At 40.0% G+C, this 810908-nt stretch overlaps 68 protein-coding genes and 13 long non-coding RNA genes across 174 annotated transcripts; 45 read left to right on the forward strand and 36 right to left on the reverse strand.

Annotated features, from left to right (window-relative positions):
* Window positions 1–440: 440 nt before the first annotated feature.
* LOC143148395 (uncharacterized) lies at window positions 441–43525 on the reverse strand. The gene is made up of 4 exons (XM_076314697.1): window positions 43393–43525; window positions 43283–43332; window positions 2734–2837; window positions 441–2351 (listed from the first exon to the last, which is right to left on the reverse strand). Exons 1-4 carry the CDS (start codon window positions 43523–43525, stop codon window positions 734–736), a joined length of 1905 nt encoding a protein of 634 aa, XP_076170812.1. The 3' UTR covers window positions 441–733.
* On the reverse strand, window positions 25450–33332 carry LOC143148658 (uncharacterized). The gene is made up of 3 exons (XM_076315207.1): window positions 32786–33332; window positions 29036–29097; window positions 25450–28511 (listed from the first exon to the last, which is right to left on the reverse strand). Exons 1-3 carry the CDS (start codon window positions 32798–32800, stop codon window positions 27050–27052), a joined length of 1539 nt encoding a protein of 512 aa, XP_076171322.1. The 5' UTR covers window positions 32801–33332; the 3' UTR covers window positions 25450–27049.
* On the forward strand, window positions 41281–55842 carry LOC143148661 (retinoid-inducible serine carboxypeptidase). 9 transcript variants are annotated; one of them, XM_076315218.1, is made up of 21 exons: window positions 41281–41437; window positions 43051–43274; window positions 43374–43587; window positions 43652–44023; window positions 45028–45085; window positions 45284–45668; window positions 45760–45932; window positions 46351–46621; window positions 49098–49302; window positions 49377–49765; window positions 50068–50181; window positions 50888–51118; window positions 51707–51775; window positions 53129–53358; window positions 53531–53761; window positions 53833–53943; window positions 54026–54260; window positions 54563–54715; window positions 54799–54876; window positions 55090–55244; window positions 55662–55842. In XM_076315218.1, the coding sequence occupies exons 12-21, from the start codon at window positions 51022–51024 to the stop codon at window positions 55716–55718; spliced, it is 1416 nt and encodes a 471-aa protein (XP_076171333.1). In that variant the 5' UTR covers window positions 41281–41437; window positions 43051–43274; window positions 43374–43587; window positions 43652–44023; window positions 45028–45085; window positions 45284–45668; window positions 45760–45932; window positions 46351–46621; window positions 49098–49302; window positions 49377–49765; window positions 50068–50181; window positions 50888–51021; the 3' UTR covers window positions 55719–55842. The 9 variants fall into 9 exon arrangements, with proteins under 9 accessions (XP_076171333.1, XP_076171328.1, XP_076171331.1 ...); XM_076315214.1 differs by lacking the exon at window positions 41281–41437 and adding exons at window positions 41988–42249; window positions 42343–42666 and having other exon boundaries at window positions 43374–44023; XM_076315213.1 differs by having other exon boundaries at window positions 43374–44023.
* Window positions 55843–60572: 4730 nt separating this feature from the next.
* LOC143148134 (fork head domain-containing protein L1) lies at window positions 60573–63933 on the forward strand. Of its 2 annotated transcripts, XM_076314085.1 has the most exons (3): window positions 60573–61377; window positions 61439–61961; window positions 63577–63933. In XM_076314085.1, the coding sequence occupies exons 1-3, from the start codon at window positions 61346–61348 to the stop codon at window positions 63778–63780; spliced, it is 759 nt and encodes a 252-aa protein (XP_076170200.1). In that variant the 5' UTR covers window positions 60573–61345; the 3' UTR covers window positions 63781–63933. The 2 variants fall into 2 exon arrangements, with proteins under 2 accessions (XP_076170200.1, XP_076170199.1); XM_076314084.1 differs by having other exon boundaries at window positions 60573–61961.
* Window positions 63934–64256: 323 nt separating this feature from the next.
* On the reverse strand, window positions 64257–67346 carry Gmd (GDP-mannose 4,6 dehydratase). 2 transcript variants are annotated; one of them, XM_076314291.1, is made up of 7 exons: window positions 66332–67346; window positions 65888–66130; window positions 65615–65807; window positions 65303–65535; window positions 65004–65198; window positions 64850–64918; window positions 64257–64763 (listed from the first exon to the last, which is right to left on the reverse strand). In XM_076314291.1, exons 1-7 carry the CDS (start codon window positions 66383–66385, stop codon window positions 64701–64703), a joined length of 1050 nt encoding a protein of 349 aa, XP_076170406.1. In that variant the 5' UTR covers window positions 66386–67346; the 3' UTR covers window positions 64257–64700. The 2 variants fall into 2 exon arrangements, with proteins under 2 accessions (XP_076170406.1, XP_076170404.1); XM_076314289.1 differs by having other exon boundaries at window positions 65004–65219; window positions 66332–67333.
* Window positions 66887–68125, forward strand: Prosbeta6 (proteasome beta6 subunit). The gene is made up of 4 exons (XM_076314292.1): window positions 66887–67087; window positions 67252–67441; window positions 67574–67810; window positions 67873–68125. Exons 1-4 carry the CDS (start codon window positions 66990–66992, stop codon window positions 68056–68058), a joined length of 711 nt encoding a protein of 236 aa, XP_076170407.1. The 5' UTR covers window positions 66887–66989; the 3' UTR covers window positions 68059–68125.
* Window positions 68126–68398: 273 nt separating this feature from the next.
* Window positions 68399–69865, reverse strand: Mbf1 (multiprotein bridging factor 1). The gene is made up of 4 exons (XM_076314293.1): window positions 69523–69865; window positions 69387–69438; window positions 68984–69144; window positions 68399–68907 (listed from the first exon to the last, which is right to left on the reverse strand). Exons 1-4 carry the CDS (start codon window positions 69595–69597, stop codon window positions 68752–68754), a joined length of 444 nt encoding a protein of 147 aa, XP_076170408.1. The 5' UTR covers window positions 69598–69865; the 3' UTR covers window positions 68399–68751.
* A 567-nt stretch (window positions 69866–70432) lies between these two features.
* On the forward strand, window positions 70433–73646 carry LOC143147815 (phosphatidylserine lipase ABHD16A). 2 transcript variants are annotated; one of them, XR_012992355.1, is made up of 12 exons: window positions 70433–70633; window positions 70712–70765; window positions 70997–71307; window positions 71383–71564; window positions 71634–71748; window positions 71830–71965; window positions 72202–72366; window positions 72466–72593; window positions 72664–72860; window positions 72941–73092; window positions 73171–73336; window positions 73419–73646. XR_012992355.1 is itself a non-coding variant. In XM_076313428.1 (11 exons), exons 1-11 carry the CDS (start codon window positions 70544–70546, stop codon window positions 73273–73275), a joined length of 1635 nt encoding a protein of 544 aa, XP_076169543.1. In that variant the 5' UTR covers window positions 70433–70543; the 3' UTR covers window positions 73276–73646. The 2 variants fall into 2 exon arrangements, 1 of the variants encoding a protein (XP_076169543.1); XM_076313428.1 differs by having other exon boundaries at window positions 73171–73646.
* Window positions 72590–76305, reverse strand: Rangap (Ran GTPase activating protein). 2 transcript variants are annotated; one of them, XM_076313427.1, is made up of 6 exons: window positions 76000–76304; window positions 75464–75883; window positions 74514–75385; window positions 74340–74444; window positions 74217–74278; window positions 73900–74135 (listed from the first exon to the last, which is right to left on the reverse strand). In XM_076313427.1, exons 1-5 carry the CDS (start codon window positions 76112–76114, stop codon window positions 74237–74239), a joined length of 1554 nt encoding a protein of 517 aa, XP_076169542.1. In that variant the 5' UTR covers window positions 76115–76304; the 3' UTR covers window positions 73900–74135; window positions 74217–74236. The 2 variants fall into 2 exon arrangements, with proteins under 2 accessions (XP_076169541.1, XP_076169542.1); XM_076313426.1 differs by having other exon boundaries at window positions 72590–74135; window positions 74217–74444; window positions 76000–76305.
* Window positions 76306–77151: 846 nt separating this feature from the next.
* On the forward strand, window positions 77152–77505 carry LOC143148396 (histone-lysine N-methyltransferase SETMAR-like). The gene has a single exon (XM_076314698.1). It carries the CDS (start codon window positions 77152–77154, stop codon window positions 77503–77505), a length of 354 nt encoding a protein of 117 aa, XP_076170813.1.
* Window positions 77506–77824: 319 nt separating this feature from the next.
* Window positions 77825–90408, forward strand: LOC143147811 (uncharacterized). Of its 3 annotated transcripts, XR_012992354.1 has the most exons (11): window positions 77825–78673; window positions 79944–80032; window positions 80226–80390; window positions 80476–80592; window positions 80682–81014; window positions 81090–81655; window positions 81751–81896; window positions 81984–83362; window positions 83470–85777; window positions 85999–87907; window positions 87987–90408. XR_012992354.1 is itself a non-coding variant. In XM_076313424.1 (10 exons), the coding sequence occupies exons 1-10, from the start codon at window positions 78646–78648 to the stop codon at window positions 87651–87653; spliced, it is 6786 nt and encodes a 2261-aa protein (XP_076169539.1). In that variant the 5' UTR covers window positions 77825–78645; the 3' UTR covers window positions 87654–90408. The 3 variants fall into 3 exon arrangements, 2 of the variants coding, with proteins under 2 accessions (XP_076169539.1, XP_076169540.1); XM_076313424.1 differs by having other exon boundaries at window positions 85999–90408; XM_076313425.1 differs by lacking the exon at window positions 79944–80032 and having other exon boundaries at window positions 85999–90408.
* Window positions 90409–90641: 233 nt separating this feature from the next.
* Sugb (Sugar baby transporter) lies at window positions 90642–95855 on the forward strand. Of its 4 annotated transcripts, none has more exons than XM_076314051.1 (10): window positions 90642–90777; window positions 92481–92592; window positions 92650–93005; window positions 93114–93245; window positions 93321–93600; window positions 93659–93852; window positions 93980–94302; window positions 94371–94546; window positions 95256–95423; window positions 95524–95854. In XM_076314051.1, exons 1-10 carry the CDS (start codon window positions 90775–90777, stop codon window positions 95592–95594), a joined length of 1815 nt encoding a protein of 604 aa, XP_076170166.1. In that variant the 5' UTR covers window positions 90642–90774; the 3' UTR covers window positions 95595–95854. The 4 variants fall into 4 exon arrangements, with proteins under 4 accessions (XP_076170166.1, XP_076170169.1, XP_076170168.1 ...); XM_076314053.1 differs by lacking the exon at window positions 90642–90777 and adding an exon at window positions 91984–92020 and having other exon boundaries at window positions 95524–95855; XM_076314052.1 differs by lacking the exon at window positions 90642–90777 and adding an exon at window positions 92034–92342.
* A 152-nt stretch (window positions 95856–96007) lies between these two features.
* Window positions 96008–101096, reverse strand: Tsc1 (tuberous sclerosis 1 protein hamartin). The gene is made up of 15 exons (XM_076314049.1): window positions 100967–101096; window positions 100303–100571; window positions 99969–100234; window positions 99665–99892; window positions 99409–99602; window positions 99216–99328; window positions 98913–99151; window positions 98519–98854; window positions 98251–98436; window positions 97868–98156; window positions 97564–97787; window positions 97359–97484; window positions 97048–97284; window positions 96879–96975; window positions 96008–96792 (listed from the first exon to the last, which is right to left on the reverse strand). Exons 2-15 carry the CDS (start codon window positions 100409–100411, stop codon window positions 96311–96313), a joined length of 3126 nt encoding a protein of 1041 aa, XP_076170164.1. The 5' UTR covers window positions 100412–100571; window positions 100967–101096; the 3' UTR covers window positions 96008–96310.
* Window positions 101097–102413: 1317 nt separating this feature from the next.
* Window positions 102414–116284, forward strand: LOC143148587 (negative elongation factor E-like). Of its 9 annotated transcripts, none has more exons than XR_012992525.1 (20): window positions 102414–102467; window positions 104085–104172; window positions 105197–105394; window positions 105481–105724; window positions 105798–105839; window positions 105915–106093; window positions 106181–106355; window positions 106418–106539; window positions 106612–106805; window positions 106878–107092; window positions 107166–107386; window positions 107500–107670; window positions 107735–108227; window positions 108296–108664; window positions 108760–109197; window positions 109275–109528; window positions 109623–109985; window positions 110067–110233; window positions 110323–110560; window positions 114105–114305. XR_012992525.1 is itself a non-coding variant. In XM_076315059.1 (20 exons), the coding sequence occupies exons 3-19, from the start codon at window positions 105200–105202 to the stop codon at window positions 110462–110464; spliced, it is 3984 nt and encodes a 1327-aa protein (XP_076171174.1). In that variant the 5' UTR covers window positions 102414–102467; window positions 104085–104172; window positions 105197–105199; the 3' UTR covers window positions 110465–110499; window positions 114105–114305. The 9 variants fall into 9 exon arrangements, 8 of the variants coding, with proteins under 8 accessions (XP_076171174.1, XP_076171175.1, XP_076171169.1 ...); XM_076315059.1 differs by having other exon boundaries at window positions 110323–110499; XM_076315054.1 differs by lacking the exons at window positions 102414–102467; window positions 114105–114305 and adding exons at window positions 102684–102823; window positions 103598–104007 and having other exon boundaries at window positions 110323–111773.
* On the reverse strand, window positions 115803–129520 carry LOC143148586 (uncharacterized). 2 transcript variants are annotated; one of them, XM_076315053.1, is made up of 4 exons: window positions 128816–129520; window positions 125021–125372; window positions 117269–120634; window positions 116990–117150 (listed from the first exon to the last, which is right to left on the reverse strand). In XM_076315053.1, exons 1-4 carry the CDS (start codon window positions 128992–128994, stop codon window positions 117133–117135), a joined length of 3915 nt encoding a protein of 1304 aa, XP_076171168.1. In that variant the 5' UTR covers window positions 128995–129520; the 3' UTR covers window positions 116990–117132. The 2 variants fall into 2 exon arrangements, with proteins under 2 accessions (XP_076171167.1, XP_076171168.1); XM_076315052.1 differs by having other exon boundaries at window positions 115803–120634; window positions 128816–129513.
* Window positions 129521–138400: 8880 nt separating this feature from the next.
* On the reverse strand, window positions 138401–157402 carry LOC143148135 (protein SCAI). The gene is made up of 4 exons (XM_076314086.1): window positions 156553–157402; window positions 152727–153577; window positions 142515–142928; window positions 138401–140091 (listed from the first exon to the last, which is right to left on the reverse strand). The coding sequence occupies exons 1-4, from the start codon at window positions 156909–156911 to the stop codon at window positions 139847–139849; spliced, it is 1869 nt and encodes a 622-aa protein (XP_076170201.1). The 5' UTR covers window positions 156912–157402; the 3' UTR covers window positions 138401–139846.
* Window positions 157403–177470: 20068 nt separating this feature from the next.
* On the forward strand, window positions 177471–256632 carry Ets65a (DNA-binding protein D-ETS-3). Of its 2 annotated transcripts, XM_076315336.1 has the most exons (6): window positions 177471–178352; window positions 181924–182219; window positions 228813–228872; window positions 249072–249131; window positions 253767–254004; window positions 256296–256632. In XM_076315336.1, the coding sequence occupies exons 1-6, from the start codon at window positions 178288–178290 to the stop codon at window positions 256630–256632; spliced, it is 1056 nt and encodes a 351-aa protein (XP_076171451.1). In that variant the 5' UTR covers window positions 177471–178287. The 2 variants fall into 2 exon arrangements, with proteins under 2 accessions (XP_076171451.1, XP_076171452.1); XM_076315337.1 differs by lacking the exon at window positions 228813–228872.
* Window positions 182903–260242, reverse strand: LOC143148721 (uncharacterized). Of its 7 annotated transcripts, none has more exons than XR_012992578.1 (4): window positions 260123–260238; window positions 258580–258818; window positions 184249–184477; window positions 182903–183090 (listed from the first exon to the last, which is right to left on the reverse strand). XR_012992578.1 is itself a non-coding variant. In XM_076315342.1 (3 exons), exons 2-3 carry the CDS (start codon window positions 258754–258756, stop codon window positions 184424–184426), a joined length of 231 nt encoding a protein of 76 aa, XP_076171457.1. In that variant the 5' UTR covers window positions 258757–258818; window positions 260123–260238; the 3' UTR covers window positions 183804–184423. The 7 variants fall into 7 exon arrangements, 4 of the variants coding, with proteins under 4 accessions (XP_076171457.1, XP_076171456.1, XP_076171455.1 ...); XR_012992580.1 differs by lacking the exon at window positions 182903–183090 and adding an exon at window positions 183224–183543; XR_012992579.1 differs by lacking the exon at window positions 182903–183090 and adding an exon at window positions 183804–184166.
* A 4076-nt stretch (window positions 260243–264318) lies between these two features.
* On the forward strand, window positions 264319–265975 carry LOC143148720 (pyrimidodiazepine synthase). The gene is made up of 5 exons (XM_076315338.1): window positions 264319–264492; window positions 264557–264662; window positions 264923–265166; window positions 265237–265458; window positions 265558–265975. The coding sequence occupies exons 1-5, from the start codon at window positions 264468–264470 to the stop codon at window positions 265684–265686; spliced, it is 726 nt and encodes a 241-aa protein (XP_076171453.1). The 5' UTR covers window positions 264319–264467; the 3' UTR covers window positions 265687–265975.
* On the reverse strand, window positions 265961–266963 carry LOC143148722 (uncharacterized). The gene is made up of 2 exons (XM_076315344.1): window positions 266700–266963; window positions 265961–266594 (listed from the first exon to the last, which is right to left on the reverse strand). The coding sequence occupies exons 1-2, from the start codon at window positions 266727–266729 to the stop codon at window positions 266328–266330; spliced, it is 297 nt and encodes a 98-aa protein (XP_076171459.1). The 5' UTR covers window positions 266730–266963; the 3' UTR covers window positions 265961–266327.
* Window positions 266964–267445: 482 nt separating this feature from the next.
* Window positions 267446–271742, reverse strand: Cpsf5 (cleavage and polyadenylation specificity factor subunit 5). Its single transcript, XM_076313716.1, has 6 exons — window positions 271520–271742; window positions 269122–269322; window positions 268970–269033; window positions 267933–268098; window positions 267720–267834; window positions 267446–267633 (listed from the first exon to the last, which is right to left on the reverse strand). Exons 1-6 carry the CDS (start codon window positions 271636–271638, stop codon window positions 267612–267614), a joined length of 687 nt encoding a protein of 228 aa, XP_076169831.1. The 5' UTR covers window positions 271639–271742; the 3' UTR covers window positions 267446–267611.
* A 1560-nt stretch (window positions 271743–273302) lies between these two features.
* LOC143148048 (uncharacterized) lies at window positions 273303–294010 on the forward strand. 3 transcript variants are annotated; one of them, XM_076313915.1, is made up of 4 exons: window positions 273303–273539; window positions 274277–274513; window positions 287707–287871; window positions 289925–294010. In XM_076313915.1, exons 3-4 carry the CDS (start codon window positions 287729–287731, stop codon window positions 292446–292448), a joined length of 2667 nt encoding a protein of 888 aa, XP_076170030.1. In that variant the 5' UTR covers window positions 273303–273539; window positions 274277–274513; window positions 287707–287728; the 3' UTR covers window positions 292449–294010. The 3 variants fall into 3 exon arrangements, with proteins under 3 accessions (XP_076170030.1, XP_076170028.1, XP_076170029.1); XM_076313913.1 differs by having other exon boundaries at window positions 273303–273457; XM_076313914.1 differs by having other exon boundaries at window positions 273303–273448.
* Window positions 294011–317992: 23982 nt separating this feature from the next.
* On the forward strand, window positions 317993–338723 carry Pxn (Peroxidasin). 2 transcript variants are annotated; one of them, XM_076315283.1, is made up of 6 exons: window positions 317993–318351; window positions 319639–319959; window positions 330860–331377; window positions 332836–333604; window positions 334322–334676; window positions 334924–338723. In XM_076315283.1, the coding sequence occupies exons 2-6, from the start codon at window positions 319781–319783 to the stop codon at window positions 336976–336978; spliced, it is 3876 nt and encodes a 1291-aa protein (XP_076171398.1). In that variant the 5' UTR covers window positions 317993–318351; window positions 319639–319780; the 3' UTR covers window positions 336979–338723. The 2 variants fall into 2 exon arrangements, with proteins under 2 accessions (XP_076171398.1, XP_076171397.1); XM_076315282.1 differs by having other exon boundaries at window positions 317993–318411; window positions 334924–338722.
* On the reverse strand, window positions 323672–324136 carry LOC143148513 (uncharacterized). Its single transcript, XR_012992498.1, has 2 exons — window positions 324045–324136; window positions 323672–323953 (listed from the first exon to the last, which is right to left on the reverse strand). It is a non-coding gene; the product is annotated as an uncharacterized LOC143148513 (long non-coding RNA).
* On the reverse strand, window positions 337861–338870 carry LOC143148700 (acyl-coenzyme A thioesterase 13). Its single transcript, XM_076315298.1, has 3 exons — window positions 338574–338870; window positions 338243–338427; window positions 337861–338163 (listed from the first exon to the last, which is right to left on the reverse strand). Exons 1-3 carry the CDS (start codon window positions 338652–338654, stop codon window positions 338007–338009), a joined length of 423 nt encoding a protein of 140 aa, XP_076171413.1. The 5' UTR covers window positions 338655–338870; the 3' UTR covers window positions 337861–338006.
* A 362-nt stretch (window positions 338871–339232) lies between these two features.
* Window positions 339233–341608, reverse strand: Mvd (mevalonate diphosphate decarboxylase). The gene is made up of 9 exons (XM_076315296.1): window positions 341431–341608; window positions 340909–340979; window positions 340766–340833; window positions 340655–340701; window positions 340434–340585; window positions 340177–340344; window positions 339811–340104; window positions 339563–339724; window positions 339233–339484 (listed from the first exon to the last, which is right to left on the reverse strand). Exons 1-9 carry the CDS (start codon window positions 341480–341482, stop codon window positions 339335–339337), a joined length of 1164 nt encoding a protein of 387 aa, XP_076171411.1. The 5' UTR covers window positions 341483–341608; the 3' UTR covers window positions 339233–339334.
* A 112-nt stretch (window positions 341609–341720) lies between these two features.
* Window positions 341721–343114, reverse strand: LOC143148701 (uncharacterized). 2 transcript variants are annotated; one of them, XM_076315300.1, is made up of 2 exons: window positions 341938–343114; window positions 341721–341768 (listed from the first exon to the last, which is right to left on the reverse strand). In XM_076315300.1, exons 1-2 carry the CDS (start codon window positions 342289–342291, stop codon window positions 341721–341723), a joined length of 402 nt encoding a protein of 133 aa, XP_076171415.1. In that variant the 5' UTR covers window positions 342292–343114. The 2 variants fall into 2 exon arrangements, with proteins under 2 accessions (XP_076171415.1, XP_076171416.1); XM_076315301.1 differs by having other exon boundaries at window positions 341722–341768.
* LOC143148695 (carboxyl-terminal PDZ ligand of neuronal nitric oxide synthase protein) lies at window positions 342838–392281 on the forward strand. Of its 6 annotated transcripts, XM_076315284.1 has the most exons (12): window positions 342838–342976; window positions 352634–352781; window positions 360893–360964; window positions 361053–361142; window positions 362806–362867; window positions 365341–365449; window positions 385096–385294; window positions 385720–385844; window positions 386705–386890; window positions 387972–388154; window positions 389712–389984; window positions 390327–392281. In XM_076315284.1, the coding sequence occupies exons 2-12, from the start codon at window positions 352674–352676 to the stop codon at window positions 390810–390812; spliced, it is 1893 nt and encodes a 630-aa protein (XP_076171399.1). In that variant the 5' UTR covers window positions 342838–342976; window positions 352634–352673; the 3' UTR covers window positions 390813–392281. The 6 variants fall into 6 exon arrangements, with proteins under 6 accessions (XP_076171399.1, XP_076171404.1, XP_076171401.1 ...); XM_076315286.1 differs by lacking the exons at window positions 342838–342976; window positions 352634–352781; window positions 360893–360964; ... (1 more) ...; window positions 362806–362867; window positions 365341–365449 and adding exons at window positions 374152–374344; window positions 374528–374995; window positions 382736–383435 and having other exon boundaries at window positions 390327–392280; XM_076315289.1 differs by lacking the exons at window positions 342838–342976; window positions 352634–352781; window positions 360893–360964; ... (1 more) ...; window positions 362806–362867; window positions 365341–365449 and adding exons at window positions 368649–368774; window positions 382736–383435 and having other exon boundaries at window positions 390327–392280.
* On the reverse strand, window positions 346422–348799 carry LOC143148253 (uncharacterized). Its single transcript, XM_076314423.1, has 2 exons — window positions 348092–348799; window positions 346422–347888 (listed from the first exon to the last, which is right to left on the reverse strand). Exons 1-2 carry the CDS (start codon window positions 348150–348152, stop codon window positions 347635–347637), a joined length of 315 nt encoding a protein of 104 aa, XP_076170538.1. The 5' UTR covers window positions 348153–348799; the 3' UTR covers window positions 346422–347634.
* On the reverse strand, window positions 349051–396811 carry LOC143148703 (uncharacterized). 5 transcript variants are annotated; one of them, XM_076315307.1, is made up of 8 exons: window positions 396732–396811; window positions 396011–396393; window positions 395816–395936; window positions 394975–395723; window positions 393678–394332; window positions 393433–393586; window positions 350262–350501; window positions 349051–349311 (listed from the first exon to the last, which is right to left on the reverse strand). In XM_076315307.1, coding segments are annotated over exons 6-8 (342 nt in total). In that variant the 5' UTR covers window positions 393534–393586; window positions 393678–394332; window positions 394975–395723; window positions 395816–395936; window positions 396011–396393; window positions 396732–396811; the 3' UTR covers window positions 349051–349310. The 5 variants fall into 5 exon arrangements, with proteins under 5 accessions (XP_076171422.1, XP_076171420.1, XP_076171421.1 ...); XM_076315305.1 differs by lacking the exon at window positions 349051–349311 and having other exon boundaries at window positions 349350–350501; window positions 393678–393699; window positions 394179–394332; XM_076315306.1 differs by lacking the exon at window positions 349051–349311 and having other exon boundaries at window positions 349350–350501; window positions 393433–393583.
* LOC143148706 (uncharacterized) lies at window positions 364686–368427 on the reverse strand. Its single transcript, XR_012992571.1, has 3 exons — window positions 365637–368427; window positions 365416–365558; window positions 364686–365305 (listed from the first exon to the last, which is right to left on the reverse strand). It is a non-coding gene; the product is annotated as an uncharacterized LOC143148706 (long non-coding RNA).
* LOC143148397 (uncharacterized) lies at window positions 395022–396527 on the forward strand. The gene is made up of 5 exons (XR_012992470.1): window positions 395022–395239; window positions 395491–395647; window positions 396134–396305; window positions 396400–396455; window positions 396505–396527. It is a non-coding gene; the product is annotated as an uncharacterized LOC143148397 (long non-coding RNA).
* On the forward strand, window positions 396535–404546 carry LOC143148398 (transmembrane channel-like protein). Its single transcript, XM_076314699.1, has 16 exons — window positions 396535–396550; window positions 396623–396966; window positions 397550–397738; window positions 397942–398177; window positions 398243–398434; window positions 398926–399174; window positions 399250–399319; window positions 399394–399559; window positions 400334–401011; window positions 401516–401622; window positions 401719–402014; window positions 402635–402814; window positions 402887–403007; window positions 403218–403368; window positions 403435–403612; window positions 404266–404546. The coding sequence occupies exons 1-16, from the start codon at window positions 396535–396537 to the stop codon at window positions 404414–404416; spliced, it is 3324 nt and encodes a 1107-aa protein (XP_076170814.1). The 3' UTR covers window positions 404417–404546.
* Window positions 404240–431874, reverse strand: LOC143148697 (uncharacterized). Of its 2 annotated transcripts, none has more exons than XM_076315294.1 (8): window positions 430941–431874; window positions 425516–425863; window positions 424578–424735; window positions 423500–423680; window positions 421245–421445; window positions 407691–407857; window positions 407522–407617; window positions 404240–406295 (listed from the first exon to the last, which is right to left on the reverse strand). In XM_076315294.1, the coding sequence occupies exons 3-8, from the start codon at window positions 424701–424703 to the stop codon at window positions 405888–405890; spliced, it is 1179 nt and encodes a 392-aa protein (XP_076171409.1). In that variant the 5' UTR covers window positions 424704–424735; window positions 425516–425863; window positions 430941–431874; the 3' UTR covers window positions 404240–405887. The 2 variants fall into 2 exon arrangements, with proteins under 2 accessions (XP_076171409.1, XP_076171410.1); XM_076315295.1 differs by lacking the exon at window positions 430941–431874 and adding an exon at window positions 428424–430917.
* Window positions 415321–423268, forward strand: LOC143148705 (uncharacterized). 2 transcript variants are annotated; one of them, XR_012992569.1, is made up of 3 exons: window positions 415321–415531; window positions 421767–421983; window positions 422065–423268. It is a non-coding gene; the product is annotated as an uncharacterized LOC143148705 (long non-coding RNA). The 2 variants fall into 2 exon arrangements; XR_012992570.1 differs by lacking the exon at window positions 422065–423268 and having other exon boundaries at window positions 421767–422000.
* LOC143148704 (uncharacterized) lies at window positions 431003–434276 on the forward strand. Its single transcript, XM_076315310.1, has 4 exons — window positions 431003–431827; window positions 431911–432089; window positions 432182–432300; window positions 432532–434276. Exons 2-4 carry the CDS (start codon window positions 432030–432032, stop codon window positions 432656–432658), a joined length of 306 nt encoding a protein of 101 aa, XP_076171425.1. The 5' UTR covers window positions 431003–431827; window positions 431911–432029; the 3' UTR covers window positions 432659–434276.
* Window positions 434277–440406: 6130 nt separating this feature from the next.
* On the forward strand, window positions 440407–442584 carry LOC143148699 (abasic site processing protein HMCES-like). The gene is made up of 6 exons (XM_076315297.1): window positions 440407–440667; window positions 440758–440980; window positions 441223–441534; window positions 441603–441710; window positions 441821–441975; window positions 442087–442584. Exons 1-6 carry the CDS (start codon window positions 440648–440650, stop codon window positions 442244–442246), a joined length of 978 nt encoding a protein of 325 aa, XP_076171412.1. The 5' UTR covers window positions 440407–440647; the 3' UTR covers window positions 442247–442584.
* A 305-nt stretch (window positions 442585–442889) lies between these two features.
* Window positions 442890–453901, forward strand: LOC143148696 (tyrosine-protein phosphatase non-receptor type 2-like). Of its 3 annotated transcripts, XM_076315293.1 has the most exons (9): window positions 442890–443375; window positions 444296–444457; window positions 444533–444795; window positions 444887–445112; window positions 445185–445337; window positions 445548–445713; window positions 445787–445994; window positions 446072–446182; window positions 453599–453901. In XM_076315293.1, exons 1-9 carry the CDS (start codon window positions 443280–443282, stop codon window positions 453660–453662), a joined length of 1449 nt encoding a protein of 482 aa, XP_076171408.1. In that variant the 5' UTR covers window positions 442890–443279; the 3' UTR covers window positions 453663–453901. The 3 variants fall into 3 exon arrangements, with proteins under 3 accessions (XP_076171408.1, XP_076171406.1, XP_076171407.1); XM_076315291.1 differs by lacking the exon at window positions 453599–453901 and having other exon boundaries at window positions 446072–452825; XM_076315292.1 differs by lacking the exon at window positions 453599–453901 and having other exon boundaries at window positions 445185–445334; window positions 446072–452825.
* A 2796-nt stretch (window positions 453902–456697) lies between these two features.
* On the forward strand, window positions 456698–457917 carry LOC143148702 (uncharacterized). Its single transcript, XM_076315302.1, has 2 exons — window positions 456698–456830; window positions 457558–457917. Exons 1-2 carry the CDS (start codon window positions 456828–456830, stop codon window positions 457915–457917), a joined length of 363 nt encoding a protein of 120 aa, XP_076171417.1. The 5' UTR covers window positions 456698–456827.
* A 3910-nt stretch (window positions 457918–461827) lies between these two features.
* On the forward strand, window positions 461828–468123 carry LOC143148471 (uncharacterized). 2 transcript variants are annotated; one of them, XM_076314831.1, is made up of 5 exons: window positions 461828–462237; window positions 463113–463367; window positions 464013–464177; window positions 464812–465222; window positions 465860–468122. In XM_076314831.1, the coding sequence occupies exons 1-5, from the start codon at window positions 462223–462225 to the stop codon at window positions 466178–466180; spliced, it is 1167 nt and encodes a 388-aa protein (XP_076170946.1). In that variant the 5' UTR covers window positions 461828–462222; the 3' UTR covers window positions 466181–468122. The 2 variants fall into 2 exon arrangements, with proteins under 2 accessions (XP_076170946.1, XP_076170947.1); XM_076314832.1 differs by having other exon boundaries at window positions 461829–462237; window positions 464812–465042; window positions 465860–468123.
* Window positions 468124–470727: 2604 nt separating this feature from the next.
* On the forward strand, window positions 470728–475464 carry LOC143147873 (uncharacterized). Its single transcript, XM_076313558.1, has 3 exons — window positions 470728–470887; window positions 472273–472620; window positions 474163–475464. The coding sequence occupies exons 1-3, from the start codon at window positions 470858–470860 to the stop codon at window positions 474487–474489; spliced, it is 705 nt and encodes a 234-aa protein (XP_076169673.1). The 5' UTR covers window positions 470728–470857; the 3' UTR covers window positions 474490–475464.
* A 136-nt stretch (window positions 475465–475600) lies between these two features.
* Window positions 475601–476720, forward strand: LOC143147877 (uncharacterized). The gene is made up of 2 exons (XM_076313565.1): window positions 475601–476372; window positions 476461–476720. Exons 1-2 carry the CDS (start codon window positions 476139–476141, stop codon window positions 476710–476712), a joined length of 486 nt encoding a protein of 161 aa, XP_076169680.1. The 5' UTR covers window positions 475601–476138; the 3' UTR covers window positions 476713–476720.
* Window positions 476721–477814: 1094 nt separating this feature from the next.
* LOC143147876 (uncharacterized) lies at window positions 477815–479513 on the forward strand. The gene is made up of 2 exons (XM_076313563.1): window positions 477815–477947; window positions 478436–479513. The coding sequence occupies exons 1-2, from the start codon at window positions 477918–477920 to the stop codon at window positions 478880–478882; spliced, it is 477 nt and encodes a 158-aa protein (XP_076169678.1). The 5' UTR covers window positions 477815–477917; the 3' UTR covers window positions 478883–479513.
* Window positions 479514–479642: 129 nt separating this feature from the next.
* On the forward strand, window positions 479643–481863 carry LOC143147874 (uncharacterized). Of its 4 annotated transcripts, none has more exons than XM_076313559.1 (3): window positions 479643–479800; window positions 480850–481161; window positions 481475–481863. In XM_076313559.1, exons 1-3 carry the CDS (start codon window positions 479765–479767, stop codon window positions 481721–481723), a joined length of 597 nt encoding a protein of 198 aa, XP_076169674.1. In that variant the 5' UTR covers window positions 479643–479764; the 3' UTR covers window positions 481724–481863. The 4 variants fall into 4 exon arrangements, with proteins under 4 accessions (XP_076169674.1, XP_076169675.1, XP_076169677.1 ...); XM_076313560.1 differs by having other exon boundaries at window positions 479781–479921; XM_076313562.1 differs by lacking the exon at window positions 479643–479800 and adding an exon at window positions 480508–480731.
* A 1961-nt stretch (window positions 481864–483824) lies between these two features.
* Arpc1 (Actin-related protein 2/3 complex, subunit 1A) lies at window positions 483825–486229 on the forward strand. The gene is made up of 6 exons (XM_076313744.1): window positions 483825–484703; window positions 484771–485031; window positions 485110–485397; window positions 485475–485653; window positions 485729–485998; window positions 486092–486229. Exons 1-6 carry the CDS (start codon window positions 484637–484639, stop codon window positions 486128–486130), a joined length of 1104 nt encoding a protein of 367 aa, XP_076169859.1. The 5' UTR covers window positions 483825–484636; the 3' UTR covers window positions 486131–486229.
* A 279-nt stretch (window positions 486230–486508) lies between these two features.
* Window positions 486509–500002, forward strand: LOC143148024 (uncharacterized). The gene is made up of 7 exons (XM_076313866.1): window positions 486509–487692; window positions 492052–492407; window positions 493135–493428; window positions 495110–495401; window positions 496386–496581; window positions 497201–497349; window positions 498359–500002. The coding sequence occupies exons 1-7, from the start codon at window positions 487596–487598 to the stop codon at window positions 498505–498507; spliced, it is 1533 nt and encodes a 510-aa protein (XP_076169981.1). The 5' UTR covers window positions 486509–487595; the 3' UTR covers window positions 498508–500002.
* On the reverse strand, window positions 499973–501223 carry Polr3h (RNA polymerase III subunit H). Its single transcript, XM_076313868.1, has 5 exons — window positions 500879–501223; window positions 500610–500793; window positions 500390–500530; window positions 500169–500293; window positions 499973–500071 (listed from the first exon to the last, which is right to left on the reverse strand). The coding sequence occupies exons 1-5, from the start codon at window positions 500987–500989 to the stop codon at window positions 500018–500020; spliced, it is 615 nt and encodes a 204-aa protein (XP_076169983.1). The 5' UTR covers window positions 500990–501223; the 3' UTR covers window positions 499973–500017.
* On the forward strand, window positions 501183–502855 carry LOC143148026 (ribosome biogenesis regulatory protein homolog). The gene is made up of 5 exons (XM_076313867.1): window positions 501183–501552; window positions 501613–501871; window positions 501943–502244; window positions 502324–502497; window positions 502571–502855. Exons 1-5 carry the CDS (start codon window positions 501404–501406, stop codon window positions 502698–502700), a joined length of 1014 nt encoding a protein of 337 aa, XP_076169982.1. The 5' UTR covers window positions 501183–501403; the 3' UTR covers window positions 502701–502855.
* A 2677-nt stretch (window positions 502856–505532) lies between these two features.
* LOC143147870 (uncharacterized) lies at window positions 505533–511317 on the forward strand. 2 transcript variants are annotated; one of them, XM_076313553.1, is made up of 4 exons: window positions 505533–505671; window positions 507870–508420; window positions 510274–510423; window positions 510639–511317. In XM_076313553.1, the coding sequence occupies exons 2-4, from the start codon at window positions 507977–507979 to the stop codon at window positions 511140–511142; spliced, it is 1098 nt and encodes a 365-aa protein (XP_076169668.1). In that variant the 5' UTR covers window positions 505533–505671; window positions 507870–507976; the 3' UTR covers window positions 511143–511317. The 2 variants fall into 2 exon arrangements, with proteins under 2 accessions (XP_076169668.1, XP_076169669.1); XM_076313554.1 differs by lacking the exon at window positions 505533–505671 and having other exon boundaries at window positions 507342–508420.
* Window positions 511318–511372: 55 nt separating this feature from the next.
* Nf-yb (nuclear factor Y-box B) lies at window positions 511373–513018 on the reverse strand. Its single transcript, XM_076313556.1, has 2 exons — window positions 512672–513018; window positions 511373–512195 (listed from the first exon to the last, which is right to left on the reverse strand). Exons 1-2 carry the CDS (start codon window positions 512784–512786, stop codon window positions 511648–511650), a joined length of 663 nt encoding a protein of 220 aa, XP_076169671.1. The 5' UTR covers window positions 512787–513018; the 3' UTR covers window positions 511373–511647.
* A 147-nt stretch (window positions 513019–513165) lies between these two features.
* Coq9 (ubiquinone biosynthesis protein COQ9, mitochondrial) lies at window positions 513166–518100 on the forward strand. Of its 2 annotated transcripts, XM_076313550.1 has the most exons (5): window positions 513171–513315; window positions 515808–515999; window positions 516200–516540; window positions 516629–516856; window positions 516927–518100. In XM_076313550.1, exons 1-5 carry the CDS (start codon window positions 513267–513269, stop codon window positions 516960–516962), a joined length of 846 nt encoding a protein of 281 aa, XP_076169665.1. In that variant the 5' UTR covers window positions 513171–513266; the 3' UTR covers window positions 516963–518100. The 2 variants fall into 2 exon arrangements, with proteins under 2 accessions (XP_076169664.1, XP_076169665.1); XM_076313549.1 differs by lacking the exons at window positions 515808–515999; window positions 516200–516540; window positions 516629–516856; window positions 516927–518100 and adding an exon at window positions 513669–515712 and having other exon boundaries at window positions 513166–513315.
* LOC143147869 (uncharacterized) lies at window positions 517134–520074 on the reverse strand. Its single transcript, XM_076313552.1, has 3 exons — window positions 519507–520074; window positions 518861–519453; window positions 517134–518780 (listed from the first exon to the last, which is right to left on the reverse strand). Exons 1-3 carry the CDS (start codon window positions 519807–519809, stop codon window positions 518417–518419), a joined length of 1260 nt encoding a protein of 419 aa, XP_076169667.1. The 5' UTR covers window positions 519810–520074; the 3' UTR covers window positions 517134–518416.
* Window positions 520075–520714: 640 nt separating this feature from the next.
* Window positions 520715–525355, forward strand: LOC143148743 (G patch domain-containing protein 1). Its single transcript, XM_076315388.1, has 4 exons — window positions 520715–521142; window positions 521224–521602; window positions 521692–521916; window positions 522009–525355. Exons 1-4 carry the CDS (start codon window positions 521079–521081, stop codon window positions 524212–524214), a joined length of 2874 nt encoding a protein of 957 aa, XP_076171503.1. The 5' UTR covers window positions 520715–521078; the 3' UTR covers window positions 524215–525355.
* Window positions 524264–538327, reverse strand: LOC143148741 (uncharacterized). Of its 7 annotated transcripts, none has more exons than XM_076315386.1 (29): window positions 537878–538327; window positions 534503–534601; window positions 534344–534433; window positions 534108–534268; window positions 533892–533980; window positions 533504–533584; window positions 532960–533125; window positions 532611–532836; window positions 530085–530238; window positions 529868–529997; window positions 529348–529569; window positions 529104–529277; window positions 528876–529036; window positions 528523–528805; window positions 528333–528447; window positions 528038–528152; window positions 527830–527952; window positions 527404–527751; window positions 527174–527344; window positions 526951–527106; window positions 526634–526741; window positions 526283–526558; window positions 526139–526193; window positions 525937–526078; window positions 525750–525861; window positions 525563–525672; window positions 525068–525212; window positions 524893–524990; window positions 524264–524658 (listed from the first exon to the last, which is right to left on the reverse strand). In XM_076315386.1, exons 2-29 carry the CDS (start codon window positions 534598–534600, stop codon window positions 524586–524588), a joined length of 4182 nt encoding a protein of 1393 aa, XP_076171501.1. In that variant the 5' UTR covers window position 534601; window positions 537878–538327; the 3' UTR covers window positions 524264–524585. The 7 variants fall into 7 exon arrangements, with proteins under 7 accessions (XP_076171501.1, XP_076171499.1, XP_076171498.1 ...); XM_076315384.1 differs by having other exon boundaries at window positions 528333–528462; XM_076315383.1 differs by having other exon boundaries at window positions 525937–526193.
* Window positions 538328–538459: 132 nt separating this feature from the next.
* Window positions 538460–542929, reverse strand: Scpx (Sterol carrier protein X-related thiolase). Its single transcript, XM_076315389.1, has 3 exons — window positions 542279–542929; window positions 541785–542160; window positions 538460–541698 (listed from the first exon to the last, which is right to left on the reverse strand). Exons 1-3 carry the CDS (start codon window positions 542706–542708, stop codon window positions 540873–540875), a joined length of 1632 nt encoding a protein of 543 aa, XP_076171504.1. The 5' UTR covers window positions 542709–542929; the 3' UTR covers window positions 538460–540872.
* Window positions 542930–543660: 731 nt separating this feature from the next.
* LOC143148540 (uncharacterized) lies at window positions 543661–572933 on the forward strand. 3 transcript variants are annotated; one of them, XR_012992509.1, is made up of 10 exons: window positions 543661–544303; window positions 544706–545298; window positions 545390–545719; window positions 545797–545865; window positions 545939–546494; window positions 546564–546843; window positions 546932–547117; window positions 547210–549431; window positions 555873–555998; window positions 572798–572933. XR_012992509.1 is itself a non-coding variant. In XM_076314954.1 (8 exons), the coding sequence occupies exons 1-8, from the start codon at window positions 544147–544149 to the stop codon at window positions 548861–548863; spliced, it is 3825 nt and encodes a 1274-aa protein (XP_076171069.1). In that variant the 5' UTR covers window positions 543661–544146; the 3' UTR covers window positions 548864–549921. The 3 variants fall into 3 exon arrangements, 2 of the variants coding, with proteins under 2 accessions (XP_076171069.1, XP_076171070.1); XM_076314954.1 differs by lacking the exons at window positions 555873–555998; window positions 572798–572933 and having other exon boundaries at window positions 547210–549921; XM_076314955.1 differs by lacking the exons at window positions 555873–555998; window positions 572798–572933 and having other exon boundaries at window positions 546585–546843; window positions 547210–549921.
* On the forward strand, window positions 571459–572779 carry LOC143148543 (uncharacterized). The gene is made up of 2 exons (XR_012992510.1): window positions 571459–572371; window positions 572620–572779. It is a non-coding gene; the product is annotated as an uncharacterized LOC143148543 (long non-coding RNA).
* Window positions 572934–572967: 34 nt separating the features above from the next.
* On the forward strand, window positions 572968–607303 carry Mctp (multiple C2 domain and transmembrane region protein). 12 transcript variants are annotated; one of them, XM_076314964.1, is made up of 13 exons: window positions 572968–573160; window positions 580801–581190; window positions 583474–583749; window positions 584647–584789; window positions 585714–585905; window positions 596525–596673; window positions 597064–597469; window positions 597801–597943; window positions 598111–598470; window positions 598825–598954; window positions 599662–599826; window positions 600328–600653; window positions 602351–607303. In XM_076314964.1, exons 1-13 carry the CDS (start codon window positions 573103–573105, stop codon window positions 602460–602462), a joined length of 2850 nt encoding a protein of 949 aa, XP_076171079.1. In that variant the 5' UTR covers window positions 572968–573102; the 3' UTR covers window positions 602463–607303. The 12 variants fall into 12 exon arrangements, with proteins under 12 accessions (XP_076171079.1, XP_076171080.1, XP_076171081.1 ...); XM_076314965.1 differs by having other exon boundaries at window positions 599707–599826; XM_076314967.1 differs by lacking the exons at window positions 572968–573160; window positions 580801–581190 and adding exons at window positions 582060–582095; window positions 582171–582282.
* Window positions 600134–608073, reverse strand: LOC143148544 (uncharacterized). Its single transcript, XR_012992511.1, has 2 exons — window positions 607944–608073; window positions 600134–604084 (listed from the first exon to the last, which is right to left on the reverse strand). It is a non-coding gene; the product is annotated as an uncharacterized LOC143148544 (long non-coding RNA).
* A 3441-nt stretch (window positions 608074–611514) lies between these two features.
* LOC143147834 (uncharacterized) lies at window positions 611515–612697 on the forward strand. Its single transcript, XR_012992359.1, has 3 exons — window positions 611515–611641; window positions 611853–612073; window positions 612456–612697. It is a non-coding gene; the product is annotated as an uncharacterized LOC143147834 (long non-coding RNA).
* A 62-nt stretch (window positions 612698–612759) lies between these two features.
* On the reverse strand, window positions 612760–686995 carry LOC143147833 (uncharacterized). Of its 3 annotated transcripts, XR_012992357.1 has the most exons (4): window positions 686398–686451; window positions 685202–685267; window positions 684575–684831; window positions 682481–683022 (listed from the first exon to the last, which is right to left on the reverse strand). XR_012992357.1 is itself a non-coding variant. In XM_076313482.1 (3 exons), the coding sequence occupies exons 1-3, from the start codon at window positions 686474–686476 to the stop codon at window positions 613152–613154; spliced, it is 423 nt and encodes a 140-aa protein (XP_076169597.1). In that variant the 5' UTR covers window positions 686477–686995; the 3' UTR covers window positions 612760–613151. The 3 variants fall into 3 exon arrangements, 1 of the variants encoding a protein (XP_076169597.1); XM_076313482.1 differs by lacking the exons at window positions 682481–683022; window positions 684575–684831; window positions 685202–685267 and adding exons at window positions 612760–613214; window positions 676190–676470 and having other exon boundaries at window positions 686398–686995; XR_012992358.1 differs by lacking the exon at window positions 682481–683022 and having other exon boundaries at window positions 684695–685798; window positions 686398–686441.
* LOC143148268 (uncharacterized) lies at window positions 619224–622199 on the forward strand. Its single transcript, XR_012992444.1, has 3 exons — window positions 619224–619520; window positions 619611–619673; window positions 619832–622199. It is a non-coding gene; the product is annotated as an uncharacterized LOC143148268 (long non-coding RNA).
* LOC143148492 (uncharacterized) lies at window positions 634524–669788 on the forward strand. The gene is made up of 10 exons (XM_076314879.1): window positions 634524–634641; window positions 656434–656781; window positions 657118–657543; window positions 657913–660005; window positions 660140–660398; window positions 660836–661573; window positions 661791–662237; window positions 663264–663764; window positions 666197–666856; window positions 667368–669788. Exons 1-10 carry the CDS (start codon window positions 634639–634641, stop codon window positions 668823–668825), a joined length of 6933 nt encoding a protein of 2310 aa, XP_076170994.1. The 5' UTR covers window positions 634524–634638; the 3' UTR covers window positions 668826–669788.
* On the forward strand, window positions 671801–672968 carry LOC143148429 (uncharacterized). The gene is made up of 2 exons (XR_012992471.1): window positions 671801–671923; window positions 672148–672968. It is a non-coding gene; the product is annotated as an uncharacterized LOC143148429 (long non-coding RNA).
* Window positions 673602–713672, forward strand: Wwk (anoctamin 8 white walker). 6 transcript variants are annotated; one of them, XM_076313475.1, is made up of 17 exons: window positions 673602–673896; window positions 686938–687023; window positions 700783–700943; window positions 701579–701855; window positions 702125–702313; window positions 702947–703132; window positions 703406–703558; window positions 704653–704788; window positions 705403–705458; window positions 706254–706328; window positions 707201–707512; window positions 708133–708147; window positions 708968–709165; window positions 709391–709682; window positions 710085–710399; window positions 710650–710920; window positions 711065–713672. In XM_076313475.1, the coding sequence occupies exons 1-17, from the start codon at window positions 673695–673697 to the stop codon at window positions 711546–711548; spliced, it is 3408 nt and encodes a 1135-aa protein (XP_076169590.1). In that variant the 5' UTR covers window positions 673602–673694; the 3' UTR covers window positions 711549–713672. The 6 variants fall into 6 exon arrangements, with proteins under 6 accessions (XP_076169590.1, XP_076169596.1, XP_076169593.1 ...); XM_076313481.1 differs by having other exon boundaries at window positions 710085–710312; XM_076313478.1 differs by having other exon boundaries at window positions 710106–710399.
* Window positions 713673–714008: 336 nt separating this feature from the next.
* Window positions 714009–715381, forward strand: LOC143148654 (NADH-quinone oxidoreductase subunit B 2). Its single transcript, XM_076315203.1, has 3 exons — window positions 714009–714110; window positions 714592–715113; window positions 715184–715381. The coding sequence occupies exons 1-3, from the start codon at window positions 714086–714088 to the stop codon at window positions 715279–715281; spliced, it is 645 nt and encodes a 214-aa protein (XP_076171318.1). The 5' UTR covers window positions 714009–714085; the 3' UTR covers window positions 715282–715381.
* Window positions 715382–715519: 138 nt separating this feature from the next.
* Mau2 (Mau2 sister chromatid cohesion factor) lies at window positions 715520–719737 on the reverse strand. The gene is made up of 8 exons (XM_076315202.1): window positions 719338–719737; window positions 718882–719061; window positions 718530–718808; window positions 718187–718433; window positions 717865–718112; window positions 717586–717791; window positions 717311–717513; window positions 715520–717251 (listed from the first exon to the last, which is right to left on the reverse strand). Exons 1-8 carry the CDS (start codon window positions 719560–719562, stop codon window positions 717055–717057), a joined length of 1785 nt encoding a protein of 594 aa, XP_076171317.1. The 5' UTR covers window positions 719563–719737; the 3' UTR covers window positions 715520–717054.
* A 55-nt stretch (window positions 719738–719792) lies between these two features.
* LOC143148656 (uncharacterized) lies at window positions 719793–723461 on the reverse strand. Of its 2 annotated transcripts, none has more exons than XR_012992560.1 (3): window positions 723050–723461; window positions 721847–722005; window positions 719793–719944 (listed from the first exon to the last, which is right to left on the reverse strand). It is a non-coding gene; the product is annotated as an uncharacterized LOC143148656 (long non-coding RNA). The 2 variants fall into 2 exon arrangements; XR_012992559.1 differs by lacking the exon at window positions 723050–723461 and adding an exon at window positions 722788–723034.
* Window positions 721775–731297, forward strand: LOC143148655 (uncharacterized). The gene is made up of 3 exons (XM_076315204.1): window positions 721775–722022; window positions 723056–723173; window positions 726336–731297. The coding sequence occupies exons 1-3, from the start codon at window positions 721876–721878 to the stop codon at window positions 726524–726526; spliced, it is 456 nt and encodes a 151-aa protein (XP_076171319.1). The 5' UTR covers window positions 721775–721875; the 3' UTR covers window positions 726527–731297.
* On the reverse strand, window positions 728093–737755 carry Simj (transcriptional repressor p66-beta simjang). 6 transcript variants are annotated; one of them, XM_076315197.1, is made up of 9 exons: window positions 737408–737755; window positions 734811–734879; window positions 734140–734423; window positions 733771–733996; window positions 733413–733698; window positions 733183–733248; window positions 732500–732933; window positions 732088–732392; window positions 728093–732007 (listed from the first exon to the last, which is right to left on the reverse strand). In XM_076315197.1, exons 2-9 carry the CDS (start codon window positions 734858–734860, stop codon window positions 731751–731753), a joined length of 1908 nt encoding a protein of 635 aa, XP_076171312.1. In that variant the 5' UTR covers window positions 734861–734879; window positions 737408–737755; the 3' UTR covers window positions 728093–731750. The 6 variants fall into 6 exon arrangements, with proteins under 6 accessions (XP_076171312.1, XP_076171311.1, XP_076171315.1 ...); XM_076315196.1 differs by having other exon boundaries at window positions 737152–737755; XM_076315200.1 differs by having other exon boundaries at window positions 733422–733698; window positions 737152–737754.
* A 13174-nt stretch (window positions 737756–750929) lies between these two features.
* LOC143147904 (F-box only protein 33) lies at window positions 750930–753714 on the reverse strand. 2 transcript variants are annotated; one of them, XR_012992369.1, is made up of 7 exons: window positions 753125–753709; window positions 752752–752846; window positions 752083–752673; window positions 751735–751983; window positions 751463–751658; window positions 751149–751366; window positions 750930–751015 (listed from the first exon to the last, which is right to left on the reverse strand). XR_012992369.1 is itself a non-coding variant. In XM_076313628.1 (7 exons), exons 2-7 carry the CDS (start codon window positions 753392–753394, stop codon window positions 751235–751237), a joined length of 1533 nt encoding a protein of 510 aa, XP_076169743.1. In that variant the 5' UTR covers window positions 753395–753483; window positions 753566–753714; the 3' UTR covers window positions 751222–751234. The 2 variants fall into 2 exon arrangements, 1 of the variants encoding a protein (XP_076169743.1); XM_076313628.1 differs by lacking the exon at window positions 750930–751015 and having other exon boundaries at window positions 751222–751366; window positions 753125–753483; window positions 753566–753714.
* A 313-nt stretch (window positions 753715–754027) lies between these two features.
* Window positions 754028–755800, forward strand: LOC143147908 (uncharacterized). Its single transcript, XM_076313633.1, has 3 exons — window positions 754028–754751; window positions 754918–755033; window positions 755160–755800. The coding sequence occupies exons 1-3, from the start codon at window positions 754446–754448 to the stop codon at window positions 755323–755325; spliced, it is 588 nt and encodes a 195-aa protein (XP_076169748.1). The 5' UTR covers window positions 754028–754445; the 3' UTR covers window positions 755326–755800.
* On the reverse strand, window positions 755746–759568 carry LOC143147905 (uncharacterized). 2 transcript variants are annotated; one of them, XM_076313629.1, is made up of 6 exons: window positions 758618–759568; window positions 758069–758219; window positions 757156–757478; window positions 756757–757080; window positions 756259–756672; window positions 755746–756172 (listed from the first exon to the last, which is right to left on the reverse strand). In XM_076313629.1, the coding sequence occupies exons 2-6, from the start codon at window positions 758079–758081 to the stop codon at window positions 755954–755956; spliced, it is 1293 nt and encodes a 430-aa protein (XP_076169744.1). In that variant the 5' UTR covers window positions 758082–758219; window positions 758618–759568; the 3' UTR covers window positions 755746–755953. The 2 variants fall into 2 exon arrangements, with proteins under 2 accessions (XP_076169744.1, XP_076169745.1); XM_076313630.1 differs by lacking the exon at window positions 758069–758219 and having other exon boundaries at window positions 758618–759567.
* Window positions 759019–777847, forward strand: Bsg (immunoglobulin domain-containing protein Bsg). 2 transcript variants are annotated; one of them, XM_076313631.1, is made up of 5 exons: window positions 759022–759674; window positions 769074–769337; window positions 773370–773618; window positions 774203–774647; window positions 776174–777847. In XM_076313631.1, the coding sequence occupies exons 1-5, from the start codon at window positions 759602–759604 to the stop codon at window positions 776217–776219; spliced, it is 1077 nt and encodes a 358-aa protein (XP_076169746.1). In that variant the 5' UTR covers window positions 759022–759601; the 3' UTR covers window positions 776220–777847. The 2 variants fall into 2 exon arrangements, with proteins under 2 accessions (XP_076169747.1, XP_076169746.1); XM_076313632.1 differs by lacking the exon at window positions 769074–769337 and having other exon boundaries at window positions 759019–759674.
* On the reverse strand, window positions 768015–772339 carry LOC143147910 (uncharacterized). 2 transcript variants are annotated; one of them, XM_076313637.1, is made up of 3 exons: window positions 771330–772339; window positions 770520–770606; window positions 768015–770440 (listed from the first exon to the last, which is right to left on the reverse strand). In XM_076313637.1, the coding sequence occupies exon 1, from the start codon at window positions 771726–771728 to the stop codon at window positions 771384–771386; it is 345 nt and encodes a 114-aa protein (XP_076169752.1). In that variant the 5' UTR covers window positions 771729–772339; the 3' UTR covers window positions 768015–770440; window positions 770520–770606; window positions 771330–771383. The 2 variants fall into 2 exon arrangements, with proteins under 2 accessions (XP_076169752.1, XP_076169751.1); XM_076313636.1 differs by having other exon boundaries at window positions 770520–772339.
* LOC143147909 (uncharacterized) lies at window positions 774699–777102 on the reverse strand. Its single transcript, XM_076313634.1, has 2 exons — window positions 776115–777102; window positions 774699–775203 (listed from the first exon to the last, which is right to left on the reverse strand). Exons 1-2 carry the CDS (start codon window positions 776387–776389, stop codon window positions 775059–775061), a joined length of 420 nt encoding a protein of 139 aa, XP_076169749.1. The 5' UTR covers window positions 776390–777102; the 3' UTR covers window positions 774699–775058.
* An 891-nt stretch (window positions 777848–778738) lies between the features above and the next one.
* Nahoda (DOMON-like domain-containing protein nahoda) lies at window positions 778739–803116 on the reverse strand. The gene is made up of 17 exons (XM_076313627.1): window positions 802644–803116; window positions 796895–797262; window positions 793547–793617; window positions 789598–789695; window positions 789389–789512; window positions 788839–789070; window positions 787777–788229; window positions 787272–787316; window positions 786503–787063; window positions 784352–784795; window positions 783689–783834; window positions 783531–783608; window positions 783029–783371; window positions 782680–782884; window positions 782415–782605; window positions 781635–781807; window positions 778739–779697 (listed from the first exon to the last, which is right to left on the reverse strand). The coding sequence occupies exons 2-17, from the start codon at window positions 797064–797066 to the stop codon at window positions 779263–779265; spliced, it is 3771 nt and encodes a 1256-aa protein (XP_076169742.1). The 5' UTR covers window positions 797067–797262; window positions 802644–803116; the 3' UTR covers window positions 778739–779262.
* Window positions 784903–785293, reverse strand: LOC143147913 (uncharacterized). Its single transcript, XR_012992372.1, has 2 exons — window positions 785154–785293; window positions 784903–785040 (listed from the first exon to the last, which is right to left on the reverse strand). It is a non-coding gene; the product is annotated as an uncharacterized LOC143147913 (long non-coding RNA).
* LOC143147912 (uncharacterized) lies at window positions 787369–791990 on the forward strand. The gene is made up of 2 exons (XR_012992371.1): window positions 787369–790535; window positions 791107–791990. It is a non-coding gene; the product is annotated as an uncharacterized LOC143147912 (long non-coding RNA).
* Window positions 801947–804155, forward strand: LOC143147911 (uncharacterized). The gene is made up of 3 exons (XR_012992370.1): window positions 801947–803457; window positions 803590–803787; window positions 803869–804155. It is a non-coding gene; the product is annotated as an uncharacterized LOC143147911 (long non-coding RNA).
* Window positions 804156–805596: 1441 nt separating this feature from the next.
* LOC143148234 (uncharacterized) lies at window positions 805597–808405 on the reverse strand. 2 transcript variants are annotated; one of them, XM_076314363.1, is made up of 4 exons: window positions 808092–808405; window positions 807897–808007; window positions 806912–807812; window positions 805597–806788 (listed from the first exon to the last, which is right to left on the reverse strand). In XM_076314363.1, the coding sequence occupies exons 3-4, from the start codon at window positions 807202–807204 to the stop codon at window positions 806758–806760; spliced, it is 324 nt and encodes a 107-aa protein (XP_076170478.1). In that variant the 5' UTR covers window positions 807205–807812; window positions 807897–808007; window positions 808092–808405; the 3' UTR covers window positions 805597–806757. The 2 variants fall into 2 exon arrangements, with proteins under 2 accessions (XP_076170478.1, XP_076170477.1); XM_076314362.1 differs by lacking the exon at window positions 805597–806788 and having other exon boundaries at window positions 807200–807812.
* Between the last annotated feature and the right edge of the window lie 2503 nt (window positions 808406–810908).

An 810908-nucleotide genomic window follows, 5' to 3' on the forward strand; every position in this document is an offset into this window, starting at 1 on the left:
GCACGACGATGACGAAGCGAAATAATAATGCGGAGGTGTTAACGAATTATTAACCAGCTCTATTCGTAACACCGGGGGGATTAGCCGAGCGTCACGCTAACGCGTGTAACCGAAACTCGATGCAGGGGACGAAGATGTCGTTGCAACGAGAAAAAAGAAAGTCCTGCAACGATAATTTAAGATTCGACGTGATTTCTAGAAAAGCTCGTACGTGACAATGATTAAACCGTTGGTCGTACGTGTCTTTCGGTCTGATGGACTTTTAAGTGCGGTCCACTTTGTGGGATTGGTAATATCTGTCGATACTCTGAATACAAATACGTAGATACGTACGAAGGAAAGGAGAAATCTTGTAACTATTATTAATCGTAAGATGAAACTATGTCGGATAAGGGACCCCTGTTGAGACGATGGTAACATAGACGAAGCCGATTTAACAAAATATTAATCAACTTTATTTGTAACGGCAGTGGTTAACAAAGAAAGGTAACAACAACATTGTATAAAAAAGAAATATACATAAAGGACGGAATACGTTAGTGTTGTACAGGGGAGGGCACCTTGATGAAGGAAAATGAAAAAGGAGCCAGTGTCAGTCGATTAATCCTTGGGATACCTTAACTCTGTAGAACTTAGCGTACGGCCTAAGGTAATATATACAGCGGCTTATTTTACAATACTCTTTCTCTCTCTTTCAGAATGATCTTTGTACAAGGATCTTACGGAATGACGATCACTGATTGGGGAACGAGAAGTTGGCTGTTTGGGTGCTCTGATTGGCCAATGGCGGGGGCACCAGGTCCTGGCTGATCGTCTGAGCTTTCGCCTCGGACGATCTGTCCCACCTGACCTTGTTTTCGTCCATCTGAGGTTGTTGCTGTTGGCTCTGGGGGTACAGCTTCGTGACCGCACCTGGTCTGTAGGATGCTACCTCGGAACCTTTGGCCTGGCTATCTTTACGATCCTCCCATCCGTGATGATGATGATGATCCTCCGAGGGGAACCATTCCGATATCCAGACTGGTTTCCAGATCTTCTTCCAGGCTGGCACCCAGATCTCCTTCCATGCTGGTACCGAGATCTGCTTCCACGCCTCCTTCCACGCCAGCTTCTTGTCCGGTATCCAAGCAAGCTTCTTGTCGGTTTTCCAGATCTGTTTCCAGGCTTCCTTCCACTCGAGCTTCTTGTCCGGCACCCAGACCAGCTTCTTGCTCGGTTTCCAGATCTGCTTCCATTCCTCCTTCCATATCAGCTTCTTGTCGTCCACCCAGATCTGCTTCTTCGCCGGTTTCCAGATCTGCTTCCACGCGGCCACCCACTCCAGTTTCTTATCAGGCACCCAGACCTGCTTCTTGGCCGGTTTCCAGTACTTCTTCCAGAGCGGTTTCCAGATCAGTTTCTTCTTCCAGAGATCGTGGCTGGTGTACTGCCAGCCGTGGTGATCCGTACCGTGGAAATGCTCACCGGGTATCCCGATCTTCACCCATTCGGGTACCCAGAGCTTCTTCCAGGCAGGTACTTGAATCTCTTTCCATACCGGCACCTGGATCTCCTTCCAGACCGGTTTCCAGATCTTCTTCCAAGCTGGCACCTGTATCTCCTTCCAAGCTGGTACCTTGATCGGCTTCCAGATCGGTTTCCATATCTTCTTCCACGCTGGTACCTGGATATCCTTCCACACCGGGACCTGGATCTCCTTCCACACCGGTTTCCAGATCTTCTTCCACGCTGGCACCTGGATCTCCTTCCACACCGCTTTCTGCGTCGGCACCCAGATCGGTTTCCAGATCTTCTTCCACGCGGGCTTCCAGATCTGTTTCTTCGCCGGTTTCCAGATCTTCTTCCAGCCTGGTTTCCAGATCAGCTTCTTCTTCCAGTAGCCCTTGTCGTGGTGATCGTCGTGGTGTTCATCGATCGCCGCGCCGCCGCCCGATTGGCCGTAACCGCCGCCAATGTCACTGCCCCCCGAATGACCGAAACCGCCGCCAATGTCGCCACCGCTGCCCCCCGAGTGACCGAAACCGCCGCCAATGTCACCACCGCCGCCGCCGGAGTGACCGAGGGCAGCACCGACGTCACCACCGCCGCCAGAGTGACCGTAACCTCCGCCGATGTCGCCACCACCGCCGCCAGAGTGACCGTAACCTCCGCCGATGTCACCACCGCCGCCTCCAGAATGACCGTAACCTCCAGCGATGCCACCACCGCCGGAGTGACCGAAACCACCGCTCAGATCACCACCGTGACCGCCCAATCCACCGCCGAGGTCACCACCACCGTAGCCACCGATATCACCACCATGGCCACCACCCAAATCACCACCCCATCTTTTCTGTGCTTCCGTTCCATACCTGCGTAAAATATTTTCAGAACCGATTTACGGTTTATCGAAACGTTCGATTTAGCGGATGGAATTTTTTTTCTTAAAATTTACTAATTGTTTTAGCAAAGGGAACCTCAAGACCTCGCCGATCTTGACAAAATTTTTTTTGGATAAAACACACTTATCAAAGGACAAACGAAAATTGGATTTAATTATAGTCAACGATAACGGTTTCGTGCGATTTGTTGCTCATATTTTTCATTCTCCGTTTAACTGATCGTATAAAATAAAAGAAAGAGACTTTCATTGTTATTTTCACGTCTAAGCGATAGTTTGTCAAGCGTTCTGTAACCTTCGAACTGGTCTTGAATTTCATGTAGATAAAATTGATCAATGAAAAATGAACGTACGGAATTTGCTGTTGAGGTTGTTGCTGAGTCTGCTGCTGCAACTGATTCTGATTCAACGCTTTGCTCGCCACTAGTGCGGCATGCAGTAGCACCGCTAGCACAGCCTGTGAACAATTACACGAACATTACAGGAGAGTACAAATGGGGTATCTTCTTCGATCAAATTATTTCGAAACCCCGGGTGTACAATTTCTGGAACATCGACAAAAGTTGAACTACACGACCGTATATAAATAAACAGTTCCTCTTTATGGCTGTGTAAAATACGCGACCAGTAACGACTTTCGAAACTCGCGATCGATCGATAATTAGGTGACACGTTTGTTGACAAATACAACGTTGAACGTGTTCGCGGTTTCCGGTTTCTCGGCGACTTTTTCATTTCAACGCGACCGACGATTCCAAACCAATGTCGAACGATCTCGATAAAAAAAAAGGAGAATGAAACTTTAAATTCACGGTGGCCCCGCGGAGACTTTCGTGGTATAGTTCGTGAGCGAAATACGGTAGCCATCCTCATCATCTCGACCGTGGTTTCACTGATTCGTATTAATATATTTCCAGTCACGATTCGTCGACAACGACTCTGCCAAATCGAATATCAACGAAGATCATACTTCCTGAAACAATCTCAACGGTTTATTAAAATCAACATCTATTGCCAAGTGAATCTCTTATCGTGGTGGTTAACGAAGTACCTGGGAGCAGCAGGTGCGATCGAGTAGCGGTGATCTACGTGGTTTGTTGATCTACTATTCGTTTACGGATAATGGTACCGAGAATCGGTCGCACGGTTTGCCACCGTAAGATCACTGTTTCGTCGATCGTGGACACTCGCTACTTACTCCGGATACAGCGTGCTCGAAGCTCCGATCGTTCGTTTTCAAGTTTGCCTAACCTTCGGCCGGTAGCGTCGAATCGCTCGAGAAACAACCCACGGTGCTTCCTCCCACCCTACACCCTCCCCCGCGAACAATGAACAACGATGAGTGATATCAATGCAAACTGACCGCGCATCCCGGGCGAATCCTCATATTTCTCGCAATGCCGCCCGTTGGGCTCGGGCCGCGTACTCTTGTCCCCTAAGTGCAGGAAAACGAAACTTACTTCGTCCAATCAGCGGAACGCCGTAGTTATATAGGCGCGTATTCTCCCCCAGCGGGAAGAAGGTGCCTCGTGGTGCGCTCACGGGGCCCGAAGGTGGGTCGTAGGTGGTGGTAAAATCGTTCTGGTGGTGGTGGCAGTCCCCAGCCTGGAGGAAACGGAGATGGTGGTGGGTTTCTACGGACGGTGCGTTACGGAAAGCTCGTAGCGATGGATTGGATTAGTAACCCTTACGTTCAACTGGAGATTTCGCAGAAATTTAGGGTAGAGAGAATTCGACCGAGTAGTGTCAATTCGTAAGAATGTTCGGCCGGTTGCGTCGTTGGAAAATTTAATTGGGTACGTTCGTCGCGAGTTTTCGAGGTTAACTCGGAAATATAGTAACTAATTCACGAATCAGTTATTCGGAATACGTGAGTCATAACTTATGGGTAGGTGATCAATTTGCAAATTGAAATAAGTAACGTTGAGATTGATCTGTGGAGTAATTACGTTACAAACTGAAATAAGTAGTATGTAATTGATCCAGAGAGTGATTGAGTTACAAGTTGAAATATGTAACTTACAGTTTTCTAAAATAACTAATTTACAAATTGAAATAAGTAACGTTCAAGTTATCTCTAAAATAACCAATTTACAAATTAAAATAAGTAACGTTCAAGTTATCTCTAAACTAACCAATTTACAAATTAAAATAAGTAACGTTCAAGTTATCTCTAAACTAACTAATTTACAGATTAGAATAAATAACGTACGACTTATCTCTAGAATAATTAATGTTTTTAAACTAAATCAATGTCACGTGTATCTATTGTCATTTTCTTTATCGTATCATCATTTATCACTATAGTTCTTTTTTCGAAGTTAAAGAATGTATTTAACGTTAAACTCTGCACACGATATGAAAGGTAGACAATTTTTGTTTCAAATATTGAATATTTTTGTACCTTGTTAAGCTACCCTAAGAATAATTGTGAACTTTTCAAGTTTTCTTAATTTTGGATTTACCCTTAACAATCGTTACCTCTTTATAAGAACTCTCCTTCTAACCTATAATCTTTCAACTCGAACAAAGTAGTTACCTTTCGCAAAATTGCGATTGGAACGTAATTTGAAAAACAATTTCTTAACGAGACAAATTGACTCTTTCAGTGTTAACGGTCAAGCCGTGTTCTTGATCGCGAGCGAGTCGAACCCATCGCTGGCGCCGCTCTCCTTCGTCCTCGCTCGTATCCACCTCCCACGAACCTGGTGATCTTTCTTTGCACCACGGTGGGCCATCGTTCCGGAGAAAGTGATCGGGAACGGTGATCCGGTCGAGCGAGTCAAAGCGGTTTCGTTCTCTCTGTATTTACGCGGACTCTGTCCAGCGAAGGCGAAGTTCACGGGACCGCAAGGTTATGCATCAAGGTTATACCCGGTGCTCCAGATCGCCCGACGACCGTAGAGTGGTGGAAAGAAATCGAGCGTGGTCCCCTCTCGCGCACCCCACCCCAACCCCCGACCCCCACCCCTACTCTCCTCCCTCGATATTCGGTGGATTCTTTTTTTTATTCCACAGACGGTTCGATCGATTTTCGAGGCGGCGTCGATGCTCGTTCGCGACGGTTTCTCTTCCGGAAGGCCCCGGGGCTGGACCATCGCCGCTTTTCCTTTCACGCACCCTGGCCCCCGAACCGGGGGCCCTAAACGCTGTCGGGCCCCGGGTACGCGATCGAATCGAAAACGATTCGAATTCTTTCGTACGACGGACGACGGAATTCCACGCGAGTAATTATTGCGTATACTTCATTTTATCTTTTATTTATTGTGCCACGTGAAGTATCGAAGGGAAGAGAGAGAAGAGAAAATTAAAATGAGAAAGGAGAATGAAAAGTAGAGGAGAATATTGTGGAATGAAGAATGAAAAGTAGAATAGAATAATTTGGAATGAAGAATGAAAAGTAGAATAGAATAATTTGGAATGAAGAATGAAAAGTAGAATAGAATAATTTGGAATGAAGAATGAAAAGTAGAATAGAATAATTTGGAATGAAGAATGAAAAGTAGAATAGAATAATTTGAAATGAAGAATGAAAAGTTGAAGAGAATAATATAAAATAAAGAATAAAAAATGGAATAGAATAATATGGAGAAAATAACGAAAAGTAGAATAGAATAATACAGAATAAAGAAAAAAGAAAAGAATGAAAAGTAGAGGAGAATAATATGGAATAGAGAAAAACTAGAAAATAAAAAGTAGAATAGAATAATATGGAATTGAAAAAAAAAAGAAAAAATAATTGAAAGTAGAATATAATAACATGGAATAAAGGAAAAAGAAAAGAATGAAAAGTAGAATAGAGTAATATGGAATCGAGAAAAAAGAAAAGGATGAAAAATACGATATAATGAGAAAAGAAACAATAATACAAGATTGATATACCGTCTACGAGGTTTAACGATCTACTGTCTTAAACAATTGGAACGTTTTGTAGAAGAATACTAGACGTTCGATGCTATGTTCGCGGTACCTCGATAAAAGTAAACGAACTCATCGGGTGCCCTCCGTGAGACACGATTAACGAAAAATTGTATTTCTTTTTTCGTTCGAGTGTGAGATGCAAGTTTCTGTACGCGATTGAACTTTACAGACGATTTTACACCGTTAAAACGAAAGTATTCGCGATAAATCGAACCGTGGAAAATCACGGAAGTAATTGTCGCTGCGAATCACAGTCATTCGGTCTCGCAACGCGCGAAGCTCCGCCTTTTAATGGGGAAATGAATACTTCCTCCGTTCGTATGATTTCTAACGCCACCCCTCCCCTTTCATTAATTAAGCATTCAGACGACCGTGGAGTTCGTTAACATCCGAATAAAATTTGCGCGCGACTCGGTTCGTAGAATTTTATCGCTCGTTAAGTAATGTCTACAATTTTTACGCGACAAAAACGCAATCGCTTGCGCAACGTTCGTTTCAAGGTCGTTGGAGGTCACCAGAATACGCGAAAGAAAAAGAATCTTTCGAAGCGAAAACGTTTCGAACCGGAGAACCGCGCGAACGTACCGCGTCCGATTCTCGAAACTTTCGCGAGATTTAATCGTCTTAAACGTACCGACACGGAGGTTATGGTCGCGTTGGCTTGTACTTGATAAGCTCGTAAATCGGAGACGCCTCTCTACAGCGAAAGCACAGACCGAGATCGGTGAAATAAATGCAGAAATCACTTTCGTTGTAAAATCGTCGAATCAATTTTGAAATTACTTATATACAGACGAAAACTCTTCGGAGAATTTGTGCTTTTTTGGTGCACGCAATCCCGACTAAAATTCATCTCCACGAAAACGAGCAATTTCTAAAAATAAATTAAATAAAGACGTAATACTTCACTGAAAAAAAAATCTAGTTCAATTATGCAACGAGTAAGATTTCATTTAATCTCTTCTCTGTTAATACTAAAATTACTAAAGTATTACTATTCGTATCAGACCACATGTGTATTTTTGAAGCTGGATGGGGGAAAAAAGATTAATTTACGAGTACCATTGGTTGCCTATTTTGATAATTATTGAATAATTTTAAAAAACAGTTTGAAACAAGTCAAATCGACCCTTTTGGTAATTCTAGTGACAAGGAAAGTAAAGAAAAAGTTTGTTTAACTTTTTTGTGCAGAACATTTTCCAAAATTTGTACAAACAACGAGCATATAGTATATACATATATAAAAAAAAAATTATCGTTACCCATAGATTGATCGTACCTTGAATCTAATCGAGTTTTCAAAGAAATCTATCTGTGCACATAGATGCATAAAAAGAAATTTTGTTTTTTCAATAGCATTAAAATTATTTTTCCGTAAGAAAATTTGTCTCGATCACTTTCCTTCCTTGCGTTCGAGAAAGCGATAGACGAAGGAAGTGAAACCGTTTGACAGTATGTTTATGAAGTAATCAACTGTTTTGTCTAAAGGAGCTTGAGTTTTCTTGCGTTGTTTAATTTAGCCGATGGTAGCGATAATCGGTTAAATTTCTGCGTGAGACAGACGTACGCGTGTGCTCGGATGAAAGTGAATTCTTTGCTTTACGCTAGAGAGTCGAACGACGTCCGAGAGTTCACGAAACCGACGATTCCCGCCATTCCGGTTCTTAAATCGTTCGGCGACACCGCGTGCTCCAGATTTTCGAATCCAGACGCGGGTGCGATTCAAAAGACCGTGAACGTTTCACCTTTCATCGGATCCGGGATATTTCCGCTTGACATAACCGTCTCCAGCGGTGTTTAATAAAAAAAAAAAAAAAATACGAACGGAGGCCCGCTGCGCTCTGGACCTGAAAGCGACGATTCTTGGAATTCCATCGCCGTGCCCCTTATCGGCTTTCTGTTTCGCATAGTTCTATAATTGTACACCATAAATTAAACGTAGCTTCGGAACGACTGTCGTTTGGTCACGGACGATTCGAGATCGAACACCTCTTGTAATTAACTGTACTATATTTTCTTCGAGGAGTAAATATAGAAAAGAAGAATAAGAAGAGAAAGAATTTTGGAGTCCATTTCGTCGAATTATTTCCTCATTCAACTGGGTAAAGAAACCAAAAATTCCTTTGTTTGAAAGAACATTTCTTGTAGTTAACTGTACTATATTTTCTTTAAGGAGTAAATATAGAAAAGAAGAAAAAGAAGAGAAAGAATTTTGGAGTCCATTTCGTCGAATTATTTCCTCATTCAACTGGGTAAAGAAACCAAAAATTCCTTTGTTTGAAAGAACATTTCTTGTAGTTAACTGTACTATATTTTCTTTAAGGAGTAAATATAGAAAAGAAGAAAAAGAAGAGAAAGAATTTTGGAGTCCATTTCGTCGAATTATTTCTTCATTCAACTGGGTAAAGAAACCAAAAATTTCTTTGTTTGAAACAAATACAAGATATAGGAAGAAAAATGGTTGAATACTTTTTATTGAATTATTTCTGCAGTTAATCACTTAGAGCGAGCATTATACTTATTTACTAGACGATGGGGTTAAAATAATTACTTTAATGACCTCATAGCTTTCGATCATGATATTTTCGTTCTCTTCGGTGGCAGTAGATAACAGTAATGCCTAATAAGGAAAATAGGTCGAAAACGCGCGAAAAATCGACCAGAGGCGCGTTGGTAACGATTAAATATATGTAATTATATAATGAAATTTGGTCACCAATTTCCGCGATGAATATAATCTATTAATTTCCATACAATTTAAGTAAGCTGGTATCGTCGAAGAAAAATATAACGCAAGGTCGTTCTTCAATTTTTCTTCGACAATAAGCGTGGAATTTTTTAAACACAAGTCGCTCTTTAAAAAATTCCACGCTCGCGTAATATTGTCTCCAATTATAAAAATAGGTTGTAATTATAAATTCTGCCTTCTTGAGTAAGTTTAACGTATAATGTATATCACACTAGTATATTAAAACTGAATATTCGCAATGTTATACATACAGGGTGTCTCAGAAAAACCAAAGATACCAAAGATATGTTCATAAAGAAACTATTTCACACAGAAGAAGACTTAACGCAATACAAAATAATTTTTCCATCCCCTTCTATACCGAACAGAAGTAACTCGTGAGAAAATATTTTTCACACCATTAATTGCTCCACGAAATATTCCACGTTGTATAGAAATAAAAATTCGAATTCGATTATGAAATTTTCGAGCCACCTTTCGATCGATTCCATCGTTGAAACTTACGATAGAATAGATACCTGTTTGACGCACGGTGACAATTTTATAAATTTCTCACGACAACGTTTCCATTTGTCAAAGTAAAGAGAAAGAAACGTAAAACGTGTGACGTGTACCGTTTGCTAAACGCGTGGGCCGAAATTGAAGTGTAACGTTTGAAATATTCCAAAGGCGGGACGGTAAACAATAGATGGTGTATTTTAGAAATTCTTGTTTCCACTCCGGATATTTCGACTGGTGAACCCTTGTGTACGTACACGAGTTCATAATTCGCTTTCTAAACGTTTCGTTTCCTCGAGACAATCCACGATTCCTCTTTTTCACGATTTTTTGGCTCGTGTATCGGGTGGGGAAAAAAACGCGGGAAAATTCAAACAGTTCGCGACACGTTCCCGGAAACGTGAGTGTCGTTGATCGTCGTCGATCCGGAGATAAAACGCAATCAATACGAGGAAAAATCGTTTCGTTCCCTGGTATTTGAATTTTACTCGTTCCTCGAGGCAACGGTTTTCCCGATAGATTTCTTTTTTCTTTTCTTTTCTTTTTTTTTTTTCTTTTTCTTTCGCGAGAACCACGTTTCACGCAGACACTTCACCGACGTCGCGCGCGATCAATTTAAATCTTTATACGAATTTCACTTCGTAGAGTGATTTCATCTCTTACATATGCCCCTATCTCGTACGAGACGACGATAATCTACCGAGGGAACGAGCCAAGCGGGTGCACGGAAGAAAGTTCCATCTTCTCTATTTTACGCACGATACATATCTCTCTCGGGGCCTACGGTTCTCTCTTGTTTCGCGAACGATCCCAGCATTTTGCTTTCTACTCATAAAAAAAGAGCAGTACACGAGATCGCCGAAAAATCGCCAACGAATCGGTGTTGCCGATCTCGAACCGATTTTCCAATGAAATCGGTTCTCTTGCAACCGATAGGTCAATTTTTTTGGGCAGACGATTTTTTTTGTGCAAAATCCGATCGGTAAAAAAACGATTTTCCAAAAAATCGGTTCTTTTACAAGGATAGATCAATTGTTCGGTCGACCGATTTTTTCAATGAAGAATTTCATCGGTACAAAAAAACATTTTCCAAAAAATCGGTTCTTTTTCAATGTTAGATCAATTTCTTCGATCGATATTTTACTGTGAACTGATTTTTTTGGAAAAAAATCGATAGATCAATTTCTTGGTCGACCGATTTTATCGCGAACCGATTTTTACAATGTAAAATCTGACGGTTAAAAAAGAAAACAAAATTTCTCTTTTTAAATGAAAAAGACTTTTTTTTAAATTTTCGCTTTCACGTAAGAAACTTTAATCGTATATTTACACAAGATGGCCGAAGAATGTCGATCTCGAACCGATTTTCCAAGAGATAGATTCTTCGTATCGATTTATCCAGTGAACTTTCTATCTTTCGATTAGAAAAAAATCGACATCTCTACAGGATACTAAAAAACGTGCAATCGTGGATTGAACTCGTTATTCGAACGATAAATCGAGCGAACTCCTAACTGAAAAGTTACATCTCTCTTGACAATACGAATCGAAGTGAAACGAGGAAACAATGACACGAACGAGTCTGGAAATTGCCTCGTTAAAAGTGTTCGGCTCGATAAGTGGCCACCGGTGGATAAAACACCATAGTTAGACGAAACGATGCTTTTCAATAACGTTACCATACGTGGCCCGTGCTTTTTTTTCAACGGTTCAACTTAACGACCGTTGTGGCACCGGTATTAATCACCGGTGAGTCGTTATATCTTTTTTATCTTGGCGAGCAGCTGCTTGTTTTAGGTATTTTTTTTTCTTTCTTTTTTTTTTCGTGCCCGCGTAATGTCGCGCGAGTGAAAGGCGCCCAAAGTGATTTCCATCCAAGCCATGGCGTCCAAGTCTCGTACGCGCGCCTACTCACGTTCGCGTGTCCATATAAACAAACATTATCGCGTTACCTAATCGTTACTACGGCCCGTCCATTGACAATTAACACCTTGGCACGGGTTTTCGCCAATTATAGCCGACGCGGATCGGTTCTCGGACGAGATACGCTATCTCGAACACACGTATCGGGAATGAAATTATACGCGGTACGAATATTTCGTAATCCGTACAGTTTCGAACTACATGCGACCGTTTCGATACGTAGCCGGGTCTCTACGAAAGGAGACACTCGAGCAGAACTTCGTTCCTCCCCCCCGAGCTTTTATTTCAACTTCCGCGAAAGTGTCTGCTGGATTTATAAACACGTTTCCTACGTAATTATTGTGCCATACAGTATCCCGCGATGGCCACTCATTGAACGAGGGACGCGTGTTGACCGCAGTGTCCCTCTCGGCAACGAGCAAACGGGGCATTCGGACCCAGCGGACCCAGCGGACCCCGCGTAAAGGGCCCCTTCATTTATTCTTTACTTCTTCACTTTCAAATTTTTTTTTTTTGGAAAATAAGCGAACGCAACAGTACCAAGGCATTCGAATTTTTGAAAATTACTTTTAGAATTTTATTGATTTTGCGGGAAATTTGAATTATGAGAAACTGATTGAATTAATCGAGTAAATGAAATTTAGTTCTTTGAAAAATATAGGTCTTCGAAGCACCGATATCTGAAAACTTGAAGCGAATTGTATTTTAAGAGAAATCGTGGGCCCCTAGTTAAGGCCCCTAATTGAGGCCCCTTATTGATAGCTCCACTTCCACATTTTATAAAAAATAACCCCAAATGAAATTGTACTGGCCAAGGTATTCGAATTTTTGTAAATTATTTTTAGAATTTTATCGTTTTTTTGCGGAAAATTTAAATTATGAGAAACTAACTAAATTAAACTTAGTTTTTTGAAAAATATAGGTTTTCAAATCATCAACATTGGAAAGCTTTTGAATTATATTTTAAGAAAAATCGTGGGCCCCTTATTGTCAATTCCACTTCCACGTTTCGTTAAAAAATAGACGATTTGAATTTTACTAGCCAAGACACTCAAATTTCTTAAGATCTGGAATTATTCTGATCGACGTTTGAAATTATTACCACAAAATATAGTTTTCAGAAAAATGTACGTTCGAAAAATTGTTTAATTATTAATTTCGAATCTAGAATACAGGTACTGTAAATATATTACACCACGGATACTAATATATTACACTATGGACACCACAATACATCACAACAGTAACAGTGGGCTCCTCAATCTCTAGGGTCGTTATTGGTTACCACAAAATACAGTTTTCAGAAAAATGTAAGTTCGAAATATTTTTTAATTATAATTTTAATTATAATTAAATTTTCAATCATTTAATTATGGTTTAGAATCTAGAATACAGGTACTGTCAATATATATTACACTACGGACACCACAATACGTTAGAATAGGAACAGTGGGCTCCTCAATCTCTAGGGTCGTTATTGGTCACCCGAGCCAAGAGCTGTTTAGCGTGCAATTAGCGCGTCCTGTGTGTGTTTTCGTTCGTTATACCGAATTCGTCTCGGCGCACGGCCACGTTGGCTCGCATGCGAGAGCAGCGAATACCGTATTAGTATATTCGCGTCTGATACTCGGAACATCCGCTTGTTCCAGTCCGGCAGAAGCCCGGTGAAAGTAACGAGGATACGAAGGGGCAATTGATGTAACAGCCTCGCTCTGGACTTTGGTCCGTCTCGTCATTTCATTACGGATCGTAACGCCTTTTGAAACTGGAATGGATGGCCAGCTATCGACCAACAGGCGTGTTCTGGATTAGATTAATTAACGCAGGTGAAAGGTATTGTTCGTAAGTACTTGGTATTGAAAAATGGTAATTAATACGAGATAGGGTGCACTGTTCGATGCAGTTCGAGATTGGGTACAATGGAACTGTTTTAGAAATCATGGTGTCACGTTTATTAATCGTTGGAGAGTAGATGAGTCGGCTAGTTCGTTAATGGAGAAACGTTTGTTCGTGATTATTGAGAATTATATTGCTGGATTGATTTGATATTTTTCGATTTATCGATACCTATTTGGAATATAGAATACGTGTAAATATATTATACTACGGATATTAGGGATGCTATGATACACCACGAGTACGATAGATACCCTGGTGTATTGTGGTTAGGGTAAGTATCGCGATATAGAGAAAAATAGATACCCAATTACCTTTACTGTGGTACCAGTGGTGTATCTGTGGTGTTTATACTGGTATTTACACTGTGTTATGGTATAGTATGAATACTATGGATTAGTGCAAATATCACACATTCGTTACTGGTCGTCATTGGTAGAGTAGCACCATAGATGTCTTCTTATTACTGTCAGTAATACTACCATTATTATAGATAACAGATCACCATAGATGTCTTACTATTACTGTCAGTAATACTACCATTATTATAGATAACAGAACAACCATGGTCTATATTATTATTGCAACGATCATCGTAAAGATCGTGACACAGCTTGGATACTATAAACACTCGTGTGACACAAGTGTCACGATACACCGCGAACATTATACCCATTCTCACACTATAGACACACCATGGACACCACAAACGTCCTATTATCGAGTTATCATATTTTGTACAAGCCCGTACCGAACACGATCCCATTCACTAGGAAGTGTTAATTGTTAAACATTTTTTATCACATCCTCGCTGGAAAGCGAATTGCATAACTCTCCTCGAGTACCCGGTACCAGGTTGCAATTTCCTGGCACGCTGTTGCATAGATTCCGTGCACACGTCTATCTTCGCGGAATATAAATAAAAAAAACCGGATGCACCGAGTTCTGTGGAAGGATTACGACGATTTGGGAGAATTTTTTTTTCTTTTTGTTTTTTTTTCTTTACCGCGGTGAGATCGCGAGTGACACCGAAACAAGGGTGAACAAAGAAACACCGACGCGTCTGGCGTGAAACATAATTATCAAGGTTCGCGCCCGAAGAGCGTCAGAATGCGCTAATCGTCTAGCAGGCGGGTTGCCATTAACTTTCTCACATTCTAACAGCCGGAATGTTCTCAGCGAGCAGGAAGTGTTATTCAAATCGCGAGTATTGTTGAATAAAGTTTAATCGGTCGGACCTTTTTGGTAGAATGATACGTACGATTGATGACTGTCTACTTAACGTTTCGAGGACTTCGATTCGAGTAGTATGTATTTTCTGTGCTTGTATCTGGTACATATTGGTTTCTTTTTAAAATTGAGCAAAATTAAATATACCAGTTGCAGAATGAGAAAAAGGAGAATTTTATGTAATTAAAAAAAGAAAAAATATTATTTGGAAATTTTGAAGAATCCCAGTGGAGTATATATATTATGTATTTTTTAAATTAAAAGAATTAAATACACTAGTTAGACGATTGGGAGAAGAAAAATATTTATAATTTAAAAACGAAACATAGGAATTAAGAATTTTGAAAATTCCCACGCTTAATGGAAGCACAAAAATATTAAGTCAAATATTAAATATTAAATTGGATTTCTTATTTCTCGGAAAAGTTTGTGAAATTTTTTCCATCGGAGTCAAATTAACTTTACCTTATTGTAACAATTACTCCATTCTATCTGTCGAGGTTCAAGTCTTGGAATTTCATCGGTTTATTTTTTCTTGCAGTTTGTGGACAATAGTTCACATATCGTTACATACCAAGTATTTACAAGAGCATGCATTATTACAAAGAACTTTCACAGAATGTGATTCAATTCCAGCGTAACACGGGTGTCCTTCTATTAATCGAGAAAAAAAATTATTCAAGGTGGAGTCGAGTCTGTAGGTATTTATTATACCGAAGAACATTTTACGAGCAATGTAACTTACCAATGGACATAAATTTTCCAGATCGTGATCGGTGAATTTCTACGCTGAACCTTGACATTTGGTACACCATATATGAAGCTGAATGGGGAAAACGATGACCATCGGTGACTTCTCTTAAAGTACTGGCCGGTTTCATCGAGACTCTAAATAAGGCATGACCAATTAAATATTAAAAAAAAAAACGTTACTTTCTTACAAGATTTTTTTATTTATATTAATTTATTAAAAAGTTTACAGTAGTGACAGCAACTATTCGACGAACGTTGAATATTTTTATCGAATCGATAGATAACGAAATATTTCATGCATAGGTGAAAAGTATGAGGGAAATTTTCCAAGATCTTTAACTCGTAATATTCGTTACAGTGCTGTTGATTGTTTTAATTAAAAAAAAATCAGATTTTCACGCTTCAGTGAATTTTAAGAGGCGACGCCATTGGATATGTGGAACAGCCGAATCGAAAGGAAATTTCTGGCGGCGCGTCTAAGAGGTCATCAAGGTCAGATGAATGTCTTTTCCCATGTGAATCGGTCTTTTCTTTCCTGGTTCCCGAGACGTGTGTCGCGGCGACGCTTCCACAGCGGGAAAGTCACGATCGTGAAATGTGTACAACATCCTCGACCGAGGTACCTACTCCTGAGGTAGTATAACGAGAAGGAAACCGATGCGCACGAGCCATGGGTTTCCGACTTCTAAACGAGCGAGCGCGTGCACATGTTTCCGCTATAACGAATAGCTAGAGAGCTGGAAGATGCATCGAAGACGAACCTTTTGGGTCGAGAGTGAAACTTTACTTTTCGATACACCGACATGATCGAGCCAATTAAGTATCACCTTACGGATCACGGATATTCTTCGGGTAGATGTACCGTGGTTCCGTGAGAGACCCGCCAGACTTCCTAATAATGTTTTTCCAGAGATAAAATGGAGTCGTTTGCAGAGGCTCTAATAACATTTTTCTAGAGTAGAAATGGAGTCATGCATAGAGGCTCTAATAACATTTTTTTAGAATAGAAATGGAGTCATGCATAGAGGCTCTAATAACATTTTTCTAGAGTAGAAATTGAGTCATTCGTAGAGGCTCTAATAACGTTTTTCTAGAGTAGAAATTGAGTTATGTATAGAGGCTCTAATAATATTTTTCTAGAGTAGAAATGGAGTCATGTATAGAGGCTCTAATAACATTTTTCTAGAGTAGAAATGGAGTCATGTATAGAGGGTCTAATAACATTTTTCTAGAGTAGAAATTGAGTCATTCGTAGAGGCTCTAATAACATTTTTCTAGAGTAGAAATGGAGTCATGTATAGAGGCTCTAATAACATTTTCCTAGAGTAGAAATGGAGTCATTCGTAGAGGCTCTAATAACATTTTTCTAGAGTAGAAATGGAGTCATTCGTAGAGGCTCTAATAACATTTTTCTAGAGTAGAAATAGAGTCATGCATAGAGGCTGTAATAACGTTTTTCTAGAGTAGAAATGGAGTCATGTATAGAGGCTCTAATAACATTTTTCTAGAGTAGAAATGGAGTCATGCATAGAGGCTCTAATAACGTTTTTCTAGAGTAGAAATGGAGTCATGCATAGAGGCTCTAATAACGTTTTTCTAGAGTAGAAATAAAGTCACGTGTAGAGACTCTAATATTTTTTTTAGAGTAAGTCTATTACAGGTAAACTGTTCGTTTGTACTATTTATAAGAAAAAAATAATTTTTCCAGAAGCACACGATAACTTGTTACGTTAACCTAAATATAATTAAATCTAACTATTTTCTTCTCTTTCAATTTTGAAATTACGATCGTCGTGCAATGAACCCCAATTGACGGAGAAAAAAAAACACACACACACATTCGAAGGAGACAAAAGATCGCTTTCCCTGAAAGAAGCTCATTAATAATGCATAACCGCGCGTTATTTGTATGTAAGCGTACATAGGTATTTTCTCATGTTTGTGCAGATTATAAATCCGCGGATTATGTACTTATATAACCACGTGTAATTTCGTCGTGTATGCAGCCAGAAGTTCTTCCTGAGTTTCTGTGAATTTTCCCGACGATCTTTTTACAATGTCCATCTCGGGCCAATTTTCAAGTCGGTAGGGAAATCGTGAACTTCCGGGATATTCACGGATATAGTTAGAGAGTTATGGTCGCATCGTCTATGGATTCGATGCATTCGAGAAGAGCCTAACGCGAAAGTGAAACCGACACTGCAATCAATGATGCACCCTCTCTAGGTGAAATCTCGACGCTTAATCAACTGTTCCATCGGATGTCACGAAACATCCAGTGATTAATGATTCTGGCCTGGAAATTCTGTTCCCATTTCGAAATTGGGTCATGTGTCTAAGTACACTACACTTAAGATGATTTCACACGAATTTCTAATACCAAATTTTTATTTTATCCTTAAGTTGGACGTACTCGTACTTGTGCCACAATTGATTTCCTTTCTTCTTTTAATTATAAATAAGTACCATTTTTTCCCAACCTTTGTCACTTAAATATTCCACATAGTTTCTTTATATGCATATTCCTGATCGTGGGCAACTTGTGTCATGGCAAACCAAAGGAACTTTTTTTTTGTTTAATTTTTTTAATTCAATGGAAAAATAAACGATCTGTAGTCGATGAAGGGTCTTTGTTACATCCTCTCCTAAACGATAGAAATAAATCACAGAAGTTAATCGTTCGAGATAACTTGACTTTCAATGGGGCGCAAATGCAAATGGAACTCGTCGAATTAATCGAATATGAAAAATCTGTTACGCAAAGGTATTAATTATTCGTGGTCGATCTTACACATGATGACACACCTCGTGCTTAGAATAATCGAAATAGGAAGATATGACGTCGTACCAACCTTTCTTTACCACGATGTTAGAAAACAAACAAATTGTGAAACAGACTACGTGCCATAGAACTTTCACTCAATATTCATAATTTCTAACGCAAGTTCAATGCCTCGAGTGTCGATGGAAGAAGATCGTCGAGTACGTAGTTGACATTTTCGAATGCACGGATATCGAAGTTGAGAACGATACGTGTGCACAGTGTGAAAAGAATCCTTAAAGTTCTTTTAACGATGCGTTTACGTCGAGATGCGTACGATACAAATTCGAAAGTGAAATTTGTTTCGATCCGCGGTCAGCGATGCGCGTTATCTAGGTGAAATTACGTTTCTAATAGGCGGTGCCATAATCTATCATTATCCGACACATTGACCTGCATGTTTCAGTCACGTTACAGATGATTCCATGTTACGTTACGAGTAAAAGCAAATAAATCGTTATTCGCTCGATTGCTCGCGTAACTGTTCCATCGATATTCCTCGGGTAGATGCCGCAATATATTACACTAATTGCAGTGGTTGTTTATCGAACTGAACTGCATTCGAGGAAGACTTAATATTTTTGATAAATACGATGAATTTTCACGAACGAGATATCTAAGTGACATCTTTTATCGAAACGGTTTTATCGAAACTGGAGCTTGTGCTCGTTTCGGAGGAAAATTTTCGAATTACAAAATGGTGGAATGGTCGAGTGTTCGCGTGGTTGGAATCTCGAGTTTTGGAACTCTAAATTTTCGGTACCTCTGGAATTACAGAACGTTGGAATTCTGACATTTTTTGAAAGCTTGGATCTCGAGAATTATGAAACTTTGGAATTTTTAAATTCGGAAAATCGGAATTTTAAATTGGAAAATTCTAAATCGAGAACTCTAAAACTCTGGAAATATGGAATTCTGAAAATTGGGAACTTCGAAGAGCTCTGGAACTCCGAAACGTTGGAATTTTGGATATCGAACATTTTGAAACTCAAGAACTCTAGAACTCTGAAACTTTGGAATTCTGGAAATCGAAAATTTAAAAGCTCTAGAACTCCGAAACTTTGGAATTCTGGAAATTGAAAATTTGAAAGCTGTAGAACTCTAGAAATCTGAAACTTTGGAATTCTCGAAATCGAAAATTTAAAAGCTCTAGAATTCTAGAACTCTAGAACTCTGAAACTTTGGAATTCTGGAAATTGAAAACTTAAGAACTCTAGAACTCAAAAACTTTGGAATTCTGGCAATCGAACATTTGGTAACTTAAGAACTCTAGAACTCCAAAACTTTGGAGCTCTAGATTTCTGAAAATCAAAAACTTGAGACCTTTGGAGCTTTGGAATACTGGAATACTGAAAATCGGAAACTCTAGAGTTCTAAAACTACGGAGCATTGGAATTCCAGAATTCCAGAACTTTGGAACTCGAGGATTCCAGAACTTTGGAACTCGAGAATTCCAGAACTTTGGAACTCGAGAATCGCAGTGACTTCAATATTAGAGTTTGTACTATAGAACTTTGTCCCGGTGCACAGATATGATACTTAACCAGATTATGTTTCGCTGTAGGAATAAATAAGTGTAAAGGAAAAGATATAAATAAATACTCCAAACGAAAGAGAGATCTACGGCAGGACAAAAAACAGATTGACAGAGGAAGAGTGTACACGTGCTCGTCTTCATCGTGGCAAGTCATGTGAAAGTGGCCTTGCCGAGTTAACGCAGATCATGACGCAGAACTTTTTGCCTCTTCGCATTCTGCATGGCTTACGAAAATTGACCAATGATTTACAACAAAAAAAAAAAAAAAAAAAAAAAAAAACAGACAAGAAACGACATTCAACTTTCGAAAGAAATATTCAAATAATTTCTAGTCCCGTCTCGCCGGCAGCATAACAAAGAGTCATCTGGCAAAGAGACGCGGGAATATTATAGTTAATAATTATTATTCTACGAATCAACTAGGTCGAAGCAATTACATCGTTAATTATAATAGAAAGCTTAGGTTGCCTCTGATCGCGTTCCTCGAAGAAATTGCGACGTCGATAGAATAAAAAACAGTATTTTATGTAACAACAATCTCTGGCGAAAAATTGTAAAACAAATGTAAATCGTGCGTCGAGTGAAATAAACGATGATCTACAATTCGTAAAACGAATAAATAAACGTTAATGATTCGTGTTGTATCGAAATCGTATATTCTGAAACGATACGCGACGCTCTATAGACTGGTACATGATTCAGTTAATGAAGATGTTCGTGAACTGAAAACTGCCGCAAATCCACAATATGAACGATTCACTTTCTATTGGGTAATACATGTGATCGTATATGTCCTAGCGGCACGCCATACATAAAGCATGAACAACTTTCGATGCTTCGATTCACTACGAATGGACTGAGAGTGCAAGGACATGCTAGTCACTGCAACAAATCTTTCAGAAGGAGACGTTTACGGTCGTTCAGAACTAATCTATGAATAAAATTTTACCAAATTTAAAAAATTCATCGTCCAATGTAACCATTTCTCTCACTCTCTTCTTTGTTACGCATTATTGTGCGAATTTATAATTTCTCTCTTAGAGAAGGATCGAAACATTGTTGGTGAAAATGGGTTCCAGAACTTTGGAATTCTGGAACCTCGAGAGTGTTTAAATTACGACACTTGGGGACTCTGAAACACTAGAACTTGGGAATTCCATAATTGTGAAACTCTACAGTTATAAAACTTTGGAATTCCATAATCTTGGGACTCTAGAGTTACAGAACTTTGGAATTCCATACTCTTGGGATTCTAGAGTTACAGAACTTTGGAATTCCATAATTGTGGAACTCTCAAGTTACAGAACTTGAGAATTCCATAATTGTGAAACTCTAGAGTTATAAAACTTTGGAATTCCATAATCTTGGGACTATAGAGTTACAGAACTTTGGAATTCTATAATTGTGGAACTCTAGAGTTACAGAACTTTGGAATTCCATAATCTTGGGACTCTAGAGTCATAAAACTTTGGAATTCCATAATCTTGGGACTATAGAGTTACAGAACTTTGGAATTCCATAATTGTGGAACTCTAGATTTACAGAACTTAGGAATTCCATAATTGTGGAACTCTAGAGTTACAGAACTTTGGAATTCCATAATCTTGGGATTCTAGAGTTACAGAACTTTGGAATTCCATAATTGTGGAACTCTAGATTTACGGAACTTTGGAATTCCATAATTGTGGAACTCTAGAGTTACAGAACTTTGGAATTCTGAAACTACGGAACGCTGGAATTTCGTAATATATTTTAGAGTTCCAAAGTATCAGAGCAGTGAAATTACAGAACTTTGGAATTCGGAAACCGCGAAACTCCAAAGTTTAGGAATTCTACAACATTGGAGACATCGGTAACAGTAGAATTCTGTCCACGTGCCTGTTGTTCCTGGACACGAAAATATATAGAGCAGTTCGAAGTGCAATACTGTGGTTTTGTGTATGAATTTAGATGGACTAATAAACATAATACGTGTAGAAAGTCACGTAGGAGGGAAGATTTGTTTCGTAGTGGAACCGACAGTTGCACCAATGAGATCGCATCATAAAAGGGGGGACATCCTTTTAAACACGAACACAAATCTGACTGATGTTCATTTTTCCACGAGTTCTGCCTGAAAGTTGACACGTTTCAACGATTGCTATAATATTTCTAGAGTTCTTACTGCATCCATTTCATTCTCTCAGAAATAAATCAAGAGCACATACACGCATTTTTAATAACTTAAAAATTGTGGTCTCATACGTTACAATGGATCGTTTAATGTATTCGAGAAATTGACGTATCATTCACGAGGAAAAATATGCGATCGTCTTCCGGATTATGAATAAAAAATCTGAAAAATTCCAAACTCCGAAATTTTCCACGTACATGAAACCTATGTGCCTCGACCATATTTCGTCTTCCACCGTCACAAAATTTAAATATCTAAGCGATAAGATGGACATTTTACGATCATGTAACTACAAGATTATCGTCTACATTTATTCGTAAATATCCTTTTCCATCGTGGTGGTCGAAATGGTCCTCGTGGTTTAGACATGCGACACCTAAAAGAGTGTCACTTATATCAATATTACACGATTGTTATACAACGAATCGTCTTTCGTTTATAAATATATAAATATTTATATAGAAAAAGATTCAAACTCGACGTTCAAATATTTATAAATAATAATATCACTTGTAGCGTTTACTTTTGTACTTGATTCGGTCTTCGAACTTGCAAGCACCGACATTAATTTATTTATTTTTAAAATTGATAATTATCCAATATAAATGTAATATAAATGTAATGTAAACGTAGCATATACTTCGAAACATGTGTCAGTCAATTTTCGTTAAAAAATGATAACGAATATAGAAACTATAAACGCCCATGTCTCGCGCTACCCGCATATAGTATCCTAATCTCATGGCGGGTTAGGTATTTTTGGTTCTAAATGATCAGGACGGAATAAAATAAGATTTTTGTAGAAACTGGATCGTTACACGTATTTTTTCTTTTTTTTAAATATTGTGCAAACATTTTCGTTAATATTTCAAAATTTTTTAGGACAATTATAAGTTTTAAGGAAGTAAGGAAGTAATAAGAAGTTTTAAGGTGTCTCCTTAATTCTTAAAGGCGGGAAATAAAAGCGATAAGAGCGAGCCAGCTCGCGTCACGTCGAAATTTTCAACTATGAATTCTTTTATTCCGTGAATACTCGAACGCGCCGGTAAAAGCATCGCGTCTCTTCTGGCCCTCGTGGTGCACGCACCGGGGATATATACGCGCAGAACTTTCACCGAGATGTTCGCGACACGTTAATCGGAGCTTTTCCATAAGCTCGTTTCGCGTCATTATACGCCAAAGGCATTTACCACGGGTCGATCGGTTCGAGTCGCTGCCTCCACCTGTAGGCAGACGTTCGAAAGCGGCATTTCTTATCTCACAAGTAAATTAAAGTTACCGTGAGATCGCCACGAAGAAAGTAGGGGGATCGATGTTCGTTATTAAGGTCGAGGTAATGAGGAAGACAGAAGCGCCCGCGTGCATCTTTACGACCGACTTCCGTTTACTCGAATCGTTCATCTTTCGGTAATATTCACCGTGAAATATCTTTTATGGTCTCTTTATATAATTCCCGGCCCTAAAAACTACATTCTTCGAATTTCTTCAAAGAAAACTTCTACTTCAAATTTTTTACACGTATATCGGACAAATGTCCGTGGACGAAGAATATTTTGTAACTTTTTTTGATACTATATTTCGATTGAAATCTTCCTGGATATTTTGTTTATTCACAATTCCCTCCTCTGTGTAGAATTTTATCGATTCGGATCCGGTGAAATAATAAGTCGAAGTATTATCAAAATTTTATTACTTTTTCAAATATTACAATTATTATCTTTTTTACAGACTTTTTTAATTGCTAAATTTTTTTTACAATCTCTTTACAGATTTTTTGAAATTGTTCACAGACTCTGCGTCGATGGAGGAAGAGAAATCGTTGGAAAATTGCTAATCGTTTCGAATTATTCGAGCGATTAATTCGTCTTCGGTAATGGACTACTTAAAGCTAATTCCCGCAAAAACTTTCTTCTCATTATGTGTTCTCCTCCGAACGATGCTTTAAGGATTAATATTTCACGAACACCGTGTTACGCGGAACTACTTCTTCCTCGATCGATCTTCTTCTACGCGTCTCCGAACGTCCCGATCGATTAATCAACCTCACCGGTTCCCGGCCACGAAACTTTCTTCCTCGTTGTTTTCGGTTACACGTGATTCGTCGAATTTTACGAACAGTGCTGCCCTTAGTATCGAGCAAACGGGCTACTTGCCCTCGGACCTTGCACTTACAAGGTCTTACGTTCATTGTTTAGTCACTTTCACACTTTATATTATTATACAATATATGTCCAATATATGTTGGACGCTATAGCGTACAGTATACTATGAAAACGTATATATGTTTTCTCAATTCCGTTGGGATAGTTGCTAACCTAAATTTACTACAACAGTAATACAGTACCAAAAGTACATTAAACAGAAATTATATATATGTATATATATAATTATATATAAAATTGTATATATGTTTATATATATTATAATGTATATATTAAAATACAAATAAATATAATTGTATTTTTGATATTGTATTACTCTTGTAGTAAATTTAGATTAGAAACCATCCTAATGGAATTGAGAAAATGTGCATACGTTTTCATAGTACACTGTACGCTGTAGCATCGAACTTCAGGAAATTTTTTAATTAGAATAGGAGAAACGTCTCCCAGTTGCCCCAGGGTCCGCGATCTCTAGGGGCGGCACTGTTTCGAAGAGCGATTGGCTCGCTGTGCCACATCCGGTGTCTCGTTTTCTTCCTAATGTCCTCGTCTTTGTCGCGCTCGCTTCTCATCCCACACGGTGTTGTCGTGCACGTGAACGAGTGAAAGTAAAGGTCGTGAGTGCGAATTGCGACCCTGGGGACCCTGGGACATACTCTTTCCCTTGAATCTCATCTTATCCCTAGAAAGCATCTTCCGTCTCTTCCCCTCGCGCTTGGAAACCACGCTTTCATCTAGCGTAAGAATTAATACATAGACGACGTGAATCTTCCCATTTACAGAGCCCAGTGTCTTCGTGGGAATCGAGACAATGGCTTTTCACACCTCCCGTTGGTGTCGCCACGTCTCGACCGGTCTCGCTCTAATTCTAATCCCGATGCGATTTCAACGAATTGCACGTAGACGGTGCGATCGAAGTGAAATTAATTTTATTATAATTCCGGGCATATTTATAGCGTCTCGTCGAGGGAAAATAGAAAGTGACTACCGAGGGGGCGTATCGAATGTACGGTATCTATTTTTAACGAAAGATAAGGACGGTTGTCAGAAGAGTCACCGTAAGTGGAACGAGGAGTTATGGGTTCTGTTTCGTTAAACCAGCTGGGAAGAATTTGCTTTCATCTTGCGTGAATCTTTACGCCTTCCACCGAGAAAGATAATCATCGGTTAGAAAATACTTTACGTTGCGTGGTTTTCAGTATGCTACATAGTACTCTGCGATTGGGAAAACCCGTTGCGCTGTTATAGCTGACGAAATGACGATCGAAGTCGAAAATGGAATATTTCTTTTTGCACGGTATTCGGTGCACACTTTTGCAACGTAATTTTGAATACGTATAATCGAGGATATCGAAGAAATTGAGCGGAATGGACATAAATAAAAAAAAGGTATTTTATTACGATAACATGCATATATATAAACATTGTACAAAAATATCGATATGCGCGTACCTTTGTAAACTGTTATTTACAAAATGAAAACTAATTACATTCAACGTTTCGCGAACGGAATTGTCCACGGTGTGATCGAATAGCGCGCGATGAATAACGATTGTCTACCTCGTGAAACAATACTGGGAAATTAGTATACATTTCGATCGAATACATTCCTAGCCAGGATAGAATTGAGGCTGCAATTTCGCGATCGAGGTGTGCAGGAATCGCTGCAAAAATTTTGTAGAGTAAATTTCACCGAGGCAAAAAATTTGTGAAAACAAATGGACAAGATGCGACCGAATGTTCGCTTCTGTCTCATCGGTCGCATTTCTAAACTACCACGATTTGCTTTCAAGCGTACCGACTCTCTCCTCCTTCGTGGTACGTTCGTACAAACGTTGACATCATTCGATGACTTTTCCCGCGGATTCGTGAAACTCGGGCTCCATTACTGTAATCGGGGCCAGCGAAGATCGAGGCCTCGTTCGCGCACCTTTTGGTCTCCGCAACGACTACACCAGCGGAAGCTTAACAGGTTCACTGCGGCACAGGACGTACGCGGAATGATTCCAGAGTGCGGAGTTTTTTATCAGGTATCATTCCTCGCGTAAAAGCAAATCGATAAGTCTTTTACCGTTTCGAAGTACAAGGCTTCGTTACGGAGATACGATCGTTTAAAGTTTAGCCACGTGACTCCTGGCGCACACCCCGGTTAACTGATCACGCTGCGCGCGCAGAAACTTTGACCACTCGTATCTCGATAAAGAAGGCTCGTATCGCGAAACGGTAAAGGACTTTTCGATTCGTATTTGCACGTAGAATCGACCCCGAGGTTCACCATCCTTTCGTCGATACTCTATCTAACTATTATCGTATTTCTATTCGAGCCACGTTTCACCCTTTCTTGCGTACCACCTTCCCGCAATTGTTCTACTATTTTTATCGAAATTTACGAAGTACAATTATAGCGTTCTTATGTTCCCCGTGCCCGGATCGGAAGACATTCAATTCTCCTTGTTCCTTCGTTCTCCGTTCTCGTGATCGTAAACTTTCGTTTGTCTTATTAGCGATAATAGACACGTGTCCGAGCTGAGAACCATATTCGCGTCCTCACGAGTCGTTGAAACCACCCTCTGTTAAGGTAGCTGTCGTTTCCGAGAAAATTGACAATTTCACCGGACATACAGTAAGCCTTCCAATCTGGTCTGCTCTTCTCGACATCATCTGGCACAGTTTCTCTTCGTTCTCTACGCGGAGCTGAGAAGTTGACCTCCGAAAGTTTTGGTCGGTCTTGAGCAAAAATTGCTCGACCCTGTCCCCCTGCACACGCTACCACGTTCGGTGCTACGTTCTCCTCGATCCAGGTGTCATCTTTCCAGCTCCCGTAGTACGTTCCCTCTGATCCAGGTGTCGTCTTTTCAGCTGCTAGCTATACCAGGAGGGTGACCGACCCGCGTCGTCGTGTACGTACATCCGGGAAAAAGACCATCAGGCAACGAACGCATTAAACAATGTCGACGACTCTTCGTCCAGACGTGGATGATCGAGGACGATCCCACCGGAACACCTTTACTTGTAACCGTGGTGATCGTCGTGGTGGTGCTCCGCCACCCAAACCTTCTCCCAGACCGGCTTCCAGACCTTCTTCCACACAGGCACCTGCACGTCCTTCCACACGGGTACCCATTTGCTCTTCCACTCGTCCTTCCACACCTGCTTCTTCTGCGTGACCCAGATCTGCTTCTTCTCAGGTACCCAGACCTGCACCGACTCCTCCTTCCACACCAGCTTCTTGTCCGCCACCCAGACCTGCTTCTTCTCCGTTTTCCAGATCTGTTTCCACTCCGCCTTCCATTCCAGTTTCTTGTCGGTCGCCCAGGCCTGTTTCTTCTCAGTCCGCCAGATCTTCTTCCACACCGGTTTCCAGATCAGCTTCTTCTTCCAGAGATCGTGACTGGTGTACTGCCAACCGTGTTGGTCCTTGCCAACGTACTGCTCGCCAGGTATCCCGACCTTGATCCACTCCGGCACCCAGATCTTCTTCCAGTCCGGCACCTGGACTTCCTTCCACACCGGCACCTGGATCTCCTTCCACACCGGTTTCCAGACCTTCTTCCAAGCCGGGACCTGGACCTCCTTCCACGCGGGCACCTGGATCTCCTTCCACACAGGTTTCTGGACCTTCTTCCAGACCGGTACCTTGATCTCCTTCCAGGCAGGTACCTGGATCTCCTTCCACACAGGGACTTGAATCTTCTTCCATTCCTGCTTCCAGGCTAGCTTTTGCTCCGTCTTCCAGATCTGCTTCCATTCCGCTTTCCAGGTCAGCTTCTTCTCGAATCGTCCCTGAGGCTGAGCCGGAGGCCCATAGGATTGAGAAGGTGGACCGTAGGATTGCACCGGGGCACCATAAGAATTCGATAGTCCACCTCCTTCACCACCTCCACCGCCACCTCCTCCTCCACCGTGATGATCTCCACCGAAGGATCCATGATCACCGCCGAAGGATCCTTGATCGCCTCCGAAGGATCCGTGGTCACCACCGCCGCCACCACCGTGTCCTCCGTGACCACCATGATCACCGCCGAACGATCCACCGCTGCTGTATCCTTGATCACCGCCGAACGAACCGTGGCCCGATGGTGCACCATAGGACGACAACGGTGCCCCGTACGAGGAGGAGGGTAACGACGGCGCACCGTAAGATGAGGAGGGACTCGAGGGTGCTCCGTAAGAAGAGGAGGGTGCTGACGGTGCACCGTAAGAGGACAACGGGGCCGATGGTGCACCGTAAGACGAAGACGGGGACGAGGGTGCGCCGTAGGAAGAGGATGGGGCACCGTAAGAGGAGGACGGTCCCGATGGTGCACCGTAGGAACCGGAAGGAGCAGCTGGCCCACCGTACGACGAAGCTGGCGGTGGTGGGGCACCATAATTATCGGATGGCACGTTGTAAGAACCTCCTATGCTTGGGACACCGTAAGAGGTTGCCGGTGGACCATATTGGCTCGAGGGTGGGCTCAACGGAGCTCTACAATTTACGATGTTTCTCGACTTAGTGCCTAGTATTATATATACACAGGGTGTCTCTGTAATATAGTTCGAAACCTTCCAGGCTTGTCGTACAATACGAGTAAAACGAACAGAGTGTAACTATTGGGTTGTTCGGAAAGTCGTTTCGTTTTCCAAAATGGGGAATACGTAATTTAATAAAATGTTTGTACGCTCTAAAAAAATTCATTTTCACCAAAAAAAAAAAAAAGCGAAATGACTTTCCGAACGATCCAATGTATATTTAGAACTTTTCGATCCTGTATCTTCTGGGTCTCTCGAAGAGTAAACATAGCAAGGAATGAAACTTCGATCTAAAACAACGATGAGAAGAAATGAAGAAATATTGTTAAAGATCGATGAAAATATGTTTAGTGTGATAAAATGTACCGCACTAAACATTGTGCATTGTGTAACAGTAGTATCTACCGAGTCTGCAACGTTTCGAACTACACCGTGTATCTGTTTATGTAACGTGTTAATTTTTAGGTTATGTTCACTTACTCTTTCTTCGTCCTAATCGGATCCGCTAGAGCGGAGACGAGAAGGAAACAACCCAACAGTAGCTGCAAAAAGAATCCTGATTATCGTTTCTGTGATAGGACTCGTGAAAAACTATTGCGTTAATATCGAAACAACAATTGGAAATCGAAGATCGGTCCAACGATAGTTGCCGGAAGAAAGCACATCGATCAACCCGGCGAGAAATGCAAACGAGGCAATCATGGCGTGTTGGTCATGTAGGTGACGCCTGTTACGGCTGGGTAATTACCCAGTAACACGGTACTAAGCTAAAAGTTCCGTGAACGCTGATACAATCTCTTGTACCACGAGTGGAACAGCGCATCATACACGAGCATTATACCAATAATTAAAACCCGATATCCATCTATATTCCACTTGGCCTTCGGGCGTTATCTTTCTTTCCAGTGGCTGCGAACTTGCGCGTTGAAACCTTCGCGGTTACCTCGTTCCCCATTATTTGCAGATCCCCCCGATTTCCATAAAATTCAATAATAATGTTTATGTAAATACACGCGTATCTTTTTTTCCCTAGAGACGGAAAGAAATTTCGCGCCGGAGTCCTTCGTGTTCTCCGTTCCACTCTCGAGGATCCCACTTACGCCGAACGCGATACAATATTGACCGCTGGCTAACAAAAAAAAAAAAAAAAAAATCCTCGTTCCTCCAACCACGGTAAGTAGGCTTTATTTAAATTTTACCACCGCGTAATTTTAAATTCTAATTTCTCTTCTACGCCCGTGTGTACTTTCTACGAACTATTCCTCGTTCTTTTGTTCCCTCGCGCGATCGCGTATCTTCTTCCTTTCCTTCCCTTTGTCGTAAAACGAAATTACGTTGCTTCCAACAATCATCGAAAAAGGCCCGAACTGGACTAGATTCTCAAATATACGCTCTTATTAAAAAATCACGGGACACTTATTAAAATGTCAAAAAGATCTGAACAAAAGAAGTGGAAACTTTTTCTTGTATTTTATACCATTATGTCTGCAATTAAAAATATATTACTTTGCTCAAAATCAACCTAATATAGTTAATAATAATTAGATCCTTTTTTAGTCTAGTAGGTTGTTCAATACGTTTTATCGAACGACGAAACTTATCGAGCAACCTAGTACTATACTGCTTAATCAGTTTTCTCGAACGATAAAATTGATTGAGCAACCTACTATTATACTAGTACTATACAACCTATGAAAATCTATGAGAAACGGTACCTATGAAAATCTAAAAAAGATCTGAACAAAAAGAATGGAAACTTTTTCTTGTATTTTATACCATTATGTCTGCAATTAAAAATATTAGTATAGTACTAGTACTATACAACTTGGTGTATATCCTCCTCCCAATTAATTTGTAATTCCATGAGAAATGAAATTGATGGAAATATCGCGAAAATCGATGAAATATTAAGTCGACCTCGTGTATTCAAATGCAAGAGACAAAGAGGACGCCGCAAGAACCGAGCTACTTTTTCCCTGGGGCATCTTTCGAGGCTGGAATTCTGTATCCCGCGTGTTTCGTTCGGTTTACGAGCCGGTCTCTCAAAAATGAAAGTGTCCGCGTGCGAACCACCGAATGGACGTAAACAACTTCGTGAATTGGGTCGAGAGCGGCCCCCTTTTTCTTTCATGGCCCCGAAGGAGAGACGTCGAAACGATCGTGAAACTCGAAGCGTTCATTAAACGCTGGACCACGCGAAAGTGGGCCCCTCAATTTCGTTCCTCGTTCCACCGTCGTTCTCTTTTCATCAACGGTTCGTACAAATGCTTGTACGCAAAAATAGTTGGACGTATCGTTGATCGATTACAGCCACGTTCTTATCGTGCTCTTCAACGTTCGGCCATTTTGGTCCCCGACGGTGGAATTCGACCACGCAAATTTCTTTCGTTCTACGCGAAAGAAGAATTCGATAAAATACTCACAAGTTCGTGTAACGTTTTCAATTTTCTCTCTCGAGCGCTCTTAATTAATTTTCACTCGCTTTCGTATCCCCGCGAAACACTTTTTCCAGCTTATATCATCTCCGGTAAGCGTGCACAATATTTTCCTCGGTTTCGTTCCTAAACGTGTGCAATGGCTATCGAAGCTCATCGATACGATACTTTCAACTGTTTGAAGATTAAGAGAAAATTATTTTAAGACTACTTTTTACCTCGATATTTACCTCGTTTCGTTATGTGTTTGTTGTACTTGAAATACAATTGTACGTGACAATTTTCTCGATGTATATTATATTTATATTTGAGAAATTTTTAACGTTTCTTGGGAAGTATTACTCTCGATTTCCGCCCGATAGGGACCAAAATATGGTCTCTGAACACGTCCAATTATTCTTGTTTCTTCTTTTGCTTCGCTCTTTGGACAATTCGGTGAACAGGTTTCGTTTTCGTCGCGTCGATCGTTACGAGTCGTCAATGTCAAGATCAAGGACCGTACGACAGGTTTAATAACATGGGATTATCCGATGCTCGTTATACTCTCGTTACGTTTTTATCGTCGTCGATCAGACGTTCTCGAGCGCGCGATCGAGCCTCTTGAACCTCGGGCGATCGAGGTGCACGAAAGATCCATCGAAAGATCCATCGATAGAAAGTGGCCCCAGAGAACATTATATCGACGGTACAAAATGAAAAATTTTGACGCGACGAGACTTTCGATCGGCTTCGTTACTTTTATACCAATTACATACTTTGTTAATACATCGAAATCTCGCAAAAATATTTACAATTCTCGCAGGAGAGTGAATTTTTTCCATTTCCAGTATTCTAAACCCATTTTCAAAATTTTAAAATATTTTGAATCCATTAAAAAAATTCTAAGCTATTTTGAATTCATTAAAAAAATTCTAAGTTATTTTCAGTCCATTCAAAAAATTCTAAGCTATTTTGAGTATATTAAAAAAAATTCCAAGCTATTTTGAATCACGTTTACTGGAACGTTGGTAAATTTCTACCCGGGCAACGACTTCGCGGGTGTAAATTATCCTCGGTACAATTACACGAGAGATGATCATTCGAGGCACGAGCACGCTGCTCGACTTTCCATTCCGCGCCAGCCGAGAAGCGACAAGAATACCTACTTAGGATAGCTCTTAGAAAATCTGCGCGACCGATATTTCGTTTACGGATGAATAATTAATACGTTGACTTCGCACGACCCGCGCGCGACAATTTCGCTCGAAGTAATCCACACCCCGAGACCAACGGACCCGTTCCCGAAAAATTCGCGATTCCGATTCAAGCGGAAGAAAAACAAAGCGCGCGGCGAAACGATAGTGACCACGCCTATGCATCCCCGTAGGACACTGCGCGCGACTCGGTGATTCCCCGATATACGAGCGCGATCGGAGCGCACGTGCCACCAGTACACGGGAATTACTACATCGTCGTATCGTCGATTTTTCCGTAGCCGACGGATCCCCCGCGGTCGTTCGCGAGAACACGAGAGGCGAGAACACGAGAGACGAGAACACCGATAACCCGCGTTACCGATCTAGGATTACGAACGAATTCCAATCGAGACGAGGTTCACCAACGGGCCCATCGGTCCCCCATTTGTCTTTTTCGATCACTGCTCCACGTGTAACGAATTTCACAGTTCACAGGTGCACTATGCGCGCCGCAATCGTAGAACGAGGGAGACCGACGATTATCGTATCGTTTTCTATTATAATTTTCTTTTTTCTTTTCTTTCTTTTTTTTTTTTTTTTTCTTTCTCGAGTGCACTGACCAGGTTAGACCGCATCTTCTGCAGCAATGGGGGGGTGTGTCGTACACCGCGGGAGACGAGAAAACGGCAAAGGCTGCCGCCTTTTTTTTTCACGGTTCGTCACTTCTCTGACGAATTCCTCGTGGCTACGGAGCCTTTTATAGCGAACGTTCCTCCGTCTAAGCGACCGGTGTTGCCCTAAGCATAGAAACGTCCCGAGGAGGGGTACCATGAAGCGCCTTCTCGACGCTATATGGGGGTTCCGACTACATCCTGAATTCAACTTTGGAGGGGATTCTCATCGTGTCGCCGACGATGCTGAAAAGGGGCATTTAAGCTTTGTTCGGCCAAGTGGCCGTGGAAACGTGGATTTTTCTACTTTGTTTTCTTCTTCTTTTTATTTTTCTTTTTCTTTCTTTCTCTGCGACAGTGTTTCAACGCTTTTCGTCCTCCCCACGCCAGTGCACGTGATGTCATTGGATGATTAGACTTCTGACGAGTGGATCGTCGCTTTCCCTTTCGTTCAGAGAAGGGTTTACGTAATTCGATAGGGGGAGTATGGGGCAGATTTTAGGGTGTTTCGTGGACGTTGCATCGAGAAGAGGAAACAACACTTTTGGATATCAATATCTAGGACAGAGAGAAATAATTTTCATAAGAATACTTACGAAAAAAATTCTTCTCGTGTTGGAAGTTGCAGTTTGCGTAGAATTTGTAAAAAATAAAAATTCTTGAACAATGGAAGAATATTGCAGGCATTACCGATTGTAATATTTACAATTTTTCTAACCGGTAAAAAAGTTTCTTATATTGTAAGAAATTTGTTCGCAGTAATACCAAAGGAACGAAATTTTTAACCGAATTTAAACAAATTAAAGACAACCGCGTCTCTTTTCAACCTTGCTTACATCTATTGGTATATTTTCCAATCATCCTCTTGTTCTCCAAAGCTATACAACGACTCGAAACCATCTTAAAGTCAACTTACAAGTTGAATCGCGCGCGAAGTGTCACGTATCTACTATATTTGAATGAAAGTTTGTAGGTAGATAGAAACTCGAAAATTATTAGAGAAAAGTACGGACACCTCTCGAGAATGGACCCTGGTGGCGTCATAAGTTAAGGGGAATGCTTCTGGGATCCATCCGTGAGTTACGTAGTAAAATGTCTGATCAACGGTCCGACCGATTCTTCCGCGTAGATACGTACCGCCAGCCGTAGCTTCGATCGCTTTCGATCGCTTGTGTAAACGTCCAAAAGTACTTCAAAGCATCAACGGACGAAGTATAATATTTATGATCGAGTATCCCGTAAATTATCGAGTGTCCGAACCCGGGTCTAATATTATGCAGTTCTTCGTCTAGCCACGAAGTTCTTGTAATTCCCCTTGTCGATGAAACGGCGAACGAAAGAAATTATTACCGTTAAAATATTTACGGTGTATCCCCCTTGCAACGATACAACACACGGAACCGGGAGACCGTTATTTTTAAATACCTAACCTCAACATTTAACTCTCTATTAACCGTCATTGCATAAGATGACCGACCGAGACCGGAAGAAAAAAAGTTCTCTTTAAATCTAAGCTAAGTTCGCCGGGGATACGTTACGAGATTCGTGCATTATGTTATCTCACAGGGTGAGGTCAGGTTTAAAAATAACGCGCGACTGCACCTTGTCTCCCGCGCACACTGCACCGCGCTTCTTTTCACTTTTCACACGTTTTGCATTCACAATGTTGCAAACTGACCACGCGACAAAGACATAAAGAAAGAATAAATAAATAAATAAAAATAAATAAACAAATAAAAAATTAATAAATAAATAATAAATAAATAAACAAACACTAAATAAAAAAAATTAATTAATTAATTAATTAATAATAAATATAAATAAATAAATTAATTAATTAATAATAAATATAAATAAATAAAACGCGAATAGCCAAAAAATAATAGTTTCGCTTGAAAATTGTTCAAAGTAAAACGAAATGCGCGTTGGGGTAAAGGCGGGTTTTTAACGTCTCGTTGGGTTGCTCCGTAGATAAGGTACGCTTGCTTTTTCCCTGTTCGCAAATGCTGGTATTCAGCCATCAACAAACGTCGTTATACGGTGCAGTTGTTTACTTTCACCGGTTAAAGCATTTTATGCAATCGTCGCTGGAGCCCGGTGGATCTTCGATTTGCATGTAATTCCAGGAAAGCGTATAAAGTGCCCGACGTTACAAAATGACGACTCGTTGCTTGCTAGCTATCACACTACATCAAACATTAAATAATGTTTCACGTTGTCGATTTCGTTCGCGCTATCGATCGAGAACGACTCAATTCCGTTGATTAAAACGTGCCCAAGATTCCATTATCGTGCGGTCGTATTCGATTTCGTGCGACACGAACCCACCGTTTGAATAACACCGTTCTTGACAATAGGGCGTCGCATCGCGTGGTACTGGTCCACGGAGATTGTAGGGCCCGGGGCAACTGAAGATCGCGGGGCCCAATATTCCTGTTTCGATACAGTTAAAAAAGTTCTCAACTGCGTTGAACGCTACAGCGTACTTTAGAATAATATAATAATATAATTCTAAAAGTACTACAACAAAATTTGCCTCGAGTGGTACCATTGCATTCGTTTATTTTTTAAATAACGTGGAAGTAACTGACAATAAGTGAGAAGCCAACTATTTCCATTCGAATACAATTCAGAAGTTTCCAGATGTTGGAAACTTATGCTTTCCAGAAAATTAAATTTTACGTCGCAACTCGGTGTAGTTTCTAACCTAAATGTACTACAAGATCGATACGATCCTAAAAGTGTGTTAACAAAATTTTGACTATCTCGACTAGTGCAATTGTATTCGTTTATTTTTTCTAAAATATGTAATTAACAACAAGCGCGGAGTCCAAGCGAAACGATACGGTGCACGGTGATAATTGTCATCGAGCGACTTTGAATCATCCGTCCCCCTCCTCCTCGGGGATAGAAGGGAGAAATGAATTTCGCGTAGATCCACGTGGCATCGACGAACAACAGATGTCGTACGTTGCCCAATTGGATCGCCCAGGGCGCGGGCCCCACGCGGATTACGCAATCGGGGGCCCGAGGAGATTAGATGCAATGTGAGAGTCGTCGCGAACGAGGAATGAGAACGAAATCATCGGGGCCCGTGCCCCGTATAAAATATTAATGATCTCACGGACCATCGCAAAATTTTGCTTGCGAAATCACCGAATTTTCGAAACACTGTTGTTGAGTTTCCCGTTTTCGAAAACGGAATCTCTAAGCGGAAAATGAAATCAAGTTGGACGATAGTGAATTTCAAAAATAGGGAGCTACCGACAAAAAATTTTATTTCGCATCGAAACTCAATAAACTGCGCGTATACATTCACGGATAAAAAATATCTACACACCTTCCTTGTCGGATTTTCGAAATGTTTATACGCGATAATGGAAGACACGTAGTTTCTCGTTAAGATCTGTTAATTTTGCTTAAAACGGTGAATTTTCCCAGGAAGACAATTGACAGGTGGTTTGGTATACTACATTAAAGATTCACTCTATATTGAGTACTATGTACGCTCTCTTCAAGTTCGGAAATAAATCGTGAGAATGAAAGAGAACGTGAGAGACCGACAAGCCAAATGTGCATAGACTAAGATTATTATTATTGAACGAGAAATTCGTGTTGCGTTTGAATCGGGTTCCATTCACTTGTTACGTCGTAAATACACTATTTCTAATTGTCCTCTCCAATCAGTTTCCCGATTACCTCGATAATACCGAGTGTTAGTAATTGATAGAGACTTGCGAAGTGAAAGATCGGTATTATGTAAGAAGAGTCTGCGACAGTCGCGCCAACCGGTTCCGTTGACTGGATTAGAAGCTTGAAATTTCTAAGTGTCGATTAAATTGGACGACGATTATTGAAATTTATGGAAATCGCACGACATAACCGTTTGTACGTGATTGACGATCGTTCTGATCGAGATTGATTCGTGAATTCGATCCAACAATTAGTAGGGACGGTTCGACTTCAATAAAAGTAATTTGATAATTTATGCGATTATCCGAAATTTTATGAGTTGACCTACTGTACGAAACGACAGACGGCGGGTTCTTTTCTCTTCGTAGAGCATAGAAGTTCTTTCGCAATCTCTTTCTCGGGATTAGAAAATACGTAGCCGAGAAAACCGGTAAACGTTCCGTTTCATGGTCACTGGGATTCCATTTTATTAATTAACTGCATAAATTAATTACAGAGTAGCCATTAACGATTTAAAGATTCGTATAGATATCAGTCGACTTGCCCCAAAAATTCTTTCACTTTTGGCAACGGAACGTGCATATCTGCATTAATTGATCCTCGAGTGTTTTCGATGGAATGAAACGTGTCAGTTCATAGAGAGTGTAAATACGAGAAACTTATGCAAAATGTATGCAGAATAATATGTAGCGTTTATGAAAAATTAAATATTAATATCATTGTTTTAATTTATGGAGGAACATTTATCTATGTACATTTTGCATACGTCTTCTACTTTTATGTACATAAATGCATAAAATCTGGTGTTTAGTTGTAACGTTAAATGAACACTCTAATAAATATTGAAACAACAAGGTAGCCAGTAAAACATAAACGAATATGATTCTACCAGGTAAGGCATTTAAATTTTGTTAACATTAGAACTATATTATTCTTTTAACGAATTTAAATTAGAAACAATATCGATAGAATTAGGACGTGCTGTAAAATAGTTTAGTTGTACACAATAACCCAAAAACGTTTTAATTACAAATCTCTAGTTGCCTCGGGCTCTGGTTGCTCTAGGCACGGTACTGTATATGTTTTTACAGTGTTAGCAGCGTAGAGAAAATTATAGTTATTGTTCCTCGTTCGATCGAAGAAACACGGTTACTTCTTTCTGTGATAAATATTCTACGAGAAATTGGGGCATTGGTGGCGTCGTCGAAGAGGAGATACAATTACATTCAACCAGAAAGACGTATATTGGAACCACCAACCTGGAAGTGCATTTAGCAAGCCTAGAATGTGGGTAAAAGCCGCGAAGGAGTGTCGACGATGCGCATCGAAGCGGTGAAATGCATCGCGACGCGCGACGAGAAGAAGCCCACGAACGCGCACGCTCACACGATCGTCACTTTGTCGTTACCGCGTAGCAAGAGAGTCACTTTGACTTTCTTTCGATGCCAGTCGGGGCTTCCTTCGTCTGATGTATCGATTCGATACCTTTCACCGTGCCATCTTTCGCTTCCGCGGTTGTAAGCATAGCACCGGAAGTAACGTGGTGACCTCCCCCATCGAATACAGATTATCGCATCAATGAAGAATCGCCGATCGTAAGACCGGCAGAAACGAACGATTGCAGCGCGAGAAAAACGAACGTCGCGTTTCGTATTTACGTTACGAATTTTTCTCTAACCGACGAAAGGGCGCAGCACGTGCCACTTAAAGAATTTGAGTGAATCCTGGAATAACCTTAAAAAAAGTTGAAATAAAAATACGATGTTTACGAACGCGATCGTCGTGGCTCGTATCTTCGTCCTCTTTTTCTAGAAGTGTCAACTACTGGCACACAAGCAACTATTGGCACTTTTATCTTACAAGTGGCATGTTTGCTGAAAGCTGTACGGTACACACGTGTTAGGTTGGTTAGGAAAGCCCGTAAGATTCGTCGTTTCGCAAAGAAAATTTCAAGTACGCGATGCGTAATGTTGCATTACTGCACTTTATCGAATCGAGAGATGCAATTTGTCAATTTTAAAGTTTTACTTCACACGTCTCCTGTTTGAAACATTTTAGGTAAATATTCTTGGGACCGAAATCGTCGGTGAACATCTAGGCCGAAGAGAGTGGTAACTTCAAAATTGTTGATGATCTAATATGCGCGACCTATTAGAAGAAAGAAAACTGAGTCCTTTTGACCTTTCTAGGTACACAAGATTTTGGTTGTAGAAAGTATCGTCCTAAGAGAATGTTCTTCGCTGTCAGTGCAAGAATAATTTTTCATTATGAAACTGTTAGAGTTATGTTATTGACCTGCAGGTCTCATACACCGCGACGCATTGGTAGAGAAAACAGCGCAAATAATGACGCGAGTTTCTCGCTTCCAATACAGTACCGTTGACCCTGCAATCATCTTCATGTAAAGAAATGAAAACCGTGGGATACTCGCTCACACTTTATATTTTCGAGTGAAAGGCCGAGTGAGCTGCAAGAAATAAAATGTCTCGTCTAATCTTGGAACATTAATAGTTTTATTAATTCTTTAAGTATATAGTTCAGTATTAATTATAGTAATATAATTTGTAAGTATCGTGTAAATGTATGTCGACATACATATATTTCTAGACATATATTTCAATAAATAATTATCTACGCTACGGCATCAATATTGATCGATCTTATTTACATATGTATAGGTATACCAATATTAATGTAATTGGTGTTCTGATTTGATTGATTAATCAGCATATTCATACATGCTTACATAGTGTTAGAGTGTCTTTATACTGTTTGTTCAAGTGCCTCGTATTTTTCCAGCATATTACGTAAAAATACTGACTTTGTAGCACATTGTATACACTCTGTAAAATATAGGTTATCTTGTCTGAATTCCTATCATTAATTCCTTTAGACAGTGTGCTTTGATAAATGCTGCTGATTAATTTGTAAACGATGATTTTTGTTACTATATATTGTAGTGTAGTGATTGTTTTTATTGCAATAACAGTATAAAAAATTACATTTTGTTGTAAATGTGGTATGTTGGCAGCATTTATAATAGAATCTTACTAATGGAAATGTTTGCAGCAAGCACGCATGTAAAAGATATTGATTTGCACTGCAAGATATCATTACGTTCATGGTTCGGTCAGTTTGACTTTCTTTCGATTTAGGGTTGCAGCTGCTCCTCCGTATTTTATATTCCAAAGGATAATGGTGCTAGTGACTTTCACTGTGCCTCGAGCGCGTACGATTGACAGTGGTGTTTGAATCATTTTACGAAATAAATGAGAAATCACCGTTCGCTGTAATTTAAGAGGTCATCTCGTTTAAAATAAAAAAAAATAGTTGTCCAGTTTTTTCTGTGTGCGTACATTAAACATCATTTCGCAATGTGTGATTAAACACAGCGTTGTTAATGTGTACAGCTGTACAGATAGATAGCTCGATCAAAATTGACATAACGATTATGAAACGTATAATAACCAATAGGCAGAAAGATTTTAGTATAATTTTTACTTTCGAGTGATTTTTTGTGGAATCGAATATTAAAACTATGAAACCTTTTAAGATTCAAGTGTGCAGAAAACGTTATAAAATAAATTTCACTTTTTTATTAAACTGAGAAGTACTTTACAAATTATTATGAGATAACTTCATCCTGAATTCGATGTTTTCACGCGCTTTTTTTCGTTTATAACTTTAATGACATGCAGATCCAATGAATCGAACGACTCATTTATTACCAATGACACGACCAATTAAAAAGAGTTTCTTGAGCCATTTAAATGCATATAGGAAGTTCAAAATAATTAGTGCAGTCATAAATTATGTCCCTAAATTTATTCCCTGAGTAATGTGCATTCTATGGAAATTTGAACCCCATTCGCTTCTATTACATAGACTGAATCATTGCTTTCCATGTCCCACTTAAAATCATTCTTCGATTGACGGAAAAATATTTACTCATCTTCTGTGGAATATACTTCTCGTAAAAAAATAATAAAAATAAAAATAATCGTAACAAAACAAAGCAGAAAATTTATGAATGAAATTATTATTCAATATTGAAAGTTAGGTATACAAACTATTTAATTTGTGAATATACGAGATTCTGTCGTGTATGATTTTTGCAATTTTCGTTTATCTTGTCTCATAAAATATGAAATGAATTTCTAATAAAGAAGCATAATCGCTTTAAAAGAGAGAATGATAGGTTTCCCTCAAGTTCGATGCGCAAACGTATTACAAAGGCATAATGTCGCTTATGATCGACCAAGAGTCTTTAAGCGCCATCAAACACCACTAGAAGCTGCAAATAACTGGAGAAAGTGACTTTTAGCTAATCCTATTTTTAATGACTACGTAACGTCATTTAACGGTAAAAATGGTTTGCGTAGTGTCGGAAATCTTTCTCTTCAACATCCCTTTTCGCTAAAATACACGAAGAAAGGAATCTATACTTTCTATGAACAAATATTTCTACAAACAAGTAGTCAATGTAAATTGTACCGCTTTGCAATTCGATATTCTTCCACCGAATTCCTCAGAATAAGCACCAAGTTTATATATCTTTTTTTTATCGAAAATTTACACCACATTTATTAATTTACAGAGAAAAAACTGAATGTTTATCGTGCATTTTAAATATATTTTACACTCTATTACCATCTCCTCTTGATTGCAACAAAGTTTTTACGTTGGTTGTAGTGAAAGAAAATATCGTTGGTAGATTTCCTTAGCATATGTATAGATCTATTTATTCTTCGTGCACGTTCGCAGTTGCACTTGTAATATCAGCACTTAATGTCACGAGGGAAGATCTCTAGTACCGTTGTCATTATAGAGTGTACACTTTCCTTCCGCCTTCGTGAACATAGCAACAATCAAGTCGAGTGTTCACACGATGAAAAACAGTTTAATTTGGTGAGTATTTACAAGCATGCTTTTCACAGCTAATCGTAAATTAGGTTAGAACAACTCGTAGGATTCGGTTTTATTAAATATGCCTTAGAGAAGTGTTTTGTATAGAATCCGAAAGAATAATGTAGGAAAAAATGTCGTAGGTATAGAAGTTCCTGATCTGAGTAGGAAGTTGGAACGGAAAAATTAAAACGATCGCCCGGTTTCGATTTCCTATGCATTAGCAGTTTCTGCGGGCGATTCTGCTGGCATGTTGTGCAATCAATCGACCTGTTCATTGCATACACGTGTGATTCATTGTATTTGTAGAACCGTATAATATACGAGTCACTGTACGGGATCTACGCTGACATGACTTCTACGGCCCGCTTTCTGACTTGACCCCGTGACAGGATACCTTGTATTTTCAATACATCTCAAAACTTCATAGATTGTAAACTAGTTTCATCATTTTGTACGCGATGAAACCGAACACGCGCCGCCTATAGGCATTCACTGCACATACTGCATTAATTTAACGTCGATCAGCGCTCGTAACGTGCAACGTGTTAAAGTATCGGTATGTTAAATACATCGAGCGTCTGCACAAATTTTTATTAGTTTTTCTGTTTATTGGTTACACTGGCTAGACACCAGAAGTCTAGGTAACATTGAGCTTGTTTCGGCAGTGACTTAACCTAATTTCGATGAAAAAATATCTGAGAAAAAAATTTCTAATTTTTAATGACAAAAAAGATAAAACTCGAAAACTAAAAGACATGAGACAGCTAAGAAAGAGAGAATTCGTCGGTAATTTCGGATTAATTTGTAAACGTGTGAGTAGCGATATCAAACCGCATGTGAATGAACGTCTCTGTGAACGTCTTAATTAAGCACGTTTACATGGAAGTGTAATTGTCTTTCTGCAGAGCGGACGCATCAAGCTGAGCTGTGTTTCACGATTTCTAGGATGATAATGTGAACTACCAGTAGTCAAGCCGGTAATTTTAACTAGACCCTTAAGTGGTCATTAGTAGAAAAATATTTATGGTGACACCTCTTCCGCTATGGCACTTCCGACTCGGCAAATGTTACGCCTTTTCACCGATTCATTGTAGCGACGGAAAGATCTATCTAGTGCCTAATCACCGTGTACCTAACTAATTAGTGTCGTAACTACCGTGTAAAGGAACTTTACTGCCTCTTGAAGTAATTGACAAAATGCCTCATACCGCGCTTTATGTTAACCTCAGGTCTGTTTTACCGACATTACACACGGGATTCAAAAAAATATGTATCTATATATTATTTATCTCATGAAATTAACAATGAAATATTAAGATAAATTAAGACAAAATTAAATAAACTGAAATAAAAAACAACATGGAAATGCATTTATGGCAGAAATCAATGTTTACAAAGTATAAAATAATTATCAGATTATTTTTTTCCTTGTTTCATAGCGCAAGTGACTCGTTTATTAATACGAATTGTATTTATGTTTAATATCGTTTATCTAAATCTTTTTTTTTCTTTTACCATATATAAAAAGATAGGATTAGAATAGTAACTATTAACACGCATGGCCGGATTTAACAGTATAAGCTACGTAGTCCAAGCTTTTGTTTCTTTGGTAGGCGTGTCTGTGGAAATATACGATACCAATCTGTTTCGTGCCATTCGTCTGCGAGAATAAACTAACAAGTCATTAAATTTCACCAAAAATACACGACCGATGCTGTTCCGTATTTTCGGGAATTAAATCGAACTATTGATAGAACTGCTGTACAAGTTCGATAAAAACTGATATGACTTCATGCTTTCATAGTGTTTCTAGTGCAATGGGAATACAACCATAAAGGTACTTACATTATGTAGAGACCTTGATCGATGTTCTATGTTCGTTACGAATTTATAACCTATCACAAGAAACTTGAGTATTTGTCAATTGTATTTTCAGGATGTTATATAATTATTACAAATCTTTACGAATCCAACGTGCAAAAATGTATTAGAAACTCCCTCGGCACTGTTTTGCACGCAACAACGACACAACAACGATGTATATGTAACGCGTACTGTGATTTTAGATTTCGTCGAATACACAAGCATTCACGTGAGCAGCAAGACGATGGAACTGAAGTTGCAACATTTTCACCTTCCTTTGCCTTGAAGTATCGATTCAATATTTTAGACTAAGCGTTTCGAGAAAGTCTCGCATATGTCTCGAATTTTCAGGCTGCCGCTAATAAGAATTTCGCTCGTAATTGTACCGAACCTATTTTCGAAAAGAGAATATCACTAGAATATTTCTAATCGAACGAACGTTTTCGTATTTCTAAAGAACGTGATACAACTGTAGAATGAGTGGTATCGTTTAAGTGCGAAGAAGATGTTTTAAGAACCGGTACACTTCGGATTAGATGCAGGAAAAGAAGAGAAGTCATTTGAATGGCATTATTATGGAGAATGAAAGAAAAGGATCCTTCTCTAAACATTACGTAAAGCGTGCAAATAAAATACTTTTCGAAAGTGCATAACGAGAAATCCATGTACGAATTGCACACACGAAAGAATGTGAAGGGTTACTGAAGTTTAAGACGAACGATCGTAAGTTAAATTGTTTCCTCTCAATTAGAGCAAATATTATTCAATTTTAAATACATTATAGAGCTAAATCGAAATATATTAAAATCGGAAGCATTGTTTGATCACGAATGGTACAGATGGCATACTCGGCTTACGATATTTGAACGAATAGCATTTCGGACGAATACTTTGTTACGATTGAATGGAATATTTAACAGAAATGTTAAAATGAATCTAAATTATTCTTATCGTCGATATTATATAATATCAAATACAGATGCTATTTAGAAACATTTCGATGACAAAGTAATATTTGTATCCAAGTTCATCAATACGCTAACCGTTCGTTTCTACACCTCGAGTTCATTAACATATTTATATTATAGACGATGCGTGCTAAAAATAGGAGACAATTGAATTGTACGTTCAAGACGAGAAATCTACAGTAATCGACATTGCGATAGAAGCGTTAGTCTTTTCATAACTTTAATTCGCTTCGTACCGTGCGACCACTATTTATTCCCGTCTGCATATGCATACAATATCACTGCTCGCCCTTGCTCTCACCCTTAATTCGATTCTGAAAGAATCGACATTTACGCTCGGCGGCCGTGTTCAGGAAGACGCAGAATTCTACCAAGCGATCGTCGATCGCCTCGTCTCTCATTATCACCAGTCCCTCATTATCTCGATCGTCGCATCCTGTCGGCTATTATTCCCATTATCTTTATTAGTTGGACTCGTCCGAACGGAACGTCCACGCTTTGATCGATCTTTCTAATTACACGTCGCCGTCGATATTTAATTGCTCTTGCCAATGATTCCGTGTTATCGCGTTACGGCCATTATGCCCTTGAAGATTTTCGCGGAAGCTTTCTTATAAGTTTACTCGGAAGCTTGCTCCGCAAAATCGGAGATAGACGATATTCTTATCGAACAAGGGATTATAAATAAAAATTAAATTTGATTGGCGATTCATTTCATAATTTAAATTCTAATTTTTTCTTTTCTATTTAATCTTTCAGGTCACATCTACACACCAGAGTCATTAGCTACCCCACCGGTGAAGATTGTATATTTAAAGTGGGTAACAAGGATTGATATTTTTTAATTCAACGAATAACAAATGAAACTTTCATCTTTTATTCATTATGAGAAACTATTTTATGTAGATAAAAGTTTTTTCCATCTCTGCGAGAAAGTTGTTTCTTTTTTTTTTTGAACATTGTCTCTTTGTAGATTATCGTAAGATGAAACATATATTTTTGTGTTTGTCCGTAGAACTTTCACGGTGCATGTAAACGATGGCTGTTACGTGAATCGTCGATTTTTCGTTCACCGCTGACACGAAGCTAAGAAGAAATTGTCTACTTCTTCCTGAAAAGAATTCGAAGAGAGCCTTACATAATAATAATTGCCTGGAATACCAATTTGGAAGTATAGTCGCTTACTTGCGTAACTGTATATCTGGAGGCCCTATTCGTCGAGAGTCGTTAACTTTTACACCAGTGGGTAATCTTACAAGTGTTCGATGATATTAATTGCCTGTAATTGTTAACACTTACGGACAATCGTAATATTTTTCAACATTAATCATTTGGCATTGATAACGTGTTAGAGATTGGAAAGCGTTTAGATACTTTTAAGAGGATCTCGCATTTGAAAGGTGAGTAATGGCCTTTCCACAGTATGTTGTACAATGTACGTTTCAATCCTACAATATTTTCTTTAAAATGCATTGCAATTTCTGCTTACAGGAATTCTAAATCGTTTCGTAGAATTCTACGGAAAGCGCAGATGGAACTAGTAGCTAAGAAACGTTCTACAAATCGTGGAAACTAGATAAGGATTGAATACAATAGTCGTGTATGAATGCAGGAGAAGTCCATTCAAATTCATGTTGCCGTGAATGAAAATACAGGAGCACAAAGTACCGATTAAATCCATTGCGAACATAATCGTACAGTACTAAACATAGTCAAAGAGATGTATTGTTAACCAGATTACGCTACAAATAGCTGACACCGTCAGAGAAAATTTGACACTTGTGTTTACGATGTTCCTTTGCTTCCTTTTATACGATTATAAATTCCTAATATGATAAACATATACGTCGCGGTTTAACGATTTATTTGATCGTTTCTGGTTTACAATATACTATCAAGATTTAAAAGATTCACCTCTATTAAGGTGTTTTTTTAAGAAATAATTTTTAACGCTGATAATACAGCTAGATCGTAGAATACTTTTTTAGATTAACAGAGTAGATGGAATAACTTCTTTAATTGTTGGTATAGATAAAGAAAAATATATTTTCCTGAACTAACGTTTGTTCTTCTATTTTGCAGATTACGTGTAACGTACAGCTGATAGAAATACCCTGTAACAACTACGCGATGAAGCATCAAACGTTTACATGTCGCGCGCATACCAATTACAAGAATAACGTAATCTACAATTGTTAATGCGTGAAAGCGCGTCGAGCCTGATCGATCGATATATCTTAGAAAACGCCAACGGCAAAACATCAAGTCGCATATAAAGAAGAAATAAATTCTTTGGTCTCTTTATTACGACGTGTTGCTTCATTTTTTCTTCTGTGATGTCTTCGTCAGTGTGGTACAATTTTCCCACGAATTTTCGTACGAAAATTTTTGTTGTCGAACAACAACTCGTTCCGTCGATCCGTATGAAATGATTGTTAAATCTCTATTATATTTGTCGATGAATGGAAACATTCATGTGTTAAACGTGCCAATGGTAAAGTCAATTGAATGGAAATCGAGTTACGTTTAGGTGATGAGGATACGATGAAGGAGGAAACGGAGTGCTGCGTGTTATTTACTTTATTATATTATTTTATTCTCCGTGTAACGTCCATTGAGAAACACTTTTTTTCGTCGTGCCTCAACGACGAATACTCAACCGATGACGCTGTCACTTTCTCCTTCGTAACTATTTTTCACTTTCAATGTACCTTGTACGTACGCGTTCAAATGGACGATAGAGAGCATTTCTCCGCCGTTATATATCAATTTATTCGACCTTCGTTCGACGTGATTCGAGCTACGAATCTCGATTATTGCTAGGGCTCCACTCAAAATGAAAATTACCATGCGGCCTTATCATTCGAGACGGATTAACAAATCGCTTGAACTTCTAATATGTAGTGTTGTTAACAGTCGGTGAAATTATCGTCGAGATAATCGATTTCTGAGAACGAGGAAAATTTCATCGAGTTTATTCGTATTTTTAGACGGTTCGAAGATCATTGCAAGCACAAGGAACTACGTTGAGCCGATCACATTTTAGAATATAGCAAACGAACAACTATAGTTACCATTTATCTGTATTCACCGATTAAAAGCAATTTACCCAATCAAATATGGTTGCGCGATTACATTCTTTATTTTTGCTTCTGTCGAGTAAAATTGTGCGACAGAATTTTACGTGCGTGTAACACGTCGATCAAAATATTTTTAAAGAAGAGCAAGAACTTCTGAATTTCCGATACAATTGAAAATTTAATAGACCGAAGTATCGTCACAAAGATCCAATGACGGCGACTTCGACGAGTGGTCGAGCCACTGTTGTTAAAATCTTTATGAAAACATGGTCATTGTGGGGACAGTCGCACTTATTTAAAAATTTCAATACCACGTATCGCAAGTATCCAAATAATGTTAATAGGAGGAGTTCCTATCGGTTGAAGCTACCGATGGTCGAATACAAATACTGAAAAGAATAATTTGTACGTCATCTTCGTTTCGAAAGACGAATGAAATTTATCCGAAAACGATCAACTTCGGAATGATATTTAAATAGGGTGCTCCGCAAGATCATAAATAATCGTAAAAGTGTCGATTATCGTCTTTCTAACGGGTGATCTTAGATACCCAAAACGTAACAATTTCTCTTTTGAATTCCAACTCGGTGGATTTCAAATCTCGTGTGTCCCGTCTTCGCTTATCATCCGTGGAACGATGATCTTCGCGGGTGAACGCTCCAGATCCTGTAAAAGCGTACAAGCGTCGAATACTCGAATCACCGGAGAGGATTTCACGATATTACCACACTCGAAATAGGAAGGAAGATTACATTCCGTGGCCTACGCGACAAAGGATGTTCGTGACCGGGATTCCTACGACCCGTGCTCCGTGCCTCATTTCTTACGACTTCGTAACACGCGGTTGTGTAACCTGTTACCTAGATACACGCATCGTCTATATTGTAAACGAGCTGACAAACGTCGAGCCGCAACACGAGCCCTGCGCGCCAAGCGGAAGCTTGCAGCTACCGCGAAGTAAACATTAAAAATTCGTATTGCATTCGATGATCGGAAGAACGTGCAAAGTGTTTTACAACACGCGTCGTCGACGGACCCTCCGTTTTCAAGGACGATGGAAATTTTGCGAAATTTCACGAAAACTCTGCAATTTCGCCGTACACTGACCGCGATTTCACTTTTTAAGGAGGATCGGGAATAACGAGACTCAATTTGAGATAATAACAGCAAGTTTATTTAATTGTCGATTGTGTACGTTTAAAGTGGTACACCGACGTACAGTATACATTGTGTTCGTCTCGTTTCTTCATTCCCTGTTCTCGTAATCGCGAACACGTTTTAGTCTTATTAGCGGTAATAGACCACCTGTGTCCGAGGAGAGAACCGTATATTATGTCTTCACGAGTCGTTGAAACCGCCCTCCCCCTGGCCAGTTCGTTTCTGGGGAAAATTTAGATTTCACCAGACACACGATCAAGCCCTTCGATTCATCCACGTCTTCTTAGATATTTGTTATTCTTTTTATCTATTTTTGTACCCACTCTAAAGCCGTGGCTGAGAATTCGCCCCCTGGAGGTAATTGTAGATTATCATCCAACACCGCAAATTACGTATACACAATTGTAATGTTTACCAGAGAACTTTAACGTTCTCCAGGAGTCATCTTTCATTGCTCTCGCGTGTTGACTATTTCGGCTGTTCTTTGCACACCTTTTCTACTTCTACACGGATCGATACGGAAAGATAATTATTTGTTCGGCGAATGCACGACCCTTTTGTCAACGCGCAATGATTATCGCCTCGTTGCAGGGTCCCCGGTTGCAGTTCTCTCGGACACCAGTCGACGAAACGAAGTCTACATCTCGATGGCCAGATTCTCGACAAACATTCCAGGGTATCGTGGAATAAATCAATAAATCTTGACGTCATTTTTATCGTTATTTACATACGATGCGTACGACGATGACCGACTTCCAGCCGAATTGTCCACGTCGCTTTATGCAAATGCAAGCAGGTAGGGAAAAGTATTTTGGGAATAATTGCGAAAGGCTGCGTTTTCACTTGATTATTATCTCGACGATCTTTCAGGAACCGTCGAAACTTCACAAGACACCAGGCTAACGCGAAAGTGAACGGGACAAGCGCACCAATTAACACGTTCATCTCGACGCCCGGTGAAATTTCATTTCCTTACTCGTCGCTTCGGAACGAAACGTTTCCCAATCGAAGGGGCCCAAAATGGAGTGCACCGGGGCGCGTGGTGAAGAAAAAAGAAGAAGAGAAGGGATCGATTAATTTTCTATCGAAAGAAACGTTCCCCAAAATTCTGATAATCTTAACGAGGCTTGGGACTAGTTTTAAAAAGTGACTCCGAGTCTTTCGAACGTTAACCATTTCGATGCTACGAACGTGTACACGTGTCTGATAATTGTTACGCGTATGTGCCACGGACGTGTACAATAAAAATATTCGAAACGGTAATACTAGGTGCATTCGAGTACATCGTACAATGTAATTGGATCGTATAATTTGCATACAATTTACATTTTAATTTATTTACATACACGTAACGTACTACTCGAATTGTTCGATTTGTTTTGAGCTACTCGTTTTCTTTCGAATTACTCGCTCGCTTTTTTTTCAATTTTTCCGAGTTCTCGGAGTTAACTACGTTTCGCGGATTGTTCTTAAATGACACTAGAAATATAACTGTAAATGACACTATAAACTGTACCGAGCTTTTGTTTCCTTTACCAATTTTCTTTTGTTTTCTTTTAAGGTTGAACTTCGAAGAATCGAGTTTCACACATCGCCGGACTCGAGCTATCCAGTGTATTTCAATTGGACGCGGCGATGGGAGAACACAGGACGTTGTTTGTTATTTCGTTCGGCGGTAATTAAAATGTGCTTAACGGGGCTCTAAAATTGTCATCGTTCTCCCGTGACAAAGGCATCGCGGACATCGGAATCCGCGTCCTAAACAGATCTGAAGAGCGATCGAAAGCGATGGTCGTTACGTTGCCGATGGAAAGTTTATTTAAAAAGTTTCCAAGATAGAGAATGTCCTCCGTGATTTGTCCGATAATGAATTTTTATTGGAATACTGAAACGTTATTAGTTCTTTATCGCTACTCGTCTTGTTTTTACTGATCTGTATCCGAGGGAATTATCGCGGAGTAACTATCGATAAGCGCGAGTCTAGAATGATGTTTGTCATCTTTGATTCTAAATTCACGATAATCAATCGGTACAACGAAAATCACCGACTGGACAAGTGCCAGATAGAAATGTTACAAAGTGTAATTGTGAGAGAGATGTTATCGTCAACGAAGTTGTAGCAACATTTCAAACGATCCACGATCAAAAGTACAAGCTACGACAGAACATTAACAAAGTGTTATTTCGATACATGGATCAATTAATAATAATAATGATAGATATTAGTGTATTATTGTTACTACTACCCCTTGCTATTATTTACTTATCTCTTTGAAGAAACAATAATACACGATATCGCTATATTATTGTTATTACAATATTTTACGATCTTTCCAGCTTCTCGTAGCACGTTTCCCTTAATCCAGAATTCATCTTTTCAGGTCCCAGCTGTACACGAAGTAAGCTTGATCGCCACTTTCATCGAATGCTGTGAAAACTTCGAGCAACCGAGAAATGGGATAATTATTCCCCTTAAGAAGACCTTGGATAGGTCCCTCGTGTCGATTATTCGAAAATGTGTGCCCGGCGAGAAATTCCGTGCAGCATTCGACGTCCACATTCCAGTACACTGACACAGAAACGAAGCGTTTCCTGTTCCGTACATCACCGAGGTACCACGATTACATCAACTTCGATCACCGAAGTCGTGAAAGAGGCGACATTCTTCGCAAACTTGACCTTCCCGCGGTAAACTCGATTTCTCGAGCATCTACATATGTTCGATTTGCCAATCGTGACGGTCGATCATTGCCACGTGATCGAAGAAACGGTTAAAATTTTGTTTCGGGTAAAGGGGCGACGAGCACAACGACCGTGAACAATTTTCAATTCGTTGTGAAATATTTTTCTCACCCAAACGAAAAATTTCGATTCAACGAGAGTAACGGATAAATTTGATCTTCCCGCGCACCGGCTGTCGTCGTGTGTCTATATTCTAATTTCGATTCAACCTGTAACATTTATCGTACCGGGTTGAATCGTTCGTGTTATCGAACAGCGTTAAGATTTTTCATCAATTCGTTCGATGAAAATCACCACCGTCCCAACGTGCGTGTGAAAGTCGCCATTTTCTCCTTCGATGTTTAACACACAGTTTTTAAGCATTTTCGAAAGCGAAGTCACGAAATGACGACGCGGTCGACGATATCGCAACGGGACTCAAATTATGTTTTTTTTCTTCTTTTATTTTTTTCTTTTAGAGCCCCTCGAGTGGAAAGAGATTAACGAAGATGAGGATTCGATCGAAGTGATCCGGACGACGACAAAAGGTACATCGAGGAATTGAGAAATCTCGGCGAATGAATCGATCGTTCTACGTGTATCTAATCGTTCGGGTCGCTAATAGTAGATAAGACACTGTCCATAGAATGACACCCCGAACTGTCTCGAGGTAGAGTTCAGTCTTCGAGTGTCAGTTAGTCTGTCAACAATGAGGAGTCTTCCGTTGCTTCTTCTCGCGGCGCTATGTTTTGCCTGTGGGGCGCTCGGTAAGCACGACTTGTAAATATTGCTCGAGGTGTTGTACAACAACGACGATTTCCAGACACGAGGGAATCGTAAAATTTCACGATAATACCGAAATAACGGGACACCGAATCGATTGCGAACCGAACGCGAAAAGGCAGAAACGAACAATGTCCATTGTTAGTGAATTTTCGTTTCACGGGACATTTCGTACGCGACCACCGTAGAACCATGGAACTATTGAATCGTGACAATTGTTTAAAAAAATCTCCGTAAGACAGTCCGAAAGTTAATCGTAAGATTGAAATCAATACGATGAAGGTTTGTCGTTTGGAAAATTTATTTCGTAAATGAAATTTATACCATAATGTCCGATCTGTACCGAAGTGAAATGTATTCCGTTTAATTCGACGAGCATACGAAAATTTGTGTACGTTTTTCCGTGCTATGGAAATTCAGGTAGCGAAGACATCGCATGGTGTATTTGCTTTTTTTCTTTAACAAGAAACGCAAGAATAGTTGCCACGCGGAAGAGTTTCTCGATTCTCGTTTACTCTGCTTGATCTTCGAACCTCGCAAATACACCTACCCAAGCGACAAAGTTGAACGAGCATCGTTCAAACTACCTGTCTTCTCGCCGTTAACTTTCGAAACTCGATGTCCGTTTACTCCCCTCCGCGTTCTCGAAATTGCACGAATTCGTAATTAAGCGTATTGAACCATCAGGGTGAATTTCCACTTCTAAATTACACCCCTCTGTACAATTATTAAGTCCGAACTATTGAGGCGAACGAACCAAACAAGCGTTAGAAACAGGAGAGACAATTGTGCGCTTCGTACGACGATAATTATTACAAAAATTCATTTGTTCGTTACATTTATTCGCCGACGGGTAAACTCGTACGAGTGAACAATATTCTATCATTTTATCGTACCGTTCGTCATTTCCGAGGAGACCTGTATCGACGGTACAAGTGAGCGATGAGAAAGTCTCTCCGGGTCCGAAAAGACCCAGATGTACCACAAAGGTGAAATCGACAGAGATCTGAATTTCGTCCGGTGATTATCTCTCGTGGATAGTTGTAAATTGTTAACAGTAATTGTAGTTAATAGTAATTGTTAATACACTGATTATACATATCGGTTTTACTTGACAGGGAGGAAAGGATTTGGTCCTGGGGAGCAAGAATGGGGATACGTGACAGTACGGCCGAACGCAAACATGTTCTGGTGGCTTTACTACACCACTGCCAAAGTTCCCACATACTATGAAAAGCCACTGATCATCTGGCTGCAAGGCGGACCGGGTGCATCGTCCACCTCGTATGGAAACTTCGAGGAACTTGGACCCCTTGATGTCGACCTGAGACCGAGGAATTACACATGGGTAGGAAATAGTGGTGCACGATCTACGCGCAGTAACTATCTTTCTGTATCTGCTCTCGACCTGATTACACACTTATTTTATCAGAATTTTTTGTCAAACAAATCTTCACGCGATTACCGACAAAAGAAAATCAAGATGGGCTTGTAAAATTAACAACAACGGATCTTTGCAGGTCAAGGACTACAATGTCCTCTTCATCGACAACCCAATTGGAGCGGGCTACAGCTACACCACATCGACATCCGGATACGCGACGAACAACGCTCAGATAGCGAATGATCTCTTACAGTGCATAAAAGGCTTCTTGAGGGCACTGCCACAATTCGCCAACGTACCCACATACATCACAACCGAGTCCTATGGTGGAAAAATGGGCGCAGAGTTTGCGTTACTTTGGTACAAGGTACGAAGCTCAAAATTCGACTACTTGATCGAGTATAAAATATTAATTATATTTTTGTATTATTTTTACAGGCACAAAAAGAAGGCACCGTCAAAAGTAACTTGAAAGGAGTCGCTCTCGGTGATGCTTGGATCTCTCCCATCGATTCTGTGATGACTTGGGCACCGTTTTTACTCTCCGCGGTAGGACTTTAAAATTCGAAACACCTGTGGTTATATTTTTACACCGGAAAACTGTTGCTGTATCGTGAACAAATTCTTTTAGGGCATGGTCGACACCGCCGGTTACAATACAATCAGCAAGGCAGCACAGAAGACGAAAGAAGCCGTATTATCCGGTAAATGGTATACAGCGACCTACCTGTGGAATTACACGGAGAACATTATTTTAAAAATCACCAATAATATCGATTTCTATAACATCTTGACGAAAATGTTCCGCACGAAGAGTCAGTATTCTGGTATTGATATGCTCTGGTCGAATCCCACACTCAGAAAAGGTAACCTAAGAGGTTCAAAGATACTCGAATTACCAGTACCGCCCTTAGAGATTGCGAGGTTTACTTCTCCTACTCTAATATAATTAGACTGTCGATATAGTTTCTAAATTAAATTTACCACAAGAATAATGTAATCCTGAAAGTATGTTAAAAAAAGTAGAACCCCTTGGCTGGTATGATTACATTGGTTTATTTTTGATAAAACGTACAATAACTAACAGTAAGGATGGTACTGCGAATTACCGAGCAATTAAAATGGTCAATAATTTATTTGACTCGTAACGTTTGTTTAAACATTCCAGGAAACACGGTCAATACCCAGACAAATTCTCTGCAAGATCTGATGAACGGTCCGGTGAAACAAACTCTGAACCTGCCAGTCAAAAATGGTGAAACATCCAGTACTGTGTTCCGCCTGTTGCAGGAAGATTTCATGAAGCCTGTTGTCGATAAAGGTACTCTTCAGGGCAATATTCCTTGTTCTCGTCGATGGAATTCGAGAAATCATTTCGATTAACTTATAAATATTTATCACCAGTGGAGCTGTTACTGAATACAACCAGCCTGAAAGTGATGGTGCTCACAGGCCAGCTGGATCTTATCGTGGACACTCCAGGTAAAGTACAGAGCTCATCGAGAATGGACTCGAGGAATATTCTGGGTTTATTCTCGTGAAATCCAAACGGTGTGTGCAATGGACTTTTTCTTTAAACTTGTACATTTCTTTGCCCGCTACTTAGATCCACGTGTTCCTCTCTTGTTTCTCTATCCTTCTCGATAAAAGATGCACTTCCTCCTCCTATCATTTTTTAACTGTACAATATTTTAGGGACTCTGAACTGGGCCGAGAAGATGCGATGGAAGGGCGCCGAATCCTGGCTAGCAGCAGACAGACTTCCGTTGGTCTCTGACAATGTGATCGAGGGCTATACGAAGTCTTATAATAATTTCACGATGTACTGGGTCAACAGAGCTGGACACATGGTAAACGATGCACGCTTTCTCGACGTGTTTACGGTGAAAACTAAATCGTCGAGAGAGCCTCGAGATTCAAAAACGAAAACTCGAGAGACGTCACCGATTCGAATATTCAGCGCGTATGATAAGTTTGATCGACAGAATTGTCGGTTTTCTTCGTTGCCAAGATTTTTGCCCGAAAAATAATTTCGTATACCGATTCTGTCGATCATACCCAGGGAGTATCTTACAAGACACAATTTTTATTCAGTTTCAATGTTAAATGTTCGCGATCGTCTCTCGTAGATCTAAAAATGACTAACGAGTCTTTTAGACAGGTGTAACGATACTGTAATTATCACTCTCGATCTAAAGCACGCAACAGTCAAGATCTCGTCTCGTTTGTCTTCGTCGTTCATTAACAATGTCCGTTTCTCTGCGCAGGTGCCGAAGGACAATCCCGCCGCAATGGCGCAGATCCTGAAGAATCTGACAGCTTAACGTCAAAAATTTGGAAAGTCGGCGGATTGAAGACAAAATATGTATTTGGGAACAGTTTTTGCGGCGCACGAAAACGCACGTTCGAATAATCGAATAAATTAAAATTCTTCACGTTTTTCATCAATTTCGCTGGTGTTCGCATTTGCATGTCCGAGGGACACGCAGGAGTGCAGAGGATTCTCTAATCCGTTTATTCCGCAACGACTTTCTCCTTAATCTCGTCGTCTCCTGTCTTTTGTTGCAATTGTTGCCAATTACTCTCTCGTCGACTCGTTAACGATAACGAAAGTGATCCTCTGAAACGTCATTTCTGTAAAGTTCAAAGCGGACACGCGTTCAAGTGAATGGAGTTCACCATGGAAGCAGATAAAAAACTATCTAATTACCCTTGCGAAGAGAAACGCGAGCCACATTGTCAATTATACTCGTTGATTCTAGAAACTAGCACGAGTAAAGGACACTTACAATCGGTTACACCGATGATTCACGGAATCAACGTGTATTTGGCGGTCCTCTTTGGCGAAACGTTTCGTTTGTTGTATAAAATATTGTTAAAAGAAAATAATACCGGAACACTCGTCGGTCGATAAATTAGAATTAGATACCACAAATCAGAGAAATTACTCTGGACGCTGAAACACGGTATTTGAATTCTAAACTTATTTCGAAATCCGTGTCTCCGGTTTAATACCTATCATTGTTTTGTACAATTTTTACACTCGGTAGCAACGACGTAAAGTAGATATTTTATCTCTTTCGCTGGTATAACTCCCGTTATGCAAACTCTATAAGTTATTATACTGGAAAAAAATTTCGAATAGCGTTCCGTTCGCGATACACCTTCGCGTTGTAAGTTACGGTTGGTCTCGACGCACTGTATGCGAACGCGTTGAGCCTTCCGTTGCAAACAAAACACGAATTAGCGAGACGTTCGAGGACTTTTTCAAACATAATTCTCCGCACGCTCGTTTACACGCGTCCAGTTCGCGCGTCTCGTTGTGTTCCGAGAAATATTCAACTTTACGAGGGCGGTCGGTTTATTTTGCGCGATCTAGCCCCCTGATCCAGGACGCCGGTGTTGCGGCGGTACGGTTTACCCGTGGCGCGGATCCGCGGCGATCTGTGCGAGCGCTGTGAATTTTCCCACACTCGTAAAACGTCGCAGAAGCAACAATCCGAGGGCCGGGGCCCGCAGACGCCCGGCGATTTTGTCAATAAGGAGCGATTGTTTAGATTCGGGCGGATACGAGGCAGTAAAACGAAACGATCCGCAAACAAGACCGCCTGCGTTCATTTCACCGACGAAGAGGGAAAAGACTTCTGCGGTTTTGCCCCGTGACTCGTAAATGGACCACGAAAAACTTTCTTTCGAGTGACCGCAAGGACTTGTACACGAGTTTTTTTCTTTACAGACCCTCGAAACGTTCGATCTAACCTAGACCTAACCTAGACCTAACCCAGACTTAACCTAGACTTTACCCAGATTTAACCCAGACTCTCTAAATGTTCGAAACTCGACGATTTAATTCAGATGTCCAGAAGGAGGGTGTGTGTGTGACTTAACCCAGACCTAACCTAACTTAACCCAGAAGAAGGGTGTGCGCGCACGTGTGTGTGATATTTTTCGAAACGAGTTTCACCATTTACATTCGTAGCCAATTTTGTATTTGCGTTGAAATGGATCTGTGTCGCTATCGCTATAACGATTGAAAAAACAGCCGGAATAAAATAACGTTTTCTTCCATTTTGGAAAATAAATAACAATAATACGACAACGGAGAAATAGTTTATCAACCGCGATATCGGGAATAAGTATAATTGTTAGCGAAGCTCATTTCGATAAATTTGCGACACGCGCCATTTTTCTTTACGCTTATTTCATCGTACAAGGTTTTACGGTAGTTTGAACGTCGTTTTGTTCGCAAAATGTCACTCTGAGAACAATTGTTGAAGTGTTTCGAATATACAATCGAACGATAGATCGCTTTAAGGATCCTTTTGGTTTCAAGAGGTCCCGAAGGTGACCATTTTTTAACAGCCTCCCTTTACAAAGGAGAAGGAAGAGAATTTTATTTCCTGGAACGATCAACGAAGAGAATTTATTAAAATAACACGCTCCCGCCCCTAAGTATCCAACGATATTCGGGTGCATCGAGACCGCTGAAACACGAGTAACTTTCTTTCGCGGGAAAATTATTTTTACCATCTGTTCGGCCTTCTGTAAATGTTGTTCTTAGTTATACCCGCCCCGAATGATTTAGGGAACGCAAAACAGGAGAGCGGGGATCAACGCGTTGAAGTCAATTTCGGTTGTTTTCCATGTACATTCCGTGGATGTTCCAACGCCACCTAAGTACCATCGTCCAAATACGTGGACGGGGACTAATCCGTCGGTTCCTTCCACTGTCGTATCCGTGGTGATTTGTTTCTTAGTATTTCAAGCCGACACGAACCACGAAGGACAGGACCAGAAACGGTGAGCAAACAAACAACCACGCGCGTCTTTCCTCTTCGTTTTTCTCCTATTCCGCTTCTAACATCAAAAGCTTTCAGCTTCGTGTCTCTGGAGATTGTGGACAACCGAAACATGGCGTCTCGGATTTCTCGGTTACAAGCTGACTTCATTTTTCGACGCGTCAAGAATCATTTTCAGGTATTCAATCGTATCTTTGGATAGAATTGGGCTTGTATATGAAACTTAAATACTACTGGTTGATTACAATACAGTTGGTATTAATTCAATGCCACAATTTTTCAGAAATTGATGAAGTACAACATAAGGGACACTAGAAGATACATATGAAACATGAATACTATTGATTGACTGCATTACAGTTGGTATTGTTAGTTCAATATCACAATTCTTCAAAAGTTCATGGACTACAACATAAAGGACATTTAAGGTACTTAATGAAACCTAAATACTACTGGCTGACTACAATACAGTTGGTATTAATTTAATGCCACAATTTTTCAGAAATTGATGAAGTACAACATAAGGGGCACTAGAAGATACATATGAAACATAAATACTATTGGTTGACTGCATTACAGTTGGTATTGTTAGTTCAATACCACAGTTCTTCAGAAGTTGATGAACTGCAGCTTAAGAAACACTCAAAGGTACACATGAAACCTAAATACTACCGATTGATTAAAACACGGTCGACTATAGTAACATTTCTCTAAAGTGTCAAATAATACGCATGGAATTAATTTTTTTTTTTTTTATTACTAACACGGTGTTGCAGAAATATAATTCCGAATACGAAGCTACTACGAACTCGCGCGAATACGGATAAACGTAACAAACAGCGCGCAGCGTATGATCTTGATATGTGTTTATTTTACGTAATAACAAGATTGCGATGACGCAGCACACGGTTCGTGAAAGTATTAAACGAGATATAGCCGTTTTACTTTGAATCGTTTAAACAAAAATAATAAAAACGAACGGTCGATTCGACAATATTTTCCTTCGACTAGTCTAGCAACCAAACATCAGGAATAGCCTTTCATCTTCAACACCGATGCAGTCTTGTTTCAAAACACCTTGCATATCTACACCACGGTAGGCCTCTGCCAAAAATATTACGCGTCTATGTTAATCCTTCGCTGAATAATTCTTTTTTCTAGCATAAACTTATAAACTTAAAAGTTCGTTCGGTGTAAAGTAATGGAAAAATTATTTCAAATTTTTCTCAAGTCGTTTTACCAACAATTATTACTCGCAATGTTTACGAGTAATAATATGTTTGAAAAATAAAATTAAAGTAACGGCCATATTTGATGCTACGGGGTTCACACGCACGGAATCTTTTTTACACCTGATAGTTATCGCTCCCGAATCGTTAAGGAAAGCGACCCACTGTAAAATAAAAATTTGTAAAATAAAAATATATTTTTCCCTCTTTAATTAAAACAACTTTTTTTTTAACAGTGTTTGCCTTTACACCGAAGCACATGTGTGAATGTCTGATTTATCTTTTATACTAATATTCAGTAAAAACTTTTCATTTAACTGAATTTCAATTTCGAGGGAGTGTTGACGTTGTTGGTCAATTTCGGAATTTGACATTTAAGATGTTTAAAGAAGTTGACCCAGGGGGTGGTCCAGTTACGATGCAAGCAATCTTGAAATAACCTTCGAGAAATAAAAATAAAGATTTTCGATCTATCTAGTCGGAAAAATGGGACAAATTGCCACCGGGGAGTTCGTCCCGTAAAATCGGTAGCTTCGAACGGGGTTAATTACATTTTTGGACACCCTGTATACCCACGTAACCTCAAATTTTCCATCGTCCATGTACGAACTTTTTTATTCGTGTCACCCAATCAAATATTAAATTTGCAACGCTTCTCGAAGCCCTTTGTACTTAAAAAAGAATTTAGCAATAAAGAACGATTCTCCATTCCCTCGTACAATACGAATAGGTCAATAGAAAAAAAAGGAAGGGGGACGGGAGGAATCGAACGAAGCAGCGTGGTTATTTTTCCAAAAGTCAAAGTCACGAGGGCTACCAGAGGGGGAGAGAGAACAGCCCGAAGAGGAGGGGGAGGGGGACAAGAGCGGTTTCCAAGAAGCCGTACGGTTTCGGTATAATTACCGCAACTTTGTTTACGTATCGGCTCGTTTACTGCCGGCGTGGGTGTTGGGACAGCATATGTGTAAACAGCAATAAAACACGCGCCGCCGGTCCCGTGATAGGTAACCGCCTCCCTCGCGGTGAAAACGCGCGAACGGGAGTTCCCCGGAGTACCACGATGGGCGGAGCTGGACCATCCTACGGATCAACAGTGTGTCAAATTGTACACCCTTCGTTAGAGAATTGGTCCGACCGACTGCAAATCGCACCCAGTCCGCGACGCGCCGTAACACGGACCAGTTCGAGGGTGTTCGACTCGATCCGCGTGTCGGTTCGTCGTTACACGAAACAGAGATCACGAAGATTCACGAGGATCTACGATGCGAAAAAAGTGCCCCGACGGTTGAACCGTGTCGACGACTCTCTGTACCGAGACGCGCAGAAACTTGGAGCGAACTCTCTCTCGGGGTTGGAACTCGAGGGCCCTTTTGGAGGCCCAGTGATCCTCAAAACGGGGGGAATCTCGTAGATAGGAACACGTAGGTTCTCGACAGTGGTGAAAATCGTACGAACGATTCGCATTTCGCGACTGACAACAGGGACGAAGGATTCCCCGCGTCCCCCAATTTCGATCGTATTCGCGACCCAAGTAACTAGAAACCGATCACTCGGGGCAGTTACCAGTCGTGTCGCTGTCAAGTTGCATCGAGATCGTGTTGAATCGAACACGAGGATCCAGAACACCTTGAAATCGCGGCGAACGTTTCTCGATTGGAACTCGAGGAACGTTTGGAGTCTCTTATCCTCGAGAAGGGGGATCACAAAGGTTCTCGATGACGGTGGAAAATGTACCGACGAGTTGACTGATCAACTGACAGAGTCGGAGGATTCATCGCGATATCGATTTCGATTTCGAAATTCGAAATCGAGGTGCTCGGGGTAGTTACCAGACACTCGAGACATCCCAAGTTGGGACAGGGTATCGTTCGGGACGATCACCACGGCGCGTTCACGCGGCACGAGGACCGAGACGGCGACCAGATGCTCGGATCAGCTCCTGATGGAGCCCAACGGTAACTACCAGGACCCAGGTCCCTGTGGCGTGACAAAGGCTTACGGATGCGACCTACGCAGGAGTTACGAGCTCTGGAACCCGGAGGAGATCTTCCCGACCATGTGCCCGCTACCGAGCTACTACAGCCTGGTGCCCGATCTCCTCGGCTCGAGGAGTCTACCACTCGCTTGGGGGGTTCCCCAGATCAGATACAAACCCCAACCACGCTACGAGAAACCACCGTATTCTTACATCGCTCTGATAGCGATGGCGATCAACTCCTCGCCGAAGCAGAGGCTCACGCTCTCCGGTATCTATAGATTCATCATGGACAGGTTCCCGTATTACAGGGAGAACCGTCAGGGATGGCAGAACAGCATCAGACACAATCTCAGCTTGAACGATTGCTTCGTGAAGATACCGCGCGACAAGGTGGTTGGCGACGATAACGAGGAGGATCAGGCCGGCAAGGGAAGCTACTGGACGCTGGATCCATCCGCAAGCGAGATGTTCGAGCACGGGAATTACAGGAGACGGAGGATGAGGAAGCAGAGAGGTTACACGCAGGACAACAGGCGGGAACAGGACCGCGGGATCGTCTCGGTGAGGAAGATGGCCACGAGGAGGCAGTACCGACCCTAGAGATTAAAACACTCGGGGTATTTAGAGATAGGCCTTGTCGTTCCTATTCAGTTGTGATTAAACGATTTTTGGCCATTGATTGCTATAATGTAGTTTGAAAAGCTTCGTTTTTTCGCAGACCCCACAGTTTATCCTCGGTTTTGTCGATGTAGTTTTTAAATTAAATTTACCGCGTGAATAATGTAGTTCTACAAGTATGTTAACAAAAATTCGATGTCTTGGCTGGTAAAATTGTATTTGTTTGTTTTTTTATCTAATGTCAAAGTAACTAACGTTAAGTGAGGGGCCCCTTAGACACGGGGCCTAAAAGGGGGCCCGGTGCTAAGGCCAGTACTGCGCGTGGGAGGGGTGTGTATTTGGCGTACTCGGTAACAAAGAAGAGCAAAATTTTTCTTCAACCAAAAGGTGACGAATGAAAGCTTCGTAAATATTTATTTACAATATTCATTCGATCGATAGTTATTCGAACAAGCGTTTTATTCGTTTGTCGGGAAATATAATTTGATCGTGTAATACAGATCGTAATTTTCAACGAACGCATAATAGCGTCAAACGTTGTTCACCTTCTATTCGTTGTTCGTTGTATCTTTTTTTAGCCATCTTCGAAAGAAAAATATATATAATCGACCGATAACATCTATCTTTCTGTTACTTTAATTTTTCTTTTTACATTTAACCGTCAACTCAGCGCCAATTTGTCCACCAGCTCGAAAACTATTGGATGTAGGGAAAAAAATAAATACGAAATTCTTTTCGTATAACTAACTACGGACATATTATTGGAAAATGCAACAATTATAACTGTTACATTTGAAGCGATCATTTCATTTCGATAAACAATACGTTATACACTGTATGGTATCTTCGTCGTTATGTTTATATAACTTTGCATTATCTAAGTCGTTCAACGTTATAAAATAATAAATATATTTAGCAGAAACAATCTTAAAAACATAATTTAAATTTAAAAATTCAAGGATCGAAACATTGAGAAAAAGAGATTGATTAAGACCAAGTAAATTGTCATTGTGTTTCTATCGCGAATTGCATGACTCACCCTGTATAGCAAGGTCGCAGAAAACAGCAAGGGGTGTAGACCGTAGCGCGATTATGATTATGATCTCAAGGACATTGCGTATACTTTCTATCACGCTGCGAGCCCATGTGACCTTATAATATGAAAAACAAATTTAAAGATTTGTACCTTTAAAGTTATTTTTTTACGTACACACTAGCTGAGCGTATTTCAAAAACCTCTCTCCATAATTTTCTCACCGAGTATCTTTTTTAAATAGTATTATTTAAGCTGCAGAGACAGGTACTGCGACTGAAGAGAAACAGTTTAAGTCCTTAAAACAAATAATTATTCAAGTTAAACTTGAATCAGCAATGATTATTCATTTTTTATATTCTGTGCTGTTTTCTACGATAAGAGTTTAAAAAATATTGTTCAACTACACTAACGAAACTTACTTATATGAATATTGTTATCGCTTTTATCTGACTGTTTCGAGTTGCACGGTGGTATAGACTTCATTAATAATTTATCTTTGTTAATAAAAAATCGTGATTCTAGGTGTCGTCGGAACTCTTGTCCAACTTGACGAAATGTGAAGAAAAAAATGAACAAGAACGTGAAATAGTCGAGACGAAAAATGTCGAAGAAAAAGCAGAGAACAGGAAAGTGAAATACACAGAAGCTCAAGGACACTGCGTAAAATCAATGATGTTCACGATCGAGAATATCTTACGGAAGTCCACGGATGAGTCTGCTACATAGTTATTTGCATTCGATGAACATTACTACCAATGTATACTTCTACTGAGATCGTTTCAGAAAAATGTATAATTTACTCGTATTGCTCACTAAATGTACGAAATACATACATATAAATATTTTGATTGCATAACAAATTAAAATACAGTCGCTTTCGTTAACGATAAACAGGAATTATTTGTGTGAGTTCACTCTATTTGTACAAAAATGTTTTTATTTTTGTTTACACATTGGACATCGTGTATAAAGATTGAAATACTACTTAAAGATTATTCTAAATTATAATACAGTATGTACAAAATTAAAAATTAACTAATCCATATACGGAAGACATTTTGTATATAAGCATTATTCTAGTAATCTTGTGTCATTTAAAAAATTAAAAAATGTCGAATGTAGATTAATTTGTCTTAAGTGAAACCTTTAAAATATTAACTTTTTATAACAATATTCGATTAATAATATGGAAGAAACAACAATAGGCAAAAAATTGTTATTTTACTTCTATTACTATGCATATATACATACATACGTACATATACATGCATACATACATATATACATATGTGCGTGTGTGTTGTATACATATAGTATTGTATGTAAATCAGTATCTATAATGGAATAGATTAAATTTAATATTTACTATCAACGGGTTTTTACATACGATATTATTACGTTTTATATATATACATATTTCAGATCAGACGCTGAACAAAGCTATTTTCCCTTAGCACCTAATAGTATCAATTCTCTTATTTAAAAAAACTTGTCTACATCTGACCTAAAAATATGTAATCTTACAAAATAATATTCAGATTTGTTTTAATACAGTATGTGTATCTTAATTAAATATCATTGTCTTGTAAAGACAAAGAATGTATTTTGCAAAATGTATTGAATTTCTTTATAAATAAGAAATAACATTAAGCAGTTGGATTTTTCTTCATTAAATCTAAATCGAAATCCATCATATCTTTTACTAGACTCTGAAATAATACCAATTGTTATAAACCTGACAATAGATAATATATATATATATGTGTATAAGATACAATAATTAATAGTAACTTACCTCAAAAGAAATTGTAGGCTTCCAACCTATTTTTTCCTTTGCTTTAGTAGCATCACCCAAAAGTATATCCTACACGAATGAAAAAAGTAAATGCTTAATGCATTATAAATTGTAATATATAATGTAGTTACCATTACACAAACTTGATACATACAACTTCTGTTGGACGGAAATATTTTGGATTCACTTTGACTAATACTTGTCCAGTTTGTGCATCCTGTCCTGTCTCATTTACACCTTCACCTACCCATTTAATTGTACGACCTACATAGTGAAAAGCTGCTTCTACAAATTCTCTAACACTATGTGTTTCTCCTGTTGCTATCACATAATCATCTGGTGTTGGTTGCTGCAACATCAACCACATTGCCTACAAAACATGAAATATGCAAAAGCTTTTTAATCAAAACTTTTAATACCATGAGTACTTAATACCATATGTATACTTCTTACCTTAACATAATCTTTTGCATGTCCCCAATCCCGCTTAGCATCTAAATTTCCTAATTCAAGAACATCTAATAAACCTAATTGTATTTTTGCTATCGACCTAGTCACCTTTCTTGTAACAAAATTTTCTCCTCTACGAGGACTTTCATGATTAAATAATATACCATTACATGCAAACATGTTATATGCTTCCCTGTAGTTTACCACAATCCAAAAGCTGTACAGTTTTGCACATGCTGAAAATGCAAAGAAGTTAATTGTATAATTAAAAATGTACAAAGTTACATATGAAAAAATATTTAATTAAGTAATTACCATATGGAGAACGAGGATAAAATGGAGTCTTTTCGTTTTGAGGCACTTCCTGCACTCTGCCATAAAGTTCAGAAGTCGATGCATGATAAAATTTCACTGTTTTTTCTAAACCACAGGTACGTACTGCATCTAATAATCTAACTGTTCCTACTGCATCTACTTCAGCAGTGTATTCACTTACATCGAAACTTACCTAAAAAAAAAAGAGTATAATATAATATTGTGAGAATACTTTTAAACAATGAATATAAGACTGCAAGAAATGATACGTACCATAACATGACTTTGAGCAGCAAGATTATAAATTTCTGTTGGTTGCACAAAGCTAATTACTTTAACTAAACTACTAGAATCTGTCATATCACCATAATGCAACTTCATTTTATCCTGGCGATGACATTTTGGATCTGCATAAAGATGATAAATGCGAGCAGTATTAAAAGAACTAGCTCGCCTAATTATACCATGAACTTCATACCCTTTCTCCAATAAAAATTCTGCTAAATAGGAACCATCCTATACAAATTTATAATATTAATAAAATGTTTATTCTATATTTAATAAATACAAGTGATTAAATTTTATTTAAATTCCACTAAATTGATTCTAATCTTACTAATCTACATATAGAAATAATAATCTGTATATGCGCATGGAAAGTTAAAGCTCTAAAATATAAATTACATATATCAATAAAATATGAACTGTCAATCTTACTTGTCCGGTAATACCCGTGATTAGTGCAACACGTCTCCCATCACCGGATGCCATCTCGAACCTTATTATACCAATTTGTCTCTTTTCTATTCCTTCGAATATTAACAATTCGTCCAAATGTATTCGCAATTGATAAGAATATAAGATAATATTTTTTCCAGTTCACTTGTTTATCGCACATTCGACCGCCAACTCGGAAAATTTATATACACGTCTTCTTAATGAATTACAAAATACTAATAGAAAATTAAAAATTTTCTTTAAAATTATTAATTCGCGAAAGGAGATAAACTAAAAATATTATTCGATTCAACTAATCAATTTTAAATTGACAACTTCATTAACTAATTATTATTTGTTATTTGTTTATTTTAATATTCAAATTATGTCGGCAACGCTACATTTTCATTCGTAGCAAATATGTGTACTTGTACAGCTTATCTGATTTGTTACAAAAGTATAACATTTAAATATGAACCTATTACTATTTTTATTTTCCCACAGAACCAAGTATAAACTGGCCAATCACCTGTACGAGAAGCACGTCACGTTTATGTGTGAAAGTGTTTTTGCATTGCCATCTTCGCCGCAAAGTGTAGTGTCATTCACTGTAGGAAGTCTTTGAAATTTGTTATTTATTGAGAAAACTTTGATAAAAATGGCTCTTTTAAGTCAAAATCCCGGTCGATCCTTACCTGATTATGAAAAAGAAGCTGTAAAAATGAAGCGTTTCATCCCATATGCCGATAACGGAGGGTAAACTTCAAATCTAACCTAAACATTTCCAACAATAACATATAGAAATAATTTATCTTGTTTTCGAAAGCACGTTTTCTCTTATTTAATCATATAGATGTTATTTCCTTAATATTATACATTTTCAAACTTGTATAAATCTATTTTTTCTATTACGATTATAGGAGTGTCATAGCTCTTGCAGGAGATGATTTCTGTGTGATAGCAGCAGACACACGTCTCAGTTCAGGCTTTTCCATTTATACCCGTGATCAACAAAAATTGTTCACTTTATCAAACACAACTATTTTAGGATGTTCTGGCTGTTGGTGTGACACACTCACATTAACTAGGCTTCTATCTACTCGAATACAAGTAAAGAATTTAAAAGAAACTTGTGAACTATATAAACCGTAATATGTTATCAAACATGATAAAAATTTTGTTTAATATTTACATTTCATCTGTAGTATAATTACTTATTAATATACTTTTTTTATATGATAGATGTATCAATATGAACACCAGAAAGAAATGACAACACCAGCAGTAGCGCAAATGTTATCAATAATGTTATATTATAAACGTTTTTTCCCTTATTATGTTAGTAATATTATTGGTGGAATAGATGATGAAGGTAAGGGATGTGTATACAGTTATGATTCAATTGGACATTTCCAATTGACAAAATATAGGGCAAGTGGTTCTGCTGGTGCACTTTTACAACCTCTTCTTGATAATCAGGTATTGAAAAAATGTTTGATTAAACACATCACGATATATTATTTCTAACATATATCTTTCAGATTGGATATAAGAATCAGGAAGGTGTTGAACATGCTCCTCTGACCCAAGAAAGAGCCATTGCAATAATAAAAGATGTTTTCATTTCGGCAGCAGAAAGAGACATTTATACAGGTGATTCTATAAGCATTAAAGTTGTAACAAAAGATGGTATACAGGATTCAAGTTTTGCATTGAGAAAAGATTAATAAAATGAAATGAATATAATGTATTACCAATTTTCTGTACGAATAAAGTTAACTTTGACCAGTATAATTAATGTTTATTCAGTAATTTCTTACTTTTATATACAACTACTGTGGTGTATGTTGAAATATTATTACATTATAAATTAATACTTCAATCGCTATGCAAATATTTTGACATATAATATTTATGAATGGATGTGTATAAAAATTCTATTTATAGCAATGAAGAAATTAAAATACTGTCGAATCACTGATTCATATACATACACGTATCGACAACCTTATATCTCTATTTGCATTAATACTATTTTGTTTATCCTACATTAATCAAATTTCAGAAAAACTGAAAAATAAATATATTTCATAATAGAATCAAGCACATTTAAAAATGTAACAAAATAATATAATTGAACATTTTTGTCTGCAGTTTTTGAATTAAATTGCTTGTAAATTTCTTTAAATTGAATAATAATGAACTTTTCATTTCATACACAAAGGCATATTATAATAATCTATTTTACAATACACGATAATATATTTAATAAAATAATATTTTATTTAAAGTATATAATAAAGTAACCAAAGATGAACAGGGCAGGAATAGTAATTGCTGTCAATTCTACAATTTTTCTTGCAGTTCTGTTTAGGGAACAATATGTGAGGGTAAAAAGTTGAGATATTTTCCCCCGAGATTCACTTTTTCGTCCCGGGGGTCGTTAACTGTTTACCACGATCTTTTCCACGCAATTTTATTCCCAATACTCGCTCAATTTTACCAATCACCATTTGATTTGGAATACCACGGCCTGCTTCATAGTCATTTATAACCTGTGCCTTTTCATTTACTTTCTATAAAAGAGGGAAAAATCATGTATAAAATGTGAATAGATAAATGTTTAGGTTATGTAAATAAATAATAATATACCGTTGCAAGATCTTTCTGAGATAACCCTTTATTTTGCCGTCCTTGTTGAATTAATTTACCAAGGTCAAGTGGAACTTTATCATGTTTAAGCTCTTCGGTCTCTCTGTCTAACTTTGCAGTATTTTTAGTTGTTACATGTTGCTTATTTGCTCCACCACCCCCTAATCAAGAATAATTTTGTATTATTTTTACAAAACAAGACACTGTCCTTTAAACTTTATATTATTATATGTTGCATCATACTATTCACAATCTCAATATAAGCAATGTCGCACTGATTGTTATTACTATCTAACACTTAATACACAAATAAGACTTTTGCAGAATGGATATTATTTCATAGATGAAACTTTCTAAAAATTTGTAAAAAAGTTAACGTTCCTTACGATTATATTCTACTTACATTTTGCTTGTGTTTCAATTACAAAACCTTGGCGACGTGCAGCATTCACCGCCTGTAAATAAACACAATTACACAACCATGCATGCAACGATCACTTCAGACAAAATGCCTCAAAATATCTGTCGAGTAGCGTTACCTGTTCCGATTTAAGTACGGAGGCCTTTGGAGGACGTTTTCGCAGAGTAATAGGAGCGGTATCCCAGTCTGACATTTTGAAAAAATCTGATATATCGACAAGATTTGGAATCGTATTATCGATGTCGCACGTAATATGTAACTACTGTGCGTTATTGTAGTACTTGCTTCCAATCTTCCAGCAAGTTCTTTCTACGTTCCAAAATAGATCTAACGTACGGTTCTAGAATCGACCCGCGCCGAAATTGTCCAATTTCACGCGGACCCCCCAAATATGTCATTCGAAAGTACTATTCAATTTTGTTTCCTTAAACACGTTTTCTACGATTCTGTTACACATCAGTTTCCGTAACGTTTTTTGTTTTTTTTTTTTTATGTAAAACAACATACTATACGTGGGTATGATTGAGTTTCAATTTTACCAATCGTGTGTAAATCGAATGACCGCGATGTTTAAATTTCTATAAACATGTTTGAAATTACGTCATAGTAATTAAATGAATAATTAAATATTCCTTGACAAATTGATTTTCAGATTTACTTTATAGAAAAAAATATTCATCATAAACATAATGTATGTAATAAAAAATATATAATAACTTAAAATACAAAATTGATCAACAATTACAATATTAAACTACATTAATTTTACTTTGAATTGTAATAAAAACATAGTGAACACTTATTAAAACTATTTTTATGAGTACATAACATATTTTTGTTCAGTTTATAATTTGTTTTGTTCGATAAATTCGGTATTGACTCTGCAATGTTTTTTTCATATATTTACATAGAGTTACCACTAGCCGAAAAAAAAAAACTCTAATCAATCAGTAATCTAGCCTTCTTTTTTCATTCCTTCACTTGATGGTCTACATAGTATTTACTATGTATATGCATCGCAAATCGTAATAGCTTGTTTTCTTATGTCATGTGCGTGACCTGCAAGTTGCTCTTATATCGTATTTTGCATTGGAAATTTTAAACACAGATTTGTTTGAAGTATTTAAAATATTTGCGAAATGTCGTTAATTAGTACACTTTGGAAATGTACATTTAGTCCTCGGCTTTTTAAAGTTTACAAGATAACATGGATTGGTCGTTTAGTAGACGTATGTACGAACAATTACCTGCAAATCGAGTTTATGAAAAGCAGCATATTTTAGGTTATGTTTTTATATATGTTTCAGAAATCATACGAGCCTAAAAACTTAGAACGATGGGGCGATCAAATTGTAATTTGCGTAAGTGTTTTAAAGTAATCAAAAACTGAAAACGAACATTTATTTAAAGCATTAATTTAATCATTAGAAATTGACAATTGTAATATATTATAAATTTAATTTATTTTCAACTTGTATTTAATAATACAAATACATTTATAGAATAAAATGTTTCAATGATTAAATATTAACATAGATAAATTAGAAATAATAATTACAAATACTTATATTAATAAATTTACTTATTTTCAGTTTGCAGCAATGTGGTCAATAAGCTTATATATAATACCATTAGTTGCTACTTTTTTCTATGAACGCAGTAGTTCCTTAATAGATAATTTGTATCTTTTGAGTAAATTAGCAGCTGGTGCCAGTGTAATTTTAACAGCATCTTTGGTTGCACGTAGTTGCTCCAGAGCGAACAATCCAGTATATTTGAAGTTTTTAAAGATGTTAAATGAAGCAAACATGCATTACAATCCAGAAACAAAACAAGAACTTCATAAATATGAGTTTGAATTTTGGGCATGGCCTATAGATTTTAAGATCTCTGATGTAGAAAGGTATGTCAATGTTATTATAACATTCTTTTACATTTCAATTTTCACTTGTGTTTTAAATTAATTTTTTATTTATAGAAATAAATCTCGACAGAAATTGACATTAGAAAATATTACAGCTAGTGGCCGTATGAAACGGCAAATTAGTAAAGAATTTATATTTACATTGCCTTGTAAATTATTATCATACATTGTAGCTCATACATTTGCTATTAAAATGATATATCCTGGAAGTGTATCAGTTATTAATTGGGCATTTCGTAAGTTACATAATTTATTATAATTTATATTATATTATTGTTTTGTGACATAATATATTGTTTCTGTAGGTTCTACATTATTAAAAGGAAGGATAGATTTAATAAAGCAAGGTGGAGAAAGATACAAACTGTTGACTACAGATAATAATGAAATTGATACTATATTCATTGACCGACGTAACAAGTAATGTAAACATTAATAACTTTTTCCATGACATCAATTTAAAAAAATTATATTTATGTCATTTCTGTCTTGTTTCTATAGAACTGCAAATGGGAATATATTAGTTATTACATGTGAAGGAAACTGTGGTTTTTATGAAACTGGTATTATATCAACTCCATTGAATAAGACATATTCTGTATTAGGTTGGAATCATCCAGGTTTTGGTAGCAGTACTGTAAGTATTACTTTTGTAAATTAACTATTTACAGTACATTTATGGTAACATTCCGATGAGAAGAATTGCTGTTACTCTTATACACCTTGTGTTGCAAAGATGAAATTTTGGCAATGTTGCAGTTAATATCAGTCATGTATCTATGTTAAATATAATTGGAGTAATGGCAAGACTTCTTCTTCGGTCAAGCTATGATTATAAAATGATAACAGTAAGACATGAAAATGACTACAAAGGGTGCCCCGTATCCTCTCCAAGAAGAGAATGCTATCGATTGTGTAATGCGTTTTGCAATCGATCACTTAAGGTTTTCTGAGGAACAAATAATTCTTTATGGATGGAGTATTGGTGGATATACTGCTACTTGGGCTGCTATGAACTACCCTTCTATTCAAAGTCTAGTAAGATTTTCTTAATTTAATCATAAATGTTTTACACATTTTAAAAATTTATTTACATCAAAACAGAATTGTTTAAAATTAAAGCAATGTATTTTCTAGGTATTAGATGCTACGTTTGATGATGTACTTCCGTTAGCTATTATGACAATGTCCTCATGGTTAAAAGGTTTGGTACAAAACATTATCAGAGATTATTTCAATTTAAATATTGCAGAACAATTAATCAGGTACAATATAATGTTTTATTCAAACTTTATACATGAAACTAAATGTTTGATCATTTGTTTCTTTTTACAGGTATAATGGTCCTATATTACTTATACGAAGAACAGAAGATGAAGTAGTATGTATACCTAGCAACACTTTAGCAGGAAATCGTGGCAATGCTTTGCTTATAAAACTTTTGATAAGACGTTATCCACATCTTTTTTCGGAAACTTCAGATTGTGGTGTACTTTTAACAAAATTTTTGTCTGCTGATGGTTCTTCTAGAAGTAAGAGAATATTAACATATATACAATTCAAGTTAATCTTTTAATTTTATAATGCAACAATATATTTATATTCCTTTCAGAATCAATAATTGATACACTAAGGGTTGATAAGCAGAAATGTTTAGAATTAGTCGCAAAGGATATAGAAAAGAATGATGGTATTGTAAACTATCCCTCAACTCTCGGACAAGACTGTGACTCTAAAACGAAACAACAGCTTATTCTGTTTCTTGTATGTATACGTTTGTATTTAAAAAAATTTTTATTTTTGTCAATATTTTTGTTTATTTATACATTTCTGTTACTTCAGGCAACAATGTACATGAAAGATCAGCCATCAACACACTGTACACCATTAGCAGTAGATTTATTTCAACCAGGTTGGGATCCAGCACTTGCTATGCTCGTAAAATAAGTTTCATGATATTGTAATTGATTAATTACTACGAGCTTTATTCGAAATTTTTACTTTTACTGTAAGAATAGTTTTCAAGAGTCATAATAATTTTCAATGCATTTGATATCATGTTTTATACGTAAGCATTATTTATTCTATAGAAATTTCGATCTATTTTTCGTATTCCAAATTGATAAAAGTACGGAACTTTAACGTGATTCATTATTAACGCTTTAATCTAGAGCAATCTTGAAATACATGGTTTGGAAATTTACGTATTTTCAACAACAAAAAGAAGTACAGAATGTGCTGCAATATATAATCATACGTTTATGGTAAAAAAAAGACTTTTAGAAAACGCGATAGAATAAATGTGGCATTCAACAGTATCTCAATAAAATATTTTTATTTTTCAAACATTTGTAATTAATTTAAATCTATTAATTAAAAAATTTTTGTGAAAATTGTTATAAAGTACAAAATTCGCGCTAAATGCTTAACAATTAATAATCTGTATACATTGCATGCTACATAATCTTTCTTCTTTATAAGGTTGTATAAAATTACACACGATTACATGCAGAATATTTAAAAATAAATAGATGTATCTTATATCAATGTTCTGTAAATCAATTATAGACATGTATCTTAAGAATTTATTATGTACTTTGTATACGATTAAGAACAGCTCTAAGAGAATCTTTTGAATCCTGACACGAATCCGCTTTTGTTCTGCTATTTTTTACTGGTTTTTCTAAGAAGATTTTTAACGTAGTTCGTGTTTCGTTTAAAAAGTAATCTTTTTGAATAATTGGTTCTAATGCTTTAAAACACCCTTCTAAATTCCAAATAATTTTTCCATTATTTTTATCTTCACTCTGAAATACAATAGTATATTAGTATTGTTTGCTGTGCTCAGAGTGTATTCAGATATAGACTAATTAGTCAAAGATACTTACTTTTATTAAACCTAGGTTGACTAGTAAAGCATTATTCCAAATCGAAATTTGATCATTTTCCACTGCAAAAGAACATAACTTCGAATATAAAGCATCTGTGAGATTTTTAGCTTTTTTGCTTACATCAAAATAAACACTCGTACAATTTGCTGACACTTTCATAATTATTTTTGTGAATTCTTCAATGAATTTCAACTCTGGAGATGTGTCACTATTTTTTGATAAATCCTAGAATACAAAAAGAATTTTAAATAACATAAAATAGTATTACAAACTTGAAATATTATATTTACCCACTTTGGCATAATCTATACAATCTTGTACAATGTCACCTTGTAACAATAATAACATCTTGCCTGTAGGTGATTTTAAAAACTGTGCAACAGTTACTTCTGGTAGTGCAATATTGTCTGGGGTTTTGTTACCATTATTTTCAATTACTACTTCATTTTCTTTACTTTCATTTTCACATTCACTATCCTCTACCTTGTCTTCTTCCTCATCTTCTGCATCATGATCTTCACTTTCGTCCACTTCACATTCACTATCCTCTACCTTATCTTCCTCCTCATCTTCTGCATCATGATCTTCTTCACTTTCATCCTCACTGTAATTGTCGCTTAATGTACTTAATGAATCAATTCTGTTAGATTCTGTAAGCACTTTGCGCAAAATGTCACGACCTTCACTTCCAAAAGCATTACCATCTAATTGTAGAGTTATTAGTTCTACTTTATCAGCCATTGCATTTGCTATGGGATTAGCACCCTTTGCATGGATTTCATTGTAACTTAAATTGACTTCTGCGAGTAAAGGATGGTTACCTTTGATTACTAATGCATCTGCCAAAATAACACTGCCTTTTGTTTTAAGAAGACAATCACCAAGATTAAGTTGTTCTAAATTTCTGAAATTTGGTAATACTTTAGCAAGAGCTTGAGCTCCTTTAGGTCCAACTGTATTATCATTAAGATTTAAAACTCTTAATTTACGATTAGCCGACAACCCATTGGCAAGTGCTGTTATGCCTGCATAATATATACTATTTTGAGGCATAACAACTTCTTCCAAACTAGTTAATTTTTGAAAAACAGATGCTAATGCTTTTGCACCCTCATTTTCTAATCTGTTTCTTCCCGCAACAAATACTTTCAATGCTAAACATGATCCTGTGAAAGAAAAAAATAAATTTGTAAGAACTTTTAAATTCATTTAAAAAAATAATAAAACTATTATTATAATTTTACCTGCTTTAGAACTATTATCATAACAATCTAACAATGCTTTTGCCAATATCTTGCCACCTGATATTCCAAGTCCATTGTTATTCAATTTTAATTCACGGAGAGTATAACAAGAACTAGAGGTTAAGAAATTAGCTAATCCTTTAATACCAATTGGACCAAAAGCATTATCACTTAAATCTAGTTCAATCAGGTGAGTACCAGCAGAGCATAAAGCTGTGCCAAGATATTCAATTGCTTTTGGTATTTCTGTTTTTAAACGACCAGTAAACATATCTTTCCAAAGAGCACGTTTTAATGAAGAACCTTTTTCTTCCAATGCTTCAGCCACAGCTTTGGCAGCATGTGGTCCTAAAGTATTTCCTTCTAAATCCAAGTACTCTAAATTGGCACATTCATGTATCGCTTTAACTACTTCCAATGCTATTAAAATAAGAAAGAATGTAGTGTTTATTTTAAATAACCTCTAAATTGTTAGTAATCCTATTGCATAATTTAATGAAAGAGTTAGCAAGCGCAATATTAACTCCATAACTTACCATCTTCTTCAGAATCGAGTTTAAGTGATTTTTTCGAGAAAGACACACCAGCATTAGAAGAATTCTGGACTTCTGTTAACTGATCTTTCAGTCCGCTTAAATTAAATGAAGTCATAGCTTGCTCTGCTTACACTTCACGACACGTTGAAACGATAAATTTTTCTTTAGTATTTTTGATTGCTTACAATTTTAGACAATCAACCCTGTAAATACTGATTTTTTCAATAATAGATAGCAACTAATGTCGAAACTTATTCATACCGTTGATATGATGCGGCCGCGTCACGCACACGATACTGGCGCGGGAAAAATCTACCAACTGTTGAAAAAAAATATCAATTTGATTATACTATGTGAAATGAACACACAAAAATTGTATCCGTATACAAAATACTATCGCATTCATTAAGTTTTCATTGTACGAAAAACTCTTGGAACCACTTAATTGTCATTATTCGATAATCGTAACTACATTAACCATATACCTGGTTTATAATACCGTTAATATCTATAAATAATAATGTAACTAGATAACACGAATTATGCCACATAAGGGGAAATCATGGAGTCCCAAATATATATATATTTAGTAATAGTAATAGACTTCTGTTTAAAAGCTGTAACATTTACAATAATTTGTTAATAGTAACCTTACTATCGATAGTTTAATCATTTGTTGAGTTTCATTATATTTTAACTCGCTACTGTTAGATTCACGATACATTTCTGGTCAAAACATAGTTGTCCAATGAAACTCTGTCGCAGTCATGTGGTTTTGTCTAGCTCATTATACTAAATGAAGTATAGTTGTACACGGCTGAAACGTTAAATGACGTTAGCAAGCTTTATAATTAAAGTCACTTGATACATGTAGCTAGTGACTTTATTTACAATAGGTTATCAGTCTAATTGTAATAGATTATTATTTATTAAATACATATTTCATTTTAATAAATTTGTGTAGATTATATTAGGTCATCCCATAAGTAATGTCGTCTCTTATCGTACTTTAAATAAACACTTGAATTGCATCTCGGCGATGTGTTTATAGAAACTTCTTTCTATGTAGCTTAAAGAGTGCTTTCTCGACAGTCTATCGGTTGCGTTTGATGCAGTTTGATCGACATTTTTCACTTAAAAAAAAATTTAAAAATGAGCGTGTGCGAACTTCATTTGCGTCATTGTATGCTATATGAATTTAAAAAAGGTAGTACAACTACGGATACGGTTAAAAACATTTGTGAAGTGTACAGTGAACATGCTTTGAATTTGAGAAAGTGTCAAAGATGGTTTTCCAAATTTCGAAAAGGTGATTTTGACCTTTCTGACGAACCGAGATTCGGTCGACCAACAGCATTCAATCCTGAGGCATTGAAAGCTTTAATCGAGTTAGAACCACAATTAACTACCAATGAAATTGCTGAGAGATTAGGCAGTAGCAGCAGTACTGTCCATAGACATTTAATACAATTGGGAAACAGGGAAAACGGGTCAACAATTAAATGAACAATTTCTATGAAACACGTATTAGAACACTTTGAAAATAAATTTTATTACGTATAATCAATATTTAACATAATTAATTTAAATGTCATATATACGAATGTATTAAAATGAAATAATATGTTTGTAATAAAAAATAATTTACTAATTACATACACTAATAATCTATGTTAAAGTTTAAATAACGTCATCTAGCGTTTCAACTGCACGACGACTAAAAACATACGTGTAGGAGAAGGGGTAGCCAGTCGGTGATTTTTTCCTTGCACGGTACGAATTCGTGTTGCCGCTTGACTGTCCGTTGAGGCTCAGTAAAATATTTGGATTTCTGATTCTAAAACACCAGTGTTAAACCATGAAAAGGTTCGAACGAGTTTCGCGCCAAATGCACCATCAATGCATATCTCTGTAACGTGTATTCATAGGTGTACGCCCGCAGTTGCAGTCCGCTGCTGCACAGTCCGCACCCGTACGGTCGCGTAGTGCGTCTCGGAAAACTGTCCTTATCGGAACATCGACGTATATACACACACGTACACGCGTACGCGAAATCGAATTTCAAAAGCTGGGAAAGAACGTCCTGCTGCGGTGAACGGCGTTTCGTTGACGACAAACATTCGGCGTTGATTCCGCGTTAATGTGGCCTACGTGTGAAACGACGGTGCGGTTTATCGGTAACAAAGCTGGTGGTTGTTTTGAGCCTGGAGTGTTACCCGATTAGAATGGTTGCAAGTGTCGCGCGCATCGCTGGCAACCCGTAGTGTTGTGCCAAAATAAATCAGCATTAGCTGTTCCTCGCTGGGAACTGCCAGTGGACGAATGTGCCTCACCGTTCGGATTCGTTTAGAAACGGCGGGACGAGCTATGCGGAATCGCGATTACCCGCTCTTTTGTCTCGAGGACTATGGGTGTCATAGCCGCCCGCTGATGTGCATCCCGGTATTTTAAAAGCGATCGGCTTCGCTGAGCGGAAGTGTTTTTCGTTTGGCTATCATCGTTACCTACCTCCGTGGATTTTGATCTCCTGACCCGCCTGAATTACACACCTGAAACGGGGCTGCGGCACGCAATTCTCCTTCGTGTTTTCAACAACCTTATCCGCCCTGACGTGATTCGCCCGGTTTGCCCGCCACAGGACGGGTTATGTTTCCCACTTTCATCGGGATCCTAGGTGAGTTTTGTGTTTCCTTTAGCCGTGAAACAATTACGGACGAGATCCGATGGATTTTTTTGTTCACCTTAATCGTATCGCACTGATTATCTCTCGCGGAAGATCGATGCCCACAATCGAGAGTCCTTGTCAATGACCCCAAGTTTAGCAACACAATCATTTTCATTGTTTTTTTCCTCTCTCTTACTTTTTCTTTGTTTTATCATTGCGTTATATTCTACGCAGAGTATCGACGCACGGCCGCATTATAATCGTATTTGTGATTGATATTATTATTGGAGGTGTTTTGCTTGATTACTTTGAAATGTAGCTCCTTATGTGAACATTAACTTTCTTGTTGTTTAATGGAGGTAGCTTTATTACTTGGTAGTGAATGATCATGGAATTGTTTTGATTGAAAGTAGACACCAGTAATTAGCATTGTTGAATAAACAGTGAAGTTATTGGGAAATTATTGAATCAATTAGCTATTGTGTACTTTCATGTATTGTTTTGAGTACATTTTGAGTACAGTTGCAATGGAAAACTAGACTCATTAAATACCTTGATATTCCTGGCATTTCTGGTAAAAAGTTATGAGTCTTAATATCAATCTCGAATTTGCCATTCTAAGAAGTCTTCTAACAACTTGATGTTTGTTTTCTTAATTAGCAAATTTTTGTATTACTATGAGCTAAATTTTTATGAATGTCTGATTGTAAACACGAATACTATAAACTATGAAGAAATAACAGTGATTCATCAAACAGAATACTTCCTGTTTGATGATAACAGTTTGAGAAAGGAATTGATATATTATGAGAATATAAATTGTAGAAGTCATATTTAATAAATATATTTTTAAATAAAGATGCAAAATTATGTGAAATATTTGTTTTTAGAAATAATTGTTTCTAATAATGTGATGTATTATATCAAAATCGATTAGAAAATGATACGCTTCACAAATAATGTTATGTTCTATTCTCACGTACATTATGAGTAATGTTATATTGTACTCTTAGTATAATATATTTTATTAAAGTAAAAAACATAGTATCTAATACAAACGCAATATATTTCTGCGTTTCTCAAAATTATTGATAGATTATTATTACATAGTGATGTGCTATTGGTTAGTCACATATATAGTCGTACATATTCTTTCGACAACAAAGTTTCCAAGTTGATGCTACTCCTGCACTAGTCTTATTACACGCAAAAAGAGACATTCCAGAGATCAAAGAAATATAACATCAAGGAACTCTCAATTGTTCCTTTATTTTTTTAGACATTCAATCGTGGTGGGAGGTGCCAAGTATAGCACACTTCTGCTCATTATTTAGGGCTGCCTTCAATCTTCTGGACTTTGATATTGAGGTACTTACCTAAATGCTAACTCGTATGAGTAGGCATTGCATATGAGACTTGTTAGTACCGCTTCAGCTTCCAGGAAATTAAATAGACCATGCTTCGGCTTTATTATGTTATTAAAGGCTTATGCATTATTCTTTTGTTGCTGCATTGATTACTTTTTGAGTTGTATTTACATATTAACTGTATATTATTTTAGGACTTAGAAGAAGCTTTATTAACGGACGGAGGAACAGAAGGACGTTTAGTACAGGAGCTGATAGTCAGGTTACTTGAAGGTTGTTTACCTAATGACACTCGCAATGACATCTCGACTTTTAACTACCAGATGTTTCTCCGTAGACTGTTTCGTAAGAAATGTCAGGTAAAGTAATTGTTCAATGTATCAATACTTAAGATGTATCTGTGTATTGCTATTAAAACTAACTGGTACATTATTTTATTTTCAGGAATACAAATGTGAGAATCCTTTTAATACAGATGTAGATTTTGAGTTATTGCCTCTTCGTCAGAAAGTAGAAATACTACGAGCTCTCTGCGACTTCAGGCTTGACGCTGAAGACGTGGTAAGCATTTAAGAACAAGCCTAAATTATCAATATACAATTATTAATATTTATTATTAAGATTTTTGTGCTTCCAATATATGTTTGTAGGAGCAATCATTAAGTAATTTGGACTCGGATAGTCTGCGAGTCGAACCTTTAGGACATGATCGTAAGAATTCTGCCTATTGGTACTTTTACGGCACTCGATTATATAGGGAGGACTACATTGATACTTCTAACAGCATCTCACATAAACAGAAAAGTAAACCTAGGGATAAAAAGCGCAAAAGACGACGAAGCAGAGTGGCGAAGGAGGAAGAGGAAGAGGAGGAGAAGAAGGAAGACAGTTTAATACACGAGGAAGGAAAGGAAAGTGTTTGGCAAGTTGTTTGCTTCACACAGCAGGATTGGAGTCGTTTAGTTGAAAAATTTCGTGACTCGGTAATTGTTTCTTTAAACGTGTGTTAATTTCTCTATCCTTTACTTCACTTCTAATAATGTTATTGTATTACTTAGGAGTACGATACCGAACGTAAACTCTACCGTACGCTATCCGAGGATTTCATGCCAGAAATACCGAAGCTTTTTGATTTGAAAGAGAAGCAACAGAGGCGCAAGTTATTACAACGTAACAGTTCACGAGTTCTTCGAAGTCACGAGCCTGCAACACAGATGGAAACAGTCATGGTTAGATCGAAGATCAAAACCAAAACAAATAAAGGGAGTAAAAAGGGGACTCAGAACTCGAAAAATGTTTACGTTAAAGAGGAAACACCTCCGCCCTTGTCTTCGCCGCCTGTTCAGAAGAAAGGACGGCAAACTAATAATTCATTAGCTTCTGCTGTTGGTCAGATTGTGATTCATACTAGAGACGAAGTCGAAGGGTTAGAAAAAAAGAAAGGTGTAGGAAGTAATAGTGATGGGAATTATGTGTCTTCTAATTATGGATATAAATTCGGATATTCGTTTGGCATCGAGGAAGAAGAACGTCGTGTTGGAATGCATAAGGTTCTTGAGAGTCTCAAGGATCACGTGGATGCGTGGCCATTCGTTGATCCTGTGGATGAAGAATATGCACCAAGGTATATTATATTTATATCTATGAGTAGTACATATTTATACCTAAGTAACACATTTTTAAACTATGAAAATACTAAACTAGTATTCTTTAATATAGATACTATAGCGTAGTACGGAAACCAATGGATCTCAGTACAATGGAGGAAAAACTCGAGGGTGGTTTATATAAGAATTTAAATGATTTTAAACGAGATTTTTGTCTTATAGTGGATAACTGTAGACAATACAATGGTTCTGATAATGGTTAGTATTTGTGTTATGTAAAACGATGTATTATTGCTTAACACTGGTATTATTCTCTAATGCGGATACTACTAAACTTTCTCATAGAGTACACAGAAATGGCAGTCAATCTTAAGGAAGCATTTGATAAAGCTGTAAATCGCTATTTGGAATCGGAAACATCCAGCGACGAAGATGCTTCGTCGCCAAAATCATTCCCCGCTACACCTGCGTCTCCATCATGCCCATCCCGAGTTTCATCTCCCCATCAAAATCGTAAGCGTTCAAAAAAGTCCACTAAAAAGTCTAAATCGTACAAATCCGAGAGTAAAGCAAAGTCTAAAGCAAACGATAAAAACGATGAGGAGGAGAAACGGGGGAAGAATTATAAACTTCCAAAGAAGAAGAGGGGCAAGAAAAAGAGTAAAAGAGCGAAAGATGAGGAATCTGTGAACGAGGAGGAACAGGAAGAACAAGAAAGCGAGGACGCTATGTCTGAATCGAGTATTGTAACGTCAAAAAGAAGGAAACATATTGACGTGAACAATTTATTGTTGAAAACCAAAAAGCTGTCATCCAAAGAATCAGAGGAGCTGAAAAAGATAAATAAAAAGATTAGTAAGGAACGTCATCAGCAAAAAAAGGAGGTGGAAAGCGTACGGCCAATAAAAGAATCAAAAGAGAATAAAAAGCGGAAAGAGGACTTTGAGGAAGATTACGAACCCCTAGTCATCGCGAAAAGTAAAAGTAGGAAGATCGAGAAGAAAGAACTCGAAGAGACCGAGATATTTACGAACAACGCCAAGAAGAGTAAAGCAAAAAAGATCGAATCTCACGAGGACGAGGCAGCGCTAGAGAACACAGACAAGACTCAGCATATCAAAGTTAAGAAAAGTCGGAAAAAGGAAAGGGGGGGTTTAAAAGCCTTAAAGCCTGACGAGAAGTATGAGAAAAGCCGAGTAAAGGACAAAGAGAAAAAATCAAAACAGAAAAACGATGAACCCAAAAACGGGGAGATATCGAGCGAAATAGATTCCAAAGACTTAGATCTAGAAAGCGATTTAGATTCAAAAGGAACACATACATCTAAGAAAATTGTCGCATTTATAGGTGATAAGGATATAGAATCCTTGGACGGTTTAAAAGATAAGATAAGTGAGAGGCGACGAGAGGAGAAGTTGAAGAGTGAAAAAGAGAAACAGAAGAAACCAGCGAAAGGCGATCTTCACAATGTGTATTCAAAAAAAGTGCCTTCAAACGGTAGTACCTTTCACGACAGCGAGAAAGCCAGCGCAAGACGACCAAAGTTAAAAAAAGGAATGAAAGAAGAAAAAGTTCCTACCACGGAGGATGCGGTGAAAAACCAAGACCAAGAAGCGAACGAAACAAAGAAAGTAAAAGTGGCTCAGACCAAGCATACCAAAGGATTTGGAAAAGAAGAAAGCTCGATACAAGCATTAAATCAAGCAACGGAGCAAACACTCCATGTAAGGATATTTTATATTTCACGTTAAATACATATATTTTAAATATAATAATATTGCGACATAACACACATTTCACTGTTCCTTTTTTTGTTTCTACCTCTCAATAGGACATCAACAAATGGCTAGATGACGCACCAAAGCTTTCTGAATTTTCTTCCGGGAGCGATTCTCCGATATTTCATTCTTCCGTTGAATCTGGTCGGTCAGGACCAAAGGTAGAAGCGCCAAGAAAACGACCAAGTTCTATTAAGATCTTTGGCCCTCACGGACCCACTAGACCAAAAAAGATACAACGTACTATAGATCGTTTGCAACCTGGAAAAAGTAAGGGAAACTTGCTTTTGAAGAAGCCACTTAACCTACCAAGTGTTAACGCCAACGAAACAACTGTTTATCAGTTGACTAGTGACAATGATCAGGCAAACAAGAACGCTGACGAGGAACCAAAACTTAGCTTAGGGACTGTTTTAAAAAATGTGGATTCTATTCAATTGATTTGTAAGAGCATAGTCTCCTCGCCAAATCCTAATTTTTCGAACGACGACGAGGAAGAGGACCACAACGCTCTTCCCACGGCCCCGGTACCCAGTCTGAAGGAGGAAAAATCATCGACCGGGAAAACGACGATCCAAACACCAACAGTGGCGGAGGAATCTAAAGACAGTCAATCTAGTGCGAAGGAAACTCAAAAACCGAAAGCCGCGACGCCAAACTTGAGTGCCTGGTTCAAGGCGTTCGGTGCGCCGAAATCGAAAAAGAAGGACGAGGAGTCTGAGGACGGCGCGACGAAGAAAGACGGCGAAGTGCAGGAAGTGTTCTGTGGTAGACAGAGAAGAGTGAGTACAGGTGGTAGCAGTGTGAGTGAATCCGTATCCAGTTTTTCTCAAGAGTCACCGCCTGGACGCGCTGGTCGATCACCGCAGGGCCAGCCCGTAATGGCTTCTGTCGAGCCGCAGATAAGAGGTGCTGGATTCTATCAGGATGCCTTATCGACGGGAAGTAGTCCTTACAATAGCCCTTATTACGCTACACCCCCGAGATACAGTGCTCAATTGCCACCCACTCCGTCACCACAAAATCATCCACTATCCCCGGCGTATCCGTCGTCGTCTTACGAACAGGCGCCCCTTTACTCTCAGATACCGGCTCAGCAGTCCCATCCGACGTTTCAGAAGTCTCCCCAGGAAAATTCTGGCGAAACGTATCACCAATTGTCGCCCACGTTTCCGCAGCGTTCACCGCAGGCCAACTTCCCCCAGAATTCGACACCGACCGAGACCTACAATCAGCAATTGCAGCCGACCAATCAGAATCCATCGCCGGTTTATTCGCAACACTCTCCGCAACCGATCCAACAAGTGTATCCTCAGTCTTCGCCTCAGCCGCCGCCGTCGAATTACTCCCAACCATCGCCGCAGCAACCGCCCACCCCGAAATACTCGCAGCTCTCTCCGCAACAGAACGCTGCCAATTACTCTCAGCCTTCCCCTCAAGCTTCTAACTACTCTCAAGCATCGCCACAGCAACCACACTCACCGTATTCTCAGCCGTCACCTCAAGCACCGCCCAGTTACTCTCAACCGTCTCCGCAGCAACAACACTCGCCTTACGCCCAGTCTCCCCAGCAGTCGTCCAGTTATTCTCAGCTGTCCCCCCAGCCGCCGTCTACCTACTCTCAACCGTCGCCACAGCCGCCACCAGTTTTCCCGCAGCAGTCGCAACCGTCGAACTTCTCTCATCCGTCACCTCAGACACATTCAGCCGGCTATTCGCAGTCGTCGCCGCAACCTCTGACGGTGTATTCCCAACCATCGCCACAGCCGCGAAATTATTCCCAGCCGTCTCCACAGCAAATTCAACCCTTCCCCCAGCATTCGCCACAGGCACCGTCCACGTACTCTCAACCATCGCCACAGAACGCCTCCTACTCCCAACCGTCGCCACAGCCGCCGGTGAAATATTCTCAGCCGTCCCCACAGCAGTCGGCGAATTACTCCCATTCGATACACTCGCCCCAAACGCCTCAGAACTACTCGCAGCTGTCTCCGCAGCAAGCGCCATCGAGCAACTACTCGCAGCCGTCGCCGTCGCCTCAGCAGTCGCGGAATTATCCGCAGCCTTCGCCGTCGCCTCAGCAGTCCCGTAGCTACTCGCAGCCGTCGCCGTCGCCGCAGCAGTCGCGCAACTACTCTCAGCCTTCGCCGTCACCGCAGCAGTCTCGCAGTTATTCTCAACCGTCGCCGCAACAGAAGACCGTTTGCACGTCTCAACCGTCGCAACAAGCACCTAGCTACTCGCAGCCATCCCCTCAACAGAGTACAAACTACACACAGCAACCGCAGCCGTCTAAGAGCTCGGAGGATTGCCCGCAGAGCGCGGCCACAACCGCGCCAGCGGCTTCGAGTTACACCCAAGGTTGGTAATGCGATTTGCCCGTTTAAACATTGACAGAGCAATGTACTGTTGACTGTACAAGAAGAAGAAGATCAATTGTTGAGTATCCGAAATGTATGCGGTGTGTATCATTTACAGTCGTAATCGTAAAATATCTTTTTCGCGTGTTTTTTCTTTTTTTTTTTTATATGGTTTTGAATTGTGAACGTACAATAATCTTTATTTATTTGTCACACCCGAAGGTTTCAAGCAGAATCATTCGTACATTCAGTCCCCGGCGCCGGCGTCTATCAGCGAGACGGAGCATCGAACGGAGTATCTCAAGTCGACTGGCAGCGCCGAGAAGACAACAAGCGGTGGTGGTGATCAGCAACGGAACTTCACCGTGCCCACAGAGGCATCGTTGAACCTGAACGCGAATCATCAGATCTACCAGTCGCCGAATCAATATCCGCCGGCGTTTGGGAACAATTACCCGAACATCGATCTTCAGCGGTCAGTTTCGCGACAGGAGCAACCGCAACAGCAACAACAAGCATCTCAGGAGCAACGTTCCAGCTTCACCGATCTCACCGAGTCGCTAAACGCGCAGAAGTACGTACAGCAGCGCTCGTTCCTCGGCAAAACGTCGTCGACCGCCGGCGAGCAACTGTCGACGCAGGATCAGTCGCAGATATTAGCATTCCAGCAGAACCTGACAACGCACGAGCAACTCTACCCGAGTGGTTTCCAGACGTCCGGTTACCCGATGTCGAACTCCAGACCGGTCTATCCCAGTCCGCATTATTTTGACGCCAGCTCGAAGACTGCCACCAGTGGGCCTGTAAATAGCACGGCCAGCAACCTGCCGCCCGTGAAGAAACGTATATACAATGAATCGTCCACCGACGCGTCGCGCGGTTTGACGCAGGAGACCGCTGCCAGGAGCGGGCAGGAGCAACAGTTTGGCTTCGACCCGATAATGGCGCTTCCACAACCGGACGCGGTATCGGCCAGCCAATTCGACGCGGCATTCGTTGGCAACCTAGCCGATCCCGTGGCCACGAACACCGCGTACGCGCGCCTCGGTCTGGGTTTGGTGGGTCGCACCAGCAAGGAGCAACAACAACTGTTGACGATCCCACGACCGCCGCCGACGAAACCCGAGCATCTGGCGTACGCGCGGAGTCCAGCCTCGGGGGCTGCGGAGCTGGATCTGAATCTCCTGCAAAGTTTGCAAACGGCAGCCGCGAAGAACACGCAAGGCATATTGTCCATGTCGCGTAGAAGCGGGGAAACCCTGACCGCGTCGGCGCCGGTGAAAACGCGGAAAAGTAGAAAGAGCAAACAGCAGCAACAACAGGAGCAACAGAACGTCGCGAACGTTTCGACCGCGGTAAGCACCGAGCCCCAATCAGCCACTGGTATACCTGGTTTCCCGCAGTACACCGGTACGTCCGCGGACTCTATCAGTCTGAAGAACACCGGTATGGTCCCGCCAGCTGGAAGTGCCTTCAATTTCGCCGCATCGACCAGCACGACCACCAGTTCAGCCTTCTACGATAAGGACGCGACCGCCGCAGCGTTTGCTTTTTTGGACGAGTTTCGCAATCCGAACCGATATTACAGCATGGCGCTGAGGCAGCAGCAACAGCAGCAGCAGCCGCAGCACACGCCGGTAACGGACGCCACGCAGCAAGCCTGCAACAAGCTCAGCAATCAACCACCGAGGAACTATCCACCTCATCCCTTTCTTCATTCCGCTCAGAGGTCGACGGCATACGGACCACCGGTTTCGGCATACGTCACGCCACACGGCCCAAATTTAACGATGGACCCAACCGCGTACCAGCAGTACATTCATTCCCTCTATGCTCTTCAACCGCCGCCGCATCATCATCGACCGTCCTGGCTTTAGCCGTTAAAATCTTTGTAACGGGCGTCTTAACGTTTGTACGACATTTCGATGGGTTTGTCTCCCACTTCCCACGACAAACTGGACGAAATAGCGTTTAAAACCGGGGACAGAGGAGGTTATAGGACGTTCGCCGTCCGAGGGTATATTCACTTCGTTGTATCCAACTTCGTCGCGGCACGTTCACCTTATTTTGGGACACATATGGATTATACGGAACGTTCCAAAGGAAATGTGAGAAAAATAACAAACGCGTGGTAAGTCCTCGATAAAAGTCGCAGAATCGGCACCGTTCGGAGACTTTTAACGAGTTTGGTTTGGGCAATTTTATTTCAGGAATCGAAACTTAACTTTTTACCTCAATCCGAGGGTGAGCAACGCCTGTACCGCCAAAAGAGGAGAGTGAATTGGATCTACCGAGAGTGAACGAGATAAAGCAACAGAGAACGAGTGCAAATTTAATCGTTATATTTTTCATTGTATCTTCGTGAGAGTCGTAGACGATGGATTGACGCGAGTTTTACAACGAAAATGAAACCGAACACAACCTCGACCCAATTATTTTTAATTATACGTAATTTAAATTATTTCTGAAAAACTTCCAATTTTGTATAGATAAAAATAGTGCAAATGGGGGGCATGTTGTGACTTATTTGCGTTGGAAAAATCTCGCCAATATATTGTTAATACACCCCGTACTGAAGACACATGACAAATATAAAAGTTTTAATTTTTATTAGTGGATAAAACTCGGTCACTCGCGCTGGAGAAACACAAACAGCGGTAGGGATGATTCTGAAACTTGTATCGAGTTAAAAATTCAAACTTTTCACAAGGAATTACTGTGTATCCTAATACGAAGAAAAGAGTCCTAATAAATGCGAATTCACTGTAAACCCTTTGTTTCGAAGATACAGTCACTTTAGATTTTACTGTGAACATGTAAAGCATTTAACGATGTGATGTATGAACATTTTTTGCATGGCAATAGAAGCCAAACTAAATTTTAAAGCGTGTTTTAGAGACAAAGGATTTACGAATCTACGTTTATTAAGACCTTTTTCGTAACTTTCAAATGTAGAATACGTCTGTTACTTTTCTGATATTGTTTCGGAACAACCTGTATAACTCGAGTACAAGATTAATTTAGATAAAACTGTGTTTACTAGTGTTTATGAGTACATTTGATAATTTTCACCTTCTTCTTGTCAATCATAGTTGCAATTTTACGGAAATAAGTGATTTTGTTATAAATGTTTCACTTGAATATGGGCAGTGACCGACGTAAACATTTCCGATTGTAAACACTGTTTCATCTAACCATGCTTGTCTGCAACAATAATCAGAATTTTTTTCTTTCGAAAGTGATCGGTACCGATTTTGTTCTCTCGTTTAATCATTTGACTGGAGACCTTTGTAATACATTAGCAACTTCATCATCTCTTTAATTTTTTAGTATAATCAATTTATTTATTTCATTGATCGATATGTGATCGTTTTCCAAATACCTTTTATTTTATTTTTATTAACGAATTTTATGATTTTCCGAAGAGGAATCCTAGTACTGACGTAAGAAGACAGAGAAAAATTCTGATTACAATATTCCTCGAGATCATCGAAAAAAGCGCCGTAAACTCGTGAACGTCAAGCAGTAAAGGAGCGTGTAAAGTTGATTGTTTAAATTTTTTTTTTTTTTTTATAATATTTTTACTGATTGACTGGCGAAGAAACGGATTTTTAAAGCTCTCTCTTTCTCTCCCCCCTCTCCCCTGGAATTAGGGTGCCAGCCATTGCACCGGGTTGTCTTCATCCCTACTTCGCATTTGTTTCTTTTTTTACCAAGACGATACGAATCTTTGACATTTTTACACGATTTATCAGAAGAAAAAAAAAACAGAAAAGAAGAGATGTTTAGCTTTTATTCGGTAATCTACTATGTAGTCATATGTACATAAAGGATAAGCCTACATTGCGTAGGAATTTTTGATAGTTTTTCTAATGGCTAGTCGACAACTTAGACGTTAAGTTCAGTCGCTAGTGACCGGAAGTAACCTTCTATCAAAAGTTCCTCTGTCTACTAAGCTCTTACAGCGCCTGTATCTATTTCTCGATGTATCGAGATGTTGATTATGCAATATTTGATTTTTTAGCGAAGAGACGATTATAATCCGCTCGTAACAGTGCTCGTAATTTTCAGCCTGTCGTGAATGTTGTTTTCCCTTTTTATGTTTAAAAAACAAAAAAACAAAAAAAGGAACAGCTAGACAAAATGTAGGGTTATACGTGATTTCTAAATTTGAAGGATTTCTGTATAATATCGAGCGCACTGTTGCTGGTGTATCTTATGTAGAGTATATAGATTCTATAGTACGTAAGCTAGATTTCGTTTCTTTGTATATAAAATACATATCCTTCATAGACAATGTGCTCGATGTAAAGAAAGATCTGCAAAGTCGAAGACCTTGTAGAATCGTCCGTGGTAGGTTGCAAACGGGATAATGTAGGGAACTAGACGAATGTACGCGCACGCGTGCGTATACGTATGTATGTATGTATGTATGCGTGGCTGGTGTGTGTATGATATCTCGCGAATGATGAAAAATAAAATATAATACGCCGCAATCATACATTAACCCACCTTATTGCTAAAAGAAACGGATGGAAGCGGTATATTAAAACTTATAAATATATACATATATATTGTAAATGTATATTGTAAATGTATCGATGACAGATTAAAGCACAGTTTGTTACAAAACCGTTTTCAGCTTTATTTAATTTTATTTACTGCTATTAGAAGTAGTTCTGAACAAAATAAAGTAATATAAATTTGAAGCTTGCATGAATATTACACTCGATTTATATTTGTTAAAATACGTTTCTTACGTATCAGATACTTATTACAAATTTATGTAATCTCAAACAATAAAAAGTATTAAATATCCTTCGATAAACAAGAATAGTTACGTATGAAATCACGTGACGAATCACTTCTTTTATTGGTTATATTAACAAACCTAAATTGGTTGATTGATCGATTTAATTAATCGTGCTGAAATTCTTCAAGTATTATTGTCATAAAAAGTGCCAAAATTGATAGAAACGGATGGTGTCGATCGAATAAATGGTAAATACACGAAATTGTGCAAAGTTGCAATCAATTATTATATTTATAGTTAAAGCCGTCCACGAAGTGTTGCTTCATAGACGCGACATCGCTTATTGTACGTTTTCTTGCAGCGGATAATATAAAATAATAGAAAACTGTCTACGATATGACAGCAACACGTTTTTGTCACAATTTGCATTTGTCATATTTTTCATAGACATAATAGAAAAATATCCGTGTTCATATGATTATACATTACCACATTAGTCAAAAAAAGATACTAGAGAAAAAATTTGGAATGAAGTATTAAAGGAAATAAAATGATCTAATAAAAATTATTATTTTATTTGTTATAGATACAATAGTTCCACAATCATGGTAAAGCCACTTATAGTTTTAAGAAGTAGTAGACTAAATAGTCATGTAAAATTAGCAGATAATACGCTTTAGAAATGTTATTATTTTTTATGCATTAATTCTGTATGAGATTCCATCATATTTTTATATGTAGTTATGAAATATGCAATTACATTTAATTATGGAAATTATATTTGCACATCGTGTACAACATCAAATTAGTGTTAAAAACAATTGAAATTTTTGTTAATATATCAAATATGCATTTAATATTTTTTTTACACCCATTTAATCTATAATCTCATTAGATTTCTACTATCCTTTCACAATTACATTTAGTAGTTCATACACCTATTTCTATGCATTATAAAATAAATACATATTATACAAACAATTAAATTAATAAACAAATTAATAAATAATTTGTTCAATTTTATGTCTTATTTGTTACTTTGTCCATAGTTTACTATACATATATTTTAATTATATTTTTTTACCTTAATGTTATCAAAATCCTTTCTGCATCACACATTTTTCTACACTTAATTCTACTATTTCTACACGATTTTTATACGTACATATCTTTACACATTCTATACTCGTTTAAAACCAATTATCATTTTCTGCCAATTCTCTTGCAGCAACAAATATTTTTTAATTAATATTCTTTTAAATATATAAGTGTAACCATAATTTTCTTCATTTTCTTTTGCATCAAATATAATTGTAAATAATTAGCACATTTCTATCATTATTAAACATTTTAGTAACTGATAAAATGTTTGTTTTACGCTTCGTGGACGAAAACTGAAGTGTATGCGTCTTGTTTCTTTAATACGCTACGCACACACGTTTATGAAATAACACTTTGTGGACAGCGACCATAGAATCTATAAAATGAACAGTAAGACATTTAATGAAAATATGAAAAATTTACAATTGTGCTAACAAAAAATTTAGCCGTGATAAGAATGTACAGATAATAGAATGAACATAATAGTATGTGAATGTAGAATGTGAATATGATATCTACGTTCTGCTTCCTTCTCGAGTTTCATGCTTTACATAATGAAAAGTGCAGATACAGCAACTAGAATTTATAATTATAATAGCAGACAGTGGTAAAGTCTTTCTCGGCTAAGTACAAGTGACAAAAAAAACTATAAAGCATTTGCAAAGTATGTTTATTACAAACGTATTAGGGAGTTTTTAATTTTACTGTCGGTGTACGTATAATTGTGTTCAAAATTGCATTTCTAAATGTATATAATAATTAAAATTGGTGTGCAATTCAAATTTTAGAATATCGTATTTCTTAATTTATTTAGTCAAAACAATTATTTGGGTATGCATTTCATTCACAGATAACACTTTGTGACCTTAATCTACAGTATAATATAACAATTTTAAAAATGTTCAACAATATAAATAAGGAATTACTACCAATAAAAGCACATTATTTTTTATTCAATGCCGGTAAGTAGAATTGAATGCTGTAGATTATCATTTGTAATTACATTTCCTATTTTTCAGCTACTGGACCAATAGTAACATTTTTACCAACAATTGCAAAACAATTAGGTTTTTCTGGATTTTTAGTGGGCACTATATACACAATACTACCAATTGTAGGTTTCATATCAAAACCTTTGTTTGGTGGTCTCGCTGACAAATTTAAAATTCACAAAATATTGTTTTTAATATTTCAAGTAATAATTGCTATATCTATGTTTGCAATACATTTTATACCAGCAGTAGACAATAAACCCAATATTGCTCTTATTTGTAATGGTGATGCATTTGTAGAAGTATGTTCCAAAAATGTATTTCCTAGTGAAATTATACATAATGTGATAACCGAGACCTTACATTTAAATGTATCATGTCAGGTATAATATTTATTATGTTAAATTTATGAAACAAAGTATCCTATATCATTAATGTATTAGATGCAATCTAATTTAATTTAAGTATATTTCATCTTTTCATTTCTCTAGGTGTCTTGCAAAGCCACAAAAGAAATTTATACAGAAATGTGTTTAAAGTGGAAAGCATCTGAATTTTGTAATTTGGCAAATTCAGATACATTTGATTTCACTTTAGGATTTGATGTGTTCCACGATGACTATGTAAAATATTTTGTATATAATTTTCTATATTTATTGAGGTATAATAGAGAAAACTTGAAGTATTTTATTTTACAGTTGAGCAAGTGCATATATATTCGTATTCTTACGGCCAAATTTAAAGATAATATTATACATAAACCAGCTTGTGAAAATTATGTTAAGACAACCTGCAAAGCGACATGTAACGATAATCCACCTTTTCATCAGCTATTGAAAGAAGTTGAAAATTCTCAGACAAATACTACACAAAGTTCGATGTATCAATTTCAATTATTTTTGTGTATAACTATAATAAGCTGGATTGGCATGACAGTTGTAGTCACTATAGCAGATGCTATATGTTTTACTCTCCTTGGTTAGTACCATGTTGGTTATTAAGTATTTTGTACTATTGTAACATTTATGCATTCTAGGAAATGAAAGAAAAAAAGATTATGGAAAACAGAGAATGTGGAGCAGCATTAGTTTTGGTATTTTTGGATTAAGTGCAGGATATTTAGTGGATACTCTTAGTGAAGGAAAATTTGAAAAAGATTATACTTGTATATTTTATATTATGTTGGTTGCTATGATACTGGATATTGCAGTATCAGCAACTTTAAAGAAGGTACATCTTTTCTTTAAATACACCCTGTTACAATTAAATGTAAAATTGGGAAGTGTACAAAAGTCTGATATTTTTTCTCAAAAGAATACAAAATTGCCAGATAATGGGGAAATCAGTATCATTACAGAAAAATCCAGAATGTTTAGAGATCGAGCCACCAATACTATGGGAACTACTTACCATGTGTAAAGAGGGTAATGTGTTGGCCTTTGGATGGTGGTGTATAGGTGCTGGAATGTGTACTGGAGTAGTATGGAATTTCCTATTTTGGTACACCGAAGACTTAGCAACTAGTTCTCAAATAACATGGCTCAAAACTTTACAAGGCCTTTTGACTGCTGTACAATGTTTTTTAGGAGAACTACCGTTTAATTTCATCTCAGGAACAGTATTACGAAAATTGGGCCATGTGAATGTTATGAGTTTGATTTTATTGGTCTATGCAATTAGGCAAGTAATTTATATGTTATTGCAAAAATGTGATAATTTTATAATAATACATGGCCAATGTTTTACAGATTTATGGCATATAGTACTATATCAAATCCATGGTGGTTTTTAATCATTGAAATACTTCATGGACCATCATTGGGCCTTTGCTGGCCCACTATGGTATTGTATGGTGATAAAATAACACCACCTGGTACTAATGCTACTATACAAGGACTTATTGGTGCTATATTTGAAGGAGTTGGTTAGAAATAATAAATTAATAGTACAAGTTTGAGTTTGATAAATAATTTTTTTTCATATACAGAATATCTCATACAACTGGAAACTTTTCAAGAGATATAAAAATGGCATTAACTGGATCAGTTAAAACTATGGGGTTCTATTTAAGAAAAAAGTGCAATTGCATTATCCAGCTTTAAACTTTTTAAAGATACAGCTTGTTCTAGTTGCGTGAGACACTTTGTATATATACAGGTGTGGTATGTCAGGACAAAAAAGTATTCTTTAAAAAAGGTCAACTTTACAAATTGCAGTATTAAAAATTTAGAACAAATTTCTTTTTTGATAAAAGTCAAGGGTACTTTGATTTTTTTTAAATTAACGTTTTTCCTTTTATATATATTATCTTGCATTTATACGTTGAAGATCATTTCAAGGTAATAGTATAGCCAGTAGAATGTACTTGATATCATCTACAACATTTTACTATTTATCGAACAAAATTTGTTCTAAATGTTTAATATTATAATTTGGAGTCGATTGGAAACTAATTAATTTTTGTTCCATCGTCGAAAGTACCTGAAAAATCGTGATGACAGTTATGTGCCACATCTTGTATATATCTATAATATATTTTATTTTTTAATTTGTTATATATGTGACATGATTATATCAACAATTGTATAACAAATCAAAAAATTTCATTTCTCACAATTGATAATTAATTTTAGGAGTATCAAGTGGCAGCCTAATATGTGGATGGTTAATGGACACGTACGGTGGTGTTATAGCATTCAGAGTATTTGCAGTAGGGGCAATGATGTGGTTAACTTGCTTTTGGCTTATTCAAGCATTACTGCGAATACTTACAACATCGCCGATACGTATGGGTCATAATCGTGAGTAATGATTGTGTGAATGTATAAATAACAAAATAATTTTGGGTATTTCAACTTTTTTTGAAAAGGAAAATATCTTCTCACTGGTTATCTATTCCAGATTTGGCAAATTACGCTAATCCAGATGATGCAATTCTTATGACAATGAGTCGTGAATTGCAAACCTATTGATAAAAAACAATAAATTTATAAAAAATTTTACACATTTACAGATTATTTACTTAGCAGTGGCTGTTTTAATATAACATAGCAATGATTATTGATAGTTCAATTTTTCACACATTCGTAATTCATTTTTATGGCATCTTATACAATGTCGCTTTGTAAACAAAATACTGTTCAGTATTATGTATGAATAGCAAAGTTTGATTATCATATTTGATAATATATTCATCTATTTTACAATGAGAAATAATTGTTTTTCTTTCGATTCCATTAACACATAATAAAATTCTATTAATCCTGGTAATTAGAGTGTAATCGTATTGATATATGTAAGTCAAGGGTATGTATACACATACAAATATCCAGAGAGATAGCAAAGGAAAATTATGTGAGGATGTGTTCATTCGAGACTTAAAAAATTGCTCACAAAATATCTCAACCATTTATTCATTGTGAATTAATTTTTTAAGAGGGAAATCATATCATGCTAGTAATTTTATTAATTACCAGTGTATTTTCAATTATTTATCGAAATCACGCGATAGTAATATTTTTATGAATTCCGCATAATATGTCGATAAAAAGCTACAAATAACTTTCTTCTGATTTAATACCACGGCACTGAATAACAGATGCTCGCGTGCAAAACAGGATAGCTGTATGCGAAAAGACTCGATGGCCGTTTTTGCGTAGCGTTAGTCTCGTTTAGGATTTTGCTTCTGCTAACTTTGACGAGATGGTGAAATTGCCTGATTTGGTACAGGCTCAACGATGGCTTGTAGATTAGAAATTTCGCCTGCGGTATCACAACAGTCATTCATCATAATTCCAGTACCTGAATGAATAAAGGCAAGACTTCCCTCACTAGAAGAAGCTAGACTTGCAGACAGTGGAGGCGACCTTTCTTTAGGTGATGCTGAAGAAGCGAGATTGCTCATAGTAGTGGTACTGCTAGTTGCTTGTTCTAATGTACCATGAAGTTCAAGTATACGACTTTCAAGAAGAAGGTTGATCTCGGCTTGCGCTTTATATTTCGATTCAACAGCTTTCAACTCGGATTCATGTTGATCTTTTGTTTCTTGTAAAAGTCGTTGCTGGTCTACAAGTTGTGCTTCCTTTCGTGCATCTTTACTTTCTAGTTCATTCAGACGCACTTTTAAGGCTTCCACAAGAGATGTTCGTGATTCCAGTTGTCGTCGTAAATCTAAAAATATCAAGCGTGCAACATCAATCTAATTTGATTTTGTTTTGCTTATTAATATTATTAATAAATAACTCAATCATACGTACTAGTTAATTCTTCTGTATATGATCTTTGTATCTGCGTTGCTTCTTGTTTATTCATTGGTGAAAGACCACCTGTACTTTCTTGCAGTTTTGCTTGTGCCTATGTATAAAATTTGACACATTAAAAATAAACACATCGAATAAAAGGATAAATAATTTATTAAAATACTACCTCTCCCAGTAGAAGAAATTTTTTTTGTACGGTATCGAGAGTACGTTCTAATTCTTTACTACGATCTGCAGCTTTTAATGCTACTCTTAGTCGATGCCCCGCATCGAAAAGGGAAGCCTCCGTGGAACGAATTTGTTGTTCATATTCCACTATTTTCTTTTGTTCATTCTTCAATTCAACTTCAATGGATTCGAGAAGATCCTTCAGCATCTGATTCTGTCGTTCTTCTTCTACACACTATACATTGTTAATCACATTACTATACGGATTTTTATTAACGATTCAATAAACAGAATCATTATTTAGGTTACCTTAGTTTGCCAGTGATGCAATGTCTCCGTATATTGTTGTTCAGCTTGACAAGCTTCTTTTCTGTTACGTTCTAACTCAGCCTTCAAGGCCTCTACTTCTTTTTCCATCATTTTCAATCGATCAGTCTGTAATAAGGACTTCATGCTTAATGATGGTTAACAAAATTTAGATAAATTTTACTTTATGTAAATGATATGAACTGACCAATGCATAATTGTGTTCTTCCAACGCGCGTGAATCCCTTAGTTTACCAAGAAGTCTTCGATTACGTTCAGCGTGAACTTCTCTACGCTGTCGTTCAAATTGTAATTGAATTTGCATCAATTGTAACAATTGACTTGCACATGCAGCGTCTAAAGCATCTTCCTCCCCCATTTCATCTTCGCCGTCATTTTCTTTCCTTTGCTTCTGTTTGATTGGATTAGTTCCTTTAAAAAAATTATTGTATTAAAATTTCTATTAATTACTATAATATAATTATAGTTACTAAATTTGATTCTATACTAACTCATTTTATCACCAGAAACATTACTGGCTCGCGTGCAAGCTTCGACATATCGATCAAGCATTGCAGTTGGTGACAATCTAAATTCAGCATTTTGCTGGACATATTTTTGTACATTCATTTGATTCTTTTGATCCAAAATGCCCACCAACAAATATTCATATGGAAGCAAATCAGATGTTTGGGTTCCAATCTCTTCTAATTTTTTTCTTCCAATCACTTTCAGCTGATCTGTTTTACAATTAATTTTTTTTTGGATGTCCATATCTGGACAAGATTTACTTTTTCGAACCTACAAATATAAATAGAATTTTTTGTAAGTAGTTAAATTCCTTTTTTTTTCATTAAAAACATTTTTACGTACAATATTACTCAAAATATTTTACCTTGCAAAGAGAACTAAAAGTCGAATGTTGTGCTGAAATTTGATACTGAGAATACAAACGCAGTTGATAAACTCTTCCAGGCAAATCTCCTAAAGCATTTTGCATTTTCTCATTATGGTGTTGTCTTTCAGTATACTTCAAGCATTCATGTTTTCCAGCAGCTTGAGAGCTTACAATTTCTAAAACCTGCACAATATATGCAGATATGTCTACCAATTTTCATTAATATGTAAACCTTTTAGATACAAAAATATATAAAATACAAAACCTCTTGATCTTCTTGCCAAGAATCGTTTTTTCCATTTTGATTCGTATCCACTTCTGAAAATCTTCCATTTTCGTCAACGTTGATGGACGACTTCTGTTGACTAATACCTTGCCTATCCGCAATGATTTTACTTATCTTGTGCGAAAGGAATCCATGTGCATTGCTTCCATCTCCACTTCCAATTGTAGAACCAGTCACTGCAGAGATTGGTGGGTTTAAGGGAATGGGTGTTGATGGTCGAGAACTTGATCCTACAGTACCATTACCAAATGCAGTAAGAGCACGGACTGCAGCAGATCCCACAGGTACTTGCCTCGCCGACAATTTCCGTAAATCCTATATAAAAAAATTCAAAATATAAATTTGATTACACTTTTATCGTTTATAAACATACCTTAACAGGAGTTGTTTCAGGTGTGGCTTCAACCGCTGCTTCTGGTGGAGATGTGCCACTTCTGTTATTATTGGGTGTTGAAGGAGCAGATCGTTGTTCATGAGATGTAGCTGGAAATGGAGGACTAAGTGGTGGCACTGACATACTTGGAGACCAAAAAATATCATCTTCGCCATTGCTAGTTTCCAATGGTGCTACTCCTCCACTAGTGTTTATTGAAGTACACATAGAAGAATGATCTAGAAAATGTATCTAGCATAATTACATTCATAGCTACATTTGGTCTGAATAAGATTTACATACCTAAGGGTGGTGTAGAGCGTGAATTTACAGTGTTAAATACTTCCTCTCGACATTTATCTAATGTGAAGCGACCACATTCTGCCATAACATCATGGTGTTCCATCTTTTTCCACCTAAAATATAACAAAACAAGAAATAAATGTATTATAAATGATTTTGTATAAAATATTATTTTTTACAATAGAAAGTATACCTAGCAGCAGAAATCTCAGAATCTTTGGATGCAGTAACAAGTAATGGATGCATACGCACTGAATCCAACATTGGTCTAATTGTATGAGTAAAAGTAGCCAATTGATCTCGTTGAATGTATTGTTGTTTCAAATATGAAATGAAGTTGCAAGGATACATGGCATATAGTCTGTGGAATAAACTGTACAGTCCCACCTGTAATGAGTCAAAAAACATTAATTATCTATTTGTATTGTTTAATAAATAACAATACTCACTTGCAGATGTAATAAATATAAATGATTTTTATCAATAGTTCCTGCTGTTGTGGGAGTAAGATGCATAGGAGCAGAAAACAAAGATGACTGATGGTGGTAATAAGAAGCCAATCGGCCAAATACTTCAAAAATTTCTGAGAGATATGGCCCTAAAGCAGCTGGTAACATTGGTAATAACATTACCAAGAGCAGAAGGGCGCTCATAAGGGATAATGTATCTGCTTCCATCTAAAAACAGATTAGTCATATATCTATATTTATTTAACAATACGTTTATATTTATTTTAATAAAACTTATACCTACTTTAAGTAACTTAAGCAAATCCCGAAATAAAGCATGACTGGCAAGTTTGTATAGCCAAGTCGGTTGACGACGTGCAATATGACCTAGCAAAGTGAGGGTTTGAATTCTTTGGCTGCTGCTTCCAGGTTTAGAAAGAGCTTCGGATAAACGATCTAATAGATGCTTGTCATGTGGATCTCGAACACTGGCTAATACCTCAACAGCCCTCAAAGAATTTGTAGACAGATAATAGTCAAAAAGGCCATTCACCAACCAATTGTCTTTTGCTGGAAAATATTTGAAATCATTAGAGTGAACTCAAGATTTATATCTGCAAATTCATAATCTCACTTACTGCATAGAAAAAGTTCATGGAATACTTTTTTTATTTCTTCTACCTCTCCAAGCTTATTAGATTCTAATAGATTAAAAAGATCAGCAATGCCTACTGAATTAATGTTCATCTTGGTGATAATAACTACTTCAGCATAGACAAATGATACTTATCCTGATCATCCGATCATATAATGGAAGTAGAAGTGAATTTGTAACGCTTGGTTTCATCCATCTGTCATTTATTATGTGAGACAGTCTTCATAAGAAGCAAAAGAAATTTTAGAATACCTAGAACAAAATAATACGGAACTGAAAAAAAGTAATTTGCTAAAATTAGAAGAAACAAGATTTTTTGTAACTTCATATTCTACGAACTGTCAATTTCTATGAATCGGCATATGAATTTTAGTATTGCAATTCTGTAAGAAAACACTGTTTATTGATATGATTTTAAGATTATCTGAATGAGAATTTTGTACAAGATATTTCTAAATTGTCAGTGGATATTTCATTCTGAATGTGTAAAAAAAATTGTCGGTTCAGTTCTGTGATATCCGTAAAAAGGTCATTCGGTACAATGTCCGCAAAAGATTTTTAATGAACATGACTTTGGTTTCTAAATAGAACGTCAAACACTAGGTTCAACTATGAATACATCGATAAAAATTAACAAATTAACTTACCCGAAGCTCATCGAGTACTTCGATAAATTTTTGCGAGTTCTATGGCGATCGCTACACCATCGCAAATATACCGAAGACGGGTGTGCATTGATGTCGCCACAATAGAAGTAGCGCCACTGTCGCACAACGATTTTATTTACGTTCCTAAAACTATAGAATCGATACCCTTAGTTTTCGTTTTCAATTACGTTATAACATGTGTTCCAACTAAAATCTTTATTTCTGTATCAATAAATAACGTTATTACTGTTGCATAGCTTTCTGTAAGCAACAAGAATTTTAGAATTAGGTAAGTGTTCTTGGAGCGGTAAACCTCTTAGCTCGTTGGTGGACAAAATTCCGAAGTAAAGATTATTTTTTACCTTTTGTATAGTTCAAATGCTTTTCAAAATCGAAATGCACTTAACATTGAAAATCTTGTTTAAATATAAGTTGGTAATTTATCAATGTTTGTAAACACTACAGCGCCGTGTTGTCTTTATGATTGTGTAACCTGTACAATTGATCAAGGCGTGCTGCCGTCAAGGGGCACGGAAGGCGCAAACATTCAGTTTACTATTAAAAATGTTTTAAATAAGTGAATAAATATTTAAAAAATTGACGATTCAAAATTTGATAACTAAAATTTAAATTTTAATAAATTAATTAAAACCTTTATTTGTAATGAAGCAAGTAAAATTAATATTTTAGAATAATTTATATTCAATTTATGTTTTTTATATTTTTATATATATATTTTTAATTTTTTGTAAATATATGTATACTAAAATTTTAATAAATATATATTCATAAAATTTGTATTTTAAAATTATTTTTTTAAATTAAAATACTTTATATAACGGAGTGCATTGTGCATTTACATTACTCACAGATACATCGAAAAATGATAAACTATACTATGTTTCTTGAATAATTAACATCCTTTCGAACTTTAAGCTAAGGATAGAAATATTTACAATTAAATGAATTAAATTTGATCTATCCTTTTGTTTCAATTGGAAATTCTGTCGTTTTTTTCTTTGAACTCTGGAAAATTCAACATTTAATGTAAAATCATTTTCTAAACATAGTGAAATATGTTTTATACTTGGTACTAACTTATGATAATGACAATTATTATTAGAGTTACGTTTGCTAAAGAACGGGAAAATATGAATTGCGGAGCTATGTCACTTATTATATTATACTAAGTAGCGATTGGAAATGGTGTTGACCCTAGAAATGAAAAAGTAAAAAGAAACTTCTCTCGTGTGTCATTGTGACTTTTGTTAAATTAAAATTCGCCGAAAGAAAAGAATTAACTTACTACTAGAACTTTCTTTGAATATAGAACCGTTTAGGTAATGAAGGTTTCTACTATTTGAGGTGTTTAATACTATTAAAGAACTTGCGAGAATTGATTGATTTCTTCAGCCCTCTAGTGACAAATCTGAGAAGTGTTATCACAGTTGCTTAGGAAATATGGCGTAAAGTGAATGTTGCAGATGTGTCAGTGATTTCGGTAAGAGGTCAAATCTTATGTTGAATTCTTTTTTATCGACACACAGAAAGGCATGTTTGTTCGTTTTTATATAATGAAGAAACATAAAGTAACGAATGAATTTTCGAGCAAATCAGTCAGGTCTAAATAATTAAGACGTGAGCTTGGACACAGCGAGTATTTGGTCAGCCATTTCATTAGACCTTCAGATACGTTTATTCTTGTTAGTGTTGGGTTAACAAACTGATGCGGCATCAATTTGATATTTCCGTTTCCATTAAGCCGCTAAATATCATCGAAGAACCGTGTGTTTCTCAGGACAACGTTTCGTTGATCGACACAATACAAAAAGGATCGCTCTTAACTCGCTTCTACTGGCACGAGAACACATTCCGATCTTCTGAGTGTTATATGCGCAGTTTTCGTTTGTCTAGCCTTATTACGTTTTCATCGCATAAACATTTTGAAACGCGGTTACACGTTCTTCGTTTTCGGTCCTTCGACAATAACCGATAAAAACTGTGAAAATAAACTTGTGCTCATGTTTCGTGGATGCTTCGTTTTATGACGTTTATTGTTGTGTTGTTTTTAGTAAACCTATATTAGAAGCAGTTCTTAACGTATTTTATTTGTGCAAAGTAGTAGCCGCATTTGATTTGTAAATTTGCAATTCATCGTTTAGAAATATTTTGTTCGTTTAACCCCTTAACGCTCGGGTTTTTTAAACATTACCGGCAAAAAATGATCAAGCTTGTTTTTTACATTATATTGTAGTCAAGGGTTCTTGTAACAAGGATTTTTCGTTTTTAGTTGTGCTTGAAGTATGTTTACTGTATTAGTGCAAAGTAGTGCATGCAAAATTACTATTTTTATGAATTCAATGGACATTAACATTTATCAGTAAAAAATAACCAAAAATTGAATTGCGTACGATCTATTTTAAAGCAAAGAACAATACATAATTCATCATTATCTGTGCAGAAACATCTATTAAACTATGTATTGCCTATATGCTTACAAAGGACGATATGTTTTATTCTTCATATCATATTATTATAGATTACATGATATATTAATATAACAATAATAAAAATATCTAATACCTTAATATGAAAATAATAAAAGTAATAATTATATTACAACATGAACAGAATAAATCTTGGATCTTCAAAAAGAAGAAAACTGCTACAATTCTGTTTGATCAAAGATTGAAGTATCTGATTAGACATGCTAGCACAAAAGCCAACAATCGAAGAAAAATGTGTTAAGCATACAATCTATACATCATAAAATGAAACATATAAATCAACATGTAAAATAAAGAAATCACCAACAATGAATGTATCAAGTGTTGCTTGTGACTGCCATAGGCATATAGAAATTGGTTGGTCAATCGTGCCTTAAGGGGTTAAATGGATTAAATCACTCTTTGTTTTCAATTTGATACATATTTAAAAAAGACGTGATGTCCATTGTTGATTTCAAAGATTATAGTAACGTTCAATTAAGCATGGTGTTGGTGAAATACAATTTTTCATATAATACCATTATAAGTTAAAATGTTAGCTTTGTAACTTATAATAATTTTCAGTTTTGTAGATTTGCTATAATAATTTTGCGTTACTTTGAATCTTTTAGATCAAAAACAAGCAGTAGGTATACGTGGAGTGGATTCTATAGTATATACTGGCAGAAAGTATATCCTCCATAAAAACAGGACTGTTAGGTAAGTTTCAAGAATAAATGAATAAGTATATAATACAATATTTGTAAAAATATATTTTAATTTGTATAAAATATTTTTTATACACATTTTGGATTTTTGAATGTACATTAATTTTAATTTTACATTATATTGATTACTTTTTAAGTATAGAATTGTTAAAACAATACTTAATAATGTTTTTTAAAGCAATGTTTATTAATAACTTGTTCAAACATAAATATGCCTTCTATATATGTTAGTTTAATGTTATATATTTTCTGTTTCATAACAGAAGTATTGTATTATGATTTAATTAAAGTAATTTCATTATTATTTGCTACTAAAAGTAAAATACAGATTTCAGTTAAATTTTTGAACTTAATTTAACATAGATTTTCATTTATTTGGCAGTTGTGCAAAAAATGTAGAATAGGAAAGAGGCAACAGAGTGAGAAAGAAAAGGGGAAAGAGGGGAGAATTCTGATCTCGGAGAAGAGAGCCATTTTCCAAGTCTTCGTTTAGACATTCTAAATATAACTGGAGGCTCTATAGGCTTTCCTTACTGTGTCATACTGTGCAGAGTAGTATCTTACTGTGTTGCGTAGATTTCACTCATTTTCCACCTTTAGTATGGCATGATGCCAATTTTGTGTGTCTGAAAATTACTGATCAGTTTGCAATACTTATTTCTAAATATTATATCTGTTAATTAAAAGTGATTTTCATTTCAATTTTTGATAATAATTAGGGTAATATTTATTAGTGCAGTAGTTTATCCCATTGATTATTTTATGAAATGATATTAAAATATAATCAATTTATTAATATTTTAAAGATATATTATTTAAGAACAATTAATTTCTCTTTTTGTATAAAAAACACAGAGTAATCAATGCTGTGTAAGACAAAAAAGTATTAAGTAATTCAACTTTGTTGAAATGTATTTAACATGTTAAATTGTTTTATTATCAATACTTAGAAAACTTTAATTATAATCAATACACTTATTCAATTATTTAATCTTTCATTTAATATCTTATTACAGACCATGGTTTGTAGAGCTGGTCAAACATGTCTGATTCAGTTCAATCTATTGTATGGATCTCAAAACAAGACTTTGACTCCTGACAGATATCCATTATGTGAATCTACCCGTGGTAAAGATCTTTATGATTATATCGAAGAGCATTGTCAGATACAAGCAAACAGGTTTAAGTTGTATCTATCGTCAGCAGGAAAACTGGTTAGTAATTATATTTTTTTTCATTTTAGTTTATTACTTATTATTTTATTTGTGTATAAATTAATCATGTTTCAATTGATCATTAGATTGACTTATCTGGAATGAAAGATAAAACTATGTTAGAAGTTGGTGTGGATTTTTCCTTTGATCGAGATTCAACTGAACACAAACACACACTTTTAGTTGTGGGTCGTCATGTCAATGTCTCACAAAGACATATCAAGTATGGTCTGCCTATGTGTAATCCAGCACTAGCATCTTCTCATCTGACATCAATATGGGAAGAAGATAATAATGCTGAGATTAAAAGTTTCATTACATCTGAAACATGTACGTAATAAATACTCTTTCTAACTTTATTGTATTACAAGTATACATTTCATATCAGATTGTGTATGTCTAGATAAGAATGCTGATTTTAAAAGTTTTATTAAATCTGAAACATGTACGTAATAAATACTCTTTCTAATTTTACTGTATAACAAGTATACATTTCATATCGAATTGTGTATTCTTTAAGGTTACGTTGGTTTAGTAAATCAGGCAATGACATGTTACTTAAATAGTTTACTTCAAGCATTATACATGACACCTGAATTTCGAAATGCATTGTATAATTGGGAATATGTAAATGGATCAGAATTAGATGAAGATAACAGTATTCCGTACCAATTGCAAAAGTTATTCTTAAATTTGCAGGTATGGACTGTATTTGTAATTATTCATGTAAATTATGATATGATTTAATTTTAATAAGATTCTTAACAAAGACTTTCACGTTTGTAGACATCATCAAAACCAGCTGTAGAGACTACAGCACTAACAAAAAGTTTTGGTTGGGATTCTACAGAAGCTTGGCAACAACATGATATTCAAGAACTTTGTAGAGTTATGTTTGATGCATTAGAACAGAAATTTAAAAATACAGAGCAAGCTGATTTAATTAATAGGCTTTATGAAGGTATAATTTGAATCATTTATATATTTAAAAAAGAGTTTGTAATTCAATATTTATGTTAATAGGAATGATGACTGATTATGTCAAATGTCTTGAATGTGGCACTGAGAAATCTAGAGAAGACGCTTTTCTTGATATCCCATTACCAGTTAGACCATTTGGTAGTAATGTAGCATATGACAGCGTGGTAAGCTCATATAATACATTTGAATAAAAACACTAATTTGAATTGAGTGTAAATAAAAATTCTTTTTAATAGGAAGAAGCCTTAAAAGCATTTGTTCAGTACGAAACTTTGGAAGGAAGTAATCAGTATTATTGTGAAAAATGTAATAAAAAATGCAATGCACATAAAGGATTAAAATTTACAAAATTCCCATATCTTTTGACATTTCATCTTAAACGATTTGATTTTGACTTTAAAACTTTCCACAGAGTTAAACTTAATGATAAGTAAGTTTATTTGAATTGATACTTTTATGTGACACATTTTATAACTATTATACTTTGATAACATATTTGTAGGGTTACTTTTCCGGATATATTAAATTTAAATTCCTTCATATCATCTACAAGAAATCAAGAATCTCCAGGTAGCGATGAAAATATTGGTTTAGTGAAATGTGATGATGGCTCAACAACAGATAGTGGTACTTTAGACGATGATTATCCTCCCTGTGAAAACAGTCTTCCTAATAGTAATCGTTCAAGAAATCATGATCAAGATGATGATGATGAAGGTATTCAGTATAATTTATTTTGTAAGCCATATACATTCTAAGATTATCAGTTACTTGAATTATTTATTTTTAGGTATAGAAATAAGTAAGTGTCCATCAACATCAAATTGCACTGTGCATAATCATGAAAATGAAAAAAATCATAGTAGCAATGAGGCAAAAGGGCCTTACAATTATGAATTATTTTCAATTATGATTCACAGTGGTAGTGCCAGTGGTGGTCATTACTATGTTGATATAAAAGACTTCAGGACACAAGAATGGCTGTGTTTTAATGATCAAAGTGTAACTCAGGTACACAAGAGCATTGAATTTATATTATTGACTACTGTTAACTGAGAATATATAGACTCAACTTCAAATTTATGCTAATAATACGATTAAAATTGTGACGGTTTTAATTACAGATTACTCATGATGATATACAAAAAACGTATGGTGGTGGTCCAACTAGGCCATACTATAGTGGAAGTACCGTATGCTGTAGCACCAATGCATATATGCTCATGTACAGACAAATAGATCCTGCTCGTAATGCTTTACCAATGCAAGTTCAGGATTTTCCAAAACATATACAGGTAATATATGAAGTTTTAGAAATCTTATTGTATTTATTTTATACTAAACGTTATTAAATTTCAGGAACTATTGAAAAAGATGAAAGAAGACGAGGATAATGATAGAAAGAGTCGCGAGAAAGATTCGTTTCACCGCCAACATAAACTTATATCCTGTAACAAAGACAAATTTTATGACTTTGAAAGAGAAATAAGTCATAATTATAATCTGGGACTGTGTAAACCTTCTCAGATAGGAACGTCTACAGTTAATATAAAAGTATTCTGTCACTATTCTTTAGGAAGTAGGAAAGCAGTCCATAAACTTTCCTTACCGTCTGATGTAACTTTGGCAGATGCCACATTACAGTCTTATCTCTGCTTTAATTTGGAAGGAGTAGCGAGATTAAATCAGTGTCGTTTAGTTCTTTATGATCCTACCAATGACTTAATCGTGTGTACTTACGAAGGGAGAGAACAAGAAACATTTGACAGCATTTGTAAAGTTGGGAAGTGTTACTACTTTTTATTAGAAGTACGCACTGAGGATCCAGAGCCCCAACATTGTGAAATAGGCGGTATGTACATAAATATTTAAATGTAATAAATTTAAAAAAAGTAATTTATTTTTCTTGTTAATATGTAGGTCTTGCAACAAAAGTGTACATTGTTGATTTACTCAGAAAAAAGCTCATAGATGGACCGAGAGATATACTAGGATGGGGTTCGCAAACTGTCAAAGACTATAAACAAATGGTAGGGAAAATGCTTAAGATGGATCTCAATGATAATACAAATATAGTTTTACGAAAACACGAATTAAAGACGATACTTGTAACGGATGACAACCTTAAACTTCGGGCGGCAGGGTTCAGTAATTTGATAAATGTGTATATATCAACTGCTTCCGATACCGAATTTAAATCTTTTCATACCTCGGCAATATGTGAAATTATAGATAATTATGAAAATTTCAAAATAACGTTATGCGTAAAATTACCCGAGATGTGTAAAGGTAAGCGATACTAATTCTAATATAATATTTTCTCAATGAAAATGATGCATTACTTTATAGAATTATAATATATTATGTTTTGTTGAAATGTTTAGAAATTTTGGAAGAGTTCAATATTCTATTCGATGAGAAATGTACGGGTAAAGAGAAACCTATTGCTAACAGTCCATCCAAAGTAAATGTTAACGATTCGAATCGTGACGTTAGTCCTAAATGTAATGAAGTTCCAAAAAGTGAAAAGAGTAACGAAGATGCGCCTGTAAGAAATGCGAGTCCTCAATTAGGAGAAAGTGAAGAATGGAATACTCCTGAACAAAGTAATAGCGAAGATAGTAGCCTTAGTGATAGTGATAAAACATTGGTTGGAGACGTCCCAGAAGATGAAGTTTTTCACGTACCATACCTTCCATTAAATACAAGAAATCGTGCCACTAGCATGTTAAATCAGATTGGACTTGAGAATTGGGATACAGTTATTGATGATGAAGATTATTATTTCTCAGCTACACCCTACACAACTAATAATCAAAAAAGTATGCATTTTAATTTCGTTTTGTGAAATATCAAAAATATATCTGAAAATATTTGATAATGATTATTTTAATTGCAGTTCTGAAAGTACATTTAGACAAGAGAATGACATTTGGCACTTTTAAAAAAAATTTAGAGCCATATGTTGGTGTATCATCTGAATATTTTAAAATGTATCATTTTCATAATATTTATGGACTTGAGTGGTGTAATTTGAAAAAACCACTTGTTTCTTGTGAAAACGGTCAGACATTTTGTATAGAGTTTGGACGTGCTTTACATAGTGACGAATTTAAAGTAATAGTATATCAGTTTCATATTGATTCAGCCGAGGTATGTATACATAAATTACAAAGAATCCTTCTATAAGTTTTCAATACTTCTTTTGTCCAATATAATAACATTTTACCTTATATTATGTTTGTAGCCTTATACATTTTTGGCCGAGTGGATCTTGTCAAAGGATATGACTGTTGGGCAAGCAAAAAAAGAAATCTTGGCGGAAATTAAGAGAAAACATAATATAGATATACCTTATGAAAGATGTCGATTAAGAGAAAAGTGTCTTGGGTTAGCATCTACAGTATATTTAGACTTTCAGAAATTTGAAGATTTTCCATTTCGTTCACTATCTGAAATAATCCTACAAGAGTTACCTGATGAGGAGCCAGTTGTTGACAGCGATCAAGTTGTATTATTTGTTAAGAGATGGTCCCCTACACACATACAACTTGGACCATCCGAAGAAATTGTTATGAATGGAAATTCTGTAAGGGAATTGAAAAAGAAAGTGAGTATTACACTATCATATTGTTCATCTCTTATTACATCAGATATGAGCAATTAACAACTGTGTTAAATTTCTATTTAGTTGTCTGCGATATCGGATATTCCTACGGAATACATAGAAGTAGCCAGAACAAAAAACTATTTTCCAACTAATTTGTCTATCCTTCAAATTCCGAATGAACTAGAGTGGAGTTCACACATGCTTGATATTCAGCTTGATTTTGATAATGGTTCTATGTTCTTATATAAGTACGTATCAATAACAAATTAATGTTTTCTCAGGTGGTCATTTACAAAATATAAAAACAATACCAATTTATAATTTTTACATTTAATAGGGATAGTAGGGAAGTACCACAAAATTTGACTCGGGAAGAGATTAATGATATTGCAGTTCAAGAACTAAGTCGTTTTTTACCGCTTTCTTCACGTCGTACGCGAAAAGAGAAGGGACTTAGAATACATTTGGGCACCGAATGATCGTCCATTGAACATACAACTTCTAAAAAACAACTGTTAAGTAGACATGTGTGGAAACATGAAATGGTTGCGTACAAAATGATTACATCGTGTCAGGTATTTGTGAAGTCAAATATTCAACAATCACCAAATATTCTGTGCTTCAGTAAATTTTCGGTATTTCAAAATATCCGCGCGCTTAAAATCACTTGGCTTTTTGAATCATTTGGATTTGTAAAATTCTTTAAATTTGTGAAATATTACATGTTACCAAGAGATTTCAGGTCACGATTGTCGCATTTCATTGCGAAATTTTTTGAAATCATAAAAATTATAAAACTCCCAATAATCTATGAATTACTTTATTTTTCCATCTACCGAATCAATTTTAAGGCACAAATACTAATAAAGGTATATAAAGGTATATAAAGGTATATAAGGAGTATAATAAGAGTATATGGGAGGGAAAATAGAATTGCTTGGTGATAATCCGAATTTAAACTATGGATTTCTTACAATTTACATGTATGTAACTGATAACATTTGGAGTTCCTGCATCTACATTTTCACAAAATCCTTGATACCTTTCGTAACCCTAAGAATTTTGATACCTTCGCACATCTGTATCAAAACATTTTAGGCAATTGTCTCGTTTGAAAAGCTATAAATATTTTTTATGTCCGAACACAGCACAGAGTATATCTATTTGTTGAAGGACATTTATCTGACACAACAATAGTTAACCCTTTTAATGCCAGTATAGGTTAAATTGCAGTCTTACAACATAATTATCAATCATAAGCTTCGAGTTTATTTAATCTGGCAGTAGTAGCGCTTAGATGTGTTATAAAATTGATTATAATTTTTTATTTCGAGTTGTCCTTTTCATTATTTGAAATACATTAATTATACACTCTATATATTCGCGTTTATTGATAATTAAGAATGTCTACGTGGATAATAAGGTTCTAAGACTTTAGTATTTTTAGTTAATGTTTGTTGCTTAATGTTAGACTTGGCGCCACTACTATCATATTAGATAGAGATTCTTCCATATGTCTGTTAAGATTCATCCTGGCCAGGCATGTATCCTGCAGTCTGTTTTAATTTATTTAATTATATATGTTTATCATTCATTATATTATCGGTACAAAGGAACCCGTACCGCTTGGAAAACCAAAAAGTACATTTAGCCATGGCATTGTTGTTATTTCCTACAAATCGAATTTTCAATATGATGAAAAAGATCCTCCAAGGAAGTCCACCAAATTTACATTTGTATGATAGATCAATTGCTTGTAAATAATAAAACTTGTGAATTGAATGCCAATATCTTTCTTTGTATCAATATCACCATACTTCGTGAACAGAATATAAAGCTATGTTTTGTATGTTATATTGTACAATAATGCACTTCATGCATGTAGGACACCATCTTTTTGCATTTATCAGCAGTTTAGCTTGGCATTTTTTTTGCTAATTCCACTGTTAAAAATTTTGGTGCTGAAAGGGTTAAATACAAAGTTGTTGTTAATCCTTGATATTATTAGAACTTTCTGATAAAATGTCTATAAATTGTTTATTATGTTTTTGCAATTGTTTCATGTTCGAAACTAATGCATTGGATAATAATCAACAATGAATAGAGATATAGGAAATTGATTAAACAAAAAGAAATTGTATGGCGATTTACATTGTTCTCACAATTTTTATTATAGCTGTAATTTATATTTATTGTATATTTGTTACATGAATGCCTAGTTTGGATAGTTCATGATCTATCAACAATATACTAAAGACATGACAATGTAAATGTTTATATTCAAACAAAAAATAAAATGAGTCACAACTTTGGTTGAGAGAATCTCTTACTGGAGTGTATCATTATATAGTTGAAAAGAATTTTGTAACGCATTTTCATCAATTTTATTTAATTTATACAATTTAACTAAATTTTAATCATAAATATTAATTCAGAACCAAATACATGACATCCACATTAACAATTTAATTGTCCATAATGAATTGTAATGATAGATGAAAAATTATATTTCTTATGTTATAGAAATTTTATATGAAATTATGAAAATTAATTGCATCTGTAAATACACAAAAGTAATACTTCTGTGGTTTCATATTTAATGGTTAAGTATTTGTTCGTGATTATCATCATCATTGATACAATTTCAAAAATAAATAATATTCATTGCATTTTTTTTATTTTTATTTTCTGATTTCATATTCATCCTTATTAATCATTTTTGGAGCTGGGCCTTAAATATTGTTCGATGATTGTTTTTATAAATACCAAACAGAGTGACTATTTGAATTATGTCTGTTAAGTAACAGTAGGTATGTGCGAATAATAACCAAAAAATGTTGCTTTCTGTAGTATCAAATTAATATTTTTATATCTAGTTTTCAAATTTATTATAGTTTTTGAGATTGTGAACACTATCAAATATTTCTTAAACTTTTTTTTCAAGAAGAAATAAGTTCCTTCATCATTATAGAATGTATAAGCTGTTTGATATTCTACTAATTTTTTAAATACTTGTGTGTGCCTACTATTGTAAGTCTTTAGATATTCAAATTTTGTTATGTATAATTGCTTTGTCTTTTGATACCTCTTTGAAACACAAAAGTATTTGCACATATCTACATTAGTGTTGAATGTAAACAATGCTACAAATTGTACTTTATCCTTTTTGTGGATGAATTAATGCAGGAATTGTAATGCACGATGATCAGTTGTTATGAATACAACCTATATCCAATACTTTTTTGATCACCAACTATCAAACATTCTTTGTATCATATGCTATAGTTTGAAACAAATTATATTTATAATTATTAATAAGTGATAATCAAAATGACTGAAACCATTGTTTAGATACACTTGTTCCTTTACATTTATTCTCTAGATTTTCATCATTTAAAACTTCAATTCTGCAATTATCGACGTATTAAGTTTTCTTTCTGTATTTGCGAAATTATTTCTTCCGTGATAAATCATAGTAATTGAAAATGATTATATAAATGTTAACCTAACTATTTTGTAAACTCAAATGGTTGTTTATCCTTTTCATTTATGAACACATCGATGATAATTATTTAAACGATTTTTCATTCATTCAAAAACGGTGGGTTATAAATTAATATATGTAATTAATACTTTACGGAAGAGAATAACAAAGATTGATGATTTTCAAGATAGATTTACAAGAGACGAAGATTGTGCTTTTCGTAAGTATCGCGTAAATATTAATCATTTATATTTGATAATCAATCTTTATTTTTGTCATTGTAAAAACTAAACTTCTTACTCATCCATAAAGTATTAAAAAAAAAGTAATTATTACTGAAACTACAACTTATAATGTTACAATTACCGAACAGTTGTTCTTATATTTTGGGGTTTGCGATCTATGTCATGTCATGACTATAAATGGAGTATTTTGATTAGTTTAATATTTGTTCGTAGATAAAAAATATTTGGACATCTAAAGATGATTTGAAAGCAATACGTAAAAATGATTAAATTGCATGTTTAAAAATTGTTGAATATACATAAAAAATTAATTTCATTGTTTTAATTGTACGTAAGTATGTTCGACGCTTATGATCTTCCGTTCAATTTTACTTTCATGTTTACCAACAGACATCGCACAAATTTTGACACATCGTACCGAGTAAAACGTAAACATTGCTTCCGAATGTTTCCGTAAACTATTTGTGAAGGAAGCGGGATATTTGTATTTGGTTTCATTACATGCAAAACATGGTGTACTTGCATTTTCCATCGAATTTAACGGAAGAAGAATTAATGCTACAGGCAAAATACAACAAACTTAAAAGAAAGGTATATAAAAGGTTATGTTTACGTTGTAGCAATTCGATAACACTTTAATTAAAAAGAATTGATTATTAATTGTTTCTAAGGTTTTCTAAAAAAAAAACACTTGGATATATTGTTGGGATTTTTAAATGAAAGCATTTAAGTAGATAAAATTATGTATAGTGTTCATTACTATTTCTTAGATGACTTAATTTTTTTATTTGTGTTTTTTATTTTAAGAAAAAAGCATTGCAAGATTTAAAATCACCAAAACAAGAAGCCGAACGTGTACCACAAGCACCAAAACGACCGACAGAAGCAAGAGATGCTAGAGAAGTTGCTAAAAAACTAATAAAGTCTGGAGTGATCACAGCTCCAAAAACTCCTAAGAGACCAGAGCAATCATTTAAAAGACCACGTGGATTAGTGAGAAAGTTAAATAGTACAGAAAAAACAATAAGCTCTTATCAGCCATTCTCAGCTACACAGATGGAAGAAGACGAGACAGAAACAGTGCGACCTAGAGTAAAAGATTTGTATGATAGTTTTGTGAGTGCTCAAGACACAGAGGATCGCACTAGTGGTGATACACAGTCACCATTGAAACAAGATACAAAACCACGTGCTGGGAACACAATATTTGTATGCGGTTACAAGATATCGGAGGATTTTTTAAAAAAACATTTTCAAACATTTGGAAATATTATCAATATTTCAATGGAGGCAGAAAAAAAGTAAACATAATTACCTTCAGAAGTTTTGCTGGTTATATTAAATATATTAATCATAACTTTGTTTTCCAGTCGAGGATTTGTAACGTTTGATAAGTCGGAAGCAGCTGAAAGAGCAATAAGCGAAATGGATGGTAGTATGGTATCTTCGATACAGTTAAAAGTATCATTAGCACGAAGGCAGCCTATAATAGAACCTATGAACGACGTCACGTCTAGCTCTATGTGGTCACCAATTGCAGCAAACTATTCTCAGAAAAGTGCGCACAAAGATAGGAGAGAGTTGGTAGTGTACGAGGAAGATATTTTTATGTGAATACAATATTTTTAATTCCTCTACATTTTAAAGTACGTTATTGTTATGCAGCTACAATATTGAAATTCTTAATTCAAAATAAAACTGTACAGAGTCCTTAATACGTTCACTGTCGGGGTCTCGAGCGATGATTCTACTCGTACATTCAATATAATTTACAAAGATGTGATCCGTATATGGGGCATGGGATGTTCATATTAAAGCTATTATGACCCATATAGAGGTCATAGACAATGAACGTGTTAATATTCTTAAGGTATAAAAAATATTTTTTTCAATTTATACTCCTTAATGTTTACAATACCGCATTAGTATTATAAATGTATGTCTAGTCAAACAGTCGGGCGATACAAAGCGTGTTATTTTGAATTTTCTCATATCCTTTAGCAATCATTGGCTTCCTAATGGCATTTCAAATTTGATTTTTGCTACAAAAGATTTATATTGATAAAAACAAAAATTGTTCACGTGAGATTGGTTTCGGTAATAGATATTTGTAATTAACATATACTGTTTTTTATACATATTCAGCACTTAATCGTTAAGTATAAGTATTCTCGTAACAAATTATGTGCAAGTATCATTTTCTCACAAGTATCAGTCATTCATCATCGTATATAGCATCGTTAAGAATTTTCAAGTAATGCAATTCGTCGTTATTTAATTTGATATAATTTGTACCTTCTTCGTTTATACGTGATATTCAACAATTGACAGTATTCATTAATTAGAGGACAGATCCAAGTATCGAACTTTTGATCGATGGAAGTTCTTACAATTCCTGTACGTTTTTATTCATAACCATTTTACGCTATCCCGATGTCTTGGATCTATCTTCCCCCACGTTGACGATCGGCAGGTTTGTAATTTCCGCTATGAAAAATCTCGATATATAAAATTGATTTATAAGAATAATAAATTTAAATAAATATATAGCATCGAGCTATTTACGGGTCTCTCTGATGTGTACGAGTTGTGCGTTATTTGGGCGGATTAAAGTAATCCCAGTGATGATGATGCGTTACCGTCCGTGTACTACCAAAGAAAAATATCAACAATCCCGCGATTAAAAGAAGTAGGGCGCATAAAGTTAACTCCACTTCTCTGATTTTTTCCCTCGTCTCGTCGCCCCTTGTAATTGTTGACATGTAACTTACAAAATGCCTCATGGCTTTTATGCCGGTCAATCGCAAAACCCTCATCAATTGTCTTGTACTGTCTGTGATACTTGGATCGGTATCAATATGTTGACCCGCCTGCGCAGCTAGGGAAAGAAATTGTGCCGGGACCTGAGATGCTGGGAACGCGATTAGATGGGTCCCGCCAATGGGAAAGGAGGGTAACGGTGATTGGGAAGATTCCCTTTGGCTTTCCCGATCGGATTGCTCCGTATACGGAGTGTACGAGATAACGGCACGTTGCGGTTGCATCTCGCTAGCGGTACCGTGGCTCGAGACATTGTCCGGTGTGTCTGGCGTCACGGAGATTGCCGGCGGCAATGATCTTACCGGTGATGCGGTCTGCCGTGTACGTGGCATGCTTATTGGCGATGGTGACCTGGACCGCGATTTTCGCGACTTTTGTTCCACGATCTCGTCATACGAGCCCTCCTTGTCCCGGTGTACCGTCGTCAACGTTGAGAATTCGGCCGGCGGAGTTGCGTCATCGCTTGCCTCGCGTGGCTCGCTGATTGGCTTGTGTTCCGTGACCAGTCTCGACTTTGTGGTCTCTGCGGTCGTTGTTACGGACGAGGGAGGGGACGCGCGTGATTCCTCCACCGTAAGCTCCTCAACGGTACCCGGGCTCAAAGAAGGGGGGAATTCTGAATCAAAAATGTGCAACGGCTTATCTCCAATGCTTTCGATCGCAATGAGTGAATGTGTGGGAGGTATGTCTCTGTCGTCATATGCTACCCGAGAGACCGACAGTGTATGCGTTACCGGCGTTTCCTCGATCCCTACTATCGCTAGTGTGTGTGTTACGGGTTCTTCGAGCTTCGTTTCGATTACTTCTTTTTTAACAACCTTTTTTTTCTCCTCGATCGACATCGTTTTCTCGTCTTCCGCAGGACTCTGCCGGCACACGGTCGTGGTCTCCTGGTCTCGTGGCGTCTGTTCAACCGTACCGCTCTCCGTAACGGGAATGTCTGTCTTCCTTTCCCCCTCGATCGCTCCCCTCTCCATTTGCGCTTGGCTCTCGCGCGCCCTCGAGGCGGCCACGGTTTCTAAATGGCTTCTGATCGCTATCAGTTCCTTGATTATCGACGGTGAGAAACCCTCCTCGAGCATAGCGCCGCTGTTTTTTAATTCGGACGCGGTGATTAGTAACGCGTCCACTTCGGACGCCACGATCTTCCCCGCCTCTATCTGTGACACGCTCAATCGGTCCACTCGTAGGTCCCCCACCTCGAGATTCCCGATCCGCACAGGTTCGTCCGACAACAGAGCGGACCGCAGGGCGCGCGCATGCGCGTCCTCGTCCCGATCGGGTTCCACGCGTGTTTCTCCCAAATGCGGCGCGGAGAGGTGTCGATTCTCCAGCGATTCGCGCTCGCGGCCGGTCGCTGGGCCCGTCAGAGACACCGTGTCGTACGGGGGGCCCGTTCGCTCGTCCGCACGCGCACGTTGCTGAGACAACGGTAAGGGCGGGACAGGTGGCGTGACGGTGTTCGACGGACTGGGTATTCGCTCCGTGGACACCATGATTTGGGAACCGGATCGGGCCGGGGTGACTACCATCTTGGCCTGTGTGACCTCCTCCTCGATGACTACGTCGTCGGGCAACGGGTCCGTTTGCGTGGCGGTGGTCGTCTCCTCGGTGAACTCCGGCTCTATCGGGCCCGATCGTTCCAGGGACCGATCCTTTCTCGGTCTCGGGGGTCGCGGTGGGGCTGGTAGCGGACGTCCCTGAATCTTGCTGAGCACTTCGTCGCTCCTTAGATCCTTTTGCTCCCCATCGTCCGAGTCCACCTCCACATAAGGCGTCGATTCTTCGGGCTCTAGGGCCCCGTATGTCTCGATGTCCCTATCTTTGACCGGGCCCAGGGTACTGTAGGCCCGTTGCGGTCGTTTCGGTGCCACCGGTCGACTCGTCGTTGCGAATCTCTCCCTCTTGCGTCGTGGCGGCGGCGGTCGCGGTGGTTTGTCTCGTTTGTCGATGATGGCGTAACCCGACAGATCTGGCGCGAAATCCAGCTCATCCTGGGGTATGTCCTCCTCCGCGTAACCAATCTCGGGCAACGATTCTGCCCCGTGCGAGGTGCGATCCTCATCCTGGGCCACCGAGGTTGCCCTGGATCGTGATCGCCTTTTCGGTGGTATCGGTGCTGGCTCCACGTACTCCTCGTCCCGCAGACGGGTAACCAACTTGCGTATCTCCTCCTCGCTGTCGTCCGCCATCATGATACCGGCCACGTCGTTCAGAATCGTCGGTGGCAGCGGTAGGGGTTTCTCCGGTGCGGACTCGGTCGTTATCCACCCGGTGTGATGACCGTTGCAGACCGGGGTCGCATTGCCGTTTCTGCGCTCCTGGGCTATCTCTTTGCGCATACGTTTTCGACGAGTGGGGACCACCGGTGGTGGCGACGGTGGTCGTGGGGCTTCCATCGCCAGCTGGGACTGACTGCGTTGAGAGGATCTCGATTTCCTGCGCAACGGTTTCACCACTACGATATCGTCCAACGGTTCCGGGGTCCCTGTCTCCGGGTTACCCTCCATCTGATAGACTACACGGTGTCTGGAGTCGCTTCTGGTACGCTCGCGGAACTGATCGTCCGCCGATTCGCTGCGACGGGCCCTGTTGGGGTCTCTTTTGGGTCTGACCGGTGGCATCGTCGCGTCGTAGGACTCGATCGAGTCCTGTTTTCGAGCTCGTCGCGCTGGCCGTTGCGGCGGTACAGGGACCATGTGGTCGTCCGCGAGAGCATTGCCCATATTCGCTCGTAGGGCGTCGCGAATCTCGTGACTCAGATACTTCCCAAGGTTCGCGTCGCCCTGGCTGAGACCTCCCTCGCGCAGAAAGAACTCATCGGAGTCGATCTCCTCGATGACACCGCGGCGTCTACGGTCGCAGGAGCTCCCGCTCGAGTGTTGTTGCTCCCTGTCCGATTGCGCGGACGACGGTTCGTGTTCCTCGTCTTCGTCCATGTCCTCGTCGTACTCCTCCTCCTCCGAGGGGGTTTTGTGGACCCCGTATCTCCTCGGATCGACCATAGGGAAATCCCCGCTGTATCGGTCCTTGTCTCTCGCGTGCAGCACCTCTTCTAGGGATCTGGATCGCTGAACCGGCCTGAAGTCCTCCAGGGTCGTTAGTTTCTCCCTGGACCAATCTTGGTCGTTGATCTCGGGCGTGTCCCCTTCCTTCGCACCTGGATCACCGTACAGTCTCGGTTCCAGGTTCATCGGCTCCCGTTCCGACTCCTCCTCTTCTGTCCTGGAAGCCTCCGATCGCGGCCGTGTTTGACCATCCGGTGTCTCGATGGACTCCTGCTCGTAATCGGCGTACCGTAGCTGCTCCAGGCGACGCTTCTCCTCCCAGGGCATCGTGGCCAGTGTCGCGTCCGTCATCCCGATGGACAGCCTCGGTACTTCCAACGAGGGATGGCGCCACGGTCGCGCCCTCTCAGCCGCGGTCTCCGCATCCGAACGATCCTCGTCGATGTAGGCAGTGGTCTCCTCGAATCTCTGGACCCATCTCTCGCTCACTGGTCGATCCTTTCGACCCCTGGGGAACGTCGAGCTCTCCGCTGACTGGTCCCGCGAATCCTTCGGGGTAGAGGTGGTGTACTCGTCAGTGGTTTTGGACTTTTTGTCGAATATACGGGGGTAGGTGGAGAAGTCGAAGATGTTGCGACGCGAGCCAACCGTGGACACGGTGGAACGTTGCTCGTGGTCAGGTTGGGGCTTTTTGGTGCGGGTCAGGGCATTTGGTAGACGTATGTTCGGCTTCTTAAGGTTGAACCGCGGCCTCTCCGGTAGATTGAACTTGGGTCTCTCCGGCAGATGGAACTTGGATCGATCCGGTAGCGAGAATCGGGGCCGATTCGGCAGACTGAATCGTGGCCGTTCGGAGAACGACGATCTGATGCGATCCATGCGGCTTGGTCTCTTCTCGGGCCTGGATCTATCGGATCTGCCGCTGCTCGTCGATCGTGTCTTCTCGGCTTTCTGGCGATCCGCGAACGCGAACGTCGGACGTTGGATGTTTCTCAAACGGGAACGCAGTTTGCCCGCTTGGGTTTTCAATCGTTGGGGCAGACCGCGGGCACCGCGACGCAGCGGCAGCTCCTCCAATGCCAACGAGTCTACCTGTAATAAAAAATTTGGCAGCGTTGACTCATCGATCGGAAGGAACGCGACACTTGTAGCGCAATAACCGGCGTTGAAAATGGCAATCGCATATCTGCACTAAATGCCGCGTGGGGCTATCGCGGTGGTCCGATCATTATTACTGGCCACGGATGATGGTATGAGGATGTGCGTTGGGCAGGTTGCACCACTGTTGATGGACTAAGAGGTGAAACGGACGTTGGACAGAGCAGGCTGGTGAACGGTTCGAGTTTGCAAGTTGTACCTTCTCGAGTTGCATCCTCATCGTAGCAAGTGACCTTTTCGTTTCACACTCGGCCGGTCAGATGATCGAGCATCGGAACAATCCAGGGACTACTGTACTACGGGTAACTGGCAAAATTCTATGGCACGTGGCAACCAGAAATTGCAGGGTCTGATATTTCTTTTCCATTAGGTTGTTCGGAAAGTTATTTCGTTTTTTTTTTTTTTGTGAAAATGAAACACGATTTTTTCAGAGTGTATAAACATTTTATTAAATTATATATTCTTCGTTTCAGAAAACGAGACGACTTTCCGAACAACCCAATAATACAATTTAAAAGTTCTCAGGCATGGTGTACAACGTATCTTAAAAATCGAAATTTGTCTACAGTTTTGGATATGTCCACGGTGCTTGTGGTACAGTTCTAAATGTACGTTATAAAAAGATTGGATCCCTCGGTTAGCACACGTTCATTTATTTTGTACGAGATATAGTTACGATATTATACGTTCGGGAAATAATAAACCGTTCGAAAATACAATTTCCAATTTAGCCATATTTCGTACGCGACGTTGGTCTCTCGCGAGATTTGTCACGTTAGAAATATGTGATGCGCGGTAGCGAACGCGTCGTGCTATTTCAGGTTGTGAATAAGATAATCCTGGACGCTTACTCGCGTAAATAGTAAGAGTTATAACGGCGAGTTATACCGTGTCGTAGTTTGAAGCCGTGCGACCGTAGAAAGCGCGTGCTGTAACCTCGCGCGGAAAGTCGACAGACGAGGGGTGGGGGTAACCAACCAGTGTGGTGGGGGCAGGCCATCGGTGGCCTTGAAAGGTCGCTCGATCTCGCGTCGACTTTAACCGCGTTAAGACTCCCGTGGACCGTGATGCAGGGTTTCTACGTACCTTATTCGAGCGATAAAGTTATTTTGGACTCCGATCAAGCAGAAAACTCGCTTCTCTATTCTCGAACAATAAACATCGCGATCCGATCTCGCGTGTTGCGTCATCCACGGATCAAATTCGTACGTCTTGCGTAATAATCGACGAATTATTAGGGACCACCGGGTAGATTTCGATCTAACGACCGCTCGCGAATCCCACGAGCACGATTCTACATCGTTGGGATTGCTACGAGCTATTACCGACTCTCGACGTCATCTATCTCGACTAAGACGAACGCGATCCCGACGACGAGATTCTCTTTTTCCGCGCCGGGGAAGTACCCGGGTCGAAGAAACGTTTTTTAAACGAAAAAAGAAAGAAAAAAAAAGGACAAGGGTACTCGGAGACGAATGTCTGGCCCAGAAATAGCACCGTCGCGCGCGCGCGAAAACAGGAAAGAGTGCGAATAAAAAGAAAAAAAACGCTCGGAGCTATCGATGGCGCAACGGTTGCGAGTTCTTTGACTATAAACAGAGTCTTCGAAGTTCCAAGCTGCCTCGAAGGTAGTTTTAAAGGTCGTAGAAACTCTTTATCTAGGTGTCGGTGCACCCTGGAGGATTTCGGAGGGAATTCTGAAATATTAGAATTTCAATCGAAACGAACGTTCGTTCAATTTAATTAGCGCGGGAAAGAATAATACGATAATCAACGGTGTAATAATAAAATAACGGTACAAATTTTCTGACACAATTTAGTCGTAAAAGTGTACACAGTGTTTGACGTTTGAAGTTATTGAAAGTTGACAAAGTATCTACCGATATGCAGTACCTATCGACAGTAATGAGTAAACCGTGGACGCTAATGGCTAAATAACGAGAATCAATGTTCGAGTGATGAAATACGAAAGAAAATCGAGTGGAACTGTACTTAACGCGATGTAGAAACAATCGGTGTAAATTTTATTCAATACACAAACGTTCACTCGAGTTGCCACGATTTGCAACGACTCCGATCGGTTGAGTGCAGTTCGTTGCCTCGTTAACTGTCGCGGTTACTGCCTCGTTAATTGTCGCGCAGTTGTCCCCGCCACTCGATCGTGTCTCTTTCGCTCCCATTGGACGATTCTAGAGACAGACAACGTTCCCTAACTGTTCCATTATCGTTTATCCCTTATTATCGAAAGAAAAACATCGTTTCACTTTTTTACGCGACCAATTAATTTTCATACCGAAACAATCGATCGTAGGACCAACGTCGATTGGACGTGTTTTGTTCCACGCGACAAGTACTACGAGCCGTTCGAATCTCTCTACCTTTTTCAACGTCCCTGTGTAATATACCCCCGTTTTCGACGTCTGAAAGACAAAAAAGAGTAGGGGCATCGAGAAAAGAGAGAAAAAAAAAATGGAATAACATTTTCTGGATCCAGGTACGGGGCACGGTAAGGTGTTAAATTGGATATCGTAAACCATAAATTGGCGCGAGTATTTTACGAAAATTTCTCCGCGTGTATCGCGAGTAGCCTAACTTTAATGGGCCAGAGAAACACACTTCTACGCTTCGTCGAACTCGCTGAAAGCGTCGTGGCCAGAAATAGACGGGCATCGCTGTCCATCGACTATGCCTGTATTATTTTTCTGCGAGTTGTATACCCGAAGAGGGGAGTTGGTTAGTGAGTGGGGGGGGGGGGGGGGGTAGAAGGAGGAGGGAGCTTTGATTTCTTACGCAACGAAAGCGGCAGGTTCGACAGAACGGATTCGACGATGATGAATTTACGGTCGAACGAGCGATCGTCGTTTTGACAGAAATTAGATATTTTCGGGGCGGTGGGGAAGGGATGGGCGGGCAGAGTGGGGGAATTGTGCAATCGACGGGAAAGCCCCGAGCTTTCTGGAACGCTGCGACTCGATTGCACAATGCCTCGGACAGTGACACGTTGGCTCTAATGCTTTTTATAAGCGTGTTTCGCTAAATATAGGCCCCGGTGGGCAACAAACGGTGAACACGCGCGCGCAAGCCAACGAACATTCTTCGAGCCCTATTCGCGGTGTTCGTTTTGTCACCCAATGGTTCTCCCTCGAACGATCGGGTTACTTCTTTGATCGTCGTTCGAGATTGCGTTGTTTTTTATTTTTTATTTTTCTATTTCGTGTATCGGGTTGCACAACAGGTCCGTTGGTGTTTCTTTGCGAGAATATTAAACATCGTTGATTTTACCACAGAACTTGTCCGATTTGGGTAAATTTAATCGATTTAAATACATATGTGCTATGCTCATTCTAAGATCTGATATCATTTTTATCGAGTTTCTCTCGAATGTAATGCTCAGTCCGAAATGTGTCACATGTTGGGAATCGTTCTTGTTGTGTGTCACGAATAGACTTGTTCGATCAAGTTTGCTGTTTCGTCCACGTTAATCGGAAAAGGAGGAAACAAATTAAAATTTTGTCGCATCTGGAACGCGGTTTGTGGGAGCGACGAAAAATATCTGTTCAGGACGTTACGACGGAGTATTGAAATTGTTTGGGCCGGCATAAGGAATTTTATGTTGCGGAGATTCCTAATATGTTAATACACGGGTAATTAGATACACGTGAAATTGAATACACGTGAAGCAATACATGTGAAACTTAGGACACGTGAAACTTAGTACACGTGAAACTTAGTACACGTGAAACTTAGTACACGTGAAACTTAGTACACGTGAAACTTAGTACACGTGAAATTAAGTATACGTGAAATTAAGTATACGTGAAATTAAATACACTTGAAGTAATACACGTGAAACTTAGTACACGTGAAATTAAATACATGTGAGATTTAGAACACGTGAAATTTAGTACTCGTGAAATTAAATACACGTGAAACTTAGTACACGTGAAATTAAATACACTCGAAGTAATAGACGTGAAACTTAGTACACGTGAAATTAAACACACGTAAAACTAAATACACGTGAAGTAATATACGTGAAGCTAAGTATCCGTGAGATTGAATACAGATGAAACCGAATACACGTGAAACTAAATGCACGTGAAATCAAGTGCACACGATGTGGTGTACGTGGAACTGAATACACGTGAAACGAAATACACGTGAAACGATACACGCGAACAGATGTTTACAACACGGTTGTTCGCCGTGTTTTCGTAACGAATATCGAAAACCACGATCTCCAACCAGTATCTACCTTCGCGTTGATTGAAAATTCGTACCGTTGTTTCGGAACGAATAAATAATTTAACAACGACTCACCTGGCTAGTGTTAACCTCGCCATCGGTTCTGGACTCGGCACTTGGTGTCGGTGCGCTGAGAAAACGTTCCTCGAGCCGCTCCTGGAGTTGCTGCGGGGTCTCCTGTTCCTCGGAGGTGTCGCCAGTTTCCCCCAATTCGCGGCTCTCCATCGCGTTGTCCTCGATCTTCCCGTCCAACGGCAGGACGACATCTCCGGCTCTGGTTAACTCCGGTGGCAATCGTGCACGGTCGTCGATGCTGTCGTCGCTGTCAGCGACGGCCACCACGTCCGTTTCAGTGATTCGCACCACCGGTGGTATCACCGGTTTCGGCGATGGCGACGGAGCCGCGATCGGTTCGTACTCGTGCTCGCTGTTGTAAAATGTCACCCGTTTCTTTCTGGTTCTCACCGGCATCTTTCAGCCGGGTTGGTTAGTACGTTTAGCAACGTGCAATTTTCAGCGGTTACGGGCCAACGTTCACAAGGGTGACGATCAAATATTTCTCTCGAGAGGGTTGGCAGAACCTTCGATTCGAATCTTGGAAGATTCTCTAGGAGAATACCGTTAGCTCCAGGTATTGTTATTCGTGTTAATTCGATCGAGTTACTCAACGTGGATGTTGAATATTTCTCTCGAGAGGGTTGGTAGAACCTTCGACTCGAAGCTTGGATACAGTTAGTTCCAGGTATTGTTATTCACGTTAATTCGATCGAGTTACTCAACGTAGATGTTGAATATTTCTCTCGAGAGGGTTGGTAGAACCTTTGACTCGAATCTTGGAAGATTCTCTAGGGGAATACCGTTAGCTCCAGGTATTGTTATTCGTGTTAATTCGATCGAGTTACTCAACGTGGATGTTGAATATTTCTCTCGAGAGGGTTGGTAGAACCTTTGACTTGAATCTTGGATATAGTTAGTTCCAGGTATTGTTATTCACGTTAATTTGATCGAGTTACTCAACGTAGATGTTGAATATTTCTCTCGAGAGGGTTGGTACGATGCTCGATAGAAATTTGGTAAAAATTGGTCGAAAAATATTGTTAGTTCAAGGTCAGCTTAGTCATTAGCATTGATCTTTTCAAGATCAGCGATCGTATCGTTACATGTTTGCTTCGAGAGGGTTGGTAGAACCTTGGATTCGAATGTACAATTCGGTAAGGTAATTCTGTCAGTTGTTAAGGGTCAGTCTTGTTATTTACACCAGTCTTATCGAGCTACTCGATGTCGAGATGCTATCGGTGTGAAATATTTTGTCCCCGGTATGTTGGTACAATATGTACCCGGAATCTTGTACTCGTAGATCGGTTATCGCACCGAGGTTAAATATTTGTCTTTCGAGGGTTGGTAAAACGTGTATTGGAATTTTGTACAATTCAATCTATGAATACCGTTAGTTCTACGGTCTGTCTCTGTTATTCCCCTTGATCAGTTTCAAGGTACTCGATATTAATGATAACGTTGTTAGATGTTTGATCGCAATTTTGTACCATTCGATCGAGGTATAATGTTAGTTTCAGGTTCAGTCTTGTTATTTACATCGATTATGTGTTCGAACGGGCGGAATGTTGAACGAGCGGTCTGCTCGATTTGCGCTCGTTTCACTGGAATCCAGTTCCAGTGGAGAAAGGAAGCATTTATCGGGCATGGGATTTTCCAGCAGTCTCCGGGGCAGTGATGTAAGCTGGTTAATCGTTCGCAACTGTTGGACGTTGTGTTAAATTCGCAGACGACGCGCTAGAAGGGCAGTGTTCAAAGAAGACACGAGTCGAGCTTGTTTGTCGTCTACTTTGTTGAAGTACGCCTTTCTTGAAACCTGGCCTGGGTACTGTTACAGTGGTAAAAACCGATTAATCTCCGACCCTCTGTTACATTACTTACTCTCGAACATTGTAAAGAGAAATTATGTATTGGGTCGTTCGTGCGTTCACGAATTAATCGATACCAGTGTCGAGTAACCGGTCGATGCGATTCGAACGCGATAAATATGTTCCCCGTTGGAAAAGTGAAAAGAAAAAGTCATCTCCCGAAAAATTTGGTAACGAACGAAACGGAAAAAAAAACCAGAGAAATGTCAACCCCGCGGTTAACTCGGTTTTACAACGTCATTGTTTCGAGACTACCGCGACGAATTCGAAATTTTTTCTATGGGCGAAGACAACATTGAAAAAGAATTTCAAAAAAATTTACAATATTTCCTCCACGGAGGGAAAGTTGCACTCGACGATTCGTCGCACTCGTGCAACGCAGAGATTCAAACCCGACGAGCTTTCTACCAAACAAGTGACAATCAGTCCAAGCACCGAACGACAGCGCCCTTTGAGAGAAGAGAACCACCCCCTCCCCCCCCCCCTCCTCGTCCCACGATTGTCCACAAAACGTGACGTATTGTAACAAACCGACAAGACATCGTCCTCCACCGCGGCTGTTACCCTCGAACTCGTCTTCGAGAATCCTCGAGTCTCGTGGACCCCTACCAGCCCCCCTCCCCCTTTTACCCACGATTCCACGGGGATGGTCGAGCGTTATCGCGACTTTCTCGCTCGATCATCGATACCAGGGTGTTCCTGTTATCGCGATACAATAACCCGATACCCACTTAATCGCGTCGCGTCTATTCATCCCTCCATCCCCGGCCCGCCCCCTCCACCATCTCTGTTCTCGAGGAACGCGGCGAGTTGTTGGGGTCAGCGTGCGAACGAGCGCCACAGTCGTCAATCCAGCCCCCTCCAACCCTCTCCGTTGCACGTTCACTCTCTCTTTCTCTTTCTCTCGGTTCGTACTCTCTCTTTTCTAGTAACATCTCTCCCTCTTTCCTCGTACTCTCTCTTTTCTCACACTCTCTGTCTCTGTCTGTCCGTATGTCTGCCTGTATGTCTGTCTGTCTGTCGCTCTCTTTTTCACTGACTCACTTACTCATTTATACACACTCTCTCTCACTCACTTATACACACATACACAATCTCTCTCTCTCTCTCTCTCTCTCTTCTCACTTTCTTCTCGCACGATCTCTGATTTTCTCTTCTCTCACCAATACACACACACACGCACACTTTCTCGCTCATTCTCTGTCACACAAACGTTCACGCACACACCGAGCGCAGACTCGTGGACGCGCGCACGTACATACACCCAACAAGCGCATACACACGGTTTGCGACAGTCTGGACGCGGAACCGAGCTGATCGAGGATTCTATCTATAGCCAGCCGGGCGAACCTTAAATAGCACGCGGCGGTACGCGCCACGGCATAGTCGGGACACGTAACCTATACCCATTCCGTGGATGGTTCGTGTCGTCGGCGAGCCACCAGGGGAGGATTCTCACGGGGAAGGAGGGGATAGTGGTTGAAAGGGTTACTCTCTAAAAAGAGCGAATAGAAATCCCCCAAAAATCAGCTCGGTTCACCCACCGGGTAGGTGGGGGGGTTTGGCGTTCACCCGTTCACGGAGCCACGCGGTTCTCTTCTCCAACCTCTCACCCTTCACCACCCCTTGTCTGAGAGGGTGGAGGACAACGGATCGAGGATTCGGGGTCGAGAGGCGCTCGTCGAAGCGTGTGGAGACACCCTCTCCCTCTACGGACGCGACGGTTACTCTGTCTGTCTGTCTGTGTGTGTGTTTGTGTGTGCGAGGTTTCACGTTACGAGCGTCCCGATCGAGGGACGCCTCAAGAGGGATGGACGTCTCGTGGTTTCTCTTGTTTTTTTTTCTATCCGAGGCGTCCTTCGAGCGCGTTGCGTGTGATGTTTATGGGAGTCCTCGAAGGAGGACAAGCGTGTAAGAGAGCGTGAGCGTGACAGAGATCTTTACTGACCTGCAGCGGACCACCGCGGGCGGCTGCTGCATCGTCCTGGACGGCGGTCTACCGAGGAGAGCGCGTCGTTCCGGCAGAAGCGAGTCGCTCTGGTAGTACTGACAGCCGCAACGGACCTCGCGGCCGAGGCTCGACGTAGACGAGGCTCGCGAGGCGCGTCCTCGTTGCTCCGGCTCCATCCCCACCCCCCCCGTTAGATTCCACTTGTCCACCACCTCCAGTCCACTCACGCGTTCTCTCCTACCCGACGCGGTGGCCGAAACGGACGACTACTCGACGGTGGTGGCGGCGGCTGGCTGTGCTACTGACGCGCGTGACGCGCTCTTTCCTCCTCCAGTTGTGCGTCGATTCCACGTCGCGGTACGTCGCGTCGTCGTGGTCGTTGTCGTTACGCGAGAGGAACGCTTGACCCGCGACGAACGTCGCAACGACCTCTGGTGAAAAGGAAAGGGGAGAAAGAAAGAGCGAGAAAGAGAGCTTGTGTATTTGTGCGAGTGAGAAAGAGAGAGAGAGAGAGAGAATGAAAAGAAAAGAGGGAGAGAGAGAGAGAGAGAGAGAAAGAGAGGGAAAGAGATCGCGCGTTCACGGAGCAGCCCGCTGCAGCGGCTTCTAGGCGACTCCGTACCCTCGCGGTGCGAACCGAGCCGACCGGACATTCGAATTTATTTATAGAAAACGTTTTGCGCCCGCGGCTCGACGATCGGGACCGCAACAATTTCCGTCTCACCTGCGCGCGTGCCGAGCCCGCGAGATCCTCGTACCACCTGGCGGCTCGATGACTGAAACGGGGGCGAAGTGGTGGGGGAACGAGTGGGAGTCGAGGCGGGAATTTCGTTTCAACTGCACGGGGATTCGAACCGGGCGAAATCGGTGCTGCGTCTCGAGGGAAAAGAACGTTAATTGGTGCAACGACAACGGTTGGTTATTTTTGTAATTTTTGGTCATCGAATCGGAGAAGAGCAAGAGGAACGCGTCGACGAGGGATTTTTACTTTTTTTGGTACACGGGTTTGTTCGATGAGAATAAGTTAGCCACAGTGTGGCGTTACGCGTACCAACACCGGCTATTTCTGTCGTAATTTCGTATGGGGAAGGAAGAGTGCTCTATTACTGGTCGATGACGCGATCGTTGTAATTTCTTTCCTCGAAGTATGCCGGTTTACTCCTCTTGTGTATCGAGGGAGTGTATCGACAGGAAAAAAATGATGCGAGAAGCGACGAGAAAGTTTCGATAGGAAAATGATGACTGGTTATTCGAAAAAATGATTCTAGGGTCCAGATTTTTCGCTGTTACATCTATGTTCGGTTTATCGCGCATGCGTTATCGTTTTCGACCAATCGGAATTTTTTCCTTGCACAGTTAACCCCTCGGTAAATATTCTCTCTTTCGATGCAATATTTTATCATAAACGTACACGAAGGTGTACGTTTTATCGTAATCCAATGCACTGACAATTGTGGACGGAAAGATGTGGTCGAAAGTCGTTGGTAACCTAACCTAAAATTTTATCGAAATTGTAAGAATAGAATGTACACCTAACGCAGATTGGTTCCACGACTGTTTTATCATTGCGCCGGTAGTGATTGAAAATGGCGTACCAACCTTAAGAAATAATCCCATGAAAGGAGAACACACGGTTGCTAGGGTAGTTTAATTCCACTTCTCCTGTGAAAAGAGCTTCATAATCGACACGAGTGAGGATTCAATCATTGAGAAAACAACGCGAATTCGAAAGGGGTGGTTAAAACGACCCTGGTTACAATTACGACGAATCAAAAAATAGGATATTCTCGACCACCTTGTATATAGTTAATAACCAACCGGTACAATACTAATCGACAATACTTTCGTCGCCAATCTCGCGAAAAACGATAACTCGAATTAGATTGAATCAGATACGAAGACGAGAACGTTGCAACTGACGGCAATTAAATTTACACACGTTTGTAACTTGTAACTTGTATCTTTTTCCAAACTGTTTCATTCGCCACGGTTCGTACGAAACTAATTAAAACAAAAAAAAAAAAATATATATATATATCAACCGACGAAACCCGCTCGAAAAGTACCGCGACTAAAATCTAAGTTCCAAAGGGTTGGGCTGTGCAAATAAATTCCGATTAGATAAAAATAATGTTTCTTATTTCTTTACAATAGCCCAATACTTGTAACAGAACATTATACTCGTGACAGAACTTACGACAGGACTAAGTGAACAGAACGTGAACAGTATCGAGTAATGTTTGTATAGTTCGCGGATCCTTAGACGACGGATCCAGACGTCTGACCAAAGACGATCAGCAGCTCCTTCCGGAGGTCAACTTCCCGGTTGCGTGCAGTAGCAGCGTCGGTTGTCCGTGTCGCTTCTCGTTGGGTTCGTTGAGCTTGGTTTTAACACTTAACGCAATATTAAAGGGGATTCAATAATAGAATTCGGCGAGAATTCGAATCTTCTCAACGACGAGGGTCGACGGTTTAGAAGGTCAGTTGTATAACGTGTTCTTCTTTGCTTTGTTTTTTTTTCTTTCTTTTCTTTTAATTTTCTTCCCTAGATTCGTGGAAGACGATAAATAACGAGTATCGGGAGCGTCTGGGTCTCGAATACAACGGAGTTCGAACAATTTTCGTCTTCTTACTCCATTCGCGGATATCGAACGCTGTATTTGGGGTATCGAGGAATACCGAGATCTTCGAAATTCCTTATCAAATTTTTTCCAACCGAATGGTACGTTCGACGCAACCTACTGGACGCTGGTATTGGAGAAAAAATACCAAGATCCTCGAAATGTCAATTGTTTCTCGATCGAATTGTTCGCCTAAATCGAATGTTTGCTCCTCGAAGGAGGGTAGCGGGGGATATCGGGGGATTATTTTCTTCTTTCTCCGATTCGTTTTTTTTTTTTTCGAAAATCAGACATCGTAATTCAATGCGTAATTTACAGGAACTCGATTCTTTCATTGTACAAAGTGTCGATCGTACGGAGAGAAGAGGCGCGAATATTTTTCGCTATTACTCGTTTTCTCGTTCACCACGTTCGAACGTTGCACCTCGGTGTTGACCTAATTGTACCCTAAGAAGTTCCGTCGGTTACTCCTCCAGTCGGAATTCTTCGCACTTGTTTGTGCAGTGCTTAACTAGTACACTTTAGAACGAATCCAAGGCGGTGGATGCGTTCCAAATGGTTGAACGCGATACTTCGAACGTTCTCGCAATTTCTGCCGATGACGAGAGCATGTTCGCTTCGGCACGATACGCGTATAACACGAGCATGAATCCGTCTACAGTCGGTCGGCGCAAGTCTACGCACGTTTATACGGTTGGTATACAATAAGCGAAAAAAGAAAAGAAAAAAAAAAAAGGGAAAGAAAAATCGAAAGCAAGGTAAAAATCGTACAACAAGGCTCGGGATTCCTCACGCACACGGTGTGACAATAAATCAGTACAACGACAGGAACAAGTTTTGTAAACTTTAATATACCTGTGATATTTTGTATGTACATTTCTCGTGACATGGTATTTCGTAATTCATTGACGTTTTCTTTCTTTCTTTCTTTTTTTTTTTTTTATTTTTTTGTCTTTTTCACTTTCTCTCTTTTCTTTCTTGTAAACGAGTTAATACAGTAAAATATTTCTAATTTCAACCGACAAACAATGTTATACCTATAGGATTATCAAAACTCTCGTATTTGTTAAAATATTGCAGATTTATAAGGTGTACGTAGACTTTCGCGACTGACCGTAAATTCACGATTCGTGGGTTCCTCGCGCGGACCCACGCGACCCCGTGCGACCATCGAACACGCGCGAGCGTTTTCCGAAACCGAGAATATATGTTGAAAGAGAGAGAGAAAAGGAAAGAAAAATTGAAAAAAAAAATACACACGCCGACTCGGGAGGCTTCTTTTTCTGTTCGCAAAGAAACGTAAAGAAAAAAAAAAAAAAAAACACGATTAGTCACCATCACTGTGGTGGGGGGGATAATAGTACGAAGCGAAAAGTAGGTAACGAGCGAAACGCATTCGTCGCGAACGCGATCGGAAAAAAAGTTCTTCCGTGTTCGTGTTCGACGTCGATGGAAAACAGCGAGCCGAGAATACCCGGGGGGGTGGGGGGTCGGAGCGTGTATACGTGTGTGTGTATGTAAGGGGGAATTCGTCGACAAGTAAATGCAACTCGAACGTGAAAATTAACAAATTTCGGATGTTACATGCTCGTCGATCCGCAGGATCGCTCGATCGATGGATTATAATTTTTTGCCGGGTGAAGCAACATTACAGGCGAGGCGTTGAACGAGTTCGCGCGCGGTAATTCGACCGGGCTGGCTGAGGAGGGGGCCGAGAGAGAGAGAGAGAGTGTCTCTCTTCGCGAAAGAATCGAAAATATTTTTTTCCTCTTTCGAGTATCGTCTCTCGAAAAATTTACTTCGGAATGGACAAAAATTCTCCCCTTTTTGAAAGGAAAAAGAAAAAAAGAAGAATTTATATCCCCCCGTACCACTCCCACCTCGCTCCTTCGGTTCGAAATTACCGGTCGAGTTACCGTTTTGCGCGGGAACCGTGAACGCGAGCGGACTCACCCAATGGGAATAGAAAGGTGGCTCGCCGCGTGATTGGTTCGTCGCGGATCGATCGGTTACATAAAGGCGGGAAAGCGTCGATCGAGCGGGAACGAAGCGGATAATTCGCCCGACGGCGGATGACGGTTTCGTCGATTGCGTTGCGTCTTGGCGCTCGATCGCGCGTAACGAACGCGTCGCGACGCCGGGCGACTGACTGGCGGTAGTTTCCTCCGCCGGTTCGCGTCCTTTCCGTCGATGGGCGAAATCGAGCCGCGGCGATTGAGGTTATCGAGGCGTTCCGCGGCCGCTGTTTATGTCGACGACGGTCCAGGCTTCCGGGTATAGGTCGCGTCCATTTTTAAAATTCGGTTTCACGGATATCCGCTGACGTCGCCGGCCCTGGTTTCGTCGAGGTTCGAAGTAGGGCTGACGATTATTTGGATACTCGAGTACGGTAATACTTAAGTATTCGGATAATCGAGGTTAAGAAATATTTGAGAATTCGGATATTCGAGTACGGTAATACTTAAGTATTCGGATAATCGAGGTTAAGAAATATTTGAGAATTCGGATATTCGAGTACGGTAATACTTAAGTATTCGGATAATCGAGGTTAAGAAATATTTGAGAATTCGGATATTCGAGTACGGTAATACTTAAGTATTCGGATAATCGAGGTTAAGAAATATTTGAGAATTCGGATATTCGAGTACGGTAATACTTAAGTATTCGGATAATTGAAGTTAAGAAATATTTGAGAATTCGGATATTCGAGAGTAGAACTATTTGAGTATTCGGGTATTCGAGTATAAAAATACTTGAGTACTCGGATATTCGATTATTCGAGTATAGAGATATTTGAGTATTCAAATATATGGGTATTCGAATATTTGGGTATAGAAATACTTGAGTATCCAAATATTCGAGTGTAGAAATATTTGGGTATTCAAGTGTTCGAGTATTCGAGTGTAGACACATTTGAGTATCCAAGTATTCGAGTATTTGAATATTTGAGTATTCAGATAATCGAGTTTACTAATCGTTGGAATATATAATTTATTCGAATATTCGAGTACACGAATATTTGAGTATTCGGAGTAGAAGAATATTTGAGTATCGGAATATTTCACTATACCGATATTTGAATATTCGAATATCATTGTTCAAACGTACAATATTTTAAACGTAAAGTTTAAATGAGAACGACGAGCTTAAAGAACTCGACGTATAATCTTAATTGCGTTATTTAAATAATACTCAATCGGTGCATAAAATATTCAAATACTCAAGTATCGTAATAGTTAAGTATACGAATAGTATTGTATTCACTGAATGTTTGAATTCCCGAATTGCTCAAGTATTCGAATACAGAAAAATCCAACAAATCCCAGCCATCGTTCGATGATCTTCGACATAATGTTATCGTCGATATAGTACTTCATAGTGCCCTTGGGACATATTTCACCACTTTTACGGCAGGTTTAGAGACATGGCTTAGACGACACTGTGTAGTATTCCCGGTAGAAGAGACATAGTGAATTTCTTGAGGCACATTCAAGTAGTATACAGGGTATTCACATTATCAATACCCAGTACGTTTCTTGTAAATGGATGATGCGAGATAAAAATTGAAGAAGAAAATATTTCGGGTACGTTCTATGAGAAATACGTTGGAATCGATCAATTTTCAAAATTTTCAATAAATTTCGAATTACGAAGCTGGCCTTAATCTATATTGTTATAAATTGTGTGCAAAAGTCGCACGAGGTCTGGAATTAAACGAGTAAAGAAAATCTTGTGCATCGAGCAACACCTAGGACTTTTATTTCTCACCAGGTGTCACTTCAAATATTAATGAATCACGTGGCGGTAGATTTCTTTCAATACCCACTTTCACACGACGTGAGCGAACTGAATCATATTCGATAAAAAATGACAGTTGCCTTTACCTTTGTAATTCGAAATTGATTGCACAATTTGGAAATCGACATTAGCCATCCTGTTTCTTATAAAAAGTAACGAAGCGTTTTTCTCTTCAATTTTCGTTTCACGCCGTTCACTTACAAACAAATATTGACCATTGATAACGTAGAAAGAGATAATCGTTTGCGTAAGTGGTCAAATGTCTCGCCACTCGTTACAAGCACAGTCTCCTCGCGCACAAGACTTTAACGTGCTGAGTCGGAACGCGTAATCAATTGGCTGTTCAAGGTCAGCGAGGCGCTACTCCTACTACAGCGTTTGGCTAATCCAATCGCTCTAACCGCGATTCATAGCGAGGGAAGAGACCTTGAACAACCAGTTAATTGTCCATCGATCGATGGACTTCACCGTAGAGGTTCCAAATTGAGACCGAAATTTTTAAATATACATATACATTATCATCGTCTATACTTGCATCGACCGTATGCACCTATTGATATTCAATACGACGAGCAAACTTTTTCACGAATAATTCAGTTACTTTTGTTCCGACTATAGTCTCGAGAAAATAGACAGCACAGCCTGTGTACTTGGGTTCTGACACGCAAGCTCGCTACAGTCTTTACACGCTTTATTGCTTTTACGAGTTCACTGTATCACTTCTACTCGTAACACTATTTATAAATCAGTGATTCCGAAATGTATATAGTACAGTACCGGCAGGGTACTACCACTATTGTCGCCGCTGTCAACAAGAACTGTACGGTACCCGCGTACCGGTAACAATAGTACGAAGATAGTGATACGAAGTAAACCGTGAAACGGAACAATAGTAGTATGCACACAGTAGTAAGCCGGTATTGCGATCGAATCGGGCTCAATCGGTCGCTCCGAGGTCGCTTCGTCGATAGAGGTTAAACAAACGATGTGGTGGGGAGAGCTTCTCGGTGACCTTGAGCGGCCAATTGATCCCGGGGCGACCCTCTAATACGGATCCCCGCAGCCAGTACACGGGCTCGCGATCGTCAGCGAAACGAACGAACGTTTCGCAAACAGAGACGTCCGGTGCGTCCGGAAACCGGAAGACTGGACCAACGACGATCGTCACGCGCGATACCCCGATAATTTCGCTTGGACATTGTTAAACAGTAAATATAGAATCTTCTCTCGTCGTCGCGATGTTAGGTCTCACGCACAGCGTATTATACGATATCGCGTAGATTTCGAGCATTAGTGACTTTATAAAACATAGAGAATGTACAGAGGTTCTTTTGGTTATAATACACTGTGCCGCGCAATGTGTGTTACTCTCTCGAAATCAACGACGCTCCGCGAACGTTTTTTTTTCATCCGTAGATCAGAGTACTGTTTGCCCTGCTCTCTCGCGTCGTTATCCCTCCTCTCTTTCCGTTTCGTTTCCAGTTTTTCCGTTTTCTTTTTTTTTTTGTTTTTTTTTTGCTTTTTTTTCTCTTTCTTTTTTTTTGTTACAAAGACTAGGTATTACATAACGTATTGTATATACACACGAACACAGTCGAATTCATTTTCATTTTTTTTTTCCGATTTTTTTTTCCTCTTTTTCTTTCTTCCTTCCTTTCTTTCTTTCTTTCTTTCTTTGTCGTGTCTCTTTCCTGCTCGCTAAATCGTCCCGCGGCGACGCGCGCCCACGGTGGCAGCTCTCGTTCAATTCGGCGAATCGTCGTCCGTGATCTCGGACTCAATGAGAGAGATGCTCCACTTTTTCTTTATAAATAAACGGAGCTTCGGTTGGGGCCTCTCCGACGTTTTGACCGCTAAGGGGAGGAGAGGACGGGACGACGACTGTGGGAACGAGATAATCGTGGGGTGGGGGGATAGGAAGACGGTCAGAGCGAGTGGGGAGCATGAGAGACAGAGAGAGAGAGAGAGAGAGAGCGGCGAAGAAACCAGGGATAGAGTGGAGGGGATGAGGGAGCGAGAAACGAACGAGTAGAAGAACCAAGGGGACGAGTGGGGTGGGGGGGACTGGTATCGCGCGCGTGGGTGACGTTTCGGCCGATCACGAGCGAGAACGATCGGAGAGAGCGAAGGAGCTGGAGAGTCTTGCGCGTCGGTCGCGCGGACGTCAACGAAAATAGAATCGCGTGAATCCGACTGACGCGTGCCTACAACAAAGCATCATGTCCCGCGGAAAGTTCTTGCGTTCGCATCGAGATGGGAATAAAACGACAGCGCGATATTTGCCCACCAAAAGGGGGAAGAAAGTGTATTGTAATCGCGAAAAAATTTTCACGCGCGTTCTACGTACACATGGTACTGTGCGCGAACGAGAAGATTGCCGGCGCGGTTCTCGACGCGATCGCGTCCAAACGGCCCGACGGATTTCAACGAAACTTTGTATCACGGCTTTGTGTCCTCGTTCCAAGACCCGATTAGATTTTGAGCGAAATCGGTCCACGGACAACGACGGTTACCCTCTTGCGGTTCTCGTAGACGTATATTTGTAGAAAAATGTTAGAAAATCGTTTTCGAACGGAATCTTAAGGAGAGTTGAATTTCACGTATAACGGGTGATTAAACTTGTTCTTCGTCTTTTTCTTTTTCATTATTGATGGCGATCCAGGGCAATGATCGTTGAACTTCGCGGGTTTTGAGGGGAAAAGAAGAAGAAGAAGAAGAAGAAGAAGAAGAAGAAGAGAAGAGAAAAAACGACGGAACTTTCTGCGGGATGCTGATACGATCGAAACTCGCCCGTTCGCGCGTCCAACGCTCCGTGGTCGCGTTGCACGCCGAACTAATTGTAAGGTCAATTGGAATCGGAGCAATCGGCGCGAACGGAACGGGGGAAGGGGTCGCGAGGCGTGCCCACGGCGGCCTGGATCCGAACCGAACCGAACCGACACGCTAAAGCTTAAATCGTACAAAGCACCAGTGCGTACAAATCACTCATCATCGTCCACATGCAGCATCACAATATCTTTTTTTCTTTCACACGTTATAATTTACCATCGACGCAGTGACAGAATATATTATATATATATGTATATGTATATATATATATATATATATATATATATATGTATATATATGTATATATATATATTTTTTTTTATATGTACGTATACATGCGTATATATATATACACACACAGACACACACACACACGTTCATGTATATATGTATATATATATATACGTGTATAGATTTTTTTTTTTTCTTCATTTTGTGTTTCATTACTAGTCCGTAGCAAAAAACTGGCAGCGGTGTGTCGCGGTTACATAGAACGGTTAGAGAAACTCCCAATTCCCTGCGTTCTTCCTCTCACCTGTGTTCGCGCGGTGAACGCGTTTCCCGGCGTCGCGAATATCCGACGCCCCCGACGCCGGGTTACCCTGAGACGGCGTCGATACATACAGGCTGGAACCACGCGGCTTGTCCGCCATTGTTATATTTCTTTTCTTCTTTTTTTTTTTTTCTCTCTCACGCCGTTAGATCGATCGAAATTCTTCGACACGGTCCCTTCGAGTGTCTCTTCGAGGCGATAACGATCTTTCGTTTCTCGTTGTGCAATTTTCAAGGTCACCTGTAAATTTTATTTTTCTTTCTTTTTTTTTTCTTACCCACAATTTAGCCCAGGTTTCTTCTCGAGTATCGAGCACTCGAAGAGGGAGGATCGAGACCGATTCGTGACTCGATTTCGTCGACCTTCGAACGACCTTGAACACAAAAGTTAACCTCAACGAAACGTTCTTTTACACATTAACGCGCGTCTGCGGTTCCTCGTTGATATTCTTTTGTTTTTTTTTTCTTCAAATTCGATAACTACGAAGTGTTCGTTTCGTGTATCTACTTTTGTCACTTTTAACGCGATCTTCGCACGACCTTCGCTGTCAAAATTCATTGCAAGGAGAAAGAAAGTCCCTTCTTGTTGAGAATCGGGTAAGACGTTTCGCTCGACCTTTGTCACCTCGAGAATTATTCGACATATTCGACACGGTACATCATGGTCTGCACGAGAAACATTTGCAAAATGTGCTATTTCTTTCGTAAAGTAACATTAACGTTCTCGAACTTCAAGGTCGTTTCAAGGTCGCTTCAAGGTCACACAGGTTACAGTTTCCCGATTTCGTGCGAATGTCCCCCTCTCTGAACGACCAGCGAGAATCTCAAGGTCGCGTGAGCAAAAAGGTGACCTTGAAAATTTACAAAAACCAAAAAAAAAAAAAAGAAAAAAAAGAAAACAACCCGTCCCGTGGCGAAGGAACGTCGATCGGCCATGGCGCAACGATGTGCGAACGATACGAGCGGACGAGCCGTGCGGTTCGCGCGCACCTGTGCACGTGTATTATCTCACTGACGTCGCGCACGCGCGCCCGCGCACGCCCGCGCAATTTAAACTCGGAATGCCGCGACGGTGCACGCGATTACTTCTCGAAGACGCGGTTTAATGAGGTCTCAGTGTAACGATTTTATTTTTGCAATTGTAGTTACAGTAATCGTAATCGTAGTCGTGGCTGTACGGTGGCAACAATGACGTCGACTCGGTGGCCGGGCAGGGAAGATGCCTGGGTCAGGCGAGCTCGTTGCTGTCCGGGAAGTGGTCGCGGCAGTCCAGACAGGCGGCCAGGTCGAGCACCAGGTGATGAAGCGTCGGATGCTCGAGCACCTCGGCGTCCGGCAACGGTGGATGGCAACGGGGCCTCTGCTGTCGACCCCTGAACGACCGGTGCAGATTCAACACCACGTCGCAGAACACGTAGCGCACCAGCAACAGTCGTAGGAAATCGTCGCCGAAGAATTGCAACACGCTGGTCTCTGCGTGTACCGTAAAACGCTCGTCAGTCGACGTGTTCGTCTTTTTCGTTTCTCTTTTCTTTTCTTTTTTTTTTCTTTTTTTTTTTTCTTTTCATTAGGTACGTATATATATATATATATATATATATATATATATATATATATATATATATATATATATATGTATATATGTATGTATATATATATATTTTTTTTTTGGTAAAAATATTTATTTATTTTATTTACTTTATTTACTTTCTCTCAGTTTCAGCAATTTTTTTTTTTTTTTTTTGACATGTTCGAGCGATTTGTGGCGGGTTTGCGTCGACCGCAATTGAGGACGTCAGTGTTCTCGAGGATCGTCGTATAGTCGCGACTTCCCCCTCCAGGTGGGTCACGAGATGGAGGGGGGATCGTTGGTACATCCGCGTCGAGGTTCGCTCGATTTTCGGAGAACCGAAGGGTCGAGGAACCGTCTCGCGGAGTGCTACGCGTTCTTCGCGCGCCAATGGAAGGCGGTGGGAGGTTCGGGCCCGTCACGCCCCCTCCCGTAAGACGTACTGACGTTCCCAATTGCCGTCGAGAACACTCCGATCCAGAGATAGATATGGCGGACAAATTTGCATATTACTGTTGCTGCTGTTGTTGTCTGTGCTCAGACCTGTTGTTGCAAACTTTCAGGCGTATTATCTTGGGACAGTTCGGAGTGGGGATGGCGCGGTGGGTGGGAAGTGGGCGGTGACGGCGTCGAGTGGTAGGGGTGGGGGATTGGCTGGTCGATCGATTCGGCGAAACTTTCTCCGGCGGGCGAATCAAACGTATCGCGAGTAGCGTTACTTACGACGCGGCTTACGCCTATCAGACACTCGACAAAGGAAGCCCACTCGTATGTTCGAAACTCGTACGACGTATCGCTGTCGCGAGAGGAACAATGGGGGAGAGCCCCTTTGTGGTCGACCCTAGATCACGCGGCTGGGAGCCACGAGATCGCCGGTTCAGCGATAAACACGGGGCTGGATCTAGGCCAGGTCTGTTTATCGTTGTAACGCAATCGTAAATCCCTTTTCGGCGCATCCTGTTGTCGGAGGAACGAACCGAGACGATTCCTCGCCGGGACGGTGGAGACGTTTTTTCTCCTTTTATCCTCGAACGAGAAAGACCGTCTTTCGGGGTGGAACTTTGACGGGAAATTGAACGCGTTCCACGCGACTATTGGTTAACAAGTGAACAATAATAAATGAACTTTTTTTCTTTTGTCTCTTACGGTTTTCACGGTTTCAAGATCACCCTTTGAACGGTGATCGATCTTTGTCCTTCGGAGGGAAGAAAAATAGACAACATTGAAACTAATTCAACGACGAGTGCGTAAAGTGACCTTCGGACGACCTTCGAGTTCGTTTCACAGCGATTCGAACACCGACGGAGGGGGCTTCCCTGAAACCGACGTTAACTCTGACCTATACTCGGCCGCGAAAGTTTACCCACGCTCTGCGAGTTGTAACAATACGAACGACACGCGGGACAATCTTGCAGAAATTGAATTGTACGTCGGTCGGAGCGAATGTCAACGTGAAAAATATACAAAACACGTGGGCACACGATTGCCCGTTGCCATTGTCCATCGGTGATATTTCACCGAAGAGACGCGTTAAATAAACAATTGATCCTCTCGAGAAAGTTACTTCCAATCGTATCGAGTCCCTCGTTGGCGAACGCAAAATTTATTCCCGCTTCTAATCTTCTGTCACCGGTTGAAAAAAAAAGAGAAAAAAAAATAGTACCTCGAAGGAAAGAAACCGCGGGAACATGTACACGGTGTACAAAAATCGTTCTCGACGTCCCGCGCGTTAATACTTTCTCGGTCTTCTATTTTAAACGCGGAACGATCTATAACCAGCTTCTCGAGCCACATCGTACGTAGGTGTGCATCCAGACTACCGTGACCGACTGCGCGTATTTTTTTTTTTCTTTTTTTCCTCTCTCTCTCTCTCTCTCTCTCTCTCTCTCTCTCTCTCTCTCTCTCTCTCTCTCTACCACCTACGCCAACGACTCAATCGGGTGACCTTCGTAGCCACCAGAGACAAACCATCAGAGACAAAAGAGTAATATCGGACGATTGCATATCACGGCGTCCTTTGAATCTCTCGGTGTTCCGGCCAGGATCAATACGTGTACGGAGTCGAAAAAAAAGTGGTTCCAATTGCGCGGACCGGCCCTTGAAATCAGCATACCGGAGCCAAGAAAGTTTCACCGACACAGATTCGTCCCACTCTCTCTCTCTCTCTCTCTCTTGTACGCGCGCGCATGTACACTCTCTCTCTCTCTCTCTCTTTCTCTCTTTCAGGCTCTTACGTTCTCTCATCCTCTCTCTTGCCTGATCCAATTAGAAAGCACAGATCCCCCCGTGTGTGCAGATGACAAAAACAAACGTCCTGAATCCTTACCGCATCTGGAGCGCGTGACGAGCTGACAGGCCTCGATGAGGAATCGCTCGATGTAACGCTGGCACCGCTCCCAGTGGTGCACGGCCAGGCTACCGATGTTGCATATAAGGCAAAACGCGGCGAGGGGGGCGTGGAGGAACAGGGTGAACAGGCTGCCACCGTGTCGCACGTCGCGGAGGGTTGGCGGCGTGTCCTGGGGCGACATCAGCACCATCAACGGTTGACCGAAGTAGCGAGGGATCTGTTGGAACACGAAGCTGTTGTCCGAGTCTACCACCACGAACAACGGTTTCCTAGTGAACGGGTAGAGGTCACCCGGGTAAAGGCAATGGGGCTCCTTGCCACCTGTCGGCCTCTTCCCGTGCTCCGGGTCCCTCTTGCTGCACGTCGATACGCCGCCCAGGTCGTATCCCACTGCAAGATCGTAAAATTTATCAACATCGTGCAATTCAGATTTCACCGATCGGTCGAATGTCAGGGGACAACCTTTGGGTACCCCCGAAGGGGTACCCCCTTGGCTTCGTCGTGACACGCGACTCGAAAATTTGTTTCGTTTTCACAGGGTGTGCGTGTATCGTGGGCAGTTTGTGATTCATTTGGAAGTTGATTCGTTGTAAGGACGACCTTATAACGAATTGTTTTCGTAGTACGGACCGGGTGTATCCTAACCTTCTTGTTCTAGGTTTTTTTCTACAAGGTGATTACAGGGTGATACGGGGTGATTTTTGTTTTAGAATCGAGCGAAGACCGGGTTAAAATGACTTTATAACGAATTATTTTTGCAGCTTAGACGAAGTGTACCCTAACGTTTTTTATCTAGGTTTTTTCTTACAGAGTGATTTTTATTTTGGAAATGAACAAACATGGGGTTGTTTCTTTAGTGAGATATTCGAAGAGAAGTTCTAGCTTAAGGTGACTTATAACGAATTATTTTTATAATTTAGACGAGGTGTATTCTAACGTTTTTATTCTACATTTTCTCTCTCAGAGTAATTTTTATTTTGAGACTAAATGAAGACAGGTTTGTTTCTCTGGTGAGATATTCGAAGAGAAGTTCAAGTTTAAGATGACTTTATAACGAATTATTTTTGTAGCTTGGACGAAATGTACCCTAACGTTTTTTATCTAGCTTTTTTCTTACAGAGTGACTTTTATTTTGGAAATGAACAAACATGGGGTTGTTTCTTTGGTGAGATATTCGAAGAGAAGTTCAAGCATAAGATGACTTTATAACGAATTATTTATGTAGTCCGAACCAGGTGTATTCTAACCTTCTTATTCTAGCTTTTTGCTTATAGAGTGATTTTTATTTTGGAACTGAACAAACATGGAGTTGTTTTTTCTTTCTTTGAGGATAAATTCAAGATAATGAGTTCATAACGAATGGTCGTTACACTTGGAGCAAGGTTTCTTTCAACGTTTTCGACCCTAGGTTTCCCCTAACGATACATAGGGTGATTTTACTTTGAGACTAAACGAAGATAGAATTGTTCCCTGTTTTAGTGTCTTTATTTAAATATTCGAGGCCCCTAAATTTTCCTTATGATATAGACTGTGTCAACAATAACACCTACCTAAAATAATCCCGTTGTTTATCAATTCGATAAAAGAATCTTTCACGTTCCTTTTTAATTTCTAATATCCTCTTTGATGCATTTTTTCAGATACGTCGAAGTGACCTTGGATTGTTTAATCAACGCTGTATATTTTTTTCAATATTAATTTTCAGCCTACAAAAAGTGCTACAATTTTGTACTCCCGATTACGAGTTTACCGTTACAATACTAATATCAACTACCGTGTGGTCAAAACGGAAAACAGAGATCACGTTTTTTTTTTATACACTCATTTTCAAAAGTTCATTTTTATAATGCACATTTTTGTAATATTCTCCACGAGATGTTCTACGATTTGTAATACATTTTTAACCGGATTACCGTGGTTTAAAGTTGCAAATCTGGATCTCGGAAAACAAATTGTCACGTTGTCCCAATTATTGTTCCACGCGACTACCATTAGGTATCGTACACGGGATCCGTTCGTGGCACCGATTATGAATTGATATTGTGTACGCGGGGGAAGAATCTGTATACTGTCGACCGTTTTCGCACTCGACATTCCCACAAATAGCGGCGATTGGTCGCATCGGCTTTATGCTCGGACGAGTCGAAAGCTGGGCTTCATTTCGCCAGAACAATGAGAAGCTCGCCGAAGCGTGTCGGGTTTCGAGGCGGTGCTACCCGCTCGAAATTGGGGAGCCCATCAAAATCATTCGCGGCATCCTTGGAAGATTTATTTGTCCACGGATTGAATTACGCGCGATAATAATATTTCGTTCTGCAAAATCAATGGATAATACAGACTACACTCCAAATTTTTAGAGTAATTTGTAATAACGTAACATTTGACACGGATTTTTTTTTCTTCTGATTTTAAGAGCAATTACACGTGCAACAATTAACAAAAATTTCGGGAACAATATTGACTCTTTTTAGATTTTGAAAGAACACGTGTAAAAATTGATACAGGTATCTGGAAATAATATAGACTTTTTTCTGATTTTAGAAATAATGTAAAATAATTTTAGTATATAATTTTAAACGTTCTGTGAAAATTCTTCGGTATCGAGGGGAACGATGTACGATGTTGTAAATAATTTCACCCTTCTTTGCAACAAATAACATTCGCGAGAATATTTCACGAGACTGTGTCGAGATAAAATAGACACCCTGTACGTATTCCTAGAAGTTCATATTAAACGTTGGGTGTGTCATACGTTGCTCTTAAAAATGAGAAACATATCTATAGTATCTTCAAAAGTCTACATTAAACCGGTATATATATATATATATATTGCTCTGCAAATGAAAAAAGAAGTTTACACGATTCTCAAATTAATGATCTGAAATATTCGAGGGAAGAGGAAAAAGTGTATTCTAATTTGTATTCGAATATCGAACGAGTCGTCGATTTTGAACTCGTTGTTCTTCCATCTCTGTCTCGCGTCTGACCATCGTCATCCTCCTCTACTGAGTCGTTCGATCAGTACGTTGGAGCATCCACGACAGACTTTGTCGCTTCTTTCCCCCTTTACGAGTCCCGTAGTTACGCGGTTATGCCTCCACTTATGTTCTTCTACGTATTTTACATCGTGGGGTGGAAGAAAGAACATTCTCGGTTTAAGGGGAATGTACTACGTGCAAGTAGAATGTGCGGACAACGTCGAGCCATTCTGGCGTAAGAAAGACCGACCATAACGTCTGACCCAACACGGTCGGAATTTCCTTTTCCTTCGCGGAATATATTCATCGGACAAAAGTTTTTTTTTTTTTTCAAAATTTTCTTTCCATCAACTCTTTTCTTCAGACGAAAGAGTGCCTACCAGAAACTTGTTCAACGCAAATTAACATTCGAAACTAAAATCACGTACCAAATGTATTCCATGGAGAAGGAAAAAATCATTTCTCGACAATAATCGTTACCCGTATCGCATCGAACGTTATAGTCCGGCTTTGAAAGCCCTAAAAATTATTCGATACCGTTCACAATCTACCACATTCCTTTTAATTCAATGACTCTCGAAGGATTTCTTCCTTCTCCCTACAATATCCTTTCAGAAGGTTACCATATTCTTATATCAACACTACTATATTTATTCCTCAAATTTTCCTTCTTTCGACTTCTCTTTAGATAAAAGAACACATATGAATTTATTTAACGCAAGTCGGACAGAAGTTTTTCTTTTTTTTCAAATTTTCTTCCTGTCAACTTTCTTCTTCGGACGACAGAGTGCCTATTACAAACTTGTTTAACGCGAGTTAACATTCGGAACTAATATAATGTATTCTACGGAGAAAGAAAAATTAATTCTCGATAAAATTCGTTCGATACCGTTTTTTTTTTTTTCACACGTGGAACCAGATTTTTCTTAATTTCATCGATTCCTCTATCTCCCTACGATGTCTCTTCGGAATGTCCGAATCGTTAGAAAACCGTCTGCGTTTCCCCTTATCGACGGTACCGCGTCACTTTTAACCCGTGATCTTTCCTTCTCTCCGCAATGGGTCGTATTTATACAACACGGCGTACACGCGCGTGTTCGTTTCACGCGGAAAACTCCCGAACGAATTAACCGCCGTAAGCCGTGGACTTATCGGCCCCGTTTGAAAACGCCCCGCGACCGTAACGAGGCTAAACGCTCGTTTGAAAACGCGAACGCGCCACCACCTGGTCTCCCTTCGATATCGACGGCGCGCCTCGTATTTCGATATTGATTGCGAACGTAGAATCCAGCCGGCACGTCGGAATCTCTATCGCGGGATGACCTTGACACGGATGCGCTACTCTACTTTCGTTGAAAGACCGTTTTCGCTGTTCGCGGCCGGGTTGTAACCTTAGCGCTCTGAATAGCGGTCGGAGCGCACCTTTGGTGGTCACCCGGTGAATTTTTCAGCGCCTCCGCGCGGCCTTCAATCTCGGTCGAAATTTTTTTTCTTTCGGGGGGGGGGGGGGGGGAGAACTCTGCGACGTAAGTACCGGTACGTAACACTTTGCGGAAATGAGTGCCCCGATGTACGAGAAAACGTCGCCCCGAGGACACCGAGAGGATCGCGGAAACGTGGGAACGGTGAAGAATAGAGGAAACCCGCGATTGTGGATATTTTCGAAACGAGAGCCAAGTGTGTGGAAACTATTATCGAGGGACAATAAAGATCGTGTCTCGCGTTGGTGTGATGACACGATGATTTCGAAGCGGGGGGTATTATTAAAAATGGCGATGGATTTAGAAATAAAAATCGCGGAATTGTGTTCGTTGGTACTATTATCGAGGGATGGGGAGGGATAACGATTACGGGACTCGTGTTGGTATAATGACACGATAGTTTCGAAGTGTTGAGTGTCATTAAAATGGCGAGAAATTTATAAATAAAATTTGCAAACTTGAATGACTAGGAACTATTATCGAGGTACAATAAAGATTGTGTCTCGCGTTGGTATGATAACACGATAATTTCGAAGCGTTCAGTGTCATTAAAACGGCGAGAAATTTAGAAATAAAATTTGCAAACTTGTACTTCTAGGAACTATTATCGAGGTGCAGGGAGGAATAATGATTATGGGACTCGTGTTGATTTAATAACACGATAGTTTCGAGGCGGCGTAGAGTACATTATTAAAACGGCGACAAGTTTAGAAATAAAGAGGTTTGTGGACTCGAGTGTGCAGGAACTATTATCGAGGTACAGGGAAGAATAATGATTATGGGCCTTATATTAGTATAATAACATGGTAATTTTGAATCAAAGTAAAGTACGCGATTAAAATACTGGTGAATTTATAAGTGAGAAGGTTTGCAAACTCGAGTACTCTTATCGAGGGACAGGAGGGAATAATGATCACGGGCCTGGTATTACTATAATAACATGATGATTTTGAATCAGAGCAAAGCACACGATTAAAATACTGGTAAATTTATAAATAAAAAGGTTTGCAAACTCGAGTGTATCGGTACTCTTATCGAGGGACAGATAGGAATAATGAGAATTTACGGGCCTTGTGTCGGTACAATGCGTGGTAATTTTGAATCAAAGTAAAATACAGTGTTAAAACATCAATAAACCTGATTACTGGGAAATAATGCAATAATTAATAGCGAGTTCCAAGAATAAAAAGATTTGCAAACTCGAGTTTATTGGAGGTTATCTTCTTGGCTTTGGAATACGGAATATGGTTGTCTAATTTTGGGACAACCCGTACGATTAAAACGCATACAGAGTATCGGTAATTTTGCAAATATTCGAACAAAATGGTGGACGTGTTTCGCGTACCGAAAGAAGGAGATAGTCGTCGGGGATTAGCTGGAAGATAGCGATCGTGGTGGTCGGGCGTCAAGACACGTGGAATATTAGGAAACCATCTAAACGACCTGGATTTTCTATTTAGTTAATTCAGCGGCCACCGCGATAAGGGGTCATGGTCGCGCCTGCATGCATCTCGCGAGGTCACCCTCGAGATGTCTTCTCCCGATCCGCCTGAAAGTTTCACGAGGATGGGCACTAATTAAAGACGAGATGAAAAAAAAGAAGAAAAAAAAAAGAAACACACCGTATTCCTTGTTTCCACTTGCATCAGACTCTGGCACTGATCTTTTCGCGGGATCCAATTAAAGAGCAGGTGTTCGCTCCAACGAGAAATCTTGTCGTTGGACTGTTGTCGCGAGCCAGGTTCAACAGATTTATTTTTAACGCGCGATTTAACCGTTTTTTTTTTTTTTATTCCCCCCTCGCGCGACAAAAATTGTTTTTCGCTTCGTGTAACACGACGATTACTTCATTCGCGTTGACAACAGTCGAAACCCTATTATTTGCCCAATTTATTAATAACAGAGTTCAATACTTTTTTTTCTGTTACGATTTTCGATGTTATTAATAATGTATATATAGTACTAAGCAATCTGACTACAGTTCTTACCGATCAAGCATAAAACACGAACTTTCTAATCGAGATACTAGAAAGATAGTTAACACTCGATACTGCGTTTAATTCGTTTCTAATTCTAACTTTTACCTCCTCTATCGTAAGCAGTAGCCGTCTCTTCACTGCGCAAGGTGCCAGAAAAGCATCAAGCTCTTTAATAACAATGTGTCTCAAAGTTTCTAAGATCTGTCTAGTAACGAAATTTTTAACGCCGGGAGCCTCGTGATCGTTATTTACCGTGGCTCCAATGATAAGAAATGTCCCAAATGAGAAGTGGCTTAAGCAAAGAATACCCGAATTGTGGAATATACTATGTAAGTCAAGTATTCTAAATCTGACCCAGATCTAACCCAAATCTAATCCTCGAGAAGACGTACACCAAGATTCTTCTACGTCCGTACTGTTGGTGATATATTTAGATTCAGACTTTGGGTGCTCTTTTCGCGAACTCATTGTCCTCAAGTTCTGACACTGTCCATCTTCCCCTTAACTCGAGCCTGCTCTTTCTTTCTCCCTGCACCACTACGTACTGTGATTCTCGCTTTCGGCCAACAATTCGGTCGAAAGCTTAGGTCGACTTACGTAACAGTAAACACTGAGTGGGACGATTGCATGACTTAAATCCCGGGTGAAAATTGTTGCTCGAGAGCGGGAGTTCCCGTTCCATCCTCTAATTCTTATTCAACGTCTCACGTGTCCCACAAGGTCTACCGAAACAATGTGGAACACACTTCAGCGATGGATCGTGTAGAAAGTTCGCAGGAACACGTGTCCTATTTGACCTTGGTCGTAACCACAAACCGAGGCCGTCTATATAGAATGTTCGAAAAGTTATCTCTCGTTAACTGTTCCGTTCTATAAATTACCCAAAGTTTGCTATAACCAGCGATCAAATCCCAATTTTCTAGCACTTCCCGTCAAGTTAAACAACTGCTCACAACTCAATATTCATAAGGTCAAGTGGGGCACACTTTTATACACCTCCTTTCATTTCTTTGGGGCATACCAATTTTCCACCAAAGTAGGTTACCTTGCACATTATAGTATCTTACACATTACAGATACTCCTCTAGTAGGCTTTTCTCAAGGGGGGGGGGGGGGGGGCTCAATTTTCTACTAAAGTGCCCTCCCTTCCCACTTTGTGGATCATAGATACTCTTCTTGTAAATTTCTCTGTTCTCCTTTTTCCTACCAAAATGGTCCCCCCTTTTTCCTCTACCAAAGAAGGCTTCTCTTTTTCTACTAAAGTGGGGCCCCCTCTTTTTTTTCTACCAAAATGAATCTTCTATTTTTTACTAATATGAACTTTCCCCTTTCTTTCAATCAAAGTGGGCCCTCCCTTTCTCCTACCAAAGTGGAGACCCCTTTTTTCTGTCAAAGGGGGCCCCCTTTTTCCTCTACTAAAGTGTGTTTCTCTTATTTTTCCATCAAAGTAACCCCCATTTTTCTTTCTACCAAATGGTCCCCCACAATTTTTCTACCCAACCCCCCTTTTTTCTACCAAAGGGGCCCTCCTCTTTCCTCCACCAAAGTGTGACTCTCTTATTTTTCTATCAAAGTGACCCCCATTTTTCTTTCTACCAAATTGAACCCCCACATTTTTCTACCAAACCCCCCTTTTCTCTGCCAAAGGGGGACCTTCTGTTTCCTCTACTAAAGTGTGTTTCTCTTACTTTTCTATCAAACTGACCTCTATTTTTCTTTCTACCAAATTGGACCCCCATATTTTTCTAACAACCCCCCCTTTTTTCTACCAAAGGGGGCCCCCCTCTTTCCTCCACCAAAGTGTGCCTCCCTTATTTTTCTACCAAGTGAAAAGTTCTATCAACCCCCATTTTTCTTTCTACCAAAATACACAACCCCACTTTTTTCTACCGAACCGGGCCCCTCTTTCCATCCTACCAAACTGAGCCCCCCATACACCTTGCACGCTACAAGAAACTTCTCCGATGCTCGAAAGATCAAGATCCTCCCCAAAACTCCTTCCTATCGAGAAGAGAGGAAAAAGAAAAGATCGGCGCTAAAATCTCACTGACAAGGCAAAACGCTTGCCTGATCAAACCGAGAAACACTTGTCGGTTTTCCGCAGAGTTTACATAATCGTGCCCGCAGGGGTGTACAGCCTGGGGCGACGAGTAGTCTTCGCTCTTGGCTGACGGCGCTCGCGCGCGAAGCCCTTGGGCGGGAATACGAGAAAGGCGATACTCTCCGTCCCTCTGATCCAATTAGCGGACGAGATCCTGGCCCCCCTCTTGGTACCGCGTTCACGGAACGCGTGTCCGTGCCCGTGTCGCGGCCACGCGTAACACCGCTGCGACACGGCTTATCCGGTGACGGCTGTTCCGATCCAGGGGACACGGAAAACCCGTTCCCAGATCGACGGCCAAAGCGACGGATTACCCGCCCCAGGAGGAAACTGACCGAAAACATCGACACGCGTTCACCTTCGGCTCCGTCGAGCGAGTGATTCGCTTTAACCGTGCATCAGTGGCCGGGCCTCTATCGCGATAAGTAATTTTCGGCCGATCAGCGTCCCCCGGACCCCCTCTACCAATTGGTTCCCCGTTACTCGAGTGTATTTTTGTAGCGTTACCGAACTATTTTCCATCGGTGCAGAACCAGAGCTTTGACGATCGTTCGCGGACGTTCCAGAAGGCTTTGATCCTATGTACGTCCAACGATTGGTGCCTCGTGTGGGGGTAGTGGACGATTTCCAGCCGGTGAGTGTTTTTAGGGGCGCGAGATTTCCGAAGATCTGACGGTGCAGACGATCTGGACGTAGGTGATTGAACCTGCGGTGCAGGAGGTACTCTCAGGTAACGGAAAGAACGCTTCTGAGGGGATATCATGGACCAAGGTGGACCCATCGGGAGGAATACAGGATCACGAGTAACTAGTATAGAGATGGAGTCGAAGTTTTGCAGTGTGAGGATAACGCAAGATGGATCTTCGATCGAAGCAAATACGAAGCTACGAGTGAATAGAATGTGGATCGGATGATCTAGATCTTAAGATGAGGCCTGTAGCGAACAGAGTACGTTACATGTACTGTTGGGAGTTGAAAACAATGCTCTCGAGGATCACTATGAGACGAGGATGTTTCTCAATTCCGTCTGAGGATTGCACTTCCCTAGGATTGGGTAGTTCCTAGGAAAGGAGTTCAAGGTGATCCACTCTGTGTTATAAAAGGTACACTAGATCTACCATTGAGAAACAAAAAGAACATTCCCAAGGGTCACCAAGAGGCACGGTGGACACTTCCCTATTCTATTCGCGGATTGTATTTCCTCACGATCTGGTAGTTCCGCGTTACAAAAGGAGCCTAATCGTAGCACTCGTTGCATCCTGGGGAGAAAGAAAGACAGACAAGATTTCCCGGCAAATGGGATCCACATTCCTATCCAGATCATTTCTTTGCTCTGTACCCTCTGTTAGCAAACCCTAGCTAACTGGAGATTCCTCTACCCTGATCGTTTCCTCTTCCATTTCCTCTCGTACCAACCCCTCACGAAACCATATTCCGCAACGACATAGACCTCACGAAAGAAAAACTGTCCCGACGCCTCTCACCGATACCCTCCACCCGGACATTGTTCAACGCAATAGCAACAACGCGGGCGCAGAAGCTCACACCTGTGTGTTGTTTACTTGTGTATTTCGAGCGTCGCAGCAACGGCTCAGCCAAGGCTCTAAAGAATACGGCAAGCGTCTGCTAATCGACTGAGAAACACTCACTTTCTTCCGGATGCTTGACAGTGGAGAAACAGCCGTCCGCGGACAAGTAGAGCAACAACGCCCCGTTCGCGGGCAGCTCTTTGAAGCCACTTGCGAGGAACACCTGCACCTGACTGTAGGTGGGCTTGTACAGCAGGTACTTGTGTGGATTGTCGCGTCTGGGTGCACCGTTCTCGGCTCCGGGGTAGGGTCCTGGCCTGAACGGCATCCTCCCCGCCGGTGAGGCGTCGTGAAGGTGGTTCGGGTCGTCCCTGGGCTCCCTCTCGAGCGTCTGGAGCATCCTGAACATGTCCATCGAGAACTCGCTGAACTTGACCTGGTCGGCGCAGTTGCCGACGATCAGGATCTCCTGCAGCGATAGGCACATGGGTGGCGTACGTTCGACTGGCGGCGAGGTCTGTGGTCCGACCCTGTGGGTGAGTATCACCGGGTTCGAGTCCGTGTGGACCACCCCGACCGCCGACTCGGCCTTGACGAACGCCTTGATCTCGTCCAGCACCAGGTTCCACTCGAGCTGATCGTCTGGCTCGTAGGTGCTGGTGTAGTCGGCGATCTGGGCGTCCAGCTCTTGGACCAGCTCCCGGACCAGCTTCATACGGTTGAGGAGTAGGCAGACGACGATGAAGCGGGCGTAGTACCTGAGCTTCTTCACCATCAGGTCGCTCCTGTCCTCTTTGGCCGCGCGGCTGTAGTACGCGCGGCCCCGTATCGCCGCGTAGAACGAATAGGCCTCGTGCAGGTAGCTGATCTCGCTGGTGCGAAGGTAGTAGTGGTAGTAGAGCTGACCGATCTTGCTGGCGATCTCGCCGATCTGCCACCTCTTCAGGCCGTACTTTGTGTCCAGTATCGTCCTGAAATTAGGGAACAACGACGGGTCAATCCGTTCGATGAATTTTCTCGCTCGGGACAGGGAAGGAAAGCTCAGGAGGGACTGTGAACGAGGCTGTTCAAGATGAGATGCGAGAGCTAGTCCTCGTTCTCGGGGAACAATATACGGGAGGGTCGGTGGCGCTTGAATGCGGGGCAGTGATTTTTATCTCGAGGCCAATTAGAACAAACAAGAACAGTTGGCCGATGATTCTGGATCTTGAACCCGGGGTATAAACTGGGTCTTGAAAGCGGGGCAGCGATATTTATCACGATGCCAATACGAAGAAATAGGAACAGTCGCGGGTGATTCTGGACCTCGAGCACCCGGGGGATATAAATTGGGTCTTGAAAGCGGGAATTATCGTATCGATCGGTTTCGTCGGTTTTAAGACAGGCTGTGATTACAGTCAGGTATGGGTTTCGTTTAACGTAACGGATCTACAGGCCAGTCCTCAAAGACACAGACGGATGAAAATTTACTCTTCGAGGACGTGGCGTGTCTTTCTTTCGTTGGATCGGAGGAACTTTTAAGCGGGGAGGAAACTTTTGTACTACTTGAACGCGGGGCATCGTTGATGGAAGTTTACGGTCACGAGCATGGAATTTATGTAAATGAACGTGATTGCGACATTTATGGAAAAATGCAGATTGTCAACGTATTACCAACACTTTAATACCTTGTTTATATACATATAATTCGACACATTTTTATTTGTATAATTTTAATTCGATCGTATAATTTGAACTCGATCGAACGGTTCATTATTTTTGGGATAAATACTCTCGGACAGACAAAATTGTTACGAATTATCGAGACACTATTTTTAGCTATTAATTATCGCTATATTTCGAAGACGATTGCGCGAATTTTTCAAAAATTCAAATGTTTCGTTCACGCGGAGACGATATCGATATCCCGTGGCTCGAATACGAGGATTCGTGTATATTTAAAAAAAAAAGTATCGGGACGACCGTAAGAATGACAATGGTTAAAAAAAAAAGAGAAAAAACCGATAATCCCTATTCGGTGCGAATCATTCGTCTCTGGAACCTCAACAGAGCCGCGTCGCGATCGTCGCGTCGTCCGCAAGAAATCGCAACGGGTAGACAAAAGCCGCGGCACGTTTCTCTGCAAGGACGACAATACAATAAAAGAGGGAGACCGCGATCCCTGAGTCGCGATACTTTTCAAACCGCGCGCGCGCGCGCGCGGCCGCGCACGAAAAACTTTCTCCATTGTTTTGACGCGCGGAGCCGATCCTGAAAGAGCGTCCCCGATATTTATTAACAGTCCGATGCACGGACCGCTCGTGTGTGCGTGTTCGCGCCTCTGTCGCGGCTATACAGGGTGTTTTAAAAAAACACCCACCCGGAAGTAACTTTTTCCAAAGAAAGTATAAATCGCCAAGAGACTTCACTGTCGAAAGCTTTGCAAAATTTAAAAAATCCATGCACGAGTCGATTGAAAATATTCCAGACCAAAGACTAAATTTTTTTTTTTCAAAATTTTGTTCCCCCTTATGTCGACAAATTTTCGGAATCTCCGAGAATCCTCCACTCAGTGGGAAAGGAATTTTTTGATCCTCTGTGAGGATACAGAACGTCACGTGGTTGGTATTGGATTAACATTTTTTTTTCCAAAAAATTTCGCCATTTTGGAATTTTTCCAATATACGGATTTCTTCTAGAAGTCTCGAGACTCTGTCACCGAATCCCGGACGAAAGAATGTTCGATCTTCCGCGGGAGATTCGGTTGGTCACGTGGTTGACTTCGTATCGTAAACAAGTTCCGTTACTCCCACTCCTCGGTCAGCGATCGCACGAAGCGAGGCGTCCCAGTGAGAGGCTCTCCGAGGGCCCGGCACGCGCGCGCGTGAGACTGTTTCTTTTTTTTTGAAGCACCCTGTAGCGGGGTAGGAGTCGACCGCGCGAACGCGCGCCGTGTGAATAGCTGGATAGACAATTGCCTCTTTGTTGAGTTACACCGGTGCCCCCGATGGCACTTTACGATCAAAGGAAAGGGACAAAGGGCTGAAGATTAGCGACGGAATCGAAAAGGGTAAATAAAGATGCGCCGCGACCGACGTGGAAGTGGCCCCAAACGAAGTAACAGGGAAAAGTAAACGTTAAACGGGGCGGTGGGGAGGCGCAGGCGGGGCGGGGAGGGGAGGGGGACGGGTAGCGTGGAACACGATTCAAGTGGCCCGCGATACGTGCGGTCACGGAGGAGGGAGGACCGGGTGTTCCGCAATTCACCGTGGAAATTACCACGGCGACGTTTTTTTCCGGCCCCCCGGGGGGGCACGATTGTGCCCTCAATGCCCGTGGCGATACACGAGGGCTACTCCAGTCACGTGGTCAGTAGCACGGGGTATTCACCGCGATCCGTGGGCCACGATTCGTCCCTGAAACCGTGCTGACCACCGCGAGGGCGTGTTTGGACGAACGCGTGAAACGGTGAACAAATAAACAAAATAAAAAATTCAAAAAAAAAAAAAATCGATGAACTTCCGCGTACCAGCTCGTGTGCAGTAACCTCGGATCGAGAGATTCACCAAAAATATCCGCGCGGTGGTAGCCAACCGGTCGAAAAACGTACGCGTGTGTCACGATGGTTCGCACTCGCGCGCGCATCACAGTGTGTCCCGTTCCACTCGTCACATGGTGTCCCCGGTCCAAGGACGAGATCCTCGTTTTCCCCCATGAGCGTAGCGACGCATCGTGGTGTGCTCCTGGTCCACGTTTCTCCCCGCCCCGTGTACACGCACGCCGTGTGTACGAAAATTCACTACCGGTAGGTTCCACGAGCAACTGACGTACCGTGGCCGATCGAACAGGCGATCAGTTGCACCTCGTGGCGGATCGCGATCGATCTCCCGTACGTGGGAATCTAACGGGGCCGACCGTGGACTGGTATATGAGTCATCCTCGCGTAAACCACGGTGCCTCCACTCACCTGTGCTGCTGCTGGAACTTCCAGAGCTTCGTGTAGATGTCAAAGGTGCGCCCGAAGTAGCCCTGCCACTGCTTGTGCCCGTACTGTGGCAGATCCCGTAGCCCGTTGAACAGCTGCTTGCTCTTCTCGAGCAGGTGGCAGAACTCGAGGACGACTTTACGATCGTGGTCGTCCATGCCAGCCATCATGACCATCTTTTCGGTGTATCGAGATCGCGGCCACTGGCTGGAGGACGGCCCTTCAGACGACGGTCGCGGCGGCCCCGCGTGATGGCGCCTGCCGATTCCGCCACCCTTTTGCACTCTGACTACGACGCCGACCAACGCGCCGACCCCAATCAATACTTGCCCACCCCGCATCAGGGGGCGCAGCGTGCGTGCCTTGCCGTAGACGCCACCAACCGACGCCGACACGCCGCCAGCGTCACGGTCGCGTCGCAACGTCGCCGTGGGACATCTGTCCGCTCAGCCGGTAGGCTGGTAACCCGGCGTACGCGCGACGATCGATGGATCCGTGCCTCGGGGTAACCGTGGACTCGGTGTCGACGCGGTGCGCTATTGCAACGGGTATGGCGGGTTATCGGGGGTTGTTTCACGCATTTTGTTCAGGGATGGTTCGTGGTAAGTGGACTAGATGCGACCGTGATGTCGCCACTGGTGTTTACCGCTCGGAGAGTATCTTTTTTGGTGGCACGTGGAGTGATATGGGTATTTGAGATTGGGTGTTTTTTTTTTTGTAGTAGAGGGTAGAGAGTTTTTTTTTTTGAGGAGGTTTGAAGCTTTTATTTTGTAATATTACAATTTTGAAAGATTATTATAGAAATTGTGGAATATCCGTGATATGGGTATTTGAGATTGGGTGTTTTTTTTTTTTGATAGAGGGGAGAGAGTTTTTTTTTTCAGGAGGTTTGAAACTTTTATTGTGTAATATTAAAATTTTGAAAGATTACTATAAACATAGTGGAATACTCGTGATATGGGTATCTGAGATTTGGTGTTTTTTTTTGGTAGAGGATAGAGATTTTTTTTTCAAAGGTGTGAAGCTTTTATTTTGTAACAAAATTTCAAAATAAAATCGAAACAAAATTTTTCTGACGATAAGAGCGATAGAATGAACATTTTTAAGGGTTGTGAATTTTTAATTTTGTACTATCCAGGTTTCGTCGTTATCGAAATATAATATATTTCTTTGAGAATTTTTATCTGAGAATCATTCTAACGACACCACCATTTCCACCGAATCGTTACTAATATTATTACGACTATTTAAAGGATACACTTTTAACCATTAATTGACCCAAATTGTTCTTTCTTCAGAATTTCGGTGTACACAGGATCCAATGGCTAAAATTTTAATGGAATACGGATAAAAAATTAATTTAAGATTCAACAACCTCCAAGGGTGCTCGTTACCCAATCGATATAATACAGTATAAATTCCTTACGAAATGAAGAACTTTGAAATTCCATAACTTTACAAAAAATAATCGTAGAACGATTCAGAAGAAGCCATTCCGAAGTCTCAGCGCGTGCTCCCGAGAATCCATCGCATCTGGCACCTTCGTCGTTATTATACTCTGTTCAAGTATAAACAGTTCCCTGCTCCAAAAAAAAAAAAAAAAAAAAAAAAAAAAATTCTCCACCCTCCTTCCTTCTCAATCGCTATCCTTCCAACGAACCCCATCGCGTTTCTTTTTCGGTAATTAAAATTTCGTAGTTAAAGGGGTTCAAGGAGGTGGATATGGGGTGGTAGTTGCGAATCTGGGGTGAACGGAGGAGGAGGGAGGTGCTCGACACTTTCGTTGTCGCGGCTCGTTACGGCTGCAGAAACGGTGGGAGTTTTGCCGCCCTGCTAGTCGGCTGCCGCCGTCGGCGGAGATTAATTAACTAGATAACGGTCGGCGGCTGCGAGGGAACGTTGGAAGAGGAGGGCCAACGGTCGCGAGAAGGAGAGAGGGCCACCACCGTGAGGGTTGGAACGGTGTAGGAGAACGAGCCGTGCACCCATCCTACGAAACCCCATGACTAGCGATGGGCTTAAGATGCTTCGTCCGACAGAAGTTTCAGAACCGTACTCGAACTTGGGTTTGCGACCGTTTGAATAGATTTGTTGGCAGATTCTGGAATTGTTGATCTCGATAATTCACGGTAAATCACCGGTAACTTGTTTCGTAGATAAAGTTGAGTTATGTTATAATGAAGTTCTGTTGGAAGAAGTTGAGTTGTGTTGAATGGAAGTTCTGTTGGAAGAAGTTGAGTTGTGTTGAATGGAAGTTCTGTTGGAAGAAATGGAGTTACGTTGAATGGAAGATCTGTTTGACGAAATTGAGTTATGTTGAATGGAAGATTTCTTGGAAGTTGAGTCACGTTGAATGGAAGTTCTGTTGGTAGAAGTTGAGTTGTGATGAATGGAAGTTTTGTTGGAAGAAGTTGAATTATGTTGAATAGAAATTCTGTCGAAATAAGTTGAGTTACATCGAATGAAAGTTTTGTTGGAAAAAGTTGAGTTACGTTGAATGGAAGTTCTCTTGGAAGTTGAGTAGTGTTGAGTGGAATTCAATTTTTCGAACTTCATCCAATATGATTCTAATATAGATTATAACTTCTTCGAACATTCTGTTGGAAGAAGTTGAGTTATGTTGAATGGAAATTCTCTTGGAAGAATTTGAGTTATGTTGAATAGGAATTCTGTCGAAATAAGTTGAGTAATATCGAATGAAAGTTCTGTGGTAAGAAGCAGAGTTACGTTAAATGGAAGTTTGGTTGGAAGAAGTTGAGTTATGTTGAACGGAACTTCTGTTGGAAGAAAGTGTGTTATGTTGAATAGAAATTCTGTTGAAAGTTGATTTATGTTGAATGAAAGTTCACCTAGAAATTGAGTTACGTTGAATGGAAGTTCTCTTGGAAGTTGAGTTACGTTGAATGGAAGTTCTGTTGGAAGTTGATTTATGTTTAATGGAAGTTCTGTCGGAAGTTGAGTTATGATAAACGTTCAATGGAAATTTTCTTGGAAGAAGTTTGAGAACCGTATTGAACGTGAATTATGTTGAGGGTAGTAAGTGGTTCGATAAATTTTGTGGATCTTGAAATGTTGATTCGACAAGTTACTGCAAATTGTTGCGTACAAAGCACGAAACTTAATTAGTTTCATCGTTGTCGTAAGATGTTACGAATACAACGATACATTTTCTTAAAAATCAAAATATCCATTTTTCACTAACATTTCTATCAGTATAATGTTATAACGAATATAAGAATATATTTTTCAAAAACTAAAGTATCATTGTCAATTCTATTTTCAACCAAATTTTTTTCTTCAAAGCAAGATATATTTTCAATTCTATTTTCAACCAAAATTTTTTCTTCAAAGCAAAATATATTTTCAATTCTATTTTCAACCAAATTTTTTCTTCAAACCAAAATATCGTTTTCAATTCTATTCTTACCAGTATTTTCTTACAAACCAAAGAATCCTTCTCAATTCTATTCTCGATCAATTTTTTCTCAATATTTTCTTAAAAAGCAAAATATCGTTTTCAACCTAATTCTCGACCAAGCTTCGAACAACCAAACGGTATCGAAATGTTTCTAACGATTCGATCACCCATTGTACTTGGTTTTCGAATATGACAAGAGCGATACACGAGTACGTACAAGAGCAAGGGAGAATTGAACGGCCATCGCCAGCCATGACGGGGGTTCCAGGAGTCGGACGGGCCGACTCCAGGCGTATATCGACTGTGTCGCCTCATCTACAAGTCAATCAGGCTCGCGTGCCAGCGACTCGTGAAGGCGGCCGGTACACGTAAGTAAGTAGCCGGCCTGCTGGCCGGCCAGCCACCGTCCATATACCTGTGCCTGTACCTAATACGACCGCCGACACGGCCACCTTTATGCCGGGTATGCAAGTATAATGCGCCGCTGCATATATGAATGCTTATGGTAATCCGCGGGCGGCAGCCTCGTTTCGACGTTGGCCCGGATGCTTGCTAGATAGACCGCGGCCCCCGCCGCCTATTGTTATCGGGTACGTGTGCCCGACGGCGCTTTTCCTATCGGCCACGGGGCTACACACGATCACCGGCTCGTTCCTAATTTTTCTGTCTCGCACGAATTCGGACCAGGGGGATCAACCGTGAAAAACGATACAGCGAAAGGGTACGGGACGATACGCGAACTATCGAGTGCCAATTCAGGTACTGGATTGTTCGATAAGTTTTGTCGGTTTTTGCATTGTAAAAAAATACCACGACGCTTCAACTTTGGACAATTGTAAATGTATGAGTCGGGAGATCTGTACGAAACTTTACATATGTTCATCGAACAGTAGTACTTATCTTTAGAAAAATAATACGTTTCTTATCGTACGATGAAATTTATTGAATAATCTATTACTCGATGCGTGGTATAAGTTAGAGAAATATTTTTATAAGGAACAAATTGATGAAAAACTTGAGGTATCGATAGGAGTAGTTTTGTAATTCAATATGATTCTAATATAGATTATAGTGCTACGTACGAACGAACAATCGAAATTTAACAAACCACCCGATGAATATACAAGACTAGAAGAAAATGTTTCCCTTCGAGTCAATTTTGAGTAAAGTAATTTTCCATAGAGACTGAAAATGACCAAAGTGATCAAGTCGACGAGATTCTGCAATAAGAAAGTATATAATTCGACGTTGTCTCAAAATTACTATTTACTCCAAAAAAAAAAAAAATTAAATAAATTTTCCAATTCTACGAACCGCGAACTTTGCCAGTGATCGTGGCAGTGCACACGCAGCCACGCAATATTCACGAGATACCCGATTACGAGCTCACGAGTGCAAGATCGAGTACGCGATTGCATCTTCTACTTTATACTAAACGGGGTCCCCACCCCGGCCCCCACGATCTGCGCGCACACGGTAGGCCCCGGTAGTAGAACCCGTGGCGCTTAATTGGAAACAACGCCCGATAAAGACGGATTAAAGCGTTGAAAAGGCGTGCACAATCGCGGCACGCTTCTGCCGCGCGTAGATCTCGCCCGAGGGAATCGTCGATATCGCGTGATTTAATTTGTTACAATTAGGGCAAGGGTCCCTTAGGTGGGACAGGCCGATGGAGGCCGTAACCGAGTGGAAGGGAGAGAGAGCTACGAGCGTTCACCGCGCCCTGCTATTAATATCAGTTAACGACCCGATATGATCGCTCATCTATACACGGACAGGCCGGCTGCCAGCTGGTGGCTTCGAGTCATGAGCTTCGAGCCCATGTGCCACCGTGAACTGTGGCATTCGGAACTGTGAACTTCTTCGACCCATTCACAGTTGTTTCAGTGAATGAAAATAAAAAAATATGAAGTCAACGAATCATATAAGTCATAGATTCGAAACTGTGAACTTCGTTGACCGATTCACAGTGTTGTTAATAGAGAATCGGAACTGTGAACTCCTTCGACCCATTCACAGTTGTTTCAGTGAATGAAAATAAAAAAATATGAAGTCAACGAATCATATAAGTCATAGATTCGAAACTGTGAACTTCGTTGACCGATTCACAGTGTTGTTAATAGAGAATCGGAACTGTGAACTCCTTCGACCCATTCACAGTTGTTTCAGTGAATGAAAATAAAAAAATATGAAGTCTATGAATCACATAAGTCATAGATTCGAAACTGTGAACTTCGTTGACCGATTCACAGTGTTACTGATAGAGATTCGGAACTGTGAACTCCTTCGACCCATTCACAGTTCTTCCAATGAATGAAAATAAAAAAGTATGAAGTCTACGAATCATATAAGTCATAGATTCGAAACTGTGAACTTCGTTGACCGATTCACAGTGTTGCTAATAGAGATTCGGAACTGTGAACCTTTTCGACCCGTTCACAGTTGTTCCAATGAATGAAAATAAAAAAATATGAAGTCTATGAATCACATAAGTCATAGATTCGAAACTGTGAACTTCGTTGACCGATTCACAGTGTTACTGATAGAGATTCGGAACTGTGAACTCCTTCGACCCATTCACAGTTCTTCCAATGAATGAAAATAAAAAAGTATGAAGTCTACGAATCATATAAGTCATAGATTCGAAACTGTGAACTTCGTTGACCGATTCACAGTGTTGCTAATAGAGATTCGGAACTGTGAACCTTTTCGACCCGTTCACAGTTGTTCCAATGAATGAAAATAAAAAAATCTGAAGTGTATGAGTTACACAAATCATGGATTCGTAATTGTGAACTTCGTCGACCGATTCACAGTGTTACCAATAGAAATGTAGAACTGTAAACATTTTCGACCCGTTCACAGTTGTTCCAGCGAATAAAAATAAAAAATTCTGAAGTCTATGAATCACAATCGTTCTCACCATGATGGGACACGTTTCCACACCTACGGAGACTAACCTAACCTCCTTTACATTAAAAAACAGTAACATCGATAGTCGATCGTGACGAATATTTCGAAAATCGAATCCAGATGAAAACCTTCATCGGGCTAAATAAAAAATTGGAACTAATCCTGGTGCACTCCTCGGGTCTTTTTTGACCCATCGCGTGCTTGCCACACGTATTATTTTTTTTTGTAATTAAAGCAATTACAACGGAAAGTTAAAATAAATTTTGTACATTTGGTTCCTTTTGGCCCCGAAACATTGAATGTACGGTCGAACGGAAAAGCGTTTTGAGGTTAAGTAAGCATTAGTAACATTTTCCGGGCCATCATGGTGGGATTGACTTCGTAATTGCTCAGAAATCGGAATACAATATTTGTAAATCGCAATCGTCGAATCGTATAAAATGTACCCCGTTTATCACAGTCGGAACGACGACCCCTTTGTTTGTTTTTGAATATGCAACAAACACCGCGAATATTTTTTTGCCCCGCTGGGAGAAACTTTTTGGTAGAACGTCGCAGCGATTTATAAGCATGCGAATAAACTCTTTTTAATATGCAGCTCTAACCTGTTGAATGCATTGTGTTCGTGACAAGCAGTGATTACATTTGTTCTCCCGAGTTAGATACATTTTTTATCATTTCAACGATCGTGTTACCGATGATAACCGTGTTAACCGCTGCTCGGGATCGTTGTAGATCAAGGCCGCTCTAATATATTACATTCTGGTCCCGCAGGTAACTCCACGAAACAACCACGAAAAGAATAACAAAAGGGTGACCCGGACACTCGTAACGGCAATCGGATAATCCGTCACCATTGCCATTCTGTTTTTCATCCAGTGCGTCGAATAAATCAACAAAAAGAAAACGAACCAAAATGACGCACACTGTAAAAAAAAAAAGGAAACAAAACAATACCACGCTCGTTGTAACGAGTTGTATTTCTACTCCATTCGAGCGCCAATTACTCGAGATACAAAGAAACCTAAAATTCACAATTTTGATAATTAAACTTCCCAATCCTCGAGAATTCTAATTTCGAAATTAGAATAAACTCGTATCCCTTTCTTCTTTCTTTTCCTCAAGTAAAACGTACTCGAGGAAAATAAGTACGACGACTTGATAGCAGATAATCAACATAATCGATAGTTTAAAGTTTCTCGTTTACAATGTCTAAATACACTAATCTGAGGGTTTTTCGTTACTCAAAAATCGAAATTGAAAGAAAGATACATTTTTCCGGAGGGAAACTCATTCAAAGCGTTACGAAACGATCCAATGGTGTCTACAGTGTGGTAAATAAATTTACACGCTAACTAGGTTCGAGGTTGTATACTTTTTCACTGTTCAAGGATCTCGTGTCTAATATCCAAGAAGAAGAACTGGCGAGAAAGAAAGAAAGTCGAGCCGCGAGGAGTTCGGGTAGCCGCGGGTGTCCAAGGTGGGCGGGGGTTGGGGAGCGAAAATAGAAGAAAAAGGGGGAGGGGAAGGTGGAGTGGGGGAGAAAAACTAAAAAGTACGGTAGCAGGAGACGACTTTTGATATTTCCTGCCCTTACCATTAGCCAAGCACGGGACTTGAGCCGGCGAGGGTGGTTCGGTGGATGCGAGGAAAGCCTCAGGAAGCTCTAACTCACCGGCGAAGGGGGGACGGGTGGGGTGGGGGGGGGGGGGGGGGGGGGGCGGTGGGGGCGACCCACCCCGTTCAACCGAGTCAGCCTCTGCCATTAACATTAACCGAGCACATACAGGGTGTTTGCAATGGCATTATCGATCGCCACGGTGAAAAAAGACCAGCGAATCGAGCACTTTGTAGGATACGTGCAGGAAACGCCTAGTTTACATTCACGAAACCCGGCTAAATGCCGATAGACTCGTTTTCGGGTTAGCGTACACTCGGACGCCGCACGTTCCTGATGCCGTTTAATGTGGAAGACCATGATCTCGAGCTGGAACATTTTTTATCTGACCGATTACGTTCGAAATGTACCTCGAGGAGGAAGACTTTGTTCTTCGATGTTGGGTAACTTTGATCCTGAAAGGGAATCTTTGATCACAGAGAGTAGGAGTAGTCTTAGAAAGTAGTTTTAAGACTACTGTACCCTATCTAAGTCTTGGACCCCTTGTTTAATGGCCCCCCTCCTTGTAATAAAATTGTGCTACAGTGAAACTTTGTTCTTTGATATTGTACAACTTTGATCCTGAAAGAGAGTGTTTGATCAGAGGGAGTAGAAGTGTAGAGAAATGGGTTTTCCAAAATGGGGGGCTTTATGGGGGGCTATGAACAAAATTTGTGGATAATTCTTTGTTTGTTAATCTCAATTTTTGTGCTTTAGTTAATGGTAGATCTACTATAACGAAAGTAGTTTTAAGATTATTGTATTGTAAGAAATGATTTTCCAGAATGGGGGGCTATGAACAAAATTTTTGGATAAGTCTTTGTTCGTTAATCTTAATTTTTCTGCTTTAGTTAATGGTAGATCTACTATAACGAAAGTAGTTTTAAGATTATTGTATTGTAAGAAATGATTTTCCAGAATGGGGGGCTATGAACAAAATTTTTGGATAAGTCTTTGTTCGTTAATCTTAATTTTTCTGCTTTAGTTAATGGTAGATCTACTATAACGAAAGTAGTTTTAAGATTATTGTATTGTAAGAAATGATTTTCCAAAATGGGGGGCTTTATGGGGGGCTATGAACAAAATTTGAGGATAGTCTTTGTTCGTTAATCTCAATTTTTCCGCTTTAGTTAATGGTAGATCTACTATGACGAAAGTAGTTTCAAGACTACTGTACTCCACCTAAGTCCTGGACCCCTTGTTTAAGGGCCCCCCTCTTTATAATAAAATTGTGCTACAGTGAAACTTTGTCCTTCGATGTTGAGTAACTTTGATCCTGAAAGAGAGTGTTTGATCACAGAGAGTAGAAATGTAAAGAAATGATTTTTCCAAAATGGGGGGTTTTATGAGGGGGCCATGAACAAAATTTGTGTACAACTCTCTGTCCATTAACCTCAATCTTTCAACCTTAGTAATCGGTAGATTAATTTAATCGTTGAGGATAGTTCAACGAGTGTTGTACCCCACCTAAATTCTGGACCCCTTGATTAATGCCCCCCCCCCATACTTATAATAAAATTATGCTACAGTGTAGTACAATTATGCTTTCTCCTTCAATGTTGTACAACTTTGATCCTGAAAGAGAGTGTTTGATTAGAAGTGTAGAGAAATGGTTTTCCAAAGTGGGGGGCCTTAGAGGGGGGGGGGGCATGAATAAAAATTGTGGCTAACTCTGTGTTCGTTAATCTCGATTTTTCAGTCTTGGTCAATAGTGGATCAACTCGGACGAAAGTAGTTCAAAACCTACTGTACCCCTTCTACGTTCTGGACCCCCTGTTTAACACCCCCTATAATAAAACGACGCTACACTGTAACGTTATTTCTCAATGTGGTGTAACTTTGATCCAATAGAGAGTATTTGATCCCAGAGAGCAGAACCGTAAAGCATTACTTTTTAAAGGGGTCCGGGCCCCCTCTTCCGTACAATTCACGTTGCACTTGAAACGTGGCACGAATGAAAATTGTGAACAATCTAAATATACCTCTTCCTACCTCATTTTCGGTCTCCAAAACCCACGTTCGAATAATCGAACGAAATCTTTTCGAAAAAGAAAGAGAAACACAAAATGGCGGACACTCCATTCTCAGTGTAGATTTCAATGCAGTCAATATGTCCAAAAAATTTTTTACATCGTTACCATCAATCACAAAGCGTCCATTGTGCCCCGCACAATTGTCCGAGGCATTTTCGCTGTTATACGTGGCCCCTTTGTTATTTCTTAATTACTCTTTCGATTGCCCTAGAAAAGACTCCCACCCGTCGAACTGGTCCACCGTGAACAATCGATTGATCAGGTTTAAGAACGGGACTGGATACTTTTCGTTGTTCCGTCTACTATCCTCTGCCCCCCCCCCCACCCCTCGTTCCCCTTCTTCATCTCTCCACTGGTCAGTGCACGTTTCCTGTGGAAATCATGAGCCATGTCTACCCCGTGACTCTTCGTTCATGCGTGAAGCTTCCGTTCAAGGGGGGAGGGGGCAAGGAGCGGTGTCAATCGTGCGAGAAACATCGAACCTTTTGTGTCCTGACGGCGAGTGCATTCTCGTGTCTGAATTCGGTGGATCCTCGCTACTTCCGGTCGCAGCGATCGTGAATCGTTCCACGGTGCCCAGAACACTCTTGGTATACCATTTCTTTCTTCCTGTTCTAATTGCGTTTTAATTATTGGAAGACGAAAATACAGGCGAGAAATAACGTGTACCCCCATTTGGTCCCCTGTGAACAAAAATAGAAAGTATTCTTATCGAAAGAATTCAAGACAAGTGCATTCTCGTGTCCATGATTCGATGGGGTTCGAATTCGATCGTTATTTTTGATTTTGACGATCGTGAACCGATCCATGGTGCTCGAAACACTCGTGGAGTAGTCTTCATCTTGTATGTTTGTTCCAAGTTCGAGTTTTGATCGAGGGGTGAAGGTAAATACACCCTCGTTGTGAAAATAAAAAATGTTTGATTCTCGTAGAGGAGAAGTCGACGTGAATTTTTGTATCGGGCACAGTACTATATGTTGTACCATAGAATTGTAACTAATTTGAAATTTTTCAAGCAATTTGAAGCTTTTTAACGTATGCAACTCACGTATTTATTACAACAGATCGAGAGTCGTGGAGGAGTACAGAAGCATCGAGTTGCAACGATTACGACATCATTCAGAATACAAAAATAATGTATTCTTGGAATTCTGAGAAAACACTTTCACTCTCTGGTTCTCGCCATTTTGTACGATTGTTGCTTTCAAAAAAATTGTAACACGAAGCAGAAACTCATATATACATTCCCCGAGAAAGACTACAATTTTTCAATTAATAACCACTGAGAAAAAAAATTCCCAAAATTTACCCATTTTTTTGACGACTCAGAGTGGTGTCCCCCACAATTATCCATTAAAAAGATTAAAATGCACAAACTGCACTGTTGGTATCCCACGCGAAAATTAAATATATACATATTCTCCACTCTTTGTAACGTTTTACCTTACCAAGAACCCTACTTACAAAATATATTATAATAGAACCGCGTTGCAAAAATTTGCAAATATATCGGATAATGATATTCCCAGGACTGCTCGTATATTCGATTAATATATCAATGGTATCGTCGCGATCTTTATGCAAGGTCACGGTGCATGTGCGCACGTACGGTACACCGGGTATCTGGTACTACGAAAATTTATCTGATCCACGGCGTGCGGTAACAACGGGGGCGCGACACGTCGGACACGTGGCCGGGGGGCACGATTTTCAAAGGGTAGCGGCCGGTCGGTGGTGTATATTCGTACGCGTCGCCCGATAACAATATATCGTTATCGTCGTATTCGTTAACCGAACTGATCGACGTGAACTCGCGATGTCATCGATACACCGGGGACACGGGACACACCGTGTTCCATCGACGTGATCGCGTTACCCTTGCACACTGGACGAAGTCACACCTCCGGGGTTCGATTGTTTCGTTCACCGTGGGTCGAAAGATAACGAAGAGAAATAATTATAGGGTAACGACCAGCTGAAAAATGTTCAAATTTTACCAGTTTTTCTTTTCTTATATACTGCTTCGTTTTTTCTTTTCTTATACACTGGTTCGTTTTTTCTTTTCTTATATACTGGTTCGTTTTTTTATTTCTTATATACTGGTTCGTTTTTTCTTTCTTATATACTGGTTCGTTTTTTCTTTTCTTATATACTGGTTAGTTTTTTGTTTTTCGTCTACACTGGTTGGTTTTTTTTTAATTTTGTTTATACTGGTGTGTAATTACATCGAACCTTAAATTACAAATCTGGTAAGTTACAAATTTTTAAAAATTTATAATCTCGACAGAAGTGATGTGTTTCTTGCTTTCGGACAAAATTCTTGCTTTTATTATTTACCCAAATATCATTTTTCTAATCAAATTCAACAGATACATAAATTAACGTATGTACTTTTTATTTCGTTCAATTATACATGTACTGGGTGGTCTATGAAATTGTTCGAGGTCGTAACTTCGTTATTAATATATTGTTATCTAAAGGTAGGTATCACTCAATGATTCGTCTTAGTCATCTGATGATCATTCCTAAAAAAGGATTACAATATTTCTAATTTTACTACCACGATTAGATCAGGTCAGAGTCTTCATCCTCTTTCTTCAACATCAGTCCAATACACCCAATGCCTCACCCCAGTCATCCAATAATTATTAAATTGTAATCATTCCTCAAAAAGGATTACAATACTCCTAATTTTATTACCATGATAAGATAAGGTCAGAGTCTTCATCCTCTTTCTTCAACATCTCTCCAACACACCCAATTCCTCACCCCAGTCACCCAATAATCATTCCTCAAAAAGGATTACAATACTCCTAATTTTACCACCACAATTAGATCAGATCAGAGTCTTCATTCTCTTTCTTCAAAATCTCTCCAACACACCCAATTCCTCACCCCAGTCACCCAATAATCATTCCTCAAAAAGGACTACAATACTCCTAATTTTATTACCATGATTAGATCAGGTCAGAGTCTTCGTCCTCTTTCTTCAACATCTCTCCAATACACCCAATTCCTCACCCCAGTCACCCGATAATTGCTCCCCGAAAAAGATCACAATACTCCTACTTTTCCTGCCACGATTGGACCAGGTCACATAGCCTCAGTCCTCTTCGTTCCTCATCGGTCGCAAAAACGTGAAACTTCCAGGACACCCACGCTCGAGCCCGATCCAACGTCCGGGAGCATCGATCGGAGCGCGCGAAGCCACAAGTTCGAACGATAAAGAAAAATGTGCAAAGATCTCAACAAAGCGATCCACGGACCTAAACAGCGATCAGAGACTTAATCCGGGCGGTCTTGATTCGTTGCCAACGTAACGCGAAACAGTTCCCGCGAGCGTGCAGCTTCCAAGCTTAGGTCTCCGTTGGAAAAGCTTCTTTCCCGGTCGGTCGATCTCGAGGAAAAAAGAGGAGGAAAAAAAGGAGGGGGAGGGGGGCAAACCGTAACGAGAACCAAGAACCCTACCAAGAAAGCGTTCGAAACGCACCAGAGAAGGAGTATCTGAGTCTCAGGCCGACAATTTAGCGGTCCCGGTCGGTAGAGATGCCCTCCCCCCTGGAAAGGAGCCCCCCTCCCCCCAGTTTGGTAATTTCTATATCCCACGTCATCAATAATACCGAAAACACACAACGGAACACCACCGCGACGTTCCCGAGCGGAAAGCTTTCTGCCGGTTCCCACCTACACAAAGGGCCCCCGTCGAAATGCAACCCTGGAGGGCGGGGGGTGACGGAGGGGGGTACGTATCTCGGAGAGAGAACGAGAACCAACCGAGAGACGGAAACAACGACTCGAACAGATCCCGGACTCGACGTTACTCCTTGAAAAAAGAAGGATCCGCGAGGAAGTTGTGAGCGAAGAGGGGGGGCCCAGCCCCCCCTACCAACGGGGGTACAGAGATCTCCGATTCTCGCGCGAGAAGTCTAAAAGGAGAGACGTCTCAACGTTCACGTATCTCTTTCTCGTTCTCGTTCTTGCACCCCCACCTCCGTGACCCCCCTTGTGAACGGGGGGGGGCGGCAGGGGGAGTCCCCGAAGAAAGTTGAGAAACACGCGCGCGAAACAGGGGAGAAAAAGAGGAGTGGGGTGAGACGAATAGACGGTGAATCGCGTAGAGACGTGGAAACTCCGAAGCTCTGGAGGGGTGGGGGGCAGAGGGGCGGGGGGTGGTGGAACGGAGAGAGGGGTAGGACACGGAACGGGGGAGAGGAAAGATCCACCCTGGGGGATGATCCCGCCTCTAAGGAGCCGGAGCCACTGGATGGGGGTTAGCAACCAACCCTCCTACCTCCTCCGCCGCCATCTCCACCCTCTCTCCCGCGGCGTCCCCCCGGCGCAGGCTCCGATACAGCCAATCGTCGGACCGCGACTGATAACGACGCTGCCAAATGTGCGTCCGTCGCATCGCGGCCGAGTTCGCCACGGCGGTGGTCCACGCGTCGACAGACTCGTTTGTTACCCCGCTATAATCCAGCGGATAACCCGCGTAACCGTGCCCCCGGTTCGTCGTACCGACGCCTCGTACGCGGTACGAGTTTTCACGGTCAACGGGGGGTTAACCGTGTACCCCGGTTAAGGTAACTTTGGGTGTTTGCGAACGCTCGTGGTTCGGGCGTACGGGTTCGATTCGTAAGTTCCGCGCGGAAGTTCCGAGGGGGATTTCTTTCCGTCCGCGGGGTGACGTGAGAATCGAGGAGCAACGTGAACGATACACGGGAGGGGGGCCCCCCTCGAACGCCACGATTGCCGCGCAGTGAGGGACGCTGGAGAGGCGGTGACGTCGCGGGAGAGGACACGCTCGTGTCGCGACTCGAGGAATCCGACGATCGACGAAACTGGATCTGACAGTGCTGGATAAGGCTACACGAGGGCCCCCGCATTGACGGTGAGTTTTTACACGCGATTCTTTGTAACTACGTCGGATGGGAGGGGGCGTACGGGACCCCTTCTCGGGGACGGGGGAACCGGTAACCGTCACGGTCGTTGATGTGGACAAATTCGAGGAGATTGCTGTTTCTTTGGTATTTAGTAGAATTTGTAGTGGTCTGTGTAGCTGTGGGTGGTTCTTTGTTTTCATGAAGGGGGGTCTATTTGCCCCCCTTTTTTGGAAAGGGATGGTAACCGTGACGATCGTTAATGTGGACAAATTTGAAGGGTTTGCTGTTTCTTTGGTATTTAGTAGCGTTTGTAGTGGTCTGTGTAGCTGTGGGTAGTTCTTTGTTTTCATGGAGGGGGGTCAATTTGCCCCCCTTTTTTGGAAAGAGATGGTAACCGTGACGATCGTTAATGTAGACAAATTTGAAGAGATTGCTGTTTCTTTGGTATTTAGTAGAGTTTGTAGTGTTCTGTGGAACTGTAGATGATTCTTTGTTTTCATGGAGGGGGGTCAACTTGCCCCCCTTTTTTGGAAAGGGATGGTAACCGTGAAGATTGTAAATGTCGATAAATTTGAACAATTCGCAGTTTCTTCGGTCCTTAGTAGCATTTGTAGTGTTCTGTGTTACTGTAGGTGATTCTTTGTTTTCATAGAGGGGGGTGTCAACTTGCCCCCCTTTTTTGAAAAGGGATGGTAACCGTGACGATCGCTAATGTGGATAAATTCGAGGAATTTGCAGTTTCTTCGACACTTAGTAGTACTTGTAGTGTTCTGTCTAGCTGTAGATGATTCTTTGTTTTCATGGAGGGGGGTGTCAACTTGCCCCCCTTTATTAAAAAGGGATGATAACCGTGACGATTGTAAATGTGGATAAATTCGAAGAATCGATACTTTTTGCCGTGAATGGGAACGTTTGTAACGTTCTGTGTATTTGCACAGAATTTTTTGCAAAATGGGATGTCGACTGGCCCCCCCTTTGGAGAAGGGGGCACCTCTAATGATTTTAAATGTCGATAAACTCCGAGAATTCACGGTACTGATAGTATTTAGTATCGTTTGTAGCATTTGTAGCGTTCAGTTCACGATTTTTTGTACACGGGGGGGCTTAACTGTCCCCTTGTTGAGAAGGGGGCACCTGTAACGATTGTAAATGTTGGTAAATTTGAAGAGTTCGCAGTTCCAACGATGCTCGAATAAGTTTGTAGCGTTCTGTGTTCTCTAAAGAATTTTTTGTATTCATGGAGGGGGACATCTAGCGCCCTTTCTAAAAAAGGGGGCACCTGTGACGATCGTGAATGACGAATTCGAAGAATTAAATGTTTCAACAGTGCTTGGTACCGTTTACACTGCGTTTACAGATACAGTGTATCTATATACAATTTTAGGGGGTTACGTACTCGATTGTTAGGGTGCTTGTCCACAACTATGGATATACTGGAGAACGAGCAAAATTTGATAAATTCATTTTACAATATTCGTTCATTTTTGCGAACATTGTCGGATTTTACAGTGATTTTTGGTCCGAATCTGTTCAAACAATCGTCGATTATTTTTCTATCGAGAGCAACTGAAAAGTGTTTAAATGTAAGAAGTCTTGAGAGCTAAGGGTAGATGAATGTAGTCATCATGACTATTCGTGATAAACTTGTCAATATTTTTAAAAACGTTATACACATCTAAACTTTGTAAATTTAAAACGTCAGATGTTGATCACACGAACACAACCCCTGCAACAAGTCTTGCAAAAAAAAAAGCGAGAAATGGCTGAAAATATTCACGACGAATCATCGTGTTTGGAGTGCAACGATCACACACATTATTGAATTGTTACGACAAACCATTGGAAACTTTATCAAATACTTCGTTCAACGTATAATTAGTTCCTATTTATCTGCATAAAATTTATTCAACCCTTTTGTTCCCCTATATCTTCTTTCTCCAATGAACGAAGTTACAGTTCTTGGAACATCATTTATTTTCTTTTATTATTTTCCTAAAAATCACTCTCCCCTCGGAGAAGTCCTTAATTACACTTTCAATATTTTTAATTAAAGATCCATCCTCCTCCAATCGTGAAATAAAATCTCACCTTCCTGGCTCTCAAACGATCATTTTTAGAGTACCATTTGAATCCTTCCACACAGAACACTTCATTGGTAACTCTTCCAAGAATGTTAAATAATTTATGGCACGAGTTGCACAGGTGATACACAGTTCCAATCAACTAGAAATTCAACGTTTCCACCGTGAAGTCAAGTCACTCTGGACCAACACACACACACACACACACACACATACGTGCGTTAACTATAGCGATCACCAGCGCAACAACTTGATGAACCATTGCCAAGATCGTGAACGCTCCCGATAATTTAATTCCCCTCTAAAGACGTTGTCGAAGTTGCAACAATATCCATCTGTATCCGCGATCAAGATCAACGAGCGACCATCGACAAACACCCCGGTATAGTGATTTAAACGGGGTTAGGGGAGGGGCCAAACTATCCCGCGGGTTTATCGCTCGTTGACCAACTTTCCAATAACCGCGAAATAAAAACGTGCTCGGTTACCATTGTTCTTTCCCCGACCACGCGCCATTTTACTGGCCTGCATCTATGTTACAACCATATATACACCTCCACCCCTCCTACCCACCCCCTCACCTGTCCACACGCACGTTTCGCGAATTAACCACAGCGGCGCGTATCTTCAACGCTAAATTACCGCCCGCGTTCACAATTTTTCCCGCCGTCTCTTTTATCGTCCTCGTTATTCATTTGTTGTTGTTTTTTTTCCCCTCTTTTCTTTCCCTCTTCCTTTTCAACGGTCCCCCTTGTAAATTTCACGGACCTCGACGCCCGTCGCGGACAGCTCGTTCGTTTCTCAGCGTTGAAACTTCCTTCGGGTCTTCGTTGACCCATCGAGGTCACCTCGCGAATTTCCGAGAAGGGACGAAACGAGGAACGTTCGAAGACAGTTTTTTTGTCGAGAGAATTGAAAAATATTTCGGCTCGGAGAAAATAGAAAAATAGGAAAGTAAGGTTATACTTAATCAGAAAGTAAGGTTAGGTGAACCGTGAAAGTTCGTAGAGTGAAGTGTACGAATCAATTAAATATTGTGGAAAGAATGATCGGTGAAAGAGTCATTGCAATTTATGACGAATCGTGGCAGATAGTTAGAATGAAATTAATAAATTTCCATCTGTATTGTTAATGTACACGCTCACGGAAGGGTATATACGCTTTAAGGTTGAATACGCGTCCATCTTGTTTTTCTCGTTGAAAGCACGAAGAAAGAGAAGTTTCAGGATTTTGCAACGTGTCTCATTAATATTCTTACTTCGTGTTCTACGACTCGGGATCTCCTAGCTACCTTGTACGCGCATTTTTGTCATTAAAATATTCCTGTTTTCAGAGGAAGAACGCCTCGTTTAGTTAATATCGGTGATCACTTCGGTTCTCTTCTTTTCCTCGCTCCGATGAACGTTTGTCGATCATCGAGGATGCGTTGCGATTGTGTTCGTGAAAAGTGTGCTTTTCCTTTTCTTCTGTGCACTTCTATTCCGGTTTGAAAACAGGTTGAAATTATTGGTGTATTTTTCCGCGAAGATTGAAATCGAATTTGGAATCTTTTTACGTGCTTCGAAACTTCGACAATAATATTTTAAATTTGACTGTTCAAAATTGTTCGATTTGATTTATTAAACAAACAACTACGCGAAGATATATACCACGATATGTATTGTAATGGAAAATATATATTACAATAGAAATTTTTATGCAGAAGATTCCTCGTAGTTGCAATCTACGAAAAAGAATTAAAAGTTAAGTAACTACTTGTTAGGAGTCACATTTTGCAGTTCACTGTTCTTTGATCGTTTGCACGATTATGTAAAAAGGAAGTAAAACTTTTAACTTTATTCGTTTCTTAAAAGTTTTTTGGCAAGCTGCTGGCACGGTAAAAGGAAAATTATCGTCTTCGCTCGATCTTCGATCTTTATTTACTTTGTTGTTAAATACGGGAACGTAACTTTTAAAAATTCTTTTCTTCGGGTGCATATTGTGAATCACTGATGACTTACAATGGTCATAGTATTTCGTAATGTGAAGTAGGATACTAAAGATAATATTTTATGCAGAAGAAGAGATAACTTCACCTATGTTCTTTGAATATCGAAGAAACATAACCTGACAATTGTTGTACTTTGAGAATATTGAAGAATACAACGTTCTATCTATTCTCTAAAAGAATTTAAAAAGCTATTGCTTTTAGAAAAACAATTCATCGATAACTAATGTACAGAAGGAACATCACTGAACTGTACCTATACTATAAAAGCACTTCACAGAGGAATGATAGAACATTCTCTTCATTCTTCCAGAGAACTTTGAAAACCTACTGTCTCCAGAACACTTCATTGATAGATAATGTACAAAATAATCATCGAGTAGTAGCTACATCATAAGAGCACTTCACAGAGGAATAACAAAAGAATTTACTCAACTTTTCCATAGAAATTTGCAAACCCATTACTTTCAGAAAAATTACTTGCTGTTAGTCAATATACAAAAGAAACATCATCGAAGTGTACCTACATCATAAGAGCACTTCACAGAGGAATAACAGAACATTCTACTCAATTTTTCCATAGAAATTTGCAAACCCATTGCTTTCAGAAAAATTACTTCCTGTTAGTCAATATACAAAAGAAACATCATCGAAGTGTACCTACACCATAAGAGCACTTCACAGAGGAATAACAAAACATTCTACTCAATTTTTCTAGAAAAGTTTGCAAACCCATTGCTTTCAGAAAAATGACTTGCTATTAGTCAATATACAAGAGAAACATCATCGAAGTGTACCTACACTATAAGAGCACTTTACAGAGGAATAACAGAACATTCTACTCAATTTTTTCATAGAAGTTTGAAAACCCATTGCGTTCAGAAAAATTACTTGCTGTTAATCAATATACAAAAGAAACATTATCGAAGTGTACCTACACCATAAGAGCACTTCACAGAGGAATAACAAAACATTCTACTCAATTTTTCTAGAAAAGTTTGCAAACCCATTGCGTTCAGAAAAATTACTTGCTGTTAATCAATATACAAGAGAAACATCATCGAAGTGTACCTACACTATAAGAGCACTTCACAGAAGAATAACAGAACATTCTACTCAATTTTTCCATAGAAGTTTGCAAACCCATTGCTTTCAGAAAAATGACTTGCTGTTAATCAATATACAAGAGAAACATCATCGAAGTGTACCTACACTATAAGAGCACTTCACAGAAGAATAACAGAACATTCTACTCAATTTTTCCATAGAAGTTTGCAAACCCATTGCTTTCAGAAAAATGACTTGCTATTATCCAATCTACGAAAGAAACCTCACTGAACTGAACCTCTACCATAAGAGCACTTCACACATCACTAACGAAACGTTCACCTCCCATTGTTCAAAAAATCTCCCACTTCCACGAAACGTACCACCTCCTCGATAACAGATACCTCGAGTCCCTCCCGAAGTTGCTCAAGAACACTGTACCCGGATCTCGAGGGACAAGTTTCTCCGACTTCCTCGGTGAAAAAAAAAAAGAAAAAAAAAACTCCGTTTCGTTTCCCGAGAACACGGGTCGCCGATGACCCCACCTCCTCCCTTCACCCGTCCACCGGTAACCGTCTCCTGAACGGACCCACCGAGAAACCCGTGAACCCGTCGCTCTCGTTCCCGACCCGAGCGAAAAATTCACCAAGACTACATATACACGTAGCGTTTTCTCCCTCTTTCGCACGGGACCGCGCGGCCACGTCGTCCGCGACAGTGCATTTAAACAGTGTGTGTAGGTACATGCGAGAGAGTTTAGACGAGGTAGGCAAGAGGGGTTTCCGGCGAGCGTTAACAGAGTAACAGAGTGATGTAATGAGGCCCGGAAGCAGGCAATTTGCTGGCCGCGGCGGCCGCAGTTGCGCGAGACAACCTGCCCGGAGTACCTTCTTCTTGATATCGGGTCCAGCCTCCTCCGGATCGGATATCTGACGATCCCGTGTCGTCTTCCAGGCCCTCGGTGTTCTCTATCGCGGATCGTTCGACGTACCTTCGTGACACCGGTACCTCTGCACAGGGTGGTACCCATCTTTGGGTCACCGGGTCGACGTCGACGTTCCGAGGATTCGTTCTCGAGAATCTCATCGTACGGACCGCACACGTAGACGAGGTTAGAGTCCAGGTCCAGGCACGTCCGGACGAACGATTCGTGGAACGGTTAGATAAAGGCTAGACGAACGACTTCGATGAGGGAATATGATCGTTCGGAGTGTCCAGGTGGGCGGTTCCAGCGTCTTGCGACGCGTCAGGGATACATGCACACAATCGGGTATTGACGTCGTCGAAACGAGTTCAATGTCGTCGCACCTGATCGCGGTACGGGTAGCCAGGTCGTGAGAAACCATCGGGAAGAAGTTTCGATTCTTCGTAGTTGCTTCACGGGGTTGTAGAGGGGCCAAGGTGATACAAGTCGGGAGAGGACACGTCGTGTCTCTCTGGTCGACGGGACGCGGAAACCGTACACTCGCGACCCGGCCGGAGGTGCACCGTGATTATGCGACAGTTTTGTGAACGTGATTAAATTGACCTCGATACATTGTGGACATCCGCGCGTATCTAGCAGTGCGTTATTCACGGCGAGTGTTTTGCACGGTTTTCGTGGAACGAGCGAACGATGAATGAAACGGGACCCACCGTGTCCTGAACAGGTTCCTGGTTGTCGTCAGCACGGGTAACGTGGGTTTCATCCAGGGACGATCGATGATCGGCGTGGTCGGTTTGCAGTACGCGTTTTATCGTGGAAATCGTCGCAGCGACAGCACCAGGTAACGCGCGTTCTTCGTCTGGCCGCGTAAAGTAATTTATGTAACAGGAAGCGGGAGATTTTAGCCTGGCGAGGCGAACCGACACGACTGGACTCGAAACCGACCAGTCTCGCGGATTGTGTCCGCGAGGGAGACCCCGCACGGTTATTTATTTATTTATTATCGAGTCGGTGGTGTCGGTGAGCAACGTACATAGTCGAAATAACTCATTGGATGATAATGCAGTGGAAGGGGAAAAGGACACTGTTCAGCTTCGATTTGAACGAGACTTTGCAGGACGATTGAGGATAGGTCCTTGTCGCAGTGGGTAGTATATTGAACGTAGATACTCGATCGTTGTCAAGATATAAATAATGTACGATGATTTTGGTATTGTGTGTTAAAAGGACCTGTTTCTCAACGATTGCTAGGGATGACGCTGTTCCAACGTGCAAAACATTGAACGTGGACACTCGTCGTTTCTGAAGACATTCGAATATCTACGTTTAATGTTTCCCGCGTCCCAACAGAGACTCGTTACTCGACCATCCTGCGAAAGCACATTAAAATCGGAGGGAGACAGGTCGGACCCCTCCCTTGTTAGTGCTCCACGTCTGGCAGAATTTTATAGGGTCAGACGTGTCGGATTGTATAAGGTCGATACGATGGTGTTCTGTATACTGTCGGTTGGGAACATTGTTATTCGATACACGATGGTAGTGTACTGTGTTGAGACGTGTGACTTTTCATGGTCCAAAAGTGACCAACTGTTGGACACTTGAACAGGGTATCGCAGATTTCTTCATTCAGGTGCAATCTTCTCAGCTCGCACCATAGCTGAGGCAACGTTCCAGCCTGTTGCTATAAATTTTTCCATTCTTCGACATTCTCGATTCGTGGAAATTTTCATCACGCTATCGCTTTCGGAGCTCCCCGATGGGCGAGAGATAACTTCGAGGCCACGTCGATAAAATGTAGATCGGCCGGCAGATGCACGACGGACACCTAAATTACGGACAGATCGATTACAAGTTCCCGGTTGTTACGTGCACGTAATCTGCTTCCAGTTAGTCGTTAATTCACCGATACCTCCTCGGGCTCTTCCTCCACGCGACGATCGGGATTCTGGCCAGCCCGAGGAGCCTCGAGTCACCAGAGTCATTTGGAAATAGCGTGTAGTTTAAAAAAGGTCCATTGGGCACGTCGAAGGAATCGAGTCTTTTTTTTTTATTGGATCTTCTTGATGCTGTGTATCCTTGAAAATAGTCAGTGAATAGTCGTGCGTGGAAAATTCGACCGGTTGTACTAAGTCACTTATGGGAATCCCCCTTTAGGGGATAGAAGAAGCAGTTTTTTGGTAATTTTTTCCGAAGAAACCATAGGACATTCTCGGGCAGAGGATTTGCCAGGCAGTGGTACATGGTTTAGAGAGTGCTTGGAATTTTTTTTTGATGAAAAATAATAACAATTGCAAAAGTTATAAAAATGTATGTGGAAGGTGTGTTTGGAAGATACGTCTGGTATGTCTTTCGTAACGCCTTGTACATGTGTCCTGCTAACTTTTGCAATTGTTATTATTTATTGTCGAAAAAAATTTCGTGCAGTTTCGAAACCATGTATCAGTGTCTGGCGAAACTTCTACCTGAAAAAGTATTACGGTTTCTTTGGAAAAAATTATTAAAAAGAGTGCTTCTTTTCTTCCCTAGAATATAGAGGATTCGAAGATTGAAAAATTGCGCGAAAGTAGACATTTTTTTTTGAATGAATTATCGAACTTACAAATTTCAAACTTTTTAAATACATTTACGTACATTTTGCCAAACTGTACGAATTTTTTCAAGCGTTTTCAATGATCCCATTCAAGTAGTATATTTAATTTAAAAAACTAACTTTTACCCTTGACACCGAAATGAAGTTCGCCTCTTGTAATTTTTTTAACGCGACTCTTGAATCGATCCCTATTAACGGTTTCGTTTAATTCGTCGTTAAATTGTTGTTAACTACGTATCGCGTACAAGAAGTCTGTAATGTATTCACCGTCTCATTCGTAAGCAAGGAACTTTCTTGCGCACACGCTCATTCGATTTAATTCGATCGTGACTTTACCGGATGCTTCAAGGGTCCTTTAATGATCCTTAACGACACTGCCTACTGTACGCAAGTGCTGTCGAGAGTTTAAAGTAACTCACACTTAGTCTGTTAACGCCGTTCATTGTCTACAGATTGTGTTTTTCGCTTTGTGATCCACCGCCGTGCAGAAAACGCAACGACACGTCTGAAGCGATTCGTCGATCGTAAATTGTGGAATTCCATTGTTCGTTTTTCAATTTCTCTCTTGCTTTCGCATTTTATCGTCGAACGTGCGACTTCTACACGTTCCGACGCAAATAATTGCGACCATAACACGAACACGTGAACGTGTAAGCATACTGAGAACCAAATCGATTGTACAGCGCGTCTCGATCGTCGAGAAGGTACAACAAAACAAAAAAAAAAAAATACTAAATATTGAAAGTGTAATATCACGTAACTGTCGTTATTTGTTAAGTACAAATTGATTAGCTTTTGTATACGTAACGATGGCACAGTTCTGTGAAATAGTTTTACACAGGGGATTGTCTAAAAGAACAATTACGTCAAAAGAAAATTTCTCTTCCTTTGTTTTTCTTTTATGTTCCAGCTAATATGCGATTAGATAATGTTTCTTCAAGCTTGAGCTCAGTAAGACACAAATTAAAATTTTTGGATAAAATTTACCAGATTTTTAGTTCGGTGTATGTACTTTTAATATATAAACATTGGATAAAATTACATAGCAGTCTTCACATCTGTAAATTTAATTTCTTCTTCAAAATCTGTACCTAAAATACATTTACCATAAGATGGAATCTTACTTAAAATTCTGAGGTGATAATTTGTAAGGTTACTTCAAACCACTCCAAACCTACCCAAAGGTATTTTATTAGGTACTTTATACTTAAAGTACGAGTTACTTACACTATGGTTAGAATCTGTGGTTGTTTCGTGGGAAGAATAATCTGAATCTTTTCATATATAAAGTCTAAGTTAATAATTTGTTAGATTACTTCAAACCGCTCCAAACCTACCCAAAGGTATTTCATTAGATATTTTATACCTAAAGTACGAGTTACTTACACTATGGTTAGAATCTGTGGTTGTTTCGTGGGAAGAATAATCTGAATCTTTTCATATATAAAGTCTAAGTTAATAATTTGTTAGATTACTTCAAACCGCTCCAAATCTACCCAAAGGTATTTTATTAGGTACTTTCTACCTAAAGTACGAGTGACTTGCAATATGATTACAATCTGTGGTTGTTTCGTGGGAAGAATAATCGTTGTCCAAAACTTACCTGAAGGTATTTTATTAGGTATTTTCTACCTAAAGTACGAGTTACTTGCAATATGATTACAATCGATGGTTGTTTCGTGGGAAAAATAATAGGTATCCAAAACTTACCTGAAGGTATTTTATTAGGTAATTTTCTACCTAAGTACGTGTTACTTGCAATATGGTTGCAATCGGTGGTTGTTTCGTGGGAAGAATAATCGTTGTCACGGTTGATTTTCAGGGGCACTTTGGTGATGTACGACAGCGCTAGCTGTTCGTACGCAGGTGCGCTCGAATTAAAGGGAGCCTCCGGAGCCGGAGCCGCGGCCGCGGCCGCAGGTGTAACCGCGGCCGGCGTCAAGCAGGAGAATTGGCCGTATCGCGGCCTGACCTGCGGTAGCACCTTCCAAAGGCTCAAGGAGAGCGTCGACAAGGCTAAGCAGGCGCTTGCCGACCGTGGTGGCTACTTGTCCGGAGCATTCTCACCGCCGCCACGTGCCAACCCGTCCGCCATTTCGCCAACCGCCTCCATCACCGGTGAGTACACGAAAATATGCGTCCTGTTGCTTCCAGACAAACACCTGGCGGTTCTACCAGCATCCTTCAAATCTTAATAGCTTCACAGACTGGTGGAAATTTCAATCTTCGAATTCTGTTGCTTTTAGTGAATCACCTGGTGGTTCTACCAACATTCTTTAAATGTTAGACACTTTGGTATAGTAGCTTCACAGACTGGTGGAAATTTAAATCTAGACCCTTTGGTATAGTAGCTTCACAGACTTGTGGAAATTTTAATCTAGACCCTTTGGTATAGTAGCTACATAAACTGGTGGAAATTTGAATCTTGGGGCAGAGTTCAGTCTTGTTGCTTTCAGTGAATCACCTGGTGATTCTACCAATATCTTTTAAGATGTTAGACCCTTTGGTATAGTAGCTTCACGGACTGGTGGAAATTTGAATCTTCAACTCCTGTTGCTTTTAGTGAATCATCTAGTGGTTCTACAAACATTCTTTAAATGTTAGATTCTTTGGTATAGTAGCTTCACAAACTGGTGGAAATTTGAATCTTTGAATCCTGTTGCTTCCAGTGTATCATCTACTGGTTCTACCAACATTCTTTAAGACATTAGACCCTTTGGTATAGTAGCTTCATAAACTGGTAGAAATTTGAATTTTGGGACAGAGTCAAGTCCTGTTGCTTCCAGTGAATCACCTGGTGGTTCTACCAACATTCTTCAACACATTAGACCTTTTGGTATAGAAACTTTACAGACTGGTGGAGATTTGAATCTTGAGACAAAGTCAAGAACAAGGCCTTTGGAATGTTTTCAACACTTATGTAGAATGGTTTGGATACCTGAGACTTCTATCGACCCTTTTTAGATCTTATATAGTTCCTTCGGTAGACCTACAGAGTGGTTGAAATTACAATTTTGTGGCAGAGTGATGTCGATTATAAAATACCCACTCTGTAAATTATTTTCTCAAAAGAGGACCCTTCGAAGAATCGTGGTACATTTTTTTGAAATTTTTGGCCGTGGAGTAACGTAGACATGTTTAACGAAACATTTATACAATGTTTGACTAGTAAGAGGTACATCTCTGTAGAAACTTATATCGCGACGGGAGCTAGTAGGGTTTCGAATGTGCCTTGAAAGTTGTTCTCACGGAATATTTACTACACAATATCGTCCCTTCAAAAACTTCGAAACACCTGGCTCGTACAAACGTTCGAATTCGCTTAATATTCAAAATTTGAATTTCGAAAATTCTAGAAATCCGGGGAACCCTCGATAAGTGTTAATCTCTTGCAACGAACGCGGCTTGAAGTGTCACAAAGGGTACGTGCAACTAATTTACCCTGTAAATGAAATACAATTACCCAGCGAAGACCAAGGAGAAAAATTTTCAAAGAGTGTTAATAACCTTCGGTTCCGAGTAATATTGAAAGCAGTCGAGAACTCTTATCGCGAACTGGGAACAACTCGGAACGTCTTGTACCGTCGTTACACCGATCGCCCAGGTAGAAATTAAAAAAAAAAAAAAAGGAAAGAAAAGTGGAGAGAAACGATATCCTAAAACAAGTTTTCACTCGATCAGGAGATAATCCAATCGCGATCATCCTGTCAGCGTGTCGTCGAGATTACAGCGATCGGACTCTGAAATAATAATCCGCGAATCGTGTGTCGTCACGCGAACCATTTCCCTGCAAACCCCCCTCACGATGTACCATTCGAAACTAGGTAGCATCGAGCACGGAAGAACGATTTCTTCTTTTTTTTTTCTCTCTCTCTCTCTCTGGTCGCGAGGCGAGCTGGCGTTAGACACGCATCGAACTTGGACAAGTTACTTGGCGGAACGATGTTTCCGATGTTAACCGCGGGTCACGCGAGTACGCGTGGAAAAGCACACGCAACTCGATTACGTGCAAGCTCGTGTCGGAGCAAGTGGTACAGAGCAGAGGCGGCGGTTATGGAGATAAACCTCCATTCAAATGATTATTCAAATGATTATTCAAATGATTATTCAAATGAAACTTTTATCTGATTTAGTATGTAGTTCTTACCTCTTGCATTTTTTCTTGTCGGTATTAGTACCGATCCTAATACACGATTAGCCTTATAACTGCTTTTAGCGGGAACCTGTTTCTTCGCGGCGACTTCGGCCAATAATAATCAACCGCAATATTTTCTTGTCCCATTTATCGACGTACTTTAGTATTTTTTCTTTTCCATCGGATGCTATTTTTGTTGTTGTTGTTGTTGTTGTTGTTGCAACGTGGCCAATCTGGAGAACTACAGGCTTTGAATTAATATAGCATCATCATTTTTTATAACGTGAGATGATTATTTTTTGTAATGTGAGGTGATTATTTTTTACAATGTAGTATGATTATTTTTTATAACGTGAGACGATTACTTTTTTCTATTTTGTAGTATGATTATCTTTTACAATGTGAGATGATTATTTTTTGTACCATGAGATGATTATTTTTTACAATGTGAGATGATTATTTTTTACAATGTAGTATGATTATTTTTTCTAACATGAGATGATTACTTTTTTCTATTTTGTAGTATGATTATCTTTTATAATGTGAGATGATTATTTTTTGTAACATGAGATAATTATTTTTTACAATGTAGCATGATTATTTTTTGTAACATGAGATGATTATTTTTTACAATGTAGTATGATTATTTTTTGTAATGTGAAATGATCACTTTTTTTATTTTCTAGTATGATTATATTTCATAATGTGAGATGATTATTTTTTATAATTTCTTACACTTATTCTTCACAACGTGATACGATTGTTTCTTGTAATACAATATTTTTCCAAATTCGATGCTGGAATACGATTTTGTATCGAGTTTTTACGTTTGAAATTCATCGACGAATTATTTAAATTTTGGAGTTAAAGTTCATTGACCTCGGTATCTTACGTTTGTTCGCTCGAAAAAGGAAGATTGTACCGGCGGGAGATTTTGAACGTAGATAGAAATAACGATTTGTTTTTCTATGCTTACTCGTTTAGGATTCTCGGTTGGTTTTTCTCTTGTGTCGCGTTCACCGAACAACGAACGCTGGTACGAGTGCCAGAAATCGACCGCAATCGAAAGGTTAACGTCATTGGCCAGCACAATTACACTGAGTCACTCCTTTTCTCACGGCTTTAACAAATTCAGGGATCTAATCGAACGTTTCGATCTTGACGTTTCTCGTGATCGCTCACGTACGTAGTAATTCTAGCACTTTTCTCACGTTGTTCCTAGCCGGTAGTTAATGTCCGCTCGCTCGTGTCACGGCAAGCAGAACAGGTGCTAAGAAATATCACAGAATCGTTGACAACGTTACATTCGCGATATGTATTTCGTCGCGAACAATTTTATTTAGTCATCGAAATATTAAAAATCGGGAACAGTTGGGTCGATATCTCGATTAGTATACATTCTACGAATAATTTATATAAAATAAAAAAGTTTCCAAATTTAATTTACAATAACTTTTGTTTAATACACTTTTGTCCTACAGGCAATAGTAAGCGAGATATCATCGACTTTATGGTTGGCGTCCGTCACAACGTTTCAAACCTTTTATCGCTAGGTGAGCGCCAATTGTGTTGGCCGCTCAAGATCGTTCTGCGTTCGTAATCGACAAGAAATCATAAGCTATATATCTTACCACAAACCGACTTTCACCCTTTCGTCTGGATTAATATCAATTATGCCAGAAATTTATATACGACAAAAAAGTTTCAAAATTTAATTTACCATAACTTTTGTCCAATACACTTTTATTCTACAGACAATACTAAGCGAGATATCATCGACTTTATGATTAACGTCACAACGCTACAAACCTATTATTACTAGGTGAACGCCAATTTTATTGGCCGCTCAAGGCCGTTCTACGTCCGTAATCGACAACATTCCCTTACAATATTACAATTTCCACACTTGAGAAACAAGAACCACCCGTTTCCCACAAACAGGCAAGAGACAAATCTGCAGAGAATCTAGACCCCTGCAATAGGAACGATTTACCCATAAATGGGGTAAATCCTCCTTGAGCGATCAAAACATCTGGCGCTCACCTGTTACCTCCATCTCCACGCGCCACGTCCCCACTTTTGTCTCTCGCCAATCGACATCGTCCAAATTAACAAAAAGGAAATATATATTTATACAAATAAATTCGTTCGAATCGATCTAACGGAAAAAGTAAAATAAAAAAAATTCCAATCACCGACGATTCACACAATTTTCAATCGGTTCCCCGTGCGTTTAATTCCAAGATGCGTGGCATCGACCTCCCTCCCCGATAAAGCGAAAAAGAAAAAGGAGAGCGGGGGGGATGGAAAAAAGTAGAAAAATCTCGGGTACGATAATTTGTCAGTTCGGTGCCGGTCGCGATACCGGGCACGGCTTGACTGTTGCTCTTCGTTGTCGCCGATTTCCGATTGTTTTTTTAAAGCGCCGGTCGCCGAGGACATTAATTACCCGGCCAGTGTAAATCACGTTATCTACCGCCCACGCCCCCGGCGCGAGTGGGGCGACCGGGTGGGGGGTGTGGATGGGTGGGTGGGGGCTAGAGCGAGCCACGGTGCAACCGACTGGGCGCGTTGCACGAGGGTTGCAACACCGCCAACTGAGCAAAACGGTCGTCGACTGCTCTCCACGACCACACCAATATCCTGCTCGTTCCTCGGAAATTTATCGGCCGCTGGCTGAAAACTTTGCGCGCCACGCTCGAGCGTTTTCCATCTTTCTGCCAACCCGCCCCGCTTTTCAACGTTCGAAGAGGGCAGATGTCGTTCGAGATTAATTTTTACGACGTTTCTTTTAAAACTGGAACCGTGACTTTTCCGTACTCCGAGAAACCTTGGAAGGGGTGAGGTCCCAGTGAGCTCGATGTTAACGACAGTGTGCACTTTCCTCGCTTTTCAACCACTTTTTGTCCATTTTGGACCGTGCTCGGGAAAAGTTAAGATTGGTTTTTAACGTTTGGGAGATTCTCGCGCGAGTCGGGTGGGTTGCTATTCAAACGCAGCAAAAATTGAATTTGAAAATGGCGCCCTAACGATTCACACCGATTTTAAAATTTTACGATGCGTTATTAAATCTCTACGAGTAACGAATATTTGAGTTCGATGGAAATATTCTATACTTAATTATTCGTCACTTGTGCGGTACACGTGGTTGATTAAACTTTGTTGAAATTGAGAGGTTAGGTTCGAGGGTTGCTGGACCTCGTTAAAGAGGATGGAAACTCTTGGAATGTACATTATTTTTCAAGGAGAAATTTTTCATAAAAATATCACTCCGAAATGAACCATCGAATAGACGTTCTAAAGTAAATTACATCGAATAAATTATTTTTCACTGAGAAATTTTTCATAGAAATATTACTCCGAAATGGACCATCGAATAGACGTTCTAGAGTAAATTAATTACATTGAATAAATTATTTTTCAACGGGAAATTTCTCATAAAAATATTACTCGAATAGTGGTCTTAAAATTTAATAAATACACTCTATACTCCCTTCGAGAAATTTACGAGAAATTCTCATACCTTCTTGAATATTCTGCAAAATTAAATGCCAACGCCTCGATTGTGTTCACTGTTGAAAAAAAAAATGTAGGCGACAGTTAAGCCCCGCTCCCTTGTTCGAAAAAAAAAAAAGAAAGGAAAATGTTTATCGATCCACGAGTTGTCATCGTCGCTCTAGGACAACGCGAGAGCGTCTCGGATGGCCCAAAAGTTTTCATCCGAGATCGTCGGCTCCTCGTGCAAGATGGTGGGTCGATGATGGCGGCGTAGTCGCGAAAATGTGGATGACAAGGGAGGAGGAGCGGTTAGGGGTTAGCCGGGAACGTATCCATGACGACCGACCGCCCCGTGAATCGCCACCCTCGGAGATCCCGGATGCACCCCTCGGCATCCCAGCATCCCTCCGGTTCTCAACCCTCTGCAACCCTCTCTGGCTTGAGGTTGACTCTATCTGGCCGTATCCGCGGCTCTCCGCGGTGTACAGTGCCTCAGCTACTTAGATTTTAAGTCGGACCATTTCGTGCCATGGATCTATACGCGTGGTGGTACCTGGCCATAATTCTACCCGAGTTTCGGAGCATCCTGACAATGGGGGAATTCCCAGAGTTCGGTTTAACCTCTCGGTGAAAATTCAAAGAGGGATGAAAAGGAGAACCAAGAATTGAATTTTATGTATATTTCTTACCCTCTCCATCGTACACCGAGTGCTGCCACGATTTTTATTTTACTAAGTATTAATTTTGTAAGAAATTTAAATATTGATCAATTTTAGTTTTATTAACCTCTCGATGAAAATTCAAAGAGGGATAAAAAGGAGAACCAAGAATTGAATTTTATGTATATTTCTTACCCTCTCCATCGTACACCGAGTGCTGCGACGATTTTCATTTTACAAATTATTAATTTTGTAAGAAATTTAAATATTGATCAATTTTAGTTTTATTAACCTCTTGATGAAAATTCAAAGAGGGATGAAAAGGAGAACCAAAGGATGAAAAGGAGAATTGAATTTTATGTGTATTTCTTACCCACTCCATCGTACATCGAGTGCTGCGACGATTTCTATTTTACAAAGTATTCATTTTGTAATAAGTTTTAAATATTGATCGATTTTGGTTTTATTGAGCGAAACAAATCTTTTTAGCAGTCAACTTTGGTAGCAACTTTGAGTACAATTAATACTTTTTCAATTAATCCTCTTTTCAGGTTATGGAATGTACATAACCTATAAAATTAAATTGTAATTCTGAATTATATCGTTTATTTCTTTAACCGGTTAGAATTCACGTTGCAACCCTTCGGTTGGAAGATTTTTCAGGTTACGAACGACACGAATTGTTCAATTTTCAATTTTGCGAGCTACTTTTCAAATCCTTCTTTGACCTCGTTGGTTATTCCTCAAATTTCTTATCCATTGGAAAAGACTTCGTTACGTGCTCGATCGGTCCATTACATATCGGATATTGTGTCACGCGTGTCCGAGGACGGTGCATGTATTTAATGTTTCCCGGTCGAGCACCATCCCGCCTTGTTTGCGCTGGTAATTGATGTTTGACAAAATGAGGTGACGCGCATGCCGACAACGTGTTGTTTGCTGGGGCATACGGTGGTTAGCCCTTTTAAGGTTCGCAGGGCTTACGCCACGTTCGATCGTGCACGCTCGACTGAACTAGGTCTGAAGCCACGGGACACTTATACGGGGTGTGTTTGAATTAAGGGGCCATTTAATTCCAACTCGTACGAACGTACAGAAATTATTGATAGTATTGTTGCATTTTGCTGTGTTTTCAGACTGGACGAATGTTTATCATGAAATTATTAATCGAAACGATTGATAGATATCGTACAGAAAATCATTCGTGTTATCGAAACATGTTAGACCGGTGGCGTGGATAAAATGTGCAATTTGGGGGTAAAATTACCGAATTTGTGGTTTTTGATCGGAGTGCAGCCCGTTAACCAGGGAGCGGTAATTTCTGTGATTTTCGGTGTCAGAACGATCAACATACCCGGCAGCTGCCACTCACGTGATCGAAATCACAGTGCTGCCCCCTGGATCGAATCGCTTTGAATTGCTCCCTTTGTTCAACTCGAATTAACTTTACAACGCGAAACGATTTTCTTCTCGCACTATTTTGTGAAGTTCAGGATAAAATATCTGTTTTTTATATTTTCAACATCGGTTTTGGGGAACTAAATATCACGTGACTGCGTCGAGTAAGTCCATGGTATCTTCCTCTACGTTAAAAGCATCTTTGGGGTGCAGAGGGTTTTTACAAAGGAACTCCGGTCTTAGAGAACTAAAAATCTTCTGACTGTCAGATAAACCTATGGTATCTTTCTCTACGATAAGAGCACTTTCGAGTATCGATAATTTTGTTCGGGGTGCAGAAGTCTTCTATAAAAGCAATTTCGAAGAACTAAAAATCACATAATCGTGCCAAAGAAGGCCATGGTATCTCTCTCTACGATAAGAGCACTTTTGAATACCAATAATTTTGCTTCTGGGTGCAGAAGTCTTTTATAAGAGTGATCTCGGAGAACTAAAGATCACACAACCGTGCCAAATAAATTTATGATATCTCCCTCTACGGTAAGAGCATTTTCGGTACCAATAATTTTACTTCAGGGTGCAGAAATGTTCCATAAGAGCGACCATAGCCATTTTTCATCGATCGTTTAGTGTTGCGCGCAGATCGGAGCAGCGGCCTGTCACGGAATAGGAAAGATAAGTCATCCAAGCGTATAGAACCGGGCAATTAAAGCTGTGGAAAGTATCGCCATCGACACTTTTTGTACCCTCGGCCGGAAAACGTCAGAACGCCTACACTTTATGTGACCGAGGGTAATGTTACCTCTCATCTGTCTAATTGCATGGAACGGGGTACCTCACGAGACAAACGATGCAACATAAAAGAGCTCGCCTCGCACCCCTTACACCAATTTCACGTGCGCGGCGTGGGCTGAAAGACAGGATGCAACGCGTCGCATTGTGCGCGCTAAAAGTGGAACAGTCTCGCATAGAATATTAACAACGCAAAATTCATTACTACATTTTCGAAAGGGATCCGTACGAATTGTAGCGACGAAAACATTTTTCAACAGCTTCGAATGAAATAGATCGACCCACGGAGCACTTTTATTAATAATCTCCCAACACTTCAATTTGAAAAGCTTGTGCTCTTTTCGAAGAAAAGTATTTTAAACTGCGTACTGTGATTAACTTCTCCAGAAAAAATTATTCAAAGGGATGGAAGTATTTGAAGAATTTATTACACGAACTCGAAGACAAGATTCGATACGGTGAGTCTCGCTTTCGTGCAACAGGAGCTTGAAAGCGGGGTAGGTATATTTATCTCGAAACCCTCTCATGCACGATCCCTAAACATTTTAATCTACTCGTGAACAATGTTGGGGACGATTCTCGGAACTTTTTACTCAAATCCGGGGTGAAAATCGTTACTTGAAAGCGAGATTCGCACTCTAGGCACAAGTAGTACTATCAGAAGACGTATTAAATTCTTCTAAAGAGTATTCGCAAGGTATAAGTTTCCACTCTATATAATTATTCAAAGCTATACCAACCCTCTACACAAGTAGTCACCTTTCTAAGACTTCGTGAAGGTCCTGAAACGCACTCGCGTAATTACCTTTCCAATTTCAAAGTCGACGACCCACACCTGCTGCACGCCGCATTGTGCAACGAGTTAACAATAATCTCGTGCTTCCATCGTCAAGAATTCCTATCGTTACTTCTACCTAACCACCTATCGTTAACCCCTCCTCCCGCACTTAGTTTCGCGAGTCTCGCGTGTGCCGCGCAAAATGGGCTACGAAATAAGCCCGGGGTGGCTGTCAACGGGGCGAAGTTGACGGGCCAAGGGTTAATGTTTCCTGACACGAGGAACGAGTCACTGAAAGCCACGAGTTCGATCAATTAATCGCGCCGGATTTGCGAAGACTCACCCTATATGCGCCTCTTCCTCGAGAAGGGAGGATCACGGTGACCAAGACGCGTTGATAATTGCCGGTATCGGTTAACCCGTGGGGGCTGGGGGCTGGGAGGGTGGTTATGGGGTCTCGAGCAGCCCTCCGCCGCCCGAGGTTCGAGCCAGCCCCCACGGTGTGATCCCTTTTGCCCTTCATCCGGGAACCTTTGCGCGCCCCTTCGCTTCCGCCACCGGCAACTACCACTGGTAGCCGTAGTCACCCTCGTTCCCAGCCTCAAGGGGTGACTAAGGTTCAGAGGATCGTAACTGTCTTGCCTCTAAAAAATGGAAAGAATACATTAAAGAAATTCGGGGACGCCGCTCGGATGACCCCGGATATCCGTCTGCGGACCCTCCAGGAGGGAATCCAGGACCTCAAGTGCGAATTCTTGTCGGGATTATCGGATTTGTTGGCAGTGGAACCGATCCTGGCTTCTCGTGCTCGAGATTCCGTTGGTCGACGACGTTCGGATAGGTGTGCTCGAATATCAATCGAGTGACAGCGATCGCTGAGAAGGGATGACTTCTAAAAAAAATCATGAAAGACGAGTACCAGAAATGTGACTCCTAGGCGACTACCTGGGGTACCGTAACTGGTGGGCACTTGGAAGTTTAACCGATTTGGCCTAAACGAGTCAGACTGGTAGCGAACAATCGGAACCAAAGGACTCGTATTTGTCAATCTCGGTTCAGTGTTCGATTGTAGTTTCTATTTGTAGTTGAATTTAGAGTTTAGAACGCAGAAGCAAGATGTTGTCAAAGATTACCTACTCGATGAGACTAAAGACCGAATGGATCAAACCTGATACTCAAGGTACTTCAGTATCTATCTCTACTGATAGTCTGGGACATGAGTCGATGTCACCTATTCCAAACCTTTGTCCACAGCGGTTAAACATCCACTGGAGTATACCCACATCGTCTGTCCACGATGGTAAGAAACCAATCCCTCCTATGTCCTTCCTCTGAGACACCGAGTCTTTCCGACCAATATCACTATCGTCCTGTGTCCCGACTCTGACACGATTAATCATACCACCGAGAACGAATGATACCAGCGTGACGACAACACCTTGAACCGGCCCAATTTCTCAACCACCTCTCCCCTAGAGTACACATCTTCCTCCTGTCACCGAGTATTGCTACCCCGACTCCGGACGATCGATCAAGACTCTAAGAAAGAACTCCAGCGTTGTAAACACTGAGCAAAACCTCACGAACTTGGTCAAATATCCTACCCTGCCCTCCACTCCTGGGAAGGGGGAGATAGTTTTCCCACTGCAGCGCTGCATCCCGTCGCTGCCCCAAAACCGACAAAAACTCCAGCAATTAAGAAGAATACCGTGGAAAGGGACTCCCCGAATAGAACTCGAATAGCAATGATCGATTGTTGGCTCTCTCCGTGGCGCGTTCAGGTCGATCGCGCTCGAGCGAATTCCGGGTACCAAGAGGGTAGGTGGGGCGATGGAAGGGGGTGGTTGTGTCTTTCTGTTCTCCTACGGCTCGTTGCAGGCCCCGTGACTAATCATGATAGTTCCGCCCGGGAACGCCGGGGACACACGACTCTCGGTTCCGTTTCCGGCGCGTGCTGCCGTCCCCCCCTCCCTGACCCCCACCCAAGCCCCGACCCGACTTCTCTCCAGGCCGTAGTCCCCCCTGCGGCTCGCAGGCCACCCTCCCGCGCAATTATTGCGCTTTGCAACAAAGACCGTGGGCGCGGGATCGAAGGGCTGCGTCGCTGGTGCCCGTTACCGCCTTATCTTCCTGATACATCTTCCTCCTCGTCCGTTTCTCGTCCTCGTTCCTTTTCCCTCGGCTTCTTTCTTCGCCTGTCACCGACCGCCCGTGCAATACTACCCCCCATTACCGCTATCTTCGGCGTTTCCTATTCCAGTCCCTCTCACAGGGTTCCGTTGGTGGTTTTCTTCTTTTCTTTCTTTTTTTTTCTTTTCTTTTTTTTTTTCGTGACCTACCGGGTATCATCGATGCTGTTTTCCCGGGCGGATTTTTTTTTCAGTGGATAGTAGACCTTCTTTCTTTTTTTTTATGTAGAGCAACGCAGGTTCCCTTGGTTACTGGAATTTTTTTTTGAGCCGAGTATCATCGAGTGGAATTTTTTTTTTTTTAATAAGGTAATAGACCTTCAATTTTTTAATGTAGATCAACGCAGGTTCTCTTGGTCCATGGAATTTTTTTTTTTGACCCATCGAATATCATCGAGCGGAATTTTTTTTTATATATAAGGTAGTAGACTTAAAATTTTTTAATGTAGATCAATGCAGGTTTCTTTGGTCCCTGGAATTTTTTTTAACCCACCGAGTATCATTGAGTGGAATTTTTTTTTTTTTAATAAGGTAGTAGATCTTTTTTTTAAATGTAGATCAATGCAAGTTACCTTGTTCCCTGGAATTTTTTTTGTTTTTTTTTTTTTGAACGGGTAGTAGACCTTTTTTTTGAATGTAGATTAACGTCCAACGTCACGGTAATATATACAAGTAGATGTTTCGTAATTTATTATAAAAGACTTTATAATAAATAACTTTTGTTCGAATTTTATATATTATTCGATCGATTTCTGTATATTTTTGTATCGATGATCTTCGTTTCTTCGATACGAATTTTGAGCAGCTCACGAATCATATCATAACTCATCGTTCTCGACGTAAGCTCTTATCGTGTAGGTGTTATTTCGCATTCATCTCGAAGCACGTTGCACTTCGGACAATTTAAAATACACAAAGCGATCCGTTGAAGTTAATACACAACATACTTCGCAAATTGTTGGTGATTCTTCACTCGGTAACCGCGTAATTTAAAAAATAAAAAAGCACATAACGAACAACTTTGCAAATGCATACACATAAAAGTTCCCAATCTCGGTTAGATATCTCCTGAAAATTCCAAACAACAATCTAAGAAACATTTAAAAATTCTCTGCAAAGTCGAACATACTTTCAAAAATCTAGGTTAGGTCACCTATTTCTGTCCCAAAATTCGACATCCTTAAACCTAACAATAACAAATTCCCAACGATAAACAACCTCGAACGCACCCCGTCAAAATACACCCCAACCCCCACTGACCGATCGAAATACCACGGACTCCCCTCAAAATTCACCGACCGTCTCCTAAATTTCCTCGAATCATATATCTCCGTACGTTATCCAATGGAGATCCCGGGAGTTTTACACGTGTCCACGTAACTCCAGCTTATGCAACGATCGTACGTGTTCGCGGACATGGCAAGAGCGGTGCCCCCGGTTTGCCTGGCAGCACCGTTGGAATCATTATTCATCCTCGCGCGACCTATGGCCCACCCAGTCGACGTCGTGAAATAACCTCGTTAAGCCGCTAACTCGCCACGGCTACGTGTGAGAGACTGCGAAGGTGGAACGGGCGCGCGGTGCTGGTCGAGGAACGAGGGAAAAAAAAAAAAAAAGGGAAAAAAGAGCAAAGGGTGTGGGGAAGAAAAGGGCGAGAAAAAGAAGAGAGACCGGGCTCTGGCCGTCCACGTGACTCGACGGAAGCTCGAGTGAGAACGGCTCGCCTGTTTCGTTCGTTCCCCGGCCCGCCATTATAGTAAATCTTGTATTTTATCGGCGTAGGGGGGTTGCTGGTGGCTCGAACCGCTTTCGTGTCGGAGGTTTCAGGGTCGAATTACGCTGACGGTGCACGGTGAGCGGAATACGGTAACACCAACGCCGATGAATATTACCCGATGTATTAAAGAAAAAGGTAGGAATATTTTTTTTTTTTTTTACTTAACCACCGTACGGTCAGGGGAACGAACGATCCTGGTGCGGGGATTCGAGGAGGTTCTCGATGACTCGAGGGAATTATTTTAGACGCTTCGAGGGGGCAGCAGTGGAAATACCCAGGTGATCCTGGGATTCGACGAGTTGGGATTAACGAAGTGTTACGTTTTTTTTTCTTTTTTTTTTGGGGAGGGGAAGTCTCAATTTACTCAAATTTATATCTCTGTGTTGGGTCTTTCTTCAGCGAATATTTCCAATTGTTAGACAATTCTTGCGCAGCGAAGAACGTGAGTATTATTGTATTATTGAAATAATACTGATTTCATTCGAAGGAGTGTCCAAGGTGGATTTTTCCAAAAGATACATCGTAATTGGTGATTAGGTGTGTCGTGAGTCTACTAAATTTTACGTAGAGAAAGTGTGATATGTAGTAGATTCTGGTATAATTATATTTTATAATCCTCATTAATCCTGGACAACTTGAGTAAGATCGTACAATTTTGAATTTCATTTCAAGAATCAAAATTTCTGTACCAAGTTGTGTCAAGTTGGAAGGCACTTTACTGTGTTATCTTGACAGAGTAATAAAGGAGACTGTTAACGATGATCGGTTAAGAAGATCACAGGGAAGCTACCCTTGGTACCAATGTCCTTTGTGCGCTGGCATTTCCCTGCAAGGGGTTCGGATCAATACCGAAACCGACGACCAGCGACTAACTACCCTTAAATTCGGAGAATCTTCGCATAGATGGCAGTGTCTTCCGAAATCATCCCTTATTTTAGTGACACCGTGCCACGACAGATGTCTCAGCGTTCGTACCTCTCACGGTTCAGTGAGACACAGGCTGGTTTATACTCGATGTTCAACTAACCCTTTTCAACCCTTGAATTCTGAATATTTTAATATTTTCAATATTTTTTAAGCATTATACTTCTCGCGTTGATCTCCACTTCGTCGAGTCCTTCTGGGTAATCTGTATATTCATTACGTATGAAATAATACATATGCAATGTATATTCATTAATAACAATTTGCAAAATACCATCATATTTAATTTGAAATTGAAACACAGTGAGTACTAATTGTTTTCCTTTCGAAAAATCAGAAATGAAGGAAAACTTGTGATAGAATGTTTGTAATAATGGATCTATCTACCCAAATAATTATTCAAAGAGGGGAATAAACAATCTGAAAGTATTGTTGCCTCAAAATTTACCAAGAAAAATCAAATCGATTCATCGACGTTCAATTTGAACAATTATTCGTTCTCCAAGAATTCCCTATCTTGCAATAAATATTCTATGTCCTACAACTAAAAAATTATTATTAACCTTAAATACAAATCTTCAAAAACGATACTGCAATCCTCCTATCCTTCGTTTCTCAAGATCAGTCTAGTACTCTACACAACCAGAATCTACATACTCTAAAATAACTAAGAGTGAAAATATTCCTCAAAGGACGATACAGTCTCCAAAAGGACGTAAAAACGAATATTTGTCGCTGACAAATTATTCAACCGATTAACGACGAAGAACGTCCGTCACTTATCGGGAAAATAGCTCCAACGACCTAGGGTGCATTCCACCCCGGCGATGATTCTGCAAAAGCAGTCGATCCACCCCGTGGACGGATCAGCGGGAGAGCGCCACGGAGAAAGTCATTAGCCAGTTAATCATGCGTTATCGTGTGTGCTTAATGTTCCGTCAATGAAGGAGTGACGGGGGGAGTGAGCGCCAGGGAAAAGGGAGGCCCGACAGCCCCTTTTTTCGGCCTTTTTCTTGGCTCCCAGTCAATATTGTCGGCGTGCAACGCACCGTGAGCAACAGATCACACTGCGTGGCCTTCCAACCCTCACCTTTCGACACGTCAGAACAAGATCCCTCGTATTCTCGATGGAACAGAGGCGATAGCGTCACTTCACCCCGTAACAAAAAGGGACGAACAGGTCCGAAACGGTGTCGCGACTGTGGTCTCACTGTGATCCTCGAATTCTTGAAAATATGTTTCTTGGGTGTTGGAACGTCTCGACTAAGGATTTACTAGGGTTATTTGGGTATTGGGAAGTTCCTTCTTAGGATTTGGGTACTTGGAATACTGCAACTATGGCTTCACTGGGATCCTTGAGGTCTTGGAGAACTATTTCTCAAGATTTGGGCACTTGGGACATCTCAACAAGACTTCACTCGGATTCTTGAGGTCTTGAAGAACTATTCCTCAAGACTTGGGCACTTGGGACACCTCAACCAAGACTTTACTAGGGTCCTTAGAGTCTTGGGAAATTGTTCCTCAGGATTTGGGTACTTGGAACACTGAAACTATGGCTTCACTATGATGTTTAAAATCTTGGAGAACTATTCCTCAGGATTTGGGCACTTGGGACACCTCAACAAGTCTTCATTAGGATCCTTGATGTCTTGGAGAACTATTCCTCAAGATTTGGGCACTTGGGACACCTCAACCAAGGCTTCACTAGGGTCCTCGAGTTCTTGAAAAATTGTTTCTCAGGATTTGATCACTTGGTACACCTCAACCAAAGCTTCACTGGGTTGCTCCAAGTCTTGGATAATCACTTCCTCAGGATTTGATCACTTGGGACACCTCAACCAAGGCTTCACTAGGGTCCTTAAAGTCCTGAAGATTGTTCCTCAGGATTTGAGTATTTAAAACACTACAACTATGACTTCACTATGGTCCTCGGATCTTGGAGAACTAATCCACAAGATTTGAGCACTTGGGGCACTTCAACCAAGGCTTCAACTAGGGTTCTTGAGGTGCTAGGAAATTGTTCCTCGGGATTTGGGCACTTGGGACACTTTAACCAAGTCTTCGCTACGATCCTCGAGATGTTGGAAAAATGTTTCTCAGGATTTGGATACTTGAAACGTTTCTCTAGGATTCTTAAGTTCTTCAGAAACCGTTTCCACTAGTCCTGGCAAGTATTTTTAACGCGAACAGCCTATTCGAATCTACTCTACATTTAACCCAATCCAGATCTAATTCACTCTTGCACACGAACCTAACGCCTCGGAATGCACTTATCGTCACTGAGATATTAGGATCGAGCACTCGTCCTGGACGTTACTTAGGCTCGACTGCGGTAACATTTGGACGCGATCAAGCCCCGATTTCCAAGATGGTAACCACTCGAATATAAAATCGTGAGGTTGGTCAAAGAAAAGGGCATCGGAATTGATGTAATGGCACTACGTTTCCCCTCGTCCGTGCACCGATTCACGGAACACGTATTCGAGCACGTAAATACTCTGAAGTAGCCGTTCCGAACTACACGAAATCTTGCCTCTTAAGTGCCTCTGTCACGAACGGAAGCGAACGATCTTCCGCGCCAAATGATAGCGGCGAAGAAACTTTGGCTCGCAGCGATGCCTCTGACCGTAACAACATTCACGATTCGGAAGGAGGGGACCATTTTTTTTTTTTTTTTTTTTTTTTTTTTTTTTTTTTTTTTTCGAAAATATACAAAAGTTCAGTAACGAACGTTCGTATTTTGGAGCATTACTGGGGAATGTAAATATTCTTCCAAGCTCTTCGAGCTTGTTTTAAGTATTCTGAATTATCTAATAGTCAGTCTCACCGGTACAATGATGAGACTGACTATTAGATAATCGGTTCAATTCAACCTCGTGACAACGTCCCGTTTGGAAAAATCGATAGGACAAGGGTGAACGTTTTCTTTCAGAATGTGTTCTCACTCCCCCGCAAGGTTACTTTATTTTTGCGGAAAATGGCCCCGGAATTAATGTTTTCTTTTACAAAGTGTTCTCACCTCCTTGAAATGTTATTTCATCACTGACGAAAATAACCTTGGAATTACTGCGTAACAAGTTACGAGACTAAGATAGGATTTCTCGCTCCACTCGGGACCATTTTTTTTTTTTTTTTGAAAATATTCTATTAAATTATAAAACACACATGGGTAAACAAACGAGACAAGAGTGAACACTTCTCCCTTTTCTTTCGTTAAGATTTTCACCTACCTGGAATATTTAGCTCTTTACCAAAATGGTCCCATAATTAACACGGGACCAGCTACGATACTTTCTACTAAGAAAGGGCCATTTTTTCGAAAATATCGTACGGAAACCGTGGAATGAAATTTCCTCGCACAACGTCTATGGAAAAACAGGTGGAACGAGAACGAATGCTTCACCTTTTTCGTTCACGAAGTGTTCTCACCTCGTTGGAACGTTGTTTCGTTGCTTTCACACGGTCCTCGCGAAAATGGTCCCGGAATTAACGCGTAACGAACTACGAAACTCCCTACTCACGGCGTGGATAAAGAACCGCGACTTTGCGGAGTCTCTCGGCCACGAGTGATTAATTTTTCACCGAGGGTGCAACTAATTATCGCGCATTTTATCGCCGACTGGGAAAGTAAGTCTTCCTGGAACACTCGATAAGGAGCGACGAAATTACTAGCGAAAAGGAAACCTCGGAAAATTGCTGCCCTCGCGAGTTTTGATAATACTTTCCGTTTTACGAACTCTGTGTACCACTAGGTAAGTATAAATTATTTTGTACGCGAGAAGATACAGTCTTGTTAAATTTTGCGAACTTAGAGGACTGCACGTGTGTCTGCGACAAATATTAATCAAGCCACAGGTAACTCCAATCGACCAAAGATCGGAACGAGATTATGCAATTTTTGGTCCCAGCCTCTGTACCGTGAAAAAAGTTAATTATTTTTTATTATTTGTAATCAAATCGATGGATAAAATAATAAAGAAAAGAATTCTGGTGTTTTGGAGCATTACTGGGGAATGTAAATATTCTTCCAAGCTCTTCGAGCTTGTTTTAAGTATTCTAAATTATCTAATAGTCAGTCTCGTCGGTACAATGATGAGACTGACTATTAGATAATCGATTCAATTCGAAATTCTTTAAAATTATTTTGTTGAAAATAATAACTGAGATCTTTATCGTGAATTTCCAAAAGTGTTCGCAAGAATATGTATAAAAAGAAAATTTAATCGGAATGTTGTGCATGTATGAGATAAGGTTGTGCTGAAAACGCTGCTATAGAATTCTAACCTCAAAATGACGTCCAGGTTCTTGACCTTTCGAAAATTTCGCGGTACGGTGAACAACGAGTACCGTTCCGTGTGGTAAAAAACCATTTCACCGAAAAGCACAATATCGTTCTTTGAAGTCCGTCCGCTCAAAGGAACCAGACTTTCATCGTTTCTTAAAAAATCCTTTCCAACTCGGCCGCTAAAACTGGAGCGGTTACAATTGCTAAGAACGAACGCGGGCTAACGAGGCCTGCACCGTCGAATTTTCCTCGCAGTGAAAAAATGCGCCTAAAATATAATTATGCGACGACTGCGACGCGAAAAGTCGGTCGATTTTATCGAAAGCGTTCTTCTCGACAAACAAAGTGAATTTTTATCATCAGGTATGATTTTAAGCCGAGTGGTTTAAGCATTATATACATAGTCCTTCAGGTTGTCACCTAGTTATCCCCATCAGTCGTTAAAAGTATGTAAACTGTCGTCTATAACATATTCTTAGTAAGATGGTGATAAATAAAAGTATTCGTTTCTCGAAGAACGCCTACCTGTCCTTCGAGTTGTCGCAGCCTGGGTCCGTATCTCTGAAAAAGGGGAGAAGTGCAAACAAAGAACAGTAACAATATCGATCTACAAAGTAGATACAAATGCTCTGTGAAATGTCAAAAGTGTACAATTCTAAAAAGTTATTCAAAATAGACTAATAAATATCTTAGGTTGAAATTTTGCATGTATATTTATATAGACCACTGTCACATCGTGAGTTTTGATATCAAGGCACGATAGTGACGAACACGGCTCGTTAAATGATTCGAAAGGGTTACGCAGGATCGAGATTCAAGAAGGTTAGAACAATTCATCCAAAGCTTCAGAACTCGGAGCAGTGACCATAAACGTCTAAAGGACGGCTACAAACCGCAAACTAATTACAGCTGAACACCGCAACAAAGGGTCGGACGACCACAACAGAGGAGCTAACCTGGACCAACGACTATCGAGACTGATAGAACCTAAACATTGATCTGGCAAAAGCACGCAGACTAACACGTATACTTGGACAGAGATCATGCTATCGACCATGTTAATTGTGAAAAGTTAGGACTTAACCCAAACCTAACGACCACAACAGAGGACCTAACCTGGACCAAGGACTATCAAGACTAATAGAACGTAAACGTTGATCTGACAAAAGCAAGTAAACTGCCATGCACACTTGGACAGAGATCATGCTATCGACCATGTTAATTGTGAAAAGTTAGGACCTAACCCTAACGACTACAGCAGAGACCTAACCTAGACCAACAACTATCGAGACTGATGGACCAAATGATACTCGGTAAGAAATACTCTATTAAGTAGATGTTTACAATTTTAGTCCATGTGCTACCTCGAACTCCCAAATCTCTGTTAGTTGAACCTAAACGTTGATCTGACAAAAGCACGTAGACTGGCATGCACACTTGGACAGAGATTATGGTGTAAACCATGTTAACAACGTTGAAAAGTTAGGCTAGGAAACCCCTACCGACAGCTCCGACCAGAACAACAGGAACCGGGAAATGAGGACTGATCGGGTGCATCCCGCGCGCATCTAATTCCCGGAGCGCCAGGATGCACCGACCGACAGACAGGTCACCGATGCTGCTGCCTCTCTCTACCTCAGCCTCTACCGCTGCATCGAGCGATCTGGAAAGCCACAGATGCGTCGTGATCGCACGGGAGGTGGGAGAGGGAGCGGAACGACGACTATAACTACTAAGAGGAGGAGAACGATGACGACGACGACGACGACGTCGACGACGACGACGACGACGACGACCGGTGTTTGTGGCGTCCGCCTCCGCCCCGGCTGCCGACAAAAAGGCGAGAGAATTTCCTGAAATCCTTTCTGAGGGTCTGATTGCCATCATTATCGTGGAGTGGGTAGGAGTAGCACGGCACCGTGGAGGATAGGGTGCCACGGGGTGGGTTTCGGGTGGAGTGGAGTGGAGGATGAGGGTGGTTACGAGTGGAGAGCCGAGGTTCGAGCTCTACCCGACGGAGGATGAAGGGATAGGGGGCGAGCACGCGGGAAAGGGACAGAGGGGGCGACAGAGCGAGAAAGCAGAGGACAATCAGCGGTATTCAGTCCGAGCTCAGAACTGGAAGGCCAGGGAACACGCGGGGTTGGGACGTTGACGACGACGACGACGACGACGACGACGACGACGACGACGACAACGACGACGACGACGACGACGGTTGCTCCTCCAGGCCGTTGGAGGATCGATCGACCACCGGCAGCCGCTTCGACGTAACACCCGTTCCGGCTGCCCACCGGAAGCTGGCTGAACTGTGGCAGTCGAACGGACCCGGTACACCTTTTCTTTCAGAGACCCAGATCGTGTTTTCCGGGAGTCAGGTGTTCTACTCGACTCGACACGTCGGAACTTGGTCATCATCTGACCGTCCTTGTTCACCCGAGGACGTGCTTACGTTCGAAGACAAACAGGATGAGAGGATCGGGATGGATGTTTTATTTCGTGGCGTACCCTTCGGTGATATTATCCGACGGGAATTAATATCAGAGATTGCCGCTGGATCTTCGAGACACTTGTCAGCCTTCTTTTTATAATTGTATACTTTTTTATAATATCGCGTCACGTTGGACATGGCGCGACGTTATCGGATATGGAGCCGAGGAACAGTTTACCAACGTCTGTCCAATTACTCTTGCCTTGAGCTGTCTCGTGCGAAACAGTCGAACGAAACTTGCGAAATTGTGCGCGAGAGGGACTAACCATTGCAAGGGCAATTGACGGGACGATGAGATTGATTTATTTTGGGGGATTTGGGTAAAATGGTAAGATGTTTAACAGCAGTGTGAAAGTATAGTTTTCTTGTTAGGGAAAGGGGACGAGAAGACGATAGAAAGAGAGCTATAATTGTGACAGGTGCGAAAGATAGAGAAAGATAGATCCGTGAACACTTTTGTCGAATTTGCGAATCTGTAAATAATAGTAGAGGTTTCAAAAGTCGAGGACACCCTAGTTTCTACTTATCGAATAACAGTAAGGATACCTACACGAACTGTCATCTCCAACTCCTTATTATTTCACTATGAACTTGCCAAATGACACTGGGTAAGGAATACTCCATTAAATAGATATTTACAATTTTAACCCATGTGCTACCTTGAACTCCCAAATCTCTGTTAGTTGAATAGACATAGGTGACACTCAGATAGGCTACCGGTTTGCCCTATGCCTATAACCACTCTCACCAAGTGAGCAACAGTCCACCTAATCCACAACCACAGACTCTCTAATCCTTCTTCATCGAACTTATCAAATGACACTCAGTAAGGAATACTCCATTAAATAGATATTTACAAAAACCTTACAATTTTAGCCCATGTGCTACCACGAACTCCCAAATCTCTGTTAGTTGAATAGTCATAGGTAACACTCAGATAGACTACCCGTTTGCCCTATGCCTACAACCACTCTCACCAAGTGAGCAACAGTCCACCTAATCCACAACCACAGACTCTCTAATCCTTCTTCATCGAACTTATCAAATGACACTCAGTAAGGAATACTCCATCAAGTAGATATTTACAAAAACCTTACAATTTTAGTCCCAAGTCTCTGTTAGTTGAACAGACAGGTAACACTGAGACAGACTACCGGTTTGCCCTATGCCCAGAACCACTTTCTCCAACAGTCCACCCGGTCCGCAACCACAGACTCTCTGATCCCTCCTCGTCGAACAAACACACTCAGAACGATGCAGTTTGCACACGCTCTGCTACCCAAGTTTGCAATTTTGTTCGTGGAACGATCGATATCGTCCACGACCTTTATCCACTCTCTGCTGATCGAACGGACAAGTAACACGTAGATCGGAAACCCTCCCTAGCGTTCAGCCCCGATCTTCAATCTCTCGTACCGGCGTTCGCGACTCGACCGTTTCAACAAGTCCCATCAATCTTGATTCCCACGCCCCCGCACGATTATTGCCAACACCTTCTCCGTCCGACGATCGAAAGGCAATTCGATTGCTGGAATATCGGTTCCCGTATCTGCTACCGGGTACCCGCCAAGGACTGGATAGGGGCCACGGGTGAGGGAAGATTCAATGCGGCCATTCTTTCAATCGCAAATCGCGGGGTTCTCGGTGTTTCTCGGGGCCAAAAGCGAGGAAGTAATCGCGGCGGCTGTTACCGGTGACACGGTGTAATGTCGCGAGGAAATGAACGTCCCCGGTGCACGCAGCTCTCATTGAGCGGCTCCCCGAACCGGGAACCCTGACCTCGGCCAGGCCAACAACGATTTCTTCGGACCTCACCTCTATGGTCCGCGCGAGCTTCCGGCTTGATCGACCGGACGCCAGCCCCGGTGTGGATTACAGAAGTTGCCTGCTTCTCGAGAATTAACGCGTCCACCACTCCTCCGCCCTTGTGTTCATCCGATTGGAAACGCGCCCGTAGACGTGACCGAATTAAATGCGTTCGTACCGAGAAAAATCGCGTCGATTCACCTCGGGGAAAATGTATTGCGATAATTGATCTTTTTCACGGTTTTAATTAGGTACTCTGTGTGGGCAGGTGGGTGCTTTTTATATTCGAGGATGTATTTTTGATATTTTCTTGTGGTAACATTTTTGGCTGGCTCTTCCAGTTTGGAAAGCTCCTCGAAGTTTATTTGTTTCCATGTGTTTTGAAGAAATGGAAGTACACCAATTTTGAATTTTTGAATTCATTCTGGAGTGTCCTTTTTCATCGAGGTTTCTAGGATGATGTACTAGGTTGTTTAGTAAGTTTTGTCGTTTTTTTCATTGTAAAAAAGATGCTACGACACTTCAACTTTGAACAACTGTAAATACACGAACGAGTCGACGGATCTACGTGGAACTTCACACATGTTCGTCGAACAGTAGTACCATCTTTAGAAAAATAAAACGACGAACCTAGTAGCTCCGTTTCTCATCAGAAATCAACTATTTCTTTAACAAATTAGTATCTGCTTGTGAAAAAAAAGTATATACGTTTCCTCGAGATATATACAGACAATGAGAAAGCTATTGCGACAGTTGTGCAGATTTGCGAAGAAAAGCCACTTTCCAGTGTTCCACGATACAAGATCCCCCCCCTCGAAGAAGGACATTCAGTGTATTTGCAATAAATTCGTATTCTTCGAAATATCCGACTTACTTCGTAAACGCAACCGTCCAAGCCCTTAGAATTTCAAAAAACTCGTGAAAAGAAAAGAAAAATAACAAACTCAATCTTTACCATCCCACATTACGCACTCAAATGGTATCTCCAATTCCTCGAACACCGATTCACCGTTTAAAGATGTGTACTAACCCCTACGGTTGAAGAGAAGTGAAAAAAAAAGAAAAAGATAAAGAAAGCAAGAAACAAAAAACAATCGATTTTTTCGCCCGAGAAAGGGAACCCCCTTAAGGAGGTCTGCTCGGAGCGCACAATGCGGCGCGATGCGCTCCCCGTGTCCAGGGTGGTCGGTGTGCGTGCACCGTGTCCCCGTGCGCGCGAGCGAGCGAACGAGCGAGCGAGCGCGAGCTCGTCGGTGTGATGCACGTGTGTATCCAGCGATGCGGCGGCCGGCAGTGTGTGATGTGGCCTCGGCTCGACTCGATTCGCGTGGCGGTGGCTGATCGATGCGTCGCCATGACGACGCTTCCGCCGCCAGTCATCCAGCTACCTCCAACCCCCAACCCCTGCCTCTGCCCCACTCATCGTCGTTTGTTACCATCACCAGGCTGGTAGTCACCTATGGTTCTCCGCTAGCGAGAACCGCGAGATCGCTGACGACGTGTCCGCAATGGTTCTGGACCGTCCACGTTGTCCGACCAAGGGACACCGTAACCACTTACGACGATTTTTCCCCACTCGCCCCGGATTCAAGCGATCGTCTCCGTCCCCTGTTTGCGTTCGCGTAACTCGATCGTCTCGGTAGTTACCGGTCTCGGTCGACCAGGGAACTCGCCACCCCGCTTTCAAGCGAATCGAAAGTCCCTGGAAAGTATTCCTGGGGGGGGGGGGGTTGCAACGAACGGGGGAGTGAGTTCATCGGGTGGGGAGACGGAAGAGGCTCCAAACCGGGGAAAAGAGTTCGGATTCCGTTGATTCGGAGAATCGAATCGTATTTAAATTGTTCGGATGGAAGAAAGACAGATCGGATACCGTGGGAGGATACTTGGTCTCGTATTGGGTATAGACACTTCAGTCACGCAACCGACATTACTCGATTTTTAATGTTGAACGTTACTGGACACTTTGTGGCTTTGTATCCGGGGTGAGTTGGGAACGAAACACTTGGTTGGTTAAACGTACAGAAGAATAAGGAAGATAGATACATGTCTCGTATTGGGTATAGATACTTCAGTCACACAACCGACATTACTCGATTTTTAATGTTTGAACGTTACTGGACACTTTGTGCTTTGTATCCGGGGTAAGTTGGGAACGAAACACTTGGTTGGTTAAACGTATGGAAGAATAAAGAAGATAGGTACATATGTTGGGACGAAATTTGATTTTCGTCGAGCAACTGTCTGAATGAAAACTTGAGCAGATTGTAGGTGGCGCCACTGTGGGTAATTAGTCCACGTTTGAAGTATCTACTACCCTTTCTCTCAAAAGAAATACCGTTTGTTTCGTACAATATTTTTTATTTCATTTTTTATCAACCCTATAGACGTATCTTCTCACACACACGAATCACCACATTTAATACTTCCACATCGTCGATCGCCATGACAAAAATTTTAGATTTCGGTGTCCTCCAGATTTATTGCACCTCGTTGCTTAATTTTTTCACGTCCCTCGCAAAATCCTCGCTGGGAAAAAATGTCAATATAACCCTAATGTACCTCCTATCCTTCTCGTCAAGAGCAACCAAATTGAAATCTTCAGCAAATTGTAGATGGCGCCACTGTAGGCAATTAGTTTGCGTTTGAAGTGTTTCCCAAAAGAAATATATTTTATTTATTTCGTACAATATTTTTTATTTCATTCCTCATCAACCCTACACACGTACCCTATACCATCTTCCGACACACGACTCACGCGTCACATTGAAAACTACCACATCGTTGGTCGTCATGTAAAAAATGTTTAATTTCAGTGTCCTTCGGATTTATTGCTGAATTTTTTCCTAGCAAAATCCTCGTTGGAAAAATTGTTAATATCACCCTAATGTACCGTCCATCCTTCTCGTCTAGAGGAACCTTTAAAATGCAATAAAACAACGCGATAAAGTAACGGCCGTGTTACAGTGCCGGCGGTGTACACGAGCTATGAAATTCGATACGGTCGGGAAAGTGGCTCGTACATCTGATCGATGCATTCCTCGTCAAGTTCGGCTCGTCGCTCATTTTACGGGTCAGAGATAACGAGTATTCGAGCGGCACGAGTTACCTCCAAATGGAGATTGAATGTAAAATCTGCGAATATGTCATTTAGATTATGGAGCAGATACGAAACGCTGATCGGCATATGCACCGATGTATAGCGGGATCGATAGTAGTAATTTCTACGTAGTCACCCACCACCCGGTGACTGGCAAAGGGTTCCGCTATTATTTTCATCGCGCGATGAATAACGGGGTACGGGCTGGGTTTATTAGAAAATTACTTCCTATTATAAGAATGACCGTCGTATATTAAATGACCCGAGGCTGTAATTATCATTTTATTTTATCAACGAATCGCTGCCACTACCAACAACGAGGGGTAAAATTCGTTGGTCCCCGAGCCGTGTACGAAAATAACCGATTTCGCAACGCTCGATTATCGGTTCCCTCGTTTAAAGTTCACGAGGTTTCGTTCGTTCGGCAGCGCGTGGGTCTTTTGTGACCCGTTGGGAGTTTCACATCGTTAGGTCGTGTCCTCGGTACAGTGGACGTTGAGGATGGATTTTTTTGTATATCGAGGAGTTATTGTACAATAATTGAATCTTTTTCGAAATGTTTTTGCAAGGTCAAATTACGGGACACGGTGTAAGCGGTGTGTTTAATCCTCTTTAATTTGGTCGAAAAATAGCATGCTCGTATCGGACAGCGGTACATAATTTACTACGGAGAGGGTCCGCCAGACCCCCGCGGGTCTACTTGGGGACTCAAACCCATTGGCAATTATTCTTTCAATTTAAATCACGATCGTGGACCGTATCCTCCGAATTGTTCCCGAAGGCCATCGATCGTGCACAATCGATAGAGAAAAAGAAAAATCGTGAACTTTAACCTCGAATCAACCCCCTCTCACCCCCCCCCCCCCCCCGCCCCCATGGTTAAGTTAGCAGAATTAAGTGTCTCGTAATAGACAATACACCTCGAACTCGAAGCCTCGAGTTGCTTGATAGTCTTTTTCGATTTAACACCCAATCTGAATGGAGTGAAAAATTGTGAGCAATTATTGAGTTGTTCGGAAAGTCATTTCGTTTTCCAAAATGGAGAATATATAATTTAATGAAATGTTTATACACTCTAAAAACATTGTGTTTTGTTTTCATCAAAAGAAACGAAATTATTTTCCGAACAATCTAATATTTGGAAGAAATTTCAAACGATCGTGAAAAATATTGCTTTAAAAATACTGTGAGTATAATAATAGTGTAGAGATTAAAACTGATCGTCCAAAGAAGGGGGTCCACTCCCCCCTTCCCCTTCTCAAAGTATGTGTCGAAAAAATACCCTCCAGGTGTGCAACGTTTGACCGAATTCCGAGGGGAGAGCCACTCTCGACGTTCCCTCGTTAATTGACCCCCCTCACGATCAAAATGTTTGGAAAAATAAGCCAATCTGAATGGAACGAAAAATTGTGGAGCAAATTTCAAACAATCACTAAAACTACTACTTTAAAAACACTCTAAGCATACAAAATAGTGAAATTAACAGAAGGGGGCCAAACCAACAACCCCCCCCTCCAAGTGTCTTCCAATAGTCTCCAAAAAAAAAATACCCTCCAGGTGTACAAAGTTTGACCGAATTCCGAGAGGATTCTTCTTCGAGCTATTCTCGACGTTCCCTCGTTAATTGGCCCCCTCACCCCCCACCCCTCGCGGTCGAAACGTTTCCAAAAACCGGGCAATCTGGATGGAATAAAAAAAAGGAAAAATTAACCAAATGAACTCATCAACCCTTGGCTCGTTGAAGAGAAAAAACTCCACGGTGAATTCTTACATCGAGTCCGACCCCTACCCCCACCCCCCGTTTCCCTTGGCGCTTGCTACCTCCAGCCGGTCACCCCGGGTGCATTTATCAGCAGCGCCGGGAAGTCCCCGTTATCAGCCACGCATTCGTTATTCCTCGTAGAAGCGAAATATGCTCGACGGGCGCGCGTACGCGTACGCGTGGAAACCCGCGTGCCCGTAGGCCCCCGGTCCGCGGGCACACGATGTAAATAATCGTTTATTGATTAACTGTTTGACTGCGCAAGTCGAGTTAACTATGGCTAATCTCTGATTTGTAACGCCTCCCGCCGGCAAACCGGTTCTCTCTCTCTCTCTATCTATCTATCTATCTATCTATCTCTCTCTTTCTCCTGTTCCTCAACCAACCCCCCTGTGGGGGGTTGCGCCCGGAATCGCAAGGGGTGGCAGGCTGTGGAGGTTGATGCGACGACCAGGGAGAAGGGGGTGTTGGCGGTGGCAGCGAGGTTGGCGGCAGAGGAGGATGAGAGATGCTGGAGGGCTGGCCACCCCCTCGGCACGTAGTTTTCGCCCCTGCAACCCTCCTAGCGCTAACACGGAATTAATATCTCGCGAGTTAGCGCCCCCTTTTCATCCCCCTCGACGGCTCTGAAACGGAAATGAGCGCGCGGATGCCTCTGCTCTCTCGGTTCTCCGCTCTCCTATCGTCTTTTCGCCCACCCACCCACTCCCTACCGCCCTACCGCCCCCCTCTACCCGCCCCTCCCCCCGCTCGCTCGCTATCCAACGCTGTCGTTTCCCTCTTCGTTTCCACCTCTGTCTCGTCCTTCCCGATGGTCGTTTCTCTCGCCCGCGTTTCGCCTCTCCGTCTTTCGCGGAACGTCCTTCTCCGTTTCACCCCCACTCCCACTGCTGCTCTCCTGCTCGCTCGGGTTCTTCCGGTCGCTCTCGGCCCGGCTGATGCGACGCGTCGGTGCGCGTAAAGCCTCCACGCCGCGGTGTCGGCGTTGGTCGTTTCGTGTCTCCTCGACACACGCGCGACACCCGCGGGGGACGATTATTTTTCGGGCCGGCGGTAGCGGCAACGGTGCCACCGACCGCGATATTTCGCGGCCACGTTGCTCCTCGCGCGACGCTCGTGGCCGCGACCGTACGGAGGGGTGGGGAGCGGCGTGTAATCGCCCGACGCTACGGGGATTCGTTCGAAACGAGATCGAGGCGGTTCGGGGCGAGTGAAACGCCACCGTCGCGAACAACGGAGGAGCGACTATTATGGTTACAAACGGGGGACTCCTTCGCCACGGGAACGCAATAAATTGAGAAACTCAAGGTGCGTCCCAGAACGGTGAACAAGCCAGTTCTGAAGGTTTGGTGACGCAGGAAACACATTTGAATCTCGCGTTATACGTGTATGTCTATTTAATATATGTATACGAAATAAATATGCATACGAATTTGTAAAGATATGTATACAAAAAATAAGTATGTGTACGAGTATATATAACATACGTATACAGAAATAAGTATGTATACGAGTATATACTAGATATGTATACGAATATGTACACGTATACGAAATTAAGTTAACGATTTCTAGGCGACAAGATTCTACCCCCGATAAAAGTCATTGTCATTTAATACATTTGTGAAAGTATAGTAAACATTGAAGGATAGCGAAATTGTGAGAAACAATTATCAAATTTCAAACAATGGGAAAAACGTTGCTTTGGAAAAACTAAAAGTATAAAAAATAGTGTAGAAATAAAAATTCACCCAGAGAGGACAAAGGGGGAGGGGGTTGGAACCAACCTGTTTCGAGCCCTCACACCTGGGTAATATTCCCAGAATAGGTGTACCTTCCAATTGTGTCCCAAAAATACCCTCCAGGTGTACAAAGTTTGACCGAATTCCGAGGGGGGAGCCACTCTCGAGGTTCCCTCGTTAATTGTAACCCCCGTCGACCGATCCCATTCCCCGCACTACTCACCGGTGTAACCTCTCCTCGGTTACAGGGCGACAAAAAAAGATTCGTTTCGAGCATAACGGGGCAGGTTGCACATTTTTTGGCACAGACCCGCGACGAGCCCCGACATCGACACTGGATACCGTGTTCGCGATTCCTCGAGTTCCTCCCTCGGTTCTCGGTTCGAAGTAACAGCGTCGCGCTGGCGGGGAGGGGGTTAAAAATGAAAAGAAAAAGAAAGAAAAAAAAAAAAGAAGAAGAAGAAACGGGTGAAAAAAGAAACTCGAATTGTTCCAGTTTCGCGTTCGGTTCCAACGGTTTAAACGAACAACCTTATTCAGTTCGAAAACAATGCGCCCGCGAAAGCAACCGCGTTTCCCGTCCCCGTTATTCACTTATCCGCGCTTCATTGAACGCTCCCGCGGCGCTGCTGTTCCTTATTTTCGTTTCGAGACCCCGCCCCCCTCCACGCACCCACCTGGCCCCCCACGACCCCCTACCATCGTCGATCCGCCTATTTAACGCAAAATAAGAGATCCAGACGGGTTGGTTACACGAGTTTTTTCCTTTTCTTTTTTCTTTTTTTGCTTTCCTTTATTTTTATTATTGTATCTCTCGCATCGGCGGGCGTACGCGCGGGCGCGCGCACCGTTATCGGGAATGATCTCTTAGCGACCGCTTCCGAGGGCAACAACGAAACGGATGGGGGGAACGGATGTCCTGTTGGCAGGGACAAAAGCTCGAAGTTGTTCGGTCCAGCGCGACTGGAGATATGCAAATCCGACATAATTAGGCTCTGGATATATGAAGCGTGCACGAACGACGCGTTCGTATTGGTAACTTCGAGAGTGGGCCGGCGCGCCGGGAGGGAGTTGGGGAGGGGGGGAGAGATGTAAGCGGGGCCCTTTGTTTGAGCCAACGTCTGCGTTCTTCCGTGACGTAATTAATGGCCTTTCGGTCCTGCAACTCTGCTACCCCCACCCCTTCCCCCACCGCGCGCGCACAACTAGCTCTTACGGAACTTCCTTCTCGCGTCTCCATTGATCCAGCCTCGATCGCCGAATTCTGACGATCACGGGGGTGCTCGTTCCCGCGAACATCCCTCCTTCCGGTGAATATTGCACGGTGTCTTTTTTTGAGTCGGTATAGTAATTTCTCTAGCGTTATTTCGATTAGAACGATTGCGCGTTCGCTATCGTGGTATATCTTTTGAAGTTTTTACCAACGAACGGGGATAGTGTATTGTTTGTATTTTTTTGAAGACGATGTGAGAACGATCAAGGACGCGTGATTTTTGTAATTATTTTATTATTGAAGGGTTCGATTGATATTGTATTGCCACGTGGGGAAACTGATGGAACTGATGGACTAAAAGTTTCGAAGTTGAGCTCTATGAAAGTTTGAAATACGAGAGAAACATTGACGTTGAAATTTTAAAGTAACAAAATATGTTAGTGTAAATTTCCAAAGGTAAGAAACTTTGTATTTACGAACATGAAAATTTTTTAAGTGAAACACTGAAAATTTCTTCAGTTTCAGAATTTGTTTTTATTTAATACTTTTTGTTTAATTTAATACTGTTTTCGATACTATTATTTATTTTTATTTAATGATATTTTATTTAAATTTCCGAGTTTCTTACCAGCAGAAGTTTCAAAGTAAGTTGCCATTTAAAAAGAGTTTGCATTGCACTTTCGAACGAGAATGGGCTCGTGCGTGTTCCTGGTCTAATTTAAAGTAAGAAGGGTGTATTGGTAACCGTCATTATCTCGTTCGAATTGCACGGGATTGAATCGAAACAGGGGTTTCGGTAAACGTAAACGTTCGGCTTTGTGCCAATGCCGGGTGCAGGTCCAGTAAACATGCCACAGGAGCTCCGCTTACGGATGCTTCGGACTTTAAAATGCTATGCAAAGATACTCGATAAAAGGTTTCATAAATTCCAACGCGTGCATTGACATTGCATTCTGAGGCTGACAAACGGTCCACGAAAATCTCGGTAGGAATATTCAACGACGAAATAACGGTGAAATTTTTATTCGTCCAATTCGTGTTTAATAACAATCGTTTGAAACTGTCTGAAAAGATCGTACTTCGATAAAACGAAGATGACGATTTCTATGAACGATTTTAAATATCCGGTGACGATTTTTAGGAAGAAATCATTTTGAATCAGTTTTAAAAACTCGATTGTGATACCTAACCTTGAAATTTTCTAGACGATGGAATATAATCGTCTGTACGATCGATTCTTGATAAGGACTCCATAGTAATTATTTTCAGGAAATTACTCGAATATTATTTGGTTCTCGTTTAATACTAATAATCGAGTAATAATAACTGAGGTTAGATTTAGTAGCACCCGCGCGAACGCAAAGGGTTGCGATCGTCCCTATTTTCGTCCCTCGACGTCCACAGCCATAAACGGGAGCATCTATAGTCCAGAGTTAGGGGGATTCTGCGGTCTTTTGTTAATTACGTATTATCCTCGTGTACAATTGATTTAAGATAATTTTTCGAATCATTGTCAGTTCGCGTGATACGAAATCTCAATCGTCAGTGATGAAGTAAGATTTTCCAAAAATTCTCCTCACCGAATCTCTATTGTAACCAAGTGCATATTTTCCACCTTCCTACTATATAATACATACGTAATTATTTCTAAAAATTCTGCTCTCTAAATCCAAATTCCATACAAGTGCATTCTTTCCACCTTCCTACTATATAATACGTATGTAATTTCTTTTCTAAATTCTGCTTTCTAAATCCGAATTTCATCCAAGTGCATTCTTTCCATCTTCCTACTATATAGTGCGGTACATTTTACCAAAAATTCTGTTCTCCAAATCCAAATCCAATCCAAGTGCAATCTTTCCACCTTCTTACTATATTATACGTACGTCATTTTTTCCAAAAATTCTGTTCTCCAAATCCAAATTCCATACAAGTGCATTCTTTCCACCTTCCTACTATATAATACATACATAATTTTTTTTTAAATTCTGCTTTCTAAATCCGAATTCCATCCAAGTGAATTCTTTCCACCTTCCTACTATATAATGCGGTACATTTGACCAAAAATTCTCTTCTCCAAATCCAAATCCAATCCAAGTGCAATCTTTCCACCTTCCCACTACACAATGCACACGTAACATTTTTTAAAAATCCTTCCCTCTAAATTCCATTCGAGTGCATTCTTTCCACTTTCCTGCAGTACACCACGCAAATCGCAACTCTCGAAGAATCCTAGCCAGCATATTTTCAATGCCGGTGATCCCCTCCTCCCGGTGAAAAAACGGAAGGAACAGGTACCCCCCCGGGGCGGCAGTGAAACGAAAGCTATTTCCGCGGTTCCCTTATCTAGGAGGGGGGAACGAGCTCGATCCGATGGCCCGGAGCAGCGCGCGTCTCTCACTCGGGGCGTGCCGCGTATCTGACATCGGATTCGGCATATTGTACAAATTGAATGCGAAGAATTATCTGGCTCTGCACCGGGGGATTTTCGGCGGGTTGGAGGGGGGGAGTGTATCTATCATCGTGCACTTAGGCGATCCCCCACCCAGCCTCCAGCCACGGTAACGAACTGACACGCTTCTTATCGTGTTATGGGCCCAGAGGAACGACACCCCGTTAAAGGGAGAGAGAGAGGGGGGGAAAGAGAGAAGGGCGCAGAGCCGCTAGAGGTAGTAGGTAGCTCGACGGAAGCGGGGCTGGGGTAACTGGCTCCCTCGTCGTTCCGTTCCCCTGCCTCGTAGCCTACGCGTCTCCCTGTACAATGGCCCGGGCCTGTCATGTTTCATGCCGTACAATGATACTCGTCGCCCCAGCCACCGATACCGGCAGACCAGGGCCGAGAAGTACCACGGCGGTAATGCCGCCTCGGTATCTCAAGATAATGCAACCGGGGGTGGAATCGCGGCACGCGGTGGCGGTCCCCTCCCTGCAACCCCCCACGTTCCCTCCAGCCCCTCTACGGGCTGCCAAGGGGTTCGCGAAGTGACCCCGAAGGAGTCCCTGTGATCGTGTCCCACGATGACACTCGTACGGTTGGACCACTCTCCAGTTCCGATGCGTCCCGATCGAGGACTGCTCGGTTCGAAAGAGTTGTCACGGATAGATGCTCCGTGAACGGAGTTTATTGTCCAGGTGCAACCGTGGGTGACTATTGGTTGGGATTTTGAAACGTTTCCTGGTGGTGAGAGCTGGACAGGTGGATCCAGATGGGGAAGAAGGTGAGAGTTCAGTTTTGGGGTATGTGGTAGAGTGTGGTGGAGGATCAGCGAGCAGCAGGTGGTGTAGAATCTTTGATTCTTTGTTTGGGATACTTAATGGAGTGTACTGGCTGGCAGTGTCTAGATGAAGGGATGTTGAAGGGAAGTGGTAGGGGAAGCTTTCGGTAAGGTATTATTTTTGGAGGATGTAGCAGAATGTTAGAGGTTGAGAGGACGGTAAAATATAGGTGGGTGGTTTTCGATTTTGTCGAGGGTGAGAATCTTAAGGGAGTCTATCGCCTGACAGTTCTAGGTGCATCTATGTTTGTACGACCTTCGTTGACCTTCCGCCGTAAGACAAACCGAATTACCGAGACTTTGAAATGTCCGATATCGCTCCCATCTAGACAGCGTCCCCGATCGATTCGACGACTCCCCGTTAGCGAAACACGTGAAACTTGTCCGGTTAGTTTGTCATAAGTGACTCAGCCTGTATCCGCCATAACTTTGCCTCTCAAGGATTTGTATCAAAATCGGACGACAGCCTGAAACGTGCTAATATATTCATTATTCAAATGCCCTGTAATAGCAGAGTATGGGGTGGTCAATAGAGGCAATGCACGCCATCGTATGCCGGCTCGCTCCTTCTCCCTCGATCCCATCGTCTCTCGATCTACGATCTCGGCAACAATGTATTGTTGCAACTATAAGGGGTAAGAATCGTTGCAATAAAGTAACCGTAATCGGCAGCTATTTTTAAAAGGCCCACCCAACCGAGAGTTAACGATCTGGGTAACCGATTAAAGACCAAGTATAGTAATCCCCGGTTTCAAGCGACGTGATCGGGTACACCGGTTCGCTTGAAACCGGGGTGGCTTGCGCGATGGATCAATAATCACATCGACGCAACTCCTCTCCGCTGAAGAAGGCCAGCAGCTCGACGAGAACCGTCAATTGAATACCGAATCTAAACCATTCGACATCAAATGTTTCCTTCGTTGCACCAAAGCGACTAGATTCCTCCACCTGTACACACCTGAGCCACTTCCATCGTTACACTCTACCAATCTACCCTCACCCATAGAAGAATCATCCAACACCTCCACCTAATCCCTCTCCACACACCCCTATAATCCTCCCTCTTCCTTGCAGTTCCATAAATTCGCTTGAAAGCGGGGTAGGTCGCGAAACAGGCCACCAATTACAACCACGACTTTGTATTCCGAGAAAAAGCAATCTCAGCAGGGAATACATCGTACAAACTATTTATTCTGTCACAAATCTTTGCATACTGCTCAAATTTCTTCAGATTCTTCCACCTTTACGCGAGAACCCTTCCCCATGGAACATACCCATAACAACTTACACGTACCGCGGTAGAAGAGTCACCCACGAGAGATTCACCACCATCTCCCCCTGAAGCTCTCCATCCCAGTGATGATCCCCCCGCGAAATAAATCTCTTACCCCGTCAGCCCTAAAATCGACTCCCAAGATCGGGTGCATCCTCGTCGACGTTCGGCTCCCGTGGACCGAGACGAAGGTACCACGACGTGTGCGATCGTCGTGAGCCGAGTGGGGGCGGGGGAACGGTGCAAGGCAGGGGTGACTGTCGTGGAGAGGCACCACCCCCCTCTGAGTGCACTTTAACCCCTCCCCCCTACACGCGGACACTCGAGAGCGATCGCGCGTTAAATCCGCCTGGCGGCCGTACGCGGTCGCGTGTCGAGCGCGTGCCTTCCGATCGGTGGGGTAGGGGGTTGTTGCCTATTGGAAAGAGGATGCCCGAGGTGACCTACGAAATATGGCGGGCAGCGCGTGTCTGCGTGCACGTGGAGAGAGTCCTGTCGGGACCAACGCCACTTCGAAAACGACCGTAGACCTTTACTTACCTAGCTCCGCGTTCCGGGGTGTCCCGGTAGCGTGAATCACGGGTATAAACGTTTAATGTTGGGGGAGGGGGGGAGGTAAACCGTGCGGGTTCGCTGGCCACTTTTCAGCTTTCGACGTCCGTCGATCAGGGCCGAAGGAGTCGGGGGCATTAAATCGGGTTGGATTTATTGCTGTGATTTTTTTTTTCTTTCTTTTTTTTTTTCAAACGATAGAACGGTGGAGGATTTTGAGAGCGTGGGTGGATCGCGAGCGACGTTGATCTTTGTGGATTTCGTAACGCGAAAGTTACTATTATTTAACTTTTACGTACCCATTATTGGGGTTGTTCCCCATTATATTGGGAGAATATGTAATTTAGTAAAATGTTTATACGCTTAGAAAAATCGTGTTTCGTTTACAGCAAAAAAAAAAAACAAGCTAATACATTTGTAATTTTCAAACGTGGAGAATGGAAATGTTAACCCTGTGATCGATGCATGTCACGGTGTTGTTCGATTTCTATTTGGCTATTTTAAATGAAATAATTCGTTGCATGGGGGGTTATTTGTTCTTAATTTTATTTACTCTAGGGAAAGATATTTATCCTTGAATTTATCCTTGAATAAATAATTATATCTCGGTGGAATTTTTCGAGTATTTGATTTTTTGATGGATCATTATTATTTCTGAGAGAGTATCACGAGTGTGTATTAATTTTGTATAATCGAGTAACTCTTGTTTAAAATATTTTTCGATTCGACTGATCGGTTCAGATTTCATTCTAGAAGTAAATTCAGACAGAAATTAAATAATACAAAGTATTATCTTATATACATATTTGCTCCGATTGCCTACAAACCTTCTACCAGTTTGAATAAAAAAACAAATTATACAGGTCCACGACTACGAGGTATGTAAACGGGTTGTGAATCCCTCCACGGGATTCGTTTCGTGGAAATTTGTTTAAAATTGTAAATTATTGGTCGAAGATCGTTCCATTATCCTGGTGGAATCGAGGTCTCGAAGAACAATGAATTTCACGTCTCTGAGACTTTAGATTTTTATCTAAGCGAGTGGTTCAGAACGTGAGTAATGGAAACGGCGATTAGGAACATTGACGAAGATTAATTTCAGAAAATTGACGTCCACGGCTTGTAATAAAAACCCCATTTTGGAATCTCAAAGTAACATAATTTCAGTACGCGATAACGGAGCTTGCAAATTTCATTTAACGTCTCCTCCCCCCTCTAGCAATACCCCGATGTTACCGAGAAACCCCGAGATCGGTGAACTGGAGATTCTAGGAATTTTTCAACCGTGACCGAGCGGGTAAATAATAAGGAAGGGATAAATATCGGCCGTGGATACGCTTCCAAATGTAATTTAAATTTCGTTTAAATTTTACGAGGTATACTACCTTGATCAAAAAGTTCTAGGACTGTCCCCCGTGTGTCGCTGTCAATCACCCGATTGTTTCTTTTTTTTTTTGTTAGGTTACCATATCTGTCATTAACACTTCCTTCCAATTTCAGCATCATAGCTTGATATTTGTAAAAGTTACGTTGTACTGAGCACATCTCCTTTGTTCGTGTCTTCGATTTTGAAAATGGCATCATTTGAGCATCAACGAGTTTGCATTCCAAGGCCGAATCCGACCTAACATTTATTAAACGTATCATCACTGGAGATGAGACGTGGATTTATGAGTATGACACACAATCCAGACATCAAGCGAGTGAATGGCGTGCACCGAAAGAGCCGAGACCGAAAAAACCACGTCGTTTTCAGTCAAGAAAGAAGGCGATGCTCACGGTTTTCATGGATTACAATGGTGTTGTGCATCAAGAATTCTTGCCAGAAAAACAGACAGTCAACAAAGAATATTATTTGGGCGTTTTGAGACGTTTGCGCGAAGCAATTCGTCAAAAAAGGCCAGATTTGTGGGCAAACAACTCGTGGATTTTGCACCACGATAACGCACCGGCGCACAATGCGATCCTTATCCGCGAGTTTTTGACGAAAAACAACACGAACACTATCCAGCAGCCTTCAAATTCACCAGATCTGGCTCCCTGCGACTTTTTTCTGTTCAACCGAATTAAAAAACCGCTTCGCGGAACGCGTTACAGTACCCGAGAGGAGGTCATGACAAAATCGAAGACGGCTCTGATGGACATACCGAAAATTGAGTACCAGCGGTGTTTCGAGGATTGGATCAAGCGCTGGCGCAAGTGCATTGCAGTCAATGGGGACTACTTTGAAGGGGACCATATCGATTTGGACGAATAAATTTATATTTTTGATTTTATGAATAAAGTCCTAAAACTTTTTGATCAAGGTAGTATTCTTAATATCTTGCGGTTACGCTCGACGAACGTTCCCTATTGCGGTGCACCGGGAGCAAGAAAAAGAATCTTGGAACGTTCGATAGATCAAGAGACTTGAAAATTTTTGGATGTTCGCCCGAAAAGTTTGCTACGGAGAGATGCGATAACGCTTATCATAACATTGAACGCGGTACGTAAAAGTTAGATCGAAAACGCTGACGTGATAAATGTCACCGATACGAAACTTCGCCGCGTAGTGGCGCTCCGCGTTTTTTGGATGCCGGGATTTTTATTTCGGACCCTTCGTCTAGAAAATATTTATCACGATTCCGGCGAGGGTGTCCTGATAGCGTGAATCACGGTTATAAACCCTTTAATGGGTGCCGTCGATGTGGGTGTACTAGCCACTTTCAGCCTTCGACGTTCGTCGATTGCGTCAGCTTAAGGGGGCCACTGTAAACATTCTACACGAAACTCTAACAGGAAAAATTCCATAAAATATTAAGGAACATAAACTGTATTTTTTAACTAAGGTTCCAACTGCTCCTACGTTCCAGAAATCTAAATTGTTGACCAGTTTTGGCAAATGGAACATTGGTTCGTTCCTGAATTTATCTTTAATGCGAACGGGTAGTGAAAAGTGTTCGAAAAGTTTCTTGAATCCGGGGTCTATACGAGATGAGTTGAAATATTTGCGTATATTATATATCTGATGTCGATTGCGTCAGTTTAAGAGGCTATTGTAAACATTCTACACGAAACTCTAATAAGAAAAATTCGATAAAATATTAAGGAACATAAACTGTATTTTTTTAACTAAGGTTCCAACTGCTCCTACGTTCCAGAAATCTAAATTGTTGACCAGTTTTGGCAAATGGAACATTGGTTCGTTCCTGAATTTATCTTTAATGCGAACGGGTAGTGAAAAGTGTTCGAAAAGTTTCTTGAATCCGGGGTCTATACGAGATGAGTTGAAATATTTGCGTATATTATATATCTGATGTCGATTGCGTCAGTTTAAGAGGCTATTGTAAACATTCTACACGAAACTCTAATAAGAAAAATTCGATAAAATATTAAGGAACATAAACTGTATTTTTTTAACTAAGGTTCCAACTGCTCCTACGTTCCAGAAATCTAAATTGTTGACCAGTTTTGGCAAATGGAACATTGGTTCGTTCCTGAATTTATCTTTAATGCGAACGGGTAGTGAAAAGTGTTCGAAAAGTTTCTTGAATCCGGGGTCTATACGAAATGCGTTAAAATATCTACATACCTTGCATATCTGTCGTCAGTTTAAGAGACTACTGTAAACTTCTACACGAAACTCTAACAAGAAAAATTCGATAAAATATTAAGGCATAAACTGTATCTTTTAACTAAGATTCCAACTGCTCCTGCGTTCCAGAAATCTAAATTGTTGACAAATTTTGACAAATGGTACACTACTTCGTTCCTGAATTTATCTTTAATGCGAACAGGTAGTGAAAAGTGTTCGAAAAGTTTCTTGAATCCGGGGTCTATACGAGGTGGGTCCAGGTATCTACATATACCTTGCAATTTAAAAGTGAGTAACTTTAACAAACGTTAGAAAATTATAAATCTCGTAAAATGACTCTTCGTTGCACGAAAAATTCAGTTTCGTATCTTTGAAAAAATTGTTGCAAAATTCTCACGTATTTTTTCGTAAAAAATTTACCATCCTCTGGACTGTAGCACGTACTTTGAGAAACACTGTACAGTTTCCAAGTGGCAAGTATAGTAACTTCGTTCAAATGGACCGTAGTTACCGTTCGTTGCAACTTCGGCCAATTTTATTATCTAGACTCGCCCTCGTTATTGCGCGTCGTACATTTTGAGAGGGGCTGTAGAGGCTCTCGTTGTAAATTTCCATGTTTTAATTCGCTCCGAGCGAACCATACGTGCACTCGGTTGCACCGGACGAGGATTTCTTGCATTCGACTCGTCTAGTCCCCTCGCGACTCGCTAGCGCTCGCGTTCAAGTAAATTTCCAGCGGTGGACACCGATCGTTTCACCGGTTCTCATCCACAAATTCGTTCGTCTCGCGTATAAAGAGATCGGACTGAATGAGGATAACGTTATAGAAGAACAGCGATGAATCGAGCGAGTTAGATTGACGTAACAAGCACGGTCGCGACTGATATTCTTACCCAGCTCCGGTTGTACGGGATATCCTGGTAGCGTGAATCACGGACATAAACGGCAAACGAGAGCTATCGATGTAGCCACTCCATACACAGTGGTCACTTTCAACTTCATCGTTTTGTGTTTTTCAGTGGTTAGGAGAATATTCGAGAGATCAGAGATACCTTCTGATTCTTCGAGGTGAGATAACATTCGAAGAAAAATTTACGTTTGGTGTAAAAAATTCATCAAAAAATAAAATCTCTTTTGGTATATTTTTCTACGTCTCGATGGATTTATTTTAGTCCTTTTTAGAAAGAATAATTTAGACTAAAGGATGAAAATAAATTTATCGAAACGTCGAAAAAAATACTTGGGAAGACTTTAGGGGGTTGTTAAACAAATTCTAGGGTTTTACCATATTTTAAAGTGCATATTATACGGTGCAATTTGGATTATTCGATTATGGTGGAAATTTTGTGTTTTGATCATGAATTTCAAAGATTGTAATATTGACTTTTGAGGAGAATTGTGTTAAAAGACACTGACAAACGTTAACAGTGAAAATTATATTTGGTGAATCATTATTTCACAGCAGAATAGTACACGATAATAAAACCGTGAAATCAAACTTTGAAAACATATACAAATACATAGATGTATAATTATAAATTCACACAGGTGCCGTAGATGATTAATTCAAAAAATTCGTGCATCTTATGACACGAAGTAGGTGTCGATATCCAATTTACCAAAAAATTGACCGCACTTTTCATTCCTGAAAATTGGCAATCTCGTGAAACGGTTATTACGAATCGAAAGTGAAAAAGTTCCGCGATCATCGATAAAATTAAAAGTGTTGAAAATTCGTAACGGTGAACGTCCCATAAAAATTTCATAATTATCGACAAAATATCCGTGTTCGTGTACGGAGAGCAACATTTCGCTTATAAAACACCGCGAGAGCAGCCCGTTACAGGCGCATCGTAAACTTTCTTTGTCAGGATTATAATTGCGGTAAATAATCAATTAATTAAGACAGCCTCATGTTTTCACGGAATAAAGCAGATTTTATGGAAATAACCGGCGGACATTATACCAGAGGCCAGAGACAACCGAGTAATTGCAACGAAATGCAAATCGCGTTAATAACGGGGTCATCGCGTAATTCTCCGAAACGCGGGCGCAGTCGTTGCACGCGCGTGTAATTATTATAATTTGGCAGTGAAAATACCGGGCCGTTAAATGATATTCATTGACAGGGGAAATCTGCAGCAGTTCGTTGATCGGTGGCCACTGTGGCAAATTAAAACGTGAATACCACGTCGGTTAAATATCATCGTTCCTCTTTCCGATATCGCGATTCCGTTGGAAATTTCAAACGTTTTTCCATCCACGAGTATTCACCGTGAACACTCGCCGTGTCTATTAACGACCCATTACTCATTATTAATACAATTTAATTAATCGAGCTAACCGTACATTTAAATCTCGGTTAATGTTACGGTAGGGACGATTGGTCCTCGTCAGTACCGCCATTACGAGACTCGAAACCGTGAAAACAATTATATAAATAAATTTAAAAAAAAAACAAACAAAAAAATTTGCGATGAGAAAGTTACTCGCACCGGAATTTCTCGGGACAAGAAATTAATCGTTTCGATCCTCCGCGAGAGAACACAACCATGCCAAAACTCTCCGCGCGAAAGCAGCCCCCCTCCAAACGAATCAGCATAACGAACCTCGGCCATCAACTCGCGCTCGCGTTTCCACCGAGCCCTTTTTCAAGCCCGAGTCTCGTCGAACCGAAAAACCCGTGAAACAAAGAAAACGAAAGAGGCGTGAGTGGGTAAAAAGGAAAGAAAAATAAAGGAAAAAAAAGAAAAAGGAAAAAAAGCCGCTCTTAGCGCGGAGGGAGACTCCTTAAACCTACGAAAACTCGAGGAGAGGGAGGGGGACCGAAGAATAATGGAAAACACCTTGGCCCATTACTGCCAAAATTCCCTGACCATTCTCTCTAAACGGGCGCCGTTACCACAGAGGGTTTGTTCCGGAAGGGAACCGGTGGCACGTCGTTACCGGGGCAAACTACGTCGTCGACAACGCCGGTCGGTAAGTGCAGGAGGTCCGGTAGGTTCGCGGCCAGCCACCTAGCAACCTGGTGCGTCGCTCGGGCGTCCGCGACGGGGGGTAACCAACCCTCTCTCGCAGCCCCCACGAACCGGAGTCGTCTCATCGAGCTGCGTCGCTGTCCACCGCACGGTGCGCGCGGCGCACGCGCGGTGCCCGCCCCCACGCGCGAAGGGTGTGAGCAGCCCCGCGCGCAAGCCCCGCCCACTGCGCGACCGCGATCGAACCAACCCCGGGCGGAGAGAGAGCCACCGTGGGCGACGACACCGCGTCGCGAGCGGGGCGGGACCCCCCGTGGTGGGGGTAAGGGGGGCGCGGATCCCGGTGTCGGCCCCCGCACGGAACGGCCAGTGTCACTCAGAGCGGGTCGCCAAGATGATCATCGGCGGCCTTATCGCGCAGCCAGCCACGTATCGTACTGTAACCGAGGTCGCGGTCCAACGTGTCGAGATCGTCGTCGTTATCGAGGTACTACGCGCAACCGTCGCGTTCGTACGCGGTTAAAGGGCATCGTCGTCGTCGTTGTCATCGTCGTCGTCGTCGTCATCGTCTCCAGGGGGGGCTGATATGACCGAGCTAGCCATCGTGCACACGGCAGCCACCGATCCGTGCGTCGACAGTGCCAGTCGACTGTAGGACCCCTGGTCCAGGATTGTAGAGAGAGAGACGAATACACTGACCCGTGTAGGCCGCCGTAACGAACGGCCGCTGGCTCACGGGACCGAGCGCGAGATGCTGGACCTCAAGAGCAGCGGGACCACCGCCGCGGAATTGCCACGCACCACGGCGTTCACCAATCTCTCGATGCTGTTCGCCGGTACGTCCCCCGTGAGGTTTCGCGTTATCGAAACGGTTAGGGCACCACTTTCCCGTCGCTACGTGCCGTCGACGACCACGTGGTGGTGGCCGGTGTACTGCGGGGAGACGCAAAGATTGCACCTCGAGTGACGTTCACGGAAATGATTTTTCCTTTTATAAAATTCCATGATAGTATTTAGTCGTTACTGAGGTTTTCCAAGCTGTATGTAGGTTCCGCCGTTGAGAATATTGCGCGGTGCACTGCGAGGAGATGCAAAGAACGAATCCAAGTGCTTTTGGTCTTATAAATTTCCAAGATTGTAACTAGTTATTTAATCGGAGCTTCTTGTCTAGGTTGCCTTGTTGAGAATATACGTACGTATCTACAGATTTTGTAAAGCTTTTAAAAAGGGTCGCGAGTGGAAAAAGTTCGAGATGTCTTGACCAGTGGTGGAACCTTTGTACTTCCACGATAGTAGTTGCAACGAATTTCAAGAAACTTTGATACTAGATTTTTATCGTTTCTGAAATGTTGGAATATTTTAGACGTTGAAGCTCGAAAAGTAATGTTACGCTACATAGACTGGCTATATTCATAGTATCCATAGATTTTACAGAATCTGCATAAGGGGTCGCGAGTGAAAAAAGTTTGGAAGAGTGATAGGAACAGTCTTTAATAGGAGCAAGTTTAATAGGAGCTCTGAGATAGTGATTTGAGGGTGGATAAGTGACTGGCTGGGATCGGATCAGATGAAAATTAACTGTTATCTAGCTCAGTAAGCCCAGCAGGTGATATCTGGTACTGTTTAAAAGAAGGAAGACCATGAGAAAACGATTCGCTTACATTGTTTAGCTACACCTTTAGTTTTGAGGGTCTGTTGACGACGGATGGAAGGTTAGAGAGTACTTGCAAGTGGTATGTAAAGTGCTTTCTAGGTGTGACCAAGACGTGTTTCTCAGTATGTCCAAGTCTTTAACAGTGACAACTTGTAGACAGATCTGACTATTCCTGGATCGAGTTGGTCCTTATTATGAACTGATCGACGTAAGATTTAAACCTTCCCTAGGGATTCATAAATCGATAAGACAATTCTGGAGAACCTTGGATCACTGATATCTATTGTTTTAAACGCGTGAATTCTTTCCGTCGCTGAGAAGTTAACGGACCAATAGTGTCCCAGATCTGAGCTCTTTCCTCTTTCGTTCACTTCACAAGTTATTCCCTCTCTCTCTCTTGTGTTGTCTCTGTATCCTTTAAGAAACTCTTAGTACTTTTCCACTTAAAAATGAGGTTCAGTTTCTCAATTCCAGGACTTCTTTCGTACTTTTAATCTTGGAGAATTTAAGAAAAAGCAAAGAATAATTCGAATATCTTGTTACCCCATTCAACCCTAATTGTGTCTACTTGAATCTCTCCAGTACTACACTCTTTCTCAGCTGAAGTTGTACTTCCACCTCCGTGTTACCAAAAAATTGAACACAACATTGTTATCGACGTTTCTTTGTTCAATCTTGAGAGAATCAGAGCAGAAGGCCGATATCTCGCGCCTTGGATCGAGATATTAGTGTCAGGGGTCCCTTCCACGTTTCAGGAACGTGAAACTCGAGGCTCCATTAATGGACACTGGCCTCTAGATCAAATGAAGGGGGCAAAGACGATAGATCGGGTCATTCCGTACACCAGAGTCGTTGTTTGCACAGAAAGACGGAGTTTCTGCAGCAGCATGACGTACTGCCGTGCGTATGTACACACCGGGGCCACCCTCGTGCCAATAACTGCCAAATGAAAATATATCTGTCTGCAAACACACCGGCGGCGGCGGAGACAGCGCCAGGAATCGGGTGAACCTCGTCGAACGCGACGCTCCTGAAAGCAATACCGTGCGGTGTACGCGTTCGAGATTACGACGAGGAAAATTCCAACATAGTATTTTCATAAACCACCCTAAAAATAACACGAGGAACCATGGTTCGTTGAAACGGTTAGGCAGGGAAAGGAAACTTCTGATATTTCAATCTTCTTCAAAGTTAAGTGCGACTCGACGAGTCTGGTCGCTATGAAGCAATTTATTTATCGTAATTAATTCTCTTGGGTAAAATATTACTACAGACTATTGGAGCATACCAGATAGTAGATACTACGTCGCTCTAACCCTCATGGTACGTTGAAGCGGTTAGACACTCTGCTCTACGAGTAGGGAAACTTCTGATATTTCAATCCTCTTCAAAGTTAAGTGCGACTCGTCCAGTCTAGTCGCTATGAAGCAATTTATTTATCATAATTAATTCTCTTGGGTAAAATATTACCAAAGACTGTTGGAACATGCCAGATAGTAGACACTACGTCGCTCTAACCCTCTACAGCGCTGTTTAGCTGATGCGAAGGGACGTGATAGAAATAAATATTTAATTTCTCAGTCGTTTCTCTAAAATGTTACTCGACTAAAAACTGAAGTCAACGCATAACAGGCACCATGTTGCTCTGATCGTAACAATGTTATAAAAAATCATTGTTCACTTTTCACTCTTTCCTCGAAGTCGTGGAATACTTTTAAGCGATACAGTATCCGCGATGTAAGGTTACTAGTGTGGACCCCAGTCGGTGCAAATGTACAGTACGCGCGTGAGAAGATTGCATCTGGACTTATGGCAACTTCTATTCGTTCATAGGTCTGGTGCGAGATAAATGCACACTCGTCCTTTTCGCGCTCGACGAGATTGCTCCTGAGCGTACACAACCACATGCTAATCCAATGTCACTACATGACACCACATGCAATCTTCTCGCGCGCGTACTGTACATCGTTGCGCACAGTAGAGCCAATTAAACCCATTCAACGCGATTCACACTGCTCGGTCCACCTTCGTATCAAGAATTGTATCCATCCTCGGAAAAATTCGGCTTTGTTCGTTTCATCTGCAATCTTCCAAGAAGTCACCTATATCGAATCGGGTCCAGGGACCACGAAAATGGTCCCGATGTTGCTATCGATGAAAAATCACCGTTTGAAACGAACCAAGCCTCCGAAATTGGTTCGCGAGCCCGTATATTTCGTTCGATTTCCAGATCGCTCCGAATCTCGACGATCGGGAACCGAAATTGCACGAGAGGGCGCGGAACGATTATTTCTCCCAGGAAAAGGGTTTTGTTAATCAGCGTCGGCTCGTTCTCTAAATCATATTTCGAAGCCACGTCACGCAGAGCCGGTGTCATTAAGGCGTCGTAAAGATTTTCCCGGAGGATTGTTTTTTCTCTGCACACACACCCCCTCCTCCTCCTCCTCCACCCCTCTTCTTTCCTCAACGTGATCGCGGAGCGAAAGGGGGGACCACGAGAGAGACTACTTGAAAACCGGCGATCAGATATATTTTACGAGCCCGCGCGGGTGGCGATTCCCAGAACTGATTAACTTGCAATTGCAGACGGTATACGTCTTCTAATAACGTGACCTAAAAAAGAGCATAATCTTTGCTCGCGGATCGCGAGGTGTAGGCCGACGGTAGCACGTGCGCCGCCGCTCTCGTTCGTAAAGAGGGGGGCACGGATCGATGAGCGGAACCTCAACTTCGGCGTTGCCCCCGAGAAACTACAATACCACGGCCACCAGAAATGATCGCGAAGATCGTCGCGAAACGTGAACAAATCGCGTCGAGATTCGATTCGTGTTGAAACGATCACCTCTTTTCTATTTTCAGATGCCAGCAGCTCGTACAAGGGGGGCTGGAGCCACGCCACGTCGCCGGCTCCTGGACAGGGTGAGTTTCCACGATCTTGAACTTTTAACGAGGGGGGCACGATCCTCTAATCGAGGATTCGATCTCTTTCGTAGAATTTCATTCGAAATTTTACCTTCCAACGTATCCAGGATGGGAAGGGAGGGGGAAATGTATATTTTTTCGACGCGAGTCGAGAGGTTCTCCACGATGAGAGGGGGTGGGAGGGGGGCGCCACTCGACCTTTGCGGCTACGAGGTAATTGCCGCGCAATTTTTATTTAAAATCCTACCTTTGATCCTACCGTGGAAAAAATACACATTTGTTCTTTCGCGCGAGTCGAGAGCTTCTCCAAAGTGGAGGGGGCGCCACTCAACCTTCGCGGCTTGGGCTTAATTGCTCCGCAATTTTTATTTTAAATTCTATCTCCGATTGTACGGGGCAAAAATTATACATTTATTTCTTCGCGCATGTTGAGAGCTTCTCCAGAATGGGGGACGAGGGGGCCCGAGTTTACAGGCAGGGTTCACCAAGGTGGGGGCGCCACTCGATCTTTGTCACTTCGAACCGATAGAGTGCACAATTTTTATTTTAAATTCTGAAGAAGGTAGAATACACATTTATTTTTTATATTAAAGATTTTTATATTAAGATGGGGGGGATTTTAACTTCAAATATTAATTGAACAAAGTGTGTTTTTTATCTACTTTTGCATTCAATTTAAAAAAAAATTTTCATATTAAATTCTCACCACCATATAGGATCTCTGTAAGCATCTTTTTCTCAATTGTTCGATCTTAATTGAACAATTTTTTAGAAAATTCTAATTAACTATTACGATGGTTTCCTTCCGTGCAAAAGTTGTCGTCTTTGTCGTTATTTCAACCCCTAGGATCTACACGGACGGAAATACGGAAAAATGAAACAGAAAATGGTAAAAGTCAATTTACCTCGGCGGTAAAGGTGTTAAGGACTCGGCTCTTGTTGGGTCGCGAGTTCGAATACATATAGAAAAAAATAAACCACCACTCGCGGAACACTCGAAACGCTAGACGCGTTCACAGTTTCTAGAATTTTCCGTGTCCATTTCCTGACAACCCCCCACCCCCCAACGATTTCACAACCCCGTCGACTTTCTCTCACTTCGTACACCGAGCCTAAAACAGTCACGCTCTAACCTTCGAAACAGAACCACTACACTTCTGACAGTTACGTACGAACCAGTTTGCTACATACATCACCAAATGTTGGCTATCATTTTTCAATTAACCACAGTACCATCGTAACGACGTTTGAAAGCGCAATTTCAACGTGTCTCGTTTACGTTAATTTCCGATAAAGATGGTGTATCCACGTCGTCACACAGGGCGCCACAAATTGTTGAAAGGCTTTGCAATTGTTCGAACAATTTTCTAAACTAGAACATCGAGCATCATCGAGAAGTGTACCTTCGTAACGTAATAACGTAACTTCGTAAACGTAAATAAATAACCCTTGGTGTCGAGTAACGAAGGAGCGAGTATTTTGCGTCTGGAATGGGGTCTAAATGGACCCGAGAACTCAATGTCCGAGAGTTAATCGACCGAGAACACCGTACCTGGAAAAAGACGCTTCCAATCGAAAATTCGATCGGCCCCTGTGACCCAATCCGTGAAGACTGTCATCCAACTTCTCGATTAGACACAGTTCCCTCCTAGATTCGCGCAAGATATTATCTGAGAACCTCATCCACAAAGGATTGATCCTCGCCACTGACTGTTTCTCGATAGAGGATACCAAACTTGGAAAACACATCCTCCCCGAATTTAATTGATCCTCACGACCCAATTCCCGAGGACTATGCCACCTATCTTCTCGATTGAAGTTTCTCTCTAAAGTCCTGAAAACGGATCGATCCTCTTCACCGAGTATTAACCAACCGAGGATACCGAACTTGGAAAAAGTACTTTCCCAAAATTCCCAAATTGTGAGGAGAGTGTCACCTAAGATTGGCTACAGTTTCCCTCCAAAAGTCCTAAAAAACACTATGGACATCTCTTGGTCCTCGTCACTGAGTGTTACCTGATCGAGAATACCAAACGTAGAAAACACACCTCTTCCCAAAAAATCCACCTGTCCTCACGACCACATCCTCTCGTACCATTCGCGAGGACTGTGTCACCCAACTCCTAGATAGACCACTACCAACTCCTCGACTCAAGTTTCCCTCCAAACTCCCTAAAAACACTATCGACAAACTTTGTCACCCAAGAACCCCGAACTTGGAAAAACCACATCTTCCCAAAAATTCCATCACTCCTCACAACCACATCCTCGAGGACCATTTGCGAGGACTGTGTCACCTAACTCCTAGAGAGACCACTACCAACTCCTCGACTCAAGTTTCCCTCCAAACTCCCTAAAAACACTATCGACGAACCTTGTCACCCGAGAACCCCGAACTTGGAAAAAAAACCACTTCTTCCCAAAAATTCCATCAGTCCTCGCAACCACGTATCCACGAGGACCACGTCACCCGATCCCTCGATCGGAGAACACAGTTTCTCACCAGAGTCCCGCAAAACACCGTTGTCGGAGAAGCTCGTCTACGACGGATCGATCCTCGTCGCCGTCTTATCGGGCACCGTGCTAGGATTCGAACCCGCTTCTTCTGCGTCCCACCCTGCCCCCCTCTTCGCCCCCCGTCGTTCTGGTCGTTGGAATTTTCCTTCTCCGCGTCGTTCGTCGATTCGCTACACACACACACACACACACAAACAAGCGCACACAGAACGAAAGGGGTGGTCGTGGGTGGTTTGAGGGGGGTTGGCGGGGAGGGCGCCGTCGGGTGCAAGTTCACGCGTCGCGACACCCCGGCTCGCTCGAACGGGGAAACAGGCTTTGTGTGCGCGCGTCTGTGCGCCGGGGGTGCGCGGGTGTGGGCGTCCCGGCGCTTTGTGGCGCGTTGAACCGCGGCCCCTTTGTCGTCGAGAGAGAGCAAGCCCCGGGGGCTGTGTAGAGACGCTTGGCCGCGCGGCAACACCGAAGAGCAGCAGCCGTGGCCCCACCCTGCGAACGCCAACCGACGCCTGGCACAATCATCTCGCGGAGATCAGAGAGCCGCTGCCCCGCGGGCAGGTTGTTATAAACGGCTTCTGGCCCCGATGCCTGGCCAGGTTACAACCACGCCGCCATGGATCGGCTGGCAAAGAGCGAATTAACCGCTTTGATTCGTCAGCCTGGGACCAGGATCCCGCGGCTGGCGGATGAAGGATGTCGCTGGGTCGCGTCTTCTCGACGACCATCGCACATCGACCCGAACAGGATTAATCTTTGAATGCACACTGCTCGCAGAAGATACTGGAGTACCACACACTGGAACGTACTTAGTTTTCGTTCGAGCAGGTGCTACTGGGCGACAGGGACGTGTTTCTTTCTCTCGAGTTGCACTCTTGCGGCAGATTGTTGTCAGACTTGATCCATTTCTTAGTCAAAGTTGCATAGTTGCTACATGGGTGCTCCTGGGTGGTAAAGTTGTGTTCCTTGCTTACAAGTTGCACTTTTGCGATAGTTTTTTATCAATTTTGATTAATTTCTTAGTTAATGTGACGTAGGTGCAGTATCTACTTTTTGTAAGGGGTAAAATCTAAATTTTTGTTTTAATTGTATTAGCAACTTTCGAAAGGAACTATGCATTTAAAGGTGAACCATTGCGACTTCACAAGAGGATCATTCCTGTGGTGGTAACGGAACTTGCATTATAGTATTTGATAAATTTTAGTGTGCATTGTCATCCTCAGGAGCTGTTAGCATTATCTAAATATTAGACAGAAACTCAACGTCAAAAAATGTTACGAAACGAAAAGTATAGAAATGACAAGTTAGTCTCGACACAGCTTTGGATCAGTTGTCATTACAATTTCACTCCAAGTGTTAACAATTAATCGAGTCCCGTGGCAACGTTTATTAAACGTCGCTGCTAATGCATCTAAAGATGGCTGCGCCGTCGCTAAGGTTAACGCGCAGTGACACAATCGTTTCGCAGAGATCAGAGATCAGAGCCCCTACCCTGGGGGCGGCTTCGTGTAAACGGTTTGCGGTCGCGAAGCCTCGTTAGATTACAATCACCATGGATCGACTATCAAAGAGGGAATTGGTGGTCTAGTTCGCACGTGTGCATTGTGTCTACCTCATCAGTGTTTTCGAATGGAAATTGCTAGACGTGGAACAGTTCAAAAGGTTTCTTCGGTAACGAAGTCATCTTCTCAACGTTCTCGATTCTCACAAATTCCATTCTTCACTTTAGACACTATATCGAAGAAAAGTATAAAACTTTTTACAGAAATTTTATTATCCAAAGCAAAAACGTATCGCTCCTCGTAAAATTGTAAACTTACGACCTAGTGATAATTAGGACTCGTAATATTAACTAAACGTAGCTATCAATTTTATTTATTCTTACTGTCGAAGAATCGAACATTCATTGTTCGAACATTCCACGTTGGCTAATAGTGTTGAAAGAATATTTCAACTCAAGAGGGAAGGATCCCAAGTGATCAACTTCAACTCAAGTGATCAAGACACTAATGTGCCCGTTCAGGATGATAGCGTATAGATCTTTAATGAAACGAATAAAATATATTTTTGTAAAGTCCGTAAACATGCTCAGAAATTATCCTCCCGAAATTATTCGGCCCTGAAATTGTACCTCCGATAGTAGCCAGCGCTTTCGACTTAGTTTACACTTTGCAGAATAATACAATGGGGGGTGGTCCGCATCACGAAGTCCGCGAAATTACGTGGCGACGCGTGTTGGCCCCCGGGGGCACTTTGCGGCTCTCCCGCGCCGTGAAATTGAAATTACAAGCTGCTCTCGAGCGACTACAGTGACGCCGAATTAATTCCCTTGTACCTGCACACACACCGAGTTGCACGATTTTCGGGACATCGGGGAACCTCTGTTTCTTCGAAACGAGCTGAATCAACGGTTCCAATGTACAACACCTAGCAAATGAATCTTCAGGTACACATAATTATACAACTGCAACGATAGTGACATTAAACTAACATTCTTTTTTCAAAATTAGCGAAAATATTGTCCAATATGTGCACTTTTCATACAGGTACCGTACATGTGTACCAGAAATTTTGTAACGTCGGAAATAATTTTTAAATATCAGCAGTTTTTTAGAGATGGTTTTCTCTACTTTAACCTTTTGATGCGTATGGTTGCAGAAGTGTAACGTTTAAATAATAAAATTTAAGTAATGTTTTTGTCAATTTTAATTTATTTCTCGGTCAATGTCCACTTGAAACGAGTAAAATTATTTAATGCGAGAGAGAAAGAGAGCGATCGTTCTCAGCGTTGTTGCAACAACGAAGACAATGACAAACTATCGTTCGTCCCTGCTATGAATTAACACGTTCGAGGTATATCTGGCCGGTGTAATTCGAGCGCGGCCATTAATGTTGCTCGCGTGCTCGTTGCTTCGAAACGCGGGCCGAGTTTCGAAGAAAATCATGCTCGTGTAACCCTCGCTTCCACTGTATCCCTGAAACATGCCATCGAACTCTTTGTTGTCGCGTATGTTCGCACGATCCAGTGGAAAATTGTCGCGAGTTTACTGTAAAATTCGAATGGTAGGTTTCCAAGATGGCGTCGGAAGATTTCGGTCTTTGCGGTTCTATCGTTCAGCTGATCTCAATATTATTTCGTTCGAGCTTGAATTACACTCGACAAGAAAATTTCTAAGAAGTTGTTAAATGTATCGGTGATTCCTAGAATCTTTTCTCTATTACAGGAATTGTATAATTATACATAGAGTGTCTTCTAACTTGTGAGATACACTTCTGAATTTGATTGTATTATTCCTTTTTCCAATTCTATCGGAATTTATACTTTCTCTCTTAAAGTTTACACTTGACTCATTTATCTTTTTTTTTTTAGATATTTATATGGCTCCAATCGTTACAAAACCTACCCCAATTGATACCAATAGCAAAGATTGGTCCACTACTGTGAACAACATTGCTCCAATTTTTATTCCAGGGACCAAAGAAAAGAAATATCTTCTTTTTCCAATTCTCTTGGAATTAATATAATATCTTATTTTTTACACATTTACATTCGACTCCAATCGTTACAAAACTCACCCCTAATAAAACTAATAATAAAGATCGGTCCACTACTATTACCAACATTACTTCAATTTTTATTCCAGGGACCAAAGAAAACAAATACCTCCTTTTATCAATTTTCTTGGAATTAATATAGTATCTTATTTTTTACACATTTACATTCGACTCTAATCGTTACAAAACTCACCCCTAATGATACCAATACCAAAAATCGGTCCACTACTATTACCAACAAATATCTTCTTTCAGTTCCCTTTGAATTAATATTCTACTTTTTACATATTTACATTCGACTCCAATTGTTTCAAAACTCACCCCTAATGATACCAATACCAAAAATCAGTCCACTACTATTACCAACAAATATCTTCTTTCAGTTCCCTTTGAATTAATATTCTACTTTTTACATATTTACATTCGACTCCAATTGTTTCAAAACTCACCCCTAATGAAACTAATACCAAAAATCAGTCCAATACTATTACCAACAAATACCTTCTGTCAATTCCCTTGGAATTAATATTCTATTTTTCACACATTTACATTCGACTCCAATTGTTTCAAAACCCACCCCTAATGAAACTATACCAAAAATCGATCTACTACTATTACCAACAAATACCTTCTGTCAATTCCCTTGGAATTAATATTCTATTTTTCACACATTTACATTCGACTCCAATCGTTACAAAATCCACCCCTAATAGAACTTTATCAAAGATTGGTCCACTACTATTACTAACAAATACTCCTTTTCAATCCCCTTGGAATAAATATTCTATCTTGAAAAAAAATAAGCGAAATAAAAATATTAAAGGTATTCGATATTCCATTTTTTGACTATTCTGTTTAAATTCGACCCTCGTTACAAAATCCACCCTTACGCGGTACGATCGTCGACATTCGCATAAAAATCGCGGGGAAAGCGATCGGGGAAAGCTAATCGCGGGAACACGCGAAACGTCGTGAGTTACGCGAAAGAAACAGCCCCGGTCTACAAGGGTGAGTTCCGTTCGTAAAAGCTCGGTAGCCATCCGAGGAGGGATATCGACCAACCGTTTTCAACGGGTCTGCCCAGTGGCCAGGAAAAGCCCGACTCTAAGACAACTGGTAGAACAATAAAAGTAACTCCTCCACCCTCTTTTCACGTCCGCCGCGGGTCCGCCTCGCGTGACTTCCTGACCCGACCCTCTCGACCTCCTGCGCCCGTGTGTCTGAGGGCGACCCTAACTTCCCTATGATAATTACGTGCTCCGGCACGGCGCGTGCCTTGGCAGTTCGCTCACGCGTCCGATCACGTATGCCGTGACTATCATACACACCTCGAAAACGTGGGTAACGATCGTGCCACCGACCGTCGCTTTTCGTCCCTACGGAGGACCAGGGGTAATGCAAGCTTTCGCGAAGTGAAAAAGAAAAAAAAGAAATGAAATGAAATAGAGCCCCGGTTACCCCGTGCACTCGAAAACGAAAGCTTTAGCGAAGAGAGAGAAAAAAATAGTGCACCGGTTACCTCGTGACTCGACCAATGAATGATAATTGGACACGGTTTCGAACATGTGTACGTTCTCCAATTTTTGAGAAGCTGGGAACACCAGGTGTGGGACAGTGATCGATGGTGGTGTTTAGGATTTTTTTTTTCTTTTTTTTTTTGGTTTGTTAAGGATAACGAAATGCGAAAGATGACATTGGTGTTCGATGGTTTATCGATTTTATCGAGAGTTAGTTGGAGAAAATTGTTCGAATTTCGTCGAGTGGTTCACAGGGTACAGTTTACGCAGGTACAGGGATTGTTCACGAGTTATGGAGTAATAAAGATCGTGAGCTGGGTTCGTTGAGTATCTGTTTTTAGTGTATAATGGTCGGCTCGATATTTGGAGAATGTTTCTTTGAGCAATAATACGATTTTACAGTTGTGAAGGATCGTTGAGAGAATAATAGTTTTTTTTGCAGATTAAAATAGAATACAGTAAGGTCTGACGTGAGGAAGGTGTAGTATAGAGGTTGCAATCCAGCCTCGATGAATTATGAAGCATCTTAAATCTAAGTTTTCTAATGTTGCATCCTCGATGATTCGCAATTCTTTGAACAATTGACGCAGCTTGGAGTTTTTGTCCACAAGAATTATCTTCTAGTTTTAAGGAAAATAAAATCGACGTAAATTTGAATTTTTATTCATCGCAATTACTCTTCAATTTTCGTAAAAATAAAATTAATGTAAATTAAAATTTGTATCCATCGAAATTTTCTAATTTTGATCAAAATAAAATCGATGTAAATTTGAATATTTATTCATCGTAATTACCCTCCAATTTTAGTGAAAATAAAATAAATGTAAATTAAAATTTGTATCCATCGAAATTTTCTAATTTTGATAAAAATAAAATCGATGTAAATTTGAATTTTTATCCATTGAAATTACCCTTTAATTTTCATAAAAATAAAATCGACGTAAATTAGAATACTTATCCATCAAAATTTTCTAATTTTGATAAAAATAAAGTCGATGTAAATTTGAATTCTTTTCCATTGAAATTACTCTCCAATTTTAGTGAAAATAAAATCAACGTTAATTAAAATACTTATCCATCGAAATTACCCTTCAATTTGAATCAAATTAAATTCCAGGTAAATTAAAATTTTTATCCATCGAAATTACCCTCCAATTTTAATCGAATTAAATTCCAGATAAATTACAATTTTTATCAATCGAAATTACCCTCCAATTTTCGTAAAAATAAAATCAACCAAAATTAGAATATTTATCCATCGAATTTACCCTCCAATTTTCGTAAAAATAAAATCAACCAAAATTAGAATATTTATCCATCGAAATTACCCTCGAATTTTACCGAAAATAAAGTAGACCTAAATTAGAATCTTCATCGATCGATTTTAACGAAAATAAATTCGGTGTAAATTTGAATCTCTCATCCATCGAAATTACTCGCCAATTTTTCATCCCGTGGGGATAAATTTGGTCAGTTAGATACCTCGATGAATATTTAAATTCTAAACGAAACGGTGGCCTGGAATCGTGTGTGCATGAAGGATAAAAGCGAAGCGCAATTAATCGGCCGTATCGGCTTACACTCCAATTGCTAACGTCGTTCGTCCGGCAGGGCAGCTTTTAACGTTTCGTTCTGTGCACTGTTAACCATTTTCTTTCGTACATCACACGGTTCGTGCACGAGGCAATATGTTTTTGTTCATCAGATAGGGCACGGTTGTAGCAAATCCCGTTTGCAACGACGCGTTACGCGGGGCAGAATTAATCGTTTCCTAATTATCGCATAGCGTGAATGCGACACACCGAACGAACTCTCGTGGAAAAAGGATTCTTGTCTCGGTCGAGAATCTTAACGCGCGGAGGATTTCCCTTTTGCACGAAATCGCGGCTTCGATACCAGTGCAATGCTTATCGAGGAAAGTTCAATTAATACCAACACGGAACGCTGTTCCACGTTCACCGCGGTTAATAATTTCACTACAAATAACATCCTCCTTTGTAAAACACGTAAACCGTTCCTTTCGTCGCCGTCGAGAGTGGAAAAAAGAAGGGAAAATAAAAACGTGAAATTTCATGCGACCTGCGCGGACTCTACCGGGAACGACGTCGTTGTTTCGAAACTTTTAAATGGCGTCGTCCACGGAACAGAAACACGAGTATTCTCGCCCCTATCTTCAATCTTTAATCTTCGTTTTCAAAATTAAGTCGCGGCCTTCTTTGCGACCAATTTCATTTCCCGATACCACGAGTTCCGAGAAATTTATAATACGACAATCTCCAAGGGTTTGACGTGCCAATCTGAACAGTAAATTAGAATTTTTATAAATTTCTCTTCGATTGTAGTGAAAATAAATTCCACGTTAATTGGAATTCTTTGCAATCGAAATTGTTCTCTGATTTTCATTAGAATGAAATCGAAGTGAATTGGAATCTTTTTCCATCGAAATTATTTTCTGACTTTTAATAGAAATAAAGTCAAAGAAAATTGGAATTTTTTTCCATCGAAATTACTCTCCAATTTTAGCGAAGAGAAAATGGAGGACGTAAATTAGAATTTTTATCCATCGAAATTACTTTCCAATTTTAGTAACAATAAATTCCATGTTAATTAGAATTTTTTCCATCGAAATTATTTTCTGATTTCAATCAAAATGAAGTCAACGTAAATTAGAATTTTTATCCATCGAAATTACTTTCCAATTTCAGTAACAATAAATTCTATGTTAATTAGAATTTTTTCCATCGAAATTATTTTCTGATTTCAATAAAAATGAAGTCAACGTAAATTAGAATTTTTATCCATCAAAATTACTTTTAAATTTTAGTAAAAATGAAATCAATGGAAATTTAATTTTTTATCCATTGAAATTACTTTCCAATTTTAGTAAAAATAAATTCCACGTAAATTATAATTTTTATCCATCGAAATAGTCTAACTTTAATCAAAATAAATTCCACGTAAATTATAATTGTTATCCATCGAAATAGTCTAATTTTAATCAAAATAAATTCCACGTAAACTATAATTTTTATCTATCAAAAAATAGTCTAATTTTAATCAAAATAAATTTCACGTAAATTATAATTTTTATCCGTTTCGGAGCATTTGAATATTCCCTCCCTCTCCATTTGGGAGCGTTCAAACGTTTTTTTTTTTGCAAAATTAAAAAAAGAAAAAAAGACATCGAATATTAATCCCCGAAAATAAAGAAAGCCATTGACGAGTTTATGAAACGTTCGGTCCAGTCGGATTAAGTAGCGTGCAGCCCGTGTACCATTGATAGACGTTCAACGACGCACGGTTAAAGTGGAAACGCAATCCGTGCACACCCCAACAAGGAATCAGGGATGAATACGAGCCGATACGGGGGAGAGTGGAAACGCAGGCAGCGATGCGTGAACGTGTCACGCATAGGCACGTGGCCGTGTATGTACTGCCGAAAAGACATAATACGAACTGCGACAGCGACTTCGACGTGTCCCGCGGACCCCTCCAATATGCTGCCGACGTTTCTTTCACGGCACCGTTCTACCCGGCGCTTGTATCGGTCAGAAGAATAATATTGCGGGGAAGATAGGCCCCCCCTCCTACACGTGAATCCAGCTACTTTTGGAATCAACCCTTCTCGGGAAAAATTGATCGACCCTCGCACGTTCCTGTGAAATATCCGTACGAATGAAATTGTTACACTAGTTTTCGCGTTAATTTGCATAATGTTTCTAAACTGTATATTTTTCACAATTTTAAATCGATCTTAAAAATGCCTTTTATCTTGAGACAGACTGTAAAATATTGGTTTATAATCTTGAAAAAATAATTGTTAAATAATGTGTGTATATATTAGACTGTAATTGTAATTTTTGTATTCTGGATTAGTATTTTATTATTTGTACTAGGAAAAGTATAATGTGGTGCTTGAGTCTAAGTGTGAGTCTGATTTTTATTTTCAAATACGAATTATTTAATGCTTTTTACTGTAGTGTAAGTGAAGGGTTAACGTTGGTTTTTGTTGAACTTACGTTTTAAGAACGTAATTTTATCTCAGTAACGGTAACTCTTAGAGAAAAAGTGCACATATCGAAAGTTGTTGAAAATTGAATTTCGAAATCTTTTTCTACTATAAAAATTTTCGACAGAATCGCTGGTAACCGAGATATAAATCCGACTCTTCCTGCCTTTAATAGCTCAGGAGGGTGAGCAGCAGCGGAGGAGCACGGTTTATGATAATCGTCGTCTGGGGGTGTTCGCTATGAAGTTAACTTCACAGACGACTGAATACAACCGGACTAAATATTAACAGTGACGTTCGATTAATACCGATATGAAATATGATCGATGTCGTTACCTCGATAAAGGTCATATTTTTGAAAATGTATTGCACGTACATTGATCATGTGACCAACAAATCAACGACCAACTGCTGGTCAATCGACGGAATCCAACCGTGGACCAATATTTCAAATTCATATTTAATTCGTGTCGCATAAATAATTGTTCACACATATAATTTATAGGAATGATCCTCCGATTACTCCGAGCAGTGTTGCAATTGTATCGGACTTACTGTTATCGGCAATGTTGCGTCAAACGTGGAACAATAATTCACGCAGAATGTACCACTTCGAATAATCGAAAAACTCCACAACTGAAAAACAAATCCAGAAATGAAAAATTTCAAGCACGATATTTTTATACACTCAATTTTCTATAATTTCAGTGACCGAACATTAATTCTAACTTTAGCTCTATTCTATCCAATATTCAAATTGAATAATTCAAAAATAGTAAGTAACGAAAAAGTAACGAAAATGTATCGTGAGCGAAATTTCGAACGAAAATACAGCCCCCTGTGCCCGTATTCTAAACATCTGTTAGCGGCGCTCGTCCTCTAATCCTTTTAAGCGATTCGATTGCTCTCGAGGTGGGGCGAATCGCTCGAGAAAACAACTTGTTCCGAAACGAACAATAATCGTTCGTCGCGGGATCGTGATTCTCGCCCGGTGTGTATCGATCCCAACGACGAACGACCGGCCGTCGAACAATGGTCTTGCTTAAGAAAATCGTTGCATCGAAAATCGAAGGAGGCCGTAATTCTATCAACGGGCATTGTTTACCACCCGAGAGAGAAGAATTCGCCCGTTCCGAGCGCACCCCATTTTTATTGTCGTAAATCTGCACGGTGAATACGGCGGTCACGCGCCGTTTCCCGGTGACTTGTTGCCCACGATCCATGTCCCCCGGGTTTTCGTGGCCGTCGGCCACGAGCCTGCGAACGAAACCCCTGCCAGCAACTGCGACCGGATCCACTCGGTTCTCCGTGCTTCCTGGCCGCGATTCCGACTGCCCTACGCGCCAGCCAAAAAGTCGCGACTCGTGACATTGTGACCGCACATTGGCGGAGAAGTGGAGTGGGAGAAAAGGGGGCGGGGAATCGCGGGGATTTCGCGAAGAATCCAGCGTCGAATCGGTGGTTCTCCGTGAAATTGAGCGATCGTCGTTCTCGGACGACGAAGAGTCGTCCCGATGAAAAATTGGGATTGTGATATTTTTCAGCTCGGATTCTTACGAGAGTGGTACCATCGTATCGGCGGGTTCCTCCCGAGTAAAACGAGTACAAACACGGCCTACTTTGGAGCACTTGAATTTTGTTCAATATTTACGCCTATGCGTGACCAAAAGTAGTTTAAACATGGTCGTGTTGGTACTCGTTTTACTCGGGACGTTCTCGCCGATCGATCGGTAATACTCTCGCGAAGATACGAGGAAAAAATTTTCGATTTTTGTTAACGCGTGATTCCAAAGTATAAGGAACGTTGAGGCGACTTGTGAATGCGAATAAGGCGATTCTTGCTTTCAAATTGGGACAGTTGGCTCGAAAGCGGGGTAGGTGGCGATTTTTGTCTCGAGGAGAGACCGAGCGGATCGATTGATCCGGCTGTGGATGAATGGTGAGTAGGAGGGGTGGGATGATTCCGGTTACTCGAATCCGGTGTGGAAGTTCTCGCTCGAAAGCGGGGAATTATCCGTAATGTCCCAACTTGGACGATTTGCCCGGGCGCAACGAATATCACTTTCGTCGATACCGCAGACGAAAATCGTACACTTTCGCGCCGCCTATGTTGCGCGGTGGGATATCAAAGGGGCCACTTGAACGCCCGTTAAGTCGGGTTTTTTACGCGGCAAAGAATTCCGTGAGTACTGGTCGCTCTCAGGATCAAGTAGGGACACGCAGCAAGCACGCTAATCCCTTCTACCTTGCGAGGCACTCGTTTCACCGGCTACGCTTAAAGGGTCGCGTGCTACGCTCGCTTGCTCATTATTACGCACCGCACGGCCCACTGCCGCGCGGCACAGTGATTTATGTCCGAAATAGGCACGGCTGTCTGGCCGGGTGTATGTATGAGTCAGTGATACCACTTAAGGCCGAATCGCGGAGTGATGAATTGACTTATTGTCGGACGTAAATAAGACCGGCGGGTGCCGGTGTTTTAACCTCGTTCAGAGCCGATTAGACCGATCGCTTTGGCCCGTGTTGTCTCTAGATTAAATTATCCCATTGGTCGATCGTCGCGCCACTCCCGAGTGTTCGCGTGATTTTGGTGTTAGCTCGGAACGGCTCTTCGTGTCCCCGAGTTTCGAGTTACGCGTTACGCGGAAAATCGAACCGGTACCTCGGTCATTCGTTGCGCGAGCGTCACGAACATCGAACTACGTTATTTTGAGGTTAGGTTACGCCGACGACTTACGCCGATTTCCATGAAACTTCGCGGAAACGTTCTTCGAACCGACCTAAGAACTATACCCCATTTCCGTTATTGTTACTTCAACGGGTAAATTATTACCAACCGTTTTTTTGTTTTATTTGTGCAACTCTTAAATTGTAATAGATATTGAAAAATAATTCCAGCGAAAATTATACTGTTTTAAACGGTGTGTGACTCGGCGGGAGAAAACGTCGGATAAAAGAAAAATGATTAGGCGTAATTGCATAACGGATATCGCAATTTCTTGTCGATCGTCGCACGCACGGTGAACCTTCTTTTTAATTATTTTCACGCGTGTCACGCTCGATTTTCCGTAGAAGGGGAGGAGCTGGAAAGATCCCGCCCCTGACGGCACGGAGCTGCAATCGCAGCTAATTATGATTAATCGCAGTTTTACTAGGAAAAGATCGCGCCGTGACGCGTGAGGCGATTACGCGACTTGCTCCGATCGTGCGAATCTAAAGAGCGTGTTGCGTGCTGCACTGGTTTACCCGCTTTCTAGCACCGTATCGGCCATGGTCTCCGGACAGCCACGATTTCCTCGATCGCGTTCACAGATCTTCACCGCGATAACGACGAAGACGATCGAAGCAAATAATTTGATCGCCGCGATTAAAATTATCGCGTGACTTATCGAGTCTCTTATTTTTTTCAAATTCATGCGTGACGCAAATACTTTGCCACTCCGATTTCGATCTCTTCGAAGATCTGGTCTCAACCTTCGTTCGTCTTCAATTTCTCGTTCAGATTCCAATCTTCGTTCCTCCTGTTTCTTATCCATTACAGATTTAATCTTCTTATATTGCTTCGGTATCTCATCCGAACGTAACCGCCATCTTACCACGAGTTGCAATCTGGATTTAACTTGTCTTTATCCGATTGGAAGTTTTATCGAACAAAACTTTGGAATCTAAAATTGTCCATGAGATACAAAGTTCTGGATTGAAAAGAATAAATTGCCACGAGTGAGGAGAATATGCCAGTACGACAGTGTCGATTAATCTCTTCAATTCTCAATTCCTTCCTGGTGTGATTTTTCTTTCTCCAATGAATAGGTTTGAAGTATGTTTTACAAGGAGAAATGAAAACTGGTTCTGGACTGAAAAAAATGAGTTACCATCAACAGTGTCGAGTGATCTTTTCGATACAACTCTTGATTTCCTCCTGGTTTGATCTCTCTATTTCCCATGAATACATTTGGAACATCTATTGTAGGAAGAAACAAAGATCAATTTCGACTCGAGGAAAATGGATTACCACAGCTAAGAAGAACATAAACAGTGTCGAGTGATCTTCTCGATACAACTTTCAATTCCTTCCTGGTGTGATTTTTCTTTCTCCAATGAATAGATATACGTTTGGACGATGTATTACGAGGAGAAATAAAAACTGATTCTGGACTAAGAAGAGTGAGTTACCATAAACAGTGTCGAATGATCTTTTCGATACAACTTTCGACTTTCTCTTGTTCTGATCTCTCTATCTTCCATGAATACATTTAAAGCATCTATTGTAGGAAGAAAGTTTCGACTCAAGGAAAATGGATTACCAAAGCTAAGAAGAACATAAACATTGTCGAATGATCTTTTCGACACAACTCTCGACTTTCTCCTGATCTGATCTCTCAATCTCCCATGAATACATTTAGAGCATCTATTGTAGAAAGAAAGATCAGTTTCGACTCGAGGAAAATGTATTAGCAAAGCTAAGTAGAATGTGAATAGCGCCGACTAATTTTTTCGAGTAAGACACTATTCCTTCCTGGCCTCGTCCTTCTATCTTCCATCAATAGGTACGCGTTTGGAAGTCGCCCAAAGTTTCTCCAAGTCGTCGAACAACGAGGTCCGCCCCCTGTGCGTCCCTGCCGAGTAGCATTGTACGCGGCTGAAACAGCCAAAGAGTGCAGCAGCTCGGAATAGCGGGTCCTTTGATCCTCCCCCGAGGAAGCTGCACGCCGTCTAACGGGATTACCCCGCCCCAAGTAATTGCTCGTGAATGCGCAGATAGACGCGCGACAATGGGACCACGTCTATTCGAGGTGACGTGACGTCTGACGTATGTATGCATGCGTGCATGCATGCATCCCATCGCGAACGCAATCGTCGATCCCCGCGCAACTGACCTTCGAACCATCGCCACTTGGACGACGAAACGGTGATACGTTGTCCACTAAATCGCTCCTTGTCCACGTGGATGACTGGCTCGAGCCACCGAGAACAGAGATCCTCGAGAGAACGATCTAGAAAGATTGTACCGTGTTCTTGAGAGGTGCTCGTACGGACATTACCGAGCCAGACAGGTACCCGAGTTGTTTTTCTCGGAGCGGTTGACGTGCACGGCTGGAGCAGCTGGGAAACAATGCAAATGAGACTTCAGCAGGTGAGAGGTTGCCTTCAGTGCGGTAGACCGTGACACAGGGGGTTGCTGAGTGTCATTTAGTACGGATCCTACGGTACCTATCCGCTCGGTAGGTCTGTGTAATATCATCGAATCGGTCGGTGATGGTCCTCGAGTACGTGGTTCGGAGATACGGTGAGCTAGGTCTTGGGACATCGGGATTGAAGACGTGACTTCTCGATCGGATTAATTGATACCAATGCACCTATACATACCAGGTGCCCCCGTTTCGGTACACTGGTCATCGCAGACCCACGTCCTCGTTAATAGCCAGAACGTCCACAGCTAAAGCAACAAGCTTATCTCGACAACGGACAGAGATAGACCTACAGTGTGTGTAACATTTTTAGTTCAGAACGACCCGACGGAGCCACTGTTAAAGCCTCTTCGTTACTTTGCCGATTCTATTGTACACTTTTGTACGAACAGCTTTGTACCGGGAACGGTTGAAGAAGTATTGCGGATCGCCAAGTCACGCGCATACGAGGGACGAAGTTTAGATTCAGGCACATCGGGATTCGGTGTTATCACGGTTGCCTTCTGACGCGGACAAAGGACGCTGCGTCGTAGCCCCGCGGCGGCACTGATTGCGGCGGACCCCACGACCCGGACGCCAGGCGTCGCCTCGCCCTCGGCCAAGGCTGTCCCGCGTCCCAATCAGAGACGAAATCAAATTGTTTAACACAGCGGACACCAACTGCTATTTAGAGGTGGCATCTGCCCCTCCTCACCTCTCACCCTGTACGCTCTGACTGCAGAATTCCAGAGATGCACGGAGACAACTGAAGAAGAAGAACAGAATTCGTTCGCTCGGGACTCGGTGTGGCACGTCAGTGTGCTTCCATCAGTATGCAGAGAGCGAGTATGGCAATTCCATCGTTGCATCGACTGTGCAACGTTTTCGATTTGCGAGCATCGAGTTCCAATCGTGGAGAGTGTTTTCTCAGGTCGAGGAGAGGATCATTTCTGATCGATTCTGAATTTTAGGAAATTGTAATTTATAAATCCTTGGAAGTATATACGTATACGTGTATGTATGTATATACAAGTGCCAAGTATCTATGAGAATTATCGTTTTATTTATATTTTGTGGTATTTACATAAATTTTCTTCTAAGGAAGAAAACATTATTCTTCTGAGGAAGAATAAGAGTAGATAAGAGTACCTAAAATGTTGATCGAGCTGAAAGGAGTCTTCGATCCCAAAGAAAATGAACTCTCGAGGTTCTGGTTGATTTCAAACTACATACAGTGGCGTAACTTGTCGCAGAGATTTCTATAGAAACCCGTGACGATACTTTTTCAGTGTGTACGAAGAACCTTCTCTAAGCTCCACTTAATTTAGAACCTCAATAGGAACGATGTTACCTACACTCCATAGATTTCTACAAAAACGTGAAACTACAACTTTGATAACCTTCCCTTGGATCTAATTTAGATTCCAGCTGAAATACTAGTCCCCTTTCAACGTCGGTCAATTTAAAACCTCTAACCGTACCAGCTAACATTTCCATAAAAACGTGAAACTATAGTTACACTCCTACTCGTGATGTAAATTGTCTTCTCTCAGCTCTGCCTGACTCCAGCTACCGGTAACGATACCATCGCTACGTGAATTCCCACGAAACGCCCGGGACTACCGGTTTTAATCGCTGAAAGGTAAAAAAGGATCGTTCCGATTTCGAGGAGGAATTTTTTTCGAAAAATTGCACCAATCGCGGAACGATTACCGGTCCCGTCGGCCACGTTGGAGGGCAAAAGATCAAACCGATAGCGCGACACCGGACGACAGAAGGGATTTCCCGTAACGAGAGCATATAACGAGGCGAAATTAAGGGGCATTGTGCCTTAAACAGATTGCACACTCGTGCGAACGTGACCGTTGGGCTACGGTTACCCGTAGCCGGCTCACACGTACACGCGAAGAGGAGCCAGGGCTGATAAGGCGGAGGAAAGCAACGAAATGTCGATGGAACGGGAACCGGGGAGAAACGTATACGGAGCACTCAGACCCCCGTGTTTGCCTACACGAAAATCCTCTCTAACGGATTCTAACGCCCGACCGAGCTTGTACTTTTTCATCTACGACGGACCGGCGATTTTCCATGGGAATACTGGCTGTTCGCCGATCGGTGGCCGTACCGCGTACCTTGAATTCGCGTTGGCGGGAATTAAACCTGGAAATTTCCAGCTCGGAATAATTAGAACGGGCCGCCTTCGAGCGAGCGGGCACGGTGTTTGTCACACGGTAATGGATTCTAAATGGTGTTTGATCGTGCAAATTAATGTTTGAGGTGGGCTCTCGGTACCGATACGCGATCGAACATTAAACCGGGGGGCCTCTCTGTGACGTGGGATTCCGCGAGATTGAATTTTCCCGGGTGAACAGGGAAATTGTCACGGTGGATGAGGAAGATATTAACTGGTCATTTTTAGGGTTGATCTGGAGACGATGTTTCTGACGATTATTGGGTTTGGAGCGATGTTTGACCGTGTGTATTAATGTTTGGGGTCGATACAAGGAATTTTACGAAATTGAAGTTTGTTGGAAGGGGAAACTAGTGGAGATCGCGAGGAGGATTTTAGCTTATTTTGAGGAGTTGGAGCGATGTTTGACGGTGTGTATTAATGTTTGAGGGGGGCTTATGATACTGGTGCGTTAATACGGAGAATTTTACGAAATTATATTTTGTTAGGAGGGGAAACTAGTGTAGTTTGCGAGGAAGATGTTATTTTATTTTAAGGGTTACTTCGAAGTCGATGTTTGATGGTGTGTATTGATGTTCGAGGTGGGTTTATGATACTGGTGCGTTAATACAGAGAATTTTACGAAATTATATTTTGTTAGAAGGGGAAACTACTGTAGTTCACGAGGAAGATGTTAGCTTATCTTAAGGGTTAATTCAGAGTCGATGTTTGGAACAGTGATTGGGTTTGGAGCGATGTTTAATGGTGTATATTAATGTTTGAGGGGGGCTTATGATATTGGTGCGTTAATACAGAGAATTTTACGAAATTATATTTTGTTAGAAGGGGAAACTACTATAGTTCACGAGAAAGATGTTACCTTATTTTAAGAGTTAATTCGGAGTCGATGTTTGAAACAGTGATTGGGTTTGAAGTGATGTTTGATGGTGTGTATTAATGTTTGAGGTGGGCTTATGGTACTGGTACGTTAACGGAGACTCTCTGTAACGGGAATTATGCAAAATTAAATTTTATAATCAATAACGGAGACATTACTTCATTTTAAGGGTCGATGGAAATTCGATATTTGTAACACAAATGTTGGGTTCTGGGTAGTGTTTGATCTTAGAGGGAAATAATTCTAGGAATGATACAGTAACGCAAAGCGCCGATTGACAGTTAAATGTAGTGACGTTTAAACGATATTTACAAAAGAACGTGACGCAAAACGATGCAACGCATAATTTTGTATCTATTCTTTTCTAGGTTACGGAAGCAGCCTATCCAAGTCAGCATTGGACACGCACACCCACCTCAGGCAGCCTGGTATGTAGTAGGTAGATATTTTTGAGAAGTTAAAGCACTACACCTTTTTTAACACTTTACTGGCCTTATAATAAGAACAAACTACAGAGTATAGCCTCTCGATTGTCAATATATTTGTGAAAGTGAAAAATGAAGTAACGATAAAGTGAAAAATAATTCACCATTGAAATCGACGCGTAAAATTAATTAATTCTAAATTTATAAATTACGGCCACAATAACGTAAATGGCCACTATAGTGTTAATCTATGTTGGAGACAGGGTTAAACTTCTAAATAAATATTTTCGCCGTACGCCCAGTGATGATAGATTATAAATAAAATAAAAAGAGTCTTTAATGAATATTCCGCAGAAATTGGATCCACGAGAATAAAAAATTGAATATTCAACACCTATGAGAATAATGCGTTGATTATCACGCTATTAGGAAGATAATGAAGGGTGTCCGCAGGTTTAAAAAATTATCACACGCTATAGAGAAGTAGGCGCTCGTGCGTGACACAATCGACAGCAATTTTGCCAAAGCAATTGCACGGAATGACCTTCACGATTATTACGTTCGTCACTAATCACGCAAACCCCCTCGTTTCAAGCTCGACTTTTTACCGCCACGCCCAAAAATTACTCCTTGCGACTGATCAATAGCTTTAAATAAGTGCTCCGAGAAATGGCCTCCACGCTTTCGTCCCTACCATTATGTGTATTAAAAATTTGAGCGCAAAATCCGACGATTAGTTCAATCGATTCGAAATTACTACTTATGGATAAAATATGTCGTAGAAAATCGAATCAAACGAGTAACATATTTCACGCAAGAGAAAAATATGCAACTTTCACGCTGTTGTTACAACCTAACCTCAATTACACACCAATCGTACAACGATCTTTCATATTGTCGAGAAAATAGAAATTTCTAATAAGTTACTCTCTGCTTCGCAAAATCTTTGACGATAACGTAAATTAAATTTATAAAAAATAAAATATATTACAGATGATTGAAACCTAACCTCAATTACACACAAATCGTACAACAATCTCTCATATTGTCGAGAAAGTGGAAATTTCTAATAAGTTACTCTCTGCTTCGCGAAATCTTTCACGATAACGTAAATTAAATTTGTAAAAGATAAAATATATTATAGATAATTAAAACCTAACCTCAATTACACACCAATCGTACAACAATCTCTCATATTGTCGACAAAGTGGAAATTTCTAATAAGTTACTCTCTGCTTTGCAAAATCTTTCACAATGACTGAACCAAAATTTGCAAAAAAAATACAATGCATACGAAAAACCAGAAAATTTTCAACCGAGTCCAAGAGAAGGCGGAGTGGTGGGGGAGGGGGGGTACGCTCCATTTTTCACCCGCTATATCGTTATCGGATCACGATCGAAAATTTACCATCGGTCAGCTTGGACATTTGCATAAAATAAAGGGTGAATAACAAAGTTCACGGAGGCCACGATCCCATGCAAATTCGAGTAAATTTTCATCGCGATCGTATAATCGTGCGCGTAGGAGGGGAGGGGGAGGGACGTTAGGTTGGACTCTCAGAGGAGGTAAATTGTAAAAGTCGGAACAGGGTCAGTGGTATCCATCGAGTTTTCCCATTTTCTTTCGACAGAAGTTTCGAACCGGAGGAACTCGGTGGCGTTTCAGTATTTCTGTCTGCGATTCCGGTTCCCTCGTTCGACAGATAAATGGGTGTACCGCGCCCCTTCCCATTATTAACTTGTAAGTGAATTACTGTTCGATCGAAAGGCGATCACTGCGCCACGCATTTCGGGGGATTCATCGGGCGAAACGACCTTTGAGGTCCGAACAATTCACCCGGTCATCCCCCTCCGTAGTATATACGTCCCCCCCCCCCTGAAACCCCCTCGATAATCGACAAAATGTATTTTTATGGGAGACGTCTTGAGCCAGTCGAGGTTGAAATTTCCCTCGGATCTTTTACTTCTTCCGTTTCCGCTATTGTTCTTCGTTCTCGAAGTTACCAGCTGCTTCCTTCTTGGGAGGGGGGGGGGGGGGGGGGAGAGTAGGTTACAGAAAGAAGAATTTCGGTTGAAACGAGTCAAGCCGAACCGAGTCGTCGACCAAATCCCATTGAACAAGATGTGGAATCGTTTCCGCGTTTCTCCCAACTCGTGACGAGCTCCGTGTACTGTGAGCAGTTTCAAAGAATGCATTCGATCGATATTCATCGTAAGAGGAATAGTTTCAAACGTGAAATACGCGATAGCAATTCTGTTAGGTTTCTAGAAGAATTCCGATTGTTAAATTCGAGTTTCGACCGAGTGCATTCTTTTCGAGTTTCGACTATACAGTTCCAAAGAATGCTTTCGACCGATGTTCATCGTAAGAGGAATAGTTTCGAACGTGAAATACGCGATAGCACTTCTATTGGGTTTCTCCAAGAGTTCTGATTGTTAAATTCGAGTTTCGACCGAGTGCATTCTTTTCGGGTTTTGACTATACAGTTCCAAAGTATGCATTCGATTGATATTCATTATGCAAGGAAAAGTTTCGAACGTAAAATACGTTTTCCCGACAGCAATACTGTTGAGTTTCTAGAAGAATTCCGATTGTTAAATTCGAGTTTCCACCGAGTGCATTCTTTTCGAGTTTCGACTATACAATTCCAAAAACTGCATTCGACTGATGTTCACCGCACAAGGAAAAGTTTAGAACGTGAAATACACAATAGCAATTCTGTTGGGTTTCTCCAAGAGTTCTGACTGTCAAATTCGAGTTTCCACCGAGTGCATTCTTCTCGAGTTTCGACAATACATATATTCAACGAGAGTAGATTCTACGAGAAACGTCAGTGTACAGATACTTCGAATCAACAATTTAACGACAAAATCTCTTTCCCCTGTAAAAATTTCCCTTTTTCGCAATTTTCTTTTTACTTTCCTTTTCCAATAACAGTTGAACAATTCCCGGTTACTCTCGTTGTTCGTTTAGCATTATTCCGAGTAAAAATGATTTCAATTCTAAAGAAAGATTATCCATCGTATTCCCATTACTCGAGCACCAACCGTAATTGTACGCTATCAAAATTGATACAACTTTAAAAAAATAATACAAAACTCGATTATCCATTTACAAAAATTCTCTTCCATTATTCTACGTATTCTAACACTCGTTCCAATTTCAACCTCGTAACCACCGACTGGTACTTTCGTACTCGAATGAAAATAAATCGTAAAAATGATTTCGCAACCGAATCCACGTGAAAACTTGGCCCCGGAATGGTTCGCGGACGCTAAACGAACAATAATAACCGCTCAGGGTCCACAGGAAGGAGTGGATTCGTCTCTGTGTAGAATTGTTCACGGCATCTGTCGCACGGCGGGCATATTTTTACAAATCTGGCGCACGCCCGGATAAAAAACGCGATGCTCAGTTTCGCAGTGGCTCGCTCTCTCGGAAGACATTCCGTGCACGCCCTTTGAACCACTCCGTCGCTCGTTCCTTCAATTGAAATTATTATGATCCAAACGAACTTCCATTCTATTGTAGGGTTGCGATTATATCCTTTTGTACGGTTGTAGGGCACTCCAGGTCTGAGCAGTAGCGAACGACGGTGATGACGCATTGTAAGGCTTTTAAAGGGCGATACAGGGAACGCTGGGGAAACAACCGTGTAATGGATAGGTATATGTTCGAGAAGGGGAAACGCGAAGGAAAAAAAAATGAAGAAAAAAAGGCGATGGAAAAAAAAGAAGAAGAAAATGAGAGATTACGCATTCGATTTTCCGCGTTTCCGGGAACGTGTAACACGCGAGAACAAACCTCGTCGGTTGATTCCAACGTTTTCGTGCCCTCCCCCCGAAATCGTTTAATCTCGAAGCGACGGCGATCCTCGTCAGGGAAATAAGAACTTAGAGAAACATAAATTGCATAGAAAAAAAAGGGGGAAAAAAATTATCACTCGACACGGATACAAAAATCGCACGGTGATTGCTGTTTGTAAATTAGATTGGTTTGCTCGTCTCTGGAACGGTTTATCGATCGTTGAAGTTGTCGTTGCGCCGGATAAATTCCTCGCTGGGGGTTGGGGGGTGGGGGTGGGTGGTGAAAGAGGGACGATTCTGATCACCTGAGCGAGAAATTTTGAGCAAATTGCACGTTTTTTCGGTGTTTTTTTTTTTACGTTGAACAAGAATTCTCAGTTTGTACTGGTACCGATGAGAATGCATCGATTTAGGCGAACTCTCGAAACTGAAATGGATTACACAGGGTGGAGTACCCCCGAAGAGTGTATTTGTAATTTATTTGGTAATCCTCGAATTAATTTTCTAATTAATTTACCGTTCCTTTCGCCTCTTTTGCAATGAAGAATCACCAAAAGTCGTTCAAGACTAGATTGTAACCGATAGGTATACTTATATAATAGTTAAGTACATTAAAAGTGAAAAATAATATAATTTGTACTCGAGTTAACTTTTCTTTTGCTTCTTTTGTAAGGAAACCTCGCCTGAACTCGTTTTTAGAATGCATCGACTGCATCGAGTGCATCGAGTGCATCGAGTGCATCGAGTGCATCGAGTTTAGAAAATTGAAACGTCAATGAAGAACGTTCGAGGCGTGATTAATACACGCTGATTTGCACGCTGATTTTTCAGATCCGTACCAAATGTTCGGAGCGACGAGCAGTCGTCTCGCGAGCTCCGGTTCCGGTCAGATTCAACTATGGCAATTCTTGCTCGAGCTACTGTCGGACTCGAGTAACGCTGCGTGCATTACGTGGGAAGGAACCAATGGCGAATTTAAGTTGACTGACCCCGACGAGGTGGCGAGACGCTGGGGCGAAAGGAAGTCCAAGCCTAACATGAATTATGACAAATTGTCGAGGGCTTTGAGGTAAGTGACGCTCCGTATCCTTTAGTCGTCGATTGGGAACGCGACCACCATGAAAAGTGCATTTCGTTCGATCGTGAGCGTTCGTTTGAAAAGAAAATATATAACAATACATGTTATACATTCCCTCCACCGAAACGATTATTCGAAATAGTATGACGAAAAATGTGTACCTCGAAACGGTAGAAAGTAAAATTGTTAGTTTGCACAGTTCCATCGAAAGATCGAGGAATATTCAATTGAAAAATTCTCTGATGATAAAAAAGAAAAAAGAGAAACTTTACCTAACTCTTCGAGATTCGTTCGAGACATTTTTAAAAAATCGTACGAACAATACGCGTATCGTAAAAACCAAAAAATAGTCAAGAGACAAGGGTGGTTGTCCGTGGGTCGATTTTGCCGAAAATCGAACCAAATATCGAGCCGAACGTACGAAACCCGAATACAAAGTTTCGTCCAAATCCGTTCGACCGTTCGGCCGCAATCGCGGAAAGAATCCGTCGGCATTCTTCTCGACCGCGAACTGTACATATATCGCGACTGGAAAAAACGTACGCGATTCACCGCGAGCACGGTGCTCCCCCTCTTCGCTGTTCGCGAAAGTGATAAAGAAAATCGAGAGAAAGGAGCAGAAAAATCCATCAAACGTCCAACATTTAATGGGTAAACGTCCGTATCGAAGATCCGGAGAGAAAGTAAATTCGTTCGTCGCGCGGGAGCGAACGTTGAGCGGTGAAGCGGGGACCGAAGGAAGGGAGGTGGGGGGAGAGAGAGAAATTTCAATCACCGACAGTCAGACCGACGGCAGACGCGGCTATTATTTTTCGATCAGATCGACTGATTATATTACGCGACTGCTCGCTCCTCGGTCCCTCCCCCTCCATCCGTTCGTTCTTCTGCAACCGACGACGACGACGCCGCCGCCACCGCGGAGAAGTTCGAACGTCGCGACGAGGGCGCGCTCGCAACCGTAACTCGATGAAAAAAGCCACGTTTCCGCCGCCGCGGAAGCGGCCCGTCGTTATCGGCGCTGAGCGAATCGAATTTATTAAATAAGACTCCCGGCGCACCGGAGCCAACTCACCGGAGCGCGGGTGCGCATGCGCGCGCACGCTTTTTACGGCCGCGGCCATTTCGCGAGCTACCGCTGCGCTCCCGGCTTCGTAAATCGCGAGTTTACTGCTGAAACGGAGCCCGCGTGGTCTGGCCCGATCGTATCTTACCGCGCGCGAAACCGCGGAGAAACGAAACGGTGGGAAAAAATGTAGAAAGAAACTGGAAACGGCCGGGGGAGAGGTTTGGGGTTCACCTCCGTTCGGCCGCAAATAAAACGAAAGCTTCGTAGCCGCGATGTTTATATTATGCCGCGATTTACCGGGCTTTGGAACTTTTTACCGAGTTTCGAAACGTACGGGCGGCGATACACGTTAAACGAACTCTTGTTGGCGCGTCGACAACCTTTGTCGCGGGTGTGTATCGGTTTGGCCGATGGTGCCAATTTTTTTTTTTTTTTTTTCTTTTTTTCAGAGTAACTTAAAGATGGAACTGTTACGCGATTTTTACGTATCGCTTTTCTCCTTTTTGGACGGTATCGATTCGGACGGAGGAGTCGCGTCGAAGTGGAGAAAGATTTCTTTGAATTTGAGCCACTACTCCAACGAACGCTGTCCTATTTACAGGGGGATGCACGAAGATATCGAAATTTATTCGAATAACCGCTGATTTTCAATACGGAAACTTGAGCGAAACGCGGTGTAATTTAACCGAAAATATATTCAGTCCGGAAATCATTATTCCGTGAATAATATTTTTTTATTATACATCCACGAGAGTATTGTTAATACGTTGGCGAAGTTCTCCCGATGAAAATGAGTACAAACACGACCATACTCGGATTATTTTCAACCATACCCAATACGAATCTTTTTTAAAAAAAAAAACCTTACGAATGTACATGAAATTAAAAATTTCCCGAAGAATATCGTATCTGTACCCATTCTTCTCGCGAAAGTCTCACCGGGTCCATTACCGATACTCTCGCTTGGATACAAAAGGACAAACGTAAAAACATAAATTTTCGTTCGTAAATTAAATTCGTTCTCTCCTGTGCGCGCTATCGATGCTCTCGAGCCAACGCTCGAACGCGTCGTGAAAACGTGACCGGTGATCTCGAAACTTTTATCGAGGTGGAGGTCCGAATTTTTAACGAGGAGTCGCTCCGCGTTCGAGCTCCGCGGGGAGCTCGCGCGATCGTGTCACCGCTGTGCAACCAGCAGCTTTTCCTCTGCTTGCAGGTACTATTACGACAAGAACATCATGACGAAGGTCCACGGGAAGAGGTATGCGTACAAGTTCGACTTCCAGGGCCTGGCCGCGGCGACGCAGCCCGCGGCGGCGGACCCGGCCGCGTACAAATACCAAAGCGAGCTGTTCATGTCTGGCTACGGGCACGCCAAGCTGAACCTCATGCCGCCGCCGGCCGCCTCGGTGTCGGTCTCCGTTCCGGGTGGCCTCTTCCAATCAGCGTCCAGCTACTGGTCCACGAGTCCGGGTGCTAACCTGTACGCGGGTCACCACACGGCCTCCGGCCATGTGCCGCCTCATCTGGGCACCTATCCGCACTACGCATGACCCACCGCCGAGCACTGGGGCGCGCTGGGTACGCCACGTTAACGAGTTTCTACCGAGAGAATTAAGAGACCGCCGTCAACCGCGGTCAACGTGTGCCGTCGGACTGGCCAGCTTTCGAATCGTCCGCCGTTCGCGATTGGTCGCACGTCAGCGAGTTGCTTGCGGTGTCGTTGATCCGTCCGCTCGCGTTCCGCGTCGACGAGATGGTAAAATCAGTCGTAAAAAGTGACCCGCGGTCCGAGCGAGATCGACGGGTTGCTCAAGGCCACCGAGCATGGGCTACCCCCACCCGTAACTCTACCGTATTAATATCTACTTGGTTCGTCGAATTTTCCTTCGGTCGATTCGTTCTGGAAATGGTAATTTCCAAATGGATGATCGTTTTCTATCGCTATTCTTTCCATTCACTCTATGAAACAATGCAGGGACGGGGAACTTCTCTGTCAGTTGCTCGCGTTGCACGCATTTGTCTTTCTTTTTCCGCTACCTTCTATTTTATCGTTCGATGACGCGAGACAATGAACCACCATCAAAAACCGTGCTTCACCCTCTCGGTTCTGCACGGTAGGCACGGAGGTGACGGTTGAACGTTCGAGCGAAGTAAGAAAGTAGGAATCGGGCCGGTTCCGTCGGTTATCTTTCTCCGAAATAACGTATCCACGGTAATCGCAGCAAGATCAATTGGCCGCTTAAGGCCAGCGAGACCTGCCCCCACCACTTGACTTCCCGCGGACGCACGCACTCTGTTGGACAAAGGGAGGGGAGGTGTTCGATGGCACTTACGGTGGAGGGATGATCTTAAACGGTCAGTTGATCTTGCTATGATTAGATACAATTGCATTTTTCTACAGAGTAAACGGAAAGGACAGAGACGGACAATTGTCGATTTGAATACTCGAGATTACTACTTTCAAGGGGAGTAAACGTAGTCGAGAAAAGAATGAGAAAATAAATGAGCAAGTTTTCTCGAAACATTTGCGAAAAATGAATTTTATCCAGTAAAGAAACTATTCGAGAAACTTAATCTTCCGATTTCCTGAAGGCTCGAAGAATTTTTCTACAGATACAATCTAATATCGTTTTATATTTTCGATTCTATATCAGTCTCGCATTGAAGTTCTGTCGAAGCTAAACGAGCACGTACAGAAACGCGGACGGACAGATTTAACGATGGAATCAACGCCACGTCTCTCGCATCACATATTGCGACGATCGTTTCATCCACTCCCTTGACAGTAAACAACGACCGACGTGGATCGCTGACGCAAAACGATGATCACGTGCGAGAACTGTTCCAAAAGCTCTCGTTCACGGCCGACGGTGCGCTCGAATTATTGTAAGAACATTGTACATACAATATAATGGATTACGTAAGTACAGGGTTGCACGTTCGCAAGACGATTCTTGTCAGTCGATTTATCCGGTAACGTGGGCGATACGTGAAGTAAGGTAATTTGAATCTCGAATTCTTCAAAATGAACGATATCGACATCGTTCGAAAGGAAACGAAAATCATAATTTTTCTATCGACTTAGAAAACTCGAAAGATTGCTTCGATTTGAATCGTACGAGAGGTCGAAAAGACACGTGGTGTAGTTCTGTATAGAAAATTAAATTAAAAACTCTTGCTATCGTGTTCGCGTTCGATAAGTATCGTGCCGTAATTCGATGACGAATGAGGCTGCGATCGTTCAAATATTTTATACGTGTTCGTATGCCACGAATAAACTTCGAATATTTGAATGTTCTCATATCGAATGAAAGTAATGGTTGAAAAAGAACGACGAACTTAAGAAACATAATTTATAGCCCATGACACACTATTTAAATATTACGAAGATATTTGATCGGTGCACAAAATATTCGAATTATTTTCTGTTCTGTATCCCTCATTCTTCTCGACCTCTCGTAACGATTATTTTATTTGAAAATCCCCCCAAGTCGTACCTCATTCGCTTGTATCTCTGTCCGCTTGTAACTGCCGCGATAAACCGCATGTCGAGAATCATCCTGTCCAAAAGAACGTCGCCTTGCACGGAGAATAACAAGCTGGCGTACTTCCGTAGAGAAACGCCGGCATTTCCGACTGGATAGAATCGAACATGCACATTTTAAAGAGGGCATCCCTTCACGAAACAAACGACAACACGGTTTTCGCGTCGTTCATCAAGCTGTCGTCGAAGAAACTGGAATGAAATCGAAGACATCAATTCTTAATTGAGACGCGAAACACGAAGAGTTTAACGTGTTAACCGACGCCCGACGAATTGATTCGTAGCTAACGATTTGTCACCGAACGCCACCTACGAGTTGACTCGTAGGTGACAATTTCTCACTGGACGCCACCTACCAATTAATTCGTATCTGATAATGTCTCACCAGACGCCACCTACAAGTATAATAAATAACGAATAGATACTGAGCGTTTGGAAGAAGAATAAGTCAATGTGCATAACATTAAAGAACCGAATGATTCGTTCATAAAGAATAAAGAAAGTGACAAGTTAATCTCGTAGCTGGCGTCTGGAGAAGAATTGCGTCGAGAATTATCTCGTTCAAAAATACTGTGACGGTCAACGTGTCAAATGATGACGAGTTAGAGACGAGGTTAGACGTCGCGTCGCCGTGGAACGTTTATCAATGACAAAACTCTCAGGAATGTGAGCCATGTTCGATTCGGGCCAAGTGTAATGCGTGTACTATAAACTCTTTTAACTTATTTGTTACATAACGAAGTATAGATAGAGAAACCGCATATCATCGTTCGTAAAAATCATCGCGAAGCGTGCTTCTCAAGGTTGGCACGCGTTCAAGGGACGCACGCTCGCATTCGACTGACTAATCCGTATCCGAGCGAGAAACGCTTTCTTTTACCGTCTTTGTAACATTCTGGTCACATGCGGCGATATAATTTCACAACGAATGCGACGCGCGATTCAGCTGCGAACGACCAACGAAATTTACACAAGAACGACGAATTTAAAGTTCAACCGTGTGATTACAATAAAAGACTTCGGGGTTACTTTTCGATTTAGAAATGTAGATCGATTCGCGAATAATCACGGTGAAGTCTCAATAATCCAAGGTGAGTGACACCGTGTAGGATAGATCTAATGAGTTTAGTTCGAACGAAATAAGAAACATCGAAAATTTGTTCGCTACAGTCTTTCATTAATTGCCTCATTTCGTCATTTGAAGGATACGTTACTTCTACGAAAGATACGAAAAAGTTCTAAGTTTAAAATTTATCGGTTATAAAGTTTATCGAACATGTTACCAGTTTCATTCCCCTTTACTATCGCAAAATAGATTTAAAGCTGCTTTTTCGACAAAATATTGTGTAATCTAAAAATTTTTAGGTTAAATAATAAATCGAGAAACCGTTGCCAGTAGGATGATAAACAAAAATTATAGTCTGGTATAGCGTTTATCGAATACATAAAATTCTTTACAGTCTCTGGATGTTTTCTAAAATCCATAAAATTCTTACCTTGTGTAAACAAGAAATCGATTAACCGTGCACACGAACGTCAAATTTGTCTCCATTGAAATAATGTATAACCTAGAATAACAAAACTCGGATTACTTTGACTTCGTTGCAGAAACTTTTCCCACATATGGTAATTGGTAAAGTAGTTTACCTCTTTTGACTGACTTCTAAGCACTCTTTTCTTTGTTCGATAGTTCAAGTACTTGTATCCCAATTGACTCGATAGATGGAGCGGCAAGAACGAATTACTTCGAAAATCTTTTCTTTCGATATCCGTGCAAAAGGAGAGCAGAAAAACGTGCAAGAAACGCTTGATAAGACCGATCAGGAAATCGACAAACCCCGAGTCAATTCAGTATACTCACCAGTCCGACAAAAGCTCGAGTCGCAATTATCGAGACTGAAAAGTACAACGTCGAGTCATATCAAAACCGAGCGTAAAAATCCCGAGCCGCATTCACCGTCGTTTTTCACCAATAAGACGCGAGAGATGCGGTCACTCTATCTATGTACGAACGATGGGGTAGGTCTCCAGGATTCGAGGAAATAGCTTGTGAAGTAACAAGCAACCTGCCGGCGATCTACTCCGCCGTGAAAGGTGTACCTCTGTCGAAGAAGCGTAACTCCTTAAGTCGTATACTGTATCATACCATTCGTAAGACATAAGCATCCCTAGAATTACTTTGACGATTAGCGTACCGACCCGTCGAGCGCTCCGTGGAATCAACCACCGACGGTCGTTCTCCAGGACGGGTGGACGTGACAACAGACGTTCGAATCACTGTTATAAAACGTTGTTCGGAGCGAGAAGTTCTTGAAAATCTCGAACAACTTTAAATGTCTCGCACATTTGAAAACTTTTCGGAAACGCACAAACGAATATGGAAAACAGAACGCAACATAAAATGTTGAACAGACAGATGTACACTGGGAGGAAGACAGAGGTAGGGAATATAATATTTTTAAACGCGTAAAATACAATTGGTACGCAATGAGATATCTTTGACGAGTGAAAAGTAACCTATTTTACCATTTCAAAAATAATATTCTCGTAAGAAGGTACGATCGGTAACCGTGGGCTGTCGAAATGTTCGACTTCGATACTTTCAAGTCTTTCAAACCGTTCGAGACTCTCGAGATCGTTTAGGACCTTCGAGAACATTCGATTTCGAAATGATTCGAGAACTTTCGATTTTGAAATGATTCGAGACATGGCGTCTGCACGAGCAATTCGACGTGCTTCGGACCATCGCCGGACGAACGCGACCCCGTCCGAACCTCATTTTCCAAACTGATTCCATGGAATGTCGACGGGCTCTAATGTAGATAGGGTGTTTTCATGTGTAGCGTAGGCGTGTAGAAGACATAGTTTAGCGCGAGAATGTATTTCCGTGTGCGCCGTGTGTGAAAGGAAGCGAGAGACTGAGGTGTCGAATGTGAGACAGAGAACGAGACACGAGTGTGTGTAGTAAGCGTGCCTGGCGGATAGCAGGCGTGATTCTCGAACTGGAAGAGAGTTGATAATAATAATAACGGTGACGATTGATGACGATGGTGGATGAGAGAGAGCGGACGACGGGGTGTCTGGCACTAGCATAGACCGCGTTAGGCTAGTTAGATAAGCGACCCCTTCGAACTGCGGTAAGGAGAATGCGAGTTTTGTCGGAGGTCAGAAGACGCGGGCCTGCGAGATACACCGCCGCTAGAAGATGCCGGGAAAAGGAACGGAGGAGGGAAGAACGCGTGGCGCGGACGGTGAAGAGACGCAACAGAACTGGGCGTGTGGGGGTGGGGGAAGGGGCGCTGTTGTTGTTCTTGTTGTCGTGCGCTTGTATTAAAGTCGCCATGTTCTAATTAAACGTGCCGACGGGGTTGTATCAGTCGTCGGCAAAATCAATGTGCCTCTTTCGTATCTGTGCACACGTACGCGGGGCGGAGATTGCGTAACGAGGTATGTGCGCGAGCTTTGTGTCCGAAGTTAGGTGGACGAGAAAGAGGTGGAAGGCACGTAATACCGTTTCGCCTGTTCTCGTCTCTGTTTCTCTGTTTCTCTCTCTCTCTCTCCCTCTCTCAACGTAAACGAAACCCAGAAAAATAGAAAGGAGACAAAGGGAAAGGAGCAGACACAAAGGATAGCAACGGAATGACGAACGAGGGGATGGAGTGAGAGACTCCTAGAGGGGTTGGATGGAAATAAAAAGGAAAAAACGGAAGAAAAATAAGCAACACACGGTAGGTCAGCCTTGGTTGTCGGCGGTTGGCGAATTGGTCGGGTTGCCATGGAGAACGCCGAGGTATTCCCTGGATTCGGGCCCGCCCCAACGGGAAACCCCCATTCGGGAAATTCGTGGCGTCGCCGAAGCTGCCGCGGTGCCGGAGGTTTAGCTCGGCTCGGCTAATCGATTCTGCTACCAATCAGCGCCCGCGCCGTTTCACCCCCACCCCTCGTCGCGCTCGACCCGAGATTCTACCCCTCTGAACCTTTTTCCCGCTATCCGCCACCCTGACGTCTCCACCTACGCGTGTCCTTCACGCTACCACTTACCTAGCCTGAACGTCTGATCCTCTGTGTACGGTTATTACGACCGGATAGAAGTTGGGTCTTGACAGAGGCACCGAGCTGAGTACCGGCCAATCGACGCTTTAACCCCCTTTTCGATCTTTTCCTTGTTTAGGGTGGAAATCGTAACGCGGAGTACGATTTGATAAAAGTTAGAAGTAATTAAACAAGATTGGTTCACCGTTTCTGATCTTTCTTTGCTTTCGCACGAAATATCTTCGGAGATAATGCTTCAATTATTTACTGAGAAGGGCTAAAATTTGTATAAACAAATTTTCGAATATTGGACGTCATTTTGTAAAGTTTTGAAGTCGTTAATTCGACTTGATTCTTTTTTTAGATTGTAAATTTTGATAAATTAAGTAACATAGTTGGAATTAATAGCTTAGGCGAAAACTTAGTGTTAGACGCGGAGATAACTCCACTGTCTTTATCGCGTGAAAAAAGAAAAGTCACATATTTCGAAAAATGCGGTTAGAAAACTATACTGTTGAAAGTATGTAGATAGTAGGTATTTTAATAATTCGATGTCTTGATAATTCAGCTCAGTCATATAATGTTCAAAACATATCTAAACTTGCGTTTCCTAATAAGATAAAACGGAAGTCTGTGCCAGCATTTTCGTATCATGTAGAAACTTCTTTTATTTTGAATATTAAATTTTCTTTGCAAAACAAGAAACTGGTGTCGCAAAAAGTTAGCGGAGAAGCAGAGTAATCATCAATTTGTGCATATTTTGTCTGTAACCTTTATTTTTGTGCAAAAGCAATATATACATTTATGCACTAAATCTTCTTAAACGAACTTCTTTGTATTACTTTGTATCTTAATCCAAAATGAGTTCTTTTCACTCTTATGTAGTTGTTTTAACGTAGACATATTTAATTATGCACCAAGATTGAACAAAAATAGGAAACTAAATAAATATATGTAAATATATCATACTTCCCAGATTCATCATTGTAACTCAATATAATTATTTTAATTTGAGTCAATGGACACATCTTCTAGTATATGCAGTAATGTTACTAGCTGTAGCTGAACAAAAATTTTTAAATAATTAACAATATTAATATAGGTATGAGTAACATAATAATTAACGGTAAAAGTGTTTTCCAATTCTTAAATCAATTGGAAAATAACATTTTTAATGTTTTCACACACAATTTCAAGTTTGAGTAAAAATCGTATTTTTATTTACTATCTTTAACCATTTAAGCAGCGCAAAATGAATTATGTTTTTTTACAAATCTCTAACATTTATAAATTGCACTCCACATAACTGCTTCAAATGTGTAAAAATGCCATGGTAGAGCTAATGTTCCATCTTCGGAAGACAACTCATAAACACCAAACATTCCTAGTTATACGAAAATCTAGAATTTTCTTCCCTATACAACTAGAATCTTTATCCATGAAAGTTATTAGCCATGAACCAAATATACACTTTCAAATTTTTGACAATTACAATTTTTCACTGTCTGAAGAAGCGGAGAAAAAGGAGTTATCGTATGAGTATAATTTATTCCAAGTAACGTATCAAGATGACTTTAGGAACACTTTGTTATAATTATAAAGATAAAAATACCTGTGCATGTAAACACAGGAGGGGGCTTGTACCGGATTGAATTAACTAGAAGTAACCTACACCTAGAAACCTTGAACTATCATCGATATTTAGATTGATTGGGCTGCAAGGAAATGTGAAACATTGTTGAGTAAAAGAGGAATTGTATGATTGGACATAGAAATTTTTAAAAGTTTCCAAACAGCATATCAACTAGAATGAGTTCCAAACATCTGGCTGCTGGTAAGATCGTATAATACGGAATTAATGTCATTGCAAAATACATTTTAATGCTACCATTATTCAGGATCTGTTGCCCCGCCTATGGTACCTGGAAAAATACGTTTATACAGTATGCGATTTTGTCCGTACGCGCAAAGAATTCATTTAGTACTAGATGCAAAACATATACCGTGAGTAAATTGTTTTTTCAAAATTGTATTTTAATTAATTTTTCATTATTTTCTATTATTTTATTTTATGGCCATTTTTCGTAGTACTGATCTTAAACAGAATAATTGCTCAATACATACCTCCAATTCATTATAATGTTTATATTTCTTATTTCTATTTATAATTTCAGTAACTATTCCACTTCTTTGTCTTTTTAGAGTTTCAAGTTCTTATAAATAAATATATTGATTTCTAATTGTACAATGTTCTATAATTGTAGGTACGATGTTGTGTACGTAAATTTGACCCACAAACCTGAATGGTTATTGGAGAAAAGTCCTTTGGGTAAAGTTCCTTGCATAGAGATGGAAGGAGGAGAAACATTATATGAGAGTCTTGTCATTGCTGAATATCTAGATGATGCATATCCACAAAACAAACTTTATCCAAGTAATCCTTTAGCCAAAGCTAAGGATAAATTATTGATTGATAGATTCAATTTTGTTATAAGTATTATGTATAAGGTAGATCTGCTTTTAATATATAGTTTTTATAATAAAACTTACAATTACAACAAAGGTACCTTTATTTTAGTTGTACATTGCTACATCTATACATCGCGATGTATTTGATGATGCACTAGCAGGTCTAGAACTTTTTGAAAAAGAACTTGCAAAAAGAGGAACACCTTTCTTTAATGGTAATTCTCCTGGAATGTTAGATTTCATGATATGGCCATGGTGGGAAAGATCAGATATAATTAGAGTTTTACGTGGAGATCAATTTGTCATACCTCGTGATCGTTTCAAAAGATTGGTAAGTTAAGACTATTTGAATAATTTAATATAAATTTATCATTCCCTAAAGACTAGATTGTATAAATAATAATTATAAATTTACTATTTATAATTTCAGTTAGAATGGAGATCTGCCATGAAAGAAAACTCTGCAGTTCGAAGCAGTTACTTGGAAACTGAAGTACATGCTAAATACATGCAAAGTCGCCTTGCTGGGATTCCACAATATGATTTGGTTACTGCTTAAATTAACATGTTTTAACTTTGTTTATAAAATTAATATAGTATATTGCACCGTTAACATTTTCTATGATGTTGCCAGTGGTCCAACAGATAACATTCTTTGAATGAACAGGAATGTTTGTTATAAAGCTGATATAAAAAAAGCATTTCTTTTTTTATTGTTTGTACAATAATAGTGATAATTACAATTTATATTATAAATAATATTATACATATGTAATGGCTAAAAAAATCAGATATTATTTTCATTGTAAGTTGAATATTAAACAGAATTTTATTGTCGTTTGTATGTAGCACCGTGTCACTTAATTAACTATAAATTTAATTTTGTGCAATGTTATTCCATTAAACTTAAACATATGATGAAACAATTTTTTAATAAACATTTGTAAAAAACAATTACTAAATGTGCCATATTTAACTTTAGTTTCATTCCATAATAGATCTTAAAACTATAATAAAGCTACCTGTTATTTCATACATTTGTAATATGATTTGATCCAATACTTATAAATATATAGCATATAGTAACATATAAAAAGGCATGATTTAAAAAAAAAATCATATGATAAAGGCCAAGTTCGACTTGAAGGCAGTCAATGAGCATAGAATCAGTATTACATACTTACAATGCAAACTGTTAAATCATATTTTACCATAAAGCATTAAATACAATCCATAGAGCAGAAAACATGCAAAAACCATACTCGCTGCTACCATGAATGATCTTGTGTTCTGTTTTCTTAAGCCTTGTAATTTTTCTTCATTCCTTTTAAGTGCCTCCTTAACTTCTTCTAATTCTGTTTCTAATCGTTCGCGAGTTTCCATTGTTAACAGTTGCGTTTTCAATTTTTTTTCAAGTACATGAACACTATATAAAGAATCTTTCAAAGTATCCTCCACTTTTTGCATCTGTAATATACAAAATTGACATAAAAAAATTCATAAGAACAGGTTAAGATATGATACTTTATACCTCGAATTAAAATTACACAGAATTATTATTTTTGCGTATACCTTTGTCATAATTGTCTCTTCTTGTGTCATTTTTCCTGTAAATATGAATACTTTTCTGTTATATTAAATAAAAGTTTTTGATAACATTTCAATTCACTGACGTTTTTCAATGTCAGATACACGTGTTCGAAGTTGGAACGCCTTACCAAACACAAAATGGCGGTACGAATAATATACAATATACATAATGACAAGATACTGGAAATTTTTAGCAGTATCTTATCACTTATACCTCATAATTTTTATAAATATTACAATATTATTTATTAACAATTCTTAACAGACTCAATAATGTTAGATTAGAGCTACACAAATGTATTTCTTAATATTCATTCGATATTAACATCTTTAATTTCTATTTACTTAATTTGTCAATAAACGTCGAAAGGATGTAATATAATTATTTCTATTATAAAACTATATAAAATTGAAGGAAAATGTTTAATAATTAATGTCAACTTTTTCTGATATCAAATTTACTTTTCATAAGATTAAAGTTTGTGAATTTTATTGCAGTTTTACAAAATTATATTTGTCATAAAATTATATGTATATTAAATTTAATACCTTTTACGGCAGAATTTATAACATAAAACTAAAACGCTTCACAATTATACATATGAACGATAAAGTTTAACAATATATGTACATCTTAGAGTATATGTTGATATAATGGTCGCTATCGTTAAGCATAAAGTGGAGAAATGACGAAAATACAAGGATTAGAGATTAAAATTGCGAATGAGTTGTATAAGTACTACTTAAAAAATGATTTAATTTTTAGTGCACGTCATATTATACATAGAACAAAAGTCTTTTTGCCGTTTCACTCGTCATCTCATACATACATACATGTATTTATAGTAGTTTTTGTTAACTTAAATAAAATTACTCCACTTTCTCACTTTTTTTTCACATGTAGATGAAATTAAATCTGAAATATAAAATTAAATAAGATTCAGAAAATAATTAACACACTAGATTAGCAACATTTGCCTACATTTGGCACATTGTAAATACCTGCAAAGTGATTGTGGCAAAGAAGAAATAATGGGTCCATATCCTTGCGAATTATCATACAACTCAAATAAAGGTGCTGCAACTAGTTTATAATTTTTTGGTACTGCAAATAGAGCTGAAAGTATAAACATTTGTTATATTATTAATCAATAAACTTAGATTAATTAATTTCGAAATAAAACAAATTACTCTTAAAAGAAAACAGTATTTTACCTTTCTCTTGCAGTTGAACAAGAAACAACCTTTTGTGTTCTTTCGGTTTGGTAATGTGTGGTGGAACATAAGGATATTGTGGTGGTTCAAAATTGGGTCTCCACCAGTTTCCAATGGTATCTTCTATCACCCATTCCTGTTTGACTCCATCTTGACGTCCAAATGTCTAAAAGTTATTTTAATATTGTACTGCTTCTTATTCTAATTATCCTACACTTCGTGTATGTTTGATGTGTAGGTATAAAATACATTCTTCTTCGTTCAGTCCACTAAGAACATGGTTACACAACTTTTGTTACATATTTAAAATAGCTGTAATTAGTTTTGTTAACAATTGACCTTTTCAATGATTCCCTAATATGTTCCTGTAACTTCTATACAATCAGTAATACAGGCCAGAAGTATTTGCTAAAATACTTTCAGCTTTCTTCACTTACAGATACCTAATTAAATGAAACAGCTGTTGTACACATACGCGTCAATTTAAATAGAAACTTGACAAATGCGTAAGATAAAATCTGAAAATTGCCTATTGACCACATGAGGAAAAATCATAGTCCTGCATATTTTAAACAGTTACTTCCTACTGAGAATTTTTAGAACTACACATTTAATACAATTTTTCCTTTCGTTTTTTATCACGAATCACAACAAAAAATTAACAATGACATGTACAATACAATCTTCTTATAATGTTACAATCTTCGTGGTTTGCCTCTTTCATGTTTGAACTAATACATATAACGAGCGAAATAAGAACAATGTTCTTAGCTAACCATGGTACTTATAATGTAACAAGTTATAATTTTATTACTACGAACATTGAAGTGTCCGGGCATGCAGCACACTAAAAGTGTAAGTCCTAATATAATAAATGAAAAAACCCCTATTTTGAGCTACAGGCCCGGTTACATAAGTTCTACAAATATCTTTAGGATTGGTACAATAGGTTCATAGACAGTGTTACAATCTAACATATCAAAGTGCCACTCCTAGCTACCTCGGAAGGTAGCATAAGGCGTCGTGCTAACTGTTACCTCTGTAAGGAGCCGTTTTAGGCCCTCTACCTCGTCTTCTCCTGCATTTAGTTCTCCTCCAGGCCTATGAAAAGAAATAAAAAGAAAAAGTGTTTACATATTTTGTTAACTCTCAATAAACCTTTCATAATTAAAACAGAATTTATATTTACAATTTAAAGAATGTTGTTCCCAATTGTAGAAGGAGAACATGTGGCAATCCATGTTCGTGTACCAATAAAACCCCTTCTACGCTGCGTCGCATTCCAATTTTGTCAAATTCATCTCTCATACGCTGAAACCTTGCTGGTACCGATGGATCTTTCTCGAAGAGTGGCTCTTTTGTTCCGAATGTATAGTTTGTCAAAGGATATCTATGATAAATGAGTTGTATTTTTGTGTTAGGTTCTCATATGTTTAATATAATCCTTCAGTAACTAAATCCAGTCTCTTCAACACTATTTCCACAAACAATATTACAGTATATAACCATAATGATTATACAGGTACTCACAACTGCACTGGATATTTTGAGCATGTAACTTTTGTCTCCAGTAACCTTACATTAACTTCCACATGTGATACAAAACAGAAAATATAATTTTTCATGCAAGCAAGAAGAATAACATACAGATTTATAATGTAAAAATAATTACTTTATGTTTGACAATTCTCATGTTTAAAAATGTATATACATTAAAGAAATAAACATGTATAATGGAATTATTAGTATGTGGCAATCAATAAAATTTATACCTGTAAGATTTACAAAGCTTGTACATAAATACAATGTTCAAAGCCAGTTCAACAAAGTATCATATAACAAGTTAAATAATACTTCCTTTCGTATAATTGCAAGTTTCTATATAGAAACCACATACATTGTGGTTACTTAATTATAAAGTACAAAGTGCCAACTACAATTGATATGTATATATATGTACAACATATTTATATATATGTATATATATATACACACACATATATATACATATTAGTGTATCACTTATAATATTACATTCCATAGTAGCCATGAACTGCTTTTATCAAATGTAATTATATCATTTGTTTAAAAATACATAATACTTATATTTATACTCTGTTATAGTTTTATATTTCTTTATCACATGTGTATTGTGATAATAAAACAGAATACATTTTCAGTATCATATACTAACTAGACTTTAACAACTTTTTAGCATAAGTTTCATTTTCCAATTCTTTCTGATATTTGTAAAGACTACGTAATCATTAATATTTGCATGCCAAAATGTAAATAATTTGTTAAAATACTTATATCTATGTAATTGATTCATTACATTATATAAATTAAGAATATTGTTCACTTATAAATGTCAAATGATGCTTTGTAATGTATTCGTAGATATATAGTACATTTATTACATTCTTCAATGTCCTGTTGCAGATGTGCAACATTACAGATGTCGCTTCAATAAAAAATATAGATTCCAAAATGTAATATATGATATTTTATACGAATTCTTCCTATTAACTTTAAAACAATCAGTTCATCGTTTCATGAAGAATTACTCAGAATGTTCATAACATCTATGAACATTATATAGTTTCTTAGATTAACAATTAGATATAATTATTAACTATTCGACACAAAATAAATACATTCGTAACAATGTAAGTACAAAATCATTTTATACTGTAAGTTTTATTTTACATAAAATATGAGAGGCCAATTTACGAATAAAAAAAAATACAGATATTTTTAGTTTTAAAAATTACAATTTTTATAACTCTTAGAGTATAACAATTTGACTTGTGTAATTATTTTGTACATTTTTCATTTTATACAAGGCATCAAAGTAATTCATATTGTACAAGTAAAAGCAATGAACACTGACAATACAATTATTTTCAAGTATATACGCATTACAAATTAACAGTCACATTATCAAGGTGACTGTGAGAAATAACAAAAATGTATTTTGTACGCAAATATACATTCAATGTATAAAAGAGGCCAACGTACTTTGTATACAATGGCTACAGCTTTTATAAATTTATCAGTAATGATACGTACAAATATAATGTTGTAATAAAAATCAAATTTTCTTCACTTTCTTAATCAGGACTTAGTATAACTCAAATGTAATATACCTTGTGCAAATGGAGCACAGAGGGTATTATTTTAATCTATACCTGGAAATTTTAAGCAAACAATCGCATTTTCAATTCAATAACTGAAATATACTATAGAGAATCGTGGAAAGTCCTTAATCACGTTGAAAATTTCAAGGTTCATTAAAATAGTTGGTTATGTCGTACTATAGCGCATACAGATGAATAATTACTATATTATCGAACTGTCGCCATACTAATACAATTAGGGTATTGCTTAAAATTTCCGTAATTACTTAACAAAAAGGTGAACAGCCGTCTCATGGTTGTACCATGTAAGATGCATTGAAAGGTGTTAGGAACATAATTTTAATTGCTAGCGTCTCTTAACCGGCCATAGTTGTTCTACAGGAAAGGCAGTCAAAACATTAACTCTAAAAAATAATGTAATTAAGTCACATATTGATTATCACTTACAAATTAACTGTCCTGTTGATAGTTACAGATTGATTCTGTACCACTTTTCCTTCAAATGAACTGTTACTTGCTCTCCTTGGCCACCCACTTCCCTTAACTTGAGTTGTTGCCATCGCCATTTTTCTCAATGTTACGCTCCCCGAACTCTACGAACCAGCGTCTACCCGCGCAACCGAACCACTTCGTACTTCTTCGATGCTCGAGCTCGACACAGAATCGCGGGACACACAGTGTTGCCGGATATGAAGTGACGCTCACGCCACGTAGTGGCAACTGACTCCACCAAGAAACAACCAAAAGACATCTAGGGGAAATAAGAAACTTTTACACATAAATAAATTTCAAGGACAATAAAAATCAAACAAATGAGACAATGGAAAATTTTAATAAAACTATAGAGTAGCCACAAATTTAAACATAGTCTTAACTTCATGTTGCTAAAATGTTTGACGTTTCATCTGTTAAAATGAATATAATTTATTGTTAGAATATTTTCTGTGACAGATAATTTTTATAGAATCACAATATACACGAATGAGTTTTCTGCAATTATTAATTTTACCGATTTCTTGACACGATTTCTTATCGACTGAGATTTAATCGAATATAGTTCTTAGAATCACAATTCTTAAACGAAGAGGTCGCTCCATAGCTACTAATATAATTCGAGGTCGGTATTTAAGATCGTGTTAGACTAAGTAAGTCCTGCAAGATGAAACATTTTCTCTATATTTTATCTGTATTGTTAGCAGATCTACGATATTTTAATTGTGTCATGGTTTATCAATCCAATGAATATTTTGTGAAATATGTATTATAGCTGTTTGAGAATGAATTCTAATATATATATTCATATAAAACCATTATTTTACATACTTTATTCAAGCCACATGTACTTAAATATTTTCAAATCAAATGACACACGTTTAATAAATAATAATTTCTTCATTGAATTGGTAACTCAATTTGTAGGTTAAAATAGTGTTATCTAGCACTTCAGCTGCGTCAACTAAAAGCTTATCGAAAAAAGGTAGGTGGAATTACTTGACCATTATCTACAGACAATACTGTATGCTCTCTTTTCACGAAAATGTTTTTACAAAGTATCTAACCCGTATTTCTATTCAACGGCAAATAAATTGTGTTAAGTATATTATTAATTATTATAATCTAAAATATAGCAACATTTTATCGAGCTTCTTAGATTTAGTTCAGAAATTTGCCGCTATGAGGTGTTAGTCATGTTAGTTGATTAATGCCAAATACTAAAATCACTAGTCATCGCAATTATTAAATAGTAAAATAACTATCATTAGTATGCCATGGTAAATAACTATTAATATTGTTGTACTTAAAACATTTCAGTAATATTATGGCATCATATGTATATTTTGTTTTTTAGTTTTTTTTACAAATAATAATATATAATAATTATTTGTCAAGAATTAAAGAATTTACGTTAAAAAATTATTTTTCAAAAAGTTATGCGGATGTATTTTCATTAAGTAAATGTTAATAACCAAAATTAACAAAGATTTTATTTAATTGGAATATTTTTGCAAAAGCGTAAATAATGATTGCAATGCTAAAATACATTTCAGCATGTTACAATATGTATATTTATATGTGTGTGTATGTGTGTTTATCAATTATAGTGACAAAAATGTATTGAACATTTAAAATTAATTTAGAATACAATCTTATAAAATATTTCTACAAAATTTCTGATTTTGTATATTGGCAACAATGAATAACACATCTGCGGGGTTTGCATAACCGATCGCACGGACGACAGCCATTCCGGGATACGCTAAGAAGAGGAGGCGCTTGGCGTTCATTGGGAAAGAAAATTCCTTTGTTGTCGCGTTATAATTTGTTTACGGCGTCTGTAATCAACATTCTCCTTATGAGATACGTCGTTTTTGCATAGTAAGTTCGGTGAGTCAAATATTCTGGTGTGCTTCTCAAATATTTCAACCAACATTTCTATGTCTCGAAAATGGCGAATTGGGTAATGAATGTAAGAGTTCTTTCTCTTCCGTTAGAAGTTAGTCGCTAGTTTCGAAGCGTAGTTTACATCGTGCATGAGATATTTTAGTTCGTCTACTTTTTTGGAATTCTTTAACAGCATTTTTTTTTTGGTAATATTATTTTTTTTTCGGACTTCTTTTGTGCTATAAAAGTAATGTGGTGTCGAAGCTTCGTTTCTTTGTATTAAATACGACGCTTTCATGAATTACTCGTGTTGTGTGTATTAATCAACAAGGTATCGAGCGCACTGAAAGTAATTATGAACAGTTATACGTATTTGATAAAACTAAATATATTTTCGCGTATCGATTGATTAAAAATTAAATACAAAAAATATATGCTGTATACGTTTTGTTCAATACTATTTAATACATTTAACTTTTACGTATAACAAAAGTTAGGCCATATAGATGTAAATTGTATTAATTGTGTTACCTTCAATAACACAAATGTATAAATCTCAAAAAATTTTAAATTTGATTCGATAAAAACGAACAAGATTTTAATACTTCCAAAACGTGAAAAATATAAGAAAATTGTCAGAAAACAACACACAGAGAAAAATTAAGAAGCAACACATTTTACATGAATGGTTTATTATGGTTTAAAATATATTGTATTTAATTAAGTTTTAATAAAGTTGGCGCTAAATGTTTTTATAGTTTCAGTTTATGATTGTTATAAGAGGTTATAGGTACAGTATGGAAAAAATGGTGTGTGTTGCAGGATCTTAGGCAACTCAGTGTGTGTTAGGTGTCAAGATCAGGTATCAGCATCATCAGTGGACTTTTGTACAATGACATGGTGCAGTTAACTCCTTTTCTGCTTCTCCATTTTATTGTCCTTCGCTGATGGACTGTTCGCTGCTTGGTCGTCTTTATTCTCATCGACTTCTTATCTTTCATCGTACGTTTTAACTGAGGGTGAAGAAGGAAGAAATTTCTCAAGTATCTAAAGCCGAAGGTAATGCCTCATAAGTAATGTAATAAAACTTAGCTCATAATTCTGGAGGGAAGTGTTGTGATTTTACTACAGGCTCATTTAGTTCTTCGTTATCTTGGAATGTTCCGAGATAGTTGTTGAGATTTAAGCACCGTTTCATATTTATATTTCATGCGAAATATTTTTGTTTTCATTATACATTCGCACTTTCTAACGAGGAACGGTAAGTAATTAATGAAATTGCGACAACAGAAATAATAAAGAAACTGAAAACAAGATATTACATAGAAATGGAGAACATTCTTTGTATTTGCATGATGGTCTCGTATGTTCTTCATTTTCTAAGAATATTAATTATCAAATGCACCCTGACATCATAAACTTACCTTAATTCAACCGAAAGACTAATAATTTTTTACATGGTATGCATATCGTGAAGTTCGATCGTATTAAATGTACGAATACAATTTTTAAAAAGTTGCAACTACTCTTGAAATGTAACATTCCTCGCGTAAACATTTGGATTATTAATAATAGTTTTTACAATTCATACATTTCAGTTAAAAATTTTAAGTTAACATAGAAGATCGTAATCATGGATTCTGCTTATAATTGCATAACATTAAACTTTAAATATATATGCGATATCTTTAAAACATACCATAAACAAATTTTTGTTAAACCTTTGTTTTATGGTACGCGAGTTAATGTGTCAATATATCCTGAAATATTTTAGAATGCAGCAACTATGATTATTTGATCCATTTATTATACACAAAAAGAAGGTAAGTTTATTCATGGTTGAGAAAACTTTGCATAAATAACTAACTAAATATTTTGCAAAGTTCAAAATAAACATATTTTTCATTGCAATGAGCTTCCATATCTATCTACTTTTTTATCTTATAAGTAGTTACATATTGCTTTGAGCAAAATGGAATATTTACTAGGTAATTAATGCAGTTTTAATTTTAATCATAGGAAATTATTAAATCTTAACAACAATTTCTTTTCAATACATAAGCTAGATCTTACTTTAACTGATTATAAAAAGAAAATACTTTCGATATTGAAAGTTCACGTACTATATACTTTTAAGATATAAAACAAAAGAAACAAGGAAAGATTGTGTAGGTGTAGTTTCTGAGTTTTACATAGCATTTGGATAAATGAATTAAGAGGAGCAGAAAAAAAGCAGAAGTGGGATATCTGCCGCATTTCAATCTCACTACTCTCCTTTGCTGTGAAGTGCTTTTTATCTTACAAGGTCCTTGAGAGCTGGAAGTCATCGCCTTCTCATTCAAGTGCATTTCTGTTGCATGTTCTACGTGGACACAGTGGTCATCGAATTACTCTACAAAGTTTTCCGTACGCTCTTTTTTTCCTGTTGAATAGGATGCACTGATGTACCATGTGCAGTATTTTTTCTTACAGTTTGCTTACAATAAGGGTAGCGATACCAAAGCATACGAACGTCGAACTAGAACTGCATTGTAAATGCATTTCTACAAGGAAGTTATTTTATTTAGCTCAGTGGCTTTATTAAGTTCCATAAAATTAATGCGCGTTTTTAAAACATTTAAACCATACGCTAATCATAAAACAACATAAAACAGAATTTTATAAAATGGATTCTCTAAATATCAACCGTAAAACACGCGTAATACTAAACATTTTTTTGGGCTCACGTTTCGTGGTTTGTTTGCACTGCATTTAAAGGCGTTTACGTATTATTTTATTATCATTAATATAACCGTTTCGTTACGTCGCAAGAAGTGGTTAACACTGGTGCTGAGCGACGTGGAAACGGATGGATTGAACGTACACATGGACAACCGGCAAATCTAATCAATTACCTACTGCCTACACGGTACACCCTGTTACGTGTTCCTATTGTCGCGCACACATCTGTGCGGTTTCAGCAACGTATATCAGACAGATCGTGCGCGTAACACGGAACCTTATCGCTGTTGCTATATCTTGTCCTAGATATAACACATATCCATTCATCTTTTAGCTACGACTATACTTAATCGATACTTCAACAGCAACGTACTTTCGTTGTCTGGTAAACTGTTCTAAAATGGCTTCGTTACTAGGGTTGCCACGGTTTCGCGTTACAAAACTCGAGACAGGGTTGGATCGGAGCAGGATTAATTGGCTGCTCAAGGTCACCGAGGAACGGCTACCCCCCACCATACCATATATCTGCCCCACCGATATATTTATTGCTTTTTTCGCGCAATAAGCGAAGTGGCCTTGGACTGCCAGTTGATTTCGGGTCGACTATAGTGACAGATGATCACGAACGCGAGAAGTAAATTCGTAAACTATTGAGATTCGAAACTGAGGGGAAGAAAAAAAAAAGATATTGACATGTATTTGATAATTAACGCGCAATAAAATCGGTCGAATTATCGTTGACGTGGCAACCTCGCTCGTTACGCGGAATTTCAGGTTTCAGAACCGCTTTCAGGTTGTTCGATATGTCTTTTACTTCACTGGTCCATGTGACGGTCGAAATTGCGTTTTAACTCTAAGAATCCTCGACAAGTTTATTATGGTCAACGACTGCCGCGCAGAGAGCACCGGTTCGCGTCCGATCACAGAAGTTAATCTGCGCTGGACACGATCAGTGCCTGGATGAACTTTCGCACACACAATATAGCATACTGTTTGATAAATCTCCGGCGCTTGGTTTTCCCACCCCAAAACTTGTTTGAAACTCCGCCAAGTTGTTTCCGGTTAACATGATTAATACTGGTCGATATTTTACCGCTTTAAGAGAACAGACATAGAATTTATTACGAATCGACGACACGTTCGCAGTCCGCACCTGTTGTAAGCATGCAATACGAGAAAAATTAACCAATTGTAAACCATTTCTGGATGGTGCACCATCGTCCCTACATTCTTTAGTTTTAGTAGAACTTTCAGATCAACCACACGGGCCGATAATCGCGTGGGTCAGCGGACTGTGAACGTGTTGAAAGAGAGAGAGAGAGAAAAAAAAAGGTGAGTGCGGAAAAAGAAGTGTTTTGAACGCGGGTTCTATGTGTGTATCGTCGGCTCGCGCTAGGGGAGGACAGCTACGGAAATTAAAATAAATTGGAGAGAGAGAGAGAGAGACGAGTGTGCGCGATGGGTCCTTGGTTGCCGTGTGAATGCTTGTAAGTTGACGCAGCTACAGGTTCAGATTGGCCGCATAAAAGCCTGGTGATTGGAACACAACCACCGAGTCTCGTCGTCTTTCGGCCGACGCGTGTCGTTCGTGTATATACATATACATACATATATATGTATATCGTTCTCGGACCTTTCTTTTGTGCTCGAGCTGAACGTGCAGCCAGCCTCGAATTACGGCGATCTTGGGACTGACGCATCGACCACCATCCACTTCCATCTTCCCCTCTCCTGTCTCAGTTTTTTTTTCTTTCTTTTTCTTTTTTTTTTATTTTTATTTTTACAAACAAAACAGAAAAACGTCGCTTGGGAAACCTTCGTGGAAAAGTGGACGGTGAACGAAATTTTGCTGGGAAATTCGCAGTTAGCGAGGTAATTCCACAGCAACCGATATCTTTAACGAAAAATGTAATTTTTGCAACGAACTGTTCGAAGGGCGAAGGGAAAAGAATTTGACGAAGTTCAAATTCGCCTCCAGGAAGAAGTTTCTCAATTTTTCTTTTTTTTTCTTTTCTCCTCTCCGAGTAAACAAATGTTTGTCGCGATTTTCGCGCGGAACGAATTCACGTGAACAAGTTTTGAAAAACCCCCCACCACCCTTTGTGACTCGAACTACCCCTAACTCGATGGAGAAAGTAACTGCGCAATTCGATCCTAACTCAATATTTGCACATCGCGTGCAATCATTTCGAAAACATACGGTGGACAGTAATTACGCGTTCTTTGTCGATTAGAACCTAAATTTGTTTAAATAAACCTGAAATCGATATGCTCGACAACAATTTCAATGAGAGTGATGAAGTACGGTCGAGGAAATGTTATTATGTTGGAAATTAGTAGCGATTGTGACAATTCGACCGTAATTCGTCTTGCACCGTCTCTTATGACTTTTTTTTATATTATTATCTAATTTTTAATAAGTATTTTTTGCATGTCGCGTGAAACGGTATCGATCCCTATTGCCGTGACGCACCAAACTGTTAACGAGTGAAGTATCATATTATTTTTTTTTTCAGAATTGATACGCACTCGGTAAAATTACGCGATATTCTAATAAATTTTAATTCCTGAACCGCATTTTTGGTTCAGATAATTTGATAAATTGAGGTTAGGTTTAGTAACAGTATTTCTAGTTGCATCTTGCCTCTTACGCGCTTCTATATTTTAGGTGTATTTTATTTACATATATATGTACACACGAATATACTTTATGTATGCGTAATTAAGACGTTTAGTAATTATTATTATAATAATAATAATGTGTGGGATACTGATTTGCGTAATGCACAATTTCTCGCGTGTATAATAATGGTATGAACAAAATACTGATTCTTGAGAAAAGATTTAATTATTTCAGTCAGTTTCTCGCAATTTAAATTATATCTGTGCGAATGCGAACAATTTTGAAAAATTTTATCTGCGCAATTGTCGCAATTTTGTTCAGTAGTCGGTGAAAAAAATGTCACATTTTTTATTTCACTTTTTAGATATTCAAAGACAGTTAGAAAAATATATCTAAAGATTTCTACTTTAAATTTTATATTCTTCGTTTCATACCCTTTTACATTTTGAATATTTACAAAAAAGATGATTGTATAAAGATCCAGCACCGTTCAGAACACGTTAAAGAAGCGGTAAACTTTCGATTACGTTTAATTTCTATCGATTCAAGACCAAGTTAATTTTATCAACTTCAATCGACTGAGATTTTCACTCACCGAATATAAAAAATGAAGAAAAAAAAAAAAAAAAAAAAAACAAACCTCTAATCTCTAATTAACAACATTTATCACGCTTCGTATGTTACAAATAATATGATACAGAACAAAAGATTGTTACCATTTTTGTTGCACTCGAATCTTGCGAAGGGGGCATTTATTATAACGAGTTTATTATAACAAATATTACGTTTAGAATAATGCAAGAGAAACGTACTGCCGTATATCGATAGAAAGAAATGCTTTCAGTTATCTATATATTTTTTTTTCTTTTTTTTTTTTTTTTTTTATAAATATTCCCGTCTGTCCTCCGTTTGGATTACAAAGACCACCCGTAGTGGTCGCTTTGTAAAAAAACACCGCATTAAAGAGACACTTTCGCAAGCGTGGATCCAACCGCCGGCGACCTTTTTGTTTCTTTCGTGGTAACGAAGTTCGTAATTTGCTTGCGCAAGGGACGAAGCGTAACGCAATTCTTTGAATCTGGCTCGGGTACAGTTCCGTTCAATATCGTACGATCGATCGAACTCGTCGACAGTTTTAGCGAATGCCTGTGTGTGATTCTCGATTCAACAGCCTGTCTCCGCAGTTCAAGAGAGGACATTAGATATCACGAACTACCCTCGTCGAAATTCCAACGTTCCTGACGGAGCCTCGCCCTTAGATTCTCTCGATCGACGCGTCCTTCGAACCCCCCCCCCTCCCCTCCCCCCACTTTGGAGTCATTCGTTTTGTCCCAACTACGTCGTGGATACATCGCTGATGGAACCCGAGGATAAACGGACTCAGTCGCTCTGGCAATACGTCGTCGTTCGAACGCAATTTAAACTCGGAAAATTAAACCGAATTCACGCTCACGTTCGCGTGGTAGAATTCTTGGAGATCCTTAGAAACGGTCGTATTCGATGAATTTCCGGAAATCTGATCGCACCGATTCATATCCGCAGTGATACATTCACGTTCGAACTCGAGGGTTTACTCCGAGGCGAGCAAACATTTTTTTCTTACGAAGTAACAGTATCGTAGAGTCATCCCGGCTGGAAGTAAATATTTCGAGTTTAATGCATAAAAAGCGAACGTATGAAAAAATTTTGAAACGAGTCTATCGTACACAGTATAATTTGTAATTTTCTAAATGTGACAAATTGTCGCCCGGATAGACAATACGTTCGAAGAATAATATCGTTTCAGTTTGAATTTTCAAATATCGTTGGAGAAGCTAATTTTGTTTGTTCGAAACGCGCGTAAAAATTTTCTTTCGAAGCTTATCGTATGCATTATTCACGAGTAAAAGATTCGTTACGATCGGGCGTGTAATATTGCTACAAAAAATTGGTCGTCAAGGTGGCGTAACTCCTTTAACTTTAGAAAGATTAAGTAGTAGGGATAGGGGGAGGGGGGTCTAAAGAGGGAATGGAAGTTTAATTAAAGACCAGTGAAAGGAACGAACTATAAGGGGGAGAGCGATCGCTTTCAAGAACAGCTCGATTCTTAAATCGTGGATTCGAAGAAATTTGATTCGCTCTTTAAAAAGTATTAACGATTTTATCTTACTCGAGAGATACGTTTACAAAAATTCCAAACCAGTTAGTTTATTTCGCCCGAGAGGTACGTTTTTAAACATTCCAAAATGATTTCATCCTACCGGAGAATTGCGTTTACAAAAATTCCAAACCAGTTGATTTCTTTCATCCGAGAGGTGCGTCTTTAAAAATTCCAAACCATTGCTCGATGTGTAGACACTTTCCGTTCGCGAGAGCAAAAATTACAGGATGTATATTCTCGATTCGTTTCTAATTCGCACGCTTCGTGTTTTGCACGCAACGGTCCGTGTTCGCGGGTTATAAAAGCTTTTATTCCCGACGCTGCTGTTCCTTGCTTTTTACGATCGGAACGTAAAGCCCACGGTGCGCCTCGTCACTGTGCGATTTGCGTAACGAGTTCCGTGTCACGTGAGTAAGCAGCGATTCCCCACGGTGTTCGTAATAAGTAAAACGGTTTATCGAATTATAATTCACGGTCCGGACGAAGGAAAGAGAACGGAGGACGAAAATGCGAAGAATTCGAGGCGATTGCTATTCTTCTCTATCGTCGAGCGTGTTTTTTTTTTTTTTTTTTTTTTTTTTGGACATATCGATCGGTCTTTAAGGTTCTATCGTAAATAGGGGGAACTTGCAGACTGTCTCGATCGCGCGCAGACACGCAGGGTCCGCTGACCTCTCCAGCATCTGTTCGATGCAGCGACTATACACAATGCTTTTTGTTCGAAGCATTCCTGGATACGCGAATACTTTACCGGATTATCGGTGGAACGTTTCAGGAATTATACCACCGGTCTGCGTGTTTGTTTATCGCACGTGTTCACGGATTTGTGGCCGTTGGATTCAATCGTTGGACGATCGGCGTGTTGGGTATTTCGCTGGAATAATAAATGTCCCTGATCCACGTGCTGGAGACTCGCGATGCGCTTCAAGCGTGGACGTAAGGAATTTTATTTACACTATGTAAACAGCAACTCGCGCCGCAAAACCGGAAATACCTACGTCAAATAGAATTAATAATTAATTACACTCGGGGCTTTCAACCGTATGTTCAAAAATCGAACGGCAAGGAATTTTATTTACACTTCGTAGACAGTGAGTCGGGATGCTCGCGAAACCGAAAATAGCTCTGTTAAACGGAATTAATAATTACACTCCCGGCTTTTAACGGATACTCAAATATCGAGCTGTAAGAAATTTTATTCACGTTTAATTTATTATCTCGTTTTACACTCGAGGCTTTTAACGGATATTCAAATATCGAACTGTAAGAAATTTTATTTACATTCAATTTATTATCTCGTTTTACACTCGAGGCATTTAACAGATATTCAAATATCAAACTGTAAGAAATTTTATTTACGTTCAATTTATTATCTCGGTATTTGATTCTTCGATCATAAAATCTTTTATCGAATATTAATTATCGATGATTTTGCGGTGTGAATATACGGAATAAAACATCACGGTTTTGTAGTTGTATTAAATCTTGAGATTAATTAAATGCAACGAAGGAAAAAATCAAACGTCATTTTCTTCGTTTAAACCTAAGTTCTATACTGTTAACTGTGTAGGTTTTATTGGTATATAATGTAGATTTAGAAAGAGAATTTAGAATAGTGTAAAATTGTAATTGAATTTGTTTAGAAGATCCCTTTAGTGATAGTTCCTCTGGTTAATATTTTCCTCACAATATTTATAGCAGTAAGTAAATTTTACCCACTAGAAATCACTTTCCTTCCAAGTTGAACGAGAGAACCTTTATTGAATTTTTACAATAACGTAATGGTATTACTCTCACGAATATAAAGCGTTCCACCATCTATAAATAAATAAAAAAAATCCCTGCGAATAATATATTTAAATAATTAAGATAATCTACATTCCCATCGATAACAATCTGTAATTCTACGGTAGTAGAACCGGTCGAAAAAGTTCTAGTTACAAGGACAGGAGGAAGAAGAAACGTTTTCAACGATATAATCAGAATTCTACGAGTCAAGTGTATTTTCGTCTCGAGTCTATTACTTGGACTCGTCGGTTGATAAATATTTATCGGTTTTGAATAATATCTCTTAAAAATGTAAAATGATATCAGTGTAAACAGTGATGGCAACGACGCAAGAATAATGTAAAATAATCTTAAAAAAAAAATATATATATATATAAAAAGATGAACACTAATATCGAATATAATAAAAATAGTGATACCAATAAAATATACGTAATAACAGTTGCAGTAATGTAAACATACGAAGAAAAATTTCTTAATAATCGTATAAGTTAACTTATTTCAGAACGAATTTTTCATACCGTATAAAATAAACTAGTTCACATTTAAACGACACACGAGTCCGTAAGGATTATCCGGTGGATCGAGTATCATCGCGATTAGAAATCGAATTTTTTTTTTCTAAAGGACGTAACGCGGCACGTCACGGCCAATTAACGTCATCGTCAACCGATTGCCTTGTCCTTCGTTGCTATTCCCGCTATAATCGATCCGCGGGAGAAAGTCCCACGGGACATCGTTACATCGCTCATCGTGGACAATGGGATACGAAACAATGTACTGGAAGCGGCTGCAAAGAATGCTCTCGAGTGACGCAGCATGTATGAATTACGTTCTCGCGATAATTATTACATTTATGTTCGTTCACGTACAAAGACCAACATTTTTCCAAAAATTCTGATCACTGAATACATCAATTGCGTTTTCATAATAATTATTATATTTAATTTACCAATCGTTTATTTATACTTCAATAATGGTTCTGACTGATAGAGAAGTAATATTTTCAGAAAATTCTTATCGATAAATATATAAATTGCGTTTTCATAATAATTATTATATTTCACTTACTAATCGTTTGTTTATACTTCAGTGATGGTTCTGACCGATAGAGAAGTAATATTTTCAAAAAAATTCTTATCGATAAATATATAAATTACGTTTTCATAATAATTATTATATTTAATTTACCAATCGTTTATTTATACTTCAATAATGGTTCTGACTGATAGAGAAGTAATATTTTCAGAAAATTCTTATCGATAAATATATAAATTGCGTTTTCATAATAATTATTATATTTCACTTACTAATCGTTTGTTTATACTTCAGTGATGGTTCTGACCGATAGAGAAGTAATATTTTGAAAAAAATTCTTATCGATAAATATATAAATTGCGTTTTCATAATAATTATTATATTTCACTTACTAATCGTTTGTTTATACTTTAGCGATAGTTCTGACCAATATAGAAGCAATATTTCCAAAAAATTTCTAAACAGGATAAATTACATTTTCGCGTTAATTATTGCATTTATATTTACACTTATATTAATCAAAATTCTATCCAGAACAGAGATCGGCAAAATGTTATCTATTCGTGACAATTCCATCGGACGTTTAAACGTTTACTCGGCCATTGTGAAACGTTTCGTTTTCTAATTTAAATTCCGACTATTATCTATTCGTTATGAAATGCGTTTCGTTCCATAATTCGAATTCCAACTTGTATATATTCGTTGTGAAATCGTTCTTTGATTCGAATTCCGACTGGTGTCCGTTGAGAAATATTTCGTTCCACGATTTAAATTCTAATTTTTATTCAACGAGTAATGGATAAAAAGTTGTTGTTCGTGTTACGATTCGTCGCTCGAAACATTTATCCGGACGAAAATTTTACCCATCTCTGTCCAGGGGCATTCTCACCGGTTCTCCAGTGTACCTGGAACGATCTTACTATCGAGGTCGCGGTTACCACGATTTACACGCGTCGGCAATGAACGACGTTAGATCGTGCCTCGGTTTCCGGAATGAATTACTTGGAACTGGGACGGCGAACGCGAGCGACACGTAAGGCCTAAAAATAAACGAAGTAATAAAAAATCACGGATGCACGATACGCGGTGTAAAACACCTCGTTGATCACACAGCAAGGATTCGAATTGGAAAGGAGCTAATTCGTAAAATTAAGAAACAATCTGAACGTTCCCATACTCGAGCACGTGGTGCTTCTAGCACCTTGCCTGGTGATTCGGGAAGGATTATCGATGGAAAGAAGCTTGATTGAAAAATTACCAGAAATTGTCCAGAAATACCGAAACTCGAGAATTAGAAAGGATCGAAATCTTTCGGAGGAATTTAGGAAGGAATTAACGGGAAAAATCATCTAGTTTGAAAGTTACCAGAAACGATCTAAGAAATTGTACACACTCGGGCACGTGGTTTACCTTGCTGGTAAGTTAGGAAGAATTTAAACGGACTCGAAAAATCACTAGAGGCGATCTAAAAAATTTTTCTACTTATTAACCGAGCGCGTAATTAATACGTCAGCGGTGATAGGAGAGAATTTAGTTGGAAAGAAACTTGGTGAAAAATTACCAGAAATCTGAACATTTTTCTACTCGTGCACGTGACTTTGCTGGTAACTTGAGAAAAATTAAACGAGGTGGTCGTTCGATTATGGGAGATATTTGAAAAATTTCACCTCCGAAGGACGCGTGTGTATAATAGTCGGCGTTATGTTTGCTCTTGAGAAGAAGAAAAAAAAGAATTCAGACCTCTTGATACTTTGACTGCCACGTCACTCGTGCCTCGTGTTTACGTTAGCGGAGCGATATCAATGTTTGACGTTTGATTCGAACGTGTATATAAACCGTGAGCGTTTATTTTTTTTTTTATTTTTTGCATATTCAAATCGAGGGAACGAAAATTAACGACGATTGAAATTCGTGTTTTTCAGTAGCTGTGAATTTCAGTCCAGCGTTTCTCGAGGTCGAAATGTGTCGTAAATTATCAGGCAATCTGGAGTGACCTTCGCGGATATTTTTAAATAAATACAGCTAATATGCGAACGTCTATACATATATTTTTTTTTTTTTATATAATATATATACACCTGATGTCGAGGCAAGGAACTTACAAATGGACGATAAATCTTCGATTACGATAATGATCTCTGCAATGGCTGCAAATTTATTCTCCTGTAACGAATTGCAAATTTTTTGTTCCACCACAGGATCCGATAAATTGTTAAAATGAAACCCTCTTTTGCAATACTCGTAATATTGGCCTTCTTTTGTAATACTTTTCCCCATAAGGTTACCGGTTAAACGTATTCTTTTGTAATACTTTTTCCGTATAAAGTTACTGTTTAAAAATAATCTTTTGCAATATTTTTCCATAAGGTTACTATTTAAAAATATTCTTTTGTATTATTCTTTTCATAAGGTTGCTATTTAAAAGTATTCTTTTGTAATATTTCTTCCATAAGGTTACTGGTTAAAAATATTCTTTTTTTTAATACTTTTCCCATAAAGATACTATTTAAAAATATTCTTTTGCAACATTCTTTCCATAAGGTTACTACTTAAAAATATTCTTTTGCAACATTCTTTCCATAAGGTTACTACATAAAAATATTCTTTTGTAATATTCTTTCCATAAGGTTACTAGTTAAAAGTATTATTCTCTAATATTTTTTTCATAAGGTTATTATTTAATATTACCTTTGTAATATTCATTCCATTAAGTTACCATTTAAAAATACTCTTTCTAATATCTTTTCCATAAGCTTACTACTTAAAAATAATCTTTTGCAATATTCTTCCCACAAGGTTACTACTTAAAAATATTCTTCTCTATTTTTCCACAATATTACCGATCGGAGGTACTTTGAAAAAGTTACCTAATTTTTTCCGTTAAATGCAACCAGGATCCACGTTTTGGACCATTTATTTTTTTTTTTATCAGTTTACACCAAAACCGGGTGGAAGAATTGTGGGAGAACGGTTGTCGCTTTACTGTCACGAACGAAATCTAGACCCCCCCTCCCCCCCTCTTCCCTACATCGTTGAATTTAAATTCGATCGAGACGAATAGGAATAAGATTCACACCCTGGGACGAAATTTCGTTCGAGATTCGTCGTCTTTCGTCGACGTTGTGCAGGAGTGGGTGCGATCGATGAAGCCTTCAAGCAGCCCCGATAACTCAGGAATGCTGACGTCGCTGCTTCCTCGCATGTTGAACCAAACGCGTTTCGCGCATTTATTATCGCATCGCGTGTTCCCGGAAATGAAATTTGCCTTTGAGATTTTCGCGGTGATGGACACAGCTAGCATTTTTCTGAAAAATATACCGAGCTTCCGTACTCGCGTGAAATACATAACAAGCGATGGTGGGGATGGATCTACCTCGCGGTACACGTGTCCCGCGTTGACACTCGCGAACAAAAATTTCACGCGCGCGTGAAAATCGACCTTAAGATCTCGAATCGATAATAAAGTCAAAGTCAGCGATAAAATCGATCTCGATACGAAGATAAAAAAATTTGAAAGAAATCCACCGGGTAGATACTGCTCTAAATTTATTATTATCTTCTCTGTTTTTTTTTTTTTTTTTTTTTTTTTTGAGTTACAAATACGTGTTTTTCAAAAATTTAATTTTCGAATTCCTCGCTTCGGTGTTGCGAAGAGAGCCTTGCGTGACCACTCGAGGATTGAGTACGATTACCGGTGTACTGCAAGTACTATACATGTACAAAACTTGTGTGTATATTAAAAGCAACAATAAAGGTATTGAAAAATTGGAAAATCTCGAATTTTATTCCCCGAACGTCCTCCCTGTGCAACTGTCCCGTTTCCTCGAGCTACTGTCCGCCAAAAATCAGTGCGCGCGTGTTACTCGCTCCATCATCGTCACACCTACACCGGGGACACGTGTTCCATCCTCGTTTAATTGGAATCCTTCGGCTCGGTTGCAGATCCCTCGCATAACGGTCGAAAATGAGCGTCATAATCAGACTACAGAACTTGGCGTGGTCCGCCAACGCTTTGGACATTCGCCAATTTTTCAGAGGCCTGAGCATACCGGAAGGAGGAGTCCACATTGTCGGCGGTGAGCTGGGCGACGCGTTCATAGCCTTCAGGTAAATAAAACGATACCTACTAATCGAGGAAAAAGCTCTACGGGTTGTTGTCATCCACGTGGGCAACCTTCGCGCCTATTTTCTTTTCTCCTGGTGACGACCGAGACGCGACGAGGAATTCTCAGCGATAAACTCACGATCGTTAAACTTACAAAGGGAGAGAGGCAGAGAGAGAAAAATGAGCGATAGAGTGTGTATGATAGGATGAGAGAAAGGGGAAGTATAGGTGCATGAATGTATGGAGAGAGAAAGAGAAAAAATAGTGTATGAGAGAGAAAGAGAAAAAATAGTGTATGAGAGAGAAAGAGGGAAATAGTGTATGAGAGAGAAAGAGAGAATAATGTATGAGAGAGGAAGATAGAAATAGTGTATGAGAGAGGAAGATAGAAATAGTGTATGAGAGAGAAAGAGAGAAATAGTGTATGAGAGAGAAAGAGAGAAATAGTGTATGAGAGAGAAAGAGAGAAATAATGTATGAGAAAGAGAGAAATAGTGTATGAGAGAGAAAGAGAGAAATAATGTATGAGAAAGAGAGAAATAGTGTATGAGAGAGAAAGAGAGAAATAATGTATGAGAAAGAGAGAAATAGTGTATGAGAGAGAAAGAGAGAAATAATGTATGAGAGAGAAAGATAGAAATAGTGTATGAGAAAGAGAGAAATAATGTATGAGAGAGAAAGATAGAAATAGTGTATGAGAAAGAGAGAAATAATGTATGAGAGAGAAAGATAGAAATAGTGTATGTGTATGAGTGAGAAGGAGAGAGTGTACGTATAAGATAGAGAGAGAAAAAGAGACAGATAGATAGATAGAGTGTGTGTGTGTTTGTATGTGTGAGAGAAAGAGTGAGAACTTGTGAGAGAAGGGAGAGAGAAAGAGAGTGTATGAACTTGTTAGAGAAGAGAGAGAGAGAAAGAGAGTGTATGAACTTGTAAGAGAAGAGAAAGAGAAAGAGAGTGTATGAACTTGTAAGAAAAGAGAGAGAGTGTATGAACTTGTAAGAGAAGAGAAAGAGAAAGAGAGTGTATGAACTTGTAAGAAAAGAGAGAGAGTGTATGAACTTGTGAGAGGAGAGAGAGAGAGAGAGAGAGAGAGAGAGAGAGAGAGAGAGAGAGAGAGAGAGAGAGAGAGAGAGAGAGAGAGAGAGAGAGAGAGAGAGAGATGTTTAGATGTTCTTTTTGCGGTTCATTGCTCTGCACTCCAGCAACAAGTGGTTGTCCGCTGAGTTTTCGTATTTATAGCCCCGACACAAAGTGATCCGCAGTTCTCCACCGTGTACACGTGTTCACCGTGGTGTCGTCTGTTTCGCCATTGTCCCGCATTCGAGACGCCTCTCCCTGTGTCGGCGCACTTAGCTTCCTGAATGTCGCGGTGTTCCACCGTTTATCCTAGATCCGATGATTTCCTTTGATGTGGTGGCGCGCGAGTATCCGTAACCGAAGAGGCGGTTCCAGACGTTGCGATCGGGTGAAAAAAAAAAAAAGGAACGTTGTCGTCGTTCGTCTCCCTTCGTATCGGTGGTTTTTTGCACGTGTTCGCGATAAAATATCAGGTTGTCCGGAAAGTCATTTCGTTTTCCAAAACGGAGAATACATAATTTAGTAGAACGTTTGTACAGTCTAAAAAAATAGTGTTTCGTTTTCACTACAAAAAATAAAATGACTTTCCGAACAACCCAATATAAGAGTCAGTTAGTGGAAAAGAACGGGTACTTATTCAAAATTAACTGCTTTCGAAGTTACACGTGACATATACAAAAACCACGGATCGACTAGAAGCTGTTCCTTCAAATATCGGAATAATCCTCCAATTTGTGTATTCGAGTACAACCTGGACGAACAATCGCCAATAAAAAATTTAAAGTTCCGATAATATTTACCCTTCCGCGAATCGACTTCTAAATCGCTTCTTCCGGCACCCGATCGTACACTCGAGTACACTCGTCGCCGCCATGTTGCAAAATTTCCGAAAAGAAACTTAAATATCCCTTCGCTGGCCAGAGACTCTCTCGCTGACCCTTATATCTGAACGAATCCCCGTTGGAACGTTTTCAGCACCGACGAGGACGCCCGGCAGGCGATGATGCACGATGGCGGCAAGATCAAGGAGATGAAGATCAAGCTGCTGCTGAGCTCACGCACGGAGATGCAGAAAGTGATCGAGGCAGCCAGGCAACAGACCCTGAGCCTGCAGTCGTTCATGCAGACGGCGCCAGTCGCGGTCCCTGCGGTGGTGCAGAAGCCTGGATCCCCCGGTGACAGGAGGGACAAGGAGAAGGACAACGACAGCGAGTCGAGCAAGGACCGAAAGGACCGTCGCGACAGATCGCGGTCGAGAGACCGTTCGAGGTCGCGGGATCGCGATCGGGATCGGGACAGACGGGACAGGGACAGGGGACGGGACCGTAGACGCCGTGACAGGAGCAGATCGCGCGAGAGGGAACGGGACAGACGCGACAGACGTCGCCGCCGCGATCGGTCCAGGTCGCGCGATCGCACGCGGTCCAGGGATCGTGACACCAAGCGCAACTCCACCGGTGAGCGTCGAAAGGACGCCGCAGACGACGACAACAACGACGTGGTCTGTGTGGGACAGTTCCACAAGGACAAACCGGTGACCAGCGCGAAGAAACCGCTGGAAAACGGTATATGGGAGGTTCCGCCGCAAACGCAAATGCAGGCGGCGATGCTGGCACCGGGGATACTCGGTGCGGGTGTCGCCGCGCTGTCCCAAGACGGCGAGCAACGTCCCATGACGTTCGGTAGCTCGGTGATCGGTCAGCAATCGATGCTGCAACAGAACCAGTTCTCCGTGAACGGGATCAACGGTGTCAGTAGCCTGATGCAGTCCCACGTGCAGACCCTTAGCCACACCGTGGGCATGAACACCATCTCCCAAAGCATAGGCACCACCAACCTGCCCAGTTTGACCAGTGGGGTAGCTCTGACCCGGCCGAAAGAGTCTTGGAGTCAGAACGAACCGGGCAGGGTGGATCAGGTGAGGTTCCCGGGGAGAACCGGTCAGTTCAACACGGACATGTACGCGGCGAACGGTTCGATGAACTACCGGCCAGCCATACGACCCAACAATCCTTTCATGAGCAAGGTCCAGGAGCTGGAGGGTCGTCGCAATCCGCACGCCTTTCAAGCGAACAGCTCCCAGTACGGTTTCGACGGCGAAAGGCCGGCGAATCGCGGCGCCGCCAACAGCTCCTCGAGATTCTCCAACGAGAACAAAACCGGGAACAACGGGGGGGTCGGTCACTGCGTGGAGGTGCGCAACATGCCGTTGAGCGCCACCTACAACGACGTGCGCCACGCGTTCCAGGGGATCTACATACGAAAGGACGGGTTGAAACTGATCAACGATAATCACGGGAACCGTGTCGGGATCGCTTACGTGAAGTTCAGCAAAGGCGAGGGCAAGGAGCTCGCGCTCAGCACGATGAGATACGTGCGCGGTTCGGAGGTCGAGGTGTTGCACCTGGACGAAAGCCTGTTCGACAAAGCGGTGGACTCTTACTCGCCTGAGAAGGAACGCGATCGTACCGATGACGGGATCGAGGATGTTCGATCATCCGCGTGTATCCTCCTCACCGATCTGCCGTCGTTCACCAAGGAGATGGACATCGCCAAACTGTTCCACGATTGGAAAATCAACGATCTGTTCATCACCAGCGCGAAGGAATCGGTCGGTGTGCAGTGCATGGCATACGTTCAGTTCGCCAGGATAGAGGACGCGAAGGCGTCGGTGAACGCCGCGTTGAAGATCGGGAACAAACCGGTGACCGCTACCGCGATCACCGAGGAGAAATTCGCCCAGGCAAAACGCGACCACGAGCAGAACAGCATGAACCAAACAGCCACCTCGGACTGCGTCATCATGCGCGGTCTACCATTCCAGACCATCGACCGCGACATCCTCGACTTCTTCTCGGATATCGGGATCGTTCCACATCGGATACACATGTTGCTCAATCAGAATGGGAAACCGGCCGGTGAATGCTTCTGCGAGTTCGACACCACGGACGAGGCGCTCAGAGCCACCGCGAAGAACGGTTTACCCTTTGGGAAGAACGTGCCGACCATAGAGCTGGTACCGCGCGCGAAGATGTTGGAAACACTGGGCATGGTCGATCCACAGATCATGGAGACCCAACAGCAACACTTCCCCCCGCTCCAGGAGCAACGACCACGTTTCTCCGGGCCCATGAGCCACCTGCCACGGTTCGGTAATTCAGGATTCGGGCCCAGGTGTCCACCGGGGCTCATGGGTATACCCAGACACCTCCTAGGCAGACATCCGGGCTCCATGGACTACGTGGAGGGGTTCGGGAAGCCTGGTTGCGTTCTGTCGTTGGAGAACGTGCCGTTCAAGGCGGACATCAACGAGATCATCGAGTTCTTCGGTGATTTCGACGTGAAGAGGGAGAACGTCATACGACGTTATAACGAGAGGGGTATGCCCACAGGTGACGCTAGGGTCGCGTTTGCCTCGCCCAGCGAGGCACAGAGGGCGCTCAGGGAGCTGAAGCACTGCAAGATGAGGGACCGCACCATATACATGAAGCTCGCATGAACGACGTGCACACGAGTCCACGAGGAACAACATCAAGGAGACGGCGGGTTCGAGGCCCAGTCCGTGTGGCTGACGAGGTAACGGAGACGCGGTCGAAGGACCCGATGTGCCGCATCCCACCGATTAGCGTAGCTCGTCAAGCCTGCCAGTCAGGGGATCGGAGTACGCACTTGCTTGGACGAGGGGACTGGTGTATTATATTTGTTTAACGAGATGTTCGGCATCGATTCGCTCGGTCTTTGTTCTTCTTCTTTACTTTTTTTTTTTTTTTTTCTTTTCTTTTCTCTTCTCTTCACAATTTGTACATAGAAGACACGGCTTTTTAGCAAACCTTCGCGTCGCTCCAACATGAGCCAACACGAGGCATTGATGGTCGTTAGCATCGGTTAACGCCACTCCGTGAGAAGTTTGCCTTTCGGTGGCAGAGACACGAGTGTTCATCGAAGGCGAATCGGAGTCGACTCGAGGCTTGGGACACATTAGCAAGCGACAGTGGTGTCGTTCTGTTCTGCAGTTCTTTTTTTTTTTTTTTTTCTTTTCTTTCAAGAGCGCTCAAAATTCTCTTTTTTTAGTTTTACTCTCTCTTATGTTTCGCTACGAACTTCGTCGATCGTGTTTCTTCTTTTTCCATTGAGATCCGGGATAATTTTAAGTTTTATCCCCCATCGATCGTGAACCACGCTGTAATATTCCCATGTCCATTAATCTGCGCGTTAAGGCTTGTATATATAATGTAAATCATCTCGAACTTCGACCTTAGTACGTAACCGCGTTGTTTCCTACGAGAGATCAAATTTTTACGTACACGTTCGCCCGCTACGGTTCGGTTTCGTTGGTCCGAGTGTTCCGAAGAGATCGAACGATAGAGGGAACGACGAGAATAAGGCTTCTTTGGTATTGATTTCAAGAGCAATATACACGTTCGTCGAGTCGAGTCGATCGGTGAACAGAGAAAACAACGTCGACGATCGCGGGAATCCATGTGCTCACCACTCGTAATCTACACGATAAACTTTCATACTTCTACATCATCCGGTTGTACGCGATTTTTAATCATATCACGACAATGTACGACGTTCCCGCGTGGACGGGACGTCGCTTCAAGAACAATAATAACACGCGTAAATGTAAGCAGAAACAGGCGCATACAAAAAGTACAAAGTTCGAGCATCAAACAAGCATTTTACTCTGCACTCGACTTTACGATCGTTTCGAAACCGCTCGTTAAAGATACAAAGTCGAATGCGGTGGAAATTAGGGGAACAATTGGCGCACCGTATTTTTTACCGGCTATTATATATGTACATTACATATATCATGTTACATCGGTTTGTATATAGATAATATATATATATATATAGACAAGAAAGAGCGGGAGAGAGGAAGAGAATTATACATATAGGTAATAAATAAACACAGTACGCTCCGCATAAATGTAAAATAATATTTATACGGCGAGTGAATCCGATGAAATCTAGGTGTACTTAATTGTTCATTTTACCTTATGTTTCTCTTCAGTATAAGCACTTGAAGACTTCAATAAATTTGTATTTACATCGACAGCGATGCCACGTTCAATCCCCTTTATTGCCTTTGACCGATCGAAATTAATAACGATAAATTAATTACGAAATTAATTACGATCAAAAACGCTCAAAAATCCGCTTATCTAGGAATTTAGTATATATTGTTCGGAAGGTTATTTCGTTTTCCAAAATGGAGAATATATAATTTAATAAAATGTTTGTACATTCTAAAAAAATCTTGTTTCATTTTCACCAAAAAAAAAAAAAAAAAACGAAATGACTTTCCGAACAAACTAATGTTATCAATATATACGATATTAAAATAGTGAGATCCGATACGATCGTTTCTAAGTGCGTAGGAGGCACCCGAAATAGACTGCGGGCCCATGGGGCCCAATATGGAGGCCTCTGAATTCATGGAATCTGATACAAACGATCTTCAAACCACGGAACTTCGTACAGATAATTCTCTGGGATCCGGAGGTAGGCGACTCCGCACACGTGAGGCCCATTACAAACGATTCTCGGGCCTTGGGGCCCCGAGTAAACGGCCCCCAGCTAGCGAGACCAATATCTTGAATCAGCGTGACCACAAATATCACGAGACCCAATACAGACGACTCTTGATTTATGGGCCTCAATACGGACAACTCTCGATACCCGAGACTCGATACAAACGACTCTGTGTATCAATGAGGCCCAATGCAGGCGATTCTCTCAATCCATAGAATTTAATACAGGTGATTCGATTCACGAGACTCGATACGGACGATCGTTGATCTATAGTATCCAATAGAAGCAACTCTCGATCAATGGGACTCAATGCAGACGACTATCGATCCGTGGGACCTAAAGCAGATAACTTTCTCGATCTAACACATTCATCGTTGTTTTTATTGGATCTCAGAAGGATCGTTTACGGATCCAGTTTGTATTCAGTCCCACAGCTTTGAGATCAACGGTATCGGGTTGTCAATATGGGCCTTACAAATTCGGAATCACCCGATCCTCAAAAATCCAACATTGTCTGTATTGTTTTTCTCGCTGATCTATTAAAAGAAAAATATCGTCCTTAAAGAATCTTTAATTTTAATATCTCTTTCGTTACATCTACTTAATTTACTGTAATCTTGATATATTCGATGTTTTCAATTTACTGTATCATTCGTTTTAAGTTTACGCAATTGTAGATTAAAAAAGATCACTCTGTAATCAATTTTGTAATCTGTTGTACACAAAAGACAAGTTCCATAAAATAGTAGAAATTGTGCCACGAGATAAATTACCGCGATTCTAGTGCAACGTAATTACATAACTGATACCAGGCTGTCAAAATTAAGTCAAAATTATGCAAACAAGTCTCGACATTCTCTGACATAGTTATTACTGTCGCGTAACCTGTCGAGCAAGTCCTGTCGATTATTATGCGAGCTAGATTGATCGTGGTTTTATTACTGTGTCTGAATTTGCATACAATAAATCATCCGAAGGAATTTAATCGAACCGCGACGGATTCGATGGGAACAGATGTACGAATAAATTTGGTTAGTCGTAATCCTAAATTGCTGTTTTCCGGCGGCAACTTCCTGACTCGTAAACGAGAAACGTTTGAATTGAACTGCTGGACCAAATTGCAATGGAAACGTTGGGTTTTTCAAGGAAGCCAATATTTTAACGTCGAAGACGTTTCATAATTTCTTTAAACGTCAACCTCTTGAAATATCCTATCATATATGTACATATGTATGTGCACGTTCCGTTTGAGGTTACTTTAAATATTTCACACGTCGCTGTTCAAATTGTGAGAAAATATTTAGATTAAAATTTTTAAGCAATGTGATAATGTCGTTACTAAATTGACAAAAGTTCATATCAGTTTAGATTTTTATTTGTTTCAAGCAAGACTATTCGTCCTTGGAAGAGATTAGTTTAAACATAAACGGATTACGTTTCTCCTCGAGATTGAAAGTTTCTAAACGATTCAAGCATTCTCTTCGCAGCATTAAGGACCACCAACAGTAAAATCTAACGAGGATAGATAATGTATGCCATTCTCTTAACAAGTGTTCGACTAATAAAGTAGCATTACGTATCGTAAATACACTACGCACATGTCACGTGTAACATACTCGAAACAATCGGTTGTAAACTAATGATACGACACGTGACAGCGCTGTTTGTACTAGACACGCTCAGTGGATAAAGCGAATTGAGTTCAAAATAACCACGCGCGTTTTATCGTGCTTCGTCGGTAACGACCGAAAATCGAGGAAATACCGAACCTGATTGGCAACGAAAATCTGGCGAAGTGCCTTCTAACATCCATCATCGGCGTGCAAATATGCATTCCCTGGTACACGAGGCAGATTTTGGAACGAGATCATTTCGTACGATCAGTCAGTTTCCAAATTATAGTAAACGAGGTTGGATATTGATGTTCGATGCCAAACAGACTTCATCGTTAAATCTTCCCTAAATATTTCACATTCTAAGCTACGATTTGTTTTCTCTACTTATTTTTGATCGTTCTCTTTCATATATCTTTCAATCGTGCCTTGCCCTCGTCAATTCAACGATCTTGTTTAGAGGGCAGCGCCCTATGCGAGCTGACGTCTTTGTTGAAAACTTGTCCCAATTTGAACGTTACCACGGTTCGATATCCAGCAATAGAATTACATTTCTAATTAGAAATATTCATGTTAAACAAAAATTATATAAAATTTTATTAATTTATTTACAAACGAGCGATTAAATATGGAGCATTCATTTTAGGAAAAGATGGTATGAAGTTTTTTTTTCGTTAATGTTATTAACGTTAATAAAATCGTACCGATATCTTTGATATTGAGAACCTCAAAATTTTGATCTTTAACCTCGTGTATCTCGAAAATGAGTCACCGGTTAAATATTAGGTATTTATTGTAGACAAGAACGGTGTAAGACTTTTTCGTTCTTTTTACCGACATCTATAGGTATTAATGCTTGCGATAGTGAAAGCCTCGAAATTTTGACCATTAACCTCACTTATCTGGAAGACTTCGCAAAGGAAGTGATACTATGTTCGTCTACAATTTGAAGCATGAGTCATCGTGAAAACGCATTTCTATTTCTGTTCGTTTCCGCGACTCTTTCACTTTCGTCCCACATTATGAATATCCTTTTTTCCATCTAAGTCGGTGTCGTCCAGTACCACACGATCATCGATTTTCGATCATGAGAAGTGGGTACGATCCCACGCACGGCAGTTCGTGCTAAATCCGCTGTGGCAAATCAGTGCTGCCTAAATATTGAGTCACAGGCTATTTCTGTAACCGTTCTCCGCTCCTAGGCTCGTAACGCGAGGTAACGCGCTCGCGTGCGTTCAGCTCGAGAGATTTCGCGCACGGGTACGTGCACGCTTGACGCGATTCGCGGGCGTAAAGAACGGCGACAAGCCGCTAACGAATCAGACAACGCGTGGCCGCGATGAAAGAATAGGGCGCGTAACGAAGACAGAGGCCGGACCGGCTTTAAGCGCCTTTGCTCGATTGATATCTTCGATCTCGTTTCTTCAATCGTCTTACAGCGGGACAGGGGGAAATGTTTGACCTTTTAAAGTGATTTTTTATAATGTTGGTTCTTATGAAATTATTGTCTACGGCCAATATGTATGGTAATACCCACGTGTCCACTATCACTCTTCAGAAGCACATTAACCTCACAAGAGACAATTATTTTCTTTTAAATAATCAACAATTTGAACCGATGTTTATTGCACGTTGAGAAATTTAACATTTAATCGCAATTTTAAAAAAACGTTACAATATTTCTGACGATCTTGAAAACTAAATGTAGTATCTGTGAAGAGGTTAGGGGCATCTATGGACTGACAATTTTCTCTTTAAGTGATAGAACGGCTCAAAGGTTCGACGTACAGGCAGTTGTCGAACGAGCATGGAGAGTGGAACAGCATAAACATTACACATGAAAGAGACTCTTAACTGACAATTATCCAATCACGTTACGCTCGCACTGTGTAGGTGGGATAGCAGCTTAAGGCTTCTACGCATAGGAGATTATCGACTGACAATTTTCCAGATCGCGTCACGGTCATGCCAATTGAGTGGGAGGGGTAGGAGGAGGATAACATTCCACGTGTGAGAGACTGTCAACCGGCAATTTTTTCCAATCACGTCGCGCCCGTTTAAGTGTGAGAACGGCTTTAGCGACCATTGCAGCGTGTCGGGTGTGTAGCAGGATATTTACTGCACGCGTGTCGCGGGCTCGTCCTGCGTACGGCCACGCGCAACACTATAAGTGTCGATTACGTAACGTTGATTCGACGTCGATCATTATTTTGCGGCGCCGCGTTCAACGATGCCTAGTATATTGTTGCCGCGACGTTATCGTATTAGCCAGTTGCAGAGGCCACGGAAGCATCTCGAACTACGCACAAGACGCGCCACAAGGACGTTTAATGTCAGCGTGAGCCGAATCGTCCGGGATTTATGGGTTTGCGCAAGGAGGAACGCAGCGATCTTTGACTCGAACCTTTGCGGTTCATCGAGGCGTTTATCGATCCGTTAATGATTGTTTATGGAGCCCCGGTTCTCGGTAAAGAAGAAATTTTAGTTGCGCGGAACCATCACCGGTATGAATTTATGCTCATTGTTCGACAATTTGTTCGTGAAACGCGTTCGGGAGCAACGGTGAAGCGTCGTGTCTAAAGTAATCAACCCCTTTTCAGTTTTGTTTCCCATCCAACGGAGTGAACTGAACTCGAGCGTATAATTTAGGCAAGCTTTTTTTAGAACCGATACAAAGTAACACTGTTTGATTCTAATTTGAATAAATAATAACCAACTTAATCGATTGCTTCGAGTATAAACACGATTCTATATTATAATGTTACTTGGGTATCTGATAAATGATGCTCGTAAACCAGTTTCGTGAATATTATTATTTCTTTTTAAATGTTTCTCAATTGAACCGACCTACAATTCGTACCTACGGTACGTACGTACATTTTTGCACGTACTTTCTTTCGAAACATCGGCTTACAAAGTGGACATACATGTTTCTGCTTTTGAGGTTATGAAAAAATTATTAAACGAGTTCATAGAGAATTAACATGTGTTAATACGCACGAGCGACTAGATCCAGGCTTCGACAGCAGATTAATATTAGAATCGAAGCAGTCCTTGGACCAATGGGATGGGAGGGGAATCTGTTCGGATATTTAAACCGAACAAAGGGGCCGACGAAGCAGTTCCAGACGCAACTACGGGACGTTCCAATCTATTTGCATTCGATCTACCCTTTTCCGCTAAGCGCCAAGACGTCGATCAGGGTCCCTCAAACGTCACCAACGACAATGACAGAACGCATGTCGTTCTATTCCCAACACCGTGTCCGTCATAATTGCGCGTTCGACGAAGGAAGCCAACCATTAACCTTGTTCGATTTACCTTCCGTGCGGAACGCCTAAAATTAGCATTTTCGAAACGGGCTTTGAAACGATTCCGATTGTTCGACTCGTGTTTACGTTTCGCTGACAAATTGGAGCGACATCGATCGCTCGAGTCGCGAATCGATGCAAAACCGCCATTAGCAACGAGATTAACAAGCTTATCGATACTATCAACACTAGATAATCGAGTACTTCGCGTCGAATTGTTTTGGTAGCGACTCGAAAGTTTCAATACATATCGATCATCTACACCAGCGAGAATACTGAATCGATACAGGTAATTGTACGTATACATCGAAGAGACATCGATAATGACTGGACTAATGCACTAATTAAAGTACATATGTACCTAATAGAGAATATTGAAATGTTATCTACATACGATGTTTGTTACTGTAGAGAATATATTAGGATAAATTATATCCGATTGGTTGTATTTCGGTTTCGATGTACAATCTGTACTCACCCTGCAAACAATTATATAAGGTAAAGATTTGCAATTGTTTACTTTGTACAGATTAAACTTTTCGTTTTATTTTTAGCACGCTTGATAGCAATTTTATTATCTATGATTTCGATATCATTTATTAACCTCTTCAGAGATTAATTATTTTGTTCGTTTTTTCGAACTGAATAAAGGTTCAAATCTATTTTGAATTATTACACGTACAGATTTTGTGACGATTTAGACGTATTATGAGTAAGGTTAAATTTCGAAATGAGCATTTTTACACAATTTTGTTTTAATTTATATATTCGCGTAACTGTACCTTTATACATGCTTAATAAGAACATTCAATAATATGTTATCTTTATATAAATCTCTCCTCTTCTTTATGAACCGATATAATATTTACCGAATATATTGAATTTAGCATTATAAATAATAATTATTTCTACGAATTCCTCTGTTCGAAGCGTTTCGTCGCGTCACTACTCCGTGTTAAAGTATTACAAATACTTTGACGTTAAACTGCTAGAATATCGTCGTATCGTTAGTACGTTATCGTAATTGGAGAGCGTGGTCGTCTTTCGTTTGCAGAAAATATTACAGAGCTTCTTTGTCATCACGCCAGGTGCCGTGCGACTCGAAACGAGATTTTTTACATTAGAGTATCAAGGTACACTTACGTTGACCACTTCGTTTCTATTTTCTTCGCCCAAGTATTTCTTTTCTTCTTTTTTACCTTTCTCTATCGACGAATTTTCGTTACTCGACTAGAGGAAACAAACGTAATTTCGGTGGAAATATTCCGTGGAATTTCGGTGATACCGTCGGTGTCCAAGGGAACCGAAAGGGTCTTCCTTTGTGACCGAAACGACTGGAAACAGGCGACGAACAAAGAACGGAAGTCTCACAGCCGTGACGAACGAGAATACGTTCCAGCGGCCTAAAAACGGACCTTTAATACGAGACGGGAACTTTTTAAGAGCGTAATTGCTGTTCACGGTGACAGCGTTGCCTCGGTACAGAGATAGGCAAAATTTTATCAACAGAAGATGATAAATATAACTAAATAAAAAATACAACATTTTTATTTTTACTCGACGAATACCGAATAAAAAAATTTTTATTCTTATTCGACGAATACTGAATAAAAAAATTGTAATTTTTATTCGACGAATACTGAATAAAAAAATTGTAATTTTTATTCGACGAATACTGAATAAAAAAATTGTAATTTTTATTCGACGAATACTGAATAAAAAAATTGTAATTTTTATTCGACGAATATTGAATAACAAAATTTTTATTTTTATTCGACGAATACTGAATAAAAAAATTGTAATTTTTATTCGACGAATATTGAATAAAAAATTGTAATTATTATTCGACAAGTAGCGAATGAAAAATTGTCCATATTTTATTTGTTACTTGAAACTTTGATCTGGATTTTCCGAATCTTCTTTCGCGAACAAGCGAACCGCGATAATCTCGTTTCTTTATATCAACGTGACTTCATTCGAACACTCACACCTTTCTGATTCATTGGACAGCAGTCACAAGATTAAATAATCATGGCTGGATTGTTATTCTTAATGTTCGTTGTAACTACAAACTGACGGATGACTAAACGAGCTTAATTCGTATTGTGCGCTCGTTCCACTTATGTAAAAAAAACTGCGTTCTTTACTGATTTTACTTTTTAGATATTTCGGTGTTGCTTGAATTGCAATTCGTAGGTTGTAAAAAAATTGTCACTTTTAATATCGGTAAAAAGTATCGAATACTATGGACGTATTCGTTGCACATTGCTAAAAAGAAATTTACTGAAAACGAACGATAAAAAACTATGTCGATTTTTCTTCCAATATTGTTAACAGGTCAACAGGTTCATTTTATTTTTATTCCAAACGTTCAATTAAATTCCACATTGTCAAATTTTTTACAAATTTACCCAACATGTTCTGATGGAAATTTTATACTCTCCTCTAAAAATTACTTTTTATATGAATAACAAAGTTATTCAGTCCAGTCACTCATAAGAGTATTATTAACGAGGTAGATAAAATTTTATGCAATTGGCGTAAGAATTCCACCGGTCGATCTTAGAATCGTATACGCGGTGAGAACGAAAGAAACGAATTTTTTCATCCAATCGACATAATTTATCAACCTCGTGCGATTGCTATTTACGGCCAGACTATTGTCGTGGCTTGCGCAAGAACGTGTTCGCACCGCATGAACGAGAAATCGATTTGTATTTACCTTTCACGTCGATTCACCGACCTGTTTCGTTTCTCGGTGAACAAGTGGTTAAAAAGTGTTTCAATTTGGTGCCATTTTTATTATTTCACGCATGACACCCACGCGATACCCCGAATCGAGTATCCTTGGTCCCGTGACGAAGAGCGTCGTTCGCTCGAGGCAAAAAAGAAGCCGCTCGTCTCATCTCGCCGAAAAGAGTCGGATTTTTTCTTATCTCCCCCAAAAAAGAGTTTCGTCTGGTTCGACGAAGGTCGAGGATGAAAGATCGTATGCCGACTCGAAATTTGCGCACATGTTATCGAGAGACACAGATGCTTGTTACGATGTACGAAAAAATATGGTTTCTGTGAAACCGAAATTTTTCTTTATTTATCCTCCTGAACGATCCATTCGAAGCTAAATATTTCATGCTTCTGGATATCGGTACAAACACTTGCCAAAAATAAATGAAATAAATATAACGTAAATGGAATGTAGAACAGACCGTTGATATATCATTTAACAATTATACGAGAAGAATAATTGAACGAAAACAACACGGAGAGATTCTTCGAAAGTGTACGTTGAATAGAACGGCAGTGGATAGTGTGAATACGGCAGAACCTCGATAGTTGCACGGAAACAGGGCGAGAACGTTGCAAGTATCAAGGCCCGTGGCGACCAATCCGACATCGAGCCCCGCCCACCGGCAGCTCGTTGCCAAGCGACCGCCCCTTTCACTTTTCAACGCGACGCGACCTACGAGGTTCCCGCGCTATCGTCGAGGATAACATTTATCGAGGGCTCTGTGAACACTCATCGAGTAACGTCTCGACGATTGGCTGACGTGCAGTGTGAATCCTCCTTAATTTCTTAAGGCATCGGCTGACATCGCCAGTGTAAACACGATCAAAGGTCGTGGTTTTTGCGTTTGTTGACTCTGGCATTGAGACTACTTAGAAAAGAGCCTCGACGAGTGTGAAAATAATTAGCGAATGCGGTATTCGCGTTTTGATGGCTCTTACGTCGGGACCGTTTACAGGAAAAGAGGCTCGACGAGTATTTAAAGTAATCGGCGGATGTAAATTAAGTAATTTTACGTTTGTCGAACGAGACTGTAATCTTTGCGTTCGAGGACTCTCGCATCGGGACCATTTACAGGAAACGAGGCACTGTAGGTGTAATGGTAACCGAAGGATGTATTGTGTTGTTCGGAATGTAATTTCGTTTTCCAAAATGGAGAATATGTAATTTAATAAAATGTTTGTACACTCTAAAAAAATCGTGTTTCATTTCCACCAAAAAAAAAAACAAAATCGTTTTCCAAAATGGAGAATATGTAATTTAATAAAACGTTTGTACACTCTAAAAAATCGTGTTTTTTTTTCACCAAAAAAAAAAAAACGAAATGACTTTCCGAACAACCCAATACATTTACAAAAGAGAAAACTGAGAAAGTAATCGAAGGACGTAATTTTTTCACTGGATAACACCTCGTGTCGGGACCGATTTACAGAAGAAGTGCTTCGCGTAATGTTCGAAACGATCGCGGACGTAACCGCTGCGTTTGTTAACTCTCGCACCGGGACCATTTACAGAAGAGCCTCGACGAGTGCGCAGCATCTCCATGTGCGTTCCATACACGTCTCGAGGATAAAAAGGGGCCTCAGATGTAGGATGAAGGTCGGCGCCGGATCACGCGTGTACAAAATTTATCATCCGAGCGGAAAAGGGTGGGGAGGGGAAGGGGAGAAAAAAAAATATCATCGATACCTTGGGAACGGTATCTTTAGAAGCTGAGCAAAGTTGTCGTCGAATGTGACAATCGTGTAATAACAATGATTATTCTCTCGGGCACGTGCGCAAATCGAAAATGGCGCAAGAACCGACACAGTGGAAAACTCACGGACTTTAAAACGATGAAATGGTATTTTAAGCGATGATGGAGAGAAGATCGGTCACGTAAAGGAATCGATCGATTCATTTTCTTTTTTTTTTTTTTCTCTTTCTTAAACGTCGATCGCGGATTCGAGGCAACCGATTAAACCTCAATCTCGTTTAATTATTCGAGAACAGCGAATTAGATCTAATTCGAACGCCTCGAGCAGGGTCAGTGAATGTTCCGTTGATCCGTACAAGAATGTACGATTCACTCCTGCCACGCGTGTATCTGCGATCACGATTTAATCCGTGAAACCGGCGCTATTAATAGAACCCCAAGAGATCCAGACATCACGAGCACGGAGTATCCCATTAATCCTCGAAGAATACCTCTAAGCCTTGTTTTAGACGAAGAGGAAATAGGATTATTGCCAAAACTAGATAAACCCGGTTGCTACGAAAATATTTAATTGTTACGATTCGAATCGTACACGGAACACCGACCGAGCTGGAATCGACGTACGAATTAAAACAACAAAGAAGAGAATCGTAAATCCTCGCGAGGCGATCCCCATTCGTTCGGATCACACGGTGATATTTCAAGCGAGTGGCTTTAATAAATGTACGCGAGGAATAATAAAAAGATAATAAGCTATTCGAGATCAACGCGACGATGGAAATGATAAAATTTACTTTTTATTTGTACGTTAAGATACGCGAGAGATTCTGCGTGTGTAATTGTCGTGTTAAAGGACACGGGTCTTTCGGAGGTAAAAAAAAAAAAAAAATATTTTTAACGCGGGAATCTCGAGTGAAAAAAGATAAGAGACTCGGTAGTATTTTCCGCCTCGGTGTAACGATTCCGGAGATACGAGTGGATTTTACGAGGACTTTTACTACTTACGTTTCCGCTACCATTCGCACTCAATTTGCGTCGAATCTCCCACCCACGAGTATTCTTAATTTACATACGTACGATTCATTTTTCCCCTCTTATCGAGTTCAGGCATAAAAGAATCTCTTTTCCATCCGGAAGATTACACCGTTCGTTGTTTTATACGCTGACACACGAATAACTGATCAACGTCTGAAATATCGCTCGACACACTTCTTATTACCTCAGCAATGCTGGAACCGCGGAGAGGGGGGAGAGATGGCATAGCAAACGAATTTGGAACTAAAACAAATGACCTATCAAGCCACAAGAAACCAATTTCAACGCAAAACGGTACGCAATAAATTTGAAAGCAAATCCAATTCCACGGGAAAATACTGTACAGGGTGTTTCGTTTATCTTGACTACCGTAACGTCTGCGTTGCTACTACGAATACAACAAAATGTACAAGGAAATATTTCTTAAGGAACAAATATTACGTTCGACGACGCTTTCTAAGAACCGTGCTCGAGGAGTGTTTTTTTCCAAAAAAATGTATAAATTTTCGATCGTTCGAAATCGTCGAAATTTTAAATACACGTTACTATTTTTTTTAACGATTTATGTGCAACGTTTTTAGACATATTTTCACCGCGAAATCTTCTCAAATTTATTAATAACGTTCTCGTGGAATCAGGTGGCAAGTACAACGAGGCATGTAGTGCGAGTCTCACTCTCTGTTACTCCATCTCACTCTCGATGTGGATAACTTTTCGCGTTGTATAAGAATACTTTATAACTTAGTTATAAAATACTTATATCGGTTACAAAATAAAAAAGAACAGAAATTGTTGAATATATTCCCGCTTCTGCCGCTTAATATTTAAAAAACGTCGTATAAATCGACTATTTATCGATAAAAGACTCGTAGTTGACGCCCACATCGGTTGTAAACGAGCAGTATCGGGACACTGTGGCAATCCACATTGCTCGGGTGATGACGATAAACGAAACACCCTGTATAACCGTATGGAAAATCTCTTTCACTCGTTTCTCGTTTAAGAACGCGCGTAAATTAATCAATTTATTCCCCTCCCTGGACACCCCGTCGTGAAAGTACACACGATCAGATCCACGGAGACGCTGCACGAAGATTCTCGGAAGTGGAAACGAACTATCGAAAGCGATAGGTTTCGAAACGATCGAGTCTAGCGAGAAACGAGCCGTGAACAAAAGAAAAAGAAAAAAAAGAAAAAAAGAAGCAACAACGATTCCATTGGTTGATTACAGTGTCACGGGTGATCGTCTCATGTAGGTCAGTGTTTCCCAAGGTGGGGAAGGGGGCGTGACCCCTAGTGGGACGTCCGACAAGAGGAAGGGGATGACTCGCGTTTATCCATTGTTTTCGTTGGTTCTAGCGATTGTTTCGTTTTCGATACCGTCCGCGGATATTAATATTCTATCTTCCATTTTTCTTTTCCTCAAATTTACATACAATAATTTTGTTTTCGAGTTACGCTTGTCGATCGATGGTAATTCTCCGTACTTTGATCCATTGTTATTACGAAACTCGAGGCTCGAGAAAAGTTCAATAAAAAACCTTTTTTTTAAATTCTCTCACACAGTCTACCAATGGGAAAAAAAATGTACCTATACAATACTTTCGAAATTAACAAACTGTAATTGTACTCGTAAATTTTTCTCGTACCGTTTCTCAAACCCTTTACTTATCTCTCGGGTACGGAGACTTTCTTTTCTTTTTTTCGAGAGGTGAAGAGTAGGGGGGAAATGAGATGGAGGGGAGCCTCCCAAATGTAGTTTGGAAACCACTGATGTAGGTCAGCGAGTCGGTTATCGTTGCATCGTCAGCTGCGAGGAGGAATCTTGCGATGGATGCGCGTGGATCGCGGAAAGAGGGCGGGGAACAAGGACGGGACGACCAATCACGACGCGTCGGAGAGAGAAGCTAGACATCGGGACTACAAGGGGCACGGGAGTCGAGAGAGAAAGGCCTCGGTTTCGCGTTTGCCGCGTCGCCGAACGAACAAAGATAGTGAAATGGCCTCGCATAATTGATTACGCATCGATGCACACACGATACACTCCCCCCCTGCCCTGCCCCCCGACAATAGAATCGGCCGTATACATTTCCAGAACCCACGTTCGCGCGTAATGGTTCCATCGGAACGTTTAGATCGAGTTTTTGGACCTCCGGGCGAACCACCTCGATTATTGGTCGATGATGTCATGTAAAGGATCAAAATGGTTATGAATATTACGAACACGCCCCAAAATGATTGCGAAGGATATCACGAACACTTCGTTTACGAATACAGAGATATTTTGGGAAGATTGCGTCGAAGAAATTGAGTAAAAAAAAATTTTTTTAAATTAAAAAAAATTAAACCAACTTTTGGATGTACGCATCAATCAAGTTGATATTAAAATAAAGTTGCACTGGAGAAAACGATTTCGGCAGTTACGTCTACATTGTTTCATAATCGATGCTTTCTTTGGGGTTAGGTCCCACTGACAGCACTTTAACCGCACTGTTAACCTCTTGCATATTTATACATTTATTGTTTCACTTGTTCTCGAATCGTGAATTATGCATTATGTATATGAAATGAAAAGTTGATGGTTATCGTTCGAAGAAAATCTCTTTTTTTCTGCGCGCCATATTCAGATCGGATATTGTGACGTAATACAATGCGTAGGAGGCTGCGAATCCAGAATAATTCTCCACTTTATAAACAAAACCATGTTCCTGGTAAAGAAGATCTTGTGTATTGTTTTTAACACGCGTTACGAGTTGCTAGAACCCTACCGAACAATCAGTACAGAAGACTATTGTGCTTTACAGAAGAACTTCTTTCATTGGGACTTGGTGAGACCAAGTGCAAAGAAAATGAACATTGTAGAAACTGAAGTAATTCCACTAAAACTTGTTCAGTTTTCTTCTTGGATATTTTACCAAAAGACCGCTGTATTTTCAGGAAATATTATCGATGCCAATGAAAATAAATATTTTCCAAAAATATTCTCCATAAGCACACCCTAACCTATAACCAGAGTGTCTGCTACAACTGCGATAACTTCTTTTTTAAATCTATTTAAATATTAAACAAACTATCTCTACAAAAATTTATAAATTCCGTTCAATCATAGTTCATCAATTTCTCAAATCTTTTTACACATTCTCCACAAATTACAGCCCGTAACGAAAAAAGTACCCGTTCGATAAAATAAAGTAAAGAAATCGGAGACAATCCGTTCCGATTGAGTGAAAAGAAATTTTACAAATTGGAGATCGATGCGTTGGTAGACAGGTAAGAAAGTATCGCGAAAAAAAAAAATGAAATATCGATCGACGATTGTACGTGTGGGCGAACCGTGAAAGAAATCTTGCATTATTTGCGAATTAGGCGGACAGATGGCATCACGTGACGTCCCAAATGACAAATGACTGCGCGCAGTGAGAAATGGTGCGATCTTTTCCACGATTATTGAAGAAAAGTGTGACTACGACATAGTGTGGCATGGATGCAACCCAGATCTCCGCGTGATATCTTAATTCCTGAAAATTGAGCGTCGCGCGACGTAAACGTGACAAAGAGATGACCGTCTCAGATTAAAGTTTACGCGACGCACTGACGAAGAAAACCCCATTGACCTTATTGCTACAACGACAGCCGTGCTCGTATTGCGTGCAATCAAAGAATCCGACGAATTGACGGTGTTTAAGATACGCTGGCACGTGTGCTGGTAAAAAAATGCGCGGCGCCGGCTGCTCATTAGATTATCAATTACGTTCCCTGCGGCGGTCTAGCTACGACCGATATTCATAGAAACAGAAACGTCCGAGTAATTGTTACTCGAGCACGAGAATCTTCCATACCACGAACGAGGGGACAGAAATTGAACATTTTCGAGCGTGCAATCGATTCTGGAATATATACTTCGTCAAGGGAATGTCGAAATATAGTTTGCAAGAGTGAAAAAATTAATCGATAGAAAATATTGTTCCCTCGATGAAACGTGATTGCGTTTTACGGGAAACAAAAGAATTCCGGTGTAAAAATAAAAAATTGTAAAAATACTGTAGAGTAAAAAAGATTCTACCGTAAATAAAATTTTCCGAGAAATATTGTTTTCATTTTGTTGGCGAAGAAAATTAAATTTCAAACGCTCGTGGAAAAAGTCGTACACGCTGGGTGCTTCGAAAAAATTGCAACGCTTTGAAAAAAGAAAAAAGAAAAAAAGAACATTTTCAGAAAAATCGAGGCGATAACACGCTTCGCTATCATTGTCGATACATTTTTGCAATCTTCGATTCTCGAATAACAAACGGTCCGGGTAAATTGAATTATCTGTTTGTTAACACAACGAAGGACAAAGGTTTGTTTGCCTTTTACATTGTTATTGGAATCGTTATCTATAATATGGAAAGAAAACTATTGCATGAAAATTGAATGTTGTAAATAACTATTTACGTATAGGAAAAAATTCATTAGAATTTAAAAATTAAACTTTTTTCCTCGGTTTAATTATCTTTATGTATAGGGCAGAAGTTATCGAGTAATAATTAAATTTCTTGGAATCGCTATCTATCTATGGGACAAAAATTGCATAAAAGTTCAACTTCTCGTTAGCCATAGATAAAGATAGAGGGCTTCTCTGTGTGTTCTATTGTTCGTCGTTCTTCGTCCAGTTTGTTCCATCGTGGACGGGTCGACGTTTGGCGATCAGTTTCAATGAAAACGATACCGAGCGATTTAAAAAGCTCTGGTCACGGTCGTTACATCGAAAAACGACGTAACAATGATTAATCTCAGCGTCAACTGTGCCAGCTGTGTCTGGTCTCGTCAACTATCAGTTCCAATGTGCGTCGATGAAATCGTCGCTGGGAACCCGGATGAATTCACCTCGGTGTACACCACTGTCGCGTTAATATCAATTTTTCAATGGACAGATTATTCACGGCCGACGGTGGCGTCGCGTCGTTGGTTCCACGTCTTCGATCTTCGCTGACACTTTCGTCGGAGATCAATCCGATTACACCAATAACTGGAATAGCCTCTCTACGGGGGTGTCCTTGTGTATCAGCGGCTCCCAAACCGGGGAGTACTGTCTCTGGACATGGAACACTGGAAAGTGAAAGGGGTTTCTGGAAAGGATGCACAGCAATGACACCGTTTATGTGTAGAAAACCTTGTCGTAATTAGGTTATATTAATTAAGTATTCATTGTTCCATTTATCTGTCGAAGAAAGGTCAATTGGAATCGTGGACAGAGACAGATGGCGCCCTAGGTAGTAGTGGATATATTTTTTTTTTAATTTTTTAAAAATTTTTGTTGAGTAAATGAAACAATTGGACAATTTTATCAAAATTTTTCGAAAACTTCACTTTTTGATAAAGTGGAATATTTTTTAACGGTAAACGATACTTTTACAGTTCGTGGTTGTAATTTTGTTTGAACTTTTCTTCTAACAGGGTGGAAAATTGTTGATTTTTTGGATAATTATCTTCGAGGAAGGTTTGATCGAATTTTTAAAAAATGAAAGTAATAGAAAAATATACGAGGCTTTGTTTTGAAGAAATTTGATTTCGTGTAGTGAAAATTAGAAGAAATGTGTAATTGAATTTAAAACGGTAACGTAAAATTACATTTTCGTGGTTGCACATGTGGAAAAAGCGAGGCTGTGGGAAAGTGGACCACTTAATTTCTTCCTTTACAATTCTTTTCCTGTCTTCAACGAGTCATTGTTACGGCTCGTCCTAATTGTGTGGCGCACCCTATATATTGAGATAATGCTCGGGTGAGAACTTGCATAACTGCATATGATGCAAATTGCGCAATTTGCAAACATAAATTATTGTACGCGCAACAGGACACCATGATTCTAGGAATTCAATTGATCGGATCATTCTCTTGTTCTCCATTATTTACAACAATAATATTTCTTCTTCAATTCAGTTACACCTTTTATGAATAATTCCAACAGATCGTCACGATCTCGGTAAACGACAATATACAAAATAAGTTATGCACATCATTCCTATAACATTAACTATACAATATATTACCTATAAGAGTCAAAAACTAGAGCGAGTGGAACAAGGTTCAAGTGGTGGGAGTAACTGCGCGCAGCTATCGAGGTAGAAGCCGCGACAGTTATCGAGGCAAGACTTCACCCACTGGTTACGATCTATTCCCACCAGTATTATAACACATTTAGTCGACAAACGTGTACAAAGAATGTAAACCCGTATATTCCACAAATAATAACAACTAAGAGAAACATGAATACTTACATCTTCAAGTATTGAAGATATTATTAATAAATCACTGATCAATGATATGAAATAGTAATCCTCAAAAATAAAACAAACGACAATATTAATCAAATCGTTAATAATAGAAAATAATCTTCAAATATTAAAGACGCTATTAATAAATAACTAGTCAACAACACAAAATAATAACATTGATAATTCCTTTCTCCAATATCGTTCGTTGATCTCGTTCAATATTACAAAATCGTACTTCGAACACTAAAGACACTATCAATAAATAACTAGTTAACAACACAAAATATTAACATTGATAATTCCTTTTACTTAACTCCTAACTCCTTAACTCCAATATCGTTCGTTAATCTTGTTCAGTATTACAAAATCGTACTTCGAATACTAAAGACACTTTTAATAAATAACTAGTCAACAACACAAAATAATAACATTGATAATTCCTTTCTCCAATATCGTTCGTTGATCTCGTTCAATATTACAAAATCGTACTTCAAATATTCAAGACACTATTAATAAATAACTAATCAACAACACAAAATAATAACATTGATAATTCCATTTTCCAATCTCGTTCAATATTACAAAATCGGTACTTTCATCGTCTCGTTTCTCGCGTAGCTTTCCTCCATGTCGCGAATTATTTTTACAGACCGGAGCGAATCTTCGGCGATTTCCTCGCGATCGAGGATTGCGCAAGGAATTGTGCCATCGATGAAAATCTCACGAGTCTCTCTTTCTCTCTCTCTCTCTCCCCCGCTGCGTTATCTCCGCGGTGTGGTAACGCCGGTGATTATACAAGCGCGTGTTCCTTTTCTACGCCATTAAAAACCAGTAAATCGTGGCGTTCCGTTCCTCTTTCGTTTCTGCATACACGCACGGTCTCGCGATTAATTTTATCGCTCGCGCTATTAATCCCACTGACGGACAAATTTGTATTCCGAGACGATAAGGGGAGAGATCTACCACATTTCGAATTAACCGCCCTATCGGTGGATGGAATTATGTAACAACGTCTCTGCCTATTGCAAATAATGGAAACAACAGATAACGAGTTCACCGACGCGACGATAAGCGTAAGGTTTCCTTTCCTCGTCGATTTTTGCCATTTTCGTTCGCGAGAACATTTCTCTCCGCAACATCGACTCGAGGTGATTGTAAACAATTTATATTGGTAACACTTCGTTTTTAATTCGTGTAATCAACCAGCTGCCCTGACTCCGTTGTTTTTGTAAGCATCTATCGTGTAATAAATGAATTTTGAAAAAAAAAATACAAAAGGAAAAATTCTTTCAAAAATTGGGGAAAAAATTGTTCTTTCAACCCTTGAAAATGTTTTGATTGGTTTTAAGTATTTTGTGATTTTTAAACGAAGAGTCTGAATAAAGTTGGAGACAATGTGAGAAGAAAGAATGTCAGTCAGATTTTGATAATTGAATAGAAAATAGAATAGGAAAGAAATTGTTCTTTCCACCCTTTGAAAGCATCCACTTCAATGTCTTCAACGAGTGATTGTTACGGCTTGTCCTGATTGTGTGGCGCACCCTATATATAGAGATAATACTCGGGTGAGAACTTGCATAACTGCATATGATGCAAATTGCGCAATTTGCAAACATAAATTATTGTACACGTAACAGAACACCATGGTTTTAGGAATCCAATTGATCGGATCATTTCCTTGTTCTTCATTATTTACCATAATAACAGTTCTTCTTTAATTCAGTTACACTTTTTATGAATAATTCCATAAGTTGCGCACATCATTACTATAACGTTAACTATATAATATATTAACTATATAAGTCAGAAATTAGAGCAGGAAAGAGAAAGTAATGATCTTGAAAATTGTGAAAAAAAATGATTCTTTTTACCCCTTAAAAATGTTTTGATTAGTATGTTTCGTTAAAATATGTCTGGAAAAAAGACTCTGAATAAAGTTGGAAAAAATTAACTACCTAAGATCTGTTGAAATAAGTCTGAAATAAAAATTAAATCAAGTTGAAGAAAATGCAAGAGAAATATCAGGGATCTTGAAAATTGAGAAGAGATTACTATAGAAGGAAACTTTTTCTTTTATTAGAAAATGAAAAGAAGAGAAACTTTTTTTTTTATTAGAAAAAGAAAAACTTTTTCATTTGGTAAAAAAAGGAAAAAAAAAGAAGAAAATTTCTTTCGAAATCGAGGTAGGATTTTTCCATGCAACAGTGACGATAATTGGCCCCCAGATATATTAACAAGTGATGTTCTGGTTCGAACAAACCATCATCTGTCAAACACTGGGGCATCCATATTTTAATCGAGTATGCGTTTACTAACCGGTGACCCAGTATGCTAATACTTTCTCTTTCGTTAAGTATTCTTTTGTTCTGCTGCACCAGTGCACCTGTATTGTTCCCTGAGGACGCAGCTGTTCCGTGACAATACGATAACAGGTCACGAAGGTAATGGCACCGTTTTTTCCCCCATCTTACGCTCTCTTTGAGTTCAATGAATAGAACCAGGTGTCCACGAAACATTTTTCCAAGAGGTTCCAGTAGCGCGTTCTTCACCGACGAGTTCTTCCTTCTCGTGGATAAACACTGAACGATCGGGGGGTCATCGACATCGGGCTCTGGAAATGAAAACAACGTCCTGATTCTAACAATATTTCAAAGTTAAAATAAACGGAATATATCGTTTTCTTATTGTAACTCGAGGGATGAAATTAACCCCCTTTGGTGGTACAGAGCTACTTTGAGAACCACTGGAGAGAGAAGTTTTTTGAAAAAATATTTCATAGCTTCTAACAAAAAAATAATATCGTTTTCTTGTTGTAACTTGAGGGATGAAATTACCCCCTTTGGTGTTATAGAGCTACTTTGAGAACCACTGGAGAGAGAAGTTTTTCGAAAAAATATTTCATAGCTTCTAACAAAAAATACCACAGTCGTTGATGAACTGAAAAGAAAATATTTCCAACAAAATAATTTCCAACCCCATAATTTTCAAATTTTCGCAAACGACGAAGTAAATTATCCCAAGCTTATATAATCATGAATTAAATGTCTTTCCAAATATTGAATTTCTACATCTGTATTAATAAACGTACAAACTAAAGAATAATATTTCCCTAAAAAAGTATTCACAATTTCGTTGCTTTTGCGACTCGAGTTCGTTAATTTTATTTCCCAGCCGATACTATTTCTACGTTCCAACCAATCAGAATTCGAGGAACTTAACCTATACAACGATCTAATAATATCGTTACATTTTGGCAACCGCGTAGCGGTAGTTAACAAATTCGATGACGGTATTGTTTTTCACCGTATTCGTACACTGATCGGTCGCTCTCGTAGCTTGTTAACTTTTAAACATCCTATAATGTCATAATTCATACGTGCACGTGCGATCCCTCGCGCAACGTCAACATTCATTATAACATCTGATCGATTACCGGGTGAACACGATCTTCGATTATGTCCACATGCTTCTGCGCCGGATTACAGTGTCATCGAAGGGTGGGGAGGGGGTGAGGTGGAGGGGGAAGTGCTCGCAGTCGACAAGCCTTTGATTACAGATAGGTTAGGTACTGTTAGGTTCGCGTAGATTGGCGCCGGTGTCTGACGCTCATTGAACTTGCACGTCTGCGCGTGCATGCACGTTCACGTCCGCAGATGCAACCAGCATCTAGATAATGCATATGCAAACGCGTCCGTGCACCGAGCATTCCACTTAACCGCCTGCGGATTTCATACTCAATGTTAACGAAGAATGTGGCCGAGGTACCGGCGGACATCGAATATCGAATATCGATTTTATCGAGCTAGTTCTTCGTAATCGAAATCTCGATGCTAATCGCGAATAATAATTGCAAATTGATTGGTTAAAAAGTATTTGAAACGCACTTATACGTTCACTTGTAGCGAAAAATGAAAATTTTAACCGAGTGACCTCGGTTACAAGAAACTATTCTTGATCTCGAACAATAATTGTCAACTGACCGGTGAAAGAATTTGAAACGTACTTGTACGTTCGCTTGTAGCGAAAAATGAAAATTTTAACCGAGTGACCTCGGTTACAAGAAACTATTCTTGATTTCGAACAATAATTGCCAACTGACCGGTAAAAAAATTTGAAATGTACTTATATATTCACTTGTACCGAAAAATGAAAACTTTGATTCTTGTAACCGAATGACCTCGGTTACAAGAAACTATTCTAACTATTCTTGTTCTTGAACGATAATGCAAATTTACCAGTGAACCAATTTGAAACACACCTATACTAATTTTTAATTTTTGTAACCGAGGTCACTCTACCTATAGATTTACTTATACCGAAAAATGAAAATATTGATTCTTGTAACCGAGGTTACTCGGTTACGAGAAACTATTCTAACTCATGATCTTGAACAATAATTGTAAATTAACCGGTATAAATGTTTGTAACGTTTTATATTTACCCGTACAAAAACTGAAAACTTTGATATTTGTATCAATTTTAATTTAGACGGCAATTATTAAAATTTTCTTCGTTTCGGCGGTAAGTTCGACGCGACGACTACACAAGTAGGAGACTGTTTAAACGGTCGGGTATAAGGCTGGAGCTGCTTGAAAAGCCTTATTGAAGAGTCCACCCGGGCAGATCCGGGACGAAAGGCAGTAATCTGCTCTCCGGTACCAAAGAACTTCTTGTGTACTAACCTTTAAGATTCACGAGAGCAACGAAATGAAACTTTTATGAATTTTAAACGTACGTTGTAAAACGAAGATCCGAAGCGTGTAATTTTAGAACTTAGGCAACTCTGAACTCTCTAACACGAAAATTTATTAAATTTAGCTCTTCCGATTTAAAAATTAAGATAATTTGCAAAATTGCAAACATTTAAAAAATCTCAATTTGTGACTTCCATCAGTGTCTATTCATTTTTTTATCAACGTAGACTCTTTTGGTAACCAATTTTCTACACAATTACCCAAAAAAAAAAATCTAAACGTTAGATTTCCATATCGACTGCAAGATACGAAATCGAAGTAACTAAAAAATATTTTCATCTCTCAGGTCCGTTAACCATTTCAATGGAAGAACCTAACCTATTAAAAATCCTCCGTAAAGATTAATTAAATTCAAAACACGTTTCCAGAAGCATCACGTACCTCTGACCACTAATTCTCACGATATGTCCGCACTTCGATCTGCCTCGTCTCAGCAGAAGCCAATCTTGGGTAGGTGCGGGCAGATTCCCGCGTAACAAGCGCCAAATCCCCTCGCCCCCCCTCTCGTGTCAAAATTTGAAGGGCTTCGGAGTCACCACCGCCACGGTTCAGTAGCATACAGGCATGAACGTCGACTACACGGATTTCAACTGCACGAAGCAAGGGAAGCAGGATGTAGTACCAGCCGCGACGTGTACCATGTTGCCACGCGGGGCACATAGTGTCCTGTAGAGACGCGTCGCGACGACGACCATGAGCAAAAACGCTAAAATGGACAGATACAAAGCGGCCAATTGTACGCCGTCGGTTTCCTTGAAATTGCAAGCTTCAGAAAAACGTTCACCTCGGAGACCCCTGAGAAAGCATCCGCGACTGTAAAAACACACCCAATGGCGTCTCACGCGGCAAAACTTTGTCTATGAGCGGTTTCTGTCGCGTTCACCGGTCGTGCATTGTTTTCCGGCCGATTTAAACGCAAACGAGTACACACAATGTACGTAAAAAATTTCGCGCCCCCTTTTGGGGACGTAAAGTGCTCCTTCGGGAGTACGAGCAGCGCCCTCTGGGCGAAACAGCGCCCCCTAGTTTGTTAAATATTTCTTTCTCGTCGAAACGACGAGATCGTACCTCGATTTTGAGGTTAGATGGAAAGAACAGTGTCATTTTCATGATTCTTCGGTTGGTCATCCTATAATAGATAGAATATTACATTTGTGTAATGTGCATAAAAATATCCGGAATCTAATAATTAACAAATGCTCGAACATTCTTCCCCAATATTTCGACAAGTTTGTACCATTCTTTAAGTTCTGTTTCAGAAATTAAATAGGAAATAATGAATTATTGATAAATTACATTAAAAATACAACCCCCTCTGAGTTCATCATCCTCCAATAAATAATATTTATATATTAGAGTTGTTCGGAAAGTTATTTCGATTTTTTTGGTGAAAATGAAACACGATTTTTTAGAGTGAACAAACATTTTATTAAATTACATAATCTCCATTTTGGAAAACGAAATGACTTTCCGAACAACGCAATATATATTTATTTCCATTTTCCCTCCGTTTCGGAGAACCCTGTCGAGAAAACATAACCAAAGTGGTGTAGGTTCCCGTTGTTAAAAATATTCCGATATTCGTGAATAAAAAGTATAATCGTCGAGTCCCTGGGACAATTCCGATGGAATCGTTCCGCTGACCACACTCTGGTAATCCAACACACTCGCGAGAGGAATTAACAACGATCGGCAAAAATTGTTGCATTCTTCCGTTTCCAGTCCGTGAAGGAGGTGGTCTGTTCGCGCGTTTTGATGAATAAATAAAAATCGTCCGCGACGAACACGGCGAAGAGAGGGGGCGGAATGGTGAGCCGCGTTACGAACCGGAGCTACGGGGGGGCCCGGTACAGCGAAGGGAGGCAGAGAGGAGCGAGAGAGAGGGAGTGAGAGCGAAAGAGAGAGAGATAGAGAGAGTGAGGCGGGAGAGAGGGAGTAGTAGGAGCCTCGCGAGGAAAAGCTTTCGTGCTCCCGGACGACGCGCGTACGCCTCGGTCTGCGGGGTACACGGCGCGCGGAGCGGAGCGGCGCGGAGGAGCTCCAGTAGTAGCCGAGCCGCCGCGACGAGACGAGACGAGACGAGAACGCAGCGGCGGCGTCGTCGTCGTCCCCCAGCGTCCCTTACTTCTGTCGTCGTCGTTGTAACGCCGCAGTGACTCGCAGACGATACTCGTCCTCCCGAACGTGAACGAGGATCCACGCGAGCAGAGTGATCCGGGGATAGGTGCACCGACTGGACGAACATCGAACAACCAACCAAACCGTACCCGCTGGGGGTCCGGTGTACGAACCCCCGACCGAAGACGACGACGAATCCGGGAAATAATAATTTCACGCCGGATGGATCCCACGGACCGGAGATAGCGATCTACCGGCGGAGATACGCTTGGAATTCCACGCGGGTCAGAGGACAAGGTCGGTCGATTCGTAACCCACCTTCTGCTGAGAGGATCTCGGATTCTGGAGTATTTCGAAGTATGTTCCGAAGGGTACCGAAACATTCGGAAGAGTTCCGAAGGATTCCGATGGATTCAAGGGGATCTCGAAGAATTCTGTAGGATTCTGAGGGATCGTGAAGGATTCTGAAGAATTCCGACGGATTTCAGGAGATCCTGAAGAATTCACGGATTCTAAGGGATCGTGAAGGATTCTGAAGAATTACGGAGGATTCGGAAGAGTTTCAGTGGATTCGGAAGAATCGCCGAGGATTCTGAAGGATTGCGGAGGAATCTGAAGGATTGTGAAAGATTGTGAAGGATTCTGAGGTATTCTGAAAGAGTCTGAAGGATTTTAAGAAGAGTCTAACGGATTCTGAACGATTCTGAAGAATTCTGAAAGATTCTGATCGATTCTGAACGATTCTGATCGATTCTGAACGAGTCTGAAAGATTCTGAAAGATTCTGAAAGATTCTGAAAGATTCTGAAAGATTCTGAAAGATTCTGAAAGATTCTGAAGGATTCTGAAAGATCCTGAAGAATTCTGAAAGATTCTGAAGAATTCTGAAAGATTCTGAAGAATTCTGAAAGATTCTGAAGAATTCTGAACGATTCTAAAAGATTCTGAAATATTCTGAAATATTCTGAAATATTCTGAAATATTCTGAAATATTCTGAAATATTCTGAAGAATTCTGAATGATTCTGATCGATTCTGAAGGATTCTGTGGGATTCTGAAAGATTCTGAAGGATTTTGGAAAATTCTAAAGAAGTCTAAAGGATTCTAAAAAATTCTGAAAGATTCTGAAAGATTCTGAACGTTTCTGAAGGATTCTGATCGATTCTGATCGATTCTGAAAGGTTCTGAAAGATTCTGAAAGATTTTGGAAGATTCTGACAGATTCTGAAATATCCTGAAGAATTTTGAAAGATTCTGAAGGATTCTGAAAAATTCTAAAGAAGTCTAAAGGATTCTGAACAATTCTAAAGAAGTTTAAAGGATTCTGAAAAGTTCTGAAAGAATCTGAAAGATTCAGAAAAATTCTTCAGAATTTTGAAGCTTCTGAAGGGTTCTGAAAGCTTCTGAAGAATTCTGGGGGATTCTGAAGGATCGTGTGGCGATTCCGTTGGATCCCGAGGAACTCTGAAAGATTGTAGACCCGGTCGTGGGGTCAACGATCCAGGCGTTCATCTCCGAAAGAGACTACCCGACCGAGGGCCGTGTGTCAGGACACTTGAAGGGAGCAGAGTTGGTTTATTCGCAGAACTCCCCGGGACGATAGAGGTGAAAGTAACCGCCGTCCGACAGGCTGCCCGCTGACGGTACGCCTCGATGTCGAGCACGTGCCACCGTACAGCGTGAAACTGTTTCGATGTGAGAGAGAACCGTCGCGCGAACAAACGACCATGAGGCTGGTACTCGCCGTTTGCTGGACCCTGGTGATCCTGCAGGTTACGGGGACGGAGCACCGATCAAATGGGAGAACGGACTGCCCCCACAAGTGCATGTGCTTCGTGAAGACGGTGCGGTGCATGTTTCAGAAGCTGAGCCGGGTACCACGGGTACCGGCCAACACGACGGTCCTGTAAGTGGCCACTTCAGGTTCTCTCTACTTCTCTTCTTTTACCTACGTGGTCCTCCGCCAGTTCCTTATCCGATCGCCGCGCTTAGAACGTCGAATCGACTCGTGTTGGCCCCCCATTTGATCCCCCATCGTATTCCTTCATCCGTGCAGGGATCGAGCCGATGGATCCAAGAGGTCCATCGCGGCGTAGAGAATTGGGTGTAATCGAGCAATTTACGGTGTAGGCTGCGGGTATTTCCAGTACGGAATGCACGTGGGAAGCGCGGAATCGTATCGATGAGCACACCGTGCTGAATAAACGCGGGGACGCCCGGTCTTGTACCTCGCGCGTCTTGTGTACGAGTACCTCGAGTGGCGAAACTGTTTCGAATGTTTCGCGGGTGTCGGAATACGACGAGTAAACCAAGAGTACTCGGCGTGTTCGAATCTTTGAGTACTCAGATCGCTAAGTACTTGAATTGTTGAGTCCTCGAATCTTTGGGTATTCGAATCGTTGAGTATTTGAATGATTGACTACTTGAATGGTTGAGTCTTTGAATCTTTGAATCTTTGAGTATTTGAATGATAGAATAGTCGAATGGTCGAGCCTTCGAATTTTTGAGTATTAGAATCGTTGAGTATTTGAATCGTTGAATCTTTGGTCGAATGGTCGAGTTCCTGAATCTGAGTATTCGAATCATTGACTACTCGAATGTTTGACTCTTTAAATCTTTGAGTATTAAATCTTGAATGATTGACTAGTCCAATGGTCTTAGTCTTTGGATCTTTGAGTATTCGAATCTTTATGTATTAGAATATTTGAGTATTTAAATCGTTGACTACTCGAATGGTCGAGTCTTCGAATCTTTGAATATTCAAATTATTGAGTATTCGAATCTTTGAATATTCGAATGGTTGAGTCTTCGAATTTTTGAGTATTAGAACCCTTGAGTATTTTAATCATTGACTACTCGAATGGTTGAGTTCCTGAATCTGAGTATCTGAATAATTGACTACTCGAATGGTTGACTATTTAAATCTTTGAGTATTTGAATGATTGACTAGTCCAATGGTCTTAGACTTTGAATCTTTGAGTATTTGAATCTTTATGTATTAGAATCTTTGAGTATTTAAATCGTTGACTACTCGAATGGTCGAGTCTTCGAATCTTTGAATATTCGAATTATTGAGTACTCGAATCTTTAAATATTCGAATGGTTGAGTCTTCAAATATTAGAGTATTCAAATGGTTCAATATCCGAATCATTGAGTACTCGAATACTATAATATTCCCAGTCGTATCGTTGAGCAAAATTTGTCTCGACTTCGAAACATCTTTTGCATCGTGTAACTCGTAACACGGATCGGCGTGTCTTGTTTGGAGAATAGAGCTCACAATTTATAGCACACTTACGTCTTCAGCTTCTTGTTTTCCCAGCTCGTCGTATGAATAATTTTTCGGACCTAAAGTGGATATATCCTGTGGAGAAAATCTCGACAGGAAGATCATCAAGTTGCATTAGAAGGTGTAGGTTATGATTTGTGACGGGTGCAGGGTATCCCAGAATATTTAACGAAGCCCAAACAGGGATGGTAGTGTCTTAAAAAAATAAATAGAGAATGTGAAATAACGTTCCTTGTACAAGGTTTCTTTTTCGAGAGAATTAATTGAAAAAATCGATCAACGTGCGTGTATCTTCAACATAAATCAATAGTTCCCATTGCATATATTTTTATTCGATACTTTATTTCTCTCTTTTCCATTTAACAACTTTATAATGAACGAGAAAAGAAAGTAGTGAAAGGACCAATAAAAATTATTTTCGAGCTTTCATAGAATTGCAAAAACTAAATTTAAATATGATTCAAATTCAGAAAGAACTTTTGATCGGTCGAGTAAAAGTATACTTGACTGAAATTTATGTCGTGAGCCTTTCTGTACAATTGCATGGGAGCAATCGCTTCCGATCCGAACTATACACTGTGCGAAATAATTATGGTATCGTGTTACTCGGTAATGCAGGAAGATGCATCGAATAACAGGAATGAAACCAATACCATATATTTAACATGGTAATATTTTCACCCAATATCTAATTTATACAAGGTGTTTCACAAAATCTGAGCACAACTTCGAACAAAAATTCTGTATATATCGTACAAGCAACAAAAATAATTCCCACAAACGCTTATCTAATCACGATTCCAAATTGGTAATTTGAACGTCTTGTGAACGATTTTTCTATTTACACTCTCATAATATCCTTTGCAAATTTTATTTTGCACTCAATATTTTACTTCACGCGAAAAATAATAAGTTAACAACGAAGTTATATAGAACGAACATTTATACGAACATAATTCACAATTTTTGTATTTTATAATTTCAAACTGTTCACAATTTTTGTATTTTATATTTTCAAACTGTTCACAATTTTTCTATTTTATAATTTCAAACTGTTCACAATTTTTCTATTTTATAATTTCAAACTGTTCACACATTTTGTATTTTATAATTTTAAACTGTTCACAATTTTTGTATTTTATAATTTCAAACTGGTCACAATTTTTCTATTTTATAATTTCAAATTGTTCACGATTTTTGTATTTTATAATTTATTTCCACGTTTGACGAAATCCCTGGCGCATCACGTCGAAGCTTGTGAAGTACCGAATGCCTCAATGACCGACAAAGTCGTTCGAGTAATCCTCCAATTATTTCGAGCAGTGTATAATTTTCCTAAAAGAAACACCGAGGACCTTTCGTAATTGCAAGCAAAGCTTCTACCACCCGTTCAAAGAACGTGCACACAGATCCACGTTATTCAACAACGTTTGTATATCCACGGTCTTACAGAATTTCCAACGACTCCTAAATTAACGAAACTGGGAAAAAGACTCGAGTTACATTCTCAGACTGCACCACCTAATGGCCTTGTACGCTTTGTATACACATTTAAACGATCCGCACTATCTTCCCTCGAATCGAGATCGAAATACATGATTTTGATTAGCGATGGAACCGAGACGCTTTAAGATGCTCTCGAAACGTTCGTGATCTTAATCGATACGCAATGCGATTACACAAAATATGATAGCTTTTTAATTAAAATTTGAAGAAATTTTACTTAAATTCGATATTTAAAATATTTGAAATACAATATTTAAAGTACTTGAAATACAAGATTTGAAGCATTTGAAATACAATATTTAAAATACTTGAAATTCAATATTCAAAACTTTTGAAATACAATATTTAAAATATTTGAAATTCAGTTTTCTTGTGTATCAGACGTACAGGAAAAAGGTCAAAGTAATTAATAAGGATAAGAAAAAGAAATAAATGTAACAAATACAAAGATAATTGCATTGGAACTATGATTAAAAATAATTGAATAAATTACTGAATAATAATTTGATGAATTTTTGCAAAGTAATTTAATAAATTATTAAAAAGTGATTTAATATTTTAAATATATTAATCCTTAGTTTCCTTCTAAATTCCATTTTTAACTTTCTGGTAATTCCGGAAAACACATTACTTTTTATAATTATACTAGTTCAAAGATCAAGAATTGGAATAATTAAAAATATTCGTTCAAACAATGCATAACTCTGACACTGTAGTGTGCATGTAGACTTCAATCTTCTTGTTGAGCTTTGAATAGTCGATGGTCGAATCGATATTATAAAAAAATATTAACTGGAAGGAAATATATTAATACTAATGGAGACTCGTTTCAGTACCTGTTTAAGGTCTCGTAAATACTCGTAACGATTGGATATTGATACGAATCTATATTAATGAGGATTAAATTGTTCCCATCGCTGGTTCTATTTATTTTCTCTAGTGGAATCATCCTGTTCTCGGTCGTGCCGCTATTTGTAGCCTGTCAGCGTGAACGTCGGAACAAATTTCTCTTCTTCTGTTGTGTTTTCGGATTCGGTTAAAATAGGAATGACTCTGCGTGGCTCGCACTGTGTATAAAATACGCCCGATGTGGCTAGAATGAATCTTCGGTGGGAACAACAAAAGAGGATCGCGTGAACGCTAATTCTCGGATGCACGCGGTGCATTCTTGGATGCACCTATACTAGGTACTTACTTGCATCGTCGATTCTGCGCGAAAGCGTTTGCCCGTGGCGACTCTCCCATTAAATCTATTTCGAATATTCAACGCGCCATGAAGTACACGGACAAAGAAAACCTCGAACCTAGCTTTGCGCCAAAATATTTAACATACAATAATTAAAATATTTGAAATACAATAATTAAAATATTTGAAATACAATAATTAAAATATTTGAAATACAATAATTAAAATATTTGAAATACAATAATTAAAATATTTGAAATACAATATTTGAAATATTTGAAATACAATATTTGAAATATTTGAAATATTTGAAATTCAATATTCAAAATATTTGAAATTCAATATTTAAAGTATTTAACATACAATATTTGAAATATCTGAAATTCAATATTTAAAATATTTAACATACAATATTTCAAATATTTTAAATACAATTTTTGAAATACAGTATTTGAAATATTTGAAATATTATAAATACAATTTTTGAAATACAATATTTTAAATACAATTTTTGAAATACAATATTTTAAATACAATTTTTGAAATACAATATTTTAAATACAATTTTTGAAATACAATATTTTAAATACAATTTTTGAAATACAATATTTGAAACATTTGAAATATTTGAAATACAATATTTGAAATATTTAACATACAATATTTGAAATACTTGAAATACAATATTTGAAATATTTGAAATACAATATTTGACATATTTGAAATACAATATTAGAAATACAATATTTGAAATATATGAAATATTTGAAATACAATATTTGAAATTTTTGAAATATTTGAAATACAATATTCGAAATATTTGAAATTCAATATTTCAAATATTTGAAATTCAGTACTCAAAATATTAGAAATTAAATATTTAAAAAATTCAAGACAAAGCTTGTCGATGTAATTACTAGAGGATTGACAATTTGCTCGATCTTGGACTCTTGACTCTTGTATACATTCAATGCATTAAAAATTGTAAATTCAGAAATGAAAAATTATGTACATTACACCTATGATCTTCCTTTATTCACGATCGTTGAAATTTTCTTCATTTTGACGTTATATTTTCAAGTTACTCAACGACTTGGTGTACATTTAAAGAATTCTTATTAACGAGGTCATCGTGTATTGTTATAGCTATACGACGAAATTTATTACGCTTGTCCGCCATCGGTATTTTTAGTTCGGTCTACAAGACTAGTTCTCGATCTTAACGACATTTTGAGAACGTGACATCGCACGTACACCCCGTTGAAACGAATATATACCGTGTATATATTCCGTAACTGTTTTTTTTTTGTTGTTTTCGCTCGGTACAAATGGTATTCGATTTTTCAAACGACAAGTGGACATTCTCGTTCTACGGGTGGAAAAACACGATAAGACGGTATCTACAGACATATTTACACGTCCGAACATTTTATCGTTTCTGACACCCCCAATCGGGTTAAAAACTTCGTTTAAATATTTGTCCCCGATCGTTCTGTACGCTGTACGTGGAAACGTAGAAATCAACGATAAGTATTAACAATTCTGTCCTCGTGTGCGAAAAAGAAAAATTTCGTTACATATAACGATGAAAAAAAAAAGAAATATTTCTTACATATTTTCAATTCGCATAGATTCGAAGAAAAATAAAATTCTCGTTTAACGACCAATTGTTCAGTACGGATGAGATTTGAATAACTTATTTCGAAATTAAACTTTCTTCTATCCCCGTTTGAAATTTTGCTGAATAATAGGTGACTAATCAGACAGCTCAGCGTTAATTGCCAGAGCATCGGGTACTGAATGACAATTAAATCTCGTTTAGAGAAAGAAGGATCAACTGTTTGCATTAAGAGATGACTCAGTAACGAGTGCGCACTTTGGTGCGCATAGTCATTCGGATAGGTAATTAAAAGAAATCGCGATCAATTAAGCTAGTACTTTTCAATTATTCTAAACAACCCTCGGACGTTGTTTTATTTAAATTGTTCAGGCCCCAAATCGAGAAATAAATTACACTTCCTCCTCTATATATGTAAATATAAAGAAAAAGTATCTTTTCCTATTGTATTTTAGGTTATATTTTTATTTATCACCCGTAGGGGTTAAAATTCTGCGCCAGACAGCTTTATAAGTAACAATGTGCGTGTTTCGACCGATAAAATGTTTAATTTTGTTCGTCTTAACGAGCAATTACTCGAACCGTTTCCACAGAAGCGCGTAAAAGACGAGTTGAAACGATCTTACTAAAACCTAACCTCTTCGGGGTACGATAATTTTTGCGTTCTACACGCGACCTCGACGCTGGTGCAGATCAAGGTCGCGTTTTAATTAAGGATTAAATTCCCGAGTTTGTTTCTCGGGCGATAAATTTCCTCCGTTGACAAGTCATCGCGCGAAACGCGTGAAATGACCAACGTTCTCACCATCGTCGGATCATTCTTATCTCTCGATCGACTTTTTTTTTCGAACGGTAAATATTATCCAACATTGCGACGAGCGACTTTTTTTCAACGATGAATATTATACAACATTTCTACCGGTGTGGAAATGTCAATAATAATATAGAACTATTGGAACGAGGGAGGGGGGAAACGCTTGAAATAATAGCAAAAATATTCTTACAACGTGAATAAACATTTGCAAAAATTAAACGATACGATAAAAATTAAAAAACAGATCGACTAGATATTTAATTACGAGGTGAGAAAATTAATTTTTCCACCGTGTTTTAACTTGTATCGTTGGATTATTTTTTAAATAAAATTAACAATTTGACGAGAATTGAAAAGTATTACAAATTTTCAAAAATGTTTGTTTACACATACTGGTTACGTAAATTGTATCGTAATTTTTTCCACACTCCAGGTGTTTATCGAGAACACTAAAAATATAATTTTTGTGTTTAGTAAAAATATTTTGAAAAACATTTGTTTACACAAACTGCTTACGTAAATTGTATAGTAACTTTTTTCAATCTCCAGGTGTTTATCGAGAACACTAAAAATATAATTTTTGTGTTTAGTAATAATATTTTGAAAAATATTTATCTACACAAACTGCTTACGTAAATTGTATCGTAATTTTTTCCACACTCCAGGTGTTTATCGAGAACAATAAAAATATAATTTTTGTGTTTAGTAAACATATAATTATATCGTTTAATAAGGATATATAATAAATTGAATCGTTCAACTCGCCTCCTGGAAGACGGTAGCGATCGATCGATCGTCGTGTCTAATTTTTGATTTTAATAATAACCATCGTCGAGACGCGTGTTCGAGTCTTCCGGTTTCGGGAGCGATTAGATTTCGCTCGGGGTGGCGATAAATCGTTTATATTAAGGAATGGGTCGTGGAAGGCCAACGGCGCTGTTAAAAACAATTTTTCGCGTCTCGAAAGCAGCGATAAACCCACTCTCGTAGTTTACATTCTACCGGTTTCTATTTTCGCGCGGTTTCGCCGGTCTTCTTCTAGCTCCGTGGCCGTAGACGCTGCATCGTGTTCTTTGTTTATACCTGGCACAGACAAAGGGTGCTTGTGGCCTCCTCGTAAAAATCGGAGCAAAGGAACGAAGCCGGCTCTCGACCGACCGCCTCGGGCAGTTTCAATGGCAGATACCGCTCAAGGGGTCTGTAAACCGGAACATGAATAAAATTACTGTTCGTTACGGTGCTGAATGTTTTCATTACCCACCAGCGGCTCGAATTACACTCGGATAGGTCGCGTATCGCTAGTACCTTCGGTGTAATGTCCTTTTTTACGATACGATCGCACAATATCTACCGTTTGTTGTCTTTTTAGTAGAACAAACCATTTACGTGTTCCCCTCGCGTGTGACTTCTAACCGTCGAAAACTTCCGACGATGAACATTCATTTCCAAAGTATATTTTCAAAAGTTAGCAATAAATATTGAGAAACTATTATCTTCTAGAGATAAATTATTAAACAATAACGTATTACGAACGAGGAATAACTTTCGAAACGATATTTTTACGTTCGAGTCAAACGATCGAAATTGACGTTGATGGCATTGGTGTTTTAAAAAATTCAAAATAGAATGTATAATATTTTTTCGATAATTTACACAATTCTGGGCTTTTTTTTACATAATTCTATCTATAATTAGTCTATCTGATACAAACGTAAAGAATTTATTCAAAAAAGAGAAACGAAGAAACATAACCTCAAATCGATATCGTTACTCTATTCACATTTTTGAATTATTATACACTCCCATCATGCTTCGAGAAAATAACAAAAACATTTTTTCCATGAATTTTTTTTTAACATTCTTTTTTACAAAAAACAATAGCAACACGAAATTATTGAACAAATTAATATTAATTAAATTTCGAAAGGGAGGACAAAATTGGTCGTTTTTTAATATTATTTTTTTATCGTGAAACGATAGTGGCATGAAATTACTGGACAATCTAATATTAAACTGCTCGAAGGGGAGGGGGGTGAAAATCAAAACCGGAATTGCAACTGGTCCGCGGAAATATTGCAAATCGACGAACAAACGTCAATCGTGTTGCGCTGTTTCGATGTTAAACGAATCGCCGCAAATAGTTACGGACATCTACGAGTAGGTACCCAAGGCGAATTACTGAAGCGGCGCGACGCGGATACCACGTGTCATTAATACTGGCTTGTCAAAACACATGATCGCTGGCACCGGGTGAAAGGGAGTTTCTTCTCCGTCTCTCGTGTTTTCCCGTTAATTTTTTCACGAAAATTTTACACGTAATTCACCCATGCACGACCGTGCAACGACTGAATGATTCAGATACACATCTGTACCTCGAACGCTTAGAAATCATGGGACTGCGCACGCGATCGTAAATCTCCTGTTTTCTCTCTGTACACTTCTTTTCCCGGACCGGTGTTTTTCATTGTACACAGAGGGGGGTGAAAGGGAGGGAAAGAAAATTTTCCATCCAGAAAGACGCGAATAACCATCGATCAAAGGAGTTTAACGACCGTGAGAACCTATTTTGCTTGTATCCGGGGCCAGGACCTAAGCAACCGGGCAAATGTGAACAATAGGGGCGCTCGAAGTTACACGAATCGTGAAAATTAGTTTTTATGAGACGTGGTTTCTTATTCGATAATGATGAGAATTTTTTTTTTTATACGGAAAGTGGTAATATTTTTACAGTTACTTGTGTCGCCTTGAACCTTTGGTCAGAATCTTATAGAAACTAACGAATATTAATTTGTTCACCCTGTTTATTTAAATCTCTGTCCCTCCATTGTAATATACTTTGTAATTCAAATTTTCGTTCAACGAGCAACGAATTGTTTATTTTTAAAACTTCCATCCGAGTGCAAGTTTCACTCGTCCTTGCACCAAAGCTACCACGTATCTCGTAGAAACTTATTTTTTCCTCTTAAGGGGCCACGCGTTTCAAATCGATTGAGAACCACTGCTTTACGAAAAGATCGTACGAAAAGGAGTACACTTTTACGATTCTCGTTCGAAGGAGAATGTTCGAACACATTGGGTCGATTAAAAAAGAATCTCTGATACTTGCAGATTAGCGATCTCCTGGTGTACGCCATTTTGAAAAACACGTGACCAGAGATCGAAGAGAGAAAAATGGCGCGGAAATCAATTCGGGCAAAAAATACGGTTTCGGGCTTCCTTTTCGAGGGAAGAAATACTGTTCGTCGTAAAAGTGGTTCCGTTATTACGTGAAAAGCGCGAAAACCGAGTTGCCCCTCCCCCTACCCCCTCCTTTTTTCGTTCTCATCGAGCTCGACGAAACGAGCCACTGGAAGATCCGCCGTGGCGATAAAGAGGTTAAAATACCGGCGCGTCGAACCGAGAACTCACCCGGCAATTTAGAGGGAGGGGCGTGGAGGGGAACGAGGAGGGGGTGGGGGAAGTGAAACGGTAATGTGCAACGAGTCGAATAAAATCGTTAATTAAGAGCTTCGCGCTTTATGACTCCGGAGATCTTTGCAACGGCGAAGCGTGCAACGTGCTGCATCAGCTGCATCATTGTCTCTCGACGCTCTATTAAAAAAAATCTATACATCGTTATCGAGGCTCGCGGAGCCAATCACTGACCTTGTGCGTAAAATAGGAATCGAATTCGATCGTCTCGATGCACAACGAGTACACCCACGACGAGTCCCAAGAGTGGAACTACCGACGATGAATCTATTTGTACAGCCACGTGCATACTTTTGAGGTTAAGAAGGGGAAACGATAAATTAAGACACGAATATAATTAGTCCTCTGTTTCAATAATTGGGACAATCGAATATTTCGGTGAATAATCGAGCTATTTTTAAAAAGATGTTCGAAGCAAGCCAAATTGAACTGGGTAGTTCCAGTGACTCTATCTCTTCGAATTAACAAATGGGAATGTTGCTCGCGAAATAATCGATTTTTCGTGGTAGAATTCGTCGGAGCTATTCATTTCGAGAGTAAAAGTACTAAGGTGCACATGGCCTAACATTAACGGTAACCGAGATACCGATGAGTTAAAGGGGAAACCCACGCATCGCATTAGAGCCCCCAATTACGTTCGTGTCTGCATACCTCTTAAATTACAAGAGATATCGAAAAATATTTCGTGCAAAAGTTATCTAGTTTTTGATGGACTGTAAATCGGTGGCGAAAAATTTTCAAAAAAAAAAAAAATAATTTTCTTTTTTTTCAACGTTGATCGAAAACCAGGAACGATACAAGTCCTTTGTGTCTTGACTGAAACTTGCACAGTTTGGTGTCCCTTAAACAAAATTTTGTAAAATGAATTTAAATTCACGAACTTTAATATTATCTATTCACTAACTCGTTGGAAATTTTCAGTGACCTGCGGTTCAACAACATAGCTACAATATGGCCCGGTTCGTTCCACGATCTCCCCGAACTGCACACCCTGCTGTTGAACGACAACCACATCAGACACCTCATGCCGCGGACCTTCGAGGGCGCCACGAACCTGAAGATCCTTTATCTTTACAAGAACCGTCTGGAGCGTATATCTCCTGGAGCATTCGCTGGTCTACCCCATCTGGAGCAGCTGTACCTGCAATACAATCATTTGCGTGAGATCGAGAGGGGCACATTCAATGACCTACCTGCCCTGGAACGGTTGTTCCTGCACAGCAATATGCTCCATCGGTTGCCCGCTGACGCGTTCCACAACGTGGGCCCGATGACGCGGCTCAGACTGGACAGCAACGCGCTGGTCTGCGACTGTGACATGGTCTGGTTATTGCAACGTCTGCAGAACAAACCCGCGGAGATGGCGGCTGTGTGCCAGTCACCTACGGAGATGAAGGGACGCTCGCTGACGGCGATGTCGCCTGATGACTTTCATTGCAGTTGAGTAACCGATCTTCGTTAATTCCCATTGATCGTGAAGATAGTAGTCTAACGTAGGGGCCCTGCAGGCGCTGCTTCCCCCTCCAACAGCTTCTCCCACGCACAGTATTGGTGTCTAGCGTAGCCGCCCCTCACGTGAGTACTTCCCCCTCCAATAGCTCCTCCCACATACGGCATTAGTACCCAGCGTAGCGGCCTTTCACGCGTCTACTTCCCCCTCCAATAGCTCCTCCCACATACGACATTGGTGCTCAGCGTAGCGGCCCCACATATACTTCCCCTTCCAACAATTCTTTCTCCGAACGTTATTGGTATCCAACGTAAAAGTCCCTTAGGCGTATCTGTTTCCGCTTCCTAAACGTTCCTTCCATTCACAGTATATGTACTATTCAAAACTGGAAAGAAGACAAGCGGGACAGTACGGGAGTAAAAGACTCCAGAATTTATTCATAAATTGAACTTAATCGCGACATAATTATCTATCGTTCGTTTTCACTCAATTTTAAACTTAACTACAGGAGAAGCAATTGATACTATCTATTTCATAGCTTACTACCGTATTAGTTTCACCCTTAGCAAACAAATCGAAACAATTGCAAGTCGTTGATTTTCCTTCGAACAAGGTGACTGATCGATAGCGAACGCAAACAGACTCCGCAATTATCTTTAGTTGCTAGACTACATCGTTGACCGCAAATAAAAACTGTAGGGAGAGAGAGAGATCCCGGTAATCGACAAAAGTAGAGAAAAACGTTGAGAAAATGAAAAAAAGAATTTTAATTTACAATAGAATTTCGTTTATCCGAGCGAATTTGTCTTAATTCCCAATCTACGGCGTTTGCCGCTTTATCTCATTTTCTGAACTGTTGCCAAGTGCTATTCCAATCGAACAATTCGATGAGTAAATACGATTGCCACGTTTAAGCGATAGCTCGTAAACTCTCGAACTTGTATACCCCGCCTAAACACATTAATTTCTTGGCTAATACAATAATCTCAAGAACATTTGAAGAAAGAACGTAGTCGAGTCGAAGGCATTGAAACTCTCATTTTTAAAAACATTTTTCGATACTATTTCACAATTCCTTGATACTTACCTACAGAATGCTGATATTATATAATATTTCTCCTTCAGTAAGAAGACCATTATCTTTATCTCTCCTTATTCTTAATTCGACAAATGTTTAAAAATTTTCCTTAACTATGGTCTCTCGCATTCTTACCTTTTGCCCCATGTCTCGACAACTCACAAGACCTCTCATAACACTGGGAAATGTTGATCCAGATTCAACACAACAATCCGACACTTTACTTTTTTGGAAATTACCACCCCCCAAGCAATTGAACTAATATTACTCTGGAATACGATACTCAGAAACCTGAGTACTCGGAGTACCTTACTTTAATCGCCCTTCACCGCGAGACAAGGAGTACTCACGGATATGCCCTTCCTACAGCCAAGCCGCGCATCATGAACGGACCCCAGGACGTGGAGGTCAGACTGGGCGGGACGATGAGCTTCACGTGCGAAGTGATTGGCGACCCTGCGCCAGAGATCATGTGGATGCGCGATTCGAACGAAGTGTCAGCGGACGGTAGCCGCTACGTGATCCAGGATGACGGTACCCTGGTGATATCGGACGCGACCGAGCAAGACACAGGGGAGTACGAGTGCGTGGCAAGGAGCGAGATGGGGTCCACCAAGTCGCGAAAGGCGAGGGCTGTGATCAACGTGTCTCCGTCGTTGAGGTTCGTCAGGTTGCCAGAGTCCCAAACGGTGCAGGTAGGCACGGACGTGTCCTTCGCCTGTCAGGTGGAGGGTCATCCATCACCGAGGGTCCACTGGTGGCGGGACAACGAACCACTGGGCCTGGGGGGCCGTTTCGTGATCAAGGAGAACGGCAACGTGCTGCGTATCCTAGCTGTGAAGGAGTCGGACGCGGCCAGGTACGTTTGCAGGGCCCAGAACTCCAACGGTTACGCGGAGACCAGCGCCGACCTCAAGGTAGTCGACACCATCAACGGTCCGCCCAAGATGACCTACGAACCACGGGACTTGGAGGCGGAACCAGGTGCCATTATCGAGGTGCCGTGCCGCGTAGAGGGTGTCCCGAAACCGATGATACAATGGAAGAAGGATGGTACAGCAGTCGAGGGGGATAGAGCCCGGATATCACGCGGGGGGAGTTTGTACCTCTACAATGTTACCTCCGCGGATGCTGGCAGGTGAAATTTATTCGTTATTGCTTTTGAAAAATGTTGCATTTGTTTGAAAGAAGAGAAAAAAGAAAGAACCTCCTTGAGATGTTTAGAAAAAGAAAAGTTTGAATCGCAATCGCGTGAATCGTTCGAAAAGATTCTGAATCGAAATTCTCTCTTAAATCGTAAGGCACCCCGCTTAGAAGTCACTCTCCTTCGAAAAACATTGACTTAGAAAAAACTTATAGCGGGCTAGATGTTTGTATTGAAGTATGGTGTAAGCGACAATACCGGAACGGTCGATTTTCTTGAAAGCGGGGTAAGTGGCGATTATCGTTCGAAACTGGAACTATTGGAATATTTGATTTTCGAATACTGTGAACGAGCTTCTTTCGTAACCAAGATCATTGCGATGCATACTTGTGACCTTTAACGACCTTGAGCCGTTACGATACCATCTTGAACAGCAGTGTTGACATTGAGCCTCCGCCTTCACTTGACGATCCTTTCGCATACGTTCTCTACTACATGCTCGTGTAAGTGTCGCACCGGATAAGTGTGTGTATTTCCTGTTATCATTTTTCTAATTGGTATCGTTCGGAACAATACGGCGATAAATCGTAGCGAGACGGATACAACGCGATCGTATTTTAACAGGGTAGGTCACCGTGTGTATCGAATTGACGGATATTGACGCATCATCGTGAGTCCGATTTTAATGAAATAAAATCATTTTCTACGCAGATACGAATGCTCGGCCGTAAACGAATATGGTCGCGCGACCGCACAGGCTCTGGTTCGCGTTCGTCAGCCCGAAGCGACAGATGTTTTGGTGATAAGAGCCTTCAAAGATGCCCGGGAGGAGATTGATCGGGCCATTAACAACACACTGACGAACCTCTTCAGCGGTGATAGAACCACACAGAGAGTGAACCCATTCAGGTTAGCACGGTTTCCAGATGCTGTCGGCCGGGCAGCGGCAAGACCGGCGGAAATATTCGAGAGAACGCTCGTCAACATCAGACGCATGGTGAACGCTGGTATCGCTGCAAACACCACTAACGAGTTCCGATACGAGGAAGTTCTGACCCCGGAGCAGGTATATTTCTGGTCACGTAAAACGTCTGACCCAATTTGCAGTCCCTTCAAAACTATCACAACCTTTAATTTCTACTATTTGAGTAACCAGATTGAGAGTTCAAGTAGAATTAAAATCACTTAATGGCAACTCACGTGCCCTGAAATATTCAGACACGTTATTAGCAACTCACGTATCTTAAACTGTTCAGACGTGTCATTAGCAACTCGTGTGCCCTAGTATATTCAGACACGTATGGTTGTTCCAGGTGAAGGAGATCGAGAAACTGTCCGGGTGCACTGGTCACAGACAGCGTCAGAACTGCACAAACATGTGCTTTCACAACAAGTACCGCAGTATAGACGGTAGCTGCAACAACCTGCTTCATCCCACTTGGGGTTCATCCTACACCGGTTTCCATAGAGTCTTGCAACCGATCTACGAGAACGGATTCTCGTCACCGGTTGGCTGGGAACGTGGACGTCGTTATTACGGCTACCCGAAGCCGGCCGCACGACTGATCTCGACCACGCTGGTGTCCACGCACAACGTCACTCCGGACGTGCGAATCACCCACATGGTGATGCAGTGGGGCCAGTTCTTGGACCACGATCTGGACCACTCGTTACCCGCGGTGTCCAGCGAATCGTGGGATGGCATAGACTGCAAGAAATCCTGCGACAACGCAGCCCCTTGCTTCCCTATGGAGGTACCACCTGGTGATCCCCGTATAGACAACCGAAGATGTATTGACTTTATCAGAACCAGCGCGGTTTGTGGCTCGGGGATGACCAGCGTGCTCTGGGGTAGCTTCACACCGCGCGAGCAACTGAACCAACTCACCAGCTACCTGGACGCTTCCCAGGTGTATGGTTACGACGACGATTTGGCTAGGGATTTGCGCGACTTCTCCACGGATCACGGTCTGTTACGCGAAGGTCCCACCATCCCTGGACATAAGCCGTTGCTGCCGTACGCCAGCGGTCAATTCGTCGATTGTAGACGCAATCAGCTTGAGAGCTCCATCAACTGTTTCGTGGCGGGTGACATCCGTGCCAACGAGCAAGTAGGTTTGCTGGCGATGCACGCGATATGGTTGCGGGAGCACAACCGCATAGCGCGTGAGCTGCGGGAAATAAACCCTCACTGGAACGGGGAGAAGCTTTACCAAGAGGCGAGGAAAATCGTGGGTGCGGAGATGCAATTCATTACCTACCAGCAATGGATGCCCCACGTCTTCGACGGCACGGTTGAGGAAATCTTGGGCCCGTATCGGGGCTACAATCCGAATCTGGACGCCAGCGTGTCGAACGTCTTTGCCACCGCGGCTCTGAGATTCGGTCACACCCTGATCCAACCTCGACTGGAGCGTCTCAACGAATCCTTCCAATCGATACCTCAAGGTCCCCTTCTTCTACGAGACGCGTTCTTCGCGCCGTGGAGGCTGGTCGAAGAAGGTGGCGTGGATCCCTTGATAAGGGGGATGTTCGCCACCCCTGCCAAGTTGAAGTTACCGGAACAGAACCTGAATTCAGAACTCACGGAGCAACTGTTCCGCACAGCTCACGCGGTGGCGCTTGACCTGGCTGCGATGAACATCCAACGCGGCAGGGATCACGCTCTGCCCGGGTACCTGGAATGGCGACGATTCTGCAATATGTCCCGCGTGGAGACCTTCGAGGACCTGGCCAGCGACATACGCAGCGCCAAGGTCAGACAGAAGCTACGTGAACTGTACGGTCATCCTGGGAACATGGACGTTTGGGTCGGTAGCGTTCTGGAGGATCAGTTGCCGAACGCTAAAGTAGGACCACTGTTCAAGTGTCTCTTGTTGGAGCAATTTAGACGCACTAGGGACGGCGATAGGTTCTGGTACGAGAGTCCCACTGTCTTCAAGCCCGAACAACTCGCGCAGATCAAACAGACTACCTTGGCTCGCGTGTTGTGCGACAACGGTGACAACATCCGTCGAATACAACCGAACGTGTTCCTGTTGTCGGAGGATGACAACAAATACGTCGACTGCGACGAGATACCACGCGTGGATCTGAGAATCTGGTCCGATTGCTGCGATGGCTGCGAGGATCACAGCAACACGATCTCACGTTCACGGCGCAGCGCGGCCAAGTACATGCCGCAAGAACATAACCTAGTTGCAGCGGAACTGGCTAAGCGAGGTCCCAACGAAAGAATCGAGTATTTGGAGAGATCGGTCGACGAGGTCGAGCAAGAGTCTAGAAAAGTTAGAGATATAGCCGAGTCTTTGTCTCGTAGAGTAAAAGAATTAAGGTCGCTACTAGAGGACATGAAAAAACTAAAATAGAAAAGATGAACGTTTACTTGTCCATTTCTCTTCACTTAGACTTGCTTCCATTTCAGAGATTTATTAATTTTGCGCATTTATTATTGTACATACACTGTGAGTCGTAGAAGCTGCACGATAGAGCGCGAAGATTGATTCTTTGTTGTCCTCCACTGTGTTGACTCGATTCGTCATTAGAAATGTCACATCTCTAGTCCCGTATTTGATATTTTAAAGATGCTCTAAAAGAATGTAAGATGGTATTTGTATTAGCAGAATAGAGTCTATTTCTTTGTTATTACTTTTATAGTTAAACTAATACTTGTTCAGACGATGAGACGAATCACTCTTGGACTACAAAGAATTGCGTGTTGCTTTAGTAGGATAATGTAGGCACATTTCGGTATTGATTTAGGTAAAATTATTTATACAATTGATTCTATTATAACACGAATCTATAGCTTGCAGTTTAAATTCGGCATTGTAGAAACAGAGAAACGAGAATGTAGTTTTTTTTACTTCTAACAATTTTTTAATCCTTTTCTATGTAATAATATTATGTTTCCCTTCTGACTTGCATCCTCTTTTATATAAATGTATCAATGTATAAGTTAATGCTTTTCGTACATTGGTTGCAGATACTGCAAAAAATTTGTTTCTTAACAAAGTATGTACCAAGCAACAATGACATTTTTTTCATTCAAAAGAAATAATTAATACACATATTACTTAATGTATACAATTTTCACATCGTTGCTATTTCACCAGTAATTGCATTTTTCATAATCTTGTGCCATTAAACATAGCATGTATTATAATCATTTATAATATATATTTTTAATAGTAAAGAAATGTTTTAGTCGCAATGTGTTCATTTTATATTATGTACAAGAGAGCACAATACAACTTTTAACAAATAAATTGTATTTGTTTAAATAACTATATACATATTAGATATGCATTAAACAATGATCTGAATATTCAGGTATTATAGTACATTATATGATCTAAAACTCTCTATACACTGACTGCTAGCAGTACGTAGTATTTCATTTTGCAATAAATTTTGTATGTCTCCCATGAGCAATCATATCTTTTCCATTGTTCTTCGTAATATCCACTGCAAGGAAAGCTAATGTCTTTCCAGCACGTACAGTGGTAGCATCAATTGTCACCAGATCCCCAGGGAAGGCAGCTTTCATAAATCTATATATCAATTACTATTACTATTGTGTATAATTACTCTTGTAGAAATATAAAACATTATATAATAAAATATTCATACGAAACGTTTAAATCCACTGAAACTCCTGGCACACCATTCCCCTGGGTCATTACAGCATATGTAGAAACACAATCGACCAATGTACTTATAAAACCACCATGCATTGAACCACCTAAGTTCAAATGTTCATCAGAAACAACAAGTTCTGCTTTACAATTTCCATTTCCTGCCGAAACTATTTGGAGCTGTTCAAAAAGAAATAAGGAATATCTAAAATTAATTTAATAATATAAATGGACTCTGAGTGGAACATAATTAATGTATGATTTAATTAATCACATTGCAATTAATAATATATGTAATGTATGTAATGTAATTGCGACAAACTTACATTCTTTAAGCATTGTCCGTAATTGGGTTTTTTAAGAACATTATCCAAAACGGCTTTAATAAGTTCTGTACCGCGTGTCATGATTTCGCCGGTGTATATTTTGAATTTTTCACTTTGAAATATTTAATTCTTACAACTTAAATTGATGCACTTTTAGCATGTACTACTATAACATAATATTATCTTTCAATTGCAGGTTATAAACCACTAATTTTTATTTGCTTATTATCATTTTGCTATTTATCATCGACGTAACCTATGATATAAACTGGAACTAGGAAATTTTCACTACCAATTCATAAGTTGGAAAAAAAGGACAAGTAATGATCTTGAGAAGTTTACTATAAAATAATTATAATCATGTAATACATAGCGACAAATAAAATTTAAAATATAAATTCATAATACTCTATAACACATCATTATCTTGTATCAGCATTATCATTTTAATTTTAAATGCAAATATTATCATTCAATGACAAGAGATAAGTTGATTACAGTAATTCCCCCTTTAAAGATAAAAGACTGAGATTGTCAGTTATCTTTAATTGATGATCAGTAGAGAATTTTTCCTTAGAAATAGACGAACTCGAATGGGCAGTCGTGCTAAAATTTCATCTTTAAGCAAGGAATTACTGTTAACAAAAAAAGTATCAAGAAACAACAATACAGACAACCCTTTATTTTCCATTGTATAATAAATAAAAATACCAGTATTCCACTTCAAAATAAATTATAAACGTTTCTCATAATATGAAACATTAGACACGTTTAATTGGCCATCCTTGATTATCTAAAAGATGATCTTTAGAATCTAGAAGATACTTGGGACCATCTCCAACTCGAGTATAAATCGTATATTTGAAACACCCTGGAGCATGTTTTTGTACGTTTATTTTACTTAAGAGGTCCTAAAAAAGATTAAGTAGTTATCTGTATTAATATATTCTACATAAAATAAAACTTTATATAGACAGAATAATATTTACTTGTGAAGGCTTAATCACTTCAATAGGTAATCCTTTTCTATATTCTACTAAATTATCTTGTAATGGTGGGAAAAAGTAATCCAGTATCCCCATAATCTCTGGCACATTATTTTCTAAAAGATACAAAGTCGTGTTTGGTCCTGCATCATATGTATATGCAACCTAAAAAAACAACTCCAGATTTATTAGAATTTTAACATCTATCAATTCTGAAACTTAAGGACACAAGATGTTAGTATTTTTAATACCTTAGTATCGTTAACTGCATTATTATAGGAATGAATAAGATCAACAACTGCATGTGAAATGTCATTCATGTAGGTACACGGTGGATATGTATCTAAAACTACTGCATGCATTTGATTAGAATCCTTCATTGTTAATTCAGCAAATGTTTTAAAATCTCTTTTAATTATTGCTTCCTGCATTTTATTTGTCATTTCAGGAACAATATGTTTTACTCTATGTTTCAATAACTCAGATGTTTTCATACTTCTTCTCATTCCAATTGCACTAGAAACTTTTTTTTTCAAGTCATTTACCTATAGAAAAATGCATTGTTGTAAGACTATTTACTGTAATTGATGTAAAAGCAGTTAACAAACAATACATACAACTAATATTAAAATTCTCATTTCTGGCCAATAAGAAGCAGGAACTATTTGCTTTGCTATACTATCGATCCCATTGGGTTCAGAACCCATGTGCCACCTTACAAAGCCTCCCAGGACACTACGACATGCTGATCCAGATCCAATACGAGCAATTGAACTAATATCACCCTAGAATATAATAATAGATGGTTGAAGACAGAAATAAAGAGTGTACTTAATATTATGCTCTATGTAATAAGAAATTCTGTTAAAAATACCTCTACTTCATATAGCTTAGCAAGAGCTACTACAAGACAAGCGTAACCTGCTGCACTAGAAGCTAATCCAGCTGCAGTTGGAAAATTGTTCTCTGAGCAAATGTGAATTTTCCATTGTCTTGAAAGATCAGAACGTGCTGCTCGTTTTCTAACTAAAATAGTATACTACATTATTTATGTAACTTTTCGAAAATTCTGTACTTCTGCATATAATTACATACTTTCTGCCAAACAATTTTGCAATCTAGGGCTTCTGATATCTTCTTTACTGAAAAATTATATTGCATTTGATTGTAACTTATCTCTGACATACATAAACTCTTAGAACTTACTTTCCATTTAACCACATACAATCTTCTTTGAAGTGTGGACTAATCATGACAGTGGTCTTTGCACATAACTAAAAATTAAAACATTTTCAAGTAAAGTGTATAATATTTGCTTATAATTTTATTAAACACAATTATATATTTACCTGATCAGTATCTAAGGTGGCACTGATAGAATCATTTGCTGGTAATATTAATGTTTCATCTCTTTTACCCCCTGTAAATAAATCGCGAATATCTATTTGAATTCAAATTATTATGTAAGGTCAAATGTCCAAAGATACTTATAATACTTTTAAATGTATTTTTTTTCAAATGCAAATTACTTGGTAGACATCCTCGCTTCTCGACAAAGTTTCAAAACGAACGAAACACTCGTTAACGAACAAAAATGTAACATTTATTCGAAAATATAATTTGAAATACCAAAATGGCGCGCATTTAAATAATAAGGAATTGAAAGTACAATTTTTATTGCAGTATCTAATTTCTTCGGATTGAATAAATATTCTCACACAAATTATAATTTATTATGTTAATTTTATAGGTGACATTAATTACATTTTGAACCAAATTGAATATCGTGTAACAATTTGTTTAATAAAAATTACAATAATTATCACAATCGAATTATAATAATTAAAAAAATATAAAAAAAAGATACGTACAATATTTGATAACGGCGATATTCACAGGTGCTATGCAGGTAACGGTATTCATATCTTAAACTTTCAATCATCGACCACTCTGAGAGATAAGCGCTAAGTAACACAGTTTTAACTCGCGCGTTGTTTTTATATTCGGTGCAGCATGAACTATTCGTGAGCTAGACTGGAACTTGCATACCGTAGTGCTTGTTTCGATTCATTTTTATATTTTACTAGTTTCGTTCCTATAGGATCGATTGCTTCAACATCGATAGAAATCTTTTGATTTATCGAAAGTTTTATTAATCGTTTCAAAATTCGTCAGGATTTATCGATTCACTAAAAATCCTATTGTTCACCTGAAAATGACCAGGGGTTTAGCAATTCGTTTAAAATATTAGTGGTTTAAAAATTAACGAAAACCTGAACAACAGGTCCGGTTAATAGCTCAGAAATGAACATGAACGTTAATCGAGAAATTATTTTGAAATTCAGGTTGAGTACCCCCGAAAAACGATTCGCTCGTACCGATGATTTCGACGACACACCTGTCCATTGTTCCGATAGATGTCGGTTCATCAGCGACACATTCCCGCTTCGTGCTCGAAGGATACACACATACCAGCCGGTTTTCAGTATGATGCCGGTTCTGTCGACGGTGGGGGTGATTTGCACGGGACCCCGGAGGGCTGTACGTACCACGATCGTGCACGGCGTGCACGGTGCTTCTCTGAAGCGCGCGCTCCTTCCTCGCGATCGCACGGCCGGAACAACGGAGAACGAAACGGACGAAAAAACGATGTAAGCGTCGCGCAGCAGCCTTCGAGCCTCCGAAATCGTAGAATAGAGAAAAAAAGATCCATAGGACGGTCGGAGGAGCATGGTGTGCTCGTGGTGTCGCGGTCGTTCGACGTTATTAAAAGACGGTACGAAGGTAGTGGTGCGATTCGAACGCTAGTGGCCGCATCCCTTCCTCGTTATCTCGCGCGTGCTTGCGTCGCGGACCCGTGCACTGCGTTCCCTTTCTCCCAGTTAATACACGCTGGTGTGTCGCTCGACGAGACCTGCGTGTTCTCCTCGTGTTCGCGCGTGAAAAGAACAGACGCGCGAACGGGCGAATTAGCGCGAATAGAAAGAGGAGTTAAGACAAAAACGAAAGAGGCCGATAAGGCCGGTGGCACGTATACGTACGATGATCAAGTGGTCGCGTTGCGTCGAGTAAGTTCGCGACGTAAAGGTGTCTCCCGTGGGACGTCTGGTGGGTTACGGTGACCGAGTCACTCTGTCATCTGTTTCCAAGAAGAGAGAGAGGTCGGACGGTCTGTGTGTTGGAGAGTGTATATAATCCGCGCCATGGGGCGTCAGTGTGGTTGGTCCTTCACCAACGGCGGAACCTGAATGTGTGCATATTTCTCCTGGCTGACTGGCCTGCCTACCACCGTTAAGCTGCATTCACAAAGGGAGCCGATTTTCGGGCAAGGACCGTGTCTCGGTCGTTCTTGTCAGGAACACGAATCGAACCGGTTAATGAGGACCGTCCAGGTTCGATCGTCCAATCGGCTAGCAGGTAAGACCACTCTCTACAAAGTATCGAGATTTGATATTCGCCAGACGTTAAACACCCGATCGTCGAACTTTATACGTCTTCTCGAAATGTATAGTGCAACCCGCGGTGATGGATTTTCTGCCAAGAAAATAAATTAATAGCGCGGAATGGGATTTTACGCACGAACTTTCGTTCTCGAGAAAATTTAATTTCGAAGTATATTTTTTTTCACAGAGAAAATAACGTCAACCTTTTATAATTAAAAGAACAACTTGTTCGAGCATTCGAAGAATTATCGCCTCACAACCTACGTAAAAGACGTTAACTTGTAGCTTTGTATACTATGCATATAAACACGATAGACTCGCAGAGTTCCGTGCAGTCCAGATTCAATCGAGCGCACGATATACATCTTCAAACTTGATTTCCGTCAAAATGTAGTCACGTGTAGGCAAACTTTATTTTACATTTTCGATTTATTTTCACGCAAGGATTGTTCCACTTGATATTACACTACCTATTCTAAGATGTTCTGTAATTTAAATTTCGTTTTGTTTCCCACGCAACTCGTTAACTGCCGTCTTCTTTTTTTTTGCAAACTCACGAGTACTACTTTTGCCAGGAATAGTTTCCTGCCTGATCAATTGTTCATTGTTGCAGCATCCTTCGTTTCCTTCGCGCTAGTTTTAATAGGCAAACTGTTTTCAAACGCTATGATCGTTTTCGCTGAATAATTTAGACCGGCACGAGAGAGTCTCCACTTTTACATTTCATAGGTGGCGAAACACTTGAATTTCGTGTATAAATATTTCCCGCTCATTCTTCCGTACGCGACTGTTCTCGGTCGTTTTGTTTTCGGCTTTCGTTTCTACGGTTCGCTGCCGTAAGGGGCGCGCTGTAAATCGTGAAAAACCAATGGATTTTGCACTGAAATTAACGACTCGCGCGAAAGTAGCGGGATATATGCTCACGGCCCGTAAAACGCACGTTCGATAGCACGTGGGGTGCTAAATGAGGTCCTTCACTTTGACTCAGTTTCCGACGAGTCTCCTTCGCGTCGTCCAGCCATATTTATAAACAGCGAACTAACTTGGCTCGCGTGAAATATTTATAAAATTCTTGAATTCTTTGGAAAAATAATTCTCCGTTTCGTATTTGCAACATTCTTCGTACATTGACCGATAAATTTAAAGTCACCGTATCTTCGTCAAGTCGAAGCAAATTTTCGGTGGCGCTGTCGTCGAAAATTAAAATGTTCTTAATCTTCGTCTAATCCCCTAATATCTATAGTTTCCATGGTTACGATTACCTATTCAATTGTCATTTTAAATTTACACAGCGTTGCATTTGAATTCTTCGGTTATTCCGCAGTATTATTTAATCGTCACTTGTTGCATCATAACACTTTCCAAAGTTAGAAACAAAACTTTGCTCAGGCATGAAACTACAACCGTTGAATAACAAATTGAACTCCAGGCTCACGGTATGATACAAACCAATAGTATTTATTCAAAACTCGTCGAAATATACATCTGTGTTAAAAATGAAATTTAAAATAACATCGTACGCGAGTAAAAGGGTTGAGTAAGGATTAAAATTTTAAAAGCAATCGGAGGTTATGTTCGAACCTGTAAACGTTTGTGGATTTACGTTGCGTTCGGATCCACGGTACAGTGTACAACATTTTTACGGTATCTGCGCAACAAATTCTCCGTTGATAACGAGACGCGTGGAATTAATGCAAACTCAACGCCGGTAATGCGGTCTCGCGCGAAGAGTCGCGGCCATTTTGAAAATCTAATCCTAAACATGGTGAATCTGATTGTCCACGTAAGAAAAAGGTCGGGATTATACGGGAGATCGTGTTAAAGCACGTTTCCTTCACGGATTCTATTCACGATGGACGATGCATTACAAACGGATCAGACGGACGTACAAATGAGTATGCGGCGCGCGTTTACCGTTCTATACTTATTGCTGCGATAGCTAGACGCGGTTGTAGGTACAAGAACGCCTCTCTTTGTTCGATCCACGGACGGCCGTGTGAATGCCACTTAATTCAGGTGTGCCCGCACAAAGATGCAACCTCCGGCGGTACTTGAACTCTCGCGTCCCGACGCGGCCGCGCGTGCGTCCCTTTAACAATTAACTTTTTTCAAGATCTTTCGCGTATAATTTCTAACGCGAACGCATTTTTTTTTTCTATCTATCTATCGCGGGAGCGTATCGAACTTGCACATTTAACCGTGCGGTTCGCGTTAACCTTTTCATGGCCAACGTGTCCGATTAATCGCGCACAAAATACAATTAAAAATAAATCGATTTATTTTTCCTTACACATTGTACATGTATTTATTGACAAATATTTTTCCAACAATATACGGCAATTTCTGGTTCGGTGAAACTCCTGTAAATTTGATCAATTTTATAAATTTTGGGTACGATTTAATACTTTTCGCGATTGTTAATATTCCATTGTTATCGTTGTTTTTCTTTACAGATTGTATATATTTATCGACAAATATTTTTCTAACAGTATACGGTAATTTTTAGTTCGGTGAAACTCTTGTAAATTTGATCAATTTTATAAATTTTGAGTACGAATTAATACTTTTCATGATTGTTAACATTCCATTGTTATCGTTATTGTTATCGTGTCCGTATTTGACCCGGTGCACGGGGTTACATTAAATCTTGTATTATTTTTATATTACGTTTCGTATTAATGTAAATCACTGATAATAAATATTTCAAGACGATTCGACGCGCAATTATCAATGTTTTATTGCCGCGCACACGACTCTTTGATTATTAACTGTTCAAGAAATTTCACTTTATAATTTTGAACATTTAATACCGTGCCCCCGTGATTATATACCGAGCCTTTTTTTTCCCATGATCGCTTTTCTCCCGCATAAAATAGTATCTGATTAACAATAAACCGAGCGGCAATAACAATGTTTTATGCTGAACGTGGAGTTTCCTAACAATTATTTACGAGCGATAAAAAATATTTTACGGCATTAGAGGCTTGTTACGATGCCGTGGAACAGTGCGGGTATTCAATGTAAATTATATTTTCTTCTCAAATTAATTCAGACTGCTTGACGTGGAATAGGAAGGGCAAATGAAACGAGCCAGGCGGTTTATGCGTGTAAACGTAGTCAGTGCATCGATAACCATCCAGTAGTTCCTTTTAGGAAATAGCTCGGTCATATTTTTCCACGAAATATGACTTTCTATTCGCAGATAGTGCCAGAAACTGTTACGAACCTTTTTCTTCGTATTTGTAATTTCGCGGAGATCGCGTACCGTTAAAACGGATGTAATAAAACTGCTTCCTATTCCGTCAGCGTTTATCTTTCCACGTTACCTGTAATTGACAAAGCGGTGTCATTTACCTTTTTTTTTTTTTTCGTGGAACAGCGGTAAACTCGTTGGAAAAGTAGGATCGACGAAAGTTTGACAGTAAATGATTCATCCAGTTCGACAAAAAAATCCGTTACACAGAATTCATTTAAATGTGTTAATTAAAATAAAATTCTATCGAAACTACCCGTAACGATGAGTGGTCGTTTCGGTTGAATATTTTCTCTCGTATTACTCTATTAGATTCCACTGATTCTTGGTTCTTCGAAAAATGTCTACGTTAATTAGAAAAATAAACCGTTACACCCAATGGTGTACGAAATCGAAATTGCCATTGAAAAGACAACGGTTTGTATTTCACTTTTGCCGCGGATCATCCTCGAGTATTATAATCACACTGTTATTACCTATATTACTATTATTATAGAATCGAGGCACCACGCTGGGCGTAGTAACGGGCAATTTTCCAATTACTCGCGAAACAGTAGGAATCACAAATTGAAAGATTTCTAATAAAATCTTCTTTAACTTTAGCGTCGCCAAAATTAATTACCAAAGTATTTTCGTCCATCAAGTGGTATTAAGATATCCTCTGTGTAATTATTTAATTACGTGAACGAGAAGAGATTGAATTCCGTGTAAGAGCAAAAATATCGCGAGCCTGAAATCTGTCATAAAAGCAAAAATATAGAGTAGTTCCGTGTGTATTACTCGTTAGAGTGCGAGGCCCACCGGCCGAGAATTAAAAGATTATCTCCATACTTCAGCGTTCCCACCATTTACGACCAACGACTTGTATTAATGTAATAAAACGGTGTCATCAATTAGCCCTTTCACGGGACGCGAATTCAGCTCTCCGGTAATAATAAACGTAAATCCTGATCCCGCGTTCGGCAATGGTCACGGAAAGATACAGAGATAAGGTGGCAGCTGCCGCGTGTAACGAAATCGCTTTCATGGCTTTAAGGTGGGTCCAGAGTGGTACACGGAACGCAACGCTTGCTTCGCTCGACGAAGACTACTGTAAAACCTAAAGCCACGTTCCTGCGCGTGTCATGCGCAGAACGCGCTCGAACGTTTACTTACGGAAGGTTCTCATAGGCACGTTACGCCCAATAGGCGACACGAGCGTAACGCTAAACGCAACAAACGTTCGACGTTTGTGAATCGGCCTTTATTCGATGCGACGTGGGTGTTTCGCCGGCGTATCGAAAAAATGACACGGTTTTCGATCCGACCGGAGCCACAGGGTTTCGATAACGCGAGCCCGTTAAAAGTTACAAGTGTAAATATGATCGAGATGCTGAGAATCATCTTGCTACACGCGTGGAGTCTCCTTTAAGCGGTCCATGAATTCGTTTACAAACAGACGCAGTCAACCGAACGGCGTGAATTCCAGTTCGAAGAATAAATCCATGCGCGGCCGTCTCGAGCGATATAAGGTTGCTAGCTATTCCTATCCTTACTTTACCTTTTCCTTTACGACTTTCCTTGTCCTCTTCGTACATCGAATGTGAATAAAAAAAATATCTATTCGAGCTTCGGTCGAAATTCATACGGACAACTGGAACATAAAGATGACTAACCTTGAAGCAGTAACAAATGAAAGTGCGTTCTTTTTTTGTATTACCTATTGACCTTAAAGTAATATTTATATATCACGGTACGTTCTCTATATTTACGTCAAAAGAAAAAAACAAAGACACTTTTCTGTATATAATATGTGTATATTGTTTTTTAATAAAAGAGAAATAAAGTGGTACATACGATGAGCCAAAAGGGATTTAGTTAACCTCCAAGTGTCCTTAACGTTATCACCTGCTGCCATTTTTCTCGCTGAAATTTTAATTTACTCCATCGTGGAATTTCTTTAACCCTTTTACACCCGATTTTGTTCGATTCGATGTACTTGTAAGTGGACATTTTTTTGGTATTATTTTCTTTTCTTAGCACTTTTATTTTCACAATATATTATTCCCACGCCGGTCCAACTGGTCATTGGTCGAGGCACGAAAATGAAACGTGATTTCGTTTCGCGTGGGGTAGTGAAATTATCGTCAGGATAGAATCTTCGCGATGACTGTACGACTAATACGTAAGACTTCTTTTCTCTTTCGTTCACCCCATGTCGTTTCTCCCCTACGGTCTTTTGTTTTCTGACTCGGCCTTTTTCTACGCCCGAGGATATCATCAGCCTATCCCCGTATACTCTATAACATAGCTCCTCGGTACCTTTGATGTTCCCCATATTTGTATTTTTTTCCCCAAGCTTGATTTTACGCCCTTAAAATGTGCACGCAACTGTAACTCCATTAGGGCAGAAGTATAAATACTGTATTACTTACTAGGAGGTATTCCATTTTACTCGAAATTCTATTTGTCTATATTTTCATCAACGACAAAGAGATTTTTCAAATTCAAATGCCATTTGTCATTTATTATTATCGTTATTTCGCCATATCATTCCCGTCACGATACTTATTTTTTTTTTTGTTCAAATACAAATATTGGAAGATCGGTTGTTCGTTATTTTTATATATTTTATTTTTTGATTTGTAGTGTTCGGAGACAAATGTTTGAATAATTCACGTTCCCTGTATCCGGGTGTTCCTCGACGGAATTTTTATTCGATTTAAATTTATTGAAAGTAATTCAGGTGTTAACAAATGCACCGAAATGAAATAAAATTCTTTTAAAAAAAGAACCTGGTAACCACAATCCGGGGCAAGATAAAAAACGGATTTGTGATTTCAGAGCGTAAAAAAAAAAAAAGATGAGATAAGTAAGCTTAGAGCATAAGTAAAATCGTTAATTTGCGAGTATTTATAGCTTCGGTAAGAACAAACTCGACGAAGATACCGACGAGCAAAAAGTCGAGGCAGATGGTGCTGGCGGTGGTTTTAAAGTTTTGTACCCGCCACCCGGTACTTCTTGCCGAATGGGGGGAGAACCTGTCGATCCGAGGTAGGGTCGCCAACCGCGTAGATCTAACAAAAGAAGATTGTGTTCTTGAATTCAGTGCGTTTTTCTTCTTTTTGAGGCTACGAGAAAGGAACGGGAGATTAATCTCGTGGCGTTTTGTTGCGCGTTGGGGGAAGCTTGTGCCACCAAAAAAGAGGAGAACAAGGGGAGGACGTAATGTATAGTTTCATAAATAGGTCAGTCATGGAAAATTTATGCATACCCAATTTTCAGCGGCGATGTAAAAAAAAAAGTTGTTCAACCTTCCGTAGAAGAATATCGAAGATAAAAAGATAAGAATATTTTAAACAACGGTTACATTTTCACGATTCTGACATTGAAATTATTATCGAAATTGCACAATGTACAGCGTGTCCCTACTGAAACGAGTTATTTAATTGTCTTACGTAATTTCAAACAGCGAACACACCGCAAGGAAAATTTTTGTTCAGAGATTTCAAGGTCACTCTATTTTTCACACATTACCATACGTTGATATTCGATCAATAACTTACTAATATTACACCGATCTTCGTAATAATAATAAAGAAACTATTATTATTGTAACCTACCATCGTGTGCAACAGGCAACGGTAACTTCACCCCGCTTTCTAGTAAACCGAATTTTTTGCATTGCTTGAAAGCGGGGTAGAAGTTACCTACCTCATTCGGGTAACAACAAACGTGTCTCGCGTTACATAATTTCGTGAAACTTCGTCACTTCGAATCTACCGTGACTAGAAAGCGGGGAATCACTCCCAATCAAGATTCGAACTGAATCTGCGCCGAGTTGATTTCACGATTTACTTTTCTACTGTACTCGTAAATGTATGTTCGATTTAAAATTGAAATAAAGAAGTGAAAACAAGTATCTCTGTATCCGGTGTTGTCCTTAATCCGAGCATCCAGAATAGTATTGTCATCTTTCGAGTGGAGTGTAGTCGAGTTAAAAGGTTAAGTCCGTCATCGATGTTACCAATGACCGTATACAGGGCAGCTGCATTCCGTCGTCGAAGAATACACGTCGTCGACTGAGGGACCCCAGGCCACCTGGCGGTTCATTCCCATGAATGAGAGCCGTCCAATCAGGGGTAGAGTGAGACAGTGAGACCGTGCATCGGACGACCACAGGAAATCGGTACTTATTCTCGGCCTCGATGCTATCTTCGGCCTCTCCCTGCCTTTTTGTTCACCCGTGTGCACCTTCGGACTCGATCTGAAACGTCAGACGTGCGTCAGCTACGGGCCGTATAGGTCTCTCGCGGCTGACCTTGAACGCGGGTACCACTTGCAACACGTGCTCGGTGGCACGCTGCTTCCCCCCGGTCTGGTCGGTTTGATGCAATTTTTTTATCGAAACCGCTGGCCAGATACGGCTAATATAATTTAAGCTCGGGTTTCGTTCGCATGGTGTTCGTCCGGATCGTAAACTCACCCTGTCAGTCTTCGTTGAACTTAAATAGCGATCGTACTATTCTCAAAGAGCAAAACATCGCGACGAGCTGAAACGAGGGTCGGTCGCGAATATAGTTCGGTCTTCGTTGGACTTAAATAGCGATCGTACTATTCTCAGAGAGCAAAACACCGCGACGAGCTGAAACGAGGGTCGGTCGTGAATAGATAGTGGACAGTGGCCGGTGTTGGTCGGTCGAATTTTCTCGTGAAAATTAAGATCAACGCGCGTGATTCGCTCGGGGTAGGTGTACACGTTTCATCCAGGAGGCATCGATTCTCTGTTCAAGGGCGATTGCGTTTACCTTGGGCGAGTTAGTCATCGGGGTAGAAATCAGTGTGACGCAGTGGCCGCGAGTCTCGCGCGTCCCTTCCGCTTCGGTGGATCGTATAGGGTGACTCGGCTGAATCACCCGGCGTCCAACCGGATAGAAACTATTATTCGAATGCAAACATTTTTTTTCAGTGAATGTACAGTTGGAATCGATGAAGGAGAAACGAGGGAGCCAGGGGAGCGTTTCTTTGCGTTTTCGTTCGTTCCTGCGAAGGAATAATTCGATCGGGATTGAAAATCAGTGGATGTATATCTTGTGCGAGATTGATTATTTCTTCGAAATAATTCTTCATTGTTTATCTTTATTAAAACACATATTAAGATATTCCTCGATTTCTGGTGAATTTTTCGCTCCGGGCACACTTACGAACCTTTCCCCTTTAATTTCAAAGTTTTATAATCGATGAGGTTGTTAACACGGTGAATAATCACTATAAATACAACAATTCTATTCGTGGAGAAGCGCCCGAAGTTGAAATAAAATTAACTGGCTGCTCAAGGCCACCGGGAGACTACCCCCGTCGCGTCGCTCGAGCGAGCGAGTGAGTTTACGTTTCGTGTGATTCACGAGCCGTGAGGTGACCTTGAACGGACAATTGATTCCGTTCCGACTATAGTCTCTGGTTCGAAGCCCCACGATTGGTTCTATCACGGTGAAAGGGTTAAAGAACTCTCCTACATCTGTCATTAAGCGCACATCCTAATATTAATTAAAATTACTGCGCATCGTCGGAGCGTTAGCGAACAAAGGATCGTTAACCTTTTAACTGCCGCGAGGGTACTCCACCGTCGGTAATAATATTGTTCTACGTGCTCGCGTTTAAGATAACACCGGGTATATACCTTTCTTTTTATTGTTTCGAACAATGCTGTATAATCGTTTACTTCGTTATTTAATTTTATATATATATATATATAATTTTATATATATATGTATATACACAAATACAAATACAACCATTAAACAATACACACACAAATACAAATACAACCATTAAACAATACACACACAAATACAAATACAACCATTAAACAATACACCCACACAAATACAACCATTAAACAATAAATTATGAAATCGATTCAACGAAGAGAGTTTCCTCGTCGCTGATTAATTCCATTTAGCTCCGCCCGCTTTCAAGTCACAATTCGTTACACCGGGTTCAAGTAGCGAAATTATTCTTATTCCTCGTCGCTGATTAATTCAGCAGGGGAAGGGTTAAAGAGGTGGAAACAAAGGAAGCCCCGTAATGGTTACCGCCGTGAGCAACCGTATCTCAAAATTACCTTTATTTTTTTTTTTGTTTTTTAAACGTTCCAACCGTCGGCTACGAGACGTGGGAACAACGAAACAACGCGCTAAAGCGATGTGCCGCGATCCGCTTAATTTTAGCCGTTAAACGTAGACGCCGGACGGGGTAGAGTGGGAGGGCGAGGGTGTGGGGGGAGGGGAAGGATCGAACGATCTGTGCACGGGGCTAGGAGTACGTTTGTTTTCGTTGAAAGTTTTACGAGAGACGAAACGATAACATCGAGCGCTAATACCCCGTCTAATGTTTCAGCGAGACTGGACGAGCATAATCGGATGAAGTTGGGCCAAGCATGCCCTCTAAGAAGCAATACAATCTCGTACATAATGACGAGTACGACACGAGGATTCCGCTGCACAGCGAGGAGGCGTTTCACCGTGGAATTGTCTTCCACGCCAAGGTAATCTCCACCAGACGCTTTACGATTTTCTGCACGCCAGGATCGCCCGGGTGGGGTTCTCAAGAGACCTGGAAGGAGGTCCGATCGCTTTTCCAGGTCTCATGCATGGTCAATGTTCTTCACACGTTGCGTGTCCAGCCTAGCGAGTTTGCATTTTTAATGAAATTATATTGGAGCGCGGAATTCGAAAAAAAAAGGAAAAAAAAATTTGTATCGACCTTTGGTCGATGAGATGACATTTCGACCACCTATTTTTTATCATGGGGTCATTCGTAACTCATTGCACGAACAGGGCTGTGGTGTAGGGCCTGATGCGGACTACATCAGACTCGTGAGGCCCAAAAAGGAAATAATGAATTTTTAAGATCCGATACAGAGTGCACAGGACTCGTAGGGCCCAATATAGGAAGCAGTGAATTTTTAAGATCCGGTACAGAGTATACAGGACTCGTAGGGTCTGATATAGGAAAGAATGAATTTTTAAGATGCGATACAGAGTACACCGGACTCGTAAGGCCCAATATAGGAAGCAGTGAATTTTTAAGATCAAATACAGAGTACATTGGACTCGTAGGGCCCGATAGGATCACACGGGACCCAGTATAAAACACATTACACTTTTGGGCCCTGTAAGACTACATCAAACTCGTAAGTCCCAGTATAAATGACACAGGACTCGCAGAACTCGACGTAGACAGCACTGGACACGTGGGACTCGCTACAGATGAGCCCGAATTCGAGAAATACGAGTTAGGGGATTTCTTATATTGGGCCTTGTACCTCTAAGGCCCGTGAAGTTCGTTGTTAGGCACAGCTGGTCCCACGTGTTCGTAGCTCTCCCCACGAGTCCACGAATCTTTTGTATTGAGTCATACGTGTTCGAGGGTTTCGTATATTGGGTCCGATGAGTCCCATACTTGAACAGCAGCGTTGAAACCTGCGTCGTTCTTCGATAATTCTTTGTCCATAATCTTTTCAATAACAACGTCCATTCGAGCTTCGTGAATCACCCTCTCATTCTCTTACGAAGCAATTGGACACATCCATGAGTCCCTCGAACCATCTTTGTGAGTCCCAACGAGTCGATAAATTAACCGTCTACGTGTATCGAACATGGAAGTATTCATTTTCTTATTTCTCTGATTGAAACCCCACGATTGCTCGTGAAATCTGTAATCAGTGGTCTGTGAGAAAAACAATCAAGACCATATTTCGATTATGCCTTTGTTAGTCACTAAAGAGAATCGTGGCTTCGTTAAGGGAACAAAGAATGGACCAGTCACGCGCCAATCATTTCTCCATTTTAAGTCACTTCCGGGAAAATGCATTACAAAGGTTGAGAGTACCGTATCGGAACAACACAATATCTGGAATATGGCGTGTTTGACTTTTGTAAACACCAGGGTTGTTACAGTACCGACGTTGGATAGATATTTCACGAGAGTCGAATGTTAAGCGTTCAAAATACGAACTTCGCGTTGCAAAGAGAATGGAAACCATAACATCGCTGACTAGCAGATACCTCTGGTTTACGTTGAGAGACTATGGGTGTACAAAACAATGGAAATCGGACGTCCAGTGTTTGGTTATTCATCAAACGTTGCTCAGCATTCAAGCGTTGCTGCCAAGGTTAAAATGGTTAATTATTCAGATGAGTTAGCATACTCTCGTTACAAGTTCAGGTAACAAGTGTTTTTTCAATAGGTTGCAAATTAATTCACTAATTACCAAATTATTGGTTTTACAAAATGGGTATTGATTCACTGCACGCTTCATGCAAAAATACCTCATTAAACGTGAGAAACTATATCTTCTATTTGCTCCATATAACATACTTTATGTTCATAATATATTATAAAAAAAGTTACAAAAAGATTACACTAATAATTGAAGGACAATGGACTAAATTGTAATACCAGTAAAAAAACATTTTTTTAATTTTTTTTTCCAAGCAAAATATTGATGCGCAATAGTTCCAAATGTTTAAAATAAGTTCCTGGATTTGAAAAATACTGATCGACTTTTTTTCGTTACTTCTTTAACATTTCATGAATATTCATCACGTGTGAAAGTTTATTCTGCGAGGATTGTTTTTTAAGCGTACACTTCCCTTGTATACAGTGTAAAATAATTTACGAGCTCGCGTAGGAACATTAATAATATATTTATAATTTCATCATCCCTTGTAAGTATTCACAGGTGTTCAATGTTTTGCCATTCAGTTATTTCTCGTTGCGTTACAGTCATACGGATCCTGTTTGTCTGAAATATTTGACGAACGACCACGTACAATTTACTGCATAATTCGAGCCGTTCGAATAGCCACATAAAACCGCAAGTGTTTCTGGGAAACTAAAAAGTATATCATTGCGTTGCAGAAGTAGGTTGAACTGTTTATTGAAAGTGTACGTATGTTGTTACAGGACGGTTCACGCGACTGGAACTTAGCAAATTGAAAATACACGATCTTTGCTACAATAAACGACGAAAGAACTTAATAAAAGCAACTACATAATAGATTGTTTTGATTTATAACCACTTTGTAGTCTGCATAAATGAAAATAAAATTTTCTTCGTCGCAACAAGACATGCAGGCATCATTCAGACGAATTGTATATTTTATAATTATATATAATTTAACTATGATTGTAAACCAGGATGAAGATTACTATAGCTTTGAATTGCAATTAACAAGTAGGTTGGGGTCTATGCGGGTACATTCTTTAGGTGACGTTCAATAGGAGAATTTTATGGATGTAGATTTATGTACATTTTTGTTCCAACATTTTATCTTTCCTTGCGTTGGAAAAAGCATAAAAAGTGAGCGCAATGGCGAATAACACATATGGAATATGCTTACCAGAGGGAAGTTATCGTTGGAACGCTACAGTGATTCATAATTAACAGGTGGCTGGATCTTTCAAGAGTCTATATTAGTCTCGATGTTACTTATATTCTTTATTCTAGAAAAGGCAAGCTTCTGAAGATTAAATTGTTGAACAAAATCAAGAGGTTTAAAGTTTTCTCAGAGAGCAAGATAATGTTAGCGCGAATATACGATTCGAATCTCAAGTCAATCGGGACGAGCAGTTTCAACGCGACGTTACGAAAGGGGGCCGATTGGAATAAAATGAGTCCATGGTTCGAGCATTTTAATATTTAATGTGTAAAATTTCAGCTCGGTAGTGTGGGGTAGTGTTCTCGAAATATTCAACTTCGAGAGAATGCGTAGAAAAATATCGAGTTCGTGGAACCGGGAAGGTGGTGTTCCCCTTTAAAGAAATGGTCTCGGACGCCTGAACCGCACTGTACATCGTCCAAGGTATCGAGAAAGAAGCGCGACGGAGCGAGATGCTCGATCGATGGACGCGTGGCAATGCAACAATCGCGACGACAGGCGAGATATTTTCGGTCGATGCCGGCACGGAGAGCCGTGTGACGTCACCGTGCACGTGTTTATTTCAGCGGTGTCCGTTTCTCGGAAAGGTTAAAGCTTTAGCGCGGACAGCGTCTAAGCTCGTAAAGCGGTCACTTTGCGAGCGAACGAACGAACGATTCGCCTATTCCGAACTTGACGCGTGTGTTTCTCGCTGATGTTTGAGCTCTCTTACGTGCTTCGGGGGATTACTCGCTCGTCACCGTTTCCGACCACTCGTGACGGTCATTAATCCTCGTTTCCTTCGGGCTTAGGTTTATCCAAACGTCGATCCTACGCCGAGGTTCGGACAACCGAGCAAGCAACGTCGCGCGAATCGTTTCCATTCATACCACGAGTGGTCGGAGCGACGGTGGCGCCAGTATTTTTTCCATATTCCGCAGAATCGAATGCTTTTCCCTGTCGAGCGATCGTGCACGCGATCGAACCGATATCCGACTTGAAACACGCGTGAAAACACGGTGGTTTCCAGCCGATCGATGAAACAAGAATGTTTCGCGGGGTATTTGTACGTCGTTTCGCGATTTCTTTGGATTCGAATCGTTCTCGTCGAGGATCTCGAAATATTTCGAAATACGGTGTGTACGATCGAAGCGTGACCAAGTTACTCGGACACCTGAACCGCTCGAAAGAAAACCAACGTCTACGTTGTCTCTGCCAAGAGGATCATCCGTGGCTAAAATTATTGTGACTTTACTAGGGCGAAAAATTCCTTCCGCGAAGTGGAACGCACGGAAAATGTATTTTGATTCGCCGAGCAATTTATATTGTTTACCCTCCCGAGGGACGAATTATTTGTGCGCGAGGTAAACAAAAACATGACATCCATCAATCTTGTCGCCGCGTTGTATCACGGAGACACATTCGATCGTGTGAATTTGTTCATAATTTTAACTGTTATTTCCACGTCGCAATATTACGAACAACTTACGAGGTTAATAACTTAAATGTCCGCGTACGTGCCAGTATCCTTCACGAGGTTAAATTATGAAATATATTAGAGTGCGTTCACCTCCTCGGTTGTGTCACTTTCGCGCGGATAACTTCTTCCCACTGCGGTACTATTTGTTATTTATTAATATCGATTATTTACTATTTCGTTTATACAATTGTACTATTTACTATTAATTTATAGCAACGTTCGGTAGAATCTTTTCAATCAGGACCGTCCGTTCGCTTGGAAACAGTGGAGCGGTTTTTATTTTGAGTCGAGGCCTCGCCACGTGTGTACTGTCCGACTCGAGTGAATGGGATACAACGAGAGCGAGCGAGACAGAGCGACAGCGAGCGAGCCTCGCACTACATATGCTCGGTGGTCGAAACTGATGTTACAACGATTCGAATAACGATGGAATAACCGTGTTTGGACTCGTTGTCACTGGGAGAATCTCATCGATGCATTGACGAGACTTTCGCGAAGATGCGATGAAAAATATCCAAATTTTATTTCGTATTAATGAACTGATAAGTCGAATAAGTCCCGTCCAATTATTCTGATCGATAAAAAGTTATAACCTCGGTCTCGTTTTTCTTTTTTTACACCGTACCCCGTACTTGTACCCTCCTTAAAAGCAAAATAAAAGACTCCGCAAAGTCGACGGCTGGTCGTAAATATTTTATAACCCTCAAAGGGTAAGTCGAACTGGAAAGTGACTCGCAAATACTTTTTCACGGGCTATAAGCGATAACGTTGGGATACACTTCGTTCGCAATGCGTGTAACGTGGTTTTAGTACAGTGCAGTCGCACCGCGAACTCTTTCACGTCGATTCGTGTTCTGTTTAAAGTGGCGTACGTCCGTTATCGATCCGTGGATTGCTCGGGAAATTCGATCGCATCGCACCTTTGTCGGTCCTCGGCCCGGTATCGCGTCTATGCGTTTACGCGTGGGAGATTACCACGTGTGCAACGAGTTGGTCGAACACGTGGCCAGGTCATCGTTTCAATGGGGAAATTCTAAATACGTCTCGTAGCGGTGCTCAATGTTCGCGTACGATCAATTTATTTTCGTTACCGGTTGCATATCAACCCGCTTCCTCGACGGTGATTATTTATCTCCGTTTTTCCTTTCAGTTCGTCGACTATCGTACGTTTTTCGGAGTCTTTAATCTTTTCACTTGAAAGGGGAGGAGAGTGTATGCTCAGTCGGTCTATTCCAAGTGTGAATGATTTGGTAGAACCTCGATACTTGCGCGCGACCTTGCGCAACGCATTAGCTTGGTAAGAGGAGGGGATAGTCACCACGAATACTATTCAAATACCGCGAATAATCTCAAGTACTTGAATAGTACCCACTCGGTCGATTTTTCGAATAGTAGTATTCGAACTATAGGATTGGAATAGTCGATTATTCGTGCGGTGATCGAATTTTTATTACACCGATCAATTATTCGAATTCGAATAGTCAGTACATCGAACTGTGAATTATTCGAATAGAAAATTCGTCTGACTGTGAATTATTCGAATAAAAAATTCGTTTGACTGTGAATTATTTTGAATAGAAAATTCGTTTGACTGTGAATTATTCGAATAGTATTATGGTATTCGAATAACTAAGTATTCGAATAGTATTCCAGTATTCTAATAGTCAACTATTTGAATAGTACAGTGGTATTCGAATAGTCAATTGTTCGAATAATACAGTGGTATTCGAATATTACTATGGTATTCGTATAGTCAATGATTTGAACAGTATCGTGATATTCGAATGGTAAATCATTCGAAGAGGGCTTCGGTATTCGAATTTCCACGGTCACCGATCGCCAAGGCATTCGAATACACGAGTACGGAAAAATTCGACAAATAGCCCCAGTGGTATTCCCGAACGGTACGATCTCTTCATAAATCACTTGTCGAAATGATGCGCGTCGTTGCATTAGCGAGCCTATTTCCGGTTATCCGTTCTCGATCTCTCGCAACGCGGGCAACTTCGACCGACCAGTCAAGATCTGTTTTGGCATCTGTAAGAGCGAGAGGAGGGGGGGAGAGGAGGAGGAGCTCGGTAGGGCGGTTGGGTCGGTTCTGCGGAGTCTTGCGCTCGTATAATCGGTTTTACGCCCGAGAATGTTTCATTCCGCGCGCCGAACGATCGCGAATCGGAAACGGTGCACACCTGCGGGTTCAGAATAGACGCACGGCCGAGAACCGCACGCCCCGGCTGTTTCCTATTTAATTCGCGACAAGCGTTCCCCAGATTTGCGAGTTTGTTTTCGAAACTCAACACTCGTAAATTCACTGTTGCCCCGAGTCCATTCGTTCCCGCACCGGTTTCGGTCCACGATATTCTGCAATTAGAACGCAATGGTCGCTTTTCACCCATTTTCTTTCGCCTCGACGGAACGATGTTAACCGTAGTATACCGTCCGTGTATAATACCTCACGACGAGTAAATACTGTTCGGGACTTTCCGGCGCAGGCTGTGCAATTTCAGAATAAATTAACATCGGTATCAGGATGTCCTTAGATCCCCGACCAGTTTTCTAAGGAGGCACACCGCGTTGGAAAAGAGGCTCGATCCCAGTGGCTGCGACAGTATCGATCGAAAGAAAGACACGAGGTGTCTTCGAGAGCTTATTTCATCTACCGGGTGTCTCGGTATGAAACGAGTAACATCCGTCGTATCGATTTTAGAGAAAAATGATACAGAAACGATCGTTTCTATTTTTCAACGCAAACTTCAACACGATACGAGTGATACTTTTATTTCGAAATGTTATCGCACGTACAGGGTGTCTCGTGATAAAATACCGATCCGAGTGACATCTGTCGTATCGATGTTAGAAGATAACACTGGAACAATTGTTTCTATTTTTTAACACAAATTTTAACTCGATAAAAATGATACTTTTATTTTCGCCCTTTGAAGGTTACTTCAAGGTCAACTCGATTCTCTAAATAGTTTCTCAGTCGAGATTTTAGTTGGAACTGTAAATGATTGTATCGATTTATTATTTGACAATGTTCAAGGTCATTCTAGAAAATTTCTACGATCGTTCAAACTTTCCATGTACACCAGTCTAGATAGTGACACTGGAACTATTGTTCCTATTTTTTAACACAAATTTTGACCTGACAAAAATGATACTTTTATTTTCGTCCTTTGAAAATTACTTCAAGGTCAACTCGATTCTCCAAATCGTTTCTCAGTAGAGATTTTAGTTGGAACTGTAAATGATTCCATCGGTTCATTATTTGACAATGTTCAAGGTCAAGCAAGGTCATTCTAGAAAATTTCAACGATCGTTCATACTTCCCGTGTACACACTTCATCGTCGACCGTGATACGATACGAACGAGATTCGGTAATAACATTAATTGCGTTATCTGGATGTTCCAACGAAATCGTGTTCACGTCGACGAAACGACCTTGGACTTCGGTGCATTTCCTTTTGAAAAGCAACCCGATCTAAATTTAGCGCGGTTTCTTTTAAGGAAACCCAGGTTGAAACCTGTTTTCCTAGCATTCAGTCATCCTGTGTCCCCAGACGAGCTGCGCTCCAATAGAATTTCACGATGATCAACATCATCCGCCTTGCATTCCCGCGAATCAGAGTAATAAACCGCTAAGGCAATTAAGAAAATTACTTTGCAACCGGCAATATGGGAATGACTCACGGTCTGGATGCCGCCTATGCAAACGAAGCTCGCAGACCCTTTAATTCTCTTTTTCCCCGTAGTTCATCGGCTCTATGGAGGTTCCTCGACCGACCAGCCGAGTGGAGATCGTGGCGGCGATGCGAAGAATCCGCGTGAGTTCGCATAATTTCTAATTAACCACGGGTAGTGCTGCCCTTCGGGCAGTTAATGTCGTTAACGTCAGTCTTATTTTGTCCCCAGTACGAGTTCAAGGCCAAAGGGATCAAAAAGAAGAAAGTGACGCTAGAGGTATCGGTGGACGGCCTGAAAGTCACTCTTCGTAAGAAGAAGGTAATTGTGCGTTTAGTTGCCCACGGTGGTTTATCTGGAACTCGTGAGACGCGACCATAATTACCGTGGAATTTGTTCCCTGTTCGCTATCGTTCGCGATGCACTCGTTGCGGTGGATATAGGTGTGGCGTAAAATTTACCAGTGCGGTGGTATCTCGAAACGGTAAATCGTTGTTTGGTAACTCGCGGGAATCGGGAACAGAATGTTGGAGAGGAGCGAGGCTGAACTTTGAATCGAGTACCGAAAGTGGGGTCTGGAATACCGGTATCCTATAGTATGTCTAGAGTACCGAGAATCGAATATCGTATTATAGATATTGAATATCGTATTTCGAGTAACGAGTACCGCGTTATGAATTTCGAATACCGAATACCGCGATCGAAATTTTGAGTACCGAGTACCGCGTTCTAAATTTCGGGTACAGAATACCGAGTATCGAACGATAAGTATCAAATATCGTATTTCGAATACCGAATACCGCGATCGAAATTTTGAGTACCGAGTACCGCGTTCTAAATTTCGAGTACCGAATACCGAGTATCGAGTATCGAACGATAAGTATCAAATATCGTATTTCGAGTAGCGAGTACCGCGTTATGAATTTCGAATACCGAGTACCGCGATCGAAATTTCGAGTACCGAATACTGCGTTCTAAATTTCGAATACCGAATGCTGAGTATCGAATTTCGTACCAAGTAGCGTGTACAAAATTTCGAGTACGGAATACCGAGTATTTCGTATCGAATGCCGAATATTGCGTATCGAGTACCGAGTACCGCATCCTGAATTTTGTTTACCGAGCAACTACTAAAGAATATCGAGTATTAAGTATTAAGTACCGAGTACCGAATGTTCAATATTGAATACCGTGCACTAAGATACCAAATACCGAGTACTTATCCGTGAAAGTCAAAGAGTACGATCGGCGTTACGAGAACCAAATAATTACGAAAGTATTTAGCCTCGAGTACCAATAAACTCTTGGTAGAATGATATTTCAGGTTGTCACTTTGAGCATATAGACGATAAGACATATCTGTCCGAAATCTAATAGGTCGTAAAGTATCGTTAACTAAGTGTTAAAAGTATATTCTACATTTCAATGTTAACACGCCGGTTACTTGGTACAGTACCACATGATTTATCGCAATGTGGTTTTTGGCTCGTTGCACCGCTGCGCAGTACACGTACGCGTGTCAACCGTATTTATTCGATGTTAGATTCGTTATTCAATGAAAGTATCGCGATAGAAAAATCGGACGTCGTTACGGGGAAAAAAGGTTTGCAACGTTGATTCTAACAACGTGCGTCTAACCCAAGCGCTACGAAACCGTAATACGAAACGATAAACGTTCTGTCGTGTATATCATATCGATACGAGAACAATAATATACTATTTCCCGCGATTCACACGGTATTCGTGAAATTATCCGACTATGCTGCCCGTCAAATAAACCAGCCACGATTCTTTGAAGTTTCGAACGAACTGGTCGGTTGGAAATAATAGAACTCGCTCGAGCCACTTTCATTCTATTTTGAATAAATATTTTAGAGCCTTACCGCACTTAGAACACGCTATTGCACGCGACCGTTCCATCGCGCGAAACCAGCCCCCATGTATCATGGATTAATGAGTCGTTATTTGTCCTCTGTTCTCGCAGAAGAAGCAGCAACAGTGGATGGACGAGAATAAGATATACCTGATGCACCATCCCATATACAGGTAGGATGATCAAACCTGTGCTCTTCGCTCAGGGGGGAACGATCTTCTTCGAGGTTTTTGCTGGAACTAGTTACCACTACCGCTCCTTCCATCGCGGCACTTTCAATCATTCTCATATCTAATACTCCGCGGAGTCTAATTAAGGAAATATTAACTGGTGGGAATTTCAATATTGCAAATGGAATGTTTAATAATCTCCACGCGGGATTGTCTCTAGTTAAGAAAAGCGAAAGGTGTAGACGATTGTTACGTTCTCGTTTCACGTGCTCTCTCCTCGAACGTTTTCTCTAAAATTCATATTACACGGCACACACCTGGCGCTCGTGTCTACACGCGAATAAACAATTTCAACGTGTTCCATTGTATCTCCACGAGTGTGTTAGAAACGAATCGGCGAGATTTCCCCGGTGAATATGAGTACAAACACGGCCACATTCGGAGTACTTTTATTTTTACGCGATCAAAAATTTTCCAAAAAAATAATTCAAAAATAATTAAAAGTGGTCCGAATGTGGTCGTGTTTGTACTCATTTTCATCGGGAGAACTTCGCCAATCGATCGACGATACTCCCGCGAAGATACCACGACAATATACACAAATTTCATTAGTGAAAATAATTTCGTATCGATTATTCGCGTATCACCGCACTCTGTTCATCGTTTTCAGTTCCTACTTTGAAATAATCGACTCCAGGACACTCTCCCCCTGACAATTTAAAATTTACAATTTTCTAAACACCCTAACCGTACCTAATATTCGAAAAATTTTTACGTTCGAACCGTTCGAGAGGGACACGTTGTAAATGTCTCCGTTGGATATCCGAATAATGATTTCACGACACGGGAAGATTGTAAATAATCCGCGTGGAATGTCCCGTTGAGACATTCGAACTTCGCGAACGTAGAGTCCTGTCACTCTTATCGCGAGCCAGCTGTTCGATCGTAAACGCGATTCTGTAAAAGTGTGCACCTCGTTGGGCAATAATTTAACGACTTTCTTCCATCGGGGGATCGTCGCGCGGCTCGAGGATAAAATCGAAGCCCCCTAACAGTCGGCGTCAAAGCGTCCGCGAACGGAAATATTCTTTTTCTTCCGCGGATGCGGAATGCGCGGTGTCGCGGGGCACACGAAGCGCGTGCGGGATCGTAAATTACGAACGTGGTGGCGGATGAAACTGGCACAACGGATTATACGTTCTGCTGATTGTGACAAATGCGAGAAGCTATTGGAACGGGCGATGAATAACGACGTTAAGCTTAAACGATATCGTTGACATTCTGCTTACACCGGGATTGAGTTACTTGAGAACTTAATTGCGGCGTTGACATTTCGTACCGAGTCCTTTTTCGTATCTTCAACGGAGAACGGAATAATTCAAGCAATCGACCGGATGTGACTACGATCCTCCGGCTAGTGAATTTTCTTTGCTTAACTACAGGGTTGTTCGGGAAGTCGTTTCGTTTTTCAAAATGGAGAGTATATAATTTAATAAAATATTTATACATTCTAAAAAAATCGTGTTTCATTTTCATGAAAAAAAAAAAAAAAAAAAAACGAAATGATTTTCCGAACAACCCAATAGAAAAGATCATTGAAACTTAGAACAGGGTTGGTGAAGTTTTCAGTGGTTTCGATTTTGGAAAATTTAATTTATACGCGAAAATTGAATCGAGATTTATTTTGGTTAATTAACGTTTTACAGCAGGGAGCGGGAAGGATTGAAATTCCAAACGAGATTTTTTCTATGTTCAGTATTTTCAACTGTAGAAAATTTAATTTATGTACTGGATCCATTCTGGCTAATTAATGTTTTACAGTAACGAGCAGGAAGGATTGAAATTCCAAACGAGATTCTTTCTATGTTCAGTATTTTCAACTGTAGAAAATTTAATTTATGTACTGGATTAATTCTGGCTAGTTAATGTTTTACAGTAACGAGCAAGAAGGATTGAAATTCCAAACGAGATTTTTCGTACGTTCGGTATTTCTGATTTTAGAATATTTAATTTATGCACGACATTAATTCTTTGGATAATGAATGCTTCGTAGCGACGAGCAAGAAGGATTGAAATTCCAAACGAGATTTTTTTTTACATCTACAGTATTTCCAATTTTAGAAAATTTAATTTACGCGCGAAATTAATTCTCCTTGGCTAATGAAGTTTTTGCGGTAACGAGAAAGGTGAATTGAAATTCCAAACACGGTTGTTGAAACTTTCAGCATTTCCAATTTCAGGAGATTTAATCCACGTACGAGGTTAATTCGTTGAACAATGAATCGTTGCGGTAACGAGAAAGGAGTATTGAAATTCCAAACAAGTGTGTTTCCCACATTTTCCGGATTTCCAATATTACAAATTTTCATTCCAAAGCACGATTAACTCCTTGTCGAGATTCTTCGAAAAATTTTCGAAATTACAATTCTCGTACAGTTCTCCTGTAAATAGTAAATAAATTTGTTTATTGTTCCAGGATATTTTACGTCTCCCACGATAGCCACGATTTGAAAATTTTTAGCTACATTGCCCGCGATGGGAGCAGCAATACCTTCAAGTGTAACGTCTTCAAATCTAGCAAAAAGGTAAGTCTTCGATACTCCCGTATTCACTTAAATTCAATTACCAGCGATACAATCAAATTTCAAGTATCAGTATTCAACGCTATCGTAACGTATACGTATATTAATGTTACTGCAAAAAGAAAAATTATCCGTTCAAAAATTTCGTTCGACGAAACCCTCGTCAACAGCTTAAAAGAGAGAAAAGAACCTTAATGCATATTGCAGTCGAATGCATTAACCTTTCAACCGCACGGGGTATCGCAAATGGTGCGTATACCAGTTTCTTTTATTCGGTTGTACAATCTCCGTCGATTGGCGAGAAAAATTTCTTTTACTTCGGCTCGGCGCAAAAATTCACGCGCTTAAGGGGGTTAATCTCTTTCGGTCGCGGTTATGCGTTGCGTGCACGGTCATCAGGCCGTAATATTATGTCGTGCACGTGCGTACACCCGCAATAATTCACGTAGCCCGGTCTGTCGCCTGGCGTTTTATCAACTCGCGTTATTGTAACCCTATAAATAACCCGCGCGCTGATCTCCGCCCCGTCGCTCATCTCTCGTGCACGTACCACCACACTTTTGCTCTCTTCCGCGCGTAACTTTTCTCCTGTTCCCTTTGCGCACGCGTCTCCCACCGTCTGTCCTTCTCGCGTTCCTTCTCATTTTTCTCGTGTTCTTACGCACATTCCCTAGTACACTATCGGGACGCCTTTCTCCACTCTGTTCGCCTCGTTCGCTGCTCCTCGCCGCCTCGTCTATGCGGTGAGAATTACCCGAGTCTCTTTCTTCGAAGAACCGTGATGGCGATTCGATTCCCCTTCTGAGTAAACTTTCGATTCGAATAGCTGAGCAAACTTTCGACTCGAATAGCAAAAAAGGTTGGCGACAAATCTTTTCGCGAAGATATTTTCATGGATTTGAGTTTAACATTAATTCAGCGTCGAATTACCAATCGCGAAGCATACCGATGTCGTTCAACATTGCGAAAAATGCGACAGAATTAGCAAATTATCCGATTCAGAAATTATCTGATTCTACGGAGCTGAAGAAATTAAACTCCGAAGCGAGATATCAAAGGAAACAAGCCTGGGTGGAATTTGTGAATTTCGACGAAGTTGAAAGAACACTGTAACAAATGTTATGTAGTTTTCGATTGTTTAAGGAAGAATTCTGGCCTTGTTGGAAGTTTCGCGGGTATTGGTCTAGCACTCGATAAGTATAATTCGAAATGATATTCGTTCGTCACTGGACTCTATTTCCCTCGTTACGAATTACGCCAAGGACTGTCAGTCTCTGAGTCGCGCGGAATGGCGAGAGATAGAGTGGTGGGGGTAGCCCTTCGTTGACCTTGTACGACCAATCAGTGTTGCGCTAACTGAGCAATACAAGAATTCTTTAAATGCATTGAAATCGGTATGGAAATATTAAAATTGTTTATGTTGAATCTCGTTCCGAATAAAGAATTATATTCATATTTAAGAGGTCGATGTAACTTGTACAAACGATCGAAATCTAAGCTTTCACGATTCTAAGAAATCATAAGATTAATTATTTCGCCGACAGTTCTTCGATATTCTCACTGCCTTGGCTCTTTTTAGTCTCCATAGAGTTATCGATTAATTCATCGACAGCTTTTCAATACTGTCAGTGCTTGCGAAACTTTCTAGATATTCGAGATTCATTAATTATTTCATAGACAGGTCTCCGATATTCTCGATCCTATCGAGACTTTCTACTTTTCCAGAATTTATGATTTTAATTATCTGAAAGTCTACGAAATTGTTCGTACTCTTTATTACAACAGACACTTTGTACGTTCTTTAAGATCTCTCTTACAGGATAATTCTCAACATTTTTTATAATTTCGATATATTTAACACTTTCAAGAGTTGTATTCTCAAGATTTATCGGTTGTTCGTAAACAATTTCTTTCGATGACTCTCAATTTCAAACGACGTCTTGAGCCCATCGCTAGGTTTGTCAGGAGAGAAATGAGGAGGGAAGGGGGGGGGGCCACGTTGCATGCCTGCCAAAGACCAGAATGCACCTTCCACTTCTCTCGGTCGAGATCATGGGCGCCGGCTCTGCACACAGGAGATCGTGTGACGATAAGATTGCGAGTATAATGCTCTATCCACACTGACTCGTTGATTATGGCCGCGGTAGGTATTATCGGTGTATCATAATAGACGACTGTTCTGGCTCGTATAATTTTACGTTCGCCAGAATATACGTTCGCAAGAATGTTGCGTGATATTATTATGTCGTAAAATTACACAGGCTGGTGGCTCGTCAGGTTGCAATCCCCTTCCATTTTTCAACACCCTGTCTAGAAGCAATCCGTGAACCGAAAACTCCGTAACTCTCGAGAAATTGGATTCGATCGCCAACTTCTCTGCAACAATGTATCCCGAATATTTTCAATCGCCTTTAAATTTCAATATCCCTGCATCGAATTACACGATTAAATTAATTCTCGAGTCAATTATCGCGTTCCACTCTGAACATCACTATCGTTCGATCGAATTTTTATTACATATTGAACAAATGGTTCGAATACGCAAAATTACGTACGTAGTTCGTAAAAAGAACTTTTTAAAATCTTAACCGATAAATTGTTTTCACTGTTCGATTTACCAGCAACAAAAATGCGCACTTTTCGATACCCAATTTCGTATGTGTTTCTAACCTTATTTCGGTTCGTGAGAAAATCGAAGTATCAACGGTTCCACAAGTCGAGCCGGCGCTACAGACTCGGTCGTTTCGACCAGAGAATCACTTTCGCGCGAGTTTGTATGTTTTGAAACAAAATACCGTGTCCTCTGCCCGATTGCCTCGCCGTGCACACAAATTGTGACGCGATGCGAGAAGCTCTAAGCTTAGACGCGACTTTCGCGCAGAACGAGCCGCCGCGCATCGACGTGGACACACGAAAAGTTTTTTTTTTTTCTTCCCTCGTGTCGCGTTGAACGCGTCGGGAGCTCTACAGTGCGTGCTATTTTAACAACCTCTTGCCGGTAACGCGGCATGGCCGCCACTGGGAACACGCGACAAGACGAGACACGCATCCTCCCTCGCCCCCTTCGCATCTCACCCTGCACCATCAACGCGACACGAACGACGCCAGTGATACGTTTCTCGAGACGAAGAATTTCTGCATTGTCTTCGACAGTTTCGTTGCCGCGTAGGTTGCGACCGTGTCGCGTCACGCAGTGTTTCGAAAGGGGGTGGGAGCAGTGTGGTATTTTGGGCCGAAAAACCCAACGAAGGTGTCTTCATCGTTGTATTTTTTCCAACGAAGGAACAATTCAATCGGAACTGGAAATCCAGCAGGCACCTTATGTAATGTAATTAAATGAAACATGAAATTTATTCTTTCGAAACAATTTTTTGTTGTTTTTTTCTCGACGAGAAAAAGGAGGGGGTGATTATTAAGAGGAATTTTTCAGGTATAGCGCAATTTATTGCGATTGTGGAATATGTAAAAATGATAGGGTTATGAAAGACGTCAGTATGCCATTTTAGGTTCAGTCTGGATTGGTTTATTCATCGGGAAAAATTTCGAAAATTTTTTACTTTATATATATCACTTTTCTATCGAATCGGTTGATATGGTCATGTACTATCATTTTGTAGAAACGGTAGTGTACACGTTATTACTATAAGAAGGGGTATACTAGACCAGTATGTATATATATAGCGTGCTCGATTCTCTTGCCTGCAAACTACTGCTTTCGAGAAACGATTCGTCTTTCACAGGCCCGCGACAGTCAACCTTTCATTTCCCAGCGAAATTCAGTTCAACGTTAGTCGCGGGCGTCAAATTTTCTTCCAACTCGGCAATTTGTCAAACGAGATTTATGCACCGAAAGATAACACGTATGCGCCGCCACGGTGTCCCTTGGTTGGAAATTTATCCGCGAGTCGATGAGCTAATGGGCGGTGATTTTTCATTCTTCGGTTTCTCGATGCTAAGAATTCCACTTTCGCGAAACTGATGGCGGCGCGCAACGATAAAACGAGAACGCGACATTACGAATTTATGTTCCGGAACGCTCGGCCACTTTATCGTCCCCGTCATTTTCAAGCAGAGGGCTCTCTCGCGAGAACAAGCGACTCGTACGGGACTCTGGTGAACTCTGCCTCAATGGACCCTCTTTTTGTCGTTACACGCGTCACAACAAAGGGACACCGAAAAATAACAATTCAACGTGCGTCGAATCTGTAACTTTTTTATGTCCCTTCGCAATTCACGGAAATTTCAATTACGTTTTTGTTTTTGGAGATACTCGTCGAGAATTCGACAATGTCTCCTCTGATTTCTCTCTGTTGCTTCTCCGATAGACGAACAGCGTATGCACGATTTGTGCGGAGAGCCACGAGATATATGGTGGGGGTAGTCTCTCACTGACCTTGAGTGACCAATCGATTTTGTCCAAACAAGAATTTATAGATCATATTATCTGTGATTATGAAACTACGCCGATATTTTTTAATAATTGTTCCTTCTAATTATTACAATGTAAAAACACAAGGTAAATGGTGAAATTATTTCTCTTTATTTTTATACCATGATAATATTCGTGAAAAAATTGTTCACTTCACTTAAAAAAAGGATTTTTCAAAAATTGAATTAATTCACAATTTTAAAAAGTGAGAGTTTCCAGTTTCGGTGATTGTTTTTGTTGAACAAGATAGTGTTAGTTTCTAAAACAGTATGCACAAAGTATTGGAATTGTTATTATGGAGATTTTACACATTTTCCTTTTCATTTTCGGGTCTCTGAAACGATGTTGCACGCGTGTGGATTGAGTCGTTTAAATTTGACACGCGGTATCATATCCCTCGTAACGGACCACATTGCTCCGACGATCTGACGCGGTCGCGCGTCATACGTTGTCGAGCCGTTAATTTTAACTTAAGCAGTCGGTTTACAGGCGAACGGTAACGAGCAGCTTTTAAAAATATTCACCGTGGTGACAATTCTCGTTCGGTACGTCGATCCTCGACGTGTAGATTATCCTCTTGAAACGTTTCGAGTACCTGTTTTGAAATTGGCGAAGGAGAGTTATCGCGTCTGGAGATTTCGACGCTCGCGCGTGATAGGTGGCGCTGATGTTTTCCATCGTTTTTTTTATCGACGATACGCATATGTACACTTTGATTAACGTTTTCATCGACGTTTAACGTTAGAAATATTTCGTGTTCAAGAATTGAGAGGTTCACGGCCGTCGAAATACTTTTCAATTTTGTGCCACTATTGTTTTTTTTCTTTTTTTTATTTGTAATTTTTTCTCGACTTCGCAAAACATGGATATAAATTTTCAACGTCTCGAAAGCTTCGAACACGCTCCGCTAGAAATAAAACGGTCCATCTACGATCTCAGGGAAATATTCGTGTACAGTGAGCCGATGTTTAATGTTTCCCGCCATTAACACAACTTGTTCCTTTTATCGTAACTCATTTCCAAAATTTTCGCGCGGTTAGAGTGGACACGATTTTCGTGTCGAATTCATCGTAAGAATTTTTTCAATTTTTTTTGTTTTTCTTTCTTTAAACCCTCTTTACGATCTCGTGCCGCTGTCGCGTTACCCTTTTCTTGTCATTCAGAGTTTCGGGATGTATTTTCGAATTTTGTCGGACATCGTTTGTCATCGATGTCGAAAAAATCTACAGGGCGTTTTATAAAACGTGGATCGATAACTTCGATCGTGAATTCTTTGGTGAAAAATAATTAGCTCAAGAACTCAACAAAGTGTGAGTAGTTGAGGAAAGTGATAGAATATTTATACGTATAGGTATATATATTTTTCTCTTCTCGATTTCCTTTCTTGTTTAAAAATTATCCTTTAATATTTCGTGTCGTATTTTTCATTTATCGTCGAAGAATACTAAAATACTGTGGCCAAAGTCTACAGTAAAGGCATGCCTGTCGGTACGAACGAAGAGTTTAAAATTAAAAATCAAATTTTTCAAAATTATTATTTCTACGCATTCTACGCGACGCGAGGATAAACATTTCAGAAGGAACCGTGTGTCGCGAACGAGTCATTTTCACGCAAAAAGCTCGTCAAAGTCTCGACCAATCACGTGCCCCGAAAACGTCCCGTTACTCCGCTGGATACTTACGCACCGGAGGTGCGCATTCGCGGAACTTCGCGGCGCAGAATTTGTCGCTCGGCAAACAAACATCGATGACGCTTCGAAACCTCAAAGTGATTTGTGCGCTTCGCGTTGAAACGCGGTTAAGGCTAAAAATAAACAATTCCGGGAATGAATTAAGTTCCGTATACGTAGGTTTTACCTCGTTGAAAGACTTTTCTCTTGCGTTCCGAGAGTATGGTTTCCAACCATCTGCAGAGTCTGCCGTACAGTACGGAACGATTATTTATCTTCGAAGTAACGGGTTGTTTGAAGTCGGAGAAAATGACCCTGGGAACTTTTACGAGTCTCGCGAAGAAATGGGATTTAAAAAAAAAAAAAGTACGTAAAAACAGTCGGCGCACGTAGAGCGATGATTAATTCATAAAGCTGTACGCGAGATTGAAAATAGAATTGGAACGCGATATTTAAACATCGTGGCAAGAAAAGGAGTCCATTTTCGCGAATGAATTTCCTTTTTTTTTTTTTTAATTTTCACGTTTCGTTCCAATTTTTCGCCTTGTATCTATGATTTATTGTATCGTACCCTGATTGAATCTACTGAGTACTAAATCTATAATTATTACACAAGTCCCCGGTTAAATGAAAAAATCGCGTTCCCGCGATTTCCTATAACCGGGGGACCATTGGATACTACGTTCCAGAAGAGGAGAACAGAGAGACTTTTTCTTCCAGAACATTTTATAATGTTCTCCTTAAAGAGGAGAGAAATCACGGGAAATTCGGTTATCACGTGGCGTTATCGATACGAGCGAAACGAGCAAAACATGGAAGAATTCCTCGACCGAATTACCGCTCCTCGTCTCGGTGAAGGATGCTTGAAACGAGAGGAGAGCGGAACGCGAGGAGCGAATTTCGAGCGTTGCTTTTCGCGTTCTGAAAACTCGACTGCGCCGGGGCACTTTAAGCTCTCGTCTGCTCTTGTTCCGACTCGAAACGAGCCACTGGATCCGCGGAGTGGGGAGAGGGGGCGGGGCGGTGCCTGCACGTTGTAACAAAATGCGCGATGCTCTCTCCCCTCCCCCGTTCCACGCCCCCACTCGGTCGACCGCGACGAAAGACAGAGAGAAGCGCACGGTGGGGGAAGAAAGACCAACAAACGTAGACGGGAGACAACCCAGAGAAACTAAACGATTTGCACGGTGACTTTTAATTGACGTAACAAGAAACGAAACCATGGGGGAATTAGAAATGGGTAGGGGGGAAGGAGGGATGGGTGGATACACCGCGCATGACCACGTGGAAGAAAAACGCGGAGCTCCGTACGAAGAAGCGAAAGATAAATGGACGTCGGTGAACCGGAATGGGGTGTATTTACCGACAGAGGAGCAGAAACAGGCGCCGAGATGATAGAGACGCGTGCGATGCTCGGAGATGGCCGTGTTTCTACGGGTTGTCGGGAATTTAGAAAATCTTTGAAACGTTGAACCGTATCGCGTTCTTCGAAGAAGGTGCACGAAGTGGTAGATACTAGAAACGAGTCTAGAACTTGTGGACTCTGGAGAGAGAGAGAGAGAGAGGATTCTGATCACCTGATACTCTGTTTTGCAGATATTTCAAAAGCGCGTTCTTGTATGGTAAAATAGTAATTTATTAGATTTTATCGCGCATTAAAAATTTTAGAGAAAATGTGTTATGTATCGTAGAAAGACTATACTGAATTCCAGTCTTTGCTTAAGGAACATTAATGAATTTTTACAAAGAGAAAATATTGTATCGAATGCTTCTTTATATTAAAACACCTAGACAGATAGATTATTTACAAACATTAATCGTTGACCTACAATCATACTATTTCTGTAAGTCCACGGACCGAAATTCGTTGAATTTTTTCCGTTAACTCTCGTTCATTTTCACGATGCCCAATACGTATAAAGTCGCGCGAATCTCTCCACAGTTACCGCCAACGAGAACGAAACTTTTTAATAATTTCCATTATATCCTCGCGAGACACTTGCCAACGAATCGGCGAGGTTCTCCCGGTGAAAACGAGCCCAAACACGACCCTGTTCGGAGTACTTACAATTTCACCTAGTGTACGATTTTTAAAAGATGACTCGCGCAAAGTATAATTAAAAGTGGTCCGAACGAGGTCGTGTTTGGACTCGTTCTCACCGGGAGAATCTCGCCAATCCGTTGAAAGTGTCCTCAGGAATGTAGAACGAGAAGAAGAAAATTTTTTTTAATTTTCATTAGCGGACGAAACTAGGTCTCGTCGCTCTCTTGCGGATTGTTCGCCTCTGAATACGAACAGGGGGGGATGATTTCGATCCGGAAGAGTCGTTGCGTTTTTCCATTTTCCAGGAAATACTGCTCGTACTTTAAGAACGAGATTCGGGGCGATCGGTTCGCAGTCGGTGCCACGGAAATGCCATTGAGCGGCTCGAGAGCGAGAATATTAATGCGCTTATAAATAAACCGGAGGAAAAATCCAGTCACGAAGCGGGTACGAGCGGGTGGCGTGTTCTGGTTCTGCCTCGACCTCTCCGCCGGCGCTCTGCTATCGCTCGAAAAGCGTCCACGGGAACCGCGCGCCGCTTAGTTCAGCTCTACCTGCCCGCCGCGTCGAAATACTCGACGTTTTCGTGTATTTCGAGAACACGCGGTCCACCTCCGCGTTCACCGTGACGACGGACCACCGTATGCCCGTGCTTCGATCGTTGTTCTCGCGGCGTCCAGTATTTGCCCTTGCTGCGTTCAACGAACAGGGATTCCGAAAACTTCGCGCGCGCGCGCACGCGAACGAAGTCGAAGGTACTGCGAGGAACCGCGAAGAATGCACTCGAGTGATCGTCGCGCGACAGATATCTTCTCGCGTCGTTGAAATTGTGTTTTCCACGGTAACGGAGATCTTTATGGAAATTCTCACCCACTGAAAGTTTTTTTTTTTTATTTATTTTTTTTTTAAATTTTTGTTTCCGCGAGAATTTCTTCCAGATGCAATCTTTCCAAGTCTGCGCAGTAGCACGAAATGGAAACTCGGATCACGTCACGGCAAGTTGAGTTCCGGGGGGAGGTTGCGCGCCCTGTGAATAAATTGTTGAAGTTTCGAACGAGTGATTGAGCCTGAGGAGAAGAAAAGTCGTGGAAGTTCGTCGGGGCGAGTCCCTGGAACTAGATTGGAAGAAAGTTTGGGCGGAGAACGCGTCGAAGTTTGAGAGGAAGTGGGGAACGAAAGACGAAGAAAGTTTAACGGACGAGATTGGTTATAATTTGAAGATGGAGATTGGACGAGTTTGAAGTGAAAAGCGAGAAGTTTCCGGGCCGAGGAGTGAGAGGGATCGAGAGTACCGTATTGGGAGAAGTTCGAGGGGGAAGAGCTCGAACAAGCGGAGTGGAAGATCGAAGGAAATTCGAGATGTTTTGTTTCGCGTAACGCTTGGAGGACGGAAGTGTGAATTTTATGTACGGGATTTGTACCACGAAGTATAGAAAATTTCGAAATTAAAAGTATCGAGATTATTTTCAAATAATCTGCGATAAGATTTTAAATGAATTTGAGAAGAAATTTGAATCGATTTTGAGAAGAAATTTGAGTTAAGTTTGAGAAGAAATTCGAATGGAGTTTGAGAAGAAAATCGAATCGAGTTTGAGAAAAAATTTGAATCAAGTTTGAGAAAAAATTCAAATTGAATTTGAGAAGAAATTCGAATTAAATTTGAGAAGAAATTTGAATCGATTTTGAGGTGAAATTTGAATCGAATTTGAGAAGAAATTTGAATCGAATTTGATTCGAATTTGAGAACAAATGTTTCACACAAATTTCAATCGAATTCGAGGGCAAATATTTCACACGAATTTCATTCGAATTCGAGGGCAAATTTTAAACGAACTCGACAAAGGTTTTTAAGCAAATTTTAAATATATTTGAAAAGAAAAAGGGTAAAAGGGACTTAGAAGCGTCGAAACTGGTTTGAAATAATTGGTATAAATTCGAGAGAAAAATTGAGAAGATAGTGAACGTGGTTCCTCGTACAAGTGATCGACCTCAGTGTCTTCGGCCGTTTCAGTGTAACACAAAGAACTTCGTTCGGGCTAGTTTCTCGCACGATCTGCAGGTGTTGTTTCGCGCGGGAAATAATGAATTATTAATCCCGGTCATCCGTTTTCGAGGTTTTTTACGTGGAAACGTGCACGTAAAAATGACGAACGATCGGTCCCCGATTTCGAGTGATCGATGAGACACGATCTCAACGTTGAATAATATCCGGTCGGTGTCTCGTTGGTCGTTGAACCCTGTGTTCGCATTTCGCTCTCTTTCCGCTCTTATCTCGGGTCTGGCTGGGAGTGCTTGGTCGTTTTTTTTTTTTCTAAAAGTTCCCTGCCATCTTTCGAAAAGGTCTCCAAACACTCCCTCGTGGAAAGGTACACGTGGATTCCAGGAATTCATCGCGATATTACGTACAAAGAATGTGTACCGCGGCGGACCGAGCTTCGAGAAACTTGTACAGTAATTGAAAACGGCCGCGATCGTTTCATAAATCTGGCGAATATTTGCCGGAAGCTTTCGGGGAATGAAATTTCAAGGAAAACCGTTTAATATCCACCGTGAAATCCGTTTTCGTTAGTACTGGCTGAAATAATACGCCGCTCAAAATACGTGAATGATCACCGTCTCCGGTGACGTAACCATTATTTTCATAGCAACTAACATCGACCGAACGAAACTATCGATGGATGATGCCACACGTGCGAGACAGAAGGTGCATCAGTTCGCGCGACGAATTGATCATCATGGTCGGATACTCGGCCAAAAATCACGAAAGAGTGAAAAGATCGTTATTCGAGGGTGTTCCAGTGTTGAGAAATGTCGATTCTCTTCTATTTCCATGTATCCGGGGTGGGTAGTGTTTCTTCCCGGGGGAACGATATTTTCTGTTTCGCTTTGAGCCCTGTGTGTTCACTGGCTTCGTAAAAACCTGTCCATGTAGCTATAAATGTGTGCAGAAGCTGCCACTTCCGGTTGTTGAAGCGCGGTTGGATACGTAAGCTGATTGGCGATGACTCGAGCACATTTTCACATAGTAGTAGTGACAAGTTCATTTTACCCCGGTGTACCGTGCGACCGAGGGCGATCGTTACCGCGCGCGGACTGAGTCGATCATCGTCGAATATTGTAAAATTGTTTATTCTCATTTTGTTTACGTAAAACTATCACCGTCGGATTGGCGAGATTCTCCCGATTAAAACGAGTCCAAACACGACCATGTTCGGACCATTTTTAGTTACACGTAATTTCAAGTATTTTGCAAGTATGTCGAATATCGCGTAATTAAAAGTGGTCCGAAGTGGGTCGTGTTTGTACTCGTTTTAACCGGGAAAACCTCGCCAATTCGTTGATGATATTTTTGTCGTCTCTTAATAACAAGTATACAAAATTATAATTTTCGTTAGCGATGAACGAAGACGGGAAATGGTTCCGGTTTCGTCTGTGCGGTTGCTTTCGGCATTTTTGCTGCTTGTTCGAAGTAACGATCAATAATTGACCGAAATGATAAAAATACTTCGCAGTGATTATACAGGGTGGTTCGTTAGTGACGTTTTCGAGTTTGTCTAATTTGAATCGTTCTGTAGAAAACGAGCTATAGGTAAAACAAACCGGTGAAACGAACTGAATAAAAAAGGGGATATCAACGCTTCAGATTCTCGGTTGGATCGCGAGACGAACACGTGCGTGCATGGAAAGCGTCTCCGAACAGGATCGCGTGCACTCGAACGAGAAGAACGTCCGTTATCACGCCGGTGCTTAATCACCAACGAGCGTGTTCACTCGTGTTACGCACGCTTGTCTAATCAAAGCAACGTACTATTCCCGTCGTTATCACTAATGATGGTCGTCTTGGGTCAAGTTCAAGATTTATTATGAATGATGCGCTCGAGGATTCACCGGCACGAGAGCAGAGTCATTGATGTGCATACGTTGATGCAAGGCTGCTTTTTAGCCGGAATTACTTCGGGGGGTACTCTAAAGTGCCCTTTTTGTTCTAGTGGGGATTTTTTTTTAAACGTTCTTCCTCCTTGATATTCAAATTTAACTACTTTTCAGTCCTCGAGCCTTTTCACTGTAAATGTGAGATTAGTTTTAGATACCTTTGATCTCTCGGACCTACTTTTCGATTTCTTTTTTTTTTCAAACCTTTTGAACTCTTTTATCACAATTTTGAATACTTTTCAACTTCTTAAAATTTCAATATCAATTTCGTATTTATTCCTGGGATACCAAGGACTGATTTAGGATCGATCAAACACTGTTTTTGAATACTTCTCAACTAATCAAAATTTCAATATCAATATCATATTTATTCCTGGGATATCCAGGACTGATTTATGGTGTCACTTCGACTATCGTTCAGATTCGAAAATCTTAGGTGTGTTTATTTTAACTCTTACACTTGTAATTATTTGTTTCGATAACATTTAGATTTACGAACTTGTAAACATTAGTTTCCTACTGATTCCGATCACTTATTAATGTTCGAGATTACGAATATTAATTTCGTATTAATTTCAGATGGTATTTTTCGACGATCGATTTTGGACATCATTTTATTCGACCGTTTCAAATTTCGTTAATTTGTTATTCGTTCAAAAATTTTCTCAGCGAACGCGTGACAAAAACTACGCAGTTCCCGGGAACAAAAGAATGGCGATTCGAGGCCAAAGATCGAAAGAAAAAAGCACAGTCGTCGCGCTCGAATTTATCGAATTGTAGCAATCTATTCGCTGAACAAACGAACTCCGCTTTGTTTGGAACTGATTGTTCCCCGGCGGGACTTATGCACGCGCGATTCGAATTTCTTTTTCGCGCGAATCTCGCGTTGCACTTTGTCCCTACTTCGCGTAAAAATTCACAGCTGGCGACGAAGAAACGCGTTTATAATGCGAGATTTACGACGTTAGGTCAGTAACGCCGTGATTACATTCCCCGACCAATGGTATTTCTTACATTTACAAACGTATTCCTGCAACTCGGATCGGAATTTTTTATCCGGCGTACAAAGCGATTCTGGAAACTGGGGCAAGTTGCAAATAATTCTCCGATTGAAAACAAAAAGAGAAAAAAAAAAAAATAAGAAGAAAGAGTCAACGTAAGAAAAATTTGAATCTCTTAACGATGAACTATTTTTTATCATTTCTTTCGTATGTTTTTTTCTCGATAAAATACTTCGCGAGATTATTCATATTTTACTATAGAAAATTTCTTCGTTCTTTACATTCCTTTTTTTTAATTTCTTTATTTCATTTCTGTATTTCATTTCTTTATTTCATTTCTTTATTTTTTACATTTTTTATCATATTTTTAGTAGTATACGACACTATATTTTAAGTTTCACATTGCTAATACTAATGATTGGTTTCACATTGCTGTTACTAAAGATTGGTTTCGCATTGCTGATACTAAAGATTGGTTTCACATTGCTGATACTAAAGATTGGTTTCACATTGCTGATACTAAAGATTGGTTTCACATTGCTGATACTAAAGATTTGTTTCACATTGCTGATACTAAAGATTGGTTTCACATTGCTGATACTAAAGATTTGTTTCACATTGCTGATACTAAAGACTGGTTTCACATCACTGATACTAAAGATTGGTTTCACACTGCTGATACTAAAGATTGATTTCACATCACTGATACTAAAGACTGGTTTCACATTGCTGATACTAAAAATTGGTTTCACATTGCTGCTAGTAAAGACTGGTTTCACATTACTGATATTAAAGATTTCACATTGCTAATACTAAAAATTGCTTTCACATTGCTGATACTAAAGACTGGTTTCACATCACTGATACTAAAGATTGATTTCACACTGCTGATACTACAGCTAGGTTTCACACTGCCAATACTAAAGATTGGTTTCACATTGCTGATACTAAAGACTGGCTCAACAATTGGAACTTTTTCTCCAAAATCACCATTTTTTGGTATTCGAGGTCGTTGATATTTTTCCACGCGAGAATATATATTTATTTCTCTTGCCACTCAAGCAGACTCGTGTATTCAGCCGTGTACACCGTATTGTTATCCGAAATTGACTTTGAGTCTATCTTGGGCGGGTAGGTATCATTTTTATTAATTTTCCGCCGGCCGAGAATAGAAATAACATTTCGACAAACGTTGTTACCGGCCTAAATATACACCGGGATGGGGGAAGGGGGGAGATGTTACCGTATTTTTTTTCTCTCATCATTTTTCTTCTCTCTTTCACGAAATCGTAAACTAAAATTTAGGAGCACCTTGATATCGCGCGCGGTGTTCTTCCACCTTCGCGTCGAGATTTTCGAGAAATACTCGAAGATCTATATAAATCCCGGAGATCTTGCAAATGCGTTGCTCCTCTTGGGAGTGATTTGTTGAGCGTTGGTTTCGCGTATTGTTTATTCTCTTAGGTGTGCGCAGTTCGCCTTTTTCCATAAATATTAACACCGTCGAGTAACACCGGGGTATATTTTCAACTGTCCATTACACTGCGCGCGTCCGATTATTTATAAACAATCAGCGAGCGCTCGCGAATTCAAAAATCTCCCGTGCATCTGAATTCAAAGGGTCGCGCACACTTTTCTTTCTTTCTTTTTTTTTTGTACTCTCTCTTTTCAAAAACTTGTTCACAATAATAAAAAAAAAAAACTCCCCGATACTCCGTCGATGCTATTTACATTCACTAAAGAGAGGAGGAGGAGGGGGAGGGGGGGAAACATATTTTCTAATTTAAACTCTGAACTCATACGGCAACGGTAACAACAGAAATGCTTCTCGTAAACCTATTTACATTCGCGGTCTATTTTGCGACCTTCGTGCAAAGATTTGCGAATATTTCTCGAAAAATACCGGTCGATCCGACGCGTGGACCTTTCTTTCTTTCTTTTCTTCTTCTTCTTCTTACACGGTGTTGTTGCGAAATTTACAAAAAAAAAAAAAAAAAAAGAAAAAAAAAAGACCGAGCGAATAAATCGAAGAACGTTGAAACGCGGGTAGTGGAAATTCGTCGGACGTTGATAGAGCGAAACGGGTCTAATGGTTGTAGATCCGCGTGATTTACGCGTTCGGGGGATTAATTCCACGTCGGCGTGGAAAGACGTTGTTGCAAACACCGCTTCGACGGATCTCCGCGAGCGCTTCGGAGCAAATAAACGTTTCACGCCGGTTGCGATGCTCGTCGTAAACGACGCGGACCCGTAGTAGTTTCTAAACCGAGCAAGATTTATCGGGTAGTTTGCCAGTTCGGGTCCACCGGCGGCCGATTTATAATTGGCATCGACCGGGAAGCCCGCGACGCGAACGAATATCGATTCTTTGAAAGCGCGGATCGCGGGGGACGGACTCTCTCCCCCCCTTTCACTCCGCGTGCGCGGCTGACCCACATGGGGGTGTGTTTATCGCGCGGTACCGAAATACAATTCGCGGACACTCGGACCGAACGAACAGTGCTGTAGAAATTATTTCGCGGGACGGGCTTTGCGAAGTAACGACACACGAGCCCGTGCGAGTTCTAGCGGAAAAAGAACATTATTTCACGCGCACGTACCAACGAAACGACCGAGGTCGATCCTCGAGGCTTCGGGCGACATTTTTACGGAATTTACTAGCGACGAAAATTATTGAAAAATTTTTGATTTTTGAAAGGAATTGTTACGAATTTAGGATTTTTGGAAGGAATTATTATGAATTTTGAATTTTTGAAAGGAATAATTAGAAATTTAGAATTTTTGAAGGAATTATTAGAAATTTTGAATTTTTGAAGGAATTAATATAAATTTAGAATTTTTGACAGAAATTATTACAAACGTATAATTTTTGAAAGAAAATATTACAAATGTATAATTTTTGAAACATTAAAAATTTAGAATTTTTAAAAGGAATTATTACAAATGTATAATTTTTGAAAGATCACAAATTTAGAATTTTTGAAAGATTACAAATGTGTAATTTTTGAAAGATCACAAATGTGTAATTTTTGAAAAAAATTATGAAAATTTATATAATCTTTGAAAGATTACAAATTTATAATTTTTGAACGAAATTATTATAAGTTTATTCCTAATGAAAAGTGTTGAAAAATTGATTCTTATTTTACGCAAGTTATTTGTTTAAATTTCTTCCGAAGAATAACGATCGAAAAATGTATTCTTAGTTTAAATACTTCATCGTCTTATTTTCAATCGATACACTGAAAATTGATATCAAGAATTTTAAGAAAATAGCTCGAGGTACGAGTGAATTTACGACTTTCCACGACTGTGGAATATATATTGGTAATCTTTCTTTTATTTTTACTTCCACAAAAAATTGATTATCACTTTAGGTGATCTTTTCTTTTTCAATTTAAAAGGGACCCAGACCTTAAGCATCTGGAAGCTTTTAACGTTTCGTTAAGATTAAATTTTATGTCTACTACACTAATCATCGGCGCGATAATTGGTGTCAAACTGTGAAGATATACCGTAGACGTCGATATACCAAATACCATTAATTTCGAAATTATAAGACACTTTCAATAATGATATGTGACTTACCTCTTTTCATACTAGTCTACAGCATCTGTTCGACACGACTTCCTAAAGCGACTGTTACTGTTACGGAATGACATCGGTACAGTGACGTAGCACACACGCGTATCGTGTTTACTTTGTTCGACCCAACGACTCGCTCGATAAGTTACAGATAGACACGCGGTAGTTTCGTACGTCGTTAAAAGCTCGTAATGCAAAACATTTTACAATCGCTTTCACCCACGTGTATTGAAACTTTTCTGCTCGTTTCGACAAGTACCAAATGCCCCCCAAGATTGCCACCGATTTACAGAAACACCCTGTATGACTCACATTACAACAAAAAAAAAATTAACAAACATCAGTTTTCAGAATACCCTGTATGACTCTTAAAGTACAAAAAAATGGACAAATTTTAATTTTCAGAACACCCTGTATAGCTTTTAAAGTACAAAAAAGAATTGACAGATGTTAACTTTTAGAACACCCTGTACAATTCTTAAAGTACAAAAAAAATTGACAAATCTCAATTTTTAGAACACCCAGTAAAACTTTTAGAGTACAAAAAAGATGGACAAATTTTAACTTGTAGAACACTCTGTGTAACTTTCAGAGTGCAAAAAAAAATAGACAAATCTCATATTTCAGAACACCCTATACGATATAATCGCGAAGGTCATCCGCAGGAAGAGTAAACAACGAAACAAAGATCGCGCAGGAGTCATAGCCGGTGACCTTGAGCGGTCAATATTTTTCGCCCCGACTTGTATCGCGAGCACCCTTTTCCCTGTAATCGAACGAATTTACGGGAAGCGTAATTCCCGTGCACGGAATTAGTCGATCGGGCATGCGGTGCTCGAAAGAGAGAGCAATTTCGTAACTCGAGTACGTGTAGAGTTACACGTAATCAGCGGCTGCAGCTTGCCGTGGCGAGATAAGAGCGCGTGCCATGCGTGTCGGACACGGTGAACTCCGAAATGCCATCGGTATGACGCGTGTGCACGGCATTCCGTGAGGAAGTGGCTTTAATAAATCTCAATCGCGAGAACAACGCGGCTGCCGCCCAGCCATGCTGAAGAATTCGACGAAGCAGGCCAACGCGGGTTCAGAGGTTCCCGCCTCGACGAATACCGGGCCAGGAAGTCCTTGCGGCGTGGAGACCACCCCGAAGCCGCGCAAGAAGCTCTCGTTCAAGGAGCCCGAGATACTGAACTATTTGAGATCGAAGAAACCGTTCGGGAAATCGAAACCGCCCCCCCTCCAACAGACCCGCGGGACGCCCAGCGTCGATTTCAGCTTCGATGAGAACCCCTTCGAGGAGGAGAACGATGACCTCGAGGAGCTCGAGGTAAAGCCCCGCGCGCTATGTCGGGAATAACGCCGTTTATGGGGTAAGGTGTCTCCCGTCGGCGAGCGCCGCGAAAAACCCGTGTGCCGCGCGGATCGTGAAATAAGACCGGAAACGCGCCGCGGTGTTCGATCGGTATAAATTACAGGATTGCGATAGGGCCGGGAGCGTGTTATTATTTTCCAGCGTGCGCGCACGCATCGAGAGGGAAAGTTCGGGGGATCTCGTCGTCGATGATGTCTCTTTGCGATTCCCAGGAATCGGTAGCGATGGGATTGAGCGAGACCTGCGACTCGGGTATGGCAACGGGGGTATCCGATACCTTGTCGGGAGGATGGATACTACGGTGATTCGATATCGAGTGTTTTGTAATTCGTACTCGGTATTCGTGACTCTAAGGTGTATTCGATGTTTGACGACGGACGCTCGGGATTCGATGTCGAGTACTTTGTATTTTGTGCTCGGTATACGGAATCTTATATTTTGGTATTCGGAATTTTGTTTTTGGTATTCGGTATTCGAAATCGTATATTTTGGAACTCGGTATTCGGAATTTTCTTTTCGGTATTCAGAATCTTATATTTTGATAATCGGTATTCGGAATTTTCTTTTCGGTATTCAGAATCTTATATTTTGGTATTCGGTATTCGAAATCGTATATTGCGGTACTTGGTACTCGGTATTCGGTATTCGAAATTTTATATTTTATATTCGGTATTCAGTATTCGGAATTTTATATTTTGGTATTCGGTATTCAAAATTTTACATTCTGTTATTCGGTATTCAATATTCCATACTCAGTATTCAAAATAAAATACCGGGTATTCCGAATTTAATAGACACACAGATATTCGAGATTCAAGATTTGGTATTCATTATTTAATTCGAGATACTAGGTATTCGATATTCGGTATTCTGTACTCGGTATTCAGTATTCAGTATTAGATACTTGGTATTCCGTATCAAATATTTCTATACTGATTATTTGGTATTCAATATTCGGTACTCGGTACTCACAAAATGACACCGTGAACTTTCACACACAGAGTTTAATTAAACATCGTGAATACTTAGGGAATCGAAAAATGGACTCCTCTCTATCGAAACATTTTACTCCTCCCTGTTGTAAGGCATATCTTACATAAAAACATTTGACGCTAAAAATACAGTAACCCGAGAAAGCACCCCGATAATTATACCGCTCCCCGAAATACAATTGTATCGCAGTGTATAAGTACCCAGGATCCCGCGTTGTATTTATTTATCGTCAAAAGTGTAGTTTACGCGCACGAATGTTCGCTCTTGCAATATTTGACTACCACTGATTTCGATCGTTTGAAATCCGAAACGTTTGAGAACGCCGCGAAACTACGGGGCGTTTAAATATTTGTTGTTCGTGCGTCGAAACATTTGAAACGCGAAACCTTTCAAAATTCGAAATGTTTGGAACCTTGAACTATCAGATAGACGACAATCTAAACACACTCTCGAACGCAACAAATTGCGAAACTCGCGAAACGCCTTTCAGTTGCACCGATGGATACTGATACTTGTCTCGAGTACATTTCCCTGGTGTCTGGCCGCGTAGTATCATTGTATCGCGTACGATTTTTAAATATACTTATTAGTACGTTCGATTGAAAAAGTTGGATTTCGTTAGAGTCAAGCGATGAGGGTGGTCAGGACGGTAGGACAAGCTTTCGAGGTGTGCCATAAATTAAGTATAAACAACGCCACGGAAGACCGAGACCGAGGGGAGAAGGAGAGGGACCACGGGGAGAACCACCGTGACGTTTACGAGGACCAAGACGAAATACCGAACGAGCAGTCACAGCCATCGCCGTCTTCTGTGCACAAAGGTTTAATATCCGCCAACTTCTGTTCAACTATAAAGAAAGTCGTTTTCTCCCGCCCGTTAACCCCACGAAACCTTACGAGAGTTTATTTCGAGCCGTACAATACATTCCAACGCGTTTGCTTTAATTCTCTCACACACCAACCGAACGATAAATTCGCCCGTGGAATATTACGATTTTTCGTATCGTGTCGGACGACAAAGTAAACACGGATTCAAAGAAACCGACTCTTCTTCGCCATATCCATTCCGAATCGTTATCTGTTTCACGATAACGGCGTGCATCGCGTTACACGGACCTCGTGGTCGGAGAATTGCAAATTACTACACGTGCAGCGAATATTTTCTGTATAATTTCACAACGTTACGTTTCGATGAATATTTTTTTTTAATTATTTCGGAGAGGTAAAATTCCACACTGTGCTTCAGATATATCGCTCTTGGGTGACCCGGAGGACTCTGTACCCGAAAAGACTGTTGTTCCATGTCTTCTCAGGTCGCACGAGGTCCCAGCGACCACAGCGTCTACCTCGCCGATCAGACAGTCGCCGTCGGTAAGTACTATAATCACTGGTGGGTATCTATTCGTTGAAAGATGACCAAAATTTCGCATAACGAATAGAAACCATCTCTTTTCGTACATTACAATCTTTTTCACTGTGCAATTAACGAATTATTTTTTACGTTCGAAACTTGTTATTATTATAAGTTATACTATTATAATATTTAATATTAATATAAATAATAATATTTAATACTTTTAATTATAAGCGAAAAGAAACCGATAAGTCGTTAATGATCTCGATGCAATATTACTCTATATAAAAAAAAGAATTCATATAATTGTTCGAGTAAACGTTACGAATAAATAATTGTACACATTGGGTTGTTCGGAAAGACATTTCGTATTCGAAAATGGAGAATATATAATTTGATAAAATGTTTATACGCTCAAAAAAAATCGTAATCTAATAGTTTCTATTCGTTTATTGTTTGCCTGTCTTTGGTTCAGAGGAAAAGAATTGGGTCCGGTACGTGCTTTATAAAGTAGAGGAGTCACGGTTTTCGAGATCTCGTTGCGCGTCGAAAGAGTGAGGTAGATGGAATGAGAGCGAAAGTGAACGAGGAACGGTAAGAGACGAACGAAACGGTGTGCAAAGGATGGAATATCAGGCTCTAGAAAGATAGAGGGAGACGAAATATCGATGCTCGTCCGTCACGTTTCTCGCTCGTTCGTTTCCAGTCGGTCTCGTTCCGTCCTGCTCGCACCTTTGCGGGGCAATGAATCGATAGTGGTGGGGAGGGCTCAGTTCTTCGCGCGTAGACTAAGCTCCGCTCTCAACGAAGAAATACCACCGTAATCCTATCGCCTGAAATGGTTTGAGAATTTTATAAACTTAATTTGTCCGCGCAGGGCACTGTAACCTCCGATTGCGGAGGATTACTGGTAGGGGGCGAATTGACTGCTCTCAAGCACGAGATTCAACTGTTGCGCGAACGATTAGAGCAACAGAGTCAACAAACCAGAGCCGCCGTTGCCCATGCGCGACTCCTACAGGATCAACTTGCGGCTGAAACGGCAGCTCGCGTCGAAGCTCAAGTAAGCGACACACGACACTTTTGTAATGGTTTTTCGATATCACCTGTATGACATCACTGTGTAGGAGTTCGAAAAAAAAAATATGCACGATCAAATATTGTCTTCTGACTGCAGGTCGAGATGTGAAAGTTTTTCTTTTCTAGTATTTTTCAAGCTACAAGTATATAGAATTTGGAACTGTTTAAATTGGGAAAATACTAGTGGATAGTACTAATACTGGGGTGCAGAATATTGCTAAAGTAGTGGCAAAGCTCACCTACAAGTATATAAAATTTGGAACTACTTAAATTGAGAAAATACTAGTGGATAGTAATAATATTGGTGTGTAAAATACTGCTAAAGTAATGTTAGCTAGTATTGAATAGTATTGTTAACTAGTAGCTGCATGTTAGTAGATACTAATAAATATTAGTATCGTGTTGATAGTGCGGTAGATATTAGAAGTTATCAATGAGTACTAGTAGTATTGATAAATTATAGATAGAATTGGATACTAACGGGTACCACTAGATAGGACTACGTGGTAACATATACGCTAGTAGATACTAGTATGAATTGATAAATAGTTATACACATCACCAAATTCTATCAGCCACTTGCATTCGCGATAATGCAACACTAGATACTACCAATAAAATACTACATTCTCACAGACATTGTTAGACGAATACTAGATATCCATATTTAGTATATGTTAAATAGAATTTTCCATATACTAGTGTGTTAATTACTAGACAGTAGTCAAATACTAGACGCCGTCGATCACTACTAGTCGAATACCAAGTATTGTCAAGTCATTAGTAGATAAACACTGGACGATCTCAAATACTAGTGGCTAAATACTAGACACCGTCGATCACTAGTAGTCGAATACCAAGTATTACCAAGTCATTAATAGATAAACACTAGGTGCTCTCAGATACTAGTAGATATCTAATAGTATATCCCAGTGGATACTATCAGGTGTTCTCGAATATCAGCACCATACTGGTAAATACCAGTCGGTCGTCATAAGTGTTGGCAGACACTGAGTCGAATACTAATACTAACCGACTGATTCGTTTCGTTCTGTTCCCATTAGGCCAGAACACATCAGTTACTGGTGCAAAACAAAGAGCTGCTGGAACACATAGGCGCACTGGTCGGTCACCTTCGAGAGCAAGAACGCATCTCGAGTGGTCACGTAACCTCGCAGTCGCAGATGCCTGGTTCAGCAACGATACAGCAAACGACCACCATTCCTGACTTGTCGAACCTCGGCCAGGTAACGCTCTACCGTATACCCTGACACGAGTGTTCAACAGCCAGCAAGCCGTATGCCTGCGAACGTTGCATTTCGATTAACGTTTAACACTGTATTTTATACTTTCCTTTCTTTTTTTTTTTTTCTTTTTATACCGTTAACGCCTTTTGTACCGACGCCTTTTTTTTTAAACTTCTTAATAAACCGATTTACATACACTCATTTTTTTTTTCTTTCGTTTTGCACCCATCACCAATCAATCCATTCGGACACGACGAAAAAACTGTTCTCGTAAGAGGAATATAAATAAAAGACCGATGGTCATGCGAGTGCTTTACCATACGATGATACGTTTGACAATTTGGAATGTTCTCTTCTTTTCTTTTTCTCTTTTTTTTTGTCTTTTTTTTTTGTCTTCGTTTTCTTTTTAGTTTTACAATCGTGTTGTCGAGTTGTGCTTTTTTTTTTTTCGTCTATACGAGTTGATTGCGTTGCATTGTTCTTTTTCAGGTAAGACCTGACTGAATGTACGTTGAAAAATGTTTGCTAATCCGAATGAAGTTCCAGTTTCTTTGCACGTCGATAGACTGACACAAACGGTTATGTTGCTTGGAACATTTTGCATTTCCGAAGGTGACGATGAAGAAACATTACTCGCTAAGTTTTACTTTGTTATCGCTCGTGGTACAGAAGTTGAGCAAGTTCGAGTGGAACGATCGGGTCGTCCGGATGCGAGTGTGTATCGATTTGGAAACTGACGATAGCGGCAACAGCTAGGTGTTACTTTCCAAATGTATACCAAAGCTTACGTTCAGACCTCAACTTCAATCAATGTAAAAAAGATTTGCCTCGACCTTATTAACCGGGATGTCGATCAGTCGAAATTTGAATAGTAATCGGGTCACAAATGTTTTATAACAATGTTTCGTTGCAAGTTTTTAAAATCAAAGTCTTTTTTTCTCTCAATCTAATTTCTCTCTTCGGAAGAGGAGCAATCTTTGACCTAATTGAGAAATCTGTACAAATGCTCAGCCTTTGAAATGCGAGAAAACACTGCCGCTTATGCGCGACACGTTTCGCCCTAAGTTGGTCGACAGGAAGATAGCAATTTAATGCTGGCATTACGGCTAAATCGCTAATCCAATAATCGTGCTAAGCGCCGGTGTGACGATGTTATGTAACAGGTCTTCGCACGGGACTTTGGACTTTGTGCTACCAACAAATGCTAGGTAATATTATCAACTATGAATCTTTACCGTGTACCTCCTATTGAAAACTGGAAAAAGTCAACTCCAACAAATCAGGGGGAAATGAGGATACTAAGAAACTTAAGAGCCGAATGAAAATTTTTTGAACCATTGCACAACTTAAATATTAGTGTCATCGATCCTTTGCACTTCTATCTCACCTCTCTTGCTTGATACTACAATCATTTTATATTCTCAGAACACTGATAATGAAAAGATTATTAGACAATGAGTTCGTTATACTTCTGATCGATGCTTGTAGTGACAAAGGATTAAGACACACGCCTGTAATCTTCAGAATAATGTTCTAATATTAGTATTCTACGAACAGTGCCAACGGACAGGAGGGCAGAGTTCACCGTGGGAACTGGATCCACCCTCTCCTTATTGCTCTTACCCACCGGACTCTCTGTACCCCGGAGGCCTGAGCACAATAGGAATTCAAGGAAACAATAGCTCAACGGATCAGTTGCAGTTTCAAACGCAGTTATTAGAAAGGCTGCACAACATAAGTCCGTATCAACCTCAAAGATCACCCTACAATACACCGTCCCCATATGCGATGGGTCCCAGTCTCCTTCTGCCTCCCAGCAGTAGACCATCTGTGAGTAAATTCACAACTTGTATGTCACTGTACAGAAATACAGTGTTTCACAATATATCTTTCTTTCGGATGCAGACAGAAACAAAATGATGAAAGATTTCAAAGGGTCTAACCTCCACTTTCTTATGTTAGACTTCTCTAAACTATTCTACTTCTTCCTCTATGTACTTCTTCCTATTTATAACTAAAGGGGAATCAGTTAACCTCCAACTCCTTAGACTTCTTAAAATCGTTAACTTCAGTGTCTATCATCTTTTTTCTATCTATACATAAAATGAAAACATTGTTCTAATTGCCTGCCTCGTTCTGATAAGTTACCTAATCGATGTTTCAAATTTGCAGAATTCGGCTCAACTGTCTCCAAGTTCCATGTCGCTACGAGTCTCCCAACCAAACAGCTTCTCGTCGTCGCCGATAATGACTCACAAGTTGGAGAACTATGGAGGGAATTTGGAGGTTACGGATTCGAAGACAACATTCATCAGACCCTTGCCGTGTTCCAGCGAAAGAAACGCCGTTCACTTGGCCCAGGAGATATTGGGCAAGCAGGATCGAATCAATTTGCACGATGAAATACCGCCAATCGTGTTGGATCCACCTCCTCAGGGTAAACGTTCTGAAGCTAAGACTAAACAGGTGTCGGTTAAAGAGAATTCGAACAGTCAAGTAACGAACAACAAGAGCCCACAAAGTCAGAAGAACCTGGCAACTATCCTGAGGACACCTGGACCGCCACCATCTCGCACCACTAGCGCACGTTTGCCATCCAGAAGTGATCTGTTGTCCGAAGTGCAAAGGACTACTTGGGCGCGTCACACGACCAAATGAAGAATTCCTTTTCAACGTAGCCTTTAAACGATCGACGAAACATCCTTAACATATCATCTCTCGGGTAGAACTGTTTTTGAAGAATTTCTCTGGAAATTTGTACAGACTTTTAGAAATTAATTTTCCTCTGGATTAATATACCTTTTCTTGAGCGATTGGAACAGTTATACAATGTTACTAACAGGGTAATTTCATATCAGACATTGTCAATATTTTCTATCACTTGAATGAGATTGTTCATTTGTCGGTGATGCTGATTATATTATTATAGTGGCAGTTTGTATCATCTCACTTGACTGCATAGTTGTTTACACTCTGTCCAATTTCTGATGGATTTGTTAAATCATAAACATCAAACTGTTGTTGATCATGTAGAGGTTCTACCTGAATAGTCGTATTATGAAAATTTATGACTGGGTAATGCGCATACATGCGATTTCTTTCTCGCTAATCAGCGCAATAGTGTTCGTTTAGGTACTGGAATGTTAGTTTTTGATGTAGCAAGAGGATACATTAGTTTCAAATTTTCATTTACAATTTTCCCCTTGCAAAGACATTGTAGCGTTACTGTAGCTTTCATTACTACACGTGATACTTTGATTTATGTTGTGCAGCGTTCACAATACATTTGTAGTCTCTGTAAGATTGTAGTCAGTTTGTTTTTAAATCACTAGAAAATTAAACCTAGCGATAAGACCTCGTGTAAGATTGGAAAACGGAGATCGACGATAGTAGAACGATGAAGATTCATGTACGATACTAATTTAGTTTTCTCTTTAGACTGTCAAATTCGTGCCAAATAGTAGAGCTCTGAGAAGAGTTTATTTTCAATAAATCTCTAAGCGAGTAAAAATGTTTGTGATCAGCGCGTGGTAAATGAGTGTACATAAAATGGCATTCTTGTACATACTACTAAACTACAATCATTTTACATGACGATTCTGTGTTGTAAAACTCAAAGATGCAGATTTAGGCCGATAAAATTCCTGTAAGCTTTATAAAGAACATCATGAATACATAGAAAGGCAGTGAAACAATTATACTTTTTTATTGTATGTAATTTCATTATAGCACTTATAGATTGAAACAGTAAAGTCATTTCCAGAGAATATTGTTTTCAAAAGAAAAAGACAAATTGCATTTTGAACTCATTTGTATCGAATCTCTTGATGCTCTCCATTTAAAGCATTGATGAGCATAAGTTTCTCTTGTGGTGCTAACAATATGTTAAATTACAATTAAGAAATGTAAATGAAATTCTAAAATGGGACAAGATGAATGATTAGTTTGTAAGCAAAGGAAAGTGGATTATACTAAGAATATTAAGGGTTTGAAGAAGGTGTGAAAGTTAATTGAGAAATTAATTGGATACGTGAACGTCCATTTAATGATCACAATGGCCAATGAATAAACTGCTCTCTAAAGACCCATGTGTTTAATTGAGTTGTGCAATCAACATCTACTCGCAATTCCCATAAATAATTATACGGTAATCATGTTACGAGTTTCATTATTCTGAAAGTGTGCTTGTAGTTTTCTACCTTTTCTACCTTCGAGGCAACCAGTGCACCGCCAGAGCGTGAAACGACCAGAACAACCTCGTTTTTAAACTATACGCGGGTAAATATTACTCGATCTTTTCGTAGAAATTTTGCTCGTGACTCGACTACCAAACTGGTAAATTTAACTTCTTGTCTCCCAATTTTTTATTATAAATTTTTATCTACGAAAATAGGGTTATCTTTTCGCAGTGAGGAAACAAGTGTCAAAAAGTAGTATTTTTTTCAATAAATGGACACTTTTACGAATAAAATTATTCGGTAATGAAGTCGATCGATTGCATGAAGATTGGAAACTCCAGAGGTTGGAAAAAAGTAATTTCCCTGCAATTTCCGGAATTCGTGACTAGCTTCCGGTAGAGAAACTCGCGGACTGAAAATTGTTCCAGCACTCGTAGCAATTAAATGTAAAGCGGTTGGCATGGAAAGTAATTAATTGCAAAACGTGATCAAAAAAACATGGAGAGAGAAAATGGAAATACTTCTCTAAAGGTAGGTCACGAATCGGTAGAAAACTTCTGTATAATAATGGAATTTGTTGAATTTTTTAATAATTTACTAGAAGTTACTTTCCACAATTTTTTTTTCACGTTTACGATATTATTTTCGTATTCATCCATCATTTTTTCAAAATTATTCGAAAACATATTTTCTTTGTGTTTCATAAAACAAATTGTTATTTTTGATATTGTTTTTCTTTTGCTGTATACGAAAAATTAGTGAGTCGCAAAAACTCTGTTTCGAAATGGTAACAAAATTAACCGATGCAATGGACGTAACAAAATTAAAAAATACAAATTTATCGAAGTGATTGCAAGTAATTATAAATAATTTTTTAGAGTCAAAATTAATCGTGACAAAAATTAATGTTCCTATAACATTTTCCCGTTTTTAAAGAATTGCAACATCTATCCGAGTTGCTTTCCATTTGTATGTTTTTGTTTTAATCAGCAAATGAATCGACTACAAAAGCCGGCATCGCGTGCAAAGTAAAAACCGTAAACGAATTTAATATGTTCTGAGATACATAGTTTATTAATGAATGATAATATTACGCTCACTTAGTATTAGTCTGCCAATTATGCCGAAATAAAGTCCTCGAGCACATTTTGATGGTAAATATCACTTTGACCGCTGAGCCAAGTAACAACTGCTTTCGCATTACCGATTTCGAGAGGGACTACGCTGGTCAAATGCGGGAGACCACTAGACCTACTGCAAGCATCAAAATAAAAATAATAAAGTAAAATTAATACAAATGCGTAAAATATATATAGAGAAAAATAAAATACAATAAAATACTTACAATTTTCAAGAGGATTAAAAATCTGAAATCGATAATTTAAAATTAAGAAACATATGTGGAACGCATACAAGGTAATTTATCACCGCGAAGATTTAATTCGAGAAACCGGAAATCGAACTTCGTTTTGAAATTTTCGTAACATCGGAATAATGGAAACGCGACTAAAGATTAGTTATAAAGTGTAAAAAAGATTATCGATCTACGTAACAAATAAAGATGACAAATTAAATGACAATTTCCAAAGAGACCATTAACCTATAACTTTACATACCTTGCAAAATGATCAGATAGGCTTGATTAAAAGTGTTACCTGTCAGATCTTTTTAAAGGTGTGCCATAAAAATGATTTACACGCGATAAGCATTGCGTTTCGTGACATTTCACTAATTACGTTGCGCGCTTTCAGATTGTGAGAAAAGAAAGGAGCGGGGGGGTGAGACAATTTTCGTGAGTTTCCAGAACTCGCGTGTTAACGCGTCGCGGGAAGAGTAAAATGATTACGTAGGAAAAAAAGGGTGGGGTCGCATGAAGAATGCGAACTGTCCGTGAACACGATGGCTCGTTCGCCATGGCACCCTCTAGGGTGCGGCACGTCGCATGTGACCTCGTACTTCTGCATCATCTACTCCCTGCATAGATCATTGCTCCGTGGACTCTGAAATTACAAATTCGATCGTGATAAATTCCAGACCTACCTCACCCATCGAACGTAAAAATTATTTTCATTGTATCAACGAAAATCACGTGACATTGAAATTAACCTTTAATAAAAAATCCGAATATCCTATAAATAAAAACACCGACCAATAATAAATCGAATGAACGTTCCCTGAATTTTAGGTTAGGATCGACGACAAATACTCTGTACGTGCACCTTCTTCGCAATGTAACGCGCGTAACATTGCTTATTATCGCACAAAACCGTAGAAACTTATTCGAAAATATCAGAGTGTAGAAATAAAAGAATTTCTAAGATAAAATATCCACGAAAGTGGATCCCGATATTTTTTCACAGCTTGTACTTTCACAGCTTGTACTTTGATCAATAGTAATAGACTTAGATATAGGTACGAAATAGTAAAAATAAATTTCCAATTTCCGCGAAACATCTGTGCGCGATTCCACTCCGAGGTAATCGATTCGGATCGGTTCTCGAGTATAACCTGTACGTAATAAATTACACTCATCGGGCCAACCGTTCACGAAGTTAATTAGAACGTCGTTACGAGTCCCGTTTGTCGTGCCAGGTGGTCGACGTCGATGTAATCGGGTCGTGGAGCGAGGTAACTCTATTTACCGGTGATAAACGAGCGCGTGATTTCGAGGACTTGCGGTGTCGGGGCGATTGCATTAAGGTCGACTTATAGTCTTCGATACAGGCGCGGTTCCAGCATGGGATGACCACCGACAGGTTGTCTCCGATCCACGCGATGGCAGTTCCTTCGAATCCATCGACGCTGATTCGTCCGTGATTGCTCTGCCTCGTGTTCTCTCAACGTGGAAAAATTCTTCTCGAAGAATCGTAATACTTCTCGTACCTGCACCGAAAGTGTTTCTCTAAGGTACTTTCTTCACTATCGTGTTCGAGGTATCGCATCCTCGACATTGCATAGACAGTTTTCTTTAAGAGTTTCCTCGAGACGTGTTACGTATTCGAACGATTGGTATTACACTTTCGAAATTCAGTTCGATCGTACAGTACGAAATCCAATCGCGAATAGCAACTTCTGCGCGAGCCTACGTTAGCGTGACAATGGATGATCTACGAGCGAAATTCATGCAACTAATTGCCGGGCTTTGCCTCCGGGTGTAGGTGGAGGCTTCCTCCCCGCAGTCATCGGTCGACCGACTGTCGGTTACGTTTGCCATCACCCGAGACGACGACTACGTTCGAAGGAACGCTACCAGCCCGGTGCAACAAGAACGAAACACCGTAGACATTTGCGAGATGCAGAGGATATCCATAACTGGTTCGTATCTGCACGCTTAACGTCGACGAACGATTTTCTCGAGCATCTTTTCCGGACTAACAGGGACACGTTTCAGCTGAAAGCAATATAGTAACTTTTGTATTCGTTCTACCTTGTTTTACGATTAAAAAATTAATAAGAACAATCGATAGTCTCTATTTTCCAAACCTCTGCGAAGCGTTGTTCGATTTTCGCTCGGAACGTCCGTCAATATCTTCTTTGTAATTGGAGTGTTGCACATGGTGACCTTGAAATTAGGCGCCAAACTTTGGGAGCAGGTAGTACTTGTCTAAATAAACAAAAAAGTCTCAATGAACATGGGTCCGAATGTCGTTAATTTCCGAGTTACGGGATGTTTTTTACCGCGAGCTCTTAACGTGTAGGTCGTTAAAAGCGGATATTCTTTTTCCTAACGACTCCAGCTTGCTTTTGGAAGGTTTGTGCAAACTTTTCGCGAACTAATCCCAAGATTCTGACGGATTCCAGAGGAAGAGGGCGACGAGGACGAGTACTCCGCGTCGGCGTGCGCCATCATGCAGCGACGCAGTTCCAGTAGACGTCAGAGCAGACGCAAACGACGCCCGTCGTCGCCTTTCGGCACCGAGGCTGAAGCTACGCTTCGTCGACGATCGTCCGTTTACACTATCAGTTCTGGAGAGTCAGTGTTTTGCGATAAATATCAGTGCCGCACTTAGAGGTCCTTGTTCCTGTTCCAATGTAACTGAACAATTTTCAAATGTTGGCCACTATAGTGGTACAATGTATCGTACTTTAAAAATCTACGTAATTCAGGAAATCACATTTTACGGTGCATCTTTTTTCCGTCGATATAGTTTACAATTTAAATTTATTTGAAGAAAACTTAAAGAAAGATACTTAAATTTTAGATGATAGTACAATTGCGTTCTAATTACAAAAAATAGATAGTAATTTATTATTGAAATAAAATAGTCGTTTATGTTTCATAAAATATAGAAGTGACTAATAATAACGGGCAAGTGACAGTGCTGAGGGCGGCACTGATAATTAATATATCGTTTATGATCGAGATTGTGTGTAATCCTCGCGAAAACCTGTACAGAACTGCGATTTCGATAGAGGAAAGCGGGTGCCAGGAGCAGATATTCGAGAAACTGGAACTGCACAAGAAGGTGCTGAGCGGTGTGAAGCAACAGCCCTGGCCACTTCAGAGGAAAATCAGGCTCGTTCGTCAAGCGAAGTCCTACGTCAGGAGGCACGAAGGAGTCCTTCAGGAGAGGCTGGCTCACACGCGGAGCACCAAGGACGCCATTGCACGTATCTCACTGTTCACTACGAAGGTAATTTTGGAAAAATTGTTTCTCGCGATCTCTGAGCTTGCAGAGAGGTATAATAGTGAACGTAACTACGTTTACGATGCGGACGAACAGAAGACGTAGCCAGTACAGTCTGCGTAAACATAATGTGTACAGTGCGCAGATGAGAAGATTGCATCCGAGGTTACGAAAGGTCCATAATATGTACTGTGCGCAGATGAGAAGATTGCATCTGCTGTTACGAAAGATCTATAATATGTACAGTGCGAAAATGAGAAAATTGCATCTGGTGTTACGAAAGGTTCATAATATGTACAGTGAACAGATGAGAAGATTGCATCTGGGGTTAGGTCCATAATATGTACAGTGCGCAGATGATAAAATTGCATCTGGTGTTACGAAAGGTCCATAATACGTACAGTGCGCAGATGAGAAAATTGCATCTGGGGTTAGGTCCATAATACGTACAGTGCGCGGATGAGAAGATTGCATCTGGAAAGAGTCCCACTCGACTCGATTCCGATAGTTGTGACAATCGTGAACCATTCGTGAATGCATTCGTGAACCGGACACCTAGTTAAGTCACTCGTTCGTTGTTCAATTACAGAAATGGCAATATTGCAGAAGAGAACTGGTCAACCTCCAGACCTGGTTGATCCCCTGGGAGCTTCGAATCAAGGAAATCGAGTCTCATTTTGGATCCGCCGTGGCCTCCTACTTCACCTTCCTGCGATGGCTGTTCTCGATCAATCTCGTCATGTCGGCGATCATAACTGCTTTCGTGGCCATTCCAGAGGTACGTCGAGCGACACGATCTAACGGAAAATTTAATTAGGAATATTTATTCACGATTTTATTAGATTCCCCCGCGGTAGGGTGTTTGAAATAACGTAAAGCACGAACGTGCACACGTGTACCGGTATACCTAACGAGGTTAAGTGCCTCACCTTGGATACACGAGGATACTCGCCATCTTTCTTTTTCGTTCACGACCGGTAGGTGCTCACAGCGGACCCGAGCGCGGCTGGGGAGCGAAAGATCATGCTCAGAGAGGAGAAGATCAAATCTAAGCACTTACTGACACTGTGGGAGTTCGAAGGAATATTGAAGTATTCTCCGTTCTTTTACGGTTGGTACACCAATCAAGACTCCGAGAGCGGTTACCGGTTACCTTTGGCCTATTTCGTCACAAACCTGGTCCTCTACATCTACAGCTTCGTGGCTATATTACGCAAGTAAACAACAATGACCAATAACTGTCTGCTTCTTGGCAAATCGACGAGGCATGATATTTTTTCAGAATGGCGGAGAACTCTCGGCTGAGCAAACTCACCGAGAAGGAGGACGAGTGCGCGTTTTCGTGGAAGTTGTTCACAGGATGGGACTTCATGATAGGCAATCCGGAAACCGCTCACAATCGAATGGCCAGCATTGTTCTCGGGTTCAAGGAGGCTCTGCTCGAGGAGGCAGAAAAAGAGAAAGACGAAAGGAAGTAAGATTATCTTCTGGAATCGATACATCGTTCTTCACGATCACTGTACAATTTCGAAATACAAATCGAATTTATATACCGATCGCTTTTTCGTAATTATTGGATCGGCCACAGTGGCGCCATCTATGATCGATAAAAAGCTTTCCGTATTCAGCATTCTTTGTACTCAATTGACTTCCATCAATTGCCGAATTGCTTAAATAAATAGATATTTTATCTATCGAAGCGATTGGAAGGTGGTTTTCACTCTTTAATATTAATTGATAAACAAAACAGGAGTATAATTTTTTTACAATTCGATGGATGTTCCGTGACTAATGTGACCTTTCTTCCTGAGACACCGGTGGACTTAGTAACTACAACTTCGTTAACTTCGTTTACTTGATTGACTTTCTTATTCGCGAGTTTCGTCGCTTTTAAGTTACCTTGTAACTGTCTGCTCGCAATTTTTGTACCTTTCCACGCGTGTTTAACTATTCGTTGTTTTTCAGTTGGAAAATCATACTGATGAGGATATTCGTGAACGTATCGGTGATATTGTTGTTGGCATTGTCGGCGTACGCTGTGATAAAAATGGTCGCCCGAAGCGCCGAGGAGTTCGAACAGAACGATTGGTGGAGGCAGAACGAGATCACGGTGGTGATGTCCCTGATCTCGTACCTGTTCCCAATGTTTTTCGAGATATTGGGCCTAATGGAGAACTACCATCCCCGGAAGCAACTTCGTTTGCAGCTGGCACGGTGAGTTCGAGATTGTAACGTGTCGCCCGATCTATCCAGGAGAATGATTGTCAAAATGCGCACAATTCGTTGCAGAATAATGGTTTTGAATTTATTGAATCTCTACTCTTTGATATTCGCATTGTTCGGCAAAATAAATTCAATGGTAGGTGAAATAACGTATAAATTCAATTTTACTTCTGAACTTGAGATGTTCGTTCGTAATGTTTTCTATTGTAGAAACAAGACCTGTGGGACCTCCGACCGACGATTATGAATTGCACCTACAAACATATCGAGTGCAACAGCAATATGAACAAGTCGCGACTTCCTTTTACGACACTCGTGTCTCTAAGTTTAGTTCTGGCGGGAAATGTTACCGATCCGCAGTATAAAAATGAAACAAGTAAGTCTTCGTTGTGTTCTCGGTTGAGTTTCGAAAAATCGACTCGATTGTACTAGACTTGAATTCGATTCGATTGAACTTGATCTAAATCGAAGAAGCTGAATTTAATTCGAGCCTACTCAATACGATTGCTTTGAGTTTGAGTCAACTCGTTTGAATAATTTCGTCTCGAAATTACTGTACTCAATTCGACTCGATTAGACTGAACTTGACACTACTCTACTCAATTCGACTCGACTAGATTGAACTTGACACGACTCTACTCTACTCTATTCTACTCTACTCTACTCTACTCTACTCTACTCTACTCTACTCTACTCTACTTCACTCTACTCTACTCTACTCTACTCTACTCTACTCTACTCTACTCTACTCTATTCTACTCTACTCTACTCAATCTGACTTGACTGGCCTAAACTCGACATGACTCTACTCTACTCAATTTGACATAAGTGAACTCGACATGACTCGATTCTACTCAAACAACCTATTTGAATTCGACTCAGCCTTACTCGATACAATTGAGCTGGATTCGATTCAACCCTGCCCAATAAAACTGACCTAAGTCGACTCGATTGAACCCAATTCGAGTAGACCGAATTTGACTCGACTCAACTCAACTCTACTCGACTCTATTCAACCCAATTTGATACACGTTAATTTAACGAACATTTTTACTATCATGTGAATAAAGACACGGTTTGCTAAATTCACTATTTCTTGTTCTTTTTGTGTACTAGAATTTTATTAAGAATATAAATTTATTCTACGCAGCTGTTAAGCCAGTACTACCATCGCACTCGATGATGCCTACAAATTTCTTCTTGAATCCGATATTGGATGACAAATCACTGGAAGAGATATACAATGTCGGTGATTATTCACCCTTGGATTACCTATACGAGAATTACGATGTGGATGACATTAAAGCCAATGAAACCGTCTCGTTTTCGACCGAGAACATACTCGAAGAAGATAATTTTACGTCACAAATGCTCGAGAGGAATGATACTTTCGATACGACCACAATCTATTCTATGGACGATAACTTCACAAAGACTTTTTTCACCGAACTGAACGAAGAAACCAGCGATACGTCGTTGTCCAGTACGAACTTCAACGAGACGACAATTTATGACGTAATAGAAAACGAGGGAAAAACCAGCAGCAAAGATCCTGTCGATACTTCTACCATCTTGGACCCATCATCGTCTTCAACGACGGCTGAAACGATCGATGATTATTCAAAAATCACCACAGTACTGACGAGTACCGAATCACCAATAGTCACCACCGTATTTACCAACGAATTCAGCGAAGAAACAACCGATAAAATGTCTACCTTGGACAGTTCTTCGACGTCGTTGAACGAACGAGTAATTCCACTCGAGAAGAAAGAATACGTCGTCAAATGCTTTGAACAAGTTTGCACGAAGACGATGCAAAATACAAGTATGAACAAAGTTCGATATTTCCGTTCGAATATTATATACTTGGGAGCTAAAAAGAATGCATCTGGATGGAACGCAACTGTGAAGATTTGAATTTTTAAAAAATAGTTGCTCTACTGTTGGTCGAAATTTCGTAATATATTACTAATAAACTAATATATTTTCGTGGAAACGCGAAGAAGCATTCTTTGTAGCTGCCAACAGTACATTTTTTTAATTTATTGCACATTCGTTTCCACAGCTGCTTCGTTGAACTCGCTGGATTTAATTTTATGGCACAGTACATATTTCAATCTCTGCATTTTCACTCACAGGCATTCTTTGAAACTCCCAACAGTACATTTTTCTAATTTCTGCATATTCGTTTCCACAGCTGCCTCGTTGAACTTGCTGGATTTAATTTTACAGCATAGTACATACTTCAATTTCTGCATTTTCACTCACAGGCATTCTTTGAAACTCCCAACAGTACATTTTTCTAATTTCTGCATATTCGGTTCCACAGCTGCTTCGTCGAAGGTATTGGATCTAAAAACTCGCAAAAAGCTTCGTCGTTTGTGTTGGGAGACGATGTTTGGACAGGAGCTCGCCAAACTGACCGTCATGGACATGGTAAATTAAAATTGCAACGATTATTCGACGATCTTCTTCAACTGCTCCATTCCTGTAGCTATTTATGGGCACATTCTGAACGTGTGACATTTCCAGGTACTGGTCATAGTATTCACGCTCAGCATAGACTTCTTCCGCGCTCTCTTCGTTCGTTTCATGAACGGTTGCTGGTGCTGGGACCTGGAAAAGCAATTTCCTCAGTACGGTGACTTCAAGATCGCGGAGAACATACTTCACTTGGTCAACAATCAAGGGATGATTTGGATGGGGATGTTCTTCAGCCCCGGTTTAACTGCGTTGAACCTCCTCAAGCTCGGTATCCTCATGTACCTGCGTTCCTGGGCAGTTCTCACCTGCAACGTGCCCCACGAAGTAATCTTTCGTGCCTCCAGGTAACTAAAATTACTATCATATTATTTTTTATTCGTAATTATTGAAAATCACCGGTCAACAAAGACGTTGACTGATTATAATAGTAGTTCTCGACATCGAACATTGTAATTTCTTTTGTTTACAAATTAGTGCCAGTAACACATCTCTAGCCGCAAGAGCAAAGCACACATAACCTTGTTTGAGCTTCGAAACGTTTACATTGAATAAATTATACTCGTTTCGACCATACATGCGAAATTTCGACAATTCGTTGGAACAGTGGCGTAACCAGAAATTCCAAACATAGAAGAAGGCAAAATTTGTTCGATTCTAAAGAGAAAGACTTTTGTTCAATTTTTGTAAATTGTTTAAGAAAATAGACAATTTTTCAAATCTTTTCACAGAAAGAGGAACATTTACCCCCTTTAGTTACGCCACTGTGGTAGACGATAAACTATTAGGTTGTTCGGAAAGTCATTTCGTTTTTTTTTTTGGTGAAAATGAAACACAATTTTTCAGAGTATATAAACATTTTATTAAATTATATATTCTCCATTTTGGAAAACGAAATGACTTTTCGAATAATCCAATACGATCCTGAATTTTAATAGTCAAGATAAAATTCGCGTAATTTTTTCAGGTCGAACAATTTCTACTTCGCTTTGTTGCTAACGATGTTGTTGCTGTGCGTGTTGCCTGTCGGTTATGCGATCGTTTGGGTGGAGCCTTCGTGGCACTGTGGCCCGTTCTCTGGATACAAGAAAATTTATCATCTGGCCACGAAACAGCTCACGGATTCGCTCCCAGAACCGATACAAAGGTTTCGCGACTCTTTTGATCAACGTTCCCATACGAACTATAAATTTGCAACATCGGAATGTTTAATTCTCAGATGTCTGGATTACATTGCTTCACCGGGTATCGTGATCCCCCTGATCGTTCTGATGACCCTAATCATTTACTACATGGTGTCTCTAACTGGCTCGTTGAGAGAGGCTAACAACGATTTAAAGGTGACAAAGCGAACGATTAATATTCTAATCGCGAAAATAATAATATTACTCGACCTTACCGATCGTGTACAGGGTGTGTCAAAAAAAGTGTTGCAAGCTGTTCCTCCAGATTCTAACAAAGATGTTTCTAGACACAGTAGGCTAATCTTTCGATGTTGAAGAGATTACATTGTGGTACTATTTTTGCACGAAGTTTGATCGTTCTTTCAGATCCAATTACGTCATGAGCGTACAGAAGAGCGACGTAAATTATTCAGAATAGTGAAGAGAAGGGAAGAAGTGGTCAACACCTCGTTCGTGAAATGGAAGAAAATGTTACCAGCTTTGTCCAAAAGATCCACTAAGCCCAGATCGTCCAGAGGTAATCGTGAACCACGTGATTCGAGTTGGTAAATGGATGGCTAGAAGGTTAGGTGACAATTTGTAGGTGAACCGGAAGTTGCAACGGGGGAGAATTCGTTCGAAATGCACGGAAGGAATCGCTCCACTTTGGAAACGACGGAATTAACAGACGTGGAAGAGGACTCGTTTTCACCTGACCAAACTCTATGTAATGACTTCGAAAGTCATTACAAAGACAAAGGACCAATTAGTGGACATACCAGGTGACTAACTGTTAACTTACAGCGAGTAACAAAAAGATCACGGCCACAATTTCGTACAATATTCGATAAACTTACTTTTAAATTTGAGGTTAGGAAATTGTGTTCGCCCACCAGATGGCACTGATATCGATATATAAATTTTTAGATCTGACAATTGTCCACACAGTTGGTACAACTTGGGATACTGTAAACATCGGTTAAAATTATTCTTATTATTATTAAATATTGTATTGGATGCTTCACAACGAAATCTATTGTTGTAGCGAGTTGTTTATCGTACGTGGTCATCAAGGTGCAGTTCCCCCCACCACTTCAGTCACGCCTACTCTCGTGCAGTTCCCCCCACCACTTCAGCCACGCCTACTTTCGTGCAGTTCCCCTCACTACTTTAACCACGCCTCCTCTCAGCGTTCAAAGTTACTCGAAGAGTACATTTATGCACATATTCAATTTCTATTTTTTAGATAGTGTAATAATATCTTCTATGTGTAATAATGTCTTAATAATATCTTCCACGTTCCGTACAATTAATTTATTTCGCGTGAAGGCTATTTTAACGAGAGTCGGTAATTGGTGGTGGGGGTAGGCAAGTGGTGGGGGAAGACAATAACCTCGAAGACACTGATATATAATTTACAATGTATTGCAAACAGAATGACGAGGGTTCTACGTGATTCGTGGGAGTCACAGTCCAGCGACTGCGCCGTGATACCAGAGATTCGCATAAACGAGGAGGAGGGGAAATCGGAGAGCCAACTTCGTACAATTTCCACGGAGAATCACGAACCGAATCAAATAAAATAAAATGAAGCGATCGAGGATGCTCTCTCTCTCTCTCTCTCTCTTACTTCTTCGCCATCATAATACTGAAATGTTTTTATTCTTTCGTTTACATCGAGTCCCGATAAAAATTCATAATCCGCCCGATCGTTCGTGTCGCGTGTATAATTTATTCGTTGAAAAAAAAAGGGCCTTAAGACTAATTTCTTACGCGTTACTCGCGATGAGGTATAAAATCGAAGACGTTATTTTCGACTACGCGGATTAAAAAGATAAAAAGCTTTCACTCGTCGTTACAGTTTCTCGTTTACGCTACTAGCACGTATACCGGGGACAGTCGAAGAGAAATGCTTCCGAACGGTGTTCGGATTCAACGATCGAAAATTTTTTCTTTTTTAATAAAGATTCTACGTTCTGGTATTGCTCCGTATGTCGTAATAATAACAAACGACGTTACGGTAAAAAAATATTTTACGAGCATCTCGAACACGACACTCGGAAGCATTCTTTCTACGTCCATACTATACATGCTACCGGACACACACTCGCGAGGCGTTCGCTTATCAATTATACCTAAAATACTGACGATCCGCGTGGAAAACGAATCGCACGCGGAGTGACCCGTTATCCGTTAAATTATTATCGTCGTTCGTACCTTACGGAACGTTTCACAATTTTCTCGATTCCACGCCAACTTTCGCTTCCATGCGTTTCCACGCGTTCACTTAACATAAATACATATCCCGTAGCTCTCCCCCTTATCTTTCTACGCGTTTCCTTAATAATAAATATTTCACGACGATATCAAAAAAAAAAAAAAAAAAAAATTTTCTCTCCTGTTAAATACAATTTAATGATATGTAGCCGGGTTCTTGCAATTCCATTCTCCGATCGGACGAAACATCGACTTATACAAGAATCGTGGTATCGTTAAATGCAGTCCCGTTCGATCGTCGCCTAGAGAGATTCGAAAATTGCTACCTTAACTTAGCGACGCGACGATGTTCACGATACAATAAATATTACGAACACATTACGACGATCAATGTAAACGGGTGTGCGACTTCGTTTCGTTTGCTGAGAATCTGCTCGTCGATCGGTACACGATTATATCGGTAAATTAACGTTTTTGGTCTCGTTCTGATCACCTAACACGCGAGACAGAGTTCTTCGTCGACGAGGAATACGTTGGAATCGTTATTGTTACAATAAATTCTAACGGATCGTACCCTTTCGATCCATAGTTCTCGCATCGTTTCGTCGTCGTGGACCGTTCGAAGATGTACACCCAAATCGAAGGACTAGCATTATTCCTTTACGAATGTTCGTTGGACTCGTTATCGTCGTTCGAGTGAATCTGTCGTTTAACGCAGCCGTTTCGTTGAGATATGTTCGTCGTCGTTCGAGGCTCGTCGAGCTAAAGCACTCCGTCGTCCATCGTTAACGATGAGTAACGAAGATACGAGCTATCCTCGTCAGTCCCTTGGGTAAATTGTCATCGTTCGTTCAGATTCGGATTGTAGATCGGTCTGCCGCTGAGGAAACTGTTCCCCGCGTTGAGTCCGGTTCTAACTTGCATGTACTTGGGCCTCTTGTTCCTGGTGCTCCAATGGAGGTAGGTGTACCAGCCGGACACCACAGCGCCAAGAGCGTTACAGGTGCTGGAGAAGATCAGGAGGATGGTCAGGATGCTCTCCACCTCTGGACAGTTAAGGTCCATGTATCTAACAGCCGTCACCGTTGAATTCGACGCGTCCTCTCTGGGCCTGCAGACGCAGGTGGCGTTCAACACCCGCGCAGGGTTGCACTCCAGTCCCATCAGACGCACCAGATGCATCATCGAGAATACGCACGCGATGGAACACGTAACAGTCGCCAGAGTCGCGAGGAACACGCTGAGGACCTGTTCGACACAAAAATAACAAGTTGAGTTTCCAGAAGTGGACACATTGGCATAACCATTCGGACTAATCCGAGTTTGAATATCTGTAACACGTTGCCTGACACGTCAGTTTTCTTTGTTTAGAGGTGTCTTTGAGGTTTGATTAATTTGTAGCGTGAAAAGTAGAAATAGTTTGTGGATACAGTTGGTATTGTACAAGTGATGGTGTTAACGTTGGTTGAAAGTTGACAATTTTAAAGACGATTACAAAATGGAATACGAAACTGCCTTGAAAGGTTTTATCCTTGGACTATTTCTCAAAATTCTTAAAATATTCGTCACCTAGGTTGCGTTTCAGCTTGCACCGTTCGAGACTTTCGAACATTAATTGCCTCGTCTTGGAGAAGCTTTTTGGTGCTTTGCCAGACTTCATCGAAGCTTTGGGATAGGTCTGATGTTAATACGGTAGGCTAACTATACTGATCCGATGACGTAAGATTCTTTCACAAGGATAAGTTATCAGATGTCTGTCTCCGATTGCTTCGACTCTCGAGTATATTGCAGAGGCTGATGCAATTCAACCGAAGATCGTTTCTCGAAAATTGAATACCCAGACGATGACGATTCTGGAAGCGTCCACTGAAGTGGACGTCTAACCTACTTGCAAACGTTGCTTCGTAGACGGTCCTCGGACCTACTGACATTAACAAAACCGACAGACTGCAACGATCCGACGACACCAGTACACAGACAAAGTCTAGATACACGAGCGGTCGAAGTATGCGCTAACAACGACGGAACGGACACCTAGCCTCTCGAAGAATTCGAAAGTGCGCAGGTATTAAATCAGATTCTAGTTTCACAATGGATCTTGGAACATTATTATCATCAGAAGTAAACCTCCGGGCCTTTCAAAGACTATCCTACCACTCGGTAGGTATTGAATCGGATCCTACTTTCACAATGGTTCTCGGAACGTTATTATCTCCCTAAGTAGACCTCTAACACATCCACAGATCACTCTCTACCACCGAAGGTGTGCAGATATTAAACAAAACTACACCCCTAACTGTACCAACGATAATGCGAGATTCTGACTCTCTACAGTCTACAAACACGTTAACAACAACGTAACAAACAGCCCATAGTTGTACGAAATCCGGAATCCGTTGCCTTGTTCATCCTCCAAGCATTCTTCAGTCAGAAATCTTCCAATGGAATCTTTTACGCAACTGGAGCTCAATTACCTTCGTCGACGAGAGGCAGAATCCTGGACTCATCCCCGGGTACTCTTTCTTGAAGCAGCACAGCAAGCAAATGCCGAAGCTACCCGAGAGCAACAACTGCAAAACAATGGGACAGAAATGAACGATTCGTTGGTCGATTTTCCAGGGAAGATCGGGACAGATTACTCACCGGCATACCGCTCCAGTACGGATTGTCCGCGATCGGTAGATGAGGCGCCCAGAGCAGTAACCATAACGACAGCGATGTCACCGCGACACCGAGGATCGTTTGCAACGCGGCCAAGCATCGTCCGAGTCGACGATGATAGACCAACGGTGGCAAGAATTTCTGCGGTCCTGTCGAAGAGAAGAAAATCGTTTAAAAAAAAATATATATAGATTCTTTGGAATCTTCACTCGGGAGCAACAATGCCTCGTGATCGTTCGTTCCGGGCGAAACGCATTCGTCGTGAAGCGGTTCTCCTTCGATGTCTCGCGAATTTCTCGAAGAGCCGAAACGAGAGAAATTACGCGAGGGTAATTTATAACACGCGATGGTATCGTAACGCGATCTACAACGATCTATATACTCGCGCATGAGAATTCCGTCACGCGAAACAGCCCAGCGCTAACTGGCGCGATAGAATCTCCTCCTAGTTTGGATCTGGTGGATAGATTGGTGAAACATTGAGAGAATTGAACGAAAGTTCAGACGTTGTCTGGCTTCCATCGGTGATGGAATTAAAAACGAGTTCTCGGTTAAACCCATCGGATGAAACGAGATGAAAATTTGTATGAGAGAAGGAAAGAAAGAAGAAAAGGAAAATTGAAACGCTTGTTGATTCGTGGCTGATCGGTAGCGATTGAGAACGATACGCCTCGGAGTGGAAAATTATTCGGATTTGTTTTTCCAGTTAGACGAAGACAGCTTCTTCGAAGTGGGCAAGGTTGTATAATGAATTCCACCATTGAATTGAATTGTTTGTTGATGGTTATCGAACGGTGTGTGGACTGATGATATAAAATAAGTTACTGGTGTGCATTGTTGAGGACAGAAAATAGAAATAGAGGTCTATGGAGTTTGAGGAGTATAGTACTTGTATATTATAAGAGTACCATTTTGGTAAAATTTCACTGATGACCATTTCTACTACCTGTGTATAATTGTTAGTACTTATATATATAAGTATATTCTATTCCTAAGTATATTTTATATTCTACTACCTGTATAGTACTTATATATTACAAGAGTACCATTTTGGTAAAATTTCATTGATGACCATTTCTACTACCTGTATAATTTTTGACACACTTGCCAAAAATAAAGGAAAATTGACAACTTTCGAACTGCTATAACTCCGTTGGAAATGATCGTAGGATAATGATTTTTATTTCAAATTAAAGCTCGAACTCTCCACTTTACGACACCGTGCTTCGATCTTCGGTTTAATGGATCCTCACCACTACAGCGTGTTAGAAACGAGGGTACGTTGAGAGTTTCACGGTACCGAAAAATTGCAAAGTTCAATGCCCTCTATGGAATGGAACGAATTTTTTCCCAGCACGTCGTTAACGTTATCTTAAATCTCGCTTCTTCTTCTTTAATTTGCTAAAAGAATCGAGTCGCTGCAATTTTTTTCCGAGCAGTTACAACACTTTGAAGTAACACCTGCGTATTTTGGCACGTACCACTGCCATTACCGTCACCAATGGCGTAGGAAGATCAAATTGCTGCTGAAGTTTCGTAACTTCAACTTCGTGCTAAACCTCTTCTCTCAATCTCTCCTCTCTTTCTCTTCCTTCTCTCTTCCTAAACGCTCACAAATCATCTTCCTTCTTCAGCTTCTTCATACTGTTACAAACAAAGAGCCTACCAATTCCCCAGTTACGCAACACACATTAAATGTTATCCACACCGGATAAATTAAATCATAGTTTATACATTCATCTCACCAAGTGTTCCTTTACGTCGTCCCAATAAATATTACAATACGTTAAATTTCGCAAAACTCTTATTTACAGATTTTCATCTCGCATCTCCCGCACCGTGAACTTACGAGCCAAGCGTGGGTCACCGATGACCCACGCTACGCTGAACGCGTTAAAAGCGAAAGAATCGTACCGTTTGGAAATTAATCGCTCAAATATTCACACGAGGAGACTGTCCAACTTGAAAAAAATAAAAAAATAAAAAAAAAAGAAACTTAGAAGCGATTCGCGTCGGTTGGTATCGCGAACCGCTCGTCAAGGGTACAAGAAATCATCATCGGGGTACACCGAGAATACCGCAACGCGATTTTCTCCGGATCCGGCCACGCCACTTTTTGCAGCCACGTCGCGTATGAAGCTATCGCTCTATGTATCTGGCCGTTTGCGACACACATTTTCCCATAGCGAAGCAAACGATTAACGGGTCGATACCGCGACGGATTCCGAGAAACGAATGTAGGGCCGAAAGAAAGGAGAGTTTCCGAACGAAACGGCCTCGCTGTCCCTCCTTACAAGGTATCTTAACCGGACGATCGAACGTCGTGCCGTCCTTGCCATATCGAACTGTCAGGAAACTCGCCCACTAGGGTCGTTTGCACAAGATTTGCCACGACTGTTCCTTGGAACTTTGAAAAAAAAAATAAAAAGATAATAAAAAATAAATGGAGAAGGAAGAGAGAGAGAGAGAGAGAGAAAAAAAACAAATTGAAAAGAAAGAAAAGGTAACGCTTCTCGCCCACACCGACGACTAACGGATGAAACTGATGTGGATCGGATTTCGTTAGATATCTCGCGAGATCGGTGAGAGGAATAATCGAGGATACACGTAAGAATTTATGACGCCTCGACCGTGTTGTGGCGGTTGTATTAATCTAGTTGAGATGTACGATCTTCGATGGGGAAACGTAGGTAGTTTTATAGGGGGGATTTATAGTTGTAGTTGTCTTTGGATCGATGTGACAGCGATTTCTGGAATCGGTGTATTAGGGAGAGTTTACGAGAAGATGAAAGGATGGTTCATAAATAGGTATGATCGGAAACGAGGGCAGGTAGAGGAATTTGTTGTGTATTTTGTACTTTGATCCGAGCGTATAGGTCTTCTTCGGTAGTTGGTGCTATAATGAATGGAGATTAATGTTTGCGTGAAACTAAAATAGATTCGTACCGTTCCCTCGATACCTGTCCCCGAGGGTTCAGAGGGCGTTTCAGTCCTACGTGGGAGTCCTTTTCGAAGGCGGATAATTGTATATGATTGGTAGGGTGATGGATCGGCCTTGGCGAGTATACCAAGAGCCTAGGTGGAAAGGACTCCTTTTACCGGGGAATCATTTACACCTACTGATCATACTTCTATTCCAATTTTTATGAAAAGAGGAACATACTGAAGATGAAAATTCTACCGAGGAACGCCTCGGTGAAGGTATGCCTCGTTAAAAGTACGTACTTTTAATTTTTATGAAAGAAAGTATGTACCAAGGACAAAAATTCTTCTACCATAGAACCATCTACTTGAAAACACTTATTTTTATAAGATAAGGAACATACCAAAGATAACAATTCTATCTAGGAACCATATGCCTCGTTAAAAGTACCTTCTTCTAATTTTCCTATAAAAAGGAACGCACTAAAGATAAAAATTCTTCTAGCAAAGAACCATCTATTCGAAAATACTAATTTTTATAAAAGAAGAAGTACACCAAAGATAAAAATTCTACCTAGGAACCATATACCTCGTTAAAAATACCTTCTTCTAATTTTCGTAAAAGAAGAAACGCACTAAAGACAAAAATTCTTCTACCAAAGAACCATCTACTTGAAAATATTAATTTTTATCAAAGAAGGAACATACCAAAGATAAAAATTCTACCGAAAAACCATATACCTCGTTAAAAGTACTTTCTTCTAATTCTCATAAAAAAAGGAACGCACTAAAGACAAAAATTCTTCTACCAAAGAACCATCTATTCGAAAATACTAATTTTTATAAAAGAAAAAGTTCACCAAAGATAAAAATTCTACCTAGGAATCATATGCCTCGTTAAAAGTATCTTCTTCTAATTCTCGTAAAAGAAGTAACGCACCAAGGGCAAAAATTCTTCCACCAAGGCACCACCTGCTCCAATTGAAAATACCAATTTTGATAAAAGAAGAAACCCACCGAAGATGATCATTTTTCTATCTAGGAACCACGTGCCTCGTTAAAAGTACGTACGGTCAATTCTCGCAAAAGAAGGAACGCGCGGAGAATGAAATCTCTCCTATCCCGTTAAAGACGCTTCTCCGATGCGCGCGAAAGAAGAAAAACGCGCGAACACCGGCTCGTCACGGACCTTTCGTTCCACTCGTATCGTCGTAAATCTATTTCTTCTGCATTCCCTCCGCTTTCACTGTTAACGCATTCAAAACTCGCATCGATTGAAACCAATTCTCCGAAGGTCGGGCGAAGGGGGAGAGGGAAATAATCCTCGGAAATAATTCCTCGTGGCTTAAGGCCGTGAAGGAAGTTGGCAGAGGTCCATGCCTCCTCGGAGAGAATAATGATCACGATGATTTCCAACGGCGGAGAATAGCGAACCGCCGTAAATCCTTCGTTCACTGGCCAACGGATAATGACAGAGCGAAACCGAGATAACCCACGATGAAGGAGGAGGGTTCTGAATGGATGGAAGAAGGGGAGGGATGGCTTTCCGTGTACGCCACCTTTAATATCGTTGGGACCAGTTGGAGACTTTAATGAAAGCACAAACAGGATTTCTTCCAGCCTCGTGACGACTGTGTTAACTACCCACGAGGATACTCGCGAGAACATTGGAACCAAAAGGGTTTCCATCGCTCTGGATGAATTTCACGGTCTTTTCCGTTTTGTTATCATTTGTGATACTATCACTAAAGCAACGCGCGTCGTTTATCGTACGAAATTTGAAATTACAATGGCGTCGTGTACTGCAAATCGCGAAATTGGAATAATCTTCTGTACGCGTGTACGATGGTTTCTTTGGAAGAAGGTTTTTCTTTTCTTTGTTTTTTTTTTTTTACTTCCAGTTGCGCAGGATATTATTCATTGTGGACACATTAACCGACAGCGAGTTCAATGAAAGCACAAGTAGTATTTCGTTCCAACGACGCCGCGTCCATGTTAACTACAGAAGGATACACGAACGCGATAGAACGTCGCAAAAGGATTTGCATCGCTTTAGGTATCCACCGAGGTGGGTATTGTCTCCTTTGTCGGTTTGTAATATTAATGCAACGGCAAATATCGTCACCACGGGAGGAATGTGAAATTATAATGGTCACATTGTACGGTCAATGGCGGGCATAAGTTTCGAATGGCCTTCTGCGGTTATAATTAGACCGCGGATTTTATGCAATTACGCTTCGTATGCTAATAGAGGGGACACGTGCAAAACGTACTCGGGATATACTATAATTTCGCGACTCGGTATAAAAATATTTAACGTATCGTTTCGCGCCAGTGGCGTTTCTATTCTGCGTTGAGGTTCAAGCATACGTGTTTATATCCGTATAAGCCATAAAGGCGTAAAATCTGCAGCTCATAATGCTTCCTTTGGAATTATTTATGGGATATTATCCGGTGTGGAGAACGTATCGATCAAGAGGAGACCTCGATGAAAGCACGAACAGGATTCCTTACGATTTTCTTTTTCAATTTTTGCGTTAATTTCAGTAAGAAGATATTTAAAATATAAAAGAATCACTATTGGAGGATATTATGATATTTCAATTATATTTTTATTATTTTTTAATACCTCCTTTAGAATTATTTTACTTTCATGGTACTCGATTCGATGTAAAGGATCAATAGAGACCTCGATAAAAGTACGAACAGGATTCCATACATATTTTTCAATTTTTATGTTAATTACGGTAAGAAGATATTTAAAATATAAAAGAATCACTATTGGGGGATATTATGGTATTTTAGTTATTTTTTTATAATTTTGTAATACCTCCTTTGGAATTATTTTACTTTCATAATACACGATTCGATGCGAAGGACATAGATCAATGGAGATTTCAATGGAAGCATAAAAAGAATTCCTTACAATTTTTGCCATTTTGGTGTTAATTTCGTTAACGAGAGAATGAAAAAGAAAAGAAAAGAATCACTATCGAGAAATATCTATAAAATAGTACTATGTTTATTTTTCAATCGTTTCGTAATACGATGACCTATAGTCATCCTCCGTTTTAGGTAGAATTTAAAATTATAATGGTTGCATTGTATCTCGACGAAAGGCTCGTGTTTGGCAGTCGTAACCTTCCAGATTGCACTTAACAGGGTGCATAATGCTTCCTTTGGAAGGAAATTCTTTCACCTTCGCAGGATATTACCCGACGCGGACGGCATATTAACGCGCGAAGATCGTCGACCGAGCGAACGCGTCGTGGTGAGAAGGAAATATGAAGTTTACGACGAGGAAAAAGACGAGACTGCATTCTCGTTCGCTCGTACCGCAATCGATACGGGTCTCTTTTGCGCGAGGGTAGCATACAAAACGAGTCCTAACTGTATAGAATCTAGACGGAAGAATGGGGGATGGAGAAGAATTGACCCCCCTCGATCCCCGCCACTCCGGATGATACGGATCTACGATCAGGTTTGCGTACGCAAATATTTACCAGGTGCGAATTCAAGACCAACGTTATTTCTCCTCGAAACGAAATCAATTAATGGTACTTCTGTTACTCGCGCGGCGCAATTGTTTCTTTCTAAAATGAAAATGTCGAGATCACTCGATTCTGAAAACTCGGAGGATATATATCGATCGAGAGTCACGTCCGCTTCGTTTCGGTCCCTAATCGACAAATATTACTGTGCTTCCCTCTGCTGTGGTGAAAAACAATATTAAAATGATAAATTATGATGCGAGAGTTACACGGGTAACCTTCATAACCTTCACAATTGCGAACAAAAACTTCTCACACAGATTTTCTGATCTTTCTTCAGTTTGATTATTAACAAACGAGTGTACATTTCATTAATAATAAGGGTTCCTGAATAGAACAATGTAAAAATTGTTCGTTCGTTACTCTCCCTTTTGGATATTTACAACGTACAAACTTGATGAGGTACACTGACTGTATAACCTGACATTTCTATTTTTGTCCGTTTAATGTACTACGATCTACACACTAGATTATTGTTAGTTATCTTATTTTGTTATCTTAAGAATGCATAAGTAGCACACTGAGAACATGTCGGTGCAAAGTAACCTACAAAAGATACTCGTTCGAATTTGACCGCAAGGCTCGCACGCAGCAGATAAGAAACGTTCGAACTTTGCTCGAAATTTTTCGTAAAACGTAATGTGTGCCGGATACGAGCGAGCTATCGCTTTTTCATTCGCGGAACGATTCGCACGATGTAAGAATGCGGGACGTGAATGCGTGTCGTTCCCATTGTGCCTTGTGTTCTGTGTGTATGCGTGTGCTCATTACAAGCGAAGAGAATGCCGCCGCAGCCAGGACACTGTCTGCGAAGGGTCAGGTAAAAATCATGACCAACTTGCTGTAACGAAAGACCTCTGTTGTATCTAGGAACGATCGGAATCTTTCCACTTCCCTCAAATCTCTACGAATCTCGCCTCAAACGTTCTTACGTTATTTTGCAATCGTGCGATCGAAGAAATTTCATACGCGAATATCGCGTCGACACTTGCAACAATCCTGTGGCGAGACATCTGCATAGAAACGGTGTACTACGTATACCAACAATAATGCAATGCAGACGTAACAGATAGCGCTACGTAATCCGTCGATAATTCGCGAAACTCCCTGAATAGGGAAATTCTAAACGTGAATACAAAACAAAAAAAAAAAGTTACTATTGTCTATCGAGAACTTTCATGTTTTCCTTTCAACGATTGCACAAGTTTTTACTTTCTTACGTAAAGCATGTACTGCTCGCTACATTCGATGAACAAAGATGCGTGTAACATATGCAAACATAGGATTACAATAAACGTTCCGACCATAGAGTCAGGTACTCTTTGGTGTTTCAACACGAACGATAAGAAGGTACGATATTTTATCTTTTATGAATAATGAACATATTTTTGCATGTTTTCTGTTGTACGTTGGAGTTCGTTTCGAAACGAAAGTGTCACTTAAGTGACCATAACCAAAAAGAACACCGTACCACCTTATACGCATCGAATTAAGCATTCTGAATCAGATGTACCTACTGATGAGATATTAGATATCCATAAAGGAGTGCCTTATCGAGTCGGCGTTCGCTTCAACAGTTCGTCACCGTCGGCGAATTCGTCGTAAACTCGGCTTAATCGCGTAAACTGAATGTGGAAACGTACTGGATGGTACGTTTTCATTATCCGTTGGCCTCGATACATGAATAATGATTGCGTAAGAAGAAACACGACAGTTGTGTAACCACATTATAGAGAATTCCTGTCGCCCACTATACTTCCGATCTCTTGAAAATCCTTAACCTCCTCGAGTTGTCAGTGCACACGATCGCGTACATTAACCCTTCGCTTACGACAGATTCAATAACCTTTCGTGCAATAAACATCGAAGTAGAGATTTATTCATGAGGAAAATTCTAAACGTGTAACGCAATACGAACGGTAATTGCAAGCTTGACGTAAAAGTATTACATACTTTTCGGTAGCATTAAACTAAGGAGAAAGTTACACTAGCGAGCATGCATATGTGAATACGTATTCGATTCGTAGGTTAGGTCTTCGGTCGTTTTTAAAGTGCTTGAATATTTTATAATTTACAAAAGGAATCGAAGATTACCAATACCTTATAATTGTTTTGCGATAATTCCCAAACAGGTCCCTTTAATTTAATTCATCGATCGTACATGATTTTTTCTTCGGCGCAGTGATTTGGGTCGTGAAAGGTTAGATTTTAATCGAACACGCCGAAGTCAACATGGGAAACAATGCAGAGAACGAGGCACGTTGATAGTGTAACTAATCGATGATTGTGTGACGAAAGTTGTTGTGCAAAATTACAGTTGACAACAAAGAACATGTATATCGAACACGTGGTATCGTATTACCGGTGGCATGTAGGACAACGGTTAGATAAACCTTTCCGTCGTTTTTCCTGACTCATTTCGTTCTTTATCAGTACAACGAAGAACCGATATAATACACGGCAACACACAAAATAATTTATAAATGTAATGAGGAATTTTTTATCGTTGCAAGATCACATTTCGACTCTTTACGAATTCTCGGATGATTTAACGCGAGTTTACTTTTTCTTGTCTTTATTAAATCGTTCAATGAAGCCCTATAACGTGTAAAAATAACCTTTACCACCCCGCTGTACATTCGTAACTGTTTTTTGTGGCAGAATTTTATCGATGTCTGTGCCTCTAGTTTCGTTTATTTTTCGTGCACGCGGTCGTACGTCTATTCGAAAAGTTTGTCTCGAAATAGAATCTGACGAACGGGGGATGAGACGAAACCAGCATTTACCACGTGGAAGAAAAACGGACTTAATGCTCATATCTCGTTCGTTCAGACCCTTCGTAACACGCACGTGCCATTCACGTGGCACTTCAAAGGGAAAAAACGCGTCTTGTCGAAGACAAGCACTTCGTGTTGTCAATATAATTAACTCCTTGAGGACCGAAGTCGCGGAACGAAAATTGTACTACGCGGCCCGAAATAAATAATTTTTTACCACACCTGCTTTCGTATTTGGATTCAAAATTAAGTTTTTTCTTCGTTGCAACATACCGAAGGGAAATCGTTGAAGTCAGACACTCGATTTTTTTTTCTTTTCTTTTTCTTTTTGAACGTGGCAAGCAATACGTACCATTTGTTGTTTCTTTTTTTTTCTACCGAGTAACGAGAAACTTTTCGCGAAACAAGCATGACGGTGCAATGCTGCAACCGTACTCTTGAAAGCGAATATGACTCCAGTAATAACTAGTTACATAAACTGGACTTGGCTAATTGAAATTGAGCAAGGAGTGTGATATCTCTCTCGGAATTTTCGTTGCACAGCGCGAACTGCGCAAAATGAAATTCCTTTTGCGAAAATATGAACACGAGTCGGTTGTTGTTGCCAAACGGAAAACGGAATCAAAGCTGCGATTAAAATCGGGCCCAAAGTTCGTAACGACCGCGCCACGACGAGTACGAGTGCACTCTAAAAAAGATCACATGATACGTTTCCGGCTTGCTACTTCCGCTATTCAGAGAGAACCATGTGTAACCACTTTAAAACGAGCATAGTGACCAGCGGACCAAGAAGCGTCCGCCGCTCGAAGCTACCTGTCTCCCATGAGACGTTTTTACTAAAACAATGAATTCTATCTGTTTCTATTTTCAACCACTGATCTCCCCCACCCTATAATAATGCAAACAATGTTTCTATTATTACGAAATCGGCATAACATAAATAATTTTTCGTGAGATAAGAAATTAAAATACAACAAATACATCTTTTTTCCACGAACTCGTATAAAATAAAATATTCTTCAAAATATTGTTAGATTCTCGTAAATTAATAAAAACGTGATAAATTATCCTAATTCCATTCAAGAACAATCGTGACACATCGATCTACAATAAAAAATTAAAAAAAAAAAATATATCACCCTGCTCTTCACCTTTATTTTAGAAAACGTGTTTTTTTGTAACTATCATAATTTTACCCGAACAATGTTTAAAACGAAAGATACACGAACACCGGAAATTTCCAATTAGGACACGATTCTCAAATTTTTATTATAGAATTGAAAATATTTGAAATACGCTAAGCGTACCTGCTAAAATTGTTTGTGAATGAATATTCATTAATGAAAACGCGAAATCGAGAAATGCCACGGGGTCGTTACACGTTCGAATTTGTGTTCTTTTTTCAAACGAAACTATTCGTCCTTCCGAAGGTTAAGGTTTACCGGCTCGTCAAGGTAAACAAGCTCGTCGAATGAAAAATCCTAACTCGTCCAGCTGCATATTATGTTTTAAGAGGCCTAACTACCTCGCTATAATGAAATAACGAGTTTTGCACGCTTTCGCTTATTCGAGAGCTTTTATGTATAATCTTTCCAACTACCTTGCAACGACCTCGACGCCACTGTTTCGCCGTGACGGCGTCAAGCTCGTTGCCATGAGTGCACCGCGAAATTGCAAGTGCACATCACACCGTTGCAAGGTAATGGCGGCGAGATCACTGAAAAGAACTCGTGAAAAATTGACCCGTTCTGGACCGGTGGCATTCCGGCGAACGCTGATTACCCTGCCAGACACCTGCCACGGTTGCTCTTTCAATCTGTCCTTCGAGAGAAATCGACGAATTCCCTAATCGATCTCGTCGTTCGACTCGGCCGTTTCATTAATATCATCGATCGAAGTACACCAAGCTGAAATAAATTGCTCCACCTCCGAATATCGTTTCGTAACGTCACTTTTGTCTCGAGTTACATTTTTTTATTTCAACAATTTTTTAATCTTAAGACACAATTTTTTGTTTTATGCCAGTTTCGAGATATAACATTTCACTACGTTAATCTACCCTTTCGAGGTACCATTTATCATCGTACAATTTTTTTATTCGTGGCAAAATTTTTTATTACACTTAACGTTCAGTTTTAAGGTGACATTTTTGATTATACTTAACGTTCACTTTTAAGGCAAAATTTTTGATTATACTTAACGTTCAGTTCTAAGGAAAAATTATTGATTATACTTAATATTCAGTTCCAAAGAAAAATTGTTGATTATACTTAACTTTCAGTTCTAAGGAAAAATTGTTGATTATTCTTAACATTCAGTTTCAAGGAAAAATGTTTGATTACACTTAACGTTGTTTTAAGGCAAAATTTTCAATTATATCGATTTGCAGGTTTCAAGATACATTTTTTTATTCCATACACTCGATAGTTTCGAGGCAAAATTTTCCATTACATTTACAATTTCGAGGCACGATCTTTCATTGCACCAATTTTCGGTTTCAAGTCACAGTCGAAACGATACGTTCCTTAGAAAATTCTGTCACCGAGTAAAAATTTTTTCGCGCAACAATTCCATGAAATTTTACACGGATTGCACAGTCCCCCGTTGAAAAACCATAAATCAGATTACCGCCAACGTGTGTAACCAATTTCGTAAACACGAGACTATCCGAAGAGATCTAGGAGACACGATACACGCAATCGAGCTCGAAGGAAATTGGATTTCGAAACGAACGTTCCCCGAATCTAAATTTTTAATGCAACGATGCTGAATTTCATAAAGCCACGAAAGAAAGAAAAAAAAAAAAAAGAAAAAAAGAATAAAGAATACGGAGAAACTATCACAGCGGTTTTGTTACGCGTCGAATGCGACATAAATTATTAATGATTTACAGAAACATTGTTACTTTCCTGCTGCCAAGAATGTTTATCGCACCGTGAAAGGCCGCTCGGTGACATTCGAGCTTCGATGACGTATTTCGTTCCGATCTCTGATTTCGTTAATCAACAAGCATTGCGTCCGTATTACTCAATGCGAAGCAAAAAAAAAAAAATCTACCGATCGTGTCGCGATCAGTACGTTCAACGATCGACAATTTCTTTTTTACCATTTCACGATGAAAATAACCATCGATTGAATTTAAAAATCACTGTTAAGAACAGAAATAATAAAAGAAAAAGGGATTCTAGGAAAAGAGGAAATCTACTTCGATAAAGGTGGGAGAATTTTCTCGGTACGAGAGTCACGAACAGGTTCCGAGAAACTATTATTCGGACCTCCGTTTCGAAGTACCTAATCCAATTCTAATACCCTCGATAAAGGTTTCCATAGATCCGACGCGAGATATCCTACACCCTGATAGACATTCCACGACGGTAAATCCGAGGTCTTTCGTAAAATTAGTCAACTTCGAATTTCGTGTCGAAATAAAGCTCGAGTATATCGGGTCGGTTTGTAAGTTCGCGCTGCCTTTAACGTAATTTAAATTTCCCGCGTAATAAGTATCTAACGATTATATTTCGTACGCGTAACGATCCACGACAATCGTCTCGGGAAGTTGTTAATAATAACGAGGAATACATTGCAAATTTGTAATAAATATTCAAAAACGACAACTCGTGTGTTTCACTTTCGACGAAACCATACTTGTAGAGTAACCCAGTAGATTACGTACATTATTTTATATTTTCGTGGGGAGAAAATATAAGAATATATTACGTGAATATTTTATATTTTTGTGGGATGAAAATATAAAAATATGAAAATATATTACACGAATATTTTATATTTTCGTGGAATTAGAATATAAAAATATGTTACACGAATATTTTATACTTTCGTGGAATAAAAATATATTACACGAATATTTTATATTTTTGTGGAATACAAATATAAAAATATATTACACAAATATTCTATATTTTCATGGGGCGAAAATATAAGAATATATTACATGAATATTTTTTATTTTCGTGGAATAAAAATATAAAAATATATTACACGAATATTCTATATTTTCGTGGGGCAAAAATATAAGAATATATTACACGAGAGTAACTAGAAAATGGATTCGAGAAAATAAAGTAATGAATATAGTTGAAATAAAATTACCAATAAAAAAAAAAATCCCTCTCCAGTACGTGACCCAAAAAGGGCTGGAATTCTCTGTCGTTGGAATAATTATGCGTGGTACTGTACCCGACCGTCCTCACAGAAACACCCAGAACGGCCGGGAAAATTAACGAGGTGGGATTTACGAGTCAGGTAAGGAAAGTGGTTCTACTTACGATGGCCGCTGCGATGCAGCACGATCATTCTGCTATGCCTGAGGGAATTCCTCGTGGGTGTGTGCCGGCCTGCAATTTGCGAGGCTGCCAGATTAACGGGAACCGTCGTTGACAAACAATTGGCCATCGATGGTGCTCGCCCAAGTTCCTTGTCTTTCTCGGGCCGATAGATTCTACCGATGTGCCCCGTGGACACTGCACCTGTTGACGTTAAACAACGCAATTGCTGAGTGCCAGTAACAAACTCGTCGTCCGTAAAAAAAAATCATAGATAGAACTGTCTCGAACGAGTCTCGTTCGTAAACATCGCAAATTTAATTTTAATTTCGCAGTGTTACAAATTTAATTTAAAAATCATTTCAAAATTAATTTCTAAATTAATTTTGAAGTGTTACAAATAACGAGCTTGCGTTTAAGAGATCTGATTTTTGCTTAATATCACAGTTCGATTTAATGTCGAGGATGTACAATTTGAGGAAAATCGTTTCTATTCGACGTTGTTGAATGTTTCTGCATTTCAAGGTCGTCCCAAGGTCGTTCTACGTTTCTCTAGACGTTAATATTTCCGTGCGATGGGAATACACCGATAGGAGGAGACAAATTCAACCGACTCGATCGAGAAAGTCACCTTGGAACGAGTCAAGGTTACAGGAGAGCAGGTGCGACTGAAACATAAGAGGACCAAGATGTTTACTACTGATCGTTTCACAACAGATTGCGACTGGGTTCGGAAACCGAGGTTACAATTTCTTTGTGGCGTTCCGAAACCGTGATACACGAACGTGACTAATTTCGCGTTCATTTATTTATTCGTTTTTAGGACAACGATGAAATTTTCGTTGCCACGAGACCGAGTGTAAGTGCAATTTAACAAAGAAGAACGTAATGACAAGGAATTGAACGATTTCAAAGACCAGATAGGTCCTGGAGACAAATTTATCTTTGAAAATATAATTTTCGAAGTTACCAATGTAATTGTATCAAATTATGTATACATATATTTCTTTTTAAACACGAACGAAAATAACCCTACACGAGGACCCTTTTTACTATTATTATTTATAAAAGAAACTTTGGAAACCGGAAGTCGAGAAGACTCGTCGACCAAAACCACTTTCTATTGACGTTTTCAGAGGCTATCGTTACACCCGACATTGGCTTGAATAAGTTCCGGAACGATGTTAAAAAAATTTATGTAAACCGGTGGGAATGACGTTCGGATTCGTGCGCGATGGAATGGTTAGAAAGCGCGTAGAATTTTCTGCACGGCTCTGTTTTACCACGATGTTCGCGCGAATTGACCATCGCACGAACAAAATGAAATTCGAGAAAGCCTGCTCGTGTAACGGGCGCACAGTATAGAGACGACCGAATTTCACCCGCCACCGTTCTATTTTCAGACGAACAACTTTCCTAGGATAGTTCAGCGGCTCGTCCAATTTTGTCTTGCGGCACAACGATCGCCCGTGTCCCTGATTAACGAAACAAACTAGACAAAAGAAGAAGAATTAAAAGGATCGTCGGTATGCAAACGATGGAAAGTGAACCACGGCTATTACCGTGCTCGGCTAGCCACAAAAGTAAAACAAAATGATATCGGACAACCTGTTCGAACCTCGAACAACTTGTTATTCTCTATAAATGTTCCAACGCTTCCAACCTGTGTCATTGAGATATTATTATAGACTTGGAGGTCGATGAAATTTTAAAAAATCTAATTCTTAATAGGGCGAGCTCGAACGTTGCACTTTTGAAAAATATACACGATTAGTTATAAATCTTTGTATTTGAAAAATTTATTTTTTCAAACAACGAAGAAACTGACCGATTTATTTTCGTAGTTTGTGCTCGATTTAATCAAATATATATATGTATAGCATACTCGTTTGATTGAGGTCATACTGACACCCTATTCTACCAATTACGTAACAAGTATTTCACCTCACCTATTAATCTTCCTGGAATTATTAATCCCTAATTAATGATTAATCTTCCTGGAATTATCAATCCCTATTTAATTATTAATCTTCCTGGAATTATAAATCCCTAATTAATGATTAATCTTCCTGGAATTATTAATCCCTATTTAATTATTAATCTTCCTGGAATTATAAATCCCTAATGAATGATTAATCTTCCTGGAATTATAAATCCCTAATTAATTATTAATCTTCCTGGAATTATTAATCCCTAATATTGTATCTTTCTGGAAATTAATCCAAGCAAAATTTCGATTATATTTGCGTTCGACTTACCCGTAACCTTGGCGCTATGGATCTTCGACACGTTACCAGCGCTGACCGCGTTGCTGACTCTATTGTTGTTGTTATTGTTATTGGCCGCGGCCATCGACGTGCTGATACTGTTGTCGCGAACCTGACTCAAATTGTCGGCGCTTAAGGCGGATGTCACGCAAGGTGTCACCATGGGCACGTCCTGACGGAGCGGGACAAAAAAAAAGAGTGCGGAGATCACTATAAGTGGATCACGGTCTAGGCTTAACGGTTCGAGATAACGGATATCGATGATGAGTTCAACAACAGTTAGAAAACGATACTTCGTAACGTTGATTTTCCATCGAGGAGAAAAACGATTTTTATCGGTACGCGCATAGATTTCTAACTCGAAATATTTTTAAGAGGCATTTGACCCAAAAGAATATTTTAAGAGGCATATTGACGGTTCAGGAATGGAAATTATCCCGTTTATATACGGTTTTTACTCACGTGAGTACGAGTCGCGATAATTCCGATACACTAACCGACTACCGCGGTCTCACTCTCGTTTTTCACTCGACTAAATTCGTGGTCGAACTACCAATAAACCATTCGAGTTAATTGTGCGCACTTGATCGGTGAACGATCTACTTTCATATATTATCTTACAGGAACCGTCGATAAATACCACAATATACGTCTAGCGTGCAGTGACGGTTAAACCTGTTATTAGACAATTATCTTCCAACGTGTTGAACAAAATGTAGAATAGGTATCTGATAAAGAACTCGAGTCGAAATTTTAGTAATCACAATCTTACAGTGGAAGTACTGAATAATAGTATTATACTTATTTTATATTATATATTTATTTATATTTTTTTGTATTATATACTCGTCTACTAATTCTGGCACTCGACCTCATTGGTACTTCCCCTCGACGATTCACCGAGTGATGGAAAGTATGGGAATAAATTTGAAAATTTTTGAAAATCGTCTGCTCGACAGTGGATACTTCGTACGTGTTTCTAAACCGCTTGACACGCGTTCAGTTAACACTGTTTCAGTGACAAGTCGCGAATGTAAACAACGACACGTGACACGGAACCACCGCTCACCTTAAAATTGTCGTAAAAGCTGACAGGACGGCTCCTTGGCGCGTACTGAATCTCCTCGTCCGGTTGCATCGTGCTACCGTCGTACGTCGTCGTGCCTAAGGGCTGCGCGCGCACCTCCCGCGGCATCCTGCGCTTCTTCCTTTTTCCACTTCCGGCGGCTGCGAAGTTACGACGAATCGTGAAAAATTCTTTCCGCGTTGAGTCAAGGATACCCCCCACTCTTGCAATGTCGATACTCTTTCGTTTAAAACGGAATACGTACAATATTGCTAACAATTGCAATAAATGATTGCTTGTAACAAATTGTAGTCTTAGATAAACAGGAATTTTATAAAAATTTTTTTAACCAAGATTTAGCAAATTAATGTACGGTAAAAAAAATGTAAGGAATTACAGGAGGAATATAAAAACAATATACAATTTTTTGTATATATATAAAAATACGTGAAACGTCATCGGTAAATTTTGCAATGTGAAAACGATCCTCCATTGGTTTATTTGTTTGACAATATTTGTTTAATTTATTTATTTCGGATTGTTAATTCTATTTTGCGGAAATTTGTTAGATTTTCATAGAAACGGGAATTAAAGATGAGGAGTGTAATCATCTTGTATCTCCTTTTATATTTCTTAATTACGTTTGTAAATAAAATAAATTTTCATTTTCTTTTGTTCACATACATAATTTATGTTATTACCGACAAAGGAAACTTTCCATTTTATTTTACCGATGCGTAATAGACACGCAAGACGTTCCGTTTCGAAGTTCTTATTTTTATAGAAACAAAAATATTTGTATTTTTACGTTCCTCGTATAATTCTTTAAATTATGTGCAAAAAAATATTGAAACATAATTAACTTTCACCTCGGCGAGGTAGCCCGACGAAACCCGCAATGCTTCGTTTAAATTTCTACCGATGTAACCTAACATTCGTACCTGAATCCCCCGTGTCAGCTCATATCGAGATTTCGTTTCACGACCAGAGAAACTACGCCGCGTACGCTACTCTCTGTTCTTCAACCGCAAATCTTCAACTTCCCGGAAGCACACCTGCGCCTTGTACGATCCTTGCTGCGTATGAGTCACGGGTCGATTCGCAGGCAACTATCACGGGGAAATTTCTCTTAATCTCCCCCGACGTGTCGTAAGTCACGTGCTGGATTGTCGTTGTCCTAAGAGGAGAGAAACACCCGGAGGATTGCCGTGATCGGCATTCGTCGATTCTCTGATGCACCGTCCACGTGGCCGGCCACGTGCTCCCGCTATCCGGCACCCTGTAAAGGTCTGAAAAATAGAGTGAAATCGTCAGCCGGGGAATATACGTATCGGTTTCTGATGGAGACAATTTGTATCAATTACTCGGGAGATGCATTACAAACGGGAGCGTCTCGATCGGTAATGTATCACTTGTTTCGCGCATCATTGAGAGTGCACTGAATACGCGGGGTATCGAAGTGTAACGAAACAGTTTGGCCAACTTAATTTCGTGCAGATCGAAAAATTCGAAGTGCGATCGGACATGACGAATTTTGTACGCGCCTCAACTCAATTTTTGACAATAAAAGTTTTAGAATAAAGGAAAGTACGTTTGATAAAAAAGATTCCTTTTTAATCTCTCGAGGCTTTGTTGTGATACATTATTTTATCGTAAAAAATAATACTAGATGGCTCTTTACACGTGTTTCCAAACATATATATCTGTCGACAAAATTTTCACAGTTGCATACAAAGTGCACTAAGCTTAATAATTCGTGTTCGTTAAAAGTTTTCCTTACGTCAAGTAATTAAGGAGTTTAAAATAATATAAGGGCATACGACGGAGACTATAATTGAGAGACGACGAATAATTTATATATTTAGTTTCACCTAATTACAGCGAAACGAGCAGCCCTTGTAAAGTTATGATTCATTTGAAATTACAATAGTGTGATTTGTCACACCTCGTTGCGCAGGAAATGTTACCATGGGAGGAATCCGGTAGACCCTCCGATCTGGCTTAAGAAAACATGACTTTTTTTTCCCGTGGGAATTCTACGTACAATTTGCTGCGAGCATCGCTCGGTTGATTCGATCGCTTTGACCTCGTGAGGCAAGGAGCTTAGTCAATTAAATACCCATTTCGAGGCCCTTATACGTCACAAACGCGAGTCGACGCACTGGATACAAATATCTGGTGTTGCGTAGTTACGTTTCGTAATACCTCGGGCAGTTGAAATGAACGTATCGCGTACGAAGAAAGTTATGCAGAAAATCGGGTTCGCACCATATCGTAGAAAGTATTGTCATTACGGCCACGTTCTTCATTCAATAGTACGCCACCGCGAAAGCAGTTTAGAATACACAGGCACAGGCAGACAGACAGACGGAAGTAACGACTCTATCGTGGTATGTTAATTTATCCGGTAACGCGGTAACTCTTTTATCAACAGGATGCTCGGATAACCACTCTCCGCGAGGTTTCATACAGCCCCGTATATCATTCTACCGTGTATGCTAATACAAGAAAATATAATTTCAATCACCTTGATGAATTGTTAATAAAAAACGTCAACAAACTCGTAAGAACACATTCCAATCGTTTCGGCGTGTATTATGTAGCGTCGAGCGGGAAACCTGTTTGGTCCTGTTATCTAACATCTCTAAGAAATTATCTGAATTATCGATACCTATCGATTCAAGCAGCGCTGCAAGCGTGGTCGAAATCCTCGTAAGGTTAAATACATCGAACGACGCATCGATGTGTTCGAGACGGCTGGGTACGTCGCGTAATTTTTCTATTGATCATCGATGCGTGACTGCGTGCCTCTATGTTTTTTATCCTCATTGGACATTCGACGATTGTGAACAGAGCTTTACTTTCACGATGCTAGATCCGAAGTTAATACCGACCGGTATTGCGCAACACGGTACGCAACGCAATGAAACCGTGGCGCGTTGGGGCTCTAACACAATGATGTGACCTACCTATGCCCGGGCCGGTGTTCGGGTTACGGCTGGAAATAAGTCATTTCTCCATTAAGCCCCTTTATGCGGCGCTCACAGTCATGTCACCGTGACCGGGAGTTTACTGAACTCGAGAACGTTTACAAGTGTCTGGAAAATTGTGATTGTCTCGTTCTCTTACCTTTCCTTTCAGTCTTATTAACATTTTTATCTACAACGCACTTACTACCGTGTGCTGCATTATTCTATTCATTTACTTTCTTTATTTAATGACTGTATCCCGCGCAACGAAGATATAAAACATACAAATTCAAGTAGATGAAAAACATGATATATGTATAGTGGTGAAGAAAACAAGGTGAACGGGCGAAGTCCAGCGAATTGCTATTTTGCAACTTAACCTCACACATGTATGCGACGCGCCAATTCTTGCGAGGAATCGACATCGTATTGTATAACAGCGATAATATTGTATTTTATGTTCGTATAAATAAATCAAGTGTGAATTACAAACGAATGTCAAATTATATGTGATCTTTTGGTTCATAGAAAAATATTTTAAACAGTTTGTACATAGTTAAAAGTATGCACTGCACTGAATAAAATTATTATAAACTGTTTACAGACTGAATGATGGTAGCGAACGTGTTAAACGTCGTTTTTATGCACGAGCATACAACAAACATCGACTTTTCCTAACTCCTAAAACGAAAACGCTTCACAGAGATATTTGTGAAATATCGAAAAACAAAAGTATTTAATTATTCTAGACTCGTCCTGTACTAATTGAAAGAAATTGGACTAAATCTTAAATCAGCGTAAGATAATTCACGAGCAATCTTCGTATTAAACAAAATTAGAATCTTAGAAAACATAAGTGTGAGATCCATTAACAACTAACCTAGAAACAATAGAATTCGTAACAAGACTAGAGCGAAGCCAATATCGTTTGTTTCCAGTTATTATTTCTGTTTATGTATTTGGGCACAATATAATCTTTTTCTAGCACGTCACGTAAACGTAAATATTAGTAACAAATTCGTCTTCAGTGTTTTATAAAAATGACATGGCTCGATCGTTCGCACAGTAAATTAGAGAAAACGAAATGAACGTATTGCGATCTATTTGTGCGTTACACGGCACCTGTAAACGTGCTGCCAAAACGAAGTGTTGCCAACTATAAAGAGAATAAGGAATTCATAAAATTACGTAATGACAAATCAGAAATAATTAATGTCTGTCATTGAAATCATACTGCAATCGTGGTATACTATACAAATAAATATTTAATTACCGTTCGAATGAATCAATTATTATTTAATGTATCAGAAACATGATTCTTCAAATGCGAAATGAACACATGTTACTTTTGACGTGGGAAAGCGTCAGGTAGAAAACAAATCATCGCATCCGTAAATATTAATAGAGCACACGAAGCATCGCAGTGATCCAGTGTTATAGTCGTTGCACGAGCATTGATTAAAATATACCGGGACGGAATATTGTTTACGACTTTACACTATCGTGCTGCGTCAAATGTTAAATGATCATATTTATGCACACGCGAAAGCACGGCAGCGGAAAGCACAATTGATTCAGGCAAGCATAATTGAGAAATATCTAAATCGCGATCGTACGCAATGTTACATTAAACAAGTGGGGCAACCTGTTAGTCCCTGTAATATAATTACATTAACATACCCGGTGGGGAGGCTACGTTGCGCCAGTTTAGCGAACCATTTTATTAGTTTGATTTGTACGGAAAAAAATCTACTCGCGTTTTACATTCATTCTACTGCAAACGCAATGTCCGTTTATTGTTTTCTTCTTTTTCTTAAAACTTAGAATTCTTTCACAATAGAAATTAATCGAGGCTGTTTTTTTTTAGTTCCAGAACACCCGCATGTCTAAGACACTTGAAATTCCACGTACGTTATTCAAAGTAAAGATTCGTTATAGCGCCACGAGCCCGATTGAAGAAAATTCTATCGCGTACGATCCTCCGAATTGGTCTCGATGATCGTGCTCATTAAAATTCAATAGATCGCGAATATAATTGCTACATCTACGTAACACTTCATGATTAGAATAGAGTAACCAGTGATCAATGAATAGAATAGTACTCGTGTTTCCATCTTCGAACGGTCGACGGAGAGGACTCGAGATTGTAAATAAATTTCAGTTCTTCTTTAATTTCGTAACTTCGTATCCAAGCGCGTGTCAGGAAATATCGTACGGCAACTCGAGAAATGTGAGAAGCAAATATTTGCCGACTACGGTGAAATTTCGTCGAAAGTAACGATCACTACGAGATCTCGCGTAGAAAAAAAAAAAAAGAATTCAGCCGCTCGCGAATAATTCGAAGCATTCCAGACACTTCTGTAGCAGCAGTTCTCATTGTCCGCGCGAGAAACGTTCGGCACGTGCGACCTGCGGTTGTTCTAATTAAATTCTCCGGTTACAAACCGTTCCCAGGGTTCATGAACGTGCGAGTCTTATCGGGGTTCAAAGAGTTATTATACGATTCGCCAAATTCATTGACGGCTTTCATTCGAAACGAGTCTCGAAAGGGGCAATATCGTCGGAGAACTCTGTCCTCAGTCTTTGAACGCTCGCAACGAGAACTCAAAGAAGTATTTTGTTCCTTTACGGCGGGTCGACTTCTCGTTTTACTCCGCACTACTCGTCGAATTTCTAAGTACCTTTTAATACATCATTTTTTCTTTTTTAATACAAAAAAAAAAAAAATGTAAACTTAACAAAGATTACAAAGATTCTTCGTCTTATTAAAATCGCTAAAAATCTATTAAAATAAATTTTAAATATATAAATTGTCGGCAACTCGTACAATTTTTTATCAGATACTGTTCGACTAGTTTTTTTACTCGTTCATTACTCGTGTCATCAAAGATGACACCGAGTAACTTTGAAGAAGTAACATAAAGACTAGAATGAAAACTTATTTATTATCGTACGCACGCTTTGTTCGTTGATTAATTTCTCCTTGAACATTTTTTACGCAAGCGTTGATATTTCACCGATACGTGGTCTCCGTAGTAGGGAATCTACGAAAGTACTTTCTTTGGAAAGTAATCAAATAAGTGACATGAATTTCCCTCCACGGCGGCGAGGAACGTTTCGCGCTCCGAAACGGAACGTCTGCCGCTCGTTTTTACAATTGTGGACTTAACTCGGGAGATTATTGTGCCACCGTTATCGCGCAAGCCAAATGTTTTTTTGATGACATTGTGCAGATGTTGGCTCAACGTGTGCGAGGCAAACATTCGTACGATTCTGCTCCAATAAATTCACGGCGACACGCTCGCAACAAGACTGTATATACACAGTCGCCTACGCGTTTCGTACCGTTTCTAATCGCAGACGAATTAAAATAGGAGAAATCGTGATATATAAATACCTAATGAGCGTCTTCCACCAAATTTCGTCGAGGCTCGGCTATTCTACCGATTCCCGCGAAGATTTACTCATTCGGGTCACGCGAATGGTCAAAGATACCATGCGAGTATAATACGAATTCACCAAGCGGCCAGTTACATAATTGTAGAATTGTAGGCGAGTTTTTCCCAGGTCCTTGGTCACCACTTTTCCCTAACGATCCTCTCAAGAAAAGAAAAAAAAAAGGAAGAAAAAACGACTCCCCTGGACTACTTCTCCGTCGCGGAGCAATTTTACTGATTTTCCGCGATCAATTTTTCCTGGTCATCGTCCAAATATAAACCTCGAGACCTTCTGGTAAATCGTATACAGTTGGAAATAACACCAAGCACGTGGAACGGAGCACACGCTGCACCGGATACGACGAAAATCGATCGACGTGCGCGTCGTTGCTCCAGAGGACCCTTTTCCCGTTGGAACCGGTAACCAGGTGGTGGGGAACGTGAGGAGACCAACGACGAATTCCTCGCGAATAGACAAACGACGTTGCTCGGTTAGTCTCGCGATCACAACTGACGTCTCCTATTTCGCGCGTCTAGACGAGTCTCCGTGGTACCCCACCGTGGCGTTCACCAAAATCGTTGTAACACGGACAGAACTGTCCGGTTTCGACGGTGACCGAGGGGACCAATAACGAGACCCTAGCCGGAATGGTAAACAACGCAACGTTGCTCCGCTGGTGTCGCGGTGACAACTGAAGTCTCCGGTTTCGCGCGTCCCGACGAGGCTCCCAAGACCCCACCAAAGTGTTGTGTTCACCAAAGTCGGGGCACCAGGTGTCAGCGGGCCTCAAACCGAACGGATCCACGGCGCAGGTGACGGCGTCTGCGAGGAATGCTTCCACGAAACGTTCGAACGAAATATTTTACTTTTATTTTTACCCGAGAGCTCGTCGGTTACTCCAGCCACGAATGTTAATATCGTCTTTGTAGAAACGAAAAAAGTTTTCGGTCGTCTTTGGTCATCTTGATAATATGTCCGTTAACCTGAAAAACAATGTGTACGTTGTAACGTAAGTTGAATAATAAAAGAAGAAAGAAACTAGGTAAATATGGAATATGAGAAAAGTGGAAACGGACGAAAGATACTTTTAATCGTTGACAATAATACGGTCAGTGTTTGCGATGGAAATTTACAATTTAAATTTCCTAAGTTACCTAATGGAAGAAAATTTCATTTCTACGGTATAATTGTTTCTCGTAGATGAGAGTAGAAATAAAAAGAAACTGGACGAAAGACGATGAAAATAATGATTTTGATCTGGACTTGAATCAAATTGTCCACGGCGATTATGTGCTAATTGTAACCTGCGAACAAAAACGGTAATTCGACTGAAATTATTAGAGTATGCGATAGAACGGGGGTAATTTGATTTTAATGCGTTCTCGTAACTCTTCGATCGAAAGTAAAAATCAAATGTTCGAGCAACTCGGGTAACGTAATCTTGTGGTAAAACAATCGAAAAAAGTGGAAATGATACTTGATTATTACGAACTTTTTGTTTCGAGAACCGACTGCTACGATGGTCAAGATCGCGTGAACGTTTTTTTCAGATCTGAGCACCACTGCCCCCTCACTTTCACGTCGTCCGGTGTATCAGAAGGAGACTCGATGAAGGAAGTTGTCATAGCGAGAAAAAGGGTGAAAGAAGAAGGGGAATCGGTCATGCCTACCGGTTGACGTTTACCTTGAGCGATTTCTTGCCGGCTTATTATATCCTTTTTTTCTCCATTTTTTGTTTCCTGTTGTACAACGATCACGGTCCCCCTAGTCTTTAAAGGATCATCTCAGTTTATTGCACAAAAAACACAATTATCGGACATTTTAAAATTGCAGAAAAATTTAACCGAAGGAGGTTGTTACAGTCGAATTGGAGGTTAGGTATTTAATAACCGTATTCATCCAACACAATAGAGAACACTGTTCGATAAGCTTAAGCCCTTTGATCTACGTTAAAAGAATCTTTTAACTTTAGAGAACAAATTATATTCATATATGAATATATTCATTTTCACGTTTCGATCGCACGTACATATGGGCCTTTACGGGAAAATAATTAAACAACCTGTAATAAAAGATACGAACATATAACCTTACGGAACAACAGTTATTTATGTAAATGTAACCACTTAACAGTCGCGTCCGTCTTAACGTGGGCAGTTGCCAGATATACGAGTGAAAACGTGCCTAGTGATTAAAATAAAAGTAGAAATGTAAAATTTAGAGTGGAAACTTTTTTCTACATTTTCGTAATTGCCTTTAAATATGTAGAAAGTGAAATATGAAAACATAGCATTTGTTAGATTGATCGTTGAAAAGAACTAGACAGGGAAGTAGTTAAATAATATGAACGGGAAAGACTTTAGTAAATTATAATATCATAAATAAGTATGAAAGAGAATCGTTATATATTAAGAGTAAAAAACATCAAAATACTTTCCACGGATATCCAAAATACAGTCGCAAACAAATATGATACCTGGCCGCAAAATATAGTAACTCTCGGAAGCCGTTTCAAGTATTTAAGCTCTTGAATATTGTTATCCGATCATTGAAGCGTTTGAATATTTAAATACAGAAACATTTGACAAATACTCTCGGCTACTCGACTCTAGTTGACACGCGTGGTCACGTGTCTTCGCCGATCCGTAATACCAACCGGACGCAAATATTAAAATTACTATTCTGTCTAATCATCGAGCCGGATTCGACGCAAGAACTTTTTACCGATTCGAGAACGTGGAACGCTTCACTTTCGCCTCCTACCGTTCTTCGTGCCAATCGCAGCCACCCACTTGCGACTGCTCATTCATCCACGATCATTTCCTCTGCCGTAATGAGACGCACAACCTACAACGCGACGGGTTCAATACACAGTAGAACCTGGATATGCATAACCTCGATGCTTACGTACCAATCTCGTTCTCTGAATTCCGTTGATAAATGGAAGGGATATGGTTTGTTCAGCAATAAGTGAAATTGGAAGTGGAAGTCTTTTGAGACGAAAGCAGATTGTTGGCAAGAGACCGACGATTACGTGAGAGGTTAAGTATGGGCGATACATACATAGGTAAAGGAAATACAATCGAATACGGTTACACGACATTCATGCAGTAAGATCGCGGATCCAATGAGCAAAAAGCCATAATGATTTTCATATTAGCTGTATTATAATTTATACAAGCATAATACAAATAATTATTTGTTAAATAATCGCGTTACTTTTTTTTCTCTAATATTCCTTTCGTTAATTTATCGTGTACCTTTATTAAATTAAGAATTATTCAAAATAGGAGACATATTTAACTCGTGACATAATGATAACTAGAACGAAAAAATTTTGTCGATCCTCCGCTGCTCGTTATAACCTAATTTGGTTCTACATCGTGTAAACAGGACGGCTCCTTGTAGGATTGATTAACTCGATAATTGCACGAATCTCAATACTTGAATTCTCTACCCTGTGTACCTGCAAATATCGAGATTCTATTCTGTGGATCACATTTCTTTCGTTCGAAGAATGCGTGTGTTCTCTGTCCAGCTTGGAATCTAGTCTCATCCGTGTTGTCAGTGTTGATTCTAGGGGGGGGGGGGGGGGGAAGCGCCGCCAGGTTCGCGAATACCGAAGGATGAAACCGGTCTCTCGAAATCGTCTAAGTCGAGGGTACAAAAGAACCACGGCGGTCGAGAGCAAATTATTTCATTTTAAGCGAAAACAGTGTGCCCCAAAGCATCGGTTAGACGCCACGCTTTTAGGTGTTCCTACGCTTGCGTCATTAATCATTCGTCGACACCTATTCAACCATTGGCTCGTTACCGAGATCCTTGTAGAATACCTTCCGTGCAATAATATTTTATTGCTGCTTTTATTCTCTTGTTAGCGAACGTTTATATTGTTCGCGTGTTAAACGCTTTTTTGTCGATTGTATTCTATAACACAAATTAAGTGTTTAAGTACCTACTACTTTATTTACATCACGAACGGTTTGAAAATTAATCCATGTTACTCGCTGTATTTTTTTCCCACAGATCACCATTTATTTAGACATACGGACAACTTTCTCGAAAGAAAAGCGACTGATTAATCAAGAAAGTCTAGAAAATTCACTAAGTGAGTTTGTTAAATCCAAAAAACCGATATTTTATCGAGACATAGATTGAAAAACGTATTATTCATCGGTGAAAGTATATGGTAATAGATTTTGATCAATAAGAAAGTTTGTTTAATTATTAAACGTTGTGTTCTTGCTTTATAGGAAATGATGATTAATTTATCCATTAAATTGAGAAAAAAATCAAGAAAAATCGGAGTCTTTTTAAAAACGCGTATCACGAACACCACAGAATTTTGAAATGCATAGTAAGTTGTGGGAGATTCACAATGATGTAAATACAATTCCATTTTTATCGATGATAGTCAGTCCTTCGTCACGCTGTTTTTTATAGAGTCAAGGGAAAGGGGAAATAGTCTCGTCACTGTATCCCAAAGATTTATCGTTATATTTCCTTGAACGGTACGCCACTTGAGATCTATAATTTTATTAACCTCGTTGCGCGCCTTTTTTTCGCGACGTTTCGTTGCTTCATTTAAATTTTTAATTCCTCGCCAGTTACTCTGATGTTCAATCCTTGAATAACGATCGCAAGTGTAGTGAATCACTGATGAACATTCCATCTTGATTAACATTTTAGTTTAACGCCAACGGGGAATAGCAGTTCTTAATTAACACTTCCTTGAAGATTTCTCTGAAAATACCTCTGAACTTCTACATTATTCTACCATTTGTAAGCTGCAAGGAAATACATATACACTCGGTATACTGTACTTCACGATTTGTGGTTAGGTTTGTATTAAACTATAAATCAACAGTTACCGAAGCTTGTTCATTCACTCTGCCACGAAGAATATTTTATTTTTATTTAATAAGTTCAGGAATTCCTGTATTCCTCTTATGATGTTTTTCTGACTTTTCTATTTTATTAGTTAACCGAGAGCTAAAGTCCTTTATCGAGTGCGATTGTATGCTGGTCATAGGCGAAATTTATGCGTGTATACTCTGCTTTTCGAATTCAAAGTGATGCGGAATCAATGCGCGGACACGCCTTGCTCCCAGCGTGACATCAACATTACAATGAGCCGCGATGAGTTAACATTCAGGAATTCGGTGGAGATAAAACAGGACTTTACAGAACGGAGGAGGGTCGAAGAGCATCCCCCGAGCCTTTCGTGCTTTATCTACGAATGTCCTGGAATGTTAATGATTCACGTTCGACTCGTTGAGAAACGAAGAATCGAAACACTTAACGGGCATATAAACTCCCAGCACGAATAAAAAGAAAAATCGAAGCAACCCGAAGCTGAACGATTAAAAATGGCCCGTACTTTCATTTTGAAACGATTCGAACCATCCAAAGAAGGAAACAGTATAAATATATAATTACTATCCAGTCACATAAAATATGTAATTACTTTCTAGTTACAATTGTAAATCAGTCCGAAACTATTAAGTCCAGGCATTGAAAAAATACTGACAAGCATTACCTACTTAGACCTCGTAATAAATTGATTACTCGATTGAAAGATAAAAAAAAATAGAAGAAAAACTAGTAGTTAAATAGAGAGAGAGAGGAAGATCGTTTATTACATGCTCTGGGACAAGATCCCCTAAGAGCATTTAGCCATCAGTATCGTAACAGTGCAGTGAAGATAGAGTAATGTATAAAGTAAGGATATGAATAAATGTGAAAATAGATATAAAACCGTACGTATAAAAGTGTAAAAAGAATGAAGTACAAGCGCAACAAAAAGTAGAGATAAAGTTAATAATGAATAGAAAAACATAACCGAGCATTTAAGAGTAGATACTGAAGCAAAAGAAGAAATGGGAAAAGAAAAAAAGAACGGAGATATGCGGATAAAGAATGTAACAGGAGGTTACCATTATCGCACAACGTCCCTATTCACTTAAAATGTTTTTATTCTTTGGGAATGAGGAAACTACGAAGTCCTCGCGAAGAATCGAATCGGTACAAAATGCAGACGAATCGAACCGCGCCCAAGGGACGAACAATGAGCAAACGTGCGGAGGGGAAGGGTACGCATTCCTTCTATACGCGCACAGACGCATCGTGAATGCCCGCCGAACGCACTTCGGTTCGTTCCACCTCTGGAATACTGCCACGGAACGCTCGTTGAACCGCAGACACTAATTTGCCGCGCTAATGAACCCCGCGAGAAAAGCGTAGGTTTCTTTTCACGATGCCTCCTAGTGAATGCTGTACGTCAGATGTGCGCGAATAGCACAAAAATCGATCGAGAGCATTATTATATGCATTTGGGAAATTGCACGTACGAAAAACCACCGGAACGTATGATCGCGACCGTAATGCGTTGCGTGAGACATATGAAGCTGGATGTAAACAGTTTGTCACGTGATGAAAATTCATTGGTCCGCTATGTCGACACGATGCGCTAACCAGGATGTGTCGTAAATTCAACGCAATTTCGTTGTACAGGGTGTTCCAAAAAATGTTAACATTTGTATGGAAAATTAATGCACGTATTTATATATTTAAGAAAGATAAGTGAACAAAGATTATTCGTTATTCGCATTTGTTGATTAAATAAAAACATGCCCGACACAATATGGATATTTTACTGTGTACCCTTTGAGCCACGCGATGTGCAAGATATACGACAGAAAACTGTAAATGCAACTGCAATAATATCAAAAGAAAGACATACATCTCACGGCTTTAGAAACTACATGGAAAAGATTTCAAGAATACATCGGCAATGATGATAAGCAAGCGGAGAGTCTTTAAAAACAAAATACATTTATCAACATGATATATTGTCTTATCAGCTTTGATTTGCTAAGAAAGTTCCATATAAATATTAACACATTTTGAAGCATCCTGTAGTTGTATTGCATTCGGAGAATAGCCTCTTGTCAACAAAACCCTGCTGCAGTCACGTGGTTTTGTTTGGATCCCCTCATCGCCTTATGAAACGTACTATGCATTTAAATTGACCTGAATCACATTACGCGAGAAACTAAATAATATTAGGATATCGGTGCTGTCGTCGATATATTGCAAAAACGTAATCGCAAAAATAAAATCTAAAAACTATGAGTCCTACCAATAAGTCATAATGGTGGGAAAATATGAAACAATGTATATTTTTGACAAGGTTATGTCAAACCTTATATATCATGTGATCCATCCAGTCCAAGTTTGTAATTCTCAGAGACTTGCTATATTTCAATGCCGTGATACCTTCGTGCGCGAGGATAATTAACACTACAGGTTGCAGGTTCAGTTGTTACCTCCTTCGATATGCGCTAACCACGAAACCACGAGAATCTGTGGAGGAGGGAACAATGTGCCCGCCTGAATCATGTTTCCCACATTAGAATAGTGACAGACGTATCGCAACGAGTTAATGTGCAAGTTGAATACAAACATGATGCTTGGAACGTGACATTATAAAAGCAAGTATACTTATGTATAAACATATGTACGAATGTAATTGTATATGTATATGGTTGCTTAAAGAATTACGCGTTCAGAATTTGTTGGCTAATTGAAACTGTCGAAAAAAAATGTTACCATACAAAGATCTTAGACTTAGACTTTGACTAAAAAGAATAATATAATTCTTAATACGTCACTTATCAATGTAAGTATGCACCTAAAGTAAAATCTTCCCAGAATTTTAAATTTTGCAAACGCGATGAAACATCATCGACTTCAAAGAATTATTTCGTTTGTTGTCATTTTCCAAGAACGCGGAGCAAGAATTCCAGGAAATAGTTTTGCAACATTTCATTCTCCGTTCTTGTTTCGTGGAATTTGTCGACTCGGTAAATCTATCCGCGTAGGAAACGTATTTGTATGCAACTATAGCTCTAAGATAAAGAATTAGTTACTATATTTTTATCAAATAAACAAAACACTGATGGTTTAATATTGACTGAGAAAACTTTGAAACGATGGTCTTCAAGGACAACTGTCTACCTCTATCGGATATCTGATAACTAAATAATCATCGCTCGATATCAATAAGTTTTTTCGTCATAAAATAAAACAATTCAATTTTTTTCCAAAAAAAAGATACAAAGTAAAAATGTTTTTTATCTTTTTTCAATGCAAACATAGAATAATCTAATTATGTGGGCCTTTTTACTTCGACGATTTGTAATATTGTTACAAAATATAGGTAATCAAAATTGTACAATTAAAGTGATTAAAAACTGTGTTAAATCTGTAATTACATATGGATGGCATTTATTAATATTTTTATTTTGTGACATTTTAAATATTCCTTAAGTATTATGGTATGAAGGTCGATATTATTGTTTTGACTACAGTAAGTACATAGTCATTAATGTCACGCGAAGAAGAAAACGTACCCTTGTTTGATTGTTCTTTTCTCTTCCGGTTTGTTCTGTCCACTTAAGAGTTAAGTGTGTACTTCTGTACTCCTCATTCACTTTATTCCACTATTTCTCTCATCAACTACACTTCTAAATTCCCGCAGAATGTAAAGTCGTCAAGTCTTGTTGCCTCTTTTCGAAAGCGGCACGCTACTAAACAGTTGTCGCGCAAATGAAACGTTAAATGGTGTTATTTAAACTTTATAATAGATTATCAATCTAATAAACAGATTACTATTTTATTATTTCGCAACATTCGCTGTTTTTAGATTACACGTACCAGAATTCGTACTAAAAACGAAATGAAATATATTTAATAAATAATAGTTTTATTCTTGGATTGATAATTGATTTATTATCAGCTAACGGTGAAAGGATTGAGTTAATCTTAAAGCTATTTTATAGTATAACTAGCCCTCCCAACGGCAAAACGCTCAAACTTGTAGAGAAATAGTTCTTCTTCTTGCCGCTAAATGACGCCACTAAATTCTGTAAATAGTAGACAAGGTATAGAGTTCTATATAGATCTGTAATACAATAGACATTCCAGACAATTTTTTTTATGTCACCGGAGCAGAAACTCACAAGCACAAAGAGGATACAAAATTGTTGCAATTTGTAATATACGTACGCGTTCTCTTACCATTACAATGTCATGTCCAACAGTATTGATTCAGAATAGAATAAGATTACAACGCTATAAGCATTAAGAATTAAAACCAAGTAAGCCGTTATTCGAAAATAATCAAAATGAAAAATATCATCAATAGAAAATCATTAAATTGTATTTCAACGTGAAACTTGAACAATATAAAAACCAATCAAGTTTTTAATAATATATAATTAATATAGATACACTATTATCAACATTATCATCACTGTTACTTTTAATTCCTACATCTAATAATGATGAAATTTGATTTCAATTCGAATCGATAATGTTGGAAGTGACACAGAAATGGTAAACTTGATCCGTCTATAACAAAAATGTATTATCTACAAATGTACTGTCTACCTTATATTTCGCTGTGTTGATTATCTTGTTTATGATTTCGTTGGTAATCTATTATAAAGTTGAAATAGCACCATCTAGCGTTTCATTCATGTGATAGCTAGAAAGGTACAGCGATGTGGAAAGGGTAAAGAAATGGTGACTTTCCCTTCTTGCGGTATTACTCCGTGCGAACGGTTAAATTTACGCTAACGTCGTCAGAGTGACGTGAGAAATATGTGCGGTCGAGCAGCTTGGTGAGCAATCCCGTCACGTAATTTCAGTAATTAATTCATGACACGCAAACCTCATGAATACTAGAGAAAATGCGTAAATCAATTTTGCAGTTCTCTGAACCCGGATGCTGTATGCCACGCTTGTGACTACAAGGATGCGACCGGCAAACGACGTACAACATCGTGGACTGATAGCGAAGTTGAATACATTCCGTCATTCAATATCAAACCCAAGGACGTCCTTCCATGCATCGTTGCTGGTTCGCATTTCGGGAAAAAAGACGACAGAGTTCTTTGCGCTATGATGTGGAGCATGATTCCACCATGGCACGAGGTTAGTGTTTACAAACAAGGTTAGGTAGCATGACGTTTCAGAGGTGGGGGTACGCTCACGTGGTCGTAAACGAATCGTCAACAAATTCATTGACGTAAAAGGCGTTCGCGAGATGAAAACACAATGAACACTAATCGTATTACATTATGCGATAAGAAACATTATTATATTTTGCCTTTAATTATCTTTTGTAAATATACAAATGAAAAAAATGTTTTAATCGTTGTAATCAAATTTGTTAGGGTGATTATAAGAAACATAATATGTCAACACACAATGCCCGCCTAGAAAATCTTAAAACTTCCACGTTGTATGGTCCACCACTTCGCAGAGGACAAAGATGCATTGTGGTTTGTGAAGGGTACTATGAATGGAAAGCTGGGAAAACTAAGAAAGATATTAAGCAACCTTATTACATTTATGCTGCTCAAGAGAAAGGTGTAAAGGCGGATGATCCTACAACATGGAAAGATGAATGGTCAGAAGAATATGGTTGGAATGGATTTAAGGTTTTAAAAATGGCAGGAATATTTAATAAATTTAAAACTGAAGAGGTAAAGGCAATACATTTATTCATTTATAATACATAAATTGAATGGAGTATTGCAAAATTATATTTTAGGGTAAAACAATATATAGTTGTACCATAATTACAACAGATTCAAATAATGTCCTCTCTTGGATGCACAATCGTGTACCTTTATTTTTGAAAACAGAAAAAGATTCACAGGTAAACAAATGAATATGTATAATATAAAATTAATTTATAAAATCTATTTTATTTTAAAGTATTCTTTTGTAATACGGTTTTTAAAATGTTTATATGTTTAATGCTACTAGATTTGGCTAAATGAGGAGCTATCAGTAGCTCAAGTTGTTGACAAATTAAACAAATTAACGTTATCAGACGGTGATTTAAGTTGGCACACAGTTTCAACTAGTGTAAACAATATATATTGTAAAAGTGAAGTTTGTAGAAAGGAGACAAAGGCTATGTATGCATATATGTATTATACCATGCAATTAGATGTTTCATTGCAAGAATTATAAAGTTTTAATCTCATGAAGTGACGTGCCAGACTATTGATTTACTAATTCTATTACAGAGAAGAGAAAAAAAGCAACCCTAGCAGTTTCATGGCTTCTTGGCTGAAGAGAGGGACTGCAGAGTCAGCTAAGAGAAAAAGTACAAATACCGATGATAACCATAACGGCGAAAATGAAAAGAGCGACAAAACTTCTCCAAAAGTTGCAAAGAAAGAGTAACTTTCTTTAAGTAATACAAAAATGGAGTACTGTCGCTGAAGTATAAGCTACTATATATTTATACCTTCTACCTCAACCTTTATATATCTATTTATTTAATTTATGTCTTTTTTTTAAATTTTGTAATATAATACGTACAAAAGCAGTATAATTTACGTTACGTATAATATTTTTATATATGCTTTTATACTTCAAGAAACATTTCTTTGTTTTTAGAAATAGATCTCTTTAATTTATAGTATTGTATAGTATTCGAATTGTAATCTAATAAGACTAAGATATATTCTTTTGTAAACCTCAGTATTACCTCAATACTATAATAAAAAGATATGCGTTTATTATCTTCTATATGAATTAATCTTTGATCTATATAGTCCTATGTATCAAAAATCTACTATTAGAAAAAAAATACTGATTCAAGAATAATTCTTTGTGGGTTTAAATTCGCCATGTATAATGTACGATTAGTTCTCAAGTGTGTGAAGTTTTTCCTGTTACTCTACCAACGATAATCGTTGAACAATTATATCGAACGAAATTCCATTTGGCGCTTACAGCCGCGCACGCGCGACGGGCGCGACCACCGTTGTAATATGGCGGCGAGCATCGGTCAGTCTCATTCTGTAACGAGAGAGACGAAGATGGAGTAAGAAGGGAGGAAATGAAACTCTGGTTACCCGAAGATGTCAGCACGTTGACTCGTGTTTCGCGACGACAGCGACGGCGGCGACGGTGAACGCGATCGGTGGTGGTTCGTTCGGTCTGCGAGTGAGTGCAGTGTATACGGTAGAGAACGAAGGTATATACGTACAGAGAGCTGTGGTGGTTGCGCGTTTTCATCTCTCGTGCCGCGGGGGTTGCCCTTCGCGAGAATCCGCGTCACGCATGGCACCGCTTCGTGCCTGAGACGCCTTTTTCCCGGAGACAGAGAGAGCGAGATTGCGCGCGACCGGGGCCCAGCCTCTTCGCGTGCCTCGTCTCGTTTTGCCGTTTTCGAGCGCCGAAGGAACCGAGTCGCAAACGAGCCGACAGAATGACCAGTCAGGAGACGCGCGACCAGGGGATCAGCAACGTAGAGACCGAGTACCTCGAAATCAACTCGAAAGAAGCCTGGGCGATCCTCTATCAGGTAAAGAGATCGTTGTCGTCTCTTCCTCTTCTTCCGCTTTTTGCGTCTTTCCTTCCGGTTACCGCGAGAAAGGAACTGACCGTTTCTGTCGTGAATGTGTCAGCCCGTTTCACGTGAACACGCGAACATCGAATTGTTTTTCGCTGACACGACTTCCCAGTCAGTGCAATGCGATAATGAAATTCCTCTTACTCTGTTCCTTCGACCCTGGTCACCGAATGGAATTCGTAACGTGGCTACTTGCATCTACATTATCGTCTATCGCAAGACTTCGTAAGTTTTCGACGATTTCCTCGATTAAATGCGAAACGCGTGCAGCGTGTATGTCATATGTCTGTTTATCGCTTACCGAATTATTTATGGTGCGAGCTGTTTTCAGTCGGTCGACTCACGTCGCAAGTCTCGACCGGTAACGTATTCGATTAATTTATGCTCTGCAAATGGTTTTAATTCACTGTATGACGATGCGATTCGATGCAACAACCAGACACAATTCGGTAGCCGTGTTTGCTCTTTATCTTGTTCACGCGCTACGTTTCTTAGACGTACATATTTATTACAATACACGGACTGTTTTAAATCGTGGGTATCGTTTCGCTTTCTCGGAAAGCGGTTTTCACAGGAAAATGTTAAATACAACATAGACTGTGCATTGTGATCTCATTGTCAAGGTCAAGTGTTGTGGTTCAAAATACATATACGTACCAATACATACATATATTTAATAGCTTATTTCCTATTAATGAGTAGGTGTGCAATGTATGATTACTGAATACTAAGTAAAAGTTTCCGCTTAGTCTCTCAGAACAATGACAATTGTTGTAATTTTTAGAAGTCCCCCTTTGCATTGAAAATAATATGGAAACAATGAAAGAGAAGGTTTTTGAAACATCTATAAAAACATAAGTTTATTTTTGCAGCATATACGTAACGAATGCAGTAATTTTACATATACATGCAATGAATCAAAGAAACCACAGAATAAAAATTTGAACCGCTATAGAGATGTTGCACCATATGATCACAGTAGAATTGTCCTTAAAAGAGGACCATGCGATTACATCAATGCCAACCTCATACAGGTAAATATTGCAAGCATATTTAATTATTTAATTCTAATTCAAGAAAACATGATAATCAATTTATTTTTACTATAGGTAGATCGCGCCCACAGACAATATATCCTTACTCAAGGACCATTGGAAAATACTGCTGGTCATTTTTGGCTAATGGTATGGGAGCAAAATTCTAAAGCTGTGTTAATGTTAAATAAAATAATTGAAAAGAATCAAGTTAAGTGTTATCAGTATTGGCCTCTTGGTGATTCGTTGAGTTATACTATGACGTATCCAGATGTTGGTATACAAGTAGAATATGTCAGCAAACCAGAATCATCGGATTATACAACTAGAATATTAAAGTATGAAAGAAGAACATGAAAATGACAATATAATAAAGTATACACGAGACAATAGAAAAAGAATTTAATTTAATTTTTTAATTTCGCACAGATTAACTGATTTGGAAACAAAGGAAAGTAGAGAAATATTACACTTTCACTACACTACTTGGCCAGATTTTGGAGTACCACAAAGTCCAACAGCTTTTCTGCATTTTTTGGCAGATGTTAGGCAGTCGGGAGCATTAGATCAAAATGTTGGACCACCTGTTGTTCATTGCTCTGCTGGCATTGGAAGGTCTGGAACATTTTGTTTAGTCGATACATGTCTTGTTTTGGTAAGTATTACTCTTATTGAAGAACGAAACTAAAATTAAAAAAAAAAGAAATTGCTCCTCATTTGATTGCAGATTGAAGAAAGTGGATTAAATTCTGTGAATGTTAGAGATGTTTTGACTGAAATGAGAAGATTCAGAATGGGTTTAATTCAAACACCAGACCAACTAAGATTTTCATATGCTGCTATCATTGAAGGAGCAAAACAATTGCCATCTAACAACGTGGTAACTAATACCAATTCGCAGTGGTACAGTGTTATTGGTCGCTATGGAATTCTTGAATTATGTTAAGAAGTAAATCTTTTCCATTAATGTATATCGCGTGCACATTATTTGGTAAAGTTTTTATCTTTGACATAAATTAATTCTAATAACGCTGTACTACTGTGGTTTGTAGCAGTCTGTGACTTTCATTAATTTTTATATAATTTACAGAACATCGATAATGAGATAGTATCAAATCATTGTGATGTGGTAAATAATATTAGTCATTCTTCGATTGAAGAAGAAGATGAACCACCTCCTCTACCTCCTCCAAGAGGTGAATCTTTAGCACGTAGTATGATGGCAGATTTAACTTCGAATGTAACAACAAAGAATGGTAAGGATGATTAATTGATTAACATGAAGTTTTAAATATTCAAGATGTAACTTTTGTCCATATTTAATGCTAGATGAATTAGGTGGACCACCTGATAAACCATTGCCCAGAGAACCATCAGTTCACACAGAAACGTCTACCAATCCACCACCTGTAAACTCTACAATAATTACAAACAATTTGCACGAAAAGAGTTCTGATGGTGTTACAGTGCCTAATGAAATTACCAGTGACGGTGAAAACTCTTTACAGACAATTAGTCCTCCGTCCAGTCCAGATGCGTAAGTTACTGAAAATCAAGTTATATTTAAATATTTTTACTTTGTTCATCTTAACGGTATTCATTTCGTTCTAATAGGAAAAATGAAGTACGTCAACGTAATAAAGAAAAGAAGGAACGTTTGGCAGCACAAGTACGAGAGATGAAACGTCGACAAAAGGAGACAGAAGAATGGCAGAAGCTCAAGAGGTCATTATTTAAGCCCCTTTCAATAGGCATAGGCGCCGCAATTGTTGGTGGGGGTATTCTAGCAATCTGTGGCTACTTGTATATGCGTGGTTAGGACAGACTTGTTTTGAGTTGTCAGTGATACTAGGTGATTCGCACATTCAAGAATAGTTACTTTCACTACGAGATATTTAACAGTTCCATTTGCACATGTCATTGATCACTATCAGGAAAAAGTAATTTTAATCAGGGAGAAGCATTTGACATTACATGATTGGAAGCAAACCATAGTCGTGAGACGTTTTATCAATAAGAAACTTGGGTTAACAGAAGGTGAGACCAGTTATCAAAGGAATGTTAAAGAGAAGTAACTTATTCTGAGGAAGTGCATTTGTAAAGAACACTGTTGCATGGCAAAGAAGCTAAAGAAAGATCGAAAAAATCGATGATAGAAGAATGAAGGAGTAGGGGGAGATCTTCAATTTGTATTTTTATATTGTGATTTACTCAATGAGTATGTAGAATATTAGAACGTATACATTCTTTTGAAGATTTTTACATTAGGTTCCCTTGACAGTTGCAATTTTTAAAGTGAGTAGAGTTTCGTATTTCGTGTTTCCAATTATGATGGAGGAATAAGATGTGCATTGAATCAGATTTTTGTTTTCTTTAAATTATAAATATGGGTTATGTTTTTTATGTGCTTGATAGTAAACATTATTTGCATCGCGCGAATGAAGAGGAAAACAAAGCACGCGTAAAAAGTCTAAAAAAAGAGGATGACTCAATGCCTTCTTATTCATACATTGTAACAGCTGTAAGCTCATATACGATACACATTACACGAAGTGGGTGCATGATGTTTCAGCAAGTAAACTCGGGTTAAGGTAACTTATTTACCTTCCAGTACAGAGGCAGACACAAGAATTAATTCACCATATCTTTCGTTATTTCTTAAACACTTAAATAGATTTAGTTCTTTTTATTTAACTAATTTCTTTGCAGTCGGTATTTAGATTCTAATAATCTGTTTAAAATCGAACGAAACGAGTTTCTTTGATTTCATCAAATAATCTTCAAATAAATTAGACCTATTGTTAGTAATTATTCAGGGTACCAAAATCATTCGCTTAGAGTTTATAAGCACCCAATCACTTCGCTAGAATTTAATGAATATATTCGTGATAGGCGTAGAGAAATGTTAACAATTCTAACTATAGTACACACAGTAAATGTTTTTAAATAACTTGCCCATCGAAGTAGAGTCCATTCTTCTATAGAATGTTCATGAAGAAGGGAAGTCATACTAGAATTAGCATAAGTCATGCCTATGACATACCATGGCCCATTCTTCATATGGAATGTTGTTTATTTAGAATCATCATTGATTTCATTTAATACTTGTTCCTGGGGCTATGAGTAAAGAGGTATTTTCGGCTTTCTCTCTTCCTTGAAGGAACGCAGGTCACCAAAATATTCCGTTAAATGGCTACTTGTGCCTTCGATTGTGTACTTGATAATGTTTCACGGAATTTCGTAAAAGCTCATGATCATTTATATGAGTGATTTTGTATCGAGTAGTTAAAGGAATCTTTTCTACACAAGAACATTCCTGGTATACGGAGAAAGAAGGATTAATATTGAATTTCACTGAAGTAATTAATGTCAACTCAAGAATGTTTTAATTAATGAGATTGCACAGTGCTCATTTGTGATGAAGCAATAGACAAAGTGGGTGCCAAACGAATGAAAAGCCAACAAGAATTTTGTACACCACGCATAAGTAGACATACGTATATATTGAATACTTCTTTGATTCGAATTACTTTCTGGCATTAGATTTGATACTGATATTGATATTTTAGGTATTAGAATGGTATTTAGTTGTGTTGAATTGTATTAAGGACTCACATAAGTAATTCTTGAGAATTAGTTATTGAAACAATACGTAGGAACTTCCTCGCAAGCTTGAAAATAGAAAACCCAGAGGATTACTGAGAATAATTCTACTAGGTTGATCAAAAAGTGCTTGATCTTATTCAACAGAACCTGATACATTCTGGATACCCCGCGCAAGAAGTATCAAATCTAATACCAGAAATTGGTTCGCAAAAGAAAACACGTTAAAATAATGAACCGTTTCATGGTCACGTTAGTAAATTTTATTTTATACACTTTTAACCCCTTTTTAAAGCGTTTTTCTATAGTAACAACTGAACTCGCATCGAGCTCCTTTATAAAGCTCGGAAAACCTCGCTTTTGCGCCAGCTAGAAACGGGAGGGGGGTTAAAAGAAACGTTTTCTAAAACACGATATCCACCCAACTTGCTCAGTGGTATGTTCGAATCCATTGAGCATCGCAGAAAGACTGAATACGTCTAATTGCTTCTAGAGGAAACGAAGTTAAGAAAAGGTAAAATGATAAAAAAAGAAGTACGTAACGTGTTAAGCCTGTATTCTTAAGCTGAGCTTTTATGTAAGTCACGATTATCAAATTCAAGTAGAAAATGATTTTGTCGGATCGTGTTCCAAGACGAACAGAACAGGGGGGTTATGCAGTTCGCGGTCTCGGCTTTCCGAAAACGGAAAGCAACGTGTCGCGCGAACAAATTGTATTTTGTACTTTTGTACGTTGCTAGCTCTAGATTGGAATACGATCTTACAAAAAGTGAAAGAAAAAAAAAACGAGATTTTTGGGTACGTTGCATCTGTATGCGTCCGCGTGTTCGTTCGACGACGCACCGAGCATACATTAATTTAGAGATATCATGTTCCATTCGAAACGATGTTACACATGTTCGAAGTTAATACAGTATTCTGTCGTCGGTACCGTCTACTTGTGTGCACCATTATCTCGTTACCTGATTTTCTGCCTAGGGAGCGTTTGTACGATTAGAAGACTGCGGTCTGGAGAGACGCATTTTGCAACTTTTCACATGGTGTATTGAACAGTTAACGCTCAGAGGGTGCGAGAAATATTGCCGTTTTCTCCGAGCAGAGAACAACACGTGTACGAGCCTTCATTCGGAAAGATTCTATCGAACGAAAGAGAAAGAAATTTATAGCTTTCCTAGTGAAATCGACAAATCCAATATTTTTTATATTTTATTTTCTAGAGACATTGGAATTGGAAAATTGCTGTTTGAATTCTGGAGGCTTCCGGGTGTGAGCAGTCTCCTTTTGGAAAAGAATTGCCATTTGATCCCATAGGATGCTTATGAATACAACGCTACTGAGTTGCTCTTTCAATTCAGTATACAAACTCATTCTTTGCTTTGCTGTTTGGTTCAAATTACCATCAGAGTGTCAGAGTGCATCTCTTTAGCGTCAGTGTCTTCATCGATACCTGGAATTGCTGGTTGCAATTCAGGATATTTAATGTCAATGTATCTTCAGACTTTTGATGAAACTGATTCGCTATCAATGTATCCTTAAACTACTGCCAAAAGTAACATTGAACTCTGAACCGTAGTATATAATATTGACTTCTGATGAAGTTACTTGCAACAATGGTTTCCGAATTGCAATGCCATATTACTTTTAACTAGGAACTAGAAGTAGTTCTCAATTTTTTCTGTACTCGAATACTATCTGGAATATTTAGTGTGTTCAAATAGTGTGACGCATTCAGTTAAGTTTATTGTTCACTTTTCCACCTTTATCTCTATTCAGTATTTCAATAATGATGTTCAAATACTTAAATATTCGAACAGTTCTTGTGTTTAAGATGCGTAGATTACTACCTACTCCCAACACCTCTGACGAGTCTAACTACAATCCAGACTAAATTATCATAATTTTCCAAAAGGATACAAGCTTACATCCAGAAAGCTCTGTCAGTAGCCGGCGTTACCAACGAGTCAATTACTAAACGAATTTCGTTTGAGCCTAGCCCGATAACTTTCATTCGAGATGATCGCTCACAATGAAGGCGTTCTACGCATTTACCCTGAAATTCTCGAGTTTCCTTGTTCGTACGATTATCGAGAAAACTAAGGACGAACGTTCCCCAGAGACGTTCGACCTAGCTCCCCTGTTGTTGATCGCGTGAAGCTTCCGAAAAAGAGCGAACGTGAACGAAAGAATGCGTGCGAGTGAGAGAGGGAGAGAGAAACGTATCCCCCGAGAACTAGAATCCATGAAAGGTACACGGTGCTAATTGAAAGTTCCAAAAAAAAAAAAAAAACGTTTAATACTCTTGGACGCGCGACAAAGCAAGAGTGATCACGAATGGGGTGCGAGAGTGAGAACGGAAAAAAAAATGGAAGAAGAAAGTAAGAGTGTCGATCGTAAGATTTCGTGAAATGAAAATGGTCGTTGATCTCGAAAACTTAAGAGGAGATGCTTCTCTTTCCACCGTCGCGAACAAATTTTCGCGAAAATCGGACGATCGATTTTAAGAGAGAGAGAGAGAGAAAGAGAGAGAAAAAGAAGAAAACAAGGGGGAGGCGTTTGTACGCAATTTTTGTTTTTTTTTTCTATATTTTTTTTTTTTTATTTTTTTTTTTCATTCCCGCCATAATCTCTCCGTCGCGTACAATAGACATAACGTTGTAACTACATACAAGGAACCGCAGAAACATAGTTAAGTGCCTACTCGTACGAAAGGAAGGGAAAAAGGGAACCACGGTGAAATTACGAACCGGTAGTAGCATTAACGTATTACGATACTATTACTATACTACACTATTACTATACGCAAACCCCTCGCCTTTTTGGCAGAGCGTAGATCGTCGAGCAAGTGAATCCTTCATTATCCGACAATATATAAGAATAGATAATCGTTCCAGTAAATCTATATTATCGACCGATTGCCGAGTTGATCGTAACCCACGAGGTTTCCACCGATTTGGACGCCAATTCCTGTCGAGGTAGATCACGCGTTTCCGCTTCTGAACACGTGCGAGCGCTCGGGGTGTTCCCGCCCTGCCCAAGGGTACCAACTTCATGGCGAAAGTGGAAACCGTTCTCGGGTGCAAAAATGATCGTTGCGATTCAATATCGACGGAAAGAACGACCAAAGGTGAGAATTCGAGGGTCGATGATTCTCTATCTGTGTTACGGATAATTCTCGAAAAAGTTTAGTTCGACGAGGAGATACGGTTTCTTTTCCTCTGCAACGTGTACAGAAGCTTCTATTTCGATCGCTATGCGTACGGAAGTTATGCGAGACACTTGTCCTCTACCTCGACAGGAAAGAAACGAAGCAAGAAATACAGAACGTTTCAAAATTATATATATATATATAATATAATGTTATATATATGTGTATATATATATAAAATATATGTATATGTATATATAATATAATGTTATATATATATGTGTGTATATACATATACATATATAAGTAGAACTGGTTAATAGAAAAAGTATAAACGTATATTGAGAAACTTTTTGGAAACGCTCAGTTTTGCAAGACTTCGTGGAATCGTCGCCATCTTGAGAGTTAGTATTTTGCACCTTCCACGATCTATTATATTATCTATAATTTCTTATCCGTTGTGTCTCTCGAATTTGTGTTCGATGGTGATACTATACTTTCAAATAATTGTACACGTTCGTTCGATCACGATTTGTACGAATATCGAATATTTCGAGAACAGTAAATTAGTTTGGTCCACGTTTATCGAAACTACCCTGTTTCTCGTAAGTTCAATCAAACCGGTTCTAACCTATAATTTTGAAGCATCCTGTATATATCTTGCATCGAGTTCTACGTTCGTGAAAGCAATACGTACGTGTCGATTAATATTGGATAATGTTCTTTCTTTCTTTTCTTCATCGAAATGTATCGGACAAAAGGAATGTCCTCGGTGGTTCGATCGACACGCTCGGCAGCTGGATCATTTAAAGCTAAGAAATCGAGTTGCGCTCGTTCACTTGGCGAAAGAGGGACAAAGAAACGAGGAAGATCGCGAAGTATGACGATCCAGTCGTCCTCGTGAGTAAATAAAACTGGCAAACTGGTAGGAAGTTACTTCTCCCCGAAGCCTAATTGCATCCTGCGACTCGACGTTACAGTTAACTATATATTTACAAATGTACCGTTGTAGAAGTTATATCGAGTGGTATTTTAATGTAACGAGTTAACACGCGAGAGACGTGGAAACTGACGAGATATTAGAGTCTACTAGAGGACGATTTAGACGATACCGGTGGCCGAAAGAAGTGAAATGAGAGAACGTTCCGCCGGAAACGAATTCGACATTCCCCTGAAAAAAAAAAGAAAAAAAAAACACACACACACATAAGAAAAAACGAGCGTCAAAATTCTCACGGTCAAGGTCACCTTGAACCAACGAACCGTCACTTCGCTTCTTTACACGCGCCCGCGAGAGTACGGTGTATAAGAGCCGAAACGAAATAACTTGATAGAGCACAACGTTGAAGGCTTGCACGCAATAAAACTGTTATTTACATTGACGAAGAGAAAACAAGATGGAAACAAACATTAAAGAGGAAAAAAAAAAATTTACGAACCGCGCAGCAAAAACGTCATGAAGCTCTCACGACGCCATATTCTTTTTTCACATTTCTCTTTTTTTTTTTTTTCAAAAATCCCATGTAGAGAGAGAGAGAGTGAGAGAGTGAGAGAGAGACTCGTAGACAAAATTCCCCGTTGCGTATTAGATCGATCAATACAGGAAAGGATTTTTTCTTACTTTCCAACTTTTTTTATTCCACTCCCCCGCCTTTATTACTAACGCGACCAAACGACGAGTTTCAAGGATTTGCGAATTCGCCTCGAGAGTGACTCGATCGTCGAAATCACGAGGAATCGGAAAATTCAAGTCTATGTTTTGTAACGATTCTTTCGTTGGTTTTGGAAATTCGAAATTTCGAGAACATCGAGACCGAGAGCTTAGCCGCGTTGGAAAATTTTTAGGTTAAGCTTTCGTCGGTGTATCGAGACGAGATACCGATCTGTTAGAAAACAATTGAACTGCGGTTGTAACGCCCCCCCCCCCCCCCCCCACATTGTATCGTTCTCAGAGAACAATTGTTTTTCGACGGATATTAATTTTGTTCACCGCGAGAGATATTTTAAAAAATCTTTCGTCCCCGTCGAATCGGTGCAAGAATCGTCGAACCATAACCTAAATTTTTATATTTCGATCGAACGAGAAATCGTACTCGATGAAATATTCCGATTCCTCGATGCAATCGTTTCGCATTCGCGAACGTGTAGTTTCTTTCCTCGAGCGAATTTAATTCTGAAACTCGTCGATCCCCCCCCCCCCCCCCCCCCACCCCCCTATTTTCACCTAACAATCCATCCGGGAAGATCGGTATGAGTACGATCTGAGATCTACCCGCGGGACTAACATTTCTAAACATTCATTCGCTAACTTAACGCCTGCCTTGCGCTTGTTTAATTCTCGTACTTATCTTCCCTGCAGCCTCGAAATACCCTCATTTGGTGATTTCTTTCAGATCTAAAAGCGAAACTACCAAATCCAGCGAAACCGTGCACGAGGAGGCCGAACCTGCGATCTAAAAAACAATAAAAAAAAAAAAAACGAATCTAAGATATCCGCGGCGAGATCGCGTTTAAAGTGTTCTCGAAAAAAAAAAAAAAAAGAAACAGAAAAAACAAAAAACAAAAAAAAAGAAATACACATACAAAGTCCGTTCGTTCCTTTCGAGTCGTTTTTACAATCAGCTAAAGAAGCGGAGCGTTATTTATTCAGACACAACGAATGCTTAAACTGAGGAAATAAATCGATTTGTTTGGTACACTGAAAGCTACGCTTGATTCGACGGTCACGATCCTCCGACACGAGTCGACGAGGACACGTGCCCACTCGTGCAATTTCATCCTCCCCCCCTCCCCTCTCAAGCGCTTCATCCGCGACGAACGCACCAAGAGAAGACTATATCGAAGTACGTTCAAGTTCTGGAATCGATCGCTGTTTTTATACCTAAACGGTAGAACGGGACTTAAACGATCTACACACGATGTAAACTTTATGTCCTTTCGAGAATTTATCTTACCATATTGATTGTTTGAAAAACTTTGTTTACCTCGTGTTTCTCTCCATTGTTACAGTTTGGGTTATTATTTATTGGTAACTTTTTATACGAATCACACAGTTTGTAGTTTTGCAATAAATTTGTCTGTTGTCAACGTAAGCAGAGTCGCGTAGTTGTTTGGATGAAAGAGTACGCGTTTTATCTAGTTTTCGAGTTTATCGGAGATTCGGTTCAATTGTACCGAGTGTTTCCGTAAATTGCTGATCATCTTGACAGGGAAGTATCGTGGATGAAATTTATTATATATCGACCTCGTGAGAATGAAAAAGTGAATGCGAGAGTGATAGTGGAAGGGAAAATAGGTTATGGCTGTGAGACGCGGACGAAGATCGGATCACGTTCCTGGAAGTCTGAAAGCACTTGCTCATGCGACCGAAGTGAGGACTGCGGTGCCACTGCGAGAAAGAATGTAGCTTAACCACAGGTGGGACGAGACCTTGACGACTTAGCAGACTCTGGACGAACCACGCTAATTTCGATGAGGCGAGAAACGCGTTCTATTTACTAGTAACTGTATCTGTCCAATGTTCTGTACCGATCAACACCGCCATCTTTACAGTCCACCGAATAACCTTTGTCCTTGCGTAGTTCCAAGGGGGAGCATCGTGAATGAAATTAATCAGTTTTCGATTTCGTAGGAACAGAAAAGTGAATGCAGGAATGACGGAGAAAGTGAAATAGGTTAAGGAAGGCCTGCTGCAGCTGCATCACGGAGAATGTGTCCCGGAGAACCGAGGAGAATGCCGCTGAATAGAATTCACAGATTTAACAATGAGAGTTTTTTCGAAGAGATTATCGCGCTGTTGGTTTAATAAGAACCGATAATTACCACCAGAGGCATTCTTTGTAGCCCATTACAGTAGCTTCTAACGTAATCAACAAGAAAGGGAACTGTCCTTGAGCAGCCAAAACATTTAGCGCGCAACTTAGCATACCTTGAATCGACCACACGAGTTTCAAAAGGACGAGACACGTTTTTTTTTTTTTAAACAATCGTATCTCTCCGATTTTCTCCCGTACCAAGACTCATCCTACCATCATCTACACCTCGAAAAAAAAACAGATTTTATTTAAAAGTATTCTTTGTAACTCTCTACGGTAGATTATAAAATTACAGTAGTATACCAACAGAATACGTCGCTGCTGGAGAAGGGAACCGACTGTGAGCGGCCAAAACATGTGGTGCGCACTTCGAACGTACCCTGTACCAACCGTACCAGTTCCCAAGCCACGAGAAACGTTTTATTTCCAAACAATCGTATCTCTCTGATTTTCTCCTGTACGAGGACTCATCCTACCATTATCTACAACTTGAAAAAATGGATTTCACTTGGAAACATATTTTGTAACTCTCTACGGTAGATTATAATCTTAAAGTAGTACACCCACAAGAAACACGTCGTAAGTTGGAGAAAGGAACCGACCGTGAGCGGCCAAAACATTTGGCGCGCACTTCGAACGTACCCTGTACCAACCGTACCAGTTCCCAAGCTACGAGAAACATTTTCTTTTCAAATAATCGTACCTCTCTGATTCTCTCCCGTACCAAGACTCATTCTACCATCATCTACAACTCGAAAAAACCGATTTCACTTGAAAGCATTCTTTGTGACTCTCTACTGTAGATTATAATCTTAAAGTAGTACACCCACAGGAGACACGTCGATGCTGGGGAAAGGAACCGACCGTGAGCGGCCAAAACATTTGGCGCGCACTTCGAACGTACCCTGTACCAACCGCGCCAGTTTCCAAGTCACGAGAAACGTTTTGTTTGCAAACAATCCAGCCTCGCCGATTTCCTCGCGCGACAAGACTCATCCTGCCTGTGTCCACAACGCGGGGAAACGCTCTAACCGGAGCGGGACGCAGAAAAGTGGCTTTTAAGTCGACGTGTTTTCCAGTCACACGTTCGACGACGCATGACTCCTCCGACGCGTGACTGGTCGTGCTCGTAAACAATGGTACAGCCTTCGAGGTAAACATCACTGAAACGCGCAGTCGTCGCGCGTCCCTGTTGCATAATTCCCTCGAACCGGTGTGCATCATCTTCCGCGTAAACCGTAAAAGTGAATCACGGACGAGATACGTCCACCCTGTTAATTGCACGGTCAAACGCCACCGTGGTGTTCTGCGCATTATAATTAACGAGGTTGACACGCGTGTCGTTTCACGGTCCGTGTCGACCCTTTTCGCAGCTCGAAAAAAAAAGAAGAAAAGAAAAAAAAAACAAACGTTATGTACCACGTTGGCCCAATGCAAGGCACAAGGATGCACGTAGATCTTACGAGTTTACCAGGTCGGTTATCACCTGCCGTGGTACGTCACTGTACGATTAGCGTGCTCCCGTTTGACGTCATTGTTTCGTATAAATGCCAGAAGGATGCTTTCGTGGGACATAAACCTGTAGCAGAGAGCGATCCAAACGGGTCCACCACTTTTCGTTAACGCCACGCGAATCTCGAGAGTTTTTTTTTTTTTTCACCCCATCTTCTTCGCTTTAAACACTTCGCTGTTCCCCGATCGTGATAACCTCAAGTGCAGTCGCTCGAGGAGGTCTTCGCTTTCGAGACACCGAGATCTCATCATTGGACTTCGAGGGAGGAAAGGAATCATCGACCCATAAAACAAGATGGTAAGATAGATTGCTCTTTGAGATAAAGATCCGCAGGCTTGGAAACACTGAGGATCGGTTGTTGATCACCGATCTCCCAATCGTGGTGTATACACCGCTCGAAATAATCAGAGTGTCCGATGATCGTGTTTTGGACACTGGTGCATTGAAACGAACGTGTGCCTTTTGGTACAACGAACGCTAAAAATACAAATTCGGACAGGTTTTCGTCGAATTGCGCGATTGAATAGTGAATTTGTGCCCGGTGATCCAAGAGTTTGAAGCATTCGGTAACTCAAGGATCACTCGGGAGTGTTACTCGGGTGTTCAAACTCTCCGGAGCGGTGTATGCAGATACTTCGGGACTTCCTTGATGACAACGCAGTGATATTTTTACGAATTATTAGTAACATTCTTTACCAAAAAGAATAAAACTCGATACTCGTTTGAAAGTGACCGAGAGAACTCTCCGAACGGAACACGAAAGCTTCGGAGCGATAGACGCGTAATAGCGATTTCTTTTCGATTTTGAAAGAATACAACATTTGGAATAGATAAATCTAGGTCCAGGAAGTTACGAATCGATGATTGGAAGCGATAAAAAAAATTAGAAATCGGTGATTCGAAGCGATAGAAAAATTACGAATCGGTGCTCGAAAACGTTCAGAAATCATAAATCGATGGTTGAAAACGTTCGAAAATCACAAATAGGTTATTGGAGCTAAGACTGGTTATTTTCTCTTTTCAGAGTCCCAACATGATCGTCATCCTGACGCTGATTGGCTGCGCAGTTGCGTTACCGATCAGACCCGAGAACAACCCCGATACCGTTGTCGGAGTTCTCGTCCATCCGATCCAACTCGATGGCCGGTCACGGGACCAATCGTCTCCGTTAGCGTACGCGATTCTCTTTGGTGATTTGAGCAACCCCGGGGACGCCCCTCGCGCCTCATTGGTCGAGAAACGCGACGTAAAGGAAGACGACGACGCGGAGGACTTGGAAACCGCGGCTGGCACCTACGTGCTTCGACCGCTGTTCGTTTACCGACAGCAATTGGCCTACAGGGAACGCATCAGGGAGGCGATTCGTCACGGTTATCGATTTTAAGCGATCGATGACAACCAACGTCGTTGACAACCGCCGCGAGGAATGGACCGTGATTCGGCAAACCAAAGAAACTTAGGACGATTCGCGTTCTTCCCGACGAGGGGTAGCCTCGTCGGAGGAATTTAAGTTAGGTTTCGTAGGAAATCGATCGTGTCTGTCTCGGGGACTCCTGGGGATCGTGAAACGATGGATTGGAAGTGGTATCGAGATGACACCGTCTAGAAAGGATCTGAAAGAAACTACGATGAGAACGAGAGAAGGTACACGTGGGAGAGATTCGAGTATCTCTGACACGAAAGTCTCTACAATCGCGAAAGAGGATAAAGGAAAGTCTCTAGGATCGCGAAGAGGACGTAGGATGAAGGACCATACAAGGATGCAAGATTTTCAGAGAAGCAGGAGAACCGAGGAGTTGGGCGACCCACTCGAGAATTAAAAGATTCGAGGCAGATTCTACAAACACTTGCGAAGTATCCACTTGAGAGGCTAAAATTCTTGAAAGACGTTCAAGGAGAATTCTGAACACAAAGGATCCGCTCGAGAGTCCGTGATTCCTCAATAGGGTCCCAGGGACGTTTGTACAGACCCTTCGCCGAGTCGGTTGCAATCTGTATCACCCAATTCGCGAACCGAGACAGACCCGAGTCGATTCTAAACTACGACGACAATCTCCAGTTGTGTTCTACGATGAGGATTCGCGCGAAGACGGAAGTAGACGCGTCTTCGAGTAAGGCTGTGCCACTTAGAATCTCGTTAGCGAACGAGTATAAATAACGAAGCTGTTAATTCAACGAACGAACGGTCTACGTGACGTGTGTACGTGGACGCGACGTTCCTACAGCGAAACAACACCAATCGAGCAAAAACTATCCGGCCGTAATACCCCCGAACATTGTAACACCATCGTTAATCAATTTTTCGTCACTAGATCATTATTAGATTGTGTGGAAGGACGAGAGCATGAGTGTAATAGGATCATAGCATAAGCCAGTATATAGATACGTTAAGTCCCTAATTTTAAGGACGAAGAGCTACCCACCAAAGCAAACTTCGCAGATTAATCTATTGTTATTTAAACGAGACACAGTCGAGCGTGATCTGAACGATGTTGACGCGCAGGAATCGAAACCGCGTTTGTGATATGATGTATATATGTATATACATACATATATATATATATATTTTTTTTTTTAGCGACTTAAATAAATTTCTTATGGTAACATGAAAAAATGTCAACGTTTCTTTCACCCTGGATCGTTTATTTTCGGATCGGTTCGGGTAACAATAGTTGTTCGCGGAACGACGTCGAATCTCTCTCAAAAGCTTCCCTATTTCCCTGGAAAGACCGGTACTCGGATGAAATTGCGTTTAGGATGATTCTGGGAACTCGTCCAGGTCCTCCTCTTGGCTAATGGCCATTCAGACCAGGAACGAGACATTCCCCGTGCTTGGTCAGCGTCTTCTGGAATTTCCGCCGTGTCCCACTCGTCGCGCATTTCGTCATCCGACGAACCTGTTCCGGCTGGGTACAGCTGATCAGCTGATTCCACCTCGGACCTTGATCCCGAATCTTCTTCGTTCGTAGCGTCGCCCTGGGCGTCCGATAATGAGTACGACGAGACACTTCGAGACGGTGACTCATCCACGACTGGTTCCTCTTGGCCAGACAGATAAGGTGTATCGTCTTGAACAAATTCCCCGGCGTTCGTCGAATCTGCGAATTCCTCATACTCCGTGTCACGTTTAACACGAACGTTTGAAAGCGATCCTAGAACCATAACCAGCCCTCGATCATCCCGCCTCGAACTTTTCTTAACGTGATCTCCAGTTTCACTCGCAGATTGTCCAATTGCGAATCCACGTTCGGGAATAGTTTCAATCTTCGATCGAAACTCGTTCGTAGACACTGTGGGATTCAATTGTGCCCGAAGAGTATCAGGAGTTGTTCCTCGAAGAGTTCGACCAGTTGCTTCCCGAAAAATTTCACGAGTTGCACCGTTGACCCTTCTTGTTGCGCGAGTTGCAGCCTCGACACTTATTGTTGCGCGAGTTGCAGCCTCGACACTTGTTGTTGCGCGAGTTGCAACCGTCTCGTGCAGCTCGTACGACGAGACGGTCGAAGGCTGCAGTGGCGTAAACACTGTGTCCTTTGCGTTGGATTTGCACGGTGCAAATTCGTGCTCAGGGCTGATTTTAATCTCCGATTCGAGTTCGTTCGTAGACACTACGGAAGTCCATGTTCCTTGAAGGCTACCTTGGGTAGCTTCCTCGACACTTTTCGTTGAGTATGTCGCGGCCTTCGTATTCAGGTCGAACGACAATTCGATCGAAGGCTGCAACGGTGTGAAAATTGTGCTCGATACCAAGAGGCTGCATTCGGAACGTTGCGCAGGGTTCAACGAGAGGATGATGCCCAGGATGAGAACGAGGAGTTCCATTTGGATTGAGTTTTTTGGTCACTGGTTCGGAACAGAGGGAAGTTTGAACTTCGTGAGAAGGAACGCGAGGTATTCGGGTGTCTATGGAGGAGTAAGTAACCAGGAAGTGGTGTTCGGTCTTTTATAGTTTGGGTGTATACCAGTAGCCGCTAAGTCGATCGCTAAACATTGCTGTATCGTCAGACGCGCACTAAGTGCGGCATTAGTTTCGAAACGAACCCCCACGATCTGAAATTCCTAGCCAGCGAGGGTCTAAGTAACTCCGCAAGCACAGATTCTAGAGAATCGGCTATTCCTTGATCCAGTCTAGGGCTGAGGATTGCTCGGGTGAGTTGTTTCGCGAATTAAATGTTCGAGCTACTTAATGGACTCGATCGTTCAGGGAATGTAATTCGAATACTGTTCGAACAGATGAGTATTGAAATTTAATTTGAATAGTGTTCGTATAGATGAGTATTGAAATGTAATTCGAATACTGTTCGAATGGATGAGTATTGAAATTTAATTTGAATACTGTTCGAATAGATGAGTATTGAAATGTAATTTGAATACTGTTCGAATAGATGAGTATTGAAATGTAATTTGAATACTGTTCGAATAGATGAGTATTGAAATGTAATTTGAATACTTGGTCGTTTAAATTGAATTCGAATAGGTGATTACTTAAATCCTATTTGAATACTTGACTATTCGAATATTTGAGTATTCAAAGCCTATTTGAATATTTTAGTATTCAAAGCCTATTTGAATACTCGATTATTCGAATATTTGAGTACTCGAAGCCTATTTAAATATTCGACTATCCGAGTACTATTCGAATACTTGAGCATTCGAAGCCTATTCGAAAACTCGATTACTCAAACATTCGAGTGTTCGAAGCCTATACGAATACTTGACTACTCAAATACTATTCAAATATTCAAGTGTTCAAAGCCTATTTGAACAAATGCTATTCGAATACTTGATCGTTCCAATACTACTCGAATAGTTTGAACAGACTATTTTTCACAATACCTTAATATTCGAATATGTACTCCAATTAATATTTAATCGTTCATAATTCAAATTGTACAATATATTCTCCAATATAATACACTTTTCCTCCTTTTAATACCATTTTCAGATTCCCTCGCAAATCGAGAAAATATTTTTCTATTCGTTTAACGAACAAAACAATCCCGATAGAAGTCTCGGTATACTTGAATCATCGATCTTCGTGAACCGTAGTGTCAATTCGTAAAGAACGTTTAAATTGATCGGTAAGAGCACAATTGGAAACGCGCGTTAAGTCTTCGTTTATTCGTGTAACTGCTCCCCTCCAACGACAGCGTTACAAAGTGTGCGATATGAAATTGTTCGGTAAGTGAACAATTGCAAACGCGTGTTAACTCGCACTTAACATTTCCATCGATCCAATTTAACATTCTCTATTAATCAACATCATCTCGACGACGCGAAACGAAATACAAAGATGTTAATTCAGCGATCAGACGTTGGCTTTCGTCATATTCGTTCAACGTTTCGTTTTCCTTCGTTCTTGCCTCCGAGTGCAAAAAATGTTCTACCTACGTGCAGCTTTTGGATACAACAATCGACGACCGCAAACGTGAAAGAGTAAACAACAGACCGTAGCAGGCAACAAGTTCAAGGTGTACCTGGCCAAAGCGATGTACCGCAAGGTTAATACTCACGTCTGTTAGCAGGACAACGATAATTCTTTCGGTACTCAGTATAAAACCCGCGCAAACCGTTATCGATGCTCAGACTTGAAAAGACGTCGGTGAAGTTTCGGTCGAAACAGAAGATTCGTAAACTATCTACAACGGAGGAACATTCTGGAGGGTCCTGAGACACCGAAGCTGAAGAGATGAAGCACAAAATGGTACTACGAGAGGGTACAAATATCAATAATCCATAATCGAAATTACAAACCACAATATTACGTAACGTATGTCCATTTCTATCTCCATTTGCAATGTTGAAAAATTAACTAAAGTTTTCCATTGAGCAGCGATCAAGTGAAACATCAATCTTTCACGAGCCATTTGTCCATTAATAAGCAATAACGTTGTGCAATTATCGGTGGAAATTAATCTTGTAATAATTGTAATATTGTGAAAAAAAAAATAAAAACAATAAGAAATATTGTATATATAGAGAGAGACGGTTGTGTTACGATCGTTTTAAATTAAAGGTGACTCGAACGTTGACAAGTCGAGACGTCTGAATAAATAGTTTATTTACGAGTGACAACGACGAGCAATTGAATTCGGTGGTTTTTGTTTACGAAAATGTAATATCATTGCGGCAGATACTCGAGATATAATTTTAGTAACGTATTGAACTCTTCCTCATGCTGGTGGATAATTTTTTCCAACATTGAATTTTGAATAAATTTTAAATGAAATGTCTCCACTCGCGAAAAAATTCTAACTTTATTTATAAAATTATTACTAATATTATGGACAAGAAATATATATATAATTGTTACATACGAGGATGGTAATATCTCAATCGTAAATATTTTAAATTATCGAGTGTCTGCACCTATGGTGGTATATTTTTGTAAAAAAAATTATCAAATTTAATATGCAAAAAATTATCAAATTTAATATGCAAAAAATTATAAAATTTAATATGCAAAAAATTATCAAATTTAATAAGCAAAAAGTTATCAAATTTAATATGCAAATTTAATTTGTAAAGTATCTAAGGTGTTTGCAGTGTGTTAAATTGTAAAGTTTTTGCTTGTTTCAGATTGTAAAATTTCAACTAGCCCTCTGCTGGATCGCGATACTTCACAGTGACACTTCTATCGCGAAACCCTTGAACCCTGAAGACCTGGAGGGCCTGTTGCCGCCGACACCGCGCGATAAGAACGAAACGATAGCAGCCATTGTCCAGGATCCGGTCGTCCAGGACGCTGTGCACCAAACAGCTAGCAATGGATCGCTGAATGGACTCGTCGTTAAAAGAAAAGTGTACATACTGCCGGCTAACAATCCGAACAAGGTGCGTAAAAAAAAAAGAGAAAAAAAAACGAATTTAATAGAACCACCATTATTAAAATCCTGGTTATTTTCGAGTGATTCGCAGAGTGTAATGTCTGGTAAAATATTCACTTCGTCGTTGAAACACAGAAATTGATTTTAGAAGATTAAAAAAAAATCCCTCCAACTGTTTTTGGAAGTACAAATTATTTTGTGGAAACTGAATCGAGAAACGGGATAATGTAAATTTCAAATATAGCGAGAAATAACGAATTATGAGCTTTAAGTGACTAGAATCACGTGTGTTGACTCAATATTTGCAAAACGGAGTTTCGACGTTCGACGCACACCCTGTGCGGAATTCAAGTTGTTACGTTTATTGGGTGTACTCGTTGAACGCCCATCGGCGTTCAACGCACGTGCCGTACTGATAAATTCGCGAGCGATGCCTACGCAGCCGTATAGGAAATCCTGAGTGACGAATTGTTAAAAATAGAGACTTCGAACGTTTCGTATTTATTTATACGGATCGTTGCGGTGTAGGTCGTCGTTTGACTCCTTGACACGAAAGTATCGCGCGAGCTCGATCGATCCGACGATTCTAACGGGTCAAGATGCCTGACACCGTCGATCGTGGTTCGTCGTTGACGTCAATTTCTGGTTTAAGGTACTCTCGGAACGCGAGCATCTTCTCGTGGTCCCGACCGAGAACCTGGAGGACGTACGACGAAACATTACGGAAGCTAAGCGAGCGGAGGCTGAATCAATGGAGTTCTCCTCGCCTGAGAACCAGTCATTGTTCGAAGGCGACGCGAATCAATATACACCCGAGGTACAGGATAATAATTCAACGAATGCATTCCATGCAGTCGGATCTCTATCTACCGTTACGAGAAATCACGGCTAATTTAATTGCGCAAGGAAACACAAATCCATTATTTGCGTTACGTAATCGAAAAATAATTCGACGCGGAAAAATATCGATAGTTTGAACGATATCGATCGGTTGTTCAAGGTTATCGAAGATGAATATCTGCGTCGCTATTTATCTTCAATTATAGCTAACAACTTCCGTCACATGCTCGGTCGATATTCGAGTACACAAAAATTTTTAATGAAAATTAAATATTTTACATTTGCCGATATATCGTAACGATAGTATCGTTAACAGATTGGCGCGGTTCTCCCGATGAAAATGAGTCCAAACACGGCCTAATTCTGATCACTTTCACTCCTTCGTTGTTCGAAGTACTGACAAAATTATTAAAATTACATATAATTGAAAATACTCGGAAGTAGGTCGTGTTTGTACTCGTTTTAATCGGGAGAACCTTACGAATCGTTCGGTAACCCTTTCGCGAGGATATCTTGAAAACTATTCGTGAAATGTCGATTCGAGAACATTTTTCGCGACTCGCGCGCGATTTCGAACAACCTCCTCACCAATCACGTTCGCACGGTTCCAGAAAGAAGCGTCTCTCAATCTCGAGAGCGACTTGGATCGGACCACCGACTCACTGCCATCGTTCTACTCATCGGTGTCTACGGACCCGCTGAGCTCGAAACTCAGAACCGAGACCGAGTTCCTGAAGGACAAGCTGACCAACAACGTCCCTTCGCCCGAAGAGGACCAATCGAAGAAGGTCGCCGTACCGATCGTGGCGGTCATCGATCCCACCAACGCTGACAAGGGCAAGGTAAACAGTCCCATCGTCGCCATTTTACCCAATCAACCTACCAACGACGCCCTCGCGAGCCAGGTCCAGTTCCTCAAGACCCATAGCGACGCGATACAGAGCAAGGCCCAGGACTACGTCGATCGTACCTCGTTAACCGTCGATCCCTATCACTGGGGACCCTCAACGATCTTGTCGGAGGTAAATCCATCACGGAATTACATATACACGGGAACCGTTTGAAGCATCGTTCCAAAATGTACAAGATAGTGCCTCCAATAAAGTACAAGTAGCAAAAAGCATCTGCTTGTTTTCTTCCACGTTCCTCCTAGGCGAAGAATGAGAACATCCGCGCTTGGAGACCACCTCGATAAACGTCTCGATTCAAGAATTCCGCGTTTGGAGACCACCTCGATAAACGTCTCGATTCAAGAACCCCGCGTTTGGAGACCACCTCGATAAATGTCTCGATTCAAGAACTCCGCGTTTGGAGACCACCTCGATAAACGTCTCGATTCGAGAACTCCGCGTTTGGAGACCACCTCGATAAACGTCTCGATTCAAGAACTCCGCGTTTGGAGACCACCTCGATAAACGTCTCGATTCAAGAACTCCGCGTTTGGAGACCACCTCGATAAACGTCTCGATTCAAAAGCTCCACGTTTCTCGGTATTCTCGTCCGTTTCTGTCACCGTTCATTTCGTAAATAACTTTTTACATGTATCGAGGTGGGGGATATACGTAATAACTTTTACATATATCGAGGTGGGGATATATGTAATAACTTTTACATATATCGAGTGAGGACGAATACTCCAAAGAGGTGTACTGTTTTCAGATCGCCACGTCGCCAACCCAGGTCTCGTTGTCGCCGGAAGTGGCCTCGAATTTGGCGACCGGGAACGTCTTCCTGGCCCCGGTTATGGTTCCACGCTGGGAGATCGTCGCGCCGCTCGTCCAAGATGAGAATTATCCGCGCCAGATCGGCGACTTGGACGCCGCCGAGGACATTATCTTCAGACCATTGTTCAGGTACCGACAGGAGTCACAGGAGCGCTCCAGGTACCGCGACGAGGACATTAATCGAAGATACAGATATCCGAGTTACGATTACTATGGCAGACGTAGCCCGTACAGATCTCGATACGACGATTATTAGGAGATGAAAAGGAACCGAGGATGAGAATTGTCATAATGGAGATCTCTGGTCTGGTGCCAAGGGAAGGGAGAAAATATATTTTATAAAGGCGGTGGAAAGTTTATCGACCAGTATATTTTTCATTTTGGATGAAACGAAAATTTAAAATTTTGTAAATATTACCATTTATGTGCGAAAATGGTAACTCGTAACATTGTATCCGAACCTGTTAGGTGTATCCTGCCAATGCAACCATATTGGTGTCACGTGGTTTTATTTATATCTCGTACAGCTTTCTGGTTCTTGTGTAATCGTTGTTTGTAAACATTTTGCAAAATGTTTTAAACAACTGTTCGAGAGAATTCAATTTCACGGAGAAGAGTTAAATAAAGAGAAGATATTTGTTAATAATTTAACTAACTAATAATAGAAACAATAATTTTGCTTCGTTGATATTGATCCTTTTTAAGGGGGCACATCACTCTGGGACGTCGAAAAATGGGTAAATTTTGCGAATTTTTTTCTAAGTAGTTACTAAATGAAAAATGTAGCTTTTTTCAGAGAATATAAATAGAACTTCCAGCTTCGTTTTACAATTTTGCGATAATAAAAATCGTACAAAATGGCGAAGTTATTCGCTATGTCCAAAACCTCATCTGGTGAAACATTGTTCGTCAGTGGCCATAGTTGACAAGAACTGAAAGCTTTGAAATAAAAAAAGATCGTCGATTCGTAAACTAGAGACTATAATCCAAAATCTACCTTCAAATTTTTCGAAAATTTCAACAATTCCAAAAATGCTCGAAGTTTGAAGAAAAAAAACCGTCATTTTTATCCAGAAAAACGACTTTGAACGTTTGTAAAAAATTAAATAATCAACGTATTAAAAAAAATCGTAAGCCACATTGTAGAACACTCTACGACGAATAACTCTGAAAGATTTGAACTAAATCGTATGTTCACTTCCGGAGGAGATTTCGTATCGACGAGTTCGATGAATATAATTTTGTGAAAAAACGTGAACCAAGTTTATTTATCGCTGCAACTTGGCTGAACGTTCGAATTTCGAAATATCCCTTCGACGTAACGTTCTACGTGCTTTAAACTTCAAGAGAAGAAAAAGAATTCGATTTCTTTCACACATCGGAATGGTGTCCCCCCCTTTAAGTAGAAACGTTCAAGTAGAACGAGAACATCCGTACAGACCGAGCATAACGTCTGACCCAATACGAGTCTCACTTCCTTCCAAGATCGATCTACGATTCTTTCTTTCTCCCCGCGACACGTAAAAACTATTTCTTTTTATTACGACTATCTTTCGAACGAGCATGTTGGCATTTGACCTTATTCCTGGCCAGAAATGCAGTTACGCGTGCCAGTTTACATAGTTCTACAACGAGTGCGACGTGTACGTGTGTTCTTTCTTTCGCTCTGGTTTTTTTTTTTCTTCGTTTCCTGTACGAGTCGGTAAGATCGATGCGGTGAAACTCGATACACCGGGACTAGAAATTCAACAAGAGGACTACGAAATATTTTTATCAATCGTCGTTCACGGAAACGGGAGGTACCCGTTGGTTTTTTTTCGTAGCCACGTTCGTCACGACCTAGACCCACATAATCGTCTTCCGATCGTGGCGGTTAAGTACCCAGAAAGATTAACGATGTTTGCGCTCGTTAAAGACGTTCGACGAACGATCGCCAAGCGTCTTTTCTACGAATGTACTCCGATGGGCATCGTAGACCTCAATTAACGCGACATCGTTAACCGCCCCGGGCGGAATTGATTAGTCATTCGCTTTTAAATCTATTCATTCATCGTTGTCGACGACACGTATGAATAACATTATTTTAGAACGATCGATCGACTAATGAATTGTCCCTCTCGAATGTGTTTACGTATTTGATGGTCCACGTATTTGATTTACAAAAGAGTCGATCCACGATGAATATATTATATTATCGTATTAACGTGTGATATCACTATACGTATTACGTGCAATATATTATATATAATGTGTGTAATATTATTGTATAAAATGTGTATAATATGTTATACATAATATGTGTAATATTATTGTATAAAATGTGTACAATATATTATATATAATGTGTGTAATATTATTGTATAAATTGTGTGTAATATGTTATACATAATATGTGTAATATTATTGTATAAAATGTGTATAATGTATTGTACATGATATGTGCAATATTATTATATAAAATGTGTATAATATATCATACATAGTATGTGTAATATTATTATTTGCCTTTGTATTATTTTAATATTTTCTTTCCAAATTTTACTACGTGTCCTTTTACAAATATGCTTACGTATTTGATGTAATTAATTTGTCTTTGGATTATTTTAATATTTTCTTTTCAAATTTCATTATTTTGTAGAGTTGTTCGAGTTGATACGCGGAATAATTAATTTGCAATTAATTTCCGACACAGTCGTTGGAACTGCGTGTTCAAGGTCACACGTGTGGAACATAAACGCAAAGAAATATCACTCGACTTCCTTTTACGAGTGTTTACGTTTCGGAACTGCGAGTTGTTACCATCTGTCGGTCGATGATGCTACACTAATCGTAGTATTGTTAATTATCGAGGTACATAAACGATTCTTGCACTGAAAATCTCTCGCGATTACCTAAGCTCGAAGAACATTTTCCTCAATAGAGCACTACTTTCAACGATTTCTATTGGCTGGCTCGTTTCCGTTACCGAGACGACAAATTAAGCTCTCCAAGGAACTGCAATAATAACAATTTCATCAAACTTCGAAATAAAAATACCACTTGACGATTTCGTAACACGGTGCTTCACGTTCAACAAGAGCCAAGATTGTCTTATACGGAACAGTTAATTCGAATGGAAAAATTATTCCGAAACGATTTATACGATTTTTATACAAACTGGTGAAGTTGGTTTTTCTTAAATTATTTTTAACGTGCAATAATAATAATAATAACGCATCTTTATTTTACCAAGAGCCTTACAAAAAAGAAGAAAATAAATATAAACATTGTATATACAGATAAACATTGTGTATATATATACAATACATAGTATATATGTATACAAAGTTAATTATAATAAGAATGCAACGAAATAATGAAAAATCGAAAGAAGAGAAGGAAAGAAGGAAGAAAAGTTGCAAGTAAGAGCAAATATGCGAGGTTCTTTGAAATATTATTCTTTTATTTTATATTTCGAGTAATTTCAGTTCAAGGCTGATCAACAGAAGCCAAGCGCACGAGGGTTGCTCATCGATGTTTTACGATCAGAGTGAGTAGTCGTTTAACACCTACAGAACAACGTGACTGGTCGGAGAAGAATGAAAGGGAAATTCCTCGGCCCGATTTGCTACCCTTTAGATGCAAATATGCAGAACAAACGCGATGCAATCGTGCGAAAAGGCTTCGGTCAGTAAACTGAGAAAAAGAGATCTAAAAATCGATTTTTTTCTGGAAACATGTTTTCGAAGACTTTCATTTTTTTTTTTACAAAACCTACCGACTCGAAGATCAATCACCGTGTGACATTTAAAATTTCATCTAAAAATAATTCTTTCGTCTTCGTTTCTTTTTTTTTTTTTACTATTATTACTATTACTATTATTATTATTATCCACAGAATACTAAGGAACTGATCTTCGAAAATGAAGACTTCTATAAATAATAATATTGTAAAACGAACGTGATATATCATATATAATATACTGTATTATTTATATATTTTGTTTATTATTATTACTATTACTATTATATAGTATATTAATATTACTATTATTAATAGTAATAGTAATACTAAGGAATTGATCATCGAAAATGAGAACACCGATAAATAATAATATTGTAAAACGAACATAATACAATATTATATATAATATACTATATATAATAATATTACACATATTATGTACAATATATTATACATATTTTATATAATAATATTTATGTAATAATGTTACTGTACATAATAATATTTATATAATAATATTCATATAATAATATTACTCCAATATATTAATGTATAACATATCACACATACTATACATAATAATATTACACATATTACATATAATAATATTACACATATTACATATAATAATATTACACATATTACATATAATAATATTACACATATTACATATAATAATATTACACATATTACATACAATAATATTACACATTAACATAACAATATAATACATTAATCGTGCGCCGACGCTTTCGAAAATCGTGGTACCGTCTCATCCGGAATTACCCCAGATCGTTTCGAAAAAGGGAAGAAGTCACAAACGATACCGCTATCGAGGAAACCGGTCGACCAATGAGCAACCGAAGGTGTCTCAAGGCGAGCTTTCGCGCAAGCCTGTTGGACGAGGGAGACGCAGAAGCAACGGGACCGATCTTTCTCCTCGAGGGGTTATTCGCGAAGGTGACTCACCGAGTACTACTGGAAGCTCAGGTAGACAGGATTCTTACCGCGAACAGGACTACTCCCTCTCTACAGGGAATCTGCATACCGCAACGCGTACGCGACAACTCGATTACGTTCTTCGAGATCATAAACGCGCCACGTATATATAACCGATGCTCGAACGATCTGCTCCCTCAATCGTGATTTAAGTCTCGACGGGAACGGGAATCACTCTCTCGAAATAACGACACCGCGGTGGAGATTGAGATGAATTTCGCCATGTGGACCGTGCTGGTGGTAAGAACCGGGATCATTCTTTTCTCCCTTGAGAAAGAAATTGCAACTCGCGAGAATTTCCAGCAAATTGTAAAATCGTGAAAACGAAACTATACTTTCCACTATATTCTTTCCAAATCGGCTCGAAATTTTCACGAAACATTTATCATCTTGTTTATATGTACCTCAGAAATTATTTCAGAGGGCTCGATTTTGCACGTAATTGAAAAGTGTCTGTTAACGTTTTCGGACAATTGAAGAGAATTTTTTTTTATCGAAATTTTGAAGAGAAAAAATTTCGTAAACGAACGATTGTTCGTGGTATTCAACGCGTTGATATTTTTCTTAATCTCGCGGAGGAATGAATTTTTGTTGACAATTTGGGACGGATAGAAAAAATTGTACGTACGATCGTCCTGTGCTCGAACAAAGGATTCTCGAAGCTGTAATTGGATCGTTTCGTAAACTCCTGCGCACTTACGCTACCGTTTACGTTGTGACTCCGTGTTGTGTGCATTGTGATTCGTTTTCACTTTCTGTTTGTTCTCTCGTTTCGCGGAAAATTTATTCCGCTTCGAGTACATTAATACAGTTCGGACGCGACCTTTCGAGAAAGTGCAAGAAACGTGGGAATACAAATTTCGTAAACACTATCGACGAAAGAACACAGTTTCGCAATATTTTCACTCACTGTGCGTAAACAGAATCGAACAAGTGACGAAAAAATATTTCCTCTCTTCACTGACGTTCACGTATACAACGATACCAGAATCGTGACATTGAATTCTCCTATTTTTTCATACAAAATAATAAAATTATCTAAACGAATACTTTCTCCCGTTAGTGCAATCTATGGAACAACCGGATAATTTTAAAGAGTATTCCAAAGATGTATTCAACGAGTATTTAACGTACTAATTGAGTATTTAACGATGGAATAATTGTAACAATGAATTATTGTATTTTTGATACAAAACAATGAATTTGTCTCTGGTTTGCTTATTTTATTCAACGAAGAAATATCAAATTCATTGTATTTGTTTTTACACACGTATCGTCTGTAAACTTTCTCCCAAAAACGCTCGAAAATTAAAAATTGGACACGATAACAAACCACGGTTGTAAAAGGAAGCGTCTAATCGTGTTTCGATAACGATTACACTTATCGTTTAACCGCGATGAATTACTTCCTGAACGGTTAAAAAAAGATTCCCTCTTTCTCAAACTTCTCGTTAAACAATCGTGAAATTGTTCCCCAATTTTAACACGTTCGACGAAAAAAGAAAAAAAGATCAGAATTGAAATATACTGTGTGCGTCAGTGGGACGAGTAATTGTTAAATTGTCGATAATTTCTATTTTTGTTCGCGAGCGATGGAGTCGAGGTTTTATTTTCATTTTTTTTAGTTCATTTGCTTGGTCTCTTCGTTCGACGTACACGCTGAACGAAGATCCATGGGGGAGGAAGATTCCATGGCAACCTCGGATTCCAAAGAATCCAAATTGGAGAGAGTGGAACATCCACCGGTCAGACTTTCTCGAAAGTTCTTCGAGAACAGCCACACCAGAAAATTACATATAGCGAATCAAACTGGGTTCGATGGGAAGGTGGAGAAGATTCGTATCAACTCTAACGAGGATCATCCCGGTGTCCTTGCGCACGGTGTGACGAAGAAGAATCTCACCAACGACGATCACCTCGAGAGAATGCAGAAGGAAGTGCACGGGAAACTCGCTTCGAGGGCCTTGCGCGCGGTACGTGAAAACGTAACCGAAGTGTCTTTAATTTTTCATCATTTTCTAACGTTTGACCAGAGTCCAAGAAAAGTACTCCATTCCAAAGTGTCTTTAATTTTTCATAGGTTTGGCACCTATTTTTCATAGGTGTCATAATTTTCTAAGGTTTGACAAGAGTCGAAGAAAAGTACTCCATTCCGAGTACCGTAACCAAAGTGTCTTTAATTTTTCATAATTTTCGAAGATTTGACCAGAGTTCGAGAAAAGTACTTCGTTTCAAGTACCGTAACCAAAGTATCTTTGGTATTTTTAATTTTTCATAATTTTCTAACGTTTGACCAGAGTCCAAGAAAAGTACTTCGTTCCAAGTACTGTAACCAAAGTATCTTTGGTATCCTTAATTTTTCATAATTTTCTAACGTTTGACCAGAGTCCAAGTACTTCGTTCCAAATACCGTAACCAAAGTATCTTTGGTATCCTTAACTTTTTATAATTTTCTAACGTTTGACCAGAGTCCAAGTACTTCGTTCCAAGTACCGTAACCAAAGTATCTTTGGTATCCTTAATTTTTCATAATTTTCTAACGTTTCACCAGAGTCCAAGAAAAGTACTTCGTTCCGAGTACCGTAGTCAGAGTTTGCTTCTCGAGCAAGGGATATTATTGCACAGCTCGATTAACAACGAAAATAAATTATTGAAATTACAAACAGGGAATAGGAAAAAATGAATGCACAACGATAAGACAGAGGAATAATTTTTACCAATTTGAACTTCGAACGTCCATGGTACAACTGCCTAGGTACTGGATCGTTTCAAATACCTGGTTATCTTTGTTTGTGAAAGACACGTAGAGAAATTTATTTTCAAAAAGAAACTTTAATAATGTTTAGTAATAGAACGAAAAATATCGTCAGAGCTCTTTGTTCGTTCATTCTAAGTACAATTGCATCGAAAAGCATCACAACCTTGATACTTCCAATGACTTTTCCAGAAAGAAAATAAGAAAGTTGATATGTGTGTATATATATATATTAGATTGTTCGGAAAGTCATTTCGTTTTTTTTTAGTGAAAATGAAACACGATTCTTTTAGAGTGTATAAACGTTTTATTAAATTATATATTCTCCATTCTAGAAAAGGAAATGACTTTCCGAACAACCTAATACACACATTTTCTCTGTCTTCTTCTTTGATTAGAAAATTTTGTATAAAATTTACAAAACTTAATTCAACCGTGTCGTCCCGCTCCCCAATGTGAATATCCCCATATAAAGAATCTTAGAAAATTGTTACACGTTACGTTACAATGTCCACCGTGTCCACGAACGGTGCAAACGGGTCAACCTTGACCCAGACTCGAGTTCGTCTACCAAGAAACACGGTAAAACCCCGGTGTAACGACACCTAACGTCGAGCAACATCTCCGAGAGATTCACACTCGAGATCTCCTCGAGTACCGTTAACCCGGGAGATCCCTAACCCTGATAGGTGTCCCGTTTCTAACACCTCTTCGTCTCGAGGTGAACGTCTCGTGTTCTGATAACTCTCAACGATTCCAGATCGAGGTCTACGGCAAGTCGAAGGAGCACCTGGACAACAACGGTGAGATCGAGAGGGTGCCTTCACCGGTGTCCGCGAGATATCGGTTACGATCCGACGTTGGCGCGAGGGTGGTCAGATCCATCGACGCGGGACCGAAGCAAGAGGTTCGAGAGGGACCGGTGAAGGACCAGGAGGACCTGGAGGACCTGGAAGCCGAGGAGGGGAAGGTGTTCAGGCCGTTGTTCGTCTACAGGCAACAATTGGCGAAGAGGCAGCACCGTTTCAAGGACCAAGGTTACGGCTACCCGGAGAGTCACGCACCTTGGCGACGAACGGTTTACTGATGTCCTTTCACCACGTCGATGACGCGCTCGACGCTCGATCATACGGATGAAACGAGCCGTCGACGATCGTCGAAACGCGCGAGATGCTCGCGGCCGTTCCGCGATATGCAAACGAGACGCGGAGATTTTGTTCAGCTACGCGACGAACGTCCTCGAGTCGCTCGGTATCATCATAATAATAATAATAAACCGTCGATTGTGTCAGCGTCGACTTTGTGCCATAAAAGAAAGCCCGTAGCCGTAGCCGTAGCTCACGCACCTCCGTTTGAGGACGTGCCCGTTCGACGTGTCAACAACGTGTGACTTACGCCGATTGAAAGCATCGATTAATACATGTGTATCCAAGGCGACGGAGGATACGCGCGAGTACACGGAACGTCGCCGCTGGACATCTCGCGCATGCGCGAACATACCAAAAAGTATTGCGTTAAGATTGCTTCTAAACGAGACACGATCCGTACGGCTCCGATTCGAACGAGCTTTCGCGCAGTGATGAATATTGTCGTTGAAACGCGGCAAATTTTTACCGTAGACACTCGATAATCGCGGGGATACGAACGATCGAGGTTACGCGGAGAGGGGGTAAATAAAAAAAAACATCTTTGGACCTATCGGGAGGTTTTCAGGTGACGTTAGTTAATATTGTATTTTTTTTCTTTTCTATTTTTAAAAATTGTTCGGCACAATTTATCCCTCCTTTGTACTTTTTAAATATTTTTTCGGGAGCGTTGAACTTGGATTATTCGTATCTCCGAAATTAACGAGCGTATACGCTCGATGTTCGGCGCAATACCATCGGGGATCTGTACTCTATCATGCTGCAAAAGCGCGTTAAATTCGGAGGAGGACAGTCCGGATCTCCCGTAAGATACTCGTTAAGATACAGATTCACGTAGACGCCGAGCTAACGGTGATCGTAGAGAATACGATGCTGCATGTACACGCAGAATAAATAAATCGTAATTTTGCACGAGATCGACCATCGTCAGACGTTTATACTCTTTCGTCTTGTGTACGAAGTGTCCTCGAACGAAAGGACGCTGACGCGTGCGTTGTTCGATCACTTCGTACCGTGTTGGATACACGCGCGTGAACTTTTCCGACCGACTGTACCGACCACGTGAAACAAAAACGATGGACAAAAAAAAATATCCCATCGTTCTATCGATCCCACGACGCGTCATCGAGTCCCGTGTTTCGATAGATTTACAATGAGACGATATGCCGGTGTTGTAAAATTGTCCACCGTGGAAATTCTCCGATGTCGATCGACCATCGTCCCGAGGGAACCGCTTTTACGAAATTCATCGATCGTCGCGAAAAATGCGTAACGCACGAAAAACGGTTATAGCGTTAACCGTTGAGAACCAAACGCACAACACGAGTGCCAAAGAGACGGTTGCCCTCGAGAAAATCACCGGAAGAAAAGAAGGAAAGAGGTACGCGGATCGTTTCCGGAATTGTAGAAAAAAAACTATTGAAAAATATTCGAACATTCGAGCGCAGAAAGTAGATAGGTTAGGAGGGTTGTCTCGTATCTTGGGTGAAGAAAAATATTATTAATTATTATTCAGAGTAAATTCTGTGAAAAGAATGCATTTTAATGTATTCGCGGATGTGTTTATCGATGCAAAAAGTTTCGATTCAATATGTCGCGTATTTATTTCAAAAAAGAAATATCCCAAGTATCGTTCGTGTTTCGAACGATCGCGCCATTTTTTGATCGCAGTTCCTGCAAAAAATTGTCGCTGCTAATTTCGTTGTCGATGCTCCTGTTGAAGCTATTGGACGCCCTGTTCTTCAGCATTCTTCTGCCCTATATGCTTTGGCTATGGGTCTCCGAGAACAGTCGCGCGAAAATCGTCATCAAGGCCGTCATGGAAGTGTGTTTACGTTTTTGATTTGTTGTGTGTCAAAGTCCAATGAGCGTCAACGACGATTTAAAACGCGGTCATATAATTTATGGAACAGGTCACATTGGAATTGCTTATGTGGGTGATATTCGCCGGTGCATCTATACTGATGACCGCAACCTTCGTTGTGGAAGACATCTACTATCAGAAAAACGACATCGAGAAACCGAAACCGTTATCGTTAGAACAAAATGGGATCACTTCCAGCGATAACGCCAAAGATACTAACCTACTAGAGATCCAGGACCCATCGAACGATAACGAGAAATCGAAGATACCGAACAACCAAGAGTCAATTGTTGCCGTTTAATAATTTTCTTTGCAATTTTCTTATTTCTGACAACTATTTACATTTTTTAATCTACCGAGCTTTATAGAATTTTTCGTATTTATGAAAATACAGTTCGATTTTATTGCTAAACGGTGAAACTTTTGTTAGGTTATTCGGTGAATTTTCTGCGTTTTCTTGCAGACGTTGCATTAATGTAAATTGTTGTTGTTTAAAGTGGAGGGATGGGTGCAGAAAAAAGAATTTTCTTATATAGAAAAATGTGGTCAACTTTCGCACATCCTTCTATCGATTCATCGATCGTTCGAATTTAATAACCGTAAGAGTAAATTTTTCTTGTATCATTTTAAATCCACCGTTTGTCTCGAGCTCAGAAATTTTTATTAGTTTCTATAAATCTATCGTATTTGTATTGTACGTGGATTTCGAGATTACTTTTGAAATAATTAGTGAGACGTACCCACGAATAATCTCTATTCGGGCGCTTTTTCTGACAATTACTGACATCTATCGAGAAACATTGCAAATAATTCGACACTAATGCAACATGTTGGGCAATGAGAAGGCTGTGCAGTCGAATGCCTTTACGATAATATTTTATTGGAAAATCTATCGTGTTACATACAGAAAAATTATTGTCGATGCATCTCATGGTTTTCGAACAATTGAAACACTTGTCGGTTGCCTTTTGCATGTGTTGGCTGAAAAAAGACAAATTATGAACAAGATTCTCCGACTTGACTAACACCCTTTATCTATTCCAATCGCTACAAAAGTATTCGAATAACAAAACATTCGAAACGCTCAAAGAAATCAATAGTACATTACAAGTGTATTTTAATGCAAAGCTGAACAATTTATATAAATCCAAAATTATCCTCGGCAAAGTCTAGCAAAAAAATTATTTATCTGATTAAATAAATATTTGTTGTTAGAAAAATTGAAAGTTATATTTCATCGAATACAGAAAAGAACGTTAATTACTAGGTAATTAGACTTTGAGACAATCTGATGGGAGAAATGAAAAGCAACGCGATAAAGGTGAAAGTTTACAAGGAATTCAATGATGTAGTGATTTGAGCAACGAAGCGTTCCAGAAATACTCAAAGGATGATAAATTCAGGAAAGTCAGTGCGTTATCGCAAACGTCTGTAATATATAAGGGAATAGGCAAACTTTCAGCGTTATTCAAGTTCTACTCGTTCAAAGCAAAATTACTTACAAATATGCGGACGTTGAGGCCAGCTTTCTTCTTGGTAAGTTTCAGCTTGAAAATATTTTCTCGTCCAAGCGTTTTATTAAAAATTCAATATGATCGATGATATAACGGATATGCAAACTTATATTAATAGTGATATTTCACTTCATTCAATTTTAACTGAATGTAATTTTACTATTAATATAACTTCTGCACGTACGTATTACATTGTTAACCATATTGATTTAAGAAAAACATTTTCGTGGAAATTAGTATTTGATAGTTATGAAGACAATCGTACCGAAAAGGGTCCAAATTTGTAATCGAAATGTTTATAAAAAAAAGAATCGTTATTATCAAAGGTACTTTAACGAAATAAAGTAAAATAAGTGTATTTCAGCGATGGGATAATCGTAAAATTGGATAACGCGTGGTTTAAAATAGTATTTCGAACAACGTTATTTCGAAAGTGCCAAAGTGTGGTCACAACCTTTGAAAACATCGTAAAACCTATAAAACCACTTCAAATTACATTTTCTTTTTCAGGTCTTCTTTACAATGGTGGCATCACGAACTTCCCATCCGACGACGAGGCGAACAAACGATCTGACCACCACAGAGAAACTTCTAAACGACATGCCCGCAGTGACCAACGATCTGCAGGAGTCCGTGACGTTGAAAAAAAGAACATTGAGTTTTGAGGATATCAAGAGTACTGCCAATCGTGTCGCGAAGAACATAGTTGACTTAGAGTTGGCCAAGCTGGAGGCCATCAGGGCCGCGAAAATCGCATTCCTGGAGACAATGATAACCAAAATCCTGTCTTTGGTGGAGGAGCTCCCGAGCTCCCATCTCGATTCCATAATGAAAGTATTGTTACCTCTTCTTTCGAATATCAACGACATGAGTGATTACCCAACATTTACGTATGGAGAGAGGGAATTAAATAATCGCACAGAAGAGAACAACGCATTTCCCATAACCTATGATTAATACATCTGTACCAATGAACATTTACTACCACAAACGATCAAAGTATACGCGTCGACTTCAAGACTGGGCATTTCAATTTTTTCACATTCGATCACCTTCGACGAATTGGTATTATTTCGCCAGCGATTTCAAGTGCGATGTCACGTGACGTTCTTCTCGTACAATGTAACCACCGACTAATGTATGTATCTCTTGACGCAAGCAATTGATTCTTTTACACCAAAGAAGTCCCGTATTACAAATTTATTCTTTCCGAATACTATTGCATAAAACAAGGTACGACACATACGTACATAGAGGTACTTTGTGGGTGTCGAGCACCAGTATCCAGATTGTTTCTCGTAGATGTATTTTTTTTAAAACACACAGAACATCGTGTTGAATTAGTTTTTGTCGATGTGCTCGGTATATAACCTAGAAAATATTTTCCGATGTTCTGTTTGTCTTAAAATATTCCAAGATGTCTAAAATTTACAAATACGTTTCCACAGAAATTTTAACGCAAACGGCAATCACTTTTCTCGTACGAGGAGTATACTCGTCGTTAGACAAAAAATTGTCATTCATTTGCGACGAGTAAACTCGTCATTTACAGTTCAGAGGTTAAGGGTAAATTGACCGAGTGGACTGCAAAGTTTGCCGACCCGTGCCGACCTTTCGTGCGTTAAAACGCTCGACCACCGACGGGTATCCGTTATAAATTATAATAAATTAGCATCCTCAAGCGCGAATAGATTAATTTCCTCCGCGGAAGCTTCGTTTTGTAAGCTTCCTACCGCAAATTGTCGCAGAAACGTAAACCTCGAACGAACACACAGATACACGGTTATTCCCGTTAAAGGAAAAAAGATTTCCGTAAAGAAAGCAAAGAAGCGTTTAATAATGATATTTGCTAATCGGCCCGGCTCGTGCGCGTGTGTAAGTATACACAAAGTGTCAGCCATAAAAGGCGCCGACGTTTCGTTGGAATTCCAGTGACTCCGCGACGAATCTTCGATCTTGTTCATTAACTTGTCCCACCCTTTGCGTCTCTTCAACGGTAAGTGAGTTACGTCACTGGCCTTGATCGTCGAGCGTCCATCCACGTGATTGTATTCCGTATTGCTCCTTAACACGATGAATCTGGATTGCTCCTTGAAACGCATGCGGTTCCTCGAACGAGTCTTGGGGGGATTCTTTCAATTACCATTATTAAAATCGGTTGAAAACAATTCTTTTACAATTACTGCTCATTGAAACCTGTTTAAATCGGTCGAAAAAAATCTTATTCTTAAGATTAGATGAAAAATATTTTCCTTCGATCAATGTTACTGAAATTGAATAAAAAAAAAAATTATCTTTCAATTACCAATATTAAAATCGGTTAAAAACGATTTCTTTTCCAATATCACTGTATTATTCGAAAATCAGTTGAAAAAGATCTTCGATCACTTTTATCAAAATCGGTTGAAAAATATTTTCTTCCAATTGCTTTCGGTTAAAAAAATTCCAAGTATTTTTTTCTAAAATACTTATTGTTCGAAACACGTGACACCGTTTCTCTCCTACCAGTTATCGGATGTTTGAGAATTACCACGTCACACTATACATTGCAATGAGTCTATTGTACCACTGCTCGAGTAAATTATACGTTGATTGTTGTTGCGTGTATACGCGAAGTTGGAAGTTCTCTTCGCATTTGTCGTTTCTAATTAACGACGATGTGATTCCACGTCGAGACCGTATTAATTTTCGCAATACTAGTGATTCGAACAACCACGCTCTGGATCCAAAAGGACCCGTAACTTCATCTTGCTAGCACAAATATTTGAAACAAAGATTCTATTATTTTATCGTGTTTTTAACGTAGGTAAAAAAAGACCCACATCTGTTACTGCGAAAGGCAAATCGATGGGGTTGTAATTCATCTTCTAAGCGAAGATACTCAAGTGTATATAAAAATGATTAACGCGCTCCTCGTTTCTCAGAATATGAAGGGAGTAATCGCTATGATTCTGTTACTGACGGTGGTCGAAGGCAACGTTTACTGGAGAAACTTTCACGATAAACAGTGGAGAGGACCCCCTCAACCACCAGGACACTCGTTTCAACCACCAGGACACTCGTTTCAACCACCAGGACACTCGTTCCAACCACCAGGACACTCGTTCCAACCACCTGGACACTCGTTTCCATTCCCCGGATTTCTGATAGGAAGTCACAATCAGTATAAAGAAAACAGTGCTATCGATCTTAGCAACGCTGAATGGATTTGCCGTAATCCAAAAACAAGCGATATGGTATGTCACATACATCGATCGAAGAGTTTCTGTAGAAAACAATGTAAATGCCAAGAATCTAATTTTTCAGAAGGAAACACATTACCGACTGCAGATTATTCACATATCACTAAGAGTGCAGTAACCTAAACGAATTATACAATTTTTTTATTTCTTATATTAATAATGTATTACTTATCATATTATAGAATAATTTGTTGTGTAATCGGCATTTTAGATAGATTCAATGATAAAAAGTAATGCAATACTGTTTTAGATAAAGTAAACTTTAAAAGAAGATAAATATTTCCATTCACGAAAAATTATCTTGCAGATGATTATCGCGACCATTGATGGAACACAGACGATGACCATTGGGCAACCATCTTTAACCGAATGGTGGCTTAATCAACATGGAACTCCTAATCAGGGTGAAAATCCTGCATCTGAAAATTCTAACAACGAAAATTCCGGGCCTGGGACACGTCCTCCGTTAATAAACACTCCTACTCCACAACCTAATATAGATAAAGCTACCCATGGAGGAGATGGACTTATTGACATTAGAATGAACTACCAGTAAACAGACAGAATAGTAGAAGATAATCAACAAAGATAGGTGAAAGAATGAAAAATAATCAATCCACTGTACGTTCATTAGTAAATATTTATATTTTTACTCGACAAAATTAGGACTAATATTAATATATTTATTGGACCATACATGAACATTTATTAAACGGAATTAACCTTAAAAATGTTTCAATGTTGAAATTAATATTAAATATTTGATACCAAACGCAATCGATTAAATTAAATAAATGAAAATGCAACCTATGTAAGTGCTGCACTACATAAACCACAATATTATAAACAACAAGCAAATATTGATAATCGTATAGGTACTTTTCAATTAGACTTTGGCAAAGCAAAAGGTTCCAACAACACTCGGTTTGATACGTACTTCCAAAAAGAACCAATTTTTTCAATCATAATTGCAAAAGAAATGCTACATACCAAATTTTACTATTTTGTTTACTCATTCCTATAATATAAATCAGAAAATATTTAACACATCTACTAAATGTAGATCTTAAATAATCATACCAATAATTGCTACCTTACCAAAAGTACATAAGAATGTGCCTGAATATCCGTTGCATTAGATATATCATGTGGTATAAAACCAGCTACATCTGTTCTGATGTTGGGATTTTTCTCTGTTATACACTTTATTATTTTTTTAGCAACTACTTGAATTATTTCAGTTCAATTCAAATTTATATGAGATGATATTTGCCAAAGAATGATAAATCATTATACTTCAACAGTAGACAAAATAATTCTTATACTCTACTTATAAATTAGGTTGCTCGATAGATTTCTAATCAAAATGACTATAATCTATGATTTTTTTGTCAAACATATAACACATTAAAGTTCCATATGGATAACCACAATTGCAGCATTTACATAGAAGTACTTCTATAATTTTTTTTTCTACAAATAAGCGTTCTTTATCTTTAATTTCATGACAATCTCATGGCACGTGGTTCAACAGTTTGCACAACCTAATATCAAATATATTGTAAAATAAAAAGATTTGCTTTATAAAAACTAATTGCCATCAATTTTAAAATAATTTACATTTTATAAATAATATTTATGCGTTCAGAATTAAGACATTTAAAAACTTTATCCAGAGACATTTAAAATAACCAAAAATTTTATTACACATATAAAAGTGATTTATTTGTAAGGCTCAAATAACTCAATTTATAAAATAAAAAAACTTGTTACTATTTTATTTCAATAAATCTAATAGTTGATTATTTTTTAATAAAAATACGTTTTTATTAACGTGTTTTAACAAATTCACCACTTATTGTAGAAATTAGAAAACTTATAGAAATTGTAACTAAAACCTAGAAAATGTGCTTTCATATTAGAATAAAGAATCTGAAATGAGTATTGTAACACTTACCGTAAATAAGTGTTGCTCTACCGCATGTTAGTTATGAGACCATTACAAACTAAATAAGTAAAAATTAAACAATCAAAAATGTAGTTGTTTACAATACTGGGATTCCCTTGAAGTAATGCGGCATTTAAACTATCGAAAATTATCGAGGATGGCAACTATCGATATTTTCTGGTCGTACTGAACCACTGTCCTTGTTTAAATGTCTAGTGGAAACAGATGATTTCTCAATTAAGGGGATTCCCTTTTATCCTCTAATATTTAAAGCTCTATTAAAAAATATACATGGGTTAGTAGTCAGTAGAATCATTTAATTGTTTATTACTATTATTTTTTAAGATTAATATTAATCTTTAATTTTTCATATTATAATAAATTATTTATTACATATAATGTAATTATTAAAGAATTATAACAATTTTGTAGTTAAAAATGTTATTGTATTTGATTTTCAGGACTGATAATCTAAAATATTAATGTTGAACAAAAACTCTCTCGTTACTATATCAAATTAAAATTTTTGATTATCTTTTAGAGATAATATTTAGTTTCAATTTAAAGTTGTATAGTTTAAATTCTCTACTGTATTAAAATACTAAACAAAAAAACCATTTATTATTCGTTCAACTTAAAGGTAAGTGAATGTAAACAGGTTATTACGAAATGGAAATTCCATTGGTTCACTATGTCGACACGTCAGCTAATCAGGGATGTACTATAAGTCTGATGCACGGTAAATCTAAACACAGAACCCGCGTTAAATTATTATTACAGAACCGCGGGCAGAGCTTTTATTAAAAAATTGTTGCAAAAATTAAAATCTCCAAAAGGAACGAACAATATTACTTTTTATATACATAAATAGTAACTTGTACAAGTTCTATTAATCTGAACTAGTGAAAAATAACCCTTTGTCAATACGGCTCTGTCATTGTCACGTGGTTTTGTTTACCTGCACTTCTTATGTTGAACGAACAATAGTCATTTCCTTACATCCTCAATACAATGTAGTAAAAATAACCGTTACGAGATTTTTCTTAAATGAAATATAGATTATAAAAATATTTGTTATTACCCACTTTCGTTAATTAACATATTCTTCCCGAAGAAAGTTGGCACCGAGTTATAATAGAGGACGCTGCGATAAAAAGTGGAAGCGTTTTACAATATATTACTATCTGAAACAACATAACCTTAAAGGGTGCCTTGATAACCCGCTGTCGGCGGATGAACTGTCAATTCCGGAGTATTTAGGAAGAGTGTTGTGTGTCGTATCGTTTACCAGAAATTTGGGAAATTCGTGTCGACTGACTAGAGTCCACGAATTTCCGAAAGTCTTTCTACAAATCAGTTTCTCCGGCATTTGAAATTAATAAATTACTTTTAATACGCGACCGCACCCGTCTTTGAGTAGTTACGTGCGGTGATTCATAGAGATAATTTTCAGTATTGTGCGTTTATTCGAACAATATCGTATGTAAATTCATCGAGTTCTTCGTGCAAATTAGTGACAAAATGACAGATGTTCATAACTTAGGTGTTGATGCTATCAGCTGTCATGCTTGGAATAAAGACAGAAAAGGTTTGATTCTCGTTCAATTGAATATATTACTCTCATGAATAAATAAGCAGTTTTAGTGTTTTTACAGAAGTAGCTGTCTGTCCAAATAATAATGAGATTCAAGTTCACAAGCGTACGTCAAGCGGTTGGAAATTACTGCAAAATCTACAGGAACACGATATGCATGTCATGGACATTGATTGGGCACCAAATACTAACAGAATAGTAACCTGTTCTGCAGATAAGAATGCTTATGTTTGGACGCAAGAAGAAGATGGAAAGTGGAATCTTGGTTGGGTGCTTTTAAGAATAAATCGAGCAGCAACTTGTGTTAAGTGGTCTCCATTAGGTATAGTACATTTTAAATAAATTCAATCATCTTATCAAATGATTTGTTTTAATTTAGTGTTTATTCTTCCCTTTATAGAGAATAAATTTGCAGTTGGATCTGGAGGTAGAGTAATAGCTGTATGTTATTTTGTCTCAGAGAATAATTGGTGGCAATGTAAGCATATAAAGCGTCCATTAAGGTCCACCGTAACCACAGTTGATTGGCATCCAGATAACAAAGTTTTGGTTGCTGGATCTACTGATTACAAAGTTCGTGTCTTTAGTGCTTTTATCAGTGATATAGATGCACCAGGGACAAGTCCTTGGGGTGAAAGTAATACTTTAGGAACGTTACTTGCTGAATTCCAAAATACTCCCAATGGAGGTAGAAAATGTTACTTTCATATTATAAGCTTCGATGATGTTTGTTCGTACCAAACATTTTTCTTTTTTTGTACCTAGGGGGTTGGATACATTCTGTTACATTTAGTCCTTGTGGTAATAAAATTTGTTGGGTGGCACACAATTCATCTATATGCATTGCAGATGCTACCAAAGGAAATGCAGTTGTACGATTGTATACAGAACATTTACCATTTTTAAGTTGCATTTGGATGGGGTCCAATTCCATTGTTGCTGCAGTATTTACATATATTTTCTTAATAATCACGTTCACTACCTTTCAAACTGAATATTAATTTTATTAACATTTTTAGGGTCATAGTTGTATGCCCATGCTATATTCCATAGACGACAACGGTCAGCTGTATTTTGTATCAAAGTTAGATAACACACAGAAGAAGGAGGCTGCCGGATTATCTGCAATGCGTAAATTCCAATCATTGGATCGCCAAGCGAGAACAGATACGAATGATAACGCTTTGGACAGTATACACCAAAATACAATTAATTGCGTGCGCAGAGTATCCGACAACGAATTTAGTACGAGCAGTTTAGACGGTCAGCTCGTAGTATGGGATCTCAAGGTAAATTCTAACAACGTGCATTCAATCCGTACGTTGATAATTAAAACAAAAACTTACAAATTAATTATCGTTATTCCTCCTCCTTTTATCTAGCTTCTAGAGAATTCCATCGCTGGTCTCAAGATAACATAATAAATTTTTTTTTATATCATAAAGATGGATGAAGATATTACATCAAACACAAAGATGTATAAATGTTAAAACCGAAAAAAAATATACAATTTCTCATTACTCTCCGTGGTATCAGTTTCTCCCGTGTAATGTTATCCAAATTTTTATCAAAGAAAAAAAAGAGAAGCAAAATTAAAATAGATTTCGATGCATCTACAGGAGTTAGTACGATTTGCCTTCGGTACGCAAATCCATTGTTCGTCCCGAATTAAATTTCCGGGTGTCCTACCCCCTCTCTCTTTCTCTCCTTCCCCCCTTTTTTTGCGTTACGGTGCACTGCGCGACGGACGCGACGCCTTTCAGTCCAGCGGTTTGCATAGTGTCGGGCGCCGCGACGCGTACGACGGTTCACCGATCGGCAGGCGTAAGAGGCTCGCTCGCGCTTGGAACCAACACGGTCGCGTGGGCTCGAGTGGGGGGCAGCCGGACAAGTTCAGCGCGAATATCGATTCAGTCTCGCGCAAACCACCCCCATGTGCCGTGCCCGTTGCAGCAGCTCCACCTTTCAGCTTTGTTTTCCGCTCGGTGTCATGACTGACACATAAACAGAGGCACCCGCGGGTAAAACGCTTGGGCTACCGTAGTCCACAAGAAGAGACGCGACACCGAGCCAAGGAAGAACCAACCAGTGGGGTCCCGACAAGACCACGGGAACCGATCGTCATCGCTAGAATCTTCTGTTCGTCGATGATGCTTATCGATTCGCGAATTATTTTCGAAGAGACGTTTCATTGTTCGTACACTTCACAGTGAGGTGGTCAAGTTTATTATATAAACTCCCCCCGGGTCCCGTGGTAAACAGACGTGCAGCCAACGTTTCTTCCGTTCGACGTGAAATTACTCGCGGGTGGCCGACGTGCTCGCGGGGGCACGGTTCCGTTGCATCGCGCATTATTATATCGTACACGTTCCCCGTCGCCGAGTGTGCTTGTCGTCGTTTGATCGTTCGTCGGTGCCAGCGATTAAAATAGATCTTTCCAGTAAAAACGTTCCATCATCGATTACGCGTCGTTAGAGTGCTCCCGGGAGGGCTGTCCCGTACACCCATTCCTTGTCGCGTCTCGGTAACGAACGCGCACACGATAGCGCGATAAATTTCGAAGATCGTCGATACGATTGGTAAATCAACAATCGAATGTACCTAGTCGATACAGCTCGAGCCGATCCTAATCAGCCACGTTCCGGCGCACCGGGACACCCGTGATTCCCGTCGCGGAAGTGGATCGATGCAGTAAACACGAACAAGAAGAGAAGAAAACAAAGGAAGGTGGGGAAACGATCGCGTAGAACACCGCACCGTTCTCAAATCTGTGGGTGCGTGGTCGACTCGAACATGAAGCGTTTTAATCACGGCCACACGGATCCGTGTTCGTCTTGACTACGAATCGTGGGAGAACGACGGGAGCGCGCCTCAGCTTCTTGAGAGATGTCTTCGCTATCAGCGCAAGGGGTCGTCGAGAGAGCCAGCGCCGAGTTAACCAAGCGAATCAACGGACTGGGGTTAAGAGGGTCCAAACATCATGGTTGGTGAATTTGTTCGACTTATATATTCGTTTTCCGTTAAATTAGTACCATCCCTAGTTTTGCGGGGTTAATTTTTAGAATGCACGAAAATACAATAGTTACCCCTCTTTCGAAAATAATTTCGAATCGATAACTAATTGCTCGAACTCGGACTTAACCCAACCCCGATTCGTAATTCAGACCCGACACGGCCCTAACCTAGTTTCGATTCGGATCTTCCCTGAAGCTCGACCAATGCTAGCCCAAATTCAGACTCGACCAAACCTAGTCCGTCTGACCAACCTAACCCTGACCGTGTTCGACGAACGTACGGTTCCCGCACGAATACTTCCTTGTACGGTTCGTTCTCTATCGAAATATTTCACGAAATTTCGCCCGTACGTCGTTACGTAATCGCGACGACCACGACGAATTGATTCCTGTGATATCGCAAGCTCCTATCGTTTCTCGGTTCCCAAGATTATGCAATGTTACCTTCGACCACCCCAGCAAACTCGCGGGAGTTTCGGAAATTCGCTCGTCACGTCGCTCGTTAAATGGCCCGCCGGCTGCACTTCCAGTCGCAATCCGAGCTGCAATGGAATCAATAGCATTCGTCCATTCGTACACGTGGAAACGTGGAGAAACTGGAATACCATTGGAACGTCCGAATGTTTCAATCGTCGATCTCTTTCTTTCCGATCTCCCGTTCGGTCTCGTACGGAAACAGCATTGCAGCGCGTCGTTTATCTCGATTCTAACCTAACAAACTTCGTACGCTACGTCCCGCTTCAATTTTTCTTCGAACGCTTCGGACATACGCGCGCGGTCCAATTTCGTATAATTCTCATGCCTCTTGATGTCGTTCCGTGGCTTACGATTGTCGTACGTAAATTGCTTCCCAGTTTACAATGGGACTGTATCAGCTCGCGGAACAACGTCGGTAATTTGCAGGCGGAAATATCGGTGAATCGACATTTGCCGCGACCCGTTCTGCGTACGGCGAGAAATTGCATGTCGATGTTCTCGTCGCTCAATGGAGACTCAAAAACAAAAGGCGCTCTCGATCCTGTCCACGGTGCGGTTTTACCACAAGGAGATTTATTTTAATGCGTAAAATGGGCAATCCCCGGCGGCTGGATCGCCGCCAGCTTGTAACCAGGGCTGATAAAATCGCGGAGGATTCGAGCAGCCACTCCGCGAGGATAATTAATCGTTCGTGGCGTGTCGTCGCGCTGATTATCAAAGCTTCCCCCTTGGCTGCTTCTGCGCGCACCAAAACGGCAACCTAAATGTTCTCAGGACTGCTCTATTCGATGAAAAATACATACCAGATGCATTGTCACGATTAACGCGAGTCGATACCGCATCCGTTAACCTTGTTACTCTGTCAACGGTCTGGCTCCGCTGGAAACGATCTTTATTCATTCGTGGACCGAAAATTGACGAAGAAGATTTCGTTATCCAGATTTTACGCATTTATGGCGCATGCTATATGGAGAACCATATGGTAAAGGTATGCGGGATACATATTATGCATTTATGAGAAACGAAATTTTAATACTATATTAATATATGTCATAAATGTATAAAATTCAAATGACAGTTACAACATTGTACTTCCGTTGAATGTACGTTTTTTTTTGCTTTGATGAACATTCAATATGCTTTGATTGTAAACAAAAAATGAAGTTATGGTTAGTGGAACAGTTTCCATAAACACACAAACGTTTCCAACCCTTGTTACGTTTTGATTCTGTTTGTTGGATCCTAATTATTAAGGTTTTATTTAGCTTTGATTCTGTCTTAAAATTAGATGTAATTAGTATGACTAATTCTTATTTATGGAATCTTCCAGTAAAACTTGCAAGTAAAAATTGGATCGCATCAATGGCTATCTAGTGGCGAGTTTTTTAAACATTTTTCAATTATAGCTTCGTAAAATATTTTCGAATTGAATGTTCATTATGAACAGTAACAAATAGCGAATACAAATTAAAAACCTTGATTTATTAAAAAAATCGAGTGAACAGTACAATCGAAGAGAAAATATGGTTGTTAGATATTTCTTAAGAATATATAAAGAATTCTCATCCTCTTTGACATTTCGTTCTGAGAATCTGTGTCAGTTAAACTCATTAATAAGGATTGTCTAACAGAATCTGCCTCAGACGAAAATAGTTTTTTCTTCTCAGTTTGTTTACCTTGTGCGTCCTTCTGCTATGTGTATGAATTTTCCTTGTAAACATTTATTATTGCATATGTTCTATTATTGTTTTTGTTTATTTGTTTTTACGAGCTAGCGATCGACATCATTTGATGAAAATTCTCCTTTGTAATTAATCGTACGACCAATTTCTCATTTATAGAACATTCCAGGCGTATTTACTTTCGAGAAACGGATCGCATCGATTACCATCTAGTGGCAAAATCGTTGAAACATTTTTCGACCGTTGCTTTGTAACGTATCAATACCTTTCGAATGAATGTCCGTCGTTATAAATACGGAAATATCCTGATCTATTTGAACAGCGTTTCTACTTACGAGAGAATAACAAAATTGGAAGCAAATTATGACGATTAGAGCATTTCTTGGGAACATTTAGAGGTTTCCAATCCCATTTGTGTTTCGTCCCGTGTCTATCAGTTGAACCCATTAGTAAAGCTTTGTTCGGAAGATCTTCCCTTGGACTTATACTTCATAAGTCTTGTCCAAGCTGCGCCACGCTTAACGGTCGTTCATTTTTTTTTTTTTTTTTTTTGCAACATTGCCGATACAGTCATACAGACTCTTCGGTGCAGTGTCTTTAGACGCGAGACATTTCACGGCACGTTATCCTTGCAAATTGTCGTTACTGGACACGTAGAAATAACGCGAAACGTTCCGTACGGAATTGATCGGATTTAACGGGGCCATGACGGGTGTCGATGAATCGTGAAAAAATGTTCGCGACACGATAAAGAGATTGACAGGAAATAGAGACGTACTCGGAGCCAAATAGGACGTACGGCTCGAAAATAAAACGAAAATAACCACTGCATCTTTGCCCGAGTACACGTTCGTAGAAACGCCTTTAATGTCTCGCTCGCCGATAGAGTTACGCGTTACGGTGTGTGTACTTGAAAAATCAGTCGTCTATATTTAATGGCTCGTCCGGGGCAACGCTGTTAAAATAAAAGAAACCCGGGATAACGTAAATGTCTCTGTCCTGTGTACGTTGGTTCTATCGTCACCAACGCGAGGGGGGGAAATTGTTTTAAGGAAATTGAATGAACGTTCAATTCTTGCATTCTGTAACGCCCTCGTGACGTCACTAAACTACAGGGTGGCGCAACATTCGGTGCCCGATTTTAAGAGCGAAAAATTTCCATTTTGTGCAAATTTCTCTTTCTTGAATTTATTCCGGTCGATGTCGACTCAAAACGACTCTAAACTTAAAACGTTATTCATTTTTTGAGAAACTGAAAAAAATTTGCAATGATCCTTTAATGAAGGATCCAAAATAAAATTACCCCCATCATTGTTTACGTTTATCGACTGTGAGTGATCTATCGATAACAAAGAAAGTGAAAACTTTTCTACACGGGATTATATCATCGTGAAAATGTTATCAATGGATCGACAAGGTTTTCCCAATGAAAACGAGTCCAAACACGATTTCATTCGGATTACGGTAGCTCCCGCTTATAAGTAAGGAAATCATCCCCGCTACTTTTGCCGTTTAATCAGCGCGTGCGATCCGTCAACTCGAGTGGTCGATGATCCCTGACGAGCTCTATCGTTTAACACGTGTCAAAATTCACCCACTAATGACAATAAAAATTTTTACATTTGTCATTCTATCTTCGTGAGAGCATTGTCAATGAATCGGTCAGAATCTTCCAATAAAAATGAGTCCAAACACGACCTTACTCGGATGACTTCCGCCCAAAAAGGGAGGGGGTATATTTAGCGTCAACTCAAAATGTGCGATATCTTGCTTATCGTTGCATTTACGATAAAAATTCACATAACGAATATTGTTGCAAATTGCATTTACAAACTTTTTCGTCTTATACAAATTTTCGACAAACTGGACGATAACCGAGATATCGTTTGTTTCGTAACTATATCGTACGTTTCTACATTCTGGAGAGGATTCGCGGTAAAATAAATTACGACTCGAGTTTCCTCTCGTATTTCTTTTTCGGTGCTCTTATCTCGTATCGTTCATCGTATCGCAGTTGCAAATCTTTCTCCACCCTTGTGCTTAGTTTACACGGATCACTTTTTAATCCACGATCAGCTCGTCGAAAAAGTAATCGACCGACGCTCGCCGAGCTTGGCGTCGTTATGCAATAAACCGACTAAAGAGAGAACGAAATGTGCGATGTTTTAGGTGGGGGAAAGGCCAGCGTCATAGAGCGCGTTACGAACGTGTTTTGCGGAAGCGGTGGGGTCGCCTATACGAATCTGCAGAGCGCGAACAATGCGAACGCAACCCCGGAAAAACCGAGCAGGAGCGCGTCGATGTCGATGGGTAACATGCCGCCGGCCAATAATAAGAGCCTGAGCAACAGCACACCGAGCAGAACGAGGATATCGAGGAACTGCGCGAGGAACGTGCCCCTAGCATGCGGCGGCACAGGGGGCTACGTCCCCCCCGTCACGTGGGAGCAGCTCATGCAGGACGATTACTTTCTCGGGAAATTTTTCCTCTACTTCAACGCTATCGAGAGGAGGATTTTGGCTCAGGTGCCCACGATCGTAACATTAAAGGGGGGCAGTCTGGTATTTTCAGCCGATAATTGAGGATTCTTCATAATTCGCAATGAAACAATTGAATCGGAATGAAAATAATTCCATAGTATATTCCATAGATTTTTGTTTGTTGCTCTTAATTCGAAATACGGCGAGGGAAAGAATAATGTCAAGGTACACAATTTCCAGTAAACTGAATTATTCTAGTCACCAGTGAAGTCAACGTTTCTAATTTCTCGGTCTTTTTTTTTTTCTCAAGTCTGGTTAAAATTGATCTATTCTTCACTCAATGCCCGTGGGAATAGTATCAACGGATTGGCGAGATTCTCCCGATGAAAATGAGTCCAAACACGACCCAATTCGGACTAGTTTTGATCGAATGTGATTCTCAGTTTTTTTTTTTAATAGTTGGTACGACCTATGTATAATTAAAAGTGGTCCGAATTCGGTCGTGTTTGGACTCATTTTCATCGTGAGACTCTCGGCGATAAATTGGTAACGTTCTTGTCGAGATTCGATGTAATATTTCGGAGTTTTATTATAGACGCTCCGACCATCTCACTCTCGGTGTGTCCTCGAACTGCTCGACCTCCGCTCGAGATTTAAATCGCTACTTATCCCGCTTTCGAGTGACTGGCGGTTTGTTACAAGAAAGCGGGAACGAGCACGACCGAGCAGTGACGCGAAGAAGTGAAGTAAATTTGTTAAATGGACCCATCAGGTGTGCACAAGATGGAGGGACGTACTTTACTCGCGACCTCGACTTTGGGCCGGATTGGTGCCCGTTGTGAGGTGCCGGGAGTTGCGCGCCATGCCGCTCACCTCGCGCAGCCGACTCTACGCATCCTTGATCAGAAGAGGTTTTCATTCGTTGGTCCTTCTCGGCGCCGCGGACGAGGACATCCCGGAACTTACACACGGGTTCCCTTTGGCACAGCAGAACATTCACTCGTTGTCGCTGAAATGCTGCGCGGTCACCGACAAAGGTCTCGAAGCTCTCTTGGATCATATGCAAGTGAGTTCCCTCGCTTTAACAAAAGCGTGGAATATAACAGTTAACGAAGTCTAGCGCGGTGTAAGCCTCTTGCGAAAAGTATGTCGCTTGATGCGAGCCAACGGAGGACGAGGACAGGGCCACACGAGACTCTCGTAAAATCATCGAAATACACACGGTGGGACATTTATTCAAGGGGGAACACCACTCCGACAAGTCAACAAAAATTGAATTTTTTTTTCCCTTAAAGTTTGAAGCGCGTAGAACGTTATGTCTAAGAGATATTTCGAAATTCGAACGTTTAGCGAAGTTGCAGAGATAAATAAACTTGGTTCACGTTTTTCTCAAAATTATATTTCTAGAGCTGGCCGACACGAAATATCCGGAAGTGAACATCCTATTTAGTTAAAATTTTATAGAGCTATTCTCTATAGAGTGTTCTACGATGTGACGTACGATTCTTTTAATATGTTAATTATTTAATTTTTCACGAACGTTCAAAGTCATTTTTTTGGACAAAAGTGGTGGTTTTTTCTTCGAACTTCGAACATTTCTAGAATTATTAAAATTTTCGAAAAATTGGAAGCTACATTTTAGATAATAGTCTCTGGTTTATGAATCGACAACAGTTTTTTTATTTCAAAGTTTATTTCTCCCAGTTCTTGTCAACTGTGACGACTAACAAACAATATTATACCAAAAGGGATTCTGGGAATAGTGAATATCTTCGCCATTTTGTACGATTTTTACTTTCGTAAAATTGTAAAACGAAGCTGAAAGTCATATTTATATTCTCTGAAAAAGGCTACATTTTTCATTTAGTAACTACTTAGAAAAAAATGTGCAAAATTTACCCAATTTTTTGACGACTCAAAGTGGTGTCCTTCCTTAAATCGTTTTTTTTAATCGTTCTACTTTTTTGTATTTTTAAAGATTTAATCACCTGCGTGTTTTCTTTGTTTTTTTTATTTTTTTCCTTTATTTAAATAATTTCCATTTCCATCAACGTCTTCATCTGTAAACGAAAATTTCTCAAGTATTAATATTTTGTACAAGTGCCATCAGTTTTCCCTCCAAAGACAAAAATACCTCGTAGACGCGATAAATCCATCAGACTCGAAATTTGGCTAAGTCCAAGTTCCTGACGTTCTCGACATTAGGAGCCAATTTCACCGGAAGTCCTCCTAGACCTAAGAAAGCTTTACATTCTACACATCCTTCTACACCATTCTCCACGTATACTTTCTTTTACATAATGTAACACAAAACAATGTACTGTTACTATTATTGTTATTATGATTATTATCATTATTATTATTATTATTTTATTTATTTCACTTAGTAACACCTAACAATGTTCTTGGCGCGCAAATAGTTCGATGTACGTAATGATCGAAGCAAGAAGATTGCTCCACAATACTTAAACGAGGCAGTTCTAACACGAAGTGAACGAAAGTAAGCAAATATGTAATCAAAATTTCACAACCGGGAGTTTTTCGTTGAAATTCGATGCGGTGAATAACGTAACGAGTACGTAAAGAATTTTCATACTCACGGTGAAATTAATACTTCGATTAATCGCGTTGTTATTCTTCTCTTTAACCCTCCTACGTGTTCGATGCATTTCACTCGTACGAATACGTTACTGCGTGTAAAAACGAACCGAGCAGGAAAATTTTGTCACGTGACCTTTCATTTTCAGGACTTGTTTGAGCTTGAATTAGCCGGTTGCAACGAGATAACGGAGGCTGGCCTGTGGCACTGCTTGTCACCTAGAATAGTATCGCTCTCCTTGTCGGATTGTATCAACGTGGCCGATGAAGCTGTCGGTGCTGTCGCTCAGTTGTTGCCGAGCCTGTACGAGTTCTCGTTGCAGGCGTACCACGTGACCGACGCAGCCCTCGGTTACTTCAACGCCAGACAGAGTAGCGCCCTTAGCATTCTGAGGCTCCAGTCCTGCTGGGAGCTCACCAACGAGGGTGTGCTCAATATCGGTGAGACTTGCACTCTTTGTCCCACGTGAAGAACAAAGAATTCGAAATCGAACTACGAGAGCTCTCGAATGGAAAAATTATTTTACCGTACGCTTCGAGAACAGATAAATCAAAGTAAAATAGCCGAAGATTTTGATGAGAAGATACAACGAGAAGTTATTATATTTAATACAACACAAAGAGAAGAAAATAGACAATGGTCGCGCACAAATTGTTCGATTGAAAAATGCAGATTACGTCTTGTATATGTATAATTATGAAAAAATATTCGTTGTAGCGATGATTATTATCTTTTCGTGTTTCTTTCGTCTCGATATTGGAATTTGGTACGGAGATAAAATTCGTGGACGAGAATCGAACGCCATCGAGCTCGGGACCCCGAAAGTTGCGCGCACCGGTCCGCGAAAACGGGACAATTGCGTCAGCGTGTACCGCGAGGATCCAGGTAGAAATACTGTGATGACGGTGGCGGTGATATTAAGTTAGGTGTCACACACGCGTCCGGCCGTTTGTAAATTTAGAATTAAGGAACAGCTTTATTTAACTTTCAAACAGTCGGCGATAGCGCGTACACGAGTACCTGGACGAGCGCACGGGTCCGAGGACAACGACCATTATTTACACCTAACGTCCTTGATACACTGACACCGCCGACGCACGACGAAATTCATCGAAACGTCGAAAGTTCCGCAAAGCCTGAATCCGAGCCTCCCACGCGATCTCCTTCGACTTCGATCGGAATACGAGATTGCACTCTCTCGTTACCAAAAACTGATTGCATTTATCGGTCCGAGCTGGCGAACGGTGAACATTTTTTTTTTCTTTTTTTTTTTTTTTTTATACATTTCCATCCTCTTCGAAGTTCGTAAAAATTGTTCAAAATAACGTTGAATCTTTCCAGGTTGAGAAGATTGTTTCGTTATTGATCTGTTTTTATTTATTAGACCAATGATATCGTTTTGTTCTCGGTTTGTTGCATTTCAGTACATTCCTTGCCCAATTTGACCGTGTTATCGTTGTCCGGGTGCACCAAAGTGAACAACAGCGGCGTCGAGCTGATAGCGGATAAGCTGCCAAGACTTCGTTCCTTAGATCTGAGTTGGTGCTCGAGGATTTCCGACGAAGCCCTAGAGTACATCGCCTGCGATTTGAATCACTTGGAGGAGCTCACGTTGGACAGGTGAGAGCGGATCGGGGCACGTCGGCCCGCAAACATCGCGTTAGACGAGGGGCGTGGTGGGGATGAAGGGGTAGGGGGATGGCGGAACGTTCAGTCGCGAACGGAATCCGCGCGCGTCGTTCGATCGTTTCATTCATGTTCCAAATACTGAACGCGTTAACGAGCATTCTATTTAAGATCAGTCATTACGCAATAAGTGATTCACCTATCGCGGCGCGTCGAGACACCTAAGGAGACAGACTTGCGAATACGGTTCAAGCGACCGATTGAGTCGTCACGGCGATGATATACGATTGCCTCGAACAACTTGGAATCGTTTTGAACGGTTTGGCTCGGCCACCGATCGCGTGTCACATTGTCTTCGTATATTTATACCAATTTGTCACCGATCGAGACATTAATGGGGGCTATGATCGCGGGACGATTGTCAAATATTTCAAAGGCTAAAGAATATTAAACGATCAATTTGAACGAGCCGAGAACTTTCCGAGTAAGCAATGAATTGAAAATTAAGAACGATAAAGAGATCGAATAAACGTTAAAAAAAAAAATGTGTAACCGCGGAGAACGTTGTATTCGCGTCGAGATTTTTTCCATACTTTTTCTCGTTTTTGCGTAGGTGTGCTCACATTACGGATATAGGCGTGGGCTACATCTCCACAATAGGATCATTGAGTGCATTGTTCTTAAGATGGTGCCCACAACTTAGCGACTTTGGTCTTGAGCGCTTGTGCGGCATGAAATCCTTACAAGTACTCTCCGTGGCAGGTAGGTTCTACACCAAGGCTTGGCCTATATGATTGCAGATCGAAGTTTAAAGTCCGCGGTTCTTCGCGCGACAGGAAGATTAAAGTTGGCACGATGAAAATACCGGTTAATATTTCGTAATCGTAAAGTAATCCTGCATTAGTCTTTAAAAAGAAACAAAAAAGCGGCACTCGTGATCTAAAATTACGACACTCCAGGAAATCGTAACGTTTTTCGAAACATTCAAGTAGAAAATTTTGTTTCTCTCCGTTAAATTGTATGTGTGTATTCTAACATTAAAATTATAGTCCCTTACCGTTCAGAAGCCCGCTGTCTTTGCTAAACCATTATTAATAGATTCCATAAAATAATCACTGTCGAAAGCGTCAACCTTTTCTCTGCTTGAATTCACTCGAATACACACGTCTTTCATCGTTTACAAGCCTTCCTTTCTCGTGACGTTATTTTAAGGTAATCCAAAGTGTAACGAACTTTAACGAACTTACGTGTATATTTACTTGTTTACAAAGTATAAAATAGGAAATTGTCAAAGGTACATGAATTTCCGAAATTATATGTACGTTGTGGATACGTACGCATACAATCGTTGCGGAGATTCAACATTGACTACAACAAAACGTTATGTTACGATGATCCACGACAACAATTTATGTTTGTCACATTTGAACCATAACCTACATACTTACCTACGCGTGTGACTCGTCATTATAAGCAGTGCTGTCCAAGGTAAGCTTCGAAGCTTCCGCCACTCTCTTTCCCGTTACGATATACACATAAATGCTATTCAAAATAGTGATGTCGCATTATGTGATTTATGTGCATACTCTCAGTGCAAATCTAAGATGACGCGTAAATAATTCCACCTGTGACAGCACTGTTATAAGACGACAGGTTAATTTTGAAGGAAAATAGTCAACGATTACCTTTTACGATCTGAATTACACTTGAAACCTAATTTTCCCCTGTAAGTTGTGGAACAAAGTCGAACGTAAAACATTAATTTCTGCAGGTTGCTCATTACTCTCGAGTAGCGGACTGTCCACCTTGATACAGCTTCGCCACTTACACGAACTAGAGCTAACCAACTGTCCAGGAACGTCTCAGGAACTGTTCGACTATTTACGTGAACATCTGCCGCGTTGCCTAATCATCGAATAAACGATTACCTTGCTAAAGTAGAGAACACTTCCGGAGATTTCTTTGCGTTTCAACGCTACACACGTCGGGCGAGAAACAGCAAGATAAAATTTGTATTCCTAAAAACGAAAAAAAAAGAAGAAAATGTTTCACGTAAAGCAATACTTAGAATGACAATGGTACATACGACACGACTGAAAAGATACATCATACAGATAGAGAAAGCAATTGACGTCCAGACGCAAACTAAATACTATGTTTTTTCTTGTAACGATCTATAAAAATGAAAAAAAAAAAAAGAGAAACCACTAGCCCCTAAACGTGCAAAGTAACGTGACGATACTAAATAGCGCATAGGCATTTTTAATACACCAGAGCTCCCGTACGAATCGCACTCCTTCTATTCATACTAGACTTTCAATAAGGTCGTTGCGTTTTTATTTTTTCGAACAATCGAAAAAATAAAAAAAAAAAAAAAAATAAACAGTATACGCCTCTTGGTAACGATCTTCAGAGTTTCACGCGTTGCTTGATGATAGGGAAAAAAAGAAGAGACAATTAACTCGTAGGTTCTCGCTAAAGAACGTAGAAAAGTCCGAGAGACGACACGACAGACTCAAACAGTTAGAACTGTGATAAATTTTTATTGTACATGTATGATTTTACTTTGAATACGTTTAGAATATTATTCATCCCGCTTTGAAACCGTTTAAGATCATGATTACGACGCATTAGACGCGTTGCTTAAAAAAAAAAAAGCGAGCTACCTAGAATGTGATTACTCAAAAGCGAACAGAATAAAAGAGCAAAAACATTCCGATGCGTCTTAACGGAGATTTTTTTATTTACGAGGCATACGATTTGCGTAATTTGTTCGACGATACATGTTATTCAAATAAAAAAAGGAACGAAATTGTAAAATCATTGCACATATATGTATTGTCTAGAAATGTTTTCAACTATATTTTATCTACGTATATTCTGCTGTCACGTAATTAATGTTTCCTAAATTTAAGGCTTACACCTAGCTAAGTTCTCCAATGTTTTTCATTAAATGTAACGGTATATCGCAATACAGAAGACGTATTTTATGTGTTTAATACTGTTAACAATTTCGACGGTTAATTAAAAACGAATGTGTCACATTATGCTCCATCAGCACGTAAGATATGATAAGTTTGATGGCACCGTTGCAATTGAACGACTGGTGCATACATTTTTTATGTTGAGACTTGTACTACCGAATAACTTATATGTAATATTTAGCACGACCTCGACCTTTACTGAACTGAAATTATTTTTGCGTGTTACCACATGTTTAGCACATAACATCTTTGTATATATTGTACAAATAATAATTAATAATTCTGTTACCAATGAGAACTAAATATAAATATATCCGCACAGTCAAAATTCTATCTGAAATCGGGTCGCGCGTGACGCGAGTCACGGATGTAACTTTAAAACGTGATAACATGATGGAATGTGCTGTGAAATAAAAATTTATTGATCCAAATTTATTTTTGTACTCTTAGGTATTTTCCCACCATGTAAGTAATCCAAGCCCTGGTTCATCAATAGCACCCTAGAATGCAGAATTAAAATAGTAATAATAGAATTATTTCAATCTATACAGAATGTATATCCTATAATCAATGTTTTAGCGACTAAGCTATACATACCCCTAAGGTATATGGAGATATATTTTTAGCATCTGATTGCTCAACAGACTCCCCAGATACATTTGGCCCTGAAGGTAATGCTTCTGTGAAAGTTTCACTTACTACCCTGAATCGTATAATTTCTCCTAAAGTTTTTTGACTATTACTATACTACTTCTTATTTTAAGCATTTATATTTGCACATTAAAACAAAAATTACTATCACCAACTATTTAAAATACCTGCATCCATAAATAAATCATGCTTTTCACCATCCCCTGTATCGTACTCCCAAACCCAAGCTTGCTCCATTTGATCGAACCTTGATGGATGTTGTAGTTTGTGAGGTGGAATCACAATATCCTCAAAAAATCCCAATGTTACTGTAGAAGAAATTTATATAGTCATTATATCATAAATTAAAATGTAAGTTATAATGATACAATTGTATATAAACATTACCATGAACACCATCAACGCTACAACTACGTATCTTCCCTATCAAAATTTCTTCCATAAATGGTCGAAACACAATAAATCTAAATATTACTTTTGTATGTGATGCACCATCACCAGGAAAAATATATGATTCTTCAATGTTTGTGATATCATGAAGGGCAATACAAAGCCCTACATTCAGATAAACCTTAAATATCAAATACATAATGACCACAAGTATTTTTAATGATGAAATTATATTAACAAATTTAAATCAAATTATAATATTTTACCTTATTGGCAAGTTTCCTATTAAGTTCGTCGGTAATTGCGTCATTCAATTTTCTTTTGAATTCCCATGGTGGAATTCTGACTGTATCTTTTAATTCCGCAAGAACAAACATTTTCACAATATAATCTCATAGAATGATTTAATTTTTAAATACTTAAATATTTATTATCTCGATTTATTGTGATAACGTTTATCCTTTTCCCTTTGACAAGTACATGAAATTATAATTTTTTCCTACAGTTTTATCTTCTTTTAGGCATATAAATCTCCATGCCGTATTCATCGAGAAAGATTGCAGTAGATTGTAAATGTGTCAACATAACCTTAAATGCACGTGCTTTAAGTAGCGTCTAAAACATAGAGTAGCAATAAATTTTACAAATTCCAGTATAAAGTTTGATTTATATATATTTGAAATAAAGAATGTAGTACAAGTCAGAAAGTAGAGTTTAAGATTTATAAGATAACTGGCTGATTAATTAAAAATTTCGATTCTGAAAATTATTTAAAACGGTTATTTGACAGCATGGATGTTGTAAAATCAATTTTAGAAAACGAACCTCGGGAGAAGGATTTGCGTAAGTCTACCGTAGTGAATAAAGAAGTTGAAGTTGAGACAGATGTAGGATCTCTTTTGGCATTTGATTACAATACTTTGGATTTAAAAGCACTAAGGTAACCTAAAAATATACCATACAAAAATTTTTGCTTTAATTATTACGTTATCTTTTATAGATCTGAAACAGAACATTATTTGAAAAATGTAACAAGGGACAATGTGCAAATACTGATTAATAAAATTTGGGAGCTTCCAACAGAACGTGTTGATGAAGCAATAGTGGCAAAATTACCAAAGCCTCAATTTATATTACCACGATCTCGCCAAGTTCCAAAACCAAAACCTTTAACAAAATGGCAAAAGTTTGCCAAAGAGAAGGGTATCACATCTAAAAAGAAGAATAAATCTAAACTTAAGTGGGACGATCAATTACAAGTTAGTCCTTTACTCTCATTAAATGATACTGTTTCTATGTATGCATTTATCATGATCTGACATTTTTATAGAAATGGATTCCTCTGTTTGGTTACAAACGTAATAAAGCTATGGAACAAAAAGAATGGTTAGTAGAAGTTAATGATGAGAATAAAGTCATGGAAGATTCATTTGCAAATGCAAAAGCTGCAAAACAAGAAAGACAGTCTAAGAATGAATTACAAAGGCTACATAATATTGCAAAAGCAAGAAATATTAAGATTCCACGAATAGGTCTTCCTACCAATGATCATTTCCCCAATTCACAGCAACTTTCTCAAGCTATTACTGTTGCGCGCACATCAACAGCATCTGTTGGCAAATTCCAGAACAGGTATATCTATATGTTATTGTAATACCGGTTACAATGTACATTACAAGTGTCACCCTCAATTAATATATAATGTTTCTAGGTTACCAAAAGAGAAAGATGCAAAGGGTATTGCAAAACAAGTGCCAGGTATGAAAAGAAAGGCTGAACCAATTCCAGCCAATGTGCAGGAGGAAAAGAAACGAAACAAAGATCTCGCAGATAACATTCTCAAAAGTAACACTAAAATTCTTCGCGAGGATTTCGCTGTACCAAAGTAAGTTTTCAAACTTTTTAAGAGTGTTTTATATGTAACAAGTGCAATATATCTGGAAATTTTTATTTTGCAGAGTAAAATCGGGCAAACCTCAAATGAAGAAGGGCAAAAAGGGAGTGAAAAGTAGAGGGGCAAAGAAACCAAAAGGAGGAAAAGGAAAACGAGATATGCGTCTTAAAGTAGGAGGCAGAAAACGAAGATAAAAATTGAGCATACAAATTTGTAATTCGTTCATGATACCTTATTTATTTAAGTTTTAGTAATCACGAATTATCGATATTAATGGAATTTGAATGTATAACGTTAAAATTGGTCATACTAAAAGAGACGCCTCATTGAAATAAATAATACCACAAGATTACTGTGTTTATTACTCTGACACGAATAATATCTAAAGAAGTAACTTCGTATTGCGAATCGGAAACAAAAAAAGTTAGAACAATGTTGGGGGACTCTTTTTTACAAAGGGGTGAGGTGTCATTCACGGATTGCAGTTTACTCGCTCTTCACGAATGTAATTGGGGTACCGTTAAGTAAGCGTAGATAAAATGTACGAATGATTCGCAGGGGCGGCATTACGAGTCGATAAAGCAGGTTGTCCTTTAGCTACAAAATCAGGGTAACGGGAGAAAGGTGAAAGGTCAAAAGCAGCACGGGATATCGACTCGGGGAAGTCGAGAGGGCGAGGTAACCTGGCCGCGGGTACGAGGGAGGGCAAGTGCGAAAGCGGGTTGCCCTAGAATCTGTAAGGGGTTCCACCCCGCGTGTGATTTTATACGTATCGTACGTATATATGTGTACACGTTCAATGCCATCTGAACGAAATACATACTCATTGGGACACCTCACACGATCCATGGCGGTTATACTAACAAACTTGTTTAATTTCGACAGTTAATTCTATATTACTTAATTCTCAACAACGCTTACATGTATCGCGATTTAAATTATTGAACGTTCGATACTTGATGCTATCTTTGAACGTATCTACCGATCGCGAGTAATTTTGACGTTCATGAATATTATCGAATATTATGCCGTAGAAAGTAAAATAAGGACAGAGAACGAGAACCAACGGCGCACGTTGCATGTAACATTTCGGATCGGAAGTACATTATCCTACTTACGTGTCCTATTTGACCATCAAACTGTTAAGCTTCGATATACGATACAGTTCGCAGACTGATCTGAAAAATAATCTTTAAATCGCAAACATAGGGTTACGAATGGTTGCGAGAATAATATTCGTGAAAAATTAATTTTGATAATAAAAGTGATCGTAGGTCGATAAAACTTGTAAAAATATTTGTGTGGTCGGGATAACGAAAGCATAATGCAAAAGTACATTTTGTTACGTATAAGAACAAAATTAGGTTACTTTTCCGGTTCGAAATATTTTCTACGATAAAACTGATCGACGTGGTTCGATTTTTCGAGTTACTTGAGGCTGAAAACGAACTAGAACGAGTGTCGATTGTGCGTGACTGATTGTGGCTCGAAATACTATAATATCGAACGCCACTACATGTGCATGCAGCTAGTCAGATGGATACTTGACAAAAATTTTTTTTTAAAGAAAGAATGATAATTTACATTTTAACAACAAGTAACTTGTACGGATACACTGATGGATTGTTCGTATTGTAAGTTGCCTACTCTAAGGGGTCTGGTTACAAGTAGTAGTGGTGGATAAAGGCAGACCTAGTTGCCTATAATAAGAGGAAGGTTTGGGTTCAAATCACGTGACCTTATTTATTCTTTTTCAATTTTACATTCTAAAAATGTAATCTCTAAGTACAAATATAGCAACAATACATGTATATATATTAAAAAATACTTCTTTATAAGAAATTTAAACTTAAAACTTTATACTATACAAATATCACAAACTTCTTTTTCAAATTTCATTAAAATTCCCGGCTCACTACCGATTGTTAGCCCCCAGTAACAAATTTTTGTAAAGACGGTTGAACGAAATACGTATAGTTTGAGTAAAAAATAAGTATATACCTCGTGAATACAAAATTCACAGTCCTGTAACATATTTAATTAAACAAGCAAAAGTAACCTAATTCAGTAAGATGTCTTAGCGTTCTAAACAAACGCCCAAATCCGCTAATAAAAACCGCTAATAAATTGAAAATTATCTTGTAAAGTTATGCAATACAGGAAAAATCGTTACAATAAATACGAACATTATCAAACCGAAATCATGTAACGACAACAGTGATTGTAATCGTAAATATATGGCAACAAGTAGCGTACAGAATTATTTAATATATCGATATTGAAGTCAGCCAAGAAATTTAACCACGATAAAAGTACCATTAATCGCAAAAGAACAGTAAAGAAAGGTTACCACGAATTCGGTCCAATTACCTAGAAACGTATCTAATAAAAAGCAAAGCCCCGTGAGTGCGGACATAATTTGACGAGCATCGATTGCACGGGGTTTGCATAAGCGTGAAAAAGTATAATCGACGATTGATTCGTGGAACAATGTCAAAGAAACAGACTCAATTTAGCAATATGGTTTTATTTAACGATTAAATGTTTGCAAGGAGAAGGAATTACCGATTAAAACCTCTATATATCGCGAACAGCAAACGAACGCAACGGCGATTCTGTCCTGTATCGTGATCTATCACGTTCGCAAGGTGTATACTCACTTTTGACACACACTGTACGTAATCGAGCGACGTAGCGCGCGTGCGAGGGCTACAGGAGGGGGCTGCCGAGCTGGAGGGCAGAGGTAACCGCGCGCGGTCGGTCGCGGTGCTCAGTCGGTGGTTGCTCGGGAGAAACGGGCGCGTCTACGAAGTGCGGGATAACGATGGAGGCTGCGTTAATCGCACCGAGCGAGTGATACGCGCCGTGTGTCACACGGGGACCGTGTCCTGGATTCGTGGCCCGCGTATCCCCTTCGCGCCCCCCCTCTCCCTCCCCCACAGACCAGTGCGTGTGTCCTCCGTGCAACTGTGTGCGTGCGTGTCCATCCACGGTGGCTGTTTGGTGTTTCTCGTGACAGGAGAGAGAAAAAAAAGGAAACAAAGAACAGTGGCGACATAGGGAAAAAAAGGCACAACGAACGGGAAAATGTCGTCTACGTAGTCGAAGCGAGAGGATCGGAGAGAGGCAGGTCGAACACGGTGCAGTGGTTACCCCGAGTCGTTGGTACGCGCAGCCTTTTGGTGTTGCTGGCTGACTTGATGCCTGCTTTGCTATTGCTGTTGCTGCCGCCGCCGTCGAACCGCCGCCGACGTTGCTGCAGCAGTTGCTAGCGATTTGAAATGAAAAAAAAAAAAAGATCGAAAGATATGTGTTGCTGAAAGGGGGGGGGGGGGGGGAGAGAAAGAAAGCCTTCATTGTTTCGTCGTCGTCCTCGTCGTCGTTGGCCGTCGTTATTTGTACAAACCGCTCTGTCAATTGCGCGTTCTCCCAGCGTGAAAAAAAAAAGAGGGAAAATAATAAATGTGACGTGCCCGCCGGCCACCAGCCAGCCTTTTATTTTTTTACGCGCTTCATTCGCTCTTTCTTTTTAGGAGATACCCAGTAGGTAGACGATCTGTCATCGAGTCGTGTTCATCGCGGATCTTGACGGTCCTTCAACCCATTTTTGTTTCTGGGACTTCACGTTATTTAGCTTTCTGTATTCTTTTTTTACCCGCTTCGTGCACGCACGTATCATTGCATGAGCGTATATATACATATATATGTATGTATGTATGTATGTAGTCAGGCGGAAGAGACATAGTGAAGTCCTCGGGGCATGCTCGAGCGTTACGTTAAATTTGATATCCTTGTAGGTCGAACACGCGAAAAGTGTTGTTTTCCATGTAGCATTACGCTTATTATTACTCGATTACTTGAAATTTATCAAACACTGTTGATTACCGAATTCTGTCGTCTAAGATTGTACCTCTTGCGACCCTCATCGTTGTACACTCACATACATTTTTCACGGTATATTTAATTGATGAGTTCACTATATTCTCTTCCATTGACTATACATTTGATTGTTGCCCCCGATACATGGATGTACACGGTGACCATCTCTGTACGCTTATTTCTTTATATGAAATCATTAGTTTCTTTAAATTTTTTTCGCATCGAGTCGAAACTCTAAAAATATAAACAACGTATGATTTTGTAGCGCCGTAATTAATACTATTATACTTCGCATGGAACATCGTGGCGTGGTTTTCATACATGATTTGTTTACGTTCCCCGTCTATGAATCTTTTCTGCAAACACTGATCACTTACAACAAAAATAATAGACAAGAATTAGGGAAGAGAATAAAGGATAGAGCGATGCGTGGGGTGGGGAAAGATTAGGTGACAGAGATAGATAGCGGAAGAGAACTGAAAACGAACGTGATAAAGTGCGGGAAGGAGAAGGGATGAAATGAAGAAAGAATATGACGGGGTGGGATAGGAAGGGATAACTGGAACATGTCGCAGCAAAAAACGAAGAGGGAGAAGAGGGTTTTTCGATTTGTTACATTTGTGTCGGAACCACTTGACCCATTGACGGGTCAAGGGGCAGACTAGAAAGGTGTCAATGCAGAGGTCTCTCCGTAATGTACAATTAGAACAATTTTTGAAGTAAAAAATAAAAAATCATGTAGACAATCATTTATGAAGAATATTTTAATCGCTAAAATGTGCCCCGTTGACGTAACATATGTAAATTCGAATATTTATTAACGATAAATTGTCAAATAATAATTTTTGATAAATATTTATAACATATTCTTTTTAAATAAACACTGTATATTCGGTTGTATTTAAGAACAATTTACGTTAAAAATATTGAAGATAACAATCTTAATTTTTTTTTAAATCATGGAAGCAAAAAAAGACACGATGAAAGTTTTCTTCGAATTATATTAGCTTTGTAAACGATCCCATGTTTGCTTTGTACCTATGTATAAATCATTAATGTATATACAACGCTCATAGATGCTTACCTTCAATAAGTAGAAACAAATATAATGATAGATGTTAATATCTTACGTTTTCCTAACTTGTACATCTCATGAATAGAGAAAAATATAACATATTAAGTATTTTAGAGTCATTGTAAACATTGTGCTGAAATAATATTTCCATTTTTTAAAACTTATAATAAACAATAAGTTAAAAAAAACTGAGACAAAGTAAGCAATAGATTTTTGAGTTATATTTAAAAATAATAGTAAACATAGTATCCTTGTACGCATTGCTGCTACTTGTTTTTAGTAGCCGTATGTAAATATCGCTGTAAATAAAAAGCTTTTCACGTGCTTTTCGCTAGAATATTTAGCTCGTAGAATAGAATGACGGCCGCCAATAGCGGGCGGATTTCCGTCACATTTCTTGCCTTTCCAGAGGAAAAAAAGACAGGAAGACGATGCAAAGGGAGCTAAGCTCGTAACAGAAAGAACGCCTGGCCCGAAGGCGTTAAACCGGGAAGAGTATAATCGGGGTGCGGAGCGATGTACGCAGCTGCGGGTGGCGCCAGTATAGCGAACAGGAGGAAGCAGAAACGATTGCAGCTGAACAAGCGCGCCGCCGAGAGTACGATTCCATCACGGCTGAAGACGATTCCAGCTTCTCAGCACCACTTCCATCAACACCAACACCAACACCACCACCATCACCCGAGCAAATTTGCGCGTCCGCACGTTGTTCCACCATCTTCCACACCACAGCCACAACCACCGTCATCTACATTCCATCCGAGCATCGATCGACGGCGTCATGTTGAGAAGTGTCAGCAAGTCGCACCTGTCTCTCCAATCCAATTCCCAATATCGCCACCACCGCTTTCCCTCGAATCACCCAGTTCGGTTACTTGCGCCACTAAATCCAATAATTTCCCTTTCCCGCCACCATCGATCCTCGATCTCCGAGTTTCGCCATCTTCTTCGGAGCTACAGGTGGGTAGATTGTTCAGCAGTAACTTAATTGCTCTAGGGTCATTTCACTATCTCTATTTTATAGCTCTGTTTCTCTTCTTTCTCTATCACGTTAGTTGCTCTTGCTAGGTTACCCTATCATGTTCTTCTCGCAGTCCTTGTACAAGTTTTTTGATAATCCTCGTTGCACTCTGCACCTTCTCTTGCTGGCACACCTTTACTTATATTAGGAACACACCATCGATCGGCTGTCTGGTGGCGTATCTAAACCCGCGGTAACACATCCTCGAACGGCCCCAGGTTCGTCAGCTGGTTATCCATAAATTGTAATTTTTAGTTATTATTATGCCTCTACTGGTTCCTACCAGCGGATACAAGCATCGACTAATGCAGGAGGCAGACAGTGCAATGTTAGGAGTAAGTTGTAGTGCCTGGTACCAAGCTGGACCAGGAGATATTTAAGGAGGAACTTGTGTGGTCTCTGATTTTTTGTTGAGGCAGAGGAGGGAAACAGAAATATTCAATTGTACCGTGCATAAAAAAAAAAGTGGAAAGGAGAAAGAGGAGGTGGAGAAGGACGGTCGGGATCTTAACGATCAATAAAACAGGCAAATGAATGAGCGGAATGCAGGCTGCTTTATTAATTAGAAGGGAGAAGCAACGGTTACGGGGGGGTAAGGTGGTGAACTTTAGAGAATTACCCTCCAACTTGGCAACCAGACTTATTCCGCCGCTTCCACGATATCCCCCACGATCTTATGTTTATGGGGTAAGTATCAAATCATTCCAATGTCCTGTTTCGTCGACGATAAGCTATTGGCATCAGTGGGTAACTGTTATTCTTTCCCCTTTTTGAGAAAATAACATAATGTAGTGTATATTTGGTATTTATCTACTTTACTTTGTCATATTACAAAATATATCAATGTTTTTTATATCACTGTGCACTAAATTTGGTTTATATTCTAAAATTAAATCGCTAAGAAAATTTATATATATTCGAATGTATAAAAATATTTTATTCACAAAAATATTTCAAATTTGTTATGTCTTTATATTACATTTAAATCTTCTAATAAAGGTTAATATACATTATTACTAAATTAGAAATTTTTTTTTGAAATATAGCGAATGATTTTTCATTTTAAAAGCACACTTTAATTTTATTCACTTCAATTTCATTCAGAGAAACTTTCTTCAAATAAAAATTATGCAATTAAATTTAAGATCTTAATTTAAGGTACGTAATAATAAACTTGAGGTTGAGTTATATTATGATACAATAGATTATAACTCTTACATGCACTACATAGTACTTCATGCTCAAAGGTTAATAACTGTTACTAATTATATTTAACCAATTCTTTATTGTCGATCAGATTGCAATGATTACAGTGTACTTATGTAAACAAATTCTACAATACATGTACGTATAAACGTTTATACATGTTTCAATTGGTTACATGTATACAAGTTTTTCTGTGTTCTATTTAGTACATGCATGCATGTTTTTTATATTATCATTAATGTGCTGAGTAACGAGGACAGAAAACATTAATTATGCGTGTATAATAACATAGTAAAAAAATTATAGAAAATGTTTAAAATGATAGAGAAAGATGTAAATTACATAATCATAATATAATTCTGTTTTATGTTTCATTACTTATTTATATTTTATACAACAGTTCAAATATTTATAATCAAATGGAAAAGGAACATTGAAAAGAACTTAATGTTTGTAGATTGTTCAAAATTTTATTAGTTAAAATATACTGTTAAAATCTTTTATAGTGTTAAAACATTGAATGATCATAATTATAGTTATCATAAGTACTTTGTAACAGTAATACCTCAGTGTAGAATAATTTCAGTGTGGTGGAGGACCTGGCAAAGCAGCATGGCAAGGATGCAGCAGACCTTCTCCCCTTCCTTTGTCTCCTATGTCACCTCATGGTTGCCGCGGGGATGGCTACAAGACAAAGCAATGCGAAGCTCATCGACGATGGATGAAAAGGAACAGGGTAAACAGGCGTTTACTAATCACAATAATATAAATTTTTTTTACAAGCACAAAAACCAAAGTGAAAGAGTATTGAAAATGAATTGCACAAAACTATTGATCTGCTAACATATGTTAAATGTATGTACTAAAACTGTTATTATTTTGACTATACTGAAATTTCCTTCACTTCAAACAAGTATAGAATATCGGATGCAATACAATCATTGTTTTTAGATAAGAGACGCGAGCTATTGTTATGGAAGCAGTGGAGAAGATGACGAAGAAGATGGAAGCAGTAATGCAAACCGTCGTAGAGGAGAAGTTAGTGCGGCAGTGAATACCGTACTTTATGCGGGGCTGGGAACTACAGCGCTCGGATTAGTTATCTCGTTTGTCGGCACTGGAGAGAAAGGATTCCTCAGTCCGGAATTGAGGCTGGTGGGTCCTTCGCTACTGTGCGCCGGTTTACTGTGTTGCCTATTTCGGGTGCTGCTCTGCCTCTGTTTATGTCGTTGCGGTCAATGCCGCTGGCGTATTTGCCATGTTGTTTCTGACAAGAAGGAGAAAGTGAGGAAAACAGAAGCGCGTCCAACTGGAGCATTGCCTACCGCCTCACTTTTGTCACCAGCGCAACAACAACAGCAACAACAGCAATCGGCCACGTCGTCAAGTGGCCCAGCATCATCGTCAACAAAAGCACACGAGCTCTTGCTCTCTCCTGCCCAATTACCAGAGTGAAAACACCATTACGAACGTTTTCTACGAAAATCAACACGCCGATTAACTGCCGGTTCTTGTCCAATATAGAATATCTAATCTCCATTCGACCTGAACCGTTTTCGCAACAACCATCACAGCCTAATTCTAGTTCAATGCGAATTTTAGTGCTTAAAAATAATAGAAAAATAAACAATCGGCTACGTTTTTCTACCCCTACCGTGTTTGAAAAAGTAAAAAATAATTATCAATGAGCCTTCAACTGCCTCCTGGTTTATTTCCTTCCACGTTCATATTTTCTTTACAAGGTTTGCCTAAGCTTAATTTACCTCCTTTCCGAGATTTTAGAACATTCACATTCTATTCTCGTAGTATAAGATCAGCTTACCATTGAAACTGATTTTACAGTTTTTTTTTACAAAACGCAGTCACGCGTGAAAATGATACGCGATAGTCAAAGTAGCTGTTCCGTAAATCGCGTTTCACATTGTATAATTTATATTAACATCACTTTAAACTGCACTGATCAGGAAAGTTGGAATTGCATTTGATCGGTGGACGTATAACTGTATATAACAGGTGTGTCAGAGGTGGTAGCACTGGATGCAGTTGCAGCAATGGCAAATAACTGATCCTCATATATAGTTCCTTGAGGTTCAGCTTTTCCATTGCCTGTTGGTGTACCACTACCTGGAGGATTATCTCCTTTTGTTGCTTCTCGATATTTTTGTAGATATACTTTTAATGGTTCCACATAATTATCAAAACCAAGAGTTGTCATTGCAAATAAAATGTCTTCACCATTAATAGTTTTACGTTTTTCCATGTGACACCGATCGCTTGCTTCAGATGTGATGAATGATATGAATTCAGATACACATTCTTGAACGCATTCACGTGCATCTTTAGCTATCTTTCCTGTTTCTGGTATAGCCCTTTTCATAATTTTAGCAACATTTGCTATTGGAAGAAACCGGTCTTGTTCACGTAAAGGACCTCCTCCACTACCACCTCCAGCGCCTTGCAATGGATCACTTGCTCCATGATTGGAATCATCTGTATTCTCAGGATCATCTAAGCAAAAATGTTAGCTTCAATCGATATAATGACTTATCAAATTGTATAAAAACATTGTAAAATCAGTATTTAAATTTATACTCTTTTCTTTAAAACTATTCTATTTATTAAGGTTTTCAAACTTTTTCAACGTATGATATGTATTAAGTAATTTCAAAATGAAATAGTTATCAAATGTATAATTACTTAAATGTAAATATTGTATCAAGTTTTATATGTTGTTAAATAATACCGAAACTTTCTTTGTTTGAGTATCTATTGAATATTTCAATTTGAATTCTATAAATTAGATTGAACTATTGTCCATCAATTTATTTGCATTAACAACATGGTATAATACTGAAATAGGAAACTGTCACTTGTTAGAAACAATAAATTATGGTTCATTTTCCACTAAGGAAGTGATCATATTTTATGATATTAAAGAACTTTTTATTAGCATTTCAAAAAAATTCAAAACATCTTTAACCTACCTTCCATGTCGTCTGATTGTACACTGATATACGATGCGGAAACACCACCTCCACTAAGGAATGCAGTCGGACCCAAAGGTCCTCCGTCATCGCCACTTTCACCACTATTTTCCATTTCCAACTTGACTTACACTAAACACACAACTCGAACACTTCAAATTCCCTTAACCTGTCCGCAGCTTTGTTTTCACAGTACTTTATCGCATTTTTTGGCATAAACAAGTTTGTAAGTAGACACCGATATCGCACAATCAATGATGTCTCCCTAAGACAAGTAGTGCCCTCGTAGGAAATAAGAATTAATTCTGAATTTCGAATTATTATTGACAAATCGTTTTTAAATGATTATTTCTGTAACTAAGTTATGCTTTTCCTTTTTTAATGAGATGTCTAATTTCTATTTATTATAGTAATTTAAAAGTGAGAAAATAAATGAAAACGGATAGGTTGTTAAGGTAGAGCCATAAGTAAGTCAGAAATTTAAGTACAGTCCACAAAGTTTGTCTATAAACGAAACCTTACAAGTAAAATAATAATTGCAGTTTTATCGTGTGCCGATAAATGCGTGACAAGTAGTTTATTTAAAACTATTAGCATGGCTATGTCTAGCATTTTATTAATTCGAAAAGGTCTTTCAATAAATGGTGAGCGAGCTTCCTTTATTAATAATATATACCAATCGTAATTTATACGCGCATCATTTTGATCTTGGCATTTGTATTGTTAAAATTTGCAAACAAATTATCTGATTCATGAGAAAAATATTGTGAGACTTTTAATACGTGTGATGATTGCACTCGTTTACGCAATTTCTATTTTATATATTTTGCATTGATTGTGTGGGTATTGCACAGTATTGTTTATAGTATACGATATCATGGGCAAAGCATGATGTTTCTCAATATTTGATAGCTAACTACGTAACCTGTTTTGTAATGTTTTTTTCTTAATAAAATATCAAGATTTTATATATTTGTTTATTTGTCACCGATTCAAGAATAAATACAGAAGCATTCACGATGACATTACGGGGATGGTAACACCGAATGCAGCGAAAGATATATGTCATTATTATATTTAATGAAAACAATGAGAGAAAATTCGTACAGTGAACATTATTAACAGGCTACCTTTTATGTAATTATTTAAATTATTTGACGAAAAAATGTCGCAGCCTCAGGAGAATCCAAGAAAGAAATTTATTAATGATCTGACTGACTACTTAAAAGAAAACAAGATCAAAGAAACTTCCCATCTCTTTGAGGATAGTAGTTATGACAATATCATTAACGAGACCTCCTGGGAAATTGTACAGATTGCATCATCTTATCTGACCACTGAAAACACAAAACATAATGACGAACTAATTAAATGTTGTATAATGATACTAAATGTTGTAGCAGAAAAATGTAATCCTTGTGAGACAGTATTAGAGTTTTTAGAACAAGTGGATAACCCAGAAGATGACATAAAGTTCTGTATAATTTTAAAAGTACTTAGTAAAAGTCTTTCTAAAATGAGTGATAAAACTAAAGCAATAGAATGGTGTATCAGTACAATAAGGTCTTATGTTGAGAATTTGCCAATACCCGAGAAAGAATCTCAAGAAAGTACAACTATTAAGAATAAAATTCAAAATGTTTATATTGCAATTATATCATTTCTAGAACCATTGGTAGATGAAGTAGCATTGGAGGATGATGATACAGAAACTTGTGCCATATTAAGAGATTACATTTTAAGTATCCTCATTTTCTTAATGGGAAAACCTCTATGTTATCTACAAGATCAAGAATCAGAATCAGATTCATTACCAGAAAAAATTATAACACTAATAAGTCTTATTACTGGAGACTTGCTTTGGTTTTTGAGTATTGTCAATGCAAGAAGTAAAAGGAGTTCCCCTAAAAAGAAAGATATAGACAAAGAAAGTTGTAATCTTAAAATCATGCTTTTTGAATTGAATGAGAATATACCAGATTTGGCATATGCAAATTTTTATTTTTATGTCATAACAAAATTACATTTATGGGAGAAAGTTCCACAGGTATATGATTCACAATACGTCTTTCAAGCATGTATATATCTCATTATTAAACTACTACAAGAAGAAGAAAAAATTACTATTAGCAAAGGCTTAAATCTTATGGATCAACTTCTAAAGAAAATAACAAAACATTCTCTAACATCAAAGTTACTGGAATTGAATATTTACTCAGAATTACTTAATGTAATCATGAAAGTGATGATATATTGCGATCACAATGAAGAACGTAAACAAGCTTTACATATTTTTCAAGAATACATTGAAATGTTTAATATGCAAGCTAGATACTTTATTGTTCTGCATTTATACCATACTATTGAACATTCAGGTTTACTTAGTGTAATTACTGGAATACTTAAAGCTTCTATTATTGAATGCCTCCAAGCAACACCTCCTATTCCTTATTTTCTTGGTAGTAATTTAGAATCTTTGTTGAAATTGGTTTATAAGTTACCACATGGCAGTGCATCGGATTTAGTAGAATTATCTGATGAAATAATTACAAACTTGAATCTTTTAAGATTTCTGTTTCTCAGAGATAAGCACAATCAAACTGGAATTTGGAATCTAGTAGATAAATTAAAAAATGATTATTTAAAACCTTTAAGAGAAGGAATAAGTTTATGCAAAGCACATTGGAAGGTGAAAATAAAAGATTTAGAAAATCAGAAAAAAGCTCATGAAACAAGTGATAATGTAGTACTAGACAAAAATGATGCTGAGATAACATTAACTGTTGGTGGAGAAAAATTACCAGCAATGCCAGTTTCAGAAAAAATTTCTTTTTGTTATCAAGCAGTAAATGGCCTTGATGTGATGGAAAGCATTTTAATTCGAGTGAATGAATGTATTTCTGATAATTCCTTTAAAGAACATAATGCTAATGTTGTAACTTCAAAATAATAATTACATATTTATAAAATGTACATTATTTACTGTTAAATAAAATTATTTCCCATTTATATTTTATTTTTTCTTTAAATCCTATGACTTACCATTTTCTGAGAATAATAATTTTGATCAAGTAACATTTTCATTGGTTTTTGAGATGAAATGAATGAATTTCAAAATGAGTTTTGGTTTCAATAGGTTTTAGAAGTTTATGGACTTGTAGGGCATTAGCCACAAATAAAACTAAGAATGCTACTACACAGCAATCAAACCAGGAACAGAATAAGGAAAGTGATGAAGAATATGAGAAAAATATCAAAACAAAGATTCTTAATGCATCTTTAAAGTTTGTTCATAATCTAGGATGGAGCCAGCAAGCCATCAGTGCTGGTAATTTGTAATAATATTTCAATTAACTAGATGACTCTAAAATAATTCTTTATATAAAGAGATACATTTTCAAAAGTAAATAGAATTTAATATGCATTCAACATTCATTAAATATCTATAACAACATATAATTTAATTTTCTTAGTATGTAATTCAGATAATAAATAAATATATTGCTAATGAAAAGTAATATACCAAAGGTGCAGAGTCTATTGGATACCCTGGTGTAATTCATGGATTGTTTCCCAATCGAGGAGCAGACTTAGTTCAGCACTTTTATTTGACATGCAGTAATGACTTAAATAAAATACTTAAAGAAAAAGCCCTTGCTACTCAAGAAAATCATGAAGAAAAGGAGGCTCTCAAATTAAAAATATATGATGCTGTGGTAATAAGACTAAGAATGGTAATTCCTTACAAAAAAACATGGCCTCAAGCGTTAGCACTTATGGCACTTCCACCTAATGTACTAATGTCATTAGCTAACTTGCTTACATTAGTAGATGATATATGTTATTATGCTGGTGATAGATCAGTTGATGTAAGAGTGATAAATATACTTTCATATAATTTCAATTTCCAGAAATATAAAATAACTTTATTAAAAACATCCAAATCTTTTTAATTAGATCAACTGGTATACTAGAAGAGTAGTATTAGCTGGCATTTATAAGACTACAGAATTATACATGTTACAAGACAGTAGTGAAGATCATGAACAAACTTGGAAGTTTTTGGAAAGGCGAATAAAAGATGCAACACAAATTCATGCAGTTCTTACGGCAACTTCTGATATGGCTCTACCAGATCAAGCTTTGAGTCGTGCCAGTGAAGCAGCTACTGCAGTTTTTGTTACAGTAAGTTTTTTAAATTTGTAAGATGGACCCATGTAACGATTTCTGTCTAATGCAATTATTTATTTGTCAGGCACGCAATATGCTTGGATTAAATTGGAATAGATAAACCAAATTTAAGGTAGAAGAGGAATAAATAATAGACTGTTCATAGAGAAGAAGCAATTGAAATATTTTACCCGAATTCATTTACCTTAAGTCGAAATATATTTAAGAAATCATATGCTTGTACATAACTTCATGTAACATGGTAACAGTTAAAAGGAAAAACAAGTTGAATTAGCAATCACAACTAATTTATTTTAATATTTTATTTTAACAAGGTCTGTACATTTGTTATCAAATTCAATAAATCTTAACTATTTCCATGCAAGTTATAAAAGTATAAATTGTTAGAAATATAAATTTAACAGTATTTAACAATTACCCTGCAATATTGTTCCAATTAACCCGGCAGTATACATGTAAAACATCCATTTTATATTTTGTTGCCTATATTTTTGCTACTCAGCTCAGTTTCTTCATACATTGTTGCATACTGTGTTTCAATTTTTCTTCAGATCTTTTGAGAGCAACATTAAACATTTATATATAGTATTGTATATTTATGTAGCATTGTCAGTTCATTTTTGTGTTTAATTAGTACTTTTTGTTATATTTTCTTTACTTCGTAAGAATTTTTTGTTGCAGTCCATTGAGGGATCAGGAAGAAGTGTAACAGTTGATAACTGATTCTTAAGTATTATTCTTGTAAGACAACTACTAGAAAAAAGTTTAAGTTTTAGTTAATATGTTGAGATATTACGAAGGAATGAATCTGAAATATATGAAAAGTATTTGCAAAATATGCTTTGAAATATGTCTGGTAGAAGAAATAGTTAAGTGGACAGATAACTTATAAATTTGCTTATTTTAAAGTTAATAAAGGAACGTAAAATATATGAATTTTCATATATTGTGATCAATAAATGTTACTTTTTACTAGGAGTCTATGAGCATTTTATGTGAATACTCATGTTACAGTTTATATGTGCACTACTGGGTTAACTAAGGCAATACAGCTTTCTCTTTATACAAAATTATTTTATCTCTTCACTGAACAAGAGATCGATTTTATCCTTAATATTCAATTGAGCAGAAGAATATTTCATAATAAAAAGTATGTTTACACAGCCAAGTACCTCACAAGTTGATTAACATTATGTTAAATAATGTAACGTACTTTCTAATAAAATGATAATGATGAACTATGAGATGACCTATACTAACATTTTTGTGAGCCTCATTATCAACATTAATAATACTGATATAATTGTAAGAATCAATTTTTACAAAAATGAAAATACTTCTTTGATCTAAGAACAAGCATTCCAGGTTTATAAAAACTGCTGGTATCTTATCTTTTGTTATCTCTAAAAACTAAATCATTCTGTAAAAACCATATCGTTATGATATAACAGTTTCAATACTTTCATGTTCACATGATGCATCTTATAGTACGTTTTGCATTGTTATAAGTCTTTTTTAAAAGGTACTTTCTTTTTCTTTTATTTCAATTTCGTATTAATAATGTGCTTCCTCTATATAGCCTTTAATAGTTTTTGGTAAAGGCAATTTATGAATATTATCCAACCTAGTATTTTGACGGATAACAAAACGACAAAGATATTGTAAACTTCGAACTTGCGTGAACCTGCTCACTGGCTTTGTTAACCTGACTGGAAAAGATGGATGACCCGGATACTTAGGTCGTGAATAACAAATCACTGCTGTTTGGCTAAAATTCATAGAATAGTCGATCAAATCAGCTACCGAGCTGAATCCTTCGCTTTCACTTTGGTTGCACAAAGAAAATAAACCACCAGTGTGCTCCATACGAGTATGAAGTAACTTTCCAGAAGATTTAAAACTAAGTGTCAGGACATATCTACACAAAAATCAACATTGAAAATTTAATTTTCACGTGTTAGAATTTACTACTGTGGATATATTTGGTAGAATACAAACCTATGGTCTGAAGAGTCCCTGACCAAAAATGCACCATCAGGTTCAGATATTAATTTAGCATCAGCTTCATTTCCAGATATTGGACCCCAATACCACCCATAGTTGCTTAATTTAAGCAGCTCTTCTGTAAGACTTGTTATAACTTTATTACAATTATTCATTGTTTCATTGGTTTCTATATTTCTCTGAATATTTTCAATTTGATGCTCTGTTACTGTATTTTCTATTGTGGCATCGCATTCTAATTCTTGTTCGTTGTTAACAAAACATAATGGGTACATGTTAGGGACAGGTTCACAATTATTTGCTTGAAATTCATTAATGGCCTGTGCATTGACTGCTTCTAGTTTTCTTTCAATATCTGAACAATCTTCTAATGTTTCATTTAAGCTTTCTAGAATTTCTTCATTTTGAAAAGATACCTCTGTGGCAGTTGAAGTTTCATTGTTACTTATACAATCAACAGTTTCAGTAGTATTTTCACATTCAAATTCATATACATTATTTTCCTTGATAGAAATTGTAGGTCTATCATTTTGAAGCATCAATAAATCACAATTTATATCATGACTGGTCACCTGAATCTCGTTCTCCTGTAAATATTTCTTTTAGACACCACATATCAATAAAATCTTTGTATACTTACTTTTCGTTTTGATTTACATATTGTTAGTTTCTTTGCTTGCATGTGTTTCTTGATGTTCTTAAAAAAGTTGAAGGACGTTTTAGTAGGAAGAACATTGTTAACATTGCACTCGACGATTCTGACTTCTATCAAATCCTCTTTTTTCTCTTCATTCTCTGGAACGTTCTTACGTCGTGAATCACGTCTCCAAAGAAAATCAAACGTTCTTGCACTCAATTTCCGTGGTTTTAAGCCTTGCTTGGGTCTTTTTTCTACATCAGGAGGTGCAGCGGTGATCAGTTCCTCTGACGTTTGACTGATCATATTCAACTGTCGTGCGACCCTTCAAATTGGTTCCAAATCCGGAAAAGGGTTCGCTTCCACTATTTTATCAAGAATTATTTCATACGCCATCTATTTCTTACCCTGTTCTCCCGTGAGTACAATTTTTTTTCACAGATTCGAGAATTCTCATCGCAGTTCACTGCTTCACAATTGTCCATCCGAATTACCTTTGCACTGACTAAACGCAACGAATGTTTTTGTGTACACACGTGTCCATTAATTCTTGCCGTTTAAGGGGAGTACAGCACCCTAAACACACCCCCTTCTCTTTCTGGAAAGTTTCTAGTTATCTAGATGGCGTCACAATCCTTCTTAAAGTAGAGTTCTTTCTTTTTTCTTTTCAGACTAGATTCAACTGAACTACCAATGTCGGTAAAGATAGAGTAAACGCGTATGAAAATTCGAATACTTTAACGAAACTTAAAAATATGAATGTACCTCTAATGCATTTTAATAAATTCATTTTGAATAACTTTCTTCTATTCCTTCTGTGTAATTCTAAATTATGAATGAAAGAAAGAAATATGAAACTTTCAAGTGTTTTTCAATCATATTTCCTTTAGAATATAAGGTATGTGTTACCGAATAATGTTCTGAGAATAGATGGAACTTCGAAACGTTTATTAACATTTTAAATTAAATTATTCGAAATTTCATCTGTGAGAATGATGATGAGGCTGAATTCAAATATTGCAATAATATTGATATAATAGATTTGATAAAACCACAATCAATTTACAGAGGGCAATTTTTCTTACGTTAGCTACTCTTGCCGATGTTGATTTCCAGAATTACATTCTTAGCAAAGGGGTCGCTTCAAATATTGATATTTTATGAGTCGGTATTTCAGATCGTATGACATCCATGAAATGAAGTGTCTCGTCTGTAAGACGAGTCAGCAATCCATGTGACACAAAAAGACATTATTTGCAACACCTATTGTACATTTCCTCTAAATCGGAGGTACTATAAGCAAAAGAAAAAAGTTTAATGAAAGTATTTGCATATTTTTGAAATGTTTTGTTTTGTCAGAATTTAAACAGTTTCAAGCGAAAGTACGTTTTACTTGAATGGAATGACAAAAAGTCAAGTAGAAGCCTTGGTGGAAACAAACATTGCAATGTGTAATGTACGTGCCTTATAACCTCAAATGCATCGTTTTTGACAGTTGTATAAATTAGGGTGAAATATTCTATGTCTTGTATCACTTGATTTTGTTTACCACTAGTTATATATTGTGTGTTAAAAATGAGTGATTCCGATGACGAAAATTATGTTTCTTTTGGAGTTGCACTCGATCCTATAGATGAAGGTCTGTTAAAATATTCCAGACTGAGATTCAAATACTACACATTAGTATAGAACTCTTTGTTTTTACTTGGTTCTGTTGCAGACAATGTTTCAAGAAAGAAACCTGTTACGATTGAAGATCAATATGCATACGATGCACAAGGTAGACGTAGATTTCACGGAGCATTTACAGGTGGGTTTTCTGCTGGGTATTTTAACACTGTTGGTACAAGAGATGGATGGAGACCACAGCAATTTAAGTCCTCGAGAAGTAGTAAAGCAGAAAATGTTACGCAACGACCTGAAGATTTTATGGATGAGGAGGATACAAGTCAGTTTGGAATTGCACCAAAAGGTATTCGTGCTACTAGTGACTACATTGACCATGGTCAAAGAGGAGTGAAACGAGAAAGAATCAATCATGATAGTAGTGGTCCTATTCCTGGTACTCCAGTGTTAAGGGAGCTTTTAAAGCCTGTAAAGTATGTGGTCAATTATTTTAAATGTTGTAAATGTACAAATTTAAAATCATTAATCTTAATTGTTTATTAATGTTTAATATAATATTCAGAGAGACAGTTGGTATTATGTTATTGAAAAAAATGGGATGGAGACCAGGTCAGGGAGTAGGATCTAGACTTACAAAAAAGGAGAAAGCTAAAATAAAAAGGAGAAATGACAAAATAAGAACATCACAGCAACAGCCTAAAATACCAAGTTCAGAAAGTAGTATGGAAGATTCAGAAGATGATTATGGAGATATTACATTTGCTCCTGATGATTATGAACCATTCAGGTAGGTTCAAAGTCTTTGTGCTATAATTTTGATAAACAATAAGCATATAATGGCAATAATATAGCAATTAAATTAATGTTTATTTTCCATAGATGTAACCCAAAAGACAATTATTTTGGTATAGAATATAGTGGCTTAGACAGGAGAACTGTACTTTCTGGTCATATTAATTTATTTGATACTCCTGCATTTAGTATTCATGAAAAAAACAAAAAGCTATCGATACATGGACAAGCGTTCGGAGTTGGCGCGTTTGAAGCTGACGATGAAGATATATATGAAAGAGAAGATATGTCGCGTTACGACTTCACATTAGCTCCGGAACGAAAAACAAAGACGGGATGGTCTGATGAGAACAATTCTAAATTATTGAATAACGATAGTCTAGAAGGTTTTGTGCCAGCAAAAAAAAAATTAGAGCATAAAAAAGTCTTTCCACCTCCAGAGTTGCCTAAAGATTTTGTACCAGTGCACGCAGTCAGAAAAAGTCGTTTTTATCCACCAATCGAAAATGTTCCTCGCACGGCAGAAAACGGAAGACGTAAAGATCTTACAGCTGCGGATAGGGCTAGGATATTAGAGGATACTCATAGTATTAAGAAAGTATCAGATGCGCAACCAAATGCAGTGCCATCGGTTGCTTCTAACATAATTTCTAAAACGCTGAATTTACATGGCAAGCAGCAAACTGGGATGAGGCAAAATCTAGAAAATCAACAGACTAAAGCAGCCATGTCCTGGATGGATAAATTGAACTTACAGAGTTTTATTAAAGGCGGCATTGTTGGATCTAGTAAAGAGTCTGAAGGAAGCTTCAAAAAATTGGAAGAATATAAGGATACTCCCTCTACATCCGAGGAATGCCAAATAAATATAAACAGTAGTAAGCCTGAGGATGACAATTCCACAAAGAAAAGTACAATGAAACTGTTTTTATCTGACCCTGATAAGCAGAGACGTTTCGAGCAATACTTAGTATTCTCAAAGAAAGCTGAACAAAATAAACTCGAAAGTATACAATCATTATCAATGACAGAGTGGGACAGGGAACATGAACGCGCCGAATTTGAGCAAGTAGCTAGATTATTTGGAGAGCCAACAAATGATTATGTTGCAAATAAATTTACATATGCTTCTGACCCTACCAGTTTGGAAACAGTCTCTACAAAATGCAGTGAAGAGGATGAAATGAAGCAGGCTGTGAAGATGAAAATGTTTGGAAAACTAACGAGAGAACGAATAGAATGGAAGCCTGCAAGTATAGTCTGTAAGAGATTCAATATTCCTGAACCAAAAGTCGGTTGTGCCCAACCTCAGATGCAGAAGAGGACAGTTAAATTTTCAATTTTTGATTCTCTTAATTGGAGCAATTCTACAAAATTTTTAAGAGCAACTGATACAGTGTTGAAAGAAATAGACACAACCGATGCTCAATCAAAAGACAAAACCAAGTCAGTTGTAAAGTCGGATAACGATATACCTTTTAATAATTGTCAGACATTAGAACCTATGTCAGAGAAAATAAAAAATTTCGAAGCTTCTTATGAAAAAGTTTTCGGCAAAGAAGTCCAAGAAGCATCCTTCAGGATTTCTGAAGTTAAACAAAATTTGATTAACGAAACACATACAACCCCGCTACCAGATGTTGTAGATAAAACTGGGAAAGATCTAGAAGGTGATAGTAAAATGGAAGTAGAATTGAAGAGTAAATCGGAAGAAAAAAAAGATCTTTTCAAAGCAATTTTCTTAAGCAGTAGTGAAGAATCTGATTCAGAACCTGAGGAAAGCATGGATAGCGAGGCTGTAAAATCAGTTTTGATTGGTAAAGCTCCCAGTGAAATGAATGTAAACAGAAACACTTCTCCACCAAGAGGAATTTTTGCTAAGGTGGATTTGGACAATTTACTGACAAGTTCAAAAAGCAGTACTCAAACAAACGAAAATGTAAATAAAGAGAAAGATGTAAACTTAGCAGTGAGTTCTGAACAAGTAATTCACGATAGTAGTTCAAATCCTGTGGAACCACTAATGTTGCCTAACATGTACGGACCTGCTTTACCCTCCAGGTTATTAAAAAATGACAATTCAATAGCAGATGCATCCAGTTCACAAACCTCGAAGCCTGTGTTTAAAAGTATTGTTGTATCAAAACCCAAGATGAATTCTAAGATCTCTGGGGTATGGGTAGAGCGAGGAAAAGTGAAGAAGTCAAAAAAAGAGAAGAAGAAACACAAGCACAAAGAGCATAAAAATTCAAAACATAAGCGAAAATCGAAGAAAGAAAAGCGTGACTCGTGATTCAGAAGACTAAAATTGTAATGAAGGAATGAAACAAGCACCCTGTCGATAATGGAAATACGTGTGCTGTTTATTTATTGTACGTTCCTTTTTGTTTACAGCATCGTATAGTGTAATTGTTTACATTTAATGAAGTATTTGGAAATGCTCGTGTGAATTTGTAATTACAACGGCAAGTCTATAATTACAATTAGTAAAGGCACATCCGATATGTACAAGAATATATATCTTTTCGTATATGCTCTAATACGCATAATTGAGCAATCTCCTTTATTTCATTGTAGTGACATTTGTTGCTGTTATATACTTAAACAATAATTATGTTGATAATGCTAACTCGGAGCATCGAATGCAGAAAAGATACTGTGAAGTTATTTATTCGATGTTGTGGAGTTTCTTGAAGGTGGTCTACTGTGATTTGTAGAGTTAAGCTTCTTCTCTACGCTGGAAATACAGAAGGAAAATTCATTAACGTATTTTCATAGTAGAATTTCACCTTCATATTTTATAACGGAAACATTAAGTTATAGATCTTATATTTTCATTACATTAGAAAAACAAAATTTTATATGATCTGTACAATTTATTCCATTATTTGAAACGACTATTGCAAATATAAACTTTCCTTTTTCATTGTTTCAACGAGTTTCTAATATTTTGAGCAATGTAAAAACGTACCTGCTACTTCTAGAACCTCTTTTGAACATATCCGTTAATTTCTTCTTCAGATTTCTCTTTTCAGTCTTTTCGCTGACACTCGTCTCAGAACCTGATGTCTGCAATAAGAAAGGCCGATTTAAAAATCACTGGAATGATTATTTTGATTAAATGGATGTGTTTATTATTTATTTACCTGAAGAGAAAGATCTATGGAAACATTTGGATCATCCACGCTGGCCGATTTAGTTAATTTAGTCGTGATCTTTTTTATTATACTTTTACCGTGTTTTTTCTCTCGTTCCAACATCTCGCTTTTTGTAGAACCAGTAGAGAGGCGACTAATATTTAACAAAACAATAGTTACTATGTTTAACATATTCTTATGATTACAGTGTGGTGCATTTAAAATGATTCAAGGAATAAAATATAGTAATAAGAATGTAAGAAGTAAACAAAATAAGAAGTATATTTCGAAGTATTGGATACTCGAATTCATTGAACGGATATTCCCACTATATCATTAAACAACCCCACCCCGCCCTTTCCATCTTTTGTCTCTTTGCTCTACCCATAATATTTGAGATAAAACACGAAAGCTTACACCAAACACTCCATCTTTCAAATAGAGAAGTACACTTAGTTTAACCTTAAGCAGATAATATTTTCTGCTTTGAAATAATCAAAATACCTATCTACACTGGAATCTCTCTGCAAGTTGAGCGTTCGCCCACCAATCTCTGAACCTTCTAGCGACTGCAAACTGGACATGTTACTATCGGTACCCCAGATACGTTGTGGCTGAAACGTTCAATATAAAATAAACTACTTATTTCAGAGTGTGGAATCCATACCTAAGAGTTCTGCGGTATACGTACCTCTTCGTTTCGTGCTGATGTCTGTTCTAAAGACAAACTCTTCCTCTGTAGACGTGGTTTCGAACGGGTCGTTGTTATACCTTTTCCTGGATCACTTTCGACGGATGTCGATCTGTAATACAGGATGATCGTTTAATGTCAAGATCTAAGATAAATAAAATGAGTAATCACTGTCAGTGATAGGTACCTTTTACCAAGTTTCTTCAGTCGCGTCACGTTAGCTTCGTCCGCTGCTTTTTTGGATTCCTTCAATTTTCTTGCCACATCCATTAAGTTTTTAATAGTGTACTCCAGCTTCTCTGTTCTTTCGCCGAGTTGCGAATTTGAACCTGTAAACAAATACATTACGGAGAAATGTAAATTAAAATGATTAATAATGTTAAGTATACCTCTTATATCGCCCTTTGTATCCAACATTGGTGACGATTCCCTCGACTTTGGTCCCTACAAAAAAAAAAAAAAATACTTTATCCCGTCCATTTTCCGTTTAAACAATTTACTTATATCTTTATTAAACTTATAACTTGGCGTACCTTTAATCGTCTAGGCGGCGTCGGTGTATAATTATTCGGAGTTCCATTTTCTGCTATACCGTTTAATTCGGGGAAAAGCTTCGTTAAGTCATTGACTTGCTGTAACAACATATTAATATTTCGCAACTCGTTTTGTTCTTGCTTGGATTTTTTCGTAATCACGTCCTTCAGCTCTTCTCGCTCTTTTTCGTGTCGCTCCTTTTCACGTCTCATTTTTTCATTACTAGTTCTCAACTTTGCGTGAGCATCTCTTAATTCGAGTAAGTCACATTGTAGCTGCAAGAATAAATATTTTTGTAGAATCTATAACGAAGAACTTTAAAAGTTACATCACATCTGTTCTTTATTTACCTCCAACAATTTCTTCTTGCTTTCTTCTTTTTCTTCGTCATACACCTTCTTTAACTGATCTTGTCGTCTTTTAGTCTCCAGACGTTCTTTGGAACGTTCTCTCTCGATCTGCAAAAAGAGTTTTATTATTTAGAATTTACACTCACGTATTTTATAGTTAGCGGATCAATCTCAATTGGCTGCCCAAGGTCACTTCATCTGTAAATAATGCTAAAATTGATCGCCTCTATTTAAGAAATTGAAAATAAATGTTTGCAGGTTTAATTCTTCAGTAGTCCTGAGCAGTTAGTTGATTTTTATCTGACTTTGATATATACTTCGAACAGAGTTTGTCGCAAATCTCTCGCCAATGTTGCCGTTTCTTGTAACAGTCTTTGATGTTCTTCTCTCTCTTTTTGCCATGCTAACTCCATACGCACTTTTAGCCCCGGAATTTTCGTTCTACCACTCGTGAGCACTCGTTCTTCCTCCAGCTATAAATATAAGAGAGAGTAAAATGAACTATTCTCAAAACTACGAGAAGTGAATTAATTACAGTACCTCGTTAATTCGTGATTGAAGTTCAGACACTTTAACGTGACTGGCTGATTTCTCGGAAACTAATTCGGCTTTCAATCTGGACGCTTCCAATCTTGTTTCTGAAAGTTCATCTTCCAAACTGTTGATCTGCCTTTCAAGAACCACTATGCTGGTACCAGATACTTCTTCCTCCTGCATCAAAAGAAGAATATTTAGCATACAGTGTATAACATGCATATTGTCATACCAACCTCGTCAGACTTTGCAGAAGACACGTTTGACTGTCTACCTCTGGTAGATTTCAATTCAGCAATAGTTTTCTGTGCACCTTCTAACATGTGCTTGTATGTGTCGCGTTCACGTTTGTACCGCGATAGCTGGTTCTGAATAGCTTGGATTTCGTCGTTAATAGCCGTGATCCTGTGCTCGTATCGCATTTTGCATTGTGCCAAATCCGCTTTCTTCGCCTTTTCCATGGTCTCTAAAGCGTTCTTCAATTTTCGTATTTCCGACTCGAGAGCCTTGGTATCAGGTGTCAAAGCTTGATGGATCTTCGTCACTGCCTCGTAATCCTTCAACTTGTCCGAGAGATCATCATTCTATAAAGTGAATATTTGATCAATTTAAATTACTATTTTAAGTTAAATTTAGTTTCAATTACAGTTATATGTGCTCACCGCTTTCCTTATGTCTTCCAATCGCGTTACTAAGGTATTGTTCTCCTTCTTCAAATTACTAATATCGTTATTTAGATCTGTTATTAAAGCTTTATTTGGTAGCTCGCTCTCTTTTATTCGATTCTGAAAAATTATTGTATTATTTATAATGCCAATATATTATATTTTGAAAGATTTAAAACAATATTATATATTTCATTGTACCCACTTCTAAAGTAGCTTTCTCCGATTTCCATTCACTCTCTTTTATTTTAACGGTTTGCCGTAGTAATTCCAATTCTTTGCGAATACTCATGAGTTCAGTGTTTTGTTCCCGTAGTTTGCTGCAAGTAAGAGAAGAATACACTGTTTCGAGTGTAAGAGTGAGTCCCGCAAAAACGATAAATTTACAAATGAAGAAAAGATATTATCCTTGATTTCAAATCTTTAAAAAGTTCTCAAGTGATTTTTCTCTTTAAATTTTATGGAACATTATATGATTGCTCCATGGTGTTATTACTCACCTGTTGAGTGATTCGTTATCCAATTCAAACTGTTTCTTCAAATTATCGAGTTCATTACACTTGTTTTTCAGATTATTGTACTCCTGCTGGCCTCTCTTCAACTCGTTCTCTAAGTCTGCAACATAAGATACTGTTATCTTACATAGAACATCTCTAATACAACTCCCGTTATCAATGTGAAATAACTCACTTAAGATCTTCTCATTGTACGTTTGCCTCAGCTCATTCATCCGTTTCGTATTCAATCCAGTCTTCTCCAACGAATTGATTTTCTTCTTCAATGTGGACACTTCGGATTCTTTGGATTGTTTCTCTTGATCGATTTGAGACAGTAGCTTCTCCTTTTCTTTCTTCAGATCCGAGAGCTCCGTGGTCAGATCGTTTATTTTCGTAGTATTTGAGGATTTTGTACTTTCCAGCTCTTTCTTCAAGCGTTTCACATCAGCGTCAAGTTTAGTTTTTGTTTGCTCGACCTATGTTGAAGGAGAAATTAATAAAACGAGTCATAGTACATATTAGTGATGTTAGAACAAGATCACTCACAGATGACATTGATTGTGTCAATTTGGATTCCCGTTCCGTAAACGCTGACAAATCGTCTTGCAGCTTTTTACACCTTTCTCGTTCTTGCGACAATTCTCTCTTCAGCTCGTTTATCGTTTTTTCCATCTTCGCACCTTCCTTTTCCGACGACTTGGCCGTTTCTACGATCAAAGAAACAGTGAAATTTATTTGTACGGAATGTGACCACCTTACACCATATATCATTACCTAAATCTTTCTTCAATTGAACGACTTCGTTGTAGACTTTAAGTTTTTCCGCAGAAAGCGACAGAAGTTTCGACTTTAATTTTTCCTTTTCCTCGGAGAGTGCTGTCTTCTCTTCGTCCCACGCTTTTCTTTCGGTTTCCCTTATGGCTACAGCATCATCTAGCTTTTTCCTTACTGAAATATTCGAACGAATGTGTAATGGATAACTTAATAAAGCATATTAAATTACCAAAAGTTCGCTCACTGTTTTGTAAATCTGTATTTTTGTCGTCTGTTTTTGCGTTTGACTGCGTTTTCTTTTTTTCCTTTTCATCCGATAACTCTTTCACCACAGTGTCGTATTTATCTTTAAGCAATTCGTATTCCTTTGAGAGTTTATCGTATTTCGCATATTCCTTGGATTTCATGTCCTGAATATCTATGTCTTTACCATCAGAGACGTTTGTGAAAATGGTCATCATATCACCTAAAACAATTACATAATACTTTAATTGTTTATAGTAAACGATCAAGTTCAAATCATTTTGTCTGTTAAAATTTATCCATTGATACTTCTCGGTGATATTAACAATCTCCGAAAATTCCAGAGCATATAAGATACAATTTATTTGTTTACTTCGATAATTGAGGGTCGCGGATTACAATAAATCTTCCAGGTTATCTGAACTTATCAAGTCGAGTTCATTGATGCTTCCAAGAGTTATCAAAAAATACCAAAGATTAGTTTAAACATTTCGAGTGTTTATTGGCAGTAAGAAGCGGACCTATTTCCTTCTCCATTTCGTCCACCAGTTTCTTGAGTTGTACTTTGGTTGTAAATTCGCTCGCCTTCTTCTGAGGCCTGTTTTGGAATTCACTTTTAATCTTCTTTAACGTTTCATCGACTTTTTTCACCTGAAAAGGTACAACGCTCACTATTTACTATTTATTGGTTAACCACTCATTAGTTACTAATTGATTATTACGTCTAATTGTGCCTACTTCTTCATACTTCTTCTCTATAGTTGTTTTTTCAGTCTCCAACTCTTCCACCTTTCGCTCGACTTTTCTCAGCTTGAACGATAAAATTCGACAATTTTTATTCGACTGTTCCAAACTTTTTCGCAGACGGACGTACTCGTCCGCTTGCTCATCCCTTAAGAATATGAAATATATATTCATATATTACGTATTTACTTGGACTATTATGAACAATATAGCATATCGGAACAGGATAAAAATAAGAAATTGTTAATAGGATATATTAGGTAATTTTATCAGAGTTATTTCACAATGCTCTTTCAATTGCTTGGAATTATTAATTAGCAATAATAAATTTATTCAACCGATTTATTTTTTAGTATCTCTCTAAACAAATGTATATTAAAATGTTTCTCTAGTTAATCTTAATTGCTTCTAATTAAGCTAATTCCAGAGCAAGGAAATCTTGAATTTAGTTTCAATTGACTAGCTTTCTTTACTTTAGTTCATTGACTTGTAATATAAGAAATGTCTATTTAGATACACTTTCATTCTTTCATAACTACACTCTTAGTTTCTTGGTAAAGTTAAAGATTTGTTTCATAAGAATAGATAAAGTACTTAAACCAGCTAGGATCTATTTTGTAATTAAATTTTGAAACCATTGCTTAAACTAAGAGTATCTTTTTAAAAAATTAAATAACTTACATGAAAAAGTCCTTCTTATAAACAAAGAATGAATAAACCAGGAAATCTGTATGTCTTGACAAAAAGAATAAATCTCTAAATCCTCAAAAGAACAGCAATGATTAAGAACTGTTCATCTTAATATCAAGTACATAGATCAAACTATCTATCAGAATTTAAAGAAACAGGCATTTCTTTGTGTTACAATCCAATGTTACTTTTTTAATCAAATTATCCAGTTCCGTGAAGTAAGCGTAATCGAAAACACGTCAGGCTACGTTATAATTACCTTTTGTTAATTTCTCACGTACACATTCAATCAAATGGAAGCCGAAATGCCACTCGGTGTGAGGCCCGTTCGCGGCGGAAGCACCAAGAAGCACGCGCGAACGAGTGTAAACATCGAAAGGGTTCGACGACAGTATAACGTTCCACATACTGCTCTCTTTAAAATGCTATCTGCTTTTCTTTTCGTTTCTCTGTTATAAAACAACAAACTCTGCTCTGCTTCAAGATATTCCTTTTTATTGCTGACGAATAAATGAATCAACGAAATCGCGCATTTCGTTCATATGATAGATCACGACACGTTAATTTTCGCGTGACGTGACAGCGTCAGCTGGCGTTGCGTTACCATAGTAACGGAACATTGTGAGAGGGAAAGTGTGAATAAACACTTCTAATATAGGCAACTCTAACCGATGGAAAATTGATCTGAAACGACTCGAGGCCAGAGAACTCGGTTCATCGACGAAACGTCCACGTTCGATCCAGTTTTGGCGAAAAGCAGTGCCTTAGTCATGTTGGAATCGCACGCGTCTTCCGTCCAAATCGTCGTCCTGCAACAATTCAGATAGCTCATTTTGCTAAAAATTTGTTGGAACACGATGCTCACTATATATTCGTTCCTTCCGTGGACACAGACTACACGGCTAAGACACTTCGATAATCTTTCGTTTCTATTCAAGGATCATCCCACTCCTGACTATCATGATCGAAAAAAAATTCGATTTATATTTCTAAGCGTTTGATCTTTTATACGGTTTCCTTTACGAGGAATTTTATCTTTTTTCTTTCTTTTATCTGCAGTAAGTGGAAATCCACTGTTTTCGAGCCCCTTCAAAGCGTCCCTACACATTTGTTGCATCAGGAACGAAAAGGTTCAAGTCAATTGATATTTTTAGTTTACATTTCGATTGATTTCTTTAAAAAATCTTGCAAATCTGCGCCACACTGTGACGAGATCAATCACAACCGTTAATGCAAACACGTGTATGTTATTAATAAAAAAAGAGAAAAGGTCACGAGAGCGAGTCGTAATTCGCCATTGTTCATATCAAATTTCTATCAATCGGTTAATGAATCTAAATTCAGACAAATTGGTTAGTAGAATGCGTTACCTTTTTCTTTAACAGTATTTTATTTATATTTTAAATTGGAATCCGATAATTGCACAAAATAATTTATCACGGATATAGTTTACTGATTATTTCCTTTAGCAAGATCTAATAAAAGATCTGTAATACTTATAAAGTTACAGAGTACTAAATCGAATTTTTTCGTTTCCCAATTGAAACTTTTACAATAGCCTCTTAGTAATTTATGTTTAAGGCAATGAGTACAATGAAGTGATTAAACTACTTTAAACAGAAATTGTTTTTAGACTGTTACAAATAATGAGGTCAATTTGATTGAATTTTAATATAATAGAAATAAGTCCTATGCAGGTTTCTTTTATACACTAAATAATATTATGAACTAAAGAAAAGAAGCCAAGGTAGACATGCGTGAGTGACAAAAAAGATTTAGGCTTCTAACACTTACAAAAATATCTACAGGAACAAAGAGAAACAAAATTACCTAAATGTATCCTGTAATTCGTATATTTCTTCCTCCAATTGTCGGATCTCTTTCTTCATATCTTCATTTTCGTCCATCAAGTTCTCGCACAAATTTTCTGCTGCTTTTAATTTCGAACGTAATTCATCCTTTTCTCTATCTCTTTCGCCTCTAAATGTCTTTATATTTATTTCTTTCTCAAGTTCTCTTACTTTTGTCAATAGACTGGTCTTTTCTTGAGTGAGTGCTAAGCATAATTAATACAACTTAAATAAGACAATTCCTTCATAGGCAATTTAGATATCTCTTTAAGTTTTTTTTTTTTTAGGAATAAAGACATGCTTATCTAGTTTCTCTTTTACGTTAATACCTTCGATCTTCTTTTGTAGTTTCTGCAGTTCATTCGTTGAGGTTTTACTTGTTATGGTTTCCATAGTTGCCAACCGTCTCATCAAAATTTCGCTCTTCTCCTTTTCTGCTTTCTCGCATCGCGCTTGTAATTCACTCAATTGTGTCTTCAGACTCTCCACTTCGCTCTGTTCATAATAAATTACAATGTTAGTTCTTCAGTTTTATTTTTACTTCTGTTTTCATATTTTACTTATATAATTAATGATATATTGTTCAATATAATTAGCTTAAAAAACTACATATATTATTAAAAACTAAATATTTTCTAAAAATGCTATAGTATGTTCATTTATTTCTGGTATTTAGTTTCTGGAGACTGAATTAAGTATCAGTAATGTTCTTCTAAATCCTGAAGATAGTAAGTATAATATAATAGAAGCGACGATGTAGCAACAATAGTCACAGAGTAAAAGCATTTCAAGTGTATTCTATCCAAAATGATTAGTAAGATTAAACGAAAAAGAAACAGTTATGAACAAAGTGCAGTATGCTGATATTGTTACTTTCTCTGTCGTTTCCCCTTCCATCCGGTGATCCTCATTTTGTACAGCATTTTTCGGAGGACCATTCCGCGATTTCTTCACCTATGTGTACACAAACATTTTACATGATTTTCACAGATAAACGGCTCATGTTTCCTTGTTTACTACTGTCGTTTTTTCTTTATCGTGAACATTTACAACAGATAAAGCACAAAAGCATGCAGAATATCAGATCAGTGATAGATATTGAAATGTTTGGAGATGATATAAAGAGAGAAGTATTATGGTTGTCATGTCATGTACTATAATCTTGGTTTCATTGTAATAAGCCAAAGTGCAAAATAAAAACTCGAAGGTGCTTAAATTCAATTTGAATAGGAAAAAAGTATTTCATTAGACTTCAGTTTACCTGAATGATGAACTCAACATCGTTTTCCGAAGTTCTATCATTGCTGTTATCTATTACTTGTTTAATTTGCAATTTCGGCGTTCTCCTGGCTAGGGAAATAAGTAATAATGTAAAATCAATAAGTATTTAGGGAATTATGCACTGAGTGATAATTTATCCATTGATAGATTAAAAAAAGAAAAACAAAACAAGTCTGCAGATTCTGTGAAAAATTACCTTCCAATCTTTCTTCTTCTTTCTCAATGACGGATAGATCCATAAGCGACGTCCAGCAGCTGGCTGCTGCTGCATGTGGTACATCTGAGTTGTTACTCTTGAATTCATCCTTTGCCAAATTCGTCGCTGACGACCAAACCCTTCGTCCATTTTCCGAAGAGCTAACAATTGATATTAAAAACGAATTAATTAATTAATTAATTAAAAGTAACACTATAAGTTAATAGATTATTTACCGGCCTGATGACTGATCGAACGAGAGACTGGGTGAAGACGATGTGATGTCCCTCAAGTTATCTTTCTTGCCGCCGTGTTCTTTGTAATCCCTAAACAATATGTGCTATTTGATGTTCCACGAACTTACTATGAACTAACAATTACAGAAACAAATGTACCTGAAGCATCGTTTGCAGCGGGTCGGCCAACGCACTTGAGGATGGAAACCAAGGGGGCAGAGAGGGTCTCCTTTCTTTGATGAATACATGTGATGCATTCTGCGTGTGAAAAACAACAAATTTACTGGCTTATCATAAAGTGTGATTTGTCGTGTTTGCAACATTCTGTCGCAAACGCAACAATTTTGCTATTTGAGTAGTAAATAGGTTAAATTAAATCTTATAAACAATGTCAGTGTGTATACCAAACCACAAGACAAGTTCACATGTGGTCTCCGCGTAACAAAACAAACGATTACGCTTGTCGAAGAAGGAATTGCATAACAAGGAAAGCTAATACGTTATTTACAAGTGATCGATAATTTATTTGAATTATAGGTTTTATAGGAAAGGAAGTAAGGAAGGAAAGAAAGGATGGTTCTTATTACCAAATAGAAAGAATTTATTAAAGTACACCAAAGTTTATACGTATTCTTACATTTCATTGAAATATTCAAACTTTCATACGTTGTAAAATTTTAACATTATTTTGATTGTAAAATTCAGCCACGTGTGAACCATCCAACAAAAAGAGGAAATAAAATGCGCAGAGTGAGCACAACAGCGAGCGCGCCTCTTAATACACTCAATCACCGAGCTTTAAAGCGATACCGCACGCGTATCGGTGTAACCGTGCTAATGCAATCTAGAAACTTTTATATTTCTCATTGTATCTCCATAAGAATATTATTAATGGATCGGTGAAGTTCTCCCAATAAAAATAAAATTAAACTTGACTATATTCGGACTATTTTCCTTGTACGTTACACGAATCATTTATGAAAAACTTTTAATTGCAGATAATTAAAAATAGTTCGAATAAGGTCATGTTTGGTATAATGAGAAATACACAAATTTTTAGTTTGCATTAGTAGCTGGCACACCGTATTGAAGTTTGGCCAGCCGATTTTTAAATTCACAGCTGCCAAACACTCGAGTCGACGGAGCTAAAGAACATAAGTAATAGTAGGGATGATTCGATGCGTTTTATCGAAGAACGGGAGCTTACCATTTCATCATAAGGAGGTTGCTAGCTAACAGAAAGAGAAATAGATGGAATAAAAATTTCATTAACCTCCCTTTATTCTATATGGATTTCAATTAATTTATTCCTGGTAATGTAAACTTCTCCCTTTTCTCTTTCTCGTATCTTTTTTATATGATTCTAAATTATGAAGCGAAGAGATATTAAAATTCATAATAAGTCAAAGTTCATAACAATCTTTCGTGACTCGAGACTTCCTAAAGCCCGTGCTTCAACAAACTTTACGATTGCTAAAACGCAAGCCCCCTTAAAAATATTACAGAGCCCATCTCACGCATGCCCGAGGGCGGCCATACTTTTGCGCAGGATTATGCATAGATATTTTTACACCATGGGTAACAATGATATATGCCGCCCTTCGCTCATTTGTTTTGCGGTGGACACACGTGTATGGGTGATGTGCTTAGGGACCCGTCTTTATTTTGCCCTTGCCTTGTGACAACCATGCTCTTACATAACAATAAATTTCCCGTTTGTTAATTCACTTTATTTTATCATTAAAATATGTTAAGATGAATTTTTAAGGATGCTGGGGAATCGTATATGAAAGAAAAAAGAAATGACTTATGACGCCAGAAAGACTGAACGCGTCGTTAACACAAAGTATTAGGTAGCACGAATAAGAAACATTTCGTTCGATTGATCGCAGTCAATTACGAATCAGAATGAACAAGAACGATTTAATCACGACGAAAATATATGGAGATCCTGAAGAATTTCGTACCACCATAAACGATACACGAGAAATATGAAAAGCCAACGATCAAAAATCTTGGTGAAAGATTTTCGAGGTGGTGCATATCTCGCAAAAGAGCCACGTGCGCCGATATCGTATCACCAAGCCCTTAATTCTAAAAGCTAGTGAGTCGACTAGGGGGAACCTAGAAATGAAACCTTGAATTAATAAGAGAATACGTTTTGCAAGCGACGGAAACGTAGGACAGTTTGGCTTTCGGTAGAACGCAAAATACTTGGCGACGCGTAAATGAAATTCAGCTAGAAACTCTGGCTTGACGATAAGATAGTTATAATATACCTACCGAATCCAGGTAACCTTGACACAAAGTATATGTTGCACTTCACACGATTTGAATTTTCATTTTGTCGTTGGGTCATAATACAAGATGTTTTACATCTTTACGTGTATTATGCCGTAAAAATGTGCTATTTGGAAACAAAAATCGAAAGTGTGAAAAAAATTATTTCGTAAGATGCTTCAAACGATAAATTCACGAATCTCTTAAGCCTATTTATATACAGGAAATATACATGACCAAAAATTTACGCAGTTCGAGAATTATTGTACTTTATTACTGTCAAAAATACTGCCAAATAAAGATCATTCTTGTTATAATTAATTACTACAAATACTTTGACGTTATTTATTAGTGTAAACAGTTTAGTGGTTCAAAGAGTAGGGCAACAGTTTTAAACCATTTTAATGGATGGCTTCGTATTCAAAAGTATAGACTATATAAGAAAAGTAGATTTACTGCAAAAATAGATTATTACGCTTTTACGTCTTTGAGAAACTCGGTGCAATTAAAATGTCAAACAATTTAACACAAACTAATATAATATATTCGAAACTCCATCTTAATAATTGTGAAAGCCACAAGTAATTTGCAATGACTTGTCGGTTTTATCAAATTATACCATCATGTGAAATCGCAAATGATAAATTTTCCTAAAAACTGAAAATTTCTATAGTGTATCCTGTTGTTAACTTGCATTTGTGTATATAATTTAATTACGAATATGTTTACATACATTATCATTTTTCATTTATACTGTTTTTTAAACTATTTGTTTAAGTATAATATTGAACATTCACAATTATCGTTAGAACTTTATTAACATCGTCAAATTTGATTACTGAATTACAGACTTTAAACAACGTCGTGCCGCTTTACCATTAACTATAAGAAATCCTGTGTGATTAAATTAAAGCAAATTATTTGGCGATAATATCAATTGTCATGCTAATACCGGTCAACCCACGCAAGTCTCATCACAGTATCTTTCCAAAAATACAAGAGCACAAAATTTCGCGTTTCCAATTCTGCGTCAAACCTCACAACTATGTACATCTCTATGCATATAAAACGAACTTTACAACGTTTGATATTGAAACGCAAAATTAACCAGGCATTTTCGGTCAATAAAATTTTCTACTATAAAAGGTGAAAAAGATAGATGTGCAAAGATGATCGAATAAAGGCGAAATTAGCTGCAGGATCACGGGTTCGTTTGAAACTTATGCAATTCTGTATCAATTGACGTTAACTTACTTGATCGATGTTAACCCAAATGCAGCAAGCGGTCACGATTAAATTTATCCTAAACGTCGTTAAGAACGGTCGTACGCGGTGTTCGTGAATGCACCTTCCATTTCGGGAAAATAGGGTGAACCCGCCGATCTCATATTAGATGAACTTAGTAGACGAGCAATCGACGTACGACGATCGATCACTATGCGAATAGTGCTATCTCGTTCGAAACGTTTCTCTATCGATACCTCACACGCTTGTGGACCGTTTACATCTTTCAATGGTTTCGTGCGCGCTTCGATTCTTTCTTTTTTTTTCTTCCTGTTGTTCGCGACGATTGCAACGTCGATAGACGTCACTAATAGCACTGACACGATGCTGCTATTACGGGGGTTAGGCCGTTACTCGACTCGGGCTCATACGTGTGGTAATTTGGAGACTCGCCAGGGTATATATTTATCTCTAGCTATAAATATAGTACGCCTCCTTGCAAGTATTTCGTATACACGTGTGTGCACGCGGAGCTGAGGATATCCTAGGCACTTTGTCTATGGTAGGCAGATGTGCCAGGAACCGGCATTAGTTCGATAAATTACCGTCGAATCCAGTTTCAGTTTATGCTTTATTATACATCGACTTCTTTTAGTATTTAATAACGTCATTGCTGGCAATTCTGCAGATGACAGGTGCCATTGTAAAAATTAAATGCACAGGATGTTCTAAGTGGTTGGGTAAAAATGTAAATTCTGTAGAGAAATTCACTCTTTGAGTTACGAATAAAACTGATTATACAATGAATATTCAACAAATCCTGTATGAGGTAACGCATCAAATCCGAGTTAAACGCAAACAAATCCGTATCGTCGATAATGAGTAATGTACACTACTTAACTAGACTGCATCTGGAAAGAAAAACCTATTTAAATAGACACCTATTTATGCGAATTATTTTCTTGTTTTTTTTTTTACTTAGAATTCAATCTTATAGTAGCTAAAATCGTCTCATGCATCGAATAGCATATTATCTATAATATATTTTCAATTCCTATACATTCTCCGCTATCTGATATTTGTTTATTCTTATTTATAACACAGATTAATTTGATTTCTGTTAAGAAAAATTTGTTGACAATAAACGACGTCTTGTTTCAAGATTTCACGTTGAAATTATTTCTATCAAAGTCAACAAAATTCTTTTCTTTAACCGAAGATAATGGGATCGCGATGTGAACGTGACAACCTTGATTGATATTTTTTCGTTAAATTATCAGGACAATATATCAAATTTTGTATGACAACATCCGTTATCGTCCGCATGGAATTGTTGAAAACATGTAGTGAATTTCTCGGCATACGTTATGAAACTTCAAACTTTTGTTTCAACTACTAAACGAAGTATTTACATAGTCGATGTTGTTTCAAACGAACAAATAAAAGAAACTTTCAACAGTCAACTGTCTACCATTTAATACACTCTACTTAATATTGTTTATTTTCATATGCAAATGCTTCTTTTTCATACTCTTCAATATTTAAATTTAATTGCAAAAAGTTAAAGATATGTATAACCTTAGTTGTTAAAACATTTTATTCATTCATTACTATTATTGTTTAATAACATTAGCCTTTATTCTTTATGTGGGTTAAATATGTACATACATCGCAAAAGAAAATAAACCGATTTCAATAATAGTTTCAAAATTAACCAAAGATGTTACTATTTTTAGCATCATTTGCATGAAATTAATCATTATTCATAATCTTCCGGGACTTTTTTCAATTTCTTTGTGAATATTATTTATTTAGAATAAGAACAGAATTCATTTTCATTTTTGTGTCTCATTTATTTTGTAATAAAAACAATTTGATATAAAAACCTATACCTTTCTCCTTATAAAAATTGTATATAACATTTTTGTTACACCCTGTTTCCAACTATTGTGTTATTAACAATTCAATAATAAGAATCCCATCAGTGCATTGTAAAAGCATTTGTAGAAGCGATACTCCTTAAGAACGTAGATCGCGAAAAGTATCTTTTAAATAATTCGTGTAATTCTAAATAAAATTAACAAAAATATCACTGTATAAAATTCATACGTATTTTTTTTTTATATTATTATGAATTCTTATAAAGTATTTATAAAATGATATAAAAGCTAATAAAACATCCACCATTTTACAACGTTTGTTAATAAAATGGCAATAACAATATATTTATACTACAAGCATGATTTAACAATGATATACATAAGTTTAACGAGTTCATAATAATTAATATTTAATATATAAACCAGAAACAAAAGAACCAATCCGGCTCAAAATCTAAATAAATTTAATCCAATTGATTACAAATTAATCTCAGATTTAATTTAAATCAATTTACGGTCTATATAAAGTATTAGATAATTTCAATTGTATTTAAAGAATTATTATTTGCAACTCTTTTATCACAATTGATTTATTATGATGTATTCATGTTTTATATGTTCTGCACATAAATATTTCAGAGAGTTTATTTTTAGTTATATAAATACTCTATTAAGAATAATAATCTGAAGTTGTTTAAAACAGTTTACTCATATTTTATAAATAACTTTCTGTACTGATATTTCCCTACTAATGATAGTGACTTTTATAGATAACAGCAATTTTATTATTTATAAAAATAAAATTCTAAGTTGATATATTAACTATATAGAATTATATCTCATATAAAAAGTCACAAACTTCCTATTTTTTTTGCCATATTATTAATATAGCAAAGAACGGTATGTGTATACAACAGAAATGAACAAATATAGTTGTAACTTCAAGTACATGAACAAGTATCCTCAAATCTTGATTTAAATCGTGATAATTCCTCGATTGTACAATTATATAATCTGTTATTCTATCATTTCAAATCTTATTCCTGTAGAATTTCTCTTTATCGTTATCGACATCGTATTTATGTACGAATGTTGGTATCAGAACAAATATGTTTCTACAATCAAAATTTCAAGATTTTTGTGATTTATAACTTGGAACGAAGAAGTTCAATTTTCTTAGCAGCACGCTTTTGTAAATCAATCAATTTCATTGCCATTCCAACATTACCCTGAATTTTTATTTTTCCTTGGAAAAAGGCTTTCTGTGGATTCAGTTTTCCAGATATAAAATCGATGACATCTGTGTCGCTAATTGTGATTGTAACATCGGGTTTAGTCTTCCCATAATATTCAATTTTTCCTTTTCCCGTTTTAGCATTGATAATCCATAAGCCCTCTGCACCACCTGGCCCATTTATTACCTTGAACCCATATATTCCACGAACTCTATCTATCAGACCATCTTCATCCTCTTGCATTGCAACTTCTAATATTTTGAACAACGAATGTGCTTTGAATATACTTGGATCTGCAGTTCCACTCACATCTCTCTTGACTACTCCTTGCTCTTTTGCTTCAGGGAAGCCCAAACGATATAGAGCAACTACAACAGCTCCACCTAAACCTATATTATGTTGCAGTGCAAGTTTTGCCTTTGGCACTTGTCTTTTACCAGCTTGACCTCGAAGTTGCCAACAAAGTTCAGTACACTGTGCCAATCCTGTTGCTCCCAAAGGATGTCCCTTTGAAATTAAACCACCACTAGGATTTATTACATATTTCCCCCCATATGTATTATCTCCTGCATCAACTAATTTTGCACCTTGACCAGGTAAACAAAGACCCAAAGCTTCATATGTGATAAGTTCATTTGTTGAAAAACAATCATGTAATTCTATGACATTCACATCTGTTGGTTTGTAAGAAGTCTGTGTAAATACTTTCTCAGCAGCATTTTTTGTCATGTCATAGCTATAAAAAGAAAAATAATAACATTATTTGTCTTTATTCTTGAAAATAAACTGAGACTTTTTAAGAAACACATTTATTACTCATACCCAATAAGTTTAATAGAACTCTTTTCTGAAAACGTTGAAGGCAGATCTGTAGACATTTCCATTGCCACAATTTCTACTGCTTGTGGTTCAAGTTTGTGTTGACGAATAAAATCTTCATTGGCAAGAATTACAGCAGCAGAACCATCAGATGTTGGACAACATTGAAGTTTAGTAAGTGGTCCAAATACTTTTGGAGAGTTCATTATTTGCTCTAAAGTATATTTATCTTGGAATTGAGAATATGGATTGTTTATGGAATGTAAATGATTCTTATAGGCAATCTTTGCAAAATGCTCTGGTTTTGTACCATATTTCTTCATATGTTCAAGTCCAGCATTTCCAAACATCTGAGCAGTTATTGGACTTGCATCTATATCTAAAATTAGAAGTAGAAAAAAATAGTAATATTAATGTATCTTTTCATGATAAGTTGCACATACTTTTAATTTTACAAGTCATAATTTCATGTATATTTATATTATTGTGAACCTAACCTGCAACTTCAGACATAATTTCCACATGTTTATCCATAGGGTTTGTACGATCCAAAAATTTAGACATTAAAGAACCCCTTTCCATCCTTTCAAAGCCAAGAGCTAATGCACAATCAATAGAGCCACTTTCAATCATTTGTTTAGCCATAAGTAAAGCAGTTGAACCAGTCGAACAATTATTATTTACATTGTATATGGGACAACCGGTGAGACCAACTTGATACAATGCTCTTTGACCACAGGTGGAGTCCCCATAAACATATCCAACACAGGCAGCTTTTATGGAATCATAGGAAATACGTGCATCTTGTAAAGCCTTTGTAACAGCCTCTTTTGCCATATCGGGATAATCGAAATCATCTCGTTTCCCTGGTTTTTCGAATTTTGTCATTCCAACACCAACAACGTAAACTTTCGTTTTCGGTGACATCTTGAGTTTTCTTGAAGTGAAATACAGAGAAATCGAAATCCGTATGAACTACACGCGAAGTCAACACTTGCACTGCTGTTTTATTAATTAAATCTTTGTGTGATGACTTATTAATAAGTTACGTAAACAAAGTTGAACTTTAATCTTTTATGTAAATATCTAATCATAAATAAAAACAAATAAAATCATTGAATGACAAAGCTACTTTGCAACTACATTCGAACATGCTCGATCGTTAAGCGTGAATACTTCCAATGAGATCGGAGACTCAATAGGAAAACAAGCATAGTTGGATCAAACAGTTTGCAATTTTCTTCTCGAGATGTCGCTTTCAGATGTTACCTAATTTAGTTTCTATTGATAAACATGTCGATGTTGAATAAAGTTTGTAAACATATCATATCAAAGTAATCAAAATATTATTTCTATGCAAGCCTTAAGATACTGAAATTGTGGATCTGCAATAGATTTGAATACATAAAAAACGTCAAAAATTGCACAAATGTGCATGTTTATTTATTTAAAAAATTTGTAATTAAATGTTTAATTATTATTTAAATTTTTACGATTCAAAATATAAAATACTTTTAATGTATTTTATTTTTATATTCCATTGTCGGTATCTCAATTTGAGACTTTGTCCAGCTAATAACAAAATGTCAAATATTAATAGCTAATACGAAATCAGAGAAAGAATGTTTGCAACTTTGTCCAAAATATTCAATTATTTGTTCCTTGTTACTAATCCTTGGAAGATTGCGGTACAATATTTTACCCACAGAAAGTATCACTACATGGAGTCGTTGATGGAAAAGTTTAAAGGTGAAACACAAAACATTTTGCAGAAACGTTCTTCCCGAATTTCATGTCGAGCTATATATACTAGAAAATCGCGCCGGCCATTGCGCGCTCGTGTTTTGGTTCCGAAAAGATGGCGGACTCTTGTTTTCAAGATCGGTCATACAGAAATACGATAGTTTTAAAATGCACTGCGAAAGTTGACATTTTGTACGTGTAATAGCGTCAAGTGCATGAAAGTATTGTTACGACAGATTTACTTGCCGAATCGGAGAAGTTTCTTCGAGCTTTGTAATTGACGCGAAAGCGGTGTCTTCAGCGTGTGGATTACACGAATTCCAATTCGAGTGGTTTTCAAAGATTTCTGTTGTTTTCTGTGCGAAACACAGCCCGAGGAACTGGAAACGATATCGTGACTTGAAGACTAAAATGATCTGATCTTGATGAATGTTTACAATGTTTAATACCCCGATGATTGATGCATTAGAAACACTTATTTGGTTAGGTTGATTAGCTAGGTAGACGTTATACCTATGATACCCGAACAACGTTTCACGTGTTCCTCTCGGTGGTTCACGTTAAAACGTGATATCGAATCAAGTTCGTAAATTGTTTATTAAATGAATTGTGCTAACCCATAATGGCGACAAGTGACTTTGACGTGGAGCTCTTTGAGCGAAGACTTCACACATTAAAGGATTCGCAGGAGTCAATACAAGGTCTTTCAGCTTGGTGTCTAGAAAGGCGACAACATCATAAAAAGATTGTTGCCACTTGGTTACAAGTGTTGAAGAAGGGTGAGTCTTTGTCTTTTCAGTTTACACCACAACAAAGTATAATACCACGAAGCCTAGCTTTGAAAGCTTTAGTAATTACTTCTTTTTATTTTTAATATTAAATCACTTGTCATCATATTGGAGGTTCCATTTGTGTAAAGCATATTGTTTATAATAATTACTAAGAAATGTCATAATCAATAGTATATTTAAATTGGACCAAATTACAATTGTAAAATTATTAGATCATAATTGGTTTCAAATATTTAAATCTATCTTTTCATTATTATAACTTGAATATTATTACTGTTGCTCTAAAAAAGCATATCTTAATCGTTCATTTAAATATTGTTTTTATTTATATATGTTTTATTTGATTATTTTAACATGTCAGATGATATTGCAATGTTTTTTGAATGACAGTAAAAGTTGAGCATCGCCTCACACTCTTTTACCTGGCAAATGATGTTATCCAATATTCCAAAAGAAAAAATTTTGAGTTTGTGGAATCATGGGGTACAACTCTGCAACGTGCAACGACTATGGTTAGAGATGAAAAAGTAAAACATCGTATATTAAGGATTTTCAAAATATGGGATCAACGACAAGTATACGACGAAGAGTTCCTCGCAGATTTGTCTGGATTAATTTCAGCAGCTCCAAAAAAGAAATTAGATCCTCAACCAATGGCTCCGCCAGAAGAGTTTCAAGCTGCCTTACTTATCTCTACAATGAGATCATGTGCAACATTGGAACAAGCAACAGATGCACGTTTACGAGACTTACGGGAAAGTAATATTGATATAGAAAATGCAGAAGAATTGTGTGCTTCTTTAAAAGATCGAAGGAGAGTTGAAGATGCAGAAAAAGAAGTTGATTCGGCAGTGAGAAATGTTGAAAATTATGTTCGTGCATTAGAAGCAGAGATCAGAGAAAGGACACAAGTCCTTGAGTTATTAGAACAGGCTGATCAGTTTTATGAAACTCAGAGAGGTGAAGTTAAAATAGTTACTAATGTAAGTACATTAAAGGCAATACCAAATACTATCTACTATACTATTAAAGTAATACAAATATGTTTTAATATTTAATGTCTTTTATAAATAGGCATACAGGAATTTTGGAAGTCGTGTAAAAAATTTAAAGAAGAAATTGGATGAACTTTTACCTACATTGGTTTCACCAATCCCATCACCGGATATAAATGCCCCATCTCCAAGTCCTGATAGCGATATAGAACTTCCAGGAGATGAAAATCAGCCTCAAAATCAATTAGGAATTATAGATGTAGCTCCCCCATCTATGTATGGTTCATATTCACACGAGTATGATCCTGTGCCAGTACCAGCTCCAGAATTGGGTCAGGGAAATGATTCTGGTGATTTTACTAATAACTTTTCATCCTTTATAGGAGGAAATATGGATTTTGGTAATATGGTAAGATATTATATTTCAAAAAATCTATTGTTTTTAGTAAATATTGTTATAATTGTCATATTTTTTGTTTATTACAGAGAAATATATTTAATGAAAGATCGTCAACTCCTACTGGAATGTCACAACAGTATAACGATTCTTTAGAGGTATATTTAATTAAGATGTGCATTTTTTATCACTTCTCAAAACATAATAAAAATTTCACATATTTTTTATCAGGCTAAACCAATAGAAGTAATCAACATGAGGCCCTCCAAGAACGAAAGTAATAACGCAGATTTTAATATCTCTAGCTTCTTAAAGACTGTTCTTCCTTCTTCTGATGGATCACAAGACCCTGGTGGAATCCCGGGTCTTGGACTAGATATTCCCGATTCGCAAGTGGAATCTCCACAGCGTTCAAACTATAGACATTCACCTATATTAGGGCAGCATCCTGTAACCCCTGTGATCTCAAGAATGATGGGTAATCAGAATACGCCCATGGGTGTAAATAATTGCCAGTTAAGTCACAGTACCCCTCTGCCTGTGCGGAATTTGTCTGGTGAATCACATACTCCTTCCCCTTACTCCAGTCAAAACAGTCAAAGTAATATTACAGGACCTTTTGATGTCCCTACCAATAATAATAACGTTAATCCTTTACCACCTCCACCGTTACCTCCACCTATATTTCTCGACGATGAAAATTGTTATAATAAGTTGCCACCTAAATTTCCTACATGGACTCCTCCGAATGAAACCATCAAGGAACCGGCCAAGTGGGAAGAAAAGGGTATGAGCTTACTCTGAAACGTAAATTACAACGGTTTGATTCTAGAATAATAAATACTTTTTAACATAGCGGGTTTCGCTATATCTTCAGGAAAGAATAGTATGAATCCAACCTGGCCTGGCGAGTGCGATGAAAAAACAAAGGGATGGATGGACGGAGATTCGGATAGGTGGGATACTAATAACGAGACTACGTGGGTGAACACTGGTAGAGGGAAAAGTGAAATTTTATCCGAAACGCCGGAATCGCCACCTATGTATGAAAAAGCTGGATTTACAGATCCAGTTGAATATGACGACCCTCAACCGCAAGAATCTCTTTTAAGTACTACTGGAGACGTAGACCATAGGTGAAAAATCAAATACTGTTATATATGATCATTTGATATGGAGAATGAAATTTAGTTCATGCATGCATTGCTGAATATAATTTTTCAGAGTAATACCAATTCCAATGACGGTGGAAAACCAATTACCATATCGGCTGATGAAAGCAGCGGATGTTGATCATCGTAATCTAATAAGCTTGACAGGAAGTCCGGCAAATCACAACGTTAATGACAGCTCTATGAACACGTTACCCAATAGTAGTAATTTATGGTCTACGGGCGATCAGGACTACCGGTAAGATACTTCTTAAATACTGGTAGTTATTACGATACGTTATAACTTTGGAAATCACTTTTTAAATGACGACGTTCGCAATGCAAAATCAGACAACACATGCAGCCTGGCGACATCGTGGAAAGCGTCGACATGGAAATGTCGGACGACGAGAGTGACAGTAAGCCAAAAGGAAGAGTATTGGTCGACGTGAGGTCACAAGATAGGGACATGAGAATCGGTAACCCGTCAGCATCGTCACAGCATATGGATATGGATATGCGTATGATTCCACTTCCTGCTGGGCAAATGCCGGGATCGCACGGGCAAATGATGCAAGATGTGCGCATGATGCATTCAGGACCCCCACCACCTCCACCTCCGCCGCCACAGTTTCATCCGGGTCAACCATCTTTCCATCAGGACCAAACAGACTTCCGCCATAATCCATCAGCAGATTTTCATCCGTCTCAGTCGAACTTTCACCAAAACAGACCGCCGCCCAACTTTCTACAAAATCAACAAGATTTCGGTCAGCAAGAGTTCCATCAAATGCATCAGAATCAACCGGATTTCCCGCAACAGGAGTTTGACTACCGTGACAATCATAATTTAAGACCTAATCAGGAATTCCTCAGCGAGCCACAGATGCGCGGCAGGTACTCCCAGTTGGCGGAGCATCCACACCGTGATATGGCTTTCCATCGGAATGAAAGAGGAGGACGAGGTGGTCGGGGATTTCCGAGGAATCGACGGGACCGATACTCCGACGATCACACCAAACAGAGAAATCTCCAAAATAATCGTAAACGGTCGCAGGATCAGCATCATAGGTCCTCGCCAGAGATCTTACCAAACAGTCGACCGTTGTTACTGCAACCACCGGACACCGTGGTCATTCTCGATGAAGAGGGTATGCCGATAGGGCTCCCCGACGACAAGGACAGTCCAGCGAACGTGGAGCATGTACTTGACGCGGACCAAGAGGAGATCGCTCAATCTCTATCGTTGGATCGTAGATCGTCGCACGGCACGCCTAATTCCCGCGATCTCGACCAACAATACCCTGGCGGATCGAGTCTCATTCATGAGCTCGAGCCTGAACAGCCGTCTCAGGAACCCGACGAACAGTCGAGTCAACAAGTGACGGTGGTGCCGGTGATAACGGACTCGAAGGACCCCCAGCACGGTCAATATGTACCGATATCGGAGTACGAGGAGCACGTGGAATCGGAACCCCTCATGTCGGAGAAGACCTGCGACAGCAGTGAGTCGCTCGAGAATCCCGGTCAAGAGATGCACCTCGTCGAACAGCACCTGTCGGAGCAAATGGAGGATCTGACGGGCATCGCGGCGAGCAACGATCTCAAGAGACCGTCAGTGAACGGTAGCTTCGACGAACAAAATGATGTCACATCCTGCAAGAAACGAATCTTGACGAACGGACCGCAGACGGCGACTGGTTCCGATTCGGGTCTGAACGGACCTATACCGCAGGTGTCCGCGGATGCACATTCTGGGATGTACGACTTCGACGGGCCCGTAGGACCCAACTTCCGGCCGCGTCTCGGTGGTCCCGTACCATTCCCACCGTGGAGGGGCGGGCCACCGCGCGGCAGAGGCTTCAGGGGCGGGCCCAGAGCACCCTGGATGGACAGAGGGCCTCGCGGTCCCGCGATCGGCAACTTCATGCCCAGGGGACTGAAGCGTGGCGGACAATTTAGAGGCAACGGCTTCAGAGGTCGAGGACGCGGCAACAATTGGTAGACAGACGTCCAGTACGCGACCAATCGCGCCGTCGATCATTCGCTGCAATTTCGTAACCAAGGGAAGAGACTCGCGTCGCTTTCAACGACCGTTTCGTATTCTGTACATACGACACCGCAAACCGTCGAGCTCGGGACATTACGCGTGCTATCTCTTCATTTGGAGGAAGAGGGGAGGCGGCAGAAGGTGATCCCAGACGGTGAGATCTTCCCACGCGGAGGATTCAGGCTTCTGCGCGATCAACTCGCCTATATACATATATAAATAAACTATATAAATATATAGATATAAAAGGTATCACGCAAACTGGATGGCGGAAAACTTTTCGCAACTTTACGCGAAAATCGGCGCTGCCAGTTGAGAACAAGCGTCGCGCGATGCGCAAGTCAGACGCACGTGACCGTACCACGCGGCAGTCGACGGACGAATGGTCTCGCGCGCATCTCGTTTGCGCACCATGTGGCTGCCTGTTCTCAACCGGCGGCACTGGTCTTCACGTAACTTTGGGTCAAGTTTTGTGCCCTTCAGCGTACACACTCTCGGACAGCTCGAAAATCACACCGTACATGTATGTACAACGTTTGTTAAGATCTAGATGTATTATTGAAGCGCGTCGTCGTCGATGGCTTCGGTAATCGAATTTACGTTCTAGGATTGTACGTAAGGCAATGAAACGTCTGTTTCACGTGTATGCGTTAACAAGTACAAGCAGATATTTATCGTCAGGTCGGTCGACCCGTGGAAGGTTCGTTTTCGACGAAATTCGGTCCGTCGGTATCGCGGGTCGCGCAATTGGGAACGAACAAAGAGGCGGGGGGAGTATTGCCGGTACGAAGTCGTCGGAATTCGTTTTCACGGGTCGCTTGTTTGTTCACTTGCCTCTACATATAACTGCTAACTGCCCGTGTTTCCGTCGGGGCTCGATTTATAGAACAGGCGTGTCAATGAACCTTCAAAGTGTATTAATAAAAATGCAATGTTTATGTTCTGGTCCACTTCGTACATTTCCCCTGAAATTTTTTTGTTTGTTTAACCCAGCAGGCGCATTGTGGACGATGCGGTCGGGAGGGGGGAGGAGGGGAGGGGCGGTTCTCTCGCGGTTTGTCGACACACAGGCGGTGCGCTGAAATTCTTGTCAATCGGTCGCGGGAACAGACCTCGACGAGAAGACTGCGCCCGCGTTACCGGTTTTCGTGGTTTCGTTTCGCGTTTCGCCGTTGCGACCGACGGAAAATTCGAACGTAGAGAAATGACGAGCGAACGAGTCCCGTTTGGCAACGACTTGTTCAATTTCACTTTTCACATGCGTTGAATTCACAAGCGAATTATAGAACAAAGCTATGTATACGTTTACATATATATATATATATATATATATTATTTATATATTTACTGCACATCGAATGCACGTCGATGTACACACGACAATCCCGACGACACGAAAACTTTCGTTTAGCGCTTTAAACGACCCCTGTACCTTTATTACTCATAGTTTCGTCGCGTCAATTTTTTCCGTCTCTTGGTGGGAAGTTAATCGTTAGATGTAGAAAGTAAGTTGGCAAGCAAACGAATCCGCCGTCGGAATGTCTCACTTAGATATCGATATGCGAAGAGAAAAAAAAACGCACATGAAATTAGTGTAGCAAGATAAATCCTTGGAAAAACCCAATCGATTGTTTAATAAAACATTGCAATCTACCGAGGACCTTGCCAGCACTCGATCGACGAACATCGTCATCCTGTTTGACGTACACTGTATTTTTTTCGTACCCATTTGTTTCACCCTTTAAAGCATTCCGGTCGAAGCATTTCTTTTTTGTTTTTTTTTTATTTTTATTTTTATTATTATTATTTTTTTTTTTTATTTCTTTCCACGTGGTCGACCGTGACACGGAGGAACCGAAGCGTCAAGTTTCAGTTTCTTCCCGAAACCGTAGCAGGCGTTGCTTGTATATTGCAGTTTCCATAGATCCGTAGCTCTTTTGTTTCCGTCCGACTCGTTTTAACTTCGCTCGCGTCGCTTCTCGATCGTTGTTTCGACCGTTGTTTTCGGCAACCGTATAATATTTTTTAAGATTTTATTTTATCCACGGACTCGATGTATTTATAGATTTACAAATGGCGGTTTACTTGCATCTATAAATACTCAATTGCTTCTCTCTAGATAAATTCTTTTCCTTTCTGGAGAATTTACCGCCAAAAGGAACGAAAAGAGAAATTCATCGTGATACGTTTATTTTACGTCTATTGATTTAAGGTTGTACGAAATCTCTATGGATCTCCGAAATTACGACGTAAAAAATTAGATTTTAATCCTTCACGTTCGCGTGAAAAAAAAGTCTTTTTTCTTCTTTTTTCTCTCTCTTTTACCCTCTCGTTAGATTCTTTACGAATGCATTACTTTGTTCAGAATTTTTCGAAAAATTAAGAATCTTAACTCGGTTCGAAGTGTACTTTACCGGTTGGGGGCATTCGAAAAAAATCTTTCGACGAATAAATTCGCCGTTCGTGGGGATAACCGGCTGCACCATCGACACTCCATTGAAACACACGTCCCGTCGTTTCATCTGTGAATGCTTTAAAGGGTATATCCCCGCGGATTTGAAAGAATCTAGGACCGCTTATCGATTCGTGTGTAACTACGCGCGACAGACACGAATACTTGTAACACGAGCACGAGTATGCGAGCAACAGATTGTATAAATATATATTGTACAGTTTTTAGCGTTATCATTACCTTGCCTCTGTACAATGAGGAGAACAAAATGGCGATCGATCCCCCAGTCGAGGTTCTCTTATCCGATTACTTTCTCTCTGTCGATTCTTACTATTTTTCTTTTTTTTATCATTTTAAATTCCTGTAATGAAATTACCGGAAGGATATATATACATACATGTATATATATATATACACACACATATATGTATATGTATATATATGAATAAAATATACTCGCGTGCAAATGTGTCTCTGCTTGAAGTTAAGCGGAGTAGACGGTGCGTTCGACCACGAAATTCGCAATTTCCACCCTGTTATCATTTCGAACGAGCAATTTCTCGAAATTTACGACCGGTTGTGATCGCATTCGGTTTCTTTTTCTTCTATTATTTTTTTCTCTTTCTCTCCCGAAAACGAAATACTTTCATCGGCAGACTTTGGGGAATTTTCGTTCACCGTATTGATTTTGATCATCGATCGACCGCGATCCGATCGCAAGTGACCGACTCATATCGACTCCCCGCATCGCGGAGGAGGTGGGGTGGGGTGGGGGGCGGCGCAGGAGTGGGGAGGGGTTGCAAAGTATCGGAGCACGCGAGAGATTTATCGCGGTTCGCGGAGTGCGTGCGAAATGACGAATCGTATCGATGAATACACGCGATACGGGGCGAAACAAATGTATTTTGTCGCGCGCAGCGGGCTCGAGGGGATCGCTCCTTGGGTGTTGTTCGATCGATGCCTTTTGTTTAATGCTACGCGACTACGTAGGGGATCGGTGGAAGTTGCGAATTCATCGCCGTGGCACCTCTTACTTCGCAAAGCCTGCGTGTGGTCGTATCGATTTTGGCGACGAAGCCGCGCGATAACACAGTGTGCGTGATTTAAGCGGTGGCCCCCTTTTGCGCGGGTGTAGTACCTTTGCTGTTTCGTTGTACGATACCAGGCGTGTTACTGTTCGAGCGACGAACGAGAGGATTTATTACAGAGGAAGGACAGAGAGCGCACCGGTACACTCGAAGGAAATATTTTTCCGCGCGCAAAGAGACTCGAGCGTTCGTAGAGAGCCAATCTGGGCAATTTGTTCGCCGATCGGACCGCGATAAAACGGCTCGAACGAAACACGTGAACCATTTTCTTTTCTTTTTTTTTTTCTTTTTGGTTACAACCACCTTGACCGGCCGTTCATGCCGCGTTATTCAATTTTGTAATTTATATTGATTCGATTTATCGCTGCCGGTTCCACCTATTTTTTTTTTTTTTTTCCCCACTCGTTGAAAGGAAATAAAAGCGTTTGCGAAAGTATCGGGTCGTTTCGTACGTTTTTGTGCATTTTACGAATAATTGTAAACATACGCGAACCCAGCGGAATAAATCGTGAAACGTTCATCGATGTTTTCGATTCACTCACGTCGGTCGTTGAAGCGAGTATGGGCAAGATTTACAACCGAATGATTGATTACAATTGAAACTAATTTACGAGTATAAAACACGGAGAATCGATTTTTCAGAGTATTCGTCGTACGAGGGGAAGACACATCGGGGGAAACGTACCACGCGAGTCCTCGTAAAATTGAATTATTTTTTTTGGGGGGGGGGGGGGTGAATTGATAATCTTCGAGGAGTTTCTCGGCGACAAATATTCGCGACGGATGTTACGTTATCTCCGATACGGGCGCGCGAAAGTTACATACTTATCTCGGGTGTGATTCACTCGAAGATACGAAGAGAGTCGTGAAACGACCCGATACCAACAAACACGCCTCGATCGTGTGAGCGAATGGCCATTCACTGTGGATGATCGATATTGTTTTTGCGTATCTGTACATACATATTTATCGTGGACTGCGAGCGAGTCGCTTGATGTTACGCGGTGATTTGCGAAACGGTATAATAAACGCGGCGCCGGAGCGTGTGACGATGAACGCGGAACTCGGCGCGGTCAGTTGCACACCGTGACGCGTCGTTCGAGTCGATTTTATCATGAATTCGAGGGAATTAATTTCGAAGGTATCGGTGTGATATACGTGGTTCGATCGAGACGATCGCGCGGAATCGTCGACGAGAGAAGTGCCTTCACACGGTGAATGAAAAGTTTCTTTTTTTTTTTTTTTTTTTTTAAACACGTGTCGACAAAGCGTTCACCCTTCACCTCCCCTCGGCCGAGAATTAACATTTGACGCACTCCCCGACGGTTTATTTGTTCGTTGACATATCAGAGAAATTTTACGATGGATTTCAAAGCTTTTCGCAGAGTGATAATTTTTATTTCGTTGTACGAAGGTTCGATTCGAGAGAAAAAGTATCGACGGGTGGGGCGCGTGACGAGGAAATGTAAAAGAGAAAAAAAAACAAACAAGAAGAGAGAGAAAAAAAGGAATCGAGTATTTCTTTTTAGTTTCTACCGGTAGTGTTCGAGAACTTCCGGCACGGTGCGTAGAGGCAATCGATCTGAAGTTCTATTAATACGTCAGACTCGATTATCCCGGACGATAATCTCGCAAAGTAGGCTATTATTTAATTATTTAATAATAGATCGCCAATGAGTTTTATATTCCCACGTAAAACCGATTCTGCATACCGTGTATGCTGACTATATGACATATATTTTGTACGTTGTCCAATAAAACGAAAACGCGGTAAACGAATGTCGATTTGTAATCGCGCAACGGATATACATATAGATTGAGTTCCACGTCTCGCGGGGGAGAAAATTATTCATTTCGTTACGTTCACGAATGGAAGTAATTGTGTAATTTATGGTTGTATAACAATTTTATAAATATAATGTATATATTATATGTTATATTTATACGTATGTATATATGTATATGTTTGACGCGAGTACATAGATACTTAAAGGAATCGAAGTTCGATGAATTTGATATATATATATATATATATATATATATATATATATATATATATATATATGTATATGTATATGTATATGTATAATACACATATATTTGTATCGTAATTTAAGGTCGTTATTGTCTTTGTCTTAAGGCACAATACACTGAAGAAAGAACTAAATCTGTGCGTTACGATTTCATTATTGTACGGCATGTTACGTTTTATTGTTACGAAATATAATGCATCACTGCGATGCTTTGGTGTAAACATTTCAGCCCGAGGGCTTCGCAGGAATACCTTTAACCCTTTGGCTGGCAAGCGCTTCTTAAGCAGCACTTCCGGTCGTCGAGCCTCTGTTATGTAATTGAAGGGATTAAATGCAAAGGGGATGCAAGTTACGCTTTGCTGAACAGTTTCATGTCTATCAGTGATACCAATAAACACTGGAACTTTTAGAATCACTTGAAGGAATATATTCGAATATTTTATCGAAAATCGATAACAGCGCGATTTTACTTTCTATTGGTAAAATTTTCCTTGCACTTTTGCAGTTAATACCGTCACCGACGATTGTCGAGCTTATTCAAAGCAATTTTGTTACTTTTCCAAAATTTCGTATCGAATAACCTCGAAAGTTACGATACATCGCGTACACGATATTCAAGTTGCGAAAGAAATTTATATTTTGTTTCGTTGAAGTTGTCAAAAAATACCGATCTATGTTTTACAATGCGTCCTTTTCGGAAAAAATTTCGCATCGAAAGAATTTCAAATACTCCGGATTCGATCATTGAATATAGGTTATTCGCATCGTTATACGATATTGTACGCCGTGATACAATTAAACGGTACAGTGCAACGATATTACGTGGTATATTAATCGCATCACATCGCGTTGCGTCGAATATTACGACAATCGGACGTTATTATGTCATAATTGACCCCTGTTTGTACCACGCGTTCGCATGGCTCGCTTCCAAATTTTAGCTGTCAACTTAAGAATTATCGTTGTGAGTTTTAACTCGAATCTTTTCAAGAGTTTATGGCCGAAGCCACGGCAGAGACGCGCGCGTCGAAGGGTTGCAACAGCAACTTTTTTTTTATGAAACTTTCCGGCACAACAGTTTCGTGTTTTAGTACGCAACCTTGCGTCGCGGGCGTCGTAGAGTGCGCTGACTGGCAGCTGTTTTATCCTTGTCGGTAATTCAGATTCGCGAATACTGGCTTCCGGTGTGGAAAAATTTCGAGCGACCGTTAAAGTTCGTGAACAGTCGATGCTTTTAAATTGTGTACGATTTGAACCCACGTGCGTTGCACAGAACAATCGATTCGTTGTTATTAATGATTTTACACGTTCTTCGAATTTTTCTCGTAAGAAATAACGATAAATGAATATCAAAAGTATAACCTGATAAAATATACGTATTTTATTTACAGAACGCTCGGAAAGGAAGGAAAAAGGTTACTTAACCTAGGTGTGCCCATTTTGTAATATAAATGAAGGATGACTGAAGTGTTGTCGACGAAAGGATAAACGGAACAATCGACGATTGATATAACCAGGTATATGTGCACAGTAGTTATTCTTTTAATACATAGGGTCGTTTGTGGCATAATGGGGAGTACAATGTAATATTTTTTTTGGAAATCACTGTTTGAATGGGCAAATACTCTACACTTCCGACGTAGTTTTTCATGGAGAGTTATCGACGTAGATTGTATCTCGGATTACGTGGTTTCTGTAGGACATGCAACACCGGGAACGCGTGCACGTTAAAGTTCTATAAACGTAGATCGGGTACAAAACTGTGGTTACGGTTGTTATGAAAATGTAGCCATTATGATAACATAGTATAATAATAAGGTCGTTACGGTATAAAATTACGGAAGTGAAACATTCGCTCCCAAATTAACTGGATGTCATAGAATGGGGATACTTGACGCATTTTATACGCAGAGTCGAATAATTTAAATTTTTAGGTTAAATTTCTATTTTAGGTTAAATTTCTATTTCCAATTTATAACGAGAAACCTTACTTCCTACATTGAAAAAGATTGCATCGACTTTAGAAATAGAGTTGTCTTATAAACGAGTTTTTTAAACGGAAAGTTATGCGAAATGAAAAACGTTGGAATAATAATATAGCTTGCGAGTCCCGAGCTGCGCGCTCTTTATCCGAGTGTTTCAAGTAGAGGATCACGGAGGCGCAAGGAGAATAAGACGATTTTAAGCGGACAGTAGATATCGCGCAGAAAGAGTACAATTTTCCAGAGTAAATTGGTTTCAAACTTCATCGAGAGACCGTTTAAATACAACATTTTTCAATATAGCAATTTTTGAACCGCGAACACGAATATAAAATATTTTTACACCGAGAATAAATATAAATTTTATTATTTTTTTCTTACGCAAAAGAAAAATATTTTCAAATCTACATTTGCACGAGAAAATCAAGTAATTTGAATTCTACATTTCCCTTCGCAAGTTTGTGTCACTTTTGTTAATTCAATATTACACAGGGGTAACAAAAATTCTAGTATCGCTCATGATAACAGAAATTGCGTGCGGATGTTCTCAGAGGTGTGGTTCCGACTGCTAATCATCCTAATGCAATGTCATTAATTAATACAAATTCCCCTACAGAATTCACCGTTACTGTTCACTTACTGGAATATAATTTATTTTTTCTGTATACACGGTAAGGAGTTCTCGAAAAATTCAATCTTACACAAACTCGCGAGACGATTCTATACAATTTACTTAAATGTGCACTCCGTCGGATTGAAGTGTTTACTTCGATCGAAATACGATATCCTGAATTCCGTCGTTCCGTATTTACAATTTTCCCACGTATACAGGAAACTTGTACACACGTTTTCATATTCCCTCACCTCACCGGTAATACGCCGAGATCACAATGTCACGTGCAACCGAACCCAGAATATATTACTCTTAAAATTGAAGCCGACCGAAATTAGTGACCCATTTTCTCGAGTCTCCGACTGATAAGTATAACTTTCGTTGGCCAACACAGACAGATGGTATTCTCCTCGAATAAAAATCAAACGTCGCGTGTAACAATTCGCGCCAAAAATTTCTTAAGCATCCCGATTGATGTCGAGTATTTTAAATCGTATTTGGAGCGCGGTAAAATCTGTGCAGACCGATGAATTTCAAGTCACTCGACCCTCTATCAGAAAATACATACGGATTAGGTGGATGAAGTGGGTAACGTTTCGAGTACTATCCCCGATACGATGCTTATCCGCGATTGTTCGTATCCCCATCTACTCTTTGGCCATTTGGCCTCGAACACTCTTCCCCGGAAGCGTCAAAATTTCGAAAGACATTATTGCCCTCCCAGAGATTGCGTTGGCGCCGTTTTGTCGTTCGTCGTCGTCGTTCACAGAAGCGTGCATGTGCATAGTGATGGCATCGATCCTCTGGTTCGCTTGGCCTCGCTGTTTCGTCGATGAAAATACAAGCGGTTCGCGCGTGTATATCAACTTGTTGATGCAAGGTATTTTTGAGCAGGCTGGGGCGACTTGATTAAACAGGTGACTTTTATTTTGACGAACGATACCTGGGAGCGTTTAGAATTTTTTTTTTTTACAAATTATACGAAACACAGTACCGGCACACTTCGAAATGTATATACTCGAGAGAACACGTTCTTCGGGATTGAACGCGAATGTTTTTGAAATTTGTTAATTTTGGATATTTATTTGAAATCGGTAAAAAGTACAATGTATGTGGAACAATAACGTAAATATTATGCGGTCGAGGGGTCGAAATAATGGATGATCGAAGAACACGTCCGCGGGGGAGAATTATTATTCCACTCTTGTCGCGTACCGGGGTCCACGAGAAAACGTTTTCGTCGAACCCATCGCTATCAGTGTATCTCCGCCTTTTGCACAACCGTGGTTCGTTTGGATCGATAGAGCCTCACTCCCTCTCGCTCTGATTCTTGCTTGTCGCCGTATGCTTCCTCTTCGTTGCACCGTTTCCCCCACCATTGGCGCGGTCATTGGTGGGGGTAGGAGTATCTGAGTAAGATGGGGAATCGCGAGTTCTGTCAGTGGCCTCTCGGACACGGAAGCGTCGGTTTGCGGGTCGTGAGTGTTCGTTCCTATTTTTTTTTGTCTCGGTTCACCACAATTTCACGCGGTCGATGGTGTAACTTGAGCGACGTTCCATCAAATCGTTCGGCGTTCTCGGTGTGTCCGTTGAGACAATCGCAAGGTAACGTGTTCGACACTTAATGCATGCAGCGTCCGCACGATAGTCAGTGATGATTTTTTTTCTTTTGTGACAAAGGGGTGAGAAAGGAACGGGGAACGAACACTGTGAGACGAAACGTTGCACGAGTACGATTTGTTGGTTAGGGAGGGTTCAGGGTGAATTGTAAGAGCAATTAGGTCGCGAGAAAAGGTCAGAGGCAAAATGGCAACGTCAAAGCGTGTGTTTCTCGATCAAAACAACCGATGTCGATTGTTCTGTGCGAATACAGAGATACGATTACGGGATGACGTACGGGATTGCAAAATCGATGATCGTGATATCATTATACTGGATGTTCGGCAAACGATAAGAATTCGGCCGAATCTCGTAAAAGTTCTGTAATCGATTGAGAAACTCGGGGAAATTCGGTCGAGGCCTAAGGCTCCTGGTGTTTGAGTGGAAAATCTTATTAAGACTCGCGTTTATTTATCGAAAGAAACAACGGGACGTTACTTTTGCGGAAGCTGTATCAACGGGAAGAAGATTACTGAGCGGACACAAATACCGCAACGAAACCGATTGCGTCTGGGGAAAAAACTGTAACGTAATTATGCTTTATCGTGTTTCTAGCGTAGATTAGAGTCGTTAACAAAACCTATTTTTTATTAGCGCTGTGCATATTTCTGTTACGAAGATAGTTATATCTGAATGCAAATTTTCTTTAATATAATAGGTCGTCGCATTTACTTAAGAGTTCAGTTCAGGAAAAAGTAATTCGCTGTTTGTTCCTTTGATCATTCTGTAATGATGAATGGTTGATATTCTATCTAAGAATTCTGTTGTTCGTTTTTTTTTTTCTATAAAAGGGTGGTATAGAAATAAATCGCTATAATGGCTTCTATTGGATAAATGCCATAAAATATATTAACGAAAAAAGATGGTTTCAAGGGGATGCCAAAAGTCTGTTTTAAGACTTTCTTTTCGGAACTATCAGTGTCACTGAATGGAATACAATTGGGTTTTAGAAGTGATATGAATATTTTGTACGATTAGAAAAAATAAAACTATTTTGAATCGAGAAATTAAGTGGTGGTAGAGGGCTCAGAAAGTTCGATGGATTGTTGAACAAATGAAGCACGTCTGAAAGATAGATTACGAATTCAATGCGGTGAATAATAAAATGCCCAGAAAAGTTCAATTAGTTTCACCATCTTTTGAAATCAAGTTCCATTTGTATAAAGATAACTCGGTGCAGTAAGAATACGAACTATTGTTATTTGAATAAATACATTATTCAAATCATTGTTTGTCTCTAATGGTAATCACGATCTTTGTGCTGGCCAATATCAAATTTAAGGGATGAAAAGTTTTGTTTAGTATATGAGGTGATTTACCAGGAACAAAGCACGTAATTGTTCCTTATTCCATTTAACATACGAATAAATGTTTTCGATCAAAATTGAATAATTTTATGAAGCGTTTACCTCGAATATTTCATCCGCATTTTTTATGAGAATATAAGTTATCACAGTGTGATAAAAATAAAATGTTGAAGATTTAATGACTTATAAATATAAGTCATAATAATTACTTAAGGTTAGTTATTGAACTATTTTGCATTTTCTAAGTTTACAAATTTTTCTCAATTTTCTATTACCTGTTTTGTAAATCACACGACATTGTTCATCGCCAGAATAATATATCCAAACTACAAACGTTATAACATATTTAACGTCGTCGATCATTATTAAACCGCTTTAGCGGTTAGACCGCTTATACGATAGCTCATGTATCGCTATCTGACATACGACAAGTAGGTAACCTTTTACCTGTTTCAGTATACAAATTATTGTCTACGTCCGATAAGGTTAGAGTATTACTTTTAAGAGTTTCCATGCTTACTAATTCCCAAGAGCAATCCAACTCTATAATAACGAGTACCAAGAGACCGACAAAAATCCTCGTTACAACCATTCCTCTCTGTATCAGCGGTGAGTTATATCTACCTTTCCTTTTTCACCTATTTTAGTAAGTAGCATATGCTCTTAAATCTTCAACCCGTCATCATATCTTTATACGAACCAAGATTTACTTCTCTGGAATTGAGAACAATATTAAGTAATAATAAACAAGATTTGACCTAGTCTTTTTATTTGCAAATTTTAAAATACAATTTCAAATTTTATATAACCATGCAGTACGTCACGGAAATGAGGAACAGTAAATATGCGTTAGTTTCGCGTAATCTCGCTAAAACGGTGCTGGTTACGATCAAATACAATGTGCAAACATTACAAATTTCCATACTACATCAATATTGCCAAGTATTTCACAAGTGCGCTAAACGAGAAGTATTTATTAACGCGAGTGCTACTCGATTTTAACGACATTGCCCGTTGACTCGTTTAATATTCTTTGAACCCGATTCCATTACCGCTAATTAGTCATGTTTGTATTCGCGAAGTAGCCATTGAGCGGTAACAAAAAATCGCGAGAAATAAGAGGTTAGAATCGCTGTTCCGTAGAATAAACTCGACCGAGAAACAGATGCGCGACGAGACAATGAACGGTTAGAAACAGATAGGAGGAAAACTGACTTTTTTTTCTTCTCGGAATGTTTAGTCCTTAGACGACCGTTCTTTTTTTTCGTTTTTATATGCTTCGCGTCGCGAGCTGTTTCCCTCGCCTGTAACTCGAGTCCCATGCATCGACTCGCACGTATCTAAACACGAGAGGTCGAATAGCACGTCGCGTGGGGTTCATCGCGAGACGAACTAGCAATAACGGTCGTGATTCGTGGGACAAATGTTCGTCGTAAAAGTGAGCACGATCACCTCGTATCGATCAGTAAGTTTTAACGCTCCTTGACGTGCAATAAACGACAGGCAGAAGTGCACTGGCTCGTTAATTTATTCCCTCGAATTTCGATCCGGTTATTCGTCTAATGAAGGACTTAAAACGTCAAAGAAAGAGCAGGGAGCGAACCCCTCGCTCTTTGGTTAGTTTTTCTTAAACCGTGAATGAATTTAAAATCTTGGTCGACCTCTGCAGGGGTGGTATATTTTAATCTGATTGTCAAATCCAGTTTATCGAGATGGTGGGCAGATTTCCCTTTAATTGGAATACTTATTTTATTTCAAAAGCAGTTTCACTCTTTTCTGTAATTCATTGGTTCGGCGAAGAAGTCGTATTTTGTCATATGCGAGAGTAATTTTGTTGCTCGGTTGAAAACAAATAGAATTTGTCTTTTGGGATCTTTTATTATTTAACCTATTTCTAGGTACGATATAAAAAGACTCGGTATTCTTTAACGCTTACTTGACACGATAGATTTTTTTCTTTTTATTACTTTGAAACTGACTGTGGAAACATTCAATAGAATTAATAAATAGCTTGTTACGAGTACAGCCACTGTTATTGATTTTAATGTAGCAAGCTTTATTCTTTGTAATTTATTTTACTGATTTATTTAACGATTTTATTGCGTCGTACCGAAAATTCAGGTAAAATAAAATAATACGTGAACAAAGTAAATTGTTATTTTACGAATTTTTGAAATCGAAATTAGTTCGTCAGAATTGAAAGGAATATAGCACCCAGTGAGCCTGCGAGGCAAATCCCTGTAGTGAATTATGTTCAATCGGAAACTGATATTACTTCGAGATCTCGAGATCGATTGGACCGTCATTGCGGATCATCCGTGGTGTACGGTGCAACACGTATTATCACGTCTTTGAATAGGCTGACCAACGAATCCTTGAATTAACGGTGAAAGCAACATTCTTCGTCGGTGGTAAATTTAAGTGTCAGGTTAAATTTCCTTTCGATGGTCAGGAAACTTCGAGATGCATTTCATCGAGTTAGAACGAGATTCGTGAAATATTAAATTCTCGTATAAATTCTGAACGCGCCACTCTCTCAGATTATTAAAAAAAATTTTTTATTTTCTCGCGCAAGCGTAACGAGTGTAAAGGTAACTGAGCAAACACAGCGTGTACCGAAATAAAAAGTACCAGGATACGATAGGAGATTTTTTTTATTAAAAATTACATCACTTTCTCATTCAAGCCTTCGTTTCTCGGAACATTAATTTCATTAAAGTATGCGGGGTACTTGCGCTTTATATCACGTGCCTTTGCAATTAATATTTATTCCGTTAAAATTGTATGTAATATAAATTGAAGGATTGCGCGAAACACGATACGTAAACGTACAGATAAATATACATTTACGTGATCGGGGTGATACTGTATTCTATTAACGCAATCTAGGATGTTATTAAAGGTTACTAACCTAATTCAATTTAATATGTTTGTAATTACATAGGTGTGCGGATATTTGAAATTGAACGTAGCGTTTTTCTCTTCTTTTTTTTCGTATTGCTGAAGATATTGGATTTAAAAAAAAAAGCGCACGTTCTATTTTATTACTTTTCAACAAATGGTTCTCGCGAATCTAGAATTTAAATCGAACCACACTACATGTCTACTTCCAATCCCTTTGAATGCCAATTTAAATGGACGTATATGATCCGTGCTACCGCCAGTTAAATGCCAATGTGAGAGGTTAAAGCAATATTGTAGATAGTCTTTTACAGTTTCATAACATAGTCGGTAAACCGATTATTGATTGCTACTGAACCAATATGTTGCAGACTTTCATCGGGGGTTTCTTTTTTTTTTCTACGTAGACCTATGTCTGTGCAACAAACTAAAAGCAATTTCAAGTTTCATCTTGTACACTCGACGTGAAAAGTCTTGTTCGTGCCACTTCGAATGAAATGGCGTGTTACGACTTGCAGGGTGACACGTAATAATTTTAGCGCATTTGTGGTAGTTCCGACAAGTTTTTCTTATCGCTAAGTGTCTATTAGAGTCTTCAGTCTTGTACGTGGAACAGAATACGCGAGTGAGTGGGCTGGGCTTATTTGTCGTTCTCGGTTCTAATACTCGGCGTGTGTGATTCGTATGTTCGACCATTTGAATACTTTGGTGTAGCTATTTCGGTGAAAGAATAATGATACTTTGAATACTCAAATAGTCATTCTCGATTATTCAAATATTCGAATCATTTTACTCGAGTATTTAAATACTCGAATAATAATTCTTGACTGTTCAAATATTCGAATAATCATTCTCGACTATTCACATATTCGAATTAATTTACTCGACCGTTTGAATACTTTTTAAACTTACCATTACTATTTAAACACTCGAGTAATAATTCTTAACTATTCAAATATTCGAATAATCATTCTCGACTATTCACATATTCGAATTAATTTACTCGACCGTTTGAATACTTTTTAAATTTACCATTACTATTTAAACACTCGAGTAATAATTCTTAACTATTCAAATATTCGAATAATCATTCTCGACTATTCACATATTCGAATTAATTTACTCGACCGTTTGAATACTTTTTAAACTTACCATTACTATTTAAACACTCGAGTAATAATTCTTAACTATTCAAATATTCAAATAATCATTCTCGACTATTCACATATTCGAATCATCGTGCTTGAATTTTCAAATATTCGAAATATCCTCGAACACTCGAATAATGATTCTGGACTATTCAAATATACGAAATATCCTCGAATACTCGAATAATGATTCCGGACTATTCGCATATTCGAACCATCGTACCCGAATTTTTAAATATTCGAATTATCCTCGACTATTCAAGTATTCGAAGTTTATTCGTCCGAATATTTTCAAAAATATTGAAGAATTTAATAATTCGAAGAATCCCAGAGCCAGGTAGTAGTACCGACCGTTAAAATAACACGACGCCTTAAGTCGCGCCACGCGCATTTCAATACGCACTGTCATTTCCCCGTATTAATACGTTGCGCGTTAGTTCCGCTCGCAGCTTCCTAGAATTTAATATCTCGTTTCGCCGTAAACGGCTTCGGGGACGGTTCTTCGTACCCGCCTACCGGCTTCTCGATCGATTTACCCTTCCTTGGCAGTGTTTTTCATCTTGTCATTTGCCTTCCGCGCAGATGCATTGTCCGCCTAAATAATCTCCGCGCTTTGTATCCTATTAGAGAGGCATATCATCTTCACGCGTTCGCAGGGACGCGTCGGCTCTTCGCACGCTTCGCGGTGTTTTGCAGGGCGCCTTGGTATTCTCGTAATTGATTTAACGCTGCCGGCGGTGGCGCGCGCTCGAATGAACGAACGCGAAAAGATCGCTCTGGAAACAAGTGTCGAGTGTTTTACGACCGGCTAGAAATCCTTTCATACGGCTGGAAAAACTGGATACTGTGGCTGGTGCGAAGAACGGGGTCAAAGACACGACGTTAGACCGGAGCGGGGAAGAACAAAAGCTCGACGGAACTGTTTCATGTCTGAAACGAAAGGAGAGAAATTTCGGCCTCGCGATCGTGTTTGTCCAGATTTTTAAGTCACCATTTCGCAGAGATTGCGATAATTATAGTCGATAGAGCTTCGTGGCTGAACCGATCAAGGAGGAATAGCGTCGATGTTTCTCGAGGGTGTATTCTGGTAATTTGAATTTAAAGAATTGATTTTTTTTTATAACTTTTTAAGCAATATGCTTTCGAAAATATTCGTGCAAAAGGATCTTCTCGAGTTGGTAAAATTAACAAAGTTACAGACGTTTAAAGAGAACGGTGTACGCAACGAAAACTGTAAATGCGTTCTTTATATTTGCCGACAGTACATCTCGAGTTTCAGTCGACCGATTCATTTACAAAAAATTGTGAATCCAGTGTAAACGTCGATGAACACGTATGTGGAAATTCTATACCGAGTGGTTTTATGGTTACTTTGGAAAAAAATCAGGAAGAAGTTGATGTTTTTGGTTTAAAGAGCTTCTTTAAAATTATGTCGACCTAGCATCGTGGTTGAATCGAATAAGGAAGACACCCTAACATTATTTGTGCAACCTAGTGATAAAATAAGGCCGGTTGGAGAACATGGCGGAAGTTAGGGGATAGATAAAAACGACCTCGGAAGTAAGAGCGTAATAAACTAACGAAAGTAACGACTAACGGTTAAATTGAGGTAGAGTTTCGTTCGATTTATTCAAGAACGAGGAACCCAACAACAACGCAACAACTTTATTTGGAAAGTTTCGATAGAGCTCGTTAAACTGCTTAAAATTGTTTTAATTGATATAGTCCATACGAATACAACCAAACTTTGATCGTATTCAAATTACTATAAACATATTATTAATTTTTTTCCAATCGTTTCAGTCGGTGCAGATTTACAGTTTAGTTGAATATAGCAAAATTTCGATTCCTTGTTAGTGTTCTTATCGAGTTTTGAATCGTTTTAGTCGATCTAGTTCCGCAACTGATCCGAGTATAGCGAAGTTTGATTTCGTGTTGGAGTTCGAAATCGTCTCAACGGCCTCCCGTAAAATCGTTTCCTCCTGGGAAATTTTGATCTCGTGTTAATAAGTGAGGTTAGGTTTAAAAGTTATCGCATTAACGTAACGTCGTGACATTATTAAGTTACTTGCAACGATTAATGTTAGTTCACGACTGAATCCAACCGTGGGAAACTTTGATCTGGTGTTAATAAGTGAGGTTAGGTTTAAAAGTTATCGCATTAACGTAACATCGTGACATTATTAAGTTACTTGCAACGGTTAATGTTAATTCACGACTGAATCCAATCGTGGGAAATTTTGATCTCGTGTTAATAAGTGAGGTTAGATTTAAAAGTTATCCCATTTTTACTCAATTATGTGACTCCTCTGTTATGATATTTACACGTTTCTCTAATTTGAGTATTAAACACGTAACAATAATTATAATACTATAATTTAAAACACTGCTTCCGTAACCTCACACTTGAACCGATTGAATCAAAATTTTGAGGTTATATATTTTTTCAATATTGAGCAGTATTAATTATAATACTACGATTTAAAACACTACTTCAGGGGATGTAGCCCCATATTTGAACCGATTGTATAAAAATTTTAAGGTCGTATATTTTCTCAGTAGATATGAATTCACGATTGAATAACATTTGCTTGGACTACCTTAGCTTCTTTTTTTTTCCTGAAGAGGTCGAACCGTCGAGAATTTATACAGCTGATAAATATTTAGTATTCGATGTTATTTTTGAGTCGAATAAATATTTCCTCCTACGTTGCACCAACGACACTCGACACCGAGTAACGAAGCAAAAAAAAAAAACTTTTTCCACGTATAAAGTTGAGCTACGCACAATTTATTGTAAGCGTAACGTTGTGACAGTGTCTCTCCTCTACCGTGACATAAATCCCGTCCCTTGACACGGTAACGTCCACTAGACTTGAGTGTTGCTTATATCGTGTCAGACGATGATTGAATTTATCCAATACTCTTGGTTATGGGGCTACTCGGGCAGCTCGGCGGATATTTGGGTCAGGTGTGCATTTACTGATGAGTTTTGTCTCTCGTGTAGCACTTCGAGACAATCACCGTTCGTGGCAATCACTGTTTTAATTATCCTATATTTAACTATGCTTCTTTAACCCGTTCCGAGTAATTGTAGCTACTTTAGTTCCATTCCGTTTTTTTTTTTTTTTTTCAATAAAGGTCCATCTTCGTGACAAAGCATATCGGTTCCTGATTATTTTGTGTACTTCGGGTACACCTTTTCCCTCTAAATATAGATTCCATAACAATCAGTGAATATAACCTATAATTCTCTTATCGGAAATCTTGCGTACAAAATTTTTCTATAATCTAATTATGCTTTGTTATCTAATTACGGTAATCCAATTGCATTGATTATTTCCCTATAAAAATTGCAAACGATAATTTATATTCTTCCAAAATATCGGAAGAATTAATTTCTCCCCCCGAAAGGGGGTTAGAATTTCACTACTGGGTTAGAATTGCGTCACTGCGCCATCGTGCGTATTTTTCGGATTAAAACTTCCTTGTAATTGGGCGAGCGAGATGTTCGTTAAAGTGGATCGAGTTCTTAGCGGGTCCGTCGCTGAATTACCCTAATTGAAACGCATAAGAAGGACCGCACGCGTTACCAAGGTCTTGTAAGACGCGGCGGAAAACAAAAACCGCGAAAGATCCAACGACTGCGTAGTAAAGTGGATGCTTTAATAATCGTTAAACGAATCATACCTAAAGTATCCTTTTTCTACCCGACCGTAGAAATTAACCGAGTTAAAAACGGAATCCGGTAGATTGCCGATGACGAGCGTTCTATAAACGTCCGCTGCCGCCATCTTGAAATATTAACCGTGCGGCATTATTTATTCCTTTGTGCGCCGTTCCACGAAATTCCAGACGAACAACCCCTCTGTCGGTCCTCGAGTCGGCGAAAGGATTCACATTTACCGAACGATCCTTTTGGGAGTTCATCGTCGGATGTTGGGATTAATAAATCCCTCGTTCGTCTTCTTTCACGTTCGTTCCCCATCTGTGCGCGATTTTGCATCGCAACCGATTTCACGTTGGACTTTCAATTCGTTTCCCATTCCAGCGTACAATTACCCGTGTATTATGAAAAATTTATCGTTTCTTTTTTACACGTGCTCCGTGTAATTGTTAACGTAATTCGAGGCAACGGTCGAAACGGTAATGGGTCACGAATGACCCTAAGAAGCCATCCGCAAACAAATCGTACTCGTTCCATTTTATTTTCACTCAGGAATTAAACAAACTCGAGTGCTAACCGCTTGTTGTGAAAATTTTTTTACGCGAACACTTTTGTCTCCCAATTGGTTCGCATAACGGATGTTCTACTGTATTTATCAAGGGTGCAGTGGGCACACATAAGTCTCGCTAGCTTTTAAATTAGTTTCTGAAGGCAATCATGGAAGGAGAAGCAAATATGAGAAAAGCTCGTTGGTAAGTTTCTAGTCAGGTTGTGTGTACTCAAGGCGGAAGATATTGGCCGTTCAAGGTCACTGGATCGTTATCCCCACCCTTGGTCCGTTCACGGTTGTATTTGAGTGATTTCCAAATGGAAGTTCTTATTAACTCTTTCGAACTCGACGATAACGTTTTGTACATGATATTTTAACACGAGGAACATATTTCGGATAGGTGGATTGTGCAACGAAAAGACTTACTCTCAAATTACAGTATTTTTTTTATTCTGGTAATTCTTAATCCAGTGGAATTGATTTTACCAAGCAGTTTACAACGAAATTTGCATTCGATAAATCCCCGATGTCCCTCGACTTTGTTCACTGTTCCGTTTTACGAGTCAAATTACTTTGATTACATTCGGTAATCAAATTCTATTTCGAGCACTCCATCTAAAGGTGAAAGAGCAGCAGCACATTCCTAGGCCACAAAAATGATCATAACGCCGGAATAAGGTCGAATGGGGTGATTCATGTTTATGTGGATTCTTTTCATTGTTTTCGTGTCCCCGATTCACCGCTGAAATGGATCCTACCTGTTACGATGCATCTTGTATACGTGCATGTGTATAGTACGTATACTTGTACACTTACTGTGTACTCATTTTCCCCAGTGTACAATATCTTATACCCTGCAATTTATAATTCTTGCGAAACAGCTCTGAAAAAAATCCTTACCGAGAAGAAACTAAAATCTAGATTCAAAAGAACCGATAGATCCTTGAAAGATTTAACTCTTCGTCATAACTTTTTAACAATGGATATCTAAGCCCGTGTTTACATAACCTATTTCTTTCATTTTTACGTAGGGTACACACCGGTAATATTTGATCGTGTTTAATTCGAAAACACTCTGTATACTTCTTCGTGGACTTTATGGTAAATCGTTTACTTCTAATTATATTAAATTTTCATACAATTTAAAATTAATATTTAATTCTGAAATTAATTTTTATATTAAATCAATTTCAATATAAAAATTCTATTAATATTTAATGTAATTTAAACGCGTCCCCGTATTTCAATCTCTGTTATCGAAATCTCGAATTTATTTCGCGAGTTTCGGGAACTCGGCCGCGGAATCGTTGCTGTTTATAACAAAGTTTGGTTATCGGTCGAACTGTGGCGTTCAACATGAGTGTCCGTAATTGAAATTAAGCGAACGAATATGCAGATAGTCGTTAACCAAAAGCACGCTTCTCTCGCCCGTAGTGTGGCGGTAACTTGCCAGTGAGGCAGTACGGTTGCGTTCGCGGAGGCACGAGGTTGAATGTTTAACTTCGCCGGTGAAATGATCACGCTAGACTTGATTTACGTTTCTTCGAACGTAACTGTCCGTCGCGCAATCTCTCGCTGGCAGAATTTCTGTAGCTTCAACGTGATTTATGAAACAACGCGGTTGGAATTTGATCGCTTATTTAAAGTTAATGTCCGTCTGCGTGTGGACGTTTTTGAGGTTAGGTTATTGTTACTCCTGGGCGGGAAAAACGTTGACTTTGATCTGACATTTCCACGTGCACGTAACACGAGTTTTTTGTTCGCGATTAGGATTGTTCCACGTTTCTCGAAGTGTTACAACGTGTCACTTATCCGAGGCGAATATAATCTTTTCAAGATGGTGAAATAAAAAAATCAACGTCGTTTGACCTGACTTAATTTATTTATTTACGTTTACTATTTGTATTACTGGGTTTGTTAAAGCTTTGATTACTGATCTTTTTCGTTTATGTGCACAATTAATAATTGTGCCATTTATAGGGTTGCTTGGTTTAATTTGTGATTTGAATTTATTTTTTCCATGATTTATATTTTATTATTGCAGAATAATTAAGACAGAAATTTGTATTACTCTATCGAATACTTATCATATTTCACGTGAATAAAAAAAAATGATATTCTCTTTCTTTACCAACCCTCCCCCCGGGGAATTACTATTGTGCTTTGTGTGTTCTTTTCTTATGATCCAGGTAACTCTATCTATGAAAATAGCGCTCAATTGCTATTACACACCAAGAACTTGTTCCTGGAGGTCTCGTTCTGCGAGGCGGAAGTAATTATTGCTTTATCGTTGCGAACGTAAATCAACGCGATTAGTTTCAATTGCAGATTTAGTTGCTTGTTGGTAGGAAATTATTTATAGGATAATTATAAAAATTGAAAAGTTCGTGTATTATCTTTTTTCCTTCATCGAAGAATTTTATTTCAAAGGCGATAATATTTACTGCGAATATGCTCTACGTTTGATAACAGTATATAATACAAATGGACTGTTTAGAATAGGAACAATTTTAGATGAAATTGTGAAACGAAATTTACATAATGTCGCATTATTAATTGCAGCTTATGAGATTATAAATGAACGTTGTCCTGTTAACACTTATTATTCCAGGTCGAAACTATAGCGAATACATGTTTATTCGTGTGGGTTTAATGCCAGAGGTTATTACGTGCATTAATTGAGGCAGCCAGGAGCTTTTAAACGGATGATTGATTAATCCATTTCCGGAAAGTTATTCTATCCGACGAATGATACAAATTCGATTGCTGTTTAATATTTGCGTTTCGGTATTTCAAAAATTAAACAACGTTAGTTTTACATTGTTTAAATTGTGAAATACGGTAAATTATAATTAACCGAATTTGAAGTATTGAAATAAATTTCTGTTCGAGATTTCATACTAATATATTTTTAAAAGAAACATCAATATACATATATAATTATATATATATTGAAATGTTTATATTTTGAATATTTATAATATGTAATACCATGAGTATTATACTTACACCACAACATACTACACTTTGTGATATTATAGTAGCACTGCAAATGATACTATCAACACACGTTACGTTAATATAATTCTCTAATTCTGTATTATATAATTTACACACACAACAGTTATTTACTATTCCATATGATTCCACTTTTTACTACTTTGTTACCTTATACTCTGGTCGACTGTTAAACTTTTCTAACCTATTTTTCTATACACTACTATTGATCTAGTTTAGTCTTCTATAATATTTCCCTTTCTATAAGTGAACTATTATCGATTCGTAGAATCGCTAGTTGGGAATGAAACGTTCTTAGTTTGCCCTGTAATTGATTCTCTAGATCCGTCAACACATCATCAGTCACTAATTTAATCAACAGCAACACAATGCTTGCCATTTATCTATTGCACTATTTCTCTACTGAATTATCTATATAGAAAAGAAACATATTTTCTTGTAGTATCAATCATCTATATTTCTCGACATGACCTCGATCAGTAATTCAATCAGCGACACATCTCTTGTCACTAACTCGTAGCATCATTTAACTCTCTGCTTTTTTGCAAACAATTTTCTATTAGTAAACATGCTAGTTGGAAATTGCATATTTTCCCGTAGCATTAACTCCGTACATTCATCGATCACTGTTTCGATTAACAACACATTCTTGGTCGTTTATCCGTCGCATTATTCCCCCGTTAAGTATTCAAATTACCCAACCGATCAACCATGCATACACACAAACAAATCTATTGCCAACTTGCAAATTGCTAGCCAACAGCAGAGTATGCTCATCCTTACCGACCACTCTCTGCCAGTTAGCAATTTCTATATACTCGGTACGGAAACTGACGGTTCAAGGTCACTCCTTTCACTTTGACTCGTGCCAGACCCCCTACCGCGTCTACTTCGTGCCAGTCTGTCTCCGTCCGAGACGCGAGAGTTCACGTCTGCTGGAGCTGTTCGTTAAAATGTTCAAAAAGAATTCCAGATATATTTAAAACTATTCTTCGACTTCCTCTCGGCTCGAGAATTTCTATAAAATTTGTCTACAATAGTTTTGGTAATAGTTTCTACAATACTTTGTTAATACTTTCTACAAAACTTATGGTAATAGTTTCTATAATAATTTTGATAATAGTTTCTACAATAGTTTTGATAATAATTTCTATAAAATTTTTGGTAATAGTCCCTACAATAGTTTTGATAGTAGTTCCTACAAAATTTTTGGTAATAGTTTCTACAATAGTTTTGATAACAGTTTCTACAATAATTTTACTAATAGATTTCTGTAACATTTATTTGTGGCAGCTCCAGTGTCCGCAAACTCGCGTCCTCTGAAACGAGACAGCGCACACGGTTTAGCGGAGATCACCGAGTGACACTGAACGTCCTTTTCTGTCCCGTGTATAATCCTCCTCACACAAAAAAAAAAAATAAATAAAACTCGCCACGCATTCTCACGATTGTTTCATCTATATCACGGCAGCTCTCATCGTCTCGCTTCGCCTCGCATCGCCTCGCATCGCCCCGCCCTCGAATCGCGAAACCGAAGAAAGAAATGGGCCAGCCGGTGATGCATTGACGGAATCCAGGATCTTCGGTGAAGGATTCACAGCCGGTGGATCCCACGAAAATTCGGAATATGCGGCCGCTGGTCGACGGTCCTTAGGGTTCGTTAATCCTCCGACGAAATCATGCTATCGGCATGCGGCAGACTGGCGTACTTCAAGAAGAGATTAAAGGCTCGCGAGCTGGAGCTTCGAAAAACAATCCGCGCGTACAGGGGATAAGATGAGCAAGAGCGTCGAGCTACTCGCTGGGTCGGAGGACAGTGAACAAATAGCAGCGGGTGAGTGCCCTACGACGAAGAAAAACTATGCTAAACGGCCAGTCGTTGGCCAACGGAACACGCGTATAAATTTTTACGAATGACACACGGTACGATTATTATTATTATTTTTCTTTTCTCACCGTTTTTCTTCACGGATCGATCCTCGCGCTCGGTCGGGTGAAATCTGAATTCGTGTCGGCGCGGTTAACGAAGGTTAACGAGACTCTATCGACGATGATTGCTGTTAAATCTGATTTCGCGCTGGGATTCTGTAAACGCGGGAAATATCTATCGTTTAACGCCGCGTTTGATCTTGCTTTCGAACTCGACTCCAACGTTTCCGTCGCGATGGACACACACGGGTACGGTTGTCGAGGATCACGTCGATGATATTCGTATCTGTGATTGCACGAGGTGTGAAAATATTTTTCGATCGCGAACAAGCGTAGGATTTGTTCCGTATCGCGAAAAATTGTCCGTTATGACGTTTGTTTTCAAAGAGTGAATACTAAGACGAGGAGAATTGTTTCCTCGAGGTGAGGCTTTCAAGGTCACCGCGGTCAATAGAAAAATAAATTCAACCGTGCATACGCTGACAACCTTACGGTAGAGAAACTTGAGTTTGAATAAATATGAATGTTTGTCGCACGCCAATGATAAACACTAGAAGCGATAAATTTTAACAACGTACATGTGTTTTCGTAATTACTTCGACTGGATAAGACGAAACGACTAACGGCCTTCGATTTTATAATATCCATGGATATTAAAAATTCAACCAAGCGGCGCAACGATGGTTTTAGGAACTAATTTATTCTCGATGGGCAAACTGTTCTAATTTATTAATGATCGCCATACAAATTTATTTTTACATCTGCGCAAAATACGCTACGATTTCGAAGTAACAAAAGCATATTTCGCGTTGTCGCAAATTTTCTGCGACACCCCCCACTGAATTTTACCGATATCAAAATTTATTTAAATATCAGGAGATTCGTACAGATAGTATCGACGTAACGTCGATATAAAAAGGCAGTTTCGATTTAAGGTGATGAGAAAATCGGAACTTGTGAACTAAAATTAAAATCGACACATTTGTTATTATATATTTCTATGTTACCGGTGAGAAATTCCCGGTTGAAAATCAGTTCGGATACAATCTTGTTCGAATTGTTTTTAATTATACGTATTCTACAAAATATTCGATAAATTAAGTAATTTTTTTCGCCACGAATAATGATTCTAGGAGAAATCGATGACGTGTATTCCTTTTAACGATCCATTGAAAACGAAAGGAATAATTGCCGCAAGGCGTCATTTTTGTTTCACTCGTGGATCAAATTGAGCATGAATTCGCCCTGATTGGATGCGGTCGATGCTTCCTGTAATCGAACGTTTCGATGCTGCCCGACGCGCATATTCGTCCCGATCAACGCGACCGAAAACGTTCTTTCTCGTTAAGCAAAACGTCGAAACCGGTAATTCGATCTCGATCGGATCCGGGGGGCATGGCTGTGGGTTCCCGTTAGATTCGTTCGGGTGGGGGAAGCAACGACGAGATTAACCGAAACCCACGGAAACGAGTCGGATTATATTAAAGTTAACTTCGAGTCCTGTTACATTACTCTGCACTTGTGACTCTTCTGGACCGGAACGTGACGTTATTCTATTTACACCGGTACTCCATATTGTAATTAATTCTCTCCGTAATTCCTTAAAGGGATGCACTGTAGTACTCGAGGCACGAGTATAACCTATAACAAGCCCTGACTCGAGAGGACCTCCGTTCCTTTGTACCTACATAGTTTTGAATGCAACGGATAGGTATTCACAAATGGTAACGGTTTCTTTTATAATGTACAGGGTGTTCCAAAAGTCAGGTCCCACGAGGAATCTATGGTATAGGAATTAAACGAATCGTTCAAAATTATCGATTTTCTTTCGAGCAGAAATAATCTGGGTATTTATTACTGGGTATTCTTTTAACGATAAATTAAATTTCGTCGTTCCCTTTCTCGACGTGCTTGTTATCGACGATGGATAATCAATGTTTTTTAAAAATACAATACCGTGAGATTTATTCTTCCATACTATCGTATACAGTGTGCCTTTTTTTCCCATTACACTAAATTACTTTTTTCCCCCACTTCGTATCAATATCCTTCCTTTTTCCTACTTCGTATTAATATGCTTCTTTTTTCCGCTCACTTCATCGGGTGTACTTTTTTTTATCTCGTACTGCATACAATGTGCTCCTTTTTTCTACTACGTTTAAATGCTCTTTCCTTCTACTTTGCATTAATATGCTTCTCTTTTTTTACTACTTCGTTGAGTGTACTTCCTTTTTTCTCTCCTATTACATTCGGTGTGCCTTTATTTTCCCTCCACTACCGTACACTTCTTTTTTTCACCCGACAGCTTGTGACGGCACCTCCAATACTCACTACCAGAGGGCAACTCGACTGCTACCCGTTTCCCGCAAGTGCCCGTACAGGCTTCGATCTGTATATATATACGATCCTTACGGATCTCCCATTGTCCCGGCGTACAAGGCTAGGATACTTTACTGATGAGTCGACATTTTCCCTTCCTTTTCGTATTTTCACTCACTCGCTCACTTTTCCTTCATCATACCCTCTAGAATCCGTCACAAGCTTCTATAAACAATCACCACCCCCCCTGGAGCTTTTATTTGAGAATGACACTGGGTTTTCATGGAGTTCCATATCGGTTCAGATCGGAAGTGGGACAAAGTGAAATAAATCCCGTTGTCGACGAAAAAAAGATTTCAAGCCCCCGGGGCCGGTGTGTTGTTCACTGGATGATATGGTGTGCCGTTATCATCAACCCCCCGCAAAGTCTCTTTGTCCACCCTCCTTTCGCGCGTATTTACCCGCTCGTATACGCAAGCTGCAAAATGCCATTTAGATTTCCATAACGCGCCAACGACCGTGTTACGGCTGTTCTCGTTTAGTCCTCTCCTCCCCATCCATAGACAACTATGTATATAATGTGTTTCTCTTGTATTTCTTTCTAGTTTCGCTCGTTCTCTACCGCGAACCTATTTCCCCACAAAGAGCGTCCTCGGTCCCCGTACATCAATACCCTTTTAACCGGGACTATCGAGTGTCTCTAATTCCTACGTTATTTCCAATTTATTTCACCTTTGTAACGGTCACGGTTGTGTACAATCTCAATACTATATAAAAAGTTTTAGAATATCGCGAATCTATCCACCGGGCATATCTCGATGCGCGTGGAGACGAGCGGGGGTGGGTGGTGGTCGGTTGGTGCGTGCCCGCTTTCAAGTTACAACGTTCAGCCCGGATTCAAGTAACGAAATCGTTCTCTGCTCCACTGTGGTGTTCACGTTTCGTTTAGAATAGAAAATTTGTGGTACATAGTCTCCACGTGTTGGAATATTCTCAGTTGAAACGTTCAGCTCGGATTTAAGTACACTACCACCCACCACCCCCGCTTTCAAGCCACGATGTTCACTCCGGATTCGAACAACGAATTCCTCTCGCGTTACCGTTTACGTAACAGTTATTCGTTATCGCGTGTCTCTCCGAGGTGTACAGTGAAAATAACAATTTCGAGCAAAAACAAAATCGATTGTTTCAAACTTATCCCAACTGGAGAGATATTCGATCATTTTGTATAACCATCGTCTACGCGTGGAACACGCCCAGGAAACGAAGCCTACATTTCCATAGCAATTTTCTAAATACGTCTAGGAGCCTCTGAGTTTTAACTCCGTATATGCAACAGCATTGTTAAACGTCCTACTTTCGTGCGAACTTCGGTTTCTGGAACACTTTTGCCGATTATCCGTGGATCGATACAATAATTTTGCGGACCGTTCTAAATTTTTTCCGTTTACGTAACGTTATTAATAACGCTTAAGAAGGAGAAGAAGAGGGGGAGGGGGTTATAGCGCACGTAACGGGGGAAAAAAAAATACTTATCTTTGGTATCTTTCATGTGCTATAAACGTTCTGCTGTGTATCCATATAGTTGGGAAACGTGAACCGATTGGGTCCCTTGCGTAATAACGTGGCATAAACCACTCTGTTATTGCCAGTAATTACATACCTCCCCGTGAACGTGGTTGTAATGACCCCATTGGGGAGGGGATGAAAGGGTTGTGCAGTTTTCCCGCGCTCGGGAGAATCGATCGCGTGGCTAACGATATTCCGTACATTCTGAATAAAGATGTATACGTGTAGAAGCTCTTGGTCAGTTTCCTCGGTGTGAGATTTTATAACGATTCCAAAGATTAATCTCCTTACGTTTTCGTCAGAACTTCGTCAGACTCGATCCAATCGATGGCACCGTGGTGGATGATATTGGACCATCCTATCGGAGTATATGGAATCTAATCAGGGTTCATCGGATCATATTGGACCTAATCGGATCCCATTGGCAATAGTGACGCTTCATCGGTCTTCGTTGGGATTAATGAGATTCCATCGAATCTTATCCGATCTCATTGGACCCCTAAGACCGAAGTAGGTGTCGTCGAACCTCTCAGGACTTAGCCTGACTCAACTGAGCGACATCTGACTTTGTGGTGATCTATTGGACTATTACGGATTTAACTAGAGTGTATTCGAGTATATTTGATTCAATCAGCTCCCATTAGATATAGTTATGCTTCATTGGATCCAACCAGAGTCCATCGAACTGTGTTGAACCTATCAGAGTTCATCGAACCACGTTTAATCTATCAGAGTCTATCGAATCGAGTTGGGACTATCAGAGTCCATCGAACCAAGTTGGGCCTATCAGAGTTTATCGAACCAAGTTGGACTTATCAGAGTCCCACGCAAATGATTACGTTTCATCTGATCTGGTACGATCTGATCGGGCCCCATGGGACTTGATAGACCCACTCAAATTTCATCAAACCTTTTGGGACTCAACCTGACTTTATAACAGTGACTAAGATTCTGCCAGATTGTATGGGACCTAATTCAGGCCCTGTAAGATCTGTTGAGTCCAATTAGATGTCATCGAATCTTTTGGGACTTAATCTGACTCTCTGGCAGTGTGCAGGATTCTGTTGGGTCCAATTAAATATCATCGAATATTTTGGGACTTACTCTGACCCTCTAGCAGTGTGCAAGATTACGTCAGGTTGTATGGAACCAAACTCAGATTCCATCGTAACTCATCGGACTTAAGTCCAGTCTAATGGGACTTGATTAGGCTCGATGGGGTCCATTTGACTCGATGGGGACCAGACGTGGTTCGATAATACTTAATCGAGTCCGATATCATCTGCCGGAGTCCAATAAGAATCATGATATTCGAATAGTAACTTATTCGAATGTTACTCGAATACTTGAATATTTGAATAGTAAGTAATTCGAATACTCGAATATTTGAGTAGTAACTTATTCGAATACTCGAATATTTGAATAGTAATTTATTCGAATATTTGAATATTTGAATAGTAATTTATTCGAATACTCGAATATTTGAATAGTAACTTATTCGAATACTCGAATATTTGAATAGTAACTTATTCGAATACTCGAATATTTGAATAGTAACTTATTCGAAAACTTAAATATTCGAATGTTATTCGAATACTCGAATATTTGAATAGTAACTTATTCGAAAACCTAAATATTCGAATGTTATTCGAACACTCGAATATTTGAATAGTAATTTATTCGAATACTCGAATATTTGAATAGTAACTTATTCGAAGACTCGAATATTTGAATAGTAACTTATTCGCATACTCGAATATTAGAATAGTAACTGATTCAAGTACTCAAATATTTGAATAGTAAGTTATTCGAATATTTGAATAGTAATTTTCTCGAATACTCGAATATTAGAATAGTAACTGATTCGAGTACCCAAATATTGGCTTACGATTCTCGTCCATTCGCGAGCTCCGTTCCAAATAGGTCATCGCTGTTCAGTTTTCCGAGTTCGTTGACTTTGGACACGAAGCATCGTTGAGCTCCATTGACCAGTTAGGTCTTGCTTGTTGCTGAAAATTCGAAACTTGTCCATCATGATCCTGTGCCCATTGTTACGTACGATGAGGTTGACCTACGGTTGGTACACCCTGTTTGCTCGAGTCCTACGTGACTCGGAGCAACTTCGGTACCCACATCGAACTTACTTCATCCTTGAAGTAACCTACTGAAGTAATCCTACTGATTGTAGGATTTGAAACATCGGTCACGTTTTACATATTTAGATCGAAACGGATTAAGGCTTTTAGTACCTTCGATACCGGTATTATTTTATACCTTGCAAGGCCACGTGCATAAAAAGTCACGACATCGTTTGAGGATTAAAGAGGGTCTCTTGCTTCAGAACGCTGACGACCAAGCCTCAGTTCTCGAATTTTTTCTCAGAGACAGATTGCCGACAGCTGTTTCAAACTTTGCACATTTACTTAATTATACATCGAAGAAACACAGCCATTTTTTTCTAAAAGAAATATTCGATGGAAATTATAAAAAAAAATAAAATCCCCAATTTTGTACCAAGCCTAATAGTCTTTTTTTCGCTGGAACTTGAATCTTTGTAAAATTTTTCAAGCTTCGTGTAACTCAATATTTTATATTTTTCAGATCAACGAATATCGATCTCGCTCCACAGTTTTGCTTCTCACGATCTTTGACATCCAATTTATTCCGTAAACGACCACCTCATTGTTGATTAAATTCCACCTGCAGTAATTCCCTACCCCGAAGCCAGTATTCGTATCCGATACCTGTATCGTGATCAGTGGAAATTCCAGGTAGCAGATAGCTGGAGGATAAAGGCTCTCCTATTTCAGAACGCTGACAAGGAAGCCCTAGTTTGCGAATTTTTTCCTCATAAACCTAACCCAGCAGCTTCTCCGAACTTTCCACATTTGTTAATACCTGTATCCAGGAAGAGCACCTATTTTTCTCCCAGAAGAAATATATACTTTTAAAGAACCCTACCAAAGTCCTCAATTTTGTACCAAGTATGACTAATTTTCTCGAAAATTTTGAAAATTTTGTGTGCTTCAAGATTTTATATTTTTCAGATCAATATTAATTTTATGTGACAATGTTGCTTTCCACGACCAATTTATTTTGCAATGTTCCTTGTTCGTTAAATTCCACGTGGGATTGTCCCCTGTCCTGAGATCAATCTGCACCTTCTCTGAATTTTACACATTTGTTAATACCTCCATCTATTTAAAAAAAAAAATGTATATATATAATTTAAAAAAACACTACCAAACTCCTCAATTTTGTACCAAGTAGTTTTCTCTAAAATTTCACAAATTTTGAAAATTTTATATTTTCTCAGATCAGTATTAATTTTACATGAGAATGTGTTCTCTAAAATATAAAATATAAAAATTTTATATTTTCTCAGATTAGTATTAATTTTACGTGAGAATGTTTTCTATAAAATTTTGCAAATTTTGAAAATTTTCTCAGATCAGTATTACTTTTACGTGACAATGTTTTCTCTAAAATTTCACAAATTTTGAAAATTTTATATTTTCTCAGATCAGTATTAATTTTACGCGACACTGTTGCTTTCCACGAGCAATTTATCATGCAATGTTCCTTGTTCGTTAAATTCCACGTGGGATTGTCCCCTGTCCCGAGAGCAGTCTGTATCGTAATCACTGGGAATTCCAGATAGTGGTCGGGCGGAGGAGAGATCCAGACTGAACTTAAACGGGAGCCGTCAGCTCTCGAAAAGCGCCACGGAGCTCAGGAACAACGACAACAGTTCGCCGTCACGACGCGATGAACAGGCCGAATCTAGCGTCGTTCATCACCATCGGCAGCATCGGCACACCACATCGGTGGCGCAGCGAACGCACACGTTCTTCGCCACTTTGAAGAGCCGCTGGGCGCGCAGCAGAAGCAAGGAGAGAAAGAAATCGAAAGACGCCGGGAATCTGCACGCTCAGGACGTCCCGTACAAGACCGTCGATTCCGATTATGCAGCTGATTACTCGTCCGAGCACAGCAGAAGCTCCTCGACCACGCAGAGCCCTGCCAGACATGGTCTCAACTATCCAGGTACACTTAAACACGGAAGCGATTACCTTAACGAAATGTATCAGTGTAACAATAGCTGTCTTGTGTGTTTTAGGGATAGCGCGTGGTAAATTTTTGCAACAGAGTGTCGCAGGGATTTTCTGGATACACACTACTACTGTGCCAATGTAATTGTATGCGTAGAAGAAGAACGAGCAATTGATACGTTCGAAGGAGGACCACCGTGTATTGATTTTCTCTGGGTGTGACTATAGCGACATTCTGAGAAGTATTAGTAGGAAATGTTGTAGAATTATTGGAAGTCAGGTCGATCTTTCATAAACTGGAATTTAAAAAGAACTTAAAAAGTAAATGTAGGTTTTGTATGTAATTTAAAGAAATATTGTCTAACTGTTCTTAGCTTGTACAATTTAGAAAAAGAATTTGAGGCTCAATGGCTTGAATTTAGAAGGTTTGTCACTTTTTGTATATACTTGTGCAAAGCAAGGAGTAACCGTTTGATAAATGAATGAATTTTTGTTAAAGTGGGTTTTGGTAGTTAATAGACTGAGGTGTTTGTACATTTTATTCGTTTACTTCTACGCATGCAATATGCTGGCACATGAAGGTAGAAAAATCCTGGAACGTTCTGTATATTTACCAACCGTTATGACATTAATATACCCTTGCAAAGAGGGTATTTTTTACTTGCTATTTAAGTTACTTCGCTATTATTTTCTTCGGGTACATTCTTCTAAGGTATCGAGGAATTATAAATTATTTTCTGTTAATATCAAATCTCTAGAATAATTGTCCATCACTGTGACCAACATTTTGCAGATCCCTGTTTATAACGCACACAAAGTTTCGTTAAAATTATACCACAGCAGTTATACTTTCGAAGTTGTTTTCAAACGAATGAGTTCATGGACATTAACGTAGATAAGGTATACCTCGTGCGGGTTGTTATTACCATAGATTGTTACATCCTTTCCCCTAATGGGTCTGTTTTTCATTCCCAGCACTCCGTGGAAATTAAACTCCGATTAGTTCGATTGCAGTCGACGAGCGAAAGGGTAATTGAAAAGCGTGGTCTGGTGAAGTTCATTTTCCGAAGAGTTCTCGTTAGTCTTGGTAACGAAGTTTTAATACATTTTGACTTTGAAACTTGTCACGCGATAGACTTTTTTCCGCGTCGCTTAAAAAATAGCAAACCTGTAGGGGAGGACAGTTACGCGAACGATACTCATTATATTGATTGATCTCGAAGACCCTGTATCGCGGACGTTCATCACGGCTGAAGGGCTGATAGCTTTCCGATGTACCTGTAATCAAGTCCAATTATTTACGCGCGTTACGAAGGGAGTCCGGTCTTTAGAAAATTTCGCTCTTTGAAGTTCAATCAGCTGCACGCAGTGTCGTGTCGACCCTTTTATACTCGCAACATTGTTACGTAGAAATCTGTGAAAAAGAGGAAACACCGTGCAGCTATGTACATAAATTTATCTCGACGCATAAAGATGATAGAGATCGGTCGTACGAAAGCTTGTCGTCGTCCTTTAAATTTCATTGACTCGTCCCCATCGTTCCCCCACTGTGTCTACAACCGACCGTAATCCTACGAACAAAGACAGTGAGCAGATACAAGTGTAAGCGAAAAAGAAATATCAAGCAGCGACGATCCGATTGCAAAAATTTCAAATTTTACATTTTTCGTCCCATCGTTGTTATAATAACAACGGCGAGGTCCTCCCGATTAAAACGAGTCCAAACACGACCATATTCCGACGACTTTTAATTATAACTAATTGTCACGTGACTAAAATTGATAAAATTCAAAGTAGTCGGAAACATGTCGTGTTTGGACTCATTTTAATCGGGAGAACCTCGCCAATCCGTCGATACCATTGTTACAAACATAAATTGGAAAAATGAAACTTTTTCGAGAAATTTTTGCAATCGATCGATTCATTGATCATGGCGCGCGCCACCGTTTCATTCTCGCTTACTCCCACCGTGTTTATTCTCTCTTCTGGTCTTCAACCGATTTACATTCAAACGTCACCCGTACACGAATCGCCAGTTCTAATTACAAAATTGGTAAACATTTACACGAACTTTTTATTCCGAATGTGTCAAGGAAGTTACGATCGTATTTCACGGTACGCGTTCCAGACGCGGCGATATTCGGGTGTTGGGAGTTCCCTTTATCGTACAGAAGCGGTTACGGAATATGAAATTTCGAGAGTTTCCGGAACGAACGTTGCGGATTTACGAGGAAATGGCCGCGCGTCGGCATAAAAGTTTACGACTTTGTGCGAGCAGAGTCACCGCTGGCGCGCGGCGAGAGGCAGAATGTCGTGATGAGACCGGAAGACAGTCCTGGAAGATGCAGCGAGGGTCTATCCAAAGGATCCTTGAGCTACCAGGCATCGAAGGACCTGAACGAGGAGGCTCGAGGATCGATCAACCAGGACGATAATGTGTTCCTGCAGGAGGAAGCCGCGCGTAAGAGGGAGTTGGCGTTGAGGCAGCATGCATTCTTCCTGCTTCGTTTGCACCTCAAAAGGGGGGAGAACCTCGTCGCCATGGACAGATGCGGTGAGATAAATTCACATCTTTTCGTATGCAGAATATTTCTATAAAATTCGAAGTAAATCGGATCTGTGGTTCCGGAGATTTCGTGTCGGCCAGGTTGAAAAATATAGTTTAATATATTTTTGATATAACGTTCTGCACGCTTCAAATTTTAAGAAAAAAAATTCGATCATTTTTAACTCGTCAAGCTGGTGTCCCCCCTTAAAGCATACTGGGCCGTACATGACATAACTTTTTTGTCGACGAAAAAATGTTTTCGAAATATTCGAGGTGCTCGTTAGAAATGGCGCGATACATTAAAAACGAATTGTCTTAATGCCCTCTAAAAATGTTTTCATAATAGGGAAAATAGATTTAGGTTAATAGGAAACGATGTCATTTCCTTTGATATCGTTTCTGCTCGAATTTTTTTTTTTTTACAAAGTAATTAACGAATATATTTTAATATCGTTTAATATCGTTCCTGGAACGTCATTTTCAATTTAATTCACGTAGGAACTAATTTACGAAATTTTGTTCCAACGCCATTGGAAATTAATTTATGAATGTGATTTAATATCGTTCAATATCAACTCTGTTTTAATCACTTTGGATAGTAATTTATGAACGTACAGGATGAATCGTTAGAAACAGGTCGCTTCGATGATGAAATTACATTCGTAGAAACAAACTAGTTAGCATAACACACGGAGACGTTCGTTTAAAGATACTTTTTCTCCTTGTTCCGAGAGGAAGTCTAGATTCATTGAAATAATTTCAATGCTTCGAAGTTGGAATAGCATCGAGTCGATGTTCACTGACTTCGTTCAATTCACGATTGGGTAATCGTCCCATGAATAAAAATAATCATCGAATCATTATTCTCGGATCTTAAAGGAAATATCAATTTCATGTTTTCAGGCGCCAGCGATCCTTACGTGAAAGTGAAATGCTCCAGTCGATTGTTGCACAAGTCGCGGACGGTTCACCGCGACCTGAATCCAGTTTGGGACGAAACCGTGACCTTGCCCATAGAAGACCCTTTCCAACCACTTACATTCAAGGTAAATCTAAAGTGACGTATTTAGTCGGTCATTTATTTAACAAACACGACGACGTTATTCGTCGAAGAGTCCTTGAGGGGGTTTCCTCGTGTCTGGACGATACTTGGAATTTTTTTTGGAGAGAAATACGCCACCTATCGAATTAAAATTTGTTGCGTCGTACAACAGACTCACGAAGACACTGCACGAATTTTTTCGTGTGATTTCGTAAAGTAATAAACGAGTTATAAATAATCTCCTGGTACTGGCACCGAAAAATCTACACAAAGTGGAAACGGATCGTCCTCGTCGGATCTTCGAATTCTGACGGGTACAGATACTTTTGAAACTCTAAACTTTAAGGAAAGGCAAGAAAAAAAAGAATCTTTTCTTCGCGCGAGACACGAGGTACCCTCCTTGGAAGCGTTGCAACTCAGGTAGTCGCGTGACGTCTTTCGTCGGTCACTTGCTCTTCCTTTCGGCTAGCGTACGATCGATAATTCGAGTACCTTTTCTTGGGCGTCGACGGTCCCTATTGATCTTCATATTTAAGAATATTTATTAATAACAATCTCGAGAAACGGTTACGGTTGTTTATCGTCTCACCTGTCCAAAAATTCACCTAAGATTGCAGAATTTAAATATTCCATGGTAACAAATACAAGCAGGGGGTGATTCTGCGTGTGAAAATAAATTAAAAAAAATTCGTTCGAGGCTTCGTTTTTGAGAAAATTGACCATAAAATTTCTGACCTGCCATCTTGGTACTTTTGCAAATAATAAATTAAAAAATCAAAAGTTACGTGCAATGAAGAGTAACAACGACATTGATACAAATCATGACATTATTCACGAATACGAATAGAGTGGTTGAACAATTCTTTTTTTTTTTGACTTATTATTTGAAAATAGATATATTTAGAACAATTCTTCGTTGTTTCGACAGGTCTTCGACTACGACTGGGGTCTGCAGGATGACTTTATGGGCGCGGCGCAATTAGACCTGACGCAGCTCGATCTTGGCCAATCACATGACATCATGCTCGAGCTGAAGGACTCTGCTAGGCCAAAACAACATCTTGGAGAGATTTATCTGACCGTCACACTTCGGCCCAGGAATCAACAGCAGAAGGAGCAGGTACTTGGTATATCATTTTTTATTGTTTGTTGGGTAACAATATTGCTGTAAACGCTTCATTTTTACGGTTACATAAATAACGTTCTCAAAAATTAAATTATCAAATTAATTCATCGCAGTGGATTTTCTTATCATGAATTAAACAAAGCAGTGAATTGGTTAACAGTTCTCCAATTTCGGTGAGAACGTAGGAATATCTGCAATAAATAATTTTAATATTTCAATTACGGTTACTGTTTCATGTTTTATAAAAATAAGGACACCATAATAGCTCCATTCAGCTGCACCATAATAGCTCCATTTCTTATCAAACGACAAAAATTATTGAGCAACCTATTATACATATAAATATACATATACATACATATATATACAGTTAATCAGGAAAATATTTGGACGCAGGTGTTTCTGTTTCTGCACTCGATATACCACGGTAAATGTACGCAAAAAGTGTTTTGTATTATAGGAAATAAAAATAGTGTCTTCGTCTTGTTCTTCGTACTTCTTCGACTCAACCACGCGCAACGATGCATATTTACAACTCAGTTTTACTCCAGTAATCTTACACTACGAATACTTGTTGATTCTTCGCCAGTGGTTTATACGTAACAAATATAAACGTTACTTTAGAAAATTAAAAACGATTTTGTTTCACTCAAACCGTTATTTTAGAAAATTTAAAACAATTTTCTTTTACTATTTTTTCCTCTACGTAGTCGTTATTAGAATTACCGTGCAATAGTAGCGATTGTTATATTTTTATTTCTTTAAATTTTACCTGATTCATCATTTGGCTACCAAGAGCTCAGTATTAAATAACATAATCACTCTCTTGGTATCAAATAATAAATAACTACCAAGCTCTTAGTATCAAATTATTGCAAACAACTACAAAGCTTAATTTCTTTCAATTTTATATATTTCTCTATCTCTTCTCTGTATAGCTTTTAATTCTATCCGTTTGATTTCTAGTTGATTGTTTGTTCACTCTATATAGTAATTTCTAAATACTCGTAAAGTATTTTACACATAATGTGTAAATAGTAAATGTAAAAAGTAAGTACTCGAGGAGTGAGCCGGGAAATCTACTAATTCTCAGGTCACAAATATATTCGGGTACCGCGCAAATAAAACAAGTATCTCGAGTACCGCCGCAGTAATTTCGTAGCGGAAAATTAGCGCGTGGAAGCGGAATTTCAGGTCAAGTTTCGTACGCAACGTGATCGTTCGTAACTTTTTCTTCAACGATACGATGCCTCGAACAGCTACGAGGCAAACATTAAATACCCCCCTCCGATCGTCTCGACGTTTGCGTTATGGCTGGCAGGATATTGCTACACAAGGAAGCAGCAGCAAATATCGAAAAACGATAAGTCCTCCCTCGCTGTGAACACCGAGAGTCAACAATCGAAACATATTCAATTGTACAAGCAGCATTTATTCGAAAGGGCGGTTATCAACAAATTGATCGTTGATTACCCCTGGAGACTAACCAGATACCCTCTGGTTCGTGTTTTATCGGTACTTCTATTAAATTTTAGTCATGTTTTGCAATTGATTCCAATTTTTTTCAATTCGAAACGCAATCGAGGTAGTTACGACAATCGATAATATCTTCGCAGAGTATGAAGCGAAGAATCACCAACCGTATCTAATATTGGGAAAGCTTAACTTCATTTTCTGAATAAATTATCGATCGTTTCAATGGTTAATTGTGAATTATATTTGAATAATAACGGTGAATTATATTTGAATGAGAATGGTGAATTATATTTGAATAGTAATGAATTATATTTAAATAATAATAAGGAATTACATATTAATAATAATGCTGAATTGTATTTAAATAATAATGATGAATTATATTTCGAATTGTCAAATTTAATTTAAGCAAGATTCGAAATAGTTTATGGGAATAATTGTTAGCAAATGTTATCTCTCTACAGGTGAAACGGTTGGTGAATATATATTTTATTTTAATTTCTCGTAAAGTGTTCCACCGTGTCTATAAAACACCCTGTATGTATTCAGAGCATGTGAAGAATAGGGAAACTGGGTTAGGATAGAATGAGAAACACACTCGTCACTGTTACGATATTGACTTGGTCGTATTATTGTCGAAAAGATGGTTCTAACTTCGAAGGTTCTGCAACTCTTCCTATTGCAAAGTTGCTCGACGAATGACGTGGCTCTGTTTTGTTCAAAATGGAGAACACGGCTCGAGAGATAATTGTATACGGAGTCTATTTACCGAAAATCACACGCGGAGATTTGTATTAAAGAAAAAAAAAGATTTATTTCGAAGTGATTTCAAAAGTGATCTTATATTTCGATAATTCGGTAATCTTGTCTACTCTGAAGTATGGTTTTCACGTGTAATAATGGTGTATTTGAATAAGCTCGTTAGGAGTTAATTAGTCACGAATTTCATGAAATAGTCGTTAAAAAAAAAACAAAAAAAACGAAGTTTGCATTTTCTACAAAGAAAAAAAAAAATTTGTTCATACAGCGTGTTTAATCAATGTCAAAGAGATTCGTTGCGAAAATAACCGACAAACGATGCAAAGCATTTCGTATTACAAACGGTTTGTGAAATAACAAAGGAACGTATTATGCATATTACTTCTTTTCAAATATTGTTCCCAGTGGTAGACGCGTAGCCTCGTGCTATTCAGTTGGATTTTATTTCAAACTCCTTGCAAAAATTCCTGAAAGATACTCCATGGGCTGCGAACCATTTTACGCTATGAGATTTCATATTGTACAATCTAAGTAGTTTTCTTTTAAAGCGACACAACTCGAAATTTTCTCCCTTCAAGATATTTGCATTTAAACGAATAATAAAACCTCGTTGGCCATTTACGACTAACGGTACATCCATGGGAATGTTAAAAAGTTCTTGATCGTAAATTGTTTAAAAATAAACGGATCAAGTTTGTAATCGAAATTAAAAATAAAAATAATTCGCCCCGATTTCGAATAAAACGAGATCAGACATCACTCGAAAGAGTGTACTTAAACCTGTTTTAAAACCTGTTTTTAAAACGTGATTAAAATATTGATAAATTCTCTGTAGCTGATAAAAAATGTACAGAAATGTTAAAAGTTCTCGACCACGAGTTGTTTAAAAATACGTGGATCGAAATTTGAAAAAAAAAAGAAGTTGAATTGAATTTTAATCCAATCTTGCAAAAGAGTGTTTAAAAATACGTGAATCGAAATTTAAAGGAAAAAGTTGAATTGAATTTTAATCCAGTCTTGCAAAAGGGTGTTTAAAAATACGTGAATCGAAATTTGAAAAAAAAGAAGTTGAATTGAATTTTAATCCAGTCTTGCAAAAGAGTGTTTAAAAATACTTGGATTGAAATTTGAAAGGAAAAAGTTGAATTGAATTTTAATCCAGTCTTGCAAAAGAGTGTATTATTTTTAATACCTGGTTATCCAATGGCGAAACAGGAAGGGAGTACGTACACCCAACCGCGCAATGTTAACAACTTAAACGAGGCTGCGAAGCTCCTAACGCATAAGTGTGTCTCGTTGGCCGCGACACGATGTGACGTAATATAAATGTGTGTGCACTGTACCCGCGCGGAACGTCCGTCGTTCCGCGCTGGCTTGCAAACACGTTGAATGAACCTGTTCTGCAGTCACAATCGTGCACCAGAAGGTTTTCGCTATGTGTCACGTTGATGTCATGATCGATACCGACGATAACAAAAAAAAAAAAAGGAAGAAGAAAAACCGTGGTAGTGACATCGACGATTGCACGTGTATCAATAATCGCAGTATTGCAATCTAACATTGACTAGAAATACAAGTGAACCGGTTCGTGAATTTACATGTTTGTACATTCAATGGTTGCGCAAGATTTTCAAGCACATGTATATCGTATAGAAATCCCATCTGACGTAAAGTAATTCGCACTTACGATCGACGATGAAAGAAAAAAAATGGAGAAAAAAAGAAAAAAATTGAACCGTTCGATAATATCCGATCTCTTGCGACATTGTTTTCTCACCGATGTCGCCACACCGATTTTTGTCGAACGAAATTGTACGTTTTCTCGCACACGAATCGATATGGGCGAGTCAGGTACGCGAAAGATACGTACAGGTTGAAGTATTCGAGAAATGAATAATTTACGAGGTGTTAACAATTTTTTTCTTTACCTATATTGTACAGTCGTCACTTCAACTGTTTGCATTTTCCGCATTCTTCGCGAACAGGGAGTGTACATAATTGAAAAATTTGCTAAAGTTTGATACCGTTCTTGGTGTATATGTTTCTTTGTTTCCAATAGGTTTGATATTTGATTATATTATTTCGAAGATTATTCGAATTTAGTTCGTTAAATAATACGAAGTTCGTTAAAAGTATAGCGATGCAATTGAACCGAGGAACACACTTATTCAAATTCATGGCTGAATTGCGAGAGTTGTTTTATATAATATAGTATCAATCAAGTTAACAACATGAGTATGTTACGTAGATTTAACAAGGTGTTAAACGAACTTTAATTGGATAATGTTGGATGTCGTAGTTCTACAGCGACGCGAAGAATTGACCGTGATATGTTTGTTTCAAGAAAATCACGGTAAATAGAACCGCGATTCGTTAAATTTCTTAATCGGCAATTAATCAGGATTAATCGTCTTAGACACGAGATATAATTGTTATCGTTAATTTGATTTTTAATCAATTAGCGTATGAATTATTAAATTTCTTGTATTCAAAGAACAACCGTATTGAAGAATATCATATTTAAAGATTTTAGCCGATGTCGGAAACTGTCCTCGGAATATGTAAAATTAGAATTTTCCCCATTATGTACAGGAAGTATCAATCACGTCCTATGTACGCTATTTTTAGAGATTTGAAAACGGGAAACCGCCACGACAAAGTTTTTATCGTAACCCATTTATACCCATTTTTCTGTAAATTCCATTATTTCGTACTCTCCTCCCACTAGTGTTACAAATTCTTCTATATTCGAATTTTCAAACACAAAAGTGATTCAAGTACTCGACGAATGAAATTCGAATATTATACGAACACTGAATTGTTCAATTCGAATAGTTGAATATTCAAAGTTTATTCGCAGCATTCGCGTATCCTTTATATATACACGTATCGTATACCGAAATATTAAACCGCTCGAGCGGACCAGCCCTAGTTCGAAGCGTCAAACGATTCGCATTTACGGCGAAGAAAGTACAAAAAAGAAAGAAAACAGCGGCGAAGATCAAAGGAACAAAAACCGAGGACGCAGTGGTTCCCTTCTGCCTGCGCCAGTGTTACGCGGGCCGCGACCGCACATTGAATTTTCTACACCGGGGTATCGCAATGTTTACTTCGTGCCGCGAATGGAGAGGGAGATACAGGCTCGGTCGTCGAGTTAATCCGTATCGTTACCCAGTCGCACACGACCGTTGAGGAAGTGCGGTTCTCCTCAACCGTATCGCCGGCAGTTCTCGCGTGTTTTTATCGCCACCGTCTCGACGTCGCTCTTTAATTACAGCAGCGCGATTCCTCGTTGTCTCGCCGTCACTCCTCACGCGAGACGAGAATGTATCATTCGGTCTCTTGCTATACCAGTGCCCGTACGCGCTTGTACATTGTCTAACCGGCGTCAAACGGTCCGTCCGTCCGCTAACATCGAACGAGTATACTCTGCGAACGCAACGGATCCCCGTAACAGGGCGCGTACACAATAACCTAACAGCGAGAAGTTTCGAAACCTTCCGTTGCGGTGAAATCGATATTTCGCTACAATGCGTAAACACAACGGAAACGCACGCGAAGGACGCGTTGCGAGATGGAAGGATTAACAAGAAAAATACTCGGCGAGGGGAGAACGGATTTAATTTGCGTTTTAACGTCACGATCAACGGGGACACGTTTCAACGGTGCAACAGGGCGCAAGTATCGAGAGGCGTCGAAAATCATCGCTGATTCTTTTCCGTAGCAATTAGTTCCATCGTTTCGAAGTAAGTGTTTAATTTCGTCGCGATTAACAGACATAATTGAGGCGGTATTAATTCAAGGAAGAAACTACTCCGCAGTTTCCGCGGAAGATACGATACCCTCGTTCACGTAATACCATTGTTCGCGGCGGATACACTCGTCATTTGTGTCGACGGTTAAGTGCACCGGTGTGCGTCAACGTGAACGCGTTTAGGCTAGCTCTGAATGGTGGAAAAGAAGAAGAGAAACGACAACGACGACGCGCGCGGTCGAGAAATGGAGCGGCGGAGCGTCGTGTACGCGTCGGGACGGTGTCGGATCGACGACGCTCCGCCACGTGCGCGTCTGATCGTTCGATGATTCATTGGTCAAGTGGTCCGTTAATTCGCGCGGACTCGCGATCGGTCGACGGGGCGATTTCTTTTTCGGTTTGGAACCGGGCCAAGACGCCGAGCGCAATGGTGCTGTCCGTGTATCGAGTTCGATCGTTCTTTTCTCCGGACACTTAACTCGCGAGACGCTGATCGCACGTGGAGAATACCGAGAATCGCGCGCGACCTCCGGAGGACGAGAACCCTCGCTATCGAAGATCGATCGATCCGCGTCCGCGATTCGTTTTGCATTTCGATATCGAGAACTTGGACACGTTCGGCGCGATACGAGAACGAGTCAAGTAGATAGATGGACGTACGGATTTTTAGGAGATTATAAATAGAAGCGTAAGAGAGGTACCGCGTTGAGAACCTTTATCGAGGCACGTTTTTAACTTTAATGCGGTAAATCTCGCTTTCGAGCGATCGAATCGGAACCGTTGGTTCTCTTCGAAGTTGGAGTGGTTTTCAACGAGAGTGAAATAAAAAAGTTAATCGGTGTGTCGACCGCTAATGCAATATAACAATTTTTTTCCATACTTTTCATTACACATTTAACAATCTTTAACGAGAGTGTTATCGACGGATTGACGAGACTTTCACAATGAAAATGAGTACAAACACGACACACTTCGGAGTACTTTTGATTAAAGGTTATACGAGTCACGTGACGATTAGGTGTTATTGAAGATAGTCCGAATGTGGTCGTGTTTATATTCATTTTCATCGGGAGAGGCTCGACAATTCGTCGGTAGTACTGTCGCGAAGATATAATGTAAAATTTGAGTAAATTTAAAATATGTCATTTTATCGGCTGTGGTATAGTTGTCGCAATGAAAAATATACAAATTTTAATTTTAATTCGAGATCAAGTTGCCCGTAATCGTTTACTCCGTTTAAACACAAAGAAGAGCACGATATCGTTATTTAAATCCGAGGTCACTTGAAAGCGGGAATTACCGCAATATCGGTGGACATTTATTCACTGCTCCGAAAATACAGTACAAACGAATAAAAAGATCCCGAGTACCTCGAAACATCTCATTAGGAAAATCCAGAGGTTAGAAAGATCAAGATACGTGCGATGACGCAGACTTTTTGTGAATTGACGTTCGATGTAGAAATGTGTGCGAGTGTTACGTTCGTGTGCGCGTGTAGCAACCTGTTACGCGGAAGATACTCGCTAGAATTCACTTCGTGCTTTAATAGCATTAACGGATAAATATTTTTATACAACACGTGAATACACAGTGTCATGTGAAACGAAAGAGACATTTCAAGATAAAGCAGGTTAGGAACAGACACATCGGAGATACCGAGGTAACGAGACAAATATTTATACTCCCGGAGGGATTTACTTCATACTTTTAATACCGAACGAACAGTTTCCTATAACGTACACCCAAGTACAGTGTGAATACAAGTGAAGAACATATTTCAATGTGAAAAAATTATTTGGAACTTTACACATCGGTAAAAAAGCTACATAGCAAACAAAAACAGAGTTCTTGCTATAAAATAAAACCGAATAGCATCAAAAATAAAAAAGTATTCGAAACTCTCACCGAGACGCGAAATGTTATCGATACCGACGGAGAGGCGCGTCAACATGGTCGGTAAATTCCAGTAAACGAGTCGATAATATTTACGGACACTTTCGACTCGACATAAAAAAATGCAAAATGGGCTAGAATAGTCGCGCGTAAACCTCGACATAAAACAGATCCAAGATACGAAGAAATCACCGACGCTCGTAACGATAAACAATCAATGGACCGATAAATATAAAAATGTGGTAAAATTGATACCGATAGTCGATAAAAGTAACTTCGAAGGTAAAGCACGACCGAGCTATAAACCATCACCGATACCGGTGACAATAAACCAGCGAATAGATACAAAAATAAAATACACGGGTGTGTTTCTCACCGATAAAACTTCGAAAATTTGTCTCCTAATAAAAAAAAGAAAAAAAAAAAAACAAATGTCACGAGTTTCACGAGGAGACCCAGCAATTAGACCCAGACAGGTGGTCGCGTGTGCACGGAAGGAAGAAGCCGATTATCGCTGACGCAACACGATTGAATAGGTGAGGTTAACGAATGTTCCTCGCGGCTCGGGAGGTCAAACTCGGTTAAACCACGCCAGACGGGAACGTTATCCTCTTAGAGGGTCGAGAAGGTTAACATGAACTCCTCCACTAAAGACACGAACCCCTCCGAAGAAACCCGTAGCGTCTGCGACAAGTGCGCAGACGATAATCCCCGATTCTCGGAAACGAGACGTTCCGAGAGCCAAGAGATACCTCGAAACTTGCCCAGCGACAGATCCACGGACCTGGAGGCTCCGACGGAGCCTCCAGGGACCCCCAAGACCCCCGCGCGGGGCCTGAGAAGACGCGACAGGGTGAGCGACGCGATGGAGGTCTCCGAGGGGGACAATTCCGGGAAACTCGCTTCGAGATCGAAGAAGTCGACCGAGGAAGTGGTGGAGAGCAAATGGAGGAAGTTCTGGGAGACCAACAGGGACAGATTCAAGCACCACAAACACGACGAGGAAACGACCAAGCGTAGATCGTCGGTGGACGTCACCGCCGAGGTCGTTCTTCGGGAGGCGTTAGGGGACACGAGACTCGACGAGGAGGAGGGTTCTGATAAGGGTAACCCTCCGGAAGGGTCGTCGAGGAACGTCGAGTCGACGTCTCGAAGAACGAAGACCACAGGACGGAGAGATCGTCCAGAGACTCTGGCTGGTGGTCCGGATGACGCGGAGCAGGGTTCGGTGGTGGACCAATCGCGGAGCAATCCGGAGAAAGACGAGGACAGTTCGAAGGACGGTACCAGAAATCTGTTCGAGAAAGAGAGGAGGAACTTCGAGGAGAGTATCAGGGGTGATCCCTCGCCTAGACGATGGAGCTCTTTGGAGAACCTGAGAGCCAAATTGGAGAACGCTGGAGGATCGTCCGGGTCGACGAAGATCTTCAGATCGGTGGAGGAGGGTCTCTCGATGGAAGAACCGGCGAAGAGCAAAAGAACGATAGGGTCGTTGAAGTCCTCGTTCGAGAGGAAGATGGGTTCCGTGGAGAAGATGCTGGAGGATCACATGGAGAGGATACTGGAGGAGAACGTGGAGAAACATCCGTGGTTGTTGCCGATAGAGGCGTGGTTAATCGATCATTGCAAAACGTCCGGTGCTCACGAGAGACGCAACGTTGTACACGAGAACGACGATACACCGAGGAGATTGGAGGTTAGGTACACGGCGAACGAGAACGAGGAGGAGGCGAAGATTGAGAGCAGCAGGGTGGAGAGTTCGAGGAGGACCAAGATGGTGGAGACCACGAGGCCCGAGAAACCGGGACAGTCGGTCCCTAGGCCGAGAAAGAACGAGCAGACGACGCGAGTCGAGGAAACCAATATGGCGGCGAAGATCGAGACGGAGACCAAAGACGCGAAGCATCACGATCTGTTCGATAAGTTCAAGGACAATGTTAAGGAGAAGATGGAGGATATTCATAGGGTGATTGACATGGATTATATGGGAATTTATTTTTTATAGTTAGGGGGGTTCAAATTGGGGGGAGAAGAAATTTTTGGGAGATATTTCGAATCGATCAATTGGTCTACCAGTTCCCCAAATGCTACCTCGATAAATGTCCTTTCGGGGGAAACTGCCTAAAATTTTAATACACTGTAGTATAATACCTGTATTAGAAACAGTGTTACGAGTTGTTCGATTGAATAGTGCAGGGGTGATTTTTCAATGCACAATTAATTGTGTTTAGATGATTGTTTGGGGAGAACACATGGATTATATGGGAATTTATTTTTTATAGTAATGGGGTTCAAATTGGGGGGAGAAGAAATTTTTGGGGGATATTTCGAATTGATCAATTGGTCTACCTCGATAAATGTCCTTTCGGGGGAAACTGCCTAAAATTTTAATACACTGTAGTATAATACCTATATTAGAAACAGTGTTACGAGTTGTTTAATTGAATAGTACAGGGGTGATTTTTCAATGCACAATTAATTGCGTTCAGGTGATTGTTTAGGGAGAACCAGAGGGTCTCGTGATATATATTTTTTTTAAACGAGACGCGATATTAATGTTTCAACTGTTTCGAAATACAAAAGTAACATCACTTTAGGAGACTACCCTTACCCTCTACCGGTCAACATTTCTCCGCTGCACAAGTCGAGTTCGTTATCGAATTGTTTTTTTCGTGGCCGGCGTAAAAAAGTTCAATTTCAATTTTAACGCAAATTTATTTTTACATTGCAGTACATCCAACGGATCAATCGATTGGCAGATGTAAATAGACGCCTGAAATCGCAGATATGGAGCTCCGTGGTGACGATTGTTCTCGTCGAGGCGAAGAATCTATTGCCGATGGATATAGACGGTCTCTCGGATCCCTATGTCAAGTTTCGGTATGAAATTATTCAACAGTCTGCAGCTATTCGTGACTCCATGACCTCTACCGATCCTTCGTCAAATATACATAGTATTTATTGTTGCTTTTATCCTCCTCCTCCTCCTCCTCCGTACTCGAATGCATTTCTTATGAAAGCCATTACCGATGGGTCGAAAGTTGAACCTGTCGCTGAGTCCGATATGAAACTATAGAGAATCACTTTCAATAAACAATTTTCGTGCTGAAGATAATCGACGCTTAAATGTTACGTGCAAGTAAGTTAACTAAGACAAGCTGCTACTCAATTTGGATCGTTTTATCTTTGCTGTTCAAACAGTCGGTAGTTTAAGGACTTTGGCAAGTTGTAAATTATAATTGGTAAAAATGGCACTCTTGATTTTTACAGATTGGGTACGGAGAAGTACAAGTCGAAAGTGGTGCACAAGACCCTGAATCCGGTTTGGTTGGAGCAGTTCGATCTACACCTATACGAGGACCCGTACTTGGGTCAAGAACTGGAGGTCACAGTCTGGGATCGTGACAAAAGTCATCAGGATGACTTGATGGGCAAGGCGGTAATTGATTTGTCGATACTCGAACGCGAAACAACCCACAGGCTGTGGCGTGACCTCGAGGACGGTTCTGGTAGCATCTTTTTACTGTTAACGATCAGCGGTACCACCGCCAGCGAAACCATCAGTGACCTGGCCGCTCACGAGGAGACGCCACGGGAACGCGAGCAATTGTACCAAAGGTATGCCGTGTTGAACACGTTGCAGACGATACGAGACGTTGGTCATCTGACAGTAAAGGTACTTATTTTATTTGGTGTTTCTCGGTTGGTAACTCTTCAGTGTGGATGCATTTTTAAGCGTGGATAATTCAAGTAATTATTGTTTCTTATCGAGTCTATAGTTTCTCAATATTTCTTCTTTTTATACTTCTTTTTCTTGACAAACTTTTCACAAGTTTGGAAACTTTAGGTTTGCTCTTTTATAGTTGCCAGAAGTAACAGTCACTGTCTGCACACTGAAGAGTTAATTTCAGACCACTATCACAAGTCACATCGATCGCTGTAATAAATATTATTGCAAAGGTCGGTGACAGTGAAGGTTTAAAAAATACATGTTTACAATTGCGTAGGTGTTCAAAGCCCAAGGTCTGGCTGCGGCGGATTTAGGGGGAAAGAGCGATCCCTTCTGTGTCCTCGAGTTGGTGAATGCTAGATTGCAAACTCAAACGGAGTACAAGACCCTCGCGCCCAATTGGCAGAAGATCTTCACATTGTAAGTTGTCACGGACTTCTGAAAACGCTCCATTGTGAAATAAAGTAATGCGAATAACGCAACCGAAGGTATTTTTCGCCTTGCGAGTTGTCACGGACTTCTTGGAATACTGGATTGTAAGGTACAGGGAGATAAAAATGTGACTGATATCAACGACACGTTTTCAGCAACGTGAAGGACATCAACTCGGTGCTAGAGGTGACGGTGTACGACGAGGACAAGGACCATAAGGTGGAGTTTCTTGGCAAGGTCGCTATACCGCTGTTGAGAATCAGGAACGGTGAGATGAGGTGGTACGCCTTGAAGGACAAGAAGCTGAGAGGTCGAGCCAAGGGCAATTCACCGCAGATCCTCTTAGAGATGACTGTCGTGTGGAACGTGCTCAGGGCCTGCATACGAACCCTCAATCCTAAGGAGAAGAAGTACATGGAGCCGGGGGTCAGGTTCAAGAGACAAGTCTTTTTGCGCAACGTTCTCAGGCTGAAGGCTATCATCATTATCTTCATCGACATTGGAAAATATATACAGTGCGTATTTTCGTCCACATCCATTGTCGTGTTCGTTCAATTTTAAGGACGATTAGAGAGGCAGGATTTTATCACGGATAATCGTACGAATTACGTCATATGTGTTCGATCACGTACTGAACATTCTGCGCGACGTGTCATGAATACCTACCACAATGATGATTATTAATGATCGATTTGCACATTTTCATGTGCTAAATTTATCGATCAGTAATAATTGGTCTACAAATGGTATTCGTACGTGCACCATACTTTCTTAATCGTAGCGAAGAAAATCGTAGACATTTATTGCACAGAGGTAGATAAATTCTGGTGGATCTCTAATGGTAACTTTTTTTCTGATGATGCAATTAGGAGCTGTTGGGAATGGGAGAGTAAAATGAGAAGCATCATCGCGTTGGTCTTTTTCATTTTCGGCTGTTACTACTTCGAGCCTTACATGATCCCTGTTGCGGCGTTACTTATTCTTTTAAGATATTATCTGGTATGCAAATCAAATCACATTTAAATTTCTATTTTAAGAATTCGTTGCACCACGACTTACCATTTATTTAAGATATTTCCTTTGTATAAATATTCATCAGTTATTTATATCAACACTTTCGTCTCTCCATGGATCTCTACAAACCTCGAATGCTTGAATGACACGTGATACGCTTCTAGTGTAGATATTTTTAATAACAGCGTAAATTCAAACACACTTGTAAATATATATATTTTTTTTAAGTATATACAATTGTAAATACTTTTTAGAAGAAAACTTTCATGTATTAGTTAACAAGGTTGAGGTGCACATCCGTTAAGTCTATTATTGCTATTAGTGTCACTTAATACAGATTAGTGTCTTCCTTCTTAAGCGAAACAAAATTGAAACTGTAAAAGTATTCGAACAGCATGACCCTAGACTTTAATGAGCCTGAGTGCACCATCGAATTCACATGTACAACGTCTAATAACTTTGTACCCCGGTAGACACATTTGGAGACCCGAAACAAATCCCTAAAGCTTTTTTCTAACAGAATCCTCTTCCTTGTTACTTACTATTCATTATTGCGCTTGTCGATCCTCGAACTTGCTTGAATAATACACTCTAGTAATCTCAAATACGTGCACATAACATCTGTATAAGTTTTACGCTTGACGACCTTTACCTGCATCGCTGCATGTCCACCTTCTCCACTGCTCTGCCAGCTTTATGGAGACGGAAGTGGACTCAATCAATGGGTTTCCGGACAGGTTGCAGCGATAACGGGCACGCCATTGAGTCATCACACAGGTCCCTATTTCCACGTCGAGGGAGAGGACGGACCTACCACTCCGGGAGATGACGACGATGACGACGACGACAAAGATAAGGTGAGCATCGTTCCAGATTTTTATCTTATCGTGTTACTAATATTTTGGAGATGTGTTCATTTCGTAGTTAATTTCAACAAAGTCTGAGGAATCATCTACATCGTGGTTACAATTTTCAGAATCCAATGGAACAGACACAATGGAATGCAGATTATTTGGATATCATTTATCTGATTAATTCTATCTCTGTTATTAGAATTTCTAACAAACATTTTACCATTAAATAATTAATCAGCATTCTATTGTATCATATTTAGACATACGTCTGCAACTGTCCACGATATATGTTCGTCGTGTCTTTGTATTTTTCTGAGCTTATCCTTCTACCTATGAGAATCGATCGTCTGAGGCGATGGATGCAAAACCACTGTAATGAGTTTCTAATAAATCATAATTTTGTATCATATTCATAACGTACAGCTTATTTAATAATTTAATAATTATTAGTTGCTTAAATAAAAGTGTGCGTAATTTCTAAGTATTGCATTGATTTGTTTTCAGGAAGAGAAAAAAAGTCTGAAGGAAAGATTGCAGGCGATACAAGACGTGACCCAGACCGTTCAGAATTCAATTGGTTGCATAGCCAGTTTTTGCGAGAGGGTAAAGAATCTCTTCAATTTCACTGTCCCCTATTTGAGTTACTTGGCCATAATGCTGATGATTCTCGCGGCCGCTGTCCTATATTTCATCCCCATCAGATACCTTATCTTGGCTTGGGGCGTCAATAAATTCTCCAGAAAGATCATCAGGCCTCACTCGGTCCCGAACAACGAGGTTCTTGATCTTGTATCTAGAGTACCCGACGACGAGGAGCTTCTTAACTACAGGTGCGTGATGAACAGGGATTTACATTTGGTACTTATCACCGATTTGTACCCTGTCTTAAAGTATATACATACACCATTACTCCTAATTTAATTACAATACAAAGAAAATAATAATTTTGAAATAAATCAATTAAATTTTTACAACACAGTGTTCCGTTTTTTTTTCTTTTCTTTTTCTTAAACATCAATTACACAATTCTTCTTGAGAAAACAAGTCATTTATAGCCATTTTCCAAATTTTATCTGATCCAGTGATATGGAGGGCAATAAACAGAAATTTTGAGAAGACACTATCCGAACATCTGTTAGAAAGGGTAAGACCTAATTCTATTGAGACAATAAATTATATTTCGAAAATTAAAAGTATAGCTTATCGTTTAAAAAACACAAGGCTGACCTTGGTGATGACCTTAATGAATGGAGCAAAAAATGTTCTCTGATTTCTTGTTCGAATTTCTTGAATTTCTTATCTCTTACACTTGCAACACCACACTGTATAGGGACACATTCACGTTAGCACATATTGCAATGCGCCTATCATTAACAATATAACAAATATTCAAGAGAAAATTATCAATGTTAAGAGTGCATTTACACGTTACAGTTAGACACCAGACAGTCGAACACTCAGCAGTACAACACATATTAAAAACCCAAGTAATTGCACTCTATCTTTATCTTCACCTGTTGTTGTGTCAGTGTCTAATACTTTCTGATCAATGTCGTGTACGACACATTTTATTCATCACTGTATGTCCTACTTCAAGTACAATCGGAACAAAATTAGTTGGCCGTTCAAGGTCAATCGAGAAGTTACTCCCACCGTAACATTTGACTGCCTCGTCGCGCCATCTCTCGCCTCTTCGTGAAAGGAGAGGCAAACTATTACGGAATAAAGGTAGATGTCGTTACTAGTGTGTTGGACAGCGAGGGAGTTGATCTTGAACGGCCAATTGAGTTTGCCGCGACGGTAAGCATGTGGTCAACAGACGTGCAAGTTTCATGACAATAAACAAGTTCCAGGACCTTGATACTTCTTCTTAGCTCTATAGAATGTTTCCAAAATAAGCATGTAAAACAATGAGCATAATATATTCCCAATGTTCGAACGTTTATTTTCGAAACACACTGTACAGTACACTCGTTCATAAACGTTTTCTCTATTGTCGGTTCAATATAAAAGTAAATTGGATGTAAACAGAAACCACGTGATTTCGACACGACTGGATTTGACGGGTGATCGTACAAATGAAAGTCTAATCACGTGACGAACTGTTTACATGCACTCTATCTTTACTTTGAACCTTTCTCACATTTCTCTACCATTGACCCCTTTGAGAAACCGATGAAACGTACAGTCCCATTCTTTGTAAATGCGCGTTCAAATGCACGAAATAAAATACATAGATATAGGTAGCGAAATTCTAAAGAATGGTAAAAAGAAAAAATAGTTCAGAATTTTAGCCAAGGATCCTCAAGGGGTCTAGGTTAGATTTCGTTAGACAAGTTAGGATTTCACAGTTCAGACCCCCTGCTTTCGGTGTACTTCAAAATATCGTAAATCTGATCGTTGAATTGTTCTAACATTGGTCTTGTTTGACCCCTGTACCTATAAGAATAATATTGATGTTTATCGGTACCGTGCGAAGCGTGTCACCCCGTTTAAAGAGACTAAAACTTTTTCTTTTACTCGACAGGGAGTTGAAACCGTTGGCGATCGTCGATTGTGATAAGAGCAGCACCTCAGGCAGTCCTGGTCACTCGAATCTAACGAGGAAACGGGATCAAAGGAAAAGGCAGAAGGCGTAGCAGCATGCCCCGCGGCCGGAAGTCGCGGGTCTACGATCACCGAGCATCCTGAAGTCGGTCCTGCTGCGCCGTAAGACGCGTCAGCGTAAAGGATCCATGGAGAATTCGGATGTGATGATCGACATGGACTGAGAAACCTACGTTTCCATTAGTAGAGTTCTAGCTAAAGGGGATACCTGAAACTATAGTTTCCACTCTCTCTGATCGAGTACGAACACCCCACGTGGTACGTCCCAGATGCGACAGTTGTACGGTGTAGTTTTGGTACTTACAAAGATCGATGAATCGAGGTTTCACGAATATCGAAAAATGTTTCGAGTCAGTCGAAGGACTTCCATGTCGGTACGAAGTACAGTGGGCTCCCTACGTACGTGAAAATGAAGTATCTCGATTTCATATAACCGGGGAAGGTAGCAGAGACAGCAAGAATCAAGAAACAGTATCTCGATGAAAATGGGCCTCAATACGACCGTATTCGGACTGCTTTTAATTGTACGTTATACGAATTATTTACAAATAATTTTGAATTATGTATGATCAAAGATTGTCCAAGCACAGTCGTGTTTGGGCCTGTTTTCATCGGATTTATTGATAGTGTACTCGCGACGTTACGATGACAAATTTAAATATTTTAATTTTCTCTTGCGGATTTAATTCAACGTGGACAATCGTAACATGAACAATAGTTAAGATTTGTAGTAGATTTATAACCGGGGTAAAATTGTCTCGTATAACTGAGAACCACTGTACCAAAGATTTTGCATAAATATACCGGATAACGAGTTACGAAACCGCTCAAGGTAATCGAATGCTAGGTAATTACAGAGACGGCTCAAAGATTGCGATGCGATATTGGGAACCGTACAGCGGAACTTTGCAAGCTTTAAATTATTCGCCGACGATTACTCCGGGACGTATCACGCACAATTGTTGTTAGTTTTTCGTTAGTTCGCGCGAATCGAGAGAAGCACATCGAGAGCAAAACTGTGTTTTTTCATCTAGATAGTGTCTTCGAAACGTAACAGTTATGATAGAGAAACACAATGAACCGTTAGTCGTATCGAAACGCTCATCCGACGACGGTGATGCGCAGTATGTGATAGGTTGTCGAGAGGGAAGTCAAATTTCTTGTCATGTCGCGTGTCTATTACCCCAGTTGTCAGTTCGCACTGCGGATCGAGTAAAATATTCTTAATGTAATTGTTCGTTCGGTCTTCTCCGCGGTGCGAATTGAACACCGGTTGATCTGTTATGGAAATAAACGAATAGTTTCGTGGATTACCACGTCGAGAAGAAACAAACAAAACACGCGTTATGACTTCATCGAGCGTTTGACCTCCCTGTCGACGAGCCAAATCGGTCGAAGAGTAGACGCGAGTCGACAAAAACGTTTTTGAAAGTATAATCCCCCGTTCGAACGGGGGTACCGCGTTTCGAGCGTGACAAAACAAACGTGAAACGCGTGTTTCATAATTTCTTTTTTTTTTCGATAGTAATGAATTAGCTAACAATATCGACGGAGAAGGGGCAACATAGAGTATTTAACAAACGCGAGAATAATTCCCGCCTAGGGTTATCCTCGTCGATCCGTTTCGTCCATCGGTGTCGTAGATGTGTAGCTGCTGAAGAAACAGAGAAACAAACAAATAAAATGAAAAAAAAAGAAAAAAAAAAAGAAAAGAAAATAAATCGTTACCAATGAATGAGAGATATAATGGAATATAATGAAAATAAGAAAAAAAAGTAGATTATAAAAGACAAATAGCGTTGTTCGGCGACAGCATCGCGAATTCGCTTAGCGAGCTGTTCCGTTTCAGGAACGACGAGTAAAAAAGCCAAGTCGCCGCGCACGCGTGAACTTTGCCCGCGCGATAATGGTTATCTCTCTATCTCGATATACATATTTTTCTTTACACGTAGCTTTTATTCAATTTTTCGTACTACCTCGCCCAGTTACGATCAAATGATGATGGGAGAACGTTCGTAACGGAAGTTTATTCGTCGTTCGTGAAACGAAATATTAGTCTTACCGTTGGGGAATCACTCGACGTTATTCTCTTTAATATAGTGTTTAATAATTATCAAATTCTTCGTTCCAACGCACATGTTCACGCGTTAGGCGATCTCCTCGAGCATGGGTGAGACAGGGTGCGGACGAAACGCTCACGACGTATGTAATAGTCATTTTGGGTAACGTTGAAATCACCGAGAACAACACTTCATCGATAATCATTTTCACCGGCATGTGTACCGTGTATACTTAAGGTTTTCATTATTTCGAATCAGAATTTCTAAATTGTAAGTCGTTTTAAGATTATTATATACCAGTTCTTGATAAACAAGACTCAATGTTAGCTACGATATTCAAGAGATAAGTAACGCGCAAGTCCATCGAACGATTGTCGGTGATTTCTACTTAACCCACAACCGTAAATAGCGCCTGGATTCAGCGGAATCCAGAGTACAATGATGAAACGTTTTCTAGAATAACAAGGAACATATCAGATCATTTTCCTCGCAGAAAGAGTAATAATTGTATCAAATTTGTCGTAGAGTTTTCTTGCAAGTGTACGTCATCGTTGAAAATTAAGGAAGAAATCATTGTGGAAAACTTCTCGTGCGTAATACTCGGGGAAATTAATTTGCGAAAGAAGTAAAAGTTTCTTCGGCGAGCGAGGTTACTATTTTTATAACGATAATGGCCATTGTCATTCCCGCGACAATAGTCGAGTCGCCGATTAGATAACGTTCCCGGGTCTGCTCCTGTGACTTTCTTTATTCCAAATATTACACTACCGTTCTTTTTTCTATTCTTTTTTTTTCTTCTCTTTCTGCACCGGTTTATTTACCGCAATTGCGCAATCCACCGTCGTTGTAAAAACTACGTTACTTCCGTATATTTTATAACTACTTCCGGATGGTTACGGACTCGCGTTGTCGCGAAAGTGATACTCGTAGATTTATTACAGACATTGTGCCGAAATATGCGTTTAGTCGACCGATGAAAAATTTAGATCAACAGTTCACGGACCTGTACAATTATAAAACACTATTGTAACGAATCCTTGAAGCGTACCGAGAGACATCTTAGATGTTTTAAATACGACTGATTATCCAGGGGTACCTTTTCTCGTTCTTCCACGTTTCTCGCGCGGAGCGCAGAGCTAATGAAAATGACGACGAAGAAACGTGTTCTCACGGATACGTTTCAAGGAGTTCGACGAACAATTGTCTTTTTTTTTTTCAACTTGTTAAACGAAATCATTGCGAGGTACATGCTCGAGGAGGGAAGTGACGCGCGGAATCAGTTATTCCTAACCGCGATTTCACGGTTCGTGCCAGCCGATCAGAAAGCTGAAAGGAGAAGGAGAAGTATCGCCGATCCATTTCTTCGCTTTTCTAACATTCGAACTTTGAACGCCGCTTTTTCGATTCTCTCATCATCGATCTTCTCATTGTTGTGTCACGGTGTTGATGGCGCGAAACAAGTGCCGCACGAATGTACATATAGGATTGTTCCAAAAGATTTGAGGAAACGAATATCAGTTCTGCTTCGTTTGAAATTCAAAGCTTTGAAAATTAACAATTTATATATTTCTATCTTTGCGAGGGTCTCGTCAATGAATGATGAATTCATTCCCGATGAAAATGAGTCCAAACATAATCACATTCGGACCCCTTTTACTTTTATGTTATTGTAAAAATTTATAAATAAAAGTGGTCCGAATAGAATCATGTTTGTACGCGTTTTAATCGAGAAAACCTCGTCAATCCGTTTACAGTACTCTCGCAAAGTTGCAACGATAAATATAGAAATTTTGAGTTTCGTTAAAATTTTGAATTGCTTAAATCCAATTTATGGCATCCTTTTTTTTTAATCTCACAAAAGGAGATTCATGGGCACTGTGCTATCGTCCTTACAATTTTCAAAACTCTTGGAACAAGCCATATTTGACCCTCTGGAGCGCTACCCATCGTTCCCTACGTTCTTCTTCCAAAGTAAATTTATAAATTTCATTCAATTTCCAACATTACTTTTTTAACTACAATCATGAGAGTTAAGGTTCTGAGAATTGTTACAATTTACTATAGCCTGTTACCCGTTGTTATACTGTCTACGTCTGTTGTTAGATAATGTAACTGGTTATCTGTGAAATCGTCGAAACATGAAAATGTGACATTAGTGCGCGCGCGCGCGTGCAATGAAATCGTAAGAGCTTATATAAAAGTGCTCTTACCGTAATTTTATCTCTCATCGATCGGTAGTCGAAGAAACGCGATTGTCGTGCGCTACCGGAAATTCGCGTGTTCGCGCTTCGGAGGGTTAAATAGGTTAAAATCGAAAAAAAAAAAGGAAAAATTATTTCATTGCTATCCCGATCGCCGATCACCGGGCCTAAGACGCAAGGCAAAACTATTCACGAACACACCGAGCATATTCACACGCGAACACTGAGACGAGAGAGAAAGAGGGAAAGAGGGGTGATTCTTTTTGTCATCTAGTCAACGAACTTTCTTAGTAAGTGAGAAACTTGTGATACTTTGAATCAATTTCTTCTGTTTAGGTATGTCGATGATAGTAAAACGTCCGCCGGTGGGATTTAAGATTCAACGATAGCGTCAAGAATAACTATTCTTTTTTTTCCGATTTCTATAGCAATCGCTATATACGGAGTTCAAAGATGTGCTTTTTATAAAAGGATGTCGATTATCGCGTTTCAAGCGATGTTTGTAGATTGATAAATTTTAAGTCTCACCGGTGGGACACAAAATCGATTCATTTTTTGTACAGTCATTCCTGGAATCATTCCATTTACTAAAATTGTCTGGGTACACGGTTCCATTGATTTTCTTATTTTCCGTTCTCGTTTTAGGTAGGGGTGTTTCGCAGAGCTGTCCCCTAGAAAGTATATGAAATTTTTCTCTTAAATTTAAGAAACAATATTTCGAATTTATTGTGCATCCCACGCTTGAATTTCAGATTTAATCGAACACATGGTCTTTTTCATCACCAAGCTGACTGAAACTTCTTCATCGTTCGTAGTAATTAATAATATGTATAAAGAGGTTTTTATACTTTACAATAATATTGTATTATTCGATTTTTGCATGTCAAATTTTTCGATTTAACATATGCTACTTCAGTCAATAAAATTGTTATTCTTCCTAGTGAATTTCATTTATTGTAGATGCTGTAATGGTTTAATAGACGTTTCTAACGACAAACGTACCCACGCAGTTTTATCATTCGCGCGTTCAATTGCGTCGACTCGCGGTCATGTGTCGGTTGTTGAAATTCGAAAATCGTGAATTCTTCGTCTTTCATTGTTCGAATTCTTAATGATAGAAAGCGTTAGAAGTTTATTAATTGTGAATCGTATCATTTTGAAGAACAATCCAATCGTTTCGTTAACGTAGCACCTAGCTTCTAGGTTAGGTTTTAAAGACTGAGAATTGATACTGCAAATTGTTATTACTAACCATAATAGTGATTATTCACGCTGAGATTCGTGAGAGATTGTAGAGACGACTGATAACTATCAGCGATAGTGACATCGGTATTGATTAAACGATGACTATCGACGATGGTGAAGATTAGCACGAATACAACAATAGTAACAACTATCGATATGTCATTACACAAATGTCATTCGTATACGTAGTCGCTACGATTGTCGGTAATGCTGGTAGTGATTGTCAAAATCATTTTTCAATTACGATGACTAATATTTATAATCGCTACGATTAACAGTAATAATCACTCTGCCTGACACTGAGAATTACAATAATGAACATAATCTTGACAGTTCCTATGGGTAAACAGTAATAGTCACAATTGATTGACATTGATAGTTACTTTATTGATAGTGACTTGTTAACATTCTATAATAATAATCGATAATAATTGATATTGATCATCAATGTTAATCTTAGCGACTGTAAATGGTGGTACGCGTAATATCATATGTTAGTGATTATCGATAATATTGATAGTAGGTAACATCATACGATAACAATTAATAACGATTGATATCGACCATCGATCTTAGTAAGTGTAAGCGATGGTAACAGTACGTGGCAGTGATTTTCGATAATACTGATAGCGACACCGTCGTGATTATTACCTTATGATAATAGATTTCAAAACTCTCGATAAATTTAGATGCAACGTTAACGAAACACTGGATCTGTGTCTCCGAAACGATTCACATTCACAGTTTTAACCGCGAACATGATGCACCTCGAGTAACATACGGTCTGTCACCGACCGCGTTAGTATTACAGTGTCTGTAGAATCAAACATCCGACAGATGTCTCGCGGAACCGTTTCACTTCATACCGTGTCGTTTTTCTACTCTTCCAGTTTTGTACTTCCAACAGTGTATCGTTACCACCGAAGTTAGACAGATATATTGCTTTCATCGGGTCAAGGGCGACACCCACGGGTTGAGCCCCAGCCTCACCTGCCCTTTTCCGAAACTCGTTGGTTAGTCTTCGTACGTATACACATGTTTTTATTTTTGGGAATAAAATGTCAGTCGAAGCGCGAAGGGACACGTGAGACACAAACAGACACACAATCACGCATCCATTCTCCCTACTGCACGCACTTTCGAGTTTGCATGCTCCAGTTTCTTCCTGTTATATGAATCTTCATTAAAATATTTTAGTCGTTAAGATGGAAGCGAGAGCAAGAAAATAAAGGTTGAGTGGGGAGTGTGAGCATGGAGGGGAGAAGTAGAGGATGGTCAGGACGGGCTGAATTTTCACGAAATCACGAGGCACATATTTTTCTCGGATATTCTGTCAGTCGTCTGGACGAGTGTTTTTCGATCTCTTTAATTCACACCGATTGTCAATCATTCACGAACGACATTCGAATTTACATAAAAAGCCATGTCGTTCGTTTGTGATCGACGTCCAAATTTTTATATTCAACGGGTTTTTCATTTCAATACAGAGAGATTTCGATCCACTGTGCAATAGTCTGTCACGTTCGAGATAAACTATTATAGCGATTAAATTTACGATTTTTTTCTCCCGTTGAAAAATTTTTTTATAAAATTCGTTTCAATGTTAACACATTACATTGATCACGGTCAGTGTGTTAAAAGAAGAAATATTCTGAAAATTTTTTCAGTTCAATGTGGAACTGCTTATTTTCAGTGAAGAGTGAAAATGACTTTCTACGTATGTAATGCTAAAATACGGTTCGTTAAGATTGATATTTAGACAAATACAAATTTTTAACATCGAAAACAATATATATCTGATAAATTTTTGTGTTTTTTAGAGGTTCCTCTGCAAAATGGAATTTCGAGTCTCCTGATTTTTATCGAGAAAGGATTAAATTATTGTTTTTTTTTTTTGTTTCAATTTTATTTTTATTTATTCAGCACACGCCGATTCAGGGCTTTGGCAGATCGATCGACAACGCTCCGCACACGTCTGTCTACTTCCTAATTGACAAGGAAAACGAAAATTAAGTTTAAGATTTAGATAGAAAACGTAATTGCGATTCTCAAACGAGAAACGAAATCACGTGCAAAGCGAATAAGGCCCGCCGCGACCGAGCCAGTGTGATCTCGTTCGCGCGACAAACCCGAACCGGAAACAGCGAGACGACCGTGAAGGTTAGGTCGCTCGGATCGAGTTACGTAGGCTTGGTCCGTGTTCATGGTGTTCCCGACAAAATGTACTTATGACAAAGGGTAGTAAGAGTCGTTATTATATTCATAATATAAAAAAAGGGATACAGTTAAAATTAAAGAAAGCTTTTAATATCTAACATATTCGAATTTGTTGCCCCTTCCTTCTTCCTGCAAAAAGTTGGCCCTTTCCTATTTGAGATAATTAAAAGGTGATGAAAATATCTTTGGACCCACTTGTAATATAAAATAATTAATTTTTTTTTTTTCTTCAATTATAACATGTAACATTTATTTCCAGGAAGATAATTACATACAACTTTTAAAGGTACTTCTTATGAAGTTTTACGATTTCTAAAAGTGAAAATCGAGTAAATTATTGCTGAGTAGATTTCTTCCACCCATAATGAAAAAGGTTATGTAAAAATTATATTGCGCTTTTTTCACGATCCCCGCTTTGTAATTTAAAAATGTATTTTTACCAGCGAATAAATATATTTTACTCAATTACACTGAATAGTAAATGTTTGTTCACCTATTTAACATTTTTTATTGCTTTCAGAGAGAACGAGAGAGAGAGAGAAGATATTTTGCAGAAACTCTACAGATACTCTACTTTTATAACGTTACCGTTTGCAGAAGTGGAAATCGAGTAAATTACCGCCGAATACGTTTCACTCGCTCGTGATAAAAAAAGCGTTACACAAAAATCTCACCGCACTTTTTTCCCCACTTCGCGCCAACAAAATTACGCGCCATTCGATTAAATCTTTCGCCGGCGGAAAAATCCTGTTTTTCTCGATGTTCTCTGAATACAACGGTACTTAACGGGCTAATCTCGCGCTACAGGTTCCGTTCGAACAGTTTTTAACGCCGACTAATCGACCAGTAATTTCCTGCAATTAACACGGGTTCCGTATCAACGTCAATAAATCGTTCGGAGTGTACGACTTTATCTCACATCCCTTTCGCGACCCCGATACGCGCAAACGAGGATTGGACTTTCATGAATCGACGTGGAAAAAAAATTCGTGGGGAGGGGAGGGCCTCGGCCCGTGCGAGAAAAACACCGCGCAACCGATTCGCGCATTAAAAGAACACCGCGCTGAAAACGGGTGAAAGTGAAACCACGAGCGTTGCCGAAGCCGAGTTCAGGACCTACGGGATGCTGACTCACATTCGCTTATTCTTTTCCCCCTGTCGGGCATCATTTCTAACGTGCTATGACGCACGCGCGGCTCCGCGCACGGCAACGCAATTTCCTTTGTTGCACGCGTCCCGAGCCGAGCGAAACCGACTGGACGTCGGCCCGATTCGTCGATCGGTTCGCGAGACGGGAAAAATAGAAGACACAACGCCGATGATTTCGCAACCGGCTGCGATGGACAGTAACGCCCTCAACGCCGGGGAAATGGGACGTTTCGTCCCTCGTGCTTCGATGGAAGACGTGTTCATTGTTCGGTCGATTCGATCACTTTTGAACCCATTTGCATCGCACGGAAGAATGAGAAATAGTTTTTTTGGTTAAATGTAAGTACAGAAATGTTTCCGAGAGTGTTGGAAACTTAATATTTCGGCGAGTTTTGAAGGATGAAAATAAGGAAAGACGTTCGTACGATATAATATTGTACGAAAATTAGTAACTTTTTAACGGTAATGTTTCAACGAAAGAATAATTCCACTTTCGAACGTGAATTACGTATCGTAGAAATATATAAATTATCGTTCGATGAAATTGTAGTCTTACAGAGGTTTTCGAGTCACGGAGGCTCGAATTATCGATATTCGATCGTATTGGAACGAAAACAGAGGGCGCTACGATCCATAGGAATGGTCCCGGCGATGGTAATCGTGACGTTGACGCGATTAATTGTTCGTTAGATCGACCATGGGAACGAAAACGCGACTGATTTCGAATTTCCCGGAAAATGAAGAAACGGACTCGTCGCGCAGCCGATAATGGTGATTATGATCGATGAGCGTAAATTTTGCAATCGTACCGCACGGAGATACATATTAATAATAATATGTCTTTATTACGCCAGACGTGTGCAGATCGTATCACAAAGTGAAAGGAAAAAAATATGAAAGAGTATAGAAAGTTAAGATTGATTGTAAATGTAAGCGTTAGCGACGGTATAAAATATTTAATACCGAATTTGGATATTATTCGGTTAGGCGTTCATTGTCATACTGGGTATATGGTGCTACTGTCCAGTTTGTTTATACGCCTACTGAACCAGTACCCATAACTGAAATACATTCTTATCTATTACCAAGCATGACAATAAGTCGATAAATAATCCATTGCAAAACAATGATCAAACAGTCACATTCGTTGCAGGTAAATGCTGACACAGATTTAGTCCTCGCTTATCCACCATAAAAGGTAAACAATCATCACCTTGTCCTTAATTGTATACTTATACAGTTCACAAGGTGACACCTCCAATCGGACCAGCATTCTTCAAGGAAGACCAGGTTCAATTTACAGCGACCGAGAAGTATGAATAAATTAAACAATAATACAAGTATTTGACCAATTGTCGTATTTGACTTTTAAAAAAAAGTCCAAAATATTATTGTTTGTCGTCAAAAAAAAATATACATATAAATTTTCTTTTCCAGTGATGGCAAAAATTGGAACTGTTTATAAAAAAAAAGAGTAAGACATTGGGTTGAAAAAAAAGATCGTTGTATTAATTACACAATCTCCTCCATCCGATGCTTTATTTCAGCGTTACGTGCACGATCTCTTCGAATCGTATACTTATCGAGATATTATCTTTGTCGAGTTACTACGGTGCCTCGAGTGTTATAAATGTACTATAACTTTCATATTTCCGTCGTTGACATTCCGGCGATTGAAATGTCAGAGTTGCACGGTGTACGAAGTCACTGCTCTCAAGATGCTCCGAAGACCCATTAAACCAGTTTCTTCAATGTCATGGGGGGATACTTCATTCACGGAACGAAGATCCGCCTCACCTGAGTGTCCTAGACCTTGCGCGAGGGTGAAAGTCGAGGTCGAGATCGACTCTCAGATTTGGGTCTCATCGAGAAAGCATTGATCCAGCATCACTTGGAGACTGGTCATCGCCCACTTGGGAAAAAAAAAGAACGATGCAAAACTTCAATGCCTAGCTTCTGTTAAGAGACACGTACTCTGGTGATACCCACAACCGTGACAAAAAAAAAACAAAATTCGATCGCTTCTTAATCAAAAATCAAAGAAAATATAAATTCTCTTCACTCGAGAACGTAACCAACTCAAAAGAAAACATTGATAGTTACTTTACATTACGTAACGAATGTACTTAACCAAAAAGAAACATTAATACCCATTTTACATCCAAGATTGTTTTTCTGCGCACTCATCAAAAATGAAATGTCCTCATAGAAACGATAAAGAAACATCTACTTCTCGATTACTGATTTTCAATCGTCGTGGATTTTTATTATCGCTGAAAATAACTTAAATTCATTTTTGGGAATGAGTATCGACGAAAGGACGCAGAGGATCGTTTGATTCGACTAAAAAAAAAATTCAACTTCGTATTTATTATACAAGAATGAAATTTTGATAAATAAAATTTTTGTTCGTCGAGTGATCGGTTTCGTGGACTCCGTTGGAGCCAGTAACCGCGCCGTGTTGGTCACCGAGAGTGACTTTCACGACACGAAGATATGTATATTTCGTTTCGGACGCGGAAACCTGCACAGGTGGTTTTTTAAGTTTCTGGACGTAACCTGACCAGGCTGAAATTTTCATACGGTCGCACCGGGTGGAAAGCTACAATCGCGTCGATCCAGTTTTCACGATTCCACGTCGCCAGTATCCGGATACAGTCGTCGCGACAAATCGGTCCGCGTTCCTTACCGCGACACCAACCGACCTCGTGATCGTGATTTTCTAAATTGTTTCCACTGTTGACGATCGATCGAACCAGTTTCCGAGTCTTCTCTCGGTTTTATTCATTCGTTCGCTACACTCGTTTATTTTCTGTTCCACGTTGCAATTATTATCGTTATTGTCGTTAATATTAACAGGAGGTCCTTTTAACGCGAAGCACACAATTAAAGGTGATACGTGACAAGAGATTGCAAAAATAAAAGAAAAGAGGAAAGGGTAACGAGAAACGTGTTACATGTAAAATAAAAAAATACGGGAAAACAAAAATAAATAGTAGTATAATGATAAGTTGTATTATGTTATAGAGGTGTGACGTAAAATATAGAAAATATAGGGGAACAACATTCGCTACCGATCCTCGACTGAAGAGATAATTAGTAATTCCTTACTTTCGATTTATAAATAAATAAATATATTCGTATGATTGATATGATTAAATTATATTCGACGCTTGTTATATTCACTGTCGAAGTGAAATATAGTAAATTGTCTAAATTGTTAGAAATGTTGAAGTTCGTTTAAATGTTTATCCGAATTGTTTGCAGTAATAATTCTTGACATCGATATAGCACAATTTTTAATTCGTCTCTATCGAAATTAAATATTTAAAAATAACTTCTCGTCATTGGCCGATTCAGGTCATGTATACGGATGAACCGTTGCGGTGAGTGAAATCCCCGATTCTTAGATGATCAATAATCTGCGCTACATAAACATACAGATAAATACGGTTGTACATAATCATATACGAATACACCGACCGATTGCGCAACACGTCTTATATAATTATGTATCGAAGGGCTCAATGTCGAATGTGACGATACGAGACTGCTTACAATGGAGAAATGTAAACACGTTAGTTACGTTTAACAAAGTACAAGTGTTTTATATTATTTTGTAAAATACTAAAAAATCTTAATATTTGTAAACTTTTAATTAACGTTACCGTCACTGGTAATACTATAAAAAAACAAGTACAGCGACAAACTAAAATGTCGAGGATATTCTCAGATATGGAAAACTAAAGTAGCAGTCATTATCAAAAAGGGAACAACGACCTAGAATAACTCGGTTTATCGTTCACATCACACTGTTGACATCACAATACTATCAATATCCAAATACTCGAACAGTGCCTAAATTCGTAGTCAAGTATTCGAATTGTATTCACCGAATATTCGGGTATTCGAATTGTATTCACCGAATATTCGAGTATTCGAATTATATTCATCGAGTATTCGAATTATGCTCACAGAATATTCGAGTATTCGAATTCTATTCACCGAATATTCGAGTATTCGGGTTATATTCACCGAATATTCGAGTATTCGAATTCTATTCACCGAATATTCAAGTATTCGAATTATATTTATCGAGTATTCGAATTATGTTCACAGAATATTCGAGTATTTGAATTGTATTTACTGAATATTCGAAAATTCAAATTCTATTCACTGAATATTCGAGTATTTAAATTCTATTCATTGAATATTCGAGTATTCAAATTCTATTCACTGAATATTCGAGTATTCGAATTCTATTCACCAAATATTCGAGTATTCGAATTCTATTCACCAAATATTCGAGTATTCGAATTCTATTCACCGAATATTCGAATTATATTCACCGAATGTTCCAATTGCATTCGCTAAATATTCGAATTGCTAAAGTACTGGAATATTCGAATGCAGAGAACTTCGACGTATAATTCTCTTCCTTGGGAAGCTTTGTATCGCCCACTCGTTCGCTCGCCCGTGTTTACGTTTTTTTTTCCTTTGTGGCTCTCCTCGCCACACGTACGTCACCTATAAAAACAGTTCACATCTTACACGTTCCAGTCGACGAAGAGTCGAGAGGGTCCGTCCCACGGAAGCGATTAGGGAACTTTCTCCATTGGCCGTGACCTCGTTGCCGTGCCACGTTTCGGTAATAACCTGCCGGGAGGCCCGATAAGGCAATTTAGCGGGCCCTGTTACAAAGGATTTTACGAGGAACATTCCAGTAAGCAGAGGACATTGAGAGGAACAGACGGTGGGGCATCGAGACTCGAAGAAAGTCAGAGTCGACCGGAACAGCTCAACGTACTGTGTACATACGATTGTTTGCGCTCGTTCTTTGTTCAACGAAGCGCTGTGGCCGGAATTCTTACGTAGAAATTTTTTCCGCATAGACAGATAAGACTGCACTTTCGTTAATTAAGTAGAAACACTTACTCTTATTTCTTCGATTCCGTAACTCGAGATCTGGATACGTACACTGGGATCTGTCCAGAGGGTTTTTATTTTTAATATTTTCTTTTTTTTTTTTCTTTCATTCCGTGACTCTAAATCCAGAATATTGGATATCGATATTTCTTTCTATCCCGTAACTTCAAATGTAGGATACCGAACGTCAAGATTTTTTATTCTTTTTCACGTTGCAGCTTTAAATTTAGAGAGATACCAGACTCGCGCCATTAACTTTCTACCGTATCGTGATTTCTTTTTTTTTTTTAATTCTTAATTCTGTAAATATAAACCCAGTAAATTGGACCACTTTATACTACCAAATTTTTACCAATATAGGATTTCTTTTTTAATTTTGTTAATTTAAACCCGGGGATATTCAATTACTTACGTCGTTAAATTTCTTCCATGCGAAGATCTTTCGCGTTGTTTAATCTTGTGACTTGAAATCTACAGGGATACTGGGCTGTTTGATTTTCTATATATTTATATGGATGATACGGTTACAGAAGGCGGTAATATTTGTAATTAAATTTGTTGCAGCTTCCAACGCGAATCGCGCAAGGATATTGGAAAATCGTAAAGATCCGAGCAAGTTGGCATTACAAACTTATTCGTTGATACAATTCTAATCTCGTCGAAACTATCTGTGTCGTGAAATGCCGACCTACAGGGGTCGAGATCTTTCCCATGGGTAATTTCTAACGATTATTAAGTGCAAGCTTGTACGAGCATACACGCAATTGAAACACCTGCATTCTGCTTACGGAATTCTTTCCTTTGAGAATGCTTGAACCTTTTCATCGTCGTGACACTGAAACAGTATTATTTTTCCAGTACGTTCTGGCACGTTGTTTCAACCGAAGATAAAGTATCGATTCATTTAAGGGTAAAGTCGATCTTAAAATTAAAATTTGATATTCATTGTTATGTACCTTATATTTATTCAAATGGGATTACACTTTTCATTGAGAGCCATTATTACAAAAAATGTATAACGTATTAACTAATATCAAAACCAATTCAATGACTTGTAAACACATAACCTTCAAACGACCTTGAACACGAATACTTTTATCATTAAAAGTAATATTTTACGTATATACTTCAGAAACCACTGCTACCTATTCCGAACCCCAGATACGTCAACAAAAAATTTCTTTTCTCAAGGTCACTCGAAGCTCATGTTACAGACCGTTAAATATCTCGAAAACTATTAATTTCAGGGTGTAACCACCACCGTATTTTTATTCTCAGAATTCAGTGCTCCGTCGAATCTTGTTACAAAAAATTGGATTTTTCTCGTAAAAAGAAAGGCTCGTCCTTCGATACCTCTAAACCGATACTCGATTCGAGTGTACTCGTTTCAACGGAAGAGCTCATTTCGACAATAATTTTCCCGCATCATTTATTTAAGTAACCGCGTGGAAGCCGTAGTCACGGAGGTGTAGGCGTTGCCATTCAACGGGAGTAAATTATTCCACGTTAAAGCCGGAAAGGCGTTTACCATCCACAGGAGTGGGGGATGGGGCCAGGGTGGGAGGGAGGGGGGAGAAGAAAATGCACGCTCGAGATCGCCAAAGGTCAAACGTTCCGTTGCACGGGCTCGTATCGTTTTCCCGGCTCTCTCTGTTTCCGTAATTGTTATTTCCCGGCGTTTTTTCAATTACTCGCGCAACACGTGACGCAATCGTGAATTAAAATTCCAAGTCGAAGGTTCCGCGTAACGCCGATCCACTTTCCGACGCATCGCACGAATTTCGCGATTCGCCAACGTGACCACTTTTTTCTATATCCGACAGTGCGCGTGCACACGCGGCACGAATTCCTCTTTCGTTTCGCGCATCGGGAAAGAAAAAAAAAAATTTGTCTCGCTCCGATCGATTTTTCAAAATAGCTTCAACGAGCACGGTTCGTTCTCCCGTGAACCGTAATTTTGAACCGTGAGAGTACATTTAACGCTAGAAGGTATTCGTATTTGTATCGGACCGCACACGTGCCTTCGAAGTTGGACGAGGAAAGGGCAAATTAATTTACGAGTATCATTAGTTAACGAATATTGTAGGCAAAGACACGGTTAATAATTGAGTAATTTGAAACGAAAAGTTTCGGAACGGGTTAAATTGACCCCTTTGCGGGGTCAATGTGACCCCTAGTGTTGAAGGAAAAAAGATATTGTCGATGCGCGATTAATCAACGTAGATGCAAATCCGTCGGTAATAGTCGTCGATCGGTAAAATTTCTCTAGGAATTTGGAAACTTTTATTTTGAAACAAATACGATAGGTGAAGAGCGTAACGAGTGTGAACACAATGATATTAGTAATAGAATTTCGAATAACTGGGAACAAACTTGTTGTTCCGGTTCGAAAGGAGGAAAATTAATTAAAGTAAATAATGAGAATTCGTGGCGTAAATGTGGAAATAAAACAAGACAAAACGTAAGGAACGACCTTGCTAAGATAATTGAAAATAGAGAGAGAGAGAAAGAGAGACGGAAAGAAAGAGAAAGAAAACAATGAAATACGTAAAATAAAACTTATTCTTTCTCCGACCGGAACAAAAAGCCGTTTAAGTAACAATAAAATGCTGTACGCATTTACGCAATAAGCACAAATGCAACAAATGTGTGAAAACTTTGTGCATAAGATTAAGATTAAAAAACAAAATGTTTTCACGTGTGTAACTTGTTACAGATAGATGTTACACACATCTCCAATCGTTGTGTCATTGTTATGCTGGCTGACCTTTATCCAGGATTCATGTTCCAACGACCTGACCGACCGAGTTTCCCACGAGACGCTGTACACTTCGCCAGCGTCTTTCGTGCAATTATACGATTTTATTTCAATTTGCACACACGGGGGGGCACTGTGGTCATTCGACGATGAACGCGTGCGATACACGAAACGGCGAGGAACAGTGAAAGCTGTCCAGAAAGCTGTTTCGAGTCGAGAAACGGCGAGGAACGGATACATATTTAAATATGTCAGTAAACATAAAGAGTGTATCCTCACGGGCGAGACCGGCCACGTAGATAGTTTCAGGAGTGAAAATTAACAGACAAAGTTCATATAAACACGTGACCTATTTCGCTTTGTTTCCAAGTTATATTGCATCGTTAGGAGAAGCTGAATCCTTCTCTGAAGTGGGCACCACTTTCGAGGATACATCCTATAGATTTACTAACGAAGCGACAAGAGCATAATGATCTAAACGCGAGTGAAAAATATGTGCACCGCACAGAAGTACCTGCGTTTCGACGATACAAAGTAGTCCATGAAACAATTTTCGATCGTAGTCTTCGAACTCGAACGAAAGCGAAGCACAATTAACCTAACTAGAATTTATATTATTTTTAGGTTAGCTTCGGTTTAATTTCCTTTTGCTTGACGCGAGCGAAGATCGTGGATCGGAATCGTTGTGTAAGTCCGATCGTTTCAATCAGTTTGTATATCACTCTTGGGCAACGAAAATCTTTTTTGTGTTATTATTATCGTTTGCTCGTTGTCGGTTATCTCCGATCGAGTACATCGAGACATTTTCATCAGAGAACAATGACGCTTAACGATATTGCTTTCAGATACGGGGACAGTTTCTCAACCAGGCTGATAAATGAAATTTATCGTCGAACGTAACCTAAAAATCTAATTCGAACACGTAACACGGAATTCGCGTGTTACGTTCAATAATGAGCTCCAGTGCGAGACACGTACGGAACATTGAGTGTGCCGAACGACAAAAGGTTTCTTTGGGATTCGCTACACGTAGGTCGCCAGTGGTCGCGCACGATCGCAGACAACGATTTCGTAACACAGAGACCGGCCCGATCACGGCTATTTCGATGGTGTTCCGCTCTTTGATACGCAAATGACGATTGATTTTGCGCGGCGCTAACGGCATCCGTAATTGCGCGCGATGTTGTGCATCTCTACTTTTCCACGATCGTCGTGAAAATTCTGCTTACTTTCTATCACGTGCCGCGTCGTCGTTGTATGTATTAAACGCGTGCGTGCCGAACACGGCCCGATAATTGTATAAGACTCTTTTTAAAAAGTAGAAGAAAGTTTGTATTTCAAAACTTTCGTGCGTTGCGCTGAAGGGAAACATCTCGAAAGTAGACCTATATATTCTGTAACATTGCATCGAGTCGGGCTCGAGGCTACTCGTTGAATACTTTTTACTCGAATCTGCTCGTCGAATTGTTCCGCGTTCGAATTAGATCCGCAACTGTTTCTCGAGTATTTCGGTACTCGAGTACTCGAGCGATTCGGTCGTTCGAATACCGTTCGAATACAATCTGAATACCGTTTGAATACTTGATTAATCGAATCGACTATTTGAATACACTAACAACTACGACTGCTTGTAGAACCCACGAATACTTAGATGCTTGACGCGTGCGCAAAATATATTTGAATACCCGAGTATTTGTATCGTACTCGAAACGTGAATTGTTCGCACGGTATAGAAATTCTGACCTCGATTCGAATACAGAAAAATTCGACGAGTAGTGCCACTCGTCACCTGTTCGTTAAGCCGATGATCGGTCATACTCGAAGGATCACGGCGCCGCCAAGGATGCTCATCGAGCTCGAGGAAGATTTAACCTGACCCACTTCCGGTCAAGTTCATTGCTCATCCACGGCACGTTGGCCTTTCCTTGTACGCGTGCCGTTCCTCGTTCCTCCCGAGTCTTTCACCCGCTCTGTGTTCACCTGCTGTTTCGCGACCAGCTTGAATCTAAACGCCCACGATCCGGGACAAGCGAGAATCGGTGACGTCAGTCGTGTGTGCGTTTTGGAATCCAAACCGTGGAAAAAGTACGCGGGACGCGAAACGAATATATCCTTTTTCCTCGTCGTACGTCGGACGCTGTGTAAACAATATCGAGGTTCGCGCGGCACAAATCGGGCTACGCGGTATATATGTATATATATACATGTATACATATTTAAAAGGAACTCGCAGCCGTGGAATTTAGAGACAGACGGTCGACGCGCTTTGTTTTTATATCGTACGCGCTCCGTTGGTGTGAAACTCGATCACAGTTTCGAGGACAGATCGAACGTACTCTCCAGCATTTGTATATTTAGCGAACGGTTTCCAAGTCGTTGGTATAAATAAATACAATGAACGATCAGTAATTAGATTGAACGACCGGTTACGCTCCGGTGTACGAGACAGAAACGGACGAGGCCGCATTCCGAAAACTTAGGTAAATTAAAAAGATTTTAATTTAACGCGCACGAGAGGAGCGGATTTTCATAAATTTTCATTTAACGACCACGTACAATGTTCATTAAGACCAGCCTGATGTTTCGATAAAGTCAATTACCGCCGACTCGAATAACTATCAATTAGACGAACTTTCGTGAAAGAGTAATAATAAATAAAGGATTAAAATCAAACGGTCACGTGTCCGGCGGCAAAACGCTCGGCGTGAAACGTTTTCTTGGGTCGGTGTTACAACGGGCGAGGCGGACAAGCGTTGAGAGCACGCCGTGGATGATAATTAGTCTAATTACGTGAAGCTACTACCATTCGTTGTAGCGCAATAAACAGAGAGCGTGCACCGCGCTTCATTTGAAGAAGCTATCGCGGTCGGATCTAAATTCGTTGAACGCGCAGATCCGTCTAGATAATGGTAATCTTCGTGCGGGGTATTCAAGAGCAATCACCGCGACACCGGGGACAACACGAGCGTTGACGAGCGTAATCACGGAGACAATAATGCAATTACAACGCGCGCGGGCACTCTGTGATCCACGCCGCAGGCATCAACGTCCTTCCCTGTTACTTGCGAGTCTTTCGCTCGGTATGTGGGAATCGTTGTTCCTGGTAGCTGCATCTCGTTACCTCGCGAAGATAACGTATTGTGTTTAACTCTCTCTTCGGCTCTTGTCGTTGCTCGAAGACTATTTTTGAACCGATATAATAACATCCGCCTTCAAACGGACCCGATTCGATTTTATACCAACTGTATACCACGATTATGTGAAATTCGATTGGGTTTCGCACGACCGAGGAATGTGTTACGCGAATCGTACTTTTATTTATCCGTACTATTATTTATTATTTATTTATCTTTTTATTTATATAAATTTTTATTTTTTTTTCGTTATATCGTTGCGTTACTGTTATTAACGGATCGGCGAGATTCTTTCGATTAAAACGAGTCCAAACACGACCATATTCGAACTACTTTTAGTTACACGTCGTTCGAATTGTTTATAAATAACGTTGAGCGACGCACGATCGAAAGTGGTCCGAATGTGGTCGTGTTTGGACTCGTTTTAACCGGGAGAATCTCACCAATCTATATATAATGGTGAGATCGGGAAAATCTCACAATTATATATGTATAAGGTATATATATATATAGATATTACATTATATAGTAACGCGAAACTTAACGTCACTTTATCTCGTTCACTCTGAGCGCAACCAATTCACTTTCCTTGTCGATCCAAGATGAAAATTACTTTCTACGTGGCTCGCGAGTTGCAAAATTGTGAATTATACTCGCGCGTCAGATTTTATGAAAGAAACGAGTAACGTGCATTCAAAGGATCGCGGCTGGCATCCCGTGAGAACGAAAGCATCTCGAACTTACGCAATTTTAGGAAGAGTGGATGCGCTACTAGAACGACAACGAGAGTACGCCAAGGGGCTTTCGCACGGGCTTTGGGAAGGAAATTCCCGGGCGGAAGATCATTGTCATGATTACACGGAATTACCATGTAACGTGATATTATACAATTAGGAAGATCGTTAATACCGAGAGAGAGAGAGCGAGAGAGCCTCGTCGTATCAATTTTCGTTATTCCCCTTTGAATGGCGACCCGTAAATCCAGGCGTCTCTCTGGCTCCCTCTGTCTGTGATTCCCCGTTTCCTCGAGGCGGGGGCGTTCAAGGAAAATGATCGCCGAGGTCTTTTAAGCGTTGCTCGCTGCTCCTATCGGCGACGTTGACCTTCCAGCGGGAACTGTCTGCAATTTTATCGCCTCCGAGTGTCATCGTAAAACGACGGTAGCAAATTGTGTTCCCGTCTTTTTGCGCGACCATCGAAGGTCGCCGTAACGAGGAAAATCGGTGTTCCGTGGAACGCGCGGAATCGCAACTGGGGCGAACGGGAAATGATTGCCGTGATTCTGTAAAAAGACCATTCCGCGGTCTGTCGTTCAAAGGGACACGCATTCGCTGTGCAATTCCGAACGAAGAAACGACGAATTACCAAAGGTATGCGCGAACGCGCCAACGACGAGACAAGTATTTTGTCACGGGAAGAAATAGCGCGGGCCGAGGGATCGGAACAAAATGGAGTGAAAGCGGACCGATATTTTATACCGTGTGCAAGTAGAGAATGTGTTACAAGATACGGGGGTACCCGACTGCTTGAATGTTTCTTGAAATATTCAACGAATTGGACGGTACTCGGGGTACCTGAATACCGGTGCAACTCGTGTACTCGAGGTACCCGAGGCGATGCAGCCAAAGTGCCCGAGGGCATCGAAGTACTCGAAACACACGAGAAATACGATGCGCGTATAATTTTCGAGGGTACCGAGTACCCAAGGTACCTGATGTTACTACGGTACTTAAATGTCTGAAATACAAGGGGTACCCGCGATGGCGATACTCCTCGTGCACCTATAGTTTCAAAAATGTTCAAGGTACCTGAGGTACCTGAAGTTCCTGCGGTGCTTAAATGTCTGAAATACAAGGAGTACCTGCGATGGCAATACTCATCGTGCACCTATAGTTTCAAAATGTTCAAAGTACTTGAAGTACCTGAAGTTCCCGCGGTGCTTAAATAGTTAACGTACAAGAGGTACCTGCGACCCCGACGCTCCTCGTGCACATATAGTTTCAAAGTATTAAAAGTACCTGAGGTACCTGAAGTTCCTGCGGTGCTTAAATACATCTAAAATAGAAGAGGTACCTGTGATATCAATACTCGTGTAAGTTGTATCTAAAGTATCTAAATCTCCTATAACCCCTTGGTATCTCGAGTACCCGAGGTACCTGCTATGCCAGTGTACCAGAAATTCTCACCCTTTCGAAGTGCTGGAGGTACTCGAGAACCACCCGGTCTCGACGTACCTGAACTTTCCGAGGTACCCGAAGTACCCCGGATACCCGAATCGTTTCCCGGCACGCGATACACGCGTCCCGTTCACCGATACCCGAGGTACCACGAAACGTTCACTCCTTTCGAAACCGCGACGTCGAGGAGACACGCCCAGAACCCATTCCGAGGAATTTTCTACGCGAGAAGTACAAACGCGAAGAAACCGTTGCAGACAACGTTCGATGCAACGCCGAACGTCAAAGCGAACGAAGGAGGGGCGCGGGGTCCCGCCCGTAGTGCCCGCCTGGCCAGGGAAAGGAGTTCTCAGGCCACCGGGAGCACAACGACACGGTCGTTGATTATTAAAATAATTACACAGAAAACGGGACGAACGGAGTAGCAGGGGGCTGGCCAAGGCACAAGGAATGCACCGCGCTTCACGGCCGGGTCGCTTTCACCCGCCGTGATCCCGTCGCGAGCGCTATGTTGTCACCAGAACGAAAATCCATTGTCCAGCGCGATCGGTCGGCCGCGTGACGGTATTACGACGTTTAGGAGACTCGAGGGGAGATCCGCCGGTGTTCGATTCTCCGTAGGACTGCCAGCGGAGATACACATAGAAAGGCCGAGCGCGATGCTCGAGCATCGTTCGCGGTCTTTTTTGCCGCGGCATCGGGGCTTTCTAATACGGTCGGCGACGAGAGAGAGAGAGAAAAAAAAATAAAGGAGACACGTACTTACATACCACTTATACGTAAGTTCCTAGTTTCGTCGCTCCTAGTGTCGCGTGTATCCGCGACGGTACGCGGAACCGAGTTGGCCAAAATCTGCCTACGCCATCGTTACTTTCTTTCTCTGACTCTCGTCGAAATTATTTTCGTTCGCGGTCATCGCTCGTTCGGGTACTGCTCTTCGAGCGGAATATGCTCGGTCTTGAAACATACTTTCCCGTAAAGAAAAGTCGTTGCAAAATTTTCACAGCTACCTACAAGACACCTCGTAGAAACGCGATTCGAGTGTACAGGGAACAAGATTCTATTCGTCGTTAGACGAAAGACGAGGAGAAGAAAATTTATTCCTTTTTCGCGGGAAATTCAATTCTCGTCGGGATTCATTCGAATCTCGGAAAATTTCCACGGACGACTATTATTTTTTATCAATTTCGCCGAAGAACTTGAAAAGTTTTTATCGAAAGTAATTTTTTTAACAATCAGTTAATTCTTCTCAAATTTTCTTAACAATAAATTAATTCTTCTCTAATTTTTCTAACAATCAGTTAATTCCTATCTAATTTTTTCAACAATCACTTAATTCTTCTCTAATTTTTTCAATAATCAGTTAATTCTTCTCAAATGTTTTTAACAATCAGTCAATTCCTCTCTAATTCTTTTAACAATCAGTTAATTCCTCTCTAATTTTTTCAAGAATCAGTTAATTCTTCTCTAATTTTTCTAACAATCAGTTAATTCTTCTCTAATTTTTTCAACAATCAGTTAATTCTTTTCTAATTTTTGTAACAATCAGTTAATTCTTCTCTAATTTTTTCAACAATCAGTTAATTCTTCCCTAATTTTTGTAACAATCAGTTAATTCCTCTCTAATATTTTCAACAATCAGTTAATTCTTCTCAAGTTTTGTCAACAATCAGTTAATTCTTTTCTAACTTTTTTAACAATCAGTTAATTCTTCTCAAATTTTGTTAACATCGGAAAGTAAATTTTTAACTTTTTCTCGAAATTTTCCCCAATTGGAGTACTCTTCCTCCTAGCAGATCGTGGAGTAAACGGAGCGAACCTCGCATCGCGCGAAGGAGGTGAATTGGTTGTTCGTCTACAGTTAGAAATTGCAACGATTTCACGAGAACGGGATTTATCGTTGCCGTTTCGTGGATTATTACGGGTGAAAAGGAATTAATTTGCGACGCGATCGCCGAAGCAACAGCGACCGAAGTGTACTCGGAGCGATGTGAAAAATCAACGAGACCCGCGCCGGTCCAGTTTTGCAAGGACACCGACCACCGATCCGTTCTAATCGTTAAACCTCTTCGATCGCGCCAGCGAACGTTCCGCGGCTGTTCTGTAACAATACGTGTAATCGCACAGCGAACCGCGCGAGGGTGAAAGTAAGAGAAATTTACGATTCGTTTTATCACTGGACGAGTGAATCGCGCCCAGATCACTCCCAGAACGGGCTGTTATTCGCCCGGTGAAGAGAGAGAAAGAGAAAAAAAAAAACCATCGTGAACTTTCTACGTTAACAACGTTCCCTTCGAATCTTTCGAGCGGTTAGAAATTGTTGTACGATCGTGTCGTTAAACGGTTTGAATAATCGGCACCCGTGAACGATGGGATACTTTCTAAACTCTTGATTAGTGGAGAACAAACACGAATCACGTGGTCACTAGGTTTTCCCAGAAATCGTTGCACATTTTCAGACGCACGGAAAACACGTATCGAAACGGTGAAAATGTATCAAACGACAATAATTTACCGAACGTATTCAACGTTCTGCCAGAAAACTTGTAATCGATCTCTCGATTGGGAAAGTGAACGATATCGCGGTGCACGTCGGTACGCAACGATTTACGATGTCACGTGGCACCACGTTCTTCGTACATCGATGAAAATTTTCGATCGACGTTCCTCTCGTGCGTCGATCGTAATTTTTCAACGTAACCGTTTGTAATCGCAACGATTTATAATAACGCGCGGTACCAAGTAATTCTCGATTGAAAATTTATACAATACATATTATACAATATTTTATTATACAAATTTATACAATATATTTATTCAGTCAACAAACGTGTTCGTTCATTCAGATCTTACCCGAGGAACAAAATCGGAACAGTCCGCGTAGCACGACGTTTGCTCCACGTCGCGTTTAGAATTCGTATTGCGATCACTTTTCGACAGTGATCTTTCGATCGCGTGGCAATACATCGAAGAACGTACGTATGAACGATGAAATCGACCGGTCACGCGCCGTATGACAATTCCGCATACTTAATATGCATATTGCGTGACCACACTGCAGACAGTCTATTCGCGAAAACTCTGTAACACCGTGGCGGTAACCTCGTCCGGCTGTATCCGATTTCAAGATTACCGATTTATAATTCGATATTCTCCCCCCACCCCTCCCGAAGTGTTCGAGCGCTGTCTACCAAACGAACGACCTACTTTCGGTGATAAATTGACACCGTGGAGTGAACTGTACCGCTGCTACCGTGATACAGCGCCATGCGTATCCTCCGACCAAGTATGGAAACATTTCACCGGTGGAAAAAGTTTTCATCGGGTACGGAAACCTCGAACAGCCGTTGCCTCGAAATCTTAGCGTTGAACTTTGCCGAATGCAAATCAGGTATACGCGATAGACAGATCTCGGGTATCCAGGCCTTCCGAGCCGGTGGTATCTTTCCCTTTCACTGGCGCTGTTACGCAGAAAAATCACGAGGATTTCGCGTACGTGTACGGTGCACGTACGTGCAACACCAACGGTCCGCTGTTCCCGCCGCGTACGTGGTTGGTTACGTTCCGTCGAGCGATTTTCCACGCGTTAATACAGTCGCGTATGCCCGGTCGTATCGCGTCGAATGAACAGGAACGACGGAGAGCTCGAACGACGTGCAAATGGAAAGGATCTCGTTCCGTATCTGTATCCACGTACTCGTTTCGTACGTACCTGTGTCTACGTGGTTCGCGTTCCCCTGTTTCGCGTGTTTTCAACACGGGGATAGGGGTAGCGGAATTTATCGACACGGTGTGTATCGATCCGTCGTACGGATGAGAATAAAACCGGATTACTTTCCTCCGATGCGTCGGTCGATCGTGAACGATTAGATTGATAACGTTACGTAATAGCAGCGATTTCGAAACTCGCTTACCGGCTACGTAGCATTTCCATCGTTCGTTCGTAGTTGTCCCGCCGTGGCAGCAATTTTTATCGGATATCGTTCCGATCAATTCCGAACTGAACAGATATTCGAGATTCACTCGGATCGGACTCGAAACTGGTCTCTCGGTTTGACGTGGTCCCTTCGTTTGTAGAGATATGGTACTGATTCGTGGGCGTGACGTTTACAAGATTCTGTACGAAAGTTGAACGGTTGGTTCGAATGTATAAAAAATACAAATTTACATTGTTCGATGGTTCGATGTTACTACACGTATCGTAAGACATAACCTCATCTCTTTGGTACTCCAGCCGAGTACAATACCGAATCACGATTGTTTCTCGCTGTTACGTCGATTTTGAAGCCACGTTAATGACACTTTGGGTATTCACTGTGCAAATATAAACAGACGGGGAAAGAAGTTGATTCGGAATATAGATTTTGTCTGAAAATTAAACCCTAGAGGGCGTTCCATAAGTGGATAAAGTAGATGTAAATAAAACCACGTGGCTGCAGTAGGATCGTTCGATATGGGGCTGTTTCCCCATAATACATGCAAATGTAATAAAATTGATATACAAGTCGTTTATTCGTACAAAAAGCAACGAAATGAAATCTAGAAAGATACGAAAGAAATTAACTAACGTGAAGATAGTATAAACTTTGAAACGCGTGCAATAACGATGGAAAATATTGACGATCGTAATGAGATTATGGTCACGTGGCAGGCAGTGTTTAAACGTCACTTTTTCCGGAACGTATCATAGACGTTGATTCGACGTTTAAAATATTTACCGGGCACCAATGGCTTCGCAGCATTCGATTATTTAAATTTCTAGCGTTCGATGCAAGAGCTGGCGCAGCGTAACGTGTTACAGATTACAAAATGCAGGAAACAATGCGGTGGATCGCACTTTATCTTTCCAACGTCTTATTTAGCACACGGGGCTATTTTCAACGTGCCTAACAGCCGTCGGCTCAAGTACGTGGGAGTGGAGTAGTCCTGGAGCCATGTAATCATCAACATGCCGTGTATCCGGGCATTGAATTTGAGGATTCTCCATCGCCCTCCATCGGATTCTCTTCATTGTACATCTCTCAAGCGCTCGTCTTTCGTAAGACGTACGACCAGGACCGAGCGGATCCGATCACGAGAGAGAGAGAAATCCGCACATCCGACGAAAGGATCGAACGTGTAATCGATTTCGACGAGATAAGAATGTTGCAATTTTTTACCGCGATATAATACTGATACGAGAGTGATTAATATTTATGTACTTTGTACTTTATTGCCCATTTTCTTATTGCAACTTTTGCTTCGTTTTTGTTTCTTGGAAATGGGTTAGTACAGATATCTTATGTTTGAGGTTAAGTGTAACAATAGCATCTAGCAAGCCAAGCACGTAATTGCTACTTGTGCTCACGATTTTCGTACGTTTATTTTATATCGGTACTATTACGAAGAACGTGCAACGATAATTAATATACCATTTTTGTAATGTTTAGATCGTTAACTTTTATATGTACGTTATTCGTGTATATATTTTTCTTTTCTTTTTCGGTAGCTTTTTGTTCCGTTCTTAGTGCAGTGTTTTCGAGGTTAGATTGTTAAGAGCATATAGTTGTAGCTTTGTACCGCGAGAGAAATTTCTCTACGACGTGCGAAGCCTATACCTTTTCGTACGGTTCACATATTAAATAGTTACGTAACACGTGCATTCCTCCCTCTAAAAATCGATGGTTAGTTATTACAATAATGTTTACCGAAAATACCAATCGCTGCCCTATTACACCAATGCGATATATATATAATTACCGACGTTACCAATACGTACGAATACTATACTAACAGCGCGACCTATAAACGTTGGTCCACTGGTAAAATAGGAAGAGTTGTGCAATTAGTGTAATAACAGTAACGATATCCCGTTGGTTGTAATAGCACAGCACTGCCGGCAATAATGCTGCACCGTTATGCAGCGCTTCTATTAACGTTCATTAAATTCGACGCAGGGGGTCGCGAGCTGTCATTGCGATTGTCTTCGATAAAAGGTGTCGCGGGACAGTTTTTTTCTTCCTGCACGGGGAATCATAGCGCGTACACCCGCGAGTCGACGAAGTGAGTGACCCCGCGATTCCTAACAGAGGTTGCGTAAGAATCGAGCGCCGTGCGCGCCACGATCGCCTCTCACTTCGCCCGATTCCTTCGTACTAGTCAAGGCGTCCACACCGTGCACCGAATCACGCTGAAATAATTCGTTCGCGGCCCGTGGCGCTACGGTCCGACCGCAGAACCGTATGCGATTCGTGCGCACCGCTCGGAGGCTGCTAGTGGCATCTGTCGTTATGCAAATTTTGGGAACCGGTAGTCGCCGGCTGTGCAACGACCGACCTTGTTTGTATTTTAATGCAGCGAGCGGCCGTTTCGCGAGCGGCTGGAGAAACATTTACGATTCGAATGGATATGTACCGGATTGTTTTTGTATAGTCACAGGCGCCGTGTCACCGGCTCGTACCGTTGCATCGATGGATGCAATTATTCATCGCAGAGCGCCATCGTATCGTGGCACAGTACGACTGTTCTACCATGGTAATAACACGTGTAATAACACCATGGTGATAACCGTGTAAGTATAACAGCACCGTGGCGATGGTGCAGCGACACTGCACGTACATTTTACAGTTACCGTACCAGTACAGTCGCCGTGTAGTTCTACCGGTCTGGTGTCAAAGATACGAATGGTTGTTTCGCTTTGTCGGTGTTGTTGATTGTGTTTCGTCGACGTTACAGATCGCTTGATGAGTCTACCCAGCGACAGTTCGCCACCGTTCGATCGCGGGTAAATATTTAACGTCAACTGTTCAATATTTTTTACTATATTCTTTACACTTTGTTCGTCCTCGACGTTGGCGGTATCCTTCGGTACCCTCGCAGCGATGAGGGTCCCTTCAATCAAGAACAGAGCCAAGTTTCCAACAGGGGGGAAACGTAACGATATTGGTTAGTATCTTAACGATCGTAACTCTCGGCGCGGTTAAGCGGCCGGTTGGGTTATGAAAATTTAACCGATCGCCGGTTTATCGGACTTTGAAACGTGGAAACGTTCCACGAGCTTCTAGAGCAGAAAAGAGAACCTCGCGGTGAACGGGCTCGTCGACTCCTAATTACCCGTAAAATTCAACTTTTTCCATCTCCGCGCGGGGAATTATTTATTATTTCCTCCAGGTGACTCGACGCGCGCGTATCCGCGATTTCTCACTTTCCACGTCGACACGACCTTTACTACAGTTCCATACGGTGATTTGGATATTTTCGGAGACAGAGAGATCAAACGAGATCCCTGTTATTCGTTGCATTTTCATTTTTGTCCCCCCCTTGATATTTAATTAAAATAATTTAACAGTCAGCGCGTACGTTCGCGGTGGGACACTTTCGCCGCTTTTTCCGTTCCGGCGCGAAGGAATCGAGAAATTGACGGTTCGTTGTAAAACTTTGTCGTCTTCCTGATGGAAATCAAGTTTCACAGTGTTCTTTTTTTTACTCAAAAAAGCGGAAAGAATTAAAAATAATTCTCCAACGGTATCTTCGACGCGAAGAAAATTTGTCCGCCGACTTTCCCCGCCACTTTTCAATTTCACGTGTTCGAGTATTGGCACTTGTCGAATTCGAGGAAATTCGGTCGGTTCTTCGTCACGGTTGGAATCGTCAAGCGCGAAGGGTTGAACGTTTTTTTTTTTTTTTCGGCTCTCTCGGGAGGGGGGGCGAACACTGCACCGCGCGACCATTAGATCGTAACGTTTGATCGATGCGTTGCGTTGCTCGCGTCGAAGTCACGGTGTGCGCTCCAACCGTGCACGAAACGTGACGGCGGTGTCTCGCGCACGAAACGTGCCCGAGTTCGATAAATCCGTGGAGACGGCCGAGCAAAGGTGAACCGGTGCGAGGAGTCTACGAGCGCGATCAACCACCGGGAGCCAGGGACTCGCCGAGTTCCCTTCGTCGTAAATTGTCGCGGGTTTCGATCGATCGATGGGTACACCGATTCTTTTTCTTTCGCTACGTTACACCGTTTCGTGGTTGTGCACACGGCGCGGCTAACAGGTACGATTATCGTTACTTTGCAGGGGTGAAGTGGTGAAACGACGAAACTGAACGACACCGTTCTTGCGTTTTTGGTTTCACGTCAAGTGTGAAGCGATCAGTAAATATACTCGATGATTTGTTTATAAATTGTTTACGAATTGTTTATAAATTGTTTATGAATTGTTTATAAATTGCTCATGAATTGTTTACGAATTGTTTATAATTTGTTTATAATTTGTTTATAACAAATTGTTCATAATTTGTTTATAACAAATTGTTCATAATTTGTTTATAACAAATTGTTTATAAATTGTTTATAAATTGTTTATAAATTTTGTAGTCTCGATCGGGAATGTATTTCACGGTCGAGGGCACTTTTGACGAAAGAATGAGTCTTTTGGAGCGACTATGAATTTTCTTCGGGGCAATTTGAGCGGAAAATTCGGTACGGTGAGAAATTTATTTGAATTTTGCGGACGCGAGTGTTTTTGTAAGGATCAAGGGGTGTTTGATGCGCCGCTGGTTACTTTTGTACTCGAAAATGAACTATGTGCTCGTTTGGTTGAGTATTTAGTTGGAATCGTACATGCGTAGTCGACGCGATAAAATAATACGAGATTGAAACTTTTCGTTTGAAATTCTCGGTCAGAACGAAACACTTTCTACTGAAATCGATCCGTGGAAATCTGATGTAAATTTTCGTAACGTGGAACATTAAATTAATAGTTACACCGTGTCTCGATGTTAATAAATACCGAACCTTATACATATTGATACAATGGAACGTCCACCGAGTCGTTCATTGCTACAGTTCATGTTTTTAAACATATAAGCGTTGTACATATTTATTAGGACGTTTTCGACCCGTTAATTAGCTCCTCATCGCTAACAGAAGTGTACTTACCCGAAGTTACGTACAAAGAAAAGGGAGAACGAGTTTCCTCTCACTTCCGTGTTTAACACGTTTCATACGAAAAGAATCTCATATTTTCCGTTGCACATAATTACAAACAAATACATTATATTACCGAATTACCATTATGTATGATTCTTCGTAAATCAAAAAGCGTAACAACTTACCCGGCAGATAAAAAAATTCAGTTTCGTTCGAACAATTCATTCAACATGAACCCACAAGGAAACCTTCAGGAATCATCGAAACGTCGTGTACATTTTTTTTTGTAAATAAAAATAATACTTAGGGTGCATCTTCGTTCCAATAACAATGTAAAAATATTCACAAGAATTCAAGCACCCAGTCTGTAATATCACTAAAAATAAATAATCTAAAAAGAACCACAACTATGATTTTCGACCACCAAGCAACCCCTACTCGATTTAAAAGGTAAATTTTCCCTAAAATTTAATCTAACAATCCCTACTCTATTTAAAACGTCAATTTTTCCTAAAATTTAATTTAACAATCCCTACTCTATTTAAAAAGCAAATTTTCTCTAAAATTTAATTTAGCAACCTCTACTCTATTTAGGAGGTAAATTTTCCCTAAAATTTAATTCAGCATTCCCTGCTCTATTCAAAAAGTAAATTTTTCCTTAATTAAATTATAATTTACCGTTATAATTATAGGCTACTGGCTATTGGAGGTCGGTGAAGATAATTTGGGCGCGAAATAAAAGAAAGACGAGGCAACCAGTATCGGTACCCGTGGCTACGAAAAAAGGAACACCTGAAATGCTCTCACCGATCGTTCGCTCAATTTCTCTAAGAAAAATGCGTTGCTTTCAGAGCGAGCGAGGAAAGACGAGCGGCTGACGGACAGTATCACCTGGATAAAAGGTACCTGGAATTGTCTCGGTTGTACCGGTTCTCTTAGGAGGGGGAGGGAGGGGGCCAATCGAAGGAGAGGCTTTCTCCTGGATCACGGTTCGCCGGTGCTCCTTTACACACCGCGGCCGGTCGTCATTTGGTGGGGATATCTATATAGGCTGTCCATTCCGGGTGAGCCCCTTCAAACTGTCCGCGATCTTAAGCCCGTGCGCGCATTACGAGAGTCACTTGGATCTATCGGTATCGTCGATCCCCACGGTGTGTCCTGACGAGGTGCTCGCGTTTTCTTTTCCAGCCGGCCGGAGGGTACCTCGGTAAGAGTGCCGCGAGCGGAAAGAAAAAAAAGGGGGAAAAGAAAAAAAGAAAGAGGGTGTTTCGGGGCACGAGGACATGGCTAGTTGGTGGTGCGGTGTGAGAGTGTGCAACCGAGACGAACACTAGCGAACAGACGTGAAATTTTGAATTTTACATTAAGCGGAAACCCGTGGAGGAAAAGCGAGCCAGGATTCTAACGGACGGCCAGTGGTACTGGGATTGCTCTGCGCTATGGTGAGTGATCACGATCAGCTGTTTCGGGGGTGTTTGTAAATTCGAGACGAATTCCTATCTCGCGAGTCGGTCACTTATTTGTATCTTGCAAATTGGTTGTTACTTTGTATTTGGTTAATTAGTTGCTAATTTGTATTTGGTAAATTAGTTAATAATTTGCATTTTATAAATTAGTTACTAATTTCTATTTTGAAAATTAGTTATTAATTTGTATTTGATAAATTAGTTACTAATTTCTATTTTGTAAATTAGTTACTAATTTCTATTTTGTAAATTAGTCACTAATTTATATTTAGTAAATTAGTTACTAATTTCTATTTTGCACATTAGTTACTAATTTCTATTTTGAAAATTAGTTATTAATTTGTATTTGGTAAATTAGTTACTAATTTCTATTTTGTAAATTAGTCACTAATTTATATTTAGTAAATTAGTCACTAATTTATATTTAGTAAATTAGTCACTAATTTATATTTAGTAAATTAGTAACTAATTTATATTTAGTAAATTAGTCACTAATTTATATTTAGTAAATTGGTTACTAATTTCTATTTTGTACATTAGTTACTAATATGTATTTGGTAAATTAGTTACTAATTTCTATTTTGTAAATTAGTTATTCATTTGTACTTTATAAATCAGTTTCTAATACATATTTAGTAAATTAGTTACCAATTGGCATTTTATAAATCAGTTACTAATTCCTATTAAGTAAATTAGTTACTAATTTGTGTTTTGTAAATTAGTTATTAATTTATATTTCGTAAATTCTTATACTGTGCAAGTTGAACATTTTGATCCTCCTTCGGATTAGTTTTGTTCATTTACGATTGTGATTTTTATCTTATTTCACAATTATTGACACACTTGTTTGAATATTCGCTTCAATATTAATCGAATACACTATTGTACAATTTTAATAATGATTCTAGACTCGTCTACGTCGTTACAGAGAAAAATATCGAAACTAAGATTCAAGATACTCCTTAAAATCGTTAGGATTATTTTTAATCGGTTCACGATAATTAAAGTACAATATTTGTAATCTGGTCGTAGAAGTGCTCTTAACAAAATTGGGAAATTTTACGGGCGAATGAAACCAATATTCGTTCAGTTTCGAATAATGATAATAATTAGATATTGGAGAATTTATCGAAAGAGTCTTAACGTTCTTCGTCGAGTTTCTAATAATGTTTTCATTCTCAAGTACCGTGTTGGTCGTTAACAGTGACTTGTACCAAGAATTTTAAATCATTTATCGAACAATCGAAGTTTATTTAACGGAACACAGTTTTCAATAGTTTAAGAATTTCCCGGATATTGCCTTTCGATTCCGGTTGTGCGCTTTCTATTGCTGACTCTATTAGTAGATCGTGCATTGACTTACACCCACGCGCGCACAGAATAAAGGACTTAAATGGTGGAAAGTAGCGTTCTTCTTTATTGCTAAATTCTCCTAGGTTAATGGAAAATATACAATCGAACGGTCCGGTGGTTTGTGGGTCCATTTCGATTGACACGACCGATTTACATTTTAATGAAAATCTCGCGATACTATGAACTTTCGACGATATCCAAGATTTATTTATTTTCGTACTAATTGCTAATTAAATACGCTAATTGAAGACGAACTTTTACGACCGCTGGAGATATTCAGGTTTTTAAGGAGAGGAACAGTTTTCTAAACGTGTTCTCGACGAGTCCAGCTTGCAGCTGATTTCAATCAAAACGCAATAAAAAATTGGAAATCCGTGTATACATTAAACACTCGCAAAAACTAACTTTTACGACCGTTGAAGATTTTCTAAAAATTCGAAGTTTAAATTGGAGTGAAGTACTTCGCAAAGTTAAATTTTGGCTTGATTTTAAAATGAAAATTTTAGATTATTATTAATATCGTTCGTTTCTCGTTCGTTTGCAAAATTTCATCGTCGAGTCTAACTTGCAGATTTTAAACAAAATAGAAGAAAAAAATTGGAAATCTATTATTACAAAAAAGATTTTCTAAGTATTCGAAATTAAGTGTTACACAAAGTTTAATTTGAGATTATTATAATATTCGTCTATTTCTAAATATTTTGCAAAATTTTATCGCTACGAGTCGATTTTAAACAACTTGCAGCAGATTTTAAACAAAATACAAGAAAAAAATTGGAATTCCGTGTTTGCAAGAAACAGTACAAAAAAAAACCAATAAGTTATGTTTTTTGAGTATTTTTTTCCGATTTAAATTTTGTGTTCTCCTTTGAGTTTTCCTACGGTAAGTAAGTTGGATCACAAGATCATTGCAATAGGCAAAATCGAAGCTACAGTGCTCTGTTAATTCGCCGCCGGGAAAGAAATGGGGGTCAGTGTGTAAACAGCTTCGCTCCTTATGTCGCAATTCGAGAGGTCGCCGACCGTCTTCCTCTTTTGATCGCGTGGTCGAGCTTCTTTCTCTTTTTTTTTATTCCCGAGGGAAAATTGGATCGCACCCAAGTCCCCGCTTTTGTGCAACGTAATCATCCATGACAATGTGTATACACGTGTTCCAAACCCGAATCTCTTTCTTTAACGAGAAAGAGTGATTACTATTTTCCGTGCCGTGAAATATCATTCATACTTTCGTTAACTAGGTAAAAAATTTAATATTCTAACTATTGGTGTACAACTTGTTTGGAATTTCGATCGTCCAATCGGTGCAATTATTTTATTTGAATACTTCCAGCAATGTGGAATAGCGAATCTTTGATTAAAAATTTCGTAATATTGAAAATTGATTATAAAATTGAAACGAGCTGCGCGAGTTAACAAAATTAATATTTAGACCGTTCTAGTCTTGCCTTTGATCACATTTGCCACCGTCAGGAGGCATGAAAATACTCGAAAATTAAAACCAAATTTGTTTGTTTTTTATAAAATCCAAGTACAGAGATTTCTGGAAGTGTTACGAATTTAATGTTTCGATAGAAAGATGGAAAACGAAGGGAAAGTTCGTACATACTTGTGTATTACAGTGAACGAGTAATAATTCTCTAAATACGGAATGGAACATTTTTGCAAACGCATTTTAACACTATTAATCTAATACCAGCACTCGAAGCATTCGATCAATACCCCTCCGTGCGTGGAACGCCCTCGGCGCGTTCAGCGAACACGCTTGATAAACGGGACCACCGTAATTCCGCACACAGCGACCGGTTGACGGTCGGGTATCTCCAGCAAATCGTTAAACGTTGGAAAATTCCTCGCCAGATTGCGCAACACATGCTCTGGCTACCCATAAACGTTTAATCGAGTTTAAAAACAGCGTTCCAGTTTATTGCACACGTGTGGCGCATTTTCAACGTCAGTGTAACGCAACGAACGATTCGCGTGCAATGTATAATTTACGAGATGTTCAAGTCGCGCTGAAAGACGACCACCCGTTTTGAATAAAGTTAAGCAAAAGACTCCTGAAAAGGAGAGACTCGAAGAAAGGAATCCGCGAGACAGAACGCGGTCTTTTGGGAACAAAAGACACCTCCCCCCTCCTCCTCCTCCTCTCCACCGCGGGGAGGAGACTTCGAGGGACGAATCGAAAAGGGGAAAAAGAAACCGTGAAATTCCTCGTGCTCGCCGGCAGCTATTCCGTGGACACGAAAACTAGGAAGAGTTCTTTATTCTTTGTTAATTGCCTTGTCGCGTGGCGTGACTTATCCTTAAAGGACGAAATCTTGGTTCGGTGGTTTGAGCTAGAGGGATTGTGGTAATTAATTTATAAAAAAGAATGGGAAATTGACAAACATTTTTCGAGGGGAATCTCGGTCGTTTTGTATAATTATTTCGGTTATTCATTTATTGTAGATTGTTGATACGTTTTCGAGCGTATTTCAAAGACATTTTTTTTTTTTACATTATTGTTACTTTCGACCGATATCACTACTTTAATTTGTAATACACTTTGAATCAATATATCGTAAGATCGTAATTTTTATTTATATTTTTCACTTAACTTGTATCTTTTATTTGTTAATATTTGTACATTTGTACAGACGTTTGAATATCTTTTTGTCTTGGAGGGTATCAATTGATTCGTTGTTTCACTTCCTGACCTATTGTCTGGGTTCGGGCTGTCCGCCATTTATAAAACTGGAGCATCGTTTGACAATACTTCCGATAATAAAGCTCAGTAACCAGTACGGTAAATTTGGGGATGAATAGAGTTCCTACTGTATCTACGTGTACGTCAACTCTTTACCAGAGTCTCTGATAATCAACGAGAAGGTATTGAGAATTTTATTATATTTAAATTTGAGGTTAGGTAGATTAACAGTATCTCAGCTCCTTACGTAGATACATATGTCATGGTGTCTCTCTGTATTGTCACATTTTGTATAATAAACGAAGTGGAAAACAAATTTTCGTGGGTCAGCTTCGACCCCGAGGTGAAAAAGATCGATTCGTGGAACAAAAACGCTACCTTCTTCGGTTACATGGAATCGATCGAATTTCGTCCAAATTCGTGCAACACGCCGACTACTGTATTTTTTTAACAGGGGTTCTTCGTTTAATTTGTTATCCATGATCTCATCAACCTCGATATTTACCCCGCTTTCTTGCAACTCTCGTGGCTTTACTCTATTATACACCTCCGAGTATCGTGTAAATGAATCTTTTCATTCGATTGGTTATCTATAATTGCTCGAACCTCGGTATTTACACGGGTCATCAACCCCGCTTTCTTGCAACTATCTAGATTCTACTATATTTTGCGAAGTAAGTGAATCCTCCTTATCCAATTAACTGTCTATGATTGCTCGAACCTCGATACTTCCACAAATGATCTAACCCGTTTTCTTGCAACTTTTCAGGTTCTACTCTATTTTACACTCTCAAGTACAGTACAAATAAACCTTCCTGTCCCATTAATTACTTACAATTGCCCCAAACTTGATATTTGCACGAATCATCCACCCCGTTTTCTTGCAACTTTTCAGGTTCTACTTTATTTTACACTCTCAAGTACAGTATAAACGAACCTTCCTGTCCCATCAATTACTTACAATTGCCCCAACCTTGATATTTGGACAAATCATCCACCCCGTTTTCTTGCAACTTTTCAGGTTCTACTCTATTTTACACTCTCAAGTACAGTACAAACAAACCTTCCTATCCTTTGAATTAACTTACAATTGCCCCAACCTTGATATTTGCACGAATCATCCACCCCGTTTTCTTGCAACTATCGAAACTCTACTATACTTTACGTATTTCAAGCGAATATACCCGATAGAAAACCTCCACGGAGACGCAGAGTTTTGTGGAGCGATCAGAAATTGGTAGATTTCGCGCGAAACGGAAAGACAGAAGGAAAGGAAAAGCACGCCTCGCCGGGATAGATTGGATCTATAGTTCGCCGCGCATACAACCGACTTAATAGACAATGAAGATTTGCGGCCGCGATAAAACGAACCGCAGGAATCCCTTTTCGGTATTCCCGTTGCTCCTTTGTTAAAAGTTCGCCCGATGAATTCGTCGTAATTACACGGCCGCGGACTCTATACGCGATTCGCATTGCGTAACCGCCGGTTTGTTATTACAATATCCATATTGTTGCCCGTAGAAAGTGTTCTTCGCAAGTAGTTGCAGTTGGATGCAACGATCCGACGTAAAATTCATCCGACTAGGAACCAGGACTACCCGATTCGTCGAACGTGCTTTAAAAGGTCCGATGAAACCCGCGGAGTCATTTGTTCAGCCACCGCTAATGCTTATTTGGTAACCATCGGTCGCTCGAAGGTGATTTAACTTCCTTTCTCTTCGTTGGAATGCGTCAAAAGGTTTGTCAGTTTCTAGGAAACACAGCTGACACGTTACGTTCGGAACGCCTTGAAACCGAGGACGCGACTTTTCGACATTAATACGATTGTTTTAAACGATTGTTTTAAACGAAAAGTGGTGACTAATCGTACCATCGTAGCGTCGTGTATCCGCGCTCCTTCTTTATCGATACCTTTCGGCTTGCCACGAAAACGTGCAATCTTTGAGGTTAGGTTTTTCGAGAACGCGTTTTTTGATTCTTGATTTTTGTACGGTTAACTGTACGGTTTGTATTTTACATTCGTGTGGATGAATGGAGATAAATTTATTAGAAGTTGGAGAAATAATTTAAATTGGGGAAAAAAATAATTTGAATCGGGGAGAAAATAATTTGAATCGAAGAGGAAATCGTGTGAATTGAAAGGGAAGTAATTTCAATTGGAGAAAAAATAATTTGAATCGATGAGAAAATAATTTTCATCGAGGAGAAAAGTATTTCGAATTGACAAAAAAAATCATTTGAATTGGGGAAGAAATATTTTGAATTGGAAAAATGATAATTTGAATTAGGGAGAAAATAATTTGAGTCGAAGAGGAAATAATTTTAATTGCAGAGGAAATAATTTGAATCGCAGAGAAAATAATATGAATCGAAGAGGAAATAATTTGAATTCAAGAGCAAATAATTTGAATCGAAGAGGAAATAATTTGAATCGAAGAGTAAATGATTCGAATTAAAGAAGAAATAATTTGAATCGGATAGAAAGTCATTTGAATTGAAGGGAAAATTGAAGGAGGAAATAATTTTAATTGAGAAGGAAATATTTTCAATTGGGGAAAAAAATCATTTTAATTCAAGAGAAAAATAATTTCTATCGAAGAAGAAATAATTTGAATCGAAGACGAAAAAATCGTTTGATTTGAAAGGAAAATAATTTCTATCGAAGAAGAAATAATTTGAATCGAAGAAGAAAAAATCGTTTGATTTGAAAGGAAAATAATTTCTATCGAAGAAGAAATAATTTGAATCGAAGAAGAAAAAATCGTTTGATTTGAAAGGAAAGTAATTTCTATCGAAGAAGAAATAATTTGAATCGAAGAAGAAAAAATCGTTTGATTTGAAAGGAAAATAATTTCTATCGAAGAAGAAATAATGTGAATCGAAGAAGAAAATCGTTTGACTCGAAGGGATAAATAATTTTTATTCGAGAGGAAATAATCTTGATCGCGGAAAAGATAATGTTACAGTTTCGTCGTGGGATCGAAGACGGTCCAGACGGTGGTCGAAATATTCGAAGGCGAAAGTGCATAAAGACGAGGCCACGAGAAGAAAGTCCAGTTGCCGGACGTGTTAAGTGGAACGAACGATACGTCGTCTCCCGAGGAGGACACGGGAATCGGGTTCGTTCGGTCGAAGGGTGGGGGACGTGAGAAAGGAAGTTCGTTCGTTCGGATTGTATTTTCCCTGATAACTGCTCTCTGAGAAAGATACACGACCAAGACTGCGCAGCGGAATGATAAATTCCCGATTGCGAGTGAAACTAACAAAATTATATAATTTTCATGCGATTCCGGCAACAATGGGCGACATTATCATAATTGATAAATATACCACGATACAATATCGATAATCGTGGACAGCGAAAGTCCCCCGATAGCTGCCAAATGAAACTTAATGTCGTAAAATTCGTTAATTTTATCGCGATATTAGCAACAATGTTGCAACATTACCACAAATGTACCACGATACAATTCATCGATAGTCGTAAATAGTGAAAGTCGTTCGGTAACGTTCGAGCAAGACTTGCCATCGAAGAATTAAATAATTATAATTACGATACTAATAACGGTAGGTAACATTATTGTATATACTACGATAAATGTGATCGACGGTAGTAATCAGTGAAAGTTTCCCGATAGTTTTCAAATCAAATTCGGTGTCACAAAATTAAATCACAATACTAATTATACTAAATAGTCCTGTAAAAATCTAGTGTTGGGATATTAAACAATTTTATCGCGATACTGACAACAATAGGTAACATTATTCTATATACTACGATAAGTGTGATCGATAGTAGTGATCAGTGAAAGTTTTCCCATAGTTTCCAAATTTAATTCGATGTCACAAATTTAAATTATTTTATTCCAATAAATAGTTGTACCATTATTGTACTAATTACAATAAATAGTCGTATAAAAGTCCAGTGTCGGAATATTGAACAATTTTATCGCGACACTATCAACGACGTCATAATTTTACCATAAAACAGATAAATATACAACGATCTGATTTTTACATAGTCGTAGAAAGTACGGTACGTGTTATTCGACTCGTGGCGTCCCACTCTTAAATTGCAGGTTGTACGGGGAGACAGTTACGAGGGAAAGAAAATTGAGTCGTGGGTGTTACTTAATGTCCAGGTTTTGACGTTAATATCAAAGCGTCACGGTTAGTTCCAGCTACATACACACACTCGCGGTATTGTGTTTCAAATTTTCCCGCACCTCGTTACTTCGAAGTTTTCAGACATCTTTACGTGTTTCAGCGCGCGAAACAACCGTTACAGTTTCTCGTTTCTCTCACCGTGCAAAGTCTGCCAAAGGTTGCCCGCTGTAAAGTACAAGCGTCTCAAGGTTTTGCTAGGAACTAAAGTGTCATGGAGATATTGGACTCTTTGAGAAGCGAGAGATCTTTTTCAGACAAGATTCAGTCGCTCTTCAGCTTACCCACCGCAGAGATTCTGCTTTTAATTCTCCGGTCGTGGTCGAAACTAGAAATTTATTTTAACTTTACGGAAAAACGTCGTCACGCGGAGAACCGGACCAGATTCTGGATGCGACTGAAATTTAAACGATTCTTCGTGAAAAAATGAATAAAAAACGTGGAACAAAGTTTTTTCGTACGAGATTCCGTTTTCGAGAAAATCGATCTCGAAAATTTGCAGGGCATTCGCGCGGTTGACCAGCTCGTCTGCCCATTGGTCGTTGTTTCTACTTCATCGCGTTCCAAGTAGAAACAGACGACCAGTGTCAGTCGTTGAGTCGTGCTCGCGAATTTTCAAAATTCTTTGCTGAAAAAAATTTCATTTCACGTTTTCGATCCACACACACACGAAGACACGTTCATTTTTTTATATTTATTTTCTACCTTTTGCAAAGAAATTTTTTAAATAAGAAATAAGAACAAATCGTAGAATCAATTTGGATCTTATATCTTTGTCTATTTTCCAAAACATTTTCGAATTGTAAAGTTTCCCTTGGAAATAAAAAATGCATCGGTTGGCGACCGAGAGTCGCCTCTCGAGTTCAAAGGGTTAAGAAACTGAACATATTCTATTACAATTATCCGATCTACTCTTTGTACCGTCATAAGAGACACAGTCTTGTTTTTAAAAATACGCTCGAATAGGAAATAATTTTCTCAGGTTATTTTTCATCCGATTACGTTTCATCTGAAACGTCGCGTAGATACGAAATATAATGGCGTTCTCGACAACGCCTTTCTCGACGTAGAAGCGATTGGCAGTGGTGCAGTGACAGGTGGCTGTTACCTCTCAATCCGACCAATTAACGTCCAGCCGCGGATTTTCACCGTGGACGCGGCGCGCACCCTCTCGAAACAAGAAACGAAAGTTCTCGAGAGACTGGAGAACAGCCGCGTAGTTAGAAGTAGAGCGTGAAACACCGAAGGCCGTCAATGTGGCATTTTCGCGTGTCGTTTCCTCGATCGAGTTACAGCACCGTTCCCGTTTCAGCGGCCACGTGTCGTTTCGTGTCGTTTCGTGTCCGATCGACCGGAGGATCGAGTCGACTCTCGTGATACCGGACCGCAGCTCGCGTGGAACGAACCCGAAGTGAACGCATTCGCGATCACCCTTCCGTGCTAGGCTAGGCGTGCTAACGTTGCGTTCGATTTTCTCGATCTTTCCAACCGATCTCGCGCGGATCGTAACAGGGAACCGATAAGATAACTTACAAAGAGCACCGTGCAAAGAGTACCGATACTTTCTGGGTTTGCGATCCGAACACCAGGCCGTCGAATATCTGAGCTTGTCTTCGGAGAAGAAAAAAAGAAAACGAAGACAACCTTGACCTTTGAATCCGTGCCCCTCGACGACGAGAGTATCCTAATTCGATGTTTCTTGTTGCACGTTCGTAAAGCTCTGTTTCGTGTAACCGGGGTACGTTTCCATAGTGGGAGAGTCGACCTTTTATTTATTTAGAGTCAAGGCCACGCGAGAGCGAGATGAATGCTGCATTGTGGAAAATTGAAATTTGAACGAATCGCGTCGTATCTACGTGGAATTGTTGTAAATAGATCGGCGAGGTTCTCCCGGTGAGAATGAGCCCAAACACGCCGGTATTCGGAGTATTTTTAATTATCCGTTCGGATCGTTTTTTAACGGCAGCTGATTGGACGAATTTAAACATCGTCGGAATATGGTTGTGTTTGTACTCGTTTTAATCGGCAAAATCACGCCGATCTATCGACGATACTCTCGCGACGATACGATGAAAAGTGTTTGAATTTTAATGTTAATCAATGATAGATAATAGCGGAGATGATTCAATTTTGCCCAGTCGGGGAAAATTTTCGTTAGTTAACGCATCGATAAGAGAGAAAGGTATATACTCACGGACAAGAGATCGACTATTTCGATATTTATTCTTCGTTCAGTATTCTTACCCGAAGCGGTGACGGAACGACGAATCGCAAAGGGTTAGTGGCCTTCAAAGTTTCTCCTACTTCGCGAGATTCAGTAGCGAGCCACTCCACGGATTCACTTCCGTCGTTAGGGAGGTATTCCGCCTACGGAAACGGTGACAGTCGCCTCTGCTTTGCCTCTGCTTCACCTCCACCTCTACTCCTCCTTTTTCGACGTTCTGTCCATTCAGACGTAAACAGAGATCTGGCTTTCGGCGGTATTCGAGTACACAGAGACACGGTCGCGTTTTTGTCAAACGAGTAGCTTCTTGCGAAAGAGTCCACGAACATCTCTGAAGAAAGATGGTCGAGAATCTGCGCCGAACTGCAGCCACTTTTGACCGAGATTAGCCAAAGGCGATCGCGAGAGGACACCCCGTCTATGGACCGTTAAATTTCGTCGTAGCTCCGTCCTCGCGTCGATCGATGCTTTCTTCGTCGCCTGTTATACACCGTGAAACGATGCCTGTTACACCACGAAGACGAATTGTTGTCTGTGAACTATCGTGTAATCGTATCCCGTTATTGTTTCATTGGACGGCCGCGCAACTTGTAAAAATTCGTGAAAAACAATTAAATTACGTAAAGCGTAGGAACTGACGTGACGTTGAGCAATAACCAACGGTAATTGACAATTGTGTCGCGTGCAATCGGGGAAGAACCGAAAGACGTAATGTGACGTTCGGTCCCGGGACCTTTCATTTTCGTGTCTTGCAAAAATCTCGAAAATTCTTTCTACAAAATCTCTCCAATACCGATTGCTTCATTTTCCTCGCTAAATACATTGCAATCGACTGTCCATCCATCCGTTGGGTTATCCATTTCGTAACCTCAAAGATGGAATCCAGCTTCGTAAACGGATACGTTTCCTAATGCGAACAACTTTCTGAAACCCGTTTCCCGGTATAGTCTCGATTCTAAAGACCTGCCAAGCAGTCAGGTAGTCGGGTTCTCACCTCGTTGATACGAAAGGATCGAAGAGGTGAAAATCGATGCATTTTTGCATAAAGTTACGCGACTCTGCGACCGATATCGACTCGAGAATCGAGCGAGCGCGAAAGCGAAGAATCCCGACCGCGGAACGTCGGCTGGCTCCAATCGAGGATTCCTCGAGCATGGTAACGTTCGAGAAACGTGGCTCGTATTCAGCAGGCCGCGTGAAACTTGCTCACAGTCTCTCTCTCCCCTCCCTTCTGTAGCAGGATGCGCGTAGAAGGCGCTCACAGTTTCTCTCCCCACTCCCGCTCCCTCGCGATGCGCGTGAGACGCGCTCACAGACTCTCCCCCTACTCTCGTTCCCTCGCGATGCGCGTGAGACGCGCTCACAGTCTCTCCCCCCACTCTCGCTCCCTCGCGATGCGCGTGAGACGCGCTCACAGTCTCTCCCCCCACTCTTGCTCCCTCGCGATGCGTGTAAGAACTCGCGACGTTCGTTGTGTACGCATCACGCACTTTCTTGTAGCACGCGTAACCAATTAAACGTTCCACCTTCGTGTCGATCGAAACCCCATTTCGATTCCAACTGTTCGCGTAACGACGATCCAACGACACGGTGGAAGTTTTTGCTTCGTCACCGGAGAATAGAATTCGGTCCTCGAAGCGCGAACAAGCAACGAGGAGAAGAGGTAACGAGCTTCGTTGCTCGTTAGAGAATGTTAATGTTTTCGAACGATCGAGACGCGAGGAAAGCGGGGTGGAATGTAATCTTTCGCTGGAAAAATGGAGCGAGAATTTTTCGCGCGTAGATAACACGATAATCCCTCGATAAAACATACAATCGACGCGAAACGTTTTAAAGAGGGATGGTAGCGAATTTGATCCTGGAATTGAGTTTTCGTATCTCGGGTCGGGACCCAACCACGTGCGAACCATCCAACGAGCAGAGTGAACGAAATATATGAAGAGTGAAAGGAGAATACAGCGTTACCACGCTCGCCTCCGAGTTTCAAAACGATGCTATAAGCGTATCTGGGTGATTACACTAATGGCAAATTAATCACTGGTATACTTTCACTATACCTTCACGAGAGTGTTACCAATAGATTGGCGAGATTCTCCCGATAAAAATGAGTATAAACACGACCATCTTCGGATTACTTTTTAGTTCAACGTTACACGAATCGTTTTTCAAAAATTGTTAATTACTTGTAAATGAAAATAGTCCGAGTACGGTCGTCTTTGTATTCATTCTTTTGGGGAAGATCTCGCCAATCTATTGATAATACTTTCGTGGAGGTATAGTGAAAATAAATGCAGAATATAAATATTACTCGCATTCCTTTCGGGACTGATCTTTCTTTCTCCCTGCAATACCTTCGTAACTTTAATAGGATGGTGTTATTGATATTCACACGTCCCTACGTCAACCTGTAATTACTCTACTTACTATAGTCTTCTACACTTGATTACTCGCAATGTCTACAACTACAAGCTTTGATTATGTTTCTTCTTAACATACAACGAAGTTTAACTAATTATCAATATGGTCAGAGGAATACGACGACCTAGAAAACACGATCGTTGGACGACCTTAAACATGAAAATTTCATGCAATTATGCACAGCTCAATGGATTTACGATCCAGCGCTTGCTAACGAGAAACGAGGAGCGAGATTCTACGGGAGTTCGAACTTGTAATTTTCAGCACGAAATGAACTTTCTCGAAAAGTCTAATTGCAATCGGTCGTTTCTCGAATTTTGTAGAGCTTTCGCGTCAAAGATTGTTCGAAACTCATATTACTGTGAATTATGAAAATCACGATACGATTTTTGTTCTTAATAGAACTTTTTCTTTTAAATTTCGAATCACTTGAAGTTTGTAGAAATTTCTACAAAGAAAGCTACAATTTTGTTACAAATACGATTTATCTTTAATTGAAGATACGCAACTCACTGTGGTACAGTAGATAATGTTTGAACGCGTTCGCTATTCGCTGACCCAGATGTAGGTCGGAACAACTTTGTCTAAGGAGTCCATCCAATGCACAAGCATCGCCAGTACACTTAACACAAGATTTTCTTTGAAACTACTAAACATAGCTATATCCGAAGGACGTCGAGGCTTAGTATTTACAAAAGCCGATAAAATATTTATAGTTACGAAAATCTAATTATTTCTTGTCGTGATATATTCATGCTCATAGTGTGCAATAATTCCCGATTTCGAGCGCCACTAACGAAAAATAAAATTCCTACATTCTTTTTTACATCTTCGCGGCGATACGAACAATAATTCGGTGAGATCTTCCCAATGAGAACGAGCCCAAACACGATCGTATTCGCGTTATTTACGCCCACGTTTCGTCCGGAGAATCGCGCCAATCCATTAATAATGCATTACGCGAATAAAAAGTCGACAAATTGTCGTAAACGAGTCCAGTCCCGGTTTCGAAGCTAGTGTCGAAAGGATCGATCACCTAAAAAGAGAACTCCGTTCCATTTCTCCCGAACAATGTCGACCACGTTCATAGATGTTCGCCTTAAGCGCGTGACACCGGTTCCAACAGGTCCGTCTCCCCTGGTCTAGTTCGAAGAATCGTCGCGAGGCCGCGGGATAAACTATCCGCCGCTCGAACCGTGTCGAGAGATCAATTCGACGACCGCGCCTTCGCAGAAGCAGCTTCTTCTCTCAAGGAGAGAAAGGTGCCCCGACCTCCTTTCGGACCGCTCTCCTCCGTTCGCGTCCGCGATCCGCTCGCGAGCAGAGCGACTCGATAATTCGCGCGCTCGAACAACGAAATTGGGCGCGATGTTTGCGTACGAGTAGCCGTAACGAGCGCGAGAGAATCCACCGTGCAGGCTGCACGCGCCCGTCGGGAGAAAGTTACGCTACCCCCACCCCGGTTCCGCCCACCGTGCATTCGGAGAGAATCGGGTCCGTACGAGGGAACGCCCGAACGCCCGGCACTGGGAAGAAAGATCGCTCGTTCGCTCGCACGGCGGCTCGTCGCTCTGGGAATTGCGAACGGCGCGTGTACTGGTTTTTCCGTCGATAGTGAAAGGGAGAATCGGTCGTCCTGTCCCGTTGGAAAGAAATTCGACCGCGCGGGCTCCCTTTCGGTTCGAAAGCGCGTTGTTGGGCGCCTTCGTCCACGGGAGAAGTAGGCGGCGCGAGTTATGTAGATCGTGAAGCTCATTGGAAACTCGTTAGAAATTAATACCGCGACGCGCGATGGGAATCGACGCGCGCGGCCGCCAGCCGCGTTTTTCTCGCGGACCGCGACCGGTCGACCCCGTTTCGAGACGGTTCGTGGAAGCGACGGGACGCGATTTTCAAAAGCTGTTAGTCCTACCAGGTCCCGTTGCGCGCGCGACGCTCATTTTCTCTTGCGGTGGACATCGGTCACGGCGGAACGGACTTTTGAGAACGCGACAGCGATTGATCCGACAATCGAGTGCGCGCGCGCGACTGTAATTACGCGGGGAAGGGGATCGCGCTTGCACGTGTAATTTAACCAAACGTAGCAGTACGTTATTTGCGGTATGTTTGATGAAGTAATTTAACGGAACGGATATAGACGGTACATGCAGAGAAACGATAGTTCTAATTTCGTGGTACACAGTACGTTATTTACAGTGTATCGAATAATTTACCGACACGCGACGTTACTACGCGATAAATTTCTATTTTTCAGACAGGTCGTTTACAATAATTTACGTCAAAAAAAATTCCCTGCACATTTCAATATTCAAATTTCCCGTTAATAAATTCGTGGTCCGCGAATGTGGATCAAGTACACGTTATATAAATAATGAAAGCTAATATCCATGTATTGCATCCCTCGTTGCGTACATTATTTTAATTATATTTTACACCGTTACATTAACACCCCACTTCGCGTACTCGCGTTGCTATTCGCGTTACGGTCGACTCCGCTCCGTATCCATTATCCTCTGTTTCCATTTCTTCCACCAGAATTCCCTTCATAACGATTTCTTTTCCTGAAACTCGTCGCTCGCAGCGTTAAATTCCCGTCGTAGCATTTTTCCCGTTCCGTTTTGCGGTAACACGACAAAGCTTCTTCATTTACAAGCGCTCGTTGGATCCCGCTACTCTTCAATCTTACGAAAACACACTTTCCCCAAAGGGGTTTCATATTTCAGGAAAACCGAAAACCTTCTTCCCGTCACCGGGAAAAAGTTGATCGAACTCACGGCAACAAATTGGCGTAAAGCGAAACGGAGTCGTGTAGAAATCACGAGTAAGAGAAATATCGCAATTTAAGATAGATTTTTTTATTAGGAGAAACACGTTTTACGACCGATAAAAAGAAAGTCTTCTCTGAATGTACATATTTGTATCTGACACGATTCCATCTGAAGAGCTGAATGATTTTCGACGGAACTTTATCGATTTAAAAATTATTTTCAGTGGGTAAGAATTTTTCCTGACCCACTGTGGATCTCGTGGATCAATTTGTACAATTCAAAGTGCAAATTAAAAATTAATTTCTTTCCGTAAATAAATTTTCCATGTCCACTGTGGGTCACATGGGCCAATTTGTACAATTTAAAGTGTAATTTAAAAATTAATTTCCTTCCGTAAATAAATTTTCTAGGCCCACTGTGGGTCAAATGGACCAATTTGTAAAATTCAAAGTGTAATTTAAAAATTAATTTCCTTCCATAAGAATTATTCCTGGCCCATTGTGGGTCATGTGGATCAATTTATACAATTCAAAGTGCAAATTAAAAATTAATTTCCTTCCGTAAGAATTCTTCCTGGCCCATTGTGGGTCACGTAACTTACAAGATTCAAAGTGAAATTTAAAAATCGGTTTCATCGCGTGGAGAATGTTTCCTGGCCGGTTGTCGACCACGCGAACCAATTTATAAGATCCGAGCCCCCTGCTTGAAAATTAATTTCCTTCGGTAAAAAATTTTCCCCCGTTCTCCGTGAGTCGTGGGGCGCATTCCGACTCGCTCGAGCGTCGCGGAACGCGCGCCGTGACGCAACCGGACGCCGATCGTGAACCGAAGACAGAACCCGACTCGCCGTCGGGATACACGGATCACGGTAATTTCACAGTCGGTGGTCCCGTTTCTAAAGCACCTGGAATAACGAAGAAAGCAGAAAAATCGTGGCCCGTGTCCGGCCGTGCACGCGATCTTCCGCAATGAAAATCGCGTGCACGGCCGCTCCTCGTAATCGGAATGATGTCAGTAGTACGGCATCGTTTCGTACGCGAGCCAGCCAAGATTCTCCCTTGAGGAAAGTCGGTGATTCATTGGATATAATAACTGACCAGATCGAGGTCCGCGTTGATCAACGTGTTGATCTTGATCCCCGACGTAGATACAATTTTAATTACTTAATAAAGTAGCACGAGCCTGACAGATTGTTGCAGTCAGAGATGGTGCTCGTCAGCGAACGCGGAGACGTTGTCTCGGGATGAACGTATGCAGCGTGAACAATCGTGTTAAATATTTCCACCGTTGGATTACACCGGCCCTCGGTGTAATTAAACGTACGAATACTGTATTTAACCTGAAATCTGAAACGAAAGTTTATAATTGTGAGAGAAAAACGTAGCAGCGACAGTGAACACTGTCCAGTACTTCTAGGTGACGTTGCAGCTGAGACGACGTTGCACGATGCACCCGAGCGGTGGAGTGTATGCATTTAGAGGGTTTCGATTGTGAAAGATTCTTTTGGAAATTGGAGAGCCCGATTTATAATGATGATAACGTAAAATAGCTATTGTTGGTAGGTTCTCGATTGGTGAAAATTCAATTGAAGTTTATTACCGCGAAGTGAGACGGTGGTCTGTATTTCTACAATCGAATTATACTTCACTGAGCTGCAATTTCGAAAGAGGTTATTTGACCAAGCAGTTTATCGCTTTCCTTTGGGTAACAATAACGCAATTTCGTAGCTGATTACAGGGTAGAGTGTGTACTGTCGAATAGTTAAATGTTGCTTCGTTATTCGAACCGTTAAGTGCTGTTTAACTTCGTGATCGAATAAAATAACGTTGATCACGATAGCGGTTTTTATCCACGGTATAAACCTCTTGGTTAATTATCCGCAATTTCCCTTCGGTGGATAATTGAATTTTTGTTCTATTCTGGTGAGACGATAATTAATATAAAAACACGTGTAATCGCGATAATTGAGTATTAATGTATTGCTTGAACAAGAAACGCAGTTTGTTTTCTTTATGGTAGAGTAATATTCTGAATTATGCGAATCGGAGATTTATCCGTAGGAGCGTATCGGTCGAGACGCCGATTAAGTAAAACAAATATCGTTTTCCATGTTAAATGTAACGAGCGCAAAAACCGTTTGAACGTACACATCGTCTTTCAATTGCAAAAACTAATAAACAGACAATTTGTAGAACCATAATTAAATGAAACGCCGGAAATAATTCTAACAGCTTAATATAATTTATGATCTTAATTAAAACTATACGAAGGTCGTTCTAAAAGTCGCGCGTTAATTAGAGTGAATCAATTGAGTCTTAGAATTCATAAAATAGGAGAATTTAACTAAATTTGAACGAAAAGAGATCTTTCGGGCTGTTAAAAAATTTCAATCGAGATTTTGACTTAGGACAAGGTTAGACGGAGATGTAATTTTAATTGAAATTTAGACCGACCTAACCTAACTCAACGTAAATATTGTTTCAAATTTTCCACAATTGGACCGAACCTAACCTAAATCTTGGTTTCAATTTTCTCCGCCCGGTCGAGAACTAACCTAAACTTTGTTTTAAGTTTTTTTTACATAACTTGGACATAACCTAAATATTTGTTTCAATTTTTCCCGGGTATCCCAGACCTAACCTAAATCTTGGTTTCAATTTTCTCCGGCCAGTCGAGAACTAACCTAAACTTTGCTTTAAGTTTTTTTTACGTAACTTAGACATAACCTAAATATTTGCTTCAATTTTTGCCGAGTAGACCAGACCTAACCTAAATCTTGATTTCAATTTTTCTAAATCTAGTTCGGATGTAACCTAACACTCGAATTAAATTTAATTAAAAATAGATTCACGAATGGTTGATGAAATTAAGAAAAAATGACGTAAACGTTCGACGAGTTTCTTTCACTAGCGATCGAAGTCGATTTCGAAGACTCGAGTGAAAGACCCGCCGAGCATGTTCGTATAGTCCTGGTATTTATTAGAAATCACCGGTACCCCGGTTTCAGGTGGTTCGCAGTTCGTTAGCTTTGGTTGCACTCCAGATATTCCGTGGCACTTACACGAACGTCACGCAATACCAGTAATGATGATGATAATTCTTTCATTACCGCGCTAGCGAATCCATCCGGTCGTTTCTGAAATTGTTTCGAGACACGAATCACTCGCGTTTACAGGGCCGATTAATTCTTCTCACTTCGAACGCGTGACACGAGATTGGCAAGTTTATGGAAACGTTACGTTCAGCTCGACAAATTCGACATCGATGAGTCAAGCACCTAGTAATTGGAATATTATTTAGGAAATGGATTAGGACAATGGCTTTCTAGATAATATTTATTAGATTTAAAAATTAATAATTGTAACAAGTTGCTTTTAGAACGGTCGTTTTCACAGAATACGGTATTCCCCGTTTAATTGAAACTAGGCACGAAATAAAGTAGCAGCGCTCGAGGCGCCATCTATCGCCCAGCAGCTGAAACAACCTTCGTTTGATAAAACGTAAATCTTCTTATTTTTGAATATAACTCCGCAAAAATATTATCAATGGATCCATGAAATTTTCACGGCGAGAACGAGTCCAAACACGACCTCATTCCAACCATTGTTAATTACAAATTATTCGAAACACTCCTTAAAACTGTCTAAATACATTTCGGTGAAACGAGGGGTGAAAGTAGTAGAAAATATATACTTCTCGAAGCGAAATGGTTTTCGTCTTTTATCCATAAATTTTATCCAAAAAGAAAAAATTCTTTTTATCTGTTTGTTATTTTTTTTTTTTTATCTAAAATTACACAATTTTTCTTCTGGATTGGTGTACAGACGTGGCACATTGCCCGAAGTGAATCGGGGCAAGCCGACATTTGGAATTTAATTGTACTTGGAGAGAAATAATTGTTCCCACAATAGGTTTTGCACGACGGGGAACAGACCGTGATCATAAATAAATGCGTATGACGCACGACGAGTGTCCTGCACTACTCGCATTCGTTTTCGTGTTCGCAGAAGGACGACTACATTCACTCGTTCTCTCCCCTCGACCTGCGAATGCGTTATAGCCACCTACACGCGGTCAACGGCTAGAAACTTCGAAAATGTACGTTCGTAATTGCACAACAGTTGACGATTCGATGCACGAAACGTAACGAGAATTCCCCGTCGACCGAGTGCCGATTGTTCGATCGAGAGTCCGTGTTTCGAACACATCGAGTCAACCGTCAACCGGTTACAAGTTCCTCGAGTTTAATTGGAGGATTAACGGTGGTATAATTCCGTGGCAAAAAACAATTTGCGATCGCGTACGTTTCCAATTAAGAAACTGTTCGATGAAATCCAACGGTGTCTTAGAAACGAGACCTGGACGTCTGTATAATTTATTTAATCTTCGATGTTAATTTTATATATCGAAATCGAATAAAATTATAAATTATATTCGTAAAAATTCCACCGAAAGAGAATCTCTCGAAGAGGAGACATATTTGTCAATCTTTCCATCCGATTAACTTTTCGCTCGGATGGGGAGGGGTAGGAGGAGGGGGTGGAGGATTAATTCGCAATTAACAGTTTCTCGACTCTCGCTCTTTCAATTAGAAAATTCCTTCGGATCTTCGGGCGGAAAATTACGAAAGCCGACGTTTATATAAATAAAGTCGCGGTGTTTTCTAGTTTTTCTTGTCCGCGGTTTTCGTCCCGCGGTGAGACCGCGAATCTCGCTAATAGGCGCGCCAATTGAATCGTGGATAAGCACTCTCCGCGAATATTTCGATTTCTTGGGCATTTCGTGATCGCGGTTAACTTTTTTCTCCGCTTGGAACCCACCCGAGCGTGAAATCAACCGCCCCGATCGTTCCAAATACGGCTTTCAATCTTAAGTTCGTTATTATCGGATAGCAATCCAAGGCGAAGACAAACACAAGATGCGAATTATATCCACGGGGCAATGGGAAAATCGCGCGAATTCGCATTAAACGGGAATTGATTCGATTCGTGCCGCGTTAACGCAACGTTTGCGTCAGCGATGAGATATTCGTGAGATCGTGGCGACAATGATTGCACGTTTGATGGAATTATTGTAGGAATTTATTTATTAGTTAGTACCAATGGTTATGAAATAAGGGTGAATAAAGTTGTAGTATTGAATGAGGTAGTAGTAGGAACGAAACATTAAGAAATCACACTGACTACGCTGACTACACTGACTACGCTGACTATACTGACTTATTGGACTCGTGGATACCCAGTGGATATCGACGTAGAACTTCTGAGACAGAACGGCCACGATTCCAGGTCGGTTGGAGTCGATGGGGACTAGACAGGACTTATGGAACCCGATAGGGACGCGTCAGAGTCTATTGGATGGTGTAGACGATGAGAGACTTGGTTGGGGTAGTTCATCGATTCGGATGGGGGCGACTCTGAAATCGTGGAACGCTACAGAGGCGAGTCTAAGTCTGTAGGATGATGTGGTAGTGGTTTCAAACTTGTGGAACTCGAGAGAAGTAACTTTAAGTCTATCGGGTGCTATAGAGGTGATATCGAGATAGGGATGATATCGAGTGGACGCAATACAGATGGCATCAAATTGTGAATCAGGTCCATCGAATACTGCAGAAGCGATTCTAAAATTGTGTAACCCAATAGGGGTTAGAGTCCGTTGAATACTCAAAGATTTTGAGTCCGTTGAATACTGTAGGGGCAATCCCAAATGGTGAGAACCAATTGAGAGGCATTGGCGTCTATCGGACACCGTAGAGGCGCTCGTGAAACTGTGAAACCCAACGGCGACAAGTCGGAGTTTAATGGACACTACAGAAGCGATCCAAAAGTCGTGAAACCCAATAGTAATGCCAATGTATCAGGTGTCACGTATCCGGATGTAGTCTGTACCAAGTGCTTTGATTAAGAAGGAAGGTGGGAGGTGGTAAATCGTATCAAGTCGCACGAATCTGTGGTTGCCTGTATCAAGTTTCTAGAATTCGAAGTCCATTCGTATCGTGAATGCAGGTTCATCCGTGTCAGGTCTTACGAGTCCAGAGTTATCAAGTGTCCCGACTTGTCCGGTCCAATTCGAATCCCCGTTTCCTGGTCTCGTATTCCAAGTGAAAATCCAATTTCTAAACTACTCGCACCTCAGAGTTCCTGTTCCCATTCCAGATCGTGCGGAGGTGTCTGGCATTGACAATACCAATCTGCTTGATCCTGTCGGTCGAATTCGGCACTGTTCAGGCCGAACGATGGTCACGACAGGTTTCAAACAGCGAATGGATACCATTACCGGATCCAAGGGCCGCGCAAACGCAAGTTGAACAGAACAATCCGGCAGCTGGTGGGCTTCTGGCGAGCGGCACTGCCCAATTGCCCCAAATTCCTCAGCTGTCTTTGCCACCCACTCTTCAGCAACAGTATCAGGAACAGCTTCTGCAACTGCAGAAGACGCAAGAGAGTATACAGAAACTGTTGCTTCTGCAGCAACAGCTGAGGACTCAGCAGCAGCTTCTTCAGGTATGTTCAATGTCTTTCTTGGTGAATTGTTGATAGATCCTAGGTTTACAACCCTAAGAACGAATCTCTCACATGCAATACACTACGACACATCACATCGGTTAATACGAAGTCACGCATAAGGGGCAATTCGATGAAGATAATTTTTACAAAAAAAACAATAAGTGGATTTAACGAGTGCACTACGGTTTACAATGTTAAAATACTTGCACAAGTTCACTAAAGATCCGATTTGTAGATTATCGTAAACACTCTCGAACGCAAGTGTCAACTTGAGCTTCCGTATTGATTTAAACGATGATGTTGACCTCTCAACCTCACCTTTTCTTTTCTCAGTCTCAAGCATTTCTGCCGAGTGGCTTCAGCAATCCAGAGGAGGATAAACGTCAGCATCAAAGTGGATTAGGTCACTCGCAGACAGGGCCCGAATTGGCTCCAGAAGATCTCGTTCCGCCACTTCCTGCCACCGATGCGTTACCGCCGGTATTTCCAGCGCAGAACTTCCTCCATCAGAGACCACGGGCTCATCCGCCGCCCAAACAGGACGCCAATGTCCCCCAGGAGTATGGAAACCTTCCTGGTCGTGACTACAAGACCGGTCACTTGTTGCAACAGGGACAGAGTGTTGTTCAAGACGTTGGACAGATCGAGCAGATAGAGCAGATTCAAGAAAATCAACGTCAAGGGGCGAAGCACTTGAAAGAAGCGAATCAGGCCTTCTATGTGCCGCAGGCAGAGACTGGGCAAGATGAAGAGGAAGAGGTAGGTGCACTCGATTGTTGAACACCGCCAATTTGCCTCTGGAATTTTTATTCTCATCTATCGAGTGCATTCTCGAGAATGGAGAATGTTCTATCGCCCCTAGATGCTCTAATTGCACCCAATAAGAAGCTAAAATAAGGGGACGTACCTCTCTCTCTAAAAAATTCTTTCTTCTTGATCGTCTCATCTTAGTCCGAATAGTTAATCGTCATTGGACGAAGATAAATTATGTGACTCGCTACAATCCTCTTTTAACAAAGATCAAGCTAAGATTTGACCTCTTACCTAATTGGTCATTCTTGACCAATGTATCGATCCTGGGTCAAATGTCACTTCCAGCGTCGTGAAAACAACTTACCTTCCTTTTAGGTGCAGCTGGTATACGTGCCGGCGGAAACTCTGACGCAACGAGGTCAACCGAAAAGAGGACGCGGAAGAAAGCAGCATCCGCATCGGCAGCAACCACCGCAACAGCAGCAGCAGCAGCAACAGCAACAGCAGCAGCAGCAGCAGCAGCAACAGGTGCAACAACAACACCACCAGCACCATGAGAACCAAGGTGTCGAGCAACAGCCTACGATTCCACACGAGCAGGACACGTTCACTCGACAACTGTTGCAACAGATACAGATGGAACGCGAGGAGAAGACACAGTTCCTGAAGGAAGAACGGCTGAAGGAGATCGCCAGGTTAAACGAGGAACAGAGAGTGCTTGAAAGGAAGGCACGGCTACAACAGGAGGCCCTTCAGAGGGAGCAAGAGCTACAGAGGCAACGAGAAGCGGAGAAGAAGAAGAAGGAGCTGGAGAGGCTGGAGGAGATGGCGAAACAAAGAGAGCTGGAAAGGATTCGCGAAGCCAGGGAGAAGCAACGATTGGAGGAGCTGGAACGAAGACGATTGGCCGAGATTCGAGCGAAGGAGGAGAAACGAAGAGCAGAGGAAGCTGCCAGGCAAAGAGAAGCCGAGAGGCTGGCAGCCCTAGAGAGGCAGAAGGAGCTGGAGATTCAAGAAACGTTGAAGCAACAGAGGATCCTGGAGAAGCAACGCGAGGAAGAGGCGAGAGTCACCAGTTCCTTGAGCGAACACTCTGATGTCCAGGCGCAGGCTTTACCACTAATCAGGGACCAGCAGGAGTTCCATCGTCAACATCTCGCTGAGCCGGCGAAACCGGTTAGGAGCAAAGTTCGAACTAGGCATCGTACGCGGAACCAGTACCTGGAACAACAGGGCTATCATCGTGAACCGACGACCACTCCATCACCTAACCAGCCACCTCTGTCGGTTTACATGGGGAACTCTCATTCAAAGGCGACATCCGCTAGAGTGTCAGATGTTTTAAAGATACTGAAGGACGCCAAGACGATCGCTGTCCTAGACACGGTTGGTCCAGATACGCCACAGGTCTTCGTAGGTCCTACTAGTCTAGACCCACCGAACGGTTATGCCAAGTTCGATCTGCCTTATCTGTCGTCCATCGATCACAACCGAGTGGAGAGGAAGGTGGACAAACTACCCTTTTTTGTCGCACCCCTCAGCTTCGATCCTCCACCAGGATACTCCAAGATCCCCTTCCCGTCACCACACATCGGGTCGGTGGTCGTGAACACCTTGGACAACACTGATCCCAAGGACGGTGATGATCAGAATCCTAGTCCCACTCCATTGATCGAACCCAACTCTTACCTCGATGGATTGGACGGCGCTCTAGACTCCACGACTGCTTTGTACGAGCCCCAGACCACCGTAGGGTACTCCCCGGAAGTGTCTAGCACCCCTAAGTACGAGCAAACATATTCAGCAACCCCATCGTCTGGATACTCCGGTTCCAGGTTCAGGTTTAGGCAGTTTTACGGTGACAACAAGCCAGCCTCTGTGATCAGCACCGGCTACTACGAGGATCAGAGACCTACCACGAGGAAGCACAAGTATTACGATGAAAACGTGAGAACCACTGAGAATCCTATTCAAAATCCCAAAGTAGAGGCTTCGGTGAGTCAAATAGAGGAGATTTCATACTCCACTACACCGAGCTTCAAAGATGAGTCGGTTGGCCCTCAAGATCCTTCCACCAAGGGTCAGGATCTGGCCGCCCAGCTAGCGCTGATAAACCAGGAGCTGGCTCAGCAGAGAGAGGCTCAGAGATATAATCCTGGGGGACAGTATAGCCAAGACGGTTCACAGTCCACGAGTGGTTTGAGTAATAATTTCGAGAGCGAGATATCCGCGGGTGATCTGAACGATGTCGTGAGGACTCCTGTTGGACCAACGCAGTACAGTCTGCCTGCAGAGTTACCGGCAATCTCGCCACATTTACCTGGCTTGGTGAACTCCCTGCTGGACAAAAACGAGGCTAAATTGCAAGTTAGCACGGTGGCTACCACCATAGCACCCAGCACGACCACTACCACCACGACCACCCAACGTACTCCTACAACTACATATAGGTCACGTGGGCGTCAAAGGTACGTCTTTTATGCAGAAACAATGAACGTAATAAGAATACTCGAATAGTCCAGGTTCAATCTGAGTCATTGATGTGAACTAAGGAATCGACTTTAATCATGGTAAGGCTAACATGGTATTCTGTTGATCTTAGGAACAGAGTCTCCTCCACGAGATCAAGGACAACGACACAGGCCTCGTCTACAAAGACGAACACCGACAGAAATCGAAGACCGTACAACAGATCTAGGTCCAGGTTCACGACAACTACTGAAGAGTATCGCGAGACGGCATATGAGTCGAGTAAATCCAAGATCCCAGAGACGACATTGAAATACAGCGTAGAACACAGAAGACCGTCCAGCAGAACGCAAAAGTACAGGAATCGGGATAAGGCCCTTCAACAGGCTGAGGTACATCCGGTATTTACAAACGTCTGTCAACGTACAAAAGTGTATCGAAGTGGGACATAACCCAGACCAATTTAAACGGTGGATCGAAAACTAAAGTCGAGTTAAAAAATGGCTATAACTGTATCTCGGGACCAAGGTTAGATAGGACCCAGAACGACCTCTTCTCGTCGTTTTTGTATGTCCCAATTTATCTCAGAAATAGATTCCACTTTGATACACCCTATATCTTAACAGTGTACCCTCTCTGGTTAGAATTCCTTCAAATTGTTCACACCTTCCGGTAATTCCATTTCATCAAATTGTTCAGAGTGTTACTGTCTCGCCGAACTTTTACTCGGAGAGCATCCCTCGGCTCCGTTTCATTAAACTTTCAATTGCCAGCTGCTTGAAAATCGATTTCGAAACACGCCACTATACCGTCTTACTGTACACAGCAGATCCTCGGACAAAACCAAGATCCTCAGACACAGCAGGCATACGAGAACATTTCCCACGGCGATACCGGTTCTCCGCCCACGGGGAACGCATACCTTCAACCGAGCGGTCCGGACACGAGTCTACGTCAGCTGGATCCATCCTCGAGCTTGAATGACTACTCCCCTGAGAACTATCCCTCCACCACTGTAGTCAGCACCACCGAGAACTATCCATCGTCGCTTCGCGACGTGATGGTGAATCACGGGTCTCCGTTGGTCTCTGAGGATTACTCGAGGCATCAGAACTATCCCCAGAATCTTCCGGAGCAATCGCAATACCGCGGGGGCTACGATCAGGCCACCTTGGAGCACACCGGGCTGGAGAAAACACCGGTGAATGGGTTTAATTATCAGGCTCAGAACGGGGAGCCACTGGAGCAGGGTATCCTCCAGAGACCGAAAGATTATCAACTGGACGGTAAGGCCGAGAACAGCGACTTCGATTTGGCTACCACTCCGGATCCACGAACTAGGATATCCGATGAGCAACGTTACTCCTCCATTTACGAGGTGAACGTAGCGCAAACCCAACCGGAGTACAGTCTCACCGGCCAGGATAATCTTCATCGTTTGGAGAGCGAGAAGATTCAGAGCAGCGTGGTAGATCCCAACAACCCGCCGATATTCGTGCCCCTACCGGAAAATAAGCAGGAGGACTACGAACTGCCTGTTTCTTCCACGGAGATTCCTCTGTCCGATGTAAGTGAACTGTTAGAAAACGAATGTTGACGGTTGATCAAAGAATGTGTATGTAGGAACAGAGTGACATCTTGCGAGCATGGATGTCCGATGACAGCGTCACCAGAGTAAGAATACGAATGAGTGCAATAGATACTAAATTCTTTTTTGTATCTTTCTGCTCGCACTTGGGCAATTCAATGTCCCTCGTAATAAAGATTCCAACTTTCGATTCCAGATGACGACTGAGACCACCACAACGAGTACCACACCGGTGGTAATACGTCAACGACTTAGGGGACGGGTCAGTACCCGTGTGCACCACGAACCCTCCGTTCAGACACGGAACAGAGGCTCGCAGGACGAATACGTTCGTTTCAATGTCGTCAATCAGGATTCCACGAGGACCTCGCACACCAGACAACGAAGCAGACCCAGAACGCGTTCCCAGAGCCACGGATCCCAGGTACAAACGGATGGCAACGAGTACATCAAGATCCACGCGGTGCAGCAACATAAACAGGTCGCCACCACGACATCAGCGCCATCTACGACCACCACAACCGCTGCACCGGTGGAGGAGGACATCGATTACGGATTTATAAGGCCGCCGAACTTCCGTCCGGTGCATCCGGTGGACAACAGGTACCCGGCACCTGTTACCTACCGGCCCCAGCTCTCAGAGGTGAGTGACTTTGTATAGTGCTTCCTTTCGCGGAGTATCATGGTGAAACTCGAACGGACGTAAAATAAATTGCGAACATTTCTGGAGTTCAATGTGCAGATGATTCGCTCACAACAGATCAATTTTTCTTCGAGGAGAAAGGTTGTCTTGTGCGAGGTGACAAATGGTAAGGGTCTTTTCGTGGAAAATGTCGTGGGACACTTGTACGGTTACGGTCGTTGTCCGAACGATGTTCCTTCATATTTTCAACACGATGTAGACATCTCGGTGTGTCGTTTATCATTGTAGTTTACGAATATATTTAGACCAAACGACACCTTACGGATTCCTCTGTTTATTACGCAAGGGTAATCGAAAGAAGGAGATCGATAAAAATATATATTCGAGGTTAGATTTAATAACTTCAGCCGCACCTGGTCTTTTAGAGACAAGAATACTTAGATGATCGTACACGGAGTTACTAATTAGGTTTACTTACACTGCTTCAGTTGTACTCTGCCTTTTACATACATATGTACACGTTCGTTATAGATACAATGTGATGCAATGAGTTCGATAATAATATATTCAAGGTTAGGTTCACTACTGACACTTTGATTGTCTTACCAACTTCAGCCACACCTCGCTGTTTTGCAAACACATTGTTCTACAGGGTGATCCAAGAAGTTCGATAATAATATATTCAAGGTTAGGTTCATTACTGACACTTTAGTTGTCTTACCAACTTCAGCCACACCTCGCTGTTTTGCAAACACATTGTATTCAGAATAATCCATGAAGTTCGATAATAATATATTCGAGGTTAAGTTCACTACCAACAATTCATCCGCACCTCGACCTTCGCAAAACTCGTATATTCGTTATATACAGATTGATCCAAAAAGAGTGCTCGAAGAATTTAAGGTTACGTGTCACGTTTAAGGTTATGAATCTATACCTTTTATCTATACCTAAATTCTTTCGCCTCCGTCTCGTGCCACTTCGTATTATACGCAAATCGTGTCACAAAAAACCATCCTTCGACAGGTGCCGCAGCAATCCTTGCTACCCAACGACGAGACCGCTGAATCGAGTCCTCCGCAGACGCAGCTGCTGAAAATCCGTCAGAAGTACCAACCAACGCCCATACGACGCTTACAGGGGAAACCCACGACTCTACCACCGCCGACGACTCCGTTGACCGAGGCCACGACCACAACCGAAAGAATACTTGTTGCCACGGTGTTACCGGACGACGCTATATACACGGTGAGACCGAAATCTCGACCCGACGAACCGAAACAAACGCGAACGAGGACCCGAATTCGACGACCTGGAAAGAAACGTGTGTCCACCACCAGCACGACCGAGTCGGTACTGGAGGCTCACAACGAGTTACCGCTGGACGAGAATTATCCACGTATAGCGCCACAGGCGTCCACCACCGAGCAACAACCGACACTGTACGACGAGAACTTCGACGCGTCGCAGTTCCCCCCACCCCGTAATCCAACCGGTCATCAGTTCTACGAAACCTCCAGCGAGAACGTGAGTGTCCGATAACAGCCTCGTGTGCCACGGATTACAGGGGAGTACGCCGCGCTCGGAGCGCGCTAATGGGACGCCGTGGCCCAACTTGTGATTAGAAATTCGAGCGCGCGCACCACGAGAACGTACTACCTTGCCTTTGGGCGGCGCTCCGCTTCGAGCGGTTCCTGTTTTGCTTTATCGGTTCTGGCATGCGAACTCGTCGCACCGTGGAACGTGACCAGTACCGGGGGAGGTGGAGGAGAGGATAATGGTCGTGCTGCGACTCGTGATATGTAAATTTTACAACGGAGCCTGGCATCTATTTTTCTTTTCTTTTCTTTTTTCTTTTCTTTTTTTTTTATATTCGAAGGGTGTTTACAATTACGGATCGATGGATAGAGATACTGCGAGGGGTTTGAATTTTTAAGCAGTATGAGAACAGGTAGAAATGCAGTCGAGAGTACCCGATACGTACGACTGTTAGTTTTAGGTAGTTGCGTAAGTAGATATTTGTAAGCGCTTTTTAAAAAAGAGGTTAGGTTCTTTTGTCGAATGGAAATAAAATTTCGGTACCGGTGGATGCACGAGCGATAGTTACAGTTGTTGTTTGAGAAAACGGTATGGAAACGAGTAGGTACTAATTCATTTGGGACAAAGGATGACACTAAAGGTGTAGAGGTTCTGCAAATTTTTAACGTCGAATATCTCCTGAACCGTTAACTATCTACGATTAAAACCGTACATCATTGGCTTCGGTGTTTGAAGCACTACCGATGTGCAAAATTTCATTGAAAACTTAGGGTCACAGTTGGGTATGTCTCCTTGTAAGAACTCCTGTATCCCTTTCGTAAATGGGTGATTTGAAACGTCCCTGGATAAAAGATCGATATTGGTCGACAACTAGAATAGAACCGAAAGTTTCGAGTTTGCTTGTTATATTTGAAACAAACATAGCATGTAGGTCACGAATTTCGAACTCCTGGATTCAAGCTCGGTACATAAGGATGGTAATTCCAGAACCGTTACATCCATCCTTCGAAACAATATATTTCCTCGTGAGTGCCCTTTAGTGACCTTGGATCACCTCCAATCGTAGGTTATTGTATTCGTCTTCGCAAGCTTAATTTATTAGAAGGTAAATAATGCATCATTAAAATTGCAACAAAATTAATGACCTTAAAATGTCCTTGGCGCCTCCCCAGCCCCCATAAACTGTAGTCGGGTAGTGAACTCGACGCCTTTTATGTAAATAAATCGGAGAATTTTCGTGATTTAAAATATCTCCTACTTATTCTGTTGTTGGCACTTAGTTAATTTGGAAACACACCACGCTTCAACGTTGTTATTACACATTTCACGAGTATCTGGATGGTTGCCCTATCGACACCGAACCGTATTCCAATACCGACGGGACGCTCTTCATTCAAAGTGGAATAACACGGTGAAAAAAAATCGTACACCAACTTTTAAGGTACCATTGTAAAGAGCAGACTTCGACCATAAGATCCCAGTAATGTTAAATGCGTGAAAAATTTTTCGAACGATCAGGCCTGGTTTGAAGTTTTTCAATTTTTTTTTTTAGAAGATCGTCCTCACTTTTTCAATCGTTCTCGATGTAAGAGAATTTTTCAGGAAAATTCAATCCAAAGACACGAAAGCAGAGGGTTCGATCTTTAAAATGACCCCATGAACGTTAACCTACGACTATTTCTCATCAAATTACATCGATTCGAAAATTGATACCCTCTCGGTCAAGTGTCCTTTGAACTTTTGAGGATTATTTACAAAATATCTAAAGAACTAACAGTAAGTGCAAGACCGGATGGTAAGGGGCAGTGCCTTTCGGAGGTCCCCAGCAGTGATGCCAGGTTCCCTGCTATTGCTCTGACTCAACTTTCGCGCCATTGGCTGGAACAAGAGTGGTAAAGAGGGAACCAGACCCAAGGGGCTCTTTCTCCACTCGGTGATATAAGAGGAGCTCCAGCCAATCGCTGTGTGGTAGCAGGGTATCTAGCATCCCTGAGTCCCAGCTGCCCTTGTCTACGTACAAACACTCTACACGGTACCATACAGTGGGTGGTCAAATTATACTAAACACTTTGAAGTTGCTATATATCTGAAATTTGATCAAGAATGAAATTGTCTTCAAAATGATACTTTGGTTCTTCAGAAAATTATATTGTTACATTCGTAACAACATCTTACAATTACTATAAAATCTTTCATACAGCATATCGTCTTTTTCCAATTGCAAAAGCTTCGAAACAAGTTGCAGGTCGTTCTCACGAATACGGTACAATTTTAAAAAAAAACAAAGTATCCTTTTAACGTAATCTTCGACCGAATTTCAAACACGTGCACAGCTTCGAGGTGTTCCTGATAATAATATAATCACCCGCCGTAATTGTTCCGAATCGAAAAATTCCTGATCCCAGGGTTTCTCGTTCCAGTACCCCTCCGAGTTCGTCCTGAACTTCGGCAACTACCCGGAGCAGGGCTCGCAGCGGGAGGAATACGATCAAACGCAGTTGGCGAGCAGCGCCTCGAGGAAGTACAGCCAGGCTGCTAGGGCAAACCCGTCATCGTCATCGTCGGAGGACACCGGCCCAACCACTGTCGACATTTACGGCGCCGAGAGCCAGTGGTCCACGAAATTGACGCGGACCTCGTTCCAGCCTAGCGTGGCGGTAAACCAGTTGACGGGGGGCGTGGCCACGAAGCCCCGCGAATGGTACCACGAATCACTGAAGGACATCGGCGCCCCGGAGATAATCACCGCCGCCCCCGATGTCTCGTCGGTCACTCTGGTCGTCACCTCGGACGACAAGAGGAACGAGGAGACGGTGGACGAGGAGACCATGTTAATGGGCACCACGGTCTTCGGTAGAAAGACAGGGGCGACGGATCACACGGAGGGGATGACGAACGCGACGACGAGCAGCGTCACCGGTGCGCCGATTGCGCGAGACGGGAACGTCATCGAAGCGGAAACGACTCGCGGAGCGGAATCATGGTCGATAGACGGGGCGGAGAGTTCCACCGAGCAACAGACTACTATCGATTTCGTGAAAACTCAGAAGAAAAACACCGACCCTTCCCCCGCTAGGAAGGTAAGGCTCGAGGATAGGGTGGGTGGATGGGTTAAATATAATCAAGGTTTACCGAGGAAGAGTTTTCAAGACGCGTGCACACGCATAGCGGTCGGAAGCGTTGAGACGCTTATCGAGGGTGACATTCATTCGGGAGGGAATATTCCGCGGTTTGATGACTCATATCGTGGAGGAAGTGGGTGATCGTTGTTCGCTGTCTGCGTTAGGGAAAAGGGTTGAAATTTTTTTGACACGATAGGGTAGTTTGGATCTTTGAAAATAACGTAACATAGGTTAGATTTATGAAGTATTATCTATGAAAATTCCATCGAAATTACCTTGTTCTTCTTTTTGGTAATTTTCTGTTCTTGAATCCACGGTTATCCTTGGCAACAATATACTCAACCGAGTCACTTATAGTACCATTTGTTTTCTTACAATGTACGTTGAAAGAACGAGAAGTGATCGGTACACCTAGTGTAGCGATGTATCGAAGACACCTTGTTGGAGAGAAACGATTATTTCGTTCCAGGGCACACGGAGGAGACGAGTTCGGGTGAGGGTCAGGCCAGCGGTGGACGACTTCGTCACAGCGGAGTCTCAGCACTTCAATTCCGCTGTGAACGGTTTGATTCGCGAGCAGTACAGATACAATCCCATCCGAGAGTCCAAACTACCCACCACCGATCCAAGTTTCTCGGAACAGTCGGTGCTGGAGGACTTCCTGACCGAGATCCTCAAGGAGGAGAAACCTAGGAGGACTACCACCACCGAAATCCCAGAAGTGGCCTGGACCATGTCCCCTGCGTTAACTACACCGATAATTATACCCGACGACGCCGTGGAGACCACCACGAACGAGTACCAAGCAACCGTAACACCTACAACGGACGATCCACGTGAAACCACCACCACCAAGTACTACGAGGACATCACGCAACCGGCCCAAGACGAATCGAAGGGAAAGAAGAATCCATGGGAGGAGGGACAAGTCGACGAGGGAAAAATATCGAGCGACCAGGACCTCTGGGAGTTGTCGAAGACCGAGAAATACGACAAGAAGAGCATCCAAGAGGCTCTGGATCTAGGTTTTCTGGCCGAGAGGTACACCGCTAAGGAGAACGACGTTGACAAACTGAACGACGAATTGGGAACGGCTCAGAGCGACGAGGAGGTAGTCGCCAGGTCCCGGTTAAGGACGATCGACGAGGACAATTTAACGAAGATCGACCCTCCAAAGGAGAACGTGTCACAGGAGGAGGAAGATCGAGGGTCCAGGGACGAGGACAATTATGCCTACCCGAAGAATCATAGAGCGAAGTGGAGCGAGGTAAGGTATCCGTCAGCCTTCGATCGCTCCCAAGCATCGACCCGTAAACGTGACCCCAAGACCAGCCTGAAATCCTCGTCTATACCGGGCCTGGTCACCAAGAACGAGGGCGACACCAGTGTGAAGACACTGTCCGATTACGTGAAGGCGATCTTCGACACCATGAAGAGCGTCGAGGAGGAGACCACCGTGGCGGACACCGAGAGACCTGACATCCCCACAACTGTGCAAATCACCACGGAGGTTCCAGAAGAGCTGGAGAATCCCACGACGAGGATTCCAGAGGTTGGTGTCACCACGCAGATGTCGATGACAGAGGAGGCAAAGACGATTGGCGATACGGAAACGAGCACTGAGCCGGAGACTCGAACGACCGAGGCGACAACGAATATCGACCTGGAGAATGCAACAACCTTGGGTAGGGTCACCACGACCCTGGAGAGCGTGACCAGTTCGACGACCGAGCGTACGGTCACGGAACTGCCTACCACCGCGACACCAACAACCATCGGTACCACGGTGGTGAACAACGCGACAGAATCGATCCTAGGAAAGGTTCTGCGGACTTCGACCACCACAAAAGTCTCCCACATGACGGAGATCTGTTACAGGGGACGTTGCGTAATGACCAGGCCCAGCCAGGACGATCGGTTCAGATGAAGGGAACGACAGGAGGCGCTTCCCTCGATAATCGTCCCGCCCCCTCCACCCCCCTCCACACGCTACTCGACGCTGTAAGAGCCAATGGTAGAGATTCGCCAGGGGGCCTCTAATCGCGATCCTCGCGCCACCTATCCACACTTATTTATTTACCGAGATCCGATTTCCACGCGCGTCGATACGCGAGATTTCTCGACGTGTCCCCGCGTAAGGGACGAGTTGCTTTCGGTTCGCCAAATACGTAATTTCATCGGAGTAATCCTCATCGAAGTAACGTTAAAAGTTCGAGCTCTTATCGTCGATTTCCCCTGTAGGTCGAGTCGTCTTTCTACCGTGGTGTAAAAAAAAGGACGAGTGCGCGAACAGCGAAAACTTTTTTTTTTTTATAGGTTAGGAAAGCGTTCGGGGCGCGTCGCGGGTCACCGATACCGAGATTTCTCGCGGTGTCTGCGCGTAGAGAATGCGTGTACGCGTAGAAGGAACGAGTTGCTTTCGGTTCACCAAATGCGTTATTTTTATCCGAGTTCTCCTATTTACAGTAACGTCAAAACTTCTTATCGTCGATATCCCTGTACACACCGAGTCGCATTTCTCGCGAGTGTAAAAAGGACGAGCGCGTGAAAGTCCGCGAAACAGCGAGAGCATTTTTTTTTTTAGGTTAGGTAAGCGTTCGTTGGACATCGCGGCTAGGTTAGGAATAATGTATCGATACCTGGACACGGTGGCTGCGAATCGATCGTGAGACGTTTGTGTAAACAAAAAAAATAAAAAAAAAACAACCGGACTTTCCGGACGGCCATTTTATTTTTTTTTTGGTCGTAACCGGAAACGGTGACTCACGTGACCGTGCCGCATCGCTTTGAACGATAGGAGGGCCGAGTCTTATTTAACTGAAATTACCTACCGCCCACTGTTGGTACACGTGTAAGTTAAACGTTTAAGTATTTTAATAAAAACATCGGAAAGCAATAGCGTCGTTTGCACGCAACCCAACCCTGGAGTCCTTTGACCCTTGGGACAGGTCAACTTACCGCGCGTACGTCCCACGCTTATCGGCGATCGTTAAGGGACAGTGTTGCTCGTAAATCGAGGCAATTCAAAAAGAGCTGGAAACTTTCCAAAATGTATCGAAGTACGTTTGCTTCAATGCACCGAAAATTTTATGATATTTGAGATTTTTTTTTAAAAGAGAGAGATTATTGAAGTTATAAATTTCACACTTTGTAAATATAATTTATTTCTATTTTGTTCACCAATGGGGAAGAAATTTTTCATGCGTAAACAAATAATTCGATCCAAGTGATACACGGTAGTAATTTTCAAAAAATTAATTTTCGGTTCGGTTTACTAGAAAAAAAACTGGTAGGAAACTACTAGGAAAAAACTATTGGGAAATACTGTGGATGAGAAAGCTCTGAGAAGAATTGAAGAAGCGGTCATTAAAGGTAAAGGGATTAAATGACTCAGTGGGAAACAGTGCCGAGGGTAACGTTTCTCTTATTGTACCCTTGATGTTGTTCCTATCCGAGACTTCACGGGGATAATCTGTCTACGGTTTCCTTTCAAACGGACAACTTCAACGAGCAATCGTCCCTTTGCATTAAATTGAGCCAACAAACTCTGGCTAAAGTTGAATGGAGTTTATCAACCCAGCTTCGTCCTTTCTAATTAACCTCCTGGTATTTTTTTTTTTTTTTTATCAAAAATCTCTCAACGATTGTCGAACTGTTCTAAACGTAACCTTTATTACCGTTATACGATCTAACAATCATTGTTACGTACGCCGCTCGCGTTTACATAACCTAAAAAAGGAGGGAAAACTTCTAATTGCTCCAGTTTCGTCGCGAGTCGACAAATCGAACACAGCCCCGGACGAAGTCGAAAATACACATATATCCCGTAAAAGTATCGGGCGATGAATCGAACGACGCATCGATAGAATTAATTGAAGAAAAAAAAAAAAAAAAATACCGAACGCGTCATTCTCCCGCGATGTTAATTATTTTTTTGCGCGAAGAAACACCGGTTAAATACGACACATTCGTCAAGTTCGGGCATTGAATCGGTCTTTCGACCGATACGATTCAATTACGTCATTCGTTCGATCATCGTACGTACTCGATTCAGTACCGAAATTCCTGGTTTGTTTATCGATGCGCGAACGGTTCGTGAAAGCCGTCACGTTCGACGGTGAGAATTATCAAAGCGTGCCGGAAGTCGCATTACGATCATTTTCCAATAGCAACGCTCACCCAGCCCCGTCATGGCAGATTGCATTCAATCGAGGGACGAGCATCGATTCCCTTCAATATCTGTGCCAGGAGAACGACACCGGTACCGTTTCTGATGGCCACTTCAGTTCCGGAAATAGGAAATAATCTGCTCGACGGTGTCTCGGAATAGACTAACAACGGTTGAATTTAGAGCGTGCCCTTGACACCGTGGAAAGTGTCAATTTCCCACGTCAGGGGCTCTCTAATGCCGTACACTTTATTAACACGTTACACCCGTTAGTGCGTATCTCCAATGCTCGTCGCGAACTTCTAACTCGAAAACGCGGTTCGATCGCCGAGTACAATCACATTTTTCAGGTTACGTCACGACAGCGAACCGACGCTCGCAAATCGATTGACCGTGAATATCGATTTTACGTACACGTATCTCGATTCAATCGAGCAATCTATTTATTTCCATCGCGAATGTTTTATCGGTCCCAACAGCGGAACGATTATCACTTTACGATAAACAAATTTCATTCGGTTTTTGCGTTACGATATTCTATACGATTTCGCACGCGATCGAGATCGTTCGAGATTGCCGTACAAAACACGAAAGTTTGACTACAGGAAAACGAGAAAGGTTAGGCAGGGGTGCCAATCGACCCTATGGATCGTGAATATCGATTTTACGAATATCTCGATTCAATCTTAGTCTATTTCTATTGCGAATTTTTTATTGGTCAGCTAGTGTCCAATGAAAGGTCGACGGTTTTGGGTCGTGAAAAATACATCTATAAAAAACAGAACATTTCGAGTATAAAAGAGAGGTTAGACAGGAATGTCATCCAAGCCGATTGACTGCGAATATCGATTTCACGGGTATCTATTTGTTTTTGTTTCGAGTGTGTTATTGGACGGTGGGAGTTTCAGCGGAAGTACGAAATAAATTTCATTGAATTTTTGTATAACGATATTTCGTACGATTTCTCGCGCGATTGAGAGGGTTCGAAATTGCAGTGTGTTGTAGAAAATTTCGGGTATAGGAAAGCGAGAGAGGTAGACAAGAGTGAGTGTTAAGCGAGTCGTTAACCTAATTTTTATAGGGCACGTGTATACGAGGCTCTCGGTGGTATCACATGGTCTGGAAAACTGCAAGGGAAGGAGAGGAACGAAAAAGGTGGCTCGTATCGTAGCGTAGTCGAGCGGAAAATGGCGTTGCACGCGATCGATCGCGAGTCTCGTCTGAAGTTCGCCGCAGATGGCGAACCTACGCGAAAATGTTTCCTTGTTCCGCGGCACCGACGAGACTGAGTCACGGAGCATCGACATCGACGACGCAGTAGTATGAGTACAAGTTTTACGCGGTGAAAATTTTATTCGAATTTCACGATATAAAATCAAACGAACGACACAGTGACCAAAGTTTATTTCGAGCCTATTTGACACGAAATTTTAATTAGAAAAAACACGTAAACTAATTAAGATTGTAGTTACACCCGTATCGGACAACCAGCGTAACTATTGTACAATTGATTTGAATTGGCCACCTTATTGAAATTAGCCACGAGTATTTCTTTCGCGATTCGATACGCCTAGGAGGGGGGAAAAAATAAACGAAACCAGAACTAGTTCGACGCGAGCAATAGTTAAGAAAGAAATCTTTCAAGTGCCCCAAATCTCCACCTAACCTCAACTGAACGATACCTGATCTCACTTTGACTTCGCGTTTCCTACCGAAACATTATCCCTGACATGTTTCCCGAGAAATTTTCCTAAAATATTTCAACGGTTTAACAAACCTTTTATCAATTTATGGGACATCGATCGATTACTCTTGGTTAATTAATACGATCAATTACCAACCAATTAATCGTAACGACTATTGAACCGTTTAATCAATGAAGCTAATTACCAGCAGCTGATGGGCCAATAATCACCAATTATTGATAAGATTTTGAACAATAGAATTATTAAAATTATCGACTGTATAACTTTCGTGATTTTGCAACTGTTGAATTACTATTACCCACCAACCATTTCGATCACGATACATAGATTCTCAAACCGAGAGTTATTTTCTTCGCGTACAATAATCCTTGATCTCCATCGCTTGCGAACATCGTTGGTCTCTCGTATTTATATTTACATTCCCATTTAACACGTGTCAATGGGAGCTCCACGAGAGAAAACGATCGTATACGCGACTCTCGTTTTCTTTCGAATGCGAAAAAGGAATCAATCTTTTTACCGTTCGATGCACACGATTCGTGAAAATCGCCCGACGATCCCTGTTCTTGAACTTTAATCGTAGCGAGGGTGTTCGTGCGTGGACGTCGATCCGATTGGTCCCCGTGATCCGTACGATCGCCCCGTGGAAAGGAAAACTTTGAGAAATCGGTGACGTTCCAACGGAAATTCGGTTGCCTCGGTGGGCCGCCGAAAAATTGATTCCGGTGGCGGTGTGCGCGGCGACGGTGGCGCCACCGCGCGGTCAGCGCCGCGGTAGCCCGCAACGAGTACCCGAGGAGTGGTGGGAGCGAGACAGACGGCCGAGAGAGGCGAGCGAAAGGGGTCGTGTAGAGGGAGCGGGTTCAGTTCAGGCGCAAAGATCCTCGGTTAAGGACGCGACGGTCCTGCTAATCGGGACATTATGCCAGGCGGCGAGGGGTCCCCGATCAATCTCCTCGACCACCGTGCATCGACCACCTCCGGCGAGTGCGCGAACAGTGACGAAGATGAGAAAACGACGGGCACCGTCAGTACCGTTTCTAGTACGATGACAACCGCCCTCGCGGGCGACGGACTCAGACGGAGGAAGGTCATACACGCGGCCAAAGAAACTCTCGACAAGGGTGAGTCCCCCTTGGTTCATTTCTCACGGTCGACGCGCACACACACGAACGTGTCCCCCCGGTGCACCGTTTTTTTCTTCTATTTCTCTCTCTCTCCTCCCTTTCTCCCCCTCTTTCTCTCTCTTTCTCTCTCCGCGCGTCGTTTTCTGGTACGATGTAATACCCCCTCCCCCTTCCCGAAGACCACCCTACAACCTCTCGGTTTCGAGTGCATCCTCCGGGCGATAAACACCGAACATAATGACCCCTCTGTTGGATCGTCTTGGCTCGTCGACGCCGAACGATACCCGCGAACGAGCCTCCGTGCGCTTCGTGGCGAGAAGAGAGGAGAGACTCTCGCCTCGCCTCGCCTCCCCCCCTCCACCTTTCTAAGCCCCGTCGCCGCGCGCGCTGCGCGCAGCGACGAATGCGGTGGGGCACGGTGCGCGCGGTTCTTCGCTGTGCCGTTACAGGTACGTGTGCACTCGGAACGGTGTAAGGGCCGAGAGGTTAAGCGGTCGGATTCTCTCTTCGGTTACGAAACCTCGCGCAATAGGTTCTCGCGACACCGGGGGGGAGGAGTGTATGTATACGTGCAGGAGTGGGGGAGACCGCACGGGTGCTCCGTGCACCCGATCACGGACGATGATTTCTCTAGGGTTACGGCCGCTTATTTTCGCTGGTAAATCGATTCACCTTGCCGAAAATCGTTCCGTATACACGCCCACTACGCTCCCACCTTCTTCGTTTTCGTCGCGAACGTCACACCGTCGACAAAGCGCGAGCTTTTATTCCTTCTTTTTTTTCTTTTCCAACTTTCTTCAATTCGACGCGAGGCTCGAGAGCGATGCAGCGTTGCGAGAGAAGAGTAGTGGGGGGTGGGGCGGGATCTGGATACGCGTTGTGTACATTTCGTCGAAGAGACGTTTCACGGACACGTTGGTACGAAGTGACCGAACCCCGAGGGCGAGTAACGTGGTTGGCTTGGATCCACAATGGTGCCACTTCACGGGCCTCGAGCGCGCCTCGAGTGCGCCTCGAGTGGTTCGCTATTGGCGGAGGCAGCTTTCTCGAGAGCCGCAGGGTGGGGGGGGCCGATCGAAATGTTTAGGAAATAAGAATTCGGTGGAATGCGTGCGGTCAACGGCGAGCGTGCGGCTCGTCGGTGAGCGTGACTGTACTCGCCAGGGTGAGTGTTCTTAAGAGCAACTAGAACGCGATGAGAGTGCAGTTTAGAACGAGGAGTTACGGAGGAGCGAGAGCTGCCCTAACGAGTTGAACGAGTTTAGAGCAGCCAGGGTTGAGTTCCGGTGTCAGATCGTGGACAGGGACGATTGTTCCGTTCGCACGGTAATTCACGGTTTTCGGTACGAGGATATTCGAAACGAACGTTTCGTGCTGAACTATGGCACACTGAAGTGTAGCGCAACAAAGCGAGTGTGCTTTCGAAAAAGATATGTTACTTACCTGAGAAAGTAAATTTTCTTAGAGAAATCTATTTCACACGCGTCTTGAGAAATTTTACCTTCGAAAAGTCCTTCCTCTTCGGGTGATCCCCGAAACCTCGAAACATGTTTCCTCTCGGTATTACCGTGATCTCGTTCACACAACACGTGGTTCAAGGAAAGTGAAACACGTCTTCGAAAACCTTTTCACCACCTCGGTTACAAGATTGTTTGCTCTTGGATCGGGTAAATACACCTTCTCCGTTGTCTCCTCCACGGTTAATACAACACGTGTCCCCGAACCTTACCCAGTGGTATGGTGTGCACGACACCGATCGAGTCACGTGTCAAGGGTTCCAGATTACCGATGTTTCGTTCCTGGACGATGGTTCGTCGAGGGGGGAACTGTTATCGGGGCGACGGGGGGAACGTTTATCGAGGCGCAACATCCAGAACGCATTGTCGCTCGCGGGTGTATCGAATATTCTGGTAAATTGCCCGATACTGGAACGAGGAGCACCGAGATCACGACGTTTATCATTTCTAACGGCCTCCTGGTCCCGCGAATCGGTGTACTCTGTACAGCGTAAATGAACAATAACTATAGAAACCTCCTCGCTGCGCGTGATACGGTTGACCTTTCACGACACGGCTTGCCGTAGAGGAGAGCAACAACCGGGACGTCTGTAACGCGATATTCCGTAATGGTCGAAACACCTAAGCAATTACCTTCTCAAATGACTGACAAGGGGAGCACTCAGCTTGCCCCCTCTACCTCCCACTCTCCGATTTTAACCTACTTTCGCAGCTTGGAAGATTACAGACCCCTGTGGCGCGTGTGTAATAACTCGATAATTAAAGTTACATACCTTGACACTGTCGAGATGAACGAATTGATAGAGAAACTGTAACTTCGTCCAACGTGAGAGTGGACGTTGTCGGATCCCCCATCCGAGACAATGATTTAAATACTTCGGTCGGTGTACGCAAAATGGTTCCGCAAGACGAGAATAAACTTCAGTTCCAACGACACCGAGAAATAAATATTTCATCTTCTTCGATCTCGTACCCGAGCCACGGTCGTTTCGACTCCCGAACGATGTTATGGCGTCTTTTCTTTTCTTTTTTTTCTCAAGTGTGTGCTTTCGGTCTACAGTCGTTGATTAAGGATAAAAAAAAATATTACTCGCGTTTTATCGCCACGGATTAAAATGGATTAATGTTTTTAGTACCTTTTACAACGGTCCCGTTTTAGATCCAGGATCGTTATTTATGTCAGAAGGTCGCAACAGTCTCAGATTTAATTTTTCCGTAACCGCTTAATTCGCCTGAAATCGTTTACTTAGCTCACCGAAGCGTTTATAATTATTTAAAAAAAAAAAAATTAGCGTTTAACTTCAAAGCGTTCTTTTATTCGACCGTACACGTTCAAAGTTTTTGGATTGAAAGTGTCCCAAGTATGTAGAATTCGTGTACTTCGTTTTGTAAAATTGTATAACGAGAAAACAGACAATTTGGAAGTAACCGATCGTATTTAATGTAATGATTTCGATCGTGGGAAAAGAACGTTCACGAAATAAGGTACAGTATGAAGACGAGACGGGTCAGAAAAGACCCCAAGGCAAGCTACGGTCGAAGAAGTAAATACTGTGCGATAAAAAAAAATACAGTGATCGAGAAAGACGTCGAAATTTCGAGAAAATTCGGGGGAAAGAAATCTTCGTAAAATCACCTCTCAACCACGTGACACCAACTTCGTATCGATTAGCTTCGATTACCGCGAGAGAAGCATGCGAACTGTCCCCCTCCAATTGCAACGCGCTTTCACAGGTCTATAGAAGACGAGAACACTGTCGCAACGCATGAAAAATTAAACGCAGACGCTCGATAGATGAGAAGTTATAAATAATTAACGTCATACACGATATAAGTCGCCGTGTATCGATGTCGCAAACGTGTAGTTTTCTCTTGCAAGTAAAAGAATACCTGCAGCTTTCCGAATCATTTAATAGATTTTATAAGAGCTATTTTTTACTTTTTGTCCTCCTGTGAGAACATTCATCGAATAATCACTACGGATCAGTGTCGATATTTAATCGTATCTCTGAAAATAACGAGTATCTACATCTAATATTCTACACATACAATGAGAGACACGTACTCTACCATCTTGCAAAAGCGCGTAAAAATCGAAGAGGTACAGATCTAGTCCCCCCCTCCTCACGTGTCACCGAGCATATATCGAATTTCGTACACCAGAGTCTCGAACAAACGACAGATTCTTTTGTTTCGAGATGTATCGGAATTCAAGCTGAGAAAATCTCCACAGTGGAGAGCTTTTAACGCTTTTATCGTTTTTATCGCGCTGGTTGCGTGACACTAAAAATCAATGGCGGCTTCGAAACTATCACGCTGGACGGAATGATCATAAACAACACTCTGGTTGCCACCATGATACCGAAGCGTTCCCGCAAACGCGATTTCACGCAGTTCTGATAATCCTCGTTCTGATGAGCCCGCTGACCCGTTTTGATGCACGACCATCTTGCTTGCACAATGGCGGCATTATTATCACTGGACCAGATTACACATCCATCGAGCGAAACGTACCGTTTCCTGTCCTTCTTGGATAAATTGCATCCGAGAAAACCGGATTCAAGATGATTTATTCGGGACGCTGCGTATTTTAATACGTTTTCCCGGCAACCGGGCGAAAATATGAGACCGGGAAAGGAGGGAGGGAGGGGGGAGAAGATCCCGGGAAAGAAGAAACGGTACGCGCGATTTAATCGCGAAAATTAATTACACGAACCCGGAACAATGTCGACGCCTGTTATAAAAACGCCACGAACAATAGGGAAACAATTTTAGTAGCCCGATCGTCCCCTCTACGATAAGAGCTCAACGAACCGTACGAGCTCTTAACGTGGTGTGAACAAGCCGGGTAATAATAGTTCCCGCGAGCCGAGTATGTTGCTTCCTTCGAAAGAAACAGCCTCTCTGTGACTCTGGAATTCTAATTAGAGCGCTAATAGTTCGGTAAACATTATATTGTTTACCAAGGGCTAGTAAGTGTTTTATAAAAAAAAAAAAAAAAAAAAACGAGTCGGTTAATCCGGGCGTGCTTAACCGAGCTGTGAGTAAAGTTGGTCGAGTGTTAATTTTCGCGAAAGTCGGTGACTTGTTTTCGTTGAATGTTTAGTATGTTTCGTTCCGGGGTGGAAATAATTAAGAAATCGTGTTTCGGGAAGAAATATTTAGAACGATGAGAGGTACCATTCACTGAATACACACTCGTTAGAAAAAATGATAAATTTGTACCTAACGTTAAAGCTTTCGGAATATTTAATATTCTTATCGAGAGAGGAAGCTTTAGTTTGATTTATTTTCCGAACTAACCCGAAGTCGTGGCGACTTTCCGAACACACGTTTTGTAGAGAAAAGTGCAACGAAGAGACATATTTTTTTTTTTATTGCACAGTCTCGCTTCGTTTTCGACCAGAGGTCTACGAAAATCGTGGTACTGGCTGGTTTAACCGCGATCGACTGACCGTTCAAGGTCACTGGACAGCTACCCCCACCACACCGCTTAATCATTCTATCCTTCATCTGCCCACTTCGCTTCACTGTCGTCTGTATCTCGAACGGAGAACATTAGTCACGTTATGATTTATAGTAGGAGAAGTGACCTTGAACAGACACCTAATCCTGTTATAGCTTAACGCGCGTTGAACGAAACGTAATGTAATTTCAATGAAGACGTATCGAGAACAAAATGTGAAGGAACTGCAGCCGTTACACTGCAAAGAATTGCTCGAGAATTTCAATTTAACTAATTCCATCTGTTGGTGAAAAATCTCGAAAAATTGTGCAAGTGCGGAAGATGGATGACGTAAATTGTCGGAAGAAAATCTCCTTCGAACAGTCAATTTGTGTTCTTTATTTCTATCTGATTCGGCAGCCATTTTTTGGACAACGACGAAGAAACGAATAGCGGATATTGTTTGGTAACATTGAGGTTAGGAAGCGGTAACCAAAATCCACGAAGGACACACGTTGCGAACAAAACTGAGTTCTCAAAGGTGCCACCAGGCATTTTGATTGGCTAATGTAAACAATTACGGACCGTATAGATGTTCGAACTCAACCAAACAATCGCTGCGGATGACTATTGTGAGCAACTGTACCGATTGAAATCGTTGGAAACGATAGCTTTACTCGATAGTCCTCTTTCACCGGGACAACGCGCGACCGCACATGGCAAAACGGACGTTGCAGAAATTGGAGCAACATGGCTGGGAAAGGATGAGTAACCTGACCTATAACCGTGAGATTATGCTAACAGGTTATCACCTGTTCCGAGAGTTAGCGATGTTATTTAAACTGAAAACAATTAATAATGCCAGCGAATATTTACAAAGAGGGATTGAAACCGTAATAGACGTATAGAGTGTTCCAGAAAATGGAGGAAAATGCACGGATGATCGAAAACATTGGACAGTACACGATAATCGTAAAGTTGTATTCCCTCGCTTATTGATACACCCACCAGTACGATTAAAAGATAGGTATTATTACGGATTGAAAAATCGTCGATTTTCGAGCTGCTGTAACCTCGTTAAAAATTATCGTAGAATCATAATTTTTTTTTTAAATTAAAGCTCAAATCCTCTACTTTCCAACACCGAGTTTTAATTGTCGGTTTAACGCATTCCCGTTACTCGTCTTAAATACGAGGACATGTTCGCGACATACCGAAAACTCGTAAAGTTTCGTGTCCTCTATCGACTTGCAAACATTTTTTTTCCTGCATTGTGTTCAGAGTGTCGTAACGATCGGACCTTCTCCTTTAATTTGCAAAAAGAATCAAGTCGCTACGATTTTTCTTCGCCAAGTCACAGCGCTTTGAAGTAACCGCTGCATTTTGTTACGTGCTCGACGTAAGTATATTGTTCGAAACAAATGGAGGTTCGTGATAGAAATACTTCATTTTTAAAACGGTGATACTTAATATTCAACCTATATATCGTATTAAAGCTCCTCGAGTATTTTATCAAGCAACGAATTCGCTCGAGTGGGTAATCCTCTAAGTGGTATCACCGAGAAAAGAAAAATGGCATTACCCACGGGATGACCTAACACAAAAGTGTCGAGATCGCGAGAATCCAAGCTTTAATGAAGCATGCACCGTTCTAGCATCGTGTTTATCAGTCCAACCTACGAGTCACCGAGGCTGAAGCAATCTCTGTAGACCAAGCCTGTATATACTCTGTTATGACGTAAGAGAGTCCTCCATCCCTACCATTAACCCGAAAATGAGGTGCGTTAGCGTTTCAGAAACGACTCGATCATCAATGAACGAAATGAGCGCATCTGAAGACGGTTGAGCGATTTCTCGTGTTCAGTCATCAATTATTAATGAGCCAAACAGCCAAACGATCCGACATTAACGGAGATTCAGAGATTTTATATCCGTTTTATATTCGTCGGTTATTTCCTGTTGTCTCTCATATTTTCTACGGCTCCTCGAAGGAAATTCTTGGGCTAAAACCAAGGAAATAAATTACGAGGTTCTTATTACGAGCACGATGTCTCTAATAATGTCATTATTACGTTATGTATACAAGACACATAACCCAACAAATCGAATAAAAATAGCTCTTAATATTCTCGGTTGATGATAAAAAAAGGTAGTCGGTTTCAAGTCACGTGATACAACATTTCGATCCAAGATAATATTTTATCGACGCTATCAGGACCCTTATTTTTATTTAACGGTATTATTTTAGGGAAAGTATATTGATTGATAATATCGCGAGGATCGTACGGAATTTTACCGAGAAATAATTTTTTGTAATTTGTTTCGTCGAGAATACGCGAAACGATAACAATTAAATTACAAAATAATGGTTAGGTTATAATAGAGTAATTAGGTTGTGTATACTTTTACCGGTGAAATTGGTAAGTGTATAAATACACGTTACGACTCTATCTGTGTTATACAAATATGTAAAATTCAAGGTGCAATGAAAGCGGTATTATTATACCTAACCTCGATAATGTGTGCTCGGTCAGTAACTAAAACCGAAATTAAATGGGAAATTGGGAAAAGTGGTTGAGGATAAACGATCCAATGGAACGTTTAAAAGAAGGATAGGTTTGAAGAGCATATATATAATATATATAGAAAGAAAGGAGGTTATGGTCGACAGATGTATAGGGAACGAATAAGTTTCAAATTTACATATATGACGAACATGACTAGATAGACGTGACTGAAGCCGAACAGGATGAACGTTATCGGAATGGCACGCGAGATAAGAACGAAACACGTTGTACCAAGGTAGAGTAGATGAAGTCTTGCAAAGACATTGTCACAGACATTAGCCTAATGGCAGTGATTTGTGATTTGATGGAAAATCAGATGCGCAAACAGTACAAGACACAATAGTCAGACTAGGAACTAAGGTCGTACGTATACGGACATGTACTCCTGGGATCTGGAAAGATCGATTCCTTTGTAACGCACACGTGACGTACAGAGTCTTCTATTGGTCGGTGATGAATTTAGATTTCTTTCCAATACAAACACACTTGACCAGACGTGAAGGCTGTTTCTCTGATATTATCCGACTTAATGGAATTTTCTTCGAATTCTTTCACGTTCAACTCGTTGTAATATTTCTTTTCAGTCGAAGCACAAACCGGATATAATATAGATATTTCCTTTTTGTAAAAGTTGGTGTCACATTGGAGTATCAGTTTGGTGAAAAACTAATGGTTTTGTAACCGTTGTTCAGAACGGGCAGGATTGTCGTTACTCGCACCTGCCGAGTTGCTGTTTTGTGCCAATAAAATTCCAAGAAGACACTGCAGAAATTGTGTTCTCTACAAAATTCAACATTTTCGATATCACGAAACAAGTCACCGAATAATATCGTTGGACACCCAATAACTGTGTCGCCAGCCATTGTTCAGCATCCAGCCATGAGATGCATGGCTTATGCAAAGGACCTATTCAGACCTTGATCCAACCATAAACCTTTAGAGCGTGAGATAACGTCGAAATAGTTCCACTATTGCACAAATATTTATAGAAGGTGTTTGTTACTATTATACTTCTCTTAGTAAACTCTTTTTATAAATTCGGAGTAACTCTTTCTATAAATTCGAAGTAATAAATTTTTTATTAAATAGTCTTCCTTCGTTAATTGCGTGAGAATACGTATCACGTTCAAATTGTATTTAAAATTCTTTTTAATTTTCTTCAATTTCGATCGACTTTGTCTCTATTGAAATGCGTCCTTTTACGAAATTAGTATTTTTGAACGTTCTCCGTTGCCTGTCGATGATCTTTTCGCAAAAGAAAACGCAGTCCCTGGATGTGATCGACAATCGTTTCCCTTAACCCGTAACACCCCGCGGAACAGATCCTCAGCTCCCAACAATACATCTGGCAGAGCACGTGTCGCTCACTCTGGCACCGAAACGACGGTTGAAAGGTGAAGAAACGAAAAGTCGATACTCCGTCCGTGAAGTGTCACACCTTTTGACATCGACCTCCGTGCACTCGAAACTTAGCCGAAGTATACTTCCGAACTTGTAAACTCTTGCGTTTTTCAAACATTGGGCCGTTGAGTGAATAAACGGCTACGAAGCTTCTTCCAAACTGGTGGTTTCCAAACTCTTCGAAGTACGCCATCTTGAAGAAAGGAAATTAATTTTCCACGTTCGAATCAATTACGGAAGCAAAAATTATTAAACGCTACTTGATCCTCGCCTTGTCAGCGTGGGTCTTTTTTGACCCGAAAGGACTTTTCCGTAAAGAAAAGAAATTAATTTTACCGCCGAAACGAACGGTGCGTTCAAATTAATTATAGAAGGAAAAATTATTAAACGCTACTTAAACTTCGCCTTGTCAGCGTGGGTCTTTTTTGACCCAAAAAGACGAATTTCTATCGTCGAATTATATCGTTAGTACAACTTTCCTTGGAAATTAAGAGAGGTATGATAAAACAATAGAATTTTTGTTTGTAATATTTGTCTAAGCAAGATCAAATTACGGATCCATTTGGATCCAGGTGTGGTAGTCTAAATCGTTGGTATTCCGAAGATTAATTATAATTGTTACACGCTGATGATCGTTGTATTAATGAAAAGGTATGTTCAAGTTGTTCGTATTTTTCCGAATTAAAAACTCGCTCACGAACCGCTCACTTTGAAGAACACTGTTCCAACCGCAACCACCATTTCCCAGCGTACAAAGAATCGTGCAGAACGTCACGCGAGAGTCGGTGGTTTCTTGGATGAAACATGGTCGATTTTAATAGTCCCTAACCATACACGAGGAAGGCCCGCCCCGAGCAACTCGCTTGTTGTACTCCAGATAACGTTACCCGTATCGGTAGCTGCGCGAAGTTTGACTTCATTCGTTTCAAGTTTGCGCATAATTACAGCTTGCCGGGACACTGTGGCGAGACGCTGATACGAGATGGAGTAGAGTTCGTTCGATGGATTCAAGTTTAAATTATATAGAACGTGTAACGGTCGAGGCACTTGCTCTTTGACATTTCGTGAGTTTGTATTTTTTCAAACAGTTTCATCGAGTTACGAAAACTCGATTCGCGAATCGTTATGTTTCAATTTCGCTCTAAAGGGCCGTGCGCTACATACACGTGCTTCTTCGACCTTCTAAGAGAAACCTTAACTATATGTTACTTACCATCGACACGTCTTCCCTAATTTCGCGTTCTTCTTGTTAATATTCAGCCCGAACAATAATCGTGCAAACTTTTCTCACATTGCAAAGCGACGTACCCGGGAAAGTAAAATTTTAAAAATTCTCACGATCGTCCAACACCCTCCTCGGATCGCGAATTCGACGAAACCAACGAAAAAACGAAACGAAACGAGGTAACCGAACCGTTATGGTGGGGGGCAGTTCACCGGCGACCTTGAGCGGCCACTCGATTTAACCTCGCCTCTCACCGACCCGTAGAACGCACTACGCTCGGGGTTTCCCCCACCCTTTCCCTTTCTCTTTCGAGGCGGGAGTCTTAATAACGTCTCACGGCCACGGTGGATCGTCCACCGCTTCTTTTTCCACCCAGGAACAACTTCGTTCCGCAGGCAGCAATTAAGTTACGCGAGCACGTAATAATTTCGTTCGAACGGGCCGTGAAATTGCCATTGCAGAAACGGGGGGAAGTTCGAAAACCAATTCCCGAACCTATAGCCGTTGACCAGAAAATTACCTCCGGGAGGATGAGCGTGAAACGACGCCCCGGTATTCCTTTATTGCGACCTCACGAGGTAAGGATGGTCGCGCGCGGTGCTTTAGCGCCACCCCCCCACTCCACCCACTATATTGATACCGCGCATCCTTGGAAAATTTTTACGACAGTGGAGGGGGCGTGAAGGAGGGGCGGAGCCAAACATCGGTGAGATAGAATCGTCGGCGCGGTGTGCGAGATCGTCTCGTCCCGCTTCTATATTTTCTTTCCCGCCGCAGCTGTAAAAAAAAAAACAGAAAAAGAACGAATTCTCCGCAGGACGTTTTATCAGCGGTTAGGTGTTTCCTTGCCGGCACTTCGAGTGCAGGGGTAATTTAATTCGAGTCCGATAAATTGTCCCCGGTAATTGTCAGTTCATCGCGACGCGCAGTTCACAATTACAAATTGGCGCTATTTTTTCAAACTCCGTGAAACGGTCGGAATTACGATTAACGAACGACAATTTATCAATTCCTCTCTACACCCCCTTCGCGAGGTTTTCTCAATCAATTTGCATTGTTAACATTCACGCGTGATTTTCCTGATCATCGTTATCAGTTAAATTGCGTTTTTAAAATTTTGTTATTATATATTTAGGACATTTCTAACCTGAAAAACCGGATCAAAAATATAGATACGTATAAAAACTTCTTTAATTTCATCCGTCAAGAATTCCTGAAAAAAAAAAAAATATGACGAGATACTTTTCCGTTCTTTCGTACAATGCAAATGGGTTAATGGAAGTTGCGAAACAAAATGGTGAACCTTCGCGAAGGAAAAGAAGAATAATTGTCGGGGAAAGGTCTTTCGTTAACGGTATTACGATACATCGCTACGTATAAATTCGATTTCGCGTTGGACAAAAGAAGTTCATTAGCGGAGTGAATTTTTTTTTTCACTCTCCCTCTCTCTCTCTCTCTCTCTCCGTTTCCGTTCTCGGTAATTTCGAACGTGCTTCGAAATAACGATGCTGGAAGTCCTCCGTTGGTCGCTTTTGCGCGATCTTGTCCGACGGAAATGGTCGACTGGATAGACTAAGAATTATCGTTGTTTGAGAGACACTCGAGTTTCTTATAATCCCGATTTCGATGGACTGACTACGAATTCGTTGATGAAAGCAGGTGAAGCCCGAGAGTCAATCGAATTGCGTCGCACATCCATAGTGATCAGAATTTCCGTTGTTTTATTTGATTAAAAAACGCGTTTCTGGAAACGGATTCACGTAAGACGGTTACGAAGTAATTAAATCTTTGTGTAGAAGCAGTTTACACGAGAAGCGTGAAAATGATAGGAAGTGGGGAACGTCACGTGATCACGCGATTAATGACAGGAACACATTATTTGTCAGATGGGCGCACGTAACCTCGAATCTATGAAATCGCCTATAAGATACGGACCGGTGTCACGTCACTTCACGTGATCTTACATAACCTCTAATTTCTAAATTTGCGGCCGTACCTCGCACCGAATATTCTCGTTGACGCTGTGTGCCTCCCCGACGCATTTAGAAACCAGGTTTACCGGCTAATATATTCCCCGTTCTCGCTGATTCACACTTTAATAAAGTGTACGTAACGACAATCATGAATAATAGCCGAGGATCCGGTTAACGACGATGTAATTAAAGCTTTCGCGAACAAGAGGACATCGACTCGCGTATGTTACGAATTAAACACACGCTGCTAACCTATCGGGAACATCGAGTGCTTGAATCTTTAAATGCGTTCGATTCGAAATCTATTTTGTCTTTTTCCTGAGTAATAATTCCGATCTCCGTAATTACAAGATTCTATAATGTACAGTACCTTTTCTGCTGGTAATTTTTCCATGATTTATGCCTCGAGAAAACGTGCTTCGATGTGTCGGGACTAATGCGCACGGCATCGTGACGTCACGCGACACGTTGTCGATGATAACAGCGCGTTTTCATGTAATTTGAGAACGACAGCGAACTTGCATTCGTTTCCGCGAGCGTCGCACGTTCGGGTCGAGGTCACGTGACCCGGCAGTAATGCGCTTCTGCCTTAATCCGCGTCAAAGGCCAATCACCGTCGATCGCGAGTGTAAACTTGATTTGCTTCAAATAAGGGAGGACCGGTTGTGCGCCATCGGCGAATCGTTGTAGCGCGACATTTCATTATCAAGATTGTCGCGTCCCCATCGATTACGTAAGCTATTAACGCCACACGATTTAGCGGTTTATTAAAAGCACGATGTACATGCTTCGTCGCCGACTCGGAAATCCGATCCCCGTGAAAATTACGTGCCGCTAACGATGCTTCGCGTTAAGAAACGAGACGGCTGCGATCAATATTTAGTAACAATAAACAACTTCCCTTTTCCAGCTTCCCGTCTCCTCAGACGGAAAATACCATGCACCGGCCACTTGATGACCCCCCGCCGCCTATGGATACAAAAGGTTCCAACTCAGGTGTGTATAAACAATATTTAATTAATCGTGGTCAACGTAGAACTTGTGGCACAGCTAATGGAAAGGTGTGTTTGCGACAATTTTCAATAGTATGCATACTTTACTGACATAGAATTTCAGAAAGAAAATTTTCATCGATGGAAGTGAATTTATTTAAGAGTTCTATAGCCAAGGTCTATATCTAGATGATATATTCTATGCAAGTAGTAGGATTGTAATACTATGCTTTTGACATAATTTATAGGCTTGAATTGTGCAGTGTGAGGAATGATAAGCAGTAATAAAACTTACCTATGTGAAAGTATAAACTCTGTGAGTTGTATAAAATATTTTAACGATTGGACAAACAATTTCTCAATGATCTGTCCTCAATTTGAAGAATTGTGGATTACCATTTTATCAAAGCTAGGAGGATATGCATTTCCTTGGAAAAATACATTACTGTAAATGTAATGTAAATAATAGCTACCTTTGTTAAATCTTCCCTGAAGTGCAGAATAAGGTATGTCAAACACATGTGCTGCCATTTGACATTTTTCTCCCGATTATCTTCATAGTCTTTAATAGATTTTCATAACTTCATTCAGCCCTCTTTGTAATACGATTAAAAGCTGGTGGAATTATCCCTTCCTCTTGACTGGTCTTCTTCACATGTTACGTTCACGTATTTAAGGTTATATACTGAGCTACATTTAAATGTCACCAAGAACCAAACGTGAAATCGAAACATTTATACATTTAATGAGATTAATCATTTATACGAATTCCGTGTACTAACATACCTTGCTTAAAAATCGACCTTATAAGATTCATTTCGAAAATAATTACTTCGGAAGTATATTGATAAAATTATAGGAACGATGAATACTAATTAGTTGCATTACTAATAGGTGGCAGCGCCATGGAAAGTCGGGTAACGCGTTTTCTGTTTTGACGTATAACGATGGTCAGAATTACCGAGCTTACCTTTATTACGTGTTACTGGCTCAAAAACGTATTGCCGTGTGTTGGTAATACAAGAACGTATTACTACACGTTACGAGCTTTAGACTGGCTTTACAACGTAGCACTAAATGTTGATAGTTCATTGCTGTGTTTTCAAAAACGTAATATTACATATTTTGCATACGAAACTCTTCTTGCGCGTTAAATGCTCATTATTCGCAGTGTTCAACGTCGTACAATATTAGTCGATGTAAAATCGTATCCCGTCGACATTTATCCACCTTTGTTTTGCCAACCTCGAGACATCGCAATTTTGTATTTTCGAAGCAATTACCGACCGAAACCCATTACCGCTGTGCAACGTGCCAGAAACGACAAGAACAGTCGGAAAGAATAACACGTGCACGATTCGGTATTGTACGATTGAAAAACAGACGTCGACGAAAAAATACAACTAATCGAAGGTGATCTCGCACGGTAATTACAGTTACATACGGTGACGATAAAAGTTCGTTCGTACACGTCGCCGTCTTCCATAAATCTTTCCTGATTAATTTTTAGCGCCACCGCCCACGCAATTCGCCATGCACAGAAAATTCTGGTGTTACATTCGTATTCCGTCGCGCACTACCGATTGTAACTTGTGATTTTTCGACTATTGTCCGCGGATGAATTACTTGTGACGAGCCGAGGATCTCTATGGTCGAACCAGATTCAAAAATATGCACGTCAGATATTCGTCTCCGGGATCCTTATATGCATTTGAATACCTCATCCGTCGTGGAATTCCTGGCCCACCGAAATCAATACGCCGGTATGCCGGAACCATTGTACAGGAACGGTGCAGCGTGCACGATTATTGTCATCGTTATTTGTGTTCTTCTGGTCGCGTGTAATAATCGGGATTTACGTTTCTTGTTTACGGATTTGCATCGATCAAATTGGTCGGTTGTACCAACAATTGCGCTTGAAAACGATGCACGTGCAACGTGAAATTGTACACAAATACACAATAATTATACCCAGTTCATTTTAGATACAAGTAACGGAATTGTCCCAATCCCTGTTGATGTTTATGCGACGAAGATTAAAATTTATATATCTTTTATTGCATTTATCTTACAGTATTAACAACGAATTGGATAGGTTTTTCCCCGATGAGAAAAAGTCTGCACACGATCTTGTTCGGAATATTATATATTGTTCAAACTATACTAAGTGTATAATTAAATATAATCCAAACCAGGTCTTCAATTCGTTTATAATATCTTCATAAACATAAATTTTATAACAATACGTGTTTTTCTAAAAACCCAGAATTTTTGATAATAATGAGGTGTTTACATGAAAAGTAAACACCTTAGAAAGTTCTAACTGATCCTCAAGAATACAAGAGAGTTTCTCGAACATAACGGTATACAATTTATTAATCGTCTTTGGTCCTTAATAATTATAAATTAACATCAAAGATTAAACAAGCGCCGATACGGTCTTTCTGCATTATATTTGTATTTTCGTAAAAAGTTCTTCACCTAGGACGAATTACTCGGAGTGAATTTATTTCGTATAAGTTTTCTACATTCTTACACGTTAGAAATCTTTTCAATATCGTAATAAAATATTCTAAGTTCGCAGCCAATTAGCTCGGTATTACCCGCGACGAAGAGATACTGATCGTCGCGAGCAATATCGATTACCAGGTCTCACCACGTGGAGGTTGCTGCGAGCGGAGACCCGGAGAGAGATAGATGGAATCAAAGTTCCATCGATCTCCCTCGACGCGCAATACAAACGAAGTTACTAAACTAAGGAGATGGAAGGAATCAAAGTTTCTTCGATCTCCTCGTTCAGTTCTGCCGAGCGATTACATTAAGTAAGAAATGAGGCAAAATTGGGAAAGACGCGACGCGAACCGTGCAGTTGGTCCTACTAGGTCTATCCTGTTTCCCCTCAGTGGGCCCGATTGTCAAGGAAATGCGCGACGCCGTCCACTCCTCTAGAGGAGTGCCCCGTTTCTCCCAACTCCGCAGTCAGGAGCCACGCAAGCGTGGACCTGACTCACGGAGGATGACGAAGAGAGGGTCTTATTCTGGATCAAGGGCTTCCGCAGGGACAGGCAAAAATACCTGCCCCTGTGTTCGCAGCAGTTTCTCTCTCTAAGCGAACTCACCGGGAGAGACGGCGATAGACCGTTCGGACCAGCTACACGGCCGGTCACTTGCTTATGCAACAAGCAGTGGTGACCGGGCTGAGGAACGAGAAGGCGAGCAAAATTAAGCTAAAGATTGGATAATTGCTCGGCAGATCACAGATATTTGTACACGGTGGCCTTAAAACTAACTTATTATAACCTCAACTAAAGAGAGAGTCCTCCTCCTTCTTCATTCTTCTATGTACCTACCTAAGAGAAACCTAAAGTCAAGCTATGATAGAAAATAGAAATGAAATTGATTACGATTAAATACAGTCGTGCAGTAACAAAGAAAATAAACATGGAGAAACAAGTAGAAATTAAAATCGGAGAACAAATAAAATAAATTAAACAAAGAAAAAAAATGAGAGTGGTCGCCAGTACTGACCCCCCCTATCGGCGGTCAGTACCGGTTACCAAGAGGGGGCCCTCCTCCTTCCAGGTACCTAAAATGAAGAGATCCGTCCACCTCGAAGGCTCCCCGTGGAATGAAATTCCGTCAAAGGGGGGGCTCCTTATATACCCACAACAAGGTCATTTACCGTTACTTGAATTGTCTTTGTTCGATCTAACCGAATATTTCAAGAAATTGATGGCTTTTAAGCCATTATTTATATTAGGACATTGTTAATAATTGTTTAAACTATGGTCCTATAACAGTTGTTAATAATTGTGATAAATAAACATCAAGATTTTGCAAAATTCGTAGAGACGAACGGTTTCGGTGAATGTTTCTTCCATTCCGCGATTGTTACTAACATTTACGGATGTTCCCAATATTAATCGAAAAATAGGCATCTTACTTATGCATTATAAATGATGAAATAATTTATAGAAATTGATTTTAATCGAGATTCGAAGTAAGAATGTGTTTCGTAAAGTTTTAGTGCATGGAAATTAATAATTGTCTATTTGGTACATTAATTTAACATTTGTTTAATTCTTATAATTTACACAATACGCGTAGAAGTTGTGTATTTTACTGAGAAGCGCCGGAATTCAATTAATCGCTTTTTTAGATAGAAAAATCATCGTGATGAACACTTGTTAATCGATAATCGATACGTGTGGCCTTGACAATGACGTTTCGAATTTAACGAAAAATTCAATCGCGAACAAAGAATACTTCAACAAAACGATACTTCAAGCCATTATTTATACTGGACATTATTAATAATTGTTTAAATTATGGTCCTACGATGGTTGTTAATAATTATGATAAATAAACGTCAAAATATTGCGAAATCTGCGAAGGCGAACGGTTTCGGTGAATGTTTATTCCTTTCCGCGATTGTTACTAACATTTACGGATGTTCCCAATATCAATCGAAAAATAGGCATCTTACTTATGCATTATAAATGATTAAATAATTTATAGAAATTGATTTTAATCGAGATTTGAAATAAGAATGTGTTTCGTAAAGTTTAATGCATGGAAATTAATAATAGTCTATTTGGTACATTAATTTAACAATTGTTTAATTCTTATAATTTACACAATACGCGTAGAAGTTGTATTTTTTACTGAAAAGCGACGAAATTCAATTAATCGCATTTTTAGATAGAAAAATCATCGTGATGAACACTTGTTAATCGATGATCGATACGTGTGGCCTTGACAATGACGTTTCGAATTTAACGAAAAATTCAATCGCGAACAAAGAATACTTCAACAAAACGATACTTCAAGCCATTATTTATACTGGACATTATTAATAATTGTTTAAACTATGGTCCTACGATGGTTGTTAATAATTATGATAAATAAACGTCAAGATATTGCGAAATCTGCGAAGGCGAACGGTTTCGGTGAATGTTTATTCCTTTCCGCGATTGTTACTAACATTTACGGATGTTTCCAATATCAATCGAAAAATAGGCATCTTACTTATGCATTATAAATGATTAAATAATTTATAGAAATTGATTTTAATCGAGATTTGAAATAAGAATGTGTTTCGTAAAGTTTAATGCATGGAAATTAATAATAGCCTATTTGGTACATTAATTTAACAATTGTTTAATTCTTATAATTTACACAATACGCGTAGAAGTTGTATTTTTTACTGAAAAGCGACGAAATTCAATTAATCGCATTTTTAGATAGAAAAATCATCGTGATAAACACTTGTGAATCGATAATCGATATATGTAGCCTTGACAAAGTCGGTTGGACCTCAATAACAAATTCAATCGCGAACCAAAAATACTTCGACAAAATGATACTTCAAGCCATTATTTATACTGGACATTGTTAATAATTGTTTAAACTATGGTCCTATAACAGTTGTTAATAATTATGATAAACAAACATGAAGATATTGCGTAATTCGAAGAGGCGTACGGTTTCAGTGAATGTGTGTTCCTAAACGCGATTGTTATTAACATTTCCGAACATGAATCTTAAAATATGCATCCTTTTTATGCATTACGAGCGATTAAACAATCTACAAAAATTAATTTTGTTCGAGATTCGAAGCAGTAGGTGGTATTTCACGTATTGTTTAAATAAGTAGAGTTTAAGAACATGGAAAGCAATAAAATCAGTATGAAACAGATGTTAAATTAATGTCTATAATAAACAATTGTTACTTTCTATGGTTTAAAAGTCTACTTATACAATTTATATAAATAATACGTCAGAAACCATATTTTACTTCGAGAGTCGATCCGAACCTATTTCTATACGCAAATCAATCATTTATAATGCATAAATAAGATGCGTATTGTAAGATTAATAGTCGGAATATGCGTAAATGTTAATAACAATCGCGTTGATAAACAAACATTCACCGAAACCGTTCGTCTTTGCCCATTTTGCAAATTCTTGATGTTTATTTATCATAATTATTAACAACCATCGTAGGACCATAGTTTAGACAATTATTAACAATGTCCTAGTATAAATAATCGCTTACAATATCACTTTGTCGAAATATTTTTGTTTCGCGATTGCATTTGTTATTGAGGTCCAACCGACTTTGTCAAGGCTACACATATCGATTATCGATTCACAAGTGTTCATCACGATGATTTTTCTATCTAAAAAAGCGATTAATTGAATTTCGGAGCTTCTCAGTAAAAAATACAACTTCTACGCGTATTGTACAAATTATAAGAATTAAACAAATGTTAAATTAATGTACCAAACAGACAATTATTAATTTCCATGCATTACAACTTTACGAAACACATTCTTACTTCGAATCTCGATTAAAATCAATTTCTATAAATTATTTAATCATTTACAATGCATAAGTAAGATGCCTATTTTTCGATTAATATTGGGAACATCCGTAAATGTTAGTAACAATCGCGTAATGGAACAAACATTCACCGAAACCGTTCGCCTCTACGAATTTTGCAAATCTTGATGTTTATTTATCACAATTATTAACAACTGTTATAGGACCATAGTTTAAACAATTATTAACAATGTCCTAATATAAATAATGGCTTAAAAGCCATCAATTTCTTGAAATATTCGGTTAGATCGAACAAAGACAATCGAAGTAACGGCAAGTGACCTTGTTGTGGGTATATAAGGAGCCCCCCCTTTGACGGAATTTCATTCCACGGGGAGCCTTCGAGGTGGACGGATCTCTTCATTTTAGGTACCTGCGAAGGGGAGGGGGCCCTCCTGGTAACCGGTACTGACCGCCGATAGGCGGGGGTCAGTACTGGCGACCACTCTCATTTTTTTTCTTTGTTTAATTTATTTAATTTGTTCTCTGATTTTAATTTGTACTTGTTTTTCAATGTTTATTTTCTTTGTTACTGCACGACTGTATTTAATCGCTAACCAACTTCTTTTCTATTTTCTATCATACCTTGACTTTAGGTTTCTCTTAGATAGAAACATAGAAGAACGAAGAAGGAGGACTCTCTTTTTAGTTGAGGTTAGAATAAGTTAGTTTTAAGGCCACCGTGTACAAATATCTGTGATCTGCCTAGCAATTATCCAATCTTTAGCTTAATTTTGCTCGCTTCTTCGTTCCTCAACCCGGTCACCACTGCTTGTTGCATAAGCAAGTGACCGGCCGTGTAGCTGGTCCGAACGGTCTATCGCCGTCCCTTCCGGTGCGTTCGCTTCCAGAGAGGGCATGTTGCGAGCACAGGAGCAGGCATTTTTGCTGGTCCCTGCGAAAGCCTCCAAAATAAGACCCTCTCGTCGTAAAGATGGAGAAACGGGGCACTCCTCTAGGGGAGTGGATGGCGTCGTTCGTTTTCTCTGGAATCGGACCCACGGAGGGGAAACGGGATAGACCTAGTAGGACCAACTGCACGGTTCGCGTCGCGTCTTTCCGAATTTTGCCTCATTTCTTACTTAATGTAATCGCTCGGCAGAACTGAACGAGGAGATCGAAGGAACTTTGATTTCTTCCATCTCCTTAGTTTAGTAACTTCGTTTGTATTGCGCGTCGAGGGAGATCGATGGAACTTTGATTCCATCTATCTCTCTCCGGGTCTCCGCTCGCAGCAACCTCCACGTGGTGAGACCTGGTAATCGGTATTGCTCGCGACGAACAATATCTCTTCGTCGCGGGTTATACCGAGCTAATTGGCTGCGAACTTAGAATATTTTATTACAATATTGAAAAGATTTCTAACGTGTAAGAATGTAGAAAACTTATACGAAATAAATTCACTCCGAGTAATTCGTCCTAGGTGAAGAATTTTTTACGAAAATACAAATATAATGCAGAAAGACCGTATCGGCGCTTGTTTAATCTTTGTTGTTAATTTATAATTATTAAGAACCAAAGACGATTAATAAATTGTATACCGCTATGTTCGAGAAACTCTCTTGTATTCTTGAGGATCGGTTAGAACTTTCTAAGGTGTTTACTTTTCATGTAAATATCTCATTATTGTCGAAAATTCTGGGTTTTTACAAAAGCTCGTGTTTTTCGACAACGCGGGGTGATTCAGTAATTCGGCTTTCGGATTCTCATTTGCTGAGTGTAGCTCTACAAGTATCACTCACTGGTTATTGGAAGACAGAAATCTTGTCGGACAATTGTATTGGAAATTCTTGTACAAAATAGTCTCAGACTACAATAGGCGTTCCAATAGGATCACGTGTCGATCTCAACCTTCCTCACTCGTTGAAGTTTCGACAAGTATATTGTAACATCTACAGCTTCCACGTTAATTATACTATTTGTTTCTCTCGCAACTTTTCTCACATTGTAAAGGCAGTCTCGCGTACAAAGTGCCACGTAAGGATCATCCCACGATATTGTACAGTCCGATGCATTCAACGGTGGAGGGAATATGAAAATATTCTAACGTCATCGCAATAATGTTCAATATCGGAAGAGGAGAACATAAAGGACAAAGTCGCGGAAATATGAAAATATGGCGGACTGGTGGACTCTGTGAAATATCGTATTGGAGAAATATACAGTAATGCTGAGACATGAAACTGTAAGAATGAGATTGTAAAAGCCCGAAAATGAAAAAATACAGCCGATACGAAACGATGCAAACAAAGATACACGGGGACATATAACAATACAAGTAACTAAATAAAATAAAATAAAATAAAATAAAATAAAATAAAATAAAATAAAATAAAATAAAATAAAATAAAATAAAATAAAATAAAATATAATACAATAAAATTTAATAAAATAAAAGAAAATAAAATACAATAAATAAAAGAAAATATAATACAATAAAAGAAAATAAAATACAATACATACGATCAAATAAAATAAAATTGAAGGGAGGAAAGACGGTAAAAAATAATTCGAATGAAGAAATATAAATTTACGAATATAATACTATTGCGTGTTTCAAGGTACATTAAACTTGAATACCACGCGTAGTGAAGGGTATCGCGAGTTGTTACGCGAAACGAATGCAAAATTTATACCGGCGGATCAATACGGGCCATGTAAAGCGAGCAAGACGCGTCGAAGAAACGCGAAAATGGAAGACAGGTTGTCATTTCCAGTGAATACACGCATCGCTCGATTAATTCCCTCCCAAATCATCGAAGCAACCTCGATCAGGACCGTGCAGTTAAAGGGAGCGAAAACAAGTCGCGGATGAACATCTATCGAGGTTCGAGGCTAATTACACCGAAGGGTTCTTTTCTTGTCTAAAATTTTAAGAATTATTACAATTAAACTCGATAGAGAACACTTGCACATATACAGTCGTGGAGAAACAGTCCCAACTATGATAAAGTATTCGAGAAAATAATAAACCATTCGGGCAAAAAATGATTCATCAATCCTTTGAAGGATTACTTGTTAATATTTTAATTCTATTATTAGAATTAAAACTACTATTCAGAAGCGTGAGGGAACAAACGTTTCCATTCTTGAAAACCCCGGAGCGTGGAACATAACCTCTCTACTTTTTCCTAATTTTTTATTCGACGCTCGATATCCCCCGAATTTATTATTAACGCGACGTATTGCCCTCCTCTGTACGGAAGCAAAAATTACTTGTTGCCCGAATTGTCGTTCGAGAACGTGGAATTAAAATTTCGACCGTTTCCAACAAAAACAATGGCGGACCTACGAACCCAATCGTATCTATATCCTGCCCCCCCCCCCTCTCTCGAGAAAATGCGATCACGGAAATGCTCTTATTGGACCCTGTCAGGCGTGGCTTGCCGGAAGCTTTTCCAAACGGGACTGACCGATTTGTTTCTATTATTAAGTACCCACTTGGTATCGATTTTACGTCGCTGGCATAAATTATGCATCGCGCGAGGCACGTACAATGATTGGCTTCCCCGATCCGTTCACGGGCTTGAAACCCGTGGAAGCCGGAAAACGGGTCGAGATAACGATAATACACATCGAACGCGCGTGATCGCTTCGATCCAATTCGTGGCTATATTTTTAGGCGCGCAACGACTCCGCCCAACGTCTGACGACGTTGTCGACGCCACAAAGAACGTAACCGTGCACAATGAATGCATCGAGTGCACTTCCGTTACGCGAACAACCGAGATCGAGCGCCGCGATATCGTTAAGCCCGCGATGCATGTATATTTTAACGCGACGTGTCGCGAGAGCGACACGAACGGTTATTACTTGTTGCTTGATAACCGTACGAACGTGTACCGCGACAGGAGGCTCGAGTTTCGAGCCGAGCTATCGATCCCCCGAGTACGATGCAAACGTACAACGTTTCTTTCCGTTCCTCTCGATGGAAGATTTACGATTTCGTGCGAAGATGTTCGCGAATTACCGACCACGGGGGAATTATCGCTGTATCTCGAAAGATCCTTTTCGTGAAAAGTATGTCGATTATCGAGTACTCGAAGCGAACATTTTCAAACGATTTCTGGGAATTTCCATTCCCTCGAGCGAGCACGTACGCGATGCTCGGCAATGGGATTGCGTTTACGTTCACTGATTTCTTTCACTGTCGCGTAGTACTACGTTCTTTCTAACACATGGTAATGTAGTATAACTTTCAACGGGTTCTACATTTTTGAGAGCGCGCGGTGGTCGATTGTTTATCGAACGCTGGTCGGTGTGTTTCCTGCCAACACGTAGTACTACGTTTTCCCGTCGACACGTAGTACTACGTTCTTTTTAACACGCAGTACTACGTTCTTTTTAACACGTAGTACTACGTTTTTTAACACGTAGTAATACGTTCCTTTTTAACACGTAGTACTACGTTCTTTTTAACACGTAGTACTACGTTCTTTTTTAACACGTAGTACTACGTTCTCTGGTAACACATAGTACTGTGTCTTTTTCTAACATTTAGTGCTACGTTCTCTTCCAGCACGTAGTAGTACGTCTTTTTCTAACACGTAGTGCAACGTTTCTTTACTATAGTGTAGCATTTTTACTTGTACTACCGCACATTTCTAAGTTCTACCACATTTTTCACGAACACGTAGCACTACGTCTTATCGTGATTTTTATTCTCGAACACGTAGCACTACGTCTCATCGCGATTTTTGTTCTCGAACACGTAATACTACGTCTTTTACTACCACGCATTTCTACGTTCTACCACGTTTTTATCAAACACGTAGTACTACGTCTTATTGCGATTATTGTTCTCGAACACGTAGTACTACGTCTTTTACTACCACGCATTTCTACGTTCTACCACGTTTTCCTCGAACACGTAGTACTACGTCTTTAATAATGAATAACAATACGTTGGTTGTTGTCGCGTAACAGCAAGTACCTCGATAAAGTATACCACTATGATTTTCATTACCACGTAGAACTACGTTCCTCTTTCCAGTCACCCGTTAACTCTTCGAGGCATAGTTAATTAAGAAATATTCCACCTTTTTAATATCCTGATATCTTTCGACTCACCGTGAAAAAATTCAAATAACTCCGTACGTGTTACACGATGCTTAGTATTAAATATTTAATCAGTCTATATTTTTTTAATTCCAGTCATCGTTTTGTATATCGTTACACGCGTTTAGCAACCACCGCTTCGCTCCCTTATACTTTTTCAATTCGTGGAAATCCCACCACGGCACGTACGCGCGAACAGTGTTAAATAAATTTCAAACGCTTCGGCGTTCACCTCGATTACGACATTAAATTCAAAACTAAACGGGTGCAACAGGTGCCGCGATAACGGATCCACGCAAACGGGATCATTTGGCATTAATACAAGGTCCATCTCCTCTTTGTTTCCATGTCCGCCTTACTGACGTTTGCTTCAACAGACCGGTCAATAATTTAATTATAACGTGACCTTTCGAAACCGTCAACTTTTATCCCGGTTGAGAGTAGAGAGAGTTTCGGTCCTCTTCCTCGTTACCGAACGAGTGCTGCTTTTCCCCTTTGTCGAGGAAAATTTTTTTTCTTTTTTCATCCATCGATGAGACCTTTCTTTGTCTTCGTTAGCATTTCGAAAACCAGTCGAGTCGACGAGACGTTTCGCTCGTGGTAGCTCGAAAACAGAATCTCTCGGATTCGTTTGTATTAAATTTTAACGATGACACTTCATTCAATTTCCTCTTAAGAGTACTCTCATCAACACGGGAGAGTCGATTCGTACAAATACGGATACACGTTTACCACATTTCTCGTTTGTGGTGGGTTCTAGAGGGTGTGATGGTGGAAAAGTGCGTAAAAATTGGAAAAGGAACAGAAAGAGGAAATTAGGAGAGTTATTTTTCATCTCGGACCTGCTAGACGATTCTCAGTTAGGAATTCTAACAGGTCCCGTCTTATACTAGGTTGTTCAATAAGTTTTGTCGTTCGATGGAACACTTACTGAACAGTACTAATATAGTATAATATAGTTTTATCGAACTAGAAAACTTATTGAACAACCTAGGAAGTACTATTCGATAAGTTTTATCGAACGACAAATCTTACTGAACAACCTAGTACTATACTGTTCAATAAGTTTTATAGAACGACAAATCTTATTGAACAACCTACTATAGTACGCCGCGACATTATGAGATCGGTAGAGAATCGTATATATACCAATCGGAGCTGCTATGGGAACTTGCGAGAAAGGGTCAGCGATCGAGTTGCCCTCCAGCGGCGAGTGTGGGAGGTACCACCACACGGTTATTACGGTGGAAAATGAATCAGAGATACTATTGGGTTGTTCGTAAAGTCATTTCGTTTTCCAAAATGGAGAATATATAATTTAATAAAATGTTTACACACTCTAAAAAAATCGTGTTTCATTTTCACCAAAAAAAAAAACGAAATGACTTTCCGAACAACCTGATATTATTATTATTTTTATATTCACCGATACCTAAATGAAATTTCAGTGCACGTTGAATACCGGGTCACCGTTTTTTTACAACAATCGAGCGTAGAAGCATTTCCTCCATCCTGGTTCCTGGAAATGGTTTCGGTGAATTTCATTGGTCGCCATTAGGTCAGGCATACCGTTAGGATATCGTTGCACGTAAATTGGCAATACCAAGCATCTACTGCTCTTTGGAAGAGGGCCAGGTCGAACGACGTTACCTTCTTGTGCCAGAATTCGTCGGTTCCGATGACCAGCTGCGGTTACGCGAAAAAATAACTTCGTCTTATCGGGCAACGAGTCTAAAGTAACGCGTTAAAAATTCACGAGCACGCCATGTTTTACGAGCGATCTGTTCATTGAGAAACATAAAGAAAAATACGAAGAACTTAAACCAATACGGGCAATTAATGGTGAAACTATTAATTTGATCTTCACCTGGATATCTACTTTTCCAATTTATCAAGATTCTAGCTTTTATATTTGTTGGACAAACATGCGTGTAGACTTTAGACCACTCCGTATCTTCCTCTCGTTTGATCTTCGCTCGGATATCCACCTTCCCGACGTCGTTTCTTTCTTTAAATTATGATGGATTAATTTGTCAAGATACTCGGTCAATATTTTATGAACAAACGTGTGTAGACTCTAGACCTCTCCATGTATCCTCCTTTCGAGGTGGCCTCGACATCCATCCTTCCTTCTCGGTAATTTTCATCAAGGATCGTCCACTACACCGGTGTTCTAAGGACATCCAGCGCATCGTTTATCTTGTAAGCGACTATGACGTTTCGATCGATCACATGGTAAATTGTAACTGGTAGGAGTCTGGAAATCTGAATACGGTTCATCGGTGATAAATAACGACAAACGTGCTTGTTGTATGTTCAGGAATGCGACGTCGTGATGATGTTCCCAAGCGGGACGAGCGACGAGACTCTGATGTGGCTCCTAGGTCGTCTACGGGCTGGAACCCCGGGCCTAGTGGTCCACGTGAGACACCACGCCTCATCAGATTGTTACGGATTTTACCTAACAGCCCCTTTTAGCGTGTAAGTACAATAACGGAGTCGCTATTCACCGAGTTCTCCGCGCTGAGTGGAAAAACCGCCACCTACCCCGCTTTCAAGCGCATCGGCGCTACCGACTATAAGCGGGGACTACCGATCGCTTGCGAGAGAACGCATAGAAACAAGGCAGAGATTCTCGACCATTTTCTCCGATCGATCTCGATACTCGATGAGATTTTAACTTTAAAGAAAAAGACTCGACGAATTTTAATAAAAAAAAAAAAAAAAAATTCTTCTCAAATTTCAATTCGATCGAAAAGAAAGCTTCTACCTTATTTATCGGGTCACCCTTGGTCCTGATGCTTTACCGTCGGGTAAATTTTTTTCTTTTTATTAAAATTTGTAGAGTCGTTTTCTTTAAAATTAAAATTTATATATTTATATATATATATATATATATACATAGAAAATGGTATATATATATATATATATATACCATGTATATGTACCATGGTATATATATTGTAATATTTAGAGTACACGAAATATCAAAATTAAATTTTTGAAAATACGTATCCGTTAGATGGATTTTGAAAAATTTATTGACCACCTCTCGTTGAGAATCACTGCCCCACGGAGACTTCGAAAACAATCTCGAGACAATTGCTCGTCGACAGATTGTTAACAGCCGCGGAAGAAGTACATTTGCCGAAGAGGCTCCGCCAAGAGTTCGGTGGTGGTCTGAAAGAGTTCGTGGGCTCCGAGGCGAGCTGCTTCGAGGGGCACGACGACGAGGCTCAATTCTTCACCACCCAGGAACGACAGTCGTTGGTCCTGCACCTGCTGCACACCCTAAGAGCCGGGCCGCAGGATCTCCATAGTCTGCCGGGTCTCAAAATGGTGGAGGAACAAGCAATTATTCCAAAGTGCATTTCTTCTGGGATCATTTCCCAGGTTGGTGACAAATATGGCGGCCAATTTTCGCGCCAATTTCTCTCTCTGTCTCTCTCGTTCAAATTCTCTGGTAGCTCGTCGGAATTAGAAAGTTTCACACCGCGAAGGAGTGGGGGGAGTTAACGACTCTTGCATAGCACGGCTTAACAGACTTTCGGTGTTTTGGTAATTGAAGTCCTTGTACGGGGGAAATACGAGCTCTTAGAGAAGTTTCGAGCTGGAAATTAACGAAACCGACGGTGAGAAATTAATTTTCGATCGGTGGTCAGGTCTTCCCTCTTCACGAATTGCCTGCGTTGGAGAAGCTGCAACGGACATGGGTCCGCGCGTTTTTCAGCCCGCAACCGTTGGACGATATTTGTAAATACTTCGGGGTAAAGATTACCATGTACTTTGCGTGGCTAGGACATTACACCACCGCTCTGATCGTTCCGGCTGCAGTGGGTGCCATATATTGGGTAAGACGACACTTTCGAACCTTTTGTGGCCCACTCGGTGCCGTACCTGTGCGGAAATCCTACGATCGTATTCAGGGAGTACACTCGTGGAACGCCTATAGGCGTTCACCGTACGTGACGCACTGATCGAACGTTTAGCGTCCAAACGGAGTTGGTTAACTACTTGTTTTCGTGTTCGTAAAATCATACTTTGGTCGATAAAAGCGAAAAAGAGGTTACTATTTTTTTTTTTCGTTCACTCTCTTACGCCCATTAATCGTTTTTTATACGCACACAATTGTTATTGCAATACTGACTCGTGCATTAGAAAATATATTTCAAATAGATCGGAATATTTTTGTGTCTTGGAACGTCCGTAAAGTTCTAGGTAAAGTAACTTTATAAATATTAGAAACATACAATTTTACACCAGAGTTTTGATATTTTTGGTAGAAAAAAATTAATTCAGTGCACTGTGACATCTGTATGTACGAATGGTTGCGTATTAAGAGATGTGAGATAAGATTCGAGATAACGATCGCCATCTGGCGGTGCTCGTTAGAAACTCTTCGGTCCAACCGGTGAACTCCCGATACTTGGAATGAAAGTTCGTGTTTTGTTTTTCGTACTGACAACGTTTCAACTTACCCTCAGATCGGCATCATCGGTGGGAATCAAGCGGTGGAAGACGTAGCGTACGTTCTATTCTCCGTCTTCAATGTAATCTGGGCCACCACTTATCTGGAAACCTGGAAAAGAAGAGGCGCCGAATTAGCCTACAGGTGGGGTACCTTGGATCAAAGAGACGACCTACTTATCGAGCCTAGACCCTTGTTCACGGTAAGTTACGAGTTAATTTGTAGATGTCACCTCCGTCTGTTCCCGGAGAACGTTCTTTTTTCCGCTTGAAATTACAAATCTACAATTACCTACCTTAGCACGTGTACTGTCGGTAAAGTAAAAATTCAAAATATATAAGACTTATCAATGTACCTGCAATGTCAACTTCGAACCAATTCGATCCATGGTTTTGACATGTGAATGTAGAATCGGATTTCTGGTAAATATCCTTTAAACTGTTGTGAAAACGTGTGATGATTTTCTTTCGCACAGGGCACCTTGGAAATATCGTCCGTAACAGGGAGACTGGAGCCAACTTATCCTAGGTGGAAGAGAAATATGTTTCGTTACTTCGTCAGCGTGCCCATTATCGCAGCGTGCTTGTTCTTCGTTTTCATTGTGATGATCCTGAGTTTTCAGATACAGGTAAGGTGTACATATTCCGCAACGTTAACGATAGATTCGTTTAACCTCGTCGTTTAACGAACGTAAAGAATAGATTGTTCGTTCGAAAGGGTAATATTATCGGAATTTACTCGTGGAATTTATTCCATGAATTTGAATCCAGGCATTACGACTTCGATAACTAAGAACGATAGAATATTCAAAGGGAGGAGAAAGAAGAGAATGTTCCCACTGAATCCCGAGTTTGGCAGCGTGCCTGATATCGCACTTGCGAAGTTCGGGAACAAAAACTCTGGAACGATTCGGTTCTGGACCTGAAACAGAGGTTTTTGCGTCGGTCGTTGGGAACGAGCGACACCTGGACAAATCTCGCGCAAAAAGGCGTCCAGTTTTTTTGGCAATCGGAGCTAGTTGAATGGAGGCCAGCCGGTGCCCCATCGATTTATCATTATACCGTCGAACTTATATCAAATTTCGTCCCCCCCGTCCCCCCCCCCCCCCCACACACACACACAGAGCGTGAAACTCGATCGATTGAAAAATCGTATTACTTTAATACGTATATTTCGTGATGCAAATGTCACGTTGAAACGTAGTAGAACTGCGATCTTTTTAACGTATAACGGCTGCGTTTTTTCTATCACGTAGTACTACGTTCTTTAACTATGACGTACTACTACGTTTTTTTAAATAACACACAGCGCTTCCCCTCTAACAACGGGCAGCACATTTTTGTTTAGCACGTAGTACTACGTTTTCATTATTATCACGTAGTACTACGTTTTGCAAAACATTAACACGTAATACTATCTTCTAGTAACGGGCATCACATTTTGTTTAACACGTCGTACTACATACCTTGTGTACCGCACCGGTAACAAGACCTGAGCACGTAGTACTACGTTTCTCGTTGGTCATAGTTAAATCGCATAGAACTACGTTCATCGTTTACCAATACGATCGTGGCTCGTTTAAATTTCTTCTGCTCCTCACGATATCGAGGATCACGTATTACTACGTTTGTTCTATGTACCTGACTCCCATTTGTTTTGAATTCACGAAGAACCTATTTACGGTCGAAAATATGGTAGATAACGTTCGAAATATGTTTGCAGAATTGGTGGGACGCTTATCTTGAGTCAGGTGGATACGGGTTTTGGCTGAGCTACATGCCAAAAATTTTGCTTGCCATGGTGATAGCCTTAATGGACGAGGCTTACTTTAAGGTCGCCGTATGGTTAAACGATATGGGTACGTATAGAAGCGGAATATTTTTTTTTTGTCCCCACTATGTCTCTCGACAATAATGGTCCCAATTGCGACTCGAGATACGAGCGAATGACATTTACGAGTTTCCTCGCATCGACATTATTGTACATCACCGAGACACTGTGCACGTCTAGTTTTCAAGTGCCTAGCATATACTTTCTCGAATCTTTTCACGGCTTAGCTTCTTCTAGAGAGTAACTCAGAACTATGTCCCTGATTAACATTACGTAATTGAACGAGATCTTAACAGGCGAATGTTTTGTGTACTGTTCTCTTTGACAATATGGATACATACAAGAAATATTCTATATCTTTTCATCTGTCTCTACTACTACTACTACTACCACTACTACCACTTCTACCACTTCTACTACCACTACTACCACTTCTACTACTACTACTACTACTACTATTACTACTACTATTACTACTACTATTACTACTACTACTACTCTACTACTACTCTACTACTACTACTACTACTACTACTATTACTTCTTCTACTCTTTTCTGTCGTTTGTTTATTTTATTTTACACATTGGAGAGCGGTCATGTTACAGTAGATAGTATTTGAGATTTTTGTGTGTTGGACGCAGAAAACTATCGGCTAGACACCGAGTACGAGAATCATCTGATCTACAAGGTGGCACTGGTAATAAGAAGAATCCTCCATTTACCACGAATAGATTGTGTGTATGTGTGCGTGTGCGCGCGCGTATGCGTAATATGTTAACCATTCTTACGTCCTCCTCTAACCGAATCACAAAACGAGTTTGTCGTTACTCTTGTGAAACATCGAACGTTCACCTCATCAATTTTGACATTGCTATTTCAATCGAAGCAATTTTTAAAATTTGTCAAACTGTGCCAATAAGTACGTCGAGATATTATTTTCAGTTACGTTATTATGCATGTATTTGTTCGAAAGACTGTCTCAATTCTATCTATTCTTACTTCTCCTTAACGAAATAGATAGTGGCGCGACCAGAAATTTCAAATAAGAGGAGAGGGGAAATTTTTTCTTGTTTATTTCTCTAAAGGTTTTGTAAAATTTGTTGTGTTCGGTAAATATTAAAAAATGAATGTTTTATTCTTTCGTAGGAAGAACACTTATACTCTCCTACCACCCCTCCTCTAGTTACGCTACTGGGAATAAAAGATTAAATATATGAAAATTAAATTCGGTTGTAAATTTAGAGGTGGACATTAAATTAGAGCTCTTACGCTTTTTCGTTTCATATTATAATGTGAAAGTGTCTGCTCTGGCTGTCTCTGTCGCTGCACGAAAATTCTATTCTTTCAAGAATACTTTCTGCTTGCGCTTGTCGATTCTTCGCGTGGTACTTTTCGTGTCTTTCGCTTATATATGCATCTCGTACGCGTAGTGTGTATGTGTGTTGATCGACCACACAGATAGAGAGTATACAGAAGGGACTATGTATTTCAGTTTCAGTTTGTAAACTCCTTCCTATCGCTATTTTACATCGCCTTCTACCTACAAGATCAAGAGAGACTCAAAGAGGTAAGGATCCTTTTATTCCCGTTTCTTCCCGTTCTATAGACAATTTATCGATATTAGATTCCAGTATTTGATATTATAGTTCTATTGTTCGTTCATTTTGTATTCTTGAAAATTACTTATCTGTCTCTATTTTCTAGTAGCTAGTGCTATAATTAGTAATTTCGAATAAAAAGTTGCTCGGTCGTCTACATAACAATATCAAGCGAGGTTAAATCAAGAACTAGTCTTTAGCTGTACCTCGCAAGCAATATTATTTTATTCGATACACGATATGTACACTTTTTTTATTTGAAATTTTTCAAACGAAGATCAGAAAATAATTAATAAGCTTCGTTGAATAAAATTACTACTGCGCTGTATCGTGCACTTTTTGATTTTACAAGTATCCATATAACATCTCTAGATGGTTATTCGCTTAAACTTGTTCGCACAGGTACATCGAGCGAACGAATCCCTTGCATTAGAATTAATTTGAATACGCAAATGGCGTTAGAAAACAATCAATAATCACGCTTTTTCTTAAGGGACGCATTGAATAACAACCACGTTACGCTTAACCTCTTCGAGGATACTGGCGCATCTACGTTTAGTTTTTAAATTGTATTAAATATTATAATATAGAAATAACTACTAATATTGACATTAAATATTTATAAATTAAATTTCGCCATGATAAAACGCGTCAAGATTATCTCGAGATCGATAAATCCTTGAAGTGGTTAATTCTTTATCTGTAGCACATTTCAATGGAAGATCACGGCATTCAGTATGTCAATAAACGCCATCTGTTGAAAACAATGAGGAGACTTGTGCAACCCGACACACTACGGTAGTTCAGCCAAAATACTGACATCTAACCTTTACCATTTCAGCAATTGGCAGCTCTGCTGATAGCTCGCCAAGTGATCGGTAATCTGAAAGAGTCCGCAGTACCATATTTGATCGAACAGTTACGTTTGGCACGCCTGAGTTTCGAGCTTTTTGGCGCTCTAAGCCCGAGCGAAGCCAGGCCACCGCCCGGTGAAGAAAATGAAGATAAGGACTCCGACGATAAGAACGAGCGGTCTGATGGCGGGAAGAGCAAGCAGCCGAGAAATGTCAGCCAGGCTGAACTGGAAAGTTCCCTCTACAGAGTAGGGCATCCCACTAATTCTCTACTTAAAATTAGTGACGTTACGTTCAAGGTTTGGTCTAGATTTAGCTAATTTCTTTCGTTTTCAATGCACTTTGCAATCACGCGCATAACCGACAGCGTTGGCGATTCAACGAATAAGGATTCGATGAAACATTTTCGACACTGTAAACGTTACTCGATCATTCAGTGTTAAAAATATATTGCATGACGATCACCAATGCATGACAATCACTGTGTTACTCGTCGAAAAAAAAACAGAACAACAAATTTGATACGACGTTGAAACTCTACTAAGGTTGTACAAGGTTCGAACTAACATTTGAAAATCACCACTTCGTTAGTCGAGGAATAATAACGCGTTTAATTGTTTCACGATTGCCAACGCTGATGGATTCGAACATTGTCACATCATTAATTATCTTTCCTTTCATGTATCTCCTTGATCCTTCGCTTATGTGTAGAATATCTTTGTTTTTTTCGTTTGAGAACCTTGATCCTGACGAATCTACTCTAACCTAAACCTATGCTATACACGCACGTCGAGAAGAACAATTAGTACGCGAACGAAGCAGCTAATTGATGTTGTCCTATGTTGTCTGATCGGTTCTTTTTGCAGAATTTTAATGATTTTTATTCCCGTTTTCCACCGATTCCGTCGACGATGCGCAGATATCGACCAGAAAGGTAATGTCACCGCTCATTGTATCATTAAACACTTAACCCTTTCAATTAACTAATAATAGATTCATGTATATTTAACACACGGTGGACACTGTATAGTTTTCGATTAAATGTAGTACCGCTTAGTTTAACAATCTAACGATCGTCATATATTAATAAATTGTTTCGATTTAGACATAAAACGCGCATTGTATGATGCATTTCATAGTAGGTTATGACTTTATAATTGCATCACAATTAATCGTATAATATTTTTCGGTACAATCTACTTAACATTAAGAACAGTATCAGATAAAATCGTGGAAAATGAATAATTATTACGAAGGTAGGAAAAAAATGCGCGCCGCGACAAAATAACTGAAAGGGTTGAATCCAACTCATAGCTTCTCACGCTGATTCCATGTCAAGCGCTAGCTTTTTATTTTCCGTTTGACAAGCATAGTGACCCTTACACCACCTACGCTAGATACACATGATAGAAAATGTTCCGCTGAATATCCCCTAAACATATATAATATACGATTGGATTTCATTGCAATTTTATTATCAGATGAAAGAATCAGAGTTGTTTGGGATTTCAAAATTTTGGAAAAATGTAAATTTTGCAAAATAAGAAGCACTGTAATTTCGATTTTTCGTCAAAAGAAATATAATTGAAATTGACTTTTCAGGCAAGGCTGTGTTAATTTTCAAAAGTAATAAACTTGCAACGAAACTGCAAGAAATATTTATTACGATTTAATGAATAATTTATATCGTTCTACTTTCTGAATAACTGATCTGCAATACCAATTTCAAGTAATTTGATCTTTCTATTTTGTAGTACAACGGAGCGTTTTCAGAGCATTTGGAAATGCTATCACAACTTGGATATGTCTGCCTATTCTCCTCGGCATTCCCATTGGCTGCCATGGCTGCACTACTCGGAAATCTCCTTGAACTACGTGGAGATGCCTTCAAGCTATGCTTTGTCCTTCAGCGACCTTTTGGCAGAAGGGTATCTAACATTGGGACTTGGCAAGTAAGTAATCAAAATTTAATCGACACACGCGACTTACATAATTGCTCAAAAGTCTTACAACAATTTAAAAATTTTGAATTAAAAAAATATTAAAAGTATTTTTATGTAAAATTATTATTATTAAGAGCGCCATCGAATCACTAGAAATAATAGTCTTCATTATATTTATTTGTAGAAAAGTTGTCTGTTCACCTGAAGATAATAGCAAATTATTTAATTTACCAGAACGCCATGGAAGCAATGGGGCTGGTCGCCATTCTGGTGAATTGCGCGTTGATTGGACTGAGCGGTCAAGTGCAGAGAATGTTTCCAGAGATGTCGGCTACCCAAACGATCCTCTTAATAGTTGCGTTGGAGCACATCATGTTGGCGATACGGTTTATTATAATTTGCGCGATTCCAGACATTCCGCATTGGGTGGCCACTGAAATGGCCAAGGTAGAATTTTTGAGAAGGGAGGCAGTCAGAAGATTGTCCTCGACTCCATCGCCGGAGCAACAACCAGCCACAGTGATCGGTAAGTCACGTATAATATATTCTTTAATACAATATTTGAAACCTGTTTCTTGCATAGTGACAATCTCCGGTGACGAACAAAAATCCATTCCTCACCGATACCCAACCGATATATTGAACAAAGGAAAGATAATGTAAAGCTTATGTTTAGTATTTAAAAAAGTTAGTTTTGGAAAACTATATAAAGCGAGAACGGGGATCCACAGTATAAACCTGACTGTGTTGCAATTCTTTGAATTTTTTAGGTTTAGTATATAATTAAAATTTAATCATAAAATAGTAATGCAAGGTGATGGTGATGTTCAGTGTCATCGGTTAAAATCCACCCATCCTTCGGTTGGGTAAATTCTCAACCGCTATATCGTCCTTCCTCCTACCATCTATTAATTTCGCTCGAACTCAGGGAGATTCGTGGTGAGTCCAGCAGACGGAGAGACCGAAGATCCACAACTGCTTTCCGATTGTACCGGAGACACGACGACATCACCCAGTCTTCCGGATACACCGACCCTGGCGTCGACCACGCAGACGCCAAGCGGTCCTCCAACACCCAGTTTAACGTCCGTGCCAAGAATCTCGGAAACACTGTCCGCGGCCCAGACACCTGGCAGTGCGTCCAGCAGCGACATAGGTACTCCTTTCCTGACTGAAAATAACATGGGCAGCATTCGCGACCTTCACAATTCACCCAGATGCTCCATTCCTGGCGGAGAACGAGGTTCGACAATAGGAACAACAGTTCCTTCCTTTCTTTTCACCTCCAACATTGTTTAACGTCAATGAACATACGGTACGAGATTCTCTGGGAATTAAAATAACACGAGAAGCAAGCAACTGATGTAATTCTTCTGTTTCGAATTTCAGTTCTTTTTTTTCGAACCGTTAAACAAGTTGAAGTTTACTACACAAATATTGAACAATTACAGATATATTTTTCTCTATCATTTTTCTTCTTCACACTCTCGCAGGAAGACGTTCAAGAGAATGGTTAACGAGCGAACCAGAAGCCTCAGGCGGAAGCGATCATTACAGTCACCATTTAACCATCGGACCTCATGGAGGTGTGGACTGGGTTCGAAGATTAGGTCTAGAAGCAGGAGGTCGAAAATCCAGCGACTCGGAGCTTAGCGGAGCTGGTACTGTCAGTGGAAGCGGAGATGAATTACCTCATCTTCACCGATCCACCGATTGTATCGTCTCCAAAGATCTTGCTTCATCATCGGACAGCGACCTCCTCAGGTGCACTACTGTTCTTTATCCTGATCACAATAATGCTGGTCATGGATGAAAAGCGTTGGATAAAGTCTAGTTGTTCTCAAAGCAGTATTTATAATATTTTTGCAATGTTCAATTGTATTCATTGTATTCATTTTCCTTTTAAAGATCGGCACCGCCATGGGCGATGGTTCACAGAAACCAAAAGTTCCGGTTTTCCCCGGAGAGAGAGAGGGAGCGAGAAAAAACGGAAAAACAACAATACCAGCATTATCAACGAGAGATCCACGATCACAGACAACAGTCGTCCCACCAATCCGATAGGGACAAAGACTCGAGCGGTCTGTCAGACTCCAGCAAAACAATATCCAGCCAAGAGGAAGAGAAACCGAATAAAGAAGATCGCGAGGCAAAGAAAACTAGGGTGAAACAGAGTCTGATGAAGAGGGCCAGGTCGGTCGCGATCTTCTCGTTGAAACTAAAAGAACGCAGAGCGAGAGAGGCGGCCCTGAAAGCGAAAGAGGCCGAGAAAGAAGCTAGGTGGCAGCAGCCGCAGTCCTGCGTCGGTGGCGAGCTCTCCTGCATTCCCATAGAGAAGCTTATATCCGTGGATGACATCGCAGCCATGGAACTACGCAGACTTAATCATTAGCCGCTTGACGTTTCACTTTCGTTTCACACGCTACGTAGAAACATTCGTCTACGCTAGTGATACTCACTACGAAACGAATGTCGTCAAGTTGTTTCTCAATACTCAGTTTCAGATCTTGCCCAAACATTTGAGGCAAAATCAACGACGAATTAGAATAAGAAGATGAGATCTCATATCATTTGATCTATTACTTTGTGCTCGTTGATTAACACCTTAATTACAACGGTACTTCCTTTATTATATGTTTAGTATTATTTATTTATTTATTTTTTTTTTTTTAAGTTTGTCTCTGTCCTTTCACCCTGAAACAGTTCATGAATCTGTCTTTGAACGAGAAAATTTCTAAATCAATTGGAATGTATAATATCAACGTTTAATGAAAAATTGCTCAACTCTCGAAATAATGTACTCTCGGTTTCGCATGGGTTTCCGAGTCGTAAGTTGTAAAGTTAATGGCGAGCTTCCGATGAATGGCGCTATGCTACAAATCTATCGAACCTTGGACTAAAAGCAAACGTTCGATACGAAATTTTATCAATTGTGATTATCAAAATATCTTATATATTATAGATTATAATATTTCAATTCACAAAGTTCTTTTAGATCATTTGACAAGATTTCGAGTGAGTATCATTCGTGTACGCGAAATGCGCGCACCGAAAATCTCACGAGAACCATGAAAACGCTAATCAGACTAGAAGAGAGGCTATAATCGAAGGATTTCCTTTGGGAGTGCAACTTGGAAAAAAAAGATCGACGAACAGGAACAAAGAAACGGCGCACAAAATAAATCGAGTCATTACAAATTTTAGACGACGTTCTATAGAAAACAGTTTAGAGTATCATCCTTTAAGATCACAATTTTTAGTAGATTAGTCGATACCTCGGCATCGTAGATTGTAAACTTCAAGAAGATTCGTACCATCGGTACTATACGACCGATTGTTTTCAACTTCCTTGCAATTTAATGAATACGAAAAGAATACAGAAAAATCCAGGGCTTTGTACGACGTTTTACCTGTATTGGATGTTTCGAATTTGATAAGCTACGCACATTTTTATTTTTTATTGTACAATGTAACCAGATTTTAAACAGCAATTTACATATCTTTCTTCTTATTAAATTTTACTCTACTTGGAAATTTTTAAATTCCAGAATTCATTATTATTTTTCATCTCTAAATTTTTTCGACGATATTAAAATAATGACAAAATTTACAACCGATCGCTGGCTTGTTAAAAACTAAAGAACGAAAGATTGGAAAAGACAATGTAAGACGGTGCGCGTTAATATTACAAGGAAATCGCATTACGCGCGTGCAATCAAGACCGTTAAAGAATGTAACACTGTTACGACGTTTGTAAAGTACATAAATTGCTGCCCTTGGTGGGAGTTACTCAGAATACCGACCGAGACAAGAAAGGGATGAAAATAAATCCCATTGTTGCTGAAGTATAAGTTGTTACTTAATGTTACTTAGATGTTTATGGGTTAACGAACTTTTGCTGAATAGGTCTCTACGAATATAACGTACAGATGCACGCAGTTCACACGCGCCTACAATTAACGTGTTGATCAACCGCAATTTTTTTTTCAACGAAGCACCGTACACTGAGAAGTAATAATATTTTTGTTTTTGCAGCTCGATCGAAAGTGAATAAAAAATAAAACCGTGAACTATTAGGAGAAAAAGAATAGCTCCGTTGGCAAGCGACAAATTGTAGGGACCGTTTTTGTATATAGCAAACTATTTACGAGCCACGCGATAGAGGTATTTGGTTTCATGGCCTAGCTGACATTCCCGTTCTCTGCTAAACTAGCGCAGTCGTTCACTGAGGCACTTTCTTACGTTCTGACTTTTTAACAACAACCAAACACCGTGACTAGCTAAATAGTGTTACGATTAGACACGGCGACAACATTTGAGCACTGTTGAAGTAAAAGCCAGTATTGCATTGTACTTTAGCGTGTCCTTTGGGAACCGCAAGACTAGAATCCGCAAAGTCGATAGTTTAGACGCTTTCGTGAGGCGAAGTTTTAAAGTGTCAGCGGAATGCATCTATGTTTGTTAGATGTTTTATATAAAACAGGAACTGAGCCAATAAAAACATTCTATGAACAAAGCATTACATTCATTTGTCTCCTTACTTCAAATGATACTATGAACATTTCAAACAAAATATCACGAATATCAGGTTTTCTGATTAAAAATTGCTATATACATTAAAAGAATAAATTCAATCATTTTGAAAATATTTAAAAAAAAATAGTTTTGGAAAACATTTATTGCGACAAAAGCGATTAATGTTTACAATGGTTAGAATGGAATTAAAATAGTATATTGATATCTCAATCCAAGTAACTAAAAAGAAATAAGAAAGCACAGTTCTTTAATCATATAATAAAAATAAATATTCTTAAAATACGAACCTGATACAGGTAATGCCGAGAATTGTAAATAGTATTGAGTGGACCAAGGCGCAGACTCGCAGTGCAGCAGACAACTCCGTGACGTGAGTGTGTCGTTGGATCAAAAATGCTTCGCACTATTATGTTTTCGCGTAAGTTTTTTCACAATTTATCTCGAAAAACATTGAATTACTTTCGTTAATTGAGAAATTTTCTTTATAAACGGCTAAATAAGATACATTGTTCTACATACGTTGTTAAAATATACCGCCGTAATATATATTTTCATTACATACATGTTTCACTGTAAATCTATTTTGCGGCTAATTCTAACAATTCGTATTGCATAAGATGCAGCAATTCAAATGAACTAAATTAATTTCATCTTTTAATCCTTGTTATGAACTACTATATCAAGTTACATTATAAAATGTTTCATAACCTTGTGATTTGAAATGAATTTTCAACAATAGCAAGAACTGATACGATTTTTAATTAGATCCCTTACAGATATTGCCATAATTGTACTCGCGGTATTCAGTATCAATAAAAATAAAGAAGCACTTGAGATGTATTATTATTCTACTTTTAACAAGTTCAAGCTGAAAAAAACAATTTCATTTTGATTTTCAGCCACCATCGTCCAGGGTCTAGCATCCCTGGTACGTAATAACATAGCACTGTCAGGATGCCCTGCGTCGTTGGCAGTACAGGCCAGGCATATGGCCACAGTACCACAAAAATTTGAAAGAAAACCTTATAGTCCATTCCAAAATACCAGCAACATGGGAGAATATATAGTAGCACGAATAGATGACCTAATAAACTGGGGTCGTAAAGGATCAATATGGCCAATGACATTTGGTCTGGCTTGTTGTGCTGTTGAAATGATGCATATTGCTGCTCCCAGATACGATATGGATAGATATGGAGTGTTATTCAGAGCTTCACCTAGGCAAGCTGATGTTATTATAGTTGCTGGAACATTAACAAACAAAATGGCTCCAGCATTGAGGAGAATATACGATCAAATGCCTGAACCACGATGGGTTATTTCCATGGGAAGCTGTGCTAATGGTGGTGGATACTATCATTACAGTTATTCTGTTGTACGAGGATGTGACAGAATTATACCTGTGGACATATATGTACCAGGTAATATATTTGTTGTACATTTGTAAATGAATGTTCTTGTATTACATTAATGCATAAAATAATATTGTAGGGTGTCCCCCAACAGCAGAAGCTCTGATGTATGGGATACTTCAATTGCAGAGAAAGATCAAAAATATGAAAAGTACACAATTGTGGTACAGGAATTAATGTAAATATACCTGAAAATTGTAGCAATTTATGTATAAATAATTTTATTATATGAAATATAAGATAATAAATAAAATTATGAATTATTTTAGTGATTAAACATGTGTATGGTAATTGCTTCTTAAAATGACTAATTTATTGTGCAACCATATTTTTGTTTAACGTTTTTTTTTTCTATTATTGGTTCTATCATTATTTATAATCACCAAATGTTACTTATAAATATTACAAATAAAAAACTCAAAAGTGATAATATTGGTTCCAACAATATAATTTTCTTGGTCATGAATATATAATTACACAAAAACAGTAAAATATTTTTACAGACATGTATTCGTTATATTTTTCTCTGTTTTACTCTTTATTATCTTTACTATTTAAAATATGTACAACATCTTAATTTAAAAGAAGCAAAGAGTTAGGCGGAACATCTTTGCCACTTAGCTTACCACATATTAAGGCCCCTTTAGTTTTTCTTTATATATTGCTCTATCTAATACTACTTACGATTGTGTTTTATTTTAGTTATACATTACATACATACACTGTTTAAAAAAAACAACAACCGATACGCACCACGCATACGATACGTACGATTTTTTCAAAAACATCCTGCAACCTATTATACCTATTATTTTCATCTTTCCATATATAAGAGTACACTTTTTTGAATATACTGTATTTCTGTTGTGTCCACAGCCCAAATTTTAAACATTTACTTTGGTCATTAAAGAGCCTAATATGCTGTAAATATAATCAATATCTATTGACAATTCACTGTAATGTTTTCATTAATTCGCTTCTTTACAAAATTTTGTTTATTTTATTGGAAATTAACTTTTGGTATAGATTTTTGGAATATTTATGCATAAAGTCAACAAGTGAAAAATATTACGTTTTTATCTGCTATTCTTGGAATATCGCACATAGATAAATTTTTCGTAAAGAGCAATTAAAATGTAAAAGAAAAATTAATTAAGCCTTAAATATTTTTGTAAAAAATAGAATTCGTCAATATTTATTGATGTATCTTTAAATATACTCTTTGACATAAGCACGAGTAACATGTATTCCTTTAGAAGTAGAAGTAGTTTACAACTCTTGGTACAACGAAAGCTATCTTTACAACATAAATTAAACGTAAAATTGGCTTCAAAATAAAGTCTTTGTGCGATGGTATAAAGATAATGTTAAAGAAATGCACCTAATTCTCATTTGACATGTGCTGCTTTGACACTCCAAGCGATAATTTTTACTCTTTTTTCTACTTTGCAGATGTACACATACGGGAAAAGAAAAACGCGTTTGAGATAATTTACAATGTACAAAATAATAAAATATATCAAAGTTCTGTACATATGTTCATCTTTTACGTATCTGTGTGACGTAGAAAACGACTACAATAAGTTGTTTGTACAAACCTATACATACATAATCTTTATGAAACCCCATAAATGAAAATCTCTGATTCTTAGAATGTCTGAAAAATTTTGAATAATAAACAGCGTGTTTGGATATTAGTCGATATCCATGCTAAACAATTAAATTCGTTATCTTTGATCGCAAATTAACTTGCTTTTCCACAGTACGATAGTTAATTTTAATTCCCATTTAACAGAGCTCATGCTCCTTGGGATGTCTCTATCGATACCTCGCATTTTATTTTCCATTCTGTACTTCAACAATAAAATTGTACAAACCTAACACATTTCTGTGCATCGCCAAATATTTTACATATTTCAAATACGTAAAGTATAAGAATTTTTTATATTATTAAAGAATGGCTTGTGATGTGGAAGGTGGTGGATTAGTCGGTAAGGTAGGCACAGGTCCATCAGTCCACTGTATGAGAGAATGCTCGCCCATTTGTGTGCTTTGAAAATGGTCTTTCAAGAGTGTTTGCGAAAAGGTGCAGTGCATTTGATACGCTTCACTTTCATGATTCGGATCTCCACAAATTCTATAAAGATCTGAAACAAAAGTTTTTCATTTAGAGACGCGTACCTTTTTATTTCAAATAGAGATATACCTTTGAGTATAGCAGTAGCCCATAATTGTACGTGAACGTCAGGTATTTTAGAAGCTAACTGCATCGCAGGTGTGACCATGTTCATAGATTCCCTACTATTCCCTAAAGAAAGAAATATATGCCCCAAAAGTACAAGGCTACATGAAGTGAGTCTATTCAAATCTTCAGAGTTGGCCATTTTTAACGTTTCCCTAAGGTATCTCCTACAAATGTATTAATAAATTTAGTCGTTCGTAATATATAATGAAGCGTTAAATCAATATATTGATTCATACTTTGCTTCATTGTATCTAGCTCCAAAAAACGCTTGTAATCCTTGAACATAGTATGCTGCTGCTCTCAAAGAATGTGAATGAGATGGTAAAGCTTCAGGATTAATTCGTTCAAGTAAAGCACCTAGTTCTGCATCCCTTTTAGTTCTAAGATATACTATTGCCAGGTTTAAATTTGCAAAAGTCCAAAGTTCTCTTTCTTGCGACGTCTGTAAGAGAAAACAAATTGTATATCGTTACAAAGTAAAAAATATAATAATTTCTATATTTTTATCGTCTTACTCTGAGAGCAGCTGTAAACTGAGCTTCTGCTGCTTCCATGCAATTCATTGACATTGCGTATAATCCTAATAAAGCATGCAATTGTGGTCTATGACCTTGAAGTAACCTTGGCTGTCTCCTACAAAGCTGACAAGCTTGAGAGATCTCTGCAAGAGCCACACTTTTATTTCCCATCACCAGTCGACACATCACTATATGTTCCAACAACATTAGTTGAAACACAGATAGTATAGGTTTATTGTCAACAACTGAAAAATAATATAAATATTATAATAATCATGGCAATTTAGCGAGATAATAAAAAATATTGCACTATATTTACTTTTGAGTTTTTCAATTTGAGTTAATGCTTTATCTGTATATTTTTGAGCTTTGTCCATGTAACCAGCTTGCATTGAATGCATAACTGTTACTAAATAAACCAAAACATATAAATGGTCCTTTGGCATCCATATGAACATATCTCCAATATTTGAACCTGTGACTATTTCATCTGCTGGCCAACTAGGAGACATTATAGTTTGTATACTTTGTTGTAACTGTTTCAAACAAGGCTTCACGCTTTTCACCTATTAATTGTCGACAAAGTTGTGCAGAAAGTTCTTTTAAAGTGATTTATTAAATGAAGTACAGAATATATATACAGTAAACTATTTTGTGCTTACCTGACCTGCCATTAAATAATGACAAACTTGAAGCACCAAAAAATATACTTTTAAATATTCTTTTTGGTGTGGGCTACCTTGCCAATTCTCAACATGATGTCCTGCTGAGTTTAAAAGGGGATGAACCTCGGTAAACTTTTTGTCTATTAATAAAAGCATACATCGACTCAGTAAGAACAGGACTCGTGTATAACTCGCATTGCTGATATGGGAGTAATCGACACCTACTGCGAGTAAACTACTGGCTGCCACAAAATCTTTTTCCGACGCATGAATTTGCTGAAATATACAAAATAAGATTAGCTTACAACCGCTTATATGTTGAACTCATTTAAAATTATTTATTACTTACTGCAAGTTGAAAAATAAGTCTACAATGCCAATATACATTGTGTTGTGATAGTTCTATAGCTTTCCGCAATATTGGCTTACTGAGATTTGGTTGCTGCTGCTGTTCATACAGTTCTGCAACTACACTTGCCGCTTCAAACTTTACATCATCGAAGGTATTTATATTCTGACTTAATCGCCACTGAAATGTAATGTAAACAATTACAAATTCATTGATAAAATCATGAGTTTCGAGTTACAATACAATTATCTATTATTTCAGCCAGTTACTGATGCACCAGTTAATCTGTAATCACTTCGTGCGTTACATTACCGACGGTACCAAAATAAAAAGAAAGGTTAGAATCACGACCAAAAGAAATACGGAAATCTACGCAAGATATACCTTACAAATGAAAGATAATATTGTAGAAAACTACATGTAAACAATTATAATACGAATAATACTTGGACTTACTGCTTGTTCTAAGTGAGACCGCGCCAAATCGATGTTTTTGGTATGCGTAAGGAGGATGTTACCAAGCTGAAGATGAGTACGAGCCTCGACCCTCGGAGGCGGTTTAAAATTGAAAACTGCTTGTAAACACTGAATACACGATTTAATATTTGGCGGACTTGAGGTCCGAAAGTTTTCTGCTAGTCCTAACAACGACAGATACCAAGCGTCCTGCGAAGACGCCATTTTGACATTTCACGAGGAAAATCTCCAGCCGTGATAACACACGGTCACTGGTTTCTCACAGAGAACTCTCGTTGCACTCGTAATAAAACCGTGTCACTTTCCTAAATAGTGAAATCGCGATCGCGACTCGATTTACAATTTCGCGGTGCTTTGTTGAAAGCGTTTCCCCTGGAAACCGCTCTATTGCGTAATGTTTACATACATATGTATGTAACACGACATTTTCTACGCTATTGCTTCACATTTTTTGTATACATACGAAGAATTCCCGTTTGTGGACGCTTACCGTTAATGTTCCGAAAGCGAGACAAATTTAAGTGCACCATGGCATTACTCATTGTAATATTTTGAAGATATAACTGGAACGAACTGAATTCGTTACCTGCGTTAGATCATGATATAACTAAAACATTCTAGGGAAATATCGTTTTCCTAATCTCGACGAGGGTGGATTCAAACTCACGACTTGATATTGTTTTCAAAATTTATTTGAGACCAAGATAGGGACGTGTAAACGTATGGAATTAATTATGAGAATTTTTACGAGAAAATTTTATTTCACCAACTCGATTTAATTAAGATTTTCAAATAATTATTGTTGTAGACAATTATCGATAGTTGGTGTATCAATATCTGTTCTGCTTTAGCGTGATACTCAGAGACATGGATTCGTGCCGCTTAAGGGAAAAATCACCAAGTTCTAATTTCCCTTCTCTTTCACAGTATGCTTCTAATTAATACCTGTAAAGCATTAGACCGTGTTATTTAATAAATTGCAAACTTTATAGTAGGTTAACAGTTCAATGAACATAATAATATTAATTTGATATGTATCACTACACTTTAATATATTTCTATATATATTATTTATTTATTAAATATACAAAATATTATTTATATATATCAGAATCCATTCTCAAGACGTTATAATACGTATTTCGTAAAAATTTGTTTATTGGATTGATAACTCTATTACAAAGTTTAAATAACATCACCTAGCGGTAAACAGAGCAAACTACAAGTTTGTAGAAAAATAGTTTCCATTCTGTTCGCTAGATAGTGCCACCGATTTTTGCATATCGATATTGCAGCACATTCACAAATTCTATTTGTCTTAATATAAATATTGTGTCGTTTTAAAATCAATATACATTAACTTAAATTTGCTATCTTTGATTTATGTTTTAGTACAGGTCGAAAGCTTATTTTCTTAATAAAGAAGGTTATTAAGTCTCTACAAATTTAAGCATTTTTCCACAGATGGCGCCGTCTTACTTTTTACAACAGTGTTCTTTATTAAGAAAATAAGCTTTGAACCAATCTAGTTTATAAGCTAAAGATTACAAATTTAAGATACTACATATTATTCAAATAAACATATAAAATGACTCAAAGATACGCAAAATATAACGTGTCAATTAATAAATTCATGTGCCTGTACTTGAATATATTCCCTAGTATCCAGGGAATAAGGGTTGCACATTTGCAAATGGTAACTTATATACATGTACATTATACACAAGTTACTTTTTCTTCACACGGTACGAACGTATCTCTGGATTTCTACAAAGAATAATTTATAACTGAAAGAAACTATTAAAACAAATAAATGTAAAAATATAAGACACATGTAGATATGTTTAAGTTATTGTTCGAATTATACATATATATTTGCCATTTCACTTTTCTTTGAAAGGTGTTTCGCTAAGTCATATCGTGTATAGATAATTGTTGGTCCTCGATGCAAGGTGTAACGAAAATTTAGACCTAATCGGAAAAGTTTTTTCAAACGAAAAAGAAAGCTAGAATTGTACATGAATTTCCTTTAAGTGGGGCTTCGAAAAAGAAATTGTGAAATCATCCAAATATACGCACATTTCACTGATTCGATTTAATCTATCTCGCTAAATTCTAACTATTTCAATGAAAGATATCGTTTTTCCAAAACCGATCCTTCTCACAAATAAAACTATTTTTAGAACTTATTTTTTTATATGATCAACATACCATAATGAAAAATGTGCGCGTAAACACAATCGTGTTACAAGACATTGCAACCAAAATTTTTTTTAGTAGTCAAAATTTAGTCAGGTAAAAGCTTTTGCGATATATCGTAATCTCCGATTCAAACGACTGTCCCATATGTCCGTGTCGTAATGTAGGATATCCCCTCCAGAAAGTAAAACGCCGGAGAACTCAAACTGTCGGTGCGCTTCTCCGCCATCTGACCGCCAGTCGCGATTTCAAATTATCCGGGACGAGGCGTCGTGAGTTTTTTTTTTACCCTCTCGTCGGCGTGTCTCCACGACGGTGATGTGTTCCCGGGGTGCGTTGCTACTCCTCTGTTTGTTTTTGGTGTTCATCGGCCACCGGTGCGAAGAAAATGTCACGAGCGTCACGGAGGAAAACGCACTAGCGAAACTGGTCAAAATGTTTTCGAAGCCTGGAGCGTTCAAACGAGTGAGCTTTCGAAAGAATCGTACTTGAAACATTTCGAGAGTCAGACAAAGTTTTTTCATGAATTTTCACTTAAATTGGAAACAACAAAAATAACAATTTCTTTTTCAAACGAAATAAAATTTGATTAAATTTAACAATTTTGTAGATTCAGAGTGCGGTCATTTTTAGTTTTTGAAAAAATGTTTTGGATATCTAAAATTTCTTTTGCTGGGGATACGAAACCTCTTTAATTAGTGATTACGATTATTGATTTTGAAGTGCAAATAAGAAATCAATATTTGTCTGTAAAAAGAAGAAAGTGGAGTTTAATAAGGAATCGTATTCAACAACAATTCTGCAAAGAGTGACGTTGAAACGGGTCTGCGCAGGATCGAAACGCGCTCGAACCGCAAAGGACTCGGAATCGGTTCGCTGCTACGAGTACCGGTACTCTATTGCGTAACAAAAAATTGTAACCAGAGAACGTCTGTGCACGCACAATTCTGTAACTATTATGAGTCCCAGGACTTTAATGATCGCGAGAACATCGTAATTACTATTGTAACAAGGCTTACGAATGAACACTGCTCTAATGCGTTCAGACATTCCGGATTATACGGTACAACCCTGAATTACGTGTCTGTCAGCGTGCTAATAATTTTCGCGAATTTCACATATTTCACCGCAAATATTTCAAAACAGAATTTTCGAAATAATAATGATCAATTTCATATAATATTTTTCAGAGAAGACATTTCCAAATATTGCAAATCCGATCGATCGTACCAGTCCAATAATTCGCTGTTCCTAACCTAGTCTACCTAACCCAGAAGGGAAAAGTAACGAAACTTTCTCCGCGATTCTATTAACGAAAAAGATTTTGCTCGACTCTCGGAAAGTAGATTCGACAAGTATCGATTCGAAATAATTATAAAACCGGTCGCGAGTCGTTAGAAAATTCATGATTAAAAATATTCGATCGGTGAGGGCGTATTGCGCAGACGTTGCACGTTCGCTGGCCGCGATGAAACTGTCCGGCACCACGTACTTTCAGATTAATGCAATACTCGGTGAAAATTCCATCGAAGAGTCTTTCGCGTCCTGTCCGAAAGGCGAGGAAGGTCTCGAGTGTAGAAGAGCCGAAGCCCGTCGATCCGTCGACTGTCCAGAAGGTAATTTGAGAAGACTTATAACTCGATCCTCGAAAATGTCACACACACGTAACACACATGCACGAATAATGTCAGTGTACAATTACATCTTCGCATTCCAACCTAACAGTCATTCCCGCTACTATGAAAAAACAACGGTTTACACGGCGTACAATAGAGATTCTAACCTTGACATAGCCACTCCCACAGACATTGTTTGCCCACGTTAAATGCATGCCTCACGAGAGTGTGATCTATGAATTAGATGCATCGGTGGATCGAACGATCGATGCACCATGTCCTGTAATTCACCGCGACGCAATAAATTACTTTTCCCGGAACGATACTTGCATGGTGTGGAGACGTTTCTACTTTCGCCTCCAAGTAAGAATATGCATCAGCGAACGAAAGATCGTGATTCGTGGATAATTCGGGAAAGTGAATCGATCAGCAGGGATGGAATATTTGTAATTAGCACAGGATGATTCGGAATTGCGCGTCGATACTTTGAAGGATAAATTTTACGAGTGCAAAATGAGAAAAAAATATTGCATAAACTTTGGATGCGCGAACTTTATTTCCCGAAATTTGATGAACAAAAGGACAACGATCAAATTGAATATAATACGCTGCACGAAACAATTAGAGGATTGCTCAAATGAAATAATGTCAGTGTAAAAAATATTTTGAAAGTTATTCACACCGTGATGATACTAGGTAAATACTTGAATATTCTTATAATAATAGTTTGACTTGTTATTACTTCGTAAGTATTGTAGACTATTAGTACACAACGAGATTACAGTGCTAAGTTATCCTTTATTTTGAGTACCGTAACATTAATTTTTTCTAATCAAAGGTTTGAGTATTGATTTAACGGAACATTTTTGCTAACAGCGTCTACAATGTGATAGCAAATTTTAGTTTATGATTTTTCAACGTAACCTGAAACATATTGCAGCCACTCCTGCATATTATTATTTGCTCATGCTTTACGCATGCAGGTGGAACGAGAGTTGATCCATGAATTAGACGCACCTCTGAATTGAATGGAATCTCGATCAAATAATTAATGCATCTAGTAATCTACCCTTTGGCGTTATTTACCGCGAGGCAATACGATATAACCTCGATACGTGTATGCGAACCTCGTCCACTGCACAGTGTTGGTGGTAAGTGGAAAGGGTGGTCACTTAGCAACGAGTGAAATGGGAACTGGAAGTCTTTCGTTTAAGAAAGAAGCAGATTGTTGGTAAGAGAATAATGATTACACGAGAGGTTAAACATGGTTCATAGGCTCATAGGTAACGGAGATACATTATGTAAATAGAGCTGAGTGTTATTGAATCAGTTATCTCGATAATTGCATGAATTTTCACTTCAGTTTTTTTTCCATCTACTAACTTATCGGGCGAGCTAGGTTCTACTGTTTTTTCTTTTTTGTTTTGTAATAAATATTGTAAAAACTTTTCTAGCTTTGTCTCGATAATACGAAAATAATATTAACCCCTTCGCGGTTAACGGCTTAGACAGACAGCACACTTTCACCAGCCGTGACTTTAGATTAAAATTTTTTGTTTTTATTTTAAATAATTGATCCGTCGTTCCTCTTTTCTTGCCCAAAAACCGACGAAATCATAACTATTTCGAAATTGGGACATCCCGCGGAGAAAGCCAGTCTTTGAGATCGAAAACTTTACAAGTACAATTAAAAGTGTAGTTTCACCTCTTCCTAGAAATTTACATGATCTGTTGTACAGGGTGTTCCCGTAAAAAACAATGTAATTAAGATGTTGATCCATTGGTGAAAATATATGTAAATGGAAAATATAGAATTAAATTTTAAAAAATTCATGATTTTGGTAAGTAGTTTTTTTTTTTTAAAAAGAATTCTTAATTACCTTATATGTAAATAGCTTAAAAATCATTGATTTAAACTGGGGTGATTAAATATCATTACAGAACACGGCAAACAAGTTTACAAAATGTTACAGAAAATAAACAGAAGTATCTACTTTCAACTTAGACACAGGGAAATTCGCTTGCATTTGCGATAATTTGTATCGGTCGAGCGTGCCATCTCGTGTCCCTCCTTTCACCGTCTAACGCGAGCAAGGAAGATTTAGCGACTGGACTATCATTATGCGTGCAATCTCGCACGACCGTCTAATTACCACGTTGAGAATGTAACCACGAACAACAGATGATGTACTCCATTTCTTGGAATGGTTTTTTCTCCTTTTATTCAATTATGTACTTTTCTGTTTAACGTGTGAGAAGGTACGGCACAAATGTGACACATATTTCGCCACTCTTAAACCAGACGCGACCGATGCACGTGAACACATCGAGTCGACGAATCTTGAATAGTCGCAATCAGTAACGAATTCTGATCGTATTCCAGTAAAGAATAGAATTCTGCGGACCAATACCGTTACCTAGGGAAGAAAATCGTACGTTCTATCTTAGCACGCGTCGCCTCGAATAGATCGACAACACGCCTCGATTCGAGACCAGTTCTAAGATGAAAAATCCGCACGTGCGGCGTACGAGATACGTGATACGGTTCGCCGTTCTATTCTTTTTCATTTCCATTCGCATTACGCTTGTTTAACGTAAGGAGTCGAATGTCTTTCGAGTGATGCAACTGTGCACGGGTAACGAAATCGTGATGAATAATATCCGTGGAGAGACAAGCATACGTGCAGTAAAAGGGAACTGAAAAAATCGGAAGATACACGTTCTACTTGCAACTCCATGAGCATCGAAATTACAAACTCCACGTTTAAGTCACTGGTGCACTCTTAGAAACGACATGCTCTATATAACCTAAAATTGTCCCTTTATCCTTTGTTGTCGCATGACCGAGTAAATTGAAAGGTATCCGGCCGAGATTAAGTCTCGTATACATTTCGAAAGAAATTTAAAAAGAAAAGCACTTCCTTATAAAATTACATATCCACTGTATCGGTAAGTATATTCGTTTACCGACAACAGTTAACGGTGTAGTTTGGTGTACGCTTTTACTAAAACCACAAGTGTGTATAAACTATTATTTACTCACTACAACACATTCATGTTCGGTTTTGATAAAAATTGTTTTTCATATCTGATAAACGAAGTTCGATTAGGATGAACCAAGGTATGACTCTCACCTGCTCCTATTTCTTTTATCTTTTTTAGGCGACTGTTATTGCTACAATTGTGCCTCAGCCGGTCCCGAATTATGGGCCTCGTGTTGCCGCGAAAGCTTGCGATGCTGCTCACATCTCGCTGCGGCTTGCAGAACTTGCGACCATCCGACGCTGTACCCGTTTTGCTCGAAACATTTCAAGAAATGCCTTACCGAGTACAATGAGAAGAAACAGAATTGATGTTGGTCGAGACATTGTCATTTCTCGTTCAACGTTTAAGGAGATGCAATTTACGAAACAAAAAACAAAACGAAACAGAATAAAATAAGGCAACGATATTTTTTAACGTTCGAATCAACGAGAGACAATTTTGACAATTGAAAACACATTTTTTGATTGGCAACCGTGACGTTATTTTTTTTTTTTTTTACAATAATAAATTTTAAAAAAGACACACTCATGGTAAACGGGAACGATTAACATTAAATACCCTAACTGAATTGGCACGGTATCTTGCATAAGCTGAAAGTTTTACGTCGGGTTTCTAAATATAGTGTTTATCATTCGACTCGCTAAACTGGTCCCTGTGTCATTTTTTGCTGTGGACGTTTCGTCGGTTAGGAACTAAGATGTCGCGGATAAATTGTACCCAACCCGTAAAAAGTATACAAAAAACGTTAGTTGTGCTTCTGTCGTGAAACGGTCCTTCGAAGGAATAGTATTTTTTTTATCTAAAGCTACAAAAGGTGTCCCATCTTTATCGAGGTAACTAACAAGTTTTTCTACAATATTTATCGGATAATTCTAAATAAAAAAATGTCATAAATATTAGAAAAAAAAAAAAAAACATAGGAAACGTCATGCATAGTCAATAAAAACAGACAAATGGTCAAAACGTAAAAGTAGGTTAAATATTATAGGAATTTAATTTTTCCAGTAATAATTAAATCAAAACAAAACCAAATCACTGCTCAAAGAAACTGAGAGGCCTAACTTCACCATATCGTTTGACGACTTTAGTTTTTTTTATCTTTGTTCCCTATGTACAACCCCACAAAGTAAGTGTCTTTAACCCGTTATTTTGTGATCAAAAATGTATTTAAACGTATACAATAATATACAGAGATATATTTAAGTTCTAATAATTTCCGATTGAGATTAAGTAAATTTGACAAACATTTTTGAAGTCTAGATGCCACGAGTTACTTTTTTAAATTATTTAATCAAATCAAATCTATCCCCTGTTACAAGCAATCCGGTATGACGTAAATGTACGAGCTATGCCTCGCAGTAGGGGAAATGGCCTTGAGAGGCCAATTAGTTTTGTCCCAACTAGCATACTGCCATATTTGACATCGGGACTAAACACCGCTTACCTCGTTAACTGGTAGAAATAAACCCACATTGTACATGACCATGTGGTTCGGAATAACTTGTGAAAAAATTATGGAAAAAACATTGGTTATCCTACAGTGTATCCCCTATATGCAGATACAAAAGTCAATAGAAAAAAAACCATAAGAACAAAAAGAATTTTTAAACGTTCTTATGGAAATTTACAAAATCAGTAAAATATTAATGATACCTTCTAAAGGCTAACGTATGTACCTTATAATCAAAACTTCTAAACGAAATGCGCCAGCAACAGATAGTTCAAATATGCACTTCCAATTAATCATTTTCGAAGCTCATCAATTCTATAAACGTCTTCGCGCAGTTGTTCATTGGTTAGACGTTGCAACGCTCTGGAGGCGTTACGCACGCCACTGACAACTTTAGAATACAAAAAATAAACATCACTCGAGATACAATCATTGATAAGCTTTATTTGTGTAGTCTCCAGAGTATTCGGTAATCTGTACTTTTTTTAACTACTAATCCTATAAATTGTGGGGTCAGAGAGATTCTTGTCAGGTAGTCAGACTTAAGATACAACAATATGAATTTTTGGACGTTAAATTTCCACAGTGCGTGTAGACTTATTTCCAGACAATATTGCATTCGTGACGATCCGAGTATTTTCGTATTTTCTCATTCGTGCAAGCATTCTCTTTCTGTGTCCCCACGAAGTATCGGACCACGTGTTTCGTTACACAGCTTTTTTTCGAGTACCTTAAGAATACTATTTCGCCGTGTTCGAAGTTCAGGTGTTGTTTTAGCCGTCAGACCGAAACTTCGATTTATTTTCTTTCTAACGGTTTTTTTCTTTCCTCGCACTACCGCCCTGCGTCAAATTTTCCAAGTGAGAGTTTCTCTTCTCGTTACAGTGAAAAAGAGTGTTTTTTTTTGTTGTTTTAGAATATAAAATTACGTTCGCACATAAAGTGCTTAGCTCTTAAACAGCACCACGCAAAGGTGAAAGACAAGACTAGAAAGGAAGATAGGAAGAAACGTATTATATGTTTTTGTTTTCGTTTATCTATGAGAGAAAATGCAGTTAAACGTATCGCGTAAGATTGCCCGCGTTCAGAAACAGAATCGACAACTGACTACGATTGTGAACAGATTACCCGGAACCTTACGCGAATATGTATTCGGCAGTCGTGAGAGTGATGCACTGCGCACGTTTTCACTTTGTTGAACGATGTTCGTTACGAGGAAAGGGAGACCAGTAAAAGAAACGCGAATATTTCGAATTACGGGCGAGCGTGTACCTGAGAAACTCCAGCCGATTCGAGGTCCCGAAAGTTTTGTACCATACTGTCGGTAAAAATATTATTCCATCACTTCAGACAAACGAAGTATGCCACAAGGAAGGCGGTCCTTCCTAGGCTCGTGATGCGCAAGGGAGGTGCGCGTACACACGTTGCCTATATCTGCAATGGTCGAAAGATATTCTCGCGATCGGGACATTGTTCATAATCGACTTAAAAATTATTCAAAACTTGTCCAAAGTTCTAAAATTGAAACTACCGATTCAAATCATCCCGATAATCGAAAGATTCGCACCGAACGAACGCATGGAATTTTACAACTTGAGGTTCGACGAATCTCCTGTTGAAATTCCTCAAGAAGCTTGAGTTATACGGCTCATAAGTATTTGTACACTCAAACTTTATTTCTTTTCCCAAATACATGACAAACTTCTCGAAAAAAAAAAAAATTAGAACAAACAAGGTTACGAAGTACAGTTTATGATTCCAGTACCCAAATGTATCTATGCGACGAAAAACTTTCGAAATCTCGATCCGATTTGGATCAAAATAACCAACTGAAAGTCTTCAGGTATCCGACATCCCTACTACATACATATGTATGTAAGGTAACATAATATACCGGGTGCCACAATACAATAAACGTTACATAATAATGGTAGGGACAAATTTTTTCCCTCTACCATCATTTCGTAGAATTTCGATATACGAAAATCTAGTATGTGGCATGCGGAATATCCTGTATATGAAAAATATTAAACATTTCGTTCTATTATTATTCCACGATCGCGGAAACTGATTACTTGAAGTGACCGAGGCAAAATACAAAAAAAAAAAGAAGCGATAACTTCACGTTCTATCGATGACAATACGTTAAAACGTAATCACGTGCGTTGTGCGTTACAAAAACCACGTTCTCCCTTGTTCCCGTGTTTATGAATAAATACGAATAAAATCGCTTTCACGCGACAGGAGGATAGACAGCGGTAGCGTCCTGGCAACAATGATAAATGTTGACAATGATATTATTTCGATTTCTCTTACACAAAAAACACAGATCTTGATCTATTATGCGATCGTAGACGTTACTTTACGGTGTACATGTTTATATCAAGTATGAGTTGAAAATCTATCACGTAGTACAAAGAGAGATGATTATGCTATTTTTAGTTTATTAACTTGTATCATATACCGAGAAATATCAAGACTACAGTTAACTATATATTTAGTGATTCGGAAAATTCGTGACCAAGATCGGTTAGCCGGAATCAATGAAATCAGATTATTAGTGGGTAGTGATGATAAGTATTGCTGGGACGTGTGCCGGAGATTTGTAACTCTTTAAGTGCAGATTCTTTTTTGTCTTTTTTGTTTAGTAGAGAGAGAATACGTCGTAAAAATTCGGCTGTCTGCCACTTGACCGGTTCGGTAAAACTTCGGATACATATGTACTGTTAAGATTTCTTTAAATACTTTTACATCGATGTGACACATGAAATCAATCGCGCTATCATTAATTTATATACCCTAGTCGACAGTTTCTTTCCTTTCTTTGTTTTTCATTTATATATAATATATATATATAGAGAGAGATTTGAAACGTTCAATCGTCGGCAAATCTTTCATTTTCGTCTTTAAACGCATCCTGCATCGATGTGAGCCAAAGTCTTATCATTATTATTATTATTATTATTACGAAGTTCCCTACGACGATTTGTGCGCGAATGACACTCGTGTCACTCTAACTTAAAAACATGCTGAATGCTCATTCTCTGTCTCGTATCGACGAAAGAAGGAAAAAAGAAATTACTATCACTCCCACATTCATTTGCTGACTATCACTGACACACACGCAGTTCTTACAAAGATCGGTTTTGTCGTAGCTACAACTCTCTCTCTCTTTCTCTCTCGTGTTATAATCGCCTTAAAAATACTCACAGTTTGAAGAAAATAAAGAGATATACACAGAGTACAGGTACCGCCGATGGTTGCAAATTATTCGAACCACCGACAAAGGTCGGTTTAATTATAAGGGTCTACAAAAGATTCCACCCTTCTTAACTTTGTTGCTTCGCCACGTGTTTTCGCTCGTCGATTATCACTACTATCGTTAAATCAACCAATTCAATATAATCACGTAACACTTATTACAGTCCTTAGTGCCTTATAAATGTCCATTTGGTTCTTTATATATAATGTAATAATTGAAGCAATTAAATTCATTTATGTGCGTCCAAGTTATTATGCACTTACTTGAATCTGATTGACATATTCACCCAGTTTCTGTATGCAGTACTGTTAATACCAACACAGGATAATGAATAAAAAGAAACTGGCGTTGTTCTTTTAAAAATCAATTAATTATAAACTTTTAGCTGGCCTTCATTAATTGTAAACATTCTTTCGTTTTAAGCCACAAAATATTACGGTAATTGTGTATCATCGTAACTGAAAGCTTAGGTTTTTTCTTTTTCAGAGAGGCAATTAAACCTTGAACCTCCGGGTAACAATAACATCACACTCACACGTCAATGCATATTCACAAATGATGGTTGTGTTTCCTCTTCACAATATTACAAGTGTCTGTCATTCATTATTCCGGTTTGAGCTTCACTTTGCAATAAAGATACCAATCGTATGATTGATATATTATCCTAAGTGTATGAAGGTGTGACTATCACACTTCATTAGATCCCTTTAGTACGATGTCGTGGAAAAAGAATAAGAGTATCTTGCTTCTCAATATTCTCTAACACAGCTCTGCAGTTTTATTTATTTGCATTTACTGTTCGATCTTTAAATGCGTCTGGTTACGTTTTCCAATTATGTGGATGGGCTCGCGGTGGAGCTTGATTGCCTTGTGCCTGAGATGCTTGCGATGGAATCATGTCGAGCAAATATTGGCGTTGCAAATCTGCTGCTTGTCGTTGTAATTCTGCAAGACCCTTACCGCCAGCCTGTGCCATTGCTAACTGGTAAGGGTACAATATCGAGGTAAATGGTGGCATCATGTGAGCAGGCAGAGGTTGATGAGGTGGTAGACCTGGTACAGGATTCTTTGCCAACTCTGAAGAAAAAATCAATCGTATTTAGTAAGTGACCCTTATTATTGACTCTAACTATTAGTTTCAAATGTTTTAAAATTACCTCTGAGCAACTGTTGTTGCAAAGCAGCTGCAGCAGCAGCATGGTGAGGACTGAACTTCCCACTTTCAGCCAATTTAACCAAAGGATGTTCTTGTAGTTTAGGTGCCGGTGGAGTTGGGGCCAACGTAGGTGCCGGTGGTACTTGCGGTGGAGGGGCTGGTGGTGTAGCTACTCTTCTTGTAGGAGTAGCTGCTTTAGGAACTGGTTTTGGAGCTGGTGGATCTGGACTTGGACATGCTGCCTGTGCCAACCTCTGTTCTATTTCTTGTTCCTGTTGCAGTGCCTTCACGAATGCTGTTTTTAATCTACAAATTCATTCATTTGTTAATTAACACAATAAGAAATAATATTATTAAACATTCTTTATAGAAAACAAAATGTTGTTATATTTTATTTAGAATATGGTACGCACCGATTAGTATGTTCAGCTTTGAGAGCTTTCTTGACATTAGTGGTTACACAATGTTCGCATATGACTCTAGGATCGCGACCTGCCGGAGGTCTCTGGAAAGTTGCATGTTGTCCTCTTGGACCTTCTTTCTTGCCACCAGTTATGGGCTTCTCCCACTTCCATACAGGTGTGAAATCCGTTTTGCATTGGGTACACTCAAATGGTTCTGGTGGTGGCGGAATTGCTGGCTCCTTGGTAATAAAATCAACTACATGTTCCAAACCCACCAAATATATGAACTCCGGATTAGACGGATTCGGTACAAAGTGCATCTCCGGTGGTGGTGGTTTTGGAGGTGGTATTTGCAACAGAGTCTTTTCAAGTTGCTTTCTCAAAGCCAACTTAGCAGCCGCTTGACGTTGTGCTGGTGTCTGATTATCATCTCTTGGTCTCTCCTACAGGTTTAGAAATAAACATTAGATTCACATAGGAAAGTTTGTTAGAATTTTGTTTTTAAAATCGCTATAAAATAAAGCAATAATGTTATAATAAATATGAAGAAAGGAAGGAAAGATGGAAGTATAAAAAGGTTAAATACAGCAATGAAATTATATTGTGTTATTAGGATGGCAAGAAAATGGTACAATATTTAATACAAAGTTAGAGTGACGAGAGACTAAATATACTTTGACTAGTGGATATACCTGCTCTGAAATCACAGGTGTGCTTAAGGATGCGGTGGTTTTATTTTCTTGAGATCCAACAAGCAGCTTTGTGTTTACAAAAACACAAGTACGGTTATTTACATAGTTCACAAATATGACAAATTGTGTAAACAAATATCTTTAAAAATATAACATATAGATAAAGTATAACGCTATATTTGAACTATATTTATTCATAAAAGTATATTTAAAAACATGATATATTATACCTTACTTACTTGATGTGCTGGAGTCGGAGTTGGATCTTTTGTAGACCTCTCAGTTCGATCTGCAGGTGCATGATAATTTGATACATTTGGTGTTGCACTAGGTGGCCTGCCCCTAGGATGCGGTGGTTGTGGTATGATCATGTTAGGTGGAATTCCAGTACTAGAAGTAGAACTCCGAGCAGCTGTAGGTGGTAATAACATACCAGGTGGAGGAGCGTGTATACTGCTCCTGCTTGGTGCAGGTTGCCCCCTAAGTAATGGTGGTGGTGCTTTCCCTATCCTATGACTAAAGGAAAAATATTTTAATAACAGTAAATACAACATTTACACTTAAAAAATAATATTCCATTAGTCTTACCTATGGGGAGCTTGTTGTACTGTAACTGGTGGTGGTAATTTACTGGGTACTTTTGGTACAGCAGCAATATTTTCTTTCAATTGTTGTGATTGCCGTAATTTTTTTAACAATACCAACTTCATTTCCTCAGATCTAAGTTCCTCCCTTAATTTCCTAAGTGTCCTTTCACGTTCAGCTAATTCATCAGACGACAGTTCTTTTATTGGAGGCAAAGGTGGCATATCACCTAATAAATAGAATTTCTATATATTTATTTCAAATCATGTTAATTATATAGTATGTAGTATACAATATGCAAAGTGTATATGTAATAGTATATTAGGCTATAATATTGAAACTATAAATAAATATGCTATTTTTATATATAACCTTCATCGCTGTCTGCATTTCCATTCACGTAGCCATTTATCCTACGTTCATCTGGACTTTCTGCATAACTTATTTCAATTCTAGGTCTAAGATTACGACGGGTTTTTCTATCATCTCCAGATTTTGGAGCCAAGATCCCCCTTGCTGCATTTTGGATGTTACGTGCTTCTGGCATATTGTTATCTAGATTAGGACTTGAAGAGAAATGAAGACCTAAATCTAATGGTACTCCTACATCGCCAGAGTTAACAGTGATCGATGGTGAATTTCTCCTACCACTGCTGCTGAAAAATACACATCAAACAATATAAAAAATGATTGCAATAAATGTTTAATTCAATAGAAGGTACAAAAGTATATGATATAATATAAATTATATATGCAAATAAAAAAGAATAATCCATTTCTAGGTAAAAATTCCTACTTGTCATTGGTGATAAGAGCACGTTTTTTGTTAAAAGCTATATTATCACAAAGTATTGTAACGCATTATGTGCTTTCATTCTTGATAACCATAATGTGTAACAATAGCCTCATTTCATAATCACAATGACGTAAACAAGAGCAATTTTGAATTGACATGGTTTTTAACCATTTTTTTTTCATACAACATTGTGGTCAAACAATGTAAAATGCGAAGAAAAAGGCGAAAAAAATTTCATTGAATTTACCTAACACTCAAGTCCACTACCGCATCTCCGTCCAAATCCATGGCTTCCATTCTTTCAAATGCAACAACTCTACAAAAACACAAGTATTTATTAATAACTACGATTTATCTGGTGCACTTCAATTGGATCGATTTCAACAATAACGACACAGCGAACACGTTCGCCGGAGGGGGGAAAAACACTACAAAGAAGCCAACGCAGACGTGAGGCAGCATTTCGCAATGCCGTGATTTGAAAGCGATAGAAAAGATTCACCGGAATAAAAATAACTGGGTTACCAAAATCTCCGTTCGAGCATTCCGTTCATATGCATCGGAGCATCGTGCTTCTCTCTTTTTTCCGAGCAACAACCGTCTCAGCCTCAAAGAACGTAATCACAACACAGTAGACACCACCGGTAACAACGCGATCAACTCGCGGACTAGAACGCGCGATAAAAGATCGTGTTAGCTTGCAAGGCGGGCGATCGGCCGATATCCACGGAAGCAATGTCCTAACCTAACCTCCACGGAATTCTAAAGACGTTCAGGAAGAATATATGTTCGTCGGGATCATACACGAGGAAGATATTGGCGCGCTTTGCTGGCCCGCCGGCGGCACAATATGCCGCGTGCCCTTCCGTCTTCTCTCTCTATCTTGAATTTTTCGCAAAGAAGTGGCGGCACGAAATCGAAGAATTGAATTTGATGCTTCGGAAGTGGCGTCTCGGCACAATGGCAGCTAAGCGTAGCGGTACAAGAGTGTGGAAGGGGGCGGGGAGGGGGGTGCCCTGTACCGCGAGGGGAGAGGTACGGTCGCACATTAATTATTTCTCCCCTCACCCCGTCGACGGTCTGCCCCCTCCACACAGTCAGCCACTCACCCACACGAGCGGCATCGGAACGGGCTAGAAACCAATCTCTTTCTCTTTCCCTCCACCTCCCTCCCTATTTCTCTGCGGATTTTCCCGAATTTCGTCTCCGTACTTCTCCCTTGCCCTCCCTCACTCCTCCCGCACCCTTATGCCCTACGGGAAATCGATTTTTCGACGGAGTCCCCACTGCCGGCCTTCCCGGCCGGAGGGACGAAGGAGTTACAATGTTTTTGCAACGTATTTGATATCGTCCACGCATCTCGTAATTACTATTGTATCGGAGAAACCGAGCGCGACCTCTAGGTAATACGACACTATTTACTACTCTCTTTTCTCGTGGTCATAAACGTGCAGATAGAGACGGTATCGAGGGCGCATTTCATTACGCACCTTTTCATTAGGCGTTTTTTTTTTTTTTTTAATATCGTGATCTCCGTGAACGCGCTTTCAGAGCATCCTAACGCGAAGGAATTAACTAGTTCACGGAGTTTCTCTCGGATCTCCCGCCTTGCACACTTTCCAGATCACGTGACAGAGTAGGGTCTCTAAACTCTCGAATTGATGTCACAGTATTTTTCATTCCCGTCTCACTACTTTGTTCGTCGATCGCCAGAGAAACGATAAGTAAATATCAGTAACGCGAGTAATGGTGACATTTTTTATCTTAATCATATATTACGCAGTAATTTCATTTAACTATGCATTTCAGAGATCAAAATAAAAAAAAAAGAATACTGTACAAATGTAAAAAAAACTTGCCCCGTTGAATTTCGATGCATCTCTTATTTGTATGTCGATCGAGTAGTAAATTATGCGCGAGGTAAATAGCGTCGAATTTCGAACCGGCACGAGAACCCTAAAGCGACCTAGGGTAATCTTGCACTTTCTTCCTAACCTAATAAACGAATACTACCGTTGCAATAACTCTGCAGGCTAATCTTATCGATGAGCAAATCATTTGATTACGAACCACATTGTTCGATCGAGAGCCGAAAAAATATTTCATCGATTATGTTAAAATTCCCAGTCGTACGTGCGAGCACCGTTATCGAAGGAAAAATCGTAAAAAAATCACAAATGCAACAGACTCGCCGTAATACCGATTCGTATCAATTCGATGTCTCATCTTTTATCATGGCTTGTGTATTCATAAACCGCCGATACGAATTTGACGTTACGCTGAATCATCGGGCAGAGATATCGGAATTTGTTGTTCGTATAAAAGGACCGAAACCGTTCGCTTGCAATTAATCGCGCAGCCAATTCAAAATATTGTGCCTCGATGTCGAATGAGCTGTACACGCGAATGCTCGGGCTTGTTGGCGACGTGCGACGCCAACTCGCACGACGACGACACGCGACTCTTTATGTTTCGCGTGCACAATGTATTTCCTACTACATTGATAATCGCACCTTCCCTGGAACGGAACACGGAGTGTTTTGACCCCCACACGCCAACGCCTCCTGCGTTCAGGAAGGCACACGTACCTGAGAGGAGGTCAGTCAATCAGAAAGCTGGCCCGAATTTGTGTAAATTGTTCGGCATACAAATCAATTACACAAAGCGGACGAACGGGCAGGCAAGCGTATAGGCAGACAACCAGGCAGCAGGCACGCAGTTAGGCAGACAGTTAGGCAGGCAAGGCAGCCGGTTCGCTTTCCACTCCACTTCACTTCACTCCACTACGATATATTACACTCTATACTATCGCTTACGTACAATGACATGGCGCACACCACATACCGCAGTCAGTGTACGCGGCGTACACTTCGCTTCCCTCCCTATCACGAGCACACTTCACCGCCTCGCGACCGTGCACGCACGATTTCCGCATGTTTCCGTGAACCTTTTTCGTGCGGCATACACGCGCATCGCGTTTACCATTATTCCCAACAACCGTCCACGAGAACAACGTACCGTCTCGGTCGACGCGTGCCAGCGGTAACCGCGAAACGATCGTCACGATCGCGAATCCCAGACACAACCTTGAGCCGCTACCTTCCGCGCAAGGAGAAAAAATTCACACCGCCTCTGCGCAAAAATTAACGAGAGTGATTCAATATGGCGGCCTTGTCCGCCGTTGATGTCTTCCCCTCCTCCATCGCTCGTTTCGCCGGGCATCGTCGCCGTCGTCACTCCTCCCCTGCCCCTGTCCCAGTCTCTGTCTCTGTCTCCGCATCGGAGGTGTAACGCCGTGGAAGGGGACCGGGGTGAAAGAGGGGGGTAGACAGTGGATCTTGTCGCCCCCGTTGGCCCCCGGTATCGTTTGTCGGGAAAGCGCCGCCGCCAGCTACGGGGCTTACCGGAAGCACCCCACGGACTTTGTAAATGCGCTACGAAAGGGGCTTGACAGTCGTCTAAACAAATCCACGTGCTTCTGCGCATTCCCTTCTCTTTCGAACCTGCACCGGTAACCGCCAATCGGGCACCGGCCGCCGCGTATTGGAGGGCATTTCAAATCGGATCAGTTTTAAGTAGCGCTAGAGATACGGGGATAAATTTCGTACCCGGGTACCCGATTGATATCCGAGATAAGAAAAATTACACGGAAAACGTTGTAACCGTGCTGTTTACTCGTGTAATTACTTCGGACGTTGCAAATTTGTTTCGTAGTATAAAAATTTTTGCGTAACTTTCTTTCGCGTTTCGAAAAATTTCTAATCAAGAAATTCATTCTTTTCGCGTAAAGGTATTACGTGTTTGATATCTTCCGGTAACAGAGAGTTATCTTTGGAAGTATTTCATTTTATTTTCTCCGGGCGTAGGAACACCTAAATATACTCTGGTTCATTTTGCTAGCTTTGTACATTAAATATTTGAAATAGGATAGATAATATCTATTGCATATGTTACATGTGCGATGTCTCGAGATAAGTACCGTTTCAAGTAACAACTGAAGTACCGATTTTGTGAGACAACGATACAGATAAAATTTGTTCCATTTTTCGAATAGGAACGATGTCTTTATTTTTCGAAGATTATTTCAAGGTGATCTTATTTTGTTAAAACGATTAAATTTATTTAAACGGTATTACTGTACACTTGGTAATTATTCTGTTACGCAAGGGAAGATAAATTTAACAATACACGACACGATAATATTCAAGATCCCACGAGATCGGAAATGAAACACATATTCAACAACTTCTTTATATCGGGAAGGACGATTAAGGAAGCCTTTCGAGGAAATCAAGTGGAGATAATCATCAAACAACGGTTTTAAAAAAATATAATTTTTATCCCTTCACGTTCAACGTAAACAATGGAAAAGATTGTCCCTATCCTTTATCTCGCAACTTGAAACTGTGCTTATCTCGGCACATCTATTACCGAGGAACGAAAATTTTCATACATTGAATTAAACTATTCGTAACAGAATGTAATCATTGTAACACGGTGAAAGCGAGTTGTTCACAGTGAAGGATCATTTGCTCGTTCCGATAGTAGATTCGCGATACGAGCATCTGGACAATCCAGATTGTCTCTTATCTTTCCTCGCATCCTGGATATATTTCATTATCACGTGTACTCGAACCGCGGTAGTTGGATACTTTGTACTCGAAGAGAAATCGTTACAGTCACTCGATTCCGGAGTGACATTAAACACGCGACGAAGTGCTAACTTTTACCGACCAGATAAGTAGTAATCGGATTAGCGATAATAAAACGAAAAGATTAAAAGATACCGTTCGAAAGTTAAATTTGAAGTCTTTGTCCCCTATGTGATGGATATGCGAGGAAAAAATCTGCCGATGCGCACATTCCAACGAATTGCTGTAAATAAACATATCCATTAAACCAAAATTAGGTACGAAACGCTCTAGAATCGCTCGTCGATCGGGCTTGCGAGGGGAAGAAAGAAAGCTTCGATTTTGTATGCCATGCACGATTTATTAATCGATCGATACATTTTTAAAAATTCATTGATACTTGCGAAAACATTTGATTTCTATAATCGAAGAAGTGGTGTAAAAATCATAGTCCGGCGTATAATTCTACGGGATGTTGGATTGAAAGAATACTGATTACGCGACAGTTTCAACGGTTTTGCACGTACAAATGCTCGTTCGAGGTGATGTCCATGCAAAGAAAGGAAGAAAAATTTAAAAAAAAAAAAGAAAAAAAATGGACGATCGTTAACAATCCTGGACAATTACGACAGCTGCGTTACAATTAATCGATTTCCATCGTTCGTGACAAACGGTTCCGATCCGAGCGTTGCCTTCCCGTTTCGCTGAATCAATGTTCGATTAACAGCCCGTTATTCGCGCGGCAGGTCCAACGATCGGGGCGACCGTTCCGGAAAGCGTCGAGTCTGTACGTCGGCCGGGCCGACACCTCGACGAAAAAAAATATAACGCGAAGGCAAAATATGTTTCTGTCACGAACGATAGGAAAATCCGACGTGACTGGCCGGAATGACAACAGGCGCAGCACACAAGAGAATTTGCGAGTACGAGTCGCTGCGAGAGAATTACAAGCAGATCGGAGAATCGTACATTTAAAGGAACGTATCACACCACGCCGCGTACGCACCCTCGGTGTCGGTATATCGGTTGGCGAAGGCGTCGCGCGGACGGACAGTCAACCGGACCGCGGAGTTTTCATTTTGTTTTCGTTTCGTCGTAACTCGCGAAAAGTGAAGAGGATTTGACAACGCTTCTCTTTGTATCCGAGAATGAATCTTGTCCCAATTTTTCGTAACGGTTCAGCAAACGTTTCCGAAAATATTTCCACCGCGTTGGAAATCTTTTTGAAAAGCAAATAGAACGCAATCGCCCGTTCCAGTTGCACGGAAGCGCGCGCGTACGCCTTCGTTACGATTTCACCAGAATAGACAACCAACGGACAATACGTTGAACATATTTTTTGTTTCTTCTCGCGCTCGCAATATACTCTAATACTTTAGGCTGTTCAACGAGAGGATCCGGAAACGCGTCGAGACACATTTCGACCTTTTCGTTCTCCGATCGTTTCTCGACCGTCTTGCCACCGATTCGATCGCCGCGAGAAGGATGACGTCACGAAATCAGGTACCATGTTGAACCGGCGAATCGGTTCTGCGAGCGTTGTACAGCAAAAACGCTGACGTACTCGTAACGGAAAATATAGGTCGTTCAAGGTCACACTTTCACGACCCGCGAATCGTATCGGGCGCGCGATTCTCACTTTCGCGCCTTTACGTTCGAGAGACAGAGATCGCGCGATATATAAGTTCCGGGCTCTTCGTCGCTCGAACGCAATGGGGGCGGGGCGTACGGCCGGTGGGTAGAGCGGTGACGCGGTCGAACCGATGTGGTGGGGGTAGCGCTGGTCTCTCCCGCCCGGTGACCTTGAACGGCCAATACTTCCCGCCTCGAGGTTTTCTTGCGCAAGAGTGTGCTCGTGAAGACGTTCCTCCTTTTTTTCTATACTCGCACGGTGGCTTCTACGGGAACGCGCTGCGGCGGAGAAATTGGACCGCGAAAGGTCTACTCTTAATCCCCTAACGTTAACGCATTTTACATACAACATTATGGCGACAGTGATCCTCCTCCTCGACTCGTGGTACCACACGCGCACGGTTGCCTATTCCCACGAATAATCGCGCGGTGAACGAGTTCAACGTACTATCCCTCAAATCTTCTCGTGGCCGGATTTAATGATCGACTCGCGCACGCTCATCGACGAGACACGCCGATAAAATTCATCCGTCTGCCACGGTGCTCCATTTTAGTTCATAGTGTTCGCGACTCTTTCGGTGCCGTGAGCGATTTCTCTAAGCGTAGTGTTTTTTTTCGGTCTGTTCGTCGCGCGCGCGGGAAACGCCCATTGGCGTCCTGCGTGTACGGTCGACGTACACGGTGACGGGCGCTCCGCACGGCCCGAGTCACACGGCGACCAAGTTTTTCGGCACCGAAAGAGTCCACCCTCTCGCTACGGCGCAATTCGATCGACGACTCCAATGATTCGGGCAATTGCGATACGATCGATCGATCACTTGTTTCGGTCGTCGTGTCTACCCTTTGCACTCTTTGCTCGGATATTGTGTCCAGCGAAGTGTAAAAATATATAGAAAATATATCGAATTGAAAAAAGAGAAAAGAAAAGAAGAAAAAAGGAAAGAGAAACGAGTTGTGACATCTTCGTATTCTCATCGAGACGACTTTCAATAGGTACAGGTATCGAGAGTGCAAAGGGTTTATAATAGTCGCAAGTTGAATAATTAACGTTATCGTAAATCGACAGGTTTATTGGACAACGAACCCACGAGCTACCCACGAATTCCTTATTATTATTATTATTATTATTTATTTTTCTTCTTCTTTTTTGAAAGTTTGCTTCATCGAGACAAAAGTGGAGCGAACTCCTCGTAGCGAAAGAGCTTATACGGTGCAAGGTGCAACACCTGTTGTTCGACGCGTTCCACGTTTTCAACAGAATGTTCGCGCATCGAAGAACGTGATGGAACTCCGGTTCGATACATCTTACAAAATAATTATACCTCGATACACACAACGCGTCCGCATTTTCTCGTTAGTTCTATTCTCCCCAAATATTTTCCACGTTCTAGATTCAATAATCGTAACATCGTAGTAATAATAGACGGCTAATCGAGACATCGACAACTTTTTACGATCGCCTGCTCGTCCCGCGGCGCTAACGAGCTTCGAATACAAAGGAAACATATCCAACGAAAGTCGTATTCCGCGATCAATTCGTCCCAAAATTAATCCGAGCAACGACCCCGGCGGAACCCGGAAAAGGCGTCCCTTTAAGCGCCGTTCACACACGCACCCACACATATGTATAATATAATATATATATATACGTACAATATATAGTATATAATATATATAATATATATGTGCATATACACACATTACTTGTTTCAGTTAGTCGTATCATCATCGTTAAGTAAAACAACATGGAAAAACAACGCGGTACATGCATAATACGAAGAAACACGCAGAGATTGGTTCCTCTTAAGACGAAACTAACAAGTAAGACTTTCTTCTCGTTCTGTTCAGTTTTCTCGTAAACCCTTCACCGCGGTTCTTATACGGCAGCGCACGAATACTGTCTCGGGTTAACGCGTTTTGAGAAACGCGTCCCTAAAATTACCTAATTTAGATCTAACGTCGTTATCACAAAAGAAAGACTCGGTAGCGATCGTCGAAAGGAAAACGAACGGGGGCAAAAAAAAAAAAAAGAAAAAAATTCGTACCGTGGAGAACGAAGCCAACCCGAAGATCTCAGTACCGCGACCTTTTCCTCCTCCCCTCCCCCATCGTTGTAACAAAAGGAAATGAAAACGGAAGGGGTACAATGTAACGAACGCGCATCGATGTCACGCGTCGCGCTGTCTCCCGATGTTAAACCGACGAAACTATCGTAGAAACTGCGCAGTGGCGGGTTATAAGATCGATGGACGCTAGAGATCGCGTTGAATTAATTCAACGACACACGAGAAAGTTAACAGGTGCACGTACATACGGCTCGACACGCTTTGGAAATCGCGCGCTTCGTCTAGAGAAGGGGGAACAAAGAAAAAAAAGAACAACGCACAACGACGAAACAACTATATACATCCCTCTTAACGCGTAGCGGCGACACCGAATTCTCGCACAGCGACGTGCAATCCCATCGAAACATCTAACCGCGACTTATTTAATTCGTCGATAACTCTACACGCTATTTCGATGGGATACGTTGGTAGGTTAACGCGAGAAACGGCACACCGTGTTAAAAAGGATATTTAACGATTTTTTTTTTCCTTCTTTTCCCTATTTTCGTCGTCTTTTTCTTTTTTTGTTCTTAAATCTTTTAAATATGTTACAGAACATTTACAAAGTTACGCGTGTCTTGTCAGAGTGTGATCGTGTGTCGAATATGCTAGGTGGGTGGTTTACGGAATACGCTAGCGGGGGTTCAAAAAACAGCGTCGGTAACCGGTACGACGACGACGACTACAAACGCGTGCATAACGTGCGACCGGTGGCCACGTTTGATCCATCGATTCGTGGTAAACGCCCGCGAGACGTGTCTCTCCCTCTTTCGCGTCCCGGTGCGCGCGCGAGAACACGTTGATTTGACGCTCCGACCGGCGCGCGTAGATCGCACACCGAAGAATATTCGAGAAGACCGATCGATTAAACCGTTGACCGCGACGCGACTGACGCGATGCATACGCGCCCTTCGAGAAGAAAGGGATCGATCTCCGCGATACGGCCGAGAGAGTACATACTGGCTTTCGTGTTACTCGAGTGTAGAGCCCGCCGGCGAATCGGGAAACGCGAGTCCGTGAACGCGAACGCGTGCGTTACTTCCCAGCGCGACAATCGTACACGCCCCTTCGAATCGAAGACGGGGAAAGTTTCGATCCGGATGAAAAATTTCATCGCGAGTCCCGTTCGATCCGCGCTCGAGATTTTCGTTCGCGTGAACACCGGACACGTTATCGTATCTATAATCTCTAATTTAGTATTCGACTGGTAACGAATAAAGTGTTGCCTTTGATTCGATATTCCGGGATTATTGTCTGGGATAAGTATTTTGTTCGCCTCGTGCTTCGCGACACGGAATACACGGACACACCACCGGCGCACGCTTGATCGCGAGAAACGAAACCGACCGAGCACCGTTCCGCGTCGAGTGTATGTGGTTGGTCGACGCGAAATGAGCCCGAAGCGTCCCTTCCCGGAATCGGAACGTTGAATTCCGACAGTTACCCCGCGCCGAACCGGAGTGACACGTTACGAGTGTGAAGCGATAATCCGATTACTCGAGCGAAGAATAATTCGCGTCACGCGGTAACGACGTCGCGAAGATAACGTTATCCAGGCCTGGCCACTTTCGAAATAACGTTATTTGAAATACGTATTTCACGTAACACGTTTTTTCATCCGTCGCTGTTCAAATGCAGTCACCGCGTTATCTCATTCCGCGAAATAACGATTCGAACAACGAAATAATACTCGTGGAAATGATTAACGTGGTCCGAAATCTTTTAACGGGCGAAAGTACAACGCGCGTCGTTAAAACAACGGAACAAAAAGGATCTACCTTTGTCGATAGATATTTTGCATACTCTCGTCGTACGCGTATTTGTAACATCGAACGCGAGCTACGCCGGTTCGTCCTACGGATAAAGATAAGACAAAAATCTCGTACGCTTCGTTGATAAAATCATTAAGTTTCTATTTGCTAACGAATAAACTTTTAGACGGTTTGATCAATTTTATAACATCGTTATTTGGAAGTTCGTTAGAAATACCCGTTATTTCAAGTAACGAGATAACTTCATTATTTGAAATATCGATATTTCGGTTATTTTCAAACGACGGTGGGCAAAATGTCGAAACATCATCTCAAACAGTTATTTCCGATTTTCGTATAGAATTTGCCCAGATTTCACGTTAATCCCACCGATAACTGAATTTTTCGTGCGTTTAGTATTTTCTTCTCACTATTTTCTTGCTTTAATTAATTAATTATTTATTTATTTATTTATTTATTTATTTATTTTTATTTTACTTTTTTTTTCTTAGCACAGAATGTTGACGATCTCGACTAGCGAAGAAACGTCAATCGTTGTTGGACCGTGAATTTTCACGTTTGAAAACAACGTCGTTCGAGCGGCCGTCACGCATACCTTGAGATCGAGATCCCAATTCAACGGTTACGATTGCGTTTAAAAACTTCTATTGTAATCGCATCGTTGGTAGATGCGCGCGCACGCGTCTCTAGAGCTAGGACTTCACGTTCCGTTTAAACCATGAACGAATTATCAACAACGAGACATTCACTTTGGGCCCGGTTATGTTTGTTTTCTTCTCTGCACCGCCCCTTCCCCCTCCCCCCCTATCCCACTTTCGTGTGGTACACGATTGTTGTTTCCCTTTTCACGGAAGAAATTTCACGGCGGAATTCGTTCCGTCTTATCTCGCGATTCAACGATAAAAAATAGTTTGCTCGCGTTTGGCTAACCCAGCCCTTAAACTTATATACACCTAACGCTGTTTTGGTAATATCTTTATAATAATATTGTTACGTATCGATCGAGGTGTGCGCGGTCTTCGGAATATCGTTCTCTGCTCGCGTGTCCCTTTGTGTGTTGGACAGTGTAGTTCCGAACGAGAACATCGAAATACGGGGTGTCCCGCGGAATATAACTAATATCAACTACGATCATTTCAAACGAGAAAAATTCCACCGTACACTGTGGATCTATCTATAGTCATATTCGAGTTGTGTTAAAAATAAGATGCTACCTGTAGTTACAGCGAAACGCGACAATCACGTTTCGTATCTAGATTTTTCTGTCCTACAGTTTGGCTCTCGCGTAAAATTTAACGATATCGTTTCAATTGGCGGTCTTCCATCCGCGAACGTAATCCCACTCATTGGTATAACAAGCTTCATGAAAACAAAAACTACGAGAAAACTCTACGGTATCGTCGCTGATCGACCGAGGCGGTCGTCGACGACACAAAAATCGTAACCGAATACAATGCCGAAGTATTTTACGTTTGAAAATATACGAGGCATTGTGAACAACGAACAGAAGCTGACTGCTCGAAATGTAAAAGTATACCGAGCGTCGCGGACAGTCTCCGTCTTCACCGATAGTTCGGTCGATACAAAAATCAATTGGCCGTTTAAGGCCAATATGGTGTTATCCCCACCATATCGCTATTGGGTCTCTCACAGGCACACTCTAGCCGTCTCACGGAGAGTCAAGTTGGCATAGCACGAAAGCAAACAACACTTATCTCAATAACAGATGGAAATAGGTCCATAGCGCGTATAACCTTTCTTTAGTTTAGAATGACCTGCCAAACATGCTGAGAAAGTTTGTCAATTGCGTCGCGGAACACCCCTCTATAGCAATTACACGGTAGTAATAAGAATAATCGAGAACATATTAACGTCACAACAATTACCCGCGTTGATTTTATTTTACGTTAGATCGAGTCTGCGCGTCGCCGTTTGCAATTATATATTTCCACGCGTCCGTACGAATCCACAAAATCTTCTCCCTATCGTAAAAGGTTTTCGTCTCGTTAGTTTCCATCAACGCGGAATCATAGTTACCAATTCGCGTTTATTTACCGCCACATATTACGCCCGCCCCTTTCGATTGGAATGGATTATACACGTACTTGTAAATTATATATATATAGATAGATTTATATGTATATATAAAAAAAAAAAAAAAATTGAAGAAGAACATTGCTGGTGCTGTGTCTCTGAATGCGTTTTACAATCCCATAAATAAGAACGACTCAACGAACGAACTACATCGAACCGAACGCTCTCTGTTCGCACGGCGAGTGTTTGTTTATCCGTAATGCTGATTCTTCGTTCTATTTCGTACTTAAACCGTGTAAAATATTTTTCTTTTTCGTTTTTAGGAACTTATAAATACAACTCGTGGCGTACGACGTCCTGACACTACAGTCCTGAGGTCACGTGGATCTGTCGAAGTCGCGTTGTTTACGCGATTCAGGTCTTCGAATACGATCGAAAGGAACACGTATTTATCGATCGAATAGGTCATTGGATCCTCGTCCTTTCTTTTTTTTGTCGCAATCGGCTTGCTCTTTCAACTACATTTTTAAAAGTTCGAGGACCTTACGCGATGGTGACTATTCTTTGCTCGAAATCATTTATTCAAGGTACTAGGTTAATCGTAAAAGCGTCACGACACTGCGTAACGCACCGGCAAGATTACGCACGTAACCTCTATTTTCACGCGGTTTCGAGTGGAATGTCAGAAATTCACTTAAGTAACGTTCGAGTTTAATGTATAGTCCCCGACCGTTCGCAATGACGCAAATTTGTAAAACAACCCGACGTTGGAACGGGTTTTATTTTCACGGCTAAATCCTTCTGCTCGGATCGCAAATATAAGCGTTCGTTCATCGAAACCCACGAAAATCAAGCGTCAACTGAACAGGATGTCAAGACGGTACCCACTACAATAGTTAGACCGGGCTATCTCGTCGAAAGACAGTCTCCATCTGTCGTCAATTAGTCATACACACGATGAACATTTTCGCACGATAGATCTTCTAAAAGCGTTTCTAAACGATTTCGTAGGAATTGCAAGTCTCGCGTATCATTTTCCTAATACACACAGGGTTCCGTCTTTTCCATTTTTCTCCCTCCCTTCCACCCCTCCCCTCCCCCCTTCCTTATCCCTCTGTTTCGTAGTTTTGCTTAAACGCACGCTTGCTCTCTTTCGCCACCTTTTCTCGAGCACCCATTCTAAGATTTTACATTTTATCACAGATGTTTGTTCTCGATTTATCGAGCTTCTCTCCGGTGTTGTTCTCTCGCTAAGCCGACGCGATATCACGATCACAGCTCTCGTCTTGCCGTCGCGCGCAAGAATACACGATTCACACTAAGGCCTGCCTTAGTACAAAAATATACATTCGCTTCTTAAAAAATAGATCTTAGCATTCTGTACTGGCTACCGTTCGTTTGATATTTTACAGTATTTTGATTCTTGGCAGGCTGGCTTAAAGGTTAGTTATTAATCGGCTACGAGAACCGCCGTCGAGCGAGCTTTTTCGTAACGGGGGCGTTATCCGATCTAAACACTAGCTGGCGCACCATCCCTTCCTTTTTTTTTTTTGTTAACGACGCGCATATTCATAAATTGATGTTCGCGTGGCTTAATCGGGGGCGAATCGACGAGGGCCGCGAGCTAAGACGGAAAGTTAAATACGGTAAGGAAAGGAGACCGTTAGACAAGCCAACTATCGAGACAAACGCTATCGATGTTACATCGATGGGAACAATACGATTCATTTTCGACGATTCGCGAACGATGCTTTCCGTTTAGTCGGGATCGTCGTTTTCTTTATGAATATGAGGTCGGACGCGGCAATGTGCAGCCCGCCTAACTGGTGTGTGTACCTTTCTCGGCAGGTTCAGTCTTATGCTTGGTTTGTCATCGCGTTTATCGATATATACGTGTAGTAGTGGGTTGTGCCCTTTTGGTTAAGCGATGGCTGCACGAATTGCTTTTCTTCTACGACTTTGTACAGAGGATTCGCAGAGATGGTACTACGTATCACCTGATTACCTTTTTTTTTCTTTTTTGTTATGTTCTGTTTCTATTACTCACTGGATATCTCTCGTTATATATCCGAACGCATATTATCTTTCTCGTTTTAATTCCGTTCTCTCTCATACGCTATCGTTTCGCAACGTCATATATGTTCTTTCACACTGTTCTCTCTTACTCTCTCTCTCTCTCTCTCTTTAGACTCACACGCCGGGCACCGCGCCCACGAGTATACTGTTTATGCGGGACTTCGTTCGATAAAAAAAGAAAAGAAAAAACACGCACGAAGAGAAATAATAAAAAGAAGAGAAAAAAGAAATGGCTCTTAGTAAATAAAATCTGGCCCGTCCGCACAGCGTTAATGGTCAGCGAACAACAAGTGGTCTCGATTGCGTTTGTCCGCGAGGATTCGTAACATTGAATAATCATCGGTTTCATTCGTTAAGAATTTTTCATGACCTAAACAATACACGCGCACGGAATACGAAATGAAAGGGCACGAGCATACCTTAACTAGTGTCACTTTTTGGCGAGAAACCGGCGGATAATCCGATATATCGCCGAAAAAATGTCCATTAAGGTGTTACTACGATTATTTTCTTATGGTGGCTGTCGCGTGTCAGATTTTTTTTCGGTAAATTTACTCTTACCGCGACTCAGGTACATATTAAGGCCCGTTCATCTTGTATAACAGCATAAATCGTTTAAAAGAAATAGTTTTCCTCACATATGTGCCTAGCTCCCAATCGAATACCTCTTAGTATTTTTTTTTTTTTTCATTTTCTTTCGTTCGAATAAACGGCTATATATTACTTCACTCGCTCTTATGATCATCATCACCCCTGTTTCTTTAAATTCGGGCGCAACTCCGCGATTTTTGCGCGTGTCCAATATTTTTTAAACGCATGAATGTATGTACAGAACCACATATAAAAAACAATGGTATACGTGACTACAAGTACGATACACGATGATGTAATAGTAATTATACAAGGGCTCGAAAAAAAAAAAGTAAATAACTCCTCGGAACAATAAACTGTTTACGGTTGTTGTTGTTGTTGTTTGTTTGTTTGTTTTGGTATTTTTCTTTGTGTTATGGATCATTTTTAAACGTTCGAAATTGTCATCATTAATCGCACGATAGATAGATGCGCGCGGCATCCGAATATTAACGTTTAAAGTTCGATAGATAATACAGATATACATACATATACACATACACGATTAGCAGCTAATTCCTCTGATTTTTTTATAGATAACTATATTTGTGTTCGTTTCCAGCGGTCGCTAAGAGCACGGTGAAGAGACGGTACTCGGAGGTCGTACAGATCTCAATGCATCACGTTATCCTCCTAATGCGAGATACGAGCTCTGTATTTGCAAACTGACTTATGTACCACCAAATCGACCGCACTCTTCTCGGCACACATTCATTTAATATTTGTACAAAAGCGTCCGATTGGTTTTGGTATTAAAAATAACCTCGGATCGCTGTTCGACTTCTTACTGAGTGCATCATTGTTATATCTGCGCAACTCGATCAAACTCTTTCGCGAAGTCTTCACCATTTTAGTTATTCATTCTTACACTGCATGCTCTTGGCGCTCGCTTGATCTAAATTCCCATAGAATTGGAAAAATATCTGTTAACATGTTTCTACTTACATACGTTTGGAATTTCGTTACGCTTTCCAGTGGAACATCGTGAGATCGGCCCTTTCCTCTTTCTTTTCTAGTCTCACTCTTCTTTTTCTATGCTTGGTATGGTGATCGCCTCTCATTGTAATGTGTATTGCCTTCATTTTTTTGGATATTCACTTTTCCTGTGATATTAACAGGTATACGTCACACATAAGGTCTGTCTAGGAAGACCTTGATCGTCTTGTAATGCTTGGTTCTTAGTATCTACCAAGAATATTGTTATATTTTTATATAATATATGTTTTTTTTTCTAATATTCATTAGTGAGAGGAACGATCATTAATAAGTATATTGTTCTTAAGCTGACCATTTTGAGACCACCACTGTTAGCAATAGACTCCATTAAAAAAGGCTTTTCATGAGAAAAACCATCATAAATTGTTTCGTTTGCCATTTTGTTAAACGAGGAAATCATCTCATTCACAGGGGTGATTTATACTTAATTTAGTACCCCATCACGGACTCAAGAAAGACATAGTTAACTATGGCTTATCACGTTCTTACGTGAACTGATAAAATCATTGTAAAGCAGGAGAACTTGTGTGCGTTTTTACCCTCGCTATTTACACATTGGAACTGTGTGATCCTTACCTGACAGTGTAACCGTTTAGTTATTGATTTTGGATTATAAATTTACACATGCTCAGTGTTTGATGTATCATCCATAGTTCCCGTAAAAAACAAATCTTATAGAAAAATAAAGGATATAACTTCGTAACTTTACTTCTGAGAATGTAGCTCGCCCAGAAATTGTTGGAGATGTCAGTGAATGATACTGGGGAGTAATATTTTCTTGATGTGCATTCAGAATTACTTTTGGTCGCGGAGGACCAACGGCATAATCACGTCTCTGCTATCGCCATTAAAGGAATCCTTTATAACTGCAGGTAAATCAGCATCGCTTAAAGGTTCCCACCGATGACCCATTATTTCTTGTATTTCCTATGTAGATAAAATTTAACGAAATACGTATAAAATAATTGAAAATATTGTACAGGATAGAATTCATAAATATCGGTAGTAGATATAATAGCTTACATGTGTGATGCTTTCAGCCTTGTGCCAAGAATCATAGTCGGATGAAATGTCTCTTTGTGCAAACACTAATGACTTAAGAGAGCATCCTCGTAGACGTGCAATAGCTAACAAGTTTTCTTGGCAGTATTTGTAGCCTATGAATACAATTTCGACGAGTTTGGTACACTTCCATGCAATAAACACTAATGGATCAGGGCTGCAGTGAAATAATAAATATGCTAGTTAATGATAAAATTAAAATTAGCAATACAACTTTAAATAATTTCACTTACCTATCGGGCTCAGTTGGGTCGCAAATTGCTGGCATGATTTGCATAGGATCCATTGAATCGATCCATATTAAAGATTTTAAAGTAAGATGATACCAGCTGGATAACACAAGTAATACCCTGATGTTAATATTCTCACAAAATAACACTTTTAAATGTGTAAGAGGCATGGAACGACGAAGTATATCTGAATGCAACATATCAATACCAACGTAGGAGTGTAGAAGATTTAATCGTAGCTCACATTTAGGACTGAAATTAAAGAAGTTTAATAAGCTATTCTTTAATTTATTTATTTGAAATGGTAGAAACAAAATAGGAAATAATAGAATAAATTACACCACTACTTACTTCTTCTGAACAAAAATTTGCCAAGCACTGTCAGTTGTTCCTGCATAATGTTCATTCCAACCGTGCACATGAATTACAAGCCTTTCCATGGTGCCGGTATCTAATGCTTTCAGCAGAGAATCACTTATAAAATCATAATCAAGAGTCAAAATAGACAATCTGATAAATGAATTAAAGAAAAGTTCATAATCGAGTCCAAGTTCCAAAAAGTCATAGTCATCAGGATCATCTCTAACAGATGCCAAACTAAGAACTGACAGATGCTTGGCATGGTGCAGACGTAGAGGTTCTAGAATTACATCGGCACTTGCTGTTAATTCTTCTATACATCCCAAACTCAAAGCTTCTAAACAATTAGACGTTTCAATAATTTTTACAAGAGGTTTTATCAGTGGTGTTACATGTCCATTGATATCCTCATCATCTTCGTATTCGAAAGAGCTACTGCTAGATTCCAAAAACAATTTACGAAGTTGGCTGTTACAACTTAATTTCTTCAAGAGGGCTAATGTTTCATCTGCAGAATGATTTGGCTTATCACAGCGAATTGTTACATCCTGCACACTAAGTCCAAAACTTTCTCCCAAAAATCTGTAAAAACAATGGAAGAGAGACGTACAAACAGTGTTTCTTAAATTTTAATAATACATGGGTAATAATTTTACATACCGAGCCCATGAAATACTGTCTTCGTATTCAAGAGCAAACGTGATTTTTTTCCAAAAGCTAGGATGAAACAAAGCATACCTCCAATTTTTACAAACCTGCGTAAATTATATTCGAACAAATTATTTTTACCAGGCTAACCCTGTTATTTTGAAAGTCGTCACTAACGTGACAGTTACTAAAATAGATATGCGAAAAGTAAACAAAGAATAAATACGCGGTATCGTGAAAAAAGCAACAGATATGATAACTGGTTAAAATGTACAATAAATGAAACACTAAAAGAAAAGAACGGGACTCGACATGGCAGTTTGATTACCCACTGTGTCAAGTCAGAGTTTAAATGGCCTTGACGAAAAAAAAAATTCAAGAATACCTGGGAGGCTTTCAACCGGCTATTGTGGGGCAAATACGAGAATATTTCCTGTAGGATGACACTAGGCAGGTTATTCCAGCACGGATTATTGTCCTCTTGTGCCATTTCTGTCGTACGATTTGCACCTTTGTAGGACGAACAGCTGTTTGCCTTCACCGAAGACAGCTGCCCCTCGCACTTTCTTGACGTCGCCTTCTCTGTCGCGTCACTCTCTTCCGAATTTTTTAACTGTTCCAAATATACAACACCCCCATTTTCAGCGCGTATCATGTTTTTACCAGTGCTTGGCGACCTATATCCTGAACTTTCCCCACGGATCCTTCAGTTTCAGCCACCCGTTTCTTCGAGGTGAGCCTCCTCTACGAATCAAAATAAGAGCCCGATGTGTATTGCGCCCAACTCGTAACGTCCAACCACTCCAACTGCCGTTCGCGTACGTACGCTCATACGCATGGTGCGCGTCAAATTCTTCTCTCTCATTGGTTAAATGCCTACGCACGTCGATCTATATGTATCTCGCAACGTTTTGACAATATACACAAAACTTGTGCCACGGTGGGGATAACTCATGGCTTTAACATCGCACGAACTGTATAAATTTCTGTTTCTGATTATATAAAATTGTCGATTATTCAATTGGAAGAAATAGTATGTGTATTACGTGAATAAATGCAAATAACTAAATAGGATCGATAATGCTAGGTTATTTTATTATCGTGTAAATAACGATTAATAATTTCGAAGATAACAATAATATCATGTGTAAATGATACTGTATTACATGTAAAGTTAACGCCATGCGTTTTTATGTGTAGATATAAAATGTAATTAAATACGATTAAAGACTCTTGATTTTATGAAATATAAGTGTCTTCCTTGAAGACCTGTAAAATATCAATAGTGCGTAGTAGATAAATTGTCACATATTAAAGATACATTCTGCGTAGATTCAGATATTTAATTAATTGTGCAAATTTCTATATAATTTTTCAAAAATCTTGACACATTCGTTCGTTACAATTGTGAACGCTCAAAATACCAAGGAGTATCTTTCAAGTGGAGCACGAAATAAATTTAAACACGTATATATAAATGCACATTGTTGATGTTCTGCGATCTATATTTAACTATCGCGCGTAAATCCATTTGATTGTATGTACATTCACTGTTCGTGAGCATACCGCGAACAGCTGTTGAAGTCAAAACGGGTTAAGGTGTTAGTCATATAAGCCGGGTCAACATGGAGCCCGCGATTAAACGTCAACGCGTAGTGCTGCGCTGTTTTCCTTCCTAGAATTTGTTTCACAGATGACACGGCACAATGACGCGCTTGAAGATCCAGATGATAAAATTTTTTATATTTCTGTTGATTTTCCTGCTTGCACAGAGCGCAGTATGCAATGGAAGTTTTAGGATAAACAGCAAGGTACCTGAAGCCACGTTGATAGGCAAAAGTGTTAATGGAACCGACAAGAAAGTTAGCGCGCAAAAAAATGAGCAACAAAATACAGTATTACCTAGCGGCACAACAGCAATTCCTGAGGGTAATAAAATCGTGAATAATGTAACCTCAAAATTGTCGATAGATGTTAATAAAACTGTACATACGACAGAGCCACAAGAAGAGGTTAGTGTGTGAATTTAACATTGTTTGATTTGCTGAAGTGATTTTTTAATTTCTTTGTTATCTGCCTTTGAATATTCCCATTAAAACTTGTTTTATTTACTCCATTCAGGAATTACAAAAGTATTATTTGTAATAGCTATAATATACATATATATCTTTTCAACAGCATGCAGCTAAAGGACATGCACCTACCTTAAACACTGGTGCTGTAAAGCGTGGTCTTTATGTGTTTGTGGGACTAAGTGTTCTTGTTATGGCCTATATCGTGTTACGTAGTCTTAGGTATTTATTGTTCATTAAAAGTTTGACATTTTTTTCAGCTTTCTAAACCTTAGGCACTTTCAAATTCTATATAAATTATAAATGTCATTTACTTTCAAGTTTATTTTTGTATAAATTATTTTATAGGTTAAGTAAAACACGTGCCCAAATGGTCAGAAAGTATGGTGTCCTTGCACATAGACAAGATGTTGAAATGCGACCATTACCGTTAGATGAGGAGGATGATGAGGATACTACTGTGTTTGATGCCAGTAATGTTCTCGCAAACAATGTTCAACATCAGAATTTATAAACATTAATCAGCATAAAGTACGTTGATTCTATTCCAACATAAGTTCTTATTTGTGTAAAAAATTTTCTCGTGAATGTGGTGTAAGAAACTACACTACAAAGATTTGACAAATACAAATATTCTTTAATTTTTTTTTTATATAAAATTACTTGCTTGCATATGTCAAATTGTAATATTAAGAATGCATTCAATAATGCATACATCTTTAAGAGTTATGCTTTCCAGCAATAGATGTATTTTGTTAAACAAAAACGAGATGTTCTCTATAAAACTTCTCTGATTCCTTAACATAAGTAAGTGATAAAAGAAAAAGTTTAAATACCCATTGCTTACAAATGAATGAACAATGGGTATCTATATCTACTCTTATACAAATTATATTTTAATTAGACTATGTTGTTATAATTGAAATTATACAAATACAGATTGTCTCTATTTTATTTAATGCTACACATTTAATAAACATTATGTATAAAATATATTTGCTTAAGTATTTTCTTTCACTAAATGCAAATTCTATCATGTAGGAATACATGGCATGAGATTCATGTACAGAAACATGAAGGAGATATTTGCCATATATATGATATAAATGAAAGTATAAATTGACATTGCATATTTTAAAAAATTATAAAAATCCATTCTCAAATGCATGGACAAAAATATTGGCTAATCTGAGCCTTCCATCTTGTGATTTAATATTTGACAATGTCCATACATCAGCTATGTCCACCGTAGTATCATTTTTTATAATAGCATCCAAATCAAATGTGTCAGATTCATCCAGTAGGCTAAGTGGCACCATCTCCATTGCAAATATTGCACCAAAAATAAATTGTTCTTTTACCTACAACAATTTTAATTATATAACTCTACAGACCTTACTGAAAAAAATCATACCAGATTTTACAAGGAATCATAACTGTACTTTACCTCACTCATAAATGTACTCCATGGGTATAAGTTTTCAGGATTTGAGCCAAGTAAAGCAATAGTATTATAGAGCTCATTGTGATAAAGTTTTAACAATTTATCAAATTGTTTGTCCCAAAGTGTTTTATCAGTGCAACCATAAATGCAGGTTGATAGATCCAAGATTGGACTTGCACATCTTGCCAGTTGAAAATCAAGCATTAAAACTTTATTTACATCCATTTCTCGAGATAAAAAGTTTGGAGCCCAGCAATCACCATGACTTATAACAGATGTTGGTTGATATTTGCGATTACAAAAATCAACAACTTTTTGGTACAAATCGCCAAATTTATAAGAATTGTAACATTTTTCTGCTTTGCTACCAGGGTACTCCATTGCTAATGCATTTTTAGTAATATCTACTATTTTTTTCTATAATGAAAATGAGTATTACTTATAAAAACTGAAGTTTATAATGAGTGATATTCTATAATTGACAATGATTGTTAATCTTACATGAAATCTCTTGTACCAATTCCAATGAATATCACTGAAATATGTTTCATCTAAGTTTTCCATGAATTTCATAAATTCTTCTTTCTTCTGGTCTTTATATGCAAAAGAAATTGCATGAAACTTTGCTATAGTTTTCAAAATCATTATACATTCATCTTCATTTAAACAATTCTGTCTGCACATGGGTTTATACCCTAAAAGGGTAACATCTTCCATTGCTAAGTAATCATTGTTACCATCACCACAAGCAGCTACAAGACGTGGTGTACATAATATTTCATTTTGTCCTTTATCATTTAGAAATTTTTCAAATTTTGGAATCACCTTACAATAAGATACATATTAAATGGTTAAAATACTATATGATTTTAAAAAGTAAAATAATAAAACAGTTATTACTTTTTTATAAAATTGAAACTCATTCTGAAAGAATTCTACGCTCCTATATGTGTTTCTTCTGCCTACATTATTTGGCAGAGACTTTACTACCAAACTAACTTGTACTTCTTTACCATCAACATTTCCAGTAACCTTAATTTTATCAACAGTTGACAAATAGTTGTCACCCTTGGCATTTGCTTCATCAAATTCCCAATTCAATATATATGCTTTTTCTCCATTATGTACAGTACAAAGTATAATCCGTAATGTCTCCTCCGTGAAATGTTCACTTACATCCTTTAATCTTGAGAGATCTTTACTATTTGTCATCATAATTCTTACTACAAAAATTAATATTTATTTTAAAGGTGTCATAATTTTTAATTACTAGATTTAATTATTAACTTTATTGTACTTTAATGACAAAAGAATTTTCTAAAATCTGGTTAATTTAGGCTTTAATATAAAATTACATGTGTCTTAAATATTTATCATTTTTTGTGGTATAATGTTGTAAATATATATCGCTTTGTTAAAAATATAATTATAAGACGATAATGGGATATCATAAAAACTGAACGAAGATAATCTTAATTGTTAGAAAAGAATAGATCGAAGTATTCATAGTATATGGTTGATGCCACGTCGGCACTTATCATAATTTACGTAACATAAATAATACCTTTCGCTTAAATTGCAAATATTTTGCATAATGTTAATAAATTATAAATTAAATAGCAACAAAATAATTATTTCAACAATCAAACAATTTCAAAAACATTGCACATAATCACGATGTATTTTAACTACAAATAAATTGCATGTATGGAAAAATAAAATTTGATTGTTTTTCTGTTTTCCAAACATATATTTTATGTATGTACTGATAATATTTTTAAATGTTTTCCCAATGACACTGTCAGTTACTTACCTAAAAGTTTCATATACTACAAATGGTTCGTGTAATGATCGGGAAGCAGTAATTTTTGCTCTTCTAAGAGAAAGTCACCAGCTTTGGCATCTTAAAATCTATCTTTTTCTCTCGAAATTCATTGTAGTTCGTGTAAAGCTGGTAACTTTCCCTTGAAACGGATATAAATTAATACACTCGGAATATAATTAATATAAACAAATTGTATAAAGTCCATAGTCATACACATAATGGAAGATATCGAATTTGATTTGAAAATGTAATCATAGTTATCAATTAATTGAGATCGTGTATAAATATTTTTGCAAATACATTGTCATCATTATATGCTCTGAGTTTTTTATGTGGCAGGACTGAATTATCACAAGGCGCGATTTTATTAACCATTTTGTATACTTATGATAATATTTTTTCATACATTTATTTCACAGAATGTACTTTAATTGAGATTTATGAGAAAAATATCATTAAATAAATGAATTCAACTATATGTATCTTGAGTTGCGATTAATACTTATTTATTATATATACTTGAAACCAGAAACTTACATTTTCTACAAAAATTTATGACGTAGCACTTTTTTAAAGTTTCGATTTATTACGTTACTTCCTGTAGCAAGAGTAACATCAATAGTTTAATAGCCACTTCGTCAATACAAGTCTATACACCTTTAAAATGAATAATCTTTAACGATTGGATCGTCGAGTAAAATTATACTTCCAAATGAAATTAGAGAAGCACAATGCAAGAAGATTAAAAATCGTATCACACTCAATATCGCTCGTACGTTATCTATAAGTACACACGTTAATTGTGATAAACTCTGTTTAAAAAATTACTCGCGTATTTACTCTTTGGAAGGGAGTATATCGCGCATGCGTTCGTGAAGCTCACAGGACGGACGTTAGAGGACGTATGCGAACAGTGTGCCGGGGAGCGAAAAGGAGGGAACGAGAAGTGAGAAAGTAAGAGAGATCACCGCGCAGAAAATTAAGCAGAAGACAGTGGTAGCCATTTTTCCTGACATTGCCGTTCCTGCGGCTCGTGGTGCTAATTGTCGTTGGTTCTCGAGTGATCTCGAGACGATCGGGCAGTAAGGGACGGTACTGTAGACGGGATCGCGGTATTGTTGTGCTCACCGAGATATAAGCAACGCGAGATAACGATAAGAGAATTTAGACGTCAATGGTACGGCGTGGCTCGAAGTGACGAGTGCGTGTGTAAACGATCGCAGAGAGTAGTGGGGCTCGATCGTAGTTGGCTGAGTGGACAGCCGAAAAGGAGGAGCTGCCGACAACGAGAAGGGTGTTATAGGAGACGACAGCGACGGTAACGGTGACGACAACGACGACCACAACGATAACGACGGCTACGATACGACGGCGGCAACGATCGCGGAAACGGAGCTACGACAGCTCAGCCTAGACGCCCTTATTTCGGGGTTTCTTCCCTAGAAACCTTCTTCGAACGGGAATCGTTAGTATTGCACAGTGCACACAGTCACGCGCCACCGCGTACATCAGCGCCACGAGATGGAGAGGCGAGCTGCTTTTGTGCTGCTGGGGATGCTATATTTAGCGGGCACCCTCGTCACGATCCAGGCAGGTGAGACTTATCCTCTCTTTCGGATTGCCCACCATTCAACTGTTCATTTATTCGTATCTCATTCTCTACCCTTTGCCTTTGTATATTTTATCGTTTTGTAAGTTAGTCGCGTTGTTAAATCGTGAACAAAGACGATTCTTCGTGTTATTTTCTCTCCGAAGGAAACCTCTATTTTTGAAATTAAATTTTTTAACTTTGAATTTGGAAAAATTCCATGCGTTCTTTTTGCTCCAATAAAGATTTGTTTGCGCATCAATGAAAAATGTGACCCTCAAGGCCGATCTTGCGATAGGAAAACGAATGAGAGGTTAATCGTGATACATTCTTGGGGAAATATTTGTCTCGATCGTAGCTTGCAATTCTTTCGTTCGTTCTTCCGAAATGTTTTTAAAACATATTCGTGATACTGGACTCTTATGTCCCGAATTGAATACCCAAATTTCATTGTACATTGTCAGTTCCAAGGAATTCGGCAGTACTATGACGTAGTTGTCACATGGTACCCTACACGCATCTTTGTGGCACGCGTTCTAATTGCCAAAAAAGTAATTTTACCAAATTTAATACAGTTATGTTTTCGATGTATGGAATGCTTTCTAATCGTTCCCATTTCAAGCAGAAAACGTCAGTTTTTCAATGCGCAACTTTCTTCGGTATTTCGTATTAAAGCGGACATATCATGACAGATTATGAAATTCTATTTTTAGTTTTGATTATACCGCATCACGTTAGAACGTGCGGTGGCCTCGCGCGGCATAAAATGCGCGACAATTATCAACCGTTTTTAACATGATCCTTTTGTGAATTGTCTGAAAGTTCAAAAAGTTTCCCCTGCGAGATCGTGTAAAGTGGCTCCGAAAAAATTGAGATCTGGAATAATGATATTCCACTCCGATTTGATTATCATTATATATATATATAGTTCACGACGTTCGATCCGATACGATACGCGGAGTACTTAAAGTATCACGCATGCAGATGGCTAATCGTTTTATTTGCAAATTCATGATTTGTACTGGAATTATTATTGATGTCAGCATTGTACAACGCGTTTTCATATATTGTAGCTGTCCGTAGAAGTTGCAATGGCGTTCGCGCAGAAATGTTTTCTATCTGTATCGAAGTGTATTGCCAAAGATACGTATTCTGTTTATACGTTATGTGTAATATTATATTCCTGTATTTTTTTCCGCCATGTATGTATATATATATGTGTGTGTATTTAGGTGTATCTTTACACCTTTTATTATGTCATTAAAATGTCCGTATATATAGACATGACATGCGTGGGCCTCTTGACTGCAATCCGACAGTGTATCGGTCGAATTTTGACCCTCACGGATACACGAGTTGCGCACCCCTGGTTCATACCGACGCGAGACACCGGGATTCGCTCGCATTCGATGCTGCAGCTACATTCCGAGAGACGTACGCAAAGTACCCACGCCAAGCAACTTTTGTTGCGTAACAATTGACCCTATTTTGCGTCCACCCAGAAAACTTTAGTGACTTTTAGCGATCGATACACGGAAGTTCGTTGTTCCACCGCTAATTACGTCAAACTGCGAGATTTTTATGTGATAACATTTCTAGTGTCTGGTGGATAATACGCAGACGTTCTGCGGAAAATTTACATGAGAACAGTAATCGAGGAACATATATTTTTTTTTATTCAAATGTTATCAAAGGATTAACAAAAAATCTACAGAGTTGATTACAAAGAACTCGATTTCAAATCTTGTCCGTTAAATTCAGGGTATGTCTACCAAACTTCGAGAATGCGTCACTTGAAAAGATTTCAACTGTTCGTCAAGATACTTATATTTAGATCAGTCTACGAACATAATTACTATTTTATGCTCGCTATGTTATGGGATCGGAGAGGGTCGCGCACAATTTTAGGATTGTACAAACTTTTCAACGCAAGGTACATAGGGACTGTATTTCTATTTGATTTTTTTTTATTTTTTATATAATTGCCGGGATCAACATGTGTCTTTGTCGTTTATATTCTTAGCGCGCGTGCCTTGTTTATTGAAATGTAAACTTAACCTCTATTCTCTGCACGGTGAATGTTTTCATCCGCTCTGTTTTGCTGTCGCACGCAAACCAGACGAGAAGAATGCTTACGTTTAAACCTGGGAGCGCGCGTCTATTTTTGGCCCTTCAGCGTATACCATAGAATAACGCAAAGATAGTAACGCCATACTTAAACCGTTCGATTTTTTCTATTTACTTCCTATGATTCTCGTCGTCAAATTTCGCGAATCGTTGCAACTGCTCGACATTTTACACTATTATCCACGCATCCCTTTCTTGAGCAAAACCTGCATTACCATAGGATACACGCACATTTTTTATATCTATTTCAATAGAGATACAGAAATATATCGACACGACGGACTTGTGTTCCGTACAGTTGAAATTCGCGAGCATAGGCAAGAATCTTCATCCTAGATAACGGACATTATTTACGACGGATCTTATATTACGTATTTTAGTGTTTATCAATGTCGATCCCGGTATAAAAATTTCAATTCCGTCAGTAGGTTAGAGTAAATATCTCTCCTCGCATCTATGTATTGTTCGAGATAGCGGGCACACGACTGCACCGATCGATTCCGAATAACGTTTTTCGCCAAGTTCGCTGTTCTGTTTCTTCCCGTGCGACGCGAAGACACGAACGGTTTCGTGTGCTTCGATCGGTTGGCTCTAGCTTTCTTACGTTATCCAGCTGATATACAAGCAGCCTTAGTGACCCTCGTGAACTAACTAGGCCAACGCATTTTCGGTTTATTCGGTTCGCGAGTATATCGGCTACGAGAATTACTTTATGCATCACCAAAATAAATTCATTAGAGTATCTTTAGTTGATTACATAACTATTCGCCGACCGAACCGGCTGAAACTTTTGTCCGTCTTTCTGTATTATAGGTCTGGGTTAGGTCTAGGTTAGAACTGGTTTCGAACGCGAGTATCAGTGCATAGATAACGAGCTTGCAATCGACGGAGATTGGTGGAAGGATCGTTTTATTTAAACTTGTCGATATTCAGAATTACCCTCTTCCTTGGTAATCCTGGAACAACTTCGAGTTCAGTTTATTTTGCCGATGTACGTTATTATGGTTGTAGCTGTTATAAATAGCAGCACACTTTGATCGGTTCACAATTTGAATCTATAACGGTTCACGTTCAAAATCAAACTCGATCGATTTCTGTCGATTTAGTTTCTTCGTGAATGTATTTTCAGAAAATAATATATATCGTGACGATTATAATAAAAAAAAGTTTGAATCCCTTTGTCAGATATGTTTTTATTCCTTTTCGAAGAAACGTCTTCCGGTAAACAGGAAAAGATAATGTGGTTAACGTATTGTCCGTCCGAAGGACAGATAGCGCTTCGATCGAGAAAAAATTATACCGATATCGAAATGGGCTCAAGCTTACATTGTTTCGTTACGATAATGCAAACTGCAGCGAGTTGTTATGGTGAATCACGTCTGTAGTTGATGCCCGACCTTTGTTACCACTGCTGGCAAATACTGCCGTGACGTGTATCGACTTCTATGCACGCTATTGTAGCACGACGTTGTAATTTTACCTATTCGTCATCGAAACGTCTGGGTCACGTTGGACGTTTCGCGTACGCGTGTCGTTCTGCAATTTACCGTTGGTCGGACACTGAAGAGACGCTTCTCCTATCGGTTCAAAGCTCGGGTGACCGTCCTCGGGTCGCAGATATTTCCATTGTCATCGTACCTTATCGGAAAGATAATATTACCGACCGAAACTGAACCACGAATTACAAGCCAACGATTATTGTCACGTACAACCTTTGAACGAAATGATCTTATAACGGATATATGTAAATCGTTGTATCATATTTGAAATTCGTGTAAAATTATTACACGAATAATAAATTATTACCCGTTATTAATTGTGCATTGAGACATAAGTGGATGGAGTCAGCTCGTTTACTTGATGTCATCTACCGGTGATTCAAGCTCCCACTCTTTGAGTCGCATTGAATCATCCCAACGATCTTAATGCATGTTGACAGTGTGTGTTATTTATGTAACGTTACCGCACAGATATCTTTTCGTGGGGGAATGTTTTTCAGGTACCAACGATATGTAGTTACGTGTAATAATCAGACCGATATCGGGCATCAAAAACAATGCCCATTGATGTTCACGTAAGAAGCACGTGCGCTGAATCTTTATTATTGTTGAACGTTGCGATCGAACCCAGAAAAATCACTGATTTACAAAGCTGTAACTTTATTCGCAGGTATAAACTAATCGTCGTCGCAGCAGCCACGCTAACCCTCCCTTTACCGCGAGAAGACACTTATCTGCTTTCCAAGAAACCTGTAATAGGTTTTCATGGCACGGTAAACGCGGAAACTCGAATGGAAAGAAATGATCAAAGTAAACGCTGTTGTTCTATAACGTTCAATTGCGAGGTTGCTTGCTTGTCGATGTTCGCGGTTTGATATACAGTGTCTCTAGTAATTCGTGGACATCGATGTAACGTTTATCGCTGATTTCTATAAAACTTTTTATTACGAACCTAATCCAGGCGTAATCCTCGCGAGATCCGTTTAGTCGAGACGCAAGTCAGTTGCGCGCGCATTCTCGCATCTTCGAACCCGATTTCTTCGAAAACGTGCCCACGTAAGAAGAAAAATATTATTTCTAATTTTCGATTTATTTTTGAACGAATCACCGTCTTTTCAGGTGTACCATGAATTACTGGACACTTTGTATACGGCACGTGACCACGTTTACAATTCAATAGTTTTCGTTGCACATCTGTTTTTTGAAATACTGCATTGCTGTAACCGATCGCATGTATATCGTTGGCAATGGATGTATGCTCGTGGCCACGTATCCACTATCCCGCCCTAGAATGACGTAAGAGAACCAGGACCGCTTTATTGACTAGCTGACGTAAACATGCGTAAACAAGCGCACGTTGGCCTGTGCTAAAACTCGTTTCTCGTCCGATGTACGAGACAACAAATTAGAAAAAAAAATTAATTAACGAATTTCTCGTCTATGATTCTCATTTAATTACACTGTATTAATATTTCTTGGTATATTTAATCGACCGAAATATTCCGTTCAGTTGGCTACCTCCTTGCATCAAAGAACTGGTCGGATTAAATATCGATACAGAAGCATTTATGAAAACATACTGGATGGTTTCTTCAAAATTGTTACGTACTTGATCACTCGATAGGAAAGTTACGAGGTCTGAAGTTTGCTCGAATTTTTCCGAGTTCGTCTAAGTGAAGTGAAAGCCGCTGGCGAAACGTGTTTAGAAGATTAAATTAGTCATCCACACGAGGAAAAGTTATCATCGGTTGAATTCATTGAACGTTAAATATTAATGTCCGCAAGCTGTTTCTGTTTACTTTGTTCGCTGGATGGTAATATCGGATTTCATACGGTGTTTGTTTTGCTCGTCTCCAGACGGTATATAAAACAAGGACAAAGAGAGGACATTTGATATAGAAACTAATTGTCTAAGAATTTCATGCACAGTGTTAACAGGGTTGCCACCTTTTCATATTATGAAAGCAGGAGTTTGCAAGCCTGGTAATAGTGGACAGTGCGAGAAGTTAATTAACTCGCTAACAGGAAACTATTTTACGCAGAACCGTTAAACCGTGTTCCTGGACAGAGTTATAATGTTTTCCTTTGTACTTGGGTTGCCCTCGACATTGAACACGGCATTTGTTAGCGAGACCATGAACACGGCAACAGTAAATAGAGATATATTTACTTTTTTGGAAAAACACCTGGGTAATTCGTGTATAAATGTTTCTCAGTATTTTTTAGCAGAATTATAAAACTTTACCAGCTCCGAGCGGAGATAGAATACTAAAACCGGTATCCCTGGTCGAAAACGGGAGAGGTGGCTACCTCGCGTATTAAATGCTCGACGCGGCGAACAAAGATCGCCCCCCCCCCCCCCTCTGGCACTTTTTATTTCTCGGTATCGGGAAACATCCAATCGTCCATGGGCTCCATGGAAACGTATGAGTCACCAAGAATGTATTTCTTGTTAGAGAATGGCGGTCGTCGTTTCCAGAGATAAAGTAATTTCATCCGTTCGGCGAGTTTATTGGTGCAGAAAAATTGCAACGTATTCCTATTGGAAAGTCGCATCGCGATTGGCTCCACCCTCTCTTCTATCGAGCCGATGAATTTATCAGGAAGTGCAGTGACCGGCATTTAAGTGACCTGTATTTGAAATTCGTTTATCTCGTAAGCCCGCAAGCTTGCAAGCTTGCGAGCAAATTAATAATACGACGTGGAAACATTTACGTGCAAATTGAAATCGTGTGGCAGATATCCCAGTCCCTTAGCTAATTTTGAACGTGAACATGTTCGCCTGTTAGTCGCCTGTTAAATATCGTAGGAGGTATCGTGCCTTTCCTTTATGGGCGTGCAAAGAGTTTAACGGTCCGACAACAAACGCGGCGCAGTAGGTGGGAAATATTTCGACCTTTGGCATCGTTAGGGTAAAGGAACGTGTTCACGAGCATTGGCTCTCTTAACTCGACGCTCTCCATCCCGCATGTACGTGCAATTCCAACTTGCCAAATTGCGTCCTAGATCACGGGCGTCCCAATTCCCGCGTCCTCCATCGCGTCATGTATTTCTGCATAGAAATGCTCGAAAATTTTCGCGCTCCCAGAAAAGTTCATCGCGGACCTCTCGCGGGACTCGAGCTCCCAGGAACAAATAAAAAATTATTCTGTACAAGAGAGCGAGCGCGACTGTTCTCAGTTCGATCTAGTTCGAGCAGGTTTCTCACAGTGACTAAGAAAACACGCTCCTTCATCGCTACGCGCTACTTTTATATTTTAAATTACGTTCACGTTTACATCCCCGAAGAGAAATATTCGATAATCACTTCTCACGAATCGAATTTCCCCGATAAATCATTAAAGTTGCAACAATTGACAAATATCAAGTTCGTCGAAGATTCTTTCGCAGACAATTGCGGAAAGTCTGCGACATCTTGAATTACGAACGAGCTGCGAGCTTTCAGCCCCCCCCCCCCCGTTCCACGCCTATATACAACACACGATTCGATATATACGTACTTTTGATGCTTAGGGTCATATGGCACGTGTTCGCCGGTATCGATCTCTTTTCCATCCTACTTCACGTTCTAGTACCGCGTTCCAACTCTGTAAATCGTGTCCTAAACAGAGAGAGTGGCCCGATTCCAGTTCTTATCTGTCTTCATTCATTTGTAAACTCTCGACGCGAAATCACGGAGACCCAGTCACTGTCAGATTATGCACAAAAGAATTGCTCTCTCTCTCTTTTTCTACCAGAATATTCTATATGAGAAATATAGCGGTGGAAATTTGAACAATCGATATCAACGCTTTTTGTGTATTGCATTCACACGAACGATTCAGGTGATCCTCTTTCTGTATCGAAATCGCATTACGTAAATATTTAAACACCAAACAAACATCGATCTTCGTATCTACGCCTGTGTATTCTTAAATCGCGCTTAGGAAGGCAGAAGCCAGAGGAGCACTTTATAGGTCAGCCGACGTGTTCGTGATTATCAGTCCCTTTCTTCCCCCAGCCTGCATGCATTATAATTTCATCTGGTCGAGTTGGTGTTCACGAGGACGACGGGGTTGTAAAAGAATAAATCGCTAAAAATAAATACAATCGAGTGTGTGCCCGCCGCGGGGACCGGATTAACGTGTTCCCTCGCCGTGCCATCGAGGGTTTCGTGATTGACTTTTTGGCGCCGGCCGGTTTCGAAGCTTAAATCTACCGCGAGTCGGGGTACGACTTCTATTTTCTACTAAAATGAAAAATCATGGATTGAAAAATCTCGTCGGGTAACGTGCAAAAAGTTTCTTCCGCTATATTTATATTGTGGTAGTTAAACGTTCAACGAACTCGAACGAGACGTTAATCGTTTTTAAATTTTCAATGAATTTTTCAAATACTTCGCGTAATTATAAATATCATTCGGAGATAACGAAAAGTGACCTGTTGACCCTCTAGCAAGCATATATGTATTTGCAGTGCCAAGACACGGTCATCCATTTATAAAAATCGTACATGTATAATGCTTCGTGAGGTGGACACAACGTTCATTAAAGATGGCCGTATATATAAATTCCTGAAAATGTGTATACGGACTCCCGTCAACGGAAATAATTATTTATTGTGATCGTTCGTGCACGATGTTAAGATCGTACGCGCCGTAAGTGTAAAAAAATTTGATTTGTAAAATACGTGCATTATTTTATACACGTCGCGAGGTGGAAATGTTGATTCATGGAACGAATTGCTTAACAATCTCCTTTATTTTTCATGACACGAATAAATGTTTTAGATATTGTTTCAACAATTTTCCAATTCTTCCAAGGTCGTTTCCCCCTTCGAGATTTCAAGGTCATCGATATTTTTTCGCGTGAAAGTATTTTTTTTCTCTTATGCTTTATAGTAAATATTAATATGCATTCGGCTGTATCCGAATTGTTACCATAAATTAATTCTGGGACTTCGAAACAACAGTGAGACGGTAAATGAACTTACTATCCACTGTTTAGGACGATCAATGACGAATTTCGATAATCTTCCAGTTGTCCTTCCCGATACGCTGTGTCATCCATGAAGGTAGATCTTGGGTATACGTGTTCTTATATCGGTCCCTCTCGCTTTGAGTAATGCGACGTGAAACCATTTATCGATACACCTAGATTACCTTGGTAATCTGTTGGCAAGCAGGCTTTGCACATATCTACATTATCTCAATAAACATGATTGTGTTCATTCACGAATTACCATCCATCATCGTTGAAACCTAGAGACACGAAGCAAGCAAGCAAGCTTGATGTTTGCTTTTAAATTCTGGACTCCTCTCTAACACACGACTACCGCAAGAAGCTATAAAAAATAAAAAAAAAAATGCTTCCGAGTGCTGTTGACGATGCGACAGAAATTCGTCTTTTCGTTCGTAAATTGCATTTTCGCGAGAACAATAATGCTATTAGTCGTTAGCGGCGTTTTTACGTAATGCGAGATCCCGACTAATAGCAAGATAATCTTTTAGAAAAATTCTGACCAGTATATTTGACTTCCATCTAGGAGGCATTGCCTCCGGGCCTCTCCAGTGTACCAAACCAGGCCTAAGTAAATATGCTTCACGGGCGGCGTCAAGAAACGTTCCTCTTACCTCATGGTACCTCCCGGGACAATTTTCTTTAGTTCCCGACCGTCACGTCCGTCCGCCACATAGGAAACGATTTATCCTCGTGAAAACCAGACGTCCATCACCACCATCCGATCCCCCATTTCCGTCGTATGCCTCTTGACGTGTGCTCGTATGTTCTTCCCGATGAAGTCACCTACACGGGGGCGTCTATCGTGCACGAGGGCCAACCTTGGACGATCGAGTGCAGCGGCCTGAAGCCGGACGATATGATCAGATGGACCAGAAACGGACAGTCGCTCGAGCCGGAGTTGGCGAGTGGTCAGTTGGTCGTCAACTCGTCGGTGGGCACCGGAAGCAGCACGCTCCGGGCGATGCACGCCACCGACACCCACGACGGAGACTACAAGTGCGCGCCGGACAGCAGCGAAGTCTTTCATCTCTGGATATATTTCGGTTCGTATATGCCGTGTTTCTCCGGCCCGTTTACACCGCTCGTTTCATAAGTCTTGTACCGTTGTTGCAAGAAATCTTAATCGAGCAACAAATGTCCACGTACACGGGAAGTATTGAACGTAAACAGAGCGGCGTATCTTGTACCGGGAATTAATTTACGTGTACACGTTACGTTGAAACCAATTTCATTGTTATCGACTCGATACGGCTACCAAAGATTTCATTTTTCGAACAGTTTATACGTTAAACATTGGCTGGTAGATTTGGTTGATAACCACTGTTGTCTCCGCGTAGCACGGTTAACCTTGGTAAATTCGTAAAGTGTGAACGGTATTTACTTGTTGAGAACCCGTGGCTTGAGACCGGCGCGTGCTGTTTAATGAAGAGGGGACACGGTCACCGGCGGTCGTTTTTCTCGTCTTTTTTTTTTCTTGTCGAAGGCGAAAGCGAGTCAGACGTATAGTAAACGATCGAGGAATGGTACGAGACGGACGAAATATTATTGCGCGCGAAGGACGAAGTATCAGGCGTGTGAAAAAACGGTTGGAAACGAAGTAGGAATCTAACGTTTTCGTCTGCTGTCTCCTCGTTCGTTCTATCTCGTTCTCGGCTTTGCAGCGCAGGAGTGAGTCAGAAATGGCGAGGAGAACGTTCAGTTTTCGATACGCAAGTCGAACGATAGCTTTCAAGGAATAAATATTGTAACAATAGGAGTGATTCGTTCGCATCAGCGTGGTATCACGTTTGCGTTTGGTTGTACACTATCGAATATTCGACCAGCGAAACGTACAGAGACTTATGAAACGACCCGACACTTAGCTTGCTTGTTCTATTTGCTGCATGTTTGGCGATGCGTGTGTACCCTGCATAACGATGCTTTTCCATGTAAACGTAGTGTGGTGGTGTTTGTTTGCGTGACGCTTTGTTGCATGGTGAGACTCTACCCTGGATATCTAAATACTCCGTTGGCATTGGAAAATATGCCATTGGGAAATAAAAGTGGCAATTAGAAAGGTGTGAATGAGTACCTCGATGACGTTGAATGTGGCAAATGCTACTCAATGCGCGAGATATATTTCCAAGTGAGAGAACAGATACGTTATCTGAAAATTAATCCAACCAGAAGTATATAATTGTGTAAAAGGCAAGCTACAAGCTAAAGCACTGTTGTTGAAAACTAACCTCGATCAAATTTCACCGCTAGATGGCAGAAATGTTCACCAGATTGAAGAAGTTGGAAGATTAAAAAGAGAAATTCACTTCGATTATCTGGAAGCAAGAAAGATCAAGATCTTCTTGTATGCAGAACATTTCATGGAACACTTGGGGAGCGGTATCGTCGAAACGGTTTGAGATACGAGAAAAGATTATAAGGAAAAATTGAGCGGTTTTAAATGCTCGTTACTGTTGGACGTTTATGCGCATACATGCACATGTAAGTTGCACGTGACCCCTCCCCTTTTTTTAATCATGATTGTTTTTTTAAATATATCTGTCCTTCTGGCCATTCTGTGTACAAAAATATTAAAACACAAACCTCGAAAGGCAAGTCCATACTTTGCGAGATACTGAGCAACCTTGAAGTTATACACGTGTGAGTAATTAACCTAACATGCTTTGTATCTAAATATCTCGTCAAGTATGCACTTTTCAGTGTTGGTATCTTAATACTTTTATACGTAGAATGATGCGAAGAATCGATCAATGATAAAAAAAAAAATGGAACTGTAACTTACAGATTCATACGTGCACACACATGCGCATAAATATATAGTAGTGTTATGAAAAATTAAGGACGCTAAATAACTATTTAATTTTGCCTTATCCCCTTTTCTCGTGTCCCAAAGTTTCACGTAATCCCCTGTATAATCTCTCTCTCTCTCTCTCTCTCTCTGATCTCAGATTTTCCAGAGACTGTGAGATTGAACATTTCACAATGTTCAACATCAAAAAAAAAAAAAAAACTCCAAGAGTGTTTTAAGTCATACATACTGTTATTTTAATTTAAAAGCGCCACAGACTGTCCTTTTAACATTTGCAAAAGTTTCAGCTGTCTTTGTCATCCTGCATTTCACGTTGTTTCAATCCCATCATCTGTAAATTACCCGAACCGATCGAGAGCCCTATAAGCAACGAATACCATCGTTCGCCATTGATTTTTTCATCAGTCCACGCACAACCACGGCTCGTTCGTTCGTTTGCCACGATGAAGTTTAGAAAGTTTCCTGGGCTTGGAATATTTGTCGTTGGATCGGACTGATGTTTGCTTTCTCCATTGCTTTTTGTCTGCGTGTCGAACCGTCGTTTGTTGCACAAGAATTTTCCACGGGCCGAAAAAACGTCACCGTGATTTTTACACGAAAACGAAAACGGTCCGATGATTTCTGTCATTCATCGTGGACCTCGCTGTCACTGTGACCGATTTAGCCGCTTTCGTACTTGTCAGCCGCAACGGTTATACGGTTACGCGAACGTAAACGGTAATTAATCGCAATTAATACCGACTCTACGTTCGCGTTTCTGCGTATCATCGACATGGTTACGTTGTAAACGGGACAACGACATAGTGCTTGCGACCAATTGAGGAACGGTTCCGTTTCAATCGTGTTAACGAATTAAACGAATAATAGTACGTTAACGGATCAGTTTCGGTTCCGTTCGTCGCTGAGAAGAAATTGTTTATAACTTTAGAGAAGCACGGAAAACGTTCCCCTGACGTGATTCACAGTTGCAGTCGTCGGCACGGTTGTTCGTATCGGGGCTCTTGTTTGCTCACGAGTTGTTATCAGCGAGAAATGTGTTTCTCCGTAACTAGGAGAGAACTCGAGCCCTGGAAAGCTTTGAGGATATTCTTACGGGCCGACTGCAACTGAACGTCCTACATTTAGAATTAAGCGATATAGCAATGTATGCTAACCCTTACCCCCCCTCTCCCCTCCCATAATTGATGTAGAACTTCTTTCCTTGTTACAAGATCTTTAGATGAACAAATAGACCATTAGACTTGTTTCTGCTTCGTGGAATTTCTAAGTAGTGGAAGAGTTGTTGCTCTAGTTGGCTCGTTCGGTAATTAATTAATGAAAAATTCAGAAAGTATTTCGAAATTCGTGTCCGCGACAAACGGATCTAAGTAGATAATCGGTGAATTCGATAAACGGAACGTTATTCGGATTGTAAGTAAAATTTAAGTGTAAGCAAAGTATCGTTGTTAGAAAGTGTTACATTTTTTCTTTTTTTCTTTTTTTTTTGGTAAAAAGATAACGTAACTAAGCTCGTGCTATAAATTACGAATCGTTCTTACTTTATCCAGAGCGAGTGAAGTATGTGGACTACACGTGTTTGCATTTTAACCACGAAGATGATAAATCGATTTCTATATTGCTGTTGTTACACGTTCATAAGATAACAGCGCTCCGGACTGTTTCGATAAGAACCGATATTAAAGATAACGTGGATTCTTCGCGAGTGTGTAGACGGCTTCAGGAGTTTCGAAAAATACGTTACATAATTACAGTACAGTAAGTAGACGTTTATACAGGGTGTTTCGTAAACCCATATCAATACTTCGAGGGACGAATCTACAACGTTGAAACGAGTAAAAAATGTTATATAAAGATAGCTCGTACGGATTATAATCAATCGTATTTTTTAATTACAGAAGGTTAAAAGAAACGTGCGCCGAACGTATATTAATATTCGGTTCGAGAATTATGGTATATCCGTGTTCTGTTTTTACACAACCGTTTCTACTTGTTTTAATAACTTAGATTCGTGTATCAAAGCGTTGACACAAATTTTTTAACCATCCCGCATAATCTCTCTTGTTTTTCGTACAACCAGTGGTTCTAAAAGTTTTGTAAATACTCGTTGAATTTTACATGTCCAACGTCCAAGAAAGTATCGCTGAACTTAAATATATTGAAATTTAGAAAATGGCTACCGCCTTGGCGTAGCTTGTGCGATACTCCTTACCGCGCCAAGAACGATGAACAACCGTTGATAGGCTAACGCAATTCATCCTCTGTGACACAGACATCAAGATTAGAGTACTTACACCCAAGGATACGCCCCTTGTGCTGGAATGCGCGAACAAGTCCGCCGGTGCGAAGGTGAATTGGTTCAAAGATGACGTTCCGATATATACAGCGTTATCCGGCAACGAGAACCTCATTAAACTAGACAACGACACAGGCACCCTGGAGCTTCTGGAGAGCGACGACGACTTGTACGGAAATTATACTTGCAAAGGACGCGATTCCTCCTCGGAGTATAGGATCGTACGTGAGTATCAGTCGCCGGCGATCTTTTCATTTTGTCTAAAAAGAAAATCCCTTAATTGCACGTTCAACGTCACACGTTGACCTCCTTTGCTCTCTCGTGGAAATAATACAGAGTAACGACATCAAAAACCGTTCGCTCGAAAGCCACCCGGTGATCGTCAATTTTTATCTCGACGATGAAGAGAGGGTACGATTGTATATTCTTCGTTGTACCGTTAAAAAAGTGTTACGAACGAATTGGCGAGATCCACCCGATGAAAATGAGCCCAAACACGACCTTATTCGGGCTACTTTTAATTGTACGTTGTTTAAACAACGTTGTTTCCGGATAAACCAAACGAAATCGCGGTATTAATACTACGAATGGATTGGCGTGGTTCTCCCGATGAAAATGAACCCAAACACCACCTCGTTTGGATTATTACGAAACAACGTTGTTTAAACAACTTATAATTAAAAGTAGTCCGAATGGAGTCGTGTTTGGACTCATTTTCATCGGGAGAACCTTGCCAATTCGTTTATAATACTCACGTGAAGATCTACGTGTTTATAAATTTTCCATTGAACAACTTTTTTGGATTGCAGCGAAACCCACAGCGCACTTGGTTGAATCAGTCAGCGTTGTGGAAGGGGAGAAGCTGCATTTAGTATGCTCCGGTAAACAGAGTCCCGGTATCAAAGTATCATGGACATTCGGGGACCAGAATTACACTCGCAGCAAAGGTCGCGTCAAGATCGGCCGGGACCAAGAGAAGGGAATCTATGGCACCGTCCTGATTGTCGACAACATCGAGATGAACGACCGCGGCAACGTTTTCTGCAGGGTATCGTACAACTGGTCCGACATCGACGAGAGTCACGTGGCAGAGGCCCATACATTCCTCAGGGTCAAAGACAAGCTCGCTGCCCTCTGGCCCTTCTTAGGCATTTGCGCGGAGGTCGTTGTTCTGTGCGCCATCATCCTAGTTTACGAGAAGAAACGAAATAAGGCTGAACTCGAGGAATCGGACACCGACCAGAGTCCTGACACGTACGTATACCCCTATCTTCAATGTGTTTTCAAATTTTGTCAAAATCAATCCCCTAATATCAAAGAGAGTATTTCCGCGTTCAAAACTCACGGACAAAAAAAGTTTGTCACGTTGCTCTTAATTAATTTTAGGTAAAGGTAAATTGACGAATTTCATTTAGAAGTGTATCAGAAACGAACGATTGTCTAGTTCTGTTGAGTGTGAGAACGTAAGAGCTGTAATGGTCTTATCGTACGGTTTTGATATTTTAATCGTTAAACGCTGTTGTTGCACGTGATCTTAGCTCAACAACAGATGACAGAATGGAATATTACATTCCACTGCGCGGACCCCTTCCGCCCTCCGACCTTCCCGTTGATCCTCCTATAACACCGCCACCGTCAGAGTTTCCTGGTCACAAGGCTATTCAGTTACGTTTCTCTGCCAAACAACACCGTCGATCGTCTGCTCCGGCGCGATTGAGTCTCTCCCGCTATTTCTTTAAGCCGTTCCTCTTGAAGATGTGTCATCGTTTTCAGCTCTACTGGGGTTTCCACAAACGAGAGCAACGTAGAACTAAAGCAAGCAGAGAGCTAGTGTGAAACTTGAATCAAGTATTTTAGTTCACTTTATATAAAACGATAATGAGCGTACTAGTAAACGCTAGCTAACTGGGGTATCACACAATCTTTGTAGATAGATAGAGAACCGAAAAATATTTGATCTGTGTTCGGTAGTTTTGGTAGATTGAAATAGTTTACTTTTAACAGCTACAACTGTAGCTCCGATTGGTCAATTAGAGTGACAGCCTATGACTCTGCGTAATTCACAAACTACATCAAAATGTTGACCGTGAACCGAACTAACCTTACTTTCTTTCGCTCGAATTAATCTTAACATGCTCAGCATATGATTAATCATCACGTAAAGTATAATTTCTTAGAGTAATTAAGTAAAAAGTAGAATAAGCAAAACACGAAGTTCTCTGATAACAATCGGTAATAGTTGCTAAATACTAATAGTTATCATTTCAACATATTTCCATAACAGAGTGCTCAGGCGTCTTTAATTTGAGACTCTATCCGACGATAATCTATTACTCACCCGGAGAGCAAATTAACATGTTTCTCTGTTAAGAGGCGAGAGATGGAGCCACCGATTAGCTAAACAATATGGTGAAAATAAACTTCCAGTAATACTTGACACATCAGCGTTAAACACGATCTTCGTAATTAAATATCTTTTAAACTATACGCAGTCTGTGCAAACACTTGAATTACGAGTCAAATATTTTTCGATTCTCTATCTTTTAAAGAAATTTGATTCAAATCGGTGTGTAACTTTGTTCATGGTCCTTTTGCGTGGCACGGTTATTTCTAATCGAATCGAACATCCTTCAAACCTGCCATGCAACACTGTTGCCACATATCGATTCGTTGCTCCTCGTCCAATTGCGTGACTCATTCTCGCAAACCTTGTAAACTCACGGCGATTGTCCGGTCTGCTCGAAGAGTCCTTGTCTGATCGTTTTCATTTTGTTCCGCAGTAAGCCAACGCCCAACAAGGATTCCGACGTCAGGCAGAGAAAGTGAGACGGCGAAGAATAAGCGGCGAACGAATGAGAGCGATGCAGGATAAGCAGAACGGATATGGGGAACGATCGAGGCGTCTTGCCGGAGTGACAATAGATGATAGCTGTACAGAGAGGGGGAGAGAGAAGCAGAGATAACGGGGTAACAAAGTTCCGAAACGAGAAAGACATCGTTCAAGGAGACGAATAAAGAGAAATAATAGAAAACGGTAAACCGTTCGAACAGTGGACAGAAAGATATAATAATAATAAAGCTCGAGTGATGAGCGAGAGAGCGAGAGAGCCGGTCGTTCGAGTGCGTTATCTGCGCGGCAATAGGCTCGCCTGTGCACAGAACGACACAGCAGAGAGCGCGTGGGATATTACAATTTACTAACAAATTACATTAAGCCTTACTATCGTGTTCACTCCATTTATCAGATGTTCGCCTGTCCGTACTCTCGACTACACTGCTTTGATCGACGAAGGAGTCGTGGAGAAAAATATTGTGCTGCTGATCTTGCGTGGTTGTACGTGTAGATGATAAGAGTGCGCGATGGAAGAGGAGGGAAAATAAAGGAGAGGAACCGAAAAGAGAAACGGAAAAAAAAAGGCAACCGAAATAAGGGCGAGAAAGGGAGGTAGGGTTTCAGTGTGTGTATGCGTGGCGCGTGCTTGCCCCTGCTTGCATGTGCTTGTATGAAAGAATGCGATAGTGACGAAAACAAAAACGAAAAAAAAAAGCGACTTTTGGAACAGCATACCCGCCAAACGACGAATGTATGTACACGAGCGAGTCGTAAATTCGTTTCTATTATGATAACCGCTTGTATGACTAGATATATACATACATACACACAACACACATATACATACACATATATATATATACTATGTTCGAGGCGCATTTATTCTCGTAATCTTGAAGAAATTCATTTTCTCGCCCTCCGCTTTTGGCGGGTATGCTGTCTTGATTTCAGAGCGTGTAGGCCCCTGGTTTATCATACTTCGCACGTGTGACCGATGAGAAAAAATTTTACGGTAGGACCGAAAATTATGTGCTCGATACTAGTTATGTAATAATAGGATCAAGAGGCAATGCGTGCTATAATTGGCTTCCGAACACACACCACAGACTTTTTCGGAGGTATTAAAAGCTTACCTTGGTGGCGTCGCCTTATGATAATTATTATTAATTATTATTACTACTATTATTATTATTATTGTATGATCTTAAATATTCCATCGTTCATGGAGAAACACACCGTCGGAAGTCATGTCTTATGCGCGCGACGCCGTTGTTAACGACGTTAAATGTAATTATTAATACTGTAATATTATTGCCATCGTTACTACTGCTGCTACTATCGTTATTATGATTATTACAAGTATTATCGTTAATTTTACCACTATTGTAATAATTTATAATCCGTACCAACACGATTGTCTATCGACAGTGTGTCGTCATTGTAAGTATTACAGATTTCTATATCCATTAACGGCTAGCATAAAATTTAGGGTGCTCAGTGCAATTTCGTTGCGGGTGCTGTTCTGCCACATCCACTTCCGCCGCTGTTTCTAGCGTTGTCGCCACTATTATCGTTATCAGCACTGTTGTTGACATTAATAGGACAATTACAGCCATGAGAATTCGCAGTTTTCGTTTCCTTGTGTTTCTTATTTTTGTTCAACAATCGTCGACGCGACGATGATCGCGTCTCCGTTCTAGAAACCAAGACAGAGATATGATTTGTTTTGTCAGCCGTCGAGCTAGTACTAAAGCCAAGGATATTTTTAAAACGCTGCTTCAGCGGCTCTGCAATGATACTGCGTTCTATGCGTGTCAGTTTCATTTTAGAATACTTCTCCTTGAAAGTTCAAACTCGATCTATTGATTCTCCCATAGTTTTTTGGTAAATATCCGGATAATATAAATAAAAAATATTATCGTAACGATTGCATAAAGAAGAGACAAGGTATATTCTCACCATTGTTTGTTCAAACCAGTTTTGTCCTTGGATGGAGTTTTGTATTAGATTTTGTCTCCTGCACGTCATTTTATGTTCGTGTCGAATACACAAAACGCCCTTCAAATGTGTGACCAGTGTATTCTGTTAATTGTAATCGATAAAACAATACTCGTAAAGACGTACATTCGTAAACTGTAGTCGAGACAAAAGATTGGCTGTTCAAGGTCGTTCTCCATCACGAATCATTTCTGATACGATCCCCTACCAATCCTACGAGTCTTGCTTTGTGTTTCGGTTCTTTCTTCGGTTCAATTTCAAGAAGTATCGTGACATGACCTTGACTTTTCTTTCTTAACTCTATTTATCGTTGTCTGTCGTTTCCTCGAGAGAAAAGATGAAATAAAACGACACGACAGTCGCTTGGTGACCTTGAGCGACCAAAATCTTTTGCTCGAATCCGATTTGAGCTAGAATATACGGGAACTGCTTCGCTGTTAGGAGCAGCTTTGGACAGGGCGGTCCCAAAACCGAGTAATTGAACCAAAAGAGGGAAAACGTACTTTCGATTAAAAAGAAAATATACAAACGTTTTATTGCTCAAACGTCCATGGTTGCTCGTAAGTACAGTAATTCGCTGGGCGCACGCGGGTACGGGCCCGGTCTCGTACCTGGCCGCGCGACGAGAGTGTGTTGCGGTGAAAATCGATCCCCGTGCTTATGTTTCTCGCGCGCACCTTTGTACAGAACCGCGCATCGAGCGCGCCTTATCGATAACTCTTTGGTCGTAAGCGCCACTTCTGCGTACTTTCGTAAACGAAAACGTGGTGCTCGCCCCGGTTCGACGGAAGAGGGAACACGATCCATCGGGCAAAGAAGCACCGTAAAAGGGGGGCGGGGAGTGGTGTGAGGAGAGTCTCGTTTCGAAAAGTCTTTTTTTCTCCAGGTCCACTGACGACACGTTTATGTACAGGGTCGCTTCACTGAAGCGAGGTAAAAAAGAAAATCGTCCGTTTGGTATTCGACCCGAGGGAAAGCAGAGAAGAGGGGGCGCAGAGCACTTGACGGACACGGCGCGTTATCGTCGACGTTTTCTCCCTACTTCGGTGTCTGGCTACCATAATCCACGTAAACACGCACAACCTCGCCGCTGTATTTACGTTGGCTGGGCATGAAGTAGAAGTCGGGCTGATTCGGTTGAGTCGACACGCCGCTTGCCGGGCTGTGCACACTCTTCGAACGCTGATAATGATCCCTACGATCCTGGGTGTAGTAACCGGGCTGAATCGGCGCCGTGTGCCTCGAACCTGGTGCACGCGGCAGGCTATACGTCGCCCGGGGCCCTACCAATCTGTTGGGACCCTCGACCGTATCGGTACCGGCGAGCCCATTGCTCGCCATCTCGCGGTGGCGCGGCAAACTAGATACCGGCGGCGGTGGGGCCTTCTCCTCCGTCTCGAACGCCTCGAAGGCAAAGTTCGTATTCGCGCCAGAGGCGTAGTCTTTCCAAGCGTTACTGGCGATCAGGCGATCCTGAAACGGGATAGTGAAATTAATTGTCGTTGTTAAATTGCCGACGAGAGAGGGGTCTGATGCTCGAGCAAAGAAAGCCTGAGTTCTGGGTCGACGATGCACATGAGTATGGTAGGTGGAAGAAACAGTGTGAACTCGGTGGGTGTCAAGTTCCGGGGTGGATTCTGTATACTTTTTTCACACTAATATTAGGATAAAATCAACCGACTAGTTGTTTCACTTTGAAACAAGTCAAGCGTGACTTCTATACATTACAGCTAATCTGTCTGCTTGACAGGTAGAGGACAGTATGACAAATTGAGCGACCAATTAATTTTAAGTTAAATATGTAGTACATTAAGAATCTGGGTGTACCAAAATGGACAGCTGTTGCTTTGTAATGATGTAGAGAGAAACGCATTTGATAGTATGCACCTGCAAGAGTATCTTTACATACCGCTTGAATGTGCCTCAAAGAGTTCACTGTATCTCTTCCACTAGCTATGCTTCAAACATATGTCAAAAGAGGAGTAATAATTCTGACACCTTCACTGCCATCTACAGTGTAATATGCGTGACTGAAATCATTTTTGTAGCTCCATAATTACTAACTTCATTGAGCACACAGTTGCAGACAAAGCTGGGGGCACTGCGCTAGAGTTTACATTTTCTTTAACATTGTCTACATCTGCTATCGCAGAATAAGAATACCAATAACTGTGAAGTCTTCGAAACTACATAAAAGAAACAGTTTGTCACGTGACTTATAAAAGATGCACCATCTTTGTCTGCAACAGATTTCCTTAAAAGGAAAATGAAACATCCATGCGATTGTGCTGCCGGTTCCAGTCACGCGGACCAACCTGCACCTTGCAAGAATGATATGACCGGTAAACAGCTACTCGGTTGAGAAGAGAGATGGACACTCTACTCGCGTCCAAGACGAACACAAAGTAACATAAGGCTGGAAACGAGGGAACACATGAGGAGAAAGAAGAAACTAGAGATAGATAGCAAGAGAACCAGTATAGAAATACCTGGATTAGTGAGCAAACGAGCGTACGATGAGTAATATTAGCGCGCCGATCGTGTACCGAGTGTGAAGTTCTACCAGCTGGGATTAGGACGATGCATTTCGTACGGAGCGTGTTGGTGATGATGCCGAAGATGATGGTGATGGTGGTGGTGGTGGTGATGGTGATCGCCATTTTGTCGATGATACCGCGTCGCGTTCGTGCGATGAATCGGGTTGGGAGCGTCGGAGGAAGCCAGAGGCAGCGAGTACACCCTCTTTACCACGTGATGGTCGCGGAGAGCGCGGGTCATGCAACACAAGCGAAGCAGAAGATCGGTTCGGGGTCACAAGAGTGAGCGGTGAGAGTAGAGTATATGTGGTGGGCTGGGTGTCTATGATTCAGCGTGTCTCGACCGCGATAAAAGAGAACGCTGTGTTGTTGAGATATTACACGTTCTTTCAAAAATCAAAGAGACCTTTATCGCTTCCACGTGTCAAAGATTTACACAGAGAAATATTATTTGCTCTTTCGGATAAAGCGATTGGCTTTGACCACCTTGCAAGGGTACCAGAGCTCTTCAAAGCGCACATGTGTCTATTAATAATTCAGAATTTGACAGAGAACAGGTGATACTTATTGCAAGCTGCGAAGGAGCCTTGGAAGCTTATAGACTTTACTACTGGACAGATCCAAGAGCTCGAAGAAGAAACGCGTTTTCGCTTCTATGATTCAGATACAGGTCAAGAATCAGCACCCGCTCTAGGCCGTACCACGCAACACAGCACTACGTTCGTTAATAACAGAGTTAGATGCACACAATACAAAGAGACAGAAAGAAAAGGTAAACCGGTGGACGCGAGCAGGAACAGCGAAGAGAAGAAATTGAACATAAAAAAATTGTAAAAATAAGGGAAAACGTTTAATGACACAAAAATGGTGTACCTTCGTCGCTCGTCTCCTTGACGATCTGTAGAGGGTACAGCTTGCTTGCAACAGAACGAGGGCAAGCAGCGCAGCAACGCAACCAACGACGATGTACAGCTTCGTCGCGTCGAGAAACAGGTCCGACGTAAATGACGTTCCTTCGTCTGCGTCTCCTCCACCCAAGTCGTTTACTGGTGACCAAAAAATGTCCATGTTGGATCGATGCCTTATATCACTTATGTACTTAATATATATACATATATATGTATGTATATATATATATAGCATAAATATATTGTACTGTACGAAACTAGATATACGTGAACACATTGTCAGCTTGTCACTAATAAGCTCGCTTTGTTAAGTTTGTTGTAATAATAGCGTTCTCCTCGAATGACACGCCGAGCGAAAGGTATAATTGAATTAAATACAATATTACAAAAAAAGTCCCTTGAAAGTGGTGCACTGTTATTTATAATTACGAAGACTTCTAATCTTCTGTTGACTGAATACTAGCTGATTCAGAAGTATTATCATAACACCTGCAGAGGTATTTTACTCCCGAGAACTGAGACAAAAATTCATAGAACATGGATCCTTTTAATAGTTCCTATGTCCATCTAAAAATTATCGAACGTCATTCATACTATAATTCAAATTTGTATTTCAAAAAGTATTTAACCATCATTGAGTAAAAGAAAATTGGAATGTTCATAATTCACTTTAAAGTGAAAAAATAGGAACTATATTGATCTCGATTCCTCAAGTACTATGAGAAAAGAATGGTCTTTCACACACCTCGAGGAGCTCTAACGATCAAGTACTGTGGATCGACGTTAAGCGCTCCGACTTTTCCAGTAACGAGAGCTTCTTTCAACGCTTTTTCCGCGGCTGTACTAGTGTCCAGTGGCTTCAGCGATCTACCCTTGACTTCATTTTTATCCAAGATCAGATCCATGCGCGCAATGACACCGTTTTGTTCTTCATCCCTGCACGAAAGTATGAATAATTAAACCACTGAATGATTCACTCACGAGTACAGTCACACATTGTATAGACTCACTTGTGCAACTCGTTAAGGCGAATTTGGTAATAACCCGGCAATTTGTTCAATATTGGACTGAAGCTATCGGAAATCCTGTTCGAAATAACTTCAAAGTCGGGGCTGCCTGGCGTGGGGGCCGTGAAACCGTCACCCAGGTTCACCAGTTTCACTTCCACATCGTAGTGTAGCCTTGGTGGCGCGGGTGTGGTGAGATCCTCGAGTTCTGTGAAAGTAAAACAATGGTTTCAGTAATATTGATAAAAAATGTAATATAATTATTGTGATTAGATTCTACTAAGTAAATTGAGTAGCCTGTAAAATGAGTATTACAATGAAAAATACACGAGTATTGCAATAAAAGAACAACCTTCAAGTCCGCAGGATTTTATGCATATCCTTTCAGCTGAGACGACAGGCACGGCCTCGTGTTTGCGTATCTTCTTGCTGACAGCGTTGAAAGTGCCCCCCTTAACGGGGTACATCATGTACAAGCAACGATCGTCCGTAAATGAGAGATCCCTATTGTCTTTTGTTACTCGTTTCCTCGAGAACTTGAGAGTCGTTACACCGTCCACTTTGCTGCCACCGGTATTGTAAATATCTTGAGACGGATCAAGTAGTGGGGCACTGTAACCACTGATCCAAGTGTCCATGAGAAAAGCTCTCCCCGATTTATCGTCGACCCAGCCCAACACTGCATCTGTCTGCGACTAATAACAAAGAAGAAAATTGAAGTTATTTCAAAGTACACAAATGAAATTAATTTTTGTTTCATAACGAAAGCCGACTTCTTGGATTTATTATTGGATTGACTTTTCCAAAGAATAAAAGATAACTTGTAGAGTAAATCTTTAAAATTTGTAGCATACCATTTTATCATCGTCGGAAAATCCAACACCGGTCCAACTATTCGTGTGAGTGGTGGAAATAACAAACGATATTTGATCCTAAAAAAATATTTTTATTGATTGCATACTTGTGAACAATTGTATCACAGATGGAAAAAGTGTAAATGTTAAAACATTACCTGTCGTCCCTTGTACGTCCATTGTATGAAGTATTCGCAGGTACCATTTTCGGGCGAGCACTGTCTAGGATAATGCCACTCGCCGCTACAACTTGTACTCTGTGTTCCTGTATTACTACTGGCCATCTCTTGTTTCTTCTTTTCCTCTGAAAATATTGATAAAAGATCAGAACCTTCCATATAACATTAACTAAAAAAAAAAGTTAAAAAAATCAACTTTACAGTAAACACGGAGTAGAGAACAATAAAACATTTTACTGGATCGTAACGTACATAACTGCACAACTACCCTTTAGATTGAATTAAAAAAATGTCTTTTTAACGAAGCAATAATTTAAGTATCAACGATATGTACGACATTTCTATTATCAATTACGTCTTGAATTCTCTTTGTAGAAAGTTTCTGTTCATCTTTACTTTTAAAAGCATCTCGGAAGATAATTAAAAAATTCGAACATTGGCCGCGAGATGGTGCTGCATGATATCCAAACGTGGGAGTAATCGCTCTCGGTGACCTCGTGTGCTCAATATTTTCCGCTCCGAGTACATCAACCTGACCTGTATCTGGCCAATACAGGGTCGTCTTAAAGTGAAAACTTTGTACGTTACAATCCGATAAATGTCCTGTTTCGCGAAGAGAAAAAAATTTCTCAATTTGTTTACCGAAGAAATTGAGCGTCACGGCTCCCCTCTGCGATCCGTGACCGTGGTATTTGAGTTCGTCAGCCTTGTAGAAGTCTTTGACTTTGACCTTGGCCTTTTCAATCCCACTAGGTGGGTGGTGAACGTACTTTCCTGGTTCTTGTCCTTTTGCCCATATCACCTGCATATTGGCGTCCACGATTTCGTGGTCAGTCGGCTCGTTCGCGGTCAACTTTCTTCTAAAGAGTATCGTCGTGACGCCATCGTGTTCGAAGCCCATGGCGGCGGTCAGGGTGTCCCTGCCGCCCCAGTATTCGTCCTTTCGCGGCGTGGATCTGTCCCTGGTGTAATAGTCGCCGACCCTGTGATTTTTGCCGCGCGCCGACCCAATTATGATGTCAGTGCAGTCCATCGGATTGAAGTCGTGTTTCGGCGTGTACTTGTGCCCCGGTCCAGGTAGGATCGCTTCGATCATGAATAACCAGGTCAGATTAAAATAAGCCAGCGACCGTGCCTCGAGCGATTATACGCGATTAAACGATCGACGACCGCAACTCGAGGCATGGTTGGATTTAACATACAACGAAGACAGTTCGAAACGTTATACAGTACAGATGGATGGACGTTCGTGATATTAGTCGATGGTCCTCGTGTTCTTTGAAACGAAGATTCGAACCTTGGAACCGTTGAAAATAATATATCAAGGTGATCTAAAATTAGGATCAAAGAATTTAGGGACACACGGTACTCGTGAAAATAGACAAAATATGTTGGATTAACATAGATCTGTGAATCAATCTTGATGCACATATGGACAACTTACTTCGTGCGTGTTAATTGTACGCAAAATCCTGTGACCGTTCTTTTCGACCACCCTGTACATTTCTCTGAAAAGGATGCTCTAGAAAAGTATGGAGGATCTCCTAATTACGAAATTCAACTTTCTAGTCTACGATAATGATAGTGTTCTGCTTTTATACAAAACATACAAATATTAGGTGAAATTCGAATACAGGTATACTCTACGGTGTTCTGTGAGGTGCAAGTGCAGCTGCACCGTCGGTTACGTATACGTTACTGGGGCCATTATGCGAAAGCGATAAGGGAAGCTGATACTAAGATAAATACGAGTATAACTTATCAACATTCTACGTTTACGTGGCTTCCACGCGGTAAATGTATTCGTACGTCGTGTTAGTACTACTGATTACGCGAACGACTTGTTAATGTAACTTGAAGTAATTCTTATCTTCTACAAGTACTACTGTTTGCTAAATATTTTTTACTGCCGATATTTCTGCGTTCCACTTGTACAAACTTGAAAAACAGTGTGCGCTTGAAATATTTTACAGTAGCCTCAAACCGTTCAAATTTAATTCAACTGTTAAATAGGATACACGATTACTGCTGTGTTTGTTTGCTACTAGTAACTTCCCTCGAAAAGAACCGTTAAAAGTTTTGGTGCTCGAAGAATAACACATGGTTTTTGTAATGGTAACGACACAAAGAAAAGAAGGAAACAGTCTCTTGATGATATGAATCACGTTGGTCGATATCGGCTCCATATAGGGTATCCCATTTCAATCGTACCGTTGCAAATATCGTTGAAACGATCAGCGATCAAAGAACGTAACAAATAGAAGTGGAAGGATTTCAGAAGTCCTTGTAAAGTGTACGTGATTCTATTCCCATAGAAGCTTCAAGAAAGATTACAAAGAAAGAAACCGTATTATTCAAGGTCATTCAAAATTGTTTCAACAATCAATTGACTATGATTCCAGAGAGACACGTGTACTTGCTCACGGAAGTCTATTAATTACTGCACATTCTTGTCCGACCTTGACTAATCACCAGTCACCCTTTTTTCTAATCTCGAAGCCACAATACCACACATGAGTAGCACCATGATTGCGTTTGATCGCAATAGCGAGATAAATAGCTTTGAGTGGTCTAACTAATTTTGAAATCCATCTGTGAGCAATCACGTGCATTGATATGTTCCTATTGAAACCTTCCAACTTGCATCTGAAACATTCGTTTGCATCATTAATCATTTCGTCAACGTCTCTGTGGTTTGATTAAAATGTTCTACCTATGTAATCCTACGTAAATGTGAAAGCGCCTGCCAGTATACGAGGAAACAAGCATCGACTCGCCTCATTAGCTCGTTACCTTTTGTAGCGCTTGACTTGGGGCCCGAAATTGGTCCCGGTTCCGAGGTCGGTTCAGATACTGGCTCCGGCTCTGACTTTGGATGTGGCTCGGAGTTGGGTTCCGGTTCAGACTTTGGCTCTGGTTCGGACTTTGGTTCTGGTTCTGAATTGGGTTCTGGCTCGGATTTAGGCTCTGGTTCGGAATTGGGCTCTGGTTCAGACTTGGGCTCGGGTTCAGATTTGGGTTCCGGTTCAGAAATGGGTTCCGGCTCAGATTTGGGTTCCGGTTCAGAACTGGGTTCTGGCTCAGATTTAGGTTCCGGCTCTGAACTGGGTTCCGGCTCTGAACTGGGTTCCGGCTCCGAACTGGGTTCTGGCTCGGACTTGGGTTCAGGAGCAGAAGTGTGTTCAGTTCTGGAGATGGATCCCGACTGGAATCTCGGTGCAGTTTTAGAAGTGGTCTTCAACTGGGACCTCGATTCAGGTTTGGAACTGGGCTCTGGCTCGGATTTGGGCTCTGGTACGGATTCGGGCGTGGTGTTGGTGCTGACGACAGTGCTCGGCTCGGCAACGGGTTCCCCTGTGCAACAAAGCATCGATCGTCGTGCAACTACCTACTGCTTATTTCACTTACGGACCACCACCTCGTGCGTAGTGTCCCGAACGAGAGGACGGACACCAATTATTATACTACTGCTCATTGGAAAGCAAACTACATACGGCTACTATATAATTACGGGAAGCAAGGGGGTCTTTTATCCGTACTTATATTGAGCATCGATACGTACCGTTTGGAGAAAGTACCGCCGATTCAGGAGACCTCTTTTTACGCCCTGAGTAAATATAGAATATATATCACGTAATGTAATCTTTAACGATGGAATTTCAAGCAACTTTTTAACATGTTCGCTACCACGCTCCGATTCTGATGAGACACATCACTTAGGATATTCAGTCAATCCGTTTAATGAATGTAATTTATACAGAGTTAAGAGTGTATTAAATTAAATTAATAGCTCACCTAGTAGATTTTACCTTATAAATGACATTAATCGTTTAAACGATCTTAAATTACTCTATAATTTATCGGTGAAAAATTACGTTTTTTAACGTAGCGATGTTGCTCATTGTATCAAAATTATTAATGTTACCAAGCTATGAAGCGATTTTAAGAACGTACAAATTTTCCAACTATTTCTATTCCGGGAGTTCAAGATCTGGCTAGGCGGGCCTGGTAGCGAAAGTGTTCATTATATTTCTCCGTTCTTGGAGAGGATAAACCTCGATGATTACCTTGTTTCGTGCTGACACGATAAGTCACGCTTGTCTGCACCGTGACGTCAACGTCGGATCGAGGGGTGGCAGCCAACGACGCAACATCGTGGGCTTTGGCTGATCTCCTCTTGGCACCAGACCTTTCTGTACCGAACTCTGGCTCGGGTTCAGGTTCGGGTTCTGGTTTTGGTTCGGGTTTCGACTCCGACTCCGGTTCCGGTTCTGATTTTGGCTCCGGTTGTGGAAGTGGCTCGTCCTTCGGCCGTTCTTGAATGTCAGGAAAAGCTCGACAAGCAGGAGTCAAATCACTTGGTCGCCAGCCAACGCCCACCCAGCTCGTGCCATTTACAACCATAACGCCCTCGAGTTCTTTGCTCTCCTTTAGTATGCGCCAATAGAACGTGAAGTTGTCTGAGAATTTCTTCATCGTGTAGATGTCTAGGTCCATGTCGATGGTCTTGATCGGTGATTCTGAAACGGTTTATTTGTTCATTCATTAAACGGGCGAAGGGATATTATAAAACACAAGCGATACAGTCTGTAGAAATAATAGAAATATAAAGCATCGACAACGAAGTGATTATACTACAATATTGCCAGAAAAGAGAGAAAGAAGAAAAGGGGCGGATTATTCAATTACTGTTCCAAGGTCATAGTTACAAAAATTTCAAGGTTACTAAAATCTTGACAGAAATTATTTCTTCTTTAAGAGAAACAAAAACGGATACGAAACGAATTCAATTATACTAATTACTCTACACCGCTGTATTGTGTCGAGAGCGACTTTTGTTTGAAGACAAGCGAACCGTCTTTTATACAAAGTTCTAATAATCGATGCGCCTCAGGCAGGTACCGACAAATCAGAAGAAATTATATAGTCGAGCTTTTACAGTTGACTCTTCGCACTGTACTCTTTCCTTTATCGTTGCACCAGCTATAATCCATCGACACGTTTCAAGAGCAAATGCGATATCGTGAAGGCCAATACAGTGTGAACGATTCCGAAAGTTCCATGTAGGAAAGTTGCTCCAGTTCAAGGTGTTTCGACGATGCAACAAATTCTCACACGGTGAAACTTACTCTTCGCGCAACCCGGACCGAACCAGCCGATGTTGCAGTAGCATTGCTTGGTGGGCGCGGTCGTGCCGCCATTGTCGATGCACGTGCCCTGAATACCGCAGTCCGAGTCGTCCAGGCATTCCTCCTTAAATTCGCACCTTGTGCCATGATACAAACGATCGCATCTGCACCGACCCAGAAGATATCGGCCGTGACCGCTACAATCTTCCCTGTAGACCTTTCTGTCGATGATCTAACGGACACGTTATACAGAGCGTTAGTCAATACGGTGTAGAATATTATACAGGGCGTGTTAACTTATATGATAACTTCTGGAAGACGATTCTACTCGCAAAACTAAACCGAAAACGTAGAATAATATTTTTTCGCACGAGTTCTCGTTTTTTAGAAAATCGACGTCGAAAATATTTTGGGCACGTGTGCATATATATATATATTTTTTTTTGAACGCGTTTTTCTCAAAAACGGAGCCTCGTATGAAAAAAATTCATTCCACATTTTTCGCATATTTTTTACGATTACGTCGATTGCAACACCATCGAGAACTTACATCGATGTCCGCGCAAGACCAAAATCTGTAACTCGCGCCCCATTCCTCGGCCTCCCGCAGTAGTCGTATCGTGCAGTCTGTACACGTAAAGTTCTGGGGTAAATGCACCGTGTAACCCTGCGCCCTGGAAATCGATGAATTTCAGTTTTCAAAGTATCGTCGTAAATAACCAAGTATTACAAAAGAATCCGTGGTGTGGTTAAACTCACGTAGCGTCATCTTCCACAAATTCGCTGTTCTTCGTGACGGGAGTCAAATCGACCAGTGGCCTGTCGAGGGCATCCAAGATTTGCAGTCGAAATCCACCCTGAAACCGTATAAAAACAATTAGAGAAATCGAAAATCTATAACTTTTGTTTTATTATAAAAAAAAAAAAAAAAAAAAAAAAAAACGATGTGCTTTCGTTATTATTACAACGAAAATTGCTTTTTGTTATTATTGTAAAAATGACGCAGGAAGTAAAACGTGGTAAACTATCAAAATTTTAAAAACAATTTTCGATAAATGGAGAATAATTTTAAATGTATAAGAAATACCGTGTAAGTAAAACGAAGCCACGAAATGAAAAGCAAAACCAGATTTCGTTAACAAATGAAGTTTGTTGCGCGATCAAAAATTTCGAAAGAAAGAACAGGAGCCGGATAATGATCGATAATTAAAAAAATTAGAGCACAAAGTTACATTACAAATGGAAAACGAAATACAGGTGCACAATGTGAGCGTATCGTATGCGCAAAATGCCTAGTGCACAGCGCTTAACAGGATCGTGTTTAATTCCGTTGTGTTTGGAAACGCAGCCAAGTTACGGGTGGAATCGTTTTAGTTCCAATGAGTGAACTTCCGCGCGGTTTCTTTCGCTGCGCTCGCGTCGGAAGCGAGAAACGGTCAAGAGGACGTTGAGACATCGATCGCGCTCGGATAGCGGTATCAAGTGAGCTTATCGCGGAATCCGTGACATAGAAACTGGCCTTCCGTTCGATCGGTCACGTCGAACAAAAAATGCACACAGTCGCAGTTTTGGTCGACGCTTTCACAGAGGGGAATTCGCAATTCTGCCGTTACGAAACATCGCCGCTTTATGAAACGTCCACCGAATTGGAAATAGGAAGAGAGATGTCGCCGCGGGAGATCAACGACTCGCAACAGGTAACGACGTAACGACACCGAGTGTTGATTCAACGACTCTCCGTGTCGATCGGACACCTGTGAATAAAGATTCGACGAAGAAAAGAACCGTTATTAATTCGACCGACGGCCCGAGAAAAACATCGTGTTCCTTTTACGTGTCACGTTTCATACACCGGCAGCTGGATATATTTTTTGCTCGGACTAAAGATAAGATATAATTATTCGGAGACAATGCAGCTTCCTCGAATAACTGATGTTTGATCAAAAAAAGCATTGTTTGAAAGAACGCCTCGTCTCGAATAATCTATTCCTATAATAAACATATAATGTAAGAATTAATATCCCACAGTCGATTGTTTGTTAATCAGGTACTCGTGTATTGAGTAATCGGTATAAACAGATCCTCGTAGACGTATACGCGAAACAACGGTAAGAATGTATTCGAGTTCGTTCGAGAAGACCGTAGTTACGTTGTTACGAGTAATCGAGATAAATTTGCAACGATAAAAATAATCCATTAGTTTATTCGATATAACGTTAAACAAATATAATTTGTCTAAGAAATCGTTCGATTTAATATTTTATCCAGGTTTGTTTCGCTTACCACGTGCCTACTGTCATAACCTCGAAACTCCGTCGAAAATTTCTCAGCGATACTTGTTCGGAAGATTTTTAACTTGTTCTCCGGAACGTGCAAGATTCACTTGCATTTTACCTCGTCTCAATGCTTTCCGAGGTGTGAAATGCATCGAAGTAGGGGCGTTTCACGATATACAATGCACGAGAAGCATTTAGTGGTTAAATGGGATCCGTTCACCGATAATGCTCCTCACTTTTGATGAAAGTCCCGTCGAAAAATCTCACGAGAGAGTTTGAAATGTTTTCCATCGGTGCACGACGATTGCGCCGCCACTTGAAAAGAGAAGGAGAAAGGGAAGAGGCGGTACGCGAAGTGGTACTGCTTCGCACGGCACACACCTGCAGCGTTTGTAGCGTTATTGTCGAATTTTTCTCATGCCACGGATATTTTCGTGTGCAGAACTCACGAGCTGCCTAGACTGCGGCTGAAACCAGTTAGTAAAGAGAAGAAAATACGATGCGAATGCACATGCGAATGTATACGCGAAAATACACAGATTGGCTTGAAGTTGATTACGATTCAGAGAAGGAATCGACGCCAAGATCAATTCCCCACCGATTCATGCTGCGAGTTTAGATCAGGTTCGGTTAGAATCGTGAAATTACATTATTGACTTCTAACCTCCTTGTGTATGAAAATATTTCCGTTTCATTCGTATTAATAATACAAATACTTTACAAACTTGTTGCGCAATAAATATGAATCATAGACACATTTTTTTAAAAAGTTTGCATAGAATTAATCATGTAACTGCAGTAAACTCGCTACAATATTTTACAATTGATTTAAAAACAGTTTCTTTAACTAAAGACCATTTAATTTTTTAGTGTCTATTTTCCAATTAACTAAAAGAATAAAAACTATTTCAATATTATAATATTAAATCCACAAGATTCTTTAAAATAACCTATACTCGAAGCTTCGTGAAATTGCATTATGCTTTTAGAATAATTTTGTCCTTGGATACGATGCAACTTTTGGCCTATTCGGTAAAACTATCTAGACCTCCCTTTACGGTTCGATTACTTATCCAGCAGTGGGTCCGAGAGCTTTGGCTTCGATCCGAGTCATTGGCAACAGCCGAGTTACGGTACTCGACATACCAATGTGTTCCAACGCGCACGAGGCTCTCTATCGTACGCGTCCACATGCAAAACGACTTATCCCTTACCACCTTCTTTCCGACCTACCTACCTACGTAAGGTACGCGAGTACTTCGAACGCATGCCGAGCTTCGCTTCTGAATTATTCAACACGCGTCACCTTGAGCGACGACCAGCAAGCGTAGGCTGAGCTCAGCCTCTGTCTTTTCTTTCCCTTTCGTAGACCACGTGCGGACAAATTCGTGATGTCTTTGACGATGACTTAGGTACTCGCGACGATGCGTCGCGGAGAATATGAATTTCTGGCTTCGACTGTGCTAGGGTTGTCCACAGTATGTGTTTAGGTTAGGATCATCGTAAGCTTCATGAAGTCTACGTCGCACAATGCGCGTCACGAAAGTACGAAGTTTCGAGCACGATAGAACACAATATTAATTCAATATTCACGATTCTGAAATCTTTCTAACTTCACGAATATTATTCAACTTTTAAATATGAACAATTGGTAGAACAGAGGCGTCTCTCTAAACCATGCATTAACAAACGATTTATAAAAATGTTTTCAACGTTCACAACACGTGCCACAAAATTCCATAATTACACGTGTTCAGCACACGCGATATACATATGTCACGTTCTTCACTGTTAATACGGAAAGAATTAAGTAATTTCAAGAATGACTTAGTGTCAAGAGTAATTTCAAGAGTAAAATTGTGGTTGAATTCTTTACATATGTATTTAGTCAGGGTTTTCGTAACGTGCGTATGTACATAAACGATCGGGGTGAGGTTACGTTCACCGTGCAGTCAAAGAGGTTTGGTTCGAAAGATGAATGCAGAAACTCATATATCGGAGAAAGTCTGAACGTGAAATAATAAAACTCGGCACGGTTTTATTCAGCTCTACGTAACCGCTCGTATGATTTTTCCTTTTTGAATAGCTGCTGGAGTTTCCTAGACTTTTTTCCACGCGGCCGCGCATGTGGCCACGAGTCCGGAGACGTTAACGCGTTTTCCGTGCTAACTGTAAGAGAAGCGCGTGTAGGTACGTATAAACAGGAATTACCGACCGGTCTCGCTAGAATGGTTTCGCAGCTTTCTTTTTTTGCCACCGGCTAACGAAATTCACCAACAGATTCAATTATCGTTCGGGTAAAAGTGACGTTGAACGCGAAAAAGTGAAGGAGAATTAACGGGATGCGAAATGTGTAGCGATAGAATTCGTTTCGTTTCGAAATTGAAATAATTGGCACGCCGTAGGATAAAAAAAAAAGTATCTCTACTTACTCGATGAGGGTAAGCCAGATGCCACGTGACGTTGAAGTTACTCCCAGAGAGTAAAGATGTCTTAACGTCACCTGAAACATTAAAATACATACTTCTATTTATTATGCAACATTGCGCAATTCTACGCGAATGATTATGATGCATTATATGCAATAAATTACTCCGAGAAACGGAAATTTGTAATTTCTCAGGCTCATCGATTTAGACGAGGGACTTTACGAACAATGAGAAGTTAATATTCATTACGATAACGAGACACGATAATTTGTAACAATCGCCGGAAACATGCTTAAATGCAAGTTCACCGAGGCCTCGTGTACCGATACTCCCACCCGTATTCGTTCAGAGTATAAAAATTGAATAAGAATAATGGAAATCAATTCCTTCGATGGAATATTTTTTATTATTTCTTTTTATTGAACGAGAGCTTCTCTTGCAATTAAAAATCGTATGCGTGCGATTAATGCTGTGGAAATTTATTACAATGTAAGGAATGCAAATGCACGGTAATTAATATACATACGGTACACGGTCCATCTTCGCAAATTTAATTTTCACATCCAGCGATCGCGGAAATCAATTACACGGAAACGAAGCAACGCGAATTACCACGAACGGAAAAACGCACCGAAGCGGATACTCATTTATATCGCGATTTACATCGGTCGTTATGAAAACGAATTCCTACATAATCCAAAAGAGAGGTGGAAGGAAAGGGGGGGTTGTATCCCCAATTCTCCAGAGAGGTGGGGGATTGTATCGTGGAGATAAAGATCTACAGCTGTATTTATCGTATCGGGACAGGGTTCCGGAAACAATCGAGAGTGGCGTGGTGCACGATTAATTTCCGGAAGTGACCGAGAGCGCCGCGCGTTCCGCGACCGATCCTACCTTTTAAGGATTACCCTCTTTCTCCCCTCCCCCATCTCTACGCTTCCCTGAAAAGAAAGCAAGCGTTCCCTTCCACGGAACGGTCGACCCGTCGATTAAATTATGGGAGAATGCCAAGCCATCGACGCCGTAACGTCCGATTCGAAGGACCGTAAAAAAATTAATATGCGTGACAACATTCATGGACACCGTTTAGCGTATGCGTGTGTTCTATTCTATAGTGTGTTCGCACGTGCTAGTGTTTGTACTTCTGGCTATAGGCGACACAGGTGGATACGTCGAGATCACGCGTTGTTTTTTACAGCTTATAGAAATAGGGGCTTAGTAGTGGTTCGTCGATGGTATGCAGCGAGATTACGGAGTACGTAGAAATTAAGAAACAGTGGAAAGTCAATATAGCTTTTTGTATCTGAAGCATTGAAGGACATTGTTTGAGGATTAAATTGAATCGAATATATGTATATGTTTGAAAAAAAATTACTACCATTATTTTTTGTTTTTAATAATGTAACAAGTAATTTGCACTATTCTAGCGTACATTGCTACTTTATACTCGTCGGTGAGCTTACTATATGTAGCGGTTTGTGCCCTGCGTGTAAAAATCTCAAGTCAATTTTAATTCCGCGAAAATAATACCCATGCCATCTGGTGGTTGATCCATTAAGGATGCGAACATTCAAGTATACTGCAGAGACCGTGTACTTGTAAGAAAAAAAAATCTATAATTACACATTTTTCACAAGTACCATACATCTACCGGGTAATCAATCTTACCGACAAGGTCTACAAGTCGGACAAAATATATCAAGTTCTACAAAAGCGTTTTGCTTCCTGCTAGCGCATTTGTAACAGTAAACTTTTCTTCTTCCAAGGTTTTAAAATTCCAAACAATTCGGATCCTATCTTTGCTCGTACCTTTCTCGAAAATTTAAAACAATCAGCACACTGTTTCAATATCGATACCAGAACTTGCAAAAATTTTCATTTCCTTAAAAAGAATCCCGCTATATGACGCAACAAGATTTTTCCCAATTTTTCAACAACGTCCCTTCGTATGTGCCAACGTATGATGCACAAGGATGCGTGCATCGAAAGTTCACGTATTCCTCGCGGACGCAGGCAGGTAGAAAAAGTGTACAGATACATATGTGTGTGGCTGCAGCGTGGAAGCAAGACGTGGAAGGTAATGCCCGGGCACCGAGGTTCGAGTTCCCTTCGCGCGAGTCGGTGAAAGTCGCTTCGAATCAGACTAGCGGGCTATCCCCACCGGGACGTGTCTTCGCGTTAATGTCGTTTTCCCATAGAATTCCCTTGCCCCTCCCCCTATTCTTCTAGCGATCGACTAACGAAGCTATCCTCGGGACGACCGCGAAAATTCCACCGGTAGTTTCCGGTCCATGCTCACGTTCCGTTCCGCGGATCGTGTAATGAGACGACAGCGTTCGGAGATACCCTGCCCTGCTGGTAACACTATCGAACGGGATTCTCCGTTGTTTTTCTACGCACGCCAGCGACGCGACGTCTCGAGTTTCACCGGTTCGTTCTTTCTATGCGAGGTGGAGCTGTCTGTTTTCAGTTCGTTCGCTGAGAACTGGTCCAGTTCGGAGAGACACGTTGGACGATCCCGACGGTATGTATTCGTTTGTCTCGTATTTCTTCTGCAGTCTGATTATTGTGCTCGATGATACAGGAATTGGGCGTTTTATCGTAGAAACTATTTTTTCACGGACAAGCAATTCAAAGTACTTCAGATTTCAATATCGGTATTTACTCGTCGGTAAGGTTATGTAATGGATTCGAACTATAGGCATGAATCTCGCGATAATCGAATTTGAACGAATTGCAATATTTAAGCAAACAAAACCACATGTTTATAAGATACAATTACGTATAATTATTCGTTTTATATGGTACAATAAATCTATTAGCTAGCTTTATTAACGAGCCCATATTGAAAACAGCTTCCAGCCGCATAACCAAGTTGGATTGTATTATTCTGTGTACTCGTGTGATACATTACGCGGGGTATTGATTTGTTTCAAAGGCCAATTTACGGGCTTCTAATGGATCATTAGCATAGTGGTCCACTTTGTAGTGTACTAACATCATTAGTGCCTCGTATCGCAGACACAGCATCTGTATTATAGGCTATTCCATTTCGAAGACTATTAACAGCCTTGGAGACTGTATATTATGCACAAATAATGAACTAATTCAGACTCGCAGCAGCATGACACTAACGAGGCCAAGGTTTTCGCAGGATAGTAGCAGCCCGTAAGAAAACGATGCCATATACATATTTCCTTTTGTAATGATCTCGATTCAAGTACACAGTGCTAAATACGATGGCAATTAGTAAAAGTGTATTTTATACCAGCAACTCGAATTTCAATCGAAATTACGATTACCCGTTTCGGAACATTTTTATAACTTTTTAAATAAAAGCAAAACATTTACCACGAGGCATCCCGCACGGTCCAGGAGTTCTAGCATTGTCCAGGAAGTCCAAGTCGTATTTCCTCGCACGCGGAAAAGTCAAGGCAACGTGTCCTTGAGTTTCCCGGTATATTACCGTCAATATCAGTAGGATCAGCCCCGACATGATCGTAGAACACGTTTTCGATGACATTTTCAGGCGCAAACGTGCTTGTACGATCGTTTAACGTCGTTCGCGCTCACAGACTCGAGTCTTTCACTGAATTCCTCTGTTTCGTTCCCTCTGAGAATTTTCCTCTCGCGCGCCTGAGACCCTCCAGCTGATTTTTCTTGACGCTCGGCATGGGCACCCCTCGTTGATGAACTCCTTCCGCCCCGGTGAGGCCAATCTGGAAGAACAACGAACAGATTCTTAGTTCGTTCGCCGCGCTAACAACGATACATTTTTATTAACGAGGGAAAACGTTTCTGCGGCGCGTATTTTTCGTCGGTGTATTCGACCGTACAACACGCGTATACCGATGGTATTTGAAAGTGGAGTTTGTAACCGTGGAGATACTTGCAACTATACCAAGTCAAGGCCAATTTTTGACGCTCTTACGAACTCGTTCTTTGGTAACTCGACTAGCCAAGATTGCATAAATTACTATTACATCGTGCGTGTTTACAATCTTGCATAAATTTGCACGTATCTGTGCGTCGAACGACGAATTTTCGATATTTTGAAAAAAATGTCTGTTCGCGAAAGTTTCGCCACTCGTTCGATTATTATTTTTTCAAACCGTGCTTTGATTCTCGACTGTTGAATAATAAAATTTAAAAAAAAATATTGTGTACGATTATTGTCGCTGTATCGAATCTTTAATTGATTCAATTATATCGGTAGCGCTGATTATACAACTAATACGTCGAGGTCGATTTAACCTCGACTGGAAAAATATTAATTCGAGTAAATATTAATTACGTTGTCTTGCTACGGAATTGTAAACTGCAAAGTCAGTGCGAAACGTAGCAATCAATCGAACACTGATGTGAATTATTTTGACTACGCTACGTTATTATCGGTCGGTAAATAACGTATAAAAATAGAAAAACTATATTTTGCATTCTAAAAAATTTTATTTACCAAAGAATAAAAACAAATCCAAAGAACAAAACCTCAAGGTGTTTGTTCCCAACGCTGCCATCGTGTTTTAATAATACAAAAGGTACAACAATAATAACTTACGGTCAATGGTTATTCTATTGCGACGCACCAAAGAAAACATAATTAATTTTCTCGAATGGATTGTTCTTTTTTAAAATAACGTCAGCGAGAACACAGCGAGTATTCTATCGATCACTCATCGTAGAAAAGCATAACGGTCCGCCGATTGGAAGGACGACACTGTACACGCACGTGACTTCCTTCTTTCTCGTTCCTTCACCGCGAAACAAGGACGGACGAACCTTCGTAAAATAAAGACCGACGTAGCAGGACGCGAGGAACGTAAAAGTGACGCATACGCTCGAGCGAGCAGGGTAAACAGAAACGGAGAAGGTTTCCGGAACAAAGGACGAAGCGCGAAATCGAAGAGCTCGTCGTGAGAAATGTGGGGAGACAAAGGCGAAGGACGCGTGCACATCCAGATAAGTAGGAAGGAATAATTATAGCAGGCTGTCGAGCGCGGCGCACGAAAAATAACTAGACGACCGGGGAGAAGATTGCGTTCGCGTCGTTTGAAAAATTGAATTTCAAGCGTGCAACGGTTGCAGGCGCGAAAGACGAAACAGGAGCACCAGAAGGGCACCGAATCGTAGAAATCGGTAGCAATTATGAGGAGAAAACTTCGAGCAACAATTACCAAATTACACGTGGAGGAGGTATAACGAAACGATTAGACGTGAAAGAAGCGAGAGAAGTTACGAAGACGATGTGTTAAGAGAAAATTACAAAAAAAAAAATTTTAATTATTAGTCGAAGACTAATATTTATATCATAAAAATAATAATATGTATTGCGATACGTTCCATAAAAAAAAGAAAATACCGATTCCTATTCGAAAACGCGTTCTCATTTTGTATGAGAATAATATTGTATTCTCATTTTATAGACGAGGGTCGACACGTGGAAAAAAATTGGGGATCCCCGAGACGGTATAAAATGTCAATGCTGAAACACCAACGACGATGGATTAAGGATTAGAAAACATTCCATTGGGCGTGTGTAAGTTCTGTGAAAATTAATATATTCGTGAATGGTTGCGACAACGTTTCTACGCAGAGATTGCGACACCCGGGAGCGGATCTCCTTCTGAGGAATCTCAAAGTGGCCTCAGAATGGCCTCAGCCTGGCCTCATCGACGAAGTACGCAGCCCCTACCTGGCAGGCGCAATTCACTCGCGGAGATGAGTGTACGTTAGTGGGAGTACGGGGTCCAGAGTGGGGAGTATGGGGGAGGAAGCGGAGCTGCAACGCACGTATAGGGTATTTTTTCTTCGCCTCGTGGAAACCTGACATTCTGCAGAATCTCGATCCCGCCGATTTCCAGCGACACGCTCTTCCCCTTGTTCTTAAACGACCCCGACGTCCGTTACGAAATCGTGAACGTACACGGAGCGTTTCGTGATTTCAGAATTCGATAGAAAAACATCGTTCCGTGCATCCGCTCCGTCGTGGATCGCGTTCACGAAAATAGGCATTATCTCATCAGAAAGTGGCTTTCTACGCTTTTCGAGCGCGACGGAGAATTCTCAGGAGCCGACGGGTCTCGCGATCTTCGACGATGCTAATCGTGCAGGCGCACGCGCACTCGTGCCGCGCATCAGTCATACATTCCATTCGTGTTTTCGTAAACATGGAAATCGTCCGGCCGGTTATAGACATCGAACGGTGCGGACACGGAGAATCGAGTTTCGAAGTTAACCCATTAAGTAGCGGTGTCCTACTTGGAGTATATTCAAAAGAACATTTCTTACCGGTATTAAAGTTTGATCGGATATCGTGGAGTTTTTAAGGTATAAAATCGAGAAACGAACTGGACTGTAATTTTTTCTTAACCACTTTCACGGTATATTATTAATAATTTATTTGACTTTCTAGTCTGGAATATTTCCAGATTGTGTACACGTGTCTTTGTTTATTTATAGAACACGTCGTTGTTTTAGAGGCAACATTTTTATTCGCGAGAAAATTATTCGTTCCGTTTTAATAAAATATTCGTGGATAGAAATATGAACATCAATATTGAGAATAATTTGGTGCTCAATGGATCGACAGCACCGGAAATAATGTTCGTGGAGGGGGAAAAATTAATTGACATTCCATCCGATGGTACACGGCGATTTCTATCGGTGTCGATGAACGGGTCGCTTGTGCGTGGTGTGTTTCGACTCGAGCGGCCAACATCGAATGGAAGAAGGTGAGGTAAGAACCAAACGAGGTGGGAGATCAGGCACAACTACGTAGGGAAAACGATCCGCCTTCAACGGCTCGTGGAAAACGAGTTGACATTCCAGCGAACGTCGATGTCGTTGTCCTTACCGACGTTCTTGCTCGTTTTACTTATTATTCGCGCTCTAAATGCCGCTGATCGATCTCATGCGTGATCTTGAGAAACGTCTTTGCTTCTTCTACGCTCTCACGCGACCCTGTTCGGGGAACATCCTTGGCGGCCGATGTGCAATTATCGAGGCTACGAAAATGAAAATTACGAGAAACAAATCGAGTAGAAATGTTTCAAACTTTATTTACGTACGAGTTGCACTTCGACTCGTTGGATGAGCAAATCAATTATTAATGCCTTTTTATGATAGTCGGACGCAGAGGTTGCACACCTTATCCTTGCATCGAGCTAACAGTTTTACAATCTTGAAATGTATGAAAGATAATGTAATGAATTTGGAACACCTAGTTTCTTTTTAATAGACTGTACTGTTCCAGGAAGATAACTGCGCGGTTAACAAGTCGGACTGCAAAGCTTTCTCGAATTCCCGTGTTTACCTTCTACGTTTCTACGCAGTTGTGTGCTCGCACGTCGATTTCTTTCGTCCTTGATTGCACAAGTATCTGAATAAAATATTACGACAACACGATTGAGGTAAACAATGGAACAGTATCGAAATGAGAAGAAAAATTATTTGTGCCTGCGTGCGAGTGATTTTTTTATTCATTGAATATATATATATATACATACATACATGTGTATATATAAATCGTAATTTAACGTTCCGTGTAATGCGAACGTCGTCGTTCTATCTTCCTTAGCGAGTCCGCTTGAAAAAGAATAGAAAGGGAACAGTAAATTGATGCCAAACAAAGTCGTGTCTCCTTGGTACCCATATATGTGCGCAGGCTATCGAAACGGGACGAGCGAATCCGTGAAACAATGGCAAAAGTGTAGGAGAAGAAGGAAACGTTTCTCCGATTGCTTGGGGGAAAAAAAAAAGATGGCGTTTCTAAACGCGTCGCGGTGACTGATCGTTCTCATTGATGCGAGATCCCGCGGGGAGTCGAGAGCAGAGAATTCGCGGGATGGGGGGAGGGGGGAAGCGAAGCGAAGAAACTGCGATGTTAAAGCAACATTCTCCTTCGACGTGTCGTGGAAAACAAGCTACCGTTCCAACGGAGGCTCGTTCCATTCAGTTTTCGGTTCGTTCTCACTGCCTCGTTGCGTTTTCACTTGGGAGGATATTACGCGATTTCGCGGCATTATGCCGCGATGGTGGAAACGACGCAATGAGGTGGAATAACGAACACCGAGAAGGGAACGCGACACAAGAACGAAAAAGACTTTTCCCGACGGGAGGAAAAACCATCTAGAAGAATGTGAACTGCGTAACGGAGACAATGAGGGAAAATGAGCGGAATGTAACGTCCTGTTTATTTTCAAGAATTTGTGGAATTTGACAAAACAAAGTTAAGACGAAAAGAGTTAACGTGCTGAGACACGTTACAGAATTCCCACAATTTTAAGAAATTACCCAAATATAATTGTACACGTTTCATAAACAGAACAATAGATAGTTTACGTAATATGAATTTTTTTAAATGTAGACGGTTACGTTACAGTGTGTACCGTCGTCCCGTATAGGTGTTTTGTACGACCGATAACATAATGGAAAAGTATGATCGGAATGTAGGTGGATAAATGTGTACAAACTTACGATAAAAAAAAGTAATGTAACACGCGGGAGTTGCAATTTCTTGGGACGTGATTAAGAAAAACGAAGAGGCGGGGAACGTCGATGACGTTAGTATCATTAAGTTTCCTCTCACCAGCACATTCTACGTATAATGAGGTCTTACGCCACACACGATATTACCGTAGGATACGGGGAAGAATATAAGTATGACGCCGTGGATGCAGGAAGCGCGCGTTGATAAAAAAGAAAACGACCTTCCTCGTGATCGGTTAAACGTGCATCGACTGGTCTTTACGCCGATCCGTTATTGGTCGACCGAATTGGCTTCAGATTATCCGTGCAGCATCGATTTGCTCGCGTCGGATTCATTTAATCTCTCACCTCCTATAGTTCTCTTTTGTGTGTACACTTTCGATTTTCTCCAACGACCGCATCGATAACACCGACCGCGTCGCTAACCTCTAATCGTCCTTGGAATGCAGCTAGTTTATCGTAAACACCGGCGGGATGGTTTGCAAACATCGCGGTAAAGCATGGATTGTGGAAACCAACCCGCGTTAAGAACGCCGAATGGATTCCCCCGGTCCGCGAATCACGTTCGACGAAATATCAACGGGACAGCGAACGTACGAAAAAGTCTTCCTACCTGTTGAATATCGTTCCTCTCCGAACTTCCACAGCAGCTGATCCTCCCGCCGTTCACGCACACACAAAATCACTGCACCGAGAAACGAACCAAGTTCTCAAGTCGACGACGTCATCGTTGATCGGAAAACAAAGTCACTGCCTCGAACGAGTTTTCGAGAGAGAAGAACGAACGTCTCGCTGATCGATCGGTGAACCGCGATGATTCACTGGACCGATGATCCCCGGCGTAGCGGAGGTTCTCAAAACGCGGCCATTTCGAGGTATCGAGGCGGAGCGTTCGTAGAAACGATAGATAAAATCGATCGATTTCGACAGGTGGTGGTCGTGCACGAGGATCTCGCGACGAGAAGGATGCGACAGGGCCACGTCCAAGACTGACTGCTGAGGCTCGGCTCCGCTCGACTCGGCTCGACTCACCTCGACTGCCTGGCATTGCAAAGCAGCCGCGAGCGAAAACTCACTTTACGCTCCCGCGGCCCCTTACGTTTGCCCCCCGCTATTACCGACCGCCTGTTTGCCTGCTTTCTTAAGGCTGGCTGCTCGCTCGCCTGAATACCTACCTGGTCTCTCTCTCTGCCACCCCCTCTCTCTTTTCTTCGCCGTGCCACAGGACTTGACGTCTTCTTGCGCTCTGGCTCCCTCTGACAGAGAGCCCGCGCGACATTCGGGTCACCGATTCGCCTCGAATTTTGTGTACACGAGAAAAAGTGTTCATTGTGCGAGAGTGATACAGGATGAAATTTATTCTCGATGATCGGCTTTCCTTGTATTTTCCGAAAAGCAACCTTTCTCGAGCCTGTACAAAGACGGACGTAAGTAAGATGCAAGCAAAGTTGCGATTAGCAGGTTGGGACAGAGAATGCATGCTCGTGTGTACGAAACGCGTGTGTAGGAATACTTGTTCGTAGTAGAGAGGATATACGGCATTCTTTACTTTATTGCAGGCGTTTATGCAGCTGCGAAGTACTGAATTCGAAAGAAAACAAATTGTGTGGCGTTGTTCGTTGTATTCAGAAACATAATAATCGAACAAGTAGAATTGACGAATTAAGAGAACTCTGAAACGAAATTACGCGTTTGTAAACTACTTTTTTAATTTTTTTAACGGACGACTGTTACCGATGATCTTCGGTCTTACACAAGTATCTATATTCTACTTTCATCAGATATTAATTTCTTATCAAAAAGTTCTTTTTACTTAAATATGTACTTTTATATTTTAGGTTATCACGCGTCTGCTTTTTGTTCGATCGTGTTGGAAAAAATGCATACTTGTGGTTAAAACGTTTATAGAGGAATAAACTATGCTTGTTAAAGCTACTTGTTTGATCACTGTCTCACTGAATTCGAATATTTGTGTAGGAGAAATAATCTGCGTTAGAGGAGTACAATGTTGCGCAGCTGCCCGTGTATATTACAAAGTATAAACCGCTTAAGTTGAGATTTGTGTGTTATATGCAGTCTGTTGGGCTTCTTTTTATAAGTTTTTATGGTAAATAAATTGTTGAAAGGATAAGGCTTAACATTTTAGATCGCCTAAAGCCTCCATGTGTAAGAATTGGTAAAGAATTATTAACAATTCATTTTATTTAAAATTGGTATACAAAAATTTATTGTAGAAGGTCTAATTTTTTTTCTTTCGTTATATCATTATATATATACGAATCATATATTCATGATTCGTGTTTCGTAGTGCTTATGAAGCAGAATATAAGCGATCGGACGGACATTGAATTATTTACCTAAATATGACCTTGAAACGATCTTGACCGACTTATCCTGACGTTCAAATTTGGAAATCGTAACTGTAATCAACAAGGTTACCAGGTTACGTTACAAGTAGCCGAATTTCTCTGAGTGTCGCCTAAGATGGCGTCAACGAAGGCGTGTGGTTACCGTTTAAACAAATTTGAACGGCCTTGTAAACTTGAAATGTAAAATCTTCTCATTATTTCTGACGCTGTATTCGCCAGCGGAACGGAGGACAACTTTCACAAAAAGTGACAACTAATTATCGGTCTTGAACAGTGCTATTTTTATCGGTGTCTCGATTCATGCGTTTTGAGTTATTTTCAGAATAAACACAAATTAACTTCAACGAGATGTATCACCACAAGTGCGTCTACCGTGAAAATTACAATTGCACACGTGTTCTCTCGAGATTCGACGTAAAAGATGGCCACCAAAACCGTTATAGGTATCTCTTTTACGGCTTCCCCTTGTCGGCTCGCGTTTCAGGCTTAATTTCAATTTTCTCTTTCTCCTTGCGGAATCCTAATTCCGCGCGTTTGTGACCGCAACGTTAACGCCATATTTACAAACCCATATAATTATGTTTATCGAGTATGAACTTATACAAAACATCAATATTACGAAATACATTTCTACATATTTTTCCACGCTATCCCTTGCATAAAACCCATCAATATTAACAGTTTTTTTATCTTTATAATCGTACTCCTCTTTATACAAATTTTACACAAAAATACACCTATCCTTGAGAACATCGGTATTCCATCGAGGCAGCAGTATTCACTCATCGTTCATAAAGCTGAGAAAAATGAATCGCGAAATTCGTTAGCGTAATTTACCTTCTTCGCGAACCCGAAAATTGATCGCAACTCGGTATTCCCAAATTATAATTATTTATTTAATTATATAATATAAATTATTTTCGGGGAATTATATAACGTATTTAATTTACATAATCTTTTCTTAGATATTTTAGATATCTTTTAGATATATAATATTATATTATATTATATATTTATATATTATATATTATATATTATATATTATATATTATATATGTTTTTCGCTTGGAAAAATATCTAACTAATAACCCAAGTATTTATTACGACAGAAATAAATACAAATTACGTTAATTGGATATTTTTTTATAAAAGAAATAACGTAGATATCCACCGTCCTCGAACGGAAACTAAATTTCATTCAACTCGTGCGTTCTACGCCGCGTAGTAAGCGGTTGCACACCGAGTGCACGAGTTACAGGCGGTGTTTATGTTCGAGGAGCCTGGTTCTTTTTCGCTCGGTGCCTCGCAGGAGCAAAATCGCTCGATCGGAATGGAAAGCGAGCAGCACTGGTGCTCGGGCACGCGGCTCGCAGCATGAGCGGCGGGGCAGTGTTAATTCGCGCCTTGGGCTGCGCGTAGATTGGCTACTCCGGTGAGTCCACCACGCGACCGTTTCGCATTGGTCTGCCATTACCGGGCTGCCATTAAATGGAATCTCGTACCCGAACGTAGCCCGTTTCGACGTCCCGGCGGGAACCTCGAGGATAAAGATTATCGAAGACCTCGTATATAATTCAACGATAACCAGGTGCTGGAGAAAACGCTCGGTATGGAAACGGTACACGAACCGTGATATTTACGGAAGCGTGTAAAAGCAAATCGAAAACGTGGAGTATTTTCTGTATTTTTTTCTTCTTTTTTTTTTTTTTTAATTTTCGCGTTTCCGAGAAAATTGATTTCGAAGTCGTTCGGGGTGTTCCCTCGAACACGAGTCGTCACCACGTGTTTAGAAACATCGACCACGGTATTATTATCCGTTAATATTACCTCCTGGTTAATTAGAACGTAACAGTAGTAACGTGTAATTGGACGGACAGGTTAGCTGGGTTGTGGTTAATCGGTTTCCCCGATAGCGTGGCGCGTGGTATGCAAAAATGTTCCGCAACGGCGACGTTTTTTATGTAAATGTTTTCTACCTATCTCGCCGTAACCCGTGTGCAAATATGAAGCAGGGATCGTTTGTAAGGCGAGCGCGGCTGACATCTCCATTATGGAAATCTGCGACGATCATCTCGAGATTGCAGATGGTGGTACGGGAGGCATCGTTGGGACGTAGAGGGCGCTGCTGACAATTGTTGCATTGACACGTGGGTTACATGTGACTCAGAGATCGCTGGCACGATACGGTGGCTTGCGAACAGAGGACGCGATACCGAATCTGGTGACGGTAATGCGCGCGCATACGGACGTTGTGTTGATCGGTATTTACATTGTCGAAGATTCTGCATCTCGAACTGATGGGACGCGATGCAGATGACGCCAGATGTCTAGTATCGATGGATTTCGGTTTCGTAGTAGTTAAGGTTGTCGACCACTGGACCTGTGGAGTCTGATACGAATAATTTTAGGTATGCGTGACCTTGATAATTACGACAATAGTCGCGTAGAAAATTTTAGAAGAATGGACAACTCCAGAGACGTGGGAGGACGTCAAGAACCGTAACGTACTCACAGAAGATGATGCACAAGGGACATTGTACTCGTGGAACTCGATACGGACAACATCGGACTTGTAGACGATTCTGTACTCGTGGAAGCTGATGTAGACAATTCAGGACTCGTTGACAACCGATACAGGCAACCTCCGTGATACGAGAGGCTGGTAACGATGATAGTGGACACATGGAAGATGATAAGAAGGATACAAGAATCCAAGAACCTGGTGTGGACGATCCAGGTCTTGTGGAATCCTGTATGGACAACTTGAAAGACGTAGGAGTGGGCTAATGGCAGTGACAGATTCATGGAAGACAATATACAGGGGGCATTGGACTTATGAAACCTGATACAGACACACCTGGGCTCGGGATATCTAACACAGGTGACTCTGGAATTACGTCGACTCGTGTCGTAGAAAGGGTACACGAATTCTTGAAACACTGGTAGGATTCGAGGATCTTGAGAGTGCCAAAGAAGCGAAGAGTCCTTGCTTTGAAAGGTTCTGGAGATTCCAGAGGACCTGGAGAACCTGATGGACTCCAGATATCATGGAGAACCCAATGGTCCTAAAAGTTTCCAATTTGAAGTATTTCGTATCGAGTTCTGCGTATCGGGGTCCTAGATATTAGGTCCCTACGAGTCCCCGATAATTCGTATCAAGTCCCATACATCCAGGACCATCTGTACGGTGTCCCACGTGTTCGAAACAGCCCGAATCAGATCCTACGACTTCGCTACTCTCGCGTCCTCTTGTCTTCGGGATCTTCGGTATCATGTCCTACTTCCACGCTCTCTCCTTACATGTGTACACGCTAGCGTAAGTCGGTAAATAGTTGATTTCCAAGAGAGCCAGCTTCACGCTCGAATAATTTTTCGCGTACTGTCGCGCTGCGAATGTTTAATTACTGAGTCACCTGCAAGGCAACGTTTTACAATCTAATGACCACTGGAGCGGCATATATATTAAGAAAAAAATGCTTAATATTATTTTTTCTTACGCTTGTGTTTCTTCGTTTCACGTACGCGGGACAACCGAACTTTACGTACTCGAGGAGACCGAACTGCAAACGAATTTTTCGAAAAAACAATGTCGAAAACTCTCTTCTCGTCTACGAACCGTAAAAATTATCGTTCGATGTTATATCGTAAAAAGTTTATAAGTTTGCAGTAATTTGAAAAAAAATTTTCGAGACCATCGTTTCGGATACGGAATGGAAATTCTCCAGTGTGCTTCACGTTTGCGACGAACTCCGGCCAAGCGAGTCCAACCTGCGCGATTGACAGTGACACCAGAAACATAAACACCAACCCCTTATTCGCGAGAGAAAAGCAGGATTTTCCGGTATATCGCCGTTGCGGAGGAACCGAGTGCAAGGAGGGAGCGGACGCGGAGGCCGAAGTATCTCCGCAGCTGTCCTCGAAGCGAGCTGGAGAGCCGGTCAGAGGGAGAGGCCGCATTCCAAACCACGGAGAAAGCCTCTCGCGCATTTAGCCACGGGATGACCGTCCAGAGGTCGCGTAAACGAGCTCCCTGGACCCGTTAGTCCGACTCCGTAGCCGCGCATATCTAACCTGGAATTATCCGGTCCGATCGGTCGTTTTTACGGACCTTTTCTCGAATCGCGACGTATCCGTACGCCGCACGCGTCCCACTCACCGTTCGCACAGCTCCCTCTGCGCGGAGAATCGTCGCACGATTCGTAATGGTCGATTCCCAATAGCCCTCGAGACACGCGATCCTCGAGCGACACTCGAGTGCGCGACCCTTGATATTATACGTTTACATAGCACGTCCTGCAAGGCGATGAGGTAGATCCAAACAAAACCACGTGACTGCGGTGGCACAGTGCCGGCAAGAGGTTGTGCCCCGAATACGTACAATTACGATGGAGTTCCATCGACCCTGTTAAACGTTCTTATACGTTACAGCGATTCGCGATTCTTATTCGTTCGACGTTCGATAATTCAAGTTTTAGAAATATCGTTCGCGATTCCTATTCGTGAATTTGACTTCGTTTAGATAGATCGACGTAACGGACCAATGGAATCTTGGTCACGTGACAAGCTCTGTTTACATCCAAGTTTATCGTCTCGTGGAACATTTTAGGCGCGGGTATGCAGACTAGACGAGACGTTCCACTCGCCGCGTCTTCAATTTGGCGCGACCGTCGCTCGAGTGTGAGCGCCAGTGAGAATCTCGCGTAAAGAAGTAAACGTGTGCCCGTGCTTCGTTTCAGGCCCGAATCTTCGAATTCGAATCGGGGAAAGTACGACGCTGGAACGTTTGAGGACGCTCGGGTACACCTGCTGCAAGGTGACTGCATTCCATGCCGAGGTGAAACGTAAGCGGGATACGCGCTGGAATGTATGTCGGATTTGCTGGAATAACTCACGAGCCACGGCAGCGCCGCACCAGCAATTATATGTATCTCGCTGCGCGTGCGCTGACCGTTTGTTTTTGCGAGGCCGGCCTACTTGCGTCGCGTATGATTAACTCCGCGATTGAGCTCCCGACACGCTTGGCATCCGTGAAATCGGCAAGAGGAGCGGCGGTCAGGTGAAATTTTCGATGCATTTTTTTTTTTCCATCTTTTCGAGCAGCGTTCTACGGATCTGACCTTGGGGGTTCGAGTTCCGATTCGCCCGGCGGATGGAGATTAATCGTAAGTCGATAATTTATGAGTTATTGTTCGTCGTCCTTGTAGTCCGAGCGGGTCTGGGTTTTCGAGTATAAGTAAATTTTGAGCGTTCTTTGGCCCCGTACAGATATTATAAATAAGATTTTATTCAACGTTGATAGAAAAAACGTAGTCTCGATGTACATTGCGTAGATTGTGTATTGGATATTGTAATATCGACGAATACAGGATCACGCGTGCAGATTTTAACCTCTTTCGTAAAATTACTAACCTCTACTTAGAAACGAGGTCGAAACGTCGATTTATTTAATGTTTTCACTATGAAAAGTCTAACGAAATTGCTTCGAATAAACGCAATAAAGTGTAGTATAAAAAAAAAAGTATTTTTACTTACGAATTATTATTTTTTTGTATTGTACACGTCTCACCAGAGACATCTACAGCGAGACCCGTTAAACCGAATTTAAGTGACTAGTTTCAAAATTAATTTTCTCGAAAACAAAGCCCCTTACGAAAAAATTCAATTCTTTATTTTCAATCCATTTTTAAACGTAGAATCGAATTCTAATCAAATAAAATTTCAAGATTCAAGATTTTCAATTTAAATAGAAATCGTGTTTTTACACTCGCATTCGCGTTTACCGGTATTTAATTTCGATCGATCGTGCAGATTCCAATTTTAATTCCGAAAACTCTACTTCGTAATAAACAAATACTCCTTCATTCGATCATTTGTGATAATTTCACGTATTCTACGATTTCCATCGGTATTCTAGAACTCTCTTGCAAAACTATGCAGGTTCCGTTTCACGTCGAGAGGCCAATAAAATACGAATATGACAACGCGAGATGGAATTCCTTGCATTCGTAGCTTATACCTACCGTCGTACATACGTGTCGACACGGTTCCGTTAACATTGCCAATGCTTCTTCCACGCTTCGTACGATATTATTTGGGCGTTCCCTCGAACGTTCCAGCGTTCGTGGAATGGTCAGAGATTTGCGGTGGATTCACTGGACGGAGGTGGCTAGGTATTGCGAAGAATGCGTTCTCTTTCTGCGCAGGCCGCGTGACTCGCGCGTGAATCAGACTCCGCGTAACGGGAAATGGAAATTTCATTCAGCCCCCGTGATTTAACGCGGTCAAACGAAATGAGATACATCAGCTTTGTCGTGTCTCCGTTTCGCTCCGGCATATTTACGTTCCGCGGAATCGAGCTTGGAATTGCACGCTGGGGCCCTGTATATACGATTCCACTTTAAATCAACGAGTACCAATTATTTTTTTTTTTAATTTACTCTCTGCGCGCGGTATTCAAAAATACTTTATTAAAAAAAAATTTTCCGAAACAATTTTTTTTTTGTTATATT

Source organism: Ptiloglossa arizonensis, chromosome 6, assembly GCF_051014685.1.
Source record: "Ptiloglossa arizonensis isolate GNS036 chromosome 6, iyPtiAriz1_principal, whole genome shotgun sequence".
Classification (NCBI taxonomy): Eukaryota; Metazoa; Arthropoda; class Insecta; order Hymenoptera; family Colletidae; genus Ptiloglossa; species Ptiloglossa arizonensis.

What these genes read in the sequence shown, in the direction of transcription:
- LOC143148134 (XM_076314084.1), top strand. Translation starts at nt 61,365, where the DNA reads ATGGAGCCCAACGGTAACTACCAGGACCCAGGTCCCTGTGGCGTGACA. An exon ending in AGGACCGCGGGATCGTCTCG is followed by an intron (nt 61,962 to 63,576) that starts GTGAGGAAGATG and finishes TCGTGATTCTAG; the next exon opens with GTGTCGTCGGAACTCTTGTC.
- LOC143147870 (XM_076313553.1), top strand. Translation starts at nt 507,977, where the DNA reads ATGTACGCAGCTGCGGGTGGCGCCAGTATAGCGAACAGGAGGAAGCAG. An exon ending in CATCTTCTTCGGAGCTACAG is followed by an intron (nt 508,421 to 510,273) that starts GTGGGTAGATTG and finishes GAATAATTTCAG; the next exon opens with TGTGGTGGAGGACCTGGCAA. An exon ending in GATGGATGAAAAGGAACAGG is followed by an intron (nt 510,424 to 510,638) that starts GTAAACAGGCGT and finishes CATTGTTTTTAG; the next exon opens with ATAAGAGACGCGAGCTATTG.
- LOC143148587 (XM_076315059.1), top strand. Translation starts at nt 105,200, where the DNA reads ATGGTTTGTAGAGCTGGTCAAACATGTCTGATTCAGTTCAATCTATTG. An exon ending in ATTACCCGAGATGTGTAAAG is followed by an intron (nt 108,665 to 108,759) that starts GTAAGCGATACT and finishes TGAAATGTTTAG; the next exon opens with AAATTTTGGAAGAGTTCAAT. An exon ending in CACAACTAATAATCAAAAAA is followed by an intron (nt 109,198 to 109,274) that starts GTATGCATTTTA and finishes TTTTAATTGCAG; the next exon opens with TTCTGAAAGTACATTTAGAC.
- Sugb (XM_076314051.1), top strand. An exon ending in ATGTGTTCCACGATGACTAT is followed by an intron (nt 93,246 to 93,320) that starts GTAAAATATTTT and finishes TTTATTTTACAG; the next exon opens with TTGAGCAAGTGCATATATAT. An exon ending in TATATGTTTTACTCTCCTTG is followed by an intron (nt 93,601 to 93,658) that starts GTTAGTACCATG and finishes TATGCATTCTAG; the next exon opens with GAAATGAAAGAAAAAAAGAT.
- LOC143148471 (XM_076314831.1), top strand. An exon ending in CGAATCAATATACACCCGAG is followed by an intron (nt 464,178 to 464,811) that starts GTACAGGATAAT and finishes GCACGGTTCCAG; the next exon opens with AAAGAAGCGTCTCTCAATCT. An exon ending in CCTCAACGATCTTGTCGGAG is followed by an intron (nt 465,223 to 465,859) that starts GTAAATCCATCA and finishes TACTGTTTTCAG; the next exon opens with ATCGCCACGTCGCCAACCCA.
- LOC143148253 (XM_076314423.1), bottom strand. Translation starts at nt 348,152, where the DNA reads ATGGCAGCAGGTGATAACGTTAAGGACACTTGGAGGTTAACTAAATCC. An exon ending in TAAATCCCTTTTGGCTCATC is followed by an intron (nt 347,889 to 348,091) that starts GTATGTACCACT and finishes TTTATGTTCCAG; the next exon opens with TTGTCCGTATGAATTTCGAC.
- LOC143147876 (XM_076313563.1), top strand. Translation starts at nt 477,918, where the DNA reads ATGCGGACGTTGAGGCCAGCTTTCTTCTTG. An exon ending in TGAGGCCAGCTTTCTTCTTG is followed by an intron (nt 477,948 to 478,435) that starts GTAAGTTTCAGC and finishes TTTCTTTTTCAG; the next exon opens with GTCTTCTTTACAATGGTGGC.
- LOC143147909 (XM_076313634.1), bottom strand. Translation starts at nt 776,389, where the DNA reads ATGTCTTTCTCGTTTCGGAACTTTGTTACCCCGTTATCTCTGCTTCTC. An exon ending in GAGCAGACCGGACAATCGCC is followed by an intron (nt 775,204 to 776,114) that starts GTGAGTTTACAA and finishes TGCTTGCTTTAG; the next exon opens with TTCTACGTTGCTCTCGTTTG.
- Cpsf5 (XM_076313716.1), bottom strand. Translation starts at nt 271,638, where the DNA reads ATGGCGATGGCAACAACTCAAGTTAAGGGAAGTGGGTGGCCAAGGAGA. An exon ending in GGAACAACATTCTTTAAATT is followed by an intron (nt 269,034 to 269,121) that starts GTAAATATAAAT and finishes TTCTTTTCATAG; the next exon opens with GCCTGGAGGAGAACTAAATG. An exon ending in TTGCCACAATCACTTTGCAG is followed by an intron (nt 267,634 to 267,719) that starts GTATTTACAATG and finishes TTTATATTTCAG; the next exon opens with ATTTAATTTCATCTACATGT.
- LOC143148024 (XM_076313866.1), top strand. Translation starts at nt 487,596, where the DNA reads ATGTCTTCGCTATCAGCGCAAGGGGTCGTCGAGAGAGCCAGCGCCGAG. An exon ending in AAGAGGGTCCAAACATCATG is followed by an intron (nt 487,693 to 492,051) that starts GTTGGTGAATTT and finishes GCGATGTTTTAG; the next exon opens with GTGGGGGAAAGGCCAGCGTC. An exon ending in CGAGGGTGTGCTCAATATCG is followed by an intron (nt 495,402 to 496,385) that starts GTGAGACTTGCA and finishes GTTGCATTTCAG; the next exon opens with TACATTCCTTGCCCAATTTG.
- Bsg (XM_076313631.1), top strand. Translation starts at nt 759,602, where the DNA reads ATGGAGAGGCGAGCTGCTTTTGTGCTGCTGGGGATGCTATATTTAGCG. An exon ending in TCATCTCTGGATATATTTCG is followed by an intron (nt 769,338 to 773,369) that starts GTTCGTATATGC and finishes TCTGTGACACAG; the next exon opens with ACATCAAGATTAGAGTACTT. An exon ending in CTCGGAGTATAGGATCGTAC is followed by an intron (nt 773,619 to 774,202) that starts GTGAGTATCAGT and finishes TTTGGATTGCAG; the next exon opens with CGAAACCCACAGCGCACTTG.
- LOC143147811 (XM_076313424.1), top strand. Translation starts at nt 78,646, where the DNA reads ATGTTTCCCACTTTCATCGGGATCCTAG. An exon ending in GGCTTGACGCTGAAGACGTG is followed by an intron (nt 80,593 to 80,681) that starts GTAAGCATTTAA and finishes ATATGTTTGTAG; the next exon opens with GAGCAATCATTAAGTAATTT. An exon ending in GATGAAGAATATGCACCAAG is followed by an intron (nt 81,656 to 81,750) that starts GTATATTATATT and finishes TCTTTAATATAG; the next exon opens with ATACTATAGCGTAGTACGGA.
- Polr3h (XM_076313868.1), bottom strand. Translation starts at nt 500,989, where the DNA reads ATGTTTGTTCTTGCGGAATTAAAAGATACAGTCAGAATTCCACCATGG. An exon ending in TAGCGTTGATGGTGTTCATG is followed by an intron (nt 500,531 to 500,609) that starts GTAATGTTTATA and finishes TTTCTTCTACAG; the next exon opens with TAACATTGGGATTTTTTGAG. An exon ending in TATCTCCATATACCTTAGGG is followed by an intron (nt 500,072 to 500,168) that starts GTATGTATAGCT and finishes TCTGCATTCTAG; the next exon opens with GGTGCTATTGATGAACCAGG.
- LOC143148234 (XM_076314362.1), bottom strand. Translation starts at nt 808,386, where the DNA reads ATGCGCGAGAGGCTTTCTCCGTGGTTTGGAATGCGGCCTCTCCCTCTG. An exon ending in ATTCCGTATCCGAAACGATG is followed by an intron (nt 808,008 to 808,091) that starts GTCTCGAAAATT and finishes TACGGTTCGTAG; the next exon opens with ACGAGAAGAGAGTTTTCGAC. An exon ending in TGAAACGAAGAAACACAAGC is followed by an intron (nt 807,813 to 807,896) that starts GTAAGAAAAAAT and finishes GTTGCCTTGCAG; the next exon opens with GTGACTCAGTAATTAAACAT.
- LOC143148661 (XM_076315213.1), top strand. Translation starts at nt 51,022, where the DNA reads ATGTGTGCCCGGCGAGAAATTCCGTGCAGCATTCGACGTCCACATTCC. An exon ending in CACCGTTTTTACTCTCCGCG is followed by an intron (nt 53,944 to 54,025) that starts GTAGGACTTTAA and finishes AAATTCTTTTAG; the next exon opens with GGCATGGTCGACACCGCCGG. An exon ending in TCAACAGAGCTGGACACATG is followed by an intron (nt 55,245 to 55,661) that starts GTAAACGATGCA and finishes TTCTCTGCGCAG; the next exon opens with GTGCCGAAGGACAATCCCGC.
- Mvd (XM_076315296.1), bottom strand. Translation starts at nt 341,482, where the DNA reads ATGAATACCGTTACCTGCATAGCACCTGTGAATATCGCCGTTATCAAA. An exon ending in TATCGCCGTTATCAAATATT is followed by an intron (nt 340,980 to 341,430) that starts GTACGTATCTTT and finishes ATTTATTTACAG; the next exon opens with GGGGTAAAAGAGATGAAACA. An exon ending in ATGCAGTTAACGATACTAAG is followed by an intron (nt 339,725 to 339,810) that starts GTATTAAAAATA and finishes TTGTTTTTTTAG; the next exon opens with GTTGCATATACATATGATGC.
- LOC143147873 (XM_076313558.1), top strand. Translation starts at nt 470,858, where the DNA reads ATGAATTTCGCCATGTGGACCGTGCTGGTG. An exon ending in CCATGTGGACCGTGCTGGTG is followed by an intron (nt 470,888 to 472,272) that starts GTAAGAACCGGG and finishes CATTTTTTTTAG; the next exon opens with TTCATTTGCTTGGTCTCTTC. An exon ending in CTTCGAGGGCCTTGCGCGCG is followed by an intron (nt 472,621 to 474,162) that starts GTACGTGAAAAC and finishes CAACGATTCCAG; the next exon opens with ATCGAGGTCTACGGCAAGTC.
- Coq9 (XM_076313549.1), top strand. Translation starts at nt 513,837, where the DNA reads ATGTCGCAGCCTCAGGAGAATCCAAGAAAGAAATTTATTAATGATCTG.
- LOC143148741 (XM_076315380.1), bottom strand. Translation starts at nt 534,600, where the DNA reads ATGCATCACATGTATTCATCAAAGAAAGGAGACCCTCTCTGCCCCCTT. An exon ending in TCAATTGAAGAAAGATTTAG is followed by an intron (nt 529,037 to 529,103) that starts GTAATGATATAT and finishes CTTTGATCGTAG; the next exon opens with AAACGGCCAAGTCGTCGGAA. An exon ending in CGGAGAAAGCTACTTTAGAA is followed by an intron (nt 527,953 to 528,037) that starts GTGGGTACAATG and finishes ATAATTTTTCAG; the next exon opens with AATCGAATAAAAGAGAGCGA.
- Scpx (XM_076315389.1), bottom strand. Translation starts at nt 542,708, where the DNA reads ATGTCACCGAAAACGAAAGTTTACGTTGTTGGTGTTGGAATGACAAAA. An exon ending in AATTATGTCTGAAGTTGCAG is followed by an intron (nt 542,161 to 542,278) that starts GTTAGGTTCACA and finishes TTCTAATTTTAG; the next exon opens with ATATAGATGCAAGTCCAATA. An exon ending in AGTTCTATTAAACTTATTGG is followed by an intron (nt 541,699 to 541,784) that starts GTATGAGTAATA and finishes TTCTTTTTATAG; the next exon opens with CTATGACATGACAAAAAATG.
- LOC143148655 (XM_076315204.1), top strand. Translation starts at nt 721,876, where the DNA reads ATGTGTTCCCGGGGTGCGTTGCTACTCCTCTGTTTGTTTTTGGTGTTC. An exon ending in AGCCTGGAGCGTTCAAACGA is followed by an intron (nt 722,023 to 723,055) that starts GTGAGCTTTCGA and finishes ACGTACTTTCAG; the next exon opens with ATTAATGCAATACTCGGTGA. An exon ending in ATCCGTCGACTGTCCAGAAG is followed by an intron (nt 723,174 to 726,335) that starts GTAATTTGAGAA and finishes TATCTTTTTTAG; the next exon opens with GCGACTGTTATTGCTACAAT.
- LOC143148654 (XM_076315203.1), top strand. Translation starts at nt 714,086, where the DNA reads ATGCTTCGCACTATTATGTTTTCGC. An exon ending in TCGCACTATTATGTTTTCGC is followed by an intron (nt 714,111 to 714,591) that starts GTAAGTTTTTTC and finishes TTTGATTTTCAG; the next exon opens with CCACCATCGTCCAGGGTCTA. An exon ending in TGTGGACATATATGTACCAG is followed by an intron (nt 715,114 to 715,183) that starts GTAATATATTTG and finishes ATAATATTGTAG; the next exon opens with GGTGTCCCCCAACAGCAGAA.
- LOC143148700 (XM_076315298.1), bottom strand. Translation starts at nt 338,654, where the DNA reads ATGACACGCGGTACAGAACTTATTAAAGCCGTTTTGGATAATGTTCTT. An exon ending in ACGGACAATGCTTAAAGAAT is followed by an intron (nt 338,428 to 338,573) that starts GTAAGTTTGTCG and finishes CTTTTTGAACAG; the next exon opens with CTCCAAATAGTTTCGGCAGG. An exon ending in TCAGTGGATTTAAACGTTTC is followed by an intron (nt 338,164 to 338,242) that starts GTATGAATATTT and finishes ATTGATATATAG; the next exon opens with ATTTATGAAAGCTGCCTTCC.
- Rangap (XM_076313426.1), bottom strand. Translation starts at nt 76,114, where the DNA reads ATGACTTCATTTAATTTAAGCGGACTGAAAGATCAGTTAACAGAAGTC. An exon ending in ATTGTATAGATTATGCCAAA is followed by an intron (nt 74,445 to 74,513) that starts GTGGGTAAATAT and finishes TTTGTATTCTAG; the next exon opens with GATTTATCAAAAAATAGTGA. An exon ending in TCAACCTAGGTTTAATAAAA is followed by an intron (nt 74,136 to 74,216) that starts GTAAGTATCTTT and finishes ATTGTATTTCAG; the next exon opens with AGTGAAGATAAAAATAATGG.
- Pxn (XM_076315283.1), top strand. Translation starts at nt 319,781, where the DNA reads ATGAGGCTGGTACTCGCCGTTTGCTGGACCCTGGTGATCCTGCAGGTT. An exon ending in CCGGCCAACACGACGGTCCT is followed by an intron (nt 319,960 to 330,859) that starts GTAAGTGGCCAC and finishes GGAAATTTTCAG; the next exon opens with TGACCTGCGGTTCAACAACA. An exon ending in AAGTTCTGACCCCGGAGCAG is followed by an intron (nt 334,677 to 334,923) that starts GTATATTTCTGG and finishes TGGTTGTTCCAG; the next exon opens with GTGAAGGAGATCGAGAAACT.
- LOC143148704 (XM_076315310.1), top strand. Translation starts at nt 432,030, where the DNA reads ATGGAATATGAGAAAAGTGGAAACGGACGAAAGATACTTTTAATCGTT. An exon ending in TAATCGTTGACAATAATACG is followed by an intron (nt 432,090 to 432,181) that starts GTCAGTGTTTGC and finishes TGTTTCTCGTAG; the next exon opens with ATGAGAGTAGAAATAAAAAG. An exon ending in GTAACCTGCGAACAAAAACG is followed by an intron (nt 432,301 to 432,531) that starts GTAATTCGACTG and finishes CGTTTTTTTCAG; the next exon opens with ATCTGAGCACCACTGCCCCC.
- Simj (XM_076315197.1), bottom strand. Translation starts at nt 734,860, where the DNA reads ATGGAAGCCATGGATTTGGACGGAGATGCGGTAGTGGACTTGAGTGTT. An exon ending in AAAGCTGAACATACTAATCG is followed by an intron (nt 732,393 to 732,499) that starts GTGCGTACCATA and finishes ATGAATTTGTAG; the next exon opens with ATTAAAAACAGCATTCGTGA. An exon ending in GCAACAACAGTTGCTCAGAG is followed by an intron (nt 732,008 to 732,087) that starts GTAATTTTAAAA and finishes TTTTTTCTTCAG; the next exon opens with AGTTGGCAAAGAATCCTGTA.
- LOC143148697 (XM_076315294.1), bottom strand. Translation starts at nt 424,703, where the DNA reads ATGCCGCGGGAGGTGCGCGCGCAGCCCTTAGGCACGACGACGTACGAC. An exon ending in CCATAGCGCCAAGGTTACGG is followed by an intron (nt 421,446 to 423,499) that starts GTAAGTCGAACG and finishes TAACGTCAACAG; the next exon opens with GTGCAGTGTCCACGGGGCAC. An exon ending in CGTACTGGAGCGGTATGCCG is followed by an intron (nt 407,618 to 407,690) that starts GTGAGTAATCTG and finishes ATTGTTTTGCAG; the next exon opens with TTGTTGCTCTCGGGTAGCTT.
- LOC143148743 (XM_076315388.1), top strand. Translation starts at nt 521,079, where the DNA reads ATGAGTGATTCCGATGACGAAAATTATGTTTCTTTTGGAGTTGCACTC. An exon ending in GAGCTTTTAAAGCCTGTAAA is followed by an intron (nt 521,603 to 521,691) that starts GTATGTGGTCAA and finishes TATAATATTCAG; the next exon opens with AGAGACAGTTGGTATTATGT. An exon ending in GATGATTATGAACCATTCAG is followed by an intron (nt 521,917 to 522,008) that starts GTAGGTTCAAAG and finishes TATTTTCCATAG; the next exon opens with ATGTAACCCAAAAGACAATT.
- LOC143148722 (XM_076315344.1), bottom strand. Translation starts at nt 266,729, where the DNA reads ATGACACAAGAAGAGACAATTATGACAAAG. An exon ending in AAGAGACAATTATGACAAAG is followed by an intron (nt 266,595 to 266,699) that starts GTATACGCAAAA and finishes TGTATATTACAG; the next exon opens with ATGCAAAAAGTGGAGGATAC.
- LOC143147908 (XM_076313633.1), top strand. Translation starts at nt 754,446, where the DNA reads ATGACGCGCTTGAAGATCCAGATGATAAAATTTTTTATATTTCTGTTG. An exon ending in CGACAGAGCCACAAGAAGAG is followed by an intron (nt 754,752 to 754,917) that starts GTTAGTGTGTGA and finishes TCTTTTCAACAG; the next exon opens with CATGCAGCTAAAGGACATGC. An exon ending in ATCGTGTTACGTAGTCTTAG is followed by an intron (nt 755,034 to 755,159) that starts GTATTTATTGTT and finishes ATTATTTTATAG; the next exon opens with GTTAAGTAAAACACGTGCCC.
- LOC143148696 (XM_076315291.1), top strand. Translation starts at nt 443,280, where the DNA reads ATGACCAGTCAGGAGACGCGCGACCAGGGGATCAGCAACGTAGAGACC. An exon ending in CCTGGGCGATCCTCTATCAG is followed by an intron (nt 443,376 to 444,295) that starts GTAAAGAGATCG and finishes TTATTTTTGCAG; the next exon opens with CATATACGTAACGAATGCAG. An exon ending in GAATGTAACAACAAAGAATG is followed by an intron (nt 445,714 to 445,786) that starts GTAAGGATGATT and finishes ATTTAATGCTAG; the next exon opens with ATGAATTAGGTGGACCACCT.
- LOC143147815 (XM_076313428.1), top strand. Translation starts at nt 70,544, where the DNA reads ATGTCGTTAATTAGTACACTTTGGAAATGTACATTTAGTCCTCGGCTT. An exon ending in CAGGTTTTGGTAGCAGTACT is followed by an intron (nt 71,966 to 72,201) that starts GTAAGTATTACT and finishes ATGACTACAAAG; the next exon opens with GGTGCCCCGTATCCTCTCCA. An exon ending in ACCCTTCTATTCAAAGTCTA is followed by an intron (nt 72,367 to 72,465) that starts GTAAGATTTTCT and finishes TGTATTTTCTAG; the next exon opens with GTATTAGATGCTACGTTTGA.
- Nahoda (XM_076313627.1), bottom strand. Translation starts at nt 797,066, where the DNA reads ATGTCATCGAAAACGTGTTCTACGATCATGTCGGGGCTGATCCTACTG. An exon ending in GGCGGTACTTTCTCCAAACG is followed by an intron (nt 787,064 to 787,271) that starts GTACGTATCGAT and finishes TTTGTTGCACAG; the next exon opens with GGGAACCCGTTGCCGAGCCG. An exon ending in CGTGACGCTCAATTTCTTCG is followed by an intron (nt 783,835 to 784,351) that starts GTAAACAAATTG and finishes CAATATTTTCAG; the next exon opens with AGGAAAAGAAGAAACAAGAG.
- LOC143148695 (XM_076315284.1), top strand. Translation starts at nt 352,674, where the DNA reads ATGCCCTCTAAGAAGCAATACAATCTCGTACATAATGACGAGTACGAC. An exon ending in CGGCGATGCGAAGAATCCGC is followed by an intron (nt 360,965 to 361,052) that starts GTGAGTTCGCAT and finishes TTTTGTCCCCAG; the next exon opens with TACGAGTTCAAGGCCAAAGG. An exon ending in ACTTGTCGAACCTCGGCCAG is followed by an intron (nt 388,155 to 389,711) that starts GTAACGCTCTAC and finishes TTCTACGAACAG; the next exon opens with TGCCAACGGACAGGAGGGCA.
- Mbf1 (XM_076314293.1), bottom strand. Translation starts at nt 69,597, where the DNA reads ATGTCAGACTGGGATACCGCTCCTATTACTCTGCGAAAACGTCCTCCA. An exon ending in CCGTACTTAAATCGGAACAG is followed by an intron (nt 69,439 to 69,522) that starts GTAACGCTACTC and finishes GTTTATTTACAG; the next exon opens with GCGGTGAATGCTGCACGTCG. An exon ending in AATTGAAACACAAGCAAAAT is followed by an intron (nt 69,145 to 69,386) that starts GTAAGTAGAATA and finishes ATTCTTGATTAG; the next exon opens with GGGGTGGTGGAGCAAATAAG.
- Prosbeta6 (XM_076314292.1), top strand. Translation starts at nt 66,990, where the DNA reads ATGGCTCTTTTAAGTCAAAATCCCGGTCGATCCTTACCTGATTATGAA. An exon ending in CCATATGCCGATAACGGAGG is followed by an intron (nt 67,088 to 67,251) that starts GTAAACTTCAAA and finishes TTACGATTATAG; the next exon opens with GAGTGTCATAGCTCTTGCAG. An exon ending in TTCTATCTACTCGAATACAA is followed by an intron (nt 67,442 to 67,573) that starts GTAAAGAATTTA and finishes TTTATATGATAG; the next exon opens with ATGTATCAATATGAACACCA.
- LOC143148135 (XM_076314086.1), bottom strand. Translation starts at nt 156,911, where the DNA reads ATGCGGGGTGGGCAAGTATTGATTGGGGTCGGCGCGTTGGTCGGCGTC. An exon ending in TGTCAAGCATCCGGAAGAAA is followed by an intron (nt 142,929 to 152,726) that starts GTGAGTGTTTCT and finishes ACGATCTTGCAG; the next exon opens with TGGGATACGACCTGGGCGGC. An exon ending in CGTCACGCGCTCCAGATGCG is followed by an intron (nt 140,092 to 142,514) that starts GTAAGGATTCAG and finishes CGGTACACGCAG; the next exon opens with AGACCAGCGTGTTGCAATTC.
- LOC143148703 (XM_076315305.1), bottom strand. Translation starts at nt 393,533, where the DNA reads ATGCGAAAGCAGTTGTTACTTGGCTCAGCGGTCAAAGTGATATTTACC. An exon ending in AATTGGCAGACTAATACTAA is followed by an intron (nt 350,502 to 393,432) that starts GTGAGCGTAATA and finishes CTGACGTTTCAG; the next exon opens with ATCGAGTCCGAAGGTGCACA.
- Tsc1 (XM_076314049.1), bottom strand. Translation starts at nt 100,411, where the DNA reads ATGAACATTAATTCAGTAGGCATTGCTGATCTTTTTAATCTATTAGAA. An exon ending in CCATGAACTTTTTCTATGCA is followed by an intron (nt 100,235 to 100,302) that starts GTAAGTGAGATT and finishes AATATTTTCCAG; the next exon opens with CAAAAGACAATTGGTTGGTG. An exon ending in CTGAAACAACTCCTGTTAAG is followed by an intron (nt 98,855 to 98,912) that starts GTATGTTTATAA and finishes TTTTTTATATAG; the next exon opens with GATTTACGGAAATTGTCGGC.
- LOC143147910 (XM_076313637.1), bottom strand. Translation starts at nt 771,728, where the DNA reads ATGACAGAAATCATCGGACCGTTTTCGTTTTCGTGTAAAAATCACGGT.
- Mau2 (XM_076315202.1), bottom strand. Translation starts at nt 719,562, where the DNA reads ATGGCGTCTTCGCAGGACGCTTGGTATCTGTCGTTGTTAGGACTAGCA. An exon ending in GACTTATTTTTCAACTTGCA is followed by an intron (nt 718,809 to 718,881) that starts GTAAGTAATAAA and finishes TGTATATTTCAG; the next exon opens with CAAATTCATGCGTCGGAAAA. An exon ending in AGTTTACAGCTGCTCTCAGA is followed by an intron (nt 717,792 to 717,864) that starts GTAAGACGATAA and finishes TTTCTCTTACAG; the next exon opens with ACGTCGCAAGAAAGAGAACT.
- LOC143147905 (XM_076313629.1), bottom strand. An exon ending in AGTTTCAATTTTATAAAAAA is followed by an intron (nt 757,081 to 757,155) that starts GTAATAACTGTT and finishes TCTTATTGTAAG; the next exon opens with GTGATTCCAAAATTTGAAAA. An exon ending in ATTGGTACAAGAGATTTCAT is followed by an intron (nt 756,673 to 756,756) that starts GTAAGATTAACA and finishes TTTTCATTATAG; the next exon opens with AAAAAAATAGTAGATATTAC.
- LOC143148396 (XM_076314698.1), top strand. Translation starts at nt 77,152, where the DNA reads ATGAGCGTGTGCGAACTTCATTTGCGTCATTGTATGCTATATGAATTT.
- LOC143148701 (XM_076315300.1), bottom strand. Translation starts at nt 342,291, where the DNA reads ATGCTCCTCCGACCGTCCTATGGATCTTTTTTTCTCTATTCTACGATT. An exon ending in GTGTGTCGTCGAAATCATCG is followed by an intron (nt 341,769 to 341,937) that starts GTACGAGCGAAT and finishes GGTCATTTTCAG; the next exon opens with GTGAACAATAGGATTTTTAG.
- LOC143147874 (XM_076313559.1), top strand. Translation starts at nt 479,765, where the DNA reads ATGATATTTGCTAATCGGCCCGGCTCGTGCGCGTGT. An exon ending in GGCCCGGCTCGTGCGCGTGT is followed by an intron (nt 479,801 to 480,849) that starts GTAAGTATACAC and finishes CTCGTTTCTCAG; the next exon opens with AATATGAAGGGAGTAATCGC. An exon ending in ATCCAAAAACAAGCGATATG is followed by an intron (nt 481,162 to 481,474) that starts GTATGTCACATA and finishes ATTATCTTGCAG; the next exon opens with ATGATTATCGCGACCATTGA.
- Ets65a (XM_076315336.1), top strand. Translation starts at nt 178,288, where the DNA reads ATGATCGGCGTGGTCGGTTTGCAGTACGCGTTTTATCGTGGAAATCGT. An exon ending in CACCCACCTCAGGCAGCCTG is followed by an intron (nt 249,132 to 253,766) that starts GTATGTAGTAGG and finishes CTGATTTTTCAG; the next exon opens with ATCCGTACCAAATGTTCGGA. An exon ending in AAATTGTCGAGGGCTTTGAG is followed by an intron (nt 254,005 to 256,295) that starts GTAAGTGACGCT and finishes CTCTGCTTGCAG; the next exon opens with GTACTATTACGACAAGAACA.
- LOC143148398 (XM_076314699.1), top strand. An exon ending in AAAGAGAAAGACGAAAGGAA is followed by an intron (nt 398,435 to 398,925) that starts GTAAGATTATCT and finishes GTTGTTTTTCAG; the next exon opens with TTGGAAAATCATACTGATGA. An exon ending in AGGCTAACAACGATTTAAAG is followed by an intron (nt 403,008 to 403,217) that starts GTGACAAAGCGA and finishes TCGTTCTTTCAG; the next exon opens with ATCCAATTACGTCATGAGCG.
- LOC143148492 (XM_076314879.1), top strand. An exon ending in AGGTCACGTGGGCGTCAAAG is followed by an intron (nt 660,006 to 660,139) that starts GTACGTCTTTTA and finishes TGTTGATCTTAG; the next exon opens with GAACAGAGTCTCCTCCACGA. An exon ending in CGGAGATTCCTCTGTCCGAT is followed by an intron (nt 661,574 to 661,790) that starts GTAAGTGAACTG and finishes TTTCGATTCCAG; the next exon opens with ATGACGACTGAGACCACCAC.
- Nf-yb (XM_076313556.1), bottom strand. Translation starts at nt 512,786, where the DNA reads ATGGAAAATAGTGGTGAAAGTGGCGATGACGGAGGACCTTTGGGTCCG. An exon ending in ACAATCAGACGACATGGAAG is followed by an intron (nt 512,196 to 512,671) that starts GTAGGTTAAAGA and finishes ATTTTTGCTTAG; the next exon opens with ATGATCCTGAGAATACAGAT.
- LOC143148586 (XM_076315052.1), bottom strand. Translation starts at nt 128,994, where the DNA reads ATGGAGCCGGAGCAACGAGGACGCGCCTCGCGAGCCTCGTCTACGTCG. An exon ending in CCCGCGGTGGTCCGCTGCAG is followed by an intron (nt 125,373 to 128,815) that starts GTCAGTAAAGAT and finishes ATTTTACAACAG; the next exon opens with CGAGCACGAGTACGAACCGA. An exon ending in GCGAGGTTAACACTAGCCAG is followed by an intron (nt 120,635 to 125,020) that starts GTGAGTCGTTGT and finishes TTTTTATTACAG; the next exon opens with GTAGACTCGTTGGCATTGGA.
- LOC143148699 (XM_076315297.1), top strand. Translation starts at nt 440,648, where the DNA reads ATGTGCGGTCGAGCAGCTTG. An exon ending in ATAAATTTAAAACTGAAGAG is followed by an intron (nt 441,535 to 441,602) that starts GTAAAGGCAATA and finishes ATTATATTTTAG; the next exon opens with GGTAAAACAATATATAGTTG. An exon ending in AGAAAGGAGACAAAGGCTAT is followed by an intron (nt 441,976 to 442,086) that starts GTATGCATATAT and finishes ATTCTATTACAG; the next exon opens with AGAAGAGAAAAAAAGCAACC.
- Wwk (XM_076313475.1), top strand. Translation starts at nt 673,695, where the DNA reads ATGCCAGGCGGCGAGGGGTCCCCGATCAATCTCCTCGACCACCGTGCA. An exon ending in AGCCTAGACCCTTGTTCACG is followed by an intron (nt 703,133 to 703,405) that starts GTAAGTTACGAG and finishes TCTTTCGCACAG; the next exon opens with GGCACCTTGGAAATATCGTC. An exon ending in CTAACATTGGGACTTGGCAA is followed by an intron (nt 709,166 to 709,390) that starts GTAAGTAATCAA and finishes TTAATTTACCAG; the next exon opens with AACGCCATGGAAGCAATGGG.
- Mctp (XM_076314956.1), top strand. Translation starts at nt 594,428, where the DNA reads ATGAACTCCTCCACTAAAGACACGAACCCCTCCGAAGAAACCCGTAGC. An exon ending in AGATGGAGGATATTCATAGG is followed by an intron (nt 595,760 to 596,524) that starts GTGATTGACATG and finishes TTTACATTGCAG; the next exon opens with TACATCCAACGGATCAATCG. An exon ending in TGGCAGAAGATCTTCACATT is followed by an intron (nt 597,944 to 598,110) that starts GTAAGTTGTCAC and finishes ACACGTTTTCAG; the next exon opens with CAACGTGAAGGACATCAACT.
- LOC143147904 (XM_076313628.1), bottom strand. Translation starts at nt 753,394, where the DNA reads ATGATACGCGCTGAAAATGGGGGTGTTGTATATTTGGAACAGTTAAAA. An exon ending in GCCGGTTGAAAGCCTCCCAG is followed by an intron (nt 752,847 to 753,124) that starts GTATTCTTGAAT and finishes TAATTTACGCAG; the next exon opens with GTTTGTAAAAATTGGAGGTA. An exon ending in GACCCAACTGAGCCCGATAG is followed by an intron (nt 751,659 to 751,734) that starts GTAAGTGAAATT and finishes ATTTCACTGCAG; the next exon opens with CCCTGATCCATTAGTGTTTA.
- LOC143148048 (XM_076313915.1), top strand. Translation starts at nt 287,729, where the DNA reads ATGAGCGTCATAATCAGACTACAGAACTTGGCGTGGTCCGCCAACGCT. An exon ending in GACGCGTTCATAGCCTTCAG is followed by an intron (nt 287,872 to 289,924) that starts GTAAATAAAACG and finishes GAACGTTTTCAG; the next exon opens with CACCGACGAGGACGCCCGGC.
- LOC143148026 (XM_076313867.1), top strand. Translation starts at nt 501,404, where the DNA reads ATGGATGTTGTAAAATCAATTTTAGAAAACGAACCTCGGGAGAAGGAT. An exon ending in TTGGATTTAAAAGCACTAAG is followed by an intron (nt 501,553 to 501,612) that starts GTAACCTAAAAA and finishes TATCTTTTATAG; the next exon opens with ATCTGAAACAGAACATTATT. An exon ending in AGTGGGACGATCAATTACAA is followed by an intron (nt 501,872 to 501,942) that starts GTTAGTCCTTTA and finishes ACATTTTTATAG; the next exon opens with AAATGGATTCCTCTGTTTGG.
- LOC143148658 (XM_076315207.1), bottom strand. An exon ending in CCGATTAGGACGAAGAAAGA is followed by an intron (nt 28,512 to 29,035) that starts GTAAGTGAACAT and finishes CGTAAATTGTAG; the next exon opens with AGCTCCGTTGAGCCCACCCT.
- LOC143148395 (XM_076314697.1), bottom strand. Translation starts at nt 43,525, where the DNA reads ATGCTTGTGTATTCGACGAAATCTAAAATCACAGTACGCGTTACATAT. An exon ending in CGTTGGATTCGTAAAGATTT is followed by an intron (nt 43,333 to 43,392) that starts GTAATAATTATA and finishes TTCTTGTGATAG; the next exon opens with GTTATAAATTCGTAACGAAC. An exon ending in GATCAAGGTCTCTACATAAT is followed by an intron (nt 2,838 to 43,282) that starts GTAAGTACCTTT and finishes AATTGTTCACAG; the next exon opens with GCTGTGCTAGCGGTGCTACT.
- LOC143147833 (XM_076313482.1), bottom strand. Translation starts at nt 686,476, where the DNA reads ATGCCGTGCGCATTAGTCCCGACACATCGAAGCACGTTTTCTCGAGGC. An exon ending in AAAAATTACCAGCAGAAAAG is followed by an intron (nt 676,471 to 686,397) that starts GTACTGTACATT and finishes CAACGACTGTAG; the next exon opens with ACCGAAAGCACACACTTGAG. An exon ending in TTCATCTCGACAGTGTCAAG is followed by an intron (nt 613,215 to 676,189) that starts GTATGTAACTTT and finishes TTTTTTCCCAAG; the next exon opens with TGGGCGATGACCAGTCTCCA.
- LOC143147869 (XM_076313552.1), bottom strand. Translation starts at nt 519,809, where the DNA reads ATGATCAGTCAAACGTCAGAGGAACTGATCACCGCTGCACCTCCTGAT. An exon ending in TATGTAAATCAAAACGAAAA is followed by an intron (nt 519,454 to 519,506) that starts GTAAGTATACAA and finishes AAATATTTACAG; the next exon opens with GAGAACGAGATTCAGGTGAC. An exon ending in AGGGACTCTTCAGACCATAG is followed by an intron (nt 518,781 to 518,860) that starts GTTTGTATTCTA and finishes ATTTTTGTGTAG; the next exon opens with ATATGTCCTGACACTTAGTT.
- LOC143147877 (XM_076313565.1), top strand. Translation starts at nt 476,139, where the DNA reads ATGTCGCGTATTTATTTCAAAAAAGAAATATCCCAAGTATCGTTCGTG. An exon ending in TCATCAAGGCCGTCATGGAA is followed by an intron (nt 476,373 to 476,460) that starts GTGTGTTTACGT and finishes TTTATGGAACAG; the next exon opens with GTCACATTGGAATTGCTTAT.
- LOC143148540 (XM_076314954.1), top strand. Translation starts at nt 544,147, where the DNA reads ATGGCGACAAGTGACTTTGACGTGGAGCTCTTTGAGCGAAGACTTCAC. An exon ending in AAGTTAAAATAGTTACTAAT is followed by an intron (nt 545,299 to 545,389) that starts GTAAGTACATTA and finishes TTTTATAAATAG; the next exon opens with GCATACAGGAATTTTGGAAG. An exon ending in ACGGGCGATCAGGACTACCG is followed by an intron (nt 547,118 to 547,209) that starts GTAAGATACTTC and finishes ATGCAAAATCAG; the next exon opens with ACAACACATGCAGCCTGGCG.
- Gmd (XM_076314289.1), bottom strand. Translation starts at nt 66,385, where the DNA reads ATGGCATCCGGTGATGGGAGACGTGTTGCACTAATCACGGGTATTACC. An exon ending in TCACGGGTATTACCGGACAA is followed by an intron (nt 66,131 to 66,331) that starts GTAAGATTGACA and finishes AAATTTGTATAG; the next exon opens with GATGGTTCCTATTTAGCAGA. An exon ending in ATGCAAAAGATTATGTTAAG is followed by an intron (nt 65,220 to 65,302) that starts GTAAGAAGTATA and finishes CATGTTTTGTAG; the next exon opens with GCAATGTGGTTGATGTTGCA.
- LOC143148720 (XM_076315338.1), top strand. Translation starts at nt 264,468, where the DNA reads ATGAGTTCCAAACATCTGGCTGCTG. An exon ending in CTAGATGCAAAACATATACC is followed by an intron (nt 264,663 to 264,922) that starts GTGAGTAAATTG and finishes CTATAATTGTAG; the next exon opens with GTACGATGTTGTGTACGTAA. An exon ending in GTGATCGTTTCAAAAGATTG is followed by an intron (nt 265,459 to 265,557) that starts GTAAGTTAAGAC and finishes TTATAATTTCAG; the next exon opens with TTAGAATGGAGATCTGCCAT.
- LOC143148721 (XM_076315341.1), bottom strand. Translation starts at nt 258,756, where the DNA reads ATGCCCTCTTTAAAATGTGCATGTTCGATTCTATCCAGTCGGAAATGC. An exon ending in CAGAGATACAAGCGAATGAG is followed by an intron (nt 207,750 to 258,579) that starts GTACGACTTGGG and finishes TGCATTTTAAAG; the next exon opens with GTTCCTCTAGACGAGAAGGA.
- Arpc1 (XM_076313744.1), top strand. Translation starts at nt 484,637, where the DNA reads ATGACAGATGTTCATAACTTAGGTGTTGATGCTATCAGCTGTCATGCT. An exon ending in TTGGAATAAAGACAGAAAAG is followed by an intron (nt 484,704 to 484,770) that starts GTTTGATTCTCG and finishes GTGTTTTTACAG; the next exon opens with AAGTAGCTGTCTGTCCAAAT. An exon ending in TGTTAAGTGGTCTCCATTAG is followed by an intron (nt 485,032 to 485,109) that starts GTATAGTACATT and finishes TTCCCTTTATAG; the next exon opens with AGAATAAATTTGCAGTTGGA.